General features: G+C 46.6%; 2 protein-coding genes across 3 annotated transcripts; both read right to left on the bottom strand.

Annotated features, from left to right (window-relative positions):
• Positions 1-33035: 33035 nt before the first annotated feature.
• LOC138259571 (solute carrier family 26 member 6-like) lies at positions 33036-167032 on the bottom strand. Its single transcript, XM_069207403.1, has 21 exons — positions 166825-167032; positions 166041-166180; positions 160695-160805; positions 141275-141441; positions 130937-131101; positions 125800-125952; positions 123874-123956; positions 119468-119615; positions 101515-101628; positions 89910-89987; positions 88317-88412; positions 85679-85785; positions 83326-83395; positions 80141-80233; positions 79166-79300; positions 78000-78197; positions 76996-77050; positions 70841-70977; positions 69863-70053; positions 68996-69708; positions 33036-33121 (listed from the first exon to the last, which is right to left on the bottom strand). Exons 1-21 carry the CDS (start codon positions 166977-166979, stop codon positions 33036-33038), a joined length of 3195 nt encoding a protein of 1064 aa, XP_069063504.1. The 5' UTR covers positions 166980-167032.
• Positions 167033-264931: 97899 nt separating this feature from the next.
• CELSR3 (cadherin EGF LAG seven-pass G-type receptor 3) lies at positions 264932-896067 on the bottom strand. 2 transcript variants are annotated; one of them, XM_069206219.1, is made up of 35 exons: positions 890533-896067; positions 718208-718846; positions 549253-549475; positions 519452-519567; positions 517381-517469; positions 514785-514942; positions 512648-512811; positions 506741-506866; positions 503183-503352; positions 500622-500807; positions 499270-499380; positions 476348-476516; positions 468876-469017; positions 456898-457018; positions 446104-446287; positions 441161-441262; positions 432593-432687; positions 413438-413647; positions 385203-385386; positions 384169-384318; positions 374947-375127; positions 371987-372154; positions 371427-371553; positions 348378-348584; positions 346974-347148; positions 338407-338519; positions 337786-337865; positions 331141-331267; positions 326071-326190; positions 306717-306853; positions 293945-294051; positions 285752-285925; positions 277689-277883; positions 273008-274154; positions 264932-271777 (listed from the first exon to the last, which is right to left on the bottom strand). In XM_069206219.1, exons 1-35 carry the CDS (start codon positions 895934-895936, stop codon positions 271750-271752), a joined length of 11829 nt encoding a protein of 3942 aa, XP_069062320.1. In that variant the 5' UTR covers positions 895937-896067; the 3' UTR covers positions 264932-271749. The 2 variants fall into 2 exon arrangements, 1 of the variants encoding a protein (XP_069062320.1); XR_011198602.1 differs by lacking the exons at positions 264932-271777; positions 273008-274154; positions 277689-277883; ... (1 more) ...; positions 293945-294051; positions 331141-331267 and having other exon boundaries at positions 306835-306853.
• Positions 896068-1052272: the final 156205 nt, after the last annotated feature.

The following is a 1052272-nucleotide window of genomic DNA, read 5'->3' as shown; positions in this document are numbered from 1 at the left end:
CCCATTGACTTCGACCTGGGCGCTTCAGGTTTAAGACCTGAAGTGCCCAGGGTGCATGTCAATCAGTGACACCTCGTCACAGAGTGGGGTGGGGTCAGCAGTCTCACTGACCCCATCCCAATCTGTGAGGAGGCTGGGACTGCTGCCTTCCCTCTTTGGCTAACCTAAGGTCAGCCAAAGAGGGAAGGCAGCAGTCCCAACCCTCTTGGGACCTCCCAGGCTGAAGGTAAGTGTGTGTGTGTGATCTTTTAAAATGAATGTTTGGTGCATGTTTGAATGTTATGAGTGTTGTTAATGGATGTGCGTGCATGCATGTGTGTGTGAAAGAATGAGTGTGTGTGTGATCTTTTAAAATGAATGTTTGGTGCATGCGTGCATGTTTGAATGTTATGAGTGTTGTTAATGGATGTGCGTGTGTGAAAGAATGTGTGTGATCTTTTAAAATGAATGGTTCGTGCGTGCATGTTATAATGTTATGAGTGTTGTTAATGGATGTGCGTGCGTGCGAAAGAATGAGTGTGTGATCTTTTAAAATGAATGCTTGGTGCGTGCATGTTTGAATGTTATGAGAGTTGTTAATGGATGTGCGTGCGTGTGTGTGTGTGTGCTTACCGCCCGCCCCCCTCCCTCTTAAAGCTGCCGGCCGCCTCTGGTCTAATCATTAAAATATTGGTGGCGCCTCTAGAAAACCAATTGTGGAAACCTTATCTGGAATCTAGAGTTTCACATTTTTTCACAATAAGTATGAAATTGTAGGGTCCAAAATGCAAAGTGTAGTTGGCTACAAAACCAGGCTAAGCACATTGCACGTGGCCACTTGGCAGCCATATTGCGGCACAAGCATCTTGGATACCCTTTTTTTTGCTTCCCTTTGGAAGTACCCCCGGGTGCTGGGTCCGTAGATACGTATGGGACTCGGTTCACTAGTACCGCTCTCCCCACAATAAACTACAAAACCATCAACCCCACAAACATAGTTCATGGGGTCTACAGGAGCGGGGCTCCCATATCTGATGGTATCAGCTTATTGTACACAATGTCTTTCAATGTCCAAAAGGGTCCCTGTTGGGGTCATAAGTTATATTGGCCATATCCCCACTGTTACCCAGGTCCATGCTTGATGCCATAACTCGTCACCCTTCATCTCATTTTTGACATTTTGGTGTCTAACTAAAGATAAAAATAGTTTGAACCCCCCTCCCCAACTAATAATCTACTTTCTCACATTGATGTTTCAGCGGAGGGACCTAGAACCACTCAGCAAGTAAGCAAAGAAATTAAAAATACCTAAATTGTCACCAACATAAAAATTGTATTAGGATTTTGAATTGGGTCTAAGTCTTGTAATTCGATCATTTTTTATGTTTCTAAGTAATGTTTTATTGCAGTTTTTGCCCTTTTTAAAAGTTTAAGGGAACCATGGATCTAGGCCAGGCTAACATGCACAATCTGTCCCTGTGGGAGCTGAAGCACCGCACAAGGAGAGGAGTCTCGGGATACACAACAGGGACACCAATGCCGATTTCTAGAGAGCCATTAGGGGTTTGCAGAAGCCAGGTTAGCCAAAGCCACCTCTGAAGCTGAGGAAGCCACAGAGGAGGAAGAAGACAACAGGGGAGGAGGGGGGATGGGGAGGGTGTGAACCTAAGATGCTCAAAATGATTGTGCCAAGTTTTGTAGTTGGATATGACATAAACAAATGGTTTGCCTCCTTTAATAGAGTTCTTACAATGACACACGTTGGCAAACAATACTGGGCATCCTTATTGTGGCAGCTGATTCCAGTCACTGGGTGGAATAGACTTCTGACCCTAGAGGAGGAGGTAGCAGAGTCTTATCCCCACATGACGGATGCACTAGTCGAAAAGTTTGGTCTTATACCTGGAGGTGTACAGACAGAAGCTTAGGGACACTGACAAAGAAGAAAGCATCCCTGGGTGGACTATGTAAATATATCTACAAAGTCCACCCAGAGCTGCGTTGCTTCTTTGTTGGTGTCTGTACTCCTCCAAGGCAGTAGAAGGTTGGTTGATGGGATGAAGGGCTGTACAATGTGATTGTTAAGGGATACGTTTTAACTAATTGTACTTCAGAGAAGTTACACAAGCATCTAGTAGATTCTGAGATGTCCAGCTCCAAAGAGAGGTGGGTAAGGTAGTAGATGAATGGGTACACACTAGGAAGCCCAAAAAGCCCCAAGGTGGTGCTTCTAAGGAAGAGGATCAGGCCCCCCAAAAGGGGAAAGAGGGGGCACTAAAAACAAAAAAGAATTCCTTAGAGGACCCTTAAGGTCTACCAAAGAGGGGCCGTCCGGCGGCCCATCTACGTTGAAGAGGAGAGAGAACCACAGAAAGAATTTTGACCTTTCAAAGGCTTGGACGTGTTATGACGTTCAGCAGTCTGAGCATGAAGGAGGAGATCCCATTTGTTCTAAGAAGCCCCCCACAGGTGGACAGTCCTCAGGGATTGCTAGAGGGAAATCAAGGGATACACTGATGTAACCTTAGTCTCTATGAGTGTGGTGAAAGTTGAGGCCCTGACTGCCTTACATCCCATCATGAAGTACAGTATCTGTGGTACTAAAGCAGAGGCTCTGTAGGATACGGGAGCCAGCATGGTGGACAAGTTGGTTTCCCCAGAGCACAAAATCACAGATCTTCTACACAAAGTAGTAGTGAATGCTGACAATGAGGTAAAGTTTCACACCATGGATTGTATTGTATTGCAGTATTTGTCTAGCACTTATTACCCCTATGTGGGGTGCTGAAGCACTTGCCTATTTGAGTAGCACACTGTGTGGGGTGTGTGGATGGATGCATGTTGTCTTTGTTTTGATCCTATGTGGTAAGTGTTTCCAAGTCGTACGTGATGACTGTGAGAAGGTAGCCTCTTTCTAGCCTTGTTACCCCCACTTTTGGCCTGTTTGTGAGTGTATGTCAGAGTGTTTGTCACTGTTTTCACTGTCTCACTGGGATCCTGATAGCCAGGCCTCAGTGCTCATAGTGAAAACACTATGTTTTCAGTATGTTTGTTATGTGTCACTGGGATCCTGCTGGTCAGGACCCCAGTGCTCATAAGTTTGTGGCCTATATGTATGCGTCACTGGGACCCTGTCACACAGGGCCCCAGTGCTCATAGGTGTGCATGTATATGTTCCCTGTGTGGTGCCTAACTGTCTCACTGAGGCTCTGCTAACCAGAACCTCAGTGGTTATGCTCTCTCATTACTTTCAAATTGTCACTGACAGGCTAGTGACCATTTTTACCAATTTACATTGGCTTACTGGAACACCCTTATAATTCCCTAGTATATGGTACTGAGGTACCCAGGGTATTGGGGTTCCAGGAGATCCCTATGGGCTGCAGCATTTCTTTTGCCACCCATAGGGAGCTCTGACAATTCTTACACAGGCCTGCCACTGCAGCCTGAGTGAAATAACGTCCACGTTATTTCACAGCCATTTTACACTGCACTTAAGTAACTTATAAGTCACCTATATGTCTAACCTTTACCTGGTAAAGGTTAGGTGCAAAGTTACTTAGTGTGAGGGCACCCTGGCACTAGCCAAGGTGCCCCCACATTGTTCAGAGCCAATTCCCTGAACTTTGTGAGTGCGGGGACACCATTACACGCGTGCACTACATATAGGTCACTACCTATATGTAGCTTCACCATGGTAACTCCGAATATGGCCATGTAACATGTCTATGATCATGGAATTGCCCCCTCTATGCCATCCTGGCATTGTTGGTACAATTCCATGATCCCAGTGGTCTGTAGCACAGACCCTGGTACTGCCAAACTGCCCTTCCTGGGGTTTCACTGCAGCTGCTGCTGCTGCCAACCCCTCAGACAGGCAGCTGCCCTCCTGGGGTCCAGCCAGGCCTGGCCCAGGATGGCAGAACAAAGAACTTCCTCTAAGAGAGGGTGTGACACCCTCTCCCTTTGGAAAATGGTGTGAAGGCAGGGGAGGAGTAGCCTCCCCCAGCCTCTGGAAATGCTTTGTTGGGCACAGATGTGCCCAATTCTGCATAAGCCAGTCTACACCGGTTCAGGGACCCCTTAGCCCCTGCTCTGGCGCGAAACTGGACAAAGGAAAGGGGAGTGACTACTCCCCTGACCTGCACCTCCCCTGGGAGGTGTCCAGAGCTCCTCCAGTGTGCTCCAGACCTCTGCCATCTTGGAAACAGAGGTGCTGCTGGCACACTGGACTGCTCTGAGTGGCCAGTGCCACCAGGTGACGTCAGAGACTCCTGCTGATAGGCTCCTTCAGGTGTTAGTAGCCTTTCCTCTCTCCTAGGTAGCCAAACCCTCTTTTCTGGCTATTTAGGGTCTCTGTCTCTGGGGAAACTTTAGATAACGAATGCATGAGCTCAGCCGAGTTCCTCTGCATCTCCCTCTTCACCTTCTGATAAGGAATCGACCGCTGACCGCGCTGGAAGCCTGCAAACCTGCAACATAGTAGCAAAGACGACTACTGCAACTCTGTAACGCTGATCCTGCCGCCTTCTCGACTGTTTTCCTGCTTGTGCATGCTGTGGGGGTAGTCTGCCTCCTCTCTGCACCAGAAGCTCCGAAGAAATCTCCCGTGGGTCGACGGAATCTTCCCCCTGCAACCGCAGGCACCAAAAAGCTGCATTACCGGTCCCTTGGGTCTCCTCTCAGCACGACGAGCGAGGTCCCTCGAATCCAGCGACACCGTCCAAGTGACCCCCACAGTCCAGTGACTCTTCAGCCCAAGTTTGGTGGAGGTAAGTCCTTGCCTCACCTTGCTGGGCTGCATTGCTGGGAACCGCGACTTTGCAAGCTTCTCCGGCCCCTGTGCACTTCCGGCGGAAATCCTGTGTGCACAGCCAAGCCTGGGTCCACGGCACTCTAACCTGCATTGCACGACTTTCTAAGTTGGTCTCCGGCGACGTGGGACTCCTTTGTGCAACTTTGGCGAGCACCGTTTCACGCATCCTCGTAGTGCCTGTTTCTGGCACTTCTCCGGGTGCTACCTGCTTCAGTGAGGGCTCTTTGTCTTGCTTGACGTCCCTTCTCTCTGCAGGTCCAATTTGCGACCTTCTGGTCCCTCCTGGGCCCCAGCAGCGTCCAAAAACGCCAAACGCACGATTTGCGTGTAGCAAGGCTTGTTGGCGTCCATCCGGCGGGAAAACACTTCTGCACGACTCTCCAAGGCGTGGGGGATCCATCCTCCAAAGGGGAAGTCTCTAGCCCTTGTTGTTCCTGCAGTATTCACAGTTCTTCAGCCTAGTAAGAGCTTCTTTGCACCAACCGCTGGCATTTCTTGGGCATCTGCCCATCTCCGAGCTGCTTGTGACTTTTGGACTTGGTCCCCTTGTTCCACAGGTACCCTCAGTCAGGAATCCATCGTTGTTGCATTGCTGATTTGTGTTTTCCTTGCATTTTCCCTCTAACACGACTATTTTGTCCTTAGGGGAACTTTAGTGCACTTTGCACTCACTTTTCAGGGTCTTGGGGAGGGTTATTTTTCTAACTCTCACTATTTTCTAATAGTCCCAGCGACCCTCTACAAGGTCACATAGGTTTGGGGTCCATTCGTGGTTCACATTCCACTTTTGGAGTATATGGTTTGTGTTGCCCCTATCCCTATGTTTCCCCATTGCATCCTATTGTAACTATACATTGTTTGCACTGTTTTCTAAGACTATACTGCATATTTTTGCTATTGTGTATATATATCTTGTGTATATTTCCTATCCTCTCACTGAGGGTACACTCTAAGATACTTTGGCATATTGTCATAAAAATAAAGTACCTTTATTTTTAGTATAACTGTGTATTGTGTTTTCTTATGATATTGTGCATATGACACTAAGTGGTACTGTAGTAGCTTCACACGTCTCCTAGTTCAGCCTGAGCTGCTTTGCTAAGCTACCATTATCTATCAGCCTAAGCTGCTAGACACCCTATACACTAATAAGGGATAACTGGGCCTGGTGCAAGGTGCAAGTACCCCTTGGTACTCACTACAAGCCAGTCCAGCCTCCTACATTGGTTGTGCAGCGGTGGGATAAGTGCTTTGAAACTGCTTACCACTCTTGTCATTGTACTTTTCATAAGAGAAAAATATACAAAACAAGGTCAGTGTATATACACATAGCCAAAAAGTTTTGCATTTCCTCTTTTCACTCTTTTCTAAGTGCTGAAAAGTACTTCTAAACTTTCAAAAAGTTCTTAAAAGTTTAAAAAGTTTTTTTCTGTCTTTCCAAAAAGTTCTGAAAACTTTTTTCTCTTTGTCTATCACTTTAACTCTCTCTAAAAATGTCTGGCACAGGCCAAAAAGTTGAACTGTCCAAACTTGCATATGATCACCTTAGCTGGAAAGGAGCAAGGAGTCTCTGCATAGAGAGAGGTTTGAGTGTAGGGAAGAATCCTTCCTTAGAACTGTTAATTAATATGCTTAGAGTACAGGATAAGGCCATAAGTGCCCAATCTGTAGAAAAAGTAGCTAATGGTTCTCAATCTGATCCAGGGACTCCCCCAGGAAAAGGCTCAGGAAAGAAACTTCTCAGCCTGCCCATTACTAGACAGTCTAGCATAGTTGGTACAGAGGTTGAATCACATCATACTGATGATGTGCTCTCACATTATACTGGTAGCCAAGCTGTTAGGGTGCCCTCTGTAAGGGACAGGTCTCCTTCTGTTCATTCCCATCATACCTCTGTATCTAGAAATGTCCCTCCCACCCACCCTGATGACAGATTGTTAGAAAGGGAGCTCAATAGATTGAGAGTGGAACAAACCAGACTGAAGCTCAAGAAGCAACAGCTGGATTTGGATAGACAGTCTTTAGAAATAGAGAGGGAAAGACAGAAGTTGGGTTTAGATACCCATGGTGGCAGCAGCAGTATTCCCCATAGTCATCCTGCAAAAGAGCATGATTCCAGGAATCTGCACAAGATAGTTCCCCCTTATAAGGAGGGGGATGACATTAACAAGTGGTTTGCTGCACTTGAGAGGGCCTGTGCTGTACAGGATGTCCCTCAAAAGCAGTGGGCTGCTATCCTATGGCTATCATTTAGTGGAAAAGGTAGGGATAGGCTCCTTACAGTGAAAGAAAATGATGCCAATAATTTTACAGTTCTTAAGAATGCACTCCTGGATGGTTATGGCTTAACCACTGAACAGTACAGGATAAAGTTCAGAGAGACCAAAAAGGAGTCTTCACAAGACTGGGTTGATTTCATTGACCATTCAGTGAAGGCCTTGGAGGGGTGGTTACATGGCAGTAAAGTTACTGATTATGAAAGCCTGTATAACACAATCCTGAGAGAGCATATACTTAATAATTGTGTGTCTGATTTGTTGCACCAGTACCTGGTAGACTCTGATCTGACCTCTCCCCAAGAATTGGGAAAGAAGGCAGACAAATGGGTCAGAACAAGGGTGAACAGAAAAGTTCATACAGGGGGTGACAAAGATGGCAATAAGAAGAAAGATGGTGAAAAATCTCAAGATAAGCATGGGGATAAGGGTAAAACCAAAGATCCCACTTCAAATCTTAAACACTCTTCAGAGGGTGGGGATAAAACAAATTCTTCCTCTTCTTCCCAACATGCACACATTAAAAAGCCTTGGTGCTTTGTGTGTAAAAACAGAGGCCATAGGCCAGGGGATAAGTCCTGTCCAGGTAAACCCCCTGAGCCTACCACCACTAATACATCAAGCTCTAGTGCCCCTAGCAGTAGTGGTACTAGTGGTGGGACTGCTGGCAACAGTCAAGCAAAGGGTGTAGTTGGGTTCACTTATGGGTCCATAGTGGAAACTGATGTAATCAGTCCCAAGACAGTTTCTGTCACACCTAGTGGCATTGGCCTTGCCACACTGGCTGCTTGTCCCCTTACAATGGATAAGTACAGGCAGACAGTTTCAATAAATGGTGTTGAGGCCTTGGCCTACAGGGACACAGGTGCCAGTTTCACTTTGGTGACTGAAAACCTAGTGCCTCCTGAACAACACATCATTGGACAACAGTATAAGATTATTGATGTCCATAACTCCACTAAGTTTCTTCCCTTAGCTATAATTCAGTTTAGTTGGGGTGGAGTTACTGGCCCTAAGCAGGTGGTGGTATCACCTAGCTTACCTGTAGACTGTCTCTTAGGTAATGACCTAGAGGCCTCAGGTTGGGCTGATGTAGAGTTTTATGCCCATGCAGCCATGCTGGGCATCCCTGAGGAATTGTTCCCTCTCATTTCAAATGAAATGAAAAAGCAAAGGAGAGAAGGCCTGAAAACTCAGGATCCCTCTCCATCAACAGGTAAAAAGGGTATCACAGTATCCCCTAACCACCCTACCATTCAGGATACTATTCCTGTGGTGGGAGAAACCTCTCCTGGGGTGGCACCTGTTCCAAGGGAATCATCAGCTGGAAAAGCTGGACTCCCTGAGGTGGAAGTACCTCTCTGTGGGATAACTAACATTGGTGAGAAAAACAGCACCATTTTAGTTAACATGGAGCATCCCTCCAACCCTCCCAGAGAAACTTTAGTGCAGAAACCCTGCACTACCTCACAACACTTAGGACAGCATCCCTGCCCTAGTGTGGAGCTCATAGGACAGCATCCCTGCCCTGCTCCAACTCAAGAGAAACAGCATCCCTGTTCTCTCTTCCAGCCAAATGGACAAAGTTTTTGCCCAGCTATGGCTTTACTGAGACAGCATCCCTGTCTGGCATTTCCATCATTACAAATAGGTTCAGTGGATAATTCCCACTGCTCTAAACTAAAACTTACTGATAGAAACTCTGAAAATACATCTTCACATTGTTGGTTAGCTAAAAAACTTCAAACAGGGTGGTTTACATCCCCACAGGGAAGTAACCATATAGTAGATGATAAAGGGAGTAACCAGTCTATTGCAGAGCTACTCTCTACTTATCACCACTTAGACAATAAAGTCTCAACTGGCCAAGGTTAGCCTTATTGTCCTTCGTTTGGGGGGGGGTTGTGTGAGAAGGTAGCCTCTTTCTAGCCTTGTTACCCCCACTTTTGGCCTGTTTGTGAGTGTATGTCAGAGTGTTTGTCACTGTTTTCACTGTCTCACTGGGATCCTGATAGCCAGGCCTCAGTGCTCATAGTGAAAACACTATGTTTTCAGTATGTTTGTTATGTGTCACTGGGATCCTGCTGGTCAGGACCCCAGTGCTCATAAGTTTGTGGCCTATATGTATGCGTCACTGGGACCCTGTCACACAGGGCCCCAGTGCTCATAGGTGTGCATGTATATGTTCCCTGTGTGGTGCCTAACTGTCTCACTGAGGCTCTGCTAACCAGAACCTCAGTGGTTATGCTCTCTCATTACTTTCAAATTGTCACTGACAGGCTAGTGACCATTTTTACCAATTTACATTGGCTTACTGGAACACCCTTATAATTCCCTAGTATATGGTACTGAGGTACCCAGGGTATTGGGGTTCCAGGAGATCCCTATGGGCTGCAGCATTTCTTTTGCCACCCATAGGGAGCTCTGACAATTCTTACACAGGCCTGCCACTGCAGCCTGAGTGAAATAACGTCCACGTTATTTCACAGCCATTTTACACTGCACTTAAGTAACTTATAAGTCACCTATATGTCTAACCTTTACCTGGTAAAGGTTAGGTGCAAAGTTACTTAGTGTGAGGGCACCCTGGCACTAGCCAAGGTGCCCCCACATTGTTCAGAGCCAATTCCCTGAACTTTGTGAGTGCGGGGACACCATTACACGCGTGCACTACATATAGGTCACTACCTATATGTAGCTTCACCATGGTAACTCCGAATATGGCCATGTAACATGTCTATGATCATGGAATTGCCCCCTCTATGCCATCCTGGCATTGTTGGTACAATTCCATGATCCCAGTGGTCTGTAGCACAGACCCTGGTACTGCCAAACTGCCCTTCCTGGGGTTTCACTGCAGCTGCTGCTGCTGCCAACCCCTCAGACAGGCAGCTGCCCTCCTGGGGTCCAGCCAGGCCTGGCCCAGGATGGCAGAACAAAGAACTTCCTCTAAGAGAGGGTGTGACACCCTCTCCCTTTGGAAAATGGTGTGAAGGCAGGGGAGGAGTAGCCTCCCCCAGCCTCTGGAAATGCTTTGTTGGGCACAGATGTGCCCAATTCTGCATAAGCCAGTCTACACCGGTTCAGGGACCCCTTAGCCCCTGCTCTGGCGCGAAACTGGACAAAGGAAAGGGGAGTGACTACTCCCCTGACCTGCACCTCCCCTGGGAGGTGTCCAGAGCTCCTCCAGTGTGCTCCAGACCTCTGCCATCTTGGAAACAGAGGTGCTGCTGGCACACTGGACTGCTCTGAGTGGCCAGTGCCACCAGGTGACGTCAGAGACTCCTGCTGATAGGCTCCTTCAGGTGTTAGTAGCCTTTCCTCTCTCCTAGGTAGCCAAACCCTCTTTTCTGGCTATTTAGGGTCTCTGTCTCTGGGGAAACTTTAGATAACGAATGCATGAGCTCAGCCGAGTTCCTCTGCATCTCCCTCTTCACCTTCTGATAAGGAATCGACCGCTGACCGCGCTGGAAGCCTGCAAACCTGCAACATAGTAGCAAAGACGACTACTGCAACTCTGTAACGCTGATCCTGCCGCCTTCTCGACTGTTTTCCTGCTTGTGCATGCTGTGGGGGTAGTCTGCCTCCTCTCTGCACCAGAAGCTCCGAAGAAATCTCCCGTGGGTCGACGGAATCTTCCCCCTGCAACCGCAGGCACCAAAAAGCTGCATTACCGGTCCCTTGGGTCTCCTCTCAGCACGACGAGCGAGGTCCCTCGAATCCAGCGACACCGTCCAAGTGACCCCCACAGTCCAGTGACTCTTCAGCCCAAGTTTGGTGGAGGTAAGTCCTTGCCTCACCTTGCTGGGCTGCATTGCTGGGAACCGCGACTTTGCAAGCTTCTCCGGCCCCTGTGCACTTCCGGCGGAAATCCTGTGTGCACAGCCAAGCCTGGGTCCACGGCACTCTAACCTGCATTGCACGACTTTCTAAGTTGGTCTCCGGCGACGTGGGACTCCTTTGTGCAACTTTGGCGAGCACCGTTTCACGCATCCTCGTAGTGCCTGTTTCTGGCACTTCTCCGGGTGCTACCTGCTTCAGTGAGGGCTCTTTGTCTTGCTTGACGTCCCTTCTCTCTGCAGGTCCAATTTGCGACCTTCTGGTCCCTCCTGGGCCCCAGCAGCGTCCAAAAACGCCAAACGCACGATTTGCGTGTAGCAAGGCTTGTTGGCGTCCATCCGGCGGGAAAACACTTCTGCACGACTCTCCAAGGCGTGGGGGATCCATCCTCCAAAGGGGAAGTCTCTAGCCCTTGTTGTTCCTGCAGTATTCACAGTTCTTCAGCCTAGTAAGAGCTTCTTTGCACCAACCGCTGGCATTTCTTGGGCATCTGCCCATCTCCGAGCTGCTTGTGACTTTTGGACTTGGTCCCCTTGTTCCACAGGTACCCTCAGTCAGGAATCCATCGTTGTTGCATTGCTGATTTGTGTTTTCCTTGCATTTTCCCTCTAACACGACTATTTTGTCCTTAGGGGAACTTTAGTGCACTTTGCACTCACTTTTCAGGGTCTTGGGGAGGGTTATTTTTCTAACTCTCACTATTTTCTAATAGTCCCAGCGACCCTCTACAAGGTCACATAGGTTTGGGGTCCATTCGTGGTTCACATTCCACTTTTGGAGTATATGGTTTGTGTTGCCCCTATCCCTATGTTTCCCCATTGCATCCTATTGTAACTATACATTGTTTGCACTGTTTTCTAAGACTATACTGCATATTTTTGCTATTGTGTATATATATCTTGTGTATATTTCCTATCCTCTCACTGAGGGTACACTCTAAGATACTTTGGCATATTGTCATAAAAATAAAGTACCTTTATTTTTAGTATAACTGTGTATTGTGTTTTCTTATGATATTGTGCATATGACACTAAGTGGTACTGTAGTAGCTTCACACGTCTCCTAGTTCAGCCTGAGCTGCTTTGCTAAGCTACCATTATCTATCAGCCTAAGCTGCTAGACACCCTATACACTAATAAGGGATAACTGGGCCTGGTGCAAGGTGCAAGTACCCCTTGGTACTCACTACAAGCCAGTCCAGCCTCCTACAATGACCACAGAGGTGCGTTATTTTGTTATGGGGCGCAGCACGTAGCAGTGTGTTCCATAATGAAGAGTAATCGACGGACACACAGTTTTATGGTTTTCAGCATGCTGGTAGCTTTGAGCAGCTCTGCAGGTCCCTTTATGGTATTTCATATGATATAGTCTGCTTAGCGGGTTACCGCAGTTGGTTGTCCTAGCTGAGGTTTTGTGTATAGTTGTGGTCCTGAGCTGGCATGGTTGGAAGGAGAGAGAAGTGGAGAGATCTGTTGAGGCGGACATTTTATTATCGCATACCTGAGTGTCTTTGTGGGATGTAAAGCTATGGTAAACTTTGAGCACAGAGGGGGTTAATGAAAAAGGTATCTGTGTCCTCTGCCACCCCAGTGGAGTGTCTGCTCGGGAATGATTTGGAAACTTCTACTTGGACAGATTTTGAAACAGAGATTCATACAGAGATGCTTGGTCTCACTAACTGGGAGTGTGTGACCACCAGGGATCAAACAGCTCCTCGGGAGCCTGGAGTGTGGAATAATGGCCAAGGACTCCACAAACAAGAGGAATGGCAGGCAGCATGGGAAAAACCAACTTCAGAGAGCCACAGGGCCGAGAAGGGGTCTGACCCACAGGTGAAGGACCTCGAATCTGAAGAGGAAGCTCACCCCCCTGAGAGATCTGCTAGAGCTTGAAGTGGTGCACGTGGCAGGAGGACCCTACAGAGAGGAGTTCTCCCAAGGATAGAGGAGCTGTCCTGCTCATGAAGCCCTTTGGCAGTAGGCTAAATTCCAAGAAAAAGGGAATGTCAGTGGACCCCATAGGGTCCATTGGGAGGATGATGTTTTGTATAGTGAGGCAAGGGATTCCGAACTAGGAGACTGGTGGTCCATGGTCCCCTAACAGAACAGGGCATTCCTCCTAAACCTGTGGCTTGGCATCTGGGGCACAGCTAGAGTTAGGATAGATTGGTCAGCCATTTCCAATGGTCCCAGATGTCAGAAAAAAGTGAAGGAGTTCTGTCATTCCTGTTCCGTCTGTCAAGCCAGTAGCAAGACAGTGGGGGAGCTAAAGCTCCCTTAATTCCCTTACCTGTGATTGGGACATCTTTTGAGAGGGTTGGTATAGATAGCGTTGGTCCTCTAGATCAGGTGTCTCCAACCAGTCAATTGCAAGCTACCAGTAGCTCCCAGACCCCCTCAGAGTAGCTCACAGCCTTATGTTCATTTTAAATAAGAACAGGGTCACATCTTTCCTTTTAAAGCCGTGGGAAGGCTGTGTTTATTTCACATTATTATCATCAGCTGCAGATAGCAGGGCATGATAAGTAGCAGTGCCGGATTCAGATTTATGGCGCAGGGCACGGAAGTGAACAACTGAATCACTAACTAGTATTTAACTCTTGAGTAAAAGTCCTTGTCAACTCAGGATTGGAGGTCAGAGCAAAATAATGTTTCTCTGAGAAAATTAAAAAGAAAGGTTACCTTATTATTAGGTTAACTTTTCATTTTAATTTTCTCAAATTGTTTTCCAAAGTGTTGCACTCACAAACTGCAGGCCTCTTGCTCCCAGTGGCCAGTAGAACACTGTGCCATATTAATAATTGAAAAACACAGTCATTGGTTAAATGGGAGAAGCTTAAAGTGCAGAAAAATGCGTCACGTTCTGAACATTTTTTCACTTAAAATTTGTCTGATTTAAAAAAAAATGGTTGTATATTTGTGTATACATGTAACAGTGCCACATATGGTGAAAAGTATGTCCTGTGCCACAAGTACATACAACACAGGCTCTCAGTTATCCATACACATGTATCCTATTCAAATGCATAGATTTTCATACATCCCTAAGGACCACGCTGTTACTGACACACACAGCAGCCCTATAAGTGCCCCTAGTCAAAGTATTTTGTTCAAGCAACAGTGTCTGGCTCTAAGAACATTATGGTTAAAGTCAATGTAGCTGGGTGCGGTGGTGTCTGGTAACAATACATGAGTTGTTTAGCCTTCAGTAGCTCATGATGATATTCACTGATCAGAAGTAGCTCTCACTACAGAAGAGGTTGGAGACCCCCGCCCTAGACCCTCCAACTGCTCCTGTTAATAGGTTCCTCCTATTGGTGGTAGATCATGCCACAAGCTAGCCCTTAGGACAGTGACTGTGCCCACAGTGATCAGAGCCTTACTTGGTGTCTTAGGTGTGGTGTTTCCTAAGTAGGTAGTGTCTGATAGTGGGACAAATTTCATGCGCAGATACCCAAAGGCTATGTAGGATGAGTGTGGGGTAAACTACAAGCTTACTATCCCTTATCACCCCCAGAATAATGGTCTAGTTAAAAGGTTCAACAAAACCATGAAAGGCATGATTATTGGTTTGCATGACAAACCCAGAAGGAGGTTGGATGTCCTACTGTCATGCCTGCTGTTTGCCTACAGGGAAGGTCCACAAAAGGAAGTGGACTTCAGACCCTTTGATCTTTTGTTGGGGCAACTGGTGAGAGGTCCCTTGCACCTAGTGAGGGAGGATTGTGAGAAGCCTCCCAGACAGCCAAAACAGAACATTGTGGACTTATGTACTGGACCTGAGATGTGAATGGCAGAGTACATAAAGAAGGTAAACAAGAATTTGGAAGCCGGTCAGGAACTTGTGAGACAATGACTAGAAGGCTGCCTTGGTTGAGTATCAGCCAGGTCAGAAGGTGTGGGTGTTGAAGCCTATGGCTCCCAGGGCCCTCCATGACAAGTAGACTGGACCCTACCAGATACTGGAAAAGGGCAGGAGCAGTTGCTTCTTTTGGGCACTGGGGCTCTGCCCCCCAGTGTTTCTGTTTTATGTGCTATACACATCGGTAATTAAATAATCACATTACACGCTGTGCCTTATGATTATTTAATTATCAGTGAGGATGGCACCCAGGGCATGAAAAAGGTCGCAGACCCAATATTGTATCACCAGTGCCTGCCTTTCTATTGACTTCCTACTCTGCACTTGCATTATGTGAGGATCAGTTAGCTAGGCAGGCACTTTCACTGAGGCATGCACTAGTGCGCATGTGCTAGTCATTGTGGAGACCAAACAGCTTCATTCACAGCAGCCCTGGCTTTTCTTTATCTGGGTACTTTGGGGTGCAGCCCCACATGATGCGCAGGACCGTCAGTTTTTGAAGCAGCCCCTGGCAGAATGATTATCAGCTCTGTACTGCCCAGGGCTGCATGCTAATTTTCAGTGCCTCCCTTTTTGATGTCGCCATAGGGGTGGAGGGGTGGTCCGTAAGAGTCACAGATCCCACCCCACTTTATGATGAGTTCAGTGTTGCCAGATTGGGGTAAATCAAGCACAATTGGGCTGTATTTTTTTCAGTTGTGTGGCAAAATATTGGTTTGTGTGGGTTGCCAAATTCCCTCCCTGCAAGGCCTCAGAGAGAAGGTCTACAGTTACAAAGAGCAGACAGTCTGCTCTAAAAAATTGACAACACTGGATGAATTGGGAGAGGGTGGCTTCTCAGAAGTATCAGGCTGTAAAAGGTGGCAATCAGGATTGGCTCTAGCTAGATCCCAGAAGTAGGCGCGAGGACCAGCTTCCTTCAGCTGGCCCCTCGGCTGCAGGATTGATGCCTCGGCTGCTTGTTCTGGGACCAGAGGCTGCAAATACCGAGTCCTGGCACACTGGAATCCCCCTATGCTTGAGTGAGATCCTGACCTGCTGCTATCCTTGATGTGTGCCTAAATACAGATTGCAACCCATGTGCAATGCACAGTTGCCTCCAGGCACTGCACTGCTCAAGCAGGGACTTGGCCACTCCTGAGAAAGATGAGGGTCGATCCAGTGCTGACAGCTTTGAAACTGGGGACACTCCTTCCAATTTTGTCGTCTATTCAACCTACTGTAATTCTGGGCAAATCAATGAATCGCGCCACACCTGAATAAAAAGAAAAATATAATATAAACCTGGCCTTGTATAAAGTAACGGGAGCTCATGTAAAGCACACGAAAATACCTTTAAGCCGAGTTTGTGCAGTGTAACTGCAAAAAAGGAAATACATGGGGGAAAATAAGCTTTCAAAGAAAGAAGCAGTGCTTAATTTGTGCTTGAGGTTTCCGGTGCGGAGCACCTGCACATATTTTTGAGGGCCGGCACTTATTTTTCGGCCTCAAGCATTTACTGCGAGCAAAAGATACACATGGGAAAGATGGAGGAAGAGAAAAACGGTAAAGCATCACAAAGGGAGAAAGCAGAAAGCTGCAAGAGTGCGCTAAAGCGGCTGGGAGTGGCTGTAAATGGATTGAAGAGGCCCGAGATGGCTTCAGGATTACGCTGTCTCAGTATTCCCTGTTCGCACATTTAATTGCAGTAGCCGCATGTTTAAGAGGAGGGCTTTGGGCACCGGCACGTTTTTATTTACAAATTAAGCACTGGAAAGAAGCCATACCTGAAAGCTACTTTAGCATATCACTTGCGAGGGCACTCATAAGTTTAAGAGCGGTCACAAAAGCCCCGAGCTCTAAAGTTAAATGTTAGATTTGTTTCAACGAAGCATGTATAAGGGAGTCAGTGCTCATTGTTAGGGTTGCCCAGTCACAAGGTTTCCTAGGAAAATTCACAAGGCAAACTGATTAGGCATAAAGTAGAGGAGTGTACTTAGCCGTAATGTTTTCACTATAAGGCTGAATTTCAGAATTTACTATGCACATCACTTTAATGATAACGTGAATATCCCATTTTCTCTCGCTGTGCTGCTCTTCCGTACAGCACCAGTCTCTCCTCCTTAGCGTAATTTACATTTTGGACACCACCTTTGAAATAGGAGTTGAGCTTCCCTCAGCCATCTGCTGTTTATGAGAAAGAGTAATAGTGGGTGGTACATCAGGGCATACCTTTGTTTTTGGCATTTTTTTTTACAGGTGTTGTACTCAAACATGCATAATTTCCTACTTTTTAACCATTTTCTCAGGCAGAAATGCCCAATCCCCTGGGGAAATGTAAAACTCATTCATTGCACTTGCTTTTCTGCCAAAGTTAATTTGGTGGTCTTACGCCCCACCACTTTCAAATTTCACCAGCCACCGTTGGGGCATCACCTACCTGGTAGACCTGAGCAAACTCAGAAGACCTCATAGGGTGTTCCATGTGAGCAGTTTAAAGCCCCGCCATGACAGGTCTGACATGACTATGCTCATGGTGACAGATGTAGGAGAGGAAGAGTAAAGTGAGCATCTTCCAAACCTCCTGTCTCATAATGGCAAGGATGGCTCAGTGGATGGAGTAGTGCTCGCCTCCACAGTGACAGAACAACAGCAGAGAGTGTAAACATTGGATTAATTGATGTCCATGCACACAGCGATACATTTTCATACACGAACTAAATCGCATCACCATTATTAGATTCCCCCGTCATGAACTCTCCATCAAACCCCACACATAGGTACTGGTCAGGTAGACTCTGAGACCCAGGCCTGAAGGTTAATGACTGGTTACAGGTGGGGTAACACTTAGCAGGCAGCCAAACACACAAACGAGAAAACTTAATCAGATCCCACATGTAGACAGCAACACTACAATGGCCGCAGAGATTGGCCCCAGTAAAACACACATGACCATAGGGATTCATGCATTCCCAAGAACACCATAAAATTAGATGCCACATATAGTTAGGTACACTTAGCTAATCAGGACACAGCACAGGCAGTGACCACGCATCCCTCAGGCCGGACATCTGGGTACACACTCGCTCGCTCTCATTGTGCCCACTCCAGGTCGGTGCCCACCTGCGTCCACTATCTGGAAGTGTATTTACGACTTCTTTACAACTTTTTGCTTTTTTTAACCAAGAAAAAAATATTTTTTATGGTTTTATTGTACTCTGAGAAATGTATAAAAACTTTCTTCTATCCAATGTACAACAAGAGACAGTCCTCAGAGCCGGTTCAGTAACTGCTCTCCCGGCGTAATGTTTAATTAAACAAACCATTACTGTTTTGCCAGACGCCTCTAGCCTTTTATGTTTTTTTAAGGTAAATTCCCATTCAAGCAACATTTAGATGAGCCAGCCTGGAGCTGATTGGTTCTTCAAGCCCGACTGCGACCAATGGAAGGGGACCCGGCCTGGACAGATTCACATTTGCGCAACAAGAAAGATGAGCAGACACCAAAATTGATTGGAAATTCTGCTGAATCTGAAGGGTGGAGATCCATCCTGAAGCAGTATCACAAGGGTAAAAGACTACATTGGCGCTTTAGTCCTAGCATTTGGCATGTGGCAAACTAGGAAAAAGAAGTCACTTTCTTGATCGTCAGTGTCAGGAAGGGTGATCGCTGGGCGTAACACAGATGGTATTCTTGACCCCTGGGTGTGATACAGGAGGGTTTTTGAGTTTCTGGCTGCTTGAACCGCTGGGTGTGACACTGATAGTATGCTTAAAAGATGGTGTGACATAGGGCCAGGCGTCTGTTTTAAGGGGTGCCTTTGCTTGGACCGCTGGGTGTGATGTCGATGCTACCCATAGGCTCTGGGTGTGATACAGGGCCCCCATCTCGATCTTATTAGGTTATTCTGATTTTCTCAGTGCCCCCAGTTTCTTAACACTGGTGATATTTGAAAGAAGTGAGAGAGGTGTTCACTTGGACCGCTGGGAGTGACACAGATGGTAATCAGGACCCCCGGGTGTGACATAGGGGGAATTTGGGCGTCAGGGAACTAGAACGATTGGAATCCAGGAGATTAAGCATAGCTTGTGTTTTTGCCAAAGAAGGGTTTATGGTTATTGAGGGTATTCCTTTCTTTCTCTGCATTAGTTGTTGAAATCTTGACCCCTGAGCTGATATCTACAAGATTATCAGGCTCCCTTAGTCCCGCACAAAGCTTCCCTTGGTCACAGGATAACATGCGCTAAGCCTGAGCTAGCCTAAGGTATTGCGGGCCTCTATTTTTTAGGTATTATCAGCTTTTCTTGTGCCAGTTGAAATGGTGTCATTTTGATATTGAGATATTGGTAGATCAATGTGACTGTGTTTGTCTTCATTGTTGAATGTTGTATTTTCTCAGTGATTTAATGCGTTTTGGGCTTATAGTTGATTCATACAAAGTTTTATTTGATGCCAAAGTAAGGCTTGCAATTCTGTTGACAAACTTCAGATTGCTGCAAGTTAACAATTTCACTTTTTTCCTAGGATTGTGATTCTTTATATGCATTTGTTAGTTAACTGTTTATTTTGATGCATCTCTGTATAATGTTGAGCTCATTAGATCTAGGGATTTCCATGTATATCCTCCCCCACCAGATTAGATCCAGTAACTCCCTTGTGTATATATTTCCCCACTACTGGAGTAGATCTAGTAATACCCTGGTACATATTTCCCCACCATCAGAGTAAAACTTAGAAAATCCTATCAAAGCAGAAAAGTTAAAAATCCCTCAAAAACATAAAAAACTAAACGAGCAATTATCCCCTAAAAGAGTACCCGAACCCATCATGGAAACACCTATAAAGCACATGCAGAGTATGTTCCCCACTTAGGCTAAAAAGCTTAGCAAGCTCTACCATGAGTTACACACATACACCAAGGCACACACGTTCCCCTGGCCCAAAGAGAGAACCTTCGACACAAATACAATTGAACACACAAGAACATACATACAAACAAAACACACAGGGCAAAAGAAGGAAAAAGGGAAATGTTACTAAAACTATGGGCCATCTTTGAGGAAGTCAGGCCATGAGCTAGCAAGGCATCCACACGTCCTCCGCGATATATAGGTAAGGAAGTATTCTCCACGATACCTGCTATCCCTGCATTAGGATAGACTAACCTGCCAAAGGGGCCCCCACAAAGCAAAAGGTTGTTAGGTCTAGGTATGGTGAACCGGTAGGCCAACAGGCCAGATACTCCTGGAACCTCCCCAGTCCAGCACTAGAGCACCCCGAATCTCAATCCCCCTTCCGTCGCAGTCAGCAGACCGAGCCTCAGCGGCACTGAGGATACACACCGCTGCTGGTTTTGGGGAGCAAACCCAAGTGAAAGGGAGATTCATAGCAGTCTTGGACAGTGAGACAGCTAGTGAGAGTGATGGAAGAGGGCCCTGTCCTCCAGGATCTGGCGGTGAGGAGGGAGCCACAGGGTACACTCAGGTAGCCAAGGAAACCACAGAGGGGAAGCATGAGATCAGGTCTCGACTTAGGACAGTGCATAGCTGTAGGAGGCTGGCCTGGCTTATAGTGGGTACCAGAGGTACTTACACTCAGTGCCAGGTCCAGTTATCCCTTATTAGTGTAGAAGAGGTGTTTCTAGCAGCTTAGGCTGATAGAAGGTAGCTATGGTAAAGCAGCTAAGGCTGAACTAGGAGACATGTAGAGCTCCTACTATACCACTGGTGTCATGTGCACAATATCATAAGAAAACACAATACACAGAAGTACTAAAAATAAAGGTGCTTTATTTTTATGACAATATGCCAAAAGTATCTCAGTGAGTACCCTCAGTATGAGGATAAGTTATATACACAAGATATATGTACGCAGACCAAAATTATGCAGATAATAGTAAAAGGAAGTAATGCAAGCAATGTAAAGTTACAGTAGATTGCAATAGGAACACATAGGTATAGGGGCAACAAAAACCATATACTCCAAAAGTGTAAGGCGAACCACGAAAGGACCCCAAACCTATGTGAGCTTGTAGAGGGTCGCTGGGACTGTAGGAATACAGTGAGGGTTAGAAAAATAGCCCACCCCAAGACCCTGAAAGGTAGGTGTAAAGTGCACCTACTACCCCCAGAGAGCACAGAAGTCATGATGGGGGTTTCTGCAAGAGGAACAACACCAGCAATGCAACAACAGTGGATTTCCGGACCTGAGTACCTGTAAGAGAAGGGGACTAAGTCCAAGAGTCGCGACAGTGTCGAGAGTGGGCAGAAGCCCAGGAAATGCCAGCTGAGGGTGCAAGGAAGCTGCCACCTGTTGGAAGAAACTTAGAGTTCTGCAAGAAAGAAGAGGACTAGGAACTTCCCTTTTGGAGGATGAATGTCGCGCGTCATGAAGAAGCTTGCAGAGGTGTTCCCACACAGAAAGACCGAAAACAAGCCTTGCTAGCTGCAAAGGTCGCAGTAGAGGTTTTTGGGTGCTGCTGTGGCCCAGGAGGGACCAGGATGTCGCCACTTGGAAGAGAAGACAGAGGGGGTGCCCAGCAACGTAGGGAGCCCTCACAGAAGCAGGCAGCACCCGCAGAAGTACCCGGACTGGCACTTGGAATAGGAGTGAACTGGAGTCCACCCGAAGTCACAAAAGGGAGTCCCACGACGCCGGAGGACAACTCAGAAGGATGTGCACTGCAGGAAGGAGTGTCGGGGACCCAGGCTTGGCTGTGCACAAAGGAAATCCTGGAGGAGTGCACAGGAGCCGGAGCAGCTGCAAATCACGCGGTACCTAGCAATGTAGTCTAGCGTGGGGAGACAAGGACTTACCTCCACCAGACTTGGACTGAAGAGTCACTGGACTGTGAGAGCCACTTGGACAGAGTTGCTGAGTTCCAGGGACCACGCTCGTCGTGCTGAGAGGGGACCCAGAGGACCGGTGATGCAGTCTTTTGGTGCCTGCGGTTGCAGGGGGAAGATTCCGTCAACCCACAGGAGATTTCCTCAGAGCTCCTGGTGCAGAGAGGAGGCAGGCTACCCCCAGAGCATGCACCACCTGGAAACAGTCGGGAAAGCCGGCAGGATGAAGCGATACAAGGTTGCTAGTAGTCGTCTTGCTACTTTGTTGCAGTTTTGCAGGCGTCCTGAGCAGTCAGCAGTCGATCCTTTGGCAGAAGGTGAAGAGGGAGATGCAGAGGAACTCTAATGAGCTCTTGCATTCGTTATCTGATGAGATCCCCAAAGCAGAGACCCTAAATAGCCAGAAAAGGAGGTTTGGCTACCTAGGAAGGAGGATTGGCTACTAAGAGAGGTAAGAGCCTATCAGCAGGAGTCTCTGACGTCACCTGCTGGCACTGGCCACTCAGAGCAGTCCAGTGTGCCAGCAACACCTCTGAATCCAAGATGGCAGAGGTCTGGTGCACACTGGAGGAGCTCTGGGCACCTCCCCTGGGAGGTGCAGGTCAGGGGAGTGGTCACTCCTCTTCCCTTTGTCCAGTTTCGCGCCAGAGCAGGGCTGGGGGATCCCTGAACCGGTGTAGACTGGCTTATGCAAAGATGGGCAGCATCTGTGCCCATCAAAGCATTTCCAGAGGCTGGGGGAGGCTACTCCTCCCCAGCCTTTCTCACCTTTTCCAAAGGGAGAGGGTGTAACACCCTCTCTCTGAGGAAGTCCATTGTTCTGCCTTCCTGGGCCAGGGCTGCCTGAGGGGTTGGCAGCAGCAGCAGCTGCAGTGAAACCCCGGAAAGGCAGTTTGGCGGTACCCGGGTTCTATGCTAGAGACCCGGGGGGATCATGGAATTGTCTCCCCAATACCAGAATAGTATTGGGGTGACAATTCCACGATCTTAGATATGTTACATGGCCATGTTCGGAGTTACCATTGTGACGCTACACATAGGTGGTGCCCTATGTGTAGGGCACGCGTGTAATGGTGTCCCCGCACTCACAAAGTCAGGGGAAATTGCCCTGAACAATGTGGGGGCACCTTGGCTAGTGCCAGGGTGCCCACACACTAAGTAACTTGGCACCCAACCTTCACCAGGTGAAAGTTAGACGTATAGGTGACTTATTAGTTACTTATGTGCAGTAAAAAATGGCTGTGAAATAATGTGGGCATTATTTCACTCAGGCTGCAATGGCAGGCCTGTGTAAGAACTGTCAGAGCTCCCTATGGGTGGCAAAAGAAATGCTGCAGCCCATAGGGATCTCCTGGAACCCCAATACCCTGCGTACCTCAGTACCATATACTAGGGAATTATATGCGTGTACCAGTATGCCAATGTGAATTGGTAAATTTAGTCACTGGCCTGTTAGTGACTAATTTGTAAGTACAGAGAGAGCATAACCACTGAGGTTCTGGTTAGCAGAGCCTCAGTGAGACAGCTAGGCATCACACAGGGAACACAAACAGGGCACATACTTATGAGCACTGGGGCCCTGGCTGGCAGGGTCCCAGTGACACATACAACTAAAACAACATACATACAGTGAAATATGGGGGTAACATGCCAGGCAAGATGGTACTTTCCTACAATAGCTCTGAGCAAAGGAGGCAATCTAGATGTGAGTCAAAGGAAAGGTGCTCTCTAAGGAAGGGGGAGAGAGAGAGAGAGAGAGCTCACATCCCATCCCGTAAGCCTAAGGAGAGTGTAAAGTAGCGCGCCCTCCACCTAAGGACAGCGGGGTAGTTACAGAGCACCAGTCACAGAACAATCTGAGGTAGAGTCAGAGGGGAAGCTTTTGACTGGGGTCCGTACCTCATCAAATCTTCAGCGAAGGAGAGAGGCTGACCAGAAATTTTGGGACCAAGGCAGCCTGGTGCAAACATAGCTTAGACACAAATGGACCAAGATGGCACCTCTGCGCGTGCACAAGGAGAACAGTAACGAAGATGTCCATTACTTCCACTGAACGCATAGGACAGGTAAACCAACCGCCAAGGGGTATAGTAGCTCAGGAGGAAGGTGAAATCTTTGCACAATCCTTTTGCCACCTGCTAGCCCCTCGACCAAGAGAAGTGAATAATATGATAGGCCCTGGCCGGAGGAGGGAACCAGGGAACATAGCTATTGAGGAAGACTGCATCCAGCACGGAGGGGGAGATCCCAAGTGGAACTTCCCTTACAGGCAGGAGTGTCTGAGGCGATAGGAGCGCTATGTAGAGGGAAAACCAGTGGAGCTGCCCAAAATGACAATATCCCTGTTACTACAGAAGGGCATTTCAGGAGCCATCTATGTGCCATAGGCTCAGATGGACAAGGAAGGGCTAAGAGCCAAATTGCGCCATTGTTGGATGAGGTTGGGAAATGGATCTCATGCTTAGAGAAGAACACCACGGGAATAACTCTAGCTATAGGCAATATTAAGAGTCTGCTAAGCTGCATTTTTTTTGTAACATAATTATTGTCAAGAAAATACAGTTACTGCATCCACTTTTACAGAGATAGACAAATGCTGCTAGCATATTGCGTGTGCACGGAATCCATACAGGTACACTTCCAACATAACAAGTCTCAATTTCATCAGTGCACTTAAATTGTAGTGTTATATTGGGCATCAGAGTTCGAGACCATCGTCAGGAGAGGTGTACATGGACAGCCTCGATGGACATTTCACTGGCCCCAGATCTTTTTCCACTTGCCAGGGCAGTCCCAGCTTTCATACACCACCTTTTCCGCTACCATACACCAATCCATGTCCCGTTTCCATTCATTAAGGAATGGTGCAGACAGTGCCCCCATGCAGAGGCTATGTTTGTTTCGCAGTCATGAGTCCCACGGTCACCTAAATCTGTTCAATGCGGCCTAAGTCTGTGGCCTCCCACACATTCAGAAGACACCACTTTGGCGAGGGAGCCAGGCCCCACAGACACCATTGAGGCAAGTCACCACCGCTCCCCAGAAGGCCTGGATCACTGGACAGTCCCCTCTTGGCCACTCTGCTGACCAGGAGCCGGGTCTGGTCTTTTACTCATGTTGACCAAGGTGTGTTACCTGAAAGGTACGTTCTATGCAGAATCTTGATTTGAACCAACCTAAATCTTGAGCAGATCGCCACCTCTCTAGTAGAGGGGAGCGCGTCTGACCACTCCTCATCTGTCAGGTCCTTCAGGTCAGCCTGCCATCAATGACATAAGTGGAGGAGTGTATCTGGTGAATTGTTGATTTGTTTCTTGTATGTGAGGGAAATTGCCTTTTGGCTCATATGTTCATCTAACAATTTGTCTTCCAGTGGGGAAGAATCTGGAGGTACCATAGTAGTGTTGCCTGGGTGAGCCTGTCCCCCCAGCCCAGTGACTTGAGTGTGGTATGCCAAATTAGAACTGTGAGGGCAGTTGTACCCATGAGGGGCAAGTGTTTCAGAGGAGTGTACAGTGCTCGGCGGTAGAAGCCAGGTCTTAAGGTGTAATGGTCCATGCAGTACGCCGGTTCAGTGACGGGTTAGTAAACCCATTGGTTAATGACCACCAGTTCGGTTGCCCAGTAGTACTTCTGGATATCCGGTAGTAAGCTATACACGGGGCTCCTCTCTCCCACAGCAGGGTTAAGCAGCATTATTGGTGAGCAAACCAACACGTTGTTCACCAAATCTCATATCCCCGCGATCACACCGACCAACATGGAGCATGACTGGGCCGCTTTTAGTTCATACAGGCACCAAATATGGAATGCCCTGAGGGAAATGTTCCCTGATGGCCCAGATGTAGGTGGGTTGATGGCAGAAACCATGAAGCCTGGGGAGACCATCACCGATTTTCCAGACAGGATGAGAGAACAGTGGGGGCATGAGACAATACAGCCGTGGACCGATACAGACCCACATGCCGTCTTCTTTTACAATATCCTCAAGAAACAACTGTGCACTGAAATACAAAGTGGTTTGGACAGTGTAATAGGGTTAGACACTAAACCCTGGCGGGAGATACAACTGACATATTGAATTTCCAAAAAAGGAAACAGGAAAAGTATAAGGAGAAACAGGAGAAGGCCTAGAGGGACAAAACTAAGTTGATCCAACATAAGCTGAGGAAGATCGCCCTTCAGGGGCCCCGTTGCCGCAAGAATGCACATGGCACCAGTTATGAAGGGCGCTCCACCACAAAACCCCAGAGAGTTCTTTGATAGCTGCAATGATAGAAACCAGGGTGGCTGGCAGCAGCCAATTCCCATATGTTAGAAATGGGGTGTTAGAAATGGGATCTTTGGTTGGCAGTCAGGTTACTCACTGTCCAAGCAAGAATCCTCACTCTAGTCCAGGCAAATGAGAAACACACCTGGTTAACCCCCACTCACCCTCTTGGGAGCTTGGCACGAGCAGAAAGGCTTAACTCAGAAGCAATCTGTAAAGTATTTGTACCAACACACACAGTTATACAGTGAAAACACCACAAAATGGACACCACACCAGTTTAGAAAAATATGAAATATTTTTCTAAATCAAACAAGATCAAAATGACAAAAATCCAAAATACACAAGTCAAGAAAAGAATGTTCAAAAGAATAAGAGTCTTACACCATAGAAAACAATGTAAACGTTGTTGTTACACAAAGTACCTGGTTAGCGTAAAAAATAAAGCTGCACGTGCGTGAGAAATCCGTTCGCATGGTGTTATAAAACCACATGTGTTGTGTCGTTTCTCCAGCCGCGATGCGTCGATATCCCAGCTGCGATGCAGGTGGAGCGTTGATTTCAGCCGCGAAGCGGGAGGTGCGTTATCAGCCGCGTTGCAGATGGTGCGTCGAAAATTTCCCTGCATGGTGTTCTGTGCATGGATTTCAGCTCTTGTTCTGCTAACTTCACCTTTAAAGGGCCCAGGAACTGGATAGGGCACCACTGGCCAGGGCAGGGCAGGCGTCTCAGCAGAGAGTCCAGGTACTTGCAGAGGAAGTCTTTGATGACCCTGAGACTTCAAAACAGGAGACAACCTCAGTTCAAGCCCTTGGAGAGTCTTCTCAAGTAGGAATGCTCAACAAAGTCCAGTTCTTGTCCCCTTTCACAGGCAGAAGAAGCAACTGCAGGATAGTCCAACAAAGCACAGTCACAGTTAGGGGCAGCACTTCTCCTCAGTTCTTCAGCTCTTCTCCTTGGCAGAGGTTCCTCTTGAATCCAGAAGTTATCTAAAAGTCTGGGGTTTTGGGTCCACTACTTAAACCCCTTTCTGCCTTTGAAGTAGGCAAACTTCAAATGAAAGTCTCTTTTGTTCACAAGATCCTACCTTGCCCAGGCCCCAGACACAGAGCAGGGGTTTGGAGACTGCATTTTGTAAGGGCAGGCACAGCCCATTCAGGTGTATGTGACCACTCCTCCCTCCACTCTAGCGCAGATGGCTGATCAGGATATGCAGGCTACACGCCAGCTCCCTTTGTGTCACCAGCTCCCTTTGTGTCACTGTCTAGAGGAGATTCACAAACAGCCCAACTGTCAGTCTGACCCAGACAGGGAATCCACAAACAGGCAGAGTCACAGAACGGTTTAAGCAAGAAAATGCCCACTTTCTAAAAGTGGAATTTTCAAACTAACAATCTAAAAACCAACTTCACTAAAAGATGTATTTTAAAATTGTGACTTCAGAGACCCCCAAACTCCATATTTCTATCTGCTCGCAAGGGGAATCTGCACTTTAATAATATTTAAAGGCAGCCCCTGTGTTAACCTATGAGAGAGATAGGCCTTGCACAGTGAAAACCAAATTTGGCAGTATTTCACTGTTAGGACATGTAAAACACATCAGTACATGTCCCACCTTTAACATATACTGCACTCTGCCCATGGGGCTACCAAGTGCCTACCTTAGGGGTGCCTTACATGTATAAAAAGGCAAGGTTTAGGCCTGGCAAGTGGGTACACTTGCCAAGTCAAATTGGCAGTTTAAAACTGCACACAGACACTGCAGTGGCAGGTCTGAGCCATGTTTACAGAGCTACTAATGTGGGCGGCACAACCAGTGATGAAGACCCACTAGTAGCATTTGATGTACAGGCCTTGGGCACCTCTAGAGCACTTCACTAGGGACTTACTAGCAAATCAAATATGCCAATCATGGAAAAGCCAATTACACATACACTTTACACAGAAGTACTTGCACATTAGCACTGGTCAGCAGGGGTAAAGTGCCCAGAGTATCAAAAACATCAAAAGCAGAGTCCAGCACACAGTCAAAACATGGTGTCAGGAATCCCCAAGGTGCCTCCTGCGTTATCTGTCAGCATCCCCAGGGATTAGGGTTAAATCATATCTGTGTTCTTGGTTAAACCTTCATGTTTCTAAGTAAACATAATGTGCTGTGTTACACAATTGGTTTTTATCAATGCTTGTTTTACCAATGCTTGTTTGCTAACGTGAACAGGTGTAGACATGTGCTTCTAATTGGGTGTGGTGACTCATCCACATGTGGAAACTCAACGGCTTTCCTGATTGGCTATAAATAGCAGAGTGAATCATGCCTCCCTGCTTGGCTTAGTTTTGCTTCCTGATCTCAGCATCTGACTTGGCAGTCCATCCCTTGCTTTCCTCCTCGTATTGAGGACTTTTGAGGCAATTCTTTTCTTCATTCCTGTACCAGCTGACTCTAGGCACTCCTCCAGCACTCCGGAAAAGACTGCAGCTAAGTGACTAGTATTCTCCAGGGAGTTTGTTCTTTGAGCACTGCGCTTTCCTAGAACAGCTGGTGTATTTCAGACCTCGTATGTTGGCAGAGTGCTTATCTTGAAGAGACAAATGCATTTCTGAACATTCTACATTATTATTGTAGTTACTTGCCTAAATGTGCTTCAGGAAATCTGCTTGAGCTCAAGCACTACAAAAAGTGACAGTGCAATTTTAAAAGAGAATTTACGCAACTTTTCTTTCTCTAATAGCATAACTTTTGGATTTAAATTGTGTCATTCATGCTTGTGCTTCAGGTTTGAGGAGTTTGCTTTTTTAAGGTTTTTTCACACACACAGTGAAACCAAACCAAACTGTGCCATCCTAACTGTTTAAACCCAGAGTGAACATTTGTATTTCTTGGATTGTTTTTGTTCCTTTTAGTTTAACCCTATTCATGGAGGAAAGTTATATGTGATATAATTAATGCCCTTCTTTGTCTTTCTTGTGCATGATAAGTGCAACCACAGTTCTAATTGTAGTGTGCAACAGTGAATCTCTGTGAAGCCAGCCCTAGTGTTGCAGTACTTATTGTTATGGTACTCAGTTTGGGCTTTTGGTAATGCAGTGTTGGTAATTGTGCCAACAGTTATTATTATCCAAGCAAAGTGCTGGAGCATCCTGGTGTTCTTCTACCACTCCCGTGCCCATATCAGAGAGAGAGAGATTCAGTTTCAAGGAAGTTGAGTGCACTAACTCTACTACCACTCTGTCAACAACGACCTGCCCCCCCCAAGATACAGGGTGCCTGGCTGGACCGGCCAGACGTGGCAGTGTTTTGCCTCTTTCTCTTCCACTCCCCCTTTGCTTTTGGGACACCTGCTGGGGTTTCTGTGTCCACCAGGAAGTGCCGAGAGGTGTTCCAGGAGTTCGGGGGCATTCCATCACCCCTACAGACATCCTGCTTTTCAGGTGAGTGGCACCGTCTTGACACATGGGAAGCAGAGGCAAAAAAGACAGGGTAGACCACGTCAAGGATGCCAGGTCTAACACATGTCTCTCCAACTGAAAGTGGGAGAACTACCCAACCTTATGGGAGTTCTCATCACTAAGGCGGTAGAATCTGGACAGACCATCAGCATTGCCATGCTCTGTTCCTGGGTGGAGTTCCACTGTATAGTCCATCCCCTGTAGGGAAATGGACCACCTCAACAGTTTTGGATTCTCACCCCTCATCTGCATTAACCATCTGAGGAGCCTGTGGTCGGTCTGAACCCAGAAGTGAGTCAAAAACAAGTAGGGTCTTAACTTCTTCAGCACCCAGACCACAGCAAATGTTTCACTCTCAATTGCACTCAACCTACGTTTCCTGGGAAGTAACCTCCTACTAATGAAGGCTACAGGCCCTCTTCATTTAGCTGTGATAACAATGCTCCTACACCATGCTCTGAAGCATCAGTCTGCATGACAAATTCTTTGGAGAAATCAGGTGCCTTCAGCATGAGTGCCGTGCACATGGCTGCCCTCAGGGCATCAAAAGCTGTCTGGCTAGACTCAGTCCAGATCACCTTCTTTGGCTGCTTCTTAGAAGTTAACTCAGTCAAGGGAGCAACACCTCCTATACAAACCTCTTATAATAGCCTGTGAGACCTAAGAAGGCTCTCACCTCAGGCTGGGCCTTGGGGGGGTGGGGCTCCCAAGCTAGAATCGTGTACATTTTGGGTTGTAAGGGTGCCACCTAGCCACTACCCCCCTGGTGTACCACGTACACCACAGAATACAGCCCTATCTGGTTCTTGCTAGCCTTAATAGTAAGGCCTGCCTTCTGCAGGACCTCTAACACTTTGCACAGGTGCTGCAAGTGTTCCTCCCAAGTGGAGCCGAACACAGCAATGTCATCCAGGTAGGCGGCACTGAAATCATCCAGTCCAGCCAACACCTGGTTGACCAACCTCTGAAAGGTGGCAGGGGCATTCTTCATCCCAAAGGGCATCACCCTAAATTGGTAGTGCCCATCTGGGGTTGAGAATGCAGACCTCTCCTTAGCCCCCTTAGTCAGAGCAATCTGCCAGTATACAGATGTCAAGTCAAAAGTACTTAGATATTGGGCAGCCCCCTAACCGGTCAATGAGCTCATCAGCTCGGGGATAGGGTGCTCGTCAGTCTTAGTGACCACATTGAGTCCCCAGTAATCCACACAGACCCTAAGTTCTGGAGTGGTACCAGGAGCAGCAGCTTTTGGGACCTAGACCACAGGGCTGGCCCAAGGGCTACTGGAGAACACAATTGCCCCAAGGGCTACCATTTGGGCTACCTCCTCCTTTATGTTGGCCCTAACCTTCTCAGTCCTCATGTTTAACAGGAGGACTGTCCCCAGTGTCCACATCATGTGTACACAGATGAGTGACCCCTGGGATTAAGGAAAATAGAGAGGCAAACTGTCCCAACACTTGGCAATAGTTTATTATCATTTTTGAGGGAAAGGGGCGGGGCCACAGGGGTGACGAGTGTGAGAGGGAGTGCTCATCACTCCCCCTCATAACGCATGTGTGTTTGGCTGGCCGTCTTGGGCCGGCCAAACACACATGCGCAGTGGGCTATCTCCAGCCTGAGCGCCAACCAATCCTGACGCTGCTCTGAGCAGTGTCAGGATTGGCTGCAGGGTAGGATGAGAGCCTGTGTCTGCACTGCAGTGACAGAGGGGGTAAGTGTTTTTTTAAATTATTTTATTATTTTTTTATTTAATCCCCCCTCCCTCCCTACCCCTGCGCGCTGCCCCTTCTGCTTCGCACAAGCCCCGACTGCTGAAAACATCAACATTCTTGAGGTAGAACCGGATATCTGCCAGCTTTGAATGACTCAGCTTCTAGTCTAATGATGTTGATAAAATGAGTCCCATTTAGGTGATTAATAATAAAAAGAGGCAATATTAAAAAGGGTATATCCAGGACCAGGTTACCACTGAAACACCAATAGCTCTGTGGCAGTCAGTTATATGTCACGTATGGCTCATTCATCCTCCATCTTTCTGAAGTTGATGAACGCCACTCATTTGAGTAATACTAATACATAATACATGTTAGTGAGGTGTCCAGAAGCACTTACGTTTTAGGAAGTGCTCTATAATACGAGCCAATGGCATTATCAGTAATACAACAAGGAACCACAAGGGGCACCCTCCCTTTTGCAATGTGTTTTGTGAGCTTTTCTAATGTTTAGGAAGGTTTGTGGTAAATGAATGATGAAGTATTCTGCTAGCACCAGAACAGTTGCTCAAGATAAAGAGAGTCTGGTTGTCCTCTCCTGACCTCCTGTAATTGACAAATAAGTGTGACACCAGGGTTGTCTAACTTGATACACTGCTTGTGACTTCAGCTGGGACGAACCTTTCATAAAAATATCATATAAACTGAGAATTCTAAACATTTTAAAGGTGTCAAAATAGTAAAGATTTCAAGGCCCATATTTATACTTTTTTTGTGCCGCATTTGCGTCACTTTTTGACACAAAAGCGGTGCAAATTAACAAAATATAATTATATTTTCTAAGTTTGCGCCGCTTTTGTGTCAAAAAATGACGCAAATGCGGCACAAAAAAAGTATAAATATGGGCCCAAGTCACTGTGCCAACGGCCCACACATGCTACCCCTTGAAGTGATATTTAGGCCCATATTTATATTTTTTAGCGCCGCATTTGCGCCGCTTTTTGATGCAAAAACGGCGCAAAGTTACAAAATACAATTGTATTTTGCAAGTTTGCGCTGCTTTTGTGTCAAAAAAAGACGCAAATGTGGCGCTAAAAAAGTATAAATATGGGCCTTAGACTCTTGTAGACATGGGCGGGGGATATTCCAAATTCAAAAAGTTGCAGAATTAACCTTACGAACTCTGATGCTGGATGACATGACCGACTTGACTCCTTGACCCATCCTAAGCTCATCACTTGCTGTTGGATGGTGAGAGGCTACAGTGAGGGCAGTGAGTACTAACTACAGGAAGTAAACAGGGCTCTAGGGCAGTGGTTTTTAACCTTTTGGGTCCTGTGGACCCCCACTGCTGGAATTCGGGGACCCCCAACTGAATTATCTTTGGACTCTGGGAACTCCCCCTCTGAGTCATTTTTGAATCAGGGGACCCGGGCCTAAGCAATTTTGATGACTTGAACTTGCAAAACAGTATACAGAAACAAACATTCAACAAACAAATATACAAACAATGACATTTTTAATTTAATTCACAAACAAATGTAAAAATTAAAAAAAAAAAAGAAAAAAAAAAAAATTAATGGGAAAATTGGAGCTTTTCTTAATTCAATTGAGGCCACCCATTGTCCATACTATATTGTGTTTGATGCACTTGCAAAACTCCTGTGAATCAATTTGAGGATGCCAATTCCATTTTTACCTCCTATTTCAAATTTGTTCATATTTACAGAACATTTTACATTTTTCAATTTTACAGTTTGCTTCTTTATTTATGTACACTTTATTAATCTGTTAACATCATTTAATATTCTAAACACTTGCGGAACCCCTTGAGGGTCACCGGACCACAGGTTAAGAACCACTGCTCCAGGGTACTGTTACTTTCTCTCCTGACGCCTGAGGCCAGGCACAGCCAGGGTAGCCCAAGGGGTACCAATGAGGAAGTGAAACGGAGTATATCCATAAGTCTCAAGAATAGACCCTGGAAGACGCCAGGCCAGGCAGACCTACAGCACAGCTTGTAAGGACCCCACGTCTTGTCCCTCGACCTTCAAGTTGTTTCTGCAGGTTATAACCTTGTCTGTAGCTGATCCTGAAAAATATTAAGAGACAACTTGAAAAGTTTGTTTTCATAAAACACACTTCCACATCTCAGGCTTTCAAATTTCTTTTTTCCTCAGAAATGTCTTGAATGTCTATGGCTCTCTGCAGAAGAGGGTAGGCTTATGTAATAAAATAGAGATATCCTTTCCAGCCAGTGAGACTGATGAAGAACGTATCTGGTAGTTCTCGGTGGGATTGTGCCATTGCACCACCGTAGAGTCAGAACATGTCAGGCTGTTTCACTCTTGTTTACCCCTGTCTGTACTTGAGCAATTTCCCCTCCTGATGACTTAATTCTCCTCTATGGTTGCCTCTGAACATGGATCAGGCTAGAAGCAAGAGATGCATCAAACCCCACCCAGACAGGCAAAAGACTCCCTTCCCTCCTAGGCCGTCCCATTAGGATCTCCCTGCCCTCCCCCTCTGTTTTCTTCAATGAAAGGGGAAGTCAAATTGGATCATAAAGGCCCGCAGTTTATTAACTTCACAATCTCAAATTCACAAATGCAACCATGCAAACATATTAGACAAGTCCAATGCCATGTCAGGTCTCTGCCCCTTCAGTTCTTGTGATGTTGTTATCCACTGATCCCCAATGTTCTTGCACAGTCTATTCTCATGGGGGGCCTCCTCCGGCAGCTAGGCTTCTCTTTCTACCAATTGCGGTGGGCGGCTCCTTGGCCTTGCCCAGGCTGCAAGTGCTGTGTCCACCCGCTGCTAACCCCCTTTGTTGGTTTGTCGCTGCTCCCACATGTCCCTGCCGTGAGGCATCCCAAGGACACTCCTTGAGCAGCTCTTGCCTTTTAGGTTACGGTGTTATCCATACGGCTGTGTCCTACCGCAGCACTTAGTCCCAACGATTTGCGGCTGCCACACCCGCTTCTTTGGTGTGGGTGGGTGGGTTCCAAAACACACACCAGATCCTTGAAATGAGGGGGCACTCCACTTTAAGCACCATGAAACCTGTTCTAAGCTGTGCCCAATTGGCCGATTTAAAACCCACCGGCCAATCGGCGTGCCTCTTTTTTCCCGGGCTTGTGTCCCCCGCTCCCTTTGGGCAGTTGGTCACTGCCCTCGGTGGCGTTAGGCGCATGCCCCGAACGGTCCGCTACGCGACCATTACACGGCAAGTTACCTCCCACCACTAATAGGAATCAGGCAGAGATAATAGTAAGTCATTCAAATATGGCAAGAATTGACAGGCAGACCAGGAAGATCCCCCTCTGCCAGCCCCATCCATCACTCTTGTCACTTTCTGACACAGATGAGTATTATTGAGGAAAGCCTCCCTCCTGGGGTGGGATTAGTTTAAGGTGAGGGTAGGGGAAGAATGCCTCAATGGGAAGACGGGTAGTTGAGAAGGTGAGAGAGAGAGAGAGAGAGAGAGAGAGGACCAGTGGCGTAACAGAGGTCCCTACAGATCCCTCGGTGCATGAGGGCCCCCAAGTTTCCTTGTTTATTAGGGTGTCCCTTCAATTCTTAAGCCATGCCAGTGTATGCCAGCAGAATGCAAATGTTCCTGGCAGACAGAGACCCAGCGATATTGCATGGCAGAGGTATAACAAAGGCCCCCCACAGCCCCTACGGTGCAGGGGGCTCTCAGACTGTTTGGATTTCTCAACCATTCGGGGGCCCCCATTGAGCCCAAGACCAATGAATATTTGCCTGGTCTTGGAGACACCAGGACCCCGTATCACATTCTGCGGGGTGGGGGCATTATTTTGTGTTACACCAGAGGAGAGGACAAGGTTGTAAAGGAGGCGGGACAGGCCACAGACTTTCAGCCAATCAGGGAGCAGAAGGAGTAGCAAGATAATTCCACCATGGCCATCTTTGGGGTGAGGGGCGGGTGGAGTCTAAGGTTAAGAAAGGGGAAAATGAGGAGCTGAACAACTCTCTTCAAATGGGAAGATGAGTCTACACAGTAGCAAGATGTTTTATGAAGTGCAGGATTTTAACCATGGACGTCATTCAGGGGTCGCAGCTGTGGGGACAGGATGTAGCGCATCGGTCAGAGCAACCGCCTCAGGAGTTGAAGAAATGGGTTCAAGCCTCCGCATAGGCCCAACATCCTGTGATTCTGGGCAAATCACTTAGGGGTCATTATGACCCCGGCGGTAGGTGGTAATGTGGCGGTAGTACCACCAACAGGCTGGCGGTACATACCGTCACATTATGACATTGGCGGGTTGGCTTCCCTGTCACTGGTAGGAGGCTCACCCACCCCACCAAACACTCCCCAGACGCCCCCCACACCTCCCCTCCATCACGCCGCCAGGCCTTATCATATGTCATGATACGGCTGGTGGCGGTGTACTGGCGTGGCGGTGCTGGTGGTAGCAGCGCTACCTTGCCAGCATGGCCACGGCCGGATTTCCGCCCTTCTTCTGGCTGAAGTCCGGCTGTGGTCATAATCTGGCAGACGAATGGTAGCCGCGGTGACGGTCTTTTGGCGGCCGTCACCACGGCGCTAGGTGGTTTTTACTGCCATTGTCAAAATGAGGGCTAAAATCTCCCCGTGCCCTTGGACAGTGCCTTGAGACCCTCACAGGTGATAACAGCTGCAGCCTCTGGTTTGCTCTTTGCGACCCCTGGTCTCAGAGGTCAGAAACACAGGGGCATCTTGTCCTTATGGGCGTCACTTGGGCTCCACTCTCTTTGTTTTCTGTCAATGTCTATTACCCTAATAGTGAATAATAGCATATTATTCACTATGAGGGTGATAAAAATGGAGCACAATTAGCTTGGGATATGCCCTTCCATGGCAGCTGAGGTAAGTAAAAATGCTTTTAAATGTATGTTGTGTACGTGCTTGCGGGTGAGAGTGTGATAATGTGAGGGTGTGTGTAAGTGTGTGTGTATGGGTAAGTATGTGTGTGAGTGAGTGAAAGTGGAGGGGTCAAAAGGCGCGTGATGTCACTTCCGCTAACCCTGGCCTTTTGGTGAACTGACGTCCATGGTTATAACTCCTTACAGAAGTGGAGACGAGAAACTGGAACGGGGTTCAAGAATCCCTGGGGCTCTTTAAACTCCGGATATTATACATGGTTCCTTTAATTTGTAAACACAGTTTAGCCAGCAGTATGGCAGCAGAATGCGTCACCATTCACCTCTCCTGTTATCAAAGAAACTCTTGGCAAGTTCTACTGTAAATGTTTGTCCTATGTCGCCTCTTCATTTAAATGTGTATAAGTTTATACTTTTAACTTCATTTAAGATATTTGTCTAGTTTTATTTAAATATTTTTATTAATTCCTGGGGCACAGGGTGGTGGGGCACTTTACGTCGACTCTTCAGAAGGCACAGAACATGTCAGAAAACATGAATTCTAGGTCCTATAAATGGCATTATATTTATTATCTGCAAGGTTTGAGAAAATCAAGTACAGTGGTTGAAAAGAACTTACAAAAGGGCTTCAAGGAAACGGTGTGTAAAGATCCTTTAAAAGCGGACACAGGTGTGAAATAGCATCCCAGATCCCTGGAGCAGCATTTCCAGAGTATGACTGGTATATGGTTGTCACCCTTTTGAATCTGTAGTGTCTAACTTGAGCAGAGCTTGTGTTCTGAAAGTTGTTCTTCAACTAAAGCAGCGGTTCCCAACCTTTTGACTTCTGTGGACCCCCACTTTATCATAACTGATAAATTGTTTGATGGACTTGCACCTCTCCCAAGAATCATTCTCTGGATACTAATTAAATTTTTGGCCTCCAGTTTCAATTTCCTTGACATTTATAGGTTGTTTAAAAAAATTAAATTGTACATTTAACCACTTTATTTAGAGACACGTTATTTAGTAGTTAATTTTCTAAGCAGTCACTGCCCCCCTGAGGAGGCTTTGAAGACCACAGGCTGGGAACCACTGAACTAGAGAGTTAATGTTTTTGAGGACAAAGTTCAGGTTTATTCAAATTAATCAACATGTAATTAATGCAGCGTAGAAAGCGGAGCGACTGCTCGTGGGAAGGCACCACAGAGAAGAAACGACAGGAGTGATTGGGCTGCCGAGTGCAGGAATGCTTTGAAGGGAGCTTTGCATCACGTAGGCAGCTGTTCTCTTCAAATCTGTGTACAGTTTAATCTTAAATATTTGCCAATATCATGCTACATTTATGCGGCTTTCTTTTAAATGCTTATGCAATGCACACTAAATATTGTTTTACAGTTTTGTCTCTCACTCCAAAAATAATATCAACCATAAAACTAAATAAAACAAACGTGTCCACTTTTATTTAAAAGTTTTTCCATTTTATTGTAAACCTTTGGCCAACTTTATTTTAAATGCTTGCCTGGCTTACTATAAATATTTATCCATTTTATGGTAAATGTTTAGCTAGTTATATGTTAAATCTTTGCCAAGTTTACGCTACATGTCTGCCCAGCATTATCTTACGTTTGTTCAGTTCACTTAAAATCTGTATCTTTTTCGCATTAAATATTTGTCCAACTGTATTTTAAGTATTTTTTCATGTCACTTTAAATGTTTGTTCTGTCCAGTTTTGATTCTTTCTCTGGTTTTAATTTAATTATGTGCCTCCTTGTTTTATAAACGTCTGTCTCATTCTAAATATAACCTGTTTTATTAACGATATTTGTATATTTCTGTTCTTTGTATGTGTAAAGATTTACATTAAATGTTGTCTCATATGGTTTAACATTTAGGGGGTGATTCTAACCCTGGCGGTCGGTGTTAAAGCGGCGGCCAACCCGCCAACAGGCTGGCGGTCCAAAAAATGGAATTCTGACCCTGGCGGGAACCGCCAACACAGCCCGCCAACTTAACACTCCGACCGCCGCGGCGGTACAGACAAACAGCGCGGCGGTCACCGCCAACAGGCAGGCGGCAGACAATGTACCGCCCACAGTATCATAACTCACCAATCCGCCACCTTTTCCGGGGCGGGAGCACCGCCGATAAAAACACGGCGGAAACAGACTACGAACGGGAAAACGCTCACCACTACGCACTCCACGAGGAAGGAGGACAGCATGGAACCCGAATTAAACATCCTACCTGCTCTCGTCTACCTTCTCATCTACCACGAGTACGAAGTCCGGCGCAGACGACAACGGTGAGTACTGCACCTACGACACACGGGAGGGGGAGGACGAAAGGTTACGGGCACACACATATGCGACCCCCCCCAACTATGTACTCACCAATGCAGAGCACCAAGTCACAGTGACACCACCCAAACACCCCTGAAAAATGCTAGGACATAATCATATTTGGAATAAATATTTATGTCCCAAAAAGCTCCAGAAAATTATCGTACAACCATGAAAGATATCCACAACAAAACAAATGACATACACATCAGTGTATAACTGAAGTACCAAGTCCTGCACATCCTACGAATTCAGCATGTCCGTGGGCCAAAGTCTTGAGAAACAAGGGCAAAGCCCACACAGGAGACCTGAGTCCTTTGGAGAGAACACTGCAGGGGCATCAGATGTAAAAACTACAGGCACCTCAGGGGGAAGGGAAGGGGGGGGCACCACAGCCACATGAGTCCACGACACCAGATCCACGAGGAGCCACCATGCCCACTGGACCATCCTTCGGAGTGCAAAGCCACAGTCTCACAATGTCTCTACAGTGGGTGGGCTGCCCACTGGACCATCCTGGGGAGTGCAAAGCCACAGTCTCTCAAGTCTCTGCAGTGGGTGGATTGCCCACTGGACCATCCTGGGGAGTGCAAAGCCACAGTCTCTCAATGTCTCTACAGTGGGTGGGCTGCCCACTGGACCATCCTGGGGAGTGCAAAGCCACAGTCTCTCAATGTCTCTACAGTGGGGAGGGCGGGGCTGGTGCGCTGGGTGGCGGCTGTACCTGTAGAGGCGGGGGGCACGGATGTTGCCGCCACCCCTAGGGAGCTCCCATCCGAGGACGTGTCGCTTTCGCTGCTCTCACCAGCGGTCCCCGTCGTGGTGCTCCCCTCGCCCTCCGGATCACTGGTGCCCTCGGTGTCTGTTCCTGGGCCCACCGGGGCCTTGTGTCCTGCAGCTCCCTCGTGCTCCGATGCCAAATCTCCTCCGCCTGATGATGCTAATGCACACATGCACAAGAAGATGGAGAGAAAGGGTGGGGGGAGAAAAAAGAAGACCAGGTTGAGTGCATGCAATGTCAACACCGTTGGCGGAGAGGACAGACACAGGTGCCTAATGCACTAAGCCGCGCATTCGGGGTACACTACTCAGTACTACTGACTAAGACAACAGGCCAAGAGACGTCAAACGCGCACATGGGAGATGCTGGACCTTCAATGGCTGTACTTGTCACCCTACCGAGGTGGGGGCCGGGGGCACAGGGCCATGCCTAAGGGAGAGGACTACACTACAGAAAGCGCCCTGGCCTAATGTCACCCACAGCCCTCCTCCCCCACCCAGACGCCTCCACTGCGCAGAAAGATAGGAGAATGTGCTGATACTCACCCCCTTGTGTCTGCTGTGATGTCTTAAAGCGCCCATCCAATTCAGGGTAGGCCACCGCCAGGATCCGGGACATCAGGGGGGTCATGGTGCGACTGGCACCCCTCCTAGGTTGGGAGGCCATCCCCAGCAGTGTTTCTGCGGTCTTCCTTGTTCCGCGGCGGATGTCCTCCCACCTCTTGCGGCAGTGGGTGCCCCGTCTGTTGTGGACCCCCAAGGTCCGGACTTCCTTGGCGATGGCACGCCAAATCTCGATCTTCTGATGGGCGCTGACCTATTAGACATGTACAGGGTGGAAAGGAGAAATCATCAATGGCCTGCATGTTAGATGTAATTGGCCCCCCCCCACCCACTTTGCCATATGGCACATGCTCTCATCTGTCGGGCGTTGCACTCCTCATTCGCCCCCCACCCCACCAACTTACATCCACCCCAATCCACACAGGCATAGCCCATTCCATTAGCACCCGGTGTACTCACTTGTTGGTCTGGAGGACCGTAGAGTAGCGCATACTGGGGGAGGACCCCATCCACGAGCTTGTCCAATTCTTCAGACGTGAAGGCAGGGGCCGTTTCCCCAGTCGCAGCAGCCATTGTATCTTCCAGACCGAGGTCACAACAGCACTTGCAGTATAGGTCCTCTCCTGTGGATGATCAGGTCTCGAGTGATTAAGCAGATAGAAAATGGCGGTCACGTCCGCCGCGGTGCGTACCGCGGCGGTGCGTACCGCGACCGCCGGCGCACTTCGTTATTGGCTCCTGAAACCCATAGGCTTCAATGTTAACCAATGCGGCTTTGCGCCGCGGTCTTCGACCGCCTACCGCCACGGTGTGCCCCGCCAGCGCATTGACCTCACATCCCATTGTCCCACTTCACAGGTCAGGCAGCCGCCATTTCAAGGGCCCACATGGCTTAATTTTGACTGCGACACACAGGCCTAGGCCTTGCATTGCCACACATACACGCCTTTCAACCCATTGCCATTCTTTAACTGTGCAAGCTGTCTGTACGTACCTGTGGTTTGGCTGACTCTGTGCTCCATGTTGTCCTTCCTAGGCACCGTCCGCTGGGACTTGCGATGAGAAGGAGGAATCCTCGCGTGTACCGACCGCTGGTGGACCTGTCGACAATGGAAGAACGCCATATAATACTTCGATACCGACTTGACCGTGCCACTGTCCATGAACTGTGTGCCCAGCTGGAGCCAGCCCTGATGTCCCCCATCCGCCAACCCACAGGGATTCCCCCTCTGGTGCAGGTTTTGTCAGTCCTCCATTTTTTGGCCAGTGGGTCATTCCAGACCACAGTGGCCATGTCATCTGGAATGTCTCAGCCTATGTTTTCTAAGATTTTGAGCAGAGTGTTGTCTGCCCTGATGAAACTCATGCGGAGCTACATCATTTTCCCCGAGGAGGGTGACTTGCCCACAGTGAAGGGTGATTTCTATGCCCTTGGACATATCCCCAACATCATTGGTGCCATTGATGGGACCCATGTGGCTTTGGTACCCCCAAAAGACGATGAGCAGGTGTACCGAAACAGAAAAAATTATCATTCGATGAATGTCCAGGTGGTCTGTTTGGCTGACCAGTACATCTCCCATGTAAATGCCAAGTTCCCAGGGTCAGTGCATGACGCGTATGTGATGCGAAATAGCAGCATCCCCTATGTGATGGAGCAGCTACAGAGACAACGTGTGTGGCTAATAGGTGACTCTGGTTACCCCAACCTGCCGTGGCTACTGACCCCAGTAAGGAATCCCCGGACAAGGGCAGAGGAACGCTACAATGAGGCCCATGGGCGTACAAGGAGGGTGATTGAGCGAACCTTTGGCCTCCTGAAGGCCAGGTTTAGGTGCCTGCATATGACTGGTGGATCCCTAATGTACTCACCAAAGAAGGTGTGCCATATCATCGTGGCGTGCTGTATGCTTCACAACCTGGCTTTGCGACGCCAGGTGCCTTTCCTGCAGGAGGATGGTCCAGATGGTGGTGTTGTAGAAGCCGTGGAGCCTGTGGAGAGTGAAGAGGAGGAAGACTCAGAGGACGACACAGACAATAGGGATAGAGTGATACAACAGTATTTCCAGTAACACCCAGGTAAGAATCACCCACGCCATTTCACAATTGCTTCTAGCCTCCTGCATCTGTACTTTCTGTAGTTCCCCACAGATGTTTTTCAGTAATTTTTGCCTTTCCCTTCCCTTCTCAGTGCTGTCTGACTCAGTACCTGACTTCTGCTTGGTTCGCCCATGAAATACAGCGTATTGACATTGGTATGTTGTCATGACTAATTGACAGAACAGAAATTGAACAGTAATATGTTATCCATTTGTTAATAATACAGCATGACTCAAAACAGGTTTGTGTGCAAAATGTGATTTATTTACAGTGCTAGATATCGGTACATGTGATTCTAAGGGTGATGGGTGGGGGTGGAGGAATATCCATGGCAGAGTCCAGTTCTCAGTCTCACAGGTGCATTGTTCTTTTGCCTGTGGAAGGATGGAGCATAGGCAGTTCATGGTTGGACAGGGTGGCAATGTGGGACAGTGGGAAGAGTTCAGGGGGTATGTCCTGCTGGCGGGGGTCTTGACATCCTACTCTGTCTTTTTCTTTGGTCTCAGGCTCCTCTTACGGGGTGGTTGTTCTTCAGCAGGAGGTGGGGTTCTGGGGGGCTGTCGAGGTGTTGGGACCTCCTGTCCACTAGCGCCGGCGGAGGTGGTAGGCTGTTCCTGGTCCGGCCTAGTGACAGGGGCCCTGTGTGGTGCACCATGGTCCCGCAACGCGTCCTCTATCCTGTGGAGGGCCAGGACGATGGTCCCCATTGCGGTCCCGATGATTCTCAGCTCCTCCCTGAACCCCATGTAGCGTTCTTCCTGCTGTGCCTGGATCTCAGTTAACCTGGCCAGTACCGTCGCCATCGTTTCTTGGGAGTGGTGGTATGCCCCCATGATGGTGGTGAGGGCTTCTTGGAGAGTGGGTTCCCTGGGCCTCTCCTCCCCCCCCTGTCGCACAGCAGCCCTCCGAGCTGCCCGGTTTCCCCCGGCCTCTGTCCCCTTGCCGGTGTGCCCGCTCCCACTGCCCCCAGGTCCCTGTTGTTGTTGGGGTGTTGGGTTAGCCTGGGTGCCCTGTAGTGGCAGACACACCGCTGATTGAGCTGTCCTAGAGACAGAGGCATGGGCCCGCTGGGTGGGAGCTGTGCTGGTGTCGGCAGAGGGGGTCGGGTCTGGTGTGGCCTGTGTCTGGGTGAGGGGAACCGACTGCCCAGAGGTCCCCGATGGTCCGGGCTGGTCATCAGGTTCACTGTCGACAGAGCTGCTATCCTCAGTGTGGGCCTGTTCCGGTGGTGGGATGGACACTTCTGGACCCTCCTGGCTGGTGTGTTGTCGTTCGGGTCCTGCATGGGGTAAGAGAGTTTGGTTATTGTTTCTGTGTGTGCAATAGCATGCGTGTTGTGGGTGCCCTTGTCCCCCAGTGCAGGCATTCCCTGGAGGGAGGTGTTGTGAGGGTATTTAGTGGGGGGGAGGGGTTAGTGCAGTGGTCATGCTTAGGTGATGGGTGCCCATGGTTTGTGTTGGCATGCAGGAGTTGGTGTTGGGATGGGTGGGTTGTGCTGGTGAGACATTGTCAGGAAGGATGTGTGCTGGGGGGTTGGGGGTGAGGGTGGGGGTGTGGGTTGGCATGCTGGTGGGGTGGGGGGGATATAGTAGTTGAGATGGGACTTACCAGAGTCCATTCCTCCGGCTACTCCTGCGAGGCCCTGAGGATGCAGGATGGTCAAGACCTCTTGCTCCCACGATGTAAATTCGGGAGGGGTGGGTGGGGGTCCGCCGCCAGTCTTCTGGACCGCGATGTTGTGCCTGGAGACCATCGATCGGACCTTCCCCCGTAGGTCGTTCCATCTTTTGCGGATGTCCTCCCTATTCCTGGGATGCTGTCCCACCGCGTTGACCCTGTCCACGATCCGCTGCCATAGCTCCGCCTTCCTGGCTATACTGGTGTGCTGCACCTGCGAGCCGAAGAGCTGGGGTTCCACTCTTAGGATTTCCTCCACCATGACCCGGAGTTCTTGGTCCGAAAATCGTGGGTGCCTTTGGGGTGCCATGGGGTGGTGTGGGTGAGGTGTGGGGTGGTGTATGTGATGAGGAGTGTGTTGGTGAGTGGTGCTTTGTGCTACTATGTGGTGTGTGTGATGGTGTAGTGTGCCTCAGTGTGTCTTGCTTTGGATTGTCTGCTGTGTCTCTCTCTCCTTCTCTCAGTAATTAGGGTCACAGGGGTTTGTGGGTGATGTGGGTGTGTGTTTTATAGTTGGTTGATTGTGTGGGAGTGGTGTGTGTATGTGTATCAGGTGTGTGTTTTTCAAATTGTCCAATGTGGCTGTGTTTTGGTGATGTGTGTGTATTCTGACCGCGGCGGTGTGTAGCGCCAATGGAATACCGCGTTTGAATGACCGCCGTGTGGATTCGTGGGTCGTAATGGCATGGGCGTATTTCTGTTGGCGTGACGGTGGAGGTTTGGTCATCTCCAGTTTATCGCTGCCCGCCGATGTGGCGGGCTGCAGTGGAGGACGGATTTTTGGAGGTTTGGCCGTTGTGGGTCAGAATGACCGTGGCGGTTGACCGCGGCCGCAGCGGTGTTATGGCGGTCTTCTGACCGGCGGTAAGGGCATTTTACCGCCGAGGTCAGAATCACCCCCTTAGTCACTGTTGTTTTTCAGTTACATTGTGCATAATTTATTTTTATTAGTAGTGTCTCACACATACACACACACATAAAAATCAACTTTCGTCTGCACAACGATAACAACTCTCAAAAAATATTGCCACTCTAAATGCTGACCCCTCAATATATTTTCCAAGACTGCTCGACCACTATTACTGCCACTGCCCTCTACTTAGTACCAGGAAATTAAGTGGGAAGACGAGTGGAAGAAAAGAAGAATGAATATTGAGCAGAAGAAGCACAAAGGGCCAGATTTAAGTGAAAATGACGGTGTGCATCGCTGTGCCACCCTGGGGTGGCGTTAGATTTTGGCGTTGCCTCAGGTTTACGAAAACTGGGGCAGCGTCAAAATGCAATGGGTGTTGCTGTGGCACGCCCACAGCAACACCCATTGCACGGCCCTTCCATGCAAAGTGCTGCGTGTGAAGGGGCCGTATCTACAAGGTGGCGTTAAGACACAAAAAGTGGCTTAACGTCACTTTGTAAATACTGTGCAGTGCGTAGCGCCACAGGAGAGCGACGCTCTGCTGGCGCTAGTGGCTCTTAAATCTGCCCCAAAGTATCTGAATTTTTATACCATGTAAGCACAAGGTGAACAACGTAGGCCCAGGAGAGCCGGATCATGTGAGATTTCAAGATATTCATGTAAGATAAATTTACATATTGTAAATTTGAATTGATCTTTTTTACATAGTTGTTACCCTCAAAATTTAGCATGGTTCCAAATGCAATGATCTATCTTGGGCATGCGTAACATAAACTATGAAGTACCTGCACTCCCGTGGATCTGGCAGAGTAGATATCCATCACACCAACCACTCAGCTGGCATTCTGACAGCATCCCAATGCCGTAGTTTGCTAACGAACCTGTATCACTTTTTCATTTTTTACCCTCTACTTGGAGGGAATACACACACTCAAATTCCTTAAAAGGAAAATGTTACTTTCTGAGGGAGCATCTGTTCATGGCATTTAGTGCTGAAGATTCACTTGCTGTGCATACTTCGGCCATCTAGTTTTGGGCCTGCATGTGTGCAAGTTGCTTTTCTTCGAAGAAGTATTTTGAGTCATGAGGTATTTTGACTCCTCCTCTTACAGGTAACGCGCTTGGGGATCACCTCCATTGTTAGATTGTTTTCCCGCTTGGAGGGTGAGGATGGAGGTGGAGCGAAGCGATGTATAGAAAAAGATGTCCATGCAATAGGGAGAGTATTAGGAAAGAGTGTTTAGTGCATTGGCCGCAGGTATCTGGGGAGGAAGCTGGGCACATGTGAATCTACAGCACTATATGCCACAAAACCATGGTTTCAAGGTAAATAAAATTTTTCGTTCAAAGCATGTGTGGCTGTAGATATACATGATGTGTATAGGCTGTAAAGCAAGCCCACCCAGAAAGTGGTGGCTAGCATGTGGGAATTCCAAAGAATTGAATCAGGGTATGGAGTACAGCCTGGCCAACATTGGCTTGTTGGCTGGCCAGCACGTACACACACCCGTGCTTTGTGAAGGTCTGTGATGTGGACCATGTAGCTGCCTTACAGATGTCAGCTATGGGAATTTTTCCCAGGAGGACCACAGCGGCCTCCTTCTTTCATGTAGAGTGGTCTCTTGGAGGAGAAGGCAAAACTCATTTGGCTTTTGCGTAGCATGTTTGGATACATTTGGTTATCCATCTGGCTAAGCCCGATTTAGATAAAGCTCTCCCTTTATGCAGTTCAGAAAATGCAACAAAGAGTTGCTGCGTCTTTCTAAAAGGATTTGTCTGGCCTAGTTAGTACATGAGGGCTTGCTTTACATCTAAGGTATGGAGAGCCTGTTCCGCAACTGAGTCAGGTTGTGGAAATAGAACAGGAAGTTCAATGGACTGATTCAGATGGAATGAGGAGACCACGTTTGGAAGGAATTTTGCGTTGGTGCGGAGAACAACCCCATATATGTGTATTGGAAAGAAAGCTTCTTCTAGTGTTAATGCCTGGGGCTCAATAACATGCTGAGTGAAGTGATGGCAACAAGAAAGGCCACCTTCCAGGAGAGAAATTGGTGGGGACAGGAGTGGAGGGGCCCATCAGTCTTGGGGGAGCAATATTGAGATTCCACATCCAGGTCCGGGGGAACCTGAGGTGGGATGACCCTCTTGAGGCCTTCCATGAAAGCCTTAATGACTGGTATTCTGAAGAGGGAGATGTGTTGCCTGTTCTGAAGATATGCTGCCACTGCGGCCAGGTGAGGCAAATGAAAGTGAAGGCTAGACCACACGTTTGCAGGTGAAGTAGTTAGCAGACTATGGGGGTCATTCTGACCCTGACGGGCGGTGGAGGCCGCCCGCCAGAGTTCCCCCCTCCAGAACACCGCTCTGCGGTCATAAGACCGCTGCGGTGATTCTGGCTTTTGCACTGGGCTGGCGGGCGGCCGCCAAAAGGCCGCCCGCCAGCCCAGTGCAAAAGGGCCTTCCCACGAGGACGCCGGCTCAGAATTGAGCCGGCGGAGTGGGAAGGTGCGACAGGTGCAGTGGCACCCGTCGCGTATTTCAGTGTCTGCAATGCAGACACTGAAATACAACGTGGGGCCCTCTTACGGGGGCCCCTGCAGTGCCCATGCCATTAGCATGGGCACTGCAGGGGCCCCCAGGGGCCCGCGGCACCCCCTACCGCCATCCTGTTCCTGGCAGGAGACCCGCCAGGAACAGGATGGCGGTAGGGGGTGTCAGAATCCCCATGGCGGCGGAGCGCGCTCCGCCGCCATGGAGGATTCTCAAGGGCAGCGGAAAACCGGCGGGAGACCGCCGGTTTTCCAAATCTGACCGCGGCCAAAGCGCTGCGGTCAGAATGCCCTGCGGGGCACAGCCGGCCTGTCGGCGGTGCTCCCGCCGACCCTGGCCCCGGCGGTCTCAGACCGCCGGGGTCAGAATCAGGGCCTATATCCTGAACCCTGAGCGTTAAAGGGCCAATTTGTTTGGAAGGACAATCATGAACAAAGCGTTTGAATTTAGCAGCATAACAGGCTTGTGTGGTAGGCATGTGTGCTTCTTTCAGGATGCTCATGCATTCGGGTGGTAGATTAAGGTACCCGGATTCTAAGACCTCCGGAGCCAGATTGCAAGACTGAGTGGCCTGGGGTGGCTGATTTCTTCATGGTTCTGTGTGAGAAGGTCCAGCCTGTTGGGGAGCCACTCTTGCAGAGACACCACAAGTTCCAGTAGAGTTGTGTACAGGGTTGGCAGGATGGGGGGAGGCCATCAGTAGAAGGGAGAGAGACATTTGCCATAGTCTCCAAAGCACAAACGGACGGAGGGGAAGAGGTGGAACAGCATAGGCATATATCCCTGACCAATCCATCCATAGTGCATTGCACATGGACTGTGAGTGTGGGAACCTGGATGTGAAGTTTGGTCACTTGGCATTTTCTACAGTGGCGAAGAGGTCTACCTGTGGGAACCCTCACCATTGAACATACAGGATGAGGTCTTGTGGGCGGAGTTCCCACTTGTGGACTTGATGCTGCATCCCACTGAGGAGGTCAGCAAAATCATTGTCCACTCCCTGGAGTTGACTCCGTCAACAGGTGGATATTACGGCGGAGGAATTACCGCGACACGCTCTGGGTGAGCTAAGAGAGCTGGGGAGATTGGGTACCGCCTTGTTTCTGAAGGTAGTACATGGATGTCATGTTGTCCGTCCAGACGAGGACAACCTTGCCAGTCACGTGGGGCAGAAAATCCTTCAGAGCTAGGTGGATGGCTAACAGCTCCTAATAGTTGATGTGGAGACCCTGATGTCTGAGGTCCCATTGGTCTTGGATAGTCAGGTTCTGTAAGTGCGTCACCCACCCAATGAGGGAGGAGTCTGTTGTGAGGGTGACCTGCGGAACTGGGTCGAGAAAAGGCCGCCCCTACAATAGATTGTTGGTGTTCCACCACTGCAGAGAGCAATGAGTGTGGCGGCCAGTCAATACTAGATCATTCCAATGACCCTCCACTTGAGACCACTGGTGTGCTAAGCACTCCTGCAATGGACGCATGTGTAACATGGCGAGGGGGACTATCACAATTGCAGATAGGATTGGATCTGGAGGAGTTGAAGGTGGGATATGGATGCGTTGATCGTAAACCCTAGCTCATGCATAAGGTTTAATGTGACCTGTTTTCTTTCGCTACACTGTGGTTGTGTGGTGCTCTTTATCAGCCAGTCATCTAGGTAGGGAAAGACATGGATGCTCTGTCTGCCCAGGTGAGCAGCCACCACTGCAAGGTACTTGGTGAATACTCGAACTGGAGTGGTGACCCTGTTCAGAAGCACTTTGAACTGGTAATGTTTTCCACTGCAACACAATAAAATGATGGACGGAGTCACTGATCTGGGTTAAATCCATCTTTCTTTTGCTCACCATGCCACTCTAGTTTGGACCCAGCCATATCCAAATCAGTCTTGACCATATTCCCCAGGGGAGCAGTCCAGCCCGAACTGCCAAACCAGGCCCTCTCTGGAATGGAAACAAGAATCCTGGGACCAGTTTCTGGGTATCACCCCTCATCAGCCAGGCTAACTTGAATCCAATGGCACAGTGAGCAAGGGACCCATGTCTGGGCATACCCTGGCCACTTAAGGCGAACACAAAGGGGGTCATTACAGCCCTGGCGGACGGTGTTAAAGGTGCGGTAATACCGCAAACAGGCTGGCGGACAAAAAAAAGGAAATCATGACCGTGGCGGAAACCGCCAACAAAGACAGCCACTTTAACACACCGCCCGCCATGGCGGTACAGACAAGCAGTGCGGCGGTCACCGCCAACAGACAGGCGGAAGACAATGTACCGCTCATAGTATCACAACCCGCCAATCTGCCACCTTTTCCAGGGCGGATTCACCGTGGATAAAAACATGGCGGAAACAGTTTCTGCAATGGGAAAACGCTCACCTGAACACATCCCACGAGGAAGGAGGACTCCATGGATCCGGAATTACAAATGCTACCGGCCCTTGTATTCCTACTCATCTACGAAGAGCAACGCCGGCGAAGACAACGGTGAGTACTGCACCTACGACATAGAGGAGGGGGAGGCAAAAGTCAGGGGGACACACACGCAACACCCCCACCCCCACCCTCGCATATTACAACACACACACCAATGCATTCACAAACATCACAGTAACAACCCATAACCCCCCCGGAAGAATGCAAAGACAAAACGAAATCAGTTCAAACATTGTAATGTTTCAATATACATGTCTCAAATATATACAGATATATTATAAAATCATTCAAAAGTATATACATTACGAGAAGTAGTGCAGATAAGCACATATCAATGTCCGTGCACCACTAGTCCAAAAATGCATGGGTGAGGCCCACACAAGATACCTGTCCACAAACGGAGAGAACACTGCCGGGGCATCAGAGAGAAATACAACAGGCACCTCAGGGGGAAGGGAAGGGGGGGGGGCACCTCAGCCGGATGAGTGCAAAGCCAGATCCACGACGGGGCTCCATGCCCATTGATGTATCCTGGGGAGTGCAAAGCCACAGTCTCTCAAGTCTCTACAGTGGGTGGTTTGCCCACTGTACCATCCTGGGGAGTGCAAAGCCACAGTCTCTCAAGTAGATAACAGCCACCACTGGTTCTGGAGGGGGACTGGTGCCCCGACTGGATTAGTCTCCCCGTGACAGTTCCTGTCCCGTCACTGTCCCAGCTGCACATGGGATAGTGATGCTTGATGTGGTGGGCTTTTCCTTCTTCAGCGGTGCATGCCCTGTTCAGCGGTGCTTTGCCATGGCGGTCTCTGGACTCTTCAGCGGTGCTTAGCCATGGCGGTCTCTGGACTCTTCAGCGGTGCTTAGCCATGGCGGTCTCTGGACTGTTCAGCGGTGCTTTGCCATGGCGGTCTCTGGACTGTTCAGCGGTGCTTTGCCATGGCGGTCTCTGGACTGTTCAGCGGTGCTTTGCCATGGCGGTCTCTGGACTGTTCAGCGGTGCTTTGCCATGGCGGTCTCTGGACTCTTCAGCGGTGCTTTGCCATGGCGGTCTCTGGACTCTTCAGCGTTGCTTTGCCATGGCGGTCTCTGGACTGGGCATTGGTGTGTGGCATGACGGTCCCTCATTGCCCAGCAGGGCAGTGGCTGCCGGGGCCCTCCTGGCAATGACTCTGGCGGTGGTCTCCTGACCAATGACGATACTTTGGCCCTCCTGGGCACTGACTCCGGCGGTGGTCTCCTGACCAGTGATGATACTTGGGCCCTCCTGGGCACTGACTCCGGCGATGGTCTCCTGACCAGTAACGATACTTGGGCCCTCCTGGGCAATGACTCTGGCGGTGGTCTCCGGACCAGTGACGATACTTGGGCCCTCCTTGGCAATGACTCCGGCGGTGGTCTCCTGACCAGTGACGATACTTGGGCCCTCCTGGGCACTGACTCCGGCAGTGGCGGTGGTCTCCTGACCAGTGACGATACTTGGGCCCTCCTGGGCACTGACTCTGGCGGTGGTCTTCTGACCAGTGACGATACTTGGGCCCTCCTGGGCACTGACTCTGGCGGTGCTCTCCGGACCTGTGACGACGGTGCTGGCGGTGGCGTCCCGGCCGCCGGGAAGGATGCCGCCCTTCTCCGCCGTGATGCTCACACCAGGCTGTGCAGAGTTGTTCTGGCCCTTCACTACCTTTGGAGGAGTCACAGCTGACTCTGCAATCCCCCTGGGACCCCTGTGAGTTGTTTTGCCTCCAGGAGTCTTCACACGGTCCCGTCTGCCACTTTCCAACTTCAGAGCCTTTACAGGGGGTGGACTCGCAGTGCCTTGGCTCCGTGTCACACTGCCTTCCCTGGTGGCCGGTGCACTCCACACACCTTGAACAGCCACCACTGGTACTGGAGGCTTTTTGGCTGAGGCGCTACGACGGGACTGATGAATTGGAGGGGAGGGGTGGGGGCAAAAAGGTCAACTTTGCAGAGGGACAGTTTCTGACGAACACTGGGATGGGTAGTTGGAGGGGGTCTGGGAGTGGAGGAAGAGGAGGTGGTTGTAGGAGGTGTCACTTTAGGTATTTTGGGTGCAGGTGCAGGTACTGGAGGCTGTCATGAGGTGGATGGATGTTGGGTGTGTGGGTGCCCGCGTTTGTGTACTTTGGGAGGGGGCATCACAGACACACTGGGAGAGGACACAGGGGACGTGTAAATGGGAGTGGAGGTGGTGAGTGCAGGTGAGCTGGGTGTGGTGCTGGGTGTTCTGGTGCGAGTCTTGGTGCCTGTAGATGTAGTGCATGCAGGTGAGAGTGTAGACGAGACTGGGAGGGAGGAGGGAGACGATGAGGAGGGGGACACAGTGGAGGCAGTGGATGTTGCTGTGTCTGCATGTGTGTGATGCTTGCGTGAGTGCCTGTGGGTTGTGTGGTGCCTATGTTTGCCTGAGCTACTTTTGTGTGTTGAGGTGTGTGCATGCTGGTCTGATGGTGTGCTTGGGATAGGCTGCAGTACAGGGGATTGGGTCTGGGTGGAGGAGGTTGGAGGGGGGAGGCTAGACACAGGGACAATGGCTGCCATCAGTGCTGAGGCCAGAGATTGCAGGGTTCGCTGAAGGACAGCCTGGCCAGAATGAATGCCCTCCAGGAATGCATTACAGTGTTGCAACTCCCTTTCTACACCCTGGATGGCATTCACAATGGTAGACTGCCCAACAGTGAGTGACCTGAGGAGGTCAATGGCCTCCTCACTGAGGGCAGCAGGGGTGACAGGGGCAGGGCCTGAGGTGCCTGGGGCGAAGGTGATGCCCACCCTCCTGGGTGAGCGTGCATGGGGCGAACGCTGAGGGGCTGCTGGGAGGGCGGTGCTGGTAGGGGAGGTGGCGTCTGTACCTGTAGAAGTGGGGTGCACAGATGGTGCCACCACCACAAGGGAGCTTCCATCGGCGGACGAGTCCGTGTCGCTGGTTGGTGATCCGGTGGCCGACGTGAAGCTCCCCTCGCCCTCCGTCCCACTGGTGCACTCTGAGTCCGTGGTGTGGCCCTCCATGGCCATGTGGGATGCAGCTCCCTCGTGCTCCGGTGCCACTGTACCTCCGCCTGATGATGCTGATGCACAAAAGAACAGGGAGAGCACAAGAAGGGGGGGGGGGAGACAGAAGAAAGACAGGTTGAGTGCATGGCATACCGCTACCGTTGGCGGACAATACAGACACAGCAGCCCCCTGCACTGCGCCGTGCTCCTGGCCTCTACAGATGCAATTCCTGGGATCTGGCCTACATGGCTATGATGGACATCTGCACACATGGATGCCACAGGGGTATGTATACCTGTACTTGGCACTCTACTGCGGTGGGGTAGAGTGCCACATGGCCTGCATTACAGAGGGGCCTAGCCTACGTATTTCTGCCTGGCCTAGGTACACCCACAGGCCTCCTCCCCCACCCAGACCCCTCCACTGTGCGCAAAGTCCGCAGAATGAGAGTGTACTCACCCCCTTGTGTCTGCTGTGATGCCCTCAAGCGCCCATCCAACTCAGGGTAGGCCACCGCCAGGATCCGGAACATCAGGAGGGTCATGGTGCGACGGGCACCCCTCACACGTTGGGAGGCCATCCCCAGCTGAGCCTCCGCCGTCTTCTTGCTCCAGCGGCGAATGTCCTCCCATCTTTTCCAGCAGTGGGTGCCCCGTCTCTGGTGGACCTCCAGGGTCCGGACTTCCTTGGCGATGGCACGCCAAATGTCCTTCTTCTGGTGGGCGCTGACCTACATGACATGCACAAGGGAAGAAGAGGAGTCATTACCAACTGCACCGTCGATGTGAGTGTCCCCCCTCCCTACCCTAGCCATGTGGCACATTCATTCACATGCATTAATGTTCCCTGAACTCTGCCCCCTTCCCTCTTACAACCAGCCCTCTCCACCCAGGCCTAGCCCATACAACGTGCTACCTGTGTACTAACCTGTTGGTCTGGAGGACCGTAGAGTAGCGTGTACTGGGGGAGGACCCCGTCTACTAGTTTCTCCAACTCCTGAGCAGTGAAGGCAGGGGCCCTTTCCCCAGATGCAGCAGCCATCGTCGCTTCCAGACCGAGGTCACAGCAGCACTTGCAGTGTAGGTCCTCTCCTGTCGAAGATCAGGTATCTAGTGATTGAACTGATAGAAAATGGCGGTGACGTCCGCGGCGGTGCATATCATCACCGCCGGCGCACTTCCTCATTGGCTCCTGGGACCCATAGGGTCCAATGTTAACCAATGCAGCATTGCGCCGCGGTCTACGACCGCCTACCGTGACGGTGTGCAACGCCAACGGTGTTACCCCACAATCCCATTGTCCCAGTTTAGAGGTCAGGCAGCCACCATTTCAGGGGCCCACAAGGCTTCATTTACTTCTGCATCACACGTAGCTAGGCCTACACTCAACACACATACAGGAAGGGTTTTGTGTTTGGTGTCGTGTTCTGTGTAACTGTGGGTACATACCTGGAAAAAAGTTGAGTCTGTGGTCGCTGTTGTCCTTCCTAGGCACGTCATTTGGGACAATTGAGAAGATGGCGGAATCCTCCGGTGTACCGACCGCTGGTGGACCTGTTGACAATGGAGGAGCGACATTTAATCGTCACCTACAGGTTTGACCGTGCCACTATCCAGGAACTATGTACCCAGTTGGAGCCAGACCTGATGTCACCAATCCGCCATCCCACCTGAATCCCCACTGACGTGCAGGTGCAGTCAGTGCTCCATTTCCTTGCAAGTGGATCTTTTCAGACAACAGTGGCCATGGCATCAGGGATGTCCCAGCCCATGTTTTCCAATGTGCTGTCCAGAGTGTTGTCTGCCCTGCTGAAACACGTAAGGAGATACATCATTTTCCCTGAGGTGGAAGATTTGGCTACAGTGAAAGGTGACTTCTATGCCCTTGGACATATCCCCAACATCATAGGTGCTATTGATGGGACCCATGTAGCTCTGGTCCCCTCCCACAGGAGTGAACAGGTGTACAGGAACCGGAAGAGTTATCATTCCATGAATGTACAGATGGTATGTTTGGCTGACCAGTACATCTCCCAGGTTAATGCTATGTTCCCTGGCTCAGTGCATGACGCCTACATCCTGCGGAATAGCAGCATCCCTGATATGATGGGTCAACTCCAGAGGCACCGTGTGTGGCTATTAGGGGACTCTGGTTACCCCAACCTGTCCTGGCTATTGACCCCAGTGAGGAATCCCAGGGCAGAGGAACGCTACAATGAGGCCCATGGGCGGACTAGGAGGGTGATCAAACGCACCTTCGGCCTCCTGAAGGCCAGGTTCAGGTGCCTCCATATGACAGGTGGTTCCCTATTCTACTCATCGAAGAAGGTGTGCCAGATCATCATCGCCTGCTCGATGCTTCACAATCTTTCTTTGCGACGCCAGGTGCCTTTTCTGCAGGAGGATGGTCCAGATGATGGTGTTATGGCACCTGTGGAGCCTGTGGACAGTGATGAGGAGGAAGTTGAGGAAGAAGACAACGACAACAGGGAGTCAGTCATACAGCAATATTTCCAGTGACACACAGGTGAGAACATTTTCATTTTTACCATTACAATCACTGTCACACGTCTTCCTCTATCCTCTGTGTAATTTCATTGCATTATTTGGTAACTGAGTTGTTCCTTTACATTACGGTTTCACAGGTGTGCTTACCAACGTGTGTCATCTGCATGCATCCTTCAAGGACTTGTGATGTGTGACATAGGTATGTTGCCTTTACAACTAGAAATGCATTTTGACACTGTCATTGATAATACATTTTACCAAATCATAGACTGACTCAACATAGTTTTGTGGTTCAAGGGTGTTTATTTAAGTGCCCAAAAAGGGAGGGGGGTTGTAAAATGGTTATGGGTGATGGTGGAGGAATGTCCATGGCAGAGTCCAGTCTATTAGTCTCACAGGTGCACTGCCCATAAGGGCATAGGAAGTGGAGCTGGGGCAGTTTAAGTATGGACAGGGTAACAAAGTGGGACAGTGGGGTGACAATAAGGGTGGTCTCATTTCCTGGCGGGGGTCTTGCCATCTTGCTCTGTCCTGTTCCTGGACCTCAGGGACCGCTTGGGTGGTGGTTGTCCGTCTGCAGGGGGTGGGGTGCTGGTGTGGTGGTCCGGTGGCGGGGCGTCCTGTCCACTATTGCCGGCGGAGTTGGTGGGCAGTTCATCGTCCTGGCTAGTGTCAGGGGCCCCTTGGAGTGCCACGGTGTCCCTCATGGTCTGCTGTATGTCCTTCAGCACCCCTACGATGGTGCCCAAGGCAGAGCTGATGGTCCTGAGCTCCTCCATGAACCCCAAATACTGTTCCTCCTGCAGGCGCTGGGTCTCCTGAAACTTGACCAGGACCGTCGCCATCGTCTCCTGGGAGTGGTGGTATGCTCCCATGATGGAGGAGAGGGCCTCGTGGAGAGTGGGTTCCCTTGGCCTGTCCGCCCCCTGTCGCACAGCAGCCCTCCCAGTTCCCCTGTGTTCCTGTGCCTCCGTCCCCTGGACTGTGTGCCCACTACCACTGCCCCCAGCTCCCTGTTGTTGTTGGGGTGGTGGGTTAGCCTGGGTTCGCTGTAGTGGTGGACACACAGCTGATTGACCTGTCCTGGGTACAGAGGTTTGGGCCCGCTGGGTGGGTTCTGTGCTGGTGTTACCAGAGGGTGGAAGGTCAGTGTTGGGCTGTGCCTGTGCAAGGGGAACTGACTGTCCTGAGGCCCACGATGGTCCGGCTGGTCATCTGGATCCAGTAGGGCAGAGCTGCTGTCGTCACTGTGGGCCTCTTCTATGGGTGGAGTTGAGATGTCTGGACCCTCTGGTGTGGTGATGGTCCTTCGTGATCCTGCAGGGGGATAAGAGCATGAGAATTGCATGTGTGTGTGTCATGGTGTGCAATGGGTGGGTGTGCGTGTACCCCAGTGCAAGCATTCGTGTGTGGGGGCTTGTGTCATGATGGTTAGGGGGTTGTTATGGGTATGTGCAGTGAGCATGCTTTAGTGATGGGTGACCATGCTTAGTTGTGTCATGCAGGGCTTGGTGTTGGGATGTGTGGTTTGTGTTATGAGTACATTAGTGAGGAGCTGGAGTGATAGGGGAGGGGTTGAGGGTGGGGGTGTGTTATAGCATGCAGGTAGGGTGGGGGATCTGATAGTTAAAATTTGACTAACCAGTGTCCATTCCTCCACCGACTCCTCCGAGGCCCTCAGGATGCATGATGGTCAAGACTTGCTTCTCCCATGTTGTTAGTTGTGGGGGAGGAGGTGGGGGTCCGCCGCCAGTCGGCTGAATCGAAATGTTGTGCCTAGAGACCGCTGAATGCACCTTCCCCCGTAGGTCGTTCCACCTCTTCCTGATGTCCTCCCGATTTCTTGGATGCTGTCCCACAGCGTTGACCCTGTCGACTATTCTGCGCCATAGCTCCATCTTCCTGGCTATGGATGTGTGCTGCACCTGTGAGCCAAATAGCTCTGGCTCTACCCGTAGGATTTCCTCCACCATCACCCGTAGCTCCTCTTCGGAAAAGCGGGGGTGTCTTTGGCGTGACATGGGGTGGTGTGTGTGATGTGTGGGGCGGTGTGAGTGTTGATGTGTGTGGTGATGTGTAGTGGTGTGTGGTGTTTTGTGCGTGGATGTTGTGTGGGTGATGGTGTTGTGTGCCTCTGTGTGGTGGGATTGTCTATTCTGTGCTATCTCTCTGTCGCCTTCGTGACTACTTTTTGGTCGTAGGGGTTTGTGGGTGATGTGGGTGTGTGTTTTATATTGTGTTGGGTGTGTGGGAGTGTTGTTTGTATGTGTATCAGGTGTGTGTATTTGGAATTGTCCAATGTGGCGGTGTTTTGGAGATGTGTGTGTATTTTGAGCGCGGCGGTGTGTACCGCCAATGGAATACCGCGGTTGAAAGACCGCCGCGTGGATACGTGGGTTGTAATAGCATGGGTGTGTTTTTGTTGGCGTGGAGGTGGAGGTTTTGTTTTCGCCAGTTTAACACTGACCTTTGGTGTGGCGGACTTGTGTGGGTGACTGAATTTCGGCGGATTCCGAGATGTGGGTCATAATAGCTGTGGTGGAATTCCACGGCCGCGGCGGTGTATTGGCGGTCTTCTGCACGGCGGTAAGCGGCTTTTACCACCAATGTTGTAATGACCACCAAAATGTTTTCCACTGACCATAAACCTGAGATAGCGGTGGTGCGCTAGGTGGATTGGTATGTGGAAGTAGACATCTTTCAGGCTGAGGGCAGCCAGGAAGTCTCCTTGAAGTAGCATCAGAATAACATCCTTAAGAGTGGCCATGTGAAAGGGCTTTGATAGGTTGTATTTGTTGAGGGCCCTGAGATCAAAAATAGATCAGAGGGAGCCATCCTTCTTGGGGATCAGGAAGTAAAGCAGGTAGACTCCCATTTGGGACAGGCTTTATGGGCCCTTTGAGAAGGAGCACTGTGACTTCTTCCCTGTGGATACGTTGGTGTTCTGTGGTGGGTCTGTGTTTCCAATTGTGGTATGGTGGGAGGTGTGGAAGTAAGCTCCATCATTTGGTCAACATGTGGCCCAAACAGATGTTGTCCGTCAAATGGCATGTTGTGCAGGTGTTGCTGGACATCTGGTTTAAAGCCGGAGATACAGAGCCAAGCATGCCTAGTGAGGAGCACACTTGGGTTGACACCTCTGGCATCAGCGCCAGTGGTGTCAAAAGCACACTGAATGGTAATGTTAGCCAGTTTGTCTTCAGATACTATTTCATGCCCTCTTTTTTGTGCTCATCTGGGGGATATTGGAGGAGCTCCTCCATTTTTTCCCAGTGGGCGCAGTCATAGCAGGCGAGCAAATCAATGCAATTGGAGATGCGTCAATGATTATCTTACTGCAGCACAACTCTTTTGTCTGCTGCATCGATTCGCTTACCTTCCTTATCCGGTGGCGGGGTGTCACCGATGCCACGAGAGTTCACCACTTACACGTGGTGTGTACCACTATGGAGTCCAGGCATAGTTGATCTCAAATGTAGATGAGTCAGTTGTGGATGCCTTATACTTTCTATCTACTCGGGAAGTGATAACCCTGGCTTTGACTGGGTCTTGAAATATGTCAGGGGCTGGACACTGAGGGGGTCATTCTGACCTCGGCGGTAAAAGGCCCTTACCGCCGGTCAGAAGTCCGCCATACTACCGCCGCGGCCGCGGTCGACCGCCATGGTAATTCTGACCACCAACTGTGAAACCGCCAAAAATCCGACATCCAAGGAAGGCCGCCACATCAGCGGGCCGCGGAAAACTGGAGATGACCAAACCTCCACCGTCACGCCAACACAAACACGCCCATGCCATTCTGACCCACGAATCCACGCGGCGGTCTTTCAACCGCGGTATTCCATTGGCGATACCCACCGCCGCGCTCAAAATACACACACAGCTCCAAAACACTGCCACATTGGACATTTTGAAATACGCACACCTGACACACATACAAACAACGCTCCCACACATCCAATCAACTATAAAACACACACCCACATCACCCACAAACCCCCACTAGTTGGAAATCGGAGCGAAGGCGAGAGCGAGAGATAGCGATAGCGAGCACAGCATTAGAAAACCCCAACACACACAGGAACACAACTTCATCACCCACACCACATCTACGCACACATCACCACATATCACCACGCACATCACCACAAACACCACCCCACACCTCATCCACACCACCCCATGGCACCCCAAAGACACCCAAGGTTTTCGGACCAAGAACTCCGGGTCATGGTTGAGGAAATCATGAGGGTTGAGCCCCAGCTCTTCGGCACACAGGTGCAGCACACCACCATAGCAAGGAAGGCTGAACTATGGCAAAGGATCGTAGACAGGGTCAACGCTGTGGGACAGCATCCCAGAAATCGGGAAGATATCAGAAAGCGATGGAACGACCTACGGGGGAAGGTGCGCTCGATGATCTCCAGGCACAACATCGCTGTGCAGAAGACTGGCGGCGGACCCCCACCCACCCTACCCCAATTCACAGCATGGGAGCAAGAGGTGGTAAACATCCTGCATCCTGATGGCCTCGCTGGAGTAGGCGGAGGAATGGACTCTGGTAAGTAGAATCTCAACTACTTCACCCCCCCCCAAACGACAACACACCGCCACGGAGGGTCCAGAGATGTCCATCCCACCCCCAGAACAGGCCCCCAGCGAGGACAGCAGCTCTGTCGACCTAGAACCTGACGACCAGCCCGGACCATCGGGGACCTCTGGACAGTCGGTTCCTGTGAGAAAACAGGGCTGATTGCAGAGGCCCCATAACTTTTTGCCCCCATTTTCCTCTTTTTGCTGGTGTTTTCCTGACTTTGATGGTGCCCTGGGTACTGCTAACCAGTCCCAGGGCCTGTGCTCTGTGTAAAATGGATATGCAAATTAGGCTAATTATAGGCTAATTATAATTGGCTAAGTTAACCTACCTATAAGTCCCTAGTATATGGTAGGGCATGTAGGTTTAGGGACCACAGCATAGGTGGTGCACACCTAGGTGCACTGCTGAGGTGCCCAGTGTCATTTTAAAAGCAAGCCTGCCTTGCTGGCTGCTTTTAAATTAAAGTTATATGCAAATTCGACTTTGGAATTAAAGGTACTTCCAAAGTCTTAAACTACCTTATTTTTACATATAAGTCACCCCTAAGGTGTGCCCTATGTGCCCCTAGGGCTGGGTGCCATGTAACTATAAGCAGGGACTTTATAAAAATAGATTTATAAGCCCTGGTGAGGTAAAAACAGCCAAATTCGTTTTTCCCTCATTGAAGTAAATGGCCTTCATAGGCTAGAATGGGCAGACTTTATTTAAAATTTTAAAGTCTCCTTAAATGTTACATACCAAGAATTTTGTATCAAATTGATTGTTGAAATAAATCCCACAACTTCCAGTTGTTGGATTTAATATAACTTGTCCCGGTAAAAAGTTTAGACTTTACCTAAAAAGTTGCCAATTTCAGCTCTGCATTGTTTTTGCTGCTGTGCTCTGATTGGCCAGCCTGCAGCAGCTTCTGCCAGGCTGCCTTGATTAGGTGTGAAGTGGCCTGGCTTCACACAAAGGAATGTGCTTGGGGGAGAGAATCTCCCCTCAGCAGATGGTGAGGCAGGAAGGGGGAGGGCTGCCAAACTGGTCTTCAAAGGCAGAGAAGGACATTTGCAGCACCCAGCAACACCCCCACATCCTGCAACCCCAGACAATTAGGTGCCCCCTTGATTAGATTAGGAGAGGGCAGGAGAGGGGTGTGTTTATGATTTTTAGCCACACCAGTGGGTGGGCTCAGCCAGATGTAACCTCCAAAAATCAGATTCATCCATGTTGGATTTTTAGAGACTGTTGCCTTCTGGGATGGATTTTTGCCACACTTCCCAGGAAGTGGTCATCACAGGGGGATGACCCTGTCCCTGATTGGAGAACCAGGGCCCCCCTGCTTTTCACCCAGGAGCAAGGATAAAACTGGCAGACCTGCACCCACACCTCAGATCCCCTCCAGAATTCAACAAGAAAGGAACTAAAGAAGAAGAAGGACTGCCCTGCTGGACCCCTGGCCTGCACCTGGACCCTGCACTCAGAAGGACTGCACCAGCTGCACACTTGGGCTTCACCACAAGAAGGACTTTGCCTGGCTTCAACTGGTTCAAGGAGGGACTCCTTGTTTGCTACAGGTGAAAAATTGCTAAACCAGAGTCCCCTGCACCAACTCCTGAAGAAAGCGACCAGCTGACCACTGTCCAGTGGCCAAAAAGGAGTTTGCGCCAGGTGCATTCTGGGAGTTGAAGTCCGCACCCCCCAAGGACCATCACAGAACTTCTGGACCCTTGGGGTGAGCTGTGGACCCCAAAAGAACCTTAAAAGAACATCTGGGTGAAGCCCCAGAAGTTTGGAAAAGATTTGAGAATTTTTGGAAAAAAGCTCCAGAGAGGGACCGACCCGCCGCGGAAATTCTAGCCGGCTTGCCTCAACCGCGACCCGGCCTGACTTCGTGGTTCGTCCCGGTAAAGAAAAACATCCAAAAAAGAGACTAAGTCCGAACGTAAAAAGTTGACCGGGACCTCCCAGCCATCGTATCCGAGAAGGGCTCCATGGACGTCGGATCAAGATCCAGGTTTACCCCGGTTGAAGGATTTTCATCTCGAAAAAACGACTAAGTCCGAAGGTAAAAGTCTCCACCGAGGAAACCCACATCGCGTATCCGGACAAGGGCTCCAGGAGGTCGGATTCAACTGGCAGGTTCGTCCCGGTGAAGAAAAACTTCAAAATAAAGACTAAGTCAGAAGGTAACTTTTTAACTGAGGCCTCCCGCGACCTGTAGCCGAGCAGGGCTCCATCGCGGTCGGCCTGAAAGTTTGACTCCGCCCCGGTCGAGGTGCAACCAGATGACCCGATTGGCGCTTTTTGTTTCTAAGCGCTAGAAAAGTAATAATTCTTTAAAAATTCATATCTCCGGTTCCCCTGAACCGATTTTAATAGTTTTTGTGTCATTTTAAAGATAAACATATAAACTATTTTTATAAATTGGTTTTGGATTTTTAAACTGTTTCCTGTGTTTTATTTAATTACTGTTTTGTGATATTTGAATGCTTTACACTTTGTCTCCTAAGTTAAGCCTTGACGCTCGTTGCCAAGCTACCAAGGGTTGAGCTGGGATTAATTTACTGAGACCTAACTGTACCTATGTGGAGGTTAGTGGCTTGTTGCTAGGTGTAGGTACCTACCTGCCCTACCAATAACCCATTTTCCAACAGTTCCCCACACACAGGCCACAGCAGACCCAAACCCCCCTGGGAACACCAGCACAGCTCCCACCCAGCGGGCCCATGCCTCTGTCCCGCGGACGCGTCAATCAGCGGTGTGTCCGCCACTACAGGGCACCCAGGCTGACCCAACACCCCAACAACAACAGGGACCTGGGGGCAGTGGTAGTGGGCACACCGTCCAGGGGACAGAGGCCCGGGGAAACAGGGCAACTGGGAGGGCTGCTGTGCGACGGGGGGGGGAGGACAGGTCCAGGGAACCGACTCTCCAAGAGGCCCTCACCACCATCATGGGAGCGTATCATCACTCCCAGGAGATGATGGCGACGGTACTGGCCAGGTTCACCGAGATCCAGGCACAGCAGGAGGAACGGTACATGGGGTTCAGCAATGAACTCCGGGCCATCGCTACCGCAATGGGGACTATAGTCCAGGCCCTAAACCGCATTGAAACCACATTGCGGGACCATGTGGCACCGCAAAGGGCCCCTGTCACTAGCCAGGAACAGCCTACCACCTCCGCCGGCACTAGTGGTCAGGAGGCCCCCACAGAACGACGGGCCACCAGAACCCCACCTCCTGCTGATGAACACCCACCCCGCAAGAGGAACCTGAGATCTCAAAGGAAGACAGAGTAGGATGCCAAGACCCCCGCCAGTCTAATATCCCCCCGGATGTCATTCCACTGTCCCACAGTGTCACCCTGTCCAACCTTGAACTGCCCCTGCTCCATCCTTCCACTGCCATATGAACAATGCACCTGTGCGACCGAGAACTGGACTCTGCCATGGACATAACTCCACCCTCACCCTTCACCGTTTAATATCATGTACCAAAATATAGCACTAAAAATAAATCACTCATTGCACATAAATCATTCTGGAGTCAGCCTGTATTATTTACAAATGTATAACACATTACTTATCAATAATGTTCTGTTATATATGTGTGGACAACATACCGATGTCAATAAGCATTAGTCCATGGGCTAACCAGGCAGAAGTCACGCAGTGGGTCATACAGCACTGAAAAGGGAAGGGAAAAGTAAACTTCAGGTTAAAAGAACTGGGGGGAAATACACAAAGTAAAGATGCAGGGGGCATTCACTAAATGGTAAATGGCGTGGGAGATTCCTACCTGTGTGCTACTGAAAATACTGTAGGATAACTCTGTCCCTGTTGTCTGGGTCGTCCTCTTCGTCTTCCTCCTCTTCACTCTCCGCAGGCTCCACAGCTGCTTCAACACCACCATCTGGACCATCCTCCTGCAGGAAGGGCACCTGACGTCGCAATGCCAGATTGTGAAGCATACAGCAGGCCACGATGATCTGGCACACCTTCTTTGGTGAGTACATCAGGGATCCCCCTGTCATATGTAGGCACCTAAACCTGGCCTTCAGGAGGCCAAAGGTTCTTTCAATGACCCTCCTAGTTCGCCCATGGGCCTCATTGTACTGTTCCTCTGCCCTGGTCCGGGGATTCCTCACTGGGGTCAATAGCCAAGGCAGGTTGGGGTAACCAGAGTCACCAATTAGCCACACACGTTGTCTCTGTAGCTGTTCCATCACATAAGGGATGCTGCTATTTCGCATCACATACGCGTCATGCACTGACCCAGGGAACTTGGCATTCACATGGGAGATGTACTGGTCAGCCAAACAGACCACCTGGACGTTCATCGAATGGTAACTTTTCCTGTTTCTGTACACCTGCTCATCGTCTTTTGGGGGTACTAAAGCCACATGGGTCCCATCAATGGCACCAATTATGTTGGGGATATGTCCAAGGGCATAAAAATCACCCTTCACAGTGGCCAAATCAAGCTCCTCAGGGAATACAATGTAGCGCCGCATGTGTTTCGTCAGGGCAGACAACACTCTAGACAAGATTTTTGAAAACATAGGCTGAGACATTCCAGATGACATGGCCACTGTTGTCTGGAATGAGCCACTTGCCAAAAAATGGAGGACTGACAGACCCTGCACTAGAGGGGGAATTCCTGTGGGTTGGCGGATGGGGGACATCAGGTCTGGCTCCAGCTGGGCACACAGTTCATGTATAGTGGCTCGGTCAAGCCGGTATCGTAGTATGATGTGGCGTTCTTCCATTGTCGACAGGTCCACCAGCGGGCGGTACACGCGAGGATTCATCCTTCTCCTCGCAAGTCCCAGCGGACGGTGCCTAGGAAGGACAACATGGAGCACAGAGTCAAGCAAGTCACAGGTACGTTCACCACTGCATGCACAGTACACGATAAGGTATGGATGGCTATGTTTGGATGTGTGGCAATGCAAGGCCTAGGCCTGTGTGATGCAGTTGAAATTAAGCCATGTGGGCCCTTGAAATGGCGGCTGCCTGACCGGTGAAGTGGGACAATGGGATGTGAGGTCAATGCGCTGGCGTGGCACACCGTGGCGGTAGGCGGTCGAAGACCGCTATACGAACCCGCATTGGTTAACATTGAACCCTATGGGATTCAGGAGCCAATGACGATGTGCGCCGGCGGTCGCGGTACGCACCGCCGCGGTACGCACCGCCGCGGCCGTGACCGCCATTTTCTATCTGCCTAATCACTCGATACCTGATCATCCACAGGAGAGGACCTATACTGCAAGTGCTGCTGTGACCTCGGTCTGGAAGTGACAATGGCTGCTGCGACTGGGGAAAGGGCCCCTGCCTTCACGTCTGAAGAGTTGGAGAAACTAGTGGATGGGGTCCTCCCCCAGTATGCGCTACTCTACGGTCCTCCAGACCAACAGGTGAGTACACTGAGTGCACATTGAATGGGTTATGGCTGTGTGGAGTGGGGTGGATGTAAGTTGTTGGGGTGGGGAGAAAATGAGGACTGCAACGCACGACAGATGAGAGAATGGGCCACATGGCAAGGTTGGGGAGGGGGGGGCATGTACTCCAAACATGCCGAAAATTCACGTTTTCTCTTTCCCACCCTGTACATGTCTAACAGGTGAGCGCCCATCAGAAAATCGACATTTGGCGTGCCATCGCCAAGGAAGTCCGGGCCCTGGGGGTCTACACCAGACGGGGCACCCACTGCCGCAAGAGGTGGGAGGACATCCGCCGCGGAACCCGAAAGACCGCCGAGTCACTGCTGGGGATGGCCTCCCGACCTAGGAGGGGTGCCAGTCGTACCCTGACCCCCCTGATGTCCCGGATCCTGGCAGTGGCCTACCCTGATTTGGATGGGCGCTTGAGGACATCACAGCAGACACAAGGGGGTGAGTACCTGCACATTCTGCTATCCTTAAGCGCAGTTGAGGCGTCTGGGTGGGGGAGGAGGGCCGTGGGTGACACTAGGCCAGGGCGCTTTCTGTAGTGTAGTCCCCTCCCTTAGACATGGCCCTGTGCCCCGCCCCCCACCTCTGTAGGGTGCCAAGTACAGCTATCCATGGTCCTGCATCACCCATGTGCGCGTCTGTTGTCCCTAGACCTGTTGGCCTAGTCAGAAGTACTGAGTAGTGTACCCCAATTTCGCGGCTTAGTGCATGAGGCACCTGTGTCTGTCCTCTCCGCCAACGGTATTGACAAGGCATACACTCAACTTTGTATTATTTCACCCCCCACCCTTATTCTTTGTCTTCTTGTGCATCAGCATCATCAGGCGGAGGAGAATTGGCGTCGGAGCACGAGGGAGCTGCAAGTCACAATGCCCCGGTGGGCACTGGAACAGACACCGAGGGCACCAGTGATCCGGAGGGCGAGGGGAGCACCACAACGGGGACCGGTGAAGACACCAGCGACACGGACACGTCCTCGTTTGGGAGCTCCCTAGCGGGGGCGGCAACATCCGGGCCCCCGCCTCCACAGGTACAGCCGCCACCCAGCGCTCCAGCCCCGCCCTCCCAGCAGCTCCTCAGCCTTCGCTCCGTGCCCGCTCTCCCAGGAAGGCGGGCGTCTCCTTCGCCCCAGGCACCTCAGCCCCTGCCCCAGTTACCCCTGCTGCCCTCAGTGCGGAGCTCATTGACCTTGTGAGGACGCTCATTGTTGGGCAGACTACCCTTTTGAATGTCATCCAGGGGGTGGAAAGGGAGGTGCATCGGAGCAATGCCTACCTGGAGGGCATTCATTCGGGTCAGGCTGCCCATCAACGATCGTTCAATGCTCTGGCCTCAGCACTGACGGCAGCCATTGTCCCAATTTCCAGCCTCCCTCTTCTGACTGCCTCCACCCTGTCTCTGTCTCCTGTTCCTCAGCCTATCCCATCCACACCATCAGACCAGCCTGCACACACCTCAACACCCAAGGGCAGCTCATCCAGACACAAGCACCACAGATCGCACAAACATTCACCCAAGCAACACCCAGATGCAGACATTCCAACAGTCACTACCACCTCTGTGTCCCCCTCCTCCTCGTCTCCCTCCTCCCTCCCTGTGACGTCTACACTCACACCTGCATGCACACCACCATCAGCCAGTGCTTCCATCACCAGCACACCCTCCACTACAGTCCTCACACGTGCAGTCACCACCCCCACTGCCATCTACACGTCCCCTGAGTCCTCTCCCACTGTGTCTGTCACCCCCTCTTCCAAGACACATAAACGCAGGCAGACACCCAAACAACAGCCAACCACCTCACGACAGCCTACGCCTCAGTCACCTGCACCCAAAGACAGCACACCTGACTCTCCTACAACCACATCCTCTTCCTCCACTTCCATCACCACTACTCCTACCCTTTACCTTGGTCCTAAGAAATGTTACCTCTCTAATCTTAACCTCTTTCCCTCCCCTGACCCACCCCCTCCATCGGTTAAGAGTCCCAAGAGCACCTCAGCCACCACCAGCCCAGCTTCGAGGGTCCAAGTGGTGCATGGCTTCTGGAGTCCACCCTTTGGCGGCAGTGACACTTCACTGAGCAGCAAGGGGACATCCAGCCCACCCCCAGGCAAGAGGACACGTAAAGTGAAGGGCCGCCGTGAGAGGACTGAGACGGCTGCCCGCAAGGAGCCAACAACGGCCACTTCACCTGCTACAACAGCCAGGGGAGGCAAGGGCCCGAGAGCCCCATCTAAGGAGCGAAAGGGCAGCAGGGCAGAGAGGTCATCCATCAGGAGCGCGGAGCTGGAGGGCCCCGCAAGCCCCATCCCGCCTGCAAGGGACGACAGCAAAGGGCCCAGGACTCCGTCCCCGAAGGGGCCTGCCACTGCACATTCGGAGGGTGAGTGATCAGGGTGTCCAGCCCAGGTCTGGCTCCCTAGACTTCCTGGAAGAGGACCGCTGAAGAGGGCCCCGCCGTGCAGAAGAGCACCGCTGAACAGGGCCCCGCCGTGAAGACAGGCACCGCTGAACAGGGCCCCGCCGTGCAGAAGAGCACCACTGAACAGGGCCCCGCCGTGAAGACAGGCACCGCTGAACAGGGCCCCGCCGTGAAGACAGGCACCGCTGAACAGGGCCCCGCCGTCTCAAGCACCGCTCCGCTGGGCCCTTCCTGTCAAGCACCGCTCCGCTGGGCCCCTCCTGTCAAGCACCGCTCCGCTGGGCCCTTCCTGTCAAGCACCGCTCCGCTGGGCCCCGCCGTCTCAAGCACCGCTCCGCTGGGCCCTTCCTGTCAAGCACCGCTCCGCTGGGCCCCTCCTGTCAAGCACCGCTCCGCTGGGCCCTTCCTGTCAAGCACCGCTCCGCTGGGCCCCGCCGGGCCCCGCCGTCTCAAGCACCGCTCCGCTGGGCCCTTCCTGTCAAGCACCGCTCCGCTGGGCCCCTCCTGTCAAGCACCGCTCCGCTGGGCCCTTCCTGTCAAGCACCGCTCCGCTGGGCCCCACCGTCTCAAGCACCGCTCCGCTGGGCCCCTCCTGTCAAGCACCGCTCCGCTGGGCCCTTCCTGTCAAGCAACGCTCCGCTGGGCCCCGCCGTCTCAAGCACCGCTCCGCTGGGCCCCGCCGTCTCATGCACCGCTCCGCTGGGCCCCTCCTGTCAAGCACCGCTCCGCTGGGCCCTTCCTGTCAAGCACCGCTCCGCTGGGCCCCGCCGTCTCAAGCACCGCTCCGCTGGGCCCCGCCGTCTCAAGCACTGCTCCGCTGGGCCCTTCCTGTCAAGCACTCCCCAGGATATGGCAGTGGGCATGGTGGCCCCTTCGTGGGTCTGGCGTCGTGGACTCATGTGGCTGAGGTGCCCTCCCTTCCCCCTGAGGTGCCTGTAGTTTTGTCATCAGATGCCCCTGCAGTGTTCTCTCCAAAGGACTCAGGTCTCGTGTGTGGGCTTTGCCCTTGTGTTGCTACACTTTGGCCCACGGACAAATCGTTACTACGTAAAATGTGCAGGACTGATTTCTGCAGTTGTCCACTGCTGTGTATATTGACTTTTTAAATGTAAATATTCTGGCTAGTTGACCAATACTTATCGGAGGCTATTTTGGACATAAATATTTATTGACAATTTTGAAATGTCATTGCATTTTTTACGGGGGTTTGGTTGGTGTCACTGTGACTTGTTGCTCTGCATTGGTGTGTACATATTGGGGGGGGGGGGTTGCATATGTGTGTGCCCGTAACCTTTCGTCCTCCCCCCTCCCGTGTGTCGTAGGTGCTGTACTCACCGTTGACGTCTGCGCCGGAGTTCGTACTCATGGTAGATGAGCAGGTAGACGAGAGCAGGTATGATGTTCAATTCGGGTTCCATGCTGTCCTCCGTACTCGTGGAGTGCGTAGAGGTGAGCGTTTTCACATTCGTAGTCTGTTTCCGCCGTGTTTTTATCGGCGGGGCTCCCGCACCGGAAAAGGTGGCGGATTGGTGGGTCATGATAGTGTGGGCGGTACATTGTCTGCCGCCTGGCTGTTGGCGGTGACCGCCGCGCTGTTTGTCGGTCCCGCCGTGGCGGTCGGAGTGTTAATGTGGCGGGCTGTGTTGGCGGTTCCCGCCAGGGTCAGAATTCCATTTTTTGGGCCGCCGGCCTGTTGGCGGTTTGGCCGCCGCTTTATCACCGACCGCCAGGGTTAGAATCACCCCCTGAATACCTTTGAGCATAGGCAAATATTGGATGGAGCGGTGGGTATTGGAGAGAGTCTTGAAAAGGAAATCCTCTTCTCTGGGGGTTGATATGGATGTCAACTTTATGGTACGAGGCTGCCCGGCTACCAGCTCTTGGTAAGAAGAGAAGTCATCAGGATCAGTGTCACCTGGAGCGTCCACGTCATATGAATCCCAGGCATCACCAAGTAGCAGTGTATCCTGAGTATCCATGTTCCCCTGTGTCTGAGTGAGGAGAATGCTGATATGAGAGGGGGTCAGGTGGTGAGTCAGGGGGCAATGGAGAAGGGTGTGGGGCTGGTGGTGGCTGAATGTCTGGCATAGGGCCAGTGGCCTTGTCTGACTTCTTCCTGTGTTTTGCTGGAATGGGGACGTCAAGAGCTTTTCTCGAAACTCAGATGGCATTTGGGGGCTTCTGGAGCAGTCATCTGTGAGGAGGTGAGAATTTGGCCCCTGTGGGGATGTATCACCAGATGCTGCTGTCTCGTGTCGTTCTTGTCCTAGAGCTTCTGTAGGCTCAGTTTGACTGTTGTTGGTGCAGAGGGCTTTGGAGCCGACGGTGCAGTCTTCGGAGCCGGCACAGATTTTGGTGTCGATGCTGAGGGTTTTGGCTCCAACAGTCGGGCCGGCGCCAAGACTGGAGCTGGCGGTGCCAATGTTGATGGTTTCTTCATCGCTGAGCCAAAGCCACCCATTGCGCCTGACAGGGAATTTCAGTGCCGATCATGGCTCAACAGCAGTGGAGGCCCAGAAGAGGAGCTCTGTAGGTCCAGAGCGGCAGGACGTCCTTTTGTGGAAGACTGCTTGACGTGTGAGCGGTGTTGAGGGTGATGAGAAGGGGGAGCTGTACTCACAACCGCTTGTGCTGGCAGAATGTCCTTGGTCTCCAGGTCGGAGCCGTACCATGGGTCAGGCGAGAAAACCTCATCAGCGGCCGCAGACGTTGTTCCCCCTTGCGGTCCTGGGTTCTGAAGAGGTCTGAGGTGTTGTCGCTGCTCATATGTGATAACTCGAGGCCACAGACCCTGCGGTTGCGAATAGATTTCTTTTAGGGGAAGTAGCAGCAGTCATCACAGGCGGCCTTGTCATACTTGGGCAAGCAGCAGAGATTGCAGACCTGGTGGAGATATCTGTCCCAGGGTACTTTGTGTGACAGCAAGGACAGTATGTGAAGGGCGTCCATTCCACCACAGTCGAGCCATTCTTGAGAAGACAGAGGAGATGAGGTGTGAGGGGCCCACAAAGCGTGAGACCCCACTTGGGGCCAAGTGCAACCGAAGAGCCTGTCGGGACGCAGATGCCAATACTAGAGAATAGTAGTCAGAACTCGAGTGGAAACAATACGAATGGAGGGAGAGGAAACTGTGAAGGCCTAGAACAGCACTGCGAAATTATAAAAAGATCTGCAACAGTGTTGATCAGGAGCACACAATGGAGTTGATGTTCATGCTCATTACCAACAAGAGGAGGAGTCACAATATCTTGTGATTCAAAAAAACTTCTTTAATGAAAAACAACTTTCACACATCCGTGCCCAACACTAGATGGCAGGAGTATGCATATCATGTGTACATGCCTTGAACATACAATTGTTCTTTTTATGCTGGACGTGGCACTGAACCTTTAAATCATCATTAACTTGTTTCTTGTTGATGTACTTGGCATTTGTAACCTTCCTATGGAAATCTGTCTTTGTTTGATACAGATTTAATACTTGAATTTTTTAATAATAATATACTCCATAAGGGAGACATTCCCTCTACATGTGTGATGCTTATATATGTAAAAATGAAATACTGGTTTATAGAAAATTATTTTACCATGGCACTTACGGTGGCTATCTGCCTTAATCTGCATTTTTGCGTATTTGAGATGTGGGTGACAGCATCATGGACAGAGGCAAAGAGTTGGGCTTTGGTGATGGAGAGGGAGAAGAAGTTTCCATTCTCCATTTGTTGGATTACGGATGCTGCAGATGGAGAGAGAGAAGCTTGTTGTTACTGTTCAACTTAAAATCTGCTACAAACACCAGTCTGCTTTTGTTTAAACATGGAAGCCACACACAAGACAGACACGACTTACTTGTAAATGTTACTGTCCAATAAACATCTGACATTTCTCATACAGGATAGAATGAAACAATGTGATTGATAGAGATGTTCAGACCATAGTAAGGATGAATAACAAAATACTTATTTAATAAAAATGGCAAATTAAATAGAAATCTTAAACCTAACAATTCATTCATGTATTCCAATAGCCATGGAAATCTCAATGATATGTGAACAAATAACATAAGAATAAAACTTTAAGATTAATGATGATTCCTGATCAAGGTGGCTTAGTAACAGTTTGGTAGTCAAGCATGCTACTAATAATATCAATATTATCATTTTTGGGTACAAACAACAAACATTATGGGGGACTGTATTATATATAATTCAACTGCTGAACTGAAGGAGGAAGTGTGTGCTATATCAAGGCAATGATTACAATATTTACTATTCCACCATGATATGTACGATAAATTGTTTTGTATGCTCTAAGGGAAAGTAATTTGGTGAACGCGAATGACTAAACTAAAGCTACAAGTTTCCCCTTCATTGCTAAACCGGACTAGTATTCTAATAAACTACGTACAATGGTATTTGGAAACTATAAAGAAATATTTTTATAATTTTAGAGTCAAATTATCTTCAGACAAGAAGCATTTCCTTCATCGACAAGCATGAACTATTTTCATTTCATACAGAACACTTGGTGTCAACAATTATCTGTTGCAAATACCATAAAGTATTTGAGTGGTATTTTTGGCAGAAGCTATAGACCAACATTTAGGGTAAATGCCATTACCAGTTTGGCCCGAGCCTCGGAGGTCCCAGGAGGGTTTGGACTGCTACCTTTCCTCACTGGCTGACCTTACGTCAGCCAATGAGGGAAGGTAGCAGTCCTAAGCCTCGGAGGTCCATGGAGGGTTGGGACTTGTGCCTTCTCTCATTGGCTGACCTTACGCCAGCCAATAAGGCAAAGGCAGCAGTCCTAAGCATCGAAGGTCCTATGAGGGTTGGACCCAACCTCGTCACATGGGGATAGGGTCAGTGAAACTGCTGACCCCACCCCACTCTGTGAAGATGTGTCACTTATCGACACTCGGCGGTGGGCACTTCAGGGCTTAGAGTTTAAGCTGCCAGATTCGAGGCAATGAGAGACACTACCCCTGGTCACAAAAGGTGAGGGCTTCAAGGGTCTCTGCTGAGCTGAGGAGGTTCAGGCCCACAGGAGCTGTGACATCCTCAGCCTAGCAAAGTTCAGCTCAATCAGCCAGGAGCCTGTACAAATAGCCATGTCTAGCTCCGGCTGCCTGACCTGAAAATGAGGAGTGTCTGCCAGGCTGACCTTTGCTCATAAATTGTGACCCCTGTTTTCTTGTTTGTGTATGCCAGTAGGCAGACAATGGGAGCACTCTACTGACATCAAAATTTGAGTTATGTGTGACACTACGCTCTTCTGTGTCTCATAATTCATGTCAACAGAGGTACTGGAGCATAACAAAGGCTCCCGCAGCCCACTCTGTGCGAGGGGGGGCATCAGCACAGTACACTGTGCACAGGTGGCAGGCCCCAGACTGGGTCCAGGAGGAAGAGGGCCCTTACAGATACTTTGCAGAGGGGGAGCTTTAAGTTTTGTTACGCCACCAGGGACGGCTCCTCCATTAAAGGTAGAGGAGCGTCGGCCCCCAGCCAGCAGCGGCAGCTGCAAACCTTTTACCAAAAAGCGATAATAAACTGTGTTTATTATTGTTTTTTAGTAAAAGGGGCGGGCCACAGGGGTGACGAGCAGTGAGGGGGAGTGCACAGCAATACCCCTCAGAGTTCATGTATTGGCCGGCCGTCTCGGGACGGCCATACACACATGCACAGTAGGCTCTCTCCAGCTCAGCAACACAGTTGCTGAGCTGGAGAGAGCCTGCACAGGCTCCCAGTCTGCCGGTTAGTGCCCTGGCTGGGCTCTCCCAACCAAACCTGACAATGATTTGAGCAGCATCAAGATTGGCCACCGGGCAGGCTGGGAGCCTGTGCCTGCAGCCTAGAACGACAAGGGACTGAGGAGCGGCGTGGCGGCAATGGAGGAGGTAAGATATATATATATTTTTTTTAATTTAATTTTTATTTATCCCCTGCGAGCCGCAACTGTACGCCACTGCAGAGCTACTGTGCACATTCTATGATGCAACATGTAAGTTATCCTCAGAAATGTGATCCACCATTAAAGTGTTGTGACACACCTTGGATCATTGAGATAAGAGTTGGAAGTTTGTCACGCTACTTCACTTCGGTTGTAGTGAGTGTCAGTGTGGCCATGTGTTCAAACCGAGTGAGGATTTTACATGAAATGTTGGATTTGATTGGATAGTTCACCAATCTACTAACGAGCAACATTTTGTTTTTCCATCATTCTGGCACATGAATAGTAATTGAGAAGGTGCAAAAATGCTTTTTGTGAAGCTGAGCTCCTCCTGGCTGACATCTGCACTTGTGAATGTGCACTGTGATAAGCACTGCCATCCTTGGGTCATCCCTTCAGTCCGCACTTGCCACTGCAATATTCTGCAATTTCAGACCACATGTACATAGAACTATGGGGCATATTTACAAGCCCCTAGCGGCACCTTGCGCCATCCTAGTGTCATTTGTTTTTTACGCTAAGCAGCGTTAAGGAGGCCTTTCTCCCACGCTGTATTTAGAAAGTGGTGCAATGCTTGCATTTCCCCACTTTGTAAACCCTTGCGCCACATTATGCCTGCACTAGGCATAATGTATGCAAGAGGGGTGTTCCAACGCAGATGGACGCAGTAAAATTGACAACATTTCACTGCGCCATTTTTTCCATCATTTTTATCACCTGCTCACGGCAGACGTTAAAATGACGCACCCATTTTAATCAATGGCCTCCATGTGCTTTGTTGCACTAGTGTCGCATTTTTTATGCTAGTGCAGTAAAGCTCCACCATAACATCAAAAATGTTGACCCTATTGTCCTAATGACCGCCATGGTGCGCCGTATTGTAAATTCGCCGCAGCTCTGGTGTCATTAGGTGGGGCAGGGGCGACGCGCCACATTCTTGTAAATATGCCACTTTATTTTCCTCACAAGTAGTAATTATGTAAATGCATAGTATAACATGCACAAAGCATGTCTGGGCACACAAACGTGACTCCTTCATGCATACTCATGCAAATGGCCAATTGTGTATTTACTTAAGGTGTATTTTGTAAGTTTGTGCCGCTTTTGCGTCAAAACATGACGCAAATGCAGCACTAAAAAAGTATAAATATGGGCCTTAATATCACTCAAGGAGTATTTTTTCACATATTCTAAAACTAGATGGTGACGGACAAGAGCTCTGTTTTCAAATGGAACTCACAATAGTATTTTGATAAATTGTTGTAAATTTTTGACCAAACGACATTAGCACTATGAGACAGTCCACTGGATGGTTTAACAGGTAAGTTGTGTGGATTGCCCTTTCTTTACCATCTTAAGTTGTTTGCTATGCAACGGATTTCTCTTGTTTGTACGATCACAATCATGAATTTATTTATTTCTATTACAAGATTTGATTAGCTTTTACTTGTTGCCAGATTTTGGCAGATTTGTTTCTCTTTGGTCAAATTGTAGATCTTTTGTAAACCCGTTTTTAAGAGTAGCTCTATTATTTTTAGGTCGAGCATAGCAGCACTTGTGCACTGCTATTCTGACGTGTTGGTATGTATCTGGGCTTTTAACCACGCCCACCGCATGCCCATCACTATCACTCGTTTGTGGGCTTGCCTTTCAAAAATCCTTTGTTTTCGTTGGTAACTGCTTTACGTTTGTCCCTCCTTGGAGCATTTTTTTTACTCCTTCAGGCCCGACCCTGTTACATGGATTTTTTAGCACTTTTGCCGATAACTTTGACAGCAAGCGGACTTCTTTTTCCTTTTGTCTCTCTCTTCGAGTTCACAGCAGCACTTTGAGTTGGTTCGTTTATGTCAACTGTTTTACTTTTTATTTTTTGTTTGTGTGGCAAGAAAAGTCCAATTAGGAATTTACAACACAGATAGCTCTACCTCGACAAACGCATGACCCATTGCATTGCAAATGCTTGCTACCAATGTTTTTATCTACCACACATTTAACGCTTCATGGGTGGTCATTTAGATCACAAAATGTTTTTTTTGTTTGTGTAGGACATTTATCAGGATTGTTGTTGATTACAGGACTATGGGCCTGATTTTAACCTTGGCGGACGGCGGAGGCCGTCCGCCAAGGTTCCGCCGCCAAATGACCGCACCGCGGTCACAAGACCGCGGCGGCCATTCTAACATTTCCTCTGGGCCGGCGGGCGCTCTCCAAAAGAGCGCCCGCCGGCCCAGAGGAAATGCCCCTGCAACGAGGACGCCGGCTCAGAATTGAGCCGGCGTAGTTGCAGGGGTGCGACGGGTGCAGTTTGCACCCGTCGCGTATTTCAGTGTCTGCATGGCAGACACTGAAATACTTTGCGGGGCCCTCTTACGGGGGCCCCTGCAGTGCCCATGCCATAGGCATGGGCACTGCAGGGGCCCCCAGGGGCCCCACGGCACCCCCTACGCCATCCTGTTCCTGGCGGGAGACCCGCCAGGAACAGGATGGCGGTAGGGGGTGTCAGAATCCCCATGGCTGCGGAGCGCGCTCCGCAGCCATGGAGGATTCCCCCGAGCAGCGGAAAGAAGGCGGGAGACCGCCGACTTTCCGCTTCTGACCGCGGCTGAACCGCCGCGGTCAGAATGCTCGTGGGAGCACCGCCAGCCTGTTGGCGGTGCTCCCGTGGTCGGTGGCCCTGGCGGCCGGTATATGTTGAGTAAAGGAGTACATGTTGATTAAAGGAGTACATGTTGATTACAGGAGTACATGTTGATTACAGGAGTACTTGTTGATTACAGGATGACATGTTGATTAAAGGAGTACATGTTGATTACAGGAGTACATGTTTCTTCCCTGATTTTCTTCCCATTTCTTAAACCAGGATGCAGTGGCAACCAATGGATTTCTGCAGGGATTTATTATGGGTGTTTTTCTTGGTAGAGCTGAGTGTGGGATTATTTTCATTGCTGTTGGGAAAATGGTGTACTGTGCCACGTTACAATTCTCTCAGTGACAATTTGTGCCAAACTAAGAGCTTCATTTACAAGGTCTTTGCACCACTGTTGTGTCATTTATTTATTTTTGGATGCAACCGTGGCACAAGCAGTGCTTTATACAGCTCCACATTTACAAACTGATGCACTGGGCCCAATGCGTCAGTTTGTAAAGCCCTGCATCACAATATAACTGCACCAGTATAATGTATGTAAGGTAGGCGTTCCCTTGGGAAAAGCCACACAGAACTGATTCAGTGAAATATACAAAATTTCACAGCGTCGTTCTGCAACTTCACTACGTCAGAATTTTAACACCTGCTCAGAGCAGGCATTAAATTGACGTAGGGCTTCCTCTTATTTCTGGAGTAGTGTCATTTTTTGACGCTAGTCCAGCAATGCGTGAGTTTAGTACCACAGATGCGTCAGAACTTCTGACGCATCGGTGAAATTGTGCACCATGGTGCTCTCTGTAGTAAATACAGTGCATCCATGGCGTTGTTACTGAATGGTTGGGCAGTACAAGAAATTTTACGCATCGGGACTGATGCGTCAGATTCTTGTAAATGAGAATTAGTAAATCCAAACCAATATTTACATCAAATGGAAAGCAACTCTTCCCAGGACTAACTCGGATGCCTGTCTATCCTTAGGCGCTTGTAACTATAAAGCAGAGAAACTAGCTAGCATCCCCTCAGAGCCAACGTATATCTTATGCCTAATATGTAAGGGTTGGTATTGAGTCTCTCTTGTGGTACTCGGCTAGATGCTATATCGAACACGCTTCAGAAAATTTGTAGGCTGATAGATCTGATGGTCACATTACCCACCTTGGCATCCCGAGAGGTACACTTCCACCCCAATTTCATTGAAGTCTGTGAAAATCTGAGGTGAACAGAAAGCAGTGTCAGTGCACAGTGGGGATACACCACAAACTCAAGGTTGAGCCAAGCTGAATTGCACCATATTGAAAATTAATGCCAACAAAACAATAATTGTATTGAGTTGACCTAAGATTAAATAGTTTTCCTTGTTAAGTCTGCTTCAGTCAGTTTGTATAAATTGTAAACGTGGTGCCTGGCGTAAAGAAATCAGCTATAATAAAGCTATGTCTTAAATACTTAAATATAGGATTCAATTTCCCTACTGGGAGCTAGTCTAGTTGCACTATAGGTCTGACCCACAAGCGAGGAACTTTAGCTAGGGAAGGAGCATTGAAAGGTTGGTCTAGCCCAGGGGTCTTCAAACTTGGGGGCAGGCCCCCCTAGGGGGGCCTCAAGTGATCCCGGGAGGGCGCCAAGCTCTGGTCAAAACAGTCATTACACAAATAACAGTGTTTTGTTTTAAGCAGAAACATGTTATTGCATTTTTTAAAAGGTAACAGTACTTAACAGCAAGGTTTAAATACATCTAGACATATTTAAACATTGCCATCTTTATAAAATAATTGTGAAGAAATTCTGAAGGGGGGGCCCGATGATTTTTATTTTTCAACTGGGGAGGCACGGCATTAAAAAGTTTGGAGACCACTGGTTTAGCCTGTGGGTAGAGGAAGGTATTGCAATGCTATGAGATTATTCCACCCTCTGATGTTAACATTTTCTAATAAAGAGAAAGAAATACGAAAACAAGCATTGGGATGCTGGAGTAGAAGGCCTACACCAGCGATTATTGGCCAACTATCCCTTTAAGGCTTTCAGAGGTATAATCCAACATCTCAAAAATTCAAATTTAGTTTAGGATTCCTAGTTAGGGAGAAATTACTTGCCCCTTGTTCGCCTCACAAGTGCATAGGGCGTTACAAACAACAAGTCCATATCATTTTTGGACTTACTTTTTTAAACATTTTTAAGGAAACAGTGTCCACAAAGCTGATGGAGGAAATGTCCAGTATCAGTGAATGGAAATTTGGCGGTGTCAAACCAAGAGATTCCAGGGTTGGCTTCTTGTACGTCTTTCGGGGGCTCTCGGTTTGGGCTTCTAAATCTGCAGTGTTTTGGGTTGAAATGTAAACATGTGCAAATCCATTTTCCTGTAAAAAAAAACATGTATATAAAAGTGTAAATGTACTCCTTGTGTTCCATTCCTTGTTAGCATAATATTGGGTATTTGGAAGTGAAAAATAACACTTGGGTTTTTTGGTTGCGATTGCATTTTTTGACAGATCCTGGGTAAAGGGTATGTGCAACCTATCCTCTTCAAGGACGTCAAATCATTAAAGGCCATGGGCAGCAAAAGTGACAATCTCAGACACCTGAAGACATCAAAAGGTTGACCCCTTGCCATTCTCTTTGCTTCTCAAAAGCTTCCTGTTTGTTGCTGCAAGACTAGGAGAAGTGTAAAGAACCAAAACTATCAGAAAGACCCCAGTTTACATCCAGTTCTGCCAATGTTCTATGATGACCACTGACACGCGGATAGCAAGCGCAGTGCCTTAGGTACAAAGGACAAACCAGCAGGAGCACCTCCGAGTCCAGACTACTTCCAAATAATGCCCATGATCCAACAAAGACAGACTGGCATGTTGGGACGTCTGAGGATTTAAGGGCAAGATGGTGCCCCCTTAGGCTCGCGCCCCTTCAGAGGCACCGACCTGTCAGGATACATCACAGCAGCCACATACGCTGGTCCCACCCTAGTATTTGTTTCCAAATACTGCGCTGTTGAATTCCTCAATAGAAAAATACTGTGCTCCCTGCTAGATTCTCCTGCTACTGCAGGGGCGGAGCTCAAGGACAAGTGACTGACTGACCTGCTACCCTACCAAATCGCCAGGATTAACCAGTTCACCAGGCACTTCCCTGTAGTCCACTCCACCATAGCCTCTGCTCCCTCCCTTTTCACAATGTTATTTTCTGTCAGGCCAGGTTTAGCAAGAGCTCCAGCCAGCACATTGTTTGGATACCTGGACCGTCAGTAGGTGACAAGCAAGTCACGTTCTCTCGATGTTCTTGTATTTTCAGGTTTCATATCTCTACTATATATAGCAAAATGATTCACCTTCCCTGTCATGGTCCTTCCTGTTCTGAGTGTGCCTTCTTTCATGGTCTGTTTTGCTGCTCTTTTATTGTCTTTCTGCTTCTGTTCAATGGTCTTCTTCTTCTTCTCGATGAGTCTGTCGATGTCCACCCCGCTCTACAAAGGAGATACAAGTGCAGTCAGAAACCCAGGCGTGGATACATTCCTCAGCCAGGCTTCCAACCTTCAGTAGGCTGTCGTGTGTCAATATATGAGTGTCCACTGAAACACTGTCTCTTGTCTTAGAATCTTTACTTTCAATACTTCCCGGGGTGTTCAGGGCGACCCAGTGACCCCACTCTGAAGCAATGTCTGCCACATTTATGCCTGTTCCAGCCCGAGAATACCTAAAAACAGATCTTCAGCCCTTGGCCTAAGGCCACTACTCAGGCTGCATCAAAACATTTTCAGCCTGCACCTAGCTGGGGAGCATGGAGTTTGTATGGACTATTTCTTGGATGTTTCTGCTCGTGGTCAACGGGACCGCTATGCAGATTAACTATGTCCCCTCGAGCCCTGGAAGGGAGAGAAAACAAAAACTTGCGTTTGAAGTTTAGCCTGTTTTCAAGTTCATTCGTTTACAAGGGACAGTTTTCACCTTTGCCGAGGGATAGGGCGAGGTGAGCTGCCCAGGTAGGAAGCACCTCCATGAACATATGTGTCTATGAGCAACATACCTGTTTGTCCCTCCTTACTCTACACACCCCTCACAGCAAGTTCAACACCAAAGAAAGTTATGACACTCCATTGTCCCAGGTGACATACAAGTATTTACTTACCCAGACTGACTGAGCTGTTTTATACAGTTCTGGGTAAGCAATTGGACATCAAACAAAGTTCAAACCAAAAGCAAACAACAGAATGCTGAAATGTGACAAAGCTTCACTGGACCATGTGCATGACCTCTACTCCCCTCCCCCCCAGCATTCTGTCTAAACCCCTCTCTGCTGTATATACCTTTTCCTTCAGAGCCTCTGAGTACATCTCAGCATTGGCGTAATACACCATTGATGAAGAGTGGAAGATCTTCACACCTGGAATTTCTCTGACCTGAAAGAAAATACAGAGAATAATTTTAACAATTGATGAAATGTTATAAAGATGTTTTTTTTTTTTTTCTGGCTATTTAATAATCAGTATCCCTGTTCCATTTTTCAACAGCCACCGTCCAGGCATCAATCCCAACATTCAACTCTTAAATCATCAATCAATATCAACATTCTGTTCATCAAAACCTACATTCCCTTCCTATATAAGAGTCCTTTATCCCACCTTTGCATTCATAAGTTCCAACATTTCCTTTACTGGTACCAACATTCCTATTATCAGAATCAACATTCTGTTCATAAATATAAATATTCCTTTCGTGAATACCAACATTCCATTCATCAATATCTACATTCCATCCATCAACACAGGCATTCCATTAATAAGGATCAATATATAATTTCACCAGAACCACTAGTTATTAGTATATTCAGTTCATCAGTCCCAGAATTCCACTCAATACTAGCATGTCATTAATCAATACCTATATTATATGTAGTCCTTAGTGCCACCTTTGCATTCTTAAATTACAACATTTCCTTTACCAGTGCCAATATTCTTTTTAGCACTCTGTTCATGACCATAAACATTCCATTCATGAATATCAACATTCCATTCCTCAATATCTATATTTCATACATTAATACAGGCATTTCATTTGTAAAGGATCAACATTTGATCCGACTGGACCAATAATAATCATTCCATTCCATTCACAGTGCCTCCACACCATTCTCACTATTAGCAATGTTTCTCAAGACTAGCAGTTTAGCACTTTGTCAAACATTCCATACATAAAAACCAACATTCAGTCAATCAGAAACAGCTCTCCATCTGAAAATATAATTTACTGCAACCAGTCCATGGGCCTAACATGTAGACTTGAACAAAAAGGCTTTTAGATGTTTTCTAGAGAGCAGGCAGTTTGGTGCATGTTCGATAAATGATGGAGAAAGGACTAGACCTGGTGACCTTTCACCCCATAAAATCTGGTTTCATTAGTTCTTTGTGATTGGTGGATTGCTGGTAAATTAAGAGACCTGGTGTTCTTGGTTGGTGATTGGAGGAAGGTCAGCTTCCGTCACACCATATGAGCAACCAACAAATGAATTGTAAAGAGATGCTGTACCACTACGGATTATATTTTTGTTTAATATTTTTTATTACACAATGGATTATTAAGCAAGCTCAGAGGCCATTAACCTGGAAGCTGGCCAGCTGGTTTGCAGAACACGGAGGACCATTCAGACTACAGACAGCTGAACAATAATGTCATTGGTCGATGCATCTAGTTACAGAGCGAAAGTAATATCTCAGTCAGATAACATGCTTAGGTCTTGTTAACAAATACAAAAAAAAACAACACATATGTTAATCGGGGCTGTGCCAAATTCGGGTAATTTGCCTTTGCGTAATTACACGAAATTTCAGAAACATTTACATGAAATTACGCATAAAAAGCAAAATGCAAACTCAGCACCTGGAGCGAAATTTTTGTACGAAATGCATCCTCGCACACAGGGAGGGGAAGGCGCATTTCGGCTGGAAAAACAGTTCAAGAGCCAAAGTGATGCAAACTGTTGCCGCTCACGTTTTGGTCATTCACGCTGTTCCAGTGTTCTCATGTCACGAATGTTGCGTAATTCACATGCGCACATGCGCAGACAGACATGCCTACAAGTATTTTATTAATTCAATCTGACCTAGGAAGGGGCAACGTTCTTTGCCTGGCTGTTTACAATGTGCAACTCCACCCCATTTGTGGCATTTTCAGCCGTGCCCTGTTTTTCCCACCCAACCAAACAATCTGTGAGTCCAATGGCGCAGCTCCGTGCTTTTGCACTGATATTTGACAGTCTAACCTCTGCCAACTGCGGTGCACCCAAGGGTTACTGCCCCATCGTGCTAGGCCATGAGAGATTGGCAGATTGTGGCAGTGGAAAACTAGACTCAGTGGAACATGTAAATACTCTGCCCTCTTGTGGCATCACAAGGGGGTAAAGTTCATGGGACTCTGCTGTGAATCCGTGTCTTGTTGACATCTCCTAACTACCAATATAATTTTAACTGTCCGCAGTACTGGAGCTCACCTGGTAACAAAAGGACTTGGTTGAGCCCAGGGCTGGCTTTAGCGCTGGTGGTGCCCAGTGCGCCATTTTATTTTTGGCACCCTCCCCCACACACACCCATGACCTTCTCCTCGGATTCCCTCACTTCCACCTGCAAAAAGTGCCCCTCTTCCCTCCATAGCCCCTCTCTCACATACAACTCATTTGTTTTACAGCACTGGTAAAGGCTGGCTTCACTAATCCACTCAGCTGTCCGCATAAAATACAGACCTGTTGTTTGCAGCAGGCATATTAACCCTCTGCGCTACTTTATGGCAAGCCAGAACTGCCACTAGGCAAAACCCCATCTCTCTGGCTATCAGGAACATTAATCACAAGTTATCTTTACATTTTTATTGCTGCCTGAAAGCTGTACACACAACTCTGCAGCAGGTGCTTTTAAATGGTAAGTTATTGTTAAACAAAGCGCCACCCCCTGAGGTCACTGCCCCCCTCTAGGTCAGAGTCCAGTGCGGCTGCACCGGTTGCACTGCTCTGAAGCCGGCCCTGGTTGAGCCTGTCTAGTGTTCCCCAATGTGAAATCAAAGAGACTAAGGCCCGTATTTATACTTTTTTTAGTGCCGCATTTGCGCCGCTTTTTGACGCAAAACGGCGCAAACCTACAAAATACAATGGTATTTTGCAAGTTTGCGCCGTTTTTGCGTCAAAAAACGACGCAAATGCGGCGTAAAAAAAGTATAAATACGGGCCTAAGGGCGTCATTCAGAACTCGGCGGACAGGTTATTACGCCACAATGGTGACAGATATCATGTCTGCCGAAATCAAAATCCCATAGGATATAATCATCAGGTCCTAAATCATTTGGCACCAGAGTTCTCCCCTTACCTTCACTAGAGCCCAGGAAGATGCACTCTTGCCTCACACACAATACAAGGGTTTATTTTCTGAGATTTGAACCTTAGGCGGCAAAGCAGACAATTTATATCCACTAGCAGAATCCAACGTAACCTTGCATCCAATTTTACCTGCTGGTACTTTGTTACATCCTTGTAGATGTCTGTTTCGCACACTTGGCCCAATATGGAATAGTGAGGTCTAAGGGCGGAAAGTGGAATAAAAAAATTACAAAAAATCTTTAAAATATGTCTGTCAATTCAAATTTAAATGATGAAAGAAAATGGCAAAAATCCCTTGAATGGTTGAGTTTGTTTTCTGTGATTTCAGATACCGTGAAAATTTAGTGACTGATTCTTAAAATAATGAGTGAGTCTATGGAACCTTAGTTTTATGTTGACATTTAGTATTTCTCAAGAATAACATGCAGCATGTGCAGAAATGTATCAACAGTGGGCTGCTGAGTGTCAACGCAGGCACCCTTGCACTGTGGTGCAAGGGTGTCTGCTCTGCATGCAAGATTATTTTTGTGCAGGAAGGGGTACCTCCCTGCACAAAAACAATCCTGGTAGGCTTTTTCCTTTTTCTATATGTGCTTCACGGGAGGCGTAAGGTTTTGGCGCATTCTCAGGTTTACCAGGGTTAGTAAATCTGGGGATGTGTCAGAATCTATTTATGTTGCATGTGAACACCCTCTACAACGTTCATGGTGCGCCTCCCTTGCACAGAGTAAGGCAATGCAGCAATTTCCATATCTATGAGGCTATACAAAGCCACACAAAGTGGCTTTACGTGGCCTCATGAATATGGCTGGAAGGAACGAGATGCTGTTGTGTCACAAAAAGTGCCAACAAGCACACGGCACGTCTGCGAAGTTCATTCAGATGAATTTCTTTATGCTTAGTGTAACATAAACAAATAGGCCCCTAGGAAACATTTCCTTGAACATGGACTCACCCTTTCTACTGCTGTGGTCAAGCCAGAGGCGTAACACAGGACCCTGCAGCTATTGCAGCGTGGAGGGGGGCAACCAATCAGGGAGCCCCTAATCCTTCAGTGGACCCCATTCAGCCCAAATCCAATGAATATTTGTGAGATATTGGAGGCTCAGGAGCCCCATATCAAATTCTGCAGGGGAGGGAGGCATCATTTTGCGTTGATGGAGCCCAGACTGACTGCTCTCACTAGCAGTTCCCCATAGTAAGATTGCTGCAGAGGGTTGAAGAATTGGTACGAAAGCATTTAGCATTTGTTAACGGGCCGAATAGCAATTTCGGTCCATTATGAAAAGCTAAATGGCTTTTCCATATGTACAAAGGAATTAAGGGAATCGCAAAGTGCGATTTCCACACAGTAGAAATTGTATTTTACGATCCCCAAATAGAAAATCACAAAGAGGGATTTCCTATTTGCGATTTCCAAAGCACATGCATAAAGCATATCCTAAATGTGAAATGGGCATTTGGGAAATGCAATTACCATTGAATTCAAGTCGATGGTTACCATGTGCAATGTTAAAAAATGCATTTTTTAAAGTTAAGTGTAGTGCGCACACGCCCCCAGGGCATTTGTACACGTTACATGAGCACCTCCTGTTGTTTGGGGTGCATCAAGGGGGAGCCTTAGGGCCAGAGGCACCCTTGGTATTGGATTTCCTCATTTGCAATTTCCTATTAGAAAATCGCAAACTATGAAACAAAACCTTTCCTACCTAATGGCCGGTAGGTCCGTTGGAAGGAATGGTTTAGCATTCCTTAATTAGCGATTTCCTACAGTGACTCCTACTCCGTAGGAATCACTATTAGAAAATCTCTATTTTTGACATTCCGTTTTACATTCCCTAAATAGCGATTTCTATGGAGTCGCTATTTAGGAAATGCAAAACTAGAATTTCATACATCTGGCCCTTAAACACTAGGGCCCATATTTGTGGAAGGTTAGCGCCACCTTAATGTCATTAATTTTGACGCTAAAGCAGCGCTAACTTAACTCTATATTTATATTTTGATGCTAGACCCGTCTAGCGTCAAAATATTGGGGTTAGCGCCATTTCTAGGAAGCGTCAACCCACCTTGCGTCAATGAGATGTGAGGTAGGCGACCCCTTCCTAAAAATGACGCTAGCCCCCCAACGCCATATTTAACACCTGAGGCAGAAATGACACGCAAGTGGGAGGCAGACCTAAATAATGGTGCTAAGCCCCTTTAGCGCCATTATTTAACACCTGGTCACATATCTGAAATGCTTTCTTTCATCGTCTACTTCATGTTCTCAAGCCTTGGCTGTTGCATATCACAGGCATCAATCAAACACTCATAAGTTACACCACTGATATCCACTCTGTTCGAATGCTAGAGATGTGTGGGCAAACTACCCGCACACTCTAATTCGAATATCAAACCTAGACAGCAGGTCCATTTGCATCAGTGGTACAGTGAGCAACCACAACACACCCAGGCCCCAGTGAGAAACAGTAAAACTCACAGCTGAGTCCGGAACACGACAGTGAGCAGCGCAAATCCCACCGAGGCCGCCAGCCCCAGGTCCAGGTTCAACAGCAGAGTGGCTACAAAGGTGGCGACCCAGACCACCTGAAAGAGGGCAGAAATGCAGGTACTTGAGACCAGGGTCACACAAATCACAGCAAGAAACCTGCAGAAAAGAATCAGTGCTGCCTTGTGCGGTGCTGAAAAGATCGTGCACGCTTCATCTGGTGGCTTGTAGACCAATGCATGACTTCTAGGATAACATCTGTGTAAATTGCTCCAAATTAATTCCATGTAAATTTATCCCGCCAGGAAGTCCTAAAAATCATGCATGCATGTGCCTTCGATGAAATAATATTCTCATCTGGGAGAATTCTTTTGAACAACCTCATTAAATTGTCATTTACTTTATGTTTTGTAGAAGAGATTGTGTTATTAGTGGGTAAACCAACCTTTACATTCTACAGCAATGTAACACCGAAACAGATGTGGGCAATCTGTCCCGGAAGTCCCTAGTTGAGTCGACCTGGGTAAACACACACTTCTTTTCAACTCATGCCACAAGGCCCGTTGCCACCAAGCCGTTCTTCATCTACCGGGGGGATCTCTTTAGAAGACAATATCTCAGGGCCAAGGTCGGGCAAGAAAAGGAGAATGTCTGCACCCAGCATCACTTTGCTTTTATGAATTGCGTCTCACGCTGTCTCTCATTTTAGCATCTGCAAGGGTAATCTTCGCATTACCTCTTATATCTGGATTACTTCCCTGAGGCTTCTGGAGCAGCCTGAAAGCACCATTATCAACAGCGTTTTCAACTCCATGTCGAGCAGCGCACTCAATACTTTGCCTGTTTCCTTCTTCAATCTCTCATTCTTAATCAACATAGGGACTCCTTCGCATTGTCACTTGGGCTTCCCTGCAAAGGCATTCAGGCTTTGTCTCCAACAATGTAACAACCTCAATCACAGTGAATTTGAAGGCCTCCAGATCTCACACTGCAGTGGACAAATCTTTCATCTGGCTCCCCAGAATCTTTTGCTTCCTCGACATCGAGCCCTGCTCTCTCTCAACACCTGTCATTAACATTAGCTATATCCCCCATCGTGTCTTCCACTGCCCTCACTGCTCGATGTTCTCTTCCATTGTACGGTGCGTAGTGCTGATAGAACATAGAAGAGTTACTCTCACCCAGAGTGAGCTCTGTCTCCTCATTAAGCCCCACAAACAAGGCATGTCTCATTTTGCCATACGATCCCAACTTAGGTTGAGGAGTTGTTGTTTGTGCCATCGTCTGTCGGCCATGTTTTCCTGACCGCTGGAGGTCTGGAAGCATCAAACAGCCCAAAGACACATGTGGCAACTTTTCCCTGATGTCATGTCTGGTAGTGGACATACAAAAAATCCCTTACTTAGAACTTCAAATGGCACAGCGACAGTGAGGGTGCCGCTCGCCGGTCTGGAGGGTCCTTAGAGGTTTACGGAGCCTTAGATCTATAATGTGCTTCCACGGATCCAACTGTGTTTTCCCTGGTGAGATCTGTCATCAGCATTGCATCCACCTTCAAGAGGTGGGTACCAAGGATCACATACTTCAATAGAGCTGCGTCCAGCAATAATTCCAAAGTCGGCTCCCACTGACCACCTTGCGTTTCATCCCGCACAGTGTTTTTTAGGGAGTTGCCATCACTGGTCTGCTCACCACTTCATCCATTCTGCATAGCGCAAAACTAAGCCAGGTGTAGTGCTTCAGGAAGGCTTCGCTGACATTGCGGCCAGAGTGCCAACCCACTTCAAATCATCAGGGGAACCTTTATCTCTGAGACCACCTTCCACGCTCCGAAGGCGAAGCACCCCATGGAAAGGGGTCAGTCATCAAGCGACAGGCCCTGTTCAGGAGCCCCAGATGAATGCTGCCATCACTGGCGCCAGGGAGCCCTACTCCCACAAATAGATTTTAAGCTAAACCTCTTTTAATTTACCCAGCTGTAGGGTAATTGTATGATGATGTCACATGTATATAGTAGATCTTGCTCCAAATGATGGGTTAATATGTTGCCTTTGCTAAAATGTGAAATGCACCCTGCACAGTGTGTTTGGGTTCATAGAATCTTCTGCAAAGGATGTGGAAAAAGCAATTCATATTGTTGCAACTGTAATGCATAATGTTACCTCTACTCGAAGCATCGGGCAAAATGTATTACTTTGTATCTTATTAACTTTAATTGTGTCTCTAATGAAATTCTCCAGCAAACAATATTTTAACGGAAAATTTCTCTAACAATATAACAATTTGTACGGTACATATATCTTTTTTTTAAATAATGTTATTTTCCTCCCACATTTCTTTTCTACAAAATGTCATCAAAAGTGTGGAAACAAAGTCTAACAATTTCACACAATCATCATTGTTGCTCTGCAGCAATCTGAAATTCAAGCACAGGAGTTCAACACATGTTACACGTTATAGGTGACATCAGAAAGACTACAAAATCATGGGTCTTGCTAGCCACGATTTGGGCTTTTCCAGGATCCACTCGCAGGCAGCACGCTCAAGAACAGTTTTCCTACAATTCTCAGATTTCTCTCCCCAAAGCCCCCCCCCCGCCAGCCACCACCATTTTGTGTGGCGTCCTCACCAGGTCTGTTGTGTTGGTTCTCCATAGAACTGGGATGTCTCCGAATTGCTTGTAGATTCCTTTCAGATTGGCGATGACGACTGCAGACAATATCGCCTACAAACAAAACGTGAGTATCATTCCAGAGCTTGCAGAGAGCTTTGGCCTGCATATTTAGGAAGGGAAATGTTGGCATGACGTCATGTACACGTGTGTCGGGGGAGGGTGGAGTCTGCATGCTGCTAGCATGTCTGTTTTCCTAATCCTACATGAACGGTAAGAACAAATACGGGATTGTCATTTTTAGCAGTGATTGAATTTCTTGTGAAACATTTTTTGTGGCATAAAGGCTCCTGATAAAAGACATCACAAGTGCGATCATCATTTAAATGGTAGAAACCTTTTTTTTTAGTTGTCTCACTTAATAATTAGTAGAAGTGTAACATCTCCCTATTATGGTGCACAAATTACTTTCTTATTAGAGGCACTTTCTTAAGACAGAAGGAACTTTTAATAGCACGTAAATATTCTCTTGTAATAATTTATTACAAGCGAGTAGTGACGTGCGTGACAGTGTCCTTGCTGCACTGTCTGTTGTCTCACCACTGAGGAGGAAGCCCACGTAAATAGGAAAGAGGGGGCATCTATGAATGAAAGGGTGCGTATGATGGCACTGACAATCCTCCTAACAAACGAAAATGATGGGCGGAATCCGGAACCAGTCAAACATTCACCCCGATCACAGATCTGGGTTTAATCCATTAATTCTTTTGCTCACCATGCCACCCCAGTTTGGACCCAGCCATATGCAAATCAGTCTTGACCCCATTCCCCATGGGAAGAGTCCATCCCAACTACCAGGTCAGATCCTCCCTGGACCGGAAACAAGCATGCTGGGACCGGTTTCAGACAATCCTCCTGCCTCAGTCTCAAAGGACAGAAAGGCCAAACATGGTGGTGATGGGAATTCTCCTGCCAAAGCCTAGCAGGATGCAGAAGCCACCTATGGATGTGCCTGTAAACCCCCTGCTATAGCTCGCCGGACAGGGTCATCCCACACAGCAGCGTTGTGAATCCCACTGCCACCATTTTGCAGGATCCTAAAGTACAACACGGCTCAGCCTCTCAGGAAGGAGAGACCGCACACATTGGGCCAGACACCCTGGTGGCAGAATAGAAGGAGGTCATGGTGGTGCCCATGGATTATATGGAATAATGTACTGCCAACTGGGGACATTGTAAGAATATATCAGGTCACCTTGAAGTTCCATGCCCTTGTAAAAAAAAAAACACTCCATCATCGACCTCATGCCTCTGTGTGAACTCCTTAGTGACCTGCAAAACTCTTAAAATGGACAGTTGGGGGTAGATTAATACATACATTAATGCTCACCAGGAACCAGATTTTCTACGATTTGCACCAGTCAACAAAAGAACATCTGTTCTGACAAACTGGTGCAAAAGTTCCATTTGTAGGCATCAAATCTCCCTGCACTGGTGCAAATTCATGCACTCTGGCCAAAGTAAGCGTGCTTTGCACTTGTAGCCCCAGAGTGTCCCTGGATAGGAATGGCACTGGTCAGACCCTCAGCAAGCCACGAGGGCAATACATACCTTGGGTAAGTGTTCAAACAGTGATCCAGCCCTCAGGATGATTATCAGGATAATGAGCGCAGATATTGATCCGGCCACCTGAGAAGAAGAAGAAACAGAGACATGCAGTCAAGTACAGAAGAAATCAGTTCTGTGTTCAGATCTGAAGATGTGGGAGCTGGGAGGATGCAGCATGGTAATAAAACTGCAGCTCGATGAAGGAGTCGGCCAGGCGCTCACTCCACCACGAAGGCAGGCGTTGTGGGGAACTGGGGGGGTCACATAGACTATGACGAGCTTGGAGAACACTGTCAGGCATTGAGAAGATCTTGGTGCGCTTGGGCATCCAGATAGAGGAGCTCGGGGCACATGGACAGGCAGTGTGAGAAGCTTTGTGACCTTGGGCATCCAGAAAGAGGAGCTCGGGGCACATGGAAAGGCAGTGTGCGAAGCTTTGTGACCTTGGGCACACAGATAGAGGAGCTCGGGGTATATGGACAGGCAGTGTGAGAAGCTTTGTGACCTTGGGCATCCAGAAAGAGGAGCTCGGGGTATATGGACAGGCAGTGTGAGAAGCTTTGTGACCTTGGGCATCCAGAAAGAGGAGCTCGGGCACATGGATAGGCAGTGTGAGAAGCTTTGTGAATTGGGCATCCAGATAGAGGAGCTCGGACTAGATGGACAGGCAGTGTGAGAAGCTTTGTGACCTTGGGCAGACAGAAAGAGGAGCTCGGGGTACATGGACAGGCAGTATGAGAAGCTTTGTGACCTTGGGCAGACAGAAAGAGGAGCTCGGGGTACATGGACAGGCCGTGTGAGAAGCTTTGTGACCTTGGGCAGACAGAAAGAGGAGCTCGGTGTACATGGACAGGCCGTGTGAGAAGCTTTGTGACCTTGGGCAGACAGAAAGAGGAGCTCGGGGTACATGGACAGGCAGTGTGAGAAGCTTTGTGACCTTGGGCATCCAGATAGAGGAGCTCAGGGCACATGGACAGGCAGTGTGAGAAGGTGTGTGACCTTGGGCAGACAGAAAGAGGAGCTCGGGGCACATGGACAGGCAGTGTGAGAAGCTTTGTGACCTTGGGCACACAGATAGAGGAGCTCGGGGTACATGGACAGGCAGTGTGAGAAGCTTTGTGACCTTGGGCATCCAGAAAGAGGAGCTCGGGGCACATGGAAAGGCAGTGTGAGAAGCTTTGTGACCTTGGGCACACAGATAGAGGAGCTCGGGGTATATGGACAGGCAGTGTGAGAAGCTTTGTGACCTTGGGCATCCAGAAAGAGGAGCTCGGGGTATATGGACAGGCAGTGTGAGAAGCTTTGTGACCTTGGGCATCCAGAAAGAGGAGCTCGGGCACATGGACAGGCAGTGTGAGAAGCTTTGTGACCTTGGGCAGACAGAAAGAGGTGCCTGGGGTACTTCACCAGTGTGGGAGGAGTTTTTCGCAATTTAACAATCTAGTGATGGTCAATCTTGAGACACATAGTGTGAGATGCTTGAGACACATGGATCAGCAGTGTGAGAAGCTCAGAACACAACAATAGTGTCAGGAGTTTGGTCTATAGAGGCAGAGTGTGAGAAGCATTTGGCACTTGGCCAGTGTGAGAGGAGTTTTTGGCTTATTAAGCATACAGTGATGAGCCTGGGACACACGTGCAGTGTGAGAGGCGCTTGACACACACTGAAAGCTATTATGAGAATCTTGGAACACAGACACTGTGAGATGCTCACAACACATAGACAGGCATAGGTGGACAAAGGTGGTCGTAGCACATGGACTGACAGCATGACGAGCCTGAGACACGTGGACAGTGTTAGTAGTTTTGGACATATGGTCAGAGTGAGGAGCACAGGGCACATGAAAGTAGTGGGGGAGATTTGGTCATATTAACAATCAAGTGATGAGCTTCAGGAACAAGAACAGAGTGAGCTGAGCTTGACATAGCTCTGCACTGTGAGGAGTTTAGGGAACAAAAACAGCAGAACTGATTCACAAATCAATGTGAGAACCTAAATTGAGCATAGTTATGCCCAGTTTCCGCACACAATTTTTCAATCCTAATTCACTGAAGAGAAATTGGAAGAATTGCACAGGTTGAAAAAAGTCTGCGGGAACTTTTTCAGTAGTCCCAGCTAAGACAGGGCCATGCCCAGGTTGTGACAATGAGAGCCAGTTTCCACTGGTGTCCAGGGAATTAACTTTACTATTGAGCTGAAAGGCAAGCACCAAGTACACCCTTTATTGAGGGGCATATTTATGAAGATTTTGCGTCGGCCTTGCACCAGCAAGGGGGTGCAAAGGTGACGCAAAACCGAAGTGGGATTTATGAAGCCATGCAAGGCCACTTTGCGTGGCCCTGCATAGTTTGATAAATCCAGAGTAACGCAACGCAGCAGAAATCGCTGCCTTGCGTTACTCTGCCCCAGGGAGTCATTCCGTGAGTGGAGCATGGGTGGTCCTACGTATTCTCCACCCATGGATTTTGGTGCATTCCCAGATTTAACAAAACTGGCAAACCTGAGAATGTGTCAAAATGCTACGCCTCCGGAAAATATCTTTATTTCTCCTTTTACCTGCATTCTGCAGCACACATAGAAAGAGGAAAAAAACTCAGAGGATTGTTTTTGTGCAGGAAGGTGTCCCTCTTACAATCCTGTCTACCACGCAGGCACCCTTGCACCACAGCACAAGGGTACCTGCATTGGTGCTAGGCAGACAAAAGGGCACCAGCGCAAGGACAGGGCAGGAATGCATTGTAGTTTGTTAAACACAGCTCACTCCTGCCCTTTCCCTTTCGTGCAGTGCAGCAGGGTTGCGTGCTGTGGGGAAGCTACATAAATATATCCCTTAATGTGAAAGGTGTGCACATACCAAATATGTCATCCAAGCACTGGAAGAGGTGAATAAGCAGAATATCAACAGATCACACCGTGAAGAGCAAGGTGTTAAGAGCCTTCTGGAATTGGAGATGATCCTCAGTGAGAGAATGTGAAATGGAAGAAGAATCTCAGTCACTGGTAAGGAAAGCAGCGTCCGCCTTGGTGAGCTTTCCTGATCTGGTGAACTGTTCGAATACCTGAAGTCAGTGGCAGCCGGTTATTTTACGAGGGAGAAGGGTGGGAGAGGGGGCGGTTACACATGCAAACATACACCTCACTCACACCCACTCATTCACACACACACTCACACAACCATTCACAATACTCACTAACAATACACATACATTGATACACGCATGCATGGACCAAACAAAAACATCAATAAAACTTACCTCAAGACCAGCAGCTCCAACAGGAAAGCCCTGGAGGATCCAGGAGGGTTGGGACTGCTGCTTTCCCTCTTTGGTTAACCTAAGGTCAGCCAGTGAGGGAAGGCAGCAGTCCCAACTCGTCACAGAGTGTGATGGGGTCAGTGAGACTGCTGGCCCCACCCCGCTCTGTGAAGATGTGTCACTGATTGACACTCTGCCCTGGGCCCTTCAGGGCTTAGAGCTGAAGAGCCCAGGTCTGAAGCAATCAGTTACGTTCCCCCTTGTCCTGAGGGGGAGGGCCTCGAGGCACTTTTGCTAGGCTGAAAGAGGTCGCACCCACAGGGCTGTGACTTCTTCAGCCCAGCAAAATTCGGCTCATGCAGCCAGGAGTCTGCGCATTTAGCGCATGTCTAGCTTCTAGCTGCCTCACCTGAACCAGAAGAATGTATGTCTGGCTGACATTTGTTCAGCCTGACAGACACTCTTCACGTCAGGAAAAAGGTAGGGGGGCGTGGCCCCTGAGCCTGTACGGGTGGTCCACGGCTGCCTGAAGTGGTTAAGGGAAGCCGACGTGGAAGTTAACATTGAAAAGGATCGGATAGAACTCTCATGCTAGATTGGTATAATGTTTTATAACAGACACACAGACATAAATTCACCTTTTTACCAAAAGGTCAGCCTTTGCAGTTCCTTTAAGCAAGGGGAGATCTGGGTTTTCTAAGGGAAATTTAGAAGAAGTCTTGCTGCAGTTTTGACCAGCTGAAAACAATGAATAAGGTATTTTGGTAACCCGAGATACGGGCAGTATTGGTATCAATTCTGGAGCTAACTGTGGCCTGAATAAGAATAAAATGGCTCCTTAGGTACAAAAGGAAGTACTTTCCTCTGTATTTTTAGAAATAGAAAGCAATGAGTTGTCTTAAGGAAAGTGTGTTGATTTTGGGTAATAGCCTGGCTGCTTCTCTAGTATAGGTATTAGGCAATGACCTATGCAAACTCAACCTCAGACCTTTTAGGAAATTGTAAGGGAACTGTTTGTGAGGAGCTTTTACAATATGGTTGAATCTTTGATCAGTCCCAAAAAAGAGATGAGTCTTCTTACTCCTGGCAATACAATTGCACAGTACACTTTATGCCATTTTGGTGTTCATGAGATGCAGGTCCAGCCTATAAGTGCCCATAATCGGAGGGGGAGGAAGGTAGAGGGGGCGGTGCTCCAAGTGGTGTGAGTCCTTGCACGACCCACCAAGTGAAGAGTCTGTTGCTGTCTGTGTTGAGACTATGTGTACACGTCCAGTTAGGGGAGAGTCAGCAGCATGAGTGTTGGTGCTGGAGCAGATGTGCCCATGTCACGTTGCTTGCCGTATGATGGATTCAGCTCTGCTAGATCTTCTTTGGATCCAGACACAAGCCCATGCCCCAGTCAAAGTTAGAAGCCAATCCATGGCTGCAGCAATTGGAACGATGAGGGTAAGACGTCAATCACTGTTTTTGTCTGACAACAGGGGATGCCTTCTTCCTTGGCAAAGAACCTCATCCAGAAATCAGGTTTGTTGGTTGAGACCGCTGTGTGTGGTCATGATGTTTTCATGACTGCGCACTGCTAGGCGATAAGGCTCTTCGTCAGGAGGCCATGGAAGCACAGAGTGGGTTTTTCAGGATAACTCCACAGTCATGGGCACTCCGGCTTCAACGCACACTGCTGGGACACCCACACCCCCCAGACCTCACCCTCCCGCTTGAGCAAAGCAAGCCTCCTACAAGTTGTAGCAGCAGTCACAGTACGTCACCGCCTCAGCTCTGTTGCTGTCCTTTTCTAGGCAGTGTCTTACTCATGCATTGGCTCCTCTAATGCCCTTCCTGAGCAGTCATCAGCCTGTTACTTTAAGGCAGGCCCAAAGGCAGCTTTGCCTGGCAGGCTGTAGAACTCTCTAGATTTCTGGTTCTGAACCTACAAGGCCCTTCACAACATCGGACCGGCCTACATGAATCATCGCATCTCTTTCCATAACCCCGCCAGACCCCTCTGATCCGTTCAGCAGGCACTAGCCACCATTCCACGCATCTGGAAAACCACAGCCGGAGGAAGATCTTTCACTTACCTTGCATCCAAGACCTGGAACAACCTATGCACGCATCTCAGACAAAGCCCATCCCTCACCATCATCAGGAAGAACCTCAAGACATGGCTCTTGGAATGAGGCCCAGACCCACCACTAGCACCTTGAGACCCTCACATGTGAGTAGTTGCGCTTTATAAAAACTGATTGATTGATTGAATGTTTGATTGAACCCACCCCACACCGGAGCACAGATAAACAAATTGATTGCCACTGGTTTGGAGCCTAGAAACTGGTATGGAAATCCTGGCGCACTGCCTGGAAGTTTCTGTCGCATATTTATACTAAGGATGCAGACAGCTTTTGTATATTCCAAAAAGACCACTTCTGGGACCGGTTTTAGGCAGGTACTGCGTTTTGCTTATTCCTCCCAGATTGGACCTGCCACAGACTTTGGGCCTCATTACGAGCTCGGCGGACGGGATAACCCGTCTGCCACACATCCGAGGGGGAGGTTGCTGCCATGTTGGCTACCTCCCCACAGGGCTCTTTACGACTTTCCCACTGGGCTGACAGGTGGAAACCAAAGTTTCTGCTCTTCAGCCCAGCCGGAAAGTGGCAGCAGTACCCTCACAATGCGCGAGGTTGCTGGGCAGGGAGACCCTTGCACTGCCCATGCCTAGTGCATGGGCAGCACAGGGGCCCTACTGTGGCCCCTTGAGCCTGTTCTCCGCCAGCCTGTTCATGGCAGTGATACCGCCTTGAAATGGCTGGCGGAGTACCAAGTTGTAATCAGCTGGGTGGCTCTGGCCGAATCCGACCTCCGCTACCGTCAGCCCATCGGGCTCACTGAACCTGGCGGTGACAGCAGTACCCTGGCAGTCTGACCGCCAGGGTTGTAATGTAGTGGTCAGACTGCCACAGCAGCAGCAGTCCTGACCGCCACCGTGAGGCTGGCGGTCTAGTGACTGCCAGCCTTGTAATCAGGCCCTTTGTCTTCCAGTGTCAGGATGGTTAGAGTTGGGAGTCTCCTGTAAGCAGAGACCCAAAACAAGGAAGACAGTGTCCCACTTATCTGTCAGTTAACCTGTGGGTGGAGCACTTCCAGGGAACAATGGAGCAGCAAAGAGTAGAGGAATTTCTCTACACTTCTAAGGGCCATTGTGTCCTTTTCTTCACACCCTGGAGTCTGTCCTCAGAAATGTCCTGGAGGACACCTACAATTCGCATTGTTGACCTCTCTCCAAGCTCTATCGTAGGTACCATTTGGATTTTAGATTCCTCTGTAGCCATTGCCACATATAACAAATGTATTCCATGGACACCATTAACACACAGGAGTTACACATACACATGCGGCTTCCATGTCCCATACGGGTGGAGAAAAGCACCTGGTGCAGGAAACAGATAGATCAATTCATAAATAAAGAAGAAGGAAGTAGGTGACTCTCTCTTTGGTGATGACTCATAAAAATACCTATCCTGCAACTATAATCTGTCATTGCCACCACTATCAATCCTTAACAGCTCAGAAAGCTGACATTAGTAACACACAAGGAGGGGTTGCACATGTTGTGCCTTTCCAGAACACATTTTGTGTTAAAATAAGCCCTCAGCGCACACTCTGCTATTATGCACTCAAACCTGTGGTGCTAACTCTCCAGAAACATGCAAAGGACCTTTTCCATTCCAACAAGCCCACATGGTTCAAATAAAACTTTATGGTAGGGACCGGTTTGGCCTGTTTTGGGAGGCTTTACATACAAAAGAGTAGAGCATCCACTAACTTGTACATTAGTGAGGTTTTACGTACCTCTACTGGCACTGCCCCACCATAGCAACACACACAAATGTTCCCCTGTCATGGGTGTTCTTAGGGTGTGAAAATCCCAGCATGTCATGGGTTGCAGGGTCTGAGTTTTTCTATAGGGGAAAATATTCTCCTCAACAATGTATCTGGAGATTCATATTGTTAACGGTATTCAGAAATCCACTGACAAAGCACCGACAGCTGAGAAAAGTGTGACGTTGGAGTAGTTGCATTTTCAAGTTTTTACTGAGGTACAGATTGTTTCTCCTTGTCCCTCACCACCAGGTTTTTCCTTGTTGTAATGAACTAAAGAAAAAAGACCTTACAATAGCCACCCTAAAGGGGGCGGGCAGTTTAATGTCCTTCCTCCAACGGCTCCTCCTCCGTTGCGTCATCAGATCTTCAACTACATATTCCATCGATGGAAACAATGGGGGCTCTGTTGATGCAATACTCAAAGTCACCCCCAGGTGAAGATGAGGCTGGTGGACCGACGATGTGGCGGTGGGGTACGCCATCGTGTCTGTGATGGAGTACCCTTTTTGCCAAACTCTAAATTGGGCCTTTAGCTCATAATAAAATCTCAATATTTGCTAGGTATCTTCACCATTCCTTTACTTCCTAGCTTTCCAAAATTCTCCCCAGACCATTCATTAGCAACTACAAACTTGTGAAGAACACTAGGGGGCATATTTATACTCTGTTTGCGCCGGAATTGCGTCGTTTTTTTTGACGCAATTCCGACGCAAAACTAACTCCATATTTATACTTTGGGGTTAGACGCGTCTAGCGCCAAAGTCCATGGAGTTTGCGCCATTTTTTTTACCGTGGACACCTACTTTGCGTTAATGATATGCAAGGTAGGCGTTCCCGTCTAAAAAATTGACTCCGAGGCATGTGCGCCGTATTTACACTCCCGGGCAAAATTCACGCCCGGGAGTGGGCGGGTCAAAAAAAATGACGTCCAGCCGCTTTTGCGCCGTTTTTTAGCGCCTGGTCAGGGCAGGCGTTAAGGGACCTGTGGGCTCGGAAGGAGCCCAGAGGTGCCCTCCCATGCCCCCAGGGACACCCCCTGTCACCCTTGCCCACCCCAGGAGGACACCCAAGGCTGGAGGGACCCATTCCATGGACATTAAGGTAAGATCACCTTCATCTGGTGAAATTCTATGACTAGAAAATAAATTAGATCTTCTCTCTTAAGTTAACCAATCATGCTGTCATTCCAAATCTTCTGACCTCAAAATATTTGCCTTCTGCCCACACAACACTTCTTTTATCCCACTCTCCTTTCCCCTCAACAGTACCAAATGGGGAATAACTTTACCCACTCAAAATGACCCGGCAAACCTGGACTCTCATTTTGGAACCTTCCATGTGTTTTTAATACTAACCAGGAGTGGCACGTCATTAAAGGCAGAGGGGCCCGAACCCCCCCTTTTTCAAAGCATGATGAGTGTCTGTCAGGCTGAGAGTGACCTTCTTAGCCCAGCAAAACAGTGCAAGGTTCTCTGCGTCATGACAAGGTGGTGCATCTCCAATAGATTCAGACCTCATTGCTTCCGTTTTAAGCCCTGAGGCAGATTGTCCATTGATACCTCGTTATAGATTGGGGTGGGCTCAGCAAGTTGCATTGACCTCATCCCACTCTGTGACGAATAAGGAAAGGTCCTGCTCTCATTGGCTGACCCATGATAAGGTCAGCCAATGAGAAAAGGCAGTAGGATCTTCCGTGGTTCACTTCCATGAAGCCTCAAGGAACCACTGAGGAATCCCTCCTGCCACCCGAGGTCAATGCCCTGGCCCGGTAAGTTATTATTTTAGTGTTGAGTGGGCCTGTGTATGTATAAATGTATGTGTTTTTTTGCATGTGTGCTGTGAATGGGTATGTGCCTGTGTATGGCATGTGAATGGTGTGTGTATGTGTGCCCTTGTGAATGGGTGGGTGTGAGTGAGTGTGCATGTAGATGAGTGTGAGTATGTGTATTCAAGCAAACTACCAGGTGCCACTAACTATAACCCAGTCCCTAACAGCAACAACTCCTTCCTTGGCTCTCTCCTCGTGATCATAATATAATTGGAAGTGTTCCTCTTTTTGCCATTCCAAGATGTCTGACGTCCATTTTGGAGTGGTAGATTAAATAGAATGTAAAAAAAAAAGCGCAGAAGCATATTTAGAGAAAGGAGTAGCCAAGTAGCAAATTACAGCTGCTAAGACCTCCTAAAAAGTTTCAAAAAAATGTAAAATTAAGAAAAAAGGACCTTAAGGGGAGGGGGGGGTGCAATGCAGGAGCAAGTCAGCACTTCTCATGACCAGTGGTGAGCAGGGTGGAGGAGCAAAGGAGGGGCAGTGGTGACCGATAAAGAATGAGCTGAGCTGGAAAGAGAGAGGTGGAACAAGCAACTGAAAAGCTAGGGAGTGGAGGACAACAAGATGGGAGTGGGGTAGAGATGTGAAGGGGGATACAGCATATAAGGGAGAGGAGGCGAGAGCAAGAAAACTCTGAAAGCAAAAGAAACAAGAGCTGGGAAAGACATTTTTATTGATTCTAAAATGCTGAGCAATTGTTTTTTCCTGTTTTTTTTGCAAATGTATGGGTATGAATGCATTAAGACATGTATGCACACATACAATAAAAACATTTTGAATTGCATTTTTGATAAGATGAACCCATTCCAAGATGGCTGCCACAGAAAAAAAACAATATGTATGTGTCATGATGCCGGTGACCATTTTTGTACCTACCAATTTAACATGGAGGATACCCCATTTTAGATCTGTGAGGTAAAATTGTTTTAGAGAATATAAAAAAGGCATGCAGAGTGCGGAAAACGTTGCGAGTTGGCCCTCTTAAAAAAATACTAATAAAAATATTACAAGGAGCGGGTGGGAAGCAGAAAGGACCGCCAGCAATGAGGAGGTGGGGCCTGGGTGGTAATAGGAAGAGAACACAGACACAGGCCTTGTGGGTATTAAATGAGCGGAATTTGGAGGGCTCAGCGAAGCAACACCAAGAGTGAGGGTGATGCGGGATACGTTGAAGGAAGAAGCAGCATAAGGGAAAACACATGTACTCCTATGGAGTGGTTCCAGGAAAAGAAAAAAGTAGTTCCCTGAATGTATGCAATGTTACTAGACTGATGCATGCCAACCAATCAGAACACTGTGAGACAGAAATGCTTGTGGGCGGGACATACTTATGAATAGGGAGGGAAGCTGTTGAATGAGGAGCAGGGAAGGGTTTAAGCAACAGAGTCGTTCAATCCTGAGCAAGGGGCTGACCTAAAGTCTACTATACATTTACAGGAAAAACACAGGCCTGCCCAACAGACAGCTAAAGCTGTCTGTAGTGAAGACATAGAAAGTATTTCCCTGAATGTAAGAAGTAAAAGGATACACGTTATTCAAGCAAAAGGATGGTAAAGAAGCTATGCTCCAGGGAAGATACAAAGAGGATGGAAAGCCATTGGATAAGAAGCAGGCAAATGAGAATGACAAGAAAGCCAATCAATGCAAAGCAATATTGATCTTTCAACAACAGACAGCTAAAGCTGGCTGTAAGTGAGAGCTAATGACCACTTCAATTGATGTCATTGGTAAAACCATTGTCATAATATTTTATGTTTTGCATAACACCTAAATGTCACTTACCAACTCAAGAGGAAGAAAAGGCTAAGCCTGGCCTGCCACAATTGGACTTTGTGATCTGTAGGTTACCAAGAGATTTTTTCAGCAGCTGTTTAAAGAGCCAACAACTTGTGGTACATACTAAGGGCCTCATTTACGAGGTTTGGCACAGGGCACTGTCACAAGGAATCTCGCTGCCCTGGATCAAAAGAAAAGGGCAGGTATGCGCTGCATGTAAAAGATACAACACATTCCTGTCCTTTTCCCCTGTGCCTACGCACAATGGGATGCCATGTGCCAACACAGGCAGCCTTGCACCATGATGCAAGGCTGTCTGCATTGCAGGGATGATTGCTTTTGTGTATTAAGGGACAGCTTCCTGTCCAAAAACAATCACAAGAGGCGTTTTCCTTTTCCTATGTGTGCTGCAGAATGCAGCACACATAGAAAAAGGATAAAACTAGGAGAAATAAGATATTTCTCCTCATTGCGTCTCCCTTATACCTACCTCCCCTGGGGAGGTGTAAGCTTTTGACGCATTCCCAGGTTACAATGTATCAAATGCCATGGGTGGTAAGTGAGAACAGCCACCGTACTACCCAAGGCACGCCTCCCTGCCTCAGGGTGAGTAAACACAGTGACTTGCACTGCGTTGACCCAGTCCATATTTACAAGGCCATAAAAAGCCATGCAGGGTGGCTTTACGTGGCCTTGTAAATATGGCCCTGCAGTGTGCGCCCCCGGACTGTCACTAAAAGTGACGTTCCCACGGTGCACAGGGTCTTGTAAATAAGCCTCTAAATGTCATAATTAATTCATTTACTCAACCCTTTAAGTGTTTAGCCATGCAATGAGAGTGGGCGTTTCCACTGAACTGACCTGGGTGTTTCCACCTGTACTTTCTTGCACCAAGCTCCTAGACATAGAGGCGGTGATGGAGAAGCACTGGAAGAAACTGCCGACAAAGTTACTGAGCCCCAGCGCAATCAGCTCCTGTGGGAAAAAGAGACCAATAGGGAGAGCGTGAAGATGGGTGCGGTACTCCCCCTTTGCTACCACACACACAAGTCTATTTATCCTAGTTACTTGAAATTGAAGGAATTTGTAGGTGCAAGTCTAACCTGAGGGTGCAGGAGAACTCTACAGAGCCAGGGGGTGTACAGATGACAATGTATACATATAACAGTTTATGGAGTTTACAAAAATTACATGAGTGCCATGTGTATGTAATTACAGTTATCAGTGATGTAAACAGGCTGTGGAATTTTTGGGGCATGCCTACCTGAGGTAGAGATTACCAATCCTCTGCCAAGCCTAATGCACAGTGTCACTAGAGAGAGATAAATACAGAGAACAAGAGAAAAAACATGAATATATACACTCACCCTTGTCAATGTGCTTGTGATTTATGTCTTTTTTTGTGTGGCACTATATATAAAATAATTAGGGTAACTGAGATCTGTATATGTGCATATTATAATGATCTTTGTGATGCCTCTTCTCAGCCTCTCTTTTTTACTTTTTTGTAGTAACTTACACTTTTGTAGTAAGTTCATAACTACACCACGTGTACTGCAACACCCTCCCATAAAAATAATTGAGCTAGAAACTTAAAATAAAACCCTATAGGAAATAGTGTTAAATTAAATTAGATTTAAAAGAGTTAAACATTTAAATAAATATAAATTAATTCCATGCTTCACTTTTAATAAGTATTAAAGAATTACAAAATATTTCTTTCTTCAGGTGGTAATTTATTTCTATTTTAAACTTCAGAAAAATAATTGTATTTTAAAGTAATATATTTCCATAATTAACGTTTAAATTAATAAATAATGTAATAGTGTTAAAGCATTTTTTCTATTTTGTTCTATCTTTAAAGTAAATAAATACATGGGAACGTACAGGGAATAAAAAAATTGCAACACAAAAATAAATATAAAAAATATGTTTATGTTAAATATTACTATAGATTCGTTTTAATTTAAGTTAATATTAATTTTCTGAAGTTTAAAAAATACGTTCCCACCTTAAGAAAAAATATTGTGTAAGGTGCATTAATAATTATTTAAAATGATGTATAGAATTGATGTAAATTAAAGTAATTATTTTTAATACAATAAGTGATCAGATCTTTTATAAATATTTCATAAATAAGTATTACTACATTTAGATTTTTTTTTTAACATTCATTAATATTTGTTAATATTTTTTATATTTTAAATATTCTAACTTAATTAGAAATGATATCCGATGGGAAGTCACTAACTCCAGTATTTTTAATGGGAGGATGTTGCAGTACCAGTGGTTTGCCGTGTGTAGTGCTGGACTTACCACAAAAGTATAAATTAATGCAAAAGTGTAAGTTGCACATATAAGTTACCACAAAGATGTAAGTTATACAAGTAAGAGCCTGATATGGAGTTCGGCAGACGAGTTACTCCGTTACAAATGTGACGGTATTCCGTTCGACGTATTACAAGTGCATTATATTTATTATCACATTTGTAACGGAGTAACCCGTCCATCGAACTCTAAATCAAACCAGAGGTTACTACAAAACTGCAGTTTGTGAATAGCATTTTGAAGTAACTTTAGTAGTACTACAAAACTTACTACCTAGTGCAGTTTGTGAATCAGGCTCTCTGTGTCTGCATTGAGCACTGGTATCTTAGGCAAAATTACATTTTGCAATTTGGGTGCTTACGGGCATATTTATACTCCATTTGCGCCAAATTTGCATCATTTTTTTTAATGCTAATTGAGCGCAAAACTAACTCCATATTTATATTTTGACGTTTGGCACGTTTACACCACTATTTAGATGCATGAACCTACCTTTCGTCAATGAGATGCAAGGTAGGCTTTCCCATCTAAAAAATGGTGCTAACCCTATGGCCCCAGATTTATTCCCCCATGCTAAAATGACGCAGGGGTGGGAGAAGGGGCTAAATAATGGTGCAAAGCTTGCTTTGCGCCATTATTTAACGCCTGGGTCAGACCAGGCATTAAGGGACCTGTGGACCCATTTCTATGGTTAAACACCATGGAATGGGTCCACAGGTGCACTTCTCAAAGGCCCAGGAAAACCCCCACCCTCACCAGAGGGAATCCGGAGATGGGGGACCCCATCCCAGGTAAGTAGGGTAAGTAGAGGTAAGTATTTTTTAAAACAATTATAGTGATTTTGGGGGCCCAACTTTGGGCCTCCTGCATGGCACAGGGTGCAATGGCCATGCCCAGGGGACACTGGTTCCTGTGCTGGCCATTTGCGTGGTGGGCATGACTCCCCTCTTTTCTAAGACAGGAGTCATGTGGTATAGATGGTTTTGTGTCAGAAAATGATGCTAGGCTGGTTACAGGCATTTTTTTTTCCTCAAACCAGCCTAATGTCATTTTTTGGTGCAAAATCCCCTTCTCTCATACCGCCACCCCCACCCAGCTAACGTCATTTTATTTTTTACACTAGCCCACCCTTTGCACGTCTTGTGCCATTCCATAAATATGACACCCGGCTGGCGCTCAGGAATGGCGCAAGCCGGTGCTAAACTTTTTGATGCAAAACTGCGTTGGTGCAGCTTTACATCAAAAAGTATAAATATGCCCCTGAGTCTCTTCTTAGCAATGGGCAATTTTTACGAATATCTTCTGAAATCTAACACATTCTTGTGTCCATTTATGGTGGCACAACAAGGAAGCTGTCGACAGTCACCTAATACAGCACCAGCTTTATCTTTCACTGTTTAACTGTTAACTGCATTAAACGGAGGCAGGGTGGTCAGAAGATGGCAGATCATCGCAGTCCATGGAGATTTGGCATTAAAACATAATCAGGAGACTACATATAAGTTCAGGAAAACTTTGATTGCCCTGTATTGTAGGGAGTGCACATCTCGAGTCAGGGCCTTGCAGGAAGAATAACTAAGTTAAAAGTTCTCATAGACAACTCTTTGGAGAAAGATGGCAAGGGACATCTTCTAGATGTCTATTGAAACCAACATCCTAGTAGAGGCTGTTAATTCCTAACTTTCCAACTTCAAAGAAGATAGTTGCACATTTGATGCCATGTAGTCTGAATTTCCTCCTGCTTATGAGGCGGAAACAATCCTGGTCGCAATGTTTGATGATCTTCTCTGCTTTCATGACAGCAGTTGAAAGACAGCTTTGGTCATTTTGAACTCCACTACCACGTTCAACACTGTGGCCCACATGATTTAATGTTTACACGGATCTTCTCTTTTAGACTTTACGGCAAACCTAATGATTCTGTGCCCTCTCAATGGTGGCCGGACACCACCTCTCCCTCCCCAGGCTACAGTGGAGTTTGTCAGAAACTTGGGGTAAAATTTGACATCTCATTGTCCTTTCGTCCGCAGGCCTTGTCAGTTGCAAGGATCTGTTTGAATATAATTAGAACACTCAAGAAATTCTTTGACCTCTTGCCCTTATCTGCCAGAAAAACTGCTGCCTGCGCACTTATCACCTCCAGGTTCGACTACGGTAATTGTCTGTAGCAGGCTCGTCCAAGCAAATCATATACAATCTACCAATGGTCCAACATGCAGCTGCCAGAACAGTTTTCAAACTACCTGCAAGGTCATCTGCCTCTGCCACGCTAAAAAAACCTTGCACTGGTTGCTAGTCCATGAGAGAATTCTGTTTAAACTTCTTCTGATGACTTTCAGCGCTTTCACTGTGACCGGTCCCAAATTTCTTACAGACAGGTTTATCCATTACATGCCTGGCAGATTCTTGAGAACTTCACAGGCAAATCTGCTTAAACCAGTTCCTTTCAAATTAAAAACCATAGGAGGAAAATCTCTCTCTCCTCTTGGCACCAGAGCTTGGAATGCCTTACCCAGATATCTAAGGTTTATAAAGGAATAACTGACTTTCTGAAAACAGCTTAAAACTTGGAATTTTGATATCTCTGATTCTCCATGTTATTTCCTGATCCTGTAAACATCTGGCATGCGACATCGTCTCTCTCTTTAAACAGTTTTCTTTTGATTCGCTGAAGTGCCAGGATGCTCCCCTGGGAGTGACAGTCATGCTATATAAGTACGGATAGAAATAGAAAATGGAAATAGACAGAGTATTTTCTAACATGCCTGTCTGCATGGCCCTTTCCTTCAGTTTGGGTTCTACCACACAAATCTGAAAGCCTTGAACTCCCTGCACAAAAAGACTTAATCTGAACCTCATCAATGAGTCCCTCTAAGACCCCAATAACTGGAGTTTTTGCATCCCTAAGAGACAGAGCTACACCTAATGGAGCTGGCTGGACTGCTATTTTGAAGCCAGGTGTACACTGTCTGATCTATACAGGTGCTACAGACATGTTGGTCATTTCTACACCCTTTAGGGTGATGTAGCCTGGTGACCTAGAGCATATACTGACATGTGGGCTGAGGAATGATGTATACAATGGTGAAATACGTTACTTTTCTGACTTGTGTGACTAGTTAGAACTAAACCCCTAATTGGGTGGTGGATGGTAATAGGATATCTGGCAGCAGAGCCACCTCATTTAGAATACAAGGAAATACAGCTTTCCGAACAACATAGCCACTGTTGGCTCTTTCAAGAGAAACTCCCATCAAAGAGACCCAAATCTGCCAGGAGCCTCAGAGATCCCCTTCAATGCCATCCCAATCAGCATTCATTCTGTCCGGGACAACAAAGTCAACCACCAGTGACCTCAAGTGAAAAAAAATGAGAAACACCTCCCACACACTCGAAGACCACCCACAGGCCGACCATGCCATGGTGTTTTGGCGAAGCAAAGGGGAAGTGGCTTCAGGGGGTAAAATGACCACCTGAAGGGCAGACAACTTCAAATTCACTGCGCTGACCTGATGATTTTTAAATAATATGAGGGCAAGACTCACTTGAAAAAGTTTTTTCTAATGTGTTCTGGCCACATCTCCAAAAGGATGAAGTCAGGCTCAATGGAATCCAAAGGAGAGCAAAGAGGATTGTGCAAAGTCTGCACTAGAAAAATTACAAAGATAAGCGTAAGGATCGCATGTAAGCTATCAAAATAGAATGTATCCCTTGTAAACATCACAATCAAACTCTGGACATTAACTATAGAAAGCCCAAAGAGAAGGATGCTTCACCAATGGAGATAAGAACATCCAAAGATAATGATGCTTCACCAATGGAGATAAGAGCTTCCAAAGTTGATAATGCTCTGCCAGTGAAGATAAGAACTTCCAAAGATAATGATGCTTTGCCAGTGAAGCTAAGAACTTCCAAAGATAATGATGCTTCACCAATGGAGATAAGAACTTTCAGAGATAATGATGCTTTGCCAGTGAAGATAAGAACTTCCAAAGATAATGATGCTTCAACAATGGAGATAAGAACTTTCATAGATAATTATGCTTTGCCTCTGAAGATAAGAAGTTCCAAAAATAATGATGCTTCGCCAATGTAGATAAGAACTTCCAAAGATAATTATGGTTCGCCAATGGAGATAAGAACTTCCAAAGATAATGTTACTTTTCAAGTGAAGATAAGATCTTCCAAAGATAGTAATGTTTCGCCAATGGAGATAAGAACTTCCAAAGATAATGATGCTTTGCCTCTGAAATTAAGAATTTCCAAAGATAATGATGCTTTGCCTCTGAAGATAAGAACTTCCAAAGATAAAGATGCTTCGCCAATGGAGATAAGAACTTCCAAAGATAATGATGCTTCGCCAATGGAGATAAGAACTTCCAACGATAATGATGCTTCGCCAATGGAGATAAGAACTTCCAAAGATAATGATGCTTTGCCAGTGAAGATAAGAACTTCCAAAGATAATGATACTTCGCAAATGGAGATAAGAACTTCCAAAGATAATGATGCTTTGCCAGTGAAGATAAGAACTTCCAAAGATAATGATGCTTCACCAATGGAGATAAGAACTTCCAAAGATAATGATGCTTCGCCAATGGAGATAAGAACTTCCAAAGATAATGATGCTTTGCCAGTCAAGATAAGAACTTCCAAAGATAATGATGCTTTGCCAGTGAAGATAAGAACTTCTAAAGATAAAGATGCTTTGCCTCTGAAGATAAGAACAGGATTTCAGCTTCATCATTAAACTATATGAAATGATCATCTTTTCTTTGGGAACCTGCGGCGCAGAGGCATCCGCCAGGGGCCATATCCCCAATGTCTAGTGCACAGGGTGTGGTGAATATTCGGGCACAAGGTGCAGCAAGATATTCAACCTATTAAAATGTAAAATCATATTTGATAAAATAATTATTCAGATCTACCACTCATATATGATGCCTTTCCACTTGATTGCATGGCATCATCTTTTGGGCTGATTCACAAGCCTCTCTTGCACCCGGAAAAATAATCAAATTACACACACGTAGTTTGTGTAAAATAACAAAGCCTCAAGCAGATGTGCATAATATTGACTGCATATTACAAAACTCGATATGTCCGGGGGGGTCAGAGAATTGTTCATTCAAACACTTTGGAAATCTAGTGAGCACACTCTTGGTCTTAACTTACAGAGTATTCACAAGCACTTTTAAACCCATTTCCTTCGCTCACTGTAATTTAAATCTACATTACACTTGAATGACCCAGACGGAAGTGCTGCTGAAAGTGACAAAAAGCATTGTGCATGTTTGTGCGCATGCGTGTGCCCGCCTTTGGAAATGTTCAGGAAAAACATTTTAATTAGAACCCATTTTATTTTCAAGGAAATGGTTTGTCAGTTGTATATGAATCCTAAAACAGGATGTGTCGCCTTTCCTGCATGGTCACCCTACGTCTTCCACCTTTATCTCTACCCTATGTTTGCTGTAAACTGTGACACTACTGTTCAGTGCCAAAGTGCATGCGTTCGGGACCTAAAGTCAAAATTTGTTTCACACAATTGAACTGATTAACTTTCCTGTAAGGCTATGGCGTGTGGTGCAAATATTCCATGAGTGGCCTGGAAGTTAAATGTCATATGCAGTCTGCAATTTACACACTCATGTAAAATAACTGGCTGTCAGGAGCACCCTGGTGCTCTATGCTCTGGCAGGACTGCAGTTCAAAACAAGCATTTGCAATGCAATGGGTATCGCGTTTGTTCGAGTTAGAGCTGTTAAAGTCGTAAATTCCTAACTGGACTTTTCTTGTCAATTAATTGAAAATGAAAAGTAAAATAGTTGACATAAGCGAGCCAATTCAAAGCACCGTGACCGCCATGAGCATGATCGCGAAGGAGGGACACAAAAGGAAAAAGAAGTTCGCTCACAGTCAAACGTATTGGAAAGAGTGCAATTATCCATGTAACATGGTCGATGGCCAAGGCGGTAACAAAACTGCCCCAAGAAGGCGCAAACGTAAAGCATTTACTAATGATAACAAAGGATTTTTGAGGGGCAAGCCCATAAACAAGTGATAGTGATGGGCGTGCGTGGTTAAAAGCCCACAGATAGATTACAACAGGTCAGAGGGTTTGCACGCCCAACCTAATAAAAACCCTAAAGTTACACAAGGAAAGAAAAAATTCCTTTGCAATGTGGGAAAGTCTATTTTCATATATCAGCTAGTCAGCTCTATGGTGTACCTTGCTGGGATCTTGATATATAAACAAGCAATGGCAATGCCAATGTATCTGGCTTTTATGTGCTGCACACTGACCATATGTAGGAAAGTACCATCTTGCCTGGCATGTTACCCCCATATTTCACTGTATACATGTTGTTTTAGTCTATGTGTCACTGGGACCCTGCCAGGCAGGGCCCCAGTGCTCATAAGTATGTGCCCTGTATGTGTTCCCTGTGTGATGACTAACTGTCTCACTGAGGCTCTGCTAACCAGAACCTTAGTGGTTATGCTCTCTCTGCTTTCTAAATTGTCACTAACAGGCTAGTGACCAATTTCACCAATTCACATTGGCATACTGGAACACCCTTATAATTCCCTAGTATATGCTACAGGAGATCCCTATGGGCTGCAGCATTTCTTTTGCCACCCATAGGGAGATCTGACAATTATTACACAGGCCTGCCAGTGCAGCCTGAGTGAAATAACGTCCACGTTATTTCACAGCCATTTACCACTGCACTTAAGTCTCTTATAAGTCACCTATATGTCTAACCTTCACCTGGTGAAGGTTGGGTGCAAAGTTACTTAGTGTGTGGGCACCCTGGCACTAGCCAAGGTGCCCCCACATCGTTCAGGGCAAATTCCCCGGACTTTGTGAGTGCGGGGACACCATAACACGCGTGCACTGTACATAGGTCACTACCTATGTACAGCGTCACAATGGTAACTCCGAACATGGCCATGTAATATGTCTAAGATCATGGAATTGTCACCCCAATGCCATTCTGGCATTGGGGGGACAATTCCATGATCCCCTGGGACTCTAGCACAGAACCCGGGTACTGCCAAACTGCCTTTCCGGGGTTTCCACTGCAGCTGCTGCTGCTGCCAACCCCTCAGACAGGTTTCTGCCCTCCTGGGGTCCAGGCAGGCCTGGCCCAGGAAGGCAGAACAAAGGACTTCCTCTGAGAGAGGGTGTTACACCCTCTCCCTTTGGAAATAGGTGTCAGGGCTGGGGAGGAGTAGCCTCCCCCAGCCTCTGGAAATGCTTTGATGGGCACAGATGGTGCCCATCTCTGCATAAGCCAGTCTACACCGGTTCAGGGATCCCCCAGCCCTGCTCTGGCGCGAAACTGGACAAAGGAAAGGGGAGTGACCACTCCCCTGACCTGCACCTCCCAGGGGAGGTGCCCAGAGCCCCTCCCGCGTGCCCCAGACCTCAGCCATCTTGGATTCAGAGGTGTGCTGGCACACTGGACTGCTCTGAGTGGCCAGGGCCAGCAGGTGACGTCAGAGACTCCTTCTGATAGGCTCTTACCTCTCTTAGTAGCCAATCCTCCTTCCTAGGTAGCCAAACCTCCTTTTCTGGCTATTTAGGGTCTCTGCTTTGGGGAATTCGTCAGATACCGAATGCAAGGGCTCACCAGAGTTCCTCTGCATCTCCCTCTTCACCTTCTGCCAAAGGCTCGACCGCTGACTGCTCAGGACGCCTGCAAAACCGCAACAAAGTAGCAAAGACGACTACTGCAACCTTGTATCAATTCATCCTGCCGCCTTTCTCGCCTGTTTCCTGGTGGTGCATGCTCCGGGGGTAGCCTGCCTCCTTCTTGCACCAGGAGCTCTGAAGAAATCTCTAGTGGGTCGACGAAATCTTCCCCCTGCAACCGCAGGCAACAAAAGACTGCATCACCGGTCCTCTGGGTCCCCTGTCAGCACGACCAGCGTGGTCCCTGGAACTCAGCAACTCTGTCCAAGTGACTCCCACAGTCCAGCGACTCTTCAGTCCAAGTTTGGTGGGGGTAAGTCCTTGCCTCACCACGCTAGACTGCATTGCTGGGTACCGCGTGATTTGCAGCTGCTCCGGCTCCTGTGCACTCTTCCAGGATTTCCTTTGTGCACAGCCAAGCCTGGGTCCCCGCCACTCTAACCTGTAGTGCACAACCTTCTGAGTTGTCCTCCGGCGTCGTGGGACTCCCTTTTCTGACTTCGGGTGGGCTCCGGTTCACTCCTCTTCTAAGTGCCTGATCCGGTACTTCTCCTGGTGCTGCCTGCTTCTGTGAGGGCTTCTTGACTTGCTGGGCACCCCCTCTGGCTCCTCATCCAAGTGGCGACATTCTGGTCTCTCCTGGGCCACAGCAGAATCCAAAAACCCTAACCGTGACCCTTGCAACTAGCAAGGCTTGTTTGCGATCTTTCTGCGTGGGAACACCTCTGCAAGCTTCTTCACGACGTAAGACATCCATCCTCCAAAGGGGAAGTTCCTAGTCCTCTTCGTTCTTGCAGAACACCAAGCTTCTTCCATCCAGTGGCAGCTTCCTTGCACCCTCAGCTGGCATTTCCTGGGCTCCTGCCCACTCTTGACACTGTCGCGACTCTTGGACTTGGTCCCCTTGTCTTACAGGTACTCAGGTCCGGAAATCCACTGTTGTTGCATTGCTGGTTTTCCTTGCAGAATCCCCCTATCACGACTTCTGTGCTCTCTGGGGTTTGTAGGTGCACATTACACCTACCTTACAGGGTCTTGGGGTGGGCTATTTTTCTAACCCTCACTGTTTTCTTACAGTCCCAGCGACCCTCTACAAGCTCACATAGGTTTGGGGTCCATTTGTGGTTCGCATTCCACTTTTGGAGTATATGGTTTGTGTTTGGCCCCATTCCTATGTGCTCCTATTGCAATCTATTGTAACTTTACACTGCTTGCATTACTTCCTTTTGCTATTACTGCATAATTTTGGTATTGTGTACATATATCTTGTGTATATTTGTCCTCCTCATACTGAGGGTACTCACTAAGATACTTTTGGCATATTGTCATAAAAATAAAGTACCTTTATTTTTAGTATATCTGTGTATTGTGTTTTCTTATGATATTGGGCATATGACACCAGTGGTATAGTAGGAGCTTTACATGTCTCCTATTTCAGCCTAAGCTGCTTTGCAATAGCTACCTTCTATCAGCCTTAGCTGCTAGAAACACCTCTTCTACACTAATAAGGGAAAACTAGGCCTGGCACAAGGTGTAAGTACCTCTGGTACCCACTACAAGCCAGGCCAGCCTCCTACATTGGTGGCAGCGGTGGGATAAGTACTTGTAACTACTTACCACTTTGTCATTGTGTACTTTTCATAAGAGAATAATATACAAAAAAAGTTCAGTGTATGTATACCTAACCAAACAGTTTTGTTTTTATTCTCTTACACTTTCTGCTAAGTGCAGAAAAGTACTTCTAAACTTCTAAAAAGTTTTCAAAAAGTTTGAAAAAGTTTTTTTTTCTGTTCTTTAAAAAGTCCTGAAACTTTGTCTCTCTTCTCGCTGTCTCTAAACCTTTTTCTATCATGTCTGATGTAGGTACTGCTCTTAAATTAGTCAATACAACTTATGACAACTTAAACTTCAAGAGCCTAAGGAGTCTCTGCATTGATAGAGGTTTAGTGGTAGGGAAGAACCCTTCTAGAGAATTTCTGTATAACATGCTCATTGAGAATGATAAGTCCCTAGGTGTCACTTCATCTGAGAAGTTAGTAGATAGCTCACACTCTGACTCAGGGGAACCCCTTGAGGGAGGTGTACAGGGTTCTTTTCCAAATCTGCCCCTTAGCAGACCACCTAGCAATGATGGTAGTAATAGAAGCTCTCATCATAGTAGAGATGCTTTTGTTCCTGGAGGCCAGGTTGTTAGAGTGCAAGCTGTTAGGGACAGGTCTCCCTCTGTTGGTTCCAACATATCCTCAGTGTCTAAACATTCCCAACCCACCCACCCTGAAGACAACATGTTAGAAAGGGAACTCAAAAAGTTGAGAGTGGAAGAGACCAGGCTGAAGCTTAAACAGCAACAGCTGGCTGTAGACAGGGAATCCCTAGACCTGGAGAAGGAGAGACAGAGATTGGGGTTTGGACCCCACGGTGGCAGCAGCAGTATTCCTGATAGTAATCCTGTGAGAGAGCATGATTCCAGGAATCTGCACAAGCTAGTTCCCCCTTATAATGAGGGGGATGACATTAACAAGTGGTTTGCTGCACTTGAGAGGGCCTGTATGGTACAGGGGGTCCCTCAAAGGCAGTGGGCTGCTATTCTATGGCTATCTTTAAATGGAAAGGGTAGGGATAGTCTCCTTACTGTTAGAGAAAGTGATACCAATAATTTTGCAGTTTTGAAGGATGCACTCTTGGATGGATTTGGCTTAACCACTGAACAATACAGGATTAAGTTCAGAGACACCAGAAAAGAGTCCTCACAAGACTGGATAGACTTTGTTGACTGTTCAGTGAAGGCCTTGGAGGGGTGGTTACATGTCAGTAAAGTTTCTGACTATGAAAGCCTGTATAATCTTATTCTGAGAGAGCATATTCTGAATAACTGTGTGTCTGATTTGTTACACCAATATCTAGTGGACTCAGATCTGACCTCTCCCCAAGAATTGGGAAAGAAGGCAGACAAATGGGTCAGAACAAGAGAGAACGGAAAAGTTCATACAGGGGGTGACAAGGATGGCAAGAAGAAGGATGGTAAGTCTTCTGACAAGGGTGGGGACAAAAGTAAAACTGAGTCTTCATCAGGCCCACAAAAACACTCTGGTGGGGGTGGTGGATCCAAATCCTCTTCAAATCAAATTAAAAAGCCTTGGTGTTATTTATGTAAGGTAAAAGGCCATTGGACAACTGATTCCAGTTGTCCAAAGAAAAACACCAAACCTCCCACTACCACAACCCCTACTGCAACCTCTAGTGCCCCTAGTAATAGCAGTGGTGGTGGGAGCAAACCTACTAATAGCCAATCCAAGGGAGTAGCTGGGCTCACTTTTGGTAACTTAGTTGGGGTTGGTCTTATTAGGGAGACCACATAGGCTGTGTTAGTCTCTGAAGGTGCCAGTGATTTGGCCACCTTGGTTGCTTGTCCCCTTAATATGGATAAGTAAAAGCAACTTCACCTAATAAATGGTGTTGAGGTTCAGGCCTACAGGGACACAGTTGCCAGTGTTACCATGGTAATAGAGAAGCTGGTACACCCTGAACAACACCTACTTGGTCACCAGTACCAAGTGACAGACGCTCATAACAACACTCTTAGCCACCCCATGGCTGTTGTGAATCTCAACTGGGGGTGGGGGGGTTACTGGTCCAAAGAAAGTTGTGGTTGCTTCAGATTTACCTGTAGACTGTCTACTAGGAAATGATTTAGAGACATCAGCTTGGGCAGAAGTGGAGTTGGAGGCTCATGCAGCAATGCTGGGCATTCCTGGGCATATTTTTGCTTTGACAAGGGCTCAGGCCAAAAAGAAAAAAGGACAGGGTGACTTGGATCCTGGAACAATGGACCAAGTGCTCCCTATAGCTAGGGGTAGCAAGGGTAAATCCCTACCCACTATTCCTCCCTCTACAAATGATTCTCCTTCTGAGGAAGAAGAATTTCCTCCCTGTGCAGAACCTTCACCAGATGAGCTGGCAGCAGACACTGCTGAGCTTTTGGGTGAAGGGGGGCCTGCCAGGGAAGAGCTGAGCGTGGCACAGCAATCCTGTCCTACATTAGAGGGTCTCAGACAGCAAGCTGTCAAACAGCAAATGGGGATGTCAGTGGCTCACATAGAGTTTACTGGGAGGACAACCTCTTGTACACAGAGGCAAGGGACCCACAACCTGGTGCATCCAGGAGATTGGTCATTCCTCTGCAGTACAGAGAGTTCCTTCTAACTCTGGCACATGACATTCCTTTGGCTGGGCATTTGGGCCAGATCAAAACATGGGAAAGGCTTGTCCCCCTGTTTCACTGGCCTAGGATGTCAGAGGATACAAAAGATTTTTGCAAGTCTTGCTTGACCTGCCAAGCCAGTGGCAAGACTGGTGGCACTCCAAAGGCTCCCCTTATTCCACTGCCTGTGGTTGGGGTTCCCTTTGAAAGGGTAGGGATTGACATAGTTGGCCCCCTTGACCCTCCTACTGCTTCAGGCAATAGGTTTATCTTGGTGGTAGTGGACCATGCCACAAGATATCCTGAAGCAATTCCTCTAAGGACCACTACAGCACCTGCAGTGGCAAAAGCCCTCCTGGGAATCTTTTCCAGGGTGGGTTTCCCAAAAGAGGTTGTATCAGACAGGGGTAGCAACTTTATGTCTGCATACTTGAAGGCCATGTGGAAGGAATGTGGTGTAACATACAAATTCACCACACCTTATCATCCACAAACAAATGGACTGGTAGAGAGGTTTAATAAAACTCTCAAAGGAATGATAATGGGACTCCCTGAAAAACTCAGGAGGAGATGGGATGTCCTGTTACCTTGCCTCCTTTTTGCTTACAGGGAGGTACCCAAGAAAGGAGTGGGCTTCAGCCCCTTTGAACTCCTCTTTGGGCACCCTGTAAGAGGTCCAATAACACTTGTGAAGGAGGGTTGGGAACAACCTTTAAAAGCTCCCAAACAAGACATAGTGGACTATGTACTCGGCCAGATCCAGAATGGCTGAGTACATGAAAAAGGCCAGTAAAAACCTTCAGGCCAGCCAAGAGCTCCAAAAGCAATGGCATGACCAGAAGGCTGTTCTGATTCAGTACCAACCAGGACAGAAGGTGTGGGTATTGGAGCCTGTGGCCCCAAGAGCACTCCAAGACAAATGGAGTGGACCCCATCTAATTGTTGAAAAGAAGGGCGAGGTCACCTACTTGGTTGACCTAGGCACTGCCAGGAGTCCCCTTAGGGTACTCCATGTCAACCGCCTAAAAACCTACTATGACAGGGCTGATCTCACCCTGCTCATGGCAACAGATGAAGGACAGGAAGAAGAGAGTGACCCTCTCCCTGATCTCTTCTCTTCCACTGAAGATGATGCTTTAGTGGAAGGAGTAGTTTTGGCAGACTGTCTTACTGCTGAGCAGAAAGACAACTGCATAAATCTTCTTGGACAGTTTTCTGAACTCTTTTCAACTGTGCCAGGCACCACATCTTGGTGTGAACACACAATTGATACTGGAGACAGCTTGCCTGTCAAAAGTAAAATCTATAGGCAGCCTGACCATGTCAGGGACTGCATAAAGCAAGAAGTTCAGAAAATGCTTGATCTTGGAGTGGTTTAACATTCTGAAAGCCCATGGGCCTCTCCTGTGGTGCTTGTACCAAAGCCTCGCTCAAAAGATGGAAAAAGGGAGATGAGGTTTTGTGTAAATTACAGAGGTCTCAACCAGGTAACAAAAACTGACGCTCACCCTATACCCAGGGCAGATGAGCTCATAGATACACTGGCATCTGCCAAGTATCTAAGCACCTTTGATTTGACTGCAGGGTATTGGCAGATCAAATTGGCAGAGGATGCTAAAGCTAAAACTGCATTTTCAACTATAGGAGGGCACTACCAATTTACAGTGATGCCCTTTGGGTTGAAAAATGCACCTGCCACTTTTCAGAGGTTGGTGAATACAGTCCTGCAAGGGTTGGAGGCTTTTAGTGCAGCATATCTGGACAATATAGCTGTCTTTAGCTCCACCTGGGATGATCACCTGGTCCACCTGTGGAAAGTTTTGGAGGCCCTGCAAAAGGCAGGCCTCACTATCAAGGCTTCAAAGTGCCAGATAGGGCAGGGGAAAGTGGTTTATCTGGGACACCTGGTAGGTGGAGAACAGATTGCACCACTTCAGGGGAAAATCCAGACAATCATGGATTGGGTTCCCCCTACAACTCAGACCCAGGTGAGAGCCTTCCTAGGCCTCACTGGGTATTACAGGAGATTCATTGAAAACTATGGCTCCATTGAAGCCCCACTTAATGATCTCACTTGTAAGAAGATGCCTAAAAAGGTATTGTGGACAGCTAGCTGTCAGAAAGCTTTTGAGGAGCTCAAACAGGCCATGTGCACTGCACCTGTCCTAAAAAGCCCATGTTACTCCAAGAAATTCATTGTTCAAACTGATGCATCTGAATTAGGGGATGGGGCAGTCTTATCACAACTTGACTCTGAGGGCCAAGATCAACCAGTAGCTTTTATTTGCAGAAGGTTGACCCCTATTGAAAAGCGTTGGTCTGTCATTGAGAGGGAGGCCTTTGCTGTGGTCTGGGCACTGAAGAAGTTGAGGCCATACCTGTTTGGCACTCACTTCATTGTTCAGACAGACCACAAACCTCTACTTTGGCTAAAACAAATGAAAGGTGAAAATCCTAAATTGTTGAGGTGGTCCATATCTCTACAGGGAATGGACTATGCAGTGGAACATAGACCTGGGAGTATCCACTCCAATGCAGATGGACTCTCCAGATATTTCCACTTAGACAATGAAGACTCATCAGGTCATGGCTAGTCTTATTGTCCTTCGTTTGGGGGGGGTTGTGTAGGAAAGTACCATCTTGCCTGGCATGTTACCCCCATATTTCACTGTATATATGTTGTTTTAGTCTATGTGTCACTGGGACCCTGCCAGGCAGGGCCCCAGTGCTCATAAGTATGTGCCCTGTATGTGTTCCCTGTGTGATGACTAACTGTCTCACTGAGGCTCTGCTAACCAGAACCTCAGTTGTTATGCTCTCTCTGCTTTCTAAATTGTCACTAACAGGCTAGTGACCAATTTCACCAATTCACATTGGCATACTGGAACACCCTTATAATTCCCTAGTATATGGTACTGAGGTACCCAGGGTATTGGGGTTCCAGGAGATCCCTATGGGCTGCAGCATTTCTTTTGCCACCCATAGGGAGATCTGACAATTCTCACACAGGCCTGCCAGTGCAGCCTGAGTGAAATAACATCCACGTTATTTCACAGCCATTTACCACTGCACTTAAGTAACTTATAAGTCCCCTATATGTCTAACCTTCACCTGGTGAAGGTTGGGTGCAAAGTTACTTAGTGTGTGGGCACCCTGGCACTAGCCAAGGTGCCCCCACATCGTTCAGGGCAAATTCCCCAGACTTTGTGAGTGCGGGGACACCATTACACGCGTGCACTGTACGTAGGTCACTACCTATGTACAGCGTCACAATGGTAACTCCGAACATGGCCATGTAATATGTCTAAGACCATGGAATTATCACCCCAACGCCATTCTGGCATTGGGGGGACAATTCCATGATCCCCCGGGTCTCTAGCTCAGAACACAGGTACTGCCATACTGCCTTTACGGGGTTTCCACTGCAGCTGCTGCTGCTGCCAACCCCTCAGACAGGTTTCTGCCCTCCTGGGGTCCAGGCAGGCCAGGCTTTGTTACTAGCCACAGAGTGACAAAGGCACTCTCCCCATGTGGCCAGCAACATGTCTCGAGTGTGGCAGGCTGCTAAAACCAGTCAGCCTACACGGGTAGTTGGTTAAGGTTTCAGGGGGCACCTCTAAGGTGCCCTCTGGGGTGTATGTTACAATAAAATGTACACTGGAATCAGTGTGCATTTATTGTGCTGAGAAGTTTGATACTAAAGTTCCCAGTTTTCAGTGTAGCCATTATGGTGCTGTGGAGTTCGTGTTTGACAGACTCCCAGACCATATACTCTTATGGCTACCCTGCACTTACAATGTCTAAGGTTTTGCTTTGACACTGTAGGGGCACAGGGCTCATGCACTGGTGCCCTCACCTATGGTATAGTGCACGCTGCCTTAGGGCTGTAAGGCCTGCTAGAGGGGTGACTTATCTATACTGCATAGGCAGTGTGCGGTTGGCATGGCACCCTGAGGGGAGTGCCATGTCGACTTACTCGTTTTGTCCCCACCAGCACACACAAGCTGGCAAGCAGTGTGTCTGTGCTGAGTGAGGGGTCCCCAGGGTGGCATAAGACATGCTGCATCCCTTAGAGACCTTCCCTGGCATCAGGGCCCTTGGTACCAGGGGTACCAGTTACACAGGACTTACCTGGATGCCAGGGTGTGCCAATTGTGGAAACAAAAGTACAGGTTAGGGAAAGAACACTGGTGCTGGGGCCTGGTTAGCAGGCCTCAGCACACTTTCAAATCAAAACTTAGCATCAGCAAAGGCAAAAAGTCAGGGGGTAACCATGCCAAGGAGGCATTTCCTTACACCAGGGCATACATTCCCTTTCAGGTGATCAAGAATACAGTTGAGTAAGACATTCAAAATAGTTTGACCTTACTGCTGATCGATAAAGTACATCACATTATTGACAAGCAGTCAAGGCAAACAGAAGCTAATGGCATGTGCCATTAACAATAGTGACTTAAGAAGCTTTTTTCACATGTCCAAAATTAGGATTGGATGGCCAGGCAAGTGTTGGAAGAGTTCTTGTGATGAGCAGACAAGGCTGTAAGAAGAACATCACTGCAAGTAGTGGCCAACAACAGGTAGAAACTCACCTGGTTACTGTCCACCTTATAGCTGTGCTTCAACGCAAACATCTTGGCGAGGGAGATAGTCATGGCATATCCCACCACAGCTATGGCAAAGGCGCTGCCAGCCACTTTCCCAAAGATGCCAGCATCAGGGATGGAGGGAGCTCTCATTCTGCAAGGAAACAGCAAAAAAGAGGAAAGCAAGTTCTAATTGTGTTAAGTGGACCCTGTCTTCTGTTGGGTGAAATGGACAATGCGTAAGTCACATGACAGCCCCGCGTGGACCAGAAATGCTCTCTTTAACCGATGTGCTTTGGTAACCACAAAAATGGCACATTTTGAAACACTGCATCAGTTCATTTGAAGAAACAACTGACATTCTAGAGGTAGTGCTCTGTCCACAATAATCACTTTAAAAAAATGTTGTTTCTTGATTTTTACTGTGTGCGCTAGTGATAGTTATTCTTATTTCAAGAAACTACAACTCGCAGCCGCATGCACGGTTTACTCATCAATAATTGTATTGCAAATGTTGCAGTGATATTATCAATTATGTCATAGAAGATGTCATGACTGATGTAATATGTGGGGTAATTAGCAGTGCATGGTGAGGTAATGAGTTATAGTTTCTTGAGATAAGCATAACTATAACTGCTGAATTGGTTTTATGTATGTAAAATTTGAACCTAGCTATAGCGTCCTTTGTAACCTTTAGTTTTTTAGTGATTTGCTCATTTTTTTGTAATTCTATTTCCTAACTATAACATCCCTGTAACCAACCACCCTGCGGCCAACCTCCCGCATGCAGCCAACCCTGTGGCAAGGCCCTGTGACCAACCCCCCGAATACAGCCAAACCCAAGCTGTGGATCTGTGAATGTGTGTGTCAGTGGCTGTACAAGTGTGTGACTTGTGTGTGGTTGTGTGGATGTGTAAGTGGGTATGTGAGTGTAAGAGTGGGTGAGTGAATGCGAGTGTGAGTGGCTCTGTGGGTCTGTGAGATGGTGTGTGAGTGGTTTTGTATGTCTGTGAGTAGGTGTGTAAGTGGCTGTGTGGGTGTGTACGTGGGTGTGAGTGGGTGTGTGAATGGGTGTATGAGTGTCTGGGTGGGCAGGGACTGAGTGAGGTAGTGTTTGTGGGTCTGTGAGTGGGTATAGGAGTGGCTGTGTGGACCTGTGAGTGGGTGTGCGAGTGGTTTTGTGGGTCTGTGACTGGGTGTGTGAGTGGGTGTAGGGGTTGCTGTGTGGATCTGTGAGTGGATGTGCAAGTGGTTTTGTGGCTCTCTGAGTGGGTGTGTGAGTGCCTGTATGAATGTGTGAATTGTTGTGTGCTTATGTAAGTGGGTCTGTGTCACTGGGTGTGGGAATGGCTGTGGGGGTCTGTGACTGGGTGTGATAGTGGTTTTGTGGGTGTGTAAGTGGGTGTATAAATGTGTGAGTGAGTGGACCTGTGAGTGAATGTATTTTTTTTTCACACAGGGACACCCTGCGGAGGATCTGCGGATCCTTGCATGCCCCCCCAAAACAGCCAATTTCTTGCCCATTTGGGTCCCTCAGAGACCTCTCCACCAGTCCCATGGGATCAGGGTACCTCTAACCTGACCCCTTCTATCAGTATTAAGTTTTATTTTCCTTGGTTCCGGGACTGAGTGCTGATTCACAAAATGGCAGTCACAATTCTCCTCTCAGGTTGTGGCCAGCCAATCATGGCATTGCTGTTGGTACGTGGATCAGCGAATCCACCATGATGGTACATAAATATTTTTTCTTTAATAACTACAAAACTACCAAACAGATTTACACCAAATTACAAAAGGAGATCTTTTTGGATCAAGATGTAGCTTTCAGCCACATCTGGCTTAATTCCGTTCAGCGGTTCGGGCTGTCGTCGTGTCTAAACTCTCTATGGGAAATTGAATGGGGAAAACCTGTTTTGAGAACCCCCATTTTTCTCGGCCCCTGCTTGACAAATCATCCAGAAACCTTCCAGACAGCAGCTGAAGTGAGTGGCAAGCTAGATTTGAAAATTTCATGAAGATTAGTCAAATGGCAACAAAACAATAGACACTTTTCCTATGAAAACTGGGTTCTAAATATAACTAACTACTAGCAACTGCCAGTAGATAATATATATCTATACATATGCTATACATATGCTATACATTTGAAGGTCCTTGTTATAGTTACTTCAGGGGCTGAGCTATAGTTACCTGCAATAGATATAACTGTTCTTTTGTTAGTTTAAAATGTTATCTTTCATCTGACATTTTCACCTAACTAGAATGTCACTTTACCCTTTTTTTCAGTGAATATGAATATATATATATTGCTCCCAACACCCTGCGGGCAGCCAAACCCCTACCGTGCATGGCCTAACACTGCACAGAGTCAGTTAGCCGGAATATCAATCACCTGTATGCAGCCAGCCCAACACAGACCCTCATGCCTCCCTTTTTTAAAGCAGTTTTCGGATACTGCAGGACCTGTACAGGAGGCAGTGCACCCCTTGCATTCCCTGTGGGACTCTTACAGGAACACAGGAGTCCTGTACGCATTTGCGAGCATCCGACTTGCTCACAACAACCCAAAATATGTTTTTTTTATTTCACTGCCCCAGACTACCTCTACTCTGCCCCCCCCCCCCCCTTGTACATTATTGTTTTAAAGATATTAGGACATGGAGACCATGTTCCCATGTCCTGAAATGGCGTTTTTCTTTTCATGTTGTGGCCAGCCAATCAGAGTGTGAGTTCCTGTGTGACTACCGGGAGTGAGACAGCTAAGGGGCAAAGAGGCCACTCAGCCAATCAGATTTTTCTACTATTTAAAGTTATACATACATTTTGAAGCTTAATTTCTCATACACTGCTGGATGGATTTACATCAAATTACAAAAGCAAGCTTTCTGGGTAAAAATAAAGCTCCATGCTCCTCGTGAGCTCCCAAACCATGGGGGGTGGAGCATCACGCCACACAGGCAATTCAGTTCAATTCAAAGAACACCCATAATCTGATCTGTAAAGGATGGTCACGCTGGGCTCCACTTGCGGGAAAGTAAGTTTATTGCACAAACCAACCGTGCAAACCAAATAACATGTTTCTGTTTCGAGCGTAAACTGCCTTGATCCCAATAAACTTATTTTTCCGTAAGTGGAGCCCTGCATGAGTGTCCTTTATAGATTACAGGTGTTCTTTGAATATATTTACACACACACACACACATGTATGTATGTATATATATTTTTATATATATATATATATATATATATGTATATATATATATATATATATATATATATAAAGAGAGAGAGACAGAGAGATAGCTATATATATAGACACACACACACAAATACATATACACACACATACACATATACATATGCACGCATACATAAGTAGCTAGAAACACTGATCAATGCTTCCATAACATGTATTTCTACTCTTACATCACCTCAGATACTTGCACTGCTAATTGTACAAGCAACAAACTGCTTTAGTCATAGACACAGCAGTAAACACCTCTTCTGCTGGCCTCCATTCCTACTCTATCCAAGTGGTACATGCTACACACAATGCCACATTTGGCTCAGAATGTGGCTTGTGGAAGAGAGACATCATCTTAGCTATGACACAGCCTCACCACTGGATTCCAGTGAAGGACAGAGTTCTTCTTAAAACCATGCACTCCAGTACTGAAACATTTTCACAATATGGCTGCCTCGTACCTTATTGACTCCTCCTAACACTTCACACGTGTCCAGGCATTTAGGAGCACAAAATGTAAGTCGTGCCACACTTTCGATGGAATTCTAGAGAAGGGTGTTAAAAGCTGGAACCCTCCCAGTAATCACCTTTTCCACTTTAATAGTCTTTAAAAGAAAACCTAGCACCCCCCTCCTGAGTATCTGACTTGAGTAGATGTTCATGGCTCACAGAACACTTCTTGGTTCTAGTGTGCTGCACAAATGTTGTTTTTTGTGGTTGTAACAGTAGTTATACAAATGTTTCTGTGACATGTTTGCAAAGAAAATCTATAGTGATTATTACTAACATTTAAACTTTAGAAGATTTTAATAGTCCAAAAGAGCCAGGAATTTGTGGCATTTTTGAATTTCTAAATAAATGTCTTCCAGCTGGATTATAGTCCTTTCAAATAGTCATACTTTGCTAGTACTTAACAGAATGTCTCATTTACCAACATTAACCTCCAACCATTTTATTTTTTTGTCTTTCTTTTCCTTTGTCAATTCTGTGCCTTTCTCTGTTGAGTGTTTGAGCAGAAAGGGATGAGTACATGTTTAGGAAACTGAAACTCATAATCTTCAAGAGCAAAAGCAATGTTTGTAATTTTTGCCAAAGGGAACCTCTTTCATATACAAAGACTCAAAGAAGATACAAAGACTTCTAATGGCGAATTCAAGATGGCACTCACCCAACAGGGATGTCGCCTACAATGTCTATGTCAAACGTCTCACGTAGCTTGGCGCCGTATGATATCCCAGTGGCAACAATGAGCTGGAATCAAAGAAGACAAAAAAAACAAGACATAGGAGAGTCAGAGAATGACATCCACTCTGTGTGTTCAGTAGGAGGTCAGTGTTGGTGCAGCGCGGCATACCAGACATGCCCCCGGCTTTGGCAGGTGAATGAAAGACTATGTAGGTGATTGGCATGTTGAATACCTGCATGTGACTGTACCTTAAGTAGACATTGGCTCTCATGCTTTAAGGGCTAGATTTACAAGGAACTCGCGCACTGCGGTACTGTGCCAAACTTGGCAGCAACGCACTGCAACAGTTCTGAAATGCAGGGATGCGCTGTACTTACAAAAATACAGCCCACCCAGTGTTTCCCCATGCGCTGGCTCTAAATTTAACTGCCAGAACCAATGCTGGCATCTTTGATCCAAAGTGCAAGGGTGTCTGCGTTGAAGGGAATGATTGTTTATGTGCAGGAAGGGACATATTCCTGCACATAAACAATGTACAATAGTGATTTGGCGCTTCTATGAGTGCTGCAGAATGCAGCACACATTGAAGTAGCAAACTGTCATTAATGAATGATTGTTTCTGTGCAGGAAGGGACACATTCCAGTACATAAACAATCATTAAGTTTTTCTCTGTCTATGTGTGCTGCAGAACGCAGCACACATGGGAAAAGCAAAAACAAAGAGAAATAAAAGTATTTCTCCTCACTGCGCCACTTTTGCGCAACTCCTGGGATGGCGTTAGTTTTTAGTGCTGCCTCAGGTTTACAAATCCTTGTAAATCTGTGGCAGCGTCAAAAGCAATGGGTGTTGCAGTGGAACGCCTACAGAAACACCCACTGCATGCCCCACTGACGCAGAAAACTGCGTCGGAGGGGCCCATATTTACAAGGCACCGTTAAGCCACAAAAAGTGACCCTCGGTGTTGCTGCGGGCTTGAAAATATGCCCCTAAATCTTTACAGTCTGCTGGCTACAGATACTATAAACATTGTGTAAGACTTGAGGTCACAGTTGCTTTTAATAAAACAAGCCAGCTTTAGGGCAAAGGAAAACATGATTTAGCAGCTATAACTTTTACAAAAGATACAGACAGATGACAGTCTACTATCAATAAAGTCATAGGTATTTCCAACTCTAAAGCACTGGATGTGTTCTTGAGCCTAGTTCTTTTCCTAAAATGTCTCAGAGGGATACCCCCATGTCTTTTTTTTAGACTATATAAAATAATTTACTGCTGCTGAAGTTTTTACATCATTGTCTTAATAAATTGGATTTGTGCAGGGCACCAGACTCTCAAACACCCCACTGAATTTTCCCTGATTGGATTAAATACTGGTGAGATGGAGATGTCCCCTGACATCTGAGGTACTGCAGTGTTCCCACTCAATGGTAGCGGATAGAACATATCCCAGCCATATCACAACCATGGGTGCTTGCAAAGTGTCTCATGATCGTAATGTAAGTCTTACAACAATGTGAGAACTGAGAACCTGATTTGTTGTGGACGTGATACTGATACAAAAAGAACTGTCATGGTCAATTGATTGAGATGCATCTCACACCAAATACGCTGTGTAACCGGGTGCTGGGAGCTCTCATAACAAAAGGACCAACCTTTATGGAACTTTAATATCTAGCTAATAACTGGCAAAAATGCAAGACATGTTCTAAAATAAGAAATAGAACAATAAATGGAAATAAGTGAAGGGGATGCATATCTGAAACTACTATGGAGAAAATTGAAGAAAGTCTTGATGGACTCAGCTAGGCTATGGATCCTCCATTCACGCAATCCACTTTCCGTATCACGGTGCACCAGTTGATTAAAGAGGATTGGATCCTCAGCTGCTCATCCTTTTCTGCTCTTACCGTGATCAGCTCGATGGGGATGGGCACCGGCAGCTTGGATCTAAACTTCTGGTTGACAAACTTGACTGAGAAGAGCAGCAGCAGGGCAATGAAGCTGGTCACCAGCGTGGCAATGTTCACCTCCGGTAACTTGGAGCAGAGAGTGACCACCGACTGTTTGAAAACAAAATGGCCATACAAGGGAATATGAATGCCTTAGCTAAATATAAAAAAAATCATTTAAAAGTGAATTAGTTGATGAATGCTTGATCAATTGCTAAAGAAGTATAGACAATAAATGAGTGACTAAGTGAATGATTGTGTTGATGGTTGTGTCTGTGTGATGGAATGAGACAATGACTACAGAGTAGAATGAATTAGAGACCATGTATATAAGTGAGATGATGAGGGGGCCAAGATCCACCTCTTACTGTGTGCGCCACACAGTAGGGTACCCCCAACTTCTTCCCACTCAGATTCTTTGGTTATCAGCCCTGAATCCATGAACTTTGTTGTATGACCACTGACCCAATTATTCACTCTATAAGGCTTAAAGGATTCCTGGAATCTGAGGTCAGAGGTCTTTGAAACCTCTGGAGTCTCTCTTGAACTCAATTGCGTAATCTATGTTTCCAGTTTGACACATGGGTGCCTTCCAGCCATTGCATATAGTGGGGAGCGAGAAATTCAAATCAAAAAGATATATAGTGTGAAAAGACAGAACAAATGGATTTAAAATGCCCACCAATTTTATTAATTCTCTACCAAAAGATGAGGAGCGACAAGCAAAATACAAAAAAATGTTGTACGTAGGAGGGAACCCAAGAAGGAACAAGGTCCAAGAGCTAAGTATTAAAAAATATTGAAGAAGGGAATGGCACAGGAATTAAAGCAACCACAAAGCTAGGAAGAAATAAGGGGGAGGTGTCCAGGTAGGTTCTCAAAACTCAAGACGACTCCAGGAAACTCCAATGAGGCACCTCTTGTTCAACTCTAAGACATACCTTAGGCTTATCCTAGAGATCCAAAACCAAGTCTATGATCTGCATCCTGGAGCACAGGTAAGGAAGACTTCAGGCACTCCAGACAGGTCCTGCGGCTTGCTAAAATGGGGTCCTCTAAACAAACTGTAGGCCTTTGAATTCTCTGACAACCCTGAAAAGTCCTGATTATTATATATGACTGTTTTCAAACTACCTAAGGGGTCCGGTGAACAAAATGTAGGACCTTCACAGCGTGCGGCCACCATTAGGTCTCAGTTCAAAAGTTCCAAAATGAACTCCAAACTCCAAGACGAAGACTTGTGTGCAGGAAGCATTCCGAGTTCATGAAGTTTGCATCCCTGGACATAGGGGAACAATTTAGAAAGGCATATTTTGAGCCATAAACATGTTTACGGCAAAAAAAAAAACTACTTTTCCTCCTGTCACGATTTGACAAAAGGATTCCAGGCAGGCGGAAATGGTTCATACATTTTCCGCAAAACCAAACCGAAATTCCCCCCAGGAAATGGTCTAAGATTTCTGGCCCTGGTGTTACCCCTCTTCCAGGATGGGGAATGGTACAGAGCACCCCCAGTGTGGAAGGTTGGGGGTAAAAAAAGGAGCTTTCTCCATGGGAAAATATGTTTTCCTGAGAGAGGGAAAAAGGAGAAAAAAATCTACTATGTTTAAAATTAGCCACAGTGGGATTAGGATACGGGGGAGGTCACGTGACAATTCCAGTACTATGGCATGCCTGGCACAGCTGTCCAGGCATACTACTCTGACTGTTTATGACTTCAAAAAGTCTTAAATCTGAACCTGGACGTACCAGACCTGCCAACTTTAGTCAAATTATTACTGTGTGATCATGGGTGGCGTAGTCTTGCCAAGGGAGCAGGGATCTGTCGGCTAGGTCTAAGCTGCCCCCACCTGCCCGCACAGCAAGAAGGAACTCCTCTGGAGCTGCCTACCATGTCTTGGGGAGTTTTAAATGAAGTCCCTCAGGTCATTCACACCTCAACTGGAAACTCACTCTGTAAAGGTGTTTCCAGCTCAACATCTGACTGTGGCTCTTCATTGGGTGTCTTTGTGACAACAGCAGCACCGTGTGAGTTCCTTTACTTCCTTTGAGAGCGGACTCCAGAGTGTTTAATTGGATTGTACAATGGACATGTGGTCAATGTTCAATCATGCCAGTGGTGCCAGGGATGTTTCAGAAGACTATCGGCCTCATTACGACCCTGGCGGCCGGTGGCAAGCTGGCGGTAACACCGCCAACAGGCTGGCAGTGTTCCGCCAGCTATTATGACTATGGCGCAATAGCCACTGCCATACTGCCAGCCCCTTCACTATACCACTAGGCTGCCGCCTGGCGGTCATTATCCCCAGGGCAGCGGTGTCAATTCTCTGATTCTTTTCTCACTTTCTGTGACTTTTCTGTGCTGTTTCCCTCACTCTTTTTGCCTCATTCTGCCTTTTCTCTCACTCCTTCTGACTTTTGCCATCTCTCCATCTTCTCTGCACACCTTTCCCACCCTTTCTGCATCCCTCCCCTTCCTCCAGAGCTCCTCACCTACTCTCTTGATTACCGCCATTGCACACTTGCACAGCCCCGCACACCACCACTTGCGCTCCTCCCCACTTCCAGGACTTACTTAATGGTTGTCGCAGCACGCCCGTGCAGCGGTTGCACCAAAGCAAGCCAGTCTGCACTGTCTGTGCCTGGGCCAGGCATCAGGAACCCTGGTCTCCCCCCGACCTATCACTACCCAGCTGCTCGCCTTCGTGACTTGAACCCTGGACATATCTCCACCCTCTGCTAGAGTTCCACGTGAGACAACACAAAAGGAGCCTTCGTCTGCTCCCTCTGCCAATTCACTTGCATCACCCTTCCAGTAACACCAAACCAAGACCACACCCACCACACACACACTCAAACACCCACCCTCCCACAAACCAATGACATAAACGCTCCTCAATACCCGCTCACACAGCAAGCATGCGACAGAGATCTGAGATCTGGTGGAAGGTGCCAACCCAGACCTCCTCTTCCTCACCGACACATGGCCGACCAGAGCTTCAACGCTTGACATCGCCACAACACCCACTTCGGATACAAGATCACCAGGCAAGACCACCTTAACATGCTCCGAGGAGGAATAACCATTGTCTACAAAAACACCTGAATCTGCACTACCTGTTAAAGCCGAAACAAACTACATGGAGCACCTCAACTTCAAATTACAAATCACACCTAATTCCCCCGGATGGAACACCATTCTCCTGCTGCTCCGGGCCCCCAAACCAGCTACCAACTTTGGAAATAATAACACAGACTTCATCCCCCCCCCAACACACACACACACAGTTCTAGGCTCCAGCACTTTCATCCTACTAGGAGACCTCAATTCCCATCTTGAAGACCAGACCCACCCCAACTCAGCTACCCTTCTTGACAACCTCGGAAACCTGGGACTAACCCAATGCGTAATGGAGCCCATCCACACTGCCGGATACATCTTAACCCCGTCCTCACATCTTTCAACATTACGATCAACCCATCAAGATTCGTCACCTGGTCAGACCACACCATATTAAGTTTCACAGTCGACACCCATCAATCCAGACGGTCCCACAGCGGGCCCAGCATGCCGACACAGGTACAACCTAACAGAGGCATACTGGACAACTGCCCTCAATGAGAACAAACTAGAACCCACAGGCTCCATGGCATACAACATTGAAAGTGTCACCAAGTGGGTCACCAACTGTGTTAAAACTCTGGCCCCAGTGAATGGAAGCAACATAGCAAAAACTAGAATACAAGCCAGAGGGTACACAGAATACCTCAATATGACCAAGCAAGATTGCAAACAGCTGGAACAAAAATAGAGCATCATCAGGGGGAAGTGGAATAAGAGCTTTCAAAGCTGCCCAGAAAAGGTACCACCACCTCATCCAATAAACCAAGAGAAGGCCTTCGCTGAATGAATAAACACCAGCATCACAGTCATCAAAGGTTCACACACCCACAGCTGTCACTAGAAACGTCAACCCATTGTAAGATCTGTGCAACAAACTCTTGGACTACTCCTGCAGCAAAACTGCAGCTGAAGGCAGCAACTCCCCCCACCCCAAAACCAGACCCCCTGGGCCAACGCTCTTCTACATCTACAAGACTGCAATGGCTGATGTCATACAAGTACACAATATAAACATCATCACTTATGCCAACAACATGCAACTGATGTTGTCCCTCTCTGACAAAACACCCAACACCAGGAACATGTTCACCACATTCATGACAGAACTAGCCACCGGGATGAAATCTAACTGCTTCAAAATTAACTCGGCCAAGATCGAGTGGTAGGCTTCCAGAATAATGATTTGTCATGGGACTCCACCTGGTGCCCCACAGACCTTCGACTCACTGCAACACCCTGCTTACAAGCAAGGAACCTCAGAATCATCATAGACAACAAACGGGACATGAAAGCCCAAGTCAATGCAGTGGCCTCATCCTGCTTCAACATCCTAAGGATGCTGAAGAAAATCTTCAAGCAACTACCAGACAACATCAGGAACACAATCACCCAATCCCTCATCACCAGCAGACTAAACTATGGAAACACCCTATACACAGGGATAACCAACCAGCTCACAAGAAGACTGCAGACCATCCAAAATGCAGCAGCCAGACTAGTCTTTAACCTCCTGCAATGAGCCTACATTACACCACACCTTAGGGAACTCCACTGGCTCACAATACACAAGCGTGCATACTTCAAACTCCTCACCCACACCTACAAAGTACTCCACAACATCGCCTGCCTACCTGACCAGTCGCAGGTATACATAAAATCAGAGCTCTGGGTTGTGCCTTCTTGTACCTGGACCCCAAGACCTGGAGCGACCTTCCACAACACATCCAAGCCTTCTATTCTTGGCTTTCGCAAGAACCTGAAGACCTGGCTTTTTCGAGTAAGCCCTCAGGGCTGGATTAGCACATCTTCTACATAGCTCCTGAATACCCTCACAGGCGATTAGTGCGCTATAAAAACACTGATAACATCACATAGCATTACAAAACATATAACATAACATAACAGCCAAACACAACAAACCGCAATTTAAAAAAACAAATCTTATTACAAATGTTTTTTCAGTGAACTTACATAAAGAAGTGACAAAGGCTGGGATTTTTGACTGAGCTGCAGTCCAAAGATGTATTTCATCTGAGACACGGTCACGTGGATGCTAGCAGCCGTCATGTAGCCACGTATCAGTGGTTCTGATAGGAAGTTGGCCACAAAGCCAAACTGTACAAGTCCGAGGATAACCTGCAAACAAGAGCAGAATAGTGACCTATCAGAATACCAGCCATTTGATGCATATTTTGTGTTATTACACATATAGTGACCTTAGCTTCTGCTTTCAATCTATGTGTGACCATATGTAGGTTATGTGAGTACCTACATAACCCAAAGGCATGCAGGACAAAAGGGAATCCCAGCACAATGCATGGGCAGCAGGAGAGTCCTTGGCAGCGCCAAAAGATAACTGCATACATCATTAGCATAAGAAATTGGTTTATTGGTGGAGGGTTATTGGTGGAGGGGGAGCCCTACGCAGGCTTCAACCACACTCCTTGTCAGGATGAACAACAAAAGACACTAAATTAACCTGTGCTTAACCCTCTGGTAGCTTGGTACAGAAGCAGTCAGGCTTAACTTAGAGGCAAAGTGTAAAGTATTTGTGCAGCAGGCAAACAGTAATAAACTGAAACCACAACACAAGATAAATCATAAACCAATTTAAAATAATAGAATCAATTTTAATAAATGAATTGAAAACAACAAAAATCCAGTCAGTAGAAACGTAGGTTCTAGGTAAGTACAGAGCGCCTAAAAGCATAAAGTGTCACTTGAGGTCATGTTGTCATGCTGGGGGGGGGGGTGAAACGACGGAGTCATAAGTTCAGGACTTCCGCAATGGAATGTTGACGGGATAGAAGGACCAAGTTAGTCCATCTCAAAAAAGTTACTTTCTCAAAGCCCTGGTCGAAGAATCCAGTTTGTGGTGGAGGAGGCCGCAGGGAACAAGAGTGCACCATGGATGTCCATCGCAGTAGCGAACAGGAGGTCTGGCGTCACGGACGGTCATTACTGTAGCGTGAAGATTCAATTGGGCATCACAGATGCTCATTGTTGGAGTTACTGGTCGACGCTTGTGGTCGATGTAATGCAAAGAGTAATGTTCACCAGAGCTTTGTGTTGGTGGTTGTCGTGGGCTGCAGAGTCTTGGAAAGAACAGGCCAGTTTGAGGTCTTGAAGAGCCGAAAACTTCAGGATTTCTCCTTTCTTCACAGAGAAGTGCACTTTGATGACAGCCAGGGGTCCAAGACTTGTGATCTTGGGGATCATAGACTCACTCTAGCAGAGGCCAGCAGGTCAGCTGAGCATTGGCATGGAGACCTCTGGAGCTTGTTGTGACCCTGCTTAAAACAGGAGGTCACCCACCTGAGCTTAGGAGTCAGTCAGGATGGCCTGGGATGAAGGGAGCAGGTCCAGTCTTCCTACTAAGAGGCCAGGATTGCCCTCTAGCAGCAGGTCAGTCCTCTGGGGAACAAAGCCGGCGCAGGCCTCAAGCAGCAGGCAAGTCCTCTGGAAGCAGCGCGGCAGTCCTTTAAGGAACAAGTCAGGCTTCAAGCAGCAGGGCAGTCCTCCGGGATATAAGGCAGTACTTCTTCTGTAGTTCACAGGTCCAGGAGTGTACTACAGAGGTGTCCTGCGGGCCCAATAGTTATACCTGGTGACAGCCTTGGAAGTGAAGGGATTCCCCATACTACCCCCACATCTGGTTTCGGAAACGTCTTTGCTTCCTCTGTCAAGGCTCCATGAAGTCTGGGGTGAAGAAAGACGAGTGTCAGGTTCTTTTGTGTGTGCTGTAGGCAAGCCCTTTGGAATGTAAGTGAGGCAGCAAACAGCTACACCCTCAACCATTCTGGCAGTAGGAACCATCCTGCCAACATCTAGTTCCCTATTGTCTCACTGTCTAGGAGGAATAAACAGAGCCCCACAGCAGAGCCATTGGTAGTCATGCTAACCAGGATACTTGCAGCAGTCACAAAATGATTAGGACAGGAAAATGCCAACTTTCTAAAAGTGGCACTTTCAGAATTATGACTTAAAAAAATGCAACTTTCCCCTTAAAGAGGATTTTAAATTACAATTCATTTGAAGCCAAACATGATACCCCTATCAGCTCTCAATCAAATATTAGCACATATTAAATGCAATAAGGTAACCCAATGTTATCTCTTGGGAGAGATAGGGCTTACAATAGTATAAAACAAATTTAGGAGTTTTTCACTACCAGGACATGTAAAACTTTAGAACACGCGTCCTACTTTTTAATTACAATAAACTCAGCCCTATGGGGATCGAAGGCCTACCTTAGGGATGAATTATAAGTATTAAAAAGTTAGGTTTAGGCCTGAAAAAAGGTTTATTTTGCCAGGTTGAAATGGCAGTTTAAACCTGCATTACATGCTGCAAAGGCAGGCCTGGGGCATGTTTTAAAGGGATAAGTTAGTGGGTGGCACAGAGAGGGCTACAGACCTACCAGTGGCGTTTAATTTACAGATTCTGGGTACACGTAGTACCATATGCAAGGAACTTACAAGTAAATGAAATGTGCCAATCAGGGGAAGGCCAACTTTACCATGTTTAAGGGAGAGAGCACCAGTACTTTAGTGCTTTTTATCAATACTGGGGCAAGACCACACCAAAGATATCAGGTCCTACAATGAGTCTACCAGTTGCCTATCAAAAGGTACAGGCATGTGATAGGAGCATTTCTCTAATACATGCCCTCTGCACCAATGTTTTCATGAAGTTTTCGCACCACCAGCTACATTCATCACTACATAGAACTTCACCCACCTACATTTTTCCAACAGGCAGCAAAAAAAAATTAAGCTTACAGGAAACATTTTCAGGACAGGGGCCTTTCCTTTGATGTTTCAAGAAGTTGTTTACTAGTCAAGGAATTGACAAAATCCATCCCTGCCTACTAAAAATCATGCCGTGGATCCAATGCTCAGAAGCATTGGCAAAGCCAATGTGTATCACCTATGTGAGGGCCATAGGCCTTGCCAATGTCTTTCAGCCATAATATACAGCACTGTGGCTGAAGTTCAGCATGGCTAAAAGCTAGTGTCATGGTGTAGAGGAGAGTGGCATAGAGGACAGTGGAGTAGAGTGGTTTAGGATGGAGTGGCATAGAATGAGGAAGAGTGGAATGGCAGAGTGGTGAAGGGTGGAGTGGTGAAGAGTGGAGTGGGGAAGAGTGGCACAGAGTAGAGCGACATAGAGTGGAGTTGTGTAAAGGGGCATTGAGTAGAGTGGATTTGCGTATAGTAGAGTGATGTAGAGTGGAATGCTGTAGAGTGGAGTGGAGTGGCATAGAGTGCAGTAGCATGGAGTAGTCTGACATAAAGTGGCATAGAGTAGAGTGGTGTGGAGCAGAGTAGAGTGGAGTGGTGTAGAGTAGAGTGGAGTGGTGTGAGGGAAGTGGCATAGAGTAGAGAGGCATAGAATAGAGTGGTGTAGAGTCAGAGTGGCGTAGAGTATAGAGGCATAGAGTAAAGTGGTGCAGAATAGAGTGGGATAGACTGGAAATGGATAGAGTGACACAGAGTAGAGTGCAGTAGTGTAGAGTGGAGTGGAGTGGAGTAGAGTTGTAGAGTGGTATAGAGTAGCATAGAGTGGGATGGAGTACAGTGGCATAGTATTACATAGAGTGTAAAGGAGTGGCTTAGTGTAGAGTGGTATACAGAGAAGTGGTATAAAGTGAAATGGCCTAGAAAAGAGTGGCATACAGTAGAGTGGAGTGGCATTGTGTGGAGTGTAATAGTGTGGATTGGTGTAGAGTGCAGTGGCATTGAATGCAGTGGCATAGATTAGATTAGTATAGAGTGTAATGGAGTGGATTGGAGTGGTGTAGAGTGCAGTGGTGTAGAATACAGTGCCATAGAGTAGAGTGGCATAGATCAGATTAGTATAGAGTGTAATGGAGTAGATTGAAGTAGAGTGGAGTAGAGTGGAGTGGTGTAGAGTACAGTCACGTAGAATTGAGTCGCATTGAGTGGAGGAGCATGGAGTGACCAAGAGCGGATTAGCATAGAGTGATGTAGAGTATAGTGGAGTGGAGTGGAGTATCGTAGAGTGGAATGGCACAGAGTAGCACAGTTGTGGGCATAACTAAAGAAACATTTCAATAGAGATAGCAGCGAAGGTGAAAGCACATAAGAAGCCGTAGTGTTGAATGTAGGAAAGCACACTATGCATTCAGGAATAACACTGAAATGAAATGCTTATTAAAAAATAGTGTCTTGGAAAAAAGGTGAGGAAGAACACATAGTAGATCCATGCTCCAGGGAGGAGCTAAGAAAGGAAAGAAAGGGAGATAAGCAATCGAAAGATTTCAAATGAGCGTGACAACGAAAACAATTAATGGTATTCTCTGGGAGTGTTGTAAGGTCAGTGAAGTGTAAACACTATGGCCCTCATTACAACCCTGGCGGTCAGTGTTAAAGCGGCGTTAATACCGCCAACAGGCTGGTGGTAAAAAAAATGGGATTTTGACCTTGGAGCTAAGCGCCATCAAAGACCACCACTTTAACACACCAACCACCGGGGTGGTAACGGCTGCTGAGCTGGAGACCTCAGTCTCCAGCCCGGCGGCCATCACAATCCCACCCTCTGGATTACGACCCGGCCTACCGCCAAGGTTTTCGTGCCAAACTTACTGCCACGAAAACCATGGCGGTAGGCACTATCAGTGTCAGTGAATCCCTTCCCTGGCACTGATAAGGGTCTCCCCCGCCCCCCTCCCTCGCACATACACACACCTGCACGTGCACCCATATACACACATGCACACATGCATACCCACCACCACCCACTCATGCACACATACATACCCCCACATCGCAACACACACCAACATACCTTGTTGCACACATGCATTCACAACATACACTCACATTCAGTCATTCACACATGCATTCAACGCGGCTCACACCTGCATGCACCCATTGCAAAACATACACACGCCCCCCTACATACACACAACACCCCCCACCCCGTCTCCTGTCATAGAACCCGACTTACCTGCTTGCAGGGGGTCCTCTGACTGGAGACGGTCTGCGGCGCTGCTGTCAGCAGCAGCGTCTGCCAGCAAAACACCGCCAGGCCGTATCCTTGCTCATGATACGGTCGGCTGTGTTTTGCTGGCGTGGCGGTGCTGCTGTCAGCAACGCCGCCTTACCACCGCCCGCCGCCATGACCATCAGCGGTATTCCGCCAGCATTCTGGTGGAATACCGTCGGCGGTCATAATACGCGTAGACGGCTGGTAGCCATGACGGCGGTATGTTGGCGGCCGTCGCCGTGGCGGTAGGTGGCAGTTAACGCCAAAGTTATAATGAGGGCCTATGTCTCACAGCGCAGGCACTAGGTAGGAGAAGCCTAAAAACATGGGACAGTGTTTTTTTTTCTTTTACATTGCTAGAGGCATGGTAGAAACCCAGTGAACCACACTGCTTTATGCGGACCTATGCATTATGCAGCAAGCACCACATATTATTGCAACATTGTCAATGCATGCCACAGTGCCTTGTGCTGTAAGCATTGGGTTGAGATCTATCTTTTTATCATTCTTCAGGAGCTGTTTTGTGGAACAATGGTGCAGTGTCTCAGTGTATGAGATTCAATGGGTTTTAGCAGTGGGTACCACGCAGCAACATCCTCAGACACTGTAGCAGATAGAAAAGGGTGGGGCCTTCCACCCTCAAGCAGGCTATGATTTTGCCTTACTGACACAAGCTAAATCAGATGACACCAATATTTTTTAACTTTAGGACAAATATATGATTCAACATATTTCAAAATTACCAGTGTCAATACTGCAAGCTACACGTATTTCTGCAAAAATATGCTGTCCAGGTACCAGTCAATGCCCCATCCTCATAGCGGCACTGAGACAGCAGTGATTGTTGTTCCCCCTAACGCCTGTGACTTTTGGTTGTTGTTCCCAGGTTCATCTTTGTGTTGATGGTACCTAGATCCCGCTCATAGCCAGTTGGTATCCACAGACTGCACTATCAGTGAATGAGTGCTTGGGAGAGATGCAGGATAACTGGCTTTGCCTGAATGACAATCCAACTGCTGTCATGCTCCTTGGCAGTGGCAGGTTATATTCACTCTCTGTGTTTGGCCTGACCCTGTAGGCTCGAGATGGAAACTCAGATAAATGCATTAGTAGCAAACACCCATGTACACCTCTACTCCCTCTCTAAGGGCAGAAGTACAAAGCCCTTTACCTATAGCAAGCACTGCGGTTCTCAAAGTCACACGGTTTATGACTGCAAAATGTTTTTTAGGGATGTATTGTCGCCATTTTGCAAACCAGAAAACCCTTACTGAGCCACAAAAGAGGTTTAATCACAATTGCAGTAACACAGCATTGATTAGTTACCATCCCTTGAGTTGGGTAGTAACTGGTTCACATAGGGGAAGGTTCCCCTTTGTGAACAGTGTCAGGTGAACTCGGGGGAGCAAGCAGTGGTCAACAGGACCACTATCTGCGTACCCCAAAATGTTCTCATATAGGAAACATACTTTTTAAATGCAGCAGTGGTTAAGGAACACAGGGTGCTTTAGAAAAGGTTTCACATTTGCGAATGCCATCACTGGGATGATGGTTTTCTATTCGTTGCAGGACACGATCACTGTATTTGTAGCTGATGACAGGGAGTCATAAATTGTGACCTGCCCAATTATTACTCATTAGCAGGGGCAGATCCTCCATAAGGGTGGAGGAGCTTGCCCCACACGCCAGCAGTGGCCAGGCTGCAGAGAGCCTGCACAGGCTCCCAGTCAACCTGGGAGCGCCCTGGCTAGGCGCTCCGAGACAATCCTGATGCTGCTTTGAGCAGTGTCAGTATTGGCCGCAGGCTGGGAGCCGGTGCCTGCAGTCGATGAGGGACAGAGGAGCGGCACGCGGCAGAGGAGGTAAAGGTTTGTTTTTTTTAAATTATTTTTTATTTAATTTAATTCTTCCCCCTCCCCGCGCGCGTGCCGTCCCACCCCTTCTGTTTAGCGTGAGCTGCGACTGCTCATTAGTCAGCTTGTTTTGTGACCACCCTGCAAATATACAATTATGATGTGACTCATTAGTACATAAATTACATTCTAAATGGCATTCCCAGTCTGAAACCAATTGATGTGTGCAGTGCACCTCCCTGGCTTGCCATTAGAAACACATCGAACAATAAGATGTGATGAATCCGAACAATAGGAAGCTGCTCACTTTCCTCCATAGTACTGATCTAACTGAGTTTTCAGAGACATTTCAAGTGATTTAAAACAAATCTATGTGGGTAATTTACAGTTTATATTTTATATTGACCTGGCATGAAGTCAGCAAGCATGAGGGTTGACTACTTGTACCCCGGAGCAAGGACCCTGATATGGAAAAAGATTATGAACGCTACACAGCATATCCGCCACCTTTACTCCAGTACCACTCTAAAAAAGATGGTAGCAAGACTCTGCAGGGAAAACTAGTGAAAACAGTGAAAACTACACACCAAATCACTTGAGGTAGCCGGTGCATGCATATAGAAATTTGTAAGAAACATTTGTGTCCTTTCAGTTTTCAAAACAAGTCTGCCATTTCGGCTTCCCTGTAAAGATTTGTGACCAAGTATTTTGCTTTTTTTTAAGAGAAAAATCTGTTTTCGAGTTTAATGTACACCTCCTATTGTCAAATTTATAATGCAACATGTTCATTAGTAAATATATATTTCATATCATTTTGCACAGCCTGAACACATTCTTATGGCATGATTTGTTGGATTTTATTGAAAAATCCTGAAATTTAAGGCATATGTTACATCTCCAGATTACATCATTAAACAGCAGTGACCATTAATGTTTTTAGGTCTCGCCTGAGGCAGCGCACGCACTGTCACATGCAAGGCATTTTGCCAGGTTACAGGGGGCTTAGAGTCCACCCTCATTTCCTTGCTTCTCTTTGGTCAGTGTGTGCTGGTTTCATTTGCTCTTTGGGTGCTTGTCCCTCCCTTGAAGCTTATCCCAAGTACTACTTCCTAGCTTCACTCTGTGTCCTTCCACTGCTTGTACGTTTAGAAGTACTTTTGTTTCTTTTAGTTGCCTGTCCCATTGTTGTTGCTGGCCCTGTTTTCTTTCCTTGCCTCGTTGCTTGCCCAGCCACCTCCTGCAATGGTGCTGTTGCCCTGTCCCTCTCAAACGTATCGCATCGTGCTACTTGTACCGTCCCTTCCATCCCCTTCTGCGTTAGGTTGCTTCCACCATCCCTCTCACCACCCCACGTTGTGATGCGTTTTCCATCCATCTGTTGTCTGTGGTTTTGCTTGGCCCCTCCTGTCCTCCTCCTGCTGTCCGTGGTGTTGCTTGCCTTCTTCGGCAGTCACTCATACCACTTCGAGCTGCGTCATAATCCTTTTTTTCCCTAACATTATTATTTTTTATCTTACGTAGCCTGTGGCACCCTGCAGCCTTGTTGCTTGCCATTTAACCTTCCCACTCTGCTCCAAATTGCCTGTCCCTCCCATCCCAGCTCCAAAAAAATATTGGCAAAGCCAAATGACTGCTGCCATGCGAGACTATATGGCTTTGTTGATGTTTTTTAGCCACATTGTACAGTAGTGTGGCTGCTGTGCAGTATGGATGAAAGTAAAAAATAAAACCAGCAGTACCCAGCCAGTGTTGACCCCGTCATAGTACTTTTTAAAAACTTTTTTTCAATGCATTACACAAGCCACGCTCTTGTACAACATGGTTAAAAAAAATAATTGACAAAGCCAATGGATTGCACATCGCCAATACCCATTGGGTTTGCCAACGCCTGTTTCTCTTAGTATTTGCACCTGTGAATGTAGTTTATGTCAGTGCTTTCACAAACGTGGGTGGCTGCAGGGGTCATGCACCTTTGGAACCCTTTTCATATCCTGTGTTTTTTTGTATAATAAATGTGTTAGGGTTTGTTATTTGTAGATACACCTTGAAGCTAAGGTCGTTTTACACTGTTGGTAATTCAAAAGTATGAAACTAAACTACACAAAACTAAACTTTCCTTGCAACTTCATCCCTCTTGGAACCTAGCATTGCAGCGGCATTGGTGTAGATGTATATCACAATGCTTATCATCGTAAGCATGAAGCAGAGATACTTTCATAACCATTGTGAATTTTGCCTCATGCAATTATTTCTCCAGCAGCATAGTGCCACTGGGTGCAGAGCCGGTGTGGTCCACTGCACTGTGTGGCTCCCTGCCCCATGACCAACACTTGTTTCACTGAGCGTGTGCTAGTGGCTCACCAGTGTACGCGCATTCTGCAGCATGCTCAATTATACGATCTCCATAGGATATAATGGGATTGTAATACGGCGGACGAGGTATGCGTCACGTTTGTGATAGAGTATTCCACTCCACCGACATCTAAATCAGGCCCTTAGCCTTTAGATTATATGTAAAGTGGGCTTGAGCTCCACCCAAGAGGAGTAGTTATGTCTCAGCTCATACTATTGGCTGTTTAGAGTATCATTCCATTCTACAGCACTTGCACAATATGCAGCAAAATAGTTCTAATAAAACAGGTGTTCCTTGTAATCAGGCAGGACAAAAGGTGTTCTTCAGCCCCAGCTACCCCTTCCTTTTGTAACCAGCACTGAATTCACTGTAGCTGCATGACTGGTCCTTCACACACATGTTGCCATCCAGTGCAAATACAGCCTTGTTTCCATCTACATGCATTGCAAATCCATCCGCATTATGTAAGGCCAAAGGCCTTGTCCTGTTGTTTATGGACGCAGAGGCTCTGAACCCACGGCTTTGCACAGCATCAGGTGCCATTTCCAGGGTACTTGGTCTAAGGTTCTGACAACCTGGCTCTAGAATAAGTGAGGCAGGCAAATGGTCAAGCCCTGTGCTCAGAACCTGATAGCCTGATTTTATGTTCATGCACAAAAGATGCTCAGCCATTGTTTACATGTTGCCAACCACAGTTAAGCCATGTCACTGAATACATTGGAAAGGTGAAAGAAAGGTCATAGAAAGTTGGGGGTCTCTCTGAAGCCGAAATTTAAACTTCAATATTGTTGTTTTCCTTTATAGTGGACGATTTCTTACCGTAAGATTTAATGGTGATTTTTTAAAACTAAAATCACTGTTTAGATTCACTACTCCCCATAAGCTAGTTTTCAGCCTTTTGTAATAATTGTATGAATGAGTGTGCTACCTGGCAGGTTAAGAATTATCAAGGACTAACCACATCTAGTGTTATTGCACACAAATGTACCCAACATACGACCTCTTAGTAGCACACATCCTTACTGCCTCACACACACACACACACACATACTCACTCACTCTATCTCACACACACACACACCAACTCTATACCTGAAAGATGGCGGTGAGGAATGTGACGGCACACATGACCTTCACCCGGGCGGCGTCCCTCGCAACAGCATCAATGAGCGTCTCATTCCCGGGCACCAAGAACTCCTCGTTGGGCGCCAAGGACTCCGTAACACTTCCAATCATGATGGAGAGGACGGCGAAGGAGCCTAGGGGGTAAAGTTCGAGACTAGCGTATGAGTTACAGGTGAGAGATTATTAAATGATGTGGGAAATGCATAATGTGTAGGTACTAGGTCAGGGTCCATTTTACCCACGCGATACTCCAAAATATGGCGCACCAAGGTTGCTGCAATGTTCTATCTTGTCCTGTCATGTTTATTCATGGTATTTTTATTTGTTTAGCAGTTCTATATAGCACACACAAGGCCCTTGTGCGTCAGATCCCCTTACAGAATGCAACAACAGCACACTGTAAGGGATGAGGACCAAAGGAGACAACGCAACAATTGGAATTCTACATGGGATGTGAGTTTTTGTGTAAAGTGTACATAATGTACAAATGGAAATCCGTATAATATATCAACCATTAAGGTGACTTGTGCTGGTGCAAATATATACACACAGGTAGGTCATTCCCCCACACTCATCACTAATCCCCACATGGACTGTATCAAGCCTACAGGTGGTCGCACGATGAGTCTATGTGACATTATGGAAGGAGGCAGAGATAGAACTAGCGCAAAGCTTATATAGAGAGGGTGTTCTGAAATCTTTCTGGAGTTCAGAGATGCTTATGAGATACCTGCAGGGCAATTCCTAACATTCAATGGCATACGACATGCGGTTGTCACACAATTGGACATGGGGCAATGAACCATCCACATCAGCACAGCTAAACATTATACTATCTTATGGAGGCACGCAGAAAATTACAACTGCCCTACATACTGTCCTACTAACACCAAAAGCTAGACGCGGGGTCAGAGAAATCTGGGCAGCAGATCTCCAGATGGACCTCACAGATAAACAATGGGCGTGTCCCATGCAACAGGTAAAGGAGATCACGCGGGACCCAAGGTTCCTCTACACACAATTTAACTACCTGCACCAGACGTTTAAAGCGTATGTTCCTCGGGAGTCGTCTGATTGTCCCAGATGCAAAATGCCTGACGCGGGATGCTTTCACATGGTGTGGGACTGAGGGCTGGCTTTAGCGCCCGTGACCCTGGTGTTCGTTGGCATCCCCCAATGACCACCTTTGCCAGAAATTCCCTCACTGCCACCATTTAACAACGCCCTCAAGTCTCCACAACTCTCTCTTAGATGATTTTAATTAGTTTCATAGTGCCACTCATACTAGTGTAGCGTGTCAGAGCACTTTACACCACAAACACTTTTCACAGAGGCAAATCAATCATATGTGTGAAAATCAGTCTATAGGAGATGTTACATAAGAGAGAGGACGACAAGGTGTAGGAGTCATGTCATCCATACTAGTAGGGAGTCTAGTGTAAGACTGCTTGATCTGGAGCAGCACAAACTCAGAATTGAATGCACTTTGTGACCTGCATGGTACACATTCTTTGCAGCAGGCATATTAACCCTCTGCGCTACTTTATGATGAGTTAAAACTTCTACTAGACAAAAGTCATCTCTCTCTCACTAGCAGGTCTATTAATCACCAGAGTTATCTTGACATTTTAGTTGTTACCTGAAAATTGCTGGAGGCAAAGAACATATACTTGCAAACACGTCACCCCTACCCAAAGTCAACACCCGGTGCGGTGGCACCGGTCGCACCGCCCTAGAGCCGGCCCGGGTGGGACAGTCTAGAAATACAATGCACCTTGGTGGAAGTCACAGGAATTATTTCTGCCCTGGCAGAGTCCATAGTACTAGGAGCACCCAAATCAAGCCTGTTGGGCCTTTGCCCCAAACCTAAAGGGGAAAATACCTACACAGATTCATTGATCTCGCCTTTGTGCCATTTAAAAGACAAATAGCAGTGTCCCGGGAGTCCTTCACCGCTCCTGACACGTAGCGTTATTATAGGGCTAAATGTATGAACATTTTTTTGTGGCTTGCAATTTGCGATTTTTTGTGAATTGCTAATTGCAAGTCGCAAAACAAAATGTACAACAGTGTCAAGCACACTGTTTGTGATTCCCAAATTGGTCGCAAGGGACCTGCCTCATTAATATTCATGAGGCAGGTCGCAATTTGCGTCCCCATTGGGAATGGCGACAGACACAGGGATGGTGGCCTGCTGGGGTCAGCAGACCATCATGTCTGTGACTGCTTTTTAAATAAAGCAGTATTTTATTTTTTTTAAACGTAGCTCGTTTTCCGCAAAGGAAAACGGGATGCATTTCAAAAAATAAAAATGAAACGTTTCAGTTTCATTTTTTCAGATTAGACAGTGGTCCATGGGACCGCTGCCTGCTCTGAAAAAAATGTTGGCAACCCCATTTAGAAAGGGGAAGGGGTCCCTTCCTGTTTGCAATTTGAAATTGCTGGTATTTACGATTGTTTCGTGACCACATTCACGGTCACAAAACAATCGTACATTGGGCGCCCTAAAAGAAAGTCGCAATCACGATTTTGCAAGTCGGAAACAGGATATTGACTCACAATATGGGGATAGTACATGCAACAAGGCCACTTTGCGTAATTTTCGCATTTTGCAACCACAAAATAGCTTTGTACATCTGACCCTTGATATCTTATTGAAGTTGGCAAAGGCTGAACTGGACGTCATAACCAAGGCCCAAACCCACGGAGGTGAGGGGCCGGAGGTAACGACCTGGGACTTACACATCAGAAACTTGGAAGCAAAAAACGACATAAGTCCGCCCTGAGCTCATCTCAAGGCACCATGGGCCAGATGTAGTAAAGAAGCATTTTGCGAGTTGCAAATAGCGAGTCTTAGCGACTCGCTATTTGCAACTCGCAAAATGTCATGCAGAACGGTGTCTCAGACACCGTCTGCGAGTCGGTATGGGGTCGCAATGACCCACCTCATTAATATTAATGAGGTGGGTCGCAAATTGCGGCCCCATACCGACTATGGGCACTCGCAAACATGGAGGCCTGCTGTAGTCAGCAGACCTCCGTGTTCGTGACTGCTTTCAATAAAGCATTTTTTTTTTTTTAAGTGTAGCCCGTTTTCCTTAAAGGAAAACGAGCTGCACTTAAAAAAAAAACCGAAACCTTTAGTTTCGGTATTTTTTCAGGGCAGGGAGTGGTCCCTTGGACCACTCCCTGCCCTGAAATTTTTTTTTGGGGTCCAGTCACAAACTGGAAGGGGTCCCATGGAGACCCCTTCCAATTTGCGAGTGGGTTACCATCCACTTGAAGTGGATGGTAACTGCGATACCATTTGCGACCGCATATGCGGTCGCAAATGGTATTGCATACCACTAGGAATCGCAAATAGGAAGGGAACACCCCTTCCTATTTGCGATTCTGAAATGCATTTTGCGAGTCGGTCCGACTCGCAGAATGCATTTCTGCATAGGAAAATGCGATTTGCAACTCGCAAACGGCAGTTTTTGCCGTTTGCGAGTTGCAAATCCTTTCCTACATCTGGCCCCATATGTTATTTATTCAAGAACCAACACCTCAGATTTTCTTTTTTTTATTTATGGCTGTAGATGGCAGCATTGGGCCACCTACAAAATGTATATTTTAAATATAATTATTCACACATGTTTTTCTTTCTCTGTTTCTCTGTTTCGTTTTACATGTAACTTTATTTTTATGATCCCCTAATGTATTTTGGGCGTTAAGACTAAGAAGGAGGATCCGGATACAGATCAACTGATGTGCCTGCATGATGTAAAGCCCTTACAAGTTTTACCAAGTGAAGATTATATATATATAGGCAGATTTGAGGTTTGGGGTGATATGGATATGTATATTTTTTTTTTTTACAAAATGTGATTTTTTAAAAATTATATTCAGATTCATCCAGGGAGTCAACTCCAAAGAAAGATAAATTCATTATAAAGGACTTAAGCCAACATAGGTTTCATGATAAAGTGAATTAAGGTGTTGTTTCATCAAAGCCGAAACATTATACATTTCTGGGGTGAAATAACCCATACCTTCTTCAAAATAAAATATGGGAGATCGATTTATACCTCCACTGCTATCATGCCACCTGTGGTGCTGGCATTTTGAGATGCTTAAACGAAAAGTCAATAAATCGGTCCTACTGCTCCCTTGCTGATCTGATAGACAGGGATATTTCTCAGTAGCCCAGTGGTGGCCACTTTACCTCTTTTCAAATGGGTTTTTAGTTTTCCAGGTAAGGCTTTGTTAGCTTTCTGGTAACAGAGGATTATGAAGAGACCATTCATCTACACAGGGGTTGTTTTAAAGTGGCAATTTCTGTTCCTAAAGGACCATCATTTACAAATAGTGTTTTGGACGTTCTCAAACCCTTAGGTGGTCATTCCAACCCTGGCGGTCGGTGTTAAAGCGGCGGCCAAACCGCAAACAGGCTGGCGGGAAAAAAAATGGAATTCCGACCCTGGCGGAAACCGCCAACAGCGACCGCCACATCAACACACCGCCCGCCACGGCGGTACAAACAAACAGCGCGGCGGGCACCGCCAACAGACAGGCGGGAGACAATGTACCGCCCACTGTATCACAACCAACCAATCCGCCACCTTTTCCGGGGCGGTAGCCCCGCCGATAAAAACACGGCGGAAACAGCCATTTCGAAGGGAAAACGCTCACCTCCATACAGCCCACGAGGAATCAGGACAGCATGGAACCCAAACTCCACATACTCCCAGCGATAGTGTTCCTGCTCCTCTACCAGGAGCACGAACGCCGGCACAGAAGACAACGGTGAGTACTGCACCTACGACACAGGGGAGGGGGGAGGGGGAAGGGGAACTTATTACGGGTACACACATACGCGACACACCCACCCTCACCCACCCTCACCCACTACAACACACACATCAATGCATAGCAACACATCAGAGTGACACCCCCCAAACCCCCCGGAAGAATGCAAAGACAAAAGGAAATGATTCTAAACATTGGAATATATTGTATTACTGCCAAAAAAATATATATACACATCAAAAACTCTTATATACATACTGTAAATGTACAAGTCCAAGCATTGTAGCAGGCATTGTTCGTGGACCACTGGGCCCAAATCACATGGGCAAAGCCCACACAGGATACCTGACTCCAACGGAGAGAACACTGCAGGGGCATCAGATAGCAAAACTACAGGCACCTCAGGGGGAAGGGAAGGGGGGGCACCTCAGCCAGATGAGTGCACGACGCCAGATCCACGAGGGGCCTCCATGCCCACTGTTCAATCCTGGGGAGTGCAAAGCCACAGTCTCACAAGTCCAGACAGTGGGTGGGCTGCCCACTGTTACATCCTGGGGAGTGCAAACCAACAGTCTCACAAGTCCAGACAGTGGGTGGGCTGCACACTGCTACATCCTGGGGAGTGCAAAGCCACAGTCTCACAAGTGGATAACAGTCTCCACTGGTTCTGGAGGGGGCCTGGTGCCCAGAGTGCTTCGTGCAGCCCTGCCCGACACAGATGCGGGCCAGCCCCTGCCGCTCATGGACCAGCGGTACTTGAGATGAAGGGCCCAGTGCAGCGGTACTTGAGACGGCGGTGCCCAGTTCAGCGGTGCTTGAGACGGCGGTGCCCAGTGCAGCGGTGCTTGAGACGGCGGTGCCCAGTTCAGCGGTGCTTGAGACGGTGGTGCCCAGTTCAGCGGTGCTTGAGATGAAGGGCCCAGTGCAGCGGTGCTTGAGATGAAGGGCCCAGTTCAGCGGTGCTTGAGATAAAGGGCCCAGTTCAGCGGTGCTTGAGATGAAGGGCCCAGTTCAGCGGTGCTTGAGATGAAGGGCCCAGTGCAGCGGTGCTTGAGATGAAGGGCCCAGTTCAGCGGTGCTTGAGATGAAGGGCCCAGTGCAGCGGTGCTTGAGATGAAGGGCCCAGTGCAGCGGTACTTGAGACGGCGGTGCCCAGTTCAGCGGTGCTTGAGATGAAGGGCCCAGTGCAGCGGTGCTTGAGATGAAGGGCCCAGTTCAGCGGTGCTTGAGATGAAGGGCCCAGTTCAGCGGTGCTTGAGATGAAGGGCCCAGTTCAGCGGTGCTTGAGATGAAGGGCCCAGTGCAGCGGTGCTTGAGATGAAGGGCCCAGTTCAGCGGTTCTTGAGACGGCGGTGCCCTGTTCAGCGGTGCTTGAGATGAAGGGCCCAGTTCAGCGATGCTTGAGATGAAGGGCCCAGTTCAGCGGTGCTTGAGATGAAGGGCCCAGTGCAGCGGTACTTGAGACGGCGGTGCCCAGTTCAGCGGTGCTTGAGACAGTGGGGCCCAGTGCAGCGGTGCTTGAGACGGCGGTGCCCAGTTCAGCGGTGCTTAAGATGAAGGGCCCAGTGCAGCGGTGCTTGAGATGAAGGGCCCAGTGCAGCGGTGCTTGAGATGAAGGGCCCAGTTCAGCGGTGCTTGAGCTGAAGGGCCCAGTTCAGCGGTGCTTGAGATGAAGGGCCCAGTTCAGTGGTGCTTGAGATGAAGGGCCCAGTGCAGCGGTACTTGAGACGGCGGTGCCCAGTTCAGCGGTGCTTGAGATGAAGGGCCCAGTGCAGCGGTACTTGAGACGGCGGTGCCCAGTTCAGTGGTGCTTGAGATGAAGGTCCCAGTTCAGCGGATCCGGCCATGGCGGGGAGGTCATTTGCCACCTGTCCTGTGGCTGGCGGGGCCCTCCTGCCCATCTGTCCTACGGCTGGCAGGGCCCTCCTGGGCAGCTGTGCCGGGCCTGTTGGTGGCCTCCTGCCCACCTGGGATGGGGCTGGCGGGGCCCTCCTGGCCAGCTGGGCTGATGGCGGTGTTGTCGGGCGTGCTGCCCTTCCCAGCCTTCCCTGATCGCCTGTGGCCCTTCCCCACCTTGGGCGGTGTGCCAGCTGTCTCCACACTTCCTGCCGGAGCCATGGTAGGGGTTTTAGTCCCTGGTGTTTTCACCCTCTCGCGCCGGCCACTGCCTATCTTGGGATGTTTCTCCGGGGGTGGGCTGCCCGTGCCTTGGCTTCGTACCGAACTGGCTGCCCTGGAGGGTGGGGCACTCCACAGTCCATGGCAGACTGTGATGACACGGGCCGGTTTTGTCGTGGCTGAGGTGCTGACTGTAGTCCTATGACATGGACGGGTGGGGGAGTTGGGGGAAAGAGGTTGAGTTTGGACAGGAAAAGCTTTTTAGGAGCAGTGGGACGGGTAGGTGTAGTGGGTATGGGAGTGGAGGAAGAGGTTGTGGTTGTAGGAGTGTAAGTTTGGTGTCTTTGGGTGCAGGTGCTTGGGCTGGAGGCTGTCGTGAGGTGGATGGCTGTTGGGTGGGTGGCTGCCTGCGTTTGTGTATCTTGGAAGAGGGAGTCACAGACACACTGGGAGAGGACACAGGGGACGTGTAAATGGCAGTGGGGGTGGTGACTGCACGTGTGCGGGGTGTTTTGGTGTGTGTGCTGCTGAGGGACGTAGTGGCTGAAGATGTTGTGCATGCAGGTGTGAGTGGAGATGTGACAGGGAGGGAGGAGGGAGACGAGGAGGAGGGGGACACAGTGGAGGCAGTGGATGTTGGTATGTCTGTATGTGGATGTTGCTTGGGTGAATGCCTGTGTGATGTGTGGTGCTTATGTTTGCCTGAGCTTCCCTTGGGTGTTGAGGTGTGTGCAGGCTGGTCTGATCGTGTGTCTGGGATAGGCAGAGGTACAGGTGATAGGGTATGGGTGGAGGAAGTTGGAGGGGGGAGGCTAGAGACAGGGACAATGGCTGCCATCAGTGCTGAGGCCAGTCTGGAACGATCGCTGAAGGGCAGCCTGACCAGAATGAATGCCCTCCAGGTATGCATTACTCTGGTGCACCTCCCTTTCTACACCCTGGATGGCATTCAAAATGGTAGACTGCCCAACAGCGAGCGTCCTCAGGAGGTCAATGACCTCCTCACTGAGGGCAGCAGGGGTGACTGGGGCAGGGCCTGAGGTGCCTGGGGCGAAGGAGATGCCCACCTTCCTGGGTGAGAGGGCACGGGGCAAACGCTGAGGGGCTGCTGGGAGGGCGGTGCTGGTGCGGTGGGTGTTGCCGCCACCACAAGGGAGCTCCATTCAGAGGACGAGTCGGTGTCACTGATGTCTGCCCGAGTCCCCGCTGTGGAGCTCCCCTCGCCCTCTGTCCCACTGGTGAATTCGGAGTCCGTTGCATTGCTATTCAATCCGTGGGACATGGCCTAGAAGCCTATGGACGACATCTGCACACATAGATGACACAGGGCCATGAATAGCTGTACTAGGCACCCTACAGAGGTGGGGTGCGGGGGCACAGGGCCATGCCTTACGGAGGGGCCTAGCCTACAGAAATCGCCCTGGCCTAGGGATACCCACAGCCCTCCTCCCCCACCCAGACACCTCCACTGCGCGCAAAGTCAACAGAATGAGAGTGTACTCACCCCCTTGTGTCTGCTGTGATGTCCTCACGCGCCCATCCAAATCGGGGTAGGCCACCGCCAGGATCCGGGACATCAGGGGGGTCAAAGTCCGACTGGCACCCCTCCCACGTTGCGAGGCCATCCCCAGCTGAGCCTCCGCCGTCTTCCTGCTCCAGCGGCGGATGTCCTCTCATCTCTTCCGGCAGTGGGTGCCCCGTCTGTGGTGGACCCCCAGGGTCCGGACGTCCTTGGCGATGGCACGCCAAATATCGATCTTCTGGTGGGCGCTGACCTATGTGAAATGTACAGGGGGAGAAAAATAGTCATTACCTTCTGCATATTCAATGTGAGTGGCCCCCCATCCCTACCCTTGCCATGTGGCACATGCTCTCACCGTCGTTTGATGCATGCCTCAATCGCTCCCCTCCCCACCATCTTTCATCCACCCCACTCAACACAGGCATTGCCCATAAAGCATGCTCCCTCAGTACTAACCTGTTGGTCTGGAGGACCGTAGAGTAGCGCGTACTAGGGGAGGACCCCATCCACAAGTTTCTCCAACTCCTGAGCTGTGAAGGCAGGGGCCCTTTCCCCAGTCGCATGAGCCATTGTCTCTTCCAGACCGAGGTCACAGCAGCACTTGCAGTGTAGGTCCTCTCCTGTCGAAGATCAGGTATCGAGTGATTAAGCAGATAGAAAATGGCGGTCATGCCCACGGCGGTGCGTACTGCGGCGGTGCGTACCGCGACCGCCGGCGCACATCGTCATTGGCTCATGAGACCCATAGGGTTCAATGTTAACCAATGCTGCTTTGCGCCGCGGTCTTCCACCGACTACCGCCACGGTGTGCCACGCCAGCGCATTTACCTCACATCCATTGTCGCACTTCACAGGTCAGGCAGCCGCCATTTCAGGGGCCCACATGGCTTACTTTTTACTGCGTCACACATACCTAGGCCTTGCATCAACACTCATACAAAGCATTCAATGGAGTGAGAATCGTGTTATGTGCAAGCTGTGGTTACGTACCTGTGGGTTGATTGACTCTGTGCTCGCTGTTGTCCTTCATAGGCACCGTCCGCTGGGACATGCGAGGAGATGGAGGAATCTTCCCGTGTACAGACCGCTGGTAGACCTGTCGACAATGGAGGAAACACATGTCATACTGACATACAGGCTTGACCGAGCCACTATTCATGAACTGTGTGCCCAGCTGGAGCCAGACCTGATGTCACCAATCAGCCAACCCACAGGGATCCCCCCTCTAGTGCAGGTGCTGTCAGTGCTCCATTTCCTTGCAAGTGGGTCATTTCAAACAACAGTGGCCATAGCATCAGGGATGTCCCAGCCTATGTTTTCCAAGGTGTTGTCCAGAGTGTTGTCTGCCCTGCTGAAACACATGCGCAGCTACATCGTTTTCCCTGAGGTGGGGGATTTGCCTACAGTGAAGGGTGATTTTTATGCCCTTGGACACATCCCCAACATCATAGGTGCCATTGATGGGACCCATGTGGCTTTGGTTCCCCCCCACAGGAGTGAACAGGTGTACAGAAACAGGAAGAGTTATTATTCGATGAATGTGCAGATAGTATGTTTGGCAGACCAGTACATCTCCCATGTTAATGCCAAGTTCCCTGGCTCAGTGCATGACGCGTACATCATGCGGAATAGCAGCATCCCTTACGTGATGGGTCAACTCCAGAGGCAACGTCTGTGGCTAATTGGTGACTCTGGTTACCCCAACCTGTCATGGCTACTGACCCCAGTGAGGAATCCCAGGACAAAGGCAGAGGAACGCTACAATGAGGCCCATGGGAGAACTAGGAGGGTGATCGAGCGGACCTTCGGGCTCCTGAAGGCCAGGTTCAGGTGCCTCCATATGACATGTGGATCCCTATTCTACTCACCAAAGAAGGTGTGTCAGATCATCGTGGCCTGCTGTATGCTTCACAACCTGGCTTTGCGACGACAGGTGCCTTTTCTGCAGGAGGATGGTCCAGATGGTGGTGTTGTAGCAGCTGTGGAGCCTGTGGAGAGTGAAGACGAGGAAGCCGAAGAAGACGACATAGACAACAGGAACACAGTAATACAGCAGTATTTCCAATGACACACAGGTAAGAATACACACCGGCATATTACATATACTTAAACACTACTACCTCTCTACTGTCTGTCCTTTTCCCCCAGTGTATGGTAACTGAGTTGTGACTTTCCCTTCCGATTTCAGAGATGTGGGCCCCACTGCGTGACATCTGCTTTGTTTCCCCATGAACTACAGCTGTGTGACATTGGTATGTTGGCATCACAATGTAAATAAGCATTTTGGCATGTTAATGTCTAATACATTTGTTCAAAATCACAGCCAGACTCCTGATTGTTTTGTGCAATAACTGTGTTTATTACAGTGCTCTATATTGGTGGGTGGTTGCAAATCGGTGAGGGGTGATGGTCGAGGATTGTCCATGGCAGAGTCCAGACTATTTGTATCACAGGTGCATTGTCCAAATGTCTGTGGAAAGTGGAGCAGGGGCAGTTTAAGGATGGACAGGGTGACAATGTGGGACAGTGGGATGACAATCAGGGAGGTATCCTTTCCTGGCGGGGGTCTTGGCATCTTACTCTGGCCCTCATTCGGACCTTTGCGGGCGGCGGAGGCCGCCCGCCAAAGTCCCGCCGTCAGGTTACCGTTCCGCGGTCGAAAGACCGCGGCGGTAATTCTGACTTTCCCGCTGGGCTGGCGGGCGGCCGCCTTCAGGCCGCCCGCCAGCCCAGCGGGAAAGAGGCTTCCACGATGAAGCCGGCTCGGAATCGAGCAGGCGGAGTGGAAGCTGTGCGACGGGTGCAGTTGCACCCGTCGCGTATTTCACTGTCTGCGCAGCAGACAGTGAAATACATTTAGGGGCCCTCTTACGGGGGCCCCTGCAGTGCCCATGCCAGTGGCATGGGCACTGCAGGGGCCCCGCGACCCCCCCTACCGCCATCCGGTTCCCAGCGGGAGAACCGCCGGGAACTGGATGGCGGTAGGGGGGGTCGGAATCCCCTCGGCGGCGCAGCTAGCTGCGCCGCCTTGGAGGATTCCAATGGGCGGCGGTACACTGGCGGGAGCCCGCCAGTGTTGCCGGTCCGACCGCGGCTTTACCGCCGCGGTCGGAATGCCCATTGGACCACCGCCGGCCTGTCGGCGGTGCTCCCGCGGTCCTCCAACCTGGCGGTCATGGACCGCCAGGGTTGGAATGACCACCTCTGTCTTCTTCCTGGATCTCAGGGCCCGCTTGCGGGGTGGTTCTGCTTCTGCAGGGGGTGGGGTGCTGGTGGCCTGTTGGTCCTGTGGCGGGGCCTCCTGTCCACTAGCGCCGGCAGAGGTGGTAGGCAGTTCTTGGTCCATGCTAGTGTCAGGGGCCCTTTGTGGTGCCACAGTGTCCCGCAATGTGGTGACTACCAGATTCAGAGCCCCTACAATGGTGCCCAGGGCGGAACTGATGGTTCGTAGTTCCTCCCTGAACCCCAAATACTGTTCCTCCTGCAGGAGCTGGATCTCCTGAAACCTGGCCAGTACTGTCGCCATCGTCTCCTGGGAATGATGGTAGGCTCCCATGATGGAGGAGAGGGCCTCGTGGAGAGTGGGTTCCCTGGGCCTGTCCCCCCCCTGTCGCACAGCAGCCCTCCCAGTTCCCCTGTTTCCCTGGGCCTCTGTCCCCTGGACCGTGTGCCCACTACCACTGCCCCCAGGTCCCTGTTGTTGTTGGGGTGGTGGGTTAACCTGGGTGCCCTGTAGTGGTGGACACACCGCTGATTGACGTGTCCTGGGGACAGAGGTATGGGCCCGCTGGGTGGGTGCTGTGCTGGTGTTCCCAGAGGGGGGAAGGTCTGCTGTGACCTGTGGCTGTCTGAGGGGAACCGACTGTCCTGAGGTCCCCGATGGGCCGGGCTGGTCATCTAGATCCAGGTCGACAGAGGTGCTGTCATCACTGTGGGCCTCTTCTGGGGGTGGAGTGGACATTTGTGGACCCTCCTGCGTGGTGACGTGGCGTTCGGGTCCTGCAGGGGTATAAAGGGATGGTTATTGCATCTTTGTGTGCCATAGCGTGCAATGGGTGGGTGCCCGTGTACCCCAGTGCTTGCATTCCTGTGTGGGGGCTTTTGTGACGGTGGTTTGGGGGGGATGGGGATGTGCAGTGGGCATGCTTTGGTGATGGGTGTCCATGCTTTGTGGTCCATGCAGGGCTTGGGGTTGGGATGGGTGGGTTGTGATGGTAAGACATTTGCAAGGAGTAGGTGTGATGGGGGTGAGGGTGTGGGTGGGGGTATGAGTTGGCATGCTGGTGGGGTGGGGGGGATGAAGTAGTGAAGATGAGACTTACCAGAGTCCATTCCTCCAGATACTCCTGCGAGGCCCTCAGGATGCAGGATCGCCAAGACCTGCTCCTCCCATGTTGTAAATTCTGGGGGAGGAGGTGGTGGACCGCCGCCAGTCCGCTGAACCGCGATGTTGTGCCTGGATACCATTGAACGCACCTTCCCCCGTAGGTCGTTCCACCGCTTCCTGATGTTGTCCCTATTTCTTGGGTGCTGTCCCACAGCGTTGACCCTGTCGACTATTCTGCTCCATAGCTCCATCTTCCTGGAAATGGAGGTGTGCTGCACCTGTGTTCCGAAGAGCTGTGGCTCTACCCGTACGATTTCCTCCACCATGACCCTGAGTTCATCCTCAGAAAACCTGGGGTGTCTTTACGGTGCCATGGGGTGGTGTGGGTGATGTGTGGGGTGGATTGTGTGGCGCTAAGTGTGGTGATGTGTATTGGTGTGTTGTGTGAAGTGCGTGGTAATATTGCTGGGTGAATTTAATATGCGCGTCTGGGTGCTCGGATATCTATTTCTCTGTGCGTGGTACCGATTCTCTAGGAGTGGAGGTTTGTGGGTGATGTGGGTGTGTGTTTTATATTTAATTGGGTGTGTGGGTGTGGTGTGTGTATGTGTCTCAGGTGTGTGTATTTTGAATTGTCCAATGTGGCTGTGTTTAGTAAGAGTGTGTGTATTTTGAGCGCAGCGGTGTGTACCGCCAATGGAATACCGCAGTTGAAAGACCGCCGCGTGGATTCGTGTGTCGTGATAGTGTGGGCATATTTCTGTTGGCGTGACGGTGGAGGTTTGGTCATCGCCAGTTTCTCGCTGACCGTTGGTGTGGCGGACTTTTGTGGATGTCTGTATTTTGGCGGTTTGCCTGTTGTGGGTCAGAATGACCGTGGCGGTTTACCGCGGCGGGATGTTGGCGGTCTTCTGACAGCGGTAAGCGGCTTTTACCGCCAAGGTTGTAATGACCCCCTTAGTCTTGACTAGATAAAATTTCAATACCTTTCTCACCTTAAAAGTGTGGAGAGAGCTCTCAGGAGGAAATAAAAAGTTTTGAATTTGGAATAGGTGCTGAATACTAGCATATTGCAGTGAAAAACTGTGGCCCATATTTATACTTTTTGACGCTAAACTGCGCTAACGCAGTTTAGCGTCAAAAAATTTTGCGCCGTCTAACGCCATTCTGAAGCGCCATGCGGGCGCCGTATTTATGGAATGGCGTTAGCCGGCGCAAGCAGACCGGCGCTGCCTGGTGTGCGTGGAAAAAAACCACGTAGACCAGGCAGCGCCGGCGTTGGGCAAAAATGACGTTAGGGCGTCTTAAAATGGGGCAAGTCAGGTTGAGGCAAAAAAATCGTCTTAACCCGACTTGCGCCATTTTTTAACGACGCCCATCCCCCATCAACATGACTCCTATCATTGTAAAGATAGGAGTCATGCCCCCTTGCCCAATGGCCATGCCCAGGGGACTTCTGTCCCCTGGGCATGGTCATTGGGCATAGTGGCATGTAGGGGGGCACAAATCAGGCCCCCCTATGCCAAAAAAAATTATTAAAAAAAAAATATATATACTTACCTGAACTTACCTGAATGTCCCTGGGGTGGGTCCCTCCAGCCTTGGGTGTCCTCCTGGGGTGGGCAAGGGTGGCAGGGGGGGTCCCTGGGGGCAGGGGAGGGCACTCTGGGCTCATTTTGAGCCCACTTGTCCCTTAACGCCATGCCTGACCCAGGCGTTAAAAAGCGGCGCAAATGCGCCGTTTTTAGCCACGCCCACTCCCGGGCGTCTCTTTTGCCCGGGAGTATAAATACCACGTAAAGGCCTGGGAGTCATTTTTTAGACGGGAACGCCTCCCTTGCATATCATTAACGCAAGGAAGGGGTTCACGCTAAAAAATGACGCACATTCCGGGAACTTTGGCGCTATACGCCTCTAACGCCATAGTATAAATATGGCGTTAGTTGGCGTTAGTTTAGCGTCGAATTTGCGTCGAAAAAAACGACGCAAATTTGGCGCAAACGGAGTATAAATACGGCCCTGTGTATGGTTCATGAGAACATAAAGCCTGAATTTTCCTAACCCTGTGTGAGGAGGTTACTGAGGATGCTTTCAGCCAACTGCAGACTCTCATATTCCTCGCAGTGATGTGAGGAAGAACCCTAAGAGATTGTTCTTGGGGTACACTTGGTTTGTTACACCTCCAAGTTCCAAAGCAGTTCTTGAAATCAGTGACCATGATCAGGCTTTTTAAATGGGTCAACCCTGTAGGCTTGGTAAATATTGGCTGTCCAGGCCAATTAAATATGCCCATCAGCCTGTCCTTCCTTCTATGCTTATCTTTCGGTGTGTCAGAGATGAACATTTCATAGCTTCCAGTGTCAGCAGCATGCAGGTAAAAGGTGGAAAATCAGTCCCATGTTGTGGGAGCTGCAATAAAAGGCAGAAGGGATGCTACTTAAAACAAGCATTGTCTAGACTATAATTCTGGAGTTGGAAAGCTTGTGAGTTTTTTAATTTCTTTTTTTTAAAATATTGTTTTCTGAAAGTGAAAAACTAATCAAAAGTAAAAATGTGCATCTAAAGGTGATGTGCACATGTCTGTAAAAATAAAAGTAAACACTAAGGGCCTGATTTAATTCTCAGTGGAGAGGAAAGTCAGTTGCAACTACGATGGAGTTTCCTCCCCACCAAGACTAAAGGGCCTGAGTTAAATTTTGGTGATCAACCCGTCCTCTGCCAGGATGATGGTAATTACTCTGGCGGAGGTGCTGACAGACAAATTTAGAATTTACCAACAGCCAAGCGGACATTTCAAGCACTGTCACTGCACTGGAATTTTGCCACATGGTTCTGACAACACGATGTAGCCGGACAGCAAACTTACAAAGTCTTTGCAATTTGGAAAAAAATAATTCTAAAGCAGGGTTTTCTTTTTCAAAATTAAAAAAAAGACCCCTCGAAATGTGAGTTTCCTTCGGAGAGGTAGAGTCATTTCTGCCGTTGTCAAACTGTGGTCCACCCGCATTTAAATCGAGCTGACAAACCATATTCTTGGTGGGGTGGGATTTCCATGGCCGCTGCAATGGAGTTCTCTCTCTTCCAAGAATGAAATCAGGCCCTATGGTCCGCCACCCGATTTAAATGCGGGTGGACCATAGTTTGACAATGGCGGAGACTACTCCGTCCCCATTTCGGTCAAACTTCTCTGACAGAGAAGGGCCATCAGAAGTTTGGTTAGATGTTCGCCCACCCAATTTAGATGGGTGGAAATAGAGCCATTTTTCAATGCCCATCATTGCCTGGAAAAACCTTGCCCCACGCCCCAATCGCCTCTGGAGGAAAGATCATTCTTTTTGTCTCAGATCCTGTGGGTCAGCTAAGAAAATAGGCTGTCCCAGGAATTTGTGTTTCCTGGGGTTTATCTAGTCAGGACCTAGTTTCATGAGACAGCGTCTGTTTGTGGTTCTTCTTTTAAGGATATGGTGGTCCACCTTCTAAAATGTGTACAAGCAAAACAGAACAATGCTCCTGTTTGGAAGACCTGTGTCGGTTTCGGCCAGCTCCACTGGCATAACGAAACTTCAGGGGGACCCCCTGCAAAATACAAGGACAGGCTCCCTCTCCAGACTTACTAGGAGCTCTCAGGCCATGGTACTGTGCTGAGGGGCCCCTCTGGAGCACAGCACCCCACCCTGCTGCACCGCAGTGGCTGTGGGGGCCTTTATTACACCATTGGCCCGCGCTGCTGCACATGTTACCAAGCGCTAATTCTTTCAATTTTTGCATGTTTGATATTCTTCTTTATTTAGTGTGGTGTATTTTTGATGTATGCACTTTTTCTTACCATCTGCAAATGTTAAACTGCAGAACAGTCCTTTGAATTTTTATCTGTGGTTTGACTTACTTTGCAACTTGAGGCCCATGTACTGTTAATGTTGTAGCAGTCACATTTGGTACACCAACTTTCTATGACTAAATGACAACTAAATTATTTTGCAAATCAACCTAGGTAAGTTCACATAATAAGAAATCATAGTGTTTCGCAATCTGACTTATCTCATGAATATTAATGAGGTAGGTCGCAAATTGAGACTCACTCAGATTTCACTTCATTACAGGGATGGTTGCCTCTTGGGGTCAGCAGACCACTGTGCCTGAGATAACGTCTTAGTAAAGAAACTTTACTTTTTAATGCAGCCTGTTGTCCTATACGGAAATGGCCTGTGTTTAAAGAGATCTGCCTTCCTTTTTTAAGTTTGTTTGAGTGTTGACGGTGGTCCCCCGGACCACTACCTAATTCCCAACAAATGTTTTTCAATATTTAGAAAGGTACCCGAGGAGACCCCCTTCCCTTTTGCAAATGGATTGCCACCTGATTAGAGGTGTCAGTAACTTTGCAATGTTTTGCAAACAGATTTCAGTTCCAAAACATGATTATTCAGCATGCTGAGTCAGTATTTTGAAGGGGCCCCTACAACACACCCCTTCGAAATATTGAGTCAGTATCCATTTCATTTCTACTTTTAGCAATTTTGAATTGCTAAATTTGTTTATTGCATAGGAAAAAGGTTTAGTATTTGCACACCCTCTGATTTACCGATGGGATGCTCCTCGAGACTAAAGAGGTGGGAATAGAGGGCCGATTAAGGGAGAGTCTGGGAGGGCGTGCTCCATTGGCTACACAGAAGCACAGCAGAGATGGGGTGAGCAGGTGATGGACATCCGGTTGAACCAGTAGCTCGCTAGTGGGCAATTTTGTTCCAGAGTTGAAGGAAATGGGCTGGGGCTTCAGTTCCTCTTCAAGGCCAAGGGGAGGATTTTATCATTAGAGATGTCAGAATTCAACTGATACAGAGTCTGTCACTGCCTGAAGGGGGTGTTAATAATTCAATAAGTGAGGGTGTGAGGTGAGTGAACGAATGAGTGTGTGAGTGAGAGAGTGAATTGAGTGTGTGGTATGAAAGAGTGAATGAATGGGTCAGGGAGTAGGTGAGGTAAGTTACATGAATAAGTGAAGCAATGAGTGTGGGAGGTGAGTGAGTGATTTGACAGTATGAATGAATAACTGAAATTTTGGAAACACTGTACATACGCAGATTGCACCGAAAATGTCTAAACATAGCTTCCAAGATGAAAGAAAACGTATCAATCCGAAAGGGAATGTCACAGCATTACACCTACGAAGGAATCAGCAAGTGAATTTTGCAGAAAAAACTTTTTGCTATTCAAGTGATTGTCAAAGGCAGCGTTGTCACATTCCAGACACTTTTGCATGAAATCTTCAACATGACAGAAGGATTATCGAAGAATAGTTGGAAATGAAACAGCTATAATTAATGATTATTATCCTTAATAACTTAAGTATGGACAACGTTCTTTCTGCAACAAAACAATAGTTTTTTAGGAGTTATAATCTCCTACCTTGCTTCTTTTGGCATATTTTATTTCAGTTTCTGTCACACAGTCCCTTGCACACCAGGCGTTTAACAATCTTTACGGTATATTTCTAAATACATTGTGAAGGAGCTGTTCTCACACTAGTGTCATAAAAACTGCAACTTCTGCTTGATTAATATAGATAAATACAAATTGAGAACAATGTATTTCGCTATCCACATTTAAACCAATGGAAGAATACAGACATTTTATCTCATTTGATCATGACTTCAAAGCCAGTTGATGTGTTTATTGACAACATAGGGAATTCAAAAATAATTTTCCAATCAGAATTTCGATTTCCAGGCAAACAGCTGTGCATATTGACAGCACTGGGGCAGATTTACATAGGACTTGCTTTGTCCTTGAGTGACGTAAGTCGTCGCAACGCAATGCAACACCTTAACTGGGATTTCCTAAGCCACAGAAAAAAGCCTCTTTGTGTGGCTTTGCATGGTTTAGTAAATACAAAGTAACACAAGGCAGTGCCTACTGCCTTGCGTTATTTTGCATCGGGCAGGCCTTACACGGGTGGAGCATGGGTGTTCTCATGCATCCACCCATGTATTTTGACGCAAACCCAGATTTTGTGCCAAAATGGTGCCCCTACCCCACAGAGATGTAACAAGAAGATATACATGTATTTCTCCATGTCAGTTCCCCTTTCCACTTGTAATGTATTCTGCAGCATACCTAGAAAGATGGAATAGGTCCCCAAGTATTGTTTTTGTAAAGGAAGGTGTCCCTTACTGTACAAAAAGACAATGCTGCCCTATGGCACAAAGATGGCTCCATTGTTGCCAGGCTGCACCCAGTGCACCAGTATAAGGAGAGGGCAGAAATGCTCCATATATTTGTAATATGGAGCATTTCTGCCCTTTCCCTTTCATGCATTGCATAAAAGAATGGCCAATCTGCCCTCATTTTTAATGTCAAATGTAAATAGCTGCAGAAGTATATACCTGCTAGCACTGCAATGCTAAAAAAAAAAATATGGTTCAATAAAAATAAAAGGAGAAAAGAAAATATGAATAAATGCCAATGAAATGAGGAAAAATAAATATGGATAAATACAGACAGAAACGTCAAAAATTATACAAATGTGCAACATAAAACTGAAAGCCTAGTCAAATTCCTTTGCCAGACCAAAAGAGTTGCCATAAACACAGCCAGTGTGTATATGTTCTAAATGCAGCTATAGGCGGACTTACCTACAGAGACGTGCTTGGATGTTCCAAAGAAAGTGTAGACAAAAACGGGAAAGAAGGAGGTGTAAAGGCCAAAAACCGGAGGTACGCCAGCCAGAAGAGCATACGCCAAACCTAAAAAGAAAAGAAGGGAGGTCAGTGTAAAATTGTCACAAAAAAGGATCCAAGGAAGACACGTTTCTAGAGACACAAAAAATGTACTGCAAAATACCAGATGTGTGTCCTGAGACCTGGTCCAGAAATGTATCCACTTAATCTGGACACTGGGACAAGAAATTGAAACAAAGGCCCTCATTACAACCTTGGCGGGCGGCGAAGGCTGCCCACCAAGGTTGTACCGCAGTCGGCCGCCTATGCGACCGCAATCCCGCCGGCCGCATTACGACATCCCCGCTGGGCCGGCGGGCGGAAACAGAGTTTCTGCCTGCCTGCCCAGCGGGGATGTCGGCCGCAACATTGGAGGCGGCTCCTAATGGAGCCGGCGGTGTTACGGCCGTGTGACGGGTGCAGCTGCACCCATTGCGCTTTTCACTGTCTGCTGTGCAGAAAGTGAAAAGCAGGATGGGGTTGTGCCTGGGGGCCCCTGCACTGCCCATGCCAAGTGCATGGCAGTGCAGGGGCCCCCAGGGGCCCCGCGACTCCCCTTTCCGCCAGCCTTTCCATGGCAGTCTCTACCGCCATGGACGGGCTGGCGGGAAGGGAAGTCGTAATCCCCTGGGCAGCACTGCGAGCAGCGCTGCCCTGGCGGATTAAAACCGCCGGGACATCCATGGCGTAATACGCCAGATTGTACAGCCAGCCTGTTGGCGGTACAATCGCCAAAACCGCCATGGCGGGCTTTGACCGCCAGGGTTGTAATGAGGCCCAAAGTATCACTGGTGAACTGAGCACAATTGAAACATTCAGGCTGCTGGTTAGAACAGGTTCAGGCTGGTTTGGAGAATCTGGATGAGTAGGGGTTATTGATCTAGGGGGTCTACGTCACCTAGACAAGGCTGGATATGGAGTCCCTGATGACTGGCCTATGAGTGGGATATACTCCTGAAGACCCACAATTCAACAAATAGTTACCAAAGGTATAGGTTAGTCATGCGTAGTATCTGAATCCAGCCTTTTAAATGGATTAATCTGAGCACATCGAGTACACAGTAGATTAGTTAATCATTTTATATTATTATGGTTATTGATTTTTAAATTATTGATTGCCATTCGGCGTTCTTAACTTGATACAAGAGTTTGAGAATTTTAACTAGTCAATAGTGTTTTGCCCATGAAGCCCTTTTTCAAGGCGAAAGCCAAGGTTCTGATAAATCAAAGTTTTCCAAGGTTCAGTTTTACATAACAAGGATATTACAGTATTCCAGGTAACAGGCACGTGTAATTTTTTAGAAGCTGATGGTCTCCTAAATTTAGGGGTTCAGTAGTTGCTGTGGTCCTGCGACGGGATACATAATTTCCGATAAAGGTTCCTGCAATCATCTTAAAATCATCAACGCCTGAAAAATTTATGTGGACATCAGTTCCCCAAAATGACCCTTGTTGACATCACAATGTTTACCCCCGTGAGGCCTTTTTTTCTTTCTGTTCCTGACACTTCCTCCATGACCTCTGAAACAAGGGATAGCAATGGCATGGGCAGGGTATGAAGAAATGAGCCAGAGGTAATTACACACTATCCCTGGGAACCATTAACACATGCCCATGATGGTATGTTCCAATTTACTACCTGCACGTCAGAGGTTTGTCATTGTTCCTAGCTTTAAAAAAGAAACAGAAGGGAGGGTAAGGCCTTTTCACTGCTCACACTGCTACTATAAACACTTTCCCACCAATGATTTGCTTCAATGTGAACCATCTTCAGTTCCACAAATTTCTGAAATCCAGCTTTCTTTGCCCTTGATACGCCAGGTAACTAACCTGTGCCTATGTTTTGTTTAAGCTGGAAGCACCATGGACCTCTTTGAGGCAGAGACACTTTAAGGCATGGGCAAAGTGGGCAATTGCCCAGGGCTCCCATCTTCCAAGGAGCCCCTGGGCAAGTTAATTTGTTAATTTTCTCTCTGTTTGACCTCTGTCTGTCCTATTTCTCTATCAAAACCCCTCTTCCTCTCTGCCTACCACTACCCTTGACTCTGTCTTTCTACACTGTCTCATTCTAAGGATTCTTGGGGTCCCAGACAAGAAATATTTCAACTGTTTTTGTGTGACCCTGTTTTAAGTTCATCATATAATTTAAAATGGTTTAACATCACACCATCTTTAATAAGCAGGAACTGGGTTATTGTATTCAAATTTGTTCTGTAATGGCCCCCCAACGATGTCTTGCCCATGACCCTCAAAATCCTTAGGTGGCACTACTTTTGAGTGCTCAACAAAAAGAACTAAATTGAAGAAAAGCTGGTCAACAGTTGCTCCCTTGGTAGAGAGCTGAAAACTGGTGGTGAAAGTGAGCAGAACCGTGGGTTGTAAATATGTTTATTCATTTGCAGCGTTTGTGAACTGAGACCTGGCCCAAAGGGCTGCAAGCCAACATTAGGACAGTATAGAAAATACGTCACTGCGACAAAATTAAGAGCAAATATACTCACTCTGTGATGCAGGAGATCCACAGAAACTGGATCTTAAGTAATTCGGAGACTGCGCCGAAGAAAGTTGGAGCAAATCTGCATCACCAGTTTCACTAACCAGCAAGTGCAAAAATGCCGTTTGTACCTACTAGCTGGAAAATGTTGGATGTGATTTACAAAGCTATTTCTTTGTGGAATTATGTATTACTCCTACCTGAGGTGTGGCTTGCTTTAATTCTAGTAGTAAGACCGACCTTCTGACTGACAACCCGTTTGCAAGCCTAGCCTCTTTGTTTTGCCACAAGTCGAATGCAGCTCAAAATGGTGCACAACTTCCCAAGAGCAGTATGGCGTAAATTTACACCAGTTGACCTTTGGTCTTCTTCACATTGGGTATGGCTAAGCATTTGAAGGGTCTGTCATTGGACCTTGACCCTTGAGCCACCAGTAAAAGCCACCAGTGAAAAGCTAATTGGGCATAAAATGTGGTAAATTGGCAAAGTGAATTTCTTCGTGGGTGATGGGTGAATCAAAAAATCCAATTTGATGTAGACTTGTGGCTAGAGTTGTGTAATCTTGTTTTCTGCCTCTGCTGACGTCCAAGCCTGCAAAAAGGAGGGTGGGTTTTAGTAGGGTGCATATGGAATTGTGAAGCTGAGCATATGGAGCAGGAGTGGAACAACCAAGGCCCAGATTTATACTTTTTCACGCTAACGCAGTTTTGCATGAAAATGTTTACTGCCGGCTAGGGCCATTCCAAGATGGGGATCATATTTATGGAATGACGGTAGTTGGCGGTAAGGCCCGGCTAGCCTCATTAAAAAGGGCGCCAGCCGGCAGGGGGAGGCATAGGGAGAACAGAAGGTTGTGCATCAAAGGATAACACTAATTTGGTTAGAGGCATAAAATGCCTCTATCCAGACTAGCGTCATTTTTTGACGTACAACCCCCATGGACATGACTCCTGTCTTAGTAAAGACAGGAGTCATGCCCGCAAACCCTGGGCCATGCCCAGGGGACATATGTCCCCTGGGCATGGCCATTGGGTCCAGTGCCATGGAGGGGGAGCCAAGTTAGGCCCCCGTGTCACTTTTAAAGAAAATTGAAAATACTTACCTGTACTTACCTTACTTACCTGGGATGGGGTCCCCCATCCTCTGGTGTGGGTGGGGGTATTCTTGGGGCTAGGAAAGGCCACCTGTGGGCCCATTCCATGGTCTCTGACCATGGAAATAGGCCAACAGGTCCCCTAACGCCTGCCCTGACCCAGGTGTTAACTAATGGCGCTAAGCAAGCTTAGCACCATTATTTAGGGCCCCATACCCCGTGCCTGATTTTAGTACGGGAGATAAATATGGAGCTAAGGCCATATCGTCATTTTTTGCACGGAAACGCCTACCTTGCATCTCATTGACGCAGGGTAGTTTCCCGCAAGCAAAAAATTATGCTAACGTCAAAACGTTGGCGCTAGACGGGTCTAGCACCAAAGCATGAATATGGAGTTAGGTTTGCACCAAATTTGGAGAAAAAAAATTACTCAAATTCGGTGCAAACAGAGTATAAATCTGGGCCCAAGGGTTTAAAAAAAGAAAGAAGAGGACAAACAAAACATAAAAATAAAAGGCAGAAAATAGCTCCTGTTCGCAGCTCCGGTACACGGCGCATTTTCATGTAACAAAGCGCAAGCTGCAAAAATGCCAAAAGAGAAGGGGTTCGCCCCTGGAGCCAGCAAAACCTGGAATTATTTTCACAAAAATCAGCTCCATTTCCTAACTATGCTGGGCAAAAAGATAGTTCAGAAAATAAACTCATAAAAAATCCTGGTCCTTCAGTACTGGCCAAGAAACATTATGTTTTTGCAGTCGGGTGTGTGCCTAAAATATAACTAAGCATTTTAACCTCAGGTCTATAACCAACTCAACAATGAAAGCAGGTGGCATTTTTAAGCCCACCAGGGGTTGCCAGTGCCCTGTGTGATCTGCCCAGTCCATGTACCTTCTCTGCTAACTAAGATCTGGGTGCATTTTAGGAGTAAAAGCCCTTGTTTTTACATTTCAATTTTTCATATATTTTTGTGTTGGTGCATGTAAAAATTCCATTGCACCATGTGCATTTCAGTAATGCGACTGAATATACAGTTGGATGTCTTTGTATTGATAAACGTAGCTCACCAGATGCACTGCACGTCTGTTAAAGACAATGTACGTATTATCTAACAAAAAGGTACTGAAAGCAAGAGAAACACGTCAAATGAAGTTGAACTCTCACTTTTAGAGGTGAAGGAGCTGTACTTCATTACCATCAGTGGCGTAACAAAGGCCCTTGCAGCTCCCACGGTGCGGGGGGCGAGCTTCAGGGATCCCCATCAGCACAGTACACTGTTCACGGGCGGCAAGGCCCCTGACTGGGTCCTGAGGCTAGGGGCCCCTCAAGGGGCCTGATTATGGCCTTGGCGGAGGGGATCATTCCGTCCCAAATGTGACAGATATCCCGTCTGTGATATTACACGTTTCATTATATCATATGGAACTTGTAATACAGCAGACAGGATATCCGTCACATTTGGGATGGAGTAATCCCCTCCGCTAAGGTCGTAATCAGGCCCAAGGTACTTTGCAGGGGGTCCCTCAAGTTTTGTTACACCACTGATTCCCACCAATTCCTGCTCACTTTGACCCCTGTGTAGTTGGTCCTTGGCTACAAGCATCCGACACAAAGAATGTCTTTGTGAATACGTCCGAAGACATACAACAACACAAAGTATGAGAGAAGTCAGAGCTACCTTGGGGTAACTGGAGGATACCAACGCTGAGCCCAGAAACAATATCCCCCACAAGGAAATCCCTGACGGGATAGCGAGGCAGCCAGGACAGGATAGGGATAAATTTATAAAGCAGGGATTTGGCAACCGGTCCAGAACATCTGTAAATAAACAGAAAAACTGTCAAAGTTCAAAGGCAAGAAAAGTGGATTAACCAAACAAGGGCTACATTAGCTACTTTTGCTGTTAAAATGACTGCCATTGCTTGAGACCAGGGGCCAGATGTATCAAAGGGTTTTACCCATTCTGTGTGTATGGGAAAATGTGTTGTAAGATATGGCTCCAAATTCTATAAATTAAGCATTTCATAATGCAAATCTTATTCCTATATACTTTGCCTTTGACCTTCAGTGCATCCTGCTTGCTAGATCTGTGATTACTTGATAAATAGTAGCTTCTCTTTTCAGCTAGAGGACTAGGGTCTAGAAAATTGAGGGCATTTTGTGACAAACTGAAGAAAAGGCAGGTGAGCTTTGGGTAAAACAGTCACCTATCAAGTCATTTGACTTGCCCTTTCAGAGCCCCTTTGGACTTTTATAGTCGCCAACATGTAGAGAAGTACCCCACTTTCCATATGTGTGGCTGTCACTGCCCCAGCCGCACTATTCTTCCGGAGACATCAACAAGTCATGTACCGGCCCATGATGAGCAACTCAACAAACTCAGACCTGTTGTAAGTTTACTGCAACCTTGGGATTGGAAGTTCTAACCACATGAGGTTCCACCTCCTCCCTTGAGCCCCTACCTGATCTTCCGCTTTGCCTTGCTCAATAGAGGGACCTTTTCCGGCTGCCGTTTAGGGGCAATCAACTCGAGCTCCGCCTCACTCAAACCGCAACGCTTTCCCTGGTGCTTCCATGGTGGGTTCTCCTCTTGCATGGTGGAGGTGACAAGGACCATGGCCAACCGAGGCAAGTGGACTCAGTGCTTCCTCCCTGCTGCCAACTCCAAACTTCTTCTTATCCCTTCTGTACTCTAGGAAGAAGAAGACAGGTCACTGCAAATGCTGTAACTCTACAAAAACACTGTTGTCATTTCAACTCCGTTTACCCTGCTCTTCACGTCCTATGTGTCATTTCAGGTGCTTGAAAGCAGCTTCCTGGAGCTTCTCAGAGGCACACCGGTCTTTCTTGAATGCATAATAGCAAAACATTCTTGCCATAAGATAACCAGATATTGCACAACAAAGCAAACCATTGTCAAACTCCAACCACATCACAACAGATGAGAAAATCAGCATGCCCTGGAACGCCCTGACAAATTCCTCCCTGAGGTCGCTTGAGTGCTACAGCGCCTAGACTTCCTTCGCTCACATAACAGACCTCATCTCTCGAATGTCCCACAGCATGCAAAATAAAAGAGGCGCACAAGCCCACAGTCACACATATACAGACAAATGGGCACACAGATGCAAAGGCACACGAACACACACATAGGCACAGAGATGGACACAATCGAACGGGTGTACCTAAACATACAATCACACACAAGCACAGAGAGGCACACCTGCTCACGGACTCACATGCACCATCATACTGACATACAGATCCTCACATGAGTACATAGGAACAGACATACACACAGAGGAATAAATTGACACTTATGAGCACTCTTGCATGCTCAGACAAACTAAAGCACATACGCACACATGGGCATTGATCCACAGGGATACATGCATGTAGGCAAAGCACAGGCAGGAATATGTGCACAATCTTAAAGGTACACAAGGACAAACATTATCTCAAACCCCATATCTACATACAGACATCCCTCAGCAAACATAAGGAAACATGCTCATACAAGCACACGGGGAAACACATACTTATATGCATACACAGCAGGGAGGGACACACGCTCACACAACTGCTAATGTGCAGCCTAGCACAGAGTATATATGCATACATAGGCACATCTGCTCCCAGGATCCATGTGGTCCCCATGAACAATCATAGGGGAGTGCGCATGAGCACTTATGTACACATAGGCATGCATTTGAAACACACATTCAAAGCCCTGCCAAGTGTCACACATTTCATGTTAGTCTCATGCAGGAAGATTAATTTCTTGCATCATCACAGGGACCAGAGACTGACACATTGTCAGCGAACACAACAACTAATGTTAGGCTGAAGTAGTTAGGTAAATTCCCAAAATTACCACACGCCGTAGACATTGTCTGTAAGGAGCTGGGTTTGGCTGTAGCCCCCCCGTCACCCCCACTTGCTTGGTTTTTAGATACAACTTCGACTGAAGTGTACTGGGTTCCTGCTAACCAGGTCCCCAGTGCCAATGTTCATTCCCTAAAACAAGACACCTGGTCACTTAATCCTCATGGGATCAGGCCCCTCGGCCCCCTATAATACCCTAGTAAATGGTGCCCCTGTTACCTAGGGCATGGGTACTGAAGACCTGCAGCATCACTTGTACCACTCTGAGGGACCCAGCACCAACCTTATGCAGACTCAGGCTGCGTGACAAAGTGCTTCCAAAATTGAAAACACGACAAGGCACACAGCCTGTGGGCCATGCCCCCTAAACACTGCATGCAACTCACTCCTACAGCAGGCCTTTCAACCCTAATTCAGGGTGCATTATATTACATGTGAGGGCACATCTGCCTGAACAGATATGCCCCTACTATGTCTTTGTCGATTCTCAGACACAGTAAGTGTCCAGGGAAGCCATTTTAAATGCATGTGCCGGACACTGGTCATTACGAGTTCGCCCTTACATAATGGCTTATCTGAATCCTGGGATTTTCAATAAATCCATCACTGACCTCAATGATGGATGGATTTATTGAAAATTGCACACAGAGGACACTTTAGAGATGCTCCCTGAAAACTTACCAACTACCGGTGTGTTGACTGACTAGTCCTGACCAGTTCAACCTCCACAGACGTGTTTCTGGCCCCACAAGATGAGAGCCAGTGCTCTTGAGGGACTGAGGCAAAGGCCTGCTCTGGGCAGATGTGTGAACTCCTCTCCCACGCTGGATGGACATTCCAGGATGGGGAGTTTCAAAGGCCTTTCTGCCTTTGTAATGCGACCCAGGCTTCTCCAAATGGCAGAGATGACCAACCCCCCTGTCCTGATCCCACTTTTGGCTGCAGCACAGGCCAGAAATTCAGTTAAATTAGGAGGAGTGCCCACCTCATGCCAGTCTCACCCCAAAGGTGGACGAGGTCAATTGGACACTACGTTTCAAATTCCTCCATCTTACCTGGAAGGAATTAGGCCACTCGACTTAGAGTTATGCCCACTTCCCAGCGCAAGTGGTCATAAGAAGGGTGTAGCCACACTAAGGCCCAGCTTTACAAGAATCTAGCGCATCAGTACTGATGCGCCATATTTTCTGCACTCCTCCATTGCCACCTAATGACTCCATGGGTGCGCCGTATTTGCAATACGGCGCACCATGGTGCACATTAGGCTAAGTGCGTCAACATTTTTTATGTTATTGTGGCACTTTGCTCCACTAGCACCAAAAAATGTTATGCTAGTGGAGCAAAGTGCAAGGAGGCCCATTGATTTCAATGGGTGCGTCCTTTTAATGCTTGCTTTAAACAGGTGTTAAAAGTGACGCCAAAAATGGTGCAATGAAATCCTATAGATTTCATTGCGTCATTTTTGCGGGCCTTCTTACGCCAGAATACCCCCCCTTGCATACATTATGAGTGACGCAGGCATAACGTGGCGCAAGGGGTCGCAAAGTGGCGCAATACATGCATCACGCCACTTTGTAAATATGGCACAGTGATTTTTACCTCATTGAACCACATTAGCATAAAAAATGATGCTAATGTGGCACAAGGAGGCGCTACGGCCTTGTAAATCTGGCCCTAAAGGTGGTCAGCCCAGTGGCTACTGCCAGGCACTTCTTGTGATGCCCCTAAATTGAGTATCTAGGTGGCACCCCTGAACCCTAGAACTCAGATTTCGACAACCTAAGAAGACCCGGACAAAGAAGAGTTGCACCTGCAGAAGAGGAAAAGAAGAACCAGCCCCTCTGGCCTGCCTGCTGACCTCAAAGGATTCTGTACAAGAAGCCAACTCGTCCAGCCTTCAATAAAGACTCAAGTCTCCCGTGGGCAGCCGACTTGCCCTGCAAGAAGAACTACACATCTTATGCACAAGCACTTCAGTAAACCATATGTTGTAGCCTACGGGCAACCCCCAACATGTTTCACTCTTTAGCGACTGCCTTCCTCACGGGTTGCTCTTAGCCATTTCCTACTAGGCTCTTCAATTGAATCTTACTTTCACCCTACTGCTTGCTTGACGCCAATTCATATCGCAGTTCTTGGGACTTTGACCTGAGGAGGCCCACCAAGTTTTCGAAGGTGCTGAAACGCATCCACAGATTTCTGGAGACCTAGTTTGTAAAGTATAGGTGATATATTGCTATATCTTTAGAGAAATCAATGCAATCTTTAAAGATTTGCCTTAATCAGCACTTTACAACAATGTACCTTCAGTGTGTTGCATTCTCACAAAACATTTCAAGGATGTTCGCTTTGTGAAATTGTTTAATAATATATACAGAGAGAAGCAATTTATGTTACTTGGGAAGCAAAACAATTTTTTTATTGTTATGAAATATATTTGCATAACTTTTTTTCAAGAATGATAAAATCAAATATATATTTCTAAGTACGTTTCACATGCAGTTTATTGATCTACATTTGAACATGTGTCCCTTTTAAAAAGTCATAAAAACACTTCATAAAAGCAATTACGGTGAACAATGACTATACTAGCATTGTTCTTACGTTAGTCACTTTATTCTTATACTGACTTCCCCTCTTCGAACACCTCAATTCCCAAGGAGTTGCCAGGGAGGCAGATTTATTAACATTTGGTGCAACGCAGCAAGACAACTTGCTACGAAGAGTCAAATGGAGAGGGCAGGAATGCGCCATATCTACTAAGATATTATGCCATCCTGCTCTCTCCTTGTGCTGACTGCAGCCTAGCGCTAATGTAGACAGCCTTGCACCATGGTGCAATGGCGCCTACGTTACAGCCAGGATTGGTTTTGTGCAGCAAGGGACACCTTCCTGCAAAAAAACAATCATTTAAGGCACTTTCCTCTTTGTATGTGTGCTGCAGAACGCAGTGCATGTTGAAAGAGGAAACAATTAGGAGAAATAGAGATATTTCCCCTTCCGCCTTATCTGGGAAGGCGTAGCATTTAGACACATTCTCAGGTTTACTAGTGTTTACAAATCTGAGAACGCACCAAAAACCATGGGTGGGTAGGTGGGAACACACACGCTCCGCCCATTAAACGCCTCCCCAGAACAGAGTAATGCAAGGCAGTGACTTGCGCTGCCTTGCATTGCTGCAGATTTAGTATGCCACTTAGAGCCATGCAAGGTGGCCTTGGGTGGCATAGTTAATCTGACTTTATGGCTTGCGTTGCCCTTGCATTGCCCTCTGTGATGCAAGGGGCAACGCAAGCCCTTGATAAGTCTGGCCCTGGGGCTGCCTTATAATCCTCTCTCCTATAGCACAAGAGAAGTGTTCAAACCTGCAGAACCCGCAGGAGGTGGACAGAGAGGATGACAGCAGAAGTGCCTGCGGGAGATGTACAGACAATGTGACGGTAGCAGCTCCTGCAGGGGAAGTATCAAGCTAATCTGAAATCTATAAATGCACCAGCGAAACACATATCCCACTCAGAACAAACATCACATTCATGCCAAGCAGGCAAAACCCCTTTTTGCTAAATATCACACTTACAGTCAGGGAACTAACCATCTTCCGTACTTCGGGCAGATTTATGGAAAGTGGTGCTGCACGTAGTGCAGCACCACTTTCCGTGCGCCCCTTAGCACCCCCCTACCGGCACCATTTGTGCGCCATATTTAAAATATGGCGCACCATGGTGCATGGTAGGCGGCAATAGTGCCATTTTTTTACGCTATTGATTTACTCTGCAGGAGTAGCACCAAAATATTGGCGCTACTCCTGCAGAGTACAAAGGGCCCCATTGTAAAGAATGGAAGCCCCCTTATCAGGCGTTAAAAGTGCCGTAAAAAATGGCGGAAGGAAATCTCATAGATTTCCTTATGCAATTTTTCCAGCTCCTCTATCGGGGAACACCTCCTTTGCATACATTATGCCTGGCGCAGGACTAATGTAGCGCAAAGGGTTACAGAGTGGCGCAGTGCATACAATATGGCGTGAGGATTTTGGCCTCGTTGGCTCGCATTAACGTCAAAAATAATGACGTTAATGTGGCACAAGGTGGCGCTAGGGCATTATAAATATGCCCCTTAGCACCAAATTAAACTCAAAGCCATAACAAGTGGTGCCCGAGCCTCCTCCTATGTCACCCCTCTTCATCATGCATACATCACACTTACAGCAAGTGCACCAACACTCATCAAACACGTATCCCACGCACGGCGAATGCACTGCTCCCGTTCCCACTCACAGTCGTAAAATAAACACAGAATGCACCAAAAAACCCAAAGCAGGACACGCTGGCCCAGCCAGGCCTTGCTCCCTCCCCCCAGGGCTCCTACCTGCCCTCCTCGCGGCTGGACTCCCAGTGGCCTGAGGTGTCAGGCCCGGGTGTACTTATATGCAATGACCCCAGGCTGCTGCAGGGCGCCTCAAGGCACCTGGGATCAGCTTCCCATTAATATCTGACTGGGATCTTTGATCCCGGCGCTCCGGCTGCGCGCCCTCGCTTTGCTGATTCACTCTGACTTTAAATCACGGCTCTGCGGGGGGGGGGGGTGGGGGGTCGTCGGGGGCAGGGAACGTCCTATCAGAAGGGACCCAAGGGAGCGGGGCCGAGGGGCCGTGCATCGGAGCCTGAGAGGAGGGACCTGTGAGCAATGTGTGATCCTCTCCAAAGTACCCTCGGGGCCATTTAGGCTGGCACGTGTGGGGCATCCAAGAAAAGTGGCACATGTCGCATCCTCTGCCCTTGCGATTCCCCCAGTACTTTAAATGTGTACTGTCCGGTACTGAGTACCTACCTGGACTTCTGTAGTTTGACAGGGAGAGTACAGACGCTTCGCAGCACTTCTGCGATGCATTTCATGGGAGAGCACCGGTGCTTTCAACAGTTATTCTACATAGTGAGTACCCACACTTCTAGTTTTCAATTTAAAGCACTGCAGAGCACCGTGCCAAGCGCTTATCACGGCTCCTCTCGCCCAAGGCGCTACCAAGCACCGCTTCTCTTGCACAGAGATGTGCAGATTGATCCCTGCGTCCTTTTCCACAAGGACCCTCGGATACAGGCCGCCTGCAGCCACTCATCTGACAAGCGTTTGAAAGAGGAATCGCAGCCACTGCCACAACATAGGATGGTAGATTCAGGTGCCGCCCACCAAGGTGTGACTCATCCTGGTGAATGCGGGAAATCGACAAGTGTATGGAAGCAAAAAAATGAGTGCATTCCAAGAGGTATGGAGTGTTAGCGCTCTGTAGTCCGTAGCGATCAAACAATGCAGACACACACATGCACACTCTTATCTCTTATATACAAATACATATGTACACACACGGGGGGCATAGTTATATTTGTTTTGTGCCGAATTTGCATCATTTTTTTTAACGCAAATTCAGTGCAAAACTAACTCCATATTTATACTTTGGCGCTAGATCCGTCTGGCACCAAATTTATAAAGTTAAAGTCATTTTTTGGAGGTGGAAACCTACTTTATGTCAATGAGATGCAAAGTAGGCGTCCCGTGCAAAACATGACTCTATAGCCTTAGCACCATATTTATCCCTGTGCTAAAATCATGCACGGGAGGAAGGAGGGGGTCAAAAAATGCTGCAAAGCTTGCTTTGCACCATTTTTAACATCTGGGTCAGGGAGGCGTTCAGGGGCCTGTGGGCCTATTTCCATGGGGGAACACCATGGAAAAAGCCTACAGGTGCCCTCCACAGGCCCCAGGGACACCCCACCCACACCAGAGGGACAGAGGAGGATGGGGGACCCCATCCCAGGTAAGCATAGGTAAGTAAAGGTAAGTATTTTATGTTATTTTTTAAAGTGCCATTAGGGGCCCTGAAATGCCCCCCCCCCCCCCCCCAACATGGCACTGGGTGCAATGGCCATGCCCATGGGACCATGGTCCCCTGTGCTGGCCATTTGGGTGGTGGGCATGACTCCTGTCTTTTCCCAGACAGGAGTCATATGGTGTGGATGGTTTTGCATCAGAAAATGACTCTAGGCAGGTTAGAGTCATTTTTTTTTTACTCTAACCTGCCTAACGTCATTTTTTGGTGCAAAACCCCCTTCTTCCATACCGCCAGCCCCACCCAACTTACGTCATTTTTTTTTTACGCTACCCTACCCTTTGCACCGGCTTGCACCATTCCATAAATATGGTGCCCGGCTGGTGCACAGAAATGGTGCAAGCCGGTGCTAAACTTTTTGGTGCAAAACTGCGGTAGTGCAGTTTTGCACCAAAAAGTATAAATCAGGGCCACACGGCGGTAACTGAGTAGCGCTGTTTGAATGGTGCTATGACGTAAAAAGATATACCTCATACCTCATCCCATGACTGAATTTGACTTGCAAAAAATACCAAATGTAAAAAAGAGGACACAAAACAAACAGGAAAAATAAATAAATACAAAAGAAATGAAGGCAGCCTACAGAAGAGCGCAGGTAGTTTGAGTGAAAGGGCCTGGTCACTGGATGGACTGGTGGGTCTCTCTCTTGCAGCATGCTCAAGGGTGGCTGGAAGAGACCCGTCTATGGTGGTCCCCAGTCTTCCTCCACTCTGGTAGGCAGAGACGTGAAGAACGTGTGCAGGGCACGTGTGTGCACGTGCTGCCCGAGTGTGCACGTGCTGTGCGCACTGCACCGTCCCAGGTAGCAGGATGACTGCTGAGTGAGTTCGGGGTTTGACCTCTCTGACCTTCTCTGACCTGCAGACGAGAGTGAAGTCCAGGGGAGGCGCTGCACGATGCTGTTCACGGCGGATCACGAGGCGCTACTGGAAAGAGAGGGCACCCAAAGCCTACTCTGACAATTGGGGAGTGGTTACTGCCCCCCTCAGACTATGGGGGGCTGGTCGTTGAGGGCAGTGGTTAGTGTAGGCTAGAGCACAGGCTTCAGTATTTGTACCAGACTCCCCTAAAGGAAGCGGCGGACCGGGCCCTCCCTCTCTGTGAAACACAAACAGGGAAGCTTGTCACCGGTGTGTGCTGCGCCTGGGATACCACCTGAGTGAAGGATGCCCTGTGGAGGGATGGTGAGGGGCTCACAGCACGGGAGAGCTCTCCTGATTGGCTCACATGCAATTCACTGTGAGTCTGCCACACACTGGCCCAGCACCAGCATCTCAGGCCAAGCCCTGCTTCTCGGCCTACACACCCTCGCTGGGCGGTTCACAAAGTGAAGTACCCCTGCTGGACTGCGGTGCCACCTGGCACACCTCTAGGGGCAGGACCTGCTGCTGCCCAGATATGTCACAGGCCCTGGAAAAAGGCCTGCTAATCACTCTGCGAAGTTACACTGAAACATTCACACCTCACACTGAGAGATGCACAGCTCACACTGAGATACACAGCTCACACTGAAAGATTCACACCTCACACTGAGAGACACACAGCTCACACTGAGAGATACACAGCTCATACTCAGAGATACACAGCTCACACTGAGAGATACTGAAAGATTCACTGCCCACACTGAGAGATACACAGCTCAGAGATACACAGCTCACACTGAGAGATACACAGCTCACACTGAAAGATTCACACCTCACACTGAGAGATGCACAGCTCACACTGAAAGATTCACACCTCACACTGACAGATGCACAGCTCACACTGAGAGATGCACAGCTCACACTGAAAGATTCACACCTCACACTGAGAGATACACAGCTCACACGGAGAGATTCACACCTCACACTGAGAGATACTGAAAGATTCACAGCTCACACTGAGAGATACACAGCTCAGAGATACACAGCTCACACTGAGAGATACACAGCTCACACTGAAAGATTCACACCTCACACCGAGAGATGCACAGGGCACCCTGAGAGATACACAGCTCACACTGAGAGGTACACAGCTCACACTGAGATACACAGCTCACACTGAAAGATTCACAGCTCACACTGAGAGATACACAGCTCATACTCAGATATACACAGCTCACACTGAGAGATACTGAAAGATTCACAGCTCACACTGAGAGATACACAGCTCAGAGATACACAGCTCACACTGAGAGATACACAGCTCAGAGATTCACACCTCACACTGAGAGATACTGAAAGATTCACAGCTCACACTGAGAGATACACAGCTCACACTGAAAGATTCACACCTCACACTGAGAGATGCACAGCTCACACTGAAAGATTCACACCTCACTCTGACAGATGCACAGCTCACACTGAGAGATGCACAGCTCACACTGAAAGATTCACACCTCACACTGAGAGATACACAGCTCACACGGAGAGATTCACACATCACACTGAGAGATACTGAAAGATTCACAGCTCACACCGAGAGATACACAGCTCAGAGATACACAGCTCACACTGAGAGATACACAGCTCACACTGAAAGATTCACACCTCACACCGAGAGATGCACAGGGCACCCTGAGAGATACACAGCTCACACTGAGAGGTACACAGCTCACACTGAGATACACAGCTCACACTGACTGAAAGATTCACAGCTCACACTGAGAGATACACAGCTCATACTCAGATATACACAGCTCACACTGAGAGATACTGAAAGATTCACAGCTCACACTGAGAGATGCACAGCTCAGAGATACACAGCTCACACTCAGAGATACACAGCTCAGAGATTCACACCTCACACTGAGAGATACTGAACGATTCACAGCTCACACTGAGAGATGCACAGCTCACACTGAAAGATTCACACCTCACACTGACAGATGCACAGCTCACACTGAGAGATGCACAGCTCACACTGAAAGATTCACACCTCACACTGAGAGATACACAGCTCACACTGAGAGATTCACACCTCACACTGAGAGATGCACTGCTCAAACTGACAGATGCACAGCTCACACACCTCACTGAGAAATTCACACCTCACACTGAGATGCACAGCTCACAAAGAGAGATATACACCTCACACTGAGAGATCACACATCACACTGAGAGATGCACAACTCACACAGAGAGATACACAGCTCACACTGAGAGATGTAGGGCTCAAACCGACATATGCACAGCTCACACACCTCACTGAGAAATTCACAACTCACACTGAGATGCACAGCTCACAAAGAGAGATGTACACCTCATACTGAGAGATCACACGTTACACTGAGAGATGTACAGGTCACACTGAGAGATCCCACCTCACACTGACAGATGCACACCTCACACTGCAAGATGTACACCTAACGCAGAGAGATGCAAATCTCACACTGAGAGATTCACACCTCACACTGAGAGATACACAGCTCACACTGAGTGATGCACAGCTCACACTTAGAGATGCACAGGTCACACTGAGGGATACATATCTCACACTGAGAGATTCACATCTCACACCGACAGATGCACAGCTCACACCAAGAGATACACAGCTCACTGAGAGATGAATACCTCACACTGAGAGATGCACAGCTCACGTCGAGAGATACACAGCTCACTCTGAGAGATGTATACCTCACACTGAGAGATGCACAGCTCACACTGAGAGATACACAGTCCACACCAAGAAATTGACACCTCACACCGAGAGGCACAGCTCACACTGAGAGGTGCAGAGCTCACACTTAGGTCACACTGATAGATCCACATCTGATAGATCCACACCTCACATCTAGAGATGCACAGCTCGCACTAAGAGAAGCACAGCTCACACTGAGAGATGCACACCTCACATTGAGAGATGTACAGCTCACAGAGAGATGCACAGCCCACACAGAGAGATTTACACCTCACACTGAGAGATGTACACTTCACACTGAGAGATGAACAGCTCACACTGAGAGATACACAGCTAACACAAAGAGATTTACACCTCACACTGAGAGATACATAGCTCACACTGAGAGATTTACACCTCACACTAAGAGATACACAGATCACACTGCGAGATGTACACTTCACGCAGAGAGATGCAAATCTCACACTGAGAGATTCACACCTCACACTGAGAGATGCACATCTCACACCGACAGATGCACAGCTCACACCAAGAGATGCACAGCTCACTGAGAGATGAATACCTCACACTGAGAGATGCACAGCTTACACCGAGAGATACACAGCTCACACTGAGTGATGTATACCTCACACTGAGAGATGCACATCTCACACTGAGAGATACACAGCTCACACTCAAAGATCCACGTCTCACACTGATAGATTCACATCTCACACCTAGAAATGCACAGCTCATTCTGAGAGATGCACACCTCACACTGAGAGATGCACAACTTACACTGAGAGACGCACAGGTTACACTGGGAGACGTACACCTTACATTGTGACAAACGTGTCTCCCCTCTAATGTAAGAATTTTTTTGAAAACCTGCCTGCCCCACCCGTCGCGCCCTGTCCCCATGTCCCCCCCCCCCCCCACTCCGCCACCTCTGCTCAGTGGCAGCTGACACTGGCAATGCTCTACAGTGCTGGTGTTTGCTTTTTCTCCGAACAAACGAATTTAATGGAAATCAAAACTTCCACGAAATGTGAGTCCAGCTATAAAAGGAAAGTGCAGCACATGACCAGTGTAAAATAGTTAATAAATGAGGATACGTGACTACAACCTGTGTGTTCTTTCTAACTGAGGTGGCTGCGAACAGAGCAGAGGATTTCGCCTGCGCAGGGGCTCTAGCCTGGCAGCTCTCTGTGAGAAAAATAATGAGACCATTAATCTCTTCAGAACTGGGAAATATGGTATTCCTATTTTTTTTTTCACCTGAGCAGAACCCTTAGTGCAGCACTTTTTTCCAATTAAAAATAATTACTTTTGAATCCTTCCTAAAAATACTTGAGGAATTAATCTTTCCCCAAAATATTCCAGGACTGGAGTTAGAATAGTAAATAATCTCCTGGACTATTTGGGGGGAAAGTTGCTCTTTCCCCAAATATTCTAGGAAAGAGTTAGAATAGTCAATTTAAACTTCCCTGGGCATAATTGTGAAAGAGTTGTGTCGCCCTTGTGCCACGCAACGGGGCACTAGAGTGACACCACTCTTACTTCAGATTTATCAAGCCAGGCGAGGCCACCTTATGTGGCCTTGCCTGGCTTGAGAAACCTAGACTAGCGCAACGCAATGCAAATCACTCATTGTGTTACTCTGCCCTAGGAAGGCGTTCCGTGGGTGGAGCGTGGGTGTTCCCAAAAATCCACCCATGGATTTTGGTGTATTCCCAGAGTTACCATTAGTGGCAACCATGGGAATGCCTCAAAATGCTATGCCTCCCCAGGTGATGCGTAACAAGGAGAAATATCATTATTTCTTCTCATTACTTACTCAATGTGAGCTGCTTTCTGCATCACACATACAGGGAGTGCAGAATTATTAGGCAAATTAGTATTTTGACCATATCATCCTCTTTATGCATGTTGTCTTACTCCAAGCTGTATAGGCTCGAAAGCCTACTACCAATTAAGCATATTAGGTGATGTGCATCTCTGTAATGAGAAGGGGTGTGGTCTAGTGACATCAACACCCTTTATCAGGTGTGCATAATTATTAGGCAACTTCCTTTCCTTTGGCAAAATGGGTCAAAAGAAGGACTTGACAGGCTCAGAAAAGTCAAAAATAGTGAAATATCTTGCAGAGGGATGCAGCACTCTTAAAATTGCAAAGCTTCTGAAGCGTGATCATCGAACAATCAAGCGTTTCATTCAAAATAGTCAACAGGGTCGCAAGAAGCGTGTGGAAAAACCAAGGCGCAAAATAACTGCCCATGAACTGAGAAAAGTCAAGCGTGCAGCTGCCACGATGCCACTTGCCACCAGTTTGGCCATATTTCAGAGCTGCAACATCACTGGAGTGCCCAAAAGCACAAGGTGTGCAATACTCAGAGACATGGCCAAGGTAAGAAAGGCTGAAAGACGACCACCACTGAACAAGACACACAAGCTGAAACGTCAAGACTTGGCCAAGAAATATCTCAAGACTGATTTTTTGAAGGTTTTATGGACTGATGAAATGAGAGTGAGTCTTGATGGGCCAGATGGATGGGCCCGTGGCTGGATTGGTAAAGGGCAGAGAGCTCCAGTCCGACTCAGACGCCAGCAAGGTGGAGGTGGAGTACTGGTTTGGGCTGGTATCATCAAAGATGAGCTGGTGGGGCCTTTTCAGGTTGAGGATGGAGTCAAGCTCAACTCCCAGTCCTACTGCCAGTTCCTGGAAGACACCTTCTTCAAGCAGTGGTACAGGAAGAAGTCTGCAACCTTCAAGAAAAACATGATTTTCATGCAGGGCAATGCTCCATTACACGCGTCCAAGTACTCCACAGCGTGGCTGGCAAGAAAGGGTATAAAAGAAGGAAATCTAATGACATGGCCTCCTTGTTCACCTAATCTGAACCCCATTGAGAACCTGTGGTCCATCATCAAATGTGAGATTTACAAGGAGGGAAAACAGTACACCTCTCTGAACAGTGTCTGGGAGGCTGTGGTTGCTGCTGCACGCAATGTTGATGGTGAACAGATCAAAACACTGACAGAATCCATGGATGGCAGGCTTTTGAGTGTCCTTGCAAAGAAAGGTGGCTATATTGGTCACTGATTTGTTTTTGTTTTGTTTTTGAATGTCAGAAATGTATATTTGTGAATGTTGAGATGTTATATTGGTTTCACTGGTAATAATAAATAATTGAAATGGGTATATATTTGTTTTTTGTTAAGTTGCCTAATAATTATGCACAGTAATAGTCACCTGCACACACAGATATCCCCCTAACATAGCTAAAACTAAAAACAAACTAAAAACTACTTCCAAAAATATTCAGCTTTGATATTAATGAGTTTTTTGGGTTCATTGAGAACATGGTTGTTGTTCAATAATAAAATTAATCCTCAAAAATACAACTTGCCTAATAATTCTGCACTCCCTGTAGAAAGAGGGAAAAAAATGGTGCACGGATTCCTGCGTTGGCGGTAGGCAGCACATTATGCGCCAGCGCAGTGAAAAGACAGGAATGCGCCGCAAACTGTTAAGTACGGCACATACCTGCCCTTTCCCTATCACGCAGCGCAGCAAGGGGACTTTGCGTGATTTATTTTATAAATATGCTCAGCAGTGTCCGCCACGCCCACGGCTACCCTAGGGCGCAGTTTAGGGAAAGAAACACAAGCGAGCAGGAAACAGACTGACCTTTCTCTGGTTTTGGGCCTCGTACAAGGTCTGAGCCCAGAACAGGCCCTTCTAATCTTCCTTGAAATTCTGCCCTAAAGGGTGGAGTCGGGAGGTCTGGGGCAATCATGGCGTTGACAGACATTTGGCGATTCTTGCGAAACATCATGGCCCGTATTTATACTTTTTTTGCGCCGCATTTGCGTCGTTTTTTGACGCAAAAACGGCGCAAACTTGCAAAATACCATTGTATTTTGTAGGTTTGCGCCGTTTTGCATCAAAAAGCGGCGCAAATGCGGCGCTAAAAAAAGTATAAATATGGGCCCATATCTTTTACATGGTTAATGGGAATCCCCAGGAGGCATTGTCACATTGACTTGCATATGAGTGATGCCAGGAGTAATTATGTGCATAGTCTGGCATTCAAGTAAATATCTGTACATGTTAGACACATATTAGGCCCTGAGCTGCATAAAGGGAGAACCTGAGACACATCATAGCATCAACTGGGATATGTGAGACCCCTGAGAATGCCATAAAGGGGATACCCTGAAACATCATAGCATTGATAGGTCTATGAGAATACCAGCAGCACATCATGATAGTGAATGTCGTATTGGGATAAATGAACCACAACATGGCAGTAAATTGCCTATTGCGAAGGATACCAGTGGGAAGAGTGGCAGTGACTGGAGAGGGGGATAGCAGGATTCCTGGCACATCATGGCACTCCCTGGCACATTGGTGGTAGCAGGACACATTAAGGCATTGCCTGCCTTTTGGAGGAATATAAGAGCATATGATATTATTAATTGATATATGAAGGAGGTATTTGGAAACAGGGTAGCATAGCATATATTTATGTATAAACATTAAAGAACAATATATGATGACACCATTATTTTAATTACAGAAAAATAACAGCTGATAATCATGGACAAAACGTGTGTATTTTCAGAAGTTTATAAAATTGGAAATACGAGCTATTTGGGGGCAAATTTGGAACATTTTAAGACAATAAGAATGTGACATTTTGACCCAAAATGAGCACATCCATGAAATAAGTTGCTATTTGAGTGCCATCACTTTGGTACACGTTGCTAATTTCATTACATTATTTCTTTTTTGCAGGGACATTTTCTTTCTCCTATGGCAGTTATTTCATGACACCTGTAGAAACATTGAATGAATTGGGTTAATAGTTTTCAAAACCTCATTACTGCCGACTACAGGATTGCGCATCTGTTTTTCCCTCATTGGGTTGTGAACATTTATTGATTCCACCTTTAAACAGATTTGCAGAGCTGACTCTTCTTCTTTCAAGTACTGTGAGCAAAGTGTTTTTTCATATAACACCATGTCATTAAGCTCATTTCCTGAAAACAAAGTTGTGGAAAAAATTAGATACACTTACACGTTTTCTTGTCAACTTCATAGCTACGTTTGCAACTGAGTGCAAAACTGCTTTTTATAACTAACAAATGTTTGCACTCTTTAAGTGATTTGCAAATCATTTTTTGTAGGTAAAAAAATCTGCAATTTTTATCGCAAGCGTCTGTAAGGCAATGAGCCTGTTGCATGCCGCAAGCAAGGTAGGCCGATGGGCACTTCTCACTTCATTTCTGACAATGCTTGCTACTGATTTCTGGTCTCTTCGACCTGACTTAGGCCCTCATTCCGACCCTGGCGGTCCAAGACCGCCAGGGCCGCGGGCAACGGAAGCACCGCCAACAGGCTGGTGGTGCTTCATTGCCCATTCTGACCGCGGTGGTAAAGCTGCGGTCAGAAAAGGGGATCCGGCGGTTTCCCGCCGGATTTCCCCTGGCTGGGCTGAACCTCCATGGCGGCGCTGCAAGCAGCGCCGCCATGGGGATTCCGACCCCCTTCCCGCCAGCCTGTTTCTGGTGGTTTTTACCGCCAGGAACAGGATGGCGGGAACGGGTGTCGTGGGGCCCCTGGGGGCCCCTGCACTGCCCATGCCACTGGCATGGGCATTGCAGGGGCCCCCTAACAGGGCCCCAGCATGATTTTCACTGTCTGCATAGCAGACAGTGAAAATCGCGACGGGTGCTACTGCACCCGTTGCACACCTGCAACACCGCCGGCTCCATTCGGAGCCGGCTTCTGTGTTGCAGGCCCTTTCCCGCTGGGCCGGCGGGTGCTCCCTTGGCGGGCGCCCACCGGCCCAGCGGGAAAGTCAGAATGGCCCCCGCGGTCTTTTGACCGCGGGGCGGCCATTTGGCGGTTCCCGCCAGGCGGGCGGCGACCGCCGCCCGCCCGGGTCAGAATGACCCTCTTAGACTTTCCGCTTTAGGGGGCACATGCTACATTTTCCTTCTTGTGTTTTTTGTTTCTTTCTATGGTGCTGCCATTCTTTCTGTGGCCTTCCTGCATTTTGAGACATTATTGTGTTTTTATTTCATTTCATGGAACACTGAGTGACCTGAGTGAGGATGATGCCTGGGAACCAACGAAGAACAGTAAGATCTGCTGAAGCCAAGCCCCCAGGCGGATGTCAGTGCATCCCACCAGCACCAGGAAGTGCTCAAAAGAAGGTCTATGCAGAGGCTCCCCAGGTGCAGAGATCAGTTAGGCTGGCCAGCAGCTCACCGCTGCAAAAACTAAAGAAACACTGATGCCTTAGACTGATGCATCTTAGTACACAAGGTCGCCTCCTGAGACCAGGGTGCATGGTATGTTCTTTTTGTTTATAGTGCTTTCTTTATCTTTCCTGTTTGTTAAAGGAAAGTCTTTTTATTTATTGATGTTCTTTTTTGGAGACATTGTTACAATAAAATGTCATTATGTAAGCCATAATTCCATATGATGCTTGTCTTATCTAATGGCTTTTACATAGCCTTATCAGTTAATCATTCCCTGGCAAATTTGGCAAATATTACCTTTACAGGAACTAAAACAAGTAAACATTTAAATAGATGTATAGGTTTCAGAAGGGGTGATGCTTAAGTTGCTGGACTGTCAGTCAGAGAGGACAATCAGAGAAAAGGCTGGGGAGATCTCTCTTCATTGTCCCAAATTAGTGACACTTCTCAGCAGTGGATTAAAAAAAACAAATGTTTGCTGAAGATACCGTGGCCCGTATTTATACTTTTTTTAGCGCCGCATTTGCGCCGCTTTTTGACGCAAAACGGCGCAAAAAAAGTATAAATAGGGGCCCGTGTATGTTATTTGGTGATACTATCAGTACAGCAATTGACAAATTGAAAGCATTTCATACCTCACACGTTTTATCTGGAACACAATTTGTAAAATTGCTTTAAGCCAGTTAAGTTTACATCAATCGTCTGCCTTATTATTTCAAAAGCTCTACTTGCACCTAGATTTAATTTCCAGTTTGATGCATTGATCTTTTCCACTGCACATCTATCAGCTATAATTTAAGTCTCCCTGACTCATTAAATGGGTCTTCCTCTGATTCATTTCTTAAACCATTCAGTGATTTACAAATGGACTACAAATTCCATGTCTTCTTAGGGGCAGTGCCTTCCTCATGACCCAACAAACACTGTTTCTTGTTTCTCTCTTTGTACAACAACCAAGATGTGCTTTTCAAATGAAGAGCACTTCTATATCATTACCTTTGAAAAATAAATACACTTCCTAAAATCATACAAAAAATGTGGTGATGTATGTGATCAAGACTCAAACCGCATTCTATTTTGCCAAAAAAACACTCTTCTAATCTCTAAGTGGAATGTGCGACAATGTTCTTTCGGCCAAAGGTTTCTTCTCAGAATTTGCCAACCTGGCATATGCATAAGACCTGATAGAATGCAAATGAAAGCCCATGAGGTCCATGAAGATGGAAGCCTCTTGATTAAGGCAAAGAGATGAAGAAGAACGCCTATTTTGGAGACACATTGCTGGGACCGGTGCTGGTGTAGAGATCTGGTGACTGTGCAATCCCTGGAATTAACAATTCAGGGGCTTCCAAGCTTCCACACAGCAGGGTGTAAAACCCTAGTAAACATATGGCGCACGGCTGAGATAACTCGCCTGTGAAGAAGGCAGTGTTGTGATCAATGATGGATGCTCGTAGGTTGTAAAAGAAGTAGGTTTATTAGCTTAGTTGTAGGTTACAGATAAAGCCCCACAAGGAGCAGCATCCTGTGCTCAGACCTTCTCACGCCAAGTGTCCACTCATCGAAGCACAAACACTGTCAACATTAAAACCATACAATGACCTCACTCACTGGCTGAGCAGCGGGGAACATTAAGGCAGTGGGGAGAATGCATAAGATAGAAAGAGGCCACAACAGGCACCCTCAGGCCCTTTGAAGAGCCAATAGCTGAATCGACCATTTTAAAGGGTCAATTCCTAACATGTGGGAAAATGACTACGGAGTTACAAAACTATGGGGGAGAAGGGAACAGAGAGCCCTCTGCATACTCTGAGCCTGATTCTACAAAATGTAGTGTGACACTAAAATGTTCTCCAAATTGCAATTCACAAACTAGAAGTGGAGCTTTACGCCTCCGCATCACCGATCCATATGTGTGCGGAATCCTCTGCCTGGACTGTGGAGTCTCCACACATGTGAGTATATGTTTTAGTAGGAAAGGGTGGGACTGCAGGAAGTGGGTGGGAAAAGGAGCAGACTTACTACACAAATGGATGGGACTAAGGAATAGCAAGAGAGGGGTTTAGGGAAGGCGACGGAAGGATTTAGGGAGTGACATCACTCACCGCACAAGAGTAAGCCACTTGCAGACTGTGGGGGTGACATGTCATTTACGTTTTTGTAATTAGTTTACACTTGGAGTTTGTGGGTACTGAAAGTTGTAAACTTAGTCCAAAAGTGTAAGCTTACTCTAAAGTGTAAGTTGCACTTGTGAATCAGGCCCCAAGTGTTATTCACAGGGAAGAATGAAGTAACAAATCTCTATAAAATGTTGCTAGATAGTTTAAAACAGCGACTTGACGGAAACATGGAAGGGAGACAGAAAAATAACTCACAGACAGCAACTGGGATGTGATATTGAAGAACACGTCCAAAGTATCCAGAATCGCACTCCTAAAACCAATTCAATTTAAATGCCTCGACTGGTTGCATATTACATCAGCAAAAATTGCAGAAATGTTTGCAAGCCCCACCTCTGCACGCGAGTGTTGCAATCAAGAGGAAGTAGGGTTCCACCACTTGGTCTTGGGGTGTCCAATAATTACTGATAGTGGGAAACAGTAACTGGAGTCACAGAAAGAGAGGACTTCCTGAACCCAGAAACGAGCCATCTGGGACTGATGCCAAGACCCAAGGAGAAAATAAATTAATTGATCTCATGTGCATTCTTGCCAAACGAAATATTGCCATGATTTTGAAAACCACTTCCGCAATCAGTACATGAAAAAGAAAGCAACAAGTCACGTGACTGGCTGAGATAAAGGGGACCACCTTACATATGGAGAGGCAGAGGGGTATTTATGACTGGGATGAAGAGATATTAGCCTTCTAGGGTGCCATAACTGATAGCCCCCACCAACAACACACCACCCCCGGCTAATGGTATCAATACACTATCAGACTCACTACAATAGGAACATCTGACACCATCATGTATACAAATGGCTTTTCCCTCGAATGGTTCCTCCCCTCGAGAAATTAAAACTAACAACCTTACAGAGGGACAGAGAGATGATTGGCTTGATTATCTATAGGGCACACAGTGTACAACCTGAATTAACTGAATTGGGGGTGAACATGAAAACCATTTATTTATCCTAAGGTTTATAAGTTGTAACTTGAAGGTTAATGTGTTATAACAAAAGGACCTGATAATGTAGAAGTGCACACAATGCAGCTGATAGAAACATGCAGAATGCAAACAGCACCACATTGATAACAACATGGATTGTCACCATGCAATAACCAATGATATTATTGTACACCCAAATATATAAAATGTAATATTTCAAGGAAAAAGGGAACATGGAAGAAAGGAATGTTAACGTGCACAGTTTTTATGTGTGCATTGTCATTATGGGCAAAACAGTAGCATACATCTACACACCACCCCCAGACAGGGGCGGCTCCTCCACAAGGGCAGAGGAGCGTCCCCCCGCCAGCAGCGGCAAATGCAAATCCTTTCAGAGAAAAGGATAATAAACTGTATGTTTATTATCCTTTTCTTTAAAAGGAGTGGGGCCACGAGGGTGACGTGCACAAAGGGGGAGTGCTGTGAACTCCCCCCTCACTGTGCATGTATGTTTGGCCGACCGTTTCGGTTCGGATGCTGGGCTGCAGAGAGCCTGCACATACTCCCAGTCTGCCTGGGAGCGCCCAGCCAGGGCCCTCCCAGCCAAATGGTGCTCTAAGCAGCGTTAGGATTGGCCGCAGGGCAGGCTGGGAGCCTGTGCCTGCAGCGTTCAGAGGAACGAGGAGCAGTGTGGCATGGGAGAGAGGAGCGGCGCGCAGCAGAAAAGGTACGTTTTTAAATGTAATTTTTTTTAGTAATGTGAATGTATTAATAACCCCCGCGCGCCGCCCCGTCCCCAGGAATCCCCGCGAGCCGCGACTGCCCACAGAAACACCCTCTTGTGTGGACGCACACATCATTTGTAACTAGTGTGGGTGCACAAACTTTTCAGAGACGCACACAAGTCCACTGAAAGCAACACAATTAGCATACAAACCATTCACTAAGAGGCACACACTTGCCAATTTGCTTCTCATTGTTTGAAAAAAACACTTTGGGCCTGATTTAATTACTGGCGGATGGGTTACTCCATCACAACAGTAGGTTATGTCCCATCCGGCGCAGTCTGAATCCCACAGGAAATAATGGGATTTAGATTTCGTCAGACAGGATGTCCGTCATCTTTCTGACCGATAACCCATCCACCAATATCTGAATCAGGTCCTTTTTTGGGGGAAGGACAATATTTTCTTCTCCTTTGCAATTTTTCTCTTGTGCACACTGCTCAACTTCAGGGGAACTCAGGCAACTGAGACAGGGAGGCCTTGGCAGTGGAGAGAGAGAGGCAGGGTATGGGGTTAGCACCCCATAGTGGCAGCTGTTTTAGTTTCAGAGAGCCTAGGGTCAGGGAGGACTATTTTGACTCCAGAAACTTGAACAAGGTGGTCCCCCCTACAAGGGGGGATGACATATACAACTGGTTCACTGCTTTGGAGAGGGCCTGTAAGGTACAGAGGGTCCCCCAAAGGCAGTGGACTGCTATTTTGTGGCTATTTTGTGAACAGTACAGGATAAATGTCAGGGAAACCAGGAAAGAGTCCTCCCAAGATTGCGTAGATTTTGTGGACTGTTCTGTGAAAGCTCTGGAAGGCTGGTTGCATGGAACCAACTTCAGTGATTATCAGGGCCTGTAAAACCTCATATTGAGAGAGCATATTATGAATAACGGTGTATTTTGAATGTCTGATTTGTTGCATCAGTACCTGGTGGACTTTGATCTGACCTCTCCCCAAGAATTGGGAAAGTGGAAAAACAAATGGGTCTCACTAGGGTGAGCAGAAAAGCTCACGCAGGGGGTGACCACAAAAAGAAAGACACAGGTAAGCACCAGGAGAAGGGAGGGGTCAAGGAAAATTCCAAAAGGTCTTCATCGGGCCCACTAAACAACTCTGGGGGTGGGGGCAAAACCTCTTTCTCTTCCTCCAACTTCCAAAAGCCTTGGTGTTACATCTGTAAGAACAAAGACAATGGGCCAGGAGACAGCTCCTGCCCTAAGGAAGGCACCAAGCCAACACCACTCCCAACCTCACTTCTACTTCCAGAGCCCCAAGCAACAGCAGTAGTGGTGGGACTAACAGTAGTCAGTCTACGGGTGTAGTTGGGCTCACTTTAGGGACTGTAGTGGGGTCTGGGCTGGTTAGAGAGACCACTGAAGCAGTGTTAGTCTCTGATGGGGGCATTGACTTTGCCACCCTTGCTGCCTATCCTCTTAACATGGGTAAGCACAGGCAGCATCCTCTGATAAATGGTGTTGAGGCTGAGGCTTACAGGGACACAGGGGCCAGTGTAACTTGGTGACTGAAAAACTGGTGTCTTCTGAGCAACACCTACTTGGTCACCAGTACCAAGTGACGGATGCTCATAACAACACTGTGTGCCACCCCATGGCAGTTGTTGATTTCAGGAGTGGGGGGTTACTGGTCCAAAAAACGTTGTGGTGTCCACAGGCCTAGCTGAAGAGTTTCTACTGTGGAATGACTTGGAGACTTCAGCTTGGGCTGAAATGGAGTTAGAGGCCCATGCAGCAATGCTGGGCATCCCAGGGCATATTTATGCCTTGGCTACAGCACAGGCAAGAAACAAAAACATCAGGGAAACTTGGAGCCTCAAATAATGGCCCAAGACCTTCCCAAACCCAAAAGTAGGAAGGGCAAAAAGGTGCCCCCCACTCCAACCTGCAGAGAGGATTCAATCCCAGAGGGGGAAGAATCCACTCCTTTAGCAGAACCTACACCAGAGGAGCAACAAGCTGACACAGCTGAGCTCTTGGGTGCAGGGGGGCCTGCCAGGGAGGAGTTCAGTAAGGCACAAAGGACTTGTCCCACACTGGAGGGCTTGAGGCAGCAAGCTTTCAATCAAGAGGCAGGGGATGTCAGTGGCACCCACAAGGTGTATTGGGAAGACAACCTCTGGTACTCAGAGCCAAGGGACCCCAAACCTGGTGCCACCAGAAGGTTGGTGGTCCCTCTGCAGTACAGAAAATATTTGCTAGTTCTAGCACATGACAGTCCCCTAGCAGGTCACCTGGGGCAAAGCAAAACCTGAGACAGACTTGACCCTCACTGTCACTGGCCCCATATGTCAGAAGACACAAAGGAGGTTTGTCCCTCCTGTGTCACCTGCCAAGCCAGTGGCAAGACAGGTGGCACCCCAAAGGCCCGCTCAATCCCACTTCCAGTGGTTGGGATACCCTTTGCGAGGGTTGGGTGGATATTGTTGGCCCCATAGACCCTCCCACAGCCTCTGGGAACAGGTTCATTCTGGCAGTGGTGGACCATGCCACCAGGTACCCAGAAGCTATTCCTCTTAGGACCACTACAGCCCCTGCAGTGGCCAAAGCCCTTCTTGGAATCTTTATAAGAGTGGGTTTTCCTAAGGAGGTGGGGTCGGACAGAGGTGCAAACTTCATGTCTGCATACTTGAAAGCAAACTGGAAGGAATGTGGTGTTACTTATAAGTTCACCACCCCTTGCCACCCCCAAACCAATGGTTTGGTGGAGAGATTCAATAAAACTCTCAACGACATGATGATGGGACTCTCTGAAAAACTCAGGAGGAGATGGGAAATCCTACTGCCATTCCTCCTCTTCACCTATAGGGAGGTCCCTCAGAAGGGTGTGGGTTACAGCCCATTTGAACCTCTGTTTGGGCACCCTATTAGGGGTCCTCTTGCTCTTGTAAGAGAAGACTGGGAGCAACCTCTCAAGCCTCCCAAGCAAGACATCGTGGACTATGTACTTTACCTCAGATCAAGGATGGCTGATTTTATGAAGAAGGCCACTAAAAACCTTCAGGCCAGCCAGGACCTGCAAAAGCAATGGCATGACCAGAAGGCTGTACTGGCTGTATACCAGCCAGGACAGAAAGTGTGGGTCATGGAGCCTGTGGCTCCTCAGGCACTCCAGGACAAGTGGAGTGGTCCCCACACAATAGTGGAGAAAGAGGGTGAGGTTACCTACCTGGTACACCCAGTCACTCCCAGAAGCCCCCTCAGGGTGCTTCATGTGAACCACCTAAAGCCCTACTCTGACAGGGTGATATGACCCTGCTCATGGCCACTGATGAGGGACTGGAAGAAGAGAGTGACCCTCTCCCTGACCTCTTCTCCTGCACTGAAGATGATGGCTCAGTTGATGGGGTAGTGCTTGCTGACTGCCTCTCTGAGTCACAAAACGAAGACTGCAGGAATCTCCTGGGCCAGGTCTCAGAACTGTTCTCATTGACACCTGATCAAACCATTGACAGAGGGGACAGTTTGCCATTAAAAAGAAAAATGTACAGGCATCCTGACCATGTCAGAGACTGCATCAAATCTGAAGTTCAGAAGATGCTAGACCTAGAAGTCATTGATCACGCAGACAGCCCCTGGGATAGTCCAGTGGTTCTAGTTCCAAATCCTCACTCCCAAAATGGAAAGAAAGAAATTAGATTTTGTATTGATTGTAGAGGGCTCAACACTGTAACAAAAACAGATGCTCATCCTATCCCTAGGGCAGATCAGCTAATAGATACACTGGCATCTGGCAAGTATCTGAGCACATTTGACTTGTATGATGGATATTGGCAGATCAAGTTATCAAATGATGCCAAACCCAAGACAACATTTTCAACCATTGGATGGCATTATCACTTTACAGTGATGCCCTTTGGACTGACAAACGCACCTGACACATTTCAGAAGCTGGTGAATACAGTCCCCCAAGGATTGGAAGCCTATAGTGCAGCTTATCGTGATGATATAGCTGTATTTAGCTCCACCTGGGAGGATCATCTCATCCACTTATGGAATGTTTTGCAGTCTCTGCAGAAAACAGGCCTCACTATCAAGGCCTCTAAGTGCCAGATAGGGCAGGGGAAGGTTGTATATCTGGGCCACTTGGTGGGTGGGGGCTAGATTCAACCACTGCAGGGGAAGATTCAAACCATTCTGGATTGGACTCCCCCTACTACCCAGACCCAGGTTAGAGCCTTTTTGGGCCTCACTGGGTACGGCAGGAGGTTCATTAAGAATTATGGCTCCATGGCAGCCCCTCTTAATGACCTCACCGCAAAAAGGATGCCTAAGAAAGCTTTGTGGCCAGCATGCTGTCAAAAAGCTTTTGAAGATCTTAAACAGGCCATGTGCTCTACACCTATTTTAAGAAGCCCTGAGCAGTTCATAGTTCAGACAGATGCCTCTGTCTTTTGTCACAACTTAATACAGAGGGCCAGGACCAACCTGTAGCTTTTATAAGCAGAAGGTTGACCCCCCAGGGAAAAGCATTGGTCAGCCATAGAAAGGGAAGCCTTTGCTGTGGTTTGGGCTTTGAAGAAGCTGAGGCCATACTTGTTTGGCTCTCACTTCCTTGTTCAGACAGACCACAAGCCCCTTCTGTGGTTAAAACAGATTAAAGGTGAACATCTCAAACTGTTGAGGTGATCCATATCCCTACTGGGAATGGACTATACAGTGGAACATAGACCTGGGAGTAACCATTCCAATGCAGATAGAGTCTCCAGATATTTTCACTCAGACAATGAAGACTCATCTGGGCAAGGTTAGCCTTATTCTCTTTCGTTTGAGGGGTGTTGTGTAGGAAAGTACCCTCTTTCTGGCATGGTTACCCCCACGTTTTGCCAGTTGTCAGTATGTTTTGACTGCCTTCACTGGTATCCTGCTAACCAGGTCCCCAGTGACTATGCTCTCTCCCTTTAAATTTGGTTGCTTGGACCACACACACTCCACATTTGGCATACTTGTGCCCTCTTGTAAGACCCTAGTATATGCTACCTAGAGCACTGGGGCACCAGGGGTCCCCCATGGGCTACAGCATGTATTATGCCACCCATGGGGAGCCCATGCAAGGTGTATGTGCAGGCCTGCCATTGTAGCCTGCATAAAAGGGTGCATGCACACTTCTCACTATAGATCATTGCACCGGGTCACCCTAAATCACCCCTATGGTAGACCCTCCTAGCCCAGAGGGCAGGGTGCAGGTACCTGTGTGTGAGGGCACCACTGCATGAGCAGAGGTGCCCCCACAAACTCCAGATTCATTTTCATGGACTTCGTGAGTGCGGGGATGCCATTTTACGCGTGTACTGAACATAGGTGACTACCTATGTCCAGCTACATAATGATAACTCTGAACCTATCTTGCCTATTTTGTATCAAACATGTCAGAATCATACCCCAATACTGTTGCCAGTATTGGAAGTATGATTCCAAGCTCTCTGGGGGTTCCTTACAGGGCCCCCAGCATTGCTCCTACCAGCTTTCTGGGGTTTCTGGGCTGCCCAAGCTGCTGCCACCCCTCAGACAGGTTTCTTCCCTCCTGCTGCTGGATCAGCTCAAGCCCAGGAAGGCAGAACAAAGGATTTTCTTTGGGAGACATGGGTAACACCCTCTTCCTTTAGAAATAGGTGGTACATGGTTTGGGAGGGGTAGCCTCCCCAAGCCACTGGTATGATCTGAAGGGCACATTTGATGCCATCCTTGCATAAACCAGATTGCACCAGTTCAGGGACCTCCAGTCCCTGCTCTGATGCGAAACTGGACAATGGAAACGGGAGTAACCACTCTACCAGCTATCCAACTTTGGTGAAGCTAAGCCTTTGCCTTCCCACACAGGACAGTACCCCCGTGCACCGCACCTCTTGCAGCTACCAAGGTTTGTTGGCATCTCCTCCAAGGGATCTTCAGGCTCCATGTAGCCACATCTTCCATCCAGCATGGGATGTCGACTGCATCCTCCAGGAACACTTGACCGACTTCAGGGCTGCATTGCTGACGGTCTTCGTCCTGCCGTCGACCAACTCCTGAAACCACAAATGGATGGGTAGTGGCTCCTGCTACCACCGGACACTTCTCCGAGTTCTGGACTTGGTCCCCTTCTTTTTCAGGTCTTCCTCTTCAGGAATCCACGGCTGGTTTCTAGCAGTCTTGTCTGGCTGTTGCATTATCCTTATTTTCAGTCCTTTTAGTAGTTTAGGGAAAATCCAGTAACTTACTCCTTTCTTCCTGGTCCCTGGGGCACTGTGGCACTTACCATTGAGGTTTCCTAGTTCCGCTCTACAGATATCACTCACCTAGGTGGGGGTCCGGCATTCGCATTCCATTTTTTTAATATATAGTTTGGGCTTCCTGTAGGGTCACTATTGTCTATTGCTATTGCACTGTTTTTATGTCTATTTCTGATTACTAGTGTACATATTTAGTGTGTGTGCTTACCTCCTGCTGGGTAAGTGCCTATCTAGTATTTTCAGTACTGTGTTACAGTAATAAAGACCCTTTATTTTCGTAACACTAAGTGTTTTCTTTCATGTATGTACGTGCTGTGTGACTACAGTGGTATTGCATGAGCTTTGCATGTCTCCCAGCTAAGCCTTGGCTGCTCATCCACAGCTACCTCTAGAGCGCCTGGCTTCTAGACACTGCCTACACTTCACTAAGAAGGGATACCTGGACCTGGTATAAGGTGTAAGTACCATAGTTACCCACCACACACCAGGCCAGCTTCCTACAGTGAACTGCACTAAAGCTTACGTATGGAACACTTTTCAGACTATAGTTTTAAAATGACAAGGCTTCTGAAAAATCTTAATCTTGATACCAGTGATTTTACCAAGTTTGAGAAACCCCTTCTGAGGCACAGTGTTAGGTAAGGACTCATATCCGTTTTTGGTTGAGAACGAGGCCCAATGGTGCATTTTAAACTCCATATATATTTTGTATTTTTATATAGTACAAACATGACCTGGGGCCTGGATCCCCAGATCCCACAGTCAGCAGCTCTGGTTTTTTCAGTTTATATGTGGAGTCATACACAAGTGGTATGGCTGTGTATGATCGGTTATAGCAAGCACATTCTATGTTGAAATGACTGTGAAGTTAAAAGAAACAGATATAAACAAATACTGGAAGGTTCATCTGGAGTCCTGCTTGAAACTATTTGCAATGGTTTGTTTTAAAACTAGACTTAGGGACATTATTAAGCACACGTGCACTGGTGCACAAACAGGGCTAATCATTTTAAACATTACTTACATACAGACCAGGACTTTCACGACCCACCAAACTTCGGCTCACGAGTCATCAGTAGGTCCCAACCCACTGTTTGGTAAATGCGGTTGTTCAGAATCACAGGATGTTGATGCTAAGTGACCTATGAGGGAAGCATTTGGTGATATGCGTGAGAGCTGAGGCATGTTCGAGTCTTGTCTCTGTGACTGTGGCACACCACCTTGGTGTGCCTATATCACAAACGAGTATAAGGGAAACAGGTCTGTATTTTATTACTGAATACCTCTATTTGATCATTGCTTGGCCTCAGAGGTTTCTTCTAGAAACCCGACATACATGTCATACTGCTGCTCAACAAGATTGTGACTTTCCTTGCAACCTTCTCTAGTCACAAGCAAGTTCCTGGTTCATCAGTAGTGCCATGGTTGGTGCACGATGCAGGGAGAACAGCTATGTCTTCAGTGCTCTTCAAAATTCAAGGCAAGTCGTGAGCTTTCTTACTTGGGTCAGAAAAGCACTGGAGATTTCATGCGTTCTGTACTGAAACCATTGCACCACCCATTCAAGAGTTCTGGTAGAACAAGTGCAACCTTTCATTTGGTGTTCCTAATTGGATAATAGCTTTGAAAGTCCAGTTGATGGAAGGGTGGGTCTACAGCATGGATTGCCCAATGCACAATGTGGAAGTCATTGAATGAAATAGGCCTGGACATAGAGGCAGGGGAAGTCTTGAAGGACAGGTGCACTTGGGTCATGTGTTCACAGGTGCAAGAGAGGTCTGGTTGCAGTGTTCTGGAAGCGTTGTAGTCTGTATAGGAGGAAAACCGAAGCAACCCATACGTATGCCTTTTTGCATTATCTACTTTTATGGTTTTATACAACGTGGCATTCATCCCAGAGGGTATCGCGGCACTGTAAAGCAAGCAACATGTAAACAGCACACCACAGCGGAAATAACTAATCTATTGGTGAACAGCCATGTTTAAGGAATTTCCTAATCTTGAAGAGATCAGGTATCAGTATTAGTATCAGTATCAGTATCCGATTCAGTTGAATGGTGACGGAAAAGGCACAATCGCCAAGATTTTTCAGGTAGAATCTTGGGACTGTCAACAACATTTTAATCTGAGATCTTAAGGCATGAGGGGGTTTGTGAAGACAGAATCAAGAACTGAGGGGGGAGTTAAGGACAGAGTACAGTGTTTTATGTATGAGGCACACAGATCTGAAGACAATTTCACTGTGAGCCCATGTAGAGAGATATGACCTCTCGTCTTAAGGAGAAACACAAGTCTGCCAGTTTGTACTCTTTGAAGTTGTTGGATAAGGTAAATGAGCAGGCCAAGTTACAGAGTAGCAGTAGTCAATCTGTATTGATATCAACGAGTTAACAATGTGCACCTTATGGGAAGACTAAGCGATTGTAGATATGTTTTAGGGAACAAAGTTGGAAGTGACAGATTATGACGACTCATGGAGCTGGTCCAGCATGGTTAAAGCAGTGTCTTACCTAACCCCAGGATTTTTTACTCATGCTTACAACTTTGGTTTTGGGTCCAGGGAAGAAGGCCACAAAAATTGATTCTAGAACAGTAACAGTCTAACAGGATGTAAAATCTCTGTTTTGTCACTGTTAATTTTCAGGTGATTTAAGCTCATCCAGCTTCCAATTTTGGGCAGTTATGTAAGCATGTGGCTGTAAACTCAACATCGCTGTTGATCTTTAACACTATCTGCATGTCCTCAGATTAAACGAACAAATCAAAGCCACAGGCCCAGGTGAGATGAATAAGTGAGATTTAATGTATGTTGAATAATAAAGGTGACAAATGTGCACCATGTTGAAGTACTCCAAAGTACAGGATTCTAGATGTAGAAAACAGTGAGGAAGCTGAAACCTGAAATGTTAGATCACTCAATGACCTGGAGAAACGCGAAAAAGCTGTGCAAGCAATACTGATTTCAGAAAATCTGTTCAAGAGAAAATGATGACTAACCTTGTCAACTGTTGCTGGTAGATCTCAAAGAATCACAACAGCGGATAGATGACAGGCAGAAAAATGGCCAAGTTTATCCAGTGCTGACACCACGGCTACGTCAATGCAGAGGCCAGGGAGCACACCGAGGGCCTGAGTTATGAAAAGTTTCTCCCGCCTTTGCGCCATTTTTTGACGCAAAAGTGGCGCAAACTTACAAAATATAATTGCATTTGTGAGTTTGCGACACTTTTGCATCAAAAAATTACGCAAAGGCGGCACAAACCTTTCATAAATCAGGCCCCAAATTTTTAGCATTGCCGGTGAAATGTTTATACACAAAAGTTCTATAATTGCAGGAAAATGGCACATTCTAATAGTTTTGCTAAGTAAAGTATTAGTAGTATAGTTAGATACAGTGTTTGGATCTTTGGTTCGGTTTTTTAAAAATTGGTATAACTAAAGCATGTTTGAGACACCTTGAGTTGATTCCCCATGCTAAAGGCGTGTTTAAAATAGCTCGCAGAAAAAGCAGGTTTTATTTATAGGTGACCTTCATGGAGTTTTACAGGAAGCTGATCAGATGTAAATCCCATAGGTCCGCTTGGACATACAATGAACCGAAACATTTGATGGTCTACAAGAGAAAAAGAAGGCAAACACTCACGATAGGAGAACTCATCAAGACATTACTAGAAGCCTGTTTGTTGTGTCAAATGATCTTTCAAAGTCATAGAAATGTTGGCAATCACAAGACCTATGGTAAGATTTGAACAAAGGCTTCAACTGGCATCTTCCTCCAATTTCTATATTCAAAGAAGGATCTGAGATGGGAGTTATCATTCTGCTCACTTATGAAGCTACATGAGGAAGGACCAAAGACGAGGGAAAGGATGATATGTCTCGCAAAGTGTGAAGAATGATGCATACCATGGGTGGGAAACAGGGAGGTATAAGTCAAACCAAAGGAGGAAAAAATCTCAGAGATGGTGTTAGTTAAATCATTATTGGCCATCTCTGATTGAGAATTCAAGTCACCGAGAAGCACTAAATTGCTTCTTTGGCTGCGGTGGACTGGCACGGTGATGTCCTGCATCTCTGATTGAGAATTCAAGTCACCGAGAAGCACTAAATTGGCTCTCCTGGCTGGGGTGCACTGGTACGATGATGTCCTGCATCCATGGAGACAATTTTATGAAAAGGAATGTGTTCCTCAAGATCCTGAGCATGGAAAGCAGGGGTGAGACAGCTTAGCCTGGAGCGATGTCGGCTTCTTTGCTGAAAGATGTTGATTGAAAATGTGGAGCGTGGTACCCTCGTCTCTGAGCTCCCTTAGCCTGCACACGAGTGGACGGTGGACGGTGGTAAGGCCACAAAGAGTTGAAGTGAAAGGAGCCCTGCCATCTCATTTGAGTCATCTGTTGATCTGAGGTTGTGCCAGATAGCAATCAGTGACTTCTCAGTGTCACTTCCGGGTCATAACTTGGTTTGGGAATCAGGGGATACTACTTTATCCAAAAGGTTTCTGATAGTAGCTTGAATGATGTCCACTTGATTAACCTCAGATGAAGCATCTTTTGGTGACAAGACTGTAGTCCTCTGCGTGTGCAGGATCTAGACCATATTTCTGGTTGAGACTACCAGTCGGTGACAGCTGTCTGGTTGCATAAGACCTATTCGGGGCTTTCCAAGAAGTTACAGGAGACTTAGAGCCAGCCCACAGCTTCCCTTGCTTGCTTTTATGGTCACTCTTGTTTCCTTACTTCATATTCAATGTCTTCCCTTACCCATTTTGTGTATGTTCCTCCCCTGGAGCACTGCTTCTTTACCCCTCTTTTGAATGGCTGACACGTATTCTTCCACTGCTCACATGCAGGGATCTACTTTTTATTTTATTTTTCTTACAGCATTCAATGAGAGTGCATGTGTTTTACATTTGTCTCTCACTCGTGGGTTGGCTCTGCTTTCACATTCTACCTGTGCTCTGTTTTGTTCTTCCAAGTCCTTTCCGCCCAGCTTGTTAATTGGTTCCCCCAATACTTCCCGTCCAGCTCAGCTTTACTTATTTTTTTGTATTTTCAATTTCCCCTTCTGCTCCCCCTTCCCCTCCACTGCTCCTCCATTGCACCCCGGCTATGTAATGCTTCCTCTAACTAGTATACAAGGGAAAGCATGTGGCGCAACGGGCAAAGCTGCCGACTTCGGAGCTGGGAGAACCAGGTTCAGGCGTCGGCTCAACATCCTGTGATTCTGGGCAAATCACTTAGGGGGTCATTATGACCCTGGCGGTCCTGCCCTGCAACGCCGGCGGTGGCGGCCAGACCGCCGACAGCGTGGCAGTGCAGGAACGCCAAATTATGACAACTGTAGTGAACTGGCTGCATTGCATTGCAGCCAGTTCACCACCTGTACCGCCAGGGGGGTATGGACCATGCTCCGCGACCAGCGCCCCGGCAACACAACACCGCCACGCCGTCTACAATATAGTAATTCGGCGGGCGGTGTTGTGGTGACGTGGCGGTGGAGACGGAGCAAGCTCCACTAGACCGCTGTCTGGCTGATGGCAGCTTCCCCGCCAAATTACGGCAGAGAGCATGACAGTCTGAAGACCGCTAACGCTGGCGGTCATGTGGTGGGCATGACTTCAGCGGTCTAAGATAAGACCGTCAAAGGCATAATGAGGGGCTTAATCTCCTCGTGCCTACAATTTAGCGCCCTGAGACCCTCGCGGGTGGTTCGCCACTCTTTACAAATCCTGTATTTATTTATTTATTATTTGAACTTTCAGAAAGAGGACTTGCTGATTTCTTGCCACACATAGAATGCCAGGACTTTAGTGCGTGGTGACAAGCTGAAGGTGTATACATGATCATGTGCATGTAAATTTAGTTGTAAATTTTGTTAGATTCTAACTATAACAAACATAGAAAGAAAGCAGACAGTGTATGGCTGGTGATTCTCCTTCGGGACATAAAATGACCATTACAACTATAGTAAGGGCCTGATTTAGATCTTGGCGGAAGAGCAACTCCATCACAATAGCGGCAGATATCCTGTTCACCGAAATATGAATTCCATAGAATACAATTGGATTTATATTGTGACGGACGGGATACCTGTCACAGTTGTGACAGAGTAACTTGTCTGCCAAGATCTAAATCAGACCTTAAGTCTTTTTGGCACATTTATGTAGTGCTAACTAAACCTAGAGGTAATGTGGTGCTTTACATGAGCACCAGTTACAGTACACCAGGTCATATCCATTTTCTTTCTTCCTGGGGAGATTTAGGGCCTCATTACGAGTTTGGTGATCCGACTGCCAGACCGCCATATTGGAGGTCCTGAAAAGACCGCCATGTTGGCAGTCATGAAAAGACTGCCATCTTGGTGGTCTCTCAGACCATCCTGTTATGAGTTATACAGGCAGGATCCCGCACCGTCAACCAAAAAAGGCAGACTGCCAGCAGAGCGGCAGTTGGGAAAAAGGCGGTCCAACCTCCCTCCCCACCAGCCCCGCAACCAAGCATATTATAAGCGCACAGCCATTGTGGTGGTCCTTCAATGGCGGTCCGAACCATGGCAGTCCACGGTCTGCAAAGCAATACACAACTGCACATTGGAGTTATTTGAAAGCAACTCAGATGACACACATTGGCCAACACACCTGCAAAGGACACTATAAAACACACCCATCACAGACCACAATCCTTTGCATCTCTACCACAACACAACAAAGCCAGAGCACCTATATCTTTAGAGCACATAGATTAGACACTCCCATTTATTTTTCCACACCATACAACCTTGACCATTCACCCCCTATTGCACCTCCCCTGTTAAACAAGTCTCTGTCACACCAATTTATTGTTTTCAACACCATGTCACGTTCCAAAAATTCCTGTTTCACAGATGAAGAGTTAAGTTTCATGGGGGAAGAAATCATAAAGGTAGAGCCACACTTGTTTGGAGCACAAGTCCAGCATTTACCTCTCAGTAGGAAAATGGAAATGTGGGACAGGATAGTTGACAGAGTGAATTCTGAGGCTCCATTGCGTGCACAAAGGAGGAAGAGGTGGAACGGCCTCAGGGTCAAGGTCCGTTCCTTGGTCTCCAGGCACCAGCTACAGGCCAAGAAGACTGGCGGTTGCCCTCCCAGTGCCCCATTACAGCTACTACCCTGGGAGGAGAATGTTCTTGCCGTCGTGCATCCTGAGGGCTTGACAGGAATACCTGGTGGAGTGAAGTCTGGTAAGTCACAACACCAAAAAGGTAACGGAAATGCTATGTCATGCGTTATCATAGTTCACCTTTAGCCTCATTTACTGTCACTCCACTCACCAGCCCAGTGTCCACTAGTCGAAATACTACCTTTTGGCAAATCACAATTGAAGTGTACTCACCTGGGGAGAGGACATCTGTACAGGACTGACATGACTACAACTCCCAGGAGCCACTGTTCCTGTAACTACAAACACTATCACAGTTGTACCATGGTATTAGACGTGTATTAACAAAGAATAATTGAAGTGGACTTGCCTGGTGGGGTGGCATTTGTATAGTGTGTGTAGCACAGAGAGTGACAAGTCTGCAACTACCAGCAGGCCTTGGGTCTGTGACTCCAAACAACAGCACAGGTTTAACAGGCCGAAACACACCTGTCTGTAATCACTGCAATGCTCTACACTCACTTGGGAGGAGAACATTTGTCTAGTGTCGGGACATGGGGTGACTGACATGACTGCCAAGGCCAGGAGGTACTGTTTCATTGACTACAAACACAAGTCTCGTTGTCACATATAAAAATACCGCTGTCTGTTGACTACCAATTGAAGTCTACTTACCTGGGAGGATACCACTGGTAGAGTGTGTGTAGTAGAGGCACTGAGCTGACTACAACTCACAATAGGCCCTGTTCCTGTAACTCCAACCACTAGCCCAGTGCACTCCTGTCCAAATACGCATGTGTGTCGACTCTCAAATGAAGTTTACGCACCTGGGAGGGTAGCATTTGTCAAGTGTTTGTAGTACAGGGAGTGACCTGACTGCAAAGTCCAATAGGTCCTGTCCCTGTAATTTAAACCACCAGACCAGTGTCCGCTTGAGCAAATACACCTGTGCGTCAAACCTCAAACGAAGTTTACTCATCTGGCAGGATACCATTTTTCCAGAGTGTGAAGTACAGTGACTGAGCTGACTACAGCTCCCAGCAGGCACTGATTCTGTAACTATAACCACCAGCCCAGTCTCCCTTAGTATCCTAAGGGATCAACTTACATATGAAGTCTACTCACATGAGGGGACACAATCTGCCCAGTGTGTGAAGTACAGAGACTGTGCTGACTACAGATACCAATGTGGCCTATTTCTGTGACTCCAACCACCAGCCCAGTGTTCTCTTGCCCAGATGCACCTGTGCGTCAACTCTCAAATGAAGTTTACTCACCTGGGGGATACCATTTGTATACTGTGTGAAGTAGAGGGAGTGACCAGACTGCAACTCCCAGAAGACACTGTTTCTTGAACTCCTAACACCAGCCCAGTGTACCTCAGGCCAAATACACCGGTTTGTTAAATCCAAAATGAAGTTTACTCACCGGGGGGGATACCAACTGTCCAGTGTGTGAAGTAGAGGGAATAAGCTGACTACAGCTCAAAATAGGCCCTGTTTCTGTAACCCCAAATACCACCCCAGTGCACCTCAGGCCATATACACCTGTGCCTCAACTTACAAAATGAAGTTTACTGACCTGGGGGAGATACGATCTGTCTAGTGTGTGAAGTACAGGGGCTGGGCTGACAACAGTCAATCAATCTATCAAACAAATTTCTTAAGTGCACTACTCACCCAGTAGGGTTTCAAGGTGCTGGGGGGCGTTACTGCTCGAAAAGCCATGTTTTGAGGTGCTTTCTGAAGGTTAGGAGGTCCTGGGTCTTGCCTAGGTTGGTGGGGAGGGAGTTCCGGGTTTTGGCGGCGAGGTGGGAGAAGGATCTGCCGCCGGAGGTGGTGCGTTGGATGCGGGGGACTGTAGCGAGGGCGAGGGCGGCAGAGCAGAGCTGTTGAGTTGGTTTGTGGAAGTTGATTTGTTCGTTGAGGTAGGCCGGTCCGGTGTCATGGAGGGCTTTGTGAGCGTGGGCAAGGATTTTGAAAATTATCCTTTTGTTGATGGGCAGCCAGTGTAGGGATCTGAGGTGGGCGTAGATGTTTTCGTGGCGAGGGAGGTTGAGGATGAGACGTGCGGCTGCGTTCTGGATTCGCTGGAGTTTTCTCTGAAGCTTGGCTGTGGTCCCTGCGTAGAGGGCGTTGCCGTAGTCCAGTCTGCTGCTTATGAGGGCGTGGGTGACTGTTCTTCTTATTTCTAAAGGAATCCATTTGAAAGTCTTGCATAGCACGTGAAGGGTGTTGAAGCAGGAGGATGATATGGCGTTGATTTTCTGATTCGCGGAGAGAGATGAGTCCAGTATGATGCCAAGGTTGCGTGCGTGGTGGTTGGTATTGGGGGTGGTCCGAGGGTGGTGGGCCACCAAGAGTCATTCCATGCTGTCTTGTTGGGACCAAAGATGATGATCTCTGTTTTTTCGGAATTCAATTTGAGGTGGCTTGCCGTCATCCAGTTAGCAATGCCGAGGAGCCCGGCATGTAGGTTATTCTTGGCAGTAGCTGAGTTCCTCATGAGGGAGATGATGAGCTGGTTGTCGTCAGCGTATGAAATGATGGTGAGGCCGTGGGGGCGGATGATGTTGGCGAGAGGAGCCATATAGATATTGAAAAGGGTGGGGCGGAGGGAGGATCCTTGGGAGACCCCACAGATGGTCTTGGTGGCTGTAGATCGGAAAGAGGGGAGACGAACTCTTTGGGTTCTTTCGGAGAGGAAGGAGGTGAGCCTCACACTAGGCCCTGCTTCTGTCACTCCAACCACCAGACCAGTGTTCACTTGCCAAATACACCTGTGTCAACTTTCAAATAAAGTTTATCACTTAGGGGTGCCATTTGTATACTGTGTGAAGTAGCACCAGCCTAGTTTACCTCAGGCCAAATACACCTATTTATTAACGCCAAAGTGAAGTTTTCTCACCTGCAGAGATACCATCTGTCCAGTGTGTGAAGTACAGGGATTGGTCTGACTACAGCTCACAATAGGCCCTGTTTCTGTGACTCCAACCACCAGACCAGGGTTCTCGTCTTCAAATACCCTCATTAGATAACCAACAAATTAAGTGCACTTACCTGGGAGAACAACATTTGTCAAGTGGGGGAAGTAGAGGGAGTGATATGAACGTGAAGGCCAGGAGGTGCTGTTTCTGAAACCACAAACACAATCCCAGTGGTCACTTGCCAAAATACCCCCGTTTGTCAAATCCCATTTGAAGTTACTCACCTTGGAGGATAACAATTGTCAAGTGTTTGGGACTATATGGAGTGACCTGACTGCAAATCCCAGTGGGTCCTGTAACTGTTACACCAAACACCAGACCAGTGGTCACTTGTCAAAAGACACTTGCTTGATAACTCTCAATTGAAGTTTACTCACATGGGAGTGCCCAAGTTTACAGGTCATGCTCAACTCAGAAATGTGTCTGCGTGCTGAGCTCCATCTTGACATGCTAAGCCAAGATTAAGCTATTGAGGACAGAAAGGACAGCTTAACCAGTGTGTAAACAAATAAGCTATAAGGCCTCAAGATGCATGACTAGAATGGGACTGGCAGCAGACACATTCACACTGCACTCACCACAGGATCACTCCAGTCACATATACAACAAAATCCTGCACCTGACTGCATCACAATCAACTAGGCCACAAACTGGGCACAGCCATATCCTGCATAGCCACTGTTTGCCTGCATTGGTGGCAAGATGGAATTCTCAGCCCATACTCCCAAGTGCCAATGAGCTGCACATTTCAGCAGATGCGTCAGCCAAAAAGGTCTGCTATGCTCCACAAATGTTATGTCAGTACAACCAATACCATGGATCCTTGCCACATCTGGATTCACTGCACTGTCACTTTGTACTAGGTCTCTGCTTACTGTAACACTAAACTGTTGGAGGTAGATGTCACAATACAACCAGTTGCATTGTATGTTTCACATCAACAGTTAGACCTGCCACTGGGCAAAAAGGAGACTGTCGCCCCCGTAAATGAAGCCCTCAGTGAGGACAGCTCTCCTGGATTGCTGGCCATGGAGGGTGCCCCAGGCCCATCTGGGCAAACTAGTCAGATGGCTACAGTGAGTCTCACTGTGCCCACATCAACACATCTGAAACCAGTTGCCTCAACATCTCAGGCAGTCATTTGCTCCCCAGTGTGTGTACAAAGTACAGTGTCAACAATCTCATGCCCCCCTAGTCCTGGATCCTGAGTTGCAGTGCAACACTTCTGACAATGAGGATCCAGGAACAAGAGGGAGAGTGCAGTCTGTTGCAAGGGCACAGGATCATGGGGGTGGTGTGTGCAGGACGGATGCTGTGGGCCAGTGGGGTGAGGCCACCGTGGCTGCAGTCAGACAGGACACCATCAGCCACATCTTGGCGGTCTATCAAGAGTCCCAAGTCATGATGGGCCAGATATTGAATGAACTCTGGGAAATCCAGCAGTTACAGAATGACATCCATTGGGACATGTGGGAGCAATGGGAGGTCCATAACACCAACATGGCCTCCCTAACAGGGGTGTTGAGGGACCTTAACACCAACCTTGGCAAGGAAACCCAACATCACTCCACCTCTTCCTTTGGCACAGCAACACCAGGCCCATCAACATTGGTGCCAGGCACTGGAAGGGAGGCTCTGCCAGGGGAACTACCAGATCAAGGCACCCCTTCCTCTGTAGCAGCAGATTCACCCTCCTCCTCCCCACACACAAGTGAGGACGTCCAGTAAAGAATCCAGGTTGTGCAGATGGCAAGACACCCACCACTGCCAGTAATTGACCTCTTCCTAACGGACCTCCTTTGTGTACCACACATTCACCCTGATGACTCATCCTGAACCACCGACCTGTTCCAATGGGAGGAGTACTCTGGACTTTGGACTCCCAGTGGTGTGGCATTTGCTCAGTTGATTTCATCCACCATGACTGGCCCCTTCAATTTACTTTTAAGTTCATGTATGACCACAATTTATGTTCTGCAAGAGCATTGTATTAAATTCACCGATCACAAACTTGTTGTCTGCTTGCTTAATTTCCACTAATTGCTATGTATGGTTGTAAAACTATGTGAACCATATGTTGAGGACACAAGCTACTTATGTAAGGAGGGATATGTCACAGGTACACAGTGTCAGGCTCAGGACCATAATCATTACACATCAACACATTAGCACAAGTGCTTGGTCACACAAATAAATTTGATTCCAGAATAAAGCACATAGGCTGTCCGTATGTCTGGACTTCTACAAACAAGAATGTGTAACTCATACTGAGTCATAGTACGTATCCCAAGGTACAGCTCTCCAGACCAAGGAGGAAAGGGGTTTGCCAGACAATTACCTGTAAAATAGGCAAACATGGAGGTGGATGATGTCACCAACTTGAGCCTCATCCCAACCACTCCACAATTTTCCAACAACACATAATCTAAGATACAGACAGATGTCAGTATGACCGTCCCTGATCACAAGATCATCATGATCCAGTTACCATGCATCTGGTAGTATGAACACACATAGGTGGTCATTACAACCTCAGCGGTCTTTTTACAAGACCGCCAAGGGACCGTCGTGCGGAAGACCGCCAGTAGTGGCGGTTTGCCGCTTGGCGTATTATCACTGTTGGCTGCTCTCCGTCCTTTTTCGGACGGAGAGCCGCCAACAGCCATACTGGCGGGTGGCGGGGAAGTGGAGGTTGCTCCACCTCCACCGCCACGCCAACAGAACACCGCCCAGCGAATCACATCCTGGCACAATTCCCTGACACTGATAGTGCTTACCGCCATGGATTTCATGGCGGTTCCTACAGCTGGAAATCCACGGCGGTAAGCCGGGTCAAAATACTGGCGGCGGTATTGTGACGGCCGCCGGGCTGGAGACCCAGGTCTCCAGCCCGGCAGGCGGAACGGAGAAGCGGCGGATGACCCTGGCGGTAACCGCCATGTTCATGATACTAAAAAAAAGACCGCAAGCCTGTTGGCAGTCTTACCGCTGCTTCTCCGCCTTCCGCCAGGGTCCTAATGACCCCCATAGTATTGTGACACATGCAGTGTGGCGTTCAATGATGACAGCTACATATCAGCCATGCAAAAATTACTTAGCCACTGTAAAGGATGAAATGATCTATTTGCAATCTATGACTACATGTGTCATGATGACACACATGATGCAACTAGCCCATCCACAGCATATACAACAAGTCCAATGGGCACTTCTGACCTTCCAACAAGACACTGTGCAAGTTGTTTTGGCACAGCTCTCCTACACCAACACTCTGTAACCTACATTACCTGGAACAACCCATGTCTACTTCAGCTGTCCTATCAGCATCACAAACCTGTCAATGTGACAACCCTGAAATGCCCACATGAGGTTGTTATGGTCAAGGTACCTAACAAAGACAAAACAAGGAGTATAGGCTTGGAATAATGCCCATGACACAAATTACAGTTCAAACAACTTGAAAAACCCTTACATTGTAGGAAAACTAACACAAAAAAAGCAACATCCTCAAGGTGGGGATGTGTCAAGCGCAAATTAATCAAACTGTCTTGGTTGGTCAAAGCAGAGTGTCAGCTCCTTAAATGTTTTTGTATAAAACAGAATCCACACATTCTCACAACTACAGTTCATTGCACGGTAATAGTCATATCATCACAGGACGTACACTCATGAAAAGTAGATGTTGATGAGATCTTCCTGAAAGTCAACTCCTTCCTCTTCACCACTCTCACCCTCACTTGGCATTTCAGGAGTCTCACCCGGTGCCACTGCAGGCTCCCCCTCCTCTGGGATGTATGGTATGTTCCTACGCATGGTGAGGTTGTGGAGCATGCAGCAGGCCACAGTGATCTGACACACTTTCCCGGGTGAGTAGAGGAGGGGTCCACTTGTCTGATCAAGGCACCGAAATCTGGCCTACAGGAGCCCAAAAGCCCGCTTCACAACCCATTGTGCTCTTCCATGGGCCTCATTGAAGCAGTTTTCTCCTGGCATGGTTGGATTCCTTAGTGGTGTCAACAACCAAGGACAGTTGGGATATGCAGAGTCTCCTGCCAAGGAATGGGACATATTTGCATCAATGAGTCCCACACATGATTGTAGCACCTCACACTGCACACACAGAACCAGTACAGACGTGACTTACCAACCAGCCAGGCCCTCTCTGGTAACAGTTGTGACATCAGCTGGGGTAGGGTGGTGTTCTGCACAATGAAGGAATCATGGACGGAACCCGGATAACAGGAACTTGACGTGGAAAATGAAGAGATCTACCAAACAGACTACTTGCACGTTGATCAAATCAAATCAAATCATAAATATTTATAAAGCGCGCTACTCACCCGTGCGGGTCTCAAGGCGCTAGGGGGAAGGGGTTACTGCTGCTCGAAGAGCCAGGTCTTGAGTAGTCTCCGGAAAGCGGAGTGGTCCTGGGTGGTCCTGAGGATGGTGGGGAGGGAGTTCCATGTCTTGGCCGCCAGGTAGGAGAAGGACCTCCCACCCGCCGTGGTGCGGCGGTGCGAGGGTCGGCGGCGAGAGCGAGGTTGGCGGAGCGAAGAGAACGGATGGGTGTGTAGCAGCTGAGGCGGCGGTTGAGGTATTCTGGTCCCTTGTTGTGGAGGGCTTTGTGTGCGTGGGTGAGGAGTCGGAAGGTGATCCTTTTGTTGACGGGAAGCCAGTGCAGGTGTCTCAGGTGGGCGGAGATGTGGCTGTTGCGGGATATGTTGAGGATGAGGCGGGCGGAGGCGTTTTGAATTCGTTGCAGCCGTTTCTGGAGTTTTGCAGTGGTTCCTGCGTATAGGGTGTTGCCGTAGTCCAGGCGGCTCGTGACGAGGGCGCGGGTAACGGTCTTTCTGGTGTCGGCGAGGATCCAACAGAAGATCTTTCGGAGCATGCGGAGGGTGAGGAAGCAGGAGGATGATACGGCGTTTACTTTTTTGGTCATGGTGAGAAGTGGGTCCAAGATGAAGCCGAGGTTGCGTGCGTGGTCTGAGGGGGTCGGTGCGGTGCCAAGGGCCGTGGGCCACCAGGAGTCGTCCCAGGCGGTCGGGGTGTTTCCGAGGATGAGGACTTCCGTTTTGTCTGAGTTCAGTTTCAGACGGCTGAGTTTCATCCAATCTGCGACGTCTTTCATTCCATCTTGCAGGTTGGTCTTGGCGCTGGTGGGGTCCTTGGTGAGGGAAAGTATCAGTTGAGTGTCGTCAGCGTAGGAGGTGATGATGATGCTGTGTTTGCGTACGATGTCGGCGAGGGGGCTCATGTAGACATTGAAGAGTGTCGGACTGAGCGAGGAGCCTTGTGGGACGCCGCAGATGATCTCGGTGGGTCTGAGCGAAAAGGTGGGAGGTAGACTCTTTGGGAGCGGTTGGAGAGGAAGGAGGTGATCCAGTCCAGGGCCTGTCCTTGGATCCCGGTGGAGCGGAGGCGGGTTATTAGGGTGCGGTGACAGACGGTGTCGAAGGCAGCCGAGAGGTCGAGGAGGATGAGGGCGACTGTTTCTCCGTTGTCCATCAGGGTTCTGATGTCGTCTGTGACTGAGATGAGGGCGGTTTCTGTACTGTGGTTGGCTCGGAATCCGGACTGAGAGGGGTCGAGTAGGCTGTTGTCTTCAAGGAAGTTGGTAAGTTGCTTGTTGACGGTCTTCTCTATGACTTTGGCAGGGAATGGGAGGAGCGAGATGGGGCGGAAGTTCTTGAGGTCGCTTGGGTCCGCCGTAGGTTTTTTCAGTAGGGTGTTGACTTCAGCGTGTTTCCAGCTCTCGGGGAAGGTAGCAGACAAAAACGAGCTGTTGATGATGGCCTGGAGGTGCGGGCAATGATGTCGTCGCTTTGTTGAAGATGAAGTGTGGGCAGGGGTCCGAGGGGGCACCGGAGTGGATGGAGTTCATGGTGGCTTTGGTCTCTTCCGTGTTGATGTGAGTCCAGGCGTTGAGGGTGATGGCTGGGGTTGTAGGTTCCGTGGTGGTTGGCTGGGTCTGGTGTCCGAAGCTGTCGTGTAGGTCGGTGATCTTACGATGGAAGAAGGTGGCGAGGGAGTTGCAGAGGTCTTGTGAGGGCGTGATGGCGTTGGCGTTAGGGTTGGAGAGCTCTTTGACGATGTTGAAGAGTTCTCTGCTGTTATGGCTGTTTTTGTCCAGTCTGTCTGTGAAGAAATTTCTTTTGGCGGTGCGGATCAGTTGGTGGTGTTCGCGGGTAGCGTTTTTGAGGGCAGTCATGTTATCTGCAGTGTGGTCCTTGCACCAGGCTTTCTCGAGGGTGCGGCAGGTTTTCTTTGATTCCTTAAGGGTGTCGGTGAACCAGAGAGGTTTTTTGGTGTTGGTCTGTCTTGGGAGGTGTCTGAGGCGAGCGAGGTTGTCTGCGCAGTTGGTGATCCAATTCGTGAGGCTGAGGGCTGCGTCGTTGGGGTCGGAGGAGAAGGTGGGTTGGTTGTCGTTGAGAGTGGAGAGAAGCTGTTCCTCGGGGATTTTGTTCCACTGTTGACGTGGGATGGGTTGTGTGCGGAGGTGGCGAGTCTCGCGTCGGTAGGTGAAGTGGACACATCTGTGGTCGGTCCAGTGTATAGCTGAAGAGTGGCTGAAGGATACGTGGTTGCTGGCGGAGAAGATGGGGTCTAGTGTGTGTCCGGCGATGTGGGTGGGGGTGTTCACCAGTTGCTTGAGGCCGAGGTTGGCGAGGTTGTCGAGCAGGGCGGTGGTGTTGGGGTCGTTGTTCTGTTCCAGGTGGAAGTTGAGGTCACTGAGGAGGATGTGGTCCGGCGAGGCAAGGGCGTGCGGGGAGATGAAGTCAGTGATGGAGTCGCTGAAGAGGGCGCGTGGTCCAGGGGGTCGGTAGATGAGAGTTCCTCTGAGTGTGGTCCTGGGGTCGGTGTGGATCTGGAAGTGCAGGTGTTCGGCGGAGAGGGGGTTGTCTTCGGTGGAGGTGGTGACGTTGATGGAGTCCTTGAAGATGATGGCGATTCTTCCACCTACTTGGTTGGTGCGGTCTCTCCTTGAAATCTTGTAGCCGTCGGGATGGCTATGGCGATGTCGGAGGCCGAGGAGGCGTTCATCCAGGTCTCAGTGATGAAGGCGACGTCTGGTGCGGTGGAGTCCAGGAGGTCCCATAGTTCAACGGCATGCTTGTGGACGGAGCGTGCGTTGATCAGGATGCATTTGAGGTGGTTGTTGGCGCGTGGGCTGGCGGGCGTAGTGTTTTCGCGGTGGAAGGTGAGTTTGCAGGTGTGACATACGAAGGGTCCGTGGGTGCGTTTCGGGTTGGCTTGGAAGCAGGTGTTGGGGCGCCCCGGGTTGAGGGCGTGGAGGGTAATGGGGTCGTAGCGGTGCTGCGGGGTTTGGGAGTGCTGGTGGCCAGGGGTCGTGGCGCTGGGCGCGGTCCAGGCGCGGATGGGCGCAGACGGGCGCCATAAGAGGGAGGGGGGGAGGAGGGGTCAGCTGGGGGCGGGGGCAGGAGTGGGACGACGAATGGGAGCAGGGGGGGCGGGGCGAGCAGGTGGTGGCGGCGGGAAAGCGGAGGGTGGGGGGGTCAGGTAGAGGGGAGAAAAGATAGGGGGGTTAAAGGTGGCGGGAGTTAGGAAGAAAAGATAGGAAGACAGGGGAGGGGGGTTAAAGGTGGCGGGGAGTTAGAAAGAAAAGATAGGAAGATAGGGGAGGGGGGTTAAAGGTGGCGGGGAGTTAGGAAGAAAAGATAGGAAGATAGGGGAGGGGGGGTTACGGAGGTGGAGGGGAGTGAGGAAGGTCAGAGAGAGGAGTCAGGAGCAGAAGAGAGAGGAGAGAAGAGCCAGGAAGAAGGTAAAGAGGAAGAGGAACGAAGAGCAGAAGAACAGAAGAGAGAAGAGCCCAGAAGAAGAGGAGCGAGGAGCAGAAGAGAGAAGAGCCAAGAAGAAGGTAAAGAAGAAGAGGAGCAGAATAACAGAAGACAGAAGAGCCCAGAAGAAGGTAAAGAAGAAGAGGAGCGAGGAGCAGAAGAGAGAAGAGCCAAGGAGAAGGTAAAGAAGAAGAGGAGCGAGGAGTCCAGAACTGAAGAACAGGGGAGAGAAGAAGAGGAGGAGAGAAGAGTCAAGGAAGTACGAAGTACACAGAAGAAGAACACAGATGAAGTACACAGAAGAAGAATACAGATGAAGAACACAGAAGAAGGACAAAGAAGAAGAAAGCACACGCAGGTCGCGGTGCAGAAGAGAAGGAAGAAACACAGATGAAGTACAAAGAAGAAGAATACAGATGAAGACAGAAGAAAGCACACGCAGGTCGCGGTGCAGAAGAGAGGGAAGAAACACAGATGAAATACACAGAAGAAGAGCACAGAAGAAGAACACAGATGAAGAACACAGAAGAAGGACAAAGAAGAAGAGAGAACACGCAGGACGGGGTGCAGGGAAGAAAGAAGAGCACAGAAGAAGAAGACAGATGAAGACAAAAGAAAGAACACGCAGGACGGGGTGCAGGGAAGAAAGAAGAACACAGATGAAGAATACAGATGGAGAGCACAGAGGAAGATCAAAGATGATGAGAGAAGCAGGAGAAGAGGTGAGTAGCGCGGGGCAGGGCGAGGGGCTGGGCGGGGGGAGTACTTACTGTGGTTTCGCAGGGCTTGCTTGGAGGTTTCAGGAGCCTGGGCTGGTGGAGCTGCAGAGGCAGGGGGAGCGACCTACCCTTGGGTCAAGTATGATTGATGGAATGGAAGTTCTTCCTGTTACGATAGACTTGTTCATTGGCATGCGGTGGCACCAAGCCAACATGTGTGCCATCAATGGCTCCCACCACATGTGGGAGACAGGCAAAACTATAAAAGTCAACCTTCGCACTGGCTAAATCATTGTGTTGGGGAAACTGATTATAGGTGTCAAGGTTTCAACATTGAAAAGAGGACATCCCTCAATACCAGATTAAACGTACGCTGGGACATACCATCTGACAGGGCCACTGTATGCTGGAAGGAACCTGTGGCCAGGAAATGCAACACTGACATGACTTGTACAATGGGTGGTATGCTGGTTGGATAACTTATAACTGGCATCAGATCTGGCTCCAACTGACGACATAAGTCCATTATTGTTTGCCTATCCAGGAGGTAATACTTTATAATGTGGCAATGCTCCAGGAGGTAATACATTATGATGTTGCAATGCTCCATGGTCTGCAGGTCTGGCAGTGGATGGTAGACAAGAGGTTGATGCCTCCTCCCTCTCCCTGGGTAACTATGTATGACAAGACATGATTTGTAACATTAGTCAGTGTGTCCACAGCAACATACACGATGCATGCCAAGTTTATCATGTGACACAGCATTTCAGACTGGATAGAAATGGCACCCAAAACACATCCCAGCTGGCAACTACACAACATTCATATGTGACTCACATGTTCTCACACACGTGTGTCCATATCATGAGATTGGACCAAACTAGGACTTTTTGTGACACAATTGCGGTTCAAAATGTGACAGCCTTCCCCAAGTGCAAAAAAGACTGTCGGCAGGGGTCCAATACACTGCTGCTAAATGCAATCCATGCCCTGAAACATGCTAAATTGTTGGTTGAGGAGAAGGACCTACTTGACAATACAACATTTGGATGTATGTGAGCTAACATAACTAAGTGAGGGGACATTACTGCCATCCACTGCCATGTCTTTCTTCATGATTGTTGTAAAGGTCAGACAACATGTATGTGAATGACAGCATGAACTGAGTATGCAAGTTATATGAGTCAGTCGAGAGTAATGTGAGCAATGTGTATGGTGTCACAGAGATTTCTTAACACATCTGCTTAACTGTTGCTTGGAAGGCATATCATGACTAGCTCTACCCTTCAAGTTGCCACTTGCCAGTTTGCTGTTGGCTACATGATGTACTGCCATGCATGGAAGTGTTGGGAATGGAGTGTCATATATGTTCTGTATGCCCACCCCCTGTACCCCAGCAGATCCTTTAATGTGGGCAATGTGAGGCTCTGCTGTAAACTCCTGCCCAGAATGCCTCATTCCTTTGATTAGATTAGGTATGAGTACAGAGGTAAATCATTAAGCTGGACCATATGTGCATTTTGCCTCATTGTCAATGTGGGTCTTTGACTCATAAAAGGTCCCTTACTCCCACATCCCTGTTGTCACCTTACTACGTCATATTTGTCCTGATCATGCTTATTGCATAAATGACAATCCCACAGTGCAGACAATGGGGGTCATTTCAACCCTGGCGGTACAGGACCGCCAGGGCTGAAATGACGATGCACCGCCAACAGGCTGGCGGGGCTTCCCTGGACATTACGACGCCACGGTCGCACTGCCGTGGCCGGCGATTTCCCACCACAATGGCCCCTGCAATAGTAATCCGCCAGGGCTGCGCTGCTACCAGCGCTGCCCAGGGGATTACGAGTCCCCCTACCGCCAGCCTTTTCCTGACGGTTTAAACCACCAGGAAAAGGCTGGCGGTACGGGGAGTCGCGGGGCCCCTGGGGGCAGTGCAGGGGCCCCCTGACAGGGCCCCATGCAGCTTTTCACTGTCTGCTATGCTCCATTAATGACCGCGGCGGGGGTGCGGCCGCATTGGCAGCCGCACAGCGGTCAGATCTTGGCGGTCGGCTGTAGCCGCCCGCCAAGGTCATAATGAGGGCCAATGTCTTGATTCAAGAGAAGTCTGCTCACATAGCAGAAACTGCGCAATGCATGCCTTTGTTGGATGTCATCTCTGTGGGATGGACACATATGTCCAGAGGAGTGTTCTGTGATGCAAGTACATACCACAGAACACCACCCCCTGAAGTTGCATGAGACTGCATTTGTTATGGCCCATGTCCACACATGGAGGGGGAAGACACTTTCTGTACCCACCATGCCAGTCCCTTCATTGTTACCAATGTGTAATGTTTGAGTTTGTACTCTGGCATTTGCCTGTAGGTACTGAATGCAGAGTCAATCTCACAGAGTGTGAATGTGTTGGTCCATTCATGCCTAAGGAGTTTACCCTTCAGAAGCCATGTAGGTGTGATGTGTTTCATAGTGACTCACATCACAGTCAAGTTGCTAGAGCATGAGCTTCATGATACCAGTAAGCTTGATTAGTCATTGTAGGGCCTGAGCAGGGTAGTGTGTTAGTCCACAGAGGGAGAAATATATGTCTGTAGTCACGTCCCTGTACTTATTGGATTGTATGTGTCACACTTGGGGAGTATTAACAAATAGGAAAGTCCTAGCTTGATGTTACTGACATGTATGTGACTCAACCATTTGTGATGAAACTTGTGATCATGATCTCTTGATTTCTCTTTTGCATCCATGCAGGCCAACGCCCATCAGAAGAAGGGATTATGGAAAGCCATTGCCAAGAAGGTGCAGAGTCTGGGGGTCCACAGCCGGCGGAGCACCCACTGCAGATAAAGGCGGGAGGACCTGAGATGCTGGGCCCAGAAGATCACAGAGGCTCAGTTAGGGATGTTCTCCTAACGTGGTCGGGGTGCCCGTCGGACCATGACCCCTCAATGGCCCGCATTCTGTCAGTGGCCTATCCGGAGCTTGATGGGAGTTTGAGGGCAGCACAGCAGCCACCAGGGGTGAGTACAGGGCATATGCCTGCCTGTCACATTGCCAAGTGAATGAGTTAGGTTCTGAATGCTCCCCCTGACAAATAGGGATGAGCCATGTGTCACACAGTAGATGAGTGATTGTTTGTGTGGACACATCATGTGGTGCATGCTGATGTGCCTTGCATATTGGCCCAGGGACCTAGGATACAACTGGGTAGAAACCACAAACCACTTGCTCTCCAGGGATGACATATGGCTCGGTACATTGATCAAACTACTATTGTTTGCTGCTGTAGTGTGTGTAATTTCTATGCAACAGACCACTACTCCTAAATGTTACAGGCCAAAGGTAAGTAAGTGATGGCTCACTGTCCTCATCCAGGTATCTGGGTAATGTGATCTAGGCATCTGCCACCCAGAGGCCACTTGTCTTCAGCGTGTGACGGGTGCTGGTGCCTCACTGCAGACTGTAATGTGAAGATGGCCAACACACGTGACAGAGCTTACATTAGTCTTTGGATGCAGCTACAGGTCAATACTTTTCCTTGGTAACTAGGGAATGCCCATTGACATTACTTATGTGCCATCACTGTTGCCAGCATTTCTTGTGCCAACATGTGGACATGTGTCCTTTTCTCTTTTGAAAATCATTTGTAAGTTGCTGTTTCATGCATGTTCTACCTATGTTGACGGGATGATGTCTGTATTCACTCACATACGTGTGCATGGAAAACTGTTTGTGGATTAGTACATTTACAATGGGGGGGTACATTTCATGTTGTGCCACAGACAGGAGTGTGTCACCATTGTTTATTGGCTGACACATACCCTCACCCGACATTGCATGTCATCTGGCATGTACAACTGCAATTGCAATGAGGGGCATGACGGGTAGGCCTAAAGTTTAGAGTCACAGTGTGAATATATCTGCCCTTGATGTGGCATCATGTGGAAAAGTGCACTGCGCATGTGTAATGGGGAGGGTTTGGGCCCGGACTGTTGGCATCCATCATGGAGTGACTTGCAGTTATGTTGGAATCACTAGTGTTTGGATACAGGCATTCATCCACAGACAGACATATGAGTCTGCATGACCATTATGGAGGCAATGATGTAGCTTCCAAATGGGAAACATTTTTAGTGCCTTTAACAAGTACTTGCAAATCAATCTCCAATGTCCAATGGACTAATGGCTTCCACTGAAGCACTCAGAGTGTGGCATTGTAAGGGGTGCCAGACAGTAGTGGTGATTACCCTGTGGCTTGCTGATTCATTGTGTTTTGGATTTTGGGGACATCTCTCCCTGACATTTGTGGCCTATCTGAGCAATATTTATACAACCTCCATGACCCTATTGAGACAAATATTCCTTGGTGAAGAGTCCATTGTTGATATGTTTCCAGTGTGACATGGGTATTTCTATGTCACCTTCTCCAGACTTTTGTACCATCATTTCTCATTGCTGGGTCTTTATGTAAGCGACAAACTGATGTGTGCATGGCCTTGTGTGGGATCTGTGGAAATGCAATGGTTATTGTGATTGCACAACATAGCCAGGCAATTGTAGTTGTCTGAGATCCTGATTTTCCTGTGGGCAACTGTGGATTGTTCAGATGGCATGCATGCATATGGTATAGTACATGTATGGGCAACTTAAGTGGAGTTTGTTGCTGGGGCCTACTTTATATCATGGTAATATTTGCTAATTTGAGCTGTTGTTCAAGTGTGATCATGGTCATGTGATGACTCTATTTCTGTTTGTATTTGCAGCATCAGCACCTGCAAGCAAAGGAGATGGGGCACAGCCAAGTGGGGAAGCATCTGGCCATGGACCTCAGGTTAAGACACCACTGACAATGAGAGACCCATTGGCCTGGAGGGCAAGGGGAGTACCACATGGAAGACAGGAACATCCTCGTCATCATCATCAGATTCTTCCTTCCAAGACAGGCCCCCCAAGCGGAGTTGGATAGAAAAAAAAATACCTACCCGGACTTACCTTTGGATGGGTCCCCCATCCGTGGGTGACCTCCTGGCGTGGGTAGGGGTGGGTGGGGGTGTCCCTGGGAACAGGGAAGGGCACCTGTGGGCAATTTCCATGGTCTCTGACCATGGAAATCTGCCTCCAGGTCCCCTTACACCTGCCCATACACAGGCGCTAAATAATGGCGCAAAGCAGGCTTAGCGCCATTATTCAAGGGCCTCCTCCTCCCGTGTGTGATTTTTGCACAGGAGGATAAGTAAGGCGCTAGGGCCTTTGAGGCATTTTTTGCCCAGGAACGCCTACCTTGCATCTCATTGACGCAAGGTAGTTTTCCGCAGGCAAAAAATGTTGTTAACTCAAATATTTTGGCGCTAGACATATCTAGCGCCAAAATAAAAAAATGAAGTTAAGCTTGCGCCAGAATTGCATAAAAAAAATGACGCAAATCAGACGCAAGCAGAGTATAAATATGTGCCTTAGTGTTTACTTTTCTTCCTCTAACTTCAAAGTGAGAGGATTTATGCGACAATCTTGCTGGATACTGGGGTTAGGAAAGAGTTTTTTATATCACATGACAACATTTAAATAAACTTCAGAATATATCAGAATTAGGAGTAAATTTTTGTTAATTCTGAACTGTGCTGGAAACAAATACCTTTATATGATTAAAACAAATCATTGCATTAGGTGATGCAACTTCCACACATCATCGTCTGTGCACAGTATAGTTTCATTTGAAAAACTGTATGTCGGTGCAAATGTATTGGTCATTTCAATCAAAAATGTGTTGTCTGTAATGGCAGTGTGTTACCACACCATGCGTACTCCACTCCACACCACTGCACCCTACTCTGTGTCACTCCACTCTGCACCACTCCACACCACTGCACCCCACTCTGCATCACTCCACTTTACACCACTCCACGCCACTTCACTGCACTCTCCTCCATTCTGAACCACTCCACATTTTGCCACTGCACTCTATGCTACTTCACACTGTGCCTCTCTTCTCTGTACCACTCACCTCTATGCCAATGCACTTTACGCCTCTCTACACCACTGCGCTTCGCTCCGCTGCACGCTATACCACTCCAGTCTAGGCAACACTAATCTAGTCCGCACAACTCCACTCTATGCCACTCTGCAACACTGCACTGTACGCCACTGCACTCTGAGCTAATACACTCAATGCTGGTGCACTTTACTCTGTAACACTCAACCCTGTGCCACTGCACTCTACATCAATACACTGTACGTCACTTTAATCTACTCTCCACCTCTGCATTCTATGCCACAGCACTCTACACCACTTTACTCTATGCCATCACGCTCTATGACACTCTATGCAACTCCATTCTACCCTGCACCTCTCCACTCTTAGTCACTTCACTCTACTGTGAAACAATCTACTTTATGCCACTGCACTCTGTGCCACTGCATTCTATGCCACTGCACTCTACCCTACACCTCTCCACTCTATGCAACTGCACTCTACTCTGAAACAATCTATTCTACGCCACTGCACTCTACGCCACTCTGACCACTGCACTCTAGTTCAATGCACTCTACACCACTGCACGCTGACACTCTACTCTGCAACACTGCACTGGCCGCCACTATACCCTACACCACTCTACTCTGTACTACTACATTCTGCACCAATACACTCTATTTCACTGCACTCTATGCCACTCTACTCTGCCTCATGCTACTCTATGCCACTGCACTCTACGCCAGTGCACTCTAAGCAACTGCACTGCATGCCACTGCCCTTTACTCTGAACCACTGTACTCTATGCCACTGCTCTCTGTGCCACTCTCCATCACTGCACTGACACTCTACTCTGCAACATTGCACTCTCCTCCACTGTACTGTAAACCAATCTACTCTGCATTCTACGCCACTGCACTCTATGCCGCTCTACTCTGCATCACTCCACTCTACGCAACTGCACTCTACAGCACTATACTCTACTCTGCACTGCACCACTCTACACTACGTCACTGCACTCTCTGCCACGCAAGTCTACTCTGCACTCTATTCCACTGCACCACTCTACACTACTGCACTCTCTGACACTCTATTGTATGCCACTCTACTCCACTCTACTCCAATGCACTCTATGCCACTCTACTCTGTCCCACGCCACTCCATGCCACTGCACTCTACGCCAATGCACTCTAAAGAACTGCACTGTATGCCACTGCACTGTACTCTGCACCACTGCTCCTATGCTACTCTACTCCACTTCACTCCACACCACTATGCCACTAACTTTTAGCCACGCTGAACAGCAGCCACTCTGGTGTATGACATGGCTAAAACACATTGGCAAAGCCAATAACTTACGTAGACGAGACATATTGGCTTTGTCAATGTTTGTTTGTACTATGAGGTACCGAGGTCCCTGAAAGAACTGCGAATGTGTAAGTCCTTATTTTAAACATGCATTTGACGCCTCGCCAGGGGTAGTAAGTGCTACATAAATACAATTACATCATAATATAAGCTGCTACAAAATGTGGAAACATAGTTCGGTTAAATTTAAAAAAGTGCTTCTCAAATATAGATTTGAATAATATACAGTTTATACCTAGTACTTACATTTTTATAACACACCATTACAATCACACACTCCACAGTTCACCTTGGAACACCCATAAGTTATCTCTCTAAAAGAAAATATCTTTGCCATCAGCAGTGCTTTAAATGGGGCGGTACTGTCCGGTACTGAGTACCGGCACTTTTTTATTTTGAGAGGGAGAGTACCGGCATATCTCAAGAAAAACGTAATTCTTTTAATTGAAGAGTACTGGCACTTCTCAGAAACAAGCAGGTACTCTGGCACAGAGTACCTGCACTTTATTTTTTCCATTTCAAGCACTGGCCATCAGAAATCTTCAAGTGACCCCTTTTATTAAAGTCAATGCAGGTTTTCAAGCCCCTTTGCATTTGCAGATTTACCAGTTGCCGACATTTGCATTTCTTTAGGGAGGAGGACACCCTGGGAAGAAGGCCTTTTGTTATCTGTCTGCCCCTCCCTCAGAGCACAGGAGACTCCCCACCTGTCAATCGAGCTGGGGAAACTCAGCTGCCTGTAATTTCGCCCAGACTCCCTTGTCCTTTTGGTGAAAGGCTAAAATTACGGACAAATGCCGTCCGTTAAGCCTTTCATCACGGACAACGGACGGCAGGGCGAAATTTACGGACGAGTGGTCACCCTAACCTTGTGCTATGAGGCGAAGAGAGAGAACCCCTCCAGGGACCTTACCTGAGCCCACATGTGGGAGGAGACGTCGTTCCTCTGGCTGCAGCCAATACTCAGCAGGGCACCTGCGTAATCAACGGGAAAAGATGCGTCTGGCCAGTTTAGGAATGGCGCAGCGATACTTCAGGTGAAGTTTGAAAACAAAACAGGCATTGTCCCATAGGTCTTGTGGTAACTGCTTTTAAGAGAAATTGTGTAACTTTTTTCCTTTTTAATAAAAAATCACAAAACAGTACATCGAGTTCAGATTGGGTATTTGGCAGGGATGCACAAAACACACCCCTTCCAAATACCTTACTCGCGAACACAAATTGCAATTTGGTAAAGTGTCACCGAATTGCAGTTTGTGCATTGAATTTATGTCAAATGATTTCTGTGGTCGGAAACAACCCACTTGGGTAGTTTCTGACCGCAAAAATCCTTTCTACATATGGACCGATAGTGAAAACACAAATTTCAGAGCAGGGGTGTAGCTTCAGGGGAGTGTTTGGGTGTTACACCCCCAGTAAATATATTTTTTGATAAATATTTGGGTACAATTGCTTTCAGTCGGGTTTGGTGAGGTGTCTGATTTCACCAGAGATATTCACATATACACAGAAAAAAAACCGCACACACACTCTCCCTCTTTTGAAAGTCTTGCAAAATATTGGTTACTTTTACAAAATATTGTGTTCTCTCTTACTTAGTAACCCTACCAACCTGCATTCCTCTCCCCTTCCATTGCCCCTTAAGCCCCTCTCATGCAGTGATTAATTTGTAAATAAAAACATGGTACGCAAAGCTCTTCTCTGAAATGCGTCTGCTGCAATGTAATGTACAAGCAAGGAATACTGAGGCACCATAATACTGAAGCCATCTTGGCCTCTTTAATCCATTTACAGCTACTCCCTGCCTTCAACTCACCCTTGCAGCTTTCTCCCTTTGTGACACTCTTTCGTTTTTCTCTTCCTCCGTCTTTCCCATTTGAGTCTTTTGCTCACTGTAAATGCTTGAGGCAGAAAAATAAGTGCCCGCCCCCAAAAATAAGTCCTGGGCCCTTGCACCGGAAACCGCCTCCAATACACACCACCTGGTCTCAGGCCTTTATGTGGCTTGCTATGATGATTTCACCTATTTATTTGGCATTGCTAGCTTTTATAATTTTCGACAATTAATGTCTCTTCTGATTGTACTGCATATTACATGAGAACATCGATGTATATTATACAACTGAAAGTGCTGCTGTATTGCATTTTTTCTATTTCAATAAAACTCTGAAAAAAATGAGGGACAGTATTCGTGTCCTTGTCAGGTGCAGCGTTGGTGCACTCCCAAAAGCTAAAAAAAACTGCCACATGATAACCAATAACCAATTAAGATATTGGCATCGGTTATGAATCTGAGGAATGCATGTACCTATGGATTGAATTGATCATTGGTGGAAGTAAGTAACTAGATGCTCCACTGATGAATATAGAATTTCTAGTGGTGTGTAATATGTTTGTAAAGGTTCACATGATTTATTTTGTGATGTTATGTGGGTTGGATATTTGTGAGGTAACAATGTATCCTGCCCTTTTGGGTGAGGAGCATGGTATATTATGGTACGCTTGCTGGGTGTACCGCCACATCACGCGTGGCGTTCTTTTGTGATAAGATATCTGTATATGTGTTCTAAGTTATGGCTGCTGCATTACGTACTGTGAATTTGTAACTGGCCATATATGATGTGTGATAAGGTATACTGTTAGACTTCACATGGGTGGATGAAAATATGATGATTATATAATCTATTGACAATTGAATGGGATCTTTTCATGTTCTTATACTCACATGACCTGGATGTTGACTTTGGTTTTAATTGCATTAGTAAATGTGTATAATTATGTTTTTAAATGTTGAGGATATTGGGGGGTTTCCTCTGTCTGGTTGTGGGTATTATCAGGTCATGTTGTGTATTCACTGTGTTTGTTGAATTTTTTTATTTTTATTTTATAAATGTTAATCTTGGTCTTTGCATTTTGTAATGTGAGCGTGTAGATATATGTTATATGTTTCTTTGTAGCCCTGAGGAAGTTCACATGGAATGAACAAAGCGCGTTGGCTGTCTCGTTTTATATCACCGAAGAAAATAAAGATGATTTGGAATATACGCAATTTGGAAATGGACTTCTACTTGAATGGATTATAATTTATTGGTGCACTACTATTTGTAAAAAAACTTGGAGGGAGTCTTTATGTAGCATATGTGGATCCAAAGGCTGCATTTGATATGGTTCCCGAGCCAGATAGGCAGAACAGGGCTGCATGTGGTCAGACCAGTCGACTGGAATGGGGTCATATGACTGTAGGTTGGGGAACTGGAGATTGTTAGGTCCAGAATGGCACCTTTGTGTTGTGTGGGTTTATGGCAGTGTTGATGGAGATCACTGTCTTTGAGAAAGGAGGTAAAAGTGTCCACATAGCTGCTACCCTCACCTCCCCAGTGGATGTTGAAGTCACCAAGGAAGATAGTGTTGTCAAAGCTGATAAGTTGAGAGGTTAAGTGGTCCATGCATTCCTTGATGAAGGTGTTGTTTTGACCCGGTGAATGGTCAGTCACATTCAGTCCAATGTTGGAGGCAGTGGTTGTGAACATTTCCATTGACATGCATTGGAAAAACTGAAAATGAGTCATTGGGAGGGTCCTGCATCTCTGGGGGTTTCTGTGAATGAGTGTGAGATCTCCACTGTGTCTATCTTCCCAGTTGCAATGCAAAATGGTTTAACTGGGAGGAAGTAGACGGTCTAGAGCATCCTTAGATGAGTCACTGAGTCACATTTCCATGTGGATTAGGATGTTGAGGTTATGGACCAAGATCGAGTCTGATATCTCTAGACAGTGTTTGACTGCAGACCGACAATTGTGTAGCATGCAGTTCAGGGAGAAACTGTTGTTTTTCTGACTTGGCTGTTCAGGGAGGGTGGCTGGGATTTGTATCAAGTTAAGAGGGGATGATCGTACACAGGGATGGTGCGTGTAAATTTGACTGTGGTCTGAAATGATGGGCAAGTGTTCCGTCAGCATTACATGGATCACCATGGGATATTTTTAGCTGTTCACTATATTATGTGTGCACAGAAGAAGAAACAGGAAAAGGCAACTTTGCTTGGAATTCAATTCAGCTTACCATAGAAAATGTACAGAGCCTTACCTGTAAGGACTTCAAGATATGTTCAGGTTACTACAGGGCAATTTCACGATTACTACGTTATGAGTGTTTTGTGATCAACTTAATTGCACAAGTGTGTTAAGCTATTACACGAATTGGAGAACCACTAATAATATTTCACTCCTTTTAATCCAGTCTCACCTCTATTATTTCATTTTGATCTTTGTCACTCTTATCAAGTAATGTTGTTAACTAAATATGTTCAACAGTCACTGTAAGTGTAGGGGTTGGCACCATTAGTGCAGGAGTGGTGTTGAGTGAGAAATTGTGCATGCATGAGACTGCAAGTTGTGATGTGAAAAAAAAAAGTTGTGAGTGGCTTGGTGATGCTATCTGAGGCAAATACGGTTACGCAGAGCTATGGGTAAGATGTGACCGAGTGGCTCATGTGAATGATTACATTGGTGAATGATAGCTTAGATGGGTGAATTGTGTGAGCAAGTTAGACATTGCTTGAGTGGATGTAGCTTACTGTTGCTGTGAGTGGAGCATGTGATTGTGGCTTGTGTTGGGGGGTGAATGACTGGAGTTTCGGACTAGCCGAGAATTAATGATGCATGCAGCTGAAGGAAAGTGGTTCTCCTGATGAGGTGGTAGCATCAGAGCAGTAAAGTGACAGAGGTGACTGGCTACTGGAGAAGTGTGTAGAGAAAGTGGTTTTGTCAAGGGATGTGAACATCATAGTGCGGTGAGTGGTTAAAGTTAGTGGCGGAGATGAGATAGTTGTTGGGGTCGTTACTCTGTGTTTGGGTGATAGTCTAACTGATTGGTGCTGAAAGAAAGTGTTGTTACAACTGCCTAAAGGGAAGTGTACGGAGTGAGTGACTGGTGTATGAAGTGGTGCCGGAAGCACGTGTCAGTGGTGTTCTGAAAGGATAAACGGTGTTAGGTGCAACATAATGTGTGTTGTGAAGGGTGAGTGAAAGGGTGCTGGAGGAAGGTGCTTTTGCATCTTGTATGTGTTTTTAGTGTCTCAAACTTGTGTAAGTAGATTATGGGGAGTCAGTGGTGTAAATCAGTGCTGTGAGTGGGTTATCAGTTTTGCTGATGTTGCTGCATAGTATTCAAAGTGATTCACTGGTGCTTTGGGAGGATGTTATGATGAGATGAGCGATTAGTGTTGTGGGACAGTTACATGAGTAGTGTTATAAGTGAGTGGAATGTGCTATTAGCATGTGGATGACTGAGCTTTGCTGCACATGGCCAATTTAAGTTAGGGGGTGAATGCTTTGAACAGGTGGTCCATGCACAGTTATAATAGAGGGTTGTTGTAGAAGACCGATAAATGGATTTTGTAAGAAATTAATTTTGCAAGAGGTGGGCGCTGACGTTAGTGTGGGAACACAATCTTGCCTAGTTGTGCTACATGAAGCAGAGTTGTGTTACTAGTGGTTCTGTGCGAAAAGATGGCATGGTCAGTGAGTTCTAAACTGTATTGAGTGATGAATAGCAAGCAAATGGTATGGCTGTTGTAACAGGTAGATTATGAGTCTATGTAGGAGGTATAACCAATTAAATGGTGACAGTGAGCAGTGTCAAGGGTGAACAAATATTGAGTGAGAGGTGTGCGCAAGTGAAGTCTAATAGTTTCAGTGATGGTGAGTGAGGGATGATGTAAGTGGGTGACTTAAGTAATGTTTCAAGTGAATGTGGGTGAACAGGGGTGTTGTGTAAAATTGTGAGCATATGCTAAGTGAACTGTGGATTGAGTAGGTTAAAAGGCTGTGGTTCATCACATGACATGGTAAGCACTGCATGGTTAGCATTTTGAGTGTGTGGTGTGAGTGGTTGCTCTTCAGTCTGTGAGGGGTGTTGTAACTACTGGGAATGTGTGTGGATGAATTGGGTAGTGAGTGAGAGGCTGTGAATGATATCATACCGTTTCACACTCTTCCTGCAATGGGCGCTGATAATTTTGTGTTGTGAAAGTTGACTCATTGTGAGTGAGAAATAAAATTGCCTGTGGAGTGTAGGTGGGGGGTGTAAACGATGTGCAAAAGATGCAGGGAGTAGGCTGGAAGAGAACCAGGGAGATAGAGGAGTGTGGTAAGAGGATAGGCGCATGCTACGAAAGGACAATGCATTGCTTTGTGTAGTTATGAGTGATGGAGGTGTATAGAGCAAGGTGTATACACCAAGGATGTTGCAGGATTGATACATCGCTGATGCAATACTTTTTTGGAAGTCAAAAACAGTTTTTCATCACTGGACCATACAGTGGTTGCATAGCCAATTTAATGTAGATTTTAGAACAATAAGTCGGGGGTGGACACCACACGCCTCTGCAACAAATCACCACATGAACTACCTACGTGCATACCTGCAAAAATTAGAACATGGCTCAAACACAATGGCAAAAGCAAAAGCTCTTACAAAGGCAAGACCTATTGTCTTTGCCAATGCTTGCTTAAAAAGGTAGTCACAGACATGGTAGCCTCCTGACTGCAGTAGGCCACCATCCCAGTGATGTTTTCTAATTGGATTAGGCTACAATTTATGGAACCTCATGAATATTGAAGTAACAGATCAGATTTCATCCCACTCTCAATCTACATTTTTAAACCGACTTATTTGTGCATAGATCAGTCCTAAAAATTATTTACTGGTCGCAAAAATACTGGCTGAAATTTGCAACCAGTATTAAAAAAAAAAAAAAAATTCTCACAATGCGTGAACCATCATTGGACTATTTTATCATGCTGTATTATAATGTGAAGACACTTTCTCAACTACAAAAGTAGGGAAGAAGAGTGGAGATGAATGAAGGAATCAGACAGAGATGTAAACCATGAAAGATAAGGACAAGGAGGTAGACGTTTTGGCAAAGGAAATAGGTATCGCCTATATAAGAGCTTTGTGCTTGCGCCATGTTGAACACAGGTGTGGCTACTGTTCAGCATGGTTTAAGGTTAGAGGTGTGGAATTTCAAAGTGGAGTGAGGGGAGGAGTAAAGTGGCATAGAGGGGAGTAGAGTTAAGTGGTTCAGAGGTAGAGAGTGTTGTGGGTGGATTGAGGTAGTGAAGTGGACTGGATTGAAGTACAGTGGGGTGAATTGGAGTGGGTGGATTGGATTGAAATTGGGTGAGGTGGATTGGAACGGGACAATTACATTGGATGGATTGAATTGAAGCGATAGTACTGGGGCAGCGGTGGATTGGGGTGGACTGGATTGATTTGGAGTGGGGTAGATCGGACTAACTGGTGTGGGGTGTATTGGACTGACTGGCACAGAGTGGACTGGAGTGAAGTGGGATGGATTATATTGGATTTGCCTTGTGTGGACTGGACTGGACTGAGGTGGAATGGAGAGGGGCAAATTTGATTGCACTCTGATGGACCTACACACACACACACACCACTTGCAAGACACCCGAAACATAGAGTCTTCACAAGCATGCACCAAGACGCACAATCTGTGTAACAAAAGCCTGTAAACAAATGTGTAAAAACTTTTTTATAAACACGCACCCTTGTGGACACCATCATGCTCCCCATACTGTAGTAGGTGCCCTGCATCACACTAACCTACACACACATTTTACACTTCTCTATTTTAGATAAATCCACAATCTTTACAAGACAAGTGTGCATTTTTAGTTACATTGTGTACTAGAATGAACATAAAACCATTGTGCACAAAGTCTAGAATACACATATGTTTTTAGGTCTGGCCAGATTTGCAATTTAACTAACAGCCATTTTTGTTTTAGCACATTCTGCCCAAATAGTGGACTTGTAGCGCTGCAGATAATTAGGAAGCAAACGCGGTGAATGGACTAGCTAGATCTTGACCATGTGCCTTACATGTTGTGTCCAAGCACCAGCAGCAAGCCTTGGCCACTTTTGTAAACATACAATCCTGCTTTAACCCGAGCGAGATTTTCATACCTACCACTTACCTTTTGTAGAGACCAAAAATCCACTGAAGTTTGCTGTGTTACGAAGGGTACTCTCATACATCTGAGTGCAAAATCAATAGTGTTGTGTAAAAGATCACATTGGTGTGGAAGGCAGTCTGCTCAGAGCTTGTTTGCTCTTTATCCCTTCCCCTGCAGGTAAAGTGTACGAGGCCCTCTCTATAAAACCCACAGACTAAAATGTCACTTTAGGTTTCCTTTTACGAACGCTCAATTTCCTTGTCCAGTCAGAAAATAAATGTTTTGTTTCTCTGTCTGGTACATCGCACATCTGCGGAAGCCCCTAGAACATCACCCACCCCCGGCTTCAAGCCACTAAGGGCCAGATGTAGCAACCGGTTTGCATGTCGCAAACTGCGAAAAACGCAGTTTTCCAACATGCAAAACGGCCATCGCGATGCAGAGTCACATTTTGCGAGTCGGTACCGACTCGCAAAATGTGATTCCGACTCGCAAATAGGAAGGGGTGTTCCCTTCCCATTTGTGACCGCATCGCCATGCTGAGCTGCTTTGTGACCGCGAAAGCGGTCGCAAACCAACTCGCAGTTTCGCAAACGGGAAGGGGTCCCCATGGGACCCCTTCCCCTTTGTGAATGTCGCTGACAATATTTTTTCAGAGCAGGCAGTGGTCCAATGGACCACTGCCTGCTCTGAAAAAATGAAACTAAATGGGTTCATTATTTTTTTGAATTGCAACTCGTTTTCCTTTAAGGAAAACGGGCTGCAATTAAAAAAAAAAACAGCTTTATTAAAAAAGCAGTCACAGACCTGGAGGTCTGCTGTCTCCAGCAGGCCACCATCCCTGTGAGTGCAGGGACTCGCTATGGGGTCGCAATCTGTGACCCACATCATAAATATTCATGAGGTGGGTCTTTGCGACTCCATAGCGAGTCGCAGAAGGTGTCTGAGACACCTTTCTGCATGCACTTTTGCGAGTTGCAATTTGCGAGTCGGTATGACTCGCAATTTGCAAGTCGCTAATTTTTTTCTTGCTACATGTGGCCCCAGATCACTTAAAATAATATAAATGAAGATAAAGTCAAATGCGCAAAGTATTTTACTCCTCTAAGGTTGAAGCTACTTAATACACCAGTTACTACCAATTACTCCACGAGAAATTAGACCTATAAGTAACATTAAACTACATAAAAGTTTTACAAAAATACAGTTTGTACCATTAAGCATCACATTTCATTTTCTGAGATCCAATGGAGTACTTGAAAAACGTCTCCTTTAGACAGCAATACATCACCCAAACCTGAAAGCAATTATTACCGGACTGGTCCACCTGGCAGAGATGAGACTTGGGGCCAGATGTAGGAAACTTCTGCATTGCGACACGCAAATTGCGAGTTGCAATGCAGGATGGTGTCCCTGACACCATCTGCGAGTCGCAAGGGGGTCGCAAAGGCCCACCTCTTTAATATTAACGAGGTGGGTCGCAATTTGCGACCCCATTGCAACTCGCAGCACTCACAGGGATGGTGGCCTGCTGGAGACAGCAGACCACCATGTCTGTGACTATTTTTAAATAAAGCAGTTTTTTTTTTGTAATGCAGTCCGTCGTAAAGGAAAACGAGATGCATTACAAAATGAAAAAAATGGAACGTGTCAGTTTAATTTTTTCAGAGCAGGCAGTGGTCCATAGGAAAAAATGTTTTCAAGGCCATTCACAAAGGGGAAGGGCTTCCATTTTGTGAATGGGTTACCACCAGTGTAACACTGGTGGTAACTGCAATTGCTTTGCGACCGCGTTCCACCGCGTAACCAGGTTACTGACTCGCAAAATGGGAATGGGCATCGCGATGTGGGTTTTGCGCGTCGCAAACATCGATTTTTGCTGTTTTCGACGCGTAAAACCCTTTCTACATCTGGCCCTTGATCTCATCTGATCTCTGCGTGCTCATCTTTTAAAATATTTTCCCAACTACGCACTGAAAGTTTCTGCTTGCAGAAAACGAAAAGCACAAAAAATACCATACCCAGACGTTAAAAACCCACAATGGCGCTCCCAACAACTAACTCCCGCAGCTTTCACACCAGACAAAGGACTTTAGGGGACGTCACTTCCGGCGGAACCGGAAGTGCGTGTGAGGCATGCTTGTTGACCAGCTATTGCATTTGTAGTCGAAATAAGGCCGAAAAAGCGAAAACAAAGGTCATCCAGGGCAAATAAATGACAGTGGTGAAAGATCCAGTCTGATTGGGGCAGCAAATTAGGTGGTTGCTGGGAAGCACCTCCAACAGGGTTTCTTTCCTAACACACACTGTATTCTGGTCAAAAACTCAATTCCTGGTACATCTGAAACAACCTTACAGCAAGCATGCTTCACTGGGGAGAGCAAAGATACAGTGCACACATTCCCAAGAGCACCTTGGAACCAGCTTTTCTAACCACATAAGCTTTATTAAGTGTGCTGAGGACATTGTGAATGCTGATTGGTCTGTACCATGAATTCAATTCACTGGAGGCCCTCTGCAGCTGCTCTAGCATACTTCCAGTGCAACTCCATTGCTTTGTAATTCCTGGGGCTCTGCATATAATGCACCGCATGCGTCATTATTAATGTTATGTATTGTACAAATGAACACTGTGTGTTTGCTTTTACTCCTTATTAATTAAAAGATTTTAAATAAAAAATGTAAAAACACTGACCATTGATCTAATTTACACACAGTCCTCGGGAGCACATTGTATGCTTATTTGCTTGTAATACCAAAACTTGTGTGATATCTAAATGCTGTTCGGTATGCAGTACGAAGTTATTCATTTTGAAATCATCCAAAAGCTTCAACATTTCTAACAACAATATTAACTTAAGTAGTGGACATGCGCTAGAAGTAATCTGCAGTTGATCTTATCATTAAGAATAGTTTAATTTTATTGAAAATGGTGGTGCTACTGTAGTAATCAAATAATCATCCTCCGATCATCAGGAACATTCTCTTTTTGTGAAGTATTCAGGAAGTCATTTCTAAATCATCCTCATGTCATCGGGAAAAATTCCACTCCGTAAAGTAATCAGATAGTCATTTTCAAGTCATCCACAAATCATCAGGCTCAAGTTTCTAATCACTGTTGATGACTTTAAGATCTTGATGACGTCTGATGATGAGAAAATGACTTCTAATGTAGTTGGATGATCATCCAATGTCTCTGGGATGGCTTCTAAAGTAATCCTGTTTGACCTGGGTGAGTGTTCATCTGAATCATGATCTTGTTGATTAACACGAAGACCAAAATCTTGTCCAAGGTTCTAGCCACTATGTTGTTAAATGTAACGCACACAACTGTGCATAGTGATCAGAAGGGCTTTATGCCTAGTCGCGGAACACACCACTGTCCGAGGCACCTACATTTACCTTTGGCTTAGGAGAGAGAACTGCCTGGGCCATGTATGTTGGTCCTAGTGGACTCTGAGAAGGCCTTTGATACTGGCCTGTCATGCAGAAGATGCTTCATAGGATAAAGTTTGGTCCTTACATCTTAAAATATATAGCTAACTTTTATAAGGCACAATGGGTGAATGTCAGAATCAACAGCATTCTCTCACCCCTATTCCCAGATGAACACCCCACTCTCCCCTCTTTCGTTTGCCTTGATTATTGAACCTTTAGTCGGGTGGATAAGGAGGGATCTCCAAATCACTAGCTTTCAGTGAGGAATAAAAGCCAAAGTATTACTGTATGTGTATGCTGATGAGATGTTGCTCTTTATCAACACACCCAACACCACACTTCTACGATTAGCACACATGGCGTAAAAATTAACTGGCAGAAATCAACATACTCACATGTTGCTGGCACTCGGCCGAGAAGTCTCCAACACCCACAAATATAAGTTGCAGCAGATCGTTTTAAATACTTGTGTATAAATGTTGCATGTGATGAGCAAAGAAGATGGGAGGTGAATGTTGCACTACTATTATTCAGCACAAGGCAGTGGGGCTAGAGGAATGTACTTGTGCAAAGGCGGGGGAAACCGTATATACAGAGAGAGGCTGTGTTAGCAAACATTCAAAGATATGGAGATCTTGGTGGCAGAGCACACAATTATTTTGATTCTGTTGTCTGTGATCATTCTATATTGATGCACTTATAGATGTTTGAACAAATCACTCTGAATACCTAAGAATCAATATGGAAGTGTGTCTCACTGGGATCTCTGTCCTGCTTAAGTTATATGCCTGTTTTGTTACTTCTTTTATTTGCTATGCGATAGAATAAAATAAGAATTATAAAAAAAAAAAAGATGCAGCAGTTAACCAATCATCTAAGTGATGTAGCTCACTGGTTCCCAGGAAATACAAAAGAGGAAGTAATGGAGCCAGAATATCTGTGAAATTCCACATAGCAGAATCTCTACGGAAAGAGTGAACCGAGTGTCTCCAAAATGATTCAGAACATGGGTGCTCTGTGGAATGTTTAACTTGCCGGGACAATGAAACACTGGTATTTATTGACAGCACATAGGTCCATGATAGGACTCAAGTCACTGATTGGCTTGTCACAGCAGGAAGAGGAATAAGTACCTGCCCTGGCCTTCCTCCCCAGTGCAAACGGGCCAAATGAGCAAAGGTTGTGTCCCTTCAAAGAGTGTGGACTGCTGTAACTAGGACCCAGGAGCTGACGAATCTATAACTGATTGATGAAACTTGAATCTGATCCAGTGATCCTCTTCCAAAACCTGAAGTACCCACTGGTTAAGCAGCAACAAACTCACTCCACTAACACAGGAAATAAACTAGAAGACACAGGACCCACGTCTGGGCATACCCTTCCCATTTAGGGTGACAAAAGCATAAAGAACAGATAATGGACGGAATGCTGAACAATGCAGACATTCACCCCCAGTCACAGATCTGGGTTTAATCCATAGTTTTTTTTGCTCACCATGCCACCCCAGTTCAGATCGTGCCATATGCAATCAGTCTTGACCCTGCTCCTCATGCGAACAGTCCAGCTCGAACTGCCAGGCCAGGTCCTCCCTGGAAAAGAAACAAGCATCCTGGGACCGGTTTTGGGGTACCACCCATCATCATCCAGGTTAGCTTGAATCCAGTGGCACAGTGACCATGGGACCCACGTCTGGGCATACCCTTCCCACTTAGGGTGACAAAAACAAAATAAACAGATGATGGACGGAATGCTGAACAATGCAGACATTTACCCCCAGTCTCAGAACTGGGTTTAATCCATTGTTCTTTTGCTCGCCACGCAACCCCAGTGTGGTCCCAGCCATATGAAATCAGTCTTGACCCTGTCCCCATGGGAACAGTCCAACTTGAACTGCCAGGCTAGGTCCTCCCTGGACCAGAAACAAGCATCCTGGGACTGGTTTCGGGGTATCACCCCTTATCAGCCAGGTTAGCTTGAATCCAGTGGCACAGTGGCACCCGCATTCAATAGCCAGTCAAGTTAGGGGAAGCCTCGTATCCTCAAACTCTGAAGATGCCCTGGATCCACCATCATTTCCGTGAACACTTGAGGGGTACTGGTAAGGTCAAAGGGCAAAATGGAGAACTGAAAATACTCCTTGCCCACTTTGAACCGCAAAAACACCCATGGGCTTGCAGGATGGGAATGTGAAAAAAAGGCATCCTGCAGGTCCAGCATTGCCATTTGGAGGGATGCTCCATGTTAACTACAATGGTGGACTTTTTCTCACCCATATTAGTTATCCCACAGAGAGGTACTTCCACCTCAGGGAGTACAGCTGTGCCAGCTGATGGTTCCCTTGGTACAGATGCCACCCCAGGAGAGGTTTCTCCCACCACAGGAATGCTATCCTGAATGGCAGGGTGGGTAGGGGATACTTTGATACCCTTTTTACCTGTTGTTGGAGAGGGAACCTGAGCTTTCAAGCCTATTTCTCTCCTTTGCTTTTTCATTTCAGTAGAAATGAGAGGAAGCAATTCCTCAGGGATACCCAGCATGGTTGCATGTGTATAAAACTCTACCGCAGCCCAACCTGAGGTCTCTAGGTCATTACCTAAGAGACAGTCTACAGGTAAGCTAGGTGACACTTACCACCTGCTTAGGGCCAGTAACTCCACCCCAACTAAGCTGAATTATAGCTAAGGGAAGAAACTTAGGGGGTCATTACAACCCTGGCGGATGGTGTTAAAGCTGCGGTAATACCGCAAACAGGCCGGCGGACAAAAAAAGGGAATTATGACTGTGGCGGAAACCGCCAACATAGACAGCCACTTTAACACTCCGACCGCCACAGCGGTACAGACAAGCAGCGCGGCGGTCACCGCCAACAGACAGGTGGGAGACAATGTACCGCCCACATTATCACAACCCGCCTATCCGCCACCTTTTCCGGGGTGGATTCACCGTGGATAAAAACACGGCGGAAACAGCTTTTGCAATGGGAAAACGCTCACCTTAACACACTCCACGAGGAAGGAGCCCACCATGGAGCCCAAACTACAAATACTCCCTGCGCTTGTCTTCCTGCTCCTCTACGATCACCAGCAACGTAGGCGCCGAAGACAACGATGAGTACTGCACCTACGACATAGGGGAGGGGGGAGGCAAAAGTCAGGGGGACACACACGCAACACCCCCACACCCCCCCACCCGACCCTCACCCACTACAACACACACACCAATGCATTTCCGAACATCACAGTAACAACCCCCAACCCCCTCGGATAAATGCTAAGACAAAAGGAAATGAGTTCAACCATTGTAATGTATAAAAAATCAGTAAGCACATATATACATCAATATATACACATTCCAAATATATACATCACGATTAGTAGTACAGGCATACACATTTCAATGTCGGTGGACCACTGGGCCCAAAATGCATGGGCGAGGCCCACACACGATACCTGTCCTGGAACGGAGAGAACACTGCAGGGGCATCAGATAGAAATACAACAGGCACCTCAGGGGGAAGGGAAGGGGGGGGCACCTGAGCCGGATGACAGCACCACGCCAGATCCACGACGGGGCTCCATGCCCATTGATGTATCCTGGGGAGTGCAAAGCCATAGTCTCTCAAGTCTCTACAGTGGGTGGCTTGCCCACTGTACCATCCTGGGGAGTGCAAAGCCACAGTCTCTCAAGTCTCTACAGTGGGTGGCTTGCCCACTGTACCATCCTGGGGAGTGCAAAGCCACAGTCTCTCAAGTCTCTACAGTGGGTGGCTTGCCCACTGTACCATCCTGGGGAGTGCAAAGCCGCAGTCTCTCAAATGGATAACAGTCTCCACTGGTTCTGGAGGGGGACTGGTGCCCAGAGTGCTTCATCCTGTGAAGGACAGACAGAGTGGATGCAGGTCTCCACTGGTTCTGGAGGGGGACTGGTGCCCAGAGTGCATCACGCTCCCAGTGACGGTCCCAGTTCCGTCACTGTCCCAGCTGCACATGGGCTAATGATGCTTGATTTGGCGGTGCTTTGCCCTGTTCAGCGGTCTTCACCATGGCGGTCTTTGCCCTGTTCAGCGGTGCTTGCCTTTGCTGTCTCTGACCTGTTCAGCGGTGCTTTGCCCTGTTCAGCGGTCTTCACCATGGCGGTCTTTGCCCTGTTCAGCGGTCTTCACCGTGGCGGTCTTTGCCCTGTTCAGCGGTGCTTGCCTCTGCTGTCTCTGACCTGTTCAGCGGTGCTTTGCCCTGTTCAGCGGTCTTCACCATGGCGGTCTTTGCCCTGTTCAGCGGTGCTTGCCTTTGCTGTCTCTGACCTGTTCAGCAGTGCTTTGCCCTGTTCAGCGGTCTTCACCATGGGTGTCTTTGCCCTGTTCAGCGGTCTTCACTATGGCGGTCTTTGCCCTGTTCAGCGGTGCTTTCCTTTGCTGTCTCTGACCTGTTCAGCGGTGCTCTGCCCTGTTCAGCGGTCTTCACCATGGCGGTCTTTGCCCTGTTCAGCAGTGCTTGCCTTTGCTGTCTCTGACCTGTTCAGCGGTGCTTTGCCCTGTTCAGCGGTCTTCACCATGGCGGTCTTTGCCCTGTTCAGCGGTCTTCACCATGGCGGTCTTTGTCCTGTTCAGCGGTGCTTGCCTTTGCTGTCTCTGACCTGTTCAGCGGTCTTCACCATGGCGGTCTTTGCCCTGTTCAGCTATGCTTGCCTCGGCTGTCTCCGACCTGTTCAGCGGTGCTTTGCCCTGTTCAGTGGTCTTCACCATGGCGGTCTTTGCCCTGTTCAGCGGTCTTCACCATGGCGGTCTTTGCCCTGTTCAGCGGTGTGTGGCATTACGGTCCCTCAGTGCCCAGCGGGGCTATGGCTGCTGGGGCCCTCCAGGTCACTGACGCTGGCGGTGGTCTCCGGACCAGTGACGATACTGCTGCCCTCCAGGGCACTGACTCTGGCGGTGGTCTCCGGACCAGTGATGATACTGCTGCCCTCCAGGGCACTGACTCTGGTGATGGTCTCCTGACCAGTGACGACAGTGCTGCCTTTCAGGGCACTGACTCTGGCGGTGGTCTCCTGACCACTGACGACAGTGTTGGCGGTGGCGTCCCGGCCGGCGGGGAGGATGGCAGCCTTCTCTGCCGTGCTGCTCTTCCCAGACTTTGGAGACTTCTTCTGCCCCTTCACCACCTTGGGAGGAGTCACAACTGACTCGGCACTCCCCCTGGGACCCTTGTGAGCTGTTTTGCCGGCCGGAGTCTTCACCCTCTCCCGTCTGCCACTTTCCAACTTAAGGTGCTTTACAGGGGGTGGACTGGCAGTGCTTTGGCTCCGTGTCACACTGGCTGCCCTGGTGGCCGGGGCACTCCACACACCTTTAACACGCACCACTGGTACCGGACTTTTTTGGGCTGAGGTGCTACTACGAGACCTATGAATTGGAGGGGTGGGGTGGTGGGAAAGAGGTCAACGTTGCTGAGGAAGAGTTTCTTAGGAACACTGGGATGGGTAGCTGGAGGGGGTCTGGGAGTGGAGGAAGAGGAGGTGGTTGTAGGAGGTGTAACTTTAGGTGATTTGGGTTCAGGTGCAGGTACTGGAGGCTGTCGTGAGGTGGATGGATGTTGGGTGTGTGGGTGTCCGCGTTTGTGTACTTTGGGAGGGGGCGTCACAGACACACTGGGAGTGGACACAGGGGACGTGTAAATGGTAGTGGGGGTGGTGAGTGCAGGTGAGCGGGGTGTGGTTCTGGGTGTTGTGGTGCAAGTCCTAGTGCCTGTAGATGTAGTGCATGCAGGTGAGAGTGTGGACGACACTGGGAGGGAGGAGGGAGACGACGAGGAGGGGGACACAGTGGAGGCAGTGGATGTTGCTGTGTCTGTATGTGGGTGATGCTTGTGTGAGTGCCTGTGGGTTGTGTGGTGCTTATGTTTGCCTGAGCTACTTTTGTGTTTTGAGGTGTGTGCATGCTTGTGTGATGGTGTGGTTGGGATAGGCTGGGGTACAGGGGACTGGGTCTGGGTGGAGGAAGTTGGAGGGGGGAGGCTAGACACAGGGACAATGGCTGCCATCAGTACTGAGGCCAGAGATTGCAGGGTTCGATGAAGGGCAGCCTGACCAGAATGAATGCCCTCCAGGAGTGCATTACCGTGTTGCAACTCCCTTTCTACACCCTGGATGGCATTCACAATGGTAGACTGCCCAACAGTGAGTGACCTGAGGAGGTCAATGGCCTCCTCACTGAGGGCAGCAGGGGTGACGGGGGCAGGGGCTGAGGTGCCTGGGGCGAAGGTGATGCCCACCCTCCTGGGTGAGCGGGCACGGAGCGAAGGCTGAGGGGCTGCTGGGAGGGCGGTGCTGGTAGGGGGGGTGGCGGCTGTACCTGTAGAAGTGGGGGGCACAGATGGTGCCACCACCACAAGGGAGCTCCCATCGGCGGACGAGTCTGTGTCGCTGTTTCGTGATCCAGTGACTGACGTGAAGCTCCCCTCGCCCTCCGTCCCACTGGTGTATTCAGAGTCCGTGGTGTGGACCTCCATGGCCATGTGGGATGCAGCTCCCTCGTACTCCGGTGCCACTGTACCTCCGCCTGATGATGCTGATGCACAAAAGAACAGGGAGAGCACAAAAAGGGGGGACGACGACAGAAGAAAGACAGGTTGAGTGCATGGCTTACCGCTACCGTTGGCGGACAATACAGACACAGCAGCCCCCTGCACTACGCCGTGCTCTTGGCCTCTACAGATGCAATTCCTGGGATCTGGCCTACATGGCTATGGTGTACATCTGCACACTTAGATGACACAGGGGCATGTATACCTGTACTTGGCACTCTACAGAGGTGGGGTGGAGTGCCACATGGCCTGCATTCCGGAGGGGCCTAGCCTACGTAACTCGCCCTGGCCTAGGGAAACCCACAGCCCTCCTCCCCCACCCAGACCCCTCCACTGCGCGCAAAGTCAGCTGAATGATGTTGTACTCACCCCCTTGTGTCTGCTGTGATGCCCTCAAGTGCCCATCCAACTCAGGGTAGGCCACCGCCAGGATCCGGAACATCAGGGGGGTCATGGTGCGACGGGCACCCCTCCCACATTGGGAGGCCATCCCCAGCTGAGCCTCTGCCGTCTTCTTGCTCCAGCGGCGAATGTCCTCCCATCTTTTCCAGCAGTGGGTGCCCCGTCTCTGGTGGACCCCCAGGGTCCGGACGTCCTTGGCGATGGCATGCCAAATGTCCTTCTTCTGATGGGCGCTGACCTACATAACATGTACAGGGGAAGAAGAGAAGTCATTACCAACTGCACCGTCGAAGTGAGTGGCCCCCATCCCTACCCTTGCCATGTGGCACATGCATTCACACTCCTTCATGCTCGCTGAACTCTGCCCCCTTCCTTCTCACAACCAGCCCTCTCCACACAGGCATAGCCCATACAATGTGCTCCCTGTGTACTTACCTGTTGGTCTGGAGGACTGTAGAGTAGCGTGTACTGGGGGAGGACCCCGTCGACTAGCTTCTCCAACTCCTGAGCAGTGAAGGCAGGGGCCCTTTCCCCAGACGCAGCAGCCATTGTCTCTTCCAGACCGAGGTCACAGCAGCACTTGCAGTGTAGGTCCTCTCCTGTCGAAGATCAGGTATCGAGTGATTGAACAGATAGAAAATGGCGGTGACGTCCGCGGCGGTGCGTATCATCCCCGCCGGCGCACTTCATCATTGGCTCCTGGGACCCATTGGGTCCAATGTTAACCAATGCAGCATTGCACCGCGGTCTACGACCGCCTACCGCGACGGTGTACAACGCCAGCGCAAATACCTCACATCCCATTGTCCACTTTAGAGGTCAGGCAGCCGCCATTTCAGGGGCCCACATGGCTTCATTTACTACTGCGTCACACATACCTAGGCCTACACTCAACACACATACAGGAAGAGTTTTGTATTTGGTGTCGTGTTCTGTGTAGCTGTGGGTACATACCTGGGAATTTGTTGACTCTGTGGTCGCTGTTGTCCTTCTTCGGCACCGTCTGCTGGGACATTTGAGGAGATGGCGGAATCCTCCGGTGTACCGACCGCTGGTGGACCTGTTAACAATGGAGGAGCGACATTTGATCATCACCTACAGGTTTGACCATGCCACAATCCAGGAACTGTGTACCCAGTTGGAGCCAGACCTGATCTCACCAATCCGCCATCCCACAGGAATACCCCCTGAAGTGCAGGTGCTATCAGTGCTCCATTTCCTTGCAAGTGGATCATTTCAAACAACAGTGGCCATGGCATCAGGGATGTCCCAGCCTATGTTTTCCAACGTGTTGTCCAGAGTGTTGTCTGTCCTGCTGAAACACGTAAGGAGCTACATCGTTTTCCCTCAGGTGGAGGATTTGGCTACAGTGAAAGGTGACTTCTATGCCCTGGGACATATCCCCAACATCATGCTATTGATGGCACCCATGTAGCTCTGGTCCCCCCACGCAAGAGTGAACAAGTGTACAGGAACCGGAAGAGTTATCATTCCATGAATGTACAGATGGTATGTTTGGCAGACCAGTACATCTCCCAGGTAAATGCTATGTTCCCTGGCTCAGTGCATGACGCCTACATCCTGCGGAATAGCAGCATCCCGTATGTGATGGGTCAACTCCAGAGGCACCGTGTGTGGCTATTAGGGGACTCTGGTTACCCCAACCTGTCATGGCTATTGACCCCAGTGAGGAATCTCAGGACTAGGGCAGAGGAACACTACAATGAGGCACATGGGCGGACTAGGAGGGTGATCGAACGCACCTTCGGCCTCCTGAAGGCCAGGTTCAGGTGCCTCCATATGAGGGTGGTTACCTATTCTACTCACCAAGGAAGGTGTGCCAGATCATCATCGTATGCTCGATGCTTCACAATCTTGCTTTGCGACGCCAGGTGCCTTTTCTGCAGGAAGATGGTCCAGATGACGGTGTTGTGGCAGCTGTGGAGCCTGTGGACAGTGATGAGGAGGAAGCTGAGGAAGAAGACATAGACAACAGGCAGTCAGTCATACAGCAATATTTCCAGTGACACACAGGTGAGAACAACTGATTTACTATTACATTCACTTTCACACTTCTACCTCTATCCTGTCTGTCAATTAGTAGCAGTATTTGGTAACTGAGTTGTACATTTCCCTTACGGTTTCACAGGTGTGGTTACCAACGTGTGTCATCTGCTTGCATCCTTCATGGACTTGTGATGTGTGACATAGGTATGTTGGCATTACATTTGAAAACGCATTTTGTCACTGTCATTGCTAATACACATTTTCCAAATCACAGACTGCCTCCAGATTGTTTTGTGGTTCAAGGGTGTTTATTGAAGTGCTAATTATTGGAGGGGGTGGCAAAATGGTGATGGGTGATGGTGGAGGAATGTCCATGGCAGAGTCCAGTCTATAAGTCTCACAGGTGCACTGACCATGTGGGCATAGGAAGTGGAGCTGGGGCAGTTCCAATCTGGACAGGGTAACAAAGTGAGACAGTGGGAGGACAATCAGGGTGGTCTCATTTCCTGGCGGGGGTCTTGCCATCTTGCTCTGTCCTGTTCCTGGATCTCAGGGACCGCTTGCGGGGTGGTTGTCCGTCTGCAGGGGGTGGGGTGCTGGTGTGGTGGTCCTGTGGCGGGGCGTCTTGTCCACTGGCGCCGGCGGAGGTGGTGGGCAGTTCATCGTCCATGCTAGTGTCAGGGGCCCCTTGGAGTGCCACGGTGTCCCTCATGGTCTTTTGTATGTCCTTCAGCACCCCTACGATGGTGCCCAGGGCGGAGCTGATGGTTCTGAGCTCCTCCCTGAACCCCAAATACTGTTCGTCCTGCAGGCGCTGGGTGTGGTGGTATGCTCCCATGATGGAGGAGAGGGCCTCGTGGAGGGTGGGTTCCCTTGGCCTGTCCGCCCCCTGTCGCACAGCAGCCCTCCCAGTTCCCCTGTGTTCCTGTGCCCCCGTCCCCTGGACCGTGTGCCCACTACCACTGTCCCCAGGTCCCTGTTGTTGTTGGGGTGGTGGGTTACCCTGGGTTCCCTGTAGTGGTGGACACACCGCTGATTGACGTGTCCTGGGTATGGAGGTATGGGCCCACTGGGTGGGTGCTGTGCTGGTGTTACCAGAGGGTGGAAGGTCAGTGTTGGGCTGTGCCTGTGCAAGGGGAACCGACTGTCCCGAGACCCACGATGGTCCGGGCTGGTCATCTGGATCCAGTTGGCCAGAGCTGCTGTCGTCACTGTGGGCCTCTTCTGTGGGTGGAGTGGAGATGTCTGGACCCTCCTGTGTGGTGACGTTACGTAGTGGTCCTGCAGGGGTATAAGAGCATGATTATTGTATGTGTGTGTGTCATGGTGTGCAATGGGTGGGTGTGCGTGTACCCCAGTGCAAGCATTCCTGTGTGGGGGCTTGTATGATAATGGTTGGGGGGGGTTGTTATGGGTATGTGCAGTGAGCATTCTTTAGTGCTGGGTGTCCATGCTTAGTTGTGTCATGCAGGGCTTGGTGTTGGGATGTGTGGTTTGTGCTATTAGTACATTAGTGAGGAGTTGTAGTGATAGGGGAGGGGGTGAGGGTGGGGGTGTGTGATAGCATGCAGGTAGGGTGGGGGATATGATAGTTAAGAGTTAACTTACCAGTGTCCATTCCTCCACCGACTCCTCCGAGGCCCTCTGGATGCATGATGGTCAAGACCTGCTCCTCCCATGTTGTTAGTTGTGGGGGAGGAGGTGGGGGTCCGCCGCCAGTCCGCTGAATCGCAATGTTGTGCCTGGAGACCACTGAACGCACCCTCCCCCGTAGGTCGTTCCACCTCTTCCGGATGTCCTCCCGATTTCTTGGATGCTGTCCCACAGCGTTGACCCTGTCGAAGATTCTTCGCCATAGCTCCATCTTCCTGGCTATGGAGGTGTGCTGCACCTGTGCTCCAAATAGCTGTGGCTCTACCCGTAGGATTTCCTCCACCATGACCCTGAGCTCCTCCTCGGAAAACCTGGGGTGTCTTTGGCGTGACATGGGGTGGTGTACGTGATGTGTGGGGTGGTGTATGTGTTGATGAGTGTGGTGGTGTGGGGTGTTTTGAGCGTGGATGTTGTATGGGTGATGGTGTTGTGTGCCTCTGTGTGGTGGGGTTGTCTATTGCTGTAGTCTCTCTCTGGCCTTCTTTCAGTTTTTTTGGTCGTAGGGGTTTGTGGGTGATGTGGGTGTGTGTTTTATATTGTATTGGATGTGTGGGAGTGGTGTTTGTATGTGTATCAGGTGTGTGTATTTTGAATTGTCCAATGTGGCGGTGTTTTTGGAGATGTGTGTGTATTTTGAGCGCGGCGGTGTGTACTGCCAATGGAATACCGCGGTTGAAAGACCACCGCGTGGATTCGTGGGTCGTAATAGCATGGGCGTGTTTCTGTTGGCGTGACGGTGGAGGATTTGTTTTCGCCAGTTTATCACTGACATTTGGTGTGGCGGACTTGTGTGGGTGTCTGAATTTCGGCGGATTCCGAGATGTGGGTCATAATAGCTGTGGCGGTATTCCGCGGCCGCGGCGGTGTATTGGCGGTCTTCTGCACGGCGGTAAGCGGCTTTTACCGCCAATGTTGTAATGACCCCCTTAGTGGAGTTATGGACATCAATATTCTTGTACTGTTGTCCAATGATGTGTTGTTCAGGAGGCACTAGGTTTTCAGTCACCAAAGTGATACTGGCACCTGTGTCCCTGTAGGCCTGGGCCTCAACACCATTTATTGAAACTGTCTGCCTGTACTTATCCATTGTAAGGGGACAAGCAGCCAGTGTGGCAAGGCCAATGCCACTAGGTGTGACAGAAACTGTCTTGGGACTGACTACCCCAGTTTCTATGATGGACCCATACGTGAACCCAACTACACCCTTACTTTGACTGTTGCCAGCAGTCCCACCACTATTACCACTACTGCTAGGGGCACTGGAGTTTGATGTATTAGTGGTGATTGGCTCAGGGTGTTTACCTGGACAGGACTTATCCCCTTGCCAATGGCCTTTATTTATACACACATAACACCAAGGCTTTTTAATGTGTGTATGTTGTGAAGAAGAAGAAGAATTTGATTTATCCCCACCCTCTGAAGAGTGTTTAGGATTTGAAGAAGGATCTTTGGTTTTACCCTTATCCCCATGCTTAGCCTGAGATTTCTCACCATCTTTCTTCTTGCCATCCTTGTCACCTCCTGTATGAACTTTTCTGTTCACTCTTGTTCTGACCCATTTGTCTGCCTTCTTTCCCAATTCTTGGGGAGAGGTCAGATCTGAGTCTATCAAGTACTGGTGCAACAAATCAGACATGCAGTTATTCAGAATATGCTCTCTCAGAATAAGATTATAGAGGCTTTCATAGTCAGATACTTTACTGCCATGTAACCACCACTCCAAGGCCTTCACTGAACAGTCTACAAAGTCTGTCCAATCTTGTGAGGACTCTTTTCTGGTGTCTCTGAACTTAATCCTGTATTGTTCAGTGGTTAAGCCAAACCATCCAAGAGTGCATCCTTCAAAACTGCAAAATTGTTAGCATCACTTTCTCTAACAGTAAGGAGCCTATCCCTACCCTTTCCAGTGAAAGATAGCCACAATATAGAGGCCCACTGCCTTTGAGGGACCCCCTGTACCATACAGGCCCTCTCAAGTGCAGCAAACCACTTGTTGATGTCATCCCCCTCCTTGTAAGGGGGGACTATCTTGTGCAGATTCCTGGAATCATGCTCTCTAACAGGATTACTATCAGGAATACTGCTGCTGCCACCATGGGGTCCAAACCCCAATCTCTGTCTTTCCTTCTCCAGGTCTAGGGATTCCCTATCTAAGGCCAGCTGTTGCTGTTTAAGCTTCAGTCTGGTCTCTTCAACCCTCAACGTTTTGAGTTCCCTTTCTAACATGTTATCCTCAGGGTGGGTGGGTTGGGAATGCTTGGACACAGAAGATAAATTGAAAACAACAGAGGGGGATCTGTCCCTAACTGACTAAACCCTAGCAACTTGGTCTCTAGGAATAAAGACTTCCCTACTGTGATGGGAACCTCCATTACTACCAACATTACTGGGTGTCTTGTTAGAGGGCAAATCCTGATCAGAACCCTCCCTACCTCCCTCAATGAGATCCCCTGAGTCAGATTGGGAACCTTCTATTAACCTCTCATTTGATGTGCCTGCTTGGGACTCATCATTCACAATAAGCATGTTAAATAGAAATTCTTTGGTAGGGTTCTTTCCTATCACTAAACCTCTTTCTAAGCAGAGACTCCTTAGGCTCTTGTAATTCAAATTGTCATAAGTAGTATTGACCATTTTAAGAGTAGAGTCTTCTACAGACATAATAGTAAAAGGTTTAGAAATAGTGAGAAGGAAGAAAAAGTTTCAGAACTTTTTAAAGAACAGAGAAAAAAACTTTTTCTAACTTTTAGAAAACTTTTAGAAGTTAAGAGAAACTTTTCAAAACTTTGTAAAAAGTTTAAGAGGAGAAAAGCAAAACTTTTTGGTTAGGTGTACATACACTGAACTGTTTTGTATATTATTCTCTTATGAAAAGTACACAATGACAAAGTGGTAAGTAGTTACAAGTACTTATCCCACCGCTGCACAACCAATGTAGGAGGCTGGCCTGGCTTGTAGTGGGTACCAGAGGTACTTACACCTTGTGCCAGGTCCAGTTATCCCTTATTAGTGTAGAAGAGGTGTTTCTAGCAGCTTAGACTGATAGAAGGTAGCTATGGCAAAGCAGCTTAGGCTGAACTAGGAGACATGTAAAGCTCCTATTATACCACTGGTGTCATATGCACAATATCATAAGAAAAAACAATACACAGAAGTACTAAAAATAAAGGTACTTTATTTATATGACAATATGCCAAAAGTATGTCAGTGAGTACCCTCAGTATGAGGATAAGATATATACACAAGATATATGTACACAACCCAAAATTATGCAGGTAATAGCAAGAAAAGTAATGCAAGCAGGGTAGAATTACAGTAGGTTGCAATAGGAGCACATAGGGGCAACACAAACCATATACTCCAAAAGTGGAATGCGAACCACGAATGGACCCCAAACCTATGTGAGCTTGTAGAGGGTCGCTGGGACTGTAAGAAAACAGTGAGGGTTAGAAAAATAGCCCACCCCAAGACCCTGAAAAGTAGGTGTAAAGTGCACCTACTACCCCCAGAGAGCACAGAAGTCGTGATGGGGGTTTCTGCAGGAAGAACAAACACCAGCAATGCAACAACAGTGGATTTCCGGACCTGGGTACCTGTAAGACAAGGGGACCAAGTCCAATAGTCGCGACAGTGTCGAGAGTGGGCAGGAGCCCAGGAAATGCCAGCTGAGGGTGCAAGGAAGCTGCCACTGGATGGAAGAAGCTTGGACTTCTGCAAGAAAGAAGAGAGCTAGGGACTTCTACTTTGGAAGACGGATGTCCCACGTCACGATGAAGCTTGCAGAGGTGTTTCCACACAGAAAGACTGCAAACAAGCCTTGCTAGCTGCAAGGGTTGTGGTAGAGGTTTTTTGGGTACTACTGTGGCCTAGGAGGGACCAGGATGTCGCCACTTGGAGGAGGAGACAGAGGGGGCGCTCAGCAACTCAAGGAGCCCTCACAGAAGCAGGCAGCACACGCAAAAGTACCTGAACAGGCACTTGGAAGGAAAGTGAACCGGAGTCCACGCAAAGTCACAAAAGGGAGTCCCACAACGCCAGAGGACAACTCAGAAGGTTGTGCACTGCAGGAAGGAGTGTTGGGGACCCAGGATTGGCTGTGCACAAAGGAAATCCTGGAAGAGTGCACAGGAGCCGGAGCAGCTGCAAATCACGTGGTACCCAGCAATGCAGTCTAGCGTGGGGAGGCAAGGACTTACCTCCACCAAACTTGGACTAAAGAATCACTGGACTGTGGGAGTCACTTGGACAGAGTTGCTGAGTTCCAGCGACCATGCTCGTCAGGATGAGAGGGGACCCAGAGGACCAGTGATGCAGTCTTTTGGTGCCTGCGTTAGCAGGGGGAAGATTCCGTCGAACCACAGGAAATTTCTTCAGAGCTCCTGGTGCAGGGAGGAGGCAGGCTACCCCCAGAGCATGCACCACCTGGAAAAAGTCGAGAAAGCCAGCAGGATGAGGCGATACAAGGTTGCTAGTAGTCGTCTTGCTACTTTGTTGCGGTTTTGCAGGCGTCCTGAGCAGTCAGCGGTCGATCCTTTGGCAGAAGGTGAAGAGGGAGATGCAGAGGAACTCTGATGATCTCTTGCATTCGTTATCTAAAGAATTCCCCAAAGCAGAGACCCTAAATAGCCAGAAAAGGAGGTTTGGCTACCTAGGAAGGAGGATTGGCTACCAAGAGAGGTAAGAGCCTATCAGAAGGAGCCTCTGACGTCACCTGATGGCACTGGCCACTCAGAGCAGTCCAGTGTGCCCCCAACACCTCTGTTTCCAAGATGGCAGAGGTCTGGGACACACTGGAGGAGCTCTGGGCACCTCCCCTGGGAGGTGCAGGTCAGGGGAGTGGTCACTCCCCTTTCCTTTGTCCAGTTTCGCGCCAGAGCAGGGCTGGGGGATCCCTGAACCGGTGTAGACTGGCTTATGCAGAGATGGGCACCATCTGTGCCCATCAAAGCATTTCCAGAGGCTGGGGGAGGCTATTCCTTCCCAGCCCTCACACCTATTTCCAAAGGGAGAGGGTGTTACACCCTCTCTCAGAGGAAGTCCTTTGTTCTGCCTTCCTGGGCCAGGGCTGCCTGGACCCCAGGAGGGGAGAAACCTGTCTGAGGGGTTGGCAGCAGCAGCAGCTGCAGTTGAGACCCCGGAAAGGCAGTTTGGCAGTACCCAGGTACTGTGCTAGAGACCAGGATGGTATTGGGGTGACAATTCCATGATCTTAGACATGTTACATGGCCATGTTCGGAGTTACCATTGTGACGCTATACATAGGTAGTGACCTATGTATAGTGCACGCGTGTAATGGTGTCCCGCACTCACAAAGTCCGGGGAATTTGCCCTGAACGATGTGGGGGCACCTTGGCTAGTGCCAGGGTGTCCACACACTAAGTAACTTTGCACCCAAACTTCACCAGGTGAAGGTTAGACATATAGGTGACTTATAAGTTACTTAAGTGCAGTGGTAAATGGCTGTGAAATAATGTGGGCGTTATTTAACTCAGGCTGCACTGGCAGGCCTGTGTAAGAATTGTCAGATCTCCCTATGGGTGGCAAAAGAAATGCTGCAGCCCATAGGGATCTCCCGGAACCCCAATACCCTGGGTACCTCAGTACCATATACTAGGGAATTATATGGGTGTACCAGTATGCCAATGTGAATTGGTAAATTTAGTCACTTACTGTTAGTGACAAATTTGGAAAGCAGAGAGAGCATAGCCACTGAGGTTCTGGTTATCAAAGCCTCAGTGAGACAGTTAGGCATCACACAGGGAACACATATAGGCCACAAACGTATGAGCACTGGGGTCCTGGCTAGCAGGGTCCCAGTGACACATAACAAACATACTGACAACATAGGGTCTTCACTATGAGCACTGGGCCCTGGCTAGCAGGATCCCAGTGAGACAGTGAAAACACCCTGACATATACTCACAAACAGGCCAAAAGTGGGGGTAACAAGGCTAGAAAGAGGCTACTTTCTCACATCCTGCATCCAGAGCAGACAGAAATTGAACCAGAGTGAGCATCCTGAATTTGATTTAAAATAGGATGAAGGCCTCCTCCTTCCAGCACCAGAAAACAAGGGGATCAATATCCAGTCCCTATTTTTGATGCAGAGACCATCTCTACGGCTCATTTGTCCAAAACAGCCTTGACCTCCTGCTGTAAAAGGAACAAATGGCTCTCTGATACCAACTCTGGTGCAGGTATAAAGGGCAGCTAGTGGAAAGGAAGGGTAGGGCATTTCCTTTCTGCACTATCTGAGGCATCCATTTCTCAGATGTATTGCTTTGCCACCTGTGAGGTAATACTTCATCCTGCCTCCAACTGGATGGCCCTGTCCTACCAAGTGCAAGCCAAAGTGGATTGGCAGGAGGGGTGGGGGACTTGGCAGTATGTTGCCTCTAAGGACCTGGACGCTGGTGGCTAGACCCCTGGACTCGAAAGGTCTGTAGGGGTCTGCTGTTTTGTCGGTGGGCCTTGGTGCTGTCTTTGTACATAGTCTCTTCTGAAGCCTCAATACTGCTGTGGATACTGCCACATGGATGCGGAAATGCAGAGGGAGTGCACTTTAGCCCTGTTTTATTTGAAGTTCTCCAGGACCAAGCATGCCTGGTCTCCAAAGAGACGGGTGGCATCAAATGGCCTGTCTATTAGTGATGCCTGAACATCACTTGAAGTCTGTGGATCTCATCCATTTGTGGCACAGAAGAACCACAATAGTACCAACAACCCTGCCAAATCAGTTGGTGGTGCCAGTCCAGATCAGATTACATATTTTGCTGTGTCTTGTCCACCTTGTATAACCTGTGCAAGGTTGGCACAGAATTCTTCAGAAACTGCAGAATCTCACCAATCTTATCCCACAACGCATGTAAATAGAGCCCCACGAGGCAACTAGCATTCACTGAGCTGAGGGGGTGGCTAGCTGAGGAGAAAATTCTATTTCCGAATTCCTCCATACGTTTGGACTCCCTGCAAGGAGGCATGTTAGGGAATGAGTTAGGGTTTAGGCTGTTTGTCACTGCCTGGAGTATCAAATATTCCAGTGTAGGGTCCAGCAGACGTGCCAGGAGCTGGCCTGTGTCATCCAGAAACATGTTGGTTCACTGGTGGTCAAGAATCAGGCTTGGCCGTTACTATGTCTGCCAGGGCTTCATTAAAAGAAGAAGAGGTATTGTGGAAGTCTGTCCAGGCAGTAGGACTCCCATCAGGGCATTAGTTTTGACTTCGACGGATCGAATTTAGAGGTCTAAAACTTCAACAGCCCTCCTTAATACCAGAGCAAACAAAGCTGATTCCTCTGTGGAAGGGAGAGATCAACCCAGTGTCTGGGAAGGTGTCTAAAACACTGGTGTCAGGAAGGTGCATAAACAGGTTTTCCTTGCCATATTACTGGGATGCTTCATCCCAGTCATCGACATCATCATGGTGACTGTGCCCACAATCAAAAGACAAAGGCATGTGGCGTGTTCTCGACAAAGGCAGAGTTTCGTATAAGTCAACTTGAGTTTGAATTGGATGCACCTGAGGTTGTGGGTAGTGCAATTTTGGTGGAGGTGGTACCTGATTCACTTCTGAGTCGGATAAGACAATGGGTTCTTCCTCTGGTTCTTCCAGAGTTGGCATAGCACACGAGGGAGCGATGCTTGATTTGAAGTCAGGTTGGGCGTCTGCCCCAGAGAAAGGGCAGACTGCGCAGTGGAGTTAAGAGGCACAGACATTGTTGAGGACAGTTCCGCTGACGGTAATATGACTGGAGGCCTCCTTGGATCCTTGCGGCTAGAAGGTGCGCCAGAGGGAGCTCAAAGAGTGCCAAAAATGTGCAACATGGCCTCAAATTGTTGCGCCATTGCTGATGGACCTACGAATTCGTCATCCAATTACTGCATTTCTGCAGCTCGGAAGAAGGTGTCATCTTGGAAGCAGGTGGGTGCTCCCTCAAGAAAGACAACCCGCTGCCTCCTTAAAACCCATGTGCACCACTCCCATCAAGAAGACACAGCAAGCAGCATTAGAGACATGGTGGGAACTGTCAGGACCAGCAAAGCAACAACAATAACCACCTCATGCTTATAAAATCCAGGAGAAACCACACAAGGAAAGCTATAACAAACATGCATAGTGAATATAGAACGGAAAGGACAGAAGCTGAGACACTTATAATGAGGGAAAGGAGCACAGGTGAAGCACAGTCTCTGCAGTACATAGTCAAAACAATATCTCCAGTGTCAAGAAGGGAAGTTATACATGGCAAAGGAGGGGCAGGATTTCAAATATAATATGATCTTTCATATTGGCAAAGCGAATTGTCTGCCTCCAGAGAGACAGGCTCACCTCATGTTAGGACTGTGATTAGAACGGCAGATGAGGTGGTAATGATTGCTTTGTACCACGGAAGGTAAGCATGTTTTTGCCTTACACATATGTGGAAATAGTAGTGTTGCATATTGAGAACTAGTCCATCCTTTTCTGCAACACTGGTTGAATTGGCACACTTCAGATTTTGGTCTTTTCTCATAATATTGTTGAATATTGGTCTAATTGTCCTGTTTGAAGACAAAAAAGAATCTTGGAGAAAGTTTGTTTTGCCTGGTGTATTCTTAAAATGACATGTTCTTGCAGCCCTTGATGAACTTCATCCAAAGCTTTTGCTTAGTAACTTTCCACTCTTAGGGTTACTGGAAGAGAAGCTTAATGGAAACATCTTAAAACAGTGGTTCCCAACCTGTGGTCCGGGAACCCCTGGGGGTCCGCGAAGCCTCCTCAGGGGGTCCCCCACTGCTCAGAAAATTTAATAATATTAAGAGATTAGGTCCCTAGCTTTCAGTAATGACTCAGTAGGGGGGTCCCCGAGTTCCAATAATGATTCAGTGGGGGTCCCCGGGTTCCAGTAATGTAAAAGTGGGGGTCCACAGAAGTCAAAAGGTTGGGAACCACTGTCTTGAAAGGTAGACATACACCCGATTCCTAAGCTGCAAGAGCAAACGGTCCAAAGTCAACCTTTCCTATTACAAGAAAACAGCTGCACCTAATGACTCCCCACTCCTATCTTGTGGCCTAGAGTGGTATCAGATTGGTTTATCTTGGGCCACAAAGGTCTGAGTATTTGAGGGATTGAGGGAAAGCCTTTGCCTTTTAATGGTCAATGCCACTCACAGGCTTCTAATATTGAGGTTACCGTTTAAAAGGTTGATTTCCTCCAAACCTGGGCTTCCATTAACGAGTCAGAAGCTAGATTTGCAATGCATAACGGTTTTGATGTTCCAAACAACCCCAAATATCAAGCTGTTTGACTTCACTCTTTACATTTCTGCAACATATAGTCCACCATCCAAAAGCAAAACTACACATTTGGGGCCAGATGTATGAAACTTTTTTGCATTCGCAAACGGTGCGAATCGCAAAAATCGGCCATTTGCGCATGCAAAAACGTGGTCTGCGATGCATGAAAGGCATTCGCAGACCAAAAATAAGAAATCGCAAAAATTGCGATTTTTTTGCGTTGCGACCTGGTTTTGCGAGTCGCATTTTGCGATTCGGTATTTCCAGTAGGAAATTGCGAGGCGCAAAATGCGATTTGCAAAATCCAAGTCGCAATTTGATGCATCAAAAAATCGCAAATTGCGATTTTTTGCAGAATGGCATTTTGCACATGCAAAATACCACTAAGTGAAACCAGGTGGTAACCAGGTGCAACCTATATGAAGAGGCCCAGAATGCCTCAGACTCTTTTTCACAATGGCTGCACTCTACGTCATGGCAAGGAGGATGAGGATCTTGGCAGGTTTGAGGAGAGGGAGGAGGAGGCAGGAGCCCATTTTCAGAGTGCACATTACACTTTTTAACCAGACAGAGGAGGAAATATTTGAGAGGTATAGGTTGAACTCAGCCATGATACTTGATCTGATAGCTGAGCTACAACCCATACTGCAGCGCAGAACACAAAGGACTCACAGCATACCCACCCATGTGCAGGTATTATGCTCCCTCCACCTACTCGCCTCAGGGAGCTATCAAGGGGTCAGAGCAGCAGCTGGAGGGGTATCACAGAGTGCCCTCTCTAGATTTTTCAATGCATTTATCAACGCCATGCTGAGCGGGATACACCAGTACATCAGATTCCCCCACACCCCACAGGATATACAGCAGACTAAAATAGATTTTTACCAGATAGCACAGTTCCCCCAAGTCCTAGGTGCCATAGAAGGGACACATGTTGCAATCTGTCCACCATCAGCCACAGAGTATGTGTACCGCAACCGTAAATACCAACATACAATGAATATACAGGTGATTTGCAATGCCTCCTACATCATTACTGATCTTGTGGCCAGGTACCCAGGTAGCACACATGATTCCTACATCTTTTGCCACAGCGGCATTCACACAAGACTGCTAGCTGGGGAGTTTGGAGAAGGATATCTACTAGGTATTGTCCCTCTGTACAATGGCGCATTGATGGCATGCTGATGTCAGATGGCTCAGTTACTCAATATACCCTCTGTCCCTTCCAGGAGACAGTGCCTAGGCAGTGCGCACCTACATGATGACGCCCTACCTCAATCCTGCAACACCGGCTGAACAGAGATACAATGCAGCACACAGGGCGACCCGCAACATGGTGGAGCGCACCTTTGGACTGCTGAAGAGTCGCTTCCGGTGCCTCCACAAAAGTAGAGGGGCACTACAGTACAGCCCAGAGGCCACACGACATGTAGAATAGTGACTACTTGTGAAATCTTGCACAATATAGCTAACACCAGGGGCATACCTGTAGAAATATGTGAACCTGAATCTGATGAAGATGATGATCCCATACCACCCCTACAGCCAGCAGACAGGACCAGTGCAGCAGAGGGAAGGCAAAGGCATGCTGACATCACACACAACCATTTCAGATGTAAGTATGAATAAGACAAATGCACTGACAAATGTACCTGTAGTGAAGTACATTTATTACCTTAATGTCAGGTAATGTGAGTCCAACGAAAAGCAACAAAAGTGTGTTAAAAAATAGAAACAATAGAAGTTCAGAGTAATGCACTATTACTTCCTAGTGTACTCATTACCACTCTGGCCGCTACAGTTACTTCTTGCAGCCACGCACACCACTCGGGTGCCCAGTTGCCTCACTGGCACCTCGATTGTCTGTCTCAGTGGCAGTGCTGTGCCTGGCACTGCGCCGTCTGGTATCCATTGCAAGTACAGCTAGGCTGCTGAGGCTGGAAGTGTCCTCCGTGTCCCCCAGTCAAAGCTCACGAGGTGTGGCTGACCTCTGTCCCATGATGTTGTCTATCACATTTGTGATTTGGACAAGTACGTGAGCCACGTCCCTGCTGCTGTGTGCTGCCTCCACCTGTGCAGCCACTGCACGACGTGCAATCAGTGAAGTTGAATTAGCTAGCCTGTTGACAGAGCAACAGAATCCCCCGAACATGTTCATGAATCGTCGCTCATGCCTGCGGCGGCTCACCCTGTCATGGCGCAGCTCCTGGCATGGTTCCCGCACAGCAGAAGTGAGCTCCCTTGTGTCCTGCGATGCCTGCACCTGTCCCTCATGCAGCAGTTCTATATTCGCATTCAGGCACTCCAGTTGGCGATGCAGGCCCCCCATGTTGGCATTATGTTGCTGCATTTGTTTCTGTACACCTGTGATCTTTTTGTTCTGTACGTGCTGCTGCTGCAACATAGCTGCTTCCAGCCCACCAAAGAAGGAGGGACCCTCACCTGCCTCATTCGCCTGCGCACCGGCATTTGTCGCCATCCTGCGGGGTGCTGTGGTCTGCTGAATACTGGCCTACTGCATCTGGGTGCATCTGCCAGTTGGGGATGGTGTATGTGGCCCTTCCTGCTGCTCATCCGAGTCCTGACTGAGCTCTGGCAGTGGCAGTGCCTGCGTCGGAGTGGCGCAATGGTGAGAGACCCACTCATGTTTGAGTCTGAGGCTGGATGGGTGTCAGTCTCCCCTAAGCTGGCACATGCTGTGGCTGCTAGGCCTGGCCCACCTGCAATGACAATATGCAGCATGTCAGTTATGTTTGTTGCAAGTAAGGGCACACAATGGTAATAAAGGTACAGGTACTTCTCTTCACTGTGTTGTGTTCCTCTGGGTGTCGCTCTACTTAAATACATTGTATGTGCTACTTTCAGCTCTGGGTTGTGGACTGCCACTCCCATAATGCATTGTTGTGCTGCTTCTAAGATGTGGAATGGACTACTTCTCACAATGTTTTACATGACTTGCTAATTCCTAAGGGGCTTTTGTGCATACACATATGGGGGTTACAATTCAATATTGCACTTACCTTTGCTGGTACTTGGTCTGCCGGAGGTGTTAATCTCTGTGACCCCACTCACTGCTTCAGGGAGGAGTGTGGACTCCACTAGGTCCTCTAACGGGGTGGATGGTGCCTCTGTGGGTGGACCGCCTCCTGTGCCCCTGGCCTCCTGCAGTCTTCTTGCCACCCTTTCCTTCGCACGGGATCGCAGGTCATACCACCTCTTCTTAATTTCGTCGACGAGCGCTGTGCCACTCCAATAGCACAGATCTTAGTTTGTATATCTGCCCTGAGTCTCCTTTTCTCACTCTCCGGCACCTGGAGTGAGCTTTTACCAAAAAGGCGGTCATGGCTCCTGACCTCCTCCTCTGTCAGCACCTCCAGCTCTTGCTTGCTAAATTTGAGCTTCTGCATTCTTTCTCCCTTCTCCTTCCCTTGGGCTGAGGTGTCCATCCTTGTTCAGGTGTGCTGCCTCCTTCAGAGTGTTGCTCAGTGTGGCTGGGCTGCTCTCTCTGGATGCTGGTTTGGGTGTGGCACCTGAAACTGCCTGGGATGACTCACTTCCTGCTTGTGATGTCATCAGGCTACTCCAGGTGTGCTTTCTCGAAATTTCTCGCAATTTGCGATTTTCGATTACCCAATCGCAATTTGCGAAAATGCAAATTGCGATTCGGTAATTGGGCCTCGCAAACCACAAATAGCGATTTTTAATAAATCGCTAATTCCGAATCGCAATTATGGTACATGGCCTATTGCGACTCGGAAATAGCGATTTCTTAAAAATCGCTATTTGTGATTCGCAAGGCCATTTCTTCATACATCTGGCCCTTAGACTGCACACTCAATGAAAAGCCTCATAGGCCACCACGGCCCTGCAAAGTCAGGCATCCTGATAAATACATGCCAGGAATATCAGATCAGCCATCCCACACTTGATTCAGCAAACATTATTAGGGTTAAAACACCATGGTGGATCACTGGGAGAAAAGGAGCCCAAATGAGTTACATTGTCGCTTAAAAAATACATTGGGCCTCATTACGAGTTTGACGAAGAGGATTACTCCGCCCCAAACGTGACGGATAGCCCCTCCCCCATTGTACAAGTTCCATGGCATATAATGGAGCTTGTAATACGGCAGGCGGGATATCCATCCCATTTGGGACATAGTAATACCGTCTGCCAAACTCATAATGAGCCCCCCCATTTAGTTATGGTACATTTGAATTTGCAATATGAAAATGAGTGTCTGATGGATACATCTACCTGCGGATTCCTCGCCTTTTGAATATCCCATGTGCCAGCCTGGAATGGAAACTTGATAGCTCTCCCATTCTGATAGTGGCACCGGTTCTGCATGCAACATCGCGTGATGTCACTGGATCCGCAAAGCACTCCCCTCAGCTTGCTGATGTCAGTTCCCTTATTCTGCACCTTAGATGCACACTGGTTTTTCAAAAAGGTTCACTGGTTAGAAAGTCCACTAAGTGCAGTTTTTTTCTCAGAATACTGCCACTGAGGAAGTCTGGTTTTAAGCCCTACAAAGACATATGGCCAAATGTCTATTACTGACCTAAATGACATTGGTCTTTGGTGCTTGGGATAGGACTGTGATGTTGACGCCTGTTCTAAATGTCAAAAGTTGAATACGAAAGCTCTGAATGAGAGAGAGCCCAAAATGTTCATGGCCAGGTCCAGAGATGATAAAAAAGGTCTTGGCCAAGATCCAGATCACTGACGCCTGATTCTTTGAAGTCTGACAAGAAGAAACATAAGAAGAATCAACATCAAGAGACTCAACATCAATCATCAAAAGATATGTAACAGAGATCAAACTCAGAGGGAGATGAGCAGGAGGTCACGCTGACTCCAGCTTTGGTGCCACAACCTGTGTCACTTTCAGATGAGGCACCTCTTCTGACTCCAGGCCCTGTTGAGCAAGACGTGACACTGCTTTTAGATCCAGTTCCTCCACCCCCATATGAAACAAGTGTACCCAGTCTTTCCAGCACTGGGTGCAGATCACAGTTGTGAGAAAGTGTCTCTTTTGACATGGTTAGCCCACCACCTTTTGGTATTGGCCTGGTATTTGATGTGGTTTCAAAGTCATTAGTGCCCAAGGCCCCTGCTAACCATGTTCTCTGAGCCAGATCTCTTTCCCAAAAATGTTGTGATGATTTGGCACATTTGGCAAACCTTTAGCTGACATTATAAGTCCCTAGGTGCTTAGGTACCTAGGGCATGGGGTACTTATGTTGGTGCCCTGAGGGCAGCAGCCGAGATTGTGCCACCCTCAGGAACCATGCATCCAAGTGCACTCAGCACTGCCATTGCAGGCTGAGTGTCCTGGTGCAATCCTAAAATGCAAAACTGACATGGCACACAGCCTGTGCGTCCTGTCTACTACACACTGCATGGAATATAGGTGAGCCATCCCTCTGGCAGGCCTTCGAGCCCTAAGGTAGGGTGCACTATAATGCATGTGCTGGCATAGATGCATGAGCAATATGCCCCTACTGTGACCTTGCCAAACCAGGGACATAGTAAGTGAAAACAGCAGCCATTCTAAATACACATGCTCAACATTGGTCAGTAAGAGTTTCACAGCTATATGATGTCCACTCTGAACCCTCGGTTTTTGTATCAAACAACCCAGAACAATAAATCCAAACTGGTACCAGTATTGGATTTATTTCAAAAGGTACCCAGGGGCCTCCTTAGAGGTGACCCCTGCAAAAGCTAACTAACCCTGGCATGGTTTTTGGCCAGTCACAACCAGCTTGCCAACACTAGACAAGATTCTGGAACCCTGGGGTGACAGCCTTTGCTCTCTGGCTTCAGAAAACAAAGCTCTTCCTGGGCAGATGTGTTACACCTCCTCCCCCAGGAATGTGCACTGCCCTGCCAGTGAGCTTCAAAGGGCTTGCCACCCTTGAAACTCGACGCACAGCCCTACTGCTAGCAGCAATCAGCAGCCCCCGTTTCAAACCCCTACTTATGGTGGGAGCAATGGCGGGAAAACACACAAAGGACAGGAGGAGTGGCCACCCCCAGCCTGCACCACCCCTAAGGTGTTGCATGCGTGGGAACCCCTCCATTTAATTTTCCTCCATCTTGCATGGTAGTAAAATAGCCAATCAGAGATAGGGAAGTGACCTCTGCCCACAGGAAGTGGTCATATAGGTGGTGTAGCCACCCTAAGGTAGATGACCCACTGGTCACTACTAGGGACTCCCCTTGAAGCCCACTAAATGCAGTATATAGTGGACACTCTTAGACCTGCAGATCAGATTCCAAGGAGACAAGAAGGCCAGCAACAAAGAAGACCCAGGGCTTGAGAACTGCAATCCTGCTGCACAAAGAAAAAGGTGCCAAACCCCGCGTGCTGCACCCAGGACTCGATATTCGCCGCTGAAGGGCTGAATGGACATTGGTCAGACTCTACAAAACCCTAGAGGACCTCCACCCTGGTCAAAATAACCAAATTTCTCCCCCCAGGGTGAAAGCATCACTCCCTGAAACCAAGAAACAATGACCAATGAAGTCCAGTTCGCTGACTGACCGCTGATCAAGGAACCTGTAATAGCAGCCAGAACAAATTCCACCCGACTGACCCGGAGAACAAATCCCGCAAGTGTGCCAAGTTTGGTGTCACTGTGACCTCCGGTGGCTGAACCATGCAATAGCCCAGGGTACTGGACCCGCAACGTCAGACACTCAGAAGAAATGTCCATTCTGGACTCTCCAGGGACCAGAAGCCAGCTCCAGTCAAGGGACTTCAGGACACATAAAAACCACTGCCTGGCAGACAGTGAAAAGCGCAACGGGTGCTGCTGCACCAGCCGCACCGCCACATTGCCACCGGCTCCATTAGGAGCCGGCGGCAATGTTACGGCTGACATCCCCTCTTGGCCAGCTGGCGGAAACTCTGTTTCCACCCGCCGGCCCAGCGGGGATGTCCAAATGCAGCCAGTGGGTTTCCGGCCACATGGGCGGCCGACTGGCGGTTCAGCCTTGGCGGTCGGCCTCGTTGGACTGCCAAGGTTGTAACGAGGGCCTATTTTTGCTAAACTTTGACAAATCATAACTTAAAAAGACTCACCAGATTTTGATAATTTTGGTCTTAAAACTTTAAAATGTTATAAAAATCTGAAGTATTGTTGTACATTGGTCTCAAGTTATTCTCTTGAGTGTGTGTCCACATTTATTGATAATGTGAGTACAACAAATGTTTAGCACTTCTCGAAGACTGGCCTTACTGCTTGACCAAGTTACAATAAACATTAGAGCATTAGGTGGTCTAGTTTTTACCTCTGTAAACAAAAGTTGGGTTGGTTGGAATCTCTGCACAGTGCACATCATTTTTGTACACTATATAAAGAACCAGCCTCCTACACCAGTCAGTTACTGAACGCTATGTTCAGTATTTTTAATAAGGTAGTACTCCCATTTTGGTGTTTTTGCAGGCCCCATGGGTCCTCTAGCATACCCCCTCAAAGGCTTCTCAGCACCTTACCATCAGGCACCCTTTATGCCATTCATGCCGGTGGCTCAGATACCCTTGCTGACACTTGCTGCGGCATTGTTGGAGGGTACCCGGAAGAGGACATAGGGCCTGATTCTAACTTTGGAGGATGGTGTTAAACCGTCCCAAAAGTGGCGGATATACCACCTACCGTATTACGAGTCCATTATATCCTATGGAACTCGTAATACGGTAGGTGGTATATCCGCCACTTTTGGGACGGTTTAACACCGTCCTCCAGAGTTAGAATCAGGCCCATAGTCTCCATTGGAGATTCCTTCATCAAAGGTTTCATTGGCACTGCAATTGACGCCCTTGGCACAACTACTTCTGCACCAACGTCTCATGCTTTATCTCCAGTGCCATTATCGACATCTCTGGTGCCATTACCAACATTGGTATCTCAACCTTCTCTAGGGCCTCTTCCCCTGGACCCTTTCTCTTTGGTGCCTAAACACAGGTACCAAGAGAGAAGCTCAAAGACTGGTTGAGGAAGAGCAGTTTTTCGCTGGGGAGCATGATACACTAGATAAAGAAGATGCTTCTGGCCAGGTTAATTGACTCAGACTTTGAAGGATTAAAATATGCTAGTGGTTTGGATATGTCCCCAGAGTGGGCATTGCTTTTTTCAAAGAGAATTCCACCTCTAGAAGTCACAGCATATCAAATGGTCATCCGTAAATCTGCAGAAATGTTGGATCTTCCATTCCCTATTACAGTATTAAAATCTAATAATCTCATTGAGGAGCGCCACTCTTCTTCACTGTCTCCTGAGCGTTTATTTCCTTTCAATGAAGCTTTGACAGAACTCATTTTGAATATATGGAAGAAACCAATGTCAGCAATAGCTGTTTAGAGACCGATAGCTAGTAGCTATAAACAAGCCCCTGGTGAGCCTTTCTTTTATTATTGTATCCTACACTAGAAAGTTTGGTTGTCAAGCCTCATGCTTTTTTAAGCTAACTCCAGGTTCATTTTCCACTTCATCTGCAGACAGAGAGTCCAAAAGAATGGAGCAGTCAGCTAAAAGATTTCCCCCGGAAGCATGGCTTCTAAGTGTACATACCTGGAAGGTACATTCATATCCTCTTGATTAAGCATGGGCTGTTATACCTAAACTGCCTGAGAAAGTGCAAAGCCATTTCTCAGTACTGCTGAATCATGGTCAGGCTGCAGCCTGCCAGGTTATGCAGTGAGGATTGGATACGGCCAATTCAGTGGCTGGAAACAGGGTACTTCAGTATGCATGGCTACGGGGTTGTTTTTTTACAGGATGCACACAACACCCTTATGGATTTACCTTCTGATGGGTCAGGTCTGTTTGGAGCCAAGGCAGATTAAAATTTTGGAAAGTTTTAGGGACTGTAAATCCACAGGTCGTTTCTTGGGCTTTCAGTCTCAGTTAAATGACTTTAGGCAATTCAAGAAATTCCAAATCTTTTCCAGATCTTTTCATTTCATAGACGTCAACAACAGCAGTCATCCAATCCCCTCTGTAAGAGCTACAGACAGCATGGTAGAGGTAGACAGCGGACTCTTCCCGGCTCTACATGTTCCTCCTCTGCTAACAAAACAGGAAAGCAGCCCCATCTTATTGCATTCTATACCCGTGGGAGGACGAGTGTCCTAATTTCTACATCAGTTAAAGTCCATAACATCAAAGAATTTCTCCAACCCTTTCCTCCTCAACCACATTCTCTTTCTGCAGACCATATTCAGCTCCACCAACAGGAGGGCTAAACTCTACACCTAAAAGGAGCAATGGAGTTGGTTCCAGAACAGAGCCGGGGGGTTAAGGACGTTTACGTCCGATTGTGGACCTCATGATTTTGAACTGGTTTCTCAAACAGAAAAAGACACTGACCATAGATCAGTTCCTTCTGGTGCTGAATATGTAGGCTGGATGGTGTCAATTTACTTGCAGGATGCATACTTCCACATCTCTATTATGCAGTCAGCCTAGAAGGATTTACGCTTCACAATAGAATCTCCACATTTCTAGTTGTAGTCCTTCCGTTTGGCCTCACTTCCATTCCTTGAGTTTTCATGAAGGTGATGGCGGTACTCGCAGCCCACCTCAGAAGATTGGGAATACCAGTATTCCCTTACCTTGACGATTGGCTTATCAAAGCCAGATCTCTGGAGTTGTTGGTGCATCGTTTGCAGGTAGAAACTCAGCTGTGTTCCGACCTGGACTTTTTCATCATCAAGCCCAAATCTCACCTGGTGTCCTCTCAGCACACCTTGTTTGTAGGGGCAGTACTGGACACAACTATGAATCAAGCCTTCCCTCCTCCCCAGAGGATTCCAACATTCAGGCTATGTTTCTGATGTTTCAGGAAGGACCAAAACATCTAATACAGAAGGCTTTATGCCTACTAGGTCTACTAGCTTCCTGCATTACACTGGTCAGTGATGCACAATGCCACACGACAGCCTTATAGTGGTGCCCCTGAAGGCAGTGGTTTCAACACAATGAAGATCTACAGGCCTCTATCAAAATCTCTAGAGACACTGCAGAGGATCTACAACGATGGATTACGACCCACAACCTTTCTCAAGGGAAACCATTTCACCCTCCATTGACAGCAGTCATGATGGATGCCTCCACTCTAGGGTGGGGTGCTGATCTGAAGGAACTGGAGATCAGAGGCCTTTGGTCTCCAAAAGAATAGTAGTGTCATATTAATATGTTAGGTTCATCAGATTTGTGTGGTAGCGAGTCACTCGGCCAGAGTACTCAACATACATGCGGACAGCCGCAGTCTGCGTCTTTCAGACGTTCACAAGTGGTGTCACTATCCAGAAGTTGTACACTACACCTACCAGCAACTGGGGACTCCTCAGATAAATGTCTTTGCTACTCGGGAATACAAGCACTGCCCGTCGTTCTCCAGCCTCCAGTATCGAATGCAGGGAGTACTGAGGAAAATGTTTCAATTGAGCTAGAGCTCCCAGCTGCTTTACGTGTTTCCTCCCATGCCCTGGATTCCTCAGGTTCTGAGGAAGATTAGCCTCGACTGAGTCCAAGTAATACTGATTTTGCTGGACTGGCCGCGAGGTGTGCAGTATACAGACCTCATTTGCCTCTCCCTGTGACGCTGCTCCATTTTCCTGAGAGGGCAGACCTCCTATCGCAGTCGCAGGGATTGAATGGGACTACCCGAGTTCATTTTCACTCCCCCCCTGAAATGGTGGATGTTATTTTATCTTCCAGAAGATACTTCACTAATTCTGTCTATGCTGACAGGTGGGCTAAATTTGTTAAGTGGTATGATGATAATTTGTTAGGTCCTTTAAAAGTTTTTTTGATGTTTTGCGTTTTGCCCTCTCTTTAGCTCAACAGGGCCACACAGTTGCCACAGTTAAAGGTTATTTATTAGCCCCTTCAGCTTTTACACATTTATCAGATCAACCTTCCTTATTTAAATCTCCTAAAATTTCGAGATTGATTAAGGGGCTTACAACTAAATATCCTCCCACTCCCTTTTGTCATGCCTCAGTGGGATCTTAATTTAGTTCTTGCGTATCTGATGTGTTCCCTGTTTACAGTTGTACTTCACAACTGTTGACATTTAAAAAAAAAATCTACAAGCCTTGAGTGTAAAAATCTTTATTCGCCACATTCTTTCCCGATAAATGGGTGTTGAGAACCAGGGCAGCCTTCCTGCCGAAAGTGGCCTCGCCCTTCCATTTGGGTATGGGGCTGGTTGGGGATTCTATTAAAAATGTGGAGAATCCACAAGCAGATGTATCAATCAGAAGAACAAGTTACTTGCCTTCAGTAACCCTTTTTTGGTAGATAGTGTCTACCTGTTGACTCCTCACAGACCCACCCTCCTCTCCTTTGCATGACTGTATATAGGAAAGAACCTTCTTATGTATATTTAGGAGATATTTATATGTTGAAGCTTTTATTCTAATAAAAACTACAGCAATAATGTTGATGTTAGGTCTATCCGTTGGACTTGAAGGCACATAAAAAAAATGGTGGAAACAGAATGTCAACGGGGGGCACTTTATGGATCTGGTGGCATGACACGAGGCTGCATTCAGAGCCGTGTTAGACCCTGTGCCCCCGTAGGCATGGGAAAGCTATTGAAGAGCTTATGTTCCAAGCTGGCACATGGTATATTCAAAAGGTGAGGAATTGGAATGTAGTCCTTTCAGCACAGTTACTCGTTGTAAGCAGTCCAAATCCTGTATCATTTTGTGAACAGCTTAGCCAATTCCTTAAAATATATTTATAGTTTATGCTCAGTAGCCTTAAGGTCCGAATGTGAGGGACACTGTGTAAAGGATGAGAAGAAGGAAAGATAAACAGAGAACTACAGTGAAGAGTCGAAGGATGAGAAGAAAAGGATCAGGGCAATTTATTAATTGTATTACTTTCCCACTGTTGATCCTTGCCATCTCCACCTATCATTTGTTTTCTGGGTATTCCGGGTTTTCTGGGTGCCCCACATTCTTTCAACTTCAGAGCACAACCTTTGCCTCTTATTATATATTTTTCATCTAGCACAGCTGCATACATTTTTTGATGCCATTCTTTATAATGAGGCGGATTTTCCAACTTTCAGTACTTTGTGATCAGAGAGCTCGTTATTAGACATCCCACAACCAGCAATGTTTTTTGCTGAGCGAGCGCGACCAAAGACTTGTTGGGTATCTCCACAACATTCTTGAGGTATAGGTTAAATGTTCTAGAGAACTCATGTCACTGTAAAGTTCTTGAAAAATACTCAACTATAACTGTTGAGTTTTGGGCATTCAAAAAAAACACATGCTCCCATATCCCATGTGAATTTTGTCAACAACAGCATTGATTACTACATGCCAGAATCGCTTTGAAGTACAATAGAGATAGCACATTCTGAAGCACTGCATTCTATTATCATCAATGTAATTCCTAGTGTATGCGTATGTGTCTGTGACTTATAGATATGATATCTAGAAATTGTATTACAATGTCATAATGCATGCTTTAATTTTTTGAGGTTATCATTGTGAGTGAAGTATAACACTTTATCAGCATGTAAGTGTAATTTGGTCGCAGCACAATGTTCAGTAAGGCATGTTTTTCAGAATGATTGTAACCATTGTTTGGAGAAACTCTATAAATAGGGTGAAAAAGTGCAAAGACACCAGATTTCCCTGTCGCATACCATGCTGACTCACCTCTACTGCCTCCTGCCCGTTCTTCCAATTAATGATCAATGCAGCTGTGGCCCCCAAAAAGAGATTGGCTATTAATGTGGTGGAGGGGGGTTGGGGGGAATAAACTTAATCTAAGAACCATTCATAAATACTACCTGTTCACAAGGTCCAGGGCTTTTTTGGCACCCAGCATCATTGGCGCAATAAGGATATTAGTAGTGGTTACATAATTCAACATCTGTGCTAAATGGGTATTGGCTGACAATATGTAGCCCAGAAGCTCCTGTGATATGAGCTTCAATATTGTTTTGGTGAGCATAACAGATTTTAAGGAGCATCTTGTAAACACTGTTTAAAAGAGTTATCAGGTCATACAACATATATTATTCCATTTCTTTTTCCTGGCTTTGGAAACATTGTCAATATACCTTGATTTAATCCAAGAATCTGTGCTGCTTGTAAAACCATAGAATCAGTGAATATGAAACTACGCTTCTAAATTTAACAATTATCACTGTTCTCCAGTGTGTAATGGTTTTCTATAAAAACTTTGAAAAAACATTTGTGATCCTAGATGGAAAACCTACACATTCGGTGGAATACTCTTAAACTTAGTCTATAGTTAAACCTGTCTTAATCATCCGTTGCAAAATTCATTTAATGTATGAGTTACATAGCTCACTAGTCAATTTAATTTGAGGTCTGCATGATATTTAAGTATAATTTATTCAGTCAATATAATCAACCAAAACAGAATCAGTAGTATATATATTTGTCAGATAAATTGCAAAACATGACAAATAAGAAAAAAACACAAAGTTTTTTTAGAATTTTATTGTCAAATCCGGTGCGTTCAATGTACAATTTTACATGGAGAGGAAAGGAACTCATTTTGCCAAATTAAAATGAAGAACATAAATGTTGTCTACATAGTCTATCCCACAGTACTACAATCATCCCTCCGCAGAATGACAAACTAACTAAATCCTCAAGGCAAGGCAGAGGCCCAAGCCCTCTGCTTTCCCACTTCTAGGTACATTCTGAACTCCGAGTCAGTGCTGTCAGTGTCTCGTGAACATTCATCAAAAATGTCAGTCTCCAGTAAAGTCATGCAAACAAACTATCAGGGGGAGATGTATGAAATATCAATACTTTTCCCATCTTCGTTCTCATATCAGCTGTACCAAACTGGAAATAGTGGGGAAAGTGAAACATACTGGTGCATTTTTTATGGGTATGACTCACTCTTAGGTTTACATCATTTGGTCCATTATACTTTTTCTTCTATCCTTTTTGGCACATTTGTAAAAAAATGAAATTCAGTGGTTCAACTTTTGGCAGTTATGTGTATCAAACAAATATGGCTAGCACCCAATTGCAAAAAGCAGGGCTTTAGCCTTGTCAACAAAACAAAAAAATATGATAGTGTTCAGCATGGCTAGTACTTTAGGACAAACTTTGCTACTGCTCAATTTTTGATTTGGGTAGGATTCACCAAAAGTTAAAATATGCTTTACATTACTATTGGTGAATAGGAGTGTGCACTCTATCTGACTGAGCTTATCGTTAGGCCTGGAGAATAGTTCTATTTTAATATGATCATTTAACAGACCATTCAGTTGATATTAGATATCACTTTTTGAAGTGATTAAATATTGATGTTTCTGACAAGTAGATAAAAAATGACCTTCATATTAAATGGCTGTCATCTGTGAAAAACGTCTTGATGAGGCAACAGAACAACTGAATACAGTATTATCCACCTGTGACCGTATGGACTATGGGTAGTAGAAGGAGATACTGAATTATGAGTTTCAAACAGAAACCACATTTCTTCAAATATGGTTAGGAAAATTAAAATAAATTATTTGAAGCAAAAGGTGAGTTTGTCCTGAAAAGTGAATCACTTACACTGCATGAATTTAATACATCAGCGATAGAATGAAACTTTGTTATTTAAAAAATTAAAGCAATGTATATAATACATTACATATAATACATTACATATAATAATATAATATATGTAATACAATATAAACATATATTAAATATACATATGTATTCAACTGACCTCAACTAAGACATTAAACACAAATATGTTGGAGAATTTGTTGTTTCAGTTGTAAATGCATTCCATTTATTTTACTGAAGAATGCTTTAACACACAAACAAAATGTTAATATTGTTTTGCCCTCTCCTTCTGCACAAATCCTGCTCACTGTAATGTGATTGTTTTTTAGTTATTTTTCTTTTTACAAAAATCATAGTAGTAGCAGCCCCACAAGGCTTCATCCAAAAAATTGATAATGTTTAGGTTTGTTGTTATCTGCCTTTTCCATTTATACTGGCTTTTGTAGAGAAACATGAACACTTTTTAAATGTCAGCCATACACATTATAGCTGAGGCATCTCACTAGTTATATTAATGTTGTGTTCATGCCCTAGCTGTATTAAGCATTTCAAGCAATACTAACACTTGTACAAAATGCCAAAGGCAGGAATAACTCAGTAGGCGTAACATATGAAATATCAATTTCAAATTAAATTTTACATACTCATTAAAACCTAAATATAACATTATCTACTACTTATTTTAAAGACAACTTTAATGTTTGTTCGATTTTTCCAGATGTCTGACCATACTCATTTTGAAAGCAACTAAAACACGGTGTTCTTATGGGCTTGAAAACTGTTTCATTGAGTAAGCAATACACCATTTCTTATCATTTTAGGGACTGTTCTTTCTTTCTGTTAACCATCTAAACACAGAGCTGGCCATTAACAACACTGTAGAATGGACAATTCCATGTGTCCATGTCCATGTGTTGTTTAGAAAACACAATAGGGTATTTGAAAAATCTAGACACATCTAGAAAGATGTTTGTAAACTGTTTGGTTCAGAGACTCAGAGACATTTAAGTTGCCAAGAAATGTTTTAGATGAGCTCTGCTGCCTTAAGAAAACTAATACTTTTAAATTACCTTTTGCAGCTGTAAAACCAGCTCCAATTAATAATACACTTAATATCCACATGCCATCTGCCAACACATAATCAGTACTATTGGTACATCAAAATCGAAAGTAAAAAGACAAAGCCCTCAATTCATTAATGCAGCATTTTGTCAGTTAAATAATAAAATAATTATAAACAAAATAAACTCTGAAAAATCAATAATATACAAAAACTACATTAAAAAAATACATTAAAAATACTTTTGATGATACACTGTAGTGACATCTAACAAATCACAACAGATCTGTGTGCAAATCAATCACATCATGAAAATAAATAAACAATTACATCAATGCAAAAACAGTAGATGTGTGTCTATATACAAAATGGAAAAAGTATGTTAAGAATTGCATTTTTATAAAGAATTGTGGAGCTTAAAATATACCTCCTGGAAAAGCAAACATAACATGTCAGCATTTTAGAATTGGCACCAACAATATTTTTCATGGTTTGCATTTTACAAGTAAAGAGTGTTGTCTTTACACTCAAACAATTTGCTGTGTTGAAAGAAAAAAATTCAATGCTGTAAACATGTTGCCCATTTAAGACTCCAAGTTTGACGCTTCTCTCTCTCTGTCAGACGTGGAATTCAACGCATCTTTCTAGATAATCAAGGCCAAAAGGTAGCTATATTATTCCACCATATTTTTTCACCACTATCATTTAACAGACAAGTGGGAGAAATACATTCATTTTTAATGTGCCCTACATTGGAATTTGCAAAATGTGTAATTATCATTACAGTGACTCATATTAAAACCTCTCTTAAATGTAGACATTAATGTAGCAGACGTTAATGTAACAATTTACATTTCACTCACAGATGTTATTGATGCAGTCACATACATATTGTAGCATTACTTCATTCACAAATTTGAGAGTTTTGTACACAAACAGTGAAGATGTGTCTAGGAAACCAGTTGCTAGAAAGAATTGATAAATAAATCCATTTGAAGGGCTTGGCACATAGGACAAGTAGCCAGTGGAGGACCCTTAATGAACCCATCCTGTAGAATGGAAGTGATTTTACACAAGCCTTCGACCTGAGGGGCTTATCCAGCTTGTCAATAAAATAGATTAATAGAAAGTACTATATAATGATAGGAAAAGAGTGATTTAGATTTAATATTATTTTCCCATCAGCACTTATGGAGAACATCTATTTTTATCAATGTGGACTAAATATATGTGCTAATTCTGGGCAGTATCATGACTGGCACACAATGTGTTTACTGAAGATGACTACTGTGGGCATTAGTTATCATACTGCAACATTTTATAGAAATATGTTATACTGGGGCACAGTTCATACTGTATTTATTTATATAGTGTAATCTGCTAGTGTGTGGATGCACTGGGTCTGGTAGTATGAAATATGGCCTATTTGTACCTGAAAAAGTCACAACATCTTTCTGGAACTTTCCACTCACTGTTTTCCACTTTACTGATAAATACTGTTTGTTCAACCATCAGTTTCTTCTGTCATCAATTATATACTTGACACATACAGAAGAATATTAATATATTATGGTAAATTGGCTAGAGTCAGTATCTTACAGATTGATGAGTCTTTGTTTTATGAGACACCGTCTAATGCTCTTTTGATATCACTGTCCACTACTGAATTATATGTTAGTTGGGAACCATAAGGAAGGGTTTAAGTTCAAACATACAGAAAAGATAAAAGAAGTAAAAATCAAACTCTTTTTTTGGTGAAGAAATGAACAGGGTTTTCAATTATTCACAATTGTCAGCTGTAATGCACAGAAAAAAAAGTACAGCATAAAGGATGTTTTTGGGTGTGAAAAACCTAAGACAAAGACATACTACAAAAGAACAAATGTACATTTTACTTTATCTCATTTGGTATAACTACTGTTGATGTTTATGATAAAGAAATAAATTCACTGGGATTTGTCCCCACATTATAAAGTAATCGTCCAATGGTACACAATGTCCATGTTGGCTGAAATAAAAGTCTGCAAGCCTGCCAAAAACAATTAGGAAATCAAAATACTAGTTAAAAATATAGACCTGTAAAGACTAAAACTATGATCGATAGTCTTAATGTTTTACTCAACTATTTAGTAAACCATTTTGCGGCAAAAAGGATAAAATATTATTCTTATCCAATTTCTGCAGTTTGAAATTCTTGATGATATATAAATCTTTGAAGTATACTGGGCATGAGCTAACTGATTTCTGCAGTGGACTGTGACAACTGTTCTGTGCTGTACATACTAGAGAGGTGTCAATACTCACATCTTCATTGGAGGTAGTTCAGTAAAAAGGGGGCACTTTATCACTACCGATCTCCAATGAGGGTTCACTATGTTTTAGTAAAGGCAATTTTTGAAGAAGAGGTGCTCTAAGTTGGAAACTGCTAACACTATGCCCAATTTTCAGTCTAAGAACTTGTTTGCAGAAATCAGCATCAACTTCAAGGATGTTCAGGTGAACATTGGGAGAAATAGGATCAAAGTAGAATGTGTGTGCATCTCCAAGCACATTGAGGATAGTAAAAATGCACTGCTGATGAACACTGAAAGAGATATTAAGGCTAAACAACAGATTTGCACTAACAGTTTAGTTTGAGAGGCAGGTTTGTTGAAAAATGCATTTAATCAGAGGATTTCCAAGAACTTAGCACATGATTTATTACATTTCACTTAACCTGTAGTGTTATTCTTGCATTTTTGAAGATACATAGTATTCCCCTAACATTATATTAAATTCTGAAACAGGATTAGTACAAGGAGTGCCCAAGATAGAATTGCTTTTTGTTACTCCTTAGCAACAAAACCACATGTAATGCTTTTTAGCAGCAATGCAGTGATCCCTCAGAATTAGAAAGCCTAAGGCACATTGCATAGTATTGCCTCACATTAATGCTGGTCGTACATAACAATCCATGCAAGCACTTCCTTTAAGGCATGATGCAATGTGCCATGATGAATCTGACCTACTAAAAGTTGCTATTTCCTCTCAACCTATCTATGCAATTCTGGGGTTGCACCGTCAATTTATATCTTCTGAGGCAATGTGATTATTTTTAGATGAAGGGGTGTGTTTTTTTGTATGCATTCTTATCTTTCTAGGCTCTTTTTTAAAAAACAATCTGTCTCTGGCTCATCTATAGGGAGCTGAATCCATGGTTTTCCGATCCTAAATTTCAACCTTTTAATTTTGGGTGATGCAACCAAGGAGGACAAGTGACTGTGCAGAGGTAATGGTTGATGCTATGTTTGCAGGTACACTGTCCAACAAATGAACACAGGTTAATAATATCCATCATCAGTGCAAATGAGTAAGTGACATATGTGCTTGTTATTTGATTTTTAATTAGAAGTGATTTCCCATTAAAGCCCTTGTCATTAGAGAAAGCCACCAAGGAAGGTAATTTTAGAAAGCCATAACCAATGCACAAGGGCAGTTAGGGACTCATAAGTCAACACCCTTTCATGCTGTACAGTTCAGGGATGTCTGTGACCTGTGAATGCTACAGACAATTACAAAATAAATGTGGCCCCTGAACATTTGGTAGCACAAGGCATGGCTACATGCGAGTCTGAACATCAATTTTTGAAACATGTGCATCGCTAGTTGCTTGGTAAGTGCTCCTATCCAGAATCCCCAGTGGTATGTTTATTTAATAATGCACCAGTGTTCAGTTTATAAAAAAGCAGGGGTTGATAAGCCTATGTTTGGTAAATGGTAAGATAATATTAGTTGTCTAAAAAAAACTGAAACTACAATGAATGGCTGCTTGAAAAAGATTTAACTAAGGTCAAGCCCTCTCTGGATGATACAGAGCAAGGCCATGGTACTTGTACCCAATACAAATAATACCTTTAGAAACATCATCACTGTATCTTAAGAAGACTCCCAAGAATCACTTACAGGCATAGTGTCCTGCAAGGAATGCACCATTCCAAAACACACAATGAGACAAAACACAGGAAGAGAAATCAGAATGTAACTCAGCACATGGCACACTGCGTCTTTAAAAGTGACCCAACAAATAATGCGACCTGTATTCTCATTGTTCATTGAAAAAGCCTAGAAAATATTCCCATTTGCACCCCCTCCCTTGTAGGCCCATCTCTTGTTACTTGTATTCCTGTGACCTTGCTTTTCCAGTTAACAGTATTGGCGTCACCATGATATTGACACAAACTTGGTAAAAATAATGATAGAAATCTTTTATCTCTGATTACAAAGATACAAAATGTATAAAAAAGTTTGTTCGGTTTGTGTTCCCTCCCAGCTCTGGTGAGCGTTTTATTAAGGAAGATTCAGTTGCGGATATGTACTCTGTCGGTGAGACCAGCCTCAGCAGTTTGTTGCAGTGGTCTTCAGATCACGCCTCTGGGCATTTTGTTCCAGGTCAGAGGTCGGAACTGCGGGTTTGTTGCTAGCGGAAGTTGCTAAGACCTATTCCCTTCCATGGTCTGCTCGACAAGCGTTGCACTGTATGTAGCCAATGCCCGGTTTGTTTTTTGAGCCTGAATCCTTTGGGTTTTAATTCAAGTCTCCAAGCCTGAGGACTCAAGACCACTGTTGGCAACTGTCCCAGCAGGAGATGGCACACACTTGCTTTCTTTACACAAACATTTGTGGTGCCTCAGGATTGCCCCTCACTTCTCACAACTCTGTATTAGAAAAAAGGAAATTAGTGCATTGTCTTTGTATTCTTTATCTTGAATGATAAACTCAGCAATTTCATTATAAGGAAAATAGTACAACAGAAGTATCCACTTGGCCAAACGCAATAAATATATGAAATTCTCTGTGACACTGTAAACAGTGTGGCTACACTTCCCTCGATCACCCACTTAGAAGACAGACACACAACTTGAATATAAAAATGCATACACGCCTCGCTTTCTGTAGGAGACATCTCCACAAACCCAGTAAGGCCTGTAAGCTGTGATTGACATAAATGTTATGTCTACTGCAAACAACCATATGGCACAAATGGCCAGGTTAGAGAAGGCAAAACGTCCCTCAGCCCACAACAATAATGTTGATTGTAAGAGCAAAATGCCAAAGAGAAGCAGTTTTGGAGGAGCTGAAAAGGGTGAGGGGGACATAGCTTAGTCAAGGACATGGACCCATCATGTTGACTACGATAAAGCTCCATTAGCCTAATTAAGGTTACGGGGAGACAGATGTCAGCAGTAGAGGGTAATTGTGAAGTGCCCAGATTGGTGAAAAAACTGATGGAGAATTGGGTGTATGGGTATGAAAGATGACTTCATTGGAGGTAGTGCAGAGTTGCAAAGCACTCTGTTAAAAAACATAACATCTGGTTTGTTATGTCAGAGTAGGTACAATTAACAAAGTATTCCTTAAGAATTTCAGTATCATATAGTCACTTGTTTTTGTCTGGTTAAATAAAATGTAGGATATCTTGGAAGTTCAGGCTTGCTTGCTTATGTTGGCTGAGCCCTGTCTTTAATGTTCATTGCCCAGCCAGAGTTTATTACTCATGATTTATCTATGCTCAAAAACAGATAGAAAAATCAGAACACCCTGTTGAGAAGTAGCTGGAGGGATACTCTGAGTTATCAGGACAATCGGCTATACAAGGTGTGCAAACTACAGGCCCACCAAGCTTTTCAAAGAACAGATGTGACATTTCAGCTGGGTAAAGATAAAACACATAAAAATAACTTTATCTAACCAAAGTAACTTAATTGACGTTATTAAGGAGAACTAAACCTGTTTTTAAATGCATCTTATATTATCTAAACTAGCCATAATTTTCCTGGATCTAGGGCATTCTTGCATTCATTTTGCAAACTGGCAAACACATTTTGGTAAACACTCAATACTTACTCTGAGTTAGGAAACAATTAGGAGGTGCATTTAATACTTACTCTGAGTCTGGAGACAATTCGGAGATGCTGTGTGATGTGGCAGAATGGGGTGTTGAGGGGCACAGCACGGAGGGAGTTGAGTTCTGCACTGCAGAGGGGGTGGTTGAAGTCTGTGGGGCCGAAGGAGTAGTAGACGACTGCACAGAGGAGAGTACTGAGGAATTAAATGAGGCAAGGATAGATGAAAGGATATCTAGTTGCTCAGTTGACGGATGTCGACTGGAAATAGCTTCTAGGTTTTCTCTAGAAGGCTGTCTTTTAGAAAGAGGTTCAAAATTGTCTCTAGAGGGAAGTCGTCTGGAGAGAAGTTCTAGATTTTCTCTAGAAGGCTGCCGCTGGGACAGTTGGTCCAGATTTTCTCTTGATGGAAGAGTACTAGGCACTGTATCCAGATGTTCTCTGGAATTAGATCTTCTAGACAAAAAATCCAGCTGCTCCCTTGAATTTTGCCTAGTAGATGCTAGTTGATCTCTTGAAGGCTGTCTTCTTGAAAGCAGGTCTGTTGGTTCTCTAGAAGTCTGTTGATTTGGTGAAGTGTCCATTCGGTCTCTGGATATTTGCCGGCTTGGCAAATTATTTAACCATTCTCTGGGCACCTCTCTGGCTTGACCACAGTCTATGTGTTCTTTTGATCCATACCGGCTCTGCAGAGAATCAAAATGGTCTCTGGAACCCTGCCTCCTTGATAGTGAATTCATTTTATCATTTGTGATACTAGACATTTCAAGATTTTCTCTAGAGCCATGCCTGCTTGGTATACTTTCTAAATGTTCTCTAGAGCCATGCCTGCTTGGAATGCTGTTAAGCTGCTCCCTTGACGCATGTCTGCTTGGTATGGAATCCAGATGCTCCCTGGACCCGTGCCTGCTGGGTACTGTTTCAAGAAGTTCTCTGGAGTTATTCCGACTGATCTGTTCCTTGGACATCTGTCTTCTCATCAGCATGTCAAGCTGCTCACGGGATGAGTACCGGCTGGCTGGTTGAGACAGGCTCCCAGTCCCTGAATACATCCTCCCATATGAGGCTGCAGGAACTGCTCTGTGGCCTAGGGTAGAAGTCTTGTACCATGATAACTCATTGGTCATCCGGCCCATAGATGACAATCCTTGCAGAGTGGGTGGATACTGAAGACGGTTTTTTAAAATCCCTGCATCAGAAAACAAACGTTATTTCTATATAAACAGTAACATTAAGGTTTATAAGTGATTAAAAGTGACATGACTCTGGATTAAATAATCTATGTGCGTTGGGATTAATGGTGTACAAGAGATGAGGAAAGCGTGAGAAAGACCATGCCTACAAGGAATAACTGATATAGCTTAAAAACAAACCTACCCAGATTATGCAATAGTCACACAGTCAATGTCCTTCCAAATATAAAAAGGAAACTGTACACACATTTTGCAATTAACTTCTTCTAATGCTAATTCCAAATACATGAGTGCAGATAAGTAGATCAAACTGTGGAGTCAGTAAATTACGTGATAAACAACACAGAAGATTAGAAACAGTGTCTTAAATATAGTGGAAAGGAAAGGTTTGATTCACTGAGCTTTTTCCATCTAAAGTTGTTTTCAGTTCAGAAAGTTACAAAACATATGAAGGCGGTAGCGATGTTTGCAAAAAAATATATATTCACATAAAATACATTTACATACAATTAATATCCTGAAAAATCTAACATAGACCCACTTCCACCAAAATTAGACAGCCCAGACCTATCAATAAATTGTTCCCAAGATGTGCAGATAGTGTAGGAAGGTGCAACAACCTGTGTAAGGTAAAGTAAGACCTAGACTGCTGAACTATCGTGATGTCCTCCTGCTTGCAAGGTGGGATGAAAACTGAAGGATTAGATCTACAGTTTCATACCATAGATTCATATACTTCTGAAATACTCCCCGCCACTGAGAAGGAAATAGTTGATATTTTCTCCTACACAGAGTAATTCATAACATAGACAGCAAGAAAACTCTGCTAGTTCACTGGTACTCACGCTTCACGTACAATTGTTTTTTTCTTTTTTTTTTTAATTAGAGCTGCTTGTTTCAGCTAACTCTTTTCTGCCTCTGTGAAAGAGCAGCAAGGCATCCTGGTATTGTGGTGAGGGGCAGGATGACAACTGAATGTGAAGATGTGTTCAGCCTTTTCTGCCAGACTCTCTGTTGTGAATTGCTTCTTTTTAGTTTTACCTTTATCTATTAACAGTGCTGGTTGTCTTGGTGTCTAATCGAAGGATTTAGGCCAACAGGGCGGCTCCTCCGTGCACTTGGCATGGGCAGTGCAGGGGCTCCCTAGCCAGCACCATTGCAATGCTCACTGCCTGCAAAGCAGACAGTAAACATTGAGACGTGTGCTGGTGTATGTTACGCACTACAGTATTGCCGCCAGCTCTAATACGAGCCAGAGACAATGCTGTAGCCTGTTTCCCGCTAGGCCAGCATGCGGAAACTGAGGTTCCACCCGCTCACCCAGTGAGAAACTCATAATGGGCCTAGCGGGGTGGCAGACACAATGGCAGCAACCTGCCCGTCGGATTTTCGGCAGACGGGCCTTTCCGCCTGTCAAAATCGTAATGAGGCCCTATATCTAACCACAGATTCCTCATCATTTGAATATTCCCTTGGCGTCAGACTGGATCTGGAATCTTTTTCAGCAGTAACTGTGCACACCGGTAGGTGGTGCCACGCAGGTCTGTACTGATGCCGTTCCAAACTGGAAATGACGTGCAGCGTCTATACAGGCTTTACTCCCATATGCTGACATCAGTAGCTTTCGAGGCTGTGCGCACCCCCAGACACAGACCCCCAACAGCAAATTGATTTTGAGCAATGTGCAGAGTCCTAGACAAAGTCTCTACTAAAAAGAGCATTACTGAAGGTAAGTAACTTGTTCTTCTGATAGAGACTTCTAACCACAGATTTCTCACCCTATGAATAGATACCAAAGCAGCACCTATTTGGAGGTGGGTCAGTGAACGGACACAAATCTAAACGTCCTGTATATTTTGACCAATGTGAAACAATGTCACAACTTCACACCAATGTTACGATGACGAGAAACACTGTCTTGAGGGTGAGAACCTGCAAGCAGCAGCTGTGCAGTGGCTCAAATGGAGCGCACATCAAATATGTGAGGACTAAGTTAAGGTCTTAGCGAAAGGAGAAGGAGGAAACAGATGGTGTTGCAGGCCTTTTAAAGAATACATCACAAAAGGGGATTTAAATATTGAGGGTTGCTCCGGCAACCGAAAAAGGCCAAAAGCGCCAAAAGGTACCCTTTAACCATGCCCAGAACAAAGCCTTGTCAGACAAGGGACAAAACAAAAAACAAAACATCAGATGACTTTACCTGGAGTGAGCCAATATGGCGTGTTCCTCACAACACAATGCCACAAATTTGTTCCAACAATCAGCATATACAGTCTTCTTTGAGAGCTGTCTGTCCGTCACATAACATCAACCATCTTCGGAGATAGGTCAAAGGTGTTCAACTATTGACGCTCAATATCCAAGCACGAATGTGGAGATTAAAAAGGCCTGGGTGGGGCAGTCTCATAGGAGCACAGATGCTCTTACTCAGGAGTTCTGGATACCATACTTTCAGTCTGGTGCCACTATGATGACTTAGTCTCGGTCGGTCTCAATCTTCTTCAAAACTCGGGGCAACATGAGAGTCCAGAGTCTCACCCTAGTCAGAATGCGCCACCTAGTAAGAGATGCCTGGGAAAGTCCAGTGCATAGAACTCCTAACATTGTGCATTCTTGGAGGTGGCCAATATATTGAGTCCAGGATCTCCCCGTTCGCAGAAGAGATCTTGCTCCACCTCAGGGTGCAACTGCCACTTGTGATTGGCTAGACGCTGGGGGCTGAATTTGTCCGCCCTGGCACTCAAAGATCCTGCCAGGAGGATCACCATCAGGAACATTTAGCAATTGTCCTGCCACTTACAGAGGCAGAACATCTCCTAGCAGAGGGTCCATAATCCCACCCACCCTGTTTGCTGCAGTACCACATGGTGACTGCACCAGTCTTCCTTTGGTGGACAGAAGGAAGGCTCTCAACACCAAGAGGAAGGCCCTCTGTCTTTGAGAGGTGACATTTCCCTTGCATACTGTAAAATTATTGGTCATAAATCAGACTCAAAGAGAGTCTCCAGATCCACGCATGGTGTTGTGGAAAGAAGGGAATGGACGTCCGCGAGTGGGTAAGGCACCTATACAGGCTCCGCATGTCATTTCTGGAGTGGAACAGCATAAGTGTGGAGCCGCACAGTCTCACATACTGGCGTGCAGAGCTATTGCTGAAAATGTTTCCAGCTCCAGTCTTACACCTGGGGAAAATTCAAAAGGTGAGGAATCTGCGGCTATAAGTCCCTATCAGATCTTATGTGTTTAAATACCACTGTTTTTAACAGATTGACAAGGGTGGGAGAAGAGTTTTCAATCAGAGAAGAGAATACGAATGTGAAGATAGGATCTGCACCGATTAAAGATGGAAGAATTCCTGGCACATGTGGACATCATAACTCTCAAAAGAAACAATAACTTCCTTATAATGATAAGGGAAGGATTCCCTTAAAGCACCAATACTATTTTTTGGGGTTTTAATTTCTCAAAGATACTAGAAGAAAAATAATGGAACCAGAAAACAATGACTTGCCCATTTCTTAACAAATTACCTTTCCTTTGTCTTTGGGAATGCGTGAGTGAGTTCTCATCTCCACTGGTCAGCTCGGGCTGGTTGTTGTTGGCAGCATCCTTGTTCATGTCGAGCCCCAGTTTTCTCTCTGAGCCCCATTTTTGTAGCGAGCAGGGATGAACCTCACATTCTCCAAGGGCCGGCCAGTATGACATCAGGTCGTTGCCATCCACATCTGGGGACAAGCATTGCAAACATATTGATTGACAATGGATAAAGGCATGTCATTCCTGGGGGCAGCTGCCCTGAGTGTTTTGACAATAATCAATACTTATATTTCTGGATGTTGGATGTGGGCAGCAGAATTAACACAAGAATGAAAAATGTGTTTTTTACCCAAGCACTGGACATCTCAAATAATAATGTACACCAGTGTTCTGCTCTCTGCATTTACAGGGTCTGCTATGTAATAAATCTATTCAAAAATATATTCACAAAGTGGGGCTGGTTATATTTATATATCACAAAGAAGTGTTTTCAAATGATGTCATGCCTGTGAAATATTGTACACATTTTCCAGGTTTCTCAGTGTGTGGGCGTATCTAATAATGTGGTTATGTGGGCCATCTGTTGAGTGTGGGCTTCTGATGGTGAGTGTTTGTGAATTCCTTTATGCGGTGTGTTTGAACGGGAGCTTCTGAGGATGGGTGTGTGGGTGTCTAATAGTATTTGGACGTCTATTGGTGAATAATGGTCAGGGCCAGACTAGGAACCCAAAGCAGCCCTGGAATTTTGTTGGACCAGCCCCTGAGATGGAGGGGGGTGGGAGGGAGGAGCATTAGTTCTATTTAGTCCTCTTCTTGTCCAAGTGTGGGGAGATCAAGTTTTTCCAACTATTTCCCCCTTGCCTATGGCCATTCCAAATATGCCTCCCCTAATGCAGTGTGGCTTTGTCATCATACATTTGTGCATTATACAGCAGCATCTATAATGCTCTTCTGCTTTTTTCTTTCAGATTGCTATGATCATAAGCACAGTGATGGAGCGGAGGGAATTAAATATCTACTGAACACATGCCTGTGTGGTGTGTCCGCGGCCCACATAGATTCTCCATTTTTATAATTGATGAGCAAAGACAAGTTACGAAATACACCATACACCTGTCTGGATATTAAATACTCACATTGTACCTTACCTCCCAGAGCTGGGTGGTTGAACATTCCCCAAAACAAAAAATGCACAGAATGGCAGAAAGTTTTGGTGAACTATCATCCAGCGGTTTCAGACATCAACACAATCAAACTTTGCTAAAGTAAAACTTTTGGGAAGTTGAAAAGGGATATGTTTTGGGCCCCTTTATAACTTTTGAGATCCGTAACAAATCTGCCCCAAAATTGGAAGGCTAACGGGTTGAATTTTGTTAGTCACAAAATTATTGCAAAGGGAAGTTAACATTATCAAGGGTGCAAGAACAGTGTTTTCTCTGGATTGAGATGGCAATTTTAGCAGCAGTAGTTTAAAAAATATATGTCAGAGCCAATGGACGGTAATTTGCAGAGAGGACCATTGTTCCTAGGAAATACAGATTTCATCTGAAGGGAAGCCAACATTCAGTCTCATTATAACATAATTCCTGTGAAATACAGCTTTTGGCCAATTGAAGGCATATTCTTGGCCTAATTTACTTCTTTTCAGCTAAATAGTCTCTAACTATGGAAATGCATTCAGATAATGATAACCCAACCTGCATTACAATGGCTTTAAACAGGCCTTTGTTTAATCAGTATTATCGTCAAGACAATCCTCATTGCAATCAGGGCCCATTGCTAGGTTTACACTGCAAAAAACAGCTTTAGGAATGTCTCATATTTTTAGATTTTTTTTTTAGAACAAGACTTGTTTATCCAAAACCAAAACCTGTTCTCCTCTTTCTGACTAAAATGATCAAACAGTCCAGATTCTCACTTACTTTCTCAAAAAGCTTTTCCCTGCTTGTAAAAAAAATATTTTCATTCTAACTGCCTCCCAGTGAACATCAAATAAAAAGAATACATAATACATAACTCATGTGATATGGTTGAATACTGTTATCTCATGATCCAGGCTTTTAGCAACTCTAGCAATGGTTCACTTTGCTTTCCCTTGAAAATGATGTTTTGGATTTTTAAAATGTTATGAAGCATTTGACGAATCTGTAAGTCATTTTGCTCACCCCTAGGGAAAGTGACCAAGTTAAGCATGCCACGTTTCGTGCAGATCCATCCAAGAAAAAAAATACAAAAGGCAGATAGCCGGGAAGTAAAAAAAGGATGCATTTGACATTTTGGTTCCCACTGCTAATGTTAGTCTTTGCAACAGCAAAAGCTGCTAAACAAATGTACATCAAGCTTCAAATAAAATTAGAACATCGTCCAGAAAGTGGGTATGTCTGGCTTAGTGTAAATGCCTTCAGTAGTGTTTGAGATACCAGATGAAATAAGTTACTTACCTGTAACTGTAGTTCTCCACTATTGGAAGCTTTCATGGATTTACATGCTTGAATACTTCCCTGTCGTCGAGATGGGAGTTCCCGGTGGAATATACAACCTAGGCCTGAAAATGTACATATACAATACATGGTCTAGGTCTCAATAGAATAACCTATCATAGTTGTTTTGTAAAATAGACCCAAACTCAAATTTGAACCAATCAGATTGCCTCACAAACTGAGCTGCAGTTCCCTCAGATTGTCCGAGCATAAGTGCTGTAATAATGAAGAACACTGAGAAAAGAGAGAAGGTGAGCTCTCCCGGGGAGGCGGGTGGGCCGCATGTGAATTTATGAAAGCTTCCAATACTGGAAAACTACAGTTACAGGTAAGTAACTTATTTCGTACTCCAGTATTGGAACTTTCATAGATTCACATGCTTTAATAAGACTAACAAGCAGCAACCAACCCATTTTCTGTACTGACAAACACTGCTCACTCCCGGAAGATGTGCTGCTCATGTGTGCACTGAATGTTGAATGCATCAGGTCCAAATGGTTTGAGCTTCCCTGGACAGCAGATGAGATTGAGTTCCTCCCTGTTTGTTGATGTAGTGCATGGTGGTCGTATTGTCCATTCGGACAAGCACCAATGAGCCTCGGATTCTTGGCAGAAAAGCCTGCAATGCCAGGTACACAGCTCTGAGCTCGAGGAGGTTGATGTGAAGAGTAGCATGAGAGTGGGGCCACCTGCCACTCACTTGAAGCTCTTGAAGGCATGCACCCCATCCCTCCATCGAGGCATCTGCTGTTATCGTAAACGTAGGGACCTGAGCTAAGAATCCTAAACCCATGGAGATGTTCGTAGGTGTTGACCACCAATCGAGGGAGTCGACGATCCTTGCTGTTATATGTATGATGTCCCCGAAGGAGCCTTGCGTTTGTTTCCACTGTTTGTCGGGCTCTTCTTTAAGAGGGCGCATCCGAAGGCGACAGTGGGGAACAAGATTGATACAGGAGGACATCATCCCCAGTAACGATTTGAAATTTCGAACTGAAAGAAACTTTCTTTTCCAAATTGTATCTGCTAGGGTAACGAGTTTGAGTTGTTGTTCCTCCACTGGGAATGCTTTTACTTGTGTTGTGTCCAGTATAGCTCCCAGGAAAACTATTCTTCTGGTAGGCTGTAGATGGGACTTGTCTCGGTTGAGAGTGAGACCTAGTTGAGGGAATAGGCGAAGCGTGGTCTTGAGAGAGTGGCGTAGAGAGATGACATCGGGAGCCTTCAGTAACCAGTCGTCCAGATTATGGGAATATCTGGTGTTTGAAACAACTCAGATATGCTGCATCAGGGGCTAAGAATTTTGTGAAAATCCAGGGAGGGGATTTGAGTCCGAAAGGTAGCACTTTGAATTGAAAGTGCCGGCCGGCTACCATGAATCTTAAGAATTTCCTGTGTTTGGGGTGAACGGGTATGTAGAAGTATGCATCCTCAGATCTAGGGAAGCCATGAAATCCCCTCTGTTGAGAAGTTGCAAAACATCCTTCAATGTCACCATGCGGAAGGATTGCTTCTTTAGATATTTGTTGAGCTGCCTCAGATCCAGGATGGGTCTCCACAAACGAGACTTCTTCCTGATGAAGAAGAAGCAAGAATTGAAACTGCTTCCTTTTTGAGAATAAGGGACTACCTCTATCGCCCCTTTGGATAACATGACATCTGTTTCCAGAAGGAGAAGATGCAGATGCTGTTGACGTTCCCAGGAAGGCATGCAAGTGAACTCTAGCAGATGATCATAATTTATTATGTCCAGAACTCACTTGTCATTTGTTATCTGATGCCAACGTTGCAGGTGATGTGTCAAAGAAGGAGAGGTAGCCGACCCCTGGAGGCTGCCATTGTCTGCGGGAAGTATCCTTAGATTGTCTCCCCAACTTCCCTCTAGTAGGAGGTCTGTTGTATGCCGCCGCCGGAGGTTGTCTCTGGTGGTATTGGGGTCTGGAAGATTGGTATTGAGAGGAATAAGTTGGGTACCTGAATGATTGGTAGCCACCTCGAAAGGAAGAGTGTCCGCTACCCCTGGCTCCTCGAAAGGGTGTGCTCTTATACTGCAGTGATCCTAAAGACCTGGCAGTATCCGTGTCTGCTTTGATTGCTTGAAGACCATCGTCCACATGTTTACCAAAAAGGTCGTGCCCATCATAAGGGAGGTCAAGGATTTTGGTTTGGACATCCGGTCTAAAATTTGTGGCTTTAACCCACCCTTGGCGCCTTAGGACAGCTAAACCAGCCAGTAGCCGAAACCCCATAGCGGCAAAGTCCAAAGCATGGTCAATAACCTCTGCAGACGTGTGTTGACCCTCCATAAGAATCTTTCTCGCTTCCGACTTGCTGGAATCTGGAAGATCGTCGACAGAGTGAGAAATGTCTGACCATAGCTGCCTGTCATATCTGCCCAGGAGCGCCAGGGAGTTTGCGGCACAGACCACAATGGCAGACATAGAAGAAAATCTTTTACCAATGTTGTCAAGGCGCCTACCATCTTTGTCTGGAGGTACAGATAGAGGTGCTGAAGGGTTTCTGGAGCGTCACTGGGCAGCCTGAGAAACCACTGAATCTGGTTTTGGATGATCCACCAGGCAAGCAGGGGTGTCCTCTGTCGCTTTATATTTCTTGTCCAGCTTTGGCAATACTGCTGGCACCATCGCTGGGTTCCACATAATTTTTAATCCGTTTCAATACATGATCTATTATAGGGATTGCTCTGACTACTTTCCTATGCGGCTCCTTAAAGTCATATAAAAAGCAATCCTGCTGTGTGGATGGCATTTGGAGCTCAATATGCGCAGCCGCTTTTTCTAACAGAATGTGAAAAGATCCAATATCCTCTGGAGGGGATTCAACTGTCGTTGGCTCCGATGAAGGGGGTGCCGGGAGGAGATAATCATCCCATTCATCTTGGTCTGAAAGAACTTCTCCTTCTTCAGCCGCTTCGTCTGACAAGGCTTGGACTTGAGGACTCTGTGGAGCTTGAGGAGGAATTTGCGGCACAGCAGGAAGAACTGGTAGAGGTACTGGAGTACATGGTGCAGTCACCACTGGTGTAGGATCTTTTGCCGACTGAGGATGGAAGCTCTCCATATAATCTGCCAGCATGGCCTGTAGGTCGGAAACAAGACCAGAAGGCACCATTCCTTGTTGTTGCTGTGGGACTGGATCATAATAATGCTGATCATAATAGAAGTCATCATCAGAGTACTCCTGCCATTTAACATGCAACTGGGAAGGACTCCTGGCTACTATAAACAATGCGTCCTGATCTGATTCATCATCATCGTCACCATCTAAAAACCGAGATGGCAAAAGCCTTGACACCTTGCTTGGTGATGTGACAGATGGTGTCAAATGAGTCTTGGCAAGCCCCTTGAGAGGAGTATGCTCCGCAGATTGATATAATGGCAATGTTGATGGTCTTTGCCGCTTTGCTGGAAACGTTTTCATAGTCGACGAGAAAAAAACCTGTTGTCGTCGATGGAAGTGTCACCAGAAACATCATCGATGGTCCGGTCGATCGACGACAGGACTGTCGACGGGAGCTTGTCGGAGGTGTCGTCGACAAGGGCATCGTTGACTGAGGCACCATTGACGGGAGCGTTGTCGTGAGATCAATTGTCGACGGGAGTGTCATCGACGAGAGAGGCATTGATGAAATGGGGCGTCCCGTCGACGAGGATGACAGCGTCATCGTCGAGGATCTTGCAACCGCTGCCGTTGACACTGAAAGAGTGACTACAACCGGCGTCAGTGATGAAATAGTCGTCGATGAGAGTACCGTAGACGATGGCGCCGTCGACGGTGCTGAACCTGGCTTCTTGAACCTGTGGAGAACCTTAGGAGGTGGAGTAGCCAGTTTAGAAACAGTATTTTTGTATTATTTTTTTAGGGTTTCTGTGCCTGTTTTCTTCCTCTGCGGAGAGCTATGACTTTTAGCAGATGTCCCAGCTGATTTTTATGCCATTTTCTTAGGTGGCTCTTGAATATCCGAGCCCTCCTGCTTTCTCTTCACAGGTGTTTTAGGAGCAGAAATAGAGGAGGAGGCACTGTCCTCATCAGAGGCTGAGAGGCCAGTTTTACCTCCCTCTCTGAAGCCACAACAGCAGGCAACCCTCTCTGTCTTTCAAAGTCTTTGTAGAGAATTTTCTACATATTTTGCAGTCCTTCGTTTTGTGGCTGGAATTTAAGCAGTAAATGCATTCCTTATGTGGATCATCCACATATAATCTTTTCTTCAAGCAAGAAGCACAGGATCTAAAAAGGCCTTTCCTTGATGTCTGACATGGCAGCCAGTTTGAAGCACCATAGAAGAAAAGAAATGTCCTAGAACTGAAGTAGTAGATCTTCTGAGAGAAAATATTGAGCAGAGCTCAAAGGAGACTCCTCAGCACAACGTGCGGTGGAAAATCTGAGGGAAGGCAGCTCCTCACAGGAGGTTCTAAGGGGTGAGGCAATCTGATTGGTTCAAATTTGAGTTTGGGTCTATTTTACAAAAAGACTATAATAGGTTATTCTATTGAGGCCTAGACCATGTATTGTATATGTACATTTTCAGGCCCAGGTTGTATATTGTACCGGGGACTCCCATCTCGACGAAGGGGAAGTATTCAAACATGTTAATCTATGAAAGTTCCAATAATGGAGTAATTTGAAAAATGTGTCAGGTGGGCATTGAAGAGTTTGAATTAAAAACAATACAATGCTAAAACAATTACATTAAAAACCCTTCCTACCCTACTCCCCCGTAACCCCAACAACCAACAAGAATATGAAATGATACTGAAAAAAGTAATTCACAAAAACAAATGCACTGCACATTAAAAATAAATAATTTAATCAATTAAATAATGTACATAATTAATAACAATTACACATTTAAAATTAAAAAGGTTATTTAAAAAACAATAATTAATGGATTACAAAAATCATAATGTAATTAACCAATTAGAACACAGATACTTTCAATGAATATGCATTCAATAATGTAACAAATAATTTACAAAAATATTAATTTAATTAACCAATTAAATAATTACAATTTCCAACTTGTAAACAATGTACAAAAAATAAAATATATACTTTATTATCTTTACAGCCTGCTCCACTAGAAACAAAACAACCTACCAATAATGTAAAAACATTAACATTAACTCAAAAACAACACTTTAAAAAAATACCCAAAACAATTTTTAAAAAAAATGACGAACTAAAATTAATCTCTTAATAACTTAAAGCACATAAAATCTAAATAGTACAAAAGTGATACATACCCAACTATATTTAAAAACTATATTAAACAATTAAAAAATGATATTCCTACCTGTGATACACAGTATGAAAATATTCACGTAACTACAATATTTTTGACAATATTTGTATCTGACTATATTTGTGAGACCATATTAACACTGCACACTATTGAAATAGAGTGATAATAGTTTATAAAGTTCAGATTAATTTAATTTCTGTCTTGTATTTATTGATTTGAATGAATTATTCCAGATTAGATATACTCTATCAACATTGGATTTCATTTGTTATGCTTTCAGAATATTGACAATCCACATGTTCCTAATATGCACCTTTGGGTGAAGAGTTTGCCGCATTGGACAGAAGCCTCTCACTATGGGCTGCACGCTTGAACTGACGTTGAAACCTGCCTCGAAGGCGGACATTTTCCTCGCTCTCTGATGAAGGGATGGAAAGGCTGCGCTCCTCGTCAAGTGAGAGATCACTATCAGTGTCAGAGTCTTGACCTGTCAATCAAACAAAATGTTGGGAAACAGTAGATGGGTGACAATCCCCACACAGTCAAGATTGTTAACAGAGTTATTAGTCAATATGTATGGATAAAGAGGAATGTAGGCTCCTTTAGATTGATTTCATATGTAAACAAAATACAAGCATAGAAACAGAGCGAAAAAATTCCAGTATTCTTGGTTCTTGTCCTTCCTCCTTCTCAACCGGTTCGCGTTACCTACTTTACAGGCTAGAATGACCTAAACAACATTCTTCAAAATATGATGTCAATTTATGAATTTTGCAAGTGGACTTATCACAAGCATGTTCTCCTCAGGGGTAAATTATCAAATTGTAATCTGACCAGCTACTCATTCAGCCAGTCAGACCAGGTCCTTATACTAGAATCATAAGAGTTGCCTGTTGACACCAAATCAGAATCATTATCAGGTGCCCACGCCTACTTGGACCGAGTTTTTAATTTCAGAGATAGTATAGGCTATTCATGCTTGAAGGGACAGCAAACGCGAGCCATGATTGGTAGTGTAAGACACTTATTAATTAATGATCTCTTCGAGCATTGGCACACAAAAAGATCTAATTTATTGTCATAGGAATTGAGTGTAGATGAGGAGCTGCGAGTAACATTAACAATCAACAGAGATATTGATTTTTACGCGTATTTATTGTGGAACGAACTGGCTTCTTTAGAGAATGTACATTCAGACTCTTTTTTTATGAGACCGATCATCAGAAAATATGGACTAAAAGGTTTTTAACCTGTTGTAAGTACTGTGGGCTTTTAACCACGCCCACCTCAAGCCCATCACTTTCATTTGTTCGTGGGCTTGCCTTTCAAAGATCACTTGATGTCATTGGTAAATCCTTAACGTCTGTCCCGTCTTGGGGTGGTTTTGTTACCGCCTTGCAGACTGACCCTGTTACATTGATTATTGCACGATTGCCGATATACTTCAGCGTGTGCGAACTACTTTTTTTCTTTTGTTTGTGCTCTGTGGCTGCCATGGCACTCAGAGCGCAAACTCGATGGGCAGTATTGGAGCGCATCTCACATTTATTACACTGTTATCTAATAAGAGTAATTTAATTTTTGCTTTTGTCTTTTATTCGCATGATAGGTAGGCTACCGGATTACCTTCTTGGATAATGTATGGTAAATAGTTATGTTTTTAGTTTTTTATTAGCGATAGTGCTTCCAGGGACATCAGAACGCATTTGTTTCTTTTGTCTGCACTCTGAGGCTGCCATGGCTGCTCACAGCGCAAACTTGATTGGCGGCATTGAAGTGCTGCTCCCATTGTTTAGTCTGTTACCTAATAAGAGTAATTTCATTTCTGGTTTTGACTTTTATTCACGTGATTTGTATCTTACTGGATTACCTTCTTAGATAATGCATGGTAAACATTTATATATTTGTTTTTTATTAGCGCTAGCACTTCCAGGCACATCAGAAAGCATTTTCCTTCCAGGTCCTGAGGTATGTTATCATGCCTGGGCACGCTGTGGGCAGATGTCAATATGTCCCGTGTGGTAAATGAGGTCTCTGTGGAGTCAGAAGCGCAACGGGTAGGAAGCGTGGACAAAACCAAGGATCACCAGGACACACAGCAGATGCCTCGAGTGACTTCATAGTCGAGATTTGACCTGGAGGTGGTAATGCAAAGCTGTTATCTCTCCAGAAGGAACATTAATCGCCACAGTTGTTTTGCCATTTTTACATGATATGCACTCTGATCTGCTCAGTACACGTTCTTTGCAGCCAGCATATTAACCCTCTGCACTTCTTTATAATGACTCCAAGCTTACTCTAGACAAAAGTACGTTCTCTCTCCAGAAAGAACATCTATTGCCATAGTTAGTTTGACATTTTTACATTATATGCACTTTGAAATCTGCCTAGTACATGTTCTTTGCAGCAGGCACAATAACTCTCTGCCCTACCATAGGATGACTACCCGCTTCCACTAGACGAAAGTACGTTCTCTCTCAAGAAGAACACTGATCGCCAGAGTTATTTTGACATTTTTACCTTATATGCACTTTGTGATTTGCCTAGCACACGTTCTTTGCAGCAGGCACATTAACCCTCTATGATACCTTACAATGACTCCAAGCTTCGACTAGTCAAAAGTACATTCACTCTCCAGAAAGAACATAAATGGCCAGAATAATTTTGACATTTTTACATTATGTGCACTTTGTGATTTGCCTAGCACACTTTCTTTGCAGCAGGCACGTTAACCCTCTGCGCTACCTTATGATGACTCCAAGCTTCCACTAGACAAAAGTACATTCTCTCTCCAGAAAGAATATTAATCACCAGAGTTGTTGTGACATTTTTACATTAGATGAACTCTTACCAGAAAAACGTCACGAAAGGAAAACAAAAACAGCTGTAACAGTGAGCTGAAGGGGCCCGGAATGACTAGACATAGAATATATAGGCCTGATATAGCTTTAAAGTTATGTTGCCTCAGTATTTAGTGCTTTAACATTTATATGCAGCAGCCGTGTTACTGCAAAGCGCTTTAAAGCTATTTTCTTCTTCGAAGATGCTTGTTTTTTGGGCCTCCAGAATAATGAGTTATTTGTTTGAGCGCAATATTACAAAAACTCCTTAATGAATACCTTTGAAATCTGTGCACTGCTGCCGCTTCCAACCCCTGTGTAGCCAACCCCAGCTGTAGCTGCAGACCGAGATGAAAACAGTCAGGTAAGGTTCTGAAATCCTGGCTCTGCCGTGTTTTTACTAAGATACACTACTATGCAAGAGGGCCTTCCAACTGTAATATTGTAAAGTTGGAAGCCAGCAGTATTATTTGTAGAGTTGTCAAGTTCCCTAGTTCAGAACATAATACGCTCATTTAGTATATGTTTCTGCTTTATAACGTGATACAAGCTGGAAACCAGTCCTTGGAGTAGTATTTGTAGAGTTGTCCTGCTTTTTAGTTCGATGTGTGTGTATTTATAAAACTAACTCCGAGGAGAGATTACAATTGATTATGCTGTACAATGGTCAAAAATGTATACCTAATATTTCAGTGCAAGACTAACTGAGGATCATTAATATCATGTGAAATGGCTGTCCTCAAGCTGTGAAAAATCATAGGCATTTTGTTCGACTCCCCAGACTGCAGTAAAGGGACAGTGATCCAGAAGGCACGCATTCTTGGAGTGCAATTATTTTTTCGTTGTCCCACGGGCAATGTTGCCTGTACCAACTACCAAGTAAATATGTTTCGCACTTGGGAGCAGTTTGTGTTTTAAGGGCCTCGTTTAAAAACATATTCCAGTGGGCCTACTAGTCCTTTAGTTCTATGAAGGGCCACTGGAATTATATGGCAGGAAGGATGAAAATATGCAGCAGGGTTGACCAACTACTGTGGCAAAAAGGTCCAGCTATGCATTTACAATGCCAATAGCTCCAACTCAAGTAAATGCAAGACCTATTGCATTGGCACTTCTTGTTACTCGTGCAAGTGTGTGACTACAGGGGGTGCCTACCTTCACGGCCATGATGACGTGATATCCCTTAGGAAGAATAAGTTAACTTACCAAGTGCTTGTATCCATCTCTCCTTGTGTGCCATATTGTTTTAGAGTCTTCATATTTTGTAACAATGGAAAACCCACCCTTTCAGTTTATATTCACACCAGGAGTGCATGTACAAGTAGGATGTTTTTACTCATTAACTTTATGTTCTCCTAGGTATCCCAATTAGGGTTCTGAATGCATCAATGTATGTAGTAAGTATGTAGGGATCTAATTCAGCCCTGACCAAGGTCGCTGATGTACAAAGGCAATACATTGTGCAGAATCATGTTGGCAAGAGATGAGTATACATGAGTCATAATACTCAAAGCACATCCTTTCCCTCCCTTTTTGTAATCTTACCTTTGACTGTACTAAATAACAAAATAATTTCTGGGTCTACCCTTAAAGTAATTTTAAGTTCTGCATCCCTTTGCCTATCTAGTATCACTTTAAGAAGAATTACCTCCGGGATGAAGTTGAGTCCATCCTCACAGTATATTACTACAAAGATAAGATAAGATTACCTGTGATGAAGCATGCCACAAAAGAGTGGGTGAGTTTTCTATATCAAGAAATTGGGGTGTCAATGAGACTCCATTAGTACGTTGTTGATTGAGGTTGTCACACTGGGTTTGAAACAGTGCGCAAAAGTTTGCCATCACCACAACCCAAATATTAATAATGGACTACTGCATTCCAAGATTAGGTTATGCTACGCCGGAGTGGCAAACGTAGACAACAGTCAAAAGTGAAGCTGGCTTTGAGGGTAGGGTCAAAGGAGGAGCCTGGACAGGTTTTGGAATAACATCATGAAACCTTTAAACATGTTGGTGGTTTGTCCTGATCATCAGCAGATACAGTATCGCTATCTGTAGGCACATTTGTTTTTCTGAGGTACAATCCTTCAGTGGTTCAGAGAGTTATTTAACTGGCTGACGGTGTTTGTGTCAAGTTTTAGCAGTGATGGGCGAGTTGAAAGAAAAATGCTCGCCCACTTGCTACGGCGAGTCAGAATTTATCAGGGCGGACTATTTTCAGGGCTTATTGGCCCAGTCTGGCAGAGAGCTCAACTAGCAAAAAAACTGATCTTCTGCTCATTCAGAAAGTGAATTAACCATTAAGATGTCATTAAATCCTGTTATCTCTTCACATTTGTTGCTCATTCAAAGACAGAGGTCTAATGTCAGCTTATGGCTTCTTACAAAATGCTGCTCATATTACTCCTGGAGATTAGTGCTTACAAAATCCTTCAACTTTGCAGTCAGAGAAAGAAAAGTAAACTGAACTATCTGACAATTGAGCTGGTATTTCAGTAGTTAGAAAAGCACGTTTTTAAAATTATGAAGTGCGATGGAAACAAGGATTATAAGAGGATCAAAACAAATGACAACACTTCACTTTGTGATGTGCAAGGGATAGTTTGTTACTGAAATATGGTTTCCACACATTGTTTGTATGCTATATAGTTTTAGCAATAAAACTGCATGTCGGTGGGAATGTTAATGGGCAGTACAATGAAAGGGCGCTGTCTGTAAATGACAGTGCACCATCACAACATGCTTTATTAATATATTTATTAACAGTGAGAGCTTTGAACTGAGAAACATTCCTGTCCCTGTTGACACTGGTGTTAGTGAACTAAGAGACAAGTTTGGGGCCAAGTGTACCATATATGTGGGCTACATTTTTATTATACATGGAGCAAACGTCTAGTCTATTAAATCAAACAAGAGTTTTTGTACGGCCGACATGCTGAACTCCCACATTTGAAGGTTGTCTCATATTTGATAATGCAGAAAAATGTCACACAATGAAATAAAATATTTGCCTAGGATCACACAATTTAGGCCATTTTATGGGACATGCGCATTACTGTTAGATCGAGTAGATTACTGAGGTCACTAGACCTGCAGGTCTGGTAGCATTTTTATGATTAGTGGAGGCCTGGAGTTATTCCATATGCTGAACACTGCCATCCCTGGGCCCTGTACAGTGGCAAAACAATACTGGTTGAGAAGTGGAACAGGATGAGGAGGAGAAAATGATGACTCAGGAAAACCTCAAACAGTGGGTGAAAGGGCAGGTGAAGGAGTTCAAAGCAACCTTTTAGGAGCTGAAAACAGTTCCCAAGGTTCTGTAGCAGTTCAAAGTCCTCCATCAAGGGTGTAGTCTCAAGGTCAATCTTGATTATGCTCTGCTATGTGTACTTCAAAAGGGCAAGTTTGCTCATTTGTCCTCTTGACACAGATACTAAAACTTCAAGGGCATTGGATAAGGTAGGGAACAAGAAAGCCTTTAGATTTCTGTATGTATGGACACAGGTTCTCTACAGTGTGAAACTAGCCAAAAGGTAGCAGAGCTCTGTATATGTCAAGCTTACACTCTGCAAACAATAGGAGAGGAAGCAGAGTTGTGGATAGTTAGTGCATTGTGATGTTGTGTTCTTTAAAGAGGTGAGACTTCAACTTTTTACTAAAGTGGATCAGAGTTGGGGCCGTCCTGATGGATATGGGGGTGTTGTAGCAGATCCTGGGTGCATAGATGGAAAGACCCATTTTGTTTTTTTTCTGTTTTACACTTGTTAGTCTGCAGTCTGAAGGTGTCTGGCGGGGGGTGTGCCAGGTTGTGATGGCTTTGTAAATGAAGCAGCTGGTTTTGATAACAGTGCGGGCTGGCAAGGGAAGCCAATGGAGTCCCATGAGGGTGATGTGATCATATTTCTTCTGGCCCAGGGCCCGACATGCTGCGGGTGTAGGATGCCCCTAAAGGGTGCCAGGGTACAATCTACGAGGCCATGGAGTAGGACATTACCACCATCGAGATGCAAGAGTACACGGGCTTGGACAGCAGTTCTCAAGTCGCTTTCTAGAAGAAACAATTTTACTTTCCTAGTAAAAATATCATTTTTCTCACTTTCACTTGAGGGACGTGAGAGGCCAAATTACTGTCAAGAAAGTGGAGAAAAAAGAGCTCCTGTGAATCTGATCTTTCCTCATTTTAGGAACTCTGAACTGTAAAGCAACTTTTCAGTTAACTGGAGGGACTAACAGTAAGTACATTTATTCCTGGGAAAAGGGAGGACATTCTTCTATAAGGCTTTTTTTTAAGTACTCACAGCACACTGACTTCAACATGCTGGAGAATGGATAGACGATGTTATGTTTACAAGTCTGATTGAACGGATGACGTACAGCTGGAATTGGGTGGCTATTCATAATGGATGGAAGGTAAATTATAAAGGTACATTTATTGACAATGTCAACTTCATCAAACCGCGGTTCTTCTTACTTTTGTTTCCTCTCTCCTTTTTCCTCTGCCTTGTGCAGAGATAAAGAAACATTAAACAAAGGAAGTAAGATCTTTGCTTTCTGCTATTAAGATGCAATTGTAAGTTACTCATTCGAATCTTAGAATTTTTTCCATTTGGTGCAGCCAGACAAGTAGATCAGTAGGAAAGTGTTGGGCACTTCAGGCTGTGAAAGCTCCCTTTAGAGGGAAGGGATATAGCATCACTTATTGACCTTGTTCATGGTTTCTACTCGGTAAGCTTGCTCAATCCCAAGTGCGTTGAGAATGTTTGGTGTTGTTGAGAATAAGGGGTGTATTGTGACATACTACTGTAATAATGTATTATTGTGCTTTAATAGATGATCTCTACAGCATGACCTCATATCTCTTGTGCTTTCTACCCAACACATACTCTTACATGTGTGGATCTATAATTTACCTCTTGAATTACTGACTACACTAACTACACTTATCTAGTACCACTGCTGAATATGGCAATCTTGACACTGGTATAAGTGCAAACCTAACCAAAAAGGATGGCCCTAGAGATCTTTCTAAACCCTGTCAAGGAGGTTTTGATTCTGACTTCTGTAGGGAGGACGTTCCAAAAGGTTGAGGCCATTTATAAAATGACTGGTCAAACGTAGTGCTCCGAATTAAGTGTGGTATATTAAACAGAGCCTGACTCGAGTTGAGCAGGGTCCCGAAGGGTGAAAAGGTTGAGATTTTAAAATTTAGGTATTTGGGGGTAGATGATAAATATATTAGCAAGACATGCAAACTGACACAGAGAGTCATGCAGGAGCTATTGCGACGAAACATTATCTTTTCTATGCAACCCAGTGACCACCAAAAGAAATATTTCCTGTCCACTGCGGGTTCTCATTGGCAAGTTCTTGCCTGATATTTGCTATGAGTGTTAGTCCATCAACAATCTATAAAACCATGCATACTATAAAAACATGCTGATAAAAATCTTGTTATATCTACTGATATAGGGTTCACATCCACTGCTTTGGACTTTCTTCTGGTTTTGAGTGTTAGAAATAACAACACTCTGTTGAGGTTTCACTTAATGTACAGGGACCTGTACTAGTGAAGTCTTGTACCGCAAACACCACTTTGTCTTTTACAAAGCTAGGAGTGAAGTAAGCATTTTCAAAGGAAATTCGTGCCCTGAGTTCCAACTGTACCTCCACCAGCGTCTCGATGGAACATGGCAACATCCAGGTCTGTCGGTCCACTGTGCCCAAGGAGAGTGTGATCCAACGTCGCTCCCTGCCGTGCTCCCATGTTATCTCTGAAAGGAAGAAATCACAACCATTTATAGAGCAATTTGTGGAAACCGGTTCCATTCCACACAAAGCTTAGTTCCTCAGACCTGATTCTCACTTCCACGTGCAACCTCAACAATACAAAGAATGTAATGATCCTTGTGAAGTAGTTTTTGAAACAATCATGCACATTTAATCTAGCTGATTACTGTCACCACTTTGCGGTTCTTGGCCTTTACAAACTGAACTAAATCTTCAGTAAGAAATATCAGTTATTGTGGGGTTTCAGTAAAAATACAGTTCCATTTATATACTGTCTGGTCCTCAACTCATTCATTTTTTAAAAGGGGCATTTCTAGTCAATTAACGTAGGATAAAAGGTACTTTTCAAGGTGCTACCCACATACCTCAGTGTACACTTTCCACCTAAAAAAAAAGCTATGGCAAGCCATCAATTATTATCTTGCTTAGTGTTTTCATATTCATTTTATGTTTCTAAATAAAACTTTTATTGAAAAGATTTATATACAGGAATGGATATATCAGATATAGTTCCCTAGCCTGTGCATTGTAAAAAGATTGCAAATCACTGAGGAGATTTGTGAGGGATAAGGCTGAAGACTGAGTCATTTATAAGGTCTCAGAATTCAGTAGATGCCTGCAGTAACTTAATTAACCCCTAAATACTTGGTGCATTGATTTTCAGGCTACAGATATTGTACTCTGAAGAACAAATCACTTACCTTTGTTAACCTTCTTTCTGGTGGATACTTTAGCTAACTGCTGATACCTCAACTGTAGAATATTCCTCAGGCACCAGGCTGGATCTGGAAACCTTTCATAGCAGTGCTCCTGTAAGTGATGTTGCGCAGCTCAGTGTTGGCTTTGTTCCGTCCAGTAGTGATGGAGCAGAGCCACATGGCATCAGTTCCTTGCACAAATCTTTCCATGTCCTCAGACACACAGCACAAAACTATTGGAGGTACCAGTGTACAGATGTTTAATTTAGGGTCTTTGTCGATGGTAAAAGAGACTACTCCACAAATCGGGGAAACAGGAGGGCAGTGGGAAACCTGCGGTTAGATAGAGTACACCCTCGAAACAACATTACCAAAGGTAAGCAAGTTTTCTTCTCGTGGCTACTTCTAACCGCATCTCAAAGGGGTCTGGGAATAAACATATGGTTCAAACCTTTTAGAAAACAAGGTGATTTAAACAAGGACAGTTGGCCCGGTAAACGCAGAAAGGCCCGACAAATTACCGTTAACAATGCCCTGTGCAAGCGCTTGCTGGGCCGAAGACAATGCAAACAACAACATATATGACAGTGTGGCAAGTAAAGGGGCTGTCTTGCAGACTCCACACCATGCTACAAATTAGTCCCAGCACCCAAGTAAACACTTCATGGAATGGCACCTGCCAGGCAGGGTGACATCAACAACCTCCGGTAGGAAAACAAATGCATTCAACTGCAGCTGCTCAGCCTCCACACTTGGAGGAGCAGATTGTAAAGGTTTCACTGGAGAACCCTGCCTTGCTGTGACAGAATATCATCCCAAAATGGTAGTCTGACTGAAAGGCAGATACTCATACTCTGAAGTTCTAGGTACCAAGCTGTCCTTGCCCAGTCCACAGCAACCAGGATGACTTGGGTCCAAGCATTCCTGATCTTTGAAACTCTGGGATGGAGAGGCAGAGGCAGAAAGGTATACAGGAGCCCATGTTCAGCTCCAGCTGAAATGTATCACCTAGTAAAAGCCCTTGGGGTTCCTGCAGTGTGGAAAGTTGGGACACTGCGCTCTCTCAGCAGTGACGAAGGGATCTAGCCAAGGTTCTCCCCATTGTCAGAGGACAACCTGTGCCAACTCGATGTTTAGATGTAATTTGTGATCAGTCACCTACCGTTGGCTGAGCATGTCCGTCCTGGCATTCATGAATTCTGCCAAGTGGTTTGCGATCAGGGAGATACCCTGACGTTCCAAGCACCTCCAAAGGAACAGAGCATCCTTTCTCTGAAGACACACTTACTGTACTCCCAATTACTACGAACAAAGAGAATGACTTCCTATGTGGGAACGTATGAACAAAGCACATTGATAATGTGTAGAAAATGTAAAGATGGGGTTATCTGGATAACTTACTTAAAAATGCTGTGAAACGAACAGATTCAAAAGATTGGTTGGAGCTATTGAAAGAGAAGCCTAATTTTCAGAGAAAAAAACAGACTAGTATTTGTGTCTAAATCTTCCAATGACAGCATGAAAATAAGAATGACAATCCTTCGATGTTGTCCAATGTTGCAAATTGAACCAGATTTTAAAGGAACACAGCAGATGTTTGCATATGATCCAAAAACTTAAAAAGAACGGTTAAGTTACACTAACAAATCTTGGGTGGAAAAATACAAAGGCAATAACAGCATAACTACAAGAACATCTTAAAAGGAACAGAAATCACACTTCCCTTCAAAGGAAACAAAATAAGATTAAGAAAAACAGCTATATGTGATTATACCAATATGATATACATGCTCAAATGCCCAGGTGGATTAGTATACATGGGCAAAACTGAGTGCAAAATAAAAACAAGATTGATTGAGCACAAAAGTAATATAAGAATGACAAATGACAAATCTCTACTAGTTATCCACTTTATAATCATGGACATAATATAGCCAAGTATGTTTTACAGTGTTTGGAAGTAGTCCAAACAAGGTATTAGGCTGAAAGTAAAAAAGAATTGTCCAAATGAAGATTATTTTGGATAAAGAAACTAGATTTAGTAATACCAGAAGGATTGAATGATCGTCCAGAATATGTATGTTATCTCCAAACCTCGTAAAGTATTGTCACCATCTTTGAATTCCTGTATGTAATTATTATATATTTTTTTTCATTTGGGGGGTTTTACACTACATCAGATTGAGTTTCATATCAAGTCTTCTACATTACATAAGCAACCTCGATTTATGTCAGATCACAATTACGCAACTAGTTCAGAGTCGGTAAAGTTCACATCACCATATTACGACTCATTCACGATAGAATACTACATAGAAACATTGGAAAACATCAATTCTGATGTGGCCACTTCTAAGCCAGTACTAGTTTTCAGTCCCATTTCGATGTTTATTGAGAGAATGGTAGAAAGAGGGGAACATACTTGGTATATCAACTTTCTAATATGGTCACTGCACAGCTAACACTAGTTCCCAGTCGCATGTGAACGTTAACTGAAATAAAGATGACCACTCAACCAGTATTCAGAATGCTAAAATATATGCAGAGGGCTTTATACTACTTCACATTAAGTCTTCTCAATTCACACAAGTAGCCTTTATTCATGTCAGAACACCTCGACGTAATTAGGTCAGAGTCAGTTAAGTTCACACAGACATACTATGACTAATTTATCATAGAACAATCCATAGAGGCATTGTACATCCCTCCTTCCAGCATGGCCACTTGTAAGCTGGCACTAGTTTACAGTCCCATTTCGATGTTCATTGAGAAATGGAAGCAAGAGAAGCACACAGATGGCTTATTACCTTTCCAATATGGTCACTACCAAATAATCTTCAGTCCTAATTTAATGCTCATTGAAAAAAAACAATACAAAAATAGGTGTACATGTGGCCACTTAACTACGTTCAGAACGCAGAACTGAGGACAGAGGTGCAGCGAGACATAGTAAGCTTACATTGTGAGACTCTCACAACAGAGTCTGTTAGTGTATAGGTGCGTTTAGCAATAACTAAACAATACAATGCATTTTTGATGCTCAGTTGGGGAGTGATATCTTGGTGTAGCCAGCATGGATTTTAGTTTGGTTACACAATTTTGCTTTTTCTGGGCATTCAGATTACAAAAAGTCATAAATATCGATAAATAGTATGAATTGCATCCACTGTAGATCAAATTCTAGCTGAACACACTGACACAAAGGGACAAAACACCTATCAATAGGTGATCACAACAAAGATTTAGAGTAGACCATGGCTTGGGTTGTCAGTAACAGAATACTAACATAAACCACATATGACAAATGGAGGCATATGAAAATAAAAGGAGTCGTTTACTGATGTACATAATGGTATGGTTTCTAGTTTACAATCAAAGAATCCTTTGTACAGTATTTATTTCATAACAGTACTAATGAATATAACTTATGATATAAGTATATAGCCCATTGATATATCTTTAATGAGAATTGAGTGACAAGTGTGCAATCAATTAATTAGCAACATTGTTTTTTTCATTTAACAGGACACCCCCTTATAAAGGACCACATAAGGTTCGGAATTCTTTCCCGATTGGGCGCACTAATGAACACATCAGTTCAAGTGCGGGAATGGATTGAACTAATGAGTGTTTGAATATCACGCCTATTCATTCAATGAAAGTTATACTAATGTAATAATGATGAGATTTTGGTGTTTGAGGACTAAACCAGGAAACCCAGTGGGGTAACCCACAAGTAGTGTTAGTAGGAAGGCAGTCTCAGATTAGGACTTGTGCAAGGATACTTCACATTTGAACCTAGGGTAAGAAGGTGCCACCCTGTAAACAAAAGAGAATATGGGTGAATTTGCTCACACTTGAATAATCACCGGAGTCCATGGGCATTCAATACACACAGAGCCCCGGACCACACGGCATCCTGCTTATTGCAATACCACACGGCTGTAGTGTTGTCTGTAAGAACCTGCACGGGCCTCTCCTTGATGGACAGCAGGAAGGCCTTCAGCACCAGGGAAATTCCCACAAGTACAGGGTCGAGACGATGTTGGCCTGGGGTCAGACATCGGACTCAGCACTGGATCCCCTCTGGCAACATCAGTACTGGTGTCAGCGAAAGAGGGACAGGCGCAGATTTTGCAGCCAGGGTGGAAGCCAGGAGCATGTTACAGGGGCTCAGATGAGGCCTGGAATGGACCCACTGATGGTAACCTACCTAGACACTCCTATGAATCCTTGGGGCCCAAAGACGAGCCAGAGGGAGCTGGAAGATTTGCAAAAATATGTAGCATGGCCTCCTTAAAGTTCAAGACCTGCCGTGGCATTACCAATGGTTCAGGGAACTCAAGGTGCTTCTGGATCCACTGTGGAATCAGCTTCTTAGTTGCGGATCAGGAGTGAGGTTGAGTGCCACCTTGACACACTTGCAACTTCTCTCAACTAGACAGTGGAGGGATGCAGTCGAGTCCTGCTTCACCTTCTTGTTTATCCTCTTCGATTTTGACTTCGACCTACCAGATACTGTTGACTGTGAAGCAGAGTTGTCATGAGCTCGACCTCTGGAGCAGCCCTGCACCCTCCATTTACAGCAGGACTTATGTGAAGTCCATGACTTCTTCCCATGTTCAATTAAACACAGCTTCGCTTTACGGTCCTGGATCACCTTTGATAGCATGGGGGCCCACTCACTGCACGACTTTGTGCTTCACATCCAACCAGCAAAGGCCCACTTCGCCTGGGTCCATTACTGACATCTGTTTCCTACAGTCATGGCACGGTTTGAACCGTGTTGTTTTAGGTGGGTTGTCATTCTGTTGTACACTGGATTTCAATCGGAAGATCATCAAATACGATGAGAGTTTGGGTAGCTCCAGAACAGCATTTGAAAGGGTAGAAATAAAGGAAGTGATGTCAATACCCAGGATAGGCGCTTATATACAGCTCTACTCCATCACTCTGGGGCAACAAAGAACCACACAGTGCCATTCAGTTTTACGCTTGAGCACTGATCAAGTTTGGCACCTGGGGAACATTCTACAGGTCAGGAATCTGCAGTTAGAAGTAACCATCAGGAAATAAATATGCCAATGTAGCTACTGTTTCCCTTCAAACATATATATTTAAATAATTTAATGTGAGCTGGTATCAAAGCTACTTTTGGGCTTTAGAATGTGTGGTAACTCTGTCTAATAACACACGCAGGCAGTCAAGAACATCAGTTGTGGGTAGCCAGGTAGCACTTGTGACCTGTGGTTTATTCATTGTTATGCCGGCCACTGTCCTTGCTATCCCTGTTCTGGGGGTTCATGAAGGCAGACACAGGAACAGGAAGTTAAGAGCCAGGCTCATATTTTCTACTCTTAGTTGTTCCTCTTGCTTCTCTGCAGCAAACACAAGGCAATTGGGGACAGGTTCTGTCTGCCCTGGATCCAGATGACTGTATTGTGGCTTTTGTCCTGCAGGACGCTTCTTTTCATGTACCAGTCCCACAGTTCCATAGATGCTACTTGCGGATGAAGTTACCCCAGGAGCATCTTCAATTTGCCATTCTCCCCTTTAGCTTCACCAGTACCCCTCGGTTGTTGGCCCATGGGGGTGGTCGCAGCACACCTTTGGAGGCTGGGGATTCCAGCTATCCCCTACCCTCAACTGGCAGTTGAAGGCAGGCCCGCAAAAGTTAGTCACAGACCACTTCTAAACGACAGCAAACCTCCTAACTTTGTTGGAGTTCACTATCAATGTGCCAAAGTCAAAGTCACACTTGACTTCTTTGCAAAGGCTCCCTTTGATTATGGCCATTCTGGATGTGGTTCTGCACCTAGCCTTCCCTTTATCACAACTGGTCATGGACATTCATCCTATGATCCTAAAGTTTTAGCATCAGTCCTCGGTCTCTGTGAGAGTGGCTCTCAGGCTTCTTGGCCTCTTGGGCCCCCACATCCTGCTCTTCATCTACACTAGGTGGCATATGCAGGCTGTGCACTGGAATCTTAAGTCTCAGTGGGCCCAGCAGAGGAAGATTCCATCCAGGTTTCGGAAGATACTGCAAAAGACCTGCATTGGTGGCTTCTTGACTGAAATTGGACCAGCGGATGACCATTCTCCCTGCCCACCTAGAGCTGAGATGGAGGCATCATTGCTAAGATTAGAAGGTCATCTGGGAGAGATGGACCTCGGAGGACTCTGGTCTACAGCGGAGACCTGTCTCCATATCAACCTGTTGGCATTGCAGGCCATTCGCACAGTGCTGAAAGTCTTCCTACCATCCATCAAAGGGAGGCTAGTTTAAGTTCTCAGGAACACCACCACCACCATCTGTTATAACAAGCAGGGTGGGGTGAGGTCCTTGGTCCTGTGCCAAGAGGTACTTTGTCTCTGGAGCTGGCTGAAGCATGACAATTGTGAACGTCCTGGCAGGATATTTTAATGCCTGGGTGGGCAAAGTTAGCTGGTGGTGCCTGGCAGATCACAGATGGTAGTTACATCCAAACGTGGCAAAGGCATCTTTCAGCATTGGGAGGAACAATTGCTAGATCTTTTTGCCACTGCTGAGAACACATAGGGGGTTATTACAACTTTGGAGGAGGTGTTAATCCATCCCAAAAGTGACGGTAAAGTGACGGATATACCACCAACCGTATTACGAGTCCATTATATCCTATGGAACTCGTAATACGGCTGGTGGTATATCCGTCACTTTACCGTCACTTTTGGGACGGATTAACACCTCCTCCAAAGTTGTAATAACCCCCATAGTGTCAAAGCTTTTGCTCACTGCAGTTTCAGATGCATTACGGACAGAGTGGAGCACAGGACTTCTGTATGCGAAGAAAGACAAGGCAGTGCAGAAAAATACTCTATGAAGATGGATTGTCCTCTGCGTTGGGCTTTGCTAAGCACTGGCCAAGAAGAAGGAGCCTCCAGAAGGACTGGCCAAGGCTGCTACCACGGAGTTGTCAAGCAAAGTGCCTATTCTTCCTATCTATCAGGTGCGGCAAGGGCGTCAGTGCACATGCTCATGAAGAACTACTGCCACGTTGGACGAGGGCACATCACCCATTCGGTCCTTCAGGACGTTTTAATCAGAACCATCCCACAGACCCACCACCTTTTGAGGTACTGCTTTGGTACCTATTTAGGAGGTGAAAAATCAGGGTTTAGAAGTATCTTTCAAAAGAACTTGTTACTTATCTTCAATAACGCTCTTTCTAGTGCCTAATCTGTCTAACTGCAGATTCCTCACCACTCTCCTTCCTCCCCATTCAGTGGAATGGTTGCTTTTTTCATCTAAAAAGGTCACAAATCAGAGATTTACACACTGGTACTTTGGATTATGGCTGGGCTTGCTTCCAAGAGCACGGACGGAGTAAAGAAAGAAACTGACATCGATGCAGAGTGGTGGTGCTTGTATGTGGCTCCTTCGTCACTTCTGGGGCGGAATGTATTCAATACTGAGGTGCGTGATGCCACCTACCTGTGTGCAGGAGTAGTTCTATTTAACTCTTCCAGATCCAGTCTGGTGCCTTGGGATATTCTAAAGGGGAGGAATCCAAGCTTAGATAAACGCATCCACCAAAAAGAGCATTAATGAAGGCAAATAGCTTGTTCTTCCAGACTAGATGAGTCATAGAGGGCAAATCATAAAGTCCTGCAATTGCTACACATTTTCTGCTAAGAGCTACAGAACCGGAACAGTCAGAACCAGGTGCCACCAAGAAAAAAGAGTTCCATCACTGCCTTTCACTATATGTAGGAAACTGGCACTGTATACACTATAACAAAATTAGATATAGGTGGTCATTTTGAACATGGTGGTCTGGACCGCCATGCCGGCGGTGGCGGTAATTACCGCCGACGGCATGGCGGTCCAGACCGCCATATTCTGAACCCACCAAAATCCCAGGGTGGAACACACCGCCACCGCCAGTGTTAAGGCTGGCGGGGGAGGTGTTTTCTTATCCGCCAGGGCAGCGCTGCAAGCAGCGCTGCCCTCCAGATAATGACACCCATTCCGCCAGCCTTTTTTTGGCGGTTTACAGCGCTGGCGGAATGGGTGCCCAATTTACGGGCAGTGACATGCGCAACGGGTGCTGCTACACCCGCCGCACACCAACATTGGCGGCGGCTCCTCATGGAGCCGCCCTCAATGTTGCGGCCGTGTTCCCCGCCAGGCCGGCGGGCGGAGACACTGGGGGTCATTCCGACCCTGGCGGTAAAACCCACCAGGGCTGTGAACAACGGAAAGCACCGCCAACAGGCTGGCGTTGCTTTCCTGCCCATTCTTACCGCCGCGGTCAGAAAAGGGGATCCGGCGGGAACCCCTGGCTGGGCTGAACCTCCATGGCGGCGCTGCAAGCAGCGCCGCCATGGGGATTCCGACCCCCTTCCCGCCAGCCTGTTTCTGGCGGTTTTTACCGCCAGGAACAGGATGGCGGGAACGGGTGTCGTGGGGCCCCTGGGGGCCCCTGCAATGCCCATGCCACTGGCATGGGCAGTGCAGGGGCCCCCTAACAGGGCCCCAGCATGATTTTCACTGTCTGCATAGCAGACAGTGAAAATCGCGATGGGTGCAACTGCACCCGTCGCACCCCTGCAACACCGCCGGCTCCATTCGGAGCCGGCTTCTGTGTTGCAGGGCCTTTCCTGCTGGGCCGGCCGGCGCTCCCTTGGCAGGCGCCCGCCGGCCCAGCGGGAAAGTCTGAATGGCCCCCGCGGTCTTTTGACCGCGGAGCAGCCAAGTGGCGGCGTGAGTTTGGCGGGCGGCGACTGCCGTCCACCAAACTTGGAATGACCACCACTGTCTTCGCCGGCCGGCCTGGCGGGGAGTTCTTTATACGGCCGGCGGGTTTTCCAGGAGGCTGGCGGTCGATGGAAAGACCGCCAGCCCGAACACGGCGGGAAATCCCGCCGTGTTCAAAATGACCACCATAGTGTGCACAAAGTCCAGGGGTTCCACAGGGGCTTGACAGAAGCAATAATAGATAATACTAATGCTCCATTTGTGGTAGTGTGGTCGAGCAATTAGGCTTATCAGAGGGTAGTGTTAAGCATTTGTTGTACATACACAAGCAATAGAAGAAACACACACTCAATGACAACTCCAGACCAATAGTTTTTTTTATAGAAAAATATATTTTGTTAATTTATTTCTAGCACCACAAGATTCAGTTTTGAGGTAAGTACATAAAATGAAAGGTACTTTGCATAGTAATACTTAGAACTTTGAATGGAATCAACAATGTATACAGTTTTCTTTAAAATGGCAAAAAGCTATTTTAAAAGTAGACACTGCAATTTTGAACAGTTCCTGGGGGAAGAAACAGTGTAGCAGGTAAGTGCACGACTTACAGTTCCTATGTCTGGGTTTTAGGTAGTCCGTCGTTGGGGGTTCAAGTTAACCCCAAACACCCACCACCAGCAACACAGGCCGGTCGGGTGCAGAGGTCAAAGGGGAACCAAATTAACGTTGGCTCCTTTGGAGAGAGGGGGGGTACTCGGATCTTGGTCCACCAGCAGGTACCTGCGACTCGGAGGGCAGACCAGGGGGGATAGAAAGAACACTGGAGGGGCTCCAAGAAGGCACCAAAAACACACCCTCAGCGGCGACGGGTGCAGGGTGCAAACAGGATGTTGGGTTTTCATTGTAGATCAATGGGAGACCCCGGGGGTCACTAAGATGCTGCAGACGAGGCCTGGGGTCCGGGGTGGGGTGTCTCCGGCACACCACTTATCGGGTAGGGTAGAGGGCCGCCTGCTGGTCGATACTGCACCGGGGGTTGAGTTCTCCGAGGCCCGGGGGCTGCGGGTGCAGTGTGTCCTGTAGGCGTTGGATATCTTCGTACGGAGCTCGTGGTCAGGGGGGTCCTCTGCAGGCATCGTCGTGGGGGCTTGGAGGGGTCAACCCAGGGTGGGCTCTTGTTCTCAATTGCCTGAGGACCCTTTCTTGCTGGGTGGACCTGGACACGGGCCGTGGGCGTCGGGTGCACAGGGTTCAGGATTCACGCATCCAGAGTGAGGTTGGAGTCCTTGGTAGAAAGTTTCTTTGGGACAGAACCGCTGGATGCGTCGCTCTTCTTTTTGCAGGTTCTCTGAAGCAGGAGACAGGCCGGTAGGGCTGGCTGGGGCCAAAGCAGTTGCCGTCTTTCTTCTTCTCTGCAGGGGTTTCAGCTCAGCAGTCGTTCTTCTTCTTTGTAGTTCGCCAGGAATCTGGTGAGCTGGGTTCAGGGAGGCCCTTAAATCCTAGATTTAGGGGCGTGTTAAGGTCAGGGGGCAGTAGCCGATGGCTACTGTCCCTGAGGGTGGCTAACCCTTCCTTGTGCCCGCTCCCTTTGGGGAGGAGGTCACATTCCTATCCCTATTGGTCCCTGTCCTCCAAACCAAGATGGAGGATTCTGAAAGGAGGGGGTCACCTCAGTTCTGGACACCTTAGGGGTGGTTCTGGCTGGGTTGGTCACTCCTCCCTGTTTATCTAATTTTTCCGCCGGACTTGCCGCCAAAAGTGGGGCTGTGTCCGGGGGGGCGGGCATCTCCACTAGCTGGAGTGCCCTGTAATCCAAGGCTTGAGCCTTTGAGGGTCAGTTCCTGCAGGGGGAGGTGTGAAGCACCTCCACCCAGGACAGGCTTTGTTTCTGACCACAGAGTGCACACTCACCCCATGTGGTCAGAAACTCGTCTGAAAGTGGCAGGCTGGCACAGACCGGTCAGTCTTACACTAGCAGTTGGGCTAACATACAGGGGACATCTCTAAGATGCCCTCTGTGTGCTTTTCCCAATAAATCCCACACTGGCATCAGTGTGGGTTTATTGTGCTGAGAAGTTTGATTTCAAACTTCCCAGTATTCAGTGAAGCCATTATGGTGCTGCGGAGTTCGTAATGACAAACTCCCAGACCATATACTTAATATGGCTACACTGCACTTACAATGTCTAAGAATGGACTTAGACACTGTAGGGGCATATTGCTCCTACATCTATGCCCTCACCTGTGGTATAGTGCACCCTGCCCTAGGGCTGTAAGGCCTGCTAGAGGGATGACTTACCTATGGCACAGGCAGTGGTTTGTGGGCATGGCACCCAAAGAGGGTGCCATGTCAACTTCGTCTTTGTCTCCCCACCAGCACACACAAGTTGCAAGGCAGTGTGCATGTGCTGAGTGAGGGGTCCCCAGAGTGGCATAATACATGCTGCAGCCCTTAGAAACCTTGCCTGGCTACAGGGCCCTTGGTACCCTGGGTACCTTTTACAAGAGACTTAACTGTGTGCCAGGGATGTGCCAATTGTGGGAACAAATGTACAGTTTTAGGAAAAGAACACTGTTGCTGGGGTCTGGTTAGCAGAGTCCCAGCACACTTTCAATCAAAGTTGGCATCATCACTAGGCAAAAAGTAGGGACTGGTAACCATGCCAACAGTGGCACTTTCCGACACTATAACACTCAATTGTACGATAACACTCCCAGAGGCTGAAAAGGTAATATAGGAAAGTGTCTTGAGAAGAAATGACCAAAAACAAACCTTAGCTGTGGAAGAAAAACATCTTCAAAATGGAGGCAAAACAGACATGATGAATGACAGTAAAAATGTCAAACCAAGGACATGACTGGCTGACACGACTCAGTACTTTAGCCAGGTGCAGTGTCCAATATCTCTTCTAGGAGAGTTTCCTTTTTTATAATAAAAGAGAGATCACTTTCACATTTTGATTGCAATAAAATTGTATTGAAAAAAGAAAATGATGTCTGTAGATAGATATGCTTCCTCTACAAAACTAGTTAAAAAATCTTGATTGAAATGTGCTCTACATCCTACACATTATCAATTAAAATTAGAAACACACATAGAAAACATGTAATATTGTATACAATGCATCTCCCTTACATAAACTAATGTTGATATGTTGCTTCCATATATACCACAAACTACCCATTTCCACAAATGCTGGATGCTTCACTATACCTGAGATAACCACGCTGGCTGGAGTGAGTGCGAGCTGAGCGAACACTGCTGACGGAGGAGACCGTGGAAGCTCCCAATGTAATCCGGATCAGGCCACTCTCTTCAAACAGCGATGTGTTGTTATGGTTATTTGGACCCTAGCAGAGGGAGAACATCCATTTCAGATATTGATCATTTTACCAAACACCAGTATTTAAATTATACTTATCTATAGGTGCAAACTAGGGGGTCTCATTTACAAGCCCTTTGCACTGCTGCTGGGGCTTTTTTTAACGCAGCATCGGCACAATCAGTGCTCGACACTGCTCTATATTTACAAACTGATGCATTGGGCCCAATGTGTCAGTTTGTAAAGCCCTGTGTCACAGTTTACCTGCACCAGGAATAATGTATACAGGGAAGGTGTTCCGAAGTAAAAAGTCACGTAGAACTGAATGCAGTGAAATTTACAACTTTTCACAGCGTCACTCTATGACTTCACTACGTCAAAATTTTAATGCCTTCTCGGACCAGGCGTAAAATTTACACATTGCTTGAGGTGCATCAGTTTTACAACACGACTCCAGCAATGCGTCTTTTTAGCACCAACAGATAGGTCAATTTCTGACGCATCCATGAATACATGCGCCTTGGAGCTCTGTATTGTAAACACAGTGCATCCATGGCTTTGATACGGGATCTGCGGATGGCACAAGAAATCTGACGCATCTATGCCAATGCATTAGTTTCTTGTAAATGAGGCCCTAAGTATTCCATACATATCTCACTTCGAAATACAGCAGGGTCAAATCAGGAATATGAGGAGAATATTTTAGGTAATCCCAGATAAACAATTAATTTTATTGTTATAATATAGTGATGCCATAATCACCCAATATTAGTGTCATTAGTGATGGTAACTATTATACTTTGTTAGCGTTGTAAATGTTATATCGCTCATGACAATAAAACATTATTGCACTATTACAGTATGTTAATGTTTGCTGTTATAACATGTTGTTTGCGCTGTTGTAACTCCATTTAAACAATGACTCAGAGATAAATTATGACACCTCAATGGAAAGCACTTATTGATTTTACATTCTACAGTTACATACTTCTGATTCTACCATAAAAAAGACACATGAATATCGATTAGAAAACATTTGTCCAAATAGATCCATGTTAGGGCTCTTGCCGGACCACATTAACAGTCCATGTTCATTACTGGGCAGCAAACAATCAGAATTGGTAATCATTGTGACAAGAGATATTTCCCTCATCTCCTTCAGACAACCCTTTATAAAAAATAATTCCCAAAGCTCTAAAACTGATCGATAAGAGAGTGATTGAAAAATGCTTTAGGAACACCCGCATTTAGACTTCGGTGGGCACAAGCATGCCATCATCCAATGTAGCTCCCCTTGTTCTTTGTGCAGTGAAAAGTCTTTACAAAACTCTGGCTGGAGAAAGCAGGACACTGGAGATATTAGGCATTTTCTTTGTTTCTGCTGCACGCTGCAGTGAGTGATGGTTTCTCAATTATTTGTCACAACAATGAAAATGTTTGCACTTTGGAAAGAAAAGCAACAGAAGGAACCCCAGTGTAAAGCAATCAAATAATGCACAATTGAAAAATATCACGATCGTCAAAAGTCAACTCACACACAAATGTTTCCACAACTGACACAAGTTTTCCACTCAAATTAACGTAATTTAGCATGGTCTTAAAAATGAGAAACTAAGCCCTGGGTAGTTTTTTCTTAATGAAACGGGCAAGAAGTTAGTTTGGGGTTGCAAAGGGAAGAATCTGGTCTAGTGTCCGGGATTTATAAAGCGCATGGTTATCCACCAGGGCTTTCCAGCGCTAAATAACAAACAGATGCATGGATTGGATTAGGTACTCAAAGAGGGAGGTTTTTAACACTTTTCTGAATTTGAGTTCTGAATCAGTCTTCCTAATTTGCAATGGGACGGTATTCCAGAGTTTGGGAACAATCTAAGCAGAGGACAGGCTGTCTGCTCTCGCTCGGTTTATCCTTGGCACTGTTAGTAGAGGCCGATTAGTCGAACGCAGAGGTCTTGACAGAAGATGAGGTGTTAATAGTCCCTGGCTAAGTTCTGATCCTTTGTTGGGACCTGCTCTTTGTGCCAGGCAAAGCACTTTAAAGTGTATTCTTTTGTTTACTGGTAACCAGTACAAGGTTGCCCTGGTAGCAGTTACTGCCTGAGATTTAGGGATGTCCAACACCGTTCAGAATGCAGTATTTTGTACAATTTGCAGTCTTTTAATGACTGATTTGAGGTTACCCAAATAAAGGCGGGTCCCATAATCAAGACGTGAAATAATCAGGCCTTGCACCACCACTGTTCGCATTGAATCTGGCAGCCATCTCAGTAATCTCCTCAAGGTCCGGAGGAGGCCAGAACAAGCGGCCGCCAGCTTCTTGTCTTGCGTTGCCATAGTGAACTTCTTATCAATCCAGACTCCAAGGCTTTTCACCTCTTCCTTGGGAGTGGGTTGGATGACCATACAGAAAGGCCAGTTCAGTTCTGTCCACCGAGAGGGATTATTTCCAACAATCAGCACCTCTGTTTGTCTCCGTTTAATTTGAGGCTGCTGGTGGCCATCCAATCTACTCCATGCTTCAAGCATTTATCCAGGAGGGTGAGGGGCTGTCTGTTTAATGCAAGACACTAATGATCATTTGTGTTGTCCGCACATGATACTGCTGTAAAGCCATACGTTTTTATAATCTCAGCAAATGGGAGGAAGCACACATATATATAGGCTTTTAGAATGATAATACGCTTTATTGGTGTCCAGATCAGAAAGAATAATATATGTTATTTATTGTTAAGGCAGTGTGTTGCCGTGCATAGCAAGTCCATTTGAAAGTATTTGCACGTTAAAAGATGGCCGCACCATTAGTTTGCACAAGTATAACATGGAAACAAATGATGTTTTTTAATTATGTATATAAGATGCCCTTTTTTTCGGCCAAGTTTGTCCTGTAGAAGGCATTTGCGGAAACGCGTTGACATTCTGTGCAGGAAACTGTGACTTAATTAAATGGAATAAAACTGATGACATTCAATTTTTGAATACCTCTTTTGTCCTCACGAGTTGGAGACGATCAAGGGATCAGTGTAGCCGTTTGGTGGAAATCATTCCATCTGTTGTGGATTATATATATATATATATATATATATATATATATATATATATATATATATATATATGGAAAATGTCACTTACCCAGTGTACATCTGTTCGTGGCATGAGTCGCTGCAGATTCACATGCTGTGCACATCCCGCCATCTGGTGTTGGGCTCGGAGTCTTACAAGTTGTTTTTCTTCGAAGAAGTCTTTTCGAGTCACGAGACCGAGGGACTGCTCCCCTTTCGACTCCATTGCGCATGGGCGTCGACTCCATCTTAGATTGTTTTCTCCCGCAGAGGGTGAGGTAGGAGTTGTGTATGCTAGTAATAGTGCCCATGCAATGGAGTAATGTACATAATGTAGTTTAAAGTAATATATTTACAAATATACAGATGTTCAAGATCAACTTCTAAACGGCTACAGGCTCCCGGGGAGGCGGGTGGGCGCATGTGAATCTGCAGCGACTCATGCCACGAACAGATGTACACTGGGTAAGTGACATTTTCTGTTCGATGGCATGTGTAGCTGCAGATACACATGCTGTGCATAGACTAGTAAGCAGTTATCTCCCCAAAAGCGGTGGTTCAGCCTGTAGGAGTTGAAGTTGTTTGAAACAATGTTTGTAGTACCGCTTGGCCTACTGTGGCTTGTGGTGCCGTTAGTACATCTACACAGTAGTGTTTGGTAAATGTATGAGGCGTAGACCATGTAATGCCTTACATATTTCGGTCATTGGAATGTTTCCTAGAAAGGCCATGGTAGCACCTTTCTTTCTGGTTGAGTGTGCCTTTGGTGTAATAGGCAGCTCTCTTTTAGCTTTAAGATAGCAGGTTTGAATGCACTTAACTATCCATCTAGCAATGCCTTGTTTAGAAATTGGATTTCCTGTATGAGGTTTTTGGAAAGCAATAAATAGTTGCTTTGTTTTTCGAATTAGTTTTGTTCTGTCAATGTAGTACATTAGCGCTCTCTTGATGTCTAATGTATGTAGTGCTCTTTCAGCTACAGAGTCTGGCTGTGGGAAGAACACTGGTAATTCCACTGTTTGATTTAAGTGGAACGGTGATATGACTTTTGGTAAAAATTTAGGATTTGTCCGTAGAACTACTTTATGCTTGTGTATTTGAATAAATGGTTCTTGTATGGTAATGAAAATGTCACTTACCCAGTGTACATCTGTTCGTGGCATCAGTCGCTGAAGATTCACATGTTGTGCTGCATAGCCCGCCATCTGGTGTTGGGTCGGAGTGTTACAAGTTGTTTTTCTTTGAAGAAGTCTTTCGAGTCACGGGACCGAGGGACTCCTCCTCTTTGTCTCCATTGCGCATGGGCATCGACTCCATCTTCGATTGTTTTCCCCGCAGAGGGTGAGGTAGGAGTTGTTTGTTAGTAATAGTGCCCATGCAATGGAGTGAATAAGTATGTACCTATCTAAGATTTAATATATTTACAAATGTACAAAGTTGAAGCTAACTTCCAAACGGCTACAGGCTCCCGGGGAGGTGGGTGGGCACATGTGAATCTTCAGCGACTGATGCCACGAACAGATGTACACTGGGTAAGTGACATTTTCAGTTTGATGGCATCTGTCGCTGTAGATACACATGTTGTGCATAGACTAGTAAGCAGTTATCTCCCCAAAAGCAGTGGCTCAGCCTGTAGGAGTGGAAGTAGTCTGAAATAAGGTTCTTAGTACAGCTTGACCTACTGTGGCTTGTTGTGCTGATAGCACGTCTACACAGTAGTGCTTGGTAAATGTGTGAGGCGTAGACCATGTGGCTGCCTTACATATTTTGTGCATTGGAATATTCCCTAGGAAGGCCATGGTAGCACCTTTCTTTCTGGTTGAGTGTGCCCTTGGTATAATGGGCAGTTGTCTTTTTGCTTTAAGGTAGCAGATTTGGATGCACTTAACTATCCATCTGGCTATACCCTGTTTGGATATTGGGTTTCCTGCGTGAGGTTTTTGAAATGCAATAAACAGTTGTTTAGTTTTCCTGATGTTTTTAGTTCTGTCGATGTAGTACATTAGTGCTCTTTTGACGTCTAATGTATGTAGTGCCCTTTCAGCTACGGAATCTGGCTGTGGGAAGAACACTGGTAGCTCTACCGTTTGATTTAGGTGGAACGGTGAAATAACCTTTGGCAAAAATCTAGGATTGGTCCTTAGGACTACTTTATGTTTGTGTAGTTGAATAAAAGGTTCTTGTATTGTAAACGCCTGAATTTCACTTACTCTTCTTAGAGATGTGATAGCGATGAGAAATGCAACTTTCCATGTTAGGAATTGTATTTCGCAAGAGTGCATAGGTTCAAAGGGTGGACCCATGAGTCTTGTTAAGACGATATTGAGGTTCCATGAAGGAACGGGTGGTGTCCTTGGTGGTATAATTCTTTTGAGGCCTTCCATAAACGCTTTAATGACAGGTATCCTAAATAGTGAAGTTGAATGGGTAATCTGCAGGTATGCAGATATTGCTGCTAGGTGTATCTTAATGGAAGAGAAGGCCAGGTTCGATTTTTGTAAGTGTAGTAAGTAACCCACCACGTCTTTTGGAGATGCGTGTAACGGTTGAATTTGATTATGATGGCAGTAGCAAACAAATCTTTTCCATTTGCTTGCATAGCAGTGTCTAGTGGATGGTCTTCTGGCTTGCTTTATGACTTCCATACATTCTTGTGTGAGGTTTAAGTGTCCGAATTCTAGGATTTCAGGAGCCAGATTGCTAGATTCAGCGATGCTGGGTTTGGATGCCTGATCTGTTGTTTGTGTTGCGTTAACAGATCTGGCCTGTTGGGCAACTTGACGTGGGGTACTACTGATAGGTCTAGCAGTGTTGTGTACCATGGTTGCCTTGCCCACGTTGGTGCTATCAGTATGAGTTTGAGTTTGTTTTGACTCAATTTGTTTACTAGATATGGAAGGAGAGGGAGAGGGGGAAAAGCGTACGCAAATATCCCTGACCAGTTCATCCATAGGGCATTGCCTTGAGACTGCCTGTGTGGGTATCTGGATGCGAAGTTTTGGCATTTTGCGTTCTCCTTTGTTGCAAATAAGTCTATTTGAGGTGTTCCCCAACGTTTGAAGTAAGTGTTTAGAATTTGGGGGTGAATTTCCCACTTGTGGACCTGTTGGTGATCTCGAGAGAGATTGTCTGCAAGTTGATTCTGGATCCCTGGAATAAACTGTGCTATTAGGTGAATGTGGTTGTGAATTGCCCATTGCCATATTTTTTGTGCCAGCAGGCACAGCTGTGTCGAGTGTGTCCCCCCCTGTTTGTTTAGATAATACATTGTTGTCATGTTGTCTGTTTTGACGAGAATGTATTTGTGAGTTATGATTGGTTGAAATGCTTTTAATGCTTGGAAAACTGCTAGTAGTTCGAGGTGATTTATATGCAGCTTTCTTTGATGTACGTCCCATTGTCCTTGTATGCTGTGGTGATTGAGGTGTGCTCCCCACCCTGTCATGGAAGCATCTGTTGTTATCACGTATTGTGGCACTGGGTCTTGGAAAGGCCGCCCTTTGTTTAAATTTATGTTGTTCCACCATAGAAGCGAGAGGTATGTTAGGCGGTCTATCAACACCAGATCTAGAAGCTGACCCTGTGCTTGAGACCATTGTGATGCTAGGCACTGTTGTAAGGGCCGCATGTGCAACCGTGCGTGTGGGACAATGGCTATGCATGAGGACATCATGCCTAGTAGTTGTAATATCATCTTCGCCTGTATTTTTTGTGTTGGATACATGCGTTGTATAATCTTTTGGACATTTTGAACCCTTTGTGGACTTGGAGTGGCTATTCCCTTTGTTGTATCTATTGTGGCTCCTAGGTATTGTTGTACCTTGCACGGCAGAATGTGTGATTTTGCATAGTTGATGGTGAAACCGAGTTTGTAGAGGGTTTGTATGACCTGATCTGTGTGGTGTGAGCACCTTGTCAGTGAGTCGGTCTTGATTAGCCAGTCGTCTAGATACGGGAATACGTGTATTTGCTGCCTTCTGATGTGTGCAGCCACTACTGCCAGGCACTTTGTGAAGACTCTTGGTGCAGTTGTTAAACAGAAGGGCAATACTTTGAATTGGTAATGTATTCCTTCGAATACGAACCTTAGGTACTTCCTGTGCGACGGATGTATTGGTATGTGGAAATACGCGTCTTTGAGATCTAAGGTTGTCATGTAGTCCTGTTGCTTTAGCAATGGTAACACTTCTTGTAGCGTGACCATGTGAAAGTGTTCTGATTTGATGTAGGTGTTTAGTGTTCTGAGGTCTAGGATTGGTCTCAGTGTTTTGTCCTTTTTTGGTATTAGGAAGTACAGGGAATAAACTCCTGTGTTTATTTGTGTCTTTGGTACTAGTTCTATTGCGTTCTTTTGCAATAATGCTTGAACTTCTATTTCCAGAAGGTCTGAATGTTGTTTTGATAAATTCTGTGCTTTTGGTGGTATGTTTGGAGGGATTTGCAGAAATTCTATGCAATAACCATGTTGGATAATTGCTAAGACCCAAGTGTCTGTAGTTATTTCCTCCCATGCTTGGTAATACTGACCTATTCTTCCCCCCACTGGTGTTGTGTGGAGGGGATGAGTGACATGTGAGTCACTGTTTGGTTGTAGGGGTTTTGGGGCTTTGAAATTTTCCCCTATTCCTAGGGAATTGTCCTCTGTATTGGCCCCGAAAGCCTCCCCTTTGGTACTGTCCCTGGTAGCTGGACGGTGTGGCCTGTGAGGTGCTGGCTTGTGTGTCCTGACCCCGAAACCCCCCTCTAAAGGTTGTTTTGCGGAAGGTGACGTAAGTGCCTCTGCTCTGCGGGGAGTAGAGTGCGCCCATGGCTTTAGCAGTGTCAGTGTCCTTTTTGAGTTTCTCAATTGCCGTGTCCACTTCTGGTCCGAACAGGTGTTTCTCATTGAATGGCATATTGAGCACTGCCTGCTGTATCTCTGGTTTAAAACCAGACGTTCGTAGCCATGCGTGCCTTCTGATAGTCACAGATGTGTTAATTGTTCTTGCAGCTGTGTCCGCTGCATCCATAGAGGAGCGTATCTGATTATTAGATATGTTCTGTCCTTCCTCAACCACTTGTTTCGCCCTTTTTTGTAGCTCTTTGGGTAGATGCTCAATGAGGTGTTGCATCTCGTCCCAATGGGCTCTGTCATAGCGCGCAAGTAGTGCTTGAGAGTTAGCGATGCGCCACTGGTTTGCAGCTTGTACTGCGACTCTCTTTCCGGCTGCATCGAACTTGCGGCTCTCTTTATCTGGGGGTGGTGCATCCCCAGATGTGTGGGAGTTGGCTCTCTTGCGAGCTGCTCCTACTACGACGGAATCTGGTGGCAGCTGTGAGGTGATGAAAACAGCATCTGTGGGAGGTGCTTTATATTTCTTATCCACTCTTGGTGTTATTGCTCTACTCTTGACCGGCTCCTTGAAGATTTCCTTTGCGTGCCGAAGCATTCCTGGGAGCATAGGCAGGCTTTGGTAGGAGCTATGGGTGGAGGAGAGGGTGTTGAATAAGAAATCATCCTCGACTGGTTCCGAGTGTAGGGACACGTTGTGGAACTCTGCTGCTCTAGCCACCACTTGTGAGTATGCTGTGCTATCTTCCGGTGGTGAGGGCTTTGTAGGATACGCCTCTGGACTGTTGTCCGACACTGGGGCGTCGTATAAGTCCCAAGCGTCTTGGTCCTGGTCACCTTGGCTCATGGTGGTGTGAGCCGGGGAATGTGATGGAGTTTGTGCCGGTGAAACGTTAGTTACAGGTGGAGGAGAGGGTGGCGGAGTTACCTTTTTCACCATTTTTGTTTGTGGTGCTTGGTCTGACTGAAACTCCAGTCTCCTTTTTCTCCTAATAGGGGGAAGGGTGCTTATTTTCGATGTTCCTTCCTGTATAAAAATACGTTTCTGAGTGTGGTCCACTTCGGTGGATTGCAACTCTTCCTCAAATCTATGCTTTCGCAGCTGAGAGGACAGTGATTGCTCCTCTGAATAGGAACCGGTAGTTGGGTCGGTTGCGGGTCGTTTTGGCACCGAAACCCTGTCTGTACTCTTTTTCGGCTCCGAGGAGACCTTCTTCTTTTTCGGAGTCGAACCCTCTCGGCTCCGATCTTCCTCGGTGCCGCTGTCTCTGCGTCGAGCAGTTTCGGCTCCGCTATCTCGGCGTCGACGTTTTTCAGCAGCACTTTCTCGGTCCCGAGAAGGCTGCGTGCCGGTGTCTCGACCGGAGTCGGACGATCTCGGCACCATTTCGGCCTTTTTCGGTGCCGATGGTCGGTCACCGAATTTATGGGTCGAGCCATGGCCTGGTGGCAGTGGCGTCCCCTGGGCCTTGTCACTTTTCTTGTGTGCTGGCTTCGACGTCTTACTCACAGTTTTTTGTTCGTCGAATTCCTCGGAGTCCGAGTCATGGATCGAGAAGGTTCCTTCTTCCTCTTGTTCCTCGAACTCTCGGTGAGCTGTCGGCGTGGACGCCATCTGCAGTCTTCTGGCTCGACGGTCACGGAGTGGTTTTCGGGACCGGAACGCACGACAGGCCTCGCAAGTCTCTTCACTGTGCTCGGGCGACAGGCACAGGTTACAGACCAAATGTTGGTCTGTATACGGGTATTTGTTGTGGCATTTAGGACAGAAACGGAACGGGGTCCGTTCCATAGGCGTTGTTTCACACGCGATCGGGCCGACCAGGCCCCGACGGGGGATCGAAAACTACCCCGAAGGGTACCGGAGCTCTTCACTCTTCGATTCGGTGTTGATTCTAACTAAGCCGATCCCGAACGCAACAATACCAAGGTAATTTTCCGATATTTAGCTAACTTTCCGTTCCGAAACCCGGAGCGAAAGGAACACGTCCGAACCCGATGGCGGAAAGAAAACAATCGAAGATGGAGTCGACGCCCATGCGCAATGGAGACAAAGAGGAGGAGTCCCTCGGTCCCGTGACTCGAAAGACTTCTTCGAAGAAAAACAACTTGTAACACTCCGACCCAACACCAGATGGCGGGCTATGCAGCACAACATGTGTATCTACAGCGACAGATGCCATCGAACATGCTTGAATCTCACTTACTCTTCTTAAAGATCTGATGGCAATTAAAAATGCAACTTTCCATGTTAAGTATTGCATTTCACAAGAGTGCATGGGCTCGAAAGGTGGACCCATGAGTCGTGTTAAGACAATGTTGAGGTTCCATGAAGGAACTGGTGGTGTTCTTGGTGGTATAATTCTCTTTAGGCCCTCCATAAACGCCTTTATGACTGGTATCCTAAATAGTGAAGTTGAGTGCGTAATTTGCAGGTAAGCTGAAATTGCGGTAAGATGTATTTGAATGGAAGAAAAAGCTAGCTTTGACTTTTGCAAATGCAGTAAGTATTTTACGATATCTTTGGCAGATGCGTGTAAGGGTTGAATTTGATTATTATGGCAGTAATAAACAAATCTTTTCCACTTATTTGCATAGCAATGTCTAGTGGTAGGTTTCCTAGCTTGTTTTATGACCTCCATACATTCCTGTGTAAGGTCTAAATGTCCGAACTCTAGGACTTCAGGAGCCAGATTGCTAGATTCAGCGATGCTGGATTTGGGTGTCAGATCTGCTGTTTGTGTTGCGTTAACAGATCTGGTCTGTTTGGTAGTTTGACATGAGGCACTACTGAGAGGTCTAGTAGTGTTGTGTACCAGGGTTGTCTTGCCCATGTTGGCGCTATTAGTATGAGTTTGAGTTTGTTTTGACTCAACTTGTTTACTAGATATGTAAGGAGTGGGAGAGGGGGAAAAGCGTAAGCAAATATCCCTGACCAACTCATCCATAACGCATTGCCCTGAGACTGATCTTGTGGGTACCTGGATGGGAAGTTTTGGCATTTTGCGTTTTCTTGTGTTGCAAATAGATCTATTTGTGGTGTTCCCCACCTCTGGAAGTAAATGTTTAGTATTTGGGGGTGAATCTCCCATTCGTGGATCTGTTGGTGATCCAGAGAGAGATTGTCTGCTAACTGATTCTGAATTCCTGGAATAAATTGTGCTATTAGGCGAATGTGGTTGTGAATCGCCCAATGCCATATTTTCTGGAGACACAACTGCGTTGAGTGTGTCCCTCCCTGTTTGTTTAGGTAATACATCGTTGTCGTGTTGTCTGTTTTGACGAGAATGTGTTTGTGGCTTATTATGGGTTGAAATGCTTTCAGCGCTAGAAATACTGCCAATAGTTCTAAGTGATTTATGTGAAACTGTTTTTGCTGAGTGTCCCATTGTCCTTGGATGCTGTGTTGATTGAGGTGTGCTCCCCACCCTATCATGGAGGCATCTGTGGTTATTACATATTGTGGCACTGGGTCTTGAAAAGGCTGCCCTTGGTTTAAATTTATACTGTTCCACCATTGAAGCGAGATGTATGTTTGGCGGTCTACCAACACCAGGTCTAGAAGTTGACCCTGTGCCTGTGACCATTGTGATGCTAGGCACTGTTGTAAGGGCCGCATGTGTAACCTTGCGTTTGGGACAATGGCTATGCATGAGGACATCATGTCTAGGAGTTTCATCACTGTTTTGACTTGTATTCTTTGTTTTGGATACATGGTCTGTATTAAATGGTGAAAAGCCTGAACCCTTTGTGGGCCTGGCGTGGCAATCCCTTTTGCTGTGTTGATTGTCGCCCCTAAGTATTGCTGTGTTTGACACGGCAGAAGGTGTGACTTTGTATAGTTGATTGAGAAACCTAGTTTGTGGAGGGTTTCTATGACGTACTTTGTGTGTTGTGAACACCGTTCTAGCGTGTTTGTTTTGATTAACCAATCGTCTAGGTACGGGAACACATGTATTTGCTGCCTTCTGATATGTGCAGCTACGACTGCTAGGTATTTTGTAAAAACTCTTGGCACAGTTGTTATTCCGAATGGCAACACCTTGAATTGGTAGTGTACCCCTTGGAATACAAACCGTAAGTACTTTCTGTGTGAAGGATGTATCGGTATATGGAAATATGCATCCTTTAGGTCTAGTGTTGTCATGTAGTCTTGTTGTTTGAGCAGTGGGATTACGTCCTGTAATGTCACCATATGAAAGTGATCTGATTTGATGTAGGTATTTAATGTTCTGAGATCTAATATAGGTCTTAGACTCTTGTCTTTTTTGGGTATGAGAAAGTACAGAGAGTAAACTCCTGTTCCTTTCTGTTGGTTTGGTACTAATTCTATTGCCTCTTTCTGTAGCAACGCCTGAACTTCTAGTCCTAGAAGATCTATATGTTGTTTTGACATATTGTGTGTTTTCGGTGGGACGTTTGGAGGGAATTTGAGAAAATCTATGCAATAACCATGCTGGATAATTGCTAGTACCCAAGTATCTGTTGTTATTTCCTCCCAATGTTTGTAAAAATAGCTTAGTCTCCCCCCCACAGGTGCTATGTGTTGGAGATGTGTGGCTTGTAAGTCACTGCTTATTTTGAGGAATTTTGGGACTTTGGAACTTTCCTCTATTTTTTTAGAATTGTCCCCCTCTATATTGTCCCCGAAAACTTCCACGCAGATATTGGCTCTGATAAGTGGGCCTTGTTTGTGAGGTCGTGGGTTCTGTGCTTTGCCCTCGAAACTCCCCTCGAAACTGTGTTTTTCGAAATGTGCCTCTGCTCTGTGGGGAGTAGAGTGCGCCCATGGCTTTGGCCGTGTCAGTGTCCTTTTTAAGTTTTTCGATCGCAGTGTCCACCTCCGGCCCAAACAACTGCTGTCCGTTAAATGGCATATTTAGCACAGCTTGCTGTATTTCTGGTTTAAATCCTGATGTACGCAGCCATGCATGTCTCCTTATTGTTACTGCTGTGTTGACAGTTCTAGCAGCTGTGTCTGCAGCATCCATAGCTGACCGTATCTGATTGTTGGAGATACTCTGTTCTTCTTCTACTACTTGCTGTGCTCTCTTCTGGAACTCCTTGGGCAAATGTTCTATAAAATGTTGCATTTCGTCCCAATGAGCCCTATCGTATCTGGCCAACAAAGCCTGTGAATTTGCAATACGCCACTGGTTTGCTGCCTGTGCCGCCACCCTTTTGCCTGCTGCGTCGAATTTGCGACTTTCTTTATCTGGAGGTGGTGCATCTCCTGAAGTATGTGAGTTTGCTCTCTTGCGAGCTGCCCCTACTACAACTGAGTCTGGTGTTAGCTGTTGTGTGATGTACACGGGGTCTGTTGGTGGCGGTTTATATTTTTTCTCCACTCTTGGTGTAATGGCTCTTCCTTTTACAGGATCCTCAAACACTTGTTTGGAGTGTTTTAGCATCCCGGGTAGCATGGGAAGACTCTGGTATTGGCTGTGTGTGGACGACAGTGTATTAAATAGAAAGTCGTCTTCAATGGGCTCTGCATGTGGGCTGACATTATGAAATGCCGCTGCCCTTGACACCACTTGTGCATAGGCTGTACTATCTTCTGGTGGCGACGGTCTAGCTGGATAACAGTCAGGACTATTATCTGACACTGGTGCTTCATAAAGGTCCCATGCGTCAGGGTCATCTTGACTCATCCCTGTGTGAGTCGGGGATTGCATCATAGGTGGAGTGGCTACCGGTGATGGTTGCGGAGAGCATTGTGGAGATGGTGGCGGGGTTACTTGTTTAGCCACCTTTGCCTGTGGCAGCTTGTCTTTCTCCTGGAAGGCAAGTTTGCGCTTCATCCTAATAGGAGGGAGAGTGCTGATCTTCCCCGTTTCTTTTTGGATGTGGAGCCGTCTTTGGGTGTAGTCTGGCTCCATTGTCTCTAATTCCTGTCCAAATCTATGTATTTTCATTTGTGAGGACAGTCCTTGTTCCTCTGTGTAGGAACTTGTTTTCGGTTCCGAAGCCGGATGTTTCTGTATCGAAACCTTTTCGGCTACTTTTTTCGGTTCAGACGAAACCTTTTTTGTTTTCGGCGTCGTGGTCTCTCGGTGCCGACTCATTTCGGTGCCGAACCTGCTCGGAGCCACTATCTCGAGCCCGAGATTGCTGTGTGGCGGTATCTCGACCGGAGTCGGATGACTTCGCCACTAGCGTGCCCTTTTTCGGTGCCGATGATCGGTCACCTATTTTTTGGGTTAAGCCATGGCCTGTTGGCGGTGGCGTCCCCTGGGCTTTAGTGGTTTTTTTGTGAGTCTTGTGTTTCGACGTCTTACTCACGGTTTTTGGCGTTTGTTCTGGATCGATCTCATCCGAGTCCGATTCCTGGATGGAGAATGTTTCTTCCTCCTCCTCGAAACGCTCTTGTCCTGTCGGCGCCAACGCCATTTGCAGTCTCCTTGCCCTTCGGTCTCTTAGGGCCTCATTCCAACCCTGGCGGTCTATGACCGCCAGGGTGGAGGATGCCGGAAGCACCGCCAACAGGCTGGCGGTGCTTCATATGGCATTCTCCCAGCCGGGTCCGGCGGTTTCCCGCCGGATTTCCCCCGGCTGGGGGAATCCTCCATGGCGGCCCTGCTTGCAGCGCCGCCATGGGGATTCTGACCCCCTTCCCGCCAGCCTGTTTCTGGCGGTTTTCACCGCCAGAAACAGGATGGCGGGAACGGGTGTCGTGGGGCCCCTGGGGGCCCCTGCGCTGCCCATGCCGCTGGCATGGGCAGTGCAGGGGCCCCTTAACAGGGCCCCAGCAGGATTTTCACTGTCTGCTTTGCAGACAGTGAAAATCGCGACGGGTGCCACTGCACCCGTTGCACCCGTTGCACCCCTGCAACTCCGCTGGCTCCATTCGGAGCCGGCTTCCTTGTTGCAGGGTCTTTCCCGCTGGGCCGGCGGGCGCCCTTTTGGCGGTCGCCCGCCGGCCCAGCGGGAAAGTCGGAATGACCCCCGAGGTCTTCCGACGGGGTTACTTTGGCGGGCGGCCTCCGCCGCCCGCCAAAGTCGGAATGACCCCCTTAGTGTCTTCCTGGACCGAAACGCTCGACAGGCCTCACAAGTATCTTCCTTGTGTTCCGGCGACAAACACAAGTTACAAACCAGATGCTGATCTGTATATGGATACTTGTTATGGCATTTTGGGCAGAAGCGGAATGGGATCCGTTCCATCAGCCTTGAAGAGAGACGTGGCCGGGCCCGACCAGACCCCGACGGGGGATCGAGAAAACCCTGAAGGGCCACCGGAGCTCTTCAAAAGTCGGTGTCGATCTGTTGTAACTAACCCGATACCGAACGCAAACAATACCGACGATTTTTCAGAGATTCTAACTAACTTTCCATCCCGAAACACGGAGCGAAAAGGAATACGTCCGAACCCGATGGCGGAAAAAAAACAATCTAAGATGGAGTCGACGCCCATGCGCAATGGAGTCGAAAGGGGAGGAGTCCCTCTGTCTCATGACTCGAAAAGACTTCTTCAAAGAAAAACAACTTGTAACACTCCGAGCCCAACACCAGATGGCGGGATGTGCACAGCATGTGTATCTGCAGCTACACATGCCATCGAACATATATATATATATATATATATATATAAAATAACGTCAGGCTGAGAGATGAGTCCTGTGGCATACCACACTCCAGGAGGAATATGTCAGACTGTTTATCTTTTTCACAGACGTGAATGGTTCTGTTTTGAAAAACAAAGACCAGCCACATTAGTGGTGTCCCAGAAATCTCTGCTTCTGCCAGCGTATTGACCAGTGTGGAATGTTAAACGGTATCAAAAGCCGCGCTCAGTAACCAAAAGGATCAAGGCTGCTAAACCGCCTTTCTTCAAGATTCCCCTAAGTTCTTGCATATCTGCTTAAAGAGCTGTTTCCGTGCTGTTACCTGCTCTGAATCCAGTTTGGGAGGGGTGCAGCAATCCATATTCGTCTGGATAACAAGGAAGGGTTTTATTGACATCTTTTTCCAAGAGTTTACTGGGTCCTGGCAAGAGGGAGACTGCACAATAGTTCTTCTCTTAGATGGCTCTTGAAGGCCTTGACTTGGAGTTCCAAATAAGGTGCAAGGTGTGAGATGTATTGAGGAGGGAGGCAGAGATGGCGTGGTGGACAAAAGAATGATGGATTGGAATGCTACTCCGATCATTTGCCAGTGGTTAGCCTTATTGCAGGCCTTCCTCCCATCACCTTTTGTGTGTGTGAGGTAGAAACAGTAACACCAGATGTGCCAGTCAGACATTCCATTCAATGGGTACTGTGCATTATTACTTCGATTAACAATGAACTTTAGAGTAATTAGTTTGCAGGATTACTATCTGTCACTCTAGGCCAACAGTACACAAAGCATATGTCTCTAAGCAGCTGGTCTATTGTTTTGTGTAAAATAGTGCCCTTTAACAGAAAATACAATTTATAACGCACAACTGCAGTGATTTTGGGCCGGACAAAAGATACCTTTATTTTGATGGAACATAATATTTCTCAGTGATGGTAACCATACCAGATGACAGAGTCCTTCCTATCTTTCTGCAAGATGAGCCTATTCACCTTCCACCTTCTCAGTTTTGAAAAATTGAGTACTTCTGATCAAAGCAGGATGGATTCTTTTATGATGAAATAAAAACCTCAGAAGAGAATATTTAATCACAAAAACTTGAATCTGTTTAAGAGTGGGCTCCTGGTGAAATGAAAAATTCACAACGCCTACAGCACATTACATTTCTATTCTGCAAGCAACCAAAGGTGAAACATTCTGTAAGGAGAAACAATCAGCACAGCAAGAGGCCTCCAGAATAGAGATGCAAGGGAAGTGGCAAACTGAAAATCCAAGGCTTAGTTTCTATTAAAAAAAGAAAAAGGCAAGACAGCACAATTTTTTAACCGCATACAAATCAAAATTACTTTAGTCACCCAACAGTGTTTGTAGGCCCTGTCAGAGCTAGGTTTGTGATGCTTAAGTAGTGCATCGCTGGAGCTCGTCCAGTGGGGCTGGAACAATTCTCAAAGTGCTCCAGTGTTGTGTCACTGAAGTCAAAGGGACTGTGAACAATCCAAGCATCACACAAAGAAAAAGTTTTGGGAATGAGCCACGGCCATTCAGCAGGAGAGTGGTAAGGGTGCGGTATCTAGCTGGTAGTGAATTTTAGGGCACAATGTCACACATATATTACTAATGGGGTGGTAGCCACTGTGATTTACAGTCAGAACACTTTCTTTTGAAATGGCCACTACATTTGCGCAGACATAGTTTTACAGACAGCACTATACAGGGCACAAATGATAATGTGTAGAAATCAGCTTTCAGTGAATATTTATCATTTGTGCATCATTAACTAAAATTCTTTGTTTTCATCCTATTATTTATTTTCCATCACAATTTTAGAATTACAAAACAAACTGCTTGTACAGTTCAAGTTTTGTTATGTTTTAGAAAAAAAGTATCATCCGATAGCCTTTCCTTTCACACTCAGCAATATTGTGACATAGTTCACATTACAAAATCATCTCATTTTGCAGTTAGAGAAAGAAAAGTAAACACCAGTCTCCATGTTAAAAGAAAAAGCAGCAGTGTGTCAGAAGACCGAGCCTGATATTTGACCTCTCGGGCAAGATAAAATTTAAAGACATCTTTATTGCCCAGTCACCTTCTGGACACCAGCATTCTTATTTTGGAGGTCATGCAGCACCCCCAGCACCCCTACTTTAAGTGGCTATGATCTCTTCACTCTGTGCACCAGCCTATGAATCCTGAATACCTACTCCTAAAGTGAGATCCATCAGTCTCAAGAGGAAATGGCTGCAGCTTGGACAGAATCAGCCACAATATAAGGATCTGAATTCGTACTCCGATTCTCGATGATTAGAAAGCTTCGCATACGCGACATACTTGCAGCATAAGAAACAATGGCAAGGCTGAGATGTTAGGCAAGTAGACTTCATCGGTCAGAAAAGAAATGGGTACTTGTCCAGTCTGGTGAAAATTAGGTGCAGTCTATCCCAGGTGATGGTGCCTTTTCCCCATTGGTCAGACAGCCGATTCCTGAAGGGAGGCCAGTGTGGTTTACACTATTGTTTGTTGACCATTTCATCGCATTTTGCCCTCTTGCGTCACAAATGTCACACGTTAATTGACAGCAAGAACAATAAGACCCAACCCAGTCATTCATTCGTCCCTTTTAGATCTTGCACACCAGACGCTTTTAAATGTCTTTTCAGGCCTATTGTGTACATAACAGATACTTAAGAGTGGGCTTTGGGTCACCCCAAAGTCAACCATTGATTGGCTTTTCTTGTCAATCTTATTTGCTTGGTTCTGACTGGATGGTTTTCCTCCTTCTTCTTGTGTTTGTCCCTCCCCAGGAGCATAGCATCTTACACTCCTTGATTGGATCCCCTTTTTCCGTCAACAGCTCCACAATTTCTCGTATCTTTTTCTTTCAGCATACCATGTGAGTTCATGTATTTTCTTGCTCTCTCGCTTTCTGATTCTACTTCCCCTTCACATCCCCACCCCCTACGTTCTCCACGTTGCCCCCACCATCCTGCTCAGAATTTGTTTACAATGTTCTTTTCAAAAGACCCCCCCACCCAGCTGCTCCCCTGTACCTCCTTGCTAAAACCACTCGACTGCTTATTTAATTACCCGCTCCACCGTTGCACTCCCACCCCTCTCCATTGCATTCTTTAAAAATATATGTTTTTGTAAGGCCTGGCAGCTGTGATTTACTGCCAAGTGGCTCCTCTTCTGTGATCTTCTTATGAATTTCAGAATCACTTCTCCAGGACAGGCATCCACCATGTTTGAATGGTAAATTAAAAACGAAAACAAATGCAAGTACAGCATCATGACGGATACGTTTGCATGCATGGTGATGCATGCAAATGTATATGTCATTATGTTGGGGTAGAAATAGCATTGTGACAGATACATTCACAGGCGTGAGGAGTCATACATCATCACCCTTTTTTTCAGATGCTGTTCAGCATCAACAATCTTTTTTTTATTTTTACCAGTGCCAAACAACATCAGTAAAAAAACACAGGACAAGCCAATAGGTGAAACTGATTGGTTTTACCAATGCTTGTTTTTGGCAGAAGGGGCCTTCACACCAGAGCCATTTGCAAAAACCATTAATGTGCATCATATAAATAATCTGGCTTGCTACCTCTGTCTGCTGGTGACACTAGTGAGGTGCATGTTAATTATCTTTCTTAATGGTTTGTTTGAAGTCTTTTACCAACTAAAATCACAGTTGGTCAATCGAGGACTTCTAGAGACTTTTGTGGCTAGAACCTTCAGTTAGCACTGTATGGTGAAAGAAGAAACTATTTGAAATCTTGTGCCACGTACCATCTTCTGAGCTGGTCTTGCTGCTTCTTCCCCAGGGCTCTTCTTCCCAAGGCATGCCAGTTTCCAGGCCTCTTGGACCTCTTTGTTCAGCACACAGAACATAACCAGCACCGCTAAACCCTGTAGGGCAAAGCAAAGAAGAACATGAAAATAGAAGAAGGATAAAAATAGAAGACGTTGCTACCCTGCCTGTAAACCTTGTTTAATGTTTCTCTCTGTTATTCCTAAAATTGATCAAGGAAGCTTGCCATTTTAGAAAATTTTATTGTGACTAAAGTTGATGTGACACCTGGTACAGTTCAAAGATTGGACTCGCCTCATTTTGCTATACTCAAACTAATTTCCTCTCCCACCTCACTTTGACCATCCTCAGCCACAAACTAAATCCTGTAACCCTTAACTATAGTCTGTACCAGTAACCCCCACCCTTGCAAAATAACAAGTTACTTACCTTTGGTAATGCTCTTACTGGTGGATACTCTATCTAACCACAGATTCTTTACCTTAGAATACTCCCCATATGCCAAACTGGTTGCAAAAACGTTTCTCCAGTGATGCCCCTGTGCATATGTAAGCACAACCCCTGCACACTGATGTCAGTTTGTTGTTATGTACCTTTTCTGCAAGCAGATGTGGAGTGTGGACGTTTGTTGGTACCAGTGTGCTGACTTCTAATTTGGGACCTCTTCAGATGTAAAAAAGAGGCCAATCCACAGAAAAAGGAAATAGGACGGTGGTGAGGAATCCCCAGTTAGATGAGGTATCCACCAGAAAGAAAGTTACGGGAAGGTAAGTAACTTGTTCTTCTGGTGGATACTTCTAACTGCAGAAATCCTCACCCTGGAATACATACCAAAGCAGTACCTCCGAAGGTGGAGGGTCTGTGGTTTGGGCTCGGACCAAAAAGTGCTGCAGGATCGAGTGGGTGAAATGGCCTCCCTGCCGGTCACGGCTGTCAATGAGTAGTGCTTCGTGAATGTATGGACCGAAACCCACATCCCAGGTATCAAGGACCGGCACTCCATGTGCCAATGTAGCGGCCGAAGCCATAGCCCTGGTGGAGTGGGCTCTCAAACTTTCCTGCAGCTCTTCCTTGGCCAGTGCATAGCATATAACAATGCAAAGGGCTATCTACCTCAACAAGGTCCTCTTCTGCACAGTACCCCATTTGTTTACCCCAGAGAACCCCACAAAAAAGCTGATCGTCCACATGCTTGTCTTTGATACAATTAATATAAAAGCCTAAAGCCCTTTTTGGTTTCAATCCAATGAAGCCTGGCCTCCTCTTTTGAGGGTTGAAGAGAGGCAGAAATGGTGGCAGCATGCTGGACTGGCCAATGAGAAAATGAGTTACGACTTTTGGTAAAAAGACTGCCTGAGCCCTCAGCACCAGTTTACCCAGGAAGAGAGTGGTATAGGGCAGTTGCACCAAAAGTGTATGTTGTAATGGGTATGGATAGCTAGAGTACCTCAGTTCGCTAGCTTAACAACAGCTTAACAGGGTTAAGTGACCAGCACTTCTAAAAAATCTCATACAATTGTTTTGCGTACAAGTATATTTTCTAAAGTGATTGTCATGGTTTCCTGATTTAATTTATTATCCTATTTACAATTTGAGGGTATAAACATTCAGAATACTTCACTGACAATGCTTGTGGGAAATGCTGACTAAGACAGCATATTCTCCCTTCTCCATTTCTGGGCCAAAAACAAAGCAAATAAAATAGCAACCAACAGCTTGGCTTGTAAAAGGTCAACCTTGCGGATACCATAACTAGAAATAACTGTGCTCCAGTGCCTGGCATACAAGGAGTTTGTGGAAGGGCTCCTTGTGGGGATGATGATATCCACCTCTTCAGGCAACAAATCAATTGCAGTCAACTGCTGCTACTTAATCTCCTTGTGCAGATTCAAGTGCTATGCCCTGTCCTGCTGCTACCAGAGAAGATCCTCTCAAAGGTGGTAGCCTGATCAGAGGACAGCTGCTTATTCCTAGGTGTTGCTGGCACCACAACTTCCTGACCCAATCCAGAGCTTCTAGGATGACTTGGGGTGTTTTTTCCTCATCTGTTTCAGAACTTTGGGAAGGAGAAGCAGAGGCACACAGGAGTCCCCTGATCCATTCCAGCTTGAATGCATCTCATTGCGAGTTTTGTTACAGAAACTTCAATGTGCAAAGAGTTCAACATCTCAACGGTGAAGAAAAGATCTAGCCATGGTTTTCCCCACTGCAAAGATGCTCTGCACCACCTTGGGATGCAGATGCTATTCGTGATGTGCCAGTTACCACCTGCTTACCTCAGCTACTCAGGCTCTAAAAGATCTTGCTAGGTTGTTCACAATCAGGAAAATTTCCTGACGCTTCAACCAACTCCAGAGCCACAGAGCCTCCTGGCACAGGACTCAGGACCCCATTCCAGCCTGCTTGTTGCAATAGCACATGGCTGTGGAACATGCAACAGCCTCCTCTTGATGGGCAGCAGGAAGGCATTCAGAGCTAGACTAATGGCTCGTAATTTTAACAGGTTCATATGGAGCTGGGCTTCCATTAGAGGCCAGAGTTCTCTGATCTCCACCTCCTCTTGATGGCCTTCCCATTCACAACTGTCAGCCCTGGGCATGGAGAGGGACCTGCCGCTGGAACAATTATGTTTGAGCAGTTATCACTGCAGACCTTGAGCTGTCTCCTCTGAAAACTGGATCTTGATGCTGGGCCCAACAAACTTCAGATTTCATTGTAGAACAGAGCCAGCATGTGCCGCCTTGGGTAATCAACAAGGATAATGCCGGAGGCTGAGAGACCAAAAAGCCTCGGAGCTGCTCTCACAAAGGTCAGTGACAGACATTGATCTGTTAGATCCTAGTTTGAATGTCCTGGACTCATTCTGGTGGAAAGAAGGCCCTAAACTGTGCTATATCCAGGATCATTCCAATGGACATAAGCCTATAAGGAATCAGGTTCTACTTCAGCTGGTTGATCGTGAATCCCAATGGTGGCAGGAAGTGCTCTGTTGTCTGAAGGTGGTCTATGACTGGCTGTAGCAAGCCCATCTTCACCAGCCTTTGTCGAAGTAGGGGAAACTGGTATCTCGGATCTCTGAAGGTGGGCAGATAGCGTCAACGACAGATCCTAGAGGGCTAACCTGACTGGGGGCTCCTGCAGTTCTTAAGAGCCCGTTGGCATGCCAGAGAGAGACAGAATTGCACCAAGAATGTGCAAGATGTACTCCTTGATAGCATCAATTTACTGCGGCATCTATGGCACACAGGACCAAGAGAGAGCCCAACTGACATTTTGATGCCCTCACTCCCCGGTCTTTTGATACAAAGTGGCAGGATGGGGTTGAGTCCTGCTTCGCTATTTTGTGTTTGGGTTTGGACTTCCATTTGAACTTATGGAGGAATTCAACCACAAAGTAGATCACTTGCGAGAATGGCTTCAGAAGCAAGATCGAGTCCGAGCCCTCAACCTGGAACAACAGCGGGATTTAAATGTGGGCTGCAGCGGCTTCTGTTCAGGGTCATACAGTTTGACTTCTAGGTCTTAGATCGCCTACGAGTGCATAATGGTGCATTGGTCACATGACTTCGAGTTGTATTCTTGAGTCTAAATACCACAGCAACACCTTGTTTGAGTCCATTACCAACAATTGCTTTATACAGTCACAGCATGATTTGAAACCTATTGTTTTAGAAAAGGACATTGCTCCATAGCACACTGGCTGAAGTTTGGGAGCTTTCGGAAGACTGACAAAATTGGGAGCGGAGCTCTAGAAGCAAGTAAGAAGGGTCAGAAAGAAAGGTACCGAGGTTAGTGGCACGAGGGTGCATTGCTGTAGAAACGTTTCCAGTTCTAGACTGGCGCCTGAGTATTCTAAGGTGAGGAATCTGTAGTTAAAAGTATCCATCAGAAAAAGTGTATGTAGAGTGGCAGCCACATATGAAAGGGGATGACCGTAAAGGTCTATTCAGCAACACAAGAGCAGTAGAAACATTTTACCCTATAACTGGGCTCCAGACTACTACTCATCCAGGAATTATTGACAGCAAATGAGATGAAGAAACTAATGGCACAAGAGAATAAGTAGCAAAAGCTGAGCTAAGGTTGGTAACTGCTTCCTCCGTGTGTCTGTCTTGAGGTAGTTTCTTCAACAGCAAAAAACTCATAGCATGGTAAACTGCTTAAAAGGCTTGCTTCTTCTGGCAAATCACATTATAACCCAACTACCAACCTTCGGTATCTTTTGAGGTAGCACCAGGGATGCACTGTGGATAGATCATGCTGCAAAACATTAATAAAGACATACAAGACTACAAGACATTTCAACACCAAGCACAAAAAAATAGTAACAAAGCCATAAATTGATGTCAAAAGCATAGAAAGTATAGTGTGTTGGCTGAAGACCAGAAGAACTGAACCCCTCTACCGATGAGAAAATATACCAGGGTGTCCACCTACCTCCAGGATTGGCTGACATAGCACAAGGCCTTAATGCATGTATGGATCATCTGGTTTTACAGCAACTTATTTTGTATCAAGGGGTGCACCTATCAGGCTTTACACACCAGGGCCACAAGGGAGCCTGGATTGTGTAGCTGTGCCCAGCCATGCCAGCCTTTCAGGGCCAACACATGTAAGGAAGCTGAACAATCAATATGGCAAAAAGGCAAACACTTAGTGCTGTGCACAGGTTTGGAAGTAGTTTTACAGAAAAGAATGCACAGTGAAGTTGTAGTAATTGCATTTGAGGCTAACAGGCTCCACTGGGTAAAAAAGGCAAATTTGATAAAAATATGTTGTTGGTCAATAGAGCATGTAAGAAAATCAATGAACAAGAACAGCACTGATGCTATACTATTTGGTCTTTTCAAACCCTAGTAGTTTGTACTATTGTATGGCTCGATGGAGCATGGCAAGAGGCTGCCCTCAGAAAGACACAGCTGGAACAAAAGCACAAGTTAGTCATTGTCCCAGAGTTTGGGAGGCAATGTCTGCAGTCAGCACAAGACTAACTTGAGCTGCTGAACAGATAGAACATGGCGGCTTTGCTGGACCAGAAGGAAGATTACCTGCACACAGCAGAGAATAGAATAGAGGTAGTGGAACGCCAGGACACTGTTGTTGACAGCCAGAAGGCCAAAAAGCCAAGTAGTGCTAATAAAGAGAAGGAGAATGAAGGAACCTCGCAGTGTCATGCTGCAAAGAGAGACAGACACAAAAACAAGGAGACAAAGGGGGTTAAAAGCGGCCTTTACACCATCATCAAATTGTGATACAAAAGGGAGAACAACAAGAAAAGTGCGAGCTAGAAAGAGAGTGGAGACAGCAGCAAGAAGAGGGAGACTTCAGATGAGGCAGAAGCATGGAGACAAAACTCAGATGAAACCAGAGATTCAAACTGGAGAGAAGGGGAAATGTTAGGCGGCAGCAGAGAAAACACATGCATGAGACAAAGTCTGATGGCAGAGCAATAGAACAAGACACGATTCATTTGGAGAAACGAGAGGGGTGCTAGCACAAAGAGTTAAGGAGCCCTAGTGGAGGAATGGTGAAAGGAAAAACACTGAAAGAGAAGCAACATGAGGTGAAGCACAGGAGCCAGAGACTCAGAGTGCTGAACGAGCCCAGCAAAGACAAGATGTGGAGCGTTTAGGGATGCAAGTATGGAGAACACATAAACAGGGGACAAAGAGATGGCAAGTGAGAGAAGTGCATAGCAGAAAGATTCAATTCTGTTAAGAATAGAAGGGGCAGAAAAGAGGGCAGCAGCAGAGGCGGAATGCGGAGCTGCTTTAGAAATATAGAAAGAGAGCAGACGAAGGAGTAAATCATTTAGAGACTGAATTGTGAGAAACTTAGAATGGAAAGCAGTAAGAGAGGAGAGCATATAGATGTAAAAAGTGACAAATTGAAAGTTGAAAAAGAAGGCAAAATGAGACATATTAGAGATAAATGACAGAGAATGAGAATAGAGAGACAGGAAAGGAGGCCACTAAGGGACACAATCAGGAGACAGATGGAAAGGGGAGAGACAGAAAAGATAGAACAGCAGTGGAAAGAACAACAATTGAAGCACAATAGCAAGACTGAAATGGCAAAGACAGTGTACACAGGGATAGGCAAGAAAGGGACATGATGATGGCAGGATAAGTAAAAACATTGAGTAGAGGGATGGAAGAGATAGAGGGATCAGGCAGTGCCAGCACTTGGAAGAATAGTGCTGACAATGGCAAAGGGGCACAATGGTCTGGGATAGAAGGAAGCTGTCAGATAGGAGAGCAGGAAAATGAAAATGGAAAGACAAATGTGGTTGAAAAGTAGGGGTGAAGATTAAAGTTAAAGAAGAGTAAAAGGCATTGCGGGTAACAAGGGGAATCAATTGCACAATTTACTTACTGCTACCAAGCAAGCAACAGACCACAGAAGCTAAGAATGACAGTAAATCTTCACAAAACAGTAACTTCCATTGTCAATCAGGGTCAGGAAAATACAACATGGCACTGACATGTCCATAGAGCACTATTGCACTTGCCACCCTATTGACACCGAGTGGTGCCCATCCGTCACTGGATTGGCAGTTTTCAGATGGCACAGAACTAAAACGCTTGAGATATTTATGACCTTTTCAGCCACATCAGTTGAAGTCAAAACCTTTATTATTTGCTCGTTCATTTGATGGCCAATACGAAGCAGATTCTTTCTGTTGCCTCGATTACTTAGACAGATTGCAATAGATCATCTAACTCTTGCAATCCGCACTAATGATCACTCCTTAACTTGTTCTCTCATGATTAAAATAAACACAGTTAAAACATCCAGAGAAGGCACTGAAGGAATGCAAGTTACTTACTCATGGGCCAAAGTGATGCTTACCCCCAAATCCTAGACACCTTGAAGTCATCATGAGATGCCCATAAATGGATACTTTTGACCAGTGAAAAAAGGGTTAAATATCCCCTCAGATGCATTCACCGATCCATCCATGCATATGCACTGTCACGTCAGCAACATACCAGCGTCCCCAATTAGTCCCTTATTGCTTAATCCTAATCCCCAAAGAGGGAGTGTGGCTGAGTGGGCTGCCTGGAGGAAGGGGGTCTTAGGCCTTCAGAGCTAGGTTTATTGTGGTGAATAAATTGTTTCTACTTTTAAATCTAATCCCCTTTCCTTCAGATTCACTGAAAGATTTCCAATGCAACCAAATTTTATATTAGTTTTATGGCTAGTGGCGGATCTAATGGGGTTCAACAGAGTAAAGCAGGTAAGTCAAATAAAATGTAATTACATGCATTTTAATCTATAGCTTTGCAAGCCACTCTGCCTGATTTAGATATTGGCGGACGGGTCACTCCGTCACGGCGGTGATGGATATCCTGTCTGCCGAAGTCTAAATCCCATAGGATTTTATGGGATTTGGATTTCGGCAGACGGGATATCCGTCACCGTGGTGACGGAGTAACCCGTCCGCCAATGTCTAAATCAGGCCCTCTGTTTATTCTCTTTCTTCACCCAGGACAGGACCTCGGCAGGACCATGATCTGGGAAGTGGATGGCAGAAAAGGTTGAAGTACAATATTTTTGAGATCAGGCTATTTCTAGGAAGCAAGAGCAGGCCTCAGATTAGGATGTAAATATGTGCTCACTGACCTGGGGACCTGGAGGCTAGGGTGCTGCAAGGGGCATAAGGCGTGGACATCTAAGTGTAGGTGTAAAGATCGGTGCGATAAGGAGGTGGGAACAGGTGGCAGTGACAGGTGGATCAAGAGGCTAGTGGCTACGGCTGGGCGCAGTGTGTATGTGTCAGAAGTTGTGAATGAGGTGTAGGAGGGATGGGAAGTGGGCAACAGTGTCAGGGGAGTGTGGGTGGGAGAGAGTGCACAAGGGAAGAAGGATAGTAAAACAGTAATAGAGGTGGGGTAGGTGAGAAGTGATTCAGGTGGAGGCCGGGCATAAGGGGGGCATGAGTAATAAACAAGCAAGGGGCAGAAGTGTGAGTGAGTGGCTAGTGACTGACGTATGGGCACTGGTGGTTGGGTGTGGGGTAGTCAATGAAGTGGTGCACAGAAGTGGTACATGCTGCTTCAGATATCAGTGGGGTACTTGGGTGTCTCCGCACCAGCTGTCTCTCGCCAGAGGAAGAACTCGGGCTGTTTCTTCTCAGAGATGATGTGACATTCAGCAACTGAGGGAATCTGGGGTGTGGCTTGGGAGAGTGATGTTACAGTATACCCTCCCAATCTCTGGTACTTTACCAATTTCTGTTACCATTCCAATCCCTGTCGCTCACCCAACTCCTGTCACAGTCACATCATTTGCAAAAAAGAACACATGATTGGCGTAAGGCTGAATAAATTAAACATTCAACCCCATTCACAGATCCGGGCCTAAATCCATCCTTTTATTGCTCACCATGCCATTCCAGTACTTGGCCCAGTTACTCAGGGCCCATAGTAAGTTAAAAGGAGTAAAAGTCCACAACCCACACAGCTGGGCCCAGCGACCCCTGCTTGCTCCATGGCTATCTGAAAATGGTTCTAGTAAAGTGGTGCTGTGGCAAGAACTGACTAGACCTCACAGCAGGCTGTCATCCCAGGAAGCATCTGAACCGACCTTGAAGCAAACAAGATCTTCATCTTTATTAATCTAATATCAGAGGTGGAAGTGGACTCCAAATTATGTGGTTGATGCACAGCAGAGATCAACCCCCATCTAATGAACCACTGAAGACCATGTTATTAACATTCTCTGTTGAACAATACGTAACAAAGGTCCACAGTGACTCAGGCTGTACCAAATGTACTATCATGCCCTTTCCCAAAGCTCCATGCAGTCAATCATCTCCAATACTCACCCAACAACCAACTTGGCAAAGCCTGCAACTGGTGAGGGACAAGAATCTTATCTTCATATTGCCTTTATCAGATGCTTCAGGAAAATATTTAACTGGGGAAGTTAGGGCAATAATCAGTGAAACTCAGGAGGCAACTGGGGGGTTGGGAGGAGGAACAGAGGAAGAGAGTGGTTGGAGTCTAGTGACCGAGCATACATCTTTGGCTAATTCTGCTAATTTCTTGCAAATGACTCCCCCAGTATGGGTGGTGTTCTCAGAATTTAGTTTTGCCGTTTTAACTCTGGAACTGTCTTAGCCATTTAACTACTTGAAACCCTCCTATGTAATCAATTCTGTGTGCACGTTAGGACAGTCTCAGACCCCTTTAAGCCATAAGGCACATCTGAGTGGGGAATAGGACAGTTAAAGTTCTCTGGATACCTTTACCTTGCTACCTATGCAATGACACAGGTGAGAAAGAAGCTCATCTCCAGTAAAGGAAGGCCTGGTACTCAGCTTATGAGAAGGCCCAGTGACAGTAGGTCAAAACAGTGAAGGTCCAGAGTTATGCTGCACACGTTAGTGTAATCCCAAAAATAGGGGACCTCCTTGCACTTTCCACCAAACAAGAACTTATGTCCTGTCAGCAACATTCTTCTTAATGGGCAGCAGCAAAGTCCAGGAACTCTTCAAGAAGCCAAAATTTAAAGGCATCTGCCAAGAGATGAAATTGTTTTTTAAAATCATGCCCTGAAAGAGACCCGGAGTGCACTGGAATGGAGCAAATGCTGTGAGCATAGATATTTCATACAGAGTTTGCAGGAGTAGTATTCTTGAAGCTGATTATTCATAGAATACCGAAGGGTACTTGGAAGAACAAGGAAGGAAGGAAAAGTTACTTATTTATGATATTGAATCTCCATTATGGGAATTTCACTGAAATCAAACAATGAATTGGATTGCACTGACTATTTTTCAGTGGTAAGATTATAAGTAAGGAAGGTTTCCTTTTAATTTGTGGCAGAGTACCCTGTCCACCAAAATCTAAATAACCCCATTCATTTTTTGAACACTCATACATTCTGTTTAAGTGGAATTTAATATGTCCTCTGGTGGAAACACTTTGTGCCTTTCAAGTGTCTACGGTCGCCTCTAGATAATGATTTGTACCACAGTAGCTATTGGCTTGGAGAGAGTGATGTGCAATTCAGGTGTAGAAGAAAGAGGCTGTAGTGTGCAAGACTTACAGTGCTTTTTGAAAGACGGAGACATTATCAGTCAGCCGTCTAAGTAAGAATATAAAAGGCATTTTTCATAGATGCATTGCTAAGGATGCCATGCATGTGGAAAATGCATGTGAGACAGACATCCAACAGGAAGAGCATTATTCTGGAATGACTCTCTTCTATCAGAAAACAGAAGAGTATTTTGTGTTTTTGCACAATTCGATGTGATAAATATGTCTTTCAAATGGCACACATTCAAACTCCTTTAGTGAAGTAGGGAATATATTTGGTGCAGGTCCAACATTCTGTAGTTGTCACATCTAAACCAGTTGTTTGTGCTCTTCAAATGGGTCTCAATTTTTGCAAGGTCCTTTCTTTTGACACATACAATAACAGGAATATATTATATAGTTCAATGCCTTGTATTTGAAGGATTTTAATTACTTTTATGGGTCATAACTTATGGAGAAAAGACCCCTTTTATGGTAGGCTAGCCATCTATCCTTTTCTGTTATTTTGTGTTCTTGATTATAATTTAAAAAACTTTCCCCCACTGTAATGGCGATCAGGTGAGGGGGAAGATGGGAGTCAAGTTTTTTCTCCAGCTGAAGGCTTTTCGGCTGCAGAGGAATGCTGACTACCCCATCTTATAGCCGGTCTTTGCTGAAGGCAGGATTGTTTTTTGCTGCTTGGTTGCTACCATCCAATAAGCATGGAATAAGGAGTACTTGGACATGCCAGTGACACAATGTTATCTCCACTACGTAGCTGCTAGGTACCTACTTACTGGGCACTTGTTTCTAGTCCTTTCACTGTGGCTTTTTATGAGAACTCACTGTTCTCTCTTCACACACAGCACTGTTTAGCAATTTATATCATATGAGCAGCATTAATCCGTCTACCGAGAAGTAACTAGACCCTCAAAGAGGAGCAGAAATAAAAAAGAAGGGATGGGCGTCATTCCGTGCACAGAGATAGTAGGAAATTAAAGTATTGGGAATAGAACAATGAAGAAAGCGGGAGAACTAGGATTAAAATACAATCTGTTTCACATTTTAAATCCACACTAAAGGTGCCAATGGAGGGATGCTCTCACAGACATAGAGGGATTCTAGTTGTACTTCATCTCTCTTATGAATGGATGCTTCCGACCAACAATCTACAGCCCAACTGCCCAAATCCCTTAACTGTGAGAGCCTGAACTCCTCAATCGATTTCTTCAGCATCCATTGAGGTGCCTCTGGATGGGCAGCAGAAACAGCTCCTCTTACAGAAGATCAGAGGAAGGGAAAAAGATGCTGCTGCTGATCTGCGGTTAGTAGAGGAGTCCGGTCTCACAAGGTGTGGCGAGTCTTAGCTTTCTGTTAGACCTCTATGTCGTTACTGGTTAGCACTCAAAAGACGAACACTTGGGTGAACACTGTTAATCGGATGCATCATTATTTTCACAAAACACATGACACGGTCCTTAATGTGCCAGTTGTACATATCTTTGTTGCTTTTTCACAGCCACATTTGAAAGTGCCAGTCCCGGTTTTGTTTTAATAGGTCTAACAATAACAAGTGGAAGTGATGAAATATGATTGTAGGTGCTTCCAGGAAAGAAGGAACAAAAACCTGTAAAATGCAGATGATTTCAAGTAAGGACCTCCACTTACAGAACAGATTTTTTCTTTGTTTCTTTCTGGCCTGGGGAACATAGAAGTTTTGCCACCATAAGGAACATTACTCCATTTATCTAATGCGATAGGGAGAAAGTAAAAAAAACACTATTAGTTCCACTATTAAATGGATATTCTGAAATTTCTTGCCATATTTTGAAAGTTGGGAGTATACAAAGCTTACTTCACCCAACATGTAAGTAACACAATTATATAATTTAAACATTAACTAGCTGGCAGAGCCTACACTGTCATTGTATGATGGGCAGCTTTAACACCAATCTATTGAATGCATAACTGTGATACAAAATGCTAAGGATATTCTTAATGTTCAAACACCCTTAACTATGTCATGTATCTGTCTTGCATTGTATCAGTTATAGCAAGGCTCCGATAAATCAGTTAGATGTTACATAGTCAGAAATGTCAGTCATTTCTAACAGGTCTAATGTCACAGTACACAGTTCGCTGATTGTAATACAAAACGTAAAATCAAAAATAGGAAGAGGAAACTAAACATAGATCAAACACTGGAAACAATGAAAGCAGAAAAGGGAGTGAGCTCTCCAAGTGAGAGAGGGAGAAAACATGGTTGCTTAATAAAAATATTGCAGTTACCACAATAACCAGAGCAATGGGACCAGCAAAGCTCCAAAGCAGCTTATCGTGGACAGAAATCCAGCAGAAATCTGGGTTGCCATAGCCTTCTGGGTCCAACCCCACCGCCAAACCTTACACAAAAGGAAGAAAAAGATCAGCATTTGTGACAAATTCAAAGCTTCTGGATGCACTGGAGACTCTATGATTCCTGCAATCCCAACATGGCTGCTATAAAGTTCTCCCCGTCAAGCTTACATAATAAATATTACTACAGTAACAGTGCAAGCATATTCAAGATGATATATCATCAAGATGTGTAAATATTTTTAATTATCATAAATTCCCTCGTGCTTTTTTCATAATGGTCTTCATTGTAGGATAGGGAAAGGTTTATTAATGAGCCGTTACTAATAGTACTCCATTGTTCCTGTACTCCTCGGACTCTTAGCACCTGACCAAGACGAAAGCAGGAAAATATTCTAATCCATGTGAACAGGACAAAGAAATGTTATTCATCCAAAACGATACAAACGTCCCCAGTACGAAAGCGACCCACATTCACGTTGATTAGCAATTTGTCACCCCATCGAGGCAAAGTGTTCTAAGCAAGGTCCATGGTGCAGATGTAACGCAAGCTTGTTCAATAGGTTTATTTAAACTTCTAACTGGGAGATGGGGGTAGGAAACGTTACTTACATGTAATCTTATTTTTTTCCAGGGCAAACCTCATCATAGCCAAAGATACTGAATAGTCCTGCCCATATGCAAAACCCCAGAGCATTTTATAGTTTAAAATTACTTTCATTTAATTTTCATTTTAAACACGCACCCAGTTCAATAAAATAGTCACCAGTTACATGGGCCATGGAGAACCTTTCAGAAATCTTCTTGAAAAGGAAACGGGATTAAGGACACTGTTAGCAGATAGGCTGCAATGTAAAGCATACAGAAACTGACACTGTGCCTTTATGGGCTTCTCTGTTCCCTGTGTCCAATCAGGCCTTCAGGCTTTTAGGTCAGATCACGTTTAAGGGAATGGATGGAAATGCTGCATACCTTCTTATCCTGGGAAAAGGGAGGGTTGCTCATGACTATGAGAATTCCCCTGGAACATAACTAGGATGCAGGTAAGTAACTTTTACTTGTCTACCTGGGGATCCTCATCAATCGTCATAAGCACTGAACAGAATAGCACGCCCATCCCACAAAAGAGGCAGACAAGAAAGAAAACAGCTCCAAACATTACCCAATAAGGGTCCTTAGACAACTTGCCTGTTGGAAATGTGCTCTTTCTGCAAGACAGGGTGGCCTGGGGGCTGTGCTGCAGAACTAGTTGCATTTCAAAGGAGGCCTCCCCATTCACACGCAGAAGCAGCTGGCACCTAGGCCTGCCTTCTCTCTTGTACAGCTAGCCAGTCGGGCTCCAATCACAGTGGGCTGCTTTTGACATTACAGTGATAGGTCTGCTATAACACTTGTGGTGCACCTCAAATGGGTGAGGACAGGATGCCAAAGCAACTCTTGTATATTCCCTGTCTGGCTGTTGAAAGGATAGCTTTTGTTCTACCAGACTGCTTTCTCTGAGCTTGTGAGGGATATAAGGACTGACACACACTGGAGTTTGGTGTTAGATGTGGGAGGACACTAGGATTTTCCCAGTACACTCCCCCCCTCACACACACACACACAGCCCTCACAGCCCAAGTTTAGTGTTGCTGAAGATGTCCGCCCACCTTGAAAATGCCCGAAGTGGATAGGGTTAGCCCTTAGAACACTTACACCCTTGGGCAGGATATCCCAAGAGGTCATTCCCACTCGCTAGCTCGTGCCATCCAAAAACGTGGCACCTCCAGGCACGCCCCACTTCAGGTCACTTCTGGACCTGTGGAAGAACAAACAAGGACTGCAACCGCTGTCTGTGACCTGAGAAGAGCTTTGAAGACTGAACCTGCTCTCCCTCTTGGACCCAAGTCAAAATAGTGGGTCCTCGAAGAAGTGGGGACTCTAATGGTTATAAGGCTGACTTCCTGCTAAAGGTACAAGCTAAAGAGGCCTTTTCCCGCAACTGCACAGCTGACCAGAGGCAACTGGACCAAGATTGGACCTTTACCTGTCACTCTGAAAGTTTCTGAGTCCCCCCCTGACCCCCCAACCAAGGTCCTGGGGGGCTTTAGAAGTGTACTCCTGTAATGGATTAGGACTTAAACGACTAAATAAAGTCAGTAGGTAAAAGATTTACACAGGCCAACCTGGTTAATGTATCGGACCTGTGCTCCCTTGCGGTCAGCATCGGATCGCATCTAAGTCCTGTCCTGCCATGGCCATTGACTACTATTGGCACTTGTTCTTCTTGGGGCCATTTTTCCTTATACTTTTACAAATTCATAACTCTTGGGCCTCCTACTGGTTTTTTGTCATTGTGATGTCATTTGGTTTAATACATTATACTTTATTTTTTAAATTCACTTTGAGATTTTTATTGTTTGCCATTTCGACTTTATTACTGTTTTAATCCAGCACAAATATTTTACACATTGCATCTAAAGTTAAGCCTAACTGCTTTGCCAAGCTACCTGGGGGTATGGCACAGGTTTATTTAGAGACTTTTGTGGTTCACCATGAGTATTTTGATTATTATTTGTGGTGGGTTCTTACCCACCCCTTCCAAGAATACCTAATTTCTTACATTGTCCTACTTGGGCATCCACTCTGCAGTCCAAATTCAGACAATTGTGTATTGTTAATGTTTGTATAGATCGCCAGGAGACAGCTTTACAAATCTCTGAAATTGAAACATTCCTCAAAAGGGCCATTGTTGCAGCTTTTCCTCTTGTGGAATGTGCTTTTGATCTAAAAGGAAGAGGCATGTTAGCCAGTTAGTAAGATAGTAATAATCAAGACACTATCCATCTAGAGACGGAATATGTTGTTGTGGGTAAACCTGTTCCTACAGGGCCATAATTTGTGAATAGTTGATTTGATTGTCTTATTCTATTTGGTTTATCTAAATAGAATTTTAAAAACTCTTTTCTTCACATGCAATGTATGAAGAGCTCTTCTTGCTGGAGTCGAAGGATTTGAAAAACGTAGGTAAAGAAATTGTGTAATTGAAATGTAATTTATTTAACAGATGCGTTCAGCATTCAAAGCTGCCTTTCGCACAAAGAAAGTAAAAATATATAAATAGTAAGAATATAATTATTATACAAAAAAGAACATATAAAAACAAAAGAGTGTCAACTATGTGGCCACATGAGATCTTTTTAAGCCCATCTAAGGCGTACATATTTATTTGGGTGCCAAGAAAATATTTTCATTCACAACTTTTCGTGAGAAATCTCCATGTTCACTTGATTATTTCTTCTGAGATATCACTCAGTGGGAAGAAAAGTGACATCTCAGAAGTCTTCATCTCTACGCAGCTATTAAACTTTTAATGGTTTATCTTCTGACCTTAGTGTTGAGAAAACAGCTCAGCAAGAAGTGGCTCAGATCTTTAATTTCCCCACAGGGTCAAATATCCAAGTTCACTTGCTTCCTTTTCTTCAGAGTCATACTGAGTAGTAATATTCTGCCAGGCAATCGCAGAGGATCAAGGAGGCCACCTTGGCCTATTGAACGAAAGGTCTGAAGCGCACTAAGTTTAATTTCAAATTCTAATAAGGTACGTTTTTTGTTGATTGTCTTGCTCATCTGTTTTGCTGATATTTTTATAGCAGGATTTGACAAAGATGTCTCAAGGCCTAGCCTCTTGATTCAACAAGTCATGAAGTTTGATTTGCCACTAATTTTGAAGTGACTCTTCAGGCTTCATCAACCAGACTTTTCTCCTGCTACGTTTAGCCTATTCATTTCATATTTTATTGGAATGATTTTGCATCTTCTCTCAATTGAGGAAAAGTTGACACCTGTTTCCAGGGCTACATTGAGACAACCTGTCTGCAGCATTGACAAAAACTTCCACAACTTTCTTTCATGAATCCTTATAATTGATGTTAGACTGTCCTGCCCCCAAAGTTCTGCACCATAGGCTATTTGTCTTCCTACCTTTGCTTGCAAGACCCAATCAATATTACTTGGGAACTAATTTCCATGAGTGTGTGTCATTCTGCCAATGGCATCTAGAGAAGGCCCTGATCTTTCTGTGAATGTCTGAATGTGTGTGTTCCATTTGAAGCTGTTGGAAAGCGACAAACTTAGGCACGGAAATGTTTTCACTTCTTCCAGTTGTTTGTTGTTGATTTTGAAGACACTACAAGACTTTCTACTTTTCCTGATGATCATTATTTTAGTTTTCTTGTGTTTCTCTTTAGCCCATTTTCCAGGCTTTATTCTCTAATGCCCACAGCTGTGCGTGGAGACCCTTTGAGGTTCCAGCTTAGGATGGACTCGTAAGCACACAGGAGAGGTGGAACTTGGAAGACTTCAATTGCCGGGACATTTATGTTTGCCTTCAAGACTTCAATGTACAGGTGGATTGTATATAGTGAGAAAAGTAAGGGAGCAAGCAGACGTCCTTGCTTCACTCCGCTCAAAGTGTCAACTTTTTTGGTTTAGCCTGACCTGGGACATCGTATCTGAATACACCACTACTATCAGATATAGAAGTGCAGGATTTAAGCCCAAGATGTTCAGCTTTTTCCATAACCTTTGCCTGACTCTTAAGTCAAAGGCAGCTGTGAAATACAGGTGAAATCTAGGTAAGCTACAAAGAGTGTCATTTTTTTATGTACTGTATTTATAAATTATATGAAAGAAGGTAAATATTTTGTCAACCAAAATAGGACAGGCCTTCTTTTAAAGGCCCTTGATTTGGGGTTAGGATTTTATATTTTTTTTAATCCATTCATCTAAGGCCTTGATATTAGTTTGCAGAAGAATTTACATTCAATGTCAATCAGACTAATAAGTCGATAGGCTATTGGGTTGGTTTTAAGTCCCTTTTTGTACAAGGGTATGATGATGCTGTTCCACCAAGATGCAGGGCATATGCTTGTTAAGGCAATATCAATGAAAGTTTAGATTAGAATATGCTGGCACCATTCAAGATTTAGCTTGAAGGCCTCTGCTGGTATCATGTTTGGCCCCGGTACCTTTCCTGTTACTAGTTCATGCTGCTGTTAGGTTCTCCCATGTGAAGGTCTTTTCAAACAGGTTTCTCCTCTCTGTCATGTCTATATCTTGAGCCATTTCCTTAGAAGAAAGGTAGTACTGAGTTTTAATATCATTATGGGCAGTCGGCTGAAATATTGAGAGAAGTGCTGTATCCAGTTTTTTTTTGGAATTGTCTAATAACGTGATGGCACATGTCTGTATGTTCTCAGGTAGATATCTCCATGCTTTGAAATTAGCACATCTATGACTTCGGGAAGATGTTTGAAGGCCTATGCTGTTTTGTGGCTTGCAGATGCTTTGACCATCTTGTGTGACTGATGTAACCAGAGATTTCCCACTCAGTTATTAGCTGAGTTTCTTGTAAGGCTAATATTTAGTAACTTGTTTGGAAGTTCATTAAGTCAGTGTCCCTTTGTCACTGGGGAATGCCAGCCAAGTTCCAAGATAGGAGTGTTATTTTTTCACCCAATCCAGCCGCTTAACTACTGTTTTGCAGGAATGCTGTTTTAGTCATTCTTTAGGATGTTTGTATCACAGATTCAGAGCTGGAATTTTGTTTGGTGTATTCATCAGCTTATTATTTTCTTACATAAGAGTTGTGAGGTTTCAACCATGTCCATTTTCAAAGAATGCTGTGGAAAAGCCCTTTTGTTGTTCTTTCTTTATGAATTATCTGTTCAGCTTTTGCATTTAAGGCATTTCAAGCTAATTGAGGACTTTTTCTCTTATTTTCCCACATCCTATTCTATTTTCAGCTGTGGTGCAGTCCCTCAATCGAGAGCATTTCTGCACTAATTTGCGTCCTCACATGTTTTAATTGTCTGATTGACATGAAAGTCTGAGACCATCTTTAGAAGGAAACTGGGATAGGTTTTCATGATACTCTATTCTAATGAAACACTGTATATGGTTCATTTGATCATAAGGCTGGGATCTCCCTGACTCTACAGGCAAAAGTAACAGCTACCATGAAATCGGCCTCTCAAGTAATATTTTGTAACAAGGCCTTGTGAATAGGCTCAAAGGGAGGTCCCATTAACTAGGAAAGTACTATTTATAATGTCTTCCAACCACCCTCTAAGAAATCTTTGATCACCGGCATTCTAAAGAAAGAGGTTTGTGAAGGAGATATCCGATAGGCACCCACTGCTGCAATGCGTATCTTGATGGATATAAATTGCAGACCAGGCCTTGCCAGATAAAGTAAATAAGGAATCACCACCTCTTCCTAACACCTGGAGGGATCATGTTTGTTTTCAGTGCCCCAAATGCAGACTTTTCCACTTCAACCACCTCACTAGTGGAAAACCAGCATGCACGATGATCCATTACCATATTAATGAGCAACACAGGCTAATATCAGGGAAAGGTAGAAAGGGCAGTGACTGGAAAATAAAAACACCAAATAAAATCCAGCCACATAGCAAGGCTTTGTATTTAGATGTGGTGATGGGTATTATTCCTTCCACAAGCAATGCGTGTCATAGTACTTTTATCCTAAGAAGACTGTTACTTTTCATGCAAGCTAGGTTCTCCATACCTAAATTGAAGATCTTCTGAGGAAAGTAGAAAATAAGCATTTCTTGTGATGGTTTCACTCTCCTAAAGGAGCTCTCCCATTCTGCAGAAAAGTACCCTCTGGCTGACAGAGCTATGTCAGCAAAATGTCATTCAGCTTCATGTTGAGGCACCATTCTTTCACTTGACTCGTAATAAGTGATCGTTTGTGAGTGAAAATATGCTATGTTTTTAGGTAAACTCCCCAATAAAAAAATGAAGAGGAAGAGTCCAAACTTGTAAAGAGAGACCCAGATGTACTGGTTTATGTCTTTTGTGTGCACGGCTTGAAAACACCAAATGTGGAACTGATTGCAAGTGCTACAAGCAGGTTCAACAACATGTAAATAAATACAACTTCTTCAGCGGCTTTAAAAGTATAAGCGGGATACCCACCAGGGCCCACTGGGGAGTGCTGGAGATGTTAGGGAAATACTGCTTCTACACCTGATTTGGAACTACCCCAAACGTGCTAGGAACTGGAAACATGTCTTGGATGACATGGATCCAGATGTAAAGTACAGCTCCCACGCGTCCCTGCATAGATACTGTTGGGCTTCCCAAATAAACAAATATTTCCACTCCACTCCATGAGAGTAGACAAATAGCCCAGCGCTATGTGAGGCTTGTCAGTCAATATTCATCCGCTGTGGTACAGATAAAACTACAGAACACAGGGATTGGCTCTATGTAATCTAGGATCTATTGGGAATGGAGAAACTATTTATGTCTACAAAACATAAAGAGGAGGCCTTTCAAGAAGTGTGGGCACGTTTTATCTACTGAATTCACAGAACTCACAATCCCATACAACCTAAAAGTTCTGTGTATCACCTCTTGATGAGACTCCCACTTTTTGGACAATGATCTATAAAATGCACCATTGGACGGCAGGATGAGAAATCAAGTCAGAGGCCTAATTATAGAGACGTTATTCCTGAATACTACAGCATGAATCTTTTCTGACTTAAAGTGTGTAAAGGGGGAGAGCTCTTGGGGGGTTATTCATTCTGGTATTCTCACCAAGAGGCCGGCCTCCTAGTTGTAGGCGTTGTCACTGGTTTTGTTTTGTACTGTCCCAACACCATTCTTCTTATTTTCCTCACTGTTAGTTTCTAGTCCCATCTACTACATTTTTCTTACAACACCGTATGTTAGGATGTTTGCAATCTGATCTTACGTAGAATTCTTCTGACAGAAATGCATAGAGAAATATATGAATACTAACACCTTTAACAAGTTACTTGTGTGGTACTTGATGGACGAAGGCATGCACCAAACTTCATGCTCAGTAGGAACTTGAAGTAAAGCTTACTTTCCCTACTTCTGGCTGTTTACAGGGCTCAAGGTTCATGTTAATAAATGACTGTGGTTCTCACTATCAGAAAGTCTGAGGAATGACACATTCACTGTCAGGGCTTAGAGAAAAGAAGCATTCAGTAGGAGTATCCAAACATTACAGGAAACCAGGAGTCCCCTTTTCAATGGTTTTCGTTGCAGAATCGAGGAACCAGCAAAATATGTTAATTTAGGATTTTTCAGGAGTGGGGACGGCTCAGTGAAAGTGACCCATGGCTTTGGCCTATGCCTTTTTTTAAGGTGGAATCCTTGGTTATTGGACCAGAGGAGATGCGGGGAGGGTTAGATGATCCTATGGGATGATTTGGCCCAATTATCCTTTTGCACTCTACAGAGCTGAAGATCTTTGGGAAATGATTGAAAATGGTGCTGACATTTATACCTGATGTTAGAAGAAAAGGTATCCATGATACAGAAGATGGCCATAATGATCACAAGAATCCTCCCTCCTTTTGCGATCACAGTCCGATTTTCCAAAGATGCTGAATGCTTGACTATGTAGGGCACTGTCAGAAAAAAAACTTTTTGAGTCCCACATTTTTACATAAACATACCGGTGATGATAGCAGAAGCGCCCCAGCCAATTGCATAGTAGAACCTCATTGGGCCGTAGTTAACGTTTCGGACTTCTGTCTGCATGCGATATATATGGAGGCCCTCCACGAAGAGCCAGGCGAAGGTGGACAGGAAGAAGTAGTGCAGCAAGATGGCCGTCACCGTGCAGAGCAGCTGTGCGGAACAGGGAAGACCAAATGCAAAACACACCTTAAGTATCAAACATCACCTTGATTCTAAAAACACAGCGCTGTTGGAGGAAAAGCGTATCAGGTGTGCAGGTGGCATACTAGGCGAAAGGGAAATATGGCGGTGTCTAGTTAGGCTGTCCCTATAAAACACATATTCTGCTGGGAAACAGCCAGTCGCATGTGAAACGAGCTCTGTCCTAGATCTATCTGCATTTAAAAGAAGCTATTACCCCGAGTTCCTTACAGTCAGGTATCTACCAGCAGAATCCCCGTTCAAAGCGAAAGGGTCGCTGCTGTTACATCAAAGAGTATGTGGGAGTAAGTTAAATGATGGAAGTGACTTTAGAAAAATAAGACAGTTAAAAACATGTTTTTCTAATGTAAATATTCATCCTCGGCTGCAGTAGGCAAGGCAACCCAGACAGCAAAAATATGCTAAGCAAATGGGCAGGTATAATGCTCCCAATAGCTCCAGTGATCAACAACATGACAAATGTAACTCTAAGTGAAGGCTGGTCAATAACCTAGCTGAGACGTAAGCAAATGGTAAGGCCCTCCTGACACATACTACCCAGACTCAAGTCACACACGCAAGCTAGCGAACAATAAGCAGCCACTGAATCTTCCAACATGAAAATGTATTTTGAGCCTGCAACTTGTGATCTGCCTCCACATCACACAACGTGTACAACAGACCTAATGACCGACCAGAACACATTATCAGACGAGGACGCGGAAACAGTCCTCAGCCCCACCAGGGTATACGAACGGTTGATGTGCGCTATATGAGTGCCGTAAAAGAGCACTGAGGGCAGGCTTGGTAATGCACTCACTGTTTCCTCCAAGGAAGTGGTAACCACAAGTATTTGTGCAACCAAGATAGACCCACAGGGCTCAATACAAGAATGTGGATAAGGCATCAGCAATAGTCATGCTTGGATGGAAATGTTTTGGCATTTTGATTCATACTTAATTGATCATTATATTAAATTATCATGGCAGCAGCGTACACCGAGTAGTAAACTAGATCAATATTTTTTAGAATGGGAGATTAGTATTTGAGGCTCAGGATTAGAATTTGGACATGTATGATCAGGAGGTACAAAGTAATAAATAATACTACAGTACTTTGAAAGCTCATCTTCTCCTCTCTTCACTTTCTGTGCAGCTCAGTGCATCGTACCCGCTCAGACGCTCTCAGCTTCGCCTCACCTGGTTCTCCGTGCGGTTGATGCCCAGTAGAAACACCATCTCACAGAAGAAGAGGGCCACAGCAATGTTGGAGTGGATGCCCCGGGTGTTGGACTTCAGACCCTTCAGACAGGCCAGGATAATGAAGGTGAGAAGCAGGGCCACCAGCGAGATGGACAGCGTGGAGTAAGTGACGATGGCTAGCGTCTCCAGGTCACCTTCCAGCTGCTGCAGAGAACAACAAACATGGAAGGCGTCAGGCCATGTGGGGTTCATTTCACCAAGGGCTCAAAAGCATGGCTTCCTTTTGTTTCAGTAAGAGAGTGGCAGCACTAAGCACACAACTTCAAAATGTGTTAATCACTGAATAAATTAACAAGTTCTAGAGATATACTTGGTTAATGCCCTAGGAAGTACTGAACATACATAATAAAAATTAAAAAAAAAACTCTTAAAATCAGAGAACAAACAATTCTCAAGGCCTGGATAATTGGTGAATGACTAGTTAAATCAACTCACTTTACACACCTCCTCTCACTGTGGACCTGCCTGATATACACTTCTTTTAAACACAGCACTTTTGCCAAAGAAGCAGCTTATTATTCATCTGAAAAGTGCAATTCCTTGTGAAAGATACCAGGATAACTTATGAGAATGTTTCTTTATACAGTGCACTCATCGGGACGAGGAGCAGCAACAGTAGGCACTGACAGGAACAAGAGAATTTTACACCAACAGAAACGATACATTACCAAAACTAACTTATTAGAACAGTATTTTCATATACAAACATATTTATAAAATGCCCCTCAAACTATATTGTATACATTGTTTTTCACTTCTGTTTTATACATTTCTATCTAAGCCCCTTGCAAGAACTAAATAAGATAAAGAATTGCCTGTAATCTGAAACTTAACTTGAATATCTTTCTGTCTTCATTGGGTATCAAGCTCTTGCAAGTGATGTGGTATCCACAGCGCTTGCTGCTCCTAGTTTAACTGTGACACTTACACAATTTGTGTGGATCAGGGTGTATACCACTTTCACCGGACTTAGGGCCAGATGTATGAAAGGATTTTGCATTCGCAAACGGTGCAAATCCGTTTGCGAATGCAAAATCGCCTTTCAGGATTTATCAAAGGAATTTGCAGTGCAATTTTAAGGAATCGCAAAAATAGCGATTCCTTAAAATTGCGACTTCATTTAGGGAATCGCAAATTGCGATTCTCTATATAGGAAATCGCAAATAGGGAATTCCTATTTGCGATTTCCAAAGCACATGTATCATGCATTTCCTAAATGCGAATTTGGCATTTACGAAATGCAATTACCACAAACTCAAGTTTGGTGGAAAGCATGTGCAATTTTTAAAAATGCATTACAAATTATTTTTTTTAAATGACATGTAGCGCACACATGCCCCTAGGGCATGTGTTCCCTTTACATGTCCACAAATACTTTTTGGGGTGCATCAAAGGGGGCCTTAGGCCCCCAGCACCCTGGGGTTTGCATAACCTAATTTGCAAATTCCTAAAAGGAATTCGCAAATTAAGTAATGCAAAACCATTCGCACCTATGGGCCTACAGGCCAATAGGGATGAATGGAGTCCCATTCCCTAATTGCGGATGAATGGAGTCCCTTTCCCTAATTGTGATTCAGTAATAGCGATTGAGAATTTTAAGAAATCGCTATTACCGAATCGCAATTTTCATGCATCCCATTTTGCATTTCTTAAATAGCAATGTCTTAAAAATCGCTATTTAAGAAATGCAAACCAGGAGCTTGATACATCTGGCCCTTAGTCTTAAAACGGTGGTCTGTTGAGCTGAATACAGAGTGTGTCTGCGTTCACTACTATGTTCACTTTGGAATACCTTCCCAAAACCTGTCACACAAAGTTATCTGATGAGCATGAGATTTGGCCCCAATTATATTCTGCAGCTTTCCTGACTACAATACAAACTACAACAAACAGCCATATCACTGTCTTGAGAAAAATCATGAGAGTATTTTCCCAAGAAAAATATGAGTCAGCTGTCTTTTGTATACTCATTAAAGAACATTTTGGAAATACAACCAAGACAAGCGGAACTATTATTGTAACATGGAATTACAGTTAAGGATGATGGGTACCTACTGAAAATAACAATTACAAAAATACTTCTTTTTGCCCATTTTCCACCCAATTTTCTTCGATATTGTGAACATTTCATGTTTCACCGCTGCGGCAGCTGAAGTCCATGCTCCCCGTCACTATCTTCTTCTAAGTGTGTCAGTTTAGGATCTCTTTGGATGGCAGCCAAAGCTGGCACACCAATAATGGACCTTGCAAGAAGTGCAACATACAGCTACCATAATCAGTGGCATTAACAACTCCTAACATTCGTTTACACTGAAAGAAATAAAATTTGCCTTTTCACATATTTATCTCCATCTAAAGGGACTTCAGGCAGTTTTGTGATGCAGGTCCATCCCCCTTGACATTAGGTGTTTAATTGAGTAGCACTTACTCTCCAGATACAGAAATCAAAGGGGGTAAAATAAAGTTCTAACATTATAAGAATTCACTCTGAATTGCCTTGATTCAAGTGCTGTTCATTAGTGGGGCACGTAGGGAGACTGTACAAGATCATGTACATCAGAATAAAAATATAAACATCAATTGTACAATGACAAACTACTACTTCATAATATCATGATGCCTATGCTGAGAGCCAGTATTTCTAAAATGTGTACAGACAGACTTGGAGCTTAAGGATTGGAGGTTCAGGTGAGGCAAGCAATAGCAGCAGATGTGCTAGACATCTGCTTGTTTCCTGAGCTTTTATTACTCTTCCAGGGCTAATAAACTCAGGGTCAACATTACTATTTGAAAGGCCGGCCTATGTCTTCACCAACAACTCCAGATGCTTCTCCTCTAGTCTATTTTCTAATTTAGACTTGATGGTGATAGTGTTCAAGATGCAAAATCCTCTCATAGTCTGCACTAGAAGCCTGGAAAGTTGTGCAGAAATCAAGTAGCTCAGATACTGCATATTACTCAGCAACATTCAGCAGGAAGGGGTTGAAATACACCATGTCTTGAAAGGTGGGGAACAGCTGGCCCTTTACATGTTGTGCCACCATATACTTGTATTCTCTGTATTGTTGGCCAGTATTGGCAGGTGACTCACAATCAGTCAGGAGCAAGATCTTTTTATATGTTTTGACAAGCCTCTGTCCTTTCTCAGTCCCAAGCTCAAAGTGTGATTCTGTTGTTACTGCCTGGAAATAAAAGTTTGCTCACTTTTTCAGTTCATCTTCAGGGAACTTTATTTTTGCATATGCTGGCAAAAAAGTGAAATAAAAGACAAAACAGGGCCGGAGTTGGCATCTTGGTCTTCCCTGCACAAAGCAATCAGATCTCTGATTTTGCTGCCCCAAAAGACAGCATCACCCAAGCACTGTTCCTTCATTTCTTCCATCTTGGCTCTTGCATACTGTGCATCTTCACCAATCGTCAACGAGCTTTTGGATGGTTTAAGACATGTAGCACTACTATTGCTTTCTCCCAGGATGACCAACACACCATCTGATGTAAACATGACCATTTTCCCATTTTCAGAAAGTCCAGTTCATTGGTAGAAGTCTGCCACAGTTCTAGGGATAATCTCAACATTATAAGCACTTAGCTTTAATGTTCCCTAAACACTGTTTTGTGCTTGGTCTGCATTACAGATCCTGGCTTCAAATACAGAATGTGCATGAGGTGAATGAAATATCAGTGCTTTAATCATTTGACGCAGTGTGATTTTGGTGCCTGTCAAGTTAAGTCATGGCTTCAGAGTGTCTCACGCTATTGATGGCCTCAAGAAACTCAAACACACAGTTCCCCCCCCCCTCATCCGGGTATCTTTACATACAATGCTATGTGGTCATGGATGTCTTGAACGACGACCCTGAAGTGTTCAACCTGACAGCTAGCAAATCCTCATCTCGTCAGTAATGAACCTTTGCCATTCAACTACTTCTAGACTGCTCGCTCTGCCAGTGGAAGATTTTGTCAGCATGGTTCAGTCTTCAAAACCTAAACTGGCAGCATCACCTCTGTATCTTAGTATTACCAAACCTGATTTTTCATATTGACTGTCATCTTCAGCCACCTGGTAAGAGGGAGGCCTTCTGTTGTCCAAACAAGGTACTGCACATTGGCAGTCTGCCTGTCCACTCCATGGCAGAGCAAGGACACGCTCCACCAGAAGCATGGCAACAACTGCTGCACTGTTTACTTGAGGACCTTCACAGGACATCTGCCTTGCAGCCATGAGGAAAAACTGGGATATCGTCATCAGACATTATGGCTCATTTGTGAATGCGGCAGCCAACTCAGCAGTGAGACAAGGCATTCAACACAGCCTGTTTCATAAGCTAAGCCCTTTTTCTGCTCTCTTCAAATGCTATGTAATGCTTGTTTTTCTGATTTAAGCATGTGGATTTCTGAAAGAGGAAAGCTGGAGAAATAAATTAGTTACTTACATGTAACTCCAGTTCTTCAGCGTTGACATCTTTTATATATTCATGTGTGGCGTTCCCTCCTCCCTGATCAAAGGCTCCCTGCTATGATATGTATTTTTCTCACTTGTACTACAAAAACTGAATTATGGTGGCCTCTGCGGGGAGTAAAAGAGTTCTGCACTTCCACCTCGTTGGCTGTCCTTCATGTTGTTTCATATGAGGTGGACGTGCTACTAAACAAACACTATTGTTGAGGCCTATAGACATTTTAACACTGTTTACAGCTACGTAACGATAGTGGGGATGTCCAGCTGGGTAAAGGGTAATGGTTCCAGCATGTGAATTTGAAAATGATCCAGTAGTGGAGAAGATAGTTGCTGCTGACAGACAAGGACAAAGAGGTCGGGGGCCCATCCAGTGAAGCCTGCTTGCCTCTGGCACATCTTTACAGGAACTGTAGAGTACAGGCAGTCATGAGATAAAGGAAGCTATTTCCAGCTGGAAAATAACAAACAAACTAGCGGCAACTGTTTATTTCCTCGGCCAACCAATGTGAAACTTCTCCACTTTGTCCGAGGAGTGGATCACACTTTGTGGAGTCAAGGAGTTGGAGCAGTTACCTAGGAAACCCAAGGTTCAATTTTAACCCTACATTTTTCTAAAAGTTGGGTCTGAGAAATGTTTAATCTCTGGAGAAACAGAGCATGGTGCTCGGCCTGCCCGTAATAAGATGTTACCCCTTGGCTACATTATAGAAGTTGTTCGTTCCTTGAATTTTCGACTTTAAATTCTAGGCTGCTTTGGGACTGGAAAAATATTTCAAACCTTGTGGAGCCCTATTCAATTACAGCATCCAACCCTGCACCAATGAAAAATGTTGGCATTCAGAAAAATCTTTTAAACTGGACGAATCACCATTCCCCTGAGCTCACTCCATTACTGGCTGGCCACAAAGACTACATTGGGCGCAGTTGCCCCTAACATTTGACTGGGGTGAACCACCAATTTCTATCCAACCAAACTCTATCACCAATTAGCCAGTAACTTATGTCCCAGTATTCCTCACCCTAGTGACTAATATGGATCTTGTGTTTTCACTGTTTATTGAGAATCTTTTTTGTTTTTTTAATACTGTCTGATATCTGTACCTGCTTTTCTTCATACTAATTATTATTTGTTTTCACCTTTAATGTAAATTAGTTTGGACATTTTTAGGTCATGTACTTCTTGATTCTAAATATATTTTTGGTGTTACTGCACATGCAAAGCATGCATTTATCTCTGGGGAAGGTCTTGCAGCTTATACCATGCTTTCAAGGGTGAGCTAAGTAGTCCTCACAGAGGCTGTTTATGTAAAAGGAATCACAATGTTTTGGCGTTGTGGGACCTGAGCTAAAGCTCACATCAAGACTGCAGTCTCTCTCACCATAGTAGCTTACTTATCTGGCTTCCCTTGTACTACATTTCAGCTTATTTATCTTTTTCCTTACTCTTTCAATTTCTAGATAGGAGAGTTATTTTCATCTGTCCACCCTCAATGCAAATAACTACTAGAGCCTGTGTTTGGTGGACATTGGCTGTGGGGCCTTAATCTCTCCATACTCCTGCTATATGGTTCCCAGTTCTGCTCATGTGTTTCCTTTGAGTGATGTAGCCCTTGCTTGTCACATTCTTAGCTGATTAGCTCAATGTGTTACGTACAAACACAGACTTTTTGCGTGGCCCACCAACAATCAGGGGTGAACAGTCACAAGCAGTAAATGTCAGATATGTATCTTCACAAATCTACCAAAGCAACAAACATATATTACCAGTTACATCTTTTATTTACCAATCATATTCAATCTATAATGGAAAAGCACTGTCATTCACCAAGCAGACAAATAGCCTGAACGTTTTAACCACTTACCAGGACTTTGTTTAGGATAAGGAGTCAACTCTATTGTATCAATATAAATACATACCACAGATAATCTGTCACATCTGATAAGTGGTTAACACTTTAATAGTGCAATAAAGCCTAATTTGGACATTTTGTAAGATTAAATGACTTGTTAATCAGAGGAATATTCAAGACAAGGAATACGTAAAATGCAGAATATGTGACACTTTCTACCTAAAGTAAAAAAATTATTAATTACACCCTCAATTTCATGTATCATTACAATCAGTGGACATACAATAAAATCTGCCTACCTATCAAATTTAGATTACCATGTACCATAACTAAATATGAGAAGGAAGTGCAAATCCATATTCAGATAGATTAGATACTAAGTATAATAGTTCGGAAATCAAGACTATTATTCACAAGCATACATGCACACCTTCCTCTGTATTTCAGTCTAGTAGACTTTTTTGTTCTCATTTGTATGCTAGATTCTATCTGCCTTAGTCACTGCTCATGACTACCTCATCATTCAATCTTATAAAATCTAATCTATCCTAAAATATTTAATAATCCCTCTGTATTGCAACCATGTTGTAAAAGTTGCAACGCAACTGGAAAGCCTGGGTGAGAATTTTTAATGGGCCTATTATGTTGAAAACATGCATCCTCAGGGGGTATACAGACTGCTAATATAAAAAAGTCCTCAAGGGCAAATAAGAGTGAATACCATGTAATAGATTACGCAGTCCACCAATCTGTAAGCGTCAAAGGTTTTTCGGGCACCTTAACAAATTCTTTGCATTTATTCAGGCCAAACTGACCTACTTTGCATTGACTGCAAATAGAAAAACGAATCCCAAATGTAATCAGAATATATTCTAGTGACTGGCCAGCAAATTGGAAAGTGTAACATTTCCTTAATGAACTGTTCGTGGATGTTTCAGTGATTACCTAATGAACAAGTTACTTACCTTCGGTAACAAATTACCTGGTAGAAAAATATTATAGTTGCAGATTCCTTACCATAAAATTTCCCCAGGTGTCAGTCTGGATCTGGAGTTTTTTCTTTGAGCAGTACCCTTGCTCACTGTTAGGTTGCGTCGGTCGACTGTGTCGTGGTCGCCGAATATGACATAGCGGGTTGTATACAGGCGTCAACCCGGGACGCTGACGTCAGTTTCTTTTCACGACTTTTCACACCAGAAGCGCGTGGCTATGTAGAACACTGACTCTGAAGTGCCAGAACTAGAGCCCTGAAAGCGAATTCTCTGTCCCTAGAAATTAGTTTACGGAGCAGGGAGGAGGGGTGGGTCGGTAAGGAATCTGCAACTAGAATATGTCTCTATCAGATAATTTGTTACCAAAGGTAAGTAACTTGTTCATCTGATAGAGACTTTTAATCGCAGATTCCTTACCTTGGACTAGATACCCATCAATACCATCCCCAGAGGAGGGTCTGCGAACCAAGATCATACTAGGAAGTCCTGCAGGATCGAATGGAAAAAGTACAGGTACCTTCGGGCCTGACTGTCCAGGAAGTGGTGTTTAGTAAACGTATTCAAGGATGCCCCTCGTTGCTGCCTGGCAGATGTCCAGGACTGGAACTCCACGTACTAATGCAGTGGTTTCTGCCTTTGCTCGGTAGAGTGAGCATGCAAACCCTCTGGGGGTTGCGTTTAAGCCAATGCGTAGCACATTTTAATGCAGGGAACGACCCATCTAGAGATGGTTCTCTTCTGCACTGCCCGGCTGTAGGAAGGTAGCCTCTTTCTAGCCTTGTTACCCCCACTTTTGGCCTGTTTGTGAGTATATGTCAGGGTGTTTTTACAGTCTCACTGGGATCCTGCTAGCCAGGGCCCCGGTGCTCATAGTGGAAACCCTATGTTGTCAGTGTGTTTGATATGTGTCACTGGGATCCTGCTAGCCAGGACCCCAGTGCTCATAAGTTTGTGGCCTTTATGTGTTCCCTGTATGGTGCCTAACTGTATCACCGAGGCTCTGCTAACCAGAACCTCAGCGTTTATGCTCTCTCTGCTTTTAAAATTGTCACTGCAGGCTAGTGACTAATTTTACCAATTCTGATTGGCACACTGGAACACCCTTATAATCCCCTAGTATATGGTACCTAGGTACCCAGGGTATTGGGGTTCCATGAGATCCCTATGGGCTGCAGCATTTCTTTTGCCACCCATAGGGAGCTCAGACAATTCTTACACAGGACTGCCACTGCAGCCTGAGTGAAATAACGTCCACGTTATTTCACAGCCATTTTACACTGCACTTAAGTAACTTATAAGTCACCTATATGTCTAAACCTCACTTAGTGAAGGTTAGGTGCAAAGTTACTAAGTGTGAGGGCACCCTGGCACTAGCCAAGGTGCCCCCACATTGTTCAGGGCAATTTCCCCGGACTTTGTGAGTGTGGGGACACCATTACATGCGTGAACTACATATAGGTCAATACCTATGTGTAGCTTCACAATAGTAACTCTGAACATGGCCATGTAACATGTCTAAGATCGTGGAATTGTCCCCCCATGCCAAATCTGGTATTGGGGTGCTAATCCTATGCATCCCCGGGGCTCCAGCATGGACTCCGGGTACTGCCAAACTAGCTCTCTGGGGTTTTCTCTGCAGCGACCACTGCTGCCAACCCTCAGACAGGTTTCTGCTCCCCTGGGGCCTCGGCAGCCCAGTCCCAGGAAGGCAGAACAAAGGATTTCCTCTGAGAGAGGGTGTTACACCCTCTCCCTTTGGAAATAGGTGTGAAGGGCCTGAGAGGAGTAGCCTCTTCTGGCCTCTGGAAATGCTTTGAAGGGCACAGATGGTGCCCTCCTTGCATAAACCAGTCTACACCGGTTCAGGGATCCCCCAGCCCCTGTGCTGGCGTGAAATTGGACAAAGGAAAGGGGAGTGACCACTCCCCTGTCCATCACCACCCCAGGGATGGTGCCCAGAGCTCCTCCAGTGTGTCCCAGACCTCTGCCATCTTGAATGCAGAGGTGTGAGGGCACAATGGAGACCTCCGAGTGGCCAGTGCCAGCAGGTGACGTCAGAGACTCCTCCTGATAGGCTCTTATCTGGTTGGGTAGACAATTCTCCTCTGAGGGCTATTTAGGGTCTCTCCTGTGGGTTTCTCGTCAGATAACAATGCAAGAGCTCACCAGAGTTCCTCTGCACTTCTCTCTTCGACTTCTGGCAAGGATCGACCGCTGACTGCTCCAGGACGCCTGCAAAACCACAACAAAGTAGCAAGAAGACTACCAGCAATATTGTAGTGCCTAATCCTGCCGCTTTCTCAACTGTTTCCTGGTGGTGCATGTTCTGAGGGCTGTCTGCCTTCACACTGCACTGGAAGCCAAGAAGAAATCTCCTGTGGGTCGATGGAATCTTCCCCCTGCTAACGCAGGCACCAAACGTCTGTATCACCGGTCCTCCTGGTCCCCTCTCATCTTGACGAGTGTGGTCCCTGGAACACAGGAGCTGGATCCAAGTGACTCCGACAGTTCAGTGGTCCTTCTGTCCAAATTTGGTGGAGGTAAGTCCTTGCCTCCCCACGCCAGACAGTAATCCTGTGTACTGCGTGATCTGCAGCTGCTAGGGCTTCTGTGCACTTTTGGAAGACTTCCTTCGTGCACAGCACAGCGCAGGTCCCCAGCACTCCGTACTGCATTGCCCAACTGTGAGAAGGTAGCCTCTTTCTAGCCTTGTTACCCCCACTTTTGGCCTGTTTGTGAGTGTATGTCAGGGTGTTTGTCACTGTTTTCACTGTCTCACTGGGATCCTGATAGCCAGGCCTCAGTGCTCATAGTGAAAACACTATGTTTTCAGTATGTTTGTTATGTGTCACTGGGATCCTGCTGGTCAGGACCCCAGTGCTCATAGGTTTGTGGCCTATATGTATGTGTCACTGGGACCCTGTCACACAGGGCCCCAGTGCTCATAGGTGTGCATGTATATGTTCCCTGTGTGGTGCCTAACTGTCTCACTGAGGCTCTGCTAACCAGAACCTCAGTGGTTATGCTCTCTCATTACTTCCAAATTGTCACTGACAGGCTAGTGACCATTTTTACCAATTTACATTGGCTTACTGGAACACCCTTATAATTCCCTAGTATATGGTACTGAGGTACCCAGGGTATTGGGGTTCCAGGAGATCCCTATGGGCTGCAGCATTTCTTTTGCCACCCATAGGGAGCTCTGACAATTCTTACACAGGCCTGCCACTGCAGCCTGAGTGAAATAACGTCCACGTTATTTCACAGCCATTTTACACTGCACTTAAGTAACTTATAAGTCACCTATATGTCTAACCTTTACCTGGTAAAGGTTAGGTGCAAAGTTACTTAGTGTGAGGGCACTCTGGCACTAGCCAAGGTGCCCCCACATTGTTCAGAGCCAATTCCCTGAACTTTGTGAGTGCGGGGACACCATTACACGCGTGCACTACATATAGGTCACTACCTATATGTAGCTTCACCATGGTAACTCCGAATATGGCCATGTAACATGTCTATGATCATGGAATTGCCCCCTCTATGCCATCCTGGCATTGTTGGTACAATTCCATGATCCCAGTGGTCTGTAGCACAGACCCTGGTACTGCCAGACTGCCCTTCCTGGGGTTTCACTGCAGCTGCTGCTGCTGCCAACCCCTCAGACAGGCAGCTGCCCTCCTGGGGTCCAGCCAGGCCTGGCCCAGGATGGCAGAACAAAGAACTTCCTCTGAGAGAGGGTGTGACACCCTCTCCCTTTGGAAAATGGTGTGAAGGCAGGGGAGGAGTAGCCTCCCCCAGCCTCTGGAAATGCTTTGTTGGGCACAGATGTGCCCAATTCTGCATAAGCCAGTCTACACCGGTTCAGGGACCCCTTAGCCCCTGCTCTGGCGCGAAACTGGACAAAGGAAAGGGGAGTGACCACTCCCCTGACCTGCACCTCCCCTGGGAGGTGTCCAGAGCTCCTCCAGTGTGCTCCAGACCTCTGCCATCTTGGAAACAGAGGTGCTGCTGGCACACTGGACTGCTCTGAGTGGCCAGTGCCACCAGGTGACGTCAGAGACTCCTTGTGATAGGCTCCTTCAGGTGTTAGTAGCCTTTCCTCTCTCCTAGGTAGCCAAACCCTCTTTTCTGGCTATTTAGGGTCTCTGTCTCTGGGGAAACGGCAGATAACGAATGCATGAGCTCAGCCGAGTTCCTCTGCATCTCCCTCTTCACCTTCTGATAAGGAATCGACCGCTGACCGCGCTGGAAGCCTGCAAACCTGCAACATAGTAGCAAAGACGACTACTGCAACTCTGTAACGCTGATCCTGCCGCCTTCTCGACTGTTTTCCTGCTTGTGCATGCTGTGGGGGTAGTCTGCCTCCTCTCTGCACCAGAAGCCCCGAAGAAATCTCCCGTGGGTCGACGGAATCTTCCCCCTGCAACCGCAGGCACCAAAAAGCTGCATCTCCGGTCCCTTGGGTCTCCTCTCAGCACGACGAGCGAGGTCCCTCGAATCCAGCGACACCGTCCAAGTGACCCCCACAGTCCAGTGACTCTTCAGCCCAAGTTTGGTGGAGGTAAGTCCTTGCCTCACCTCGCTGGGCTGCATTGCTGGGAACCGCGACTTTGCAAGCTTCTCCGGCCCCTGTGCACTTCCGGCGGAAATCCTTCGTGCACAGCCAAGCCTGGGTCCACGGCACTCTAACCTGCATTGCACGACTTTCTAAGTTGGTCTCCGGCGACGTGGGACTCCTTTGTGCAACTTCGGCGAGCACCGTTTCACGCATCCTCGTAGTGCCTGTTTCTGGCACTTCTCCGGGTGCTACCTGCTTCAGTGAGGGCTCCTTGTCTTGCTCGACGTCCCCTCTCTCTGCAGGTCCAATTTGCGACCTCCTGGTCCCTCCTGGGCCCCAGCAGCGTCCAAAAACGCCAAACGCACGATTTGCGTGTAGCAAGGCTTGTTGGCGTCCATCCGGCGGGAAAACACTTCTGCACGACTCTCCAAGGCGTGGGGGATCCATCCTCCAAAGGGGAAGTCTCTAGCCCTTGTCGTTCCTGCAGTATTCACAGTTCTTCAGCCTAGTAAGAGCTTCTTTGCACCAACCGCTGGCATTTCTTGGGCATCTGCCCATCTCCGAGCTGCTTGTGACTTTTGGACTTGGTCCCCTTGTTCCACAGGTACCTTCAGACAGGAATCCATCGTTGTTGCATTGCTGATTTGTGTTTTCCTTGCATTCTCCCTCTAACACGACTATTTTGTCCTTAGGGGAACTTTGGTGCACTTTGCACTCACTTTTCAGGGTCTTGGGGAGGGTTATTTTTCTAACTCTCACTATTTTCTAATAGTCCCAGCGACCCTCTACAAGGTCACATAGGTTTGGGGTCCATTCGTGGTTCACATTCCACTTTTGGAGTATATGGTTTGTGTTGCCCCTATCCCTATGTTTCCCCATTGCATCCTATTGTAATTATACATTGTTTGCACTGTTTTCTAAGACTATACTGCATATTTTTGCTATTGTGTATATATATCTTGTGTATATTTCCTATCCTCTTACTGAGGGTACACTCTAAGATACTTTGGCATATTGTCATAAAAATAAAGTACCTTTATTTTTAGTATAACTGTGTATTGTGTTTTCTTATGATATTGTGCATATGACACTAAGTGGTACTGTAGTAGCTTCACACGTCTCCTAGTTCAGCCTGAGCTGCTTTGCTAAGCTACCATTATCTATCAGCCTAAGCTGCTAGACACCCTATACACTAATAAGGGATAACTGGGCCTGGTGCAAGGTGCAAGTACCCCTTGGTACTCACTACAAGCCAGTCCAGCCTCCTACATTGGTTGTGCAGTGGTGGGATAAGTGCTTTGAGACTACTTACCACTCTTGTCATTGTACTTTTCATAAGAGAAAAATATACAAAACAAGGTCAGTGTATATAAACATAGCCAAAAAGTTTTGCATTTCCTCTTTTCACTCTTTTCTAAGTGCTGAAAAGTACTTCTAAACTTTCAAAAAGTTCTTAAAAGTTTAAAAAGTTTTTTCTGTCTTTCCAAAAAGTTCAGAAAACTTTTTTCTCTTTCTCTATCACTTTAACTCTCTCTAAAAATGTCTGGCACAGGCCAAAAAGTTGAACTGTCCAAACTTGCATATGATCACCTTAGCTGGAAAGGAGCAAGGAGTCTCTGCATAGAGAGAGGTTTGAGTGTAGGGAAGAATCCTTCCTTAGAACTGTTAATTAATATGCTTAGAGTACAGGATAAGGCCATAAGTGCCCAATCTGTAGAAAAAGTAGCTAATGGTTCTCAATCTGATCCAGGGACTCCCCCAGGAAAAGGTTCAGGAAAGAAACTTCTCAGCCTGCCCATTACTAGACAGTCTAGCATAGTTGGTACAGAGGTTGAATCACATCATACTGATGATGTGCTCTCACATTATGCTGGTAGCCAAGCTGTTAGGGTGCCCCTTGTAAGGGACAGGTCTCCTTCTGTTCATTCCCATCATACCTCTGTATCTAGAAATGTCCCTCCCACCCACCCTGATGACAGATTGTTAGAAAGGGAGCTCAATAGATTGAGAGTGGAACAAACCAGACTGAAGCTCAAGAAGCAACAGCTGGATTTGGATAGACAGTCTTTAGAAATAGAGAGGGAAAGACAGAAGTTGGGTTTAGATACCCATGGTGGCAGCAGCAGTATTCCCCATAGTCATCCTGCAAAAGAGCATGATTCCAGGAATCTGCACAAGATAGTTCCCCCTTATAAGGAGGGGGATGACATTAACAAGTGGTTTGCTGCACTTGAGAGGGCCTGTGCTGTACAGGATGTCCCTCAAAAGCAGTGGGCTGCTATCCTATGGCTATCATTTAGTGGAAAAGGTAGGGATAGGCTCCTTACAGTGAAAGAAAATGATGCCAATAATTTTACAGTTCTTAAGAATGCACTCCTGGATGGTTATGGCTTAACCACTGAACAGTACAGGATAAAGTTCAGAGAGACCAAAAAGGAGTCTTCACAAGACTGGGTTGATTTCATTGACCATTCAGTGAAGGCCTTGGAGGGGTGGTTACATGGCAGTAAAGTTACTGATTATGAAAGCCTGTATAACACAATCCTGAGAGAGCATATACTTAATAATTGTGTGTCTGATTTGTTGCACCAGTACCTGGTAGACTCTGATCTGACCTCTCCCCAAGAATTGGGAAAGAAGGCAGACAAATGGGTCAGAACAAGGGTGAACAGAAAAGTTCATACAGGGGGTGACAAAGATGGCAATAAGAAGAAAGATGGTGAAAAATCTCAAGATAAGCATGGGGATAAGGGTAAAACCAAAGATCCCACTTCAAATCTTAAACACTCTTCAGAGGGTGGGAATAAAACTAATTCTTCCTCTTCTTCTCAACCTGCACACATTAAAAAGCCTTGGTGCTTTGTGTGTAAAAACAGAGGCCATAGGCCAGGGGATAAGTCCTGTCCAGGTAAACCCCCTGAGCCTACCACCACTAATACATCAAGCTCTAGTGCCCCTAGCAGTAGTGGTACTAGTGGTGGGACTGCTGGCAACAGTCAAGCAAAGGGTGTAGTTGGGTTCACTTATGGGTCCATAGTGGAAACTGATGTAATCAGTCCCAAGACAGTTTCTGTCACACCTAGTGGCATTGGCCTTGCCACACTGGCTGCTTGTCCCCTTACAATGGATAAGTACAGGCAGACAGTTTCAATAAATGGTGTTGAGGCCTTGGCCTACAGGGACACAGGTGCCAGTTTCACTTTGGTGACTGAAAACCTAGTGCCTCCTGAACAACACATCATTGGACAACAGTATAAGATTATTGATGTCCATAACTCCACTAAGTTTCTTCCCTTAGCTATAATTCAGTTTAGTTGGGGTGGAGTTACTGGCCCTAAGCAGGTGGTGGTATCACCTAGCTTACCTGTAGACTGTCTCTTAGGTAATGACCTAGAGACCTCAGGTTGGGCTGATGTAGAGTTTTATGCCCATGCAGCCATGCTGGGCATCCCTGAGGAATTGTTCCCTCTCATTTCAAGTGAAATGAAAAAGCAAAGGAGAGAAGGCCTGAAAACTCAGGATCCCTCTCCATCAACAGGTAAAAAGGGTATCACAGTATCCCCTAACCACCCTACCATTCAGGATACCATTCCTGTGGTGGGAGAAACCTCTCCTGGGGTGGCACCTGTTCCAAGGGAATCATCAGCTGGCAAAGCTGGACTCCCTGAGGTGGAAGTACCTCTCTGTGGGATAACTAACATTGGTGACAAAAAGAGCACCATTTTAGTTAACATGGAGCATCCCTCCAACCCTCCCAGAGAAACTTTAGTGCAGAAACCCTGCACTACCTCACAACACTTAGGACAGCATCCCTGCCCTAGTGTGGAGCTCATAGGACAGCATCCCTGCCCTGCTCCAACTCAAGAGAAACAGCATCCCTGTTCTCTCTTCCAGCCAAATGGACAAAGTTTTTGCCCAGCTATGGCTTTACTGAGACAGCATCCCTGTCTGGCATTTCCATCATTACAAATAGGTTCAGTGGATAATTCCCACTGCTCTAAACTAAAACTTACTGATAGAAACTCTGAAAATACATCTTCACATTGTTGGTTAGCTAAAAAACTTCAAACAGGGTGGTTTACATCCCCACAGGGAAGTAACCATATAGTGGATGATAAAGGGAGTAACCAGTCTATTGCAGAGCTACTCTCTACTTATCACCACTTAGACAATAAAGTCTCAACTGGCCAAGGTTAGCCTTATTGTCCTTCGTTTGGGGGGGGGTTGTGTGAGAAGGTAGCCTCTTTCTAGCCTTGTTACCCCCACTTTTGGCCTGTTTGTGAGTGTATGTCAGGGTGTTTGTCACTGTTTTCACTGTCTCACTGGGATCCTGATAGCCAGGCCTCAGTGCTCATAGTGAAAACACTATGTTTTCAGTATGTTTGTTATGTGTCACTGGGATCCTGCTGGTCAGGACCCCAGTGCTCATAGGTTTGTGGCCTATATGTATGTGTCACTGGGACCCTGTCACACAGGGCCCCAGTGCTCATAGGTGTGCATGTATATGTTCCCTGTGTGGTGCCTAACTGTCTCACTGAGGCTCTGCTAACCAGAACCTCAGTGGTTATGCTCTCTCATTACTTCCAAATTGTCACTGACAGGCTAGTGACCATTTTTACCAATTTACATTGGCTTACTGGAACACCCTTGGAACACAGGAGCTGGATCCAAGTGACTCCGACAGTTCAGTGGTCCTTCTGTCCAAATTTGGTGGAGGTAAGTCCTTGCCTCCCCACGCCAGACAGTAATCCTGTGTACTGCGTGATCTGCAGCTGCTAGGGCTTCTGTGCACTTTTGGAAGACTTCCTTCGTGCACAGCACAGCGCAGGTCCCCAGCACTCCGTACTGCATTGCCCAACTCACTGAGTTGACCTCTGGCTTCGTGGGACCCTCTTTTGTGGTGCTGAGATGACCACTGGGCTCAGATTTCCTGAACGCCTGTTCAGGTACTTCTGCGGGTGCTGCCTGCTTCTGCATGGGCTCTCTGTGTTGCTGAGCGCCCCCTCTGTCTCCTCCTCCAAAGGGCGACCTCCTGGTCCTTCCTGGGCCCTGGCAGCACCCACAATCTTCAAACACGACTCTTGCAGCTAGCAAGGCTTGTTTGCGGTCTTTCTGCGTGGAAACAACTCTGCATCCTCCAGCACGCCGTGGGACATCTTCTGACCAAAGGAGAGGTTACTGGCACCTTCGGTGGTTGCAGAATCTTCAGCTTCTTCCACCCAGAGGCAGCCCTTTTGCACCTTCATCCGGGGTTTAGTGGGCTCCTGCCCCCCCATGGACACTTGCGTGACTCATGGACTTGGTCCCCTTCCTTTGCAGGTTCTCAGGTCCAGGAATCCGTCTTCAGTGCTTTGCAGTCAGTTGTTGTCTTTGCAGAATCCCCTATCTCGACTTTACTGTCTTTCTGGGGTAGTAGGGTAACTTTACTCCTACCTTTCAGGGTCTTGGGGTGGGGTATCTTGGACACCCTTAGTGTTTTCTTACACTCCCAGCGACCCTCTACACACTACACTAGGCCTGGGGTCCATTCATGGTTTGCATTCCCCTTTTGGAGTATATGGTTTGTGTTGCCCCTAGGCCTATTGTCCCCTATTGCATTCTATAGTGTTCTACAGTGTTTGCACTACTTTTCTAAGTGTTTTACTTACCTGATTTTGGTTTGTGTGTATATTTTGTGTATTTTGCTTACCTCCTAATGGAGTATATACTCTGAGATACTTTTGGCATATTGTCACTAAAATAAAGTACCTTTATTTTTAGTAACTCTGAGTATTATGTTTCGTATGATATAGTGTTATATAAGTGGTATAGTAGGAGCTTTCCATGTCTCCTAGTTCAGCCTAAGGTGCTCTGCTATAGCTACCACTATCAGCCTAAGCTGCTAGAACACTTCTAATATACTAATAAGGGATAACTGGACCTGGCAAAAGGTGTAAGTACCATCAGGTACCCACTATAAGCCAGGCCAGCCTCCTACACCGACCTTTCTTTGCCACCACATAACCCACAAAGATTTGATCATCCAATTCGAACTCTTCTGTACGATCAAGACAGAACGTCAACTCTCTTTTTGGGTCCCGGCTGTGGAGTCTCTCCTCTTCCTTAGAAGGATGCTGTGGCATGTAAAAAGTAGACAAGGTGAATGATTGGCCTACATGAAAGGGGGTGACCACTTTAGGCAGAAAAAAAGCCCTAGTACAAAGCACCACCTTGTCAGTGTGGATGGATATGAAAGGTGGCTTTGAAGAAAGAGCCTACAGCTCGCTCACTCTGCGGGCAGAGGTAATAGCTATGAGGAAGACTGCTTTCAGAGTAAGCTGGCTAAGTGGGCAGTTGTGAAGCAGCTCAAAGTGAGCACACATTAGATAGATAAGAACTAGGTTCAAACCCATTGGGGCATTATGATCGGGGAAGGAGGAAAGAGATGGGTAAGGTCCTTAAGAAATCGCCCAACAATGGGAGATTTAAACAAGGAGGGTTGGTCAGGCAACAGGAGGAAAGCCGATATGGCAGACAAATAACATTTTAGGGTGCCCAGAGCAGAGCCCTGCTGGGCCAAAGAAAGAATAAACAATAACCTCAAAAAGAGGGGATCAACAGACTTGTCTGAACACCATGCCACAAATTTGTTCCAACAACAGGCATATACCGTTCTGGTGGAGGGATGCCTGACTGGCAAGATAACATCACAGACTTCGGGTGGAAGGTTTAAAGCTGTAAACTGCCACCCCTCAATCGTCATGCAAGAAGGCAGAGACTGGACAGATTTAGGTGGAGAACCGTACCCTGCTGCTGCGACAGAAGATCCTTCTGAAGGGGCAGTCTGATCGGAGGATCGATGGCTATGCTCAAGAGCTCGGAATACCATACTCTTCATGTCCAGTCCGGAGCCACAACAATGACTTGGGCCCGGTCGTTTTTGATCTTTTTGAGAACTCTGGGCAGAAGTGGTATGGGCTGAAAGGTGTAAACGAGGCCTGAGTTCCACTCAGGATGAAAAGCATCGCAGAGCAAGTGACGCCTTGGAAACTCCAATGTGCAAAACAGCTGATATTGCACATTCACTGCGGAGGTGAACAGATCTAACCAAAGCTCTCCCCACAACTGAAAGAGACCTTGCACCCCCTCTGGATGGAGATGCCATTCGTGATTGACCAGACACTGACGGCTGAGTTTGTCCCCTCTGACGTTCAGAGGGCGTGCCAGACGTTGAACCACCAGGGATATGCCCTAATGTTCCAGCCATGTACAGAGGAGGAGAGCCTCCTGACAGAGGGTCCACTGCCCCATCCCGCCCTGCTTGTTTCAGTACCGTATGGCGGCGGTATTGTCCATGAACCCCAGCACCACTTTCCCTTTGAGAGAGGGAAGGAATGCTTTCAATGCTAGTCTGATCGCCCTGAGCTCCAAAAGGTTGATAATGAGCTCGAACTCCGCCGGAAACCAGACGCCAAGCTTCTCACACACACCTACAAAGCCCTTCACAACGTCGGACCAGAATACCTCAACCACAGACTCCACTTCTACATGCCTACCAGACAGCTCCACTCACCTGATCTCGCCCTCGCCGCCATCCCCCGCATCTGGAAGACCACAGCCGGAGGAAGATCCTTCTCATACCTCGCCGCCAGACCTGGAACTTCCTTCCCATCCACCTCAAAAGATCTCCCACTCTTGCAATTCAGAAAGGACCTCAAAACCCGGCTCTTCGAATGATTCCCAACTGATCGTTGATGAGCGTTCCCTTGCTGCCCCCTCCCAGCGCCTTGAGACCCTAGCAGGTGACTAGTCGCGCTCTACAAATCTGTTGATTGATTGATTGACACCTCTGATCTCCGCCTTCCCCATGTGGCCACCCCACCCTATGAGTGAGGCATCCTTTACTACAGTCACATCTGGTTGGGGAAGGGAGAGGGATCTGCCTCTGACCCAATCTCGGTTCAACAGCCACCACTGCAGATCTTACGCAGTCCCCTCTGAGATGTGGACTATGTCGGAGAGATTTCCAGGATGCTGCACCCACTGGAACTTCAGATCCCACTGCAGAGCCCACATATGCCATCTGGCATGAGGCAACAGCAGGATGCAGGAGGCCATGAGGCCCAGCAGCCTCAGAGTCATTCTCACCTAAATCCAGGATAGAGGCTGAAACATCCGTATCATAGCCTGAATATCCTAGACTTGCAGCTCGAGAGGATAGGACCAAAACTGCACTATGTCCAGAATAGCTCTGATGAAAGGGAATAAGGGTCAGTATCCGATCTAGGGACCAAGGCCAAAGTCGGAATCAGCATCGAACAACGTTGCTCCGGCTCCGTACTGGAGTTGGCAATGAGTATAGAACTGACACCACCCGTAGATTCAGGCGACGCCAGGAGTGCAGACGTCAGAAATGTCATCGGGGAAGGTCGCAAGGGTACCACCGACACCGGTCCGGATCTGGAAGCAGATCCTTGGGTGCCCCTTGGACCAGAGGCCGAAGCTGCCATGCGGAACCCGAAGGCACCCCTTCCAACCCACCGGGACCAGAAGGCTCCCCGACAGGGCCAAACTGCCCAAAAATGAGGCGCATGCCCTCGTAGAATTCCTTTAATTGGGCAGGGGTGGCTCCGGCACCCGGAAACTCGGGGAGGCGCAGAGCCGACCCAGAAACAGACTCCAAAGAGGGAGCCTAGAACGAGGACACTCCTCCCCCGTTGCGTCGTCCGACCGATGGGATGAAGTCAAAGAATGCTTGTGCTTCTTGGACTTCTTCTTATGGTAACCTGAATAACACAACGATTCGGAGTGGGACGAGGAGGAGTGGTGATGGCTCCCAAAGCAGTCTCTGGACCTTCCTCTCGACAGAGACAGGGAGTGATGCAGAACCGGACGCCGGGCTGCAATCAGCTTTAGGGACCGTTCCTTCAAAGCCTTCAGGTTCATGGCCCAGCAGTCGGAGCACGACTTTGGGTTGTGGTCGCACTCCAAGCACCACAAACACACCAGGTGCGGATCCATCACCAACATCATGTAGTGGCAGGAGTTGCAGGGCTTGAAGCCAGTCTTGCGAGATGACATCTCAATGCACCAGAAATCAAAAAAGCTCGACAAAAAGTCGAAAGACCAGTCAAAAAGCGTCTAAAGGGTGGCTCTCTCCAGATCTGTGCGTAGGCTGGCGCGGAAAGAAAAGAACTTATGTCAGCGCGGCGGAGTGGTGCCTATATATGACCTGTGATGTCATATCCGGCAACCACGATGCCAACGACAGACGTGAAGTCGACCGATGCCACCTAAAGGCGCTCAAGGGTACTTCTCAAAGAAAAAACTCCAGATCCAGACTGATACCTGGGGGAGACTGACACCTGGGGGAAATTCTAAGGTAAGAAATCTGCAACTAGAAGTCTCCATCAGATTATTTACATATAAAGGTGTTGATCTGTTGTGAATATTTGCTCTGGGGTAAACACTTGCTATACATTCCCTATCCAAAAATATATTTTGTTCCCTTTGACTTACGTGGTACTTGTTCATCAAGTCCTCAGTGTGCTGCTTCTAACTTTGCGCTACGTTATGTTAAGTCCATTTTGCAAGCGCACATTTACCAAAAAGGCCTTACAGCACTAACGAAGGATGAACATCAACATCTAGTGACACAGGATGGAGTTAATGTACTCTTTAGATTTAGGTGGCTTTCTCTAGAATAATTTTGACTGGATGGCAGAAATTGTTAATAGTAAAGAATTCAATGAATAGGCTAGATTCAAAAGGATCTCTCTATCCGATCCTATGCAAGAACCTTCTTTGTTCTCTGAATTTTTGTTATAACCAACAACCCTTCCACTAACTCGTCCCCTGATTCAAGTGTATGCTTCCATCACTTTTCACTTTCTTAGTTCGCTGCACTAAGCGGCACAGGTAAGCTCGGAGATGGGTCCTGTAGTTTGCCGTCCTCTGGTAATCAAGCTGCACCTCACGGGTGAAATGGAGTCTAGATAAACTTGCCTATGGGGATGTTTTCCATATAGAACGTTCTTTTCTGTAATGGCAGGAGAGCAACAAACACAATGGAGTGCTACACAGACCAACTATCAGAGGTTAAGATTCATTTAAACATTTCAAATCATCACTTTTTTTTCCTGTTGGAGCACTCCTTTGAGAACCCCTTCTCTAAAAGAGGAAGGAAACATTACCTTTTCCTGCTTTCCTTCTAGGTGGGTATTTTCATAAAAACGAATCCCCTGGAGGCATTTGTATTCTTTGCATGGAGGTACTGCACTCTGAGTACCTAACTCTTTTATACTGACCAGAAGATGTTGGTTGGGTTACTGTTACCACAGCAAACCCATATCCAAACATCCGGGCTGCACAGGCATGGGATACTGAGGTATGAACTTTCTTGGTGATAAGAGAGGAAGGAAACATGAAGATAATATGATTAATCATATGATGTATGAGAAGTCCACGAATGCTCTTACTTGCCATGATCCAATCTGAAAATATGTAAATGATGAAAACTAAACAGAAATGAGAAGCAAAGGAAAATTAACAGAGAATATGAGTCCATTTGCTTCAGATTTTTTGTGTGCACCCTTGGTTATGCATTTTACTCACTTATTGGCATACAGCCACACACCACACTGAGAGTCTGATTTTCTGATTTGGAGTTGAACGATAATGTGAAGTGTGATGCAGAAGAGTGTGATCGATAGGTAGACATTCCACCTCTATACCATGCCTGCGTATGAACTTCTGGCCATGGTTTCTCCTCTGGATTTAGCACTTCCTGTACTATTCAACTGTAATTTGGCTTGAGTCTGGAATTTGTTGTTGAAATAAGTTTTGTTTTTCAAAATACCATATTGTCAGGTTACCAAGTCTATTGTGAGCACTCTCTGCTCTGTGTGTGGACCATGGTTGGAAAGGCAACCACTGCCACAGGAACTTAAAAATGTAAATAGAACAATCACAATAAGCTATAGGTAACGGCTAAAGACACAGAAAACATATCAGAAGACAGGGTGAAAGGAGATTCCAGAATACATACTCATGATTACGTAAATAGATTTCTTTAATCAGGTTTTCATATTTATTTAAAAAACAAAACACAGTGGTAAATGAGTTTTGAGGAGTTTGAGCTGCACTTACTTCTCGCTGAGAACTATCCATGAGTACCCCAAATGTGCCCAGCTGAGAGCACTGGCAGTGCACATGAGTAGTGTTCCTGTACACCAGATCGCAGTCCCTCGCGGTCCAACTGCCGAGAACACCCACGCTGTGACGGAAGACACGAATCAGACACACTGATGTCAAAGAAATGTTCCTGCTCTTTTGAGACCCATTACTAATACCTCTAGTAAGCATGAACGTATCGTACAGGCCCACTTGGGATAATCTTTGGAGATAAACTAAGATCAATGAAACAAAAACTCGTTTCTACTTAATGTTCTAAATCTGTGGAATGGATTTGTTGAAATTCCTTAAACTGTACAACAGGTACTTAATGCACATGCCACAATAAGTAATGACGCAAAGAATTAATTTAAAGCACAAAGCCAGAATTAAAAATATCTTCTGTGAGCATTTGAGTCTTACTTCTGACTTACTCTGGAATTCCACCTAGCCAAGGAACAAAAACTAAGGAACTGATGCAATAGAGATATGAGGTGGATTAACCATATATCAGTCAGGGGACAATGATGACTTACCGGCTAGTATGGTTCCACTGAACGCAGAGCGGCTTGCTACGATTGACTGTTTCCAACAAACGGAATTCCAGCATCAGAGGCGAGTCCAGGACACCCTTGAGGAAGGTGTGATTCTTGAACACAGATACACTGATGATGGGAGAATTCATCACAGGGTTTTTTGGAAGTCTGAAATGAAGTACAGAATGCACCATGGTAGAAGGAAGAGTTTAACGACAGAACAATAGATTTAGTATATTTTACCATGTTTCCTAGAAATGAATGCGATTGCACACTAATGACAACGATAGATATATAATACTCACAAACCCCACACATTATCCAAACAGCATCATTCGAAATTGTTTTTTGTGACAAGTTGTTCTAACTTAGCTGCAAACTACTCCTGAATTTCCAGAAGTAGACAAACGTGGTCACAGAGAAAAGGTTTGTGAAATGGACTATTAGCGCTAAGATGAACTGCAGCAGGGTGAAGAGGATCATTTTGTGTCTAAATTACTAAAAGCCAGAAAATGCCTCCTTTTCAGTGGGAGATTCAATTCCTTGGGATACAGGTGGCACATGAATAATGCATGGCAGAATCTCCAATCAACTAAAGCAATAGGGTGGTACACATTTATTTACTATTTGTAACTCTATATCTAGGTAGCATCACAATATCCTATGTTTTTTTCAGCATCCTCAGATGTTTGCATTACCATCCTTCAGCCCTCCTTTAGCCTTTAAAACCTCCCACATCCTCTACCTCAGGCATACTGATGTGCATGTTCTGCTTAGTAGGTGGGCTTTTCTGCATGAGGGGATTTTTAATTTGTAAAAGGTCTTAACTAGATTGTAGTGATTCTAAAATCTAGGGTATGGAGTTATCTCTCATCGGGGAGGAAAGAATCTAAAAGAAATTTGGAAGGGAAATAGTTTGATTTACATGAAAGTCTGAAACCACCTTTTAGGAAGAAAGATGAATGCATATTCACAACTACATTCCTATTCTGACACCACGTGAATTTTGCTGTGAGCTGGTGTGCTTGCAACTAAGAAAGCTGTCTTCCATGATACTAAAGTGAGGATTCACGCTTTGATTTGAAAGGTCCATCCCATTGAGGGATGGACCTCCTAACTGGAGGGAATGTTTTAACATGTACTCTAGAAAACTCTTAATGACAAAGCTGGTGGAAAACAAAGTAGGAGATCTTGTCCACAAAGCATGGCACTGTTAAAATGCTGCCATACAGAGGACTGTGTACCTACTGCCACCAATTTCCTCCTAGCCATCCTTGATTTTTGCATATGATGCCCTATGTGGGTACACGCTGTCCGGCATAACCGTGCATTCTGCTGGTGTGCAACCCAAAATTAATATGCTGCATGGACAGTGAACCTTTCAGGCCACTTGCGAAAACATAGTATAAGCTAGTAAGGGCAGGGTGTCAAAGCTGTTTACTCGATGCAAGGACTTTTGTCCCTGCTTTTTGCCTGATGAATAGCGAATCTATTGCGGAGTTCACATACTACTCAACAATGGTGAACTTTTTTGTCTTTGAGTTAGTCTAAGCTAAATGCACTTGACTGTCCAGGCAACCCATGCAGAAGCTGTATCTACTGGACATTATGTACGATTGGTGCTGAACCTGAATGCATCTGATTGCTGTTACTGAGCTAAAAGCCATAACTATCTTACTCACTCACTCTCTTTGTGGCAGTTGCATCTTTAACTAAAGGACACTTCAATGAGCAGTACTGCACAGTTGTGTTGAACAGATTTTCCTGCAGTGAAGGCTGAGCCTGAAACTATGCAACAGTCCAGGGATACGTGCTCTGACTGTCTAACCTACTTGCAACGCGTACTGCAGATGTTTATCCTTACTCTCTTGTGATTGGTGCTGCAGCTATTTGTTATACAGAAGACTGACAAATGTGCTATGGCTGTCTGTACTTGGCATTTATGGCTTTCTACCGCTAGAAGGTGGAATGTATGGGGTGAGAATGCTGGAAGGAGCGCTCAGTGGCAGCTGACAGCAGTTCATATGTTTACATCTCTACCTGTTTATCACACAGTATTCATTGTAAACGGATGCTGGGAACCCCTCACTTTATATTCATTGTATTCTGTATTGTAGCTATAAATACAGGGATATTTTTAATGCTGCCCTTGTTAGCTCTGTGGCAAAGATATTATATTCACTTTTGTATTATTAGAAAGGGAGATCTGTGGCTTTCCAATGTTAGATGGTAAAATGTAGCAGAAATAATGCTGGAAGCAGAGCATGGTGGCAGCTGTGACCAGTTTCTGCTGATTGTGTCTGAACTCACGGTCTGATTTAGATTTTGGTGGATATCCCGCCCGCTGAAATATAAATCCCACAGGAAATCATGGGTCTTTTACTGTGATAGAGTAACCTATCCGCCAAAATCTAAATCAGGCCCATAGATTCACATTACCTGCATTGTCATTATACACGGGACATCTGGGACTCCTGTGACCAGCGCTGCAGCTCCATGTACCTACCATGCCTGTGAGTGGTGCCACAGCTTGGAGAGACTGACACTCAAATGTTGGTATAGAAGGTGTTCCTGATGGGACGATGATTGTAACTACGACTCCTAACAATGAATGTTGTGTCTGCCTTTATCAACAGTCCTGCAACGGGCGTGACATTACTGCCATCTCTGCTCTAGCTGAGAATGGATTTTCCTGCGATAAGTGTTGTAGGTCTCTGTGTGCGTACAGATGGGACAGTAACTGCATTCTACAAAGATGTGCCCTGTTTGTACCTACTCACATCTGTCTGTCTGCAACTGGCTCTCAAAGGTGCTGTAGTCCAAGTTCCTCACACTTCTGCTGTATGTTTTTAACTAGCTTGCTATTATGGTTAGTGCTCTAGATGCTCAACGCTCCTGTGATCCTGCTACCAGATTTAAGTACCTGACACTCCTGCAAATGTGCTTGCAACTGCAAGTACCTGATACTCCTACGATCAGTGCTGTAGCGGGCAGGAAGAAGCCCTCCAAGAGTCCGGTAGATGAGGAGAATGATGATGGTAACAGCAGGCTCTGGTTCAGGAATGGTCTTCTTTGGTGGTGAGATCTCCAGCGTGGCATTAGCTTCAGAGCTGGTTAGAGTAGGTCTTGCAGTAGGAGGGGCTGTGTTAGTAATACAAACAAAATAATAACAGAAACTTAAACAGAATCCACAACTTCTTTGAGGAAGAGCTAGGTGTAGTATTTAACTACAGAAACAAGGAAGAGCAAGATAACATTCATATTTGTATGAGAAACATCATACAGGCAAGTGGAGATGGCACAGGGATAATGTGAGTGATTGCAAGCCTGGCATGAGGGACTTGATTTGCAGCATCCCTTTAGATAGTGGTATAATGGGAACACAGCACATCATTGTTGAGGACGTTTCTGCTTTCTGGATATTCAACTGCAACCTTTCAGTGGTGGTGTGTCTGAAAAATCACTTGGCTTCTACTTAAATAAAAACCTCAGTCTTGAAACGCACCTTAATACCTTGACAAAAAGCCAACAAACTATTAAGTTGAACAGTAAGCACACATATATTTCCTCTTGAAGGAGTCCTCTTATGGAGCCGCCTGTTTGCTTATGAGCATCAGAAATTTTGGCCAAGTATCATCAATTCTGATTATCACTGATGTGGATTCACAATAAAAATTGTATGTAACTCACACAAAGTTGAATTTTTTGAATGTCCTAGGAACTTCCTTCTTTAAAAAAAAATCTATATATTAGTTTTATAGTTGTTTTCCTTAATGTATGAAGAAGTTAAAGCACGTTTATATCAGAATTTAGCACTCATCGATTCTCCATCAATGTCATATTTTACTTCAGAATGTCCAGGTTTACAGTATAAGAAAAACATTTCACAGAGGATGCTCAGTTTCCTTGTGCAATATGTTTTGTTAAACATGCAGATATATCCCATATTTCTAATCTACCACTGCATTTTTAAAATGTAGTCTCACATATGTGCCCGTAGCCATACATTTATTGATTACCCGACTACTCTCCATGGTTCCCTTTTTAAGACCTAACTCTGGGTGTTCCTCAAATGATTTTATTTTTTTATCCCAGTCCTGCTATTGGAAACCTTTGTACACCTCATTTCTCTTCACTATGAATAATTATACTCTTGGCTTGGGGTCATTTCCCAACCTTCCCTTTCCATATATTATAAAGGGCGTGTCAGTCGAAAGCCCTTTTGGCCACTGGTAGAGAGAAGTCCAGGAATCTATTGTCATCTTTCTTGGCCTTGGGCCAGGGGAACAGACCTAATCAACACTTCTCCACTGTGTTACGTTTGGACTGTAACTGCATCCAGAAGCAGGCTATGATGGGACAACTCTAGACCACAAGGAGAAAATAAGAATCGGTGTGATTCTATCTGGGGCAATGAAAATGTCACTTACCCAGTGTACATCTGTTCGTGGCATCAGTCGCTGAAGATTCACATGTTGTGCATAGCCCGCCATCTGGTGTTGGGTCGGAGTGTTACAAGTTGTTTTTCTTCGAAGAAGTCTTTCGAGTCACAGGACCGAGGGACTCCTCCTCTTTGTCTCCATTGCGCATGGGCGTCGACTCCATCTTCGATTGTTTTCCCCGCAGAGGGTGAGGTAGGAGTTGTTTGTTAGTAATAGTGCCCATGCAATGGAGGGAATAAGTATGTACCTATTTAAGATTTAATATATTTACAAATGTACAAAGTTGAAGCTAACTTCCAAACGGCTACAGGCTCCCGGGGAGGTGGGTGGGCACATGTGAATCTTCAGCGACTGATGCCACGAACAGATGTACACTGGGTAAGTGACATTTTCAGTTCGATGGCATCTGTCGCTGTAGATACACATGCTGTGGACTAGTAAGCAGTTATCTCCCCAAAAGCGGTGGCTCAGCCTGTAGGAGTGGAAGTAGTCTGAAATAAGGTTTTTAGTACGGCTTGACCTACTGTGGCTTGTTGTGCGGATAGCACGTCTACACAGTAGTGCTTGGTAAATGTGTGAGGCGTAGACCATGTGGCTGCCTTACATATTTCGTGCATTGGAATATTCCCTAGGAAGGCCATGGTAGCGCCTTTCTTTCTGGTTGAGTGTGCCCTTGGTGTAATGGGCAGTTGTCTTTTTGCTTTAAGGTAGCAGATTTGGATGCACTTAACTATCCATCTGGCTATACCCTGTTTCGATATTGGGTTTCCTGCGTGAGGTTTTTGAAATGCAATAAACAGTTGTTTAGTTTTTCTGATGTTTTTGTTCTGTCGATGTAGTACATTAGTGCTCTTTTGACGTCTAATGTATGTAGTGCCCTTTCAGCTATGGAATCTGGCTGTGGGAAGAACACTGGTAGCTCTACCGTTTGATTTAGGTGGAACGGTGAAATAACCTTTGGCAAAAATTTAGGATTGGTCCTTAAGACTACTTTATTTTTGTGTAGTTGGATAAAAGGTTCTTGTATTGTAAACGCCTGAATTTCACTTACTCTTCTTAGAGATGTGATGGCGATGAGAAATGCAACTTTCCAGGTTAGGAATTGTATTTCGCAAGAATGCATAGGTTCAAAGGGTGGACCCATGAGTCTTGTTAAGACGATGTTGAGGTTCCATGAAGGAACAGGTGGTGTCCTTGGTGGTATAATTCTTTTGAGGCCTTCCATAAACGCTTTAATGACAGGTATCCTAAATAGTGAAGTTGAATGGGTAATCTGCAGGTATGCAGATATTGCTGCGAGGTGTATTTTAATGGAAGAGAAGGCCAGGTTCGATTTTTGTAAGTGTAGTAAGTAACCCACTACATCCTTTGGAGATGCGTGTAATGGTTGAATTTGATTATGATGGCAGTAGCAAACAAAGCTTTTCCATTTGCTTGCATAGCAGTGTCTAGTGGATGGTCTTCTAGCTTGCTTTATGACTTCCATACATTCTTGTGTGAGGTTTAAGTGTCCGAATTCTAGGATTTCAGGAGCCAGATTGCTAGATTCAGCGATACTGGGTTTGGATGCCTGATCTGTTGTTTGTGTTGTGTTAACAGATCTGGCCTGTTGGGCAACTTGACGTGGGGTACTACTGATAGGTCTAGCATTGTTGTGTACCATGGTTGCCTTGCCCATGTTGGTGCTATCAGTATGAGTTTGAGTTTGTTTTGACTCAATTTGTTTACTAGATATGGAAGGAGAGGGAGAGGGGGAAAAGCGTACGCAAATATCCCTGACCAGATCATCCATAGGGCATTGCCTTGAGACTGCCTGTGTGGGTATCTGGATGCGAAGTTTTGGCATTTTGCGTTCTCCTTTGTTGCAAATAAGTCTATTTGAGGTGTTCCCCAACGTTTGAAGTAAGTGTTTAGAATTTGGGGGTGAATTTCCCACTCGTGGACCTGTTGGTGATCTCGAGAGAGATTGTCTGCAAGTTGATTCTGGATCCCTGGAATAAACTGTGCTATTAGGCGAATGTGGTTGTGAATTGCCCATTGCCATATTTTTTGTGCCAGAAGGCACAGCTGTGTCGAGTGTGTCCCCCCCTGTTTGTTTAGATAATACATTGTTGTCATGTTGTCCGTTTTGACAAGAATGTATTTGTGAGTTATGATTGGTTGAAATGCTTGGAAAACTGCTAGTAGTTCGAGGTGATTTATATGCAGCTTTCTTTGATGTACGTCCCATTGTCCTTGTATGCTGTGTTGATTGAGGTGTGCTCCCCACCCTGTCATGGAAGCATCTGTTGTTATCACGTATTGTGGCACTGGGTCTTGGAAAGGCCGCCCTTTGTTTAAATTTATATTGTTCCACCATAGAAGCGAGAGGTATGTTAGGCGGTCTATCAACACCAGATCTAGAAGCTAACCCTGTGCTTGTGACCATTGTGATGCTAGGCACTGTTGTAAGGGCCGCATGTGCAACCTTGCGTTTGGGACAATGGCTATGCATGAGGACATCATGCCTAGGAGTTGTAATATCATCTTCGCCTGTATTCTTTGTGTTGGATACATGCGTTGTATAATCTTTTGGAAATTTTGAACCCTTTGTGGACTTGGAGTGGCTATTCCCCTTGTTGTGTCTATTGTCGCTCCTAAGTATTGTTGTACCTTGCACGGCAGAATGTGTGATTTCGCATAGTTGATGGTGAAACCGAGTTTGTAGAGGGTTTGTATGACCTGATCTGTGTGGTGTGAGCACCTTGTCAGTGAGTCGGTCTTGATTAGCCAGTCGTCTAGATACGGGAATACGTGTATTTGCTGCCTTCTGATGTGTGCAGCCACTACTGCTAGGCATTTTGTGAAGACTCTTGGTGCAGTTGTTAAACCGAAGGGCAATACTTTGAATTGGTAATGTATTCCTTTGAATACGAACCTTAGGTATTTTCTGTGCGACGGATGTATTGGTATGTGGAAATACGCGTCTTTGAGATCTAAGGTTGTCATGTAATCGTGCTGCTTTAGCAATGGTAACACTTCCTGTAGCGTGACCATGTGAAAGTGTTCTGATTTGATGTATGTATTTAGTGTTCTGAGGTCTAGGATTGGTCTCAGTGTTTTGTCCTTCTTTGGTATTAGAAAGTACAGTGAGTAAACCCCTGTATTTGTTTGTGTATCTGGTACCAGTTCTATTGCGTTCTTTTGCAGTAATGCCTGAACTTCTATTTCTAGGAGGTCCGAATGTTGTTTTGATATATTCTGTGTTTTTGGTGGTATGTTTGGAGGGATTTGTAGAAATTCTATGCAATAACCATGTTGGATAATTGCTAAGACCCAAGTGTCTGTTGTTATTTTCTCCCACGCTTGGTAATACTGACTTATTCTTCCCCCCACTGGTGTTGTGTGGAGGGGATGAGTGACGTGTGAGTCACTGTTTGGTTGTAGGTGTTTTGGGGCTTTGAAATTTTCCCCTGCTTCTAGGGAATTATCCTCCTCTGTATTGGCCCCGAAAGCCTCCCCTTTGGTACTGTCCCTGGTAGGTGGACGGTGTTGAATGTGAGGTACTGGCTTGTGTGGCTTGACCCCGAAACCCCCCTCTAAAGGTTGACTTGCGGAAGGTGTTGAAAGTGCCTCTGCTCTGCGGGGAGTAGAGCGCGCCCATGGCTTTTGCAGTGTCAGTGTCCTTTTTTAGCTTCTCAATTGCCGGGTCCACTTCAGGTCCGAACAATTGTTGCTCATTGAATGGCATATTGAGCACCGCCTGCTGTATCTCTGGTTTAAAACCAGATGTTCGTAGCCACGCGTGCCTTCGTATGGTTACTGCCGTGTTAATTGTTCTTGCTGCTGTGTCCGCTGCGTCCATAGAGGAGCGTATCTGGTTATTGGAGATGTTTTGGCCCTCCTCAACCACTTGTTTCGCCCTCTTTTGCAGTTCTGTGGGTAGATGCTCAATGAGGTGTTGCATCTCGTCCCAGTGGGCTCTGTCATATCGCGCTAGGAGCGCTTGAGAGTTAGCGATGCGCCACTGGTTTGCAGCCTGTACTGCGACCCTTCTACCGGCTGCATCGAACTTGCGGCTCTCCTTATCTGGGGGTGGTGCATCGCCCGATGTGTGAGAGTTTGCTCTCTTGCGAGCTGCCCCTACCACAACCGAATCTGGTGGCAGTTGTGAGGTGATGAAAGCTGGGACTGTGGGAGGTGCTTTATATTTCTTTTCCACCCTCGGTGTTATTGCCCTACTCTTGACAGGCTCTTTGAATATGTCCTTTGCGTGCCTTAGCATTCCTGGGAGCATAGGCAGGCTTTGGTAGGTGCTATGTGTGGAAGAGAGGGTGTTGAAGAGGAAGTCATCCTCGACAGGCTCCAAGTGTAGAGACACCTTGTGGAACTCTGCTGCTCTAGCCACCACTTGTGAATATGCTGTGCTGTCTTCTGGTGGTGAGGGCTTTGTAGGATACGCCTCTGGACTGTTGTCCGACACTGGGGCGTCGTATAAGTCCCAAGCATCTTGGTCCTGGTCACCTTGGCTTAAGGTGGTGTGAGCCGGTGAATGTGACGGAGTCTGTGCCGGTGAAATGTGAGCTACAGGTGGAGGAGAGGGTGGCGGAGTTACCTTCTTCACCAGTTTTGTTTGTGGTGCTTGTTCTTGTTGGAATTCAAGTCTCCTCTTCCTCCTAATAGGGGGAAGGGTGCTTATTTTCCCTGTTCCACTCTGTATAAAAATCAGTTTTTGAGTGTGGTCCACCTCGGTGGATTGTAATTCCTCCTCGAATCTATGCTTTCGCATTTGAGAGGACAGTGATTGTTCCTCTGAATAGGAACCGGTAGTTGGCTCGGTTGCGGGTCGTTTTGGCACCGAAACTATGTCCACGCTCTTTTTCGGCTCCGAGGCGACTTTTCTCTTTTTTGGAGTCGAACCCTCTCGGCGTCGATCCTCCTCTGTGCCGCTGTCTCTGCGTCGAGCAGCTTCGGCTCCGCTATCTCGGCGTCGATCTTTGCCGGCAGCACTATCTCGGTCCCGAGATGGCTGGGTGCCTGTGTCTCGACCCGAGTCGGACGATCTCGGCACTATTTCGGCCTTCTTCGGTGCCGATGGTCGGTCACCGATTTTATGGGTTGAGCCATGGCCTGATGGCAGTGGCGTCCCCTGGGCCTTGTCAGTTTTCTTATGTGCTATCTTCGACGTTTTACTCACTGTTTCATGGTCGTCGAATTCGTCTGAGTCCGATTCATGGATCGAGAAGGCTTCTACTTCTTCTTGTTCCTCGAATTCTCGGCGTCCTGTCGGCGTGGACGCCATTTGCAGTCTTCTGGCTCGGCGGTCACGGAGCGTTTTTCGGGACCGGAACGCACGACAGGCCTCACAAGTTTCTTCCCTGTGCTCAGGCGACAGGCACAGGTTACAGACCGAATGTTGGTCTGTATATGGGTATTTGTTGTGGCATTTAGGACAGAATCGGAACGGGGTCCGTTCCATCAGCGTCGATGTCACACGCGGTCGGGCCGACCAGGCCCCGACGGGGGATCGAAAACTACCCCGAAGGGCACCGGAGATTTTATCGTATCGATTCGATGTCGATGCTATCTAATCCGATCCCGAACGCAACAATACCGACGTAATTTTCCGATTTTAAGCTAACTTTCCGTTCCGAAACCCGAAGCGAAAGGAACACGTCCGAACCCGATGGCGGAAAGAAAACAATCGAAGATGGAGTCGACGCCCATGCGCAATGGAGACAAAGAGGAGGAGTCCCTCGGTCCCGTGACTCGAAAGACTTCTTCGAAGAAAAACAACTTGTAACACTCCGACCCAACACCAGATGGCGGGCTATGCACAACATGTGTATCTACAGCGACAGATGCCATCGAACCCTTGTTTTCATTTTCTGCTTTTCTATTCCTTCTTCTAGGGGTCATGTATGTAGCGTGAAGGCAATTAAACTGAATACCTTTGAATCATGTGTTTCTGGAGATTTTACTGAGATTCCAACTACTTGGCTCCAAAATTGATCATGTCAGAAAGCAATGCTCTTGGAAACACCACGACTTTAAAAAAGAAAATACCTAAAGCAATATTTCTCTATAAGAGCTCAGCAGGTTTGAAACTCCATTCCACCTTCCATTAGACAACCCCGTTAAAAAAAAACACTGCAGACCTTTCTCGTCTAATGACATTTCCAAATATGATTGACCCTACCTATCTTCAACAGCAACAATTTGTAGACTTTCTCTGAAGAAAATGATAATATGTTACTATGGAAGCCATCCATTGGGTACTGATTGCACTTTATGAAAAACAATACAAATACATAAATAACAGAAATAATTTACTCATATTGGTGCTGCCCTTAGGCCGGCATCACTTTCCATTGCAATGTCAAACCTCAAGGTACCATGTCATGCTGCCTCACACGAAATTAAGATCAATGAGCCCAAAATCTGACGGTTCTAGAAACAGCTTGGTCTCAGACCCATCAATACTCAACCTGCCAACCTATCCTGAAGCTAGCTGAAAGGTTGGATAATAGGAACTATGGGCCTGATTTAGATTTCAGAGGACGGATTACTCCCTCACAATGGTGACGGATAGCCCATCGGCCGAAATAGAAATCCCATTGTATCCTACAGGATTTATATTTCAGCGGACAGACTATCCATCACCTTTGTGAAAGAGTAACTTATACGCAGAAATCTAAATCAGGCCCTAAGTGTTTCCAGCTACAAACAAAACTGTGGGTTTCAATAGCTGGGCCCTGCCCCAGATGACCTATCTCCGCTAAGGCATATGGAAGCCCTCCATGCAGTCCAAGCTTGTTGAGACTAAGATAAGGGACTAAAGAACTCAGTCTGGGTGCGGAGCGAAGACGGTACCGACCACTCACCCTTTAAAATCAGTACAATTCGACAGCTTCCACATGTTCAGGGGGCAGACAGAAACAACCCCAAGTTATGTTCCTCCGTGAAAAGAGGACAAACATCTTTCATCAAAACCAAATCTGCTAGGTTAAAAAATGGTTTTAAACGTAAATGGACAGTTTGATATGTAGCACCGAATGGAGGTGTTTAGCATATTTCTACGTCTGCGCAACATTTGGAGATAACTAAAAAAGGGGCTCATCTAAAAGAGTGTTTTCTGCAGCTTTTCCCGCCACATGTGTACTTCTTGCAAAAATGTTCCTGTCCTATTGAACTTCTCAAATTGTTGGAAGATAAAGAAGATTGTGACAATTAAAAACAAAATCCACAGTTGTTACAGTATGCCACACTCCTAAATGGAATCCTGGTTCAGCAGGGGACATACTCACGTTAATCCACACGGTATATGATCTCCATCACTCACAGACCCACCCCACCTATGTGGTGCATCTAGAAAGAATTGGGATGGCCTCCTCTGAGAAGTGGAGGAATAATTGGGTAGCGGGAATTGTTACAATGTTTGCCTATCTTGTCGGCAGGCAGAGAACTATACCTTGTGCAGCATCTAGTATGGAAGGAGGTGGGACGTAGGCCGATGCGACCTATGATGTTGAAATATGCGTGTAATGCCTTTGTGAAGGTCCTGGTTTCCAGCCGTTTCTTTCTAGATTTCCATTACTAAATACAAGGCAGGCGTAATTTTATGTAAAGTCGAAAACACATAGTAAAAAGTATCTATTCTAACACATCGATAGAGTTTTATACAATGGTCTGATGGCGTACCACAGCTGTACCCACAGTTCTAGTGCAGCGGGTTCTTCAGCGTGTAAATGGACAGCTCACCTTCCACTCTGGGAGGCATGAGGACAGAGAGCGGCAGCACAATGTGAGTGTGAGGATCCCAGGCCGACTGCCCTCTGAAGAGGTAGCTGTGGTAGCGAGGGAAGCGCCTTCTGGTGTGGGTGTGGTTCTCCATCCGGTCAATGGTCAGCACTTTAAGGAGGGAGCGAAAGACAGGAGATGGGTTAATGCCGAGCACTGCATCTGCAGGGCAAACAGTTGAGAAGAGAATCCATGCGAAGCACAGCAAATAGAGTGAAAGAGAGGAGGGGGTGGCAGGGAGACAGAGAAGAAGAAAAGAGAAATGGACACCTTTTGAGTGCACCCGCTTTCAAAAAAGAAAAGATACAAACAACTCTGAAACAGGAAGTTAGATTCTTAAGAAATCTTTTTCAGAGTGTGCCAATGGGACAGATTCACCAGAATTAACAGCTTTAATAGCATTTCCTACCAGCAGCATTGGTTTCTAGCGGCAGCAAATTTCAGGGCATTTACCTGACATTGTAAGGTACATTTGTTCCCTCAGTAGAGTCATTGAAGTTCAGTTAAGCCAGAAAACTCAACACAGAAAGTTCGGGCCATGACAAAGTCCAACACACTCTATCGTAGGCCAAACAGCCTTTCTCCTGCATGCCTGGAAATCTAGCACTTGCTATATCCTGTAAAGAGTCCACGAAAAAAACACCAGCACAAAGACCTGATCTAGTGTATGGTAACACAACACACATCATATATAAACACATCCTGGATAGGCACATAATGTGCAGCAAAAGACAAGTTACACACTCACAATGCAAACTGGGCCCGGACTACCAAGTGGGCTAAGTGGGAGTATTCCTGCCACCTTGAGGGACAGACGGGAGACTACAGGATCTAATTCGACAAAGCATATATTCTGCTGTAGTGCTATTCCATCAGCCCATCTCATAACCTCAGCTTACACTTGGAATGCCCTTCCCCTTAGCAGGGCTGAACATGACATGCACAAGAGAGACTGCGGATGTGGACCAAACAGAAAAGGCATTTATTTCACTTACTGATGTTTGGGGTCACCAACCCAACAGGGTTCAGGTAGGTTTGCTTCATGTTCCTGGCAAGTGTGCTAGTGTACTCGCGCAACTGGTCCATGAGTCCTGAGCTCCCATACTCGCTCTGCAGAAGAGTGTTCCAGTGCTCCTTGTTTTCCAAAGCCAGCAATGAGCTCCCCACTCGCAGCAAGTTCTGAGACACAAAACAGGTAGAGTCAAGACTCAGATGAAGGAAGGGTGAAATAACTCAGGCTCCATGTGCATCATCACCTCAGGGCACTTCTTTCTAGGAGGGTTGTAAGAACTTTTGGTTGATGGGGATGGAAGCCCCACTCAAGCAATAACAGCATTCCTTGTAAGAGTGAACCACAAAAAGTCACAAAACCAACTATGCTTAACCCTCTGGTAGTTTGGGACAAAAGGCTTAACTTAGAGGAAATGTGAAAAATATTTATGCAGTACTCGAACAGTAATAAAGTAAAAACACAACGCAGGAAAAATTGCACACCAATTTAGAATACCAAGGTACATTTTAATAAATACAATTACACCAAAACTAATCAAATCAGCAAAAACTGAATAAAGAATTTTTAAAGATTTTAGTGAACAATAACATCTTAAATATCAAAATGCCAATCGCGATTATCTGGTTATGCGACACCGACTCAAGGTCAAAAGTTAAGGCTGATCACGAGGGAGCACCAATGGGGTATAAGGGATAGATTGGGCCTGGTCTCGACTTAACTTCAGACTTAGAAAAAATATTTAAGATTTTTGAGGAGAAGATAGGGTATTCAGAGGGGCAGAGCAGCATGTTGTGTCTGAGGAAAAGGCCTCGCATCGGAGAGTTGCTGGATGAGCTTGCGGTGAACATTTCTACCTTCAGACTTAGCCAATTTTTCAGAAATAGAAATCCTCCACCAGGGCGTGGCTGCATACCTTTGTTGAAAGGTCCCAAAGAAAGGGATTTGCTGCCGTGGAGAAGAATGTAGCTGGAACTGCACCGGTATTAAACCCACCGGTGATGCACCTTCTTTGGATCGGCTTTCAGGTAGATCCCTGCCTCCTGTCAGTTCTATGAGCAGTTTTTGGTGAAAAACTTTCTAAGCCCTAGTTTTTTGGAGAAGTTCCTTCAATACCACTACCGAGGGTCCACGACCTGGGGTGCACCACTTGGAGGTTAGGACACACTCCAGCAGAGGCCAACAGCTGGGGTGAAGCCCTCAGAAGCATGTTTCATCCCTGTAGCTCACACATGAGGCTGGCAACTAGCTTTTGGAGTCATTCTGGTGGTCCTGGGTTCAAGGAGCAGGTCCAGCCTTCCTTTCTCAGACCAGCAGTGAAGTCCTTCTGGCAGCAAGGCAGCCCTTGCAGTCTTCTACAGGTCCAGATGTGATCTAAAGAGTGGTTCCAAGGGGCCAGTCTTTGTGTGTGTGGGGGGGGGGACAGAGAGGGGATGGGGCTGTGTGGATGTTGGGGTCTCCCAGTCCTATCCACCTATCTGGTCCAGGAAAGTTCACACCTTCCCCTGTCAGAGCTCCAAACTGTCTAGGGTAACTAGAGGGACAAAAGGTTGGCATCAGCTGGACAGCATGTGCTGGAGGCAAGACCCTTTGAAGTGTAAGTGGGGCAGGGGAGAGCTCCACCCCTCGCCATCCTGGCAGAATACTCTATACAGAAAAGTTAGTGATGTCTGTACTGGGTGACCTGCAGAGAGTGACAGGCAATGGTGATGTCAGGACACTGCTGCTTTTAGATCTTTCCACAGCATTTGGCACCATAAACCATTCCATGCACTGCACTACTCTTGAGAAGATAGGCATTTGAGGCACAGCACTAAACCATACTGTTTAATCAGTATATACACCCCTTTGCTAACCACCTTCATCAGCAGTGGGTGACAGTCTACATGTAGTCAGATGATACACAATGATTCTCCTGGGAGCTCTTTTTTTTGATAATCAGTCAAGGTTGAGCAACCATTAGGGAACCATGCGATGGAAGATGTCTTACCACTTTCTGCAAAGTTGGAACCGTGGAATATCAGCTTGTATTCGGCCATGGCACCTCTACCAATACTTGCTGACACTGTATGAAACCTGGGTCTCTTTCTCAATTCCTCTCAATTCCGCGCTTTCAACTGAGTAGCAAACTACTGAAATACAGGAGGGGCTCGCAGTGCTTTAGTGCTTTGAGGGGCGGGGCAGACAAATTAATTTAAACTAATTTTTAAAAAATCACTTACCTGCTTCTCTGCCGCCGCAGTGCGTCTCCTCTCCCGTCACTGCAGGCTCCCAGCTTGCCCTGCAGCCAATCCAGACGCTGCTCAAATCAGCGTCAGGATTGGCTGGGAGCACCCAGCCAGGGTGCTCCCAGGCACACTGGAAGCCTGTGTCTGCTCTCAGGCCCAGCAACTGTTTGATCTTCCCGAGACAGCCGGCCAAACATCATGCGCACTGAGGGATCATCCTCGTCATCCCCCATGGCCCCGCCCATTTAACAAACGAAACAATAATAAACATGGTTTATTATCGTTTTTTGTTGTTAAAGGATTTGCAGCAGCTGCTGCTGGCAGGGGGTGACGCTCCTCCGCCTTAATGGAGGAGCCACGACTGGTAAAATAGCCAACAGCTGCTTTTTCCATCTACAGCTCTTGAAAAGAATCCTCCAATGTCTGGGAACGCATCATGAAAGTTTAGCAATAAATGCTCCCATTTCATACAGGTTGGATTAAACAACACAATTTATCTAGCTTTTCCAGCCAAACTGTTATGGCGTGTCTGAAATGCAGCAGCTCATCTAGTTAAAGGAAGTCTCAGACATACTACTCTTGTCATCAGAACACTTAATTGGCATTTTTAAGGCTATGACTATTTTACACGAAGCCACCTGTCAGGAACACCCTGCAATATTAGCCTCTAGCTATGTATTTTTGTATGAGATGCCACTTTTCCCAGAAATAGATTCTCAGCAGATAAGTTCCTTTTACAAATACTGAAATCCAGGCAGGTCCGGTAAGGAGACGGAGCCTTCTCCATCACTGCCACCCCCCTAAGAATTTAGAACACAATGCCTTTACATGTGTGTGCCAAACCTTGGCTTACCTCCTTTAGGAAACTTTTGGAAGCCTGCTTTTCATCATAAGCTATTTTCTTTTATTTCTGCACCTGTCCCTTTGTAAAAAAGTGCCCCTTTTTCACATGGTCATCCCCACTTTGTGCCTGTTATTTGATGCAATTTTGACTGAAAGTTCCTGCTAACCAGGCCCCCACAGCCAGATCTCTTCCCCTAAAAAAGTACAATTAATCCCCAATTGGCAATACATTGGGCCCCCCATAACACCCTAGTACATGGTACCCCTAATACCTAGAGCATGGGCACAAATGAGGGTCCCTAAGGGCCGCAGCATGTACTGTGCCACCCTCAGGGACCCCTCACCATCACATGCAAACTGGCACTGCAGGCTGCATGTCTTGGTGTAGCTAAAAGTGAAAACACAACATGTCCCCTCACACTGCATGCAATATATGTAAGTCACCTCTAAAGCAGACCTTACAACCCTAAGGCAGGGTGCCTTATATTACATGTGAGGAAATGTGTGCACGATCAGGTATGTCCCTGCTATATCTTTGTCGATTCTTAGACATAGCGCGTGAACAGGGAAGCCATTTTAACTAAATGTGCTTGACATCGGTCACTATGAGTTTCCCAGCTATATGATGGCTTCACTGAAAATAGGAATGTTTGGTATCAAACATCTCATATTAATAAGCCCTCACTGATGCCAGTTATAGATTTATTACTACATGCACCCCAAGGGCACCTTAGAGGTGCCCCCTGAAAAACTACCAGTGTGCGGACTGACTAGTTTTAGCCAGCCTGTCACCACCAGACATGCTTCTGACCTCCAAGGGTGAAAGCCTTTGCTGTCAGAAGAAAATGCCTGCTCTGGGAGAGGTGTTTACCCACCCCATCCACAGTATGACCTGCGAATCTGCACTTCGAGGCAGGGGGCTTCAAAGAAGCCCACTGCCCTTGGATGCAGAACTGGCTTTACTCAAAGGAGAGAGGCCCACCCTCCCTGCCCCAGGGCCCATTTGGCACCTGGACAGGTGGGAAATGGAGTATTCAGATCATTTCCACCCCTAATGTGCGCTGTCTTACATGGACACAACATTTAGAAATCTGTTACCTTGGAGTTGGCAGATTTAGGAACTCTGGGACGGGGTTAAGCCCACTTCCCACATGAAGTGGTCATATAGAGGTTGTTGTGACCCCAGGGGTAAGTAGCCCATTGGCTACTAATCCACACTTCCTGAAATGAGCCTAAATGCAGTATTTAATGGAACCTTGGGCACCAGTAAATCAGATTTCTGCTGACCTACAAAGAAGGACACCCAAGAGCAGCAAAAGTAAACGAAGAACACCTGACCTCGACCCAACCCTGTGGGCCTGTCTGCTGCTCCCGTCGCATTGCACCAAAGTCGACTCGTCCTGCAGCTGTTGTGCCTCCTAAATCTGGGAGGACTGCCTGCTTTTAACAAAGACCCAGGAACTACTGTGGAGCAAGAGAGCTGCTTCCCTGCATCTTGCAGGCACCCCAAGACAAACTGCAAGGACTCTGGACCACTGAAAACCGGACACCTGAAAGCACCACTGCACCCGTGCTGCACATCCCAAGCTGAAGTGAACCAATCGTGCCAGTGTGGTCCCCCAGCCCTCCAGAGATAAAGCCCACCTAAGATTTGCACACTGTGGACTCACCAACACTACCTGCAGCCTCTGCCCGCAGGCCCCCTCAATCACAAATGATCTGTTGGAGAAAACCAGATGCCTCAATACTCCTCTACACCCGTCGCCTGTGAAGAAGAGGACTTGAGGTGTCCCTAAGTCCCCGAGCATCTCAAAATTGGAATCCACTTGTTAGTTCCTCCTAACTGGATGCCCAGTTCTAACCTGCAGCATGTTTTCAATCGGACTGATCAACATTGACTAACATTGGGCACCTGAGGCCGTACTACACCTCTGCACCTGGCTGCCCAGTGTGACCTGTTGGTGTGGCATTGATCCTTGCCTAATACTCACCTTATGTCCATAAGGCTGGTCCCGTAAGTCGCTGTACTATACCTGAGCGCAGTACTTGTTTTTCCCTCCATAGGATAACATTGCCACTTCTGAAAAATGCCCTGTGTTGACTTTTGAAACCTGAAAGAAGTTTTCTTGCAAAACCTACTTACCTGATCATATTAATTCTGGTACCTAAACAAATATAAAGATACTTGTTATTTTTGTAAATTGGTGTGGATTTCCTTCTTGAGTCGTGTGTCTCATTTATTACTGTGTGTGCATTTGCAGATGTCTCACACTTCTCTCTGATAAGCTTAAGGCTGCTCGACCACACTAGTCTCTAAAAGAGCACCTTAGGATTGCAATAGAGAGCTTCTGCCCACTAGTAGGGGAACTCCTGGACTCTCATTTTGATATATCATACAAAGAGCCAGCTTTCTGCACCCCTGCACCCCCTTTTAGTGTATTGCTAGCTTACAGCCTTTCCTTTCCATACCACTGGTTTGCTTAATTGTCACTCGTTTATTTTTTGGCGAGAGTGCGTTTCCTTCCTCTTTCTGTGTTTGTACCGCCCTTGGAGCCTGGACGCATTACTTTGTGCATGCGTTTTTCAGCTGTCTCCCTAGTGTACTCCCCCGCTCCTCTATGATGCACATGCCCTTGACTGCAACCTTCCCTGCACTGATTCCTTGCCTGTGTGCTTCTACTCCCTCTCATCTCCAAATGCTCTCTTTCAACCATTTGCTTTTACCCACTTGTTACACATTGTTTTCCATCTCGCCCATTCGACTTGTCCCCTCTGTGTTACTTCCCTCAACCTGCACTGTCTGTTTTGCTACTATACCCTTGTACGGATTGAGTCCCCCATTTCTCCTGCCCTGTTGTTCTCCACATTTGCTTTTTCCCTTGTGTTGCTTCTCACCTGCCCGTGTTGCTTCTCCCCACTTGTGGTGTTAACTCCACTCACCTTCTATAAAAACAAATGCTTTCCTGTGTTTTTTATCATTTTATTTGTCGATCTGAGTTGGACTGGCAAAGAAATTTTTTAAAAGCAGCCACCTCATTTTATGTGCTCACCTACAAATTGACACAATAGGCTTTTTTAAATTTTAGCTAAGTTGCACAGTATCCATGATGCTGTATAACACAGCTAAAAACCACTGACAAAGCCAACAGGACACAAAGGAGAGACCTACTGACTTTGCCAATGCTTGCTTAGTCTAAAATCAGTTTGACTCAATAGCACCAAAAGGTTTAAGCATGTGTACGCTTACAAATACACTTAACATAATAGAAGGGAAGACAGGTCCATGTTTTGGCATTCGTTAAGGTCCACTTAGTCAACACCATTACTGCATCTATCAATTTATAAATGTTACCCCATACTATTCATGAGAATTCAAAGACAGGCCAAATACGCAACAACTGATCAAAGGAGAACTGGCCTACTGGGATGAGTTTCTGTCTGTCCAGAGACACTGCAAAGCCCAGGAATTAGTATGAGTTAAACATCCAGTGAGACATTTTATTGGCATTGGAGAACTTTACAATAGAAACACTCTTCTACAGGAGGCCACTAATAGACTCCAATCAAAACACAAAAGGGAACAATGCAAATAAATCATAATAAACAAATGTACAATAAAAACAGGTGTGGTGAAAAATGATGGGATTGAATTAAGATGGGACTGAGGATAAAGGAGGAGAAAACTGTAGAAAAAGAAAGTGACAAAAATGAGAAAGCAGTAACATGTAATTGCAGAATAAAGACAAACAGTGATAGCTACTGCTGTGCTGCAGAGCAGGGTGCACTCATGCAAAGGAGGCAATGCAAGTAAGTCAGGTGTTGTTAAAAAGGAGAACTGATAGCGATGGAAGCAATGACTGCAGGAGTAACGCTGATAGCACCATACTTGTTGAGTAAAAAATGAAGGTAACAAGACCTAGCAAGATAGAGGGGGGGAGAAGAATGTAGAAAATATGAGCAGAACCAGAGGGACCAGAGGGAAGCATAAAGGCAGGAGAGGAAACAGTGATGGAGGTAAAGGTGCGTCAATGTGTTCTGCTAACCTACATAGACCTGAGAGGAAGATGGAGATGAGAAAGGCACCTATTCTCAGGAACAGAAATACCTCTGAAAAGAGGCACTTTAATGTCATGGTAGAAGTGTGGAGAGAAGGGGGTATGTCTTCCAGATTCTAGTGCACAGTCAGAGGCCTTGTTTTCTCAATGCTGGTGGTTTCAACAGGAGGGCACCCATGCTGCAGAGAGAAGGCTTGCCTTCAAACATTCGTACATGTGTGTACAACTGTTACTGAAACAGGCCATCTTAAAGATGAATGTTGATACAATGGGAAGACATGGGAGAGTGGATAGATTGGGAATGATGTGATTCAGTCTCTTGCCACCAGTCAGCAAGGTGCACTTTTTGTAGGCTGCTAATGAGGAAGTTGCCATAGTCAAGTATTGAAAGGACAAGATATTGTACTGGCATAATAAAGGGCATGGGAGAAATAAGAAGAATTCCATGTTTAATGAACAGAGCTTAAAATTAAGAACTGTCGTCCATTCTTGAATGATAGCAAAGATAGAGGCGAGTTGTGAGCTATCATCTGGTGAACAAGTCCTGAAGTGGAGCGGAATAGTGACAGCTTATTGCTGCAATACATTTCTCTATTCATGAATATGACAACAAGAGGTTTGATGGACCCTTGGGATGCTCCTTGCAGTAAATTAAGAGGGTTATGGAGAAGGAGTTGCTGATTTTGATCTGCTGAGCTGGATTACTCACGGCGAAACACTTAAGGGCTACACCAAAAGAACATTATTTTGGAATACTGATGATGTTAAAGGTGACGCATAGATCAAGGAAAACAAGTAGGCAGGACTCATCAGCATCAATAATACATAATGCATCAGCAACCTGCATCAAGGTACTCAAAGTGCTGCAGCTTGGTCTGAAACCTGAGTGGAGATCATTATCACAGGGGTGTTGTTCAAAATGTGAGGCTATCCAATTTTCAATGACCTTTGCAAGGAAAGGAATTGTAGGTTTCATCAACAAAGTTTGTGAGGCTGCAGGAGACGAGGAGCGAGCACGTGGAGACATAAGGCCTGATTTGGAGTTTGCTTGACAGGTTACTCAGTCACAAACATGACGGATATCCCTTCTGCCATATTACGATCGCCATAAGCTATTATGGGATCGTAATACGGCACATTTGTGACTGACTAACCCCCTCCGCCAGAGTCTTAATCAGGCCCGTAGGCTCTTATTTGGCTGTAGCAGGCTATATGAACTCCATCCGCAATGTCAACAGGGAGTGTACTCTGCTTCTCTGGCAGAGTAAAGCCCACCATATTTGGAGATCTCTGCCAGGGAAACAGAGGTCTCTGTGCCTCCAGCGCAACAGCTGACACAACAGCTCCGCTGAAGGCACTGAAACTTCATTCACATATGAAGGTCAAAGCGCGTGTTCATAGAAGTTTTTAGATTTTTAAAAACAAACTTCGAAAGTGAGAGTTTGTTACTGAAAAAACACTAGTGGTCTTAGTACACTGGGAGTTTTTCCCGATCACACGGGTATCATTTATTTATTTTCCTGCTGGGGTCCGCTATGCCTTTTCTGGCAGTCTCAAATAAGAAAAAATGATGTCGGAACCTGTGCTCTATATAGGCGGACGGTCTGAGGTAGAGAGAGCGAAGGTCTAGTGTCAGTTGGCCTTTGGTCAAAGATGTCCACCCAAGGAGCGGAAGGTGGGCTCTGCCTTCGGAAACATGCCGGTTCCCCTGACTTTAAATACAGTGAAGGAACCACCAACATACTCAGCCACATTTTTGGAAAAGTACTGGTCGGCCAAACTCTATGCAAGACCCATAGTCTGAGTGACATCGGCATGCTGAGAACACTGAAGTCTGTAACTTCCTCAAGCAGCCAAGAGCAGCACTCCTCTCTGATCAGCTTCACAGAAAGATGAAGTAACAAAAGTGTTTCCTTTTCAAACTGGACATCAGCATGTTGGGTACAGCTGGAACAGGCTGACAGAGCACCTGGAGTTTGCTCCACACATCAGTCACAGATCTGTAATCTCAGTTGTGTATCCTGGATAAAAATTAATTTTGTTACCATTTTGGGCTCACATTAATAATCCATATTTTCATGGTTATGTGGTCAGACTGCAGAATATCTTGCATTCAGAAAAGAATGACTTAGGCTGGCAATGCAGTCTCAACTAGTAGAAAACACAGCTGTACGAAAGTCTATGTATCACCGAGGGCCTTGTTACTTAGGCTTGTAGGTTATACACAGGCTTCATTTTTTTAGACCGTAGCTATAAATATGGAACAACAGGTGTATTTATATATGGAACATGGGTATTTATATAGCGCAAACTGAGCTACAGCCCAACCGAGCAATGCAGGAGGCGGCTGAAAGTATGGAAACACGTACAAACTCTTTTTTGGCCCATTTTTACTCTGCAAGTGGGCGGTGAACACGCACAGATTAGTGTGGTGCACAAATGCAAGGGACTTTCCCGATGTGCAGGAAAACTCTGAAAAGAAGTAATTAGCAATTCTCACAACTTTTAGATTAGTAGTCAAGAAAACCTGCAACTGCCCAGGAGTAGTTTTTGAAAAGTTTGTAAACTCCTGATATTTGTAAGTATGAACCCATGTGAAGGTGAACCCTGCAGATGCAAGTTTTTTTTGCAGAAATCTTCATCGTTTGCAATCAATGTCTAACATTTCAGGCAGGTCCACGATCAGAGCAGTGACGTGAGGTAACTGGGTTTGTGCAGTTTGGTATTTACAATTGTATAATTTGAAATTCTGCCCTTAGTTTGTGACTGTTTATTAACTCCCAGCAATGGGCTGAAGTATTCAAACAACATAAAAGCCCCCACAAATCAAAATAAACTTGCAAACAATATACCTTGAGCCCAATGCACAAACCCCATTTGTAATCTAGCATCGAGTTTAGTAACTTGCACTTGAGGCCATGAAAGGGAGATTCCTGCATCTGCAACTGTATATCAAGTACATCTGCACTCCATGAAGAGGGATGTACCCCGGTCCTTGAGAAGAGTACATTTTTGACCATTTCCAAGATGCAAGTGGAACAGAATAAAGTTTGTGGACCCCTAGAGCAGGGCTGGAGCTATGGTCTTGGTAAGTTCAACCGATCTGAGGACCAGATGGAGAGGTTAATTGTGTTGAAGAAATGTGTAGGGCAGAGGAGGCTAATGTTTTTAGCAACCTTAGTCCAGACACTTTAGGCAGGAAAAGTTGCAGCCTGACGTCACACAGGGGCTGTGAGAGGAATGCCTGGTTTAAGGGGGTTTCCAAGCATGACTGCGGGATGAATGTACAGGAAGAGGTATATGTTTGTGCAAGGGGACTCAGCTAAGGCCTTCTTGTACAGTCTAGAGCCATATATGGGGTCTCTGGCTGATGCTGCTCTGGGGCATGCTTGTAGGGTGTATCTTTGCATCTTTCATGCATCAAGCTGAGGGATGCTTCTCTAGGAGGGCGAGGAGATATGTTAGATTGTTTTAAGGAATCTTTTTATTCCTATATCTTTGCTATCTTTTCCCTCCATTTGCCTCTTCAACAGGTGATGAGGTGAGTAAGGTCTTACAACATCCTGTGATAGCACATGAAATTCTACCAGATGTAAATGTGTCTTTGCTTCCTTAACAGGTCTTTCTTGTTTCTGGCATTGATACTGACTTCCGCGGGTCTGTACATGCGACTGAAATGAGCCTTTGTTTATCATTTTAAAACTTCCTCTATGAACATGTTTACACATAAAAGTGTATCCGTTGTGAAGGCAGTTTTGGGGCTTGGATATCTGTTTCTGGCTTCAGATAGGCACAGATGGTACTTGGATGGAAAAAAGGCTTGCAGAAAGCCTGCTTCTGTTCCTGACGACCTGAAGTGGGAGATGATCATTTGTAGTTCAGCTCAGGATGCCCACCTCACTGATGCGTCCTTTCATTGTTTGGAAGAACTGCAGTGGCACCAGGGTGTGAAGTGACACATCACAATGTCTGTGCCATTCAAACACCTGACCTGGGGAAGGTCCCTTAAGAACTTGGCTCCTATACTCACAGCCTCAAACTATCAATAACCCCACAGCACAGCAGATGCTTGGACAAAACATCTGTATCCAAGCCCGGGCAAAGGACTGTTGTTTATTCCAACCCGCTTCAAACACCAACCCGTCCACATCGATGGAAAATGAGTCTTGGCGTTGCAATGACGGTGGATTAGACGGCATCAGCTAAGGAAGACAAAGAGCCCGGAGATTGTACTCTGACCCTAATGAAATACTGAGCATTGTTTGCACAGATGGTCTGGTTACGTCTCAGGCTCTGCCAAGGCTTGAAAGACCCTACATTACCATTCTGGCAGAAAGGGCACTCAAGCCTCCAGTAACAATTTACTGTGAGAGAGATGGAGTAAAGACAGGAGGCAAACCGCAAGGGACGGAGAAAGAGATGAGGTGGGGAGGTGGACAGCCCACAGAAAGACAGGCAAAGGGATAGACTGATGCATTAATGGACCAGATGCAATTTACAATATTTTTGAAGTACTCAGTGGGAGATGCACTTACATATACAGAGCAGTACGGCTGCGCAGAGAGGGCCACAAGAAGGTGGTTTCAAGAGTTGTTAACCTCAGCATCAAGAAGAAGTTATGCATGTCCCTATATAACAACACATAGGTCTTTCTGATCACAGACCATACCCAGGCACACTTCTTAGAGCGCAGCACTGTCTTCACCTCCACAGTTCAGAGAACCCTGTCAGAAAAGGCCAATCCCCATCCGCCACTCTTTATGAAAGAAATGCATTTATGTGTTTTGCAGGTCAGACCATCAAAGAGTGTTAAAAAGAGTGTTATAAATAGCACTGAACTAAAAGCCCATAACAATTAGGGTGAAGACGAATTATAATACACATGAGACCAACCAGAGCTGGACAATTTGTAAGACATCAGCAGATCAAGAGTGGGACAATATCTAAGAGACCTGTAGAATACTGTCTAAGACACTAGCAGAGCAAGACGAGTAGTACAATGTGTAAGATACCAGCAGAGTACCATAATATGTAAGATGTGTAAGGTACTAGCAGAGTGAGAAGAATAGTATAAAGTCTAGCACACCATTACAGCACGAAGAGTAGTATAATGTGTATGACACCATTAAAGCAAGAAGAGTAGTACAATGTATGTCACCAGCAGGGCGAGATGAGTAGTGCAATGTGTAAGACAGCAGGAGACCAAGAAGAGTACTACAATGTGTAAGACGCCAGCAGAGCAAGAAGAGTACTACAATGTGTAAGACACTAGCAGAGCAAGAAGAGTAGTACAACGTGTAAGACACCAGCAGAGCAAGAAGAGTAGCACAACGTGTAAGACACCAGCAGAGCAAGAAGAGTAGCACAATGTGTAAGACACCAGCAGAGCAAGAAGAGTAGTACAATGTGTAAGACACCAGCAGAGCAAGAAGAGTAGTACAATGTGTAAGACACCAGCAGAGCAAGAAGAGTAGTACAATGTGTAAGACACCAGCAGAGCAAGAAGAGTAGTACAATGTGTAAGACACCAGCAGAGCAAGAAGAGTAGTACAACGTGTAAGACACCAGCAGAGCAAGAAGAGTAGTACAACGTGTAAGACACCAGCAGAGCAAGAAGGGTAGTACAATGTGTAAGACACCAGCAGAGCAAGGAGAGTAGTACAACGTGTAAGACACCAGCAGAGCAAGAAGGGTAGTACAACGTGTAACATACCAGCAGAGCAAGAAGAGTAGTACAATGGGTAAGACACCAGCAGAGCAAGAAGAGTAGTACAATGTGTAAGACACCAGCAGAGCAAGAACAGTAGTACAATGTGTAAGACACCAGCAGAGCAAGAACAGTAGTACAATGTGTAAGACACCAGCAGAGCAAGAAGAGTAGTACAATGTGTAAGACACCAGCAGAGCAATAACAGTAGTACAATGTGTAAGACACCAGCAGAGCAAGAAGAGTAGTACAATGGGTAAGGCACCATCAGAGCAAGATGAGTAGTACAATGTGTAAGACACCAGCAGACCAAGAAGAGTAGTACAATGGGTAAGACACCAGCAGAACAAGAAGAGTAGTACAAGATGCAGTACAGCAGCAGTGCAAGAAGAGTAGTACAATGTGTAAGACTCCAGCAGATCAAGAAGGGTAGTACAATGTGTAAGACGCCAGCAGAGCAAGAAGAGTAGTACAATGTGTAAGACGCCAGCAGAGCAAGAAGAGTAGTACAATGTGGAAGACACCAGCAGAGCAAGAAGGGTAGTACAATGTGTAAGACGCCATGTGTAAGACGCCAGCAGAGCAAGAAGAGTAGTACAATGTGTAAGACGACAGCAGAGCAAGAAGAGTAGTACAATGTGTAAGACGCCAGCAGAGCAAGAAGAGTAGTACAATGTGTAAGACACCAGCTGAGCAAGAAGAGTAGTACAATGTGTAAGACGCCAGCAGAGCAAGAAGATTAGTACAATGTGTAAGACACCAGCAGAGCAAGAAGAGTAGTACAATGTGTAAGACACCAGCAGTGCAAGAAGAGTAGCACAATGTGTAAGACGCCAGCCGAGCAAGAAGAGTAGTACAATGTGTAAGACACCAGTAGAGCAAGATGAGTAGTACAATGTGTAAGACACCAGTAGAGCAAGATGAGTAGTACAATGTGTAAGACACCAGCAGAGCAAGAAGAGTAGTACAATGTGTAAGACACCAGCAGAGCAAGAAGAGTAGTACAAGATGCAGTACAGCAGCAGTGCAAGAAGAGTGGTACAATGTGGAAGGCGCCTGCGGAGCAAGAAGAGTAGTACAATGTGTAAGACACCAGCAGAGCAAGAAGAGTAGTACAATGTGTAAGACACCAGCAGAGCAAGAAGAGTAGTACAATGTGTAAGACACCAGCAGAGCCAGATGAGTAGTACAATGTGTAAGACACCAGAAGATCAAGAAGGGTAGTACTATGTGTAAGACACCAGCAGAGCAAGAAGAGTAGTACAATGTGTAAGACACCAGCAGATCAAGAAGGGTAGCACAATGTGTAAGACACCAGCAGAGCGAGAAGAGTAATACAATGCGTAAAACACCAGCAGAGCAAGAAGAGTAGTACAATGGGTAAGACAGCATCAGAGCAAGATGAGTAGTGTAATGTCTGAGGCACTGACAGAGAAAGAAGAGTAGCAGAATATGTAAGACACCAGCAGAGCCAGATGAGTAGTACAATGTACGACACCAGCAGAGCAAGAAGAGTAGTACAATGTGTAAGACACCAGCAGAGCAGGAAGGGTAGTACAATGTGTAAGACACCAGCAGAGCAAGAAGAGTAGTACAATGTGGAAGACACCAGCGGAGCAAGAAGAGTAGTACAATGTGGAAGACACCAGTGGAGCCAGATGAGTAGTACAATGTGGAAGACACCAGCGGAGCAAGAAGAGTAGTACTATGTGTAAGACACCAGCAGAGCAAGAAGGGTAGTACAATGTGGAAGACACCAGCAGAGCAAGAACAGTAGTACAATGTGTAAGACACCAGCAGAGCAAGAAGAGTAGTACAATGTGTAAGACACCAGCAGAGCAAGAAGAGTAGTACAATGTGTAAGACACCAGCAAAGCAAGAAGAGTAGTACAATGTATGTCACCAGCAGGGCGAGATGAGTAGTGCAATGTGTAAGACAGCAGGAGACCAAGAAGAGTACTACAATGTGTAAGACGCCAGCAGAGCAAGAAGAGTACTACAATGTGTAAGACACTAGCAGAGCAAGAAGAGTAGTACAACGTGTAAGACACCAGCAGATCAAGAAGAGTAGTACAATGTGTAAGACACCAACAGATCAAGATGAGTAGTACAATGTGTAAGACACCAGAAGAGCAAGAAGAGTAGTACAATGTGTAAGACACCAGCAGAGAAAGAAGGGTAGTACAATGTGTAAGACACCAGCAGATCAAGAAGAGTAGTACAATGTGTAAGACACCAGCAGATCAAGATGAGTAGTACAATGTGGAAGACACTGTGAGAAGGTAGCCTCTTTCTAGCCTTGTTACCCCCACTTTTGGCCTGTTTGTGAGTGTATGCCAGGGTGTTTGTCACTGTTTTCACTGTCTCACTGGGATCCTGATAGCCAGGCCTCAGTGCTCATAGTGAAAACACTATGTTTTCAGTATGTTTGTTATGTGTCACTGGGATCCTGCTGGTCAGGACCCCAGTGCTCATAGGTTTGTGGCCTATATGTATGTGTCACTGGGACCCTGTCACACAGGGCCCCAGTGCTCATAGGTGTGCATGTATATGTTCCCTGTGTGGTGCCTAACTGTCTCACTGAGGCTCTGCTAACCAGAACCTCAGTGGTTATGCTCTCTCATTACTTTCAAATTGTCACTAACAGGCTAGTGACCAATTTTACCAATTTACATTGGCTTACTGGAACACCCTTATAATTCCCTAGTATATGGTACTGAGGTACCCAGGGTATTGGGGTTCCAGGAGATCCCTATGGGCTGCAGCATTTCTTTTGCCACCCATAGGGAGCTCTGACAATTCTTACACAGGCCTGCCACTGCAGCCTGAGTGAAATAACGTCCACGTTATTTCACAGCCATTTTACACTGCACTTAAGTAACTTATAAGTCACCTATATGTCTAACCTTTACCTGGTAAAGGTTAGGTGCAAAGTTACTTAGTGTGAGGGCACCCTGGCACTAGCCAAGGTGCCCCCACATTGTTCAGAGCCAATTCACTGAACTTTGTGAGTGCGGGGACACCATTACACGCGTGCACTACATATAGGTCACTACCTATATGTAGCTTCACCATGGTAACTCCGAATATGGCCATGTAACATGTCTATGATCATGGAATTGCCCCCTCTATGCCATCCTGGCATAGTTGGCACAATCCCATGATCCCAGTGGTCTGTAGCACAGACCCTGGTACTGCCAAACTGCCCTTCCTGGGGTTTCACTGCAGCTGCTGCTGCTGCCAACCCCTCAGACAGGCAGCTGCCCTCCTGGGGTCCAGCCAGGCCTGGCCCAGGATGGCAGAACAAAGAACTTCCTCTGAGAGAGGGTGTGACACCCTCTCCCTTTGGAAAATGGTGTGAAGGCAGGGGAGGAGTAGCCTCCCCCAGCCTCTGGAAATGCTTTGTTGGGCACAGAGGTGCCCAATTCTGCATAAGCCAGTCTACACCGGTTCAGGGACCCCTTAGCCCTGCTCTGGCGCGAAACTGGACAAAGGAAAGGGGAGTGACCACTCCCCTGACCTGCACCTCCCCTGGGAGGTGTCCAGAGCTCCTCCAGTGTGCTCCAGACCTCTGCCATCTTGGAAACAGAGGTGCTGCTGGCACACTGGACTGCTCTGAGTGGCCAGTGCCACCAGGTGACGTCAGAGACTCCTGCTGATAGGCTCCTTCAGGTGTTAGTAGCCTATCCTCTCTCCTAAGTAGCCAAACCCTCTTTTCTGGCTATTTAGGGTCTCTGTCTCTGGGGAAACTGCAGATAACAAATGCATGAGCTCAGCCGAGTTCCTCTGCATCTCCCTCTTCACCTTCTGATAAGGAATCGACCGCTGACCGCGCTGGAAGCCTGCAAAACTGCAACATAGTAGCAAAGAGGACTACTGCAACTCTGTAACGCTGATCCTGCCGCCTTCTCGACTGTTTTCCTGCTTGTGCATGCTGTGGGGGTAGTCTGCCTCCTCTCTGCACCAGAAGCTCCGAAGAAATCTCCCGTGGGTCGACGGAATCTTCCCCCTGCAACCGCAGGCACCAAAAAGCTGCATTACCGGTCCCTTGGGTCTCCTCTCAGCACGACGAGCGAGGTCCCTCGAATCCAGCGACGCTGTCCAAGTGACCCCCACAGTCCAGTGACTCTTCAGCCCAAGTTTGGTGGAGGTAAGTCCTTGCCTCACCTCGCTGGGCTGCATTGCTGGGAACCGCGACTTTGCAGCTACTCCGGCCCCTGTGCACTTCCGGCGGAAATCCTTCGTGCACAGCCAAGCCTGGGTCCACGGCACTCTAACCTGCATTGCACGACTTTCTAAGTTGGTCTCCGGCGACGTGGGACTCCTTTGTGCAACTTCGGCAAGCACCGTTTCACGCATCCTCGCAGTGCCTGTTTCTGGCACTTCTCCGGGTGCTACCTGCTTCAGTGAGGGCTCTTTGTCTTGCTCGACGTCCCCTCTCTCTGCAGGTCCAATTTGCGACCTCCTGGTCCCTCCTGGGCCCCAGCAGCGTCCAAAAACGCCAAACGCACGATTTGCGTGTAGCAAGGCTTGTTGGCGTCCTTCCGGCGGGAAAACACTTCTGCACGACTCTCCAAGGCGAGAGGGATCCGTCCACCAAAGGGGAAGTCTCTAGCCCTTTTCGTTCCTGCAGAAACCTCAGCTTCTTCTGTCCAGTCGAAGCTTCTTTGCACCCGCAGCTGGCATTTCCTGGGCATCTGCCCATCTCCGACTTGCTTGTGACTTTTGGACTTGGTCCCCTTATTCCACAGGTACCCTAGATTGGAAATCCACAGTTGTTGCATTGCTGGTTTGTGTCTTTCCTGCATTATTCCTCTAACACGACTCTTTTGTCCTTAGGGGAACTTTAGTGCACTTTGCACTCACTTTTCAGGGTCTTGGGGAGGGTTATTTTTCTAACTCTCACTATTTTCTAATAGTCCCAGCGACCCTCTACAAGGTCACATAGGTTTGGGGTCCATTCGTGGTTCGCATTCCACTTTTGGAGTATATGGTTTGTGTTGCCCCTATCCCTATGTTTCCCCATTGCATCCTATTGTAACTATACATTGTTTGCACTGTTTTCTAAGACTATACTGCATATTTTTGCTATTGTGTATATATATCTTGTGTATATTTCCTATCCTCTCACTGAGGGTACACTCTAAGATACTTTGACATATTGTCATAAAAATAAAGTACCTTTATTTTTAGTATAACTGTGTATTGTGTTTTCTTATGATATTGTGCATATGACACTAAGTGGTACTGTAGTAGCTTCACACGTCTCCTAGTTCAGCCTGAGCTGCTCTGCTAAGCTACCATTATCTATCAGCCTAAGCTGCTAGACACCCTATACACTAATAAGGGATAACTGGGCCTGGTGCAAGGTGCAAGTACCCCTTGGTACTCACTACAAGCCAGTCCAGCCTCCTACATTGGTTGTGCAGTGGTGGGATAAGTGCTTGAGACTACTTACCACTCTTGTCATTGTACTTTTCATAAGAGAAAAATATACAAAACAAGGTCAGTGTATATACACATAGCCAAAAAGTTTTGCATTTCCTCTTTTCACTCTTTTCTAAGTGCTGAAAAGTACTTCTAAAGTTTCAAAAAGTTCTTAAAAGTTTAAAAAGTTTTTTCTGTCTTTCCAAAAAGTTCTGAAAACTTTTTTCTCTTTTTCTATCACTTTAACTCTCTCTAAAAAATGTCTGGCACAGGAAAAAATGTTGAACTGTCCAAACTTGCATATGATCACCTTAGCTGGAAAGGAGCAAGGAGTCTCTGCATAGAGAGAGGTTTGAGTGTAGGGAAGAATCCTTCCTTAGAACTGTTAATTAATATGCTTAGAGTACAGGATAAGGCCATAAGTGCCCAATCTGGTGAAAAAGTAGCTAATGGTTCTCAATCTGATCCAGGGACTCCCCCAGGAAAAGGTTCAGGAAAGAAACTTCTCAGCCTGCCCATTACTAGACAGTCTAGCATAGTTGGTACAGAGGTTGAATCACACCATACTGATGGTGTGCTCTCACATTATACTGGTAGCCAAGCTGTTAGGGTGCCCTCTGTAAGGGACAGGTCTCCTTCTGTTCATTCCCATCATACCTCTGTATCTAGAAATGTCCCTCCCACCCACCCTGATGACAGATTGTTAGAAAGGGAGCTCAATAGATTGAGAGTGGAACAAACCAGACTGAAGCTCAAGAAGCAACAGCTGGATTTGGATAGACAGTCTTTAGAATTAGAGAAGGAAAGACAGAAGTTGGGTTTAGATACCCATGGTGGCAGCAGCAGTATTCCCCATAGTCATCCTGCAAAAGAGCATGATTCCAGGAATCTGCACAAGATAGTTCCCCCTTATAAGGAGGGGGATGACATTAACAAGTGGTTTGCTGCACTTGAGAGGGCCTGTGTTGTACAGGATGTCCCTCAAAGGCAGTGGGCTGCTATCCTATGGCTATCATTTAGTGGAAAAGGTAGGGATAGGCTCCTTACTGTGAAAGAAAATGATGCTAATAATTTCCAAGTTCTTAAGAATGCACTCCTGGATGGTTATGGCTTAACCACTGAACAGTACAGGATAAAGTTCAGAGAGACCAAAAAGGAGTCTTCACAAGACTGGGTTGATTTCATTGACCATTCAGTGAAGGCCTTGGAGGGGTGGTTACATGGCAGTAAAGTTACTGATTATGAAAGCCTGTATAACACAATCCTGAGAGAGCATATACTTAATAATTGTGTGTCTGATTTGTTGCACCAGTACCTGGTAGACTCTGATCTGACCTCTCCCCAAGAATTGGGAAAGAAGGCAGACAAATGGGTCAGAACAAGGGTGAACAGAAAAGTTCATACAGGGGGTGACAAAGATGGCAAGAAGAAGAAAGATGGTGAAAAATCTCAAGATAAGCATGGGGATAAGGGTAAAACCAAAGATCCCACTTCAAATCTTAAACACTCTTCAGAGGGTGGGGATAAAACAAATTCTTCCTCTTCTTCCCAACCTGCACACATTAAAAAGCCTTGGTGCTTTGTGTGTAAAAACAGAGGCCATAGGCCAGGGGATAAGTCCTGTCCAGGTAAACCCCCTGAGCCTACCACCACTAATACATCAAGCTCTAGTGCCCCTAGCAGTAGTGGTACTAGTGGTGGGACTGCTGGCAACAGTCAAGCAAAGGGTGTAGTTGGGTTCACTTATGGGTCCATAGTGGAAACTGATGTAATCAGTCCCAAGACAGTTTCTGTCACACCTAGTGGCATTGGCCTTGCCACACTGGCTGCTTGCCCCCTTACAATGGATAAGTACAGGCAGACAGTTTCAATAAATGGTGTTGAGGCCTTGGCCTACAGGGACACAGGTGCCAGTTTCACTTTGGTGACTGAAAACCTAGTGCCTCCTGAACAACACATCATTGGACAACAGTATAAGATTATTGATGTCCATAACTCCACTAAGTTTCTTCCCTTAGCTATAATTCAGTTTAGTTGGGGTGGAGTTACTGGCCCTAAGCAGGTGGTGGTATCACCTAGCTTACCTGTAGACTGTCTCTTAGGTAATGACCTAGAGGCCTCAGGTTGGGCTGATGTAGAGTTTTATGCCCATGCAGCCATGCTGGGCATCCCTGAGGAATTGTTCCCTCTCATTTCAAGTGAAATGAAAAAGCAAAGGAGAGAAGGCCTGAAAACTCAGGATCCCTCTCCATCAACAGGTAAAAAGGGTATCACAGTATCCCCTAACCACCCTACCATTCAGGATACTATTCCTGTGGTGGGAGAAACCTCTCCTAGGGTGGCACCTGTTCCAAGGGAATCATCAGCTGGCAAAGCTGGACTCCCTGAGGTGGAAGTACCTCTCTGTGGGATAACTAACATTGGTGAGAAAAACAGCACCATTTTAGTTAACATGGAGCATCCCTCCAACCCTCCCAGAGAAACTTTAGTGCAGAAACCCTGCACTACCTCACAACACTTAGGACAGCATCCCTGCCCTAGTGTGGAGCTCATAGGACAGCATCCCTGCCCTGCTCCAACTCAAGAGAAACAGCATCCCTGTTCTCTCTTCCAGCCAGATGGACAAAGTTTTTGCCCAGCTATGGCTTTTCTGAGACAGCATCCCTGTCTGGCATTTCCATCACTACAAATAGGTTCAGTGGACAATTCCCACTGCTCTAAACTAAAACTTACTGATAGAAACTCTGAAAATACATCTTCACATTGTTGCTTAGCTAAAAAACTTCAAACAGGGTGGTTTACATCCCCACAGGGAAGTAACCATATAGTGGATGATAAAGGGAGTAACCAGTCTATTGCAGAGCTACTCTCTACTTATCACCACTTAGACAATAAAGTCTCAACTGGCCAAGGTTAGCCTTATTGTCCTTCGTTTGGGGGGGGGGGTTGTGTGAGAAGGTAGCCTCTTTCTAGCCTTGTTACCCCCACTTTTGGCCTGTTTGTGAGTGTATGCCAGGGTGTTTGTCACTGTTTTCACTGTCTCACTGGGATCCTGATAGCCAGGCCTCAGTGCTCATAGTGAAAACACTATGTTTTCAGTATGTTTGTTATGTGTCACTGGGATCCTGCTGGTCAGGACCCCAGTGCTCATAGGTTTGTGGCCTATATGTATGTGTCACTGGGACCCTGTCACACAGGGCCCCAGTGCTCATAGGTGTGCATGTATATGTTCCCTGTGTGGTGCCTAACTGTCTCACTGAGGCTCTGCTAACCAGAACCTCAGTGGTTATGCTCTCTCATTACTTTCAAATTGTCACTAACAGGCTAGTGACCAATTTTACCAATTTACATTGGCTTACTGGAACACCCTTATAATTCCCTAGTATATGGTACTGAGGTACCCAGGGTATTGGGGTTCCAGGAGATCCCTATGGGCTGCAGCATTTCTTTTGCCACCCATAGGGAGCTCTGACAATTCTTACACAGGCCTGCCACTGCAGCCTGAGTGAAATAACGTCCACGTTATTTCACAGCCATTTTACACTGCACTTAAGTAACTTATAAGTCACCTATATGTCTAACCTTTACCTGGTAAAGGTTAGGTGCAAAGTTACTTAGTGTGAGGGCACCCTGGCACTAGCCAAGGTGCCCCCACATTGTTCAGAGCCAATTCACTGAACTTTGTGAGTGCGGGGACACCATTACACGCGTGCACTACATATAGGTCACTACCTATATGTAGCTTCACCATGGTAACTCCGAATATGGCCATGTAACATGTCTATGATCATGGAATTGCCCCCTCTATGCCATCCTGGCATAGTTGGCACAATCCCATGATCCCAGTGGTCTGTAGCACAGACCCTGGTACTGCCAAACTGCCCTTCCTGGGGTTTCACTGCAGCTGCTGCTGCTGCCAACCCCTCAGACAGGCAGCTGCCCTCCTGGGGTCCAGCCAGGCCTGGCCCAGGATGGCAGAACAAAGAACTTCCTCTGAGAGAGGGTGTGACACCCTCTCCCTTTGGAAAATGGTGTGAAGGCAGGGGAGGAGTAGCCTCCCCCAGCCTCTGGAAATGCTTTGTTGGGCACAGAGGTGCCCAATTCTGCATAAGCCAGTCTACACCGGTTCAGGGACCCCTTAGCCCCTGCTCTGGCGCGAAACTGAACAAAGGAAAGGGGAGTGACCACTCCCCTGACCTGCACCTCCCCTGGGAGGTGTCCAGAGCTCCTCCAGTGTGCTCCAGACCTCTGCCATCTTGGAAACAGAGGTGCTGCTGGCACACTGGACTGCTCTGAGTGGCCAGTGCCACCAGGTGACGTCAGAGACTCCTGCTGATAGGCTCCTTCAGGTGTTAGTAGCCTATCCTCTCTCCTAAGTAGCCAAACCCTCTTTTCTGGCTATTTAGGGTCTCTGTCTCTGGGGAAACTGCAGATAACGAATGCATGAGCTCAGCCGAGTTCCTCTGCATCTCCCTCTTCACCTTCTGATAAGGAATCGACCGCTGACCGCGCTGGAAGCCTGCAAACCTGCAACATAGTAGCAAAGAGGACTACTGCAACTCTGTAACGCTGATCCTGCCGCCTTCTCGACTGTTTTCCTGCTTGTGCATGCTGTGGGGGTAGTCTGCCTCCTCTCTGCACCAGAAGCTCCGAAGAAATCTCCCGTGGGTCGACGGAATCTTCCCCCTGCAACCGCAGGCACCAAAAAGCTGCATTACCGGTCCCTTGGGTCTCCTCTCAGCACGACGAGCGAGGTCCCTCGAATCCAGCGACGCTGTCCATGTGACCCCCACAGTCCAGTGACTCTTCAGCCCAAGTTTGGTGGAGGTAAGTCCTTGCCTCACCTCGCTGGGCTGCATTGCTGGGAACCGCGACTTTGCAGCTACTCCGGCCCCTGTGCACTTCCGGCGGAAATCCTTCGTGCACAGCCAAGCCTGGGTCCACGGCACTCTAACCTGCATTGCACGACTTTCTAAGTTGGTCTCCGGCGACGTGGGACTCCTTTGTGCAACTTCGGCAAGCACCGTTTCACGCATCCTCGTAGTGCCTGTTTCTGGCACTTCTCCGGGTGCTACCTGCTTCAGTGAGGGCTCTTTGTCTTGCTCGACGTCCCCTCTCTCTGCAGGTCCAATTTGCGACCTCCTGGTCCCTCCTGGGCCCCAGCAGCGTCCAAAAACGCCAATCGCACGATTTGCGTGTAGCAAGGCTTGTTGGCGTCCTTCCGGCGGGAAAACACTTCTGCACGACTCTCCAAGGCGAGAGGGATCCGTCCACCAAAGGGGAAGTCTCTAGCCCTTTTCGTTCCTGCAGAAACCTCAGCTTCTTCTGTCCAGTCGAAGCTTCTTTGCACCCGCAGCTGGCATTTCCTGGGCATCTGCCCATCTCCGACTTGCTTGTGACTTTTGGACTTGGTCCCCTTGTTCCACAGGTACCCTAGATTGGAAATCCACAGTTGTTGCATTGCTGGTTTGTGTCTTTCCTGCATTATTCCTCTAACACGACTCTTTTGTCCTTAGGGGAACTTTAGTGCACTTTGCACTCACTTTTCAGGGTCTTGGGGAGGGTTATTTTTCTAACTCTCACTATTTTCTAATAGTCCCAGCGACCCTCTACAAGGTCACATAGGTTTGGGGTCCATTCGTGGTTCGCATTCCACTTTTGGAGTATATGGTTTGTGTTGCCCCTATCCCTATGTTTCCCCATTGCATCCTATTGTAACTATACATTGTTTGCACTGTTTTCTAAGACTATACTGCATATTTTTGCTATTGTGTATATATATCTTGTGTATATTTCCTATCCTCTCACTGAGGGTACACTCTAAGATACTTTGGCATATTGTCATAAAAATAAAGTACCTTTATTTTTAGTATAACTGTGTATTGTGTTTTCTTATGATATTGTGCATATGACACTAAGTGGTACTGTAGTAGCTTCACACGTCTCCTAGTTCAGCCTGAGCTGCTCTGCTAAGCTACCATTATCTATCAGCCTAAGCTGCTAGACACCCTATACACTAATAAGGGATAACTGGGCCTGGTGCAAGGTGCAAGTACCCCTTGGTACTCACTACAAGCCAGTCCAGCCTCCTACAGACACCAGCAGAGCAAGAAGAGTAGTACAATGTGTAAGACACTAGCAGATCAAGATGAGTAGTACAATGTGTAAGACACCAGCAGAGCAAGAAGAGTAGTACAATGTGTAAGACACCAGCAGAGCAAGAAGGGTAGTACAATGTGTAAGACACCAGCAGAGCGAGAAGAGTAGTACAATGCGTAAAACACCAGCAGAGCAAGAAGAGTAGTACAATGGGTAAGACAGCATCAGAGCAAGATGAGTAGTGTAAAGTCTGAGGCACTGACATAGAAAGAAGAGTAGTACAATGTGGAAGACACCAGCGGAGCCAGATGAGTAGTACAATGTACGACACCAGCAGAGCAAGAAGAGTAGTACAATGTGTAAGACACCAGCAGAGCAGGACGGGTAGTACAATGTGTAAGACACCAGCAGAGCAAGAAGAGTAGTACAATGTGGAAGACACCAGCGGAGCAAGAAGAGTAGTACAATGTGGAAGACACCAGTGGAGCCAGATGAGTAGTACAATGTGGAAGACACCAGCGGAGCAAGAAGAGTAGTACTATGTGTAAGACACCAGCAGAGCAAGAAGGGTAGTACAATGTGGAAGACACCAGCAGAGCAAGAACAGTAGTACAATGTGTAAGACACCAGCAGAGCAAGAAGAGTAGTACAATGTGTAAGACACCAGCAGAGCAAGAAGAGTAGTACAATGTGTAAGACACCAGCAGATCAAGATGAGTAGTACAATGTGGAAGACACCAGCAGAGCAAGAAGAGTAGTACAATGTGTAAGACACCAGCAGATCAAGATGAGTAGTACAATGTGTAAGACACCAGCAGAGCAAGAAGGGTAGTACAATGTGTAAGACACCAGCAGAGCGAGAAGAGTAGTACAATGCGTAAAACACCAGCAGAGCAAGAAGAGTAGTACAATGGGTAAGACAGCATCAGAGCAAGATGAGTAGTGTAAAGTCTGAGGCACTGACATAGAAAGAAGAGTAGTACAATGTGGAAGACACCAGCGGAGCCAGATGAGTAGTGTAGTATCTGAGGCACTGACATAAAGAGAAGAGTAGCAGAATGTCTGAAGCAGAAGTCTCCAACCTTTTTTGCAATAAGAGCTATTTATGTTCAATGAAAATCATCCCAAGCTACTCATTAGTTTTGTAATAGAGATGCAATCAGAAAGGATAGTTCGGGTTACCCGGCTGTGTGCTGCCCCCCGCAGCTAGCAGAGTCACCGTAGAGGAGGCAGCTGGGAGCCTGTAATTGAGACTGTGTCCCTTGAGTTGCCATACTGTGTGTTTTCAGACAGTTCTATATCATTATTTTGACCCGAGTTACACTACTATAAAATACCTATTCGCACTTCATTGCTGCCCTTGTGATATGTTCAGTAATGCTGCAGACAGGGCTCCAGGGTTGTCATGCAGTGCATGTCATGGCAGTACTAGGGGTAAACCAACAAACAGCAGAGGGTCATGGACGGGTGACCACTGGTCACCAGCCCTCAGGATTCAATATATGCTGAGGATGGCTTTAGAAGGAGTGAGCTTTACACTTTCTATGTAAAGTTTTACTAACAGAGCCCACAGAACTAGACATACCTGGCACACTGCCAGCGGGCAGTCCACAACAGCCCAATCAAATTTAATTGCAAGCTTGGAATGGGTTTTCTTGGGTTGATTGAGTGAGTTCATTTCGATTTTGGGTGAATACACGCTGTTTTATTACCAGCTCATTCTAATATCAGAACACAATGTTCCAGGATGGATTATGACATTTTTTCATTATTCGTTCTGCCTTTCTGAATTTAGCTTTAAAAAGAAAGTCCATGCTCTCCACTGTCATAGTTTCTCAAATACTTCTGCCTCTCCGTGACACATTTCTGTGGTATGGAGTGAATGAAGAAAGAGAAGTTGATGGGAGGAAGGAAAGAGTATGAGCGTGTGAGAGCGAAAAAAAAGAGTCTGAGTTCACATCTTTAGAGTTGTGCTTGTTGTCGTTCATAAGGTCAGCGTGGGAATTAAGATGTATCGCCCACTACACAGGGAGTTAACAGTGGTTAACACACTCTTCAGAGGATATTAAATAATGCTAATTTCCTTCTTTGCAGTTATGGGCCCAACATGAATACTAAAGGGAGGGGCAATTAACACCTGCTAACACCGGGGGGAAGTGGGCACCCGCCCCTAAATCTTACCCAACACATGAGTACAAAGAAACCCATGGCCCTTCTGCACTAAGGGCCAGATGTACGAAGCCTGTTTGCATTTCTTAACGGTCCGAACCGGTACTTCAGTCCATTGAGAAATGCAAACTGGGCTTTTCTTATGTACAAATCCCTTTAAGGAATCGCAAATTGCAATCTCTACACTACAGAAATCGCAATTTTGCGATTCCCAGAATAGGAAATGCAAATAGGGATTTCCGATTTGCATTTCCTATTCTGACGTACCATGCATTTCCAAAATGCGATTTGGGCATTTTGGAGATGCAATGACCACCAATTTGAAGTCAGTGCTAACCAGGTGAAAATTACAAAAAAAATTAAATTGCAAAAGAGCACACATATTCCTCTTAGGCATATGTGTGCTCTACAGGTGCACCCCAACGGGGGCCTTTTTCCCAATGCCATCCCTGATTTTGCATTTCCTAAATAGTGATTTCTTACTAAGAAATCGCTATTTAGGAAATGCAAAACCAGGCCACTGACTCAAATGCGGCGGGATTTCTTAATACTGGTTTCCTGATAGCGATTCTTACTTTGAAGGAATCACTATTAGGAAATCGGTATCTTTGTAGATAGCATTTTGCATTTCTTTAATAGCGATTTCTATGAAGTCACGAATTAAGAAATACAAAATTGCATCTACGTACATCTGGCCATAAGTCCTTATACTACACTCTACTTAGAATGCTGTAGTTAATGTCAACGTTCTGAGCATTCTGATTGGGTGAGACAATCTCAACCTTCTATTTGTGGCACAAACAAGGTTTTGGACTCTTGTTATTGTTAGGGTTAGTATTAAGGCTATGTTCAGGGGATGGGATATTGCTAGAGTAAAGGGTAGTTGTTAGATTAGAAGGGTGTTTTGAGTTGAACAATGGATATACAGTATCTCCTGGATACCCTCACGTGTGATTAGCCACGCTTCACAAATCCTGTTTGATTGATGTGTGAATCTAAATGACGATTTGACCATGTGTTTTAGGGAAGGATGATGCTCGCTTCATCTTCAAATGGAACCCAATGTTTAATGCGTTACTGATCCTGAAGTGCATGCCCATTTTAAACTGATCAGTGAGCTCAGCAGGTTCAATTATTCAATATTTACATTACTTGCAATTTTCTTTGCAGTATAACATGTTTAGCTCTGTGAAAACAGGTACATAATGCTGAAAAAACAGATGTATGTGCAGGAGAATGTCAATGTTAGGAAGCTGGTATTTAAGACTGAATGGGTTTCATGGTAGAAAATTTGATATTTTGGAGATACACAAATACTAGCTTCATGCAAATGACATGAATATCTCATTAGTCAGGCGGTCACGACACAGAGGCGTAGATGGCTACCTAGGCCTTTGTGCCAGTGTCCATCTGATTGGCCTGGAGCTCTCTGCTCCCGCTGCAGTGTGTGAGTTTCTGTGCATGGGATCCCAAACCCCATGGTGCTTCAGTTGCATCTGGAACAAGACAGCAGGTGCGAGCTATCTGTAGAAAGGGCTCTGCTTGCACCATTGTCTGGCAAGGTCATGGCTGTTGAGTACACATATGTTTTGTGATAGAAAAAGAAGTGACCTTCTATGAGGCTGGAAGGAAATCTTCCCTATATGTGCCCTTACTGGCTTGCCCAATAGAATGTCTGAAAAATACTGCTCACCTCGTTGAAGTGGGCATCCTGCGTCGCAGTCAACCCAAAGCCGCGCTGCTTGCTCTCAAAGTCCATTAGGCGTGAAAGCAGGCGGTATGTGATCTGAACGTCGTTGCCAAAGAAGAGCGCCATCTGGTCGGTGATGGCACGCAGCCGGTGCGCAAGCTTCTTGGCTTCAATGGTGTTCAGCTCGGTCTCGTTCTTCTCCAGGCTCTCCAGCTGCCAACCATGAGAACAAGCTTTAACTCACTGAATTCGAGGGCCAGATGAGAACAGGGCAGAGCGCGCTCCCGCCCCACGCCCGCCTCTCAAGCCAACACACGTCTTTGAACAGACCTACATAACGAGGATTGCATCAAGCAGAGAAAGAAATACTAGAGGACTAAGGGCCAGATGTATCAAGCAGTCTTGCATTCGCAAACGGTGTGAATTGCAAAATTCGGCGGTTTGCGAATGCAAAAATGCCTTTCGAGATGTATGAAAGGCATTCGCTGTGTAATTTTAAGGAATCGCAGAAACAGCAATTCCTTAAAATTGCGACCCCTTTTAGAGAATCGCAGATTGCAATTTTCTAAATAGGAAATCGCAAACAGGGAATTCCTATTTGCGATTTCCAAAGCACACATATCAAGCATTTCCTAAATGCGAATTGGGCATATAGGAAATGCAATTACCACCAAATCCAATTTGGTGGTAAGCATGTGCAATTTTTTAAAATGCATTGTGAATGCTTTTTTAAAAATGACATGTCGCGCACACATGCCCCTAGGGCATTTGTGTGCTTCACATGTCCGCAAATATTTGTTTGGGGTGCATCAGAGGGGGCCTTAGGCCCCCAGCACCCTGGGGTTTGTATTACCTAATTTGCGAATTCCTAACTGGAATTCGCAAATTGGGAAATGCAAAACCATTCGCACCTATGGTCTACAGGCCCATAGGGAACAATGGAGTACCATTCCCTAATTGCGATTCGGTAATAGTGATTGCGAATTTTAAGAAATCGCTATTACTGAATCGCAAATTTCATGCATCCCATTTTGCATTTCTTAAATAGCGATTTCTTAAAATTTGCTATTTAAGAAATGCAAACCAGGAGCTTGATACATCTGGCCCATAGTTTTTTACTCATGAGGCTATTGTGTGCATGCTCTCTGGACGTGCACACTGTTTAACCTCATCTGTGCTACAGCTGGAGGAGAACATTCAAATACAGAACAGTGGATCCACATGTATTTTAAAAAATATATATTTTTATTAACAATTTGCTGTTATACACATACAGAATGATTTGATATGGCATCTGCGCTTTCTTATGCAGCTCAGGATGTTACATGCTTTGCTCGAATATCACATACTTTATTATACCTTTACATCAGTTTTAATTCCTTATGGTCTAAATCTGGAGCCTCGTATGTTTACCTGTGAGCCATATGAGAACTGTGCCACCGATCTGATTTTTATACATCTAAAACAGTCTTTAATTAAAGTTAAACAAGTTAATGGTGCAAAGGTACCTGTATGGGCAGGCGGTTCCATTGTCCGGAGACAACCTCTTCTCTGTTACCCTTCGGAGCGGGGTTGGCTCCTTTCATGCTATCCATCCCCTCTTAATCCCAAAACGGTGACTCCTTCAAGTAATGCCCATTTCCTTCTAACCTCGCTCGGTCATTTCTGTGATCTTGGGCCGTGTATCCCATGTCTACCTTCGTTTCCCTTCTAGTATCTTCTAGGTACCAAACCCTGGTTTCACCCTTCCTTGCCATAGGAATTGTGTCACTGCCGGCTTCTATTTCCGTCCCTCAGTTTATTTTTATGTCAGTCCCTCTGTAGTTGTGTCCGTACCCCTCAACATCCCCTCCCATTTCGACAGTATCTCCTCCCATTCTGGGGCGATGGGGGTCTGGCGGAGTCCACGCTCCTCCTCTCTCTTCAGTATCTGCAGGTCTGCTCTGGCCCACTTCTCAACTTCCCGTCTCCATTAAGTCAGTGATGGGCATCTGGGGGATTTCCACCCCAAGGTAATCAGTATCCGGTATAAAACCAGAGCCAGGTCCAGAAAACGACCCCTCACCTTCCCACGTGGAAGTCCCGTTTTAAGACCCAATAGGCACACATTGGGGGACAAGGCCAAATCCTTTTCAAGCAGTCTAGACAGCTCCGCCAACACACTGCCCAGCCCAGTCACAGATCGGGGCAGTTCCACACCATGTGGTCGAAGTCTGCATTCACGTCACTGCACCTGGGGCATGTCCTGGGGACCCCTCCTTATATTAAGGATAAGCGGTGTAGGGTAAGGTACGTCCTGTGCGTATAATTATATTGGGTATATCTCAGTCTCGTGTTTCTCGACACCTCCCTTGGGTACGCTAGCACTCTACTCCACTCTGAGTCTTATCTCGTTTTCCAGGGATCTCTCCCACCTCTCCCTTAGGGATTGCATTGGGTCAAGGGCCCCCTCCTGTTCGGCTCGGTACAGTCTTGTGATGCGGTGTGCATCATCCCCCAATGTTAGAAGGAGGTGTAATATTTGATGGGTGGTAGGCTCTGCATTCGCTGTTTCCCAGTGTTCCCGTAGGTTATGTGTTAACTTCTGGTACAGAAGAAATTGCCCCGGAGGGATTCCCTTATCATTCACTAGGTCAGTAAAGGTCCTCAACACCCCATCCCGGAATAAGTCACCTACTGTCTCTTCTCCCACTCTTTTCCAAATCCCGAGCCCTGTACCCACCAAGCCATCCTCCTTCAGATCTAGTATTAGGGCGGTCAGCGGCAAGGCCGGGGAATAAGAGGATCCCACCCCCACTCGTCTTGTGCACCTCTTCCAACAAAATATGGCTACTTTCATCATCGGACTGTCCATTTGGCATGCCACCTTCTTATTAATCAACTGCGCTATGACCTGATCCGCACCTCTATCTCCAACGGTAATCCATCTGTCCAGGTATCCCTTCCCAGCGAACCAACTGGGGACCCATTGCAGTTGGCACAACAGGTAATAGGCCTCAAAATCTGGATCCCCCAGGCCTCCCGCCAACGTTGGTCTACATAGGGTTGGGAGTGCTGTACGTCTGCGGCTGTCATCCCAGATAAGTTCCCTAAGTAGAGTATTCAACTAACGAAACCAAGCTGAAGGGATCGATAATGGTAAGTTAGCAAAATAATAGAGGAGGCCGGGGAGCATGATAATTTTAGACAAAGAAATTCTGGCCATGATGGATAATTTTAATGAGCGCCAGAAACCGACTGAGGCCCTCAGGGAACGGAGTGCCCTCCCAATGTTTCCATCCCTCAGATCACCGGTCTCATGGTATATTTGTACACCCAAATACTTAAAAGTGCGCGGAGCCCAAACTATGTCCCCAGGACTTGAGGAGGGCCGCCCATAAGTTTGTGTTAGGGGAAAAACAAATGTCTTGCGCCTGTTGAGGCATAAACCAGACAGTGCACCGACATGGCCTAGCGTCAGCAAAGCCCAAGGTAGGCCCGACTCTCCATCATTGGGGTACATGAGTATATCATCTGCATACAATTAAATTATATGTTCTGATTGACCCCATTTTATTCCCCTGCCAGTGCCCTTGCTTTGCATTGCAACCGCAAGCGGCTCAATGGCCAGAGCAAATAGAAGTGGCGATAGCTGGCAACCTTGTCGCGTTCCTCGGTATATAGGGTAAGTATCCGATATCATTCTGCCCGTCCTCACCCTCGGACATATACAGTAAGTCCACCCATTTTATCCAGCTTTCTCCCATACCCATCCGCCTCATCACTGTTCTCAGATAGTCCCATCTGACTGAGTCGAAAGCTTTCTCAAAATCTACTGCAAGCAGCACTCCTGTCCTGGGTCTCTCTTCCTCAGGCATGTGCAAGATAGCGAACAAGCGCCTCAAGTTGAGAGAGGTGCTACGGTTCGGGACAAAGCCATTCTGATCTGTATGCACTAACCCGGTGATGTGGCGTAGCAGTCTATTGGCCAAGGCTTTGCTGAGGATTTTAAAACCGTTATTCAGCATCGATAGAGGCCGAAAATCGGTTACTGAGGCTTCTCTCTACTTCGTTTTGGGCAGAGGGACCACCAGTGCCTCCCTAAGCGAGTCCGGCAGCATTCCGCATTGCAATGCTTCCGTATACATCTCCACCAACTGGGGGGCTAACAGTGTAGAATATTTTTTGTAAAAGTCCATGGGAAGTCCATCTGTCCCCGGGGTCTTACCGGGGGCCAACTGGGCAATAGCCACCTGTACCTCGTCTACCGTCAGCTGGCCCCCTAAACTATCCTGTTCCTCGGGTGCCAGCGTGGTCATGGGGAGCAGACGCAAAAAGTTGTCAAGGTCATCTGCTCTAAGCTCTCCCGGGGCCCAGTAGAGATGGGAGTAGTACTCTTTGAAGGCGTCATTTATGGGTCCCGGCATACACAGACGTTCCCCCCTTTATCATAAACACTCGTAATGGGTCAACTGTCCCCTTCAGCCCTTACTAACCACGCCAGCATTCTACCTGAGCGGCCCTCCTCAGCCTGCAGTGATGCCAGATATTTCCAAAGGCTGTGACAGCAGAGCTGTTCTTCCACCTGGGAATATGACTTCCGTGCCTGGACATATCTTTCCTGTACTGCATCCCCGTTCCCCCCACCTCGCTCCCCTTCGTGTATTATCCTCCCATCTCAGTTCGCGTTCTAGAGTGCGTCTCACTCCGACTGTCTGACCTAGACAAAAACCTCTAGTTGTCACCTTGAGAGCCTCCCATTCCAAGGATCTTGAAGAGGCCGATCCTTTGTTAGTTTTAATATAGTCGGAGAGGTGTAGGAGAAGGGATTCTCTATATGCTTGGTCCTCTAACGAGCCGGGGGTCAGTCTCCATGTCGGGACAGGGGGCCTATCCATTGTCGCCCTCCAGGTAACCAGTAGGGGGTTATGGTCTGATAATGTGTGAGCAAGGTATTCTGCGCAGGACATTACCTGTGCGAGATCTGCTGTACACACTACCCTATCTATTCTGGTATGTACTCAGTGTAGTCCCGAATAGAATGAGTAGTCCCTCTCAGTGGGGTGTTGTTCCCGCCATACATCCACTAGGTCCCACGCATTCATCCGTTCTCTTAATTTTCTCACCACTCTATGTGTCGCTGCACCTGTAACCGGTGGAGAGGACTGGTCTAAGTCCAGATCTAATATTCCGTTAAAGTCTCCTCCGATTAGGATACCCCCGGTTTGTTGGTGTGTGAGATGACTCGAAAGTTGCGTTATAAAGGGGACCTGATCTTGGTTGGGGGCGCAGACAGTGCCCAGGACAATTGGAGTTCCATGAAGCCTCCCCTCCGCTATCACAAACCTACCCTCACGGTCTATGTCCTTAGATATGACTTCAAAGGGAACCCCTGCTCGTATCCAAATCAAAGCGCCCCTCGCATACGCTGAATAGCCAGTGGCAAACAGTTGTCCTCTCCATCTACGCCTCAATCTCTCTACCTCTCCCATGGTTAAGTGGTTCTCTTGTAGCATTGCCACTTGTACACCTCTTCTTTTCAAAAAGGACAGTATTCTGTGACGTTTGGATGGGGACCCTATACCGCATACATTCCATGTTAGTATACTATATTCCGCTATGGTGTTGTCTTATTAGCATTCCAGGTTGCCCACCCCTGCCCCGAGTACAGTCTCCTCATGTTTCCGAATGTATACCTGAGTACATCTCTCCACGCTGCCCATTGCACCGACAAGAACTGTAACTGTAAAACCCAACTCCCTATCCCTAGGGCGCCTCACAAACAGTAGGTTGCCCAATAAACTGTGCAACACTGCAACATGTTCAACAGAGTATCTAAAATCCTCGCCAGTCTAATTGGTTGGACGTGAACTCGGGTGGGGAGGCATAGTCCGGAGGGGCCTCGTGTACATATAATTCACCTTGTCCCAGGACCGTGGCACCACATCTGTTACCCAAGCTTGTCTGATGTCTGGGGGGTCACCTTCGGAGCCCCCGCCGAGGACTCCGAACATCCTATGGTGGACACGGCCGTGCCATCTGAGTCCACCCCGGAGCCTCCCGGGGGGGGATGCCTCTCTGCTCCTGGATGCCACCGCCTCAAGGGCCGCCCACTTTCCAAGTTCTTTCAGTGTCTGCGTTGGTATCCCACGGGAGCGGCCCCTGTGCCTCCGTCTCCCCGGGTCTCTGCGCTTTCCAGTCTCTCCTGCGTTGACTCTTGCACTCTGGGCCGATTGGCCCCCATGGGCTTCAAACCATTCCCAGGCCTCCTCGGGATTCTGGAAAAACAGAGATTTACCCTTGTGCATCATTCTCAAGCGGGCCGGGAAGAGGAGCGAATACTGGATCCCTTCCGCTCTGAGGGCCTTCTTGACTGCCATGTACGAATTTCGCCTGACCTGGACCTCAAAGGTGAAATCCGGGAATAACGTCACCTCTCCATTCGCAACTCTGAAGGGGCCCGTCTCTCTGGCCCTCTGGAGTAGGGCATCCCTGTCTCTGTAATGCAGTACTCTGGCTATCACCGCTCTGTGTGCTCTGCCCGGGGCAAGAGGTCTTGAGGGCACTCGGTGTGCTCGCTCAAGCGTGAAAAACGGAGTCAGGTTGTCTGGTGCCACAACTGCGTCCTCAGCTCTCTGTTCCAGTCGCTTCACTCTGTCGCTGAGATTCTCTACCGTGATTGTTATATCTCTTTGTTTGGGAGTGATGTCCGCCAATGTAGTCTCCGCCTCTTTAACTCGATCAGTTAGTTTTTGATGGTCTGCCCTCAGAAGTCCCCCCTCTACAGCCACTTGATTGATATCGTGCTGTAATGTAGCTTTGGTGTCTTCGATTGCGCCTAGGATCTTGTCTAGGATATCCTGCACTCTAGCCTGCGAAAAGTTCAGAGGGTCCCCCTCTTTGGGGTCAGTGTGTGTTGGATGGTCCATAACTTTGGTCTTGTGCCGGCTTTTGGATGACATCGAGCTTGCAGTGCTTCACTTCGGCGTTGACGGGAAGGTGAACGGATCCGTTATATTTTACTCATTTACGTAGGCTCAAAAGCTTATCTTAGGCCAGTCAATCACATCCAACAGTCCAGATCAGTGGTCCACTCAGTAGTGTCGTGGCTCTCTAAGAGTGTTCCCCCCCTTTCACCTGGTTCTCTCTCTCCTGGGGGCCCCGCAGACCCTTCTTATTGTCGCCCTCAGCACCAGGCCCAGGTCTTTACTGCCCCCCACTTCCAGCGTTTCCTCTTTCGGGCGCAGTACACCACCCAGGGCAGTAGCGACTATTGCAGCCCTTCTCGTTTCCACCTTCACCTTAGTCCCAGTGCGCTCTCTCCTTACGGCCAAGTATGGTAGGATTCACCCCCTCACTTCTGCTTCATGTCCTTAGAGGGGACTGGGCTCATTTCTGATGTCCATAAATCGTGTGCAGTGTGAGATCGCTCTGCCTGCCCAGGCGTTTCACTTACTTTGCTGGGGCACTGCCCCGTTCCCGGTCGCCGACACCACCATCCACAAGTGAGCCAGGCTCTCACCAGCACCGTATTTTATCCTTGTGCCTTGATGTTCATGTGTTCTGCAAAGGTGGGACCCAATACGGCCTCTTTGGGGTCGCCCCGATAGCCCAGGGCACCTCCACAAATCCACTGGGGCTGTGCCTCGTTCCCCAGAGTCAATTCCTCGTTGTGGGTGCCGGGCCCGCACTGACACCACTGGCGGACCGCGAACCCCGTCGCGCTTTCAGCGCACACGGGCGCTTTATCAGATTCACTGCAGCGTGTTCTCTGCTAGGCTGGGGAGGGACCGCCCTTCAACGTCCTCCTCCGGCAAGCACCGGAGCCGCCGGCAGGTCCGCGTCACCACGCAAGTCCCCGGCCTCAACGACGGCCGCAGGCCCCACAAAGCTGGCTCCAGAGACGCCCCCTACACTCCGGGATCGGGCTCCGCCTCGTTCCTCTGGGCCTCCAGAGCCCCCGGATACCGACTCTCCGAGTCGAGGGTCCCGGAGGGTTGGCTGTTTTCGAGGATTAATCGTAGGCCCCTCCGGCGCCACGTTCTCAAGCGTGCGCCATTTTGGTTGCCTGGCCACGCCCCCAGTGGATCCACATGTATATGGACAGTGTATTAGCTTGTGAAGCAGCGTCCCAGCTCCTCAAAACAAAGAAATACTTCTGTGAGGGAGAAAACAAGAGTCATATGTCTTATGAAGAGTCTTCCCCAGGACCTTTCCACATTGGTTTACACCGCAGCACAGGGATGCTCATAGAACAGTAAAAGTATATGTCTGTGTGGTATCACTGATAACTGCCTCACAGGGACACTCATGAAACTTTAAAGCTAAACGCTATTACTACATATGAGATATCAGTTCCTCAGAGACACTCCTGGAAGATGGCAGCTGTGCACTAGTATGGTATCACAGCTCCATATTCACACTTGTGTGACAGGGCAGCTATGCACTAGCATGATATCACAGCTCCTCAGAGACACTCATGGAAGATGGCAGCTATGCACTAGTATGGTAACACAGCTCCATATTCACACTTGTGTGACAGGTCAGGTGTGCACTAGCATGCTATCGAGCTCCTCAGAGACACTCCTGGAAGATGGCAGCTGTGCACTAGTATGGTATCACAGCTCCCTATTCACACTTGTGTGATAGGGCAGGTATGCAATAGCATGATACAGTTCCTCAGAGACACTCATGGAAGATGGCAGCTGTGCACTAGTATGGTATCACAGCTCCATATTCACACTCGTGTGACAGGGCAGGTATGCACTAGCATGATATCAGTTCCTCAGAGACACTCCTGGAAGATGGCAGCTATGCACTAGTATGGTATCTAAGCTCCATATTCTCACTCGTGTGACATGGCAGCTATGCACTAGCATGATATCACAGCTCCTCAGAGACACTCCTGGAAGATGGCAGCTATGCACTCTTATGGTATCACAGCTCCATATTCACACTCGTGGGACATGGCAGGTGTGCAGTAGCATGATATCACAGTTCCTCAGAGACACTCCTGCAAGATGGCAGCTATGCACTAGTATGGTATCACAGCTCCATATTCACACTTGTGTGACAGGGCAGGTATGCACTAGCATGATATCAATGCCTCAGAGACACTCCTGGAAGATGGCAGCTATGCACTAGTATGATATCATAGCTCCATATTCACACTTGTGTGACAGGGCAGCTATACACTAGCATGATATCACAGCTCCTCAGAGACACTCCTGGAAGATGGCAGCTATGCACTAGTATGGTAACACAGCTCCATATTCACACTCGTGTGAAAGGTCAGGTGTGCACTAGTTTGCTATCGGGCTCCACAGAGACACTCCTGGAAGATGGCAGCTGTGCACTAGTATGGTATCACAGCTCCCTATTCACACTTGTGTGATAGGGCAGGTATGCACTAGCATGATACAGTTCCTCAGAGACACTCATGGAAGATGGCAGCTGTGCACTAGTATGGTATCACAGCTCCATATTCACACTCGTGTGACAGGGCAGGTATGCACTAGCATGGTATCAGTTCCTCAGATACACTCCTGGAAGATGGCAGCTATGCACTAGTATGGTATCACAGCTCCATATTCTCAGTTGTGTGACATGGCAGCTGTGCACTAGCATGATATCACAGCTCCTCAGAGACACTCCTGGAAGATGGCAGCTATGCACTCTTATGGTATCACAGCTCCATATTCACACTCGTGGGACATGGCAGGTGTGCAGTAGCATGATATCACAGTTCCTCAGAGACAGTCCTGCAAGGTGGCAGCTATGCACTAGTATGGTATCACAGCTCCATATTCACACTTGTGTGATAGGGCAGGTATGCACTAGCATGATACAGTTCCTCAGAGACACTCATGGAAGATGGCAGCTGTGCACTAGTATGGTATCACAGCCCCATATTCACACTTGTGTGACAGGGCAGGTATGCACTAGCATGATATCAATGCCTCAGAGACACTCCCGGAAGATAGCAGCTATGCACTAGTATGATATCACAGCTCCATATTCACACTTGTGTGACAGGACAGGTATGCACTAGCATGATATCAGTTCTTCAGAGACACTCTGGGAAGATGGCAGCTATGCACTAGTATGGTATCACAGCTCCATTTTCACACTCGTGTGACAGAGCAGGTATGCACTAGCATGATATCACAGCTCCTCAGAGACACTCCTGGAAAATGGCAGCTATGCACTAGTATGGTATCACAGCTCCATATTCACACTCGTGTGACAGGGCAGGTATGCAGAGTCACTCGTGGAAGATGGCAGCTATGCACTAGTATGGTATCATGGCTCCATATTCACACTCGTGTGACAGGGCAGGTATGCACTAGCATGATATCAGCTCCTCAGAGACACTCCTGGAAGATGGCAGCTATGCACTAGTATGGTATCACAGCTCCATATTCACACTTGTTTGATAGGGCAGGTATGCACTAGCATGATATAGTTCCTCAGAGACACTCCTGGAAGATGGCAGCTGTGCACTAGTATGGTATTACAGCTCCATATTCACGCTCGTGTGACAGGGCAGGTATGCACTAGCATGATATCACAGTTCCTCTGAGACACTCCTGGAAGATGGCAGCTATGCACTAGTATGGTATCACAGCGCCATATTCACACTTGTGTGACAGGGCAGGTATGCACTAGCATGATATCAGTTCCTCAGAGACACTCCTGGAAGATGGCAGCTATGCACTAGTATGGTATCACAGCTCCATATTCACACTCGTGTGACAGGGCAGGTATGCACTAGCATGATATCAATGCCTCAGAGACACTCCTGGAAGATGGCAGCTATGAGCTAGTATGATATCACAGCTCCATATTCACACTTGTGTGACAGGACAGGTATGCACTAGCATGATATCAGTTCCTCAGAGACACTCCGGGAAGATGGCAGCTATGCACTAGTATGGTATCACAGCTCCATTTTCACACTCGTGTGACAGAGCAGGTATGCACTAGCATGATATCACAGCTCCTCAGAGACACTCCTGGAAAATGGCAGCTATGCACTAGTATGGTATCACAGCTCCATATTCACACTCATGTGACAGGGCAGGTATGCAGAGTCACTCGTGGAAGATGACAGCTATGCACTAGTATGGTATCATGGCTCCATATTCACACTCGTGTGACAGGGCAGGTATGCACTAGCATGATATCAGCTCCTCAGAGACACTCCTGGAAGATGGCAGCTATGCACTAGTATGGTATCACAGCTCCATATTCACACTTGTTTGATAGGGCAGGTATGCACTAGCATGATATAGTTCCTCAGAGACACTCCTGGAAGATGGCAGCTGTGCACTAGTATGGTATTACAGCTCCATATTCACACTCGTGTGACAGGGCAGGTATGCACTAGCATGATATCAGTTCCTCAGAGACACTCCTGGAAGATGGCAGCTATGCACAAGTATGGTATCACAGCTCCATATTCACACTCGTGTGACAGGGCAGGTATGTACTAGCATGATATCACAGCTCCACAGAGACACTCCTTGAAGATGGCAGCTATGCACTAGTGTGGTATCACAGCCCCGTATTCACACTCGTGTGACAGGGTAGGTATGCACTAGCATGATATCACAGCTCCTCAGAGACACTCCTGGAAGATGGCAGCTATGCACTAGTATGGTGTCACAGCTCCATATTCACACTCGTGTGACAGGGCAGGTATGCCCTAGCATGATATCAGTTCCTCAGAGACACTCCTGGAAGATGGCAGCTATGCATTAGTATGGTATCACAGCTCCTTATTCACACTTGTGTGACAGGGCAGGTATGCAGTGACACTCCTGGAAGATGGCAGCTATGCACTAGTATGGTATCACAGCTCCATATTCACACTTGTGTGACAGGGCAGGTATGCACTAGCATGATACCATAGTTCCTCAGAGACACTCCTGGAAGATGGCAGCTATGCACTAGTATGGTGTCACACCTCCATATTCACACTCGTGTGACAGGGCAGGTATGCAGAGACACTCCTGGAAAATGGCAGTTATGCACTAGTATGGTGTCACAGCTCCATATTCACACTCGTGTGACAGGGCAGGTATGCAGAGACACTCCTGGAAAATGGCAGCTATGCACTAGTATGGTATCACAGCTCCATATTCACACTCGTGTGACAGGGCAGGTATGCACTAGCATGATAGCATAGTTCCTCAGAGACACTCCTGGAAGACAGCAGCTATGCACTAGTGTGGTATCACAGCCCCATATTCACACTCGTGTGACAGGGCAGCTTTGCACTAGTATGGCTCGGTTGAATAATAACTCACTAAACTTTAATGGAGCTAAAAGTGATATCTTCTGTTGTGTCACAAGAAAACCAAGCCCCCCTTTACCGTCTAATTTTTGGCCCCTGTCTGACAGTGTGCTGCCGGCAGTGCCTTCGTCTGACCACAACTGAGGAGTCCAATCAGACACTGGCCTTTCCCTTACTGCACATTTTAATAAGATCTCTTCCATCTGCTTTGCCCTGTTGTGCGTGCTTTAGAAAATACTACCCTACGCTCCCATTCCAGCGAGGGCACAGGGGGTTCAAAGCAGCATTCTGAGCAGACTGGATTACTGCTACACCCCACTACTGGGCTCTCCAGCTTATCCGCTGCATCCTCACCCTCATCACGGGCCCTTGCAGAGCTTCACTGACTTCCCTGGCAGAGAGGGTCACTTTCAGATCTTTATGCATTACTTTCAGGGTTCTTCACAAGATGGCCGCTCTTTTTGTGCAAAGAAAATTCAAACGCTATTCGCTGTCAACAGCTCTGCACTCTTTTAAGGCCAGTCCTCTTTGTGTTCACAAGTGAGGACTTAGGGGGGGGTTGGGGGGGCTGTTCAGTCAGAGCTACACAACTGTGGGGCAGTTTGCCGCCCTCACTGAGAACATGTCAGGACCTGGTGCTATTCAGGAATGCACTGAAGACTTGGGACCTGATTTAGGAGTTTGGCGGACAGGTTGTTCCGTCACAAATGGGACAGATATCCCGCCCGCTGTACCACAATTTCCATAGGATATAATGGGATCGTAGTGCGGTGGACGAGATAGCCGTCATGTTTGTGACGGAGTAACTCCATCCGCCAAGCCCTAAAGAAAGGCCCGTGGCTCTTCCATGTATAGCGGCCCATGGATGGTATTCTCGTGCTCAGGGTCTGTTTTCTTACAGGACCGAGAGCCATCATAACTTTGAGGTCTCAGCCGTGCTTTAGAAATCATATTTATTCTTCAGTTCATCTGTGTTTTAAGACCTTACTTTCTGAGTTTCCCTGTACCTCGTAATGGGGCATTTGTAATAGTAAATAATGTCGAGTGCTGTTCTGCAAACCCGCCTTTTGTTAGACAGGGCTGCTTCCAGAAGCATAACAGCTTGACTCCAGAATAACTCAAAACAAAGCTCAGATGCGCACAATAAAAGAACACAAAAATGTAGTTTTGTGTAGTGTCCCTCCTGGGTGAGCTCTATAGGGCATTCACCATATAGCATTTCCCAGGCCTGTGGCCTGCTCCTCCGCCGCTACTATTTGGGATGCTTGAGTATTCCCTCTTGCTTCCTGTAACCAGTGCTTGCGTGTGGGCTGCTGCTCTCGTGCTCATGGAGAGACCACGGAGCACTTCCCCAGCTAGCAAACACTGACACTGGCCTGGTTCTGGTAATTGCTGTCGATAAAGCACCAAATGTGACTTGCAGGAGCTGGGCATTAAGCCATAGCATCTTGATTCTATACTGTCACTTCTGTTTGTCTCCTGCCCTTGCAAGTTGGTCAGCTTTATTTAGTGGGCGCGCCTTGGCTGCCTATAACCAAATCATGGCTGTGGGTTTGATCCTTCAAGACCATGTGCAGTGTCTCCTCCTCTTCTGTGCATGCCTATTAGTTACATCTTCATCACTCATGTATGGACGCATTCACCAGGGCTGCATGTACCAGAGCTTGCTTGGGGTTGCTCACCTCTAGCTCATGGGTAGTCCATAGAAATCACCTGTCATGGCGTCCTCTAACTAGTGCATAATATGGGCTGCATTTCTGTTGCTTCTGAGTGAATTGAGTGGACATCTGTCATGGCTGTCTGTATCCAGTGAATGTCTGGGGCTGTCCTCTTTAACTACTTGGTGGGCTCCAAACAGCACACAGCTCACCGTAAACCAGTGTTTTGCTGTGGATAGCTCCCACACAGCTCAAACAAACCAAGAACCCTAATCTTTGACTGTCTAGGAGAGTACATCTAGAGAAACAAGAGCAACCCAATGTCTGTGTGAACCTGGGTATTTAGTATATTAGTGGTTCACACTGCTCTCATTCAAAGAACAGTTATGTATACAAAGCAGTAAAACTACTGTAAACGATATGATATTTAAAAAACATTATACAGGGTCAAGTTTTAAGAAGTTGTTTATCAGCAGCATAAACCACATTTCTCTTCAGATATCACACAGCAAGTTCATATGTGTAAAGTGCCATCCCTTGGCTGACACACGTACAGGCGACTATGGATCATTGTGATGGATTAGGAATTGTGCAGTTTGTATACCAAAAACTAATTTTGTACTTTTGCACTCTTGTTTACCTGAGCTTTGGTTGTGGTTTCTTCCACAGGGGGTCACTGTTCACATGTGAACACTGATTGCTTTTTCCTGTGGAGCTATGTAGGAGGCTGGACTGGCTTGTAGTGAGTACCAAGGGGTACTTGCACCTTGCACCAGGCCCAGTTATCCCTTATTAGTGTATAGGGTGTCTAGCAGCTTAGGCTGATAGATAATGGTAGCTTAGCAGAGCAGCTTAGGCTGAACTAGGAGACGTGTGAAGCTACTACAGTACCACTCAGTGTCATATGCACAATATCATAAGAAAACACAATACACAGTTATACTAAAAATAAAGGTACTTTATTTTTATGACAATATGCCAAAGTATCTTAGAGTGTACCCTCAGTGAGAGGATAGGAAATATACACAAGATATATATACACAATAGCAAAAATATGCAGTATAGTCTTAGAAAACAGTGCAAACAATGTATAGTTACAATAGGATGCAATGGGGAAACATAGGGATAGGGGCAACACAAACCATATACTCCAAAAGTGGAATGCGAACCACGAATGGACCCCAAACCTATGTGATCTTGTAGAGGGTCGCTGGGACTATTAGAAAATAGTGAGAGTTAGCAAAATAACCCTCCCCAAGACCCTGAAAAGTGAGTGCAAAGTGCACTAAAGTTCCCCTAAGGACAAAGTAGTTGTGTTAGAGGAATAATGCAGGAAAGACACAAACCAGCAATGCAACAACTGTGGATTTCCAATCTAGGGTACCTGTGGAACAAGGGGACCAAGTCCAAAAGTCACAAGCAAGTCGGAGATGGGCAGATGCCCAGGAAATGCCAGCTGCGGGTGCAAAGAAGCTTCGACTGGACAGAAGAAGCTGAGGTTTCTGCAGGAACGAAAAGGGCTAGAGACTTCCCCTTTGGTGGACGGATCCCTCTCGCCTTGGAGAGTCGTGCAGAAGTGTTTTCCCGCCGGAAGGACGCCAACAAGCCTTGCTAGACGCAAATCGTGCGTTTGGCGTTTTTGGACGCTGCTGGGGCCCAGGAGGGACCAGGAGGTCGCAAATTGGACCTGAAGAGAGAGGGGACGTCGAGCAAGACAAAGAGCCCTCACTGAAGCAGGTAGCACCCGGAGAAGTGCCAGAAACAGGCACTACGAGGATGCGTGAAATGGTGCTCGCCGAAGTTGCACAAAGGAGTCCCACGTCGCCGGAGACCAACTTAGAAAGTCGTGCAATGCAGGTTAGAGTGCCGTGGACCCAGGCTTGGCTGTGCACGAAGGATTTCCGCCGGAAGTGCACAGGGGCCGGAGTAGCTGCAAAGTCGCGGTTCCCAGCAATGCAGCCCAGCGAGGTGAGGCAAGGACTTACCTCCACCAAACTTGGGCTGAAGAGTCACTGGACTGTGGGGGTCACTTGGACAGAGTCGCTGGATTCGAGGGACCTCGCTCGTCGTGCTGAGAGGAGACCCAAGGGACCGGTAATGCAGCTTTTTGGTGCCTGCGGTTTGCAGGGGGAAGATTCCGTCGACCCACGGGAGATTTCTTTGGAGCTTCTGGTGCAGAGAGGAGGCAGGCTACCCCCACAGCATGCACAAGCAGGAAAACAGTCGAGAAGGCGGCAGGATCAGCGTTACAGAGTTGCAGTAGTCGTCTTTGCTACTATGTTGCAGGTTTGCAGGCTTCCAGCGCGGTCAGCGGTCGTTTCCTTATCAGAAGGTGAAGAGAGAGATGCAGAGGAACTCGGATGAGCTCTTGCATTCGTTATCTAAAGTTTCCCCAGAGACAGAGACCCTAAATAGCCAGAAAAGAGGGTTTGGCTACCTAGAAGAGAGGATAGGCTACTAACACCTGAAGGAGCCTATCAGCAGGAGTCTCTGACGTCACCTGGTGGCACTGGCCACTCAGAGCAGTCCAGTGTGCCAGCAGCACCTCTGTTTCCAAGATGGCAGAGGTCTGGAGCACACTGGAGGAGCTCTGGACACCTCCCAGGGGAGGTGCAGGTCAGGGGAGTGGTCACTCCCCTTTCCTTTGTCCAGTTTCGCGCCAGAGCAGGGCTAAGGGGTCCCTGAACCGGTGTAGACTGGCTTATGCAGAATTGGGCACCTCTGTGCCCAACAAAGCATTTCCAGAGGCTGGGGGAGGCTACTCCTCCCCTGCCTTCACACCATTTTCCAAAGGGAGAGGGTGTCACACCCTCTCTCAGAGGAAGTTCTTTGTTCTGCCATCCTGGGCCAGGCCTGGCTGGACCCCAGGAGGGCAGCTGCCTGTCTGAGGGGTTGGCAGCAGCAGCAGCTGCAGTGAAACCCCAGGAAGGGCAGTCTGGCAGTACCAGGGTCTGTGCTACAGACCACTGGGATCATGGGATTGTGCCAACTATGCCAGGATGGCATAGAGGGGGCAATTCCATGATCATAGACATGTTACATGGCCATATTCGGAGTTACCATTGTGTAGCTACATATAGGTAGTGACCTATATGTAGTGCACGCGTGTAATGGTGTCCCCGCACTCACAAAGTTCAGGGAATTGGCTCTGAACAATGTGGGGGCACCTTGGCTAGTGCCAGGGTGCCCTCACACTAAGTAACTTTGCACCTAACCTTTACCAGGTAAAGGTTAGACATATAGGTGACTTATAAGTTACTTAAGTGCAGTGAAAAATGGCTGTGAAATAACGTGGACGTTATTTCCCTCAGGCTGCAGTGGCAGGCCTGTGTAAGAATTGTCAGAGCTCCCTATGGGTGGCAAAAGAAATGCTGCAGCCCATAGGGATCTCCTGGAACCCCAATACCCTGGGTACCTCAGTACCATATACTAGGGAATTATAAGGGTGTTCCAGTAAGCCAATGTAAATTGGTAAAAATGGTCACTAGCCTGTCAGTGACAATTTGGAAAGAAATGAGAGAGCATAACCACTGAGGTTCTGATTAGCAGAGCCTCAGTGAGACAGTTAGTCACTACACAGGTAACACATTCAGGCACACTTATGAGCACTGGGGCCCTGGGTTACCAGGGTCCCAGTGACACATACAACTAAAACAACATATATACAGTGAAAAATGGGGGTAACATGCCAGGCAAGATGGTACTTTCCTACAAGCTATAATGTCATAGAGGTCTATTGCTCTCTGATATATGACTGCCTCTGAGGAGCTATAATGTCGTAGAGGTCTATACCTCTCTGCTGTATGAGTGCCCCTGAGGAGCTGTGATGTCATAGAGGTCTATTTCTCCCTGAGGTATGAGTGTTTCTGAGTTGCTGTGATGTCATAGAGGTGTATAGTTCTCTGATGTATGAGTGTCTTTGTGGAGCTATGGTGTCATAGAGGTCAATTGCTCCCTGATGTATGAGTGTTTCAGAGGAGCTGTGATGTCTTACTGGTGTATAGTTGGCTTTTTCCATGGATACCTCTGTGGAGCTGTGATATCATGCTAGTGCATACCTGTCCTATCACACGAGTGTGAATATGGAGCTGTGATACCATACTAGTGCATAGCTGACATCTTCCAGGAGTGTCTCTGAGGAGCTGTGATCTCATATGTAATAATGCCATTAGCTTTAAAGTTTCATGAGTGTCCCTTTGCGGCAGTGATCAGTGCGCCTTTGGAGTTGTGATACCACACAGGCATATAGCTTTACTGTTCCACCAGGAGCCCTGTGCAGCTGGGATCGGTGCACCTGTGGAGTGGTGACATCACACTCATGAATAGCTGCCCTTTCCCATTAATGTCCCTGTGAAGCTTTGATCTCATGAAGGCATCTAGTTCCCTGTTCCACATCATGGTGGATTTGGTTGAAAAGGGCCCACCATATCAGTCTGGGAGTGGTTTAAAGTTAGAGTCAAGCAAGTATCATCAGCATAGTTGATAAAAATGAGCCATGAGATCTTATAAGAGTGGCAAGTGGGGGTAAATAAACATTGAACAGGGTTGGACTTAGGGCCGAATCCTGGGACACCCCATCTTCAGCTGCCTTAAAAGAAGAGCACATAGGGTGAATTTGTATGGCTTGTGATATGTCCTCCAGATAGGATGGAGTCCAGTCAAGAGCTATGCCAGTCACTCGGAGGAGAAACGTTTAGGACTCTTATAAATTCTGACTGCCTCCTATAATAACTGATGTTTAGAGAACACTTCAATGTAAACACAAACTGGAATCCAACAAAAATGACTAAAAAACTCCATAGGCCATATCTGAACCATACCTAAATATGTAGGGTTTGCCCAACGACATGAGAGATTTACCACAAACTATTCATTTTGGATAACAACATCTGGAGGAAATTCTCACTCTTTAGAAGCCTGACAATAGCAATCAGCAGGGAGTTAACCTGTTCAGTTTCACACATTATAAAAATTTGCACTGCTTAGTAGCTTTCGAGCCCTTTCAGCTAGAAACATTTTTTTCTAATGAAGTTGAAGAAGCATGCATGAGGTAAAGGATTACAATCACCTTATGATATGTTATGTCTCAAGGGGCAAGTTCTGCTTTCTACCTGAAATGTCATGCTGGACAGAAACTTAGTTTCACCCTAGGTGGTACTTGTGCCATGTAGCACTGGAATGGGGACGAGTCATTTGCAGAGAAATGGAATCTATGAAACTTACCTGAGCTATGAGCTCCATGAAGTGAGGGGATGTACAGTTGAACAGGTCGGGTTCTTGCCAGCCCTTGTCGACGTCACAGTGCCGGATCGCTGAGCCTGAAAGATTAATTCAAATAAATCAGATTTTAAACAGTATCCTTGCTGAAGTTCAAACTGTATGGACCACATTAAATACCCTGGTGCCCCTTTTGCCACTTTTCATTAACAAGGCTGTCATCAATGTGAGCACCTCCACAGACATCTTTCTCATTACAGACCTTAATGCCAATGGGTGCAATATCTGATGCAGTAAGCATCTCCAAAATGCTTACTTCTGAGTAATTCTATTAACGCTTAAACCTATGTACCTTCAGCTTCTACAAGAGAAGAGGGGAGCATTAGAAATAATATTTTCTCAATAAGTAAGCTTTGGCATAATGTATTAGATTTGTTCATGAACATAATTCATCTGGTAGGAAGTTTCAGATTTTAGGGATAGCTGTTGAAAGACAACTACTTCCAAGTGATTTGATTTTAAGGTTTAATGGAGGCTGAGAGTCTGCTGAGAATCAATTAGAATTGAAAAATACCTAAGGAGCAATTTAGAATTGGTGGATCACAGCAGTCCCAGTGGCCCACCAGCTCTGGAGTTTAGTGCCAAACTAGAAGTCTTCACTCTCACAGAGGCTCACATCTTCATTGCTGGAGTAGCTTGGGGAAAGGTGGCAGCAGCAGCTCCTGCTATGCCAGCGGTTGGTACTTCTGTTTCTTTCAAAGAAAGATGCTTAAAGAAGGTATCATTCCTTGGTGGGAAAAGTAATCACCCTAAGTATGGTTACCTGTCCAATGTCATTCCAACCAGAGTTGTTTTTCCTTGATGCCAGAGCAAAGAGGAGCTCCACCATCAAGAACACTTGTTCCATCGAATGTTGAAAGAGCCACCGCACCGTGAGGAGAACAAACAGGGCATCAGCCAATTTTTGGCAAATGCTGTCTTTCTACCCTCCACTAAGATAAGTAAATTGATGCTTGGCCGACTGCCCTAAACAAAATCCTGGCAGTCTATTTAGCTTGGTCATAGTTAGGGTAATATGTGCAAGTTTAAGCATAAAATACAATTTGCTTGGATTACAACTTGCCCGCAGTCAGTGGTGTGTGACTTTCGGGGTCATGACAAAAATGTCCTTGATAACATGAGAGTGTATACTTTCAGGATCGATTTCGGTTCGAACAACAATACAGACTGGAATTCCTTAAAGCACACATGGGAATGGCAAGTACAACCTAGTTGTCTCTTAATGATTGGATAATGGAAAAGCAATTCCTCTGTCTCCGACACAAAGAAGAGATGTTGCGAGGACATCATCAACAGATGAGATGGAAGAAGTTCTTCAACTCTGGAGGCTACAATTGTTGGAGTTTAATCAGAAAAGTGTAGACCAGGTGTGTTCTACATGGGTCCAGGTTCAGCATACATTCTGCATTTTCTGGATGTCCACCTAATATTTAAATGTACATGTCACAGCCCAAATAAGGACATATTTGCAAGATCATCAACTATCCTAAAGATCTGTCATCGGCCTGGCCATCCAGACCCTGCTTTGGACAGATTTTCTGCATTTGAAGTAATGGAATGACCTAATCTTGCTCAGACACTTATGAGACCGCTGTGGGCCTTAACAATTGTATATCATCAACGTAAAGACAGAATGAAATTTTATTTAAGCTTAACCAGGTATCATGATATAAAAGAGAGCACGTCCTACTCCATGCAGCACAGTGAACTTCTAATCTGAATGGAGACGTATCTCAAGGGGGCTTCCCTTTCATAGAATGCCTATGAGAGGGCTACATTTATAACATGCTGTTTGGAGAGTATGGATTCCATTAGGAGAGAGACAGCTCAGTTTGGCATTACATTGTTTTGCATCAATTCAGCATCCGTGCCAAAGAAAATAGCAGGCACACACATAGGCAGCCAAAAGCTCAGCAGACAACAAATACCAACGCGCAAAGCACAAAACCAGAGGAGTGGAGAAGCTGCCAATCATGCTAATGCCATTGATTACCCTCCAACAGTGCTGGTAGAGACAGGAAGGAAGGAAGGCAGCAGCTTCAAGGAACACTCACAGTAAGAGTGCATCAAAATACCATCAACAACATGCAGCAAAACAAACAACAACCTTACTGACCAGCTGCCTCATTCTCAGTAAAAACAGCTAGGTTTAGGAATACTTCCTTTCACTGGTTACCAGCAGAGCAAGCTCCTTCAGGTTTTAAACCTCCCTAAGAAAGTTTGTTGCAGTCCTAAAAATGGGCGAAGGGACTCTCCAGACATAAACATTTTGGTTGTGCTTGGCATGGCAGAGGCTTGGTGGGCTTGTTGCAGTCCTGGCTGGCTGGCTGGTTTATTTAGTTTCAAACACTAAGGCTCAGGGACATCCCAAGTGAGAAAAACAGATAATAACTACTTCCTGCCTATACTGAGCGAGCTAGCACCACATTGTTGCCGTTTTGTAGTGCTGAAATAATTAATTATCACTCTCAATGTATTGATCTAAGAATGATGGCAGAACCGGTGAGTCTGTCAGTCTTAACACTGCACTGGCAAGCAGATGTGAGCAATGAGCACTTAAGTCATATGGTACCAGATGGATGAAATTGTGGGTTTGAAATTTCCTAATAACGTATTTTAGTGATTCGCTATTAGGAAATCACAAGCAGTGATGTACTACAAGGTGTTTGACACTGTTTGCAATTCCCAGTAGGTCGCAAATGGCCAAAAATCACAGGGATGGTGGCCTGCTGTGGTCAGCAAACCACCATGTCTGTGACTGCTTTTTAAACAAAGCAATTTTTTGTAATGCACTCAGTTTACCTTAAAGGTAAACGAGATGCATTACAAAAAAAAAAAATGAAAAGTTTTCTTTTAATTTTTTAAGAGCAGGCAGTGGTCCGTGGGACAACTGCCTGCTCTTAAAAAATATTTGCGCCTACATTCACAAAGGGGAAGGGGTCCCTTGGGGACCCCTTCTTCTTTGCTTTATGGGTTACCAGCAATTTGAAATTGATGCTAACCTGCGAATGTTTTGTAACCGCAATCCAGTCGCAAAACGTTTATAGATCCCGCTGAGATTTGATATTGGGAAAGGACGCCCTTAACACACCCCTTCCTAATACCGACTCACAAACCCTATTTTGCAATTTAGTAATAGGTTACAGACTTGCAAAATAGGGTTAGTATATGTCAAAGGCTAGTTAGTAGTCGCAAATGGACCAATTCTCCGTTTGCGACTGCTAAAACCTTTTGTACATGTGGCCCTAGGGTTGCTTACTATACCCAAACCTGATGATATGCATGAATGGGGCTTGTGAACCTCATTCTGCTAGCCAATCTCAGACAATGAAACAATGTGGTTGGGGTAATAGAAAAGGGCCTGGAGTCTGGGAGTAAGAATACTCAACTTTCACAGCACAGTCTCCAGCAACCACATAGGAGCAGGACTGGAAATCCAGCTGACTCACATCAGAAAACATCTTTAGAGGAACTAGAGAGCTGTCATCAGGGCAGAACATTCTATAAGCAACCCCATTTGAGGGTCGAAGGACCCAATGTAATTAGTACTAACTCTGGTGAAAAAGGGAAATTTACACCAGGTCATTTGTTGCTCTGAATTCAGCCAGAACCCAGCATCTGACCGACGAAAGAGAGGGAGGAGGGTGCTGGGCTCTTGGTGGTGGTTAAATGTTGGTGGGGTCTGAACTCATGTCTGCAATCCTAGGCAGCTGTAATGCACACTCTGCTGGGCAGACAGAGAATAACATTAGTTGTCAGTGGCTCATGCCTAATGCTATAGTGAAATGGGGATGTCTCAGCACTTCTCACAAGCAATGATATAATCGCATGCAGGGGAGTCTAGAGCAGGCCCAGGAATGCTGGGTCCAGGCCAGATTCTCAGAATATTCATGTAAGATAAATGTTCATAATTGGATCTATCTAGACTTGCTTTTACAAATTCAGTGCTTATTCTGGATAGAGAACTCTGGAACCTATGAGGACACCCCCTTCCCATTCAAGGGGACGGTCACAGCACCTCTCACCAAAACCTCTATACTATCTATGGATCAGAACTGATTTATCTCAGTAGTGGCAGGCAAACCTTTAGTGGGAGGGAGATAGCACTTCTGAACGTGGCTGATTTACTATTAAGAGGGAAATACTAGCACTGCTCAGTGGGCTGCTAAACTGTGAATGGGAATGGACCAGTTCTTCTTCATAGAGGTGCGATACATCTCATGTTTAAGGACCAGCACTTCTCAGCAAGACCCGCAGACGTCTAATAGACACATGCATATGTTGCCCGGTTTGGTAAAGAAGAGCGCTCCTGAATAGATGCACAGCTGCATTCATCCCTGCAATAGGCACCTCTCGTATGGCCTTCAAACGCAAACTTTGTGCGCCTTTGATATAGTTACCTTGACGTTTCTTATGGTGCTGAAGAGGGAGAGTGGAAAGCTATGGGCTCTAGTTCACAGTGGGGAAACTGAAGCCGCCATCTTGTCGTGAAGTGTACTGCCCTGAGTTCAATGCTGATCTCCTCAATAACTTTGATAAGGTTCTCAATAATAACAACAGAGCTAGTGCTCATCCTGTTGGTCTACAAAGTGGAGCATGTAGTAAAGATGGGGACATGAAAGGTTTTACCATAAAGAAAAGAAGAAAACGAGAGGAAGGGATGAGAGAGTCTTTTTATTGGCTGACACTCTGGTAGTCGAGTATTTGAACGGTCACTATTGGGAGGGCCCAAGTCTCCGCGTTTGTGGGTGTGTATTTGTCGATTTAATGCACATTGCTAAACATGTGTCATGACAATAGGCTGATGGTTGTGAAGCAGCGGTGGGGGGGTAGTGAGGGGGAGGGCTGCAGGGTATGATGCTTCAATGCTCTAGCTGGGCTAAAGGAGAGGACCCTGGCGGAAACTCTGAATGTATGATCAAGTCTGTCCCCCATTTGGGATTCAGTGGGACACTGTCCCCCTGGGGAGCGTGGTATTGGTGGAGGAGCCTCCTTGCATTTGCCAAGGCCACTGGAATGACGTGGGGAACACCTTGACCTCTGACAATGTTGCAAGATGTTTTCTAGTGGAGCTTACAGTGTGGTGGACATGCCCTAGCACGAGGAAAATGCTAGAAGTGCACGCTTTTACGAACAGCCTGATCTTCTGTTTTGACCACCACCAAAGATTGAAATCCTGGTTCACCTCCCAGGGTTTTACTCACAAAACACCAGACACAAAATCAAAGGAAAGAGTACGGTTAGGCAATGTTAGTCAAAAAGCGTAATACTGCAGCTCAAAAGGAGAAGACTTCATTGGGCAACGCTAACGTCCAATGTCAAAAGGTGTATTTCCCACCTCGATTCTGGGCAGTTGCAAATCACGAAGCTTACAAAGAATGGAAACAGAGAAGCATTCTTCACACTGGGATTAATAACGCAGTTAATATTCTTCACAGCACATGGGGTTAAGATGGAAGGAAACATTAGGGTGGAAGTGTTTCACGCAGGGAGGCAGGTAATGAAAAGCCACAAGCAGCAGCCTTTATAAACACAGCGTATGGTGCAAAGAGACATCCCGGAACCCTTACCTGTGCCACGTACACCTGCATAGTAAGACAAGAGCGGGGCGGACAAAACAGGAAAGGGGAAGAGAATGGACACTATTTAGAGCAATGCCAAATGAGGTGAGCTTTAAAACCATGGGGTCCTCTTTCAACAGCATAATGCTTCTCCGCCCCCTCATCAGCCCAGCGGCATCTCTGCCCAATATCAGCTGCCCAGCATCCACATGATACAATCACCCCGAGATCTCCAAGACAATTATTGATGCCCTGGTACTCTGCAAACTAGGCTCCAACAACAGCCTCCTGATATGTTCCCTTTACTTCTTACAGACCCCACCCTATATAACACACTTCGATCTGCCTCCATCACCCCCTTTAGACATCAGGCAAGCTGGCTCTTACAGAACAACATACAATCGACAAGTCCCTAATGCTAGTTTACAAATTTGTGCATGTCTTGTGCATCCCCTGGACTGCACAATTCCCTGCCAAACCCCATTCCATTTCTTACAATCTCAAACCTAGCACCTCACCACCACCAAATTCCATATTGTTCGCCGTGCATTTACACACATTTCCCTGCGTTGCAAACACACGCACCCATTGAGGCACACACAGGCATGTCCCTCCCTGAAATATCATCCAGCTCTCTACGAACCGTCCAAGCAACTCTGAAACACTGACTCTTCCAATTCAACAGCCTCATGCCACCAGAACTCCCTCTTTCAATGACATCAGTTTAGAGTGCATCCTGATCACATATAAAGCCATCATGTATGCTGACCTTGTCACCTATTGTCCCTAAGGTCTTGTCTCTTCAAACTGAGGGTGGGGGCTGTCCATGCCATCTAGGGGCACGGCCGGAAAATGTTTATCAAAGCTTTTTGCAAGTGGTAGCATACATGTGCGAACATGTAAATGTGTCTATGTCACCTTCATCTGCATGGGTCAGCAAGCTCACCAGTTCTGTGTCTTAAAGAAGGAGCCTCACGGTGTAAAGGTTTCGTTATGGAAATGCGGCAGGCAGGAAGGTATTAGATACAGGAGAGAGGTTACAAGCTAAGAGTAACAAGGTGGCTATGCAGCTAACTTCATCCTACATCCAAGCAGCCTCTTACACACAAACTGTGAACAGAATCCACTGTAAGAGTATGAAAGGATGGAGGCGGAGAATGAGTGCACTGGGCAGCCGAGTACTTAAGCAAGTATGTTTCTTAAAATTCCTTGGGAGAATTATGCATCACGGTGGGATGAAGAATCTAGAGAATAGCCCTTGCAGAATGTTTATGGTGTGGCCCACGCAAAGCCCTCCATATCTAAAAGGGGCCTTAATTCTAGAGAAATAAGTACAGACATTCAAATAAGGGGTGACCCTTGGAAGAAACAGAAAAGAGATGATCCATTTGGCAAAGGCAATTTTTGAAAGAGCTTGTTTAGGTTCTGTTCTGATAGAAACCAAGAGCATGCCTGGGATTGATAATGTACAACTTCGCGATGTGGAACGGGTGTGATGTTGACGACTGGACAAAAAATCCACTCCGTGAGATTTAGTCCATCCCTCCTGAACTGTAAAAGTGCTGTCTTGCAAAACAGTGTGTTGTCTAGAGGTGCAAAGGGCTTTCAGCTCACTTGTGCCCCGTGCCTTTCATGGAAGCAGGCTATGTCATAACCAGCCATTAGTTTGAAAGGATTCTGCATTAAGCACGCTAAAATGTGGTTGATATCCCACTTAGTAATACCACGTATCAGTGATGTAAAAAGGAAGTTCATCACTGATGCCATAGGTATGTCAGGTGCTCGTTGAAGGCATCATTGGAAGGGGGATTTAATTCAATGGACATATTCCTGCATGATCCTGAGCCAGCACAGAAAGTCATTCCACTAATTTACCAAGAAGATCTCTGTAATAGGCTCAAAGCTTGCTCAGGGATGTTTTCAGCTATACCGTGTCAGCACTGGCTTCTGACTGTTTGGGTCTGTGAGCGCGGGTGACTTATTACCCCCAAAGGAAGCAACGACTGGCCTTCTGCTCGCAGAGGAAATACAGCAAAATGTAACCTCTCCGCAGACAGTAAAAGTACTTGCAACTGGCCAGGGAGAAGAGTCTTGGTTTCTATTTGTATTTACAAGACTAAGGGCACCAATGATGTATGTTGGACATCCGTGTGTGTTGGACCATCATCAGTGGATGTCATACTAGATATTTAGTCACCATGAATTTACTTATGGTATATTTCTTTCTCATTAGATTGTTTGTTTTATGCCTGAGGTTTCTTGTTCTTTGCTGCTGTTCTCTGGAGTGTCCCTGACACAACTTCGCAGATTCAGCAGATGTAAATTTTCATTCCAAAGAGAAATTGAATCAATGATACATGCCTCTAGTATCATCAAAGGAAATTAACAAAGTGGACACTGCACTTTCATACGTATATGGAGACCTTGCATGGAGTCTCCAATCATTTGAGCATGGCCGATGTACAGCAGCCCCACAAATACTCAACACATGTTACCAAGACTTTCAATTTCTCCCTTTCTTCGCCAAGAAGACAGCCAGTAGGCCTATTTGTTCACCATGCTGTCTGAAATATTCAAAACAGAGGCCCTCATCGACTCCCAAACATCGATGCAACACCAATGCAGCATCACATCATCATGCACTAAAATTCAGAATTATTGTTCAGACACACACCAAGAACAGCACACACATACCAATCACAGAATCAAAGAATACGTTGGCATCCAAAGGGGATGCTCCACAAAATGCCTTAGAGCCCACCAAAACTACTGTATAGGAAAAAGAAACTAATGATATTGGCTGTCAGTGGTTCAAAGAACCCAGGCAGCTGTTCCACTCCTGAGGGGCAGAGAAGGGTTTGAGCCGCTCAATCCCCTCGCTGATATTACCAGGTTCCAGAGATCGGGGATTGTGTCATTGACTCTGCTATTCTGCATCTTCAAAAGAACTTACCCAAGGAGCCTTTGGGGCAAGGCACAGCTGCTGGGAGACCAAATTTGACTCGTGGCCACCATACGCCAGCTCTCAAAATTTTAGGGCATCCATCATAGATCACTATGGGGAGAGAAAGTAGATGGGATTAAGACATCGGAAAAATGTAAACTGAGTATTGTTTAAGTGGGGAAACAAGGAGTGCTATGGCAAGTGGATGAGCATAAATGTGGGAGGCTGGTCTGTGTACTGGGCCACTCTTTTGCTTTCCAACAATGCAGTGTTTGTGCGATGTCAATGCGTGAATGATGCCATCTCTCGGCAAGCAAGGCAAGGTACCCACTCTGTCCTGTTAGCACGCTTCAATCCAGGGCAGATAATGCCTTTACCTAAATCTGCACTCTTCGCTGAGACAACTCAAGTAACTGCACAGAAGTGTCCATCATGTGAGATGATGGTCACCACACAAATGGACAATCAGTGACCAATGTTTGGTGGCATAAGCGTATGAGGTGAAGGAAATGGTAAGTGTTAAATTCACTGTACTTGCCTCTAGTACAAGCTATAAAACTCTACAATAAGATACAAAATCAAAAATGGTATTTCAACTATTTTTAACAAGTTATGTAAAAATAAAATTATTATAACAATTAAGCCTAACTAAACACGGTGAAAGCAGAGATCAGTACTATCCTTTGCAACAGCACTAAGGGCCAGAGGTATAATTTTTCCAAATAACGATTACCTAATTGCGATTATCTGTGAATCGCAATGACGGAATTGCTATTTGAATGTATGAAACTCCAGGACCTTCATCATTAATATTCATGAGGTAGGTTGCAATTTGCGACCCATTGTGAATGGTGATAATCACAGGGATGGTGGCCTGCTGGGCTCAGCAGACCACCATGTCTGTGATTGCTTTTAACTAAAGCAATCTTTTTTTTAAATTCCTTAAAGGAAAACAGAATGCGTTTAAAAAAGAAAAATTTAAGTTTTCTTTTCATTCTTTAAGAGCAGGCAGTGGTCCGTGGGACCTCTGCCTGCTCTTAAAAAATGTTTTCACATGCATTCACAGTGGGGACTCCTTCCCGTTTGCGAATGGGTTACCACCTACTTGAAGTAGGTGATAAAATGCAAATGTTTTGCGACCACATTTCGGTCACAAAACATTCCTAGATACCACTGCCTTCGGTATTAGGAAGGGACGCCCTTGACACGCCCCTTCCTAATACCGAATTGGTATGTAATCACAATTCCAATTTGCGATTCGGTAACAAGTTACCAAATCGCACATTGGACTCCATACATACCAAAATAAATTTTTGGGATTGCAAAAGGCCCAGTTGGGCTGATTGCCGATTGGGCTTTTTGCGATCGCAAAAATGCATGATACATCTGGCCCTAAGGTAATGAACTGAAATTCAAGGAACTAGACCCTGTGATATTTTCGGCACACAGAATGTCAACTTCATGAAAAATACATGGGAAGAACAAAGGGGGGTGATCACAGTATGAGAGCTGCAAGTGAGCTGCAGCTCTTGGATTTCAAAATGCAGTGAAATGAGGCATTCAGTGGGCCTGCTGGCCCTTACGTGCTACCAATAGTTATAGGTATGCACACAGCAGACCCTGATTACCCCATGGCCCTATATTCTGTGAATAAACTGTAGTGTAGGCATACTCTTGCGGAAGAGAGGTCACATAGGAAGTAAAGTGGGGAAGTGGAAGCAGGAGTGCAGGTGATGTATGAAAGAGAACAATGTGGAAGATGGGCCCCAGAGGAGGGGTGGATTTACAGAGGGAAAGCAGGAGAGGGAGCACGGAGGAGGAATGGAAGTACAGAGGGGGAGCAGGAGAGGGAGCACAGAGGAGGAATGGAAGTACAGAGGGGGGAGCAGAAGAGGGAGCACTGAGGAGGAGTGGAAGTACAGAGGGGGAGCAGGACATGGAGCACGAAGGAGGAATGGAAGTACAAAGGGGGAGCAGGAGAGGGAGCACGGAGGAGGAATGGAAGGACAGAAGGCGAGCAAGAGAGGGAGCATGGAGGAGGAATGGAAGCACAGAGGGGGGAGGAGAGGGAGCACAGAGGAGGAATGGAAGTACAGAGGTGGAAGCAGGAGAGGGAGCTCGAAGGCGGTATGAACTAAAGAGGGTGAGCAGGAGAGGGAGCACGGAGGAGGAATAGAAGTACGGAGGGGAGGCAGGAAAGGGAGCACTGCACTGGACTGGAAATACAGAGGGGGAGCAGGAGGGGGAGCACGAAGGACGAATGGAAGTACAGAGGGGGAGCAGGAGAGGGAGCACGGAGGAGGAAGGGAAGTACAAGGGGGGAGGAGAGGGAGCACAGCGGAAGAATGGAAGTACAGGAAGTACAGAGGGGGAGCAGGAGAGGGAGCACAGGTGAGGAATAGAAGTACAGAGGGGGAGCAGGAGAGGGAGCACTGAGGGGGACTGGAGGTACAGAGGGGGAGCAGGAGAGGGAGCACTGAGGAAGAATGGAAGTAATGGAAGTACAGAAAGGAGCCAGAGGGGGAGCTGGAGAGGGAGCACGGAGGAGGAATAGAAGTACAGAGGGGGAGCAGGAGAGGGAGCACAGAGGAGGAATGCAGGTACAGAGGGGAGACAGAGAGGGAGCATCGAGAAAGAATGGAACAACAGAGGGGGAACAAAAGAGGGAACACAGAGGAGGGATGGAAGTACATAGAGGGAGCAGGAGAGGGTGCATGGAGGAGGAATGGAAGTATAGAGGGGGAGAAGGAGAGGGAGCACTGAGGAGGAATGGAAGTACAGAGGGGAGGTAGGAGAGGTAGCAGGGAGGAGGAATTGAAGTACAGAGGGGGCAGGAGAGGGCACGCGGAGGAGGAATGGAAGAACAGAGGAGGAAGCAGGAGAGGGAGGAGGAATGAAAGTACAGAGGGGGAGCAGGAGAGGGAGCACAGAGGAGGAATGGAAGTACAGAGGGGGAGCAGAAGAGGGAGCAAGGAGAAGGAATGGAAGTCCAGAGGGGGAGCAGGAGAGGGAGCACGGAGGAGGAAGGGAAGTACAGAGGGGGAGCAGGAGACAGAGCATGGAGAGGATTGGAAGTACAGAGGGGGAGCAGGAGCAGGAGAGGGAGCACGGAGGGGGACTGGAAGTACAGAGGAGGAGCAGGAGAGGGAGCACGGAGGAGGACTGGAAGCACAGAGGAGGAGCAGGAGAGGAAGCAGGGAGGAGGAAGGGAAGTAAAGAGAGGGGAGGAAAGGGAGCACAGTGGAAGAATGGAAGTACAGAGGGAGAGCAGGAGAGGGAGCACAGAAGTACAGAGGGGGGGCAGTAGAGGGAGCACGGATGAGGAATGGAAGCACAGAGGGGGAGCAGTAGAGGGAGCATGGAGGAGGAATGGAAGTAAAGAGGGGGGAGGAGAGGGAGCACAGTGGAGGAATGGAAGTACAGGAAGTACGGGGGGAGCAGGAGAGGGAGCACGGAGGTACAGAGGGGGAGCAGGAGAGAGAGCAGGGAAGAGGAATGAAGTACAAAAGGGAGCAGGAGAGGGAGCACGGAAGAGGAATGGAAGTACACAAAGTGCAGAAGGAGAGCAGGGGAGGGAACACGGAGGCGGAACAGAAGTATAGAGGGGGAGCAGGAGAGGGAGCCCAGAGGAGGAATGAAGTACAGAGGGAGAGCAGGAGAGTGGGAGCAGGAGAGGGAGCGCGGAGAAGGAATGGAAGTACAGAGGGGGAGCAGGAGAGGGAGCACGGAGGAGGAATGGAAGCACAGAGGGAGGCAGGAAAGGAGGCACGGAGGAGGAATGCAAGTACAGAGGGGGAGCAGAAGAGGGAGCATGGAGGAGGAATGGAAGCACAGAGGGGGAGCAGGAGAGGGAGCATGGAGGAGGAATGGAAGCACAGAGGGGGAGCACAGAAGAGGAATGGAAACACAGAGGGGGGCAGGAGAGGGAGCATGGAGGAGGAATGGAAATACAGAGGGGGAGCAGGAGAGGGAGCATGGAAGCACAGAGGGGGAGCAGAAGAGGGAGCACGGAGGAGGAATGTAAGTACAGAGGGAGAAACAGGAGAGGGAGAACTGAGGAGGAATAGAAGTACAGGGGGAAGCAGAAGAGGAAGCACAGAGGAGGAATGGAAGTACAGAGGGGGAAGTTGGAGAGGAAGCACCGGGGAGGAATGGAAGTACAGAGGGGAAGCAGGAAAGGGAGCATGGAGGAGGAATGGAAGTACAAAGGGAAGCATGAGAGGGTGCACCGAGGAAGAATGGAAGTAATCGTTGGAACAGGTGGAGGTGAGCACAAAGTTGGCATGGAAGTAAACAATGGTCTTGCACCAGAGGGGCACAGAGGAGGAAGAGAAGTAATGCTTATAAGCATCATTTGAAGGCACACAGGAGAAAGGAAAGTAAAAGTTGGGGGTTCCCAAAAGTATCAAAAGAAGGAATGGAAATAAGGAGGAGAGCAAATAAAGATGAGGAAGGAAAAGAGAAGAAACAGATGTAAAGAGCGAGAGATGGGAGGATACAAAACTGTTGTAAAGTTGGTTGCGCAGTGGAGAACAGAAGTAAAGGTTGTGAGAGAGGTAAGAGAGCCAGGACGACGTAAGGCAGGAAAGATGATAAAAGCAGAAGAGGCACATAGGAGGAACCGACATACAGGTGAAGAATGTGGCAAGAGGGTGAAATGAGGACAAGGGATATGTTGGGAAAAGATGGAGAGGGGCAGGGAAGATGAAGCATCGAAGTAAAGTTTAGGTGCATGGTAGAAGGGAAAAGGATGTGGGAAAAGAGTGCCATAAAGATTCTGGTGTCATTCTAATAAATGCTCCTATCATATTTATATTGAACTCTTCTTCTCTGAAACAAGTAGGACAACACCTGTACTATACATAAAATATGTATTTGCTATCACATGATTGATACCTGAACCAAATTGGCTTTGTCCCATGTTTTCTTATCCATTGCATCCCTAAACTCACCTTCACAACCGCTAGGGGTCACCTCTGCAAAGGGACTGTCACAGCTGTTGCACTGTCGACCAATGACGCCTGGCCTGCACTGACACTGGCCGGTCTCTTGATCACATGACCGGGATGATGAGCCAATGGGATAACAATCACATGGCAGACACGTATCACTCCCCTTTGGGTGGTAATGAAACTCCTGGATCAAAAAAGTACCAAAAAATGATATTTGACACACAGGAACATGGTGCAATTCTGTATCTATTAAAGGGCCTGGAAGGGCTCCACAATCATAATACAAATAAAAACAAATAAAAAGCGTTAGGACAGTTATTACTATATGTAAGCAAGTTACTTTACCTGTTGGCAGGATGGGTGCCATAAACCTGGGGTGGGCTACTTGAGGCCAGTCCACCATACTTAAAATATGCCACAGGATTTGCATTTTTCCTCCCTCAGCTTCTGTAGTGGAAGCTGCTTCCGTGATAAAAGACCAGTGGAGTGATTCCATCATTTCATGCAGACATGATGGAACTGTCTGCACTTTTGGTTTTGTCCAAGCACCTAACAAACTGGGGTATCCAGTTTTGGGAAAAAAAAAAATGTTTTTGATATGCTGGGAGTTTTCTTCCCGCCCCTGAGGGAGCAGTTGGCCTTAACTTCTGTCTTTACCCTGGTCTCGCACGACCAGATAGCCATAGTTGGAGCTTTGATCTTTTAGGTGCTAGACATTGCTAACATTTTTTTTTAAATCGTAATTCCAGTTCGACTGATTGGACTTAATGTATTTTTATGTCATTTTGCTCATTGAAATACTCACTATTTTTTAAATTGCTTTGAGATTTTTCTTCTGTTGTATTTTCACTTTATAATTGTTTGTGTGCTGCATAAGTACTTTACACATTGCCTTTAAGTTAAGCCTGACTGCTTTTTGTGCCAAGCTACCAGACGGTTAAGCACAGGTAAATATTGTGACTTTTGTAATTCACCCTGACAAGGATTGTGGTTCTTGCTTGAGAAGGGTTTTCAACCCCCTCAATAAATAAGCCAGTGTCTTACAGCCGCCAATGAAAAACAGGGAGGTGGTCCCTACAGGCTCAGAGAAACTCGAGGATGTTGTGCTCATTAGGTCATTTTGCAATGTTAGTCCCCCAGGGACATTTTCCGGTGACATCCTGCCTCGATATTGTGCGTTCTAGCTGGTACGGTGCCTCAAATTGCTATATCACTGGGTGATACTACACAAAGAAGCTATTTCTACCACAGACAAGTTAGACTGTACTTTTTGAGGGTTCACACAATGCGTAGCGGAGTTTGACTACTGTTCACTCACAGGGTCTGGGAAGGCTGACATGTGATAGCACCTCACTGATGGACACAGGTAATTTTATCTGAGCCCATTGGACATATATCCACTCACCTCTCTGCATGCAGACAGCCCATCTGTGCTGTGGATGTACTCCTTTGTCTAGCCAATGACATTCTAGCTTACTTGTCCTAGGTGCAGTGCCTCAGGGACCACCTGGCTATTTTAACTTTGTCATAATCAAGATAGCAGTCTAAACTAATTTCTTCTCTCGTGCTTACTTTGACAGACTTCAAGCACCAGGCCACTGCGGAATATCAAACCAGGAAGCTATAGTCATTTCTCTATTGATGTGAAGTGTTTTTTCAAAATTCATATGCAATGTTAGAGGTGACAACTAAGTGTAAAGTGTATGTGACACAATAAGCAGCAGAATAATTTGAGAGGCTACATTAAAAAGAGATAAGAAATAGTTTGAATTCTAACGTGTGACAGATGACAGGGGGAACAGACAGGGAGATACGAAACTCTGAGGAGGAGAAGTTTGGTGAAACATTTTATAACAGATTGGGATTCCTCAAAAGTAGTAAGCATTAAGAATGCATACAGGATGTTAAGAGAGTTGTGTTTGAAATGTGGAAGGTAGCAGGGGATGCATACAAATGAATTGCTCCTAAAGTGACAGTAAAAAAAGACAATCAATTCGGACGTGTGTTGACTTATGGGATGTTAAAGTCCCTCCTTCACATTAGGGAACCAATCACTCTTCTGTTACACAGGGCCAACATCCTGAGCACTGTAGGCATGTGTTTGATATGTTGGCAGGAATTGTTATACCCAGTTTCTCAACTACATAACAATATTTTTTTTGTACACATGATGGAGCTTTTAGAGCTAACAGAATGTAATTTTGGTATGCAGCCATGGCATCAATATGTCAAATGATTGTGCATATTACCTACAAGGAAGCAAAATGAGCTGCTTACTTATGTGGTGTGTTACATTACTGAGTTTCTGTAGAACGCAGTATTTATCATTTATTTGGCCTCTTGGCACTTTGTACAGACTTTGGCTGTGATTTGTCCATTGTAGGGTGTTCACTGCCTAATCCAACTGAAATGTCGAGTGCGTAGTGAGTAGTCTCTGCGTGGTGTTCTGCACTGGATGTTGAGTCTTATATAATGACATCCAGGTGGAACATGAGTGAATACTCTGGAAAATTACTTCAATTGATGTGTATTAAGGAGAGGAAACACAAGCTCAGGGATATTACAGTAACATGTTTATGTACTGAACTATCACTTTTGGGAAAGAAGAAAGGAGCATTGAGGCAGTAAACGCGGCACCCTCCCTTATGATAGGGAGAAGTTTTCCTTTCAGGTGGAAATCTCTCTCAGTATCAATAAAATGAGGGATCCCAGGAAAAAGACCTATAGGTTTCAACCACCTAATTGGAAGGAAATGTTTCAAAAAAGCCATTGGACAGTCAGCTACCTGACAACCAACCTCCCTTTGTTACAACTGAGTTGTAATCATTTGAAGCAAGCTTAGAAAATGATGTGGTGAAGAAAATGTTGATAACTACTAGACAAAGGTCGGTATGATCAACAGATGGTGGGTAGCCGGTGTGCGTGCGCTTCTGTGATGAGCCAAAAGAAAGCGAGGGAGGGAGACTGAATCATAGTGGGATCCACAATTTCAACATCTAAATGAATTTGTTCTGCAAGTTCACATGTTGAGAAATTTATTCAAGGGACACACAAGGCGACAAGACCTACTTGCGGCAACACACCTCTGAAAGACAGTTGAATTAGGGATTTTCAGTGGGAGTGAAAAATGCTGTAGGACAGATGTCTGTGTGAGTGCCATTGTGCCAAAGATTCTTGAGATAGTCAGATAATGCTGGGGTTCCTCTCATTTATGCAACACAGTGATCCCCTTGGAAAGCGGAAAAGGCCTATCCTCCCTAGGCCAATGAGAACTGTACAATAGTTAGCATAGGTATACTATACATAACAATGTATTCATTATACAATGAATCAATGGGGCAAAGCCTTAGTAGAACGTACATATTGTAGGTGCTGCAAGAAACAGCACAGTGCAAAGTGACATTCATGAATAAAGTGTCCAAGTGCTTATTTACAATATATACACTCTAGCAGGTGATATTAAGCGAGGTTTCAACAGTAAGACTCAAAATTTCAATGTGTGAAAATAACATCAGTCCACTAGTAAAGAGTTGACGTTTCGACCCCACACGATTATAAAAGGGTCATCATCAGGACCAAGATGGTAGCAGCCAACACAGAACGGTGGCTGAATGACATCAATTTCTCTGACAAATGTGGGAATCAATCCTCCTAGATGGCAACACCGTGCAGAGATCAGTGATACAGGCCCAATTCATTTCAGAGCTGTGGCCGAAGCAATCGGGAAGGATTTGCATTCCTCTCATGTCATAAAAACATAATGTTGCTGTAAGGTGATGAGTATGTAGGGTAGTTGGGAGTAAAGGGCTGAAGAGATCGGAGTGAAGCAGAGAAGTGGCGTTTGACACAGGTAACCATGACAGAAATCTTTGTACAATTTTCCTCTCTCATGCTTCTCCTGAAAGAGGTCTCAGGTTGTGAAACTTCAGGGAAGTTTTGTGAACCAATCTCCCTTGCTCAGCAGGTGTGTTGATGATGAGGATGAGGGAGACTCTTTGATAAGTAATACTTCAGGTGAACTGCCAGAATCAACCCCTCCTTTAAATGGCATTGATGTATTGGTGTAGTTCCCATGTGTGCCTGTGGTGATCGGAGAGGACCAGCAGGAGTGACAGAAAGAAAGGTGCAGGATGAGTGTAAAGGAAACAAGAGCAGGGACCCCCAAGAGAAATAGGTTTGTGCACTCACCTATAAATTCACCACAGTCACAGGGACACAAAGTAAATATAGATTAAATAAATATAAAGCCTCTAAACAGCAGGATCTGGTACAGGATGCTTATTATCTAGGCTAGCAATGTGGTGTGGTTTAATTCAGTCTTGTGTGGTCACATGATATCTGAGGATTGTTCAAGATTACTCTGAATGAGACTTTTTGAGGAGGAAGATAATGGATCAGAGGAGTTTGCGACCTGGAAGTATAGTTACCCGTTAAAGGGTAAATAAACAAAATAATGTTTTAGCCCCATGCTTATGTCAGCATGGAGTTGCCAGAGTTCGGAACTACTATTCATCAGCCTCACTGCTGAGAAAGTGAGGTTCAACGTCTGTTAGTTATAGAGTGTGTAGGTGTCGCTCTTCTAAGGTAAAATGTTGGGAGGACCAGCATAGCGCGTAGTAAAACCATAAAGCGCAGAGATGAGGGATGAACCCTAATACATCAGAAGGATGAGAGCTGACGGAAAAAACATTTTGGCGTGTTGAAATCTAATGCTTTGGTAGCATCACATCTTAACTCATAAAACACAGAACAAACTATTTTTGATCTACCTGCAATGAGTGGCTGCTGCTCCGTTTTCAAACTCCCCAAACAAATCTATGCAAATTAGTGATGCTCTACTATTATATCCAGCACAACTAAGGAAACAAATTGCAAGCCTAGTAGACAAAATCCTATTTTTGGGAAAATAAGCATTAGCCTTCGCCTTTAAACAAACAAATCTGTCTTTGCCAAAATGAACTGTGCTTTGTGCAGAGTGGTTTGCTTCCTGTAGGCCAGCTGGCAGTGCCCTGTTATGAAATAATGAATTGCCCAAGGCAGATCAAACAGACATTCAGAAGGCACAAAGCCCCTGTCAGTAGGTTCCCATGCAGCAATGGCCCTGGCAATAAAGACAGTGCACGTATGAAAGCACACAAGTGCTTACTATTCAGCACACAGACATTTCTGAATGAATAATGCCGTGTAGTGTCCAATGCTGTTTAGTTAACAATGCTTTTTAGTAAGCAACGGAGCTCAGTGCCTGATGCTGTTTAGCTAACAATGCTTCGTAGTGAATGGCGCTGTTCTACGAGCGGTGTAACTTGATGAACAAAGATGTTCTGTGGGTGATGCAGCTTATTTCTCAGGGGAATGAATAAACAAAGCTCCTCATCGTCTGTTGCTGCTCAGCGTCTGATGGTGTTCAGCTTCCAATTCTAACCAGACTCAAATGCTGCTCATTGTCTGTTGCTACCTATTTCAGCATCTAATGCTGCTCATCATCAATTGCTGCCCAGCTTCCAATTCTACTCAGCCTAGGATGCTGCTCATCGTCTCTTGCTGCTCAGCATTTGATGCCGCTTAGTGTTCGATGCTGCTCAGCTTCTAAATATACTCAGCCTCCGATGCTGTTTGCCATCTGTTGCTGCTCAGTGTCTGATGTTGCTCAGTGTTAGTTGCTGCTCAGCTTCTAATTGTACTCAACCTCAGAATCTGTTTATCATCTGTTTTTGCTCAGCGTCTAATGCTGCTCGGCTACTAATTCTATTCAGCCTTGGATGGTGCTCCTCGTCTTTTGCTGCTCAGCATCAGATACTGCTCACCATCTGTTGTTGTTTAGCATCTGACGCTGCTCAGCTTCCATTTCTACTCAGCCTCGGATGCTGCTAAGCTTCTGTTGCTAGTCAGATGATGCTCTGCGTCAGATGCTATTCAGCTCTAATTTTACTCAGCCTCAGATGCTGCTCATCATCTGTTGCTGATCTGCATCAGATGCAGTTCAGCTACTAATTCTACTCAACCTCGAATGGTGCTGATTCTCTGTTGCTGCTCAGTGTCTGATGCTGCTCTTCATCTGCTGCTGTCCAGCAACAGATGCTGCTCAATGTCTGTTGCTGCTTAGCATCTGATGCTGCTAAGCTTCTAATTCTACTTAGCCTCGGATGCTGCTCAGTTTCTGTTGCAGCTCATCTTCTAATTCTACTCAGTCTCAGATGCTGCTCGTTGTCCGTTGTTGCGCAGTGTCTGATGCTGCTCAGCTTCTAATTCTACTCAGCCTTGGATGCTGCTCATTGTTTGATGCTGTTTAGTGTCTGGTTGTGTCCAGCGCCTGAAGCTGTTCAGTATCTGAAGCAATTCAGTGTCTAACGCTGCTCAACATCTAACACTTTTCAGCATCTAATTCTTCTCAGCTTTGGATGCTGCTGAGGATCTAATTCTGCTCATCAGCTAATGCTCATCCCCATCTAATTATGCTCAACCTTGGATGTTGCTCAGAATCTAATTCTGTTCAGCAAAAGATACTATCCAGCATCTGAAGCAGTTGGGAACTCAACTTGTGGGCAATGCTCAGGATCCTCCACTGCTCTGCCGGCAGGCAGGGATTCCAAGGGATTTGAGGGTTTCCGTCAGGTACTGTTTCTATCATGCAGATCTGCAGAACCACCAGATGGAACAGGCATTAATATGGTATTGCTAGACCAACCATGCTGATGTCTGCCTCACCATTCTCCCACCTTAGCTCCACCGCATGTGCAACTCAGTTCAATTACCAGCAATGGCTATTGACTGCTGGTAAATTTTAAGCCTGTGTGGGTTGGTACCTGTTTCAGCATCTTTTCCTTCTGTAGGTTACGGCTCCAGGCCTAATAAAGACAGCTCAGAATGTTAAGAGTCTGCTCCAGTGAGCTGCATGTAACATGTAGGCCACAGGTTCGAGTAACAGTAAAATGGCTTAGTGGGTTAATGTAACTCTTGTACAGTTCTGTGTATGTTGCTTCAAAATGTTCCTTGATATAGCATAAACCGAAGTCTAAGTAGCAGTGAAGCCCTTTGCAGAGAACATTTGCTTCTCATGAAGAACACCTCATGTGTCTGGTGTGGCCAAGGTACCTACCTATACTGTGTGTTTCGGGGGTCAACTGAAAGCAGATTACAAAACAAGCACTGACAAAGTCAATAGGTCTCACCTTTGAAACCTACTGACTTTGCCAATGTTTCTAGCCAAGCTGTAAAGCATACCTGGTGGGCTAGAGGTCTTGGGTGGGGGGAAGCATTCCAGAGGGTAGGGAAAAGGGAAGCAAATGGAGAGAGAAGAAGGAAGCAAATAGACGAGAGAGAGTGCAACGTGGAGGTGGGGAGGAGCACGTGGGTGAAAACAGTATTAGAGGAAGAAGCACACGAGGGCCAATGCATCACAGAGGGAAGCGGGGTGAAAGAGCAGTGGCACAGAAAGAGCAACACGAGCATGGCAGAAGAGGGTGAAGTGCACGAGGCAGATGGCTGGATAAATCATGCACTCTTGTAGAGTGCATAGTCAAAAAATATAAAAGCAGCGCCTGAAGAACAAGTAACCTACTTTCGGTAATGCTCTTTCAGGTGAATACTCTATCTAACCACAGATTCCTCACCTTTAGAATACTCCTGAGATGCAAAATGCAAGACTGGATACAGAGACGTTTATAGCAGTGCTCCCATGCAAGCAGGTGGCTCTGCGCTGGCTTCATTGCGCTCCAAAGTGATGGAGCGGAGCTTCATACGAGTGCAACCCCAACACACTGGTGTCAGTTTCTTGACTGAGTCTTTCTTCACCCTTAGATGCAGAACACAGAAACAACTGGAGCTAACAGTGTGCAGATCTCTAATTTAGGACCTTTTTACATGGTGAAAGAGAACACACCACAAAACAGGGAGGTAGGAGGGCAGTAAGGAATCTGAAATTAGATAGAGTATCCACCAGAAAGAGCACTACTGAAGGTAGATAGCTTGTTTTTCTGATGGCTACCTCTCAACGCAGATTCCTCACTTTTAAAATAGATACCAACAATGTAGCTCCTGAAGGTGGACGGTCTGTGAAGGGGGATTCAGACCCAGAAGCCTTGCAGAACCAAACGGGCGAAATGTCCTTCTCGATGGACCAGGCTGTCAAGGCAGCGGTGTTCAGTGAATGTGTGCAGTGGTGCCCACTTTAAGGCCTGACAGATGTCAAGGACAGACACTCCGCATGCCAACGCAAAGTAGTCAGCCTCAGCCCTGGAGTAATGGTCCTTCCAGAAGCTGCTTTTTTGGCCAATGCAGGGAAGACTTAATGCAGAGGACTATCCACCTTGACAGAATCCTTTTCTGCTCTGCCTTTCCTTTGTTTGGCCAAGAGAACTCCACAAAAAGCTGGTCATCCACTTGTTGGTCTTTGGTGTGATCAATGTAAAAACATAATGCTCTAATGGGGTCCAGTTGATGGAGTACATAAACAGGTGAGGTCAAAACTACTTCAAATATTCTGACACAGTCTTCTCTGTCTCTGGTGCTTCAGATCCCAAGCACCACTCCTGGAGTTAAGCCCCCACCCAATTTTTCCTGCTGTCCTTACTCCCTCCTTCTTGGACCCATCAGTACCCAAAAGTAAAAGCCTGTTCCACTCTTTTTCTCTTACTGAAACTTCAGTGGGAGGGAAAACTCAACTCTGGATGAAAAACTGAAGCCAAAAAATTAAGAGACTATTTTTACTGTGTTATGTCCTCTTTCAGTAGTACTCACACATTATAATACATACTTTGTATCACAAACAATCCTGGCAGACTCAGATCCAATCCGTGTATAATTAAAAATGCATTTGCCACATTTCCAAGAAAATCAAGCAAAAATATCATGAGGCACAAGAACATGAGATTCAAAATGTAAACTGTAAACTGCATAGGCAAAAGTTAGCTATTAGGAGTTCAAGCTTTATCATTTATATTCCATATTCATACTTGGTTACATAGAGAAATCTGTTTGTGTGCAAAGACAAAGGTTTAGCTTTAGTTCGTAAACATACAACTTATATAAATAATATTCCACATTTAAACTTAGCTACACAGGGAAATCTATTTGTATGTAGAAACAAGAGCTCAGCCTCAGATATATTGTGTCCCACTACAAGGATTTGAGAGGCATGGCGAGAAAATGTAACTTGCTCAAATAATCCTCCTCACCCCTGTCGTCTTGCAGTACAATGTAAGAATGGGGGAAGGTGCTGTGTGTGTACGGGTCACCACAACTCCCTCAAGACAGGAGTATTATTAAGACTAAAAGAAGCAGTCTCACTCGGTTAGGAGTTAAGTCAACTCATAGAATTCTAACTAAAACCCAACATTTTAGAGTAAGTCAGTTTTGTAGCATAACTTATACTCTGAGTTACGGCTAATTTCTCAGACATTCTGCCAAATATTATCAAAAAGAGCACTAGATAAAGTATGACAGGGTCACTGGGGGTGATCTTCTATTGGAAGAAAGTTGTAGGTTTACTGGTTGTAGTAGTAGAAGTTCTACAGGAAGCAGTAATAATGCCACCATTAGTAAATTCAGAAGTTGTAGAATCACTAGATGTAGTGCCCTTTGTAGGTTTAAAATTAGAAGTGGGACGAGCAGGACGTGAAACAGCAGTTCTATTGGTAGCACTAGTAGTAACTAAGGTACCCGAAGTGGGCCTTTATCAGCAGAAGGACTTGTGTATTAGTACTAGGATTGTTTTAATGGTACCCACAGTAGTAGTAACAGTCGCAGTAGTCATATTGGCAGTTCCAATAGTAGTGCTCGTGTCAGCAGTAATACTCGTGTCACTAAATCTAGAAGTAGTGCTTGGAGTAGTGATAGTGAAAGAGTGGAATGTACAAACACTCTTGTATCGTGAGTTACACTTACGCCTGCACTCGTAATTGCAACAGCTGTAATAGTAGGGCCAGATGTGGTTCCTGTATTAACAGGAGTATTTGGTCTTGTATAAGTACTAGTACTAATAGTAGTAGTAGCCATATGAATATCATTATTAGCGTTGTTCATCAGAGAAGTGGTGTAAGTATGCAGTAAATTTAGCAGTGCCATGGGAAAACAAAAGGCACGCAGCTGCAGATTTACTGAAAGTAGATGTATTACTTTCATTGTAGAAAGTAGCTGAGATGGGACTCCATGAACCTGACTTGGTATAATGTTTTTTGTTTGGATTACTTTTCTTTTGTTCTTTGTGGGAGTTTGTGCAGCTGCTCACTATGTCTGAACGTGGAAGCAAGGAGGGAAGGCTCGCACTAAGGCCAAGACCCGCTCTTCCCGAGCTGGACTGCAGTTCCCTGTGGGCCGTGTGCACAGGCTGCTCCGCAAGGGAAGCTACACTGAGCGGGTCGACGCCGGTGCTCCAGTCTGTCTGGCTGGAGTCCTGGAGTACCTGACCGCTGAGATCCTTGAGCAGGCAGGCAACGCAGCCCAGGACAACAAGAAGAACAGCATGATTCCCAGGCACCTGCAGCTCGCTATCCACAACAATGGGGAGCTCAACAAGCTGCTGGACAGAATCGCCATCGCTCAGACAGGAATTCTGTCTTACATCCAGGTTGTGCTGCTGCCCAGGAAAACTGAGAGCCACAAGGGAGGGAGCAAAATAAGCAAGTGAAGCACCACAGCCAGACTTGCAAACCATATCACTTGGTTTAAAGTGACCGCTAACAATAATAGACTCTTTAGGTGAGAAGAGAGTCCAAGACATTGACTCGAAGTTTGTAGTCAATGGATTTGAAGCCTGTGGAAAAGCAAAGGTCCTGATTACCCACATGCCGTCCTTACCTTGCAGTGGCACTGTCCATTGGTCTTATTGCAGTCTGGATCAAAACCTTTGCTCACATCGCAGCTGCAGGGTCCACAGGAGGGGTTCCCCCACCAGCCCTTGGGGCACTGCAGGTCCATCCTAAGAAGAAAACAAATATTTTACTTATACCAACTACCCGGCGTATCTTTGAGGTACAGCAATTACTTGATATTTTGACACAATAGGGGGTTATCTGTATGCCATATTGAAAGAGTGAAATGTAGAAACTCTTGTGCCCTGGTATACACTTACACATGTACTCTTCAAGCACATCACCGCATTCGGCACACTCAACCAGTTCACTTGTCCTGTACCTTGAAAAATGTGGCTTGCCATGAAGAGTGGATGTGTTTAAACAGAGGAGTAAACTGTTACCCTTAGCTCATTTAAAATGCAGACAGGGGCTACTTCATGATATTTGGTTTAAATACAGATCAACTGCAACAAAATTGTTCAAAATATTGGTGAGAAAAGGAACATATACAAATCAGCTAGAAAAAGGGCAGAAAAAGAATGACTGAATGAAAAAAGAGAATTTGTAAAGAGCACACAGATACACTACTGGGGCACACATGGCTGTCACAAAGGAAAACACAGGCAGCAGAAGCTCTAGGTGAGGGACCATGTGTTTTTTGTGAAATGAAAGGCAGTCGGCTTCAGATCTTATGGTTAAAGGAAGTCTATTCCAGAGTTTAGAAGTGAGGTGTGAAAAGGAACAGCCATCCACACAAACCTTGCTTAATCTAGGGGTGGAAATAAAACACCCATGCAGTCCTGGCTGGGTGACAAGGGGCCATGTGCATCTGAGAGTAAGATGCCTTTGACACCCAAAGAGCTATGACAGAAGCAAAGGACCTTGAAGATGGAGAGTCTCTGGACAGGGATCCATTGATAAGCAAGAAAGTGACCTGAAAGTGGATTGTGCAAGGAATTCTAAGAAGCTTTCTATCAACTGAAGTAAACACTGAGTTGCAGTAGTCTAAGCGAGAGGCCGACTGGATGACCCATTTTGCAGTGGTCTGAAGTTGCAGTGGAAGGACTTTACACAGTAAGTCCAGATAAAAGAACCATTCAGAGGTCAATTTTCTGATCAGTGCAATGCAAGAGAGCTGAGGATCAAATACAAAACCAAAATCCTTAGGAGAGCTGGATGGCGAAGGAATTTGACTAATAAAACAACAGGAAAGAGGAAAAAGGAATGCAGATGAGAGAAGTACGCTTGTATTTGCTGATGGAAGCGAGCAGGGGAGGCAGAACACATGGTACGAGGTCTATTACTGAAAAAACAAAGGGTGGGAATGGAGAAAGGAGGAATTTGAATTTCTTGTTTGACAAAGAAAAATTTCGAATCAGTTGCATTAAAGCAATTTGATTTAAGAAGGTGTATTTCAACCAAATTACTTACATTTTTTCACATAATTATGGATCATATGTGAAGCTGTAGCCGGAGAGGTGTGCTCTCACTTTTGATATCCAATGATGTCCACCAACAAAGTGTGGTATAATAATTCAACCGTGTGCTGATGCAGTTTATAGTTAGTAAGTTTCACGCTGGGTTGGTATGTCACAGAAGATACTAAAAAAACTACATGGTCAAACTCTCTTCTAACAGGGTAATTCTCAATTATGCAACTCCAAGCGCTCTAACCTCGGTCCTGTTTTTGAATAGTTAAATGATGCATCATGTACTGACCTGTTTGGTGCACATTTCCTGGCAAGGCACATTTCAGAGAATCTCCCTCTGAACTGGAAGGAGGCCAATAAGACTTCCCAAGCACCACCTGCTGCCTCCTCCAATCATTGCAAACTTCAGACTGCAGATCCTTGTTCATCTCCTAGTCATCGGAGGATGATGCTACCTTGCCCTTTACACTCTTAGCTGTTCCGCTTGATGCCAGAGAGCAATGAAAGTATTTGTCTGGAACTAACGTTTCTTCAAGACCAGGACTTAAATATTAATGGCATTCGCATCAAATACACCAGAACTTTGTGCTCTTTAGAAGAAGTGAGCCACTACATGGAATTTTTAATAATGTAAAATGATAGATTCACAAATTACTTATATAAAATGTAAGATTTAGATTGCAACTGAATAACGAAACGAGAATCTTGGTGCTATCTAGTTGGGTGTGACTTGATTTGTTTGAAGAGCCTACAATTTCAAGCCCCAGCACATGACAACTCCTTACACATGATGTAGCTGGAATGTGATCCTTGCAGAGATATTACTCATCCAAAATATCAACTGGATTCCAAAGATGATCGGATTTATACTACACCTCTTGCTGGTACACATGAACTGCTGATTTAGCACGAGATGGTGCTTCTCCAGGAGTGCTGAGGTGGCCTATCTTGGAGACACTCAAATTATTTGACACTCTTGAATCCTTTGAAACTTATGGGTAAATTATAAAATTAAGGGACATGCATGAACAAGACTCTACTCCCTGCTTGATCAGCCGCACATATCAAAGAGAGGATGTAGCCTTGTCCATCAACAGGCAACCAGACAGTATTTTGTGTTGTCCTTGGTCATGGAAAAGCTATGCTTGCGTAACCCGGTTTGTCAAATAGGAAGGCAGCCAAATTGCTGTGGAGTGATTCTCCTTGTGTGAAATATGTGAGCATCGAAAGTATGTCCATCATGTGTTCTACTATCCTCTCAGGCAAGTCCAGATCCACAGCAACATCTGCACTGAGTGGGTGATTAATGTGTGTAGCCAATTTCTACATAAAATGTGCCTCTGTTGTTTTCAGCATAAATAAACACACCTGTTTCTAGAACCACAAGAAATAAGTACCTTCTCTGCCAGAAATAAACTTCCAGAAAAGACATAAGAAGGATTATCCACCGCCATTGATCTTAAACACATTGGCCCTCATTACAACCTGACGATGCCTCCTGGTGTATGACGACCGCGGCAATAGCGCCGCGGTCGCACTGCCGGGGCCAGCGGTTTTCTGCCACAATGGCCCCGGCGGTTGTAATCCGCCAGGGCAGCGCTGCTTGCAGCGCTGCCCAGGGGATTACGAGTCCCCCTCCCGCCAGCCTTTTCCTGGCGGTTTGAACTGCCAGGAAAAGGCTGGTGGAAAGGGGAGTTGCGGGGCCCCTGGGCCACCGGCATGGGCAGTGCAGGGGCCCACTGACAGGGCCCCATGGAGCTTTTCACTGTCTGCATAGCAGACAGTGAAAAGCAAGACGGGTGCAACTGCACCCGTCGCACAGCCGCAACACCGCCGGCTCCATTTGGAGCCGGCTCCTGTGTTGCGGCAGAGATCCCCACTGGCCCGGCGGGCGGAAACTCGGTTTCCGCCCGCCGGCCCAGCGGGGATATCCAAATGGCCACCGTGGGAGTGCGGCCGCATTGGCGGCCGCATGGGGGTTACAACTTGGCGGGCGGTAGTAGTAGCCGCCCGCCAATGTTGTAATGAGGGCCATTGTGTCTCTCTAACCATATAAGCAAAAAATCCAATGATATGGACGCCTGTAGTGCTTGCTAAATTAAGTTTAGATCGGTGCTGACTTCTTTGGGCATGGGAACACTATGATATTGAGAATGCCTCTCCTTAGTCTATATTTGCAACCAATCAGAAAGGACCACATGACTAAAGGTGGCCTATGAAGGCCAGACCAATCTGAAACCATGAGGTCATCCTGCCGGAATGAGCCCTGATATGACATGGTATGTCCTGAAGAGAGAGAACCTTCTGTGCCAAAACCTTTCCTGCTTTGATATGAAGAAATCCACTTCAGGAGGACATTATTCCCTGCAACGGAAGCCGATTATTAAATTTCCAGATTCACAATATTTTCATACCCCCTGCTCTATTAAGTGAGCTACCAACACTGCCCATGACCGTGCAGGAGTCTCAGAGGGTGGATCTAAGGCTTGTCAGCTATTGACAGTGCCCTCCTTCCACAAATGTACCTATGGAGGTTGCTCTTTTCCCATTTGTCATCCTAATCTGGAATGCCGTACAAACCCTTTGTCTTTACAGAATGATTTTAGTCAGTAGCTGGTTCTCTTTTTAGCCCCTCTGCAAAGCATCAAGAGACCTGTGGGTGAACAAGCACTCAAAGTTAAACCTCAGGCTTTGCCTCTGTAACTGTTTCAGAACATGAAAGAGCCATATTGGCACCACTGTCACCATTTCTTAGTTTCATTTCATCCACACAGATGGAAAAAGCACCATCGGAGGCACCCTTGCCTACCGACCACCAGGACCACGCCCCAGCTTCTGCAACGCCATCCCGGAAGTCATCATCCTGCAATTAATTGACTCTAAGCACTATATATTCCAAGAGGACCTCAACGACCCCAGCAACTCCAACTCCAATGACCTCTTGAAAATCTTGATGAACATTGGCCTCAAGCAGCTCGTCACCGACCCTACCCACATCACAGGACACACGCTCAACCCAATCTTCACCTCCAATGACAGAGTCAGATACAACCAGACCACACCACTCACCTGGTCCGACCACCACATAGTACACTTCACAGTCTCCGGACCCACATACCCCAGCACCGTGCCCCCAGATCCACGCGAAGAAACTGCAAAAAGGTATCAAAAGACCAGAGGAACAACACTCTCCACTCCCACCTCCCAGACTCTACACCCGACCCTGAACATGCACCAAAGAGCTTCTCCCAGTGGATCACAGGATGCGCCAAGGCCTCCACCCCCACCAAGCCAACCAAGGTCAAAGAACCTGGTTCACCGAAAAACTGCACTCCTCCACATGAAACTGACAACAACTTGAAAGGAAGTGGCGGATCAGCAAAAAAACAGAAGATCGCATTGCCTTCAGGACCACCTTCAACCAGTACTACCGTCTCCTGAAAGAAACCAAGAAGAACACACCAGAATACACATCAAGGCCAGCACAAAACCACAGCAAATAACTTTTGCCCATTGTAAAGGAGTTCACCAATCCGGCAGCCACCGAGAACATCATCACTCCCTCCCAGGAACCGTGTGACAATCTCGCAGACTTCTTCCACGACAAGATCTCGGCTATCTACTCAAAATTTGAACATCAACCAACCGCCGCAGACAGTATCAGCCAGCTCGCATGCATAAACACAAACCCCAAACACCTCACGCAGTGAGAACTCCTCACCACGCAAGACACTATCTCCATAATGAATTCCAAACACTCGTTAGCACCCAAGGACTCTTGCCCCCACCACATCTTCAGCCTCGGAAGCAAGACAATCGGTGACAAGCTCAGGAAGGTTCTGAATACCTCCATCACTGTGGCCTCCTTCCCAAAAGGTCTAGAAACACACTGAAGTGAGGGCCCTCCTGAAAAAAACATCCAGCCCATCTTTCTGCTCCCCTATCCAGCAAAGGTCCTCGAGAAAACGATCAACCAGCAACTCACCCGACACCTAGAAAACCACAACTTCCTGGACCCCTTCTAATCTGGATTTCGAGCTAAACACAGCACTGAGACAGCCCTGGTTGCAGCCACAGATGACCCCAGAGCCCTTCCTGGACCGTGGGGAAACAGATGCCCTCATCCTCCTGGACCTGTCCACAACATTTGACAGCATCTCCCACCATATCCTGCTTAACAGACTCCACCACATCGGGATTCAAGTAAACGCTCTCAAATGGATTGCCTCGTATCTCACCAGCAGTAGCCAAAAGATCAGTCTCCCACCATTCACCTCAGAGCCCAAGAAGAACATCTGTGGAGTCCCCCAAGAATCGTCACTCAGCCTGACCTTCTTCAGCACCTAAAAGACCCCCCTGGCCATCACCGTCAGATCACATGGACTCAACATCATCCCCTACACCGATGACACATATCTCATCTTTTCACTGTCCAAAGATCCCTCCACCTTAAAAGCTAACTTCCACAGATGCATGATGAATGTAACTGGCTGGATGAATGACAACTGTCTCAAACTCAACGCCGAAAAAACTGAAGTCCTCATCTTTGGGAACAACACCTTGCCATGGACTGGCACATGGTGACCCACAGAGCCCGGCACACCCCTGCCCCATCAGACCACGCACAAAACCTCAGCATCATCCTGGATAGCAAGCTATCCATGAAGAAACAAGCTGACGCAATCTCATCTGCCTGCTTCCACACCCTTCGCATGCTCCACAAGATCTTCAGGTTGCCCCCGGCAGACAGGAGAAGGACTGTCACGCAGGCCCTCATCCCCAGCAGACTGGACAATGGAAACATGCTCTACGTAGGAATCACAGCACGCCTCCTGAAGAGACTCCAGGCAATACAAAACTCAGCTGCAAGACTTGTACTCGACCTCCCCAGAAGGACCCACATTACACCTCAGCTCAACAAAACAACACTGGCTCCTTCAGAAGAGATGCCAGTTCAAGAAGCTGCCTCACGCCTACAAGGCCCTGCACAATGAAGGACCAGCATACTTGCAGACACCCCACATATCTGTTGAGCGAACAGCACAGGATGCTCCTTCTCGCACCTGGCAGCCAAGGCGGGGAACTACCTCCCCCTGCACCTCAGGACGCACCACCACTCCAGCGATTCAGAAGAGAACTAAAGACTTGGATGTTCAAATGATCGTTCCTCCACACAGCAGCGTACAGCACCAGTGCCTCAAGACCCTCTTGCCGCACTTAATAAGTGTTTGTTTGATTGATTGCTTTGGAAGAAACATGTTCAAGATGTGGAGGTCTAGACTAGTTTGAAAGTCTCTGTCATATTATTCGCTACAAATGAACAAGACTGGGAACCCTGGTTGACTGGCAAATGCATTAACATTTACGTGGCTAGTGACAGGAGATTCCCTGCACTGCAACCCAGACTGGATGAGGCGAGGAAGTGATGCTCTTGGGGGGGGGGGGCGACAGCAGGAGGAGGGTATGTGTCTCAGCCCCTGTCTAATCCTGATTGGAATCAAACAGCCATGAGGGGTCAGTCCCAAGAGGGGAGAAAATGAGTAACTCATTTCCTCACTAACTGCATACATTATTTTGATGGTACTGATTGCCTATGTGCAACTAGTTTTACTTCTTTGGTTTTTCATTTTTGAAGTCAACAAAGAAGCTTTTACAAGGCTTCTTGTGTTATCTACCTCTGACCATTGGGGTAATGGCCACATCTGAAATGGTGACTGGAAAACGGACTAATGAAATCAGACCAGGCCTCACAGCATACATAGATCTCAATTGCTATACGCCTGGAAGCTAAAGCAACAGGCAGGCCTGAAAATTTACATTTCTGACTATCCTCCAATCTCACTTAGAATTCTGTTTTGAAAGAAGTACAAAAAAGTCCCATAAATGTTTGTAGCTCAACCTATATCAGCAAATTGTATCATTAGAGAACTGTATTGGTGTTTAATCAACTTTGGGGAAAGTGCAAAGAGAACTTCTTCCCAATTCATATGCAAATGATGGAGTGTGGTTGTACAACCCAAGGGCAGATGAACACCCCTCTCGCTGAAATAGGCCAGGCTCATGTGCTCTAGGAGAATTTGGGGGTCCACTGCTGTGGGAAGTTTGGGGGCGGGGATCAACTGCTGTGATTACTGATATAGCTCTTCTTCTATTCTGTAAGACGGTGGGCATTAGATTCCTCCAAGGGCCACCTTCTTAAAGAGTTTAAGAGAAGGTGTATCTGCTCCTCAGCTCGGTCTTCGCCTAAGTTCATAGGAATGCAAGACATTCATCCTATATGTACTACCTCTAGGAGGCCACAGCTCTCATTCTGCAGAATCAATCTGGCTCTATTTAATTTTAACTGAGCACTGTCCCTAGAAGGATTCCTGGGCACAACCAAGAGCAGAGTTAAGATATAATACCAGCTTGGGATGGTACTCGAGACAGCCTGAGTGTGCCTTAGACGGTTACACACTCCCTCCTCTCCTTCACAGCAACACTTCTCTTACTGGTCGTGTTCATTTGCATGGCTTTTGTAGACGAGCAGTGCAAGTTTCTGCTCTACCTTTTATGCAAATATCGAAACTGTTTTCTTTTATTTTTTAACAGAAATGAACCATGATCTGTCTGGACAAAATCTATCTAACTCCTATTAAAGGAAGACCTGTGACAGTTTTTTTGTCACTTGGCTGGAACCTTTTATTTTGGATGTGAGAGAAGGGTAAGAATAGAGGGCCCGGTATGGAGCTGTTTCAATGTCTGTTTTTTCCAGTTCTTGAGCTGGCAAAAGCCTTTAGATTTTACTATAATTATATGCAAAATATACCTACTTTTAGGAGCCTTCGTGAGCCCTCTTCATCCATTGTTCTGTTATTGTGTCATTCAAATTTTTTCTACCCAACACAGCCTACAGCATGAGGTAGTGTGGCAGGCCACTTCTCCCACTGACTAACTTCACTATGAGCAGCATTCTGTCCTTTAACAAGGAGCACACTGTAGGAAAGTAGCCTCTTTCTAGCTTGGTTACCCCCACTTTTGGCCTGTTTGTCAGTGTGTTCGACTGTGTCTTCTGGGATCCTGCTGATCAGGACCCCAGTAGTTATGCTCTCTCCCTTAAAATATGGTTGTTGCATACTGGTAACCCAGTATTTCACCCACAATTGGCACACTGGTCCCCCCTTACAAGTCCCTGGTTTATGGAACCTAGGTACCCAGGGCTTTGGGATTCCAGTGGATCCCTATGGGCTGCAGCATATCTTTTGCCACCGATAGGAAGCCCATGTAAAGGCATCTGCATGACTGCCATTGCAGCCTGCGTGACAAAGTGCGTGCACCCTTTCACTGCCATTTACACTGCACCAAGTCACTTATAAGTCACCCCTATAGCAGGCCCTCCAGTCCTGAGGGCAGGGTGCAGTGTACCTGTGTGTGAGGGCACCCTTGCACTAGCAGAGTTGCACCCACGAACTCCAGGACCATTTTCCCAGACTTCATGAGTGCGGGGAAGCTATTTTACTCGTCTACTGGACATAGGTCACTACCTATGTCCAGCTACATAAGGGTAACTCTGAACATAGGCATGTTTGGTATCAAACATGTTGGAATCATACCACAGTGCTTTTGCAAGCATTGGTTGTATGATTCCAGGCACTCAGGGGGCTCCTTAGAGGACTCCCCCCCGTAATCCCATTCCAGCCTTCTGAGGTTTTCTAGGCAGACCCAACTGCTGCCACTTCTCAGACAGGTTTTACCCTCCTGTTGCATGAGCAGCTCAGGAAGGGAGAACAAAGGATCTCCTTTGGGAGAGGGGTGTTACACCCTCTCCCTTTGGAGATAGGTGTTACAGGCTTGGAAGGGATATCCTCCCCAAGCCACTGAAAATGCTTTGAAGGGCACATTTGGTGCCCTCCCTGCATAATCCAGCCTACACCGGTTCAGGGACCCTAAGTCCCTGCTCTGGCACGCAATTAGACAAAGGAAAGGGGAGTGACCACTCCCCTGTCCATCACCACCCCTGGGGTGGTGCTCAGAGCTCCTCCAGAGAGTCCCTGGGTTTTGCCATCTTGGATTCCAAGATGGCAGGGAACTCTGGGAGCATCTAAGTGGCCAGTGCCAGCAGGTGACATCAGAGCCCTCCCCTGATAGGTGCTTACCTGTTAGCTGACCAATCCCCCTTTCAGGGCTATTTAGGGTCTCTCTCTTGGGTGGTTCTTCAGATTCGGATTCAGAAAAAGAACATTTATTTACCCTATTGAAAGTGATCTATAGAATTTAAGAGCCTCTTTTGCCCTCTTAAAGGGTGCCCATCAAATGAAAAACATTACAGAACCGTGAACTAAACATTACAGGATAAAGCCTTTCTGGGTCGCACTCCTTGGCAAGGCAGCATCCAAGAGGGTTTTAGCACAAGTGAATCTGCCCTGAATCACTGAACTCACGGAAGGACACTCTGCTGCAGCGACACGAGCCATTAGTGTAAATAATTTACTAGTCCGTCAAGAGTTGAGGCTACAAAGGGATCCGTCAGGATGACAGAGCAAGTCTGCAGGGAACATCCACATGTCCGTCGAGCCCGTCACATGATAGGGCCTGCTTCTGGCTTCCAGCTCTTCCCTGGTCTGCATAGGCACTGGAAGTAGGAGTGCTGGGGTGGTGCAGCACCCCCAGATCAGGCACTGGGAGCAGGGGAGCTGGGCTGCTGCAGCACCCCCAGAAACAATCAGGCACTGGAAGCAGAGGTGCTGGGGTGGTGCACCACCCCCAGAAATGATCAGGCACTGGAAGCAGGGGTGCTGCAGCACCCCCAGAATAATTCAGGCACTGGAGGTAGGGGTGCTGGGTGGTGCAGCACCCCCAGAAACATTCAGGCACTGGAAGCAGTGGTGCTGGGGTGGTGCAGCACCCCCAGAAACACACCCCAGCACCCCCAGAAACAGGCACTGGAAGCAGGGGTGCTGGGGTGGTGCAGCACCCCCAGAAACAATCAGGCACTGGCAGCAGGGTTGCTGGGGCGGTGCAGCACCCCCAGAAACAATCAAGCTGGAGTCCAGAAGGTGAACGAGCAATAAAGATGCCTTTAAATGTTGTGTTTGTCTTGTCACATTTGCTGGGTGTTCAAAGACATAGGTCAGAGATGGGGTTATGGACTTTTATTTCTCGGTCTGCAAGGGGAGAGAATTTTGTTGAAAAAGATCCAGGTGACAACCCTGCTGGGGTAAGCCTGTTTTTTTCTAACATACATTTATTTAAATTTCAAGAAATACACATATTTCAAATTATGTCAGCAATTAAGAAAGCACGAATAAAACACTTTTTTTAAAGTCTGAAGTGTGATGGAAACATTTTCACCAAGTTTAAAACAAATCTAGACACTTTACTTGGTGATGCGCAAATAATAAACATTCGCTGAAACCCTATTTCCACACATTAATTATCCTTTTTGTGCTATATAGTTTGTTCATTAAAACTGCATGTCTTTGTAAATGTATTGCCCATTTTAACGGAAAGTGTACAGTCTGTAAATCACGGTGTGCGACCACACCCGTGCTCCAAAATGCACCACAAGATGGATAGTGCACCCTCATACATGCCAACATTTTAAAACATAAAAGTGGAAATTTTAAAAATAAATCGGGAGAATTTATTTTCCCCATTGATTTATATTGTAGCACATGTGTTTTTAAGCAGGATACAGCAAAAATAAAGCCATTTAATGGTTCTAAAATCTGGAGTCTCCCGCCTGAATCGGGTCTGGTGCCACGTATTCACCCTTACCACTCTCCTGCTGATTGGGCGTGGCACATTTGCCACACTTGTTTTTTTGTATGACTTTTTGATTTTTCACAACTCCTGTGACTTTGGTGATGTAACATTAATGGCAGCACCCCCACTCTGGGGGCAATTGTTCCAGCAGCACTGCTGGTGTGTGCATCTGCACACTCCGTGTGTTACTAATACTGTCAACACCTCACGCCCAATCACAAGAGGCATAACATTAGCTCCTGAAGACCTCGTGATGCGGAAGGGGGGGGTCTGACATCAGTGGGCGCCCTCAACACAGCCAGCACTGGACACAAGTGGCAGGCCCCTGGCATGACAGCTCCTGACTGGGTGTGGTGGGGTCCTCCATGTACTTTGCAGGGGGTCCCCTCAGCACATCCAGCACTGTGCACGGGCGGTGGGCGCCTACCATGAGAGCTCCTGACTGGGTGTGGTGGGGTCCTCCATGAACTTTGCAGGGGGTCCCCTCAGCACAGCCAGCAGTGGGCACGGTGGCAGGCCCCTGGCATGACAGCTCCTGACTGGGTGGTCCGGAGGGTGGGGGGCCCTCTGTGTACTTTGCAGTGGGTCCCCTCAGCACAGCCAGCAGTGGGCACGGTGGCAGGCCCCTAGCATGAGAGCGCCTGACTGGGTGTGGAGGGTGTGGTGGGGGTCCTCTATGTACTTTGCAGTGGGCCCCCTCAGCACACCCAGCACTGGTGTGAGCGCTCCAGACTGGGTCCAGAGGATGGGGGGATCCATGTACTTTGCAGGGGGCCGCCTCAAGTTTCGTTACGTCACTGTCACTCACCTGTGCTCGCAGTACTGCCCGAAGTGGTTGCCTCCGCACTCACAGACGTAGCCCTTGGGAGAGCCCGGCTTCCGCCGACAGAGAGCCTTGTTCTCACACGGGTTCAGCTGACATATGTCAACGCAGGTCTCGCCGTAGAACCCTGGAGGGAAACAGCAAGGAAAAAACATAACCCCAAGGCCAGCAGGACAACAACACGACTGACGAAACACTGCGGTGTGAAGGCCGCGGTGCCGGGTACCACCTTCCGAGAGGAAAAAAACACAGCCGCTCGTCCATGTTTTAAGAGCCTGCAGTGGCCAGGCCGTGGTACTTAAACAGAACTCCAGATACCTCGATTCATCATTTGTAACAGGACTTTTTCTGTTTTTGTTTACTTTACGTTACAATGTATAATAAATATCAGGGCCGGCTTTCACGCTGGTAGCGCTCGGTGCAACTATGTTTAGTGGTGCAATTCATGACCTCCTTCTCCACGAATTCCCTCACTAGACTCTCCAACAGTGCCCCTCACCTTTGCCCTCACATACATTTCATTATTTTAAAGAGATACTCAGAATTCACTCACACTCAGTTCTGTGATCTGCATGGTACACCATCTTTGCAACAGGCACATTGACTCTCTGTGATACTTTATGATGAGTCAAAGCTGCTACTAGAAAAATTCTTTCTGTCACCAGTAGTAACATTAATCACCAACTATCTCGCCATTTTTATTGTTGCCTGAAAACTGCTGGACGCACTAGTACGTTTAGTGCTTTTAAAACCAGAAGTTATTTTTAAACACAGACCCCCCTCGAACCAAAGTCAGTGCCAGGTGCGGCTGCACCGGTCGCACCGCCCTAAAGCCGGCCCTGATCAATATTAATAAACTGACACTACCCACATGAAAATGAAGTCAGGCGTGCTAGAACATAACCCCACACGTTCCAACTGTAACACCGGGCTCAAAATAAGAACCAACATTTTTACTTGCAAAAATCAAAATATTACAAACAAAAATAATAACAGTGTGCACTGGCAAGAAGAACGAGTTACTTACCTTCGGTAACAACTTTTCTGGTGGATACATTAGCTACCTGTGGATTCCTCACCTAATGAATACTCCCATGGCGCCAGCATTCGACGGAAATCTTCTTCCTAGTCTCTGCACGTCGACGAGGACGTCACTCTAGCCCACGCGACGCCGTCTGACGTCATACAGGCAATAAGAGGTCCTCGACGACGTGCCGACGTCAGTACCAACATTTTTTACGTGCATGAGAACAACCACCCAATGCAATGAAAGAGCAAGGCAACATCCCATAACCTTGTAAAATACACAATATTGCAATGAATAGCTGTAAATTTAATATAACGAACAAATATATGCAAATCATGTATGTACACAAAGATATATACATATATATATATATATATACAGATAATATACACACGTATCCATATATACAACGTCTATTGCAACCTTGAAGACCAAGAGGAGCGCACTCAAGGATTACTTGGTAAGACCAGAAAGGCAACGGGGAGGCGGGTGGGACCGTGAGGAATCCACAGGTAGCTAATGTATCCACCAGAAAAGTCGTTACCGAAGGTAAGTAACTCGTTCTTCTGATGGATACAACTACCTGTGGATTCCTCACCTAATGAATAGAGTCCCAAGCAGTACCACGCCCGGTGGCGGGTGCCTAAATGGTCAAACCAAGAAATCCTGCAGCACTGACCGTGCAAAATGGCCGTCCCTTCTGACCTCAGAGTCCAAACAGTAATATTTCGCAAAAGTGTGAAGGGACGACCAAGTTGCGGCCTTGCAGATGTCAACCACAGGAACACCCCTGGCCAAGGCCGAAGTGGCCGACTTAGCTCTGGTGGAATGAGCTCTAATGCCCTCAGGAGGGTCCTTCTTTGCCAAAGAGTAACAGATTTTAATGCAAAGAACCACCCACCTGGAGAGTGTTCTCTTGTGGACTGCCTTTCCTCTCCTCTTGCCCACGTACCCGATGAACAGCTGATCCTCCAGCCTGAAATCCTTTGTTCTATCAATAAAGAAGCTCAACGCCCTCTTTGGGTCCAGACGGTGCAGTCTTTCTTCCTCTTTAGAAGGATGAGGCGGAGGATAGAACGTGGACAAAGTAATTGTCTGAGCCAAATGGAAGGGTGAAACAACCTTCGGGAGGAAAGCAGCCTTGGTCCTCAACACCACCTTATCCCCATAAAAAGTTGTATAAGGGGGCTTTACCGATAAGGCCTGCAACTCACTCACTCTCCTTGCAGATGTTATAGCTACCAGGAAAACTGTTTTTATAACCAAATACCTTAAGGGGCAAGAATGCATAGGCTCAAAAGGGGACCCCATAAGGAAAGTCAGGACCAAGGACAAATCCCATTGCGGCATAACGAATGGTTTTGGAGGATATTTATTTAGAAGAACTTTCAAGAATCTGATAACAATAGGGGATTTAAATAACAATGGTTGGTCTGGAAGACAAATGAAGGCTGACAAGGCCGACAAATAACCCTTAATGGTAGCCACTGCACAACCTTTCTGCGCTAGAGAGAGAGCAAAAGACAAAACGTCCGATAGATGAGCATGTAAGGGATCAATCTGCCTCTCTCCACACCACGCAACAAATTTAGACCACCTATTAGCGTAGATAGATTTAGTGGAGTGTCGCCTGGCCGCTAATATAACATCCACTACATCAGGCGGGAGAGAGAAGGAACTCAGGTTGCCCCGTTCAATCTCCAGGCATGTAGGTGCAGACTCTGGAGGTTGGGGTGTTAAACCTGCCCCTGCGACTGCGAGAGGAGGTCTGCCCTGAAAGGGAGACGGAGCGGAGGGAACATTGAGAGTTGGAGAAGGTCGGAGTACCACACCCTCCTTGGCCAATCCGGAGCTATTAAGATGACTAGCGCCCGGTCTTGGCGAATCTTCCTCAATACTCGAGGAATCAAGGGTATGGGAGGAAACGCGTAAAGCAACTGGCCGCACCAGGTTATTTGAAACGTGTCCCCTAACGCTCCCTGCATCGGATACTGGAGGCTGCAGAATAACGGACAATGCGCGTTCTCCAGAGTGGCAAACAGATCTACCCGAGGAAACCCCCACATTTGGAAGATCAAACAGGCTTGATCTGGATGGAGACGCCACTCGTGGTCCGCCGAGAATTGGTGACTGAGACCGTCCGCACGTACATTCAAGACCCCGGCCAGATGATTTGCTACCAAGCAAATCTGATGGTCCTTTGCCCAGGACCATAGTCGAAGAGCTTCTCTGCAGAGAAGGTACGACCCTACTCCTCCCTGTTTGTTTATGTACCACATCGTGGTAGTATTGTCCGTCAGGACCTGTACCGACTGACCACGAAGGGAAGGGAGGAAGGCCTTGAGAGCCAGACGTACAGCCCGTAACTCTAACAGATTGATATGAAACATCTGCTCCTCTGGAGACCAAAGGCCTTTGATCTCCAGATCCCCCAGATGAGCTCCCCACCCTAGAGTGGAAGCATCCGTTATGACCGTGGCCACTGGTGGCGACTGCGCGAACGGCTTTCCTTGTGAAAGATTGTTGCTCGCAATCCACCACTTCAAGTCCACAGCAGCATCTCTGGAGATCTTGACAGCACCTTCTAGATCTCCTTTGTGTTGAGACCACTGCCTTCGGAGGCACCACTGAAGAGCCCTCATGTGCCAGCGAGCATGCGTGACCAACAGAATGCAGGAGGCAAACAGACCGAGCAGACGAAGGACCTTGAGGACTGGAACTACCGCTCCATTTCGAAACATTGGAACCAATTCCTGAATATCTTGAATCCGCTGAGGCGGAGGAAAGGCTCGACTCAATGTTGTATCCAGTACTGCCCCTATGAACAGGAGGCGCTGAGAGGGCTCCAGGTGAGATTTGGGCTCGTTCACCGAAAAACCCAGGTCGAACAACAACTGAGTCGTTGACTGCAGATGATGCGACACAAGCTCCGGCGACTTGGCTTTGATCAACCAGTCGTCCAAGTAAGGGAATACTGCTATCCCCTTCCTTCTGAGCTCTGCCGCAACCACCGACATCACCTTCGTGAAGACTCGAGGTGCTGAAGTAAGACCAAACGGAAGGACCGCAAACTGATAGTGCTGCGATCCCACCATAAACCGGAGATACTTCCTGTGTGACTTGAGTATCGGGATATGAAAGTAAGCATCCTGCAAGTCGACAGACACCATCCAATCTTCCTTGTTCAACGCCCAAAGCACCTGAGCTAGGGTCAGCATCTTGAACTTTTCCTGTTTGAGGAACCAATTCAAGATCCTCAGGTCCAGGATTGGTCTCAACCGACCATCCTTCTTGGGAATCAGGAAATACCTTGAGTAACAACCTCGACCCCTTTCCTGCTCTGGGACCAACTCTACCGCGCCCTTTGAAAGGAGGACTTGTACCTCCTGTTCTAGCAACAGGAGGTGTTCTTCTGAACAATAAGATGGGCGGGGCGGGATGAGGGGCGGGAACTCCCGAAAGGGAAGGGTGTAGCCTTTTCCCACAATACTGAGAACCCAAGTGTCCGTTGTAATAGTCTTCCACTTGCGGAGAAAATGCTGTAATCTTCCCCCTACAGGAGAGGAGTGAGTGGGAAATGGTGGAAGCCTAAGGCTGCTTTCCCTGCTGCACCCCTCCAGAGGACGAGGAAGAGGCAGAGTGCTGCTGAGAGGCTCCTCTGGTGCGGGCCCTCCCTCTCCCTCTAAAAGATCTATAGGGATGGGAAGAGGCAGGTTTCTGGAATCTCCCCCGAAAGGAAGAGGAGGAAGAGCCACGCCCAAATCCCCGAAACCTCCTGAAAATCCTGGAAGAGGCAGAGGAAGAATGAGCTTGGAGTCCTAGCGATTTGGCTGTGGCCCTGCTCTCCTTAAAACGTTCCAAGGCCGAATCTGCCTTGGCGCCAAACAGCTTGTCCCCATCAAAAGGGAGATCCAATAGGGTTGACTGCACATCTGCAGAAAACCCCGAATTACGGAGCCAGGCCTTTCTCCTTGCCACCACAGTCGTGCCCATTGCTCTGGCCACCGAGTCGGTCGTATCCAGCCCAGCCTGAATAATCTGGGTCGCAGCAGCCTGGGCATCTGAAACAACATCCAAAAGACCCTGGGGAAGCTCCGTAAATGATGAGGAAATGTCATCCATAAGAGCATGAACATATCTCCCCAGGATACAAGTTGCGTTGGTGGCCTTCAACGCCAGACTGCAGGCCGAAAAGATTTTCTTGGACTGCGCATCCAGTTTCTTCGAGTCTCTGTCCCCAGGCACCGTCGGGAAAGAACCAGGCGCTGATTTGGATGAACAGGAGGCCTGCACCACCAAGCTCTCCGGTGTAGGGTGCCTAGAAAGAAAGCCAGGGTCAGTTGGTGCAGCTCGATACCTCCTGGCTACGGCTCTATGAACCGCTGGGGAAGATACTGGTCTCTTCCACACCTCTAGCACCGGATCCAGCAAAGCGTCATTAAAGGGCAATAGAGGCTCTGCCGCAGCTGAGGCCGGATGAAGCACCTCTGTCAGAAGGTTCTGTTTTGTCTCTGCCACCGGCAAAGGCAGGTCCAGAAAACTAGCTGCCTTCCGTACCACTGCGTGAAAGGAAGCAGCCTCCTCCGTGTATTCCCCTGGAGATGAAAGATCCCACTCAGGGGAAGTGTCCAGCCCACTGGCTGTATCTAGACCATGCAGTCCATCAACCGAGTCCTCTAGTTCTCCTTCTTCCAGGACTCGTTGGTACTCCTGCTCCTCTAATAAACGGAGAGCACGTCTCCTCGAATGAAGCCTCTGCTCGATATGCGGAGTCGACAATGCCTCCGCCGAAGCCGAAGATCGGTGCCGATCTTCAGAAGCCACAGACGCCGCGTCCGGCGCCACAGGTAACTTCGGCGCCGATGAAAGAGCACTCGGAGCGGATGGACCCACTGGAGTCACAGGACGAAATCCCGACGTCGACGGGATGGAAATCTCCGGGGCCAATCCCTCCGAAGCCACCGGAGCGGCCACCGGCGCCGACACCGGCGCCGAGCCCACGTTCCCAAAAGGGAGAAAGGGCATAAAGGGTGCCGGCCGTAGAGGCGCAGGATCACCCAATGAAAAGGCCAAAGGGCCAGCCGGAGCACCCCCTGGAGCCATCCGTTGGAAGATGGTATACATCGCATTTAGGAATGCGGTACTATCGGCTCCAGGGGTGGGAAAAGCCGGATACTGGGGTGCCTGTATCGAAGGCGACCCCGACGCCGGCCTCGACGTCTGCGACGCCGGGGACAACACCAGAGGCTGCACCACTTCAATCACCGACGCCTGTCCAGGTAAAGTCGGTGACGCCGGAGAGGGCAACGGCGTCGATGGATGCGGCGTGACCGTGGGACTGACCTCCCAAGTCCTCCGGCGCCGATCCGAAGACCTGGAACGAGTCTCCTTGCTCGAATGGCGCCGTGATTCTCTACGGCGCCGGGAGTCTTGATGACGCCGATGCCTTGGCGAAGAAGACTTCTTATGATGTTTTTCTTTCTTCGACTTCGCCATAAACAACTTCGCCTCACGTTCCTTGAGGGCCTTTGGATTCATGTGCTGGCATGAATCGCAAGTCGAGACGTCGTGGTCGGAGCTTAAACACCAAAGACAGTCGGAGTGAGGATCCGTAACTGACATCTTGCCCCCACACTCACGACAAGGCTTAAAACCCGACTTTCTCTGCAACATTATTACTGCAGCGAAGGACTACGCAGCAAAAAATACACTGTAACCACGAAAGTAACAGTTGCTCCCTCGAAGATAACCGTTTCGAATGCACGTAAAAAAGGGAACTGACGTCGGCACGTCGTCGAGGACCTCTTATTGCCTGTATGACGTCAGACGGCGTCGCGTGGGCTAGAGTGACGTCGACGTGCAGAGACTAGGAAGAAGATTTCCGTCGAATGCTGGCGCCATGGGAGTATTCATTAGGTGAGGAATCCACAGGTAGTTGTATCCATCAGAATGGGCCAGCATTTGCACAACAGATAAAAGTAACAGGCTTCTTTGTATACATTTTAAAAGCATATATTTCAAACACTATAGCATTTCCTAAATGTCTGACTTTGAAAAGGGAGCAAAGGTCAGGCGTGGCCGAGCCTGTATATTTCCATGAGGGCTAAAGGCTGCAAAGGGGCGGGCTCTTCCGGTGACTTCTGAAGAGGTGAGGCAGGAAGTGGGCGTGGCCACAGTAGGCCTTCCAACTTGTGCTGTGCTCTAGCTGGTTTTCGGGTTTAAGATTAACCGGAAAGGGGATATTTTTTGTTCAAAGCGAGTAGTGAAATCATGGCATCTGTCATGCTGTGCAGGTAAATAAGTCACATATCAGATGAAAAGAAGGGAACAGAGACAGTCATTCGCGATCACTGAAACAATCTCCTGGTTGGAGGTTACCTGTACACGTATAAAATGAAAATTTTCCAACAGAAAGGGACTGTGCTCTTACCTGGCTCACAAACACAGGTGAAGGCCCCCCACTCATCTCTGCACACGCTGTTGGGGCGGCACGGGCTGGAGTCGCAAGGGTTGGGCACAACGCATCCCGCCTCAACATTCAGGGAGCTGCTGGGCTTGGGTAATGTAATCCCCGCCGGAGTGTCCCCTAGTCGCACCCCCTGAAACACAAATACAAGTGATGACACACGGTGAGTGGGCTGAGCTCCATTTTGGGGTCTTTGTGACACAGTGAGAGAGGATGGGTACCATGGCCTCAGTACAAGGGCCAGCAAGGACAAGGGGATGTAATGCCTGCCAGAGTGTCCCCTAGTCGCACCCCCTGAAACACAAATACAAGTGATGACACACGGTGAGTGGGCTGAGCTCCATCGTTGGGGTCTTCATAACATAGTGAGAGAGGATGAGTACCATAGCCTCAGTAGAAGGACCAGGAGAACAAGAGGATGTAATGCCCACCGGAGCGTCCCCCAGTCGCACCCCCTGAAACACAAACACAAGTGATGACACATGGGGAGTGGGCTGAGCTCCATCTTTGGGGTCTTCGTGACACAGTGACAGAGGATGAGTACCATGGCCTAAGTACAAGGGCCAGAAAGACAAGGCAATGTAATGCCCGCCGGAGCGTCCCCCAGTCGCACTTCCTGAAACACAAATACAAGTGATGACACACGGTGAGTGGGCTGAGCTCCATCTTTGGGGTCTTCGTGACACAGTGCGGGAGGATGAGTAACATGGTCTCAGTACGAGGACCAGAAGGACAAGGGGATGCAATGCCCACTGGAGCGTCCCCCAGTCGCACCTCCTGAAACACAAATACTAGTGATGACACATGGTGAGTGGGCTGAGCTCCATCTTTGGGGTCTTTGTGACACAGTGAGAGAGGATGGGTACTATGACCTCAGTACAAGGGCCAGAAGGACAAGGGGGACATAACTGCAAAGAGAGGCCAAGCCCTAATTATTTTGAGAGAAAATGTAATGGTTCTAATGGAAATCCCTATTAATTATAGCTTGTGCTGGTCCTACTTCTGTGATATGGCGCCCCTGTGCGGGCACCTTCGAAACACAAGTCGATGGATGGCTTGGAGGCTTGGTGTAGTGGAAAGCCCTGGACTATGTAGGTCACTCTGTGGAACTGGGTCCACTAGATGGGGCCTTAAGGGTTTCGGGCCAAAGCACTGATTCGTGTACTTGCCACGACACGTCCAACAAGACCCTCCAGGAGTGGAAAGTAAGACAGGTTTGAATCTGCGGTCACTCGACACTTGTCCTTCACTGCACCATCATGAAGACATCAGGGGTCTGACCAGGAGGTGATCTGGTGGGACAGGGCATCTCCTGGAGATGGCTCCAGCCCTGCTATGGCTGTCAAGAAAAGCCTCTTCTTGCCCGTCCTGCCCCACATTATGGGCCCATGTGTGGCCAGGATCATAATCCAGTCTCCACTCGTGCTTTGCATTATCCAGAGGCACACTTAGCTCACTCTTGAGTAGACATGATCTGGGAAGCTCTGCAAACCTGCGCTTCTTTGTAATCTAAAAACTGCCACATTTATCACGTGTAACATTGCACAAAAGCCACTTTTGATAAAATCCTGTGACGCATACTTTAACAATATTGTTATTCCGATTCTGTGGAAGATACAGAAAGAGGGAACATTTGGTGTTTTCTACAGTTCTGCTAATACTTTCTGCACACACGGGGGCAAGACTCCTTGCCTGAAGCACACCTTGCGTCACAGGTTTAAAGATCTCATCCTGGGAGGTGGTACAACTGAAGCATTAGATTCACGCTCTAGTCTGGAAGAGGATGGATCTCTCCTTCCTCATCTCCTCAAGACCGCTTCTATGCAGCTCACACTGACACACTGCTTAATTTGTGCCGGAACCGGCACTTACTCAAGACACTTCACCACATGGTGGCGCTGTCTGTTTATTTGTAATCACATCACACAGCCAGCATCTTTAACAATTCAATATACATATAAAAATAATGCTAGTGCATCCAGGCCATTCTTACAAGTTTGGGTGACCTGGAAAAAGCCAAATGGCCACATTAGTAGGAGTTCATTGGTTAATAGGTAGAAATGCAGTAGCCTCCTGACGAATACCTTGGGCCCTGGCACTTGTTTTTTTTTAACGAGGCACTGCACTATTATTTTCGGGGTGCGGGCCTGAAGGTATTTAGGTCAGCATGTGCAGTGACCCTGCCCTCTTTTCTCTGATCTCTGTTCCCATGTGATTCCATTGTTCCTCACAGAAGAGCCTTACTATTACAATAGTTTTGGGTTATGTGTTATTAATGAGACCAAAACCAATACCTGTCTGGCAGGCCTGTAGCGCCTTCGTCGCACTGAACCTGTGGGTTTGGCTTAGGGTGAAGTCTGGCCTCCGGGCGATACCCGCTGTAGCCCCCTGTTTCTCACTTTGCTTGGGTGATTTTTGGGGGGATGAATGTGACTAAGTCACACCATGAATAGCTTGCCTCCAGACATGGTGTCAGTGCAGTGCTTAATTTGTGCCAGTGTTTGCTGGTTCTCAGACCTGGCACTTATTTCTTAACAACAGCACATATAAATGACAGTCTACCACACGGGGGCAGTGCCCACTTATTTTTACAAAGAGTACTTCAGCAGTGAGTTCAACAGTTAATATATTTAGACATGTAATTCTACAGGTTTGGGTGCCCAGGACCAGTCCATATTGCCACATCTGTAGGCGTGGGATTGTTCGTAGACAGAGTCGAAACTGGCATTTGGCAGCACGGACATGGACAGCCGATGCTGCGATTGTTTCTTGGGACATATCTTAGGACCTGGTACTTATGTTTTTCATAAATTAAACACTGCAGCGTAGAGTAACGCCAGCATGTCTGAGGTGGAGCACAACTTTAGGTGTAAGACAAACTTTCTGCCTCCCATTTTCCAGTGTGCTGGTCTATGTTGGACCATTAGATCTCGCTGCGTTGAGATTCACTGTTAAGCGCAGTGTACTGCCTGGCTTCCATCACATATCTCTAGGAAGGACCTTTAAAGGTCTGGTTCAACTACTGACCAATTCCAGCTGAACTAAGTGTGCCCTACATGAGAGACAGCTTTGGCCTGGTGGCATGGCCAAGTGGCACTAGTGTCATGGAGAAGACTGCACTGATGCCCGGCCCTGCATCTTTATCTGGGCGCCTCCTGCTGACAGCCATACTAGAGTTTATCTCATATACATACATAATGAGGTGGAATTATCACCCCAAATGTTTGCCATGAGCTGGGGATACCGGAAAGAGAAATTACCCTCAAAGACAGATTCCCCCTAAGAGTCTGGGGTGAATTTTAAATCTGATTGGACGCGTGAAAAGGATACTGGCTCTGAGACTCTATCTAACACACACCCTTTTTCTGAAGATTCACAATTGTGCAGAGAAAGGGACAGTGTCCAGGGCCGTTCCCCAAATCCTGAGGCCAGCAGTGGACATTCATGCTGTTGAGCTTTACTTGGTAGATCGACAGCCTTGTGAGCTTTGAGCCTCTCCTAGTGCACTGAAGCTTGTGATTGAGATCCAGTGCACCAGTGATGCCAAGCGGTGTTAAGCACTGCTAAGCCGGACCAAGGCTGGAATCAACGCTCAGCAGACCAGCCTGACCCGCAGTTAATCAACAGAGCAGCCTGGTCACAGGCGTAGTGCAGGCACAAGACCAGTGTGTGACCCTCCAACAGTCACCAATGTGAGCCCCTGCACTCTGCATCATGAAGCCACCTCGGGTCCCAGTGACACACACACTGTGAGGTGGCCCGTCACCACTGTGAGCCCCTGCACTCTCCATCATGAAGCCACCTTGGGACCTGGTGACCGGCACACTGTGAGGTGCCCGTCACCACTGTGAGCCCCTGCACTCTGCATCATGAAGCCACCTCAGGACCCGATCACAGACACACTGTGAGGTGGCCCGTCACCACTGTGAGCCCCTGCACTCTGCATCATGAAGCCACCTCGGGACCCGGTGACACTGTGAGGTGACCCGTCACCACTGTGAGCCCCTGCACTCTGCATCATGAAGCCACCTTGGGACCCGGTGACAGGCACATTGTAAGGTGGCCCGTCACCACTGTGAGCGCCTGCAGTCTGCATCATGAAGCCACCTTGGGACCCGGTGACACACACACTGTGAGGTGGCCCGTCACCACTGTGAGCCCCTGCACTCTGCATCATGAAGCCACCTTGGGACCCGGTGACAGACACACTGTGAGGTGGCCCGTCACCACTGTGAGCCCCTGCACACTGCATCATGAAGCCACCTTGGGACCTGGTGACAGACACACTGTGAGGTGGCCTGTCACCACTGTGAGCCCCTGCACTCTGCATCATGAAGCCATCATGGGATCCGCTAACAGACACACTGTGAGGTGCCCGTCACCACTGTGAGCCCCAGCACTCTGCATCATGAAGCCACCTTGGGACCCAGTGACACACACACTGTGAGGTGCCCGTCACCACTGTGAGCCCCTGCACTCTGCATCATGAAGCCATCTTGGGACCCGGTGACAGACACACTGTGAGGTGGCCCGTCACCACTGTGAACCCCTGCACTCTGCATCATGAAGCCACCTCGGGACCCGGTGACCGGCACACTGAGAGGTGGCCCGTCACCGCTGTGAGCCCCTGCACTCTGCATCATGAAGCCACCTCGGGTCCCAGTGACACACACACTGTGAGGTGGCCCGTCACCGCTGTGAGCCCCTGCACTCTGCATCATGAAGCCACCTCGGGTCCCAGTGACACACACACTGTGAGGTGGCCCGTCACCACTGTGAGCCCCTGCACTCTGCATCATGAAGCCATCTTGGGACCCGGTGACAGACACACTGTGAGGTGCCCGTCACCACTGTGAGCCCCTGCACTCTGCATCATGAAGCCACCTTGGGAAATGGTGACAGACACACTGGGGGTCATTCTGACCCTGGCGGTAAATACCGCCAGGGTGGAGGTTGGCGGTAGTACCGCCAACAGGCTGGCAGTGCTCCGCCGGGCATTCTGACCGCGGAGGTACAGCCACGGCCAGAAGCGGAAAGCCGGCGGTGTACCGCCGACTTTCCGCTGCCCATGGGAATCCGCCATGGCGGCGCAGCTTGCTGCGCCGCCATGGGGATTCTGACAACCCATACCGCCATCCTGTTCCTGGCGGTTCGCCCGCCAGGAACAGGATGGCGGTATGGGGTGTCGTGGGGCCCCTGGGGGCCCCTGCAGTGTCCATGCCAATGGCATGGGCACTGCAGGGGCCCCCGTAAGAGGGCCCCACAAAGAATTTCAGTGTCTGCTTTGCAGACACTGAAATTCGCGACGGGTGCAACTGCACCCGTCGCACCTTCCCACTCTGCCGGCTCCATTCTGAGCCGGCTTCCTCGTGGGAAGGGTGTTTCCCGCTGGGCTGGCGGGTGGACTTTCGGCGGCCGCCCGCCAGCCCAGTGGGAAACCCAGAATGACCGCCGCGGTCAAAAGGGCCACTGTGAGGTGGCCCGTCACCGCTGTGAGCCCCTGCACTCTGCATCATGAAGCCATCTTGGGACCCGGTGACAGACACACTGTGAGGTGGCAAGTCACCACTGTGAGCCCCTGCACTCTGCATCATGAAGCCACCTTGGGACCTGGTGACACACACACTGTGAGGTGGCCCGTCACCACTGTGAGCCCCTGTACTCTTCATCATGAAGCCACCTCGGGACCCGGTGACAGACACACTGTGAGGTGGCTGTCACTGCTGTGACCCCTGCACTCTGCATCATGAAGCCACCTCGGGACCCGGTGACAGACACACTGTGAGGTGGCCCGTCACCGCTGTGACCCCCTGCACTCTGCATCATGAAGCCACCTCAGGAGCCGGTGACAGACACACTGTGAGGTGGCCCGTCACCACTGTGAGCCCCTGCACACTGCATCATGAAGCCACCTCGGGACCCGGTGACCGGCACACTGAGAGGTGGCCCATTACTGTTGTGAACCCCTGCACTCTGCATCATAAAGCCATCTTGGGACCCAGTGACCGGCACACTGTGAGGTGGCCCGTCACCATTGTGAGCCCCTGCATCACAAAGCCACCTTAGGACCCAGTGACATGCACACTGTGAGGTGGCCCGTCACCGTTGTGAGCCTTGCACTCTGCAACATGAAGAGATCTTGGCACTTGGTGACAGGCACACTGTGAGGTGCCTGTCATCGCTGTGAACCACTCACTCTGCATCATAAAGCCATCTTGGGACCCGATGACAGGCACACTGTGTGGTGGCCTGCCACCGCTGTGAGCCTTGCACTCTGCAACATGAAGAAATCTTGGCACTTGGTGAAAGCACACTGTGAGGTGGCCTGTCACCGCTGTGAACCCCTCACTCTGCATCATAAAATGACCTCGGACCCAGTGACAGGCACACTGTCAGGTGACCAGTCACCGCTGTGAACCCCTCACTCTGCATCATGAAGCCACCTCAGGACCCGATCACAGACACACTGTGAGGTGGCCCGTCACCACTGTGAGCCCCTGCACTCTGCATCATGAAGCCACCTCGGGTCCCAGTGACACACACACTGTGAGGTGGCCCGTCACCACTGTGAACCCCTCACTCTGCATCATGAAGCCATCTTGGGACCCGGTGACAGGCACACAGTCAGGTGGCCCATCACCACTGTGAGCCCCAGCACTCTCCATCATAAAGTGACCTCGGACCCAGTGACAGGCACACTGTCAGGTGACCCGTCACCACTGTGAGCCCCTGCACTCTGCATCATGAAGCCACCTCAGGACCCGATCACAGACACACTGTGAGGTGGCCCGTCACCACTGTGAGCCCCTGCACTCTGCATCATGAAGCCACCTCGGGACCCGGTGACACTGTGAGGTGACCCGTCACCACTGTGAGCCCCTGCACTCTGCATCATGAAGCCACCTTGGGACCCGGTGACAGGCACACTGTAAGGTGGCCCGTCACCACTGTGAGCGCCTGCAGTCTGCATCATGAAGCCACCTTGGGACCCGGTGACACACACACTGTGAGGTGGCCCGTCACCACTGTGAGCCCCTGCACTCTGCATCATGAAGCCACCTTGGGACCCGGTGACAGACACACTGTGAGGTGGCCCGTCACCACTGTGAGCCCCTGCACTCTGCATCATGAAGCCACCTTGGGACCTGGTGACAGACACACTGTGAGGTGGCCTGTCACCACTGTGAGCCCCTGCACTCTGCATCATGAAGCCATCATGGGATCCGCTAACAGACACACTGTGAGGTGCCCGTCACCACTGTGAGCCCCAGCACTCTGCATCATGAAGCCACCTTGGGACCCAGTGACACACACACTGTGAGGTGGCCCGTCACCACTGTGAGCCCCTGCACTCTGCATCATGAAGCCATCTTGAGACCTGGTGACAGACACACTGTGAGGTGGCCGTCACCACTGTGAGCCCCTGCACTCTGCATCATGAAGCCACCTTGGGACCCGGTGACAGACACACTGTGAGGTGGCCCGTCACCAGTGTGAGCCCCTGCACTCTGCATCATGAAGCCACCTTGGGACCCAGTGACAGATACACTGTGAGGTGGCCCGTCACCACTGTGAGCCCCTGCACTCGGCATCATGAAGCCACCTCGGGACCCGGTGACAGACACACTGTGAGGTGGCCCGTCACCGCTGTGACCCCCTGCACTCTGCATCATGAAGCCACCTCGGGACCCGGTGACAGACACACTGTGAGGTGGCCCGTCACCACTGTGAGCCCCTGCACTCTGCATCATGAAGCCACCTCGGGACCCGGTGACCGGCACACTGAGAGGTGGCCCATTACTGTTGTGAACCCCTGCACTCTGCATCGTAAAGCCATCTTGGGACCCAGTGACCGACACACTGTGAGGTGGCCCGTCACCGTTGTGAGCCCCTGCATCACAAAGCCACCTTAGGACCCAGTGACATGCACACTGTAAGGTGGCCCGTCACCGTTGTGAGCCTTGCACTCTGCAACATGAAGAAATCTTGCCACTTGGTGAAAGCACACTGTGAGGTGGCCTGTCACCGCTGTGAACCCCTCACTCTGCATCATGAAGCCACCTCAGGACCCGATCACAGACACACTGTGAGGTGGCCCGTCACCACTGTGAGCCCCTGCACTCTGCATCATGAAGCCACCTCGGGTCCCAGTGACACACACACTGTGAGGTGGCCCGTCACCACTGTGAACCCCTGCACTCTGCATCATGAAGCCACCTTGGGACCTGGTGACAGACACACTGTGAGGTGGCCTGTCACCGCTGTAAACCCCTCACTCTGCATCATGAAGCCATCTTGGGACCCGGTGACAGGCACACAGTCAGGTGGCCCATCACCACTGTGAGCCCCAGCACTCTCCATCCTAAAGTGACCTCGGACCCAGTGACAGGCACACTGTCAGGTGACCCGTCACCACTGTGAGCCCCTGCACTCTGCATCATGAAGCCACCTCAGGACCCGATCACAGACACACTGTGAGGTGGCCCGTCACCACTGTGAGCCCCTGCACTCTGCATCATGAAGCCACCTCGGGACCCGGTGACATTGTGAGGTGACCCGTCACCACTGTGAGCCCCTGCACTCTGCATCATGAAGCCACCTTGGGACCCGGTGACAGGCACACTGTAAGGTGGCCCGTCACCACTGTGAGCGCCTGCACTCTGCATCATGAAGCCACCATGGGACCCGGTGACACACACACTGTGAGGTGGCCCGTCACCACTGTGAGCCCCTGCACTCTGCATCATGAAGCCACCTTGGGACCCGGTGACAGACACACTGTGAGGTGGCCCGTCACCACTGTGAGCCCCTGCACTCTGCATCATGAAGCCACCTCGGGACCTGGTGACTGACACACTGTGAGGTGGCCCGTCACCGCTGTGAGCCCCTGCACTCTGCATCATGAAGCCACCTCGGGACCTGGTGACAGACACACTGTGAGGTGGCCCGTCACCGCTGTGAGCCCCTGCACTCTGCATCATGAAGCCATCTTGGGATCCGGTGACAGTGTGAGGTGGCCTGTCACCACTGTGAGCCCCTGCACTTTGCATCATGAAACCATCTTGGCACCTGGTGACAGGCACACTGTGAGGTGGCCCGTCACCGATGAGAGCTCCTCCGCTCTGCATCATGAAGCCACCTTGGGAACTGGTGACAGACACACTGTGAGGTGGCCCGTCACCACTGTGAGCTTCTGCACTCTGCATCATGAAGCCACCTTGGGACCCGGTGACAGACACACTGTGAGGTGGCCCGTCACCACTGTGAACCCCTGCACTCTGCATCATGAAGCCATATTGGGACCCGGTGACAGTGTGAGGTGGCCTGTCACCACTGTGAGCCCCTGCACTCTGCATCATGAAGCCACCTTGGGACCCGGTGACAGACACAGTGTGAGGTGGCCCGTCACCACTGTGAGCCCCTGCACTCTGCATCATGAAGCCATCTTGGGACCTGGTGACAGGCACACTGTGAGGTGGCCCGTCACTGATGAGAGCTCCTCCGCTCTGCATCATGAAGCCACCTTGGGACCCGGTGACAGACACACTGTGAGGTGGCCCGTCACCACTGTGAGCCCCTGCACTCTACATCATGAAGCCATCTTGGGACCCGGTGACAGACACACTGTGAGGTGGCCCGTCACCACTGTGAGCCCCTGCACTCTGCATCATGAAGCCATCTTGGGACCCGGTGACAGTGTGAGGTGGCCCGTCACCACTGTGAGCCCCTGCACTCTGCATCATGAAGCCACCTTGGGACCCGGTGACAGACACAGTGTGAGGTGGCCCGTCACCACTGTGAGCCCCTGCACTCTGCATCATGAAGCCATCTTGGGACCTGGTGACAGGCACACTGTGAGGTGGCCCGTCACCGATGAGAGCTCCTCCGCTCTGCATCATGAAGCCACCTTGGGACCTGGTGACAGACACACTGTGAGGTGGCCCGTCACCACTGTGTGCCCCTGCACTCTGCATCATGAAGCCATCTTGGGACCCGGTGACAGACACACTGTGAGGTGGCCCGTCACCACTGTGAGCCCCTGCACTCTGCATCATGAAGCCATCTTGGGATCCGCTAACAGACACACTGTGAGGTGGCCCGTCACCACTGTGAGCCCCTGCACTCTGCATCATGAAGCCACCTCGGGACCTGGTGACAGACACACTGTGAGGTGGCCCGTCACCACTGTGAGCCCCTGCACTCTGCATCATGAAGCCACCTCGGGACCTGGTGACAGACACACTGTGAGGTGGCCCGTCACCGCTGTGAGCCCCTGCACTCTGCATCATGAAGCCACCTCGGGACCTGGTGACAGACACACTGTGAGGTGGCCCGTCACCGCTGTGAGCCCCTGCACTCTGCATCATGAAGCCATCTTGGGATCCGGTGACAGTGTGAGGTGGCCTGTCACCACTGTGAGCCCCTGCACTCTGCATCATGAAGCCATCTTGGCACCTGGTGACAGGCACACTGTGAGGTGGCCCGTCACCGATGAGAGCTCCTCCGCTCTGCATCATGAAGCCACCTTGGGAACTGGTGACAGACACACTGTGAGGTGGCCCGTCACCACTGTGAGCCTCTGCACTCTGCATCATGAAGCCACCTTGGGACCCGGTGACAGACACACTGTGAGGTGGCCCGTCACCACTGTGAACCCTTGCACTCTGCATCATGAAGCCATATTGGGACCCGGTGACAGTGTGAGTTGGCCTGTCACCACTGCGAGCCCCTGCACTCTGCATCATGAAGCCACCTTGGGACCCGGTGACAGACACAGTGTGAGGTGGCCCGTCACCACTGTGAGCCCCTGCACTCTGCATCATGAAGCCATCTTGGGACCTGGTGACAGGCACACTGTGAGGTGGCCCGTCACCGATGAGAGCTCCTCCGCTCTGCATCATGAAGCCACCTTGGGACCCGGTGACAGACACACTGTGAGGTGGCCCGTCACCACTGTGAGCCCCTGCACTCTACATCATGAAGCCATCTTGGGACCCGGTGACAGACACACTGTAAGGTGGCCCGTCACCACTGTGAGCCCCTGCACTCTGCATCATGAAGCCATCTTGGGACCTGGTGACAGGCACACTGTGAGGTGGCCCGTCACCGATGAGAGCTCCTCCGCTCTGCATCATGAAGCCACCTTGGGACCTGGTGACAGACACACTGTGAGGTGGCCCGTCACCACTGTGAGCCCCTGCACTCTGCATCATGAAGCCATCTTGGGACCCGGTGACAGACACACTGTGAGGTGGCCCGTCACCACTGTGAGCCCCTGCACTCTGCATCATGAAGCCATCTTGGGATCCGCTAACAGACACACTGTGAGGTGCCCGTCACCACTGTGAGCCCCTGCACTCTGCATCATGAAGCCACCTCGGGACCCGCAAACAGACACACTGTGAGGTGCCCGTCACCACTGTGAGCCCCTGCACTCTGTATCATGAAGCCACCTTGGGACCCGGTGACAGACACACTGTGAGGTGGCCTGTCACCACTGTGAGCCCCTGCACTCTGCATAATGAAGCCATCTTGGGACCCGGTGACAGACACACTGTGAGGTGGCCCGTCACCGATGAGAGCTCCTCCGCTCTGCATCATGAAGCCACCTCAGGACCCGGTGACAGACACACTGTGAAGTGGCCCGTCACCACCGTGAGCCCCTGCACTCTGCATCATGAAGCCATCTTGGGACCCGGTGACAGACACACTGTGAGGTGGCCCGTCACCACTGTGAGCCCCTGCACTCTGCATTATGAAGCTACCTCGGGACCCGCTAGCAGACACACTATGAGGTGGCCCGTCACCACTGTGAGACCCTGCACTCTGAATCATGAAGCCACCTTGGGACCCGGTGACAGACACACTGTGAGGTGGCCCGTCACCACTGTGAGCCCCTGCACTCTGCATCATGAAGCCACCTCGGGACCCGGTGACAGACACACTGTGAGGTGAACCGTCACCGCTGTGACCCCCTGCACTCTGCATCATGAAGCCACTGTGGGACCTGGTGACAGGCACACTGTAAGGTGGCCCATCACCGATGAGAACTCCTGCACTCTGCATCAGGAAGCCACCTCGGGACCCGGTGACACACACACTGTGAGGTGGCCGTCACCACTGTGAACCCCTGCACTCTGCATCATGAAGCCACCTTGGGACCCGGTGACAGACACAGTGTGAGGTAGCCCGTCACCACTGTGAGCCCCTACACTCTGCATCATGAAGCTATCTTGGGACCCGGTGACAGACACACTGTGAGGGGCCCGTCACCACTGTGAACCCCTGCACTCTGCATCATGAAGCCACCTTGGGACCCGGTGACACACACACTGTGAGGTGGCCCGTCACCACTGTGAGCCCCTGCACTCTGCATCATGAAGCCACCTTGGGACCCGGTGACACACACACTGTGAGGTGGCACATCACCGATGAGAGCTCCTCCGCTCTGCATCATGAAGCCACCGTGGGACCTGGTGACAGGCACACTGTAAGGTGGCCCATCACCGATGAGAGCTCCTGCACTCTGCATCAGGAAGCCACCTCGGGACCCGGTGACAGACACACTGTAAGGTGGCCCGTCACCACTGTGAACCCCTGCACTCTGCATCATGAAGCCACCTTGGGACCCGGTGACAGTGTGAGGTGGCCTGTCACCACTGTGAGCCCCTGCACTCTGCATCATGAAGCCATCTTGGGACCCGGTGACAGACACACTGTGAGGTGGCCCGTCACCACTGTGAGCCCCTGCACTCTGCATCATGAAGCCATCTTGGGACCCGGTGACAGACACACTGTGAGGTGGCCCGTCACCACTGTGAGCCCCTGCACTCTGCATCATGAAGCTAACTTGGGACCCGGTGACAGACACAGTGTGAGGTGGCCCGTCACCACTGTGAGCCCCTGCACTCTGCATCATGAAGCTACCTTGGGACCCGCTAGCAGACACACTATGAGGTGGCCCGTCACCACTGTGAGCCCCTGCACTCTGCATCACGAAGCCACTGTGGGACCTGGTGACAGGCACACTGTAAGGTGCCCGTCACCACTGTGAACCCCTGCACTCTGCATCATGAAGCCACCTTGGGACCCGGTGACACACACACTGTGAGGTGGCCCGTCACCACTGTGAGCCCCTGCACTCTGCATCATGAAGCCATCTTGGGACCCGGTGACAGACACACTGTGAGGTGGCCAGTCACCGATGAGAGCTCCTCCGCTCTGCATCATGAAGCCACCTTGGGACCCGGTGACAGACACACTGTGAGGTGAACCGTCACCGCTGTGAGCCTCTGCACTCTGCATCATGAAGCCATCTTGGGACCCGGTGACAGACACACTGTGAGGTGGCCCGTCACCACTGTGAGCCCCTGCACTCTACATCATGAAGCCATCTTGGGACCCGGTGACAGACACACTGTGAGGTGGCCCGTCACCACTGTGAGCCCCTGCACTCTGCATCATGAAGCCACCTTGGGACCCGGTGACAGACACAGTGTGAGGTGGCCCGTCACCACTGTGAGCCCCTGCACTCTGCATCATGAAGCCATCTTGGGACCTGGTGACAGGCACACTGTGAGGTGGCCCGTCACCGATGAGAGCTCCTCAGCCCTGCATCATGAAGCCAGCTTGGGACCTGGTGACAGACACACTGTGAGGTGGCCCGTCACCACTGTGAGCCCCTGCACTCTGCATCATGAAGCCATCTTGGGACCCGGTGACAGACACACTGTGAGGTGGCCTGTCACCACTGTGAGCCCCTGCACTCTGCATCATGAAGCCATCTTTGGATCCGCTAACAGACACACTGTGAGCTGCCCGTCACCACTGTGAGCCCCTGCACTCTGCATCATGAAGCCACCTCGGGACCCGCTAACAGACACACTGTGAGGTGCCCGTCACCACTGTGAGCCCCTGCACTCTGTATCATGAAGCCACCTTGGGACCCGGTGACAGACACACTGTGAGGTGGCCTGTCACCACTGTGAGCCCCTGCACTCTGCATAATGAAGCCATCTTGGGACCCGGTGACAGACACACTGTGAGGTGGCCCGTCACCGATGAGTGCTCCTCCGCTCTGCATCATGAAGCCACCTCAGGACCCGGTGACAGACACACTGTGAGGTGGCCCGTCACCACTGTGAGCCCCTGCACTCTGCATCATGAAGCCATCTTGGGACCCGGTGACAGACACACTGTGAGGTGGCCCGTCACCAATGAGAGCTCCTCCGCTCTGCATCATGAAGCCACCGTGGGACCTGGTGACAGGCACACTGTAAGGTGGCCCATCACCGATGAGAGCTCCTGCACTCTGCATCAGGAAGCCACCTCGGGACCCGGTGACAGACACACTGTAAGGTGGCCTGTCACCACTGTGAGCGCCTGCACTCTGCATCATGAAGCCATCTTGGGACCCGGTGACAGACACACTGTGAGGTGGCCCGTCACCACTGTGAGCCCCTGCACTCTGCATCATGAAGCTACCTCGGGACCCGCTAGCAGACACACTATGAGGTGGCCCGTCACCACTGTGAGACCCTGCACTCTGAATCATGAAGCCACCTTGGGACCCGGTGACAGACACACTGTGAGGTGGCCCGTCACCACTGTGAGCCCCTGCACTCTGCATCATGAAGCCACCTCGGGACCCGGTGACAGACACACTGTGAGGTGAACCGTCACCGCTGTGACCCCCTGCACTCCGCATCATGAAGCCACTGTGGGACCTGGTGACAGGCACACTGTAAGGTGGCCCATCACCGATGAGAGCTCCTGCACTCTGCATCAGGAAGCCACCTCGGGACCCGGTGACACACACACTGTGAGGTGGCCGTCACCACTGTGAACCCCTGCACTCTGCATCATGAAGCCACCTTGGGACCCGGTGACAGACACAGTGTGAGGTGGCCCGTCACCACTGTGAGCCCCTGCACTCTGCATCATGAAGCTATCTTGGGACCCGGTGACAGACACACTGTGAGGTGCCCGTCACCACTGTGAACCCCTGCACTCTGCATCATGAAGCCACCTTGGGACCCGGTGACACACACACTGTGAGGTGGCCCGTCACCACTGTGAGCCCCTGCACTCTGCATCATGAAGCCACCGTGGGACCCGGTGACACACACACTGTGAGGTGGCACATCACCGATGAGAGCTCCTCCGCTCTGCATCATGAAGCCACCGTGGGACCTGGTGACAGGCACACTGTAAGGTGGCCCATCACCGATGAGAGCTCCTGCACTCTGCATCAGGAAGCCACCTCGGGACCCGGTGACAGACACACTGTAAGGTGGCCCGTCACCACTGTGAACCCCTGCACTCTGCATCATGAAGCCACCTTGGGACCCGGTGACAGTGTGAGGTGGCCTGTCACCACTGTGAGCCCCTGCACTCTGCATCATGAAGCCACCTTGGGACCCGGTGACAGACACAGTGTGAGGTGGCCCGTCACCACTGTGAGCCCCTGCACTCTGCATCATGAAGCCATCTTGGGACCCGGTGACAGACACACTGTGAGGTGGCCCGTCACCACTGTGAGCCCCTGCACTCTGCATCATGAAGCTAACTTGGGACCCGGTGACAGACACACTGTGAGGTGGCCCGTCACCACTGTGAGCCCCTGCACTCTGCATCATGAAGCTACCTTGGGACCCGCTAGCAGACACACTATGAGGTGGCCCATCACCACTGTGAGCCCCTGCACTCTGCATCACAAAGCCACTGTGGGACCTGGTGACAGGCACACTGTAAGGTGCCCGTCACCACTGTGAACCCCTGCACTCTGCATCATGAAGCCACCTTGGGACCCGGTGACACACACACTGTGAGGTGGCCCGTCACCACTGTGAGCCCCTGCACTCTGCATCATGAAGCCATCTTGGGACCCGGTGACAGACACACTGTGAGGTGGCCCGTCACCGATGAGAGCTCCTCCGCTCTGCATCATGAAGCCACCTTGGGACCCGGTGACAGACACACTGTGAGGTGAACCGTCACCGCTGTGAGCCTCTGCACTCTGCATCATGAAGCCATCTTGGGACCCGGTGACAGGCACACTGTGAGGTGAACCGTCACCACTGTGAGCCCCTGCACTCTGCATCATGAAGCCATCTTGGGACCCGGTGACAGGCACACTGTGAGGTGAACCGTCACCACTGTGAGCCCCTGCACTCTGCATCATGAAGCCATCTTGGGACCCGGTGACAGGCACACTGTGAGGTGGCCCGTCACCACTGTGAGCCCCTGCACTCTGCATCATGAAGCCATCTTGGGACCCGGTGACAGGCACACTGTGAGGTGAACCGTCACCACTGTGAGCCCCTGCACTCTGCATCATGAAGCCATCTTGGGACCCGGTGACAGGCACACTGTGAGGTGAACCGTCACCACTGTGAGCCCCTGCACTCTGCATCATGAAGCCATCTTGGGACCCGGTGACAGGCACACTGTGAGGTGAACCGTCACCACTGTGAGCCCCTGCACTCTGCATCATGAAGCCATCTTGGGACCTGGTGACAGGCACACTGTGAGGTGGCCCGTCACCGATGAGAGCTCCTCCGCTCTGCATCATGAAGCCACCTTGGGACCTGGTGACAGACACACTGTGAGGTGGCCCGTCACCACTGTGAGCCCCTGCACTCTGCATCATGAAGCCACCTTGGGACCCGGTGACAGATACACTGTGAGGTGGCCCGTCACCACTGTGAGCCCCTGCACTTTGCATCATGAAGCCACCTTTGGACCCGGTGACAGATACACTGTGAGGTATACACTGTGAGGTGGCCGTCACCACTGTGAGCCCCTGCACTCTGCATCATGAAGCGACCTTGGGACCCGGTGACAGACACACTGTGAGGTGGCCCGTCACCACTGTGAGACCCTGCACTCTGAATCATGAAGCCACCTTGGGACCCGGTGACACACACACTGTGAGGTGCCCCGTCACCACTGTGAGCCCCTGCACTCTGCATCATGAAGCCACCTTGGGACCCGGTGACACGCACACTGTGAGGTGCCCCGTCACCACTGTGAGCCCCTGCACTCTGCATCATGAAGCCACCTTGGGACCCGGTGACAGGCACACTGTGAGGCGGCCCGTCACCACTGTGAGCCCCTGCACTCTGCATGATGAAGCCACCTCGGGACCCGGTGACAGACACACTGTGAGGCGGCCCGTCACCACTGTGAGCCCCTGCACTCTGCATCATGAAGCCACCTCGGGACCCGGTGACAGACACACTGTGAGGTGGCCGTCACCACTGTGAGCCCCAGCACCTCCACAGAGAGTGACCACTGAGGTCGAAGGTCACAGGAGCACTTCTGACCGGACCCGACACTGTACATGAGAAAGGAAAGCTGCAAGAGGCACAAAAGGTGCTGCCAGACCTGCATGGACACAACAACAACATTTGTTGCTTACGAGCCACGTCCCCCATTTCTCGGTCTGTGTACCCCGATGCCCCTGAGAACCAGGGACCTCCAACACACAGACACACAGCACATGAGACTTCAGACAGCCAGACACAGATGCACCAGTAGGAGCAGGAACAGCGGTCTGTGTGCTTGGCCAGGTCCTGAAGGAGGCTGGGATCCCTGCTCTCCGGCCTCATCCCCCCAGCCAAGCACAGAACGAGGTGGGCTCCCAGTTACTGAAAGAACTGCAGATAAGTCCTGGCTACAGAAATGAAGTCACTGAGTGCGTTTGCTAAATATTATAACAGTCTAATTTCCTTTTTGGATAATCAGATTATTCAGTGAGCAGCTAGCAGTGTTTGGTTTCAGGACTTCCGGGGACAGAGGCAATGCTTGTTACAGAGAGTGGCTCCCTCCCTTGAGAGCTGGCAGTGGAGAGCTCAGCGACCAGGGAGGCTTCCACCCTGGGGTTTCCAGTCACTGCACAGATGAGTCTAATTGTGATATCGTGGACTCTGATGTCACCTTAAATCCAAACCCTGGAAAAGAACTCAGTTCTTGAAACCTAGTGATTTCCAGTTCGTTACCTTCCTGTGCACGGGGAAGGTGAAGTTTGTGCTACGTGCTGTATCATCTTTGGTGAATCTTCAATATGTCAGCTCTTTTGCAGCCTCCGCTTTTAGAGGGAAAACATGAAGTTATATAAATTGTTGTCAATGGCTCTAGGAGAGCCGTGTCCCCTGCTTGACCAAAGTCTGTGGTCTGGGGCGAAAGTAATTAGTTGAGTTTATCTTTCTGTATTTCATCACATTTATCTAGAAAGATTCTCAGCGTGTTAGAATTCAAAGACCTTCACAAGTGTTTAGTGTAGTTTCATTTAGTTCTTTTTATATAGTGCATAGCTACCGGATCAGGCCTCCCAGCGCTTACTGCAACAACCTCTATGGCTTCCCAGTTGAATTTATCGTACCACCATGACATTAAAAAAGGTTGACTTTTGCAAAAGTTTCCTAAAACATCTTTCCAGCTCCTGACTCCTGAGGGAGAGAGGAAGGCTACTCCCTAGCTTAGGCACCAAATGCTCAAGAAGCGGCCGCGGCTTCTGCTTTCACAACCCTGGGCACTGACAGCAGTTTTAGACTGCTTGAGTGGAGGGATCTCCTGGGGACATATGCACTGAGGAGAGTCTTTCCCATGAAAGGCCCGATGTGCGATGCCCAGCACCTTGAAGTGGATTCTTTGTTGGACCAGCAGTGAGTGTAGGGCTGCCAGGACAGGACTGGCTGATTGATGTCTGGGATTCTAAGCAATCCTCTGGCTGCGGCCTTCTGAACCACTTGAAGCGTAAATTTATTAGTCACTGTACCACTGCTCTCCTGGTGGACAGTGGTAATAAGTATAAGAATCGTCGTAGGGATCTGAGATCGCCGAAGCATGAGCGGGCCAGTTTTCTGGCCTGTGTTTGCATTGAACAATTTTCATCAATCCAAAAAATCCAAAGTTTTTACTGAGTAATTCACCTAGGGGCCATATGTATGAACACATTTTCCCATAGACACAGAATGGGTAAAAACCTTTGATACATCTGGCCCCGAAATCGAAAAGTGTACGGTTAGGGTGGCCACGATTACAGGAAGTGCGTCACCAGAGAACCTCAGGTAGACTCGGGGGCGAGTATCTTACCCTGTCCTCCTTTTCATTAGGATTCTAGTTCTTGTACAACACCGCACGGGCTACTTGACTTGGAACCATTTACCTGGGTTTTAAGTGTCAAACATTTACACAACTGTAAGTAAAGATATTTTTAAGATGATCAGAATCGCCACTTTTTCCGAAAACCTAACAAAGATGGTTAATGTGACGGGTGTAGACAAGGAAGCTTCTTATAAGTTTTACATCTGCACTTTGCAAAATAAAGCCCTCCAACCCTAGGCTCCTATTAACTGTGGAAGGCTAATTGTGAGCATTTTGTTTCACAGCTTATTTTTACCACTCATTATTCCGATTTTTTATAGCATGATTAAACATTCTTAGCAGAAAAATCTTGAAAAACGTGACCTCCCTGCAAGAGAGCACAGGTGCACAACAGAGAGTGCAGGCAGCATATTGTCCAACCTCAGCTGCTATCTACCACAACAGGATGGTTACCCTCACCTGTATCTGCCCTCATGTTACGCTGCACACCCCCTGTCCTCAGCCGCCCTCTCCCAAATCAGCAGGGTTAGCCTCTCACCTGTTTCCAGCAGGGTTAGCCTCTCATCTGTATATGTCCCCATGTTATCCTGCACACCCCATGGCCTCAACAGCCCTCTCCCAGACCGGCAGGGTTAGCCTCTCACCTGTATCTGCCCCATGTTATTCTGCACACCCCATGGCCTCAGCTGCCCTCTCCCAGACTGGCAGGGTTAGTCTCTCACCTGTGTCTGCCCCCATGTTATCCTGCACACCCCATGGCCTCAGCTGCCCTCTCCCAGACTGGCAGGGTTAGCCTCTCACCTGTATCTGCCCCCATGCTATTCTGCACACCCCAGGGCCTCAGCTGCCCTCTCCCAGGCCGGCAGGGTTAGCCTCTCACCTGTATCTGCCCCCTTGTTTGCCTGCACACCCCAGGGCCTCAGCTGCCCTCTCCCAGACCGGCAGGGTTAGCCTCTCACCTGTATCTGCCCCATGTTATTCTGCACACCCCATGGCCTCAGCCGCCCTCTCCCAAATCAGCAGGGTTAGCCTCTCACCTGTTTCCAGCAGGGTTAGCCTCTCATCTGTATATGTCCCCATGTTATCCTGCACACCCCATGGCCTCAACAGCCCTCTCCCAGACCGGCAGGGTTAGCCTCTCACCTGTATCTGCCCCATGTTATTCTGCACACCCCATGGCCTCAGCTGCCCTCTCCCAGACTGGCAGGGTTAGTCTCTCACCTGTGTCTGCCCCCATGTTATCCTGCACACCCCATGGCCTCAGCTGCCCTCTCCCAGACTGGCAGGGTTAGCCTCTCACCTGTATCTGCCCCCATGCTATTCTGCACACCCCAGGGCCTCAGCTGCCCTCTCCCAGGCCGGCAGGGTTAGCCTCTCACCTGTATCTGCCCCCTTGTTTGCCTGCACACCCCAGGGCCTCAGCTGCCCTCTCCCAGACCGGCAGGGTTAGCCTCTCACCTGTATCTGCCCCATGTTATTCTGCACACCCCATGGCCTCAGCTGCCCTCTTCCAGACCAGCAGGGCTAGCCTCTCACCTGTATCTGCCCCCATGCTATTCTGCACACCCCAGGGCCTCAGTTGCCCTCTCCCAGACCGGCAGGGTTAGCCTCTCACCTGTATCTGCCCCCATGTTATTCTGCACACCCCATGGCTTCAGCTGCCCTCTTCCAGACCGGCAGGGTTAGACTCTCGCCTGTATCCAGCAGGGTTACCCTCTCACCTGCATCTGCCCCCCAAGTTATTCTGCACACCCCATGGCCTCAGCAGCCCTCTCCCAGACCAGCAGGGTTAGCCTCTCACCTGCATCTGCCCCCATGTTATTCTGCACACCCCAGGGCCTCAGCTGCCCTCTCCCAGACCGGCAGGGTTAGCCTCTCACCTGTATCTGCCCCATGTTATTCTGCACACCCCATGGCCTCAGCTGCCCTCTTCCAGACCAGCAGGGCTAGCCTCTCACCTGTATCTGCCCCCATGCTATTCTGCACACCCCAGGGCCTCAGTTGCCCTCTCCCAGACCGGCAGGGTTAGCCTCTCACCTGTATCTGCCCCCATGTTATTCTGCACACCCCATGGCTTCAGCTGCCCTCTTCCAGACCGGCAGGGTTAGACTCTCGCCTGTATCCAGCAGGGTTACCCTCTCACCTGCATCTGTCCCCCAAGTTATTCTGCACACCCCATGGCCTCAGCAGCCCTCTCCCAGACCAGCAGGGTTAGCCTCTCACCTGTGTCTGCCCCCATGTTTGCCTGCACACCCCATGGCTTCAGCTGCCCTCTCCCAGACCAGCAGGGTTAGCCTCTCACCTGCATCTGCCCCCATGTTATTCTGCACACCCCAGGGCCTCAGCTCCCCACTCCCAGGCCAGTAGGGTTAGCCTCTCACCTGCATCTGCCCCCATGTTATTCTGCACACCCCATGGCTTCAGCTGCCCTCTTCCAGACCAGCAGGGTTAGCCTCTCACCTGTATCTGCCCCATGCTATTCTGCACACCCCAGGGCCTCAGTTGCCCTCTCCCAGACCGGCAGGGTTAGCCTCTCACCTGTATCTGCCCCCATGTTATCCTGCACACCCCATGGCCTCAGCTGCCCTCTCCCAGACCGGCAGGGTTAGCTTCTCACCTGTATCTGCCCCCATGTTTGCCTGCACACCCCAGGGCCTCAGCTGCCCTCTCCCAGGCCGGCAGGGTTAGCCTCTCACCTGTATCTGCCCCCATGTTTGCCTGCACACCCCAGGGCCTCAGCTGCCCTCTCCCAGACCGGCAGGGTTAGCCTCTCACCTGTATCTGCCCCATGTTATTCTGCACACCCCATGGCCTCAGCTGCCCTCTTCCAGACCAGCAGGGTTAGCCTCTCACCTGTATCTGCCCCCATGCTATTCTGCACACCCCAGGGCCTCAGTTGCCCTCTCCCAGACCGGCAGGGTTAGCCTCTCACCTGTATCTGCCCCCATGCTATTCTGCACACCCCAGGGCCTCAGTTGCCCTCTCCCAGACCGGCAGGGTTAGCCTCTCACCTGTATCTGCCCCCATGTTATTCTGCACACCCCATGGCTTCAGCTGCCCTCTTCCAGACCGGCAGGGTTAGACTCTCGCCTGTATCCAGCAGGGTTACCCTCTCACCTGCATCTGCCCCCCAAGTTATTCTGCACACCCCATGGCCTCAGCAGCCCTCTCCCAGACCAGCAGGGTTAGCCTCTCACCTGTGTCTGCCCCCATGTTATTCTGCACACCCCAGGGCCTCAGCTCCCCACTCCCAGGCCAGTAGGGTTAGCCTCTCACCTGTATCTGCCCCCATGTTTGCCTGCACACCCCATGGCTTCAGCTGCCCTCTCCCAGACCAGCAGGGTTAGCCTCTCACCTGCATCTGCCCCCATGTTATTCTGCACACCCCAGGGCCTCAGCTCCCCACTCCCAGGCCAGTAGGGTTAGCCTCTCACCTGCATCTGCCCCCATGTTATTCTGCACACCCCATGGCTTCAGCTGCCCTCTTCCAGACCAGCAGGGTTAGCCTCTCACCTGTATCTGCCCCATGCTATTCTGCACACCCCAGGGCCTCAGTTGCCCTCTTCCAGACCGGCAGGGTTAGCCTCTCACCTGCATCTGCCCCCATGTTATTCTGCACACCCCAGAGCCTCAGCTCCCCACTCCCAGACCGGCAGGGTTAGCCTCTCACCTGTATCTGCCACCATGTTATTCTGCACACCCCAGGGCCTCAGCTCCCCACTCCCAGGCCAGCAGGGTTAGCCTCTCACCTGTATCCAGCAGGGTTAGCCTCTCACCTGTATGCAGCCTTCCATGCCATTCCGCACCTCCCCGGACTCCAGCAGTCCTCCAACATGCAGATATTTCACTTTCAGACCATGAAGCTCATTTCCAACAACAACAGTGTCCTGCAGGAGGTAAAGAGAGAATGACATTTCTTCAATAGTTCACATCATCACATGCATGCACACACCTCTGAGAGTCTGTTAATAAGCCTCTCCTATTTGGATCCAAGAACAGGACACACCACTCTCCACTTCAGTTTGCATAACTGGGCCCTTACATTCTCGACAGTTTCAATGGGGATTGTGGTTTTCTTGAATTCCCAATCACAAAGACATGCCAGGCTGTGCTGGGAAGAAATCTGTCTTAGTCAAGAAGACTTTTCCCTCCCTGCAAAAATGACACAATCTGAGAAAGAATCCCAATATGCTGAGCTATTACCTGCTGTCCAGACTTTGGGCCCTAGGTGCAGCTAGTTTCCAAGAGATCATACCATCATCCTGTACTGCTAAGACTGGTCACTGGTCCACCGCACCCCTAAAGGCAGATATAATCACAGGTTCCAGGGTAACCGCCCTGCACCTAGCCTCACTCCCAAATATTAGCTCCTTGTGATTCTTAGCACTTTCACTTGACACTTGCATCCAGGCCCAGTTCATAAAACGTTTCTCTTCGGAGTCTCCCCTAACCCCACCACATAACCCTAGCACTTTACCCTTGAACACTCTCAGAGGGCATGACCATGCTTAAAGTGTGAGCTTCCTTCCATTCTTTCTGACATGATAGCCAGACTTTATGTGAGGGCTGTTCACGTGCTACACCAATCCTACAAGACTTACCCGTGGCAAAAATATGAACTGAATGCCTTAGATCGCTTGAGCATGACTAACTCTGGCGTAGTGGGTGAGCGGCCTACTGACTATCATTAGTTAGCATGGCCTAACTACACAAACCCCAACAAGATCAAGCAAAACTGCTCCTGTGCATCCCTGCATGAACTGGTCATCAGTGAAACCTAGGTATACGCTTCAGACACAAACCAAGAAACATCCGTAAGCAAAGGCAAATGAGGATCCTGTGGGCCTAAGTCAGTATAAGTTGTTCACATATTCACCTCGGCCTATACTCTGTCGTGTTCCTTCCCTTATTCTTTGTAAAAGCCTTGGATACTGCACTCTGTTTCTTAGCATCTAGGTCGACCTATCAAATACATGCATGACTAAAAACCATGAACTTTGCTTGTATTTGTCATATGGAGTTGCCTCTGGCATTGTCTGCATCCTGTGAAGACTTGGTGATGGACACTCTGATGGTGGCTTGTGATCGCACCCTTGCCTGCTCTGAGTTTCCTTGTTGCCGCACTGACCTGGTAGAACCCAAAGTCAAGGTTGACGGTGATGATGTAGCGAGTCTCACGCCCACTGCGCACATCCCGCAGCTCCAGTTGTAAGTCGTGCCACTTTCCATCATTCAACATCATCTGGTCGAGGAGGAGGGTGTTGGTGCGGCTGCTGCCCCTGTTCACCGAGAAGGAGAGGAGGCCGGACACCAGCTGCGGAAGGACAGAAGGAAAAGAGTTTCTTCTTGAAATCAAATTGAAGGCCTTGCGGGGTACACTGGGCTGTGTAAAGGGACAGACTGTTCTACTGTGGAGCAGGACATCTCTACAAGGCTGCATTCTGTTGTGCATTCAGTTACAAATCTATACCCATCTATAAACATCAGACATCAGTACACATGGTGCAGGATTAACATTATCAGTTTAGTCAGGGTGGATTTACAGTTGTGTTCTTTCACTTGAAGAGCAAGCTGAGCAGCACATCCTCCAACACAACTGTGTGCACACCTTGTCCAGCACAGGGAAGTGCCCGTGTAAACCCGAGGGCTAGAGGAGCTCATCTCACAACACGTTGACCTTCTGGGCTGCAGCGGGTGGCACAGCAACCCAGGTCATCAAATACAGTAACCAAGAAGTTGGCAGAAGACGTGCTTGTGATGTTATGTACATTTACAGAACAATAAAATTCAACTGGGTCAAGCTTTGTGAATAGAGGGTTCTGCACGTCTGCCTGGAAGTGAATGTAAGCATCTGGAAGTCTGTCTGAAAGTGAGCACACGGTTCTGGAGGTCTGTCTGAGAGTGAAAAGAGGATTCTGGAGGTTTGAAGTTATGGAGTTCTGTCTGAAAGTGAGTTGAGGCTTCTGTAAGTCTGTCTGAAAGTGTGCAGAGGGCTCTGGAGGTCTATCTGAAAGTGAGCAGAGGGTTCTGGAGGTCTGTGAAAGTGAGCAGAGGGTTCTGGAGGTGTATCTGAAAGTGAGCAGAGGGTCCTGGAGGTCTGTGAAAGTGAGCAGAGGGTTCCGGAGGTCTGTCTGAAAGTGAGCAGAGGGTTCTGGAGGTCTATGAAAGTGAGCAAAGGGTTCTGGAGGTCTGTCTGAAAGTGAGCAGAGGCTTCTGGAGGTGTGTGTGTGAATGTGAGCAGAGGGCCTGGAGGTCTATGTGAAAGAGAATAGAGGGTTCTGGAGGTTTGTCTGAAAGTGAGTAGAAGATTTTGATGGTCTGCCTTAAGTGAGTACAGGGTTCTGAAGGTCTGTCTGAAACTGAAGAAAATGTTGATGGCATCTAGAAAAGAAGCCATTCAGGTGCCACCTGTTAGCCAAGATTGAAACTTTCTGAATCCAGGCTGACATCCGTTGATGTTTCAGACAGTGTGGAACCAGGATGTGAGGAATAAAAATCCATCAGGAGAAGAGCAGGAATCATCTAGCAGGCCTGAGTCAGTCTAGCATCCTCAAACCCAGGATGCTGACCAGGGATTCGAGAGACTGGAAGGTGTGGGGGGATGCCACAGATGTCTTGGAGGTACACCTTGGCAGTAGTTACAGATGCTCAACAGAAGTGGTGGTGGAGGTGATGAAGGATGTCAGCCTTCTGCTTGAGTCAACGCACATGGAAAGGGTGTGAGCGCACCAGGAGGGAAAGTGGTCAGGGCAGTCAGAAGTGGCAGAGGCAGTGGAGGCTGAGAAGTAGGCGACTTCTGTCTTAGAGGAATTAAGCATGAAATAACAGAAGACAATTTCATATTAAACAGCAGTAAGAAAATCAGAAAATGTTTAAAGAGAAAGGGGCATGTGAAGGACGGAAAGGAGGAGATCTGCTTGTCACCAACAGAGGAGCAACACAAAATCAAAGTAGGAGATTATACCACAGAAGAAGACTGTGCAAACGGGAAAAACGAGAGGGCCTAGGACCGGGCTTAGTGGATAGCATCTCAGAAGGGCGCAGGACTAGAGGAGGGTCAGGAACACAAGGGGACACTGAAAGAACCGAGAACAAGTGGGCTTAGGTCAAGGAACACAAGGGGACACTGAAAGAACCGAGAACAAGTGGGCTTAGGTCAAGGAACACAAGGGGACACTGAAAGAACAGAGAACACGTGGGTTTAGTGGATACCCTCTCAGAAGGGCTTAGCACTGTAGGGGTCAAGGAACACAAGTGCACACTGAAAGAACAGATAACAAGTGGGGCTAGAGGCAGTGGTGTAACAAAAGGAAAGCCCCCCCTACAAGATAGGCTGGAGCCCCCCCCTACAAAATAGGCTGAAGGGGGCCCCCAGAGTCACATCAGTAGGGGCCGAGTGGGCCCCCTCCAATACGGGCCTCTATTATGCCCCTGGTTAGAGGATACCCTGGCGTATGACTGGAGGGTGGTCATGGAACACAAGGGGACACTGAAAGCATAGAGAGGGAACAAGTGCTACATAAATAAAACAATTCTTTTTGACTGGCCAGATGTTCTGATCTCGTGCTCTTACACCAAGGTATTGGAGTTTGCAGCTGTAATAAAATAGTTTTTCAAGTGCTTTGGAACTCACAGAGCGTGGCCTTTCACACACTGCCCGTGCTGGCTAGCCTGGTCATTGTTGCCTACCTGGCAGAGTATGGTTGTGTATTGACCAGCGTGGGCTTGGAGAAGGGTCCCTCCTGGCTGCCGGGTTCTGAATGTCATTCCCAGGAACCAAGGTACGGAGATCTTCACCTCACTCTTGAAATCCCAGGAAAGGCTGCTGTTTCCATGGAAACGGTGCGGATGGAGCATCGCTGGGAAGGAAAACAACGTGGCAGAGTGGAGATTAGATGCATTTTGACACACAGCAGTAGAATAGGGAGAGAAATTCTGCTACAGAAAAAGAGGTGCTGTGAACCTCGAATCACCTCCCAGCAGTGGAAGCTTCACATGTATTTTACTGATCGGCTGGGTGCAAAGTGTACCCCCCCCTTGCTGGCATCGTTCACGGACTCGTGCTTTGAAATATCTCCCCGTGACTAAGGGATGACGCCAGAACAGTGGTTCTTAACGTTTTGACTTCTGTGGACCCCCACTTTATCATTGGTGGAAGCCGGGGACTCCCACTGAGTGATTACTGGAAGCAAAGGGACCCAGGCCTAAACACTGTTGATGATTTGAACTGCAAAACAATACACAAAAAATACAGAAACAAGCATTCCATCAGATGCATACACAAATGATAACACATTTTATTTAATTTTCAAAACATAAAGATAAAATCAAATGTTAATTCTAATAGGAAACTTGGAGTTTTTCTAAATTCGATTGCAGCCACACATCATCCGTACTATATTCTATTTGATGCAGCTGCACAGCCCCCCCGAATCAATCTGTGAATACTAAATTAATTTTTAGCCTCCAAATTCAAATTCCTTGATGTTTACAGTACGTTTTAAATTTTTGGATTGAACATTTACTCACTTTATTTATGTACACTTTATTTAAGTTTCCAAGCAGTCACTGGCCCTCTGAGGAGGCTCCGTGGACCCCCAGGGGTCCCCGGACCACAGGTTGGGCACCACTGTTCTAGAGCACAGGGGCCAAAGTCCGAGTTTGCCGGACTGATCACCCAAGGAGCTTCAAGAGCGAATGAATCGATGAAAGATCCGAAGCCGGAGAAGCTGAATGACTTGAAAAAGCACACAGCAGCACATTTATAGTGCGGGTGGGCGCTGTAAGTTCTGCCCCTTCAGAAACCGGCCTTGCAGCACTGTACCCTACAAATGACTCCAGTGTGGGGGCGGCCTCCACTATTCAAAGGCTGGGCCTCTTTACTATGATTTACTTGTGAGCAGTGCTTTCTCCAGTTAAAGGCTGTAACTTGGAGCTTGCAGTACATTCTGCGCTTCTTCGCAGCGCTATCTGGGGAGCCAGGGGATGTCACCCTAAATTAAATGCTCGGGGGCCTTGATGGTGCAGCTGTTCGTGTTTTTCATGTTTTATATTTCACACCGCCTTGGAATAGTGGGAAATCTGTAGAACGTGTTTAAAAGGAAAAGGTTTTGCTAGTGATGCATCTGTTTCGTTGTCATTTCACAACATGGCAGTGTTGATTTTTCTCTTGAAATATTAAAAAGTGTACTGTTAATGAGAGAAAAAAATACTGAAATAAGTAAAAAAAAGGACGTGCACCGCCAGTTTGTGTTTTAAAAAAAATGTAATCCGGGTGTACCATTTGTTTGATTGGCTATGTAGAAACTGAGCAGAGGGTTGCAGATGAGTCCCCCAGAGCCACCCAACAAGCCCGTTCCCTGCCACTGAGCACCGCACTCCTTGTCTGATATTCAGATGGTCAGCAGGCGGTTGTTATTGCTTCCATGTGTCTCTCTACTGCCTTCCTTTCTCTGTTATTGCTTGTACGCCCCTCTTGCTGAAATGTCAAGCCACTCCATGGATGACTACTGACCTTTCAAGGCTTTAACACCTGCCTCTGGTACCTCCTGACCAGCATTTCTCCCCCCAGCGCCTTTTCTTTCCTGGAGACGAGGTGTGGCTGAAGCAGCCATGACGGCCCACGCCATTCTAAGGGCTCCTTAGTCGCTGTCCATGTCCTGCTTTGAATTCGTCAACGCTCTCCACGTTGTGCTATGATAAAGGCCCTGCCCAGTGGCTCATTGCGATTCACCCTAAGTGGTCCATGGGGTAAGAGGAAAGACGCCCCGGACAGGGCCAGTCCTTGGTCACAATACACTGGGCAGAAAATAATGCGCCCACAGCTGATGGATGCTAGGCTAAGACAACAAGCAGCCATTCAGGCCTCCATGCGAGTGAGGTGTCTGTGCAGTGCCCCTTTGTATAGGGCTACAAACTTCACTGCACTGGCCCTGTGATCTATATCCCTTGATCCATGCAAGTGACGCATAGACACAAACTGGGGGTACAGAAGGCTATCTGCTGTCTGGTGCCCCTGGCGCAACCCTTGCTACCCATGATCTCAGGGCTCATGAAGGCAGAGACAGGAACAGAAGGTGGACAGGGCTCACAGAACCTTCATTTCTTTCTGGAGTTTCAACTTTTTTCCCATTAGTCCCTCAGCAGAAAACAAGACCAAGGTGAGGGGCTAAGGATGAAGGTAGGGTGACAGCCCTGTGATGCCATCAGGGGAAGTAAGGATGTATGTCGTCACTTCCACTTTCCCTGACATGATGGTGAATGGACTTCCATGGACCTAAAGTGGCTGCTGGCCAGCGATTGGCTGTGTTACCAGATCTTGTGCCTTGCAGATGAGTGCACGAAGAGCAGAAACTGCCTACAGCTATGGAAGGTCAGAAACCAGGTCTTGCGAGAACTAAGCTTTAGTTCACACTGGAGTGAACCCCCTGCACATCCCATGCTGGATGTTTTACAGAAGTAAAGAGGCGGTAGCTTCCCTGCCGAGATCCTGTCCTCCCACCAACCACTTCTGAGAAGGGAAACAAACCACTGAGTTACCGGAAATATGTGAAGAACTATCTCTTGTAAGTCAGACACAAGGCATGCCGCAGCAAAGACTAGCGCCATGAGGCAACTCCACTTCAGTATCCATACAGATCTGCAGGATTGGGCTGCCTAGCGCCGCATAGCACATCTCATACGGCTACACCATTGGTGTGTAGACCGGTGACGCAATTTCTTTCTATGGACACTTGCCGCTTGTTATGGGCCCCATCATTTCTCTTGAATTCAACGTCATGGGTGACCACTTCGAGGCCACAGGACATGATAGGCCCGAGTGCGTGTTTCTGGTGCAGCCCTAAGCTGCTCTCCTGGGCCTTTAAACCTAAAGCGCAGTTCCCAGTACTGACAGCTACTGCCCCTGCCACGCTCGGTGGGCTCTAAGGTGTTTGCACCAACAGTAATCTAAAAAGATGGACATTTCAATGGAACTATAAGGGTTTTTTTAACTGTTCATTAAAACACATCTTAAGAGGTTGCTTATTTTTAGAGGGTCACATGTAGAATGACCACTTGATGCCTACCACGGGGCAAGGCCGGACAAATACTGTCTACAAATGACCAAATGACCAACAGAAGGAACTCCAAGAGATGCATCATTAAGCAGCGGAAGTGTACAAATTGAGCTCCATGTTTCCCAAATGGCTTCAGCACATCCCTTAAGGTAGGGGGTGGGGTCCTTTGTAGCACACAAGGTCTCCTTACCATGCCTACACTCCTTGCCTCCAAACCCAAGCGGACACTGGCAGGTGAAGGTCCCCCAGGCAACGGAACAAGAGCCGCCGTTCTTGCAGGGGTTGGAATCACAGAAGGAATGCTTAGCATGACAACCTGAAAGAGAAGGGAACATGTTAGAGTCAAGAATCAAGAGCCTTTTAGCAGTGTTATCCTAGCAGAGGCCTGGACATGTGATGCCACACATGTCGATATGTACTGTCGGACGTCTCCATAGTACTGCCATACACACACGCACTGCCACACGTTTAGACATGTACTGCCACACGCCTAGATATGTCCTGCCAGGCGCCTATACATGTATTGCCACTTAAATGTGCTGTTACACTTCTAGATAAAGTGAGATGCATAAAGACGTGTGTTGCCACAGGTTTAAGCATGCGTTTTGAGTATACCATAGTGTACCACATGTGTAGTGATGTTCTGACACACATCTAGACTATCTCTGCCAAACGGCTAGAACTGCACTGTCACAAGTCTAGGCCTGCACTGTCACAAGCCTAGACCTGCAGTGTCACAAGTATCAACCTGCACTGTCACAAGTCTAGACATACACTGTCACAAGTCTAGACATGCACTGTCACAAGTATAAACCTCACTGCCACAAGTATCAACCTGCACTGTCACAAGTCTAGACCTGCACTGTCACAAGTATCTCCCTGCACTGTCACAAGTCTAGACCTGCACTGTCACAAGTCTAGACCTGCACTGTCACAAGTATAAACCACACTGTTACAAGTCTAGACCTGAACTGTCACAAGTATTAACCTGCACTGTCACAAGTCTAGACCTGCACTGTCACAAGTATAAACCTCACTGTCACAAGTATCAACCTGCACTGTCACAAGTATAAACCTGCACTGTCACAAGTCTAGACCTGCACTGTCACAAGTATAAACCTGCACTGTCACAAGTCTAGACCTGCACTGCCACAAGTAGCAATCTGCACTGTCACAAGCCTAGACCTGCACTGTCACAAGTATCCACTTGCACTGTTACAAGTTGCACTGTACATCTAACTGTCACAAGTCTAGACCTGCCCTGTCACAAGTATCAAACTCACTGTCACAAGTATCAACCTGCACTGTCACAAGTCTAGACCTGCTCTGTCACAAGTATAAACCACACTGTTACAAGCCTAGACCTGCACTGTCACAAGTATAAACCTGCACTGTTACAAGTCTAGACCTGCACTGTCACAAGTATACATCTAACTGTCACAAGTCTAGACCTGCCCTGTCACAAGTATCAAACTCACTGTCACAAGTATCAACCTGCACTGTCACAAGTCTAGACCTGCACTGTCACAAGTATAAACCACACTCTGAACTGTCACAAGTATTAACCTGCACTGTCACAAGTCTAGACATGCACTGTCACAAGTATAAACCTCACTGTCACAAGTATCAACCTGCACTGTCACAAGTATCTCCCTGCACTGTCACAAGTCTAGACCTGCACTGTCACAAGTCTAGACATGCACTGTCACAAGTATAAACCTCACTGTCACAAGTATCAACCAGCACTGTCACAATTCTAGACCTGCACTGTCACAAGTATAAATCTGCACTGTCACATGTCTAGACCTTCAGTGTCACAAGTATAAAGGTGCACTGTTACAAGTCTAGACCTGCACTGTCACAAGTATACATCTAACTGTCACAAGTCTAGACCTGCCCTGTCACAAGTATCAACCTCACTGTCACAAGTATCAACCTGGACTGTCACAAGTATAAACCTGCACTGTCACAAGTCTATACCTGCACTGTCACAAGTTCTAGACCTGCACTGTCACAAGTATAAACCACACTGTTACAAGTCTAGACCTGCACTGTCACAAGTATAAACCACACTGTTACAAGTCTAGACCTGAACTGTCACAAGTATCAACCTCACTGTCACAAGTATCAACCTGCACTGTCACAAGCATACACCTGCACTGTCACAAGTATAAACCTGCACTGTCACAAGGATAAACCTGCACTGTCACAAGTCTAGACCTGCACTGCCACAAGTAGCAATCTGCACTGTCACAAGCCTAGACCTGCACTGTCACAAGTATCAACCTCCACTGTCACTAGTCTAGACCTGCAGTGTCACAAGTATCAACCTGCACTGTCACAAGTCTAGACATACACTGTCACAAGTCTAGACATGCACTGTCACAAGTATAAACCTCACTGTCACAAGTATCAACCTGCCAAGTATCTCCCTGCACTGTCACAAGTCTAGACCTGCACTTTCACAATTCTAGACCTGCACTGCCACAAGTATAAATCTACACTGTCACAAGTCTAGACCTTCAGTGTCACAAGTATAAAGGTGCAGTTACAAGTCTAGACCTGCACTTTCACGAGTATACATCTAACTGTCACAAGTCTAGACCTGCCCTGTCACAAGTATCAACCTCACTGTCACAAGTATCAACCTGGACTGTCACAAGTAGCAATCTCCACTGTCACAAGCCTAGACCTGCACTGTCACAAGTATCAACCTCCACTGTCACTAGTCTAGACCTGCAGTGTCACAAGTATCAACCTGCACTGTCACAAGTCTAGACATACACTGTCACAAGTCTAGACATGCACTGTCACAAGTATAAACCTCACTGTCACAAGTATCAACCTGCCAAGTATCTCCCTGCACTGTCACAAGTCTAGACCTGCACTTTCACAATTCTAGACCTGCACTGCCACAAGTATAAATCTACACTGTCACAAGTCTAGACCTTCAGTGTCACAAGTATAAAGGTGCAGTTACAAGTCTAGACCTGCACTTTCACGAGTATACATCTAACTGTCACAAGTCTAGACCTGCCCTGTCACAAGTATCAACCTCACTGTCACAAGTATCAACCTGGACTGTCACAAGTATAAACCTGCACTGTCACAAGTTCTAGACCTGCACTGTCACAAGTATAAACCTCACTGTCACAAGTATCAACCTGCACTGTCACAAGCATAAACCTGAACTGTCACAAGTATAAACCTGCACTGTCACAAGTATAAACCTGCACTGTCAGAAGTCTAGACCTGCACTGTCACAAGTATAAACCTCACTGTTACAAGTCTAGACCTGAACTGTCACAAGTAGCAATCTGCACTGTCACAAGTCTAGACCTGCACTGTCACAAGTATAAACCTGCAGTGTCACAAGTATAAACCTGCACTGTCACAAGTCTAGACCTGCACTGTCACAAGTATCAACCTGCACTGTCACAAGTCTAGACATACACTTCAACATGTCTAGAAATGTAACGTCATACTTGTAGATACCTACAATTACACAGACAAACACCATCATACTTCAGAAATGAACTGACACACAGCTACACATGTAGCTTCACACACATATCTATGTATTTCAAGAGCAAGAGCGGGGACAGAGAGAGAGTTATGCCATGGAGAGTTACGCCTCGTCATAGCACATTTCCAGGCTCAAGGCAAAGAGAATGAAATATGACCATATATAGAGGAGTGCGGATAAGAATTAAGAATGTCACGTAATTATTAATAAATAAACTCCATGTTTCTTTTGCCTCTTCTCACCTGTAGATTCCAACTATTTAACACATATTAAAAAGGACAGCAGCACGACACTGATAGGTCTGTTAAGTACCCCATATCATACTGTTTCTATCTGGCATATACTGCTGATCACCTATATAAAATAGAAAACTTAATAGCTTTTTAAGTTCTGGGTTGTGACAGCACTGTAGTCAAACAAACCTACTGTTTGTAAGATGCTTACAGTGGGCTTTGGATTGGCCTCCTTCAACCACTAGCTTTCTTCAAGCAGCCTTTGCCAGTCATTGGTTTGAAACTCTGTCAATCATGTCTTACTTCAGCTCAGAGACATAGGGCCTGATTACAACTTTGGCGGAGGGAGTTAATCCGTCCGAAATGTGACAGATATCCCGCCCGCTGTATTACGAGTCCATTATATCCTATGAAACTAGTAATACGGTGGGCGGGATATCCGTCCCATTTGGGACGGATTAACCCCCTCCGCCAAAGTTGTAATCAGGCCCATAGTTCTCTCTCACTTATTGCTATGTATCTTCGATGTATCTTTATTGCTATTGGCTGTTTTGATGTAACTTTATTGCTACTGGATGTTTTGATGTATCTTTCAGCATCCATTCAAGTGCTTGCAAAGGACCGCATAAGGGACTATTTTACCACTCGAGGTCTCCCTGTAGGCTCGTCAGTGCTCACCACTCTTGTGTCCACTTTGTTAGCTCCTCCAGGCATCCTGTGAATCTACTGGCTCCTTCTTCCTCCCCTCTCTTTACTGTGTGTCATGCTTCTGACTGGCGCACCCCATGTCAGTCTGCATTTACTCTTCCGTTCCCTCTTCTGCGTCAAGGTTTGTTCCTTCCTCCTCACTCTTTAACTCGCGCCTTGCTCCTTTCAGCCTGCTTCCCCCACCCATTTGTCCCACCACTGCTTCCACCCCACCGTCTTGTCTTCCGCCAACTCCATCCCCACCACTGCTTCCGCATAATCCCTATTCTCTTCCCCGCAACCCGCCCGAATTACCACTCAAACAGGAACAGGAGGAGAGATGGGGGGGCAGCCTCCAATTCTGCCAAAACTTCCTTCTCATGGAAGCAAGAGGCAGCCTGCATTGAAGGCCCACTTGCCTTGTCACAGTCCTCTTTTTGTTTTTATTTGAAATGAAGCTTGTGTGGGAAGGAGCCTTCATTGTAGTCCATCATTGGAAAAGGTAGGGCAACTTTAATGAAAGAAAGAAGTCGGGCAATAAGTGGGATAATCTGTCTAGTGTATAGGTGAATCCCAAAGTGATAGTTGCTCACTATCACCAAAAAGATAACATTGAGATAAACTAAGCAAAGAGGCACCCCCAAGTAAAAATTACAAATCAGTTTCTTTGAATTGCAATATTAAATGTATTATCAGTATATAAAATGATTTTTAACATGAATTGCAAAAAATGTTTTCTGATGTTTATTCATTAACATCTGATTAGACATCCAATATACACAATAATTAGTGGATTCCTGGAAATATATAATTCATTCAAGATTGCATGTCAAAGTATTAAATATATTATCAAAAGGTAAACTTCACAGATCCATAACCAGAAAGAAAAACAAAAATAAACGATAATACAATAAAATTGGTCCTCAAAGGAAAATCAAAATAATAGTATCTTCAAACAGTTTAGCCACCCAAATCTTATTATAAAGGAGGCCAGTCTACACGCGTTTCGTGACTTCTGTTGCTTTTTCAAGGCTAAAGACAAGTTAGAAGTCTCATCCAAATGATATTCCTTTCACATTCCCTGTGTACAACCTCACAGAGAACTTAAGTCAGATGCCATAATTCCCATGAATGAGACGTGTGCAACATCAGAATAATGCAATGCTGTGCTACACTGAAGTAATGTTAAATTACTCAGAACATCCCCAAGACAAGATATTCATCTTTCATTACATGATCACAGCGTTCCTGCATAGAGGGTCCCTCTTTCTCAGTTTATCTTAGTTTATTCAATCTTTAATAAAGGCCTCCTTATCACCTGTGATTCAGTTCACACCGAAAGAAAATGAGGAATGTAAAGGAGACAAGAAGCCATTAACACAGACCGCCTTTTGTTTCTTAGATGGGTCTGGCTTTGATGTTTTTACGCTATGTTTCCATGCATTAGCACATTAAACTGGACCTACTGGCTTTGTCAATACTTGTTTAAGATAAAATGGTTCTGGAAGTTTGGAGATATTGGCTTTGGCTTATGACTCACAGTTACTTAAGGTCATTTAATTCTCACAGGTGCCACACCTAGCACAGGAAGTGGCGTAATGTTGCGCCAACTCAATAAGTGTCCCACCCGAGGTGCTTCCTTCCCCCTTACCTGCGGATGTCCCATTGTTGGCGATGTAGGAGGCCAGGTCGATCTTCTTGCTGTCGATGTACAGGTCTCTCATGCACCCCACAAACTCCTTGTGCACAACCGGGAAGTTCTCAGGTAGGTTGGGGACGCCGCCGAGGAGGAGGGGGCCTGTCAGGTCCAGAGACCTGGAACAAGAGAAGATCTCTGAGCTGTGACACTTAGAACCAGCCTCTGCTGTACAGGTCAGCCCCAGGAACACACAGACCACCTCGAACTACAGGAAAATACTTCTACCTTTGAACTACAAGCTAAGTTATATTTCGTCATAGCAGTGTCTGAGTGTTTTTAGCAGCTGAGCAGAAAATACAGCAAAAATTACCATGGACATAAACATTTTTCTATTTGTTATTGTTCTGTCCCCTGTACTGCCAACAGGTTCAGGCTTTTAGGTTTAAGGACGCTATAACAATTGTGTTAAGACCTGGCCTACAAAGTCCAACATCGAAGCTCACATCTCTACAACTGGTACAGAGGACCCCAGTGTAATGTGCTGGCGTTAAAGTCATGGTCCATCACTAGCAGGTATAGGGAGCTGGAGGTCTGGCCTCACCCACAGGGTAACCAGCAGCATCCTGTAGATTTGCAAATCTGAGTGTGTTGATGAAGTGTTTCAAGTTGGTATACCAGATCACGCCTGCTGACGTGCAATAACTACAGATGTGTTACGCAATGGGATGTCACACTGGTTTGACTACAGACATGTTGATCGCAGTGTCTGACATGCAAATACTAATGCACAGATGCAGTGAGTTGAATAGGAGGCACCATATCCCACATCTGACCGACAAGAAGCCCCCTTAGTTAAACGCTGCTGCTGATTTATAGCTTAACCTGCAGGAGACAAGCTTGAATGCCAAGTCATCCTTTCATCCTTAGGAGTTCAATTCAGTGGTAAGATTTGTTATTGATATAGCTTAAAAATGGCTGAAACCATGATACGAAGCTCCATGGGAAACAATAATTTTGTAATCCGATCGAATGCTGGAGACCGCCTTTCCAAGTCATCTTAGGGGCTGATGTACAGAAGGAGGAGCTTCTGTTTGCATGATGGGGTTGGTCTCTAAACATAAGAGTGTTGGCAACTAGTCCAAGTCTTCAACTTCACACCCTTGGCATGAAGGCATCGAGCGTCTATGTGACCACTTCTGGCTTACAAAAGTTTGGAGGTGTGGATGGAATGTGTACTTCTTTGTAGCATGGACACAGAGTGAGTATTACAACCGTTCATCCGAGGCACTAATGCTTTCCAGGAAGTGGGTAACACACAACCATACTTAACAGATTAATTCATCAGTGATTTCTTAAGCACTGAAGTGTAGTGTTAGGATGGCCCCTGCAGAGCAGACTCATGGTGTCTCTAGGAGGATGTCTGTAAGGTCCTTCTGGTTTCATGTGTAGCGATGTGATTCACCCAAGTCTTTCCAATGCCTTTAGTGTCTCAGTTGTGAGCAATACTACGTGGCTGGAGGCTGCTGACACATACCTATTTGCTATAATGCACCAAACGATCACAAAATGCTAAATTTAGGATTAAAGGTCACATCTGAGCTGATCCAACCTTCTATTGCGCTGCACAATCTTGACATAGACTCTGAATTGTCTCCAGACTCACCCGTGAGTGATCAGCTCTTTCCCTTGTTTTCTAGTGTTCCTTGCAACTAGAGCAACTGGGCTCCAAACTGGAAGGTGGCTAGAACTGTTTAGAAAGGTATATACAAGGCCTCTGATAATAATTGCTTGCTTCTAGTCTAAAAACTACCTGGTTAATTCAGTTCAGACTCCTTCGGACTACCCCATATTGACTTTTTCTAGTCGAGGACTCCAGTGAAGTGAATAGGGTCCCCAGTGGCCCTGGATCTCAGGGTAGACATGTGTTCCTTCATTGGCACTTGATGACGCTAGAACTATGGCTAAGAACCTCACAGGCTGGACTTACCTGCGCTTCCCTGGACGTCTGAGGCAACCATAGGTTGGGTCCAAATACTTACACCCAACAGAGAACAAAAACCACTCCACAGCCCAGCAGGCGCTGCGCGCCAGTGTGTTGCCGTACAGGGCCCCGCCATCATGCTGTATGGTACCGCTAATGCCCACTCACTTCTTGGAACTGGACTGCACGCCCTCTGCTGCGCACGAGTAATTTGTACTCTCTCTAGCGAACTGCAGAGCAACAGGCATGTCACAGTCATCCACTGCCAGGATGGCCACCTTCTCCTTGGATGGGCCTTGGGCCGTACCCATCGAGCCGAGCTTGGGCTGAAAGAGAAAAGACAAGGCGTTAAGGAGCTTCACCAATCTTTTGAATCTCAAGGCGCAAACACAGACTCTTACCAGGGCACACAAGTGAAGAACATACCACAGGTGGGGTCTCCAAGTGCTTTACAGTACATACCGATAATTTAAGTCTGATTCACAAATTCTCTAGTGTTTCTTGCTCTTGGAAATAAAATAAAAAAACATGCCTTTGGCAGGAGTATGAACATAGAGAAAGATTTTTGGTTAGGACTTAAATATAAAAGTACATTAAAAAACTTCCAACAACTCACCAAAAAGAACTTAGTTACAGTACTCCATCGACCAGTTAAAATTCACAGAGCTTCAAAATGTGGATTTCGATTGGATAGCTGCTGGCGCCCTTGCCTCCTCCTCAACCCAATATAAAACATTGTCATCTTGTGGCAGTGGAGAGAAGTATACACCAATCATCCTCCAATCACTGGCCTACTCACTTGCTTCATCGTAACATACACTGCTCCCCTCAGTGGCTTGGCAGAAAGGCATGTTTGAGAAGAATGAGAAGAATATCTGATGTCTCAACACACATCACCAGGACTCCACTTCAGCAAAGGATTGTGAGGTGCACAGGACATCACATGGATGGAGGTCCAATTGGAGTTATTGGGAAAAAGCAAGCCCACCATCAGAAACTGCAGGAAATGGCACAATGCCCCCTGATGTTCTAACTGAGACCTCACTTAGAAAACTCTGCAGAGCCCTCAGCCTTGCTCACATGCCCTGGTTCTGCTGTCGAGCCCTATGTCTTCCTGCCCTTGTGATGGCAGAGGTGCACTAGGTGAGAAGATCTGTCACAAACTTGAGTTTTTTACCTCAATCTACGACAAAATTGACTCCAGAATATCGATTTCCACTATTTCACCAAGATAAGTACATGTAGGTAAGTATGGATATACTCTAACTGCAGGCCTGCTTGCCTTAAGAAGTCAAATACAGTAAATCTCCACTTACCCATTGATACTTACCTTGATAATATGTTGGAAGTCGATTTCCGGAGTCAATACTGTTGCAGGTCGACATTTGTAGCTCGATATTCTAACATACAAAACAGGGTGAGAATGAAAACATTCCTGCCTGCCTCTGGCTCTTAAGATGGTACAGGAAAACGCGCTGAAAAAGCACAATATTCAGTGGTCCATGCTTCAGGATCTTCAGATGGCAGAAAGGCGGTGGATGGGAATGCATCTAATTCTGTGCCCCCTGCTTAAGGCCTAACAATGGCAGGCACCACTGGTGCGAAGGGAGGTGATGTACTATTGCTTTTGCCGTGGGCACCAGCATGCCAGAGACGCAACGAGTGAGCATGGAGACCACTGCCTATGTCTCCATTCTCCTGCTTTTATGGCGGTGGTTGGGGCAATGGGTGAGAAATCAGCCCGCATCTCGCTCTCACGATGGTAGGCAGAAACTGGATGATAATGCAGGTTGGCACAAGCACCTTTTATGCACAAATATCACATAAAGTCAAAAGAACATGTTAGATTAGTAATATAAGTGACAAATAGGTTTGAGAGAGGTAAAAGGTGGGGTGGGGGGGCGCTCTATAGATACCTGTGAAAAGCACCATCCAATAATCATTTGTGACCAATTCAATTTAGATCTTTTTCAGGCATTAGAAGGGCATAGTTCTGCTATTGCGTACCTACCCACTCCACGCTGTCGAGCAGGTTGGCATAGGGATGAATCTACTGTGGTAAATACAAGGTCTCTTATTTCCAGGTGGACCCACTGAGAGGTAAAGTCTACACATTGGCCTGCTCATGGTTGGGTGCACAGGGCAGCTCCTCTATGCTAAAGCATGAAGGTAGATCCCACAGCACTGCAAGTGCTGCAATAGGTTAAACATTTTGTCATTCTACTGCCCCGAAAAGCCTTCTATAGGTGCACAACTTTTTGTGATCCACTGTGGAAAGAGCCAAGAGAAGCCAACATTGAGATAAGGAGTTGACGGCCATAGGCTCACTTTCCCAATGTAAGTTTGCAGAAGCGATAGTTTTAGACATAGACTTCCTAAACAGACAGGTTTTCAGAAAATTTCAAAAGAACCCAGGTAACCTCAGATACAACACTTCCACCATTGGGAAACAGTTCATTTGGCCTTTCTTCATTTCTGAACCATAAACAAATTTATCTAATGCTGCTGCTATTTGTGTGCTTGTAAGAGTGTTTGTAATTATGACTCAAACAAATGCTATATTATATTTTGTTAATGTTAAATGTATTTTTATTTTAATGCGAACAAGCTGCGTACTTGGCAAAGATTTATTACGATGAAGCAATCTCCTGATATCTTCAGCAAAACAAAACAAAAAGATTGGAAAATTATGTTTAACATGGAGATTTTGGGAAACCAACTTGCAAAGAGTGGTAGGAGATGGATTGGCATTAATCACTCCTACCTTGTTGTAGTAGCGAAGCTGCACCGTGTGCCACTGGCCGTCACTAACGCCACCAGGAAGGAATGGAGACACCAAGGTAGTCGATTCGCCTGTAAATGACATTTCAAACAAGCAATCATCAGATACATTGGAAATATGTCTCTGTTAAGCAAAGCCTGAGGCATGGACATAAAATAATGCTTTTAGTGCCTAAATACTACCATAAACACTTTCCAATGGTACTGGAAGCTCTTCTATACAATGAATGAATAAGTGCACTTCTACACCCTAAACTAGAGACCTAACAGCTGCCTCATCAAGAATGAGTTAAAAAGAGTCAGAGATCACAAAGGTAAGATCACTCTACTAGGCAATCAGTGCATAATGCTGATCCCTCTTCCTACCACACAAGTATTCACAGCACTGATTAGTACTAGCAAGAAATGCACACAACACCTACATTGCTACACTCCATCTCCAAGAAGAAAATAACAAAGACTGCAATATTCAGTACTGGGTATCAGCGGGGGGTTTCTGCACAGTGAGTGACAGGGAGAGCTGAAAATACAGTGACCATACCACCATGGAAGGGGGTGAAGAAACAGAGCTCAGTAACAAAGCGGTTTGTCTAGTTCTGCACTATACTGCACGATGGGGCACAAGAAGCACAGTGCAGTCAGAAAGCATGCCATTGCCCATTCTGTAGCTGTACCGAGATGTTATTAACCCTACAGTCTGAGCAATACAGATAGTAATAATCACCACTGGCGTAAGCCACCATGAAACCTTACTTCACCAAATAAAAAAAAAAGGAACAGAGAGAAGGCATGAAATGGTCTGCAAAAATCTAGGCTGGCTTCCAATGGGTGCTAAGTCATTAAACATCCCTAGCCACACCTAGGGAGGTACCGAGGCATGAGGTTAGAAGGTGAAAAGGGAAAAAGAAAAGGCAGCCCTTGGATGGCTTCCAGTAAGTGCCCAGTCTTAGACCATTCCTACAGAACCCAAAGTGGGACACATACTGACACGTGGTTAGAACGTGGAAGGGGGGGAAAGTAGCGACTGGTTTATTTCCAATGGGTGCCTAATGTTGCACCACTCCTACATAAGCCAAAGTGGGATATGTACAGATGCATGTGTTTAGAAGATGGAAGGGGAGAGAAGCAGCCATTGGTTGGTTTCCAATGGATGCTTAGTCATGGAGCACTCCTACACAAGCCAAAGTGGGGTAGATACTGACGCATGCAGTAAGAAAGCAAAGGGCAGGATAGCAGCTATTGGTTGGTTTCCAATGGATGCTTAGTCATGGACCACTCCTACGCAAGCCAAAGAAGGTTAGATACTGACGCATGTAGTCAGAAAGCAAAGGAGAGAAAAGCAGCCATTGGTTGGCTTCCAATCAGTGCTTTTTCTTGGACCACTCCTAGATAAGCCAAAGTGGGATAGGTACTGACACACGTGGTTAGAAAGCAAAGGGAAGGAAAGCAGTCATTGGTTGGCTTGCAATTGGTGCCTAGTTGTGGACCATGCTTACAAAGGCCGAAGTGGGACAGATACTAATGCACATGGGCAGAAGGTGGAAGGGGGGAAAGGCAGCCAATGCTTGGCTTCCAATGGGTTCCTGTCTTATCCATGCACATGAGCAGAAGACAGAAGAGGCGAAAAATAGGCAGTGACTCCACTGTCAGACAGTTTTACTTATGCATGGAATAGATGATGCAGAACCATAATTAAGACACTCAGCATCAAAAATAAAGAACAGCTAAATGCACCCAGGTCATCTGTAGTTGTTACTTAATGTTTACAAAATCGAAATCACAGTACCTGCCTAGATAGTCTTCTTGGCATCTGCGGTTTATGGCCTTTTAGGGTAATAGGACCTTGTACACATGCGTCTCCAATTATCATTAGAAAAGTGATATACAAAGTCAACACAAAAGAGAGATGGAATGACTAACAAACCATATTCCTTGATACCCCTTCCTAAACTTATGCAACATCCTAGAAGTGATAGAAGTGTTCATCACTGTAGTTTTTGCTGCCTTAATTTCAAACCCATACACATTATATGGTTACCATCCTGAGCTCATACCTGTGGAGTACTTCAAGTGCACCTGCCCATCGATGATCTCCACAGCGATGAAATCGTGCTTCTCGTTCAGACGTCCATTGTAAAACAGCAGGCCGCTCCGTTCCAGGGTGGCAAACCTAGGGGCGAGTAACAGATCAGAACTGAGAAGCCCATGGGATCGAGCCTGGGTATATATGAGTGTCTGTGCATGCATGGATAGGGGCACTTGTGCATGCCTTGCCTGATACATCAGTGCTTGCAATTATGTGTGTGTGTGTGTGTGTACACATATGCACACATATATGTGTGTGTGTGTGTGTATATATATATATATATATATATGTATATATATATATACACATACAGACACACACACATAATATTATACATGAGAAGCCTTGAAATGAGTGAGTCATATTACCCCTCCCTCAACAATAGCAAAAATAGAATATCACGCTCTGTGCATTTTCATGTACGGTTTTGCCATGCTGCTTTTTAGGTCGAACCTAGGTAGCGCGCATGTTCGGCTCTCTCGACATGCTGTATTCTACTCTGTGGACGTTAACCATGCCCATATCCCACGGCTGCCCCTCCTCCATCTGCCAGCAGCAGCAAAACTTAAAAAATAAAATGATAATAAACTGTGTTTATTATCGTTTTATTTTTAAAGGGACGGGGCCATGGGGGGATGACAGCCATAGAGTGGAGTGGTGTGCACTCCCCTCAGTGCGCATGTGTGCTTCGCCAGCCGTCTCAGGACGGCCATACACACATGCGCACTGAGCTCTCTCCAACCCGGCACTGTGTTGCCAGGTTGGAGGGAGCAAACACAGGCTCCCAGTCTGTATGGGAGAGCAAAGCCAGGGCACTCAAGCCAATCCTGATGCTGCTTTCATGCCGCCAGCAGCATGAGAGCAGCGTCAGAATTGGCCGCGGGGCAGGCTGGGAGCCTGTGCCTGCCGGCAGTGCAGCAGAGAGCAGAAGAGCAGCGGGGTCAAGGAAAGTTTTTAAAAATGTTTTTTATTGTTTTTTTTTGGGTTCCTATATCCCTATCCTCCCCTCCCTGCCCCCCCGGCCGCTTTGTCCCGTCGCCAGCCGTAATTGGTTTGCAAAACAGAGGGTTCAAAAGTTACTGCCTGCTTCAATGAGAAATGTAACATCTCCAGTGGGGCAATCATTTCAGTTTGTCTGTAACAGCAGCAGAAGAAGGGCTACAAGCCTGAGGTAGTAATCTCACTCTTCGAGTGCCACAAAACTGACTGCAAACGGAGAAGAAAGGAATAGGCTTTACGCTTGATACTATTCTGCACCTCGGTTTTAAACATTTCCAGCGGCAGAGCACTGGAGCATGATGTCTGCCACAAATCCAGCAAACCTTGCAAACAGGAGGAATAGGTGTCCTCGATGGCAAACATGCTGCTCACGTTCAGGTTAATATGGTCTTAATGGGATAAGGTTTAACATTGGTAGTAACACGAGTTCATTATCTGAAGAAAATTGTCTGTAATTCGGCAGACATGCAATTTACCAAGTGATTGGAGCTCAGGTATGCTCCCACCTGCACAACTGGCTGACAAGGACCTCAACACAAATCAAATCTGCGAGGCATCTTGACAAGATCTCAGAACCATTGTTCTACCTCGATCATCGATGACCAAAAATATTCCCAAAATAAGCCAACTCCAACAAAGCACCTCAATGGAACACACCTGAATACATCTTGTGGCAAATCAGTTGTCGCACCAATACAGATGGCTGCCATCAGACAGTTTTTTTTTATTTCCAGAAAAACGAAGCCCTGTCCACTTAGAGGTAACAGAGACGTCTGAGCCTCATTTTTTCACAAACTTGCATTGCACAAATACATGAGGTGCATACGTAGGTCCTCTCGAGATGCATGATCTTTGGATGCTCTAAGACAACTTGGGTCAGATAAATTTCCTGATGCTCAGAGTAATCTTAGAAGCTCTGGAGACTTTGAAGAGCCACAGAATAGTACTCAACTAAGACAATTAGGTAGCAAGGTTTACTAGCAACAAACAAGGTGTTTCTTTAGAAATAATTTGAGTTTCTAATAGGCTATTGACAAACTCTGAGCCCTGCACACTTAGAAACCCAACAGGACATCAGATGACTTGGTTGAAATTCAGAGTTTCACTCAACCTCCTCCCTCAGATGAGAATGCATCTTTTCTGGCAGATACCCAATTCCTGGACTTCACAAGGACTTTCTTCACAGTGTTTCACCCACTCCACTGATACAGATGCAGTAATAGGGTCATATATGTAACACCATGTTAGCCTCTCTCGCGGCCAAACCAGGTTTGTTATCCAGATCCAGAGCATTTGGGACAGAATCCTCAAGGGGTTCTTCATCTTCCTCTTGGGGAGGAACATATCTGAGAAAGTTCTTCATCACTCCCCTACCCACAAATCCTGACCTTGGGAGCTTGGATCCTGTGTCGTAAGAATGTGGACACCTAAACCTTCTAGAAGAGGATCTCGAAATCATGCAGAAGACAAGAAAAGTATCTACCAGAAAAAAGTAAGTACAAAGATATCTGGTTAAGATTCTGCTGCTGGGCTTTGAAGATGAATTCCGATCCATTACTGGACTTATCCAATTCTGACATTTGTCTCCTTCGTGGCACACGTTGGCAGTAAGATAAAGATTCTTGGGATGCAAATCTGGCATCGACAGGGGCTTATGGGGTTAATTCAGCTCAGTTATTTTCAGTGTAAAATGAGACTATCAGGAAGAACAGTGAAGAAAGCAAGCAGTTGTGGGTATCAGTCAGAAAAGCTCACTCAGTGTGGCATCACTAAACAGACACTTGTGTTCTCGAGTTTAATCCCATTTAGAACAAGACAGGTTCCTGCAGACTGGGAGAGAGGCTTGTGAAACCACCCTCCTCTTCAAGTCATTTGTGAAGAGTCAACCTGGACGAATTCTCATGCTTTCAGTGGCCATCATGCTTTGAATGCTAGCTGTAGAGCCCTGATCCGTGTAGGACAATCCATGCTGAAGCCTGTAATTGGCTAGCCTTTCTAAGTGTTGAGTATTCACCGCTCTTTTATAGTGCAAATCTTTCTCTTCAATTTCCTCCTAAAGAAGAAATTCACATGTGAACCCCTCCAGGAGAAAGGAATACACCTATATCTATCACTACACTGAGTAGCTTTGACTAACCTTTGCAATGTTTTACATCACAGAGGGAAGGAGGGAGAGAAAAAAAGGAATTATGTAGACAAACTCAAATCACCAAAGGCACATGAACTCCTGCTGAAAGGATAATACTTTTGTAAATAAAGGCGAGAAAAACACAACCAAATATTAGATATGAAATAAAAACTCTCCCAGTTTTGGACAAAATCAGACTACATCAATCATCACAAAAAAGTCTGGATCTTTGAGCACTCCTATTTTCTGATGTTTGTCCTTCTTTGCCTGCTTACAGTAATCTCATCTTCATCAAGTACCAGGTCATTCAGTTAACCTACTGATGTGCTTGTCTCTCAGGAAGTCATCCTTTCCTGAACCCATCTACTGTATGAGTCATGAACAGCTGCAGTGAGAGCTTGCTTACAGGAAAGCTGATGTCCATGCCCATCCAGGACATGCACTGGTCCCTCCACTGCCTGCCTGGAGGCCCACAATCTGATGCATCCCTACATCTAGTAATGCAGTCACACCACTTCTGTGTCATGGCGTCTGTACAACACCATGCTCCTCCCCTGACCACACTAACATTCTCTTTAACACCTTCCTTCCCAGACACAGGAGCAATGCCCAAAAGATTCAAAAGTAGTATGTCCTAAATGCCCCCTTTGCTAACAGATTGCTGTGACCCTGAAAGGTCAGGCTTCTTCCTTTTCAGATGGACTATTACTGCATCCATCTGGGTTGCAATTTAATTTAACTCTTTATGGATATGAAGTGTTTTTGTCAAGTGAAACCTGCACCCAGCCGGTCTTCAGAGGATTGTACAGAGCCGCAGAGAAGATGTCATTGCATTTACACAGCCCGTTGTGAGTTCTTTGCCTAAACCGACACTTGCTACCACGAGTTTGAGTCATGGCACACCGCAAGAGCTGCCTCAGAGCTAGTGGTTCTCAATGGTATTTAAACACACCTGCCCGTGTGCTCTTCATCTGCAATCAAGAAGCAGACTACATCCCACCTGCTGAAGACCAAACAGGTCACAGTGAGGAGGGATGAATCTCCCTGGGACCACTTCCTCTCCTGTGGATACACAACATGCCCACATCTCTGAGGCCCAGTAGAGCATTAAAGCATATGCCAGGGCTTGTAAGGAAAAAAGGGAATGACTAGATGTACAGAGGGCTCCTCCGGAAAGCAGGCCTCCACGCAATACCTCGTGAGCTGCCGCAGTGTACGTCTGACTAAACAAAAAAAAAAGACAGATCCCTCTAGATGAAAGTAAGTAAAGATTTGGGGCCTGATTTTTAGCCCAATGGACGGGTTACTCTGTCACAACGGTGATGATATCCTGTTCGACGAAACATAAATCCCATGGTATCCTATGGGATACAGAATTTGATGGACGGGCTAGCCATCCCCATTGTGAAGGAGTAACCCGTCTGCCAAAATCTAAATCAGGTGCTAATTCCTCAGGAAAAAGGATCTCCCGTGAAGAGCTTCAAACGAGGGGGTTGTATTCTGGCATCTTCTCAAGACAGAGTGTTCGGCCTCCATGCAAGAATAATTCACAGGGTCAGAGAGCTGAAAAAGAACAGTCATCAAGCAGGAACTATGACTGTGGCTTCCAAATCTTTTGGGAATCATGGAAACAGATTTCCCTACCGACCACTATCACCACTAAAAGGCAGTGGGATAGCTTTGTGGGCTAACGCGCTTGTGTCAGTAAGAGTTTGTATGTGTGTGACCTCAAAGTTGCAGCTATTTTGTACGAAGTATTTAAAATAGTGTAGAACTCACCTCAGGAGGGCTGCAGAGCACTATAGACAGCATCCTTTCATATCAGTGGTAGAACTGAAGCTTTTAGTGCAGTGCATAGGACTAAATTATGTACGTGGTGTGTGTTTGAAACCAAGATATAGCATGAAGGGAAGGTGTGTAATTGGGAGATGTCACTGGGAAGATGTATGCATTACTTACTTCTACACTTTAAAACATAAATATAGAAGGGGGGCACGCTTTTGTCTTGTACTCAACCTACAGCTGGAAAAAGAAGCGCTTGAAGTTGACAACTGTTAGTTACCCCACTCTCCTCGGATCCATCACATCAGTCTTTTATCATTTTCTGAAGACCTTGAAGCACCAACTAAACTGTGCATTTCTTGAGAGCAGAATGGATAAAAAGAATGTTAACTTTAAAGGGCTTCTCTGCATCACATAAGAGCCATCCAGTCCTTGGCTTCTCCCTGACCTGCTCTGTAAGAGGGAAGAGGAGGGGAGGGTGTATACAAGCTCTGCAGTTTCATTGAGGCGCGCGTCTGTGCTATTAGGGATGCTAAACCCAGAGAAAAACCTGACCACAGACATTGCTAGCCTGACTAGAGGTCCCTGGACCCAGCCACCCACTCCAGAATCTCTTTTTAGAGGGATGAAGGACCCCGAACACCCCTCCTGGAGCTACAACCCTAGATGAAATGACTTTGTAGACCGCAATAGACTGATAGAACCAACTGAAGCATTTGCCGGGGGCACATGCCACATACAGCTGATCTACTCTGACTACTGCTTAGTGCTCTGCTGTAAAAAGTATCTGTAGTTGGCTGGAAAATACATTTGTCAGCGAACAAGAGATCTGTGGCACTGCTCTGCACATCTTGACATACAGTGGAAGCATGTGCCAGGCACTGTTGTGAATAGAGGCCACAGTGAAAACTGCCTCTCTGAAGTTTCAATGACATTTGGAGTCCAGGTTTTGCCACTGGTCTATATGTTCCTGTCCCAAATTTATAGTGTCCCTGGTCGTCTGAGTTCACTGTCCAGCCTGTCCTAGGAGCCGAAGTTCAACCTGACCATGAAAGTCTTTGTCATAGCCCAGCTGCAGAAAAGTCATAGCACTTCATTCTCTCTCTAGTTTGCTTTAGTTTTCGCACCCTTATTAAGATTGAAGAGCGGCCTGAACTCTTTCTAACAGCTGCTGTCACCAGCGCTAACAATGTAGATAGATTTTCTCCCACCAAGATCATTTTGGCTGCATTTGTTAGGGCTTCTGAATGGGGTCTTGAAATCTGCAAGGGATGAGTCTTCAAATCTGCAAGGGATGAGTCTACAAATCTGCAAGGGATACGTCTTCAAATCTGCAAGGGGCGGTCTTCTGCAGGGAATGAGTTTTCTAATCTGCAATGCATGACTCTACAAATATGCAAAGGATGAGTCTTCAAATCTGCAAGGGATGAGTCTTCAGATCTGCAAGGGACGAGTCTTCAGATCTGCAAGGGACGAGTCTTCAGATCTGCAAGGGACGAGTCTTCAGATCTGCAAGGGATGAGTTGGCCCTGCAGTGTTGTATGTAAGGACATCCTTCAAGGAGCTGTTTTCGTGGATTTGTAAGAAATGCCCTTGCCTTGGTGCAGAGCCTGAACAGAGTGAAGACTGAGAATGCTTCATAGATGCAAAATACTCCTTCTGAGTGAGAAATGCTGTTCCTCTGCAGGTTAGGGGTCTAAGCGCCCTGTGGAACTTCTTGGCTCTATGTATCTTAATAGATAAGGTTTGGAAAATTGAGCTCCTTGATAGTTCTGGGTCTTGTATTGCCTACTGAAACAATGTCAGAAGACTTTTTGAGCCATCCAAACAGGCCCAAGGCTTCTTAAAAGACCTATTAGGAGTAAATAGGACACAGTTGTCTATATGTGTCCAGAACAATCATTTGCTGCCAGAGTGTGATCCAAACACTTTACAGCAGAGACAAGTAGAGGAAGAGATAGAAAAGCAAGTCTTCCACAGGAGTCCCTATGACAAGAATCCCCATAGGTGGACAGGTAAATGACAAGGTGTAGGAGGCTGGACTGGCTTGTAGTGAGTACCAAGGGGTACTTGCACCTTGCACCAGGCCCAGTTATCCCTTATTAGTGTATAGGGTGTCTAGCAGCTTAGGCTGATAGATAATGGTAGCTTAGCAAAGCAGCTCAGGCTGAACTAGGAGACGTGTGAAGCTACTACAGTACCACCTAGTGTCATATGCACAATATCATAAGAAAACACAATACACAGTTATACTAAAAATAAAGATACTTTATTTTTATGACAATATGCCAAAGTATCTTAGAGTGTACCCTCAGTGAGAGGATAGGAAATATACACAAGATATATATACACAATAGCAAAAATATGCAGTATAGTCTTAGAAAACAGTGCAAACAATGTATAGTTACAATAGGATGCAATGGGGAAACATAGGGATAGGGGCAACACAAACCATATACTCCAAAAGTGGAATGTGAACCACGAATGGACCCCAAACCTATGTGACCTTGTAGAGGGTCGCTGGGACTATCAGAAAATAGTGAGAGTTAGAAAAATAACCCTCCCCAAGACCCTGAAAAGTGAGTGCAAAGTGCACCAAAGTTCCCCTAAGGACAAAATAGTCGTGTTAGAGGGAAAATGCAAGGAAAACACAAATCAGCAATGCAACAACGATGGATTCCTGACTGAGGGTACCTGTGGAACAAGGGGACCAAGTCCAAAAGTTACAAGCAGCTCGGAGATGGGCAGATGCCCAAGAAATGCCAGCGGTTGGTGCAAAGAAGCTCTTACTAGGCTGAAGAACTGTGAATACTGCAGGAACGACAAGGGCTAGAGACTTCCCCTTTGGAGGATGGATCCACCACGCCTTGGAGAGTCGTGCAGAAGTGTTTTCCCGCCGGAAGGACGCCAACAAGCCTTGCTACACGCAAATCGTGCGTTTGGCGTTTTTGGACGCTGCTGGGGCCCAGGAGGGACCAGGAGGTCGCAAATTGGACCTGCAGAGAGAGGGGACGTCGAGCAAGACAAAGAGCCCTCACTGAAGCAGGTAGCACCCGGAGAAGTGCCAGAAACAGGCACTACGAGGATGCGTGAAACGGTGCTCGCCGAAGTTGCACAAAGGAGTCCCACGTCGCCGGAGACCAACTTAGAAAGTCGTGCAATGCAGGTTAGAGTGCCGTGGACCCAGGCTTGGCTGTGCACGAAGGATTTCCGCCGGAAGTGCACAGGGGCCGGAGTAGCTTGCAAAGTCGCGGTTCCCAGCAATGCAGCCCAGCGAGGTGAGGCAAGGACTTACCTCCACCAAACTTGGGCTGAAGAGTCACTGGACTGTGGCGGTCACTTGGACAGTGTCGCTGGATTCGAGGGACCTCGCTCGTCGTGCTGAGAGGAGACCCAAGGGACCGGAAATGCAGCTTTTTGGTGCCTGCGGTTGCAGGGGGAAGATTCCGTCGACCCACGGGAGATTTCTTCGGAGCTTCTGGTGCAGAGAGGAGGCAGACTACCCCCACAGCATGCACAAGCAGGAAAACAGTCGAGAAGGCGGCAGGATCAGCGTTACAGAGTTGCAGTAGTCGTCTTTGCTACTATGTTGCAGGTTTGCAGGCTTCCAGCGCGGTCAGCGGTCGATTCCTTATCAGAAGGTGAAGAGGGAGATGCAGAGGAACTCGGCTGAGCTCATGCATTCGTTATCTAAAGTTTCCCCAGAGACAGAGACCCTAAATAGCCAGAAAAGAGGGTTTGGCTACCTAGGAGAGAGGAAAGGCTACTAACACCTGAAGGAGCCTATCACAAGGAGTCTCTGACGTCACCTGGTGGCACTGGCCACTCAGAGCAGTCCAGTGTGCCAGCAGCACCTCTGTTTCCAAGATGGCAGAGGTCTGGAGCACACTGGAGGAGCTCTGGACACCTCCCAGGGGAGGTGCAGGTCGGGGGAGTGGTCACTCCCCTTTCCTTTGTCCAGTTTCGCGCCAGAGCAGGGGCTAAGGGGTCCCTGAACCGGTGTAGACTGGCTTATGCAGAATTGGGCACACCTGTGCCCAACAAAGCATTTCCAGAGGCTGGGGGAGGCTACTCCTCCCCTGCCTTCACACCATTTTCCAAAGGGAGAGGGTGTCACACCCTCTCTCAGAGGAAGTTCTTTGTTCTGCCATCCTGGGCCAGGCCTGGCTGGACCCCAGGAGGGCAGCTGCCTGTCTGAGGGGTTGGCAGCAGCAGCAGCTGCAGAGAAACCCCAGGAAGGGCAGTCTGGCAGTACCAGGGTCTGTGCTACAGACCACTGGGATCATGGAATTGTACCAACAATGCCAGGATGGCATAGAGGGGGCAATTCCATGATCATAGACATGTTACATGGCCATATTCGGAGTTACCATGGTGAAGCTACATATAGGTAGTGACCTATATGTAGTGCACGCGTGTAATGGTGTCCCCGCACTCACAAAGTTCAGTGAATTGGCTCTGAACAATGTGGGGGCACCTTGGCTAGTGCCAGGGTGCCCTCACACTAAGTAACTTTGCACCTAACCTTTACCAGGTAAAGGTTAGACATATAGGTGACTTATAAGTTACTTAAGTGCAGTGTAAAATGGCTGTGAAATAACGTGGACGTTATTTCACTCAGGCTGCAGTGGCAGGCCTGTGTAAGAATTGTCAGAGCTCCCTATGGGTGGCAAAAGAAATGCTGCAGCCCATAGGGATCTCCTGGAACCCCAATACCCTGGGTACCTCAGTACCATATACTAGGGAATTATAAGGGTGTTCCAGTAAGCCAATGTAAATTGGTAAAAATGGTCACTAGCCTGTCAGTGACAATTTGGAAAGAAATGAGAGAGCATAACCACTGAGGTTCTGGTTAGCAGAGCCTCAGTGAGACAGTTAGGCACCACACAGGGAACATACACATGCACACCTATGAGCACTGGGGCCCTGTGTGACAGGGTCCCAGTGACACATACATATAGGCCACAAACCTATGAGCACTGGGGTCCTGACCAGCAGGATCCCAGTGACACATAACAACCATACTGAAAACATGGTGTTTTCACTATGAGCACTGAGGCCTGGCTATCAGGATCCCAGTGAGACAGTGAAAACAGTGACAAACACCCTGACATACACTCACAAACAGGCCAAAAGTGGGGGTAACAAGGCTAGAAAGAGGCTACCTTCTCACACAACCCCCCCCCAAACGAAGGACAATAAGGCTAACCTTGGCCAGTTGAGACTTTATTGTCTAAGTGGTGATAAGTAGAGAGTAGCTCTGCAATAGACTGGTTACTCCCTTTATCATCCACTATATGGTTACTTCCCTGTGGGGATGTAAACCACCCTGTTTGAAGTTTTTTAGCTAAGCAACAATGTGAAGATGTATTTTCAGAGTTTCTATCAGTAAGTTTTAGTTTAGAGCAGTGGGAATTGTCCACTGAACCTATTTGTAGTGATGGAAATGCCAGACAGGGATGCTGTCTCAGAAAAGCCATAGCTGGGCAAAAACTTTATCCATCTGGCTGGAAGAGAGAACAGTGATGCTGTTTCTCTTGAGTTGGAGCAGGGCAGGGATGCTGTCCTATGAGCTCCACACTAGGGCAGGGATGCTGTCCTAAGTGTTGTGAGGTAGTGCAGGGTTTCTGCACTAAAGTTTCTCTGGAAGGGTTGGAGGGATGCTCCATGTTAACTAAAATGGTGCTGTTTTTCTCACCAATGTTAGTTATCCCACAGAGAGGTACTTCCACCTCAGGGAGTCCAGCTTTGCCAGCTGATGATTCCCTTAGAACAGGTGCCACCCCAGGAGAGGTTTCTCCCACCACAGGAATAGTATCCTGAATGGTAGGGTGGTTAGGGGATACTGTGATACCCTTTTTACCTGTTGATGGAGAGGGATCCTGAGTTTTCAGGCCTTCTCTCCTTTGCTTTTTCATTTCACTTGAAATGAGAGGGAACAATTCCTCAGGGATGCCCAGCATGGCTGCATGGGCATAAAACTCTACATCAGCCCAACCTGAGGCCTCTAGGTCATTACCTAAGAGACAGTCTACAGGTAAGCTAGGTGATACCACCACCTGCTTAGGGCCAGTAACTCCACCCCAACTAAACTGAATTATAGCTAAGGGAAGAAACTTAGTGGAGTTATGGACATCAATAATCTTATACTGTTGTCCAATGATGTGTTGTTCAGGAGGCACTAGGTTTTCAGTCACCAAAGTGAAACTGGCACCTGTGTCCCTGTAGGCCAAGGCCTCAACACCATTTATTGAAACTGTCTGCCTGTACTTATCCATTGTAAGGGGACAAGCAGCCAGTGTGGCAAGGCCAATGCCACTAGGTGTGACAGAAACTGTCTTGGGACTGATTACATCAGTTTCCACTATGGACCCATAAGTGAACCCAACTACACCCTTTGCTTGACTGTTGCCAGCAGTCCCACCACTAGTACCACTACTGCTAGGGGCACTAGAGCTTGATGTATTAGTGGTGGTAGGCTCAGGGGGTTTACCTGGACAGGACTTATCCCCTGGCCTATGGCCTCTGTTTTTACACACAAAGCACCAAGGCTTTTTAATGTGTGCAGGTTGGGAAGAAGAGGAAGAATTTGTTTTATCCCCACCCTCTGAAGAGTGTTTAAGATTTGAAGTGGGATCTTTGGTTTTACCCTTATCCCCATGCTTATCTTGAGATTTTTCACCATCTTTCTTCTTATTGCCATCTTTGTCACCCCCTGTATGAACTTTTCTGTTCACCCTTGTTCTGACCCATTTGTCTGCCTTCTTTCCCAATTCTTGGGGAGAGGTCAGATCAGAGTCTACCAGGTACTGGTGCAACAAATCAGACACACAATTATTAAGTATATGCTCTCTCAGGATTGTGTTATACAGGCTTTCATAATCAGTAACTTTACTGCCATGTAACCACCCCTCCAAGGCCTTCACTGAATGGTCAATGAAATCAACCCAGTCTTGTGAAGACTCCTTTTTGGTCTCTCTGAACTTTATCCTGTACTGTTCAGTGGTTAAGCCATAACCATCCAGGAGTGCATTCTTAAGAACTGTAAAATTATTGGCATCATTTTCTTTCACAGTAAGGAGCCTATCCCTACCTTTTCCACTAAATGATAGCCATAGGATAGCAGCCCACTGCCTTTGAGGGACATCCTGTACAGCACAGGCCCTCTCAAGTGCAGCAAACCACTTGTTAATGTCATCCCCCTCCTTATAAGGGGGAACTATCTTGTGCAGATTCCTGGAATCATGCTCTTTTGCAGGATGACTATGGGGAATACTGCTGCTGCCACCATGGGTATCTAAACCCAACTTCTGTCTTTCCCTCTCTATTTCTAAAGACTGTCTATCCAAATCCAGCTGTTGCTTCTTGAGCTTCAGTCTGGTTTGTTCCACTCTCAATCTATTGAGCTCCCTTTCTAACAATCTGTCATCAGGGTGGGTGGGAGGGACATTTCTAGATACAGAGGTATGATGGGAATGAACAGAAGGAGACCTGTCCCTTACAGAGGGCACCCTAACAGCTTGGCTACCAGCATAATGTGAGATCACATCATCAGTATGGTGTGATTCAACCTCTGTACCAACTATGCTAGACTGTCTAGTAATGGGCAGGCTGAGAAGTTTCTTTCCTGAACCTTTTCCTGGGGGAGTCCCTGGATCAGATTGAGAACCATTAGCTACTTTTTCTACAGATTGGGCACTTATGGCCTTATCCTGTACTCTAAGCATATTAATTAACAGTTCTAAGGAAGGATTCTTCCCTACACTCAAACCTCTCTCTATGCAGAGACTCCTTGCTCCTTTCCAGCTAAGGTGATCATATGCAAGTTTGGACAGTTCAACATTTTGGCCTGTGCCAGACATTTTTAGAGAGAGTTAAAGTGATAGACAAAGAGAAAAAAGTTTTCAGAACTTTTTGGAAAGACAGAAAAAAACTTTTTAAACTTTTAAGAACTTTTTGAAAGTTTAGTAGTACTTTTCAGCACTTAGAAAAGAGTGAAAAGAGGAAATGCAAAACTTTTTGGCTATGTGTATATACACTGACCTTGTTTTGTATATTTTTCTCTTATGAAAAGTACAATGACAAGAGTGGTAAGTAGTCTCAAGCACTTATCCCACCACTGCACAACCAATGTAGGAGGCTGGACTGGCTTGTAGTGAGTACCAAGGGGTACTTGCACCTTGCACCAGGCCCAGTTATCCCTTATTAGTGTATAGGGTGTCTAGCAGCTTAGGCTGATAGATAATGGTAGCTTAGCAAAGCAGCTCAGGCTGAACTAGGAGACGTGTGAAGCTACTACAGTACCACCTAGTGTCATATGCACAATATCATAAGAAAACACAATACACAGTTATACTAAAAATAAAGATACTTTATTTTTATGACAATATGCCAAAGTATCTTAGAGTGTACCCTCAGTGAGAGGATAGGAAATATACACAAGATATATATACACAATAGCAAAAATATGCAGTATAGTCTTAGAAAACAGTGCAAACAATGTATAGTTACAATAGGATGCAATGGGGAAACATAGGGATAGGGGCAACACAAACCATATACTCCAAAAGTGGAATGTGAACCACGAATGGACCCCAAACCTATGTGACCTTGTAGAGGGTCGCTGGGACTATCAGAAAATAGTGAGAGTTAGAAAAATAACCCTCCCCAAGACCCTGAAAAGTGAGTGCAAAGTGCACCAAAGTTCCCCTAAGGACAAAATAGTCGTGTTAGAGGGAAAATGCAAGGAAAACACAAATCAGCAATGCAACAACGATGGATTCCTGACTGAGGGTACCTGTGGAACAAGGGGACCAAGTCCAAAAGTTACAAGCAGCTCGGAGATGGGCAGATGCCCAAGAAATGCCAGCGGTTGGTGCAAAGAAGCTCTTACTAGGCTGAAGAACTGTGAATACTGCAGGAACGACAAGGGCTAGAGACTTCCCCTTTGGAGGATGGATCCACCACGCCTTGGAGAGTCGTGCAGAAGTGTTTTCCCGCCGGAAGGACGCCAACAAGCCTTGCTACACGCAAATCGTGCGTTTGGCGTTTTTGGACGCTGCTGGGGCCCAGGAGGGACCAGGAGGTCGCAAATTGGACCTGCAGAGAGAGGGGACGTCGAGCAAGACAAAGAGCCCTCACTGAAGCAGGTAGCACCCGGAGAAGTGCCAGAAACAGGCACTACGAGGATGCGTGAAACGGTGCTCGCCGAAGTTGCACAAAGGAGTCCCACGTCGCCGGAGACCAACTTAGAAAGTCGTGCAATGCAGGTTAGAGTGCCGTGGACCCAGGCTTGGCTGTGCACGAAGGATTTCCGCCGGAAGTGCACAGGGGCCGGAGTAGCTTGCAAAGTCGCGGTTCCCAGCAATGCAGCCCAGCGAGGTGAGGCAAGGACTTACCTCCACCAAACTTGGGCTGAAGAGTCACTGGACTGTGGCGGTCACTTGGACAGTGTCGCTGGATTCGAGGGACCTCGCTCGTCGTGCTGAGAGGAGACCCAAGGGACCGGAAATGCAGCTTTTTGGTGCCTGCGGTTGCAGGGGGAAGATTCCGTCGACCCACGGGAGATTTCTTCGGAGCTTCTGGTGCAGAGAGGAGGCAGACTACCCCCACAGCATGCACAAGCAGGAAAACAGTCGAGAAGGCGGCAGGATCAGCGTTACAGAGTTGCAGTAGTCGTCTTTGCTACTATGTTGCAGGTTTGCAGGCTTCCAGCGCGGTCAGCGGTCGATTCCTTATCAGAAGGTGAAGAGGGAGATGCAGAGGAACTCGGCTGAGCTCATGCATTCGTTATCTAAAGTTTCCCCAGAGACAGAGACCCTAAATAGCCAGAAAAGAGGGTTTGGCTACCTAGGAGAGAGGAAAGGCTACTAACACCTGAAGGAGCCTATCACAAGGAGTCTCTGACGTCACCTGGTGGCACTGGCCACTCAGAGCAGTCCAGTGTGCCAGCAGCACCTCTGTTTCCAAGATGGCAGAGGTCTGGAGCACACTGGAGGAGCTCTGGACACCTCCCAGGGGAGGTGCAGGTCGGGGGAGTGGTCACTCCCCTTTCCTTTGTCCAGTTTCGCGCCAGAGCAGGGGCTAAGGGGTCCCTGAACCGGTGTAGACTGGCTTATGCAGAATTGGGCACACCTGTGCCCAACAAAGCATTTCCAGAGGCTGGGGGAGGCTACTCCTCCCCTGCCTTCACACCATTTTCCAAAGGGAGAGGGTGTCACACCCTCTCTCAGAGGAAGTTCTTTGTTCTGCCATCCTGGGCCAGGCCTGGCTGGACCCCAGGAGGGCAGCTGCCTGTCTGAGGGGTTGGCAGCAGCAGCAGCTGCAGAGAAACCCCAGGAAGGGCAGTCTGGCAGTACCAGGGTCTGTGCTACAGACCACTGGGATCATGGAATTGTACCAACAATGCCAGGATGGCATAGAGGGGGCAATTCCATGATCATAGACATGTTACATGGCCATATTCGGAGTTACCATGGTGAAGCTACATATAGGTAGTGACCTATATGTAGTGCACGCGTGTAATGGTGTCCCCGCACTCACAAAGTTCAGTGAATTGGCTCTGAACAATGTGGGGGCACCTTGGCTAGTGCCAGGGTGCCCTCACACTAAGTAACTTTGCACCTAACCTTTACCAGGTAAAGGTTAGACATATAGGTGACTTATAAGTTACTTAAGTGCAGTGTAAAATGGCTGTGAAATAACGTGGACGTTATTTCACTCAGGCTGCAGTGGCAGGCCTGTGTAAGAATTGTCAGAGCTCCCTATGGGTGGCAAAAGAAATGCTGCAGCCCATAGGGATCTCCTGGAACCCCAATACCCTGGGTACCTCAGTACCATATACTAGGGAATTATAAGGGTGTTCCAGTAAGCCAATGTAAATTGGTAAAAATGGTCACTAGCCTGTCAGTGACAATTTGGAAAGAAATGAGAGAGCATAACCACTGAGGTTCTGGTTAGCAGAGCCTCAGTGAGACAGTTAGGCACCACACAGGGAACATACACATGCACACCTATGAGCACTGGGGCCCTGTGTGACAGGGTCCCAGTGACACATACATATAGGCCACAAACCTATGAGCACTGGGGTCCTGACCAGCAGGATCCCAGTGACACATAACAACCATACTGAAAACATGGTGTTTTCACTATGAGCACTGAGGCCTGGCTATCAGGATCCCAGTGAGACAGTGAAAACAGTGACAAACACCCTGACATACACTCACAAACAGGCCAAAAGTGGGGGTAACAAGGCTAGAAAGAGGCTACCTTCTCACACAAGGAGATAAGCCCTCAGAATTCTTAAAATAATACACAGCTGAATTTTAAACATTTCATGTGGCTTTCAAGTGCTCAAGGAGATAAATCACAACATGGGCAGTAATCTGTCAGCTGGGCAGCGCTTCTGTATTATTCACAGGTCTAGGAGTGTACTAAAGAGTTGGTTGAGGGTACAATGTTATACATGATGCCAGCTTTGAAGTGGGAGAAATTTCTAGGCTTCTCCCACATCTGGTCCTGGAATTTCATTTCTTCCTCTGCCCTGGCTCCGAGGGGTCTAGGGTGACAACAGACTAGTGTGAAATTCTTTATGAGTGTAGGAGGCAGCCCTTATTGAAGTGCAAGTGTAGTAGGTGATAGCCCCACCTATCTTGTCAGGATGGTTTATGCTGCCAAAACCCAGTCCCCCTTTGTGACACAAAGGCCAACTGCCGGCTACACCTAGTCATGTGACCCAGGAACAGGTTGCAGATACCAAATGGTTAGGACAAGAGAATGTGAACTTTCTAAAAGTGGCCTTTTCAGAATTGTGACCTAAAATTCAACTTTACAATTAAAGTAGATTTAAATTACAATCCTCTAGAGAGCAAACATGACATTTCTAACTGTTCCCAAGCAAATGTTAGAACTTATAGGATGGAATAAGGTAACAGATTGTTATCCTATGGGAGGGTTAGGCCTTGCAGTAATGAAAAACAAAATTAACTTAACAGTTTTTCACTACCAGGAGATGTAAAACTTAAACGTTTATGTCTTACTTTTTAAATACAATGCACCCTGTGCTATGGGCTGTTATGGCCTGCCTTGGAGTGACATATATGTATTAAAAAGGAAGCTTTAGGCCTGGCAAAGGGTTTATCTTGCCAGGTCAAAATGGCAGTTTAAAACAGCACCAGGCTGCAATTTGCAATGGAATAAGACATGTTTAACAAGGCTACTTAAGTGGGTGGCACAATAATAAATGTGCCAAATGAGTGTAAACAATGTTCCCATGTTTAGGCAGGAGAGCACTTTAGCACTGGTTAGTAGTGGTGAAGTGCATAGACTCCTAAAGCAAACAAAAATGAATTTCAGCAAAACAAGAGGGAAGAAGGTAAAACGTTTATGGGAAAACCACGCCAAGGATGTCAGGTATAACAATACTGTATATAGGAGATAAAATGTTGAGTGTGACAAACAGTATGATGATTAAATGTTCTTTTCAGATGTATAACAGTCTCTCATGCATTGCAATAGAAGCACTTCTTGGAAGGTGAAAATGTACACTAAATGGCCAATTGCATGAAGTGAGAGTAATACTTCTCTGGGTTAAGTCAAACCACACTTTATGTATATTTTAGTATATTTTAAAGAATTAGAAACAATATGTTTTGGAGGCAGCCATGCTGTGAAACCAGACCTAAAAAGGAGCTGTAATCTTGACTCCACACCATGGAGCCTACAGGTTTGATTACTTTAGTAGTTGAGATATCTGGTACTGTATCAGAGATTTGCTCCCCAAAACAACGGCAAATAAATCAGTGACGTAAGGGACAACTCCTGCCCCGTTCTGGACAAGTCATCCTCGTTTTTGGTTATCTTGCTTTTTAATGTAACCCATTCTGGACGCAGAATGGACTATATACACTTTCAATTCTGAAAGTGGTACTGAGTCCTTAGCTCAACCAGCGAGCTCATGCTTGGTACTCTTTTCTGAACCCTGATGAAAAGCAAGGGCTTTGGGACAAACACTGCTCTTGGGAGAAACCAGGAACATGTACCCTGCTTGGGGATGCAGTAGGTGTTGACTCCCTGATAATCCGACATCAAGCTGGTACCTGAATCCATATTCAGCATTCTGCCTGGAGCCTGTTCAACTCATTGAACAGAGAGGCTGGTCAACACCAAAACATCTGGAGCATTTAGGGGAATCAGCGATCTGTGATGACACTAAATAGAACTGCTCAGGCAGACAAATTACCCTGCTACTTGGTAAAAACGCTGTACGATTTGTTGTTTTGCCACCCGTAAGAGACCCTTGCATGAGCTTTCCCATTAGGACGACCACGAGTATGATCTCGAACAGAGTGTTCAGCCTTGCAAACAGTCGACTGGCTTGGCACACCATTGGCATTTAAGAGGTTTACAAGGTACCTGGGTCACACCACAAAGCAGTGCCAAAGTTAACCAGTGACTAATTTGAATGACTTTGTTGGAGATATATGTAGTTGTAACTCACAATTTGAAAGATAATTAGTGAGAAAACAATCAGTGAGAAATCAAAAAAGTTTGTAAAAGGTTAAGTACAAGGGTTTGCAATAGGGTGAGAATTAGGGTTAACGTTTGAGTGAATGGCAGGGTTAGGGTCAACAATAGACCTGATGAGTTTTAGAGTTAGTGTGAATGTGGTCAAAAGACACACTGCTCGTTAGTGAAACCGAAGAAAAAAACAGAGTGCCAGGCAAGAGGTTGCAGTAATTAAAAAACAAACGAGCTGGGGTCTGTGGTGGAACTATTTTCAGAATGTTCTCCCTAATTTATATATGAACTAACTACACAAAGCAGTCATAAGACTGTTGCTTGGCAAAATATTGAGCTGTTCGATGTGAATATATACAATTGCTTATAAGCTGATGTTTTGTTTGATAAAGAGAAGATACAAATTTTAGAAAAAAATAAAGTTAATGTTAGGGTGAGTGGATAGCAGGGTGAAAATTAGGGTTAGAGTTTGAGTGAAAGGTAAGGTTAGTGGGATCTATAGGTTAGGTTATCATTCAATGTTGGGGTTAGGCTGAGGAATAGTAGGAGGGGTAGGCGTATGGTTTGGATTAAGAGAGAAACAGAGGCAGAGTTAGGCATAAGATCTGGGTTAAGGGTGACAATTAGGGTTGGGTGGAAAGCTAGGAGTAGGATTAGGCATAGTGACTGGGTGAAGGCTAGGGTGGGGGATTGGAGTAAGGTCAGCAAACGCTTTGGTTCAAGGGGGAAAGTTAAGGTTAGGGTGAGCAATAGGTCTTAGTTAAGGGTCAAAGTTAGGGTTAGGGGGAGAGATAAGAGCATGGTTAGGTATAAGGCCTTGATTAAGGGTGAAAGTAAGGGTTAAGGTGAGCAATAGTTCTTGGTTAAGGGTGAAATTGATGGTTCGAGTTACTGACAGGAGTATGGTTGGGCATAAGGTTTGGTTTCAGGGTGAAAGCTAGAGTTAAATGAGCAACGGCGGCAATTCCTTATTGAGGGTGACAGTTAGGGTTAGGGTGAGTGATAGGCCAGAGGTAAGGGTGAAAGTTAGGGTGAGTGATAGGACTGGGTTAGGAGTGAAAGTTGGGCTTATTATGAGGGACAGGAGCAAGGTTACCCATAAGGTCTGGGTTAAGGATGAAAGTTATAGTTAGGGAGAGAGACAGGAGCAGGGTTAAGGGTGAAAGTTATGGTTAGGGAGAGACAGGAGCAGGATTAAGGGTGACAGTTATAGTTAGGGAGAGAGACAGGAGTAGGATTAAGGGGACAATTATGGTTATGGCGAGAGACAGAAGCAGGGTTAAGGGTGAAAGTTATGGTTAAGGAGAGAGACAGGAGCAGAGTTTAGGGTGAAAGTTATGGTTAGGGACAGAGACAGTAGCAGGGTTAAGGGTGCAAGGTACGGTTAGGGAGAAAGACAGGAGGAGGGTTAAGGGTGGAAGTTATGGTTAGGGAGAGAGACAGGGTTAAGAGTGAAAGTTATAATTAGGGAGAGAGAGAGAGAGGAGCAGTGTTAAGAGTGAAAGTTATAGTTAGGGAGAGAGACAGTAGCAGGATTAAGGGTGAAAGTTATGGTTAGGGAGAGGGGCAGGGTTAAGGGTGAAAATTATGATTAGGGAGAGAGACAGGAGCAGGGTTAAGGGTGCAAGGTATGGTTAGGGAGAAAGATAGGACCAGGGTTAAGGGTTAAGGGTGAAGGTTATGGTTAGGGAGAGAGACAGGAGTAGGATTAAGGGTGAAAGTTATGGTTAGGGAGAGGGACAGGAGCAGGGTTTAGGGTGAAAGTTATGGTTAGTGAGAGAGAAAGGAGCAGGGTTCAGGGTGAACATTATGGTTAGGGACAGACACAGGAGCAGGGTTAATGGTGCAAGGTATGCTTAGGGAGAAAGAAAGGAGCAGGGTTAAGGGTGAAAGTTATAGTTAGGGCGAGAGACAGGAGCAGGATTAAGGGTGAAAGTTAATGTTAGGGAGAGAGACAAGACCAGGGTTAAGGGTGAAAGTTATGGTTAGGGAGAGAGACAGGACCAGGGTTAAGGGTGAAAGTTAGGGTTAGGGAGAGAGACAGGAGCAGGGTTAAGAGTGAAAGTTATAATTAGGGAGAGAGAGAGAGAGGAGCAGTGTTAAGAGTGAAAGTTATAGTTAGGGAGAGAGACAGTAGCAGGGTTAAGGGTGAAAGGAATGGTTAGGGAGAGAGAGGGGAGCAGGGTTACGGGTGAAAGTTATGGTTAGGGACAGAGATAAGAGCAGGGCTAAGGGTGAAAGTTATAGTTAGGGGAGAGATAGGAGCAGGATTAAGGGTGAGAGTTATGGTTAGGAAGAGAGACAGGAGCAGGGTTAAGGGTGAACGTTCTGGTTAGGGCAAGAGACAGGAGTAGGGTTAAGGGTGCAAGTTATGGTTAGGAAGAGAGACAGGAGCAGGTTTAAGGGTGAAAGTTATAATTAGGGAGAGAGACAGGAGCAGTGTTAAGGGTGAAGGTTATGGTTAGGGACAGAGACAGGAGAGGGTTAATGGTCAAAGTTATGGTTAGGGGGAGAGACGGGAGCAGGGTTAAGGGTGGAAGTTATGGTTAGGGCGAGAGACAGGAGCAGGGTTAAGGGTGCAAGTTATAGTTAGGGAGAGAGACGGGGCAGGGTTGAGGGTGAAAGTTATGGTTAGGGAGAGAGACAGGAGCAGTGTTATGGGTGAAAGTTATGGTTAGGGACAGAGACAGGAGAGGGTTAAGGGTCAAAGTTATGGTTAGGGAGAGAGGCGGGAGCAGGGTTAAGGGTGAAAGTAATGGTTAGACAGGGAGACATGAGCAGGGGTAAGGTGAAAGTTATGGTTAGGGAGAGAGACAGGAGCAGGGTTAAGAGGTAAAGTTATGGTTAGGGACAGAGACAGAAGCATGATTAAGGGTGAAAGTTATACTTAGGGAGAGGGACAGGAGCAGGATTAAGGGTGAAAGTTATGGTTGGGAAGAGAGAGAGGACTAGGGTTAAGGATGAATGTTATGGTTAGGGAGAGAGACAGGAGCAGGGTTAGGAGTGCATGTTATAGTTAGGAGGAGAGATAGGAGCAGGATTAAGGGTGAACGTTATGGTTAGGGAGAGACAGGAGAAGGGTTAAGGGTTAAAGTTATGGTTAGGGAGAGAGACAGGAGCAGGGTTAAGGGTGAAAGTTATGGTTAGGGAGAGAGGCAGGAGCAGGGTTAAGGGTGAAAGTTATGGTTAGAGTGAGAGACAGGAGCAGGGTTAAGGGTCAAAGTTATGGTTAGGGAGAGACAGGACTAGGGTTAAGGGTGAAAGTTATGGTCAGGGAGAGAGGCAGGAGCAGTGTTAACAGTGAAAGTCATGGTTAGGGCAGAGTTTGGCCAGGCGTAAGGGTAAAAGTTACAGTTAGGAAGAGAAACAGGAGCAGGGGTAAGAGTGAAAGTTATATTTAGGGAGAGAGAGAGAGAGAGAGGAGCAGGGTTAAGGGCGAAGGTTATGGTTAGGGAGAGAGATAGGAGCAGGATTAAGAGTGAAAGTTATAGTTAGGGAGAGAGACAGGAGCAGGGTTAAGGGTGAAAGTTAGGGTTAGGAGAGAGACAGGAGCAGGGTTAAGGGTGAAAGTTATTGTTAGGGAGAAAGACAGGAGCAGGGTTAAGGGTGAAATTTATGTTTAGGGAAAGAGGCAGGAGCAGGATTAAGGGTGAAAGTTATGGTTAGGGCAGGGGTAGGCCAGGCTAAGGGTAAAAGTTACAGTTAGGAAGAGGGACAGGAGCAGGGGTAAGAGTGAAAGTTATATTTGGGGAGAGAGAGAGAGGAGCAGGGTTACGAGTGAAAGTTATAGGTAGGGAGAGAGACAGGAGCAGGGTTAAGGGTGAAAGTTATGGTTAGGGAGAGAGATAGGAGGAGGGTTAAGGGTGAAAGTTATAGTTAAGGAGAGTGATGGGATCAGGGTTAAGGGTGAAAGTTATGGTTAGGGAGAGAGATAGGAGGAGGGTTAAGGGTGAAAGTTATAGTTAAGGAGAGTGATGGGAGCAGGGTTAAGGGTGAAAGTTATGGTTAGGGAGAGAGATAGGAGGAGGGTTAAGGGTGAACGTTATAGTTAGGGAGAGTGATGGGAGCAGGGTTAACGGTGAAAGTGATGGTTAGGGCAAAGGTTGGTCAGGCTTAAGGGTGAAAGCTAGGTTTAGGTAAGGGCTAGGAACAGAGTTAGGCACAAGGCCTGAGCTATGGATGGATTCTGGACCAGATAGAGAGTCTGAGTTAAGATTAGAGTAAGGATTAGGCAGCGCTTAATTTGTGCTTGTTGTTTCTGGCGCTGAGCACCAGCGTTTATTTTTGAGGGCCGGGGCTTACTCTTCTGCCTCAAGCGTTTGCTGCGAGCAAAAGACACACATGGGAAAGACGGAGGAAGGGAAAAACGAAAAAGCGTCACAAAGGGAGAAAGTAGAAAGCTGCAAGAGTGAGCTGAAGGGGCAGGGAGTGGTTTTACATGGATTGAAGATGCCCACGATGGCTTCAGGATTACGCCGCCTCAGCATTCCGTGTTCACACATTTAATTGCAGCAGCCGCGTGTTTAGAAGGAGGGCTTTGGGCACCGGCACCTTTTTATTTACAAATTAAGCTTTGAGATTAGGTAAGGGTTGGTTTTAGAGTTCAGGTTCAAGGGGAGGACCAGGAAATAAAGGAAAAAACACATTAATTTTTTTTTTATTCCAACCAAATTATCTGAACTAATGTGCATTTCTACAGAAAGTGGCAAATTCGATGCATCTGCACAATAATATTTTGATAAGAAGTAAATGCTTTTATCAGGAATTTAGTGAAACTCTTCAAAGGGCACTGGCACCAGAGCTATGCAGCATGGGAGAGGAGGGTCGCCACTCTCCCAGAGAAGAGTGCCGGCCTTTGGTTCACGTTTAAAGAGTCTGCAAGTCCCAGGCATGATACTTGAATAGACTTTGTATAAAGCCGGGCACAGGAGTGGTTATTGCTCAGGACTTCAGATGAGCGATACATGTGACTCTAGGCGCTGTCATGTTCTGACTGGGTATGGAGTTGCCAGGCACAGCACAATATTTGTGTAGCCCTTTCAGGATCGCTGGATGACAGAAGAGGCAGAGCAGTGCCAGAGGATGGGAGCTTGCGGCAGGCTTCAATAAGAAGGGGTCTCAGGGACTCTTGATCTCATTAGTCACAGGAAATGAGGTAATGCCCTGCACCGCCAGGACAGCCTGCCCTCTGCTCCAAGGGCTGAGCACGCTTCTCTGCGGTGACATCATCCGGTCATCATCAATCCAAACCCAATTACGAAAAACTCAGTGTGGAAGGATGGAGAGTGGGAGGCGATTGAGCCATCCGGGAAAAGGCAGGGAGGAGGGGTGAGAAGCTGGTGGGGCTAGCAAACAGGGACTAGGGGATAGGGCAACGCCTGTGCAAACATGAGAGATGACACCTGTATTCAAAAGTCCATCCCCCAACTTGAGCTCCCCAGTGGTTCTGGCCAAATCACTCCATCAGCGTGCCGCGTAGCCTTACTTGGCTCAAATGGAAGCGATTAATTAAAAACTGGCGAATGCCGGTGATAAGCTCTACAGAAATAAATGGAAATTATGAAAATGAATTAGAGAAGGGGGAACAGTAGGAGGAGGGGAAGTCTAGGAGATTGGAATCTGCGAGCCGTGTGGGATTGCGTTATTAAGTTTTCATCCCCATCTAAGCAGTTGGATCCCAGCTTCAGCCAAGACTGGCCTGCCTAGCATGTTTGGGGCTCTTAGGTGCCACCAGTGACTGTGGCAGGCCTTTAGCGTCTCACTGTTGCACCTCACTCACAAAGCCACAGCACTGTGCTGCACCGTGTCTGCACTGATCATAGCAGTCTCCATTAAGGACCACTGCAATCGGGCTCTGCAAGAACAAAGGCAGCAGCTTCCCAGCTTCAAGATTCATCAGTCACAGTTTTGGTAACACACTGCAGGTTGGACAATGAAAGAAGAACACAGAAAGTTGTTTGGTCCCTGGTGACGTTGTTGTAGAATTCTTGTCATGTATGCAAGGCTGGTGGTTTTGGGCGGCAGCACCACCGCGTGTATGGGACTGAGTCGATCCCACACCGTCTGGTATCTGTCAGCCTTACGCTTTCGGCTAGCTAGCAGCACCTCACCCAAATCTAGAAGTAAAGGTGATTTGTGGCAGCCTGACGCATGACACTCTGACTCCTCAGGGAAGTGATGGTTTGCAGATCCAGCCCTTTTATCACATTGGAACAAGTCTCACACAAGCACAGGCAGTCAACGAGATGCAGGACAGTTTTCAATGCATTTACTGATAAGACTGCAATCTACGATAAAATATATGAGCTGCCATTATTAGGAAGAGGAAACATAGCACAGTTAGAATTGTTACCATAAGTGAAAAGCAGATCAACAATCCCAGCATACTGGAATAAACACGTTCCTAAAGATTCCCACCTACACTTTATAGCTTCTACATGAGAGCATGGCAGTGACAGCCCCTCGCTGCCCATACTAGTCCATGGAAGGAACACTCGCCCTCACACCTGAAAACAGGGGTCTGCCCACCGCCTCCTCGGTTCGTTGTAGAGACAGGGCTGAGATTAACAAAGTGGCAATGAAATGGCACACATCATAGGATGTCTCATTTGGCTGGAATGACCTCTCTAACCTTCTTTGGCCTGTGTATGGTTTGTTTATAACAAAATGTGTTGAATTTCAAGAAACAGGCCTGACGTGGAAATGTGTCCAAGTGTTGAGGTTGTCTGTGCATTCTTGTGGCAATAACATTAGATAGATTATCAAATACAGCCTTCGGCAGCCTTGGGCAGAGGTACATGGTGAAATGTTGTGGAGGAAAGTAATACCAACACTTTCGCAAAATGGCAGTTGATTAGAAAAATAAATCCCTCCTAAAAAGCCAGTTATGCTAAAATGATTAAAAATGAATAAATTAAATGAAGCATGTAACTAGGTAAAAGGGCACGGGCTGCAGGCCTAAGTTAAAATACCTGTGCCCACAAGGCTCTAAAATGAACCCAGGACAACGCTCAGCCTCAGCAATCTAATGCTAGCAGTTTGGAAGCCTTTTTTAGTACTAATGAAAATGTGTACGTGTGTTCACTGGCGAGCTAGGCAGAGGAAGGGATTGGGGAGAACATGTGTGGGCAGTTATGGATAATGTGATGCCCTACTAGCTATAGCAATAATCTCCTAGGACCCCCGCAGCTTTCAGCTCAAAGGGAGAGGGATTGCTGGCACCTCATCTGTAGGTCTTAACAATACTCCACATTGTGTTTCAGCATATTGCATTATACGGACACCATAGTACGGCAGCACAAATCTTCAGAACCTATTTGCTTGAATAACAGCAGACAAAAGGCCTTACAACTGGCTACAGCCTCTCATCCAGTACTCCAATTCAGTAGCTCATCACATTAGTCAATCGTTAAACACCTCAGAGCCAGGCAACTACATCATGCACCTAGCATGCTTCGGGGGAAAGGAGTCAGGGGCCAGTAGAGTGGAGAATTGAGGTGCTGGGGGTGGTTTTTCCACTCACTGAGGTATTGCTCTAGTGTCCTCAACTCCAGGCTTTAGGACCCCCAAACTATGTAGAGAAGGACAACCGACAAACAGCCGAACACGTAAAAAGAAAGTTTAAGAAATTTCAAGTTTGCTGTCGGCTACTCCATCCTACAAAGTGGCTGCTGATAGCTTAGCCGTCAACCAAGTCGAGGCCGCAGAGAAGGGCCATGACTTTCTGGGATATTTAAAGGAAACTCACTGCAGCCAATGCGCAGAGTACTGGCTCAAGAGGAACGTTACAAGAGTCAGGGATTGCAAATAAACAATGTGATAAGTAATGTACACATAAGAACTACTGTAAATTTCATAGCGATGAACACAGCAATCAAAATACAACTGAAGGCCCAGGGGCAGCAAAGAAAGACTCAAAGTTAAAGCCAGTTAGTGACAAATGTTTAGAGACAGAAAGAGAGAGGCGTGTGTTAGAAAAATGACCACCACCATGATTCTTAATGCTTGCTTCTCTCCTTTGAGAGCAATTATGACTGGACTACAGTCACAGTGAGGAGCAAAAGAAGTTTTAGAAAAGTTCACACCTGCTACATTTTCAAAGACCCTTAGGCAAGCGCTGTGCCAACAGTTCCAACCCATTGCCTACATTCTTCTCAGAAGTAGGGTGGAAACACAGAGTAAGCACTGGGTGATGGATGATTAGTGTTGTTTAGGAAGGTGAGCATGAAGTTAGAGTCCAAGAATCACCCTCAAGGTACAATTTCATTACTGTCCTCCTGCTCCCCAACCAGGTGTCAGCAGAATCCGCAGCGTAGACCTTCCTGGAGGAGTACAGCAACCTTTGTGGAGGGTGCATCTAAGCAGTAATTCTTACAGATGCTTGGGATGTAGGTAGCCTATGTTGACACACTACAGATGGGTAGCAATGGGCACTTGCTTTCAAAAAGCCATAGTGATGTGTTTGCCCTGGTGTATGAGCTGAAAATATTTAACGCAACATGATGTCACGAATATTTTAACTTTACCAAATATAGGAGACTTTCCACCTGGTGTTAATGGCTTCCATTGAGTGATCTAAAGCAGCTTGGTCTTTCCAAGTAAAATGGCAGCACTCAGGAGTAACTTGGCAGAACCAAGTTTCAAAAGAGGACCAATTATTAACTTATTCAGGTGGAATTCTATCTGCACTTTCAGAATGAAACAAGGGGCCGTCCAGAGAACCTCTTGACTTCCTGGCAGGTGACATAGTTCTTTGAAAGATCTGCACTGAAGTTTGCTAAAGCTCCTAACAGAAGACAGAAAACAGGATAACATTTAAATACTGTTAGGAAGCTGAAAAAGACAAAGGGGTCATTATGAGTCTGGCGGTCAACTGACCGCCAGACTTGTGGTGGCGTACAGACTGCCGTCAAATGTGGCAGTCCGAGCGCCACATGGCAGTCGTGGCGGTCCTAATCCGCTAGGGCAGTGCTGCAAGTAATGCTGCCCTGGGGATTACGACTACGTTCTCCGTCATTGATTTCATGGCGGTTTCACCACTGTCATGAAAAGGCTAACAGAGCACTGGAGCAGGGGGCCCCAGGGGAGCCCCTGCCCTGCCCATGCACTTGGCATGGGCAGTGCAGGGCCCCCCCTGGCCAGCACCGTCGCAATGTTCACTGTCTGCTCAGCAACTATATATCAATTTTTTTAATTTACATTTTTGTAATGCCCAGGAGGGGTGAAGAGCAATGAAGGAGCAGGTGTGGGGAAGCAACAGGGAACTGGGCATAGCTGAATAAAATAAAATAAAATCCTGGTGAGGAGAGGCAGAAAAAAGCAGAATACAAAGTTAAAAACAAAACGGAGTATAAGGAGGGTATAGAAGCACACGAGGGAGAGAGAAGCATGGAGCACTGGGGCGGGCATTTGGCAGGGGAGAAGCACACAAAGTGATGTAGAAAACCATCCATTCTTATGGAGTACTAAACGAAAAATAAAAAAGTACTTCTGTAAAAGTGAGTAGTGGAAGGATACAAGTAAGCCACTCAAAGGATAGTAAAGAAGCTGTGCTCTAGGGATGGAAAACACAAGAAGAGGAAAGGAAGCCTTAACTAAGAAGAAAGCAAATGAGAGTGACAACAAGGCCAACCAATGAAAGCAGTGGGCCTGCTCTAAGCCCTCGGTAGGTTCACTGTATAGCTGGTAAAGGGGCTTTCACAAAGACAGCTAAAAGCTGTCTGGTGGGCGAGACCCAAAAAACGGCATTTCCTGTGAGTTTTGTAGTTGTCCTATATAAGACATGATGAATGTGCTCCCTTTTGTACTGCTAGGGAAGACACCAGAAACCCATTTGTGTTACCACTATTCAAAAGTCTTATGTGAGTTCTATTTCAGGAATGGTGATATTATATATATATGCTGATACTGTAAAGCTATATTATTAGTTACCAATTCTTTTTTTATTTATTCATTTTTTTTGGTTTATTGGTTTTAAAAAAATGAATAGCTTATCCTAAGCATTTTTGTGAATTTACATATTAAATAAATAAAAATAATGGGTGCATGATTGTCAATAGTGCCAAGAAACCTTCTTAAGGGTGAAAGGTGTCAATTTTCTTACATGTATGTTTTAGGCCAGGACTGGAGATGCCAAATTGGGGTGATCAAATTCAAACTCATTCAGGGTTGCTGGGTTTCCTTCATTTCTAGAGCGTCCAGTGGATCAGGGGGCAGAAGGATGGGATACTGACAAGTCTGTGACCAGTGTAAGCCTCTGATTACATCCTGGACCCTGATTGCAGCTGGGGGATGGGGAAGGAGGGGCGGTCAACTTCTGTGCCATACATAAATAGAGGTTTACATAAAGAATACACAGACAAGCACATATAAGTACTACTAAGTATACACAGACAGCCCAATAACAACAGTCAAGTGGATTTAAATACAGCCAGGCAGATGCCAGGACAGAAATACAAATACACACAGACAAGAAGACACATGGATTACTAGCCAACCATGCATATGCAAACAGGAACACATAAAGACAGTCATTGAGCTATAGACAGAAGCAGGGATAAAGACTGCTGAACAGTTACAGACAGAGGGGCAGATATTTATACAAAAATATTCAACCAGCTATCTTCAGCCTTTCTGAGAGGCAAGGATGCGGTTGGTAAATAAAAAGTCAGTTTGCACTGTGTAGGTCTTCCATTATGACAGGTGTGCTGTTGACATGCACATCACCAGTGTGGCTGCAGCGTCCACCATTCTAGTGTCAATGACAGGTCTGCAAAGAGATGACTGGTGCCACCACCAGCAACGCTGAACCTAACCCTACTTCAAGAACTGTACCCTTGTCCTCCAGAACTACCCAACCTTTTGCCATGCAGAGACCAGTAATCAATCAAGGACTTCAATCAATCAAGGATTTATAAAATGCAGCAAATCACCCGTGAGGGTCTCAAGGTGCTGTTTACAAGGAAGGCCACAAGCCGTGGTCCAGCTTGCCTGGACTGACCTCTAGCCCAGTGTCCTCGTGCCCACTGTTACTTTTGACAGTGGGCAGGAATAGCCATGATACAAAGTTGATAAAGGTACCTTATCAATGCCTACTGTGAGCAATCTACACTGGTACCATGCAGAACCATATTCCAAGAAAGACTCCTGGGGTGCAGTACTTTAACAGATATGAAAAATCCACAAAGTAGCTGACTAATCAGGGTACCAGCGTTCACTGGGTGCCAGCTACCCATCGCACACCTGGCACAGCATAGGGAGCTCAATGTCCACATGTTGACTTCTACTGTAGTCCCACACGGAAGGAACACTGCCCACCAAGAACATGTTAGAGGTTGACTTACGAGAGGGAGAGGCTCATGTGGAACCTCTGGCGCAGTCCTCTGAACATGACAAAGGAGTTGGGTGGGAAGGAGCGTGTGGAGAGCTCGCAGTAGGGCTTCTCAAAGCCCCCCGATGGGCACTGGCACTGGAAGCCCCCTTCCGGCAGGTTGGTGCAGGTTCCACCATTCCGACATACCCCAGGGAAGCAGAAGCCCACCTTGCTGTCCACCTCACAGTTGTCACCTGTGGAGAAGGAAGAGAGAGGAAGGCTCAGTTATGGCTGCAATGAACACCTTGCGTGCAATGAAGCAACACCAACTAGATACGCTGCCACCAGCCAGACATTATAACACTAGATGTTCTTTCCATTTTTATTACTGAAAGCAAAGTGAGTGGCTTAACAAAACCAGCAATGACAAAACCAATAGATCTTACTATTTATTTTAAAAAAAGCAATGGTATCCACATTTTTATGCACTTCAAAAGCGACAAGCTACATTTAACTAATGCAGGTTGTAGTACCTTACGTCGTTACTGCAGGCCGCTCCAGTTAGATACTTGTGGTTTCTGATGTAGGCTGCACTACCTGAAGACCAAGTTAGAGATCCCATAGGATTAACTTGCCCCTTTTTCACAAAGCCTCCACCTCATGACAAGTGTGAGATATAAGGCCAGATTTAGATCTTGGCGGACAAGTTACTCAGTCACAACAGTGATGGATATCTTGTCTGCCGAAATCTAAATCCCATCGAGTATAAAGGGATTTCAACGGACAGGATATCCGTAACCGTTGTGACAGGGTAACTCGTCCACCAATATCTGAATCAGGCCCATAGTCACTGCAGAGGTAGATGTAGGGTCAGATGGTGGTTTACATGTGGCATGTATGGAGGCTTAGGTATGCTGGGTAGGTTAAATCTAGCATGGTTGATAGGCTAAGTGATACGTAAGTACTAACGATGGGTACATTATGCTAAGTATAAGATGTTCTGTATTGTAGGTAGGCAAGTTACCGTAGGTAAGTAGACATGGTATGTAGGTTTCAAAAGTGATGGTAAAGGTCAGTAGATATGGTATGTAGGTTTGAAAGGTTAGGTTAGAACATGGCATGAAAGGTTAGGCATGGTAGGTTAGGTTTGGTATGGAAGGTGTGGAAGGCTGGGTATGTTAAGTACCTTTGGTTAGGTAAGGTAGATTAAGTGCAGTAGGTGGACATGGTAGATTAGTTATGACTGGTAGGTATGGTAGGTAGGTTTTCTGGGTCTGGTAGGTATGATTAAGCATGAAAGGTAGATACAGTAGGAACGAATGTTATGGTAGAGCAGTTATGCCAGGTAATTTAAAGTTGGTTGACTACAGGAGGTTTGGTAGGTAGGCATGATAGGAAGGTATCAGAGGTGGCTCCTCTATGAGGGCAGAGGGTCACCTCCCCCCCCCACACCTGCCAGCACTCCCCCTCAAAGCGCATGTGTGCTTGGCTGCCAGTCCCAGGCATGGTTGGTGGGCTGGAGAGAGCCTGCACAGGCTTCCAGTCTGCCTGGGTGTGCCCAGTCGGGGTGCTGCCAGCCAATCCTGATGCACGGCCACAGGGCAGGCTGGGGGCCTGTGCCTGCAGTCGATAAGGGACAGAGGAGCAGCGTGCAGCAAACGAGGTACGTTTTTTAATTTTTTTCTAATTTCATTTTAATTCCCTCACCCTCCCCTGCGCGGCACACCGCCCCTTTACCTTGCTGCGAGCTGCACCTGGTAGGTATACTAGGTAGGCATGGGAGAGACCTAATTAGTTTCTGAGCAACTGAGTTTAAAGCCAGGAATGCTTGAATATTGTGTTTCTTCACATAGGTAAGGTTTCCACAATCTTTGTCAAGATGCAGAATTGCGTATAAAGCCCGCTGCCTAGCAATTATTGTCTTCTTTGTCGAGTTTTTATTCTTTCTTAAAACAGGACTGAAATGAGGGTCAGGTAGGACCCATTTAATGTTCAACTTTTATAATCTAGTAAAACAACAGAAGAGCAGATGTTAATAGCTCACTGCAATTTCTAACCTGCTCAAAATAGATAGAGCACCTACCCACCAACTGCTTAAAATAAAGTACATGATGTACATCTATTTTTAAACAAACATTGGAAAGTTTGTGTACGTGATCGAGTTTGTGCTTGTGGTTGCTTGGATTGGTGAACATGAGAATGAGTCAACGATGGCCGGTTGGGTGGCTGCACGGAAGGATGAATTGGCGAATCTCTATATGGATAATTAGTTGGCACATGGATGGATGGAGAATGAGTGCATGGATGGATGCAGACAGGTTACACCGATCTTGCAGACCGAAAACTCAGCCAGAGAAATAGCAGTGAGGTTGGAAGAAGAGAAGGAAAGGAAGCAGCTTAATAAAGAAATGCTTAATATTCAACTGACATAAGCCACCTTTCAGAAACTCTTCTTCCCAGACAGATAGAAGCTATGAGACAGAAACCAAAGAAACCCCTTCTATACTTCCAAAGCTGAGAAACCCTGAGAAGAAGGCATGAAAGTTAGCAAGATACCTACTGTCTGTAACACTGTTTCTGGGGAATTGTAGGAGGCTGGACTGGCTTGTAGTGAGTACCAAGGGGTACTTGCACCTTGCACCAGGCCCAGTTATCCCTTATTAGTGTATAGGGTGTCTAGCAGCTTAGGCTGATAGATAATGGTAGCTTAGCAGAGCAGCTTAGGCTGAACTAGGAGACGTGTGAAGCTACTACAGTACCACCTAGTGTCATATGCACAATATCATAAGAAAACACAATACACAGTTATACTAAAAATAAAGGTACTTTATTTTTATGACAATATGCCAAAGTATCTTAGAGTGTACCCTCAGTGAGAGGATAGGAAATATACACAAGATATATATACACAATAGCAAAAATATGCAGTATAGTCTTAGAAAACAGTGCAAACAATGTATAGTTACAATAGGATGCAATGGGGAAACATAGGGATAGGGGCAACACAAACCATATACTCCAAAAGTGGAATGCGAACCACGAATGGACCCCAAACCTATGTGACCTTGTAGAGGGTCGCTGGGACTATTAGAAAATAGTGAGAGTTAGAAAAATAACCCTCCCCAAGACCCTGAAAAGTGAGTGCAAAGTGCACTAAAGTTCCCCTAAGGACAAAATAGTCGTGTTAGAGGGAAAATGCAAGGAAAACACAAATCAGCAATGCAACAACGATGGATTCCTGACTGAGGGTACCTGTGGAACAAGGGGACCAAGTCCAAAAGTCACAAGCAACTCGGAGATGGGCAGATGCCCAAGAAATGCCAGCGGTTGGTGCAAAGAAGCTCTTACTAGGCTGAAGAACTGTGAATACTGCAGGAACGACAAGGGCTAGAGACTTCCCCTTTGGAGGATGGATCCCCCACGCCTTGGAGAGTCGTGCAGAAGTGTTTTCCCGCCGGATGGACGCCCACAAGCCTTGCTACACGCAAATTGTGCATTTGGCGTTTTTGGACGCTGCTGGGGCCCAGGAGGGACCAGGAGGTCACAAATTGGACCTGCAGAGAGAGGGGACGTCGAGCAAGACAAAGAGCCCTCACTGAAGCAGGTAGCACCCGGAGAAGTGCCAGAAACAGGCACTACGAGGATGCGTGAAACGGTGCTCGCCGAAGTTGCACAAAGGAGTCCCACGTCGCCGGAGACCAACTTAGAAAGTCGTGCAATGCAGGTTAGAGTGCCGTGGACCCAGGCTTGGCTGTGCACAAAGGATTTCCGCCGGAAGTGCACAGGGGCCGGAGTAGCTTGCAAAGTCGCGGTTCCCAGCAATGCAGCCCAGCGAGGTGAGGCAAGGACTTACCTCCACCAAACTTGGGCTGAAGAGTCACTGGACTGTGGGGGTCACTTGGACGGTGTCGCTGGATTCGAGGGACCTCGCTCGTCGTGCTGAGAGGAGACCCAAGGGACCGGTAATGCAGCTTTTTGGTGACTGCGGTTGCAGGGGGAAGATTCCGTCGACCCACGGGAGATTTCTTCGGAGCTTCTGGTGCAGAGAGGAGGCAGACTACCCCCACAGCAAGCACAAGCAGGAAAACAGTCGAGAAGGCGGCAGGATCAGCGTTACAGAGTTGCAGAAGTCGTCTTTGCTACTATGTTGCAGGTTTGCAGGCTTCCAGCGCGGTCAGCGGTCGATTCCTTATCAGAAGGTGAAGAGGGAGATGCAGAGGAACTCGGCTGAGCTCATGCATTCGTTATCTAAAGTTTCCCCAGAGACAGAGACCCTAAATAGCCAGAAAAGAGGGTTTGGCTACCTAGGAGAGAGGAAAGGCTACTAACACCTGAAGGAGCCTATCAGCAGGAGTCTCTGACGTCACCTGGTGGCACTGGCCACTCAGAGCAGTCCAGTGTGCCAGCAGCACCTCTGTTTCCAAGATGGCAGAGGTCTGGAGCACACTGGAGGAGCTCTGGACACCTCCCAGGGGAGGTGCAGGTCAGGGGAGTGGTCACTCCCCTTTCCTTTGTCCAGTTTCGCGCCAGAGCAGGGGCTAAGGGGTCCCTGAACCGGTGTAGACTGGCTTATGCAGAATTGGGCACATCTGTGCCCAACAAAGCATTTCCAGAGGCTGGGGGAGGCTACTCCTCCCCTGCCTTCACACCATTTTCCAAAGGGAGAGGGTGTCACACCCTCTCTCAGAGGAAGTTCTTTGTTCTGCCATCCTGGGCCAGGCCTGGCTGGACCCCAGGAGGGCAGCTGCCTGTCTGAGGGGCTGGCAGCAGCAGCAGCTGCAGTGAAACCCCAGGAAGGGCAGTCTGGCAGTACCAGGGTCTGTGCTACAGACCACTGGGATCATGGAATTGTACCAACAATGCCAGGATGGCATAGAGGGGGTAATTCCATGATCATAGACATGTTACAGGGCCATATTCGGAGTTACCATGGTGAAGCTACATATAGGTAGTGACCTATATGTAGTGCACGCGTGTAATGGTGTCCCCGCACTCACAAAGTTCAGTGAATTGGCTCTGAACAATGTGGGGGCACCTTGGCTAGTGCCAGGGTGCCCTCACACTAAGTAACTTTGCACCTAACCTTTACCAGGTAAAGGTTAGACATATAGGTGACTTATAAGTTACTTAAGTGCAGTGTAAAATGGCTGTGAAATAACGTGGACGTTATTTCACTCAGGCTGCAGTGGCAGGCCTGTGTAAGAATTGTCAGAGCTCCCTATGGGTGGCAAAAGAAATGCTGCAGCCCATAGGGATCTCCTGGAACCCCAATACCCTGGGTACCTCAGTACCATATACTAGGGAATTATAAGGGTGTTCCAGTAAGCCAATGTAAATTGGAAAAAATGGTCACTAGCCTGTCAGTGACAATTTGGAAAGAAATGAGAGAGCATAACCACTGAGGTTCTGGTTAGCAGAGCCTCAGTGAGACAGTTAGGCACCACACAGGGAACATATGCATGCACACCTATGAGCACTGGGGCCCTGTGTGACAGGGTCCCAGTGACACATACATATAGGCCACAAACCTATGAGCACTGGGGTCCTGACCAGCAGGATCCCAGTGACACATAACAAACATACTGAAACCATAGTGTTTTCACTATGAGCACTGAGGCCTGGCTATCAGGTTCCCAGTGAGACAGTGAAAACAGTGACAAACACCCTGACATACACTCACAAACAGGCCAAAAGTGGGGGTAACAAGGCTAGAAAGAGGCTACCTTCTCACACAACCCCCCCCAAACGAATGACAATAAGGCTAACCTTGGCCAGTTGAGACTTTATTGTCTAAGTGGTGATAAGTAGAGAGTAGCTCTGCAATAGACTGGTTACTCCCTTTATCATCCACTATATGGTTACTTCCCTGTGGGGATGTAAACCACCCTGTTTGAAGTTTTTTAGCTAAGCAACAATGTGAAGATGTATTTTTAGAGTTTCTATCAGTAAGTTTTAGTTTAGAGCAGTGGGAATTGTCCACTGAACCTATTTGTAGTGATGGAAATGCCAGACAGGGATGCTGTCTCAGAAAAGCCATAGCTGGGCAAGAACTTTGTCCATATGGCTGGAAGAGAGAACAAGGATGCTGTTTCTCTTGGGTTGGAGCAGGGCAGGGATGCTGTCCTATCAGCTCCACACTAGGGCAGGGATGCTGTCCTAAGTGTTGTGAGGCAGTGCAGAGTTTCTGCACTAAAGTTTCTCTGGGAGGGTTGGAGGGATGCTCCATGTTAACTAAAATGGTGCTCTTTTTCTCACCAATGTTAGTTATCCCACAGAGAGGTACTTCCACCTCAGGGAGTCCAGCTTTGCCAGCTGATGATTCCCTTGGAACAGGTGCCACCCCAGGAGAGGTTTCTCCCACCACAGGAATGGTATCCTGAATGGTAGGGTGGTTAGGGGATACTGTGATACCCTTTTTACCTGTTGATGGAGAGGGATCCTGAGTTTTCAGGCCTTCTCTCCTTTGCTTTTTCATTTCACTTGAAATGAGAGGGAACAATTCCTCAGGGATGCCCAGCATGGCTGCATGGGCATAAAACTCTACATCAGCCCAACCTGAGGCCTCTAGGTCATTACCTAAGAGACAGTCTACAGGTAAGCTAGGTGATACCACCACCTGCTTAGGTCCAGTAACTCCACCCCAACTAAACTGAATTATAGCTAAGGGAAGAAACTTAGTGGAGTTATGGACATCAATAATCTTATACTGTTGTCCAATGATGTGTTGATCAGGGTGCACTAGGTTGTCAGTCACCAAAGTGAAACTGGCACCTGTGTCCCTGTAGGCGAAGGCCTCAACACCATTTATTGAAACTGTCTGCCTGTACTTATCCATTGTAAGGGGACAAGCAGCCAGTGTGGCAAGGCCAATGCCACTAGGTGTGACAGAAACTGTCTTGGGACTGATGACATCAGTTTCCACTATGGACCCATAAGTGAACCCAACTACACCCTTTGCTTGACTGTTGCCAGCAGTCCCACCACTAGTACCACTACTGCTAGGGGCACTAGAGCTTGATGTATTAGTGGTGGTAGGCTCAGGGGGTTTACCTGGACAGGACTTATCCCCTGGCCTATGGCCTCTGTTTTTACACACAAAGCACCAAGGCTTTTTAATGTGTGCAGGTTGGGAAGAATAGGAAGAATTTGTTTTATCCCCACCATCTGAAGAGTGTTTAAGATTTGAAGTGGGATCTTTGGTTTTACCCTTATCCCCATGCTTATCTTGAGATTTTTCACCATCTTTCTTCTTATTGCCATCTTTGTCACCCCATGTATGAACTTTTCTGTTCACCCTTGTTCTGACCCATTTGTCTGCCTTCTTTCCCAATTCTTGGGGAGAGGTCAGATCAGAGTCTACCAGGTACTGGTGCAACAAATCAGACACACAATTATTAAGTATATGCTCTCTCAGGATTGTGTTATACAGGCTTTCATAATCAGTAACTTTACTGCCATGTAACCACCCCTCCAAGGCCTTCACTGAATGGTCAATGAAATCAACCCAGTCTTGTGAAGACTCCTTTTTGGTCTCTCTGAACTTTATCCTGTATTGTTCAGTGGTTAAGCCATAACCATCCAGGAGTGCATTCTTAAGAACTTGGAAATTATTGGCATCATTTTCTTTCACTGTAAGGAGCCTATCCCTACCTTTTCCACTAAATGATAGCCATAGGATAGCAGCCCACTGCTTTTGAGGGACATCCTGTACAGCACAGGCCCTCTCAAGTGCAGCAAACCACTTGTTAATGTCATCCCCCTCCTTATAAGGGGGAACTATCTTGTGCAGATTCCTGGAATCATGCTCTTTTGCAGGATGACTATGGGGAATACTGCTGCTGCCACCATGGGTTTCTAAACCCAACTTCTGTCTTTCCCTCTCTATTTCTAAAGACTGTCTATCCAAATCCAGCTGTTGCTTCTTGAGCTTCAGTCTGGTTTGTTCCACTCTCAATCTATTGAGCTCCCTTTCTAACAATCTGTCATCAGGGTGGGTGGGAGGGACATTTCTAGATACAGAGGTATGATGGGAATGAACAGAAGGAGACCTGTCCCTTACAGAGGGCACCCTAACAGCTTGGCTACCAGTATAATGTGAGAGCACACCATCAGTATGGTGTGATTCAACCTCTGTACCAACTATGCTAGACTGTCTAGTAATGGGCAGGCTGAGAAGTTTCTTTCCTGAACCTTTTCCTGGGGGAGTCCCTGGATCAGATTGAGAACCATTAGCTACTTTTTCACCAGATTGGGCACTTATGGCCTTAACCTGTACTCTAAGCATATTAATTAACAGTTCTAAGGAAGGATTCTTCCCTACACTCAAACCTCTCTCTATGCAGAGACTCCTTGCTCCTTTCCAGCTAAGGTGATCATATGCAAGTTTGGACAGTTCAACATTTTGGCCTGTGCCAGACATTTTTAGAGAGAGTTAAAGTGATAGACAAAGAGAAAAAAGTTTTCAGAACTTTTTGGAAAGACAGAAAAAAACTTTTTAAACTTTTAAGAACTTTTTGAAAGTTTAGAAGTACTTTTCAGCACTTAGAAAAGAGTGAAAAGAGGAAATGCAAAACTTTTTGGCTATGTGTATATACACTGACCTTGTTTTGTATATTTTTCTCTTATGAAAAGTACAATGACAAGAGTGGTAAGTAGTCTCAAGCACTTATCCCACCACTGCACAACCAATGTAGGAGGCTGGACTGGCTTGTAGTGAGTACCAAGGGGTACTTGCACCTTGCACCAGGCCCAGTTATCCCTTATTAGTGTATAGGGTGTCTAGCAGCTTAGGCTGATAGATAATGGTAGCTTAGCAGAGCAGCTTAGGCTGAACTAGGAGACGTGTGAAGCTACTACAGTACCACCTAGTGTCATATGCACAATATCATAAGAAAACACAATACACAGTTATACTAAAAATAAAGGTACTTTATTTTTATGACAATATGCCAAAGTATCTTAGAGTGTACCCTCAGTGAGAGGATAGGAAATATACACAAGATATATATACACAATAGCAAAAATATGCAGTATAGTCTTAGAAAACAGTGCAAACAATGTATAGTTACAATAGGATGCAATGGGGAAACATAGGGATAGGGGCAACACAAACCATATACTCCAAAAGTGGAATGCGAACCACGAATGGACCCCAAACCTATGTGACCTTGTAGAGGGTCGCTGGGACTATTAGAAAATAGTGAGAGTTAGAAAAATAACCCTCCCCAAGACCCTGAAAAGTGAGTGCAAAGTGCACTAAAGTTCCCCTAAGGACAAAATAGTTGTGTTAGAGGGAAAATGCAAGGAAAACACAAATCAGCAATGCAACAACGATGGATTCCTGACTGAGGGTACCTGTGGAACAAGGGGACCAAGTCCAAAAGTCACAAGCAACTCGGAGATGGGCAGATGCCCAAGAAATGCCAGCGGTTGGTGCAAAGAAGCTCTTACTAGGCTGAAGAACTGTGAATACTGCAGGAACGACAAGGGCTAGAGACTTCCCCTTTGGAGGATGGATCCCCCACGCCTTGGAGAGTCATGCAGAAGTGTTTTCCCGCCGGATGGACGCCCACAAGCCTTGCTACACGCAAATCGTGCGTTTGGCGTTTTTGGACGCTGCTGGGGCCCAGGAGGGACCAGGAGGTCGCAAATTGGACCTGCAGAGAGAGGGGACGTCGAGCAAGACAGAGAGCCCTCACTAAAGCAGGTAGCACCCGGAGAAGTGCCAGAAACAGGCACTACGAGGATGCGTGAAACGGTGCTCGCCGAAGTTGCACAAAGGAGTCCCACGTCGCCGGAGACCAACTTAGAAAGTCGTGCAATGCAGGTTAGAGTGCCGTGGACCCAGGCTTGGCTGTGCACGAAGGATTTCCGCCGGAAGTGCACAGGGGCCGGAGTAGCTTGCAAAGTCGCGGTTCCCAGCAATGCAGCCCAGCGAGGTGAGGCAAGGACTTACCTCCACCAAACTTGGGCTGAAGAGTCACTGGACTGTGGGGGTCACTTGGACGGTGTCGCTGGATTCGAGGGACCTCGCTCGTCGTGCTGAGAGGAGACCCAAGGGACCGGTAATGCAGCTTTTTGGTGCCTGCGGTTGCAGGGGGAAGATTCCGTCGACCCACGGGAGATTTCTTCGGAGCTTCTGGTGCAGAGAGGAGGCAGACTACCCCCACAGCAAGCACAAGCAGGAAAACAGTCGAGAAGGCGGCAGGATCAGCGTTACAGAGTTGCAGTAGTCGTCTTTGCTACTATGTTGCAGGTTTGCAGGCTTCCAGCGCGGTCAGCGGTCGATTCCTTATCAGAAGGTGAAGAGGGAGATGCAGAGGAACTCGGCTGAGCTCATGCATTCGTTATCTAAAGTTTCCCCAGAGACAGAGACCCTAAATAGCCAGAAAAGAGGGTTTGGCTACCTAGGAGAGAGGAAAGGCTACTAACACCTGAAGGAGCCTATCAGCAGGAGTCTCTGACGTCACCTGGTGGCACTGGCCACTCAGAGCAGTCCAGTGTGCCAGCAGCACCTCTGTTTCCAAGATGGCAGAGGTCTGGAGCACACTGGAGGAGCTCTGGACACCTCCCAGGGGAGGTGCAGGTCAGGGGAGTGGTCACTCCCCTTTCCTTTGTCCAGTTTCGCGCCAGAGCAGGGGCTAAGGGGTCCCTGAACCGGTGTAGACTGGCTTATGCAGAATTGGGCACATCTGTGCCCAACAAAGCATTTCCAGAGGCTGGGGGAGGCTACTCCTCCCCTGCCTTCACACCATTTTCCAAAGGGAGAGGGTGTCACACCCTCTCTCAGAGGAAGTTCTTTGTTCTGCCATCCTGGGCCAGGCCTGGCTGGACCCCAGGAGGGCAGCTGCCTGTCTGAGGGGCTGGCAGCAGCAGCAGCTGCAGTGAAACCCCAGGAAGGGCAGTCTGGCAGTACCAGGGTCTGTGCTACAGACCACTGGGATCATGGAATTGTACCAACAATGCCAGGATGGCATAGAGGGGGTAATTCCATGATCATAGACATGTTACAGGGCCATATTCGGAGTTACCATGGTGAAGCTACATATAGGTAGTGACCTATATGTAGTGCACGTGTGTAATGGTGTCCCCGCACTCACAAAGTTCAGTGAATTGGCTCTGAACAATGTGGGGGCACCTTGGCTAGTGCCAGGGTGCCCTCACACTAAGTAACTTTGCACCTAACCTTTACCAGGTAAAGGTTAGACATATAGGTGACTTATAAGTTACTTAAGTGCAGTGTAAAATGGCTGTGAAATAACGTGGACGTTATTTCACTCAGGCTGCAGTGGCAGGCCTGTGTAAGAATTGTCAGAGCTCCCTATGGGTCGCAAAAGAAATGCTGCAGCCCATAGGGATCTCCTGGAACCCCAATACCCTGGGTACCTCAGTACCATATACTAGGGAATTATAAGGGTGTTCCAGTAAGCCAATGTAAATTGAAAAAAATGGTCACTAGCCTGTCAGTGACAATTTGGAAAGAAATGAGAGAGCATAACCACTGAGGTTCTGGTTAGCAGAGCCTCAGTGAGACAGTTAGGCACCACACAGGGAACATATGCATGCACACCTATGAGCACTGGGGCCCTGTGTGACAGGGTCCCAGTGACACATACATATAGGCCACAAACCTATGAGCACTGGGGTCCTGACCAGCAGGATCCCAGTGACACATAACAAACATACTGAAACCATAGTGTTTTCACTATGAGCACTGAGGCCTGGCTATCAGGATCCCAGTGAGACAGTGAAAACAGTGACAAACACCCTGACATACACTCACAAACAGGCCAAAAGTGGGGGTAACAAGGCTAGAAAGAGGCTACCTTCTCACAGGAATCCTCTATCTAAAGGCAGATTCCTCACCTTTCGAGCAACCTCCAGGCACCAGACTGGACTCAGACTCCTACACTCCAGTAGGTGGCATCCTGCGGTTCCATGTTGACTTCATTCTGACCTTGAAGTAATGGATCGGAGTGGATTTTTACTCCACCCCTGAGAGCTGGCATCAGTTTCTTTCTTAACTCTGTCCATGTCTGCAGACAATCTCAGTTGTAGTCAGAGGAAGCACTGTACACATCTCTAGAATGGGACTTTTTTAGCTGGAAATACAGAGACCATACCACAGAACAGGGAGGTGGGAAGGCAGCGGGCAGTAAATAAATCCAGGATTTGTAAAGCACAGCAAATCACCCGGGAGGGACTCAAGCTGCTGAATATTAGGCACAAGGAGATTAAATGATCTGCCCAGAATCACAGGATGTTGAGCCGTCGCGGAGACTCGAACCTGCTTTCCCCTGCTCCGAAGTCGGCAGCTCAGGCTGTTATGCCACATTCTCTCATCTGCAATCTGTGGTTAGGTGGAGTATCCACTAAAAAGAAGGTTACTAAAGAAAAGTAAGTTGTTCTTATAATAGATACTTCTACCCATAGATTCCTCACCTTTAGAATAGATACCATAGCAGTCCTCCTAAGGTGGTGGATCTTTGGGATGGGCTCAGATCAAAACGTCTAGCAGGGCGGAATGGGTGAAATGCCCTTCCCATTGGAACTGACTGTCATGGCAGTAGTGCTTTGTGAATGTGTGCACTGACGCCCATATCACAAACTGAATAATGTCTTTAACGGGTACTCTGCGAGCCAACGCAGTGGTAGTAGCCTTGGCCCTGGAGGAATGAGCCCTTAATCATCTGGGGTGCTGCATTTAGCAATGTGCAGTATATCTTAATGAAAAGAGCTGCCTGTATGAACAAAGTCCTTTTCTGTAGCACCTTGTCTGTCTTTGCCCCAGAGACTGCAGGCAAGATCTTGAGAACTATATCCGAAAGGGCATATCTCGGCCAATAAAACAACTGGAGTTGACAGACCTCAAGGTTAGGTTGACTGGTGAGAACATTTGTTTCCTCAATGCCTCAATCCTGTTTGACTTTCTGTTTAGGAAATAAGTTGAGATTTACCTAGCTGGTAAAAGCTTAAATCACCAGACTCTCAGCAGTGGGATACCGAGTGAGGAAATCAGGGTCCCTGGCACCAGACTATGATGTCTCTCAACCTGCATGCTCACTGGTGTGCTTGAACATGGCTTTGCCACTAAGCCATTGAATGTATTAGTCAGGGATCCATTAATGGACAATAAGTGCTCAGCGGAAGCCTGCCAAGGTTGCAGCACCTTTGTAAGAGCGTTAGTTTTCAATTCCACAGACGGATGTTGTAGATGCAAAACATCAACTGCAGATCTAATTACCACAGTAAAGGAAGCACTGTTATAATACTGGAGTAATTAACCCAGTATTACAGGATATATCAAGCCCATTGGCCTATTGCAAGTCCACATACAAACCGTTGCCATCGTAGAGAGGGTGTACCACATCCGCACCATCAGCATTGGCAACTCCAAATGATGGCAGGTTCTGATCAGAGCCTGAACCAAAAAGCTGGTGGAGCACCTGATAGCAGCTTCGCGGCAGGGGTAGTGTTTTGTCAGACTCAGATTCAATGTGGACAAGACACGTCAATGTGGGTACCAGATGTGACCTTCTCAAGACACATTTGGCTCACAGTCAGACCTGGTTTAGAGTCTTCCTCTGGCACCAGTGGCATCACCACCAGCACTGATGGCAAAGGCACTGGTGTGGTGCACATTTTTGACGGTGGAGTGGAAGTCAGCATTGATACCGGTGCAGAACCTGAAGCGGCTTCGTGGGGCGCAGAGGATGTATCCGCCTGCGGAAAGGGAACGTGTAGGGCTTGTGATTCAATAGCAGGACCTACACGGTTCCCAGAGTAGCACACTGACTCCATTGAAATCATCAAGTGTTGGACTACTAAACACACACAAACTCTCTCTCTCTCATATATATATCAAGGAGCTGTGTTTAAATGAACCACCTGTTCATAAGAAGCTGAATGTATTTGCAACATATTTTTGAAGGGACAAGTTAGCGACGAAAGTGAAGCCTAGAGGTTTGACTTAGAAGGAAAAGACAGTTTTCTTTCGGATGTGAGAGACCGTGAGTATCCAAGGGTTTTACGGATTCTGTGTCTATGAGTAAATGCATTCACACATAAGGGTCAACATTCAATTTTATGAGGATTTAGATTTAGGGAAGCCACAAAACTATCTTCTAAAGCATATCTATGAAAACTGTTGTTCTCTTTCATTGTTTTCTTTGGCAGAGTGAGTGGGATGAAAAATTGACTGGAATGGCTGAGATTAGAATAATATTTGATTTTACTGAATAAGGTCTCAGCTGACTAGGGAAGCACTGATTTGGACTCTGGAGAAAGCAGGTTCTGTATTCAAATATCTGTATTTAGGCTATTTTCTGAGCGTTGTCAATCCAGTCTGAAATAGTGATGAGTACCATTTTTATCTCTGCTGTGTGAACAGATGCTTTACTTTTGATTGCTTACAAATACCACGGGCAGATTGATGGAATTTCATTATTTTCCACTTGAATTGTGCTGCTGTGGCCACGCAGGATTTTGTTCTTTCTCTAAACAGGTTTCTGACTTCTCCAAACAGCATAAAGAAAAAAAAAACAAGCATTTGCAATGCAATGGGTCCTGCATTTGCTCGAGTTAGAGCTATTAGCGTTGTAAACTCCTAACTGGACTTTTCTAGCCACATAAACTGAAAATGAAAAGTAATAACATTTCACATAAGGGAGACGATTTAAAGTGCCACGCCAATGTGCGTGAAGGAGACTAATCAGAACATTAACACTGGTTCGGTATCGCCTTTGCATAGTGAGATATAAAAAAAACGAGCACTCAGTAAAACCTTGAATGCGTGGATAACAAATAGGAGTAAACTGGTAGTCATGCACAGCGCTCGATTTCTGCTTAGAGAGATCGCGCTGCCTACGAAATAAAAAGAAAAAGTAGTCCAGAAACCATACGGAAAACATGGAGCCTTGTATGTTTTCAGTAGTTTACTGGTGCGCTCAAGGAGGTCTAAACACGGAAAAATGCATGACACAGGCATGCCTTTCACAAATGAAAGCAAGCAAATTTTAAAAGGCAAGCCCACAAACCAATGAAAGTGACGGGCATGACATGGGCGTGGTTAAAAGCCTATAGAGACATTACAACAGGGGCCAGAGTGCTTGCGCGCTCGACCCTAACAAGTTCATGAACTGCTTTCAGAGCTTTCCGAAGTGCAGACTTTATAAATATTTCTCGTTTGTGGAACGGAGTTTTCAAGATATCTGTCAATATGGCATATTATGTCATTTTGTGTTATTATCGCTTCAAAGCAGTTCTGCTGATGAACAGAGAAACCCCAGGGAATGAGGAGGGCCAAGAAGGAAGTCAGAAGCTAAAAAAACAAAGATTAGTAGGTTGATACAGCAAGATAAATGTACAATTTGCAAACGCCTGCGTGCACAGGTAGGCGCTTTTTGACCCAAGGCTCTGTGGAGAATGTCTCTTAATCTAAGGTGTGAGTCAGTGGAGAACACTGCCCTTCCAAAGTATGGTACCTTTGTGGTACAACACTGTCTGCTGGTCCTTACTTAAAATATGAATGGCCTGACATTTGTGAGCTGAAGCTGGGCTCCGATGGCTTTAAAGCTGGTATTGGGCACAGTGTGATCTAATGTACAGAGATACTTTCTCTCAAGAGGTCTTTCCACCTAGAAGGTAATCTAGCATCTGATGCATGTTTTACATGAAGCTTTTGGAGAGACTGTGTCCTGTTAGGGGCTGTGAGCATCTTTATTCACATACATGAGCAGGACTTGTGTGGCACCTTCTAGGCAGGCTGGCTTTACAATCGCCATGTTGAACCATTTTTTAGAGTCCTTATCTCAGCTTTATAAACAAGAGTGTCACAATTGTAATGTACAAATGTTCAAGTTCTCAATGATATTTTTATTGCACTCTGCTATATAATTCTCTAATCTACAAGTAGAAACCAGTTACACAATCCACTTTGTGGTTTTCCCTTCAGCTTGCTAAAACCCATTACACTGAATATCCCATTGGGCATGCTATCGACCAAGAACTGTTTACTGTAGTTAAGTCTATTGAAGACCTCTGTTTATTCCTGGAATAGAATCATTTCCTAGGACTCCAAGGATTACTGGAAAACATTCTCTATCTAAAAGTTAAAAAACAAAGTCCAGAACTTTACCTGTCGGATTAGTTTTGCAGCTGGAAGAGTTTCCTGGATTCACATGATGTGCATCATTCTGCCACTAGAGACTGGATCAGGAGTGGCCTTTTCCCCAGTTCCTTTTTTGTGTGTTGTTGACCCCCATTAAGTGGTATGTCCTGCCTTATGTGACATAAGAAGCAGTATCCCCATATAGCCCTTGTGAATGGTCACCATCTTGAGATTTGGTTTTGCGCCATCAGGAAGCAGAGGTCAGCGCTCCAGAACAGTCAAAGTAGAATAGAAAGAAGGCATTGACACAACTTCGACGGAACACAAAGTAAACAACCAGAAAACTTGTAGTCACAGACAGTATCAACATGGAACGTCGAGGAAAGGGCAAGAACACAGAAGAAACCTGAAATTTCCAAAAGGTTTACTTTGCGGAATCCCGAGCACGTGGGTCAGAGAATGTATATCTAGGGAGTCGGATTCACTGAGGAGGATAGAGAACACCTATTTAGTTTCTGCCCCGTTTGTTCATAAAGATAGTCGCAAAATCTAAAATCTCTGCCTACTAAAGGATCACAGCTCTGAAGCCTGCAAAGAGTGCGCTGAGCTCCAGCTCAAGATAGTCATGGTCAGAGAGAAACAGAGGTGGACACGTTACGCAATGATGCAGACACAACAGAGAGAAGACAATTCCATACCCAACTGCTAGATCATGGAACGATGCACAGCTAGATAATGGAACGATGCAACGCTAGTTGATGGAACGATGCACCGCTAGATGATGGAACGATGCACCGCTAGTTGATGGAACGATGCACCGCTAGATGATGGAACGATGCACAGCTAGATGATGGAACGATGCACAGTTAGATGATGAAACGATGCACAGCTAGATGATGAAACGATGCACAGCTAGATGATGAAACGATGCACCGCTAGATGATCGAACTATGCACAGCTAGATGATGGAACAATGCACAGGTAGATGATGGAAAGATGCACAGGTAGATGATGGAAAGATGCACAGGTAGATGATGGAAAGATGCACAGCATGTGAATCCTGAGTAGAATCATGCTGCAAAATAAAGTGGGACAATCCTTGGCATCAATTTGAACTTTATAGTTACCAACACTAGAGTATCCCCTAGATATGAGGTGCTCACGGGGATAAAGGGGACGGCAGCTTGCTACACCTGTACTCCACACCTCTAGAAGTTGAAAAGGTGAAATCCTTTTATGATATATAACCCTCATCCACTCTAATAATGACATACTTCATCATGTGGTTCACCCTGACTTCTAACCATTTTCCAGGGAGCTCTTACCAGATTACCGTATATCAGGTACGACGGTATTTGAAAGATTCTGTTGAAGAATTATTCAAGGTCGTTTTATTTTATTATATTTTTAAAGTGGGTGATGTGTGAGAGTCTATGACATTGTGCAGAGACGTGAATTTATGATTCATGCAACATCCATAAAAAAGTTTTTAGATCAAAAAAGGAGCTCACATATGAGAAGTGGGAGGGTGTCACAGAGCCTATTTGCAGTAATATTAATGAGCGGCTGTGTTACGATACTGAAAACACACATCACTATCTGTAAAGACACTTAGGGCCTGATTTGCAAAGGTAAACGTATGCTTCTGTGTACGTTTACATCTTTTTACAATTTACAAAGCAACTTTATGAGTAGTATCTTTACGGCTGCTTATCTTTTTATGTGTGAAGTCTCCACCAGGAGTTCAAAGACTCCACACTCATAAAAATACTATTCGTAAAATTAATTTGTGAACTGAAAAAAAAACTCTACACTTTTCTGTAAGTTTACCCTTGTGAATCAGACTCTTAGAATTCGGATCAGTGTGCCTGTGCACTATCAATTTACCTGGCCAAAGAGGGCATGAAAGAGCTGAAATTAGATTATAAGTTCAAGGCTGCTCCGAGCAGTGCCCCTCAAAATACGTTTGGCCCAGGACCCCAAAAGCCTTAGGGAGTGCTGTCCTGGTTATACCCCACAGTGCTCTGTGCACAGAGACTTCCTGGAGTGAGTTCCCCCTCTCCTCCCCTCTCCTCCTCCTTTCCCATCAGCTTCCGACTTTGGAGCTGAGGAATCAGGTTCCAGTCTCGGCACCGGCTCAACATCCTGTGATTCTGGGCAAATCACTTAGGGCCAGATGTAGCAAGCAGTTTGCACGTTGCAAAGAGCGAATTTCACTGTTTGCGACGTGCAAAAAGCACATCGCAATGCACAAACCCGTTTTGCGATTCGGTAACCTGGTTACCGAATTGCAAAATGGGTTTTCGAGTGGCAATTAGGAAGGGGTGTTCCCTTCCTAATTGCGAGTCGCAGTGCAATGCAGGATTGGTTTGTGACCGCGAATGCGGTCGCAAACCAATCGCAATTTGCACCCTTTTCAAATGGGTGGTAACCCATTCGCAAAAGTGAAAGGGTCCCCATGGGACTCCTTCCCCATTGTGTATGGCACTGCAAACATGTTTTCAGAGCAGGCAGTGGTCCTATGTTTCATTTTTAGTTTTTGTAATGCATCTCGTTTTCCTTTAAGGAAAACGGGCTGCATGACAACAACAAAAAAACTGCTTTATTAAAAAGCAGTCACATACATGGTGGTCTGCTGTCCGTCCGCATGATTATTCATGAGGTGGGCCTTTGCGACTCCCTTGCGAATCGCAGATGGTGTCAGGGACACCATCCAACATTCAGAATTGCAACTCGCAAATTGCGTGTCGCTCTGACTAGCAATTTGTGGGCCGCAATTCTAAATGTTGCTACATGTGGCCCTTAATCTCCCCGTGCCTGCAAACAGTGAATGTGTCCTTGTGTAATGTAACTGGTGCTCATGTAAAGCGCTCCGATCCCTTCCGGGCGAGCTTGCGCTAGGTAAAACTTAAAAAAAGGAACTTCGTGAGTGCTGAGGAAAGAGTGGGCATGGATAAACCTGGATGTCAATAGGTCTGTGTGTGTAAAGTGCAGGAAGGAAGGGCAGACAGGATCCTTCTGCCGTCCTCAGGTGACATCACCGTCCATGTTTCTATGGCAACTGCCTCCCTCGGCTGCTCGCTTCAGACATCCTGCTGCCTGCGACCTGGTAGGACGGGGCTCGCAGGTGACAGCTCTGGGCACCGGCGAGAAAATGAGCAGCATCAGACATTGAAGTGGCAGCTTAACATAAATGGCTGCTGGGGCAGGCCGCTCGCCTCCCCTCGGATGGCAGGGGGTCCACGGGGAGGGGGCGCGCACCTCGGAGGAAGTCTGACATTTCAAGATTGAGGGAAGTGTCATTTGCCCCTGATTGCAGCACTCCTCCAGTGATGATCTCCTCACCAGCCCCCTTCCCCTCCCCCGCACTCACTCAGCCTTTCCGTGAGCAGGTGCTGTTTCACCGCACAGCACATGTCCCTGCGATCATGTGTGGCAGGTGTGCCTGGTACAGGTGGGCAGGGGTCTGCTCGGGTCCGTGAGCCAAAAGCACGAACCAAGCATGCTGACAAAGTGACCTGACAGCCCGGCCTGTACTCCTGCCACATGGCCGCTGTTCTACCGACAAGAACATTATTTTAATGCCCTGACCGGCACAACAACGAGGGAAATCACCTAAAACCGGCCCTTGTCACCCTTCTCACTGCATACTGCACACAGCAGAGACAGGAAGACAGCACTTTCAAACGTGCTCTAGAGCTGCCTCGGTGATCCCTGGCGTAAAAGAGGAAAGTAATCTCACAAATGAATACATGATGCAATATATTAAACTATTTACATACCACCTCCTGGCCTTTGCAGGCTCCCAAAACATGAAGAAATGGTCGGTTCTTTTCTCTTGGAAATGTGGCAACTCTAGGTCCAGGGAGTGGGGACTGGGAGGGCAGCAATGTCAGGTTTCACAGCAAGCATTGGCAAAGACAACAGGTCTTGCCTATGCAAGAGTTATTGCCTTTGCCAATGTCTCTTAGCCATATTGTTCACCAGCGTGGCTGCTGTTCACCATGGCTACCAGTTAGTGGCATAGACGAGAGTGGCGTGGAGTGTCGTAGAGTGGAATGGTGAAGCGTGGAGTTCAGTGTTGTAGGGTGAGGTGGCAGAGAGTATTGTGTATTGGAGTGGCATAAAGTGGAGCACTTACAGTGGCACAGAGTAGAGTGGACTGGTTTAGCATGCATTGGCGTAAAGAGTTGCAGAGTTTAGTGGCGCTGAGTGCAGTGGCATTGAATTCAGAGGCATACAATGCACAGTCATAGAATGCAGTGGCGTAGATCATAGGGGTGCGTAGTAGAGTGGAGTGGCACAGAGAGGAGTAGCGCTGGGTAAAGTGACGCAGGCTGCAAGGACACAGAGTGTAGTAGAGTGGCATAGAGTAGAGTGATACGGAGTGCTGAAGAGTTGAGTGATGCAAAGGGCAGTGGGGTAGAGTGAAGTTGAGTGGCGTAGAGTACAGTGCTGTTGAGTGCAGAGTAGAATAGAGTGGCACGGAGTGCAGCGGTGTAGGGTAGTGCAGAGTGGACTAGCATAGAGTGATGAAGTGCAGAGTATAGTGCCATAGAATGCTGTGGCATAGAGTATAGTGGCACAGAGTGGAGTAGTGGAGATTAGAGTGGCGTAGAGTGCAGCGGTGTAGAGTGCAGAGTAGAATCGAGTGGTATGGAGTGCAGCGGCGTAGGGTAGTGCAGAGTTGAGTAGCATAGAGTTATGAAGTGTAGAGTATAGTGCCATAGAATGCCTGGCATAGAGTATAGTGGTACAGAGTGGAGTAGTGGAGATTAGAGTGGCACAGAGTGCAGCGGCGTCGGGTAGTGCAGAGTTGAGTACCGTAGAGTGATGAAGTATAGAGTATAGTGCCATAGAATGCCGTGGCATAGAGTATAGTGGCAAAGAGTGGAGCAGTGGAGATTAGAGTGGCGTAGAGTACAGTGGCGTAGAGTGCAGAGTAGAATCGAGTGGCATGAAGTGCAGCGGCGTAGGGTAGTGCAGACTTGAGTAGCATAGAGTTATGAAGTATAGAGTATAGTGTAATAGAATGCCGTGGCATAGAGTATAGTGGCACAGAGTGGAGTGGTGGAGATTAGAGTGGCATAGAGTGCAGCGGCGTCGGGTAGTGCAGAGTTGAGAACCATAGAGTAATGAAGTGTAGAGTATAGTGCTACAGAATGCCGTGGCATAGAGTATAGTGGCAAAGAGTGGAGCAGTGGAGATTAGAGTGGCGTAGAGTGCAGCGGTGTAGAGTGCAGAGTAGAATCGAGTGGCACTGAGTGCAGCGGCGTAGGGTAGTGCAGAGTTGAGTAGCATAGAGTGCTGAAGTGCAGAGTATAGTGCCATAGAATGCCGTGGCATAGAGTATAGTGGCAAAGAGTGGAGTAGTGGAGATTAGAGTGGCATAGAGTGCAGCGGCATCGGGTAGTGCAGAGTTGAGTAGCATAGAGTGATGAAGTATAGAGTATAGTGCCATAGAATGACGTGGCAAAGAGTGGAGTAGTGGAGATTAGAGTGGCATAGAGTGCGGCGGCGTCGGGTAGTGCAGAGCTGAGTACCATAGAGTGATGAAGTATAGAGTATATTGCCATAGAATGCCGTGTGTAGGAAAGTACCATCTTGCCTGGCATGTTACCCCCATTTTTCACTGTATATATGTTGTTTTAGTTGTATGTGTCACTGGGACCCTGGTAACCCAGGGCCCCAGTGCTCATAAGTGTGCCTGAATGTGTTACCTGTGTAGTGACTAACTGTCTCACTGAGGCTCTGCTAATCAGAACCTCAGTGGTTATGCTCTCTCGTTTCTTTCCAAATTGTCACTAACAGGCTAGTGACCATTTTTACCAATTTACATTGGCTTACTGGAACACCCTTATAATTCCCTAGTATATGGTACTGAGGTACCCAGGGTATTGGGGTTCCAGGAGATCCCTATGGGCTGCAGCATTTCTTTTGCCACCCATAGGGAGCTCTGACAATTCTTACACAGGCCTGCCACTGCAGCCTGAGTGAAATAACGTCCACGTTATTTCACAGCCATTTTACACTGCACTTAAGTAACTTATAAGTCACCTATATGTCCAACCTTTACCTGGTAAAGGTTAGGTGCAAAGTTACTTAGTGTGAGGGCACCCTGGCACTAGCCAAGGTGCCCCCACATTGTTCAGAGCCAATTCCCTGAACTTTGTGAGTGCGGGGACACCATTACACGCGTGCACTACATATAGGTCACTACCTATATGTAGCTTCACCATGGTAACTCCGAATATGGCCATGTAACATGTCTATGATCATGGAATTGCCCCCTCTATACCATCCTGGCATAGTTGGCACAATCCCATGATCCCAGTGGTCTGTAGCACAGACCCTGGTACTGCCAAACTGCCCTTCCTGGGGTTTCACTGCAGCTGCTGCTGCCAACCCCTCAGACAGGCAGCTGCCCTCCTGGGGTCCAGCCAGGCCTGGCCCAGGAGGGCAGAACAAAGTACTTCCTCTGAGAGAGGGTGTGACACCCTCTCCCTTTGGAAAATGGTGTGAAGGCAGGGGAGGAGTAGCCTCCCCCAGCCTCTGGAAATGCTTTGTTGGGCACAGATGTGCCCAATTCTGCATAAGCCAGTCTACACCGGTTCAGGGACCCCTTAGCCCCTGCTCTGGCGCGAAACTGGACAAAGGAAAGGGGAGTGACCACTCCCCTGACCTGCACCTCCCCTGGGAGGTGTCCAGAGCTCCTCCAGTGTGCTCCAGACCTCTGCCATCTTGGAAACAGAGGTGCTGCTGGCACACTGGACTGCTCTGAGTGGCCAGTGCCACCAGGTGACGTCAGAGACTCCTTGTGATAGGCTCCTTCAGGTGTTGCTAGCCTATCCTCTCTCCTAGGTAGCCAAACCCTCTTTTCTGGCTATTTAGGGTCTCTGTCTCTGGGGAAACTTTAGATAACGAATGCAAGAGCTCATCCGAGTTCCTCTGCATCTCTCTCTTCACCTTCTGATAAGGAAACGACCGCTGACCGCGTTGGAAGCCTGCAAACCTGCAACATAGTAGCAAAGACGACTACTGCAACTCTGTAACGCTGATCCTGCCGCCTTCTCGACTGTTTTCCTGCTTGTGCATGCTGTGGGGGTAGTCTGCCTCCTCTCTGCACCAGAAGCTCCGAAGAAATCTCCCGTGGGTCGACGGAATCTTCCCCCTGCAACCGCAGGCACCAAAAAGCTGCATTACCGGTCCCTTGGGTCTCCTCTCAGCACGACGAGCGAGGTCCCTCGAATCCAGCAACTCTGTCCAAGTGACCCCCACAGTCCAGTGACTCTTCAGTCCAAGTTTGGTGGAGGTAAGTCCTTGCCTCACCTCGCTGGGCTGCATTGCTGGGAACCGCGACTTTGCAAGCTACTACGGCCCCTGTGCACTTCCGGCGGAAATCCTTTGTGCACAGCCAAGCCTGGGTCCACGCCACTCTAACCTGCATTGCACGACTTTCTAAGTTGGTCTCCGGCGACGTGGGACTCCTTTGTGCAACTTCGGCGAGCACCATTTCACGCATCCTCGTAGTGCCTGTTTCTGGCACTTCTCCGGGTGCTACCTGCTTCAGTGAGGGCTCTTTGTCTTGCTCGACGTCCCCTCTCTCTTCAGGTCCAATTTGCGACCTCCTGGTCCCTCCTGGGCCCCAGCAGCGTCCAAAAACGCCAAACGCACGATTTGCAGCTAGCAAGGCTTGTTGGCGTCCTTTCGGCGGGAAAACACTTCTCCACGACTCTCCACGGCGAGAGGGATCCGTCCACCAAAGGGGAAGTCTCTAGCCCTTTTCGTTCCTGCAGAAACCTCAGCTTCTTCTGTCCAGTCGAAGCTTCTTTGCACCCGCAGCTGGCATTTCCTGGCCATCTGCCCATCTCCGACTTGCTTGTGACTTTTGGACTTGGTCCCCTTGTTCCACAGGTACCCTAGATTGGAAATCCACAGTTGTTGCATTGCTGGTTTGTGTCTTTCCTGCATTATTCCTCTAACACGACTCTTTTGTCCTTAGGGGAACTTTAGTGCACTTTGCACTCACTTTTCAGGGTCTTGGGGAGGGTTATTTTTCTAACTCTCACAATTTTCTAATAGTCCCAGCGACCCTCTACAAGGTCACATAGGTTTGGGGTCCATTCGTGGTTCGCATTCCACTTTTGGAGTATACGGTTTGTGTTGCCCCTATCCCTATGTTTCCCCATTGCATCCTTTTGTAACTATACATTGTTTGCACTGTTTTCTAAGACTATACTGCATATTTTTGCTATTGTGTATATATATCTTGTGTATATTTCCTATCCTCTCACTGAGGGTACACTCTAAGATACTTTGGCATATTGTCATAAAAAATAAAGTACCTTTATTTTTAGTATAACTGTGTATTGTGTTTTCTTATGATATTGTGCATATGACACTAAGTGGTACTGTAGTAGCTTCACACGTCTCCTAGTTCAGCCTAAGCTGCTCTGCTAAGCTACCATTATCTGTCAGCCTAAGCTGCTAGACACCCTATACACTAATAAGGGATAACTGGGCCTGGTGCAAGGTGCAAGTACCCCTTGGTACTCACTACAAGCCAGTCCAGCCTCCTACATTGGTTGTGCAGTGGTGGGATAAGTGCTTGAGACTACTTACCACTCTTGTCATTGTACTTTTCATAAGAGAAAAATATACAAAACAAGGTCAGTGTATATACACATAGCCAAAAAGTTTTGCATTTCCTCTTTTCACTCTTTTCTAAGTGCTGAAAAGTACTTCTAAACTTTCAAAAAGTTCTTAAAAGTTTTAAAAGTTTTTTTCTGTCTTTCCAAAAAAGTTCTGAAAACTTTTTTCTCTTTTGCTATCACTTTAACTCTCTCTAAAAATGTCTGGCACAGGCCAAAGTGTTGATCTGTCCAAACTTGCATATGACAACCTTAGCTGGAAAAGAGCAAGGAGTCTCTGTATAGAGAGAGGTTTGAGTGTAGGGAAGAATCCTTCCTTGGAACTGTTACTTAACATGCTTAGAGAACAGGATAAGGCCATAGGTGCCCCATCTGTTGAAAAAGTACCTAATAGTTCCCAATCTGATTCAGGGACTCCCCCAGGAAAAGATTCAGGAAAGAAACTTCCTAGCCTGCCCATTACTAGACAATCTAGCATAGATGGTAATGATGATGAGCCACACCAAATAAATAGTGTTGTCTCACATCATAGCAAAAGCATTTATTCTCACCATACTGGTAGTAATGTTTCTGTAAACCAAGCTGTTAGGGTGCCTTCTGTAAGGGACAGGTCTCCTTCTGTCCATTCCCATCATAGCTCTGTTTCTAGAAATGTCCCTCCCACCAACCCTGATGACAGAATGTTAGAGAGGGAACTCAATAAGTTGAGGGTGGAACAAACCAGACTGAAGCTTAAAAAGCAACAGCTGGATTTGGATAGACAGTCTTTTGAATTAGAGAAGGAAAGACAGAAGTTGGGTTTAGATACCCATGGTGGCAGCAGCAGTATTCCCCATAGTCATCCTGCAAAAGAGCATGATTCCAGGAATCTGCACAAGATAGTTCCCCCTTATAAGGAGGGGGATGACATTAACAAGTGGTTTGCTGCACTTGAGAGGGCCTGTGTTGTACAGGATGTCCCTCAAAGGCAGTGGGCTGCTATCCTATGGCTATCATTTAGTGGAAAACGTAGGGATAGGCTCCTTACTGTGAAAGAAAATGATGCTAATAATTTCCAAGTTCTTAAGAATGCACTCCTGGATGGTTATGGCTTAACCACTGAACAGTACAGGATAAAGATCAGAGAGACCAAAAAGGAGTCTTCACAAGACTGGGTTGATTTCATTGACCATTCAGTGAAGGCCTTGGAGGGGTGGTTACATGGCAGTAAAGTTACTGATTATGACAGCCTGTATAACTTAATCCTGAGAGAGCATATTCTTAATAATTGTGTGTCTGATTTGTTGCACCAGTACTTGGTGGACTCTGATCTGACCTCTCCCCAAGAATTGGGAAAGAAGGCAGACAAATGGGTCAGAACAAGAGTGAACAGAAAAGTTCATACAGGGGGTGACAAAGATGGCAACAAAAAGAAGGATGGTAAGTCTTCTGACAAGGGTGGGGACAAATCTAAAAATGAGTCTTCATCAGGCCCACAAAAACACTCTGGTGGGGGTGGTGGGTCCAAATCCTCCTTTAATCAGAACAAGGAAAAGAAACCATGGTGCTATTTATGTAAAATAAAAGGCCATTGGACAACAGATCCCAGTTGTCCAAAGAAAGGCACCACAGCTCCTACCACTACAACCCCTACTGCTACACCTAGTGTCCCTACTAATAGCAGTGGTGGTGGGAGCAAACCTACTAATAGCCAATCCAAGGGAGTAGCTGGGCTCACTTTTGGTAATTTAGTTGGGGTTGGTCTGATTAGGGAGACCACAGAGGCTACTTTAGTCTCTGAAGGGGCTATTGATTTAGCCACTTTGGTTGCTTGCCCCCATAACTTGGAGAAGTACAAGCAACTAACCCTAATAAATGGTGTTGAGGTCCAGGCCTACAGGGACACAGGTGCCAGTGTCACAATGGTGATTGAGAAACTGGTGCACCCTGAACAACACATACTTGGACACCAGTACCAAGTAACCGATGCTCACAACATAACACAAAGCCACCCCATGGCTGTTGTAAATCTCAACTGGGGGGGGGGGGTAACTGGTCCAAAGAAAGTTGTGGTAGCTTCAGATTTACCTGTAGACTGTCTATTAGGGAATGATTTGGAGACATCAGCTTGGTCAGATGTGGAGTTGGAGGCCCATGCAGCAATGCTGGGCATCCCAGGGCATATTTTTGCTTTGACAAGGGCTCAGGCCAAAAAGCAAAAAGGACAGGGAAGCTTGGATCCTGGAACAATGGACCAAGTGCTCCCTAAAGCTAGGGCTAGTAGAAGCAAACCACTTCCTACTATCCCTCCCTCTACAGTGGATTCTACTTCTGAGGAAGAAGAATTCCCTCCCTGTGCAGAACCTACACCAGAGGAGCTGGAAGCAGACACTGCTGAGCTTTTGGGTGAAGGGGGGCCTGCCAGGGAGGAGCTGAGTGTGGCACAGCAAACCTGTCCCACATTAGAGGGTCTCAGACAGCAAGCTGTCAAACAGGCTAATGGGGATGTCAGTGACTCTCACAGAGTTTACTGGGAGGACAACCTCTTGTACACTGAGCATAGGGATCCTAAACCTGGAGCTGCCAGGAGATTAGTGATTCCTCAGGAGTACAGAAAGTTCCTCCTAACACTGGCACATGACATTCCCCTAGCTGGGCACCTGGGTCAAATGAAAACTTGGGACAGATTGGTTCCATTGTTTCATTGGCCTAGGATGTCTGAGGACACAAAGGAATTTTGTAAGTCCTGTGAAACCTGTCAAGCCAGTGGCAAGACAGGTGGCACCCCAAAGGCACCCCTTATCCCACTGCCTGTGGTTGGGGTTCCCTTTGAAAGGGTAGGGGTTGACATAGTTGGCCCCCTTGACCCTCCTACTGCTTCAGGCAATAGGTTTATCTTAGTGGTAGTGGACCATGCCACAAGATATCCTGAAGCTATTCCTTTAAGGACCACTACAGCATCTGCAGTGGCAAAGGCCCTCCTGGGAATATTTTCCAGGGTGGGCTTCCCAAAGGAAGTAGTATCAGACAGGGGAAGCAATTTCATGTCTGCATACTTAAAGGCCATGTGGAAGGAGTGTGGTGTAACTTACAAGTTCACAACACCCTATCATCCACAAACAAATAGACTGGTGGAGAGATTTAATAAAACTCTCAAAGGCATGATTATGGGTCTCCCTGAAAAACTCCGCAGGAGATGGGATATCCTTCTACCATGCCTCCTTTTTGCCTACAGGGAGGTACCCCAGAAAGGAGTGGGCTTCAGCCCCTTTGAACTTCTTTTTGGACACCCTGTTAGGGGTCCACTCACACTTGTAAAGGAGGGTTGGGAACAACCTTTAAAAGCTCCTAAGCAGGATATTGTGGATTATGTACTTGGCCTCAGATCAAGGATGGCTGAGTACATGAAAAAGGCCAGTAAAAACCTTCAGGCCAGCCAAGAGCTCCAGAAGCAATGGCATGATCAGAAGGCTGTTTTGGTTCAGTACCAACCAGGGCAGAAAGTGTGGGTCTTGGAGCCTGTGGCCCCAAGAGCACTCCAAGATAAATGGAGTGGACCCCACACAATTGTTGAAAAGAAGGGTGAAGTCACCTACTTGGTTGACTTAGGCACTGCCAGGAGTCCCCGTAGGGTGCTCCATGTCAACCGCCTGAAACCCTACTATGACAGGGCTGATCTCACCCTGCTCATGGCAACTGATGAGGGACAGGAAGAAGACAGTGATCCTCTACCTGATCTCTTCTCTTCCACAGAACAAGATGCTCTTGTGGAAGGTGTAGTTTTGGCTGATTGTCTTACTGCTGAGCAGAAAGATAATTGCATAAATCTCCTAGGACAATTTTCAGAACTCTTCTCTACTGTGCCAGGCACCACTTCTTGGTGTGAGCACACTATAGATACTGGAGACAGTTTACCTGTCAAAAGTAAGATCTATAGGCAGCCTGACCATGTCAGGGACTGCATAAAGCAAGAAGTTCAGAAAATGTTGGAACTAGGAGTGGTTGAGCACTCTGACAGTCCATGGGCTTCTCCTGTGGTACTGGTACCAAAACACAATTCTAAAGATGGAAAGAAGGAAATGAGGTTTTGTGTAGACTATAGAGGTCTCAACTTGGTAACCAAAACTGATGCTCACCCTATACCCAGGGCAGATGAGCTTACAGATACACTGGCATCTGCCAAGTATCTAAGCACTTTTGATTTGACTGCAGGGTATTGGCAGATCAAATTATCAGAAGATGCTAAACCTAAGACTGCATTTTCTACCATTGGAGGACATTACCAGTTTACTGTAATGCCTTTTGGTTTGAAAAATGCACCTGCCACTTTTCAGAAGTTGGTGAACACAGTCCTGCAAGGGCTGGAAGCTTTCAGTGCAGCATATTTGGACGATATAGCTGTCTTTAGCTCCAGCTGGGATGATCACCTGGTCAACCTATGGAAAGTTTTGGAGGCCCTGCAAAAGGCAGGCCTCACTATCAAGGCTTCAAAGTGCCAGATAGGGCAGGGTAAGGTGGTTTATCTGGGATACCTTGTTGGTGGGGAACAGATTGCACCACTTCAGGGGAAAATCCAAACTATTATTGATTGGGTTCCCCCTACCACTCAGACTCAGGTGAGAGCCTTCCTAGGCCTCACTGGGTATTACAGGAGGTTCATTAAGAACTATGGCTCCATTGCAGCCCCTCTTAATGACCTCACATCCAAGAAAATGCCTAAAAAGGTATTATGGACAGCAAGCTGTCAGAAAGCTTTTGAGGAGCTGAAGCAGGCCATGTGCTCTGCACCTGTCCTAAAAAGCCCTTGTTACTCTAAAAAATTCTATGTCCAAACTGATGCATCTGAATTAGGAGTAGGGGCAGTCCTATCACAACTTAATTCTGAGGGCCAGGATCAACCTGTTGCTTTTATTAGTAGGAGGTTGACCCCTAGAGAAAAGCGTTGGTCTGCCATTGAGAGGGAGGCCTTTGCTGTGGTCTGGGCTCTGAAGAAGTTGAGGCCATACCTGTTTAGCACTCACTTCATTGTTCAGACAGGCCACAAACCTCTACTTTGGCTAAAACAAATGAAAGGTGAAAATCTTAAATTGTTGAGGTGGTCCATATCCCTACAGGGAATGGACTATACAGTGGAACATAGACCTGGGAGTAGCCACTCCAATGCAGATGGACTCTCCAGATATTTCCACTTAGACAATGAAGACTCATCAGGTCATGGCTAGTCTTATTGTCCTTCGTTTGGGGGGGGGGGGTTGTGTAGGAAAGTACCATCTTGCCTGGCATGTTACCCCCATTTTTCACTGTATATATGTTGTTTTAGTTGTATGTGTCACTGGGACCCTGGTAACCCAGGGCCCCAGTGCTCATAAGTGTGCCTGAATGTGTTACCTGTGTAGTGACTAACTGTCTCACTGAGGCTCTGCTAATCAGAACCTCAGTGGTTATGCTCTCTCATTTCTTTCCAAATTGTCACTAACAGGCTAGTGACCATTTTTACCAATTTACATTGGCTTACTGGAACACCCTTATAATTCCCTAGTATATGGTACTGAGGTACCCAGGGTATTGGGGTTCCAGGAGATCCCTATGGGCTGCAGCATTTCTTTTGCCACCCATAGGGAGCTCTGACAATTCTTACACAGGCCTGCCACTGCAGCCTGAGTGAAATAACGTCCACGTTATTTCACAGCCATTTTACACTGCACTTAAGTAACTTATAAGTCACCTATATGTCTAACCTTTACCTGGTAAAGGTTAGGTGCAAAGTTACTTAGTGTGAGGGCACCCTGGCACTAGCCAAGGTGCCCCCACATTGTTCAGAGCCAATTCCCTGAACTTTGTGAGTGCGGGGACACCATTACATGCGTGCACTACATATAGGTCACTACCTATATGTAGCTTCACCATGGTAACTCCGAATATGGCCATGTAACATGTCTATGATCATGGAATTGCCCCCTCTATACCATCCTGGCATAGTTGGCACAATCCCATGATCCCAGTGGTCTGTAGCACAGACCCTGGTACTGCCAAACTGCCCTTCCTGGGGTTTCACTGCAACTGCTGCTGCCAACCCCTCAGACAGGCAGCTGCCCTCCTGGGGTCCAGCCAGGCCTGGCCCAGGAGGGCAAAGAACTTCCTCTGAGAGAGGGTGTGACACCCTCTCCCTTTGGAAAATGGTGTGAAGGCAGGGGAGGAGTAGCCTCCCCCAGCCTCTGGAAATGCTTTGTTGGGCACAGATGTGCCCAATTCTGCATAAGCCAGTCTACACCGGTTTAGGGACCCCTTAGTGTGAGAAGGTAGCCTCTTTCTAGCCTTGTTACCCCCACTTTTGGCCTGTTTGTGAGTGTATGTCAGGGTGTTTGTCACTGTTTTCACTGTCTCACTGGGATCCTGATGGCCAGGCCTCAGTGCTCATAGTGAAGACACCATGTTTTCAGTATGGTTGTTATGTGTCACTGGGATCCTGCTAGTCAGGACCCCAGTGCTCATAGGTTTGTGGCCTATATGTATGTGTCACTGGGACCCTGTCACACAGGGCCCCAGTGCTCATAGGTGTGCATGTATATGTTCCCTGTGTGGTGCCTAACTGTCTCACTGAGGCTCTGCTAACCAGAACCTCAGTGGTTATGCTCTCTCATTACTTTCAAATTGTCACTAACAGGCTAGTGACCATTTTTACCAATTTACATTGGCTTACTGGAACACCCTTATAATTCCCTAGTATATGGTACTGAGGTACCCAGGGTATTGGGGTTCCAGGAGATCCCTATGGGCTGCAGCATTTCTTTTGCCACCCATAGGGAGCTCTGACAATTCTTACACAGGCCTGCCACTGCAGCCTGAGTGAAATAACGTCCACGTTATTTCACAGCCATTTTACACTGCACTTAAGTAACTTATAAGTCACCTATATGTCTAACCTTTACCTGGTAAAGGTTAGGTGCAAAGTTACTTAGTGTGAGGGCACCCTGGCACTAGCCAAGGTGCCCCCACATTGTTCAGAGCCAATTCACTGAACTTTGTGAGTGCGGGGACACCATTACACGCGTGCACTACATATAGGTCACTACCTATATGTAGCTTCACCATGGTAACTCCGAATATGGCCATGTAACATGTCTATGATCATGGAATTGCCCCCTCTGTGCCATCCTGGCATTGTTGGTACAATTCCATGATCCCAGTGGTCTGTAGCACAGACCCTGGTACTGCCAGACTGCCCTTCCTGGGGTTTCACTGCAGCTGCTGCTGCTGCCAACCCCTCAGACAGGCAGCTGCCCTCCTGGGGTCCAGCCAGGCCTGGCCCAGGATGGCAGAACAAAGAACTTCCTCTGAGAGAGGGTGTGACACCCTCTCCCTTTGGAAAATGGTGTGAAGGCAGGGGAGGAGTAGCCTCCCCCAGCCTCTGGAAATGCTTTGTTGGGCACAGATGTGCCCAATTCTGCATAAGCCAGTCTACACCGGTTCAGGGACCCCTTAGCCCTGCTCTGGCGCGAAACTGGACAAAGGAAAGGGGAGTGACCACTCCCCTGACCTGCACCTCCCCTGGGAGGTGTCCAGAGCTCCTCCAGTGTGCTCCAGACCTCTGCCATCTTGGAAACAGAGGTGCTGCTGGCACACTGGACTGCTCTGAGTGGCCAGTGCCACCAGGTGACGTCAGAGACTCCTGCTGATAGGCTCCTTCAGGTGTTAGTAGCCTTTCCTCTCTCCTAGGTAGCCAAACCCTCTTTTCTGGCTATTTAGGGTCTCTGTCTCTGGGGAAACTTTAGATAACGAATGCATGAGCTCAGCCGAGTTCCTCTGCATCTCCCTCTTCACCTTCTGATAAGGAATCGACCGCTGACCGCGCTGGAAGCCTGCAAACCTGCAACATAGTAGCAAAGACGACTACTGCAACTCTGTAACGCTGATCCTGCCGCCTTCTCGACTGTTTTCCTGCTTGTGCATGCTGTGGGGGTAGTCTGCCTCCTCTCTGCACCAGAAGCTCCGAAGAAATCTCCCGTGGGTCGACGGAATCTTCCCCCTGCAACCGCAGGCACCAAAAAGCTGCATCTCCGGTCCCTTGGGTCTCCTCTCAGCACGACGAGCGAGGTCCCTCGAATCCAGCGACACCGTCCAAGTGACCCCCACAGTCCAGTGACTCTTCAGCCCAAGTTTGGTGGAGGTAAGTCCTTGCCTCACCTCGCTGGGCTGCATTGCTGGGAACCGCGACTTTGCAAGCTTCTCCGGCCCCTGTGCACTTCCGGCGGAAATCCTTCGTGCACAGCCAAGCCTGGGTCCACGGCACTCTAACCTGCATTGCACGACTTTCTAAGTTGGTCTCCGGCGACGTGGGACTCCTTTGTGCAACTTCGGCAAGCACCGTTTCACGCATCCTCGTAGTGCCTGTTTCTGGCACTTCTCCGGGTGCTACCTGCTTCAGTGAGGGCTCTTTGTCTTGCTCGACGTCCCCTCTCTCTGCAGGTCCAATTTGCGACCTCCTGGTCCCTCCTGGGCCCCAGCAGCGTCCAAAAACGCCAAACGCACGATTTGCGTGTAGCAAGGCTTGTTGGCGTCCATCCGGCGGGAAAACACTTCTGCACGACTCTCCAAGGCGTGGGGGATCCATCCTCCAAAGGGGAAGTCTCTAACCCTTGTCGTTCCTGCAGTATTCACAGTTCTTCAGCCTAGTAAGAGCTTCTTTGCACCAACCGCTGGCATTTCTTGGGCATCTGCCCATCTCCGAGCTGCTTGTGACTTTTGGACTTGGTCCCCTTGTTCCACAGGTACCTTCAGACAGGAATCCATCGTTGTTGCATTGCTGATTTGTGTTTTCCTTGCATTCTCCCTCTAACACGACTATTTTGTCCTTAGGGGAACTTTGGTGCACTTTGCACTCACTTTTCAGGGTCTTGGGGAGGGTTATTTTTCTAACTCTCACTATTTTCTAATAGTCCCAGCGACCCTCTACAAGGTCACATAGGTTTGGGGTCCATTCGTGGTTCACATTCCACTTTTGGAGTATATGGTTTGTGTTGCCCCTATCCCTATGTTTCCCCATTGCATCCTATTGTAATTATACATTGTTTGCACTGTTTTCTAAGACTATACTGCATATTTTTGCTATTGTGTATATATATCTTGTGTATATTTCCTATCCTCTTACTGAGGGTACACTCTAAGATACTTTGGCATATTGTCATAAAAATAAAGTACCTTTATTTTTAGTATAACTGTGTATTGTGTTTTCTTATGATATTGTGCATATGACACTAAGTGGTACTGTAGTAGCTTCACACGTCTCCTAGTTCAGCCTGAGCTGCTTTGCTAAGCTACCATTATCTATCAGCCTAAGCTGCTAGACACCCTATACACTAATAAGGGATAACTGGGCCTGGTGCAAGGTGCAAGTACCCCTTGGTACTCACTACAAGCCAGTCCAGCCTCCTACATTGGTTGTGCAGTGGTGGGATAAGTGCTTTGAGACTACTTACCACTCTTGTCATTGTACTTTTCATAAGAGAAAAATATACAAAACAAGGTCAGTGTATATACACATAGCCAAAAAGTTTTGCATTTCCTCTTTTCACTCTTTTCTAAGTGCTGAAAAGTACTTCTAAACTTTCAAAAAGTTCTTAAAAGTTTAAAAAGTTTTTTTCTGTCTTTCCAAAAAGTTCTGAAAACTTTTTTCTCTTTGTCTATCACTTTAACTCTCTCTAAAAAATGTCTGGCACAGGCCAAAAAGTTGAACTGTCCAAACTTGCATATGATCACCTTAGCTGGAAAGGAGCAAGGAGTCTCTGCATAGAGAGAGGTTTGAGTGTAGGGAAGAATCCTTCTTTAGAACTGTTAATGAATATGCTTAGAGTACAAGATAAGGCCATAAGTGCCCAATCTGTAGAAAAAGTAGCTAATGGTTCTCAATCTGATCCAGGGACTCCCCCAGGAAAAGGTTCAGGAAAGAAACTTCTCAGCCTGCCCATTACTAGACAGTCTAGCATAGTTGGTACAGAGGTTGAATCACATCATACTGATGATGTGCTCTCACATTATACTGGTAGCCAAGCTGTTAGGGTGCCCTCTGTAAGGGACAGGTCTCCTTCTGTTCATTCCCATCATACCTCTGTATCTAGAAATGTCCCTCCCACCCACCCTGATGACAGATTGTTAGAAAGGGAGCTCAATAGATTGAGAGTGGAGCAAACCAGACTGAAGCTCAAGAAGCAACAGCTGGATTTGGATAGACAGTCTTTAGAAATAGAGAGGGAAAGACAGAAGATGGGTTTAGATACCCATGGTGGCAGCAGCAGTATTCCAAATAGTCATCCTGCAAAAGAGCATGATTCCAGGAATCTGCATAAGATAGTTCCCCCTTACAAGGAGGGGGATGACATTAACAAGTGGTTTGCTGCACTTGAGAGGGCCTGTGCTGTACAGGATGTCCCTCAAAGGCAGTGGGCTGCTATCCTATGGCTATCATTTACTGGAAAAGGTAGGGATAGGCTCCTTACTGTAAAAGAAAATGATGCTAACAATTTCCAAGTTCTTAAGAATGCACTCCTGGATGGTTATGGCTTAACCACTGAACAGTACAGGATCAAGTTCAGAGATACCAAAAAGGAGTCTTCACAAGACTGGGTTGATTTCATTGACCAGGCAGTGAAGGCCTTGGAGGGGTGGTTACATGGCAGTAAAGTTACTGATTATGAAAGCCTGTATAACACAATCCTGAGAGAGCATATACTTAATAATTGTGTGTCTGATTTGTTGCACCAGTACCTGGTAGACTCTGATCTGACCTCTCCCCAAGAATTGGGAAAGAAGGCAGACAAATGGGTCAGAACAAGGGTGAACAGAAAAGTTCATACAGGGGGTGACAAAGATGGCAATAAGAAGAAAGATGGTGAAAAATCTCAAGATAAGCATGGGGATAAGGGTAAAACCAAAGATCCCACTTCAAATCTTAAACACTCTTCAGAGGGTGGGGATAAAACAAATTCTTCCTCTTCTTCCCAACCTGCACACATTAAAAAGCCTTGGTGCTTTGTGTGTAAAAACAGAGGCCATAGGCCAGGGGATAAGTCCTGTCCAGGTAAACCCCCTGAGCCTACCACCACTAATACATCAAGCTCTAGTGCCCCTAGCAGTAGTGGTACTAGTGGTGGGACTGCTGGCAACAGTCAAGCAAAGGGTGTAGTTGGGTTCACTTATGGGTCCATAGTGGAAACTGATGTAATCAGTCCCAAGACAGTTTCTGTCACACCTAGTGGCATTGGCCTTGCCACACTGGCTGCTTGTCCCCTTACAATGGATAAGTACAGGCAGACAGTTTCAATAAATGGTGTGGAGGCCTTGGCCTACAGGGACACAGGTGCCAGTTTCACTTTGGTGACTGAAAACCTAGTGCCTCCTGAACAACACATCATTGGACAACAGTATAAGATTATTGATGTCCATAACTCCACTAAGTTTCTTCCCTTAGCTATAATTCAGTTTAGTTGGGGTGGAGTTACTGGCCCTAAGCAGGTGGTGGTATCACCTAGCTTACCTGTAGACTGTCTCTTAGGTAATGACCTAGAGGCCTCAGGTTGGGCTGATGTAGAGTTTTATGCCCATGCAGCCATGCTGGGCATCCCTGAGGAATTGTTCCCTCTCATTTCAAGTGAAATGAAAAAGCAAAGGAGAGAAGGCCTGAAAACTCAGGATCCCTCTCCATCAACAGGTAAAAAGGGTATCACAGTATCCCCTAACCACCCTACCATTCAGGATACTATTCCTGTGGTGGGAGAAACCTCTCCTGGGGTGGCACCTGTTCCAAGGGAATCATCAGCTGGCAAAGCTGGACTCCCTGAGGTGGAAGTACCTCTCTGTGGGATAACTAACATTGGTGAGAAAAACAGCACCATTTTAGTTAACATGGAGCATCCCTCCAACCCTCCCAGAGAAACTTTAGTGCAGAAACCCTGCACTACCTCACAACACTTAGGACAGCATCCCTGCCCTAGTGTGGAGCTCATAGGACAGCATCCCTGCCCTGCTCCAACTCAAGAGAAACAGCATCCCTGTTCTCTCTTCCAGCCAGATGGACAAAGTTTTTGCCCAGCTATGGCTTTTCTGAGACAGCATCCCTGTCTGGCATTTCCATCACTACAAATAGGTTCAGTGGACAATTCCCACTGCTCTAACCTAAAACTTACTGATAGAAACTCTGAAAATACATCTTCACATTGTTGCTTAGCTAAAAAACTTCAAACAGGGTGGTTTACATCCCCACAGGGAAGTAACCATATAGTGGATGATAAAGGGAGTAACCAGTCTATTGCAGAGCTACTCTCTACTTATCACCACTTAGACAATAAAGTCTCAACTGGCCAAGGTTAGCCTTATTGTCCTTCGTTTGGGGGGGGGTTGTGTGAGAAGGTAGCCTCTTTCTAGCCTTGTTACCCCCACTTTTGGCCTGTTTGTGAGTGTATGTCAGGGTGTTTGTCACTGTTTTCACTGTCTCACTGGGATCCTGATGGCCAGGCCTCAGTGCTCATAGTGAAGACACCATGTTTTCAGTATGGTTGTTATGTGTCACTGGGATCCTGCTAGTCAGGACCCCAGTGCTCATAGGTTTGTGGCCTATATGTATGTGTCACTGGGACCCTGTCACACAGGGCCCCAGTGCTCATAGGTGTGCATGTATATGTTCCCTGTGTGGTGCCTAACTGTCTCACTGAGGCTCTGCTAACCAGAACCTCAGTGGTTATGCTCTCTCATTACTTTCAAATTGTCACTAACAGGCTAGTGACCATTTTTACCAATTTACATTGGCTTACTGGAACACCCTTATAATTCCCTAGTATATGGTACTGAGGTACCCAGGGTATTGGGGTTCCAGGAGATCCCTATGGGCTGCAGCATTTCTTTTGCCACCCATAGGGAGCTCTGACAATTCTTACACAGGCCTGCCACTGCAGCCTGAGTGAAATAACGTCCACGTTATTTCACAGCCATTTTACACTGCACTTAAGTAACTTATAAGTCACCTATATGTCTAACCTTTACCTGGTAAAGGTTAGGTGCAAAGTTACTTAGTGTGAGGGCACCCTGGCACTAGCCAAGGTGCCCCCACATTGTTCAGAGCCAATTCACTGAACTTTGTGAGTGCGGGGACACCATTACACGCGTGCACTACATATAGGTCACTACCTATATGTAGCTTCACCATGGTAACTCCGAATATGGCCATGTAACATGTCTATGATCATGGAATTGCCCCCTCTGTGCCATCCTGGCATTGTTGGTACAATTCCATGATCCCAGTGGTCTGTAGCACAGACCCTGGTACTGCCAGACTGCCCTTCCTGGGGTTTCACTGCAGCTGCTGCCAACCCCTCAGACAGGCAGCTGCCCTCCTGGGGTCCAGCCAGGCCTGGCCCAGGATGGCAGAACAAAGAACTTCCTCTGAGAGAGGGTGTGACACCCTCTCCCTTTGGAAAATGGTGTGAAGGCAGGGGAGGAGTAGCCTCCCCCAGCCTCTGGAAATGCTTTGTTGGGCACAGATGTGCCCAATTCTGCATAAGCCAGTCTACACCGGTTCAGGGACCCCTTAGCCCTGCTCTGGCGCGAAACTGGACAAAGGAAAGGGGAGTGACCACTCCCCTGACCTGCACCTCCCCTGGGAGGTGTCCAGAGCTCCTCCAGTGTGCTCCAGACCTCTGCCATCTTGGAAACAGAGGTGCTGCTGGCACACTGGACTGCTCTGAGTGGCCAGTGCCACCAGGTGACGTCAGAGACTCCTGCTGATAGGCTCCTTCAGGTGTTAGTAGCCTTTCCTCTCTCCTAGGTAGCCAAACCCTCTTTTCTGGCTATTTAGGGTCTCTGTCTCTGGGGAAACTTTAGATAACGAATGCATGAGCTCAGCCGAGTTCCTCTGCATCTCCCTCTTCACCTTCTGATAAGGAATCGACCGCTGACCGCGCTGGAAGCCTGCAAACCTGCAACATAGTAGCAAAGACGACTACTGCAACTCTGTAACGCTGATCCTGCCGCCTTCTCGACTGTTTTCCTGCTTGTGCATGCTGTGGGGGTAGTCTGCCTCCTCTCTGCACCAGAAGCTCCGAAGAAATCTCCCGTGGGTCGACGGAATCTTCCCCCTGCAACCGCAGGCACCAAAAAGCTGCATCTCCGGTCCCTTGGGTCTCCTCTCAGCACGACGAGCGAGGTCCCTCGAATCCAGCGACACCGTCCAAGTGACCCCCACAGTCCAGTGACTCTTCAGCCCAAGTTTGGTGGAGGTAAGTCCTTGCCTCACCTCGCTGGGCTGCATTGCTGGGAACCGCGACTTTGCAAGCTTCTCCGGCCCCTGTGCACTTCCGGCGGAAATCCTTCGTGCACAGCCAAGCCTGGGTCCACGGCACTCTAACCTGCATTGCACGACTTTCTAAGTTGGTCTCCGGCGACGTGGGACTCCTTTGTGCAACTTCGGCAAGCACCGTTTCACGCATCCTCGTAGTGCCTGTTTCTGGCACTTCTCCGGGTGCTACCTGCTTCAGTGAGGGCTCTTTGTCTTGCTCGACGTCCCCTCTCTCTGCAGGTCCAATTTGCGACCTCCTGGTCCCTCCTGGGCCCCAGCAGCGTCCAAAAACGCCAAACGCACGATTTGCGTGTAGCAAGGCTTGTTGGCGTCCATCCGGCGGGAAAACACTTCTGCACGACTCTCCAAGGCGTGGGGGATCCATCCTCCAAAGGGGAAGTCTCTAACCCTTGTCGTTCCTGCAGTATTCACAGTTCTTCAGCCTAGTAAGAGCTTCTTTGCACCAACCGCTGGCATTTCTTGGGCATCTGCCCATCTCCGAGCTGCTTGTGACTTTTGGACTTGGTCCCCTTGTTCCACAGGTACCTTCAGACAGGAATCCATCGTTGTTGCATTGCTGATTTGTGTTTTCCTTGCATTCTCCCTCTAACACGACTATTTTGTCCTTAGGGGAACTTTGGTGCACTTTGCACTCACTTTTCAGGGTCTTGGGGAGGGTTATTTTTCTAACTCTCACTATTTTCTAATAGTCCCAGCGACCCTCTACAAGGTCACATAGGTTTGGGGTCCATTCGTGGTTCACATTCCACTTTTGGAGTATATGGTTTGTGTTGCCCCTATCCCTATGTTTCCCCATTGCATCCTATTGTAATTATACATTGTTTGCACTGTTTTCTAAGACTATACTGCATATTTTTGCTATTGTGTATATATATCTTGTGTATATTTCCTATCCTCTTACTGAGGGTACACTCTAAGATACTTTGGCATATTGTCATAAAAATAAAGTACCTTTATTTTTAGTATAACTGTGTATTGTGTTTTCTTATGATATTGTGCATATGACACTAAGTGGTACTGTAGTAGCTTCACACGTCTCCTAGTTCAGCCTGAGCTGCTTTGCTAAGCTACCATTATCTATCAGCCTAAGCTGCTAGACACCCTATACACTAATAAGGGATAACTGGGCCTGGTGCAAGGTGCAAGTACCCCTTGGTACTCACTACAAGCCAGTCCAGCCTCCTACACTTAGCCCCTGCTCTGGCGCGAAACTGGACAAAGGAAAGGGGAGTGACCACTCCCCTGACCTGCACCTCCCCAGAGCTCCTCCAGTGTGCTCCAGACCTCTGCCATCTTGGAAACAGAGGTGCTGCTGGCACACTGGACTGCTCTGAGTGGCCAGTGCCACCAGGTGACGTCAGAGACTCCTTGTGATAGGCTCCTTCAGGTGTTGCTAGCCTATCCTCTCTCCTAGGTAGCCAAACCCTCTTTTCTGGCTATTTAGGGTCTCTGTCTCTGGGGAAACTTTAGATAACGAATGCAAGAGCTCATCCGAGTTCCTCTGCATCTCTCTCTTCACCTTCTGATAAGGAAACGACCGCTGACCGCGCTGGAAGCCTGCAAACCTGCAACATAGTAGCAAAGACGACTACTGCAACTCTGTAACGCTGATCCTGCCGCCTTCTCGACTGTTTTCCTGCTTGTGCATGCTGTGGGGGTAGTCTGCCTCCTCTCTGCACCAGAAGCTCCGAAGAAATCTCCCGTGGGTCGACGGAATCTTCCCCCTGCAACCGCAGGCACCAAAAAGCTGCATTACCGGTCCCTTGGGTCTCCTCTCAGCACGACGAGCGAGGTCCCTCGAATCCAGCAACTCTGTCCAAGTGACCCCCACAGTCCAGTGACTCTTCAGTCCAAGTTTGGTGGAGGTAAGTCCTTGCCTCACCTCGCTGGGCTGCATTGCTGGGAACCGCGACTTTGCAAGCTACTCCGGCCCCTGTGCACTTCCGGCGGAAATCCTTTGTGCACAGCCAAGCCTGGGTCCACGGCACTCTAACCTGCATTGCACGACTTTCTAAGTTGGTCTCCGGCGACGTGGGACTCCTTTGTGCAACTTCGGCGAGCACCGTTTCACGCATCCTCGTAGTGCCTGTTTCTGGCACTTCTCCGGGTGCTACCTGCTTCAGTGAGGGCTCTTTGTCTTGCTCGACGTCCCCTCTCTCTGCAGGTCCAATTTGCGACCTCCTGGTCCCTCCTGGGCCCCAGCAGCGTCCAAAAACGCCAAACGCACGATTTGCGCCTAGCAAGGCTTGTTGGCGTCCTTTCGGCGGGAAAACACTTCTGCACGACTCTCCACTGGGAGAGGGATCCGTCCACCAAAGGGGAAGTCCTCAGCCCTTTTCGTTCCTGCAGAAACCTCAGCTTCTTCTGTCCAGTCGAAGCTTCTTTGCACCCGCAGCTGGCATTTCCTGGGCATCTGCCCATCTCCGACTTGCTTGTGACTTTTGGACTTGGTCCCCTTGTTCCACAGGTACCCTAGATTGGAAATCCACAGTTGTTGCATTGCTGGTTTGTGTCTTTCCTGCATTATTCCTCTAACACGACTCTTTTGTCCTTAGGGGAACTTTAGTGCACTTTGCACTCACTTTTCAGGGTCTTGGGGAGGGTTATTTTTCTAACTCTCACTATTTTCTAATAGTCCCAGCGACCCTCTACAAGGTCACATAGGTTTGGGGTCCATTCGTGGTTCGCATTCCACTTTTGGAGTATATGGTTTGTGTTGCCCCTATCCCTATGTTTCCCCATTGCATCCTATTGTAACTATACATTGTTTGCACTGTTTTCTAAGACTATACTGCATATTTTTGCTATTGTGTATATATATCTTGTGTATATTTCCTATCCTCTCACTGAGGGTACACTCTAAGATACTTTGGCATATTGTCATAAAAAATAAAGTACCTTTATTTTTAGTATAACTGTGTATTGTGTTTTCTTATGATATTGTGCATATGACACTAAGTGGTACTGTAGTAGCTTCACACGTCTCCTAGTTCAGCCTAAGCTGCTCTGCTAAGCTACCATTATCTGTCAGCCTAAGCTGCTAGACACCCTATACACTAATAAGGGATAACTGGGCCTGGTGCAAGGTGCAAGTACCCCTTGGTACTCACTACAAGCCAGTCCAGCCTCCTACACCGTGGCATAGAGTATAGTGGCAAAGAGTGGAGTAGTGGAGATCAGAGTGGCGTATCGTGCAGAGTAGAATCGAGTGGCATGGAGTGCAGCGACATAGGTAGTGCAGAGTTGAGTAGCATAGAGTGATGAAGTGTAGAGTACAGTGCCATAGAATGCCGTGGCATAGAGTATAGTGGCATAGAGAGGAGTAGTGGAAATTAGAGTGGTGTAGAGTACAGTGGTGTAGAGTGCAGAGTAGAATTGAGTGGCATGGAGTGCAGCGGCGTAGGGTAGTGCAGAGTGGAGTAGCATAGAGTGATGAAGTGTAGAGTATAGTGCCATAGAATGCCGTGGCATAGAGTATAGTGGCACAGAGTGGAGTAGTGGAGATTAGAGTGGCACAGAGTGCAGCGGCGTCGGGTAGTGAAGAGTGGAGTAGCATAGAGTGATGAAGTGTAGAGTATAGTGCCATAGAATGCCGTGGCAAAGAGTATAGTGGCATAGAGTGGAGCAGTGGAGATTAGAGTGGCGTAGAGTACAGTGGCGTAGAGTGCAGAGTAGAATCGAGTGGCATGAAGTGCAGCGGCGTAGGGTAGTGCAGACTTGAGTAGCATAAAGTGATGAAGTATAGAGTATGGTGCCATAGAATGCTGTGGCAAAGAGTATAGTGGCAAAGAGTGGAGTAGTGGAGATTAGAGTGGTCTAGAGTGCAGCGGTGTAGAGTGCAGAGTAGAATCGCATGGCATGGAGTGCAGCGGCATAGGGTAGTGCAGAGTGGAGTAGCATAGAGTGATGAAGTGTAGAGTATAGTGCCATAGAATGCCGTGGCATACAGGATAGTGGCACAGAGTGGAGTAGTGGAGATTAGAGTGGCGTAGAGTGCAGCGGCATAGCGTAGTGCAGAGTGGAGTAGCATAGAGTGATGAAGTGTAGAGTATAGTGCCATAGAATGCCGTGGCACAGAGTATAGTGCAAAGAGTGGAGCAGTGGAGATTAGAGTGGCGTTGAGTACAGTGGCGTAGAGTGCAGAGTAGAATCGAGTGGCATGGAGTGCAGCAGCGTAGGGTAGTGCAGAGTTGAGTAGCATAGAGTTATGAAGTATAGAGTATAGTGCCATAGAATGCCGTGGCATAGAGTATAGTGGCACAGAGTGGAGTAGTGGAGATTAGAGTGGCATGGAGTGCAGCGGCATAAGGTAGTGCAGAGTAGAGTAGCATAGACTGATGAAGTGTAGAGTATAGTGTAATAGAATGCGGTGGCATAGAGTATAGTGGCACAGAGTGGAGTGGTGGAGATTAGAGTGGCATAGAGTGCAGTGGCGTCGGGTAGTGCAGAGTTGAGACCCATAGAGTAATGAAGTGTAGAGTATAGTGCCACAGAATGCCGTGGCATAGAGTATAGTGGCAAAGAGTGGAGCAGTGGAGATTAGAGTGACATAGAGTGCAGCGGTGTAGAGTGCAGAGTAGAATCGAGTGGCACTGAGTGCAGCGGCGTAGGGTAGTGCAGAGTTGAGTAGCATAGAGTGCTGAAGTGCAGAGTATAGTGCCATAGAATGCCGTGGCATAGAGTATATTGGCAAAGAGTGGAGTAGTGGAGATTAGAGTGGCATAGAGTGCAGCGGCATCGGGTAGTGCAGAGTTGAGTAGCATAGAGTGATGAAGTATAGAGTATAGTGCCATAGAATGCCGTGGCATAGAGTATAGTGGCAAAGAGTGGAGTAGTGGAGATTAGAGTGGCATAGAGTGCAGCGGGGTCGGGTAGTGCAGAGTTGAGTACCATAGAGTGATGAAGTATAGAGTATAGTGGCAAAGAGTGGAGTAGTGGAGATCAGAGTGGCGTAGAGTGCAGAGTAGAATCGAGTGGCATGGAGTGCATCAGAGTAGGGTAGTGCAGAGTGGAGTAGCATAGAGTGATGAAGTGTAGAGTATAGTGCCATAGAATGCCGTGGCATAGAGTATAGTGGCATAGAGAGGAGTAGTGGAGATTAGAGTGCCGTAGAGTGCAGAGTAGAATCGAGTGGCATGGAGTGCAGCGACATGGGTAGTGCAGAGTTGAGTAGCATAGAGTGATGAAGTGTAGAGTATAGTGCCATAGAATGCCGTGGCATAGAGTATAGTGGCATAGAGAGGAGTAGTGGAGATTAGAGTGGTGTAGAGTACAGTGGTGTAGAGTGCAGAGTAGAAATGAGTGGCATGGAGTGCAGCGGCGTAGGGTACTGCAGAGTGGAGTAGCATAGAGTGATGAAGTGCAGAGTATAGTGCCATAGAATGCTGTGGCATTGAGTATTGTGGCATAGAGTGGAGTAGTGGAGATAGAGTGGCGTAGAGTGCAGCGGTGTAGAGTGCAGAGTAGAATCGAGTGGCATGGAGTGCAGCGGCATAGGGTAGTGCAGAGTTGACTAGCATAGAGTGATGAAGTGTAGAGTATGGTGCCATGGAATGCCGTTGCATAGAGAGGAGTAGTGGAGATTAGAGTGGCGTAGAGTACAGTGGTGTAGAGTGCAGAGTAGAAATGAGTGGCATGGAGTGCAGCTTCGTAGGGTACTGCAGAGTGGAGTAGCATAGAGTGATGAAGTGCAGAGTATAGTGCCATAGAATGCTGTGGCATTGAGTATTGTGGCATAGAGTGGAGTAGTGGAGATAGAGTGGCGTAGAGTGCAGCGGTGTAGAGTGCAGAGTAGAATTGAGTGGCATGGAGTGCAGCGGTGTAGGGTACTGCAGAGTGTAGTAGCATAGAGTGATGAAGTGCAGAGTATAGTGCCATAGAATGCTGTGGCATTGAGTATTGTGGCATAGAGTGGAGTAGTGGAGATAGAGTGGCGTAGAGTGCAGCGGTGTAGAGTGCAGAGTAGAATTGAGTGGCATGGAGTGCAGCGGTGTAGGGTAGTGCAGAGTGGAGTAGCATAGAGTGATGAAGTGTAGAGTATAGTGCCATAGAATGCCGTGGCAAAGAGTTTAGTGGCATAGAGTGGAGCAGTGGAGATTAGAGTGGCGTAGAGTACAGTGGCGTAGAGTGCAGAGTAGAATCGAGTGGCATGAAGTGCAGCGGCGTAGGGTAGTGCAGACTTGAGTAGCATAGAGTGATGAAGTATAGAGTATGGTGCCATAGAATGCCGTGGCAAAGAGTATAGTGGCAAAGAGTGGAGTAGTGGAGATTAGAGTGGTGTAGAGTGCAGCGGTGTAGAGTGCAGAGTAGAATCGCATGGCATGGAGTGCAGCGGCATAGCGCAGTGCAGAGTTGAGTAGCATAGAGTGATGAAGTGTAGAGTATAGTGCCTTAGAATGCCGTGGCATAGACTATAGTGGCATAGAGTGGAGTAGTGGAGATTAGAGTGGCGTAGAGTGCAGTGGCGTTGGGTAGTGCAGAGTTGAGTAGCATAGACTGATGAAGTATAGAGTATAGTGTAATAGAATGCCGTGGCATAGAGTATAGTGGCACAGAGTGGAGTGGTGGAGATTAGAGTGGCATAGAGTGCAGTGGCGTCGGGTAGTGCAGAGTTGAGAACCATAGAGTAATGAAGTGTAGAGTATAGTGCCACAGAATGCCGTGGCATAGAGTATAGTGGCAAAGAGTGGAGCAGTGGAGATTAGAGTGGCGTAGAGTGCAGTGGTGTAGAGTGCAGAGTAGAATTGAGTGGCATGGAGTGCAGCGGTGTAGGGTAGTGCAGAGTGGAGTAGTATAGAGTGATGAAGTGTAGAGTATAGTGCCATAGAATGCCGTGGCATAGAGTATAGTGGCACAGAGTGGAGTAGTGGAGATTAGAGGGGCACAGAGTGCAGCGGCGTAGGGTAGTGCAGAGTGGAGTAGCATAGAGTGATGAAGTGTAGAGTATAGTGCCATAGAATGCCGTGGCAAAGAGTATAGTGGCATAGAGTGGAGCAGTGGAGATTAGAGTGGCGTAGAGTACAGTGGCGTAGAGTGCAGAGTAGAATCGAGTGGCATGAAGTGCAGCGGCGTAGGGTAGTGCAGACTTGATGTGAGAAGGTAGCCTCTTTCTAGCCTTGTTACCCCCACTTTTGGCCTGTTTGTGAGTGTATGTCAGGGTGTTTGTCACTGTTTTCACTGTCTCACTGGGATCCTGATAGCCAGGCCTCAGTGCTCATAGTGAAGACACTATGTTTTCAGTATGTTTGTTATGTGTCACTGGGATCCTGCTGGTCAGGACCCCAGTGCTCATAGGTTTGTGGCCTATATGTATGTGTCACTGGGACCCTGTCACACAGAGCCCCAGTGCTCATAGGTGTGCATGTATATGTTCCCTATGTGGTGCCTAACTGTCTCACTGAGGCTCTGCTAAACAGAACCTCAGTGGTTATGCTCTCTCATTACTTTCAAATTGTCACTAACAGGCTAGTGACCATTTTTACCAATTTACATTGGCTTACTGGAACACCCTTATAATTCCCTAGTATATGGTACTGAGGTACCCAGGGTATTGGGGTTCCAGGAGATCCCTATGGGCTGCAGCATTTCTTTTGCCACCCATAGGGAGCTCTGACAATTCTTACACAGGCCTGCCACTGCAGCCTGAGTGAAATAACGTCCACGTTATTTCACAGCCATTTTACACTGCACTTAAGTAACTTATAAGTCACCTATATGTCTAACCTTTACCTGGTAAAGGTTAGGTGCAAAGTTACTTAGTGTGAGGGCACCCTGGCACTAGCCAAGGTGCCCCCACATTGTTCAGAGCCAATTCCCTGAACTTTGTGAGTGCGGGGACACCATTACACGCGTGCACTACATATAGGTCACTACCTATATGTAGCTTCACCATGGTAACTCCGAATATGGCCATGTAACATGTCTATGATCATGGAATTGCCCCCTCTATACCATCCTGGCATAGTTGGCACAATCCCATGATCCCAGTGGTCTGTAGCACAGACCCTGGTACTGCCAAACTGCCCTTCCTGGGGTTTCACTGCAGCTGCTGCTGCTGCCAACCCCTCAGACAGGCAGCTGCCCTCCTGGGGTCCAGCCAGGCCTGGCCCAGGATGGCAGAACAAAGAACTTCCTCTGAGAGAGGGTGTGACACCCTCTCCCTTTGGAAAATGGTGTGAAGGCAGGGGAGGAGTAGCCTCCCCCAGCCTCTGGAAATGCTTTGTTGGGCACAGATGTGCCCAATTCTGCATAAGCCAGTCTACACCGGTTCAGGGACCCCTTAGCCCCTGCTCTGGCGCGAAACTGGACAAAGGAAAGGGGAGTGACCACTCCCCTGACCTGCACCTCCCCTGGGAGGTGTCCAGAGCTCCTCCAGTGTGCTCCAGACCTCTGCCATCTTGGAAACAGAGGTGCTGCTGGCACACTGGACTGCTCTGAGTGGCCAGTGCCACCAGGTGACGTCAGAGACTCCTTGTGATAGGCTCCTTCAGGTGTTGCTAGCCTATCCTCTCTCCTAGGTAGCCAAACCCTCTTTTCTGGCTATTTAGGGTCTCTGTCTCTGGGGAAACTTTAGATAACGAATGCAAGAGCTCATCCGAGTTCCTCTGCATCTCTCTCTTCACCTTCTGATAAGGAAACGACCGCTGACCGCGCTGGAAGCCTGCAAACCTGCAACATAGTAGCAAAGACGACTACTGCAACTCTGTAACGCTGATCCTGCCGCCTTCTCGACTGTTTTCCTGCTTGTGCATGCTGTGGGGGTAGCCTGCCTCCTCTCTGCACCAGAAGCTCCGAAGAAATCTCCCGTGGGTCGATGGAATCTTCCCCCTGCAACCGCAGGCACCAAAAAGCTGCATTACCGGTCCCTTGGGTCTCCTCTCAGCACGACGAGCGAGGTCCCTCGAATCCAGCGACTCTGTCCAAGTGACCCCCACAGTCCAGTGACTCTTCAGCCCAAGTTTGGTGGAGGTAAGTCCTTGCCTCACCTCGCTGGGCTGCATTGCTGGGAACCGCGACTTTGCAGCTACTCCGGCCCCTGTGCACTTCCGGCGGAAATCCTTTGTGCACAGCCAAGCCTGGGTCCACGGCACTCTAACCTGCATTGCACGACTTTCTAAGTTGGTCTCCGGCGACGTGGGACTCCTTTGTGCAACTTCGGCGAGCACCGTTTCACGCATCCTCGTAGTGCCTGTTTCTGGCACTTCTCCGGGTGCTACCTGCTTCAGTGAGGGCTCTTTGTCTTGCTCGACGTCCCCTCTCTCTTCAGGTCCAATTTGCGACCTCCTGGTCCCTCCTGGGCCCCAGCAGCGTCCAAAAACGCCAAACGCACGATTTGCGACTAGCAAGGCTTGTTGGCGTCCTTCCGGCGGGAAAACACTTCTGCACGACTTTCCAAGGCGAGAGGGATCCGTCCACCAAAGGGGAAGTCTCTAGCCCTTTTCGTTCCTGCAGAAACCTCAGCTTCTTCTGTCCAGTCGAAGCTTCTTTGCACCCGCAGCTGGCATTTCCTGGGCATCTGCCCATCTCCGACTTGCTTGTGACTTTTGGACTTGGTCCCCTTGTTCCACAGGTACCCTAGATTGGAAATCCACAGTTGTTGCATTCCCGGTTTGTGTCTTTCCTGCATTATTCCTCTAACACGACTACTTTGTCCTTAGGGGAACTTTAGTGCACTTTGCACTCACTTTTCAGGGTCTTGGGGAGGGTTATTTTTCTAACTCTCACTATTTTCTAATAGTCCCAGCGACCCTCTACAAGGTCACATAGGTTTGGGGTCCATTCGTGGTTCGCATTCCACTTTTGGAGTATATGGTTTGTGTTGCCCCTATCCCTATGTTTCCCCATTGCATCCTATTGTAACTATACATTGTTTGCACTGTTTTCTAAGACTATACTGCATATTTTTGCTATTGTGTATATATATCTTGTGTATATTTCCTATCCTCTCACTGAGGGTACACTCTAAGATACTTTGGCATATTGTCATAAAAATAAAGTACCTTTATTTTTAGTATAACTGTGTATTGTGTTTTCTTATGATATTGTGCATATGACACTAAGTGGTACTGTAGTAGCTTCACACGTCTCCTAGTTCAGCCTAAGCTGCTCTGCTAAGCTACCATTATCTATCAGCCTAAGCTGCTAGACACCCTATACACTAATAAGGGATAACTGGGCCTGGTGCAAGGTGCAAGTACCCCTTGGTGCTCACTACAAGCCAGTCCAGCCTCCTACATTGGTTGTGCAGTGGTGGGATAAGTGCTTGAGACTACTTACCACTCTTGTCATTGTACTTTTCATAAGAGAAAAATATACAAAACAAGGTCAGTGTACATACACATAGCCAAAAAGTTTTGCATTTCCTCTTTTCACTCTTTTCTAAGTGCTGAAAAGTACCTCTAAACTTTCAAAAAGTTCTTAAAAGTTTAAAAAGTTTTTTTCTGTCTTTCCAAAAAGTTCTGAAAACTTTTTTCTCTTTTTCTATCACTTTAACTCTCACTAAAAATGTCTGGCACAGGCCAAAGTGTTGATCTGTCCAAACTTGCATATGACAACCTTAGCTGGAAAATAGCAAGGAGTCTCTGTATAGAGAGAGGTTTGAGTGTAGGGAAGAATCCTTCCTTGGAACTGTTACTTAACATGCTTAGAGAACAGGATAAGGCCATAGGTGCCCCATCTGTTGAAAAAGTACCTAATAGTTCCCAATCTGATTCAGGGACTCCCCCAGGAAAAGATTCAGGAAAGAAACTTCCTAGCCTGCCCATTACTAGACAAACTAGCATAGATGGTAATGATGATGAGCCACACCAAATAAATAGTGTTGTCTCACATCATAGCAAAAGCATTTATTCTCACCATACTGGTAGTAATGTTTCTGTAAACCAAGCTGTTAGGGTGGCTTCTGTAAGGGACAGGTCTCCTTCTGTTCATTCCCATCATAGCTCTGTTTCTAGAAATGTCCCTCCCACCAACCCTGATGACAGAATGTTAGAGAGGGAACTCAATAAGTTGAGGGTGGAACAAACCAGACTGAAGCTTAAAAAGCAACCGCTGGATTTGGATAGACAGTCTTTTGAATTAGAGAAGGAAAGACAGAAGTTGGGTTTAGATACCCATGGTGGCAGCAGCAGTATTCCCCATATTCATCCTGCAAAAGAGCATGATTCCAGGAATCTGCACAAGATAGTTCCCCCTTATAAGGAGGGGGATGACATTAACAAGTGGTTTGCTGCACTTGAGAGGGCCTGTGTTGTACAGGATGTCCCTCAAAGGCAGTGGGCTGCTATCCTATGGGTATCATTTAGTGGAAAAGGTAGGGATAGGCTCCTTACTGTGAAAGAAAATGATGCTAATAATTTCCAAGTTCTTAAGAATGCACTCCTGGATGGTTATGGCTTAACCCCTGAACAGTACAGGATAAAGTTCAGAGAGACCAAAAAGGAGTCTTCACAAGACTGGGTTGATTTCATTGACCATTCAGTGAAGGCCTTGGAGGGGTGGTTACATGGCAGTAAAGTTACTGATTATGAAAGCCTGTATAACACAATCCTGAGAGAGCATATACTTAAGAATTGTGTGTCTGATTTGTTGCACCAGTACCTGGTAGACTCTGATCTGACCTCTCCCCAAGAATTGGGAAAGAAGGCAGACAAATGGGTCAGAACAAGGGTGAACAGAAAAGTTCATACAGGGGGTGACAAAGATGGCAATAAGAAGAAAGATGGTGAAAAATCTCAAGATAAGCATGGGGATAAGGGTAAAACCAAAGATCCCACTTCAAATCTTAAACACTCTTCAGAGGGTGGGGATAAAACAAATTCTTCCTCTTCTTCCCAACCTGCACACATTAAAAAGCCTTGGTGCTTTGTGTGTAAAAATAGAGGCCATAGGCCAGGGGATAAGTCCTGTCCAGGTAAACCCCCTGAGCCTACCACCACTAATACATCAAGCTCTAGTGCCCCTAGCAGTAGTGGTACTAGTGGTGGGACTGCTGGCAACAGTCAAGCAAAGGGTGTAGTTGGGTTCACTTATGGGTCCATAGTGGAAACTGATGTAATCAGTCCCAAGACAGTTTCTGTCACACCTAGTGGCACTGGCCTTGCCACACTGGCTGCTTGTCCCCTTACAATGGATAAGTACAGGCGGACAGTTTCAATAAATGGTGTTGAGGCCTTGGCCTACAGGGACACAGGTGCCAGTTTCACTTTGGTGACTGAAAACCTAGTGCCTCCTGAACAACACATCATTGGACAACAGTATAAGATTATTGATGTCCATAACTCCACTAAGTTTCTTCCCTTAGCTATAATTCAGTTTAGTTGGGGTGGAGTTACTGGCCCTAAGCAGGTGGTGGTATCACCTAGCTTACCTGTAGACTGTCTCTTAGGTAATGACCTAGAGGCCTCAGGTTGGGCTGATGTAGAGTTTTATGCCCATGCAGCCATGCTGGGCATCCCTGAGGAATTGTTCCCTCTCATTTCAAGTGAAATGAAAAAGCAAAGGAGAGAAGGCCTGAAAACTCAGGATCCCTCTCCATCAACAGGTAAAAAGGGTATCACAGTACCCCCTAACCACTCTACCATTCAGGATACTATTCCTGTGGTGGGAGAAACCTCTCCTGGGGTGGCACCTGTTCCAAGGGAATCATCAGCTGGCAAAGCTGGACTCCCTGAGGTGGAAGTACCTCTCTGTGGGATAACTAACATTGGTGAGAAAAACAGCACCATTTTAGTTAACATGGAGCATCCCTTCAACCCTCCCAGAGAAACTTTAGTGCAGAAACCCTGCACTACCTCACAACACTTAGGACAGCATCCCTGCCCTAGTGTGGAGCTCATAGGACAGCATCCCTGCCCTGCTCCAACTCAAGAGAAACAGCATCCCTGTTCTCTCTTCCAGCCAGATGGACAAAGTTTTTGCCCAGCTATGGCTTTTCTGAGACAGCATCCCTGTCTGGCATTTCCATCACTACAAATAGGTTCAGTGGACAATTCCCACTGCTCTAAACTAAAACTTACTGATAGAAACTCTGAAAATACATCTTCACATTGTTGCTTAGCTAAAAAACTTCAAACAGGGTGGTTTACATCCCCACAGGGAAGTAACCATATGGTGGATGATAAAGGGAGTAACCAGTCTATTGCAGAGCTACTCTCTACTTATCACTACTTAGACAATAAAGTCTCAACTGGCCAAGGTTAGCCTTATTGTCCTTCGTTTGGGGGGGGGGTTGTGTGAGAAGGTAGCCTCTTTCTAGCCTTGTTACCCCCACTTTTGGCCTGTTTGTGAGTGTATGTCAGGGTGTTTGTCACTGTTTTCACTGTCTCACTGGGATCCTGATAGCCAGGCCTCAGTGCTCATAGTGAAGACACTATGTTTTCAGTATGTTTGTTATGTGTCACTGGGATCCTGCTGGTCAGGACCCCAGTGCTCATAGGTTTGTGGCCTATATGTATGTGTCACTGGGACCCTGTCACACAGGGCCCCAGTGCTCATAGGTGTGCATGAATATGTTCCCTGTGTGGTGCCTAACTGTCTCACTGAGGCTCTGCTAAACAGAACCTCAGTGGTTATGCTCTCTCATTACTTTCAAATTGTCACTAACAGGCTAGTGACCATTTTTACCAATTTACATTGGCTTACTGGAACACCCTTATAATTCCCTAGTATATGGTACTGAGGTACCCAGGGTATTGGGGTTCCAGGAGATCCCTATGGGCTGCAGCATTTCTTTTGCCACCCATAGGGAGCTCTGACAATTCTTACACAGGCCTGCCACTGCAGCCTGAGTGAAATAACGTCCACGTTATTTCACAGCCATTTTACACTGCACTTAAGTAACTTATAAGTCACCTATATGTCTAACCTTTACCTGGTAAAGGTTAGGTGCAAAGTTACTTAGTGTGAGGGCACCCTGGCACTAGCCAAGGTGCCCCCACATTGTTCAGAGCCAATTCCCTGAACTTTGTGAGTGCGGGGACACCATTACACGCGTGCACTACATATAGGTCACTACCTATATGTAGCTTCACCATGGTAACTCCGAATATGGCCATGTAACATGTCTATGATCATGGAATTGCCCCCTCTATACCATCCTGGCATAGTTGGCACAATCCCATGATCCCAGTGGTCTGTAGCACAGACCCTGGTACTGCCAAACTGCCCTTCCTGGGGTTTCACTGCAGCTGCTGCTGCTGCCAACCCCTCAGACAGGCAGCTGCCCTCCTGGGGTCCAGCCAGGCCTGGCCCAGGATGGCAGAACAAAGAACTTCCTCTGAGAGAGGGTGTGACACCCTCTCCCTTTGGAAAATGGTGTGAAGGCAGGGGAGGAGTAGCCTCCCCCAGCCTCTGGAAATGCTTTGTTGGGCACAGATGTGCCCAATTCTGCATAAGCCAGTCTACACCGGTTCAGGGACCCCTTAGCCCCTGCTCTGGCGCGAAACTGGACAAAGGAAAGGGGAGTGACCACTCCCCTGACCTGCACCTCCCCTGGGAGGTGTCCAGAGCTCCTCCAGTGTGCTCCAGACCTCTGCCATCTTGGAAACAGAGGTGCTGCTGGCACACTGGACTGCTCTGAGTGGCCAGTGCCACCAGGTGACGTCAGAGACTCCTTGTGATAGGCTCCTTCAGGTGTTGCTAGCCTATCCTCTCTCCTAGGAAGCCAAACCCTCTTTTCTGGCTATTTAGGGTCTCTGTCTCTGGGGAAACTTTAGATAACGAATGCAAGAGCTCATCCGAGTTCCTCTGCATCTCTCTCTTCACCTTCTGATAAGGAAACGACCGCTGACCGCGCTGGAAGCCTGCAAACCTGCAACATAGTAGCAAAGACGACTACTGCAACTCTGTAACGCTGATCCTGCCGCCTTCTCGACTGTTTTCCTGCTTGTGCATGCTGTGGGGGTAGCCTGCCTCCTCTCTGCACCAGAAGCTCCGAAGAAATCTCCCGTGGGTCGACGGAATCTTCCCCCTGCAACCGCAGGCACCAAAAAGCTGCATTACCGGTCCCTTGGGTCTCCTCTCAGCACGACGAGCGAGGTCCCTCGAATCCAGCGACTCTGTCCAAGTGACCCCCACAGTCCAGTGACTCTTCAGCCCAAGTTTGGTGGAGGTAAGTCCTTGCCTCATCTCGCTGGGCTGCATTGCTGGGAACCGCGACTTTGCAGCTACTCCGGCCCCTGTGCACTTCCGGCGGAAATCCTTTGTGCACAGCCAAGTCTGGGTCCACGGCACTCTAACCTGCATTGCACGACTTTCTAAGTTGGTCTCCGGCGACGTGGGACTCCTTTGTGCAACTTCGGCGAGCACCGTTTCACGCATCCTCGTAGTGCCTGTTTCTGGCACTTCTCCGGGTGCTACCTGCTTCAGTGAGGGCTCTTTGTCTTGCTCGACGTCCCCTCTCTCTTCAAGTCCAATTTGCGACCTCCTGGGCCCCAGCAGCGTCCAAAAACGCCAAACGCACGATTTGCGACTAGCAAGGCTTGTTGGCGTCCTTCCGGCGGGAAAACACTTCTGCACGACTTTCCAAGGCGAGAGGGATCCGTCCACCAAAGGGGAAGTCTCTAGCCCTTTTCGTTCCTGCAGAAACCTCAGCTTCTTCTGTCCAGTCAAAGCTTCTTTGCACCCGCAGCTGGCATTTCCTGGGCATCTGCCCATCTCCGACTTGCTTGTGACTTTTGGACTTGGTCCCCTTGTTCCACAGGTACCCTAGATTGGAAATCCACAGTTGTTGCATTGCCAGTTTGTGTCTTTCCTGCATTATTCCTCTAACACAACTACTTTGTCCTTAGGGGAACTTTAGTGCACTTTGCACTCACTTTTCAGGGTCTTGGGGAGGGTTATTTTTCTAACTCTCACTATTTTCTAATAGTCCCAGCGACCCTCTACAAGGTCACATAGGTTTGGGGTCCATTCGTGGTTCGCATTCCACTTTTGGAGTATATGGTTTGTGTTGCCCCTATCCCTATGTTTCCCCATTGCATCCTATTGTAACTATACATTGTTTGCACTGTTTTCTAAGACTATACTGCATATTTTTGCTATTGTGTATATATATCTTGTGTATATTTCCTATCCTCTCACTGAGGGTACACTCTAAGATACTTTGGCATATTGTCATAAAAATAAAGTACCTTTATTTTTAGTATAACTGTGTATTGTGTTTTCTTATGATATTGTGCATATGACACTAAGTGGTACTGTAGTAGCTTCACACGTCTCCTAGTTCAGCCTAAGCTGCTCTGCTAAGCTACCATTATCTATCAGCCTAAGCTGCTAGACACCCTATACACTAATAAGGGATAACTGGGCCTGGTGCAAGGTGCAAGTACCCCTTGGTACTCACTACAAGCCAGTCCAGCCTCCTACACTTGAGTAGCATAGAGTGATGAAGTATGGTGCCATAGAATGCCGTGGCAAAGAGTGGAGTAGTGGAGATTAGAGTGGTGTAGAGTGCAGCGGTGTAGAGTGCAGAGTAGAATCGCATGGCATGGAGTGCAGCGGCATAGGGCAGTGCAGAGTTGAGTAGCATAGAGTGATGAAGTGTAGAGTATAGTGCCTTAGAATGCCGTGGCATAGACTATAGTGGCATAGAGTGGAGTAGTGGAGATTAGAGTGGCGTAGAGTGCAGTGGTGTCGGGTAGTGCAGAGTTGAGTAGCATAGACTGATGAAGTGTAGAGTATAGTGTAATAGAATGCCGTGGCATAGAGTATAGTGGCACAGAGTGGAGTGGTGGAGATTAGAGTGGCATAGAGTGCAGTGGCGTCGGGTAGTGCAGAGTTGAGAACCATAGAGTAATGAAGTGTAGAGTATAGTGCCACAGAATGCCGTGGCATAGAGTATAGTGGCAAAGAGTGAAGCAGTGGAGATTAGAGTGACGTAGAGTGCAGCGGTGTAGAGTGCAGAGTAGAATTGAGTGGCATGGAGTGCAGCGGTGTAGGGTAGTGCAGAGTGGAGTAGTATAGAGTGATGAAGTGTAGAGTATAGTGCCATAGAATGCCGTGGCATAGAGTATAGTGGCACAGAGTGGAGTAGTGGAGATTAGAGGGGCACAGAGTGCAGCGGCGTAGGGTAGTGCAGAGTGGAGTAGCATAGAGTGATGAAGTGTAGAGTATAGTGCCATAGAATGCCGTGGCAAAGAGTATAGTGGCATAGAGTGGAGCAGTGGAGATTAGAGTGGCGTAGAGTAGAGTGGCGTAGAGTGCAGAGTAGAATCGAGTGGCATGAAGTGCAGCAGCGTAGGGTAGTGCAGACTTGAGTAGCATAGAGTGATGAAGTATAGAGTATGGTGCCATAGAATGCCGTGGCAAAGAGTATAGTGGGAAAGAGTAAAGTAGTGGAGATTAGAGTGGTGTAGAGTGCAGCGGTGTAGAGTGCAGAGTAGAATCGCATGGCATGGAGTGCAGCGGCATAGGGCAGTGCAGAGTTGAGTAGCATAGAGTGATGAAGTGTAGAATATAGTGCCTTAGAATGCCGTGGCATAGACTATAGTGGCATAGAGTGGAGTAGTGGAGATTAGAGTGGCGTAGAGTGCAGTGGCGTCGGGTAGTGCAGAGTTGAGTAGCATAGACTGATGAAGTGTAGAGTATAGTGTAATAGAATGCCGTGGCATAGAGTATAGTGGCACAGAGTGGAGTGGTGGAGATTAGAGTGGCATAGAGTGCAGTGGCGTCGGGTAGTGCAGAGTTGAGAACCACAGAGTAATGAAGTGTAGAGTATAGTGCCACAGAATGCCGTGGCATAGAGTATAGTGGCAAAGAGTGGAGCAGTGGAGATTAGAGTGGCGTAGAGTGCAGCGGTGTAGAGTGCAGAGTAGAATCAAGTGGCACTGAGTGCAGCGGCGTAGGGTAGTGCAGAGTTGAGTAGCATAGAGTGCTGAAGTGCAGAGTATAGTGCCATAGAATGCCGTGGCATAGAGTATAGTGGCAAAGAGTGGAGTAGTGGAGATTAGAGTGGCATAGAGTGCAGCAGCATAGGGTAGTGCAGAGTGGAGTAGCATAGAGTGATGAAGTGTAGAGGATAGTGCCATAGAATGCCGTGGCACAGAGTATAGTGGCAAAGAGTGGAGCAGTGGAGATTAGAGTGGCGTTGAGTACAGTGGCGTAGAGTGCAGAGTAGAATCGCATGGCATGGAGTGCAGCGGCATAGGGCAATGCAGAGTTGAGTAGCATAGAGTGATGAAGTGTAGAGTATAGTGCCTTAGAATGCCGTGGCATAGACTATAGTGGCATAGAGTGGAGTAGTGGAGATTAGAGTGGCGTAGAGTGCAGTGGCGTCGGGTAGTGCAGAGTTGAGTAGCATAGACTGATGAAGTGTAGAGTATAGTGTAATAGAATGCCGTGGCATAGAGTATAGTGGCACAGAGTGGAGTGGTGGAGATTAGAGTGGCATAGAGTGCAGTGGCGTCGGGTAGTGCAGAGTTGAGAACCACAGAGTAATGAAGTGTAGAGTATAGTGCCACAGAATGCCGTGGCATAGAGTATAGTGGCAAAGAGTGGAGCAGTGGAGATTAGAGTGGCGTAGAGTGCAGCGGTGTAGAGTGCAGAGTAGAATCCAGTGGCACTGAGAGCAGCGGCGTAGGGTAGTGCAGAGTTGAGTAGCATAGAGTGCTGAAGTGCAGAGTATAGTGCCATAGAATGCCGTGGCATAGAGTATACTGGCAAAGAGTGGAGTAGTGGAGATTAGAGTGGCATAGAGTGCAGCGGCATAGGGTAGTGCAGAGTGGAGTAGCATAGAGTGATGAAGTGTAGAGTATAGTGCCATAGAATGCCGTGGCACAGAGTATAGTGGCAAAGAGTGGAGCAGTGGAGATTACAGTGGCGTTGAGTACAGTGGCGTAGAGTGCAGAGTAGAATCGAGTGGCATGGAGTGCAGCAGCATAGGGTAGTGCAGAGTTGAGTAGCATAGAGTTATGAAGTATAGAGTATAGTGCCATAGAATGCCGTGGCATAGAGTATAGTGGCACAGAGTGGAGTAGTGGAGATTAGAGTGGCATGGAGTGCAGCGGCATAGGGTAGTGCAGATTAGAGTAGCATAGACTGATGAAGTGTAGAGTATAGTGTAATAGAATGCCGTGGCATAGAGTATAGTGGCACAGAGTGGAGTGGTGGAGATTAGAGTGGCATAGAGTGCAGTGGCGTCGGGTAGTGCAGAGTTGAGAACCATAGAGTAATGAAGTGTAGAGTATAGTGCCACAGAATGCCGAGGCATAGAGTATAGTGGCAAAGAGTGGAGCAGTGGAGATTAGAGTGGCGTAGAGTGCAGCGGTGTAGAGTGCAGAGTAGTATTGAGTGGCATGGAGTGCAGCGGTGTAGGGTAGTGCAGAGTGGAGTAGTATAGAGTGATGAAGTGTAGAGTATAGTGCCATAGAATGCCGTGGCATAGAGTATAGTGGCACAGAGTGGAGTAGTGGAGATTAGAGGGGCACAGAGTGCAGGGGCGTAGGGTAGTGCAGAGTGGAGTAGCATAGCGTGATGAAGTGTAGAGTATAGTGCCATAGAATGCCGTGGCAAAGAGTATAGTGGCATAGAGTGGAGCAGTGGAGATTAGAGTGGCGTAGAGTACAGTGGCGTAGAGTGCAGAGTAGAATCGAGTGGCATGAAGTGCAGCGGCGTAGGGTAGTGCAGACTTGAGTAGCATAGAGTGATGAAGTATAGAGTATGGTGCCATAGAATGCCGTGGCAAAGAGTATAGTGGCAAAGAGTGGAGTAGTGGAGATTAGAGTGGTGTAGAGTGCAGCGGTGTAGAGTGCAGAGTAGAATCGCATGGCATGGAGTGCAGCGGCATAGGGCAGTGCAGAGTTGAGTAGCATAGAGTGATGAAGTGTAGAGTATAGTGCCTTAGAATGCCGTGGCATACACTATAGTGGCATAGAGTGGAGTAGTGGAGATTAGAGTGGCGTAGAGTGCAGTGGCGTCGGGTAGTGCAGAGTTGAGAACCATAGAGTAATGAAGTGTAGAGTATAGTGCCACAGAATGCCGTGGCATAGAGTATAGTGGCAAAGAGAGGAGCAGTGGAGATTAGAGTGGCGTAGAGTGCAGCGGTGTAGAGTGCAGAGTAGAATCGAGTGGCACTGAGTGCAGCGGCGTAGGGTAGTGCAGAGTTGAGTAGCATAGAGTGCTGAAGTGCAGAGTATAGTGCCATAGAATGCCGTGGCATAGAGTATAGTGGCAAAGAGTGGAGTAGTGGAGATTAGAGTGGCATAGAGTGCAGCGGCATCGGGTAGTGCAGAGTTGAGTAGCATAGAGTGATGAAGTATAGAGTATAGTGCCATAGAATGCCGTGGCATAGAGTATAGTGGCAAAGAGTGGAGTAGTGAAGATCAGAGTGGCATAGAGTGCAGCGGGGTCGGGTAGTGCAGAGTTGAGTACCATAGAGTGATGAAGTATAGAGTATAGTGCCGTAGAATGCCGTGGCATAGAGTATAGTGGCAAAGAGTGGAGTAGTGGAGATCAGAGTGGCGTAGAGTGCAGAGTAGAATCGAGTGGCATGGAGTGCAGCAGAGTAGGGTAGTGCAGAGTGGAGTAGCATAGAGTGATGAAGTGTAGAGTATAGTGCCATAGAATGCCGTGGCATAGAGAGGAGTAGTGGAGATTAGAGTGGTGTAGAGTACAGTGGTGTAGAGTGCAGAGTAGAATTGAGCGGCATGGAGTGCAGCGGCGTAGGGTACTGCAGAGTGGAGTAGCATAGAGTGATGAAGTGCAGAGTATAGTGCCATAGAATGCTGTGGCATTGAGTATTGTGGCATAGAGTGGAGTAGTGGAGATAGAGTGGCGTAGAGTGCAGCGGTGAAGAGTGCAGTGTAGAATCGAGTGGCATGGAGTGCAGCGCCATAGGGTAGTGCAGAGTTGAGTAGCATAGAGTGATGAAGTGTAGAGTATGGTGCCATAGAATGCCGTGGCATAGAGAGGAGTAGTGGAGATTAGAGTGGCGTAGAGTACAGTGGTGTAGAGTGCAGAGTAGAATTGAGTGGCATGGAGTGCAGCGGTGTAGGGTAGTGCAGAGTGGAGTAGCATAGATTGATGAAGTGTAGAGTATAGTGCCATAGAATGCCGTGGCATAGAGTATAGTGGCACAGAGTGGAGTAGTGGAGATTAGAGTGGCACAGAGTGTAGCGGCGTCGGGTAGTGTAGAGTGGAGTAGCATAGAGTGATGAAGTGTAGAGTATAGTGCCATAGAATGCCGTGGCATAGAGTATAGTGGCATAGAGTGGAGCAGTGGAGATTAGAGTGGCGTAGAGTACAGTGGCGTAGAGTGCAGAGTAGAATCGAGTGGCATGAAGTGCAGCGGCATAGGGTAGTGCAGACTTGAGTAGCACAGAGTGATGAAGTATAGAGTATGGTGCCATAGAATGCCGTGGCAAAGAGTATAGTGGCAAAGAGTGGAGTAGTGGAGATTAGAGTGGTGTAGAGTGCAGCGGTGTAGAGTGCAGAGTAGAATCGCATGGCATGGAGTGCAGCGGCATAGGGCAGTGCAGAGTTGAGTAGCATAGAGTGATGAAGTGTACAGTATAGTGCCTTAGAATGCCGTGGCATAGACTATAGTGGCATAGAGTGGAGTAGTGGAGATTAGAGTGGTGTAGAGTACAGTGATGTAGGGTGCAGAGTAGAATCGAGTGGCATGGAGTGCAGCGGCGTAGGGTAGTGCAGAGTGGAGTAGCATAGAGTGGAGTAGTGGAGATTAGAGTGGCATGGAGTGCAGCGGCGTCGGGTAGTGAAGAGTGGAGTAACATAGAGTGATGAAGTGTAGAGTATAGTGCCATAGAATGCAGTGGCAAAGAGTATAGTGGCATAGAGTGGAGCAGTGGAGATTAGAGTGGCGTAGAGTACAGTGGCGTAGAGTGCAGAGTAGAATCGAGTGGCATGAAGTGCAGCGGCGTAGGGTAGTGCAGACTTGAGTAGCATAGAGTGATGAAGTATAGAGTATGGTGCCATAGAATGCCGTGGCAAAGAGTATAGTGGCAAAGAGTGGAGTAGTGGAGATTAGAGTGGTGTAGAGTGCAGCGGTGTAGAGTGCAGAGTAGAATCGCATGGCATGGAGTGCAGCGGCGTAGGGTAGTGCAGAGTTGAGTACCATAGAGTGATGAAGTGTAGAGTATAGTGCCATAGAATGCCGTGGCATAGAGTATAGTGGCACAGAGTGGAGTAGTGGAGATTAGAGTGGCACAGAGTGTAGCGGCGTCGGGTAGTGAAGAGTGGAGTAGCATAGAGTGATGAAGTGTAGAGTATAGTGCCATAGAATGCCGTGGCAAAGAGTATAGTGGCATAGAGTGGAGCAGTGGAGATTAGAGTGGCGTAGAGTACAGTGGCGTAGAGTGCAGAGTAGAATCGAGTGGCATGAAGTGCAGCGGCGTAGGGTAGTGCAGACTTGAGTAGCATAGAGTGATGAAGTATAGAGTATGGTGCCATAGAATGCCGTGGCAAAGAGTATAGTGGCAAAGAGTGGAGATTAGAGTGGTGTAGAGTGCAGCGGTGTAGAGTGCAGAGTAGAATCGCATGGCATGGAGTTCAGCGGCGTAGGGTAGTGCAGAGTTGAGTACCATAGAGTGATGAAGTGTAGAGTATAGTGCCATAGAATGCCGTGGCATAGAGTATAGTGGCAAAGAGTGGAGTAGTGGAGATTAGAGTGGTCTAGAGTGCAGCGGTGTAGAGTGCAGAGTAGAATCGCATGGCATGGAGTGCAGCGGCATAGGGTAGTGCAGAGTGGAGTAGCATAGAGTGATGAAGTGTAGAGTATAGTGCCATAGAATGATAGAATGCCGTGGCATACAGTATAGTGGCACAGAGTGGAGTAGTGGAGATTAGAGTGGCGTAGAGTGCAGCGGCATAGCGTAGTGCAGAGTGGAGTAGCATAGAGTGATGAAGTGTAGAGTATAGTGCCATAGAATGCCGTGGCACAGAGTATAGTGGCAAAGAGTGGAGCAGTGGAGATTAGAGTGGCGTTGAGTACAGTGGCGTAGAGTGCAGAGTAGAATCGAGTGGCATGGAGTGGAGCAGCGTAGGGTAGTGCAGAGTTGAGTAGCATAGAGTTATGAAGTATAGAGTATAGTGCCATAGAATGCGGTGGCATAGAGTATAGTGGCACAGAGTGGAGTAGTGGAGATTAGAGTGGCATGGAGTGCAGCGGCATAGGGTAGTGCAGAGTAGAGTAGCATAGACTGATGAAGTGTAGAGTATAGTGTAATAGAATGCAGTGGCATAGAGCATAGTGGCACAGAGTGGAGTAGTGGAGATTAGAGTGGCGTAGAGTGCAGCGGCATAGCGTAGTGCAGAGTGGAGTAGCATAGAGTGATGAAGTGTAGAGTATAGTGCCATAGAATGCCGTGGCACAGAGTATAGTGGCAAAGAGTGGAGCAGTGGAGATTAGAGTGGCGTTGAGTACAGTGGCGTAGAGTGCAGAGTAGAATCGAGTGGCATGGAGTGCAGCAGCGTAGGGTAGTGCAGAGTTGAGTAGCATAGAATTATGAAGTATAGAGTATAGTGCCATAGAATGCCGTGGCATAGAGTATAGTGGCACAGAGTGGAGTAGTGGAGATTAGAGTGGCATGGAGTGCAGCGGCATAGGGTAGTGCAGAGTAGAGTAGCATAGACTGATGAAGTGTAGAGTATAGTGTAATAGAATGCCGTGGCATAGAGTATAGTGGCACAGAGTGGAGTGGTGGAGATTAGAGTGGCATAGAGTGCAGTGGCGTCGGGTAGTGCAGAGTTGAGAACCATAGAGTAATGAAGTGTAGAGTATAGTGCCACAGAATGCCGTGGCATAGAGTATAGTGGCAAAGAGTGGAGCAGTGGAGATTAGAGTGACGTAGAGTGCAGCGGTGTAGAGTGCAGAGTAGAATCGAGTGGCACTGAGTGCAGCGGCGTAGGGTAGTGCAGAGTTGAGTAGCATAGAGTGCTGAAGTGCAGAGTATAGTGCCATAGAATGCCGTGGCATAGAGTATAGTGGCAAAGAGTGGAGTAGTGGAGATTAGAGTGGCATAGAGTGCAGCGGCATCGGGTAGTGCAGATTTGAGTAGCATAGAGTGATGAAGTATAGAGTATAGTGCCATAGAATGCCGTGGCATAGAGTATAGTGGCAAAGAGTGGAGTAGTGGAGATCAGAGTGGCGTAGAGTGCAGAGTAGAATCGAGTGGCATGGAGTGCATCAGAGTAGGGTAGTGCAGAGTGGAGTAGCATAGAGTGATGAAGTGTAGAGTATAGTGCCATAGAATGCCGTGGCATAGAGTATAGTGGCATAGAGAGGAGTAGTGGAGATTAGAGTGGCGTAGAGTGCAGAGTAGAATCGAGTGGCATGGAGTGCAGCGACATGGGTAGTGCAGAGTTGAGTAGCATAGAGTGATGAAGTGTAGAGTATAGTGCCATAGAATGCCGTGGCATAGAGTATAGTGGCATAGAGAGGAGTAGTGGAGATTTGAGTGGTGTAGAGTACAGTGGTGTAGAGAGCAGAGTAGAAATGAGTGGCATGGAGTGCAGCGGCGTAGGGTACTGCAGAGTGGAGTAGCATAGAGTGATGAAGTGCAGAGTATAGTGCCATAGAATGCTGTGGCATTGAGTATTGTGGCATAGAGTGGAGTAGTGGAGATAGAGTAGCGTAGAGTGCAGCGGTGTAGAGTGCAGAGTAGAATCGAGTGGCATGGAGTGCAGCGGCATAGGGTAGTGCAGAGTTGAGTAGCATAGAGTGATGAAGTGTGGAGTATGGTGCCATGGAATGCCGTTGCATAGAGAGGAGAAGTGGAGATTAGAGTGGCGTAGAGTACAGTGCGGTAGAGTGCAGAGTAGAAATGAGTGGCATGGAGTGCAGCGGCGTAGGGTACTGCAGAGTGGAGTAGCATAGAGTGATGAAGTGCAGAGTATAGTGCCATAGAAGCTGTGGCATTGAGTATTGTGGCATAGAGTGGAGTAGTGGAGATAGAGTGGCGTAGAGTGCAGCGGTGTAGAGTGCAGAGTAGAATTGAGTGGCATGGAGTGCAGCAGTGTAGGGTAGTGCAGAGTGGAGTAGCAAAGAGTGATGAAGTGTAGAGTATAGTGCCATAGAATGCCGTGGCATAGAGTATAGTGGCACAGAGTGGAGTAGTGGAGATTAGAGTGGCACAGAGTGCAGCGGCATCGGGTAGTGCAGAGTGGAGTAGCATAGAGTGATGAAGTGTAGAGTATAGTGCCATAGAATGCCGTGGCAAAGAGTATAGTGGCATAGAGTGGAGCAGTGGAGATTAGAGTGGCGTAGAGTATAGTGGCGTAGAGTGCAGAGTAGAATCGAGTGGCATGAAGTGCAGCGGCGTAGGGTAGTGCAGACTTGAGTAGCATAGAGTGATGAAGTATAGAGTATGGTGCCATAGAATGCCGTGGCAAAGAGTATAGTGGCAAAGAGTGGAGTAGTGGAGATTAGAGTGGTGTAGAGTTCAGCGGTGTAGAGTGCAGAGTAGAATCGCATGGCATGGAGTGCAGCGGCATAGCGCAGTGCAGAGTTGAGTAGCATAGAGTGATGAAGTGTAGAGTACAGTGCCTTAGAATGCCGTGGCATAGACTATAGTGGCATAGAGTGGAGTAGTGGAGATTAGAGTGGCGTAGAGTGCAGTGGCGTCGGGTAGTGCAGAGTTGAGTAGCATAGACTGATGAAGTGTAGAGTATAGTGTAATAGAATGCCGTGGCATAGAGTATAGTGGCACAAAGTGGAGTGGTGATTAGAGTGGCATAGAGTGCAGTGGCGTCGGGTAGTGCAGAGTTGAGAACCATAGAGTAACGAAGTGTAGAGTATAGTTCCACAGAATGCCGTGGCTTAGAGTATAGTGGCAAAGAGTGGAGCAGTGGAGATTAGAGTGGCGTAGAGTGCAGCGGTGTAGAGTGCAGAGTAGAATTGAGTGGCATGGAGTGCAGCGGTGTAGGGTAGTGCAGAGTGGAGTAGTATAGAGTGATGAAGTGTAGAGTATAGTGCCATAGAATGCCGTGGAATAGAGTATAGTGGCACAGAGTGGAGTAGTGGAGATTAGAGGGGCACAGAGTGCAGCGGCGTAGGGTAGTGCAGAGTGGAGTAGCATAGAGTGATGAAGTGTAGAGTATAGTGCCATAGAATGCCGTGGCAAAGAGTATAGTGGCATAGAGTGGAGCAGTGGAGATTAGAGTGGCGTAGAGTACAGTGGCGTAGAGTGCAGAGTAGAATCGAGTGGCATGAAGTGCAGCGGCGTAGGGTAGTGCAGACTTGAGTAGCATAGAGTGATGAAGTATAGAGTATGGTGCCATAGAATGCCGTGGCAAAGAGTATAGTGGCAAAGAGTGGAGTAGTGGAGATTAGAGTGGTGTAGAGTGCAGCGGTGTAGAGTGCAGAGTAGAATCGCATGGCATGGAGTGCAGCGGCATAGGGCAGTGCAGAGTTGAGTAGCATAGAGTGATGAAGTGTAGAGTATAGTGCCTTAGAATGCCGTGGCATAGACTATAGTGGCATAGAGTGGAGTAGTGGAGATTAGAGTGGCGTAGAGTGCAGTGGTGTCGGGTAGTGCAGAGTTGAGTAGCATAGACTGATGAAGTGTAGAGTATAGTGTAATAGAATGCCGTGGCATAGAGTATAGTGGCACAGAGTGGAGTGGTGGAGATTAGAGTGGCATAGAGTGCAGTGGCTTCGGGTAGTGCAGAGTTGAGAACCATAGAGTAATGAAGTGTAGAGTATAGTGCCACAGAATGCCGTGGCATAGAGTATAGTGGCAAAGAGTGAAGCAGTGGAGATTAGAGTGACGTAGAGTGCAGCGGTGTAGAGTGCAGAGTAGAATTGAGTGGCATGGAGTGCAGCGGTGTAGGGTAGTGCAGAGTGGAGTAGTATAGAGTGATGAAGTGTAGAGTATAGTGCCATAGAATGCCGTGGCATAGAGTATAGTGGCACAGAGTGGAGTAGTGGAGATTAGAGGGGCACAGAGTGCAGCGGCGTAGGGTAGTGCAGAGTGGAGTAGCATAGAGTGATGAAGTGTAGAGTATAGTGCCATAGAATGCCGTGGCAAAGAGTATAGTGGCATAGAGTGGAGCAGTGGAGATTAGAGTGGCGTAGAGTACAGTGGCGTAGAGTGCAGAGTAGAATCGAGTGGCATGAAGTGCAGCGGCGTAGGGTAGTGCAGACTTGAGTAGCATAGAGTGATGAAGTATAGAGTATGGTGCCATAGAATGCCGTGGCAAAGAGTATAGTGCCAAAGAGTAAAGTAGTGGAGATTAGAGTGGTGTAGAGTGCAGCGGTGTAGAGTGCAGAGTAGAATCGCATGGCATGGAGTGCAGCGGCATAGGGCAGTGCAGAGTTGAGTAGCATAGAGTGATGAAGTGTAGAGTATAGTGCCTTAGAATGCCGTGGCATAGGCTATAGTGGCATAGAGTGGAGTAGTGGAGATTAGAGTGGCGTAGAGTGCAGTGGCGTCGGGTAGTGCAGAGTTGAGCAGCATAGACTGATGAAGTGTAGAGTACAGTGTAATAGAATGCCGTGGCATAGAGTATAGTGGCACAGAGTGGAGTGGTGGAGATTAGAGTGGCATAGAGTGCAGTGGCGTCGGGTAGTGCAGAGTTGAGAACCACAGAGTAAAGAAGTGTAGAGTATAGTGCCACAGAATGCCGTGGCATAGAGTATAGTGGCAAAGAGTGGAGCAGTGGAGATTATAGTGGCGTAGAGTGCAGAGGTGTAGAGTGCAGAGTAGAATCGAGTGGCACTGAGTGCAGCGGCGTAGGGTAGTGCAGAGTTGAGTAGCATAGAGTGCTGAAGTGCAGAGTATAGTGCCATAGAATGCCGTGGCATAGAGTATAGTGGCAAAGAGTGGAGTAGTGGAGATTAGAGTGGCATAGAGTGCAGCGGCATAGGGTAGTGCAGAGTGGAGTAGCATAGAGTGATGAAGTGTAGAGTATAGTGCCATAGAATGCCGTGGCACAGAGTATAGTGGCAAAGAGTGGAGCAGTGGAGATTAGAGTGGCGTTGAGTACAGTGGCGTAGAGTGCAGAGTAGAATCGAGTGGCATGGAGTGCAGCAGCATAGGGTAGTGCAGAGTTGAGTAGCATAGAGTTATGAAGTATAGAGTATAGTGCCATAGAATGCCGTGGCATAGAGTATAGTGGCACAGAGTGGAGTAGTGGAGATTAGAGTGGCATGGAGTGCAGCGGCATAGGGTAGTGCAGAGTAGAGTAGCATAGACTGATGAAGTGTAGAGTATAGTGTAATAGAATGCCGTGGCATAGAGTATAGGGCACAGAGTGGAGTGGTGGAGATTAGAGTGGCATAGAGTGCAGTGGCGTCGGGTAGTGCAGAGTTGAGAACCATAGAGTAATGAAGTGTAGAGTATAGTGCCACAGAATGCCGTGGCATAGAGTATAGTGGCAAAGAGTGGAGCAGTGGAGATTAGAGTGGCGTGGAGTGCAGCGGTGTAGAGTGCAGAGTAGAATTGAGTGGCATGGAGTGCAGCGGTGTAGGGTAGTGCAGAGTGGAGTAGCATAGAGTGATGAAGTGTAGAGTATAGTGCCATAGAATGCCGTGGCATAGAGTATAGTGGCACAGAGTGGAGTAGTGGAGATTAGAGGGGCACAGAGTGCAGCGGCGTAGGGTAGTGCAGAGTGGAGTAGCATAGAGTGATGAAGTGTAGAGTATAGTGCCATAGAATGCCGTGGCAAAGAGTATAGTGGCATAGAGTGGAGCAGTGGAGATTAGAGTGGCATAGAGTACAGTGGCGTAGAGTGCAGAGTAGAATCGAGTGGCATGAAGTGCAGCGGCGTAGGGTAGTGCAGACTTGAGTAGCATAGAGTGATGAAGTATAGAGTATGGTGCCATAGAATGCCGTGGCAAAGAGTATAGTGGCAAAGAGTGGAGTAGTGGAGATTAGAGTGGTGTAGAGTGCAGCGGTGTAGAGTGCAGAGTAGAATCGCATGGCATGGAGTGCAGCGGCATAGGGCAGTGCAGAGTTGAGTAGCATAGAGTGATGAAGTGTAGAGTATAGTGCCTTAGAATGCCGTGGCATAGACTATAGTGGCATAGAGTGGAGTAGTGTAGATTAGAGTGGCGTAGAGTGCAGTGGCGTCGGGTAGTGCAGAGTTGAGAACCATAGAGTAATGAAGTGTAGAGTATAGTGCCACAGAATGCCGTGGCATAGAGTATAGTGGCAAAGAGTGGAGCAGTGGAGATTAGAGTGGCGTAGAGTGCAGCGGTGTAGAGTGCAGAGTAGAATCGAGTGGCACTGAGTGCAGCGGCGTAGGGTAGTGCAGAGTTGAGTAGCATAGAGTGCTGAAGTGCAGAGTATAGTGCCATAGAATGCCGTGGCATAGAGTATAGTGGCAAAGAGTGGAGTAGTGGAGATTAAAGTGGCATAGAGTGCAGCGGCATCGGGTAGTGCAGAGTTCAGTAGCATAGAGTGATGAAGTATAGAGTATAGTGCCATAGAATGCCGTGGCATAGAGTATAGTGGCAAAGAGTGGAGTAATGAAGATCAGAGTGGCATAGAGTGCAGCGGGGTCGGGTAGTGCAGAGTTGAGTACCATAGAGTGATGAAGTATAGAGTATGGTGCCATAGAATGCCGTGGCAAAGAGTATAGTGGCAAAGAGTGGAGTAGTGGAGATTAGAGTGGCGTAGAGTGCAGCGGTGTAGAGTGCAGAGTAGAACCGAGTGGCACTGAGTGCAGCGGCGTAGGGTAGTGCAGAGTTGAGTAGCATAGAGTGCTGAAGTGCAGAGTATAGTGCCATAGAATGCCGTGGCATAGAGTATAGTGGCAAAGAGTGGAGTAGTGGAGATTAAAGTGGCATAGAGTGCAGCGGCATCGGGTAGTGCAGAGTTCAGTAGCATAGAGTGATGAAGTATAGAGTATAGTGCCATAGAATGCCGTGGCATAGAGTATAGTGGCAAAGAGTGGAGTAGTGAAGATCAGAGTGGCATAGAGTGCAGCGGGGTCGGGTAGTGCAGAGTTGAGTACCATAGAGTGATGAAGTATAGAGTATAGTGCCGTAGAATGCCGTGGCATAGAGTATAGTGGCAAAGAGTGGAGTAGTGGAGATCAGAGTGGCGTAGAGTGCAGAGTAGAATCGAGTGGCATGGAGTGCAGCAGAGTAGGGTAGTGCAGAGTGGAGTAGCATAGAGTGATGAAGTGTAGAGTATAGTGCCATAGAATGCCGTGGCATAGAGTATAGGGCACAGAGTGGAGTGGTGGAGATTAGAGTGGCATAGAGTGCAGTGGCGTCGGGTAGTGCAGAGTTGAGAACCATAGAGTAATGAAGTGTAGAGTATAGTGCCACAGAATGCCGTGGCATAGAGTATAGTGGCAAAGAGTGGAGCAGTGGAGATTAGAGTGGCGTGGAGTGCAGCGGCGTAGGGTAGTGCAGACTTGAGTAGCATAGAGTGATGAAGTATAGAGTATGGTGCCATAGAATGCCGTGGCAAAGAGTATAGTGGCAAAGAGTGGAGTAGTGGAGATTAGAGTGGTGTAGAGTGCAGCGGTGTAGAGTGCAGAGTAGAATCGCATGGCATGGAGTGCAGCGGCATAGGGCAGTGCAGAGTTGAGTAGCATAGAGTGATGAAGTGTAGAGTATAGTGCCTTAGAATGCCGTGGCATAGACTATAGTGGCATAGAGTGGAGTAGTGTAGATTAGAGTGGCGTAGAGTGCAGTGGCGTCGGGTAGTGCAGAGTTGAGAACCATAGAGTAATGAAGTGTAGAGTATAGTGCCACAGAATGCCGTGGCATAGAGTATAGTGGCAAAGAGTGGAGTAGTGGAGATTAGAGTGGCGTAGAGTGCAGCGGTGTAGAGTGCAGAGTAGAATCGAGTGGCACTGAGTGCAGCGGCGTAGGGTAGTGCAGAGTTGAGTAGCATAGAGTGCTGAAGTGCAGAGTATAGTGCCATAGAATGCCGTGGCATAGAGTATAGTGGCAAAGAGTGGAGTAGTGGAGATTAAAGTGGCATAGAGTGCAGCGGCATCGGGTAGTGCAGAGTTCAGTAGCATAGAGTGATGAAGTATAGAGTATAGTGCCATAGAATGCCGTGGCATAGAGTATAGTGGCAAAGAGTGGAGTAGTGAAGATCAGAGTGGCATAGAGTGCAGCGGGGTCGGGTAGTGCAGAGTTGAGTACCATAGAGTGATGAAGTATAGAGTATAGTGCCGTAGAATGCCGTGGCATAGAGTATAGTGGCAAAGAGTGGAGTAGTGGAGATCAGAGTGGCGTAGAGTGCAGAGTAGAATCGAGTGGCATGGAGTGCAGCAGAGTAGGGTAGTGCAGAGTGGAGTAGCATAGAGTGATGAAGTGTAGAGTATAGTGCCATAGAATGCCGTGGCACAGAGTATAGTGGCACAGAGTGGAGTAGTGGAGATTAGAGTGGTGTAGAGTGCAGCGGTGTAGAGTGCAGAGTAGAATCGCATGGCATGGAGTGCAGCGGCATAGGGCAGTGCAGAGTTGAGTAGCATAGAGTGATGAAGTGTAGAGTATAGTGCCTTAGAATGCCGTGGTATAGACTATAGTGGCATAGAGTGGAGTAGTGGAGATTAGAGTGGTGTAGAGTACAGTGATGTAGGGTGCAGAGTAGAATCGAGTGGCATGGAGTGCAGCGGCGTAGGGTAGTGCAGAGTGGAGTAGCATAGAGTGGAGTAGTGGAGATTAGAGTGGCATGGAGTGCAGCGGCGTAGGGTAGTGCAGAGTTGAGTAGCATAGAGTGATGAAGTGTAGAGTATAGTGCCATAGAATGCCGTGGCATAGAGTATAGTGGCATAGAGTGGAGCAGTGGAGATTAGAGTGGCGTAGAGTACAGTGGCGTAGAGTGCAGAGTAGAATCGAGTGGCATGAAGTGCAGCGGCGTAGGGTAGTGCAGACTTGAGTAGCATAGAGTGATGAAGTATAGAGTATGGTGCCATGGAATGCCGTGGCAAAGAGTATAGTGGCAAAGAGTGGAGTAGTGGAGATTAGAGTGGTGTAGAGTGCAGCGGTGTAGAGTGCAGAGTAGAATCGCATGGCATGGAGTGCAGCGGCATAGGGCAGTGCAGAGTTGAGTAGCATAGAGTGATGAAGTGTAGAGTATAGTGCCTTAGAATGCCGTGGCATAGACTATAATGGCATAGAGTGGAGTAGTGGAGATTAGAGTGGTGTAGAGTACAGTGATGTAGGGTGCAGAGTAGAATCGAGTGGCATGGAGTGCAGCGGTGTAGGGTAGTGCAGAGTGGAGTAGCATAGAGTGGAGTAGTGGAGATTAGAGTGGCATGGAGTGCAGCGGCGTAGGGTAGTGCAGAGTTGAGTAGCATAGAGTGATGAAGTGTAGAGTATAGTGCCATAGAATGCCGTGGCATAGAGTATAGTGGCATAGAGTGGAGTAGTGGAGATTAGAGTGGCGTAGAGGTCAGTGATGAAGGGTGCAGCGTTGCAGACTATAGTGTCAGAGTGCAGGGGTGTACATTGGAGTAGAGACCACTGGCGTGTAGAACAGTGATGCAGAGTAGGACGCAGTGGCACAGAGTGCAATGGTTACGAGTAGAGTGACGTAGAGTGCAATGGTATAGAGTGAGCTGCGCAGAGTGGAGTAGAGCGATGTAGAGTGCAGTGGTACAGAGTGAGCGACGCAGAGTGAAGTAGAGCGGTGTAGAGTGCAGTGGAGCAGAGTAGATTGCTTCGGAGTAGAGTGAAGTGGTGTAGAGTGGAGTGGTACAGGGTGGAGTGCAGTTGCATAGAGTGGCACCAGCATAGCTGCTGTTTAGCACGGCTACAAGTTAGTGGCGTAGAGGAGAGTTGCATGAGTGCTGTAGAGTGGAATGGTGAAGATTGCATTAGAGTGTTGTAGAGTGGAGTGGCAGAGAGTGTTATGTATTACAGTGGCACAGTGTGGAGTGGAGTGGCATACACTAGAGTGGCATAGAGCAGGCTGGAATGGTGTAGAGAGCATTGGTGTAGAGTGTTTCAGAGTGTAGTGCCACAGAGTGCAGAGGCATTTAGTGCAGTGGCATCGAATTCAGCGGCATACATAGAATGCAGTGGCATAGATTATAGTGGTGCATAGAAGAGTGGAGTGGCGCAGAGTGGAGTGGTGAAGATTGGAGTAGCGCAGAGTGGAGTGGTCCGAGTGAAGTGGTCCAGAGTGGAGTGGCGAAGAACAGAGTGGCTCAGATTAGAGTGGCACAGAGTGCAGTAAGGTAGAGTGGCATAAAGTGGTGCAGAGTGGAGTGGCATAGAGTTGAGTGATGCAGAGGGCAGTGGCGCACAGTAGATCTAAGTAGCATAGAGTGTAGTGGCATAGAGTGGTGCAGAGTATAGTAGCACAGAGTGGTGCAGAGTAGAGTATAGTGCCTTAGAGTGCTGTGACAGAGTGGAGTAGCATAGAGTGAGAGTGGAGCAGTGCAGAGTAGAGTGGTGTAGAGTTCAGTCGCGGAGAGTGCAGTGTTGCAGACTGGAGTGTGAGAGTGGAGTAGAGTGGTGCAGAGTGGCATATAGAACAGTGGTGTACAGTACAGTGATGCAGAGTAGGGTGTAGTGGCATAGAGCATAGTGGTTAAGAGTAGAGTGGTGTAGAGTGCAATTGTGCAGAGTAGATTAGAGTACTGCACACTGGGTTGGCGTGGAGTGCTGGTGCACATAGTTGAGTGTTACAGAGTGAAGTACATTGGCGTACAGTGTATTTGCATAAAATGTAGCAGTGTAGAGTTGTGTTGCAGAGTGGTGTAGAGTACAGTGGGTCAGCGTGGAGTTGCGCAGAGTAGATTGGTGTGGCCTAGACTGAAGTGGTGTAGAGTGCAGTGGCAAAGAGCTCAGTTGTTTCGAGTAGATTGGAGAAGAGGGCATTGGTAAAGAGTAGAGTGGTACAGCAAGAGGTGTAGTGTGAAGAGGCATAAAGAGCAGTGGCGTACAGTGGAGTGGTGCAGAGTGCAGTGGCGTACAGTTGTGTAAAGTGCATTGGTGAAGAGTAAAGCACAGTGATATGGAGTGGTGCAGAGTGGAGTGGTGTAGAGTGGAGTATGCATGGTGTGGTAACACTGCCATTACAGACAACACATTTTCAACTGAAATGACCATTACATTTGCACAGACATACAGTTTTACTAATAAAACTACACAGTGCACAAATGAACATGTATGGAGATTGCATCACCTAGTGTAATAATTTATCTTGATTATATTAAAGTATTTGTTTCCAGTACACTTCATAAATAACAAAACAGAGCTTCATTTGTGTTCCTTAATTCTGATATATTCTGAAATACTACACAGTTCATCTAAATGTTGTCATGTGCTAGAAAAAACCTCATTCCAACTCCCCGTATCCAGCAAGACTGTCACATAAATCCTCTCACTTTGAAGTCAGAGGAAGAAAAGTAAACAAGCGCCCAGGGAAGACAGCGCCTGACATTTAACCTCAGTCTTCAAATGAACAGCAAACATGACAAGAAGAAGATTTACAGAAAAGGAGTTAATGGAAGAATCTGGCAAATATGGTTTAGGCAACGGGAGGGACAAACTGACACTGGAGAGCCTAAAACAAATAGAACAGCAAATAGAAAGCCCGAAAATGTGAGTTACTAACCAGAAAGCCAATGGTAATCAAAGGGCGGAATGCATTCCTAGGACAACTTTCTGAAAGTCCCAAGGATGTCTTTAGCAAACCAGACAGCTGTGCTGTCTGGTAGGCTGTGACCTAAAAAGGGAGTGGGGTCCCGCAGAGGAGAAACACTCCTTCACCAGTCTGGGAGAGAAAGGGCATGGCTGAAGATGGAGTCAAAGGTCATGCACCTGTCCTTCTCAAGGTATGGAAGAGGAGGGGTTGGACAACCACTTCTTCTGAGGGTATAAGAGCAGACACTCAGAAGAGATGGGAGTGCAAGCATTCACTCTTCATAGTCACTCCTCATCCCACTCCTAAAGTGTAAGGCATTGCCATCCTGCCAGTGCCCCATAAGCATAAGATTACCAATAAGTAATGGAATCATCTCTATTGATACTGCCTTTTCCTCCACCTTCCAAGGAAGGGGCTGGAAGGAACTGCTACTATTTAGAGCAAGAGAAGTGGGGAGAGATGCAAGAGAGCATCTCCACTGACAACTGCCTTTCCCTCTTCCTTCCAGGAACCCTGCCCGTGTCAGAGTATGGAGAGAAAGAGTTCTTTGGTCATAGTTGGCCTGACTCTGTGCGAAGAGAAATACAATCCATATAGCTAGATATACCCCGGAGCCTGTGCAACCTTAATTCCTGACAGGAGCCTCTTCATTGTATATTATCTGTAGATCATTAGCTGACTGGCTTGCAACTATTTGTATTTCTGAAAACCGGCAAACATATTGGGGGTCATTCTAACCCTGGCGGTAAAAACCGCCAGGGCGAATGACCGCGGTAGCACCGCCAACAGGCTGGCGGTGCACCGCTGGGCATTCTGACCGCGGCGGTTCAGCCGCGGCCAGAAACGGAAAGTCGGCGGTGTCCCGACGACTTTCCGCTGCCCGTGAGAATCCTCCATGGCGGCGGAGCGCGCTCCGCCGACATGGGGATTCTGACACCCCCTACCGCCATCCTGTTCCTGGCGGGTCTCCCGCCAGGAACAGGATGGCGGTAGGGGGTGCTGCGGGGCCCCCGTAAGAGGGCCCCAAAAAGAATTTCAGTGTCTGCCTAGCAGACACTGAAATTCGCGACGGGTGCTACTGCACCCGTCGCACTCCAGCAACTCCGCAGGCTCCATTCGGAGCCGGCTTCATCGTTGCTGGGTTTTTCCCGCTGTGCTGGCGGGCGGCCTTTTGGCGGTCGCCCGCCAGCACAGCGGGAAAGCCAGAATGGCCGCCGCGGTCTTGTGACCGCAGTGCGGTCATTTGGCGGGAACTGCATGGCGGGCGGCGACCGCCGTCCGCCGCGGTCATAATCAGGCCCATTATGTCATGTTATGGTATGTGTGTTTAAAAAGTCCATACGTGTCACACTGCCCGTCTGGAGGCGCTCCCAATGCTCTGACTGCACGTAGTAATGCTGCTGGAGCAATACCTTTAATAATTTCCTAAGTACCTACCAACTTCAATTTCTGAGTGAGAACATTCAGTAGATTGGCCACTTTTGTGCAGATATTTTAAGCAAAGGATTGAAGGCTATAGGTAATATAACTCAGTTTCTGGTCCCTCGCGTGAAATCTTGACTGCCAGTCTCCTGAAATGTGAAAGGACCCTGGAGGGACAGGCGGTTTGATCAGGCTAAATCTCTCTCAAGAATTTATAAGAGAGAAATATGTTGAAGACTGAAGCTCAGTTCAGGCATTCCTTAAACTGCCAGAGAGCATGAGGTGACAGGGAATGGATCACACACAAGCTGAGCTGTTTGTGAAATATGTGATCAAAGGGGCAACCGATGCAGCTTGTGAAGGGTCAGGTCCATGCCAGATTTCAGGAGATCCACATCAGAAACATTGTCATATGAAGAAAATGGAGTACGTTACATTGAACAGGTTTACATTCTCAGTGTTAGATTGAAAGTATGGAATGGTTCGCCTCTGCGGAGGTCGCTGTTTGAGTGGACTGAAACAGGGAACCAAAGTCCGAAGACCAATGTCATCTGACGATTTCTGATAATTGTATTTATATAACGCTTACTACCCCTGCTGAAGCTTCGAAGCACTTTTTTGGAGAGTTGCATGTTAATCCGGAATCGAAAATGGATTACTAGTGGATTAGTACAAGGAAATATAAATTGGTAATTGGAGTGGGAGACATACGAGTCTGTTAGTTGGATTGAATAGGATAAAGGAGGGATAGAAGATAGAAGAATCCAGAAAGCTGTTTGAGAAATAACAGTTGTAAATGAGTTTTGGGATGAGTCAGGATAGAGGAGGAAAGAGTCTAGGAAGGGTTATTGTAGAGATCATAGTAGTAAAAGTTTGGGATGAGTCCGAGTGGAAGTAAAGGATATATTGAAAGAGATATAGGATGTGACAGCATAGTGAACTGGAAAGAGTTGATCATTTTTCTTTCTACTACAGTGAGAGTAAAGTAATAAATATTTAGATACATACCTACGTAAAAAGAATACATGTACATGGAAAATAAAGAGATATAAAATTGTATTATATAAAGTGCCATATGTACATGCATGGATAAATAATTAGAAACTCATTCTTTCAAGTGTTGATGTACATAAAGCTAAGTTTTTTGTTTTTACATTTTTTGGGTGTTAATTTTATATTCTCCCACTGTGGACTTTATATGAGTCAAATTTCAAACAAGAACAACCTAATGCTAGGCCTACTGAACTCAGCAATGAACAGGGTGGTGTCCCCAGGGATCACTGGAGCAGAGGCAGGGTGATGGAGAAAGTGTGAGGCACAAAAGATGGCAGGCAGGAGTCCAGAGGAACTCGAGACTACACCAGCCCAGCAAAAAAGGGTAAATTGTCACTTACTGCCAGTTTATCTTCACATTTATCAAACGCCTATAAATTATATCAACTCAGAAAAAGCCAATCACATTTTAGATCTCAAAAGACACTTCTTATGAAATAATAATGTATTATAAAATGTCATAGGGAGGGTTGAGAGACGTTCAGTCTGCTTTGTCATATAATACCTTTAATGCTGTGTAAAACCCAGCAGCGTTTTCATTACTGTTGTGTAGTTTCTCTTTTGCTGTGATATTCTGCATTAGGGGTAAGATCTGCCACTGAGGTGTGGTGGGATCATAAGCCAGGCTCTGTGAGAGGGCTGTGGGCAGCTGCTGATGTACAATGAGATAGTCTCCTCAGAGGAGATACGATGACCAGGAAGCAGTGCTTAACTTGAGCCGGTAGTTTCCGGTGCTCGGTCCCGGCACTTAATTATCAACACCAGCACCTGTGACAGTCTGCCACAAGGCGGCGCTGCCTAGCTAATTTAACGATGACCACAATAACAGTTTATTATGAATTTAATATACACTAAACATGTCTATTAGCCATTGCCCAAGGCATTCTTATATCTCTGGGGGGCTGGAATAGTCTGCTGTGTCTCATTTGTAGGACTGTGATGGTTAGTAGTTGGGTTGTTACTATCATTGGCAGCATGGCATGGGCAATGTGTAGTGCAAGCTGCAGTGCCCTCCTAGCGAGAGCCCCAGCACTTTTTTTTGTTTTTTGTTTTGTTTTACACAAATGAAGCACTGCCAGGAAGATAGGTCTGGCATTACCTTGACGTGCACTGTAGTGTAGTGATGTTGCCAGTGTGTGCATACCTTCAATCGTAGGATTGCGGAATGACACTGATTGTGTGAATACACCTTCGAGAGGGGACAGTGTAGTAATGTTGGCAGCATGCATACACCTTCATATGCAGTGTGTGCAGTGATGTGACAGCGCACATACATATTCACATGTAGGGGACAATAATGATGTTGACAGTGAGAGTGCACCTTCATATCTATGGCAGGGTAGTGATGTTGACAGCGTGCATATATATTCATAAGTAAGGCTCTGTAGTGATGTTGACAGTGTGCATACACCTTGACGTACAGGGCAGTGTAGCGATGCTGACAGTGTGCATACACCTTGACGTACAGGGCAGTGTAGCGATGCTGACAGTGTGCATACACCTTGACGTACAGGGCAGTGTAGCGATGCTGACAGTGTGCATACACCTTGACGTACAGGGCAGTGTAGCGATGCTGACAGTGTGCATACACCTTGACGTGCAGGGCAGAGTAGTGATGTTGGCAGTGAGTGCATACATTCAATAGTAGGACAGTGTAATGACACTGATTGTGTGTGCACACCTTCATGAGGGGGTAAGGTAGTAATGCAGACAGCGTACATACACCTTCACCTGTAGGGCAGCGTAGTGATGCTGACAGTGTGCATGGACCTTGACGTGCAGGGCAGAGTAGTGATGTTGGCAGTGAGTGCATACATTCAATAGGACAGTGTAATGACACTGATTGTGTGTGCACACCTTCATGAGGGGGAGTGTAGAGAAGCTGACAGTGTGCATACACCTAGAAGTGTAGGGTACTGCTGTGATGTTGACAGTGTGCTCAAACTTTCACATGTAGGCTACTGTAATGACGCAAACTCTGTGTGCACACCTTCGCCTGAAAGGTGAAATGACCTGAATGTGTGCATACATCTTCAAAGATACTGTTTTGATGTTGAAAGTGCGCTTACATGTTCACATGTAGGGTGGAGTAATGACTTCAGAGTGTGCGTACATCACACCAGGGTAGAGTGGTGTAATGATATTGATGGTGTGTGAACACTTTCACATATAGTGATTTTGACAGTGTGCACACATATTCACATGAAAGGTGGTGAAATGACTTGTGAGTGTGCGTACACCACTCCTTCACATGTAGGATAGTGTAATGATATTGACAGTGTTCCTCCAATTTCACATATACTGATTTTGACAGTGTGCACACACATTCATATGAAAGGTGGTGTAATGACTTCAGAGTGTTTGCACACCTTCACGTGTAGGATAGTGTAATTATGTTTACAGTGTGTGTAAACCTTCCCATGTAGTGATGTTCACTGTGTGTACACACATTCACATGTAGGGAGGTGCAATGACTTGAGAGAGAGAGAGTGTGTGTACACCACATCTTCACGTGTAGGATAGTGTAATGTTGTTCATAGTGTGGTACACCTTCACATGTTGAGATGTTAGTGCACGTACACATTCACATGTAGGGAGGTGCAATGACTTGAGAGAGAGAGAGTGTGTACACCACATCTTCACATGTAGGATAGTGTAATGTTGTTCATAGTGTGGTACACCTTCACGTGATGAGATGTTAGTGCGCATACACATTCATATGTAGGGTGGTGCAATGACTTGAGAGTGTGCGTACACCACACTTTCACATGTAAGGTGATGCAATGATGTTCATTCTGTGCATAAACCTTCACATGTAGTGATGTTCACAGTGTGTGCACATATTCACATGTAGGGTGATAAAATGACTTGACAGTGTGCATACACCTTCACGTGTAGAATAGTGGAATGATGTTTACAGTGTGCGCAAACCTTTACGTGTAGTGATGTTCAAAGTGTGTACTCACATTCACATGTAGTGTGGTGCAATGACTTGAGTGTGCGTACACCACACCTTCATGTGTAGCATAGTGTAATGTTGTTCATAGTCTGCGTACATCTTCACATGCAATGATGTTGACAGTGCGAGAACACATTCATATCTAGGGTGGTGCAATGGCTTTGAAGTGTGCATACACAAAACCTTCACATCTAGGGTGGTGTAATGATGTTCACATTGTGCGAAAACCTTCACATGTAGTGATGTTCACAGTGTCCATACACATTCACAAGTAGGGTGCTGTAATGACTTAACAGTGTGTGTACACCACACCATCACATGTAGGGCGGTGTAATAATGTTCACAGTGTGTGTACACTTTCACATATAGTGATGGTAACAGTGTGTGCACAGATTCACATGAAAGGTGGTGAAATGGCTTGAAAGCGTGCATACAACTTCACAAGTATGATACTGTAATGTTGTTTACAGTGTGTGTGAGAAGGTAGCCTCTTTCTAGCCTTGTTACCCCCACTTTTGGCCTGTTTGTGAGTGTATGTCAGGGTGTTTGTCACTGTTTTCACTGTCTCACTGGGATCCTGATAGCCAAGCCTCAGTGCTCATAGTGAAAACACTATGGTTTCAGTATGTTTGTTATGTGTCACTGGGATCCTGCTGGTCAGGACCCCAGTGCTCATAGGTTTGTGGCCTATATGTATGTGTCACTGGGACCCTGTCACACAGGGCCCCAGTGCTCATAGGTGTGCATGTATATGTTCCCTGTGTGGTGCCTAACTGTCTTACTGAGGCTCTGCTAACCAGAACCTCAGTGGTTATGCTCTCTCATTACTTTCAAATTGTCACTAACAGGCTAGTGACCAATTTTACCAATTTACATTGGCTTACTGGAACACCCTTATAATTCCCTAGTATATGGTACTGAGGTACCCAGGGTATTGGGGTTCCAGGAGATCCCTATGGGCTGCAGCATTTCTTTTGCCACCCATAGGGAGCCCTGACAATTCTTACACAGTCCTGCCACTGCAGCCTGAGTGAAATAACGTCCACGTTGTTTCACAGCCATTTTACACTGCACTTAAGTAACTTATAAGTCACCTATATGTCTAACCTTTACCTGGTAAAGGTTAGGTGCAAAGTTACTTAGTGTGAGGGCACCCTGGCACTAGCCAAGGTGCCCCCACATTGTTCAGAGCCAATTCCCTGAACTTTGTGAGTGCGGGGACACCATTACACGCGTGCACTACATATAGGTCACTACCTATATGTAGCTTCACAATGGTAACTCCGAATATGGCCATGTAACATGTCTATGATCATGGAATTGCCCCCTCTATGCCATCCTGGCATAGTTGGCACAATCCCATGATCCCAGTGGTCTGTAGCACAGACCCTGGTACTGCCAAACTGCCCTTCCTGGGGTTTCACTGCAGCTGCTGCTGCTGCCAACCCCTCAGACAGGCATCTGCCCTCCTGGGGTCCAGCCAGGCCTGGCCCAGGATGGCAGAACAAAGAACTTCCTCTGAGAGAGGGTGTGACACCCTCTCCCTTTGGAAAATGGTGTGAAGGCAGGGGAGGAGTAGCCTCCCCCAGCCTCTGGAAATGCTTTCTTGGGCACAGATGTGCCCAATTCTGCATAAGCCAGTCTACACCGGTTCAGGGACCCCTTAGCCCCTGCTCTGGCGCGAAACTGGACAAAGGAAAGGGGAGTGACCACTCCCCTGACCTGCACCTCCCCTGGGTGGTGTCCAGAGCTCCTAAGGGGGGGTCCAGACCTCTGCCATCTTGGAAACAGAGGTGCTGCTGGCACACTGGACTGCTCTGAGTGGCCAGTGCCACCAGGTGACGTCAGAGACTCCTTGTGATAGGCTCCTTCAGGTGTTGCTAGCCTATCCTCTCTCCTAGGTAGCCAAACCCTCTTTTCTGGCTATTTAGGGTCTCTGTCTCTGGGGAAACTTCAGATAACGAATGCATGAGCTCAGCCGAGTTCCTCTGCATCTCTCTCTTCACCTTCTGATAAGGAATCGACTGCTGACCGCGCTGGAAGCCTGCAAACCTGCAACATAGTAGCAAAGACGACTACTGCAACTCTGTAACGCTGATCCTGCCGCCTTCTCGACTGTTTTCCTGCTTGTGCATGCTGTGGGGGTAGTCTGCCTCCTCTCTGCACCAGAAGCTCCGAAGAAATCTCCCGTGGGTCGACGGAATCTTCCCCCTGCAACCGCAGGCACCAAAAAGCTGCATTACCGGTCCCTTGGGTCTCCTCTCAGCACGACGAGCGAGGTCCCTCGAATCCAGCGACTCTGTCCAAGTGACCCCCACAGTCCAGTGACTCTTCAGTCCAAGTTTGGTGGAGGTAAGTCCTTGCCTCACCTCGCTGGGCTGCATTGCTGGGAACCGCGACTTTGCAGCTACTCCGGCCCCTGTGCACTTCCGGTGGAAATCCTTTGTGCACAGCCAAGCCTGGGTCCACGGCACTCTTACCTGCATTGCACGACTTTCTAAGTTGGTCTCCGGCGACGTGGGACTCCTTTGTGCAACTTCGGCGAGCACCGTTTCACGCATCCTCGTAGTGCCTGTTTCTGGCACTTCTCCGGGTGCTACCTGCTTCAGTGAGGGCTCTTTGTCTTGCTCGACGTCCCCTCTCTCTTCAGGTCCAATTTGCGACCTCCTGGTCCCTCCAGGGCCCCAGCAGCGTCCAAAAACGCCAAAATAACGATTTGCAGCTAGCAAGGCTTGTTGGCGTTCTTTTGGCGGGAAAACACTTCTGCACGACTCTCCACGGCGAGAGGGATCCGTCCACCAAAGGGGAAGTCTCTAGCCCTTTTCGTTCCTGCAGAAACCTCAGCTTCTTCTGTCCAGTAGAAGCTTCTTTGCACCCGCAGCTGGCATTTCCTGGGCATCTGCCCATCTCCGACTTGCTTGTGACTTTTGGACTTGGTCCCCTTGTTCCACAGGTACCCTAGATTGGAAATCCACAGTTGTTGCATTGCTGGTTTGTGTCTTTCCTGCATTATTCCTCTAACACGACTTCTTTGTCCTTAGGGGAACTTTAGTGCACTTTGCACTCACTTTTCAGGGTCTTGGGAGGGTTATTTTTCTAACTCTCACTATTTTCTAATAGTCCCAGCGACCCTCTACAAGGTCACATAGGTTTGGGGTCCATTCGTGGTTCGCATTCCACTTTTGGAGTATATGGTTTGTGTTGCCCCTATCCCTATGTTTCCCCATTGCATCCTATTGTAACTATACATTGTTTGCACTGTTTTCTAAGACTATACTGCATATTTTTGCTATTGTGTATATATATCTTGTGTATATTTCCTATCCTCTCACTGAGGGTACACTCTAAGATACTTTGGCATATTGTCATAAAAATAAAGTACCTTTATTTTTAGTATAACTGTGTATTGTGTTTTCTTATGATATTGTGCATATGACACTGAGTGGTACTGTAGTAGCTTCACACGTCTCCTAGTTCAGCCTAAGCTGCTCTGCTAAGCTACCATTATCTATCAGCCTAAGCTGCTAGACACCCTATACACTAATAAGGGATAACTGGGCCTGGTGCAAGGTGCAAGTACCCCTTGGTACTCACTACAAGCCAGTCCAGCCTCCTACAGTGTGTGTACACCTTCACATGTAAAGATGTTGGCAGTGCGCACATATTCGCATGAAAGGTGGTGAAATGACTTGAAAGTGTGTGAACACCTTCATGTGTAGAGCAGTGTAATGACTTCAGAGTGTGTGTACACCACACCTTCACGTGTAGGTCAGTGTGATGACTTCAGAGTGTGCGTACACTACACCTTCACATGTAGGGTGTTGTAATGTTTACAGTCTGTGTGTAAACTTTCACATGTAGTGATGTTGACAGTGCGCACATGTTCGCATGAAAGGTGGTGAGATGACTTGAGAGTGTGCGTACACCACACCTTCACGTATAGGGCGGTGTGAGGATTTCAGAGTGTGAGTACACCACACCTTCACATGAAGGGTGGTGTAATAATGTTCACAGTGTGTGTACACTTTCACATGTAGTGATGTTGACAGTGTGCACATATTTGCATGAAAGGTGGTGAAATTACTTGACAGGGTGCGTCATCACACCTTCACATGTAGGGCGTGTAATGACTTCAGAGAGTGCGTACACCACACCTTCACTTCTAGGTCAGTGTGATGACTTCAGAGTGTGCCTACACCACACCTTCACATGTAGGGCAGTGTAATGATGTTCAAAGTGTGTGTACACTTTCACATGTAGTAATGTTCACAGTGTGCACATATTCGCATGAAAGGTGGTGAAACGACTTGTGAGTGTGTGAACACCACACCTTCACATGTAGGGCGGTGTAATGACTTCAGAGTGTGAGTACACCACACCTTTACATGTACAGCAGTGTAATGATGTTCACAGTGTGTGTACACCTTCACATGTAGAGTGGTGTAATGACGTTTACAGAGTGTGTAAACTCTCACATGTAGTGATGTTGACAGTGCGCACATATTCGCATGAAAGGTGGTGAAATGACTTGAGAGTGTGCATACACCACACCTTCACATGTAGGGTGGTGTAATGATGTTCGCAGCGTGTGTACACCTTCACATGCCGGGTGGTGTAATGATGTTTACAGTGTGTATGTAAACTTTCACATGTAGTGATGTTGACAGTGCACACATATTTGCATGAAAGGTGGTGAAATGACTTCAGAGTGTGCATACACCACACCTTCACGTGTAGGGCGGTGTAATGACTTCAGAGTGTGCATACACCACACCTTCACGTGTAGGGCGGTGTAATGACTTCAGAGTGGAGTGTGCATACACCACACCTTCATGTATAGGGCGGTGTAATGACTTCAGAGTGGAGTGTGCATACACCACACCTTCACGTGTAGGGCGGTGTAATGACTTCAGAGTGGAGTGTGCATACACCACACCTTCACGTGTAGGGCGGTGTAATGACTTCAGAGTGGAGTGTGCATACACCACACCTTCACGTGTAGGGCGGTGTAATGACTTCAGAGTGTGCATACACCACACCTTCACGTGTAGGGCGGTGTAATGACTTCAGAGTGTGCATACACCACACCTTCACGTGTAGGGCGGTGTAATGACTTCAGAGTGTGCATACACCACACCTTCATGTATAGGGCTGTGTAATAGCGCAAGGAATTACTGCGTTGCTAATGAAAGAAAGGTGGAGATTGCGACTCAGCCGGGGGCTTATTGGTTCCTTTTCGGTTCTTAATTACTGGAGTACTAGAGAATCAAACATTGGGAATTGTAGCTACCAAAACCCCGGAGTGGTAACTTCTCTTTGTAAGCTACAGCCAGCACCCACCTGGCAGACTCAGTTTTATATAACACACTTCGGACTAGACGCCTTTGGTACACCAGAAACATACAAATAAGAGGATAAAACCATCAATGCCTATGGACATCACAGTAAAACTTTCATTATGAATGGCAAACAAGGGATACAAGGGAAAGAGAGAAGACTAGTCTTAAAGCAGGAGGGGTGATGAGTGTGCCACAAAGAGGAAGTAAGAAAGTTTAGAAACTGAAATTACAAACTGAATGACTGTTAGTTAGTCTGGCCCGATGTACAACAGTTTTTGGCGGTCGCAAACAGAGATTTGGCTCATTTGCGACCGCTAAAATGGTCTCTGGCATGTACAAACCCTATTTTGCGAGTCAGTAACCTATTACTGACTTGCAAAAAAGGGTTTGCTAGTCGCTATTAGGAATGGGGCGTGCCAAGGGCGTCCATTCCTAATAGCGAGTCGCAGGGGCATGTAAGACTGTTTAGCAAGCAGAATGCAGTCGCAAAACAATCGCAGTTTACTGCCTACTTCAAGTAGGTGGTAAGCCAGTCGCAAATGGGAAGAGGCCCCACTGGGACCCCTTTGTGAATGGTAGGGAAAATGTTTTTTCAGAGCAGGCAGTGGTCCCACGGAACACTGACTACTCTTAAAAAATGAAAAGAAAACTTTTCATTTTTCTTTTTGAAATGCATACCGTTTTCCTTTCAGGAAAACGGGCTGCATTTAAAAAAAAAAATGCCTTATTTAAAAGCAAACACAGACATGGTGGTCTGCTGTTCCCAGCAGGCCACCAACCCTGTGTTATTGCCCATTCCCAATGGGTCGCAAATTGTGACCTGCCTCATGAATATTGATGAGGCAGGTAAATTGCGACACCATTCGGAATCGCAAAATGTGTCTATGACACATTAGTACATTTCCTTTCAAACATTCACAATTTGCGAGTTGCAAAAGGAAATGGCCATACATCTAGCCCTTATGGCCAAATGTACGACGCGTTTTACCGGTCGCGGACTGGTAAAATGCATTTTGGCACGTACCAAACCTATTTTGCAAGTCGGGAATCTATTAGCGACTCACAAAATAGCGTTTGAGAGTCGCAATTAGGAAGGGGCATGTAAAGAGTGGCCCTTCCTAATAGCGAGTCGCACTGGCATGTATGAATGTTTTGCAACCGTAATGAAGTGGCAAAACATTCCTGCTTTACCGACTCAATGAAGGAGGTGGTAAGCCATTTCAAACGGGAAGGGGTCCCCAAGGGACCCCTTCCTCTTTCTGAATGGTGGTACCAACATTTGTTAGGCACCACCAAGAGCAGGCTGCCTACTCTTAAAAAATGAAAAGGAAACTTCTCATTTTTTGTTTGAAATGAATCCTATTTCCCTTTAAGGAAAATGAGCTGCATTAAAAAAAAAAAACACTCCTTTATTTAAAAAGCAGTCACTGACATGGTGGTCTGCTGACCCCAGCAGGCCCCTGTTCTTGTGAGTGCCGGACATTCCTAATGGGTTGCAAATCATGACCTGCCTCATGAATATTAATGAGGCAGGTCCCTTGCGACACATTTGGGAATCACTAACAGTGTCTCAGACACTGTTGTACATCAGTGTTTGTGACTCGCAAATTGCAAGTTGCTAACAATCCCGAATCACAAACACTGAGGGTAGTACAACTGGTCCCTAGTAACCTAAAACCAAGGAATTGGGGAGATTTCTGTGTACTTGCAGTTGGGTTGGGAATGAAACATGAGCTAGAATGGGGGTGGGCATAGAGGCGGTAACCTAATACTTTGAAAATAAAACAGGCACAAAAATATCAGAATAGGATTTCCATGAGGATGAGTAAGGAAGAAAAGAGATTATGACATATTTTTAGTCTGCACAACCACTGAAAGTTAGCACAACGCCCCCCTTTCCAAGTCTCCCCTTACCTGCGCGGTGAGATATGGGGGCCTGAATTAAGGATTATGGCCAGTGTCTCCCCCGGATTTACTTACACTGCTCAGAATCAGTGCATGCTGCAGGAGCTGGAATTACCTGTCCCTATATGCAGATTCCCTGGGGTTTACCGCTGATATTTACCGCCTGCTCTCAGCAGGTGGTACATATCCCTAAGGGAGAGGGTGGGGGGCCGAGGGTGTTGCAGGACATCTGGTGGAGAGGCACTGGCCTCTCTGGGCGAAGCACTGCCTGCACCTCCCTGCTGCTGCAAGGACTGGGCCCCTAACCCTCCCCACCAGTGCTTTTACCAGCTAGGGTTGTACTTTAGTTCTTCTGGAGGTGGCAAGCCCAGGCTTTGTAGAACAGACCTCTGAATTACCTTCCACTAAAATTCTGCAGCTCACTGAACAAAGAGGTTGGTTCTGCTTTATATTTGGTTTTAGCAATCTCACAGCATATGGGGCCAGATGTATCATCAAACCATTTTGCGATTCTCTAAAAGCGATTTTTAAGAAATCACTATTTCAGAAATGCAAAATGCTATGTATCATTTTCACGATTCAGTAATAGCGATTTCTTAAAAATCACAAATGCTATTACCGAATCGCAAATTGCGATACAGGCCCCATTCGCACCTATGGGCCTGTAGACCTATATTTGCAAATTTTTTGCATTTCCCAAATTGTGAATTCCTAACTGGAAACTGGAACCAGCCATTTTCTTTAATAATAGGTAACTAAATTCTAGCCAAGTTTATCACCACCCAGATGGGCACCATGGCAGGGTTAATGCTGCCAGATCAATCTGGGTTTATGCCAGGAAGTGCCATCTCCGGCAACATACATACACTGTTTGCGGTGTTCTATAAACTGAACCCAGACCAAACGGCTGTCTCAGTATCCTAGAGTGACATTTTCTTCTGATGGTCCTGAGACAACCTGAAGTGAATGACAACTTCATTCGGCTACTTAAGCTAGTATACTCTAGCACCACAACCACAGTCAACGTCAAGGATCAAATTTTGGAACCACTGGAAATATCTATAGAGATGAGACAGGGTTGTCCTCTATCCCCGCTACTATTTATGTTAGCGACTCCACATCTGGCATACTGGCTCAGGGAGCATCATACACAGAGAATGATGATATTTCTCAAGGGTATGCTGCTGGTTTCGATGTACGCTGATGTCAGATTATTATTTATTAGGAACCCTGAACTCAATTAATCTCCTGTGATTAAGGACAGCATTCCGTTTGGTGAGTACTCCAGCATAACAATAAACTGGGAACAATCTGACATATTATGGCTCACCCTCAGAATGAAGCGGGTTCAACTAGATTTTCAAAAAAGTGAATCCTGAGCATTACGGCCCAGCACTTGATAAACTCGCTAGTCCCATAGATCATTATCTTTTATCATTACTTTATCATTATCCGTGGCAGACACGGGTGCAGAAATAAAGATGGTCATGCTGCCAAAATGTATGTATTTTTTCAGACTATCCTGTTTGCGCTTCCCAAAAACTTTATTCAAAAAACAAATTCCACGCACTCTAGACTAGTGTGGGCGAATAGGCAACCTCAGATTAGCTGGTTCATCACAATGCTTCAATTTGGGAAAGGAGCGTTCGATATCTCAATTTTTAGCTATACGGCTGTGCAGCCCAAGCACAATCTGCAGGATCCTGGTACCCGGTGCATCTAGCTTAAGTATCTCCAACCTTTTCTGTAATATGAGCTACTTAAGTTCAATTAAACTTATCGAGAGCTACTAATATTATAAATGTTCTAATAGTGACCACATCAGACAAGATTACATTAGTGGCCACAATATGTATGAATACTACCAGCAATCACCAAACTGCGTCAGGCATGGGTGCCTGAAGTAATATAAAAGGGTTCTGTCAATATGGAATGCCTCTATGTGGGAAATACAAAACAGCCATAGCTGCAATGCCTCTGGCAGCAAGGTAATAATATTTGTAAAAAGTCTCCTCAATACCACATGGATTATCACTCAAATATCTGCTTTAAATATATTTTGGAAACTAGATTGTTTTTCTTCAAATAGTGTACAAGTACAGAAAATAAACAGATTTTCTTTTTTTTGAATATACACTCTAAATGTTGGTATACGTATATTAATTCAACCAAGCAAAAAGGCTGAGGAGTACACATCAGAGCTGCCTACAGGTAACTGGAAAGCTACCAGTAGCTCACGAGCTACTCTTTGGATAAGTCTGATCTATATAGCTCACACTTTATAGTGGAAGAGGAACAACTGGAGGTAGGTACCCTTCAGACCCCTCTCACTATAAAACCAAGAAGACCTAGAGATTTGACAGATGCAATAACACCTCCTTGTTGGACTTGGTGTCCACTGGGCAGCAGGGAGGGATTTTCGCTAATCTGCTATCTGGCTAGACCACCAGCACATAACCCGTCCTCGACGCCGAAGGAGAGCCCGCTATTGATGTACTGGAAAGCGATGTGTGTCATGAAGTAGTCTCTACAAAGGGAGCCCATACTGCATTAAACATATTTGTGTTTTTCCCTTTGAAAGATGCACCTGGAGATGCATGCCTGACAAAATGGAAACTGTGGGTTAGATGTGGGATCAAAGGTGTCACAATAGGCTATGTGATGAGAATGGTGTTGGTATTAATTGGAAAGCCCAGGCTTGTGACTGGAGCACAAGTGTCTAATCACAAGTATTTAAACCTGTGGTTAACATATACAGCGGTATTTACTTCAAAAGCATGTATTGTGCTCTTCATTCTCTGCTTCTTACTTGGTGGTGATTAGAAACTCAAAGACCGATTACAAGGTTTAATTAAGGGAATCACTGACAGAAATAGTTTAGTAGCCTCCAGAACAACTGGGTAAACAACTTCTAAATTAAACAAAACAGCCTAAAGGTGATTGCGCATCCATCCTGGGTACCAGATGGCAGCTGGTGAGAGGACAGGCTTTCAGTAAGAGGACCAGGCATCGGTAGCACTGGGAAGCCTCATCCTTGTTTTATTCTATATTATCAAACTTGTGGCAGGGAGAGGCGGGAGCTGGGCTTCTACTGGGAATTTCTGACATTTCTTCCAACATGAAAGCGTTCGGTGGCAGAACCTATCCCCAGAAGCCTGTTTCATGGGACTAATAATTAACAGATTAGTATATTAAATACCAATTAAACCCAACAAAGCTGGTTATTCTCATGAGCCGGCTTAAGCAATCTGAAAAAAATGAATTATGTCATAGAAAATTAAGTTGGAGAGAAGACATAGGGGAATAACCATGATGACCGCGGGGCACAACTTCCTGGGCATGGCATGGACTTAACCTAATTTCCAAGTGCAATATCTTTGCTGCTTAAACAGTGGTTGTCAGTGATTGCACCCCTCCTTACAGACATCCTGTCCAGGAAGGGCACCGCAATCCTGGCTTCCTGTCTACGAGAGTCCTCAGGCCTTTGGTTGGGCACCAGATGAGAAACCCCAAAAGTTGGTGCCTTCCCACTGGCCCGAAAGGTGTTCCCATAAAAGGCGGCCCTAGCCCTTACTGCTTCAAATGAACACAAAAAATTAGAATGCCAAAACAGCTAAACTTCAAAGCCAGTTTACTATGTCTAATCACAAAGTCATGCACTGCCCGCATAACAGTCCCTAAGAAGCCCAGAGTTGCCTTCTACCAATTCAAAAAGTCCACAGGAATGGCAAGGGCTTTGGTGAAATGAGGATGAGATTATGGTACTTAAGCTTAACTCCGCCACTTATTTCTCTTAATGACGAACTGCACAGTAACGATGCCCATCAGTTAGAAAGTCAAGCGCTCTTGTACCTTCTAAGAAAATAAATTGCTGTATAAATTCTAACTCAGCACCTAACAGCGTCTTACAAGCACCAATAACAGACTCTTTCACAGGGAGCAAATCTCTGATATCCGAGTCCAGCTGAAACACCACAATCCAAAAACGTATAACTGGATGTTATTTTTCTTACCTAGCACAAGGCAATATCACTTCTAAAAAAACACTTGTAAAGCAATATACCTAACACATCTCACTATTCTAAATTTATAAAAATAAAAAAACTAGAAGAATAGAGAAACAGGAGATCAGCAAACTATAAACAGTCATTAACACAGGGAACAGGTCTCGACTGTGACACTGGTTACAGACCTATTGGCTTTTCCAATGGTTTCTTGGACTGCGTTTTGTTTAAATATAAATCATTTCATGATGGCCCCCAAGCTTCTGCATACATGCAGAAGGGCATCTTTCTAGGAGGCCATCTTGGAGTCCTTTTCATTTTAATTGTAAGACAAACCAGTCCCAAATGGCCACCATGTGCAAACAAGGCTGCCATTTTGGAATGGGTTTTGTTAACAGTAAAGCCTAAAGCATTCCAAGATTTAAAAATGTTCTCCTGCCGATGCCACCAGCTGGGCGAGATAATCAAGTGGGCCATTGAATCATGAGCAAAGGATGCACCTAAAGCCTACTTCAAGTCTATAATAAATACAACAGATCTGTTTCCCAACAGACAGCTGGAGTTTCTAAAAGCAAAGCTTAAAAACTGAGAAAATGAGAGGGAAGGTGAAAAAATGGGGCATGGTGTTCTTAACTGGAACATCAGAAAGGAAACATAAACACAATAAAATCCAAAAATAGAAGGTGACAAAGAAGAAAAAAATGTTTCCAGAATGTGGGAGTTCAAGAACAGAAGCTCGAATTAAGTGATAAAATAAGAAGGACAGATAAGAAGGAGGAAAAAATAAAAGTTAACGAAGAAGCAAAAACAATAGCAGTGAAATAATGATGCACATTCAATGACCCGAGAATATGGCAGTCAAATGAGATAGAAGGATGTAGTGCCCTAATAGAGAGAGCTCGATCATCATGAGGGTACTTTCGCGATCAGATTGTGAGTGGTTACACGTTGTGATGGACGTTCCTGCTAATTTCTATCATGCATTGTTTTGGCATGTTGTAGAAACTCACTTCTCCCTGCCTCTTGCACCTTGACTCACGGCCTCGCCCTGAGTTGAGAGATCATTTGGTCTCCAGTTAGGTTAGCACTATATAAACAGGGTCAGCTCCTCCATAAGGGCGAAGGAGCGTCGCCCCTCTGCCAACCGTGTTTATTATCATTTTTAGGGGAAAGGAGCGGGTCACGGGGTGATGAGCAATGAGGGAGAGTGCCCAGCACTCACCCTCACTGTGCATGTATGTTTTGCCAGCCGTCTCAGGCCAACCAAACACACATGCGCAGTGGGCTCTCTGCACTGTGTTGCCGGGTGGAGAGAGCCTGCACAGGTGCACAATCTGCATGGGAGTGCCAAGGTTGGGCGCTCTCAGCCAATCCTGACGCTGCTCCGAGCAGTGTCAGGATTGGCGCAGGGTAGGCTGGGAGCCTGTGCCTGCAGCTTGGAGCTACGAGGGACAGAAGAGTGGTGAGGCGGAGGAGGTGTTTTTTAAAATTATTTTATTATTTTTTTATTTAATCCACCCGTCTCCCTAACCCCGTGCGCGACCCCGCCCCTTCTGCTTTGCGCGAGCCACAACTGTATATAAATACTTCTGGGTATACTTGTACATTTGTCATGAACGTTGCCAAATAATTACAGACATATGTAGCTGTTTCATAGACTTGTTATTTTGCCTTAACTAGTTTTTGACTTATGAATCTGGAAAGGTCCAGCGATGATGTCCACGGAAGGAGGATTGGTCAAGTTTTACTATACATATCAGTCGTATAACTGACTGCACTTCCACTCAGCGGCTACTGTCAAAGGAAGGTAATGACAATTTGTCACCAGCACATGAACATTTACCTGAGTCCCCCAGGACCCCTAGTGAGAAGGAATACTGGGAAGAGAGGGGGCCTTGTCAGTTTTCCTGATCATTAGCCCCTTTTTATTGAGTAGGGTCTAACATTACGTTTCAGCCTCCACACTGTAAGTCAAGGGGTGTTTCTGAAGTAAATTTGCTCACTAATAGGACCTTCTGAAGGTATCAAATTGACTGTCACCGGGACCTTCTAATGCGCATGATTTCCAGTTCGGTTCCCTCAACCGGACGCAATTTACTGCAAGATTTCATCAACACCTGCATTTATAGAAACAATTCTCTCTACTGGTCTCATTTGTGACTCTTATTCACTCAAGTGTGTGTATGGGGGAAGGGATGAGGTCCTGCGAGTATGTTCCCGACTTTGGTTCCACGCGACCCAGAATCAAATTCTGCGCTCATTTTAAACAAAGCCTCTTTGATCCTGAACCAATTACTTTCTTCTAGCGCTTCAATGTTTTACCTGCTAAACTAACCAAAAGATACTCTAAAAAGGGCCAAAACATCTCGACATACTCTACGTGTACATTTATGGAAAGTACATCAAAACACTGTGTGCACCTTCCCGGCTCTGCTACACTGGTGCAGCACTTAATTGTGATATCAGATTAGGGAAACACATTTCATCAAGACTTGTCCAAGTGCTCCTTGAAGATGGTCCATGCACCCACACGTTAGCTCCAGTGCAATCTTTGTTGATACGGCGTAAGAGATTCCAAGGCATTGATACTTGTAAATCTGATCCATATTCATTACTTTTGCTTCTTAACTAAGACTACAATTTGTTTCCAGTGTCCGCTCATGTTCTGCGTTGGGTGAGCCAGTACTTCCACTCGTAGTAGGCTGAGGGTCGCTAAATGATGGTCCAAGGCCTGGACATGGTGTCTGGTGACATGGAGGCTGCACTTGTTCTAGGAGAGGCCACCAGCAGCATCGACCAGTGTAGTGAAATCTTTGAAGATCTATCAAAGAAGATGTGGTCCTTCTCAAAGAGCCTTTGCTTGAAGTTCACTGCCCCACCTGACCTGCTCTAAAGTCACTGTTGACTCGCCACGAAACAAGGTGTGAAACTGGAATCTCTAGGAATTGTTGACAAGAACCCCTATGTTTGTGCGACGTCAGAGCTCTCCATCTTGATGATACGTCATAGAGCGACACTCTTGGTAACAAAAGATGCAAGATATGCTGAAGGGGCCGCCACACTCACGGCAGTAGGGTTTGAGGGGAGCCCACTCCAGTATGGGTAAGCCTAGGACCCTCCTCTGCACCGCAGGGGCTGGGGGGACCTCTGTTACGTCCCTATGGACCACCCGAGACAAACTCTACCCGCCCAGCCAAAAACAGACATTACTGAAAATTTCAGACCCAAAAACTAACGCCGCCTCCGCCGCTTGAAGTATAGAAAAGAATTGTCGCTCTACGTCTGAAGTGAGTGGGGCGGAGAGATACAGGAATACATCACAAGTCTTCTAATGAGGACACATATAAACACTGGTGAGTGTCTGCAAACCAGCCCCTGACAATGTGTAAAGTCCTCCGGCTGGAAGCGAGACAGAAACCTTCAAATGAGCATTGATGAGGGCGGAATGCTCAATATACTACTGTGGAGACAGCACATCACTGGAAGTGTGAATTATGTCGGTGCAACACCAGCGTTAAACTGTCAAATGATGCATTATTTATTTACACTAGAAAGCAGGTGTGAACCATGGCAAGGCATATATAAGGTAGTCGAAGCAACAGATTAACCGAACTGAGCCAGACAGAGGTTAGAATAAAAAACAAAAACGCTTAAGTCAATGAGAGAAAGCCTGAGTGATAGGCAACGAGGCGGTCAGAAGCAGGTGGGCAGCGTAGTCAGTGCAATTCGGTGGCTGTCAATCTCAAATTTCCCAACCAAAAAAGCAGTGGGCGCGTGAATAGGTGAGATGACTGGGGTTCCCGATGGACTACTCCCATCAGGAGCAGGGTCAGTACTGATTTGCATTAGGTGGGCCTCTGTTCTACGTTAACTGAGTGCAATTTACTCCGTTGCTGGAAAACTTCCTCCAACAGCCCAAAGGTGTAGGAGCCATTGAAGGTAAGTCATTCGACCATCCGCCCTACTTAGAGTGTAATGTTGGATTACTTTTTCTTTTGCATAAGAGCAAGGTATATCCTAGCAGTCAGAGACAGTAAAAACGGACCCCCACACCACGGGAGAAAACCTAAGTCAGGCCATCTGTCTAGAATGGCACAGTGGGTGAAAAACAGTGGTTGGGGATTGCACTGGAAGCACCAGCCGTTGGACTATTTGCAAGCACTTGCCCCATCAACCTCTGAGGTGTTTGATTGTCAGAAGTATGCCTGGAAACCTGAGACTGGAGCAGCTTCCCAAGCCTACCACTATCAAGGTTTGTGAATTCTAAAAAGTGGTATGTGCATCAATTTCAGGTACTTCTATGGGTGCAGATTTGCTACTTTTTTTGTAAACCCGTCTCTATGTCTACTTATATATATTATATATATGTGTGTATCTCGAGAGAGATAAATACATGTATATATAAAATATGCATGTGTTTGTGTGTGTGTGTGTGTGTATATATATATACATATATATACACTTTAAGTTCAAAATATGAACAAGTTAAAACCCCTCAGTGAAATAAGGAGACCAAGAAAACGTACACAGACATAGCAGACCCGACTCAGGGGCTTTAGACCCAACTCCCAAGCCAATAAAGCATTTATTTGGAAGATGTCACAACCCAGACACCACCTCGTATTCACCACTGTTTGCAGGAACTGTCTTGTCTGTGCATCACCTGGCCAGCGAGGATAAAAAGGAGACTACAGTTGTCAAATCAGTACTTATGACAGCATGCCACATGGTGCTACTGTTTGTCTAGTTTAGAGATGAGCACAACAACAGTTGTTTATTAATTCAATATACATTACAACGAATAATACCTGCTGCCAAAGCTATTCGTATGGCTTTGGGGGCCTGGATTATCCTGCACTGTCTTACTTGTAGGAGTGTGATGGCTAGTACATGTGTTGGTTCTGTCACTGGCAGCGCTGGTAGAGTGAATGGGAGGTGCAAGATGCATTGGCGTCCCGTCGACGGCCCTGGCACTTAAAGTTTTACAAATTAAGCACTGCTGGTGGTCCTGTGCGTCAGACCCAAAAACCACCAGAGCACAAATGGACACAAAGATAGACTCAATAAAGTTTTATCCGGACGACATTGCGAAAGTGCTCCAAGTAAGCAATTTTGCAACACAGGGTATTTGTTACTGCAAAACAGGTGTGGTAGAAGGAAACCAGATCATCTGCATCTGTCTAGGACAGGTATCTAGAGTGAATGCAGCAGAGGGACCACAGTTTTACACCAATCACTCCCCAAGCACGGGGCCTACCCCACTCTGTCCGCTCCTCCCGCTTCCTCTTCTTCACCGCTACTTGCCTCCAGCTCGTCCCCTCCTACTTTGTATACAATGCGCTGCTTATGTGTTGCTTGCCAAACGCTTCACTGCTCACGGCCCACAAAGGGGACTTTGTGAACTGTTAAACACCCTGTTGCTTGCTGGTTTCAGAACAAGCATAGGATTCTAGTGTTGTCCTAGGGTAAGGATCCTAAGATCTGCTGTGCCACCTCAGCAAAGGAGTGGGTGGAAGCTCACAAAGGCTCAACCACAATGGCAGGTAAGCAAAGGTAAGCAGTAGACATACCACCTTACAGCGCAGAGAGGGGGACCCGGATGCAGATACAGACATAGCCCATGATGCACCAGACAATATAGAGCACATACTCAGCAGAGTCAGAGAGAGGTTAAAGAAAAGTCAAGGATGGTCCACTGCATGCACATGTCCTAGCAACGAGCATCAGACATGCATTTCCATATCCTTGCAACACACAGAGCTACAGTACGCTTCGGCCTACATGTGTGCCGTGCAAGTAAATCGAACAGGAGAAATCCAACACACTTGCCACCATGAAAACACATCCATACATACCCAGCAGTACAAATCAGGCAGAGCATCTTATACATCCAACTTAGAATCCACACTCAATGTAATGCACTGTCATGTTGCTCACAAGAGCACCTGCCACTGAGATACACCACGCACAAACATCTAGCAGACCACATCAGCTCGAACATAGCTGTACACTAACACATTTCAGACATGCCTGACAGTCACCAACACCGGGCCTAAAGTGTGCCTAATCCCCAGGAAAATCACCTCCTATCAAACTGAGAGATTCACAAGCAACTGATAAAAGGCCACTGGCAGAACTCTCAGACACTAACATTCACACAATAACAGCTCACTGAATACACCACAGCCCTCTCTGATACTAACATTCACACAATAACAGCTCACTGAATACACCACAGCCCTCTCTGATACTAACATTCACACAATACCAGCTCACTGAATACACCACAGCCCTCTCTGATACTAACATTCACACAATAACAGCTCACTGAATACACCACAGTCCTCTCAGACACTAACATTCACACAATAACAGCTCAATGAACACACCACAGTCCTCTCAGACACTAACATTCACACAATACCAGCTCACTGAACACACCGCAGTCCTCTCAGACACTAACATTCACAAAATAACAGCTCACTGAACACACCGCAGTCCTCTCAGACACTAACATTCACACAATAACAGCTCACTGAACACACCGCAGTCCTCTCAGACACTAACATTTACACAATAACAGCTCACTGAACACACCACAGTCCTCTCAGACACTAACATTCACACAATACCAGCTCACTGAACACACCACAGCCCTCTCTGATACTAACATTCACACAATACCAGCTCAATGAACACACCACAGCCCTCTCTGATACTAACATTCACACAATACCAGCTCACTGAATACACCACAGCCCTCTCTGATACTAACATTCACACAATAACAGCTCACTGAACACACCACGACCCTCTCACACACTAACATTTACACAATACCAGCTCACTGAACACACTGCAGTCCTCTCAGACACTAACATTCACACAATAACAGCTCACTGAATACACCACAGCCCTCTCAGACACTAACATTCACACAATAACAGCTCACTGAACACACCACAGTCCTCTCAGACACTAACATTCACACAATACCAGCTCACTGAATACACCACAGCCCTCTCTGATACTAACATTCACACAATAACAGCTCACTGAATACACCACAGTCCTCTCAGACACTAACATTCACACAATAACAGCTCAATGAACACACCACAGTCCTCTCAGACACTAACATTCACACAATACCAGCTCACTGAACACACCACAGTCCTCTCAGACACTAACATTCACACAATAACAGCTCACTGAACACACCGCAGTCCTCTCAGACACTAACATTCACACAATAACAGCTCACTGAACACACCGCAGTCCTCTCAGACACTAACATTTACACAATAACAGCTCACTGAACACACCACAGTCCTCTCAGACACTAACATTCACACAATACCAGCTCACTGAATACACCACAGCCCTCTCTGATACTAACATTCACACAATACCAGCTCAATGAACACACCACAGCCCTCTCTGATACTAACATTCACACAATACCAGCTCACTGAATACACCACAGCCCTCTCTGATACTAACATTCACACAATAACAGCTCACTGAACACACCACGACCCTCTCACACACTAACATTTACACAATACCAGCTCACTGAACACACTGCAGTCCTCTCAGACACTAACATTTACACAATAACAGCTCACTGAACACACCACGACCCTCTCACACACTAACATTTACACAATACCAGCTCACTGAACACACCACAGTCCTCTCAGACACTAACATTCACACAATAACAGCTCACTGAATACACCGCAGTCCTCTCAGACACTAACATTCACACAATAACAGCTCACTGAATACACCACAGCCCTCTCTGATACTAACATTCACACAATAACAGCTCAATGAACACACCACAGCCCTCTCTGATACTAACATTCAAACAATACCAGCTCACTGAATACACCACAGCCCTCTCTGATACTAACATTCACACAATAACAGCTCACTGAACACACCACGACCCTCTCACACACTAACATTTACACAATACCAGCTCACTGAACACACCACAGTCCTCTCAGACACTAACATTTACACAATACCAGCTCACTGAACACACCACAGCCCTCTCAGACACAAACATTCACACAATAACAGCTCACTGAACACACCACAGTCCTCTCAGACACTAACATTCACACAATAACAGCTCACTGAACACACCACAGCCCTCTCACACACTAACATTCACACAATAACAGCTCACTGAACACACCACAGCCCTGTCAGACATAACATTCACATAATAACAGCTCACTGAACACACCACAGCCCTCTCTGATACTAACATTCACACAATAACAGCTCATTAAACACACCACAGTCCTCTTAGACACTAACATTCACACAATAACAGCTCAATGAACACACCACGACCCTCTCACACACTAACATTCACACAATACCAGCTCAATGAACACACCACGACCCTCTCACACACTAACATTCACACAATACCAGCTCAATGAACACACCACGACCCTCTCACACACTAACATTCACACAATAACAGCTCACTGAACACACTGCAGTCCTCTCAGACACTAACATTCACACAATAACAGCTCACTGAACACACCACAGCCCTCTCTGATACTAACATTCACACAATAACAGCTCACTGAACACACCGCAGTCCTCTCAGACACTAACATTCACACAATAACAGCTCACTGAACACACTGCAGTCCTCTCAGACACTAACATTCACACAATAACAGCTCACTGAACACACCACAGCCCTCCCTGATACTAACATTCACACAATAACAGCTCACTGAACACACCACAGTCCTCTCAGACACTAACATTCACACAATAACAGCTCACTGAACACACTACAGTCCTCTCAGACACTAACATTCACACAATAACAGCTCACTGAACACACCGCAGTCCTCTCAGACACTAACATTCACACAATACCAGCTCACTGAACACACCACAGTCCTCTCAGACACTAACATTCACACAATAACAGCTCACTGAACACACTACAGTCCTCTCAGACACTAACATTCACACAATAACAGCTCACTGAACACACCACAGCCCTCTCTGATACTAACATTCACACAATACCAGCTCACTGAACACACCACAGTCCTCTCAGACACTAACATTCACACAATAACAGCTCACTGAATACACCACAGCCCTCTCTGATACTAACATTCACACAATACCAGCTCACTGAACACACCACAGTCCTCTCAGACACTAACATTCACACAATAACAGCTCACTGAACACACCACAGCCCTCTCACACACTAACATTCACACAATAACAGCTCACTGAACACACCACAGCCCTGTCAGACATAACATTCACATAATAACAGCTCACTGAACACACCACAGCCCTCTCTGATACTAACATTCACACAATAACAGCTCATTGAACACACCACAGTCCTCTTAGACACTAACATTCACACAATAACAGCTCAATGAACACACCACGACCCTCTCACACACTAACATTCACACAATACCAGCTCAATGAACACACCACGACCCTCTCACACACTAAAATTCACACAATACCAGCTCAATGAACACACCACGACCCTCTCACACACTAACATTCACACAATAACAGCTCACTGAACACACTGCAGTCCTCTCAGACACTAACATTCACACAATAACAGCTCACTGAACACACCACAGCCCTCTCTGATACTAACATTCACACAATAACAGCTCACTGAACACACCGCAGTCCTCTCAGACACTAACATTCACACAATAACAGCTCACTGAACACACTGCAGTCCTCTCAGACACTAACATTCACACAATAACAGCTCACTGAACACACCACAGCCCTCTCTGATACTAACATTCACACAATAACAGCTCACTGAACACACCACAGTCCTCTCAGACACTAACATTCACACAATAACAGCTCACTGAACACACTACAGTCCTCTCAGACACTAACATTCACACAATAACAGCTCACTGAACACACCGCAGTCCTCTCAGACACTAACATTCACACAATACCAGCTCACTGAACACACCACAGTCCTCTCAGACACTAACATTCACACAATAACAGCTCACTGAACACACTACAGTCCTCTCAGACACTAACATTCACACAATAACAGCTCACTGAACACACCGCAGTCCTCTCAGACACTAACATTCACACAATAACAGCTCACTGAATACACCACAGCCCTCTCTGATACTAACATTCACACAATACCAGCTCAATGAACACACCACGACCCTCTCACACACTAACATTCACACAATAACAGCTCACTGAACACACCACAGTCCTCTTAGACACTAACATTCACATGATAACAGCTCATTGAACACACTGCAGTCCTCTCAGACACTAACATTCACACAATAACAGATCACTGAACACACCACAGTCCTCTCAGACACTAACATTTACACAATAACTGCTCATTGAACACACCACAACCCTCTCAGACACTAACATTCACACAATAACAGCTCATTGAACACACTGCAGTCCTCTCAGACACTAACATTCACGCAATAACAGCTCACTGAACACACCACAGCCCTCTCTGATACTAACATTCACACAATAACAGATCACTGAACACACCACAGTCCTCTCAGACACTAACATTTACACAATAACTGCTCATTGAACACACCACAACCCTCTCAGACACTAACATTCACACAATAACAGCTCATTGAACACACTGCAGTCCTCTCAGACACTAACATTCACACAATAACAGCTCACTGAACACACCACAGTCCTCTCAGACACTAACATTCACACAATAACAGCTCACTGAACACACCACAGCCCTCTCAGACACAACATTCACACAATAACAGCTCACGGAATACACCACAGCCCTGTCAGACATAACATTCACATAATAACAGCTCACTGAACACACCACTACCCTCTCACACACTAACAGGCACACAATAACAGTTCACTGAACACACCGCAGTCCTCTCAGACACTAACATTCACACAATAACAGCTCACTGAATACACCCCGACCCTCTCACACACTAACATTCACACAATAACAGCTCACTGAACACACTACAGTCCTCTCAGACACTAACATTCACACAATAACAGCTCACTGAACACACTGCAGTCCTCTCAGACACTAACATTCACACAATAACAGCTCATTGAACACACCGCAGTCCTCTCAGACACAACATTCGCACAATAACAGCTCACTGAACACACCACAGTCCTCTCAGACACTAACATTTACACAATAACAGCTCACTGAACACACCACAGCCCTCTCAAACACTAACATTCACACAATAACAGCTCACTGAACACACCACAGCCCTCTCGGACACTAATATTCACACAATACCAGCTCACTGAACACACCACAGCCCTCTCGGACACTAATATTCACACAATAACAGCTCACTGATTACAACACAGCCCTCTCGGACACTAACATTCACACAATAACAGCTCACTGAACACACCACAGCCCTCACAAAATTACAGATCATTGAAAACACAACAGACCTCTCACACACTAACAATCACACAATCACAGCTCATTGAACACACCACAGTCCTCCCAGACACTAACATTCACACAATACCAGCCGATTGAACACACCACAGTCCTCTTAGAGACTAACATTCACACAATACCACCTCACTGAACACACCACGACCCTCTCACACACTAACATTCACACAATACCAGCTCAATGAACATAGCACAGTCCTCTCACACACTAACATTCACACAACACCAGCTCACTGAACACACCACAGACCTCTCGTACACTAACATTCACACAATACCAGCTCACGGAATACACCACAGCCCTCTCAGACATAACATTCACACAATACCAGCTCACTGAATACACCACAGCCCTCACACAATCACAGCTCATTGAACACACTGCAGACCTGTCATACACTAACAGTCACACAATTGCAGCTCATTGAATAGACTACAGACCTCTCAGACACGAACATTCACACAATAACTGTTCCCTGAACACACCGCAGTCGTCTCAGACACTAAGGGCCAGGTGTAGCAAAGGTTTTTACCCACTCTGTGTCTATGGGAAAAAGTGTTTGTACATATGGCCCTAACATTCACACAATACCAGCTCACTGAATGCACCACAGTCCTCTCTGATACTACCATTCACACAATAACAACTCACTGAATACACCACAGACCTCACCCAATCACAGCTCACTGAACACACCACAGACCTCACACAATCACAGCTCATTGAACACACCACAGCCCTGACACAATAACAGCTCATTGAACACACCACAGACCTCTTAGACACTAACAGTCACACAATAACTGGTCACTGAACACACCGCAGTCCTCTCAGGCACTAACATTCACACAATAACAGCTCAATGAATGCACCACAGCCCTCTCTGATACTAACATTCACACAATAACAACTCACTGAACACACCACAGTCCTCTCTGATACAAATACTCACACAATACCAGCTCACTGAACACACCACAGCCTTCCCAGACACTAACACTCAAACAATAACAGCTCACTGAACACACCACAGCCCTGACACAATAACAGCTCACTGAACACACCACAGCCCGCTCAGACACTAACATTCATACAATACCAGCTCACTGAATACACCACAGCCCTGACACAATAACAGCTCATTGAACACACCACAGATTTCTAATACACTAACAGTCACACAATCGCAGCTCATTTAATAGATTACAGACCTCTCAGACACTAACATTCAAACAATAACAGGTCACCGAACACACCACAGCCCTGACACAATAACAGCTCATTGAACACACCACAGACCTCTTAGACACTAACAGTCACACAATAAAAGCTCATTGAATAGACCACAGACCTCTCAGCCACTAATATTCACACAGTAACAGGTCACCGAAGACACCACTGCCAGCCAGAGACAGATCAGAACACAATGCCCAAAACGCACCATGAGACGACTCTGAATCTAGTCTGCAAAGGAAACCCCTGCATAACACAACTTCACTCACTTATAAGGTGTCAGACACCTACGCCACACTACCAGGGACCTCTGTACAGACACCGTCAGCGGAACCCGTTGCTCCTGCCTGGAAGCACTTTGGGGAATACACGTGGCTGCGAGCATTCCCCCTTCAGTAGCCATTGAAGTGCTAGAAAGGCAGCAATATTTCCACTTATTAGAGCTGATGTGTATCTGATAAACACCGGAGGGTGTACACATCTGGGGGGGGGACTCGAGTGCTAAAATCCACGGGTTAGGGGGCGCAAATTACTTGCCTTGCCCCGGGTGCTGACAACCCACGCTACGCCACTGGGTGTACATGGTCACTGCCAGCGAGGTCTACAGACAACAAACTCCATGCGGACACAACAGTGTTCTAAGTCAGCAAAGCCAGCAGGTGGCGCTGCTGATTCAGAATGAGGTTTACTAGACGCGGCCACCTACTGTCCCAAAGCCCTGCTCCAAACCCCGAGCAGCGGTCTGTACAGCAGGGACGCCATGGACTGCTGCTGGTGGTCTTTGAAAGTAATGGGGCCTAATACTTGCCAGGAGTTCACCCCATTTATTTTCTATTTTTGCCTTGAGTTTGCCCATATATATATTAAGAATTACCTCCACTGTGCCAATGCCAACATTTTGTTATGGGTACACTCAAGGAAATAATTCCATAAAATATTCCAGTACTAAATCTTTGCCACTGGTATTGCTCAAATACCATGGATGGCCCTTACGTCAAAAATTACCTGCAGTATTTCAGAGCCAGAGTCTTAGCATGGTTTGCTTCCCCCACCCCACCCACTTGGCCCCAGCATGCCAGGGCTGCCATCTCTAAGGCAAATAATTACCTCCATTAGGCCAGAACTAGCATTTTGCCATAGGTGTCGCTTTAAGTCAAGTATTTCTTCCAGTATTTCAGAGTCTGCATTTTCCCCTGGGTGTCCTCCCCTGTGTCATGAATTACCTGCAATGTACCAGTGCCAGCATGTTGCCTTGGTTGCCCGATGCCAAGAATTTCCTACAGTATGCCAGCATGTTGCCTTGGGTGCCCGATGCCAAACATTTCCTCCAGTATACCAGCATTTTGTGTTGGTTGCCCAATGGCAAGAATTTCCTCCAGTATACCAGCATTTTGTCTTGGGTGCCCAATGCCAAGACTTTCCTCCAGTATGCAAGCGGCACAATTTTTCCACAGGGGCCATGCCAAGCCTTAGTTCTAACATGTCACGGGTTGCATTTTGCCATGGGTGCCCTCTCTTAAGGAGTGAATTATCTCAAATATGCCAGCAGCAGCATAATAATTGGGTGCCGCCCTAAGCCCAGAATTATAATGAGTATGTTTTGCCCAGTGGCAAGCTCACAATCATAAAAATGCAAAAAACTCACTCACTCATACTCCCTTTCGGTTGCTCCCTCCTCTTTCACTATAACTCAGTCTCGCTTATATTCACTTCCACCCACAGTTACTCACACACAAACGTACTCATAGGTTCTCATTCTCACTTACAAAAAACACACACGAAACTTATCGCACTCAATTACTCTGACTCTGGTGCAAGTGCACCTGCTGCACCATTGAAACTTACACACCTAATGCCCTTCCAAGCCCTCTCACAATCTCAGATCACTCACTCTTTATAACACACTCACACACCTTCACCCACCCCTCGCACTAGCTTACACTTATCCATGCACTCTCAAACTCAGATTCCCATTCACTCACTCTCACGTTCACACAGACTGACTCAATCTCAGTCACCGCCAGTCACTCACAAACACACACTCACACACATGCCCAGAGCAACTACGTTGTTTTACTCACCTTACTTCTTTTGCTGGCAACTCAGAGGCTCCAGGACAGGTGCTGGGCATTAGAACCAGCAAGCCATGGTTCCCAATGAAGACAGACAGAGCTGCTGGAGAGACAAGAGGAGACCCCCCTGGCCCCCCTGACAGCTTCTTGGAAGGACTCGAAGCACAGACCTAAGAAGCTGGGACAGTGCCTGTGATCCTGCCCCTGCTGCACCGCGTGCATCCTCACTGGCCTCAGGGATGCTCTCATCTGCCCTGACAGCCGCATCTTAGCAGATATACTGTGAGGGTGTTCTGGAGGGAGTATTCATGGAGATGTGGAGGCACAGCCAGCAGTCACTGTTAGGGTGTTCTGGAGGATGCACCCCTGGAGATGTGGAGGCACAGCGCAGCAGTCACTGTTAGGGTGTACTGAAGGGTGTATTCCTGGAGATGTGGAGGCACAGCCAGCAGTCACTCTTAGGGTGTTCTGGAGGGTGTATTCCTGGAGATGTGGAGGCACAGCGCAGCAGTCACTGTTAGGGTGTACTGGAGGGTGTATTCCTGGAGATGTGGAGGCACAGGTCAGCAGTCACTGTTAGGGTGTACTGAAGGGTGTATTCCTGGAGATGTGGAGGCACAGCGCAGCAGTCACTGTTAGGGTGTACTGAAGGGTGTATTCCTGGAGATGTGGAGGCACAGCAGAGCAGTCACTGTTAGGGTGTTCTGTAGGGTGTACTGGAGGGTGCACCCCTGGGGATGTGGAGGCACAGTCAGCAGTCACTCCTAGGGTGTTCTGGAGGGTGCACCCCTGGGGATGTGGAGGCACAGCCAGCAGTCACTGTCAGGGTGCTCTGTAGGGTGAATTCCTGGATATGTGGAGACGCAGCACAGCAGTCACTGTTAGGGTGTTCTGGAGGGTGCATCCCTGGGGATGTGGAGGCACAGCGCAGCAGTCACGTGTTCTGGAGGGTGCACCCCTGGAGATGTGGAGGCACAGCGCAGCAGTCTCGTGTTCTGGAGGGTGCACCCCTGGAGATGTGGAGACGCAGCGCAAGAGTCACTGTTGGGGTGTTCTGTAGGGTGCACCCCTGGGGATGTGGAGGCACAGCCAGCAGTCACCCTTAGGGTGTTCTGGAGGGTGTAATCCTGGAGATGTGGATGCACAGTGCAGAAGTCACAGTTAGGGTGTTCAGGAGGGTGTATTCCTGGAGATGTTGAGACACAGCGCAGCAGTCATTGTTATGGTGTAGTGGTGGGTGTATTCCTGGAGATGTGGAGGCACAGCGTAGTAGTCACTGTTAGGATGTTCTGGGGGGGGGGGGTTATTCCTGGAGATGTGGAGGCACAGCGCAGCAGTCACTGTTAGGGTGTTCTGTAGGGTGCACACCTGGAGATGTGGAGGCACAGCCAGCAATCACCCTTAGGGTGTTCTGGAGGGTGTATTCCTGGAGATGTGGAGGCACAGTGCAGAAGTCACAGTTAGGGTGTTCTGGAGGGTGTATTCCTGGATATTGCTGAGACACAGCGCAGCAGTCACTGTTACGGTGTACTGGTGGGTGTATTCCTGGAGATGTGGAGGCACAGCGTAGTAGTCACTGTTAGGGTGTTCTGGGGGGGGGGTTATTCCTGGAGATGTGGAGGCACAGGTCAGCAGTCACTGTTAGGATGTTCTGGAGGGTGTATTCCTGGAGATGTGGAGGCACCGCGCAGCAGTCACTGTTAGGGTGCTCTGTAGGGTGTATTCCTGGAGATGTGGAGGCGCAGCACAGCAGTCACTGTTAGGCTGTACTGGTGGGTGTATTCCTGGAGATGTGGAGGCACAGCGCAGCAGTCACTGTTAGGGTGTTCTGGAGGGTGTATTCCTGGAGATGTGGAGGCACAGCGCAGCAGTCACTGTTAGGGTGTTCTGGAGGGTGCATTCCTGGAGATGTGGAGGCACAGCACAGCAGTCACTGTTAGGGTGTACTGGTGGGTGTATTCCTGGAGATGTGGAGGCACAGCGCAGCAGTCACTGTTAGGGTGTACTGGTGGGTGTATTCCTGGAGATGTGGAGGCACAGCGCAGCAGTCACTGTTAGGGTGTTCTGGAGGGTGTATTCCTGGAGATGTGGAGGCACAGCGCAGCAGTCACTGTTAGGGTGTTCTGGAGGGTGCATTCCTGGAGATGTGGAGGCACAGCGCAGCAGTCACTGTTAGGGTGTACTGGTGGGTGTATTCCTGGAGATGTGGAGGCACAGCGCAGCAGTCACTGTTAGGGTGTACTGGTGGGTGTATTCCTGGAGATGTGGAGGCACAGCGCAGCAGTCACTGTTAGGGTGTTCTGGAGGGTGTATTCCTGGAGATGTGGAGGCACAGCCAGCAGTCAATCTTAGGGTGTTCTGGAGGCTGTATTCCTGAAGATGTGGAGGCACAGCGCAGCAATCACTGTTAGGGTGTACTGGGGGGTTTATACCTGGAGGTGTGGAGGCATAGGTCAGCAGTCAACTGTTAGGGTGTTCTGGAGGGTCTCTTCCTGGAGATGTGGCGGCACCACCAGCAGTCACTGTTAGGGTGTTCTGTAGCGTGTATTCCTGGAGATGTGGAGGCACAGGTCAGCAGTCACTGTTAGGGTGTACTGAAGGGTGTATTCCTGGAGATGTGGAGGCACAGGTCAGCAGTCACTGTTAGGGTGTTCTGAAGGGTGTATTCCTGGAGATGTAGAGGCATAGCGCAGCAGTCACTGTTAGGGTGTTCTGTAGGGTGCACCCCTGGAGATGTTGAGACACAGCGCAGCAGTCACTGTTAGGGTGTACTGGTGGGTGTATTCCTGGAGGTGTGGCGGCACAGCGCAGTAGTCACTGTTAGGGTGTTCTGGGGGATTTATTCCTGGAGATGTGGAGGCACAGCCAGCAGTCACTGTTAGGGTGTTCTGGAGGGTGTATTCCTGGAGATGTGGAGGCACAGCGCAGGAGGCACTGTTAGGCTGTACTGGTGGGTGTACTCCTAGAGATGTGGAGGCACAGCGCAGCATTCACTGTTAGGGTGTTCGGGAGGGTGTATTCCTGGAGATATGGAGGCACAGCCAGCAGTCACTGTTAGGGTGTACTGGGGGGTATATACCTGGAGGTGTGGAGGCACAGGTCAGCAGTCACTGTTAGGGTGTTCTGGAGGGTCTCTTCCTGGAGATGTGGAGGCAACACCAGCAGTCACTGTTAGGGTGTTCTGTAGGGTGTATTCCTGGAGATGTGGAGGCACAGGTCAGCAGTCACTGTTAGGGTGTTCTGGAGGGTGTATTCCAGGAGATGTGGAGGCACCGCGCAGCAGTCACTGTTAGGGTGCTCTGTAGGGTGTGTTCCTGGAGATGTGGAGGCGCAGCACAGCACTCACTGTTAGGGTGTTCTGTAGGGTGCACACCTGGAGATGGGGAGGCACTGCGCAGCAGTCACTGTTAGGGTGTACTGGAGGGTGTATTCCTGGAGATGTGGAGGCACAGTGCAGCAGTCACTGTTACGGTGTACTGGTGGGTGTATTCCTGGAGATGTGGAGGCACAGCGTAGTAGTCACTGTTAGGGTGTTCTGGGGGGGGGGGTTATTCCTGGAGATGTGGAGGCACAGGTCAGCAGTCACTGTTAGGGTTTTCTGGAGGGTGTATTCCTGGAGATGTGGAGGCACCGCGCAGCAGTCACTGTTAGGGTGCTCTGTAGGGTGTATTCCTGGAGATGTGGAGGCGCAGCACAGCAGTCACTGTTAGGCTGTACTGGTGGGTGTACTCCTGGAGATGTGGAGGCACAGCGCAGCAGTCACTGTTAGGGTGTTCTGGAGGGTGTATTCCTGGGGATGTGGAGGCACAGCCAGCAGTCAATCTTAGGGTGTTCTGGAGGCTGTATTCCTGAAGATGTGGAGGCACAGCGCAGCAATCACTGTTAGGGTGTACTGGGGGGTTTATACCTGGAGGTGTGGAGGCACAGGTCAGCAGTCACTGTTAGGGTGTTCTGGAGGGTCTCTTCCTGGAGATGTGGAGGCACCACCAGCAGTCACTGTTAGGGTGTTCTGTAGGGTGTATTCCTGGAGATGTGGAGGCACAGGTCAGCAGTCACTGTTAGGGTGTACTGAAGGGTATATACCTGGAGGTGTGGAGGCACAGGTCAGCAGTCACTGTTAGGGTGTTCTGGAGGGTCTCTTCCTGGAGATGTGGAGGCAACACCAGCAGTCACTGTTAGGGTGTTCTGTAGGGTGTATTCCTGGAGATGTGGAGGCACAGGTCAGCAGTCACTGTTAGGGTGTTCTGGAGGGTGTATTCCAGGAGATGTGGAGGCACCGCGCAGCAGTCACTGTTAGGGTGCTCTGTAGGGTGTGTTCCTGGAGATGTGGAGGCGCAGCACAGCACTCACTGTTAGGGTGTTCTGTAGGGTGCACACCTGGAGATGGGGAGGCACTGCGCAGCAGTCACTGTTAGGGTGTACTGGAGGGTGTATTCCTGGAGATGTGGAGGCACAGTGCAGCAGTCACTGTTACGGTCTACTGGTGGGTGTATTCCTGGAGATGTGGAGGCACAGCGTAGTAGTCACTGTTAGGGTGTTCTGGGGGGGGGGTTATTCCTGGAGATGTGGAGGCACAGGTCAGCAGTCAATGTTAGGGTTTTCTGGAGGGTGTATTCCTGGAGATGTGGAGGCACCGCGCAGCAGTCACTGTTAGGGTGCTCTGTAGGGTGTATTCCTGGAGATGTGGAGGCGCAGCACAGCAGTCACTGTTAGGCTGTACTGGTGGGTGTACTCCTGGAGATGTGGAGGCACAGCGCAGCAGTCACTGTTAGGGTGTTCTGGAGGGTGTATTCCTGGAGATGTGGAGGCACAGCCAGCAGTCAATCTTAGGGTGTTCTGGAGGCTGTATTCCTGAAGATGTGGAGGCACAGCGCAGCAATCACTGTTAGGGTGTACTGGGGGGTTTATACCTGGAGGTGTGGAGGCACAGGTCAGCAGTCACTGTTAGGGTGTTCTGGAGGGTCTCTTCCTGGAGATGTGGAGGCACCACCAGCAGTCACTGTTAGGGTGTTCTGTAGGGTGTATTCCTGGAGATGTGGAGGCACAGGTCAGCAGTCACTGTTAGGGTGTACTGAAGGGTGTATTCCTGGAGATGTGGAGGCACAGGTCAGCAGTCACTGTTAGGGTGTTCTGAAGGGTGTATTCCTGGAGATGTAGAGGCATAGCGCAGCAGTCACTGTTAGGGTGTTCTGTAGGGTGCACCCCTGGAGATGTTGAGACACAGCGCAGGAGTCACTGTTAGGGTATACTGGTGGGTGTATTCCTGGAGGTGTGGAGGCACAGCGCAGTAGTCACTGTTAGGGTGTTCTGGGGGGATTTATTCCTGGAGATGTGGAGGCACAGCCAGCAGTCACTGTTAGGGTGTTCTGGAGGGTGTATTCCTGGAGATGTGGAGGCACAGCGCAGCAGTCACTGTTAGGCTGTACTGGTGGGTGTACTCCTAGAGATGTGGAGGCAAAGCGCAGCATTCACTGTTAGGGTGTTCGGGAGGGTGTATTCCTGGAGATGTGGAGGCACAGCCAGCAGTCACTGTTAGGGTGTACTGGGGGGTATATACCTGGAGGTGTGGAGGCACAGGTCAGCAGTCACTGTTAGGGTGTTCTGGAGGGTCTCTTCCTGGAGATGTGGAGGCAACACCAGCAGTCACTGTTAGGGTGTTCTGTAGGGTGTATTCCTGGAGATGTGGAGGCACAGGTCAGCAGTCACTGTTGGGTGTACTGAAGGGTGTATTCCTGGAGATTTGGAGGCATTTAGGAGTGTTCGTGGCCTTTCCCTCATCTCTGGTGTGGGAGCTCCTGTTAGGGTGTTCTGAAGGGTGTATTCCTGGAGAAGTGGAGGCACAGGTCAGCAGTCACTGTTAGGGTGTTCTGGAGGGTGTATTCTGGGAGATGTGGAGGCACAGCGCAGCAGTCACTGTTAGGGTGTGGAGGAACAGTGCAGCAGGCACTGTTAGGGTGTTCTGGAGGTTTTATTCCCTGAGATATGACGGCACAGCGCAGAAGTCACTGTTAGGGTGTACTGGAGGGTGTATTCCTGGAGATGTGGAGACACCGCGCAGCAGTCACTGTTAGGGTGTTCTGGAGGGTGTATTCTGGGAGATGTGGAGGCGCAGCGCAGCAGTCACTGTTAGGGTGTGGAGGAACAGTGCAGCAGGCACTGTTAGGGTGTTCTGGAGGTTTTATTCCCTGAGATATGACGGCACAGCGCAGAAGTCACTGTTAGGGTGTACTGGAGGGTGTATTCCTGGAGATGTGGAGACACCGCGCAGCAGTCACTGTTAGGGTGTTCTGAAGGGTGTATTACGGAAGATGTGAAGGCGCAGCGCAGTAGTCACTGTTAGGGTGTACTGGAGGGTGTATTCCTGGAGATGTGGAGACACCGCGCAGCAGTCACTGTTAGGGTGTTCTGAAGGGTGTTTTCTGGAGAGGTGGAGGCACAGCGCAGCAGTCACTGTTAGGGTGTTCTGAAGGGTATTTTCTGGAGAGGTGGAGGCACAGCGCAGCAGTCACTGTTAGGGTGTTCTGAAGGGTGTTTTCCTGGAGAGGTGAAGGCACAGCTGACCTCCTACTCAGCAACTGCTGCCCTCCCCAGCTCTTCTGGCTGCTGCTGCCTCTGCCTTCTGCCTGGGATAAACTGAGAGCCTCCCGACTTCCAGTTCAAGGCACTCTTCCATCCACAGGCCCAGCCCTGAGCCTCATCCCTGGTGATCTAGTGGCCATCACAAGTAAGTATTTTCTCCCTGACTCTCTTTTGACTCTTGCTTTTTCTGCCTTTTTTTCCTAGTTTTTCCTTTTCTTCAATCTCTCTTTGTTTTCCCCTGCCTCCCTCCCGTGCTGCACCGGCCCCTGCAGCCCTGCACCCCTCCCCAACGAAGCACCTTTCCTGCCCTCTCACCTCCCAGCTGATCGCTCCTACCCCCCTCCCCTTCTTAATGAGAGCCGCACCGCTGGCATGCCAAAGGCAAGCCCGTATGCGCCCAGACCGCGCCCATCATCAGGAACCCTGGATCTCTGTTAAACCACCCCCTGGCCAGCCTCCGCTACGACGCCAAGACCCTCCTCCGCCTCAACACGGGACATCTCAGCAACTACTGCACCAACTCCCCCAAGAATACCCACGCACCTTTCACCTGCAGGAACTGCAACTTAAGCACCAGCCTCAACAAGCTGAAGGTACTCTCCACACACAGAGATATCAACATCCTCCAAAACCCCCTCACCTGCCTGCTCCTGAACATCCAATCCCTCCATAAGCACGCCACCGAACTCTGGGATTTGATCGACACCGCCCGACCAGACATCGCCTTCCTTACCGAAACCTGGACCAACCCCACTTCGGGACCAGACATCGCCATCGCCATTCCCGACAGATACAGCATCCTAAGGAGGGACTGGCCCTCCCGCCCGGGTGGAGGACTCGCAATCATACACAAGTCCTCACTATGTGTGAAGGCCGTCCCAGAAGAACAATGCACCACCATGGAACACCTTCACTTTCTGGTCCACTTCAACCACAACTCCTCCATCCACTGCACCCTGGTGTGCAGGCCACCAGGCCCCTGCCTAGCGTTCATAGATGACGTACACATCGCTACCCCCCCAGGCCCTGGCATCAGACGACTACCTCCTCCTCTGCAACCTGAATTTCCACCTCGAGGACTGTGCCGACCCTAAAACCACCACTCGACTCGACAGCCTCACCACCCTCGGCCTCAAACAGCTGGTCTCCGAACCCACACACATCGCAGGACACACACTGGACCCCATCTCACCTCGAGCAACCAGATCACCATTGAGACCCTCCTCATCCCTGACTGGACCGACCACCGTTGCACACACTTCACAATCACTGCACCCAGCAGCCGCACCCCCAAAACCCCCCACAGGAAATGGAACGAAATCACCAACGAGCAACTCACCTCATCTCTTGCCAAATCCCTCCCTCCTCCCTCGAAAGATGTCAACACATTAGTATGCATGGATCACTGAATGCGCCTACCCTTTAGCCCCCCTCCGGCTGACATCGGTCAAACGCGTTCCCTAATAAAGCCAGCCGTTCACCACCGAACTCCAAGAATCAAAGCACACCCGCAGACGTTTAGAAAAAAAAAGGGAGGAACAGCCAAAACTGCGAAGACCTCGCCTCCTTCAGAGCCGCAACCGCCGCCAACTGCTGAAACATTGAGAACGCACGGAAGGACACACTCCGGGATCGCATCAACTCCTCCACACACAGCTCTAAGGAACTCTTCTCAGTCATTAACAAGTTCACAATCCCACCTCCGAGTCCAACAGCACCCTCTGTCACAGGACCTCTGCGACAAAATCGTCACCTTTTTCCACCGCAAGATCCAGGACATCTACAACAGCTTCCTCCCAGAAAATCCTGGCACTGGAACCTGCAACCGACCCACCCCCCAGAACCCACCCAGGCCATCCACAGCTGGTCCACGCTCACCACAGAGGAAACAATCAGCATCATGAACAGCACCCACTCCAGAGCCCCCACGTACCCCTGCCCACACCACATATACATCAGAGCCAGCACGTCCGTCGCCCCTGAGCTCCGAAACACAATGAACTGCTCCATCAACACTGGCACCTTCCCAAAAGACTGGAAGCACGCCGAAATATGCCCTCTCCTGAGGAAACCTTTGGCTGACCCATCAGAACTAAAGAATTTCCGGCCCATCGCGCTGCTACCCTACCCCGCCAAAGTACTGGAGAAAGCAATCCACGCACAACTACAGAATTTCATCGAGGCCAACAACTCCCTGGACAGCTCCCAGTCCGGTTTCCGCAGCAACCACAGCATGGAGACAGCCCTCCTGACAGCCACCGACGACATCCGATTATCTTAGACCGCGGCCACAACGCAGCACTCATACTCCTCGACCTCTCAGCAGTCTTCGACACGGTCTCCCACAGCACTCTACGCACCAGACTCCACAAAATAGGAATCCACGGAAGAGCTCTGGAATGAATCCACTCCTTCATCTCCAGGAGGACTCAGAGGGTCAGACTCCTGCCCTACACATCCAGACCCACAGGAGTCAACTGCGGAGTCGCCCAAGGATCCTCACTGAGTCGCACACTGTTCAACGTATACTGTACATGGCCCCTCTCGCAGCCATCGTCAGAAGGCACAGTATGAACATCGTGTCATATGCCAATGACACACAACTCATAATTTTCCTCACTGAAGACCCAGACACGGCCAAAAGGAACTTCCACTCAGGAATGGAAGCCGTCGCCACCTGGATGGGAGAAAGCTGCCTCAAGCTCAAGTCCGGCAAGACTGAGCTCATTATCTTTGGAAACACCACCTCAGCTGGGGACGACTCCTGGTGGCCAAAATCCCTCAGAACCCCTCCCTGCACTCACTTAGCACGCCCGCAACCTAGGCATCATCCTTGACTCCTCCCTATCCATGACCCGTCAGGTAAACTCAGTCGCCTCCTCCTGCTGGCACACACTTCGGAAGATCTTGAGATGGATCCCAGCAGACTGATGCAGCACAGTCACCTACACCTTAGTCACAAGCAAGCTCGACTACTGCAACGCAGTCTATGCCGGCACCTCGACTAGAAACATCAAAAAACTAGAACGCCGCTGCTAGACTCATCCTGGACCTCCCACGGCGACAACATATCTCCCAACACCTGAGGGCTCCCAGTCGAGAAATGAATCACCTCCAAGCTACTCACCCACTCGTAACAAGGCCATACACAACGCAGGACCGGCCTACCTGAACCACTGTGTCTCCTTCCACACCCCGCCAGATCCCTCCGCTTTGCCCAGCTGGCCCTGGCCACCATCCCTCGCAGTCGTAAAACCAACACCGGAGGACGATCCTTCATCTACACTGCAGCAAAGAGCTGGAATAACCTCCCCCTCACTCACCATTTTTAGGAAGAACCTCAAGACGATGCTCTTCGGATGAGGCTCCTCCCCTTCTCCCCAGCGGCGTGAACCCTCACGGATGAGTAGCTGCGCTTTACAAAAACCGATTGATTGACAGCTCAGCAGTCATTGTGAGGGTGTTCTGTAGGGTTTGTACCTAGAGATGTGGAGGTACAGCACAGCAGTCACTGTTAGGGTGTACTGGAGGGTGTATTCCTGGAGATGTGGAGGCACAGCACAGCAGGCACTGTTAGGGTGTACTGGAGGGTGTATTCCTGGAGATGTGGAGGCACAGCGCAGCAGTCACTGTTAGGGGGTTCTGGAGCTTGTATTACTGGAGATGTGGAGGCACAGCGCAGCAGTCACTGTTAGCGCGTACTGGAGGGTGTATTCCTGGAGAAGTGGACGCACAGCGCAGCAGTCACTGTTAGGGTGTTCTGGAGGGTGTATTCCTGTAGATGTGGAGGCATAGGACAGCAGTCACTGTTAGGGTGTTCTGGAGGGTGTATTCCTGGAGATGTGGAGGCACAGAGCAGGAGGCACTGTTAGGGTGTACTGGAGGGTGTATTCCTGGAGATCTAGAGGCACTGCGCAGCAGTCACTGTTAGGGTGTTCTGGAGGGTGTATTCCTGGAGAAGTGGAGGCACAGCGCAGCAGTCACTGTTAGTGTGTACTGAAGGGTGTATTCCTGGAGATGTAGAGGCACAGCGCAGCAGTCACTGTTAGGGTGTTCTGCAGGGTGTATTCCTGGAGATGTGGAGGCACAGCGCAGGAGGCACTGTTAGAATGTACTGGAGGATTATTCCTGGAGATGTGGAGGCACAGCGCAGCAGTCACTGTTAGGGTGTACTGAAGGGTATATACCTGGAGGTGTGGAGGCACAGGTCAGCAGTCACTGTTAGGGTGTTCTGGAGGGTCTCTTCCTGGAGATGTGGAGGCAACACCAGCAGTCACTGTTAGGGTGTACTGGAGGGTGTATTCCTGGAGATGTGGAGGCACAGCACAGCAGGCACTGTTAGGGTGTACTGGAGGGTGTATTCCTGGAGATGTGGAGGCACAGCGCAGCAGTCACTGTTAGGGGGTTCTGGAGCTTGTATTACTGGAGATGTGGAGGCACAGCGCAGCAGTCACTGTTAGCGCGTACTGGAGGGTGTATTCCTGGAGAAGTGGACGCACAGCGCAGCAGTCACTGTTAGGGTGTTCTGGAGGGTGTATTCCTGTAGATGTGGAGGCATAGGACAGCAGTCACTGTTAGGGTGTTCTGGAGGGTGTATTCCTGGAGATGTGGAGGCACAGAGCAGGAGGCACTGTTAGGGTGTACTGGAGGGTGTATTCCTGGAGATCTAGAGGCACTGCGCAGCAGTCACTGTTAGGGTGTTCTGGAGGGTGTATTCCTGGAGAAGTGGAGGCATAGCGCAGCAGTCACTGTTAGGGTGTACTGAAGGGTGTATTCCTGGAGATGTAGAGGCACAGCGCAGCAGTCACTGTTAGGGTGTTCTGCAGGGTGTATTCCTGGAGATGTGGAGGCACAGCGCAGGAGGCACTGTTAGAATGTACTGGAGGATTATTCCTGGAGATGTGGAGGCACAGCGCAGCAGTCACTGTTAGGGTGTACTGAAGGGTGTATTCCTGGAGATGTGGAGGCACAGTGCAGCAGTCACTGTTAGGGTTTACTGAAGGGTGTATTCCTGGAGATGTGGATGCACAGGTCAGCAGTCACTGTTAGGGTGTTCTGGAGGGTCTCTTCCTGGAGATGTGGAGGCAACACCAGCAGTCACTGTTAGGGTGTTCTGTAGGGTCTCTTCCTGGAGATGTGGAGGCACCACCAGCAGTCACTGTTAGGGTGTTCTGGAGCTTGTATTCCTGGAGATGTGGAGGCACAGCACAGCAGTCACTCTTAGGGTGTTCTGGAGGGTGTATTACTGGAGATACGAAGACACAGGTCAGCAGTCACTGTTAGGGTGTTCTGGAGGGTGTATTCCTGGAGATGGGGAGGCACCGCGCAGCAGTCACTGTTAGGGTGTTCTGGAGGGTGTATTCCTGGAGATGTGGAGGCACCGCGCAGCAGTCACTGTTAGGGTGTTCTGGGGGGTTTATACCTGAGATGTGGAAGACCAGCGCAGCCGTCACTGTTAGGGTGTATTGGAGGGTGTATTCCTGGAGATGTGGAGGCACAGCCAGCAGTCACTGTTAGGGTGTACTGGAGGGTGTATTCCTGGAGACGTGGAGGCACAGCACAGCAGGCACTGTTAGGGTGTACTGGAGGGTGTATTCTTGGAGATGTGGAGGCACAGCGCAGCAGTCACTGTTAGGGTGTTCTGGAGCATGTATTACTGGAGATGTGGAGGCACAGCACAGCAGTCACTCTTAGGGTGTTCTGGAGGGTGTATTACTGGAGATACGAAGACACAGCACAGCAGTCACTGTTAGGGTGTACTAGAGGGTGTATTCCTGGAGATGTGGAGGTACAGAGCAGCAGTCAATGTTAGGGTGTTCTGTAGGGTGTATTCCTGGAGATGTGGAGGCACAGCGCAGAAGTCACTGTTATGGTGTTCTGTAGGGTGTATTCCTGGAGATGTGGAGGCACAGCCAGCAGTCACTCTTAGGGTGTACTGGAGGGCGTATTCCTGGAGATGTGGAGGCACAGTCCAGCAGTCACTGTTAGGGTGTACTGGAGGGTGTACTCCTGGAGAAGTGGAGGCACAGCACAGCAGTCACTGTTAGGGTGTTCTGTAGGGTGTATTCCTGGAGAAGTGGAGGCACAGTGCAGCAGTCACTGTTAGGGTGTTCTGGAGGGTGTATTCCGGGAGATGTGGAGGCACAGCACAGCAGTCACTGTTAGGGTGTTCTGGAGGGTGTATTCCTGGAGAGGTGGAGGCACAGCGCAGCAGTCACTGTTAGGGTGTACTGGAGGGTGTAGTCCTTGAGATACAAAGGCACAGCGCAGCAGTCACTGTTAGGGTTTACTGGAGGGTGTATTCCTGGGGATGTGGAGGCACAGGTCAGCAGTCACTGTTAGGGTGTACTGAAGGGTGTATTCCTGGAGATGTGGAGGCACAGGTCAGCAGTCAGTGTTAGGGTGTTCTGAAGGGTGTATTCCTGGAGACGTGGAAGCACAGCGCAGCAGTTACTGCTAGGGTGTACTGGGGGTGTATTCCTGGAGATGTGGAGGCACAGCGCAGTAGTCACTGTTAGGGTGTACTGGGGGTGTATTCCTGGAGATGTGGAGGCACAGCGCAGCAGTTACTGTTAGGGTGTACTGGGGGTGTATTCCTGGAGATGTGGAGGCACAGCGCAGCAGTCACTGTTAGGGTGTACTGGGGGTGTATTCCTGGAGATGTGGAGGCACAGCGCAGTAGTCACTGTTAGGGTGTACTGAGGGTGTATTCCTGGAGATGTGGAGGCACAGCGCAGTAGTCACTGTTCGGGTGTTGTGGGGGTGTATTCCTGGAGATGTGGAGGCACAGCGCAGTAGTCACTGTTAGGGTGTACTGGGGGTTTATTCCTGGAGATGTGGAGGCACAGCGCAGTAGTCACTGTTAGGGTGTACTGGGGGTGTATTCCTGGAGATGTGGAGGCACAGCTCAGCAGTCACTGTTAGGGTGTACTGGGGGTGTATTCCTGGAAATGTGGAGGCATAGCACAGCAGTCACTGTTAGGGTGTACTGGTGGGTGTATTCCTGGAGATGTGGAGGCACAGCACAGTAGTCACTGTTAGGGTGTTGTGGGGGTGTATTCCTGGAGATGTGGAGTCACAGCGCAGCAGTCACTGTTAGGGTGGTCTTGAAGGGGTACTCCTGGAGATGTTGAGGCACAGGACAGCTGTCACTGTTAGGGTGTCCTGGAGGGTGTATTCCTGGAGATGTGGAGGCACAGCCAGCAGTCACTGTGAGGGTGTTCTGGGGGTGTATTCTTGGAGATGTGGAGTCCCAGGACAGCAGCTTTCTCCACAGAACCCTGGCGTGGAGAGACTGCATGGATTCTTTGCTATAGTGCTGAGGGGCAGGTGAAGTGTGATTGCAGTGATGGCTAGCTGACTGTATAGAGGTGACATGTAGAGGATCAATGATGTATTGCAAGTGAGTGGTAGGTAGACGTGTCCTTCTGATTCTACTGATGTGTGTAGTGCACAAGACCATATTGTATTTTGCGGCTCAAGCTCATCTAATTGAAACAGTCCTCTCTCTTTTCACCACCTTCTGAAAGGCGTGTGGTCGTGGAGGTTGCAGGAAGCATGATTCAGGTTTCTGCTGTCTTTACCAAGAAGGTTGAGATTGGTAACACCTACATTATGCACATCCACTTCAGACTATTGCTGTTCATGATGGGGACCGATAAGTATTAAGGCCTGGTAAGGAGACGGCACTTGGCTGGGAACTGTTAAGTTGTTGCCTACAACTAGAATGTCCCAAGTCTGGTGTATGTTGTGTGTTTTCTGTGCCTCTCATACAAAAGAAAACCGTGAGGGGCCAGTGGAGTTTTACCTCATTCAACGTTCCTTTCGCCATCTGACCAACAACAGGTGAAGAAGGTATTCCATGTTTAAAGGGGGTGGCCAACCTGGTAGTTTGCATAAAACCACAGTGCTCGGGATCCATTGTTAAAGATGAGTAGCATGTTCATGATACAGTATACTACATTCTCAATATTTTTCCTTCCATGTCCACTGAAATGCCAGCCAGGGATCTGGAATGTTGAGTAGATCCCAGCAGAACAAATTTTATGTTTTGAGAATGCTGCAGCTAATATCCTTTGCAAAAGCATGCAGGGGTGCTCAGGTGGCAGGCTTGCAGATTTGTAGCACAGCAATGTTTGTTAAAAAAAACATCCATGGGTGCCAAGATCATACACGTAGATCCCTAATCGCACTTGGGAACCCTCAGTTTGCTCATCACCAAGGGATTAGACCAGTGGTTCCCAACCTTTTGACTTCTGTGGACCCCCACTTAATCATTACTGGAACCCGGGGACCCCCACTGAATCATTATTTGAATTAGGGACCCCAACTCCCACTGAGTCACTACTGGAAGTCATTGGCCTAGGCCTAAACACTGTCCACGATTTCAACTGCAAAACAATACGCAAAAAATACATAAACAAGCATTCATCAAACACATACACACAGGAAAACACATTTTATTTAATTTGCTAACAAATATAAATTTAAAAAAATTAAACCATTGAATTTTAATATGAAGGTTGGAGCTTTTTTTAATTTAATTGAAGCAACACATCGTCCGTACTGTATTCTGTTAGAAGCACCTGCACGGCTCCCACAAATCAATGTGAGGATACTAATTTTTAAGCCTCCAATTTCAAAGTCCTTGAGATTTACAGTACGTTTTAACATTTTCAATTGTACACTTAGCCACTTTATTTATATACACTTTATTAATCTGTTAATATTAATTCATTTTCTAAGTAGTCGCGGACCCCCTGGGGTTTCCGGACCACTGGATTAGACTATTTAAAAATGGATTGCTCTGTCAAAGTTCAAACCACTGCTTACATTTAATGGGAACCTCTGTTGTCTCTGTTCTTGAAACAGAATTGTAAAGCTTTCCTGAAATCCAGTGTGTAGCCTTGACTCCCTGGGGAGAGTTAGGCCTCAGAAATAAAACTGGAAGATTGATTCACTGAGGTAGAAAAAAGAAACCACTTCAGCAGGCGGTATGAGGTCTCCAACCCGGGCTTCCCTATTGGGCTGTGTCTAAGTAATATACTGTAAGGCTAACCCCAAGGGACAAGGAGAGGCTCCTAGGACTAGGAACAAGCTTTACCTGCAGAGGCCATGAAACCTTGTGCGCTTGGCAAGGGCTAACACTCCCTGAAGCCTCCAGGAGGCCAGCCTTGGTCAGGAAACCACAAGCCACACTGGGGAGGAAACAGCTTAATAGTTCATACAGAAGGACTTCGACTTAGAGTTTAGTGTCAACCAGGTGTGTAGAAGCATCCAGGTGCATTTAACACAGACGCTACCGAGTCGTAGTGCAAAGTGAGGGAAATTCAGATGATCTACTAATGTTCTCTTTCCTCCATGAACAGCTCCATAAGAACCGGGACCCCATGGGTACTGCAGGTCTGTCTGGGAACAAACAAAAGCAAAGAAGCAACCTAATAAATTAATATTTGTACCACTGATACAGTACAGAACATTAGCTAAACTGGGCACACCTGGACCTCACGGCCAGCATCTGGAGGCTTTAAACTAGCCATGAAATCACACCAGGCAAACACAACAAGCCTTCTGCATCATAATGAAATCAACCCAAATACAACTGTGCCTCAAATACTATCTGGTAATATATTCCTGCCAGTACTATCACAGGACAGAAGACCAAAAACCAATAATGACAAGGATCCAAGGACATGCAACCAACATGAGCGCAGACGCTCCCAGTAGAGTGGAACTAAGGTCTATCATCTTGTTACACACCTCGAAAGGACACAGAGCTCACAGGTTGTCAACAGAAAAAGAAGAGAGATCGGTTTAAAAACACGTGTGAAGTTCTATATCACTAGACTGCAAGTCTGGGAACAACAGACCTTACTAGAGCAAGCACTAGGAATCTGCACATCACCAACTGCAAAGGCAACTGGAGAAAAACGCCAAACTGAACTGTCACGGGCTTCTGCAGAAGCACACGAGCCCTCAGAAGACACCATCTCTGCCAGGAACCCACAAAACATACAAGTTTATGGGGAATAAAGGCGACGACCACAATCTGGAGCTCAATACACCAACACCAGCAGAAAAATCCAAGATAATCAGAGCTCTGCACCCAGTCAGAGAGGGGAGCTACATACGAGGAAATATTTTAAAAAATTCCATTGATGTCCATGATAAAGTCCAAAAATAATCATTTAAGGTATTCTGAGAATAAAGAAAAGGAGGCTTTCTAAGAATATCATCCTAGGAAAGACCTGCGAGATGATGGATAGAGCGGACAGATGCATCACCAGGCCATTTTGAAGGCAATTTTTATTTCTTTTTTGTCTAAAAGAAAACATTTGTCTAAAAGAAAAAAAAAACATGACAACATGAAGCACTGTCCTGCATACGGCAGTTCCCAACAGAGCACATAGACTTATGCCTGCTAAATATCTTTGTCTACGGAAACCACCAGACCTCACTTAGGACATCACTGAGGACGTCGCCCATCTATCTAGCCTCTTACTCTCTCCTCCTTAGGCGGCCGGCTCCACTTTCCACACCATACAATGCCCGTTGGTGGTGACAGCCTGCATCTCACTGCTTCCGATGCCTCACTGTGGTACTCTCAGCGGTCCAAATTTAATTTTACTCGGCATCACGATGAACATAAATAGTACTATCATCTAGTCCAGTGTTGTCCAACCTTTTTATCGCCGCGGACCGGTAAATGTTTGATAATTTTTCTGTGGCCCGCTTGTCCCATTGTGTGACAAGCGGGCCACGGAAAAATTATCAAACATTTACCGCCCGCCACAGTGGGGCGGCCTGGTGCCGATTGATCCACGGACCGGCACCGGTCCGCGGCCCGGGGGTTGGGGAACACTGATCTAGTCGACCGAAATAGAAATAATGTACGTAACTCTGTGTTAAATCTGAAAAATAAGAATGCTCCAATCATGTTCTTTAGCTGTTAGTTATATGTCATGCTTTCGTTATAGAAATAGTAATACAGTGTTCTGTGTCATTGAAGTTCTTAATTAACAAAATCATGTTTTGTTTCCCTCCAAACTTCTATCCATATCCCTTTTGCTCCTCTGAAAGGTGGGGCCAAGGTCACGTAGGATGTCGCATTAATGGTCCCAACATGCAGCCGCAGGCCACAGATCGCACTAATAAGTGTGACAAGAGGGCTGTAACACAGGGCGGTGGCCAAAACAAGTTATTTGATAAGTTATTAAGATACTGCAGAAGAAAAAGTCCTGGAAACGTTAAAAAGAAGGAACAACTAACTCACTGAACTATAGATGGATGTTAACTCTGATGACACTGACCGCGACATTAGAACTGATGATAACTCTCAGCTTAGAAGGGTCACTGTTTGAGAGTGTATTTAACAGAGACAAGACAACGCTTCCTTGAGCAACACTCAGAACCAGGCTTAGACTCACAGGCTGCATATCGGTGGTCAGTGGCAATCAGGCAATTGTGGCTACTGACTGGCCAGAACAGGCTTCTTCAGATTTTATGGACCTGGTGCTGTAACAGAAAGTCAGCGACTGACTCTTGGCACGTCTTCTGTTTCATGCTCAGAAGCGACTTTCCCATGAGACAAGCACCACCTGCATTGTCCTTCCTTTGTTATCCCATGGATCAGAAGGTGCAGTCAAGTGGCTGGTGCAGCCTCTCTTGCCAGGTCCAGGGAACAGAAGGGCAGTGGTTTTTCACTCCTTTCTCCAGTCCAGATGTGTTCTGAGATCCGGGGGAGCGGTGGCAAATTTATGCCCAGAAAGTACCCTTGGTGGATGGAGCAGTTACTAGCCAATCGGCTACTGGGGCCCTGTGCACCTGATGACGACTTCCTGGAATGTGTCATCTATCTATTTCAGAGTGCACAATTCTGCCACTTCCCAAGATGGCAAAACCCCTCTCTCGGTTTGTGGAGCTTGGTAGCCCACCCCAGAGGTGTGGCTGCCTGAGGGCTACATGGAAAACAACAGTTTGAAAACTAGCCTCCCCTGTCCTGCCAGAACACCAACCCATCTACCTCCACAAAAGAGCAGCCCCTCTTGTGTGCGTCCACCATTTGCCCTTCCAAGGCGTCATGCCCTTTGAAGCTCACCTTTTAGGCTCACTCCCTGTGTGAATTTCTGCCAAGGAGAGGTGACACCTCTCCAACAGCAGGCCTCTATTTTTCGTACTCTTGGGAGTGGTTCACGCTTCTCTCCAGAAGGGCAGAAGGCTGTTTTGTGGCCAGCACCTGCGAGTGGCCAGAAGAACACTTGGGCAACTGAGTGGCAATTTTCTAAAAGTTGCATTTCTTAAACCCTTACATTCGACATAGGCATAAAGTCTGGTATCATGGAACAAATATTTTGACACCTTCAGGTATCAACTTTAGTAGCCCCATTCAAGTTGGAACAGCTGAGTTACCAGCATGTAATCCTGTACTTGCCAAAGAGGCCACTAACGTTTCCGCAGTTACAATGATAACTTGGGTTTTTTACTGTTAGGAAACATAAAAATATGCTTGAGCATCTGTAGATGCTGATGGAACACGTGATGGGCCAATGTTAAAAGATCAACATGAAGACTGAATGTTGGGCACAGTGTTCCCAACTACAGCAGTTTAAAAACCATCTAATGGAAATCAAGGCTGTGTTGACGAGTTTGAGAAGTCCACGCATGTATCTAGGTGCACTATGTTGACATCCTATTGACCTTTGATTTCTGTGTTCCTTTTACTTTACTGATGCAACTTGCTTGTGCCTGCAGCACACTGAGGAGAGTTATTGTTGTGTAGTGTGTGAATTATATGCTGCATTTATCTTCTCATGTTTTGAACTCCTTAAGAACTATTTATAACGTAAGACAAAAACAGAATCTAAGGGTGATGTGAAACTCCTCGCCTCGGAGGCTCCAGTCACTTTCAATGGATCCTTAGATGCTGCAGTGTTCTGTAGACTAGGGAGGCTTCACTGTGATGAAGGGGGGAGAGGATGGGGGGAATGCCTTCTGGCCCCTAACATACCTTATGGAGTCTGGAGACTTGATGGTAGTTGTTTGATGTGACCAATGAGGAGTGAATAGTCCGTTCCGTCGACAAAGGTTCTCATAATGAGAGAAGCTAGAAGAACACCTTGGGGTGCGGCACAGACAGGTTTGCAAAGTTTGCGACTATGGTACAGAATGTGTAGACGGAATCCTTGTCCCCCCATTCATTTTGGAAAAAGGAATTTAAGCCCACATCTATTGATAATTCAGGTCTCTGCGAGTGTCCAAGGTGCACAACAGACCGGCTGAGGGAGGAAATTTGGGGTCGGGTGGGGGGGGCAAAAGAGTGAGAGGTGAAACTATGGACCTGCATGCGCCACCCTTACCTATCACTGGAGGTGACTGGACTAGCCAGCAGTAAATATTCTTGATAAATCATCCATTCCCTTACCCTGTGCGACCCACCCAATGGGCACATATTATTAATGTCACCGACGGTGCGGGGCAGAATAGCGTAAGTGACAATCCACAATTTAGACATGTTGCATCCTACGTAGCTGCACAAAGTCATTTTGTTTTGTTGCTGTTATTCGTGAATGACATTTTCAGGCACATTCCTCCTGCCACAAAGCTGAGCGGGCCTGATGCTCATGGGCACTGTTCCAAAGGTAACTCATTTGACCGCCATGTGTTTATGTATATTTTGAGGAGTTTGGGTACAGATGGGTGAAAGTACCTGCTAAAAACAAGTGAATGTATAAAAAGGGTTGCTTAAGGCCACGTTCCATGAAGAAACCCAGCATAATTATTTGAGGGAAAGCTGATGCCTCCGAGATGCAGGATCCATACTCGGTGCTTAGCAGCTTGGAAGACAGCCAGGTCTGACATCAGCTCACAGTGCATTAGCAGAAGCTCTCAGATACAATCACACATGCCAGGGAAGAGATTTGTCACAAGTAGCAGCCGATGGTCACTCCTTGCAGTGGACCAGTTCCGGGGGGCATCTTCCCCTGCTCCTTCCATTCAGAATGTGTGGAGAATGGGCATCTTTTAAAGGTCCTTCAGGAAATGATGACGAAGGACAGGATATTCATAGAGAAATAGAGGTCTGGACCAACCCCCTGCAAGTCTGCATTAATATTATAGGGCTAAAGTGCAAACCGCACTGAAAGGGCAAACTTCCCTACGCTGCTTCCAGGATTGTAACAACGTTTTTCTATCACTGGTAGACTACACCATTCATAAAAATCATCAAAACAGAAGCAAGTCCAATACGCCTGAAGTGCTTCGGCTGAGAAAGCACATGGCATCCCCCCTCTCCCAGTCAGGGAATATTCCTGCCTTTGTAAGTCTCAACAATGTGAAAAGTGAAAATGAGCTACACAATATATATTTATGGCGATTTATCTTTTCACATTGGTTTAATTTAAGAAGTGCCCCTCGTCTTGAATTATGGCAATCTATCTTTCCACGTTGTTTTTATCAACCAAAGTGCCCACATATTAACACATTTTTAAATAGCACCAATACCTCTCCCGTATAATGTTCATGTTGTCTCGCTCGAGACACTTTTACGAACCATCCTAGAAGGGATGGAATTAATGGGATTTTCCACCTCTATAATATCAATGAGTGCGACAGAAACATTGCTACATAAATCAGCTTCTTAAATGTTCCTGCTGCACCGTGCAGTGTATAGTATCCTAGCAGGGGGAGCATGTCATTCCTGCAAAATAATTCATCCAGGTGTTTAAAAATGGAACACTAAAAATCTTTCCATCGGCGGCACTGCCTTATGGTGTGGGTCCAGTCAACTCTGTCTAAAGTGTTATATCAAACACAATTGATGGTATTGGATGGATACATTTTACCTAAATGTTTGAGAGTATTATTTATAAGCCGCTTGGAAGAAAATAGAATTTTGTAGAAGTTGTCCTCACCAAAAGATGGCAAAATTAAATTAATCAAACATCCGCCAGATCTTAACAGATAAATCAATATCTTCCTCTTTCCTCCATTTATAAGCAATTTTTGGGTGTAAATTTGATTGTGTTTGCCCTGTCAGACAATGTCTCCAGCTACTGGCTTTGTTTTAGTAGTATTTTCAACCAGATTATGTCCTCCTGATCATATATAGTTAATGAAGAGATTGCTCTTAAAATAGACCGAGAATGTTAAAAGAACAAAGGATTGCATGTTTATCCAATCTGATTGATCTCTCGATTTCAAACCAGGTTTTCAATCCATCTTCTACATTTTAAATCAGTTACTTGGGTGAACCCGTTCAATTTCCATTGCTCTATCATTCTTGAGCTATTAATCTCGAGGTTTAAAAGCCCAGTCTTCAAGGCAAGTTGATACATTTGCATATGGAATCTGAAAATGATTAAAGTACTGAGTTTTCCAAGCAAGGCACCAGCGAAGTGATCTGCATGGCACTTTCTGGGAGATTTTATTAGCCACAATACATCTGTAGTATTTGTGTCTTACAACACTTTTTGTATCAGCTCATTATCGACAAGGTAGAACTGTTCTTACGCTTTAAACCTAGAAGATATTGTGTAGAATGAGCACAGAAATAAGTTCCCTCTTTAACGACCTTTGTAAAGTGTTGAGTCCTAACATGGGACAGGACTCTTGCCATAAAAAGAACGAAATGAACGATTCCAATCTCTTAAAAATAAGTTGTGTGCAATAGAACAGTGGCGGCAGAAGAAGGAAAATTGTACATTGGGAGAACGGACAATTTAATCACAGCTGCTTGACAAAAAATTGTAGGAGATAATAACTTTCATTTCAAAAGCAAGGCTTCGGTTTGCGCTAATAACGGTTGATAATTTAAATTTGTGTTTTAAAAAAAAATATTTTAAGCAAGTATACTGTCACGATCAGTCGGTAGTCTCAAGTAAATTGAATGAGTTATTTCCGGAATTATCCATTCTCAGATTAACACAAGAGGCAGCTCTTCTGATAAAACCTTTCACATTCCAAGAATTATGTCAAGTGATTGCAAATCTGCCTCCATTGCTACTCAGCTGAGGTTTCAAAAAAGGGTTATAATGAGTTAAATAAACATCTTTTAAGCTTGTTTAATAAATTGTCCTCCAGAGGCGCCATTTCACCATCTTTTAATACTGGCGTTGCCGTGTCTTTTTTAAAGAAAGGCTAAAACCCACAAGTTCCTAACTCATGTCGCCTGGTTGCTCTTTTAAACACTAACTACAAGATGTTCAAGAAATTAACTGTGAAACAATTTCATGCTGTAATCAGTAAGTTAATACACAGAGACAAGAAATGTTGTATACCTGGTCGACAGTTTAATATTAACACAATCATTTAGTGGAGCATTTAGTGGAGACATTTGATTTTTTTTTGGTAAAACAGGTACCTGTAATTATTTGTTTCACTCAATTTCGAATAGGCCTTTGATCTGGCGGCTTTGGACACCCTTTTTATTATATTTTATGATTATTTCGGTTCCCCACACAAATTCTAGGCCATTTCTAGATTATACAAGGGTGCTGCAGCTTGTCAATGTTGATTGTCAATTCAGGGGAAGCGGGCAGCCTGGGAGTGAAGGGAGGGACAGGCAGGGCTGCCCCTGCCCCCTGTTGTATCTGCTCTTTATATAGAGCCTCTCGCTATTGCGATTAGAAACAACACTATCATCTGTCCCCCTAACCCACACCTGGCACAAAGTAAATTATATGCAGATAATATAATGTTGCTCTTAAAACCCGATAAACTATGCCAAGAGAGAGTATTTGAAATGTTCACATTATATCATGCTTTGGGGGGTTACAAGATTATTAAGGTTAAAACTGAAATATTATTAAGCAAGTGCACGCCAGAAAGTTTGTTGCTTAACTTAACCCAAAACGCTATCTTGATATTAAATTTCCTAATCAAATAGAAGATCTTTATGATTTAAATTATCAACCGTTATTAGCAGACGGTAGAGTTAAACAACCATTGGCAAAGTCAACAGACTTCCCCTTTGAGACCTTTTCACTCTGCCAATGGCTTTTTTTTCTCATTTACAGCATTTGCTCTACATTGTAAACAAAAGGCAAAAACAGAGAAGACAGGATAACACAGCTGCTGGCAGCGGCGTCATTTTGAATGCGCGTGCACATGTGATGACACGTGGGCGAAGCTCCAAAATAACACAAGTGCCTCTTTTTTATGTTTTGTTTGTTTGCATGCTTAGCAAAAAGGGAAAAAATTTTCTAAAAAAGCAAGCAGTGGAAGGACACAAGTAAGAGGATACTCTCCAGGGCAGAGACAAACACAAGATGGACAAGGCAACCCACTGAATAACAAGCGAGCAAACAAGAGTAACAACAAAGTCATCCAATGGTAAGCAATGGGCGGGCTCTAATCGCACTGCAAGTTCTTGGTAAAATGACAATAGGTCTTTTTCAACCAGACAGGCTCGTCCTAAAAATGGAGGAGGAAGACAGGGGAGCAGAGTTGTGGGACTGAAAGGAAGCAGGGATGAACTTCTGGAGTAAATGTCCATGGAGATATGGTTGCTTTTGTATTCTTAGAACACAGTCTTTGCCCCCACCCTTTATGTCCGGATCTCTTTTTCACATTTTACCTATAAAACACAGTATTCTGTGGTGTTCATCTGATGCACAGTTATTGTAACAAGCCTGTGACTCTATAGAGCATATCAGGAGTGCAGAACCTGTAAAATTATGAAAGTGCTCGTTACCAAAGCTGATCTTAAGATGCCACAGTGCAAACATGTTTTTTTGTTTAAATATGGACTCACACAGTACACAATAAAGTTCTGCACTAAAGCCCTGCATCCTACATGAAATTAACTCCAATCAATTCCAAGACTCCTGCAAGCACCTGCTTGTGCGTTATGCTTGAAAAATCTTTTGTTGCTAAAAACATTCTTAAACGGGGCTTAGAACCTGCCCCTTACTTAACTGAACTTACCACTGACTTAGTCCAACGTCGCTGTAATTTATGTGCTTCTGATTGGCCAGTATGTTGTCTGCTTTCACTTCCTGCTTCACTTCCTGCTCTCTGCTTTGCTGTCCATGCTGTCGTGTTGACTCTGGACTAAGTACTCCTTCTGGTCACTAGGCATTGGCTACTGTCCAGAGTGCTTCCACTGGCTACTTGCAACCTCAGGTACTTTTATTTTTATTTAGCTAATTTTTCATGCAGGCTTATATTTTATTTTTCTGTGCTCCCCCTCCTCTTGCCTTAATGCCCATGCACAGAGGCACAGTCGTCCAGCAGCCCCTCTTCACAGGCCCATGGTTGTTGGCAAACGCATTTCCCTTTTTCGCCCCACTGCTCCTACAAAGACCTCACAGAAAACTGTAAAAGTATGAAGGTTCTTCTTTGCAGTTGCATAGATACCTTGCCTTGGTAACTGAGCGCTTGCCACAAATGTTTCCCCGGTAATCGCTGCCTGGGAGGAAGTGCTTGTGTTTGCACTGATATTCACACATCTTGTGTGAGAGTACGCTGGTTTGTGGCTCCTTCTTGGTAACAATGCTGTCACTCCAGAGAGATGGCCTTGCCCTGCACATGAGGCGAGCACCAGCTAACGCTTTTTGTTCATTTTAGGGATCGTGCTCTTGCAACGAGCCTGTTTACCGGCTAGGAGTTACTTTTCATAGCTACAGTGTGCTTGCACCTTATTCACAGATGCATGCTGTACTGGAGAACAGCATGCCTGGGAGTGAACCAACTCTTGCTTGGTGCTCGGCTGGTGATGCATGTGTACACAGGGGTCTTACTGGTGTCTTTGTAACTGGAAACAATTCTCGTAGGCGTTTCCATTCTAGTAAAGGTGCTCTTGCTTTTCCAGACATCTGCTTTGGCATCAAGTGGTACTGTGCTTGTAACTAGGATGCCATGCTCTCCGTGCGAGCTTGCAATTCTAGATGAGTGTATCGCCTGCACTTGTACCCGAGTCTCTATGCTCATGTTGTGTTGTACAGAAGCACGGCTGCTGCGCAACATGGCTGAAGGGATAGAAAAAAAGTGCTATGACACAGCCATCATTAAGCGCATTATATTGCTTTTTTTCTTTTTTTTTGCTTTCAGCCATGTACAACATGGCTAAAAATATTGACAAAGCCAGCAGATTTCCGCATAGACGAAACCTATTGGCTTTGCCAGTGCTTGTTAAATCATGATGTTTTTAGAATTAAGAAACACAATATTCAAGTACTGCTAAAAGAAAACCCAGATGTAGGACTTCTACTTCTCCCTAAGCCTCAAAATCCCAAAGGTACCGACTGAATGATGTGGGGCGCTGTCTCGGCCAATCCTCTTAAAAGCTGATGCAAAATTCTATAACAAGATAGGTTCATGTTCAGCATCTCCAGGAGCATGGACGGAAGGCCCAGAAAATGGAGTTGAGAGGGGTGAAGAAGAGGGGAGAGGACTCACTCCAGCGCTAAGTGGGGCTGTTAACCACTCTGCCCATGGCTCCCCTTCTTCAGACGGCTGGGGTTAATTACCGCTGACTTGGTGTATCCCACCGATAATTACACCGCTCTCTGAAGAGCCCTTTACAGTGTCGTTATCCCCTCCTCGAAGCCCCACGCTGCTGCCTCCATTTAATCTACTAATAGGCAGGAGAGCTTCAGTGGGCTGGGTTAATGCAGGCCTGCCGAAGAGGGTGCTGCTGCCACGGCTAGGGGGGAGCTGAGCAGCACCACACACACCTGGAGAGGTGGAGCGGCAAGGCGGCTAGGCCTCATAATGGGGGGCAGCGTTTCACCTCAAGTACCTCAGTAAGTGTGATGATGCGTACACGCAAGCTTCCAATGCATGGGGCACCTGAGCAGCACCACACACACCTGGAGAGGTGGAGCAGCAAGGCGGCTAGGCCTCATAATGCGGTACCCCAGTAAGTGTGATGATGCGTACATGCAAGCTTCCAATGCATGGGGTACCTGAGCAGCATCACACACACCTAGAGAGCTAGGACAGCAAGGCGGTTAGGCCTCATAATGCGGTACCCCAGTAAGTGTGATGATGCGTACATGCAAGCTTCCAATGCCAGGGACACCTGAGGAGCGCCACACACACCTGGAGAGGTGGAGCAGCAAGGAGGCTAGGCCTCATAATGGGGGGCAGCGTTTCACCTCAAGTACCTCAGTAAGTGTGATGATGCGTACACGCAAGCTTCCAATGCATGGGGCACCTGAGCAGCACCACACACACCTTGAGAGGTGGAGCAGCAAGGCGGCTAGGCCTCATAATGCGGTACCCCAGTAAGTGTGATGATGCATGCATGCAAGCTTCCAATGCCAGGGACACCTGAGGAGCACCACACACACCTGGAGAGGTGGAGCGGCAAGGCGGCTAGGCCTCATAATGGGGGGCAGCGTTTCACCTCAAGTACCTCAGTAAGTGTGATGATGCGTACACACAAGCTTCCAATGATGGGCACCTGAAGAGCACCACACCCACCTGGAGGGGTAGGACAGCAAGGCGGTTATGCCTCATAATGCGGTACCCCAGTAAGTGTGATGATGCATGAACGCAAGCTTCCAATGCATGGGGCACCTGAGCAGCACCACACCCGCCTGGAGGGGTAGGACAGCAAGGCGGTTAGGCCTCATAATGCGGTACCCCAGTAAGTGTGATGATGCGTACATGCAAGCTTCCAATGCATGGGCACCTGAGCAGCACCACACACACCTGGAGAGGTAGGACAGCAAGGCGGCTAGGCCTCATAATGCGGTACCCCAGTAAGTGTGATGATGCATGCATGCAAGCTTCCAATGCATGGGACACCTGAGCAGCACCACACACACCTGGAGAGGTGGTGCAGAAAGGCGGCTAGGCCTCATAATGCGGTACCCCAGTAAGTGTGATGATGCATGCATGCAAGCTTCCAATGCATGAGGCACCTGAGCAGCACCACACCCACCTGGAGGGGTAGGAAAGCAAGGCGGTTAGGCCTCATAATGCGGTACCCCAGTAAGTGTGATGATGCGTACATGCAAGCTTCCAATGCATGGGCACCTGAGCAGCACCACACACACCTGGAGAGGTAGGACAGCAAGGCGGCTAGGCCTCATAATGCGGTACCCCAGTAAGTGTGATGATGCATGCATGCAAGCTTCCAATGCATGGGACACCTGAGCAGCATCACACACACCTAGAGAGGTGGAGCAACAAGGCGGCTAGGCCTCATAATGCGGTACCCCAGTAAGTGTGATGATGCATGCATGCAAGCTTCCAATGCATGGGGCACCTGAGCAGCACCACACACACCTGGAGAGGTGGAGCAACAAGGCGGCTAGGCCTCATAATGCGGTACCCCAGTAAGTGTGATGATGCGAACACGCAAGCTTCCAATGCATGGGGCACCTGAGCAGCACCACACACACCTGGAGAGGTGGAGCAACAAGGCGGCTAGGCCTCATAATGCGGTACCCCAGTAAGTGTGATGATGCGAACACGCAAGCTTCCAATGCATGGGGCACCTGAGCAACACCACACACACCTGGAGAGGTGGTGCAGCAAGGCGGCTAGGCCTCATAATGCGGGGTAGCGCATCACCTCAAGTGCCCCAGTACGTGTGTTGACCCTCACACACAAGCCTCCAATGCACGGGGCACCTGAGCAGCACCACACACTCCTGGAGGGGTAGGACAGCAAGGCGGCTACGCCTCATAGTGATGGGGCAGCGTGTCACCTCAAGTGCCCCAGTAGGTGACTTGACCCTCACACACAAGCCTCCAATGCACGGGGCACAGTCTAGAGACAGCGCTGCACCTCGGGCTCAGACCTGCGGCCGTATGGCATGTCACGTTTGTGTACCTCGCAGATGCCACTGGCACAACCCGTAGAGCTCACAACCTCTGCCAGCACTTGTGGGTGGGAGCACGCGCTGTCCTCAGTGGGAAGAGCTGGGTGTGGCGCGCGAGGTCCTGACACGTGGTGTGCCCCTAACACACCAAGCGTCTTGCTGCCAGCAGCACTTAAACCGAACAATCAAAGCATCAAAGCACTGAATGAATAACACTCGTGTGTACACGCCCCTTCCGGACCACCTCCTAGCACGTCCGATGCAGTTACAGCACTTGAGGAAGCCTGGTACACACTGAGATCCGCAGCGGGGATCTGCTCTCGCAGGCCTTCTCCTTACAAGTGCAGCACCCTCTCACTACATAAAGCGCTTCGAGTCAGCAGAAGAGTGCTAAGAGCTGCTGTATACACAACGAGCATTTAACTGGGAGTACGGAAACCCCGATGCAGACCACCGTTACACCACGTGACACAAGACTTTACAACATGTGTAAGTTACTGGCGGAAGGTATGAGACACAGCTCTGGAGCCTCAGCAATGTAGAGCTCATTGCTCCATCACTGGTCCCCCAGCAGCACCAGCCGCGCAGCTCACAGCAACTCTCAGCAGCACCAGCATCGCTGGTCCTGTCGGACCTGATCACTTTGCCGAAGTGGTTTAATGATGCCGCATAGAATCGGCCAAAAAAAAAAAGAAGGGCACCGTGGTGCGACCACTACTGCCAGCCGTGTCATTAGATGGAAGTGCACATAGGTCAATGCAGATGTGCCCGCCTACCAGTGCTTAATTTGTACATAAAAAGGTGCCGGTGCCCAAAGCGCTCCTCTGAAACACTCGGTTGCTGCAATTAAACGTGTGAGCACGGAATACTGAGGCAGCGTAATCCTGAAGCCATCTCAGGCCTCTTTAATCCATTTACAGCCACTCCCTGCCCCTTCAGCTCACTCTTGCAGCTTTCTGCTTTCTACCTTAGCGACGCTTTTTCGTTTTTCTCTTCCTCAGTCTTTCCCATGTGTGTCTCTCACTCACAGTTTATGCCTGGTGCAGAAAACTATGTGCCGGCCCTAAAAAATAAATGAAAATTAAGCGCTGCCTTGATGCAGCAAAGTGTAACTGACAGGTCCTCAAAAAAGGAAAAAAAAGAGTTTTAAAAAGACGCTTCGGGGAGTGGACTGGGGCAACTGTGGATTGGCAGCCGGATGGGGAGAGTAAATGCTGCCGATCCACAAGGATACTGTAGGCAGGGTGAGGAGCACCGGAGGGGGCGGGGAGAGCCTTAACTTAAACAAAAGAAAAGCATCTGAATGCTAAGGATAAGGAAAAATGGCCTCAAATTCAGGTGTGAGCAAAGTAATGGACGAGCTTGAGTGGGGCGGGCAGCAAGAAGAAAACACATGCACTCCCATGGAAGGCTGGAGCGTGGAAGTCAATTCACCAAAATTCCAGGGGCAGCGGAAGCGACATCACGCGCCATTTCAGCTTTACTTTTACTCAGATACACACGTTTACACAAACACACATTCACTCATACACACGTGGTCTCTTACATAAGCACACTCTCACCGCAAGCACGCACACAACATATATTTAAAAGGTTTTTTTTGTTTTTATTTTACTTACCTCAGCCATGACGGAGGATGGTCATGTTCCAGCTAACGGTACTTCATTTTTTATTACACTAATAGTGAGTAATATACTGTTCATTATGAGTGTAATTTAAAAAGCTGAAGGAAGAGGAGCCCCAGGCAACATTCATAAGGACGAGCTGCCTCTGCCTTCCTTGTACTGATTTTGCCACCTCTGAGGCCAGGTGTCGTAGAAGCAGTGCAAGGGGTTGCAAGGAGGAAGCTGGGGGTTGCAGCTGCGACCCCTGATGACCCCTAAATAACATCCATGTGCTGAAGGCAAAAGAAACAAGCATTTGCAATGCAATGGGTCTCGCGTTTGCTCGACTTAGCGCTATTAGAGTTGTATATTCCTAACTGGACTTTTCTTGCTACATTAATTGAAAATGAAAAGTAGAACGGTTGATATAAGTGAGCCGATTCAAAGTGCCACGGCCCCCATGAGCATGAGCACAAAGGAGAGACACAAATGTAAAAAGAAGTTAGCAGCAAATGTGCAATTATCCATGTAACAGGGTCGATGGCCAAGGCAGTGACAAAACTGCCTCAAGGAGGGACAAACTTAAAGCATTTACCAATGATCACAAAAGGAATTTTGAAAGGCAAGCCCATGAACGAGTGATAGTGATGGGCGTGCGGTGGGTGTGCTTTAAAACCCACAGATGGATTACAACACATCAGAGCACTTGCATACGCGACCTGAAAAGTAATTCCCTGAATTTAAACACTGGAAGAATACAGATCATTGTAAGAAATTACCCCACTTTTTAGGGTTGAGCCTGCGATAGCATGCGCTAGCGCATGCGTATCACTTACGAGACGCTGTAGTAGTTAGAAAAGGGCTCGGAGCGCCACCCATGTCACGTCAGTGTCTTTCATTGATTTGTAGACTTGCCTTTTAAAATCTGCTTGCTTTCATTAGTGGAAGGCATGCATATGTCATGCCTTTTTCGGGGGTTAGCCCTCCTCGAGCGCAGCGACCAAGTACTGAAAACATGCGAGGCTCGCTGTTTTCCGTCCATTTTGTGGACTACTTTTTCTCTTTTTTCGCAGCGCGATCTCGCTTGGCAGAAGTCTAGCGCTTTGCATGACATCGACCCTGTTACATAGTTAATTGCACTTTTGCCGGTTACGTAGATCATTGCACTTTTGCCGATAGGTTTCACTACGAGTGAAACGGGAGTCCATTTCCATTTCTTAGCAGCGCAATCATGCTAGTTTTTTTTCCATTTAATGAGGCAAGAAAAGTCCGGTTGGGAGTTTACAACTGCTAATAGCTCTAACTCGGAGAAATGCAAGACCCGTTGCATTGCAAATGCTTGTTTCTCTTGGACCCCCAAATTTCATGTACCTCGATTAATGGCTTTAGACCTCTGTGCACTTTACCACTGATTGATATCATCTAGCCCGTAAATATGGGCATGTGATCCATATATCTGGAGCTGGTGGACTCCACCCTTCCTGTACCAGTTTCTAGCCCTGTATATGTGTACATAAGGGCACGTGGTCCATGTGTGAGTATATGGTGGTCTCCACTGCTTCACGCCTGCTCCTGTAACAGTCTCTAGCCCTGTTTATCTGGATATATGGGTACATGGGCCATATAGCAGTATATGGCGGACCACACCCCTCCTGTACCAGTCTCTAGCCCTGTATATCTGTACATAGGGGCACGTGGTCCATATATGAATAATATGGTGGACTCTACTGCTTCACGCCTGCTCCTGTACCAGTATCTAGCACTGCTTATCTGTATATATGGGCACGTGGGCCATATATCAGTATATGGTGGACCCCACCCCTCCTGTACCAGTCTCTAGCCCCGTATACCTGTACATAAGGGCATGTGGTCCATATATGAGTACTATGGTGGACCCCACCCCTCCTGTACCAGTCTCTAGCTCCGTATAGCTGTACATAAGGTCACGTGGTCCATATATGAGTATATGGTGGACTCCACTGCTTCCCGCCTGCTCCTGTAACTGTATCTAGCCCTGTTTATCTGTATATATGGGCACCTGGGCCATATATCAGTATATGGTGGACTCCACCCCTCCTGTACCAGTCTCTGGCCCCGTATATCTGTACATAAGGGCACATGGCCCATATATGAGTATGGGTATATGGTGGACTCCATCCCTTCACGTCTGCTCCTGTACCAGTCTCTAGCCCTGTTTATCTGTATATACGGGCATTTAGGGGCATATATCATTATATGGTGGACTCCACCCCTCCTGTACCAGTCTCTAGCCCCATATATCTGTACATAAGGGCACGTGGTCCTTATATGAGTATATGGTGGACTCCACTGCTTCACGCCTGCTCCTGTACCAGTATCTAGCCCTGTTTATCTGTATATATGGGCACGTGGGCCATATATCAGTATATGATGGACCCTATCCCTCCTGTACCAGTCTCTAGCCCCGTATACGCATATATGGGCATGTGATCCATATATCAGTATATGGTGGACTCCACCCCTCCTGGACCAGTCTCTAGCTCTGTATATCTGTACATAAGGGCAGGTGGTCCATATATGAGTATATGGTGGACTCCACTGCTTCACGCCTGCTCCTGTACCAGTATCTAGCCCTGTTTATCTGTATATATGGGCACGTGGGTCATATATCAGTATATGGTGGACCCTATCCCTCCTGTACCAGTCTCTAGCCCCGTATACGCATATATGGGCACGTGATCCATATATCAGTATATGGTGGACTCCACCCCTCCTGTACCAGTCTCTAGCTCCGTATATCTGTACATAAGGGCACGTGGTCCATATATGAGTATATGGTGGACTCCACTGCTTCACGCCTGCTCCTGTACCAGTCTCTAGCCCTGTTTATCTGTATATATGGGCAAGTCGGCCATATATCAGTTATATAGTGGACTCCACCCTTCCTGTACCAGTCTCTAGCCCCGTATATCTGTACATAAGGGCACGTGGTCCATATATTAGTATATGGTGGACTCCATCCCTTCACGCCTACTCCTGTATCAGTCTCTAGCCCTGTTTATCTGTCTATATGGGCAGGTCGGCCATATATCAGTATATGGTGGACTCCACCCCTCCTGTACCAGTCTCTAGCCCCGTATATCTGTATATATGGGTGTGTGGCCCATATATCAGTATATCGTGGAGTCCACCACTTCTTGCCTGCTCCTGCACCTGTCTCCTGCCCCATATATCAGAATCTGTGGGCACATATATCAGATTATGGTGAGCTCCACCCCTCCTGTACCACTCTCTAGCCCTGTATATCTGTACATAAGGGCACGTGGTCCATATATGAGTATAAGGGGGACCCCACCCCTCCTGTACCAGTCTCTAGCCCTGTTTGTCTGTATATATGGGCACGTGGGCCATATATCAGTATATGGTGGACTCCACCCCTCCTGTACCAGTCTTTAGCCCCGTATACCTGTACATAAGGGCATGTGGTCCATATATGAGTATATGGTGGACCCCATCCCCCGTACCAGTCTCTAGTTCCGTATATCGGTACATAAGGGCACGTGGGCCATATATCAGTATATGGTGGACTCCAACCCTCCTTTACCAGTCTCTAGCCCCGTATACCTTTACATAAGGGCATGTGGTCCATATATGAGTATGGGTATATGGAGGACTCCACCCCTCCTGTACCAGTCTCTAGCCCCGTATATCTGTACATAAGGGCACGTGGTACATATATTAGTATGGGTATATGGTGGACTCCACCCCTTCACGCCTGCGCTGGATAAGCGTCGACAAAGGATGTCAAGGTCGGCCAGGGTTTAACCACATATTTATATATATATTTTAAATTGGAAGCTGCGACCTGAAGACATCGTAAGCTGGAAGCAGATAGGGGCGGCGGAGCATCTTTTGCAGTAAAAAGGCTCTGAAGTCGCCGGAGTTTGAATTAATATTCATTTATCTTTCACAGGAGCAGACGGAGGCCTCACAGGCTCGGAACTAAAGGAAGAACACACATCTTAGAGGGAGGCGGCTCGTCCCCCCCAATCCACGGGGACGGTGGTTGTGTCTGAAGCTGAAAGCGGGGGCTGACACGCTTTCAAAAGCAGCATTTGCATCAGGGCTACGCCGTTCTGGCCTTTACAAAAATAGATGCATTTTCATGCCATTTAGCGGCGACGGCTCTTTTGATGCCGCGTGGTAAATTCACAGCGTGATCCGGTCCACGCCTGCTGCCAGGCACTTGAAGCCGGGCCCCACATTTCATTTATGCGATTGTAACCTTGCGTGTCGCGGAGAATGTACACAGCATCGTTTTACTACATCTTTGGTCTCGTTGCTAGGATACCGGCCGAGGTACCGCGGGATGCGACGGCCTGATTCACAAATCTACGTGCACAGTGAGTGAGACGTGGACGAGCCAGCAGCGTCGTGTGTGTGTGGGTGTGTGTGTGTGTGTGTGTGTTTGTGTGTGTGCAAATACACACTGCAATCCACAAACCGGGCAATTACTTCCCTTATTGGGTTTACTCAGATGCAAACTTCCAGCAGTACGGCGGTCTAAATGAGCAGAAACCTCGAAGAGGCGGGCTGTGGGCTTTCAGGGAGGGAACACCTGAGCAATGTGGTGAAACCCATCAACTCACACATCAAAATTAAATATTCAGTTTGTGAGCTTATCGTGTTATGATGTTATATGTTGTGCTGTGTATGACGATGATATCTAATTTTATTTAAACATATCTTTCGTCACTTACATCCTTACATTCAGACGCTGTTCCTAAAAAAAAAAAAAAAAAAATGAATGGCAAACTATTTCCACAAAAAAACACCTCCCTAGTTCAGCATGAACTACGGGGGTTATCCCTCGAAGCCAGAACATAATTTAAAACCCGTTGTCTGACGTACAAAACTGTACACTTGGGAAGCTCTCTTTATCTGGCTAAACTGCTGTCTATCTCAGGGAGACAACACGCCTCAGTACCAAACTAAAAGACTTCACTTTTTTCATTGCACTTGTAGCTGGCCAGTGCTTTATTTGAGCTGGTTGGTTCCCAGTGTGGGACACCAGCACTTATTTTTGAGAGCCGGCACTTATTTTTCTGCCTCAAGCACGTAGCAAAAGACACATATGGGAAAGACGGTGGAAGAGTAAAACGAAAAAAGCGTCACAGAGGGAGAAAGCAGAAAGCTGCAAGAGTGAGCTGAGGGTGCAAGGAATGCCTGTAAATGGATTAAAGAGGCCCCGGAAGGCTTTAGGATTACGCTGCCTCAGTATTCAGTGCTCGCAAATTTGAATGCAGCGGCTGCATGTTTAAGAGGAGAGCTTTGGGTACCGGCACGTTTTTGTTTACAAATTAAGCACTGTAGTTGGCCATCCTTTGCCCGGAATTCGCGAATTGCATAGCTAGTTATTGAAATAGCCATGATGACTTGTGCATGTGAGCGTGTAGTTTAACCTTACTTTCTATCCTCCGATCTGGGATGCTTCTCAGTCTCATCAGTACCAACGGGAGGGCGTCAGGTCATTTCAAAGATGTGGATGTACACACTTAAGCAAGGGGAGACTTCAATGTGTCATTTAACTGCTCAACTACACCCAGGGCCACTGGAATTATACGACAGGAGAGGGACAAATTCTGCAGCAGGGTTGGGTAAATTATGCAGCAAGAAAAGGCAAATTATGAGGTATAATGGAGTACATTTTGTAATAACATTCCTTCAGTAGTTTGCCATTTATGAACTTGATAACACAGTATGGGTGTTAGTTGCTTCTCATTGGTATAAAGTTAACATCCAGATAAAGCAATAATCAACAGAAAAGTGATCAGTCCAGGTTTGCAAAGGGCCTTCCACAGCGCAGCAACTCGTGACGCTGCATTTTTAGTAACTTTTGAACCGTTTGAGCTAGAAACAACATTTTCTGTGTTAAAATCTGTAGATTATGTGGCAGAGGACGGATTATGTGGCCCATGCATGATTCCCGTGGCCCCAACTATGCCTGAAGCCTCAGGTCTGTAACTACAGTGGAACCTTTGATTTACCTGCAAAGCTGGACACGAAAGCTCCATCATCGCGTTCAGGAAGTGACTTCTATGATCTGATTCCAGAGAAACATCTGAGAATGCACAGTTTTGTAAGGTGATCACTGGACAGGATAAGGCTTGCCTGATGCACCTTCAGAATTTACAAATATTTTCTTAGTGTTCCATTAGTGACTACAGATATTCAGCCAATTTATTTGAAAAGGGTGCTGTAAAACGCACAATTTTGCCTGCTTTTGCCTAACTTTTCCACAATGGAAGTAAACCCCCAAACTCTCGGGAAGGAAGAGGCAGTTTTTACACTTGGTCTTACGTGCAGCGGAAGGTTAATGCACTCTGACGTGGTGCTCCTTAAAGAGGTGTTTCTTCAGCTCATTCCTAAACTGAAGCAGCGTTAGGGCAGTCCTGATGGACAGGGGCTTTCAAGGGGAAAAGGCATCTTGTGCTGAAATGTGACCTTTTCTAGATACACATTGCTCTCTACGCTACTTTGCACCACTTTCACTCAAGGGCGAGTTAGATAGGGGGTGCTTGGGTGTCACAGCACACACACTTGTGTTTTTAACACAGAGCCCGATCCACTAAGATAGCCAGACAGGTTTTGCATGAAAAAAAAATAACATCTCCTTGAAGTAAGCGCAAAGTTGGACAGATGATCTTACTTCTCTTAATGTTTCACACATTGCATGTGTGCTGCACTGTACAGGAAACAGTCATTCAGCATGTTGAATGTTATAAAATGTCTAGGTATAGGATTATGCACTGGAAAGGTACAAAACCTATGATAGACATCACACATGCCTTTGTACCATGGCGTAAAGGCATGTGCATGGCACTACACAGCCTGTTTGTGCGGCGACACAGGTGTAGAGAGCACCATCAGGTTATTATTAGGTCTTGGCTAGACAGCACATACGCTGTCTCGAAGAGACATGCAGTTTTCAATCTGTGGGCTTCAGCCCATCCACACACTTACTGTTTGCTCATTCCATTGTCACTCTTGAATCCTTGGTGCCCATTTGTCCACGGCGTGCATGGTCATGACTCTTCTTGTGTTTAGCCCTCCCACCAGATATTGCCCCAAGTACTTGTGTCCTTCCACCCCTCCCATCTTAGGAGCTACTTTTTTCTTTGTGTTTGGGCACTCGACACAAGTGCTCCTGCTTTTACAATCTCCCTCACACCAGCCCCAACCCTGTTGCTTCTTTTTGTTCACAGATGGGTTTTATTATTCATAGCCTCATGCTGTTTCTGTTCCATTCTGTAACTTGCTTATGGTGTTTCATTATTAAAAAAAAAAAATAGATACTGGCATTCCCCTTCAGGAGCTTGATTTAGTTGCAGAGCCCTCTCCCTGCAGCTTTCAGACAGTCTGCCTGTTGCGCCCTCCCCGCCCGTCCTCCTCCCTGCCCTTGCCTCAACCAGCAGCTTGGTATTTGATTCTTGGATAGTACCCCTTGCTCCTCCATGGACCCCACTCCCCCAGGTCTCTGGCAGTCCCTCATCTTGCTACCCTTCAGGGAGTATGGTCTGTGCCCCTAGCCCCCGTCCAAGATGAAGTAAAAACATCATTTACCAACCAAACATTTTAGCTTTTCATAAAGAACTCATGCCAGTAATGACTTTATATATACTAAGTGCCTACAAAACACAGGCTTCTAGGTGCTGCAACAGCCTTGCAATAATTATTGATGTGCAGTCAACTAATGCCCAAAGGTTCAAAGGGTGTGTGGGCCCCAGTAGAACCTGATTAGAAAAGATAAATATTTAATATGAAGCATTTCTCTGATGTAAAAACGTCCCTCATGCAGTCCACACAAATCCACGCCGCATAATTCACACAACACATTTAAACATCTCATAATTCCACCCAACACAATACAGCTACACACACTTCCACTACACATCATTCCACTTAATTTCAAACCAATTACAATCCAGTAAATTCAACTCGACATATTTCCACTCTGCTCTATGCAAACGAATGCCACACCACACAACATAATTCCACTTCAGATAATTCCACTACACAGAATTCCACACCAATGTACATAATTACATTCCACTCTACATATTTACACTCCATATAACTCCACTTAAATAAAAAACACGTATCTACACTACACAAAATTCAACTTCGTAATGTCAAATAATTCAGCACCACATACTACTCCACACAAATAAATTCAACAAAATTCCACTCCACACAGGCCACATAATTCCACTCCTAATACTCCCACTTCACACCATGCCACATAATTCCACACAATTCCAAACCACACAACTCGGCACCACACAATTACATACCATGCAACATATTTACAATTTTCAAAATACCACTCAACACCACATAATTAAAATCCACATAATTACACTCTTCTCAATACCACATAAATACATCCAACATAAATCCACTCAATGCCACGCAACAATCCACATAACTATGCTCTACGCCTTGCCACATAATTTTACTCAGCATAATTTCACTGAACGTCACACACTTCCACATCGCACAATTCAACTCCACACAATTCTATTCTACACCACATATCTCCACACTAAACCACAAAAATCCACTGCACAACACAATTCCACCGCTCACCACATATATTCAATCCACAACACAAAATTCCATATCATGTCACAAAATTCAACACCACAGCACATAATCCCACTCCACTACATGCCACTTCACGACACAAAATAGAACCACACATAATTACACTGCATGTCACACAATCTCACTCCACATGATTACTATCCATATAATACCACTGCACAACATGCCACATAATTCCACTACACATAACTCCTCTCAACATCACACAATTCCACAACAAACAATTCCAATCCAATCCTCAGAATTTCACTCCACGCCACATAATTCAATTCCATATAATTATACTCTACGCAATACCACATAAATACACCCCATTCAAATCCATTCAATGCCACATAACAATCTGCATAAATACACTCTACACCATGCCACATAATTCCACTCAGTATAATTTCATTGAACGTCACACAGTTTCACACACCACAATTCATCTCCACACAATTCCATTCCACACCATATATTTCCACAACAAACCACATAATTGCATTCCACAACACAATTCCTTTCCACACCACATATAGCTAATCCACAACACAGAATTCCACATCATGCCACAAAATTCAACACCACAGCACATAATTCCACTCCACTACATGCCACTTCACGACACACATACCACTACACCTAATTACAATCCATGTCACATAATCCCACTCCACATAATTCCGGTACATTCAATACCAAATAATTACCATCCACATTATTCCACTGCACACCATGCCACACAGTTACACTACACATAACTCCCCTCAACACCACACAATTCCACATCAAACAATTCCAATCCAACCCACAGAATTACACTCCACACAAAATACATCCACTCCACTCCATAACAGATGGCTAAAAGACATTAACATTGAAGATGCCAATAGCTCTCGGACTGCAGAGACCGACTGGCTCCATTTTGTGTTCCCCCAATTTGGCGAGGGCATGCATACATCGTGGCTCTTCCGGGGTTTAGCCCTCCCTGAGCACACTGCCCCACTACTGCTAATCATACGCAGTTGGCATTTTTTGTCATTGTTTTGGGACTAACTTTTTTATTTTCAAATGGATGAGGGTCTCGCCACAGGCAAGGAGCGCTGGTTATGTCTTGCTGCCACTTTTATTCACAGATTTGTCCTGGTCGTTCTGACCACTGGTGGTAGTGGACTGGCAAACTGCCCATTACCGGTGCATTCCCTCCGTGGTCTTCCTCCACGGAAGTGCAGATGCTGACGGCAGAGTGGTGGGTACAGGCACAACTATCTTTGGGAAGAAAACACACAAAGGGGTCCCTGAACTAATAAGGAGAGAAAACCAGAGAAACTGTATACAAAAAAATATGAAACTACTCTCCTGTCTAAATAATAACAAAGGAAAACATAATTATAAAATACAAATCAAATGTAGTCTGTGTAGTTTTTTTTTGATATACAATAAAAAATAGTTTTTCTACATTTGATTTGTATTTTATAATTATGTTTTCCTTTGTTATTTAGACAGGAGAGTAGTTTCATATTTGTTTGTATTTTTTTGTATACAACTATCTTTGGGGCCAACTACAGGCGCGGTCCTGTTGCTGTTCTGCCCCATCCGTGTTCTGCCCTCAGCACTGCAGCCGCAAAGGACGTGGCCAGTCCGTTTCTCACACCCTCACCCGCACTCCCATTCACCACCCCAACCGCCTTTCCATCCACCACCCTTACCCCATTGCTAAAGGCATTAGGGCACCCGCTGCCGAGACCTATTGGCTTTGCCAATGCTTGTTAATAAATGTGGCTCTGGAATGCTTTCTCCCACTTGCACCATACAGCGCAGCTGTGGTGTGCTGCGCTAACGTTTTGTAAATCTGCCCATTATTTTCACAACTTTTTTCAAGCAAGCCTTCCTAAAATATTAATCACCACAATCAATTTTTAGTTCTCCAGAACATCCCATCTTTATCTGCATGAAGTTCCCCTATGCTCACCCATCCCGTTAGTGTTCCAAAGAGGACGCATGTTGGAATAAGCAGTTTAGAAGCAAAACACAGACATCACGTGGGGCTCTAAGGCTGGTACCCTGACAGCGGGTGGGGTTGTGGTTGCACTTACAGCAGAAAACTGACAGTGGGTCTACTGAGAGGTCCCTGGCTCTCTGTCATAGCAGCACCAACACTGACATGGGCACTGCGACAAAAGCAGATGGGCACAAGGGGACACTAACACTGGGGCAATGGCAGGTAGGCACTGCCACTAGTATAATGACACAGGCAAATCAACACTGTCACTAGGTCACTGGACTGCGAATACTGAAACAGTGACACAGGAGCACTGATGGGGGGGGCAGTCACCAATGCTGGGACACTGGCATGGAGGAGTTTCACTGGCACCCTGAGACAAGGATAGGGACACTAGGGCACGGTGCCAGTGCAGTAACATGGCATATGGGCACTGACTGGAGGAGGAGCTATTAGTGAACTGATGTGGATTCTGACGTGGGAGCTGGCACAAAGACATTCACATGGAGTGACTCCACCTGTGACACTGGCACTGGGACACAAACACCAGGACAGGGACACTGGCACACTGGCATGAGGACTCTGGCATGGGGATAGTGAAACTGAAACACTGACATGGGTCACAAATATTAACACTAGGACACTGATACAGGAACATTACAACTAGAACACTGACATAAGGACACCAGCAGTCACACAGCCACACAGACACAGGAACACCAACACACACAATTATACTGATTTGAAATCAGTGACACAGAAACATGGGCAGGGGGCACAAACGGAGATGCTGGGACAAGGACAAGAGCCAGTGGCCCTGGAAAACTGGATAGGAAATAGAGGATACTCATACTAAAAACCAGGTGTTTGGGAACAACACCAGGACAGTGGAATGGCAGAGGGGCACTGATACATGGGCACTGAGTGGAAGGACAACACTGGGGCACTGATCTGTGGCTGCTAACGTGCGTCGCTGACAATGGGTCATTGTCACTGGGCCACTGACCTTCAGATACTGAAATACGATTACCAGCATTGGGAGGCAGGCACTAATACTGACTTCAACACTGCAACACTGCTAAGGGTTACTTCCCCAGTGACACGCCTGGGAACACAGACACTGGACTTAAGAAACTCTCACAGAGGCACTCACACTGGAATAGCCATTGGCAGATGGACAATGGCTGAAAAGAAACTATATGGGGAAGCCCCTGGGGTACCGAGACAAGAGCTCTTCGATGGATTGATTGCAAGAGGGACACAGGCTTATCACTACTGAGACTGATCAGTATTATGCAGACGTCTGGTGCTGGCAGAGAATCCTGGGTCCCTGGTACTGCGAGACACTCACCGTGGGATAGTTAGAGATACAGGGGACACTGCCATGCAATACTGCCACAGCGACACAGACACTGAGATTGGCATATCTGCACTGGCTCACCAACATGGGGACACAAAGTGATGGAGGGACACATGGTCATGGGGGCGCTGCCACTGTGACTGGGATATTGACATTTAGACTAAGGGCACTGTGACTCTGAGACTAGCCTGTGGCCCTGACATTCAGAGGCACTCTGTGCCACTGAGAAGGGCACTAACAGGTACACTACTTCACTGGCACTCGGGCATAGAGACACTAATGTGTGGGCACAAAGACTAGGCCTCTGAGATAGACCAGGAGATCAGAGACTTCGGGCATACGAGCAACAAAAATCTCTGGTCCCAACTTAACACTGTTGCTTTTAAACCTCCCTTGGCACCTGGAGGGCAGAACACTGCATATGCTGCTACCCAGCAATACTTTCTAGCCTTTATTCTGGAGACAATAAAGCCACCATTAGCTTCCGAACATAACCAGTTTCAACTCTGAGAAAAATAACCAGAGCCCTGCCTCAGCCAATGGGCGTTCCCAGAATGCACCTTTTCGGTTTCCGGCACAGTGGGAAGGCTGCATGCTTCCTGCTGCCACAGGGGAGGAAAGGGGGCCTCGATCAGCAGAGGCGTGCTGCATTTGTAGGACAAGAGGCCCCCTTCTTCCCAGTGTTCTTTGAATGGTCTTCATCGTTTAAATTCCACTGCCTACCACTACCTTTAAAGGCCACTTGTTTATTGTGAATGGCTGTAATTGACACGCCTACAAATGCAGCATTTGCTATATAATTCCCGAAGGTTCCTTGATTAGAGAATACACAACCTCACGTATAAGAGCATATATAACCGAATCAGTTCTCATCAGGTTCATTATCTAGAAGTGCTTTCAAAACACTATTTGGCGACACATTTTCTGTAAAAAAAAACAGTGTTCCTTTCACACTGTGATTTTAATGGAACCACTTAATACTACTTCTCAGAAATGAGTGTCAATGTACAATACTTTAAATACCACCAAATGTGATGAATCCCTTAAAATCTTGCTTGAGTGGGCCCCTATTTTAGAATATACTGTGGGGAAGCAATATCAATGTTTCTCAGCAGCAGCCGGTGCTTTAGGCACCAGTTCATACCACTGCTTACAGTATCAATGTTTCTCAGCAGCAGTCCGCGCTCCGGGCAGCCTCATACCACTGCTTACAGTATCAGTGTTTCTCAGCAGCAGCAATGTTTCTCAGCAGCAGCCGGTGATCCGGGCAGCCTCATACCACTGCTTACAGTATCAATGTTTCTCAGCAGCAGCCGGTGCTTTAGGCACCAGTTCATACCACTGCTTACAGTATCAATGTTTCTCAGCAGCAGCCGGCGCTCCGGGCAGCCTCATACCACTGCTTACAGTATCAATGTTTCTCAGCAGCCGGTGCTCTGGGCAGCCTCATACCACTGCTTACAGTATCAATGTTTCTCAGCAGCAGCCGGCGCTCCGGGCAGCCTCATACCACTGCTTACAGTATCAATGTTTCTCAGCAGCAGCCGGCGCTCCGGGCAGCCTCATACCACTGCTTACAGTATCAATGTTTCTCAGCAGCCGGCGCTCCGGGCAGCCTCATACCACTGCTTACAGTATCAATGTTTCTCAGCAGCAGCCGGCGCTCCGGGCAGCCTCATACCACTGCTTACAGTATCAATGTTTCTCAGCAGCCGGCGCTCCGGGCAGCCTCATACCACTGCTTACAGTATCAATGTTTCTCAGCAGCCGGTGCTCCGGGCAGCCTCATACCACTGCTTACAGTATCAATGTTTATCAGCAGCAGCCAGTGCTCCGGGCAGCCTCATACCACTGCTTACAGTATCAATGTTTCTCAGCAGCCGGCGCTCCGGGCAGCCTCATACCACTGCTTACAGTATCAATGTTTCTCAGCAGCCGGTGCTCCGGGCAGCCTCATACCACTGCTTACAGTATCAATGTTTCTCAGCAGCCGGTGCTCCGGGCAGCCTCATACCACTGCTTACAGTATCAATGTTTCTCAGCAGCAGCCAGTGCTCCGGGCAGCCTCATACCACTGCTTACAGTATCAGTGTTTCTCAGCAGCAGCCAGTGCTCCGGGCAGCCTCATACCACTGCTTACAGTATCAATGTTTCTCAGCAGCAGCAATGTTTCTCAGCAGCAGCCGGTGATCCGGGCAGCCTCATACCACTGCTTACAGTATCAATGTTTCTCAGCAGCCGGTGCTCTGGGCAGCCTCATACCACTGCTTACAGTATCAATGTTTCTCAGCAGCAGCCAGTGCTCCGGGCAGCCTCATACCACTGCTTACAGTATCAATGTTTCTCAGCAGCCGGTGCTCCGGGCAGCCTCATACCACTCCTTACAGTATCAATGTTTCTCAGCAGCAGCCGGTGCTCCGGGCAGCCTCATACCACTGCTTACAGTATCAGTGTTTCTCAGCAGCAGCCGGTGCTCCGGGCAGCCTCATACCACTGCTTACAGTATCAGTGTTTCTCAGCAGCAGCCGGTGCTCCGGGCAGCCTCATACCACTGCTTACAGTATCAATGTTTCTCAGCAGCAGCCGGTGCTCCGGGCAGCCTCATACCACTGCTTACAGTATCAATGTTTCTCAGCAGCAGCAGGCGCTCCGGGCAGCCTCATACCACTGCTTACAGTATCAATGTTTCTCAGCAGCAGCCGGTGATCCGGGCAGCCTCATACCACTGCTTACAGTATCAGTGTTTCTCAGCAGCAGCCGGTGCTCCGGGCAGCCTCATACCACTGCTTACAGTATCAATGTTTCTCAGCAGCCGGTGCTCTGGGCAGCCTCATACCACTGCTTACAGTATCAATGTTTCTCAGCAGCAGCCGGTGCTCCGGGCAGCCTCATACCACTGCTTACAGTATCAGTGTTTCTCAGCAGCAGCAGCCGGTGCTCCGGGCAGCCTCATACCACTGCTTACAGTATCAGTGTTTCTCAGCAGCAGCCGGTGCTCCGGGCAGCCTCATACCACTGCTTACAGTATCAGTGTTTCTCAGCAGCAGCCGGCGCTCCGGGCAGCCTCATACCACTGCTTACAGTATCAGTGTTTCTCAGCAGCAGCCGGCGCTCCGGGCAGCCTCATACCACTGCTTACAGTATCAGTGTTTCTCAGCAGCAGTCCGTGCTCCGGGCAGCCTCATACCACTGCTTACAGTATCAGTGTTTCTCAGCAGCAGTCCGTGCTCCGGGCAGCCTCATACCACTGCTTACAGTATCAATGTTTCTCAGCAGCAGTCCGCGCTCCGGGCAGCCTCATACCACTGCTTACAGTATCAGTGTTTCTCAGCAGCAGCAGTGTTTCTCAGCAGCAGCCGGTGATCCGGGCAGCCTCATACCACTGCTTACAGTATCAGTGTTTCTCAGCAGCCAGTGCTCCGGGCAGCCTCATACCACTGCTTACAGTATCAATGTTTCTCAGCAGCCGGTACTCTGGGCAGCCTCATACCACTGCTTACAGTATCAATGTTTCTCAGCAGCAGCCAGTGCTTTAGGCACCAGTCATACCACTGCTTACAGTATCAGTGTTTCTCAGCAGCAGCCGGTGCTCTGGGCAGCCTCATACCACTGCTTACAGTATCAATGTTTCTCAGCAGCAGCCGGCGCTCCGGGCAGCCTCATACCACTGCTTACAGTATCAGTGTTTCTCAGCAGCAGCCGATGCTCCGGGCAGCCTCATACCACTGCTTACAGTATCAATGTTTCTCAGCAGCCGGTGCTCTGGGCAGCCTCATACCACTGCTTACAGTATCAGTGTTTCTCAGCAGCAGCCAGTGCTCCGGGCAGCCTCATACCACTGCTTACAGTATCAGTGTTTCTCAGCAGCAGCCGGTGCTCTGGGCAGCCTCATACCACTGCTTACAGTATCAATGTTTCTCAGCAGCCAGTGCTCCGGGCAGCCTCATACCACTGCTTACAGTATCAATGTTTCTCAGCAGCCGGTGCTCTGGGCAGCCTCATACCACTGCTTACAGTATCAGTGTTTCTCAGCAGCAGCCGGTGCTCCGGGCAGCCTCATACCACTGCTTACAGTATCAGTGTTTCTCAGCAGCCAGTGCTCCGGGCAGCCTCATACCACTGCTTACAGTATCAGTGTTTCTCAGCAGCAGCCGGCGCTCCGGGCAGCCTCATACCACTGCTTACATTATCAGTGTTTCTCAGCAGCAGCCGGTGCTCCGGGCAGCCTCATACCACTGCTTACAGTATCAGTGTTTCTCAGCAGCAGCCAGTGCTCCGGGCAGCCTCATACCACTGCTTACAGTATCAATGTTTCTCAGCAGCCAGTGCTCCGGGCAGCCTCATACCACTGCTTACAGTATCAATGTTTCTCAGCAGCCGGTGCTCTGGGCAGCCTCATACCACTGCTTACAGTATCAGTGTTTCTCAGCAGCAGCCGGCGCTCCGGGCAGCCTCATACCACTGCTTACAGTATCAGTGTTTCTCAGCAGCAGCCGGCGCTCCGGGCAGCCTCATACCACTGCTTACAGTATCAGTGTTTCTCAGCAGCAGCCGGTGCTCCGGGCAGCCTCATACCACTGCTTACAGTATCAATGTTTCTCAGCAGCCAGTGCTCCGGGCAGCCTCATACCACTGCTTACAGTATCAATGTTTCTCAGCAGCCGGTGCTCTGGGCAGCCTCATACCACTGCTTACAGTATCAATGTTTCTCAGCAGCAGCCGGTGCTCCGGGCAGCCTCATACCACTGCTTACAGTATCAGTGTTTCTCAGCAGCCAGTGCTCCGGGCAGCCTCATACCACTGCTTACAGTATCAGTGTTTCTCAGCAGCAGCCGGCGCTCCGGGCAGCCTCATACCACTGCTTACAGTATCAGTGTTTCTCAGCAGCAGCCGGTGCTCTGGGCAGCCTCATACCACTGCTTACAGTATCAATGTTTCTCAGCAGCCGGTGCTCTGGGCAGCCTCATACCACTGCTTACAGTATCAGTGTTTCTCAGCAGCAGCTTGCGCTCCGGGCAGCCTCATACTACTGCTTACAGTATCAATGTTTCTCAGCAGCAGCTTGCGCTCCGGGCAGCCTCATACCACTGCTTACAGTATCAGTGTTTCTCAGCAGCAGCCGGTGCTCTGGTCAGCCTCATACCACTGCTTACAGTATCAGTGTTTCTCAGCAGCCGGTGCTCTGGGCAGCCTCATACCACTGCTTACAGTATCAGTGTTTCTCAGCAGCAGCCGGTGCTCCGGGCAGCCTCATACCACTGCTTACAGTATCAATGTTTCTCAGCAGCCGGTGCTCTGGGCAGCCTCATACCACTGCTTACAGTATCAGTGTTTCTCAGCAGCAGCTTGCGCTCCGGGCAGCCTCATACTACTGCTTACAGTATCAATGTTTCTCAGCAGCAGCTTGCGCTCCGGGCAGCCTCATACCACTGCTTACAGTATCAATGTTTCTCAGCAGCCGGTGCTCTGGGCAGCCTCATACCACTGCTTACAGTATCAATGTTTCTCAGCAGCAGCCGGTGCTCTGGGCAGCCTCATACCACTGCTTACAGTATCAGTGTTTCTCAGCAGCAGCAATGTTTCTCAGCAGCAGCCGGTGATCCGGGCAGCCTCATACCACTGCTTACAGTATCAGTGTTTCTCAGCAGCAGCAATGTTTCTCAGCAGCAGCCGGTGATCCGGGCAGCCTCATACCACTGCTTACAGTATCAATGTTTCTCAGCAGCAGCCGGTGCTCCGGGCAGCCTCATACCACTGCTTACAGTATCGGTGTTTCTCAGCAGCAGCGGGTGCTCCGGGCAGCCTCATACCACTGCTTACATTATCAGTGTTTCTCAGCAGCAGCCGGTGCTCTGGGCAGCCTCATACCACTGCTTACAGTATCAGTGTTTCTCAGCAGCCGGTGCTCTGGGCAGCCTCATACCACTGCTTACAGTATCAGTGTTTCTCAGCAGCAGCCGGTGCTCTGGGCAGCCTCATACCACTGCTTACAGTATCAGTGTTTCTCAGCAGCAGCAATGTTTCTCAGCAGCAGCCAGTGCTCTGGGCAGCCTCATACCACTGCTTACAGTATCAATGTTTCTCAGCAGCAGCCAGTGCTCCGGGCAGCCTCATACCACTGCTTACAGAATTAATATTTCTGTGCAGCAGCAACCAGTGCTTTAAGCATCAGATTATACCACTGATTACAGTAATAATGTTTCTCTGCAGCAGCATCCTGTGCTCTGAGCACCAGCTCACACCACTGCGCACAGTATTAATGTGTCTGCAGCACCCAGAGCACTGCTTACAGTATTAATGGTTCTTTGCAGCAGTGAGTGCTCTGGGCACCAGCTCATTCCAGTGCTTAAAGTATTAATGTGTCTCTGCAGCAGCGAGTGCCCTGGGCACCAGCTCATTCCACTGCTTAAAGTATTAATGTGTCTCTGCAGCAGCGAGTGCTCTGGGCACCAGCTCATTCCACTGCTTAAAGTATTAATGTGTCTCTGCAGCAGCGAGTGCCCTGGGCACCAGCTCATTCCAGTGCTTAAAGTATTAATGTGTCTCTGCAGCAGCGAGTGCCCTGGGCACCAGCTCATTCCAGTGCTTAAAGTATTAATGTGTCTCTGCAGCAGCGAGTGCCCTGGGCACCAGCTCATTCCACTGCTTAAAGTATTAATGTGTCTCTGCAGCAGCGAGTGCCCTGGGCACCAGCTCATTCCACTGCTTAAAGTATTAATGTGTCTCTGCAGCAGCGAGTGCCCTGGGCACCAGCTCATTCCACTGCTTAAAGTATTAATGTGTCTCTGCAGCAGCGAGTGCCCTGGGCACCAGCTCATTCCAGTGCCCATTAGAATGCAGACTGCCATGTCTCTGTGGCTGCAATCAGCCTGGTACTTGAGTGGGTGAGAAGAGAGCTGGGTGTGGCTCCTGCCCCTCACCATAACCGGCCCAGCTGAGGTCTCCGGATGGAGGGCTCCACCTGCTGCTTATATCCCCCCCCCTCCTGCCCCCTCCCCCCAGCACTGTACAGCATCGCCCTCCCTTTGAGCGCACCGTGCCGCACTCACCTCACTGGAGAGGCACAGGGCAGTGGAGGTGAGTTGGTGTGTGTGTGTGTACGTGTGGAGGGGGTGAGAAATCACGGGGGGGGGGAGGGTTCTCCGACTTCACAGGTATGCCAATAAAAGGAATCCTGGATGCCAGTCACTGCTGGTAGCTGTTCCAGAGAGACGGAAGTGAGGTTAGATGCCCAGCCTCACATGCTCCCTCCATGAGAGGCCCTGCGGTGCCCGCCTGCAGCAGCACCCCCCATGAGGCTGGAGGGCCTATGAGGGACTAGATTTCATCTTCTGCGGAGGATGAACCCACCTGGGAATTGAGAAAGTCTACCGACTCCCCATTCCATCATTTTACTTTAAACTGTGGGCCCTTTGGTGATCAATCTCTGACAACACCGAGCAGTGCATGATGGGAAGCGTGTCTTCCCATCTACCTGCGCTGGGGAGGAGCTACACGCTACACCCTTCTCCCTCCCCCAGCCCCCCGAGGAGGGCTACGGTGCCGGGATCGGGAAAGTGGCATGAAAACGGCCTACTGCATTACAGCTCCCTGAAACTCTGCAGGATGGCCACTGTCCCAACAAGGGGAAACTGGTGCGAAGCAGCGACTGGCATGAAGCAAGCCCACCCTTGCCTTCCACCTCCTTCAATGCCCAGAGTCGGACTACTGTGCCAACATCTGGAAACTGGCAACGAGCAGCGACGGGTATGACACATGCCCGCCGTCGCCTTCCACCTCCTTCAATGCCCAGAGAAGGACTACCGTGCCAACATCGGGAAACTGGCAACGAGCAGCGACTGGCATAAAGCAAGCCCACCATCGCCTTCCACCTCCTTCGATGCCCAGAGTAGGACTACCGTACCAACATCAGGAAACTGGCAAGGAGCAACGACTGATATGAAGTAGGCGCACCATCACCTTCAACCTCCTTCAATGCTCAGGGTAGGACTACAGTGCCGACATCGGGAAACTGGCAAGAAGCAGGGACTGGGATGAATCAGGCCCACCATAGCCTTCCACCTCCTTCAATGCCCAAAGTAGGACTACAGTGCCAACATTGGGAAACCGGCAAGAAACAGTGACCGGTATGAAGTAAGCCCACCATCGCCTTCCACCTCCTTCGATGCCCAGAGTAGGACTATTATGCCAACATCAGGAAACTGGAAAAGAGCAGCGACTGGCATGAAGCAAGCCCACCATCGCCTTCCACTTCCTTCAATGCCCAGAGTAGGACTACCGTGCCAACATCGGGAAACTGGCAAGAAGCAGCAACTGGTATGAAGCAGGCCCACCACAGCCTTTCACCTCCTTCAATGCCCAGAGTAGGACTACCGTGCCAACATCAGGAAACTGGCAAGGAGCAACGACTGATATGAAGTAGGCGCACCATCACCTTCCACCTCCTTCAATGCTCAGGGTAGGTCTACAGTGCCAACATCGGGAAACTGGCAAGGAGCAGCAATTGGTATGAAGTAAGCCCACCATTGCCTTCCACCTCCTTCAATGCCCAGAATAGGACTACAGTGCCAACATCGGGAAACTGGCAAGGAGCAGGGACTGGTACGGAGCAGGCCCAGCATCACCTTCCACCTCCTTCAATGCCCAGAGCAGAACTACTGTGTCAACACTGGGAAACTTGTAAGAAACAGCGACTGGTATGAAGCAGGCCCACCACCGACTTCCACCTCCTTCAATGCCCAGAGAAGGAATACAGTGCCAACATCGGGAAACTGGCAAGGAGCAGCAACTGGTATGAAGTAAGCCCACCATTGCCTTTCACCTCCTTCAATGCCCAGAATAGGACTACAGTGCCAACATCGGGAAACTGGCAAGAAGCAGGGACTGGGATGAAGCAGGCCCACCATAACCTTCCACCTCCTTCAATGCCCAGAGTAGGACTACAGTGCCAACATCGGGAAACCGGCAAGAAGCAGGGACTGGGATGAAGCAGGCCCACCATAGCCTTCCACCTCCTTCAATGCCCAGAGAAGGAATACAATGCCAACATCGGGAAACTGTCAAGAAGCAGGGACTGGGATGAAGCAGGCCCACCATAACCTTCCACCTCCTTCAATGCCCAGAGTAGGACTAAAGTGCCAACATCGGGAAACCGGCAAGAAGTAGTGACCAGTATGAAGTAAGCCCACCATTGCCTTCCACCTCCTTCAATGCCCAGAGTAAGGCTACCATACCAACATTGCGAAACTGGCATAAAGCAGCAACTGGTATGAAGGATGCCCACTGTCACCTTCCACCTCCTTCAATGCCCAGAGTAGGACTTCCGTGCCAACATCGGGAAACTGGCAAGAAGCAGCAACTGGTATGAAGTAGGTACACCACAGCCTTTCACCTCCTTCAATGCCCACAGTAGGACTACAGTGCAAACATCGGGAAACTGCCATGGTGCAGGCCCCCACTCTTCCACCTCCCTCAATCCTCAGAGTAGGGCTACTGTGCCACCATAGGAGGAGACTGGCATGAAGCAGTGACTGGCATGTACTGGATCATAGCCTTCCACCTCCCTTAATCCCCAGAGCATGGCTACTGTGCCAATATAGGGAGACTGGCATGAAGCGAAGCTGTGACTAGCATGAAGCAGACCACCAGCCTTCCACCTCCCTTGATCCCAAGAGCAGGGCTACTGTGCCAATATAGGGAGCCTGGCATGAAGCGAAGCTGTGACTAGCATGAAGCAGACCCACAGCCTTCCACCTCCCTTGATCCCAAGAGCAGGGCGACTGTGCAAACATCGCAAGGCTAGTATGAAGCAGTGACTGGCATGAAGTGGACCACAGACTTCCACCTCCCTTAATCCTCAAAGCAAGACTACTGTACCTACATATGGAGACTTGCATGAAGCAGTGACTGGCGGAGGAGGAGGATACGGTGCAAACTGGCATTCCAGCTAGAGCAAAGGGAAAGACTGAGCACAGGGTGTTCAAGGTGGAGACAGAGATTAGGACTTATTGCATCCCAGCTTGAGAAGTGGTCACTGGCCAAAGGCAATTACAGTTGGTTAAGATGGGAGTTTCTATGTTGAGTCACTTCTTCATGGGCATCATTGTGCCAAGGATTATCTTAGACATATAAGCGCCATGCAAAGTTACATTTCAGCCTGTACCAGTGAGTGGCATAAGCACTGTTTAAAGGGAAACAGACAGGCACAATGCCAATAAGCACCTGGCTAGAAGCGGACGCCTTTACTGACGCATCACCTAGAGGAGATGGAATGTGACAGTGCCTAGGAGTAGTCACCCAGACCACTGACTCCTTTCTAAGGAACACCACCTACTTAAGGTGCATGGGACCATGTCGCAGACATCCTGTGACGGGATCCAGAGGACACCTTGGTTCCAAGAGGCATCCATCTAGAAAATAAGGGGATGCGTTCCCAACACCCAGCGAGGGGATTTAGAGAGCTCTGAACTACAGCTGTGGACAGTGAAAAGCTCCATACTAAGGGACAATCAGTAAAGGAGCATGAATGACTTCATGCTAAGAGATATCCAGGTTAGGGAGTGTGGAAGGCAGTATACACAGTGACAATAAACAAATAAGCATAGAAGACTCCATGCTAAGAGGCATCCTAACCAGGCGTGTGGAAGGCACCACACTAAGGGATAATCAGCAAAGGAGCTTTGAAGCCCCCATGCTAGGAGGGCCATAGTAATCCCAGCGAGGGGATGTTAAGAACTCCATGGACCTCCAGCTCAGGAGAGTGGAAGGCACCATACTAAGGGATACTCATTTATGGAGTATGGAGGCTCATACTACAGTCAGCAAGGGAACTCCATGGATATCTATGTACGGAGTGGGAAGGCTACAAGAGGCACCCATTTAGAGAGTGTACAGCTAGGGAGCATGGAATGCATAATGATAAATGATACTCGGCTAGGCAGTAAGAAATAACCAAGTTGAAGGACACTCGGCTAGGGCGTACAGAAGACGTAAGTGACTCATCTATGGAGCTTTAGGTAGTTTTATGGTAAGAGAAATCGAGACTGGGAGTGTAGACACTCTAACCGTGCTAAGCGACACTACGCTTGGGAGTGTGAATGGCTCCATGCTTGGGAGTGTAGAAGGCTCCAAGGTAAGAGATGCCAAGCTTGAGAGTGTGGAATATACCATGCTAAGGGATACTAAGCTCAGGAGTGTGGAAGGCCCCTTAGTAAAGACCAACAAGACTGGGAGAGTAGGACGCTGCATGCTAAAGCACACCAAGCTCAGAAGTGTGAATGGCTTCTTGGCAAGGATCACCAAGCTCGTCAATGGGTGCCACAGTAAGGGACACCAACCTCAGGAGCGTGGAAGGTTCCATGCTATGAGACACTCGACTCTGGAGAGTGGAAAGCTCCATGGTAACGGACATCAAGCTTGAGCGTGTGGGTGGCTCCATGGTGTGGGACACAATCTGAAATCTAGAAGGCAGAATAGTAAGGGACACCAACCTCTGGATTGTGGAATGCTCCATACTAAGGGATACCAAGCTTGAAAGTGTGGAAGATACCATTCTAAGGGATTCAAAGCTCAGGGGTGTGGAAGGCCCCATAGCAAGGAACACGCCTGGGAGTGTAGAAGTCTGCATGCTAAGGGACATCAAGCTCAGAAGTGTCAATAGCTTCATGGTAAGGATCACCATGCTTGTCAATGGGTGCCATGGTAAGGGACACCAACCTCTGAGTGTGGAAGGCTCCATGAAATAAGACACAAAGCTCTGGTGTGTGGAAGGCTCCATGGTAACTGGCAACATGCTTGGGAATATGGAATTCTTCAAGCTATGGAACACCAACCTCAGGAGTGTTGAAATCTTCATGCCATGGGATGCCAAGCTCAGGAGTGTTGAAGTCACCATGCCATGGGACAAAAATTTCAGGTGTGTGGAAGACTCATTGCTTTGGGACGCCAAGCTCAGGAGTGTGGATAGTTCCATGCCATGGGACACCGAGCTCAGTAGTGTTGCAGTCTCCATGTAATGGCACACCACGCCCAGGAGTGTTTCAGTCTCCATGTAATGGCACACCACGCCCAGGAGTGTTGCAGTCTCCATGTAATGGGACACCAAGCTCAGTAGTGATGAAGTCTCCATGTAATGGAACACCAAGCTCAGTAGTGATGAAGTCTCCATGTAATGGGACACCAAGCTCAGTAGTATTGAAGTCTCCATGTAATGGGACACCAAGCTCAGTAGTGTTGCAGTCTCCATGTAATGGGACACCACGCTCAGGAGTGTTGCAGTCTCCATGCCATGGGACACCACGCCCAGGAGTGTTTGCAGTCTCCAGGTAATGGGACACCAAGCTCAGTAGTGATGAAGTCTCCATGTAATGGAACACCAAGCTCAGTAGTGATGAAGTCTCCATGTAATGGGACACCAAGCTCAGTAGTATTGAAGTCTCCATGTAATGGCACACCAAGCTCAGTAGTGATGAAGTCTCCATGTAATGTGACACCAAGCTCAGTAGTGATGAAGTCTCCATGCCATGGGACAAAGATTTCGGGTGTGTGGAAGACTCATTGATTTGGGACCGGAGTGTGGGTGGTTCCATGCCAGTAGTGTTTAAGTCTCCATGTAATGTGACACCAAGCTCAGTAGTGTTGAAGTCTCCATGTAATGGCACACCAAGATCAGTAGTGATGAAGTCTCCTTGTAATGGCACACCAAGCTCAGTAGTGATGAAGTCTCCATGTAATGGGGCACCAAGCTCAGTAGTGATGAAGTCTCCATGTAATGGCACACCAAGCTCAGTAGTGATGAAGTCTCCATGTAATGGCACACCAAGATCAGTAGTGATGAAGTCTCCTTGTAATGGCACACCAAGCTCAGTAGTGTTGCAGTCTCCATGTAATGGGACACCAAGCTCAGTAGTGATGAAGTCTCCATGTAATGGGACACCAAGCTCAGTAGTGTTGAAGTCTCCATGTAATGGGACACCAAGCTCAGTAGTGTTGAAGTCTCCATGTAATGGGACACCACGCTCAGGAGTGTTGCAGTCTCCATGTAATGGGACACCAAGCTCAGTAGTGATGAAGTCTCCATGTAATGGGACACCAAGCTCAGTAGTGTCGAAGTCTCCAGGTAATGGCACACCACGCTCAGGAGTGTTGAAAGCTCCATGCTAAGGGACACCACAATCTGGAGTCTAGAAGGCAGCAGGGTTAGGGACACTAAACTCAGGAGTATGGAGGGCTCCATGCTATGAGATGTCAAGCTCTGGAGTCTGGAAGGCAGCAGGGTTAGGGACAGTAAACTCAGGAGTATGGAGGGCTCCATGCTATGAGATGTCAAGCTCTGGAGTCTGGAAGACTTGTCCCATTAACACATAGCTTATGCTGAGTCCACACTTGTTTATGTTTGTCTACGAGGCAGATATTTGTTTCTTCTCAGCGCCTTTCTGAAAACAATGTATGGGGTTTCTATTTCATACTTACTCCAGAGTTAACTTCATATTCTCTACTGAGGAGTAACAATCCTCTTTTGTGACACTGAGGTGTCTGACTGTAGATGAGCTCTGACGGTGTATTAATGAGTCCTCCCACCTGATGCTTGTTGGGCACCTATGCATCGAGGTGCAGGCCCTGGAGGTGTGGAGATGTTGGCTTTCTTGAACCTGCCACTCCTTATTTACATACGGTTGTAGCATTGCTGTTAACCGCGCTACACTGAATGGATACTAAGTCCTGTGTTTATCCTGTGCTGTTCCCTGCCTCCGTACACGAGGAGAAGCTCACCACAGCGAATCAAGGCGACTTGGGCAAGAGGCCTGACAATGTACTTCCTTTCTACACATCCTGGTATGTCATTGTCATAGTACAGTGAATGTATATAAGCAATGTGGTAGGATAAACCTGCTGTATGGCACTCCAGTATTGAAACATGTTTTTTTTTATTATGCAGGACTTGCATTGATCAGACCCCCACCCTAGCTTTCCTCAGCAGCTTTTTAGAAGATCCAGTTATTCAGGTGTAAAGGTGGCAGTACAGAGAGAAGTCTAACCTCCCGTCCCTCCCGTTTTGCAGTCTCATTGCCCCTTCATGTTATTTCAGGTGTCCTTCCTGCTGCTTCTTTCTCAAATCCCTTCCCCTCCGCAAGCCAATCTGATATCAGGGCTTTCATGGCAAGTCAGTATCAGTAGTACCAGAAGGAGGGACATTTTGAGCATCGATCAAACCCAGAGCACGTCAGAAGAGCTGGCACAAGCGAAGTGATAATGGAAAGTTGGCCATCCTCCACACACCAGATGGTAGGCAGCCCTGAGCTTACTCAGCCCACCATACCACAAGAGAAAGTGCTAATGCTAGGTGGCTGTGTTGATACATATTCTTTCATGCATTAAAGGGTTATATAAAAATAATGATGCTCCAACATAGCTACAAAGTAGCTTCAGGTCAGGTAACCAGAGGTAGAGCAGGTATGTTGTAGGAAGAGAAACAGAGGTAGGTGACAGAGAGTAGATGGGACCCATGAATACTATAGATAGGTGAGTTGTTGGTTGCATGCAGGGAACGGGGAGGACCCTGGGCTAGTCAAACCTAGGGTCGTTTAGATATAAAGATCCCCCTCGTAACACGTCCTAGGTGGGGAGTGGACGATGTCCCTTAGTCGTACCCAGGAAGCAATAGTGCATTAAAATCAAACATGGTACTGGTATCGCTCAGCACTCATCTGAATACTGGAGGCAAGAACAAGTGATGGGATCTGCAGGGCAGCCTAATCTTCAATCTTTCTGAAAGAGTCAAAGGATGGGATCAACTAAACTAAGGAGGCACTGTGTACCCAAGAGAAGGTTTTTGTACCCAATGAAATGGGGGAACAACAGGTTTCCTAAGACTTCCTCAGATAGCAATTATGACATGAAACTTGGTGACAGCATTGCTAGGATAGTTCAAACACAGCACAACGGATGGGACCCCCTGAATATCGAATCTACAATAGCAATAGGACAGAAATTGAAAATAAAATACAGAATGTTAAGTAAGTCTAGATTTTCTATACCTAACTTCACATATGCAAATACTGCACAGACGAATACCTCTGCATGTCTCGGCAGAGAAACATGCTCACTCCAGGCTGTAATTTGTCATAGCCACTTCTTTAACTGCAACCTAACAGAATAACCCATTTCTACCTTCTGTGGTATTGAGCAGTACAAATATCTTCAAGGTACGTAGATGTGGAGTGAGGAAGAGTAAATCTGTACTTTCTTATATGCAATTACCTTTTGATATTTGTCCCTCGATATTCTGTTCTCGATGTAAGTCGCCACAATATTGTTGGTGTTGCTATTCAATAATACGATCAGCCCAAACAGGAACAGATCGGGCCACTGGAGTAGCAGGCAAGAAGAACATGGGCAGGCTACTGACTTTGAAAGGAAGCTCTGAACGCCACCTCTGAGGCAGCACAGTCTAAGCCGAAGCTAAGGTCCTAACATTCATTTGTAGACTTAGGTCTTTTAACTATTTCTGCAGGTCAATGTGCTTTCAGCAACAACAAAAAAACATGAAGCAATGAACAGCGTCAACTCAGCACAAGCCTGAAGAGGCATACCATCTGTTGCCTCTGAAAATAGACTCGAATAGTGGTCGGGGAAGCAAACATTCGCCTGATGAGTCAACATAAGTAAAGAATGACTGAGTTGCTTTAAGTGAATAGAACAATGACCCACTGACAGTGTCGTCATGTGGTATGTACATCCCAGCCAATGCACTGTGGAACTAACTGATGCGGCTGCCTAGCACCAACGATGTGTCTCTCAGGGCGTTACTAGGGCTGACCCCGGCTGGGGGTGATTTGACTGCAAGCCTGATGCATCCTCCCTCATATCCCTGGGAAAAAGTCTTCCACCAGTTACTACAATCTACACGCAGAAGCACACTCCCAAATCAGTAGCAACCCCCAAAAGTCAGACGCAAAGGCCACCGTCTCTAGAACTATCTCAGCCACCCCCTGAATAGGAAGTTGGGTTGATCCCACTCGAGGCTTGGGGCGTGGGATGTGTGCCGGAGGGGTAGCATGGGAGGTAGAGGTGGAAGTTTACGCTCATGTGGCAGAAGAGATACAACTGCCATAGAGACAACCCTGAGAAGGTGAAATATTCTTTGTATCAACACAAGTGTGGGTGGGACGTAGAGAGAAATTCAGAAAGAGGGAAGAGAGGAGGCAAAGGAATCTCCTAATGAAATCAAGAATCCCAGGAGAAGAGGACCATTGGGCTTACAATATTTGTCTCGGTTTGAGATAGGAGCATGGACAGAAGAAAGTTCTTAAGGTATAGCTCCAGAAATGAGATACAACAAAAGGCATCAAACGATAGAGGCCAGCAAAGTGATCTATCTTTGTAGACAACAAAAATGACCCACAGGAGAATTCAACACAAAACAGAGCAAACAGCGGCAGGCGACACCGGGAATGCTGCCTTATCACTTGCCATATGAGGTCCTTCCCAACAACTCAATGTACCTTGCACATTCCAGGAAACATTTAGCAACATTGGAGAAGGAAGACTGAAGTAAGAGCTATCCAACAGCTCCAAAGGCAGGATTTCAATTCACAATAAAAACAAATACTCAAGTGGCATGGCACAAAACTATCCTTCAATCCAAGGCACTGAAAAGAAGCTTGTCACCTCCAAGCTACATCAAGCAAAGCAATTCCTTAAAGCTGGCACACATTTTCTGTAGCAAAGTTAACTATGATGGCTTTACCCCTTACCCCTTACACGTGCACCACATAATCATCCAGTTCCAGACAGAGCACCTGAGGAAATCAGAAATGAAAATTTAAGAGCGTTCGCTTGGTCCCATTTTATCCAACTAGCATTTCCACTGGAATCATCATGAAATAAATAATGTCGTAGCATTAGTGCAGAGATCAAGTTATGGACAATCGCACCACTGTCATTAGCTATTTCCCCCAAATCACAAACCCCAGCTTGGGTTACAGGTCTTTCACCAGTATCAGAGGTGAAGTCCGAGCCAGTCCTTATCCAGCCAGATGTTCTGAAGATCACACATCTAAATCGGAAGAAGCTGTAGACCATCAACTCCGAATGCGGGAAAAATGCTGAAACTTGTCTGCAGACGTGACGTACTAAGAATAAATTTGACACTTTTCTATATTTGCGTGTGCGTATATTCCCTTTACGCCAGTAACGCAATGGGGCATTCCACACATTTTATCTCCTCATTTCAAATCAATAACTTTGAAGCTATTCCAATCCTTTAAATTAGTGTGCATTGTTAAAATGTATTTTAATTGTCCAATATGTTTTATTTCTCCATATATATATATATATATATATATATATATATATATATATATATATATATATATATATATATATTCATTCAATTCACCAAAGGTATAATGGCCAAACTGTGTAAAATCAAAACTTTACATTCAAAACTTCAGTCATGAAGGACAAATGATGAATACTAATCAACACCTGGCTCAAAGATGTCCTTCGTCTGACCCCATGAGGGATGTGGCATATTTATTTGGACTCTGCATGAGACAAAGTATTTAACCTTTCTTTCAAGCACATCATTGACTTGATTTTCCAAGGTTGGATGGCAGCAAAGCCTGAGAATAAATATCATGAAGAAAGCGAGATTTATGTGCACACAACAGTTCCTTGGAAATTCTGAACCTTACATGGAGCTCAAGCCACGAGCATCATAAGGCCCGAAGGTAAACCCCAGGTTGGAGGGCGGGTCGCAGAAGGTGCCTCTCAGTGGTGGATGGGCTAAGGGATCCTCAACCAATCCAACCCTGGGGAGCGGCACAAAGTGTTCTAACGCAGGGACCTTAAGAATGTCGGGGACCCTCATCCAAAACTGTTTGGTGAGCCCTGTTCAGAACAGCTTTGAACTTATGATCCAGTTTCAGCTCTTTCGTGCCCTCTTTGGACAGGTCACTGACAGTGCACAGGCACTCATCCAAATTCTAAATATTGTACCACAGCAGCAGCTGAATAATATTACTGCAAATAATCTCTGTGACACCCTCACATTTCTCTTATGTAAGGTCCTTTTTTGATCAGAAAGAAACTTTTCTATCGATGTTGCATGAAACAAACACAACATTTCTCTGCAAAATGTCTGTATCAGACTCTCACACTTCACATTACGATAAATTAAAGTAAAACAGTATTTAAAACAATCTGTTTAAGAATTACTCAAGGTCACCAGGGCAAGACTCTCTACAGAATGGAGCTGTTTCTATCATGGGCCCCCTGAAAAGCTGGGGCCCTGGGTCAGAGCCCACTTTGCCAATGCCTTAAAACGTCTCTGGACATACATAATTTGCTGCTGTAGGGAAACCATTCTCCTGGGTACAGTGCAATGGAATCTTTCCCAAGTCTCTCCGACGCTTTTACAGGTACTGCGTTTAAAAACCTGTGCCATGAGAATCAATAGTATGTCCCATTTTTCAAAAACGATTCTTGAAAGGGAACCCTCCCTCGACACTTCTAAAATCCTTCTGTAGGGGATCAGACTTGCTCACTCCATCACTGCGCAGCACGGGGCTGGCAGTAACACATTCCCAGTGCTGTCTTTAGCTCCCAGCCCAGCCCTTGAGGGGATGCTTAAGAGACAAGTACCCTCTGTAGAACAGGCTCTTACAGGGTCCCACACACTTGGCACACGCCCACCTTCCTAGAATGTCTGCCTGGCCGCAGCCTTTCAGGGATGAACTTCCTGAATTCACAGCCCTTTCTGCCCCACACCGAACCGGTGAGTTCCTGGCCACTGACAATAAACCACAGATTTTCATGCCCTGTTACTGGTCTATTTCTGCTTTCAGGTCTCACCACTCGAATCTCCAGCTCCTCTGTCAACCTGAGCCATTGATTCACTCGTCTCTCTTATATTCCTACCCAATCCATCCTCCCTGAGTCTCTCGAAGAGCCTAAGAGCCGAGTGCACAACATGACCGTGACGACAAGGCAAACACCTGCCTAAAAGAACATATCCACGATATGCATCTTCGTGCTAGTTCTTTTTAATAAAACAGGTAGTCATGGGAAAGATATTAATACATTCTGGTTTCCTCCGGGTCATAGAGGAAGGCCGAATCCATAACACATTTTCAGGATAACCGCTAAGTAAGTGAGTTTCATTTAGATTCATTGCATGTAAATATATGGTTTGTGGCTATCCTGGAAATCTGTCATGGGTCCGGCCCTCCTGGATCTACAATGGATACTGGATTCTTGGAGTTAGGAAGACAATTGTTTGTCTATTGTAATACGTTAGAGTGGGTTCATCTTTAATACTTGTCCCAGGGGCACTCGTTCCAAACAAAAAGCTTGCAAAGAACTCACAGGCCTCAGCACATCTTCAACTCGCACAACCATCCATGGGTAAACCCATCAACGTCAGACACAACCTACCAGAGGTGAACCCATCAACGTCAGACACAACCTACCAGAGGTGAACCCATCAATGTCAGGCACAACCTACCACAGGTGAACCATCATCTTCTGGCACAACCTACCACAGGTGAACCCATCAACGTCTGACACAACCTAGCAAAAGTGAACCCATCAGCATCAAGCACAACCTACCACAGGTGAACAATCAACGTCAGGCACAACCTCCCACAGGTGAACCCATCAATGTCTGGCACAACCTACCAGAGGTGACCCCATCAACTTCTAGCACAACCTACCACAGGTGAATCATCAATGTCAGGCACAACCTACCACAGGTGAACCCATCAACGTCTGACACAACCTACCACAGGTGAACCCATTAATGTCTGGAACAACCTACCAGAGGTGACCCCATCAACGTCTGGCACAACCTACCACAGGTGAATCATCAATGTCAGGCACAACCTACCACAGGTGAACCCATCAACGTCTGACACAACCTACCACAGGTAAACAAACCATCAACTTTTGGCACAACCTACCACAGGTGAACCCATCAACGTCTGACACAACCTACCACAGGTGAGCCCATCAACATCAAGCACAACCTACCACAGGTGAGCCCATCAACGTTTGACACAACCTAGCAAAAGTGAACCCATCAACATCAAGCACAACCTACCACAGGTGAAACCATCAATGTCAGGCACAACCTACCACAGGTGAAACCATCAATGTCAGGCACAACCTACTACAGGTGAAACCATCAATGTCAGGCACAACCTACCACAGGTGAACCCATCAACGTCTGACACAACCTACCACAGGTGAACCCATCAACGTCTGACACAACCTACCACAGGTGAACCCATCAACGTCTGGCACAACCTACCAGAGGTGACCCCATCAACTTCTGGCACAACCTACCACAGGTGAAACCATCAACGTCAGGCACAACCTACCACAGCTGAACCCATCAACTTCTGACACAACCTACCACAGGTGAACAAACCATCAACTTATGGCACAACCTACCATAGGTGAACCCATCAACGTCTGACACAACCTACCACAGGTGGGCCCATCAACATCAAGCACAACCTACCACAGGTGAACCCATCAACGTCTGACACAACCTAGCAAAAGTGAACCCATCAACATCAAGCACAACCTACCACAGGTGAAACCATCAATGTCAGGCACAACCTACCACAGGTGAAACCATCAATGTAAGGCACAACCTACCACAGGTGAACCCATCAACGTCTGACACAACCTACCACAGGTGAAACAATCAACGTCAGGCACAACCTACCATAGCTGAACCCATCAACTTCTGGAACAACCTACCACAGGTGAACCCATTAACGTCTGACACAACCTAGCAAAAATGAACCCATCAACATCAAGCACAACCTACCACAGGTGAACCCATCAACTTCTGGCACAACCTACCACAGGTGAACCCATCAACTTCTGGCACAACCTACCACAGGAGAAACCATCAACGTCAGGCACAACCTGCCACAGGTGAACAAACCATCAACTTCTGACACAACCTACCACAGGTGAACCCATCAACGTCTGGCACAACCTACCACAGGTGAACCATCAACTTCTGGCACAACCTATCACAGATAACCCATCAACATCTGCTACGTCCTGGCACCAGGCAAACCCATTAACATCTGAAACAAACTACCACAGGTGAACCCGTCAACGCTTGGCATAGGTAGACCCATCGACATTTGGCACATTTTGGCAAAGGTGACCCCCATCAGTATATGGCACATCTAGGCACAGGTAAACCCATTAACATCTGGCACAACCTACCACAGCTGAATTCATCAACCTCTGGCACAACCTACCAAAAGTGAACTCAACATTTGGCATATCTTGGCACAAGTGAACCCATTAACTTTTGGCACAACCTACCACAAGTGAACCCATCAACACTTGGTACACGTGAAGCCATCCACATCTGGCACAGGTTACTAAATCAAAATGTTCTCTCAAGACCACAAAGAATAAAAAAAATGAACAACTGTTTTTTAGCAGTGTTGCAATACCAAACATCCCCGGTCTCAGGAAATGTTCTTTATGCAAACCGTTCAAGGACATACACAGTGTGGTGGTACAGCTATGCATAACACTGTTGTGGTGCACTCTGAGGGGACATGAGGTTGTTGTGTTCTGAATATCAGGCATCTAAATTAGATAGGTTCGGCACGATTAATCCGTTAACTTGAAGCAATCCACTGACATTTCATATCTTAATCCCAAAATGTCATTTTTGCATCCAGACCACAGCAGCTGGGAGCAAGTCTCATATCCATTCATACCATCTGTTGCACTCCTAATTGCATTCATTTTACAAAAGTCATTAAGCAAGACTCTGCCAATGACAGGATTTCCTGCCTTCTACTGCTGTGTGTGTGTGTCAGACACAGTCTGGTATACCTCGAAGGAACACATAAAGAAGACAAAATATCATGTCCTTACCTGAGAACTGCTGCTGGCAAATGCACGTGTAGCCACCTTCTCTCCGGGCACACACGCCCCCGTTCTGGCAGGGGTTGGAGTAGCAGAGGTTGATCTCCATCTCGCAGTAGTCGCCGGTGAAGCCCTGTGGACAGCGGCAGCGCAGGCCCGTTATAGGGTGTATTGGCCTGAAGAGGATGGACTCCGAGCTGATGAAGGGTGCCGAGCTGTCAAATTTAAGCACGGAGATACACTTCATGTAGTTCTCGCAGGGCTCCCGTAGGCAGACGTTGTCGTCGAAGGGCAGTACCTCCAGCATGGACACGGAGGTCAGGGCCATTCTCTTCATGTAGAGCTGCTCCTGGAGGTCCTCCGAGCTGAAGAACTGGCCCCGCACACCCGTGGGCACCAGTGCTGAGAAGCTGACGTTGAGTATGGCCCCACCAACATCGGTGTCATTCTGGATGTTGAAGATGAAGACGTCCTCCTTGGGGGTGGCAAGCACGGTGGCCACACCCTCCAGGAAGCTGGTCAGCAGCGGGGACAGGAAGCGCTCCTGGGACATGTTCTCCAGCCGCACTGTGATGCTGTTCAACAACATGTCCTCTGTTATGATGATCACCCTCAGCACGCACTGCGCCGTCACACTGTGGATCCCATCTGCGAAAAGAAAAGAGACCGTTAACATCATCTAGACCAAGGGATCCTGAATCTACTTGAGAACGATTGCTTCATTTTAAATCACAGATGTCTACGATCCAGCTCTACATCAAGGCAAGAAAAGCACTTACAGAAGACACTGTAATCTACAATAATTGATCTTACAATTACCTATGGATGTAGCTTGATTTGTGCGTTCACCTGGCAAACCAGGGGAGGTTATGCACATGCCACAGGGCTCACTGAAGTACAGAGGGGCAAAGATAAGTAACTCATTTACACTTTCAAATTACAGCTGTAGGGGCAAGAACTTAGGGCCAGATGCAGGAAACAAATATTCGCGTTTCCCAATGCAGAAATGCATATTGCGAGTCGGTACCGACTCGCAATATGCATTTCCGAATCACAAATAGGAAGGGGTGTTCCCTTCCTATTTGCGATTCTGAGTGGTATGCAATACCATTTGCGACCGCATATGCGGTCGCAAATGGTGTCGCAGTTACCATCCACTTCAAGTGGATGGTAACCCACTCGCAAATTGGAAGGGGTCCCCATGGGACCCCTTCCACTTTGTGAATGGACCCACAAATATTTTTTCAGGGTAGGTAGTGGTCCAAAGGACCACTACCTGCCCTGAAAAAAAACCGAAACTAAAGGTTTCGGTTTTTCTTTTAAGTGCAGCTCGTTTTCCTTTAAGGAAAACGGGCTACACTTAAAAAAAAAAAAAACTGCTTTATTTAAAGCAGTCACGAACATGGAGGTCTGCTGATGACAGCAGGCCTCCATGTTTGCGGGTGCCTAGACTCGCTATGGGGCCGCAATTAGCGACCCACCTCATGAATATTAATGAGGTGGGTCATTGCGACCCCATAGCGAGTCGCAGTCGGTGTCTGAGACACCGTACTGCATACCAATTTGCAAATTGCAAATTGCGAGTCGCAGGGACTCGCAATTTGCAAGTCGCAAATTAGCATTTTGCTACATCTGGCCCATAGTCACAACTGAGGAAGGGCAAACAAACTGTGATTGTATGTCACAATATCAATTGTTAATGTAACCCTCGTAATATCGTAGCAAGAATACCAACGATCATATGATGATATATGTGTATACACCATCAAGGTATGTAGCCGTGTAGTTATTATAAAGCTGTACGTACTTATATGTACTTTGCATCTTGATATTTTGGTCGTGATATTTTTGCTACAATTTATGCCAGCACAATAGAAACTGCTTGATATTCTGGTACCAATAACCCAGCAATGCTCCTCTGACCAATCTTCATGGACCTGGTCCACCAGCCTCAGCCTCACAGGCCAAGCACAGACCAGACATACAAGAGGCAGACGCGAGCTGTTGGCAGAATCCTGTTCACCTAAAACAACACTGGATCCAGTGAATACTAATCCACTTCCTGAAGCCTTTGGACGCTAGGGCCCTGCATGGCGCCACCGTGCCCAACCACACGTATCCCGCTGCCTCCACTCTGCCCAACAAGCGGTCAATGCACGCAGGCGGCCCTGAAGTCAACCATGCAAAGAGTTCTCTTGCAATATTTCCAGGCGGGTAATAAGAGGGAGAGGCGCTCCTGCCAGGCCGAGGAGTGCGGTGCATGCAAGCGAATAAAGCAGGTGAAGGCGCGCGCGCTGCCAGCTCTGGTGGGCTACAGGCACATTAATCATTCTGGAGGAAGCGAGGACGCTGCACCTCCATGAGGAATACTGGCAGGTTCCCTAGAATTACTCACCACAGCCCCCCCCCTCACTGCTTCTCCCCTCTGGATGAGATCATATTTGCGTCCAAGTCGCCTCTACTAATGTCTCTCCCAAAGGAGGGCATCCTTCACACACTCCCAGCAAGGACAGGGAGAAGCCTCAGGAAGTCAATTTATCTCAAATACAAAATGATCATGCGCGCTCTCAGCCCCTAGAACGCCCTGAGTCACAAATGCATCTGTCAGTATGAGGCATGCTGGGTAGTTGGTTTAGGGAAGGCTGGTTTATTGGGAAGATTGTGACAGCAGAGGGCTGACTCCTTAAAGGGGTGTTCAGTTCTGCAATCTGGAACCTCTCGGGGGACTCAGAAGGCTCACAAATGATGAGCCAGGCTCATGCTAGGAGCAAGCCATGGGACTAGAAGGTCTGTCCGACAGGGAGTGGATCATGTGAAAGAAGCATAGCGCAGACTTTGGCTTCTTGGTGGCCACAAAGGCAGGATCATCGGAGAGAGCTGGTAAAGAGTGAAAGGTCTAGGCATGAAAGTCAAGACCATGAAGAGGTAGGCATGAAGCAGGATACACCCTACAGTAATACCCAGTGATGGCAGTGAACACAGAAAAACAGCACAGGCATGTTCAGTTTGAGATGTTAGACTCAACCAGACAACAAAGCTAAATCAAGCCAAGGAGCAGGGGCATACCTCTGGCCCACTTTAAGGTTGGTGGACCAAGTCTTCGGGATCAGTGTTATAACCGAGCTCTCCAAGGGTCTGTATGGCACTGTACAAGTAGCCGAGTGTATGCCTACTGTTAAGACCAACTGATGTCCTTTTGGGACCTGGTAATAGATCTTGTTTTTAATGAGATGTGTGATCTTTCCAATTTCATTCACAATGATTTGTGGTTTATCTGATTTTTTGCTCTCATTCTCATGCAGTCGTTTGGAAATGTTGGCCTTGTAATCGGTATAAAAGCACTAAGAGACAGCCCTATGGGATTATTATGAACCCCATTAGTAAACAAATACAGAAAGCAAATACCTGTACTCATGGTTTCACCGCAAACATTAAGTGTTCTTGTTGCACTTTGGAAGCAAAGTCATATCAGTGTGTTCTGATCTGTACACTGACACATGTACTTGTCTACAGAGGGAACAAAACAACTGAGGCTATCCTGGAACACGTTCATCTTAAAAATAGTTGCAGGCTGTCCTGGGTATGGGGGGCATTTGGTACCATGGTTGCGATCTAACTAAATTGTCCATGTAATGGAACTCCTGACCAATTCCTAATTCAGCAAAAACAGATTCTTATCCTGGTTGAGCACTACAGGGGAAAAATATGGAAGCTACGGAATCCCACATTTGACCAAAACCTGCTACATATGTTGAACTGTCACTCGAGCCTATAACACTACAGAGTCTTTGGTTTTTATCTGACACACAGGCCCCTAAAACTGCAAATGCTTAGCTTAACCAGAATCCTTTCACATGTGTATATGTTACCGGGCACATAATTACACCCTTAAATTTCCTCCTCATTCATGACTTGATTGCATGAGTTTTGTCGTTGATCTCTTTGGTCTTTCCTTCTCGACCCCAGTGGAAATGAGGATGGGTTTAAGCGGACCCGACCTTAACTCAGTTGAGTCCCTCCCAAAACACTGCCTAAAGGAAGTAGCCATGGATGGACATTTAGGTGTTGAAAAGTTTCTGTGTAGTTTCACCCTAAGGATATGTCTTCTCGCTTCTACTTTCTTCTCAGTACCACGGTAGGTGCAGGATACCCAAATCTTCCTGACATTTGGGGGCCAAACCCAACCAAAACCTTACAAAGTAGCTCTCTAAATTCCAACAAAATATCTCACACAGTTGGTTTTACCCAGATGACTTACAGCTAAAACGCTATTAGCTATTAGCAGCCAGCAGTTCAGATCTCTCTAGCCAAAAACACTCACTAGCCGCTCGCAGGCCCCCTCCAACAACGATAAGTCTAACGCAAGAAGGCAAGCTGCATGCCTGAGTGTCTCTTTCACCCTTCTAGAGTCTTAACAGCAAAGCAGACAGCATGTGTTGGTCTCGGAGGACTCTTGTCCAAGCGTAAAACCCTCACCTGTGATGAAAGCCTCACAGCCACTCACGCCCTCATGCTCGTGTGACTAGACAACTGTGACCACACAGAGAGCGGGTGAAGATGCCACACTTCAAGCAGTCGGTACAAACAAGGAGCAGCAAGGATGATCACAGCAGCAAGAGTTCTTCAGGACTCCCACGTGATCAGGCTGTTCACACAAAAGGATCAATTTTTCTCTCAGGCAAGCTCGTCCACTGTCGCTCCATCCGCACCTTCTCAATCCCGAGTGGCTTCTTCTCCAACCCAGAACCAATGATATGAGATGTGCCCTTACTCCTATCGGACGTACAGAACATACCTTCCAGTACTGCAGACACCTCAGATTCCATCAACCCTAAATCTCTGGTACAGCAGACTCGACTTCCTGCTGCACCATCCTTTCACTCCCACCTCACAAGTGCCAACGTCGGCCAGAAGTTACTTTCTTCTCACCATTCTGGGCGCTTACGACCAAGAAATGAATAAACCATGCCAACATTTTTTCCATATTCCTGAAGGATGGTGACACCTGCTGCAGTATACTACGTCACACATACAAAGTAACTAAATACATTCATTCATAAACCGAGGTGCCCCATGGAACTCAAGGACAAACCCTACTCCAATGCAGTATAAGAGAGTCGGGTCAACCCAGGGCAGAAACTTTGCAAGGTCAGCATACTGCTGTAGAGCCCTGGTAGCTGCAAACATCAAAGACCTAACTTGTCCACAAAGAATGCCCAGCATGGGGCAGTTTATCCCAACAGTTGGGTGATTTTTAGGGAAGTAAGTAGCCGCCCGAGGAAACTCAACCCTACATGTAATGTATCTGACTAATCGCCTCTCGTAAATGTACTTTACAACACCATTGTTAGCCTCTGTTTTGAGGAAGTAACTCAGCACCACCTCTTGTAAGAGTGAGAGCAAACACTCAGTGTTGGCCCACCCTATGACAAAGTCCAGGCTGGTTCTATGGCCAAATGGCCTTGTTTCATTAGGCACCTGAACCTGCAGTGCTCGCAGGATCCTTTTCTTCGAATAGGGAGGCGATGAGACAAAATGGTAAATAAAATCAGTAGCTATCCACCTCTCGATGATCAGTGTGAGAGTGAAATGTCTGAGACTACCACACAGTACAGTGAGACAGATAAATGTGTGACCACCCGACTGTCACACCACTATCACATTCTGCAGATTTAGAGTAATGTGGAATGATGGTAACTACTCCACATAGGAATTCTGAAAACTAGATGTCAACTACTTTGCGGTTGGTTATTCCTCAATTATGGCCTAAACAACTTCCCCACTCCAATAACATAATTGTGACAGGTGGGTAGGGTCAACAGACCTTACAACAAGGTGAAATCTGTTAGTACTGAGGTCTTTTCTGCTATCAACTTGTACATATGTATCTATATAGATTTCCCAACAGTCACGTTGGCACATAATGTTAAAATACATCATACGTCAAGTAGGGTGTAGGAGAGCGGCTTAAGTGGCAGTGGAAAGAGAGAAATGCAGATTGGTAGGGGTACTTAATGAGATAAAATACATTATGTCAAATAACCACAATTTTTGAAGCCTTTCCAAACAGAGTGAGGGAAATAGTGTGTGCATGTGTTTATTGCCTCTGTTTGCAAGGTTTCCTGGTGAAATCCGGCAGACACCGCACCATACCCGACTGAAAGCGCCTGGGCCCAATTATTTCTCACAAAATGCATTTATTAGGGGTGCAACACCCCAAGCACCTCTCCTGATGCTACGCCCCCATGGACGCTTTCTGCCCCCTCTGACTGCGATAAGGAGAAGGTGGAATTCAGAGTGGGGTCCTGGGGCAACTTGACAGGGCCCCCTCCTCCATGCCCGCCCTCCAGTGGGAAGAGGCCACCAGCAAGTGTCCTAGAAGATGGATCGGCCAGGCCTTTCCTCACCACTGCCTCCTGCTAGGACTCCAGACACATTCTCCACTGCACTCCAGTTCTCCTGTGAAGGCCTCGTTTATCACGGAGTTTAAAAGGAAGCTGATAATTAATTCTCGTTAATCAGCAGTAGACCTGGGTAGTCACCACAAGTCTTGCAACTTCACAGCCAGCCATCTCCAGTCGTGAGGGTCCTGCCAGTCTATCGGGTGGTCTGAGGGTCAGAGTTGTATCTGAAGTACTTTCCTCCTGATGGTGTGAGGGTGAAATCCCTAATCTGAAAACAAAGGGGTTGCTCCTCTCTGGCTTTCTCCTGGTGGTGTGAGGGTCGGAACCAGGGCTCATTATCTGAAACCAAAGGGTTGCATCTATCCCCAGTGTTTTGGGGATCAGAGCCAAGACCCCCTATCCAAAACTGAAGGGTTAGACCTCTCTCATTCCTCCTGGCCATGCGAGGCTCACAGCCAGGCCTTGTCATCTGAAAAACAAATGTTTGCACCGCTTTTACCCTGGTGGTGTGAGGGTCAGAGCCGGCGCCAGGCCTCGCTATCTAAAAACCACGAGGTTGCACCACTCCCTTCTGCCTGGTAGTGTGATGGCCACCAAAGGGTTTCACCTCCCTCATTCTCTCTAGAGTTGTGAGGATCAGAGGCAACCCTTGTTATCCCTAACCAAAGGGTTTCACCTCCCTCATTCTCTATAGAGTTTTGAGGATCAGAGGCAACCCTTGTTATCTCAAACCAAAGAGTTCTACCTGCCGTATTCTCTCTAGAGTTGTGAGGATCAGAGGCAACCCTTGTTATCTCAAATCAAAGGGTTTCACCTCCCTCATTCTCTCTAGAGTTGTGAGGATCAGAGGCAACCCTTGTTATCCCAAACCAAAGGGTTTCACCTCCCTCATTCTCTATAGAGTTGTGAGGATCAGAGGCAACCCTTGTTATCTCAAACCAAAGAGTTCTACCTGCCTCATTCTCTCTAGAGGTGTGAGGATCAGAGGCAACCCTTGTTATCTCAAACCAAAGGGTTTCACCTCTCATTCTCTCTAGAGTTGTGAGGATCAGAGGCAACCCTTGTTATCTCAAATCAAAGGGTTTCACCTCTCATTCGCTCTAGAGATGTGAGGATCACAGGCAACCCTTGTTCTCTCAAACCAAAGGGGTTCACCTCTCATTCTCTCTAGAGTTGTGAGGATCAGGAGCAAAGCTTGTTATCTGAAACCAAAGAGTTTTATTTCTCTGGTGTTGTGAGGATCAGAGCCAAGCCATCAAAAAATCAGAAGGGATTGTACGACGAAACAACGACTTCAAAAACAACTACTGCCTTAACAACGAGGTCGGAACACCGACCTCGTTGCTACTTCTAATGATTTTACCACGAATGCCTTAACAACGATATTTCGTTGTAAAGGCATTCCTGATAAAATCATTAGCAATATGCACCATTCACCCTACATCCCTCACCCCACCCCCCCAACCCCACCCCAAAACCTAAAACCCCCTGACCCCCCCACCCACTCCCCAAAACCAAAAACGCCCCACCCCCCCAACCCCACCCCAAAACCTAAAACCCCCTGACCCCCACCCACTCCCCAAAAACAAAAACGCCCCACCCCCCCAACCCCACCCCAAAACCTAAAACCCCGTGATCCCCCACCCACTCCCCAAAACACCCCACCCCCCCAACCCCACCCTAAAACCCCCTGACCACCCACCCACTCCCCAAAACCAAAAACGCCCCACCCCCCAACCCCACCCTAAAACCTAAAACCCCCTGACCCCCCACCCACTCCCCAAAACCAAAAATGCCCCACCTCCCCAACCCCACCCTAAAACCTAAAACCCCCTGACCCCCCACCCACTCCCCAAAACCAAAAACGCCCCACCCCCCTAACCCCACCCCAAAACCTAAAACCCCCTGACCCCCCACCCCCTCCCCAAAACCTAAACCCACCACTTACCTTCGCCAACTCCCTTCTTTGTACCTTAACCACGCATGTTCGTTGTTCAGAACATACGTAGTTAAGGCACAAAAAAACGGAGTCGTGGTTAAAAAAAAGCGTTGTTGCGCTTTCGTTAACCACGACTTTCGGAAAAAAAAATCGTAAAAAAGGATGTTTCCCATCGGAAGGTTGGACCTCTACCTTTCCCGTTGGTGGTCTGGTGGTCTGAGGGTCAAAGCCAGGCCTCGCTAACTGAGAACTGAAGGGTTGCACCTCTCTTTCACCCTGGAGATTTGAGGATCAGAGACAGATCTCGTTATATGAAACAAAAGGATTGCACCTCCCTTTCACTCTGGTGGTGGGAGGGTCAGATCCTGGCCTAGTTACCCGCGAACCCAAGGATTGCACCTCTCTATCTTTCTCCCTGGTGGTGGGAGTATCAGAGCCAACCCTCGTTGTCTGAAAACCAAGGGACTGCACCTGTCTCCTTCCCTCCAGATGTGTGATGGTCATAGCCAAGCCTAGTTATCCGAAAAACAAAGCAATGCACCTCTTCCCTTCCTCGCTAGTGCTGTGATGACCATCATCATGCCTCGTTGTCTGAAAACACATGCCTAGTTGGTAATGACTTAATTGATGAATCCGACTCCACTATGTGACCCTTCCACAGGCGGTTCCTGTAACCCTTCTTGGTTCACAACCCTTAGGTTTTGAGAAACCCTAACAAACTTGCTTCTGTATGGCACTGCCAGTTTCTGGCATTATGTTACATGGGTTTAATGCAGCTCACATCCACTACTTGATCAACTGGTGTTTCTTGATGCAGAGTGTGGACCAGCGGTTGTGGGGTGTCCCTCACCATATCGTCCTGTTTACGAGGACCAGCCGTGCCAAGGGGGAGTAAAGATAGTGTGGTTTAGGAGGCGAGGGTTCTGGCTAAGTCCTAAGGGGGGAGAACAGGTAAGAGCCCACAAAGAAAGGGTCATGAGACTTGTTGGTGAAACCTATGTGGGAGTAAGGCAAGTTATGACTTGCCTCTGAACTGGAATGTCAATATGTGGGGTGAAAAACTGTGGTGAACAAATATCTTGGGGAAGGGCGGGGTAACTCCTAAACACTTTAAAAGGACAGGTAACTGTTAGGGGAAGAGAATGAGTCAGCAATAAGGAGACTAAGTTTAGGATTACCTTTATATTCAGGGTTAAAGTTAAGCAAGGGTTAGAGGTTGGGTGATGGTGACTGCTATGTTCAGGGTTTAGGGATAAGAAAAACAGGGCCTCCAGGCAACAATAAACGTCGAAAAGTGGGCTCCACAAGTCAACCAACATTGCATGCAGAAAAGGAACCCGCATGAGCCAGGCAACAACATGTAGTAAAGGGGCCTCCATAATGCAGGCACCAAAACCAGTAGAAAAAGGGACTGTACATGCCAGGCAACTACACATGTAGAAAAGGGGCCTCCATAAGGCAGGCAACAACACCAGTAGAAACAAGCATTTGCAATGCAGTTGGGTGTCGCATTTCTCCGAGTTAGAGCTATTAGCAGGCCGAAGCACCGACGGGCCGCCCACTGCAATGTAAGATTAAAAGAACAGCACAGCGGCCCACGGGAGTGTCCCCCGCACCCACCGCAGGCCTTCAGCAATGCATTCCGTCTGCTTGCCCGCATCTTGGATGCAAGAATCAGGCTGGACGCCAGCAGCACAGCCACAAACACTTGCGAAAAAGGGACTTCCACCTGCTGGGCAACAGTACATGGGGAAAAGGGGCATCTACCAGCCCGGGAACAACACATGCAGAAAATGGCCTTCACCAGCCGGGTAACAACACACACAGAAAAGGCGCCTTCATGAGCCACACAACAACACATGTGGAGGAGGGGTCTGTACAAGGGAGGCAACAACACATACGGAAAATGGGCCTTCATGAGCCAGGCAACAACACATGTGGAAGAGGGGCCTGTATGCAACAGGCAACAACACATGTGGAAGAGGGGCCTGTATGCAACAGGCAACAACACATGCGGAAAAAGGGCCTTTGGGAACCAGGCAACAACACATATGGAAGAGAGGCCTATATGCAACAGGCAACAATATGTGGAAAAAGAGCCTTCGGGAGCCAGGCAACAGCACATGTGGAAGAGAGGCCTGTATGCAACAGGCAACAACACATGCGGAAAAAGAGCCTTCGGGAGCCAGGCAACAACACATGTGGAAGAGAGGCCTGTATGCAACAGGCAACAACACATGCGGAAAAAGAGCCTTCGGGAGCCAGGCAACAACACATGCGGAAGAGAGGCCTGTACAGGGGAAGCAACAATACATATGGAAAATGTGCCTTCATGAGCAAGGAACAACACATGTGGAAGAGGGGCTTGTATGCAACAGGCAACAACACATGTGGAAGAGAGTCCTGTATAAGGAAGGCAAGAACACATATGGAAAATGGGCCTTCATGAGCCAGGCAACAACACATGTGGAAAAGAGGCCTGTATGCAACAGGCAACAACACATGTGGAAGAGGGGCCTGTATGCAACAGGCAACAACGCATGCGGAAAAAGAGCCTTCGGGAGCCAGGCAACAACACATGTGGAAGAGAGGCCTATACGAGCAAGGCAACAAAACATATGGAAAAAACATCACATATTGTACTCCAAAACTAAAATTGCATTTCAATTTAAAACAGCAACCTGAACGTGGTGGGTGCACTGTTGATCCTATGTATGTACTCTGTCATACTATTTCCTTCAAAAACATCATACATGGCTCAAACTGGCAGTCTCTTCAATGAGGTCCAAGTCTGAGCTACCTTCCTTCCTGTGAACCTTTTATGCACGCTGAAGGCAGTGTGAGAGCTTCACACAGCTGTGGAGATCTTCAAGCAACAATGCGTACATTTTCAGTAGCACACTCCCAGGTCTAAACCCTAAATTCTCCCAGACACCTACAGAGAATTCAGTCCACAGTGTGCACAATCCTAGAATAATAACACCTAAACTATTCAGAACCACCAGGGTGCCCAGGTCCTGGTACACCAACCTCAACAACAAAACAAACAACTGAAGCCACTTTAACCCATTTGGTGCATCAGACGGCTGGGAGCAGTCCAACTCCATGGTGGGCGTGTGCAGAGGAGGGCTCCCAGCCTTCCTTGCACACAGATACGCGGGAAGCGCTGGAGCTCCTGCAGTGAGCCTCCCATCCACACCCGCCCACAAGAGCGTCCTTTGCCACTAAGCCCCGTCTATCTGATGACGTTGAAAACCTGCCGCAACCGAGTTGGAAGCCATTTGCTTCCGGCGTGCGTCGGAGGAAGGTCTGTCCAACTCCTCCGGGAAGGGTTTAGGGGTAGGCAAAGAGGCATTGGGGGAAAGGAAAGGGGTTCCTTTCCCTTGAAGTGCATTCCTGCTGCGCAATCGCTAGGATCGTGCTGCAAGAATGCAACCACTGGACCACCAAGGATTTGTTTGGGGGCATATTGTTGCATGCGTTTACTTGGGGGAGTGTTCCCTTTGGCAAGGGTCACTCCCCTTTCTGGGGAAATAATTTTATACTGTTTATGCCCCCTTGGGGCAGATCGGCCATATTTTTAGGCCAATCATCCCCCAAGGGGGGCAGAGAGCCACTAAACACCAGGGATCTTATGTGCATATCGGGGCACGGCCCCTTTGGCAAGGGTCGCTCCCCTTATTGTGGGCATTTAATTTGGCTGTTTCTGCCCCCCTAAAGGGCAGATCGGCCATATCTTTACACCGATCTTCCACCTGGGGAGGCAGAAAGCCACTAGACACCAGGTATCCTAATTATTTGTATATCAGGGAGTGATCCATTTGGAATGGGTCGCTCCCCTTATTGGGGGAATTTATTTTGACTGTTTTTGCCCCCCTTGGAAGCAGATTGGCCATATTTTAGGCCCGAAAACCACTAGACAACAGGTAAAGTTTCTGTGTGTGTGAACTAGAGTTTAGCTGACGGTCTGAGTATACTGGCGTTTGGCTGGTTGTATGTGTACTGGGATTTGGCTGGCGCTGTGTGTGGACTTGCGCTGGGCCGGCGGTGTGTGTGGACTGGCATCTGGCTGACAGTGTGTGTTGACTGGCTTCTGGCTGGCAATGTGTGTGGCTGACATTTGGATGGTCATAGTGTTTTATCATGTTAACTGTTTTATTTCTTGTCATCATTTGCATTTGTGATCGTAATGTTTTATTTCTCCTTTTTATTTTGGTGCAGAGCTTTTAATTTATTTTGGTGTTACTCCTGCTTGTGGTTTTGGCACTGGTAGATCTGCAATTTATGTAGTTGTATGGCTTGGTAAGAAAAATCTGTTTGTACTGTTTACACCAAATGGGTATCACTGCCATGCATGAATGAGGTTTTTGTAAATGCTGTAATAATAGCAGCATATTTAGCTTCTGTATTGTTGTGTGTGAAATTCACCTTGGATTTGTGCACGATGTGTATTGTGCTGTCTTATGTGTAATTTTATTTTGTTTTTCCTTTTTAGTGGGAGATCGTTGGTGCTTGGTGGTGTGTCTAACTGTCTCTGGCAAGTGAGTGGTATCGTTTTTGGGTATATATGTGTCTTTGTGATAAAGCGACACTTTGTTTATTTCTTATTATACAGTGTTGGTTGTTGTTGACTTATTTGTCAAGTTACTTGTATTAGTAATGATTATGGCTAGCTGCAGGATTACCGCTCAGCAGGCTGTTGGTATGCTTTTGAATCTTCCTCTGACTATGATTATAAGCCTGACTCTGCATCTGAGGCAGAGGAGGAAGCACAAGATTGTGGCAGTGAATTTTCTGCCCGGGAGGACTCATCTGATGATTACGACACTTTCAGTGCAGAGGAAGTGCCTCTTTTAGAGGAGGACACTGATGTACCGATAGTGCAGCAAGAGGCATGTGGATTGCAGCCTGGGGCTGAGTGGTAGGAAATGTATGGCTCCCCTCAGGTTCCAGAACTTTCCCCCACAGAAATGTGAGGAAAATGTGTTTTATAGACAAGTTTTAAGGTTTCAAAGGGATTCTGGGTGACAGAAACTGGTGAAAGCCACAAAAGTCACGCGACCTACATTCCCCTAGGTGTTCAGTATTAAAAAATGTAAAGGTTGGCTAGGGTTCCCTAGGTGCTGGGTGAGCTACGGCCCATAAGCCACAGCTAGGCATATTGCAAAAAAAGGGGTCAGTTTTCAGTGGAGAAATGTGACATGTCCACGTTGCATTTTGGGCTGTTTCCTGTTGCGGGCACTAGGCCTTCCCACACAAGAGCGATACCATTTTTATCGGGGGACTTGGGGGAATGCTGGGTAGAAAGAAATTTGTGTCTCCCCAAAGATTCCAGAACTTTCCACCACAGAAACGTGAGAAAAATGTGTTTTTAGACACATTTTGTGGTTTGCAAGAGATTCTGTGTAACAGAATCTTCTGTCCAAGAGGAATCAGCCACACAAGTCATCCCATCCTAGTTTATAGTAGGTGTCTAGTTTAAAAAAAAGTCCAGGTTTGCTAGGTTTCCCTGCGTGCCGGGTGATCTAGGGCCCAAAATCCACAGCTAGGCACATTGCGAAAAAAGGGTCAGTTGTCAGTGGAGAAAGGTGATGTGTCCATGTTGCGTTTTGGGCCGTTTCCTGTTGCGGGCACTAGGCCTACCCACAAAAGTAAGGAGCCATTTTTATTGGGAGACTTGGGGGAATGCTGGGTGGAACGAAGTTTGTGGCTCCCCTCAGATTCCAGCATTTTCTAACACAGAAATGTGAGGAAAATGTGTTTTTGGAAAAATTTTGAGGTTTGCCCGGGATTCTGGGAAACAGAACCTAGTGAAAGCCAAACAGGTCATCCTATCCTGGATTACCCTCAGCGTCTAGTTTTCACAAATGTACAGGTTTGCTAGTTTTTCCTAGATGAGAGTTGAGTTAGGGCCCAAAATCCACAGCTAGGCACATTGCTAAAAAAGGGTCAGTTTTCAGTGAAGATATGTTACTTTTTGGGCCATTTCCTGTAGCGGGCACTTGGCCTATCCACACAAGTGAGGTACCATTTTTATCTGGAAACCTGTGGGAATGCTGGGTGGAAGGAAGTTTGTGGCTCCCCTCAGGTTCCAGAACTTTCCACCACAGAAATGTGTGGAAAATGTGCTTTCTAGACACATTTTGAGATTTGCAAAGGATTCTGAGTAACAGAACCTAGCGAGAGCCACGCAGGCCACCCCATCATTGATCCCCCTAGGTGTCTAATTTTTAAAAATGTACAGGCTTGCTAGGTTTCCTTAGGTGCTGGCTGAGCTAGGGCCTAAAATCCACAGTTAGGCACTTTACAAAAAAAAGAGTCTGTTTTCAGTGGAAAAATGTGACGTGCCAATGTTGCATTTTGGGCTGTTTCCTGTCGCGGGCACTAGGCCTACCCACACAAGTGAGGTACTGTTGTTATCGGGAGACTTGGGGGAACACAGAATAGTAGAACAGGTGCTATTACAATTGTCTTTCTCTGCATTTGCACCTTCCAAATGTAAGACAGTGTGTAAGAAAGAAGTCACTTTGAGAAATTCTCTCTAATTCACATGCTAGTATGGGGACCCACAAATTCAAAGATGTGCAAATACCCACTGCTTCTAAACTCCAGAGTTTGTGCCCATTTCAGAAATACATAGGTTTTCTTGATATCTATTTTTCACTCTTTATATTTTACAAAACAAATTGATGTATACCCACTACACAATGAAAAACCATTGCAAAGTGCAGCTCGGTTATTGGCTCTGGGTACCTCGGGGTCTTGATGAACCTACAAGCCCTCAGTATCCCCGCAACGGAAGGGTCAGGCGGACATAACGGTATATTGCTTTTGAAAATCTGCCATAGGTTACAGATGAAAACAGACACAAATGTCTATTTTTTATAGCTTAATTTAAATATTTTTCATTTCAGTTGTACTTTCTATAGGAAAACCTTGAAGGATCTACACAAATGACTCCTTGCTGATTTCAGAATTGTGTCTACTTTTCAGAAATATATAGCTTTCCATGCTTCACCATTGCTTTCATACCCATTTCAACCACTAAATGGAAGGAGGTGGGAAGCACAAAAAGTAGGAAAAATGGATTATGTCCCAGTTAAATGCCAAAACTGTGTTGAGAAATGTGTTTTTCTGATTAAAGTCTGCCTGTTCCTGAAAGCTAGGAAAATGGAGATTTTAGCACGGTAAACCCTTCATTGATGCCATTTGCACGGACAAAAACAGACGCTTTCTTCTGCAGAACGTTTTGCCATTTTAAAAAAAAAAATCAAAATTTAGCCGTAATTTGGCTGTTTTCTCTGTCTCTCCAAGGGAATCCACAAACCCTGGGTACCTTTAAAATCCCCGGGATGTTGGAGAAAAAAAAGCCACAAATTTGGTGTGGATAGCTAATGTGGACAAAAAGTTATGGTGGTCTAAGCGCGAACTACCCCAAATAGCCACAAAAAAGGCTTAGCACAGGAAGAGGGCAGGGGGGGAAGGCCTAGCAGCGAGTTGGTTAATTCCAAAGTCTGTGCAGGCAGCTTAGAGTAAAAAAATACCGATGAACAAAATCAAGGAATCCTGTTTGGCAGGGTGCGTGCAGCGCTGTCTAATCCCTCTGCCTGGATAAATAACATGTAAAAGCTGGCAGGCAGTAAGTCAATATTTACTGCTGGCCTCTTTGTGACAAGTGTTCATCGATTTGGCGAAAGCTTCCATGATTTAGACTGGATACCGTGGGCCTGCGGCGGGATGATTATGGTGCTGCAAGAACGATGTATTAAGGAAACACCCGCACAGCAGACCAGACGTTCAGAGTAAGACGTGTGTCCAAAATTCAAAATGTTGAAAGTTTCTTGAGTTTTCCTTGCATTTCCAATATCTCCAGCCCTGCCAAGTTTCCCAGCTCCAAGCGTGATGTGCTGTTCTAGTCCAGGATTTTTACTGGAATTCTGGGACTTGTAGTCTTGTTCATTTTATTTAAAAAAAAAAAAAAACAGGACTACAAGTTCCAGAATTCAAAGGAAGAAAAAAACAGGACTGGTGCAGCACATCACGCATGGACCTGGGACGTTTGACAGCTATCTCTCTGAGTGGGCTTCCAGCAACAGTGAAATCCTGCTAAACTGCCTTTGTTTCACAAATAACCATCCTCTTCAGAAGACAGATCACCATAACCTCAGCCACTCCAGACAGGTCCGCCCTTTCCTTCGAGAAACATCTCCAGGCTGCAGGGCTCAAGAGTAACTCCAGAGAGTACTTCGAGGCCTCCTTCCACTGAACTTCCTCATTGGTATGTGGGGGGGGGGCATATCTTACAGGCTGGTAGAGGACCATACAGTGCTGTAAAGTGTCTATGAGGCACCCTAGTACCTCCAGTGGAGTAACAAAACTTCACGGTGTATGGACCCCCCCCCGTCTGAATGTGGGTACATGGAGCCCCCCCCACCGTCTAAGTCTGGCAGAGCATGCAGAGTGCTGTAAAAGGTCTATGAGGCGCCCTAACTCAGTCAGTACATCCAATGGCGCAAAGAAACTTGAGGGGTGCCCCCTGCAAGGCAGATAGAAGCCCCCCACACTCAATCAGGATCTCTCAGGCCAGAGTACTGTGCTTAGAGGGCACCCTGGAGCTCGCCCCACCTGCACCGTGGGGGATGCGGGGCCTATATTATTCCACTGAGTGTATCTAATGCAAGGTATAACTTTGAGGTGCGCATTATAGGTGTGCAAATGAAAGGCAATACTAACACACTCCAAGGTCCCTCTCTTTCTCATCCCATACTACAGAGTATCAACAAGTCAAGTTTAAATTGACCCATCACTAAATCCAGCGATTCACCCTCATTTTTGTACTCATAGGTTTCTTCGTCTTTAGTTACTTCCAATGTAGGCCACTCTACTCCCTCCGCACTCTGGGTTTATCCTCCTTCTGCTGCTTTTCCGGCTGACATCCTCTCCTAACCATCCTCTGTTCACCACTTCCTCCTCTTCCTCATCACTGAAAAAAGTGATTTTTCTATGTATACATATGCTGAAAGATGCTAATTAACTATGATCACGTTCTTGTAACAAGCATTGGCAAAGACAACAGGTCTCACCTATGAGTCCAATTGACTTTGTTAATGTTTTTAGCCATGTTGAACAGCATTGCGGTTGCTATCTACCGGGGGAGGAAATGGCATGATAACTGTTGTGTCATTTTGTAGGCACCTACATGCATCCCAGCTACTTGCACTCACTTGTTTTGTATTTTTATTTACCAATCCAAGATGGATCGGTACATTTTAAAAAAGAATTGTGAAAGTGCTGTTTTAAGACAGAGCTCAAAGCATTTTCTTTTAAAAATAAGTAAATAATGGATGAGCTGTCTGCAGGAGTGGGCACGGTGAAGTACTACTATGGGTGGGGAGAAGCAACAAGGGGGAGAGAACCTTGGCGAAGGAGAGCAACGTGGAGCGTGAGGGCCATACGTACACAGTGAAAGAGAATAGCGTGGTGTGAGAGGGCAGAAGCACAAGAGCGAGAGACCAACACAAGTGTGGGTGGCAAGAGCAGAACATGGACATAGCGAGGGGAGATAAAAGCACACAAAGGAGACAGCTGGAAATCACATGCACTCTCCTGTAGTGCTTAAATGAAAAGAAAAAAGTAGTTCCCTAAAAACGAGCAGAAGAAGCACATAAACCAGCCAAACAAAGACATGTTTAAAGAGACTATGCTCCCTGGCAGGGGCAAACACGAGACAGACAGAAAAAAGTCTAATAAGGAACATACAAATGAGATTGACAGAAAAAACCAAATGGTAAGCAATGGATGGGCTCCAAGCCGCTGTATGTAGTTGGTAAGCCCACAGTATATCTTTTGCAACCATACAAGATGTTCAGTCTGGAAGGTCAAATTAAAAATAACCTTTTTAGGTGGGCAACAAAACACACAAAAAGAACAGATTTAGCCAGATTTTAGTTCAAGAATTGCAAAAATTAAGAAGCTAAGGATGGTTAAAAGTAGAAACTAAATTGCGTTTCTGGCCAAGTTAGTATTCATGTTGACCAGCATAAAGCAGTCACTCAGTGTTTAAAAACACATGTACAGCTTTGTATGTGATGTGGCTGTCCACTTAGTAGACTGTCCTCATCTGCAAGAACCACTATCTTAATTTCCTCCAGAATAAATCTACTGAAACTCTACTGGTCAAACTCACAATCATGGGTTCAGTTTCTTTTTTCATTGAGATTATCCTTCTTGACATGTTTTTTTTATAATGTTTCCATCTCAATAGGTCCCAAATAAATACATTGCGTATGTGTGTTAAGGTTATATACAGATATACATATAGTTCTCTTAACAAAAGTAAGAAGTGAAAAATAAATAAATATTAGCTAACTAATCACTTCCTACAGCGCTGTCATACACAATGTAACAACTGTTAAATAAAGACCTCCGTTCAAACAAAAATGAGGACAATTAACAGAGTTAATCAATTAATGCATTAATTGTCCCAATAAATCCCACAAAACATTAATTTTAATTTGTTGTCTTGTAACTAGGACTACATAATACGGTCAAGGCTGCAAATCTGCGTCGGAAAATGTCATCTTAAAGCAATATTAAATGGGATCCTCAACTGGTATTGTTTACGACTGAGGTAGCTGGTCTGAAAGTCAGCTTGGCCAGCCGCACCCATGGTGGATAGCTTCAAGAATGTAGATAATTCATTCCACAATAAACCAGAGCTAAAGAAACGGAAATATTCACAATCGGCTATGATCTTAACGTCAGCTGGCCTGGCACAAAGAAGCCTAGTGGCTAGTTCATCCTGCTGTTACCCAAAGGCAGAGAAACAAAGATCATCACGGTTGGCTATGGTCTTAAAGTCAGCTCACGTGGCATGAGACATGGCTGCGGGCTAGTTCATCCCACCAAAAATCCAAGGATCAGGAATGATCACAGTCGGCTAGGGCCTGGAAGTGAGCTGATCAGGCCAGGGAAACAGAACTAGCCATGGTCAGGAAGGGCTGGTGGTGGTATCAGAAGGCAGCGTGGCGCCTGCTGGGCGGTGGAGTACACAGCCTGCAGCTGACTGTCCTCAGCAGGAAGAATAAATGCACCCACTGAGTGCCCCAACCCACATGGGGAAGGAATGGCTTTGACACCTGGCTTGGCAGGCTTGCCAGCAAAATTGGTGGTAGATTGAGACATGGATTCTTGAACCTCATGTCAGCAGGAGACAAGCCCAATGGGGATTCCACCGCCTGCATTATAGGAAATATGAGGAAAGGGGTTTTAAAACATTCCAAGGCTGCATGCAAGAGGGTGCTGGGGACTGGTATTTTCTATGAATAACATTTTACTGAATCATATGGGGAGACAGATCTTTAATGTCTCTAAAGCTACTTGTCAACACCTTACCCCATTCTTCCTTTGTTATTTCTCCATTTAGTTTAGAAATGCATTTAGATCTGAGGAAGTCCTAATACCTTTCTATTTCCATAAATTCTTGAAGTACCAGTTCATACATATTGGATGCTAACAGCCTCTTTTTGAAATATCCAAGTTAAGGTTGTTCTCTATAAAGTCATTTAACATGATGTTAATTGTCAATTAAACTAAAACTACATTGAAAATCAGTAAGTTCTAACATTGCACCTTCCATCTATACCTGCTGTATCTTAACTACTGTTCTAGCAATCTGTTTTTCAAAAAGGGATTTCCTGCACGTAAACACGTCTTGAATTCTGCTACTAACAGGCCTAGAATCTTGTAGTTTTTTTTAACATAAAAGTCAACAGTTTACCTGTCTTTTCTCCACCCTCTTATTAGTCTTAGAGGCTCATTACGAGTTTGGCAGTGAGGTTGCCGTCATACCGGCGGCCTCACCCCCCTGTCGTGTTATGATGTTTCCACCGGGCTGAGTGCGGAAACATCGTATTACAACATTTCCGTCGGTCAGCCTGGAGGAATCAGTGCCACAGCATTGGCCTTGCCTAACTTGAGGGAGCCGAAGCTGATGCCGTCGCACAACAGCACCCTCGGAATGTGCACAGTCTGCTTCCGGGGGTGCTGGCAGGGGGCCCCTGCAATGTCCATGCCCCCATGTAGCCCCCAGCACTGGCTTTCCAACAACCTTTCCATCATGGAAAGGCTGGTGGAAAGGTGGAAAATGGACTCGTGATCCGCACAGCGGTGCTGTAATGGGCACCGCCGTGGCTGACCACGACTCCGACCGCTGCAACCTTGTCGGGATCTCTGATCCTGGCGGTGGTGGCGGTCCCCTGGTGGTCCGACCGCCAGGATTGTAATCTGGCAGTCGGACCTCCAGGAGTGCGGCAGTCTGACTACCACCGGGAGTTTGGCAGTCTTAAGACCGCCAAACTCATAATGAGGCCCTTAGTCAGAGCAAATTCCATTTTTTGGTTTAGAATACAATTTAACCATAGTTTAACATTGTTTAAAGTGTCCAAGTCTTACAAATTTAAGATACCACCAAATCTAAATATATATAATATCTAAGGAGTATTTAAGTACTTTGTATCTTCCAACTCTAATTAAATGAATCTATACTTCTCATTGCCTACAAAATCAATTTTGTTATGTCTCAAAGTATTATTCAATAAAAGAGTGACACCTCTCTAATCAATAAATATACTAGAGTTACTGTTAGCATACCCAATTTTGTAGGATCCAGAACCTTTTCCAGCATGTCCATTTACAAAGGCTCTTCTTTTTCTTAGGAGACGTTCTTTTAAGAGTACACCATTGCATGAACTTATTTTAGGCACCGTTTTCAAGAGAGCAAATAATTTCTATGTCCCTGAAGTCATTGATGCAATGCACTACGTCACAGACGTGACAACCAAACTGTATGGATGGTTATGAAGTGGGATTAAGAGTCAGATGGTGTGCCATAGTCGTGGTGCTCATAGCCATAATCTACAAAACAAAGAATACTAAGTAGTCAATAACAAGCACAGAAGGAAAGATGGAAATGTGCATTCATAGTGAGTGCCACTATAACACACACAACAAGCACTGACAAAACCAATTGGTCTGGCACGGGCTGCCTCCCAGTTTGTTTTGAATCGTCATTGCTTTTGATGCCGGACCCCCACCAATATATATATATATATATATAACAAAATTGCCTAAAAGTAAAAAACCTTTCTTCTTACTCAAAAAACATACATTAGGCTAGTGGCGCCTGGAATTCAGGGAACTGCCTTGCGTGTGGATCTACTTCATGTGAAAGAGCAGACTGATATCACTCACAGAGGTTCGTCAGTGGCTAAAATGGACCAACAAGATGCCCCATGCTGCATTCTGTACAAGCCGGAAGAAAAGTGTAAACGGCATCACAACAGACCAATGGATGGAGAGGGCCTTCTGAAAGATGCTCTATGCGAGTATACTATATAAATTATTTTAGTAAAATCAAAAGGTCTTGACTAGAACCAAACGTAATGAACCCCTACGGGTCTTGTGGCAACTTATCAACATTTTGTAGAGCTCAGTCATGCTGCAAGTTTGTCACTTTTTTGTATCTATGTAAATGCATACAGCATCCATACGTACGTATAACTGCAGGTATCTCACTGCGCATTAGTGTATGCAGCACAATGTTAGCCCACATCACCGAACAGTTGGAAGTGCAGTATTCTGTTTCTTTAATACTGACCTCACTGAACCTTCAGGAGGTACAGGTTTACTACGTGTGGTGATACTTAGTGGGCCGGCCAGCATCGGGGACTCAAATCAAGAAGATTGTGATCTATAGGTGTATCATACCTGTAGCCTCTCCATGGAAAAAGGCGCACAAATAAAAAGGGTGCATGAAAGACATCATTTTCTTTACATATCTATCTATATATCTATCTATATATATATATATATATATATATATATATATATATATATATATACATATATATATATATACACACACACACACACACACATAATATGATGTGGTGTAGAGTGGGATATCTATCACAGAAATTTATGAGTTTACTTGACTCCACAACTACTTTGCTAGTACCCAGGTCTCACCACACAACAGCTGCAGCAGACACGATGACACAATAGACATTTGGACATGGTTTGTCCAAAGACCCTGAAAATCTAACTTCAACCCAAGCAGCTGATACTCCTATAGTCCATGCACCTACTTAAGTGTTCGTATTTGTGGCATCCTTCACCCAATGTCACGCTTGTGTTACGTCCAGTCGTACTCACTGACTGCACCTGGCGAGAATCCACCCAAGGGTGTTAGTGAAGAGACAACCTCCTGACACTTACGACACACTGAGATCAGCCTCACTGCAGCCAACAGTGCAACGGAGGCCTCAACAGGAAGCAAAGCCCCCAACCACTGAAGGGAGCCTGAGTCAAGAGTAAGAGTCCCAAAGTGGCACCCAAATCAAGGATCCAAGTCCCACCCAGCATATGACGTCGACATTCAAAGAAGAATAAACATGCAGAGGAAAGCAAATCAACCAGAGATGTTAGAGAGAGGGGATGGAAGATAAAGTGAGAAAATACTACATTTGATTTTTACATTTAGCTCTAATTGAACATCCGTCTTTGAGTCAATGAGTTGTGGTGATCACTCGACCACTGTCATGTTGACAGAACTTAGAGATGTCAAATATTGTATTTAAAGTGTCTATCAATGTCTTACACTCACTGCTGAACCAGTAACGTGTAGTGTCAGAATAAGAGTATTTGACTCTTTATCCCAGCAATAAACTATTCTGGTTGCAGGGGTTAGGAGCCTTCTAAAACAGAAAAACGGAGGTTGACCCTATACACCAGACAGAGCTCTGCATCATAAGTGTATTCTTTTGTTATAATTTTCATATGCTAATTTATCTCGTTTCTTTAGTTTGGTATGAGTTTTACATTTTTCTTTTGCAATATCTTCTAAGGTTGCCTTTAGGTGCACACCTTCTAGCAGTGACCTGCAATCTCTCCCCACTGGTTTTGGATGTCTCACTCCTAAGTAGTGTGTGTATACATATATGCATATCATTTTTCAGTATGCATTTGTTCATTTATCGCTTATATATATTTTATTGTTTTAATATTTAATTCTGTAATATCTTCCACTTAGGAGCACACCTAGGAACAGATGTACTAGAACATTTTTCCATAGACACAGAATGGGTAAAACCCTTTGATACATCTGGCACCTAGTGCCGCTGACCTGCTCTCTCTGGAGATCCCCTGCTCTCTCCCTCTTGGTCACTGATCTTTCACTCAGAGAGCTCGAGTATATGGAAGTATTATTGTTAAATAGCTCTTTGTTGATTATCTCCTGAGCAGCTCCCTGTACAATGTCAGGTTTGATTCCTCAGTGTTTCTTACAGTCTATATTCTGCCCCATCCCTCTGCTGAGGTCAGAGATCTCTTGCACCAACATTACCTCTGTATAAGAGGTAAATCTTACTGACTCTTTGCACTTAATAGCTCTACTCTTTTATATCTTTCTTCAAAACTCCTATTCTTAGTGCCTCAGCATCTTCTGAGTAAAGTGTTCTGATGACTTCTTGATCTGAGTAGCCCTCGATAAAAGCCCAAAGATAAATGAAATAAATGAGTTGCTACAGTGAGAGAAAAGGGGTGTACAGTGAACACTTTCGGAGATGTGACAAGGAAGGGACCCTTCTGCCATCCCCTGAGCTGAAAGTTAGGGGTCCGCGTGAGGTGGGGACATGTCCAGGATGAGCCAGTGAACCAGACTCTAGTTACTGAGATGCCAGATTATGGCGAAAGCCATGATTTATCTCTGATGGAAAACACTGCATCAGGTGCAGCATGCAATCCGGACCTATCCCAACATATGGAGGTAATGATCTCATCACCTCTCAGATCCCAGGACAAAGGTATGGGCAGAGGGAGGATGGGTTTTGGTTGGCATGTTAGAAGAGGGTGAAGGAACGCCATTGAGGCCAAAGGAAGGAGACCATGAACTCAAGGGTCCAGCTGATAAACTTTAAATGTCTTCACCAGGCGAGGCAGCCATGGGTGACCTTCCACGCGGTGGAGATTGGTGTACACCACTGTGCATAAGGCCTGCCGCGTAATAAGGAGTGCACTTCCATTAACCCCAAGTACTATGGGGCCTGTCAAGTCTAGGGTGCAAGGATGCACATTTGAACCAGATAAAATGGCAGTGTTGTTGGAGATGTGAGGCTCAAACATGCTTTTAAGTCTCTAAATAAGACTTTGCAGCACTATGGGGCCTGGGATTCCTGAGCACTGATTCTTCCTCTGGCCATAATAACCACACAAAGCCAGCCCTGCCTAAAAACAGGATAGTTTCCTCGTCACAGCAACGGGTCTGCTCAGTGTGTCTAGCCTACAGATGAGATCCGAGTAACCAGTTCAAAGACTTGGATCCCAGCAGGAGGGTATTGGAGTGCTTCATCCTTCAAAGGTCGATAACACAAGTGCCCTGGAGTTAGGTAACAGTTTTCCCTCCGCTCCATTGATACCACAGAGTGCCTATTAACTGGCTTTATCTTTACATCTCGTTTCCTTAGTGCTGTCCTCCAGTGCTGGAAATTGAACAAATTTACTCCGGGATTCCATGAATTGGGAACAAGATGGTGGAAACACGCCGTAGCTCGAGTCGCAAAGGGCTGGAATCATGTGAGGCGAAGCCTGACAGTCAATTTATACAATCATTCTTTAGAAAAAAAATCTGTCACCCAAAGAAAATGTAAAGAAAGACAGATAGGAGCATTTGTGTTCTGGATTGTTTAATTAGTCACTAACAGACTGAAAGCAGTTTACTAGATTAACGCACCTGGTGCAGAGATATTTAGGCTGCCAGCATAGTTGCCTGTATACTCACAGTGAGGTAACTCTTGTGGTTAAGGCACCTGCGTGAGAGATCTGTGTGCATGTACTCACAGGTCTGACTTCTGATGAGAGCACAGAGGGCTCACGTGCAGCCCCTGCTGTGGTGAGGTAGTTTTCAGATTCCCCCCAGACCCCCCAGTCAGCCTAGGGCTGTAAATATCTACAGGATACAGGCGCAGAGGCCCCATCACCACATTCTGCAGGGAGACTGTCATTCTGTCTTATACCATTCTCAATGTGGCGGCTGCAAAGCACAGGATGTAACATGCAGGTCACAGATGTGTTGTGTACATAGACGGCTCACTGGGTTAGTGTCTTCCTTGCAGTTGCCTGTAGTATAACCAGGGCCACTAGGACTATGCGGCTGCAGCGTTTTTCACATAACTATGGATCTGACGCATTTGCCACATAATCTATCCTCTGCCGCATAATCTGCAGATTCACACGACTCAAAAGTTACTAAAATTGCAGCAACACATGTTCCCGCACAGTGGAAGGCCATGTGCAAAGGTTGACTGGTCACTTTTCTGTTGCTTATTGGTATGTTTAGGTATTATACTGGTACTAATGCGGTGTAACCTATGCCAGCCACTGTTAACGAGTGCAACAAGCATTTGCAATGCAATGGGTCTCGCGCTTGCTCCAGTTAGAGCTATTAACGTTGTAAATTCCTAACTGGACTTTTCTTGCCACATAAATTGTAAATGAAAAGTAAAACAGTTGACATAAGTGAACTGATTCAAAGCGCCACGGCCACCATGAGCATGAGCACAAAGGAGAGACACAAAAGGAAAAAGAAGTTTGCTTGCAGTCAATTATCCTTGTAACAGGGTCAGTGTCCATGGCGGTAATAAAACCGCCCCAAGGAGGGACAAATGTAAAGCATTTACCAATAATGACAAAGGATTTTTGAAAGGCAAGCCCACGAACGAGTGATAGTGTTGGGTGTGAGGTGGGCGTGGTTAAAAGCCCACAGCACTTGCACGCTCAACCTAAAGATGACAAAATAATGAAGTAATACTATAAAAAAGTGTCACCTTACGCCACATAATTAGTCTTTTCCTGTTGCGTGATTCAGTCAACCTTGCCGCATAATTTGGCCAGCTCCTGCCGCATAATTCCAGTGACCCAGAATACAGCTTAGTGAGCATAATGAGTTACAAACAGCACAGAGGCTTTGCATGCATACCACACGGACAAACAATTAGGGCCTGATTTAGTGTCCGGCGAAGGGCATTACTCCATCATAAATTTCACAGATATCCCGTCCTGCGTATTACAATTCCATTACAGTCTACGGAACATGTAAAGCAGCAGACGGGATATCTGTCATGTTTGTGACGGAGTAACCCCTCCTCCAAACTCAAAATCAGGCCCTTACTGTTAACTTTTGCAGTTCACACATTAGTAAAAAAGATTTCTTCGGGAGTAAGAAATACTTTTGTACGTGCTACATAAATAGTTATTGGTATAATTGCTTCTATATTCAGATACACCTGGCATTCTTATACTGCAACAGTGCACTTTCCTTTGAATAGTAACACACTTTGGCCCTCACTACGACCTCGGCTGTCTTTTCGCCAGACCGCCGAGGTACCGCCGTGGTGAAGACCGCCAGTGGTGGCGGTCTTCCGCGCTGCGCATTATGTCCGCTGGCAGCCCTCCGTCCTTTTCCGTACGGAAAGCCGCCAGCAGCCATACTGGCGGTCGGCGGGAAAGTGGAGGCTGCTCAACCTCTGCCGCCACGTCAACAGAACACCGCCCACAGTATCACATCCCATGATTCGGTGTGGCGGTGTTCTGGTGACGGTGTGCTAGTGGCGGAGCTGCCCCCATGGATCCCGTCCCCTCCCGGAGGACCAACAGACAAGGTAAGTTGATCGTCCGTTAGGGGAGGGGGGTGATGTGTGTTGTGTGCGTGCATGCGGGTGTGCGTCTGAGTGTGTAGAGGGGGTTTGTGAGTGCGTGTATGCGTGCGGGGGATGCTGTGTGTATGGGAAATGTGTGTGGGTCGGTCGGTGTGCATGTCTGTTTGTATGTGTGCGGGTATGTGTTCTCGTGGTGTATGTGTGTGTGTAGGGGTGTGTATATGTGCAAGTTGGGGTGGGGGTGGGGAGGGGGCTTGTGCCACCTTTGGAGGGTGGCAGGGGTGCAGGGGGTGTGGGGGGAGGACTCGTGGGGGGTAGCGGGGGTGGGGAAGACCCCTATCAGTGCCAGAGAAGGAATTCCCTGGTACTGATAGTGCCTACCGCCATGGATCTCATGGTGGTTCCCAACCACCCGAAATCCATGGCGGTATGCAGGGTCCTGATACCGTTGGCGGTCTAGTGATGACCGCCGGGCTGGAGACCGCAATCTCCAGCCCAGCGGTCATTACCGCCATGGCGGTCGGAATGGTGAAGTGGCGGATGACCGAGGCGGTAACCGCCACGGTCATAATTTCATTTCTTTTACCGCCAGTCTGTTTGCGGTCTTACCGCCGCTTCTCCGCCAACCGCCAGGGTTGTAATGACCCCCTTTATCTCTTATGCACTTGTGAAGTGACAACAAGCTGAGTGCCTTTGTGTCCTGATGGCAGCGGCCTTATCGTGCTAGGCTGCAGCGGCTCCTGGCGGGACAGGGCCCGCGAAGGATGCTGCACATGGAACATGTCCCGGGGTCAGGAGATTGCCTTGAAAAGGGTTCACACATTTGACTGAGGCTGGCAGGACCCGGCTCAATAATCGCTGCTGGATTCTGAATCTGAAGGGATCCCCCATATTTCTAGCACCGCAGTGCACCCGTTTACCAGCAACCAGCAGTTGTCTGCACTCGTTTCTTGCCGTCTAATTTACTTAGTTAGCTATTTTTGCAATTTTATATAGAGCAGATGTGGCTGAAGTCAGTCCTTAACTTGTAAATAAAACCGTGCCGGTGCTCAAAGCCCTCCCCTGAAACACAGGGCTGTGGCAACTAAATGTGCGAGCACCGAATACTGATGCAGCGTAATCCTAAAGCCACCGCTGGCCTCTTTAATCCACTTACAGCCACTCCCTGCCCCTTCAGCTCGCTCTTGCAGCTTTCTGCTTTCTCCCTTTGTGACGCTTTTTCGCTTTTCTCTTTCTCTACCTTTCCCATGTGTGTCTTTTCCTTGCAGTGAATGCTTGAGGCTGAAAAATAAGTGCTGGTGCCCGGCACCGGACACCACCGGCTCAAATTAACCACTGGGCCCAGTACGAGTCACAAGAGCTCCAGGCAAGTACATTTCCAGGGACAGGGCTCCCTTTGTAGCAGTGTGGGAGTGGGGGGTGTGAGGGGGCCAGGCTGGGGGAGGAGTCCAGCAGCTCGTTCTGGCTCTTGAAGACTGGTCTCAGAGAATGGAGAACACGTGCAGCCAGCAGTCCTTTTCTCGCTCGTGTTCCTAACAAAGTGATCAGGTCTCCCTCTGCCCGGCAGATGTTTGCAGTCTTTGCTACAGTGCACCCGACAGCCCCTCCCTGCGCCCTTTTCAGGGTCCGTCTGTTCTGATGCAACCCTTTTATTTTCATTGTTTCAGTGAAGGCGCTGTGGCTTCTGCTGTTATCAGCACAGTCCGTAAATGTAAACTTCTTCTGTGGATGCAGAGCTTGAAATGGAACTATAACAGTGCAGGTACTTGATACTCAGAGTACCTGTGTGCTCCTGAGAAGTGCTGGTACTCACCCACTGTAATGTATCCTAGCACAGCTGAGAAGTGCAGGAACTCTACTGTTAAATGTACCGCAGAAGTGCTGAGAAGTGATGGTACTCTACCATTAAATGTACTGCCGAAGTGCAAAGAAGTGCAGGTACGCTACCATTAAATGTACTGCAGCAGTACTGAGAAGTGCCGGTACTCTACCGTTAAATGTACCGCAGAAGTGCTGAGAAGTGCAGGTACTCTACCATTAAATGTACTGCTGAAGTGCTAAGAAGGGCTGGTACTCTCCCATTAAATGTACTGCAGCAGTACTAAGAAGTGCTGGTACTCTCCCATTAAATGTATTGCAGCAGTACTGAGAAGTGTACAGGTACTCTCCCATTAAATGTATTGCAGCAGTACTCGGAAGTGCTGGTACTCTTCCATTAAATGTATTGCATCAGTACTGAGAAGTGCAGGTATGCTCCCATTAAATGTATTGCAGCAGTACTGAGAAGTGTGCAGGTACTCTACCATTAAATGTACTGCTGCAGTGCCAAGAAATGCATGTACTCTACCATTAAATGTACTGCTGCAGTGCTGAGAAGTACAGGCGCTCTACCATTAAATGTACAGCAGAAGTGCTGAGAAATGCAGGTACTCTACCATTAAATGTACAGCAGAAGTGCTGAGAAGTGCAGGTACTCTCCCAATAAATGTACAGCAGCACTGCTGAGAAGTGCAGGTACTCTACAATTAAATGTATTGCAGCAGTGCTGAGAAGTGCCGGTACTCTCCCATTAAATGTACTGTAGAAATGCTGAGAAGTGTAGGTACTGTACCATTAAATGTACCACAGCAGTGCAGAGAAATGCAGGTACTCTACCATTAAATGTACTGTTGCAGTGCTGAGAAGTGCTGGTACTCTACCATTAAATGTACCACAGCAGTGCAAAGAAGTGCAGGCACTCTACCATTAAATGTACTGCTGCAGTGCCAAGAAATACAGGTACTCTACCATTAAATGTACTGTTGCAGTGCTGAGAAGTGCAGGTACCCTACCATTAAATGTACCGCAGCAGTGCAAAGAAGTGCAGGTACTCTACCAATAAATGTACTGCTGCAGTGCCAAGAAATACAGGTACTCTACCATTAAATGTACTGCTGCAGTGCTGAGAAGTGCAGGTACTCTACCATTAAATGTACTGCAGAACTGCTGAGAAGTGCAGGTACTCTCCCATTAAATGTACTGCAGCAATGCTGGGAAGTGCAGGTACTCTACCATTAAATGTATTGCAGCAGTACTGAGAAGTGTGCAGGTACTCTACCATTAAATGTACTGCTGCAAAGCTGAGAAGTGCAGGTACTCTCCCATTAAGTGTATTGCAGCAGTGCTTAGAAGTGCTGGTACTCTTCCATTAACTGTACTGCAGCAGTGCTGCTAAGTGCAGGTCATTTACAATTAAATGTACTGCAGAAGTGCTGAGAAGTGTAGGTACTCTCCCATTAAATGTACTGCAGCAGTGCTGAGAAGTGCCGGTACTCTCCCATTAAATGTACTGTAGCAATGCTGAGAAGTGCAAGTGCTTTACCATTAAATGTATTGCAGCAGTACTGAGAAGTGCTGGTACACTCCCATTAAATGTATTGCAGCAAAGCTCAGGCGTGCAGGTACTCTACCATTATGTGTATTGCAGCAGTGCTTAAGGTGCTGGTACTCTTCTATTAAATGTACAGTAGAAGTGCTGAGAAGTGCAGGTACCCTACCATTAAATGTACAGCAGAAGTGCAGGTACTCTCCCATTAAATGTACCGCAGCAGTGCTGCGAAGTGCAGGTACTCTACCATTAAATGTATTGCAGCAGTACTGAGAAGTGTGCAGGTACTCTACCATTAAATGTACTACTGCAAAGCTGAGAAGTGCAGGTACTCTCCCATTAAGTGTATTGCAGCAGTGCTTAGAAGCACCGGTACTCTTCCATTAAATGTACTGCAGCAGTGCTGCGAAGTGCAGGTAATTTACAATTAAATGTACTGCAGAAGTGCTGAGAAGTGCAGGTACGCGATCATTAAATGTACTGCAGCAGTGCTGAGAAGTGCCGGTACTCTCCCATTAAATGTACCGCAGCAGTGCTGAGAAGTGCAGGTGCTTTACCATTAAATGTACTGCAGCAGCGCTGAGAAGTGCAGTTACTCTCCCATTAAACGTACCGCAGCAGTGCTGAGAAGTGCCGGTACACTCCCATTAAATTTATTTCAGCAGTACTGAGAAGTGTGCAGGTACTCTACCATTAAATGTACTGCTGCAAAGCTGAGAAGTGCTGGTACTCTTCCATTAAATGTACTGCAGCAGAGCTAAGAAGTGAAGGTACTCTACCATTAAATGTATTGCAGCAGTGCTGAGAAGTGCAGGTACTCTCCCACTAAATGTACCGCAGCAGTGCTGAGAAGTGCCGGTACGCTCCCATTAAATTTATTTCAGCAGTACTGAGAAGTGTGCAGGTACTCTACCATTAAATGTACTGCTGCAGTGCCAAGAAATGCATGTACTGTACCATTAAATGTACTGCTGCAGTGCTGAGAAGTACAGGCGCTCTACCATTAAATGTACAGCAGAAGTGCTGAGAAGTGCAGGTACTCTACCATTAAATGTACTGCAGCAGTGCTGAGAAGTGCAGGTACTCTCCCAATAAATGTACAGCAGCACTGCTGAGAAGTGCAGGTACTCTACAATTAAATGTATTGCAGCAGTGCTGAGAAGTGCTGGTACTCTCCCATTAAATGCACTGTAGAAATGCTGAGAAGTGCAGGTACTGTACCATTAAATGTACCACAGCAGTGCAGAGAAATGCAGGTACTCTACCATTAAATGTACTGTTGCAGTGCTGAGAAGTGCTGGTACTCTACCATTAAATGTACCACAGCAGTGCAGGTACTCTACCATTAAATGTACTGCTGCAGTGCCAAGAAATACAGGTACTCTACCATTAAATGTACTGTTGCAGTGCTGAGAAGTGCAGGTACCCTACCATTAAATGTACCGCAGCAGTGCAAAGAAGTTCAGGTACTCTACCAATAAATGTACTGCTGCAGTGCCAAGAAATACAGGTACTCTACCATTAAATGTACTGCTGCAGTGCTGAGAAGTGCAGGTACTCTACCATTAAATGTACTGCAGAACTGCTGAGAAGTGCAGGTACTCTCCCATTAAATGTACTGCAGCAATGCTGAGAAGTGCAGGTACTCTACCATTAAATGTATTGCAGCAGTACTGAGAAGTGTGCAGGTACTCTACCATTAAATGTACTGCTGCAAAGCTGAGAAGTGCAGGTACTCTCCCATTAAGTGTATTGCAGCAGTGCAAAGAAGTGCAGGTACTCTACCAATAAATGTACTTCTGCAGTGCCAAGAAATACAGGTACTCTACCATTAAATGTACTGCTGCAGTGCTGAGACGTGCAGGTACTCTACCATTAAATGTACCGCAGAACTGCTGAGAAGTGCAGGTACTCTCCCATTAAATGTACTGCAGCAATGCTGAGAAGTGCAGGTACTCTCCCATTAAATGTACTGCAGCAGTGCTGAGAAGTGCCGGTACTCTCCCATTAAATGTACTGTAGCAATGCTGAGAAGTGCAAGTGCTTTACCATTAAATGTATTGCAGCAGTACTGAGAAGTGCTGGTACGCTCCCATTAAATGTATTGCAGCAAAGCTCAGGCGTGCAGGTACTCTACCATTATGTGTATTGCAGTAGTGCTTAAGGTGCTGGTACTCTTCCATTAAATGTACAGCAGAAGTGCAGGTACTCTCCCATTAAATGTACCGCAGCAGTGCTGCGAAGTGCAGGTACTCTACCATTAAATGTATTGCAGCAGTACTGAGAAGTGTGCAGGTACCCTACCATTAAATGTACAGCAGGAGTGCAGGTACTCTCCCATTAAATGTACCGCAGCAGTGCTGCGAAGTGCAGGTACTCTACCATTAAATGTATTGCAGCAGTACTGAGAAGTGTGCAGGTACTCTACCATTAAATGTACTACTGCAAAGCTGAGAAGTGCAGGTACTCTCCCATTAAGTGTATTGCAGCAGTGCTTAGAAGTGCTGGTACTCTTCCATTAAATGTACTGCAGCAGTGCTGTGAAGTGCAGGTAATTTACAATTAAATGTACTGCCGAAGTGCTGAGAAGTGCAGGTACTCTATCATTAAATGTACTGCAGCAGTGCTGAGAAGTGCCGGTACTCTCCCATTAAATGTAGCGCAGCAGTGCTGAGAAGTGCAGGTGCTTTACCATTAAATATACTGCAGCAGTGCTGAGAAGTGCAGGTACTCTCCCATTAAACGTATCACAGCAGTGCTGAGAAGTGCCGGTACGCTCCCATTAAATTTATTTCAGCAGTACTGAGAAGTGTGCAGGTACTCTACCATTAAATGTACTGCTGCAAAGCTGAGAAGTGCTGGTACTCTTCCATTAAATGTACTGCAGCAGTGCTAAGAAGTGCAGGTACTCTCCCACTAAATGTACCGCAGCAGTGCTGAGAAGTGCCGGTACGCTCCCATTAAATTTATTTCAGCAGTACTGAGAAGTGTGCAGGTACTCTACCATTAAATGTACTGCTGCAAAGCTGAGAAGTGCAGGTACTCTACCATTAAGTGTATTGCAGCAGTGCTTAGAAGTTCTGGTACTCTTTCATTAAATGCACTGCAGCAGTGCTGAGAAGTGCAGGTAGTTTACCACTAAATGTACTGCAAAAGTGCTGAGAAGTGCAGGTACTCTACCATTAAATGTACTGCAGCAGTGCTGAGAAGTGCTGGTACTCTACCATTAAATGTACTGCAGCGGTGCTGAGAAGTGCAGGTACTCTACCATTAACTGTACTGCAGCAATGCTGAGAAATGCTGGTACTCTTCCATTAAATGTACTGCAGCAGTGATGAGAACTGCAGGTACTCTATCATTAAGTGTAATGCAGCAGTGCTGAGAAGTGCGAGTATTCTCCCTTAAATGTACTGCAGCAGTGCTGAGAAGTTCTGGTGCTCTTCCATTAAATGTACTGCAGCAGTGCTAAGAAGTGCAGGTACTCTACCATTAAATGTATTGCAGCAGTGCTGAGAAGTGCCGGTACTCTTCCATTAAATGTACTGCAGCAGTGCTGAGAAGTGCTGGTACTCTCCCGTTAAATGTATTGCAGCAGTGCTTAGAAGTGCCGGTACTCTTCCATTAAATGTACTGCAGCAGTGCTGAGAAGTGCAGGTACTCTCCCATTAAATGTACAGCAGCACTGCTGAGAAGTGCAGGTACCCTACCATTAAATGTATTGCAGCAGTGCTGAGAAGTGCTGGTACTCTCTCATTAAATGTACTGCAGCACTGCTGAGAAGTGCAGGTACCCTACCATTAGATGTACTGCAGCAGTGCTGAGAAGTGCAGGTACTATTCCTTAAATGTACCGCAGCAGTGCTGAGAAGTGCAGGTACTCTCCCATTAAATGTTCCGCAGCAGTTCTGAGAAGTGCAGGTACTCTCCCATTAAATGTACCGCGGAACTGCTGAGAAGTGCAGGTACTCTCCCATTAAATGTATTGCAGCAGGGCTGAGAAGTGCAGGTACTCTATTTTTAAATGTACCGCAGCACTGCTGAGAAGTGCAGGTACTCTACCATTAAATGTACCGCAGCAGTGCTGAGAAGTGCAGGTACTCTACCATTAAATGTACCGCAGCAGTGCTGAGAAGTGCTGGTACTCTACCATTAAATGTACCGCAGCAGTGCTGAGAAGTGCAGGTACTCTACCATTAAATGTACTGCAGCAGTGCTGAGAAGTGCAGGTACTATTCCTTAAATGTACCGCAGCAGTGCTGAGAAGTGCAGGTACTCTACCATTAAATGTTCCGCAGCAGTTCTGAGAAGTGCAGGTACTCTCTCATTAAATGTACTGCAGCACTGCTGAGAAGTGCAGGTACCCTACCATTAAATGTACTGCAGCAGTGCTGAGAAGTGCAGGTACTCTATTTTTAAAAGTACCGCAGCAGAGCTGAGAAGTGCAGATACTCTCCCCTTCAATTTAAAGAAGTGCAGGTACTCAGCGCCAGAAGGTGCCTGCCCATCTAAAGCACCGTATGGATGTTATGCTGAGAGTAAGGATCGTGTTGCATTCCTTAAGAACAGCCGGAGGAGGGCAGAGAGCGGACTGATTATGTGATGCTCTCTGATGCCCCCAGGCCCCTGCCCTGTCAGTGAACACAGGAAGCTGGCTGAGGACGGGGTTTGTCTTCCTGCACTTAAACTGCGGAAATCTCTGTTCACAGCGGTCTCCTATGTCCCCGAATCTCTTTCAGTCTCAGCTCAAGTCACATCACGTTTTCTTCATGAAGCATTTCCTGATTCCTGGAAAAATATTTGTACTACCCTGTTTACGTTTGCACATTTGCACTCCACTTTTACTAATAATAATAATCATAAATTATGTTTTATATAGCGCTGCATACTACGTTTCAGCCGTTTCTAAGAGCTGTAAATACCATGCTATAATCACTAATTTATGCTGCTCGATTTACCGACCAAGGAAGGATGAAAGATTAGCTTGCATTTCTGGGATTCAAAATCACGGCCTCTGGAAAATCGCATTTGGTGCTTCTGAACTTTCGTAATGGAAAATAAATGTAACTAAAAAACGGATCAAGGTTTAGCATCTGCAGTACTCATAATTGTGCATTTGTTGCTATCTAAATTAACAGTCACTTAGCTTGCGAACATTCAGAATGTATTGCAAAACGTTGCCCAGGCAAGGAGAATATTTTAAGTCGGTTGCCTTACAGCGCTGTAGGGTCAGGTACAGTGGTTTGCTGGTGGGTGGGCACGTATGACAAATAACATCTGGAATCAATAATTATTGGGAATTGATAAGATATAACAGCCGTGGAGTAAACCTCAGAAGTTGGCATAGGTTGATTTTAGGCATCTAACCAGGGCGGTTAGGAGGCAGATGGGGGAACAAGTTATGTAGATAATATTTATTTATTTAGATAATAAATAAAGCCAGAGCCTGACCTGTCCCTTCAGTGTCCCCTACCCTACAGAGAATGGCAAGAGAGCGAGGGTTTAGCTGAGAACAGCTGAGCTGAGTTGAGTGCAGTGGAGTTACCTTAGGTACATAAAAAGCTCACATTCACCAGGCAGATTCCTTCTCTTTCTGCAGGTCAGATTCAATAATGTGTCTTCCCATGGCTGACATGGGGCCTTCATGAAATGCAGGACTGCTGGAACTGCAGACGTTTGACAGCCCATCAGCCCCCCTCCCTCTGGCTATCTCAAACAGTGCCTTAGGGCTGGGGTGGGGTCACTATTAGCAGGGCCGCCTCTCCAGGCCCCCCCTCCACCACTTCATTTAAAAAGCTTTTTATAGTTCCACAGATGCTTGGAGGGTGGCACTTTACTTGCCATCTGCTGACTTTTATAACATCTTAGTTTAGTTGTTACAAGTGTTCTTTGCTCTTTGGGGACAATAGCAGTCAATGATAAGATTCTTTGAGGCCGCACCATTTGATTTACTAAATCATTTCCTAAAGAGAAACACAATATAACAAACAGCAGTGTTTGTTGTGGGACAAATAAAAATGATGAGCCAACTGTTGTTAATCCACTTTGTTCTTAAAGTTTTTCTTTTTTAATTTAAAATGAGTCTGACCTTAATTCGAGGGCGGGCGCTACATGTCATGGCAGAGGTGGGTGGGTAGCCTGCCCCCGTAACACAGCAGGACTCCATGCCATCTGTCTTTGGGGATCCCAGCATTTCAACCATTAAACGCAGCTCATCCTTTCCAGGCAGCAGCCAGTGCGGGATTTCTTATCTGTCCTTGGGCACAAGTCACTGTAAGGTAAGGAGGGATGGGCATTGCCAGTTTGGGGCTGTTGCGTATGTTTTCTGACCACTGTGGCCCAGGACAGAAGCAACAGAGTCCCAGCTTGTAAAAGGCAATGGACAGGGCTAGCCTCTGGTGCTAATGTGGGTTTGAGGGGGCGTAGCTTAAGAGGACCTTGGAGACACCAGTGGCATACAATATTATGTAGGACACAGCTGTAAAATGCACCATTTGACCCTTTTTCTGTTTTTGTAGTAAGAATTCTTGATACTTAAACTTTAGAGTGGACCATTTTCCCTACATTTTCACACAAGAAAAACTCTCCAAGACCTTCATTCATTGCCCCACCACTTTCAGAATCCACCAGCCGCCCCTGCAGATGATATCATCATCCTTGGCCTTTTAATATCAACAGTATCCCGAGGCCCTTAAACATCAGCTGTATTCTGCACTTTTTAAAAAATTAGCAGCATCCTAGGGCCATTAAATGTCAGTACCATTCTGGGCCCCAAATAAAGAGACCTTCCATCAGCTGAGGGTCACTGAGTCCATACAGTTACGCAAATAACTTTTTGCATGGATCAATGGGGAGATCTGAGCCTGGGCTCACACATCAAACACAACCACAGACTGTGGTAACACTTTCAGCAACACAGACCTTGTCACAGGTGTGTCTCTTCACTAAGGCCCCAGAGCATCGCTGTAGATCTGGTCCAGGCATCTGTTGTTTCCTGTTTTAGTCTTTGTCCAGCAGTACTACATGATGGAAACACTGGCTGTAATCTCCTTCCATTCAAACAGATAGAACAGTCCAGTTCCATTTCAGAGCTCCAAAATTACTTTAAGGGTAAGGGGAACACGATTCCTGCTTATGAAAACACTTTCTATTGGGAGGAGAATGAAGAAATGGCCAAGGGGTTCTTGCCATCATCTTGGCACCGACAAACGACCACATCTGTAGTAAGAACCCGCTTTTATTTCATTTCTTAGACCAGAATTAACCAGCCTTTCTCTACTGCAAGTCATGGTTTGCCCACTGGTCCTTCACGCTGAATGTCACCACCTTCAATATGCCAACAGTTGGCAAATGGGCACACCTAGAAATGGCCTCGTGTACTACAAGACGTTTTAAATTCGCACTAATGCAAATCAGCATGGTAACAAGATGGCTAAGTGAACTAAGTGCTCGCTGCTGACATCTGGTGTGATCTGCAGGTCACTCGCTTGAACCCTAAAAAGGCAGACTAAGTCTTTCAGCTTCCCAGGGCCAACAGTAAAAGCAACAATACAGTGGGTAATGGTAACGCCAGGCGCCAAAACCTTTGGTAGGAAGAGCTACAAAAAAGTATTATACCCAAGGCTCCGGGTTTTCTGTTTTTACAGATCAATACAGACAGAAAGCAATGTGTTTTCTTTCTGTATGTATTTTTACAAGCAAAAAAATACAGAAAAGTAGAAATGTTTTGAACGACTCTGCATGCTGTCACTAATGAATTCCAGGCTAACAGCTGAGCAGACTGACAGAATGGGTTTTTTTTAAAAAAAGTCGCGATTTCCCTAAATCAATGCAGATCGCGACATATGTGTTTTCATATAGTTGTATTGTTTAATCAGTGCTTAATTTGTGCTTGTGGTTTTCGGTGCCGGGCACCAGCACTTATTTGTTTAGGCCCGGCACTTATTTTTCTGCCTCAAGCATTTACGACGAGCAAAAGACACATATGGGAAAGATGGAGGAAGAGAAAATCAAAAAAGCATCACAAAGGGAGAAAGCAGAAAGCTGCAAGAGTGAGCTGAAGGGGCAGGGAGTGGTTGTAAATGTATTAAAGAGGCCTGAGATGGCCTCAGTATTCTGTGCTCGCACAGTTAATTGCAGCAACCGAGTGTTTCAGAGGAGAGCTTTGGGCACTGGCCTGTTTTTATTTACGAACTAAGCACTGGTTTTTGTATCGCTGGCTAGTTTTTGTGTTAAAGTACAAATTCGTCGAGGTATGAGCGCATATTTATCGGGTAGATAAATGTGGAACACACACAAGTTCTGCCTTCATTTATCCGCAAAACACAAAATAAATGTGCATACACACAAATAAGAGGGTCAACAAATACCTCAGGCTAAATGCAGACGGAAATGTTAAAAAATGATCCCGTAAAACTGGGAGCTCTGATTATAAACCCGGACCTTGGCCCATATGCCTGTGTAACTTTTCCTCTCAGTAGGCAGCAGGTGTGAAAGAGAGGAAGGGGCGGGACAGGAAGTGCAGACAGCAGTACCTTCAAAGCCGGGATTTAAAGGGACTGGGCCCGGCAGCTCCGCGGAGGCGTGATGGGTCCATGAAAGGGAGCCTGGCAGCCTTTGAAAAGCAGAAGACAGAGCAGGAAACGAGCTGATGGCTGCCCCCCCGCACCCCCACTTCCTGTGGGCAATGACATCTGTCAAAGTCAAGGGGGAAGACTGTAATCAGGCAGAGGGATGGAGGCAGCCAAAGCAAACAGGAGCCCAGACAGAGAGGGATTGTCCGACCGAGCAGCGGCCACCAGCAGCGTGGGATGTGCACACACTGGCACCAGGGCAGATGATGGCACGGCCAACACCCCTCCCCCTGAGAGGCAGGGAGGACAAAGGCGGGCATCTGTGGATAGAAAACTGTAAATACTCCCTTGTGAAGTCTCCAACTAGGGAGAGGTGGGACTTGATACACACACTGATCTGTTCCACAAAAACTACATGTATATACATGGGCGTAGGAGACAATACATTTCTGGGAGGGTGTGGGGGGGGGGACAGCGACAGCCTTGGGGACTTCTCAATTGACCCTTATACAAATCTCCCATTGTTTGCGAAATACAGGCACCAATAAATGTACACAATCATATAGTTTGGACATGAAATAGGGAGAAAAGAAGGCATGTTGTCAGTTTGAAAGTATGTTTTATTGTTATTTACATTCACAAAGTATTTAGACCAAATGTGAAAAAACATGTTGATTAACCTGCAACTTCATGCACCAAGCAAATAAAGGTAGGAGGGAGAAGAGGAAGAACATACCCTTGGTGCCCGCACCAATCATGCCTCTCACCTCATGCAAATCAAAACCGCACTAGAGATATCAAAAGCGATCAGGTACAGTAATGGTAAACTGTGCTCTGAAACCGGAGTTCTAATAACACTTCTGCACCTCTGTGTGATCTTGGGTAGGTCAGCTCCACATCAGTCAGAACTTGGAGCATTTACACCGAAGAAGCTCTTGGTGTTACACACCATTTAATACGTGGGATTCTGTGACCCCTGTATAAACAGCGGTCATTCATTTCTATATAAGCGGCTACTTCTGATGCATCAAGTCACCGATTACAAAGAAAAGACGTCAGAACTCGACTATTATAAGGTTATTAACGTCCAGTTTTGACTTGCCTTCTCCCAGAGCCATCAGCCAAGGTGAAAGGCAGACCAGGACATTGGACATAATTAAAGCTGCTGTTTAAAGCAACAAATGGGACGTTGTTTATCTTTCTTCTGCTCTATTTTAATAGCTTAAAATGACAGAAGCTATGCACTAAGGCAGGGATTTCCAACTTTTTGACACCTGAGGTCCTCCACTGAATCACTACTGGAAGCCGGGGTCCCCCAAGCAATTTGTATCATTTAAATTTCAAACATTAAAACAGTAATGCGCCAAAAATACACAAGGAAGTTCACACCAAATACTCGAGTTACTAAAGATCTAATCATTTTATATTGAAAAATATCAAAGAATCGAAAAATAATGGCAAGGTTGGCGCTGCGTCTCAGGTTACTAACTTTTCCATGTTTGGTCTTATTTAGGAACGCTGAATCCTCAGGTCAGATGCTACATTTCCCAAGCGATTTGTGTTTTTATTTTTTAGGTAAGTAAGATCTGAAAAGGCCTTTTCATATAAATATATGGTTGGGAAAGGAAGTAAACCATAAGGACCTAGCATCTCTCCATAGCCTCTCTGTCACGTATAATTCATTTGTTTAATTGCACCTCTCATACCAGTGTAAGATGTTGGAGCACATAAAATACTGTTCTTTGCATGACACACATTCTTTGCAGCAGGCATATTAACCATCTGCGCTACCTTAGATGAGTCAAAACTGCCACTAGACATAATTCCTACCTCTCTCCCACAGGTACATTAATCACCAGAGATATCTTTATGCTTTTATTTTTGCTGGAAAGCCTCTGGTGACTGCAAAGAAACAGGAGTGGAGAGGCAGTGGGATGAAAATTTAAAAAAAAGAACACAATCTGTGCATGGCTGCTGTCTCTCCTCCATCCTCTTCTCTTCCTGAGTCCCAGCAGTACGGAAGCACACAGGCTCCCAAACTCCCCTAAGCCAATCAAAACGCTGCTGTCACCAGCATGACAGCAGCATCGTGATTGGTCTGAGCAGCCTGGTTCAGCACTCAGACAGGGAGTGGGAGCCTGTTCATGTTCTCCACCTGGCTGTGCAATACAGCCGGGTGGGGTGGAGAGATACTAAGAGTGCATGTCTGTTTGGCCAGCCCAAGACGGTCGGCTAAACCGCCATGCGCACTTATAGTGCACATTCCACTCCTCCTCCATGTGAAACAGCCCAGCCTACCCTGCCCTAACTTGGCTCTGCACAAAAAAATAAAATGATAATAACATTGTGTTGTTATCATTTATTTTCCTTTTATGCACTGCTCAGAGCAGTAGGGAAACGCTCCTCCCCCTTAGCGGAGGAGCCGCTGCTGCTGGATGTACAAGGAACTTTACAGTGCTTTTAAAACTGCTGCACAAAGGAAGCAATAAATATAAAAACACATGTGTTTTTAGATGCCCCAGCTGGAGAAGTGCCTTTCTGCTGGCCCAGGTCTGCGGATTCCCTGGGAATGTGTCACAGACCCATAGTGGGGCTCAGACCACAGGTTGGGAACTGCTGCACTAAGGTTTTAAGTGGCTTTTGGGTAAGTTGATGGTGTGTAATATATGGGCTATTATAACCCTTGGCGTAGATGATAAGGATACTGCAAGTCATCTTGGAGTTCAATACTTTATAAACAAGCATTGGCAAAGCCAATAGGTCTCACTTATGCAGAGCTATTGGCCTTGCTAGCGAGTTTTAGCCATGTTGTAAACTAGCATGGCTGCTGTTCATCGTGGCTATAAGTTAATGGCATAAAAGAGAATGACATACCATAAAGTATTGTCGATTGGTCTGACATAAAGTGTCGAGGAGTGAGCAGAGTGTCGTAGAGTGGAGTAGTGTCAGAGTGGAAAGGAATAAAGAAGAGTGCAGTGTCCCAGAGTGGAGTAAAGTAATGTAGAGTGCCATTGAGAGAGTTAAATAGGGTGTCGTTGAGCATAGTCCATTGTGGTATAGTGCAGTAGCCTGGAGTGGACTAGAGTAGAGTATTGTAGATTGAAGTGGAATAGAATGTCATGGAGTGGCATAGAGTGGAGTACTATGTCATAGAATAGAGTGGAGTAAAGTGGCATGGAATGGTGTAGAGGCAATGGTGTATAGAGTCACAGAGTGGAGTAAAGTGTTGTATAGTGGCATAGAGTGGAGTAAAGTTTAATGGAGTAGAGTGTCGGAACGGAGTATTATGGAGTGTATTGTCATAGAGTGAAGTGTCGTAGAGTGGTCGAGTGAAGTGGTGCAGCAGATAGTGATGCAGAGTAGATTGGCGGAGAGTGCATTGGTTTTTAGTAAGTCTTGTAGAGTGCACTACTCTAGTGGTGAACAGTAGAGCCGCAGAGTCGAGTGGTACAGCATAGATTACAGTGGCACAGAGTGCAGTGGTGCAGAGTGCTGTGTCGTAGGGTGATGTGGTGCACGGTAGAGTGGAGTGCTGCAAGATAGTGGCATAGAGTGCAGTGATGCAGCATAGAGGGGAGTAGACTGCAGGGGCATAGAGCGCATTGGTGAAGAGTGCAGTAGAGTGGCACAGAGTTGAGCAGTGGCGAGCAGAGTGTAGTGGTGCAGAGTGCAGTGGTGCAGAGAACAGTGGTTTAGAGTTCAGTGGCAAAGTGTGCACTGTTGCAGAGTAGAGTGTCATAAAGTCAGTGGTGTAGAGTAGAGTGGCAGAGTGCATTGGCGGAGAGTTCAGTCACATAGAGTGGCAGAGTGTAGTGGTGCAGAGTAGAATAGAGTGGCGTAATGTGCAGTGTTGCAGTACAAAGGGGGTCATAGAATGCAGTGGTGTAGAGTGATGTAAAGAGCAGTGGTGTTGAGTGCTGCGGTGCAGAGTGGAGTAGAGTGGCGTAGAGTAGGGTGTTGCAGTAAAGTACAGTGGAGTATAGTAGAGTGTAGAGTGCATTGACGTAGTCTACAGTGGTGCAGAGTAGAGTGGAGTGGCCTACACTAGAGTGGGGAAGAGTGCATTGGCACAGAGTAGAGTGGTACAGAGTAGAGTAGAGAGGTGCAGAATGGAGTGGTGCGGAGTAGATTGCAGTGGCACAGAGTGAGCCAGAGTAGAGTGGAGTGACATAAAGTGGAGTATGCATAGTGTGGTAGCACACTGCATTACAGGCAACACATCTTCAACTGAAATGACCATTACTTTTGCAAAGACATACAGTTTTACTGATAAAAACATACAGCACACAAATGTTAATGTGTGGAAATGTCATTACCTAGTGTATTGATTTGTTTTGGTCATCTTAAAATATTTGTTTCCACTACACTTATATTCGTAAGTATCTGCAAATTTAATTCACAAACATTTGAAGTTTGTTGTGTGGTAGATAAAAATAGCATCCTAAAGCCTTCCTCCACCACACCCCCAGTATCTAGCATGATTGTCATATCAGTTCTCTCAGTATGAAGCCAGAGAAAGAAAGATAAACGCCAAGCTCCATGGGAAGACAGAGCCTGTAATTTGACCTTGGTCTTTGAATGCACAGCAAGTGCGACAAGATAAGAACAATATTTAAAGGCCAGTTTATAGACATCAACACTGGTGGAAGGATACAGTTAACAAAAGATGCTGTACTGGATGGACAAACTCAAGCGGGACAGCTTAAATCAATTTTAAGCTAGCAAATAGAAACCAAACAAATGTAAGTTGCAAAGGCAAGCAATGGGTGGAATACATTCCCAGTGAAGCTTTCCAAGTGTCCTCTAAATGACTTTAGCAAACCAGACAGCTTTGATCTAATGAACTCAGCCTTCAGCCTAGTTCCTATATATTTTTATGGAACTCCTCTGTGACTGCGACAGTCAAACTGTATCTTGCTATTTAGGGCCTTTTACACGCGCTCCTATGGGCCAGGACTGCTGTGTGGTCCTGTAACATTATGAAATGTGTGCAGATTTATGCAAATGCATTGATACGAACACTGTATTTCTGATGACTGGGTTAGCTATCACCAGGGCCACTGGAATAATGTGATTGTGCGCTGCAGTGTTTTTCGCATAGTTATGGATTTGCCGCATTTGCCACAAACTCTAACATCTGCTTCATAATCTGCAGATTTGAACAAAAACGGTTCAAAAGTTACTAAAAGCACAGCAACGCGTGTTGGTGCACAGTGCAGGGCCCCTTTGCAAACACTGACTGCTAACTTTCTTTTGCTTGTTGCCATATTTAGGTGTTAAGCTGGTACTAATGAGGTGAAACCTAAGCCCAGAGAGTGTTAACAAGTGTAAAAATGGCAAAATAATGAAATACTATCACATTATGTCGCATAATTTGCCTCTTCTGCCTCCATAACTTAGTCAACCCTGCCACATAATGTGGCCCTCCCCTGCTGCATAATTCTAGTGGCCCTGTCACCAATGTATCCTCATGTGACTATTATTCTTTATTTGCCATTTTTTCTGTCTTTACTCATAAAAATTGAAAATTAATTAGAAAAAATATAATATAAGTCAAACGAGAATGTTGGCGGATCTCCATTACGTGTAAATGTTAGAAAAAGATTCCCTTCCAGTAGCTAAATTGTATAGTGTGAAAAGATAAAATCTCGCCTTCCCTGTTTCAGTGAATGGTGTGATCCTAGGCAACTACAAATACTCAGCACATGTCCTAAAAAAAAAAGAAGTGGGGGACTAACCAAGTTAGGCAGTATGCAAGTGACATCACAACGCATCTTGGCGCGTGACATTGCACTTGGCATCACAACCCATGACCTCAAAGAAGGTGGCATCAGATCTTAACACCTCAAGACATGTTTAGCAGGTCTATCATGAGTATATTTGAGCGCTTTACTATATTTAACAAATGAGATGGTGCCAAAAAAGGTAGGCAATCTTGACACAAAACCTTGGCCTCAATTTATAAATTTATTTTTTAGAGACTCTGCCACCAAGAAATTGGCATAAGGGAGAAATGTGTCAGTAAATCAGTTCTGCTTAATGCAAAGTCAGCATTTTAAAATATTTGGTGGGGGTTAAGGCATCTGCTGAAAAGAGCTTTGTGTTCCCAGTATAGCTCAGGGAATAATGATAATGTGTATGATGTAAAGCGCTTATTTGTGTAAATACTGGGTTAGACAAACACATCTGACATTCTTACAGTGCATACCTATCTCTTGTATGCAGGGAATGAACAAAGTTAAAACCATGTCCCTCTTAAGATACCTGTGAAGTAATAGCAAGCTGTGTGCTTTTGTTTCCTAAATAGCAGCTAGGTGTGAGGCTCCAAATAGCTTCCAGCTAGAATAATCAAACGGAAGGAAGCCTGATGGCCCCTTAAATTCAACCTTTGTCCTGGGCCAGCACAAATTTACAATCAGAAAGCCCTCTTTCATGCTGCCCAGAAGGAATGAAAGCTCTTCTGAAAGTGTGTGCAGGTGCTTCTGAAAATGTCAAAATACATCGGGACGAAATGGCCCTGCAAGATAGAAGTGAGAGGGGAAATTATTTTATCTCCCTGTCCACCCCACCCTCGTCCCCCACACTCCAAAATCTGGCGGTATACATCCCCGCGTCCCCACACTTCCTACGCCCATCTGTATATAGCGCTTACTACCCTTGATGAGGCGTTGAGGTGCTTTACTGCGAGGAGCACGCTCTTCCAGAGCCCAAGAAAGTTTATTGCTTAAACTATGCGCTGTCATGGCAAAAATACAATCCGTGTGTTTATTCCAGTTCCCATGTGTGTTCATGAATCTAGTAAGATGAATAGGCTGGCAGAGGCTAAGGGCCTCATTTTGAGTTTGGAGGACGTGAAAGCCCGTCCACCAAATTCCCAACAGCGTGGTCTCCGCGGTAGTGGCTACTGCCCTGCCAGAACTATTAGGTTTTTCCCGCTAGGCTGACGGGTCAGCCTAGCCAGAAACAAGCGGCAGCATTGTCTGCGGCTCGAAATCGCGCCAACGGCAATGCTGCCACCAGCACCTGTTCTCTGCCAGCTTTTTCATGGCGGTAAGACCACCATGAAAAGGCTGGTTGACAACAAGGTTGTCATCCGCAGGGCAGCGTGACATGCATCGCTGCCCTGGCAGATTATGACCTTCACCCACCGTCAACCCGTCAGGGTCACCGATCTCGGCGGAGATGGTGGAATACTGGCGCTCTAACCACCACGGTCTTTATGTGGTGGTCAGACCACCACCACGAGGCCCTTAGAGTTTGAAAGGAGAAGTTGTGATCTATGGAGTGACGTGAGAGCTATTTGCAGAAATACAGTAACAGAGATTAAGGCAGAGAGGCATGTGTTTGACAGAAGGCTATACCCCGAAAGAGGAAGCATGCAAAGGATAGACGGCGAGGAGAGAGTCTCTCTGAATAAAGAAAGGAGAGGAATCAACAATGAGTTAAAATTCAAGGTAAATTTTTCATACAGGGTTTTATGAACACAGTGGGGAGGCTTTCTAACACAGCATGCAATCTGAGAGGTAAAGAAGCTGTAGAAACAAGCATAATATAGTGCTCTATGTACAGGGCAGGTTGCCTAATCATGCGAGTGTGCCCATCATTTAAACATTAGGAGTCCAAGGATCCTGTGTGCCAAGCCTAGCGCAGCCTTTTAAACACAGTCAGGAGCATCTCAGGCTAGGTACATGGTCTGTACACAAGGGGAGGGAGCAGGCTGAGAATGTGCTGGTACCGTGGCACCATACAGTGCCAACAGACTGGCAGCGCCACCTCCTCCCCAGCTGGATGCCTGAATGTGCTTTGTGGATGAGATGTTGATCCTGTGCTAAGAGCACTGTATTCCCAATCAGTTCCTAAGCACTTTAAATCCTTGGCTAGCCTGCAGGATGTGTACCTTCCCAGTACTAATGGTTGTCACACATGTTTGTAGAAGACATTGTTAAGTTAGTGAAAAGTACAATTGCACATAAGAGAGCAATCCTTTTATCACTGTGGAAACAAATTGTGTTTGAGTGCTAGAAAACTTGTAAAGCACAACATTGCACAGCGAACACCCTCTCCAGCCTGGACAGAATGCTCCACTTTTAATGAATTGCGCATAATTGACCACTGAGGGTCAGATGTACCTAGCAATGGTCACAAAACACTGGTAGCAACTTGCAAACGGACCTTTGTACTAATAGGTAGGCCTGGGAGAAAAAAAAATGTTGCCAGGGTAATTTCAAGATTTTGTGTTACTTTTTTGACACAAAATTACAGAAAATTGCTCTATTACACCCTTTTGTGTATTTATGAGTAATTTGGCACAAACATCCTACAGCAGGAGCACAGCAACAATGGACTTAGTAAGCAACAGTAGCTGCTGGCTGCTACTGTTCATGTCCTATTGCATTTAGTGCCATTTTCTTTGAGCAAAATGCATCCTCTGGTCCATTTTGGACAAGAGGGTGCATTTTGCATTAGGAAAATACAGCTAAATACTAGGTTACACTTTTCATGTATGGTCCGCGTATTCACATAATGCTGCTGTAATTTCGCTGCAGCAAATAACACGAGTTATACCCACCCCTACTAACAGATCGGTTTGAAAAATCTCAATTCTTACTGGGTTGCATGAATATTAATAAGGTAGGTCACAAATTGCGACCTGCAAGGAATCGCAGTCATCACAGTGATGGTGGCCCACAGAGTTCAGCAGACCACCATGTCTGTGACTGCTTTTAAAAGATGCCTCTGTTTTTTTAAATGCAGCTGGTTTTCCTTAAAGGAAAACAGGATGCCTTTAAAAAAAAAACTGTAAAAATGTTACTAACATTTTTAGAGAGTAGGCAGAGGTCCACACTCCCAGAGAGGAAGGAGTCCTTTGGGTTCACCTTCCTGTTTACAAATGCCTTACACTACCTTTCAGTAGCCGGCAAAGTATTAATGTTTTACAACGGATTTAGGTCACAAAACATTCATCTATACCAATTCGATTCAGGATTTGGAAGGGACGCCCTAAACAAGCCCCATCTAAATACTGAATCAATATTTGGTCACAAACCAAAATTGTGATCCGGTAATGTGTTACTGAATCTCAATTTGGGGTTCAGACATAATAAAAAGCCTTTTTGCGAATGCAAAAATGGTTCATGTATCAGGCCCTTAATGATGCAAGTTTCCACACAATTCTACCGGTTTCTTGCCCTACTAAAGCACCGCCCCTACCATACAGTGTACCTAACATTACCTATGTGAGGTGGTTACGCGCTGCTCAGGAGTTCCACTGCTGTTCAAGAGTTCCCCCCATACAGACAAGGCAGCAAGTGAAAAATAATTTACAAAAAAATATTTTCTTAGCTGTTTTCTTCAATTTTTTTTGTTTACACAAATACTCTCCTTTGCACATACTGTTAAGGTTACCACTTAAAGGTAAACTACTTTTAAATGTCTGTGGATTTTTTTGTTTCACGCTAAATCCCTCTAAATGCTGACAGTCACACTCTGGAGTTGGGCAATCGGCTCACCCTGGAGCTTGGCACCCCCATGCTGCAGCTTACAGAGCGGGTGGGTGGGGCCATTACAGCCCTGCAGCCCTTTACCTTCCGCCATGCTGAGTGGTTTTTCATATTTATTAATAGTTTGCAAATAATTCATGAATTTTTAGTGAAAATTCACAAAATTTCAAGAATATCACGCATGGTGACGAAAAATTATTTTAAACCTATAATTTGCCCCTAAAACACACCTATATCACACCCCTGGGGTCAGGGTACCTTCACCCTGACACCTTATGCCACTTTCAATTTGCATTTTCCCCCCTGGGGCCGTGTCCCATGAAATAAATGGCGGCAGCAACTTTTTAGTCAGGTTGCGGTCAGCCAATTGCAGTGCTTCTTTTCGCACACGTATTTGTGAAAAATTGCAAATTTTAACAAAATATTTGTGAAGTCATCGTGGCTAGAAATATACAAATTTGTTTTCCCTTTAAATATCTAAAAAACCACTGAGTGGATTTACACCAAATAAGCGAAAGCATGATCTGCGTACTGAAAGGTAGCTTTCTGCCAAATTTGGTGTCATTCCGTCCAGCGGTTCGGGCTGTAGACGTGTCTAAAAATCCAGCAGGAATTAACATGGGAAACACAACTTTTTTCACCCCCCCTTGACGGATCACCCTGAAACTTTCTGTGTGCAACAAGAATCACTGCAACACTTTTAGGGGAAAATTCATCAAATGGTGCCAAAGATATAGGCAAGTCATAAAACGCTTTTTCTATGGAAACCTGTTCCTAACTATAATTACCTAGTGGCGACCACCACTAGGTTAATACCATATATATACATATGTCTACATATATATATATATATATATTTTCACTAAAAAGCAGTGGTTAAAGTGATGTTTTAGTAACGTGAAAATGTCAATTTAAACAGAACGTTTTAAAACTATAAAGACCACTGGAATTCACCACTTATGGTTAACTGAAGAATATGTAACTCTCGCCCTCGCCATGCACAGTGTTGTCATCAATGATGTAATTTCAGATATCATCAGTGAGGTTATTCATGATGTTCAACGTCCGTCTTTTTTGTTTTTAAAATTTTCATTTTGTTTTTAAGTGAGTGTCCTGGTCCCACCCGGGACACCCGCAGCATATGTAAACATTGAGTGCTGCGGGGAGGTCCGCAGCCCCCGCAGCCCTGCCGGGTTATCTGTCAGCACCCATCCTGGATGCCAGCAGGAGCTGGCTCAATTGTCCCGCTCCCACCTGTGAGAATAACTTTTTTCTCTTCTATTGTTGGGGTGGAGCAAAGATGTGTTCATTGGTCAGGAGAGTCCAAGCAGTGAATTAGATATGTATTCCCCGTCAGCACTCTCAAGGGCAGGGAACAGGACAGTGACACAGGGGATGGGGTCCCCAGGACACTGGCTCACTTCAGGTCCCAGGGGGATAGGTCAGAGGGCCACTGGAAGGCTCAGGGTGGGTGGTCCAATGCTCTCCTCCCCCCCAAAACACTTTGATCCTTGGTGATGGGGTCCACAGGGTCTCGGGGAGTGGGGCCGCATGCTTGTCTCACAAGAAAAAAAAGCCATTAGCCCCCCGAGGATGGGGTCCCCAGGGTCATCTAATGGCCCAGGGATGGCGGAGGCCGCATGCCTCCTCCCAAAAAATGAAACTGCTGTTTATCCTCTCAAGCCCTTTCTATTCCTGGGGGCTTTTATTGCAAAAGGACAGAATCCCACCTCTTATTCTTAAATTACCATGCATCTGTGGATCTTAAATGGATCTGAGGCACCGGCAGTGTCCCTCTGGGACCCAGGGCATCAGGGTATCCCACACATGCCGCCTTTATGTTTTTTTATCTTTTTTTCTGGACAGGGGACTACGGGCCATATGTACGAACACATTTTCCCATTGACACAGAATGGGAAAAACCCTTTGCTACATCTGGCCCTATGTCCCTGTGTCCTAAAATGTCTGCTGCAACACCTTTGGTGAAATATACATACATTTTTAACCTTCATTTCTCCAAAACTACTGACAGGATTTACACCAAATCACACAAAGTGTGTAGTGCACCAACTGCATGTAGACAGTGAGTCTGACCGTCTAAAGGAGGATGTGAAAAGGCTAATTACATACATGTGTATAAGAAAATGGAGTGTGTTCCCTGAGAGGTATTTGCCAAACAGGACAGCTTACAAGTTCTTTGACTATTCAGCCCTAATAGCAGCCCGTTGTCCTACGCCTGCCAGGCGTTTTCTCTACAACCCTTTTGACCACTCCAGCACGGTGTAGGGCTCCTCAAGACCATCAGACTTCACATGGTGCTTGCGACAATGCTGCAGTTCTAGCGCGGGGTGCATCAATATCTTCTTAACTGTTCTCCCCCAGAAGCATAACGCTTACTCTAAGCATTTATTGTGATGCACGCACATGCTAAGTATAGGCATTAAACTGAAGCCTATTTACAACACTTGGCATGGGTGTTCGGTAACTCATTTTGATATTCACAAATGTATCTCAAGCTACTTATGTAAACATCTAGTAGCCACAGAGATACAGGCATAATCTGTGAAACTTTGCAACTACAAGTGTTTTGCATGCACAATCGCACGTCCTACACAACCGCAAATAGGAAAACGCGATCACATTTGTGTAATGGCATCCCATCAGATGGTGAGTCACAGTGGCATGTATCAATGGTTTGCAACCCCAGTTGCAGTCAAAATGTACTGAATTGTTACAGACTTCTGTAGTCCTCAAGGGAGGTGGTAACATGATTGCAAAGAGGGTGGGGGAGGGGGAGATAGGCTGGGTTTAGCGACAACTTGCCACTTAAGAGCACCTGCTGCAGAGTTCCTTGTGTGTCCAGCTTTCAGACCCCAATAAAAAAGTCAAGATAACTCTTGTGATTTAAGTTCCTGCTAGAGAGAGATCAGAGTTTTGTCCAGTGGCAGTTTTGACTCGCCATAAAGTACCACAGAGGGGTAATGTGCCTGCTGCAAAGAACAGATCTGTGTGTCTGGATAGCTGAGTGGACTAGTGAGGTCAGCCTTTGCCAGTGCTTTAAAACAACTGAAATATGTGAGAGGGGCTATGGAGGGACGAGGGGCGCTTTTGCTGGGTGGGAGTGAGGGAATCCAAGGAGATGGTCATGGGGTGGGCAAAAAAGATGGTCGCCCCGGAGCCACCAGCAGTACAGGGGGCCCTGATACCAAGAAGGGGGGCCACCAGGCTGTGTCTCACACATTTCCATAATCAATATTTTCTAGGATCAATTTTACTCCTCGTCCAGGTAAATGATCGAAATATTGATGTGTCGGGCTGTGTGCAGAGCTCATTGGGATGCAGTACACGGTGTCCCCTCACCTCTGTGTACCCCCCTTTCTGGCTGCTGTACGGCTCTCTACGTGCGCCCCAGCCCAGGCTCCCGGGGATACAGGCAAACACCCACGTGATCTACACTGTCAGACTTCTTTATGGAGGTCGGAAACGTGAAAATCCAATTAGCACCAGTTCTTCTTAATCCTGGTAATTTAGCTAATAACGTAAATATCACAAGCATTTTGGCAGATCACCAACAATTTAGCATTTCATTACAATCCAGCCCTGGGGCAGTCTGATTCCAGATAGCGCGCATGAATCACTATTCTGGTCATGGGCATGAGAGACTTCTCTCTCCAGTTACACAGTTTCTCTCTATGAGTACCTGCCCTTCCTCGCTGCCCTCACCTCTCCACTGGATGCTGAGAACACTCTCTGAGATCAGCCTATCACACGACGGTCTGCAGTGCCGGTCTCTGTGCTGCTCTCCCCAGGGCACACTGTCTGCAGTGCCTGCCTCTGTGCTGCTCTCCCCAGGGCACACTGTCTGCAGTGCCTGCCTCTGGGCTGCTCTCCCCAGAGCATCGTCAGGTACAACCACTCACACTGTCTGCAGTGCCTGCCTCTGTGCTGCTCTCCCCAGGGCACACTGTCTGCAGTGCCTGCCTCTATGCTGCTCTCCCCAGGGCATCCTCAGGTACAACCACTCACACTGTCTGCAGTGCCTGCCTCTGTGCTGCTCTCCCCAGGGCACACTGTCTGCAGTGCCTGCCTCTGTGCTGCTCTCCCCAGGGCATCGTCAGGTACAACCACTCACACTGTCTGCAGTGCCGGCCTCTATGCTGCTCTCCCCAGGGCACACTGTCTGCAGTGCCTGCCTCTGTGCTGCTCTCCCCAGGGCACACTGTCTGCAGTGCCTGCCTCTATGCTGCTCTCCCCAGGGCATCTTCAGGTACAACCACTCACACTGTCTGCAGTGCCTGCCTCTGTGCTGCTCTCCCCAGGGCATCCTCAGGTACTACCATTCACACTGTCTGCAGTGCCGGTCTCTGTGCTGCTCTCCCCAGGGCACACTGTCTGCAGTGCCTGTCTCTGTGCTGCTCTCACCAGGGCACACTGTCTGCAGTGCCTGCCTCTATGCTGCTCTCCCCAGGGCATCCTCAGGTACAACCACTCACACTGTCTGCAGTGCCTGCCTCTGTGCTGCTCTCCCCAGGGCACACTGTCTGCAGTGCCTGCCTCTATGCTGCTCTCCCCAGGGCATCCTCAGGTACAACCACTCACACTGTCTGCAGTGCCTGCCTCTGTGCTGCTCTCCCCAGGGCATCCTCAGGTACTACCATTCACACTGTCTGCAGTGCCGGTCTCTGTGCTGCTCTCCCCAGGGCACACTGTCTGCAGTGCCTGTCTCTGTGCTGCTCTCACCAGGGCATCCTCAGGTACAACCACTCACACTGTCTGCAGTGCCTGCCTCTATGCTGCTCTCCCCAGGGCATCCTCAGGTACAACCCATCACACTGTCTGCAGTGCCTGCCTCTGTGCTGCTCTCTCCAGGGAATCCTCAGGTAAGCCCATTCACACTGTCTGCAGTGCCTGCCTCTATGCTGCTCTCCCCAAGGCATCCTCAGGTGCAACCACTCACACTGTCTGCAGTGCCTGCCTCTGTGCTGCTCTCCGCAGTTGATCCTCATGTACAACCCATCACACTGTCTGAAGTGCCTGCCTCTATGCTGCTCTCCCCACGGCACACTGCCTGCAGTACCTGCCTCTATGCTGCTCTCCCCAGGGCATCCTCAGGTACAACGACTCACGCTGTCTGCAGTGCCTGCCTCTGTGCTGCTCTCCAGAAAGCTTCCTCAGATACAACCCATCACACTGTCTGCAGTGCCTGTCTCTGTGCTACTCTCCCCAGGACATCCTCAGGTACAACCACTCACACTGTCTGCAGTGCCTGCCTCTATGCTGCTCTCCCCAGGTCATCCTCAGGTACAACCATTCACACTGTATGCAGTGCCTGCCTCTGTGCTGCTCTCCCCAGGGCATCCTCAGGTACAACCATTCACACTGTCTGCAGTGCCTGCCTCTGTGCTGCTCTCCAGAGAGCATCCTCAGATACAACCATTCACACTGTCTGCAGTGCCGGTCTCTGTGCTGCTCTCCCCAGGGCACACTGTCTGCAGTGCCTGCCTCTGTGCTGCTCTCCCCAGGGCATCCTCAGGTACTACCATTCACACTGTCTGCAGTGCCTGCCTCTGTGCTGCTCTCCCCAGGGCATCCTCAGGTACTACCATTCACACTGTCTGCAGTGCCGGTCTCTGTGCTGCTCTCCCCAGGGCACACTGTCTGCAGTGCATGCCTCTATGCTGCTCTCCCCAGGGCATCCTCAGGTACAACCATTCACACTGCCTGCAGTGCCTGCCTCTGTGCTGCTCTCACCAGAGCATCCTCAGATACAACCATTCACACTGCCTGCAGTGCCTGCCTCTGTGCTGCTCTCACCAGAGCATCCTCAGATACAACCATTCACACTGCCTGCAGTGCCTGCCTCTGTGCTGCTCTCCACAGAGCATCCTCAGATACAACCATTCACACTGTCTGAAGTGCCTGCCTCTGTGCTGCTCTCCCCAGGGCACACTGTCTGCAGTGCCTGCCCCTGGGCTGCTCTCCCCAGAGCATCGTCAGGTACAACCACTCACACTGTCTGCAGTGCCTGCTTCTGTGCTGCTCTCCCCAGAGCATCCTCAGGTACAACCACTCACACTGTCTGCAGTGCCTGCTTCTGTGCTGCTCTCCCCAGGGCATCCTCAGGTACAACCATTCACACTGCCTGCAGTGCCTGCCTCTGTGCTGCTCTCCACAGAGCATCCTCAGATACACCCATTCACACTGTCTGCAGTGCCTGCCTCTGTGCTGCTCTCCCAGGGCATCCTCAGGTACAACCCATCACTGCCTACAGTGCCTGCCTCTGTGCTGCTCTCCCCAGGGCACACTCTGTGTACAACCACTCACACTGTCTGCAGTGCCTGCCTCTATGCTGCTCTTCCCAGGGCATCCTCAGGTACAACCCATCACACTGTCTGCAGTGCCTGCTTCTGTGCTACTCTCCAGGGAGCATCCTCAGATACAACCATTCACACTGTCTGCAGTGCCTGCCTCTGGGCTGCTCTCCCCTGAGCACTCTCTGGGCACAGCCCACCACCCTGCCTGCAGTGCCCGCCTCTGGGCTGCTCTCCTTTAAGCACTCTCTGGGCACAGCCGATCACCCTGCCTGCAGTGCCTGCCTCTGGGCTGCTCTCCTTTAAGCACTCTCTGGGCACAGCCCAACACCCTGCCTGCAGTGCCTGCCTCTGGGCTGCTCTCCCCTGAGCACTCTCTGGGCACAGCCCACCACCCTGCCTGCAGTGCCTGCCTCTGGGCTGCTCTCCTTTAAGCACTCTCTGGGCACAGCCCATCACCCTGCCTGCAGTGCCTGCCTCTGGGCTGCTCTCCTTTGAGCACTCTCTGGGCACAGCTCAACACCCTGCCTGCAGTGCCTGGCTCTGGGCGGCTCTCCCTTGAGCACTCTCTGGGCACAGCCCAACACCCTGCCTGCAGTGCCTGGCTCTGGGCGGCTCTCCCCTGAGCACTCTCTGGGCACCGCCCACCACCCTGCCTGCAGTGGCTGCCTCTGGGCTGCTCTCCCCTGAGCACTCTCTGGGCACAGCCCACCACCCTGCCTGCAGTGCCTGCCTCTGGGCTGCTCTCCCCTGAGCACTCTCTGGGCACAGCCCAACACCCTGCCTGCAGTGCCTGCCTCTGGGCTGCTCTCCCCTGAGCACTCTCTGGGCACAGCCCAACACCCTGCCTGCAGTGCCTGCCTCTGGGCTGCTCTCCCCTGAGCACTCTCTGGGCACAGCCCAACACCCTGCCTGCAGTGCCTGGCTCTGGGCGGCTCTCCCTTGAGCACTCTCTGGGCACAGCCCAACACCCTGCCTGCAGTGCCTGGCTCTGGGCGGCTCTCCCCTGAGCACTCTCTGGGCACGGCCCACCACCCTGCCTGCAGTGGCTGCCTCTGGGCTGCTCTCCCCTGAGCACTCTCTGGGCACAGCCCAACACCCTGCCTGCAGTGCCTGCCTCTGGGCTGCTCTCCCCTGAGCACTCTCTGGGCACAGCCCACCACCCTGCCTGCAGTGCCTGCCTCTAGGCTGCTCTCCCTAAGCACTCACTGGGCACAGCCCATCACCCTGCCTGCAGTGCCTGCCTCTGGGCTGCTCTCCCTTAAGCACTCTCTGGGCACAGCCCACCACCCTGCCTGCAGTGCCTACCTCTAGGCTGCTCTCCCTAAGCACTCACTGGGCACAGCCCATCACCCTGTCTGCAGTGCCTGCCTCTGGGCTGCTCTCCCTAAGCACTCTTTGGGTACAGCCCATCACCCTGCCTGCAGTGCCTGCCTCTAGGCTGCTCTCCCCTAAGCACTCTCTGGGCACAGCCCAACACCCTGCCTGCAGTGCCTGCCTCTGGGCTGCTCTCCCTTAAACACTCTCTGGGCACAGCCCATCACCCTGTCTGCAGTGCCTGCCTCTGGGCTGCTCTCCCTAAGCACTCACTGGGCACAGCCCATCACCCTGTCTGCAGTGCCTGCCTCTGGGCTGCTCTCCCCTAAACACTCTCTGGGCACAGCCCATCACCCTGCCTGCAGTGCCTGCCTCCTTGCTGCTCTCCCTAAGCACTCTCTGGTTACAGCCCATCACCCTGCCTGCAGTGCCTGCTCTTCCTGGTTACACTACATGAGTGGTTCATTTCTCCCCTCTTAAGCTGGTTTCTCACACTGCACTGCGCCGATAGCAAAGCCTGGTCGTCAGTGCCTCTTCCATCTATCACCTGCTATCAAACCTGCACTCTCCAGGTCTCTGACCTGTCACTCTGCCTCTAAGCTGGCATCCATGGTCCTCTCCTTTATCTCATCTACAGCCATGTCTGGCCTCTCCTGGTCTTCCCTTGACCACTACCAGTACAAACTGGTTTCTTCTAATCACACCGACTGCAAAGCCTGGCCTCTCCCGGTCTCTCCTCTATCACACTGATATGAAAGCCTGGACTCTCTGGGCCTCTCCTCTATCACACTGATGACAAAGCCAGGCCTCTCTGGGTATCTCCTCTATCACACTGATGACAAAGGCCTCTCTGGGGCTTTCCTCTAGCACACTGATAACAAAGCCTGGCCTCCCTGGGTCTCTCCTCTATCACACTGATAACAAAGCCTGGCCTCCCTGGGTCTCTCCTCTAGCACACTTATGACAAAGCCAGGCCTCTCTGGGCCTCTCCTCCATCACACTGATGACATAGCCAGGCCTCTCTGGGTCTCTCCTCTATCACACTGATGACAAAGCCAGGCCTCTCTGGGTCTCTCCTCTATCACACTGATAACAAAGCCTGGCCTCCCTGGGTCTCTCCTCTATCACACTGATGACAAAGGCCTCCCTGGGTCTCTCCTCTAGCACACTGATAACAAAGCCTGGCCTCCCTGGGTCTCTCCTCTATCACACTGATAACAAAGCCTGGCCTCCCTGGGTCTCTCCTCTAGCACACTGATGACAAAGCCAGGCCTCTCTGGGTCTCTTCTCTATCACACTGATGACAAAGGCCTCTCTGGGTCTCTCCTCTATCACACTGGTGACAAAGGCCTCCCTGGGTCTCTCCTGCAGCACACTGACGACAAAGTGTTGTCTCTCAGATTCTGGCCTCTGTAGGTCTTATCATAATAACCACTGTGCTTGGCTCTAGGTCTTCAAATCACACTGATAACAGCACGATCTCTGGTTCTTCCTTTGTGACACTGACATCAAAGCCTGGCCTCTCTAGGTCTCTTCTCTGTCACACTGATGACAAAGTGTGGTCTCTCAGATTCTTCCCTTGTGACACTGATATCAACATCTGGCATCGAAGCGCCTCTCTATCATAGACAGCGACTCCTGACGTGCAAAGGACTTCCGTTGTCAAACGGACACCACGACTTGACTGTCTTTCCTCCTTCACAAGGAGGGTAAAGCCTGTCTTTCTTTCTCTCGTCTATCACCCTGAAAGCAAAGCCTGGCACCTCTGCAGCTTTCATCACCTATACTGCCTGGTAAATCAGTATCCCTCTTGTCTATCACCCTGACAACCATCTTTGGCTTCTGCGGGTTTCACGTCTACCAGGCGCCTCTCAAACAGGCTGAGAGCTATCCCCGGCCTCTCAGCCTCTCTAGGGCCTGTCCTCTAGCACAATGACAGCGAAGCCTGGCTTCTCTGGGTTTCAAATCTATCACACTGATTGCGAGGCCTGGCCTCTCTGCATCTCTTCTATGGCACTAACAGCAAGGCCTGCTCACTCTGGGTCTACCACACAAGAGGTGATGCCTGGCACCTCTGTCTCCCAGAGAGCAGTGCCTGCCCACCCAGGGTCTCACCTCTACCACACATGCGGTGATGCCTGGCACCTCTGTCTCCCAGAGAGCAGTGCCTGCCCTCCCAGGGTCTCACCTCTACCACACAAGCGGTGATGCCTGGCATCTCTATCACCCAGAGAACAGTGCCTGGCACTCTGGGTCTCACCTCTAGCTCACAACTAGTAATGCCTGGCACCCCTGTCTCCCTCACCTCTATCACCCTGAGAGCGCGGCCTAGCTTCTCCGTGTCTTCCCATCACAAAGGCTACAGAGAACCATAAATCTGATAGAAATTCAACAGCTCACACCTCTAAGCCGTGGAATACCCCATGCAGCGTTGGACATTTTTTTTAATCCAAAATGACAAGCCTTGCGTATCAGCCCAACTCCTCCTTGAATGGGGGCAAGAAACAGGCAGAAGGTGGCTACATCTGATCCATGTAGAGAACATGCACTATTTTATTGGACAATGCGAAAAGGATTAGAAGCATCCGGCCTCTCTCTCCGAGTAAACATGTAAACAAAGCTATGATGTAGGAATGTCATCAACAAATTCACTGCAGTGGGAACAGATAGCTGCCACTTCACACTCCAAGTGAAATCATTCACAATCAATCCTTTGGAGCTGGGCTACACTTCTTGGATGAGCCATTTTGGAGCCCCCTGCACCACCCAACCTTCAAAGCCCCACCCTCCCTCCACGATCCTCCGGAGCCACCTGCACCACCCACCCCTGCAGCTACCCCCTCTCCCCACCCCCGGATCCTCCAGAGCCACCTGCATCACCCACCCTTCAAAGCCCCACCCTCCCTCCACGACCCTCCAGAGCCACCTGCACCACCCACCCCTGCAGCCACCCCCTCTCCCCACCCCCGGATCCTCCAGAGCCACCTGCATCACCCACCCTTCAAAGCCCCACCCTCCCTCCACGATCCTCCGGAGCCACCTGCACCACACACCCTTGCAGCCACCCCTCCCCCCCCCCCCCCCGGAGCCACCTGCACCACCCACCCTTCAAAGCCCCACCCTCCCTCCACGACCCTCCGGAGCCACCTGCACCACACACCCCTGCAGCCACCCCCTCCCCCCCGGACCCTCCGGAGCCACCTGCACCACCCACCCTTCAAAGCCCCACCCTCCCTCCACGACCCTCCGGAGCCACCTGCACCACACACCCCTGCAGACACCCCCTCCCCCCCGGACCCTCCGGAGCCACCTGCACCACCCACCCTTCAAAGCCCCACCCTCCCTCCACGACCCTCCGGAGCCACCTGCACCACACACCCCTGCAGCCACCCCCTACCCCCCCCGGACCCTCCGGAGCCACCTGCACCACCCACCCTTCAAAGCCCCACCCTCCCTCCACGACCCTCCAGAGCCACCTGCACCACACACCCTTCAAAGCCCCACCCTCCCTCCACGATCCTCCGGAGCCACCTGCACCACCCACCCCTGCAGCTACCCCCTCTCCCCACCCCCGGATCCTCCAGAGCCACCTGCATCACCCACCCTTCAAAGCCCCACCCCCCCCTCCACGACCCTCCGGAGCCACCTGCACCACCCACCCCTGCAGCCACCCCCTCTCCCCACCCCCGGATCCTCCAGAGCCACCTGCATCACCCACCCTTCAAAGCCCCACCCTCCCTCCACGATCCTCCGGAGCCACCTGCACCACACACCCTTGCAGCCACCCCTCCCCCCCCCCCCCGGAGCCACCTGCACCACCCACCCTTCAAAGCCCCACCCTCCCTCCACGACCCTCCGGAGCCACCTGCACCACACACCCCTGCAGCCACCCCCTCCCCCCCGGACCCTCCGGAGCCACCTGCACCACCCACCCTTCAAAGCCCCACCCTCCCTCCACGACCCTCCGGAGCCACCTGCACCACACACCCCTGCAGCCACCCCCTCCCCCCCGGAGCCACCTGCACCACCCACCCTTCAAAGCCCCACCCTCCCTCCACGACCCTCCGGAGCCACCTGCACCACACACCCCTGCAGCCACCCCCTACCCCCCCCCGGACCCTCCGGAGCCACATGCACCACCCACCCTTCAAAGCCCCACCCTCCCTCCACGACCCTCCAGAGCCACCTGCACCACACACCCTTCAAAGCCCCACCCTCCCTCCACGACCCTCCGGAGCCACCTGCACCACACACCCCTGCAGACACCCCCTCCCCCCCGGACCCTCCGGAGCCACCTGCACCACCCACCCTTCAAAGCCCCACCCTCCCTCCACGACCCTCCGGAGCCACCTGCACCACACACCCCTGCAGCCACCCCCTACCCCCCCCGGACCCTCCGGAGCCACCTGCACCACCCACCCTTCAAAGCCCCACCCTCCCTCCACGACCCTCCAGAGCCACCTGCACCACACACCCTTCAAAGCCCCACCCTCCCTCCACGATCCTCCGGAGCCACCTGCACCACCCACCCCTGCAGCTACCCCCTCTCCCCACCCCCGGATCCTCCAGAGCCACCTGCATCACCCACCCTTCAAAGCCCCACCCCCCCTCCACGACCCTCCGGAGCCACCTGCACCACCCACCCCTGCAGCCACCCCCTCTCCCCACCCCCGGATCCTCCAGAGCCACCTGCATCACCCACCCTTCAAAGCCCCACCCTCCCTCCACGATCCTCCGGAGCCACCTGCACCACACACCCTTGCAGCCACCCCTCCCCCCCCCCCCCCCCGGAGCCACCTGCACCACCCACCCTTCAAAGCCCCACCCTCCCTCCACGACCCTCCGGAGCCACCTGCACCACACACCCCTGCAGCCACCCCCTCCCCCCCGGACCCTCCGGAGCCACCTGCACCACCCACCCTTCAAAGCCCCACCCTCCCTCCACGACCCTCCGGAGCCACCTGCACCACACACCCCTGCAGCCACCCCCTCCCCCCCGTAGCCACCTGCACCACCCACCCTTCAAAGCCCCACCCTCCCTCCACGACCCTCCGGAGCCACCTGCACCACACACCCCTGCAGCCACCCCCTACCCCCCCCGGACCCTCCGGAGCCACATGCACCACCCACCCTTCAAAGCCCCACCCTCCCTCCACGACCCTCCAGAGCCACCTGCACCACACACCCTTCAAAGCCCCACCCTCCCTCCACGACCCTCCGGAGCCACCTGCACCACACACCCTTCAAAGCCCCACTCTCCCTCCCCCCCCCCCACCGGACCCTCCGGAGCCACCTGCACCACCCACCCTTGCCACCACCCACCAGACCCCCTCCCCTTGTCGCAGACAAGACGCATCAGCTCTGGGGACCAGAGTGCACAATGTTTACTAATGTTTTCTGAGACAGGACATCTAGGAGACAAACTCTCCTTGGCTTCATGTTACCAGGGACTGAGCCAGGAGTGCAATGATGGATGCCCCTTGCCAGCACACAACCCCCACAGCAGCTTCTCCAACCAGGAGCTCCAGCTGCCTGTAAGTAGCTCTTCTGTGTGCACCCAGTCTACCCAACTAGGAGCCTTTTCTGGCTGGAATTAAGACGTCTCCACCAAAACTGAGTGTACATTCGAGACCAAAGTGTGTTTATTTTTAGAACTCATAAGCTGATATTTTTTTTAAAAAGGCTGCATTTCCCAAACATATTTAAACCTGATATCTGGGTGATAAATCACGTGGCACGGGGGAGAAACATGTTATTACCTTGGTGCCAGGGACATTGCAGCTAGGGCTGTTATTTATTACCCATGTAGAAGAATTCTATATTGACAATTATTTAACAGTACTGCTGGCAACCATGTCTGATTCACTGAGGTGATCGCTGGTAGTAATCCTGCACATGGTGGTTACTACTGTAATCTTGTCTGATGTGGTCACTATTAAAAGACTAACAACGTTCGTAACTCTGTTAGTTTCATTAGACATAAGTAGCTCTTATTACAGAAAAGGTTGGAGACCCCTACCCTATAGTCTGCTTTCCAGGAAACGAACAGGTAACCCAGGAGCCTGTAACACCTACACACCCAAGATACCCTCTTCTAAATTCTGTAAGCACCCCTGACCCTCACTGACACTGCAAAACGTTAGATGTCAAGGAGAGAGAAGGCGGAAAGATCATGTAGAATGTAGTCGGGGGAACCACAAGTACCAGAGTTCCATGCCCTACACCAGGTCCGACAAAGCTTAGCTGTATCCTGCAGCTCAGAAGAGACTGATCTCTCCTGGTTCAGCCTCAAAGTGAGGCGTGAATGTTACAACACACTTACCAAGGTTCAGCCAGATTACAACAGGGAGCGATGGGACGTTTTGCAAAATGCCCGCCTGCCAAAGTTGGAAGACCCTTTGGTTTAGTATTTGAGGCAGGAAGGATGAAAATTATTTTGATTCTCATCAGGAGGTTGCGATTTCCATCGATTGTTGGTTTTGTCATTTCTGTAAATTGGATGTGGTCTTTGACAATGATGGTTCTAGGGCTGCATTTTACGTTGATACCCCGGATAATATTCATATTAGGGCACAGTACAAATATTAAATTGAGCCCACCCACCAGTGTCAGGGGCCAGCACGGTGTCCCATGGACATTTACAAATTTTATTTGGATGTATGCCTTGTCCCTCCCCTAACCAGAGTTTTTAATGATGCAGCATGTAGCACACTGACCTCCTTTAAAACGTGTGGCACTTTACTATCACTCCTACATTTAAACAAGCATTGGCAAAGCCAATAGGTTTCGCCTAAGCGAGATCTATTGGCTGTGTCAATATTTTTGACACGTTGTGTAGCAACGCGGGCTGCTTTGCAAGGTGTGAAAAAGCAAACAAAAAGAAAAACTATTAATAAAAGGAAGCAACATATGTGTAAAGTGAAGTGCCCCGAAGGCAGTTACAGATAGCGCAAACTGGACTTGAAGGTATTGGAGCTCTTTACATGAGCACCTGGTGCCTTTGGTAAGGACACATTCATTTTAGGTTTATTTTTAAGGGAAGGGGAGTTTAAGTGATTTGCCCAAGATCATAGGATGTTGGGCAACGCCGTGACTCAAACCCAGTTCTCCAGTCTGAAAGTCTGCAGCTGTAGGCAAAAGCTAACCACCTTCTTTATTACATATGCCAAAATATTTACATTTCCCTCCAGGAAACAAGATTTAATTCAATCCCTAGGGATACAGGATGCATATTCTCTACTGCTTGATTTTAGTGCAACAGAAGCGCGCAGCACTTACAGCTGTGCTTAATTTGTAAATAAAAAGGTGACGGTGCTCAAAGTTCTCTTCTAAAATTCGCGGCTGCTGCAATCAAATGTGCGAGCCCTGAATACTGAGGCAGTGTAATCCTGAAGCCATCCCAGGTCTCTTTAAGACATTTACAGCCACTCCCTGCCCCTCCATCTCACTCTTGCAGCTTTTTCCCTTTTGTGAATCCTTTTCATTTTTCTCTTCCTCCGTCTTTCTCATATGTCTTTTGCTCGCAAGCAAATGCTTAAGGCATTAAAACAAGTACCGGCCCTCAAAAATAAATGCTGGTGCCTCGCACCGGAAACCACCGTCTCAAATTAAGCACTGATTTACAGCAAATGTCCTAAGAGCGGGCTGCAGCCGGACTAGGAAAGCGCAGGAAGAGCTGGTTTCAAGCAGGCACATGGCCCTCCCGCGGCTCCCATCGGATCCCTGCGCCGGCTTCTGTGCGCTACGGAGATGGGGCCATCGCCAGCACATGCACAGGACTGGAGGATGCTCCCAGTTACAATGCTCGCTAGCCTTTTTGGAATGAAAGTCGTTATGTGACTATGGGCCAGATGTAGCAAGAGTTTTGCGACTCGCAAACGGCGAAAAACGCCGTTTGCGAGGTGCAAAAGCCTCTCTGCGATGCAGAAATGCATTTTGCGAGTCAGATCTGACTCTCAAAATGCGTTTCCGACACGCAAATAGGAAGGGGTGTTCCCTTCCTATTTGCGACTCGCAACGCTATGCAAGTTCATTTGCGACCGCGAAAGCGGTCGCAAATGAACTCGCAGTTATCATCCACTTGAAGTGGATGGTAACGCATTCGCAAACGGGAAGGGGTCCCCATGGGAATGATCACAAAAACTATTTTTCAGAGCAGGTAGTGGTCCTATGGACCACTGCCTGCTCTGAAAAATACCGAAACAAAAGGTTTCGTTTTTTTTTTCTAAGTGCAGCTCGTTTTCCTTTAAGGAAAACGGGCTGCAGATAGAAAAAAAAAAAACTGCTTTATTTAAAAGCAGTCACGGACACGGTGGTCTGCTGTCTCCAGCAGGCCACCATCCCCGTGAGTTCCCAGACTCGCAATGGGGTAGCAAACTGCGACCCACCTCATTAATATTAATGAGGTGGGTCGTTGCGACCCCATTGCGAGCTGCAGAAGGTGTCTGAGACACTGTACTGCATTGCAAATTGCGAGTCGCAATTTGCTGTGTTCCTACATCTGGCCCTATGTGCCTTTACTCTCTCGCACACACGAGCGTCGCGCCAGAAGTACGCATGCTTTCCTTATTTATACAAACGCAAAGGAGGAGGGTTTGTGAAGAACTGCAGTGTGAGTCTCTGCCACAAAGACATCTCCTCGCTGCTCCTATACTGTCATTTACTCCAGCGGTGCATACTGGGATCTGTAGTACTGGTTTGGCTCAGACGAACCAATTGATCAGTACAACAAGCTGGGTGTGTGGCTTCAAAACAAAGATTTGTAAATAGAAACCTCGCGACTCCAGACTTGGAATCATATGTTATACTATTAGCATTTGACAAGCGCACAAGCTCTATCAGTATGTCTTCACAGCGCTCTCATGTTGTAGCATTTGGAAAGCGCTTCCTATACTGACTAGGCACCGAGGCGCTTCAGGATGCCTGGTAAGAGGCTGCTCTGTATGTTGTGCACGCTTATACGGTGTCCTATATGGTGGTATCACGGTGGGCACTGGGAATGTATCTTCAGGCAGACCCGGGCAGCCTTACCCGGGGGAGATGGCAGGTGCATTGGAAACTTATCTCATTGAATCTGAATGGGCTGCAGTTCCTTGATGCAAGCTACGCTGACTCCATGCGCTCGCTTGGTTTGTCGCCTAACATGAATAAGTCCAAGCTAATGGCTGTTAGCAAGACTCACCTATTATTAAAGGAAAACTGTGCTATAACAACAAGGTTGCCCATCGTATAGGTTTAAATTGTATTTTAGAGAATCCATAAAAATAGCCTTGTGTAGCTACATAGCAAGTAACCAAGTTTTACTTGGACCATACCATCACAGAGAGTACAAATTTAGGATGCCTATTATAACCGAGTCCACTTATAGCCGGGAACCCCATCTTGGCTGTAAATTGCCGTTGCATGAAAGAAATGGGCTGTGCCGATGAAGATGTCTAGTAGCCGGAATGGTCAGATTTCCAAGAATGAAAGAATCATAACCATATGCCTTTAGCTGTCCATGCGACTTACATTCCAGCGGTCACTATTCCCAGATGTGAATACTTGAGATCTAGGCTAGGATCTACTGGGATCATCAACGTCAGAGCAGCATTTATGTATTTACCAAAGTTACGATCTCCATTGTCTAGCTTACTTAGGGCAGCTATCAGTATTAGAAACAGTATTGATCACTATGTGCTCTAGTCTTAGTGCCTGATTTAGATATTGGCAGATGAGTTACTCCGTGACGAATTGCCCGTCTGACAGAATCTAAAGCGCATTATATCCTATGGGATTTAGATTTCAGCGGATGGGATATCCCTCACCGTTGTGACAGTCACCCATGCACAGATATCGGAATCAGGCCCTTAGAAGCTGATTGTTTTAACATGAATAATTATTTTATGATATATTTAACTCTGCTGTATTGTTTTATTGTTTTTATGATCTATCGTTGAAATAAGCGCATCCTTTCTCGCTTTGTAGTCTACCGAGGCAATGCCGGGACCACACCTACCAACATCGGTCTCAACCCGAAGGAAGGCTTCTCTTGACGGAGGTAACCCAAGGCATCAAACTTGGTGTCAAGTGATGACCTCAGGGTTCACTTATGCTAATACCCTCTAGGTAGGGCTGTCAGAGTGGAAAGCATGGCCCGGGGCTCCCAGCAACACAAAGCAGAGGGACTGATTGTACAGGCAGTATGAGAAGTTGGCAGGCTCCCCGACAATCCAGGATACAGATGTAAATACTAGGTCATACACACCAGTGCCTCACTTATGCGCCCCAGACACACCTCAGAAGCAGTTTCCAGCTCCACGCCACATAGAGACCTTTACTATAGTTGTACATCACATTACAATCCCCAGACGAGCACTGGTATCCTATCTCTGCATACTGTGTCTCAGCTCTGTCCTCGCAGGCTGCAGCCTACTGGGAGATAGTTTAGAGATCGAGTGGATCACTGCACAATGCGTAAATGAAATAAGTACCCATCCGAGTAACAACCTGTAAGAGCTGACATGGTTTGGTTGTACATCACTACAGAAGAGGCACTGTAACGAGTTGTAAAGAAGTACAAATCCTTTCAAGGTTTCTTAATCTAGAACCTTTCAAAGGTTCTGCTAGAGTGTGCGAGGACAGCACCCATCACTCCAGAATATTGGGTATTTTCAACGGAAAGGAAAAATGAGGGGAGCTAGATCCCACTTCTAAGCATCACAGGTTGTAATGACTGAGTGGAAGGGGACGGCCAAATGTCACTTCTATGGCAGGGGTAACTTGTGCTAGATGGAATCTGTTGCTATTGCTTCCAAAACTATTCGACTTCAACAGTCACAGACTTTGCACGATGTGAGCAACAACGCTATATCCACAGGAAGTGATACACAAAGCCTACCAAGAGCCACCGCTGGCTGGTGCTATTGAATTAAATTTCTGCCACTTCTCCGAAGACACAAACAGCTGGCGCGATCATCTCAAGAAGCACCTCACCTCAAAGAGGCATCATCAGGTCCCCGCCAAGGGGGCAGCTGTCTTCAACTGAAGCAAGCGCCAATCAAATGAACCATACCTTCACACAGGAAAATTCATCTCTGCTGTAGTCAGTGTGTGTTACATTATCTGATGTGTGTGGGGTGTGTGTGGTGCATGATCTCTTGCTATGGTCCATGTGTATTACATTATGTCTTGTTTTCATGTATGTGACACTATCTGTTAACGTGGGCTTCATCCAGTCTTGAATTTTATCCTACTTCTCTGCAATACTCTGGAACATCACACTACATGCCAATAGACAAGTGCCAAGGTTGTCAAGATCTCTCCCTTTGGCTTTGCGGTGTGTTATTTTTTCTCAGGTACAGTTCCACATGAAAAGGCAGAAGGAAGGGTGAAAGAGTTTTCTGAAACCGGAGGTCCCTGGACAACACTTTTCACAAGCCTGACCCAATTCAGAAGCCAAGATAACCCTTTAACGTGTCTCCAACAAGTAATTCGGCAGCTACTGGTAGCTCACGAGCACCCTCGAGATAGCCCTCAGAGATGAAGTCAAGCCCAGCACCTCATTCAGAGAGTCTGTGCATATTAAAGAGGGAGGCACTGCTCATCTCAAGACCTTCAGAGAGGCACAGAGCAAAGATAATGGCAGGACCCCATGATGATCCTCAAACACACACTGGGTGGCTGCATCGGGGATCTGTCACGTGACCCCCGTCTCCATTCTCAAGGTCGTTTGTTGGTTCTAACCGAGGAACACCTACTTTGCCACCAAATAAGTTTATGGTTACCTTCACGTGTGTCACTCTTGCCTCCAGCTGCCTGGCGTCACTTCTAAATATGCAGGAAAAGCACGGAGTGGGTGTCAGTTTGCAAGTATCAGTAAACCCACATCATGTTATCCAATGTAAAGAACTTCTGGGATGGGCGCAACAAACAGCAGGTCTCTAGACAGCGGTGAAACAATGGACATTATGTCACACCCCCATGCCCGAAGGGACCAACGAATAGGTAGATCATTCTAATCTTTCCGAAGGAGATGGGTGTGGGAAGGAAACAGATGTGGGAGGTGGATCAAGGGCCTAAATACAGATATGCCTCTGTGACCCACAAATCTGCATGCAAGACTATTGGCTTGAGAGAGAGCTGCTTGTCTGTAGGGAACACAAGGGTTGAGTCTGGAACACAAACAAGCTTGGAAATTCATCAAACATGCCTGTAAATTGAGCACAAGAGATGGTGAGAACTCTAATAGGTAGTCAGTGCAGTCTCCTGACGGGGGCTGGGGCCAGGAAAGGGTCTTTTTCCAACAGTGCAACTTCATTTTGGGATTTCCGCAGCCAATGGAATGGTTATTGAGGCTCACCGACATGGCACTGCGATAGTCCAGTTTGGAGTTCATTAAATGGGTAACGGTTCATCCTTATCTGGGGAAGGATGCGAAAACCCTTCCTAAATGGGCCGTCCAGTCAATGACATCCCAATAGCTCTCAAAAGCCAACCAGACATCAAGAAACAAAAGTAGGTTCTAGGATCCACTTTATTAGGAGTGATCGTCTTTTTCTTTTCTTCGGAGGGTAACTTCAGGATTATTCGTGAGAGAAGAGGTATTCGTGAGAGAAGAGGTATCCTACATGGACTGGAGAAGGGTGGGTGCTGTTCTTTCAAATCGGATGGCGCCATTAAAAGGGCTTTACATGGGAAGATAAAACAGACCTATGTGGAGTGATGGATACTGGTTTGAGCAGCCAGTAATATCTGGGCTGAGAATGGATTTTGTGTGACAAGAGGCACATCCGTGGTTCCTCCAATACCCTCACAAGGCAGTGTGCAGGTGTCTGAAAGACCTCCACTTGGGAACACCCTTGATTTTGAGAACTGATGGATGGTAACGTTTGAGACAGGGCGGATCCCATGATCTAGATCTTCACAACAATAAACTGTTAGGATGAGCATGCTTTAACTGGGGTAATGTGCCACTCAACAGACCTACTCAAGTACTGATCTTTAGATGAAAGGACTACGGTCCAGCGCATCTCATCTCCTCCGGCCTTAGGGTATCCCGGCACGCCATCCTTTAACCTTCTACCCACCCCTGTAGCATCTTTCCTGAGCGAGCCAACCTCGCTTTCTTCTACTCAGTCGTGAAAAATGCGCCTTCGCCCCAGGCCTTCTCCGTCCACCATAAACCCTGCTCAGTAGGTCCAGGTACTTCCATCCCTCTTCACTGTTGGAGCCATTCGCTTCCAAAGTGCTCTGTAATTGTAAGCCCTGATGTCCGTGTCCAATATCCTGGTAAATGATGATTCGGGACATTCGCCCAACCTCCTCCTGTCCAACGGAGAGGGGCAGCCATTCAAAGACCTGCAACATAGCTGCAGCTTGCAAGTCCATCCTCAGAAAATCTCTACGTTTATGGGAAATACCATAAGAGCTAATAACGTGAATACTTATGGCTGAAAGGCACGAATACAATAAGCCATTTACACAATCCACGCGGTGTGCACTTGGGCCCTGTCCTTGCACTTTACTCTGCTAAGAGCAGTGTAATATCTTTTCCCAGGAAGACTGCATCCTGTGTGCTTTAGCTATTATGTAACATATGTGCACTTTATGAGCTTTTGGAAGCTATTCAAACTGGGTATATTTTATGAGTGTACTTCTGCGATATGCCTTTCTAATTCACAGACTGAACATGGCACCTGGACAGGACCTTTCCTACTCATATATGGGGATGGGGTTTCAGTGGCTGCCCAGAACACACATTCTTCTACCGTAAAACTGGTGCGTGTGGTAAATTTAATCCTAGTTAATATGAGAAAGCATCTCTCGCTTTCCTTTGGGAATCTGCTGATTAATAAAAGCTTGAGGTAAAGTAACAGGTTTAAACTAGCCCTATTTATTATCCGGGCTGTCTGCAGCGCAGGGGGACAGCAGCAGGGCTGAGTGTGAGCATCGAGAGGTAACAAGTCCCCAGGAGTGCAAGCAAGCTGGAGACACGGAAGAGGCCACAGGCAGGAAAGGAGGCTTCCTGGGTAAACAGGGGTGGGTAAGCAGAAAGTCTGGGCAGAGGGGATAGAGGGGGAGCTGCTTGGAATGGAGAGTCAGTGGGCAGCGGAACTCCAAAGAGGAGTGTCAGAGGAGAGGAGCAAAACGAGGGTTACGAGAACCTCTACAAAGGGGTGATCCAAAGGGGTCTCCCCAATAAGAAAATGGAGCTGACAATCGTAGGACCCAGTAGTTCTCAACCTTTTGACTTCTATGGAGCCCCGCTTTATCATTACTTGAACCCGTGGGCCCCCAATGAGTCATTACTGGAATTCAGGGATACCCTCACGAGACATTAATGGAAGCCGGGGACCCCGGCCTAAACGTTGTTGGTCGTTTGAACCGCAAAACAATACACACAAAATACAGCAAGAAGTATTCGTCAAACGCATACACAAATGACATTTTATTTAATTTGCAACAAATATAAATAAAAAAAACAAAAACATTTTAATTTTAATAGGAAGAGTGTAGCTTTTCTTAATTCAATTGAAGCGACACATCACCCATACTATATTCTGTTCGATGCACGTGCGCTGCTCCCACAAATCAATCTGAAGATACTAATTTTATTTTTGGCCTTCAATTTCAAATTCCTTAACATTTACAGAATGTTTTAAAATGGTCTACTGTGCATTTAGCCACCTTATACATACTTTATTAATCTGTTGATACAAATTAATTTCTAAGCTGTCGCAGACCCCCTGAGGAGACTTTGCAGACCCCCGGGTCCCAGGACCACAGGTTGTAGAAGACATCACGTGACTCGGCATTCATGACTAAACAGATAGGATCCAAACCAGAAGAGGGCAGCCAACAGTTGCGAGATAAAACCAGGTGTTCAAATGTGGCTGCAATGAACATCGGGCATCAGTTAGGCACCATCGTGGCACGGATAACTAGTAAGTTTATTGTGCGACTCAATGGCGAATAAACAGATGTGTGAAAGGCAGTTCTGGTCCTAGGGCGGTCGTGTAGAAGGACACTTCCATGCCACACATAAGAGGAGGGACCATGTTGAGGCTCTCACTGTACCAGTGCTTAATTTGTAAATAAAAACGTGCCGGTGCACAAAGCCCTTCTCTTAAACACGCGGCTGCTTCAAATAAATGTACGAGCACCGAATACTGAGGCGGCGTAATCCTGAAGCTATCTCGGGCCTCTTCAATCCATATAAAGCCACTTCCTGCCCCTTCAGCTCACTCCTGCAGCTTTCTGCTTTCTCCCTTTGTGACGCTTTTTCGTTTTTCCCTTCCTCCGTCTTTTTCATATGTGTCTTTTGCTCCCAGCAAATGCTTGAGGCAGAAGAATAAGCCCCGGCCCTCAGGAGTCATGCACCCCAGACCATGCCCCTCATTCATACACATACATTGTGGGTAGACAATGACGATGACAATCAAGTCCATCTCCCGTCCCATTTCCTTGAGCACTGCAGCACTTGAAAGGTCCCCAACTTTTGCCTCTGTTCTTGCATCAGGTTTACGCCCCACCTGTTCCTGATTGTGCCTCCACTGCTACCAACTTTAGATGTTCAATGTTTCTACTCGTGTACTGGCACCCCTGATGTATATTTATTGGATAGTTTTGTCGATCCAGAGAAGTGAATTATACATTATACCATATACAACTCAACTAAAAAGTGCATAACAATTGTCAGTCAAGTGGAAATTGTGTTTAGGGAGCTGGAGATGCATAGTTTTTCCATGATGTTTAAGAACAGTTCTCTATTCTCAGGGCTTGCACCATGTAAAGTGACCCGGATACTTTTTCCACACGGTGCCACTGCGTCTAGGGTAAATTAAAAGGTAGATGCTGGATCCAGGAGAAGGAGGGTACGCGCCTTTTGTACTCTGTAAAATAAACACAATACTCCCAATAGGTAAACAGGGAGGACCAGACATGAGTTTGCCTCCTGTTTTTACTCATACTAACTACTTCACTGATATGACTGGACCAGGGCATCAACTTTGCTGCTGTCTGATCAGAAGAGGAGCTCTGAGCTGCTAAACGGCTTTCCATTACAGTAAATCAGTACTTAGCAAGAGAGTGTGTGCCCGTGTGGGTGCCAAGAGAGGGGTGGGGAGGGTATGTAGGCATGCATGTTTTAAGCTACATTCATTGAAATACAAATCCAGCCAGCTTCCAATTTTCAATCATGGTGGTTAAAGGATCACACTTTAAAGAATATTTGGGTTTATGGCTATCACATAATGAATGGGATACGGCACGGGACGGTAGCTGGCGGATCTACAATACCTAGACTGGTGGGTAGAGTTATAGATGAGCACCCTGGTTAAAGCACCTGGAGCACCAAAGATGAGTTTCTTCCTGGTGACAAAATGGGCTGCCAGTATAAACGTCAATAGTTTGCGATGGCTATGATCGGATTCCCAAGAAAATATATGTGAGGCAATTATAGTATTCCTAAGAAAATTAATAAAGAAAAAACTCTCTGCCTTCCGGTAACTTACAACAGACGCTTAACTCCAACCTCGCCTCCTCTTATCATATTAATATATTCTTTACAATGGTGTCCTTTGCTATTCACATTTTGTCCAACTGTCTTATCACTGCAAACTTTGTAGATATCTCCTTACTAGCTGTCCACTGCCACCAACTACACTGATATCCTGCTCACCAGTTTCACAATTAATTTTTTATGCCACCAACTTCAGATTCTCTCAAGGGTTCTTTGCGTTATTTTATGCAGAGTTATTGGTGTTATGCAAGCAGTGGCCTCCTACATCAATAGTTACCAAATGATGTACCTCTTGGCTAGATTTGTGATATAGAAATATCATATACATACTTCATACATGTGCCACCCCCTGCTGTGACGGCGGTCTCCACCAAAACACACCCATCAGCTATTAAGGAATGGACACCTGAGTGATCCTAAAGAAAGTCCATCAGCTGTACAAATTCAATAAAATTCTTTCTGCGGCTCAGAAAAGGCTGGAAAATGGCTCAGACACAAAGAAGGGCAAAGCATATTATGGTCATGAAATGGCGGTGCTTAGGGAGGCAGGAAAGCCCCAGAAACCACTGTGAACAATCACATTAGTTCAAATCACCCATGAATAATGGTCTTTATGGCACAGGATTACACAAGCATGAATAATCCAGGCTGCCCCCTTATTAAACGGGGATCATGTTAATCAGGATGAGGCCAGAAAGAGGATTAAAAGACGTTCAGCCTAAGCAAACTGTAGTCAAAATCTGATCTTCCTATGTAAGACCTTGGGCCTTCCCTGAAACAAATGGACTCTGCGTGTCCTCTCCGGCGGAATACCGGCTTGTAAACACAAAAGGAAGGCCCTGGCCATGCTTGCCTGCCTCCCCCAGCATGCTTTAGCTCTCAGTGTGAAAGGGAGATCCGCTTACAGGAGTGAGGATGGGTTTTTGTTCTTAAGCAGAAATGATCAGAATTCTACATTTACAAAGCTGACTGGAGACTTTCCTTTCTTAAACCAACTAGTGACAAAATGAACGCGAGTTCAGAATGATCCTTTGTATGGGGGTCCCTCCAGATCATGAGTCAAATGTTGTGGAGTCACATCCGATCTGGAGACATATTTGAGACTGTAAGTGAACACTTGTCATCAGCTCTTGTTTCATACGTCCCTTGTGGTCTCACTCCCCGATGAGCTGCCCAACTTCTCTGCGCTTTTAAAACCCCCTTTTTAACCTGCCAGTTTGTTGATATATGCTTAATAAATAATAATATAAATACGTGTACCCATACTAGACAGGATTATTGCAACAGTCTTTATCCGGGTCTGGTTGGCTACACTCTAGTCTCTGCCCACAGAATCCTGAACTTTGCTATTAATAGCCAAGAATTTACAGAAATCAGACCACTTTGCTACAGCCTGCAGGAATCCGAGTAAAGTTTGAATTTCTCCGGCTGACTCACCAGAATTTCAGTGGACAGGGAAAGTTTGAAATGTCCAGTATTGTGCCTCACTACAGACCTGGCCGCTTCCTCCGGTCCACTCTTTACCAGATTGGCTCTCCAAGGGTGGAGACAGAGGTGGTTGGCCTTTTCAGCCCTTAACTCTTAAGCTGTGAAACAAACTGCTACGAGGAATAAGAAACATGGAGAATCGCAGCGCCTTTTGAAAGACTATTGAACTACTTTTTAAAATGTTGGTGTGTTCAGCGTCTGCTGGTTTGGGTGGTCTGAGTTTGATGACTAAGCACCATGAAACATCTTGGTATCCAAACACTTAAAAACAGATAAACAGGGGCTTTGGAGTAGAATGTCTACCCCCATCCCCCACCCCAGACTGAAGACATATACTCACTTTAAGTTCAGAAAACACCGAGCTGTCCCCAATGTTAACTCCCTGGCGAATGTCAATAGAGGAGTGCCCTTGAAGGGACTCTATGTCAAATATGTCATACAATCTTTTCACTATTAATACAGAAATATCATAGAACACAAACATTGCGTCCTAAATACCGTTGACAAACATATTCTACCCTTAGGTGCAGATTTTCTATTATTAACTCCAATGCAGCACTATTTTTGCACGCAATATTTAGGACACTATAAACTGTAAACTTCGCACTTGTATAGTGCACTACTCACCCGCTAGGGTCTCAAGGCGCTGTGGAACCCCTCCTGGCTTTTCCCTGTGAGGTGCCCACTCCTGGGCACCCCTAGGGTGAAGCCAGGCATCCGAGTGTTGTCAGGGATGTTGTGGAGATTAAGCAAGCTATTGCCCAGAGTTACAGAGTGGGACCCATTAATTACATTAGGCACCGAGGCGAGAATTATCTGGTCCAAGGGAATTGAGCCCAAGACCCACCGAGGCGGGAATTGAACCCTGGTCCCGGGCCAGATCTCTGCATCAGGGTCTGCCGCTCTAACCATTGTGCCACACTTCTCCATATGTCAGACAATGCTCAAACATCAACTGTTTGGTGCCAGAACACTTCAAGGACACAAACTGCAACACTCTCCGCTTCCTATGGGTGTCCATCCCCTGGCCACTATATCCGGGTCAGTGCTGTGCCCACAACATTAGGTCTGACTTCTTTCCCAAGGGCCCCAAATCCTCAATGTAATCACAGCACACCACTGACACACCCTCTTCCTGGTTGAAACGTGGCTAACCTCTGAAGGTGACCTAGATATCTAACACTTAGGCCCCCATTATAACAATGGCGGTAAAAACCATCTACTACTGCGGCAGCCGCCAAAACACCGTTGCCGCGGCTACCATCCGTCTGCCATAATATGACCACAGCTGCATTTCTGCCACAAGAAGGGTGTAAATCCGTCTGTGGCCATACTGGCGGAAGGTGGTAAGGTGGCACTGCTACCACTAGCAGCGCCACACCAGTAGACCGCTATGACAAATAATACGGCCTGGCAGTGTTCTGGTGGTGGGTGCTGCTGGCAGTAGCAGTGCCCCCTCCCCTGCCGGAAAACCCCCTGGATACAGGTAATTCAGGTCTCCGACAGGAAAGGAGGGTGGGGGGTGTTGTGTGTGTGTGTGTGTGTGTGCATGTATGTGTGAGTGTGTGCATGAATGCGAGTGTGTGGTTAGTGTTGCTTGCGTGCGTGTATGAATGTGTGTGAGTGCTTATACGTATGGAAATGTGAATGCGTGTATGTTTTGATGTGTGTGCGGATGTGTGCATGAATGGATGAATGCATGTGTGTATGCATGTGTGGATGAGTGTGTCTGCATGTGTGTGTGAATGAGGGTGTGGATATAAGGGGGGGTGGGTGTGTTTGGAGAGGTTTGGTGGGGAGGGGTCCTCCTATCAGTGACAGGGAAGGAACTCCCTGTCACTGATATGACCTACCGCCATGGTTTTCGTGGTGTTACGAACGCCACAAAAACCATGGCGGTAGGCAGGGTCATGATACCGCCGGAAGCACAATGGCGGCTGCCTGGCTGGAGAGTCTTAACTCCAGCCTAGTAGCTGCTACCGCCATGGCGGTCGGAGTGGTACATTGGTGGATTGGCTTCAGCCAACCCGCCAATGTCATAATGTGGTGGTAAGTACGGCCAGCCTTTTGGCGGTACTATCGCCACATTAGCTCAGTCCGCCGGGGTCATAATGACCCCCATAGTCTTCAAAGCACTTTGAAACTCATCGCCTTCATGAGTCAACCCTCCTTGCATTTACTCACCCTCTGGCTTTACTTGGATCAGAACACCAGCATGAGTACTCAAGTAGGTGCCATTACCAAGAGTGATTCTTCCAGCTCAGGCAGCTCTGAAAAACACTTCCTTACAATGTCCCTCAAGCTTCTTGCACAATAAGTGTCACCAAAGTTTGCCTATGCCATCTGTCTGTATACCAGCCTCTGAGGAAACCCAACGTCCTGGACAGACCATGGAGCCCAGGACAAGAAAACAAGACCTGCTAAAGGATTTAAAAACAACTCTGTCCCTGGGTCTTGCACATACTCCATTGGCTGCTTGGCATGAGCTGCTACAAGATCCCATGCTGGACATATACATTTTTGGAAGTTGCAACCCCTCAAAACCTCTGCAAAAACAGTACGTGCTGCTCCAACAGATCCCTACAATAGCTCAATGTTTCCCCCTTCAAGGGGCCGGAGATCGATGCTGTACAGGCCCTAAGACTGAGGCACAACATCCGGAGCTACATCTGCTCCCTTTGACTGCACTCCCTTTCAAGAAGGTCCCCAAAATGTCCCTGTTCCCTGTTGCTGCACTCAGACGCCATACTCAGCTGTAGTGTCGTCATGGTGCCTCCAGACGAGCTGGGTCTGAACATGTGAAATATAAACATTGTAAATAAATAAGAAGGTAGACCTTGGGGACAGACAGTGAGGGCCTCTGGCCTGTTGCAGTTCCATGGCCTCCAACCCCACATAGCACATCCCTACCCATTCCCCCCTCCCCCATATCTTATCCTACTTCAGACTCAGTCTTCTCAGCTTCACCATTATCTGGAATCCATACTCATGACAACTGGCTAAGGCAATGATAGAGACTTTCTGTGCTCCAGGACATCATGGACTCAGCCCTGGACTGCCTGGTTCACCTTCGATGAACCCTCCTGCCTTCCCGCTGGAAAGGCAACCGAGTCCAAGTCACTTTTGGGATCTCTGCTGGACACAGCAGGATAAAACATGCAGAACCGGTCTCTGGCTCAATATGATAAACGGATTCCCTCTGGACTGAAGGGTCTTTTCTTGTAAACACTATGGTATAGCCCAGGCGCTTCCAGCACCTCTTCCCCGCTCCCTCCTATTCGCCAAGCAATTTGTTGTAAGCAATCTTTGTTTAAAAGCATGTTTTTGCTTTTCAATGCAGAATATCGACCATAAATGAGACTGGAGGATTCGCATTTAAACTGCATGGATGTCTTCTGCTGCAACAAAATGTTCTGATAAACTGGGGGAACAGAATGCTTAATGGTGGAGAAATTGGAAACAGAAGCATATTAGGATGTACCCAGATGTCTGGATTCAGTTAATTTGATTCGGGGAAAGCACAACGCCAGTCCTGGAGGCTTGTAGCATCAGTCTAGTTTCCATAATGTCAAAGCTGAATATGCATGATACATATTTGCATATTATGTAGCTCTGCGTGGGGACTATTTGCATATTCACTGGCTGATCGGAGTGCTTGACTGGTTTAGGCCCCAGAGTAGAGAAGCCGCTCACCTCTGGTCTCGTTTGTACACCTTCTAAATGCACCCAATCTCACAGCATTCACTGGGATGGAAGCAGGTGGAGACCCCAAGGGCAGGATGTGACATCTCGTCAACCACAGTCCAAGCTGGCAATCTTCAATTTCCACGCTTTATCTCTAGATTGACGTACGACGTGGGATCAGGCTGCTATTTTCCATCAACAAAATGGCGTCTTCGTTCGCAGGAAGCAGATCTGTGGCGCTGCCGTGTAGTGTCCACCAATCCTACAAATGATGGGTCCCGTTTGAAAGGAACCCTGGTGTCTCCGGGTACCATTCATCTCCCCAACAAATGTATCTTTACTCTTAACCAGCATCAGATGAATTTTTTTTTGCGCTAACACGTGGGTTACAGACAATTCTGGAAGAAAACCATAGGGTCTGGCAGACATCTGAGCACCTCTGAATTACTGTAATGCTTTATTCATTGGTATTCAAAAAACTAATTTAGACTTTTATCCATTTCAATACTCTGGAGCCAGACTGTGAGTATGGTCAGTTAGGAAGAGACCAGAAGTTGGGTGGTGTGGGGGTCACAAGAAAGGAGTGCGCTATGCGGAGGGAGAGGGGTGTGTGGTGCAGTTTTGTGAGGGGAGATGAATGAAGACCTCTCTTGTGCCCCTAAATGCAGGGACATTGGATTATACGGCAATTGTCGTATAACTGTAGATTTGCAGCACTTGCCACACAATCCATCATCTGATGCACAATTTGCAGATTTTAACAACAAAAAAATGTTTCTAGCTCAAATGGTTCAAAAGTTAGTAGAATGCAGCGACATATGTTGCCATGCAAAAGAAAGGCCCTCGAAAAAAGTTGAATGGACATTCTTCTGTAGCTTATTGTTATAATTGGGTGTTAAACTGTTACTAATGAGGTGCAACTAATGCCCTGACAGTTTTAACACATTTAAAAATGACAAAATAATTAATACTATCACAAAATGTGCTCATTTGTGCCACATAATCTTCCTTTTCCTGCCGCATAATTTACTCATTCCTGTTGCATAATTTGACCCTCTCCTTCCGCATAATTTCAGTTGCCCTGACACCCTTCACCCTACAGCCATAATCAGGATGCTCAGTCACATACTCACTTCTCAGCTTTTATCAATGCCTTACTCTGGAAGCCAGAGGTCTTTTTAAGGTAGCGTGTGTATCCTACAGTAAATAGAAAACTCTGTCTTCGGAAACCCTGGTCACCTGGCATTCAAACTTTCCCCCAAAAAAGTTGTTTCTGGAAATGACAAAAGTGTGTGTCTTTCTTTATTCACCGAATGTCTGTATACACAACTTCGATTTTTGTATTTGTTTACTTCTTTTTATTGCAGATATTCTAAATTCTTTAAGGTGCAACCATTCCTTCTACCTTCCACGCAAAATAAATGTGCCAAATAAAATTAAATCAATCATGTGGGATTCCTATCATCCCATGCACAGGACATATTGTTTGCAGTCAAGGGCAACATGTTTTCATATTTATTTTGTCCTTTGGAATAGCATGTCCAACCCCCTGCAGCATAGACCCTTCAGCTGTCAGCTTATTTATTATCATATGTTAGCACTGTTTGAACATCTATTTAGGGCTAATTAATGCAAACACTTTATTATTAGGGTGAGCTCTCCCAGGAAATGTTGCAAGCTTGCATGTACTACTGACAGTGGTTCTACTATACAAAATGTGTACACAAGTTTGCAAAGTTTAACAATAAGAAGCTACATATAATACTCCCAGTATGCTCTCTGATTAGATGCAAATATCCGAAGAAGCCTGAAAGCAAGATTGACTATTCTTTGCTATCAAAATAAGATGTTCACAACAAATGTAACTAGATGAGAAAATATTTTGCTAAATTACTGCAAAATTTTAGGTACCATTTATTTGAACCATCATTTAGTAAAACATGTTAATGCACACTAGTATTTCAAAAAGTATTCATAATGGAAAATCATGGTAACAATTTTCAACAAAATTATGGGAAACAAGCATTGGCAAAGCCAATAGATCTGACATTGGTGATCACGTTTTTGGTTTTGTCAATGTGTGTCTAGCATTGACATGTTTTTTGTACACCTTTATTGCTGTGGGAGCTGCTGGAGCCATCACCATTATAACAAACATTGGAAAAAAGCAAAAATAGTTTTGGTCTCAAAAAGCACACATTGCCACAGTAGTTCCTGGCACTGAACAAAACTACTCTGAGTGCCAATATTCTCCTTGTGAAAGAGCAGACTAGTTCACTCACAGTGAATCCAGCTATTAGATAAAGAGGGAGAGAGAAAGACAGAATTTTAATAAAAACAAAAGATCTTGGTTAACACCAGACCTAATTAGGGGCCCAAAAGTGCACCCAAGATACATGTCTTTGCAGTAGTGCAGATTTACTGCCTTCATGAATTCACACGAATTTACAGAAGTAGGCCAGAAAATCGTACTCCTAGAGAATATTTGTAAACTGCCTTTTAGCACTGGCATAGATGCATGTTCAGATTTGCTCATGCAAACATCTGTTGAGCGTTTACAGGCTCACTCTCCCTCCAACCACTTTTTTTCCCCAACCCAGGAAGAAGTTTTAACTCTGCCCTTGTCAGGAGTAAGTTTTCAACATTTTTCAGTATGGAAAAAGATTAGAGAACGGCTGGTGAAAACCCCTAAAACAGGCAAGTTAGTTGGTTTGCACAGGCTCAAAAGAGCATTCCAACCCTGGAACCACGTCTTACTGCTACCTACAGCCCCACTGTGCAGATCTGCGGAAAGGTGGCAAATAAAGAAATTGCTAGTCTTCAAACTCTACCATACTATGAGCCCAGTTATAATCAAGAAGCTACTATCAGAACCCTTATATACTGAGATCACTGCCATAATTTGTCTTCGCACTACATCGTGCCAAAGGGACAAGTGGATTTTGTTACAGGACAAGTAGTTTTATAAAGCAACCTATCTCATGGACAAGTAGATATTTTATTAAATTCCACAACCCATTAAATTATGAAATGAGGTTTGTCGAGCACATGGGCATGGGTGCAAGTTGAGTGCTTAACCAGTGCAGGACTGAGACTGGTCACGGAGGTCAGCAGTAGTGGAACCAGTGCAGGACTGAGGCTGGTCTGAGAAGTCAGGAGGCTGAACAAGTGCAGGGCTGAGGCTGGTCACAGAGGTCAGCAGTGGTGGAACCAGTGCAGGATTGAGGCTGGTCTGAGAGATCAAGAGGCTGAACAAGTGCAGGGTTGAGGCTGGTCACATAGGTCAGTGGGATTGGAGGATAGAAGGAGGCACTAGGCACCCAATCCGTACCTCAAATCCACAAGAGGGCAGATAACTTTAGCAGGACTGAGGTGTTTGATGTTAGGCTATGCAGTCAGCCTTCAGAGGGTTTACATGTATGACAGCTCTCCAGACTGACACCAATGATGTTTCATACATTTGCTACAGTCCTATCTCAACACTGCTTGTTGTAGCAATACACATTATGAGGCGCTCTTTGATTGGTTGTTGGGAAAGGTACTTCATTGCTTGTTGCAGCACTGTACACATACCTGACAAAGCAAACTGTGTGGTATTGTGTGATTGACTGTTGGCAGACAGTCTTCATTATTTTTACGATTCAGAACTAATAATTTGCAAAGACGTGAGAAAACAAATGTGGTAGTGATACCAAGATCAGGGAAGAAGGAAAACCAAAACCAAAATGGAAGTGCAGAGGAAGATAGAGTGATCTGGGCGAATGGTTTCTTTTGGAGTAAATGTAAGGAGTCCAACTATATCCAGTATTTGCCTGCACAAAATCAATCATTTTTTGAAGATTGGTGATATACATACATACATAGAAACCAATTCAGGACAGAGCAGCATTTCCTCCATTTACTGTGGAAAAAGATGACACTGCCTCCTAACAGATTCACCCTGGTGCTCCACTCCGATATTACAATACACTAGAGTTGTTGTTGTTAACCTGAGGTCCAGGTACCCCTGGGGGTCTGCAAAGCATAGTTAGGGGGTCCGGGACATCTTAGAAAATTAAATATTACCAGATTAAAACAGTGTTTATAAATAAAGAAGCAACATGTACGAATGTAATTTTTGAAACGTTGTGTAAATGTGAAGGAATTTGAATTTGGGGGATAAAAATTAAGTTAGTATCCTCAGATTAAATCTTGAGAGCAATGCAAGTGCTTCAGCCAGAATATAGTATGGAAGATGAGTGGCCTTAATTCAATTTAGAAAAGCTCCAACCTTCCCAATAAAATTAATGTTTAGGTTTTTGGATTTTTGTTTGAGAATTAAAAGCAAAAATGTATAGTCCCTTGTTTATTTGTTTGATGAATGCTTGTTTCAGTATTTTGTGTGCATTGTTTTGTAGTTCAAATAACTGGAAATGCTTAGGTCAGGACTCCTGACTTCCAGCAAGGACTCAGTGGGGGGTCCCCGGATTCAATAATGATTTGGTGAGGTTCTCTGGGTTCTACTAATGATTACATGGGGGCCCCACCTAAGTCAAAAGGTTAAGAATCACTGACCTAGAGGCATGATTAACCACTAGAGGATGAGACACACCATGGGAAGGGTCTGACGTGCCATGTTCCATTTAAAAGAACGGAGTGCTTTGCTGCCCCAGACGGGAAAGATGAAATGTAGTCCAGGATCAAGCCACCTATACAAATCCCAAATTAACTCAATAGAAAGAAAGCCCCACAGTTCATTGTGTATAGCCCTGGAGAGAGAGATACACAGCCTTGAGCAAACAGACAGAGGGCCTGATACAGAGTTTGGCAAAAGGGTTACTCCGAACTGCAATCAAAAATACACTGCTTCAAAAGACTTTGGGCCTGATTAGATTTCGGTGGACGGGTGGCTCATGTTGGGATATCCCATCTGCCAAAATATAAGTCCCATATACCCTACGGGATTTATATTTCGCCGGATGGGCTAGCCATCACCATTGTGACTGAGTAACTCGTCCGCCGAAACCTAAGTGACAAGGCAGGTAGACTCATCTGGAGGGAAATCACAAACTGGGAGTGCCTACAAGAGTGTGAACTGTGAGCGGATCTATGCCAGCCTTCCAGGGGGGCTGGCCTGTCAACAATTCTCCAAAGTTCTGTACAATCTAGTCTGCCTGAGCAGGACCAGGCCATCCCAACACATGCAGTGCAAGGCAGTGATGGACATATGGATATCAATGAACAGGCTAGTAGTGTTCCACTCTTGTCCCTCAAAGAAAGTACACTTCTATTAGTATACAATGGTTCATCCTCCATGGTGCCTTCCAGGAAAGAGGGGTCAGCCAACATTAACACCCTGCGACGGAAGGACAAATTTAGGTGTCTCCTCATAGTCACTCCCACAGGCTAACAGGAAGCTCATTTTTCAGTCGTGTTTGAAGTTGAGGGAGCAGGAGGATTAATGAAAACATCCCCCAAAAGATGAATATTTTCTCTGCCGTTGAAATCTCCCCAAGCACCAGTCCAACCGGCTGCTGGTGCTCTGGAGATAACATTCAAACAGGGGACGAGGCAACAAAAGCAAAGAGGCGCCCCTTTCGGATCCCAGCAGCCTGCTTTTTACAATGAGAAGCACGTGCAATTCACGGATAATTGAGGCCAAAGGCCATTGGGATCCAAAAGCTTCCAGGGGGTTCACTCTTCTATCCTGCACCATCCATCTACGGCCGGGGTTATAGTTCTAACCCTGGCAGTAAGCCGCAGCACCCCAAAACTCAATGAAGTGCCTCACGTTTCTAGGGCCCATTCTGAGCTCCCCCTAAAATGATGCACTGAAAACACACCTGCATTCTGGGGTGTCCCTCATTATCTGACTTTTCTCTTCAGAACAAAGCCAAAGCATGGAACACTCTTCTCACCCACCTGCGCCAGACCAAAGACCTCCTTACCTTCAGGAAACTTCTCAAGACCTGGCTGTTCGAGCAGTAGCAGCATCTCCCCTCCTTGCCCACCCCCTCAGCATCTTGACGCCCTCACGGGTGAGTAGTGCACTTTACAAATTCCCAATTGATTGATTGATGTAAATGGGCAGGTGCTGTCAGGTACTGAGTACCTGGACTTCATTCATTTCAAAGGGAAGGCACCTGCACCTTGCAGCTCTGCTGCAATGCATTTAAAGGGAGTGCACTGGCACTTCCAAGGAGCAAATAAGTGCAGAGTACCAGCACCTGTGTATTTCCATTTAAAGCACTGCTTCACAAAGACGCATCACATGCGCTATCGAAGGTACGCAGAACAATTTCCACGTGGTTTACCTCTATCAGAACACTCATTTCCTACTCTTCCAGGATTTTCCAGGTGTATGTGAAGGAGTAAAAGTACTCTGCACCCGGGTTTTCCAGCACACGTAATCCGACAGTCAATTCCCTTGGCGCGGCAATGCTATGAATCCCTTCGGCTACGTATCAGGGCTATTTATGTTCCGCCATCATGCTTAATTTCATTCAGGTCTTGGAACTCGGCACCTTAGCAAGTCCAGAACTATGTCATATCCAAACAGTAAGCTCACATTATACATTTACACAAACCCTCTGCCTGAGGTTTGGACCATGAATCAACACATCAGCCTGATTGATCCCTTAACTGGTGCACTATAGCCCAATAGCAGTTTATTTTGTCTACACCACTTCAATACAACCCTAAAGGAGCTCATTCTACATCTAACAGTGTACAACCTGCACATAGACATCCTATTAACTGGACTTGTTCGGTGTAACCCTGTAACTGGTTCACTGTCTACCAATCTCAAAGCTGTCAAGCCAGTAAAGGATGGAACTGCAGAGCTTAGGACAAAATACAAATAAAAACACCTGGTGAATGCCAGCACATCTGGTACCCTGAGAAGGTGGGGCTCACTGCGTGTGTGGCATGCTACTGGCAGAGGTGAGTCACCTATAACATGGGAGGAGGGCTGTGTGAAGGTGCACCACCCAGCAATCAGTGATTGAGACTGAGCATACGCAGAAAACCTGATGTGGCCTACAGGGGACTATTTAACTAATGAACCTCTGAGGATGTCTGCACAGTGGCAGTGTTTGATTGGCCAATAGGGCAATCAGGCAGTATCCGATGGGCTAGTGTGACAAATTAGTGTGAGGGCCTGTTTTTTTTTTTTTTACAGTTTGTGGGCCAGTTATATGGCCGGGTGGGCCAGTGTTTACTGTTGATTTCCATGATATTGCCACAAACATTGCCTGCAGCAAACACAAATGTATGCAATCTCCCATATCTTACAAAACACCCATACAGCACGTCTTTACAAGTTCAAAGCTGACCTGATTTGCAAATCTGGGCCACTCTTAGTTATCTAGGTTGCTAAGGGGGTGGCTTTTATTTTGGTGCCCAGTTCTATTTTTTGTCCCAGCCCGACCCTGCATAGTGGACACAAGGGCACCTGCAAATATACCCAGATGAAAGCCCGCCCCATGGGGAGAGACAAAAGCCCTGTGAAACCCACCAATAGGAAGCTTAGAGGTTACTTAGGTGAAATGTACTTCAGGAAATGTACTTCAGAACCCTTCCGGTCGCCACTACTTTAGAACAGGCACAGTGCAACATAGTCACAATTTTTACTTTTACATTAACAGTTGGTTCTGTCACCTAAGCCAAGAAAAGCTTAACGCCCTTTAAGCACCACCTGTCCTTTTCTGTGGCTGTAGCCTCTTACCATGCGCATGGTAGTGCTGCTGTTAGGAGCTGGTGGGTGGGACCCGAGTTATTTGGATCAAATCACTGATCCTCGTTCTTGGCGTTTAGGGCGGTGTCCCCAAGATGTTGCTGCCTACATGGACACTTCTGGCTACTGGTTTCCGCCCCTCATGGACAACCAAAAAAAAGGGATGAGTGGAGTGCTGAATTAGCCTCAGTCACCTGTAATAAATCTCGGATGCACTCAGTCCTTCTGTGCCACTTCAGACAAGAACCAACGTCCAATAGGAACAGTCCAGCCTGAACCGCAACGCCAGGTGCCCATGTAAGTAAGAAACAAGCAACCCTAGACCGGTTTCGGCCAATGTGGGCCTTGTTAATGAGGTTCAGCTTTGTTCCTATGGCACAGTGGGTGCAGGACCACCAACCACGCTTACCCATCTCAGCGCATCACATACAACAACAAGCATTTGCAATGCAATAGGTCTTGCATATTTCAAACAAGTTGATTGTCATCTTTTGACAACAGAGCCCACACACAAAAACAAAAGAAAACATGAGCGGAATGTGAGAAAAGACGACTTAACAAAATAAAAGAAAGTTAGCTTTAAAAAATAAAACTTTGCAATTTTGTTTGCCCTGCTGGGCATGTTTTTACCAGTCACAAGCCTTCTGTTTGCGGGGCACTGGAAGTTAACATGAACAAAATAGTACCTCGATCACGTCGGGAGCAGCGGACAGGCACTAATTAAGTTGAAATGAATTAGTGCTCGATCCCTGCTCCACACAGAGGAACGGAAATTAAGCTGACATGCCTTGACGAATTATGAGGCTGCAAGGAAGATTGCCACGCAAACCAACAAATGTTGAGCAACAGGCGGGGTCCAAGCCCTTTACTGGACACAACAGTGTCTCGAATGCGAGACGCATGTGCTAGCACATACACTCGCAGGCTCGACACTAAAAAGGTGATGGGGAATGCTTGAATTGATATCAGACACTGGCAATTACCCTGGGCTTCATTTTAGATTGGCACGTCTGTATCTTGTTTTAATGGTATAGTGACAATGTAAGCTGCCCATGTACTGTCCAAGGACTCCAACAGCCAATATGCTCCAAGTTTTTCAAAGACAAGGACATAATCATCGCCTGCCCTAAATGCTTACCTGCTATACATTAGTAAATTATTATTTAGTTTGGTTGCATGCGATAGCAATGCGTCACATTTATGCATCTGCTGGACGCCAGGGTGTCATTCAGACATCCAAGGATAGCAACTTCGAAGTCAAAGTCGACCGGTGTTTTCCCTGAACATGTCTAAAGGAGTTGTTGCTCATTCACTTAGTGCCAAGAACAATCTGGTTGGTTGGGGCGTTCTATAAAAAGATGTAACACACTTAGTACCCCTCTCGTGCTGCTTGCAAGCCCTGTGTCCTCAGGTTTTGCTAGCTCTAGCCGTTGGGCCCGGTACCAAGCACTTTACAGATTCACAGTTTTGGAGGCGTCCGAGTATAGGTAGTCCAATGAAACCAAAGAATACAGTAGCTGGAGGTATTCGGTTGCTGCAAGAGAGTCCAGAAATGAACCATGCACTTACGAGGACTTGAAGTGAGGTGGCCACCTTACAGCTAAGCATGATTCCTACAAGGGAAGCTTAACTATTGCAGTGAGCATTGGCTGAAACAGGAAGGGACAATGATACCCAGGGCATTTAGATGAATACACCCAAAATGCAATGGAAGAACAATATGTATATTAAAAGTGGCTCCTAGACAGATGACTGCAACAGGGGAGAGGATGTTCCTGAATCTAACCATGCCAGCTGCAGAATCAGGGTCTCCACCACGGGAACAGGATCGTGTTTAATTAGGAAGCTCTTCAAACTACTGAAGTCTATGGTTTAATCATGAACTTTTCTCCATTTGCCCAGTTTCTATCCTCCCTCGCTGTTCTCTACAATCACCCTCCCATAAACACACAGGATAAAGGAACAGACAAAAAGCCGAAGTCACTGGACCCGGGCAGACTCAACTCAACATTGTTTTCAAAAGTAGGGAGCACATCACGCAACTCAACCTGGGGAGAAGTGCTGGAGAAGTTTGAGTGGCGAGGAATACAGCGCCTAACGCTCAAAATGTCCTTTCCCAGCTCCTCCTCCCGCACGGGATGCAACAACCTGCACCTCTACTCCCAATCCCGCTGTCAATCTTTCCAAGCAACTCATAAAGGAGAAGATTGAGCATTTTCCCATTAGTGCATAAAAACATAATCCGCACGATGGAACCGTAAACTGGAATATTAATTACAAGAGCTGGAGAGGATTATGCTTTCCCCCTCCTGTTGCACAATCTGACAGTCAAAGCTTAAGGGGGGGCACTAACCAGGTGGATCCTGTTGGGAGAATTGATAATCTGATCCTTTCTTTCACAGAAGAGGACCTTGGGGCTTTTCTCCACAGAGCCTATGCAAGACAATGAATCACCTGAAAGTCCTGCATCCTTAAACACTGATGACGGTGGTCTCAGGTACTACCTATTGAAGACGTCCCCATGTCCCCTGAGGCAATGACCTTCAACCTGCCCTTGCTTGTCCGATGAAACCCAAAATGATCACGTCAGTTGCCATAACATTATTTTTGACTCAATTGTGGCCCAGGGTAGTAAGTGACAGAATTCTGGACCCTCTGCTCAGCAATCTATCAACATACATGCATCACCTGAGGGCCAAGCTATTGTTTCACCTCCTAGCCTTAACAGAACTAAAAGACAAGATGAAAAAGGCATTGTTGTTACCAACACTGTCCACGCTCATGCGGTGGAAGTCAATGAGGTGTACAAAGGGGACTTAATAATTGATAGTCCAGATTTACTTAGGGATTGCAGAAACGGCAGTAACTCGAAACCCCTTACTTAACTTGGTTGGCAACTCACACAGCACCGAAATGTAAGAGCAAAAAACACAAACTTTCATAAAATAAAAAGAAATGCAACCTGGTTAAAGAGGCTAGGAAGGAAGGAGTGGGACGACGAATAGCGACGCTGTTTTTTTATCAAATGTACTTGGGAATAATGCCCAAAATGTGTTTTGAAAAATAGTTTTCCCTAGTGTGCCATACCGCACACAAATTACAAGATCAAGTTAACGCATATGGGCAACTGTGAAGACATGATGCATTTTTGGGATTTTTTTTGCAATGTAGAGACTTTTATAATCGTAGGACCCGTTTCGCAAAGGTAAACTTAGGCCAAAAGTCTAAGTTTATGACTTTCGGCATTCACAAATGTGAGTTACAAGTAGTATCTTTACGTCCGCGCCCGGAGTACAATCTCCCCAGCCGTGGCTGAATCTCCGCACTCGGGATGGATCTTTCCCCCGATTGTGGAGATTCTGCCCTGAGTGTGCACGTAAAGATACTACTTGTAATTTACCTTTGTGAATAACGAAAGTCGCAAACTTAGACTTTTGGTGTATGTTTGAATCAGGCCCATGTATTTTACCTTAGATGTAAGAGAGCTAAAATACTGGCAGTTTCCTTTCTGCTGCTCTGTCAACCAAAGCTCATGAGCAGTGGCCGGGTACCCTCACCAAACTTGTATGTGCACACTGTATCAGAGACTGAAGTTTCTACTCTATGCCAGGGGGTCTGAAACCTCAACTGGTACACAGAAGTTGAGAAGAACATTTAACCAACCTATGATAGACCTAGAGCAATGAATGTTCCCAGCGGAGTTAGGCATCAATGAGGTTGCGCAAGCAAAAAGTGTACACAGAAGGTCAGTGAGAATGACTGCCAACGTTTTAGATATAAAGGACTGTACATTTGGAATCGATGAGACTGTTTGCAGGATATGGTATATCGCTGGGTTGGCCCACGACTGTTTATCCTTCAAGGGACGTGTGGAAGTTTATCTTAGGTGTTGGCATTAAAAACATTTTAGTACTGTGCTGACACGGTTCACTCCTGTCCACAAGAACCAGCAAAGTAGTGCCTTGCGCACACAGCGATTGGGGCAATTTTATCTATTTTTTAAGTAAAAATAAGATCACAAACTGAGAAACATTAAAATTAGAAAAGATGAACTTTTAAAGAGAAATTTGAAAATGAGCCCTAAGCATTCAGCTGTAAGCTCCTCAATCGAACTTTAAGAGCATGAGGGAACTTAGCAAAATGATGTCTCTGCAAATAAGGAGTGAATTCAAAGCTTCAAAAGTGAAAAGAAATACTTTAAAACACTCAAAACATGTTTAAAAGATTTAATAAAATTAAACAAGCACAGTAATTGAAGGCAAAATGGATTGCCATGCACAATTTACAAATTAGAGCTTTCTATCCCATTGTGGCAGTGGGTTAAATTCTGGCTCAGTTATGATGACACGTGTTAATCCAATGTGTAAAGTTACCAGAGTCAAAATAATAAATCTATGTAGAAGGGCATTGGAACTTTCTTTTTTTGCATTTGTTGGCCCTATGTGGATTTCCACCTACACCCCAAGGTCAGCTTATTGACATTATAAAGTCTTACAAATTGTCCAAAACGATGTGTGGGTAGGGGCTCTTCCTGGAGTGAACAGCACTGATTCGCCAACATGCAAATGACCCTATCTGGAACCTGGGGAAGACTTATACCAACTGAAAGGGATCTTTAATGGTCTCAGTTCAATTGTCTCCTACTACTGATGCAGTGCTTCGTTCCTATGATCTCTGCTAAAGTCTTGCTTTTGCCTCATGAAAAATGGATGGAAGAAACCACAGTCTACTCACTGTACGAACTGCTTTCTGATAGCAACAATCCATGATTTATAAGTGTTCAGTGCCAATTTGATTTAAAAAAGACAAGCACTTTTATCTCTTTCATACACAGGCATAGAAAATGCATGTGACACTCTTTTCAGAATTCTACTGCTTTCCAAAATATGTAAAATAAGGACTCTGGAAGAAATGTTAAGGGTTAAACTAGGAGGATCCCCAATTCTAGTAATGTAATGTTAAATAAGGTCGTTTTTGGGTTCTTTGATGTAAATTGGATCTGTGCAGTGCACTTCTGAAGGTTAACACTCATGAAATGACGCTTATTTTATTCAAGACGACACTAGTTAACTATACCCAGAGGGCCTGCATCATCTTCAGAGAGGGGTAGAGGACTACTGCAGCATTACACGCCTCCCTGTTAACCGAGCAAAAAACACAGGTATGCTCTTTAACAAATGGGACTATACTTTTGTAAGGTGTCAAAGGTTATGACTTAGAGACTGTCAGGAACTACAACTATCTTGGGCTACTAAATGTCGATAGGTTGGCTTGGAACCCTCTCTTATTTCATAACAAGAATTGCTTAAAGTATTATGAAGGACAGATCAAATTTTGAAACTCCACAGGAGTCCTTTTTGTTTAAACTCTTATTTATGAAGGACAGATCAAATTTTGAAACTCCACAGGAGTCCTTTTTGTTTAAACTCTAATACAGGCACACAGTTTCAAGGAGGTTCTTTACTTGATTTTCAGTTCCACAATTTGAGTACAAGAGAGAAGATTCGTGGAATAAAACAGAAGGTTTTTTGCTTAAGGAAGCCCTTAAATTAAGGAAGTCTGCCCCATCTAAGCTGTCCACAAGGAATTCATCTAAGGCTAGACTAAGTCAAACCATGATTCGTCTTCCCTACAATATGAAAATCGCCGCACTATTTTCCCTATATGATAATGCTCCAGCCAAATGTCCAGTAGTCTCGGAAGCGTTGGGATGGGCCAAATCACTTAACCTACATGATGCCCTTGTAGGACCCCATACAATACACTCTTGCTTTAAAATAGTCCTCAAAAAAGTATTACTTGGTGGTCCACAGATGAACAGAGGATGCATTTGCACCAATATTCATCAGGCCCTCTTTTATGAAGGTTTTGCCCTGCTGACTACTGCCTCTGTTTTGTATAAAATCTAGGAACCAGATTATGTTTTTGGAATCGGCGCTCAGATAGCATGGAATGAGTGGCAACATGTGCTGGTTCAGACTTCGCCACAAATCAGTAGAGATGTTGTATTGTATTTGCACTGATTTATAGCAACATCTACTTCCACTTTTCAAAAATCATCAGCTTATATAATACCAGCATTTTGGATTTCATCTTTTAAACAAAAATCAAAGGACTCTCCTATTTTATTTTTTATTTTTTGTAAAATGTTTACATAATGTTTATACTAAAATAGTCTTAAAAGCATTGAATTGAATAGTTAAATGAGCATGTTTACTATTTGACATATCTGCATGTAAAACACATGTTATGGTTTTTTTAAACTATGCTCACAATGAATAAATGAAAACTGGGAGTTGAATTTATTTTTAGATAACAGGCATTTCTTATATTAATCATGAGTATTTTAAATTGACAAAATTATTTCCTGCAGAATTTCCAGCACGTATTCCAGTGGTGCTGAGTAGAGCCAGACACCTGGTAGAGGGCCAGGAATATAGCTATCTGGCCCACTTCTGCTGACCTTCCAGCTGCTAACTTGTGACTGACTCCTCACCAGCCAAGACAGCACCTCAGTCTGCCATCTGATTAACCCAAGGACTACTTTAACATACCTAACGCAGTGAAATGTTCTTTCTCTATGCAAACTGAAACCACTGTGCACAGGATATGCTAGTTTATGTACATTTGGCACTCAGTTGAGTGGTAAAAACTGCTTGAAGCTTTTGAAGCTTGTTTTCTTCAAATGAGCCGAGGGCTTGCCTTTATCCATCTGTACTGCCTTGCAGTGGTAATCCCAATATGTGCCTGTTTAGTGATCATTCTTATGTGCCTCTCACAGACAGACCGGACATATGAGTGTCTCTTCGCTAAGAACCCCGACAGCCTTTAAGGCATGATCCTAAAATGTCGCTATAATGCAACCAAAACAGCACAACTAAGGTATCCCATTCCCGTCTACCACTTTATCGTCTGTTTTTGAGTCCAGACAGAGTCATCCACTGGAGGTCTGCAAAGCTTTTCTGAAGTCCCTCAGCCACTCTGTCAGTGGCAGGCTCCATCATCGGTTCTCATCCTGGTCCTTGTGAACCAGGATGGGCTCGACCATATTTCAGGAAGCAGTTGCTACCAAATCATGTATAACACTCAGCCACTCCTTGATGTTTAGCCAACAGCACACTACTACCTAGATTTGAAGATTTTTGCTTTTCATTGTACACATGGGCTCTGAAGTTCCAACAATACACATTTTCATACTGCAAGCCGGACAACCATTGTCTGCGACATACATACATGACAGTTGGGATCATGTATTCACAGACTGATTCCATCTTAGTAAAAGTCAAAGAGATACAGAAAAAAAGAGAACAATATTGGTCACTGAAAGCTCTGCTCAAATCTCTAGGCTTCAAAAATGTACACTTTACACCACTGGCAACAGAATTCACCTTCACCTTTGAACAAGAGAAAAGATCAAACTACTTTGTCCATAAACTGATCACTTACTAATGCAAGTGGTCTAGTATATTTGTGAGATCTTAAGAGAACTCTTGGGTACTGTGTAAAATGGGTGGATTCCCTACCACTTTAAAGCCATAATTTTGGGGAGTCCCAGCAGGGTCTACATCAGATGAGGAAATGTAGATTCAACGAGGCTCAAGGGTTTTACAACTGTCAGGAAAGGAATCGGGCAATCTTGGTGCACCTAGCCGTTCCAATCGGTGATTAAACTCTAGGATTTAAACAGAATATTTGCAGCAACACCTAGGAAAATCTAAAGCATTTTGGGGACGCTAGGCCAAACCTTGTTGGTGGGCCCTGTTCAGAACAGCTTTGGTCTTATGATCCCGTTTCAGCTCTTTCAAGCCCTCTTTGGACAGGTCACTGACAGCGCACATATTACATCTAATATTCAGGCATAGTGGAATGCATTTGTCAATATTGTACCACAGAAGCAGCTCACTAACATTACTGCAAATAGTCTCTGTGACATCCTTTCATTTCTCCCATGTGAGGTCCTGTTTTGATCTAAAAGAAACGTTTTTTTATAGTTGTTGTATAAAATATAAACAACATTTCTCTGCAAAATGTCTGAAGTGGACTCTCATACATCACTCACATTAAAATAAATTAAAGTAAAACAGTATTTAAGACAATCTGTTTAAGAATTCTTCAAGATCATCAGGACAAGTCTCGCTGCAGAACTCTGATGGCTCTTCTGGCTGTACCACGGTGCCCCCCTGAAAGGCTGAGGACCTGGGCCAGAGCCCGCTTTACCCAAGCCTAAACACGTCTCTGGTCACACCTACAAAAATGAACTAAAGTAAAAATTTTACTGGTTCTTCTGAGGGGAGATTAAACTTCAACATGCTGTGTCAGGGTACCAGTTGCAAACCCTAAATCTGAAATTCAATCTTGGGGCCCCCAAATCATTTTATCCAAGTACTACAGTTAATTCGACTATTAAATGTGAAGGTTTAGAATAAGAGAAACCTATGTTTCCGGAGAGAGAGAAATCTGGAGATGTGCAATCACTGAGAGTACACACTGGAAGTATTTGAACCTGGGCTTGGAGAGTAAACCCCCCTCTGAACCTCAGAGACTCCGAGCACTTTAGATGTACCTGCTTTTGCTTGTCCCCTATCAAGTCGCATCATGAGACCTGGCAAGCTTTGTTTAAGAATGCATACAGGTCTACATCGATGCTAATCTTCAGACCAGGCCTTGCTCGCTACCCATAATGAAAATGGCGGGGAGCTGTAGGTAGTGCGCGCGAAGCGTGGCTGATAACGGAATACTAAGCGGCTTTGCCTCGCTGCCTTTGTTCGTGTCCCTATTGTCCTTCAGCCATCTAACCAGAGCTGCTAATGCCTTTTCACGCGTCACTTTTGTTTAATACCTGATAACTATGTGATTCCTCTTTCAGGAGAGTGCAGACGTTGACAGGCACAATGGCAGATGGTTGGCTTACAGCACAATAACAAAGTTAAATAGAAAATATAAAGTCCCTTCCCTCCGGAAACAATGCACAACTGATGTATTTTGGGGAGGGGAGTCATATGCCAAATGAAAGCAATATAGTCATCTGCTTTTAACAGTGTAATTTTACAACTGCAAATTGACTGGGACCCGAAAAGATAAACTTAGCGGATGATTTCACAACCAGTTAGGAGACTCCTATTTCCCAGAGCCCAAGGGCCAGATGTACGTACGGACAGATCTGAAATTGCCAAATTGTGAATTTTTGTGATTCGCTATTTGGTAATTGCAAACACCCATGTACTGTGTGTTTCACACACTGTGCGAGTCCCATGGGTAGTAAATAGACCTACCTCATTAATATTCATGAGGCAGGTATCGTTTTGCGACCCACTGGGAATCGCAACAATCAAAGGGATGGTGGCCTGCTCGTACCAGCAGACTACTGCGTCTGTGATTGCATTTCAATAACGCTTTTTTTATGCAGCCTGTTTTCCTTAAAGGTAAACATGCTGAGTTTCAAATGGGAAAATGAAAAGTTTTCTCATCATTTTGTAAGAGCAGGCAGCGGTCCCAGGGACCACCACCTACTCTTAAAAAATGTTTTTACTAACATTCTCAAAGGGGAAGGGGTCCCTTGGAGACCCCTTCCCATTTGTGAATGAGTTACCACCAACTTGAAGTTGGTGGTAAAATGCAAATTTTTGCGACCAGAATTCTGTTGCAAAACATCAACCAGAATTCTGTCACAAAACATTCACACATACCACTGTGATTCGGTATTAGGAAGGAAAGGCCTAAACACGCCCCTTTCTAATAAAGAATTTTGAACACAATTTGCAATTCGGTAATAGATTACCAAATCGCAAATAGGGCTTGATACATCAAAATATGCTTTTTTGCGATTGCAAACGCCCCATTTTGCAAATCAGACTGAGACCTCAAGAAAACTTTGTACATCTGGCCATAAGTTCCTGAAGAAACAATGTTTTATGTAACAAAGAATATAAGATTACATGTTTCTATACATTTACTAGTACTAATTTATAAATCATTACTGGTGAACACAGGTAGTGGTTGTTCTGTTTATGGCTCATTTGGAAGTTAAGGGTTGTCCATGAAATCGTAAGCACTTAAACGCTAGATGCTAGCATTGGTTGAATCCACACAGAAGTGTATACCAGTGTAGTCGAGCCATGATCCCGGAGTCTATTGAATCTAGACAGGACTTTATACAAGTGTAATCAATTAACGTAGCCCACGTGATATCCCGAGTTCCGGAGAAGCATGACCTCGGTAGGTGCCACGGGCCCCATACAACTAGAGCTAAATTAAAGTTTGAAACAGGCTCCAATGCTCAAGCTGTTCTCAAATCAATGCAGCCGTCAAATGGGTGTACCACCAACTGAAGCTTGTAAGAACAATCCTGCTTCACTCACAAGTAATTTACCTTCACGCCCTCGCCTTGCAATATCACAAGCACCACAGAGCTAACAAAGATTGATGTCCTCTGACCAGACAGTCCAGCAGGTATGGTATACAAAGGGGCCAAGTAAAGCTAATGCAAGAAGTCCTACAAAGGCCCATAATGCATTCTTGCAAAACGGCCCGAATTAATAGAACACTTCCAACACTATGATTTAAGACTACGAGGCACAGTCACTTCAAAGGACAGCCATTTTCAAGTGATTAGATAGCAAAATGCAGACATTTGGCAGACGCCCATTCCACACCACATGCACTTTGCAAAAGACTCATCTCCCTAGCCTCAGACATTCACACTACAGATGAGTTAATAGTTTTCTGTAGGTCTTCTCGATAAGTGAACCAAAGTGATTTTTTAACTTTTCTGGTACAATGTTGTCAGCATGCTAAAATATTTGTATTCTTTTAGGAAAACATCTGCATTCCATTAGGGGTGCAGAAAAAATGAATCTGTTGCTAATCCTGTTCCACTGTGAAAATGCCCAACCTGACTACAGTAGCTGGCGACCTGGCTACAACATGAAGGTTGAGTATAGCCAGATCTGTCATAATTCTGTGAAGAGTTTGGCCCGGTGGTGGTGTGGCTTTCCCAATGCTTTTTTTTATTTGTTTTTATTTGTGGTCTGCATGGTCTTTCAAGTGGAAGTTCAGGTCTTCAATTATGATATAATTGCTAGTTTTTAGGGCAAGTGATGCAACGAAGTCAGTCATGGTGGTGGTGAAGTTGGTACATGGTCCAATTGATCTGTAGACAAGAGTGCTACTTAGGGTGAAGTTGGCTGTGACGTGGGGTTTAAACATCAGGTGTTAGGAATTGGAGGATAACGTGTCAGTGGAGGTGGTGCAGCTGATGGCGTTCTTGACGATGATGGCAATTCCGCCTCCAGGGGTGTTGTGAGGTTTGTCCTGCCTGGTGATCTTGTAAAGGGGTGGATTGCTGTGGCAATGTCAGGTGCAGATGTGGGGTTCAGTCAGGTTTCCAGTAATAGGCATTGTTGTGCTGCAGGTCCCAGAGCTCTGTGGCATGTTTGGTGAGTGAGTGGGTGTTGAGGAGCATACATCTGAGTGTAGAGTGTGGTGTGGGTGGTTTAAAGACTGTGTGAGTGTGAGAGGTGGGGTGTTGACTGCTGTTGATATGGATGCAGTGAGTGTTGGTGAATGAATGAGCACATGAACATTTACAGGATTCTCAGGAGAACGTCCCCATGGTGTTGTGTGGTGCCGCAAGGCAGCAGCATGTGGAGCGATCATCGTGGTTGAGGGTGTGGAGGTTCGCAGCAGGGAAGTGGTAGGAGGGGGGAGAAACAAGGTTCCTGTAACTAGGTGCGTTCCAGGTGCCGATAGACACAGACAGACGTGCCTTTGCCATGTCTTAGGGGCACATGTTGCATGCACACACGCTGTGGCAACCATTAGTAGTTTCTGGGAGGGGGCAGAATTGATGTCACTTCCTTTACAGATGGATGATGGGCAATTCAGCGATGTCACTTCCTGTTCAGATGGATGATGAAGAGAAGTCCTCTTGCTTTGCTTTCTCCGTTAAAGACAGTTTTAGCAAGTGATGTCACTTCCCGTGCAGATGGCTGATGAGAAATTCAGTCACATCACTTCCTGTGCAGAAGGAGGGTGTGAAATTCAGTGATGTAATTTCCTAATTTCCTTTGCAGATGGATGATGGAAATTAGTCCTCGTGCTTGCCTTCTTCTTTTAACGACAGTTTTGGCAGGAAACCAGTGAGGTCAATTCATGTGTAGATCGGTGATTGGACATCCTATCCTGTGATGTCACTTCCTGTGCAAATTGAGGATTTCAAATTCAGTAATGTCACTTTCTGTGTAGATGGATGATGGACCCACGTCAGCGGACATCTATTTTCCCCAACTTCTGCAACATCTGAGTCAAAGAGCCCACACGAGTCTCGTGGACAGACCAAGTCCTCATCAAATTCAGCAACCCCATTCCAATCCAATGCACAAGCACCTCTGCCAGACCAGCCCTCTGAAACTGGAGCAGGATTCCTTACAAGGACAGGAACTCCGCTCTCAACGTGTGCATAGCAAAAGCCTCCCCAAAGCCATGAAGAATTTCAACTGGATTATCTCCTGTGCTGACTCCCTGGCCCTCCTCAAATACAGCAGTACAACAAGGTCTATACAAAATGCCAGTTGGTACCCACAGAAACTCAGACTGACGAAACGCCACTGCAAAGAAGTGCAGCGCAAATGGAGAATGGGCAATGATAACTCAAATAGGAGCACTTTCAAATCTGCCTTGAGACACGACCTCCAAATGATCAAGACCACCAAACAGGCTACTCTGATGGACCTTATTGATGCCAGCACCAACAGTAGCAAAGAAATCCTGTCCATTGTGAAAAGGATTTTACCTCACCACCAGCTGCAACAATCTCTCTCAATTCTCAGCAATTCTCTCAATTATCAGCTGCAAAATCACCGCCATCAACAGCAATTTCAGCCCACAACTGGAACCGATAGACCTTGCACACACCCATATCTCATGCAAAGAGCCAACACTAGCCACATGGCCCATCATCAACTTAGAAAAACCATTGTCACCATGAAGGCCATTAACTCAGGGGTCCTATCAGAGTCCAGTCCCCACCATGCCTACGTCAGAGCACTGCAACTCATCCGCAAAATGCTCACACCCATTCTGAATGCCTCTACCTCTTCTGCAACTTTCCCAGATGCTTGGAAACATGGAACAGTCCTCACATTGGTAAAGAAATCCTCCTCCTGACCCTTCAATGCTTGCCAACTACAGACCGATCTCCCTGCTAATATTTTCAGCCAAGGTGTTAGAGAAATTCATCAGCAGATGCCTCACTGATTACCTCAAAGACCACCAACTTCTCGACCCCACTCAGTGTGGTTTCAGACCCAAACACAGCACATAAACTGCCCTCATTGTCACATGACTCTGGATGACAGACACGGCAACCCTCATCATTCTGGACCTCTTTGCAGCATTTGACCCAGTCTCCAAGCACATCCACATCCAGCACCTACATTAGATCGGAATCGAAGGACACACACTCAATGGATTTTCTCCTTCATGACTGGAAGGACCCAGTCATTTACCCTGGAACCGTACACCTCAGTCACCCGTAACCACCTCTGTGGAGTTCCGCAAAGATCCTACCCAAGCCCGACCCCTTCAAAGTATACATGGTCCTGCTAGACATCAACATCCTCTCCTAAGCCGACGACACACAGCTCAGTCTCTCTCTCTCAAAGACAAGTCACCCAGCACCTGGACCAAGTTCAATGCCTGCATGAATTAAGTCGCCCACTGGATGAAGATCAACTATCTGAAGAAGAACACCTGCACACCCACAAGACTGAAATTGTGATCTTCGGGAACAGCACTTTACCGTATGATTCCAACTGGTGGCCAACAGAGCTAGGACCTGCACCTATCCCCACCACCCACGCCAATTTCCTTGGGTTCATCTACAGCAAACTCAATATGACCACCCAAGTCAACACCATCACCACCTCATGTTTCCACAACCTGAAGATACTGAGGAAGATTTTCAAATGGCTCCCAATCAGCACCCCGAAAACCGTCACTTATGCCCTCATCACCAGGGGTGGCAGCATAGTCTGAGACATTCAGGGGTGTGAATTTCAAATAAAAACGAAGTGGACTGCAGGGTGGAAGGATGAGATGACCAAGGTTTGCGATTGACTGTTTCCATGAGGAAGAGGATTATCACTGAAGTGCTGATTTGCATTAGGAGGGCCTCTTTCTAGTGTAGCACAGTGGGTTGGAATGCTACCCAAGCGATTGCCACTGGTTAAACTATTTGCAAGCATTCATCCCATTATGTTTTGGATGTTTGATTCCCAGTAGTATGCCTGGAAACTTGAGACTGGTGCAGCTTTCCAAACCTACTACTGCCAATGTTTGCGAGTTACAAAAATTACATGTTTGCATTAATTTAAGAAGTACTTCTAAGGGTGCAAATTTACTACATTTTTGGTAAACCAGTCACTGAATATATTTAAGATCCCGATCCAAATGAACAAGTTAAAACCTTAGTGAAATGAGTATGATCAGAAAAAAAACAACAGACCCGCCAGGCCCACCCACTAAATCAAGACTTCATTTTGATGGATGTCACACCCAAAACTCTCCCACTGAAGCTACTCCCCTATCTGTCCCTTCTGGGCCTGGTAGTTCTCTACCTGGAGCCTCATGACTACGTTCACATAGAACACAATGGCTTGAAATCCTTGCCATGGGATCACTTACTTTAAATATATTTTTACTGCACTTACACTTCTTTGTCTCTGCTACAAGAAGCCTTGATCGTAAAGTTGTCAAACTGGTGAATGTGGGCAGGGCCCTATGTTTCTAGTCCTCGCCTTTTAGAAATCATTTTATGAAGTTACTGACAGTCCCATGTACTAAAACCAAGTGGTATACAGCGGAGGAGCCGCATGCAAATTATTAGGGGTAGCAGAGTCGTGTATACCCTGCAACAAACAATGTAAAAATATGATAATCACTTAAAAATTTGAAATAATGTATTTCTTTAACATGCAGAAGCGTTTCACCTTAGTGAATCAGATTACATCACTGCATTGACAGACATTTATTCAAAAGAATAGTTTCTTGTATCGTTCATGACTCACGCTCAGTGACACTACCGCTAGTGAACTAAGAAGCAAGTCTCATGTAAACTCTAAACGTAGCCGAGATTCTTATTATAGCTAGAGAGACATTACAGTCCATAAAATCAAACATAATGGGCGCTTCTACAGCTTACATCCCAAACTCATGTATTTAAAAGTGCACTTATAGGCAACAACAAAAAAAGGCGGCTCTGTGAAAAAAAAATATTTGCCTAGGATCACACAATTTGGACAAGCAGAAAAGTCAGTAATGATTCTGGGCCATCTGATTCACATTCTGAAATTCAGGCACCAGATAGGGATCTCTGTGTGTCTCTCTCTCCAGTATTACATTAAAGGTCACTCTTTTGTCTTTCATTCTTGGCTCATAACACTATAAAAACGAACAAAGATAGCAGACCTGACTCTAGACACCCAGACCCAACTACTAAACTAAGAATGCATTTACTTGGGGGGGTCACACACCAAACACCCACCCCCCGAAGCTATGCCCCTCTTTGTCACAAGCAAGCTGGACTGTGGGAACACCATCTATGCCATCATCAACAAAAAACCCACCCAAAGGCTGCAGATCATTCAGAGTTCGGCAGCCAGAATCACCCTGAACCGCCCAAGCTGCACTCGCATCACACCACACCTGAAGGAACTCCACTAACTCCGTTCACAAACAAGCATACTTCAAACCACTCACCCACACTTTCAGGGCACTACATAACACTGACCCACATACCTCAACAAGCACATCTGCTGTCACAAGCCATCCAGAAACCGCTGCTTGTCCGGATTCCAACACAAATCCCACGCATATGGAAAACCAGATTCGGCGGTCGAGCCTTCTCCTCCACCGCCCCTAGTGTGGAACGACCTCCTGCTACACGTAAGAGTAAACATCTTGAATTCCGCAAGAAGATGACCTGGCTTTTCGAGTAGTCCCACTAGGCCATAGGTTTGGCTGGACTCACACCTGCTCTGCGCCAGGATACCCTCCCGGATAATAGTGCTCTCTACAAATCTGCATAATATAACATAATAATGCATACAGGCATTCAAACAATGAGCATGGCTGTAAGCTGAGCCACAATCGGCAGGGGACACATTCAACCAATGCCTCCACTTTGCCAAGAGGCCAGGTAATTGGCAGACATAATTATTAGTCAGGGTTGACCAAATTATAGGGCAATGAAAGGGAAATTAAGCAGTATTTAATGCAACTAACAGAGCAATTTGAGACTCATTCCATGGCGTTTTTGTCTATTTTAACAAACATGATTATTGATGCAAAACGTTATTAGAAGAAAACAAATGTTCTTTGACTAGAATCATTCTAAATATTTCTCACCAACAAATAATCATTTTGTCATGCAATAAAGCAAATTACCATAGTTTTACTGTCATTTCTACCCGTTGGAGTAAAACAGTTTGTGTAAAACATGTATAATGTTGAACTGGGAGGGAAACACACATGTGCGTACTCACTCCTAGATGTTGGATGTTGCTGGGCGCCAAAAGCATCCCCTGGGTCTGTCAAACCCAGGGCTACTGAAACTAGGTCTTCAACAAGGAGGGCTGAAGGCCTTGTAGGGAACAGGCAGATGACAACGAGAACTGGATGGAGAGACTGACTGAGGGATGAAGGCCCTGGTATGAAGAGAGGATGAAAAGACTGACTGCAGGAGAGGAGCACCGCAGGTCACCGACTGAGGAAGACGTAGACTGGAGGAGGAAAGCAAAGAATGGAGGAGAGGTAGACTGGAGGATGGAGACAAAGAATGGAGGAGAGGTAGACTGGAGGAGGAAGACAAAGAATGGAGGAGAGGTAGACTGGAGGAGGAAGACAAAGAATGGGGGGGAGGTAGACTGGAGGATGGAGACAAAGAATGGAGGAGAGGTAGGCTGGAGGAGGAAGACAAAGAATGGAGGAGAGGTAGACTGGAGGATGGAGACAAAGAATGGAGGAGAGGTAGAATGGAGGAGGAAGGAAGACAAAGAATGTGGGAGAGGTAGACTGGAGGAGGAAGGAAGACAAAGAATGGGGGAGAGGTAGACTGGAAGAGGAAGACAAAGAATGGGGGAGAGGTAGACTGGAGGATGGAGACAAAGAATGGGGGAGAGGTAGAATGGAGGAGGAAGACAAAGAATGGGGGAGAGGTAGACTGGAAGAGGAAGACAAAGAATGGGGGAGAGGTAGAATGGAGGAGGAAGGCAAAGCATGGGGGAGAGGTAGACTGGAGGAGGAAGGCAAACAGTGGAGGAGAGGTAGGCTGGAGAAGGGAGACACACACTGGGGGAGAGGTAGATGGAGAAGGAAGACAAAGAACGGAGGAAAGGTAGACCACAAGAGGAAGAGACACACTGGAGGAGAGGTAGACTGGAGGAGGAAGACATAGAAGGGAGGAGAGGTAGAATGGAGGAGTAAGACAAAGAATGGAGGAGAGGTAGACTAGAGGAGGAAGACAAAGAATGGGGGAGAGGTAAAATGGAGGAGGAAGACAAAGAATGGAGGAGAGGTAGACCGGAGGAGCAAGAGACACACTGGAAGAGAGGTAGACTGGAAGAGGAAGACAAAGAATGGAGGAGAGGTAGGCTGGAAGAGAAGACAAAGAATGGAGGAAAGTTAAATTGGAGTAGGAAGACACACACTGGGGGAGAGGTAGGCTGGATGAGGAAGACAAAGAATGGAGGAAAGGTAGCCTGGAGGAGGGAGACACAACCTAGAGGAGAGGTAGACTGGAGGAGGAAGGAAGACAAAGAATGTGGGAGAGGTAGACTGGAGAAGGAAAACAAAGAATGGAGGAGAGGCAGACTGGAGGAGGAAGACAAAGAATGGGGGAGAGGTAGACTGGAGGAGGAAGGAAGACAAAGAATGGGGAGAGGTAGACTGGAGGATGGAGACAAAGAATGGAGGAGAGGTAGACTGGAAGAGGAAGACAAAGAATGGAGGAGAGGTAGACTGGAGGAGGAAGACAAAGAATGGAGGAGAGGTAGACTGGAGGAGGAAAACACACACTGGGGGAGAGGCAGACTGGAAGAGGAAGACAAAGAATGGAGGAGAGGTAGACTGGAAGAGGAAAACAAAGAATGGAGGAAAGGTAAATTGGAGGAGGAAGACACACACTGGGGGAGAGGTAGACTGGATGAGGAAGACAAAGAACGGAGGAAAGGTAGACTGGAGGAGGGAGACACAACCTGGGGGAGAGGTAGACTGGAGGAGGAAGGAAGACAAAGAATGGGGGAGAGGTAGACTGGAAGAGGAAGACAAAGAATGGGGGAGAGGTAGACTGGAAGAGGAAGACAAAGAATGGGGGAGAGGTAGACTGGAGGAGGAAGACAAAGAATGGAGAAGAGGTAGAGTGGAGGATGGAGAAAAAAACTGGGGGGAGGAAGACTGGAGGAGGAAGACAAAGAATGGGGGGAGGTAGACTGGAGGAGGAAGACAAAGAATGGGGAAGAGGTAGACTGGAGGAGGAGGACACACACTAGAGGAATGAAGACTAGAACAGGGAAACTAGAAGAGGAAGACATACTGGAGAAGAGGTGATCTGAAGGAGCAAGATCCGGACTTGAGGAAGCAGAAAGAGGATAGAAAAGAGTAAGACAAGAGGAAAGGATGAAGACAGACTAAAAGAGGAGGACACAACACCATAGGAGTGGCTGACAAGAAGATAGCACACACTGGAGAGGTGAACCACAGGAGCAAAACCCAGTCTAGAGGAGAAGTGGATCGGAGGAGGAAGACCCACTGGAGGACAGCGGGTGCGGTGGAGGAAAGAATAGAAAGGAGGAGAGGGGAAGTGAAGGATGAAAGCAGAGTAGTCTGAGCTAGCCAGGATGATAAAGGTACAGACTGGATTGGTGGTGGACTGGAAGAGGAAGACAGACTGGAGTACAGATAGACTGGAGGATGAAGACATAAAATGGAGGGGTGGACGACTAGAGGACAGGAGAAATGAAGAAGGAAAGTACAGACTGGAGTAGAAATGCATAGGAGAAATAAGAAACAGACTGGAGGGGAGGGGTAAAATACAGAACGAAGGAGACTAAAACAAATGAAAACATGCACTGAAGAAAAGTTTGACTTGAGAATGAATTAAACACATTGGAGGAGCGTTGGAGTGGAACTGGAGGACACAACCTGGAGTGTACGAGAGGAGAAAGATGCAGACTGGAGTGGTGGTGGACTGGAAAAGGGGGGTGGAATGAAGAACCAAAAAAGCAGCCTGGAGGAGACTGGAATGGAGAAAGATGACAAATATTGGAGGAGAGATATCTTTAAGGCAACACAGATGGGGGGGGGGGTGTACTGTAGGAGGAAACAGTCTGGGGGAGAGGTTAACTGGAGAAATAAGACAGATGGAGAACAAGAGGGGGCCTGCAGGAGGAAAATGCAGGAGAAGGTGTGGACTGTAGAAGAGAATCACACTGAAGGAGTGCTCCACCACAGAAGGAAGGCAGACTGGGGGGGGTGACAGAGGGAAGGGGACACAGACTAGGAGGAGAAGGGGCAGAGGATAAAGATTCAAACTAGAGGAGGAAGACGCAGAGACCCGATGAAATCAAGGACACCTGATTGTGGCATACTACGACCTTGTTACTGCAATGGTGATTCCAAAGAATACTGAATGTGGATTTCCAGTCTAGTGTCCTTCAATGTGGCAGTGGAGCGGCAAAGCGTTGGGACACATTATGTTAAATAATCTTTACACCACGAAGATGATGCATTTGTATGAGTCGTCCTGCACTACTAGTGTATAGTATTTATAGGATTAAGTCTTAGTTGAACATTTCTCTAGTGGGATTTCCCACAAAGTGACTCTCTCTTATTTGAAGAGATCCTAAGTGAATGAACGGAAACCTCGTGTATATGTAACCTAGTAGCTGAATAATATTTAAATGACTGCTGCTTAATGTTAAGTCCAGAAAGGTTCAATGAGTGCGTGAACCACTGCATGAGATTCGAAATTTCCCCATAAACCAAGGGCATGGCATTCTGTGCACTCTTTTTGAGTGCACATCAGAAAGGACAGACTCTTTCTGATTCCAGGTACAGAAAGCGTCATGTTTTAATGGTTAAATAATTATGGCTCCCAGAGGAAGCCTTTCTATGTGAATATCAGTATGACTGCATCTGCCGACATTGGTCTTGCTACAAACATTTAACACATGACCTTATATGGGGGAAGTATATATTTATAAGATATTTCCATATGGCCTATAACAATAGTGATCCTTCAAAGGTTCCAATAGAGAAATAGCTCTGCGTTAAGAGTAAGGTATTTTTATGCATTTCTGTATGAAGTGATACAAGGTGATATCTCGCCTGCTAGTTAGCGAGCGCAACCACGCATGATAATGTACATAAGTATACTTCATACAATAAATAGAATATTGGACACTGAAGGTAATATGTGTATATTATTTCATAAATGAACAGTTGTGCTTTACTGTGCGAAGGGAAATGTCTTTGTCCACTCTCTACTACTTAAAAGCGGATGTGATGGTGGGCACTGGTAAGATGGTAATGTGTAAGTAGTATGTAATGACTCACTCTGTATATATCCCTCTGGTTTTAAGCTATCTTATCACACACATCTGGCTTTACTAGAGAGCTCTGGTGTCTTACACTCACCACAGTGAGAAAATGAGACTCGATTTCACTGTTTCCTAAACATAGCATCTTTGTGGCATATAAGACTGTATCTACTCACGCATAGCGCCGAGAAGGAAGAACAGTGGTATTGTGGCAGTACTACGCTAGACAAAAAAGTGCCAAAGATGCAACGGTCTGAAAAAGGTATGGCTCTGTAGCGTCTCCCATCTACAGCCTCAGGACTACAGGGTGGAAGGTAAGCAGCTAAGGCGCTAAGCCTGCCCTGGTACATGTGTACCCAAGCAGCTCCCAGAAGCTGCATCTCTGGAGAGCCACAGTACGTCACTGCACATATACTCAGGAGTTATGGTACACCTACTCACAACAGAGCAGCATTAAACCCTCATCCACCCACCCACACTGCATACAAATAAAAAAACAAGAAAACAACGGACACTAGTGGCGTTGAAGGGCACCGTGGGAAAGCAGAGCACTGTGGGAAACCGGGTATATATTATTCCAAACATGCTTCAGTGGAAATATTAATTTTTCACCAGTAACTGCGAAAATGTTATTATTCAAGATGACCTCTGCTCAAATCTTGACACCAAACATGCCACATCTTGACGTGAAATATACTCTTGCGTCACAGCTCTAGGTGAGGAAGCGACAAGTAGTATATGAAATATTCCGGTGAAAGGCCATGTATGATGCACTGTTAAGTATTCCACATGTATGCCTGTTTTTGTGGTAGGCGGCCATATGGGGCGACTCTAACAGATTAATAAGCCTATATGCACTCAAGCAGCCTGTTACTTTTAGTATAAAAGGCACTAGAGACGGAGGAGCCGAACATAAGAGTCCAAGGCTTGGGTATTCCAGGCAGGGTCTGTTCATGCTGCTTCTTAAGACATGGCCCGAGTCATTAAATAAATACAATACGACTTCAGTATTTACTAATTTCAGGCTTACGCCTTTGTTGGGATGTCTTCCTGGCTGTTCTGGGGTTCAAAGAGGATTCCAGCAGTACACCCAGCGACCAGTCCCAAGTATGTGTGTGCTACACAAATATTTTTAGCAGTCAATCAGGATAGTTTGGAAAGTTATTTTAGGAATTCCAATTTACCCCCCAAAATATTTGGTATTCTCCTAGTTTTGCATGTGTTCTCACCCAGAAAAGACAATTTCCAGCCCCAGAGATGTAACAGATGTATTGCCACATAATATTAAGGCACTCTGGTGAAATATTTCATGCAAGGAAATCACAAGTGTAAAATAAGGTTCTGTGAACACAAAATGTGAAGTTATATCACTGTATCCTGCTATTTATGCGCCCAAATTAAACCTAAAAGTGGCAAGGGCTTTGTCAGTGGGGCCCAGAGAGAAATGCTTCACTTGCTCAAACTTCCCAAGAAAAGTAGTTTCCCTAATTCAACCTTGGGTTCCTCGGTTCTACTGATGTGCACCTAGCAAGGCCTCGGCTACAGGTGCCCACTACCACTCTAAACACTCATTCGGCTGGCGGTCTGGGAAGAGGCACTGATTTCTTAAACACCCTCTTAAACCTGCTAGTAGCCCTCTACATCTCAAAGCTCGGATAGGTCACCTCCAGTCCACTGCCCATCTATTTCGTGAAGCATTAACTTTCTTCAACTCATTTCTGACATCTTTCTCCGGTTCAACCCCTCTCAATCTCTCCTCCGGCCTGCCGCCCTTCCATTGTCCCGGGTCTTTTGCTTTTTACTTTCACCCTTCTCAGTCTACCAATAGTACCACAGGTCACTGCCTCTTTCTGCAGTCATACACCTCCAACACGTCGTCTCACAGTGCATCCCATGGGCCGCTTTCTATCTCCGCTTCAAATTCTGCTTGTATGTCTCTTCTTGAGGTCTATTCGTAGTCTGGTTCTTGCCGTCAGCGCCCGCTTGGCTCACTGTTTTTCTCTCCACATTTATGGGTTACTCCGTCACAAATGTGATGGATATCCCATTCGCCGTATTACGATTCCCATAGGATATAACGGGATCGTAATACAGCGGACAGGATGTCCGTCACGTTTGTGGCAGAGTAACCTCATCCGCCAAACTCTAAATCAGGCCCTAACTCCCTTTATTCTTTCTCCAGCCTGTCCCTTTTATTCACTCCTCACACACAAGGATCTTGTTTATCCTTGGGATGTAACGTGTATTGTCTCAAAGACTTGAAAGTGGTCGGTGTGATGGAGAACAAAGAGAATGAGCCCCACTGAAGATCAAGTGTGCTGTAGATTCTCTAGATAACCCTCAACTTTGAGAGCCAAATAAAGCAATCGCTAGGAGAGCCATATTTCAATCAATATCACAGCTTTCTTTCCTTAACAAGTTTTAATACCCGCCTTGATGATATCACGGATTGGGCACCGCAACACATTACTCACTGGATTCCCTATGTCAAAACTAGTCATCCTCAAGGAAGTACTGCACTCTGCTGTCAGGCTAAACTTTCTCTCAAGTTGAGAGAATCTCTCCTAATCTTGGACCCTGAAATGGCAATCTTGAAAATCTCACGCTTTCTGTAGGACAGCAAGAGTCATTTATAGGTCCACACATCAAAATTCCCCCGCTCACCTCACACAGAAAGTAGAACAGGCTGGGAAAAGCAAAGTTCTGTGAAGTCAATCTCGAAAAACCTCTCAAGTTCCTTATGTTCCCCATCCCACCTGCCTCCTTCAAGAAAACTACTACTCTTACGCACATGTTCTCAGATAATATCCCTTAAATCTGGAATGACCTTCATGCTGATGAGAAAAAAGCTCCCTCACTCCGAATCTTCAGAACTAAGCTGTACAGCACCTACCCACACTGTATATTTTCCTCGCTACAGATATGAACTTCAAAGTTCAAGTTGAGGACTTGACATTCTATAAATATAAGATGACACTTATTTCATTTTCCTGATTTATACTCCCTGATCATTAAATTTCTACCCTCCGCACAATCTTATCGCACGAATCGACAATATGAAGCCTCTACATTTTTACATGCAGTGCTCATTCGTCATTGAGCAGCATTCTTATTTCCAGTTTTTTTTCGCATTACTCCCCTCCCCAATGTTAAATTCACTGTAAACTGCACGCATCTCATCTTTGCTTTGTGATGCACAGTGACACTTTTTGGGCTGAACATAACTAAATTAAGAACAATTAAAATAAATTATATTGTAAAAGTGCGTGATGAAAGAGTGTACTGAATGCGATAAATGAATGCTTGGCATTTGACTGAAAGTTTCACATTGGAAAATAACCTGTAAGCTACCTAATGCACTATTTGACGACTATTGCACACTTCTGGAAGGCAATCGTATCCTGGCTCTAATAAATATGTTTAAAATACCTGGGCTCTGACTGAAAGGACAGTGTGCAGAGCCCTGCTTTACAACCCTAGGCAGATCACTGTACAGCATAGTCCGCAACAGTGACTGAGGCGAGATACAGTTCTATGTCTTGATTAAAACCAACCCTAACTTCAAAACCTTCCCTTTACACCAGGATACAACCTAACCCATTTACTCTTTTGTGTTCACACCTAGTGCATTTCCTCTCGACCACCTGAAAAGTTTTACTGCACTTTTGAGGCTTCCCAAAATGACCTCACACTTAGCTCTCAAGTTTACAGACCGCAGGCATATGTTGGCCTTTGTCCTGAGAGCAGCCTTCTCTGCTAGGTACCACAATGGAGGTTGTCTCACATGGATCAAGATATCTCAAGGCGAGAAAAAAATTGAGCTACCTGGGAGACACTAGGATCATTTGCCATCTTGGTTTCTTAGTAAATTGTGTAACAATTTGGAGATGAAGGGAGTTGCAGAGAATGCATACAGCACTGTCTCATCACTTGGTCAGGCACACAACTCCCAAGGAGTAAGGGTCCTTCCCAATCCATAATGCAGAAACACTGCCAATCACATGATCTCTGGATGACATAATCCCTGAAGATTTAGTGTTGGGTGCCCCCTGGCAGACATATCATATAAATAATGTCCCAGTGTAATTTCCATAATAAATTGGACTGCATCATCTTGCCCTGTGTACTCATTTGTATGTTCTCTGCTACTGTTACACGTGCTGCCAACAATCAGATTTTCTTGCCCAGTGCCCACAGCCACATTTCTTGCAAGAATGCCGTGTTATTCAGAGGCACTGGAAGGAACACATCTACCTCAAAGACAGGGACGAGGCAGGGATTTTCTGCAGCCGTGAGTAAAGTGTGGATGTAAAGTAGAAAGTAAAAGGCTGCCCCAGCTGATGGAGATCTCTGGACCCACTCACAGAAAACGGGACCAAAACTACGTTGCTCTTGGACACAACCACTCTAGGCCTTACATCACATTGATTCGTGGTGGGGACTGACAAGGTTGCATAAAAGAGTTAGCTGTGCTTGTGCAGTTTGCATTCTGCGCATTGTATGCTACATGCACAAAGAAGCACATCAATCAAAGTATCACCTAAAACCATCAAGTTTGGTTAAGGTGTAGACAGGGCACAAATTGGTTAAAAGCCTTTTTTTCCCACCAGGATCCTTACTCTTACGGGAAACACTCGGTCCACAACAGGGTCCAATGCAGAAGTGAAGAATAATAGGTACGAGGTGGGAACTATTGTGTGTTCAGAACTTTTGTTTGTTCTCACTTCCTCATGATTTTATAAAGAAGGTCTTCACCTGCTGGAAAACAGTTACTAGAGCCTTGAGGCAACGACACTCAAGTCACCAAGTCCTACCATTACTGGTAGATATCTTTGAACTGCTCTCGTGGCCTTGGTACAGATACAGGCCTAATTCAGACTGGAAAGGAGAACTTTGTATTCATAATGAAACCGAGAGATGGAATCCCTGGCTGCTTTCCCAGCTCCAGTAGTCTCTGGATCGCCATCATAGGTTCACAGTAAGGAAAAGAGTGTAGAAAGCAGAAAAGGGTGGAGAAAGCGTAATGAGGGGTCTAAGCTGATGCAACAAGTGATTTAACTCAGAAGTCTTGTGCGAAGTCCCTCTAAGAGTGGAGGAACGTGAGGGCTCACCTCTCACCAGGGTGTGCGGTCCCATCACTGCTTGATGGCAATAAAGTTGTATTTAATTTTCACTTCAAGGTTAATGGAGGCACCAAATCTTTAGCTGTAAACCTCTGATTGCATTGTGCTATCTTATGAAATGATAGCAAAGACATTAAACACAAGCAAAGATCCTCAATCATGAACTTGATCGCTCCGAAGGCTTGGGAGGAGGCACAGACAACAATTACTCCATCACTACCCACCTCACATTTGGTAGGAAACATGTCAGTAGAGGCCACAAAAAGTTTTCCACCAAAAATGAGGTCCTCCGCATTCTTCTGAGCTTTTCGGCCGAGGTAAGAGAAACACAGCCACATCTGCCTACTGACTGTCATCCCAGGGGGAGTTTTCCTGTCTTCAAATGTACATGAACAGGGGAACTCCGCCCTACCCGACGCCCGCACTCATTTCTCACCCAACCCACTCATCTGTTACTCCCACCTCTTACACCAATCTTTTAAAAATGTAGCTTCATTTTTGGAGGGCTTGGCAGCTGTCATTTCTGCCAAGCTGGTCCTTTTACAACATGCGCATTTGCACAATTTTTTTTATTTGATTTAACCCTCCAAGATTGGTGTCTGCCATCATGAAACAATAATTAAAAACTAAACACACCATTCTTCGTTGTGTAGCAGAGAAGGACTGACTCGAGAAGCTCATCCTTCACTGAGGAGCCCCGAACAGGACAGAAGCGAGAAGCCCATTCTTCACTGAGTAGCACTGAGTGAGACTGAAGCGACAAGCCCATTCTTCACCGAGTAGCACTGAGTGAGACTGAGGCGAGAAGCCCATTCTTCACCGAGTAGCACTGAGTGAGACTGAAGCGAGTAGCCCATTCCTCCTTGAGTAGCATAGTGCAGGATAGAAGAGAGAAACCCATTCTTCAATGAGTAGCATGAGGTAGAACAAGAGAGAGAAGCCCATCCTTCACCGAGTAGCACTGAGTGAGACTGAAGCGGGAAGCCCATTCTTCACTGAGTAGCACTGAGTGAGACTGAAGCGGGAAGCCCATTCCTCCTTGAGTAGCATAGTGTAGGATGAAAGAGAGAAACCCATTCTTTGATGAGTAGCATGAGGTAGGGCAGAAACGAGAAGCCCATTCTTCATTGAGTAGCACTGAGTGAGACTGAAGGGAGAAGCCCATTCTTCACTGAGTAGCAATAAGTGAGACTGAAGCGAGTAGCCCATTCTTCACCGAGTAGCACTGAGTGAGACTGAAGCGGGAAGCCCATTCTTCACCGAGTAGCACTGAGTGAGACTGAAGCGGGAAGCCCATTCTTCACCGAGTAGCACTGAGTGAGACTGAAGCGAGTAGCCCATTCCTCCTTGAGTAGCATAGTGCAGGATAGAAGAGAGAAACCCATTCTTCAATGAGTAGCATGAGGTAGAACAAGAGAGAGAAGCCCATCCTTCACCGAGTAGCACTGAGTGAGACTGAAGCGGGAAGCCCATTCTTCACTGAGTAGCACTGAGTGAGACTGAAGCGGGAAGCCCATTCCTCCTTGAGTAGCATAGTGTAGGATGAAAGAGAGAAACCCATTCTTTGATGAGTAGCATGAGGTAGGGCAGAAACGAGAAGCCCATTCTTCATTGAGTAGCACTGAGTGAGACTGAAGGGAGAAGCCCATTCTTCACTGAGTAGCAATAAGTGAGACTGAAGCGAGTAGCCCATTCTTCACTGAGTAGCACTCAGGGAGACTGAAGCGAGTAGCCCATTCTTCACCGAGTAGCGCTGAGTGAGACAGAAGCGAGTAGCCCGTTCTTCCTTGAGTAGCATAGTGCAGGATAGAAGAGAGAAACCCATTCTTCGATGAGTAGCATGAGGTAGAACAGGAGAGAGAAGCCCATTCTTCATTGAGTAGCAAGCACTGAGTGAGACTAAAGCGGGAAGCCCATTCCTCCTTGAGTAGCATAGTGTAGGACGGAAGAGAGAAACCCATTCTTCGATGAGTAGCATGAGGTTGGACCGAAGCGAGTAGCCCATTCTTCATTGAGTAGCACTGAATGAGACTGAAGCGAGAAGCCCATTCTTCATTGAGTAGCACTGAATGAGACTGAAGCGAGAAGCCCATTCTTCACTGAGTAGCATAGTGCAGGATAGAAGAGAGAAACCCATTCTTCATTGAGTAGCACTGAGTGAGCCTGAAGCAAGTAGCCCGTTCTTCCTTGAGTAGCATAGGGTAGGAAAGAAGAGAGAAACCCATTCTTTGATGAGTAGCATGAGGTAGGGCAGAAACGAGAAGCCCATTCTTCACTGAGTAGCACTGAGTGACACTGAAGGGAGAAGCCCATTCTTCACTGAGTACCACTGAGTGACACTGAAGGGAGAAGCCCATTTTTCACTGAGTAGCACTGAATGAGACTGAAGGGAGAAGCCCATTCTTACTGAATAGCACTGAGGGAGACTGAAGCGAGTAGCCCGTTCTTCCTTGAGTAGCATAGGGTAGGACAGAAGAGAGAAACCCATTATTCAATGAGTAGCATGACATAGGACAGAAGCGAGAAGCCCATTCTTCATTGAGAAGCACTGAGTGAGACTGAAGGGAGAAGCCCATTCTTCACTGAGTAGCACTAGGTGAGACTGAAGCGAGAAGCCCATTCTTCAATGAGTAGCACTGAGGGAGACTGATGCGAGTAGCCCGTTCTTCCTTGAGTAGCATAGGACAGGATAGAAGAGAGAAACCCATTCTTCGATGAGTAGCATGAGGTAGGACAGAAGCGAGAAGCCCATTCTTCACTGAGTAGCACCGAGTGAGACTGAAGCGAGAAGCCCATTCTTCACCGAGTAGCATAGGGTAGGACAGAAGAGAGAAGCCCATTCTTCACCAAGTAGTACTGAGGGAGACTGAAGCGAGTAGCCCGTTCTGCCTTGAGTAGCACTGAGTGAGACTGAAAGGAGAAGCCCATTCTTCACCGAGTAGCACTGAGTGAGACTGAAGGGAGAAGCCCATTCTTCACCGAGTAGCACTGAGTGAGACTGAAGCGAGAAGCCCATTCTTCACTGAGTAGCACTGAGTGACACTGAAGGGAGAAGCCCATTCTTCCTTGAGTAGCATAGGGTAGGACAGAAGAGAGAAACCCATTCTTTGATGAGTAGCATGAGGTATGACAGAGGCGAGAAGCCCATTCTTCACTGAGTAGCACTGAGTGAGACTGATGCGAGAAGCCCATTCTTCACCGAATAGCATAGGGTAGGACAGAAGAGAGAAGCCCATTCTTCGATGAATAGCATGAGGTAGGGCAGAAACGAGAAGCCCATTCTTCATTGAGTAGCACTGAGTGAGACTGAAGCGAGAAGCCCATTCCGCCTCGAGTACCATAGTGCAGGATAGAAGAGAGAAACCCATTCTTCATTGAGTAGCACTGAGTGACACTGAAGGGAGAAGCCCATTCTTCACCGAGTAGCACTGAGTGAGACTGAAGGGAGAAGCCAGATCTTCCTTGAGTAGCATGAGGTAGAACAGAAGCGAGTAGCCCATACTTCATTGAGTAGCACTGAGTGAGACTGAAGTGAGAAGCCCATTCCTACTCGAGTAGCATAGTGCAGGATAGAAGAGAGAAGCCCATTCTTCACTGAGTAGCACTGAGTGAGACTGAAGCGAGTAGCCCGTTCTTCCTTGAGTAGCATAGGGTAGGACAGAAGAGAGAAAGCCATTCTTCGATGAGTAGCATGAGGTAGGACAGAAGCGAGAAGCCCATTCTTCCTTGAGTAGCACTGAGTGAGACTGAAGGGAGAAGGCCATTTTTCACTGAGTAGCACTGAGTGAGACAGAAGCGAGAAGCCCATTCTTCACTGAGTAGAACTGAACTGGACTGAAGCAAGAAGCTCAAACTCTCCAGGGCATGACTCAGTGGACTTCTTTATCTAGACATTTTCTGGGAGCAGCCATTTTTCATGCTCTACTAACAACAGAGCTAACCAAGGATGGACCCTTCATCACTGCTGAATGCCACAATGCAGAGATTTGTTAATACTATGTCACACTCACATAGTTTAAATCTCTCATTGACTGGTATTTCAATATGTTCAGGTTTTTCAATCCCCCCACCTGCAGCCCCCTGGTGATTCTGTTTTTTGACGGCATTTCAGAGGAACATGAAGATACCTCCGTATTACGCCCTCCAATCCACTGAGGGAAGCTTTGCTGATGGATGACATTTCCTCTCTCTGTCATCTGTGGAACACGCGTGTCTAACACTCTACACAACTTCGGGAGAAAAAGGTGTTAATGCAGCTGTTTACACGTCTTTCAAATAACAAACATGCTCTTTGAAGAAGTGACAGTATAAACTGAGCCATTGACACATTCCCCTTTCTGTGTGGCAGACAAGACGGTGCCAACCAACGTGGAAGGAAAAAACTAATTTCGAAACTAAGGACGGACTGGATTTGTAGAAGCTGACACTGTCACTTGCACCCCGGATCCCAATCCTTAGTAATAACGGGGAACACAGCCCCACACCCCACACCATAAAATGAGAATTCTAAATGACACCATCATAAACAGCAGCTGTGCTATAGACATAAAGACGAAGGCGCACTAGATCTTCTCTGCACGTGGAAATGCAGCATTTCATTCACTCATCAGGCAGTTTTGCAAAGCACAGTGAGGCCCTTTTCGGCTACTTTACAGCACTATGACACTGAAAATGTCATATATGACGTAATATAGGTGTAGAGTCCAATCAGATGTCGGTAGACTGACTGGCCTCCACCTAGTCATTACGGACATTGTTTTGTTGCCTGGACCTATGCATTCTGGGTGTTGTAGTCTTATTTTGCTTCCACCGAACTAATAAGACCAACTCCGTGATTTGTAGGGGTGAAGTTCTGGGATAGAGACAGAGTACTGACCTGGAGTGAGGTGCTCACCCTACATGCTAACAGAACACTGTCCTTACGTCCGGTTGCTTCCATACTTCACGGAGGTCAGCTGCAGGGAAGAGTGCACAGTTCAGTTTTGGGGAATTTCCGGAAACACATCTAGCTCTGTTGTGTCCACTGGGTTGGATCCAAAGCATCCCACAGCCTGCACCACTGGCCTCTCAAAGGCCTTCCTCCTTGCTTCAACAGCTTGGAGGCATGTGGGGGGCCAGGTCACATGAGCAGCTCTAAAGAAACAGTACACCATCGTGCTTAACAGTTTCAAAAACTAGAACCTTTTTTCCTGGATATGCCCCTGAGCTGACCCATTGCTGTATAGATTTCACTGTCTCAGCGGTTGTCTACACATTCTATTTCATATTTTATTCGCTTTTGTGTTATGTATTAAGCTATGTTTTCTGTAATGCTCAATGTATCTCTATTCTCCTCTGATATTCTGCTCAGCCGCCATGGATTTCCATTTGTGCTTTTCCATGCTTTCAGTTATGTATTGCTTTGTTTACAGGCGCCGGAAAACCAGGTTCATTTCTGGAACTTGCTGTACAACATAAATGAGATGAAGCCAAACACACGCTTCGGTGCTGGTGAGTGCGAGCATCCCAGGCCCGAGCCCAAGAGGGCCTCGATACAGTGCACAGCACTCTTAACTTAACCTTTACATGGGGACATCTCTGTTAAAGTAGCCCCACATTAGTAATGTCTGCAGCATATTGATTCGTTTCTTCAGCAGCCTGGTGTAAATGATGTTGCAACAGTCTCAGCATACAATTACCAGAGGGACATGATATGTCTCCCTAATCTTCAAAAGAGCTCTGCCGTCACTGTCCGGATCTCAAGACACTTCACAAAAATGTTTCACAGTACGGTGGAGCCAAAGTGTGGCTCACATCAGCCATGGTACATCACATTCAGTTTAAATCTACTAAATCTAAATGTCTCAAGTCGGCTCCGACGTCCAGTACCCTATACAGGCCCGAGGACCTTATACAGGCACCTGACATGCAGTCTCGTGCCTATGTGTGGTCACAAAACTCGTGAAGACCTGCAATATCTAGATTACATGCATACAATGTCTATCTATCTATCTAGATTACATGCATACAATGTCTATCTATCTATCTAGATTACATGCATACAATGTCTGTCTATCTATCTAGATTACATGCATACAATGTCTATCTATCTATCTACCTAGATTACATGCATACAATGTCTATCTATCTATCTATCTATCTAGATTACATGCATACAATGTCTATCTATCTATCTATCTATCTAGATTACATGCATACAATGTCTATCTATCTATCTACCTAGATTACATGCATACAATGTCTATCTATCTATCTATCTATCTATCTATCTATCTATCTATCTATCTATCTAGATTACATGCACACAATGTGTATCTATCTATCTATCTATCTATCTATCTATCTAGATTACATGCATACAATGTCTATCTATCTATCTACCTAGATTACATGCATACAATGTCTATCTATCTATCTAGATTACATGCATACAATGTCTATCTATCTATCTAGATTACATGCATACAATGTCTATCTATCTATCTAGATTACATGCATACAATGTCTATCTATCTATCTAGATTACATGCATACAATGTCTATCTATCTATCTAGATTACATGCATACAATGTCTGTCTATCTATCTAGATTACATGCATACAATGTCTATCTATCTATCTAGATTACATGCATACAATGTCTATCTATCTATCTATCTATCTATCTATCTATCTATCTATCTAGATTACATGCACACAATGTGTATCTATCTATCTATCTATCTAGATTACATGCATACAATGTGTATCTATCTATCTATCTATCTATCTATCTATCTATCTAGATTACATGCACACAATGTGTATCTATCTGTCTATCTATCTATCTAGATTACATGCACACAATGTGTATCTATCTGTCTATCTATCTATCTAGATTACATGCATACAATGTGTATCTATCTATCTAGATTACATGCATACAATGTCTATCTATCTATCTATCTATCTAGATTACATGCACACCATGTGTATCTATCTCTCTATCTATCTAGATTACATACATACAATGTGTATCTATCTATCTAGATTACATGCATACAATGTCTATCTATCTATCTATCTAGATTACATGCACACCATGTGTATCTATCTCTCTATCTATCTAGATTACATACATACAATGTGTATCTATCTATCTATCTATCTATCTATCTATCTAGATTACATGCATACAATGTGTATCTATCTATCTATCTAGATTACATGCATACAATGTCTATCTATCTAGATTACATGCATACAATGTGTATCTATCTAGCTAGATTACATGCATACAATGTCTATCTATCTTACATGCATAGAATGTCTATCTATCTATCTATCTAGATTACATGCATACAATGCCTATCTATCTATCTATCTATCTAGATTACATGCATACAATGTCTATCTATCTATCTATCTAGATTACATGCATACAATGTGTATCTATCTATCTATCTAGATTACATGCATACAATGTCTGTCTGTCTGTCTGTCTGTCTATCTATCTATCTATCTATCTATCTAGATTACATGCATACAATGTCTATCTATCTATCTATCTAGATTACATGCATTCAATGTCTATCTATCTATCTATCTAGATTACATGCATACAATGTCTATCTATCTATCTATCTAGATAGATTACATGCATACAATGTCTATCTAACTATCTATCTAGATTACATGCATACAATGTCTATCTATCTATCTATCTATCTAGATTACATGCATACAATGTGTATCTATCTATCTATCTATCTATCTATCTAGATTACAGGCATACAATGTCTGTCTGTCTGTCTGTCTATCTATCTATCTATCTAGATTACATGCATACAATGTCTATCTATCTATCTATCTAGATTACATGCATACAATGTCTATCTATCTATCTATCTATCTAGATTACATGCATACAATGTGTATCTATCTATCTAGATTACATGCATACAATGTCTATCTGTCTATCTATCTAGATTACATGCATACAATGTCTATCTATCTATCTAGATTACATGCATACAATGTCTATTTATCTATCTATCTATCTAGATCACATGCATACAGTGTCTATCTGTCTATCTATCTATCTAGATTACATGCATACAATGTGTATCTATCTATCTATCTATCTATCTATCTATCTAGATTACATGCATACAATGTCTATCTATCTATCTAGATTACATGCATACAATGTCTATTTATCTATCTATCTATCTAGATTACATGCATACAATGTCTGTCTATCTATCTAGATTACATGCATACAATGTCTATTTATCTATCTATCTATCTAGATCACATGCATACAGTGTCTATCTGTCTATCTATCTATCTAGATTACATGCATACAATGTGTATCTATCTATCTATCTATCTATCTAGATTACATGCATACAATGTCTATCTATCTAGATTACATGCATACAATGTCTATTTATCTATCTATCTATCTAGATTACATGCATACAATGTCTATCTATCTATCTAGATTACATGCATACAATGTCTATCTATCTATCTATCTATCTATCTATCTATCTATCTATCTATCTATCTATCTATCTATCTATCCACCTAGATTACATGCATACAATGTCTATCTATCTATCTATCTATCTATCTATCTAGATTACATGCATACAATGTCTATCTATCTAGATTGCATACATACGTCTATCTATCTATCTATCTATCTATCTTTCTATCTAGATATCGTTTTCAGCAGTGGTTAATTTGTAAAAATAGAAGTGCAGGAACCCTACGTTTTTCATAGCAGCCTGCTGTAGGTGCTGCTGAATACCAAGCTGTCTAGTCTGAATTCCACCCATGCCATTTTCTTCCACCATCCCACACTTTCTCTCTCTCGTTCTAGCGGGTTCTTCTCATCTCTATTTCACTTCTTTGTAGGACTAATTGTCAGCCCCCATCACAGAGTGCAGTTTCAGCAAAAGTGTATAGTAAGCATTAACCTGCTGAGCCATCCAGCCAGACATTATTCTTACCTAATTGTTTGGACACTTTAAAAATAAGTAAAGTTTCTCTGTCCTGGTATTTATGGACTATGGGCACCAGTAAGAAGTAGGCAGAATCATAAAGGTCCCTGCTGCGAAAGGAGAAAACTCGGAATCAAGGAAGCAGGGTTGTTGCCAAAAAACAAAAAAGTCTGAATGACATGTCACCCACCCAGCATGCTAAAGTTCTCGCTCTGTGCCCTCCGGAGCAAATTCATTGAACGTAATAGCGGGTGTCCTACCTCCATCTTTCCATCTGATGTTATAAGAATGAAAAAAACAATATGGCTCGCCTATGCAAGAGTTATTGGCTTTGCTAATGTGTTTTAGCAATGCTGCACACCAGCATGGCTGCGGTTCCGCATGTCTAAACGTGAGTGGTGAAAAGGAGACTGGAGTGGAGTGTCGTATAGTGGAGAAGAGTGTTAGAGTGGAGTGGCGTGGAGTAGAGTGTCGAAGAATGGAGTGTCGAAGAGTGGAGTGTCGTACAGTGGAGTGTCGTACAGTGGATTAGAGTGAAATGGAGTAGAGTGTCAGAGTGGAGTGGCGGGGAGTAGAGTGTCGAAGAATGGAGTGTTGAAGAATGGAGTGTCGTACAGTGGAGTAACATTCAGTGGATTAGAGTGAAATGGAGTAGAGTGTCAGAGTGGAGTGGCGGGGAGTAGATTGTCGTGGAGTGTCGCAGAATGGAGTGTCATAGAGTGGAGTGTCAGATTAGAGTGTCGTAGAGTGGAGTGACATTCAGTGGAGTGGATTAGAGTGAAATGGAGGAGAGTGTCAGAGTGGAGTATTGTAGAGTGGCATATTGTAGAGTAGCACAGAGTGGAGTGGCGCAGAATGGAGTAAAGTGGGGTAGAGTGGCCAAGAGTGGAGCTCAGTGTCGTAAACTAAAGTGGCTTAGAGTGGCGTAAAGTAGAGTAACAAAGAGTGTCGTGGTGTAGAGTGGCGAGGAGTGGTGCAGAGTGGCATGGCACACAATGGAGTAGAGTGGAAGAGAGTAAAGTAGAGTGGCATTAAGTGCAGTAGAGTAGCGTAAAGTGGCATTGAATACAGTAGCGTAGAGTGGAGTGACACAGAGTGGCATGGCGTAGAGTGGAGCGGTGTGGAGTAGACTGGAGTGGCATACACATGATGTGGTAACGCTCGGCCATGACAGACACATTTTAATTTGAAATGACCATTTCATTTGCACTAATTTGCACAGTTTTACTGATAAAATTATACAGCGCACAAACAATGTGTGGACATGGCATCACCTACTGACTTGTTTTAATCATATTAAAATATTTGTTTACAACACACTTCGGAAGTACAAAACAATGTGCTTCACTTGTGCTTTCCTAATTCTTATATATCCTGAAATATTCACAAAGTTCTTTTACAGACTTTTAACCTTTGTTGTGTGCTAGAAAAAAGCTTTTTCTTTCAGACCCCCAAATCCTCTTACTTTGAAGTCAGAGAAAACAGGAAGCATCCTTGGAAGACAGAGCCTGACATTTGACCTGTATCTTTGAACGCAGAGCAAATGTGTCAAGCTCAGATCAACATTTAAAGTCCCATTTTTAGAAAACGATCACTCATGGAAGAATATAAGCAGTGAGTCAGAGAGATGGTAAAAAGGCTGTGCTCAACAGGAGGAACAAAGACATGATGGACAGCCTAAAACAAATAAAGGTAAAAAATAGAAAGCAAGCAAATGTGAGTTACAAAGCCAATGGTAAGCAATGAAGGGAATGCATTCCTAGGTCAGCTTGCAGAATGTCCCCAAGAAGTCTTTAGCTGCTCCGTCTGGCAGGCTTCGACCTAAAAATCAGGCAGCTATTGCTGCCACCCACTTCTTAACAAGTGATTGCGAAGCCTTTTTTGTTCCATACACTCCCAATATGTAATGTCATTCCTCTGCATTTCAGGCTTGGTCGGAAAAGAGCTGAATACTGGCTCTTCAAGGAGCCACATCATCAAGCACCAGGAAGAATCTCACTCGATATCCGCTTATTTTCTCACACCTTGATGTTTGTTGTTTTAATTATAACTTCAAGGAGAACCATATATAAAACACACACATTAAAAACACCATCACACACACAAAAACCAGCAATCAGTCATAAAACATTTCAAAGCCAAGAACTCTTAAACTTGAGTGCCCTGCCCATGAGACAGTAACTTACATTTTCTATCACAGGGCTGGTATTCTTACCCCTTTTAGGGCTCTGCAAAACTGCATCAGATCTAATTTCTTGGACCAAAAGTAAGACCCCTGTCTCGGTTCCATACTCCTTGAAGTCTGTTCAACTGATTCCAGACAATATTTTAGATAGAATAATGATGGAAGAGTGTCTCCTTCACATTGCTATACTGCAGCCAGAAATAATGCTGTTTCCTAACCACCTCCACGGTTTGAAGTGCAGCACCATGATGGACCGGCCACCGGAAGGGGGGGATCCTGACTGGAGCAGCAGACACTCACATTTCACTGACATCAAGTGCACTGTAACTCTGGCTGCACCTCCAGCACCCTCACATCGTGCCGAGAAGGACTGCTGAATTCAAGTAGAGGTTGGGTATCAAAGGACCACAAGACGCAATCATCTGGACCACACGCCACAATTTCCTGTACCACATGCCACAACCACCTGGACCACAAGCCACAATCACCTGGACCACACGCCACAACCACCTGGACCACACGCCACAACCACGTGGACCATACGCCACAATCACCTGGACCACACCCCACAATCACTTGGACCACATGCCACAACCACCTGGACCACACGCCACAATCACCTGGACCACACGCCACAATCACTTGGACCACATGCCACAACCACCTGGACCACACGCCACAACCACCTGGACCACACGCCACAACCACCTGGACCACATGCCACAACCACGTGGACCACATGCCACAACTACCTGGACTACACGCCACAACTACCTGGACTACACACCACAACTACCTGGACCATGCGCCACAATCACCCGGACCAGCGGGAAGGATCGCAGTTAAATCCGATCCTTGAAGTAAATTCCATGTCAGGGGTACAAATGCATCTGCACATCAACCTGAATCTTTTCTTGTACCCCAAGCACGATAAAATCTTTTGTTGCTCCCTTGCCAGATCTGTGCTCTGAAATATCTACATATCCAACTGTTCTCTGTGTGATATCACACAAGCAGGATAGATGGATTTCTTCAAATGACTTGAGTTCTCCATCGTGTCTACTACCCCAAGGATGTACACACTGATATACTGAACACAGACGGAAAGAGACGTTTGTAAGACTAAACTGCTCTTCATGTAACAGAAGTGTGTCCTTAAACACAAGAACCTTCTAGACGTTCGGCAAGTCATTTGACATTTTCTTTACATGCCTTTGCTTTTTAACATTCAGTGTTTTTTTTAACAGCTTGCCATACTGCAGATGTAATTTGAAATCCTTTATCTACACCGTGCAATGTGAACAATTGTTCCGGACAGTGGGTTCACATCAAATCAAAGGCTGGTTGACGAGAAAAGCCAATCTACCACCCAGCTTTGCCTGCCTTTCCTAATGTTGGTTGTGTGCTTAATTCAATTAACTATCTCACTACTGCATCAGCAGAGCTGTGTATTAGTTCAGACCAGCCACCAGGAGATATTGTGCATCTGAGGAGCAGTGTATAGGGCCCAGTACTGAATAAAGTGGTACTGGGTAAAAATGTAAGATGACAGTAAATACTATCGTTTTAAACTAATGTTTGCTAGGGGTTTTGTACTTGTCTTAAACAACAGGTGCAAGTATTCTATTCTGTGATATTTGTATAGCGTATGGCTATCCGTAGGCCTCCCAGTGCTGGATCAGTACAGCAAGCATGTTATAGGTACGGAAGACTAGTGGCTATATAGCCATGTTTTCAAAGCCTTGCAACAAAGGCATTTGTCAGTTATCTGAAGCAATGCAAGTGGAAGGGTGTTTCAGAGTTTTGGAGCCAAATGGGAAAAGGAGTGGCCGCCCCAGGAGGATGTCCTGAACTTTGGGACCTGGAACAAGAGAGCTGTGTAAGATCTTGGAGTGTATGGGGCAGCTACTGAGCCTAGCAATGAGGGGTCTCTCTTGTGGAGTGCCCTATGTAAAATGAACAAGGCCTTAAATTGCACTTGCTGCTTCACTGGAAGCCAATGTAGCTCTTTCAGGGCTTTCATTGCTGATGAGTGCATTGGGAGGTTCACAAGGAGGCGGGGCATTCTGAGTGACCTATAACCTCTTAGTCACTTACTGAGGGGAACCAAGGTACAGAACATTTCCATAATCAATCCGGGAATTAATGAGGGCCTGGATGATAAGTCTTCTTGCTAGAAAAGGAAGCAGACTGGATACCTTTCTTAATCTCATGATAGCAAAACAATTGGCAGCAAGCTGCTTAGCCTGGTGCTCCACAGTAAGGCTAGAGTCAAGCCACATACCAAGACAGTTTTATCACCGGCTTCGAGTTGGGGGGATTCTCCAAGCAAACTGGGGCAAGGGAGGGGGAAACTTGTTGAGGTTGTTGTCCAGTATCATCACCTCAGTATTGTCTTCATTGAGTTTAAGCTTGCAGTTGGCCATCCATCTGGCTACTTCGTGGAGACAAGGATAAAGGCTGTGACGAGATGAGCTGGCACATTGGGATCACCAGCTGAGTGTCATCTGCGTATGAGATTACCGACAGCCCATGGGAGCGCACAATCTCAGATATTGTGCATATATGGATTACATAGAGTGGGGCTCCAGGAAGATCCCTGAGGCACCCTACAGCTCATAGTTAAGGTGTCGGAGTAACAGACATGGTCTAAGACCAGAAAGGTTTTGTTCTCCAGGAAGGAGGAGAGCCATTTTAAGGCTCGGCCTCCAATGCCAGCTTTCGTATTTGATGGAGGACAGTGGCATGATTAACCGTGTCAAAGGCCGAGCTGAGGTCAAAGAGAATAATCAAAACTGAACCTCCTTGATCCACCAGACATCTTGCTACCTCTGTCACTGCCAGCAGGGCAGTTTCCCTGCATTTAAGAGGGGTGGAGGATCAGGAAGGACAAAAGATGTTTGTTGACATGCTTTTCTAAAAGCTTCAAAGCTGCCGGCAGCAAAGAGACTGGCCTATAGTTACCCAGACAAAGAGGGCCAAGACAAGGCTTTTTTAAAGCGGTTTGTCCACCGCATGCTTACACTGCAAGGGAACATGCCACGTGGGAGAGAGAGATTGAGTATGTCTACCAAGAGTGGGACGAGTACTGCCCTACTCAGATGAATACTCTGTGTACTCTTGCACACACACCTCTGGATCTACAGTACATGGTCCCTGAGTCTCTTAAGAGACAGCCGAGCAAGCACGCCTCTGGATAATACATTCTCAGATCTCTGGGTCTGCAGTACATACCTGCACACCTCTGTTTTTGATAGTGTATGTCTGTATATTCTGCATTTGCAGAACAGGCCAGCAAACGTCAGGATATACAGAACATGTCTGCATATCTCTGGATCGTATATTCAAACTTGCATTTGAATCTGCAGCAGGTACTTGCACCTAAGGGTTTTTCTGGAGCCTCAGTATACAAATTCAAATCTACGAATCTCCAGCACATAATCACTAGGCGTTTAATCTACAGTGTACACCTTTATACTTCTGAAGCTGCAGCAGGGCCCCTGCCTGTGCGTGCACACACACTCTTCTGTGGCTATACAGTGCACCTCAGCATACATGAAGTGATATACTACGTATCCGCACGCATACCGCAAAAGCCTAGTCACAATCATGGGCACCCTGTGTCTACTGTACGTACACGCACACACACATAAAACACACTCTTTCTCTCGTCTGGAGCACACGTACACACATTCAAACTTATGAATCCCATTTACACACCTCTGGCTCTCATCAAACACATGAACACACACATCTGGATCCATGGCTGCAGCCCTACTATATAGAGAAAACTTCACACACCCCTGGATCTACATCACAACATACATGCAGAGTTTTAATACACCTTTACATACCTCTGGATCAACAGAAATAATCTGAACACCTCTTGATCTAGAGTAAAATCCTGAAAACCTGAGGATCTAGAGTAAAGATCTACATATCTCAAGATCTAGAGAAAAAGTCTGAACATCCTTAGACCTACCGTACAAGCCCGGAACCTTCGGAATCTAGACTACAAGTCTGGACACCTCTGGATCTAGAGAAAAAAAGCCTGATCACTTCTGGAGCTAGTCACAACATCTGCAACTCTACTGCCCATTACATGGGCCTCAGTGCACCCATTCACACCTAGGGATTTAAAGCACAAGTGTAGATATATATATATCGATCTGCAGTATAAGACTGGCAACACCCAGGAAAAATATAGTATACTACTGCACTTCACACATCTGGATCTAGAGTGCAAGCCTGGACACTGCGGGATATATAGTGCAAGCATTGACACCACTGGATCTAGAGAACAAGCCTGGAAAACACCCAGGACATCTAAAGTATACTACTGCACTTCACACATCTGGATCTAGAGTGCAAGCCTGGACACTGCGGGATCTATAGTGCAAGCATTGACACCACTGGATCTAGAGTACAAGGCTAGAAAACACCCAGGACATCTAAAGTATACTACTGCACTTCACACATCTGGATCTGGAGTGCAAGCCTGGACACTGCGGGATCTATACTGCAAGCATTGACACCACTGGATCTAGAGTACAAGGCTAGAAAACACCCAGGACATCTAAAGTATACTACTGCACTTCACACATCTGGATCTAGAGTGCAAGCCTGGACACTGCGGGATCTATAGTGCAAGCACTGACACCACTGGATCTAGACTACAAGCTTACAAACATCTTGATCTAGAATGCAGGCCTGGACACTGCGGGATCTATAGTGCAAGCATTGACACCACTGGATCTAGAATACAAGCCTGGACAACAGTCAGGGCATCTAGAGTTCAGTACTGCACTTCACACGTTTGGACCTAGAGTGCAAGCCTGGACACTGCAGGACCTATTTTACACAGCATTGACACCACTGGATCTAGAATACAATCTTACAAACATCTGGATTAGAGTGCAAGCCTGGACACAACGAGGGCTAGAGCACACGTCTACCAATTAGGACAACTAAACCACAACACAGACCACTCCTGGAGTTTCAGAGAACACACTCATACCTAAGAATCTACATTGTATGTGGCACACCTTTGGGTGACAGCACGTGCATGCACACATTGGATATACAGTACATGTCATAACATATATAAGTGCAGGGCACATGAGCACATCTTACGATCTGCAGCACTTAGGCTCTGCTCCCAAGCACCTGTACCACAACAGGGTCTAACATATTCCCAGGAGAGCCTGACTACCATTTGCAGATTAATTATGCATTCCTGATATGAAGCTGGCACTAGAGAACTCACACTAAACAAAAACTCTTGCTAACGAGATAAGGAATTCTACTTTATCACTGTAGCAAATGAAGCACTTTGAAAGAACCTGTTACCCCACAAAATACGAGGTCGGTGGTTGGCACAGTGCTCGGCGTAAACAACAGGTCCAAGATCAGAGGCGCGCACAGTCACAACCTGAGAAGTACTTCTGAAGTCCATGCACCGTACATGTCAGTGGCTCAGTGGTCCTTTCCAGCTTCTGCAGGTGGATAGTAATCTCAACAATCTGGAGACTCCCATAAAAAGTATCTCACTCCCTTTCAGGCAGTCAGTAGAACACTGACTTAGTCACAGCACAGTCATATGTGCATCACAATGTGTATGGACATAGGAAAGTCAGTCGCCAAACAGCACCATTGCTCACTTGCCCAGCAGATGTAATTTGGTCATAACGTTCGCCCAAAAAGAATCGGGCTGCAAGAATGTAAAAAACGCGATGCATAGATGCGTTAAAACACACAGGACAATGTCACGAAAAGGAGGGGATGGGAGGGGTCTTGGACTCAAAACAATGGCCAGGATGACGTCACAACGAGCCACGAAGGACTGGCAAACGAGATGGAAAAGGGATGTGTCTAAATTGTGATGATGTTCATGGAGACTTTGGGCAATATAGGTAACCATCAGAGTTCATAAGCATCCCCACTGCGGGGCACCTTCCTGCTAATCCGTGTGTGCAGGGCTTGTCAGCAGAGAAGCGACCATCACCCCCCGCCAGCATCTGCCCACAATGTAGCCCTTCAAACACCCCCACCACAGTCACACTCCCACCAGTGGTTTACTCATCCATAAACATATTCACTCAGGGCGTAGCTTGGTCAATAAGATTCGGGGGGCCTCCGATTTCCCAGCAATCAACCTGGTTAAAATACATTATATGAGAAGAAGCGGGGGGAGTGAGGGGAGGGATCTTTCCCAAAAAAGAAACGAAACATAAGGAATGTACAACTGTTAAGCTGACGAAAACGCCTGGAAATCCACAGACTCGATGAGTAAACAACTCACTGAGTCAGTACTTGCTGTGAAGACAACGGTCCTTCACGATGACTAAGCAGACGAGTCATGCGTAGTGAACAGCATTATAGGAACAAGCATTTGCAATGCAATGGATCTCGCGTTTGCTCCACTTAAAGCTATTAGCGTTGTAAACTCCTAACCAGACTTTTCTTGGCACATAAACTGAAAAAAAAGTAAAACAGTTTCACAATACTAACCGGACTTTTCTTGCCACAGAAACTGAAAATGAAAAGTAAAACAGTTTCAAATAAGCGAGTTGATGGCCGCCATGGGGGAAAAGCAGACACACAAAAGGAAACAGAAGTTCGCTTGCAGTGAAACATGTCATCAAAAGTGCAATTATCCACGTAACCGTCAAAAGTAGAATTATCCATGTAAAAGGGTCGATGTCACGCAAAGCGCTAAACTACTGCCCAGCGAGATCATGCTGCCTACGAAATAAAAAGAAAAAGTAGTCCAGAAACCATGCCGAAAACATGGAGCCTCGTATGTTTTCAGTAGTTGGCTGGGGCGCTCAAGGAGGGCTAAACACCGGGAAAGGTATGACGCATGCATGCCTTTCACTAAGGAAATCAAGTGAATTTTAAAAGGCAAGCTCACTGACCAACCAAACTGATGGGTGTGACATGGGCGTGGTTAAAAGCCCACAGAGAGATTACACCAGACCCAGACCACTTTGCGCTCAACCCTAAAAATGTATGCAAGTGACTTCAGCATGGACACAACCCTAAGATGATCATTATACGAAGACAATTCAAGTATGGCTGGAGTAGACGTGAGAAGCTCAGCCTTAGAGTGGTAGTGGCAAGAAATAAAACTTCAGTGGGGTTCAGTCCTAGGAGTGAATACAGAGAAAACATTGAATTTATTGGACATAGCATTTTGTTACATTACTTGGTACCTCAAAATCTGCAGTATGATATGAACTAGTAAAACTTTCAATTTCTCATTCTAAAATCACAGGAATGGACACAATGCACTCAGATTTTCTTACACAGCACAACAACCGACCCGCCTCCAAGCATATGGATATGATGAACAAAGATCCAAGTGTGTAAGGTCATGTTGAGACTCCTTCACAGGTGCACCTAAAAGTTTCTTGGATGGTTGTACCAATGCTGGCCTATGGTGACCGCAGGCTGGTGTAGTTTGAAGGACTATTTCCTCAATGTGAGGGCAATGTGGGCTTCTTTGTTGAATACCCTTTCAGCTGTAAAGGTCTGCACCCATTCACTAAATGGCTCCTTTTGTGCACCCTTAGACCGAGCCTGCACCAGGTGTGTACGTTTTCCTCCATATTAGCTTGGGATATTGGGACACGACATAGGAGAAACTGCATTTTAAGTGATCTAGGATGGATGTGGTTTGGCCAAACCACTGTGTCACCCTGCTTCCTTGGCATTCATCCTAATTTGATTTTTTTAAGGAGTTTGTTTTCTTTTTTTGTTTTACATATCAGCTGATTAGGCACTGCAGAAAAACAGCTATCAATTACAGACCATAATTCAAATAGGTGTTAAAATGAAACCACGATTTTACTTTGAAAACTCATCATTAGTCATATTTAGAAAATCAATCGATAAATGAAAAGCTGCCAAGACATCCACAATTAACATAGTTTGTTTCCTAAGTCTGTAAAATGCCACAGACACTAACAGTTTCAAATCTAAAAAAGTATCTGTGATGCAATGGGTCTCGTGTTTGCTTGAGTTGGAGCTATTAGCGTTATAAATTCCTAACTAGACTTTTCTTGCCACGTAAATTGAAAATTAAAAGTAAAACAGTTGACATGAGCGAGATGATTCAAAGCGCCATGACCACCATGAACATGAGCGTGAAGGAGAGACACAAAAAGGAAAAAGAAGTTTGCTCGCAGTCAAACGTATTGGCAATCGTGCAATTATCCATGTAACAGGTTCGGTGTCGAAGGCGGTAACAAAACCGCCCCAAGGAGGGACAAATGTGAAGCATTTACCAATGATGGCAAAGGATTTTTGAAAGACAAGCCATGAACGAGTGATGGTGGTGGGCGTACAGTGGGCGTGGTTAAAAGCCCACAGATGGATTACAACAGGCCACATCGCTTGCACGCTCGACCTAAAAAAACACTCAATTGGAGAATTCCATCCTTTAAAAACGCTGCATCTCAGCAGTAATGACAGACCAGGATAGTCATCGGGAGATTAAGCTGAATATAACAAAATGAGTGGGTTGATCACTGCAATCCCGCTAAATGTGGTGGGTCAAAATGTACTAAACAATTGATACACCGACCCAACAGCACACTTACAGTTAGATATAACAGCAATGCTTCAAGCAATGATTTTGTCGAGTGCTTAGATGGTAACGAATATATAGACGTTAAGCATCCTCGTTTTCACTTTAAGATTTCATGCAGTTTTGTCATTTGTTAATGTTTTGCCAGGGAAAGCTTTGACATACACGCAATGCTTCAATGGAGATGGGGTAGATCCCCTGAAAAGCCAGGGACCACTGACCTGGAGGAACTAGCGGACACATCCTTGGTGAGAGAGCACCCGTTCGAACCTTTAGGGCATCATTGGTCACACTGGTCGGTTTAGGGCGGTCCTCACGCTTCTGATAGGTCCAGTTGCTTCGGGCCCTACATCAGCCTTCCAAAAGCCAAACTGCAGATCCCCAGAGACTGATATAACTGATGCGCTTCTGAGTTTGATTTATAGTTATTTTTCCAGGGTTTGTATTAAGGAATCACTGCTTCTAATGGGAGGGAAACTGACAGAGGGACCCTAATGGGTAGGAAGTCTGCTCCTTTAGGGGGGCAGGAGTTTGGGTGTCACAAAGAGCCTGGATTCGGAGGTATTTTTGACAGGTTTTTCGCTACCATAGCTCAAAACCATCTGGTTGTCTTTTCTTGCGTACACAGCTGATCAGAAATGGGTGCAGAGAGCACCCACACCATAGCCAAGTTGTTAGATCGTAGCATTGTTCCTGACACCTCTGCTGCAAGGGCCAGGACTCTGCAAACGTTGCTGTGGTATAAGATTTCGGTTCAAGGGTTTTCGTAGCTAGTCGAGGACTCTCAGATCTGTACAGCGAAGGCAGCCCTACTCTGAACTGCAGGGCCTTCCTATGGGAGTGGGAGGCCTGTGGTTGAGGGGTCTGTCCCAGAAGGTGCTCAATGTCCCACTCCACTGTGGACATTCCTTTTCAAAGAGGCAGCGATGACTGGTCAGCACTTCCTGTCGTCAGACATCATCTGAGTTCCAAACCTTATACCACCTCTCTGTCATCTTGCCAAGTGAAGAGCACATATGGAGTAACTTAGTTACCCAACGTACGCATCAGAAATTACTGCCAGAGAGCACCAGTGGTAAACGAAAGTGCCAGGCATGTCTGGACAACAGTAGTGAACAACAGCACCGAACACGTCTGGACACCAGTGTTAAAAACAAGAGCACCAATAGTGACTGGACACCAGTGGTAAACATCAGTGCCAACCGCTACTGGACACCAGTGGTAAACAACAGTGTCAACCGCGACTGGACACCAGGGGTAAATAACAGTGCCAACCAGGTCTGGACAACAGTAGTGAACAACAGCACTGAACACGTCTGGACACCAGTGTTAAAAACAACAGCACCAACAGTGACTGGACACCAGTGGTAAACAACAGTGCCAACCATGGCTTGATACCCGTGGTTCGGGCTGGACTGTTTCCATGGGGCACAGGGTCAAGACTGATTTGCATATGGCTGGGTCCAAACTGGAATGGCATGGGCAGCAAAAAAACGATGGATTTAGGCCCAGATCACTGTACTGGGGGTGAATGTTTGACAATGTTCAGCATTCCGTCCATCACTTGTTGTTTTTGCTTTGTCGCCCTAAGTGGGAAGGGTATGCCCAGACGTGGGTCCCGTGCTTCCCATGCCACTGGATTCAAGCTAGCCTGGCTGATGAGGGGTGAAACCCCGAAACCGGTCCCAGGATGCTTGTTTCCAGTCCAGGGAAGACCTGGCCTAGCAGTTCGGGCTGGACTGTTCCCATGGGGAACAGGGTCAAGACTGATTTGCATATGTCTGGGTCCAAACTGGAATGGCATGGGCAGCAAAAAAACGATGGATTTAGGCCCAGATCACTGTACTGGGGGTGAATGTTTGACAATGTTCAGCATTCCGTCCATCACTTGTTGTTTTTGCTTTGATATCGCAACAGAACACCAGTGGTAAACAACACTGTCAACCGTGACTGGACGCCAATGGTAAACATCAGTGCCAACCTGTCAACCGTGACTGGACGCCAATGGTAAACATCAGTGCCAACCGCTACTGGACACCAGTGGTAAACAACATTGCCAACCGCGACTGGACACCAGGGGTAAACAACATTGCCAACCGCAAATGGACACCAGTGGTAAACAACAGTGCCAACCATGGCTGGACACCTGTATTAAACAACAGCACCAACTGCAACTGGACACCAAAGGTAAACAACTGACTCAACTGTGGCTGGGCACCACTGGTAACCAACACTGCCAATCACAACTGGACATCAATGGTAAACAACAGCGTCAACCGCAACAGAACACCAGTGGTAAACAACAGTGTCAACCGTGTCTGGACACCAGGGGTAAACAACAGCGACAACTGCAAATGGACACCAATGGTAAACAACAGCACCAACCGTGTCTGGACACTAGGGGTAAACAACAGCACCAACCGTGGCTGGACACCAGTGGTAAACGACAGCACCAACTGTGTCTGGACACCAAAGGTAAACAACTGCAGAACCATGGCTGGACACAGTAGTAAACAACAGAGACAACCAGGACTAGGCTAGTGGTAAACAACAGCGCCAACCGCAACAGGACACCAGTGGCTAACAACAGTGTCAACCGTGTTTGGACCACAGTGGTAAACAACAGCACCAACCACGAATGGACACCAGTGGTAAACAACAGCGCCAACCGTGTCTGGATACCAGTGGTAAATAACAGCACCAACCGTGTCTGGACACCAGTGGTAAACTACAGCGCCAACCACAACTGGGCCCAGTGGTAAACAACAGCATCAACCGCAAATCGACACCAGTGGTAAACAACAGCGCCAACTGCAAATGGACACCAGTGGTAAACAACAATGCCAATCGTGTCAGGACACCAGTGGTAAACAAGAGAGCCAGCCGCGAATTGACACTAGTGGTAAACAACAGCACCAACCGTGTCTGGACACCAGTGGTAAACAACAGCGCCAACTGTAATTGGATACCAGTGGTAAACAACAGCGCCAACCGCATCTGGACACTAGTGGTAAACAACAGCACCAAACGCGACTGGACAGCAGTTGTAAACAACAGTGCCAACTGTGTCTGGACACCAAAGGTAAACAACTGCAGAACCGTGGCTGGACACAGTAGTAAACAACAGAGCCAACCAGGACTAGGCCAGTGGTAAACAACAGCGCCAATCGCAACTGGACACCAGTGGTAAACAACAGGGCCAACTGTGAATGGACGCCAGTGGTAAACAACAGTGTCAACCGTGTTTGGACCCCAGTGGTAAACAACAGCACCAACCACGAATGGACACCAGTGGTAAACAACAGCGCCAGCCGTGTATGGATACCAGTGGTAAATAACAGCACCAACCGTGTCTGGACACCAGTGGTAAACTACAGCGCCAACCACAACTGGGCCCAGTGGTAAAAAAACAGCATCAACCGCAAATCAACACCAGTGGTAAACAACAGCGCCAACTGCAAATGGACACCAGTGGTAAACAACAATGCCAATCGTGTCAGGACACCAGTGGTAAACAAGAGAGCCAGCCGCAAATTGACATAAGTGGTAAACAACAGCACCAACCGCGTCTGGACACCAGTGGTAAACAACAGCGCCAACTGCAATTGGATACCAGTCGTAAACAACAGCGCCTACCGCATCTGGACACTAGTGTTAAACAACAACACCAAACGCGACTGGACACCAGTTGTAAACAACAGTGCCAACCGCAACTGGATATCAGTCGTAAGCAATAGGCCAACCGCGTCTGGACACCAGTGGTAAACAACAGCACCAACCATGCATGGACACCAGGTATAAAAAAACAGAGCCAACTGTGTCTGGACACCAGTGGTGAACAACAGCACCAACCGTTTCTGGACACTCGTGGTAAACAACTGTGCCAACCGTGGCTGGACACCAGTGGTAAACAACAGAGCCAACCGGAACTGGACACCAGTGGTAAACAACAGAACCAACTGCAAATGGACACCAGTGGTAAACAAAAGCACCAACCACAACTGGCACCAGTCATAAACAACAGTGCCAACCGTGCCTGGACACCAGTGGCAAATATCAGTGGCAAACATCAGTGCCAAACGCAAATGCACAACAGTGGTAAACAACAGCACCAACCATGGCAGGACACCACCAGGGGTAAACAAGAGAGCCAATAGCGACTGGACACAAGTGGTAAACAACAGCGCCAAACGCGACTGGGCACCAGTGGTAAACAACAGCACCAACCAAAACTGGACATCAGTGGTAAACAACAGTGCCAACCAAGAATGGACACAAGTGGCAATCAACAGCGCCCACGCGTCTGGACAATAGTGGTAACAATAGCACCAACTGCAATTGGACACCAGTGGTAAATAACAGCACCAACCGTGACTGGACACTAGTGGTAAACAACAGCGCCAACCGTGACAGGGCACCAGTGGTAAGCAACAGTGTCAACCGTGTCTGGACACCAGCGGCCAATAACTGTGCCAACCGTGACTGGACACCAGTTGTAAACAGTGCCAACCGCAATGTGATACCAGTTGTAAACAACAGCGGCAACCGAATCTGGACACCAGCAGTAAACAACAGCACCAACCACGACTGGACACCAGCCGTAAACAACAGAGCCAACCGCGAATGGACACCAGTGGTAAACAACAGCACCAACCATAAATGGACTCCTGTGGTAAACAACTAGGCCAACACTGGCTGGACACCAGTGGTAGGCAACAGCGCCAACTGTGTCTGGACACCAGCAATAAATCAAAGTGCCAACTGCGACTGGACACAGGTGGTAAACAACAGTGCCAACTGTGACTGGACAACGGTTGGAAACAATAGCGCCATCTGCAACTGGACACCAGTGGTAAACAACAGCACCAACCGTGACTGGACACCAGTGGTAAACAACAGTGCCGACTGTGACTGGACACCAGTGGTATACAACTGCAGCAACCATGACTGGACACCAGTAATCACCAACAGCGCCAACCGTGACTGGACACCAGTGGTACACCACACGCTAACTGCGAATGGAGACCAGTGATAAACAAAAGCGACCAAACACAACTGGACACCAGTTGTAAACAACAGTGTCAAACGTGTCTGGACATCAGTGGTTAACAACAGAGCCTTTGGTGACCAGAAAGTAGTGGTAAACAGTGCCAACTGCGAATGGAAAGCAGTGGTAAACAAAGGTGCCAACCATAACTGGACACCAGTCATAAACAACAGTGCCAACCATGTCTGAACACCAGCAGTAAACAACAGAGCCAACCGCAACTGGACACCAATGGTAAACAACAGAGCAACTGTGACTGGACACCAGTAGTAAACAACAGCACCAACCATGGCTGGACAGTAGTGATAAACAACACCACCAACCTCAACTGGACACCAGTGGTAAACAACAGCACCACCTGTGACTGGACACTAGTGATAAACAGCAGCGCCAACCGCAACTGGATACCAGTGGTAAACTTAAAACTGAAATAAGATGCACTGTTCCAAAAGAAAGGACTCCATTCCACCAGTTAGGGAAGGAGGTCTTTTCAGTCACCACATGCATTAGTCTTACAGGAACAGTAGACCTCACTCACCATTGGGTGACATGCTTCATCATCGGGCCATGCTCTTCGTCAGGCTGGCACTGCAATGCCTGACGGGCCCTTCTAGAGGTCTTTTTTCCGGAGATCTTTTTAAGAAAGAATGCCAGTATTGAGTGGATGTAAGAGGGGCTGGAAAACTACTACGATTGGCTAAAGGTGCCCAGGAAAACTATCTTTAATACAACCGGGCATCCCTGCCAAGGTTAAAAATAAAAAAAGGGGAAATACAGAAAACAATGATCTGGTTCCCTACCAACAACTAAATGTATGTCTACCACTCTAATTAGAGCTTTAGATATTATTCTACTCCTATTGCCTATATAAGAAATAACTGAAATCTTACATTGGAATCATAAACTTCTGAATGTGGAGAGCCTCCTCCAGGGAGCTTGGACGACGGGGTATGGTCAGACTGACCATGGCGCTCTTCTGTTAAATTGTCTTGATAAAAGAGCGGCCAGCATCCATGCGATCCCCCGGGGACCCATGTACCTGACCTAGGAGGGTCTCCACATACAGAAGTTTATAATTCAAACATAAGATTTCAGTTATTTCTTACATAGGCAATAGGAGTACAGTTTTTTTTACTCTCTTGGTGAGGGTTAGGCACAACAAACAGGTCCTTAAGAATCGCCCCCTGATCAGTGTGACTGTATTAGGCGAGAAACATGTTGACCATGACAAGCAGTTCTGTAGTGTAGGGAATACCCAAACACAGTTCCATAATATCTAAATCTCTAATTAGAGTGGTAGGCATACATTTTAGTTGTTGGTAGGGAACCAGATCATTGTTTTCTGTACTTCCCCCTTTTTTGTTTTTAACATTGGCAGGAGTGCCAGGTTGTTTTAAAGATAGTTTTCTTGGGCACTTTTAGCCAATTGTAGCAGTTTTCCAACCCCTCTCACATCAACTCACTACTGGCATGCTTTCCGAAAAAGATCTCAGACAAAGAGCCCACTAGTAGGGCCCGCCAGGTATTGCAGTATTGGCCTGACAAGGAGTATGGCCTCATGATGAAGCATATCACCCAATGGTGAGTGAGGGCTACTGTTCCTGTAAGACTAATGCATGTGGTGACTGGAAACATCCCCAACCCTAATTGGTGGAATGGAGTCCTTTATTTCGGAACAATGCATCTTATTTCAGTTATAGGTTCATGTAGAGAGATTGATGCACTGGACCACATAATTCTCCCTAGCTTTGTATCCCTAAAAATTGTTTTGAATACCAGTGTTAAACAACAGCGCCAACCACTGAGCGGGCCCCAATAAATACTGGCAGTCCACATCCCCATAAAAATTTTATAGAAAAACTGCAATAAATAGACAGCGTTTTTTAAACAGCATCTCTACATCTGCCATTAAATATTAAATATAAGTAAAAGCACAGCAGATGCTGTGACCCCATGTACTCGCCGCACATTTAATCACACTCTGCAGTATAAGGCTGGAATTATTTCCCCTATTCGTCATGGTGACCAGTATGTCGATATAAGCCTCTTAAGCGCAATACTTTAATTAACAGTGCTAAAACATCAGAAGCCGTGTATCATGCGACTGCACCATGGCACCGAGGTCACATGGTCCAGCTGTAGGCCCGAGCTGACTACATGCAACCACTGTGCATTTACCAGTTTACTGCTTCTGAATGCAGGAGCCCTGTTGTGAGATAGCGCCCTGAAGAAATCTGGAATAACTGATGCTGCAACTAACCAAAACTAACCAAAGCTTGACAAAATCAGGATTTGCACACAAACACACGTCCGCACTCATACAAACAGCAAAAAACTTCCCAAAAGTGCTTTATCAGGGCGTGGTTTGCGCTAGGAAGACCAGGAAATGTGAGCACGGGGTCAAATGATACACATAGAGGTTTATATATGCTATATGTGCACACATCAACAAACTGACCAACATGACTTCTGGAGTGTGAGGGCGTGAGGTTTACTCCTGAACCAGTAGAGTCACTAGAGGGGGACCAGATGCGACCCGCGGCCCAGTACTATTAGGCCTGGCCATCCTTTGGGACCTACCACTGCAGCTGTTGAATGTGCCAAGAGGCACATTAAAAAAATGCAGTGTGCCTTGCCACACACATTTATTTACCCATCTACTTTCCACTGCAAAGTAGTGACAGGCAATACACGCAGTGGTGGATTCCCTTCCAGGGCAGGGAATATCTCCCCCTCACCCGCTGCAAGCTGAGAAGGAAGAAATAAAATGGCAATGAAAAGATTTCATTGCCATTTTATTTCTTCCCATGCAGCGTGCACCAGCCCGGGGACATGCGGGGCGTGCCCTCTGCTGCCGGAAGCATAGGTAGCAGAGGACTGCCTCTGCTTCCGGCAGCAGAGGGCTGGAGCAGTGCCTGGATTGGATGCTCCAAAGGGCGCATGTCACTTTAGCCGTCTGCTTTGGGCCAGCCAAAGTGACATGTGCACTTTGAAGCTCTGTACCCAGCTGTCTTAAGACATCTGGGTGGAGACCAGGCACTGGCCTCCAGGGCCTGAAGGAGCGTCCAGCCAGGACACCATCCAATCCAGGTGCTTCTTTCATGTTGGTTAACCGCATGAGAGCAGTCTCTGGATTGGTTAGGGGAGCTCTTAATCTATTGGACAGCAGAAGCACGGGAGCAGGGCGCGAAACCCGCGGATAAGTACCTTTTTTTAAATGTGTGCTACATGTGTGTGTAATGCATGTGTGTAATGTATGTAAATTTATAGTGCAAGTAAGTGTAGTGTTTGTGTTTTGGTTAGTGTTATTTGGGCTACTGAATACATAGGCCATATTTATTTAAAATGTTTAAATCTGACTTTTTAGGTATGTGTTTATAAATGTGCATCTATACCAGATTCGTTTTAAGGCATGGGCAAAGTGGGCACTGGCTCAGGCCCCAGCCAATCAGAGCACCCCCACCCATAGAGCCAGCTCTGTTCTGCAGAGAACCTTGTCCTAATTACCTTGAATAATTATTAAACAACTTGTTTTAAATACCGTGGCTGATGTGTGAGAGTTTATTACAGACATTTTGCAGAGAAATGTGTTTATGTTTCATTCAATATCCATAAAAAGTTTCTTTTAGATCAAAACAAGACCTCACACATGGGAAATGGGAAGGTGTCGCAGTGATTATTTGCAGTAATATTACTGAGCTGCTGCTGTGTTACAATATTGAAAACCTACATCACTATCCCTGAATACTAGATGTAAACACATTTAGAATTTGGACCAGTGTGTCTGTGCACTGTCAGTGACCTGACCAAAGAGGGCAGTAAAGAGCTGAAACTGGACCATAAGTTCAGAGATGTTCGGAACAGGGGCTCCCAAAGTGCGTTTGGCCCAAGACCCCAAAATGTTTAAGATGCCCCTGATCTATACACAAATATAAACCACACACACCCTCTCTCTCTTTACAATTATTTATTGTGGTGGCCACCTAGATGTATCTGTTGACCAAAGTGTGCCACGCCCTAAAATCCCCTCTAGAAACGGCAGTGCACGAATCTTGAAGCGTCTTTTGAAAATCGATAGCGAGGGGACGAGGTTAGTGTGTGCCAGGCGTGAAAGAAGATTGGCTCCCAGGGTCCCTGATGCTTCCCTAGAGAGACCGAGTCCCTGCCTCAGAGCCCTGGGCATCTTCACGTGCAGGGCCTAGTCCGGGGCACTCACTGCACTTTCATCTAACCCTATCTACAGCTTTTATTTCAATACATCCGTGGGCTATTACACCTTCTGCATAGGCACAATTCCACTCTGGCAGTCAGACTGGATTCATGGCGAGGCCCTTTCACCTTCCTGAGCTCAGCTCATGTCTACAAACCCCAGGTCACTGGCACCGAGGAGGGTCTGAGCTGCGGGGGCACTCTGGGAATGGTTTCTGCGCTTATCTCCCCAAGATGATGTCAAGCGTCATGGGGAGGAAAGGAGGTCAATGTGCAAATAGCCACACTTTTACAGGAACACTGCTTTATGGGGAGTTCTGCAGCATAAACATCCGGGTAGAGATAACCATGTAGTTTCCTGCTCACACACGGAGTATGATGTGGCGAGTAATATTGGGAAAAAAATACCAGTGATAACAGCGTTACTAACACTTTAATGGTATTTTACCAGCGGATTTTGCTCCCGATTCCAACCCTAGAGCAAGCAATGGGGAACAAGGTGTAGTCGTGGTCTTTCCGATAGTAACCACTTTGTACCCTGGCTTGGCTGCGCAACTCCCCCCTCTTGCAATCTGGAGGATTTTGTGCACCCCAAATTCCAGAACCAAGCACAATTTGCGCCCAACTCGCAATCTGAGGACGGGCGCATACACCATTTGCACCAGATTTGGCGGTGCACCCAAAAGGAGGGGGTGTGATTGCTTAATTAATGGTTTCTACTGGAAACCTTTATCAAGGACAGACAGACACATGCACCATTCCTTCTTCAGGTGTCCTTGAACAATCCTGAGTGAAAAAAAGGGGATATGGGTGTTTTAACACAATTCCGTCAACTTATAAGAAATTGACATTAAATATGCATGACATGCAATTAAGAACACTCACGTGCTAGTTATTATTTTTAATATATGATTTATGAAAGGTGTAGTTGGCACATAATTCAATCCCATATTTCCAATCACAGAGCGCACACTCCACTGACCTCCTTGATGAAGGAAAGTAAACTCCCTCTCTTTTAATAGTCTGGATATGTTTGTAGTAATAACTCTTATTAGATGCGAAGGCAGCTCCAGGCAGAGGAAGGAGAAGATGGTTAGAAGAGTGAACTGCTGCACCCCCAATGGGGAGGTGGGGGTGGAGGTGGTTGTCGGTGTGTGTGTGTGTGTATATGAAAGTATCGTAGTGGGCTACGCCTCTGCCCGTGTTTGGATGGATGGCAGCCTCGGGGTACATCCTCTCTGGAACTAGGTCTGTATGTCTGTGCTCTATCAAATACCAAAAGTAGAGGCTGCTCCATCGAGTATGCAAAAATTTTAAAAAAGGAGCTCTGGGACACATCTGGTTTAGCCGAGCTGCTCCATTTGAACTCCTCAATTCTCTATCAACACTGACTTGCCCACTTCTTTTTCGTTTTTTGCCCACGCTTCCAAATCAGTCCCTGAAGCTACACCACACGATCCCACTGTTCACACTAGAGCCCACTAGCCACTTTTTACTAGGGTATGCATGATCCACATCTAGAAAACGGGCCTTGAGCTGTCCTATCCGTGGAACGGGTATAAAGAGTTTAACAGATGCTAAGAAGTACTATATATGTATGTATGTATTTATGTATGTGGTATTTCTATAGAGCAAACCTAGTCAAAAGACAGAGGAGCACTGTACTGTGTGGCAATTACTATGATGACTCGTGATTGGCCTTTCACAGCCACCAGTAGGGAATGGTTTGTTAGCCGTAACTTGGTGGTTACACCACATTAGGCCTTTTCACATCAGAGTGGTAGAGTGCAGGGAGTCAAGCACAGACAGGAGCGTCAATAGAAACTATCAACACAGTGGGATGTGGGGGCAGGAGTATACAGATTAAAGGGTCACTTGCATCTTGCAAGGAATCAATACCTTTTCTGTTTTTTTTTCTTCTCTAGAACACAATATTCTAGACCTCCTGGCACTAAGGACTTTGTCAAGGTGCAAACCTGAAATAGAAGGTCAAATAGACTGCAAACACCCTACAACCCACTAAGTAATATTTGAGTGAGATACATTTCATGTAATGATCGATCCTATAAGATATTACTGGGATAATTCATGTAAATTAAACACACTCGAGAACACTAAAAAACCTACCTCAGTGCATGCAATATAAATAGTAACTATTATGAATATAAACATTATCATAGCAACATAATTCACTAGAAGTCAAATAATATTGTTAAATATTGGTAAAATCATAAAGCTTTCTTTATGTCAATATTTACAATCCCACCCTCATCTCTTTGACTAACTTAACTGATTTTACCACCAAAGAAAGTGCATAATTCGAGTTCTTTCGAGTTTAAAAGATGGGCATCACCTGCATACTCATGTGAACAAAGAAACAATGTTCAATAAAATAGCATGTGCTACACTTCTCTGCTTTGGCAGATGGGCAGATGAGCCCGCTGAGTGAAACTGGCGGCTCCTCCGCTATGGCGGAGGTTCGTCGCACCCGCCGCCAGCAGCAACCGCTGCAAATCCTTTAACAATAAAAGGATGATAAACTATGTTTATTATCCTTTCATTGTTAAAGAGGCGGGGCATTGGGGATGACAGGGATGAGGGGAGTACACTGTGCATTCCCCTCAGTGAGCATGTGTGTTTGGCCAACAATTCTCGGGACGGCCAAACATACATGCGCAGTAGGCTCTCTCCAGCCCGGCACTGCGCTGCCGGGCTGGAAAGGGCAGGCACAGGCTCCCAATCTGCCTGGGAGCACCCTGGTTGCATGCTCCCAGCCAATCCTAACGCTGCTCTGAGCACAGCATGCAGGTCAGTTTATTTTTTATTAACATTTTTTTAAATTAATATTCTACACCCCCCCCCCCCCGCCACCACCCCTGCCCCCTCCGCAATCTGTGACTCCTCCCAGTAGCCTTTAGCAAAAGGCAGGTGATAAAGGTCTATATGGAAAGTAGCCTCTGGTAGGAGCTTCTCTATTATTCACAACCTGCCCTTAACTGTTATAACTTATCTGGTCATTGTGGAACTTTTCAGAATAAATAATTAGCAGAAAGGGCCTTGGTACCCTTTCACTTACTTACATTCTATGGAACCATGCCTTTGTATAAAAACAATAAACAAGAAGCAAAGTTCTCAGCTTCCTTGAAACTATTTTCATTATTTAGACAACCACAAGAACAGAAAATTAGAGTCAGACAAAATAACATGAGTATATTCAAGCAGACTAGTTTATCACATTGCAAAAAATAATGGTAAGAGTAAAAGTGCATTGTTTATGTCAACATTTAGACCTAAATAACAAAAACATATAATTCAAGAAGGGTGATATCTAGAAGGGAAAAAAGACGTAGTCTTTAGAACAGTATAAACTGTTTTGTTGGTCTATGATTAGAGCACAGTCCGATGAACAATTGGACACTATGCAACACACTAATCTCCTATCTGTTGGGTACAAAATATCTGAAGACTGATCAATTCCCCCGCCTCCTTGTTCATCTCCATTAAAACAACATTATTGCTTTAAAACAACAAGAAAACAGGAATTGGATGGCTCTGAACAGATAGTTCACAAGTTCAATCAAAAAGGGACACATTTGACTAAACTGTCAAAACAAAGTATAGCCCCTAACAACATGGGGGTTCAAAAAGCATCTGGTCTGGCCACCCATATAATTTCATAGCTCCTGAAACTAATAACACACTTGAGTGGCTCTTTAACTGAGCATTATTACTAAGGGCGCTTAGTTCATGTGATAAGGTAATATGACACATATTTATAAAGTGTGCTCCATAATCACAGAGGCAGAGCCCAAAATGTCTAGAACTGAAGATATAGTTAAGGCCCTACATAATAGGAGGCAATGAAGGTGCATAGGCAATCATCGTACCATGAGCTGAGAACTTGGACGGGAGATACAGGTTAAATAACCTAAGACTAAAAGGACTCCTAGAAGGGCTGAAGAATGTAAATCCAGACTCGAGTAGTGGCTGAGATTCAACAAAGGATAAATGACTGACCTGATTTGTAGTTGAATGACTGCACAGGGCACATTCCCACTATCTGCCAAAGGGCTTCCCATATGATACTACCACATACCAAAGTACTACAGAGAACAGTATTGGTTTCCTATGAAATGAGAGAAACAGGTCCAATATCTTTCCATAATCCAAAAGTTTATTTTTTTTCAGATTACATATAACTAAAGGGGTAGGTGAGAACATTTAACAAAGGGGTGAAAAGTCAAGTGAAGGATGATGGTCTCAGTTATACGCTCCTATGCCAGTAAACGACCCTAAGGTCACTGATGATGGATGATTCAGATTTTAAAGACACCCAGGAAACATGAGAATGAACTCCAGAGCAAGCTACAGAAGGAAGAAAGTAGGACATCTGAGCAATCAATGTATGTAGTACAGTGGTCTTCAAACTTTTTAATGCCACCCCTCCCCCCCCCCCCAGTGTGGGGAAAAATTCCATTGGGCCCCCCCTCCTAATTATTCTATTAAATTGGCAATGTTTAAATATATCTAGAATTATTAAAACATTGCAGTTAGGTTCTGTTACAGTTTTAAAAATGCAATCAAATACATGATGCCAAACATACTGTTATGTTCAGGCAGGCCTTAGTAACGTGCTAACATACCCACAGTTGGATTTTTAGGGGTGGGGGTCTTGAGTAGTATTTGGAGTCCCTTCGCTCCCAGCTTGGATATAAATGACAAAACGTGTTAGTGATTGGCCATTACAGAGCGGTTTACTGCGGCTCCATTTTTTCAGCTTATAATAAAGCCCTGTTATCAGCATAATGCTTCTCTTGGCCAAAGCCTGGCGCCCCCCTTGGGATCACTAAAGCACCCGCTAGTGGGGCCTGCCCCCCGTATGAAGCCTGCTGATGTAGTATGTAGCAGGGCTTGTGTATGATGGACCTGGCTGGAAAGAAGCAGACAGACAAGAAAACATGATGTATATAGGGCCTCTTGGCCTTCACAGGGTGCTACACTGCGTTTAAATTGGAATGTCAAAAGGTGGGTAGAGGTATACAGCACGTGATATTTGTACACTGATCTGTAGACCCTTTATATTAGATGGGGAACTGTGTTTATCTGCAATATGTGCTGAGCTGTGTTTAATGAAAGCAGGCCAATCTAGGAGCAGCAAATATTGTTAAGTGCATGAACGGGACAGCTTGGAAACGGTGTGCAGGAGCTGGAGTGGAGGACATTCTTGAATGTAAACTCTGAAAGAAATTTGAAATTTAATTGCCATTACCAACCATGTGTGGAATTATGTAGGTGGGTAAATAAAACTGAATGCACTCTTTGTGTAGTTTAAAAATGTGAATGCAGTACTTATGTAGGGGACCCACTTTGAACAAAGGACAGAAGCTCATTGTCTTTATCAAATCTTGATCAGGGCAGATGTTTCTGCACTTGACCTATAGCATTAGAGGTGTACCAATGCGGGTATTTGCGGAGACCTTATTTGTACCTTATCTAACTGAGCTATGCAGGGTCAACGCTGAAACCCTGGATGTGGCTGCCACCAGAAACACATCCTTTGCTCACTGGTCTGCGGTACACATTTAATCGGATATGTGACATGTTGAATTATGTTCTTGCACCTTGAAACATCCAACCTCAACTTCCAGTGAGAGAAATAGTACCACTACTGTAAGAGTAGCAGTTGCAGGACATATGGAAGCTAGACACTCTGACAGATTATGATTCTCTTGTTACAAATAAAAACAAGAGCAGAAAAAGTGTCCTCTTATACCAGGTCTCCGGCCTTCTCAACAATTGCAAAATATGGACTCTCTCCCTTCTGACGTCAGTACCATCCCCACTACATTTTTATTCATTCACCCAGAAAGGAAAGAATTCCTTTCCCAGCCAAATGCCACCAGCTGCTGCTCACACCCACTTCCAAGCCTAGGACTGTTCCCCATCTCTCTTCCACAAAGAACAGCAGCTCCCACTGCTCAGCGGTCTAGGCCAGTTGGTATGTATTGGTACATGTTTCAAGAGATGCCTTTGGCATGGTCAAAGTGCAAATACATGGCGGTCCAGTGTAACAGTGTTCACTGCTCTTGGGGCCACAAGCCAGCGTTGTACATGCTACAGAAAAATGCAAAATCTCTGCGCATGTGTGTGAGAGAGACACTACATATATACATATGCTTTGCAAACATTCTGCAAGCACAAAGGAAATGTGTGAAGTGAAGTGTATTTTAGCAGTGCACCAGTTGTTCTGGCTCCTGTAGAGGAGAAGTCTGAAGCAGGAAACAGGCGTGAAATGGCCAGAGCATTTGTGTCCTTGGGATTATAGCTAGTTTCATGAACTCATTTTATACTTACATGTCCATTGTATTTACTTAGAAACGTTTGTACCTTTGGTGAAACCTGGAACATCCAGTGCCTATTTGAAGCTCATCTTGGCCAAGACTGAAGTCCTGTTTGCCAGCAGCTCCAGGCTACAACATATTCAAGCTTTGCTCTTCGACATGGATCTCGGCGTTTTCACCTCGTGCTGACAACCAGCGCTGAATCCTTTAGATTCACGCTTTAAGGCCGATGTTCTATTCAGAAAACACATTGCCACGGAAACCAAGTCAGCAGGCATTAGCTCTCCTTCATAGAGGAAGTGAAACCCTGGTCCTCTGCTGTCTGGATGGAGGCAGCGTTCTGCTCATTGGCTCCTCACACCACACCTGCATCTCTGACATGCATCCTGCAGGGCTTGCAGAAGTTCAACCATATCACAGCAACCCTGAAGGTCCTGCAGGGGCTTCTCCTCCAGGCCTTCAAGACCAGCTTCTTCTCCCACAAGGTCATCAGAAACCACACCTTGCTTTGCCATGCGAAGAAACTGATCACCTCGCGCAGACAATGCCACGCAAGAAGCCAGGACATAGTCAGACTGGAGACAAAGAGGGGATAAACAGAAGCCACGCTTCCAGCTACGAACCCAGAATCTTGAAGCATCCCTCTTTACATCAGAACGACTCTAATTCAGGAAGACACTTCTCTTGATGGGGAATGGCTGCACTGTATAAACACCACTACATACGTGCACACATGGAAATTCAGATGTAGAAGTCCCTGGGAGTCATGGCAAGAATGTTTCTATTGGAAAAGGTGTTGTATTGGTAAAGTGCTGTTGCACAGCCTTCTTTCCGGTCAATGAGGGTGTCGTCTACAACAGGGCAACCTTCTAGCAAGCAGTTTATTTTCACCTGATCTAGTCTGCTTGAGGTCTCTCCTACACTTCAGTTGATGGCTCCCTGTGTAAAGGATTTCTTTACATAAAATCAGTCTGCTTGTGACTTCCAAGTCACATTTATTTCTTCGTTTGGGAAAGTCCTCTGCTGTCGTATAGTGTTCTATGTCGTTCTTATATATGAAGGTTTTTTCTATTAATGGGTGTTTTCATCCACAGCTTTGTTGCGTTGGCGTGATAACCACGTGTTTTGCCTGTATAGGCCACAAATAAGCCACATACCTCATGCGCAAAGCACGTGTCAGTCGGCAAAAAAAAAAAAAATCATTTACCTGCCGTAGTTTGCGAACATCTCCAGAGCAGCAATGTTCCTACATGGAACAGGAGGAATCATATTGACCAGCTCTCTAGCGACCACAGCCTGTTGCCATTTGCATAATGCGTGTCATTGCTCATCTCAGAGAAACTCTTTTAATCAGCCTATTGAGAATGAAAGGCTGAGCCTACATAGACAACATTCACATCTAATCGCTGCAGGTGACTGTCTTCCTCTTAGCTATCTTGGCCAGCACCTCTGCCTTTTATGGGGAGCCCAGATAAGATTATTCTCAGTGGGAGTACTCACAGAAGTGACACGCGCCTGGCAGGAGTAGGAGGGCGCGCGGCAAAGGAGGCTTACATGAGACAACAAGAGTTCTCTGTTGTCTGGTTTGTATGGCTGATTGGTGAGGAGGTGCCTGAAATCCCAGCCTATTGCGATTATTCTTCTCACCAGTCCATGTATGACAAACTCAAGGTGGCTTAGGACCAGCTTGGTGCTGGGATCTGAGAAGAAGGGTCGAGGAAGTCAGCAGAAATATTCTGAAGACAGTAGACTTGACCATTGGGGGATAGACCCAAACCTTATGGGATTATGTCTGGCACTTGAAGGGGTGCGGCCCAACACCCGTGGGTTTGTGTCTGGCACTGTAAGAGGATAGGTCAAGGACTTGTGAAACTGTGCCCGTCACTGAAGGGAATTGGCGCAGGACTTGTGGGATTGTGCTTGATACTTGAAGAAAGTGGCCTGGCGATTTGAGGTTTTGTGCCCAGCACGGGGGGATGCAACAAGCACTTGCGGGATCGTGTCTGTCACTGCGAATGGGCCTAGCATTTGTGGCATTATACCTGGCCCTCTGGGACAGTATCCAGGCATGTTGCTGTACTGTGCCCAGCAGGGATGTGCAGGTCACTTGTGGGATTGTGCTTGGATCTTGGTGAGTGTGGCCAGGTACTTGTGATATTGTGCCTTGCATTTGGGGGTGGGGGCAGCACTGCCACCTTGTGAAAAAACCCTGAGTGATTGTATTTGATAGCTGTGAGTTTGAGACTGGCGCTTGTGAGATGTTTGTCCCAGCACTTGGGACCGTGTGAGATCGAGATTCAGAATGATGCTTGAGGGCCCCCCTTGACTGGGTGGATCCCAGCACTTGTGGAATTGAGACTGGCCCTTGAAAGATTGAGACTTATGCTTGATATATAGTACGGGCCTAGCACGTTTGGGACTGTGCTTGGCACTTGAGGGGTGGACCTAGCACATGTGTAATTATCTAGCACTCGAGGGGACTGGCCCAGCCCTTGTGAGATTGTTATAGGCCTTTACCGGAGGTGTGGGGGGCCTGCAATTGTGGGATTGAGACCAATGTTTGAGAGGGGTTTGGCCAAGAAATTATAATACTGTTCCTGGGGTTTGAGGAAGGGAGGAGATTTAGCCCAGCACTGTGGGACTTGGCATGGCTCTTGGTGGGGATAGAGGCAGAGGAGGTGGGTAGGAGCTGGAAGTAGGGGATTGTGTTTGATACTTGAGGGGCTGAGACTGGCGTTTGAAGGAGTGCACAAAGTGCTTGGTCAAGGTGGGCATCCAATGTGATTTTATACTGATGCACCCCTTCTCAGACCTGCATCAGTGCAGTGCAAACATACACTCCAGATGTAACAGAATAGGCACGTGGACAGATTGAAGACATATAGCAAATGTGTCTATTTTGCAATTTTCCAGTAAGCATGACTGAATGAAGATGGGGAAATCTGCTTTGCTAATAAAGAGTTATTTACACATTTTCACAAATGACATTTGATTTGCGTTCTTGCACTTGTTTGGTTAAATGATCACCAAGTACAAACGTTTCTAAGTAAATACAATGGACGTGTAAGTATAATATGAGTATAATATGAGTTAATGTAACTGGCTACAATCCTCAGGCCACAAATGCTCTGGTCTGTTTCGTGAACATTTCACACCTGCTTCAGACTTCTCCTCTACAGGAGCCAAAACAACTGGTGCACTGCTGAAATACACACTTCCCTTCACACATTCCCTTTGTGCTTGCAGAATGCTTGCAAAGCATATATATATATATATATATATATATATATATATATATATATATATATATATATATATATATATATAGTGACACACACATCTCCCTCTCTCTCCCTCTCTCTCTCTCTCTCTCTCTCTATACACACACACACATATACATACACACACAACTCGCATGCTTGCACCTGACCGAATCGAAAAAAAAGGGCTCTGGCGTGGCTCGGATGGGGTGAAACTTCTCTACTGAAGATCACCACCGTAACACGTTTCGCAGATAAGGCAGCCTTGGCCACGAGTTTAGAAAACGTCATCAATTTCGCTTTTCCATAATTAATCACAAAAATGTTTTCCTTTGCAGCTCTCACTATGTGCCTATAGGTGCCTGTAGTCTAATGTCTAAGGCACTAGATTGTCTCTATACAAGGAGACGTTCATATGTCTTATGCCAACACCTGTGGCAAAACGTCTCAACTGTCCATGTTAACATCTTTGGAGATGTACTAAACAAAGACAACAGGTTAAGCGCCTAGACGCAGTCCTGCTTCAGCCATTCCAAAATGGTATTTTGGGAGGAATCTGCAACAGGTACTCAATAGAACTGAAGTCCAAGTGGAGGAGTAAAGCATTTGTAACATGCCTGTCAGTCCTATCAGCTTGGCCATGTCTTCAGGTTAACTGGGCCCTTCTCAATAGCTTCGGCAAAGACCTAGTAATCCCTTCCTGTACGCCTTAGATCGGATCCCAATCTTCTACCATTTAGCAGACTCTTGAAGACATTTTCAGGTCTCGCCTAAATAGCGCTTGCACTGTCTCTTCGAGACAGCTATATTTAGAATATGGGCTTTAAGTTCCACCCATCTTTGTAATTGGGTCGTTTTATTGTCTTTTCTAAATGTTTGTTTTTGATTAGTGCAAATACTTACTACTCTCTCTTTGTGCACTTTTGTAACTTCCGGTTACATGTGGGCTTACTCTTTCTTTTAATTTAGGGTCCATTGTGCGCACTATGTCTTTCTTCCGTAAACGCCACCTGTGGATTTCTTCCATTCCCTGACATGCAGCTATCATTAACTATCAGTGTATGTAGGACCATACCAACCCTTCCTCCTGCCTACAAGGCCCTCACTTCACTTCTTCTGCCCCCTCTTTCAGTGGACATGACCTGGCAGAAGCATCCTGTCACATCTCTATCCCAACATCAAGTATTGCTTCTCGAGCTGCAATTGTGACATGGCACTTGTGGGTACATCATCACACCCAACTGTGACCTTTCTATCAGCATCATTCAGTGTCTGCATACACGGCTGCGTGCTATTCTTATGTAGATGGCACATCATCTATAGAGGGAAGTGGCCCCTTCCACTGAAGGTCTCACCCCAAAGTTCGAACATCTATCAAGATATTCCACATTTCAATAGTTAATTGAGAGACTGTCCTTTCTCCGTGGTAAAGGTTCTCCATGAAGTCCTATGACAAGGAATATTTACCAAGGGGAAAGCTAGTAGTAAACCATTTCTGAGCGCTACCAAGAGTGGGACGTCATCGAGAGTAGGTGGCAAACCCTCTCCACATCTTCTGCGTGCACAGATCTCAGCGTGGGACAACCCTTGGTATTGAGCAGGAAAATATCTTCATCAACCATAAAGGATTCATTCAAGCACAGGCCACTCACTAAGTGTCAAGAGATAGGGCTTCCAAGTCAGTTCTGTACTATGTGGAGCTGGTACCAGAGGAAGCCGGACATAACAATACTAGACGATGACAGAGGTAGTACTAGAGAGTAACGACAGAGCAAGAGTGGCAGATCAGATGTCCTGAAGCACTATTTGAAGTCAGAAGTTTATATTTGGGAGTTTATGGTGCACAAAACACAACAGAAATCATCTCCATGCGTGTGTTGTGCTGCACAGAGGAAGACAGACACACCTGAGACAAGGGCACTCCTGAGATCCTCAGGGCATTCCTGAAGGACAGACACCAAGGCCATGCTTCTATATGAGGAAAGAGGTGGTTCTAGGGACTGGGGGCCTGGGTCAGATGTCAGCCTCCTTGTCCCATTTCCTTACATTAATGAATGTGGGAAGGTGGAGACTGGCAGGCCGCACAGACCTGTGCATGAATGTGCTTTCGAGACGAAGATGTCTAATGTGAGCTGTGACTGAAAGCACCAAGTGGGCCTTCAGAGCTGGCTTCAAATTAAACACAATAAGCACGGGATATATAAAAATTAAGTCCAGTGAAATATTCTTCCCTGCGGCGGCAGAACTGCCTGAAAGATTCATTATTGCAGTATGTCTCAGCGAGGTGAACTCAGCTCAGGCATGGGGAAATCTCTTTTTATGCACTTGGCGTACTCGCAGGCTGGCTAAAGACGGAGAAACAAACTAATTACTGTTGCCAGACCAGTAAACAACCCTGTTCACGATTCCCCCAGGAATCTCCATTTAACCTAAAAAAACGCTTAAGATATTTCAGGCTAAATAAGAATGCAAGTGGCATTAAAGTGTTGTGTGGTGCATCGATATTTATGGAATGCCCCCGTCCTGTGGATTCACTGGAGCCTTGGAAATCAATCTTCCACCTGCCTCGGGCATAGTCTGGTGAGCAGGGCACTGGAGAACCAGGCCAGGGCTCTGCTATGTTCCAGGTGGCACATCGTGGCTATAAACCAGCAGGCTGACCTTGCTAAGGGGACGTGTTTATAGCTGATAGCTCATAGCAGAAGACAGCCAGGGGCATATTTCTATCACCTGGTGGAAGGACCTGCCGGCTGCCCTGCTAAGGCTAAGGCACCACTGTCTCGATTTACATCCAGTTCCAGACATCCCAGACATGAGCCTAGCAGAGACCGCCAACTCTGCGCCATGGAAGGTGCTCACATCCATACCACAGGCTTTACGGAGGGCAGTATTACTGAAAGATGGTCTCAGCCGGTGGTGTTTAGACCAAATGCACACTTTCAACATAGGACTAGGCTCAGGATGCAAGTGATGGTCTGGTTGAACGGTGTACATAAGGACAATTACTTTATATCAGTGGTTCCCAACTTTTTGACTTCTGTGGACCCCCAGTTTATCATTACTGGATCCTGGGGACCCATACTGAATCATTATTGGAATTCGGGGATCCACTACTCCGTCATTATTGGAAGCCGGGAAACCCAGCCTAAACATTGTCAATGATTTGAAACACAAACCCATACACAAAAAATACAGAAACAAGTATGCATCAAACACATACACAAATGATAACACATTTTACCTAATCTGCAAACAAATATAAATTAAAAAAATAAAAAGTAAATTTTAATAGGAAGGTTGGAGCTTTCCTAAATTCAATTGAAGCCACACATCGTCCATACTATATTCTGTTTGATGCTCCTGCACTGCTCCCACAAATCAATCTGAGGATACGAATTTAGGGGGTCATTATGACCCCGGCAGTCGGAGCTAATGTGGTGGTAGTACTTCCAACAGGCTGGTGGTACTTACCGTCACATTATGACATTGGCGAGATGGCAGAAGCCAACTCACCAATGTACCACTCCGACCGCCATGGAGGTAGCAGCCGCCGGGCTGGAGAAAAAAATCTCCAGCCCGGCGGCCGCCATGGTACCGTTGGCAGGATCATGACCCTGCCTACCGTCATGGTTTTCATGGCGTTCGTAATGCCATGAAAACCATGGTGGTAGGTCGTATCAGTGACACAGAATTCCTTCCCTGTCACTGATAGGAGCCCCCTCACCCCCAAACCTCTCCAAACATGCCCCTACCCCCTCTACATCCATGCCCCCCCATTCACACACACACACACACAGGCAGACACACACTCATCCACACATACATACACGCATGTATTCATCCATTCACAGACACATGCGCACACACATCAAAACATACACGCATTCACATTTCCATACATACATGCACTTGCACACATTCATACACGCACATAATACTAAGCACACACTCGCATTCACGCACACACCCGACACACAACACCCCCAAACCCCTCCCCTGTTGCAGACCTGACTTACCTGGATCCAGAGGGTCTTTGGGCAGGGGACGGGACAGGGCGCTGCTACCACCAGCAGAACACTACTAGGCCATATTATTTTTCATAATACGGTTGGCAGTGGTCTACTGGTGTGGCGCTGCTGGTGTTAGCAGCACCACCTTACCGCCATCCACCAGTATGCCACAGCCAAATTTCCACCCTTCTTGTGGCGTAAATCCAGCTGTGGTCATATTATGGCTGACGGATGGTAGCTGCGGCGATGGTCTTTTGGCGGCCGTCACTGGGGCAGTAGGCGGTTTTTACCACCATTATCATAATGGGGCCCTTAGTTTTTAGCCTCCAATTTCAACTTCCTTAACATTTACAGTACATTTAAAAATGTTCAATTATACATTTAGCCACTTTATTTAAACAGACTTTATTAATCTGTTTATATTATTTGATTTTCTAAGCAGTCATTGGCCCCTTGAGAAGGCTTTGTGGACACCCAGGGTCCCCAGATCACAGGTTGGGAACCATTGCTTTACATCATAGTACTTTACAAGCCACCACTATTGAGCGCCTACTGGAACAAAGTACCTTGCTGTCCCAATCTCCTCCTACCTCTGCAGCCTCTTGTACTGGCACCCCCACCCAGTGCTTAATTTGTACAAATACATGCCAGGACCCTCATCTCAAGGCCAATGCAGCTTGCACCACCCATTGCCCCTACCAGTGCTGCCAGTGACAGTACCAACACAACTACTAACCATCACACTCATACAATTGTGACAATCCAGGCTAGTCCAGGCCCCTAAGCTATGAGAATGGCTTCAGGAGCAGGCATTAGTCATTTTAATGTATATTGAATTAATAATCAGCTGTTGTCGTGCTCATCTCTGAATTAGACAAACAAAGGCACTGTGTGGCAGACTGTCATGAGTGCCGGTGCTGAGCACTGGAAACCACTGGCTCAAACACTGCTCCCACCCATTTGTCCTCCCGACACTCAGTAACTTAGATGAGGATATAGGCTATCGAGGAATACTGGCTGCAGGTTTGTTGCAGAGGCACGATATCAGCTACAAGTGCCCAGGGAGAGAACACTGAACGATATCCGTATACTATACAGAGACACACAGGAACTGACGTTGGACGATATATGTATACTATACAGGGAGACATACAAAGACTTGCAGGGAGCGGACACTGAGTGATATCCGCATACTATACAGAGACACACAGGAACTGACGTTGGACGATATATGTATACTATACAGGGAGACATACAAAGACTTGCAGGGAGAGAACACTGAATGATATCCATATACTATACAGAGACACACAGGAACTGACGTTGGACGATATATGTATACTATACGGGGAGACATACAAAGACTTGCAGGAAGCGGACACTGAGTGATATCCGCATACTATACAGAGACACACAGGAACTGACGTTGGACGATATATGTATACTATACAGGGAGACATACAAAGACTTGAAGGGAGAGAACACTGAATGATATCCATATACTATACAGAGACACACAGGAACTAACGTTGGACAATATATGTATACTCTACAAGGAGACATACAAAGACTTGCAGGGAGAGAACACTGAATGATATCCATATACTATACAGAGACACACAGGAACTGACGTTGGACAATATATGTATACTATACAGGGAGACATACAAAGACTTGCAGGGAGAGAACACTGAATGATATCCATATACTATACAGAGACACACAGGAACTGACGTTGAACGATATATGTATACTATACGGGGAGACATACAAAGACTTGCAGGGAGAGAACACTGAATGATATCCGTATACTATACAGAGACACACAGGAACTGACGGATGATATCTGTATACTATACAGGGAGACATACAAAGACGTGTAGGGAGCGGACACTGAATGATATCCGTATACTATACAGAGACACACAGGAACGAACGTTGGATGATATCTGTATACTATACAGGGAGACATACAAAGACTTGCAGGGAGCGGACACTGAATGATATCTGTATACTATACAGAGACACACAGGAACTGACAGACGATAGCTGTATACTATACCGGGAGACATACAAAGAAATACAGGGAGAGAACAATGAATGATATCCGTACACTATATAGAGACACACAGGAACGGATGTTGGACGATATCTGTATACTATACAGGGAGACATACAAAGAAATACAGGGAGAGAACAATGAATGATATCCGTACACTATATAGAGACACACAGGAACGGACGTTGGACGATATCTATATACTATACTGCGAGACATACAAAGAGTGCAGGGAGCAGACACTGAATGATATCCGTATACTATACAGAGACACACACAGGAACCGACAACGATATTTGTATACTATACAGGGAGACATACAAAGACTTGGAGCAAGCGGACACTGAATGATATCCGTATACTATACAGAGACACACAGGAACTGACAGTGAACAATATCTGTATACTATACATGGAGACATACAAAGACTTAGAGGGAGCGGACACTGAGTGTTATCCATATACCACACAGAGACGCACACAGGAACTGACGTTGGATGATATCTGTATGCTATACAGGGAGACATACAAATAAATACAGGGAGAGAACAATGAATGTTATCCATACACTATATAGAGACACACAGAAACTGACGTGGGACGATATCTTTTTCTATACAGGGAGACATACAAAGACTTGCAGGGAGCGGACACTTAATGATGTCCGAACACTATACAGGGAGACACACAACGACTTGGAGGGAGCAGACACTGAATGATATACGTATCACACACACACACACAGGACCTAACGGACGATATCTGTATAGTATACAGGGAGACATATAAAGACTTGAGCGAGCGGACACTGAGTGATATCCGTACACTATACAGGGAGACTCACACAGGAACCAACGGACAATATCTGTATATTATACAGGGAGACATACAAAGAGTTGGAGGAAGCGGACAATGAGTGATATCCATATACTATACAGAGACACACATAGCAACTGAAGATGATATCTGTATACTATACATGGAGACATACAAGGACTTGGAGGAAGATGACAATGAGTGACATTCGTATGCTATCCAGAGACACACATAGGAACTGACGATGATATCTGTAAACTATGCAGAAAGACATACAAAGACTTGCAGGAAGCGGACACTGAGTGATATCCGTATACTATACAGAGTCACATACAAGAATTGACGGTCAATATCTGTATACAATACATGGAGACATACAAAGACTTGGAGAGAGATGACAATGAGGGAAATCCGTATGCTATACAGAGACACACAGAGGAACTGACGTTGGATGATATCTATGTACTACGCGGGGAGACATACAAAGACTTGCAGGGAGCCGACACGGAGTGATATCGTATACTCTATAGAGACACACACGGGAACTGACGACTATATCTGTATACTATGCAGGGAGACATACAAAGACTTGCAGGGAGCAGACACGGAGTGATATCGTATACTATACAGAGACACACACAAGAACTGACGGTCAATATCTGCATACAGTACATGGAGACATACAAAGACTAGAAGGGAGCAAACACCAAATGACATCAGTATACTCTACAGAGATACACACAGGGAATGATGTTGGACGATATCGATACTACACAGAGAGACATACAATTACATGCAGGGAGTGGGCACTGAATGATACTGATATACTATAGAGAGACTCACACAGGTACTGACGTTGGACGATATCTGTATACTACGCAGGGAGACATACAAAGACTTTGAGAGAGATGACAGTGAGTGACATCCGTATGCTACACAGAGACACACATAGGAACTGATGACGATATCTGTATACATGGAGACATACAAAGACTCGGAGGGAGATGACAATGAGGGACATCTGTATGCTATACAGAGACACACATAGAAACTGACGACAATATCTGTAAATTATACAAGGAGACATAAAGACTTGGAGGGAGATGACAATGAGTGACATCCGTATGCTATCCAGAGACACACAGAGGAACTGACGTTGGATGATATCTATATACTACGCGGGGAGACATACAAAGACTTGCAGGGAGCTGACACGGAGTGATATCGTATACTCTATAGAGACACACACAGGAACGGACGACGATATCTGTATACTATACAGGGAGACATACAAAGACTTGCAGGGAGGGGACACCGAATAATATCCGTACGCTATACAGAGACACACAAAGGAACTGACAACGATATTTGTATACTATACATGGAGACAATACAAAGAGTTGGAGGAAGCGGACACTGAGTGATATTCGTGTACGATACAGAGTCACATACAAGAACTGACAGACGATATCTGTATACTATACATGGAGACAGACAAAGACTTGGAGGGAGGTGATAATGAGTGACACCCGTATGCTATACAGAGACACACATAGTAACTGGTGACAATATATGTATACTATACAGGGAGACATACAAGGACTTGCAGGGAGTGGACACTGAATGATGTCCGTGACTATACAGGGAGACACACAAAGACTTGGAGGCAGCAGACACTGAATGATATCCATATAATATACAGAGACACACACAGGACCTGACGGACGATATTTGTATACTATACAGGGGGACATACAAGGACTTGCAGGGAGTGGACACTGAGTGATATTTGTATACTACACAGAGACACACACAGGAACTAACGCTGGACGATATCTGTATAATATACAGAGAGAGATACAAAGACGTGCAGGGAGCGGACCCTGAGTGATCTCCGTATACTAAACCGAGACACACACAGGAACTAACGCTGGACGATATCTGTGTACTATACAGAGAGACATACAAAGACGTGCAGGGAGCGGACACTGAGTGATATCTGTATACTATACAGAGGCACACAGGAACTGACGGACGATATTTGTATACTATACAGAAAGACATACAAAGACTCGGAGAGAGATGACAATGAGTGACATCCGTATGCTATACAGACACTCACATAGGAAATGACGGACGATATCTGCATTTTATACATAGAGACATACCAAGACTCGCAGGGAGTAGACACTGAGTGATATCCGTATACTATACAGAGACAAACACAAGTTCTGATGTTGGATGACAACTGTATACTATACAGGGAGACATACAAAGGAGAGAGATGACAATGAGTGACATCCGTATACTATACAGAGACACACAGGAACTGACATTGGACGATATCTGTATACTATACAGGAAGACATACAAAGACTCGGAGGGAGATAACAGTGAGTGACATCCGTATGCTATACAGACACTCACATAGGAACTGACGGACGATATCTGTATATTATACATAGAGACATACAAAGACTCGCAGGGAGCAGACACTGAGTGATATCCGTATACGATACAGAGACACACACAGGAACGGACAGTGAACGATATCTGTATACTACACAGAGAGACATACAAAGACGTGCAGGGAGCGGGCACTGAGTGATATCCATATACTATACAGACACACACACAAGATCTATTCTTATATCTATCTATTCTATATGTACATTCTACAGGGAGACATACAAAGACTTGCAGGGAGTGGACACTGAATGATATCCTTATACTATACAGAGATACACACAAGATCTGAGGTTGGACGATATCTGTATCATATACAGGGAGACATACAAAGACTTGGAGGGAGATGACAAGGAGTGACATCCGTAGGCTATGGAGGAATACTGGCTGCAGGTTTGTTGCAGAGGCACGTTATCAGTTACAAGTGGCCCAGGGAGAGAACACTGAATGATATCCGTATACTATACAGAAACACACAGGAACTGACGCTGGACGATATATGTATACTATACAGAGAGACATACAAAGACTTGCAGGGAGTGGACACTGAATGATATCCTTATACTATACAGAGACACACACAGCAAATGACGTTGGACGATATCTTTGTACTACATGGAGACATACAGAGACTTGTCGGGTGCGGACACTGAATGATATCCATATACTATACAATACTATATAGTTTCTGAGCAGCAAAGTGCCAAGATTCTCCTTCGGGAGTGAGTTGTGTGCTACATCAAGATCAAATAACATAACACCCAGGAACTGACGGTGGACAATATCTGTACACTATAAATAGATAAACAAACAAGTGGCTGACACTGAATGAGATGTGAACTTTACAGGAGAACTCACACAGAGGGTACTTACACTGAATGGTGTATGTATACAGGAAGCCAAACATGCAAATAAAGGATTTACACTGAATGGTAGTTGTATACTATTCATATTGACATTTGTAAACTATAACGGAACATACATACCGGGGACTGACACTGATATCTGTGTATTGAATAGAAAGGCATGCAAAAATACTGGGTACGTACACTGAATGATATCTGTATACTATAAGGGAACTCACACACCTATAGAGGACTTACACTGAAAGGTATTTCTATACAGGAAGTAAAACACGCAAATAAAGGACTTACACTGAATGGTAATTGTATACTATTCATAATGACATGTAAACTATAAAAGAACACACATACAGGGGACTGACACTGATATCTGTGTATTATACAGAAAGACATGCAAACCTACTGAGTACGTACACTGAATGATATCTGTATACGAGAACTCACGCACACACACATAAAGGACTTACACTGAATGGTATTTGAATACTATACATAATGACACATATAAACTATAAGGGAACATACATAAAGTGGACTTGTACTGGATAATATTTGTGTATAGGAAGTCACACACAGAGAAGACTTACACTGATTGGTATCTGTATACTGTAACTAATGACATTTGTACACTATAAAGGAACATATATACAGTGGACTTGTTCTTGATAATATTTGTATATAGGAAATCACACACAGAGATGACGTACATTGAATAGTATTTGAATACTGTACATAGTGACATATGCAAACTATAAATGAAAATACATACAGTGGACTTGTTCTGGATAATATTTGCATATAGGAAGTCACACACAAGGAGGACTTACACCGAGTGGTATCTGGATATTAGACATAATTATATATGTAAGATCTAAATAAACATACATACAGTGGACTTGTACTGGATAATATCTGCATATAGGAAGTCACACACACACACACACAGAGATATCTTACACCGAGTGGTATCTGTATATTAGACATAATGATATATGTAAGTTATAAAGAAACATACGTACAATGGATTTATGCTGGATGTTATCGGTATATAAGAAGTCACAAACATACAGGACTTACACTGAATGATACGCATACTGTACTTTTACGGGAAGATACACAGATGGCGACCCAGCAATGGATGATACCTGTACTATAAGGAATGACACACTTACTGCTGGGCTGAGAATGAATGGCACCTGTACTATATAGGAAGACATGCACACAAATCGCTGAATGATTAATGCACACAATCACTGAATGATACAGGCACTCTTCGGTGACAGCACTGAATGATTTCTGCACTCCCTGGAATTATACTGAATGAAACATGCCCCATACCGTGAGACACCATACAGTAGCTTCCAAGTGAATAACACTTGTAGTATATGGGAAGACATACATATACATAGGCCTAACAGTGAACTGTACTTGTAGTAAATGGAAAGTCTTACAAATGCAGGACATCTGAGACAGAACAAAAGGCACCCGACCACAATGTACATACACTGCATGAAATCTGTACTTTACGGGTAGACATACACATAGAGGTGACCGACAATGACTCATACATGTACTATAAGATGAGGCAAATACAGGAAACTGTATGACATACATAATATATGGGGACACACATGGAACCAAGACTAAATGATAGCTGTAGCCTATACATTAACCTGAGACATGCCAAGGACTGCCAGTAAATGACACCATTTATCCCACGGAAGGACACACAAATATAGTGTAAAAACATATACACAGGACTGACACAGATTGGTTGCTCTATTATAAGCTGAGATAAACATACGGGGACTTTCGCCAAATTATGCCAATAATATGCATGGAAAAACATATAAGGAACCTACAGTGAATCATCCCTGCAGAGGCACATGCAAACAGGGTACCGGCACAATCACACCTGTACTATATGGAAGAGTACATACATGCAAGGCACTGAGATTGCATGACCCACGGACTATAGGGGGAGATTAATAGATACAAGGAACTGATACTGCTGGATGGTGGTTACATAGTGGGAGACACTCATGCATTGGTGATGATACCTATATGGCTTGAGAGTGCAACTGTTTTGGGAGCACATTTTCTTTAAAACACCTTTGCTTATGAGGTAGAGCCTACAGAGGATGAATTGAACCTGCCAGACCAGTGATCTTCCAATATCCCCTAATTCCAGCATTAAAATAACCCTCATGCTTCTATGATGAGGCACCACTGTAGTGTTCGAGTAGCAGTAATCCAAGATGACTAGAGGGGCAAACAAGGAAAGCACCACTCACCTGCAGAACACCGAGGACCTGCAGGGTCAAATAATCCAGTCCCCGGCATGCACAACAACTTCAGCCGAGCAGGCCAACAGGGAACAAAAGTAGGTCTCCAGAAGTGCACAGCTTCCAGAAGGAGCTGACGAAAACAGCAACAGTGGTACCGCTACCTACACAGGCATAACTAAGCCAAAGGAAAGAAATGTAACTACAGTTGCGAAGACTCTTACCAGAAGAGGACGTCACAGTGCCGATAGAGCGGCCCCATATGGGGAACACCGAAAGGTCGCTAGGGAGCATGGAGGAGGAAGTCATGCAAAGTCTTTCAACAGAATCAATTTGCAGCAGTCGGAGGGCAGAAAAAACACAATAAAAAAAAAATGAAAAATATGGGAACTGATCATGAGACTCAGCCCAAGTTTGAGACAATAACTACAAAAGGCCAAAGCTGGGGTAGCCACACAAAAGAGCTAAGGTGGACAAAGTATGCACTTAAGAAAGTGCCCACCACTAGCTCTGATTGGAGACCCTTTTGGTAGAAAAAAAGAGACTGTGCACACACAGGAAAAAGAAACTAAACAACCATGCTTGAACTACCCTCACAATCGAGACTCTCTGGATACCGCTAGAAAAAGGTGGAGGTCCCTGGTAAAGCACACAAGGGGGGTATCTGACGGATATCAAGGGTAAACTCACTCCATGTTTGATAGATGGGGGAGGCAATACAAACACCAACAATATACACAATTAACAAACCTCATACATTAAACCTGAACACTAGTGCATAGAAAGATAATGTGACACAATCAGTTTTTAGAGCTAGAAACAGTTCACGCCTGACTAAGCAAAAAAGCAACTGATGCAAACCTCCGCCATGATCAAATTGAGCCATTCTGATCAAAACAAGAGGAATCTCAGTGTAAAGGGCGTGCTCAAGAGAAACAATACAGCAAAGAAAAAGAACACCATAGCACGACAATGCCAGTGTCCTCCAAAGAAAAGCTAAAAGAATCGAACAATACAATATCAGACACAAAACATCTCTTACAAACATTTCGAGCAAAAATCAAGTCAGAAATATTTGCAGTACTTTTTTTAAATTATACCTCTAAGAACTGGGAGGAAAGAAGTGTGGATGGCCAGGAGAAAATAGCTGATGATCGGTCGGTGTACTTGCCAAATGTGGGGAACAACTACTGGGCTCCTGGAACCAACCAATAAACTTAGGCTCACGCCTGAAGTCCTGGAAAAACAGGTCACAGCGAAATAACATTTGCATGAGAGGCATGCCACATTATGCTGAAGAGGGCACTCTTCTAGCTTTGTATAGGAGATGCTACATGAAGTCACAGGTAGGTCAGAAGACGGTCCCCATGCATAGGCATTGTACACTGTCCTGGCATAACCAGGTCAGATCGTGTTCCCCTACCGATCATCCTCTTCTTTGAGGTCAAAGACGAGATCATGGCCAAAGCAAGTAGGAAATATTAAACTACTATTCCAAAAGCACAAATTGCAACCTTTTCAGGATTTTGTCTCTTACAGCTCTAAAAACTAGCAGATCTTTCAAACCCCTAAGTGATTTGTTACGAAAACAGTCAGTCAGTCTCATATCAGTAAGAACATCCCTCTCTGCCTTGCTATTCCAGTAAGAACAAGAGTTCGGCATCCTCCAAAAAGCTGAAAGACTTCTAGAGAAAGGAAAGCAAAACAGAAAAAGGAATGAGTGATGCTCTGATGAGACCACAGCAACAAAAGGTTCAGCCCTGACACTAAGAGACATACCATCACCAGAAGATATAGATGGAGAATGACAAAAAATAATTAGACATCTCAAGGCACCAAGCAGCCAAGTACGGGAAACTCAAGAAACAAATGACCCAGTTTCCAATTCTGCATTAGAACGATGATAATTACACCTTGAGAGGGATGCCTTACCCAGCCTGGCTAGTACTGCCTGAGGTATTGCAGGGGGTTTGAGCGGGAGTACAGAGGTCAGAGATATGCTGCAGGGTACACTCAAAGCAATTAAGAAAGGCTCTCTAATATCAGCCACTGCCAGATTAAACTGAAGCAGAAAAACACCCCAAAGAGATAAGAAGCTTAGTTGGTAAAAGTAGAAACCACCAATAAAAGAACTGGATCACCTAAAGTCAGACAAAAAACCCACTTTCAGTTTATACTCAAGTATGAGCTCTAAATAAGGAAGAAGCTGGATATGTATTAAACGGAAGTATTCTGCTGATGAGGACAAACCATTGACGATGTAGGCATTTAAACGCAGAGCCTGGAGAATGAAAGAAAATGTATCAATTATAAAAGACATCAAAGACAATATAAAGCACACTGATAAAGGCATTGCTGGACCGTTTAATAAGCTGTTCAGGACACTTTACAGGCAGGACTGTGACCTATAAAGACATACTTTATAAGAGCAGACCCTTAGAGAAGAGCATGCTGAGTAAATCAAGACAGAAGAGATGATATCTAGGGAAGCAAAATTGCAAACAGAGTTTATTGCCTTATTTTTTAAAACGTTCTGCTCCACACTCAACTCTAGTGGAGCTATTGAACTCCATCATAAGAGTAGGGACAGTAATGAACACAACAACAGAAGCTATCAGCTCAGTCAATCCCAGACCATGTGAACCGACCAATTTCATTGTTAGACCTCGACGCAAAGAACTTAACCAGTATCCTGGCATTCAGGCTGGCATGAATGCCGCTGGGGATGGCCGATCTCGACCAAGCAGGGATTGTGAACTGCAAATAAAGCAAGGCTAATAATAAAAATGCATTACATGCTATCAAACGCACACACGATGAAAGCACAAAACATTACATGCTATCAAACGCATACACAACGCATACACAAAACAACTAAATGAGAAATATATCTATCTTTAAACACCGAAAAGGCATTGGATCGGGTGTACTGGAATTATATGGTAAAGGTGAAGAAGAAATTTGACCGAAGACGAACTAACAAACTGAGTGCGGCCAAACTATTAAATCCCCCAGAGGAGGGTATGAGTGAATTCTTACTTTGTGTACCCTATTTATGATCAAGAGGGGAACAAGGTACTGTTGCACCCTCTCACCTCTAGTAATTGTGTTAATCATGGAACCCTTTGACAAAAGCATTGGCAAAAACATGGATGTAATAGAAATACTAACAGGGAGAAAGAACCAGACAACTGCATTATAAGCTAATGATGTACGGATGATGCTTACAGCCCCAGAATGCTCTCTCCCAGCACTGCTGGAGGAAATGGCCACATTCAGAGAGTGTCTGGATTTAAAGTCAACATAGACAAATAGCAAGCCTTGAACCTTTGTGTGCCACATACTCCATTACACAATTAAAAACACAATTACTCTATAATAGGAACAATTTATCATTGGTATATTTGGGCATTAAAATCAGGGCCATGATAGAAAGGGCACTGCTGCCCTCCCCCACCTCTCCCCGCCCCCCCCCCAAAAAAAGGGTAGAAAGTTAAACTTAAAAAGGTAATATCGCACAGCCAGACAGGAAAGCAGGCAGGGCTGAGAAAGGCTCAGTCAGTGGAATGTCAGGCAGAGATGGACGTATGACTAAGAAGCTCGTCCCAGCCCTACATTCCCTTTAAAGTGAGAAGACCATTGTGAAATCTCTAGATTTCCCTAACGGACGGCCCAGTATACAAACCTGTATTTACATACATGGGTGTGAGCCTGTCTAATGCACCTCCTCTCTGATGCAGTTAACTGGGCAGCGGAACACACTATAAAGATGAAACAAAACTGAACTTCCCAAAACAAGTAGGACATAATTAACAGCCCTATCACAAGGAGGGACAGGATAGGCGACTTCAGTGACTGATCTCCGGTGAATGGGGGTAAGCAAGAAAATCAGCCCAGTTCTGAAAAGTATTGGTTCGTAAATGCATTTTGTATGAAAATGGCAGGTCCTGATTTTCTTTGGATTCTAGACGTGGTCACATACAAAACTGGTGTGGGCATGGAGCAGGTGTGAAAGAGGGTGGGATGAGAGGGCAGAGACCATGTAAGAGGGGTGCGGGTTTGTGAGGACGCGGGCATTGATTATGAGAGTGCTTCCCAACTGGAAGCTGGCAAGAGAAAGAGAGCAACATCTCAAGCTGGCTCGTCGTGAGTTTCTTTCAGGGAAGGAAACGGCTGCCAGTCGCTGCAGAGTGACAATGCTACCCAACTGGGACTTTGGGTGCACAAAAATTGTACTACACAACAGCGTCCTGACAAACTAAAATTCCCAGTAGGTCATGAAAACTTGTGCAGTCCTGGGAGACAGTGACAACCTTAAATAGCTGGGTATAACTTGCCTCATGGCCCTCAAGGTCTTTGCTAAACCATCATGAGATAAAGTTTCTGCAGAAAGAACATTGCTACGCAGACCTCAGATTTCCTCTGCCAAGAACCACTTGTCTCTCTGTGGATCTGCATTGAAGGAAGTCTGAAATGCAGAGACGTTTTTCAGAAATTTGTGTTATTTTTGGAAATGAACATTCAACTATTTTCAAACAGTTCTAGGAACACTTATGAGACTGTGGGTTGTTTTTGTTTTGTTTTGCTAAGCGTTATCCTGTGATGGAAAGGGATGATTTCTTAGCCTAGACTCTGTTGTTCGTGCCATATGAAAGTATAAGGCACTAGGGGCCAGATGTAGCAAAATGCAAAATTGCGACTTGCAATTTGCGAGTCCATCCGACTCGCAAATTGCAAATCGCAATTTGCTATGCAGTACGGTGTCTCAGACACCGACTACGACTCGCAATGGGGTCTCAATGACCCACCTCATCAATATTCATGAGGTGGGTCGCAATTTGCGGCCCCATTGCGAGTATAGGCACTCGCAAACATGGAGGCCTGCTGTCGTCAGCAGACCTCCGTGTTCGTGACTGCTTTAAATAAAGCAGTTTTTTTTTTTTTTAAGTGTAGCCCGTTTTCCTTAAAGGAAAACGAGCTGCACTTAAAAAAAAAAACCGAAACCTGTAGTTTCGGTATTTTTTCAGGGCAGGGAGTGGTCCCTTGGACCACTCCCTGCCCTGAAAAAATAATTTTGGGTCCATTCACAAAGTGGAAGGGGTCCCCTGGGGACCCCTTCCAATTTGCGAGTGGGTTACCATCCACTTGAAGTGGATGGTAACTGCGAGTCCATTGGAATTGCATCCCACTGCGAGTCGCAAATAGGAAGGGAATACCCCTTCCTATTTGCGAGTCGGAAATGCATTTTGCGAGTCAGAGCCGACTCGCAAAATGCATTTCTGAATAGCATAGTGGCTTTTGCGCCTCGCAAACGGCGATTTTCGCCGTTTGCGAGGCGCAAACACTTTACTACATCTGGCCCCATATTTCTACTATGTTTACACAAACCGCTAAATTAGGAACAGCAGGATATTAACACTAATGGTTACCCTGCAGTACTCCAGAATTCAAGTAGACATTATAACTCACCTTCCGCAGTAGGTTCATAGTAATTAAGATTGATAAATGTATTCAAATCACTGGAAGATTGTTATTGAATATATATTTGAGGTAGTCATCTCTTGTATCTTTAGTTATCATGAATTACAAGTTCCACATCACAGTACAGAAGTGGCTATGGAGGCATATTTGGTATATCCATTCACTATTACAGTTAAGTACAGAAACATTTAGGGTAGGTTACAAAAGATAATTCTGTCTTTAGATATTCACTACACCCAGCAGACATCCGTGACCAGCAGAATTGTTGATTCAGAGTGGTGGAGCCATGTGTCTTGAGCGGCTAGACAAGGCGAGAGAACGTGGATGGGGTGACAAAGAGTCAGTCAGGGTAAGATTGTGGCTAGATGGCGAAACAATGTGGATGGGGCAAGTACAAATGGGCTGAGAATTGATTAGCGGCTTGAGGAAGGTGTGAGTGGAAGAGCATAGTGCAGGGGTCGGTTACAGAGTCAGTCTTTGTCACTTAGCTGAGCAGGTCTAATATTACACCAAAAAACAAAGAGTACAGACTTGTTTTTCTGTTGTGATTTTTTTAAACATGATTTGGCTTTTATCCATATTTTTTATTTTTTATTTTATCAACCATCTGTAATACGTAGCATCTGCAGTGTATGCCTTGGTAAACACTAGCTCTTTAGCAAAACGTTTGCGTGGAACAGGTGGTATACAACTGGGGGGAGATTCACGTACAGGGAGGGGGCCGACAACGAATGATATCTGAACTACAGGGAAACAAACATATACAAGAACTAGCCATGACTGACAACTGTGCACAAAGCCTAGTGAGAGACCACAGATTACTGGTGACTAACGCCGTATGACATGTAGTTTATGAGGGTGTGCACACACACACATATAGAATGGGTGTGCACTGAAAAATAATTGTACCACATGAAGCATGCTTTCCTAGTCATTGACTTGTCAGTGTTCTTGCACTACATTTAATGCATGGGAAAAATTAGTTCCCAGCAATTCTATAAACGATTTTCCAAGGTTATGCTCCTGTAATTGTGTTAATATTCACCTCATAACCTCCACAGACGCTTCATTTGCTTGTGAAGACATAACTGCATGGGATTTTAAAAATCCTTACCTTCAAAGAAGGCCGGCAACCTCCTAAAATGGCTGCACAAACAGGTAAGCCATAAGCACACAGAAATGTTCCTAAACGCAAATACACTAGTTTAAAGACAACTGGCAGGAGATTCCACAAGTTACAATAAAGCCCCCTTTCCTCCAAATTACAACGCAAAGTTGTGCCAGCTCTGAGCAACTTGACAAACAGTGGACACCATCTTCAGCCTAAATCCAAGAGGCCCAACGAACGGTACAACACACAGAGCAGGAGACAGCCCTGGAGCCGAATATGAAAATGTGCGCAACATCACTAAAGTTCTCTTCTCCCACCAAATATCTATCTCCAGCCACACACAGCTCCTGCAAGCACCAGAAAACAAGGAGGCACCAAAGGAAATAAAGACAACGAAAACCCAACAAGCTTTGATGCCCCGCTTCACCTCCCACAGAATGAGTTGGATCAAACCAGGGAGAAGCTGAGGCCTGTTCATCCCCAAGGGGGGCCTTGACTGACTCTTGATGTCCCTGCCCCCCCTTGGCAATGGTATTAAACACCAATTTGCTCTCTGTGGATCTGCAAGTATGGTTTATGTCATCCTGGTTTTCCTAGTGCAGATGTGATAAATGAAGGTATTTAACTCAACAGACTTGCAAATAAGAGACCAGTTATTTTCTTATGGAATGACTGAGTTTCCGTTAGCGTATACTGTTGTGATACCACAGAATATGGTCTCTGTCACTACACTTGTGCAAAATATTTGTATTCGGTCACAGCTACTTTTACTGCCATGGCATAAAGATTATATATATATATAGAGAGAGAGAGAGAGAGAGAGAGAGCGCGAGAGTCACAAGAATCACTGTACGCCTTCTATAACATGTTCCAAACAGCACAGGCCTCGCACCAACCCGTCTCGTGTCCCCTTATTTACAGCATCATTAGTAAGACAACAGCTTGAACAAGATCTATGCGTTTCGAGAGGACACTTTCAGCACAACCTTCATCAAGGCATCCCGCGGAAACATGTGTGACCCTGTGTGTTAAGCTGGTGACTTACTAATGGTGCAATAATTATGAGACACAAGACAGGTGGATGTTCCTTCTATTCTGTTTGGAGGTAATGGATGTTAATATATATATATATATATATATATATATATATATATATATACATACATATGATGCAACCAAGAATATAAATACCAGCCAATGACTGCACTCAGAACATGTCCACAACTAACCTTGCATGCTAAACCTTATGATTCAGTACCAAACACCATAATAAAGCCCGCGCCGATACTTTATGCTACTATAAAAGCTAAGCCTTTTGACTTACTGTGGCCAGTTTCCATCGCAATAACACCACTGATGGGCTTCTCGCTGCTGGAGTGCATTTTAAAGCAAAACCTTTTCCAACCCAATTGATTGTCCTATTTCAGAGTGAAGCATTTCAGAAACAATGTCTTAGATAAATGCAATCTATCCAAAGCGGGGATGGATTTCTTCCCATATTTGGTCATGGCTGGGCCTAGACATGCATTGCCAACGTGCCCTGCAGATACAATTAACCCCTGAAGAGCCCTAATCTCGCTGCAAGCTGCAGCTCCAGCCTTGCAGATCTGCGCTGAACACATGTTGTCCTACCAATGAAGCACATACGCCGTCTTTATGGGGGAGCAGGGGACTTCCTTTTGCATCTCTCGGTCTCGCTAATCAGCCTGTGGTAGGTTCTCTGCTGCGGACAGGCTTCTGTGAGATCTCATGAATTATGTAAAGCTTCCAGGGCACAACCGAGTAAGTTCAACAGTGTCAGAGGAATACGCAGATGCACTGTTTTAAGGTATGTTCCTACAAATAGGCTCTGCATATCAAGTAGCAGGAAGCAATCATCGCCGGAAATATGCTCCTCTCCGCTGCTTCTCACTACATTGTCTCTTGGGTCACAACGATGAGGACAGCAGCCTTCAGGGAGAACCTCGGTTCATCAGGATGTGCAGTGTACAAATCCGATCTTCACAAATTAGAGGAAGTGAGAAGTTATCAACCAGGAGTTCAAAATACAGTAATGATAGTCCAAGGTGTAAACATAATATCACAGTTATTTGGAGAGTGACAGCACAGGGGGCCATGTCATTTAAAAACAATTCCTAGTTTAGACAAGAAGATACCACATATCCATAATCAAAGACTAATTTACTGTTGAACACAATTTTACTAAGAAATATTGGAAAGGCAATTCTAATAGTGACTTCTTCCGCTGATGTTAGCAAATCTTAAAACTGAACAATAACATGACACAAAAGTAGTTTTTTTTTTTAACATATTCAATATCACTGGGCATTTTATTTCGAAGGGCCTGGTTTCTTTAGTGAAAACTGACTTTCGATGAAAACTGATTGAGTGATCTTGGCCAGCAGTGCCCAGGACACGACCTAGCAAATGAAAGCACCACACAAGAAGAAAGACAAGGAGGCTGACTCCATCCGTCAACATACATGCTAACTTGTTTTCACCAAAATACCAATAAATCCAACACAGCACTGAGGAGCAACACAGATCATCTTCAAGTCACACAAAAAACCTGCTTTCTTGTAAGGTCTACGTCCAGACCACTTTGGATTTCTGCACTGGTTACACTTGTTGAACTTAGGGAAGCATGTGAGCTAACAGAATCCATGATTTGTGGTGTAGGACCCACGACTGCAATATAACTTCCAGGATGACATGAAGTCAGAAGAAAGGGTTGGTTTCCTAGTACAGCTTCACCACCACAAACGGGAAGTGAACATAAGCAAGAAGCTTCCTTAAAAGGTGCAGAAGACTAGGAGCCATATGTACGAACACATTTTCCCAAAGACACAGAATGGGTAAAAACCTTTGCTACATCTGGCCCTAAGTCTTGGGAAGAAACAAGCCCACCTGGACAACAACAGATTCTAAAAACGTACATGTCAACTACACCAACAAGCACAAATCAGATCGGAACAATCTGCAAAAATAAGATGCTTTAAATATGAAATATATGATCCATAACACGTGACCCAAAGGTAAAAGAGGAAAAAAACTGACATTGCTGGTGTCCTGATTAGAGAATGATCAAAGATCACATTTGTTAATCACAAATAATTATTCATTAAAAGAGTTGCATTACAGATTATTTTGTTACGTCGAACATTTCTTATGACACACACATGCAATAGCGTGAATTGCCACCTACTACTCAAGGAAACTATCCACTGGCAAAAAACATAGCTCTCTTCAACCAATCATATAGTTGCTAATATTAGGGATTCCAGAATGTCTCTGTGTTTGACGATGGATGGCCAAGTTTAGATTCCCCCGCCCCACCATACTAACAGTCTTGAATGATAACGCTGAGACATTTAAAAATGTAAATAGAGCAACTTACCAGTGACTGTCACCAACATGGACGCAACAAGGGGACGGTTGTTGTCCAATTTACGGCTCAGTCTCAGTTCCCCACTTGTCTGATTGACAATTAACAGGTTGAGCTCATTCCCACGTTCAAAGGTGTAGAACAGTCTGTCAGACACATCCGGGTCATAGGCAGGAATCTTGCCGATCACTCCAGACGGGAAGGTGTTGGAGCTGTTTGAGATGTAGTTGTTGAAGAGAATTTGGAAGTTCTTAAGAACAGGGCTGTTGTCATTTTGGTCAACCAGCTTGATGTGGACAGTTGCCCGGCTCACGAGAGGAGCGGAAGTGGCTTGCACAACAATCACATACTCTGCCTTTCCCTCGTAATCAAGGTCAATGAGGGATGTTAGTTCACCAGTGAAAATGTCCATCTGAAAGTTCTCTGGGATGTTGCCTTCCACGATCTGATACATGATCTGTGCATTGGGCCCTTGGTCTGGGTCAGTGGCTGTGATCTTTGCCACCACTGAGCCAACTATGCTGTTCTCTCTCACATACACCTCAAATTCATCTGCTGGAAAGATTGGGGCATTGTCATTCACATCCTGGACAGTTACTTGAATACGGACTGGACTTTTCTGTGGTGGGATGCCTCTGTCAACAGCATAGGCAGTCAACTCGTAGACAGGAACAGTCTCCCGGTCCAGCCTACGAACTGTGCGGATGATCCCAGATGTTGGCTCAATGGTGAAGTCTCCATCCCCATCCTCTCCATTTTGAAATGTGTACTGGACCCTCCCGTTGGCGTGTGCATCTCGATCGGTGGCAGAGATCTGCAGGACACTGGTGAAAGGAAGCGCATCTTCAGAGACGGTCCCTTGATAATGAGCACTAACAAATTGTGGGGCGTTGTCATTCACATCGTTCACCATGATTTCAACATATGTGGTGTCAGACTTTTGAGGAATGCCATTATCTTTGGCTGTTATGGCAAGTGTGTAGGTCATCTGGCCCTCATAGTCTAGCGGAGCGTGGAGCGTGATGGCCCCAGAGCCTGCATCTATGCGGAACTGAGGTATATTGTCCTCCAAGTGATAGGTGATCCTTGCATTTTCTCCCACATCCTCGTCAGTGGCACTAATCATAACCACGGTGCTGCCAATTGGCCGATCCTCATTGACATTGACGGAGTAGTGAGCACTTTGGAAAACAGGCCGGTGAGTGTTGGCATCAGTAATGTTAATGTGCACATAGCAGTTGTCATGGAGTGTACGGTCAGAGGCGGTCACTGTCAGCACATACCGCCTCTCTTGCTTGTAATCCAAGGGCAAAGATAAAGTGATGAGCCCCACGCCACCCTGGGTGCTTATAGCAAAGCGGTTGCGGACATTGCCCCCGGTGATCTGGTAGCTAATAGCACTGTTGACATCCTTGTCAACTGCAGTGACGCTCAGGACATTGGTCCCAACCACAGCATCTTCGTTTAACCTGATGTGATACTCCTTTTGGGTGAACTCAGGGCGGTTGTCATTGACATCCATGACTGTGATGGTGACGCTGGCTGAGGCGGACAGAGCTGGGGTGCCATGATCCCGGGCTTCGACACCAAAGAAGTAGTGCTCCACAGTCTCCCTGTCCAGGGCCCCGCTGACAGTGATCCAGCCTGTGGCGCTGTTGATGACAAATGGGGTGTTTGCGGACACGCCGCTGAGCTTGTACTCCATGCGTGCATTCTCCCCATAGTCAGCATCCACAGCCTGGATGTGGATGACAGAGTGACCCAAGGGGGCATTCTCCAAGACAGACACTTGGAAGGGGGTGCTGACAAAGATGGGCGCATGGTCGTTGATGTCTACCACCTGAATGCTTATCATGCCAGTGTTGTTCGACTGGGGAGGGCGCCCCGCATCCTGAGCTCGAACTCTGAGGGTGTACTCTCTCTCCACCTCGAAATCTAACGGGGCTACAACCTGGATCTCCCCAGTTATGCTGTCGATGGAGAACTGCCCCCTACTGTTCCCACTGATTATGTTATAGTGCACTAAGGCGTTGTTGTCTTTGTCCACATCTGTGGCAGTGACTCGCAGTATTTCTGTGTGGGGTCGAATGTCCTCCCTCACCTGCACAATGTACCTCTTCTCGCTAAACTGGGGAGCATTGTCATTCTCGTCTAGCACGGTTATGTAGACTTTACTGGTGGCAGACCTAGGACCTGGCTCCGTGCCCTGGTCATTGGCCTCCACGATTAAAGAATATTTCTCCATGGTCTCCCTGTCCACCTGCCCACTGGTGGTGATCAGGCCTGACCTGGGGTCGATCTCAAAGACGGAGTGCGCTGCTTGCTCGTTCACAAACCGGTATCGTATGTTGGCATTGGCCGGCGAGTCGCCATCAGTGGCCCTCAGCTGCAAAATCGGGTACCCTTCCTCCACGTTCTCCCGGATGGCTTCCCTGTACTCAGCTTGTTCAAAGACAGGGCTGTGGTCGTTTCTGTCTCCCACGGTTATGGCCACCATGGTGGTGGCCGAAAGGCGAGGCGCCCCGTGGTCTACGGCTGTCACCCTGAAATAGTGAAGGTCCATGTTCTCCCTGTCCAGGATCTCCACGGTGGAGATCAGGCCGGTCCCGGAGTCTATCGTGAAAAGCTCCAAGGACTTGCTGTTCATCAGGGCATCCATGGAGTAGAAAAGCCTACCGCCGTCCCCTGGATCCGGGTCCTGTGCTGCTATGGTTATCACAGGGGTCCCAGGGGGCTGGTTCTCGGCCACCTGAACCTGGTAATTATACTGGGGGAAGTGTGGGTGGCGATTGGCTGCTCGGCGTGCCCTTATCAATGACCGGGTTCCCCTCTGCCGCCTCCCCCCTCTGCTCTTCTCCCCGACACCCTGCGAGAGTGAATGATGGCTTGAAGGGAATGCGTCGTCCGGGACGGCTCCGCTGGGCTGTAATTGCAGATGAGAGCATAAATCGATGCCTAAATGCTTCGCCATCTCCATTCCGTGGAAACTGCATCCCAAACAGCCGGCGGGCGAGTTAAAAATACAAAAAGGGAGGTAGTGCTCGCCTTCCTGGGCTGCCGGGTCTGGCTGTCGACCCAGCTTGGTAGCTGTCCCCCAGGCTGGTGCTGAAGCAGCATCCGCCTGCCTGCCCTCCCCAGCCCGCCTCCTGGAGTTCACAGCAGCCGGGGTCTTCACGCACCCACCCAGCAAGAGGTTACAATGTTGATTGGCTTCTAATGAGGCCCAGGCCTCTCCCAGGCTCCCCAGGCACCCTTCGGGGCAGTGCATGAAGGGCACACATTCACCCAAATGCACAGCTCCGCCCGAAAAGCACGGACAGTGCAGGTTGTTTACAGGGGAAGCCTTGGGTGCAGGAGGGAGCTGAGGTTTCACCTGTAGGACCGGACAGCCACATGTCCCTGCGTGGCTGGAGCCCACCATGCAAAGGGCACAGATGCACACGCCCACGGAGCGAGGGGGTTTCCCTTCACGCCGCTTCACACATCGCGTTATACAGCGCTTCACACTTCCAGAGGAGAAACAGCAGGCTGCGCTACGCCTTCGGCAGCAGACATGAACCGTATGGATCAGGCAAGCCCCGGTGGGATCCCCGTTCCTGGCAGATCTCAGCCTCCCCCTGTCGATTCCGGGGTGACAGCGGCCAACGCCTCCGTGCAAAGCTGGTTCCCAACGAGCTTCGCAGTGGCTGCAATTCTCACAACGGATGCAACTGCTGTTGAGATGACAGATTGCGAAAATGCTAGGAAAATATATCTGCCAAGGCATTTGGCATTTTCTTTCGGATTCCCCCTGAACAACCCCGCTCCCTTTTTGTCCATATTCCGGTGGGCATCGATAAGACACAGAGGGTGCAAGGAAGACGATTGTGCAATCAGGCCCTGCTCTCAGAAGCAGACTGCTGCGTTTGCAATTGAACCTGCCAGAATTCAGCGGGTGGCGCTCTGTGCCAAATCGCTGCATCACCACAACGGGAAATAATGTCCAATTTCGGTTGTTATTGCTAGGTGCCAGGAAATAATCAGTCAAATCGGTAGAGGCGGGTTTGCAGTGCTCGGAAATGAGATTCTCCACATCAATCCCGAGGCTGTAGCTGGATGACGATGCCCACCCTTCCCTGGGTTCTGAAGACATAACGTACGAGTTTACAGTCCAGTGCCAACAGAAGGAGCTCCTCATACCCCGGTCCCTGTCCATTCTGCCGTCTTGCTTAGTCTTGGATGGAGACACAAATCCACCCATGGGGGGAAATTCTGTAGTCCTCGGAAGATCTCCCTGCTTCGCCCGGGCCCGTTGGTGGTGGAAGCAACACAGAGAGGAGATCCGGCGTGGTTTCTGAAGCATGTTCCTTCCAAAGTGCACTGCCAGGCAGAGCTTCCTTCTGAATCTGTGGCTCCCCGGCAACAGGGACTCGGTACAGGAACTCACACAAGGAGTAAATTCGCAAAGGTGGGAAACTGCCAGAGTGCTCTGGGCCTGAAGGACACTGCAAATGTCTTGGATGGTCTTGCTGCTTTCCAGGGTAGGCCACAAGCCCCGTGGCATACCATTACTGCTCTTTTGCTGCAGGGGGCCCGACTTTTGCCTGAGAGGGCAAAGAGACCAGGTGTTTTTCAGCCTTGCCCCGGTAACGCCACCTGCCCCCTTAGAATTCCCAGATACAGTAGAATCACCCGGAGAATACCCTGCACCCACTGGTGAAAGAGAAATCACAGAACCCCTTGTACTCCCAGACCCTTCAGCACCCAGGGAGTCATCATCTTTTAAAGTCCCTTCAGCACCCAACCCCGCCTGATTCATGGAGAACCCCGTTTTCTCAAGAACTATAAAACCCTCTTCTCCCACGGATGCCTCAGCACCCCTCTCACCGGTGGAGCCCTCCTCATCCACAAATCCAATGACACTCCTGGGACCTTCACCAAGGGCCTGGGCCCCCCCTGCTCCCTCATAACCCATAGTGCCCCCCACATACCCAAAGACACCCAGGGGTCTCTCTGCATCCATAAGCCCCTGAGCCCCTATAGGCAGCCCTTCCTTACCTTCACCCACCAGCCCCTGGGCACCCCTGGGCTCTGCAGCATCCACCAGCCTCCGGTGCCCAAGGGGCCCCTCTGCTCCCAATGACCCCCCTGCTCCTTCAAGCACCAGGCCCTCCTGAGAACCCAAGGACCCTTCTCCCAACCCGGCACCCGGGGGCCTCCTATCACCGTCCGTCCTGGGGGGCTCCTCACCCCCCACGGAGGACCCTCCTCCGGCGCTACCCGGGGACCCCCGCCCTCCCTCCGTACTCCAGGCCCCCGAGGGCTCCTCTACTCCCGCGGCCTCCTGCGCCTCCACGGGGCCCCCCAGGCTGACCGCGAACAAAGGGCTGAGCAGGACGAGCAGCAGCGGGAGCCGGGCGGGCAGGCTGGGTCCCATGGTCTCCTGCCTTCCCCCTCCCCGCCCCGGCCCTACCCTGCTGCTCCGGCGTCTCTCCCAGCCTCCGCACCAACCATGGACACGGCCCGTCCCCGCCCGCCTCACAGGCTGCCTCTGCCCGCGCCGCTCCGAGCCCCGCTCTCCTCCAGCACCAACATGGCTCCCGGCGGCAGCCAACCCCCGCCCCCCGCGCGGCCGGCTCCGCCCCCCTCGCGCCCCACCGCCGGCGCCCATTGGCCTGGGCGGCGCGCGTGCGCGGAAGCAGGGCACGGGAGAGCGTCTCCGGCCGGGCCGCCATCTTAAGTGCTGGCAGAGGAGCCGGAACTGTCCGCAGTGCTGAATCCGCCTGTCATCGAAGCGTTGCATGCCGGGAAGCCTCTGCTCCGCCCTCCCCCACCTCTCCGCTGGATGTACCCACTGGCCATTTAAAATGCGATTAAGCACAATTAGTTTTAGCTTAACACTGGCACTAGATAAAGAAAAAAACAAAAGTCATTGGCATTTAAAATTACACACAAGCCAGTTTATGAATTCACATGCTTCCCTTTCATTTTAGGTGGCATGAATGGACTGATAATCAAAACCGTGATTATCGTATTTTTAAAACGAAGAATGATGTCATAAAAGCTTCTGTATTTTTATGCAACTATTGACTTTGTGACGTATCCCATTTGATTCCACATCAGTCTAAAAAATACTATATTGTATTATGATTTTATTCAGGCGTTTGAATTTTTTATTTTAAATCTTTATCACGAGTTTCATATCTTTTTTTTGACTTGCCAACTTTTTCTACCTATTTCTTGCGAGGACCTTTCCTGCTTGGTGATGAACTCCAACTATCTGAAGTTGAACTAGAAAAAGGCCGAGTTGCTACTATTTGGCAAAGACTTGGCTGTATGGCCCGGCGCCTGGTGGCCCACCCAGCTTGGCACCTCACCCACACCAGTTAAATCTGCTAGGAACTTGGGAGTGTTCTTTGATGATTCATTAACCCTTTCTCATCATGTCAGTCAAGTTAAGGCCTCCTGTTTCAACAGCCTTGGGATTGTTAGAAAAATCTTTTGTTTTATGCCTGCATATACAGTGGCTCAACTACTTCAACCCTCTCTTTAAGGGAATTATTCAGGCGTCCCACAGTAGACTACAGGTAGCAAAACCTGTGGCAGCACGCCTTATTCTGAACAAACCGAAACATCAGTCAGGTCCATATTGCTGGCAAAGCTATACTGGTTACCTGTACGGAAGAGGGCTATGTTCAAGGCACTTGCTTTGCTCATCAAGTTATAATTCAGGATCTAAGTTCTTAGTGTTGAGATTCAGTTGGTATATTCCTAAGAGTCATCTTAGATCAGCTGACATCAAAAACATGGTCGTACCAAGAATGCTATAGGCTTACTGGGCCACTTCACACTCTGCAACTGGTGTGTCTCCTTTTATGTTGTTGAAAGATAGAAATCTGAGACTGATGTTGGTACCAACATGTCTGCTTTTAAATCAGATGACACAAGTGGGCAGGGAGAGTATGATGAACAGAGTGAGTTTAAATCAGGATAGATACTGGCACTGCTATGGCAGTAGATAAAGTATAAAGAACATGACAAGGTGGGATGAGTATCTAATGCAAGTAAGAAAATCAGAGGCACAGGGCACTAAGTGACTTGTATACTTGTGACTGTTGAGTATAGATAAAAAAGGTATAATGTAGTTCAGCTTGAGAATGGTGAAACTTGGCACATAGATAGAATTTGTTAAAGCTAAAGTAGTGAAATGCACAGACTCCTATTTCGGTCTTAAGGATGTGAGCCAGGGTGTCACTGAATCGATTTGTAAGACCCAAAGCTAAAAGAAGTGCCATGTTGGTAAAGAGACTCCGTCAAGTAATTATACTCTGCCATTTTTGTACTTTAGGAGCGCGTACCAATCAATTGTTTCTCAGTGACGCACATTTTATTAATTCATGCTTACTGTATCCTTGCTAATATTTCTACTCCCTTTTCCTTATAGGGGAGCTGTTTTATGATGTGTATATTTTCATTAGCTTCACATTGTATTTCAACCCATTGTAGTCATCCCCTTTGCGCCTATCAGAATCTTTATGTCTTTCTCTCCCAACTTTCTCTTCATGCTTTTGGTGTCTCCCTTTGCGGTCTCACTTTAGAAAGTTGGAAGCAAGCAGTTTCTGTCAGGAGTGAGGCTGTTGCAACAGGTTCGCTCTGTGGTCTTAATGGTGCATTTTCTTCTAATAAAGCTTGTGTTTCTACTTTTTCCTTCATGTAGAGTGTTTATAATAGGTTTCCCATCCAAATGTAACAGTTAATGAGGTCCAAATCCTATTTAGGGAAATTATGTGTTTTTTGAAGGACAGTGGTTTTGTCCAGGTCGAAACATATTTATATCACCCTAGAGCAATGGATAGGTTGAACGAGCCAAAAGACTTGTTAAAGAAATCATTCAGTTGCCCAAAGCTTGAAAAGTTTTCTGTAGTGGAAGCCGTGCAAGCAAGGTTTTATTTTGGTTTACCAAACAACACCTGACTGTACAAAAGGAAAATCCCAGGGGTATATTATACTAAGTTGTGCTTTCATTCGGTCAAACTGTGGAAAAGTGATGCAACAGAGTGTGAAAGAGCATATGGAAGACATGAGCGATCTGGTGTCTGGGCAACAAGAGATCAAGAAATGGCAGAATGATTCACACAGTGCTAAGAATGAATTAAAAATGCTGCAGGATTACTCCCCAATTTAAATTGAGTGTGAGTGAGTTTGGAGATCCCGCTGCGTAGTGAATTTAAAGCTTTGCCCAATTTCTCGAGAAAGGTCAGTAGTGAAATGGTTCGTGGGCAGAGAGAGTCAAGGCGATAAAAAGCTAATTGCACCAATGAATGATTGGGTTACTCCTTAGAGAGACGTAGAGAAATAGAGAGAGTATATGTACGTGCATCCAGTATTTACCAGAATACATGGATTTTGGAGCAGTAAGCAACAAAGTCTGCAAGTTTTTCTCCAAAAACTCTTAACTCAGAGAAGTTGAAATCAAGTGAGATAAACATCAGCCCAGTTACCAGGACAGTGTAATGATGACCAAAGAATACTGTTCAAGCCAATGAGTAATGAAAGTGAAATGGAGTATCTGGGAATTGAATGCGGTAGACTGGCTAGTTGAAAACCTTTCATTATATATATATCTGGAACCAATCCTGTAGGAATCAGGGACCTTTGTTTCTACCATGTGAAGGGGTAATGTTGGCTGATTGGTGGCAGAATTAAGGTTCCTGCAGAGGATGGGATCAGGAGGTAATCCTTGCAGGAACCCAGGACCTTTGTTCCAGTGCCCTTCTGAGCAATAACAAGTGTCTTGTAGTTTCAGTGCTGGAATGAAAAGATCATTTCTCTGCGTGTTCAAGTATGTTCTGGCAGCTGATTTCGAAGTCTTTGTGGTCTCCTTAGGAGATTCTTTGGAGGATATGCAGAGATCACGCTGCTTTAACCAAGGTTCCCAAAAACTAACAGTGCGGATTTCATACTATGACTTGATTCTAGGTCCTGGAATGGAATATGAGTGCACAAAGATGCCAGGGATGGCAGTTGCTGCCCTGGGCGAAGAGCTGATGGATTAACAAAGACGCGCTTTTCTCTTACCTCCCCATCATCTTTATACTAACCATGGTGTTGTCTCAACACAGTGAACAAGATGCAGCAGTGGGAGAATTTTACCAATCATTGAGAGGGAAGGAATACAATACTTTCTTTACTTATGTCCTTGTTTTATGTTGTCATACTCTGTTACTACAGTAAACAACAAGCAGAGAAGTTTCTGAAGAGTCTACGGTGTGGCTGAAATTAAAGCGCCTTGCAGGCAGTGGGTGAGTGATGGTACCTGTAGAAGCTTACCTGGCTGCCCAAGGGGCTGTGAGATGGTCATACATGATCCAAGGGCTGCACCCTGGAGAAAGAGTGTACTTGCAAAGTTTACAGAAGGTACAATGCCGTGCTCACATAGGCGACTCAGCGATGCTTTGAGGCCTGGGCAAAATGGGTTCAAGCCCCGGGCCCCATCTTCAAGGGGGTCCCTTGTTTTTTCTTCAGCACATGTCTCTTTATTAGTTTATATGAATATTCAAGCTGTAATAAATACATCTACCTCTTATGGTCATAGAATGTGGGCAAGTATTCCACAGCCTCAAGCTGGGCTGCCCCATAGGCCACATCCATGCTAATTTGTGTTATGTATGTGGATCAAGGCAGTACATGTTAAAGAGTACTTGTTAAAGAGTACAGGTGCTGATTTTAAATAAACATTTGCCTTCATTTGTATTCTTTCTTTTACTATTGTGTAATTTTTAAGGTAAGATCAGCAGCGGTGATTTAGCTGAAAAAGGATCAGAAATTCAAGGTTGTTGGCTCCAGGGGACTCCAAAATAGGTATGTCTTAATGCCCACAAAATCCTTAAGATGTCCCTGCAGCAACTGTAAATGAAACAGGACACCGTTTAACCTCAGAGGGATTACATATTGTCACTTAGTGGGTCATTAAGAGTTTGGCGGGGTGGAAAAGGTCGCCCACCAAACTCCCACGGTCAAGTTGCCGCCAGTACAGCCGCCGTCCCGTGGGCCCCATTAGGAGTTCCCTGCTGGGTCAGCAGCGGGAATGGTGTTTCCACTCGCTGCCCAGCAGGGAAATCCTCACCATGTTGCATTGAAAAGAGCGATGGGGCTGTCCATGTGGGCCCCTGCACTGCTCATGGCAAGTGCATTGGCAGTGCGCGGCCCCCTTGGGGACCCCTACATCCCATCTCTGCCAGCTTTTACATGGCGGTGCAACCGCTATGTAAAAGCTGGCAGAGATGGGGGTGGTAATCCCCTGTGTGGTGCTGCACGCAGCATTGCCCTGGCAAATTAGTACCGCCAGTCTCTCCAGTAGAAAGAAACTGGTGGTCGACCGTGGCCCAACCGCCATGGTCATAATGTGGTGGTCTGACGCACACAATTCGACTTACAACGTGAAAAATTATAGCTTTCTTCTAAATTTTAATAATCTCACAGACACACAAAAAAGACTGCACATCAAAGAGATAAGTGAAGGGACCAAGCAAAATGCAGAATTCCCTATGAGAGTAATTTATTATGGAAGGTAATCAATGCTACACCTAACTCAAGTGGCCGATTGACTTCAATAAAGTCCTTTATTGCATACAAATGGTGATTGCGTGCCAGACAGGCGGATGGGTTACTGCCAAGTGACGGCGGACCCGTCACCTCCAAGATCTAATGCATACATTGCTCCACTTTGTAACCCTTTGCACCATATCATATCATACCAGGTATAATGTATGCAAAGGGGGCGTTCCCACGCAGGGAGGCCCAAAAAATAGTGCAGTGAAATTTACAAGATTTCACTCCGCCATTTTTTCTGTCATTTTTAATGCTTGCTAAGGGCAGATGTTAAAGTGACGCTCCCATAATAACCTGTGGGCGTCCCTGTGCTTTCCTGAACGAACGCCATAATTTATAGCGCTAATCCAGCAAAGCACCACAATAGCGTCATAAATAATGACGCTATTGTGCTAACGTGCAGCATGGTGCACTGTATAGTAAAAATAGAGCTTCCATGGGGATGTTATGGAGGGCGCCGCACGAAAAGTGGCGCAGCAGGGCTAATGCGCCATCTTCTTGTAAATATGCCCCCAACTTCATTATACGTCCAGTTTTGAAAGGCAAGAGGATTTTGGACAATAAACACTAAGATGTTTATAATATAAAGAAAATACGAAGCTAGAACCAAAGAAAATAGATCGTCTTCTTATCAAAGTGGGTGGTTCCGAGAAGAAACCTTTTTTTGTTTTTTGATTGTGTTTTTATTTTGTGCCTTTTGAGTTTGCTGATGTAAACTTGGTAAAACTGGAGTGGTAAATGGCCATGTTGCAAATGGAACTAAGAAATGGCTTTGCTAGCGATGGCATTAATGATGTCATCTAACATGTCATGAGTGATGTAATACGTGAGGCATAAGCATGCATGACGTGCTCCTGTGTTATGGTTAGTTTGTGGAACCATACCTAGTGAATTTCAGGGGTTTTGAGGTTTTGTTTTGTGACACTTTAATGGTGTTTTTCAGTGAATTTTTCAGTGTTTTTTAAACATACATACATAAACGTACATCTTTTTCTCATAAGCAAAGCTAACCATAACTTCACCTTAACTTTTATTTTTTATTTTTTATTTCGGCCTTTTTTTATCATATTCTTTATGGGACTGTTTTTTCTCTTCACAGTCTGTTTTTGTCTAGCGGTCACTGCACATAGACTTCGGCTAAGTGCAGTAGGGACCTGCTGCAGGCCATGGGCACTAGAAAATGTGGCCTTTAGCCAAAGACCTATGAACAGAGCTTCTGCCAAAAGCTTTGCTAGTGGTCAACCTCTGCTGCAAACAGCCTTTGGGAGTTCCAGCAAAGGAGCAGGACCTATTACCACAGGTTCACTGGCAAGTGGCTAATGTACTTGAGTCTAGAGACCGCTCTGTGACACGGGAATCCTTCTGTCGCTCTGTGAACTGCCTGAAAAAGCACATTTTCTAAAACATATTTTTAAAACAGTTTTTTCTCTTGTGGGCCCCCCTTTTATTATGTTCTTTGAAGCCCTCTCATATGAGTCTGAGTGCCAAAGGGATACTACCCCATTTGGGCTCTTTTCAATCTTTTTTCAGGACTTGAGGACCGAAGTGCTTAGTCCTGTGGTGACAGCAGCAACAGATGTTTGCTGTGTGACCAACCAGTCAGAGAGTTCAGGTCCTCAAACCTAGCTTTGGATTTCATGGAACTTAAATAGTTGTCAGAAAAAAAGTCCCTCTCCTTTATCAGATGTTGTTTTTTCTTTTATTTGGCGCTTGTGGCTGGTATGTAAAGTCAGATCTGTGGACCTTCGCACATTAACAGTCAAGATAGCTCTTTAATATAACCTTTTCATACCCAGACTTTTTAACTCTAATTGCTCAAAAACGACCAAATTAATTTACTCCAACCCAAGCAAAACCATTCCTTGAGTAAAGTTCCGCTCACATGCCAACTTTGGTGGACTACTGATCAGCCATTTTTTATGTACTGAGGAGAAAAAAAACCTTTGTGAGTCATAATAGCACCCGCTTGACATATCTGCACAAAACCTGCCATAGGAGACCCAATGTGGATTTTTATTTTTTATTTTTGGAAAGTTTCATGCCGATTTGGCAAACACTGCTACAGTTATTAAGAAAAAAATGCCTTTTCAATGAAAACTCTGGCCTAACCATAACTACACCGGGGCTAATGCCGCATGTGTGCGTGTGTTTATGAATACATGCACTATGCATATACATAGCTATATTAATTTGATTTTACCTTTATTTCTGTTTGACAAATGAGTATGAAATTTGGCCGACATGAAGCATGTTTAACTCATACTCGATATTTTCAAATCTTTGTTGATTCATGAAGGAGGAGTCAAATTAAAATGGGGGGCCATAAAAATGTGTATTTCTGTTAACTGTGATATTGTTTCAGAAGTACAAATTACATTTGGCAAACCGTTAGCATGTTTAGTTTTCTGTTGGTATGTCAGGTATATTTTATACAGATTAATCAAGAGGGAGCAAATTATAAGAAGGGGGTTAAAAAAGTCTTTGGGATTCCTAAACCTTAGCACAGATATGCACAGAATTGGGAAGACCTGTATCATGTTTAACTTACATCTGACATATTGACTTTCCTGCAAATCCACCGAGGAGGGGCCAGGGCAGGACTTATTCCTTGGCTCAAATTCCGGTGAGGCAGCCTGACCTGTTTTCCGAGGGTTTGAGGGGTTTGCTCATACTCTATTGCAGTCAGTCTTACTCTCGCACTAATTTGCATTCAGTTTCATTCAGTTACTTTCATTCACATTTGCACTCACTTTTACATACTCTGACTCAGTCTCCCTGACTCATGCAGTCTCACTCATTCTCACTTGGAACAACTCAGTTTCACTCATTTTCACTTGCACTCACTCGATCCCACTCATTCTCATTCATTCAGATTCACCAAATCTCACCCTGACTGATTCGGTCTCACTCAATCTCACGTGGCCCACTCATTCTCCCTTAGTCTCATGTAGTTTCACTCAGTCTCATTCTGAATCACTAATTCTTACTCAGTCTCACTCATTTTCACTGTGTCTTCCAGTGGCTCACTCACCTTACTCCCTCACTCATCATTCTCTTGCAGTTCCATTCACTTACTCTAATTCACACTTTCTCTCACTTTTACTTACTTTGATGCGCTCAATCCCACTGACCCACTCAGTCTCACTCATTCTCACTCGGTACCACTCATTCTGTTTCACTCAATCTCACCCTGATTTACTCAGTCACACTTATTCCAATTCACTCAGTCTAACTCTGATTCACTCATACTCACTCAGCCTCACTCATTCTCACTCAGCCCCACTCATGTTCACTAACTCAGTCTCACTTTGACTCACTCAGTCTCATTCCTTCATGGTCAGTCTCACTCCTTCTCAAGCAGTCTCACTCTGATTTACTCAATATCACTCTTATTCACTCATACTCACTCAGCCTCACTCATCCTCGCTCATTCCAACTCACTCAGACTGAGATCAGGGCTGGGGTGTAACTAGACCTGAATAATCCCTCTGTTGTCTGGTGCAGGCGCCTTCTTGATCCGACGCTAGCCATCAACCACTCACTAGCTGCTTTGGGTCATTGCTGGACAGCACTTGTCTATTATTCCAAGAGTGAATAATAGATTATTATTCACTTCTTTGTATAATGAAACCAGCCAGGGAACAAGGAGGGCGTAGCCACAGAGCCCTAAAGGGGGAGCAGCCACTGGGAGGTGTAGAGTGGAATGGGGTGTGTCAACAAAAGTGTAGGCCTTTCACTGAGGAATAAGGCACAGGGCCTGGCCTTTGTCCACACCTTGCGAACAACCAGTCACATCGAGCTAACGCACCCCCTGCACGGCCTTTAATCACATGTAACGTGAGTTGGCTATGAGAGGGCCTTTGGCAGACCCTTGTGTTTATCAAACGCTTCGCATATGGAGTTTCATACAGTGCTTAATTTGTAAATAAAAAGGTTCCGGTGCCCAAAGCCCTCCTCTTAAACATGCGGCTGCTGCAATTAAATGTGGGAACACGTAAGACTGAGGCAGCATAATCCTGAAGCCACGTCGGACCTCTTCAATCCATTTACAGCCACTCCCTGACCCCTCAGCTCACACCTGCAGCTTTCTGCTTTCTCTCATTGTGACGCTTTTTCGTTTTTCTCTTCCTCCGTCTTTCCCAAACGTGTCTTTTGCTCGCAGCAAATGCTTGAGGCAGAAGACTAAGCGCCGGCCCTCAAAAATAAGGGCTGGTGCTCAGCACCGGAAACAACAAGCACAAATTAAGCACTGCTTTCATACAAATCCATCAATGTGGACACGGTTCTGAGGAGCCTCAAGAGGTTTTGACTTGCTGATAATTTCCCAACCTGCCACAGACTGCCAGGGCATGGCCTTCACACATGTGTAGCACTGAGTAGCCATAGGGCCTGAAGCCTGGCCAATTATTTAAAAAAAATATTTCTAAGGATTCATGAACCCTCTTTTAAGGGGTTCAGGGAGCACATATGGGTACCACAGACTCAAAGATAACCACAGGAGCTTTCTTGTTCATTGGGGGTGCTTTTAGTTTTAAACCTAGGTCCAGTGACCACGTTCAACCTAGGTTTGAGGACCATCTTCAGGCCAATGGTCCAAATAGCTCTAAGCTTTCACCCTTCCAAGCACACCAACTCATTATTATAAGGCTACTTTGCTTAAAGATATTAAGCTCATTGACACCAAAGCAGACAATGCCCTGAGTAAAGTTCCAGTTTTGTGCCAGGTTTGCTATAACTGCTTTCAGGGTTGATTTCTGTAGGGGAGAATTAAGATTGTTATTGGAGTGAAAAAGGAAAATTATACTTTTTTTTTTAACCACTCCATGAGTTGTTGACAGATTTGCATGAAAATCAAAATATTAATGAATAAGCTAAATATGGAGTCTGCCAAGTGTTATAGAGATCCGTAAAACTGTATCAAAGCTGTTAGCCAATAAATGATGTGTTGAGCCCCCATATACCTTTGACCCCACCCCTTCTTGATGGAGCTGCAATAAACTTGCCATTCCCAGAAAAGATGAAACATGCTAAATGTCTGTGAAATTCCATGTGGATTCATCAAAGTATGCCATAGTTATTAGCAAATGAACTCTTTTTATCCACATTTAAGTGTTCCATCCTTGACTAACCTGCACATATTTTAAAATACCAAAAGGAAGCTAAACATGCTAAGCATCCGACAAATTTCAAGCAAATTCAGCAAACTGTGCTAAAGTTTCTAGCAAGTCAAAAATGCACCTTTCCAAATGTCAAGATATGGCTAAATGTAACTGCTTTATGTCCAGAAGACTTTTCAAATGCTAATTTTCTGACAACCAGTGACAGGATTTACACCAAACCATGCAAAGGCACTTTCATGAGTAAAGTTCTTGTTACAAGACACGTTAGATGTAATTCCGCTCAGCTGTGCTTAGAATCCTAGGGAGATAAATTGGAAATGTCACTTTTGGACCTCCCCAACCCCCTATATTTTGGTCCCACCTTGGCAGATCTGCATGAAACTTGTCTTGAAGACCCCAAAGTGGATGATATCACTGATGACCGCACCCAGAGGTACCAATAATTGCCTCTGTCCCTGTGTAGTGGGGGTTAGCTGCAGGACCAAATCCTGTGCCCAAAACTCTGTGAATGACCAACCCACAAAGCGGAGGGCCTTCAACTGTCTGTACCAAGCAGAGCTCAGACACATAGTCTAGCTTTTGTCTTAGGACAGGCCTTGTGGCTAACCCTCTGAAGGCAAAACAAAAACCTGCACATGGCATTTAGCTGTGCACAACATAGGCTGGCTGCAGAGTCTAACCTACAGCCAGACCCTGAGCCCACCCCTCCACAGGTTGCTAAACCCTAATACACACCCTTTAGCCAAGTGCAGCAAGGGAGGCCACAGGTCAGGCCTTGTGCTAATCCCTCCGCAGGGCACCTACCTCTACTATGTGCGGCCTTTGGCTGTGTGAAGCAGTGTTTAGCCACAGGGCATGACTACTGCCACATGCATTGAAATATTTCTGATCAGCCAACCCCTGCTGCTCACATCCTTCAGCGCTGCACAGCCGGGGTTAACCCCAGAGCATGCACTTTGGCCATGCCATGCACTCAACTCTATGGGGGCAACCAGCACCTATTTATTAAGGCCTTTGGCCATGTGCAGCTGGGGTTCTACATTCATCCCTGGGCCCCTGTTTCCTATTTGTTTTACATTTTTTTATGGTTCGCAGTCAATAGCCCCTTCATAGATGGTGTCAAGGGTGACGTCATCCATGATGGATTCAATGATGTCTTTTAAGATTTTAAAAATGATGTCATTCATTATGTCATGGGTGATGTCATATTTAAGATCACAGGCAGTGCATGATGAGGCACGTGCTATGGTTAGGCTTCCTACCTATAATGGGGGAGCTTTAATAGGGTTTAGATATCGTTTTGTAGCCATAAGTGCATGCTGGCAGACCCCGATCCCAACCCCAACACCTGCTGTGCACAGACTTCAGCTGTATGTAGCAGGGATTGGCAGCAAAGCCTGTGCTCTGGCCAGGCTTACATCCAACCCACAGGGGGCGCTGGCTACAGACCCTTGCCAGAGACCAAGCCCTGCATCCAACAATTTACAGGTAGCCACCCAAGTATTCAATATTTAGTTTCCACAAACTATTTGCAGCACTTGAGAGACAGTTGACAATAGTTTTGATGTTACTCTATAAATCTAGGGTGTCTTTCTCAGGAACAAAAATTTAAAAATAGCAAATCCTGATAAGACGGTCACCAATGTTGTACCAAAAGGACGGAAAGAGAAGGCAATTTTTAAAAAGAGAATCGTATGAAGTAGTTCACTAATGTCAGGGGCTAAAACATTTTGTAGGAGCCCTGCATCGGATATGCCTTGTAAAAAATCAGCGTGTTGGTGGAGTTTGGAGCTGGAGGTAAGAGGCTGATGATGTTGGTTTCCTTGTCGAACCTGAAGATACTTACCTGAAGTACCTCTAACTTTCAACACAATAAATAAGGTTGTGTTTTGTACCTGCTTGAGTCATGGGAGCATCACCATAGGGCCACACCCAGCTGCTACAGCAAGAAACCTCACACCTCTAAGGCACTTCACAACATCGGACCAGACTACCTCAACCACTGCCTGACCTTCTACACCCCCTCCAGGCAACTCCGATCCTTCCATCTTGCCCTCACCGCCATCCGCAGAATCAAGAAAAGCACAGCTGGAGGCAATTCCTTCTCCTACCTCGCAGCCCGGACATGGAACACACTCCCTTTCAACCTCAGAGAGGCCGCATCACCGAGGCAATTCAGGAAGGATCTCAAGACCTGGTTCTTCAGATGATCAGCATGCCCACCACAGCGCCTTAAGACCCTACGGGTGATGAGCTGCGCTCTACAAGTACTGATTGAGAAATGGAATTTATTGAAAAAATCTATGCGAGTAATTGCGTTTTGTGCCTATCCTAGGTGTGACTTGCCGAATTTCCAGGAGTCAAACACACTTACTCACAGATAAAAATTATATGAATCTGGGCTATCCAACTTGAGACCAAAGGAGGTCCCAACAGTTTAAAGTTCTGCATCTGGAGCTGGTCTCCAGATATACCCTTTCTCACTCAGTAATATTGTTCCTCTGTTTCGGTCTCCGGCCTTTTCTCTTATTAATTTTCTCTTTTTGTTTTCACCACTGCTGGGACTTTGTTCCAAGCATTTACTACTATAAGGTTTCTTGGAATCTGCCCCTCACTGAGGTCTGTATAATTACATATAGTTATAGAGAGATGGATGGCACTTGCTCGGAGGTACGACAATTGCACGTCTTTAATATATCCCAGCTCTTCTGTCAGTGTTTAATTTGTACCGGTGTTTTCCGGTGCTCATCACCTGCACTTATTCCCAACAATCCACCACCTGGTGGCGCTGTGAGTCTATTCTTGAGGACAGAAAATCCATAGGTTATTTACAATTTAAATATTAATGTATATTAAAATACAAATACCTCATCCAGTCGGTTGTAACACCCCTAGAGCCAGGAATAATCCAAAAGGTGACATTTATTGGAATGTTTTGGTCATAAGATAACAATGGCACTGGCTTTTGCCACGCTGGCAGGTTGCACATGCTGCATTGGTGTGCCATGAAATACCTTGGGCCATGGCACTTTTTTTTTTTTTTGTGTGCAAATTAAGCACTGTCTTCTGTGCACTGTGTGTGCGTATTTATGTACATATGTGTTTAAATACCCGACCCCCTCACTTGCATCGCTCTGCACAGACCTATGTCGTGGACAAACACGGGGTCAGCCCGTTGATTGACAGATGGTATGGCTGCTGGTGAAATGTGCTTGCTTGGGGGCAGGCCTCGTAGCCATCAAAATAACAGGCAGAAGAAACAAATCTACCCCTTCCGGGATTACTGCACCCCCTCTAGGCGCCCCTGAGGTCTTTGAAGATTCTTCATACCTGTGTGTTGCACGAGACACAAATCTGCATGAGATAAACAAACACCCCTGCTCACAAGGCACACTCTGAAGTGTGCAAAGATGCGTTTTTGAAGAGTTAGTTTAGTCCAGATTTCGTTCGCACTAGACACCGGGTTGTAAACAAATATAATTTATGTTGGCATATTAGCACCGTGCCCAAGATCAGTCGACAAGTTATGTTGTGGGCGTAGCCACATCTGATTTGAGTTTTATGGTGTGAATAAATGGCCATCGCAGCTCACTTGGATAAATGTCCAGGGCACAGATATACCCGCTCCCAGGCTTCGTGTCACGAGCGGGACTTTTAGCCAGTCCGGGTTTTAAGCCAACAGCTCTAAGCATGTCGGGATTTGTAGGCCAATACTTATGAATGAAACAAGGAAACTACAAGTTCCAGAATGCTAAGTGATGTTTCCAAGCCTGGGTGAAATCACGCTCATAACATGGGCTTGTTGGCTGCCGTGCAGGGATCTGTGCGGCTTATGTAGGGCACCGTGGACAGGGCAGTCTCCATTTCCAAGGGAGGTGCATGCACTTGTAGTTTGGGGGCACCCAGGAGACATACTTTGGGTGCAAGCTCAACTCCAGCACCTGCGCTTGCCATGCACTGAAATGTGCCTCCTTGGACAGCCTGGGTCCCAACAAGGCTTCCCTGAGCTGTGTTCTATTCGTTTGCTCTAGTGAGCCTGTTACCCGGACAACGAGGATGGCCAACTATGGTTTATTAGGAGGGTGTAGCACCCCAAATACCTCCCTGGAGCTACACCCCTGCTTGAAGCCGCCAGCTGTTACAGTAACTTCTGCATGAAAAAAACACTCAAGCTGTCTTGTTCAGCATAGACATGGCACGCATTTTGGTTTCTCTTGGCTTTTGGACAATTTTTGCATGATTCTCACCCACCTGGGCTCATACCCACTGTGCTGCCCAACCTATGGCACAGACGGGTCATAGCTAATTGGAGACACTGTAACATCCTGGCTGGCACCTCAGTCCTATTCACTGCCAAAAGTTAAAACACTTATGGCCTCGTTTACAAGCCCAGTGCGCTGCTGGTGTGTCACTTTTTGTGAGTCATTGGGCGGCACAGGCTGCAGACCCATATCTACAAGGCTATGCATACCCACCCTGCGTGGCGTTTCACGGCCTCATAGATACGGAGTAAGGCAACGCCGCGCAAGTCCCTACGTTGCCGTGCACTTCATCAGGGAGGCGTACCATGGGCGTTGCGGTGGGTGTTCCAAAGCAACACCCATGGATTTTGACACACTTCCAGATTTACAAAATTTGTAAACCTGAGAATCCGTCAAAAGCCTACGCCCCCCCAGGGGAGGCGTAAGGGAGGCACAACGAGGAAAACTACCTTTATTTCTCCTCGTTTTTCCTCTTTCTATGTGTGCTGCATTCTGCAGCCTACATTGAAAGAGGAAAACACATCTTGTGATTGTCTTTGTGAAGGAAGGTCTCCCTTCCTGCACAAAAACAATCATCCCTGCAATGCAGACACCCTTGCACCACGGTGCAAGGGTACCTGCATTGGCGCATGGCAACCCATTGTGCACCAGCGCAGGGGAAAAGGACAGGAATGCACCATATCTCATAGATGCAGCACATTCGTGTCCTTTTCTTTTGACGCAGGGCAGCAAGAACCCTTGCAGCGCTGGCCTGCATCAAAACATCATAAATGAGGCCCCCAGTAGTTAACCCATGGGGTCTATTTTCAGAGGTAAGTTTGCATGTGTGCATCTGCTCACCTATAGATCTAACCCTACACCTAGGCGTAACGCTCCATTTTTCTTTTACTCTTTACATTTTCCGACTAGAGATTTACACCCAGGAGTAGATTTAAGAGTCTCCATCCCCTAAAAATAGGCTGCTGAGCCTTCTACAATTGGATTTATGAGTTTTAAATTACTATTAGTAACATACCATCTATTTAAGCCGTTCTCTGTCACTGGGGCGGAGATCTTAATTTAGGAATATATAGGGAAATGTATTAAAGCTTATTCTTATTATAAAAATAAATACAGTTAATTTAATGTAAAATAAAAATGCAGAATTAATTTAAACACATACTATTAACCTGGGAGAAAAGATACAACACACTGCCTCCTACAATTAGTATTAATTTATAAATACTTTTTAACATATTATTTTTGAACAGTATGTTACAGTTAATCGCCCACCTTGCCTTACATTTTGTTTTATTTCATTTGTAACAAATCTGGTTATGTCATATTTTTAATTAATTGTAATTTTGACTTCTTTTTAAGTTAACTTTAACTTAAAATTATATATATATATGAAAAATGTCACTTACCCAGTGTACATCTGTTCGTGCCATTAGTCGCTGCAGATTCACATGCTGTGCACATCCCGCCATCTGGTGTTGGGCTCGGAGTGTTACAAGTTGTTTTTCTTCGAAGAAGTCTTTTCGAGTCACGAGACCGAGGGACTCCTCCCATTTCGACTCCATTGCGCATGGGCGTCGACTCCATCTTAGATTGTTTTCCCCGCAGAGGGTGAGGTAGGAGTTGTGTATGCTAGTAATAGTGCCCATGCAATGGAGTGAATACGTATGTACATAATGAAGTTTAAAGTAATATATTTACAAATGTACAAATGTTTAAGATCTACTTCTAAACGGCTACAGGCTCCCGGGGAGGCGGGTGGGCGCATGTGAATCTGCAGCGACTCATGCCACGAACAGATGTACATTGGGTAAGTGACATTTTCCGTTCGGTGGCATGTGTAGCTGCAGATACACATGCTGTGCATAGACTAATAAGCAGTTATCTCCCCAAAAGCGGTGGTTCAGCCTGTAGGAGTTGAAGTTGTTTGAAACAATGTTTGTAGTACCGCTTGGCCTACTGTGGCTTGTGGTGCCGTTAGTACATCTACACAGTAGTGTTTGGTAAATGTATGAGGCACAGACCATGTAGCTGCCTTACATATTTCGGTCATAGGAATGTTTCCTAGAAAGGCCATGGTAGCACCTTTTTTTCTGGTTGAGTGTGCCTTTGGTGTAATAGGCAGTTCTCTTTTTGCTTTAAGATAGCAGGTTTGAATGCACTTCACTATCCATCTAGCAATGCCTTGTTTAGAAATTGGATTTCCTGTATGAGGTTTTTGGAAAGCAATAAATAGTTGCTTTGTTTTTCGAATTAGTTTTGTTCTGTCAATGTAGTACATTAGTGCTCTTTTGAGGTCTAATGTATGCAGTGCTCTTTCAGCTACAGAGTCTGGCTGTGGGAAGAACACTGGTAATTCTACCGTTTGATTCAAGTGGAACGGTGAGATCACTTTTGGTAAAAATTTTGGATTTGTCCGTAGAACTACTTTATGCTTGTGTATTTGAATAAATGGTTCTTGTATGGTAAATGCTTGAATTTCACTCACTCTTCTTAGAGATGTGATGGCAATAAAAAATGCCGCTTTCCATGTTAAGTATTGCATTTCACAAGAGTGCATGGGCTCAAAAGGTGGACCCATGAGTCGCGTTAAGACAATGTTGAGGTTCCATGAAGGAACTGGTGGTGTTCTTGGTGGTATAATTCTCTTTAGGCCTTCCATAAATGCTTTTATGACTGGTATCCTAAATAATGAAGTTGAGTGCGTAATTTGCAGGTAAGCTGAAATTGCGGTAAGATGTATCTTTATTGAAGAGAAAGCTAGCTTTGACTTCTGTAGTAAGTAGTAGTATTGTAGTAAGTATCCTACTATATCTTTGGCAGATGCGTGTAAGGGTTGAATTTGATTATTATGGCAGTAATAAACAAATATTTTCCACTTATTTGCATAGCAGTGTCTAGTGGTAGGTTTCCTAGCTTGTCTTATGACCTCCATACATTCTTGTGTGAGGTCTAAGTGTCCGAATTCTAGGATTTCAGGAGCCAAATTGCTAGATTCAGCGATGCTGGATTTGGATGTCTGCTCTGTTGTCTGTGTTGTGTTAACAGATCTGGTCTGTTTGGTAGTTTGACATGAGGTACTACCGAGAGGTCTAGTAGTGTTGTGTACCAAGGTTGTCTTGCCCATGTTGGTGCTATTAGTATGAGTTTGAGTTTGTTTTGACTCAGCTTGTTTACTAGATATGGAAGCAGTGGGAGAGGGGGAAAAGCGTACGCAAATATCCCTGACCAGCTCATCCATAACGCATTGCCCTGAGACTGATCTTGTGGGTACCTGGATGCGAAGTTTTGGCATTTTGAGTTTTCTTTTGTTGCAAATAGATCTATTAGTGCTGTTCCCCACATTTGGAAGTAAGTGTTTAGTATTTGGGGGTGAATCTCCCATTCGTGGATCTGTTGGTGATCCCGAGAGAGATTGTCTGCTAACTGGTTCTGAATTCCTGGAATAAATTGTGCTATTAGGCGAATGTGGTTGTGAATCGCCCAATGCCATATTTTCTGTGTTAGGAGACACAACTGTGTCGAGTGTGTGCCTCCCTGTTTGTTTAGGTAATACATTGTTGTCATGTTGTCTGTTTTGACAAGAATGTGTTTGTGGCTTATTATGGGTTGAAATGCTTTGAGTGTAGAAATACCGCTAACAGTTCTAAGTGATTTATGTGAAAATGTTTTTGTTGAGTGTCCCATTGTCCTTGGATGCTGTGTTGATTGAGGTGTGCTCCCCACCCTATCATGGAGGCATCTGTTGTTATTACGTATTGTGGCACTGGGTCTTGGAAAGGCCGCCCTTGGTTTAAATTTATACTGTTCCACCATTGAAGCGAGATGTATGTTTGGCGGTCTATCAACACCAGATCTAGAAGCTGACCCTGTGCTTGTGACCATTGTGATGCTAGGCACTGTTGTAAGGGCCGCATGTGCAACCTTGCATTTGGGACAATGGCTATGCATGAAGACATCATGCCTAGGAGTTTCATCACCATTTTGACTTGTATCTTTTGTTTTGGATACATGGTCTGTATTACATTGTGAAATGTGTGAACTCTTTGTGGACTTGGAGTGGCAATCCCTTTTGCTGTGTTGATTGTCGCTCCTACATATTGCTGTGTTTGACACGGCAGAAGGTGTGACTTTGTGTAGTTGATTGAGAAACCTAGTTTGTGGAGGATTTCTATGACATATCTTGTGTGTTGTGAACACCGTCTTAGCGTGTTGGTTTTGATTAACCAATCGTCTAGGTACGGGAACACATGTATTTGCTGCCTTCTGATAGGTGCAGCTACGACTGCCAGGCATTTTGTAAAAACTCTGGGCGCAGTTGTTATTCCGAATGGCAACACCTTGAATTGGTAATGTACCCCTTGGAATACAAACCTTAAGTACTTTCTGTGTGAAGGATGTATCGGTATATGGAAGTACGCATCCTTTAGGTCTAGTGTTGTCATGTAGTCTTGTTTGAGCAGTGGGATTACGTCCTGTAATGTCACCATGTGAAAGTGATCTGATTTGATGTAGGTATTTAATGTTCTGAGATCTAATATAGGTCTTAGAGTTTTGTCTTTTTTGGGTATCAGAAAGTAGAGGGAGTAAACTCCTGTGTTTATTTGTTGTTTTGGTACTAATTCTATTGCTTCTTTCTGTAGCAATGCCTGAACTTCTAGTCCTAGAAGATCTATATGTTGTTTTGACATATTGTGTGTTTTCGGTGGGACGTTTGAAGGGAACTTGAGAAATTCTATGCAGTAACCATGCTGGATAATTGCTAAGACCCAAGTGTCTGTTGTTATTTCCTCCCAATGTTTGTAAAACTTGGTTAGTCTCCCCCCCACAGGTGTTATGTGTTGGGGATTTGTGACCTTGAAGTCACTGCTTGTTTGGAGGAGTTTTGGGACTTTGGAACTTTCCTCTATTCCTTTGAAATTGTCCCCCTCTATATTGTCCCCGAAAACCTCCCCGCTGATACTGGCTCTGGTAAGTGGGCTTTGTTTGTGAGGTTGTGGCTTCTGTGGTTTGCCCTCGAAACCCCCCTCGAAATTGTGTCTTTCGAAATGTGCCTCTGCTCTGTGGGGAGTAGAGTGCGCCCATGGCTTTGGCCATGTCAGTGTCTTTTTTAAGTTTTTCGATCGCACTGTCCACCTCCGGCCCAAACAACTGCTGTCCGTTGAATGGCATATTCAGCACAGCTTGCTGTATCTCTGGTTTAAATCCTGATGTACGCAGCCATGCATGTCTCCTTATTGTTACAGCTGTGTTGACAGTTCTAGCAGCTGTGTCTGCAGCATCCATTGCTGACCGTATCTGATTATTGGAGATACTCTGTCCTTCTTCTACTACTTGCTGCGCTCTTTTTTGGAACTCCTTGGGTAAATGTTCAATAAAGTGTTGCATCTCATCCCAATGGGCCCTATCATATCTGGCTAACAAAGCTTGCGAATTTGCAATACGCCTCTGGTTTGCTGCCTGTGCCGCCACCCTTTTGCCTGCAGCATCGAATTTTCGACTTTCTTTATCTGGAGGTGGTGCATCTCCTGAAGTATGAGAGTTGGCTCTTTTGCGCGCTGCTCCCACCACAATAGAGTCTGGTGTTAGCTGTTGTGTAATGTAGACTTGGTCTGTTGGTGGCGGTTTATATTTTTTCTCTACTCTTGGAGTAATGGCTCTCCCTTTAACAGGCTCCTCAAACACTTGTTTGGAGTGTTTTAGCATTCCAGGTAGCATAGGAAGACTCTGATATTGGCTGTGTGTGGACGACAGTGTATTAAAAAGAAAGTCGTCTTCAATGGGCTCTGAATGAAGGCTGACATTATGAAATGCCGCTGCTCTTGACACCACCTGTGAGTAGCCTGTACTATCCTCTGGTGGCGATGGTCTAGCTGGATAGCATTCCGGACTATTATCTGACACTGGTGCGTCATAAAGGTCCCATGCGTCAGGGTCATCTTGACTCATTCCTGTATGAGTTGGGGATTGCATCATTGGTGGAGTGGCTACCGGTGATGGTTGCGGAGAGTGATGTGGGGATGGTGGCGGTGTTACTTGTTTAGCCACCTTTGCGTGTGGCTGTTTGTCCTTGTTTTGGAAGGCAAGCTTGCGTTTCATTTTGACTGGAGGAAGAGTGCTGATCTTCCCTGTATCTTTTTGAATAAAGAGGCGTCTTTGTGTGTGATCTGGCTCTATTGTCTCTAATTCCTGTCCAAATCTATGTGTCTTCATTTGTGTGGACAGTCCTTGTTCCTCAGTGTAGGAACTTGTTTTCGGTTCCGAGGCCGGCTGTTTCGGTACCGAAACTTTTTCGGCTGCTTTTTTCGGCTCCGACGAAACCTTCTTTACTTTCGGCGTCGTGCTCTCTCGGTGCCGACCCGTTTCGGTGCCGCTGTCTCGGTGCTGAATCTTCTCTGAGCCACTATCTCGGGCCCGAGATTGCTGTGTGCCGGTATCTCGACCAGAGTCAGATGACTTCGACACCAGCTCGCCCTTTTTCGGTGCCGATGAATGGTCACCTATTTTTCGGGTTAAGCCATGGCCTGTTGGTGGTGGCGTCCCCTGGGCTTTAGCGGTCTTCTCGTGAGTTCTTTGTTTCGACGTCTTACTCACGGTTTTCGGAGTTTCCTCGAGATCGATCTCCTCAGAGTCCGAATCCTGGGTGGAGAATGTTTCTTCCTCCTCCTCGAAACACCCTTGTCCTGTCGGCGCCTACGCCATTTGCAGTCTTCTTGCTCTTCGGTCCCTGAGTGTCTTCCTGGACCGAAACGCTCGACAGGCCTCACAAGTATCCTCCTTGTGTTCTGGTGACAAACACAAGTTACAGACCAGATGTTGATCTGTATATGGATACTTGTTATGGCATTTTGGACAGAAGCGGAATGGGGTCCGTTCCATCAGCCTTGAAGAGACACGTGGCCGGGCCGACCAGGCCCCGACTGGGATCGAAAAAACCCCGAAGGGCCACCGGAGCTCTTCTTAATTCGGTGTCGATCTGTTGTAACTAACCCGATAGCGAACGTAAACAATACCGACGATTTTTCCGAGATTCTAACTAACTTTCCGACCCGAAACACGGAGCGAAAAGGAACACGTCCGAACCCGATGGCGGAAAAAAAACAATCTAAGATGGAGTCGACGCCCATGCGCAATGGAGTCGAAATGGGAGGAGTCCCTCGGTCTCGTGACTCGAAAAGACTTCTTCGAAGAAAAACAACTTGTAACACTCCGAGCCCAACACCGGATGGCGGGATGTGCACAGCATGTGTATCTGCAGCTACACATGCCATCGAACATATATATATATAGTTATTTATAGATATGTAATGTCTATATATAACAGTTTATATATACCTCATTGATCATGAGTTATTAGGCGCCCACAGCACCACGGCCATCAGACAAGATTAGAAATGGATGAGTGTGTGTCAAGGTGAAGCAGGATCTGGGTATCATCTGCATGTGTCGTGAGCCAGAAGACCTGATCAGGAGCCCATGGGTGCAACATAAACATTAAATAGTGAGCAGCATTTCTGAAGCAATCTCAACAAACGAAAGAGGGAGGCTCACTGCTACCCAGTGCTTAATTTGTGAAACAATAAGTGCCAAGACCCAAGGTACTTCATGGTAGACCACTGAAGCTTGAACACCCAGCCAGCCCTGCCACATGCCAGTATCACGGCCACTTTCTGTACATCACATTCAAACAAATGCCACAATTTGGATTATTCAATGTCACCAAAGACGTGAGCATGGCCTGTGCAAGGTATTATTTTTTATTGTACCATGTACTAAATGTTTAAACACTACTAATATGCATTGCCCAAAAATAGATAAAGAGCACCACTGTGTGGTGAACTATGAGACATAAGTGTTGGTGTTGAGAAATACATACCAGGGCTGAGCACCGCCAAACACCAGCACAAATTAAGCACTGGATCTACCGCATAGATAAGACTTAATCCACTGAATAGAATTATTTCTAATGCCATGAAGATAGAGTTGCTTAGTCAGAATGGTATGTGAGATGAGTTGCTGACAGAACAACCACTACTGGTGATATCCTGCCACCCTGATAGGCCAGGATGCACTGATGATCTACAACGGTTAATAGCACTGATTCAGTGCTATGTAAGGAATGAAAACACATGATGCTCGTGTAGACAAATTGCAGCTTCCCGATAAGAGGAAAGTTCTCATTCTGTATTTGAGTTCCACACCTTCCTACCTTCTCGTGGAGATTGCCTCCAACTAAGTACCCTTGGAGAGTCAAGTGTACAAAGGAAGTAACTTTGGTTATCCAGCAGACTACATCAGTACTCATGAACCTGTGACACCAGGGTTAAACAACACCCGTGTTAAACAACAGTACTCACCACATATACCGCCAAATAACCACTGATGGCCAAAGGGCTGCTTAAGAGATCATAGGCAGATGAATGACAATGAGCTTTGACATCTTGGTATTTACAGTGCCGTGAAGTCAGGGGCGTCGCTTGGTCAGTAAGATTAGAGGGGTGGGAGTTTCAGATTTCCTGACAACCACTCTGGCATATAATGTTAAAATCATATACACAATCGCGACTCGCAGGGATTCCTGGGTGCGGGGCGGGGCAACGCGTGGGGGGGAATTCATAACATGTAAAAAATATCAAATAAAAATTTTAAAAACTTACCTCCGTGCCGCTCCTCTGCTGAACTCAGGCACAGGCTCCCAGCCTACCCTGTGGCCAATCCCGACGCTGCTCAAAGATGCATCAGGATTGGCTGGGAGCCCCCAGCCAGGGCGCTCCCAGGCGCGCTGGGAGCCTGTGCAGGCTCTCTCCAGCCCGGCAACTGTGCTGCTGGGCTGCAGAGAGCCCTGTGTGCATGTGTGTTTGGCCGCCGCGAGACGTCCGGCCAAACACACATGCGCTCTTAGGGGAGTGCACAGTGCACTCCCCTCTGCTCGTCACCCACAATACCCCACCCCTTTCACAAGGAAGGGATAATAAACACAGTTTATTATCCCTTCCTTGTGAAAGAATTTGCAACGGTTGATGCTGGCGTGGGTGGAGGGGGGGGTGACACTCCTCCGCCCTCATGGAGAAGCCGCCCCTGAGTATACAGCAAGTAGGTTGCATGAGAGGGGCTTAAGGGGCAGTGGAAAGGGAGAGGAGTGTGGATTGGTGGCAGAACCAAGTGAGAGAAACAATATTATGTAAAATAATCAACATTTTTATGGCCTTCAATACAGGGATTGGAGAGTGTGTGTTGTCAGTGTGTGCATGCAAAAATCCCAGGTGAAATCCGACGGACCATACCCGACTGAAAGCACCTGTACCCAAATATTAATCAAAAAATACATTTATTAGGGGGGTGTAGCACCCCAAATACCTCCCTGGAGCTACACCCCTGCTTGAAGCCGCCAGCTGTTACAGTAACTTCTGCATGAAAAAAACACTCAAGCTGTCTTGTTCAGCATAGACATGGCACGCCCTCCTCTGCAAAATATTTTCATGATCTTCCAGCATAGATCATGTGATTTCCTAGGTCACGTAGTTTGAATACATCTAATGAGTCAACTAACAGAGAAGTCCCATCTAGAAAAGGACACCAGATGCTGTATTCCTAAAAAGTATTTTTCTCTTAAAATGGAAAAAGGTAATAGAAGAGTCCTGCCAAGTTTCCAAAGTCCATGCGAGATGTGCTGTTCCAGTCCAGGTTTTTTCTTTGAATTCTGGAACTTGTAGTCTTGTTTCCCCCCCCTATTATAAAACAGGACTACAAGTCCCAGAATTCAAAGGAAATAAATCTGGCCTGAAGCAGCACATCACGCATGGACCTGGGAAACCTGACAGCTATGCGTTCCTGAACCACTTCCTTCCAATGTGGCAGGGTGGTTCATTGCACTCCCTTGGTATGCGTTCTGCCCAGTCAAGTAAAGCGCCGAGAAGGCATATAGCCACTACATCGTTATTTGTAGCGTCCTGCCTTTGATCAGGTTTATTGGTGAAAGTTGCCCTGGTAGTTACAGGCCCACGGCCAAGCTGAGTGACCTCAGCATCTAAAGTCCAACGTCCCCCTCCTCAGTGGGGGTGTCCCACCGTCGGACGCGCGGATTACACCACTAGCCAGAATAATGCCTTTTTAGTGGAAATAAGTGGATTTTGCACACATGGGCCTGGAGGGGGCCTCTGAACCCGAGTGCACTGAGTGGGCAGCTGGCAGTTCCGTAAAAGGGTTGGGAATGTAATATGTGCATTGGTGACCCCAGCAAAAAAAAGGCAATTAATGCTTCAACGCTGCAGGACAAATTAGTAATCCCCAGACCGCCCCCATCCCCCAGCCCCGGAGCGGTGAGTCACCGGCATTAACAAGCCCAGCGAGGTTCACCAGATCACAACTGGATTTATTGAAAACTGTGGTGCCTTCAGACTGGGAAATGACATGTTCAGCTGCTCTATTTTCGGGCTAATTCATCCACCCTTAATGTTTCGAAGAGAGCTGCAAATAGCCTGCATGGCTGGGACGATGTATGTGGTGTACCCTGCCATTTCTTCCAGAAGGACAGTGCATGCTGGGACTTGTAGGACAGTATCTAGACTACAAGTCCCAGAATGCGGGGCCGTTGGCTTAAACAAGCAGTGTATGGAGCTACTGTGATGCGTCAGTCATCAGAAGGTCTTTTTGTGTTTTTTTAAAGTATATTGAAGAGTCCCATGGGAGCAAGTGGTTGTTGCAGAGCTGTCAATATTCTCAATTCTCTACCAGACTCGCTCATGCACTTCAAGTATTTCTTTACCCTATGATACTGGTAGTCCTGATTTTTTAATGTGCTCACGTAGTGGATGCATTTATAATTTACAATCGAGAAAAACACATTTGTAAGCTCCAGAATGCAATGAAAACAAGCATTGGCAACGCCAGTAGGTATAGCATGCAGTTTAAATCCTGGCAAAAAAAAAATTCAGAAAGAAACCAACTGGAATGAAATAAACAAAATGTTTTCTGCATACAATGCATTTATAAAATAAATACTTAAAGTTTGATGATTGGGTGTACTTCTATGCATAAAATAGTCCTTTGTGTACCGTTATGAGAGTCCTCCATAGGAAGCCGAATGATACACCAACCAGCCAATAGCATGAGGTGAAACAATCCTAGTCTGTGGGTGGAGCCAAACCCCACTCAGTGTATAATTTGAAGAATCAGTAACAATAGGCCTTGAAGCAGCTGCGCTGTCCAGCCAGATCTAAAACTGGACTGCATGAGCTACTCAGACAAAGACTCGAGTAAACGTAAGAGCTCTGTCATCTGTGTGAAACAATAATATAGATTTTAGATTGTCATTATTAAACCAAATACACGTCATAGGATATACACTTAGCACAGGATCACTGTTTGGTGTAAAGTGGCCATAGCTGATTACTGTGTCATCCAAACCTGAGGATTATTGAGTGAAACACATGCCAGCTTTAACCAGAGCCTGATAACTTGGGTACATACCTTGTGGCATGTGATATATGCGCCATATTATATACCTTATGACAAAAAGGCAAGTGACAGCCTCTTTTACAGTTTGATATAACGTCTTTTTTATCACATCATTGAACAAAGATAAACATTATGTGTATTATAATATTCATTGTTTACATCGTGACATCCAGAAATGTAAAAGCCTGGCGCCAAATAACCAGTAAGAGCCAACCAGCATGTGAGGATCTCTCAAAGCGAGGAACCCTGGGGTAGAGATATGAGGTAAAGGCCACCAGCAGGCCAAGCCTCATCTGAAGCCAGACCCAAACCCACATCAAACTCCATTATAGACCAATTTTAACTGAACGACAGGCACCTTAGGTTTGTCCTTCACATTTTACTAATGGAACTCTCTAGTCCAATTGAATTGCAGGGATGAGTGGGTGGGACATTCTGCTTTCTCTAGCCGATAGGTTGGGTTCGAGTAGAGACAGGACTGGACCAGAGCCCTCACGAGTTGCTGGTGCTCATTTATTAAATAAACATTGTTTTGCCTTCTCGTCTCGTTATTGCACCTGCACCACCCAACATCCACCACCCCTGCACCACCCTCCTAAAAACATCCCCTTGAGATGCCCAGTTTGTCCACCTCCCTTCTTCCTCCGTTCAGGCCCCACAGAGAGAGAGAGAACTATGCTATACCAGGCGCGGCTCCTCCGTTTGGGCGGAGGAGCGTCACCCCCCTTTCCCCCCACCAGCAGCAACCGCTGCAAGTCCTTTTACACGGCAAGGATAATAAACTCTGTTAATTATCCTTACCATGTGAAAAGGGCGGGCATAGGGGGTGACGAGCGGAGGGCCGTGCACTGTGCACTCCCCTCAGAGCGCATGTGTGTTTGGCCGGCCATCTCAGGCCGGCCAAACACACATGCACACAGGACTCTCTCTAGCCCGACACAATGTTGCCGGGGTGGAGAGAGCCTGCACAGGCTCCCAGTGTGCCTGGGAGTGCCAATCCTGATGCCGCTCTGAGCAGCGTCAGGATTGGGCGCAGGGCAGGCTGGGAGCCTGTGCACCTGCAGTGATGGGAGAGGAGAGGTGCGGGAGCAAAGCAGGTAAGTGATTTTTTAAAAACATTTTTTTACTAATTTTCTCCTGTGCCCCTCGCGCACCCTGCCCCGACAAAGCCCTGCAAGCCGCTCCTGTACTATACTATACTAGATGCATTTGTAGAGTGCTAGACGACCCGTAGGCATCCGAGCGCCGGTTGAGTGATACTGCGACACTGACCACAAAGTTTGCTCGGTCTGGGGGTGGTTCTCAGATAGCCAGGTCTTGAGAAGTTTTCAGAAAGACATCTCGTTGTCAGTTGTCCACCAGGCCATGGGGAGGGAGTTCCAGGGTTTGGCAACATTGAAGCTGAAGAACAATCCCTCACTTCTAGCTCTTCTAGTAGGAGGACCAGCGGCCCACTGTGCGTTGATGGATCTTAGAACCTTATTGGGGACCGGGAGGGCGACGACCTGGTGAGATATGGGAGGGGCTTGTGTACGAAGGGCTCTGTGTGTATTGGACAAGGCCTTGAATTTGATTCTTTGGGCAACCGGGAGAACCAATTTTGAGGGATCAATCAGCGGAGATTGTCTGGAGAGGGTGGACCCACCACCCCTTGAGGGGACATGTGCAAGAATGGCGGTCCATGTGTTATTTGTCCCTCAGCACAATGCCCCTCCCTTCGTTACAAACAGGGTGAAGTCTGCTGTCCTGAAATTACTTTTTCTGCCCAATAGTCCTTTGCATGCTGGGATTTGTAATCTCAAATATATAAAGTGCAAAGCTGAACTACCTTCCCGAATCCAATTTGTGTTTGGCTAAAAGCATGAGTTGCCTGAAGGTGTTACATATGGAAAGGGTTCACATGTCCACTGTTGGGAATACTATCCAGTGCCCACCATCCCTCCATCTTCAGCGCCCACTACATCACCGCTGATGACAAGTACTGATGGAATACTAACCAGTGCCCACCATCCCTCCATCTTCAGCGCCCACTACATCATCGCTGATCCGATGGTATACTATCCAGTGCCCGCCATCCCTCCATCTTCAGCGCCAACTACATCACCGCTGATGACAAGTACCGATGGAATACTAACCAGTGCCCACCATCCCTCCATCTTCAGCACCATCTTCAGCGCCCACTACATCACCGCTGATCTGATGGAATACTAACCAGTGCCCACCATCCCTCCATCTTCAGCGCCCACTACATCGCCGCTGATCCGATGGGATACTATCCAGTGCCCGCCATCCCTCCATCTTCAGCGCACACGACATCGCCGCTGATCCGATGGGATACTATCCAGTGCCCGCCATCCCTCCATCTTCAGCGCCCACTACATCGCCGTTGATCCGATGGATACTATCCAGTGCCCGCCATCCCTCCATCTTCAGCGCCCACTACATCGCCGCTGATCCGATGGGATACTATCCAGTGCCCGCCATCCCTCCATCTTCAGCGCCCACTACATCGCCGCTGATCCGATGGGATACTATCCAGTGCCCGCCATCCCTCCATCTTCAGTGCCCACTACATCGCCGTTGATCCGATGGGATACTATCCAGTGCCCGCCATCCCTCCATCTTCAGCGCCCACTACATCGCCGCTGATCCGATGGGATACTATCCAGTGCCCGCCATCCCTCCATCTTCAGCGCCAACTACATCGCCGCTGATCCGATGGGATACTATCCAGTGCCCGCCATCCCTCCATCTTCAGCGCCCACTACATCGCCGCTGATCCGATGGGATACTATCCAGTGCCCTCCATCTTCAGCGCCAACTACATCACCGCTGATCCGATGGATACTATCCAGTGCCCGCCATCCCTCCATCTTCAGCGCCCACTACATCGCCGCTGATCCGATGGGATACTATCCAGTGCCCTCCATCCCTCCATCTTCAGCGCCAACTACATCGCCGCTGATCCGATGGGATACTATCCAGTGCCCTCCATCCCTCCATCTTCAGCGCCAACTACATCGCCGCTGATCCGATGGGATACTATCCAGTGCCCGCCATCCCTCCATCTTCAGCGCCCACTACATCGCCGCTCATCCGGTTGGGATACTATCCAGTGCCCTCCATCCCTCCATCTTCAGCGCCAACTACATCGCCGCTGATCCGATGGGATACTATCCAGTGCCCTCCATCTTCAGCGCCAACTACATCACCGCTGATCCGATGGGATACTATCCAGTGCCCGCCATCCCTCCATCTTCAGTGCCCACTACAACACCGCTGATGACAAGTACCGATGTACAGCCACGAAGGACATGTCCATGATGTGGAAGGAGAGGGGCGAGGTGCAAGTCATCAGCCATTCTAGACTTCTTCCCGGGGTCCTAGTGCCAAGAAAGAACCTGGTTTGGGTGGGCTACTCACCAGGGTGCTCTAAAACTTGACAGCGCTGAAGCCAGGGCCACTGGAATCATACGATTGTGTGGCCGGGTAATTTTCCAATAATTATAGATTTGCTGCATTTGCCACACAATCCATTATCTGCAGCACAATCTGCGGATTTTAACAACAAACTTTTTTTTCTGGCACAAACGGTTCAAAAGTTACTAAAATGCAGTGTCATGTGTAGCATGGGATGGAAGACCCTTTGCAAAGCTGGACTGGTCAACTTGCTGTCGCCTATTGCTATATTTGGGTGTTAAACTAGTGCTAATGAGGTGCAACCAATGCCCAGACAGTGTTACCAGGTTTAACAAGCATTGGCAAAGCCAGTAGGTTCTAGCCTATGCAAGAGCCATTGGCTCTGAAAATGTGTTTTGGCCATGTTGTTCACCAGCGTGGCTGCTGTCCAGCATGGCTAAAAGTTAGTGACGTAGAGGAGAGTGGCATGAAGTGTCAGAGTGGAATGGCAAAGAGTGGAGTTCAGTGTTGTAGAGTAGAGTGGCAGAGAGTGTTGTGTATTGGAGTGGCATAGTGTGGAGTCGCGTAGAGTGGCATACACTGGAGTGGCATAGAGCATTGTGGACTGGTGTAGAGTGCACTGGCCTACTGTGTTGCAGAGTACAGTGGCGTAGAGTGCAGTGGCATTGAATTCAGCAGTGTACAATGCAGCATTGTAGAATGCAGTGGGTAGATTAGAGTGGTGCATAGTAGAGTGCAGTGGCATAGAGTAGAATGGTGCAGAGTAGAGCGCAGTGGCATAGAGTTGAGTGGTGAAGTGGACAGTGGCACAGAGTAGAGTCGAGTGGCATAGAGTGCAGTGGCGTACAGTGCAGACTAGAGTTGGGCGACATAAAGTGCAGTGGCATAGAGTGGGACAGAGTAGAGTAACATAGACTAGTACAGAGTAGAGTAGCATAGAGTGGTGCAAAGTAGAGTGTAGTGTCATAGAGTGCAGTGGCATAGAGTGCAGTAGAATAGAGTGAAGCAGCTTAGAATGGCATAGTGCAGAGTAGAATGGCATAGACTTCAGTGGCAGAGTGCAGTGTTGCAGAGTAGAGTGTCAGAGTGCAGAGGGGTAGAGAGCAGTGGCATAGAGTACAGTGATGCAGAGTAGAGTGCAGTGGTGTAGAGTGCAGTGACATAGAGTGCAGTTGTGTAGAGTGCATTGGCATAGAGTGCAGTGGGTAAAAGTAGAGTGCATAGAGTGCAGTGGCGTAGAGAGGAGTGATGCAGAGTGGAGTGGGGGAGTAGAGTATGGTGGCGTAGAGTAGATTGTTTCAGAGTAGATTAGCGTGGCGTGGAGTGGTGCAGGGTAGATTTCAGTTGTGTAGAGTGGCATAGAGTGTAATGGCGTATGATAAAGTGGTGTAGAGTGCAGTAGCATAGAGTGCAGCTGTGCAGAGTAGATTAGAGTGTGGTACAGTAGATTGGCGTAGAGTGCAGAGGCACAGAGTTGAGTGTTACAGTGTAAAGTGCATTGGCATAGAATGTTTTGGCATAGAGTGCAGTGGCATAGATTGCAGTGTTGCAGAGTGGCGTAGAGTACAGTGGCGCAGAGTGGAGTTGTGCAGAGGAGTAGATTGGTATGGCCTAGACCGGAGCGATGTAGAGTTCAGTGGAGAAGAGTGCAGTGGTGTAGAGTAGAGTGGTGAAGAGTGCATTGGCATAGAATAGAGTGGTACAGGGTAGAGTAGAGAGGCACAGTGTGAAGTGGCACGGAGGGCAGGGGCGTAGAGTGGAGTAATGCAGTGCGCAGTGACGTTGAGTGGTGTAAAGTGAAGAGGTGCAGAGTAGAGTGCAATGGTGTGGAGTGGTACAGAATTGAGTGGTATAGAGTGGCGTATTCATTGTGTGGTAGCACGCTGTCGTTACAGACAACACATTTTGAATTGAAATGACGATTACATTTGCACAGCCATACAGTTTTACTAATAAACCTATACAGTGCACAGACAAAAATGTGTGGAGATTGTTTCACTTAGTATAATGATTTGTTTTGATCATATTAAGGTATTTGTTTCCAACACACTTCAGAATTAACAAAAATGTGCTTCATTTGTGTTCCTAATCCTGACATATTCTGAAATACTTACACAATTCATTTAAATATTGTTATGTGCTAGAAAAAAAAACTCTTCCCTGCCCCCAGTATCCAGCAAGATTGTCACATAAATCCTTTCACTTTCAAGTCAGAGAAAGAAAAGTAAACAAGTTCCCTCGGAAGGCAGTGCCTGACATTTGACTTCGGTCTGTAAATGCACAGCAAATGTGACGAGATAAGAACAAGATTTAGAGGCCTGTTTACAGAAAGGGAACACTTGGAAGGATACTGTTAAAAGATCTGGGTAAGGAAAGATACAAACTAAAGCAGGACAGCCTAAAACAGATAAAGCCAGCAAATGGAAAGCAAGAAAATGTGAGTTACAAACTACAAAGCCAATGGCAAGCAACAGGCAGAATGCATTCTTAGGTCAGCTTTCTGAATGTCCCCAAGATGTCTTTTTCAGACCAGACAGCTGCGCTGGCTGCTAGGGTGCAAACTAAAAATGACAAAATAATGAAGTAATATTACAAAATATGGCACATTATGCCACACAATTTGCCTTTTCTCATAATTTGCTCATCCTTGCTGCATAATTTAGCCCTCTCCTGCCGCATAATTCTAGCAGCCCTGGCTATTGCACATAGCTGGTGAATCAACAAGTCTAGAGCATCTCAGGAGATGTCTATTTGTTCCAAAATATTTATGACCATTTGCTCAGAGCTCTCGGGTTTCACAGGACCATATATTATTAGCCCACCCAGGCCAGGGATTTGCTTTCCCTTCTGAGATTTGCAGTCCTGATTTGATGCTGGGATAAAGAGAACTAGAAGTCCCAGAATGCAAAAAAACACCTGGTCTGGATGAGCTTCTTATATTTTCATTGATGATGGCCACAAGGCAGGAAGGTGCATCTTTCTAGACTTCTCAGACTTTCTGAGTGCTGTCACCTCTGCTAGGAGATTGAGAGAACTCCGAAGGCTTAATTTGTGCCCGTCGTGGGCTCTGCCACTCATTTTGGCGACCCAGACTTTTTTTTTCATCATCTGATTTTTACCTAGAGAAAGAAAAACAAAGACAATTGGAAGATGAAGGATTCAGGAAAACACTGACAGATGGAGAAATCGTGGATAAGAAAGAACCTGCAAGAGTGAGGCAAAGAGATAAGAAGTGAGGGTAGAGAAAGGATGACACAAGGCAGAGAATCAGGACTAGAAAGGCTTTTGCTCAGAAATTTCTGTATTTTGCAACTCCACCAGTGGGAACCTAAGCAAAACTTGGAGTCCCTTCAGCTATTTTATTTTTTGTATGTATAAGTACTGGAGTTGTGAACACACTGCACCACCTAAAACCCTTTCTATCAGCTGTGGATGGTTCTCTGTTTTTGTGAGCACACTGAACCTTCTTGCCTAAAATTCACTGGCTGCTGCACAGGTCTCAAAAAGCTATTTTCTGGTGCTTTCCCCTTCCAGCTGTACACGATGCAAAGGATGTGACCCTTGCTTGCAGTGCCTCTATATCTAGGGTGGTCCAGGTCCACTACCTGGCACCGGTTTACCTCCTGGAAGGAATGGCTGCTGACCAGAGGAATGGCCACCTCATAGGCTGAGGTCTAGAGGGCCCCATCTTGAGAGATTTGTAGGGCAGCCACTTGGTAAGCCATTACAGGCTACGGTGGACAATACGGAGGGGTACCAACCTTTGATGCTGGTGTCCGCTGCTGCATGTCTAGTAGACCTTTGTCCTGAGAGCTAGTAACTCTCCACCAACTTAGGGCTTCAGCATGTGCATCTCCAGAATGTTCCTTTTTTTGGTAGAACTATTAACACCTTTTTATATAGTGTTTCATCTTGTACTTCTGCCATTTGGGCCTGCTTTCCCATGGTTCAGGATGTACATTAGTACGTTTGTGAAGCATAATCTTGGTCTATCTCAGTAATAAGGACTGGGGCAAAGAAAAGGAACTAAGGCATAGAAGTAACACCCTAGTTACTTTCTAGTAATCTCCATCACTCCTAGTCCTTCCCTTCCTAGACACTACATATGTCCTGTCTGCTCCTGGGAAAGACTTTAGGTCCATGAGAGTTGTGGCGTGCTCAAGATCACACAAGGCGTTTCACCTTCCTGTGGCCCACAGTTTCTGTAGGTTTGCCATTTTCCTGAGATAACAGAGCTCTCAAACTTCCCAGTTCCCTGTGTGAGTACACAATCCAGCCCAGATTTATTCTGTCAGTTCTTATATTTGTAGGCCTTTTCATCCCAATTTAAATTTAAGGTGGCGCCAGAATGAAAAGATAAAAACCTGGACTGGATCTACTACTCACACTAAGAGATGGGCAAACTGAGAACTCATATAGTAAGGAAAAGGGACTGAGGGGAGGGCACTACCTCTGAAGCAGCCCTTGAAGTGTGCAATTTTACACTTCAGCATTGCCTCTAAGTATATCTGTTTTAAGGAGGAATTACAAAATAGAGAAATATATGTAAAAAATAAGTATGTTTGTTTAGAAAGTAGGCCCTATTAAGTAACTATGTATGAATTATCAGCAGGAGCCCTGGAATTATGCAATTGTGGGGCTGCAGCAGTTTTCGCATAATTATGGATGTGCTGCATTTGCCACATAATCCATCATCTGCCGCATAATCTGCAGATTCTAACAAAAAAATTTACCTAGCTCAAACGGTTCAAAAGTTACTAGAAACATAGGGCCTGATTCTAACTTTGGAGGACGGTGTTAAACCGTCCCAAAAGTGGCGGATATACCACCTACCGTATTACGAGTCCATTATATCCTATGGAACTCGTAATACGGTATTACGCCATAGTGCCATGTGCGCAGTGGAGGTCCCTTTGCAAAAGCTGACTGGCCACCTTTCTGTTGGTTATTGTATTTGGATATCAAATTGGCGCTAATGAGGTGTAACGATGCCCAGGCAGTGATTTGCAAGTGTAAAAATTACAAAATAATGAAGTAATACTATCACAAAATGTGCTGCATAACGCCTCATAATTAGTCTTTTCTTGCTGCATAATTTACTCAACCCTGCCGCATAATTTGGCCCTCCCCTGCCTCATAATTCCAGTGGCCTTGACTATAAGAAAACAGAGTAAGAACTGTGAGAAGAAAGAGGAGGCTCATGAGTGATGAAGATCACCTATATGTAATCCAGGCCCACCCCACAATTACCTACTCACCGCTCGCTCACATTGCTACCCCTTTTCCTGCTTACCCTTGTCAAGGCATGCGCCTTAGAATCTAGGTATAAACACATGCGGTTGTGCTAGTTTTGAGTAACAAAATGCCTCCTTTTTTCTTCATCAATTCATAGTCTAAAAGGAGCATTCCTTTAAATGTGACTTTATCATCCAAAAACAGGCATCCCTCAGAAACGTTCAATAACCACAGACACTTTCATCCTTCTTAGGGGATAATTCTGTAAGAATAGTGGACATGGTTGCTGAGTGAAGAAATCCCACAAGAATAAAACCAAATATGCACAATGTTGCAGCGAGTGACAAAATAAGCATACAAGGTTTTAGAGAAAGCCTCTTTATTCTCATTTAACAGAGTAATTCTACTTCCCTTTTCACTGATAATCATTTAGAAAAGCCTCTCAATGTTGGAGATTTTTTTCCTTGTGTTTGCTGTTTTAGGTTCATATTTCAAAATAGAAAAATACTGGCATTTGACAATTTTCTCTTTGGTGGCCCTGGCATACAAATGCCATCAATTTTGGTGAAATACGTCCGGGTGGCCACCCTATTAAGGTGGGTGATTTAAACAGAGCTCTCGCATTTCTCAGCTTCCCGGGCAATCCTTTTTTAGTCTGGCCCAGAGAAGTGGCCAGATTGCATAGCAAGCATTGTTAATGCCAATAGGTCGGGCTTTAAAGGAATGTTGTGTGGAAATGAGAAGCATTACAAGTAGATGGCATATGTATTTCTGCGGAAGCAAATCTGTAGAATATTGGTCTCTAGGCCAAAAGACCAGGTGACAGTTGCACTTTCAAGTCAAACCTAAACATCCATGTAGGTTTATGACTGCCTCTTCCCATCTCTGCTGCTGCCAGAGAAAAAAACCTTACATTAGCTAGATATCTGAGACACTTAAATAGCATTACAATATCAGGTGTGTGCCCATGAAAGTTCAAGCTGAGGCTGCTGGATCAGTAAACAAAATGATCACAGCTGTGTGGAGTGCAGGCACTTTTTTTGTTGTGAAAGCACATAACTTCTGTCCAATCAAAACATGTACTCTTGTCTCCCAAAATGCGGGCGGAGTCAAAGCCGCTCTCCTGGTGATTTTCACAGAATTGTCTGGCAACATCTGCACTGTCAAGCCAGACCATAAGAAAAGTGCAGGAACTGTGATCCCCAGTGCAATGGCTGTTTCTGGGGTGGGTCAAAGGGTGTGGGGGCGGGGTGAAATGTGTGGCTAAAAAGAACAAAACGTACTGCAATTATTTTTTTGACCTTTTCCCACAGGTAGCTGCATACAAAAAATGTGACCCAATTACACCAATTTCCAAAGCAAAGCTGGTTGACATTTACACACACCAACAACATTTACCATCAGTGCGTTGCTGGCAGTGCTTAATTTGTAAATAAAAACGTGCTGGTTCCCAATGCTCTTCTCTGAAACACGCAGCTACTGCAAATAAACGTGCGAGCACGGAATAATCTTGAAACCGCCTCTGGCCTCTTAATCCATTTACAGCCACTCCCTGTCCCTACAGCTCACTCTTGCAGCTTTCTGCTTTCTCCCTTTGTTAAGCTTTTTCGTTTTTCTCTTCTTTCCCATCTGTGTCTTTTGCTCGCAGTAAATGCTTGAGGCAGAAAAATAAGTGCTGACCCTCAAAAATAAGTGCCGGTGCTCAGCACCGGAAACAACAAGCACAAATTAAGCACTGTCTGCTGACAATGAGCCAGTGCCTTAGGTTGTCAGCGCCTTTTCCGCTCTTTATTTTTTTGGTCACCCTTGTGTGTTTGAAATATTTCTTCAGGTTACAGCAATTCAAAGCCCATAGCATCTCTTCTATGCACTATTGCGCCTTTTCAGTGTGATGTGCATTTAATTTAAAAACGGCCTCTACGCCAATTTACTATTCTCATGTCTGCTGGAAACACTTATACTGCTCTGTTAAACTTATAAGGAATATTTTTCCTTACATTTAAACTTTTTAAGGCAAGCACGAAGCCACCACTTTTAGGTGGGGAAGTGGTATGATTTTTTTTTTATTCTGTGTGTTTTTTTTTATTTGCTTGCAAAAAAAATCATACCAGTTTGCCAAGGTCTATCCTATTGGCTTTCTCAATTACGTTTTCTTTGCATTTTGTTATTTGAATTTATAGTTGACGAAGTAGCACTTACAAGAACCACCGTGGGACATCAGAGGCTAATGCTGAAATGTCGTATTATCAATTTAAGTGAGCTACATGTAGCCTGTGGAGGGGTGCACCATGTCCCTGTCACTCACAGTAATGACTTCCATCCGCCCCTCCACCGCCCCCCACCACCTCCCTGCACATGGCACAGTCCAGTCCTCAGATGGCTAATGGCGGGGGCCTCAATAGAGTATATGGGGTGCTAATCAGGGACTAATGTTCTCATTACCACAGCACAGAGAGCCGCCCTCCCCTGCCCAAACGGGCCTCTAGTGATGGCAAAAGATGCAGGAGGCAGGTCCCTGCCTCCTGCCTCTGGTCGTCAAGGAAACAAGGCCCCGCCCCTTAGACACGAGTGTAGAGAAAAACCATCAGCACACGAGATCTCACCTCAGGTAGTTATTTGTCCTGGATGTTTCTCACTGTGTGTTTTTTCTCCAGAGCACAGGAATACCGCGCAGAAAACAGGGATAACTCAGTGGATTAATGCACCTGCCGCAGAGGTCTATGCGGCCTACAAATCTCAGGTTCACATACACTGACGAGACAGCCTTCAGTGGCCAATAAATCGAGCGGTCCTGGGATGGGATCAGTGGGAGCGAAAGCACGCGGAAGCAGCAAGCGCTATCTCAAACTGCAAGCGCTATCTCAAAACGCACCAATGATATGAAATAAATGAGAAAGGCGCTGATTTTCAGGGCTGCGGCTTCGTCATTCTGCAGTCTCTGCGTAAGAACACAACAAGTGGAGAAAAACAATGCAGTGCCATCGGTGGGATCCAGTGATAAAGCTGGGGACCCCGTAGGGTCTCTCTGGCAAGAGTCAGCCGGCATGTGTGCATAACAACTCTACGTTCCTGTTTCCTTTATTCTTTTCTACCCTCCTGGACACCAGGTGCCAACCCACAGGATTCCTCGGGTGAATCATTGTTTCAAGTATGAGTCTCAAACTAGGATCATTTTAATGCGCCAAGACAACATCCCCCAGAATGCATTAGGTTATTAAAGGCAACCCAAAACAGGAAAATGCTGGGAATCTTAGTCCTTGCATGTGCAACTATTCTTTAGGGGCCATGAGCCCCTAAAGCGCTTTTGGTGGACTTCTAAGGGCTATGTCTTTTTTTATCCCTGGAAGGCAGAACGTGGGTTTATAGATAATGTGGTCTGTTTGGAAACAGCTTTGGTGAGCGGAGGAGGATGGCTTGGGCTGGATAGAGAGGTGAGTGAGCTGCCCTCCCTGGATGGGTGAGTGGGTGGTCTGTGAAGGATCAGCCTGATCTGCATCCTGGTCCAAAGTGCCAGATGATCCCTGATGGCCCTTGTGACTATTGGCGGAGAGATCCGTTGGTCCAGTACACAGGAGAATTCAGGTCTCACTTACAAATGGAGAGAGCTGATCAGTGCTTAAAGTGAGCCGGGGGTTTCTGGTACTCAGCGCTGGCACTTATTTGTCAACACCAGCACTTATGATAGTCTGCCACATGGTGGCGCTATTGGCCTAATTAAGGATAAGCACCAAAAGATTTTTTAGTTAAATATATATTAAAAATGATGAATACCTGCCGTCAGAGCCATTCTTGTAGGTTTGGGGGCCTGGAATCGTCTGAACTGTCACAATTGTAGGGGTGTGATGGTTAGAAGTTGTATTGGTGTTGTCTTTGGAAGCACTGGCAGGGGTGATGGGTCCCCACCAATACAACTTCTAACCATCACACGCATTAGGAGGCCACTGGTAATGAGGGCCCTGACAGTTACACTTTTACAAGTTAAGCACTGGAACTGGTGGTCCTCTGGTTTCTAAAGGAAATTCTATCCAGCCCTGAACTTCTCCCACCTCAGGGATAGGGTACATCGGTGGTTCCCACTCCACTTTGAGGGTGTCTTCCAGAATTTGATGTTCACAGTTCCTTCCTAACTCTAATTGGGGCCTATAGTCTGTAATGTTTCTAGGCTGGAAATCTACATAGTTGAACTAAGGGGAGAGAAGAGAGAGGCTGGGATCTTGTGGGACACTGGACATCAAGCGCTTCAGGGTCCCACATGGGTGCAGTAAGCGCTATAGAATAGTACAATACATCACAGTCACTCCTGATTGGGTAAGGGTGTGATTACTACTACTGGAGCGGTCTGATGCACAAAAAGCAAAGCAAGTCACGGATTGCCCATAAAATGCTGATTTTAAACAAGACATTACTTTATCACGCACCTAGAAGCCTTTGCCAGACACCTTATAGCGCTTCACAAGTCCATTCATTACTCATCTGTATATGTATCAAATTGCTATCAGCTGGTAAAATGCTGAAATTCGTATGTGACTTGCAGGTCACAAGACTGAATCCTGGCAGGGCCAACACAGCCTTTTATTTTTCCAGGGTCGATACATTGAGCAGAATTAAAATACAGTAATAATAAAACATGTTATTTACAGTGCGTAGAAATCACAAATCCTCTGTACATAGTGCTACATGAAACAAGCTATTATTATTATTGCAGCCGCCATCCCCCATACTCCCTCAAGAATATTTCTGGAGAGGTGGGTTTCACACGTCCATTCATTGGTCGTCTGTGCATGTATCAAATTGGTACCAGCAGCTGGCAAGATGCTGACATTCGTATTTGACTTGCCGGTCACAAGGCTGAATCCTGGCAGGGCCAACCCAGCCTTTTATTTTTCCGAGGTCGATACATTGAGCAGAATTAAAATACAGTAATAATAAAACATGTTATTTACAGTGCATAGAAATCACAAATCCTCTGTGCATAGCGCTACATAAAACAAGCTATTATTATTAATGCAGTCGCCATCCCCCATAGTCCCTCCAGAATATTTCTGGAGAGGTGGGTTTAACCAGATCAATAACAGCGCCGGGGGCTAAACCCTAGTGGCTTTAGTGAGCTCGAAATTTCACATTTCAACAAGCAGCACCAGGAGCTCCTAATGGGGCAGAGATTTATTCATAGCTTCAGCAAAACACGTTGCGATGAGAAATGTTGAACAAAAGAGCATTATTTTTGTTACACAGGGCATTCATTATTCGGATTCAGTTCTTTGCACAGGCCACCCTGGATTAAAGTGATAGGAAATGAAAGTGATTGTTTTCAATACCAGGGACGAACACAATATTACACATCAAAGGTAAGGCAGAAACAGTGGGTTAGGGCTTTAAGTGTATTTTTAGACAATGTACTTGCAGACGAAGTGAGACCGCTGACAGCTGTTAACCGCTGGGGTGGTGCTTTGTAGGTCTCGCCCACACAGCGCGTGCGTTCGCGTATCTCCCAATGGCTTCCCTTCCTTTCTTGTGTTAGCTCCTCCCTGGAGCATGGACCAAGTACCAGCGGTCTTTCTCGTCTTTCTCCTTCCTCGCCTTTTTGAAACGCATAATTGTTTTGATAAGCGTTTCGGTATTATTCCTGGACGTGCAGTGATCTTTCCTACTTTTAACACTGGTGCTGTCTCTGTTGCTGTAGTTGTTTACACCCACAACTGTACTGCTCTAGGCCGCTCTACACTACCCCACTCTACTCCACTCCACAGTACGCCATTCCGTTCTGCGTCACTCCATTCTACGCGACTCTACGCCACTGCACTCTACACCACTCCATTCCACTCTACTCCATTCCACTCTACGCCACTCTACCTCACTTTATGCCACTCCACCCCACTCTATTCTATACCACTCTACTCTACGCCACTCTACGCCACTTTACACCAGTCTATGTCTCTCCACTCCCCTCCACTCTACACCACTCCACTGCACTCCACTCCACACAATTCCACTATTTATTTGATAAGCTTTTCGGGATTATTCCTGGACGTGCAATGTGCTTCCAAACCTTTACCTCTGGTGTAGTTTCTTCCAACAGTTTAGCTACTTACATCCACAACTGTACTCCACGCCACTCCACTCTACGCAACTCCACTCTACGCAACTGCACTCTACTCTACTCCACTACACAATACCACTCTATGGCATTCTACTCCAATCTATGCCACTCCAGTCTATGCCACCCCACTGCACTGTATAGCACTCCACTCTACGCCACTGCACTCTATGCCGCTCTACTTTACGCCACTCCATTCCACTCTACGCCACTCTACTTCACTCCATTCCACTCTATGCAACTCAATTCTATGCCACGCCACATCACTCTATGCCACTCCACCCCACTCTATGCCACTCCACCCCATTCTATGCCACTCTACCCTACACCACTCCAATCCTCTACTCTATGCCATTCTACTCCGCGCACTCAAAGGCACTCTATTCTATGCCACTTTATTCCATGCCACCCCACTATATGTCATTCCAGTCTACACAACTCCACTCTACACCATTCCACGCTACTTTACACAATGTCACTGTACTCCCTCCACGCTACTCTACAGCACTTTGCTCTAAATCACTCTACGCCTCTCTTCACCACTCCATCCCACGTCACACTATGCCACTCTTCTACTCTACACAACTCTAATCTAAACCACTCTGCTCGATGCCACTCTACTTTAATCAACTATTTGCCATTCTACTCAGTGCCACTCTACAGCACTCCACTCTACGACACTCTACTCTAAGCCACTCCATTTCACTCTGCGCCACTCCACTGCACTCTACGGCAATGTAGCAAAGTCTACTCCATTCCACTGCACGCCACCCTACGCTACGTCACTATGCTCTTTGGCACTACACTATATTCTGAGCTACTCCACTCTATCCCACTGCACTCTATCTCACTCCACTCTACATCACCCTACTCAATAGCACTCTACTCTATGTCACTCCATTCCACCCCTCCATCTCATTCCACTCAGTGCCACTCTACTCTCTTCCCCTCTACGCCACTCTGCTTTATGTTATGCCACTAACTTTTAGTCATGATGAACAGGAGCGACGTTGCCCAACAACATGGCTAAAAGCTCTCACATAGGCAAGACCTATTGGCTTTGCCAATGCTTGTTTATGTAGTGATGAACAACTGCAGAGAGGCGTTAGCCCTTTTAACAATTAGAAATGAGATTAATTGGAGCCGGATGTAGGAACCGTGGGGTACAAGGGAGTTCCCCCCTCTATCTTTTGGAGTGCGGGGTGCATTGGATACCCTTCAACCGCTCCCCCCAGAGTTTGAAGTGTAAACCGAGGAATAAACAGGGGCAGGCCGAGCCTGTCTCTGAGGCCATGCTGCACATCACCTAATTCCATTGAAGCCCTGTAACTTGAGGAAAACATTTCTTTGTTTAGTCAATTATTTAATTTAGTCCCTGAGATGTTGAGCCTCTCCTAAACCATTCATCACCAGGCATAAGTAGTGATGCCTGGTGAGTTGGAAGAGTTAGGGAAGGCAGAAAATACTATTTTATGTTAATGGAACTTCTGGTTGGAAAGACTCGAGGATAAGAACGATTTTAGGAGAGGATCGAGACCTTAATGACCACAATTGAATTATTAGCAAAAAAACGAAGTGGTCACAGCTCCTCAAGGAAACTCTTGCGCTATGTTATGTTATGTCACGTAGAACGGTATAGTTTGGCTTATCACCCGGTAGGGTATCCAGGTGCTGGAGCAGGGGCATATGCATGGGACTGCAGGTGCAGGGCATCAGCCTCAGAGAATTAGTTGAAAAGCCAGGTCTTCAGCTACTTGCAGAACCTAAGAAGCGATGTGAAGAGGGTTGTCCCAGGTTTTGGGTGTGATGTAGCAGAATGCTAGACCTCCCATTCTGATTTTGTGGATACGTGAGGGGTGGGTGGGGCGGGGATTGTGCTAGCGAGAATGAGCACAGGTGTCTGGAGGGTTGTGGTATGTTGGTCCAATGTGCAGTGCCTTGTATGCGTCCATGAGGAGTTTGATTTGACACCATTTATGTACAGGGAGCCAGTGGAACTCTCTTGCGTGATGTGGGTGTGTCACTGGAGGTCAAGGATTAGTCAGGCGGCACCGTTCTCGATGGTCTGGAGTCGGTGGAGGAGATGGTTGAAGATTCCAGGATGGAATGTGTTGCCGGAGTATATTTTGCTTGTGATGACGGCTTGCTCGTGTAACGTGCATCTGTATTCCGAGGTATCCAATTGAAGAACTTGCGAAGCATGTAGAGTATATGGAAGCAGGAGGAGGTGACTGCGTTGACCTGTGCTGTCATGTTGAGTTTGTCGTCCAGGCTGATTCCTAGGTTACTTGCTTGGTTGGTCGGTGTCGGTCAGTGTTGTAATGGCCAACAGGTGGAGGCCCGGGGGAGTTCTTGTTCCATAAGATCGACACTTCCATCTTGCTGGAATCAAGTCTGATACATTGATCATGCAGTCCGAGAAGTTGGTTCTGGTGGTCATGGACTTGTAGGTCAGTGATAAGATGAGTTGGGATCATAGGCGTAGGAAAAGATGGAGATGCCCTGTGCTCTGATGATGTCATAGAGATGTTCAACAGGGTTGGGCTGAGTGGTGAACCCTGGGTAACTCCGCAGATCAGTTTCTTGAGTTCCGATGTGCCGGGTGGTAGTCTGTCTCTTTGTGTTCTTCCTGTGAGGAAGGAGCATATCCAGTTGAGGGCCAGTCCTTAGATCATTTTGTTGTGCAGTCTTCTGATGAGGTTGAAGTGCCATACTGTATCGAAAGCTGCATAGAGGTCGAGTAGAATGAGGGTAGCAGTTTCTCCACAGTCCATTATTGTGTGGATTTCATCCATGGCTGTAATGAGTGCTGTTTCCTGGATGTGGCTGCTCCAAAAACCTGATTGGGTGTGGTTGAGAAGGTGGTGGAGTTCAAGGTGGTTGTTGAGTTGTTTGTTGATGGCCTTCTCCATCACTTTGGGTGCGTAGAGGTGCAGGGAGATGGTCGGAAGTTGCTCTGCTCGCGGGAGTCCGGTGATGGTGCTTGAAGAGGGCGTTGACTGCTGAATTTTTCCAGTCTTCTGGGAAGGTGGTTGATTTGATTGAGGAGCTGATGATGTGGGTGATGAACTTGCTGATCGGAGGTCCTTCCATGTTGTAGATGTGATGGGAGGAGGGTCCATTTGGGCCCCTGACTGGGCTGTTTCATGACTGCAGTGGTGTCTTCCCCTATGAGTGTTTTCCACTTGGTTAGGTAAGTGTCATGGTCAGTGGTGGACAGAATGCCGATGAGATCCTTACGGTTGGGTTGTTGTTTGAAGTTGCTGTAAATTCTTTTGATTTTGGTGTGAAAAAATTGGATGGATTGTTGCAGAGCTTGTGAAGTGCAGTATCATTTCAGGCAATCATGATCTGTCACTGTGTATTATCATCAGTGTCTGAAAGCAAACAGAAAAGCAGTAAATCCCATGACTACGCACTATGAATGTGTGTTTATAGTGTCAGTTTGAGTTAAGGTGTGATAAGTGTATTTATTGAACTCCATGTGATAACACTAACTGCAAAACAATAATTGAATAACTGAACACACAGCACTCACTTCTGGCGTTAAGTAGAAGTGAGACGGATGCAAACCAATACTTTCTGAACTGCACAATATGTAGTCCTGCACTCAAGTCCCGGCTTCCCACTTGACCAAATTGTGTGATCTAAGCATGTTGTTTTACTTTACTCTATATCATTTTGCTTAACCATCCAGTCTGAGAGCACAGTTAAATAACTCGGTACAGGATCTGCGCTCAACAAAAACCTCATATATGTATGGTTAATATAAAATAATCTTGCTTCATATTTCCTAGCAACATAGATGATATAAATAGAGAACATGACAGGCACATTTAGAGTAGCATGTGGCAACGTTGTCAGGGCATGAGGGTATTCTTAAATGTTTCATGTTTATTATAATTTTATTTACAATAAATGAGACACTGACAAATGTTGAAAACTTTTCATTTTAAAGTCCCTCTCATATTTTTCCTGACATTTGTCGTCTGCGTTTCATGTTTAGATGGCTTGCCTCGTGGGTTGGCTCTTAAATCCATGCCAGGCCCCTGGCTCACTCTCCCCAAGGCTCTCCATGCCCCCCAATTACAATATGCTCATTACTTATTGCTAGCATTGATTGGTACAGAAATATAGAGGAATTGGAGACACAAATGTACAGTTGGACACCAGTCCTACAGTTTCCTGTTAGTGCAGGTTGTGTTTAAAATTGCACAACTGTGTCTCACTCCTTATCCAGTCCAGAGGTAGAAGAGGACGCAGCTCATGTATGTGTCAGTAAAGTTTCTGGCCTCCTATCCTCTGGAGGTGTGTTGACACGTTTCGACCCAGCAATTGTTTTAGCTCTCTTCAGGACATGGTCATTGTGGGACGAGTTTGAACTGACATCTGAGAATCCTATCACTGTTTCATCTGTCTCGGTGTCTTGGATGAAAACTGGCCTTGATAGAATGTCAAGCCTCCTGTTGCTTTTTTGGACAGAATACCAATAAACCTAGGAGGGTGAATGCTGGACGTCGCGTTCTCAAATGCTGGAGTACCTCTTAGCGTGAAGGGATCAACGCAGAACAGCGTCCTAAGCAAAGCCCCAGGTCCCTGTGTGAAGAAACAGTCAACAGCAGCCAGCTTGATGGCCAGGAGAGCACTTACACACCTGTCGCTCAGCCCCAGCCACCAGCAGATGCAGAAGGTGAGCATGAAATCAATATATCGACTACATCAACCCATGTGTGAAACAGCATGCATGTGCAGCACCACAAATGAAAACACTTGTACGTCCCAATCGTACATATGATGCCGTTGACGCAAATGCAACATCTCAACAATGCACGCTGGTATTTGTTGTCACTGTACTACACATTTTTGTTAATTTAAATCTACCACGTAGAAACTGGAGTCATTGCATGGGATGGTTTCCATAAGAGCGTAAGACTTCGTTATTTTTTTACGCAAAAGCGGTGCAAAAAAAGTATAAATATGGGCCTTAGTGCCTGATTTAGGCCTTGGCAGACGAGTTACTCCATCACAACGGTGTCGGATATCCCATCCGCCAAAGTATAAATACCATTTTATCCCAATAACCAACAATGACCACACAAAAAACACCACTATCAATGGGTTCTGGAGCAGTTGCTGCCCGCTGTAAAGTGCTTCAATGCCTCGTCAGGGGTAGTAAACGCTATATCGGCACGTATACAACACAATGCAATGTAGAACCCTTGTGACCCACACTAATTCTAACTCATTGTCACTCAGCTGTCGGGCAGCCGAATGTTATCCATACAGGCTGCATAATAATTCCCCAGCACTGCGCAACACTGCTGTGAGTCATGTCCATCAGCCAGTACTGTACCAGTCCACAGCAATAAACCACCCATTACCAACTGAACAGGTGTGGAGTGGCTGAAGAGATCTACAACAGATCGCTGGCCAATAGCAGGATTTAATTTAGTCCACCAATGCACCACCACCCTCTAGACATCCCACAAAGACCATCAGATGTGGGATGGCATTAACAAAGCCCATCCCAGGAGATCTCCCGGCCATGCCTTCCTCTAAGCTAGGCCTTCCCAGGAACATAAACTTCAAACAAAATATCTCAGAATGGACAATCCAGGGCGGCAAACAATTAAGGCCCAGATTTAAGAAGCACTAGTGCCACAGGAGCTTAGTTGTTTGGTGCTAATGTAGAGTCAAGCTCCAGAAATCGTTGCACCATATTTACAATGTGGTGCAATGTGTTGTGCCACTTTGTAACTCTTTGCGCCACATTATGTATGTGCCATGCATAATCTATGCAAAGGTGGCGTTCCCCTGTTAGGGGGACCGCAAAAATGGCTCAGTGGAATCTCAGAGATTCCACTGCATCATCGTTTGCGGCTACTTTTAATGCCTGCTCAGTGCAAGCATTAAACGGGGGCACACCACTGGTTACAGTGGGCCCCTATGTACTGTTCAGGGTTAGTGCCAACATTTTGGTGCTAACCCTGAACAGTAGATCAATAGCGCCAAAAATTGTGATGCTATTGCCTTCTACACTGCGCCATGGTGCACCGTATTTTAAATACGGTGCACGCGTGGTGGTGGTAGGTGGCCACTAAGGGCCACAAGAATCTTGAATCCGCCCCTAAGTGTACTATGATCATAACAAATGCCATAGAGGCACCTGCAGAGCTGTTCAAAGCTGCCAGCTTATTGAAAAGCATAAACTGCGTGCTTTTCTGCTCATGCTTCTTCATCCATGATGCTGCTAAGCGCTATGTCCTATCACACAATGAGTTGTCCTCGGTGGTCATCACGCATGGCATGGAAACACTTGCCACCTAGGATGCAAAGGATGACAACACAATTACAACCACACACCCTACACGAAGTAGAAGGCTACTCATGTAGCTAGTGCTTCAGTGCCCAACATAGGGGTTGTAAGCGCTATATAAATGTTGCAATAAAATACAAAAACAGCCGTTGTGCGCACTGAAAGTGACCGGTAGAGGGATAGGAGACCTAAAGCGCCTGGATACCTCCATGTGTGATTAGTGCGCTCTATAAATCCTGTTTGATTGATTGATTGAAAACCCTGCTTGTTTTATTTCTCCACCTTCTGAAAGTAATACCAAATCTTGGCTCGTAAAACTGAAGAAGAAAAACATGTGCATCATGGCAGGAGGCCCTCCGGAGACAGCAGAGGACAGTGAAATGTGTGCATGTCACCAAGACTGAGACAGAGCATAAACAATGGACCTGAGAGTAGCTTGAGGGCTGAATTGACCACCCCTGGACAGATGTGTAATGTATTTCACCCGGGCAGCTGTGTCAGTCAGACGTGATATGGGCACTTAAGCACGTGGGAGGGGGCTTTGATGGAATAATTGTGGGCATGACAGCCTTTGCAGATAAGACACCCGATTATGCCACCCTGGGAGGACTCACAGCCAATGCTGGCAACAGAAAGAGCAACCCACCCTCCTCAGGCGCGCAGTTCACCATCATCAGGGCACGTGACCACTCTAGTGAACTGTTCCAGGTCTCTACAGATGACACCCAGTTCAGGGTGGCACTAGCTGGCACACATACCACAGTGTCCACAGACGCTGCAGCAGGAAGTGTCAGAGGCCCACACCACTCATTCTTTCACTCATCCTCGAGGGCAAGGAGTTCACGTGACTGGGCTACTCAGGGCAACGACTGGAGTGGATGGAAATACATGTGGAAAATATTCTGTCATCGCCCGCTGGCATGGTGCCAGCCGGCACCATGGGAATATGTAGTGTTGGCCACTATTAACTTTCAACTGTTATGCAGCATCTCTAGACGACAATCAAAAGGGACATCTAAGGGGCATGTCAGTGCTTACATGTTCTGCTGCCGGCCCCCTGAGCAGGACATCCCACTGCCCAGGGACAGCTTAAGGATTTGGGGGTCCTGCGCCAAACATATTTCGGGGGGCCTTTTTCGGAACAGTTTTGAATTTATGATCCGATTTCAGGTCTTGCCCACTTTGGCCAGGCACTCTCCAAATTCTAAATGTTTGCAGACAGTGACGTGTGTTGTACTTAGCAGCAGATGACTAATATTACTGCAAACAATCTCTGTGACCTCCTTGCATTTCCCATATGCGAGATCCTGTTTTGATCGAAAAGAAAATTTGTATGGATGTTGTATGAAACTTAAAGGAAACATTTATCTGCAAAATGTATGTAACAGACTCTCATACATCACCCACATTAAAAATAAATTCAAGGTAAACGGTATCTATAACAATCTGGATTATCCAAGGTCACCAGGGCAACGCTCTTTGCAGCACAGAGCTGGCTCTATCGGGGCCCCACTGAACGGCGGGGGCCCTGGCCCAGAGCCCACCTTGCCCATGCCTTAAAACCTATCTGCCACTGCCCCATCTCCATCTTGAAAATGAATGTGTGTGCTACATCTCCCAATGCCCTCTTCACCCTCAGGGCAGAGGTCTCCAACCTCTTCTGTAACAACAGCTACTTATGTTTAATGAAACTTATAGAGAGCTATTCAAATTAGTGTAGTAATTGTGAAAACATCAGACAAGATTACACTAGTGGCCACCATACAAAAGATCACTGCCAGCGAGCAGCTAGACGCACCAGGCACGGTTGCCCGCAGTGATGTCAGTTGCCAGTGCCACATAAATTATACCTCAAATGTCAGCTTTAAAAATAGTGTGGAAATTCAAAACCTTCTCCAAACATCAACTTTGGATTTTTGAAAATAAACAATTTTCCTATCGAACATTTTTGATCCATGCATATTAATTTAGGAAAGCAAAAGCTTTTAGTTGAGTAAGCTGGGCTGCGCACAGGAGAGCTACTTGCAGGTAGCTGGAGTGACAACAGTAGCTGACGAGCTACTGGTTGGAGAAGCATGCTCTAGAGATACCCATTTGTGGTGGCAGAGCTGGGTAGCATTTAATGTGCAGCACATCTTTGGGCGCTGTTTAGCAGCCGGTGGGTACAGCGGGATATCCGTGCTACCCACGGCTCCAGTCGCCTTTGGAAGACGAGCACTGCAGCAGCGGGCCTCCCTCACTCCTCGGTACAGAGCTGCAGTCTTCGAGGCGCACACGTGTGGATGTCTGAGAGCACCGCCGAGATGCCTACCTGGAGCCATCCTTGTACCGTGCACTGTGATGCTGCGTAGCCATGGCAACTGTTGATTGACAGGCGCCAGAGATCGAGGGATGCAGAGCAGTGAGTACCTGCCTAGGGTTGAGAGTGCCTTCTGTACTGGAGCAGTGAATACAGCACATCTTTACCATAGGTCGGGGGTGCTGGGGGATCTATACCTCCTATGAAGCTGCCTTGGTTCTGTTGACATAAGGGAAAGTCTACCTCCTGTGTAGCTGCTCCTAGTTCTGTCAGCACAGGGAGAACTCTAGCTCCTGCGAAGCTGCTCCTGGTGCTATTGGCATAGGGGAAAGTATCGCTCCTATGCAGAAGCTCCTAATTCTGCTGGCATAGGTGAAACTCTAGCTCCTGTGCAGCTGCTCCTGGTTCCATTAGAATGAGGAAACTCTAGCTCCTGTGCAGCTGTTCCAGGTTCTGTGGGCATAGAGGAAACTTTAGCACCTATGCAGATGCTCCTGGTTCTGCTGGCATAGGCGAAACCCTAGCTCCTGTGCAGCTGCTCCTGGTTCCATTGGCATAGGGAAAACTCTAGCTTCTGTGCAGCTGCTTCCTGTTCTGTTGGCATAGGGGAAACGTTAGCACCTATGAAGACGCTCCTGGTTCTGCTGGCATAGTGGAAACTTTAGCTCCTGTGCAGCTGCTCCTTGTTATTTTGGCATAGGGGAAACTTTAGCAACTATGCAGACCTTCCTGGTTCTGTTTGCATAGGGGAAACTCCAGCTCCTGTGCAGCTGCTCCCGGTTCTGTTGGCATAGGGGAAATTATAGCTCCTGTGCAGCTGCTCCTAGTTCTGTTGGTATGGGGGAAACTGTAATTCCTGTGCAGATGCTCCCAGGTCTGTTGGCATAGGGGAAACTCCAGCTCCTGTGCAGCTGCTCCCAGTTCTGTTGGTATAGGGGAAACTCCAACTCCTGTGCAGCTGCTTCTGGTTCTGCTGGCATAGGGCAAACTCTAATTCGTGTGCAGCTCTTCACATTGCTGTTGGCATAGGGGAAACACTAGCTCCTGTGCAGCTGCTCCCGGTTCAGTTGGCATAGGGGAAACTCTAGCTCCTGTGCAGCTGCTTCCGGTTCTGTTGGCTTAGGGGAAATGTTAGCACCTATGCAGACGCTCCTGGTTCTGCTGGCATAGGGGAAACTCTAGCTCCTGTGCAGCTGCTCCCGGTTCAGTTGGCATAGGGAAAACTCTAGCTCCTGTGCAGATGTTTCTGGTTCTCTTGGCATAGGGCACACGTTACCTCGTGTGTACCTCCTCCCGGTTTTTTTGGTATAGGGCAAACTCTACCTCCTGTACAGCTGCTCCTGGTTCTGTAGGTATAGGAGAAACTCTAGCCCCTGTGCAGCTGCTCCTGGTTCCATTAGCATAGGGAAAACTCTAGCTCCTGTGCAGCTGCTCCTGGTTCTGTTGGCATGGGGAAAACTGTAATTCCTGTGCAGCTGCTCCCAGTTCTGTTGGCATAGGGGAACCTCCAGCTCCTGTGCAGCTGCTTCTGGTTCTGGTGGCATAGGGGAAACACTAGCTCCTGTGCAGCTGCTCCAAGTTCTGTTGGCATAGGGGGAACTCCAGCTCCTGTGCAGCTGCTTCTGGTTTTGCTGGCATAGGGCAAATTCTAGCTCGTGTGCAGCTCTTCCCAATTCTGTTGGCATAGGGGAAACACTAGCTCCTGTGCAGCTGCTCCCGGTTCAGTTGCCATAGGGGACACTTTAGTTCCTGTGCAGCCGCTCCCAGTTCTATTGGCATAGGGGAAACACTAGCTCCTGTGCAGCTGCTCCCGGTTCAGTTGGCATAGGGGAAACTTAAGCTGCTGTGCAGCTGCTCTTGGTTCTGTTGGCATAGGGGAAACTCTAGCTCATGTGCAGCTGCTCCTGGTTCTTTTGGCATAGGGGAAACACTAGCTCCTGTGCAGCTGCTCCCGGTTCAGTAGGCATAGGGGAAACTCTAGCTCCTGTGCAGCTGCTCCTGGTTCTGTAGATATAGGAGAAACTCTAGCCCCTGGGCAGCTGCTCCTAGTTCTGTTGGCATAGGGAAAACTCTAACTCCTGTGCAGCTGCTTCCAGTTGTGTTGGCATAGGAGAAACCCTACTTCCTGTGCAGCTGCTTCTGGTTCTGTTAGCATAGGGGAAACACGAGCTGCTGTGCAGCTGCTCCTGGTTCTGTCAGCATTGGAGAAACTCTAGCTCCTGTTCAGCTGCTACAGGTTCTTTTGGCAGAGGGGAAACTCTAGCTCTTGTGCAGCTGCTCCAGAGTCTCTTGGCATAGGGGGAAACTCTACCTCCTGTGCAGCTCCTCCTGGTTCTGCTGGTTTGGGGGAAACCCTACTTCCAGTGCAGCTGCTCCCAGTTCTGCTGGCATAGGGGACACTCTAGCTGCTGTGCAGCCGCTCTGTGTTCTGTTGCCATAGGGGAAACTCTAGCTCCTGCGCAGCTGCTCCTGGTTCTGTTGGCATAGGGGAAACTCTAGCTCCTGCACAGCTGCTCCTGGTTCTGTTGGCATAGGGGAAACTCTAGCTCCTGTGCAGCTGGTCCTGGTTCTGTTGGCATAGGGGAAACTCTAGCTCCTGTGCAGTTGCTACCGGTTCTGTTGGCATAGGAGAAACTAAAACTCCTGTGCATCTGCTCCTGGTTTTGTTGGCATAGGTGAAACTCTAGCTCCTGTGCAGTTGATACCGGTTCTGTTGGCATAGGAGGAAATAAAGCTTCTATGCATCTGCTCCTGGTTCTGTTGGCATAGGGGAAACTCTAGCTCCTGTGCAGCTGCTCCTGGTTCTGTTGGTATAGGAGAAACTAAAGCTCATGTGCATCTGCCCCTGGTTCTGTTGGCAGAGGGGAAACTCTAGCTCCTGCGCAGCTGCTCCTGGTTCTGTTGGCATAGGGGAAACTCTAGCTCCTGCGCAGCTGCTCCTGGTTCTGTTGGCATAGGTGAAACTCTAGCTCCTGCGCAGCTGCTCCTGGTTCTGTTGGCATAGGGGAAACTCTAGCTCCTGTGCAGTTGATACCGGTTCTGTTGGCATAGGAGAAACTAAAGCTCATGTGCATCTGCCCCTGGTTCTGTTGGCAAAGGGTGTCTCTATAACTGTACAGTCTATTAATTTCATGTTGTGTCTCAACAACATGCATGGTTGCCACTGTGGGTTGAATTGTTGCACCGTGGGATTTGTTTTCCAGTTTGCACCTGGTTGAGATTTCTGCACTGTTTTGCATTTCTTACAATTTGAGTGGGAAATTCGCAAATTTTGCATTTTTTGGAATATCATTGCGAATCACTATCAGCTATTCATTATTTTATGCTGCAAAATCTGGAAAAGAAGAGCAGAAAACCTATGGAATTTCGACTGGTTTCTTTGCTGTGCATTGCGACCTGGTTGCAACACATTTGTGTATTTTGATTATGTTTTTTTTGCTCACTCGCTAATTGCTTTGTGAACATTTGCGAACTCACACTGGCTTTGTGAACCTGGCCACTAGCGTTCTGATGGATGCTGTGGGGGCACGTGCCTTGCGATTTAGTGGCAGGTGACCTGTAGTCGGGCGTGGTGCCCTGTGGTGGGACATTAACCACTGTGGTGTGGTATAGTTTACACTGGTGCAGATGGGGTGCAGGGGGGTTCTGTCTGCATACTGCGCTGACATCTTTGACTCTCGGCGGGGCTAACTCAGCCGTCCATTTTTCTGAGATAAATATATTTCGATGGGTAATATTAACGGTTGTAATCTATCTATCTATGTATCAGCATACCTGTCTGTTTACCTGCCTGTCTATGTATCTATCTGTAATAATCAGGGCCGCTGGAATTATGCGGCAGGGCAGCACAGAGCTATGCAGCAGAGATGACTAAATTATGCAGCAAGAAAAGACAAATTATGCGGCACAATTTTTGATTTTGTTACTTCATAATGTAATTTTTACACATGCTAATACTGTCTGCGCAAAGATTTCTCCTCATTAGTAACAGTTTTAGATCCAAATACATAAATAAACAACTGAAAGATGACCAGTTAAGCTTTGTGAAGGGTCTTCCAATGCGCGTGAACACATACTGCCATGTTTTTAGTAACTTTTTATCCACCTGAGCTAGTGGCAAAATATTTTTGTTTAAAATCTGCAGATTATGCAGAAATTGATGGATGATGTGGCAAATGCGTCAAAACCTTAATTATGCAAAAATAAAGTGTAGCTGCAGAATCACATAATTCCTGTCGCTTCGATCATGATACCAGGACGAGCCTTCTGGGCCGCCAAAATGTTGCCAGAATTAATGTTACCCCTCATTCTTTGCGAGTTAAAAGATTCTTGTATCTTTACTGTACAGTATCCTAATTCCCCCTTAGCAGAGATAAACAGGTATTTATAAAAATACACCTCACGCGTGAAGAGATCATGACGCAAGGGTGTGTGCGTGACACTTTCAGCTGCCTGTGCCGGGCATGCGGGTGGTGCGTGGGAGAGCGCACCGAACACGTCTAGCTTTCTGAAAGAATAAAAAATAACCATGTCCGTTTTCCAGAACAGAAGCGCCAGTAAAAACATAATTAGTGACAATTAAACAACGCGCCCTGAGAGGTTGTTTTCGACGCGTGGAGCGCGCGACACCTTATCTCTGGTAAGTGACTTATCGATTTCTGCCACGTGCGTGGCTGCCATCAATCACTCAGACAAAGGACCTGCACGTCTCATTTTTACCCTCATCAACTACTGCCAGATACATGTTTAATTTCGCTGAAGCTTTAACAGAATGCAGCTTTCAGAGTGCACGTGGCAGGGAAGGACCCGAAGAGCCGGTGCGGGGCTCAGCAGAAGATGGAGAAGATAGGAGTGGAACAGTTAGTCCAGGGGAGGTCTTTAATAAAAACATGGATGAGAGCGCAGGGGTGGAGGGGTGACGTCACTTGCATGTCCCTATGGATGAGAGCGCAGAGATGGATGTCTCCTGTCTCTTGCATGTCCCTATGGATGAGAGTGCTGGGGTGGAGGGGTGACGTCACTTGCATGTCCCTATGGATGAGAGCGAAGGGGTGGAGGGGTGACGTCACTTGCATGTCCCTATGGATGAGAGCGCAGAGATGGATGTCTCCTGTCTCTTGCATGTCCCTATGGATGAGAGCGAAGGGGTGGAGGGGTGACGTCACTTGCATGTCCCTATGGATGAGAGCGCAAAGATGGATGTCTCCTGTCTCTTGCATGGCCCTATGGATGAGAGTGCTGGGGTGGAGGGGTGACGTCACTTGCATGTCCCTATGGATGAGAGCGCAAAGATGGATGTCTCCTGTCTCTTGCATGGCCCTATGGATGAGAGTGCTGGGGTGGAGGGGTGACGTCACTTGCATGTCCCTATGGATGAGAGCGCAGAGATGGATGTCTCCTGTCTCTTGCATGTCCCTATGGATGAGAGCGAAGGGGTGGAGGGGTGACGTCACTTGCATGTCCCTATGGATGAGAGCGCAAAGATGGATGTCTCCTGTCTGTTGCATGGCCCTATAGATGAGAGTGCTGGGGTGGAGGGGTGACGTCACTTGCATGTCCCTATGGATGAGAGCGAAGGGGTGGAGGGGTGACGTCACTTGCATGTCCCTATGGATGAGAGCGCAAAGATGGATGTCTCCTGTCTGTTGCATGGCCCTATAGATGAGAGTGCTGGGGTGGAGGGCTGACGTCACTTGCGTGTTCCTATGGATGAGAGCGCAGAGATGGATGCCTCCTGTCTCTTGCATGGCCCTATGGATGAGAGCGAAGGGGTGGAGGGGTGACGTCACTTGCATGTCCCTATGGATGAGAGCGCAAAGATGGATGTCTCCTGTCTGTTGCATGGCCCTATGGGTGAGAGTGCTGGGGTGGAGGGCTGACGTCACTTGCATGTTCCTATGGATGAGAGCGCAGAGATGGATGCCTCCTGTCTCTTGCATGGCCCTATGGATGAGAGTGCTGGGGTGGAGGGGTGACGTCACTTGCATGTCCCTATGGATGAGAGCGCAAAGATGGATGTCTCCTGTCTCTTGCATGGCCCTATGGATGAGAGTGCTGGGGTGGAGGGCTGCCGCCTATTGCAAGTCCCTAAGGATGAGAGCACAGAGATGGATGTCTCCTGTCTCTTGCATGCCCCTATGGACGAGAGTGCAGGGATGGTGGTCTGTCTCATGCGTGCTCCTATGGATAGGAGCAAAGAGATGGATGTGTCCTCTCTCTTGCATGTCCCTATGGATGTGAGTGCTGGGGTGGAGGGCTGCTGTCTCTTGCAAGTCCCTATGGATGAGCGTGCAGGGAGGGAGGTCTAATGTCTAATGCATGCTCCTATGGATGAGAGCGCAGAGATTGATGTCTCCTGTCTCTTGCATGTCTCTATGGATGAGAGCACAGGGATGGAGGATTGATGTCACTTGCATGTCCCTATGGATGAAAGTGAAGGGTTGGACGGCTGCTGTCTCTCGCAAGATCCCTAGTATGAGGGCGCACAGAGGGAGGTCTGCTGTGTCTTGCAAGTCACCATTGACGAGAGTACAGTGATGGATGTCTGCCGTCTATGGCAAACCCTACAGATGAGAGTGCAGGGGTGGGCGGACAGATGTTGTCTTTTGCAAGCCTCTATGGATAAGAGCGCAGGGATGGAGCTCTGCTGTCACTTGCATGTCTCTATGGATGAGAGCGCAGGGATGGAAGGCTGCTGTCTCTTGCATGTCTCTATGGATGAGAGCGCAGGGATGGAAGGATGCTGTCACTTGCATGTCTCTACGGATGAGAGTGCAGGAATGGAAGGCTGCTGTCACTAGCATGTCCCTATGGATGAGAGCGCAGGGATGAAAGGCTGCTGTCACTTGCATGTCTCTATGGATGAGAGCACAGGGATGGAGGTCTGCTGTCACTTGCATGCCCCTACGGAGTAGAGCGCAGGGCTGGAGGTCTGCTGTCACTTGCATGTCTCTCTGGATGAGAGCGCAGGGATGAAGGTCTGCTGTCACTTGCATGCCCCTACGGAGTAGAGCGCAGGGCTGGAGGTCTGCTGTCACTTGCATGTCTCTATGGATGAGAGCGCAGGGATGGAAGGCTGTTTTCCTACTTGCATGTCCCTATGGATGAGAGCGCAGGGATGAAAGGCTGCTGTCACTTGCATGTCTCTATGGATGAGAGCACAGGGATGGAGGTCTGCTGTCACTTGCATGCCCCTACGGAGTAGAGCGCAGGGCTGGAGGTCTGCTGTCACTTGCATGTCTCTCTGGATGAGAGCGCAGGGATGAAGGTCTGCTGTCACTTGCATGCCCCTACGGAGTAGAGCGCAGGGCTGGAGGTCTGCTGTCACTTGCATGTCTCTATGGATGAGAGCGCAGGGATGGAAGGCTGTTTTCCTACTTGCATGTCTCTATGGATGAGAGCGCAGGGAGGGAGGTCTGTTGTCACTTGCATGCCCCTACGGAGTAGAGCGCAGGGCTGGAGGTCTGCTGTCACTTGCATGTCTCTATGGATGAGAGCACAGGGATGGAGGTCTGCTTTCACTTGCATGTCTCTATGGATGAGAGCGCAGGAATGGAAGGCTGCTGTCACTTGCATGTCTAAGGCTGCTGTCACTTGCATGTCTCTATGGATGAGAGCGCAGGGATGGAAGGCTGCTGTCACTTGCATGTCTAAGGCCCTTGTCACTTGCATGTCTCTATGGATGAGAGCGCAGGGATGGAATGCTGCTGTCACTAGCATGTCTCTATGGATGAGAGCACAGGGATGGAGGTCTGCTGTCACTTGCATGCCCCTACGGAGTAGAGCGCAGGGCTGGAGGTCTGCTGCTGTCACTTGCATGTCTCTATGGATGAGAGCGCAGGGATGGAAGGCTGCTTTCCTACTTGCATGTCTCTATGGATGAGAGCGCAGGGAGGGAGGTCTGCTGTCACTTGCATGCCCCTACGGAGTAGAGCGCAGGGCTGGAGGTCTGCTGTCACTTGCATGTCTCTATGGATGAGAGTGCAGGGATGAAGGTCTGCTGTCACTTGCATGCCCCTACGGATAAGAGCGCAAGATGGAGATCTGCTGTCCCTTGCATGTCTCTATGGATGAGATTGCAGGGATGGAAGGCTGCTGTCACTTGCATGTCTCTATGGATGAAAGTGCAGGGATGGAAGGCTGCTGTCACTAGCATGTCCCTACGGATGAGAGCGCAGGGGTAGAAGACTGCTGTCACTTGCATGTCTCTATAGATGAAAGCGCAGGGATGGAAAGCTGCTGTCACTAGCATGTCGCTATGGATGAGAGTGCAGGGATGGAGGTCTGCTGTCACTTGCATGTCTCTATGGATGAGAGCGCAGTGATGGAAGGCTGCTTTCATACTTGCATGTCCCTATGGATGAGAGCGCAGTGATGGAAGGCTGCTGTCACTTACATGTCTCTGGATGAGAGCGCAGGGATGGAAGGCTGCTGTCACTTGCATGTCTCTATGAATGAGAGAGCAGGAATGGAGCTCTGCTGTCACTTGCATGTCCCTATGGATTAGATCGCAGGGATGGAAGGCTGCTGTCACTTGCATGTCTCTATGGATGAGAGCGCAGGGATGGAAGGCTGCTGTCACTTGCATGTCTCTATGGATGAGAGTGCAGGGATGGAAGGCATCTGTCACTTGCATGTCTAAGGCTTCTGTCACTTGCAGGTCTATATGGATAAGAGCGCGGTGATGGAAGGCTACTGTCACTTGCATGTCTCTATGGATGAGAGCGCAGGGATGGAAGGCTGCTGTCACTAGCATGTCTCTATGGATGAGAGCGCAGGGATGGAGGTCTGCTGTCACTTGCATGTCTCTATGGATGAGAGCGCAGTGATGGAAGGCTGCTTTCATACTTGCATGTCTCTATGGATGAGAGCGCAGGGATGGAGGTCTGCTCCTTCTTGCAGGTCTCTAGGAATGAGAGTGCATGGAAGGAAGTCTTCTGTCTCTTGCGAGCACCTAACGCGCCTCCGGTAGGGTGATGAGTGCTTAATTTGAGTCAGTGGTTGCGGGTGTGGCCCACCAGCACTCTTGTTTGGGGACCGGGACTTAGTTTTCAACATCAGACCGTGCCCCAGAGCATGAGAGAGAAACACACACAGGTGGAAAGCTAGATAAAAAGAGGGAAAGAACATGAGAAAGGGAGAAAGCAGGGACAGAAAACCCCACAAGAGTGAGACAAATGGACTGGGAGGGTCTGATGGTGGCCTCAGGACACTTCTCCTGCTATGGGGGCTGGAGAAGGTAAGAGATGGGTCAGTGGAAGCTCAGAAGATTTGGAACACTCTGGGCCTGATTCACAAAGGTAAATTTAGGCCAAAAGTCTAAGTTTATGACTTCCGGTATTCACAAAGGTAAGTTACCAGTAATATCTGTACTATGGGTGGAATATCTGCACTCGGGGTGAATCTCTGCACGCATGGCGGAATCTCCACCCTGGGTGAGGAGATTCCACCTCAAGTGTGGAAGTAAAGATACTAGTCATAACCAGGGCCACTGGAATTATGCGATTGTGCGGCTGCGGCGATTTTCGCATAAATAGAGATTTGTCACATTTGCCACATAATCCATCATCTGCTGCATAATCTGCAGATTTTAACAAAAAATAATTTCTAGCTCAACGGTTCAAAAGTTACCAAATATGCAGCGACACGTGTTATTGATTGGTGGAAGACCCTTGGCAAACCTGGACTGGTCACCTTTGTGTTGCTTATTGTTGTATTTGGGTGTTAAATTTGTGCTTATGAGGTGTCACCAAGGCCCAGACAGTGTTAGCAAGTTTTAAAATTACCAAATAATGAAATAAAACTATACCAAAATGTGCCGCATTATGCACCATAATGTGCCTTTTCTTGCTGCATAATTTACTCAACACTGCCACATAGTTTGGTCCTCTTCTGCCACATAATTCCAGTGGCCCAGCTCATAACTTACCTTTCTGTATACCAAAAAGTAGTAAAGTTAGACTTCTAGTCTAAACTTAGACCGAAAGTCTAACTTTATCTTTGTGAATTAGGCCTGCTATGGCTAACCTCAGTCCCTCCTGTTACTCACTTCCAGTGCTGAGGTCAGTGCTGTGTCATCAATGGTGAGATGCTTTGTAAGATCTCAGGGAACCCATGCACCTTGCCTGGCAACACATTGCTAGTTGCATTAGCTTTTCATATTAATTTGCGCCCGCAGTTTGTTCCCCACCTTTGTTATTTTCCTCCTGTTGAGTCCCCCCTGTATTCCCAATCCCTTGCCCCTTGTTAGACTGTTGTCCATGCCTTGTTCTTGTGTTGTCAGCAGTGTCCAGGTCAGCTCATGCTCATCAAAGCTCAACCCACTGACCACTGAAGTCTCCTGCTCGTGACCAGTTATGCCTACTGCTGGTGTGTTTGCATTATGGTATTTACTTCAGATCCATTGTATTTACACATTACCTCTTGTTATACAGCTGTGTCAGTTTGGAATATTCAACCCAACATCTGCCTATCAGGTGCTGTCCCCTGAGAGGGTCACTCTGGTGTCAGAGAGTGAGTCCAGGCTGGTGCTTACATGCTCTCTTTCCTTCCCAAGTTTCACTTTGCTGTCAGTGTGGGGTCTCAGGTGGGCAGGGGTTCCCAGCAGGACCACGAGCTAGGAACCTGACAGCGAGAAACAGAGGAGCTATTTATGGCAAGACTTTAACAACAAAGATTAGCAGGTAGAGAAGCTCACTAGCAAGTCATTTAGGACTTGGGACACTCCCCTGCTAAACTTAATACATTCCTTCGTCAGCTTAGCAGACCTTGCAGGAGGGGTTGTGGCTTGCCAGGGGTCTTTAAACATATTTGGTGGGATTGGTTTAATAACATACCTCACTAGACCGAACTGTTGGCATCGATGAAGCAACTATTGGGCTACCCTATAACAGCAGGTCCCTAGTTTGTTCTCTTGGCCTTCGCTCATCCAAGGAAAAATACCAAACCAAAGCAGACCGAACTATCTTGGAGCAGTGAAAGCCAGCCTAGCCGCATGCGGCATGAAGTGGGTCCCCGTGGTACCCCAGGCTATGAAACATTCTAGTGATGGAGAAACGTGCAAGGAATTTATCTGATAATCATACAAATGTTGAACCAGTCTGGCAGCCATTGGTGGAATGTCTGCCTGAGGGGGTCCAGAGAGTCTCCTGTACAATTCTTCTACAAGCCCTGAATGTGTCTCATTACTGAAAACCTGCTTCTGAAGCCTAAGGTGGGCTCCATAAACTTACAAATGTTATTCTACAGCTGTGAAGGCCCACATGCTACGCACATATTTAGAATTCAAGTACAGTGACATGCTCAATTTAATCGGAAAGTCAATTGAATGAACTACTCAGGTCAAACAAGCAGAGTACTGTGCCCTGACCTCTGGAACACTTTGTAACCACACTGGAAAAATCAACAAAGTGTGCAAGCCTGCATACACAGAGTACAGGACGAGACCATGGAGCAGCTATGCAAGTTGCAATCACACACACAACAGGTGTGGTGGCAGACCCCAATCACCAAAAGCTGTGGCCCTTGATAGAATGGGGCTCTTGAAAGCCTGGGCCCCAGGACCAGAACACATTGCCTACCACTAGAATATAGATTCATACTGAATATTAATATTTTTATTTAAGTATTTGAGTTTTTCAGTATCAAATGCAAAAAAGATTTGTAGGCATTAGGGAGAAATGTAGATTAACACTGTTATTTTGCCTGGTGGTTGGTGAGTATTTTACTGCTCCGTGGATGATAAGAATCCATCAGCCGTTTGATTGCTTAGCACCCAGGGAGAGTTCTGTAAGCGCCAGATATAAATGGAATACATAAGACACAGAAACCACTCTCAGGCCCACCCACCAGTGGGCAGCGGGGCACTAACAGTGCAAAGTCAATCTCGGAACAGCGAGGATCACGAAAGAGGACACCGCAATGGGGTCTGATTCCACCCCCGTTTCTTAAAACTACATGGTGTCTTAGAGACAGCAAATGACCTCCTCGGCAGGGGCGCTGCCAAGCCTAACTAAACTCAACAGGAGCACCAGGTTTAAAGGCATTGTGTACATAGGATGCGTGAAACGTTGGTCACTTTTATAGTGCTAACACAGAACTTAGTACATGCTTCAAAGCACTGAAAAGAAGCAGAAGAGTGAAGGAGTGACATGACAGAAGGGGAGAAACCCTCTAGAAAGGAGAGCACGGTGGGGGTAGTAATTTTGATAAAAGTGGAAAATAATCAAATTTCTGTTGGAAGTGCTAAATCTAAAGAATTTTCTCCAAAATAATAACCCCACAGTTGAGGAAATTTCTCAAGTGGATTCTACTCCTGATAAAGCATCTCCTGCTGAAGTCACAGGATTTATTTCACATTTGTCACCCAACTTTGAATCAGGCCCATGATGATATGTCATGTTGTCTGCTTTGTAGCTCCTACACCATCCTCTGGCCACTTCAACGCACTAAAAGGGATACATATAAGAGAGCAGGAGGGGGCAGGAGAAGGACAGAGGGAACAGGGAAGAAAGGCTGGGGGAACAAGTCTTGCTGATTGGTTGTCCTTACACCACTTCAAAGTGCTGAGGGAGCAGGGGAGGCAAAGGTCAACCCAGAGTAAGATGATGTCTGCATAGTAGTTAGTGAAGAAGAGGCCTGTGACGGAGAGCTGGATGGCAAAAAAAATCCTCTGATTTCTGAAGGATATGGTCAATCTGAAGTCAAATCCATCACTGACATTTCTTCTAGCATTGGAGGGAATTCCACCTGTGGTTTCTCCTCTAAATTTAGCATATCTTCGAGAACTTCAAGGAGCTAGCGTTATTAACCAATTGAACAAGCACTGGCAAAGCCAAAAGGTCTAGCCTTGGCGAGTTGGTGCAATGGTTACATGTTGAAATTTCTGTTATTGCAAGCATATGAAAGAAAAAATAATAGGAAGAAAAATGCTGATGCCAAAACATGGTGGCCACAGGCTTACGCAAAACCATTTAACTATAAAAAAATAACCATAGAATATTATTTTAATAGAAAAGCAATGGTGCTTCCTAACTAGCAGGTTACTTAGGATATACTCTTTTTAGTTTTACTGCACATGGCAGGAAAATATTATTCTTGTTGGTGCAAAGAATGGTTGAAGCAGGATGATGTATTGCCTCAGGGCGTATGCCGTGATGGGCGGAAGCAAAATTTGAATGAGAGTGAACAGACCAATGGATGAGTAATCCAAATCTCATCAATATACAAATAGGTATTTTTATGCACTTTTTCTTTTGCATTAAGCTGGCAGAACAGCTAAAGCAATAGGCCACACTGGTGGCCCTCGTAGGGCTGCAAGTGCTGTACCATGTTCAGGGCACATCACAGTGGTGTTGCAGGTGCTTCACCACCAATTACACAAGCCTCTAGGCCAGTGGTTCCAAACCTTTTGACTTCTGTGGACCCCCACTTTATCATTACTGGAACCCAGGGACCCTCCACTGAATCATTATTGGAATCCAGGGACCCCCCCCCACAATGTCATTACTGGAACCTGGGAACCCACCTATACATTGTCGGGAAGGTTGGAGCTTTTCTAAATTCAATTGAAGCCCCACATCATCCAAAGAATATTCTGCTTGATGCACCCGCACTGCCCCCACTAATCAATTCAAGGATACTAATTTACTTTTTTGTCACCAGTTTCAAATTCCTTGACATTTACAGTATGTTATAACATTTTCAATTGTTTATGTAGCCATTTTATCTCTATTCACTTTATTCATCTGTTGGTATTTGTTAATTTTCTAAGCAGTCAGGGACCCTCTGAGGAGGCTTCAAGGACCCCCTGAGGTCCCGGGCCACAGGTTAGGAACCTCTGTTCTAGGCAAACAAAGTCCTCATTGATTTTCCTTTTCATGTGTCTCTCCAGACACATTTAGTTGCTGCTTGCATCGTTGGTGTAGCTGGCGGCTTTCAGCATGCTGCTTGTTTTTCCAAAGAGTGCTCAGTCAGCCCAGTGGCAGTGAGATGCTCTTGTGTTTGAAAGACTCTCTCTGCCTTCTTACTACTGGGCCGATTAACCCTTGATTTCCAACAAGAAAAAAGGTAGAAGATCGGGAACTACATTTTAATTTGCATCTCACAAGTCTGCAGTGTGGCACTGCTATATGATACCATCAGCCACTCCTGACTTTTTAGCCAATGGCATGTTGCATTGTGGGGCCTGTAGTTTTGCTTTTACCACTGTCATAATGAGCTCAAAACCCAGAAATGCAAAATGCTATTGGCGAAAATGCCAGAATTGGCTGAAGGCTTTGTACTTAAAATGGGGCCACTTACTAACTGTGTTTTAAAGGACTATTGTATGCTCTCTGTAGATATAAACATACCGAAACAACAGAGATAAACATACATAAACAATCAGGCTTCTTATAGAATTACTGTACATTCAAGTACTTGTAAGGGATGATGAACTGTTGCCTACCTAGTGTGGTATGCTTCAGCAGGTGGGTTCACTTCTAGCATCATAGAGGCTAATATTCACTGGTTGGACAGTCTCCTATTCACGGGGTCCTTAGTTTGGGTGAAGTTATGTCCCTTATTTTCACATTTACATTGTTGTAAAAAACTGTTACACCTATAATAATATACTGTGTAGGTTAGATAATTTTTTTTACTGATATCTTGCGAATACAAGATTAAAAACAGGAGCGTCAAACAAAGGGCTCTTTTCCATCAACATGTTTCGGTGCTTGAATATAGTCTTTTTCGGGTCAAGCCCTTTCTTCAGTACTATAGTCCTCGACATCTGACATCAAATATTACAAAACAGTACTTGATTCATAAGGTATTTTTACAAGTGCATTCAATATATAATTTATTGTTACTAAATGTGGGAGGGGTGACACCAGAAAAAAAAAACCTTCTTTATAGAAGAGTAGATCCTGTGCAGAAACAGTGTAAGAGACCCTCCTTCAGAGGACAGGTACAGCTAGGGCAGCAGAATCATAAATGTTCCCCATCACAGGACTGGTACAAATCGAACAGCAACAGTGCAAGCTTTTCTTCCTCACTGAACAGAGACAGCTTGGCACTAGCAAAGCAAGCTTCCCTCTCTCACAGAACAGAGACAGCATGGCACCAGCAAAGCAAGCTTCCCTCTCTCACAGAACAGAGACAGCATGGCACCAGCAAAGCGAGCTTCCCTCTCTCACAGAACAGAGACAGCATGGCACCAGCAAAGCAAGCTTCCCTCTCTCACAGAACAGAGACAGCATGGCACCAGCAAAGCAAGCTTCTCTCTCTCACAGAAGACAGCAATTGCAATCATCTGTTCACTGCAGAACAGATCCAGCAGGGAAGACAATTACAAGTTTTCATCTCTCACACAAACATGTACTGTTAAGGCATGAGTGACATGTAGGTTAAGGCAGACCACTGGAAAGGGTACCTAACTCACTGAGAGGATTGTGTAGGTGGATGAGTGATTGAACACCAGCCTCACTTATGTGATATTCCACAGCAGCATCCTGAAAGCCGTGCTGTCACACGGAGACCTGCTGTTTGTGTTATCCTTTTTGTTTTACTCTTATTGAGACGTTGCTGTAACCTAGTGGTTTATTGTTATTTGAAGCAGCCCAGCCGCAGCCTTAATCAATCAGCATTTGTAAAGCGCAGCTTCTCACCCATGAGTGTATCCAGGCGCTAGTTGCTGGGCTCAGTCGAACAGCCAGGTCTTGAGTCTCTTCCTGAAATCCGCCGGCGATGATGAGGTTCGGAGGTTGAGGGGGAGGCCATTCCAGGACTTGGCGGGGAGGCAGGAGAGGTAAAAGAAGGAATGACCTCTGGTGTGACTCCGCCTTCATTTAAGTAACTAGGCGCTAGACAAGCACATGGGGACCAACCTCCTTGAAAAGACTGAATGCACACGCACCAGGAGCAGTGCAATCCCAGTCTTGGTGCTGCACTTGTTCAAAATGTTGCGGGCCGCCACAGGTAGGCCAGACCTAAAAGTGATGCCTTTATATTGTGCTGGTGTGTAGCAATATGAGCAGTGTCACAAACAACTTTGCATATATGAAGGCCTCTGGAATGGATGTGCCAGATTCACATGCAATTCAAATCCCTCTTCCCACCTCATGGCGCTGGGCAGTGATTGACTACCCAATTAGTGACCGCGGGCGGCAGTTCCCAGTGGGTGGCACCTCGCTCTAATTGGCAACTTTCCCACCGCATTGATTTGAGGGGCAATGCTGGTGTCTTTTCTGCTTGTTGAACACATGCAGTATTCATGCTGGATGGACGTGCTGGCCCAGAATGCTTATCCCACGAACACCTCATCTGAAGGAGAGGGCATGCAGAATATCAGGGGCGTGGGCGGGATCCGTGGGTGCCGCAACCCCGAGAATAAAGGTTTCTACTGTACAAACTGTGCACAAGCTTTAGAACTATAGGAAACATCTGAACAAGCATGTGTGATAGTAACTAAGTGCATAGTATCTGTTAAAAAGGCCTAAATAGAAAGCTGAGCTCACAAGTTTCCCAACCCAACTCCTTAGAAGCTCGTCAAGACCAGTTTTTAGGTCTGGAGCTCAGCTCCTTACCCTGACCTTCTGCCTAAAGTATTAGTTTATGGAACAATAAGCGCTGGGCCCAAGATATTTCCACACCCACTCTCCCTGCAAGAGCTGCCAAATGCCAGTACCAACACTGTTTACTTAACACCACAATCCATCAGGTGTGACAATATGAACTGTTCCTGACCTTCCAAAGCTGTAAGAATGGCCTTGGGATAATGGTATTATTATTTTGTATGTATTTTCTATTGTTAAATCATCTGCTGATGTTTAGAAATAGACAGACAGTGCCACCATGTGGTGGGCTGTGATAACGATGTACCAGTGCCAAGCACTGGGAAACACTAGCACAAATTAATCACTGGTTTCACCCACTTCAACCGCTGGGTTTGGTTGGCGAGTCCCCTTCAAGCATTGGCTTAAGTCTTTTTCTGTCACATCTTACAACTAAAGGACGCACTGTTCGCTTCTGCTTGCTTCTCCCACAAGTCTCTCTCTTTGTGTCATCAACACATTGCACCGTTTTGTTCTTCTCTCTGACCCGTCTCCATCTCTTTCCTCTGTGTGCCTCTCTTTTCCAGCTGCCCATTCCACCCTCTTATTTCTTCCTTCTGCCTCGTCCTCTTTCCCCTACTTGCTTCTCATACCCCTCGTTCAATGTGAACAGGCGCATTTCCCTCCTGGTGACTTCTCATCATCGCCACTGGAACCAGGTTTGTCTATAGCGAAGGCTCTGGCGTCAATATGGTCCATTTTCTTTGTGTCAAATGAAGTGGGTTGAGAGGGAGCAGCCATTAAAGTCCTTTCTTTCTTTGTAATAGAAACTATAGAATGGACTATAACAGTGCTTATTTGAGCCGGTGGTTTACGGTGCTCAGCCCTGGCACTTTATTGTCAACACCTGCTCTTCCGACTGCCTGCCACATGGTGGCGCTGCTTGTCTAATTTTGTGAGGAGCACAACAACAGTTGTTTAATAAACAAATAAATATACATTAAAATCACAAATAATTGCTACACAAAGCTATAAGAATAGCTCAGTGGCAATTCAAGAGTAATTTTTAATGCGTTTTTGACGTCTGCATTGTCACACTTGTGTGAGTGTGATGGTTAGTTGTGTTGGTACTGTCATTGGCAACGCTGGCAGGGACAATGGGTGGTGCAACCTGCAAGGGCCCTGTCACCTCTTTTTTTTTATTATTTTTTATTCTTTTACAGACGAAATACTGGACTAATATGAAGGCGCCCTTGCTACCCCACCTTTATTTGATATAGAAACAAACACAGGATGTATCGAGGGCGGGGACCCATTGATATAGACCGCCTTTTATTTCTTTGTCTGACTTTATTGTGCTTGTGATACATGCATTTGCACATTAAGTCCAGACACTTGTTTACTTCGCCTTCTCATCTTGTAGGCCCAGGAACAGTACAAGGATTTTCACTACCCCAAGCAAAATTGGACTTTGACTGTTGGAGCACACCCAAAACATTACAAAAGGACATTCTTTTGCATTTTCATAGTAATTTGGTGCCAACACTAGTTGGCACCTTAACACCACTATTCTAATATGCCTTATAGAAGCACTAGCCCTCTGTAGTTGTGTTTTGGCACACACTGTCGAAGTAGCCCCAGCACAGGCGGCAACCACTTCAACTGAGTCTGGCTTAGCTGTAGCCTCATGTCAAGTGTGACAACTTCACCCATGTCTTCCTTTTTAGCCAACAACAAATTGCATTGTGGGATTTTTAACTCCATAATTCTTTGGGAAAACATGAAAAGTGGTATCGCTTGAAAAACTGGATCTGACTGAAGGGGTCAAAGATGAGGCCGCTTTGCATTATTGCTAGGGCGGAAATAGGGCCATCACACCTAGCAAAGAAACTAACCACGCAGAAAAAAAACCAAACACCAGGATTTGATAGCAGAGCTCTCAGTATGTCCAGGCCCACGCCTGTGAAGTTTATCCAGTTCATATTTTCCATTTGAAATCTGGAAGAGATAGTCCTGCTTATCCCATTATAAATGCAGGACTACAAATCCCAGAATGCAAAGAAAAACGATGGGTTGAATGATCCATTCACTTTATTCACTACGGAGCTAGGTAACTTTAGCGCTGTGAAAATCGAGATCAAAAATTCCAAATGGAAAGGTGAACAAGGTAATCTCGGGTAAGCAAATACTTCGAATCCCAAACCAGAGACAGACTCCCCCTAAACAACAGAAAAAGACTCCTTTAAAAACAAAATAATCCTTTAGTTAACTATCAAAGCGCCCTAAACCGCTGCCAGCGGTTTAAGACATAAAATACAACTATAATTCCGATTGTACATATTTACCTGTCACGCAGGACTCACAGATTCCCAACGTTGGCCAGATTATCGTTTTCACTAAACCACTCCAGGAGGTAACATTTTAGATAAAACTTTTTTGTCGGATATTACTTAAGCAATTTTTCTTTAAATTATTTTTATTTAGATGTTTCCTAAACATAATGATCTCGCACGCATATGATTCAGACTGCGTAACGTTACAAATCAATATTAAATTATCACCACTGAAAGCCGATACCAGGCAAAACCTTTTTTGTCGAATTTTCCAATCAAAAAAGTAGGTTGTATGAGTTTTTTTTTATGTCTTCCAACACAATTTAGCATTTCGAGGGATTTTTTATCTGCTCTGCTGTTTTCCAAAACGTGACACAACGTGGTGAAGTTTGAGGTTTGAAAATAAATCGTAAAATTTGGCAAAAGTCACCGTCGGACGCCTCCCCTTAAGTCTATTCCGCTGCATCGACCTGTGTTGTTGATTCAAATTCCGTCGAGTTCACTCAGCCTTCCATTTTTCCGATGTCGACAAAAGGAAACAACTGAATTAGGTAACAGCAAACTTCGACATCAGCTGTAGTAGTAGCAATGCACCTTCGCTTTAAACATTAAACAGTTATGTAAAAGCTTTGTAAGAACAGCCTTCTGTACAGTATGTGACCATGCATCACAAGGGGACCACGATCCCTGTGCTTTGTAAAGTTTTCCTGGTACTCTCGAGGACTAGCAAAAAGAACAAGTGATGGACGGAATGCTGAACAATGTCAAACATTCACCCCCAGTACAGAGATCTGGGCTTAAATCCATCTTTAGCCTGGCTGATGAAGGGTGATACCCTGAAACTGGTCCTAGGATGCTTGTTTCTGGTCCAGGGAGGACCTGGCCTGGCAGTTCGGGAACAGGGTCAAGACTGATTTGCATATGGCTGGGTCCAAACTGGGGTGACATGGTGATCAAAAGAACGATGGATAAAAGCCAGATCTTTGGCTGGGGGTGAGTGGTTGAAAAGTTTCAGCACTCTGTCGATCATCCTTTTGTGTCCCTCGAGGACTAGTACAACTTCATAAAATTTAAATAATCAAATTCGCCCCCACAAGTTTCTGAACCTATGTGCAGAGCCCGCCCCCCCAAAAAGAGCCCCCTTTGGTATAGTTATTAGGGAGCAAAGACTCTCCAGATGGCTGTCCCTGAGTGTAGGGCAGTGGTTCTCAACGTTTTGTCTACTGTGGGCCCCAATTTAATCATTACTCGAACTCGGGGACCCCCAGTGAATCACTATTGGAATCTGGGGACCCCCAAATGAGTCATTACTTAAAGCAGGAGACCCAGGCCTATGCACTTTTGCTGATTTGATCCACAAAACAATAAACCAAAAATACAGAAACAAGCATTTATCAAACAAATGCACAACATATTTAATCATTTATTTAATTCACTAATAACTATAAAAACATCTAATGGGAAGGATGGAGCTTTTCTAAATTCAATTGAGACCACTAATTGTCTGTACTACATTCTGTTTGATGTACTTGCACTGCTTCCAGAATCAAAATGAGGACACCAACATAAATTTTAGCCTCTAAATTTAAATTCCTTAACATTTATAGAACATTCGAAAATGTTCAGATATTCATTTTGCTTTAAAAAAAAATGTACAGAGCATTTATTAATCTGTTAATATTATTTAATTGTCTAAGCGGTCGCGGGCCCCCAGGGGTTCCTGGACCACATGTTGGGAACCACTGGTGTCGGGCACTGTATGAGTCAGCCCGCTCGATGACAGCAAAGGCAACTACTTCTGTCTGTCCCCCTTGGTGAAGATCCAACTCATATTTTGCCAAGCAGCAACACGGGCCTCACTTCACTGAACATCAGTGGTGCTGGGACAATTTTTAGAATGGGGATGCTGGCCGGTAACTTCACCTTACTACAGCCATAGAGGATCTGTAGAAGACTTTCTTAAAACACAACAAATTCTGATAGAAGAAAAACACTTGCCTAGCCCATTTATTATTTATTCTCCCTCTCGCCTCTTTCAAGGTATGTGGGGGGTGCTGGAACACCTCCTGCACCCTTAGTTCCGGCACAGCTGCTGAACATTACTCTTTCAGAGCATCAAATGGACCACATTCCCAATCCTGAAAGGATGAAGTCCTGAAATGATTATTATATAGGGGTCCCCAACGGTGCTTAATTTTTTAAAAACACAAGTGCTCAGGGTCCTCCTCAGGAGGCCACTGCAGCCTCCACCATCCATTGCCCCGCCAACGTCACCAATGACAGCATCAACGAACCACCACACCCTACAAGTGTGACAATTGAGACAATTTCAAGCTCCTAAAGACAAAGAAAATGGCTTGGGAGCAAGTATTAGTCATTTTAATGTATATAGAAACAATAAACAATTGATGTTGTGTTCTTTTCTAATTTAATCAAACAGCGCCACCATGTGGCAGGCTGTTAGAAGTGCCGGTGTTAACAATTAAGTGCTGGTGCTGAGCGCCGGAAACCACTGGTTCAAATTAAACACTGTCCCTATCCCTCCTCCTTTCAGACATGCTTTGGTTGGGGTTCATATAAAGACTGCCTAAGCGGGTAAACATAGGTGCTAAAACTCTTCCTGATGGACACAGACTCTCCTGCACATTCCTTATCACACTCCCACCTCTTCTCCTCAGGGTAAGATCAGTTTTTCTTTGCTTTCTTTGATCCACCCTTTGTGCTGCCCTTAGCTGTTTTTTTCATGTCCAGGCAAATGGGCGGGACTAATGCCACTGGTTGCTGTGTCAGCTTACATAGAACATCCTGTACATCACTTCCGGTGAAGTGAAGCTTATCCATGACTATCGTTCTACAGCTCCATATTTTCTGATCCTTCTATTGCAAAAACTCTGGAACTCTGGTCATCTGAAGGACATAAAATCTGTAAGGGCAATATTAAAAACTAGAAGCACCAGCTGGGACCTTCTTACTGCAGGCAGCATGGGGGAGATCCGAATGGGGACCCAGGAACTCCTGACCTTCAGGAAACGACTCAAGACCTAGGTATTCAAACAGTAGCTACCCTACCCCCCCACACCCTCCCCCCAGCACCTTGAGACCCTATTCGGTGAGTAGCACGCTCAACAAGTGATTGATTGATTGATTGATTGAGCTTCCAGCTGCAAAGACCTTGGTCTTTTCCTGAGTTTCTTTTGGGGAGATGTGATCTTAGCATCCAAGGTGCAAAACTTAATTGCAATCTGGGAGAAAGAAGTACAGGTTCAGTGGGACAAGGGCCAGTGGAAGTTGGGTCTGTAGTCAATGCAGGGCGAGGTTCAGCTTTGTGGCAATGCAGCAGACACAGTTTCTTTAAAATTATCTACTCATCAACTACAAAAGGCACAAAACCATGAAAAGGATAAATAAACCAGCGAACAAAATTGTTTCTCATATCTAAGAAATGACTGGTTTCCCAGTACATGCTTCTTTCAGTTCTTCCACCCAGGTAGGACTTAAGCTAATTCAGCTCACCTATGATGCTAAACTCACTTTCTGTTATAAAAAGTGTGTATTACATTTTTGTGAATCTAACTTTTTATAAGTAAAGGACCCGAATTTCCACTAAAGTATTAGCTTCATCTGCATTCAGTATAAAACAAGGCTTTGTCTGCACTGACTTAACACACAGAAAGCCAGATCCCTCTTTTTTTGCAGGACAGTAAGTTATCAGAACTGGATTGTATTTAATAATGAAGTGTTTTCTGGGAGATGTAGTTTATTTTGCTTCTGTTTAGCCAGCGGGCCTAAAGCATCTGGTAAAATTTGCTTTTAAAAGGGACCCACAGGTCTGTAAATGTAATGTGTGGCAATCTTACAATGCTATTAACAATCCTCTTTATTAGGCTGAGCGCTTAAAGCCCACCCATTCCTTACTATTGCCTTGTTTTATTGTCACTCTCATTTGTCGTTCTCATGTGCTTGCTTCTGATTCGCTAGCACATGTGAGTTTCACTTCCTCTTTTCAGGTTTGACCCGCCCCTGGAGCATGGGCCCTTCACTTGTGTCCTCCCACTGCTCCGTTTTCAGGTGCTACGATGTTCTTTTTATTTAAGCATTCTAACAGAGAGCGAGTTTTCCAGCTCTCTCCCTCATGTACTCCGTTGCCCCTCCTCTGTGATGTGCAACGTCCGCTTCCTACCCCCACCTACCCCTCCCTGTGGCTTTATCACACATCGGCTTCTCCAAACCACGTTCCACTTGGGTCTCTGGCTGTGGACTTCTCTCCCCAGTTGGGACTCCACATTCATTCCTCTCTCCCTTGCGCTGCTCTCCCCCTCCCTCTGTCCAGCTTCTCCCTGGTCACCCTCCCTTCCCGTTGCTTTTCTCCCCCACTGCCCGCAACCCACTCCCATTTTATTTTATTATTTATTTTTCTAAAGCACATTCGACCTATTGGCTTTGCCAATGCTTTCACTACTGCATTAACGGTGCTACATAACGTATCTACACACCAGATATTTTCACGATCCATCTGCGCAGAGGGAGAGGCAGCGGAGAGGCACTTTTCAGTCGGGACAACAGTGTTTCATAAAGTATTATTATTATTTTTTCTGACCTAATAAATAGCAGCTATGATACACTTGCTGGCATGATCAATAATATACGTCAGCTGGATAGCTTATAGGTTTCCAATTTGAATGCCAATAGGGTCGGCTCTGCCACACATCTTTCCAAAGTTGATAACATCGAATTGAGTAATAAAGACTACTCCTGCATGAGTAAATGCAATTTGTGGTGAATGCTACATCAAAGCTGAAAATTCGTAGTGTCAGTGACAATTATAATAATATTTATAACAGCTGTCATCAATTTATTTTGGAAGGTAGTGAGGCTACATCAATGGGCTGAACTGTAATCCTGCTAACTGGAAAACATGCGCAGGTCTGTGTGGCAGGTGCATAACCCTACTGAGCTATCTTTATTGAGTCTCAATGATCTCGCCACCGTTTAGAAAGGTGTCCAAGCAGCCATGCATTCCCATTTTCCATAGTGCATCACTTTACTATGTCGCTTTCTCGTGCAGGGATTCTGAAAAATGCATTCGCGTTCTTGTATCACATTTCATCTTTGGGAACAACACCTCGCCATGGAAGGACACTTGGTGGCCTGCTGAACTCGGCCCGTCCATCGCCATGACAGACCACGCCTGCAACCTCAGCATCATCTTGGACAGCAAGTTATCTATGCAGAAACAGGAAAAAATAATCTTGCCCGCTTGCCCCCACACTCTACGCATGCCTTGTAAGATCTTCAGGTAGCTCCTAATCGACGCCAGGAGGACCGTTACTCAAGCCCTCGTCACCAGCAGGCTTTACGTAGGAATCACTGCGCACATCTTGAAGAGACTACAGACAATACAAAACTCAGCCGCAAGACTCATCCTTGACCTCACCAGATGGACCCACATCACCAGGTACCTCAAGAAGCTACACTGGCTCCCGATCCAGAAGAGATTCTAGTCCAAGACGCTGACCCACGCATACAAAGCCCTGCACAACGAATGACATTCCACCAACCAATCAGACATTTGCAATCCGCCTCCCTTCTCCTCACAGACACCCACGGGATCCGCGATCAAACATTGGAGCACGCTCCTTCTCTCACTTAGTGCCAAAGCCCGGAACAACCTTCCCCTGCACCTCAGGAATGCCGCATTGCTCTGGGAATTCAGAAAATGACTCAAGACATGGCTATTTGAATTAACAGAGCACCGCCAGCGCCTTGAGACCTTCACACGTGATTTGCCATGCTTTATGAATACTGATTGATTGATTGATTGGTTGGTTGATTCCAATTTCTGACGTAAAGGTGGGAAGAAAACGCCTTTGATAATGCTCACCCCCACAGCCAGATCCCCGTCCATGGTACTATTTGAGGTGGGTGAGCCAACAAATTAATGGGGGTCGGCTTTGATTCTAAGAGCCCATGCGCGAGCCATGAAAATATGTGGCATGTAAATCATGCAACAAACATGGGGGGTTATTACAACTTTGGAGGAGTTGTTAATCTGTCCCAAAAGTGACGGTAAAGTGATGGATATACCACCAGCCGTATTACGAGTCCATTATATCCTATGGAACTCGTAATACGGCTGGTGGTATATCCGTCACTTTACCGTCACTTTTGGGACGGATTAACACCTCCTCCAAAGTTGTAATAACCCCCTTAATGTTAGAATATTGTAAGGTGTCTTAAAGATTTATAAAACATGTTTGATTAACAGCAGAAGCGTTTCATCTTGGTACATCAGATTGTATCTCTGCATCAAGAATTAAGAGAGGTTTTGTTTAAAGTAGAAACTGGGAAATATTGCTGCCCCGTAATGATGAAAATGATATTAGTCAACTCAGAAGCAAGTCATTTGTCATGTGTGCCCTGTATGAGGCCTCGATTCTTATTACATACACAGCAACATTACATATGAAATGTTTTTGTAGTACATTCTGAACTCAGGTATATGAAGGTGCCCTGAAATGTGTTAGTGAACACAAAGGAGGCTCGGTTACATAATATTTGCCTAGGATCACACAGTTTGGTCAAGTAAGGAAGCCGGGATTGATCCCAGATCTCCCAGTTTCACGCTGTACAGTTCAGCCACTAGATGGGCAGCCTCCAGCGGCTGGCACACCTCTGGGTATTATTCATGGCATCTCTGCGCATTCAGCACTTTTAAAGCCAGCTGTGGTAAAGTGCTGAAGCCTGATGCTTTAGCTCCTTAGTCCATATCACTTAAAAGACTACTTTTAATTACTCCGGTGTGAAACTGACATTTTAACCAGTTCTGTATTCATTCCCCTGCATTTCCTCCTCTTCCTAGGGATGTAGCTTGGTCAGTAACGTTGTGGTCAGAGTTCCCAACAATCATATAATCTTGTAAAATAAATATTTTTGAGAATTTCAAACCAGAGGGAGAGCGTGTGTGTATTTTTGTCGGTGTATGTAAATATTCCTGGTGAAATCCAACAGACACCTTACCATACCGACTGAAAGCACCTGCACCCAATTATTTACCAGAAAATACATTTATTAGAGGGGGTTAACACCCCACAAGCCCCCTCACCCAAGAAGATACACCCCTTCCCCTCCCAAAGCACATTTAATGCACGTGAAAGTTAAACATTTAATGCTTCACGAAACCCAACAGAGTGAAAGTCACATCAGCTCTTCACAATCACCCTACTGGCCCCCCCCCTCCTGAAATTAATATTAATCAGCAGCCCGGTGGAAGATGCGGGGTCCGCCCCCTCCTAGTGCACACCTTTTATGCGCAACATGGACCAATTCTTACATTCATGAGACACCAACACCACAGAGATCACGGCACACAGAGGCCTATAGGTACGAAAGTTTCATTTTGCATTTCCTAAATAGCTAATCCTAAGAAATCACAATTTAGGAAAATGCTAAATGGTTTGTAAGAAAATTGTAATTTCGTAATAGCAGCTCTTATGGAGTCTCAATCGCTATTGGAAAATCAACATTTTAGGAGTGCAAAACATTTCCTCCCTATGGAGCTAAGGCTCCCCTTTAAATGTAAATTGTGAAAAATAAGTGGTGCTCTTGTAAAAAAAAAAAGCCTTTGGCCTTTGGGGCTAGTGTGCGCTTCAAGGCACTCCAAAAAGTACATTTTTGTGCCTTTTTGGAATTTGCACATGGTTATCACCGAACTGGATTTCATGGTAGTAGCATTTCCTAAATGCCCATTTTGCATTTAGGAAATGTTTTGTACACGTGCTTAGGAAATTTCAAACAGGAAATCCCTAATTGCAATTTCCTATTTTGGAACTCGCAAAATTCGCTTTCTATGGGTTAGAAATCGCAATTTGCAAGGCCACAGAGCCCATTGTTCATATGGAAAGCCTATTCAGCATTTTGTAATGGGCCAAAATAACAATTTGGTCCGTTACGAAATGGCAATGGCTTTGTACATATGGGCTGAAGTGCAACACATCTGCCAGCCCAAATCCTAAGAAGCCTGCAAAACAACTCAGTGTGGAAATAGTCATTAAAAATAACAGCACATTTCTCCAAAAATGTCTCTTGGTAAATGTTGACCTGCAAAATTCTACTTTCTTGTGCCCCAAACATTTCCTTCCCCCCAAAAAATTGTGCTTTTAACCAATCCTCTCCAGGATCACCAAAATGCATTGGCAAAGCCAGTCAGTGTCAGCCCACACTCGCATTAGTGTTGCTTTCTTGCTCAGAAGCTTTTCCCACCCCCGCTACATGTTGTTCTCTTTCTCCTGTGTCTTTCACCTGTGTGCTGTTCGCTTTCACCTGTATGTTCTCTTTCACCTGTGTGTTGTTCTCTATCACCTGTGTGTTGTTCTCTTTCACCTGTGTGTTGTTCTTTTATCTGTGTGCTGTTCTTTTACCTGTGTTTTGTTCTCTTTCACCTGTGTCTTTCACCTGTGTGCTGTTCTCTTTCACCTGTGTGTTGTTCTCTTTCACCTGTGTGTTCTCTTCACCTGTGTGTTGTTCTCTTTCACCTGTGTGTTGTTCTCTTTCACCTGTGTTGTTCTTTTTCACCTGAGTGTTCTTCTCTTTCATTTGTGTGCTGTTCTCTTTCACGTGTTGTTCTCTTTAACCTATGTGCTGTACTCTTTCACCTGTGTTCTCTTTCACCTGTGTGTTGTTCTCTTTCACCTGTGTGTTGTTCTTTTACCTGTGTGTTGTTCTCTTTCACCTGTGTTGTTCTCTTTAACCTATGTGTTGTTCTCTTTCACCTGTGTGTTCTCTTTCACCTGTGTGTTGTTCTTTAACCCATGTGCTGTTCTCTTTCACCTGTGTGTTCTCTTTCACCTGTGTGTTGTTCTCTTTCACCTGTGTGTTGTTCTTTCACCTGTGTGTTGTTCTTTTACCTGTGTGTTGTTCTCTTTCACCTGTGTGTTTTGCTCTTACATCTGTGTGTTCTTCTCTTTCACCTGCGTGTTCTCTTTCACGTTGGAGTTGTTCTCTTTTATCTCTGTCTTTCACTTGTGTGTTGCTCTCTTTCACCTGTGTGTTCTCTTTCACCTTTGTGTTGTCATCTTTCACCTGTGTATTCTCTTTCACCTGTGTTGTCATCTTTCACCTGTGTGTCCTCTTTCACCTGTGTGTTGTTCTTTCACCTCTGTGTTCTCTTTCACCTGTGTGCTGTTCTCCTTCACCTCTGTGTTCTATTTTACCTGTGTCTTTCACCTGTCTGCTGTTCTCTTTCAACTGTGTGTTCTCTTTCAACTCTGTGTTGTTCTCTTTGAACTGTGTGTTCTTTCACCTGTGTGTTGTTCTCTTTTACCTGTGTGTTGTTCTCTTTCACCTGTGTGTTTTGCTCTTACATCTGTGTGTTCTTCTCTTTCACCTGCGTGTTCTCTTTCACGTTGGAGTTGTTCTCTTTTATCTCTGTCTTTCACTTGTGTGTTGCTCTCTTTCACCTGTGTGTTCTCTTTCACCTTTGTGTTGTCATCTTTCACCTGTGTATTCTCTTTCACCTGTGTTGTCATCTTTCACCTGTGTGTCCTCTTTCACCTGTGTGTTGTTCTTTCACCTCTGTGTTCTCTTTCACCTGTGTGCTGTTCTCCTTCACCTCTGTGTTCTATTTTACCTGTGTCTTTCACCTGTCTGCTGTTCTCTTTCAACTGTGTGTTCTCTTTCAACTCTGTGTTGTTCTCTTTGAACTGTGTGTTCTTTCACCTGTGTGTTGTTCTCTTTTACCTGTGTGTTGTTCTCTTTCACCTGTGTGTTATTCTTTTTCAACTGTGTGTGGTTCTCTTTCACCTGTGTGCTGTTCTCTTTCACCTGTGTGTTGTTCTCTTTCACCTGTGTGTTGTTCTCTTTCAGCTGTGTTGTTCTCTTTTACCTGTGTGTTGTTCTCTTTCACCTGTGTGTTCTCTTTCACCTGTGTGATGTTCTTTTTCACCTGTGTGTTCTCTTTCACCTGTGTTTTGTTCTCTTTCACCTGTGTCTTTCCCCTGTGTGCTGTTCTCTTTCACCTGTGTGTTGTTCCCTTTCACCTGTGTGTTGTTCTCTTTCACCTGTGTGTTGTTCTTTCACCTGTGTGTTGTTCTTTTACCTGTGTGTTGTTCTCTTTCACCTGTGTGTTTTGCTCTTACATCTGTGTGTTCTTCTCTTTCACCTGCGTGTTCTCTTTCACGTTGGAGTTGTTCTCTTTTATCTCTGTCTTTCACTTGTGTGTTGCTCTCTTTCACCTGTGTGTTCTCTTTCACCTTTGTGTTGTCATCTTTCACCTGTGTATTCTCTTTCACCTGTGTTGTCATCTTTCACCTGTGTGTCCTCTTTCACCTGTGTGTTGTTCTTTCACCTCTGTGTTCTCTTTCACCTGTGTGCTGTTCTCCTTCACCTCTGTGTTCTATTTTACCTGTGTCTTTCACCTGTCTGCTGTTCTCTTTCAACTGTGTGTTCTCTTTCAACTCTGTGTTGTTCTCTTTGAACTGTGTGTTCTTTCACCTGTGTGTTGTTCTCTTTTACCTGTGTGTTGTTCTCTTTCACCTGTGTGTTATTCTTTTTCAACTGTGTGTGGTTCTCTTTCACCTGTGTGCTGTTCTCTTTCACCTGTGTGTTGTTCTCTTTCACCTGTGTGTTGTTCTCTTTCAGCTGTGTTGTTCACTTTTACCTGTGTGTTGTTCTCTTTCACCTGTGTGTTCTCTTTCACCTGTGTGATGTTCTTTTTCACCTGTGTGTTCTCTTTCACCTGTGTTTTGTTCTCTTTCACCTGTGTCTTTCCCCTGTGTGCTGTTCTCTTTCACCTGTGTGTTGTTCCCTTTCACCTGTGTGTTGTTCTCTTTCACCTATGTGTTGTTCTTCTACCTGTGTGCTGTTCTCTTTCACCTGTGTGTTCTCTTCACCTGTGTGTTGTTCTCTTTCACCTGTGTGTTGTTCTCTTTCACCTGTGTTGTTCTTTTTCACCTGAGTGTTCTTCTCTTTCATTTGTGTGCTGTTCTCTTTCACATGTGTTGTTCTCTTTAACCTATGTGCTGTACTCTTTCACCTGTGTTCTCTTTCACCTGTGTGTTGTTCTCTTTCACCTGTGTGTTGTTCTTTTACCTGTGTGTTGTTCTCTTTCACCTGTGTTGTTCTCTTTAACCTATGTGTTGTTCTTGTTCACCTGTGTGTTCTCTTTCACCTGTGTGTTGTTCTTTAACCCATGTGTTGTTCTCTTTCACCTGTGTGTTGTTCTCTTCCACCTGTGTGTTGTTCTCTTTCACCTGTGTGTTGTTCTTTTACCTGTGTGTTGTTCTCTTTCACCTGTGTGTTTTGCTCTTACATCTGTGTGTTCTTCTCTTTCACCTGCGTGTTCGCTTTCACCTTTGAGTTGTTCTCTTTTATCTCTGTCTTTCACTTGTGTGTTGCTCTCTTTCACCTGTGCGTTCTCTTTCACCTGTGTTGTCATCTTTCACCTGTGTGTTCTCTTTCACCTGTGTTGTCATCTTTCACCTGTGTGTTCTCTTTCACCTGTGTGTTGTTTTTTCACCTCCGTGTTCTCTTTCACCTGTGTACTGTTCTCCTTCACCTGTGTGCTGTTCTCCTTCACCTCTGTGTTCTATTTTACCTGTGTCTTTCACCTGTCTGCTGTTCTCTTTCACCTGTGTGTTCTCTTTCAACTCTGAGTTGTTCTCTTTGGACTGTGTGTTCTTTCACCTGTGTGTTGTTCTCTTTTACCTGTGTGTTGTTCTCTTTCACCTGTGTGTTATTCTTTTTCAACTGTGTGTGGTTCTCTTTCACCTGTGTGCTGTTCTCTTTCACCTGTGTGTTGTTCTCTTTCACCTGTGTGTTGTTCTCTTTCAGCTGTGTTGTTCTCTTTTACCTGTGTGTTGTTCTCTTTCACCTGTGTGTTCTCAATCACCTGTGTGTTGTTCTTTTTCACCTGTGTGTGGTTCTCTTTCACCTGTGTGCTGTTCTTTTTCACCTGTGTGTTCTTTTTCACCTGTGTGTGGTTCTCTTTCACCTGTGTGCTGTTTTCTTTCACCTGTCTGTTATTCCTTTTCACCTGTGTGTTGTTCTCTTTCACCTGTGTGTTCTCTTTCACCTGTGTGTTTTCCTCTTTCACCTGTGTTTTTCTCTTTAACCTATGTGTTGTTCTCTTTCGCCTGTATTTTACTCTTTAACCTATGTGTTGTTCTATTACACCTGTGTTGTTCTATTTCACCTGTGTTTTTCTCTTTAACCTATGTGTTGTTCTCTTTAACCTATATGTTGTTCTGTTTCACCTGTGTTTTTCTCTGTAATCTATGTGTTGTTCTCTTTCACCTGTGTGTTCTCTTTCAACTGTGTGTTGTTCTCTTTCAACTGTGTGTTCTTTCACCTTTGTGTTGTTCGCCTTCACCTGTGTGATTTTCTCCTTCACCTGTGTTTTTTTCTTTCACCTGTTGTTTTCCCTTTTAGCTATGGGTTGTTCTCTTTCACCTGTGTTTTCCTCCTTAACCGATGTGTTGTTCTTCCACCTGTGTATTGTTCTTTAACCTCTGTGTTCTCTTTCACCTCCGTGTTCTTTTTCACCTGTGTGTTGTTCTCCTTTGCCTATGTTTTTCTCTTTAACCTATGTGTTGTTCTCTTTCACCTATGTGTTCTCTTACACCTGTGTGTTATTCTCTTTCACCTGTGTTGTTCTCTTTAACCTATGTGGTGTTCTTTCACCTGTGCTCTCTTAAACCTGTGTGTTGTTCTCTTTTATCTGTCTTTCACCTGTGCGTTGTTCTCTTTCACCTGTGTGTTGTTCTCTTTTACCTGTGTTTTTCACCTGTATGTTGTTCTCTTTCACCTGCGTGTTCTCTTTCATCTTTGTGTTTTTCTCTTTCACCTCTGTGTTGTTCTCTTTCACCTCTGTGTTTTTCTCTTTCACCTCTGTGTTCTCTTTCACCTGTGTGTTGTTCTGTTTCACCTGTGTGTTTCACCTGTGTGTTGTTCTCTTTCACCTGTGTGTTCTCTTTCACCTGTGTGTTATTCTCTTTCACCTGTGTGTTGTTCTTTTTCACCTGTGTCTTTCACCTGTGTGCTGTTCTCTTCCACCTGTGTGTTCTCTTTCACCTGTGTGTTGAACTCTTTCACCTGTGTGTTGTTCTTTTACCTGTGTGCTGTTCTCTTTCACCTGTGTGTTCTCTTTCACCTGTGTGTTGTTCTCTTTCACCTGTGTGATGTTCTCTTTTACCTGTGTTGTTCTTTTTCACCTGAGTGTTCTTCTCTTTCATTTGTGTGCTGTTCTCTTTCACATATGTTGTTCTCTTTCACCTGTGTTCTCTTTTACCTGTGTGTTGTTCTCTTTCACCTGTGTTGTTCTCTTTAACCTATGTGTTGTTCTCTTTCACCTGTGTGTTCTCTTTCACCTGTGTGTTGTTCTTTAACCCATGTGTTGTTCTCTTTCACCTGTGTGTTCTCTTTCACCTGTGTGTTGTTCTCTTTCACCTGTGTGTTGTTCTTTTACCTGTGTGTTGTTCTCGTTCACCTGTGTGTTGTGCTCTTACATCTGTGTGTTCTTCTCTTTCACCTGCGTGTTCTCTTTCACCTTTGAGTTGTTCTCTTTTATCTCTGTCTTTCACTTGTGTGTTGCTCTCTTTCACCTGTGTGTTCTCTTTCACCTGTGTGCTGTTCTCTTTCACCTGTGTTGTCATCTTTCACCTGTGTGTTCTCTTTCACCTGTGTTGTCATCTTTCACCTTTGTGTTCTCTTTCACCTGTGTGCTGTTCTCCTTCACCTCTGTGTTCTATTTTACCTGTGTCTTTCACCTGTCTGCTGTTCTCTTTCACCTGTGTGTTCTCTTTCAACTCCGCTTTGTTCTCTTTGAACTGTGTGTTCTTTCACCTGTGTGTTGTTCTCTTTTACCTGTGTGTTGTTCTCTTTCACCTGTGTGCTATTCTTTTTCAACTGTGTGTGGTTCTCTTTCACCTGTGTGCTGTTCTTTTTCACCTGTGTGTTGTTCTCTTTCACCTGTGTGTTGTTCTCTTTCAGTTGTGTTGTTCTCTTTCACCTGTCTGTTGTTCTCTTTTACCTGTGTGTTGTTCTCTTTCACCTGTGTGTTCTCTTTCACCTGTGTGATGTTCTTTTTCACCTGTGTGTTCTCTTTCACCTGTGTGATGTTCTTTTTCACCTGTGTGTGGTTCTCTTTCACCTGTGTGCTGTTCTTTTTCACCTGTGTGTTCTTTTTCACCTGTGTGTGGTTCTCTTTCACCTGTGTGTTGTTCTCTTTCACCTGTCTGTTATTCTTTTTCACCTGTGTGTTGTTCTCTTTCACCTGTGTGTTCTCCTACACCTTTGTGTTGTTCTCTTTCACCTGTGTATTGTTCGCATTCACCTGTGTTGTTCGCTTTCACCTGTGTGTTGTTCGCTTTCACCTGTGTGTTGTTTGCTTTCACCTGTGTGCTCTTTCACCTGTGTGTTGTTCTCTTTCACCTGTGTGTTCTCTTTCACCTGTGTGTTGTTCTCTTTCAACTGTGTGTTGTTCAATTTCATTTGTGTGTTGTTCAATTTCATTTGTGTGTTGTTCTCTTTCACCTGCGTTTTCTCTTTCACTGGTGTGCTGTTCTCTTTCACCTGTGGGTTGTTCTCTTTCAGCTGTGTTCTTCTCTTTCGCCTGTGTTTTTCTCCTTAACCTATGTATTGTTCTTTCACCTGTGTGTTCTTTTTCACCTGTGTGTTTTCCTCTTTCACCTGTGTTTTTCTCTTTAATCTATGTGTTGTTGTCTTTCACCTGTATTTTACTCTTTAACCTATGTGTTGTTCTATTACACCTGTGTTGTTCTATTTCACCTGTGTTTTTCTCTTTAACCTATGTGTTGTTCTCTTTCACTTGTGTTTTTCTCTGTAACCTATGTGTTGTTCTCTTTCACCTGTGTGTTCTCTTTCAACTGTGTGTTGTTCTCTTTCAACTGTGTGTTCTTACACCTATGTGTTGTTCGCCTTCACCTGTGTTTTTCTCGTTCACCTGTGTGTTCTCTTTCACCTGTGTGCTGTTCTCTTTCACCTGTGTGATTTTCTCCTTCACCTGTGTTTTTTTCTTTCTCCTGTGTTTTTCCCTTTAAGCTATGTGTTGTTCTCTTTCACCTGTGTTTTTCTCCTTAACCTATGTGTTGTTCTTTCACCTGTGTATTGTTCTTTAACCTCTGTGTTCTCTTTCACCTGTGTGTTCTTTTTCACCTGTGTGTTGTTCTCCTTCGCCTATGTATTTCTCTTTAACCTATGTGTTGTTCTCTTTCACCTATGTGTTCTCTTACACCTGTGTGTTATTCTCTTTCACCTGTGTTGTTCTCTTTAACCTATGTGGTGTTCCTTCACCTGTGCTCTCTTAAACCTGTGTGCTGTTCTCTTTCACCTGTGTGTAGTTCTCTTTCACCTGTGTTTTTCTCTTTAACCCAGGTTTTGCTCTCTTTCACTTGTGTTTTTCTCTTTAACCTATGTGTTCTTCTCTTTCACCTTCGTGTTGTTTTCTTTTATCTATGTCTTTCACCTGTCTGTTGATATCTTTCACCTGTGTGGTTGTTAGCTTTCACCTGTGTGCTGTTCTCTTTCACCTGTGTGTTGTTCTTTTACCTGTATTGTTCTCTTTCACCTGTGTATTGTTCTTTCTCCTGTGTGTTGTTCTCTTTACCTGTGTGTTGTTCTTTCACCTGTGTGTTGTTCTTTTACCTGTGTTTTTCTCTTTCTCCTCTGTGTTGTTCTCTTTCACCTGTGTTGTTCTCTTTCACCTGTGTGTTGTTCTCTTTCACCTGTGTGCTGTTCTCTTTCACCTACGTGTTCTCTTACACCTGAGTGTTCCCCTCCTTCCCCTGAGTGTTTCCCTCTTTCACCTATGTGTTGTTCTCTTTCACCTGAGTGGTTGTTAGCTTTCACCTGTGTGTTTGTTCTCTTTCTCCTGTGTGCTGTTCGCTTTTACCTGTGTGTTGTTCTTTCACCTGTGTATTTTTTCTTTCTCCTCTGTGTAGTTCTCTTTTACCTGTGTATTGTTCTTTTTCACCCGTGTGTTCTTCTCTTTCACCTGTGTATTGTTCTCTTTTACCTGTGTGTTGTTCTCTTTCACCTGTCTGTCCTCTTTCACCTGTGTTGTTCTCTTTTACCTGTGTGTTGTTCTCTTTTACCTGTGTGTTCTCTTTCACCTGTGTTGCTCTCTCTAACTTATGTGTTGTTCTCTTTTACCTGTGTTCTCTTTCACCTGTGTGTTGTTCTCTTTCACCTGTGTTGTTCACTTTAACCTATCTGTTGTTCTCTTTCACCTGTGTGCTGTTCTTTCACCTGTGTGTTGTTCTTTCACCTGTGTTTTTCTCTTTAACCTACGTGTTGTTCTCTTTCACCGGTGTTGTTCTCTTTAACCTATGTGTTGTTCTCTTTAACCTATGTGTTCTTCTCTTTCACCTGTGTGTTTGTTCTCTTTCACCTGTGTGTTGTTCTTTCACATGTGTGTTGTTCTTTCACCTGTGTTGTTCTCTTTCACCTGTGTGCTGTTCTCTTACACCTGTGTGTTGTTCTCTTTAACCTATATGTTGTTCTCTTTCACCTGTGTATAATTCATTTTCACCTGTGTTGTTCTTTTTCACCTGTGTTGTTCTTTTTCACCTGTGTATTGTTCTCTTTCCCCTGTGTGTTGTTCTCTTTAACCTGTGTGCTGTTCTTTCACCTGTGTGTTGTTCTTTCACCTGTTTTTTTCTCTTTAACCTACGTGTTGTTCTCTTTCACCTGTGTTGTTCTCTTTAACCTATGTGTTGTTCTCTTTCACTTGTGTGCTGTTCTCTTACACCTGTGTGTTGTTCTCTTTAACCTATATGTTGCTCTCTTTCACCTGTGTATAGTTCATTTTCACCTGTGTTGTTCTCTTTCACCTGTGTGTTGTTCTCTTTCACTTGTGTATTGTTCTCTTTCCCCTGTGTGTTGTTCTCTTTCACCTGTGTGTTCTCTTTCACCTGTGTATTGTTCTCTTTCACCTGTGTTGTCCTCTTTCCCCTGTGTGTTCTCTTTCACCTGTGTTGTTCTCTTTCACCTGAGTGATCTTCTCTTTCTGAGTGTTCTTCTCTTTACTGTATGTGTTGTTCTCTTTCACCTGTGTGTTGTTCTCTTTTACCTGAGTGTTCTTCTCTTTCACCTGAGTGTTCTTCTCTTTCACCTGTGTGTTGTTCTCATTCACCTGTGTTGTTCTCTTTCACCTATGTGTTGTTCTCTTTCACCTGTGTTGTTTTCTTTTCCCTATGTGTTGTTCTTTTTCACCTGTGTTTTTCTCTTTAACCTATGTGTTGTTCTATTTCACCTATGTGTTGTTCTCTTTCACTTGTGTGTTCTCTTTCACCTGTGTTGTTCTCTTTCACCTGTGTTGTTCTCTTTCACCTGAGTGTTCCCCTCTTTCACCTGAGTGTTTCCCTCTTTCACCTATGTGTTGTTCTCTTTCACCTGAGTGGTTGCTAGCTTTCACCTGTGTGTTTGTTCTCTTTCACCTGTGTGTTGTTCTTTTACCTGTGTTGTTCTCTTTCGCCTGTGTTGTTCTCTTTCGCCTGTGTTGTTCTCTTTCGCCTGAGTGTTCCCCTCTTTCATGTGTGTGTTCTTCTCTTTCACCTGTGTGTTGTTCAATTTCACCTGTGTATTGTTCTCTTTCTTCTGTGTGTTGTCCTTTTACCTGTATTGTTCTCTTTCACCTGTGTGTTGTTCTCTTTCACCTGTGTTGTTCTCTTTCACCTATGTGTTGTTCTCTTTCACCTGTGTTGTTTTCTTTTCCGTATGTGTTGTTCTTTTTCACCTGTGTTTTTCTCTTTAACCTACGTGTTGTTCTCTTTCACCTATGTGTTGTTCTCTTTTACCTGTGTTCTCTTTCACCTGTGTGTTGTTCTCTTTCACCTGTGTGTTGTTCTCTTTCACCTGTGTTGTTTTCTTTAACCTATCTGTTGTTCTCTTTAACCTGTATGTTGTTCTCTTTCACCTGTGTGCTGTTCTCTTACACCCGTGTGTTGTTCTCTTTAACCTATATGTTGTTCTCTTTCACCTGTGTATAGTTCATTTTCACCTGTGGTGTTTTCTTTCACTTGTGTATTTTCTCTTTCCCCTGTGTGTTGCTCTCTTGCACTTGTGCATTCTCTTTCACCTGTGTTGTTCTCTTTCACCTGTGTGTTCTCTTTCACCTGTGTTGTTCTCTTTCACCTGAGTGATCTTCTCTTTCTGAGTGTTCTTCTCTTTAATGTATGTGTTGTTCTCTTTTACCTGTGTTGTTCTTTTTCACCTGAGTGTTCTTCTCTTTCACCTGTGTGTTGTTCTCTTTCACCCCTGTTGTTCTCTTTCACCTGTGTGTTGTTCTCTTTCACCTGTGTTGTTCTCTTTCACCTATGTGTTGTTCTCTTTCACCTGTGTTGTTTTCTTTTCCGTATGTGTTGTTCTTTTTCACCTGTGTTTTTCTCTTTAACCTACGTGTTGTTCTCTTTCACCTATGTGTTGTTCTCTTTTACCTGTGTTCTCTTTCACCTGTGTGTTGTTCTCTTTCACCTGTGTGTTGTTCTCTTTCACCTGTGTTGTTTTCTTTAACCTATCTGTTGTTCTCTTTAACCTGTGTGTTGTTCTCTTTCACCTGTGTGCTGTTCTCTTACACCCGTGTGTTGTTCTCTTTAACCTATATGTTGTTCTCTTTCACCTGTGTATAGTTCATTTTCACCTGTGGTGTTCTCTTTCACTTGTGTATTTTCTCTTTCACTTGTGTATTTTCTCTTTCCCCTGTGTGTTGCTCTCTTGCACTTGTGCGTTCTCTTTCACCTGTGTTGTTCTCTTTCACCTGTGTGTTCTCTTTCACCTGTGTTGTTCTCTTTCACCTGAGTGATCTTCTCTTTCTGAGTGTTCTTCTCTTTAATGTATGTGTTGTTCTCTTTTACCTGTGTTGTTCTTTTTCACCTGAGTGTTCTTCTCTTTCACCTGTGTGTTGTTCTCTTTCACCCCTGTTGTTCTCTTTCACCTGTGTGTTGTTCTCTTTCACCTGTGTTGTTTTCTTTTCCCTATGTGTTGTTCTTTTTCACCTGTGTTTTTCTCTTTAACCTATGTGTTGTTCTCTTTCACCTATGTGTTGTTTTCTTTCACTTGTGTGTTGCTCTCTTTCACATATGTTGTTCTCTTTCACCTGTGTTGTTCTCTTTCACCTGAGTGTTCCCCTCTTTCACCTGAGTGTTTCCGTCTTTCACCTGATTGTTTCCCTCTTTCACCTATGTGTTGTTCTCTTTCACCTGAGTGGTTGTTAGCTTTCACCTGTGTGTTTGTTCTCTTTCACCTGTGTGTTGTTCTTTTACCTGTGTTGTTCTCTTTCACTTGTGTGTTGTTCTCTTTCACCTGTGTTGTTCTCTTTCACCTGTCTGTTGTTCTCTTTCACCTGTGTTGTTCTCTTTCACCTGAGTGTTCCCCTCTTTCATCTGTGTGTTGTTCTCTTTCACCTGTGTGTTGTTCTTCTTCACCTGTGTGTTCTTTTTCACCTGTGTGTGATTCTCTTTCACCTGTGTGCTGTTCTCTTTCACCTGTCTGTTATTCTTTTTCACCTGTGTGTTGTTCTCCTTCGCCTATGTTTTTCTCTTTAACCTATGTGTTGTTCTCTTTCACCTATGTGTTCTCTTACACCTGTGTGTTATTCTCTTTCACCTGTGTTGTTCTCTTTAACCTATGTGGTGTTCTTTCACCTGTGCTCTCTTAAACCTGTGTGTTGTTCTCTTTTATCTGTCTTTCACCTGTGCGTTGTTCTCTTTCACCTGTGTGTTGTTCTCTTTTACCTGTGTTTTTCACCTGTATGTTGTTCTCTTTCACCTGCGTGTTCTCTTTCATCTTTGTGTTTTTTTCTTTCACCTCTGTGTTGTTCTCTTTCACCTCTGTGTTTTTCTCTTTCACCTCTGTGTTCTCTTTCACCTGTGTCTTGTTCTGTTTCACCTGTGTTTTTCACCTGTGTGTTGTTCTCTTTCACCTGTGTGTTCTCTTTCACCTGTGTGTTGTTCTCTTTCACCTGAGTGTTCTTCTCTTTCATTTGTGTGCTGTTCTCTTTCACATGTGTTGTTCTCTTTAACCTATGTGCTGTTCTCTTTCACCTGTGTTCTCTTTCACGTGTGTGTTGTTCTCTTTCACCTGTGTGTTGTTCTTTTACCTGTGTGTTGTTCTCTTTCACCTGTGTTGTTCTCTTTAACCTATGTGTTGTTCTCTTTCACCTGTGTGTTCTCTTTCACCTGTGTGTTGTTCTTTAACCCATGTGTTGTTCTCTTTCACCTGTGTGTTCTCTTTCACCTGTGTGTTGTTCTCTTTCACCTGTGTGTTGTTCTTTTACCTGTGCTGTTCTCGTTCACCTGTGTGTTGTGCTCTTACATCTGTGTGTTCTTCTCTTTCACCTGCGTGTTCTCTTTCACCTTTGAGTTGTTCTCTTTTATCTCTGTCTTTCACTTGTGTGTTGCTCTCTTTCACCTGTGTGTTCTCTTTCACCTGTGTGCTGTTCTCTTTCACCTGTGTTGTCATCTTTCACCTGTGTGTTCTCTTTCACCTGTGTTGTCATCTTTCACCTTTGTGTTCTCTTTCACCTGTGTGCTGTTCTCCTTCACCTCTGTGTTCTATTTTACCTGTGTCTTTCACCTGTCTGCTGTTCTCTTTCACCTGTGTGTTCTCTTTCAACTCCGCTTTGTTCTCTTTGAACTGTGTTCTTTCACCTGTGTGTTGTTCTCTTTTACCTGTGTGTGGTTCTCTTTCACCTGTGTGCTGTTCTCTTTCACCTGTGTGTTGTTCTCTTTCACCTGTGTGTTGTTCTCTTTCAGCTGTGTTGTTCTCTTTCACCTGTCTGTTGTTCTCTTTTACCTGTGTGTTGTTCTCTTTCTCCCGTGTGTTCTCTTTCACCTGTGTGATGTTCTTTTTCACCTGTGTGTTCTCTTTCACCTGTGTGTTGTTCTTTTTCACCTGTGTGTGGTTCTCTTTCACCTGTGTGCTGTTCTTTTTCACCTGTGTGTTCTTTTTCACCTGTGTGTGGTTCTCTTTCACCTGTGTGCTGTTCTCTTTCACCTGTCTGTTATTCTTTTTCACCTGTGTGTTGTTCTCTTTCACTTGTGTGTTCTCCTACACCTTTGTGTTGTTCGCATTCACCTGTGTTGTTCGCTTTCACCTGTGTGTTGTTTGCTTTCACCTGTGTGCTCTTTCACCTGTGTGTTGTTCTCTTTCACCTGTGTGTTCTCTTTCACCTGTGTGTTTTTCTCTTTCAACTGTGTGTTGTTCAATTTCATTTGTGTGTTGTTCTCTTTCACCTGCGTTTTCTCTTTCACTGGTGTGCTGTTCTCTTTCACCTGTGGGTTGTTCTCTTTCAGCTGTGTTCTTTTTTTTCGCCTGTGTTTTTCTCCTTAACCTATGTATTGTTCTTTCACCTGTGTGTTGTTCTTTCACCTCTGTGTTCTTTTTCACCTGTGTGTTTTCCTCTTTCACCTGTGTTTTTCTCTTTAACCTATGTGTTGTTCTCTTTCACCTGTATTTTATTCTTCAACCTATGTGTTGTTCTATTACACCTGTGTTGTTCTTTTTCACCTGTGTTTTTCTCTTTAACCTATGTGTTGTTCTCTGTCACCTATGTGTTGTTCTCTTTCACCTGTGTGTTCTCTTTCAACTGTGTGTTGTTCTCTTTCAACTGTGTGTTCTTTCACCTATGTGTTGTTCGCCTTCACCTGTGTTTTTCTCCTTCACCTGTGTGTTCTCTTTCACCTGTGTGATTTTCTCCTTCACCTGTGTTTTTTTCTTTCTCCTGTGTTTTTCCCTTTAAGCTATGTGTTGTTCTCTTTCACCTGTGTATTTCTCCTTAACCTATGTGTTGTTCTTTCACCTGTGTATTGTTCTTTAACCTCTGTGTTCTCTTTCACCTGCGTGTTCTTTTTCACCTGTGTGTTGTTCTCCTTCGCCTATGTTTTTCTCTTTAACCTATGTGTTCTTCTCTTTCACCTATGTGTTCTCTTACACCTGTGTGTTATTCTCTTTCACCTGTGTTGTTCTCTTTAACCTATGTGGTGTTCCTTCACCTGTGCTCTCTTAAACCTGTGTGCTGTTCTCTTTCACCTGTGTTTAGTTCTCTTTCACCTGTGTTTTTCTCTTTAACCCAGGTGTTGCTCTCTTTCACCTGTGTTTTTCTCTTTAACCTATGTGTTCTTCTCTTTCACCTTTGTGTTGTTTTCTTTTATCTATGTCTTTCACCTGTCTGTTGTTCTCTTTCACCTGTGTGGTTGTTAGTTTTCACCTGTGTGCTGTTCTCTTTCACCTGTGTGTTGTTCTTTCTCCTGTGTGTTGTTCTCTTTTACCTGTGTGTTGTTCTTTCACCTGTGTGTTGTTCTTTCACCTGTGTGTTGTTCTTTTACCTGCGTTGTTCTCTTTCTCCTCTGTGTTGTTCTCTTTCACCTATGTTGTTCTCTTTCACCTGTGTGTTGTTCTCTTTCACCTGTGTGCTGTTCTCTTTCACCTATGTGTTCTCTTACACCTGAGTGTTCCCCTCCTTCCCCTGAGTGTTTCCCTCTTTCACTAATGTGTTGTTCTCTTTCACCTGAGTGGTTGTTAGCTTTCACCTGTGTGTTTGTTCTCTTTCTCCTGTGTGCTGTTCGCTTTTACCTGTGTGTTGTTCTTTCACCTGTGTATTTTTTCTTTCTCCTGTGTGTAGTTCTCTTTTACCTGTGTATTGTTCTTTTTCACCCGTGTGTTCTTCTCTTTCACCTGTGTATTGTTCTCTTTTACCTGTGTGTTGTTCTCTTTCACCTGTCTGTTCTCTTTCACCTGTGTTGTTCTCTTTTACCTGTGTGTTGTTCTCTTTTACCTGTGTGTTCTCTTTCACCTGTGTTGCTCTCTTTAACTTATGTGTTGTTCTCTTTTACCTGTGTTCTCTTTCACCTGTGTGTTGTTCTCTTTCACCTGTGTTGTTCACTTTAACCTATCTGTTGTTCTCTTTCACCTGTGTGTTGTTCTTTCACCTGTGTTTTTCTCTTTAACCTACGTGTTGTTCTCTTTCACCCGTGTTGTTCTCTTTAACCTATGTGTTGTTCTCTTTAACCTATGTGTTGTTCTCTTTCACCTTTGTGTTGTTCTCTTTTTTTCTGTGTCTTTCACGTGTCTTTTGTTTTCTTTTACCTGTATTGTTCTCTTTCACCTGTGTGGTTGTTAGCTTTCACCTGTGTGTTGTTCTTTTACCTGTATTGTTCTCTTTTACCTGTGTTCTTCTCTTTCACCTGTGCATTGTTCTTTCTCCTGTGTGTTGTTCTCTTTTACCTGTGTTTTTCTTTTACCTGTGTTGTTCTTTTTCTCCTCTGTGTTTTTCTCTTTTACCTGTGTTTTGTTCTCTTTCATCCGTGTGTTGTACTCTTTCACTTGTGTGTTGTTCTATTTCACCTGTGTATTGTTCTCTTTCTCCTGTGTGTTGTTCTCTTTCACCTGTGTGTTCTCTTTCCTCTGTGTGTTGTTCTCTTTCATCTGTGTGCTGTTCTCTTTCACCTATATGTTCTCTTACACCTACATGTTTTCTCTTTCACCTGTGTTGTTCTCTTTAACCTATGTGTTGTTCTCTTTAACCTATGTGTTGTTCTCTTTTACCTGTGTTCTCTTACACCTGTGTGTTGTTCTCTTTCACCTGTGTGTTGTTCTCTTTCACCTGTGTTGTTCTCTTTAACCTATCTGTTGTTCTCTTTAACCTATCTGTTGTTCTCTTTAACCTATCTGTTGTTCTCTTTCACCTGTGTGCTGTTCTTTCACCTGTGTTTTTCTCTTTAACCTACGTGTTGTTCTCTTTCACCTGTGTTGTTCTCTTTAACCTGTGTGTTGTTCTCTTTAACCTATGTGTTGTTCTCTTTCACCTGTGTGCTGTTCTCTTACACCTGTGTGTTGTTCTCTTCAACCTATATGTTGTTCTCTTTCACCTGTGTATAGTTCATTTTCACCTGTGTGTTCTCTTTCACCCGTGTATTGTTCTCTTTCACCTGTGTTGTCCTCTTTCACCTGTGTGTTCTCTTTCACCTGTGTTGTTCTCTCTCACCTGAGTGATCTTCTCTTTCTGAGTGTTCTTCTCCTTAATGTATGTGCTGTTCTCTTTCACCTGTGTGTTGTTCTCTTTTACCTGTGTTGTTCTTTTTCACCTGAGTCTTCTTCTCTTTCACCTGTGTGTTGTTCTCTTTCACCTGTGTCGTTCTCTTTCACCTATGTGTTGTTCTCTTTCACCTGTGTTGTTTTCTTTTCCTTATGTGTTGTTCTTTTTCACCTGTGTTTTTCTCTCTAACCTATGTGTTGTTCTCTTTCACTTGTGTGTTCTCTTTCACCTGTGTTGTTCTCTTTCACCTGAGTGATCTTCTCTTTGAGTGTTCTTCTCTTTAATGTATATGTTGTTCTCTTTCACCTGTGTGTTGTTCTCTATTACCTGTGTTGTTCTTTTTCACCTGAGTGTTCTTCTGTTTCCCCTGTGTGTTGTTCTTTTTCACCTGTGTTGTTCTCTTTCACCTATGTGTTGTTCTCTTTCACCTGTGTTGTTTTCTTTTCCCTATGTGTTGTTCTTTTTCACCTGTGTTTTTCTCTTTAACCTATGTGTTGTTCTCTTTCACCTATGTGTTGTTCTCTTTCACTTGTGTGTTCTCTTTCACCTGTGTTGTTCTCTTTCACCTGTGTTCCCCTCTTTCACCTGTGTTCCCCTCTTTCACCTGAGTGTTTCCCTCTTTCACCTATGTGTTGTTCTCTTTCACCTGTGTGTTTGTTCTCTTTCACCTGTGTGTTGTTCTTTCACCTGTGTTTTTCTCTTTAACCTACGTGTTGTTCTCTTTCACCTGTGTGCTGTTCTCCTACACCTGTGTGTTGTTCTCTTTAACCTATATGTTGTTCTCTTTCACCTGTGTATAATTCATTTTCACCTGTGTTGTTCTTTTTCACCTGTGTTGTTCTTTTTCACCTGTGTATTGTTCTCTTTCCCCTGTGTGTTGTTCTCTTTAACCTGTGTGCTGTTCTTTCACCTGTGTGTTGTTCTTTCACCTGTGTTTTTCTCTTTAACCTACGTGTTGTTCTCTTTCACCTGTGTTGTTCTCTTTAACCTATGTGTTGTTCTCTTTCACCTGTGTGCTGTTCTCTTACACCTGTGTGTTGTTCTCTTTAACCTATATGTTGTTCTCTTTCACCTGTGTATAGTTCATTTTCACCTGTGTTGTTCTCTTTCACCTGTGTGTTGTTCTCTTTCACTTGTGTATTGTTCTCTTTCCCCTGTGTGTTGTTCTCTTTCACCTGTGTGTTCTCTTTCACCTGTGTATTGTTCTCTTTCACCTGTGTTGTCCTCTTTCCCCTGTGTGTTCTCTTTCACCTGTGTTGTTCTCTTTCACCTGAGTGATCTTCTCTTTCTGAGTATTCTTTCTTTACTGTATGTGTTGTTCTCTTTCACCTGTGTGTTGTTCTCTTTTACCTGTGTTGTTCTCTTTCACCTATGTGTTGTTCTCTTTCACCTGTGTTGTTTTCTTTTCCCTATGTGTTGTTCTTTTTCACCTGTGTTTTTCTCTTTAACCTATGTGTTGTTCTCTTTCACCTATGTGTTGTTCTCTTTCACTTGTGTGTTCTCTTTCACCTGTGTTGTTCTCTTTCACCTGTGTTGTTCTCTTTCACCTGAGTGTTCCCCTCTTTCACCTGAGTGTTTCCCTCTTTCACCTATGTGTTGTTCTCTTTCACCTGAGTGGTTGTTAGCTTTCACCTGTGTGTTTGTTCTCTTTCACCTGTGTGTTGTTCTTTTACCTGTGTTGTTCTCTTTCACTTGTGTGTCGTTCTCTTTCACCTGTGTTGTTCTTTTTCACCTGTCTGTTGTTCTTTCGCCTGTGTTGTTCTCTTTCGCCTGTGTTGTTCTCTTTCGCCTGTGTTGTTCTCTTTCGCCTGAGTGTTCCCCTCTTTCATCTGTGTGTTCTTCTCTTTCACCTGTGTGTTGTTCAATTTCACCTGTGTATTGTTCTCTTTCTTCTGTGTGTTGTCCTTTTACCTGTATTGTTCTCTTTCACCTGTGTGTTGTTCTCTTTCATCTGTGTTGTTCTCTTTCACCTATGTGTTGTTCTCTTTCACCTATGTGTTGTTCTCTTTCACCTGTGTTGTTTTCTTTTCCCTATGTGTTGTTCTTTTTCACCTGTGTTTTTCTCTTTAACCTATGTGTTTTTCTTTCACCTATGTGTTGTTCTCTTTCACTTGTGTGTTCTCTTTCACCTGTGTTGTTCTCTTTCACCTGTGTTGTTCTCTTTCACCTGAGTGTTCCCCTCTTTCACCTGAGTGTTTCCCTCTTTCACCTATGTGTTGTTCTCTTTCACCTGAGTGGTTGTTAGCTTTCACCTGTGTGTTTGTTCTCTTTCACCTGTGTGTTGTTGTCTTTCACCTGTGTTGTTCTCTTTCACCTATGTGTTGTTCTCTTTCACCTGTGTTGTTTTCTTTTCCCTATGTGTTGTTCTTTTTCACCTGTGTTTTTCTCTTTAACCTATGTGTTGTTCTCTTTCACCTATGTGTTGTTCTCTTTCACTTGTGTGTTCTCTTTCACCTGTGTTGTTCTCTTTCACCTGTGTTGTTCTCTTTCACCTGAGTGTTCCCCTCTTTCACCTGAGTGTTTCCCTCTTTCACCTATGTGTTGTTCTCTTTCACCTGAGTGGTTGTTAGCTTTCACCTGTGTGTTTGTTCTCTTTCACCTGTGTGTTGTTCTTTTACCTGTGTTGTTCTCTTTCACTTGTGTGTTGTTCTCTTTCACCTGTGTTGTTCTTTTTCACCTGTCTGTTGTTCTTTCGCCTGTGTTGTTCTCTTTCGCCTGTGTTGTTCTCTTTCGCCTGAGTGTTCCCCTCTTTCATGTGTGTGTTCTTCTCTTTCACCTGTGTGTTGTTCAATTTCACCTGTGTATTGTTCTCTTTCTTCTGTGTGTTGTCCTTTTACCTGTATTGTTCTCTTTCACCTGTGTGTTGTTCTCTTTCATCTGTGTTGTTCTCTTTCACCTATGTGTTGTTCTCTTTCACCTGTGTTGTTTTCTTTTCAGTATGTGTTGTTCTTTTTCACCTGTGTTTTTCTCTTTAACCTACGTGTTGTTCTCTTTCACCTATGTGTTGTTCTCTTTTACCTGTGTTCTCTTTCACCTGTGTGTTGTTCTCTTTCACCTGTGTGTTGTTCTCTTTCACCTGTGTGTTGTTCTCTTTCACCTATCTGTTGTTCTCTTTAACCTGTGTGTTGTTCTCTTTCACCTGTGTGCTGTTCTCTTACACCTGTGTGTTGTTCTCTTTAACCTATATGTTGTTCTCTTTCACCTGTGTATAGTTCATTTTTACCTGTGGTGTTCTCTTTCACTTGTGTATTTTCTCTTTCACTTGTATATTTTCTCTTTCCCTTGTGTGTTGCTCTCTTGCACTTGTGTGTTCTCTTTCACCTGTGTTGTTCTCTTTCACCTGTGTTGTTCTCTTTCACCTGAGTGATCTTCTCTTTCTGAGTGTTCTTCTCTTTAATGTGTGTTGTTCTCTTTTACCTGTGTTGTTCTTTTTCACCTGAGTGTTCTTCTCTTTCACCCCTGTTGTTCTCTTTCACCTGTGTGTTGTTCTCTTTCACCTGTGTTGTTTTCTTTTCCCTATGTGTTGTTCTTTTTCACCTGTGTTTTTCTCTTTAACCTATGTGTTGTTCTCTTTCACCTATGTGTTGTTCTCTTTCACTTGTGTGTTGCTCTCTTTCACATGTGTTGTTCTCTTTCACCTGTGTTGTTCTCTTTCACCTGAGTGTTCCCCTCTTTCACCTGAGTGTTTCCGTCTTTCACCTGAGTGTTTCCCTCTTTCACCTATGTGTTGTTCTCTTTCACCTGAGTGGTTGTTAGCTTTCACCTGTGTGTTTGTTCTCTTTCACCTGTGTGTTGTTCTTTTACCTGTGTTGTTCTCTTTCACTTGTCTGTTGTTCTCTTTCACCTGTCTGTTGTTCTCTTTCACCTGTGTTGTTCTCTTTCACCTGTGTTGTTCTCTTTCACCTGAGTGTTCCCCTCTTTCATCTGTGTGTTGTTCTCTTTCACCTCTGTGTTGTTCAATTTCACCTGTGTATTTGTGAGAAGGTAGCCTCTTTCTAGCCTTGTTACCCCCACTTTTGGCCTGTTTGTGAGTGTATGTCAGGGTGTTTGTCACTGTTTTCACTGTCTCACTGGGATCCTGATAGCCAGGCCTCAGTGCTCATAGTGAAAACACTATATTTTCAGTACGGTTGTTATGTGTCACTGGGATCCTGCTGGTCAGGACCCCAGTGCTCATAGGTTTGTGGCCTATATGTATGTGTCACTGGGACCCTGTCACACAGGGCCCCAGTGCTCATAGGTGTGCATGTATGTGTTCCCTGTGTGGTGCCTAACTGTCTCACTGAGGCTCTGCTAACCAGAACCTCAGTGGTTATGCTCTCTCATTACTTTTAAATTGTCACTAACAGGCTAGTGACCATTTTTACCAATTTACATTGGCTTACTGGAACACCCTTATAATTCCCTAGTATATGGTACTGAGGTACCCAGGGTATTGGGGTTCCAGGAGATCCCTATGGGCTGCAGCATTTCTTTTGCCACCCATAGGGAGCTCTGACAATTCTTACACAGGCCTGCCACTGCAGCCTGAGTGAAATAACGTCCACGTTATTTCACAGCCATTTTACACTGCACTTAAGTAACTTATAAGTCACCTATATGTCTAACCTTTACCTGGTAAAGGTTAGGTGCAAAGTTACTTAGTGTGAGGGCACCCTGGCACTAGCCAAGGTGCCCCCACATTGTTCAGAGCCAATTCACTGAACTTTGTGAGTGCGGGGACACCATTACACGCGTGCACTACATATAGGTCACTACCTATATGTAGCTTCACCATGGTAACTCAGAATATGGCCATGTAACATGTCTATGATCATGGAATTGCCCCCTCTATGCCATCCTGGCATTGTTGGTACAATTCCATGATCCCAGTGGTCTGTAACACAGACCCTGGTACTGCCAGACTGCCCTTCCTGGGGTTTCACTGCAGCTGCTGCTGCTGCCAACCCCTCAGACAGGCAGCTGCCCTCCTGGGGTCCAGCCAGGCCTGGCCCAGGATGGCAGAACAAAAAACTTCCTCTGAGAGAGGGTGTGACACCCTCTCCCTTTGGAAAATGGTGTGAAGGCAGGGGAGGAGTAGCCTCCCCCAGCCTCTGGAAATGCTTTGTTGGGCACAGATGTGCCCAATTCTGCATAAGCCAGTCTACACCGGTTCAGGGACCCCTTAGCCCCTGCTCTGGCGCGAAACTGGACAAAGGAAAGGGGAGTGACCACTCCCCTGACCTGCACCTCCCCTGGGAGGTGTCCAGAGCTCCTCCAGTGTGCTCCAGACCTCTGCCATCTTGGAAACAGAGGTGCTGCTGGCACACTGGACTGCTCTGAGTGGCCAGTGCCACCAGGTGACGTCAGAGACTCCTTGTGATAGGCTCCTTCAGGTGTTAGTAGCCTTTCCTCTCTCCTAGGTAGCCAAACCCTCTTTTCTGGCTATTTAGGGTCTCTTTTTCTGGGGAAACTTTAGATAACGAATGCATGAGCTCAGCCGAGTTCCTCTGCATCTCTCTCTTCACCTTCTGATAAGGAAACGACCGCTGACCGCGCTGGAAGCCTGCAAACCTGCAACATAGTAGCAAAGACGACTACTGCAACTCTGTAACGCTGATCCTGCCGCCTTCTCGACTGTTTTCCTGCTTGTGCATGCTGTGGGGGTAGCCTGCCTCCTCTCTGCACCAGAAGCTCCGAAGAAATCTCCCGTGGGTCGACGGAATCTTCCCCCTGCAACCGCAGGCACCAAAAAGCTGCATTACCGGTCCCTTGGGTCTCCTCTCGGCACGACGAGCGAGGTCCCTCGAATCCAGCGACGCTGTCCAAGTGACCCCCACAGTCCAGTGACTCTTCAGCCCAAGTTTGGTGGAGGTAAGTCCTTGCCTCACCTCGCTGGGCTGCATTGCTGGGAACCGCGACTTTGCAGCTACTCCGGCCCCTGTGCACTTCTGGCGGAAATCCTTCGTGCACAGCCAAGCCTGGGTCCACGGCACTCTAACCTGCATTGCACGACTTTCTAAGTTGGTCTCCGGCGACATGGGACTCCTTTGTGCAACTTCGGCGAGCACCGTTTCACGCATCCTCGTAGTGCCTGTTTCTGGCACTTCTCTGGGTGCTACCTGCTTCAGTGAGGGCTCATTGTCTTGCTCGACGTCCCCTCTCTCTGCAGGTCCAATTTGCGACCTCCTGGTCCCTCCTGGGCCCCAGCAGCGTCCAAAAACGCCAAACGCACGATTTGCGTGTAGCAAGGCTTGTTGGCGTCCTTCCGGCGGGAAAACACTTCTGCACGACTCTCCAAGGCGAGAGGGATCCGTCCACCTAAAGGGGAAGTCTCTAGCCCTTTTCGTTCCTGCAGAAACCTCAGCTTCTTCTGTCCAGTCGAAGCTTCTTTGCACCCGCAGCTGGCATTTCCTGGGCATCTGCCCATCTCCGACTTGCTTGTGACTTTTGGACTTGGTCCCCTTGTTCCACAGGTACCCTAGATTGGAAATCCACAGTTGTTGCATTGCTGGTTTGTGTCTTTCCTGCATTATTCCTCTAACACGACTATTTTGTCCTAAGGGGAACTTTAGTGCACTTTGCACTCACTTTTCAGGGTCTTGGGGAGGGTTATTTTTCTAACTCTCACTATTTTCTAATAGTCCCAGCGACCCTCTACAAGGTCACATAGGTTTGGGGTCCATTCGTGGTTCGCATTCCACTTCTGGAGTATATGGTTTGTGTTGCCCCATCCCTATGTTTCCCCATTGCATCCTATTGTAACTATACATTGTTTGCACTTTTTTCTAAGACTATACTGCATATTTTTGCTATTGTGTATATATATCTTGTGTATATTTCCTATCCTCTCACTGAGGGTACACTCTAAGATACTTTGGCATATTGTCATAAAAATAAAGTACCTTTATTTTTAGTATAACTGTGTATTGTGTTTTCTTATGATATTGTGCATATGACACTAAGTGGTACTGTAGTAGCTTCACACGTCTCCTAGTTCAGCCTAAGCTGCTCTGCTAAGCTACCATTATCTATCAGCCTAAGCTGCTAGACACCCTATACACTAATAAGGGATAACTGGGCCTGGTGCAAGGTGCAAGTACCCCTTGGTACTCACTACAAGCCAGTCCAGCCTCCTACATTGGTTGTGCAGTGGTGGGATAAGTGCTTGAGACTACTTACCACTCTTGTCATTGTACTTTTCATAAGAGAAAAATATACAAAACAAGGTCAGTGTATATACACATAGCCAAAAAGTTTTGCATTTCCTCTTTTCACTCTTTTCTAAGTGCTGAAAAGTACTTCTAAACTTTCAAAAAGTTCTTAAAAGTTTAAAAAGTTTTTTTCTGTCTTTCCAAAAAGTTCTGAAAACTTTTGTCTCTTTCTCTATCACTTTAACTCTCTCTAAAAAATGTCTGGCACAGGCCAAAGTGTTGATCTGTCCAAACTTGCATATGACAACCTTAGCTGGAAAAGAGCAAGGAGTCTCTGTATAGAGAGAGGTTTGAGTGTAGGGAAGAATCCTGCCTTGGAACTGTTAATTAACATGCTTAGAGAACAGGATAAGGCCATAGGTGCCCCATCTGTTGAAAAAGTACCTAATAGTTCCCAATCTGATTCAGGGACTCCCCCAGGAAAAGATTCAGGAAAGAAACTTCATAGCCTGCCCATTACTAGACAATCTAGCATAGATGGTAATGATGATGAGCCACACCATAGAAATAGTGTTGTCTCACATCATAGCAAAAGCATTTATTCTCACCATACTGGTAGTAATGTTTCTGTAAACCAAGCTGTTAAGTTGACTTCTGTAAGGGACAGGTCTCCTTCTGTTCATTCCCATCATAGCTCTGTTTCTAGAAATGTCCCTCCCACCAACCCTGATGACAGAATGTTAGAGAGGGAACTCAATAAGTTGAGGGTGGAACAAACCAGACTGAAGCTTAAAAAGCAACAGCTGGATTTGGATAGACAGTCTTTTGAATTAGAGAAGGAAAGACAGAAGTTGGGTTTAGATAGTCATGGTGGCAGCAGCAGTATTCCCCATAGTCATCCTGCAAAAGAGCATGATTCCAGGAATCTGCACAAGATAGTTCCCCCTTATAAGGAGGGGGATGACATTAACAAGTGGTTTGCTGCACTTGAGAGGACCTGTGTTGTACAGGATGTCCCTCAAAGGCAGTGGGCTGCTATCCTATGGCTATCATTTAGTGGAAAAGGTAGGGATAGGCTCCTTACTGTGAAAGAAAATGATGCTAATAATTTCCAAGTTCTTAAGAATGCACTCCTGGATGGTTATGGCTTAACCACTGAACAGTACAGGATAAAGTTCAGAGAGACCAAAAAGGAGTCTTCACAAGACTGGGTTGATTTCATTGACCATTCAGTGAAGGCCTTGGAGGGGTGGTTACATGGCAGTAAAGTTATTGATTATGAAAGCCTGTATAACACAATCCTGAGAGAGCATATACTTAATAATTGTGTGTCTGATTTGTTGCACCAGTACCTGGTAGACTCTGATCTGACCTCTCCCCAAGAATTGGGAAAGAAGGCAGACAAATGGGTCAGAACAAGGGTGAACAGAAAAGTTCATACAGGGGGTGACAAAGATGGCAATAAGAAGAAAGATGGTGAAAAATCTCAAGATAAGCATGGGGATAAGGGTAAAACCAAAGATCCCACTTCAAATCTTAAACACTCTTCAGAGGGTGGGGATAAAACAAATTCTTCCTCTTCTTCCCAACCTGCACACATTAAAAAGCCTTGGTGCTTTGTGTGTAAAAATAGAGGCCATAGGCCAGGGGATAAGTCCTGTCCAGGTAAACCTCCTGAGCCTACCACCACTAATACATCAAGCTCTAGTGCCCCTAGCAGTAGTGGTACTAGTGGTGGGACTGCTGGCAACAGTCAAGCAAAGGGTGTAGTTGGGTTCACTTATGGGTCCATAGTGGAAACTGATGTAATCAGTCCCAAGACAGTTTCTGTCACACCTAGTGGCATTGGCCTTGCCACACTGGCTGCTTGTCCCCTTACAATGGATAAGTACAGGCAGACAGTTTCAATAAATGGTGTTGAGGCCTTGGCCTACAGGGACACAGGTGCCAGTTTCACTTTGGTGACTGAAAACCTAGTGCACCCTGATCAACACATCATTGGACAACAGTATAAGATTATTGATGTCCATAACTCCACTAAGTTTCTTCCCTTAGCTATAATTCAGTTTAGTTGGGGTGGAGTTACTGGCCCTAAGCAGGTGGTGGTATCACCTAGCTTACCTGTAGACTGTCTCTTAGGTAATGACCTAGAGGCCTCAGGTTGGGCTGATGTAGAGTTTTATGCCCATGCAGCCATGCTGGGCATCCCTGAGGAATTGTTCCCTCTCATTTCAAGTGAAATGAAAAAGCAAAGGAGAGAAGGCCTGAAAACTCAGGATCCCTCTCCATCAACAGGTAAAAAGGGTATCACAGTATCCCCTAACCACCCTACCATTCAGGATACTATTCCTGTGGTGGGAGAAACCTCTCCTGGGGTGGCACCTGTTCCAAGGGAATCATCAGCTGGCAAAGCTGGACTCCCTGAGGTGGAAGTACCTCTCTGTGGGATAACTAACATTGGTGAGAAAAAGAGCACCATTTTAGTTAACATGGAGCATCCCTCCAACCCTCCCAGAGAAACTTTAGTGCAGAAACCCTGCACTACCTCACAACACTTAGGACAGCATCCCTGCCCTAGTGTGGAGCTCATAGGACAGCATCCCTGCCCTGCTCCAACTCAAGAGAAACAGCATCCCTGTTCTCTCTTCCAGCCATATGGACACAGTTTTTGCCCAGCTATGGCTTTTCTGAGACAGCATCCCTGTCTGGCATTTCCATCACTACAAATAGGTTCAGTGGACAATTCCCACTGCTCTAAACTAAAACTTACTGATAGAAACTCTGAAAATACATCTTCACATTGTTGCTTAGCTAAAAAACTTCAAACAGGGTGGTTTACATCCCCACAGGGAAGTAACCATATAGTGGATGATAAAGGGAGTAACCAGTCTATTGCAGAGCTACTCTCTACTTATCACCACTTAGACAATAAAGTCTCAACTGGCCAAGGTTAGCCTTATTGTCCTTCGTTTGGGGGGGGGTTGTGTGAGAAGGTAGCCTCTTTCTAGCCTTGTTACCCCCACTTTTGGCCTGTTTGTGAGTGTATGTCAGGGTGTTTGTCACTGTTTTCACTGTCTCACTGGGATCCTGATAGCCAGGCCTCAGTGCTCATAGTGAAAACACTATATTTTCAGTACGGTTGTTATGTGTCACTGGGATCCTGCTGGTCAGGACCCCAGTGCTCATAGGTTTGTGGCCTATATGTATGTGTCACTGGGACCCTGTCACACAGGGCCCCAGTGCTCATAGGTGTGCATGTATGTGTTCCCTGTGTGGTGCCTAACTGTCTCACTGAGGCTCTGCTAACCAGAACCTCAGTGGTTATGCTCTCTCATTACTTTTAAATTGTCACTAACAGGCTAGTGACCATTTTTACCAATTTACATTGGCTTACTGGAACACCCTTATAATTCCCTAGTATATGGTACTGAGGTACCCAGGGTATTGGGGTTCCAGGAGATCCCTATGGGCTGCAGCATTTCTTTTGCCACCCATAGGGAGCTCTGACAATTCTTACACAGGCCTGCCACTGCAGCCTGAGTGAAATAACGTCCACGTTATTTCACAGCCATTTTACACTGCACTTAAGTAACTTATAAGTCACCTATATGTCTAACCTTTACCTGGTAAAGGTTAGGTGCAAAGTTACTTAGTGTGAGGGCACCCTGGCACTAGCCAAGGTGCCCCCACATTGTTCAGAGCCAATTCACTGAACTTTGTGAGTGCGGGGACACCATTACACGCGTGCACTACATATAGGTCACTACCTATATGTAGCTTCACCATGGTAACTCCGAATATGGCCATGTAACATGTCTATGATCATGGAATTGCCCCCTCTATGCCATCCTGGCATTGTTGGTACAATTCCATGATCCCAGTGGTCTGTAGCACAGACCCTGGTACTGCCAGACTGCCCTTCCTGGGGTTTCACTGCAGCTGCTGCTGCTGCCAACCCCTCAGACAGGCAGCTGCCCTCCTGGGGTCCAGCCAGGCCTGGCCCAGGATGGCAGAACAAAGAACTTCCTCTGAGAGAGGGTGTGACACCCTCTCCCTTTGGAAAATGGTGTGAAGGCAGGGGAGGAGTAGCCTCCCCCAGCCTCTGGAAATGCTTTGTTGGGCACAGATGTGCCCAATTCTGCATAAGCCAGTCTACACCGGTTCAGGGACCCCTTAGCCCCTGCTCTGGCGCGAAACTGGACAAAGGAAAGGGGAGTGACCACTCCCCTGACCTGCACCTCCCCTGGGAGGTGTCCAGAGCTCCTCCAGTGTGCTCCAGACCTCTGCCATCTTGGAAACAGAGGTGCTGCTGGCACACTGGACTGCTCTGAGTGGCCAGTGCCACCAGGTGACGTCAGAGACTCCTGCTGATAGGCTCCTTCAGGTGTTAGTAGCCTTTCCTCTCTCCTAGGTAGCCAAACCCTCTTTTCTGGCTATTTAGGGTCTCTGTCTCTGGGGAAACTTTAGATAACGAATGCATGAGCTCAGCCGAGTTCCTCTGCATCTCTCTCTTCATCTTCTGATAAGGAAACGACCGCTGACCGCGCTGGAAGCCTGCAAACCTGCAACATAGTAGCAAAGATGACTACTGCAACTCTGTAACGCTGATCCTGCCGCCTTCTCGACTGTTTTCCTGCTTGTGCATGCTGTGGGGGTAGCCTGCCTCCTCTCTGCACCAGAAGCTCCGAAGAAATCTCCCGTGGGTCGACGGAATCTTCCCCCTGCAACCGCAGGCACCAAAAAGCTGCATTACCGGTCCCTTGGGTCTCCTCTCGGCACGACGAGCGAGGTCCCTCGAATCCAGCGACGCTGTCCAAGTGACCCCCACAGTCCAGTGACTCTTCAGCCCAAGTTTGGTGGAGGTAAGTCCTTGCCTCACCTCGCTGGGCTGCATTGCTGGGAAACGCGACTTTGCAGCTACTCCGGCCCCTGTGCACTTCCGGCGGAAATCCTTCGTGCACAGCCAAGCCTGGGTCCACGGCACTCTAACCTGCATTGCACGACTTTCTAAGTTGGTCTCCGGCGACGTGGGACTCCTTTGTGCAACTTCGGCGAGCACCATTTCACGCATCCTCGTAGTGCCTGTTTCTGGCACTTCTCCGGGTGCTACCTGCTTCAGTGAGGGCTCTTTGTCTTGCTCGACGTCCCCTCTCTCTGCAGGTCCAATTTGCGACCTCCTGGTCCCTCCTGGGCCCCAGCAGCGTCCAAAAACGCCAAACGCACGATTTGCGTGTAGCAAGGCTTGTTGGCGTCCTTCCGGCGGGAAAACACTTCTGCACGACTCTCCAAGGCGAGAGGGATCCGTCCACCTAAAGGGGAAGTCTCTAGCCCTTTTCGTTCCTGCAGAAACCTCAGCTTCTTCTGTCCAGTCGAAGCTTCTTTGCACCCGCAGCTGGCATTTCCTGGGCATCTGCCCATCTCCGACTTGCTTGTGACTTTTGGACTTGGTCCCCTTGTTCCACAGGTACCCTAGATTGGAAATCCACAGTTGTTGCATTGCTGGTTTGTGTCTTTCCTGCATTATTCCTCTAACACGACTATTTTTTCCTTAGGGGAACTTTAGTGCACTTTGCACTCACTTTTCAGGGTCTTGGGGAGGGTTATTTTTCTAACTCTCACTATTTTCTAATAGTCCCAGCGACCCTCTACAAGGTCACATAGGTTTGGGGTCCATTCGTGGTTCGCATTCCACTTCTGGAGTATATGGTTTGTGTTGCCCCTATCCCTATGTTTCCCCATTGCATCCTATTGTAACTATACATTGTTTGCACTGTTTTCTAAGACTATACTGCATATTTTTGCTATTGTGTATATATATCTTGTGTATATTTCCTATCCTCTCACTGAGGGTACACTCTAAGATACTTTGGCATATTGTCATAAAAATAAAGTACCTTTATTTTTAGTATAACTGTGTATTGTGTTTTCTTATGATATTGTGCATATGACACTAAGTGGTACTGTAGTAGCTTCACACGTCTCCTAGTTCAGCCTAAGCTGCTCTGCTAAGCTACCATTATCTATCAGCCTAAGCTGCTAGACACCCTATACACTAATAAGGGATAACTGGGCCTGGTGCAAGGTGCAAGTACCCCTTGGTACTCACTACAAGCCAGTCCAGCCTCCTACAGTATTGTTCTCTTTCTCCTGTGTGCTGTTCTCTTACCTGTATTGTTCTCTTTTACCTGTGTATTGTTCTTTCTCCTGTGTGTTGTTCTCTTTTACCTGTGTGTTGTTCTTTCACCTGTGTGTTAGTCTCTTTTACCTGTGTGTTGTTCTCTTTTACCTGTGTGTTGTTCTCTTTTACCTGTGTATTGTTCTCTTTCACTTGTGTGTTGTTCTCTTTCGCCTGTGTTGTTCTCTTTCGCCTGTGTTGTTCTCTTTCGCCTGAGTATTGTTCTCTTTCTCCTGTGTGTTGTCCTTTTGCCTGTATTGTTCTCTTTCACCTGTGTGTTGTTCTTTCACCTGTGTTGTTCTCTTTCACCTGTGTTGTTTTCTTTTCCCTATGTGTTGTTCTTTTTCTCCTGCGTTTTACTCTTTAACCTATGTGTTGTTCTCTTTCACCTATGTGTTGTTCTCTTTCACCTGAGTGTTCCCCTCTTTCACCTATGTGTTGTTCTCTTTCACCTGAGTGGTTGTTAGCTTTCACCTGTGTGTTGTTCTCTTTCACCTGTGTTGTTCTCTTTCACCTGTGTGTTTTTCCCTTTTAACTGTGTATTCTTCTCTTTCACTTGTGTGTTGTTCTCTTTCACCTGTGTGTTGTTTTGTTTCACCTGTCTGTTGTTCTCGTTTACCTGAGTGTTCTTCTCTTTCACCTGTGTTGTTCTCTTTCAGCTGTGTTCTTCTCTTTCACCTGTGTGTTGTTCTCTTTCACCTGTGTGTTGTTCTCTTTCACCTGTGTGTTCTTTCACCTGTGTGTTGTTCTCTTTCACCTGTGTTGTCATCTTTCACCTGAGTGTTCTCTTTCACCTATGTGTTGTTCTCTTTCACCTGTGTGTTGTTCTCTTTCACATGTGTTGTCATCTTTCAAGTGTGTTGTTCTCTTTCACCTGTGTGTCTCTTTCACCTGTGTGTTGTTCTCTTTCACCTGTGTGTTCTCTTTCACCTGCGTGTTGTTTTTCACCTGCGTGTTGTTCTCTTTCACCTGTGTGTTCTCTTTCACATGTGTGTTCTCTTTCACTTGTGTGTTCTTCTCTTTCACCTGTGTATTTTTCCCTTTGCCCCTTGTTCCCTCCCCTCTTGCTTCCCCCGTCGTCCGCTGGGTTGTTTCTCCCCTTCCCCACCCCATCCCATCATGGTTCTTTTTTTTTTTTAAAGCGCTTCTGCGCTAGGTTTTAATGAACAGCTTTTTGTGCTATGCTACCTTTATTTATTCACAGAGCCATCTCAGATGGGTAAATAAAAAGAAATAATCCCTTCCTTGTCATTTTTTAGGCACCAGCATGCACGTCGAATGTAGGTGCACGCCTATAAAATAACACAGTGGCTCCGTCATTGCGCTTTTATTTATTTATTTGTTTGTTTAGTTTTTAGCTATGCTGCACAGCAGCTGTACGCCCCGGGAAAAACATAGGTGAGACCTATTGACTTTGCCAACAGTTGTATTGCTCAAGTGTTAGCAAGGGCTTTCAAAATAGCTAGCGTGGTCTCTGCCGTGCAAACGCGTTAGTTTTCTCTTTTTAGGTCTGGCTTGATAGCACAGCTGTCTGCAGGCGTAATGTTAACAATTATTTAGAACATTTATACAGTGAGTTGTGGCTTCACTCGCAGGAGTATTGCTCTCTAACCTCATGCTATTGGGTGCGCTGAACCCCCCAAGAAACCAATGGCCCAGACTCTGGCATTGTGATGCCGCATTCGAGGCGGTAAATTGTGGCGGAGCATACGCGGCTGCAGGAGGCGTAGAGGATGGGCCGCGTTGGCTGAGGGAGCTGCCACCGCGTCTGACCTGTGGTGGCGGCAGGGCTCACAACGACGTTGGAGCTGAAGCGGTGCCCACAACGAGTGAGTTGCTGATCCTGCCGCCGAGCCTGGGCGCCCTGTGGCCGGGGGGACTGCGAGGCCCTGCCGGGGTGCTGCAGACGCCACGGGAGTGAGGCGGGCCTGTTCCTGATCGCTGCGGACGTCCCGAGGTTATCGGCATGTGAGTTCGTGGGAGTCCATTGGCAGCCCTGAGGTCTAAGTACCCGGAGAGAAGGCACGGACTCGCGTAGCTGGGCCACTCGTGCTGCTGCGCAGTGCCCTTCTTGGCGCGCATGCAAGCGGGTTCAGCCGTGCCTCCATCGCTACAACAACGCTGCATCCTGCTGGCCGAGGAATCTGGGGGGTCCTAATTCCTGGTCTTCTGGCCGCTTGTCGTAGTCCTGTGGTCTGGGGAGTGGCTGGCGCGCCCCAAATAGACACTCCGAGAGGAGCGCAGGATACATCGGCCACTTTGACGGAGTGGGACAGAAGTCTGCCTAAATAGGCTTGCTCCATTGCATAGATGTGAGAAAGGCCGGAACACCCTGTGCTATTCAATAAGCGGAACCTGAGTGGAGTTCTGGTGGATCACCCTAGACGACTACTCTTGGGGCACATTGCGTGAGTGGAGCAGCGAACTACAGTATTCCTGATATCTCTTTGAGTCTGTGGATATGGCGGGGGCTGGCCGCCTTCGCTCTGGAACTGGTGCTAGAAACATGCAGGAGGCCGTGACTCCAGAAGGGCAAAAACTAGATGCCGTGCTGGCGCCGCTGGAGCGCATAGGCGACTCATTGGAGAGGGCCCGCACCTCCTTAGAGGGCAAAATTTACAAGGTGTCTAGCGACCTTGTCTTGTTACACGCGGATCACCGCAAACTGGCGGAGAAGACAGGTTCACTTGAGGCACGAATTGACGAACTGGCACCCACGGTGTCTCGACTGGAGACTACAATGGGAGACGCACTGGCCCGCATAGGCGAATTGGAGTGTCGTGTTGAGGATCCAGAGGGCCGCACCATAAGAAACAACATACGGGTCATTGGCCTTCCGGAAGGTGCGGAGGGCCATGATGCAGTTGCCTTCTCCGAGGCCTGGCTCCGGGGGGTTGGTAATGGAGGGCACCCTGACACCTTTCTTCTCCGTGGAGCGTGCACATAGGATCCCTGTAAAACCACGTCCACCAGGGAGCGGCCCTAGTCCCTTTATACTTCGTTTGCTCCATTATGCGGACAGGGATATTATTCTTCGGGCTGCCAGGTCGTCCTCCCCGCCTCGAGTGGATAATGCTCGTGTCATGCTGTTCCCTGACTACATGTTGGCTGTGTAGAGAGACCGTGCCTCCTACTTACCCTTAAAACGCAAGCTCCAGGCCCTGAATCTTGAGTACTCCCTTTTATTTTCGGCCAAGCTCCGCATTATTGCTGAGAACAAATCCCACTTTTTCACTGCGCCAGAGGTGGCGTGGGAATGGTTGGAGTCCACGGGCTAAATTAGTGGTTGAGATCCGGATGCGGACCCGCCAACGCCGCAGGGTAGGCGCACCTGTGCGAGACGCAGCCACAGAGCTCATGGCACCACCCCGGAGAGGGCAAAACATGTCCCTGACTTGGAGCAAATCATCCGGTAATGCCGCAGCGCGCTACAGTCGGCGGCGGCCCTTGCCACTTCCCCGGCGGCCTCGGATGCAGAAAATGAAATCTCGCAGCCCATTAGCGAAGGACTCGCTACCCCAGACCATCTTTCTGAGACGAGCTCGCCGGCGTGCATGGTGGTGACCCCTCGTACAGCGGCCGAACTTTTCTAACACCCCTCCCCATCCTTTTTGACCTCTTAATGGCCTAACAAGTGTGCATTTTATAATCCTATGTCTCTTTGGTGAATTCTGAGTACCTTGTTCACTGGCCTGTCATGCACTGCTGAATTGGTAGATTGGGGACACATTTGGGACACTACAGGGGACTTTCCTGATGGGGCACATCACCCACCCTCGTGCTCCTGCTGCCCACAGGTATCAATTTCCACTGGCCCCACACCCACTCACTTCCCCGCACACACCGGAGTACGTGACTTGCTGCACACACACCTACAAGTCCCTCAGCCTACCCCACTCTCCTACTAGTGGAGACTCTCTAACCATAGATGTTTTGTTGCCCTTGCGGGTTATTTAGTTTGGGCAGATACTGGTTGTCTCTGTGCTCTGATGGTATTTTGTTTATTAATGTTGATATGGAGGACATACTTTATTAGCCTGCTGTAGTGTTGGAACCCCTCTACCTCACGCATGACCTTTTCTAAATGGGCCACACAATTGATTAGTTGCTCTCACTACCAAAATCCACCATGAATACCTATACTGCTCTCACATGGAATGTGCGCTGCTTACATACGCCAAAGCGACAGTACTCTATATACTCCTACCTTAAACGACACTCAGTACACATAGCCTTCCTACAAGAGACCCATTTGGCGCTCCCAGAGATCTCACGTCTGCAGCAACAATGGAGAGGTCAGTTGTTTGCGACAGGTCACTCCACTTACGCTAGGGGCACCCTGGTTTGGATGAGGTCCGGCATCCCCTTTGTAGCAGAAGATCAAATAATTGATGATCAGGGGTGCTATGCGCTGGTGCGGGGCCGACTTGCAGGCCGGGACTTGGTATTGGATTCAATTTATGCACTGAATCTAGATCAGGCCTCTTTCCTCCACTCCTTATCCAACCGACTATCGGGTGGAGTGACTACCCCTGGCTATTGGGGGGTGACTTTAATAGTATACTGGACCCCGACTTGGACCGATCCATTCCCCCATTGCCCTCGGCACCCACCATGACTGCCGCACGTGCGTTAAACACTTGGACTCAAGACTGGCTCCTGCTAGACGTATGGCGCCACCGCAACCCCACTGACAGAGTCTACTCATACTATTCTGCCCCTCATTCTCTGCATGTGGGCCTCAACAGAATACTGTGCATGCATAATTTATATTCTGCAGTACTGGATACTGATTATTTAGGCCGCACTCATTCAGATCATAACCCACAACTTGTACAACTAGGTTCGGATACCTCAGCCCCTACTATCCCTACCTGGAGGCTCCGACCTGAGCTTCTGGAAAATGCAGCATTTAAAGCATCGCTGGAGGGGGCAATCCCTGAATACTTTGCACACAACGAGGGTACTGCATCTTCAGGGCTGGTGGGATGGGATGCCTTCAAGATTTTTATTAGAGGTCACTGTATGGGAACGCGGTGGGATCTGCGACGCTCTGTGGAGGGTGAGCTCACTCGGGTGGTGCAGACCTTACTGCGGCCGCAGCAGGAAATTACTCAAAGTCCTACGGGAATGGCACACTTGGCATCAGCTCGGGCTGAGCATCTCTCCCTTTTAGAGCGGTTACGCTGTTCAAATTATGCTGCCCACTCGGCTCGCACCCATGCCTCTGCTGACAAATCAGGCAAACTTTTAGCCTGGCGAACTCGACCCGAGCGAAGCCATGGCCCGATTATGGAGATTCGCTCGGCGTCTGGTGACGTCCTGAGAGATTAAGCTCCGCATTTACACAGCACTATCGGGCCCTCTACGGCTTGGCCGTCTCGCCGAGTTGGCAGAACTGTGCAGAATTCCTCTTCCCGACTACACTGCCCCACCTGACAGAGGCCCAGCGGGACGCACTGGAGGAACCTTTAGAGTTCTCCGTAATCCAGGCTAGTATACATGATTTATCTGCGGGTAAAACTCCTGGCCCAGATGGTCTTCCAGCCGATTTTTATAAGACCTTCTCCTCTATTCTTGCGCCCCGTCTCCTCTGCATCTATGAGGAGTCAGTGCGGAGGGGATCTCTGTCGGCATCGCAGAACGAGGCACTATTGGTGTTATTCCCTAAAGCGGGCAAAGACCCACTGGAGCTTGGCTCATATCGACCATTAGCAATGCTTAACACAGATTATAAAGTGCTGGCCAAGACATTGGCGACGCGATTAGCGCCCATGGTGCAGGATCTTGTGCATACCGACCAGAACGGTTTTGTGCCTGCCCGTGATACTTCCCATATCATGCGGCTGTTCCGGGTCACACACTATTTGAAGCAGGACTGGCCGTTGGCGGGTTGCCTGGTCCTTGACCTGGAAAAGGCCTTTGATTCCCTGGAATGGCCATATCTTTTTGAGATCTTGCAGCGGTTTGGCCTGGGACTCCGCTTCCTCTGTATGGCTAAGCTACTGTACACTGATCCCAGTGTCCGGGTCAAGACGGGGGGAATATCTTGGAGCCAGTGCGCAGGGGCACGAGACAAGGCTGCCCCCTCTCTCCCTTACCGTTTTCCCTTGCCATGGAGCCACTGGCTGCGGTGCTACGTGACCGGGGCCCCCCCTGGAGCGTTGCGCTGGGAGAAGGCCTGCGCACTGTATCATTGTATGCGGATGACCTCTTACTGTACCTTAGAGATATCACGTGTGTCCCCTCAGCAGTCGGGACAATACTACAACACTTCGCCACACTTTCCAGATTACGGGTTAATTGGGCAAAGTCATGTCTTTTTCCCTTTGATCCCAACCTCCCAAACCCAAGGTTGCACCTCTCTGGTGTAGATTTTCCCTGGCAGCCCCATACATTTAGATACTTAGGCATTCACATCTATCATCAAAAGGAGGATTTATTTGACGGAAATTTTGGCAGGGCGGTAACATCTATCAGATCCCAGATGACCTTTTGGCAGATGCTGCCGCTCTCTGTAGCAGGCAGACTTGCTCTTTTGAAAATGATTGTGTTGCCACGATTATTATACTACATTTCCAACCTCCCAAACTGCATACCGGCCAGCTTCTTTAGGGAACTGGAACCGCAGCTACGCAAATTCATCTGGAATAAAGGGCGCTGCAAAGTTGCGCTTAAGAAACTCTATGTGTTTTTGGAGTGGGGAAGTCTTTCAGCGCCCAACCTGGAGCATTATTATTTGGCCTCCCAGCTCCAGTGGGTGTCCAGATGGCTGGCGGGACTGCATTTATCCGACACAGCAACTACCGCAGGGCCCTGGTCTCTTATGCGATTGATGCACCTGTTCCACCCACTCACGCACTCGGCTCCTCCGGAGGAGCTCCTCCTCCAAGTGGCCCACCGCTGTTACCACAGGTCCCTGCAGCTCACGAAGGGGTCTATCCCGTTTGCCCCGGCCTTGACACTATTGGGCACACCTCGTGGCCTTGGGGCCACGTCTGAGGCCGAACTCCGGGCGTGGCACGCTGCGGATCTGCACACACTAGGCGTTCTATACAGTGATGGTACGCTGATTGCGTTTCCCACCCTGGTCGCTGATGTGGGCCTCCCGGTGGGACAGTTTCTGTTGTATAACTCACTATTGCGATCTTTATTGAGCAGGTGGGGAGACCTAACGACTGCTCCCCCAATCCATCTATTAATACAATATATGCAGGTTATGGGAAGGGGCAGACATCTGATCAGGTGGTTCACGGAAGCACTCCAAACTCACGTTACAAGAGCATGGTACTCTGCGTACTGCTTAGGAGAGAGAATCGGACACGCCCTTCACGGACCTGCAATGGAGGTCTGTCCTCTCCAGCCACACCACCATCCCCCGCAATGCCAGATTTCGACTCACACAATTCTACATTATTCATAGGGCATACCTTACGCCAGCTCGCATTAACAGATACTTTCTCCGTTGTGATGCAGCCTGTCCTCGTTGTAAACTGTTAGACACGCATATATTACACATGCTATGGTCCTGCCCTTCCCTGCACAACTATTGGGGAGCTGTAGTCGCTTGTTTATCAACATGCACATCATGCACACTATCACCCACCTGGGAGACCTGCGTGCTGGGCTTATTTCCTAGAGGTCCGCGTCACAGGCTTACCGCACGATTTTTAGGTCTGGGATTTATAATAGCCTATCGGCTGATAACTCGCAGATGGAGGGCTGCTGAGGCGCCGTCTGTATCGGCCTCGAAGTGATAATTTTTTATTTTGGCGGGAGCCGAGGGAGTGGCGCTGGGGCGGGAGGATGCGCTTGGTCTGAGCAAATACCCTCTTTCAGGTGGCTGGCAAGCGATGTTGTCACTCTTACAAACCGCTGAGACTGACCCCGACTCGGCCGGGATGGCCTAACGTTTCAGGTGACCTAGCGAATATTGAAAACTGGGGGCAGCATGAAAGGGTCCCTAACACGCTTACCATTTAGCGCACCAGAATGCTAAACTAATCGCCTGGAACAGAGTAGACACTAGGCACCAGGATTTCAACCACGGCACACAGCACGCAATTATACCCCCATAATATTGAGGGAACCCCATGCACGTGCAGGCACAGTAATACTACCATTGAATACTTACAGATAAGGTACTCCATTGTTTGAAACTGTTACTGGTCTTTATTTGTTATTATTCCAGGATTAGCATTTATATACGAATGTGCCATTGTCAGCACAGTTAACCAGGAAGGCAAAAGAGCGATGGGATGACTGGTGCCCTGTGTTCAGTCCCAGAGGCCCATCTAACTTCCGTGCGAAATGTCTATACGCGGACTCAGTTTGATTTTGCTGATGGTACAATGTGGTATACGAGTCCGGATGAATAATACATTCTCCTTGTTGTGATCGTTATATATCTACGAATCACTGTTGGAAAGCCTCGCAAGACGGTACACTGTATAACAGCTATATTTGTCAACTGCGTTACTATTAGAATTGAATTCAATTGTTCTGGTGTATTTGAAAAGAAAATAATAAAAAGATTCCTAAAAAAAAGAAAAACAGCTCACTGTATAGTGGAGCCTGGCTTAGGATCTGACTTAGTGGGAAAGGGAAATTGTCATTCTGTCCCACCATGGGGCAAAGCAGAGGTGTTTTCTTGGCCTCTTGACCTTACTGATGGCATTGATGACCCACTCAGGCCATTCATGGAAATGATGCTATCTCACCTGAGGGTAGAGATAGAGCATATTGCAACCTAACTTTACACCAGGGGTCTCCAAACTGGGGGACCGGTCCTCCTCGGGAGTCCTCAAGTGATCCCTGGCGGGGTGCCAGGCTCTGCCCATAAGAAGCAATATGCAGATAACAGGGCTTTGTTTTAAGCAGAAAAACATTTATTGCTTTTTAAAAAAGGTAACAGAACTTGACTGCAATGTTTAAATGCATCTAGACACATATAAACATTGCCAACTTAATAGAGTAACTGTGAAAAATTCGGAGGGGGGTCTGATTCTTTTTTTTTCCCGCTGGGGGTCGGCCTTAAAAGGTTTGCAAACCGCTGCTTTGTGCTAATGTCCCTGTTACAAGGGACTCTACTCGCGTGGGCCTCCAAGGGAAGCGGGATGCTTTGGATAAATATTAGGAGATTACATTAGGATAATTATTAAACATTTGTAAGGAGGGAAAATAAGAAAAATTAGCAATAGGAGACTCTGGAAAAAGGATGTTGAAACATATCAAGAAGGAACGAGAACAATGCTAAAACTGAGGTAGCAGAGCCCAGCAACACATAGAATAAGATCACAAGAAGAAGCGCAAGTAATGAGAATGGGCAGACACAGAAAAGGGCAAACAAACATACCAAGAAGGAGAAAAAAATAATGACACAACTAAGAGAACAGATCGCAGCAAAGGACAGCAATATTCCACAAGAAACTGAAGACCTGGCTCTTAAACTGACTACCTGTGGCTGACTCACTCACGGCTCCCGCGGACCTGGCTGCAAGTGGCGGGCACCAGGGTGTTGCCCACCTCTACTTCCAAGTAATGTGTAATCATCAACAGCAATTACCATCCACATAAGTTGTTTTTTAATTTAAAAAAAGGCTTTAAACCTTTGTTGGGGGCTGCTCTCCATGCCTGGCTGCCTCGAGTCAGGCAGCCAGGCACTAATGGGAGGGACACATACTCTAGTGAGCAGTGCTTTAAATGGAAAAATAGAAGTGCAGGTACTCTGTGATAGAGTACCTGCTTGTTTCCGAGAAGTGCCGGTACTCTCCAATTAAAAGTATTACGTTTATCTTGAGATATGCCGGTACTCTACCTCTCAAAATAAAAAAGTGCCGGTACTCAGTACCGGAGAGTACCGGCCCATTTAAAGCACTGCTAGTGAGCATGTGCACCACAGCTTTTTCTTCTTTGAAACAATCCCTAAGCAGGCTAAGGGCTGACCTAGTGCCTGCACTGGCCTGCAATTTTCAGGGGGTCTGAAGAGACCTCCCATTCATGATACCTAGCAGTGTCATATTTGCAAGCAAGCCCTGGCACATAGGGAATAAATCCTGTACTCCTGGGACTGTCTGTAAATCGGTTCACAGGATTAAAAAAACACCCTTTCCTAACTCGTCATCTGTAATATGTTGGAAAAGGGTGTTGCTTTCAGTCAGTGAAGGATTGCAGGCATCGGACTCAAGGACACAGTTATGAGACTCCGTGACCTCGAGGCACATGCATGCTGCAAACTATACACAGGGAATGCTTTAGCATGTCATGAGACTCCGTGACATCCAGACACATGCATGCTGCAAACTATACACAGGGCATGCTTTAGCACGTCATGAGACTCCATGACCTCGAGGCACATGCATGCTGCAAACTATACACAGGGAATGCTTTAGCATGTCATGAGACTCCGTGACATCGAGACACATGCATGCTGCAAACTATACACAGGGCATGCTTTAGCACGTCATGAGACTCCGTGACATCGAGACACATGCATGCTGCAAACTATACACAAGGCATGCTTTAGCACGTCATGAGACTCCGTGACATCGAGACACATGCATGCTGTAAATAATACACTGCCCATCCTTTCATGAGACTCTGTGGCCTTGAGCCACATGCATGCTGCAAACAATACACTGGGCATGCTTTGGCACGGCATGAGACTGTGACCTCGAGCCACATGCATGCTGAAAGTAATGCACAGGGCATGCTTTAGCACGTCATGTGACTCGTGACCTTGAGCCACATGCATTCTGTAAACAATACACTGGGCATGCTTTAGCACAGCATGAGATTCTGTGACCTCGAGCCAAATACATGCTGTAAACAATACGAGCCTCATGCATGCTGTAAGCAATACACAGGCCATGCTTTAGCTCATCATGAGACTCTGTGACCTCGAGACACGTGCATGCTGCAAACAATACACTGGGCATGCTTTGGCACGGCATGAGACTCTGTGACCTCGAGCCGCATGCATGCTGAAAGTAATGCACAGGGCATGCTTTAGCACGTTATGAGACTCTGATCTCGAGACACAATACACAGGCCTTGCTTTAGCATGTCATGAGACTCTGTGACCTCGAGCCACATTCATGCTGTAAACAGTCGGCTGGGCATGCTTTAGTACATCATGAGACTCTGTGACCTCGAGCCACATGCAATCTGTAAACAGTACAAAGGGCATGCTTTAGCACGTCATGAGACTCTGTGACCTTGAGACACATGCATGCTGTTAACAAAACACTGGGCTTGCTTTAGCACGTTATGAGACTCTGTGACCTTGAGACACATGCAATAAACAATACATTGGACATGCTTTAGCACTTCATGAGACTCTGTGACCTGAAGACACATGCATGCTGTAACCAATACACTGGGCATGCTTTAGCATGGCATTAGACTCTGTGACGTTGAGCCGCATGCATGCTGTAAACAATACACAGGGCATGCTTTAGCACTTCTTGAGACTCTGTGAGCTGAAGACACAAGCATGCTGTAATACATACATACATAGGGCATGTCTTAGAACGTCATGAGACTTTGAGACCTCGAGACAAATGCATGCTATAAACAATACTCTGGGAATGCTTTAGTATGTCATGAAACTCTGACCTCGAGACGCATGCTGTAAACAATACACTGGGCATGCTCTAGTACGTCATGGGACTCTGTGACCTCGAGACACATGCATGCTGTAAACAATACATAGGGCATGCTTTAGCATGGCCTGAGACTCTGTGATCTCGAGACACAATACACTGGGCATGCTTTAGCAAGTCATGAGTCTCTGTGAACTGAAGACACACGCATGCTGTAAACAATACACTGGTCATGCTTTCGAACGTCATGAGTCTCTGTGACCCCGAGACACATGCATGCTGTACACAATACACTGGGCATGCTCTAGTACGTCATGGGACTCTGTGACCTCGAGACGCATGCTGTAAACAATACACTGGGCATGCTTTAGTACGTCATGAGACTCTGTGACCTCGAGACACATGCATGCTGTAAACAATACATAGGGCATGCTTTAGCATGGCCTGAGACTCTGTGATCTCGAGACACAATACACTGGGCATGATTTAGCAAGTCATGAGTCTCTGTGAACTGAAGACACACGCATGCTGTAAACAATACACTGGTCATGCTTTCGAACGTCATGAGTCTCTGTGACCCCGAGATACATGCATGCTGTAAACAATACATAGGGCATGCTTTGGTACATCATGAGGCTCTGCGACCTCGAGCCACATGCAATCTGTAAAGAATACATAGGGCATGCTTTAGCTTGCACAGAGTATCTGTTTAAAGCACATAATTACGGTAACTAAAAAGTGCTCCCTTCGTGTGCTTTTATCAGACAGGGGGATTTTACTTTAGTACATCAGTTTATATCACTACATTGAAAGGCATTTAATAAAACTCTTAATAAATGCTTCTCATTATAGTGATATGAACTTATGTACTAAAGTGAAACACTCATGCACGTTAAGAGCGCCCCACCAATTTCAAATCCCACCAGCTGCCACAGCGCAGACCCACACCTATAGTCCTGCTCCAGCGCCTGGTTATCCCACCAGGTAATAAGCTGCACTATACAAATCAAGCTAACGTATCAAGAAAGGGAAGAAAACAAGGGGTATTGAGAGGAAGCAGAGGACCAGTAGGAAGAGACACTGAAGTGTCCAATTATTAACAGGAAAGCCTTGTTTTAAGTGGTCATCCATGTATCTCACGTATCTCATACCTCAGTAGAATATTATGGGTGCAGTTGTAGCGTTGACGCACTAGTTTACGAGAGCAGGGACAGGACTGATGAAAAGCTGCCAGGAAGATTGAACTGAGAAGGGACCACCATGTTGATATCATTGGAAGGAACCAATGATGTGGCTGCATCAACTAATTTCGACGTTGGGAATGGATGGCCAAGGTAGGTTGACCAGGTATTATCGTACTTGGTGACACAATAAGATAAGACTCTTGGGGGCATATTTACAAGAAAAGGGCACATCAGCATTGATGCGCCACTTTTCTTGCGCCCCCGTAATGGCACCATGGGTGTACCGTATTTACAATATGGTGCACAATACCGGCAAGCTTTTTGGTGCTATTGTGCCACTTTGCTGCACTAGCTCCAAACATTTTGATGCTAGTCCAGCAAAGCACAGGGAGGCCCATGGGAGATTATGGTTGCGTCATTTTAATGCCTGCCCTGAGCAGGTATTAAAAATGATGCCAAATATGGTGCAGTGAAATCTAGTAAATTTCACTGCACCATTTGTTTGGGCCTCCCTGCGGGGGAACGTCCCCCCAAGCTTCCTGTGCCACCATGTCTGCTTGCTTTCTCCTCTCCAAACTTACGTTTACGCCCAATGGTTATACCCGCTCTCGCAAGGTCTTGCCCCCCCAAGCTTCCTGTGCCATCAAGTCAGCTTGCTTTCTCCTCTCCAGGCATACATTTACCCATTGGCTTACCCGCTCTCGCAAGGCCTCATACAAGCTTCTTCCACTACCAAGTGTACTTGCTTTCTCCTCTCCAAGCATACTTTTACCCATTGGCTATACCCGCTCTCACAAGGCCTCATCCAAGCTTCCTGGGCCACATTGTGTGCTCGCTTTTTCCTCTCCAAGCTTACCTTTACACCCATTGCCTATACCTGCTCTCGTAAAGTCTTGCCCAAGCTTCCTGCGCCACCATGTTTGCTTTGTTTCTCCTCTCCAAGCTTACCTTTACACCCAGTGGTTATACCCACTCTCGCAAAGGTCTCGCACCCAAGTTTCATGCACCATGTCTGCTTGCTTTCTCCTCTTCAAGCTTACCTTTACACCCAATCCAATTTATAACTTTATTTCGGCTAGAAGCCATAAAAGTAAACAATACAAAACATAACATGATTGTGCAACATGTCGATTGATGACACAGTTTACTTTGGGGACCCTGAAAGATACACGAATATAAACTATTGTTAAAATTTTAACTTCCCAAAGGGTATAAAATATTAGGTCGTTGTAATTTGGCTCTCATCAATTAAAACTTATCAAAATGAATATAATCTAAAACCAAATTGTTAAAAACACGTGATTATAACAATTCTCTTGTTCATATCTCCCTATGTTCTACAAATACCTCACTCCTGAGGAACCAGTTTTATCATTTATCTCAGTTGTTTGGTATAAAGGGAGGAAATTCCATAGTTTACTAAAAAAAAAACAGTGCAGATCATCATTATTCTTAAAATCTGAAAGTCCCAACCATTATGTCTTTAGCTTCAGCCAGTTAAGACCTGTTATATAAAATAAATATGATCTAAAACCAATATGTTAAAAAATACATGTTTATAACAATTCTCTTGTTCTTATGGCCCATGCACTTCGCAAATATCTCGCAACAGAAAATACTATTTTATCATTTGTATCAGTTGTTAAAAATCGTAGTGCTGTATTCCATTCCCTTATCCCAACTGCCCTACATAACGGAGCGATCCACTTTTTCCTAGGTACCAGATATCTGGGGCAGAAAAATATAAAGTGCGCGAGTGACTCTTTTGTCTTTTGGCAATGATGACAGTATATTAAATTGCAGTCCTCCGATCTCCATTGCGCTGTGAATGTCTTAAGTGGGAGGGTCCCTAGTCTGAACTTGATGAATAGTGTTTTATTATAGGGAGGATTTACGTTATCCATATAGGCCTCGAATTTGGGGCTGCATTTATGGTCTAAAAACTGTAGAGTCAGACTGCCTTGATTTTTTAACCAAATTTGGGCCAAAATGTTCTCCCAATAGCACCTTTTTACACGCTCCTTTATTTCCTTGGTCAATTTGTGCGGAGCACTCCACACCTCCTCCATCTTAAGGAATTTACATGTATCTCTAATGTGTCTGAACCAAGGGATCTTTAGTACGCTGTCACTTGCGAGAAATTCATCTAATGCTATATGGAGAGTGGACCGATAGTCTAAGGTCCAAAGACGAATCCAATACATTAGTGGTCTTAGTGCAATTTCATTATGTATTTCATTTATGGCTAAGTCAAATCTGAGCGGGATGAGAGGGGTGCTCATCGGCAACTTCAGGAAGTTTCGTAAAAAACGATTTTCAACCGTGGTCAGACACCTAGAGTTAGTATGTCCCCATAAATTGAGGCTGCTACTGCCACTGCTTTATAAAACGGTGATGGCAGGTGTTATCTCCCCTTCCGAAGTATTGGCTATTTTCCTACCTATCACTGTTGACCTTTGCCTGAGTGCTGTCAAACTCTTCCTGATCTGTGCCGACCAACGTTGGTCATCACTTAGCCTAATCCCCAAATAATCAAATTGGCTAACTCTCTCCACTGGTTGGCCTGCTATCATCATTTTTCCCCTAAATAGTTTATGCGGGTTAAAAACCATGAACTTTGATTTTGTTGAGTTAATTTCAAGTCCTCTGCTAGAGCAAAAATTAAAAAAGGTGTCCAATTCATTTTGTAAGCCCATAGGTGTTCTTGAAATTAATAAAGTGTCATCGGCGAACATTAAAATGGGAACGGGGGCTCCAGCTAACCTTGGGGCATCATGATTACAATGTAGCAATTGGTCCGCAGCACCGTTAATGTAAAGGTTAAACAGTGTAGGTGCCAAAATGCACCCTTGCCTAACCCCTCTATCAACAGGTATAGCTTCCGTTAGATCGCCGCTTTCTGACCAGCGCACGTGAGCGTAAGTCCCTTCATGTAGGTATCTAATCAGTCTTAGTAGTTCCTTATCGGGTTGATAACTCTCCATGACTTTCCATAATGTATCCCGAGGTACCATATCAAAGGCAGCTTTTAAATCGATAAAAGCTACATACAAATGGCTTTTATTAAGTGACAGGTATTTCCAGCAAAGAAGGTTGAACCTAAATGCCTGGTCTATTGTACTCAACCCTCTTCTGAAGCCTGCCTGGGAATTGGAGAGAATTTGAGAATCCTCTATCCATGTCTGTAATCTATTCAGTAGCTGCTTAGTGAATATCTTTTGACTGACGTCAATAAGACTGATAGGCCTATAGTTGATAGGTTGTTCCCTTGGCCCTTTCTTATAGATAGGGACTATAATTGCTCCTTGCCACGTAGTAGGAAGACCTCCCCCCCTCAGTATCTCATTACTAAGCGCATTTAGATACAATGACCATGTTATCGGTCGGGAGAGATATAAATCCCCTGGAATGCCATCGAGACCAGGGGCCTTCCCTTTACGTATTGATTGGAGAGCCTCTGTTGTTTCTTTTAGGGAAAAAAGGTCCAGATCAAAATTGGGTGGTGTTGTACTCCCCCACATTAAGGTATTGGCAAAAAAGTCATTAGGTTTTAGGAGAGATGGAATAGTACTACTAATATGTTGTTTTCTGTATACATTTGAAAAACACGTCACCCAAGTTTCTGGCTGGATTACAGAGTAGTTTTCCGTTCCTTGAGAGCTACTTTTGTCTGCCACTAGTTTCCAGAATAAATTGGAATCCTTCTCCTGGAGCGCCTCAACCATCCTATTCCAAAGCCTAGTCGCCCACTCTTTTTTTGCGTTCCTAAGTACATCTTTATATACAATCCTGTTTTTCCTTATCTCTCGACAGCTCCCTTCCTTAAGTGCTCCCAATAGCTGTATTTTAGCCTGGCGGCAGGAGTTGAAAAACCACCTTGATGTTCTAGTCCCAGTCTCTATCCGCCTCCTTACCGTCTGGAAATGTGGTTTTAATCGGGTAATCAGGATACTATGGAGATGGACCAAATCTACCAATATGGTATTTGTATGTTTCAATGGGGAAAGTGTTGTTGCAACTATTCTATAAATTAATAGCTGGAAATTTACATCACCTTCAACCCGTTCCCATTTTACATTTTTACAATGATTGGTCCTAGTGAGGGCACTATTTAGAGTCCGTGTTGTCAATGTCTTAGAACTGAATAAGATAGTAGAGAAGGAGGCACTCAAAGCAAGGTGGTCACTGTCAACACGAGGGAGAATTATCATATCAATTACCTTTACACCCAATAGTTATACCCGCTCCTGCAAGGCCACACGCCCAAGCATCCTATGTCACTGTCTGCTCTTGCTTTCTCCTCTCCAAGCGTATCTTTACCCATTGGCTAGACCCATTCTCGCAAGGTCTCACGCCCAACCTTCCTGTGCCACCAAGTCTGCTCGATTTCTCCTCTCGAAGCTTACCTTTACCCATTGGCTACACCTGCTCTCGCAAGGCCTCACCCAAGTTTCATGTACCACCATGTCTGCTTGCTTTCTCCACACCAAGCTTACCTTTAAACCCAATGGTTATACCCACTCTCACAAGGCCTTGCGCCCAAGTTTCATGCACCACCATGCATGCTTGCTTCCTCCTCTCCAAGCTTACCTTTACACCCATTGGCTATACCCACTCATGCAAGGCCTCACCCAAGCTTCCTGTGCCACCAAGTCTGCTTGCTTCCTCCTCTCCAAACTTACCTTTACCAATTGGTGATACCCGCTCTCGCAAGTCCTGGCTGAAGCTTCCTGCGTCACCAGATCTGCTTTCTTTCTCATCTCCATGCTCACCTTTACCCACCTTGGCTTTAACCATTCTCAGCGAGCCTCACCAACTGGTGTATCTCCCCTCTGCTCTTCCTGCTTCTTAAATTGACTTTTTACTACATCTTTTATGGTATCTGAAAACTTCTGTTTATCACTCGTCGTGACTATATACCAATGCCTGATTTAAGAGGCCCTAGAGCCACCTTAGCGCTGCCATTGTGTCATTTTTTTTCACGCTAAGGCGGCACTAAAGTGGCTTTTTACACGAGCCATATGTACAAAGTGGCACAATGCACGCATTGCGCCACTTTGTAAACCCTTGCGCCACATTATGCCTGTGCCAATGTATGCAAGGGGGGGGTCCCCCATTAGGAGGGTCGAAAAAATGGCGCAAGGAGATTCTCTTGTGTCTTTTCTTTTGCACTTTTATCACCTGCTCAGAGCAGGCGTTAAATGGGGGCATGCCATTGAAGTCAGTGGCCACCTATGTACTCCACAGGAGTAGCACCAAAATGTTGGCGCTACTCCTGCAGAGTACATCAATAGTGTCAGGAATTCTGACGTTATTGCCCCCTACGCTGCGCCATGGTGCGCCGTATTTATGGCGCACACATGGTGGCGGTAGGAGGGCACTAAGGGGCACAGGGAAAGTGGCGCTGCACTCTGTGCAGCGCCACTTTTCTTTAATCAGCCTCTGAGTGCTTATATGCACTCCACTATAAAACAGTGATGCCCAGATGCACCTACAGCACGTTCTATTGTGCAACACCTTATAATAAAACATTTAATAAAATAAAGACATCCGTCTGCTTTTTAGAATCTTTAAACTAAACCGTGCAGAGACAGACAGTTTTTGGGCTTGACATGAAATGTGGCTTGTGCCATTCATGGGAAAGCATGTTGCATTATATAAATAGTCTTCGAGGTTTCAGTTCAACGTCTTTCAGCCATTGGCTTCTTTGACAAATTAAACGTCAGGCATTGGCTTGAACATTGTCAATCACATCTTAGCTCAGCCCCATAGGAGTATTATTGTCTCTCCCTCTTTCTATTGGCTGTTTCAATGTATCATTCTAACTCTAATGAAATGTCTAAAGGACTGTTTCACAACTGAAATGTATAGTCTGCACATATTTAATTTTGTACCTTTTCCATACATTGTATAAACAAAGCAATCTTTTTATTGCTTTCCATTGTGACAGGCCTTTTTATTGCTTTTATCAGCCTTTGAGTGCAAATGTAAAGCTTACTGGCTCTGCCAGTTCTTGTTGGGGGCTGTTGCCTGTTTGGTATTTTAATTTTCCAGTCCTTTGAATGACTTCCCGAAATTAGATGTAATTTACATGTACGAATTACGATGTCGATCTTTTATGTTTTAATTTCTTTCACTTCATGTTTTGTCTAATATTTAGCAGACTTCTATTTTGTTTTTAGGGCAGGGCATCTTTTTTTTTGTTGCCAAAAGGACTTTGGATTGTGGGACTTGTAGTTCTAATTCTGCTACTGTGGACTGTAAAAAACAATTAGGCACAACAATGTTAAAAGAAAAAAAAAGAAAAAAAGCAGGACTTGATAACAGAAACTGTGATGACCTGGGACCACCTAAAGGAACCATTCGTCGTTGTGGCCATTGGTCGCCAAAACGGTCATGCACCGACCTAGGCCCCTGGACAGTTCTAAGACAACACGTCATGCGTGGCCTTAGAGGTGTCCTAAAAGTGGAACTGAGAAGAAAGGTCGGATCAGGAAATATTTAAAACACAATCATCTTTTCCAAAGACACAGATTGATAATGATTGATAAGAACTTAAACCTGGACCTGCCACAGTCGATCATGTGACGCATGCACCTATAATTTGTTGCAATGATGTCGCTGACGCAGCTCCAGGGATGACTTGAAAACGGCCTTCGTGCATGAGTGCCTGCTATGATTCAGTCATTCTCCACAATCAGGCAGACGTAGGTCACCACTGCGCAAACGCTTGCGCTGGCTCCCGCCATCAGCCACGAACAGACAACTGCCTATGATCAGTGCCAACTCCACTGATGGAGAAAGATGCCCCCACAAGGAAGGATTCTCACCTCCTCATATAGTTCTTCGTTAATGACTGGAACAAAGAAGTGCAGATTCAGAATAATGGAATTACCGGTAAGTAATTGAAGCATTACATCTAAGGACAAACATGAGCGGTCAACCTAACTAAACCCGCGCCCAGAATCCCAAGCGCGATAATGACACTGAGGCACCCACGGGACTTGCTTACAGCCTGATTGATTGACCATCATCTGGGGTTTGTTTTTTCATTTCTATTTTTCCATAGCAACATTGATTTATTTTTTTGCGATCTGCATCTGTGAGGAAAACCCAATATGTTCCACAGACCTTGGGATTGATTTGGTTCTTGTGGCAGTTTGTCTTGTTCTGAAGAACTTAAAACCTTAAAAGTAGTGGCAAAAACTGCTAGGGAGTGAGAAATATATTGATTGGATCAGCCAGTCCGGGGGGGGGGGTGGGGGAGTATTTGTACTGGTTGAGTCTGTGAACATTTCAATGAGAAATGTACACAAATAACAGATAAGAGTACACAAGAGGGTAGACAGATGGTTGAAACAGAATCTCGGAGGAGGGACGGGAGACTCGGGAAAGATGAATGGAGAGGGTCTGTCCAGGCCTCCAGTAAAGAACAAATGGATACCTCAGACGAACCTCAAGGTGGATAGCATGTAAGTCCCTGTAACCTTGGACGACAGAGTCAGTCTACGACCCCAAATTGGTTGTTAATTATAGTCTTATAGTCCACCGTAATGGGCTATACAGGCCATTAAAGGCCCACTCCAGCTTCAAAGGCCTGAGCTGAAGGTGAGAGCCTGTAACAAGGGAGCAGGCCATTAATGTCCAGTATAGCCCAGCTACGGTGGGCTATTAGAACATTCTGCCATTACAGGGAAGAATGTTCTAATAAATAAAACAAAGGTCTCACGGATCCCGAGGGGGTTGAAATCTCCCCGGGCTCCATGAGGCCTTTGTTCACAGCTCTTGCTATGAGACAAACATTGGAATGTTGGAGCCCCGGGCTTTTAACAGCCATTAGAAGCCCGGAGCTAATCCATTGTCTTCAATAAAGCACTCAACATTCTAATGTTCTAATACCCAAGATCCTGTTGCATGTCTCAGCAGATTAGAGGTGAACAGATCACAAACACCAAGTAGCAGATACATCCTTTACAAGCCGAGCAGGTTAATTGCTCTAAAATTTACCGTACGACCCAACCGCTGTGTACACACCAAGCACATGTAAGGCCACCATCAACAACTAGAAGCAGGACTTCAGCTCTGGAACAGCTTGCCCTAATGTTTACATCAAACACAAGACTACAGGAAGTTCCGGAGAGTCAAAGAATCCTTTTCAGAATGATTCACATCAACCCTGAGGACACCAGAATTTACTCTTCTGCACTGGAAAGCTGAGCAGGTCTCACTATTATAAAAATAAAATAGAAGGGTATTAACTTCTTCTATTTCCTTTCTAGGAAAATTCTCCTACAAACCATTAGTTTGTCACTTTATCTCCCAGCAAAATATGCTGAGAAAGCCACAATTTTTTTTGAAGAAGGACATTACAAAAAAGAGTACTTTGTAGTTTTAACTCCCACAAAGACTTTTGTTACCCATAATTTCCCAAAATGTGCAGTTGCGAAATTGCACACTTTGGAACAGTCTGAATAAAATCTCCCCAATTACACAGCGAGGCCTAAAAGGTGATCTTGGATAGAGGGGTTCACTTCCTTAAGATCCATGCGTTTTTCCATGAGGCGATGCCTGCTACAAATTTGGCTGCAGTTCGTGGCCCTTCACAGAAAGCAGCATTAGATTATTCCAAAGCAGTAACTAACTACTGAAATCATAATTTCATTACAATGTTTGTAACTGGATAGATTGTTGCAAAACTGTATGTTCTCCAAAGCAGAACCGGATTAAGTGACTAGGAACCAAGAGCCTCTGGATGAAGTTGATGGGTATTGGAATGGATCGGGACATTAAGGACAACAAAGGCTTTGCTCGCTTGGGCACGGACGCGTGTGCGTCATCCTACGTATGGCTCGTTTTAGAAATTCATCTGTTAGACCTGGTCTCCAGCAGAGATGCATTCTTGCAAAATATTCATTTAGCCCCCTTATTTATGGTGAAAAGGCGTGGGGCAGTGCCACAAGTCTTCTTCCTGCGCTGCCCTAACTAATGTGAAAGGGCAGGAATGCACCGTATTTAACCAATACAGCGCATTACTGTCCTTTCCCCCTGCACTGGTGCCGTTTCTGCAGCCTAGCACCAACGCAGGCCCCCTTGCACAATGCTGCAAAGTGGCCTGTGTTGTCAGCAGGATTGTTTTTGTGCAGGAAGGGGCACCTTCCTACACAAAAACAATTTCGGAGGCTTTTTCTCCTTTCTATCTGAACTGTAGAACACAGCACACGTAGAAAGAGGAAAAAACGAGGAAAAATAAAAATACTTGTCGCGCCTGCCCTGGGGAGGCGTAAAGTTTTGGCACTGCCCCAGGGTTAAGTCATTAAGTAAATTAGGGGCAGCGTCACAATCCATGGGTGTTGCATGGGAAAATCCACTGCAACACCCATGACAAGCCTCCCTGGCGCAGAGTAAGGCAACGCCGCGACTTGTGCTGCGTTGCCTTACTCCATATGTATGAGGCAATTCAAAGTCACGCAAAGTGGCTTTGCGTGGACTTGTAGATATGGTTGAGAGACTAGTGCCGCCAGAGCGTCAGAAAAAGCGACGCAGCAGTGATGCAAGGGGCTCGTAAATATGCCCCTTAATAAGCACAGAGGCCTCTAATATTTATCTTTACAAATCCACTCATACTGAATAGAAGTTTTTTTCCTGCATCATTCTAGCCTCAAGGCATCACATTGTTGTCGTAAATGTGTCCTAGGTGGGTTTTAAGTCCCTGGTAAAAAATTAGCTCACTTGGTTGGCATAAAGACAATTTTAGCAAAACCTATGTATTGAATTTCGGTAGATACAGAGTCACCAGGAGAACAAGAAATAGATCTATGACCTTATCAAAATAAAGTCAAAATTAATTAAATTAAATTATTTTATGAACCTAAATGTAACCCTAGCACTAAATAAAATGTAATCCAAGTTAATTTTCAATGTTCACTCAATCCGATGCCAACCCTAGGCATACTACTTTACAATTTAAAATAAAATAGGGAATGAAATGCGTACCTTAAACCTGACCTTAATGCAAACCCGGATCCTCACCCAAAATAAATGTTTCTATTTTTAAAACAAATCAAACCTAACCCATGTCTCAAGCCAGTCAATTTAATGAAATGAAATATAATAAGAAAAGTTAACCTTAACCACGAAGCTAACCCTAACCCTGAAGAAATGTAAACTAAATGCTATTAAATTTAAATTATTCAATACATTGGCAGTCTTGGTAGGGCTAATTTGGATATAGTGCCTTCCACCGTAATGACACCTCAATGTAATGGATTTGTGGTACCAAGAGTGTATTTGGGTGGATTCTTTATGTTAAATTTGTCATTTTTAGGACATTTCTGGAGCATAAACACCTATAATAAGACACTGGGGCTTTCAAAGTCTAATACATTCCAAGCGTTGGCTTGAATACAAACATTTCCGACTTTATTATGCCCTTTGGAAGAGTCCAATACTGGCAGGGGTGTAGCTTTGGGGGGCAGAGAGGGGTACGCTTCTTCTAATAAATGTGTTTTCTGATAGTTGGGTACAGGTGCTTTCAGTCAGGTATGGGGAGGTTTCTTTCAGATTTCTGCAGAAATGTTAACCTACACACAGACAAAAAAAACGCACACACTTTTCCTCTCGGCTTTAAAAGTCAAATTTTTTTTTTTTTTTTTACAAAAGTTGTGTTTTCTCTCACTTAATATTCCTTCCAAACTGTATTCACCTCCCTTTCCACTGCCTCTTATGTCCTTCGCATGCACCTTGCTTGTTGTATAATGTATTTTAACATTATATGAAAATCTGAAGTTCGCCCCCTCCCCCACTCAAATCATACTGACCAAGCTACACACTTGATGATACTGGGATTTAAAGTTTGCCCTATAGGCCTTGAGCCAACCATGTTATCGGTGCCACTTAGGGGAATAGGTTTTAATATGAATTATTGGCAAGGTATGGTTGCCTAGAGATGGAAAATATGTGATAGCAAGTCATGCCTCTTTGCCTTTTGTGAGTTACCACTCAACTCCCAAGACACCTTGATGCAAGTGGAATTTTTCTCATACTTTTTATTATAAATTTTATTATGACAGTTACAGCAAATGTGATGATATACATTGATAATTAAAATAGTAATTATGATTAAATTAGGTACACCAAGTAAAATGTCTAAATGTTTTAATTAATTTCTTTTTCCAGAGCTGGTGGTGAATGACCGTGCAGCATTATGAAGTCTGAAACAAGCACATCCTGTCCCCCTCTGATCCTCGTGTATAGTTAATTTATCGTCAAATGTTCAATATGGAGTTACGCTGACAAGCCTGCAGGACTACTCGTCACGGAAAACTTTTTTAGAGGCAGCTCAAGTAAGGCATCACATTCCACTGTTAGACATTGCGAGAAATGTGGAAAGCAACACGGTTCCCCAAGCATTTTACCACAGGAATTACAGGATCATGTTTACTATGAAGAGAGATTTACAGACTATTAAGTCGAAATGCTGAAGCAAGTGTCAGTGATGATGCTGGAATGACTAAGTGCAAGAGTAAATACAAACAGAAGAACATCATTAAAGTCAAACCTGTATGCTGAAGAATGTATATTTTGTGGAAAGATAAAAAGCTACAAAGGAACATCAACGTGTGAGAAATTAATCAAGGCCACAGAGCTTAGAACTGACAAAAGGCTCCGAGAGTGTGCAACCATTAATTGTGATTCAAAGATCTTAGCAGTTTGTAGTACGATATAATGGCTGCAGAAGCCCAGTATCTTGCATCTTCTTGTAGGAACTATACAAGGATTAAAGCAAAGGAGGAAGATCATGCATCTAGTATTCAAACCAATGATCACTACAAAAATATGAGAAGTGAAGCATATGATGAACTATTTCAATACATTAGAACTGTGATTATTCCTTACAAAGAGGTAATGCGTGTGACGAGTCTCACTGAAAAGCTTGAAATCCTCATGACACGCAGAGGAATACAGGGAATAGACAAATCAACCAAGAAGCATATTTGAAGAAAATTGGACTCTGAGTTTGATGACTGCCTCCACATATTCCCAGACAATCAAGGAAAATTATTCGCCAACGTGATCGTGTCATGCTACAGGACGTTGTAAGAGAAAACCAGAGTGTTAAAAGAGAACGATCAGTTTTAAAGATTAAGGTAGCAGACATGAACAAGATCATAGATCAAACATCATCACACATAAGAGCAATGATTAAAACAAACTTGACATCAACGCCATTACATCCATCAGATGTTGATAAAGATTCATTTACAGTGCATGATTACCTTAAAGGGTTACTTTTAGGACTTCTGACTGGAGATCCAGAAAACAAAAAGTCATGCAAAAAGGACAACTTACTTATGCAATCATTCAGTCATGACATTATAAATGGAGTCACAAACGGCAAGAAGAAATCCCCCAAGCAATTGTTGCTCCCATACGCCATAAAAACGCTGACAGGCAACATTGAAATCAATTGCACTCTAAACAGACTCGGTCATGGGATTTCATACCTTAAATGAGCAAATTGTTCTCCCAGCCGACATTCAGCCTGATGTCTTCGCTAACTTAGCATGGGATAACATTGTTAGGCTGGAAGAGACTCTTACTGGTAAGGGGACAACTCATTGAGTCAATGGTACAGCTGTGTAGCCCAAGTTGTTTGGACCACAACCTTTTAAGGCTCGTCTGAAGCATTGAGAAACAAAAGCAAAGAACATTGACCACCACAAATACTGAAGAATTGTTCAAATATGATTCGGGTGAACGAGTTGGGCCTCAGCTATTGATGACAAGTACCGAAGTCATGCCGCAATGTGTTGCCCAACTGAAGCTCGCACAAAATAAGAACATACTCTGGGTTGTTACAAGACAAGAAGTGAGCCTTGCATAGATAATACCAAGTTACACCTGATTTGACATCAGTACTACAGACATGGTTAGTGTATCACAGCATTCCATTGGATACTTGCCCAACATTAATGCTCCTGCAACTGAGATGCTGAAATTTTGAAACAGTCAAAGCTGATAAGAGAATCCCTACATTTGGCAAAAATTGTAATGGTCATGGGTCAAGCTCTACGCAAAAGCAACTGAGATCGCGCGGAAGCATGAAGTAAAGTACAACAGAATCATTCTTTGAATGGGCACCTTTCACACCATTTGCAATGTTGGGTCCATCCTTGGAAAACAGTTTCAAGATGCTGGCCTTTTATACCTTTGTTTTGAAGCAAACGTGATGGCAGAAGGATCAATATCATTAGTACTAGAAGGTCATATGTACAATCCTGCAATTAGAGTACACAACTGAGTGTGTATGAAGTTATGTTAAAACTGAGTTGGTCGGAATGTATCCCCTGGGTGGAGAAGAATTACGGAGAGAACATTCAGGTAGTCTACAGCTTCATTGAGGATGTTGATGACTTTGCAAAAGACCCATGTCAACAGAGATTAGATGACTTCTTGCAGGGTGCTGCCTTTGCTGAAGTATAACAGCTTTGGGATGTATTCCTGGAACATCTTCGTCATGAAAATGGAGATCTCTCTGCATTTAGGATGTTGTATGTGGATATTGTTGAAAATGTCTTGCTGCCTCTGCTGCGTGCTGCCTGAGAAGGACATTGGCATTTATATCTTACCAAAATATGCTCTATGATCCCATGGTGCTTTGTGTATGACAGGATGAATCACGCTAGATATCTTTCTCTATACTATGCCAAAATTACATTACTTGCAGTGAAACATCCAGAGATACACCACAACTTCATCAAAGGATGCTTTTCAGTTCAAGTGTCAGATATTAATCCGTTTGGACGAATTCTGGTTGATCAAGCGATAGAGGTAACAGTCACAAAAGACCCAGATACTCCGGGTAGTAGGACAAGGTTCAACTTCAGGGTGGGTGCTGTGAAAATACATTATATGATGGCTGAACACATAAGTGCTTTTTTGGGTCAGGTAAGGGAAAAGGTTCGTAACATCAGATCTTACTCACGCAGACCTACATAAGTCACTAATTGAAAAATGCTAAAATACTGTTACAAGAGCTGTTAGCCTGGTTCAAAACTGGAGAAACCCATTTGTTGGGCGACATGATCTCATTAGTCTCTTCAAGGCAATGAAGGCATCTCAAGAGACAGTATACGACATAATGAAAGTACATAAAATAGGTGAACAGTGCTAAACAGACTTCAATCTTCAGTGACTTCAGAATAATCCACCTATTAAGAAGTTTCATGACCAAATGAAAATGAGCAACGAAAAACCTTAACTTTCATGTCCAAGAAGAAGGCAGTGAACAGCAATGGCAGAACCATCATCATGAAGGCAGACAAAACACTATTTGGTTAAATAATTGTGACAGCAGATAATTGGAATCTTCAAATGGCAGATGTACTCTCTCACCCCTTAGTACCATTACCATGGGCTTTAGCAACTCCAGAAGGTCTGAAGTGAAAGACAAACAAAGCCGTTTGAGCAACATACTTGCAGAAAATCGTTACCCCTGCTCAGGAAATACCTGGAAATTCAGCCAGGCTGATTGATGGTATGGTTTGTGTTCAGAGAGTAGTAGGAGAGGAATAAAACTTTTGGTGATGTGGCTATGTCTGTCTTGTCCATGGCTTTGCGGTAAGGAAATAGGAGTCAAAGGATCGATGTTGTGTTTGATACGTACAATGAAATGTCTATTAAGAACAGCAAAAGGAAACTCAGAGGGGAAGAACTCAGGCAAGAGTTATAGAGCATCTCACCTTCCCAGATTGTCAGACAGTGGAGGAAATTCCTAAGCCACGAAAGGAATAAAACAACTCTCATTGCATTTCTTGTTAATGAATGGAAGAAACCAGTTGTTTGTAAAACTTGAGAATAAAACACTGTTCACAAACTGTGAAGATAAATGCTACGATAAAATCCACTGCAACACCCATGACAAGCCTCCCTGGCGCAGAGTAAGGCAACGCAGCGACTTGTGCTGCGTTGCCTTACTCCATATGTATGAGGCAATTCAAAGTCACGCAAAGTGGCTTTGCGTGGACTTGTAGATATGGTTGAGAGACTAGCGCCGCCAGAGATTCAGAAAAAGCGACTCAGCAGTGATGCAAGGGGCTCGTAAATATGCCCCTTAATAAGCACAGAGGCCTCTAATATATATCCTTACAAATCCACTCATACTGAATAGAAGTTTTTTTCCTGCATCATTCTAGCCTCAAGGCATCACATTGTTGTCGTAAATGAGTCCTAGGTGGGTTTTAAGTCCCTGGTAAAAAATTAGCTCACTTGGTTGGCATAAAGACAATTTTAGCAAAACCTATGTATTGAATTTCGGTAGATACAGAGTCACCAGGAGAACAAGAAATAGATCTATGACCTTATCAAAATAAAGTCAAAATTAATTAAATTAAATTATTTTATGAACCTAAATGTAACCCTAGCACTAAATAAAATGTAATCCAAGTTAATTTTCAATGTTCACTCAATCCGATGCCAACCCTAGGCATACTACTTTACAATTTAAAATAAAATAGGGAATGAAATGCATACCTTTAACCTGACCTTAATGGAAACCCGGATCCTCACCCAAAATAAATGTTTCTATTTTTAAAACAAATCAAACCTAACCCATGTCTCAAGCCAGTCAATTTAATGAAATGAAATATAATAAGAAAAGTTAACCTTAACCACGAAGCTAACCCTAACCCTGAAGAAATGTAAACTAAATGCTATTAAATTTAAATTATTCAATACATTGGCAGTCTTGGTAGGGCTAATTTGGATATAGTGCCTTCCACCGTAATGACACCTCAATGTAATGGATTTGTGGTACCAAGAGTGTATTTGGGTGGATTCTTTATGTTAAATTTGTCATTTTTAGGACATTTCTGGAGCATAAACGCCTATAATAAGATACTGGGGCTTTCAAAGTCTAATACATTCCAAGCGTTGGCTTGAATACAAACATTTCCGACTTTATTACGCCCTTTGGAAGAGTCCAATACTGGCAGGGGTGTAGCTTTGGGGGGCACGCTCCCTCTAATAAATGTGTTTTCTGAAAGTTGGGTACCGGTGCTTTCAGTCAGGTATGGGGAGGTTTCTGCAGAAATGTTAACCTACACACAGACAAAAAAAACGCACCCACTTTTCCTCTCGGATTTAAAAGTCCACAATTATTATTATTATTTTTTTACAAAAGTTGTGTTTTCTCTCACTTAATATTCCTTCCAAACTGTATTCACCTCCCTTTCCACTGCCTCTTATGTCCTTCGCATGCACCTTGCTTGTTGTATAATGTATTTTAACATTATATGAAAATCTGAAGTTCGCCCCCAGCCCCTCCCCCACTCAAATCATACTGACCAAGCTACACACCTGATGATACTGGGATTTAAAGTTTGCCCTATAGGCCTTGAGCCAACCATGTTATCGGTGCCACTTAGGGGAATAGGTTTTAATATGATTTATTGGCAAGGTATGGTTGCCTAGAGATGGAAAATATGTGATAGCAAGTCATGCCTCTTTGCCTTTTGTGAGTTACCACTCAACTCCCAAGATACCTTGATGCAAGTGGAATTTTTCTCATACTTTTTATTATAAATGTTATTATGACAGTTACAGCAAATGTGATTATATACATTGATAATTAAAATAGTAATTATGATTAAATTAGGTACACCAAGTAAAGTGTCTAAATGTTTTAATTAATTTCTTTTTCCAGAGCTGGTGGTGAATGACCGTGCAGCATTATTAAGTCTGAAACAAGCACATCCTGTCCCCCTCTGATCCTCGTGTATAGTTCATTTATCGTCAAATGTTCAATATGGAGTTACGCTGACAAGCCTGCAGGACTACTCATCACGGAAAACTTTTTTAGAGGCAGCTCAAGTAAGGCATCACATTCCACTGTTAGACATTGCGAGAAATGTGGAAAGCAACACGGTTCCCCAAGCATTTTACCACAGGAATTACAGGATCATGTTTACTATGAAGAGAGATTTACAGACTATTAAGTCGAAATGCTGAAGCAAGTGTCAGTGATGATGCTGGAATGACTAAGTGCAAGAGTAAATACAAACAGAAGAACATCATTAAAGTCAAACCTGTATGCTGAAGAATGTATATTTTGTGGAAAGATAAAAAGCTACAAAGGAACATCAACGTGTGAGAAATTAATCAAGGCCACAGAGCTTAGAACTGACAAAAGGCTCCGAGAGTGTGCAACCATTAATTGTGATTCAAAGATCTTAGCAGTTTGTAGTACGATATAATGGCTGCAGAAGCCCAGTATCTTGCATCTTCTTGTAGGAACTATACAAGGATTAAAGCAAAGGAGGAAGATCGTGCATCTAGTATTCAAACCAATGATCACTACAAAAATATGAGAAGTGAAGCATATGATGAACTATTTCAATACATTAGAACTGTGATTATTCCTAACAAAGAGGTAATGCGTGTGACGAGTCTCACTGAAAGGCTTGAAATCCTCATGACACGCAGAGGAATACAGGGAATAGACAAATCAACCAAGAAGCATATTTGAAGAAAATTGGACTCTGAGTTTTATGACAGCCTCCACATATTGCCAACCAATCAAGGAAAATTATTGGCCAACGTGATCGTGTCATGCTACAGGACGTTGTAAGAGAAAACCAGAGTGTTAAAAGAGAACGATCAGTTTTAAAGATTAAGGCAGCAGACATGAACAAGATCATAGATCAAACATCATCACACATAAGAGCAATGATTAAAACAAACTTGACATCAACGCCATTACATCCATCAGACGTTGATAAAGATTCATTTACAGTGCATGATTACCTTAAAGGATTACTTTTAGGACTTCTGACTGGAGATCCAAAAAACAAAAAGTCATGCAAAAAGGACACCTTACTTATGCAATCATTCAGTCATGACATTATAAATGGAGTCACAAACGGCCAGAAGAAATCCCCCAAGCAATTGTTGCTCCCATACGCCATAAAAACGCTGACAGGCAACATTGAAATCAATTGCACTCTAAACAGACTCGGTCATGGGATTTCATACCTTAAATGAGCAAATTGTTCTCCCAGCCGACATTCTGCCTGATGTCTTCGCTAACTTAGCATGGGATAACATTGTTAGGCTGGAAGAGACTCTTACTGGTAAGGGGACAACTCATTGAGTCAATGGTACAGCTGTGTAGCCCAAGTTGTTTGGACCACAACCTTTTAAGGCTCGTCTCCCAAGCATTGAGAAACAAAAGCAAAGAACATTGACCACCACAAATACTGAAGAATTGTTCATATATGATTCGGGTGAACGAGTTGGGCCTCAGCTATTGATGACAAGTACCGAAGTCATGCCGCAATGTGTTGCCCAACTGAAGCTCGCACAAAATAAGAACATACTCTGGGTTGTTACAAGACAAGAAGTGAGCCTTGCATAGATAATACCAAGTTACACCTGATTTGACATCAGTACTACAGACATGGTTAGTGTATTACAGCATTCCATTGGATACTTGCCCAACATTAATGCTCCTGCAACTGAGTTGCTGAAATTTTGAAACAGTCAAAGCTGATAAGAGAATCCCTACATTTGGCAAAAATTGTAATGGTCATGGGTCAAGCTCTACGCAAAAGCAACTGAGATCGTGCGGAAGCATGAAGTAAAGTACAACAGAATCATTCTTTGAATGGGCACCTTTCACACCATTTGCAATGGTGGGTCCATCCTTGGAAAACAGTTTCATGATGCTGGCCTTCTATACCTTTGTTTTGAAGCAAACGTGATGGCAGAAGGATCACCACTAGAAGGTCATATGTACAATCGTGCAATTAGAGTACACAACTGAGTGTGTATGAAGTTATGTTAAGACTGAGTTGGTCGGAATTTATCCCCTGGGTGGAGAAGAATTATGGAGAGAACATTCAGGTAGTCTACAGCTTCATTGAGGATGTTGATGACTTTGCAAAAGACCCATGTCAACAGAGATTAGATGACTTCTTGCAGGGTGCTGCCTTTGCTGAAGTATAACAGCTTTGGGATGTATTCCTGGAACATCTTCGTCATGACAATGGAGATCTCTCTGCATTTAGGATGATGTATGTGGATATTGTTGAAAATGTCTTGCTGCCTCAGAAGGACATTGGCATTTATATTTTGCCAAAATATGCTCTATGATCCCATGGTGCTTTGTGTATGACAGGATGAATCATGCTAGATATCTTTCTCTATACTATGCCAAAATTACATTACTTGCAGTGAAACATCCAGAGATACACCACAACTTCATCAACGGATGCTTTTCAGTTCAAGTGTCAGATATTAATCCGTTTGGACGAATTCTGGTTGATCAAGCGATAGAGGTAACAGTCACAAAAGACCCAGATACTCCGGGTAGTAGGACAAGGTTCAACTTCAAGGTGGGTGCTGTGAAAATACATTATATGATGGCTGAACACAGAAGTGCTTTTTTGGGTCAGGTAAGGGAAAAGGTTCGTAACATCAGATCTTACTCACGCAGACCTACATAAGTCACTAATTGAAAAATGCTAAAATACTGTTACAAGAGCTGTTAGCCTGGTTCAAAACTGTAGAAACCCATTTGTTGGGCGACATGATCTCATTAGTCTCTTCACGGCAATGAAGGCATCTCAAGAGACAGTATACGACATAATGAAAGTACATAAAATAGGTGAACAGTGCTAAACAGACTTCAATCTTCAGTGACTTCAGAATAATCCACCTATTAAGAAGTTTCATGACCAAATGAAAATGAGCAACGAAAAACCTTAACTTTCATGTCCAAGAAGAAGGCAGTGAACAGCAATGGCAGAACCATCATCATGAAGGCAGACAAAACACTATTTGGTTAAATAATTGTGACAGCAGATAATTGGAATCTTCAAATGGCAGATGTACTCTCTCACCCCTTAGTACCATTACCATGGGCTTTAGCAACTCCAGAAGGTCTGAAGTGAAAGACAAACAAAGCTGTTTGAGCAACATACTTGCAGAAAATCGTTACCCCTGCTCAGGAAATACCTGGAAATTCAGCCAGGCTGATTGATGGTATGGTTTGTGTTCAGAGAGTAGTAGGAGAGGAATAAAACTTTTGGTGATGTGGCTATGTCTGTCTTGTCCATGGCTTTGCGGTAAGGAAATAGGAGTCAAAGGATCGATGTTGTGTTTGATACGTACAATGAAATGTCTATTAAGAACAGCAAAAGGAAACTCAGAGGGGAAGAACTCAGGCAAGAGTTATAGAGCATCTCACCTTCCCAGATTGTCAGACAGTGGAGGAAATTCCTAAGCCACGAAAGGAATAAAACAACTCTCATTGCATTTCTTGTTAATGAATGGAAGAAACCAGTTGTTTGTAAAACTTGAGAATAAAACACTGTTCACAAACTGTGAAGATAAATGCTACAAAATCACATCTGAAGGGAGCCACAAAGTGTTTGATCTCAACAGTACACATGAAGAAGCAGATGTCACTTGTTGCTGCACGTTGCACACGCCACTAAGGAGGGTTATGAGGCAGTAATGATAAGCTGAAATGACACAGATGTGTTTATTATGTGTTTGGGATTCCAGGACATAATTGTGGCTTAACTGTTTCTGAACTGTGGTATTAAAACACACATGTGAGTCCATGATATTGGGAATATAGTTTCAACTCTTGGTGAACATGTTAGTTGAGCTATGATAGGGCTCCACATGTTTACAGGATGTGACACAGTAAGTGCATTTGTGGGAAAAGGAAAAGTAAGTGCATTCAGAAGCCTTTCTTTCAACAGACGTACATAGGAAACATTATTCACAGCTCAGAGACAAATGGGATCTCTCTGAAGAACTAATGGACAAATTAGAGGAATTCTCGTGCTTGCTGTATGCACCACAATCTTCAGTTCATCATGTGAATGACTTGAGATAGTACATATTCTGTGCAAAGCAGAGTGAGAGAGGCAGTCATCAACTTCCACCTTGTAGGGACTGTCTGAAGAAACATGCAGAACGTGCAAATTATCAAGCCGCTATAAGCAAGAGATGTCTTCTGAATGATCGACAGACACCTGGTCCAATTGGAGAAGGTGGAAGTTGTAAAAACACAAAGGAGCAGAGCAACTGCCAGTGGAGTGGATGGAGGGGCAGCCAGCATCTCGGGCTGTGTTAGATCTACTAGCTTGCAACTACAGTAGGAACTGCAAACTGCCAACATGCGTCTGCTGTCTAACTGACCTCAAGTGCACCGGCATGTGCAGACGCCCCGCCTGTGAAAATAAAACAGATGCAGAGAATGATGACACCTATTCGGAAGATGACGACAAATGTGAAGGATAAAACTGTGTTTATGTTCACTCATTACATACATTGCCTATGTAGGATGGGACAACTATCATTTGAAATTGTGAGTGGAAATTATACATAAAATCTATATCAATATATGAGGAATACAATTAAGTTTTATTGTTATTATTTTAAGGACTATATTATTATAATTACAATTAATAATCCTCATTATTTTTTAATTATATTGAATTTAAACAATCTGGTGGAATTGGATTGATTTTGTCCACTTATGATGAACTTGTATGCTCTTTATCAAAACTATGAAAACCATTTTTTTCAGGTATGGTTGCTAATCCAATGATAGGCAGATAAAAGGCAAAGAGTGATGGCTTGTTATCACATATTTTACATCTCTAGGCATCCGTACCTTGCTACTTAATCGTTAGAACCCATCCCCCCCCCACCAAGTGGTGCCAATGCCCTAAATTTGGGGTCATGGCTCATGGCCTACTACCTTTTTCAAACAAATATACACTCATCGCACTCTCTTGGTCTACGCACTAGGAAAACATTGACAAAATACTGATATCTAAGGTACTGCCGATGATCCTCCTCCTACCAGTCTGCGGACATAACCCCTTGTTCTAGACAAGGAGACTCCAACCTTTTCTATGCTAGATAAAGAGCCTTGATCAAGCCGCTGTGTATACAAGTGATCACAGATTATGAGAGGGGTGAGTACTCTTTTTGTGGAAGTACACAGTTTTTCACAAACCAAGAGCTGTACTCAGATGAACCAACATCTGGGAGGAGCCACGGCCCCTCTCTGTAGTACACCTGAACGTTTTGTTTTTTTAGGACGAGTAATGGTGACAACAGCGCTGTCAAGCCAGACGTACAAATGTATCCTGCCGAGGCCAATCTGCGGCAATGTCAGGGACGTAACGAAACGTGGGAGTGAATCACATGGAAGAGTCACCCCCAACACACAGGCCGACTTTAAGGGCCATGTTGGCCCCTGCCTCACCAGCGAGCAGGGGGTCATGTCTTATATCCCCAGCACACTGTTGGTCTGTGAACTTCCAAAGTTTTTGGAAATTACCTAAATTTGCTTCGACTCACCAGGCGGGGCGGAGCCCGATGGGATCCATTAATTCCACAGTATGGTTGTCCGGGGAACTACAGGCTCACTTTGAGGTTGAAGTTGAGTCCATTAAGTGGTAGCAGTAGCTCTGATGAAGTAGCCCTGGTTGGAAGATTTCAGTCACCACATTTGACTTGGGGCCTGATTAGGAGTTTTGCGGAGGGTTTACTCCGTCACAATGGTGACTGATATCCCGCCCGCCGAAATATAAATCTTGTTTTAGCCTATAGGATTTATATTTTGGCGGACGGGATATCCACCGCCTTTCTGACGGAGTAATCCCTCTGCCAAACTCTAAATCAGGCCCTTAATCTCTGTGAAGGGCAACTGTAGTACCAGTGCCTCAACTGCCCTTTAAACCACCACTGCAAAGGAGGCACTTCCATGAGCAGGTGGCCCGTATCACGAATCCAGCTGAGGATGTATTGAACCCATTGGAATTTAATGAGTCCAGATACAGTCAAATATAGTGCACAATTAGTATAAGGAGAGGGAAGCAATCCTTCCCCAGCATCATCGGTGTCTTGAAGATCAAAAGGCGCCTCACGACTTGGTCAGAGGCACACAGCGCATAGATCCTCTTATCGTAATGGCGACGAGGCACAGTCCGGCTGAATTATAACTTGTTGCACATTTATGATGTCACAGTGAGATATTGGTAGAGATTGGGCAGAAGTCACCTTGGGGTCCAAAATTGTCAGAGACCGCCATTCATATCATCACCGAGGAACTGGTGACACTATAGAAGGAACTGGCGTAGACCTATGGGATGGTATAGAAGTCTATATAGGAATCAGTGCGGGTTCAGTAGCAAGTCCAGAGGGGCAGGCTGCGCTGTAGATAGACCCGCGGTAGAAGTCCAACTGGAGACACCAACAGCTCCTCAGGGCCCGAAGGCTCTCCAGAGAGAGCCGAAAGCACACAGAAAATATGCAGTATGGCCTCTTTGAAGGCCTCTTATCTTGTTCAGTCGACAAAGCCCTGGCCAACTAGAAGAGTTTCGACCAGCCGGATGCCATGGCACACAGGTTCCGATTCTGGCGACCTTGAAACATGTGTGACTTCTATTTTGACACCCTTGTGCCTTCTCACCCGGCTGAGTGGCAGGATGGGGACGAGCCCCACTTTGTCTTTTTAAGCGTATGTTTGGACTTTACTTACCGGAAGACTTTGAGGGGGAACGGCCTTGAGAACAGGACTTCAAACACTTTTTGTGGTTGCCAGCAGGGCTTAGCCTCCCGCTCTCGGATAGCATTCAGGTGCATCAAGGCATACTTGTTGCATGACTTAGAGTTGTGTGTGAAGTCCAAGCACGAGAGGCAGACCTTGTGCGGATCTGTGATTGGCATTGGTTTGCCACAGTCTTGTAGAGGCTTGAATCCTGTCATTATCGGTGGGGAGATTGTTCCTTAACACACTGTGAAAGAATTAGGAAATTGTCAGACCAACAAGGGGGCAGAGGTCCAAATCCACACTGAAGGAACTGGAAAGAAAGGAACTGATGTCAGCATGCAAGAATGGAGCTTATACAGGGCTCGGATTGGGAACTTCTGGAGCAGTACAGTCATCACAGAGCCTTACAACACCTCCTACATGCATGCGGGAGCACTGCTGGAGAATCCTCTGGATCCATTCTGGCACCTGGGGATAATCTACAGGTGAGACATCTGCAGTTAGAAATATACATCAGAGACTGGTTCACAGCTGTACTCCTGGCAATGTGACGGGGTTGTTTCCCTGACACAGAATTGTAAATATACACTACTATTCTGGATTGGGGAAAGGCAGACCCGGAACATTTTTCCCCTAAGGAAAAAACATTTTTCATTGTGGAGAGACACTGTGCCTTATACACCAAGAAAGTCTGGGGTGTTCCAGTCCCCTGATACCCCTGAAGGGTATTTACTTCTACCTTTTGCTGTAGAAAATCCATGAATAGTTCCTTGGTGGGAAAGGGTCAGAGAGTAGTTTGTACATGTCCACAAGGCCCAAGTCCCCACTATTGCCTGTGGTTTACTATAGGTGATTTGTACGCAATATTAGCACCACTTATGCCGAAATACATATATTCATGCCTGCAAGATATGTTTTTGTAGATACCTAGTGGCTCACATCCAGCCACGTTTGGCCACAGACACACATTTATGGCTAAAATTAGCATATGAATTCAGGCTCAGTTTTTCAAAACTTACTTCACAAAAATGCGAAGGGTTCATAGCGCCTCCAAGCTGGCTTATATTGATGCACAACGGCGCCTAGAGGCACAAATGTCATTCTAAGGTCGCAGGGCGATGTTGTGCTTCGCTATTAAAGGAATCCAATTTATAATCCTTCAAGGTGTATCCCACACGTCTCCCAATCCTAAGAATATCATGGTTGAATTTTGTGCCTTCAACTTCAAATGTTTTTCTGTCACAAACTGAAGAGAAAGACGCCCTCCTAGGCTGTGTGTGAGTCTGAAAGCATCAGCTTGCCCCTTCTATACAAGCAAGGTGGTACCTGATTTCCTTTAGGAGCTCAGGTGTCGTGTCTCCTAATGGTACAGGGCAGAGTATGCATTCAGAAAGCATCAGCGTGCCTGTTCTATACAAGCAAGGTGGTACCAGATTTCCTTCAGAAGCTCAGGTGCAATGTCTCCTAATGGTACAGGGGAGAGCCTGCATTCAGAAAGTATCAGCATGCCCCTTCTATACAAGGAAGGTGGTACCTGATTTCCTCCAGGAGCGCAGGTGCAGTGTTGCTTAATAGTGGGGGGAGGTCTGTACATTCAGAAAGTATGAAACGTTTGGTTCCACACAAGGACGGCTGCTCCTACGTTCCTTTTCCGTCCCTGCTGTACCTGCAAGACGTACATTAATCTTCCTGTCTGTTCCCTAAAGGTTCTAGACAGCTCGTCCATCTTACCGCTCGCTCTTCACCTATTGCCAGGAAATGAAACTCTTTAAACACATATATAGAACAAAGGCCTTTCACAGAGTCCTTCTGTTATGTCTTCGCCTGCACATACATACACCCGTTGGACTCTTTCTGTTCCGTGGCGTGTTTCTGTTATAGTGGAATGCGAGGGAACAGTTGGATTCCGCTTCTGGCGAGAGAGGGAGGGAACGACTTCTGGCTTGTACCGTCCTCCCCAGCCGGGGGACCCGCCAATGACGCCACATACGGAGCTGTAAATCACACGTCTCTATTGCTCTGTGTGGACTTGTGAACTGCAACATTGTAAACCAAGCTTTCATTCCATTCCGTTCTAGTGATTACGTCACACTGATACGGAGTCCATCAGGAGCCAGAAAGGTTCCATTCTAAATCATGCAAGCCACTATACGGCTGATCCCTTTATTTTACCTGTGACATCTGCTCCTTAATAAAATCTGACTTTATGGCTGCCGAAAATGTATCCAACTGCACACCTCCTTTTCCTAGTCTAACCTGCTGAGCAGTCAGAACGCAAAAACAAATGTTATTTATTCAATGTAAGCCATATGGTCATTGTTAGAGGTTTGTAGCCGATGCCCGCTCTTCTACAGCTTGCCCGAGACCAGATCACACGGGTAACCAAGATTTTAAGGTGACCACTGAATCCATCAGAGGATGAACAATGAAGTGGGTGACAGGCTGGGGTCAGACAAGTGTTGGGTGCTAAGGACCCAAGGAGATGAATTAGATCCTTTAGAGTCCTTTCCATGGAGTGCAAGAGGCCTCCCTGTGAGCCATGCAAAAAAATGATCAGGGACATTCCTTTGGGAGTGTTGTGGTTGGAGGGGGTGGGGGGGCAGAGGGGGTCTGGTGTATTATACCCTCCTAATAAATGTATTTTCTGGAAAATAGCTGGGTACAGGGGCTTTCCGCCAGAAATGTTGAGGTGTCTGTTGGATTTCACAAGGAACTTTAACATACACACAAAAACGCACACACACACTCTCCCCCGCTGCTTTGAAAGTTAAAAAAAAATGTTGGTTATTTTAAAAAATATTGGCCCTCATTATGACTTTGGCGGTCTTTCTGCAAGACTGCCGAAGCCACAGGCGCCACTATACCGCCAGTGCTGGCGGTATATGTGGGTCCCTATTTTGACTTTTCCGCTGCCCCAGCGGAAAGGTCACATCAACATTGCCGCCGGCTCATAACAGAGCTGGCGGCAATGTTGATGTGCAACCGCACCTGTCGTGCATTTCACTGCCCGAATTTGGGCAGTGAAATGCGCGATAGGGCTGTGTCAGGGGGCCCCTGCAATGCCCATGCCAAGTGCATGGGGATTGCAGGGGCCCCCAGGGGCACCCCAAGTCCCCCTTACCACCAGCGTTTCCATGGCAGTGTTTACCGCCATGGACAGGCTGGCGGTTGGGGATTATGACCGCCAGGCGGAAGCCTGGCGGTATGTTGGAGGGGCCAGTGGTATGGCCGTGGCTAATGCGCCACAGTCATAATATGCTGGTGGTACACCGCCAGGGTCGTAATGAGGCCCATTGTGTTTTCTCTCCCTTAGTACACTACCAATCCACATTCGTCTCCCTTTCCACTTCTCCTTTAGGCCCTCTCATGTGCCCGGCTTGTCGTATAGTGTATTTTGACATTATATGCCAGCCCGATTGTAGGAAAACTTGAAGCTCACCACCCGATCTTACTGAACAAGCTACGCTCCTGAAACTGATAACTGACAGCCCGACAAAACTGATTCCAATCTTCTGATATATATATATTGTGCTACCCCCTAAAAAAATGTAAAGTTATTAGTGAGCCCACTGTCCTCCTCAATTATAGCCCCACCAGCCTTTGAAAATTTCTCCATTGTTCTATTTACTCATCCACCCTCTTCTGTTTCGATTTTGTACCCTTTCCTCCCCCCCCCCCCCCAACTCGCCTCAAAGACAACACTTCCCTTGACTCGAGCCTGATGCTACCTCCGTCCCAGTTTCAGGTCTAACTCAGACAGGGCTTTGCTCATTTAGAAATAAACAAAGGACCTTTGAGTCGATGTCCTTCAGCCATTGGTTGGTTTTGGTCGACCCGTTTCAGCCATTCCTTAAAGAAGGGGTCATTCACATTCTGGATCAGCCTATAGGAGCGTTTCTTGTTCTTTGTCATTTAATTGACCAAGTGTGTTAATTTAATTGTACTCCATTTACGTGGGTGCCTTGGGAGGAAGCCGTGCGTTGGGATATTCTTGTATGCTGCAATATTCAAGGCAGCTTGTCTAGGCCTATTCAGTGCTCTATTTCAGCAGTTCTTAACTTTTTGACTTCTGTGGACCCCGCTTAATCATTACTGGAACCTCGGGACCCCCAATGAATCCTTACTGGAATCCGGGGACCCCCACTGATTTACTATTGGAAGCAGGGGATCTTGCCATAAACATTTTCAATGATTTGAAACAAAAAATACACAAACAAGCATTCATCAAAACAAATAAAAAGTTAAATAGTTAATGGGAAGATTGGAACTTTTTAAAATTCAATTGAGGCCACTTATCAGCCATGCTATATTCTGTCTGAGGCACTTGCACTGTGCCTACAGTTTATTCTGAGGATTCAAATTTAATTTTAGTCTTTAGTTTCAAACTCCGTCACTTTTACAAAACGCTTTAAAAAGTTCAACTTTAAATTTTTCTTCTACATTGATATAAACTTTATTAATCTGTAATTATGATTGAATTTTGTAAGCTTCGCGGACCACAAGTTAACAACCACTACTCTATTTAAATTCACTATTAAGTGTTGCAAAACTACTTCCCTCTTACAATGTTTGCAAAATTGGCATACCCAAACGTTATGTTTTTAGCTATCATGTTATAAGGAAAAGCCATTGGCTGTTGTCATTTCAAGCCATGGCCATGTCAAGATGAGTTTTTTCACTATCAGTAAAGCAGCCCCCATAAACAGAAGAGTCCCACCAAGTAGGATTCAACGTCCCTCCTATAAAGGTGGCCAGACACGCTGTGACGTTTCCTCTCAGAGAAATGGTTCATGGGAACTGTGCAATCAGGTGTGATTCGGTGTCGCTCCTAATATGGTAGATATGTGGGGTGTTGTGCTGCTTCCATGAACGTGGTCAGCTGCAAGGGCCGACCCAGTGCTTTGAGTGTACAGAGTGAGTCCATTCCCCAAACAATGCGCATCAGGACCTAAAGATGGAGGAAGGCCCGGCTGATGAGAGCAAATCACTTAATCTTCCTGTGATGAGCTGCAGGAACAGAATAAAACCTGCAACCACAGGGGGGAATCTTGCATGCTCTTAGCTTCCCCTGCCTGCATGCTGGATTCCCTTTGGTCCACCTCAGACTGCCTGCAGCTGGTGGGAGGATCAGGGTCACTGCTGATGAATGTATAGCCCCTGCTTTTGGGTCCATCTCCTCCCTAGGGAGGGCTGTGGCTGACTCTCCGTAAAACACAGTGGTTCCCAACCTTTTGACCTCTGTGGACCCCTACTTTATCAATACTGGAACCCAGGGACCCCCACTGAATCATTATTGGAATCCAGGGACTCCCACTCAGTCATTACTGGAAGCTGGGGACCTCGGCCTAAACATTGTTGATGATTTGAACTGCAAAACAATATACAAAAATACAGAAACAAGCATTCCATCAAACACAAACAAATGATAACGTATTTAATTTTAAATAAAAATTTGATTTTTAATAGGAAGGTTGGAGCTTTTCTAAATTAAATTGAAGCAACACATCATCTATACTAAATTCTGCTTGATGCCCCTGCACTGCTCCCACAAAGTAATCTAAGGATATTAATTTAATATTTAGCCTCCAATTCCAAATTTCTTGACATTTACAGTAGGTTTTAAAATCTTGAATTGTACATTTAGCCACTTTATTTACATACACTTTATTGATCTGTTAATTTTTGTTATTTTTCTAAGCAGTGACGGCCCCCCTGAGATGGCTTCGCAGACACACTGGGGGTCCCTAGCACACAGGTTGAGAACCATGGCCATAGCACACACCTGCTGCTCCCCGGCCTGCATCTTCCCTGCTGCAACGCCTGTGCAGTGGGACCATGAGGTCTCTTCAGCATCAGCGGGGTCCATGGTGCATCTCTTGGCCTGAGCCATGCTGTGGTCCTATAGACAACTCCTATCCGTGCTTACTGACCATAGCATAGCCATGGTACCACCACACTTTGTATCACGCTATACCTCACCACGATACTGCTACCGTAACACTAGGGGCGTAGGGAACCCCCAACTCCAGCTTACGCGGGGCTGTCACTGGGTGCCATCGGCTAGTAAAATGGTTTACAGTAAACATTAATCGGTCCTTTACTGTCTGCAGATCTGGTGACAAAGTGCTCATAAATAACATTAGTAGACAGTGAATATCAGAGGGGTGTGGGAGGGGGACAGACATGCACAGCAAAGGAAAGAGATGAAGACAAAAGGATGACACCTGAAGATAGGGGAAAACACAGAGGGACAAACAAAAAGTAAGCGTGAGAAAAGGTAATGATGAAAGTGAAAGATGGTTAAATAGAAGTAGGAAAGAACTTTTGTGGAAAAGGAAAGAAAAGCTGAAGGGTAAGAAGGCTGATGGAGAGAAGGGTGATAGAATGGATGGAAGAGCAGATGATTGATCGGTTATAGGGTGAATGAATGGAAGGGTGAGGAATGGAAAGATGGGGAAACGTGAAAGGGGAGATGGATGGATAGATGGCTATGTGGGCATATTTATGGGTGGATGCGTGAGAGGACGGCTATATATGGATGGATGGATGATTAAAGGGTAAAGGTAACTCTCCTAAGGAGGGTACAATTAGCTTGGCTCATGTGCTCGGAGTAAGTAGATGCTAAGTTCAGATGGGGGGGGGATATTTACATTTTCTAGCTACCCCCTTGCATAACACAACATGTCATATCCTACGATATGATAGTGTGGCATAAACATATACGGAAAATGTCACTTACCCAGTGTACATCTGTTCGTGGCATGAGACGCTGCAGATTCACATGCTGTGCATTATCCTGCCATCTAGTGTTGGGCTCGGAGTGTTACAAGTTGTTTTTCTTTGAAGAAGTCTTTTCGAGTCACGAGACCGAGGGACTCCTCCCTTTCGGCTCCATTGCGCATGGGCGTCGACTCCATCTTAGATTGTTTTCCCCGCAGAGGGTGAGGTAGGAGTTGTGAATATAGTAAATGTGCCCATGCAATGAGTAAGTATGTATGTACATAATGTGTATTAAAATAGTATTTATTTACAAATTTACAATTTTCATTCAACTTATAACGGCTACAGGCTCCCGGGGAGGTGGGAGGGCGCATGTGAATCTGCAGCGTCTCATGCCACGAACAGATGTACACTGGGTAAGTGACATTTTCAGTTCGATGGCATGTGTAGCTGCAGATACACATGCTGTGCATAGACTAGTAAGCAGTAATCTCCCCAAAAAGCGGTGGCTTAGCCTGTAGGAGTTGAAGTTGTCTGAAATAATGTTCGTAATACAGCCTGTCCCACTGTGGCTTGTTGTGTTGTTAACACATCTACACAGTAATGTTTTGTGAATGTATGAAGCGTAGACCATGTGGCTGCCTTACAAATTTCTGTCATGGGTATATTCCCTAGAAAAGCCATTGTGGCGCCTTTTTTCCTAGTGGAGTGCGCCTTTGGTGTAATAGGTAGATCTCTTTTTGCTTTGATATAGCAGGTTTGAATACATTTTACTATCCATCTGGCAATGCATTGCTTGGATATAGGATTCCCTGCATGAGGTTTTTGGAAGGCTACAAACCATTGTTTTGTTTTGCAAAACTGTTTTGTTCTGTCAATGTAATACATTAGTGCTCTTTTTATGTCTAACGTATGTAAGGCTCTTTCGGCTACTGAGTCTGGTTGTGGAAAAAAGACTGGGAGTTCCACTGTTTGGTTTATGTGGAATGGTGATATAACTTTTGGTAAGAATTTGGGATTTGTACGGAGAACCACTTTATGTTTATGTATTTGTATAAAGGGTTCTTGTATAGTAAATGCTTGTATTTCACTTACTCTTCTAAGAGATGTGAAAGCTATTAGGAAGGCTACTTTCCAAGTTAAGTATTGCATTTCACAAGAGTGCATGGGTTCAAATGGTGGTCCCATGAGTCGTGTTAATACAATATTAAGGTTCCATGAAGGTACTGGTGGTGTTCTCGGGGGTATGATTCTTTTTAATCCCTCCATAAATGCTTTGATGACTGGGATTCTAAAAAGCGATGTTGAATGTGTAATCTGCAGATAGGCAGATATTGCTGTGAGATGTATTTTAATAGAAGAGAATGCTAGTTTAGACTTCTGTAAGTGTAATAAGTAACTTACAATGTCCTTTGCGGAAGCATGTAGTGGTTGAATTTGATTATTGTGGCAGTAGTAAACAAATCTTTTCCATTTGTTTGCATAACAATGTCTTGTAGTAGGTTTCCTAGCTTGTTTAATGACCTCCATACATTCTTGTGTAAGGTCTAAATGCCCAAATTCTAAGACTCCAGGAGCCAGATTGCTAGATTGATCGATGCTGGATGCGGGTGTCTGATCTGTTGTTTGTGTTGAGTTAACAGATCTGGCCTGTTTGGTAATTTGACCTGAGGTACTAGTGATAGGTCCAGCAGTCTTGTGTACCACGGTTGGCGAGCCCATGTTGGTGCTATGAGTATTAGTTTGAGTCTGTTTTGACTTAGTTTGTTCACCAGATAAGGAATGAGTGGGAGAGGGGGGAAAAGCATAAGCAAATATCCCTGACCAACTGATCCATAACGCATTGCCCTTGGACTGAGGGTGTGGGTACCTGGACGCAATGTTTTGGCATTTTGCGTTTTCTTTTGTTGCAAATAGGTCTATTTTTGGTGTTACCCAGCGTAGAAAGTAATTTTGTAGGATCTGGGGATGAATTTCCCATTCATGTGTTTGTTGGTGATCTCGACTGAGATTGTCAGCTAACTGGTTTTGAATACCTGGGATGTATTGTGCTATTAGGCGAATGTGATTGTGAATCGCCCAATGCCAAATTTTTTGTGCTAAGAGACACAGTTGTGACGAATGTGTCCCTCCTTATTTGTTGAGATAATACATTGTTATCATGTTGTCTGTTTTGACAAGAATGTGTTTGTGGGTTATTATAGGTTGAAATGCTTTTAATGCTAGAAACACTGCCAACAGTTCCAAATGATTTATGTGCAGTTGTTTTTGTTGAATGTCCCATTGTCCCTGTATACTGTGCTGGTTGAGGTGTGCTCCCCACCCCAATATGGAAGCATCTGTTGTGATCACGTATTGAGGCACTGGGTCTTGGAATGGCCGCCCTTGGTTTAAATTTATAGGGTTCCACCATTGAAGCGAGAAGTGTGTCTGGCGGTCTATCAACACTAGATCTTGGAGTTGACCCTGTGCTTGAGTCCATTGTTTTGCTAGGCACTGTTGTAAGGGCTGCATGTGTAGTCTTGCGTTTGAGACGTTGGCTATGCATGAAGACATCATACCTAGAAGTTTCATTACAAACTTCACCTGGAGTGTTGGTTTGGCTGCATATTTAATGCTATATTTTGGAAAGCTTGTACCCTTTGCGGACTTGGAGTGGCAATCGCCTTTTGTGTGTTGAGTGTTGCTCCCAAGTATTGTTGTATCTGGGATGGTTGTAGATGTGATTTTTGGTAATTTATAGAGAACCCTAGTTTGTGGAGAGTTTCTATAACGTATTGCGTGTGAAGAAGACACTGTTGCTGAGTGCTGGTCTTTATTAACCAATCGTCTAAGTATGGGAATACATGCATGTGCTGTCTCCTGATGTGAGCGGCTACTACTGCAAGGCATTTTGTGAATACCCTTGGGGCTGTTGTTATCCCGAACGGTAACACCTTGAATTGGTAATGCACACCCTGGATTACAAACCTTAAGTATTTCCTGTGAGAAGGATGTATGGGTATGTGGAAATATGCATCCTTGAGATCTAACAATGACATGATGTCCTGTTTTTTGAGTAAGGGAATCACGTCTTGAAGTGTTACCATGTGGAAGTGATCTGATTTGATGTAGAGATTCAGTGTTCTGAGGTCTAATATGGGTCTCAATGTTTTGTCTTTCTTTGGAATTAGGAAATATAGGGAGTAGACACCTGTTCCTTTTTGATGGTTGTGTACTAGTTCTATTGCTTGTTTTTGTAACAATGCTTGGACTTCTAGCTGTAACAGGTCTAAGTGTTGTTTGGACATATTGTGTGCTCTTGGGGGCACATCTGGTGGGACATTTATACATTCTATGCAATAACCATGTTGGATAATGGCTAGGACCCATGCGTCCGTAGTTATGTTTGTCCAGTTTTTGTAGAATGCAGTAAGTCTTCCCCCACTGGTGTTAAGTGTTGGGGGTTTGTGACATTGAAGTCACTGTTTGGCTGGAGTTGTTTTAGGGCTTTGGACTTTTCCCCTCGCTCTTGAGAATTGACCACCACTGTATGAGCCTCGAAACCCTCCTCTCTGGTACTGCCCCAGATAGGTGGGTCTGGCTTGTGAGGTGGAAGGCTCTAGGGGTTTGGGTACGAAACCCCCCTCTAAACTGTGGCCTTCTAAAAGTGCCTCTGCTTTGTGGGGAGTAGAGCGCGCCCATGGCTTTGGCCGTGTCTGTGTCCTCCTTTAGTTTCTCAATTGCCGTGTCCACCTCCGGCCCAAGCAATTGTTCCTGGTTAAACGGCATATTTAACACAGCTTGCGGGATTTCCGGTTTAAAACCTGAGCTCCGTAACCATGCATGCCTGCGAATGGTTACCGCAGTGTTCACTGTCCGTGCTGCTGTGTCTGCCTAGTCCAGTGCAGACCTTATCTGGTTGTTGGAAATTGCTTGTCCTTCCTCAACAACCTGTTGGGCACGTTTCTGGTGTTCCTTGGGCAAGTGCTGTATTATATGTTGCATCTCGTCCCAGAGTGCCCTGTCGTAGCGAGCCAGTAGAGCCTGTGAGTTGGCGATCCGCCATTGATTGGCTGCCTGTGCTGCCACTCGTTTGCCCGCAGCATCGAACTTCCGACTTTCCTTGTCAGGCGGTGGTGCGTCTCCTGATGATTGGGAGTTTGCCCTCTTTCTTGCCGCTCCCACGACCACCAAATCTGGTGTCAGGTGCTGTGTTTTAAACACAGGGTCCGTTGGGGGAGGTTTGTATTTTTTCTCCACCCTAGGCGTGATAGCTCTGCCTTTCACTGGGTCCTGGAACACCTGTTTTGCGTGCTTGAGCATGCCTGGGAGCATTGGCAAACTTTGATAAGAACTGTAGGTGGATGCCAAAGTGTTAAATAAGAAATCATCTTCTATTGGCTCCGCATGCATTGCTACATTGTGGAAAGTAGCTGCCCTTGACAATACCTGCATATACGCAGTGCTGTCCTCTGGAGGTAACTGCCTTGCCGGGTAACAATCAGGATTGTTGTCAGAGACCGGTGCATCATATAAGTCCCATGCATCCGGGTCATCCTGTGTCATCCCCGTGTGTGTTGGTGACTGCATTGGGGGTGTTGCTACTGGGGACAGCTGTGGTGAATGCAGTGGAGAAGGCTGTGGCGAAAACCTTGGTGGTGGTGTTTTGTCTCTTGCCACCTTTGCCTTTGGCTGAATTTCCGACTCCTGAAATGCTAGCTTTCTTTTTATTTTAATTGGAGGAAGAGTTTGTATTTTAACAGTCTCTTTCTGGATGTGCAGCCTCCTTTGAGTATGGTCTGGTTCTCCCATACTTAATTCCTGCTCAAATCTATGCTCTTGCATTTGGCTGGAAAGTCCGTGCTCTTCTGTGTAGGAGCCTATGTTCGGCTACGAAGCTGCCTTTTTCGATACCGAAGGTTTCGGAGCAGTCTTTTTCGGCTCCGAGGTAGCCTTTTTCACCTTGGGTGTGTCGATCTCTCGGTGCCGAGATGGTTCGGAGCCGGTATCTCGACCGGAGTCGGATGTCTTCGGCTGTTGTGTGGCCTTTTTCGGTGCCGATGGTTGGTCACAGTGTTTTCGGGTTAAGTCATGGCCTGTTGGCGGTGGCATCCCCTTGGGCTTTTTGATTTTGGAGTGAGTCTTGGACGGGGCAGTTTTACTCACAGTTTTCTGCGGTGTCGTTGGTAGCTCACTTTCAGAGTCGTCCGAGTCCGATTCTTGTATGGAGATTCTTTCCTCCTCCTCGACGTCGATCTGTTCGGTCGGTGTCGACGCCATCTGTAGTCTTCTGGCTCTTCGATCGCATAGGGTCTTTATCGATCGAAATGCCCGACAGGCCTCGCAAGTATCCTCCCTGTGTTCCGGTGATAGACACAGATTACAGACCAAGTGTTGGTCTGTATAAGGATACTTGGTGTGGCAATTCGGGCAGAAGCGAAAGGGGGTCCGGTCCATGAGTTTTGACGATGGACGCGGTCGGGCCGACCGGGCCCCGTTGAAGAGTGGAAGCCCCAAAGGGCCGCCAGAGCGCTTCTACTATCGGTGTCGATGTACTAACACTAAACCGGTACCGAGCGCGAACAATACCGTTGAATTTTCGATAATTAGCTAACTTTCCCGATTCGAAATATGGAGCGAAGAGGAACACGTCTGAACCCGATGGCGGAAAGAAAACAATCTAAGATGGAGTCAACGCCCATGAGCAATGGAGCCGAAAGGGAGGAGTCCCTCGGTCTCGTGACTCGAAAAGACTTCTTAGAAGAAAAACAACTTGTAACACTCCGAGCCCAACACTAGATGGCAGGATAATGCACAGCATGTGTATCTGCAGCTACACAGGCCATCAAACATATATATATATACACACATACATACACACACACACAATTACTTATTGTACAGCATACAACACACATGCATTAAAACTATACCATACCGGCAATGGTCCATCTGAGGCTCCCAAGAGAGGCTGTGTCTGCAGTCTGGGAGGTGAGCGCCCAGGACTGTATCTTCCCATTCTTACATGCAGGTGTCTTGGCCAATCACACAGGATGTGTCTTTCTAATGAAATAATGTAATCGTTTGGTCTCAGTTTCCAATTTTTGGAAGAAAACATCTGTGCACCAGCTCGGCCCCCAGGGTTGGAGGCACTGTGCCAAGAACACCCCGAAAATATTTAAAGAATTACCATCATTACTAGTGCAGGCTTTGAACCAGAGGGCACCACTGTGCCAAGAGTGCTTACAATTTGTTAAACCTAACCACTATTATGCCACAACAAGCATTACACAAGCGTGGGCACCATTGTGCCAAGAAAAGAATGCCAACAATATTTTAAGGACCACCACTATGCATGCCGACATCTTCAGCGACACTTCGTAATCCATGCGGTATGTTCACGTTTGCACTGGCACAATATGGGTCACGTATAAATAGAAAAAGACCAGCATGAGCCAGATTTCTTTTCTGTTTTGCACCGTTTTTGTTCACCATTTCAGCTTTCGAGTCTATAAAATTTGGCAACTGTGTAAAGGCTTCAGTTTTTAGGTCGAGCGCACAAGCGCTTTGACCTGTTGCAATCTATTTGTGGGCTTTTAACCACGCCCACCATACGTCCATCACTTTCACTCGTTCGTGGGCTTGCCTTTCAAAAATCCTTTGTGATCACTGGTAAATTCTTTACATTTGTCCCTCCTTAGGGTGGTTTTGTTGCCACCTTGGCCATCGACCCTGTTACATGGATAATTGCATAATTGCCGATATGTTTGATTTTGAGCTAACTTCTTTTTCCGTTTGTGTCTCTCTTTCATGCTCATGGTGGCGCTTTGAATCGGCTCGCTTATGTCAACCGTTTTTTACTTTTTCTTTCCAATTTGTGTGGCAAGAAAAGTCCATTTAGGAATTTACAACACTAATAGCTCTAACTTGAGCAAACGCGAGACCCATTGCATTGCAAATGCTTGTTTAAGACAGTTCTCCCTTCCAGCCCCAGGATTGATTAGGTACCAGGACTGTGGGTGTTTGTTTAATCAATTCATGTTGCCCCCCAACCCTCACCTCTTCGATATAAACTCCATGTGGTAGCATCTGGGGCAGGCACATTAGAACAACGGAAAACAAGCCCCTTCATTACCCTGATTTGTACACAGCGTTAACATACTTTCCAGAATTTTCCACAATTCAAGGGAGAGAATGCCATGAAGGACTGAATGATGGAGCTATGAGGCATGAAGAGGCCAGATAGGGGAGTGAAATGGTTGAGTTATTTGCCTCAATGGAGTTGACAAAAGGAGTGACTTCTGTGACTGTCCAGAAAGTGCCTCAGTGCATTGCTGAAATTTGTGGCAGTAAACCATGCAAAATCTGAGCTGTCTTTCGCGCATTTATTGACCAGATGGGGATCTGATTGCCTTCTTTGAGGATCACCTGTTGGTTCTCAAAGTTGCAGGATCTCAATATTTCTGGGGAATTTGTCGCAAGAAAAGGGACTTTTTGGGCGGACTGGCTGTCGCGAGAGGTAGTGTTACTTCGATAGTGAGGATCTGGTTCAAATCAAGCGTGAAGAAGAAAAGCAGACAGCAGCAGTGTATCCAAGAGAGGGCAGGGTCGTCAGTGAGGAGAAGTGGTGGGAAGATGGTGAAGCTTGAGTTGAACCGCATCAGGCCCGGTAA

The sequence above is a fragment of the Pleurodeles waltl genome, chromosome 9 (genome assembly GCF_031143425.1).
Source record: "Pleurodeles waltl isolate 20211129_DDA chromosome 9, aPleWal1.hap1.20221129, whole genome shotgun sequence".
In the NCBI taxonomy this organism is placed as follows: domain Eukaryota; kingdom Metazoa; phylum Chordata; class Amphibia; order Caudata; family Salamandridae; genus Pleurodeles; species Pleurodeles waltl.
The sequence above is the reverse complement of the archived record's forward strand: the minus strand, read 5'-3'. Positions and strand labels throughout refer to the sequence as shown.

Bases quoted from the DNA above. Each gene is read 5' to 3' on its own strand.
- CELSR3 (XM_069206219.1), bottom strand. From the start codon at position 895,936: ATGGGACCCAGCCTGCCCGCCCGGCTCCCGCTGCTGCTCGTCCTGCTC. The intron at 372,155-374,946 runs GTACTTGCAGTT...ACTTCATTTCAG, and splicing joins ACTGATCGTAGGAGTATCAG to ACTTCCAAAAAACCCTGTGA. The intron at 338,520-346,973 runs GTATGTTTATGT...CTTTTGTGTAAG, and splicing joins CGCTTCTGCTATCATCACCG to GTTTGGCGGTGGGGTTGGAC.
- LOC138259571 (XM_069207403.1), bottom strand. From the start codon at position 166,979: ATGGTCCTTGTCACCTCCACCATGCAAGAGGAGAACCCACCATGGAAG. The intron at 125,953-130,936 runs GTAAGTTCACTG...GTTTTCAAACAG, and splicing joins AGCCTTTGTCACTTCTTTAT to TCGGTGGTCACTCTCTGCTC. The intron at 69,709-69,862 runs GTGAGTACAGCT...ATTCCCTGTCAG, and splicing joins TTCTGCCAGCACAAGCGGTT to GCGCAATGGGTGGCTTTGGC.